At 49.0% G+C, this 1153433-nt stretch overlaps 1 protein-coding gene, 1 long non-coding RNA gene and 3 pseudogenes across 5 annotated transcripts; 2 read left to right on the top strand and 3 right to left on the bottom strand.

The window, feature by feature from the left end:
• Positions 1-188583: 188583 nt before the first annotated feature.
• Positions 188584-226105, bottom strand: LOC138559109 (zinc finger protein 268-like). Of its 4 annotated transcripts, XM_069642681.1 has the most exons (4): positions 225978-226090; positions 221001-221061; positions 192108-192209; positions 188584-190987 (listed from the first exon to the last, which is right to left on the bottom strand). In XM_069642681.1, the coding sequence occupies exon 4, from the start codon at positions 190584-190586 to the stop codon at positions 188838-188840; it is 1749 nt and encodes a 582-aa protein (XP_069498782.1). In that variant the 5' UTR covers positions 190587-190987; positions 192108-192209; positions 221001-221061; positions 225978-226090; the 3' UTR covers positions 188584-188837. The 4 variants fall into 4 exon arrangements, with proteins under 4 accessions (XP_069498782.1, XP_069498784.1, XP_069498783.1 ...); XM_069642683.1 differs by lacking the exon at positions 192108-192209; XM_069642682.1 differs by lacking the exon at positions 221001-221061 and having other exon boundaries at positions 225978-226075.
• A 9592-nt stretch (positions 226106-235697) lies between these two features.
• On the top strand, positions 235698-775941 carry LOC138559115 (zinc finger protein 585A-like; annotated as a pseudogene).
• LOC138559111 (zinc finger protein 615-like) lies at positions 338948-436767 on the bottom strand (annotated as a pseudogene).
• Positions 556885-1030791, bottom strand: LOC138559114 (zinc finger protein 585A-like; annotated as a pseudogene).
• Positions 731088-732922, top strand: LOC138559116 (uncharacterized). The gene is made up of 3 exons (XR_011299168.1): positions 731088-731226; positions 731900-731960; positions 732513-732922. It is a non-coding gene; the product is annotated as an uncharacterized lncRNA (long non-coding RNA).
• Positions 1030792-1153433: the final 122642 nt, after the last annotated feature.

The following is a 1153433-nucleotide window of genomic DNA, read 5'->3' as shown; positions in this document are numbered from 1 at the left end:
AGTAGATCGGCTGTACAGCTTTGAATGTCTTTCTCAGTTTTCAGTTGGAGTGTATTGCCTTCCCACTCGAAGGTAAGAGAAAAAGGATATCTCCATCTATATTGCACTCCCTTGTCTTTCAACCACTTAGTGAGCGGGATGCATTTCCTTCTCATGGCCAGTGTGTCCGGTGAGACTTGCCCTCCTTTTGGCGTCTTGCACAGAGTTGAAGAGGGTAGGGGCCCAACCTTCTTGATTGATTTTAATGAGTTCAATCTGATAACTGGCCTCTGTAGTCTAGGCACAACTTCTCAGGAGAGGTGAATGAAGTGACACATCAACACGGATGTTCTTTAGCCTAGACTGTGTACAGGTATGAATAGGATCGAGAGAATATGTCACTCCGTAGGTGGATTACCACAAGGATGGAAGCACCCAGTCACCCTTCATGGGACCTTACCGTTGACACAGAGGTGCAGCTCTCAAGTGACCGCTTTCAGTTGTTCGCCTCTTGTGGCAGAAGTGGTGTGCGGGGTCCGCTCATTAACGTAAAATGACAGCTTCCCTCTCTCGTGTGATAGCTCGTCCTTTGAAGACCCTCCCAAGGTTTGGCGGTCTCCGCCGCACCCTTGAGGGGATGAGGCATTACTCCTCGGCCTTCAGGATCTCACCTATGGCAACAACAACCGCTATAAAAGAGTGTGGGGGTGATGGTGACCTGCAAGGCAGCTCTTTTTGGTGGAGGTATGGGTTGGTTCACACGGTTATAGCTTGCCAAGGACAGTGTATCCCAGAGGTGACGTCACTCACTTGCTCTGCTTAAATGCCTGGTGTTGAGGAGGGCACACACCCTGGTACGCAGGGGCCCCAACCCTCTGGTGTCTGCTTCGAGGTACCAGCCACTTTCGCCGGTAGTAGTGCGTGGGATCTGTTTACTGCGCTCAGGATACTGCTTCTCGTCTTCGTACGGTGGGTTATCACACGCAGCCCTCAGTGGGGTGGAATGGGTATTGCCATACTCTCGAGGGACTGAGATGCTGCACTTCATTCAGGGAGGACACACCTCTGACCTCCACCACTGTTGAAGAGTGTTGGGACCGGTATTTGGGCTGCAGGGGAAGTCCTATCCGGTGCGCTCTGCTTCCAACTGTCAGTCACTGGGAAGTTCTAAGTTCTGCGGATCTTTGCATTACCTTTGCACTAAGTACCGCATATTAAGTTCAAACTATGTTTCAGGGCACGATTAATTCTCACTGTGGATGATATCAGGATGCTTCCAGGCACTGGAGGTGGATCCACATTTTCTCGCTCCACATAGGGCTCACCATACAGCCGTGCTAGTCCCCCCTGCATACGTAACTCAATATGGGTGGGGAGTTCTTAATCCATCTAGTGCAGATTTACTCCTGTTGCGTGCTTCAGGGCTCCGAATGAGTGGCACAGCTGCTCTGTGTTCGGGCATAGGGCCAGCTGAGCGACAACAAAACCCGTTCGTGATATATTGAGCCAAGGGCTGGGAGGAGGCGACCGATTGGGAGTGAACTGTGGTCAGTGGGAGGGAACAATGATGTAACAGCAGGGCCGGCGTACCTTATTGTTCTTGTTCCTTCTGGATCGAATTTGGAATTTTGGTGAATTTTGGAAAGTCATAAACAATGAATGCAGCACACAAAAAGCTATGCAATGTAATATGGTGACTGAGTCGCAATGGGAGCCATACTAGCTGAAATTATTTTCGAAGAAGGGCCGAATCCATCATTGCCTGAGCTACAACGATGGAACCTTGCATTTGACCAAGATGATATTTTGGTAAACATCAAAAAATTATCATCATCGCAGGCCCCTGGCCCGAATGGGCTGTCAAATGAAATATTAAAGTCCGATTCAGAGGTCTGAGCAGGATTCTGCAAAGTATTGTTTGATAAGATAACAATTGAATGTGCGACTCCGCCTTCGTGGAAGAAAGCTACAGTTGTGCCCATCTTCAAGAAAGGTAACAGAACAAATCCAACAGAGTATTAACCGATTGCCTTGCTTGGCGTCATTGGTAAGATCTATGCAACACAACTTCAACATAAACTGCTAAAATGGCTCTCTGCAAGCGGACACATCGATTGTCGGCAGACCAGGTTTGTCAAGGGGGTTGGCTGTAGTTTAAATCTTCTGCTAATCAACTTCATGAAATTGGATGTCATCAGGAAAGGAGGCAAAGTATTCTTAGCCTTTGTGGTCTTGTCTCACATGCTTGACAGCGTAGTCAGAGAAATACTCTGGACTAAATTGAAAGCGTGGGATTGTCCAGATAGTTTACTTATAGCAATAAAGGATCTGCATACAAATACAGATTTCAATATACAATTAGACTCCAACGGGACGCTATCTGCCCCAATACAAACTTTTTGTGGAGTCAAAAAGGCTGCCCCCTTGCTTCAATAATCTTCAATGCATTCATCTCAGATTTTGGAGAGGCTTTTAAAAACATCAATGGCTTTAATCCAAAAATATGAGTCTACTCTGAGCTGGATATTATATGCTGATGATCTCGTGTTGATGGATCAAATGCCCATTGGATTACAGTGCAAACTCTTTGCTTTAGGACCATATGTGGCAAAAAATTGATTAGTCATCAAGTCGCGCAAATCAGTAATATTAACACTGCAGGATCTGAGTAAAAATCGTAAAAATAAAAATAAAAAGTTTAAATGGGTATTGGAAGGCGAAACCTTGAAAAATGTTACACACACTAAATGTTTGGCAATGTGGCTCAACTCAAGCATAAATGATAATATCTGGGTCATAAAAACCAAGGCAAAATGTCATCAACTTGGGGTGCAAGCTGCAGTGATTAATACAAAATATAGAAAATTCTCCTTAAGACCAATCATCGACTTTTATATCCAGAAGGCCGTACCGGCAATCATTTTTGGGCCGAAAACACCTTAGGTTGTCCTGCTGCATTATGGGACACCCTTGAGAACATCTTTTGGACAAGAGTTTTTTGTATAACCAGAGGAATACCAGCTGCAGTGGTTCAATCCAAATTTGGCCTATTATCAATTAATGCTAAGATTGTTTGGAACACATTGGCAATTTCTGGGAAAATTATTATGATAAATGGTCTCCCACAGTTCAAGATTTTACATGATCATGTACAAAATGTTTCTAATTCTGTCATGTCAGCATGGTTAACGCAATGTCAAAAGATTCTGGAGGACTTAAATACAAGGATACGTTGATTAATAATCCAGATGCTGTCAAGAGAAAGCTGTGGGCACAGGATTGGGCCAGCACAGGAACACAGAGACGTATATATTCCCTTATGAAGACTGTGCCAGCAGAAGGAAAGGCGTACAATACTTTGCATAAATATCTAATAAACAAAAAAGAAATCTATCGTTGAAATTCAGGTTGAACCAGTTTACGACCAAAGAAGTAATCCTGCGATGGCCAAAGTTTGAACATGTGAGTCCTAAGTGTAGATTCTGTGATAATTATGAAGAGAACATCACACATTTAGTTCTGTTCTGCAAGGCATTTACAGTCAAGAGAACAAATATCCCGGGTCCCGTCTTTGATTGTGGACCCTCACTAAGCGCAGGGGAGTAGTGGCAGGAATGCTTTAATGAATCCAATAAGAAATGGTTTAACTTTCCTTCTAGAGACCATTGATAAGGAACTTTCCAAAAATAATGTGGATGAAATGTGTGTCATTGGACAAGTATCTCGATGAGGGACATGAGAATAATTTAACTTTTCTGATGTTATTGCTGTTTTTCTCCTTTCTATCTAATTATTTCAACAACAACAAACATACTTTCCCTGCATTCTAGCCAATTGCACCATATTCCCTGACTTCCTCTTTAGGGGTACCCCTCGCCCTGCAAGTTAGGGGCTTGCTCCAGGCATCTGTGTTCACCTTGCATGACCAAGGGTCAACTCTCAGTGGTGCTGACTCAGCATTTCATACTTCCCGGTTTCATTCAATTGGGCACCTTTACATTGTGAAATTACAGCACTTGGAATCTGGCATGAACTGCTATATGAAATGTGAAAGCAATATTATTTTTTTATATTCCACCTTTCTAAGATTGGGCTGACAGTCTGAAAGCCCCCCCTTCTTAATTCATGCACTCACTGGTAATTATTTCTCATTTACAGGTGCATAGCAGCCAGCGATAATTGCAACAGCTCTTGCAGCAAAGTACAGCACTAGGAGTCGACGGCCGGAGAGTGATGAAACATCACTCTGATGTTCGATGCATTGGAGCATCTGTACAGCATCTTTGCTCTGAGCCTGCATCTGTGATCCCATCAGAGGATCTTTACAGAGAGACACAGAACCAATAGAAGAGCGCTGAGTTCAAAAAGGCATCACCCAAAGCTCACACTTCTACAAATATCACACCATCCTGCTGGGTAAACTATGCAATATACTGAGTGTGAGAAAACCTTGATTCATGGCTCCCACCTGGGCCGAAACCACACCAGTGCACGGAGTGTGAGAAAAGCTTCAGTCATAGCTCTGATCTGTCCAAACATCTGATGCTGCAGACTGTGGGGAAACCACACCAGTGTACAGAGTGCAAGAAAAGCTTCAGTCATAGCTCTGATCTGTCCAAACATCTGATGCTGCACACTGTGGAGAAACCACACCAGTGCACGGAGTGCGGGAAAAGCTTCAGTCATAGCTCTGATCGTTCCAAACATCTGATGTTGCATACAGGAGAGAAACCGTACCAGTGCACGGAGTGTGGGAAAATCTTCACTCGGACCTCTCATCTGTTATCACATCAGAGGATCCATACTGGGGTGAAGCCATACCAGTGCACAGAGTGCAAAAGAAGCTTCACTCAGAGCTCCAATCTGTCCACGCATCAGAGGATCCATACTGGAGAAAAAGCATACCAGTGCACAGAGTGCAAGAAAAGCTTCAGTCAGAGCTCTACACTGTCCAGGCATCTGATGCTGCATACCTGGGAGAAACCATACCAGTGCACAGAGTGCAATGAAAGCTTCACTCGGACCTTTCAACTGTTATCACATAAGAGGATCGATACTGGAGTGAAGCCATATCAGTGCATGGAGTGCAAGAAAAGCTTCACTCACAAGTCCAATCTGTCCATGCATCAGAGGATCCATACTGGGGTAAAACCATACCAGTGCACGGAGTGCAAGAAAAGCTTCACTCACAAGTCCAAACTGTCCATGCATCAGAGGATCCATACTGGGGTGAAACCCTACCAGTGCACGGAGTGCGAGAAAAGCTTCAGTCAGATCTCTCATCTGTTATCACACCAGTGGATCCATACTGGAGTGAAGCCATACCAGTGCACAGAGTGCAAGAAAAGCTTCACTCAGAGTTCCTATCTGTCCACGCATCAGAGGATTCATACTGGAGTGAAGCCATACAAGTGCACAGAGTGCGAGAAAAGCTTCAGTCAGATCTCTCATCTGTTATCACATCAGAGCATTCATACTGGAGCGAAACTAAACCAGTGAATGGTGTGAAAGGAAATCTTCACTCTGAGCTCTGGCCTTCACAGGTTCTATATTGGCAAGAGACCGTTGTTCTGACTTGAGTGTCGTGTAGACCGTTGATACCTCCGTCCTTAAGTGACGCACAGGGGAACTAAAAGAAACCCGCTGTGCAACCTTTGGGGCCACAGGTGGGAGATGTTACTTCCCGGATCCACAGAACCTCTGGAACACTGATGCTGCTGTTAAAAAGAACGAGGTTAAGTACCAGGCAATTACAATATATCACATTAACCAAAGGATCTAAATAGCCTTACCTATCTGGTGTTAGGAAAACCCAGGAAACCTAGGAGGGAGGTTCGAGACTCAGATGAGGCGGTCCCTAGAACAAGAGGACCGCAGAAAAGCGTGGATGCAGGATAAGCCACCTGTAGGACTGTAGGCGTGACTTGAATCCCAAAAGGGAAATGGCGTAGAAGTTCAGCAAGGTACCAAGGGATGATCCAAAGGCAAGTCAGGGTCGTGTCCAAAATCCAACAACAGGTAATCAGTTCCAAGCAAAGGTACAAAAGGGTAATCCAAAGGAGTCCAAAATAGAGTTCCGAGATCAAGGTAAACAGCAAAGCAAAACGTAACGCCAAACAGGGTCTGAAGACAGCTGAGAAGCAATGAGTGTTCCGTGTCTCAAGCCTTATATACTGAGCGTTTTCGGGGTCATGTGACGTCCACCAAGGTCACGTGAGGAACGCCACTCTGGATCACGTGAGTCAGTGAACGAGTGGCATGGAGATGTAACGCCGCCTCTTCTGCTGTAAGTTCTCCATGGCAATTGCCAGTGCAGGAAGGGTTGCAATCGAGCCCGTAAATCATACCTGGTACGGAGCTTTCGGTCCTTTTGGAAAACCGAATCACATGAGCCTCGAACCCTGGAGGGAGGTGTTGGGGAAATGTGAGCAGTGTTCTGGTGTGCAGTGGATCGGTGTGCAGCGGATCGCCCAACAACCGTACCCGTGCATGAAGTGTGAGGAATGCTTCAGTACTAGTTCTCCTCTCTCCAGGCATCAGATGCAGCATACTGGGGGAGAAACTGTAACAGCACACAAAATGCATGCAGCGCTTCACTCCGGCCTCTGTTCTGCAAAAACATCATATGCTCTACATTGGCAGGAAACTGAACCAGTGCACAAGAAAAACTTTGCTCAGAAGTCTGATTTGTACGCCATTAGATGATCCATTCAAGTGAGAAATTCTGAGCTGTGGCTTCTACAAACATTAGCAAACAAGCCTCTGAGGTGGGATATAGGCCGTCATCAGAAGATCCATTCAGGAGTGAGACATACGTCACCTGTAAACACAGAGGTCCCAGGTGTAAAGACTGGAGGGGTTATATGTACTTCAGCCCTCTATATGGCAGAGCAGAGGCACAGAGCACCTCAGCCAAAGTTCTCTATATGGTAGCTATGGATGAGCAACCAAGGCTTAAGCTCTCAGGAGGTGATGCAGGCTGGTACTTAAGTAGAGTGAGTCCCCAAGCCCCCACAAAGGAATGTCCACACACTGTGTTATGGGCTAACACAGTTCATTATATAAAAATAAGGTTCAGAGATATATACACAATTCAATAACACACTTTGTACTTTGGTAATTCTAAAATGACAAATATGTACAGTTTAGGCTTTAGATTCCTTTAAAATGCATCAAGCGCTGGCAGTTATAATGGAGCTTATAAATCATGCAGCAAGGTGTATCAACATAGATAATAAGGAAGGAAGGAAGGCAGCTTAAGCAATGGCAGAATGCTTGGTTTAGATATAGAGACACAATTCTGAGTGAGGATCCCCCCACCTTGACAACCTGTAATAAAAGTATTGACTAAGTGCTTAATAAGTCTTGCTTCCTTGTCAAAAAAGTTGAACCACCCCAATGTACCTGCAGTGGAAGAGTCACTCCGACGGTTTGTTGATGGTGTCCCTCGAGGGTGGACTCCCTTTAAAACAGGAGCCACGGGACATTGAGATCCTCGAAGAAAAGTGATGCTGCAGCTTCGACCTTCCCAGTGCTCTTCGAAGATCGATCGTGGAAGTCCTGGGAAGATGGGGCGTGTGGTCATCCTCGATGCAAAGTGTTTGGTGCCGCAAATCAGACTCGGTGATGGCTGCAGCCCCGGGTGTCGGCGTTGCGCTCGGCGGTCCTCTGGCCTGTCTGTGCTGCAGCCGCAGCACGTACTTCGGGATAGCTCCAGCAATCGGGATTCGACCACGGCTGGACCTCGGATCTTCACTCTGCCAGTGTCCTTGGGATGTGTTAGTCGGCTTCAGGTAGCGGGAAACCCACTGGCTGATTTTCTGCGGCGGCCGACGACCTTGACTTTCTCCAGCAGGACGTGGTCAACTGTGATGGCAAAGGAGCCCTCTGTCAAATGTTCTTAGGCAAAGTGGAACTTTCGGCTCTGGGCGTCGAGCAGCACAGCATCAAGGTTTCCCCACTTCTGGATGACATGCTTCGACTGGCTTCCAGCAGTCAGAGCGTTCTTTTGCACCCCGGTTGACGTCAGTGGACTTCAATGGCCTCGATGTACAGGCGCTCTCTTTGGGATTCACGGCAGACCCCTACTCCAGACGTCAGACTGACAGAACTGGCTTCCACTGTGCCTCGATGAAGAACAGCAGTATTGCAAGATGGTCCCTCATAGCTTGGGAAGAGCTCCACAAGATAGGTTATCTCTTGGTCAGTCTTCAACAGACTCAACAGCTTTTAGTTGTCGTAGGAAATGCAGCAGCAATCTTCTTCTTCCAGCTGGGCCTCAAGTATGAGCTTCAAGTTTCGACTTGAGCTTCTGAACAAATTGGTAAGTGAGAGGCCCCCAGATATACACACCTGTCCCTCATTCACTCTGCCTGAGCCAGGCTCAGTCAGCCAGTCACAAAGAAGGACATTCATGCAGGCAGGCAGCCAATCAGGCTCACATGCATTCAGGCCATTCATTTCCACCCATACACCCATAACAAGGAATGTGGATTGGGGCAAGCACCCAGCCTTTCAGCACACCACACTGCATTCATGTCAGTTTCAGGCAGGGCTGTCTCATTCACACTCAGAAACCAGACACCCATAACATAGAATGCATATTGGTCACACACTCTATTCACACAGGTTCCACCAAGGGTGTACCCACCACATACAGTCACTGGGAAGGCTCCAGCCAGTCTGGCCTGGACTTCCCCACAATACCATATATGGTTCATCCACCCAATAGCCAGTCAGGGGAAGGGACAGAGCCAGAGCTTCCCTGGACATTGGGAAAACAAGGTAACAGACAATAGAAACAAAGAGGCCCCAGGGACCATCTTGCCCTCTATCAGGAATCCACTGATTACTATGGCATGGCCGGGGTATCCCCAAATGGAGGACACTCAGAGCTCCTTGTCACATCAGCATGAAGCTGCCACCAGACAATACCCTGTTCTATTTGCAACACACAGATACCCAAAAACATACACTAGGGGTACAGGGTTGTACCCCCACCCATGGGTGCCATACGGGTATCCCAGGGGTCATTCTTCACCCCAACCAAAAAGAGGAAGAGCTGCACTGCCAGGGGTCGCAACTGGACTCCTGTGCAGAAAACAATACAGAACACCCATGATAAGGGAGTACAGGACAAGGACAGGGAGGCCCTGTCCCTCCAATGCATTTCCAGCATCACACCAGGATGCTCATGAGGAAAGCAATGAGGAGAACACACACAGATAACCTGAACGATTACAATGCAAATAAATCCCTGGTTTGGAAAGCAGGCCGACCTCTGACATGGATCTTGGTTGCTGCAGTGTATGTGTTAAACTATGTATTTATGTATATTATCAATTCATATATAAAGCTTTGTGTCCTGAACAACCTTCTCTCCTGTCATTAAATTGAGTTGCCAATTACTGCTGATTGCCCAGTCTCATTCTGCATAGAAAGGTCCATGTTAAGTGTGTAACATGTTTCTCGAGTACAGAAATAACTTTAAAAAATGAATTCATTATTTTGGGTTTGTTTAAAAGATTTAGGATAACAAAAGTCCAACATCTCTAAAAAGATGTGTTTAATAATTTTCTAATTTGATACATATATAAAGAGAGTAACAAGGAATGGACAAATCATTAATATATGATCAATTCTTTGTTGAACTATAACTCACAGTCGAACTTCCATAATTCCTGAATACGCCAGTGATGTGCCTTAGATTTCAGGAAAGGCCGGGCATGTTCCACTTCTGGAGGGCAACAAAAGGACTTTGGAAGGACAAACAAACCACATTAAAAAAAGAAACAGACCTCAACTGGTTTGGACTTGCCTTACAGCTGCGCTAGCCTAGTAGTGGACTTGACAGGGCTAGACTTGACTTTATATGGCTGGACTTGGAATGGTTAGGATTACCATGCCTTGATATGGCTGGACTCGCCGTAATGGGGCTGATCTTCACTTAATATGGCTGAGCTTCTCTTAATAGGGATGGGTTTGCCTTAATATGATATGGCATTTATACCGCACCTGTACACGTGTTTCTAGGCGCGACATAAAAAGGAGGGGGAAACAAAGTAAGGACAAAATAATGATCTTACTAGGCCTTGTATCATTCAGATCGTTCAAGTGTGGGGAAGAGGGAAGGCAAGAAGTGCCAGGGGGAGCGGAAGAGGGAAGTACAGTTAACTCACAAGTGCAGCTAGCGGGTGGCTCATAAGTGTAGACAGAAGGGACTGTAGGGTTGCAGATACAGACCCTTAAGTGCTGGGGAGCCCGGAGGCAGTGCAAGGGCAACTGCACATGCAGGAACCTGGGCCCGAGTTCAGAGGGTGACCAGTGCGTGGAGCAGTCAGGTGCATCAGCAGGGGAGTGGAAGAGAGAAATCGGAAATGAAAAGGAAGGTCTTGAGTTGCTTTCGAAACCAGAGGTGGTGGTGCTCAAGTTTGAGAGAGGCAGGGAGGCTGTTTCAATGGAAGGCCCAAGATGAGGAGATAGATCTGCCCCCAACTTTCTGCTTGGAGAAGCATCTGACCCTCAAAGAGTTGGAGGTGGATGATCGGAAACCTCGAGAAGGATGATGTTTTGGAAGAGAACGTTGGGGGTAAAGAGGTTCCTGGCCCCAGAAAGCCTCGCCTTGGCAGTGCCTCCCTTGATAAGGCTAGGGTTTGCCTTGATAGGGCTAAGCTAACTGTAATAAGGCTCAGCCTGCCTTAATAGAACAGTGATGCCTCAATATGGCTGAGCTTGCCTTGATAGGGCGGGCTTGCCTTTATTTGGTTGGATTCACTTTATTAAAGCTGGGCTCACCTTGCTAGGGCTGGGCTTGTCTGGATAGTGCTGAGCTTGCCCTGATTTGGCTGGGCCTGCCTTGATAGGGATAAGCTTGCTGTGATATGACTTGTCTTACTGTACTTGGGCAGAGGGTGACTTAATAGGGGAAGGCTTGTCTTAATAGGGTTGAACTTGGTTTGATAGGGCTGGGCTCACCTTGTCAGGGCTGAGCTTCCTTTAATTGGAATGGGCTTGCCTTGTCCTGATAGATCACGACTTGCCTTCTGATCCCACATGGTGCACGTCGCAACATTGGAGCCTATTACATTTTTGGCTCATGCATGGTGATATCCGGGTCGGTGGCTGCATGCATCCATCCTACATCACTGACAGAAACTCTGCCTCATGGCCCCTGAGTAGTTTGTGCCAGTCGGCCTCCTCCATTCCACAATGGCTGCCAGCACCTTTGCTCCCCAGGCACCAGAGAGCCTTTTTGTTTACTTGAACTGTGGCGGTGCTGATTGGCCCACTTCCAGAATATCTGACAAGCCGTCAAATGTGTGTGCCGTCAAATGTGTGGGCCGGCCCATCCACCTAAGGCCCTCACGGAAGGCCCCTGTCCAGCACAGCAAGATGCTGCTGTCACATCTCATATTATACGTCTGCTCCTCACACCTAGGACCATGAACTATTGTGGCACCTTCTGGGCCCGGTAAGCACACCGGCTCAGCTATGCAGACTATGACTCTGCCCTGTTGTCTGTCTCCACACTTGGCCCATTGCCTCTTTCCTAGCAGTGTCACTCCACCATCTTGCACTAGTGACCCACTTGGTTGTGTTTTAAACTGTGCATTCTCCCATTTGTACTGTTTCTATTGCTTCTGGCAGATTCAAATTTGATGTGTTCCCCACTGTGCATTATTTCATTTTGTACTAGTGCTTACTGGCTTGGTGTTCCCACATCCATGCACCTTACTTCGCTGTGTGCCTCTGATAAATCTGAATTTTAGGTTTTGCTCTACACCAGTGCATCCACCTGCCTCTTTCTTGCCTCTTAACTTCTCCTTCTCGGCATCTTGTCTGTCCCTTCTCCCCCGCTTCACCCTCACCTTCTCTCCCTCTTGTTGTCACAGCACTTGCACTCTCTGAAATTCCATTGGGCATAGTACAATAGTTTTAATTCTTATCTGGCCCTCTTCCTCTCTTCCCCCCACCCTCCCTGTTGCTGCCTCTTTTTTCCACAGCACTTGCAGTCTCTGAAGTGACGTAAGGCCTAGTACGATAGTTTTGTTCATGTTCTCGTATAACCATCTCTTGTTCTTTGTCTGTGCCATTTAACGTTTATAGCACTTGCACATTCTGAATGACTCAAGGCCCTGTAAGACTGTTTTTCACTGCATTTACCCCTTGTTCCCTCCCTTGCCTTGAAGCACTTTGAAACACTGTTTCTTGTGTATAAGCGCTTTACAAATGACAAATGCATATAAGGGCTTGCCTTGCCCTATTAGGGCCTGGCTTGCCTTGCATGGATACGACTGGGCTCGCTGTGGCAGGGCCAGGCTTGCCTTGATGGGGCTGGTAATTCACTCTGCACAAGAGCTCCAGGGATCCCTGTGAGGATTATGATTGCCCCTGAAAATAATTATTGGTTTGATAGAGCTGGGCTCTCCTTGATAAGGCTGGGCTCTCCTTGATAAGGCTGGGCTCACCTTGATAGGGCTGGGCTCGCCTTGATAGGACTAAGCTTGCTGTGATATGACTTGACTCACAATAATAGGGCAGAGTATGACTTGATGGGGTAGGGTTTGCCTTGATGGAGCTGGGCTCGCCTTGATGGGGCTGGGCACCCCTTGATGGGTCTGGGTTCACATTGATGGATCTGGGCTCGCCCTGATGGATCTGGGCTTGCCATAAGAGGGATATGCTTGCCTTGACTTGCCTTGATATGGTTCAGCTTGCCTTGATACGGTTCGGCTTGCCTTGATATGGTTCGGCTTGCCTTGATACCTTTTGGCTTGTCTGCTATGACTCCGACCTAGCTACACTTAAACATAAGTGTAGGGTAGCTGAGAGGAAATGGAGGGCTTCTTGTTCATCCTCTGACAAACTGGCCTGTCACCTTCTCCAAAGGCAATACCGACTCTCTGTCCTCACCAAAAAGAGAGTCCACATTCAAGCCTGTGTCTCTGCGGCGTCTAACAACTCGGCTGAACTCTTTAAAATCTGCAATTAGCTGGCCAACCCTGCTGCAGTCTCTCCCCCTCCTGTTGCCTCCTAGGCTCTTTGCAATGCCCTTGCCTCTCACTTTCCCCTCTCCGTCTGTGCTTGCTGCCACTCCTTCAGCCACCCCACCCTCCTTCTCATCCTTTCCTGTTTTCTCCCCTGATGAGGTCACTAGACAAGTCTGATCTATGAAAGCCTCATCAAAACACGTTCATCCCTGTTCCTCTAAAACCATCTCGGACCACATTGGTACCTAAGCTCCGGCCCTTGACGATTTTTGCAACCACTTATTTGCCTCAGGATCCTTCCCCTCTCCTGTGAAGCACTCCCATGTGCATCCTCTTATCAAGAAACTCACAGCTGATCCTTTTTGTCCGGCTAACTATCACCCAATTTCCATTACTCCCTTTCTGGCAAACTCCTGGAAAAGCTGGCCATCTCTCAGCTTAACCTTCATTCCTATTCTGTTGGCTGACTCCAATGCCACCAGTCTGGCTTCAGAGCTGGCAGAAGAACGAAAACTGCTCTCCTGAACATCCGTGAATATCTGCTCTCCAACCTTGACTCTAACATTCCCTCATCTCTCTTCTGCCTTTGACACGGTCAACCATACCACCCTGCTCAACTGTTTGTGATAACCTGGATATCACCGATCAGGCTCTGACCTGGCTGACCTCTTTCCTCTCTGATCAATCCTCCAAGGTCCAAATTGGGTTCTTCCTATCATCTGTCTCCCGCTCTACCTGTGGTGTTCCCCAGGGGTCTAACCATTCGCCCTGGCTTTTCAACCAATTCCTGGCAACTCTCACCCACTGCATTGCAATTTTCTGCTCAAATTTCCACTGCTACGCTGACGACATTCAACTGATTTTCAGGCTGCCCTGTTCCACAACCTCTCCCTCTCTCTGATTGCCTAACTGCCATTCAAGATTGGTTTGCTGCCAACGATCTTTGTCTGAATGCCAGAAAGATGGAGATCCTGCTCATCGGCACACCCGCCCTTGCGAGTCTGAGAACCTCAGGGTCATCTTTGACTCCACACTTTCCTTCTCCGCCCACATCTCTGATGTCTCTAAAAAGTCAAACTTCCTACTGCACCTCCTCAGAGGTACTGTGCCTTTCCTCTCCTTCCCCCAGAAGCTCACTGTCTCCCAAGCTCTGGTTCTCTCGAGGTTGGACTATTGTAACAGCCTCTTTCTAAATCTACCTGCCTCTACTCTCCGCCCTCTGCAACTAATGCGGAACAGGAATGCGAGATTTGTCCTTGGCCTCAAGCCCTGGGATCGTTTCTCTCCAGCTCTGAAATCTCTCATTGGCTCCTAGTGGATACAAGGATTAAATTCAAAACCCTCTGCATTGTCCACAAGGCGTTCTGGGGCCTGGGTCCAAAATACCTTCAGCTATCCCTCCGCAAATACCTCCCATCTCAAGGTCTTCACTCCTTTACCTCTAACTCCCTCAGTATCGGTCGTTTTTCAAAGAAACGAGCTGGGGGTAGATCTCTGTCTTCGCTGGGGCCTCCCTCTGGTACAGCTTCCCTGCCACTCTAAAACTTCAGGAGAACCATCTCTGGTTCTGGAAGCACCTAATGTCCTTCCTCTTTGCTTCTGCCTTTGCCCCTCCTCCCCTGCTGATCTGTTCTCTCGGCACCGTGGACCTGGCCACCCTCAGTCCTCCAGGCCCAGGTAGCTGCTCACCCTGCCACCCTTCCGCATGTCGTCCAGGCCACCCCTTGCACTGGGGTCTGTATCTGTACCCATGCAGTCCCCCCCAACCCTTTTTCTTCTTGAACTTATCTATCAGACCTTATCTGTCTGCTGCCTTAAAGGAATAGTGCGCTCTAAAATGTTATTGTCCCGAACGTTCGGGCATGTGGTTTTAAGCAAATTGTGATCGGTCGTAAAAACATTTCCTATGCACCTTACCTTAGTTTTCCTCACATTTCCACATGTGAAATCAAGCAGCGGGCGTGGCCATCTTGTGCTAATCTTATCCATTGCCGCATCGCCCTAAGTTCAAGTGCCCTGGCAGCACTAATTCATATCCCCCGCCCGGAAGCTGACGTCACTAGACGCATACGGCCCATTTCACAATGCGAATGCACATCTCGTGTCAATGTTCTCTTTGCGCCTGCTAATGCTGTGTCTCCATGGAAACAGCAGATGCCTCTTTCCTCAATAAGTATAAACAGACCCCTTGTCATCAGACAACAACAGAGTTGCTTTTTAAAATATTTCACTGTGTTTTGTGTGTATCCTGTGACTCCTTTCTGCTCTGTTCAGCTATCTTCGTTGCTCGTAGCCCGTGCGAACCTAGTACTAGCATTACTATCGATTTTAATGTTGTCGTATAATGGCAATAATACCAGCCGAGTATTCTGAGGCAGAATTAGTTGATAGAGAAAGATGCAGAAACTATGGGGCATCGGACGACAGTTGGGTAGATGAATCTTGAGCCTGAGCCTATTCGCAGGGAAGACGTTTCCACCTGGTGTACCTGCAATCGGAGCAAGGTCATGCCAACCGAGCAGGAGAACTGCTGCTGCAAAAAAAACTCTGGATGCTCGGCCTACATATTGGAAGAAGACACACCACCACTATGCGTTACCGGGCTGCATGACTTAAGGGCAGCCTGCCTCACAAGGTCTGTGTTGCGGATTATGATGGTGGTTATGCACAAACTTTGCACAACAGTTCACCCTCACAATGCAATCAACGTGTAAGTGTACTCCAGATTTGATGTCACCTTGACCACTGAGGCCACTAACATTTCATGTTTGTCTCCTATATTGTCGCAACTCTGATCTATCAATGCCAAGTGAATGTAGTTTGGCAATTCAATATATTTCTCGCGCTTCGGGAAATCATAGTGGTCATTTTATGTGTCTTTCACGTGCAACCAAGAAACAATATTTCCCTGTGCCCCAAACGCTATGGCTTGCATGGGTGTTCACTTTTGTTATGTGTCTGCACTTCAACGCCCAAGTTCATTGATCCATGAAGTAACTTTTGTACGGGCAACTATGCCGTAGGATACAGGGTGCATTTTCAAATAAGGTTTGTACACTTATCGTGTTCATTTAAATACAGCATGTATGTTTCTCTTCCACAGGTGGTACAGGCTGGTGGCCTATCATGTGTTTACATGGTGACTTCATGCGAGGCTTGGATACATCGTTCGATGAGTAATACCGCCCTGTGTCGTTGGAGCCATTTGCGCCAAATTCCCCAGCGACAGCGGTCGGTACAGGGGATTTTCCCACACTGTGCTGCAACCCGAAGTATACCATGTGTAGTACATTTGTGCCATCAATATCCGCAACAAAATAAAGTACAATTCAACTTTTATAAATAGTTGTTTCAATTTTTCAGTGAATCAAGGACACGCTCACTTGCAGAAGATAGACATGAAAGAATGGTTGATGCCCTTTTACGCTCAGCTCCTCTACAACAATCCATCCCCCCTCCATTAAAACCCACTCCAGTACTGGGTGGGTGGGAACGGCCAAGGTGCCAAACACCATGTACACTTCAACGTTATATTCCGCACCGGGGCCATTGTACACATGGCCTCCCCAGACCCAGTGTCTCCAGGATCCCCTCTTCCAGACCCTGCCCCTGCAATCAACATAAGTGTGTCTCCCTTCAGCAGTGTTCCGGCCCTATTTTGCATGCCTCATGGTACGAGATACCTCATCCTTTTTGGCACTTCACTTAGTGCGATTGCTGAAAAGCAGCGATCGCACAAAAGTGTAATCCAACCACCGGGCATTTCCTTCAGTTTCACATCAGCGTGCGTAATGCATGCTAATGTGAAACTGAGAGTAAATTTCACAGCAGCATCCATTTATGGCTGCTGCTGTGAAAAGAGAAGGTGAGTGTCCACCTTCCTCTCCCTTGATCTCCAACATTATTGAACCGTTGAGATCGAGGGAGGTGTTGTTGGAAAGGGGAGGCCCTCCCATTTCCAACAACACCGTCTTTGGAGCATTGCTGGGCATGGGTCGGGGGAAATTGCTCTATCCGCACCCAGCAATACCACTAGACAACGAGGGATATGTTTTTGAAGTGGGGTGAGGGGGCCACTTATTATGTAAGTGGCCCTCTCCCCCTAGGCCCCCAAAGCACGGGGCAGCCCATTTTGCCCACTCTGGGGGCAGATGGGCACAGTAATGTGCTAATCTGAATGGCTGGGTACTTGTCCCAATCCACATTCCTTGTTGCGAGTGTCTGAGAGGGAGGAGTATGGCCTGAATGCACTGTATGCCTGATTGGCTGACTGACTGCTGAATGCCCTTCTGAGTGATTGGTTGCCTGAGTGTGACCCAGCAGAATGAATGGGAGATCTGGTGTATCTGAGGGCCTCTCACTGCTAGAATGCGTTCAGAAGCTGGAGTTGAAACTAACATTGAAACTGAAGCTGAATCTCGAAGCCGAGCCTGAAGAAGAAGGTTGGCTGTTGTCTCCCTTAGCTGAAATCCGAAAGCCGTAAAGACTGACCCAAGAGAGGACCTGGTTAGGCACCCTCTTACTGTGCTCCGAGGGACCATCGAACACTGCTAACCTTCGCCGAAGCTCGCTGGAAGTCAGACCCTCGAAAGGCTGCCGACCGGAGACGGGGACTGCCGAGGAGAATGAAGATAAGCACTGGACATTTCGTCCACCGTCGTTGACCAGGGTTCGCAGGTTTGCATAACCGCTGGAGGCTCGTCGAAGCCGTGTTGCCCAGAAGAGGGGACAAAGTGACGCTGTGCTATCGACGACCGTAGCCGCACGCTCCATTGCCTAATACTTTTTATTCACAGATGCGCTCATCCGCACTGCCGCCCGCCTTATCCCGCCAGAGAAGGCCAGGCCGTTGACGCGCTGAGGAGCATCTGCCGGTGGGTTTCCCGCCACCCAAAGACCGTAGAGACGCCGGACGACTCAACGCTCTTGCTGGGCTACAGTTCTTCACAAACTCTTTGCGGTCCTGAACTATCGACATCAAGGTGCTCCGCACGCCTCTTCCTTGCCAGATGTCTTTGAATTGTCGCTGACGAGCACTGCTGGGACCGAAGCTGCCGCCTCGATGGCGAGTTCACTTTCTTCGAGGGATCTCGACGATACGTGGCTCCTGCTTTTAAGGGAGCCGCTCAAGAAGAATCCATCGATGACTCGTCGTCGAACTCTGCTATTCCAGGTACATTGGGGTGGTAGAAATATTATAGAAGGAAATAAGAATTATAGAACTATATATGGACAGGGCTTATATCTTTATTTTACAGGTTTCCTAGGTCGGGGGATCGCCACACAGAGCTGTGTCTAACGGTAGAGGCTAGTATTCTGCCAATTGTTCTAACCAACTGCTTTCCCTCCTATATCTATTGTTGGTTACCTTTTATTAAGTGATTTGTGTGACATTTAACCAGAGTACAGTTGATGCACTTTAATGAAATCTAATAATAATTGTGGTACCACTTAGAACTGTATATATTTGCCATTATAGATTAACTGAGCACAAAGTGAGTTATTGTGATTGTGTATATAACTTTGAACCTTAATTATATAAAGACTGCGTTTTATCTAATATAGTGTGTGGACATTCCTTTGTGGGTGCTTGGGGATTACACTGTACTTAAGAACCAGCCTGCATCACCTCCTGAGAAGCTAGGCCTTGATTGCTCGTCCATTGCTACCAACAATAGAGAATCTTGCCTCGGGTCCTTTGTGCCTCTCCTCCACCATAAAGAGAGCGGAAGTACAGACCACCCTCCAGTCTTTACAATGAGGTTGAGGGGTGCCCTATTACTTCAAAAAGAAATGGTTTCTTTTTCAAGCCACTCTGTTTTCATAAAGAAATTATTTCTGATATGCTCTAATAGAAATAATTTCTTTATAAAGGCTGCGTGCCTACAAAAACCCAGTGTTTTTTAAAGTCTAAGGGGGCTCCTGCACTGCCGGGGCTCTGGGGGCCCCCGATACACCAGTGAAAGGACCATAATGCTGGAGAGAGCCACTGCAGTCCAGAATATGCCTCAGGCAGTCACAGTGAAACAGATGCAGCAGTTTTCGGGGCTCTGTAACTATCGTGGATCTTCGATTACTCTAGTTATTTGAGGCCCTTACTGCAAATACTCAAGGAAGCAGAGAAATTGAAAGGTCCGATAGAGTGGTCTGAGGAAATGTGGACATGTTTTTGGGAACTCAATGCTGCAATCAGCAATGCTCCAGTCTTGGCGACCCCGAATTACAGGAAGCCATTTTATCTTTTTTCGCATTCGAATGGGCAGGTGATGACAGCGGTCCTGACCCAACAAACATTGCTAAGCCACAAATCTTTAGCTTTCTAAAGCAGACTCCGGTTGCCCGGTGACATTGTATGTGGAGCATGCAGTTTTTTGCAATTTTAGAAAAGTCAAAGTACACGTTAACCACTCAGTGAGTTTCAGGGTATGAGGTAATTTGTCAAATGCATCGATTCATCCCGAATCCTGCAACATTTGTAGCCGAGCCATTGCAGCCTGAAGATATTGTTCATGATTGTGCAAATATGAGGGAGAAGAGGAAGGGGGGGTGATGCTGGAAATGCATCGTAGGGACAGGACCTCCGTATCCTTGTCCTTTACTGCTTTTTACTGTGTTCTGTTGTGTTTTCCGCACAGGAGTTCATGTGGGACTCCTGGTGGTGCAGCTCTCTCTCTTTTGGTTTGGTGAACGGACCCGTGGGATATCCTTATGGCACCCATGGGTGGCGGTACAACCCTGTGCCCCTAGTGTATGTTTTTGGGCACCTGTGGGTGGCCCACAGAGCAGGGTATGGGCTGGTGGCAGCTCCATGCTGAAATCGACAGGTGCGCGTAGTATCCTCCATTTTGGGATACCCCAGCCCGGCCATTGGGATCAGTTGATTCCTGATGGAAAACAAGATGGCCCCTGTGGCCTCTTGCTTTCTATTACCCATTACCTTGTTTTCCCAAAGTCCTGGGAAGCCCTGACTTTGTCCCTTCCCCCTGACTGGCTGTTGGATGGAAGTGCCATATATGGTGTTGTTGTGAAGGTCCGGCCAGACTAGCTGGAGCCTTCCCGGTGATGTATGTTGTGGGTACCTCCTGTGGGTGGGACCCGGGTGAATAGAGTGTGTGACGAATATGCATTCTGTGTTATGGGTGTCTAGTATCTGGTGGTTGACACAATGACTGAGACAACCCTGCCCGAAACCGGTATGAATGCAGCTTGGAGTGTTGAATTGCTCGGTACTTGTCCCAATACACATAACTTGTTGTGAGTGTCTGGAGAGAAGTGAATGGCCTTAATACCTTGTGTGCCTGATTGGCTGCCTGCCTGCATGAATGCCCGTAGTCGTGATTGGATGCTTGAGTGTGACCCAGCGGAATGAATGGGAGATCAACAGTATATCTGGGGACCTTTCACTGCTAGGAATCGTGTTCAGAAGCTGAAGTCCACTACGACGAGTAACTGGAGTAACTGACGCTTGACCTTGAAGCCCTGCTAGACGAGAAGAATTGCTGTTGCTCTCCTTCACAATCTGAAAGCTGTTGTGCCTCCAAGGACTGACCCAGAGAGGACCTGGTAAGGCGCCCTCTTCCCGAGCTACGAGGGACCATCGTGCACAGCTGATCTTTGCCAATGCTCCCTGGTAGACAGACCTTCGCCAGGCTGCCAACCCGATCCGGGGACTGCTGAGGAACTCCATGGAGAAGCACTCGGACTGTTGTCCGCCACTGTCGACGACCGCCGTCGCCGACCGGAGCCACCGTGCTCCCGTTTGCCTAAGAACTTCCCTTGATCATTGGACGCTCTCGTCTGCATCGTCACCCGCTTGTCTCCCGCTGGAGAAGGCCCGACCGTCGACGCGCCGAGGAGCTTCCACCGGTGGGTTTCCCGCCACCTAAAGACCACAAAGACGCTGACGACTCGACGCCCTTGCTGGGCCACAGTTCTTCATCATCTCTTTGCGGTCCAGAACTATCATCACCGAGGGGCCTCGCACGCCTCTTCCTTGCAGGACACCAACGCTCTGTCATCGACAAGCACCGCTAGGAACGAAGCTGTCACTTCCCTGCCGTAGTTCGACCTGTTCACCATCGGACGTTCGCCGACCCGTGACTCCTGCCTTAAAGGGAGGGCACTCAAGAAGGGGCGTCGATTCCCCGATACCGAACGCCAAGTTCCCCGACACCTCTCGACAATCCGTGGCTCCCGCCTGAAAGGGAGGCACTCAAGAAGGATCGGTCAACGCATCGTCGGAGAACTCTACTCCACCAGGTACATTGGGGGGGTAAAACCTTAATAGGAGGAAGTAAGACTATCGGACAATATATGGACTGGGCTTGTGCTATATATATTTATTTACAGGTTGCCCAGGTGGGGGGATCTCCACACAGAACTGTGCCTAGTGGTAGGGGTCAGCATTCTGCCTATTGTTTCAACAATCTTACGTTCCTGCCTATCTCTATTGCTGGTTTCCTCATTATTAATTTGTGTGACATTTTAACCGTACAGTTGATGCACTTTAATGAGATTTGATAACATTAGTGGTACCACTTTAGAATTGTATATATTTATCATTATTGACTTCTGAGTACAAAGTGCGTTATTGTGATCATGTACATACCTTTGAATATTAATTATATAAAGACTGTGTTTTCAGTAATACAGTGTGTGGACATTCCTTTGTGGGGGTTCGGGGACTACACTGTACTTAAGAACCAGCCTTCATCACCTCCTGAGAAGCTAGGCCTTGATTGCTCGTCCATTGCTACCGTAATAGAGAATCTTGGCTGGGGTCCTCTGTGCCTCTCCTCTACCATATAGAAAGCAGAAGTACAGACATCCCCTACCAGTTTTTACAGGGGGTGACTGTGAAAGAGGATGCCCTAGGGGGGGTGAGTTGATTTTTGTTGATGGGAGTTCAACTAGCAACCAGGAGACGGGTGAGAGGCATATAGGTGCAGCTGTTGTGGGACTTGTGGATGGGGAATACAGGGTCAGACTGAAGAGACGGTTGCCTTCTCATTACTCTGCGCAAGCAAACTAGTGACAATCATAGAAGTGCTATAAATTAGTGGAAGGCAGTCACTGTTTATTCTGACTACGCGTATGTCACCGCCACCGTCCATTCTTGGCTATCAAGATGACAGAGAAGAGGGTTTAGGAGGCGTGAAGGGTCCACTTTCCAGCATGCTGTGCTTCTATCCTGACTAACTGAAGCAATAACTTTGTCAGCAGAGATAGGTTTAGTTACATGCGCTGCCCATACTAACCACACTATATCAATAGCTCTCAGGAATGATGCATCAGACAATGCCGCGAAGGAAGAAGCATATTTACCTTTTACAGATTCCCAGAACATGGAAACCATAACCCAAAACGTTCAATTACCAGCCCCTTTGTTAAAGACTCCAATCAAGCAGTCCCACTAAGTCAGTGCCTTGTCTGGGATTGCTCAAGGGAAGCCCTTATTTATTTATTTTTATGTCCAGTTCGTGTACTCTGGATGACCACCCTTATATAACACCCCTCTCTTAGAATCCCCCTGACCCCACTGAGCCAAGAAGTAAGTTTGTTTTGCAAATTTAAAAGGTTTATTTGAGAATTAAACAATATATATATATATCACACTTTTATAATAAATTAATAATTGATATCACACTTGTGAATATGAGCAGTAATCAGCAATAGGTAATCCAACAATAGCACAGTTCTGGTGACTTATGACTAGGAACAGGAGAATAAGGTATCAGAGAATGCCTTATGGTTTCAAGGAGATGCAAAGATGAATAAAAGACAGTACAGATATAAACTTGATATGATTTCAGCAAAAGATAATGTGATCACTTTTTCTTCGACAATTCACTCCCCCCCTATGCAATGTAAGGAGATGGAAGTAACACACACAATTCTCAGGAATACACACAAATGCAATAAAAAGTTCCAGTTCCCCCCAGCGAGCTTAGAGGAAAACAGGTATGATTTTAAACACAGGCAAAATCCTTTAAATGTGATATGCAATGAAGTGAAAAATATGCTAAAAGGATTTTAATTCCTTCTAGAGGTTCAGGGTGGGTGACAGCTACTTTGTATTTGTTCAGGATCACTTTAGCAATGCTCTATGAATGATTGTCAGGTTGCAAACGAATTTCAGCAAAGGAAAGCAAGACACCGCTATTTTGGCAAGTGAAGAAATTGAGCCAAATCGCAAATCGCAAATCGCTGCAATTTTTCCGAGTGCGTCGAGCGCGATTACGGAAAAAGTATAATGAATAGAAAGTGGGTTCTGTGTTCGTTGGAAATCCCAGAATCTTAGCTTTATGATGAAAGTTAAATTCTGTTCCTAGGACAAACGGTTCCCGAGATAGGGACGATTTTGTGAAGGTAGATTCTCAAAATAAAAGTAAAGCTCAGAATGACATAGGACAATTTTCCAGCTTTGAATCAAAAGGAAGGGACACGATTTCTATGATGCAGTTCTCAATAGGTTAAAATAGTTTGAATTAGATTATTTTAAACTAAGAGATTGGTTTTGCAGAGTCCTGGCTGAGTACTCACACTATATGTTGGACAGGAATGCGACTTTATCACGGATCGGGTCAGGATTGGCTGCGGTTCTCTGGTACTGGTTCCGCGTACAGCGATCTGGGTCAGCTCTCAGCACTGCACAGAGATCTGGTCTGGGTCTGGTCTCTCTGGATAATTCTGCCTTCTGGGTCTCTGGTTCTGGCAAAAGTTCTTGGCAAAAATTCAAACAGCTCGCCCGGCTGTTGAATAGTTTGCAAATGATTTGGAGGCCTGATGAAAAAGGATTCAGCTTGTGGATTTAGGCCTCTCTGCTACAAGTTCTGGAGTTAATTTCTAGTCTCTGGAGATTGATGGATTTGAAGTCTGAAGTCTGGATGTGAAGTTGTCTGTCAAAATGCTCTGCAGAAAGTGTAAAAGAAAAGTCCCTGTCTGGCTTCCAGTGGCTCTTTTTATGTGTTTTGAAAATGGGTGGGTCAGCTAATTCTGCATGCCCAACCCTCTCAAGATTTGATAGGCCAAATGATTCTTTGGTCCCTGATTTGAGAAAGGATAGTGTGTCAGAGTGATGTCTGCCATTTACGATCTATTGAAGAAACACCCCTTTGCTTTTACCTTAGAAATCATTTTTCATAACTACACATATTTCCCAGATACACAGTTGTTTGACATTACATGTACCTTTACAGATTACTTAAGGTACATTCTGGCCCAACTCTGATCTTCCTGTGGGCTTGCATTAAAAAATGACAACTTATTTTCATTTTTAGTTGATTTACCAATATCAGACGTTTACCAAAAATGGCACACATGTACACCGCCTTTCTACCCATATTCTAGTAATTTACTAAGTCTCTAGCACAAACACAGTGTCTGTAGTATTAATAATTAGCAGGGTTTTGGCTCAGAACATCACAGAGCGACCAGCCAAGTTTTGAACTGGGAGTGAATGTGTCAATTTAAAGATCCCAAAGTTGTACATTTCTGTCATCTGGTTACAATTAGTCATCAGTGTTTTTATAAAACATATATTTGCCTTCAATTCAATTCACAAAAAGTGTCTGGGTCTGCCCCCAGAAACTTGGGAGTCAGGGATCACATGTCTCTTCTGCCAGGCAGAGCTCTGTTTACAGTCCACACCAAAATTAACATACCCCATTCAATTGCAAGAGTCTATTGTGTCGGCTGAGGTCAGCAGGCCATTGGGCCACTCTGCATTTGGTTAGCATGTCCATGTGATCTCCTGGCTTCTTGTGTGTAGTTCTGAGGTGAGAAGGTTTCCCAGCCTCTTGCAATGTTAATTGAATCAGCCTGTCTTCAGGGAACAGCAGGTGTTTAAATGTTCAATTAACCAAAAAGGTTTTGAAGTTTCCAGCTGTCTCAGGAGGCTGGCAACTCCTGAAGTACAGTTTGACTGTCAGAGTTTAGACTGCTAGCGCCGGCTTGTGTCCAAAGCTGGTACTGCACCTATTTTTTTTTAGGAGTTGTCTTGAATTTGACAGGAGGATTTTGCTTGACAGCTCTAATCCTTGCTGCCATTGTTTTGATGGACATCCTTACAGTAGAATGGTGATGTGGAACCCCCCTCAAGAAGGTTGAATCTTTACAGTGGTCTTGTGCCCCTGATTTTAGCAACTTGTTGACATCAATTAAAAATGGATTTTGAACAAATTGAAATGGACATTTTGAGCTTGCACTTCAGAGAAACAGCAGTGATTTCAAGGCGCTTTTGATCTAACAGGCACTGCTATTTTTCCTTTGGCACCACCTTTCACCCCTGTCGCTTCCGGTCCATCACGCTTGCACTGGTGGTTGGCAGGTTAGGCGACCATTTTGGTGTGCGCAAAACTGCGCGGTTCTCCTGGTTCTGGGATAGAATGATGGGCGGCGACAGCTCAATCCCCACATCTACCCAATCTTTTGATTTAGTTTTGTTCTGGGATAGAATGATGGGCGGCGACAGCTCATCCCCACATCTACCCAGTCTATTGATTCAGTTTTGTTCTCGCCTAATAATTCAACATGGGTCAAAACCCTTGACACCATACACCACAGTCTCGGTGCTTCATATTATAGAAATGCAAGAGAAAACCCCTATAGAAGAACAGGAGCTCTGTAAAAAGAGAAGATGTGTTCTCTCACCCACGGATTTGCTGGGAAGACAGGACTCACGGAGAAGGTAGTAATGCCTGTAGTTGCTTCATTTGGCTCTACAGCAACTACACTACCCGGCACATACTTATCAGCAACAAATCGCAGCAGAGCTGAAGGAGGACTGGTTTATCCCTAACTTACAAGAACAGGTTAGTAGATTGATAGGGAATTGTGTAGTGTGCAAGGAGTTCAATCCCAGAAATATCATGAAGTTGGTGAGGTGGGTCTTTGCATATATCATGATGCTAAATCGGCAGTTAGTGGAAATTGGGAGACGGATAGGGTTTCAATGTGCATGTGGAGGGAGGGCCTGTCCTAAAATCCCAATGAAGGAATAATATTTATAAGACATACACACGGGTGAACATATAAAAAGAGTGTTAATAAGGAGTTTATATAAATCTGTATGTGGTTGGGTTTTGTGAGTTTATTCATACTTTGCAGTACGCAGTTTCACAATGAGTTTTAGGTAGTTGGGAGATTATGTTTTTGCGGTCTTGGGGGGTTGACAGAGGAAGAATAAGTAATTCAGTAGAAGGTCAGCTATCAAGCAGGACATAGTGATTTATGGCTTAACAGTTCCTCAAGGAACAGATATAATTTTGCCCATTGCATTGAAGTCATGCAGAGGGGTTTGACCAATTGTTTGGAACAGCAATAAAGATAGGGCCCGAGGCAAGGGTGTGCAGTGTTCAATTGTTTTCTCAGGGTGAAACTAGAGGCTGTATGTGTTGGAGTGGTGGTTGCATCAATTAGAATGTCTAATGAGGAGCCAGGAGGTTGGGCAGATGAGATCGCAATAGGCCGCTCAAAGAAAACCTGTTTGTTCAGCCCTTCCTCGTATTGCTAAGATATCCAAGCTGACCATGTGCAATCACACTTAAGGTTAAAGGGCTCTAGGCCAGTTGTTACTAAGTAAGGAATTAAGTTGTATGTGAATGTTTCATTGCCATGATGTCACAACTTACCACAGACCAATCCCGAGTAAAGGCGGACTTCGACCACAATCCGAAGATGGTAGTAAAGATTTTCGATGAACAATGAGAAAGAATTAATTGTGAAAAGATAGTACTTTTTTGTAAATCCAATCATGTTTGAGGGGTGGGTGGCAATAAAATATCGAAGAGTGTTTTAACTGTTGCTAAAATGTATTAATTGATGTAGTTTGTTGAGACTTTGGTTAGTTTGGTCCTACAGTACCATTTTGCTTTAATCTACAAAACGTGCACTTGTTCTTCAGGTGGTGAACCCAGTTTTGACTGAGTTCATTAGGGGTCTATCTCAAAAAGGAGTGTGAGGAAACCTTCACTCAGAGCTCTTCTCTCTCTCTCAAAGTGCAGGAAAAGCGTTAATTACAGCTCTAATCTATCCAGGCATCAACATCTGCATACCGGGGAGTGACCGTACCTGTGCATGAAGGGTGAGAGAAGCTGCACTCAGAGCCCTCCCCCCCTGTCCTCACATCAGATGCTGTATACATGGGTGAAACCATACCTGTGCAAGAAAGGCTTCAGTCCTAGTTCCCATCTGTACAGGCATCACATCCTGAAGAGAAACTGTAACGACATACAACATACATGCAAAGCTTCACTCTGGGCTCTGACCTGTACAAACATCAAATGGTCCACATTGGCAAGCAACTGAACCAGAGCACAAAGTGCAAGAAAAGCTTTGCTTAGAAGTCTGCTCCGTGCCGCTGTCAGATAATCATTCCAAGTGAGAAACTCTAATAGCATATGAAATGGAAGACAAGTTGCTCTCCAAGCTGAGACTTGAACGAACATATTTTTATTTATTTTTTATTTTTAAGGATATAGTTTAGTTACAAACTTTTTCATTCATCATCCTCTAAAATGTTCCATAATATTTCAATTATTTCATCTGCGTTCATCTGCGTTCTTGTTATTTGTTTCAATTTCTATTAGTCTGTCCAAGTCTGTATCAAATAGACCCTGTTCATATATAATGTTATAATGCTTTGCTATCTGTAGGTGAAATGTTCATTCTGCATTCACTTTTTCAGCTACTTTTTCCTTTCTCTTGTTCTTATTACTGCTTTACACTCCATTACATTGACCCATAATTGAATCACTCTGAAAACAAGGGCTTTCTTATTTCCTAGTACTATCTGTACCCATTGCTTTTGAGTCTTCTCTTGAGGGAGCATATCTGCAAACAGTTGTCTGTTATCATTCAAGGCTAGACATTTCATTATAGTGTGGTTTGAGCCTATTTTGATGTCATTAGACAAAATGGGTTCAAAAGCCAATGGAAGGTCTGCAAGATACATGTTAAAAAGGGTGGCAGCCAAGATGCAGCCCTGTTTGACCCCTCGACAGGTTGGAATCAATTCTGAGACTTTATCTTCACCGTCAAGCCTTACTCTGACAGAGATGTTCGTATACAACAATCTAATCATAGCAAGCAGACCAGCCGGGATACCCCATTGAACAAGTTTGGTCCACAGTTTGTATCTCAATATTGTGTCAAAGGCGGCACTAAAGTCGAGGAACGTGCCGTATACTGGTAACTGTCGCCTGTGCCCGGCGTATTATATGGTTGACACTAAGATGGTAATATTATGGACGGTGGATGATGTATCTCAAAAGCCACATTGGTTAGGGGGAGAATCTGGTTGTTTGCAATCCATTGGTTAAACTCTTGGAATATGATTTTTAGCAACTATTTTGGCAGAATAGCCAACATCGTTAACATGCGATAGTTGGGTGGGTCCTTCAAACACCTTTTTTTGTGAATTGGTAAAATAGAGCTTTCTTGCCAAGATTTCGGGACCTGGCCATATTTGCCTATCCAACGGAATAGTAAATACAGGGCAGGAGCCCATTTCTCAGGGGACAATCTGACTAGAGCATTACAGGTGCCGTCAGGCCCTATTGCTCGTGATTACGGTAGAGTTTTGATCAATAATTTAAGATCTTCAACAGTATAACTTGATTTTCATTCGACTACATTACTGTCTACTGGTTTGTCAGTTATATTTTGTGCCCTTAAGATCTTGTTCACATGAGATATCCAGTCATGTTCAGAGACACTATTAATGGGCAAGGATTTCTGTTTTGTTCCATTAACTACAGCCCACATTCCTTGGTTGTTCTTAGTTCTGGCAAAATAGGCCATAGTTTGCCACACTTCATTAGCCGCATGCGCTCTATGAATAGATAGCCACTTACGATGTTCCGCCTTCACCTTTCTAATATTTAAGGGGCATCAACTAGATCGCTATTTTTAATATGGTTGATAGCGAGTCTTATTCTTTTTTTGCATCATGAATAGATTTGTCAAACCCTGGTTTCTGCTAGTGGGTCATGTTCCATCTCTCACTGGTGCTAGTATATACACGTTTTTGACATGGACCAGCTTTGATGGTTACAAGGACATGTTCCTAGGTTTCAATCGAAAGAGGGGCCCTATTTTCTGACCGTTCCCACATGATATCTGTGAAAATCGTGAGCTCTTGTTCTGATATAATTCGTCCCTTTTCTAGGTTATTCGAGCTCCATTTTATTCGATTACCTCAGTTGCTTAAAAAGATGTTGCCATTGAGTTCATAGCTACTAATATCTTTATCTTTAGTAAACAGAGGTATAGAGGAAGATGATCACTTTCGTCTCAGATGCCTATGGCAACGTCTCGCAGATATATACTTGCCCTATCATTAGTTATGACGTAATCAATAGTGGACATACTTTTCCCGCTGACTCTGGTCGCACTTCTACTTGTGTCACTTGCCCAGTTTCCAGTCAGCATGTTCAAATGATGGACTTGGAATAGGTTGGCCCATCCTTTACCTTGTCTGTTGGAGGAGTTAGGCAGAATAGTGTCACGCCACCCAACCCGGTCCTGTCCCAGCCCACTCGTGCGATGCGGCGTGCCACGCCTTGGAGGGTTACCCTCGCTTTCGCCTGGGAGGTACGGGGCGTGTCGTCCCGCGCAGGTGCGGCCGACCTCTTCCTGCTTTCCGCGCATGCGCGGTGTACGATGCTCTCGGCTCCCGGCCGATTTGCGGCCCAAGCCTCGCTTTGGGTCTCCAGCACCTGGGAGACTACACGGCTTGCGTTTCAAGCCTCCCGGCTGTGGGAGGTCCTATTTAAGGAGCCCGGTGGTTTGGCAAATCGCGTCTCAACGTGGTTTGACCGGATCGTTGTTTTGCTCCTTGCCCCTGTCCTGAATACCGTTCTGTCCTGCTTGCTGGTTTCCCTTCCTTTCCGGTCTGTCCCTTCCTTAGCCGGTTAGGGAATCCCTTCCTGTTCCCAGTTCCTTGCTCCTTCCCTCCTGGGGTGGTTCCCCTCTCTAGTGGTTCTCTGTTCCTTCTCTGGGTTCTTTGTCCTCCCTGAGCTCCTTGCCTTCCCGCCTTCCCTTGCATTCAGTGGCTTCCTGATTCCTGCTTCTGGATCCGACATTTCTCATCTCGCTCCAGTTGTCTTCAGAGAACCTCCAGCTAAAGACCATCAGGCTCCCCCTGTCAGTGCTTGCACTGTCCTGATGCCACATTAATCAGGGGTGAGTGAACCTGTGGCATCGGGAGCTGGTTCACCTCCAGTCCAGTACCTATTTGGACGAGAGTTGGGCTGGTTCCTGGTGTCACTCTCACTTCACTACAGAACTACTGGCAATCTGGCATCATCTACTAAACAGACTTCTGGACGAACAGGTACGCTGCGCCCTAGTGACGCCATCTTTAACAGATTGAGACGCCAGACTTCAAATTCTTCGGAATCAGAGATGGATGAGAACACCAGTCTTCGTGATGAGATGCAGGCCTTACGTGCTGAGATGATTGCACTCCGCCAGGAGAACCAGACCCTACGCCAGATGGTAACCCAAAGCAATAATGCTGTTCCTCCGCCCGAGAGTGCTATGGCTCATACCACTCCAATCAAGTTTGATGGAGACCCCAGACGTGTGGGGGAATTCTGCAATCATTGCCGGATACACTTCCTGTACCGTTCAGCCCACTTTAACAACGATAGAGCCAAGATTGGATATATTTTGGGCAATTTGTCTGGCAACGCGCTTGCTTGGGTAACACCACTTGTGGTTTCTAACAGTCCCATTTTAGGTGATTTTGTGGCCTTTGAAAAGGCATTTTTGGAAGTATTTCAGTCCCCCAATCTGGCTTCAACAGCACAGAACCAGTTAATGGATTTAAAACAAGCCAACACAGACATAATCTCTTATATAGGCCGTTTTCGCCAACTTGCAACAGATTCTCAATGGCCTGAAATAACACAAAAGACCTTGTTTCGCCGAGGATTAAGAGAAGAGTACAAGGACGAGTTGTTACACATTCCTGAACCCGAAGATCTACAGAAGCTCATTGAACAGGTGCTAAAGATCGATCAGAGACTGGCAGAGAGAAGAGGCGAAAGACGCCGTTTTGAGAGATCGGACCTCAGACCTCCAATTCCGCCCGCTGGGACACCAGTGTCCCCGAACACCACTCAAGAACCCATGCAGTTAGGTGCCGTAAGGGGCCCTTTGTCTGAGGAAGAGAAGAAGAGGAGGAGGAGCCAACGTTTATGTTTATACTGTGGAGCCGCAGGTCATTTTCTAGGTACCTGTCCTCTAAGACCAATCAAGAAAGGGGGAAACTAGGTGACCTGTCCTGCTCTGGAAAGGCCCCGACAGGTCTGATCAAGCCACCAGTCCTTTCCTGCTCTGAATCGGTATTTCCACCCATGTTGCCTGCAGTCCTCATGATTTTGAAGGTCAGTCTCAAGTGGCTGAATAGAACAGTCGAGATCCATGGATTATTGGATTGTGGGGCATCTGGGAACTACATCGATGAGCGCTTTGCCATCAACAACGGCATACCTTTGCTTACCAAGAAAGAAGTGATTCCAGTTGAAGTAATTGATGGAACACCATTGGCTTCCGGCCCCATACGATTACATACTATAGGTATGTTGTTATGCATCAAGGGACACGAGGAGAAAATCGCGCTGGATGTTATAAAGACACCTTCATATCAAGTGGTCTTGGGGTTACCTTGGCTTCAGCGACACAACCCCACTATAAACTGGGAAACACGTACTTTGGAGTTCGCTTCCCCTTTTTGCCTTCAAGAATGCTGTAACTCAAACACATCCTCTAAGACGTCAGTCTCGACGGCCTTAGTCCCAGCTAAAGAATCATCTGGTTTATGTTCCTTGTCGATGATACCATCTGAATATGCTGATTGGATGTCGGTATTCTCCGAACCAAGGGACATAGCTCTGCCGCCTCATAGGCCTTTTGACTGCTCCATAGACTTGGTTCCCGGAGCCGTAATGCCACATGGTAAGGTGTATGCCCTCACCCAGTCCGAAAAACAGGTCCTCCGGGATTATCTCGATGAGTGCATCAAGAAAGGGTACATCGTCCCTTCCAAGTCACCTGCAGGTTTCCCATTGTTTTTTGTGAAGAAAAAGGAGGGTTCTTTACGGCCTTGCATTGACTACCGCCAATTGAACGACATCACCCTTAAGGACAGGTACCCGTTACCATTGATCCGGAATATCATGGAGTCCTTACGTTCAGCCAGGGTCTTTACTAAATTAGACCTCCGCGGAGCCTATCATCTCGTCAGAATCAAACAGGGAGATGAGTGGAAGACGGCTTTCAAGACACCTTTCGGGCATAATGAATACAAGGTCATGCCCTTTGGGCTGTGTAACGCCCCGGCTGTCTTCCAACGGTTTATGGACTATGTTTTCAGCGACTTAATTGGCATCTCTGTCTGGGTGTATTTAGATGACATCTTGATCTACTCCGACAATATAAAGGAACATATCTCCCACGTTCGCGTAGTTCTTCAACGATTGTTACAACATAATCTGTTTGCCAAGGCTGAGAAATGTTCTTTTCATCAGGATGAGATGGAATTCCTGGGATATGTAATCACGGCTACAGGAATTAGTATGGATTCCGGTAAGGTCCGGGCTATTCAGAACTGGAAACAACCACAGGACGTGAGATCACTTCAGCGATTCCTGGGATTCGCAAACTTCTATCGGCGTTTCATTCCACATTTTTCACGACTCACAGCTCCATTGACACGTCTGACCAGTGTGAAGATACCCTATCTCTGGGATACTGAGGCATCAGTAGCATTCGATGCTTTGAAGTCTGCATTCTGTACAGCACCCGTACTTTGTCACCCCAATGACGAGATGCCTTACATCGTCGAAACCGACGCTTCCAGCTTTGCTGTCGGTGCAGTCCTGTTGCAGAAACATCCCTCTACGGGTGACGAACATCCTGTGGCCTATTACTCACGGAAACTCACTCCCTGCGAACAAAACTACTCAGTCATAGAAAGGGAGTTATTGGCAATCAAGACAGCGTTTGAAGAATGGAGGCATCATTTACTTGGTGGCCGCTTTTCAGTTGAAGTCCGCACCGACCACCGCAACCTGCAGTATTTGCGATCTTTGCAGTGTCATACCGCCCGTCAAGCTCGATGGGCCTTTTTCTTCTCCCATTACGATTTTAACATCACGTATATTCCGAGTGCCCGGAATCTAAAAGCTGATGCTTTATCTCGCTCCTTGGAAAGAGAGGTGGAGGGGATCAACCAACCCATTCCGTTAATTTCCCCCAAACACTTTCTTCTCACGATCTCTCCCCATTTGCAGAAGATCCTCCAGGAAACCCAGACAGACCCAGACCGCACCAATCTACTGAAACGTCCTCAAATCTCAGAACGTGAAGGATTTCTCTTCTTCCTACACCGGTTGTACATAGCATCTAGAGCACGGCGTTTGGACATTCTCCATGGGTTCCATGACTCACTAGTAGGAGGTCATCGGGGCATCAAGGCAACTCAGGAGTTGATTTCCAGACAGTTCTGGTGGCCAGGTTGGGCTAAGGAAACTAAACTATATGTGGAGAGCTGCCCAGTTTGCGCCCAGACCAAGACACCCAGAAGAAGACCTTTGGGGTTGCTCCGACCCACAGAACTACCACCCTATCCCTGGCATACCATTGCCACTGATTTCATTGTTGAGCTTCCACCATCAGAGGGACACACCTGCATCATGGTAGTGGTGGATTGTTTCACTAAGTCTGCACATTTTATTCCCTTTACCAGGATTCCTACTTCCTCTCAAATGGCTTTGGCTTTTCTGCATAACATCTACCGCTTACATGGTTTACCAGAAAAGATCATTTCAGATCGTGGATCTCAGTTTCTCTCCTCCTTTTGGCATCAGTTATGCAGTCACCTTGGAATACGCAGAGCTTTGAGTTCGGGTTATCACCCGCAGACTAATGGGCAGACTGAAAGAACAAATCAGACCTTGGAGCAATACTTGCGTTGCTACACTAATGCCACCCAATCCAACTGGATGAAATACCTGGATTTGGCGGAAGTTTCTTACAACAATGCGACTCACGCAGCCACTGGTGTCAGTCCTTATATGTGCTCTACCGGACAGCATCCTAAGCTGATCCCCTTCTGTCCTATGCCACCCAGCGCTGTTCCATCGGCTGACCAGATGATCCGCGATATCCAAAAGCAGCATGATTTGGCTCGGAGTGCCCTGGCAGATGCACAACTGCGCATGAGGGAGCAGGCCAATCGGGGAAGGACCATTGAACCCAGATTTCAGGTGGGAGATCAAGTTTGGTTATCATCCAAGAACTTACCTGTACGTAATCTGCCCACTAAACTAGCACCACGGTTTTTTGGGCCTTTCAAGATTTCCAAATGCATATCGGAAGTAGCATTTCGATTGATATTGCCCCAATCTTGGCAGGTACACCCTGTCTTTCACGTTTCCCTGTTAAAACCCTTTGTGAAAGACACATTTGGATGTGCCAGCCCTTGTCCAGCCTCAATTCAGGTTCAGGGGGTACCGGAATTTGAAGTACAGGAGATTTGTGACTCCCGAATTCGTCGAGGTGTGCTCCAGTTTCTGGTTGATTGGAAGGGTTATCCTGCTTGTGACCGTACCTGGGAACCGCACAATTTCGTGCATGCACCTCGCCTTGTCCGTGACTTTTTTCTCCGTTTTCCCTGGAAGCCTGGGGCCCCGGGTCTTTCTGGGAGGGGGCATGGTGTCACGCCACCCAACCCGGTCCTGTCCCAGCCCACTCGTGCGATGCGGCGTGCCACGCCTTGGAGGGTTTACCCTCGCTTTCGCCTGGGAGGTACGGGGCGTGTCGTCCCGCGCAGGTGCGGTCGACCTCTTCCTGCTTTCCGCGCATGCGCGGTGTACGATGCTCTCGGCTCCCGGCCGATTTGCGGCCCAAGCCTCGCTTTGGGTCTCCAGCACCTGGGAGACTACACGGCTTGCGTTTCAAGCCTCCCGGCTGTGGGAGGTCCTATTTAAGGAGCCCGGTGGTTTGGCAAATCGCGTCTCAACGTGGTTTGACCGGATCGTTGTTTTGCTCCTTGCCCCTGTCCTGAATACCGTTCTGTCCTGCTTGCTGGTTTCCCTTCCTTTCCGGTCTGTCCCTTCCTTAGCCGGTTAGGGAATCCCTTCCTGTTCCCAGTTCCTTGCTCCTTCCCTCCTGGGGTGGTTCCCCTCTCTAGTGGTTCTCTGTTCCTTCTCTGGGTTCTTTGTCCTCTTTGAGCTCCTTGCCTTCCCGCCTTCCCTTGCATTCAGTGGCTTCCTGATTCCTGCTTCTGGATCCGACATTTCTCATCTCGCTCCAGTTGTCTTCAGAGAACCTCCAGCTAAAGACCATCAGGCTCCCCCTGTCAGTGCTTGCACTGTCCTGATGCCACATTAATCAGGGGTGAGCGAACCTGTGGCATCGGGAGCTGGTTCACCTCCAGTCCAGTACCTATTTGGACGAGAGTTGGGCTGGTTCCTGGTGTCACTCTCACTTCACTACAGAACTACTGGCAATCTGGCATCATCTACTAAACAGACTTCTGGACGAACAGGTACGCTGCGCCCTAGTGACGCCATCTTTAACAAATAGGTCCTGATTCATTTGTCTCATCACCACACGTGGAGCTACTGTGAATATTGGCATTGAAATCTCCTAACAGTATAATGGGTATGCTCACATCGCATTCGTCTAAAATGCTTTCCACCGTCAGAATGTTGATTTTATTGTGGACTCTGTTCGGCGGATTGTATATATTAACCACTAGGACAGGCAAAGTCTTAGCCAGATCACAACAAATGAAAACTGCCATGACCATATCTGTGGACCACATGGTATCCAAACCCACCCAGGGGTGTCGGATTGATGTCAGAAGTCCTCCCTTCGTGCGGCACAGAGGTCCTTTACTGGCTAATCTTTTCACAGTACTGCAGCCATCTATGTCGCAGTGCTCCCAAAGCCAGGTTTCTTGTAACGCCACCACAATGAAAAGTTCATATTTACCAGAAGGCCATCATCAGGAGTAAAGTGAGAGTTGCCTCTAGTGTTCCAACACATAATGATGTCATTGTCATCGATGTTGCTTGCCAAACTGTGATTTGAAGGCTACCCGTAGCCATTGCCAGTAGCCTTCAAAAGAATTGGAGGGGATTTCTACTCTTGGATCACCAGCTACATTCCTATTGTTTAATGGTCGCATGCTCTTGAATCGAGGTCTCATCAGGCACGGCCTGCTGGGTCAAGCATGTGTTGGAGCCATCGTCACAATGTTCATATTTGTTCGTGTTGATATGTATTTCTTCACATGAATAACCCAGTTTCCTGAATTCACTAGGAAGTTGTAAGTTGTATTCTAATATGGGCAGAGACACGCACCATACATTTGTAATAACACTCGAGGAGCATACCAATTTCTCGACTATTCTAAAATCTTTAGAGGTCCCCATTCTTAAGGCGACAATCGAATGGCACAGATCAATTATACGCGATCTATTCAATAACATGCCTTCATTTATACGATCGATCACTTAGAATTGTAGTGCATGCGCTGTCTTTTTTAATAGATTTTCTAGGGGTACAATCTTCTTATTTTCTTGGTGACAATTAGCCGACCTTGGTTTGACTAATTCTGTCTGTATGGTGTCTGGGTTGGTGCTAGTATTACCAATGTAGTTGTTCAGAGTGGAAACAGTGCTCGTAGCAGCACCATCCACCCCGGGTATTTCAATAAACATACTCTGGATATCAACCAATATATTATCTGGAATACCATTGTTTTTTAAAGCTTTCTTCTTTCGTTTTGCTGCAGGTTTGCGCCCTCCTTGCCAAACCGGGATGGAGCGGGACTGCTCATGCGCAATTCAGATAGACAGAGGGTTTCTGTGATGTCACGTGCCCAGGAGAGCCCGGTCACCTGTCAGGGGGCGGAGTCAACTAAATAAAGGTATGACCGGAACTGATGTGTGAGTTCCAGTCCGGGTTTATGCAGTTATGCAGTGGTCCTGTCATCTTTGCCGTGGCCTCCACCGTGAAGGAGCGCCCGCCATCACACTGGCGACGAGGAGGAGGCGCCCTCCCAAAGAGCCCATTCACACCTGACCTGCAAAGTAGTGTGCACCGCAGGTCAGCCACGCCAATTTGCCCAAACATTCCGGGCACTGGCCAACATCAACCCCTCACCGTTAAGTAGCTCACGCGGAAGAGAGAGCCTCACTTCCACACCCCCAATGTTCCGAAAGGGTGTTTATCACAGAGACTAACATCGCGTTTGAAGAGCGAGCCTCGCTCTCACACCCCCACCATTCCAAATGAGTGTTCCTTGCAGTTGAGTGACACGCGTATAAACGCACGTGTAAGGGGAGCCTTGTGTTCACACCCCCAATGTTCTAGGACTATCGAAACAAGAAACTACTCACGCATATTGCGATTTCAGTACTTAGGAAGCAGGCTGTTGCCCAGTCTGTTCCTAGGCCGTCAATCTGTTCCGAGGCCTTCAGTCACAGCACTTCCAACGATCTTTGGACCAAATTCATTGGGAAGAAGTGAGATTCAAACATTCAATCGACCATAAACATTCGGTGAGTGACTATAATGCCCCATCATTGGAATATGAGTCCCCAAAAAACCATGCGGACAAGGGCGGCACCGCAAAAAAGCAGGTGCTCATGCCTGCACACGTGAAGTCCAACACTTCCCGCGCACGGCCTTGGCCACAGCACCAGTCCTGTCCAGCACAAACTCTAGCCCCTCTAGGGCAAGTGCAAGCCCATCAACAAGCAGGAGCACCAACCCAGAACACCCAGCCCCAGCGCTCACCACCCTCATGCCACTTTTTCATCCATTCTCCACAATGGCAGCAATCCGCTGGGGCATCTGGCTATAACAATTCGTGATGCACTGCGATGCCAGGGAGATCACAGCAAACAGGAAAAAATGCACCTTCCTTCTACTCAACATAGGAGCAGCAGCTCCACGGCTGTTCAACTCCATCCCAAACAACGGCGATTCAAACAACTATGACGCCGCCAAATATGCGCTTACAAACAATTTCAAATCGGACCTCAACCCAGACTATGAACAATTCCATTTCTGTATGGCCAGACAGCGGTAGAGTGAGACAGTGGATAACTTCCACGCTCACCTATGAGAAATGGCGGTCGGTTGCGAGTTCCCCGATGAGGAATTTGCCATCCGATTCCAAATCATCAATGGGATTTCTTCAGAGAAACTGAGGAGAGCCATCCTAACAGAGAAAAACATGTCTCTATCCCGCATCCTTGAAATGGGGAGTCTTCGAGAACGCAGGGACGACCAGGTGGCATTCATCGAAGCCGTTATCCAACGACTTCCACTTGACAACCCCAGGAAATCAGAAGAAGTTGCAGCAGTATCGCGACGCCAAAACACCAGAAAACAGGGAGATAGAGGAACAAACCCCTCCAAGCCTCACATACCTCAAGGGAGGGAAAGCACATGCAAGTGGTGCGGAGGCCCATGGCACAGAGGAGAAACATGCCCAGCGTGGGGGGCGACCTGTCGCAAGTGCAACTGCCTTAACCACTACTCAGGTCACTACTCAGCAGTCTGCCTACACCCACCAAGCAGAAATGACCGTGAGCACCCAACACGAAGGCCGCAAGAGCACCGAAGAAAGTTTGCCCCTTGAGAAACCTCTCACCAACCAAGCAGGAAAGGGAAAGCGAGAGCTGTCAACTACTCGCAGAGCTTAACGGGCACGAGTGAAAGCGAAGAAAGCAAAGACAGCGCATCCCCTGACAGAAATGACAAGGAAAGTCGAAGGAGGCACAGCAAGAGGGTACACAGAGTACACCTAATCTCAACAGTAGATCCCAAGAGATACAAACAGCGGAAAAGACCATCATGCAGATGGAAAACCTCTAAAAGTAGTCTTTGACACCGTTGCAACCGTCAATGTCATGCCAGTAGCAGCATTTGGAAAACTCCAACCAAGACCAAAGCTCCAAGACAGAAAAGTCAGCCTGTATGCATATGGCTGTAAGAGGGTTCTGCCCGTACAAGGGTCCTTCAGATCAGACTTTTCACACAACACCATGTGCCGAGCCCGCATCTACGTTGTTGACGCTGACTGCAAAACGCTGTTAAATTGCAAAACAGCAGAAAAACTGCAACTAGTAAAATTCACATTCCGCATCCAACACACTGAAATCAATGACCTGATTGAGAAACACCAGAAAGTGTTCCAGGGCATCGGCTACCTCACTACATATGGATCCGACCATCGAGCCAAAAGTGGTACGCCATCGCCGAGTACCATTTCACATGAGAGATGCCATTGAACAAGAACTTGACAAACTGGAACAAGCAAGCATAATATTGAAGACATCAGTGCATACTCCCTGGGTGTCCCCCATGGTGGTAGCGCAAAAGCCCAAACAACCCAATGCAGTACGAATCTGCATTGATATGCGGCTCCCGAACGCTGCGATCGGAAGAGAATGCCACATCACGCCGACCATAGACATGCCCCACATGCAGCAGCGAGTGATGAACCTTATTGAGTCGTGCGCAGCGTGACAAGCCACCAGGAGGCCCGAGAACCCAGAACCCATCATCAACGCACCAAGGAGCAACCTGCGGTGGGAAGCAGTCAGCATAGACTACTGCACCATTGCAAGAGAAGGCTACCTACTAGTCCTGGTGGACAAGTTCAGCAGATACCCGGAGGTTGAGCAGATGGCGTCCACCAACGCTGAGACTCTAGCCCTAGAGAAGATATTCGCAATGCACAGCATCCCGTTGTCAAAAATGACAACGGACCACCTTTCACCAGCCAAGAACTACGCCAATTTTTCCAGGTCCTTAACATAAGACACAAGCGGATCACACCAGGATGGCCACAAGCAAACGGGGACGCCGAACGGTTCATGGGGTCACTTAACAAAGTTATCTGTATCGCGAAAGATCGAGGCCACCCCTGGCTGAAGACAGTATACCACTTCCTAAAGACACACCGCCAGACCCTGCACTCATTGACAGGGATCAGCCCAGCTGCCCTCATGTTCGGGGTACCGATACAAGCCGAACTCCCCATCCACCCGAACTGGATAACACCTGACCCAGACATTCCCGCCATAGAGGCAAGACGCGTCAAGCGGAACGAACAAGAAAGCCGCACAAGCCACCGGGAACTACAACCAGGGGACACAGTAATAGTCAAGAACCAGGCTCCGCCCAAGTAGATGTCCCTAAGCTTCGAGTTCTGACTCTGGACAGTCAGTGCTGCGAACCACAGCATGATCACAGCCACCAGAGGGAACGAGACAGTCACCAGGAACATTTCACACTTCCGGAAGGTCCCGGCAGCACTATGGGAAGAGAGCCCGAGGACCCCACAGACAGAAACCAAATCACACAGTCAGCAAAGCAACCCTGAGTCATCCGGAACCCATGACACCCCCCAAGAGCCGAGGAGACCGGCCCCAGGCAACAGCAAAACCAGGCCAGAAAAACTCACCGCCGGAACCAGAGAGGAGTCACCCTCGATGCAGCTTGAGAGAAAAGCCACGACCATCATCCCGCTTACAAGGGTACATCATACAAGGTGTTTACCATCGAGCGAACTCTCACAGTACAACGTCATAAGAGACTAGAATATACTGTTCCTGTTTGAAATTTTATTATTCACGACCGAGAAAAGCATTCCAAGTTTGGGAGGAATGTGATGTCATGTGCCCAGGAGAGCTCGGTCACATGTCAGGGGGCGGGGTCAACTAAATAAAGGAATCACCGGAACTGATACGTGAGCACCAGTCCGGGTTTATGCAGCACACTCAGTGGTCTTGTCATCGTTGCCGCGCTGCGCCGTTAGGCTCAAGCCGACCTCACCGCTCTGCTGGGTCTCCTCAGCGACGGAGCGCCTGCCATAACAGTTTCGAATGTCATAGTTCTTTGGTTTATCCAATGGGCTCTCATGGGTTGCGTGTATCGCTGCCACATATTTGTTACTATTGGCATTCTCCCTTACTAAGAGGATATTTCTCAGAGGGAGATTATTAGAGTGATTTACTTCTAGGCTTGCGTTTGCGGAATCACCCTCTATGGATGATGTATGTGGATCAAGAACAATACAACCATTGTTAGCCCTTATGGTTCTTTTATCTTGATACATGACAGCCTGGGAAACTTTCTTGCAAATTTTTTCTAGATTTTTGTAGGCTGGGATCGATCACAAAACTTGATCTGGCGCTGTTTATATCTCAGTTGCGTCCTTTTGCCACTCTGACTAGTATTGTTAGTCTCTCTCACTTCATTCAATGGAACCTCTCCTAGGCTACTTGTATTGGTTACCTTCTGGGGTACAACACCCGTAAGCGTATTTGTCACATCTGTATTAGTACTACACTCTCTCAACCGCTTTCCACCTTTATTAATACTTTTATGCAGTAGCACTGATTGCACATCTAACTTGCGTTCTATCTTTTCACCTTTGCTCATCTACATTGCGTGATAGTACCTCTTGTATAGTGCTAGTATCATGTTCATTGAGGCCTTGCACCTCCTCAGTATTCAGCCCTTCCAAACTATTACTAGTCTCATTGCTGTTCTTTAGAGGAGCGACAGGTTCCTCACCATCATAATTTACTATTTCACCATGTTCATTCAAAGCCTGTATGGGGGCAAGGTCATCTCCTGAGTGCTCACGGGGAACTGCATCCGCCAAGGGGTGAGAGCTGGCAGGAAAGCACACATTCGGCCGAGGGAGGGCAACAGCCACTCCCTCAGCCGAGCCCACAAAACTAATAGAGCCGCAATCGTGAGGTGCGGATGGAGACATCACCTGATTGAACATATGTATTTTCTACAATTTCTATGTCACTAGATCGATTCAGCACCTGGAAAATCAGTTTGGATCCTAGACACGGGAGAGCAGAGCTGAGGTCCTCTACTATTGAACAGAGAACATTCTCTTCCTCAAAACAACTGAGTTTAGTTAGCACTCGACTCTCAAGACAGTCCCTTTGCAAAAAAGCATGTCATGTTTACTAGATTAGAGTCATTGAGGTGGCCTGGTTTATGAATTGTTTTGCGAGCGCATGCTCGTCTGGCTCGTTTAGGCCGCTCAATAACCATAGTGCCACCACGCTTTTTTGTAAATACAGGATCTCTGGAGTTCTTCATCAAGGGTTTTAAAGCACATTGAACTACAGTCTCGGACAGTGTGCAATCAATTTCTGGAAACATGTAGGGCCGCTGAGCTTAGAGAAATCTAGACACCCGGGGGTGGGTAGTGCACAGGGAAACAGAGAATAGCACTGTCAAGACTGGAGGGGGGTTATCTGTACTCCTGCTCTCTATATGGCAGACTAGAAGCACAGTTCACCCCAGCCGAGGTTCTCTATTGTAGCAATGGACGAGCTACCAATGCTTAAGCTCTCAGGAGGTGATGCAGGCTGGTTCTTAAGTACAGTGTACTACAAAGGAATGTCCACACACTAGGTTATGTGTTCACACAGTTTTTTTTATATATAATTAAGTTTCAAGGTATATACACAATTAAGAACACACTTTGTACTTTGGCAAATCTAATATGGCAAATATATAATGTCTATGTGGTACCACTGTTAACTATTAACTCCTTTAAGATGCACCGACTGCCTACAGTTTCTAATGGCATACAAATCAAACAGTAATGTGTGTCAGCATAGGACACAGGAAGAAGGCAAGTTGGGTTAAACAATGGCAGAATAGTACTTTAGCTACTAAGACACAGTTCTGTGTGAGGATCCCCCCACCTGGGCAACCTTTAATAAAGTGTGTTAACACGCCCAGTCCATTTATGTTTAAATAGTCTTGTTTCCTGGTAAAAAAATGTTTCACTACCCCAATGTACCTGAGTTAGCAGAGTTTCTTCTACGGTTCGTCGATGGATCCCTCGAGGGTGGACTCCCTTTAAAGCAGGAGCCACGGGGCATCAAGAATCCTCGAAGAAATGTGAACCTCTGCGTCAAGAGTCCTCAAAGAAGAGAGTTCAGTACCGCAAAGAAGACTCAATGAAGAACGTAGGCCCAGCAGCGGGCGTCGCGTGTTGGCATCAGCGATCGGGACTCGACCACAGCTGGATATCGGATCTTCACTTGTCACCGTCTTTGTGGACTTCGGGTGGCAGGAAACCCACAAGCGGATTCTCCTCAGTCATCGGCGACTTTGACTTTCTGCGGAGGGACAAAGCAATCAACGGTTATGGCAAGGTAGCCCTTCGTTTAAAATGTTCTTAAGCAAAAGGTGGAGCATTGTGGCTCCGGTCATCAAGCAGCACAGCGTCCCGCTGTCCCCACTTCTGGGCAACACGACTCGACAAATCCTCCGAACCCCGGTCGACGGCAATGCACTTTTTGACAGCCTCTATGTCCTGGTGCTTTACTTCAAGTTTCTCAGCAGACCCTGTCTCTGATCGACAGCCCTTCGCGACTGGCTTCCAGGGTGCCTTGATGAAGATCTGCTTCTGCACGATGTTCCCTCCTAGCTCGGGGAGAGGTCTCCTAGCCAGGTCCTCCCTCGGATCAGTCCTCGACAGACTCAACAGCTTTCGGATCGGGTCGAAGGAAAGTAGCAGCAATTCTTCTTCTTCCAGCTTGGCTTCAAGGATAAGCAGCTTCAAGTTTCCACTTAAGCTTCTGAACAATTCTGGTAAGTGAGAGGTCCCCAGATATACAGATCTGTCCCTCATTCACACTGCTGAGCTAAGCTCAGTCAGCCAATCAGTCAGAAGGGCATTCATTTAGGCAGGCCGCCAATCAGGCTCACAGTGCATTCAGGCCATTCACTTCTACCCAGACACGCATAACAAGGAATGTGCATTGGGGCAAGCACCCAGTCTTTCAGCACACCACACTGTATTCATGTCAGTTTCAGGCAGGGCTGTCTCATTCATTGTGTCACACACATAAACCAGAAACCCATAACATGGAATGCATATTGGTCACACACTCCATTCACCTAAGTCCACCCCAAGGGTGTACCCACAACATACAGTCATTTGGAAGGCTCTCGCCAGTCTGGCCTGGACTTTCCCACAATACCATATATGGTTCTTCCACCCAACAGCCAGTCAGGGGATGAGACAGAGCCAGAGCTTCCCAGGACTTTGGGAAAACAAGGTAACAGGTCATAGAAACCAAGAGGCCACAGGGGCCATCTTGTCTCCTATCAGGAGTCCACTGATTTCTATGGCAGGGCCTGGGTATCCCAAAATGTAGGATACTCGGAGCACCTGTCAAATTCAGCATGGAGCTGCCACCAGCCCATATCCTGCTATGTGTGCCACTCACATGTGCTCAAAAACATACACTAGGGGTACAGGGTTGTACCCCCACCCATGGGGGCCATAAGGGTATCCCAAGGGTCTCTGTTCACCACAACCAAAAAGAAGAACTGCACTGCCAGCATTCATGTTCTCCTGTGCAGAAAACAACACAGAACACACATATGGGAGTAGAGGACAAAGACATGGAGGCCCTGTCCCTCCAATGCATTTCCAGCATCACACGCACAGATATCACCAACTAAACTGAAAAACCTGGGCGGAGGAATGGTGTGGTAAGTGGGTAATGTCAACAGCTGCCATAGCAGGGAAAGCAGGAGAGGGACAACCAAGCATGCTCGCGTACAGAGAGGGCGTGGAACAGACTAACCTCCAAGAGAGCATAGCCAATGGCAGCCGGGTCAAGAATATATTCTGCTGCACAAGTAATCCACACGTTGCTTGTAAAGTGAAGTGCTGTCTCCGTCGTGAGCCAGTGAACAGCACTTCAAGGGCACTTCCAAGTGTGAGCGCGTGCGCCTGTGCTTTTGTAGTCCTGCCGGGTCAGGGGGGCGGGGCTACCAGGGTAAACAGCAGGGTGCTGTGATAACAATTAAATCTGCCGACAAGGGGGAGAAAACAGAGTTAGAAGTCGGCTGGGCAAGCAACTCAATAACAAAGTCTGTGTAAAGTAAAAATAGAAGTGTCCATTGCTAGTTGATATCATTCACCTTGGACCACAAGAGGTTTCCACACAGCTAAAAGCACTTCACAGGCACTTCCACGTGTGTGCATGTGCGGGTGCACGTGCGCCCGTGCTTTTGTAGTCATGCCGGGTCAGAGGGGCGGTGCTACCAGGGTAAACAGCAGGGTGCTGTGATAACAATTAAATCTTGGACCACAAGAGATTTCCAAACAGCAAACAGCACTTCACAGGCACTTCCACCATTTTTTAATACTGTGACCCCACGGCCAGCAATTTCATACATTTGTAAATGCTCTAAGAAATAAATCCTTTATTTTCCTGAAAGTGCCTTTCATCTTTAGGAGGAACAGAGAATGCCAAGGAATTGTTCAGTCAATAATATGATCAATTATTTTAGTTGCTTTACCTCTCTGTCAAGCACTTCCACCATTGCTGAATATGTGGTGTGTCTAGGATTTCAAGAAGGGATGGGGATTTTTCAGTTGTGGAGGACACAAAAAATACTTTTGGAGGGCAAAGAGGTGCCATTGGTAGGCCCTTGTTTGCCTAGGTAGAGTTGGGCTTGCCTTAATTAGTTTTAGCTTGCCTTAACAGACCTGGTCTTCCCTTAATAGGGCTGACCTTGACTTAATAGGACTGGGTTTGCCTTGATAGGGCTGGGCTTGCCCCGATAGGGCATGGCTTCCCTTAACAGGTCTGACCCTACTACTAAGCTAGAATAACAAAAGGTCCAGGAGAATGACTTGCTTCTCCTGGATAGGCTTACCCAGCCTCAGTATACAATCTTGAGATAGACTTCCACTATGTTTAGGACCAGTCGGTTTAGTTCCTTTAAGGGATTTTCCCACAAGGGTGGCTCCCCATTTAAGTCTATTGATAAACCTCTTCTCCAGGTTCTAGTATTTATAATTCTTCTTGCTATCTTTTCACTAAGTGTTTCTGAAAATCTCTCTTTATTGAATGTCCTTACAGACATTCAATCTTCTCTTTTGGTTCTTGAGTTAATGACAGAAGACCCAATTTTTATATAGATTTTCTTTTCTCATCAGGAATATCACAGGAGACAAAAGGGATTCTCTTGTTCTCCCCTTCTCATCTTATTTTAATTCCCAATACCTATCCCTTTCTTGGCTTTCTTTCTTATAACCGTGATGAAGAGACTGATTCCCAGTGCATTTATCACTCTCTCGGTTTTCAGACTTTTACTGGGACGAGTAGGGTGAATCCCAGAGCTCTGACCACTCTCTTGGATCTTGGTCCTCCCAATGGGATGAGTAGACCGATTCCCAGAGTGTTGACCACACTCTTGGATTTTATTTTTCCACTAGGCGTATTGGGCTGAGGGTCATAGTGTTCATCACCCTTCTTAATCACTGCCGCATATTCTTTATTCTCTGGCTTCCTCCCGGGTCTTCTGCCATCCCTGTTACCTTTGTTGCTACAGGTTGGCATCAACAGGCCTGCTCACAGGATCGGGGATCCACTCCTCATCAGGATTGCTTCTGCTTGCATTTCGGTTTCTTCTTCTTGCCCGTGGCTCTGCGGGATCAATGATAAAAGCATCTCAGCATTGTTAACAGACTGTCCTATCCACTACTCATGGGTCATGATGAGGCCCTCTTTGTTTTCGGCCTAAACGCAGTAAGAGACCACTGTTTGAACTCTTAGATGCTTACATAGGCAAGAATGTGGAAGCTGCTGAAACATATTGGTTGTCTTACACTGTAGAACCTTGAAGCTATACATTTAGGTGCCACCCTGTCCCGACAAAGCTTTCCTCAGTAAGCAGTAAATTAGAGTTACTGTGCTCCTCCACAGAAACCCTTATTTTCTCTGCTTTAGAACTGTCTGACCTTAGGCTGAGAAAAGCCATAGCAGATAACATTCACTGGTAGAGCAAAGAATGTTACCTTGTGGAAGAGAACGCGATATGCCCCCACATGCAGTCCCGCCTTGTTCCCAGACAGTAAATTGTCTAGTGTTACGCTCACCTGGTTCCCACAGGGGCGTCGACCGGAACTGGGCCGCTGTTGTTTCCACCAGCGTGACGTGTAGCGCCGAGATGACTGACTGGACTGGCCCGCTCAGCCTAGTTCGTCTGGCTCGCAGGAATATTCTTCTGCAAAGGAGAAGGGGAATTAACCACCCGTGGAATTGAGTGTCAACCCACCTTACCCACTCCCGTTGTCTTCCCACAGATCACTCTTGATGTCCCCTCCTTAGTCTCACCTGATGGTTTGGAAGGATGAGCTCTCCATCCTGCGTCGACTGCAGGGGCGCGTTGATGACCAGTTACTTCACTGGCGTAGAGGAATTGGTGAGTTCCAGTATTGACTCTAAAGTCCAATTGTTCATAAGAGTTCAAATGTCTGATCTTCACTCTGTCCGATTCCTTGCAGGTTGCTGATTAATCCACTCGAAGATTTCCAAATGGCAATTGGTAAGATTCAGGTAAGTCTATTGTGGTTTTCCACTTAGGGGCCGGGGTACGGCGATGAAGCAGAGTTGACTGCGCCGACCCGAGATGAGGTGAGACCCCCGTGGTAAATCAGGTAAGTTTTGTGGGGGGTAACTTGTATTGTCTTTGCTTTCTCCCCTTAGGGGCCGGGGCACGGCGATGAAGCAGATTTGACTGCGCCGACCCGAGATGAGGTGAGTACCCCCGTGGTAAATCAGGTAAGTCCTTGGGGGTAGCTTGTATAGCCTTAGAGAGTCCCCTTGCTCACCTTGCTGTCTTTGTCTCCTTATGTGTCGGAGGGCGGCCGCGAGATGGAGAGAGCGTGATGGAATGCTGAAGTACCGCCAAGCAGGTGAGATCAGCGCGGCGCCGTAGGAATGCGAAGCGATGCTTCAAAGACTTCTGTCTTTCAGCTCCGTGGCGAGATGGATCAGGATTCAGGTAAGGATTAAAGTTAAAACTCCTGTTCTAACCTTTATCCTTCTTTTCTTCTTGTTTCAGGAGTCCCAGGACTAAAGCAGGCATGGCTGAAGACTGGAGCTTCTGAAAACACGGTGAGCGTTACGCTGCAGCAAGCAGAATAACGCGAAGCACGTGTGGCTGTCCGGGCGTGGTTTAAATAGCCTTGGAAGAAGTTCCAGGTAAGTATTCTTCCACAGCCCCACCCAAGTAACAAAATAGTCCCTTCAGTAAAATAGTCCCTCCTAAGCCTCATTTGGCTTGAGTCTTCATGCAGCATGGTCTGTCTCAGGTGATTATGCAGCATGGTTTGCTTCAGGAAAGTTATCAATAATGAGCCTGGCGCCCATGGCGCCAGGACTGACTGTATCTTTATGAGCCTGGCACCATAGGCGCCAGGACTGCACCCAAACAGCCCCTAACTGGGGCTTTTGGGCATGCTCCAAGTGGCATGATGCCTGTTTCCGGAACTGCTGGGCCTGGTCTGGTCTTCCGGGGGCAGGCATCATGACATCTAGGGAGAAGCGGTAAAGAATGTCCGATGTATAGGTCAAATGAATTACGTAGGTAGAATGTGAACCCTAGCTCATGAGTTACGTGCAGGGGGGCTGGACAATGCTTTCCAATACTGGGAATCAAGCTATATATGCTGGTACTTTGCTGATGCTCGCTCTCTCTCCCCTCACGGTGTTTGTGTGCCCACATCGTGGGGTGCTGGGACCCATTTGGCCTACTGTGATTGTTGAATAAAATACATTTCTGTCTTTGAACTTCGTGACTGGCGTATCTCTGTTGTCTGGTAATAGGCCTTATTCTATTTTTTTTGGTCTTTCAGATGGCGCCTGAATATGCACCCTCACAATTAATGCCCCATCGCAGAGTCAGGGACGAACCCATCGGACTGGGATTGGACAATGGCGGGTCGCCCCTGCAAAGTGAGACGTGATTCCTCCGCAGATCTACACAACCGATCCCTGGACAATGATCAGCATCTAGTGGGCATCACGACGGGGGTCCCGGAATCAAGGCCTCTTTTCCGAATACGCCAGCCACGACGATAGTTTCCGTAGGACCGATTTGATTGAAGTGAGTCATTCCCTGATTCGTAAATATCCTGATATTTGTTTGTTTGACAGGGTTGTGCTTGCACAAACACAAACGTAACCAGGTAGGAGAGCGATTTAGCTATGCCTGGGAAATTGTCATCCTGCTTTGCGAGATTTTTCCACTGCAGAAGCCAATCTCTGGAACATGGCCAGCCGGCACCACCCAAAGCGTCATCTGCATATGAGATGCACGTTAAATATTGTCTAGAGGCAATTGTATTCAATGCGATTTGGCACAGACAAACCAGACCATGTACCCGAACTTCAATGGCCAGATTTTGGCACTTTTGAGCTTACCCGCATAGAACATTTAGAGTCTGTATTGTTACAGAAAAAGGCTAGGCCTGCATCATTTGACGCTGTTAGAGATTGGAGGAAGGAAGCAATGCAGCACTTGAGAAGTACAGAGAAGCATGCACGCAATAATATGACAAATGCTGAGAAAGCACTAGTCCATGACCAACAGAAACAGTTTGAATCAATCAGGAATGGACAGGGCTTTCCAACTATACATACAAAAGATATATCCATCTCAGGATTTGCATGCATCAGATGAGTTAATAAACAAAATATTGAATGAACGTAGGTCTGAATCAGGTACTGACCCCACTGCTTGACTCCCTATGTGCTTCTGCCCGTTGTTATTCTTCACGTTCTTGTTCATCCGCCCGCACCAGCACCCATGCCGATCATTACAGCTGCCATTCCCATGATTCCATCTGCGCAGACAGTGTCATTTCCTCCACCGCCCACTGAGCATGATCTGTATCTACTCTCTTTGCCAGGTGGTTCTGTTCCACCGGTAATAGTTGACGAAAGAGATGCTGATTCTAGAATAGTGACACGTAGTGCGATCAGCAAAGAAAGGCAGAAGGAATTGAAAGTGTGGGCTGAAACGTATATAGAAGGGGATGATGAAGCTGCTGCTCTGAGTGCAATGTCCGACAATGGGGGTATCCCAGAACAGAATCTACTGGTAGAAAGGATGGGATCGTACCTTGCTGAAATATGGGGTGATTTAACACAAACAGTCGTGCCACAAGGTTTGCGAGATTTGTTTTTTCTGGCCCGTTCAAGAGATACAGCAGCGAACATACAAGAGCATGTTGCACGAATATTTGTGTTTAAGAGGGAACTTGATCGTTTGCATGAGGGTGTAATGGATAAAGATGACCAGCAGGCATCGTATGTACAGAAGCAATTCCTTCCCCCATTGAAAGCTGTTAGTGAAGAGATGCGTATTTGCACGAGGGACGCTCTTAGATGGATTTCTGATATTGCTATTTCTCCCATTGAAGTTCCTGACACGTTGATAGGCAGAATCACCTGCAGTAACCTTGGGGAACACTACAGGCAATTAAGACTACAAGTGTCAGTACAATTTCACCTTTGGTACAAGCCTGTACTACACAGTTATGTGGTAGCAGTGGCTGAGCAGCCAGGCCTATCTCAAGAGTTGAGTGAGCAGTAGAACAAGTTACACATAGGGCCAACAAATACAGTGATTCAAATAGACACTTACTGAAGGTTTCTTGGTAAAGGAATATACATTTATTTACTCAGTCAGTTAGAAAACATTACACTAGCATCAGCAGCTCAATATCACACACTTATAAACCACAAAAATCCAACCGGTAAGTAAATGAACAAGTTTAGCTCCAAAATAAAGTGGGAGCAAAATGGCACTTCAGATACATGGAACGCTATGCCGGACAAAGCACATGACTATTGGGTGAGTACAGCTGACAATGCTACAACCCTGTCGAAGTGGTGTGTGTGTCCAGGCCAATGAGCATTGTGAGTGTGCTGCTGTGCCCGCACATGCATCACCCCCTTCCATCTACCAAATACACAGCGGATGCCAAACATCATGAAGGAAGACATGACAGGGCACCACAATGGGCCCGTGCACACGCTGGCACAGCCAATCCCGTCACTGTCCCATGAACCTTGTGCCACTGCAGACACCCACCCTCAATTGAAACACTGCCTCAAAAGGCATTTGAGGCGTGTAAATGAGACGACATGTATTTACTACTTCCGTACAGTGGAGTCACTCTGCCATGTGTGGACAGCACTGCACCGTGACATGCACACAATCAAATGTCACCCGCAGGGCACAGTAAACATGCAAGTTAATGTGTAGGCCCATATCCAGTTAGCGACATACATCGTGATGCCCAAAACATACCTCCATACACTGCATGGTACATATGCATGAATGAATGATGATACAAGATTGCACAGCAGCAGATGAGGACATGATGCCACAAACACTGACATGTTCCCCCATCTACATCCCATGTAGGTGATGCAGGATATGCACTCACGCCATGGATGATGACACCTGTACGGAGACCAAGGAACAGGCATGAAGAGGCATACAATAGGGCACATATCCGCACACTGGATTGAGAGGACATTTGGACTGCTGAAGGCCCGTTTCTGCTGTCTGAGCAGATCTGCTGTCTGAGCAGATCTGGTGGATCACTGCTGTACAGCCCAGTGAAGACGGGTAAATTCACGCTCGTATGTGCCATGCTGCACAATATATGCCTGCGCAGGAACATCCCAATGCCACCAGACGCAGATGAGGAAGATGGGGATGGGAATGGGGATGGGGATGGGGATGGGGATGGAGATGGGGATGGGGATGGGGATGGAGATGGGGATGGGATGGCACCGCCTCCCCCTGGGGGTCCACATGATGGCCAGAGAGCACGGGATGCCCTGATTCGCATTTACTTTTGAGTCACAGCACATTCACAGAAATGCACGAACATGGTGACGACAATGAATTAATAGTTGCACTGCAAAATAAATGATCAATGTCCACACATGTATGTCTTGATTCGAAATGGTGATGTATTGATGTAATAACAACAGGGAAGGAGGTGCATTGGTTAGGGAAGCTGTACACCCGGGGCCACCCACCACCCAAACGTGCCCACCCCCACCCAGGCCCCATTGTTCAATCCCCCAAAACTACCTACCACACCACCCAAACGTGCCCACCCCCACCCAGGCCCCATTGTTCAAACCCCCAAAACTACCTACCCCACCACCCAAACGTGCCCACCCCCACCCAGGCCCCATTGTTCAAACCCCCAAAACTACCTACCCCACCACCCAAACGTGCCCACCCCTCTCACACCCTTGTAGTCCACATGTGTCCTGCACTGCCCCACACACATGCCATCACTTCCGTGTGCGCTACTGTACCTGTGCAACCTTGCCCGAGGGACCCGTTAGCCTACTCGAGCGCCTCCTTGGACTGGCAGTAGTGGAGCTGGATGGGGTGGTTGTGTTTGATTGCGCAGAATCTGGGATTGAGGGCATCCGTGCCAGATTTGCCTGTTGGCCAACCAACATGGCCTCTACAAGCCTGGAGGTATGGTCGTTGCCCTCCCGCACATGGCATGCAAGGGTAACTATAGTGCTTGCAAAGCGTCCGATGGACCTCGACAGGCGACGCACTGAGGCGCTGTAGCTCTCCCTCTGCAGCCTGGATTCCTCTAGCTGCCTCTCCACCAGCTGGGTGAGGGTAGCCTGCTGCTCCTCCATCCGCTGCATGCGGGCATTCAGTTCGGCCATGGATGGGGTGGGCGACCTCATGGGACTCCTCAGTGATGTGGGGCTGAACTCCAGCTCATGGAAGGAGCCCAGGTCTTCCAATGTGGGCATCTCCCCCTGTGGCCCCGTTTCCGAGTGCTCTTGCGGGGCACTGTAATCACTGCAGGCCGCCCCCTCTGCAGTGCTGCTGCCTTCAGTGTTGTGTTGGGTGTCTATGATAGGTTCCCGTGGCACCTGTCTAGACTCAGGCAGTGTGGAGACGGTGGGGATGTCGGTGGTGGTGGTGGGCGGCACATCTGTAGTGGCTGAGGTGCACAACTGCCGGCAGCATCCTCCTCTGCGGTGGCAGTGGCTTGTGTACTTGCCGGTGCAGATTGGCTGGCCTGTTGTGCAGTATCACTGTCACTTGAAATGGCTGTGGGGACACAAAGGGCATGCAATTAGTGTTGTTGTGGTGGCAGATGGGTGCATCACATGCGTCATTAAGATTGTACATTGAATAGTGTTAGTCACATGCATCTGATTGCTGGTGTATGCATTCTTGATATTGGTTGCCATACGGATCATGATGGGTCCTTTGGCCCACACATGCACTGCCTGGAGGGGGGGGGGGTTGTTAATGGGTCCTTTGGCCCACCCATCACTGCCGGGGGGGGGTTGTTAATGGGTCCTTTGCCCCACACATGCACTGCCTGGGGGGGGTTGTTAAGGGTCCTTTGGCCCACACATGCACTGCCTGGGGGGGTTGTTAATGGGTCCTTTGGCCCACACATGCACTGCCTGGGGGGGGGTTGTTAATGGGTCCTTTGGCTCACACATGCACTGCCTGGGGGGGGGGGTTGTTAATGGGTCCTTTGGCCCACACATGCACTGCCTGGGGGGGTTGTTAATGGGTCCTTTGGCCCACCCATGCACTGCCTGGGGGGGGGTTGTTAATGGGTCCTTGGTCCCACAAATGCACTGCCTGGGGGGGTTGTTAATGGGTCCTTTGGCCCACACATGCACTGCCTCGGGGGCGGGTTGTTAATGGGTCCTTTGGCCCAGTACTCACAACTGCATATTTTCATGTGGCATTCATGTTTGGGCACTTACCGGCATCTGCAGGTGGGCTCACTCCTGCCTCAGCCTCCCCGATCCCATGGATTCCCTCAAGGTGGAGGACGCTGCTGCAACGCTCCTCCCATGCTTGCAGCCTCACTGGGGAAGGGGGTCCTCCGCCTGTCCCACTGCTGTGTTGGTGGTGCGTGGAAATGAGGTTGAGTACCCTCAGCCTCAGGTCGTCCCACCGCTTGTGGCAGACCTTCACGCTCCTCACTGTCACGCCCACAGCGGTGCACTTGCGTGCAGCTTCGGCCCACACCTCCTTCCTCTGCTGCTGTGTGGCACGCCGTTGGTCGGCGCTGAACAGCATCTCCGCATTGTCCACAATGTGCTCCACCAAGATGGTTAGCTCTGCCTCGCTGAAGCGCTGTTTGGGCTGCCTCTGAGCAGGAATCCAGGCAGACATGCTGGTGGTCCCTTTTGGCTTGTCAGAGTTAGGATTAAGCTTGTGCTGACTCTGGATGGCAATGGATTGTGCTTTTATATGATGGCCGCCTCTCTGTTTCCTGTTTTGGGCTCATGGTATTTCCGGTTCCGTGTCCGTGGCGGCGGAGGCGGACACAGGTTTTGCGCCACTTGTGGCTGTGTTATTTCCATTTCCGTGGTGTTTTCCGTGACGGCGGTAACAACATTTCCGAGTCCGTGTGGTGCGCGGGACCGACTGCGTGTAATCGGACGGTTTTTCCGCAACCTTGCGGACACGGAAACGTTTTTACCGCCGTCACGGATTTTGCACGGTCCCGGACTGGCAGGTTGTAATGAGGCCCTGTGTGCCTGAAAGGAAGTTGGTTAGCCTTTGTAATTTAATTGTGCATTTTATTTTGTGAAATAAGAGTTTTTAGCCAGGTTCGTTTTTAAATTACTTTTAAAATTATTTGTATTGTATTGTGCTATAGTGTGAAGCCTCTGCTCCACTGAAGTAAGGTATAGCCAGATTCAGAGCCTTAGTGGTAGAAGTAAAACAAATTGCAGCATTTGTAAATAGTAGCATTTGCATTGCTAGGAAGCGAGCCACAGCACACGCTCCCTGCTCTAAGAACTACAATCCCCAGAAGGATTGTAGTCCTAGAGCACTACTTACTCACAAACCCGGCGCGAACGCGTCAGCGCGCACGGACACACACAGTCTGTTACAGTCTGTGCAAGGAGGTGCACAGGGGCCACAGACCCTATCACTACTCTGTCCTCCACCCAATACGTGCCAGTGAGCGGCGGCGGCGGGAAAAAAAACTGAAAGTAGACCTTGACTGGGTGATGAGATAGACCAATGGTAGCTAGAGAGAGCAAGGGGGAAGAAATGAAGATTGCATCCTCCAGTAGCTTAACAAGAAAGAGGAACCAAGCACAGAACAACAACCCTTCTAGACAAACAGAACGGGAAGGCAGTGGAAAGAAAACAGATCGCCTTGACAAGTTGAAGAGTCTCAAAGTGGGACTACTTAACACACGATCTTTGAACAAACATGCACATAACGTAAATGATCTGATAAAGGAGAAAGCTCTAGATATTTTATGTTTATCAGAAACATGGTTAAGATCCTATCGGCCCAGTATGCGCAGCTGCGGTTCCCGAAGGGTACATCATGCATAACACTGTGTATAGTCAAAGGATCAAAAACAAAAGGATCGAATTCAACAGGTGAGAGTCAAAAGGACTGAAAAAAAAGGTTGAATACCTTTTTTTAAATGTATTTTTTTTTGGTTTCTGTTTAGGAATAAAAAGTGGTCTTCATACCAAAAACAGGGGATTGGGGGGACCCCCACAAAATAAATAAATAAATAAATGCAACCTTTTTTTCTGGTCCTTTTGACTCGAAACGTTTACATTTTGATCCTTTGTATTCGATCCTTTCACCTCTAACCGTATAACACAAATAGAGAGACTGGAACGGGAGGAGGTGTTGCTGTTATAGCTTGTGAAACATTGAACCTCTTTAGAGCCAATTTTGAATGCACAGGCTGTGAAACCATTCAAGTAAAACTCACATATACCCCAAATGATAGTTTAAACATTATTGTTATATACGGACCACATTCCTTAATTAGTGATTTTGAGAACAAAGTTACATCTCAAGCCTCTCGACTTATATCTAATAAAACATCCACCTTGATAGTTGGTGACATGAATAGGTAGAGAGGGAATAAAGGAGACAAGGAGGCCATAATGATGCAAAAAGCAATGAATAACTAGGATTTCCCTGTATTAAACAACAAACCTACAACCCCCCAAGGTAACCAGTTAGACTGGGTGTTTACCAACAACCTGAAATTATATAATGTCTTCACGGAACCATGTATCTGGTCAGACCATCACTTTGTTACCATTGTAGTGCAATTGAATCAACCGGCATCTTAGATTGAAAATCCCCATACTAAAGTATGGAGCAGTATTGGTCCCGAGATTCTGAAACCATGCCTACAGAGCATCACTGACTCCTTCGCAGAAAAGGACAACTGCGAGACCTTGTTGGAAATATATAATAAACACATGCAAGAACTGGTAGAGGGGAAAGCCCCACTTAAACACAAACGGGTGAGAAAAAATAGTAATCACCAGATTTGGTATAGCGAAGGACTAAATAAACTAAAACAGGAGAAGAGGGCCAAAGAAAGATCATGGCGCCAAAATCCGACTTTAGCAAACAAAGATGATTGTAAAAAGGCAGATTACAGGTATAGGAAAGGTATCAGGGAAGCAAAGAAGAACCATTTCAACAGAGAAATAGAGGCGGTGACCAACACATCCAGTAAAATCTTTGAAATAATTAAAGGGATTGAAAAGCCGAAATCACTCTCCCCTCCACATACTCCCACTAGGGAAGAATGTGATAGGGTACAAGAAGCTTTCGCTGCCAAGATCTCTAAGGCTTGAAATAACATCATTACAGCCCCTTATCCTTCCAGAGGAAATAAGTAACCAGGAAGGAAGAGAGAATTTCAGCTTCCTCCCTATATCCGAGGAGGAGCTATGTAGAGTGTTGGCTAAAATGAAACCCACCTCCTGCGCAGAGAATATTCTGCCTTCCAAAATCATACTGGACAATAGAGACATTTTTATTCCAGTACTGACAAAGATAGTTAATGCCTTCTTTAGGGAGAGGGTAGTACCAAAGAAAATCAAGAAGGTGACTATTACCCCATTAGTGAAGAAACCAGGGCTGGATCCGAAGGACCCCAGTAATCTGAGGCCCATAACAAATTCAAATTTTATCCTGAAGGTCCTAGATAAAGTTGCCACGAACCAAAAACAAAAGCATGTAGAAGACTGAAACCTACTGCATGAACAGCAATCGGGCTTTCGAGCCTCCCACAGCACAGAATCAGCTATGCTTGATCTTCAGACCTACATGTTAGACCTGATAGACAAGAGCAGCACTGGTATCCTTATGTTGTTGGCTCTCAGCGCGGCTTTCGACTTGGTAGATCACCAACTCCTGCAGGAAGCACTGGCTAAAACAGCTGGTTGCACATCTAAGGCGTTGGAGTGGTTAGCATCATTTTTAAAAGGCAGGAGTGCTAAGATCCACTGGGGTGACACATTCTCTGAGGCTGCCCCTATCTTGTTTGGTGTCCCCCAGGGTGCTAGCCTGTCACTGCTGCTATTTAATTTATATATGAGAAGTCTATGCGAGCTCCTGGAACAAATCGGCGTGTTCTTTACTAACTACGCCGATGACACGCAGCTCATTTTTGAACTCAAGGGAGAATACAGCATCGACAGCACGAAAATATCAGAGGTTTATCGCATTATTGACATTTGGATGCAACGTCATTGGATGTGTCATAATAATGCAAAAACCGAACTGATGATTTTTGGGACGCAACAGGCCAGATCCAAGTTAGGGACAGAATACCAGACCTTTACTATCAAACAGGCTAAAATCCCAGTGGTGCCCCATGTAAAAACCCTAGGGATGGTTGTGAAAGCATCAGTACGATCCAAGGCTCAGGTTAACTACCTGCAGAAAAACCATGCCTACTACATGCGTCTCATGAGAGCCATAAGGCCATTTATTAATGAAGCGAATGCAGCAACTATAGCAAGAGCGGTCATTCCGTCACGCCTTGACTACGGTAACGCCTTACTGATAGGAACCACAAAGAGGGATATCCAAAAGTGTCAGGTCATGGAAAATGATGCAGTTCGAGCTACCAAGAGAATAAAAAAAGGGAGCATTTGACTATGGGGTGAAGATCCCTTCACTGGCTAAGAGTGGAATAGAGAGTGCACCTTAAGGCGATGACCATAGTTCACAGATGTCTGTATGTAGAAGCCCCGAGATATTTTAAGAAGCAATTTTCTTTGTACCTGCCTCAAAGACACCTTAGATCAGAGGATAAGATTTATCTGAATATTCCTAGAGCTAAACGTGTGCAAGGGTGCAGGAAATCTTTCCCAATGAAGGCAGCAAAATGCTGGAACGAATTGCCACTAACTCTACGAACTCTAGAAGAGAACTACCGGAGTTTCAGGAAATTGTTGAAAACCCACCTCTTCCAATGATAATCTCATTATCTTTCCGCAGACCACTCTCTACAGCATATAATATTATGCACACTGAATTACCCCGGTCACTGCCGCGCCCTGATGCCTGCGTGCTAACGGCGCATTGTAAACAAACACATAACATAACATGGAGAATGTGTTGGAACTTGTGATTGTAAAATGAAATCTTCTGATGTTTATGTTGTAAAAGCGAGCCAATGGTAAAAAATTTAAAGACTGGTTTTAAAATTATATTTTGTGATGGAATATAAGAGATTGCTTTTATGAAAGTTTTTAAATAAACCAACAAGAATAAAAAAGAAATAAAAGAAGATGGGCGCGGATAGCGACAGCCGTCCCCTGGTTACATGGGAGGAGGTCACAGCCAGGAAAGGAGTGATGATGCCATTGGATTCATCACAGAACCCTGTTGCCTTTTGCTTAGGATTTTGAATCCCCTTGTGTTTTTTGCACAGGATTGTGATTCTTCTGGTGTTTTTTTGTACAGGATTGTGATTCCTCTGGTGTTTTTTTGCGCACAGGATGGTGATTCCTCTGGTGCTTTATGCACAGGATTGTGATTCCTCTGGTGTTTTTTTTGCATGTGATAGTGATTCCTCTGCTGTTTTTTTGTACAGGATTGTGATTCCTCTGGTGTTTTTTTGCATGTGATAGTGATTCCTCTGCTGTTTTTTTGTACAGGATTGTGATTCCTCTGGTGTTTTTTTTTGCACAGGATTGTGATTCCTCTGGTGTTTATTTGCATGTGATAGTGATTCCTCTGCTGTTTTTTTGTACAGGATTGTGATTCCTCTGGTGTTTTTTTGCACAGGATTGTGATTCCTCTGGTGCTTTATGCACAGGATTGTGATTCCTCTGGTGTTTTATTGCATGTGATAGTGATTCCTCTGCTGTTTTTTTGCACAGGATTGTGATTCCTCTGGTGCTTTATGCACAGTATTGTGATTCCTCTGGTGTTTTTTTGCATGTGATAGTGATTCCTCTGCTGTTTTTTTGTACAGGATTGTGATTCCTCTGGTGTTTTTTTGCATGTGATATTGATTTCTCTGGTGTTTTTTTGTACAGGATTGTGATTCCTCTGGTGTTTTTTTTGCACAGGATTGTGATTCCTCTGGTGCTTTATGCACAGGATTGTGATTCTATTGTTTCTTTGATTGGGAGTCTGCATTACCTCCATATGGCAGTTCCTTGTCCCAGTGCTTTCTCGTGAAGGTGCTCCACCTACCGACAGAACCCATATCTAAAAATGTTTCAACCTCCTGCCTCATTCAGGGCATAAACACATTGTGCCCACCCAGAATCCACCTGTCTTCCTGTAATCTGATATTGGAGTCAGAAAGATCACTCTGGGTTCCGAGTCATGAGGAATGTGAACCTGTCATGGTGGAGGGAAAGAGACGAGAATTTGAGGAAAGGCACTGGTGGCCGATGACCTGTGTTTTGGAGAAATTGAGTATCAGGTGGTAAACTTTTGCACAGTAGTGAGTGGTAGACAGGTAGTCGGTGCTGTGGGGTAGAAAGCTCTGGGTAAAGGAGGGAAAAGGAAGGATTTGGGAGTGTTTGGATAAGAGCTAGTAAGGGAACTTGCAGCAGGAGATGTGCTTGCTTAGGAGCTGGAAGTGACGAGTAACTTGTAGAGGGCAAAGAAGAGACCCTTGAGGAACTCATCGGATGGAGGGGGTCAAGAGGATGTTGTGGCATGCAAGGAGGAGAGAAACTGGCATTTCAGTAAGCAGGTAGCAAAGCATGCTTGGGCACTGCCCTGCAAGCCGAGGTGCTACAGTCAAAAAGGTACTGTGGGAGTGGTGAGGAGGTTTGAAGCATGGGCGAGCGCTGTTTCACTGTGGAATTCAAATGGGATTTAGGTATCTGTTAATATGTTGGTGTGAGGTTGCCTCTGAGTCCATGAATCCCAATTCATGATGATGCAGCTGAGCACCATGTGCTCATCGCCCCGGGAGGATAGCGCAGCGGCAACGTGCTCGCCTTGGAAACAAGACGACACTAAGCAACACAGGTTCGATCCCTGGGTCCGCTCTTAGAAACCTCCGGGTATTAAGCGCATTATAAATACGCAACTAAGAGACATATTCCTGTAACAGTGCCTCAATGCCCCAGGGCTGTGTGAGTGCTTTAAAAATACAAATAAATAAATAAATAGTTGAGAAGTAAGACATGACGTCTTAAGCAGCGTTGATGACATCAGCTGCTATGTATTTCCCCCGTTCCCCATCAGAAGTAGTGACAGAATGGAACAGCAGCCAACCTATTGTAAGTTCGGAAGATTGCAGTGAACCTGGAGGATGTTGAACATGTGAGAGCAGTACATGCAAGGCAGGGGTGTCGGCACCTTAACTGATCTTGGGTGAAAATGGATTGAAAGAAGCATGGGAAGTGTCAGCAGGCAAAGGATGAGTGCTGTTCCTGCTAAGGTAGTGAGGGTTAGGGGGGAAAGTGATTGGAGGGAATGAGAAGGGAAGTGTAAGGGTGTTGGGGGGAGAGCCACTGATTCTTTGGTAGAGTAGTTGTAGACAGTCATCAAGCAGAGGTGATGGGATGGAGAGGGGGTTAGAACGTAGGCATTTGGGGTGGCAAGAATGGACTGGTGGAACCTGATAGCTTGCAAGGCTGGGAGTTGAGGGAGTAACATTATTCATCGAAACACGTGTGTACAGGCATGTTATAAATGACATATATCATTTCATGGTATGTGGCAGCACCTAAGATACAAGCTGCATTTATCATACCGACTGTATCATGGCTCCTCATGGCTGTGAAGAATTGACTCCTGCTCTTTGTTAGGCCGAATCACCTGCAGTACCCTTTGGGAACACTACAGGCAATTAGGACTGCAGATGTAAGGACAATTTCATCTTTGCTACACGCCTGTACTACACAGTAAAGTGGTAGCGATGGCTGAGCAGCCAGACTTATCTCAACAGTTTAAGTGAGCAGCAGAACAAGTTACACAAAGGACGAACAAATACAGTGATTCAAATAGACACTTACTCAAAGTTTCTTGGTAAGAGAATATACATTTATTTACACATTGACTTAGAAAACATTACACTAGCCCAAGCATCTCAATATCACACACTAATACTCCACAAAAATCCAACCGGAAAGTAACTGAACAAGTTTAGCTAAAAAATGATGTGGGAGCAAAATGGCACTTCAGATACTTATAAAAGGGAGGAAAAGACAAGGGGGGTCATTACGACCCTGGTGCTAAGGGGTTAACAGCGCCATAAAAGGCTGCGGCGCCGTTAACCCCTTAGCGCCTTATTACGAGGTCCCTTTGCGGGACCCGACCTTAACATTCCCATTGAGCCCTATGGGGCAAAAATGGGAATGGGGAAGGGCCATTGATGAATGGGGAAGTACCGCCCTGCCAACCTCGGAATAGGGCGGTATTTCCCCATTCACCAATGGCGGACTCGTTACAACACCAGCACCAACCATGGTGCTAATAGCGCCATGGTTTAGCGCCGGTGTTGTAATGAGGGCCAAGGTTATGAGAAGAGACAGCCCAAATACATTCATAGGCAGGGCAAAGGGTTTCAGTTAAATACAACCAGCAATTCTTCTCAACAGGCGTGGGCCAAAGTCAATGGTTCACAGTCTTTTTTATAGGATAGCACAGTCCTGGTAAATAAAGGTAAAGTCTTTGCCACAGATTTTTAAAGGATTTGGCTAGGTGAAAAGTTTGACGAATGTTTAGAGAAGGACAAGCCTTCGCAGTTGAGGTTGGAGTGCCTTAAAGTCCCCCTGGTTTCCTTCACTCTGGTTATCCGGTTTTCAACAGCACTCTGATGAAATTTTGACCAGAATATGACGGTGTCCAGGTGGCTTGCGAGTTGGTTGTTCCCACCAAGGGCTTCTCTGTCGATTGGACTTTCAGGCAATTCGAACCTGCAGCAGGGCTTCACCGGTCGTCCAGGAGTTGCAGCAGTCCTCTTCCTTCAGCTCGTCTTCGGTTCTTTCGTTCCAGTGGTCGACTCTGCTTTCCAAGTCCCAGAGACCTGCTTTTAAACAGTTTTCCCCCACTCATTCAGCCTAGCTGTCACTCACCCAGCAGGGTGGCTGTCCTTGCAGCCAGTCACACCAGAGTGCATTCAGGTCTCCTAGGAGACTAAGCACAGGGAGGTTCGGGCACCTCCCTCACATCCCGTCCACCCCAGACACTCTGACACCAGAGGAGGGCTTCAGCACAGAAGCCCGCAAAGGGCACGAACAAAGGATCCAAACCTGGTTTGGCGCGCAGAGTTAAACACAAGAAGGACTTTTCCTAAAAGAAATGGTGAAAAAAGTTGACCGAAGTCTGTTTAAACAGATAGGTCAGGCCGCCATATTGAAAAACATGGCTAACCTTGATTTTGGGCTACCGTTGTTAGCGGGCGCGAAAAATCACGGTAGTTGATCTAAACCACGGCCACCAGCCATTTAAAATAGGAAAAGGTAACATTTTACTGTTACATGAGTGTTTTGACTCAGGGGAAGCTAAGCAACCCCCCAGCACCCTATAGTAAGATAGGGTGTGCTGGGTCAGTAAATTTAAAGAGACTAGTAAAGTCATTTTAAATGTACATGTCCTGGGAGACAGTAGTCTTTCTCAGGGAAGGTATTTAAACTTTTGGGGAGTCTGAAAAGACACCCCTGTGTCACTGTGTCACTGCACTGAAGGTGCTGTGTGACACACAGAAAAAGATGATGCCACTGGAGTTGTTTTTAAAACTCCATAACCAAAGAACACTAAAGTAAAACACACACAAAATACATGGAAGAGTGAGAAAAAAGGCTCACACTCTTCCCAGGTACAAAATTAAATCCCAGAAATCCAGCAAAGTTGCTGGGGGTCTCAAAAGGTAAGGGAAATTAGCACATTTGGAGAATTCTCCCTAACACTCTGCATGAGTAAATGGATGAGTATCGGCTAAACCGCTTACTCGGCCCGACATTGCTACTAAAACAGGAGTGATCCAAATCCTAAAGGTGAAACAGGCACAGCCTTATAGGTATATCACCTTCGCCTCTTTTACTAAGGTGTGCTGAGGACAGGCTATATCTTCAGGAGGGGCGTTAGCTGATAAAGTTGCAACACAAACAGGACAGTGGTGTCAAAATAAAAGAATATCAATCAAGGTTCTGAAAATAGGAACTTTAGTGGCAATGATCAATAGACACAACAAACTAAAACAGTCAGACCCACCCATGTAAACGGGAAACACAGAGAATGTAGAGTTTGAGAATAAAGGACACTGGGGTTTCAGTGAATTTCTTTTAGCATAAGTGCCAATGTTCAAGATATTTCTTTAAAAGGCAAAGAAGTGTTTGCTTAAAAGCCACCAGGGTCTTTTTTAAGGTGAACTAAGAGGACATGGCCTCTTCAAACACTGTATGGTCTTGTGTTTGGGTGCTCAACAGTATTGAGACAACCTTCTAGGAGCTTCCAGAGGTGTTGATTGTGCGTCTGGTTGGTGAGCTGGTCCACTGGGTCCAAAACATGGTGGGGTCCAAGTAGCATCGGCACGTGGCATGAAGAAGCTTGGGATGGGCAGACCATGTCTGCATCAATCCAGCTCACTGGCTGAATGAGGCGGGCACCAATACCCATGGCTGTTCCTTGGCTTGTGGTTTGCCAAGCAGCATTGGCACATGGCATGAAGAAGCTTGGGATGGGCAGGCAATGGCTGCATCAATGCAGCTCACTAGCCGAATGCGGAAGGCACCAGGACCCATGGCTGTTCCTTGGCTTGTGGGTTGCCAAGCAGCATTGGCATGTGGCATGAAGAAGCAGGCGATGTCTGCATAAATGCAGCTCACTAGGACCCATGGCTGTTCCTTGACTTTTGGGTTGCGAGGAGACCCTCTCCATGATCGCTATGGTCCATGGGAAAGAGCACTATATCCTTTGTATTACACAAACACTGCTGATAATAACAGAATCAATCGATAGGAGAGAAAAGGTTTCTCCGTGTTCTCTCTGACCTACAGTTCTCACTCTCCTCCTTCACACCTGATGCCTCTTTTACTAACTCTGCCTTCTCCAGCTTCCAATCCCTACCATATAACTCATTCTCCTCTCACTTCCCACTGCTTACTTTCACCCCAAAGTCTCAGAATCCTCAACCATGGGTCACCCCATTGTTCTGCTCTCTCCGAACAGACCTGCATTGGCTACTGAGCTAATGGAGGTGTACGCACATGCATGAGGACCTGCAACTCTACCTCTCAGCCCTGAACTCTCTCAAGTCCACTCTTGATAGAGTGAAAAGGCAATTCTATCTAACCCTCATTGAATATCACACAACCATCCTTGCTGGCCACAGGGCACCCTACACTCACTTCTAATTCTGACTATCAACTTCACACCACACCCACAGTTAATGAATACCTTGCTGCAAAAAATGTCCATAATTAGAGACTCTCCTGACCTTCATCACAGACCCTCCTACATTGTACACTCCTCCTACTCTACCATCATCCTCTCCCAATTTAGTCACACTAATATTGACAAAGCACTCTCTACCGATGATGGAGAACCCTTCTTTTGCCTCATCAGACCCTCTTGCTCTTCAGCTAGTCAAGCCTACTGCCCCTTCAGTGGCCTCTCACCTCACTGAAATCTTTACCCTGTACTTCCACTCTGCTTGCTTTCCCTGTGTTTTCAAAACAGCCACGGTCATCTGACTCCTAAAAAGCAAGCGGCTGACCCGAACTTACTGGTTAACTTTCGCCCTGTGTCTATTCTTCCGCACTACTCTAAAGTGCTTGAAAGCGTTGTCATCAACTGTCTTACCAATTCCTCAGGCATACATAACCTTTGATACCCCCTACAAGCAGGTTTCTACTCCTGTCTCTCCACAGAAACTGCTCCTGTGTTATACCTGTGCTCCAGCCATGATCTGTTCACTCTAGCTCACATCGGCCTTGCCGTCGTAAGAATCGGGTGCATTCCTTGTTTTCCCCATTCTGGCAGCGTTGGCGGTTGCTGGGGAAACCAAGCTGCAGGTCTATTCGTCATTTCTCACATCACCTGACACAGTCACGCTGCGGCAAGCCAACGCGTGTGTGTGTAAACATAAAAGGTCACGTGATCCAAGGCTCAGCGCTTCTAATTAGCGTTCTCTCAGTCCCTTGCGATCCTTGTGTTTTGATTCTCTCCTGCTTGACTTCGGAATTGTATTTGGACAACGCTATCTGCGCGCCCCTCAACTGTTTTGTTTGAACCTACCTGCTCGATCCTGATCTTGGACCGAATCGTTCTATTTTTCCTGCTGCCCACGGTGGACGCCTCTTGAAATCTATCCGAGACGGCTCTCTCTGAATCCCACTGTGCAGCCTGCATTTTCCTGTACGTTCGTGCGTAAGAACTCCTCCTAAAACATGGAGAGAGTCACCTAGCGGCCAGTAACATCCACACTACTCCTCCTCCTTCTTCCACTCCTGAACCCATGCAGATCGGGACTATCAGGGGTCCTCTGACCCCCGGACAAAGGGAATATTGCAGAAAAAACAATCTATGTATGTATTGCGGCTCAGCCGATCATTTGCTACCCGATTGTACTAAGAGACGCAAGAAAAAGGCGGGAAACACCAGGTCCCGACAATAGAGTCCCTTTGTCGGGAAAATCTGCTTTGGACTCAATTATAGCCAGTCCTCTGTCACTGTTCCATCTAGCAGTAGCTTTTTCTAGCGCTTCAGGCTTGTCTTTATGTGGCTGCTGATGTCATCCTCAATCATGGCAGTGATGTACAGGATTGTTGGGCAGTCCAGCCGGTATAGTGTGTGGATCTGTCCTGGGGTAAGGTTCCAGGGTGAGGCCCTGATGCATGGTATTGCAGGCTGCCTGCGGGGTAGTGGCGGCTGCACAATGGGGTTTGCCATAGGTGCAGGGTTGGCTGGTTGGCGCCTGCACCTCCTCCGCCTCCGCCTCCTCCTCTGCACTATTACTGCCATCATGTGCAGTGCTGCCTGTTGGTTGAGTATGCCCAGTCCAAGTGCTACTAGAGCTGCTGCCTGCATGGTTCTGTGTTGTGTTGGGCTGGGTGTGGCCCTTTTGTGGGCTCCCAGTGTGCTGCTGGGTCCAGCTGGGCTGATTTGGTGCACCTGTGCCCTGATTCTGTTCATCTGCCACTGTTTAACGTCATGTTCGCGGTGGCGGCGGTACCGCACCATGATCACAGTTTTAACGCCATTTTTCTGGCGGTGTTTCCATGTCCGCACTAGTTGTGATGCTCGCTGTGTTTCGTGTTGCCGGTAATGGAGGGGTTTCCTTGCAGGTGGACTTTACGGGACCCGACCCTTAACTCCGTGGTGGCAGTTTGAGGAGGTGCTATTTCCGGGGCCGCGGGTCATGATTGGGCGGACGTGGAAACGGTGCCGGTATGGTTTTACCACCGGCGTTAACTCCGGACTGGTGTACTTGTAATGAGGCCCATTGTCTCTTAAAGAAGATAAGGTGCTTAAGAGTACTTGGACAAGGCATTGTCCATGGGGTTCATTCGCCCATCTACTACCCCAGCTGCCTCACCTCTGTTCTTTGTGCCAAAAGAAGAGGGGGACCTTAGGCCTTGTATTGATTACAGGGGCCTTAACTCTGTGACCATCAAGAATCAATATACTCTTCCATTGATATCGGTTCTGCTTGATCAACTGGGACGGCCGAAAATGTTCACCAAATTGGACTTACGTGGGGCGTACAATTTAGTACGAAGTGGTGACGAATGGGAGACCACTTTCAAAACCCAGTTTGGTCTCTACGAGTGCCTTGTAATGCCCTTCGGTCTTTGCAACGCTCCAGCTACATTCCAAGCGTTTATGAATTCCATGATATCCTTGATCCGTTTGTGGTGATATATTTGGATGACTATTCACCATCTTTTACGGAACACATACAACATGTCTCTACGGTGCTCCAATGACTCCAGGAGAACCAGCTTTTCATTAAACTTGAAAAGTGCGTGTTTGACTCCTCTGAAGTTGAATTCCTGGGGTTCGATCTCACCAGTCAGGGTATTCGAATGAGTTCCACTAAAATCAAGGCAGTATTGCAATGGCCGATTCCCACTTCGGTCAAGACTTTACAATCCTTTTTAGGATTTGCTATTTTTTACCGGCACTTTATCCACTCCTTTTCTTCTCTTGCGGCTCCTCTTACGGCCCTGACCAGCGCAAAAGTCCCTTTTGTGTGGTTGGATAAAGGCCAGGAGGCTTTTGAGGGGCTAAAAGCTGCTTTCAGGCTGCCTGTGAGGGGGCGCATGGACGATGAGCACCGCCGTGTGAGCTCTGCACCCTCGGGTCCCAAAAGTGCTTTGAGCCCCTGCTTTTGACCCCCCCCGTGGAGAAGCAACTGCTGCCCGTGCCACCCGAATTGGCCCCACACCCACAGAGCGAAATTTGGGTGAAAAACGGACGTCCCATCTCGGAGTAAAGTCCATCTGACAGCACTGCCCCTCCCCGCCGCATACGCAGCAGCCGGATAGCGGGACACGACTATGCGCCACATCAAGGAACCCGGCTCCCTCTACGAGCCGACTGCGAGCGGCACAGGCCCTGCTGCGAACCCCCGGCAGCCGCAGCCCTTCCGCCTGTCCCGCTTCGCCTGCGGAGCGGATGACCATCTGGGGCAGGCGAGTGTGTCCGCACTCCCCGCGTGGCTGCCGGAGCGGCTCTGGGCTACGGGCAAAAGGAACCTGTGGAGAGGGTAAGTGCCCCCCCTCGGAGCACTCAGCGGTGCTTCGCCTGGCTTGGGGCCCTCCCACTCCCCCCCCCACCCCGGCATTCTCATCAAGGACCTGGGGCCGGAGATAACGCTTGGGGCACAGAGAGGAACCACCCCCCACCATAACCGGGCCCCTGCAACAGGCGGCATGCGGCCTCAAGAGGGCCCCCACATCAAGGCCAGACACACAGGCCACTGAGGCGGCCCACGCATACATTGAACGCTGCCTACGCCTTTGGCCCAGCAGCTCTGAAGGACAAGCGCAGTACCCTGAAAGATTTTGACACTACAGTCAGCCACGGAAACCAGGGCAAGGGACTTGCGCCCGAAGTGAGGACAGTGCAAAGGGTTGGGTCCCCATCTATGGGGCGTGTGCCCTCCTCTGCACAACCACAAGTCTTTCGCCCCCCCCGGGCCTGAACCTTCATTTAAATTAAAAGCTACTGGTCAGGAGATCTCCCCCACGCCATCTTACCTGGGCCTACACCCAAGACCACGCCGACAACGGAGCACCCCTCCCACTGGAAAGGCTCACCCGTGCTGAGAGCTGGGCCCCTCTGCGCTGCGGGGGGTGTGCCCTTCTAAGAGCCAACGTCCATAAGATGCCCGCCTCCACTGGACCTCAACACTGTTAAACGGGTGCCCCCCAATAAACCAAGGCGCAGCACACACCCTGCCCCTCCTCAACTGCCCGACTCCTCTACCAGAGGTCACCCTCCAACCTTGAGCCATATTCAGTCGGGTGGCTGTGGAACCAGGGACAAGCTTTGATTTCCACTCTTTGGCTGTACCCTTACTGGGATCTCTTTCCCAAACACCGCCAAACCCAACGTATGAATGCCAAGGAGAGACTGGCGGCATACCAGTTCTCACCCTCGCAACACAGTTATTGCGCACCTGGAGTTGCCACTATGTCATCACCAAGACCCGAGGCAGCCTCCACCAAAGCGGACATCACAGATATCCTCAACAAAATGCAGAGTATGAGAGCTGGACATTGGCAGCAAAATTGATAAAATAACCCAAAGGATGGACAAAATGGAGGACAGGCTTGAAGAAGTTGAGCACAACCAGACCTCGCTGAACACCCTAGAGACCCAAATGGACTTGCGACTCGACCAACTCGAAGCCAGGGAAGAGGAATTTCGCCTAAAAATCGATGACTTGGAAAACAGAGAGCGGCGCAATAACATACACATCTTCGGAATTCCGGAGAATGAAGGCGAGACTGAGTCAGACCTGAAAAGAACATTGCATAGCATAATGAAATCGCTTTTCAATGATGACTCAATTGACAAACCCAAAATTGATCCTGTCCACTGGGCTGGGGGAAAACCAGGAGGCCCGCGATCAGTGCTTGACTGATTCCATTACTACGCAGACAAGGCCAGGGTCTTGGACAAGGCCAGAAACACTCCGCCAGTCACTACTTCCTCTAGCCCCATACCCATCTTCATCTCTGTTTCCCCTACTCTGTCTCATCTCTTCTTCTTCTCATCTCTTTGCGTCTCATCTTGCTTTCTCTTCTTCCTTTCTCCTTGTCTTCCTTCTCACTACTTCCCTTCTCTTCTTCTCTGTAATCTCTTATTCAGTCTTTGCACTTTTTCTTCCTCCCCATCCCTATTTTCTTTCTCCTTCAGCTGACTTTCATATCTCCTTTGTTCTTCCAGTTGCTTCCTTTCTTTTTCCTGATCTTCTTCTTCTCTCGTTCCTTGTCTTTCCTTTCCTGTTCGTCTCTACATCCCCTTTCTCGTTCTTTATCTGCCCTCTCTTGTTTATCCTTATCCTCCCTTTGGCTGATTTCATCAATGCCCTTTCCATCTGACTTGAGTAATATCTGACCTCCCATCCATTCATTCTGTATGAGCGGTGCATCACTGGCCCTATCTTTATCTTCCTTCCTCCTCTCAATTTCTTGTTCTATTTCTGTCGATATATTGTCTCTCGCTACGTTCCTCAAGTTTATCGCGTTCACACCTATAGGTGCTTTGCTTGATCTTACTTTCTTCTTGGCTATCATCACTAGTGTAAGCGGGGGTGCATATACTGGATCAGTATACCCGGTTGCTGCTTTTAGTTATTTAAGGAGATAAAAACCTTGCTCTCCTTCGGCTGCACTTTTGTGTTCAGGCAGAGTAAGAGGAGCCAAGGGTTCTGTGCCCTCCCCTTTATGCTGATTAAGCATCCATTCCTCCTGTGGCGGGTCCTCTTTCTCATCCAAATACATTTTCCAATGTTCTAAAACAGCTAACCTCTTGTCTAGCTTCTACCCTGTGTACGCAGCATGTATATATGTGGTCATATGTTGTACACTGTTTGTGACAGTGACCCTCCTTGAGGCCATGGCATGAACATTTTATCCACCGTGCCCTTCACCCACTCCACACTATATTGTTTGTGCTTGGGTGCATGTCGTGGTAATGATTTGCACTGATACATAAGAGGAGTGACCTCCATAATGACAAGTCGTTTTTGACTTTTAATACTTACCAATTTGTTGCTTTATCACTTATCTTTAGATGGATCACTATTATATAAGTTTTTATTCTTTTCCACCTTTACCATTTGAGATACAAAAAACGAAATATGAGCAAGAACCATCAATCGGCGCTCAGGCTGCTTAACACTTTCCGTTTCAACTATCGATATTCTATGACTGGCGCCAATCGTTTAGGAAATGTTCTAATCAACCTTTTACCATCATTCTATATTTTTCAACCTACAACTTAATTCACAACTAAAACCTATGTCGACAAAAACAAAACCCCAAAACAGTGCACAACAAATACTTCACAGTCGTCTTTTCCGTACTTTAACCCTGTAGTTAGAGGTAACCTTATCTCGCCTCTACATGTTTTACTTCAACTTCAAGTTTAAAAGTCAACCTTTTATGGTCCTGACCGTACGTGTACTCTTATCTCACTATTCTGATTGAATTTGCGCTTTCTTCTATCTCCTTGAGTATAGGTTATCCAGGTGTCCTTTTTCTTCACAAAATCCTGTTACGCATGTATCTTACACATATATCACAATCCCACCCATTTACTTACATCCATTTAATCAGCTTTAGGACATTGACTCCTCCCGCACCCGACCACTTCACCGTCCATCCGCAGAGCACCCATGGAAACCGGCAGGGATTTCTTCAAAGAGGGACCTGCCCAGCATCTCGAATTCTTGCACGTGCTGCATCGGCCGCTCTTCACAGGAAACCCTGAGGTCTTCTGGCAGATGGTAAAGGATACTCGATTGTTCAAAAGTCTAAAGCTAAACTGGTTTGGATCTTTAAACCACCCCCACCACCACCACATGAGCACTAACCATCAGAAGCACACTTATGTGGTGGATGGATTACCATAGAATAACTGAGTCCAAATAACTGGACAGACTCAAGAAGGTGGCAAAACACTGTTTTATTAACAATTATCTGACACAGGGAGATATAACGGACATTGATGGACGTTCCATCATTCTTAATGATCTTTATTTCTGAAACATCCTTTATATTCTTGCTTCACCATCAGAGTCATCTGTATTTGCTTGTATCGCATCCTCTCGTGACGTCACTGGGCCTTTTGCTTGGCTCTTTCTTATATTCCTTCAGGCATTGGTTCTTGGAGGCATTCATCAACTTGGGTATACATTCGATATGGTTGTCTCAATGGGAACTGCCACCCAAAAGCTTGCTGCAGTAATGGCATTATAGCAGGTGTCAGGCACAGTATAGTCTCTTGTCTCCAGTACATCGGAGGTAAGCAGGTGGAGTCTCCTGATGATGTATATATCTTCACCTCCACAACTATTTCCCACTTTGGAACATAAAATGCTGCCTCTCTAGCATAGCCCCTGAGGTATTAGAAAGAAGTGGCCTGTGTAACTGTCGGATTGCACGACCCGATAGAAGGCTTAAGACACAGATATTGACTTCCTCTGTGGTCATGGCCAGCTTGTTGTCAGAGAAAGACAGAAATAGCTTGGTACCCTCAGACCTTCCCTTGCACCAACAAGAAGACATCCAAGACCTCTTGGAACAATTTTCCAATGTCTTCTATAGCAAACCCGGGAGAATCTAAGGAATGTTCCACCATATCAGCACGCCCTCTAGTTAAAAAGTTAATTTGAAACGATATAGGATCCCAGAGATCCGAAAAGAAAAGAAATAGTCCTCCAAGATATGGAGAAAATGTTGGCCGCCGATATTACAGAAACATCACAAAGTCGCTGTTCATTGCCCGTAGTCCTGGTAGCCAAACCCCATTAATCGTGGAGTTTTTGCATAGACTTTAGGGAAGCTCAATATAACATGCCAGTTTGATAACTACTCGATGCCTTGGTTAGACGACCTCATTGATCAACTGCTATTGGCTGTCTATCTCTCCACTATTGATCTGACCAAGGGCTATTGGCAGGTTCCCTTAAATCCAACAGAACATGAAAAGCCGGCATTCTCCAACTATTCCACTTTAAAGTCCTTCCATTTGGGCTTCATGGTGCTCCTGCTACTTTCCAGAGATTCATTAACCAGATTTTGCGGCCCTACTCCAGCTTTAGCGGCGCATATCTGGATGATATACTCATTCATAGCCAATGCTGGCAAGAGCATATGTTCCACCTGTATTAAATAACCAGAGCCCTGTTACAAGCAGGCCTAACCGCCAACATCAAGAAATGCCACGTGGCCCAGTCAGCAGTAAAATATATGTTTTTTTGGTTGGGAAATGGATCAGTCCAATCCCAACTAGAAAAGGTCTGTTCCGTCCAAGAAACACCAGCCCCAAAGACAAAGTGGGATCTGGGAGCCTTCTTAGGGCTTACTGGATATTACAGGAAGATAATTCCAACGTATTCAGCCATCAGCTCCTGTTTGACAGATAAGTTAAAGAACGCAGAACAACAAAAATGATGATGGAAAAGAGAAGGCCAAGCTAGTTTTGACACTGTAAAATCAACCTTTTTTAGTGTGCCCGTGTTGAAGGGTTCCAACTTTAATAAGGACTTCACTTCAGAAGGATGCCTCCAAGGTGGGGACAGTGGCTGTTCTCTCACAAGAGTACGACGGCATGGAACATCCAGAGCTATAGATCAGCCAGGAACCATTCCCTCAGGAACAGAATTATGCTACTATCGAATTAGAGGCACTAGCCATAAAATAGGATGTAGATTGCTTGAAGTACTACATGACGGGTAGGAAGTTTAAAATAATCACAGACCATTCACTTCTTACTTGGCTCACTCTTAGAAAGGACACCAAACCGCAGATAAAGCAATGGTTTTTAGGCTTCCAGCTCTTTTGCTTTAGTGTGGAACATAGAAAGGGAAAATATCAAGGGAACATTGATTTCCTATCCCGTTTCCCTAGAGCAAGAGATGGGGATGCCAGCAGCATTAGGGGAAGGGTATGTGACGAATAGGGGTCGTCACTTCGCCCGAGGGGGCGCCCCTTCCAATTAGGCTAGGGTGGTGAGGCCTCTATCTGATAGTCCCCCCCTGGGGTGGTATAATGAGGATGAGGATGGACTCGACCTCTGGGAAAAGAGATGACTTTATAGGGTATGGCCCGGGACAGCACACCAAAACCACACACCCTTACTCTCCTTTTCTATCTCCTGAGAACTCAGTATCTAGTAAAGAGATGTGTTATTGTAATACCGAAGACATTGTTTATCTTGAAAGTATTGTGATGAAAATGAACATACCAGACTTAAGTAGATCTAGGACTGAGAAAAGTTGGCCCTGCGGAACCATGAAGGGAATGAGGGGATTATCCAAAGAAGGGGTGGCACAGACCAACAAAGATTGTGGAAATAACTAAAATGTCTGACGTGACTCAGGGAGCCAGTGAAACCTGTTAAGCTCCAGTTACTTGCACATTTTTCTCTGTGTTTTAAGGGTGATGGCACAGGACCTGTTGGCACAAATGGGAACAGCAGCCGTACACTTCGCCTCGCTGATATGGCTCGAGGTACATAAGCACTCCTTTATGTGTTCTGGTCTTGTGGACAGTTTGCATATCAAAAATGACCTCCAGCCTGGCGAGGGGTGTGTAATCTCACTACATTACACATGCCTGTCCTTATTGTTCCCTCCGAACACCTGACACTTGCCCGCCTGACACCTAAAACTACATTTGTGCCCGTTCTGTCCCCTGTGCCCCTTGCGTCACCAGACATGACACGTTGTTGACTTTGCCTGAACGTGGAGGAGTGAAATTGTTAACTAGAACTAAGAGATCAAATTACATATCCCCAGTATCTACAAAAGCTCTGATGAACATTCTTGAGCAGCATCGATTTGAGCCTTAGAGCCCTTTTTGGTAACATGCATGCAGTGAATCGGAGACAGAATAACTCTGATGCCAAATAATCGAAACAACTCAGGGAGATGGCAAAGTATTTCTGTTTTAATATCAATTATCTAAAACAGGGATTTACAACGGACATCAATGGACGTTCAATCAAGCTCTCAGCTCACAGCACATAAAAACACATGTATGTACTAAAAATTCATCATAAGTGACATCATACTACGTGGCAATTAAGAAAAACATATGGGGGTTGTGATAGGACTAAGAGGAACATCTAAGTAGACTTATATAAGGGATTGGGTTGTGATTGGGTCTCTACTACTAGGTGGACAACTTGTACCCTCCTCTAGTGCAAGTCATCTTCAACACTATAAAGAATGCAATTTATCATTGGCTCTCAAACTATAAGGCTCTTCGTTATATGGGCCTCTACAATTGGTTGGCACGCTTGTGCCAGATCTGGAACATTCGGTTAATTTAGCAACACGTAAGCTCATACCCAGGTGCTGGGAGGTGGACATGACTTCACCTCCCCATCCAATTAGCCCAACCTCTCTCTTCACCCCTGTCTTCTGCTATGACGATTGTCTTTGAACTTGGCCTTGCAGTGTATTCTCACCTGTGGGAATATAAGGGAGTATGGGCACGCACTTATCTTAGTTCTGGAACTGTATGCCCATCTCTATTTTCATCCTTGGCTCACATGACAGGAGACCACGATTTTGTCAATTTTGCAGTAATTAAATGTCTTTGAACGAATAAACTTGTCCCGCATGGTGTTCTGTCTTGCATCTTAATAGAGAATGAACCAGCTCACATGCACGTTTCACTGCCTTGAGAACAGATAACCGGCCTTGGCTTGCTCCAACTTTGACACCAGGCCAGGCAGCTTCATCATCCACAACTCTCGATCCTCCTTTCTCTATGGGTTTGAGTTTACGAATGTATGACACTGATGTCCAGTTTCTATACAATGGCGGCTTTGCCTGCAGCCTATTTACTATGTATAGCCAGCTTCTATGATCACTTAGTCTACTCGCATTACTACATCTTTACAATTGTCTAACAGCTTGCATTTTATTCAGTGTGTCACACACATGTACACAATCTTCTTTCTCCATATGGAAGTTTCCTCGATTCTTGACTTTGTCATCAGTTTGGATATGTTCCATACATTCTCTTCAGCTGACCTTCTTAGGGCATCACTGGTCGTCCCTCATGACGTCACTAACTCCTCTTTCGCTCCTTCTCATATTCCTTCACGGAGTTCCTCTCTTAGATTGTCATCTCTTCAGGCATACATCTGGTAGCCTTTCCTTATGTACAAACATGCACTTGCTTCTTATGAGGTGGGTCTATTTTGAGCAAGGAGATTGGAGGTCCACCCACACAACCTCCCCAAACACCCCATAAGAAAGTTTAATTTGCGCTGCCTTTTCGGCACGTGGCTCTTGGCTAGCCCAGTTGTCGATGAAAACAGATGGGAGTGGTTCCCTGGGCTTACCTGCTACGAGCTTGCGGGGGAGTGGTGGTCAATGGCGGGTCAAACCCCTGGGCTTATAAGTGCGCAAGAGTAACTTGCAGGGAATTCATGAGGGACTCAGACATAGCTGAAATCCCTTCATTTCCCTGTGCACTCCTACGTTTGCTGTCCTGGATGCACTCACGCAGCAACCTCAACTCAGCGAGCTGCTGCTGGGCGAGAGTGGTCATTGCCACATGCCTGTCCTCCATTGCACGTAGTCACGCAACCATTTCCTGGATGCTGGCCATGGGTAGAGGAGGGGGCTGTGCAGTGTTCCCGGGCTGAAAGACAGGATCGGGTATGGGGTGGCATGGTCATCCTCCATGCCGTACCTGCCACAACGGCCTGGTGGCTGGTGTGCCCATGGTGGTTTGAGGGCACAGGAGGTACGGTGGAATCACTGACCACAGGCGGTATGCTGGTGACAGCTGGCAGTGGTGCTGGCACAGCTGACAGTGGGGCCTTCCCAGGCCTGCCTGCACATGCTGAGCCTAACATTAACCGCCAGGTGCACCGCTGTCAGAGGATGTGCCTGTTGGGGTGAGAGGAGTATGCTGTTAGTCTTCTGGGAGTCACATCTGTGGCCTTGCATTACCCTTGCACTACATTGAGTGTGTCCCTCTATTGTCATGCTGTTTCTTTGGTCTGTTTGCTCCAATGTGTGCTTCTACATGTGTGTGGTGGGAGTGCACATTGACGATCTGCCAAGATAGCTTGTTGTTACGTATGCGGTGGGCCTATGATTCCCGTCCTGTTCTCCCTTGGCACACATGGACGCTTGTCATGTGTCCATGTGTGAAGCTGTACATTTTGGCTATGCTGCTTGTGCATGGCTATATCTGTATGTGTGATAATGGGCCATTTGCTGTAACTCACACGTGTTGGACCTGTTCCCTTGCCCATTTGGTGTTTCTCTGCCTGCGGATGGATTCAATTTACATGGTGTTAATGACAGTCCTGTGGTGTGCGTGAGACAGTCCCCACAGCTGTGACCTTGTCTGCCAGCGCCTGCCAGATGTCAGTCTTCCTCATGTGGCTGATCCTTGAGTTGCAAGCTCCATAGAAGGCGTCGGCATGCATCACGGATGTGTCTTTGAGTTCAGCCAGCTCTCGCTCAGCGAACTTCAGCTTCCTTAGCCCATAGCTCTCAACTCACCTGCTTTTAGTGGGTGTCACCCGCCTTGCAAGCAGCTGAATCACCTGCCAAGTCTTTCATACACCCATTCTCTTCTATAGGCTCTCACCCACCAAAAAGAAAATTGGGTGTTTTCACCCACCTTGGGGACATAAAAGGTTGGGAGCTATGTTAGCCAGACCTCAGGGGCCCACGATTTGCCACTCGCAGGCATGTCTGCACTTCCAGTTCTGGTGGATGGCAGCAGGAAGTGGGGTATTAAAAGTGGATTGTGTTCTCAAAATGGCCACCATCGAGCATCCTGTTCCTGCAGTGATGCCATTTCCAGTGTTGGAAATACCAGCGCCAGTGATTCCAGCAGTTTGGGTGCCAGTATTGCCATTTCTGGCACATTTCTGCTGTAAACACCAGCGTGTTCCTGTCATCGCCAGTAATTCTGGCGTGCCGGTATAACAGTTTCCAGCAAGTGGGTCCACATGCCTGAAGGCTTGTAATGTACGGGTAATTCCAGAGGTCGGCCATCCGGAAACAGTAATGCCAGTACGCCGGAATTGGCAGCATATTTGCAGGAAAGTTGAAATGAGGGCCCTACTTTCCAAATGAACAGTAAGAACAGTAAGATCTCTAAAGAGCACTTGATCTAAACAGTTGCTCTTTAGATGTGATGGTTAATTTGATAAACTATGAAGACATTCTAGGGCACATATTTTAGGTTGTGTTTCACCAGAACACACCCTTCCCACAAACCCTCCACCTCCCCCCACTGTCCATCTCTCCACACACGAATAGCAGCCTGTCACCTTCAATGCTTCAGTCCCCAGCGCCAGACCATTCCACCATGGTAGGCCTGACCTGGCAGGGAGCCTGAGCAACTGGTTGGTGGGAGGACTCAGCAAGGCCTGGTACCGACCGATTGATCCAGAGTTCTCCCGTCAGCATCACTGGTGTTCCACTCTACTGGTCTAGTAATAGAGGAGGCACGAGTATGCCAATTGCTGAAACCCTCAACCATTCTAGGCTCAGCAGTGAAATAAATGGGATATGGAGCGTCCAACAGGTGTGTCACATGTGCTCATGTGTTTTGTAATAATTGCAGCATTGCTTGGAAATGTAAACCAATTTCTAAAGGCCTCTTGGGGCACACACCTGGACACTTCTCAAGAGATGCTGCTGTCTTCAGTTATATAAAATGTGTCCTAATGAAATGGCACCAATAGCACTCAAAGTGAGATCCTCAGGTAAGGCAGATCTTCCTTAATCTTCAGGGAAGATGGTGGTTTTCTCAAAATAAAATGAAAACAAATTGGCAGCCTACTGCTTTATCATGGTTGAGAGATGCCTAAACATCTAATAGCATTCATCAGGTGCACACCACCAGCAACTTGACATTTTGCACATAGGTCCAATATGCTAGGAAAAAACGCTGCTCCATAATCCTTAATGCTGAAAAAGCCTTCCTCAGTCTTTTCTGGAGGTTATGATCAAAAACATAACTTTCCTTATAAGATATCGACACAATCAAAACCATCCATAAGAACTTGTGTGTGAGAGATTTCCCTTGCAGCCCATGGGGGCAGGGTGTTTAGAGGCATCTTTTTGGATTGGGTACTACTGGCGACTCCCTCAATCTCACCAAGCTCTCTAAGTGGGAGTGGCGACAGAGAAGCCCAGGATTGGTCTCAGGAGGTGAGTGAGTGGTTCACAGGTACAAATTACCAGCATGAGAGAGAGCGTTCACACAAAATTATAAAAATATAATCTTTATCTAAAAACACCACATTTACAGGTAACTAAATTTCGAAAAAAAAGTGCACATGAATAAATTCAAGAAGAGCGATTCAGTTTGAGAAAAGTCTCTTTCCTGGAAGGAAAAATGTGGTAATTTGTAAAACAAAGGGCCTACCTAGGTCAGCATTTCTAAGGGAGGACAAGGGAGGTCACGTGTGCGAATAGAGACAGTCTTTGACAAGACAGGGCAACCTTTAGCAAAATAGTTTCAAAAGAGCATTTCTGGAGTGCCAGTGAGCAGGGGCGAGAGGTGTTTTGACCAGTCAAATCATAGGAACCCATTGATGAGAAATAAGAGTCCAAGAGGTAAGAGAAAAGAAAAGTAAATGCTTGCCAGTAAAGCCAGAGAGTCAGTAGAGCAATCCCCTGCGACTGAGAAAGCAGTTCTGCGGATGGTGTTTCCCAGAGGCTGTTGCTGTGCACGTTGTTCTGGGACTTCCTTAGTAAGAAAGCGAAGAAGAAACTCTGGTGCAGGGCGGATCCCAGGCACTTAGAAGTGGGATTATTGAATACTGAGATACCCAGGTCCAGGGTCCCAGCCACAGGAGTGGAAATCCAGAACATCTGCGGTCATCCTCTAGCAAAGACGGGGGCTTCTAATGCTGGGGTTGTGGAGAGGAGACCACGGGAAGAAAGATTATTGAAAACATGCTTGTAGAGTCACAGGAGAGATGTAGCAGAAACAGAGCAAAGACCAGGTGGAGTGCTCACTGGTGTCGTGCAGGCTCAAAGGCAGCACAGGACATTACAGAATCCCACACAGGTGAGAATGAACCAGGGTGTATCTCAGCTGGCACTTCTTTTTACTTGATGGTCAAAAACTCCTACATGGTCTTCCCTTCCTGATCTCTCACTCCCACTGCTTACACTCCTGTACTGCTGTGCTGAAATTCATGTGTCTTAAAATCTAATTTCACATCATGCATTGTTTGTGTCTATTAGTCTAAAACTCAAATTTAGGTGTGCTCACATCCTGCATTGTCTTTTGTCCGTTAGTTAAAAATAGAATTTAAGGTGCTCACGCCCTGCACTGTTCTGCGGCGGTTACTCTTACCATCCAGTTGCTGCCTGTGTGTTAAGGTCAGAACTGTGCACTGCGGCACACCCCCTTCTTTGCCTCTCGCTTCCTTCCTCTTGCTCCGAGAAGGCATTCTCCATCTCTCCAATCTACTCAAACTGCTACACTTTCACCTATACTCCCTCTCTCACAAAATCTGGACAGAAAAAAAAATAAAGACATCCTTGCAACAAATCCTGGTCTCACAATTGCAGACACCTATGTCAGTGCATCCTCCAGGGAAATCTTAACTGACATCCTTTCCTCTGTCCAATCCCCAGACCTATGGACTTCCAATCTCATCTCTACTCTCTCTCCTTACTCTTCCACTTGCATTAATAGCGGAACCAAGTGGGAAGTCCTCTTGGCGGGCTTCTTCTCTTCTATCTACTGCATTAATGTCTACTTCATGGGCACCATCCTAGTTCAAGGGCACCAGGACAACCACCTTCTCTTTGACCGGATCCTGCCATCTCTCATCAACTTCCTTCCTTCTACTGCTTCTCCCCCCAGCTCTGCCACCTCTTACTTTAGAACCACGCCCCTCTACCCCACCTCAAAACATGTTCAAAGGCAGCGATGGTCTCCAGCTGGCGACCCTCAACACAGGCTCAGCCAACAAACACTCTGCTGACATCTGCCTTCTCCTTGAGGACACTGACCTTGACATACTCGCACTCACAGAGAATTGGTTCAATGCCAGCTCTGTCACTTTCTTTGACTCTCTCTTACCCAACGGCTTTAAGATCATCTCCAAGCCTTGACCTCACCGGGCTGGCAGTGGGGTAGCCTTAATCTTCCCTGAGTGGATTCATTCTTCTATCCTTCCCACTCAGCCCTATTCATCCTTCGAGAGCCTAGTATGCAAATTGGTCATCTTTCCCTCCTCCACCCTGACCATTGCCACAATTTACCCACCTCCAGGCCCTTCCTCTCTGTTTCTCTCAGAGTGGGCTGATTTCTGTTCCTCCTTACTCTCAATTATCTTCAACCCTCTACTCCTAGACTCCCCTTGCACAGCATCCACCCTCTTCATTGACCTCTGCACGCCCCTATCTCTCTCCATTCTTCCTTATGGGCCAACCCACTCTGCCGGACACAAATTGGACGCCATCATCCATTTCAACCTCCCTCTATCATGCTCTGATCACGCTCTTCTCTCCTCCCGTCCTGGGTTCCTATGGCCTTGTGACAACTCCTCCAAAAGCCCTGGCAACCTCGTTCACAGAAATCCGTCTAATGAAACGAGTGTCAGCTGCTGCCTCCACTTCCACTTTCATTCCCCCTTTGCCCCCCAACTCAGACTCTACCTCTTCTCTCAGAAACCTCTATCTTTCAATCACCAGCACTCTTGACCTCCTTGCCCCAGTCATGAGGATCCGCCTGAAACCTGCCTCCAAGCGTAACACCTAGTACAACTCATAATTTGCAGACATGAATCTTAAGTGCAAGGCTGCAGAACGGAAGTGGCAAACTTCGGGTTCACTCTCTGACAAACTGGCCTGACGCCTGCTCCAAAGGCATAACAGATTCTCTATCCGTGCCAAGAAAAGGGCCCACATTCAGGCAAGAGTATATGGACCGTCCAACAACACGGCTGAACTATAAATGAAAATATGCAGGGAACTTGCCAACTAGTCCACAGTAACCCCTGCCCCTACTCCTTCCCAGGCTCTCTGCAATACACTCGCCACTCACTTCACCTTGTAAAGGATTCCAATCGGTCGTCACACATCAGGCCAGGACTCTTGCACTTAGCCTAGGATGTAGCGCACAATTAAAATACTTTTTCTTTATTTCCTACGAATTTGGATTGAGCTGGCACCCAACTCGTCTCACACCCCCTTTTTACAAATACCCTCAAACTCAAAGAAAATCTCACACATTTTATATTGGGCAGCAATCACGAATGGGGAGATAATTACAGAATAAATGATGAAATACTCTTCGTTTGACCTTCTACTATAACATATTCAAAGCACAAATGAATAGGAGCAATTTTACTGTTCGGGTAGATGGCAATGTACCCACAAAGGGCATACAGTTCAAAAAGCAACTTTGCAATGAAACCACAGTGTAGCCAAAATCAAACACACAGAATTTGCATTTGCTAAATTACACAGGTTAAAATGTCAAAAAGGTTTGAAAAACTGGTGAAATAGAGAGAATCAGAATGCAGTTTTTATGCTGGATGATAGATGCACATCATAGGGACACTATGAATGTGAAAGAGTGACTCTAGCTGAAGAACTGGATGAGATTTTCAATGTGAAAGAAAATTCAGATTTAAAAATAACAGCAGTAATCAGAGAATATCGGTTTGGAAAAAATGACAAATTCACTTAAATTAGATTTTAATGACTAGATCGTTAAAGAAAGACATGGTACGCTCCAAGTTTCATTTGCAAGGTTAACCTTTTCAGAATCGCGTTCAGCTCTATGTGGGAATTAATTAAATTATTCAAAATGACTAAGGATTTATGCAAGACAGAAATGAGTGGAAGAATAGCGCTAACGCTTGGAGGTCAAGGACAGGAAATTAACAAGGGGGGTCCTGGGAGTCCCTCTGCCAGACATTAGTCCTGGTTACGAGAGACTTACCCAGAGTCTTTAGCTCACTATCTTTCACAGAGAAGAAATATCCTAAACATATCAGTCTTTGTCCTGCCCTGGGGCAGTCCAGCACCGAAATGCTAGGCAATTCTCCTTTGAACAAGAGTACCAACAGAAACCCCAGACACGTGTTTCGGTCTGGTTGGACCTCATCAGTAGGGTGGATCTGTGCCTCTCTAAGAATAGTGAGCAAGGGGTCCAAGTCTGGATTCCCCTAGTAACTTAGGGTGAGACCCAAAGTCACTTAAACATGCAAATTAACAAGGGGGGGTCCTGGGAGTCCCTCTGCCAGACATTAGTCCTGGTTACGAGAGACTTACCCAGAGTCTTTAGCTCACTATCTTTCACAGAGAAGAAATATCCTAAACATATCAGTCTTTGTCCTGCCTTGGGGCAGTCCAGCACCGAAATGCTAGGCAATTCTCCTTTGAACAAGAGTACCAACAGAAACCCCAGACACGTGTTTCGGTCTGGTTGGACCTCATCAGTAGGGTGGATCTGTGCCTCTCTAAGAATAGTGAGCAAGGGGTCCACGTCTGGATTCCCCTAGTAACTTAGGGTGAGACCCAAAGTCACTTAAACATGCAAATTAACAAGGGGGGGTCGTGGGAGTCCCTCTGCTAGACATTAGTCCTGGTTACGAGAGACTTACCCAGAGTCTTTAGCTCACTATCTTTCACAGAGAAGAAATATCCTAAACATATCAGTCTTTGTCCTGCCCTGGGGCAGTCCAGCACCGAAATGCTAGGCAATTCTCCTTTGAACAAGAGTACCAACAGAAACCCCAGACACGTGTTTCGGTCTGGTTGGACCTCATCAGTAGGGTGGATCTGTGCCTCTCTAAGAATAGTGAGCAAGGGGTCCACGTCTGGATTCCCCTAGTAACTTAGGGTGAGACCCAAAGTCACTTAAACATGCAAATTAACAAGGGGGGGTCCTGGGAGTCCCTCTGCCAGACTTTAGTCCTGGTTACGAGAGACTTACCCAGAGTCTTTAGCTCACTATCTTTCACAGAGAAGAAATATCCTAAACATATCAGTCTTTGTCCTGCTCTGGGGCAGTCCAGCACCGAAATGCTAGGCAATTCTCCTTTGAACAAGAGTACCAACAGAAACCCCAGACACGTGTTTCGGTCTGGTTGGACCTCATCAGTAGGGTGGATCTGTGCCTCTCTAAGAATAGTGAGCAAGGGGTCCACGTCTGGATTCCCCTAGTAACTTAGGGTGAGACCCAAAGTCACTTAAACATGCAAATTAACAAGGGGGGGTCCTGGGAGTCCCTCTGCCAGACTTTAGTCCTGGTTACGAGAGACTTACCCAGAGTCTTTAGCTCACTATCTTTCACAGAGAAGAAATATCCTAAACATATCAGTCTTTGTCCTGCTCTGGGGCAGTCCAGCACCGAAATGCTAGGCAATTCTCCTTTGAACAAGAGTACCAACAGAAACCCCAGACACGTGTTTCGGTCTGGTTGGACCTCATCAGTAGGGTGGATCTGTGCCTCTCTAAGAATAGTGAGCAAGGGGTCCACGTCTGGATTCCCCTAGTAATTTAGGGTGAGACCCAAAGTCACTTAAACATGCAAATTAACAAGGGGGGGTCCTGAGTGTGACTGATATGTTTAGGATATTTCTTCTCTGTGAAAGATAGTGAGCTAAAGACTCTGGGTAAGTCCCTCATAACCAGGACTAATGTCTGGCAGAGGGACTCCCAGGACCCCCCTTGTCAATTTGCATATTTAAGTAACTTTGGGTCTCACCCTAAGTTACTAGGGGAATCCAGACGTGGACCCCTTGCTCACTATTCTTAGAGAGGCACAGCTCCTCCCTACTGATGAGGTCCAACCAGACTGAAACACGTGTCTGGGGATGCTGTTGGTACTCTTGTTCAGAGAAGAATTGCCTAGCATTTCGGTGCTGGACTGCCCCAGGGCAGGACAAAGACTGATATGTTTAGGATATTTCTTCTCTGTGAAAGATAGTGAGCTAAAGACTCTGGGTAAGTCCCTCATAACCAGGACTAATTTCTGGCAGAGGGACTCCCAGGACCCCCCTTGTCAATTTGGTCAAGGACAGGATGCACAGAGAATTCTTGACGGTTTGAACAAGTTATCAGGGTATTGATGGGATTACTTAGAGAGTGGAACCAAGACAAGGTATCAAGATGGGGTCTGCTATGTGTTGCTGTGGGATGGGGAAATATTCACAATCAGCGCTTGAGTTTGGGATAGTGTAGTGGGGCAAAAAGCCGATCTGGTCACAGGATACTATCAAAAAGCACTCCACTTCCAATAATTAGACATGAACTAGGTATTACATCGCTAGAATCTCAAACTAAATGGAAGATGTGCGCTTTATTAAGGAAAGCTACCTTGGGCCTGACCTCTGGCGGCCTGCTAACCATTTTAGCTCAACATCTGTTAGCACAAGATCATGTCTTTTCTAAAACGTGGTGCAATATTGTTTTCAACGCACTTGCAGACGCAAGCATCACACTTGATCTATTGTTAACAAATCCAATTTGAGCAAAACAAAAGCTGTTTGAATATGAATGGATTCAGAATCGCAACTTGTGCCTCCAGTATAAAGATTTTGATACACGCGTCTTTGGCATAAAAGCCTTAAACATAACAGAACCCTATTTATTAAAGTGCCCGAGCCCATACATACGCCAACAATTCCTAAGGTTTCGTTTTAACCTCTGGCCCACAACACAAATTCTAGCCAGACGTAAGCTTATTCCAAAATGTGCAGCTTTCTGTCGTTTTTGTTTAGACAAATCTCAAATCGAATCCTTGGAACATTGTATTCTATTCTGTCCAATGCTGGTATCCCAAAGATCGAAATACTTTAAAAAATGCAACTTGACCAAGTTTATGTTTATGTCTACAAGCGACATTTGATCAAATATAAATAATTTCCCGAACCTGGACATGCGTGTGGCAATCATTCGTTTTCTCGATTCGATTTTTCCCGAGATCGAATGATTTCCATTTGGGAGAATATGTACGTTAGTCTCTTATTTCTGATTTCTGTATTTCTGTATTTAACCTCATATTGCTTTTTTTTTTAAATGTAATGTCGCTAAATTGTATTGAAAAATTGTTAAATGTTTTGTATTTTTTACCTGTATATTTGAAACGATGATTTTATTATCCATATCAAATAAAAGAAAAAAAAAAGGTACTACAGATTTTCCCCCTTTCTCCCTGAGTATTGGGATTTTTAGTGGGGTTCCTGGATCAATGACCCTGCCTGGATATGGGGAGCTATGCTCTGGCCTGGTAGTAGAATCTGGAATCTTGCTGAGTGAATGTGGAATATCAGGATACACAGGAGCCGGCAAATTCAGAAGAGTGTGTCCCTTGTCTCTGTGAGCTTCCCCCTTCTATCAGGTGGGTGACATCACAGGATCTATTGTTGGGCAGAACTAAGCTAGACCTACCCCATAAAACCGGATAGGTCAGCATATATAGTTTGCCTCCTCCCTAGAAACAGATTGGGCTGAAGGAGGGGACTCAGTTTATGGGGTTGTGTTTTATGAGGTACAAAGACATCCCCCAGTCATCTTTGCCAAAAATCAATTATGACATAAATCACACATTTATACAGTTGTGGCACTATTGCAAAGGACACAGGCAAATTACATATTTCATACAGAGCATGGTATTCCAATTCCGAGGTCTGTACGACATTGTTTCGCCCTTCTATTAATTTTTTGCGATTTTTAGTGGGAACCGCGTCACCTAAAATTCCACAATTATAGATATGTGTACATGTTATCAATCAATCTCCAAGTGGCACCTTGGGCCTCATTACGGGTTTGGCGGCAGCCATGCCCTTAATAAGGGCTTGGCTGCCTCCAAAACCGGGTCCGGGTTCCCTGAATGGAGAATAACCAGGCCAATCCGAGTTCGGCGGGCTCGGTAATTCCTCCCTCAGGGAACCCGGGCCCGGACCTTCCCCATTCCCATTTGAGCCCTCATAGGGCTCAATGGGAATGGGAGCGGGAGCTAACAATGGCCCGATTACGACCGGCCCGTTGTTATCTCCCTGGTCCCCTCGCGGGACCCGGTAAGGACGCCTGGGGACCTCGTAATCTTTTGCGGAAAGGGTTTAATGAGTCCGCCTCCATTAGCAGAGCCCGTTAACCCATTCCGCATAGGTTGTAATAAGGCCCCATGTCTTCTTTACCCATGATTTACATTTTTCTGCCGTTTCCGTCCCCAACATGCTAGTGAAATCTACCACGTCTTAATTTAATGCCACAAGAATCACCCTAAAACTGTTAAAATGTCACTTTCCTGCATTGTCTGGTTGCAAAAATAAAAGTCTTAAAGTTATTAAATAAGAACAGACTTTTGCCCCAGAGGGAGATGCTTTGTTTTCCATATAAGGGCATTTTCCTTTCAACCCACAACCAACTGTCATCTCTAGTCCTGTGTTGACATGGAGGTGTCTTTGAAACTCCTCAGTTTGAGTGTATGGGAAGTGCTATTCAAAAAGTAACATGTAGGTGTCCCAGAACTATATTGTATCAGTCAGGAGCCCAGCCACAAAGTCTGACGAGTGTGTGAGATGCTTCCTCTTGGTCCCTTCATAGTTTTAAAGGGGCTGGCCCCTTTGGGGGTAGGGAAGTGAGATCCTTTTGCCAGGACATGCAGGGTCATCGGCAGCAGGGACCTGTCAAACCTGTTTCTGGTGGCTTCACAGTCATTTTTTTATTTATTTTTCTTTCCTGAACCAAAAAGCAAATCTTTGAGAAAGAGACATCATATATATGTTTTAAACAAGCCCCTATCACATTTCTATGCAAGCAGAAGGCCTTAACTCCACATTTCAATTTTAAGCAGCATTTCCTCTGTTTGTCAAAGCACATTTTACACGTGGGTTAGGTCTTCTGGGATGTTACTTTCAAATGCGGTCTTCTCTTACACCTAGATTCTAAACATTATTTGCAGCCCTAGTCAATTTCTCAAACACAGCAATCTGTTCAAGGCAAAGGTCCACTGACACTAACATAAGCACAGAGAAATAGGGCTTCTAGTTGAAGAGTTTATCTGTGATATTTTGTAGCCAAGTAAGCGTTTTGCGTGTGGCTTGAAGTGAAGTTTCTGGTGATTTCCCAGATCTTGCCCGACACAGCCAGTCCTTCAGTGAGAAATGCTTTCTTTTGCTGGAGAACAACCTGAATATGGATGGGCATAGCTGGGTCTCACTGGATCAGAACTGTGTAATGTTGAACAGATGAAAGAGCATCAGGGCGCCATCATTTTAAATGCCAAATATTTCCTTTTTCAATGGGAAATTTTGAGCTAGCAGCAAAGCAGCGCTGCTTTTCAATTGTCTTCTTTGGTGCACATAATAAAACACACGGGCAGCCTTTCTCTGTGTGTTCCCTGTTCCATCTTGCCCAATAGGTGCTTGGCAAGACAGTGCACTCATCATTTTGTAGCTGAGAAATGCAGTTTTGATGCAAGGGAGTGGTGCTGTGTAGAGGCAGCACAGCCATTTTTCTGGTTACTGCTGAAGTGCAGATTGGTGATGGAGGGGAATTCTGCTTGGTGGGTAAATGTACCCCACAACCACCAAAACCCATGACATACTGAACAGCGTGTCAAAGACTCTTCCAACCCATCCCTCCCCCCTGCCTCCCCAACCACTCACCCTCCTCCTTTTTCTCTATCTCTCCGGAAGAAGTCACCATAGTTGTCAATTCCACGAAGGTCTCTTCCAAACAGATTTCCCCTTGCTCATCCAGAACCATCAAGGACAACATTTCCTCTCTCGCTGATCTTTGTCATCCACTCCTTTCATCTTCCCTAAGCACTTCCTTGTGTGCCCCTCCTTAAAAGAACATCAACAGACCCTTCATGCCCAGACAACTATTGCCCCATCTCCATCACCATTTTCCTGGGAAACTGCTTGAGAAGTTGGGCCTGCCCCAACCTAATCTCCACACTGAACTTGTTGGCAGTCTCCATGAACATCAATCTGGGTACCGAGCAGCCAGAGGCATGAAAACTGCTCTTCAGGACACCTGTGAAGAACTCTTTGCATCCCTCGATTCCAACTCCCCTGCTGTCCTCATCCTCCTTGATCTCTCTTCTGCATTTGACACAGTGAACCACCCATAAAAGGCTCCATGACACCCTTGGTATCTCGTTGTTGGCACGGGACTGGCTGACTTCCTTCCTACTGACCGCTCTTCCAAAGTCATACTGGGCACCTCCTCCCATACATCCATCTCCACCTGTGGCATCCCCAATGGCTCTGTTCTGTCGCCATGGCTCTATAACATATATCTTACTCTGTTAGCACACCTCATTTCCTTGTTCTCCCCCAACTTCCAGTGCTATGCCGATGACACACAACTCTTCTTCAAACTTCCTGCAGACGCCCATGCACACTCCATCATCCCTGATTTGCCTGTCAGCCATCTAGGCCTGGTGTACCTCAAATAATCTCTGTCTCAATGCCAGCAAAACATAGATCCTCCATATTGGGATCATGGAACCAAACTTCTTCCCTTCACTCTGGCCTTTTTCCTTGGGCTCTCTTTCAGCTCTCTCTTTGGAAGCCAGAAACCTTGGAGTAATCTTCGACTCCTCTCTCTCCTTCCTCCCTCATACTCAGGACATTGCCAAGAAGTCACGCTTTCAGCTTTTCCTTCTGAAAGGAATTCTACCTTTCCTCACCTTCCACCAGAGACTCAACGTTACCTGGGCTCCGATTCTCTCTAAGCTTAACTATTGCAATAGCCACCACCTTAATCTACCTTCGTCCACTCTGCAACCCCTCCAACTAATCCAGAATAGGGCAGTGAGACGTATCCTTGGCCTCAAGCCAAGGGACCACATCTCTCCTGCCCTTCAAAGTCTTCACTGGCTCCCGATCGCAGCACAGATTAAATTCAAATCCCTCTGCATCATCCACAAAGCTGTCTGGGGCCGGGGGAACACTCTACCTGCAACTCTTTCTGACTAAATATTCCCCCTCCAGACACCTGCGTTCCTCTGGCACCAACTCCTTGTCTGTAAAGCAGTTTGGTTAACAGAGGTCGGGAAGTCGGTCACTTTCCTCTGTGGGCTCCCTTCTTTGGAACAGCCTCCACGTTCTTCTCCCCCTCTCCATCCCTCTTCCTCTCGAGCAGGCCCCCCTTAAGTTCCGGAAAAGCCTCAAGACCTTCCTCTTTACCCCTTCTTCCCTCCCTCCCTCTCTCCCCTGCTAATCGCACAGTAGTTCGATTGATGTACAGGGCCCTTACGCATCCTCTGAGCCCTGACCTCCCACATCTTATCATCCCAGCTGCTGTCTATCATCTGCACTTGCCTTGGCTAACTCTCCTCCACTGGAGGTTGCACTTGCCTTTCTTCATAGCACTTCACGTGCTGCTCTCTGTGAGCACCACAGCACCTCTCCCATTCCCCTCTCCCCTCTGCACTTGCACGTTCTGAACACTCACAAGGCATAGTAGGTTTGTCTTCCCCTCCCCATTGTCTCTTCTTATATCTCTGTATTTAATTATTTAACATTGTGTAATTACATAGTCTTTCGTCCCCTCTCTGTTACCCTGTGGGCACTTTGAAACAGTATTTGATTCCTGTATAAGCGCCTAACAAGTGAACAATAAAATAAAAATGCAATAAATGCAGGCATGGTCAGGTAATTCAGGGAGACAATGGGCCTCATTACATGGACGGCGGTAACCATGGCGCTAGTAGCGCCATGGTTGCTGCCGGTATTTTATCGATTCCGCCTTGTTGAATGGGGGAATTACCGCCCCATTTCAAGGTTGGTGGGGCGGTAATTCCCCATTCACCAAGGCCCTTCCCCATTCCTATTTGAGCCCCATAGCGGTACCGTTATTTGCCCTGAAGTCCCTCAGCGGGTCCCTTCCTTAACGTGTGGTCTGACCACACGTTAAGGACGGGACCCGCTGAGGGACCTCGTAGTATGGCGCTAAGGGATTACCAGCATCGGTGCCCTTACCGGTGCCGGTAATCCCTTAGCGCCACAAGTGTAATGAGGCCCAATGTCTTTGAGCAGGATGTCACCACTGGATCTTAAGGAAAGGAGCTCTGCTGTGGGTTTCTTCTGGTCTTCTGAAGTAGACCTGCAAAACAATACAGGTGCAGAGCTTTGGTCCTTCTTCGAGCAACAGGCCTTCCAGAGTGCAGGTATAGCTCCTGCTATTGACAAGGTGATAGGTAATGAGGACAGCTTTTATCCTCCCTCGGGAGGCAATGAGAAAGCACAGCACCCCGTCACACACCAAGTATACATTCAAAAAGTGGGATGTTTTAGCCATTTTTCCAAGCACACCCATGCAAATGAACACTTGCACAAAAAGGTGAATCCACACTTTCCCAGGCAGACATATGCTTATGCCAACGAGAACTGGTTTCAGGCCAATTACAGCCCCCAATCATGGGATACAAGGATCCAGTAGCCATTGTTTGTTGTTTTAAAAAAAATCAAAAAGAAAGAGCTAAAACCCACATTTCATGGGTGTGGATGTCTGCAGTAATGCTGTGGGGATATTATGGACACTTCTGTGGGTTGAGGGGTGGGGGGTCGAGGTCAGATTTTATTTGTTTTAATTCATCTTATTTATATACAGGAGGAACAATGCACTTTTGATCACAAACGAACGCACAATAGATCCCAAATCAGATTTTTCTAGAAACAGTGAGCTTCTTACAATGGGGTGAGTTTTAGGGGCATTCCGACCAGGTTGTGGAGGGGAGAAAATGGAGCAGTCACCGGGGCCAATGCATGTGTATACTTACATAGATTAAGGTCAACCAACATTGGACATGTTTAGGTTATGTTGATCAATACCACATACCACTACCACCCAAGGCCCAGTCTCCAGACACTCAAGGGCAGATAGGCAGTATGGCCAGCTGAGCTCGGGACGTGACCATGATGGGTGAAGTGCTAGAGTGCAGGAAGAGGAAGTGAGGTACATAGGTGAGGGAAAAATGTTAGCTTGAAGCAGATGAGAGGTAGGTTAAGAGGATAACTTGGAGGCGAGTGTGAGGGGTCATAAATGTGAGGCAGACAGCTTTGTGAAGGTTTTGCAAAAGATGCCATTTCATTAACTCAAATGGTTTGATAAACGCCTCACTAACCCTAACCTGATGAGGATTTCCCTGCCTAAAATAAACTAAAGGAAACCCTCTAACAAAAGGATTCTATCCCTCACACTTGAACATGCGTAACTTAACAAGGCAATATATGGCGGTTCAACAGCAACAAATATAACAGTTAAATTCACATCATAACACATGTTTCTCCTTCTAATCTGGGTGAATTCCCCTTCCCCAGATTCAAGCAGCATGGATTTTAGCAAACAGTTCCAAAAAAGGTTAAGAAAATCCTGTCTCGTAACAAAGTTCCACTTGTTCTCCTTTTGGTTCCAACTTGATAACAAAGTTCCAACTTGTATTCACAAACGTTCAACAAAAATGTCTTACTCAGGATATTTCTTTACCAGTTCTACCCCTTGTTTGACAATATTAAATACTTCTGCAGTAGTTCACACAACACATGTTTCAATGATATTAATTTGTCATGATGTTTCAGCATTAATCCACAAAACAACATTTTTGTGGTTTTTTCAGCTTCTACTTCAAGATTTCTAACCACACAATAGTACTTCAGTGGCTTCCACCTGGTCCAATCACATGACAGGTGTGAGAAACCCGAGGGTATTCTCCCAGTAAGATCTCGAGAATCCTGTATTCAGGTGGCCAGGACACAGTCATCGCTGTCGGATCCAGTTCCCTGAGGTAGACCAGTGGGGTGTATCACCTGGGTAGGGGAACCCAGGGTTATGAAGGGGGAATACCCAAGGTGAAACGCGGTATTCTACCAAGGAGGAAGAAGAGGGGGATGAACCATCTGCGGTTTTCTTTGGTTTTTCCATTTCCACCCACCGAAGATCCCTTAGTAAAATCCTATCAACCCTAGACCTCTGGTAAACTAACTAGAAGTCCATACCCCGTAGCATCTCAAAACCACATCTCCCAGAACCTCAGTTTTCCTGTTTCCTACCTGCATACTCCCGGCCATTCTTTTCCACGTCCCTCTAGTCAGTATTCCATGCACTTCCCATTTGTGAAGGAGAAACACTACTGTTGCTACAACTCGCCTTGTTTATTTTGTGAACCCTATCAATCCCATCCCTTTAATTGTCATTTTCCTAACACCCAATTTGCTCAGATGAATTACAAGTCCCACAATCCCCCATGCTCTATGCTCCATCCCGGTCATTCTCGTCCATTTCACAAACCCTACCCATTCCGTTTGTCTCAGTCTACCATTCGACCCCCTTTTTACAACAGCACTGTTTCCCAATCCTATCCCGTAGGACATTATGAGATGTACACTGCTTTACGGACTGGTAATAAAGCTGTTTACCTGACATGTCCCGACAAGAAGGTCAGGCAAAGTCAGGCAATTACTTTTAATCACACACACCTGATGGCCCTTCCTTTTCCCCACAGGAATAAAAGGTGGAATAAGAAAGCACAGGACGAGCAAGGCGAGTACAGCAGAATGCACAACGAGACGGCTAACACGCAGCAGTTCAAGAGAATGAGAAAGACTGCAAGGAGCGAGAGGGTGCCGAGGAGAGAAGTGACCTTGCCCTTTTCATCCCAGGCCCGCGGAACCTTCTTAGACGAGAGCCTAAGACCGCAAACAATAGCGCAAGTTTCCTGCACCAGCTGTCACCGGTACAAGGGGCAAGCCTATGCAGATGGGCAGGAGTGAGGGAAGCGCCCTCGGCCGTGGAACCAGCCTTGACTCCAGAGAGAAAAGCCAAACGGTTCATTACAACCGGTGAGTCAAAGAGGGAACCGATAAGAACCGGGCTGTGTTTAGTGAGCACCGCCGGAGTGGCAAATTTGAACTGTTTTCCAAGAAACTTTGAGTGAAATGTAAAGCATTAAAGGGGGAGACCAGCTACATAGGGGAAACCTGCACCGCGTGGATGCTAAATCAGGAAACTCTGGTCGATATCCCCATATGAAAGGACTACAGAAAACAGAACGCCATCGGAAGGATACCAAGAGAATCAAAGTGGGCATACGTGAGGGTCTAGTAAAATCCCTGTGCAAGCGAAAGACTTTGATCTACAAGTTGGTTGAATGCAAGGGAAGTGAATCCCATAAATATTGACATGTGTAAAAAGGAAAGAGGGGTGAACCACTATCGCCCTGCTCAAGAGCCACAGAAAATCTGGTGAGGAGAGGCTAAAAATCGAAAGGGGTAAGAGCCCAGCGTAGGGAGATCCAGGGGTGGAACCATCACCTGAGAACGGACAGCCAAGAGGGGTCCGAGCCCGAACAAGGGAGATCCAGGAGGGGTGAAGCTAGCATCCAAACTTCAAGTGAGAAAGAAACTGAAATATATAAAAAATAAAATCAAATAAAACAATACCTGAAGCGTCAGCCCAGGAGGGGGGAACCCACGGGTGAAGTCGTCACCCTATCTGAACTGTGGATTACAATTGAGAAGGGTCAGCCCCAAGGAGGGCGACCCAAAGGGTGAATCAATATCACCCTGCAGAATTTTCATTTGGTTAAAGGAACTTTTGTTTTATTGTTTGAACACCACAGGCCCGAAGGCAAGAGAATTTCTAAGGAAATGAGAATTGGCCATCAACGGTCCTGAGAACTGCCATTGGAACTGTCGTCTCTTGCTAGAGAAGTCCGACACTGTACTGTGCTCCAAGCTCCCATCCTACCCAGTGCTAAATGTGGGGAAGGAAGACCAAGGCTACCGCCTGCTGACTTATCATTTGAGAACACTTCTTTCTTTCTTAAAACTTGTCCCACACCCTTTGTATTTAGCTTAAGGAATTGGCAATAGGTTTTTCTTAGTATAGGCCCTCTTGTTTGAGACAACACCACTAGGTCTGTCTTATTTTTCATTTGATGGTCTACACCTGTCCTCATTTTAGATTTAGTTTTAGATTAGGCATTTTTTCAACCTGCACACCATTTTCTTTGTTCAATAAACACCCTTGAACTGTGATCATTTATATCTGTCTTACTTGTTTTCACCATGAGTTCCTTCCATAATCCTAATGGGTAAAACGCTCTGCTCTGGTGTACTCTCCTGTCAGAACAGATCCAAAACACTACAATAGTGTAGGGTATAAGTGACCTGGAAAGAGACTGCGCCTGATTCTTGCAAAATATTTTTATTTCTCAGAAAAATTGCCCTTAAAGTTGATGACACGTGTTTCGGTCCTACCAAGGACCTTTTTCAAATCAGGGCTATTGATTAGTCTTGTAGTCATGTAAGATGCCCCTGTCATATAATGTGAAAAATGAGCTTCCATATGTCATTGGGGTAACTCCCTGCTGTTCAGAATGAGCGCGTACGATCGCAAAGTTGCTACAAGTCTCGAGGGGGCCCCTTATATGACAGGGGCATCTTACATGACTACAAGACTAATCAATAGCCCTGATTTGAAAAAGGTCCTTGGTAGGACTGAAACACGTGTCATCAACTTTAAGGGCAATTTTTCTGAGAAATAAAAATATTTTGCAAGAATCAGGCGCAGTCTCTTTCCAGGTCACTTATACCCTACACTATTTAGCAATGGGTCTTGTACTTGGCTAAACCCCCGACCTGGTGAGACGCGACTCTAAGGACTTAGTGTACTGTTTGCATCAACTATTTTCATTTTTTCACCACTATCAGATGTCGCCAGTTTAGACCAAACCTTCCAAGCCAAGGGTTTTTATAAACAAAATACTACAATGTTTTCCAACCTGGTGTATTCCCCTGCCAGGCCAGAATAAACTACTACTTACTTCTGTGTTAAAGGTTAAGCTTAACCAGGATAGCAATGTAATCTATACATATTCAAATATAAGAAACTCTTCAAGGGAAACAAGAACCACACTGGTGCTGTATGTTATACCTTTGTGATTTTCACACTCTCTGCAGGTTATGATCCACTCCCTCTGAATGTGCTCTTCCAGAAGGGCCGCCTTCCTGCCACTCTGGTTTCTCCCCTTCCACACTAATCAATTGCTGATAATGATTCTGTTTCACTTTCACACTTCTGTGGCTTTGGCAATGTGGGGTTTTAGGACCTCCTTTTCATCGTTTTTACTGATATTGTAATTCTCAAAGCCCTTCCTTTGGCTTGGGCACTTCAGATTCTTTCTTAATTGTCCAGGAATATTCCTCTTTTGGCTTTGGCAATGATGGTTTGCATTTTCTTCTATGGATATTGCCCTTTCTTGTTGCTGGTTCTTATTATGCCTCACAATGTCATAATCACACTCTTCTCGTATGATGATCAAGTTATTTTTCTGCTGTCTGTGCCTTTTTAAATCAACTTGGTTCACAACAGAAGAATGGTTTGCTTTATTTCAGTATTCAAAATAATTCTTCCTCTTTAATGCTAATATGTTTATCTCGTTTCTGTGGTTCAAATCGGTGGACTTGGCCAGCGGGCAGTTACATAGCGCTCTGGGGTCACAATGTAATAGTGAACTCACCGGGTCTGGCGTCCACATCTGTTCCCCTCACTGCCTCCAGGTCTTCTGCTTTGGTTTCCCTGGGTGGCCAGGCAATCTCTCCTTTGCAGCTTTGTGCAGCCCGTGTCTGTCAACCTCAGAGCTCTCCTGGCTCCCACGGCTTACCGCCCCTCGTCTGCCAATGGTGCTTATCTGACAGAAGAAAAACTGCTAAATGGAGCACTTTCCGCTGCACAATCTCTTCAGTTGAAAACTCGAGCATAGGAGACCCTCTCAGGACCAGCATTCAAATTACACACCACGGTGGTCCCGGCATCTCGACTCACATACGACTTCTGCTGCTAGATGGAGGTGGGAAAACTACCTCACCTTCTGCTACTGCTCCTCTCAACCTTCTTCCTTATGGCCTGCACCTGAGGGGGCTTTTTATGCCTCCCAGTCTCCATCAGGTCTGGGTAACTTTTCCTAATTGACTGCAACTTGCAATCTTATGCCTCTGCAGTCCTCTTCTTCATCCCAGTATTTTGGGAGTTATAAGGCTTAAAGCCCACAACGTCAAATTCAGCTTTTCCAATGAATTTATCACCAGGTTCATTACTCTCCTTATATATGTGTACTCCCCAAAGAAATACCATAAGGATCCCATTCCGTATTACTCTCCTTATTTATGTATACTCCTGAAGAAGTACCATAAGGATTCCATTAAGCATTACTCTTTTTATATATGTATACTCCCCAAAGAAGTACCATAAGGATTCCATTCCGTATTACTCTCCTTATTTATGTATACTCCCGAAGAAGTACCATAAGGATTCCATTAAGCATTACTCTTCTTATATATGTATACTCCCCAAAGAAGTACCATAAGGATTCCATTCCGTATTACTCTCCTTATTTATGTATACTCCCGAAGAAGTACCATAAGGATTCCATTCCGTATTACTCTCCTTATTTATGTATACGCCCCGAAGAAGTACCATAAGGATCCCATTAAGTATTACTCTTCTTATATATGTATACTCCCCAAAGAAGTACCATAAGGATTCCATTAAGCATTACTCTCCTTATATATGTATACTCCCCAAAGAAGTACCATAAGGATTCCATTAAGCATTACTCTTCTTATATATGTATACTCCCCAAAGAAGTACCATAAGGATTCCATTAAGCATTACTCTCCTTATATATGTATACTCCCCAAAGAAGTACCATAAGGATCCCATTAAGTATTACTCTCCTTATATATCTATACTCCCCAAAGAAGTACCATAAGGATCCCATTATGTATTTGGCTTTACAGAAAAATTGGGTTTCTCAGAGTTTAAATTGGTAACATTTAAAGACTCCTCTTCCTTATTTCTCTGGCATTCATACAGCTTTTCATTTCTATGTATGTCAGTAACTTTAAAAGGGTTTTGCTTCCTCCTAATACATGACAGATTAGGACTGTCTTCACCCCAATTCTGAAAGTCAGTTTGAGAAATTAAAAGCTCTCTCTGACAGCAAGCCATTACATGTTTTGGCATCAGGGATATTCTCTTCCTTGAGGAAGACTAATACTGTGAAATCCTCCTGTTCCACTAGGGCCCTTCTCCTCCTAGTGATCCTCCGGGCTAATATCGCCCCCAGGGTCAGGAAGCAGCTGCCTTTCCCTGGCCTCTTGGGAGGATATTTTAGGTAGGGTTTTGTGAGGACTCTGCAGGATTCATCACATGAGGAGGTAGGTTTTTTTATTTATTGCTGTGTATTTTGTCGACAAACCTTTAGCAATGTTCGGGGTAGTAGCTGTTGTTGGAGTAGCTGATAATGGTTGCTAAGCAGACGTGGCCAAATCAGGTGTGTGAGCACTGTTAGATTCTGTTTTTAGGAGATGTTGGAACCATGTTCGTTATTTTCTCCCAGATTTGCATGGTTCTGAAGATGAGTGGAAAAGAATGACCACTTCTGATCTGTTCCCATCTCTCAGATTGGTCGAGGTTGACATGTTCTCTCAGAAGCATCTGGGAAAAAATGTTTCTCATCTCAGAAAGAGAGGCGCATTCCATGAAGAGGTGGAATAGTGTTTCAGGTGCGGTGTTGTTTTTGCAGAATCTGCAGTGCTTTTCATCCGAAGGGATTTGCCGGGTGTGTGCGAGGTATTCTCTTGTAGGCAGGATGTTCAATCAGAAGCGTAAGAAGATGTCTCGTATGCTTTTGCAAGGACATTTTGTCAGGTACCGTGGAAGTTCGTTGAGCCTTATTGTCTCGTAGAATGTAGGCAGTGAGAGTTTGTATTTGTTCTTGTTCTCACATGTCTGGATCCAACTGAGTTCCTGGCGTCTTTTCTTTGCTTTGGAGTCGCGATTTGTCAGCATATCGTTATCATTTCATAGTGTTTTAGAATTTGTTGGCAGAATTCTTTCCATCTTTTGATGGTAGGATTTTGGATGGTAGTTGGAGCGCTCTTCGAGGGGATGTTGTCATCAATGATAGTCTTTCTATAGAATGAGATGTGTTTCCAGAGGTTGCAGGAGTCAAGTGACTGTAGTCCTAGTTCGAAGCGGATTCTGGTTGCCGGGAAGGATTTTGGCAGTGCCAGTACTTTTCTCCAGTAGATACCCTCCATTGCTTCCAATATTTGTTGTGGGAGGTTGAGGGGGCTCTCGTTTCCATAGATGAGTATTAGGGTCACTTTTTGCTTGTAGAATGTGAGAGTTGCAGTCAAGGAGAACTGACCGTATTTTTTATGTATCATGGTGCCTTGTCGTGCTAGAGCAAGGCATTTGATTTTAAGATACTCCATCCAGTATGTTTCTGTTTTGGACTGGTTTAAGTAGATTCCAAGATATTTCGTTGTTTTAACTGTTTCGAGGCGTTTTTTGTCAAGCGTCAGACAGTAGGTTGATGTTTTTTTTTTCTTAGCAGTTAGCGACATTACTTGGGTTTTTGAGGTATTGATCTTCATGTCGTTGTCTTTGTCATATTTCTCTAATGCGTTAAGTCTTCTTTGCAAGCCTATGCACGTTTTGTCCAGTAATACCAAGTCGTCTGCGTAGAGAATGTACCGCATCTTAGTGTCGTTGATTTTGGGGGGAAATGCACCAACACTTGCTTGGTTAGTCATGTTGAAGAGTGTTGCGGCTAGTGGGCAGCCTTGTTTGATGCCTCTGCTTGTTGATATGGAGTCAGATACTATGCCATTAGATGTAAGACAGACCTTTATTAAGGTGATGCTGTAGAGGGCCTTGATAGGTTCCAGTACCTAATGGGTCATTTGCAAGTGTGTAGCTTGTTCCATAGTTTATTATGGTTGATACTGTCAAAGGCCATCTGGAGGTCAATAAAGGTGGCATGTATGTGGGTTCCCATTCGATATGCTTCTTGTTTTAGGATGTTCAAGATTGTCAGGTTGCTGTTCGTCCCAGTGTATTTGACAAATCCAGTCTGTCGTGGGTCGAAGATATTGTTTCGAGTTCCCCAAGCATTCAGTTGCTTAAGTAGAGTTGAGGCAAATATTTTGCCGAGGGGGTTGAGCATGGCAAGTGGTCTATAGTTTGAAGGTAGGTCTTTTTCCCCTTGTTTGTATATGGGCACGAGTGTGGCAGTTTGCCAGGTACAGGGAATGTATTGTTCTTTAGATATCAGGTTGAATAGTTCAAGCACAGATCGGTCCATGCCTCAGGATCTTGTTTGATGGTGTGGTTGCTGAGGCCGTCTGGCCCAGGCGCTCTCGAGGTGTTGAGGTGTTTGATGAGGTAAAGTATCTTGTCGTGTTCCCAGCGATTGTACCATTCAGCAGACGTGGGGCTGACATCTGGGGTCTTAATTGCATCTTTGTAGAGGTTGGTGAAATGAATTGTCCATGCTTTTTCCGAAACCTCAGAGTGTAGACGTACTTGTATCAAGTTGTTGTTGTTCAGTGTTTTCCATAGGTCTGTGGTATTTCTGTTTCCCAGTATTTTTAGTGTGTTTTCAGCATCATTCTGTAGTATGACTGCTTTCGTTGATTTCATCCTATTCCGGTGGTTTTGTTTCAGGTCCTGGATCCTTTGCAGAGCATGGGTGGGTTCTGTTTTGTGGAAACTTCAAATCTGTTTGTACAAGGTTCTTTTTTTTATAGCGATCAGTTCGCTGTAAGCGTGGTTATGTTTGAAGTGAGTCTTGGTTGGGGCTTTCTTAGTGATTCAGTAGGGTAGCAGCAGCCACTCGTAGTCAATTTAGTTTTTGGTGGGCTTTAGGGAGACATTTGAGTTTTTCTTTTATTATTTTTTTTTATTTTTTATTTGTGTTTAATCAAAAGATTTTTACAAAATTTGAGGTTTCTATCTCTTGTCTGCGGTCGTGGAGAAGAAAAAGAAAAAGAGAACAGCTCTCTAAAAATGTGCCTTTGTCGGCCAGTTTATGGCTTCCAGGATTTTATAAGTAGCTATTTGCCATTGTGTTTTGTCGCCTCCAATCAGACGAGAACAACATATTTCTTCGTCCTCTATGATGAAGTCTGTGAAGGTTGATTTTAAATATCGGCTTCTTATATGTTGGTTTGAGGCACATTTTAGGAGCAAATGTCGGATTGTTTCCTTTTCTTGTGTCTCACAAAATCGACAACAATTGTTTTCCGACTGGCCTCTAATTGACAAGATCTCGTTTGTCTGCAGAACATTTAAACGGGCCCTCATCAGCATGTCTCTCCCTTTCCTGGATGGGAACTTCTTTATATACTCCTGGAGTTCATTGAGTTTTTTCGTGTTTGGAGGCAGGTGTAAAGTTAGTTTATTTTTTCCTGCTGTCTCCAAGGTGTTTATCCAGTCGAATTCTTTGATTTTGGTGAAGGTCCTCTTTGGGTACTTTATTAGTTGTTCTTCATCTGCCTTGACCTGTTCTAGCAAGCTGATGTTTTCTTCTTTCCATTTATTGAGGGATTTGCTTGTGTTCCTTTCCATTTCGAGGTTGATGAGAAAGTATATTGACGGTGGCTCGGCCATCCGGCATTTCCTGAACAGCCTTAGAGACGATTGTGAGACTGAACTTCTGAGAGAAGGTAAGCTGAGCTCTCGTCGAATTGAGGCTATTGGGGTCGAGTTTGGGAGTCTAAGTACTTTTCGCCAAAACTTTGCCTCAATTTTTGTCCAGATGGATGGTGGTAGGTTCAACATTGCATCCCCCCATATGTTAATGTCGGCATCACCTTTTTCTTGTAGTGTTCTAGCGCAGGTATCAGCGAGAATCTCCCGAACTTTTTATCTATGGCCCTAGCTTGAGCTGCCAATTTGTTGACTTTAGTCATCAGGGCCAATTGCATGGCTTTGTCTTGCGAAGAGGAGTCCAGGGTTACTCCTAGGTATTTGAAATCGAACACTCGCTCGATCAGTGATCCTTCCAGTTTTAGTTTCAGTTTTTCTGTTTTCCTGGTCGCTTTTTCTAGTACTAGGAATTTTGTTTTCTTTGCATTTATTTCCAGTTTGTTTTCTTGCATATACCCTTGGAGCTTTGTCAATTGGCGCTGCAGACCTATTGGTGTGTGATCCATTAGGACCAAGTCGTCTGCGTAGAGCAATCGTGTTATCGGCGTTTTGCAGATTTTTGGAGGAAATGCTCGAATTTCTGGATCCTCTTCTTGGATGTCGCCATTGAATGCCAGAAATAAGGCCGGGGCAAGCGGGCACCCTTGCTTCACTCCCTGCGCTGTTGGAATGGGTGATGATAAGAGGCCGTTTTGGTCAAGTCGAATGCGTATTGAAGTGTCGGTGTACAGTGCCTTAATCGGATTTAGTAGAGAAGGTGGACAGTCCCAGGCTTCAAGTTTGGACCACAGGCGGGCCCTGTCTATCCGGTCGAATGCTTGGGTCAGATCGATGAACGCCACGAAAATTCTCGTTCCCCCTTCCAGTACTCTGTTTTTCAGCACGTTTAGCATTAGAATGTTAGCTGTCGTGCCCAGTTTTTTTTTTAATCCAGTTTGGAGTGGGTCGTTGCAGGGTGATTCCTCCGCCCAGATCTTAAAGCGGTCAAGAAGCATTGAGCCAAAGACTTTACCTATAACATCCAGGAGCGCAATGGGTCTGTAATTTATCGGGTCCTTTTTGTCTCCTTTCTTGAATATTGGTACCATTGTTGCTTGTTTCCATGAGGGTGGTATCATTTTCAAGTTGCAGCATCTGTCAAGGATTTTACTTAGCAGACTTGCCCACTCATTTTGATTTATTTTTAAATCAGTGTTCATAATCCCATCGGGTCCTGGGGCATCAGAGTTTTTTAAGACTCTGATCTTTAATCGGATTTCCTGGGGGTCATCTATGTTTATCCATGGCTCTGGAGACATTTCGCCCTGTAATTTTAAGTTGATACTTGGTGCCAGGTACATGGTGGTGTAATATTTTGTCCATGTAGTTTCTCCAATCTCGGTTATGATTGTGTTTTCTTGGGTTTCATTAACCGCTCTCAAGATTTTCCAAAATTCTTTTATGTTTTTGCCACTTATCGCTTTTAGGATATTTTCGGCATCTTGTTGATAGAGGGACAGTCTGTGGCCTATTACCCATGCTTTGTAGAGTTTGGTTTCCGCTTCCGCTGCTCTCACAGCCCCTGGAGATCCTGAAGCTTTTGCTTTGCGTTGTATTTTAAGCAGTGCCCGGCGTTTATCCACCAGTGTTCGGTCATACACGTGTCTTGGGGGATTTCCACTGTTTGTTTTTATTTTACGGGTCTTCTTGAACTTCGTCAGAAGTGGCGTATAGTCTGTTTTATTTTTGCCCAAATGGTTTGACGTTGAGCTGAATCCTTTTTCTATTTCCACGATGGCATCTGTTGTAAGATGTAGACGGTTTCCCTTCGTGTTGACTATGACTTGGTGCTCAGCGTAATCATTCCGGGGCCTTATTGACATCCAAGTTGTTGACAGGGGGTTGTGGTCGCTTACTGATACTCGTGTAATTTCAAAGTCTTTTGTTATTGCCAGTAATGGTTTGGTAACGAAGATGTAGTCTATGGTACCTGTCGATTCATTTCTTTCCCATAATGGCGGGCGATTTAAGTCTGGGAATGCTTCGTGCAAATTGTGAAGGTTTCTTGAATTCATCAATTTGACCCATAGGTTGCCACGTTGTTTGCCTGTTGAGTTGTGACCTAGGTCTGCCTCTCTTTCGTCCGAGCTCACGCACGTAGCGTTCAGGTCTCCGCAAATGAGGAAGTATTTTACCAGATGTTCAGATAGTGCCTCATCTATCGCGTCCTCCATTTTTTCTATGTAGGCGGTAGGCTCTATGCTTGCCGGGTTCCAGTAGGTGTTTGCTACGATTAAGGTGACTTTCTCATAGGCATTTTTGTCGGTATTCCAACGGGTCCATGCCGCCTTGACCATCAGAATCATTTGGTTGCTGATCAGTGTTTCTTCTAATTTGATCCCTGAGTCTTTTTTAGATGCAATCAATAAACCCGGCGAAGGTCTTCCTCGACGTCCTTGTTTGGCTGGTGCAAGAATGACTTTGAACCCCCTTATTGCAGGGGGTTCAGTCAGCCAGGTCTCTTGGAGGCATAATAGGTCATATGACCCCAGATCCATGTCATTTGAAGACAGTAGGTGGATGTGTCCTCTCGTGTTCCATGAGCACATTTTTAGTTCGCACTTTTGGGGGGTTGAGCGATGTCTGTCTTGAAAAATGTGCTCATCTCTCGCGAGTTGCTATATTTGCTTTTTTTCCCTCAGAGTTTTAGGCAGCCAGGACCATATGCCTTTCATGGGTTCACATCTTTTTTGTGGAACTTTTTCTGTTGAAAGTTTGGCCGCTGTTCCTGGGATTGCCCTGGCTTTGTTAAGTTTTTTTGTATCTTTGGTTGTTGTAGAACTTTCATAGTTTTTGTTTTCTTTGGAGGCTTGTCGGGTTTCCCTCAGTTTCTCTTCAGGTTCCAGGGCTCTTGCTCTTTCCTTGTTTTTTACAGGAGATTTCTTACGGCCGGTTGTTCCTGTGGCGCTTTTTAGGTGTCTGCCTACTTGCTTTCTGCTGGGCGTATTGCCCCCTTTGTTTTCAGCCTCCCTTTTATTGTTTTCTTCGCTTGTGGTTGATTGCACTTTGACTTCATAGCCCATTTCGTCCAGCTCTTCACTACAGTCGAGAATCCGGTTTTTCAACGTTGTTGATATTACGTAGAGTACCGTTTTTGCTTTTGCGTTTACATGGCTTGGCTCTACCACAAGCAGATCTTCTAATTTTATTTGGTTCAGCCTTTGAATGTATTTAAAAAGTTTTAGCACCGAGTTTCGGTTCAAGATTATTTCATCTCTGTTTTCTTTCACTTGAGTCAGCTTTATGCGCCATTTAGCTTTGTCCACTTTTCTCGGTTTTAAGTTATATTTCTGTGTTCTGGATCTATACCGAAAGATCGTTTCTCCTTTATCTTGTGATGGGCTGAGTCGCTTTTCAGCGTTGGTTTTGTTGTGGGCGTTCCTGGATTGAGAACGAGGTCTGCCTGGTGACATATTTCTGTACGACTTTCTTTAGTGTTTTTGTTCGTCCCATCTATCTTCTGATCTCCTTCTTGATTTACCGCGTTCACCATCTTTCTGTTTGAAGGAGTTATGTCTTTGTTCTTTCTTCCGATTTCTTGGGGTCTGATTGTCTCTGGGTCTCGATTTCATCCTTTCGTTTTCTTTTTTTGTTTCTTTCATCATCCTTTTTAGCTTTGTCTGTCTGTCTGTTTCAGTTGAACTGACGCCCTTGTTCTTTGTGTTCTTCGCGTTTTCCTTAGAATTATTTGCTGCTTTTTCTCCAGTCACTTCTTCGAGTCTTCCTGCGAATTCTGTGTTTTCCTTTTCTTTGTGTGATTGTGAAGTTGAAGCTTCGCTGGGGCTATGTGCCTTTAGACTCGTAGGTGAGTTTTCTGCCAGGTGTTGGCTCAGGTTCATCAATTCTTCGTTTTCAATGCGATCAATTATTCATGGTGATAGGCTGAAGGTTCTTTTTTCTGATGCTTCAGGGTTTTTTGTTTGCCTCGACTCTGGTTCTTTGACTTTCATTAGTGCTGTTTCCTTGTGTTTTACTGGTCGTGTGAAAAGTTGGAAAATACCTTCTGCGGTTTGGTTTCCAATTGTGGGTTGTCTAGGTGGTGGTCTCTTTATTGGTTGGTTCCCAGTTTGTTTTAAATTCGCCTCTTTGTTTGCACCCTCTGTTGGTAAGTTATTTGTTGTGAGGTCTATTATAGCTATAGTTTGAGTCCCCATGGTTTTGTTCACCGCTCTTTGTTCTTTTTCTCCATACTGCTCTTGTTGTCGGGAAGACGAACCCTCGTCGTTTGTTATAACTGTGTTTGATTTTCTGGCTTCCAAAGCCATGACGTATGCTTCTAGGAAGATAACTTTGCTATGAATCATCGCTTGGATGCTTGTATGGTCTTTCAAGGAGTCAGCAATAGTTTCGTAAAGCTTCATGAATGGTGCCAGTGCAATATTCACTGATGACATTATTGACAATAAGTCAATTTTTTTTTTATTTGAGGAATCCGTCGGGCTGGTCAATTGATGTGGAGAGGTTCTTCTTGAGGGTGATTCGGTTAACATTGTTGTCTGATTTGTCCAGCTCCCTCGAGTTGGCCTTGTTGTTTCTGATGAGGCTCTTCCTTTTCGATTTTTGTCGATATGGGAACTTTGATTGTCAATTCCCCCCATATTCATATTTTGATTGATGTGGGGTCTCGTAAGATTTTCTTGACTTAGCTCGTCTATGCCTGCTGTGGATGGCCTTTCTGTTGTCATGCTCTCTTTTTGGGCTTTGGAGAGCCCTAGTTGGTTGAGTTTTTTAGGCACCAGCATTTTATTTGGGGTTTTGTGAACTTTGTCTCTCTCTGTTCCTGTGCAGTTGTCTACGTTCGGGGCTGTACCCTCAAGGAGTGAGGGTGTAGTCGGATTTAGCTTGCAGGAGTCTTCCTCTGTTTCTGTTGTTAAATCGTTTGGGCCTTCCGTGTCAACTCTAATGAGGCTCTCCTCTTGGATGGTATGGGGGTTTCCTTTGCACTGGGACATGACGGTCCCCATTTCTGACTCTTTGCCCGCATTTCTCTTCAGTTCCCCCTTCTCTGTGTCTTTTTGTCGGCTCCAGATTTAACTGGCCTCTTGGTGAATTCATGGGACTATTTTGGGGTAGTAACGAACTCAGTGATTCCCCCTCAGCTATCTCTTTGACACTCAGCTGTCCTTGTGCCTTATTACTGCCTTCTGAGGCCCGTCTTTTACTGTATGACAGGTTGTCACTAACATAGTGCTCAACTCTGCGTAGTTTTGCTACCGGTAAGCAATCATTTAAAGCTTCCAGTATTTCGAGATCTGTAAGTTCCCTCTGTGAGTACTCTTTTGATGCTTTTTGCCTTATGTTTGCATAAAAGTAATCCTTTATAGAGTTTTTAAATGCCCCTCCTTCTCCTCTCTGTGGCTCGTTTTCGTTTATTTTGTCCATCAATTGTTCTGGTGTTTTTTGTTGCTGTTCGAGCTTCTGGGGCATTTTTTTCGTTCTGATGCTGATCTTATTTTTCGTTGTTTTGCGGTTCTTGAGTTTCTTGAGAGGCAAAGAACTTGTTCTCTGTATTTTCTTTTTGTTAGGGTTGGATGGCCCTTGTTCGTTGATTTTTTCTGAGACCAGACAGGACTCTGCACTTTCCTCCGCCTCTTTGTGAATGAGAGCCACCACTTTCACTTTCTCTTCCGCTAGTGAACGCGGCGGTGATGCCCCTGTAGTGTGCAGCTCTCTGTCGGGCTCCCCCTGCCCGTTCTCCTCAGGTGGGGTGTCCGCCAACTCCTCCGGCTCTGCCTCTCCTGAGGCTGTCACACCGTCCATCTCTTTTCCCCTCCCTCCATCAGCAACTTCCACACCCGGCAGCCCTCCTCCGAGAGCTCCCGCCGTGGGGCGGGGAGCGCCCTGCGGCGCTCCGAGGGGGGAGGGAGGTATGGAGGGCTGCGCCAGACCGTAGAGACTGGCTCCCACTCCGAGGCTCGCTCTCCCGGCGGCTCCAGCCTCCTCAGCCATGTATTCCCTCTCCTTCAGCCCCTCCTCGCCGTCCCACGCGGCAGCTCGGAGTGGCGACAGGGCATCTTTCCGGCCGGCAGAAGCCTCGACTGTCCTGACTTCCAGGCTCTTTGCCCACAACACATCAGTTGCCCCTCCAGGTAAGGATGGTCGTTGCTGGGGGGCGTGGTGGGCTGATTTGGGGTCTTCTAAGACTGGTGGCTGGAAGACTTTGGTTTTGGTTGGTTGTACCTTTGTGGTGGTCGCTTACTCTTGCTGAATCGTCGGTTTTGGGGAGCCCATTTGAAGCAATCCCGCGTTTGCCACCAGATGATCCTTGGATGTTAATGTTTGTTGTTGTTTTTGACCCTGCTGTTTCTGGTTTAGTTTGGCGCTCCTCAGGCGTCTACCCTATTCTTCCATTTCTTCCTCTCTCGGGGGGTCATTCTGCTCCGATTTAATATCAATTTCCCGCATTTCTCTGTTTGCCCTTGCAGCCCTGACAGTCATGACTGCAGGACTGCCACTCTCCGTCCACGCCACGTCCGCTCCGCGGATGGAAGGGATTTATGTAAGGGTCCTCCCCCACACTGAAAACAGTAGAAACGGGCAACAGACTCTCCTGCAGGACTGCCACTCTCCGTCCAAACTAATTAATAATGTTCAGACAAGCTTGCGGGATTGGATCCAACCATAAGAGACCATCTGCTGCTGGCAGTGATATCTGCAACATTTGCAGACAGGCGATGATAGGGACTACTAACTACTTGGTTATTCGGGATTTGCAGTCGGTTCGTTCCCTGGCTGATTTCAATTTTGTCATGTTTTTCTTTACGTAGAAGAAGGTGGTATTGGGACCAGGTCAGAGCTATTTTGGAGTGGTCACTGTGCATCGTATGGATGATGTTGTCTTTTTGTGGCCGCTGCAATCATGGGTGAGGCATAGATGTAGTCGATGTAAGCTATCAAGCTTCCTCTCGACCAAGTGTGGTGGGGAGGTTGGTCTCCTTTAGTTTTCCCATTGAGTAGGGTCAGATTGCGATTGACCCTCTCTTTGCTCCAAGTTCTTGTTTTGTGATTCATTTTGGAGAGGTGGGTTCTTTCTCCTTGTGCGTTGAAGAGGTGTATATTCATATCGCCACAAAGGATTAGATTTGTCTTGGGATATTTTATTCTGGTGTTGTCTATGTTGGTTAAAAGGTCATCAATAAATGTGTCATCAGGGATTGCTTTGGAGTTCCAGTATATGTTGACTATGGCAATTTATTGAATAGAATTAGGTTTCCTGGAGTCTGTGGAGTCTTTGAGTTCTAATACAGTTATTTGTATCCAGTGGTTGGGGTTAAAGGCTTCTAACATCCGTATATTGGCTTCTATTTTCCACATAGTTAAGAGGCCAGCTTTTTGTCTCCCTTTTAGTCCGAATAGGGCTGGGTTGAAAGAATTTAAATAACCATCGCAGGAGGGTTTCTGTGAAAGCCAGGTTTCTTGTAGGCAGATGATGTCGTAGTTGTTTAGGTCTTCTTTTCCTGGTTTATGTAGATGAGAAAATCATCTAGTGTTCCAAGAGCATAATTTAAGTTTCTGCGAGTGTTTTCTCGGGGATAATTATAGTTGGGTTTGTTTTGTTGGTTGGCGGTCCGTTGTTGTGTGAGCTTCGTTAGTTGGAGTGTACAAGCGGTGGATATCTCTCTCGTGTCTGGCACTCCTTCCTGAGTTTTACAGATGTTCTTTACGCTTAGCATTTTGTTCAGAAAGGGTACTTAAGTGTTTTGGTGCTTCTTCGGCGTGTATAGGTCTTTTTTCGTTTGTATTGCGGTCTGAAGAATTATTTGTTTTGGACATCGTGCAACTGAATCCTAGCTGGTGGAAATAATCTTTAGATTCAAGAAGTTTGTCTAGTGTGGATTGTTCGTACAGGCATATCTCAATTGTGCCCATTTTGCTTTTGTTAGGAAATTTCATCAGTTTTATTTCATCAGATCTCATCTTTCCTAGAGTGGGGATGTCATGGAGCAGGCGAAGGAGGTTTATTCGGTTCATGATAAGGCCGTTGTCAGGACCTTGTATTCTTTTTAGTTCAGCCGTGGGGTCTCTGTGCTGATGGCGGGGGTCAAGAAAAATGGGGAGCGAGATCTGTTTCGGTGGTTTGGGGGCAGCATTTATCGGTTGTGTGCTTCTGGCTAAGGTCTTTGGGGTGGAATTGCTTAGGGAAGAGTCGTCAGTGTTCCAATTTCCTTCAGAGTCTGTTATTTCCTCACATAATAGAATATCGCCAGTAATTGAGATGGTTTTGCCTTTGTGATATTCATCAACTATGTATAATGATGAACTTTCTTTAGATGACAAAGAATTGTTGGTATTCAGCAGGTGGTTATCCTCGTTGGTCGTCAGGTTCATCAAGGTTTCCATTATTTGTTTGTCTTTAGTTGCTTGTTCTTCAGTGGGTTTAGATTTCAGTTTTTTTAAAATTTTCAGTGGGTTTTAAATCAGGATTGGTTGTCACTTTCTAGTTCTCTTTCTGATGTTGTAAGTGAGTAAACTTGGGTGGGAAAGTTAGGTTTAGTTGTTGTTTCTTTTTTTGGCCAGCTGTTCTTTTGTTTTTTTTGGTTTTTCTATTATCTTCCTTGAAGTGTCAAAGATTGCAAAGGATCTGGTTTCATTGTTTTGTGGGGGTGGAGGGGCCGGGGTGGGCGGGGTATTTTCTGCTTTCTTTGTTGTAGATGAATCCAGGTGTGGTTGTTTTTTTTCGTCGGCTTGATTGTTTCATCTCTTTCCTTGTTGTGTTGCTTTAGCTGGTTCTCGTTTGTGGTATGTCTTGGTGAGGTGTGTGAAGGATTTTCACCTTAGAGCAGTTAGGCGATGTGTGGTTGATCGTTTTTTTGAGGTGTTTGGTAGATAGTAGTTTGTTCAATGTTGCTGTGAGTTCCTTCTCCACGTGGTCTGCTTTTGCTAAGTTGAAGAGTCTGGCCTGCCATTGGGCAGATGTTTCTGCTTCTTGACCGAGTCGTAGTTGGAGTTTGGCAATAAATGACTCAGTGGGATTAGTTTTGTGTGTGATAAGGCGATGAGTGTTGCCAGATCCTGTATGGTGTCTTTTAGGGTTTCATATAGTTTGATAAAAGGGATCAGTGCTTGGCTAGAAGCTGTGAATAGAGAGTTCTGGAGTTCAGCCATTGTGGTCAGTATAGGAATTTCTGGTTGTTTGCAGATGTGATTGCATTTGCATTTTGATTCTTCAGTGTAGTTGGAGATGCTAGGGGTCGTAGGTTCTCATGTTGCTGGTCCTTTGTTGTGTTTTGTTTGGTGTGGAACCTGTTCGCATAGGTTAGTTGACTTGGATTTCTCATCGAGTTCAGTGTAGGATTCTTCTTGTTTGGGGGTGGAGGTTCTATCAGGATGGTGTAGGTTGAGCCTAGCAGGGGTGAAGCTTCCGAAGATTGAGGGCCTCATTACACGGAAGGCGGTAAGGGTTAACGGTCACCGGTAATGGTACCGGTGACCGTTAACCCTTACCGCCTTACTACGAGGTCCCTTTGCGGGTTGGTGCTTTAACGCCTGCTTTTTAGCAGGCGTTAAAAACAAACCCGCAAAGGGACCATGATGCTAATTACGGTACCGCAATTTGCGGTACCGTAATTAGCACCTTCCCCATTCCCATTATGCCCTATGGGGCAAAAATGGGAATGGGGAAGGGCAATGGGGGAAGGGGGAATTACCGCCCCGCCAACCTTGGAATAGGGCGGTAATTCCCCTTTCCTCCAAGGCGGTGCCGGTATTTTACCGGCATGGACCAAGGTGCTAATAGCACCTTGGTCCACCGCCTACCATGTAATGAGGCCCTGGGCCTCATTACAACTCAGGCGTTAAGGGTTAACGCCACCGTTAACCCTTAACGCCTGATTCTGATTTTAACGCCTGCTTTTAGCAGGCGTTAAAATCCATGGCGCTAACCTGCCATGGTGCTAATTACGCCGCCGTAATTTACGGCGGCGTAATTAGCGCCTTCCCCACTCCCATTATGCCCTATGGGGCAAAAATGGGAATGGGGAAGGGAAAATGGGAAATGGGGATTTACCGCCCCACTCACCTTGGAATGGGGCGGTAAATCCGCCATCCACCATGGTGTAAACGGAGTTTACACCATGGTGGTAAAGTTGGTGCACTTAGCACCAAGGTTGTAATGAGGCCCCCTGAGTCTCATTTTTCCTGGTTAGATATTATTGACTCTACTTCTTCGATGTCTAGGGAAAGTCTCGCTAGACTTTTTTTTTTTATCTATGGCTTCCGATATTAGTATGATTTTGTGATTTTGAGAGGCTCAGAGCATATGTTTTTTGCCATTGTTTTTTTGCAAGTATTGCTTTTGTCTTTGCTGCATTACCGTTGGCTCTTGGGTGTTTATATCATTGTTTTTTAGGTCGGGTTGATGGTGAACAGGTATTTTGAATTTGATGCTTGATTTGAATTCTGTATGTCTTTCTGTTTTAATTTTCTCGTTAGTGAGCTTGTTGTTGGGAAGGGGGGAGTTTCGTGTGTGTGCGATCACAGGTGTAGTGTTGCAACTCGATGTCATTTCTGTCTCCAGCGTTTGTCTTGTGTTAGGTGATATTCTGAGCTCTTCAGTTGTCATATTAGGGTTTTGTTTGTTAATGGGTTGGAGTTCCTCGTTTCTAGTTCTTTGGGGTTGCACTTGAGATCTTGGTGTTTTTGTTGAGGTTTGTCTAGGGGGAGGGAATGTGATCATGTCGCAGAGGGGTGGTCCGTTTGTTGATGGGGATCTTTGTTGTGTTTTCCATTGTGCAGTCGTGGAGTGATTGAGGGTAGAGCTGTAGCTCTTGATATTCATACTTTTCCCGACTTCTACGGTGGATTGAAGGCGTGCTCGGTGTCTCGTGAGTGGTCCAGTTGAGGCAACAATGTCTTGTAGTAGAGGGGAAGTATTTCTTTCAGTGCAGATTGTTAGTTGATGGATGTGAATCCGGAAGGGTTGAACGGGTCAAAGGCACGGGGCCCGGAGTCCCTGTTATCCTTGCAATCGTTGCAGCAGTTAATGCCGTGGAAGGGGGATCGTTGCGTGTATCCACTGTAGATTTGACTTCCTAGGTGTCTTGAGGTCTCTAGCGGTTTGCGGTTCGGGAGTTTAGATGCTGAAGGATATATACGGGTCAAAGGCACGAGGCCTGCAGTTATCCTCGCTACACTGATGCACGTTATTCTTTGTTGCAGAGTGGCTGCAATGAGTGTCCGCTCTAATTGTGGAATGTGCTGTTATTTTCCTGAGATTGGAATTGAGGCCCCGCAGGGGCGGTAGCTAAATGGAAATCAGGTCAAAGGCAGAAGACCCGCAGTCCCTGATTTTGGTGTCAGATGATTGGATGGCAGATTGGATGGCAGATGAGATGGCTATGACAGCGGCCGTGGTGTGACCTCTGTTGACTAGATGCAGAGTGTGCAGGCCACTAGGGCTGTGGAAAGAGAGAGGGGGGAGGTACGTGCACAAGGGATCAGAGCAAAGAAATAGTGAAGGTAAAAAGTGTTTCATATTCAAGATTGAGGATTCAATCTTACCGCAGTGCCTGACTCAAGAGGCAGGGGGTGGTGAACACAGCAACTCAGCAAAACAGCGAAAACAGTGCGCGCGCCCTTCACTAGTGCGGACTTCGTCAGCTGATGTAGAACTCCTTCCTGGAGTGGGCAGAGCCTAGTTGGGGGCTCGTTCTCTTAAAGTAGCAGGCAGTGCTACCGAGGATGACGTTCAGGCGGCAGATGCCGTGCTCAATGCGAGAGTGTCACTGGTTGCAGGCACCGGCCTGGGAGAATCAGGAGTCGCAGTGTTGCGAGGTAAAGTTCACTCAAGTCACGGGGGACGCAGAGGATCAGCGAAAACAGTGTACACGCCCAGGTAGGCTTTTAGTTTGCTTCTGAACAAATCTGTGTGGACCGTTTCTTAGATGTCCTGGGGAAGAGAATTCCATGCAAGTGAAACAAGAAAAGAGAGGGGAAGCAAAGGGTGGGCGTGGAGCCAGAAGGATAGTCAAGGATGCAGAACAGAGATTGCAAGAAGGCGTGTAGTGTTGGATAGATACAGTGTTGCTTTACTGTGGATAGATTTGTGAACCAGGAAAAGAAATGTAAATATGGTCCTGATTAGCATCAGCAGCCATACAGCCTGGGGACGGTATAAGGAAGTAGGTGTGAAGTAGCTCAAAGAGTCCTGGTAGCAAAGTTAATGATCTTGTAGAGTGGACAAAAAGCATAGTTGGGGAGACACAAGAGGATGCTAGCACAGTTGTCCATTTTGGAGAAGGCAAGAGTGGTTAAGAGATGCTTGGCGGAGTTGAAAGGAAGAGGTGCCCAATTTCCCTAATTTTTGGGAAGTTGAGGCACGCTGCTGTTCCAGTTTTGGAGATGAAAGAAAAGAAGTTGTGAGAAGGGTGATAGATGACGCCGATGTTTCTAGCTGAAGAAGAGTAGGAAAGAGTGTCAGGTGGGAACTGGATAGACAGAGGAAGAGATATGAGAGAGCTTTTAGCAGGGAAGAAGAGCACCTCTGTTTTGGTAGAGTTTAACATCAAAGTGTGCAAAGCCATCCAATTTTTAATGGCAGAGAGATAGTTGACAATTTTGATAGAGAGACCAGAGGAGAGTTCAGGAAAAGAGAAGGTTTGGTTGTCGTCTGCGAAGAGTTGGTATGAGAACCCAAAGGAGGAGATAAGTGTCCCAAGAGACGAAGTGTAGAGTGTAAAGAAAGCCTTATGAAACACCAACGTTAGATGAGTGAGTTGTGAGGTGTTGTTGCTCCAGGACACAGAATTGGTGAGGTGCAAGGTAGGGTTCAATCCAGGCAAGCGCTCAATCACAAATCCCAAGAAAGAGAATTAAGGATATCAGACTGATCGACAGTGTCAAAGGCAGCATACAGGTCAAGGAGAATTAGGATAGATGATAGGTTGAAGTGCTTAGCAGAGACGTAGTTGGACACCTAAACAAGAGCAGTTTCTGTGGAGTGACAGGAGCGGAAACCTGCTTGTATGGGGTATCAAAGATTGTGTATGTCTAGAAAATTGGTAAGATGGTTGATCACAACCCTTTCAAGCACTTTAGAGTACCGCAGAAGGAAAGACAGGGCGAAAATTAGCCGGTAGGTTCGGGTCAGCCCCTTGAATTTTTAGGAGAGGGATGACTGTGTCTGTTTTTAAAACACTGGGAAGGCAAGCAGAGTCGAAGGACAGGTTAAAGAGTTTAGTGAGGTGAGAGGCCACTGAAGGAGTAGTAGCCTTGACTTGCTGAGGCACAAGGAGGGTTAGCCTTCATCAGTAGAGTAGTTTGTCAGTATTAGTGTGACTAAATTGGGAGATGAAGGCATAGGATAACGGTAGAGTAGTCGGAGTATAAAACGTAGGAGCAGGTGCTGTGAGGCAAGTCCGGAGAGAGTCTCTAATTTTGGAAATTTCTGCTGCAAAGTATTCAGATAGGTAAATAGCTGTGGGTGTGAAGTTGATAGACTTAGGAGTGAGTTTAGGCTGCCCTGAGGCTGGCGAGGATGGTTGGAGTGAGAGTCTATGAGGGTTAGGTAGAATTCCCTTTTAGTTGTATCAAGAGTGGACTTGCGAGCATTCAGGGCAGAGAGGTAGAGTTGCAGGTCCTCCTGCGAGTGGGTACACATCTATTTGCGCAGCAGCTGAATCATGTCTGTTCAGAGAGAGCAGATGAATGGGGTGACCCATGGTGGAGGATTCTGAGACTTGGGCTGAAAGTAAGCAGTGGGAAGCGAGAGGAGAGTGAGTCATATGGTAGTGATTGGAAGCTGGAGAAGGCAGAGTTAGTAGAAGAGGCATCGGGTGTGAAGGAGGAGAGAACTAAAGGGCCCGAGAGAAAGGTAGGACTGGCAGAAGGTTTACATTTCCTTTTAGTAATATGTGAAGCAAGTGGTGAGGAAAGGTCAGAGGGTGGAAAGGAGATGGTGGTGGACACAATTGAGTGGTAAGATGTGGATGGTGTGACAGTAATATTAGTGGCTGAGGGAGGTGGAGATGAATAAGAGATCCAAAGAGTGTGGATGGGTGGGCAGGTAGGTAGGTTGTGGAGAATGTGGTCACTAAGACTGAAGTTCAGATTTCTGAGAAGTGGTTGGTGGGGGAAGTAATAATAATAAGGTGGTTTTTATTTTCAAATGTTTTTATTGACATTTCAAAAGAACATTTAAACTTGTCAAGATTGGTGTTTAACACATACCAGTGAAGAGGAGTAAAAGAAAAAAAAAAGAAAAGAAAAAAAGGAAAGGTAAGAAAACAAAAATGCATATAACTAATAATGTAACTTTAACTAAACAGGAAGGTAATCGCGATCATGTGTCCACTGTCGAGGTTAGTTCAGCGACGGGGCAAGGCAGATGGAGGGACTTTATCAGGGGAGTGTCAGGTTTTCTGGATGGGGCTGGTCAGTATCTTGGGGTTTAGCACCAAAAATAAGTACAAAACTGTGGGTTAGTGGCTCTGCTCATGGGGGTTTGTTGTCGGACGGGTGGAACATGTCCCATATCAGCGCTTTCCAGGCTTCGTAGGTCATGATCGGATCTTCCCCGGTCTTAGCTATTCCTTCTCCCCATATTCTAGTTTCCGCCTCAGACCAGTGTTCAAGTTCCTTGAGCCATTTGGCGTATCTGGGGCCGGTCGGTGCTTTCCACGTCATAGTGATGGCTCTTTTGGCCAGCACACAGGCCATGTCCATGAGTTTGACGTTGTGCTTGATTTTGCTTATCCGTGGGTAGGCCCCTAGCAAGCATTCCTTCGGCGACCATTCGTATACGGGTCAGACCTGCTCTTCTGCAGGCCTGTTCAATTTTGGCCCAGATGTGTTGTATCTTTCGGCACCTCCAGAACATATGTGTCATTCCTGCGGTATCTGAATTACATCGGGGGCATAGCTGGGTCGGTGGTCTGCAAATCTTAGCATTCTGCCCGGGGTCATGTATGTTCTATGAAGGATATTCAGTTGGATTTCGCATTTCTTGAAACTTTATCTGGGGTAGTGTAATATTCTTTCCCATTCTTTCTCGGTTATGCTCACTCCCAGGTCTTTTTCCCATGAGCCCTTTAGGGTGTTGCTTTTGGGTTTGGGCCTGTCCGTGATTTGAGCATATATCCTAGAGGTTTGTTTCCAATTGTCTCCCAGGTTGTGCATTAGGGTTAGGGTCGGGTCTGTCTCGGGTTCCTGTGGCCATTCGTTCCACTTCTGTTTTGCCACTTCCCTGATTTTCCCATAGCGTAGGTATTGGCCTTTGCGGAGCCCCTCGCTAATTTCCAGGGATTCAAACTCTCTGAAGGAGTTTTCCTCGTGCATATCTCCCCAGGTGTAGATGCCATGTCTTTCCCAATGTCTTATGAGTGCCAGTTCAACTCCGTTGGAGCATGCGTCGGCGATCAGTGGTGTGTCTGGGGAGTACGGATTAACTATCTTCAGTAACTTCAGTGTCCTGTCCCATATTTTCCGACCCAGTTGGACAAGTAGGGGAATCCTCTCTGGATGTTTCCAACAGACCCAGAGGATTTCCTTCAGGTGCACCGGGGCTATCAGCTGGCTTAAGAGATCAGTCTCTGCAGTGGAATCGTCTGCCAGACATTTGGCCACAAAAGTGAGCTGTGCCGCCAAGAAATATCTCAACAGGTCTGGGAGCTGGACTCCGCCGGCCCTGTACGGTAACATCAGTGTATCTAGGGAGAGCTTGTGTCTGGAGTTGCCCCAAACCAGATTCAGTAGTGAGCACAGCAGCCAGAAAAAGGAGGCGGGTATATAGTAGTGGATGTTTTGGAAGAAGTACAGGAAGCGTGGTAGCACTATCATTTTGGTGATGGCCACTAGGCTCATCATGGACAGTGGGAGTCTGGACCACAATTTAGTGGATTTCTTGAGCCTTTGTATTGCAGGGAGGGTGTTACCCCCGTGAGTCTGTTCAGGGATGTGCCAAATGTTAATACCCAGGTATCTGAATGTGTGTGGTTCCCATCTTATCCCTACGTCTGGGAGTGCTGTCTTTATGGACCCGGCCAGCCCAGCTAATGGGAATATGCAAGTCTTCTCTGGGTTGAATGATATCCTTGATATGTTTGCAAAGTTTTGTAGTACCTCCAGGATTGTGGGGATGTTGAGTTGCGGGTCCCTAGGGTATAGTAGGACGTCATCCGCATATAGCGAGATCACGTGGTATGAACCCCCCATTTCTAGCCCAAGGATGTATAGCATTGGGGAGAGGGGGCATCCTTGGCTGGTGCCTCTCTGTATATTCCATAGTGCCGACACCATTTTCCCAGTTTTGACCCTGGCCACCGGTGTCTTGTAGAGGATCTTAATCCAGTGGATGAAGTGTTCGCCTAGGCCGAATTGTTTCAGGGTTGCTAGGAGCCACTCCCAGTATATGGAGTGGAACGCTTTAATAGCATCTAGGGAGACTACTGCGTAGGGTTCCTGTGAGCCTGCTGTTTGTGCTATGATGTGTTGCAGTCTACGTAGGTTTGCCGTTGTGCTGCGCCCTGGGACAAATCCGTTCTTATCTCTATGTACTAGGGTCCCAAGGACTCTTGCTAGCCTGTTAGCGAGTACGGTCGTCAGGATTTTTATGTCGTAGTTGAGGATGGCTATTGGCCGATATGCACCACACTCAGCTGGGGGGTTTCCCTGGTTTAAGTATGGGGATCACTAGTGTCTCGTTCATACTGTTGGGTAGTGCTCCAGTCTCGAAGGCTTCCTTGAAGACCTCATACAGGGTTGGGGCTAACTCTGCAGTAAATGTTTTATTGAACTCTGGTGGTAGCCCATCGCTCCCAGGGGTTTTGCAAGTGGATAGTGTTTTAATCACCTCCTGTATGCCTTCAACTGTTAGTTCTTGATTTAGTGTGTCTCTGTGGGCTTCTTCTTGTTTGGGGTGGCCTACCTCCTTGAGTGTGTCATATATGTTACTCCGGGGTACGGTGGAGTTGTGGCTGTATAGGTGGGAGTAGAAGTGCTTAAAGGAGTCGTTGATCCCTGTTTGTGTAGTGTGTGCTGCACCTGTCTGATCGGTGATTTCGAGAATTGGCAGTTTCGGGTTTTCCTTTTTACATAGCCATGAGAGTAGCCTGCCTGGTTTGTCCCCCTCTGAGTGGGCTCTGGTAGTTTTTGCGATATAGTCAAATTTAGTTAGTCTGGCCCAGGCTTCCTGATAATCTTTCCTCGTTGTGGCCATTTCCTCTTCGAGTTCTTTAGACGTGTTGGTCGTAGCCTCCCGTTGTCTGATCTTCTCCTCGGCAGCCTCCAGTTCTACTTTTAGCGTTTTCCGGATTCCCCCGGCACTGGCTATGACCTCCCCCCTTACTACTACTTTCAGGGCCTCCCAAATGGTACTCCATTTGCTCACACTCCCCACGTTGTTGTCCATATATTCTGTTATTTTATCTCAAAGCTCCTCTTTGAATGCCCTGTCGGTTAGTGCTTCCGTTGGCATCTGCCACATTGGTATGGGCAGTCTGGGGCCTTTTAGTTTCCAAACCATGAGGAGCGGCAAGTGGTCAGATATGGTTCTGCCCAGGTAGGAATCAGATTCTATTTGAGGTAAGAGTGCTTTGTCTGTCAATAGGTAGTCTATACTGGTGTATACCTTGTGTGGGCATGAATAGTATGAAAATTCCCTACCTTTGGGGTGCAGTTCCCTCCACACTTCCGACAGGTGTAGCCCTTGTAGGACTCTCTGTAGGGCGGAGGAGGATGGGCTGGCCGGCTACGTCGGACGGGCGGATCTGTCGAGGGTGAGGTCCCTTACGCTGTTAAAATCGCCACCCCATATGAAGAGGCAGTCTCTATAGGATGCCAGCTTCAGTTGCAATTTGGCCAGATACGCTGAGGTTCCATGATTGGGGAGGTATGTGTTGACTAGGCAAACTTCACACTGTTCGATGCTCCCACGGAGTATAAGGTATCTGCCCTCGGGGTCGGCCTCCTTGGACAAGAGTTTGAAGGGCACGGTATCACTTATCCATGTGTGCACTCCCCGGACAATCTTAGAGTATGTTGCTCCAAAGCCCTGTCGACCCCACCAGTCTGGGATCCGAGAGTCGACTTCTGCGATGAGGTGCGTTTCTTGAAGCAGTGCTATGGAGATGCGTTTTCTCCTTAAGAAAGACTTCATCCTGTTTCTGCGCATATAGGTGCCCATCTCTCTGACATTCCAAGTTAGTACCTTAATTTCGGCTGACATCTCTGTTGGGCTGGCCCTCGGGCCATTTGTGATATGGCCCTCGGTTCCGTGTGGTGGATACTTTAAAGATTGCATGACCTTTCAACCAGAAACTAAAAATAATAGAAACAAAACTAGTCCAAGTGGACCAACTGCACCCAGCAGTTGCACAGGTTCTGCAATGCTCCGGTGTCCCCGCTCCGTCAGAGCCCTTCCAGGTCATCATGAGTGGGTGTGATGCGACAGCATAGTGCTGTCACAAGTCCATTCACAGGGGGGTGGTTTAGATCGGTCTGGTGGGCTGATACCCAACTGCCTTTTATGCTGTTCATAGGTCGATCCATATGATCGGTTTGTCGTTGGGTGGTCCGGTCGTGTAGTTTCGGGGTGTGAGTTACGGGGGCCTTCTCTTCACCATCCGCCATGTTATTGTGTTCTAGCCACATGGTGGCTGCGGCTGGAGATTCCAGGAAAATTGCCCTGCCTTTATAAATTATTTTGAGCCTTGAGGGGAACATTAGCATGTATTTGATGTTTAGCTGGTGTAGTCTGGCCTTGATTGGAACAAAAGAGTCCCTCGACTTTTGTACTAGTGGAGTGCAGTCTGGGTAAATAGCGATCCTTGCGTTATCTCTCTTAATTTCCCCTTCTTCATGCGAGAAACGCAAAATGATTTCTCTGTCTTGAAAGTTCAGGATTCTGGCTATAATTGGGCGAGGGTGGGATCCGGGTGGCGGTTTCTTCTGTAAGGATCTGTGGGCCTGGTCGACTGTGAAGCCTTGTGAGAGGTGGGCAGCGCCTATTTCTTGTTGTATGAGGGTTTCTATGAAGTTGGTGGGGTTGGGGCCCTCCATTCCTTCAGGAATTCTGAGTAGGCGCACATTGTTGCATCTGGAGTGCCCTTCAGCGTCTTCAGCCCTTTCCTCTAGGAACTTGTCACGTTTCTCGAGTTCTGGAACCCTGCATTGCATGTCTTTTAGGGCTTCTGTCGACTCCTGCTGTGCCACTTCTGTGGATGTCACATGATCCATGAGGTTGCACAAGTCCTGGCTCATCAACATCAGGTCTGATTTCACTTCTTCGATTTTGGTGTTTATAAAAGAGCATAGTCCATTGATGGCCTCCAGAATTTGGTTGTCTTTATCATTCCCTTCTGGTATTGGTGGCTCTGAGCGGAGATCTTGGGACTTTTGATCTGGTTCTTTGGGTTTGCCAGCGGTGAAGGACCCCATGATAGTGTTTTTGGTTTTGCCTTTGGAGTTCGGCATAGCTGCTTGTGGTGTACCGCTCGGCTTGCGGGGCGGAGGAGCATAGCATGTCACCCGGGGTCCAATCGGGGCCACGGCTAGTGGGCGAGGGTCTTAGGCTGCGGCTTCAGGGATAAGTCTCCTGGGCTACTGGAGGCTATCCCCGGATAGTTGTGGGGTTTGGGGCTGTAGGTGTCCGGTGTACAGGGCAGTTATTGTCTATATTCTGCATTACCAGCGTGGGGCCCAGTTCATTTGTGCGATGGTGTCCGTTGTGGCGACTTCACCTCTGATGGTGCTATTTAGGGGGCAGCTTGCTGTTGCGTGAGTGTATGGGCGCCTGCAGGACAGGCCTTGAACCACTCTTGGAGTCGCCTTTAAGGGACAGTTGCTTGGGTGCCAGGGTTTGATATTGTCCCGCACTCCGGCGTTTGTGTGGGAATTGGGGTTGTGCGGCCCCGGGTGCGAGACTCCGAGCTGCAGTCTTTAGAGCAGGAGCTTTGGGGTACCATGTGGCTCCCGGCGATGAGTCTTAAATGAGTGCCAGGTCCCTCTTGATGGCCCAGGGTTGGTGAATGGGGCTCTTCCCTTATATATGCTCCGATCAGGTTCTGGGTGTTGTTTGAGGCAGGGTGTAGGCCCTTTCTCCCTCCCCCTCCTGGGAATGTTCCACCTTACTTGAGTTCACAGGCACTCACACAAGGTCAGGGCCACCCAGCACTGGGTGTTCGCTGGCCCCCTGTGTGGCAGTTCAGCGAGCAGAGGCAGCCAGGCATCGGGGGGGGGGGGGGGGGGCAATGTGGCTGTAGGTGGGGTGGTCCCAGGACTTCCTTGTGTGCCCTCCGTTTCTCAGAGGATGGCGCGCTGCAGGCTAGCCGTTCCGATGAGGCCATTGGAACGGGTTCCGGAATGTCTTGGCTGCTGGATTCCAGCTGGGGTGACAGGAGCCTGCCCGCTTAATGCGCACCACATTGCAGGGCTGTCAGGGGCCCGGGCACGTCAGGCAGCCCCCCTCATCCCTCGGGGGCTCGGTGCATCCACCCTCATCTCTTCACCCGCCAGGGGGCCGCAGGAGGTTCGGGCCCACAGCTCCGCCCCCCGCCGCACGCCGCCCGGCACCAGCCGAGTTTGTGTAGATGGTACTCCGTGGCGAGGGAGCGCAAGGGGATGTTGAGCAGAGGGCTCTGGGGGCAAGGGTGCTGGGTCCTCGCTGCTGCCATGCACCGCGAGCCGCATGCCGCCCGGCACCAGCTCAGGGTGTGCAGGAGAAACTCCACGGCGGGGGGGCACCAAGGGGGTGTTAAGTGGAGGGCTCCGGGGGCAAGGGCGGTGGGTCCTCGCTGCCGCCCCGAACTGCGAGCCTCAGGGTAGCGTTCAGATCTGTACGCGGCCCCTCCTCCTTCGCGGGGTTAGAGCACTGCTGCGGTCCTGGTTTCAAAGGCTGCGTTTTCGGTGATGCCGGTTCCGATTTTTGTCGGAATTGGTGTCCGGGTGTGTGAAAACGGATGCTTCAGGCAGGCACCTAAGCAACGCCCCCCGGTTAAATAGGGTGTATGCTTCTTGTACGTGTATGGATAAATGACCTCTATTAGTACAGTTTAGCCTGAAGAGATTTGAAACGTACAACATTTTGTTAATTTGTGTGGTGGTAGTCCAGGGTTTCAGGTGTACCATCATTATTGTGCTTTAAAGGATTTTTTTTTCAAAAAAGCACTCTTTGCAAACACAATAATCAGAGGATAACAGCAAACCTAGGGCCCCATTACCGCAAATCTGCAACACTTATATTTTCCATTCCCTTCCATGTGGGCTGGTGCTAATCAGTGGTGTCGCCAGGAATCAAAATTAGGAGGGGCACAGAGGGGCCAAAGACAAATGTAGAGGGGCACAGACAAAGGTAAGGGGAGAACGTGGTCACTGCTCGTCTTAGGTAGGGGGTGACATGAGGGGGCACAGGGTTTCACAGGGGTGGCCCTGGCCCCCCAGGCCCCACCCTAGTGAGCCACTGGTGCTAATAGGATGTATTCTCACATGTTTACCCTAACAAACACTGGCAGAGTGCTTAACAATTACATCAGCATAACATGCTGCCATCTAGAAAATTCCACTAAGCTTCTGACTAGTGTAGACAAGGCTCATCAGCCCTGCTCGTCTCATGCTATCACTTACCCATTAACCTGTTCTTCTGTCCTATGGGTCGATTCTGTTATCGTCAGCGGTGTTAGTGTAATACAAAGGATATAGTGCCCTTTCACATGGACCATAGAGATCATGGACTGGGTCTCCTAGCAACCCAAAAGTCAATTTCCTTTTCCCCACTTGCTTTGTGGACTGCAATGTGGAAGGATCTGGTAGGGAAACCACTTTGGAAGCAGCTTTAGGGGCTGTTTGATGCTGAGTGAGTAGTTGCACAATGATTGTAATCCGTTTTTGACCTGTTTTATGTACTCTATTGGAGTGGTGTGAGTGTTTTTTCAATCGTTTTTGGTGAGCACTGTGTGCTAATGAGGTGGGTTTGTCTAGTGTTTTTGTGGCTTCTGATCCTGTTTTTTTGTGCTGGCTTGCATCTAGAGGGTGCAGTCCGTGGGGTGTAGTCATTTGTTTGTGTCTGGCCTTTTCCCAGTCCCGCCCACCCACTCCCGCCTCCCAACCCACCCACCACCCCTGATTGGTATGTCCACCTGGTCATAAGTGACCTTCCCAGGGCAAAGGGTGGCTTCGACAGACGCGGCTCCAGATTGTGTCTGCAGGTGTCAGCAGGGGAGGCCAGCCATCAACCAGCAGCAACTCCCAAAGTAAATGTGGCACAGGTGGGGAGTAGAGAAATCACTCTACTCCAGCAAGCCCTGCCACTCTACATTACCTCACATCATAACATAGAACATAGAATTGTGAACATTATCCTGCGCCGGACCAATGTGAATGTTACGTAAATGCCACACTTGGATGGACTTGTGAATGCTAAATAAGGGCCTCATTTAAAATTTTGAATTTTAAGCTAGGTACAACCTCCCCTTTGTCTATTGTATGGTGAAACGTGGTGTATTGTGGGACCTGGGCCTCTCTCCCACCGTACAGAATTCTCAAAATCCTGTGATAGTACTGTGAATTTACTAGTTTCATCAGTCAGAAAATTGCTAGAAATGATTAGAATTACATTGACTCACACTTCGAAAATTGTTAGGAACTATTAGCATTGCACTGAACCAAACCTAGAAAGTGCCCAATGTGATAGTACTTTGACTCTACTAGTCTGCATCGCCTGCCTGTGCCGTTCTCCTAGAACCGGTCTTACTACGATTGAGTGCATGCTATGATAATGTGATTTATTTACACGCTTAGGAATTGTTCTTGCAAGATTGATTCACATCTAGTAAGCTACTTTATCTCACATCTTGAAAGTACCCCCTCTGATAGCACTATGACTCAGGTGCATGCACTGCACAATTAGAATTGCTCTCACCCGCTCGACTCACAACTAGAAAATTCCGCCTGAGACAGTTCTGTAATTTACTTACCTATGTTTTAGATAATAACTCAACCCACACTCTCGGCCCCTATATCACTACGCTTACTCTCTTCTCTACACCATGACACAATTAGAGTGCAGCTATACCCCTCAATCAATTTCGTCCTAGCTGCTCACATACGAACATTAACACAAACCGGCTGCAAAGATAAAACAAGATTGTCCTTACTGTTTCTTACAGTGGATGGAGCGGATGGAACAGATGGAAAAGGTGGATGGAGCGGATGGAAAGGATAGAGTGAATGGAAAGAACAGAGTAGATGGATTGGAGGGAGATATATCTCTGTATCTCCTATTTATGCTATGTATATGCTATGGACCTGTATCCCCATGTTATCTGTATCACGTTACCCTATCCATCCTGTCGCTTTATATACGTGTGCCGCTATGTATGGCCCCTGTCCTGCTCTTGTGCCTGGTCGCAGGCCCTTTGGTATAACCACCATATCACATTACTACGCATACTCTCTCCTCTACACGATCATTCCACTAGAACACAGCGAATGCTATGAAATATTCGGCCTAGCGGTTCTCATACTGACATGACCCCACAAACATCTCATCATCCTAATAAAACACAGCTAGCAGGGCACATACTGGCTAGTTTAGGCGTCTCCTCAGGCCTAACGCAGCCAGAACTCCGTCTGTGTGTCCACCCTCCAGACTGAACCCATCCAACTGATTTTTTTTTTTTTTCTTTTCTTCTCTCTCTCTCTCTCTCTCTCTCTCTCTCTCTCTCTCTCTCTCTCTCTCTCTCTCTCTCTCTCTCTCTCTCTCTCTCTCTCTCTCTCTCTCTCTCTCTCTCTCTCTCTCTCTCTCATAAGGCGCTATATAAATGCCAAGTAACATAAACATAACATAACAAACACCTCATCATTCTATAAAATTCAGCTATACCCCATGACAAACCTGCCAAGCTGCACACACAAGCGTCCTACAGGCCCAACGCAGCCAGAACCCAGTCTTGGTTGTCACCCGCCAGAAGGCACACATTCAACTGATATCAATTCCACCACACCTAATGATAGGATGCAGCTACCATCAGGCAATTGTATCAGCTGCATACATAACTGGTGCACCCAAGCACTTTGCAACACCTTATTCTCTCAACTGACCTGGGCGTTCAACCTACTAGCGCGTTGAGGTCATACCAATGATATATAGAGCGCTATATAAATGTCAAATAACATAACATGGGTTCTGGACCCACCTCATTCAGCTAGTGAGCTGCATTGATGGAGACATCGCCTGCCCATTACAAGCTTCTTCATGTCACGTGACGATGCTGCTGGGCCACACCACATGTTGGACGCAGTGGACCAGTTCACCAACAGACACCAAATCATCACCTCTGGAAGTTCCAAGAAAGTGGTCTCAATACTGTTGAACACCCAAACACAAGACCATACAGTGTTTGAAGAGGCCATGTCCTCTTGGTCCGCCTTAAAAAGGACCTTGGTGGCTTTTAAGCAAACCCTTCTTTGCCTTTTAAAAAGATCTTGAACATTGAAACTTATGTTAAAAACTTTTCCCTGAAAACCAAGTGTCCTTTATTCTCAAACTATACATTCTCTGGGTTTTCCTTTACATGGGTGGTCTGACTGTTTTCATTTTTTATATTTTTGCATTTTGGTTAATACAAACCTTGGCAAAGCAACACATTTGCTAAAATTGCATTACATACAGTTTTGGACACTGAATACGAAATGCGAAGGAGCGACTGCGGGCACCAGCCTTTGAGCTCGGACGCGTGCAAGCGCTGGGGTGACTGCGAGCTACCTCTGCTTTTGAGCCCGAGTGCTAGAGGAAAGCCTGAAGTGACCCTTAAATTGCAAGCCACTACCACATGAAATATGCTACATCGCACATAAACGCTGGGGTGATTGTGGGCGCCATTGGCCTTGAGCCCCAGCGTCGTTGCAAACCCGGGAGCGTCACAGAGTAACTTGCAGGCAACTGCCCTTGAGCTCTGCCGCAAGCAAGCACTGGGTTGACTGCCGAGCTCCAGTAGTGGATGATAGCTGGAAGTGAGCTCTCATCCTCAATACGACCTCGTTGTCCAGGGGCCCCTCCTTGTCTCCTCCGTGGACGGTAGCTCCATCGTCGTCCTCGCTGTAGTCATCACCCCCGTCATGGGGACAGCTTCCAGAGTTACATTTGTCATCATCGCCCTCCTGGACGGTATGGACAGAGTTGACCTCATCATCCTTGTTAAGAAGGATTTCTGAACTCTGACCTGGAGGGGCAGAGGTTCAGAAGGCCAGCCTAGTTTCTTGGAACAGGATAACCTCTGGACAAGCCAGACCAATCAGGGTAGCTATGGCAGGCGGTCAAGACTAAGGGCCTCATCATGAGTTTGGCGATAACACTTAAATCCGGCAGTCGCGCTATTACCGCTGGATTTAAAGGTCCGCCAAATCAGGGCTTCGGCAGATTTCTCCCCAGCTCTGAGCTGGGGGGAAATCCGCCGATAATTTCCGCTATTAATGCTGGCGGAAAATCCGCTGGCGGTAAGAGCGCGAAAATTCCCATTGAGCCGAATGGGGAATGGGGCATTCCCGAATGGGCTCAGTGGGGAATGGGGAATTCCATTACCGCCAAACCCGTGATCGGTGCTAATAACGCCGGGGGGTTTGGCAGAAGGGCTAATACCACCGGCGTTACCACCCAACTCGTGATGAGGCCCTAAGTCTCAAGAGGGGTGAGGGTGACTGAAAGACCTCAATGAGCACACAAAGCAAGGACACTTACAAATTACTCCAGACAGGTGTTATATCAAAAATATATACACATTTATTACAAGGCCTTTGTAACATAGACCATAGCAAAGAATCACAGTAACACTAGATTAAACCGACACATCACAATCAATACAATATATATACAAGACCATTTGGGTCTAAGGGGTTAAAAGCACAAAATATGTAGACCACCTTGATGGGGAGGAAAACAGGCAGTGCAAATAATCTTTAGACCCAGTTCCACATCGAGGATACACCTAACTTAAGAGGTAGTCCAAGCCCTACGAAGAGAGGAGCCTTATGCTCAATAGTGCATGCACGCGCTTGTGCCAATGGAAAAAATAGGGTCACTTCAAGGGTCTCTAGTAGCTCAGGAAGGTGGATAAGGCGATGAAGAACAAGTTCACACTATTCGAACAGGACCTCCACTTGAGGGTTGAGGGCAGAGGCTGTTGGAGAGTGCGGGATGGAGTCACTATTTCACAAATTGCTGTGGAAAGTGAAGGGGCCTTGGGGGCCACTTTGTGCATAAAAATGGGCTCCTGCGCTAGGGGCCACCGGTTGGGGTAAGGATTCCTCACCGGTCCCCAACGCAGGCAGACCCAAACTTTACCAGTACTGTCCACTTCGCTGGCAGGTTCGAATGCGACAATCAGGACGTCTCGACACTGTGTAGTTCCTGAGATGCAGCGAGGATTCCCAAACGGGACAATGGTGATTTCTCCGCTCAGGGTGGAAGAATCGGCCCAGTTCCACTGCAGCAGGCTTCAGGGGCACTGGGGTCACAAATGCAGCAAACTTGCACAGCTAGTTGCCTCAGCAGGACAACACGGCAACCGCATTTACTCCGGTCCAGTTACACTCGTCTCACTTCAGACCTGGGAACGCCAAGTGTACGAATTTTGGTGTGATGGTGTCGTGGACACAGAGCTAGCAGTATGACACGTTTCGAGGGTCTACTCGAAACGGCGGCGGTGACAGAGCAAATGTCCTGCGTAAGCTGGTCATCCCACTGGTTTGCCCAGGGACACTTCCGAAGAGGCTTACTTGCAGGGTTTGGTGAAAGTGCCGAGAATAGTTAGTCCCACTATTCCAATGGGTCGAAGCGTCTTCGCAGACCTTCTAGGACGACCAGATGCAGAGGGGTCTCACGGGACGACAGCGGGCTCAGGGTGCCAAACTTTCCAGCGGGTCACCAGCGGTTCCTCGACTCGGTTTCTTGTTGCAGGATACTTGGCTCCTTATCCTTTGTTCGTGTGAACTCAGGAGATCGACAAGGTAGTGGTGTTTTCAGCCTCCTCTTATCCAAAGTTCCCTTCGTGCCAAAACGGAGAGGACCCAATGGGAGATCTGCTCACAAACACTCACTCCATACGTGGCCCAATCATGGACCACAGTGGTCCCAGGCATTCAGGACCCTTTAGACTCTCTGGCACCCAGGATGTGTATTGGGAACAGACATCCCAGCCCACATTCTGGAGGGGCACACACACACCGGGCATGCAGAAGCCTGCAAAAGCATTGGGTTTTGCGGGAAAGTGCATGACCAAATACGGACTAACCCGGGTCGACTCGACCTGGGGGAGGTGAAGGGGCAAGATGGCCAAAGGACAGGACAAAGAACACTGTGGCATGGCCATTTTGGGAGACAGGCCACCTATTTGTGCCAAGTGCATTTAACGCGGTTAACATGGCAAGAAAGGGTCAAAAATACATGTAAACGATAGCTGCCACCAGTCCTGTCCCTGACACATCTGCAAAGTTCGTAATAAGTCCAGTAAGAGTTTCTAGGGCTTTAGGAAAGACTAGAGACCCAAGTGTACTGTAAGGTAAGTTACATTGTACACTTGTTACGTGTTGCACAAAAGTTGCAACATGAGGAAAGGACTAAGGGAAACAAAGTCTCCCAGTACTGACTGTCTTAAGGGCATGTCAGTTACCCCATAAAAAGTAAGCGAATGCCCAGAGGAGTGCAGCTGAGGGCTGTGCTTCTCTGGCAAAGTTTAGTTAAAGGTGTTTAAACAGCAGCAAAATGTTTGGGGGTTGACACATGGAGGGAAAATTACATTCAAATATGAAATCTTTCCTAACACTCGCCCTCCCCAGGCTAAGGACAGGGGGAACTAATCCACCCCTGGATGAGTTTCTTGCTCAGGTCGGTTACACATTCTGGACAACCCATCAGCATTGCTATGTTGGACACCTAGCCTATGCTCAATAGTGAAGCCAAAGCCTTGCAGAGTTATTGACCACCTAAGCAACTTTGGATTCTCTCCCTTCATGTTCATTAGCCACTTTAAGGGCTTATGGTCAGTTTTCACAGTGAAGTGGGTCCCATCGAGGTAGGGCCTCAGCTTCCTAAGGACACACACAACAGAGAAACATTCTTTCTCTACTGTGAACCATCTGAGCTCTCTGTCCTTAAACTGGCGACTAATGAAGCCAATAGGGTGTTCCTTACCCTTCTCATCTACTTGTGATAGTACAGCTCCTATCCCAGTGTCAGAGGCATCTGTCTGCACAATAAAAGGTCTTTGGTAATCAGGGGCCCTGAGGACAGGGGCCTGGCACTAGGAATATTTCAAGCCATTGAAGGCCTTCTCACACTCTTCAGACCTTACCTTCTTGGGTTTCTTTGGAGTAGTGAGAGCAGTCAGAGGGGCAGCTAGGGTACCATAGTCTGCCGTGAAATTTCGGTAGTACCCAGTGAGTCCTAAGAAGGCTCTCACTTGGGTCTGTGTAGTGGGGGTAGGCCAGTCTTGTACTGCTTGTACTTTACTGGGTAGAGGCTGCATCCTCCCTCCACCTACTTCATGTCCAAGGTAGACCACAGATCTTTGTCCAATCTGGCACTTACTGGCCTTGATGGTCAAGTGGGCATTCTAAAGAGCCTGTAACACAATCCCAAGGTGTTTCACATGGTCTTCCCAGGTGGCACTGAAAACTGCTATATCATCCAGATATGCAAGACAGAATGTACCCAACCCATTCAACACATGATTCACAAGCCTCTGGAAAGTGGCAGGTGCATTCTTCAACCCAAAAGGCATTACCCTGAACTGGTAAAGACCCTCTGGAGTTGAGAAATCTGTCTTTTCCTTGGCATGTTCTGCAAGGGCTATTTGCCAATAGCCTGCAGTGAGGTCAAACGTGCTGAGGTACTTGGAGGCACCCAAGGTATCCACCAGCTCATCTGTTCTAGGCAAGGGGTGTGCATCTGTCTTGGTGACAGCATTCAGAGCCCTGTAATCCACACAAAACCTCAATTCAGAAGTACCTGGTTTTGGAACCAAAACCACAGGGCTGGACCAAAGAATGCTTTAGGGTTCAATCACCCCAAGATCCAACATTTTGTTGACCTCTCTCTTAATGTAAGACCTTACTTTGTCCGACATTCTGTATCGCCTACTTTTGGTAGGTACACTGTCTCCTGTGTCTATGTTAGGTTTGCACCAAGGTGTCAAACCAGGGGACTGTGAAAACAAGGGGGAAAATTGCCTAAGCAAACTTTCACCTCAGCCTGTTGATCAGAAGTCAGATAAGGGGCCACTCGGACACCCTCAATGGAGCTATCTGAAGGACTACTTCGGAACAGGTCAGGGAAGAGGTTCAGACTCCTCTTCCTCAACATCTGAAGCCAATAGTAGTGCGGCCATTTCAACTCTTGGGATGAAAGCCTTCAGCCTATTCACATGGAACACTTTTGGAGCCAGGCCTTCCAAGGTCCACTAAATAGTTGACCTCATCCCAGTGACTCCACCACTGTGTAAGGGCCTGACCATTTGTCCTGTAAAGCTCGAGGCCTTATGGGATTCATGATCAGGACTTTCTGACCAGGCGTGAAGTTGATGAGGGAAGCTTTCTGGTCATACCAATGTTTCACCAGAGCTTCTCCTGCCTTCAACTTGTCACTAGCCAGACCCATCTGGAGTACCATCCTTTTTCTGAACCCTAGCACATAATCTACTACATTGGTAGTAATGGGGTGAGTGGGCATCTCCCATCCCTCCTTGACTATGGCTAAGGGTCCTCTTACAGGGTGACCAAACAGAAGTTCAAAGGGGCTGAACCCAACACCTTCTTGTGGTACCTCTCTGTAGGCAAACAGTAAGCATGGCAATAGAAGATCCCATTTACTTCTTTGAGGCTCTTCCAGAGCCCCAATCATGCTTTTTAAGGTCCTGTTAAATCTTTCCACCAGACCATTGGTCTGGAGGTGGTATGCGGAGGAAAACTTATACGTGACCCCACATTCTTTCCACATAGCCTGTAAATACTTAGACATGAAGTTGCTGCCTCTGTCAGACACAACTTCTTTAGGGAAGCCAACCCTAGTAAAGATGCCAAGTAAAGCTTTTGCAACTGACTTGGCAGTCACAGTTTTCAATGGGATGGCCTCAGGATATCTGGTGGCATGGTCGACCAGCACCAGGATAAACCTTTTGCCTGAAGAGGTCTGGGGGTCAAGGGAACCAACAATGTCGATTCGTACCCTTTAAAATGGTACTCCCACAACTGGGAGTGGTACCAATGGAGCTTGGATTGTTGAACCACTCTTACCAGCTAACTGGCAGGAGGCACAACTCCTGCAGTGACTTTCTACTTGCACCCCCATGTTGGGCCAGTAGACGTGCATGGATAACCTTTGCTTGGTCCTCTTAATTCCAAGGTGACCAGCAAGGGGCACTTCATGTGCCAACTGCAGGAGGAAGGGTCTTACAGCAAGGGGAACCACCAACCATGTATTACTTTGAACATGAAGGTGGGCCATCAGCCAATTTAGTGGGCATCAGAGTAGCTCTGGCAACTTCCTCTGGGTCTACCAAGGTAGAATCCACTACAGTTCGACTGCACCCAGTATCCCTAAGAGCTGGAGTATCTACTCCATTGATCAGCACACTGTCTTTAAAGTAGTGCTTGGTGTTATCTGGAATCCTAGCATAAGCCTCTGAGACCTTAGGCTCCCAGGAACCCAGGAAAACTAAAACTACCTCAGCTTCTATCCCACTGGGGAAGGAGTCTGAAGAGAAGGATGCTCCAGTAATCTCTTCTTCCTCGTAGGAGGAGAAGGCCAGATTAGCAGAGTCGATCCCCAAGGTTTTGACCTTACATCTGGGATCCCCCTTCACGTGGTCAGTTGCTCCACAAGCAAAACAAGATCCATTGGGTCTGTTACCATAGGGAGGCTTATTATAACCAGCGTTCCGTTTTGGAGGCTGACCTCCACTACCCTGTGAGTTCTCTTGTGTCTTACCCTTATTTTTCTTTTTGTGGCCCTTATGGGAGGAAGATTTATTAGTTTCCCACCTTCCTTATCTTTGGACTTTTTCCCTTCCTCCTGCTTACCAGGATGAGTCTTGTCCTTATGGGACACTCTATGTGACACCCACAAATCTGCTGCAATGGCAAGCTTCTTAGGATCTATCTCATTTGAATCTGCCAAATGCTGCCTAAGCTCAGGGGAAGAAGAGGCAAAAATATGTTCCAGCATGACAAGACTTATCATGCCTTCAAAAGGTGTAAACCTTATACCCTTCAACCCAGCCAGTCAAGTTTTTTAAGGATTCGGTTACATAAGATACCCAAGTACCACCTTCTTTCTTCTTATACTCTCTGATTCTCTTTAAGTATTGGGCAGGAGTCTTTCCAAACTTTAAGATTAGAGTCTGCTTCAACATTGCAAAATCTGCTCTCTCAGCTTTTGACATTTTCATAATGGCACTGCAGCCAGAATGGGGCAGTCTGCTAAGTAACCAGTCAATCTTATCAGCATTGTCAACTTGTTGAACTTCACATGCATACTCAAATGTATTCAGCCAGTCCATAATGCCATTCCTCTCCTCATACACACTGAGCAGATCTTTTGGAAACTTTGGATGTGAGAAGGCCCCAGACCCATGTCCAGGACCATTGGATCCATTGGCAACTTGAAGCTTGGCCAGTTCCAACTGGTGATCCCTGTCTTTTTGTTTTTCTGCCTGCTCTATCTTTAGTTTGGCCATATTGAACTCAAGCTCCTTCTGCCTAAACAGCAGCTCTTGCTTCTTGAATTCAAGTATGGCCTCCCCATCAGCACTGGCAGAGGAAACATTGGACATTACATCCTCCATGTCCTCATGGTTGCTGTGGATCAGTGCAGCGGCAGAACTATCAGTTCCACCAGTGAGAACAGCCCCACCACCTTCTACACTGTCCTCAGAAGCTATAGCTCTCAGCTGAGCTTCTTGCCAGTCCATGATTCGTTGGATCATTTCCATTTTTGTGCCTTTAGAGGAAACACCTCTTTCAGCACACATCTTTTTCAATGGGCCTCATTGAGAGGTGGGCACTCTAACCAGGGAGAGGTGGGCACTCTAACCATGGAGAGACAGGCACTTGAACCAGGTAGAGGGGGGCACTCTAACTGGGGAGAGGTGGGTACTCTAACCAGGGAGAGGTGGGCACTCTAACCATGGAGAGGCAGGCACTTGAACCAGGTAGAGGGGGGCACTCTAACTAGGGAGAGGTGGGCACTCTAACGGCACTCTAACCGACCGCAGATGAGATCTAACTGGAAAAAAGAGCAAAGAGAAGCATGGTTAAGAAAATGAATTCCTCCTCCAAGATAGAAGACATCACTAAAAGGTGCCTAATAAAAAAAAAGTAAATCAAAGATATAAAAATTGGCTGAAATGCAACAAATACTTGATGTTGCAACGAGATGGTGAAGTAATGTTAAAAGAAGTACTGACTAAAAATAGTAAAAACCTTTGGACCCTGATAAATCAACAAACGAGGAAGCAAGACCAACCCATGTCACACCCTATCTAGGACGAGGTTTGGCTAAACCATTTTTCTAATTTGTATGGAGGTACACAATCGAGAGGGAGTAAACAGATACATATAGAATGGCATTTAGACATCTCGGTGGAGAACCTTGTAGCCATCATCAAAGCGGGATTGAATTCTCGTGCTCCTGGCCCAAATGGTCTGTGTAATGTAATTCTGAAATATGAGGCACGAGTATGGGCAAAGGTTCTCGACATTTTGTTCCAAAATGTCTTCCATTATAAAATCATACCTCCAGCCTGGACCTTATCAATAATTGTCCCAACATACAAAAATGGAACGTGATCCAACAAACTACCGCCCAATAGCCTTGAAGGATATTGAGAGTAAAATCTTTGCAAGATGTATCTTCATAGAGTTAGAGGCATCGTGTAAAGACAAGGAAATACTCTCAAAATTCCAGACAGGCTTTAGGTGCGGCACAGGAACGGATGCGAGTGGGCTCCTTATCCAATCCTTAATCGATCAGGTGTGCAAGGTATGTCAAGATCCCTGGTATGTGGTCTGTAAAGATCTGAGTCTGGCATTTAACTCTGTGGACTGATTAAGACTTTGGAATAAACTATGGGATTGGAGTATACCTCAATACATGTTGGACATATTCATTTAAATGCACAGACGTACTGTGGTTAAAGTAAGGTTAAATCAAAATGGTGAAGTACATACTCTGGGCTGAGGCAAGGTTGTGTCCTGGCCACTTGCCCTTTTAATATGTATATGGCCGACTTGTGGGATTTCTTGAAGAGAGTAGCTTTTATTCCACCAAAGTTGAATGGCAAGAGATGCCTCTGTGTGACCTACGCTGATGATATGTTGTTATTAGATAAAACTCCAGTGGGTCTCCAGAGGCTACTGTCTGAGATTTGAGGCATATGCAAAACGAAATGGCCTGACAATCAACCCAAAGAAATCAAATATTATGTGCTACATAGGAGCCAGAGACAAAATAACAGGAAATAAGTGGTTATTGGATGGGCAGAACATTCAGGAAGTGGCTAATACTAAATATTTGGGTTTTCTTCTAACAAGACCAAAAGAGGTGAAAACTCTTTCATCGCGAACAAATCCTGCTGGTTCTTAAGCCTCTTGAGCAGTTCTACAAAGGAAAGGTGATTCCAGTTCTAGTTTATGGCCTAGATATATTTTTGGCCATAAATAAATGGAAGCTAGACAAATTAGAAGGCCTAATATGGATAAAAGCTTTAAGATTACCAAATTCTGTCCCCCTGATGTTTGTTAATTTCGAACTAGGGTTGAATTCTCTCCCGGCAATTGTACAGTTGTCAAATATCCTATTATTTTGTAAATTGTTGGTAGGTGGAAGGATCTCAATCTACGCTATATTGGCAAAGCAGATGACAAACTGTGCAGTGGGAGGTAATCAAGGAGAAATGTGAGTCGATTATGGAGAATTATGAGGTGCCTATAGAATTACTGTTGCAAAATCCAGGCCAAGTAAAGATGCAAATGATGGAAAAAGACTGTATATGGATTGGAGATAAGTGCTGAGTGCACAAAGAGGGGAACACTCCAGAAGTACTTTACATAGTGCCCTGATCGCCGATATAGGGAAACATTTGTAAGTTTTGATTTAATCTGTTATCGACTGGAGAGGTCAGGCTGGCACGTGGCCTTAGAGAAACAGCATTGTGTCGGTTCTGTGGCTCCCAGAAGGAACTCTTAAGCACATATTCGTTGCTTGTGAGGCTAAACAGAAGCAACTCCTAAGCACTGACTCATTGCTTGTGAGGCTCTACAGAAGTCGAGAGAAGAGCTTTTTGGTGGATTTGTTCATGCAACCGCGCCACTGAATTCAGAACATTATTGGGAATATATAAAGCAAGTGTCAGACGACGAGTCTTTGGGAGTCTCAGTCTGCTGTTTGAACCCTGTGAAGAAAGTGCTTGGCAACAGTTCTCTTTTGCTGACTATTAACCTTCAATTACCGACCCCCGCTGCAGAGCAGCCGCAGAGTGGGATGACGAGTCTTTGGGAGTCTCAGTCTGCTGTTTGAACCCTGTGAAGCGAGTGCTTGGCAACAGTCCTCTTTTGCTGACTAGTAACTTTTAAATATTGCCGCCCGCCGTGGAGCGGCCACAGCATGGGACAACAAATCTTTGGGTCTTCGAGTCTGCAGGAGCGCAGCTACAAGGAAAACTACCAGCCTTAATTAAGCATTTCAGGACGTTTAAGAAAATGCCTGATGTTGCAGATCCACATACCCGGCAGAAACTACATCAGCGTCTTCGCTTGGAACCTGACACAGTTACACCCCCCGTAACACGCATCAATAGAAGGGAGTGTGAATTGGAATCTGAACTCGAACTGATTAACCGAGATGGCGAGTCCGTGCCAACCCCCGCCGCCTTTGTGTTTCCCCCTTCCTCATTGCCCACCTTGGCACCCTGTATTAAGTCCAATCTAGTTCCTTCACAAATCACTTTGCTCATACAAGAATAGAAGTTGTTTAATCCATCATACGACAACAGAAATGAGATTCTTCTTGTAGAAACAAACTCAAGATTCAATATCACCGATTTAGAATGAATGGAAATGGGTGAGCCTGCTGAGTCAAATCAAAGCAGAGGGGGGCGAACAGGGGCCATGAAGTGAATAGCAAATGCTGAGGTGATGGTGTTTTCCTCAATTTCACAATTAGCAAACGCTTCAAGGACTGATCGAGATGTCGATACATTGGATATGGATACAGCTATTTGACCTACTATAACAAATCTAATTAATAAAGCCTCGATTGATGTCCTGACAAAAGATCAAGAAAACAATCAAGTCATTGAAGTGGTTAAAACGATTCAAAATATTGATAATGAGAAACCCAGTCATGAATTGTCACAGAAAGAAAGGAGAAGGTTAGTTGAGTCTAAAATGAGCGACTAGCTGCAGAATGGAATGGACAGAAATGCCAGGCATCGGCAAAGTGATAGGTTCATTGAGAGAGATGCTACCTCTGCTGTAATTACAAAGGCAAAAGTCAGACTTGATTCGACATCTCCTCGTCACAATTATTCCGATCTGGCTGCAAGAGAAGCCTCAAGTCCGACTTCCTGAATTTAAAGGAGAAGCTCAATGCCAGTTGCGAGATTTCAGCTGCTGCAAGATAACGCAGTGCTTTTGCTTGCAGTATCTCACTCTCATCAGGCATAAAAATACCAGAGCTAGAAATGCTGAATAGGAATAAGCCAGAGTTATCACAGCCACATAAGGACTTGACAAGTACGCCGCAGCCAGGGAAATTCATTCATGCGGCTAAAACGTGTAGACAGGCGTCATCGCCTCAAAAAATTACAAAAGCAAATGTAAACATCGGAAAAGGCAGATCTCAGAGAGAGGAGTGTCCTTGTGCCGAAAATTGTCTATGCAATTCAAACACACAATTGCCAATTGAAGACGACAGCGAACCAAATAACAAACCCCATTTGTCGATGGCAGCTGGTCACCAAATTCACAACAACGTGTTGGCAGCCACATCAACCTCTATGATACCATTGGTTAAACTATATGAGTCGCTCAATGAAACACTGAAGGATCAGGGTTCATTGCTCGTGACGATCACCTCCAAACTTAGTGCGTTGGAGACATTTACCGAACACATCCACAAAAGGCTTGACTGCGAAGCCGAAACTTCTTCTAAAGGGCAGAACAGATTAAGCGACCTAGTGAATGAGACAGTCAAAAAATTCAAGCTAACGGAAGCTGTAATTGACTGTACAAAGTGGATGAGGCATAACTTCCACAAAATGTTGCCAAATGTTGAGACAATTTCCTGTAATTACAGAAAGGCGGCAAGTCTAGAAGTGGCCGAATGTAATAAGCCCCCCAATGAATTATCCAAAATGTTTTCATCTGACAAATTGGTCTTGGAGGAGCCGCGAGACAAAGAAAAATGTAAAGCTGAGATACACTCCACAAAGGACATTTTTGGAAGTTTATGTCAACCAATGCCGGAGATGGTAGAAAATGCAATAAAACTTGCTGGATTGCATCCAGCCAGAACATCAAAGGTTTCTTCACAAACACAAGGCAATTAAACCACCCAAAAAGTCAACATATTTTACCTCGGAAACCTCGGAAAGAGCCTCAAACGAAGTCCAGAAGTCCTTTGCCGTCAAATGTGACAACAAAAACAACTGCGTTTGGAATTTATACTGTATCAAAAAAGCCACCTGCGATTCAAGGCATTCAAGGTACTCATATCAAGATTCCCTCGCAAACTAAAGGTCCAACTAAGGCCAGGACCGGGAAAATAGATGCAAGAGCAAAGTGCAAGTCCAACAGCTCAAAAATATTCATTAGAAACCTAACGACCACTCCACCAACGTCAATATTTGAACGAGCTACTCAGAAAATGAAAAAAAAAACAAAAACAAGCCTCCTTAGGACATAGAGATAACGTCAAAAGTGTCACAAAATCTGACTAGTAATGCCAATAAACATCCAAGAGTAGACATCAATGAGCCAGAACATAGTGACACGATTACATCAGCCGACTTGGTCAACTTGTCTACATGTTTCATCGAAGACGATGAGTGGAACACCTCTGTTTATGAGTTGCGAGATGGCCTTGAGAAAAGTCCTACATCCTTGGAAGCCTCACTTGACTTTGGGAAGGACAAGGAGGTGGATAGTCCTCCACAAACCAAGTTTGGGATTGGAATCCGTAAACTTGACATTAAAGTCTTCAACGGTAAGACCTCACCCGAAAACAAAAGAAAAGCCCCAAGATCACCAAAGGAAGCTCAAACGATTAATCTCATCTCAAAGCAGAACCCTAAATTTACCTCAGCGTAGGCGCAGAAGAAAGGAGTAAAAAACATCCACATGAATTCTTCAAGAAGAGACAAACCATATTCTTGCAGGAAATTACAACTGGAAAATGTCCTGCGTGAAAACAATGAGGTAAATCTTAAAAGAAGAGACACCATGAGACTTCTCCATTGCGTGTCTTCATTGGGTACAATCAAAATGGAAGACATCGACATAGCGGAATACGCGTCTGTAAATCGGTCTGACTGGGTGATCTTGCATATACACTCTCAATTGATTGGGAATGCATTAAGAGCTGCCAGAAACGAACTGCTAACATTCGGTTATGAGCGAAGTGGCTATATTGAGCCTGAAAAGCAACAAACAATAACATTTCCGAGCACCAGAGCATTAAATGGGAACAAGTCGACTGAGAATGAACAAAGAAGGCAAAATCTCAAGGATAGGTATGAGAGTAAAAGGACTGAGCACATTGTTGACAGCTTCTATGATGATAAGCTGCAAAGATAAACTGTCTTGAATCAAAGATGATTAGACCAACATAAGCCAAAAACATCTATATTTCATGATGTGTGTTCGCTAATATCCTGTAACAAGCAAGGTGTCTTGCATTTATTTCATGATGATGAATTAAAGAAAGAAAACTATTCACTAATATGCCTCCAGGAAACTTGGTTGTGCAAAACTCCTGTCTGTGATGGTTACACAGTCCTCCTTAATGCAGCAATGAAAAACATGACCGGCCATCCCTTATCTGGTCTCTTGACCATGACAGAAAATAACGTGAATAGGGTAGTCATCTAATTGTCAAACCCAAACATATTATTCCAAGGAACGACCATATAAATCACCCATCAGGGTAATATCAAAATTGAACAGATTCTGGTGGTGAACACTTATTGGAATCCAGCTAAAATATCATCTGGGAAGTTCATCTCTGCAGTCATGTCATTGATCGACGATTGCATGCTGGAATTCCACAATCCACATATTATTGTATGCAGAAACTTTTCATGGGTCGACAATAACAGGCTTCTAAAAGATATGAATAGAAACCAGTAAGATGGTTGTGGTAAACGTTGGATGCATGCATTGGCCACAAGGAGCTGTGAAATGTTGAACAGCCAGACCAGAGGCGATATTCCGGCAAGGCACACTTGGCACAGGAATAGAAGCCATAAAACACTTGATTACCTTTGGTCTTCAAATGTAATTGAAACTTTGGAAACTTTTCTCACGAAATTTAAAAGTTGGTAATAATTGAGATGAAAAACAGCGACCAAAACACCGTAAAATTGACTTGGGAAATAAAGCAAACTCTAGCTGGAGACCGTCACGAGTGCGACTTGACAGCAAAACTATCAGTCGGCAATCCCCATGGCGTACAAATTCTTGACTATGGTCCGTTACTCTCACTATTCAAAAGAGCAAGAAGTGGCTTTAGAGCCGACCATCAAAAGAACAGATATCCCTATAACAAAAAAGTCACTGATGAGAGGAACAAAATGCAGCATGACAAAAGTCACACAACTCTATGCCGTCAAATCTTGAAATAAAGAAGCGCCACCAAAAATATTGTAATTGGCTCATTTCATTTAAAATTATCTGAGACCAAGAGCGAGCAGAAGACATGTTAAAATTGATATGTGCCCGATGGAGCAGAGAAACCTGGGCAATAATAAACAAGGGCTCCTTAACACAGAAAGCAAACATGAGTAGCGGAGTGAATGCAGACGTGTGGGTGAAACATTTCATGATCGTGTTTAAAAATGTAACACCCTTAGACGTCGATGAATGTTTGGAGGAGAAAGTTGCCTGGGACGCCTGTGTCACCAAAGACAAAATAAAGCAAGCAATTTTAAAACTAAAAAATTCAGGGGCTGCTGGCCCGGATGGATTATCTAATATAATGCTAAAGAAGAACAAAGACCATTGTGCCATTTTTATAGAAACTCTATTCCGACATATCTCTACGGCGATGAAAATTCCCTTGTCCTGGCAATCGGTGGTAGTTGTACCGATCTTCAAAAAAATAGATCATATAGATCCAAACAACTACCGTCTGATTGCCCTGCTCGACATCACCAGCAAGATTTTCACCTCATTCTTATAAAATAGATTAGCAAAATGGGCTAATGAGGTTGGAATTATAGACGCCAGACAAATAGGATTCACTAAGGGAGTTGGGGTTGAGTTGAACTTGACTCTGTTGAATATTCTGAAACTTGAAACGATCAAAGGGGGCAGAAATCTATTCATGGCATTCTTTGATCTACGTCAGGCCTTCGACAGTGTGAACAGAACCATTATGTGGCAAAAACTAAAGAAGTGGCACTGTCCCTTGGACCTATCACAAGCATTAAATTACTCCACTCTGACACATCAATTCGAGTGAGAATTAACACCAAAGGTGAATATAACAGATAAAATAACAACCAAAAAATGTGTTAAGCAGGGATGCCCACTGGCAGCATTCATTTTCAAATTGTATACTGCGGATCTGCCAGCAGCACTACTGGAGTGTAACTTCGTTCCTCCAGAGAAAATGGACACCAGATAAGCTGGGCAACATACACCAACGATTTGGTGCTTGTCGACACCACACACGTAGGCCTTCAGCGACTGTTGAACAACTTCGAGGCATATTTGCAAAAAATTGATGTGGTCGAAAAGTCTAAAATTATCACCTTGGAAAGAAAGATAAAAACTATAAATGGTATACAGCTGGCAAACAACTAGAAAGCACAGATATCGTTAGATATCTGGCCATTCTCTTTAATAAATCAATAAGAGAATGCCAGTGGACTGAAGACCTGAAAAGAAGAATGAAGACCCTAATGTTACACGGTGCACAATTACATGCAGAGTTTTGCAAATTCACACTTAAACCGGTGATAATGTTCTACCGGCAAAAGGTAGTGGCTGCGATAACCTTTGGGGGTGAAGCTGGCTTTTACATCAGTAGAGCCACCTGGAATGAGTTAGAAGGGCAATTCTGGTGTAAAGTTCTTCTCTTGCCAAAAAATATATCGATCTTTGCCGTCCGCTACAAACTCGGGTTGCAGTTCTTGTTCGCCACAGTAGTTTGGAAATCAGTGGCAATGATGAGGAGAATGACATTGAAGCCATCAGCTAGTCCTTATCAAATCCTGAACACAACTCCCGGAAAGCCTTATCAAGGCCTTCTGATGGAATAGTCAGAAAAGATTTCCACTTACTTGGCGTATGCCGGAACCAATATAGAGACACTCTGTACTAATCCATGTGCTGTAAAGAAATGGTTCACATACAATGACTGCATCAACACGGTCAACAGCAGATTTAAACTTGCCTCCAGTTTAGATCTTGCTGGCGAAGCCCATGGAGTAAATCATATCTCCAAATATCTGACTAAGTTCGCATCGAGATACCATTGAGATCAATTTTTGCGACTGCGTTGAAACTACCAATTAAGGAGATGTTATTCCAGAAACAGGATGAGAACACCTTAGACAACCATTACCGGTTTTGTAACATCTTAGTTGAGACTTTAAAACATTTGAAACTACCAATTAAGGAGATGTTATTCCAGAAACAGGATGAGAACACCTTAGACAACCATTACCGGTTTTGTAACATCTTAGTTGAGACTTTAAAACATTTGGTTATGGAATGTGTGGTCTTAAAAACCCAAAGAAGTGTCTTTTTGGGGAAGTTTTCACCCCTTAAATGGAAACATGGAAGAGTGGTGTTATGCTCTCTTGACTGGCAAGAACTTTATATTGATTTGTGCAGTAGATGATTATTTGTATACACTTTTAAAAAGATAAAATGAAATTGAAACAGGTGGAAGTAAGGAAACAAATGTATGGAAATGTAAAATAAAGTTTGGAATACACTGAAATTTACAATAATTTTTTTTTTTTTAAAAGCAAGGGTCAATCTCAACACTTGTCATTACGGTAGTTCATTTTTTGAAGATTATCGAAATCTCATGAACACAAAGAATGTTTGGGAGGCAACTGAACTGAATGAGTGTCTGAGAATGAAAGTGACAATGTTCTCTTTTGATTTTTTATGGTTGTATTATAAACTTGTATTTAAAAGGATGACATTATCATTAGGTGGGTGGTTACAATTATGAATTATGAACTATAAATTTAAAATGTAAACACTATTTTATGAGATTAGATAATGAATTATGTGTTTTATCATGGATCGAGTTGTATAAGGTTTAAAAAAAAATGTTTACAATACATTTAAAAATAAAATAACTATTACTTCTACTACTAATGAATCAAGGGCATAAGGTAAGTGAAGACCACAATGTTCTTGTAAAAGGGAATTTTGTTTTCATGGTAATAAGGAATTTAGTGACCTAACCAGTCTCTAGGGCCCAAACCGAAGAGTCAATAGTACTTTCTAAGGTTTATTGTCTGTCTTTTCGATAGCATCAAGCCAGGTTTTGTGTGCTGTTCCAGCAGTTCAACCTGTGTTCGACTGATTCGGCGGTTTTGTTCCAGTCCGGCCGTAGGTGTCATCTGCTTATGAAGATCTGCAGTGAAAATGCTCGCAGTTGAAGGAGGAGGTTTTAAGAAAGTGGGTACAACAAGGCGCTCCATGTTCTAGCCGGGCCGTGACACCCTCAACCAGCGAAGTACGATGGTGAACTGGTTCGAGGACGCAGTTCAGAAGTTCAGTAGCAGCAGTCACATTGTTCTAGGCAAGGAGCGGTGTTCAGCTGGAGTTGAACAGGGGCGCTCTGCATTTCGGACACAATGCTTGAGAAGGGCGAATCGGAAGTGCCACCAGGGCAGGTTCAACAGTTGGTTCTATTGCAAAGATGCTAGGGACTGGATCCGCATTTCTGCTTGATCAGTTTGATCAAGCACTTGAGGAGCTGTGGATGGTAAGGGCCATCAGGGTTAGTTTGATGGCTGGTTTGTTGGCAAAGATGCTGGAGACTGGATTCACAGTACTTTTTGAGCAGCGTACAATGGTCATGACTCGATGAGCCACCAGGGTCGGATCCATGATGATGGCAATTGGCAGCGAAGATGCTTATGGTTTGATCAGTGGTTCAAAGGCGGCAGATGCAATTACGGGCAAAAGACACACTTGGCTAACTTGGTGTGGCACCTAACAGATTCGAACATGTGGGACAGTGGTTCAATGAGGTAGAGTGCCAACAGCAGCTTGATGGGTTGTATGGATTTGAGGGAATAGAACGGTCTTGAGTCACAGCTCTAATTGGTTCAACGTTATGAATGCAGGTTTCCTGGCTGTCTTGTTCCACTGGTTTCTGTGAGTCCATGGCTCACGGATAAGGTTAGGACCTTGTTTTTGTACATCCAAGCACTAGGGATACTGGTCAACAACTTCAGGAGTCCTGCAATGCAGTGAGGTCATGGGTACTGTCTTGGCTGGAAGAGATGCCGGTCTTATCCCAGCAGCATATCATCCCCAATGGTTCTTTGTTTTGGTTAGAGGGCAGCGCTCACCTCTGCATTGGATGCTCAATCCTCAACTCACTGACAGAAGACTTTGGAGAGATCAACTCTCCCAACAGATGTCAAATTAATTCTATGTCAGGTTTATGTTCAAAAGTGAATCAAAGATGTGGCGAGAAACCCCTTCTCTTAAAGGTAAATATCTGCAGGTGATTGGATTAAAGCTAGCCCTCCTTAGTGGTCCAAACTCTGTTTGTGAAATCAGTTGACTTTGCCTTTGTAACATCAAACCCAAAGTGCTTTGCTCTACAAGAAGAGGAAGGTACAAGAAGGAGAGAGGGAGAGGGAGAGGAAAACAAGATGGTGGAAGTATTACACCACTGTACACAGCCATCCTGTCTACTCTAACCCCACCCTCTTCGAGCTCACTAGGATGAAAATACCTTTAGAAAGGAAGGAAGCAGCCTGTTGTGAGGATACTCCCTTTGAATGGGTGTGCTCCTTTGATGGCTTTGTCCAGCATAGCTGACTGGGGTGCAGCTAACTCTGGGTGAGGGTGTTACCTACCCTCAGCAAGAGCAGAAAGAAGAGTCATGGCCATTTGTCCCCTACTGACACAGTCCCACACTGAGTCCCCAGACCAGTCCTGTGTGTCCCCTACTGACACAGTCCCACATTGAGTCCCCAGACCAGTCCTGTCGACTGCTGACACAGTCCCAAATTGAGTCCCCAGAGCAGTCATGTGTGTCCCCTACTGACATAGTCCCACATTGAGTCCCCAGACCAGTCCTGTGTGCCTCCTGATGACACAGTCCCACATTGAGTCCCCAGACCAGTCCTGTGTGTCTCCACAGTCCCACATCGTGTCCCCAGACCAGTCATGTGTATCCCCTACTGACACAGTCCTGTATGGAGTCCCCAGACCAGTCCTGTGTGTCCCCTACTGACACAGTCCCACATTGAGTCCCCAGATCAGTCCTGTGTGTCCCCTACTGACTCAGTCCCACATTGAGTCCCCAGACCAGTCCTGTGTGTCTCCTGCTGACAGAGTCCCACATTGAGTCCCCAGACCAGTCCTGTGTGTCCCCTACTGACGCAGTCCCACATTGAGTCCCCAGACCAATCCTGTGTGTCTCCTGCTGACACAGTCCTACATTGAGTCCCCAGAGCAGTCCTGTGTGTCCCCTTCTGACACAGTCCCACATTGAGTCCTCGGACCAGTCCATTGTGTCCCCAGTCCCACACTGAGTCCCCAGACCAGTCCTGTATGTCCCCTACTGACACAGTCCCTCATTGAGTCCCCAGAGCAGTCATGTGTGTCCCCTACTGACCCAGTCCCACATTGAGTCCCCAGACCAGTCCTGTGTCTCCTGCTGACACAGTCCCACATTGAGTCCCCAGACCAGTCCTGTGTGTCTCCTGCCGACACAGCCCCACACTGAGTCCCCAGAGCGGTTCTGTGTGTCCCCTATTGACACAGTCCCACATTGGACCTCATTACAAGGTGGGCGCAAAGGGATTACCGGCGCCGGGTCCCTCCCTTAACGCCTGGTTTTACCAGGCATTAAGGACGGGACCCGCAAAGGGATACCGGGGTCAATAACGGTACCGCAATTTACGGTACCGTTATTGACGCTTTCCCCCTTCCCATTGAGCCCTATGGGGGCTCAAATGGGAATGGGGAATGGCTTTTCAAATGGGGACTTACCGGTCCCGCAATGGTCAGAATGGACCGGTAAATCACCATACGGGTATTGGTGCTAGTCATGGCACCAATAGCATCATGACTAGCACCAACCTCGGAATGAGGGCCATTGAGTCCCCAGACCAGTCCTGTGTATCCCCTACTGATACAGTCCCACATTGAGTCCCCAGACCAGTCCTGTGTATCCCCTATTGGACTCACTAAAACACATGTGGAGCTCTTTGCAGGGCCACATTTTAATTTAAACCTCAATAACTTAAAATTATGCAAAACTCACCTTAAAAAATGCACCGTAGATGGCTCCACACTACAATACTGCTCGACCATATATTGTATCCCATAATGTTGGGCTCCCAGTTCTATTTTGTCCATCTCAATGGTTGCGTTTCATTTAATTTCACGTATGTATAAAATAAAGCCCTGTATTATTGCCCCACAGTAAAATTACATTTGGTTTTGGGACATTTTGTATCTGCTGCTTTTACTCTTCTAGTCCTTCCAGTGCGCCTACTGCTGCTGTGTCTTAGATGACTGCCATCTCTGTCCGCATTCTAGTCAGCTGTGACGTCCTCAATTATAAAACGGACTTGGGAAACTAGTGTGCGGCACCGGCCAAGCAGCAAGATACGCGTACTTTATTTTTTAATAACACACTCTTAGCACCCGCATAGGAAACTACACAGGTGCTAAGAGGTGAGGGGGCGGGGAAGCAAAGGAGTATAGCCAGTGTATTAATATCAGCTGGATTTTTCAGTATAGCACTGAATTTATCTGCATCTCGGAGTATAGTGTGATGAATCTCTCAATGTCGTCACTTCTCCTCGGGAGGGGGACCCTTCCCATGGGTCCAGGGAGGTGAGGCCACTACCGGATAGTCCCCCTGGGGGTGGTACTCAGTGGGAGGATCCCATGGGTGGGGACCACCACTCTGGGAGAGGTGAGGACTGTTGAGGGAGAATGCGGTATACACACCATCATGCTGTTAGACATGATTCATCCAGCCCAATAGGTTGGACTCGGATACCCCCATCCTCTCTTTCTCCTCCTGCTTCCACTAAGTTCCTTATACATAGTAATTGTGCTTATCAGGCAAATAACACTATGACGAAGAAGAGTGAAGGAAGAGTGAATATGGATAACTTCAAAAGTACAGTCATGAGGGAGAGCAGGGCGTTACAGAGCCCAGCGCAGAACAGATACAAGCTTGCTAGCTATTGGAAGATAGAAAGCAGTCAGGACATAAGCACTGACAAGGGACTCCCCCAGAGTCTATCCTGCCACAGAGTAGCTTCCCACCAGTGAGTGGAACGCAGAGGAGAGGACCCTTGGCAGACCCGGACGCCCGGAACAGAGAGGCGTAGAACGGCGAGGCAGTGAAAACACCATGAGTGACCTCATTGTGGGAACCTGGGTCAGGTGGCAGAAGCAAAGCTGCATGAGCGGTCCAGGAGAGAGCCGACGCGCAGAGAGAAACCAGTGTTGCACAGCTGGCGAACACCGAACGAAGACCGCAAGAGCCCAGGGGAAGCCACAGAAGCTGTCTGGGTTTGCTGAGGACTGGAACCCTCGCAGAACAAGTATTATGGTATGTGGAGGGGGGCCGGGAAGGCACAGGGATACCCCAGAGGATGTGGTTGGGAAGAAGTGCAGAGCCATCTTCCCAATCCCAGTGGGCCCAAAGAGAGACACAGGTTTATAACAGAGGAGGTGAAAGAGCGCCCCAATGAGACTGAAAGAGAGGCCTGGCACGATAGTGAACTGGGCCTAGCGAAAAGAGATTGCAAAACTGACTGAGAGGTCAAGGACCCAAATATCGAGAAAACCAAGTTGAGAACGATGGGGTGACAGAGCACCCCAGAGAGGCTGAAAGAGAGGCTTGGCAGGTTAGTGAACTGGGCCAAATTAAGAATAAATCACAGAGTTGAAAAGGGTGTCTGGGACCCACAGAATGAGACGAGAAGTCCAGGGGAAGAGAACCTTTGGCATAAAGCAGGAGAAGTCCAGGGGAAGAGAACCTTCGGCATAAAGCATGATAACTCCAGATGAAGAAAACCTTTGGCATATGTTATGAGAAGACCTGGGGCAATGAACCTTTGGCACAAGTTGCGAGAAGTCCAAGGGAAGATACTCTTTCCCACAAGTCACGGAAAGCCCAAGGGGGAAAGAAAGGCACTTTTGGCACAAATCCTGAGAAAACCAGAGGAAGGGAGCCATATCCTTTGGCAGAAGACAGAACTGTGATAAAGAGACTATTGATAAAGAGAACCAGTGGAACGGTTGGGGAAGGGAGACGCCTTCCCAATATTGTTTTGGAACTTTTGAACTGCCTAAAGCATCCTGAAGAAGGGAGTCATCCTGTTCTAAGCAGGATGTAGTTTAGTTTTAGGTTTTCTGTTGAAGTGTAAGGGTTGGCAATAGGTTTAGGACACAGGACAGTGGACTTTATACTTTGAGAAGGACATTCTGACATTTTCCTTAGTTTGGCTGAGGCATGGACAACCCTCTTAGTCATAGGGACAGGTAGGGCTCTTCCTTATTTTATTTCCAATAAAAATCTTTTTTTCTTTTTATTTGCATTTTAGTTTGTTAAAACCTTTAGCAAAATTATGATCACATTTCGTTTCCATTCATCTGATCCTTCAAATCTGGCCCAAATTAATCATCAAGTTAAAATGTAACGTTTCTCCTGGTCCTCTTTTTCCCAGACATTCTTTTAGGTATTTAATTGAGGCGATCACCAAGGAGGTGTTCTCTCCCCTCATCAGATACTTCCACCATTCCTCAGTGGACAGAGTAGGCGCAGCCTCCAGAAAATGGGAGAAGAATCTACTCCTTGTCTCTGTCAATCCCTTACAGATCGTGAACATACGCTGCACATGTTCCAGTACACGTCACGTTTACAAAAACTACACATAATGTTTCCGGGTCCATTTTAGTTTCTCACTGATAGCACCTCCTTCGTTTCATGCATATTTAGTCTTAACCTCATAAATGGTGTCCTGTAATGAGGCTCCAGGAATATTCTTATATAGGAAGGTATGTTTCCCAAGGCTTTTATTTCTGTTGCTAATTTCCGAAACATTTTGTATCGGTTCACTTTGTCGCAGGTTTGTATCCAGTCAGGCTCTATTTTTCACTTTAGTTGGGTTGTTGTGCATCTCTTCTTATGTAGCGTTAGACTGATCTAATAGGGCTCTGCAGCTCTTTACCCAGTTTTGCACTGCTTTTTCTGGTCCTTGTTCCAGTTCTGTTTCTATTATTGCCAAGGTTGGCGCCACGTCATCTTTCATACATTTTCCTAAGAAAGTCAAGGGGGGGGGGTCATTACGAGTGTGGCGGTAAGGGGTTAACGGCGCTGGTAAAGGTGCCAGAGCCGCCAACCCCTTACCGCCGCATTACGAGTCTGCTCGCGGGAACCCACTAAGGACACCTGGTTTTAATAATAACGGGCCCGTTGTTAGCACCCTCCCCATTCCCATTGAGCCCTATGGGGGCTCGAATGGGAATGGGGAATGGGTTCCTTGAATCAGGAATTACCAGGCCCTCCAAGGTTGGAATGGCCCAGTAATTCCTCATTCAAGGAACCCGGACACGGTACACAGTAAGGGGGTAGCCATGCCGCATAGCGGCATGGTTACCTCCTACCTCGTAATGACTCCCAAGGACTTCCAGTTTGCCATTGCTCTTAATGAGATGAGACCAAGTTCTCCTCCATAGGGGTGGATTTTGGGAGTCCCAATACCGTTTCCAAAACACACCTTGCAAGACTGCCCCTTGTTTGTTGGGGAACTGTGTCAAGCAGTCTGTCATGGTTGCCACTACCTTGCCTTTATAAAAATCTCAACAGTGGCAACCGGGAATGAGATGAGGTCATGGAAACATAGGGCTTCCCTCAGGCAGTTCAATTGGTTCCTTCTACAAAGAAATTACCCATCAAGATAGGGGGCAGAGAGCTGTGGGCCCCTTTGCTGTACTCTACGGCAACTCCAATCAACTTGTTAGGGCAGTACATTTTGAGTAAATATTGGTGGGTACCTTCCGAGTTTCTGTTCAGGCCCACCCACCCCAAAGAGATTGTCTCAGTACCCATTATTGAGCTTGATATAGAGGGAGTGCTAGTGGCAGAAGACAGGATTGTGCTGATAGCAGTTAATTCAAATAAAGGAGAGTGACATACAGTTCTGTGTATTGACACGACGATTTCAATGAAAACATTTTCAGAAGAAGGCTTATTTGAAAATAGAGAGAACAAACAGGAAATAATTTTGGAAGTGTGTGTTCCATGTAAAATTATGATACAATACAGACATGTCACGTGCCCATGTTACTGGTAGGGAATGTTCCCTCTTTCGCTTCCGCAGATTGGTCTCAAGTACCTGATAAGTTGTGGATGAGTAACAACAAACACACCAGGTGCACAAATATCCGGGCTCCCACGCACTATACTACGCTCTCTCTCTCTCTCTACTGACTTGAACTGCTGTTCCCGAGGGCGTTCAACCTACCAGCGCTTTGAGGTCATACCAATGATACAAAAGGCGCTATATAAATGCCAAGTAACATAACATAACATGATGTGGGCCTTTTATGAAGTGTCAAAATAATACGTATCACTCTGAAACCTGGCGTTGTGCTGCCTCGAGTAATGCAATATCCTTTAACAAAAGCAGCAGAAGAGGAAATCCATGACACTATCATGGCTCTTTTGCATCAGGGTATACTAGTACCATCTAATGCCACTCACTTCAGTGTAGTGGACTTGAGGAATATCTTCTTCCCAGTGCCCCTGCATCTTCATTCACAGTATCTTACTATGTATACTTTTGCCGGGAGCGGATTTCAAAACACTAGACATCCTCAAGGGTACTGTGAGTCCCAGAGTATTTTTAATAGAGTGCTAAAGGAAGATTTGGGCAATATTGTTGTTCCCAATACTATAAGTCAATGGGCCTTATTACGACTATGGAGGTAGCCATGCTGCTTTTAGCGGCATGGCTACCCCCATACTGGGTCCGGGTTCCCTGAATGGGGAAATACCGGGCCATTCCGACCTTGGAGAGTCTGGTATTTCCCCATTCAAGGAACCCGGACCTGGTACATCCCCATTCCCATTTGAGTCCTGATAGGGCTCAATGGGAATGGGGAGGATGCTAACAACGGGCCTGTTAATGACGGGCCTGTTGTTAGCATCCTGGTCTGCTCGCGGGACCCACTAAGGACGCCTGGTTTTACCAGGCGTCCTTAGTGGGACCCGCGAGCAGACCTCGTATTGAGGCGGTAGGGAGTTTACTGCAGCGGCAGCTCTACCAGCGCTGTTGACCCCCCTACCGCCAGGGTCGTAATGAGGCCCAATATGTGGAGGATTTGTTGGTATGCAGCACTACAGAACAGCAGTGTAGGAGGATTATGTTACCCTGTTGCGATTGTTGGATGACAAGGGGTATAAGGTGGATAGAGCAAAATTGCAATATTCTCAGCAAGAGGAGTTGTATTTGGGGCAATTCAGTGAACGGTAATAGAGTAACCCCTGAGCATGCAGTAGCAGTACACGCTACCCCTCAACCAGTGACAGATAAGGATAAGTAGACATTTCTGGGCTTGTGTAACTACAGCAGAGCATGGATACTTGACTGTACGTCATACACTAAACCACTGCTCCAGGCCCTCAAGGAAGCACAACGAACAAAGAATACTATTATTTGGACCAATGAGATGGTCGCAAATTTCAGGTGTTAAAAGATGTCATTTCTGCCCCTGTATTGGCCACACCTGATTACACTAAAGAATTGTACCTATTTTCAAATTCTGATGGACAGATATTGACTGCTGTATTTACAAAGCCCAGTACAATGGGTCACAAACCCAGAGGGCTTCTGCATATGAAATGATTCTTTCAAGTCTGTTCGTCAGATAGTTACATGGAACTCCCTGTTTAAGTTCACCTATTCCAGCATCTAATGTTGAGGCCATCTTTCTCCTTTGTTCGTTATTCTGAATCCACTTCACAGTCTCAAACTTTTTTTTTGCAGATTGTGGTCTCATTATTAGTTCGTCGGTATTTAAATCGGCACCAGTTAATAACTGTGTCGAACGTTGTTTCCATTCTTCAAGTAAATTGGAGTGACCAGGTCCAGCACTCTTGGAAAAAATCTGATAAGCAGGAGTCGTGGGCGATGCAATCATTTTCCGGAATGCCATTAAAGATTTCCACAAGACAGTAGTGTCTAACGAGTTTAAAGAAAGCTCATGTCTTAGCTGAGTCATTGAAATGTATGTTGGTAGCTTCAGGACTCGCCGCCGAAAAATGCCCTTGAGTTTCTGCCAAAAAGCCACGTCTATGCACCAGCCTGCTTCCGAGCCAAAAGTAATAGCCGTAACTACTTTTTGAGAATAAAATTTCAATATGGGTGTAAGAGTGAATTTCCCATATGATTTGCTCAAGAGCTGTGCTTGTATGCTGAATTGAGCCATTCGAGCTATTAGGTCGGTTTTCCAGTGATGTTCGCAGAGGGAATTATTAAAAGAGATTCCTAGGTATCTTATTGAGTCCACTACATCAAGTGGATTCTTATCGATGTACCAAGTGAAGGCCCTTTGTCTTTTAAGGTTTGTTCTACCAATGACAACGATCTTAGTCTTGTCAGTGTTTATCTCCAGATCGTTTTTGATGAAATATTCGTGTAAGTTTGTCAATTGCCGTTGTAGGCCTATCTGGGTCTTGTCTAAAAGGACCACGTCATCCGCGTAAATGAGACATCCAATTTCGGTGTTATTTAGAATTGGTGGAAAACATCTCACATTTGTACGATGGGCTGGGATGTCGGCAATGAAGAGTTTGAACAGCTCGGCAACTAGTGGGCAGCCTTGTTTCACGCCCATGTTCGTAGGTATTTGATCAGATAAGGCGCCTTGATTGTTTAAGCGTATGCTGATGGCTGTGTCAGAATGAAGCGCTTTTATTGGGTCGATCAAGTTACTTGGACAGTTCCAGTTTTCCAATTTTTGCCATAGCTTAGAGCGATTGATACTATCAAAGGCGCCACGTAGATCGATAAAGGCGACGTACAGATGTGTTTTAGCCCTTATACTTTCAAGTTTTAAGATGGTCATTAGCAGCAAGTTCACTTCGACGCTGACTCCTTTTGTGAATCCTGTTTGTCGCATGTCTGGGATTTGTTCCACGACTGACCATTGAGAAAGCTGCTGACGTAGAAAAGAGGCAAACATTTTTCCAATGGTGTCCGAGAGGGCAATCGGGCGATAGTTGGAAGGATCTGCCCGATTGCCCTTCTTATGGATGGGAACTATTATAGCATCCCGCCAAGAAACAGGTATTTTCTTCGTTGAAGATATTCTAGCAAATAGGGATTCTATGAAGATAGCCCATTCCGCCTCATTGTTTTTTAACATTACATTCGTTATGAGGTCCGGACCAGCGGCGTTAGAGTTCTTCAAAGACCGAATTGCGAGTTTTATGTCTTCGGCTGGAATACGCAAGTCCCATGAAGACGGATTTTGCTTAGAGCCGCTTGCGACTTCATGTTGTGGATTACTGAAAATGTTTGCGTAGTGACGCATCCATTGCGCTGAGTCAATCTCATTTGACGCCGTGGGCTGATGTTTGGTATTCCCAGAATTGAGGATTGCCCATATTTCCCGTGAGTTTTTCTGGACTAGTTGTTTCATTAATAGCTCAGCTTTGTCCTGCTCTATTATTATTTTCTGAGATTTTAACCAGTTACGATATACTTTACGTCGTCTATGGATTGCAGAGATGATGGAGCTCGTATCGTTGGTAATCTTGAGCAACTTCTTAAGCTTCCTCACGTCATGTCGCATCGTTTTTTTGGCTTACGTCAGAATTGTCGATGATATATGTTTGTGTTTATGCCCCATGGTAGAATTTGCCACTCGAACAGTTACGAAATCGGAGAGCAAGGGGAGATAATCGACCGCTGTTGCTTCTTCGTTGCTGAGGTTTTGGCTGATCTTTTGGATTTTTGCTTTGTCGATCCTTAGACGGTTGCCACCTGCATTCACTGAGATAGGAATGTCGTAGCGTCGATTTTTTGTTGGCCATTCCACCGGACAGGTGAGCCGCATAAGATTGTGGTCACTGTTAGTCATGGGTACGATTGTTAATGACAATTCTTTTTCAAACAGGTTTTGCGATACCCAGAAATAATCAATGATTGAATGAACCTTATTGTTTGACCACGTTTGCTGTGGAGGGCGGTCACCTGTCACATGCCCGTTGACCATTTGGCAATTCCTCATGTGGAGTGCTTGACTCCATTGACGACCCCGAAACGCTATTTCTTTGGCAGGAGCTGGCTTGTAACTCTGGGTTCCTTCATCGTACTTGAACCAATTGTAGTTCAAGTCTCCTGCACACATTATTGAGAGATTCTTATACTTCAATATGACGTCATCAAGTATGTAGATTATAGACTCGGTGAAGGATTTCGTAGTGATTTTCCCCGGGTTCCAGTACCCATTTAAAATGAGCAAATGCTTCCTCGCGCCTATGTTTGGATGATTTGAATGTAGTAAGGCGCTTTGTACAAACGGATTGGGGATGTATACATCCTTGAGCTGCCACCATGTATTAATCCTAATCATCATTAGAAGGCCTGATGAAGGACGCCCTGTTTTGTTTTTGATTGCAGGATTTAATAAGATCATAAACCCGTCTCTTGTTGGAGGCACACTTAGCCATGTCTCTTGCAAACATATGACAAAAACTTTTCCCACATCCACATCAAAATGATTAAATAAATGGGAGAACCCTCTGGTGTTCCAAGAGATGAAATCATGCGGACATTCGTTTCCGGGAATTAATGGCTAATGCCAGTCTGTTTTGCCATTTCTCGTATTGCTTTTAATAGTCTGATCAGTATGCGATCTTTGGCAGTCGGTAATGTGGTCAATCTGCCGTGGGTCCGAACGTCTTTGGTCCTTTTGATTGAGATTGGCCTGTTCTGGACTTAACTTTAGATGGGCATGACTTGGGCTTGTTGGTTCGAGAGAAATATCGAATCCATAGCTCAGTAATTCGTCCGCAGCGTTCAAGATGGTGTTGCGGACTAAGGCAGACGAGATATGCAAGAGAACTTGATCGCAGCTACGTTCAGTTGCATACTCCACGATTTTTATGTCGTCAGATGTAATTGTTCGTAGTGATGGAATACAGGTGAATAATTTCATCACATTACGCCGATTCAAGTTCAAGTCATCCTCATCTTGATGAAGATATTGCAATCGTAATTTGCAAATTGAAAGATTGGTTCGAGAACTCAATGATGTGGAAGCCTTTGAGATGTAACGTGCAGACTTATTTCCTTGAGAGCTGGTGTATTTTGGATTCAGGCGAGATGACTTTTGTTCCTTGTTTTTCTCAGACATCTTTGACTTGTTATTAGGTTTCACGTTGCTGCTTGATGCTGACACTCTATTCGAAAAACGCCCCACTTGTGGAACTTCCAAAGCCACGCCAAGATTGGCGGTGGGTTGAACGTCCGACGTGTCATCAGAATATGTGGATAGATCGCAAATATCGATCATGGATTTAGAGATATTCCCTGCAGAGCTTTCAGGATCGGAGTCCATTCTTTGACGCTTACTGGAGTGGACTTCCGATGGCCCTACAGCGTGTGTTGATCTGACTTGATCTTTTGCGGTGTTAGCCACAGCCTGTTTAGTTGTATCAGCACGCTTAAAAAGCCCTGGGTTCGCATCTATAGGTAGATTGCGAATCAGGTTTCGTGTGTTTAGAGACGGTACACCTTTCCTGGTTGCCTGCCTCGATTTTCTTGCTCGTGTTTGTGTCGATGGCCCCTTTAAAAAGCTTTCAGTGGTTATTGGTTGAGCTTCTTGTTGTTTTGACGGTCCTTGGAAGATTCCAAATGACACTATTGGCATCGTGTCAATGTGTATCACTGGTGGATCAAGCTGTGATTGGCACGTAAGTTGAACGGTCGCTGCGGCATTGCCAGTTGAATCAGACTTGTGCTTGCTTGGAACCGAAGCTTGATTCAGTTGAGACACTATTGCGGGGATGGCCTTGGGTATTGAGTTGGCTGTAGAGCTGGGAGATGGCCGCTCTTTTAATTTGTTAGAGCCTTGGCTCGAGGACTCTGATGAAGGAATTGAGCTTGCGTCGGCTGTGCTTACTGATGATAATCCAGTTGTTTGGGTGTTCACTCTGGATATTAACTCAGCAGTAGAGTGCCGCATCCACTTCACTGCCTCAAGTAGACCGTCTGCAAGAGAGTCGTTTTGGCAATGATGGCGTGCGGCGAGGTCGCTTAAGCGCTCTTACCAGCGCAAGGTTCGCTCAGCTTCCTGGATGAGCTGGCTTTGTAGAAAGTTTGTAACTGAGTTGAAGCTATCCATCTTTTCTTTTAGAGAAATGATGAGAGAAGACTGGTCTTTGTGGGCCTCGTGGAGTGATTCATACATCTTCAAGAAGGGCAGAAGTGCGGCTGACGAGGCGGCCAAGACGTTGTTGTAGATCTGCATGGCAGCTGCCGACGAGAGGCTAGGCTTAGACTCGGCACTAGTTTTGTCGGCCCTATTTGAATGGGAGCTATTTACTGAGTCAGACTGGGGATCAGATGTTAGAGATGAGTCTCCATTTACATTTATAACGGCACCCTTTGGGGCATGTGGTGGATTTAAGAGCGTTCTCCCGTGTCTCGAAGAATGCACTGGCGACATCCTGTGCTGCTGGATGCAAGAATTGTGTGACCGACGACTTAGAGCATGGATTTCTCTATCATCAAAGCTACTGCGGCTATGTACTAGGTTTCCACAGTGTGGGACGAGCCCCGACGAAAGGTCAATTTGCGCATCACAAGGAGGTTTTGGCAGCGCGTTACTTGACTTGTGGGCCCGGTCGGGCAAAGTCTCCTGGACTCGTTTGATCTGGCCAGCGAACGGGAAACTATACGTTCGCGACGTGGCATCATCAGTCTCAAAAAATTGAGCCCGTGGGTAAATAAAGGAGGCACAAGGGAGTGTTTTTTTGAGAGATTTTACTTCAGTTTCTCGACAGGGGGAGGCTCTTTGTCCTGTGTTTTTAGGGTCGATGTGATTCTTATTGTTTGAATTGATTGCTGTGGTGCCGCCGGCCAGAATGGTGTCGTCATGATCGTTGACGCAAGTAGCAGGATCTTTCAAAAGTTTTGAAGATGGTACATCCAGATCGGTTTGTGATATGGTGTCCTCCTCGTCTTGCGAGGCTTCCATAAGCTCGGCGTCTGTCAAGTCGAATGCCGTAAAAAACTCATCTCCTTTGTCAGAGTGAATTTGAGTGACCACGGCTGGTGACACAACATTTCGTTGAAGGAAAGGCAGATCAAGTAAGGATAGTAAAGGTCTTTGTGGGAGGTAAGCATCTTCTATGTTTACATCCATGATTGCAATTGGGTTTTCGACCTCGTTTACTGGGTCAGGCTCGGTCACGCCTGTGGCCGCAAAGTCTGTTGCCGGGCTCGATGGTCTCATTTCAGTGAGACACTCATCGACAACAGTTACAGTTTCGTTTAGGTCAACGTGACCAGATGATAGTAGGCAAGTTGTACTATCGGGGTTGTCGAAAGGGATGGTCACGCTCAATGGGCCTGCAATTTCTGCCCCGTTCTCAACAATAGAGGTGTTTGTACTGGCAGGAAATAGGTCAGTTGATAAAAGCTTATTCTTTAATATAGGTAAAGGACTGTCGCGGTGGCAGGATACTGTTTGTGCTGAACGTAAGTCCAAGCAGTTCTCAGGCACGCGTTTCCGTGGCACTGTGCTTACCTTCGAGGACTCGAGCGACGAGTCGGCTTTCAGGGCGGTCCATGGGTTTTGCATCCGACGTTGTTGGATTGTCTTTCGTCGGGTGAGGGGGCCAGTGCCTGGAACCGCCAGGCCACTCGTGCCTGATTGCGCCGTCATTGCGGTCGCGCTGTTCGTTAGGAGCCTCACAGCCTTGACCAGCCGTAGACTGACTCCGCGCGCGCTCCGCGCTTGGGGTGAGTTTAAGTAGAGTACGCCCACCGGCACCAGCACCAGCAAGTTCCTTAAAGGCACAGTGCGGGAGGACTCCAAACGGCAGCACAACCACGTCGCTGCAGCTCCTCTCAGGAAAGAAAAAAAGATAGTCGACTGCCGTAGACTGACTCTACGCTCGACTCCTTGACATTTTGAGTAGATCTTATGGAAGGCTAGATGTTTTTCTAAATCAAAAATGACCAAAATAGAGAAAACCTTTGCTGCTGCATCTGTCAAAGAGATGGGTCTGTAATTCTCAGGTAAACTGGAATCACCTTTTTTGTAGAGAGGTATTAGGATAGAAGTGACCCACAACATCGGAATGTTACCCTTTTGGAGAATGCTATCAAATTTGATCTTTAAGATCTTGCTCCAAAAATAGGGTCAGATTTGTAAACACAAGATGGAATCCCGTCAGGGCCTGGAGCACGGGAGTTGGACAATTGTTTAATGGCCCACATGATGTCGAGTGTGGACCAAACAAAATGAATGAGAGGAGGAGGGGGATCTGTATCAACATCTACTTTGACAAAACGGGCGGGTAGCATATATTTTTTCTTAACATAGGAAATCCATGTTTCGGCATTTATTTCACACTTGTTTAATCTGTCTGGCGCAATTCCTTTTTTGAGCACTGTCCAGATGTCGCGTGAATTGCGACAACAAATAGCTTTGATCATTTTGCAGTTTTGCTCGTTGTATTGCTCTAGATGAACTCTTTTAATTTTATATTCTTGAACAATAAGTTTCTTTTTTAACATATATTGCAAAACCGGTAGATACTCTAATTCAAGCCTTCTAATATCACGATTTTTAGATCTTTTCAGCATTTTAATTTTGTAATTGAATCTATGATTGTGAATGGTCTCCGAAGGGGGTAATTTGGTTCTAAATTGATTGAGAGCGTCTTCAATGCAATCATTAATAAGCAGATTTAAGATGATATTGCACATGCTCTGCTAGTTTCCTACATAAGGTAGGATTCCATCACAAGGAAATGTTATCCCTTTTGATTTCAATCGGGAGTAGACAATGGTTAAAGTGCCATTGGTCAGTATCAAGAGAAGTATAAAGAGCAATGGCGGTGTGATCACTGTAATCAATAACCCCAATGTTGGCAGAGTCAAGGCTAGTCAACAAAGAATCAGAGACACAAACAAAATCAATCACTGAGACAATTTTACCTCTTTTCCAGGTATGTATGTTGGAAGACTTACTGAATTTGACAAAGGACATACCCCAATTCTCAAAGTAATCACACAATTCCGCTCCTCTTTTCCGGCTATTTGTTTTAGCTCGATTACAGGCATGATGATATACAAGCGGTTCATTACATTGAGAATTAAAATCACCACCTACAATAGTATCATAATTAGAGTAGAGGGTTGAGACTTGACCAAAACAACAATCTAGATCATCGAGGATTTGAAATATAGAGTATTTCAAGGGATTACAATACAAATTAATGATTAGGATTACATTTGCCTCATGCTTATTTAGACACAAAGTTACAGCTAAAACATGAATAGATGAATACACCAAAGTTATCCTACAAGCAACAGCATTGTTAATTGCAATGGCTAGGCCACCGAACGGCCTACCTCCAACACCTTTTGAGGCAAGAGAGCTATATGAATGGTAATCTGATATAACTAGTGGATCCACTTTCATTGTTTCTTGTAGCAATAGAATTGATGGTAATTTTGCAAGAGTAGAAAGCCAAATCGGAATATTACTAAAGCCGCAAGAGTTCCATGACAGTACAGTAAGAACTGTCTTCTCCTTGACTTATGATGAAAGTAAGTCACGATTAGCCGCGAATATTGTTTTTAGCAGTGGTTCTAACCATGCCATTTCACTATTGGTGCGAGCAATCGTCAATAGTTGGGATATACACAATTTTTCAGTTTTTGCACTAGTTGTCAAATCACCACCTTTTTTTGCTCCTTTGAATCAGATCGCTGATTAGCAGTTACAAATTCATCAGCCAATTTTTCATCGTTGATTGATTGATTGATCGTTAAATGTAAATAATGAAAATCCCATTTCATGAAGCTCCCTTCTAAATGATAATATGAGTTTCAATACATGTTCAGAAAACAGATGACATGTCATTCGGAAATTTTTGGTTGGAGCTAATGCAATGCGATCAATTTCACTAGATGCTATAATTCTCAGTGACAGAATTACATAAAGAAGATCTAAAACATATTTTCTGCTGATTCGAGCCCCACATAATATTTCCTGCTTGCCTTCAAGGCCTATCATGTTAATGCATTTATTATCATTAGCATTAGAATGTGAAGGCAGAGTGTCAGCAGTTTTTTCTTGTGTCAACCGTGTACTACCTGCAGGGAAAACATTGGCAAGGCCCTTTTCTCCAAGCATGTGATCATTGAGGTTTAGAATGATTTTCAAATCAGTTAGATTTTCACTCAAAGATCTAGCATCAGATTCTGAGGACATATGTTGAGTATCTGAAGGGGCATTTACAAGTGGTGCATGAGTTGGGTCGTGTAGAAAATTGGTTTCTCTCCCAAAAGCTTGAGTATTTAAAAGCTGATTGATTATATCAAGAGGAAGAATTCCTGCTTTGAGAGTGTTACACATAGATTCTTGCATATCTGAAACAACAGTATTCCTGCACTGCAATGGTTGTTTGTCTAATTCATGTACAACACAAACAGAAGCACCAGATCCGAACACATTCTGTGAAGGAGGCTTACCATTAGATGAATCATTAGGTAGTATGGTAATTTTTCCTCTTCCATTTTCAATAATAGGTACATTGATAGAATTCGTAGCTGGAACAATCGCAGGATTTTTTAGTAATATTTCCGAATAAAGCAAGGAAGCCTTTTTAGTTGATACAACAGTAGGCTGTTTAAATACTTCATTTGGATCAGTCAGATGGTTAGGATAAAGACTAGATATATTAGAGGTTTTTTTCCTTCCAGCACTTTCTTACGGTCAGCACCTAGTTGTGACTGACATTCCACAGAAAGCTGTGCTACGTCAATCAGATCCTCACCGCCCCTGTCCGGGATCACCAAATTTTCTTTTTTAGAATTTTTTATTTTTTCATTGGCAGATCTGCGTTCTTTTTCAGCACGTTTGACACAGCGTTTTTGATTTTTGTGGAATCTTCTAGATGAGTAGCCTTTATAGTCAGATTCGCATTCCACGGAGCCTATGATCTGTTTCTGTTCATCCATAAGTTTAATAAGGACTGAGGGACTATCATCAGGTGTCACCCTTTTTTCTGGCGAAGAGATAGGGATTGGTAAATCAAGCTTATTCTTAAGATCAATTAAGAAAGAGTTGATGGTCCCTAGTTCACATCGTAGCAAATCAAATTAATTTGATGGTTCAGAAGCAGAGCCCAGTATGTTAACAGGACAGGATTCTATAGATTGCGTACTTTGTTCGTGAAAGATCTTAGTTTTTGCCTCTATGGGAGACTTAGAATTTAAGAAAAACCCATTTAGTGCAAGAATGAAACCTTCCATCCTGGTTACTTTGGAAACAATCTCGCTCATAGTATGTTTAATGTCTCTCAGTTCTAAATGGGTGACATTGTGCCCTTTATCTAATAGAGCAAGTATTCTTATTATTACAGGAAAAGTGAAGGGTTCTTGATCTTTAGGGGTATGAGGTATACTGGTGTCATGCCCCGCATTCCTGCTTACACTCGTCCGGGGGCATCTATTTCCAGGTGGAAGCTGCCCTGGCGACTGTTTTCAGTTCGCGGAATACGCCGCACTACATTATCCAGCATTCCTTCTTCCCGCGGTCACCTGAAGCGCACGCAACGTGCCTTGCGTCCTGAAAATGATACCGGTATTTAGTACGGCGTATCCCTGCAACAAGTGCTCCTAAACTAAGTAATTAGTTCGAGTGCCCGAATTATTGACTTTCTGATTCCTGTGTTTCCTGGACCCGGCTTATGCTTTAAGGATTTCTCTTGAACGTTTTGTCCCTACGATTTCTGGCGCCATTTCCCTCGGCTGTTTTCCATTGGTAAACAAACTCACGGCTTTTCTTAACGGACTGCTTCCCTCTTGCCCTTGATTGTTGCGACGCCTTGGAACCTGTTAACCTCAAGTTTAACGCGATACAGAACACTAGGAAAATCTGAACAAACCCTCTTTTCAAGTTTCTTTTCCCTCTTCTGGCTGCTAACCCCACTGGCTTTCTGAACCCTTCAACCTCACGTGTGTCACAAGCCCACAAAAACACTCTTTTTCTGGATCTACCATCAACGCTGCTCTCATCACCAAACAGTTCTCTACACATCGAAGTGACCGATTGAACGCTCTCCTGATTTGGTGGTCACTACTTGGATTGGATATTTCCACTTTGGGGACGCTTTGCTGAATTCCTTGGGGATTATTTTTGGACTCTAGTTGCGCCCTCGTGCCGTTCGGGTTAGGTGGATTATTGCACAGACTTCCTTCAACTGAGACTTCCTTCCTTCTTCACCTTGTCATCACTTTGCTGAACTCACATAGGTTGCGGGACTTCCTTTTGGCTCAGCAGGTAAGAGAGGGTAATTGCGATTGATGTTGCAATACCCACAACTATATTAGAGACACTAAGAACCTGATTACCATCTTGCAGGGTCACCTTACGGAGCAATCCACTTAATTGAAGATCAGAAAAAGGAAAGCAAGACCAAAAGGCAATTAAGAGCGGTATCATAGCCTGGGCTGAACACCAGCTCAACCCAACATGCCTGGAGTAGATGTACTCAGAGATGTTAAATGATGGCTTCTTGTTTTATTTATTTCCCTTGTAGGGAACCTGGAAAATGAGACGCCTGTAAAAAGAAATAAGAGACGCTCGCCCGAAAAAGAAAATCAAGAACAAGACACAAAGCAAAATGTTGTCTTTTTTAGACAGAAACTTAAACTCTGACATTAATTATCAAGTCCTGAAGAAAGCGGATAGTAATATAGATCCCGCGGAAACCGGTTGACACAAAACAAATTTAAGGTGATGACCTGACCCCCAAGACAGGCTAATCAAAGAGCATGCTTGGGTGAATGATATCATTTTAAAAGCACAGTGTGATTGTGTAAGACTAGAAGTGTGAATAGATATACACACTATCCTATCAATCTGCAAATTAGATTGTGCATGGTCTTTAATGAAAACTATTAATGATAATTGATAAGTCACACGACTAGGAAGCAATACGAATAAAGAGGAATTGATTGACTTTAGAGTGTGCCACTAATTTTAGAGGTTAGCGAGAGAGGATAGGGCGAGTCTCTTATCTATCCCCTCACCTAGATAGGCGATACATCAGTGCTTACTAGGTGAAGAGCACCATCTGGAGGGATATCTATACTCTGCTATTAGGGATATTTAGCTAGTCATAGGTGACTTTAGATTGAGTAGTTAAATTAAGAGTGCCTGTCTGTGTTGTGGTACTAAGAACTGGCCGTAAACCATGTCTCGTGAGACCAAGAGCATCAAGGTCAAGTTCTTCCAGGAGGAGGCAGATGTCAGAGGAGTGTTTGGCAGCAGAGCGAGAGTTGAGAGTGGCAATATGGAGAAGGTTGCCGTATTTGAAAGACTTCCATGGAGGGGTACAAATCAAAGGTACGCCCTGCGGAGGTGTAGAAGAAGCCTGAGGGTGTCAGAAGAGGAAGGAGGAGAGGGCAAGGTAGCTAAGGAGGAGACAGCGGGGTAGCCAAGGAGGCCGTGTGGGGGAGACAACAGCAGGAGAGGAAAGGAAATTGATGAGGCGCGGGAAGCATCTGTCAAAGAGGAGAAGCTTTGCCTGATGGCCTTGGTTCACAGCATTTAACTGTTACACAAGTGAAAGGGATGAAATTCATTTATACGTGAGTGCTACTTTTCAGACTTCTCATTCTCCGACAATCAACAGTTTAGGCAGATGGGGGCACTTGGGGCCACATCTAGGGTCTCCTGTGGCCAGAGCCACCAAGCACAGGCTAACAAGCCCTGGAGGTGTCTTGCGCTGGGGTCCAGACTGCTCTGGTGGCGAGAAACTACAATCCCCTAATGCTGTGGGAAGAACGTGCGTACGCAGCTTGTGTACATACCGGCTTTCATAAGGGAGAAGTCGTGCCGTGTCAGGTGCTGGTAATTATTGCTATGAGGCATGGGCGGGACCGCGTGTTTTCAAGAAGACGTTTCATGCATTCCCAGGCAGCAGCAGTGATTCCTCTTAGAACGGATAATCCCGGGCAGCGGCTGTAACTGGTACTGCATTAGAATGTGCTACACTTGCGGTCAGTGTGGAGGAAGTCCCCAGTTCCCTGAAGGACTGGGGAGTTGGGATGAATTTCTTCTGCTTGGGGGTTGACGGAGCAAGAATAAGTAATCCAGTAGAAGGTCAACCATCAAGCAGGATGTAATGGTTTAGCAAGTAACAGATGCAATCTTGCCCATTGCATTGAAGTTGTGCAGAGGAGTTTGTGCCAGCAACAAAGATAGGGCCTGATGCCAGGGTGTCCGGTGTTCAATTGTTTTCTCAGGGTAAAACTAGCGGGTGTACATGTTGGAGTATTAGTCACATAAATTAGAATGTCTAAAGAGGAACAGGGATGCGGGGGCAGATGGGATCGCATTCAGTAGTTCAAAGAGAACCTGTTTGTTGAGCCCTTCTTCGTTTTGCTAAGATATCCGAGTGGACCATGTGCAATCACACTTAAGGTTAAAGGGCTTTAGGCCAGTTGTTACCAAGTAATGAATAATGTTGTATGTGAATGTTTCATTGTGCCATGCATGAGGTCACGACCTATCACAGACCAATCCCAGTAAAGGCAGACTTCGAACACGATCAGAAGATGGTAGTAAAGATTGTCAATGATCAATGAGAAAGAATGATTTGAGCAAAAGATGGTACTTCTTTATAAATGTTTTTTCCAATCATGTTTGAGGGGTGGGTGGTCATAAATTATCTTGAAGTGATTCAACTGTTGCTAAAATGTATACAAATGTATCAATTGATGTAATTTTTTGAGATTTGGGTTAGTTTGGTCCTACAGTACCATCTAAGTGTTCTCTGGATATTTGTACAATAAACCTTACTTTACGTACAAAACGTGCACTTGTACCTCAGGTGGTGAACTCAGTTTTGACTGAGGCAATTAGGGGTCTGCCCCAACACGAGTGCGAAAAAACCTTCACTCAGAGCTCTTCTCTGTCCAGGACTCGTATGTTGCATACGGGGGGAGGGAGTTCACACCAGTGCACAGTGTGTGAGAACAATTTCACTTGGAGCTCAAATCTGTCATTACATCAGAGGATGCATACTGGGGAGAGGCCATACCAATGCACAAAGTGCAGGGAAAACTTCAATTACAGCTGTAATCTATGCAGGCATCAAAAGCTGCAGACCGGAGAGTGACCATCCCAGTGCATGGGTGAGAGAAGCTGCACTCGGAGCTCTCCGCTGTCATCACATCAGATGCTGTATACAAGGGTGAAACCATACGAGTGCAAGAAAGACCTCAGTCCCAGTTCTCATCTGTACAGGCATCACATACTGCATACTGAAGAGAAACTAACAGCATACAACATGCATGCAAAGCTTCACTCTGGGCTCTGACCTGTACAAACATCAAATGGTCCACACTGGCCAGCAACTGAACCAGAGCACACAGTGCAAGTAAAACTTTGCCTAGAGGTCTGCTTCGTGCCACTGTCAGACAATCACTCCTAGTGAGAAATGTGTATAGCGTATGAAATGGAAGACAAGTTCCTCTCCAAGCTGTGACTTTTATGAACATTAGAAAAGCCTCTGAGGTGGGATTTTGGGCGTCATCAGAAGATCCATTCAAAAGGGGAAACATACCCCACCATTCCCATGTGGCTCATGGAGTAAGCAGTGAGGAGACATGTACAGATAACCTGAAAATTAGAATGCAAATAAAACCAGGACTGGATGAGCGGCCCACCCCTGACATGGATCACGAGTGCTGCAGTGTATTAAACAGTGTCAATGTATGTTCACATAATGCATCCATCAATTGCTTCATTCTGTCATGCAAAGCCTTCTATCGTGTCATTAAATTGATATGCCAGTTACAGCTGGTATTTCAGTGCCATTCTGCAGAGAAATAGCAAGTGCGCAATACTCTCTCCAGTACAGAAATGCCAACTTTGACAAATTACATTTTCATTTTGTGCTTCTTTAAAAGGATTTCAAAATAATGCAAAAATTAGATGATTGTATCCCTTGGCCCAAATGGGGCCCTTAGATATAGGGGGTTATGGAAAAATATATAAATACATATATAAGAAAAGACAAGCCACAAGAAGGAGTTTTAAAGCTTTTATTAAATGTGTATGTTTGTAACATGAATTTACCTGACTGTACCATGTTCCCCACCATGGGAGACACATGGAACCTTGAGGCTGAGGGATAATCGGCAGGCCTCCCCTGCCAACAGACAGAGACGGGGACTAGAATTTCCTGAAGAGGGAAGAACCATTAGAAGGTGACAGTTGAAAGGCAGAGAAACCAAAGATGAATGTAAAAAGGACAGAAAGAAAGAAAAGAGCTGTATGTTTGTTTTGTTTGTTTATTGAATTTATAAAGCGCACCAGACCCAGGAGTAACAGGGCGCGGCAGGGTTATGTACAGCTTACAAGGTTACATAGTGTATCAAGTACAATATACAGATAGTCAAGATTTCACAATAGATATAACAATAAACAATATACAAATGGTCAAATTTCACAGCAAAGACGGGGTTATTTACATCGTAGTTTTGTGGGGAGTGACAAACTTTTTGGACTGGAAGGCGCTGGTTGGATTTTATAATCCAATACTTGTTCGTAGGCAGTTTTCAAAAGAACATTTTTTAGATGGTCCAGGTTGTTGGTGTGTCACACATGAGGTTTAATAAGGTTTATTTCTTATTGTAATCAGCACCAATGAGAGACATCATTGGATGTACAGGTGATAATTAAAACATGATGATATGTTACACAGCCGACGCGCGTTTCAACCTAAGTCTTTTTCAAGGCTGTGTTTTTGGTGAGATAGTGAAGCGGTGTACCCAGTGTGGTGACATTCCAAGCCAATTAGTATGAAGGATATTTCATTCACATTCATTATGCATACATTAATAGGCAGTATCATGAAATATAGAAAAGCCAATTGCAATTAGAACAAAAAGGTACAATGTGACACCCAGGAGAGGTGATTTACCATGTCGAGTGATTGCAGGTGATAGTGACAGAGAATTTTTTTTGTTTGGTTGGACAGAACAAATTCACAGTTTAGGAAAATCAGGTGCCAAATTGCGGTTTGGTTAGTAACATGAAGAGAGAACAGTGTACCAAGGGAGAAAAAGGAACAAAAGAGGATAATACATTAGGGTTGGGTAAGTAGGGAGCTGAATAGACTTCCCAAATAGCCTCACAGAATTGGAAGAGTTAGAATCTTACCCAATTGGGTTTGAGGGTTGAGCTTCCAGGTGGAATGGGCTGGTCCTCCCAAGTGTGGGTGCCAGAGGGCTGGTTAGCCGTGCTGAAATGCAAAATATTTGGAGTGAGTGTTGATACCCTGGAGTCTTATACATTGGGCATTGGTGTGGTGGTGGCGTATTGTCCTGAACATTGGTGGTATAGGGGTGCTAAGGCCTGTTATGTGGTAGAAGGTTTACCAAGTCTGATAGTGTGACTGTGCCCACGTCCGGCATCATTAGTTAAGTTAGTATGGTCATGCGAGGCCTCTGCGGCTGCTGAGACAGTTTGTTTTTGTTGAAGCTATTGCCGTTTACCAGGCTCAATGGAAATCATATCCATGAACAATGAACTAGAAGGAGCTGCCATGTGGTTTTATGGCCTCCTCCACAAGATAATTCAACTATATGTGAGTGCCTGGTTAGTAAGGAGGGAGCTATAGTTAAGGGGAAACCGGTGTGCCCGATTGGGGTGTTTGTCGTATTATCGGCACGGTGCGTTGGAAATACGTGCTTATGTTAAGCGCATTGGGTTAGTCAAGGACTAAAAAGTTTTTCTAGGGCTGTGATCGACTCCTCAGTGCTGGCGGCAGCTAAGATAATTTAAGTGATTGTATTCACGTTGCAGCATGGCAACAGTCAGTGCGAACACGAATGTACAGGGGGGGCTAAGGTTATAGACAGGACGGCGAGAGTTACGCGTCCGTAGTGGCGCTGTGATTATCCCGCGTTGGTGCTTACCTTGGCCGGGTTCGGCAGTGCTGGTGTGTGGAGTCGTGTATCGGCTGCCACGAAATCGCACTCCTCCTGAACATATGGAAGTAGCGCTGTGATCATGTTTGGAGGGATGACTTTGTCATAAAATATGTTAATGTTAAAGGATATTTTTACCGCACACTATCACCACCGGAGTGGTCCCCTGGCGCTCTGGCGGCTCTGAAAAAGGGGAGCAGGAGGGGGTGGATTAGTGGGGAATAAGCTGGAAAAGTGCAAGAGAGCAGTGGTGTGCTGTTGGCAGCCTCAGCCCAGTGGGTATGTTGGCTGGGCTTGGGGTGTTTTACGGTCGGTAGTCATTGTGTGCTGTTGTGCAAGTCTATGTGTGGTTTGTTTTGTTGTTGCAGTGTTGTGAAGTTTGTGCAGATTGCTGCGTTTTAGGTTTGTGTTTGGTTAGAGTCAGAGGTGTATGCAGAAGGATGAAATTGTTGGTTGGTTAGTTGGCATTGCTGTCCTTGCAATTATGGGATTACATCTAGGTGCGGTACATGCTGACATTCACATTTCTATCTAGATGCGGTGCAAACTAAAGTTAAGAATTCCATACAAGTGTGGTGCATGCTAACCATCACATTTGTATCTAGATGCGACGCAAGCTAACGTTAAGGATCCTGAGTGTGGCACATGCTAACAATCACATTTCTATCTAGATGCGACGCAAGCTAAAGTTAAGAATCCTGAGTGTGGCACATGCTAACAATCACATTTCTATCTAGATGCGACGCAAGCTAAAGTTAAGAATCCTGAGTGTGGCACATGCTAACAATCACATTTCTATCTAGATGCGACGCAAGCTAAAGTTAAGAATCCTGAGTGTGGCACATGCTAACAATCACATTTCTATCTAGTTGTGACGCAAGCTAAAGTTCAGAATTCTAAGTTTGTGAGAAATATGTGAGAGTGTGTTAAATGTTGCAAAATGTATATAATGTGCAACATTTGTGTGGCTCAGAGAGAATCGGGTTAGTTTGACTACAGCGTCATTTAGCCCCTCCCAGCCGTTTTTACAATAAACTTGCTTTACGGAAAAATTTGCACTTGCTTCTTATGAGGTGGGTCTATTTTGAGCAAGAAGATCGGAGGTTCACCCCCACAACCTGCCCAAACACCCCATAGGCACAATGTGAATTTGAGTGTTCGGCCAAGTGTCATTTGCGCTGTCTCTTTGGCACATGGTTCTTGGCTGACCCAGATGTTGATGAAAGCCGATGGGAGCGGTGCCCTAGGCTTCCATGCTCCGAGCTCCCAGGGGAGTGGTGGTCAATGGTGGGTCAAACTCCTGGGCCCGCAAGTGTGCAAGAGTAACTTGCAGGGAGTGCACGAGGGACTCAGACATAGCTGAAAGCCCCTCATTTCCCTCATGGACCCTTTGTGGAAGGATGATTAGGGCAGAGGTGGTACGGCCTTGTGCCTGTGCACCCATGCGGCTGCTGGCCTGGGTGCACTCACGCAGCAGCCTCAACTCAGTGAGCTGCTGCTGGGAGAGAGTAGTCATTGCCCCATGCCTGTCCTCCATTGCACATAGTCATGCATCCATGTCGTGGATGCTGGGCATGGGTGGAGGAGGGGGCTGTTGTGCAGTGTTGCATGGCTGAAAGACTGGGTTGGGTAGGGGGTGTGGTGGTAATCCTCCATGCTGTACCTTCCACAATGGCCTGGTGGCTGGTGTGCCCATGGTGGTGTGGAGGTCACAGGAGGTACGGTGGAGCCACTGACCACAGCTGGTATGCTGGTGGCATCTGGCAGTGGTGCTGGCAGGGAGGCCTTCCCAGGCCCGCATGCACATGCTGAGCCTAACATTGACTGCCAGGTGCACCACTGTCAGAGGCTGTGCTTGCTGGGGTGAGAGGAATATGCTGTTAGTCTTCTGGGAGTCACTTCTGTGGCATCGCATTACACTTGCGCTACATCGTGTGTGTTGTCATGCTGTTTCTTCTTTACTTTACATTAATAGATTTATTATGTGCCTCCATGGACCCTGGGGCTTGAGGGCGCGACGAGACATACAACATAAAAACAAGTAGGCCCCGGGGAATACTATATTCAGCTGGTGAAAAAGGCTGCCTACGTGAACAGATGAGCTTTTAGTTTCTTTTTAAATGTTTCAGTGCATTCCAGGGATCTCATCTCTGGAGGAAGATTATTCCATACTTTTGGGGCAATTGCAGAGAAGGCTGTGTTAACAGTACAGTATTTGGGAGTGGTGAGAAGATTCTGATTATTAGATCTTAAAAATCTGTCATAGGATCTTGTGACCAGTAGCTGTTGTAGATATTCTGGCATTTTACCCGATCTACACCTCTGAACAATGGTTAGGATTCGGAAACGGATCCTCGCTTCAATCGGTAGCCAGTGTAGAGAGCGTCTGGCCGATGTGACATGGTCCCTGCGTTTGAGCCCGGTCACTACTCTGACAGCTCCATTCTGACAAACCTGGAGTTCTGGCTAGTTTTATCAATACCTACGAGTAAACTGGAGCAGTAATCAATTTTTGCCCCGATGATTGCTCTAGCAATCGTGTCTGCATTCTCTTGGGAGATCAAGGGTCTTAAGTGAGCCAGCAACTTTATATAATATGCGCATGATGACACCATGCTGCTTACATATGGTCTTATGGTAGGATGCTGATCAAGTACTACTCCAAGAGTTTTCACTTTCTTCAGTGGAGCAATCATTTCTGTCCCTATGTGAAAACTTCATATGCCATGCCTAGTTTCTGTAGAATACGAGTAGACCCAATTACCATCAGCTCGGTTTTGTCCTTATTGGGTGCTAATTTATTGTGAATCATTCATGACTCAATGAGGTCAAATAGTTTATTTCCATTTCATCCAATTCATGATTCCCGGTAAGGAGTACGACACATTGCGTGTCATCAGCGCAATTCGTAAATACTATGCACTCATGCACCAGCCTAGTGAAAAGTGGGAGAGTGAAAATATAAAAACACAGTGAGGTACATGCAACTTGAGAGACCCCACAACCAACATTAAATGGTACTGATTCTGTTTCTCCAAGGTAAACCCTACTTTCGCGATTGCCAATAAAAGAGGACACCCATTGAGTAGCAAGTGGTGAAAAGTTTGCAACTTCCTTTAACCTGGTGGACATGATTGAATAGTCCACCAGGTAAAAAACGGCCGATAGGTCCAGCAACATTAGTAATGAGGCTTCATTCCTGTCCATACGAGTAAGTAGCTTAGATTTCAGCTCAAGGAGTGCAGTCTCAATACCAAACCCCACTCGAGAGCCCGATTGGTGGTCATTAAGGAAGGGATGGGTTTTAAGATGGGCTGAGATTTGTTTGTACCCCACATGATCTAGGATTTTCAGTAGAAAGGCAGTATTAGTAATAGGCCAATAACTACTAGGCAAATCGGTTGACAATCCAGTTTTTTTCAGAATTGGCATCACCCATGCCTTTTTTAGATCCTGGGGAGCCATACCACTTATCAAAGAGGTATTAATACATTTTCCTATTGCTCCTAACAATGTGGTTGGGCATGATTTAATAATCATTGTTGAAACTCCTCCTCATGAACTCTTGAACCATAAAAATGCATCTAAATTACAGACCCCCTGGACCCTTGGGCTCCTTTCGAAGAAGAAATCAATACGCTTCTTTCTACAAACACAAAACCCTAATCACAAATCCTGACACAAGGCGATTTTAACTTAGGCCTCAATGACCCCTCAGACCAACTTGCAGTGTCGGTAGCCAATTCCTTAGCTGACTTGGGCTCACTCAAAGAGTCTTACTACCTACCCACAACAAAGGAAGAATCCTTGATTGGATAGCAGACCGTAACTGTATCACAACCATAACTTCTATTGAACCACAACCCTGGGCCGACCACTCCCTACTGGCCTTTAACCTTCAAGATTGTACCCTACCGAATAGAGAAAATCTTATTGCCCCTTCCATGTCAACCAGGAATAAAAAGATTATTACAGTGGATAAACGTTTGCCTTTCCTCCATCCCCTACTTAAGTCCTCCTTAGCCTCCTCTGACCCATCAGAATTATTGGACCTTGTATGGGAGCGAGGGGCCCCCAGGCCCCTCACACCGTACACTCCTCAGTACAAGGCTTGGACCACGTACCTCCAGTAGTGGGTTCGCCCCCTGCCCTTATGTAATGTTAACCACGGTTGACAGCTGCATAGATGGGAACACTGAGCAGGACGCGGGGCATCCATCTTTTGTGCCCCCTTTTGACTCCATCTTGGTAAACAGGCCTCACTGCGATAGTACAGCAAGGCTCAGCTCCCCTTCGATCTCTGCAGCCAAGGACACAGACACACATGGCGCGCAGGCAGCTGGCAGGCCCCCACCCTTGCTCCCCCTCTGCAAAGGAAAGCTTTGTGATCCCATTCTCACGCCGAAACTGAAGACATTTGCAACAACTAACAAATACGATACAAGTCACCTTCCTCTGAGATCATGGCCCTGCATGAGAATCGGCGCGTGTGAACCAGCATGAGCTAAGCACTTTGCTCGTCCATCTCCTTAAACGTACAGTCACCCACCCCCACCTAGAGTAACTTACTGCCATCCTGACCCTGTGTCCCCGCGAGGTATCCCTTTCATGTGCCAGACTGTTGCCTGCGCTGCGAAACCCACCCAGCACACACACAACTAACCGTAGAATTTTACCACAGTATGTTTTTACTTAACAAAAGTCCAAAGCTTGAGACTTGTGTGCAACACAGCCTAACCCTTTTTAATAAATGCATAATAAAGGTCAAGGCCTCCAATTAAAGCCATGAATGACCCAAGTGTACCGACAATAAGGTTCTATGAGTGATTTATGTAAGAAATGTAATAGTAGCATATAATGTTCATATATTTTGTTATTTAGAAAATGCAACATATTAGCTTAGGTAGTGACCACAGCAACACAACCTTCACCCCTGTGAAGTACAAGATGCCTGACGTCCATCATCTCATCAGCCGATCAGCCAACCAGGAGAAAGAGATGCCACCCACACCTACAGCACCATACCGCCTGGCCAATCGCGTCTACTTAGCATTTCTTGTTAGATTTATTTTGAATAATATAAAAGCATGTACTAATGTTTATGATGCAGTGTGTTTTTGGGATATTTCTGAGCCTAGAAATAAATCCTACCTTGAACTCTCGCAGCCGGTTCTCTGTGCCTCATTCCCCGACAGGGGTTTTGTTGGTTATTTATTTTTATTACACGTGCAAGTCAGTGTAGGCACTAACATTTTGGTGACCCCCGCGACGTGATTTAGAGAGGTGCCTCGAGGCCTGCACCACACGGCAGCGAGATCCAGGATGCCCCCAGCAAAACCATCACCTCCACGGTTGACCAGACTGTGCACACCACGAAGAAGGGTCAAGGGTTCCCGGTTGACGAATACCCGATCGAAAAAAGCTGCTCACTGAGGTGGGCCACGGCTTGGTTGGGGGACAGACCTGAGCGGGGTCCGGCCGTGAGCGGTGACCCTCAGAGTACCTGACTGAACACGTGAAGTGCCAGTTGCGAAGACCTCAAGGGAAGGTAAGGGGGAAATACGGGAAGGAGGGAATTAGCAACAAAGGGAAGGTAGATAAGAATAGGGTCTGTGTGAGTGACGGCGAGGCTTTTCTGATCTATCCTTTATATGGCCATTAGGTTTTTGTGAGAAGTGAGAAGAACAAGAGAAGTGGTATCCTAGCCCGAACGGGGTAGAATGCGGCGCCGCGTAGCATTTGTCCCGACCAAGTGCAGAATAGAGATAAAGAGAAAATAGTAGGGGTCTCGTATATTGAGTAGACTCATAGTAGTTTTTTACAACATTCTTTTTCTGTGGAAGTAAGAAATCTTGAGGTAGAATAAAGGTGAAAGAGGTGGGGAGTGAGTGAATGAGAAATAGTAAGCAGAGTAGGGAAGAACAATAAAAGGGGGTGGTAACGGGAACAGGGGGAGAACAAACGCGCGCAGGCAGTACATGTGCATGTTGCATGATTATATGTTTTGTCGGTCTGCTTTGTGTATATGTCTTGTTGAACACGCCAAAGTATTTCAGTGCAACAATTTGTTGATTAATGAATTATATGCAAATAAATAAATTGTAAAAGGTGACCAGGTAACACCTCTCAGAAAGTCCAGTGGATATGATATTCAATAACTGCTAGTATTGATAAAAGCGTATTTTACATATTGTAACTGGCATACCAACTGAAGGGTGGGAGGAGACTCAAGGGTACTAGAACATAAAAGAAAGGAAGAACAAATCGCCATGGGGAGAGTGACACCATTGGCACACATCTGCCAGCACCTTCCACTATATAGCGACAGGATACAGAAGTATCATGAACAGTGGATTACTGAGATCAAAGGAGACAGTGTTATACCGATTTGGCCAGAGGGAGGGTCATTCGATAAAAGAGTATTGGATCTAGTATCAACACATTTGCTAGCGCGATACAAAGGGAAACAGTTGCAGAACCGAAGGGAAGTATTAGACCTGTGGCGAATGTTTGAAGAAATTACCCCCACGGCAGAGGTAGGTACAAGCCGATTGATAGAAAAACAAAGAATGCCGGAAGAGTAAGTGGAACACCAAAAGACGAGTGCTCAACAACTACAGCTGAGAATGAGGTAACAAAAATCTATCCCTTAATGACAAGGCCAGCAGTAGGGTTTAGCAAACCCCTATATATACAGCCCACCCCCCACTCCTCAGTGCGGGGCAACAGCCCCTGCACCCCCACCATACGACAAAGGGGCCTGCCTGTACGGCCCGACAAGCGCACCTCCTGTGAACTTAGCACAATTAACAGGCGATTTAGACCGCCAGCTAGCATACGCACAAATGAAAATAACCCGGTTAAGAGAAATATGCGACAGAGGACAAATGCTGCCAGGGGGAGGGGAGACACCCCCACTGACAATGGCAGATCACACACCTCCGGTAAGGACAACAAACAACACAACCCCAGCAGCCTCAGAATCAGGACAATCTATAGCGTCACAAGGAACGTCAGCACAGCAAAGACGGGAACAAGAGTGGCGGTCGGGGCAGTTCCTGTTCCAGTTGAATGACAAACCAGTGAGAATTATACGCCCGGCTTCCCCAGGTAGCCAACAAAGTGAAGGCCAGGGTGGCGGACAAGGAAGTGAGCACGAAGAAAACTGGGAAGATAACAATGAGCAATAATCAGAAATAGAGGAAGTATAGGATGATTTAGATGAATATGAAGAGGCAGCTGCTGCGAGAGGATCCCCATTGCCAAACTGCCATTACCCAGACACACCGGCACCACCATTATGGCAGGGTAGATTAAGACAGCGAACAGGGAACATCCTGGTAAGTAAAACCAAGAGACGGACAGCCAGTAAAACAGGAAAGAAACAGAAGATGCCATTGATACAAAAAGGGGCAGGTAGGCCAAACTATATCCCGTGGGCCCAAATGGACAAAAACAACCTATTGCAACTCCTCCCCCCGCTTACGGGAGGGGCGGGTAAATGGATACATGCATTTGAGAAAAACACGGCAGGAGTGCCGTTAGCGATAGGTGATGTAAAAAGCTTGTTAGTATCAGCAATCGGGGACCAAACAGACACAATATGGGAAAGAGCAGGGTTCCCCGGGGTAACAATGAGCTGTGATCGTCACGATGGATCACCATTCAACAATGTTCGAGCACAAGTATGGGACGCATTGCGGCGTGCATTTCCGGACATTCCAGATTTACATTCAGTGATGCAGTGCATGATGGAGGATAGCGAGGATCCTGCGCAATTCATATTGCGGGTGCAAGACTTGTGGAGAAGCGAAACGGGAACGGCGTGGAATCAATCCACAGCCTTGTTCTATTTTATCATCAAAAAGGGGCTGCCGAAAGAGGTGCAGAAGGCCTTGGACAAAATAGCTGGGATAGAAGCCAAGGGGTGGCCTAAAATTCAGAGCATAATTGTACATCATTGGAGGAGGATCAAGGAGAAGGAAAAGGAGATTACACAAAAGAGGTTGGCCGATGAAGCGAAACTGGTGCAGAAAAAGTTAGTGAAGGTCGCCGCCATTAATGCCAGTGGAACAGCAGATAGAGAGAACGAGGAGGAGGAAAATGTAGGAGAAAGGACGGTTGGGATAGCAGCGCTGTGGGCAGGAGAGGAACAAGGACAGTGGAACGGAGAGGAGCAGCCATGCCAAGGATCACAGTGGCCGGACAGACCGGCCCGAGGAAGAGGTGGGTACCGTGGTCAGAGTGGAGGATTCAAAGGAATGGGAAACAGAGGGTATGGTGGGCAAGGACCGAGAGGAGGACAACAGGGGTCATGTTGGAATTGCGGGAGGTGGGGACATTACTCACGAGATTGTACAATTCGACTGTCAGGGTATTTTCAGGGGCAGCAACCCATGAACAATGAGCAGAGGTGGGGCTGCCCACACCCAGGCAGCCCTCATGGAGCTCCAATGGGGAGAGGGGGACCGCAGGATCAGTATTGCTATGAACCCCCAATGCAACAGAGACAGCAGCCCCACAATAGCAGCAGCCACAACAGCACAATGCACCACAGCCCATGGCAAGACAGAACTCGGTAGGGAATGTAAACTATAACCCTTTTGCAGCAGCCGCAAACGGTGCACTCGCGCCGTTTCAAGGTGTAAGAGTGGTGGGTGATAACGTTTTCTTAGCACCGGGGCAGCAAAAATACCAAGATTAGGACAGCCCACAGGGAGCACTTGCGTGTCCAGTCCTATCCACCACCCTATGTGCAGAAGAGGAACCACTAGTGGCGGCAGAGATAGGAAACAAACAGTTTATCTTTATGGTAGACTCTGGAGCAGAAAAATCATGCCTTACTGAAGGGCAATTTCAGCTCTCGGGCAGGAATTTGGAAACGCAGGGGTTCTCTGGGGCTATTTTAAAAGTTCCTTACACAAAAGATCTTGATATAACAGTGGGGGGAAAAACAGTGCGCGCACCCTTACTGTACTACGAAGACACGCCAATCAACCTGCTGGGACGAGACTTGCTCAGCAGATTAAACAGGACCATAGCCTTTACCGAACGAGGGATAGTATGCTCGACGCCAGGGGTATGCCCAGTACGAGCACTCCTGATGATAAGCACGACCATGAACGAAGTTGCAGTGTGAGGGATCCCCATTGACATGGACATGTTTGTCTATGGAATCCAGGTGCTAGCCCGAGTGGTACCTGAAATAACACAAAAGGAGTGGAGACTACCATCAGATTTCATATTCCGCCCAATCACACCCACAGATGTAGTGCCAGGCACAATTATATCTATAGACATTGAGGCAGTTCAAGTATCAAACAAACGCATTGTGGTCATAGGTCTGGACACGCAAGGACGCGAGTGAAGAATTGTGCTATGCATAGAACCCAACATAATGCTAAAAGAGTTAACTGATGAAGAATTGTTCACTGATAACGAGGGGGATGGAGAGATAATAATGGAAATAAGCATACCATGTGACATTATGATCCAGTACAGAGAAATACACAACTCACTCATGGCTAACATAAAGGCCCCGCTGACAATATTTGAGGAAGACATGGCCAAGGTAGCACCTGAAATTTGGACTACAGGGCCACACGATGTGGGACTGTTACATGAGGTGACTCCCATAAAAATAAAATTAAAACCAGGTACCCTCCCACCCAGAGAGAAGCAGTACCCCATATCCAAAGAAGCAGAGGAAGGTATCAGAGAAACAATAAATGCACTTCCGAGTCAAGGTATCATAGAACCATCAACTTCCCCATGTAACACAGCGATTTTTCCGATCAAAAAAGCAAAAGGAGGGGCGTGGAGAATGATTCAAGATCTTCGCTCACTCAATGACGTCATCCAAAAAGAGTTCCTGTTAGTGCCTAACCCGGCATCAATCTTGTACAGTATACCCAAAGACACAACCTGCTTTACTGTAATTGATTTGAAAAATGCCTTCTTCTCTGTGCCACTTGCCCCAGAGTCGCAGTACCTTACAGCCTTCACATTAGGGAACAACAGATATGAACACCGCAGACTCCCACAAGGGTACTGTGAAAGCCCAAGTATTTTCAATAGAGTACTACGAGAAGACATCGGAAACATAGATGTAGAGAGCACCATTATACAATACGTAGACGATTTACTCGTCTGCAGCAAGACAGAAGAGGAGTGCAGAGAAGACTCGGTAACACTGCTTAACGTATTGCCTGCCAAGGGATACAAAGTAGACAAAGGAAAGGTACAATACTGCCTCGCAGATGTTGTATACCTCGGCCAGCAAATATCTAAAGATGGAAAAAGAATACTACCAGACAGAGCAGCTGCCATTCGACACCTTATCATACCAAAACAGTGAAGGACATGCAGAAATTTCTTGGCATATGTAACTATTGCCGAGCATGGATCCTTGATTACGCAGCATATACACGACTAATGCTCCAAGCACTGAAGGAGGCACAAAAAAGCAGGGCCCCAATAAAATAGACGCAGGACATGATTGCCCAATTTTCCAGATTAAAAGAGCTCATTGCAGACACTCCAGTCCTATCAAATCCAGATTATGAACGAGAATTCTTCTTATTTTCACACAGCAATGGAACGCTGATGACAGCAGTACTGACACAAAAAACATCACTAGGCCACAAGCCATTAGCGTACTACAGTGGAACTCTAGATCCAGTAATGCAGGGACACTTCGCTTGCGAACAGGCCCTCGCTGCAGCGGCCTTCGCTATTGAAAAAAGCGCTACAATTGTGATGGGATGTTCGGTGACACTATATGCAGAACATTCATTATTTGCAATCCTTGAACGATCAAAATCGACCCTCCCAACAGAGAGAGCATCTGCTTATGAAATAATAACATCTAGCCCAAACGTGCACGTGGTCAGATGCAAAACAGTGAACCCAGCCACGTTCATTACAGAGCCATGCACAACAGAAGACATACAGGAACACGATTGCAGCACATATGAGGGAGAGGGCGATGACATTCCCAAAGCAAGTGAAAATGCCCTTACAGAAGGAGAAATCTACTTCATAGATGGGTCAGCCTCAATAAACCCAGAGACAGGAAAACACGTGGGGATGGTGGTGGTGCGCATGAAAGAAGATACTTATGAAATAATTGTTCAAAAGCGGCTCCCCTCACATTACTCTGCACAAGCAGCTGAACTGACTGCACTAATTGACGCATTACACACAGCCAAAGGCTGCGCAGTAACCATATATTCAGACTCAGCTTACGCCACCACCACAGTTCATTCAGGGCTATCACGATGGCGGAGAAGGGGGTTCAGGAGAGCAGATGGGTCCCCCGTACAACATGCCACATTACTAAACGAACTAATAGAAGCTTTAGCAGAGCCATCGGTAGTGGCAGTGGTTAAATGCCAAGCCCATACCAACAACACAGATGCTATCTCATTGGGGAACGCGGCAGCCGACGGTGCAGCGAAGGAGGCCTCGTACTTCAAAACCTTGACTACAGCGCTTGATAGCATTGCCCCTTTAAAAATGCGCAAAAGCAAACCTAAAGCACACCTGAACTCGTGGTTCACCCCCAAACTCAAAGCTTTAAGAAATGAAAAAAGGAACTGCAAGACATCCTGGAGAAACAACCCCTCCATAGCCAATAAAGACATCCTGCTCAAAATCGCAGCCAGCTACAAAGAAGAAATTCTGCTAGCAAAAAGGGATACTTACAACAATAGGATTGAAAAGGTAAGTTCAAGTTCTAAAGAACTATTTAGTATTCTAAGAGAATTTGAATCCCCCATCCCTACCATTGAGTACTGCATCAAGGACAAGACCTGGTGCACCAAAATTTAAGAAGCTCTAACCAATAAAATCACTCTGCTTCAAAAGAAAATAGTAGCCAAAAAGCAGAACCTGATACCTCAGCCTGCTACACCTAAACCTACCCATATCCTTCCGAAACCACAGCAACGCTTCAATCAGTGTCCACCCAGGAAGTAATTAACATTATTGCCTCACTTAAACCCTCCAACTGCCAAGGAGATTCCTGCCCAGCATCCATCATCAAAGATGCGGCCAAAGAACTCGCCCCATTTATCACCACTCTCATGAATGCCTCCTTTCGCACAGGCACCATTCCAACTAACATGAAGAACTCATGAGTACTCCCACTCTTAAAAAAAAAAAAAAAAACACATTAGACCCTAGCATCCTCACTAATTTTAGACCCATTACCACTGTCCCCTTTTTTCCTAAAATCATTGATAAGGCTGCCTACAACCAGACTCAAATGTACCTAGAGACCCATAAGCTACTCGGACTAAGACAATCTGGATTCAGACCCCAACATGGGACAGAAACGGCCCTGATCGATTTGAAGATCCAAATCAATGACCTGAAGGTCAAAGGGAAACCTGCTCTCTAGCTTCTGTTGGATCTGTCGGCCGCCTTTGATCTGGAAGATCACAAGGTGCTTTGTAGACACTTATCCACTGCGGCCCACTTTTCAACAGAGACAACAGCGTGGATCCAATCCTTCCTAAACTATAGATCCATGAGAGTCTTCTCAGCCTCAGCAGCAGCGGATCCTATCCCCATCTCATGAGGTGTCCCACAAGGTTCATGTGTTTCACCGACTGTGTATAACGTGTTCACCAAACCATTATTTGATGATCTGGACCATTGTGTCACCTACACGAACTATGCAGATGACAGCCAGATCCTCCTTCCCCTAACAGGAGATTAGGACAAGGACCTTGCTCTGGTCAATAACATCTACCTCATCATTCAGGCCTGGATGGCCACTCACGGCCTGTGCCTGAATTATGAGAAGACTGAATTACCCCTTTTAGCCTCTCCTGCCAACATGGAGAAAGTGAGTAACCAGTACCTATCTTTTAACATTGATGGTAATGGCATAAAGGTGGCTAATGCAGTTAAAACCTTGGGTTTTTACCTAGACTCCTCCCTGAGTCTGCGTAAACAGGTTAGTGCAACAGCCTCGATAATATCATACACTTGCAAGCTTATTCATTCTTGCAAAGGCTTTCTCTCCTCGAAAAGTTGCATCACCCTAGCTCGAGCGCTTGTCTGATCAAAAATTGATTACTGCAATGCACTTTACCTAGGTGTCAGCAAGTACATCACCAACAAACTACAGATCCTGCAGAATAATGCCCTTAACACAGCCCTGGGTATCTCCACACGGCAACATATCTCAACCACTAAACGCAATAACAATTGGCTTTCCATCCAAGAAAGAATCCAGCTCAAAACAGCGTCGCTGACTTAAAATTGCCTTAACTTTGCTACCCCTCAATACCTGGCAGATACATTCTCCAAAAACAACCCCATTAGACCCACAATGATGTCCAATTCTGTCTAGCTAAGGGTGCCGAGGTACAAATCTAAAAGAGCGGGGGGTAGCAGCTCCCAGTTATGGCTGCCCAACTATGGAACTCCCTCCTCCACCCACTACAAACAGACAAATCCTTTTAGAAATTCAGAAAAGACACCATACAATGGCTGATCCCCAAAGACACCCCGCAACAGGCCCCTAGCTCTGTCCATGTATAGTCACACTATACCTGGTAACTCCCACCCCTGCCTGCACGGACCGACTGTGCACTCACCTGTGCGCTATATAACGAGGGAAGCTTACACCCTCTTTTCCTATACCCCATGCCCGCCTTTACACTTGTATTTAATTGTATATATCCATCGTCAGTAATGTTGTATTTCGTATGTACATATCTTGCCTCAGTTCAAGTTGTGTATCACTATGTATGTACCATGTCTTTTTGTATATATAACTCTATGTACTGCCTACTCTGTAACCATGATTATGCATATTCTTGTAATCCGCCCAGATACCTTAGGGTGTGGCGCGCACTATCAATAAACAAACAAACATCTAATTTTTGCATTTGGTGGGTTTGAGCTGTTTAATGATAGTATCCAGTTCCATTAGTGAGATTGTCGTAAAGTTAAAAACAGGAATGGAAGAGGATTTCTCATAAATCCACTTTGGTGTTGCATTTTCTTGACTCGAGATATTGTTTTTCTCAGTAATTGTGTTTATGATTTTCTTCAGTTTATCCTGCAACGCTTGTTGCATCAAGTCACACCAGACAGTGTTATTTTTTATACATTTTTCAGGAGGGTGTGGTTAGTTAGTGCCTGCTCCTTAAGGATGCTAAAAAGCGCTTTAGTATCTGACTGGGCATTTCTAATCCTGGTATTAAAGAAAGTTTTCTTTGCTTCCAGAATTGCCAGTTTGTAATTTTTAAGTTCCAAGGGAATCCATCGTTCTGTGGATTTTCCAAGTATGGAAATACTTCAGACTAAGGGCTTTCATGCATTGTAATGCTGGTGAGAACCGTGCATTCCACTTGCGCTCTGCCTTCGGTGTCTTTTTCTTGAATGGTGCTATGGTATCAGCGATATTGATGATCAGTCTTGCTCCTCTGGCCGATCCTTCGGTTGCAAGCCTGAGTATGCTGTCCTGTGGTCTGCGTGGGACAGTCCCCACAGCTGTGTCTTGTCTGCCAGGGCCTGCAAGATGTCAGTCTTGCTCCTCTGGCTGATCCTTCGGTTGCAAGCCTGAGTATGCTGTCCTGTGGTGTGCGTGGGACATTCCCCACAGCTGTGACCTTGTCTGCCAGGGCCTGCCAGATGTCAGTCTTGCTCCTCTGGCTGATCCTTCGGTTGCAAGCCTGAGTATGCTGTCCTGTGGTGTGCGTGGGACATTCCCCACAGCTGTGACCTTGTCTGCCAGGGCCTGCCAGATGTCAGTCTTGCTCCTCTGGCTGATCCTTCGGTTGCAAGCCTGAGTATGCTGTCCTGTGGTCTGCGTGGGACAGTCCCCACAGCTGTGACCTTGTCTGCCAGGGCCTGCCAGATGTCAGTCTTGCTCCTCTGGCTGATCCTTCGGTTGCAAGCCTGAGTATGCTGTCCTGTGGTCTGCGTGGGACAGTCCCCACAGCTGTGACCTTGTCTGCCAGGGCCTGCTCGATGTCAGTCTTGCTCCTCTGGCTGATCCTTCGGTTGCAAGCCTGAGTATGCTGTCCTGTGGTCTGCGTGGGACAGTCCCCACAGCTGTTACCTTGTCTGCCAGGGCCTGCTCGATGTCAGTCTTGCTCCTCTGGCTGATCCTTCGGTTGCAAGCCTGAGTATGCTGTCCTGTGGTGTGCGTGGGACAGTCCCCACAGCTGTGACCTTGTCTGCCAGGGCCTGCCAGATGTCAGTCTTGCTCCTCTGGCTGATCCTTCGGTTGCAAGCCCGAGTATGCTGTCCTGTGGTCTGCGTGGGACATTCCCCACAGCTGTGACCTTGTCTGCCAGGGCCTGCCAGATGTCAGTCTTGCTCCTCTGGCTGATCCCTCGGTTGCAAGCCCGAGTATGCTGTCCTGTGGTCTGCGTGGGACATTCCCCACAGCTGTGACCTTGTCTGCCAGGGCCTGCTAGATGTCAGTCTTGCTCCTCTGGCTGATCCCTCGGTTGCAAGCCCGAGTATGCTGTCCTGTGGTCTGCGTGGGACATTCCCCACAGCTGTGACCTTGTCTGCCAGGGCCTGCCAGATGTCAGTCTTGCTCCTCTGGCTGATCCTTCGGTTGCAAGCCTGAGTATGCTGTCCTGTGGTCTGCGTGGGACAGTCCCCACAGCTGTGACCTTGTCTGCCAGGGCCTGCTAGATGTCAGTCTTGCTCCTCTGGCTGATCCCTCGGTTGCAAGCCCGAGTATGCTGTCCTGTGGTCTGCGTGGGACAGTCCCCACAGCTGTGTCTTGTCTGCCAGGGCCTGCTAGATGTCAGTCTTGCTCCTCTGGCTGATCCCTCGGTTGCAAGCCCGAGTATGCTGTCCTGTGGTCTGCGTGGGACATTCCCCACAGCTGTGACCTTGTCTGCCAGGGCCTGCCAGATGTCAGTCTTGCTCCTCTGGCTGATCCTTCGGTTGCAAGCCCGAGTATGCGGATTATTGAAACCCTCAACCATTCTAGGCTCAGCAGAGAAATAAATGGGATATGGAGAGTCCAACAGGTGCGTCATATGTGCTCATGTGTTTTGTAATAATTGCAGCATTGCTTGGAAATGTAAACCAATATCTAAAGGCCCCTGAGAACACACACCTGGACACTTCCAGAAAGCACTGAGGCAGGAAGGCAGCGTCCATTAATAAAGCTTCTGCAGTCTTCAGTTTAATAAAATGTGTACTAAAGAAATGTCACCAATAGCACTCAAAGTGAATCATGAATTAAGGCAGACCTTAATTAAGCTTGAGGGGAGATTGTTTTTTTTTTTTAAATAAAATGAACAAAATTGGCAGCCTACTGCTTTATCACAGTTGAGAAAACTGCTTTAAACCTCTAATAGCATTCATCAGGTGCACACCACCAGCAACTTGACATTTTACACATAGGTCCAATCTGCTAGGAAAAACGCTGCTCCATAATCCTTAATGCTGAAAAAGCCTTCCTTAGTCTTTTCTGGAAGTGGTGATCAAAAAGATGCCTTCGTTATAACATATTGGGCCTCATTACAACTCAGGCGGTAAGGGGTTTACGGCGCCGTAAACAGCGCCGACCCTTACCGCCTGAGTACGAGGTCCCTTAGCGCCATGGAGATCTTAACGGCTGCTTTTTGCAGCCGTTAAGATCCATGGCGCTAAGGGACCATGGAGTTAATTACGCCACCGTAATTTACGGTGGCGTAATTAACGCCTTCCCCACTCCCATTATGCCCTATGGGGCAAAAATGGGAATGGGGAAGGGTAAATGGGGATTGGGGACTTACCGCCCCGCCAAACTCGGAATGGGGCGGTAAGTCCGCCAACCACCATGGCGTAAACGTAGTTTACGCCATGGTGGTAAAGGTACGACCCAAGCGGTAACTTACCGCCTGGGTCGTAATGAGGCCCATTGACACAATCAAAACCATCCATAAGAACCTTGTGTATGCGAGATTTCCCTTGCAGCCCATGGGGCCAGGGCGTTTAGGGGCATCTTTTTCGCTTGGGTACTACTGGCGACTCCCTCAAGCTCACCAAGCTCTCAAGGTGGGAGTGGCGACAGACAAGCCCAGGATTGGCTATCAGGGGGCGAGTGGGTGGTTCACATGTGCAGTGCACACTTTTCAAAATGACCACCATATGAGAGAGCACCCACACACTATTATTAACAATAATCTTTATCTAAAAACACACCACACTTACAGGTAAGTAAACTTTGAAAAATAAGGTGCCACAATGTATCAGGCATACAGATAAATTCAAGAGCGATTCAGTTCCAGAAAAGTCCCTTTACCAGAAGGAACAATGTGATAATATTGATATTTTATTTCTATCGCGCTCGTACACAAGTGATTCAGAGCGCGACAAGGCAAGGGAGGGAAACAGGGGAGAACAAAACAGCGATCTTACTAGGCCCAGTGACACTGAGAACGTGCAAGTGCCTGGGAGAGGGGGAGGGGGAAAAGTGCATAGACTGGGGGAGAAGCGGAAAGTGCGAGGCAGAGGAGAAACAGATAAATAACAATAAATAAATACCTGTTTCTATAGCAAAAGATGTAAGACAGGGATGTGCCCTGGCACCTACCTTATATAATTTATTTATGGCTGATTTTGGTGGTATCTTTGAAGAAAAAAAAATAATGCTTCCCTAGAATAGGCTCACACAAAATTGGGTGGTTCTACTATGCAGATATTATCTTTGATAATACCTATAGTGGTATCTGTAATAGCGCTAGTGCCATTTGTGATTATGCCAAGAATAATGGCCTAGAAATCAATCTTAATAAAACTCAATTCATGGCGGTGGGTCGAAATTGTTTTAAAAAACGAAATATTATATGCTCATTAGGCCTGATAAAAAGAGTAAACTGCTATAAGTATCTGGGCCATGAGGTATATGGTGGGGAGAGAGGAGACATGAATCCAATGGTGCAAGAGAGTAAAAGATCTAAAGTTATGGCCACCCTCACAGCAGTCCTGTCCTTCTCTAAAAAGACGGCAGGCTTTAGCCTGTTGGGAATAACCAATATATATTAGCAGTAGTTGACGTCTATGTTCCTATATGCCCTGGAGACATCTTTTTCCGACTGGGCGGATGTGACGGAAGGAATAATATGGCGCAGACTGCTTGGCCTGACTAATTACACTCCGGTCCAGGCGATACGTCTTGAAATGGGGCTTATCTCTTGGTCTACCCAAATTGATCATAATAGAGCTAAGATATATGAGAAAATCAAATTTGCCCGCCCAGGTACTCTGATGTACATACTTCATGAAGGTCTGGAGGGAGGGAAAATGGAGGCCCTGAATAAATTTAAGGAGAACAATTACCATCTTTTTGACAAAATTGGCTGGTCACCTAAATGGGATCATGGTTTAGTTTATTATTTGTATAGCGCCATCTGGCCCTGGAGCATCCAGGCACTTGACAAGGTTACATAGTTGGACAGTAAGGTAGAAGTAGTCAATGCAGTAATCGATACAAGTACAGTTGGTTTTACAGATAGGCATATTTGAATAGACAACAAAGATATATATACAGAAAGTAGAGCATGGTTACTCAGGAATTACTTTTTTGAACATGGATTTAGCTTTCTTTGGCAAGAATCCAAGCTTTGGCTCTGTGTCTGAAGCGGTGAAAGGAGGGTTCAGCTTTGAGGTTGGTGGGGAGGGAGTTCCAGAGTTTGGATGCAAGTACGGTGAAGCTTGTACCACCTTCTTTTTGGAGCTTAAATCTGGGGATGTTTAGGGTCTGTGCTTGGGCTGATCTGGTTAGGCGGGATGGGGTGTGGATTGAGAAGTTGTCTGAGAGGTATGGGTGCTTGGTTGTGTAGACACTTGTGTGTGAGAGAGAGTGTTTTGTATTCGATTCTTTGAGGTATGGACAGCCATTGGGTGGAACGTCTAGCGTTAGAGATGTGCTCGTGTTTGGGTAGGTTCAGAGCTGATCGATCTAAGTGCGTTGTTTTGAATTACTTGAAGTTTGTTGATGTTCTTTTGGCTAGTGCCCAGGTATAGCCTGTTACAGTAGTCGACTTTTGAGAGTGCTCGTGCTCTAGCTAGCATATTACAATTAGGGGTCGAGAAGTAAGGTCTGCTTGCGTTGATGAGTTTACATGTGTAAGCAGTGGCGGAGTATATGGCGTTGATTTGTCTGGTCTGAGTGAGGGAGGAATCAAGCTAAATCCCCAAAGTTTTGACGCTGTTGGAGACCGGGATGTTATTACCGTCAATTGTGAATGTCTGGTATAGATTGTTAAGGTTGTTGAGTCTAGCTTGGGAGCCTAGGAGAAGAAGTTAAGTCTTGTCATCGTTGAGGCATAGTCTGTGTTTGGCCATCCATTCCTGTATAATGGAATAAATGTTGTTGAGTACAGAATTGTCAGCGGAATAATCACCAGTTAGTGGGATGAGTATTTGGGTGTCGTCTGCATAATTCATGTAGATGACACCCAAATGGCCCAGTATGTCAAAAAGAGGTTTTGAAAACACATTGTAAAGTGTGGGGGAAACACCGGAGGCCTGGGGGACGCCACAGGTGACAGGGGCCGGATCAGCGGCTGCCGTGGGAGCGAAGACCCTCATGAATCGGTTGTTCAGGAAGGACTGGATCCATGCGTTTGCCTCGTCGGAGAAATTGGCTGCTGAGGTTAGGTGTTGGCATAGAATATCGTGATTTACCAGGTCAAAGGCGGCAGAGAGGTCGAGGAGTAGGAGAAGGGCTAGTTTGCCTTTGAGGTTGTCCATTTGTGTCTTGAGGCCGATAAGGGCTGTCTCTGTACCGTGTTTGGGTCGGAAGCCCGATTGTCTTAGTCCTAGTAAGTTGTTTTTCTCAAGGTGGTCCTGGATCTGCAGGTAGGCAGCTCTATCAAGGATTTCTAACAAGAAGGGGACGGTAGTAATGGGTCTGTAGTTGGTAGGTATGTTAGGGTCTAGAGTGGGTTTCTTGAGGAGAGGTAAAACCCAGGAGGGGGGCAAGGGTCTTCAGGAGAGCCCGATTTGTTGGTTTGGTTTACCAGTTTGACGAAAGCCTCAACTGATATTTCTGGGAAGTTTCGTAGCTTGTTTGCGTGTTCCTCGTCTGTGTTGGTGGGGTTTGAGCTGTGAACCCTTGGTCTGTTTTGTATGGTGTGTTGGATGGAGGTTATTTTGTTTTTAAAGTGGTCTCCGATGTCCTCGCAAAGTTTTGTCGATGGGATTGGTGTGTTATTGCAGGCCGGTGGGTTTTTTAATTTCGTTTATGATTTTGAATAGTTCTTTTTGAACGTTTGGTGCTCTGAAGATTCGGTATACGTAATGTTTCTCGGTTGTCGTAAGGTTTCTTCTTCGCTTTTTGTATTTCCTTTTTATATGCGCGGATCTGTTGTAGGAATTTCAGTTTGTTTGCTGTGGTGTTGTTGGTCCTCCATTCAGATTCTAGTTTTCCGTTTTTCCTTTTCATGGCGTTGAGTAGTGGGGTGAACCATTTTGCTGTAGTTTTCTTGCGTGATGGGGTGGAGGGCTTTTCTTTGGCGATGTCGTCAAGAGTTGTTGCGATCCAGGTATGAAGTAGGGCAACTTTTGTGTCTAGGTCTGCTTCTTCCATGGTTGATGCTTGTGGTTTGCTGAGTTCTAGGAGTTTGGTTAGGTTGGAGTTTTTTATGGTTCTCCAATTTCTTTTCATCATAATGGGTTGTTTCTTTGTTGTTTTTTTGTTGGGGCAAAATATACATGACTTTATAGTTTCTCTACATAGCAAGCAGAAATCCCTGTAAACCACCATCCACTGGTACTGCCTGGCTGGTATCACTGGGATGAACATATTCATGAACCTGAGTGGAAGAAAGCAGGGAGGTTGGCACCAATTTGTCCATTGCTTCCAATTTTACAGTTGGGAGTTTGGCTACTTTTTTGAAGGGAGTGTTTGCTAATTCTTGGGGAGTAAATGGTTAATACACTGCTTATCTGTAGGGTTGCATTAAAAGTTGCCTTTTATTTTTTTTATTAAGAATATTTCCCTATGGCACCTATTCACCTAAAGGTTTATGGGTTCTAACAGCAAGTGGGCATTGAAACATAAGAATCTAGAAAAATGAAGGAAAGACAAACCAGTGAGCTTAGGCAGAGGGTGTTCCAGGTATGTATTTTATTTATATAGCACGCAAACAGCCCAGGGGCATTGAGGCGCTGTTACTTGCAGGAACTTAGTTACATGGGTACAGGAATGGTAGCAGTCGTTGGCACATTATGATTGCTACAAACATAGTTGTCATTACAGCTTATGCATTTGATCATTACAATGCAGCTTATGCAGTGGGACGTTTCATTAGTATTCATGGTGCTGCGAGGAACCTTATGAGAAGAGGATGGTTGTCATAGCTTTACGGAAAGCATGTATGTGTGCTCCGGTGGCTAGTAAGATCTTGCTTTGTAGAAAAGCCTTTCCCACACTCCGTGCACTCATAAGGTTTCTCACCTGTATGTGTTCTCTGGTGGATAATAAGACCTCGCCTTCTAGCAAACCCTTTCCCACACTCCGTGCACTCATACGGTTTCTCACCTGTATGTGTTCTCTGGTGGATAATAAGACCTCCCCTTCTAGCAAACCCTTTCCCACACTCCATGCACTCATACGGTTTCTCACCTGTATGTTTTCTCTGGTGGATAGCAAGCTCCCCCTTTGTAGCAAACCCTTTCCCACATTCAGTACACGCATAAGGTTTCTCACCTGTATGTGTTCTCTGGTGGCGTGTAAGATGTCCCTTCTGAACAAACCCTTTCCCACATTCAGTGCACTCATAAGGTTTCTCGCCTGTATGTGTTCTCTGGTGGCTAGTAAGCTTTTGCTTTGTAGACAACCCTTTCCCACACTCAGTGCACTCATAAGGTTTCTCACCTGTATGTTTTCTCTGGTGGCGAATAAGTCGTCCCTTCAGAGCAAACCCTTTCCCGCACTCAGTGCACTCATAAGGTTTCTCACCTGTATGTGTGCTCTGGTGGATAATAAGAGGTCCCTTCTGAACAAACCCTCTCCCACATTCAGTGCACTCATAAGGTTTCTCACCTGTATGTTTTCTCTGGTGGTGTGTAAGATGTCCCTTCTGAACAAACCCTTTCCCACACTCAGTGCACTCATAAGGTTTCTCACCTGTATGTGTTCTTTGGTGGATAATAAGAACTCCCTTTCTAACAAACCCTTTCCCACATTCAATGCACTCATAAGGCTTCTCACCGGTATGTCTTCTCCTGTGGATAGTAAGCCCTCTCTTTGTAGCAAACCCATTCCCACATTCAATGCACTCATAAGGTTTCTCACCTGTATGTGTTCTCTGGTGGCTAGTAAGCTCTCCCTTTGTAGCAAACCCTTTCCCACATTCAGTGCACTCATAAGGTTTTTCACCTGTATGTGTGCGCTGGTGGATAATAAGAGCTCCCTTCTGAACAAACCCTTTCCCACATTCAGTGCACTCATAAGGCGTCTCACCTGTATGTGTTCTCTGGTGGTGGATAGTACGCTCTTTCTTTGTAGCAAACCCTTTGCCACACTCAGTACACTCATAAGGCTTCTCACCTGTATGTCTTCTCCTGTGGATAGTAAGCTCTCGCTTTGTAGCAAACCCATTCCCACATTCAGTGCACTCATACGGTTTCTCACCTGTATGTGTTCTCTGGTGGCTAGTAAGCTCTCCCTTTGTAGCAAACCCTTTCCCACATTCAGTGCACTCATAAGGTTTTTCACCTGTATGTGTGCGCTGGTGGATAATAAGAGCTCCCTTCTGAACAAACCCCTTCCCACATTCAGTGCACTCATAAGGCGTCTCACTTGTATGTGTCCTCTGGTGGTGGATAGTAAGCTCTTGCTTTGTAGCAAACCCTTTGCCACACTCAGTACACTCATAAGGTTTCTCACCTGAATGTGTTCTCTGGTGGCGAATAAGAAGTCCCTTCCGAGCAAACCCTTTCCCACATTCAGTGCACTCATAAGGTTTCTCACCTTTATTCATTTGCTGGTGGCTGATAACTTTATCATGCAAATGGATGACATCAAATTCAGTGCACTGATATGGGTTGTCACCCATGTCCGCATGTGGGCAAGAAGTATAATCGTGAGATGGCAATTGTTCCCACATTTTGTGCACGTGTAAAGTCTCTTGCCAGTTTATTGTTGGTGCCTTGACTGAAGAGAAGCCTTTTCAATTAACCTTTTCCCAAATTCAGAGCACAAACGAGAAATGCTCTTCTTACTCCACATAAAACATTGTCATGTCGTGCTAGATATCCCCCTGACCCAGGATTTACAGCATCAACATGCTTGGTTACTGGATGCTACCACAAAGAGGTTGCATGGACGGAAGGCATCGTGTATCAACAGGCTTCGCAATCCCAGTTCCTGAATCTCTGAAAAGGCAACTGGACACCAAACTTGCACTCTTCTAGGATGCTTGGAAATTGCACATTCTAACAATGAAGCTTTTCCCTGCGATAGTCCAGGGAATCTAAATCACTGTTGCATTTCTGGGGCATCAGTCACCTATTAAGATAAAAGGAGACGCACATTATTAGTTTCAACGTGTTCACAATCACAGGCAGCACACGTAATAAGACTACTCAGTAGTAACTCCTCACGTAGTAACTTATTTGACTTTGAAGTGCCATCTATTGGGAAAAGGCACCCTAATAGGTGGCAGAGAAGTGGTGCTCCAATGGGAACATTTAGTGGAACAGAGGTAACATGCAGCAGGAATAATGAGTTCCATTTTTATTTAGAAATGTTTTGCATCCAAAACACTAGGAACAAACATTTTAAATGCATATTTTAATCATAAGGAACATGTATATGTTCTACCAACATATTTATTAAGAAAAGACTAAATTAGCACATGGATGCTCCCAATTTCCATACACAACTGATAAAGGCAGGAGTTTGCCACCAATCGGATGCCTGCTTGACCAGTCCATTGTGTAATCACTGATGACTTGTGTATTGGCCAAAACATGAATAATATAATCAACAGCACCATCGAGGAAACCGGGACAGAACTGTGATTTAAAGGTAAAGCACCAATCTCTTCCCATGGTGAGAACGGCACAGGCCATGCTGCCACTACATTCAAACATCGACTTTAAACCTAGATCAGCTTGTTTTTCTGTTAATACTGGAGATGAAGGATGAGTTTGGAATTTGTGTCAGAGACCAAAAGAATAAAGTGTAAGAGAGACTCCACAAACCCGACATCACCCCATTTGCCTTCCTAATTTTTTTTTTATATAATTGCCTCATCTCCAGTTACTAAATTTAATTGGCCAGAGGGATCCCACTTCACTTCGGTTTCCCTGTTCAAAATACCACAGTGCAATTTTCAGGAGGTGGCACACCCTATGTTTTACTGTTAAGGAGTGGGTGTAAATGGGTCTGTTACTTACTAAACTCCCATAACATGACACCTTTTAGAGGATTCTGATCCTTGCACCTTAGGTTCAATCTCAGCATGCCCTTGTACCCTCTGTGCTGTGACCAAGAACTACTTTCATCACATCCCTAGTAACCAATGGGGAGGTTGCCCCATCACTGTTGATATCCAAAATTTGATGCCACCATTTAGTGATTACACACATTATTCCTGTTGATCTACTGTGGAGATTCTACTCACCCTACACTAGGGGAATCCGCTCATCATAATTCTGCATATCCACGATCTGAAAGGGTGAGAATTTCATTGCCAGCATCTCTTGCAACACCTATGGCAGCAACCCTGGAATAAGATGCATTTACGCGTGAATAGTATGCATAGACCCACCACAATGCGCAACTGTCCACCTGTTTGTCAGTCCTACATTTATTGTGTGTCTAGTGTAGGTAGCTATCGCAACAGTATATGCAAGTACCTTTGATCAGTCCAGTATGGGGGACAAACACCAGTTTGAGGTGACACAATTAACACATTTTTTGGGAGTACTCCATGTTCTGAGGGGATAATCCTTAGAAGACAAGCTCCCCTCATATCAGGTGGGTCGTCTGTGCAGCCACCACCTTAGGCTGTGTGAGCTTTACCACCCTCCAGAAGCAACAACTCTTTAGGATTTCAAGGCCCACAATATTTAACAATCTTGGTCTAACCATATCGTTGTGCGATGCATATCGATCTTGAGTCCCCCTTGAATCCAATGTCCATGCTCCCCAAAAGTTGATCCATTTATTTTGCCACAATGTACTACAATAAGTGATTGCAATGAAAAGTAGAATGCCCCGCCGTACCTCAACACCCGCCATCCTAGTCTCTACATCCGTGCTTCTGAACTCGCCAAGTGGAATCTAAAAACTCCATCATTGAGGTTCTTTACTAAGACGCAGAATGAGCCAGATTCCTGCCCTTGACCCAGTCCCCACCCAACATAGCAAAGACCATTGATTCATTCATGAGACACATCTTTATCATCTCCGTTGGCTAACTGTTGGCTCTGTTAAGACCAAATTGTCGGGTGATTGCATACAATCTATTACTGTTGTGTGTTTACATTCGAAGTATGTAAATCAACAAATACATATATTTCCTATAACCTGAAAACCCACATTACCTCAGTGTTTTGTCTAAATCATCAATGTTAATTGATATACACTAGAAAAGGTAAACTCAGAACAAAGCTCGATGAAGTACCTCGAAGCCACAGGTCCAACCACTCGTAAAACACAAAGTCAAGACACCTGCATTTTTTTACTGAATGATTCAATGATCTTTCTTTAATAGAGCAGGCCCAAAAGCCTCCCTTAATCCATAATTCTGGAATGAGCTAGATCAACCCTAACTTTCCCAAAAACACACACACACTTCAGGCTAATCAAATAATGCCCAATATGTCAGCACACCTCTATTACAAAAATACATATTTTGTAAAAATACAAAATCCCAACAATATCATTTAAATACCATGGGAATCTATGTGTGCATCATCGTGCCAACACTTTGGCATAATGGATTTCAGTCGCTGCAAGGTCCGATCGTCACACGCTGAACATCAGCGTATCCAAGCGTGTCATTCACCGCCGCAGTGGCCAATTGTATCCATTTTTGAACACCCGGACCTATACGCAGTAACGCGCATCCTGTGCTGAGAACCTGTGCTCACACAGACATTTTGACTGGATTGAACCCTGTACAGAACCACACCGTACCCATTACCATCAGTGTACGCTGACACTTAGCTGATGAATGCCAATGTGCCTCTTTGATTACGATCACATAGGATTCCTCACACACAAGAATTTATCTGTACGGATGAAGGCCTACTAAACCACTGCTTCACAAGTTTAGCTAAAATGGCCAAAATACTGTTGTGTTGACCTGTTTGTTATGTTGTCTTTCAACGTTTGTTTCACATTTTTGTACTGTCTACTAGACAATTACAAACACTGATGTCTCATGTCCCATAATTTAGGAGATTTAGAGGATGTAATTGTCAAAATTTGAACTTCAAATATTGTCTATTTGAATTTTTCGACCCATGTACTATATCATGTATACTTTTTATGTTGAATATCCTATGGCTTAATATGTATATGTATTTTTAGACCTACTGCACACAAATTAAATAAGAACTGCAGTTTTTGCTCCAAGAATTGTGTCAATTCAGATCTTTTTGACATTCAGAAGTGGGAAATTCTAATTATTAGTTGGATATCTATGACCTTGCTGAATTGTGTTGTTATATAGTCTACTTATTTGGGTAGAGCAAGGCATCAACCAGGTGCCCTTTGTATACTTGATTATGGACTTCAGTTCAAATCAATGGACACATTTGAGGACACTAATCAGATTGTTATATTTAATGTGACAATGATACATAATCGGCTACCTGTCGACATGATGTGTTTCGGTCCACTTCGAGCTTAGTGTTTTATGGCTCTGGCTAGTAGGGGAACCTTCATCAGGACAATAACAAGCATGGGCAAAGCCAATAGGTTTGGCTTTTGTGTGGACTAGGGATCAGCATTTACGAGGCCCTTCCATAAGACTAGAACCTGGCCATAAAATGTTACAGCTGGAAAATGGTGCGAGTACATGGCCATATCATGTCAGTGTGTGCCAAATGTCTATCCTATACACAAGTGTTGGCTTTGCCAGAGCTCTTTCTTTTTGCCAGAGCTTTTTCTTTTTATTTTTTAACAGGACTCCAATGCAGGGAACAGATGTGAGGAGACATATTGTTTATAAATCAAACAGCTGAAGGCACACTCTGTCATAATATCTTTATTACACCAACGTTTCCTTTACAGCTGCACCTGAGACATTCTGAGACAAAATAACACTAGCAGGCTCTATACAGCTGCTAGACAGGGCCATCTCAAATAGGTTTCAGAAGGATGTGTTTTTGGGGGGGAAGGGTAGTTAGTAAATGATAATGGCCATAGAGATTGACCTGGAAATAGGCAGTCAATTGGGTCGGTAAAATGCTAAACACAGACAAGCTGCCTGTCCCCTCTCTCCTATCTGATCTCCCTCTTATCGATATTCTAAGGCAAAACATTGGACTTCTAGCACCAGCTAATCCCCAAATCTAAGAAGGGGTGTGCAGATAATATGCAATAATCTGGTCACCCTCCTTTAGTAAAAGGGAAATTAGATGGTCGGTTATCACAACATGATTGTTCAATATAGGTAAAGAAAGAGAAATTAGATATTGTTCTTAAGAGGAGAGAGCTAGTCAATAATTAAAGCGGTATCCATAGTTTGCTAATGAGATGCTAAACCTTTAATGTTTGGTTCAGTTGTACAACTATCGAATAGTCAAAGATGATCGTTGCACGAGATGTGACGGAGGCGGGCTATAAAAGGACAGGGTGACATTATTGGTGTGCCAACCGCATAGGGAGACGTACGGAAAAGCCAACAGCTTTTGCGTAGTACAATTCTTTTTCCAGCTATTGTTATCAAATGGAAAGTTAAAGACATCAGGCGGTCAATTCAAATGGAAGGCACTCAAATCATTATCAGGTATTGCTAGTATGTGTGAGGAATGCGTTTCGCTCGCTGGTGCCTTGAACCTCCTTCCTCACCCTTTACCTAGTCATGTTCACCAGTGCTGAGCAGCGGGGCACGATGCGAGAATGGGATGGCCCTGAGGTGTCAGGAATAAGCAATGTTTTGTTTCTCGCAAGAACTCATAAAACGCGCGTGAAGATGGCAACAACAGGCTGGAGAGTGCTGGTACCCACATGCCACAAGTTGGCATGAGGGTATACCAGGGCCAAAGTGCACAAAGGCAGAGGGCCCCCACCACCCCCCTCCCTCGGGCCCCCACCACCCCCCTCCCTCAGCCCCCCCCACCCCCCTGGTGGGCAGCCTTCCGTGGGGACATAACTACAGTGTGTGTGCAGGTAAGCGACTGACAGTGCTACAAGATACTGCCTTACAGCACTGCTCTATACATTCACAGAACATCACCATAAATAATAGAACAGCACAGTACCATACCATGTTAACAAGGTGTGTCTGTTGCATCACAACATAACAGATCACTGCTGCATTAAATCTTGGTGGGAGCGCCCACTCACCATTGGCAGCAACGGTAATTCCGCCCGCCGGAATTACCGCCGAAACCGAGTCCATGGCAGTAATGCTGCCGATATTTGGTGGAATTACTGTTACTGCCAAAACGGGAAGCACGGCGGTGGCCATTTTGAAAAACTCAATCCGCTCCAAATCCAACACTTCCTGTAGCCATCTAGACACACACAAGAGAGAGAAACCATGTCCAAGGGGAAGGTGCCTGGTCAGAGGCTGAGGAAGCAAATATTTTGTGAGGTGGGAGCTACAGGTCCATGATGGCGAGGTGAAGGCCCATGCCGACGAGCTATATGGCTCCCGGCACCTTAAAACATCAGTGCAATGGAATGCCGCCATCTGGTCAGTTATCTGAAACAATGTCACAGCTGAGGGCACGTCCCACTGGGCCCCGAGGATTGTAGGAAGTGGTAGAATGACCTAAAGGGCAGCGTCTGCAGCCTCCTGTCCAAACACCAGCAGTAATCATTAGACACCAGAGGCGGCACTGTGGACCCCCCTTGACCTGACCCTTGTGGGAGAAGGCCAGCTCCATCATCAACCTGGAGTGGATCAAGGGAGTGCTGAACCCTAGAGCCAGCAGCCAAGTTAAATCTGATGAGTTTGAATGCATTCCCCCGCCCCAACCCTTTCCCCCACCGCACTGGCCAAATGACCAAAACAAGCATGTGGCTCTAGGCATAGATGGGCCTGATGACAGGTAAAGCTGTCACCACATGGCAATGCTCCCAAAGGAACCACAATCCAATGTGTTTTCAAGCAGACCTGGGTTCAAGCTTGGGCGATCTGGCCAGTCGCATGGTGCAACACATCCGCACCAAACACGACAGATTGGAGTGACAGCACCCTGCAGGCAGCCCCCTACACATGGCAGAACCCTGCCCCCATTACCCCTGACCCCCACCCTGCAGGTAGCCCCCCTCCACATGGTAGAACCTAGCCCCCCCTATTACCCATGACACCACCCTGCAGGCAGCCCCCTCAACATGGGAGAACCCATCAACCATGACCCCCACCCTGCAGGCAGCCCCATCCACATGGGAGAGCCCAGCCCTCCTCACCCCCCCACACCCTACCCTACAGACAGCCCTCTACACATGGCAGAACCCTGCCCTCATCACCCCTGACCCCCACCCTGCAGGCAGCCACACCCTCCACATGGGAGAACCCAGCCCCCCCCATTACCCATGACACCACCCTGCAGGCAGCCCCTCAACATGGGAGAACCCATCAACCGTGACCCCCACCCTGCAGGCAGCCCCATCAACATGGGAGAGCCCAGCCCTCCTCACCCCCCCACACCCTACCCTACAGACAGCCCTCTACACATGGCAGAACCCTGCCCCATCACCCCTGACCCTCACCCTGCAGGCAGCCCCCCTCCACATGGGAGAACCCAGCCCCCCCCCCATTACCCTTGACACCACCCTGCAGGCAGCCTCCTCCACACATTGATGTCCTGGGCGTTAGTCTAAGCAGTGCACGGTGGTGGCGCGAGTTATGGTTGCTTAGCTTACCATAACTGGCGAATGTCAAGGTTTTTCGGTTTTACTTGGAACCATAATGTCCCTTTGACAAAGTTTTTTCACTGAATTTCATAGGTTTTTAGTAGCGCAACTTAACCATAATGCCTTTAACAAAGTTTTTTCACTGATATATATATATATATATATATATATATGATACATTACTCGCCATAATTGTATTTCTGATGCTTGGATCTGCTTAGATGCACATGCTTTCCATAGGCCGACATCTAGTGGAAGCTGTGGGGTAATGCACATGAAGTTTTTCAAAGTTCGAAAAGGGTCATCGGCAGGGCATGACTAATACCATCCCTAGTACCCATGATTCCCCCACGCGAAAGTCCCTCAGATTGTTCCCGACAAGAGGGAAGTGCAAGAGCCATGAGGTGTGAAGGATCCATGGTTCTAATACCCAGGCGCCTTCTACTCCAAGTGGGGAGGAAGGGTGGGTGCATGTGAATCCAAGCATCAGAAATATGATTACTCTGTATCCCTTCTGAGGCTTGTAGATCTGCTTAGAATCACATGCTTTGCGTAGATTAGCAAGCACTACTAAAAGGAGGATGTTTCAGCACCGCTTGTCCCACCTGTGTGTCACCACTAGACTGTGTCCAGACAGTAGTGTTGGGTGAAGGTGTGTATTGAACTCCAAGTGGCAGCCTTGCAAATGGCATCTAGAGGCACGTCTGCTATGAAGGCTAAAGTTGCCCCGGTGCCTCGATTGGAGTGTGGTCTCGGCTTAAAGGGCAATGTTCTCTTGGCAAGAGTGTAACAGAGTTGGATGAAGTTGACAATCCATTTAGAAATTGCTGCTTCAGAGATGGGGTCTGCTTCTCTTCCAGTGGCTACTGATACAAACAAACGATCTTTCTTCCTGATCAACCTTGTCTTTTGAAGGTAGAACATGACAGCTCTGCGTACATCCAGTGTACTTCTTTCTGCTGTGTTTGTTGGGTATTTGAAAAATGCAGGAAGCTCCATCGTTTGATGGACATGCAATTTTGATATAGGTGAGAAGCTAGGGTTTGTGCGTAGCATTACCTTGTCTTTGTGTAGGACTAGGAAAGGACATTGTTCTGGCAGAGCTCGTAGTTTGCTAACCCTTCTGATAGAGTAACAGCTATGAGGCAGGCTGTCTTGTATTTAAGGTGCTTAAGGCTGGCTTTGTGCATAGGCTCAAAGGCCCGCCCCCGCCCCCTTCACCATGAGCCTTGCGAGTACGACACTGAGGTCCCAGCCGGGAGTAGGATTAGAAATTGGAGAGAGTGAGGGGGCGCTAGAGAGCTCAGCCAAGATGAGCTCCCGGTACCTCTTATAATCCGGACAAGATCCGGTTGACCTACTGGCAAAGTGACCCATTCTAAGGCGGTATCAGGCAAATCAAAGGTCTTCCCGACAATCGAGTAAAATTTGGTGACCAATGGACCCCGGGAAAAGGAGCAACTACCAACTCCCCTTTCCCCCACTTCGCGACCTCGGCGCTGAGTCGCGTGACTCTCCTGAAGTGGATGGAGACTCATAGGGACAAAAGCCGGCAAACGGCAGAGTGCAAATAGCGGGAAGAATGAGCGGGGCGTTGGCTCACCACGGGGTGCGAGCCGCAAAGTGACCCCTGAGGAAGCAAGCGACCACTGTGTGGGGGCATGCCGCATTCCCCAGGGCGGAGGATACAACCACCCGGAGTGGTGCCGATCCAGACAGGGATTGATAGGTGTGGCCAAGGAGAGATTGTGCGCCATGAGCAGCTACCAACCTGTCCGTGCGAGAAGCGCCAGAAGAGCAAGGTAAGTCACTTGACCCTGCAGGGATAATCAAAGCACGAACGCAACGGAGACAGTGGGCCAAGCTGTGCAGCCTGGCCAGGGGCTTATTAGATTTGGTGAGGGAGGGGCGCAAGCGAGATCTGCCAGCGAACCTAGGAGCACAACCACAGCAACAGGCTGCAAATGATCGGGAGGTGCAGCACCTCTAGCCCATTCAAGATGGAGAGCCACTGACCCTGGTGTGCATTGAGAACGTGTGCCCCACCGATTAAAATGGGGACAGGAGAAGGGGATGCAGATCATGGATGCTAACTCCACCCCCCCACACCCCCCAAGGCAATGCATTGGAGCAGTATTGACCTGCGAGACTAGGCACTGGCTACAAGAGGAACCAACCGGAACCTGCTTGGGAGGCAGAGCACCTCTACCCTGTAAAATATCCAAGCAAGGGGTGAAGTGGAGGGCCACCGACCCCTGGTGTGCTTCGAGAATGCACAACCTGCCAATCCCAATAGGGAGTGAAGGATGAGAAACTGATCATGAATATTAATCCTTGCCCCCAAAAAGGTGATAAATCGGAGCTGTATTGACACATCCCACATGCGACAATGCACTGGTCACCTCTCTGTGGCCCAATGCACCAAGTGTCTGAGCAGTACGACGTCATAGTGATCGGGGGTGGGAAGGCGAGAAAAGGACACACCAAACTGTGGTACTCAAAACCGCTGGAGGGAGGGTAGCAGACTGAGCAGTTGAAACCAGTAATACCGACACTTCAGCAGGGGGCTGGGGTGGGGGGGCAGGCATGTAATAGGAAACATTGGGCTGGACAGCTGCATCCATATTTGGAAATTGTCCCAGAGGCTGAACCAAAATGACTACAGAGTGGGAAACGGCCAGATCCCGGACGCCCGGCAAGATGTAAAAAGCTAACAAAGGGCGGAAAACTACAACAATCAAAGCTTCAAATCAACACCCCCTCCCTAGCGAAAAACCATAACACCATGGAAGACTTACAGGATGGGAGTACTCAACCTATGACCCGCGATACTTCGTTCCGTGACATCAAGGAGATGTTCAATCAGCTGCAAAACAGCATACAACCGCTTGATGGTAAGATGGAAACTAACATGCAAGTCCATCTTGACAAGCATGAAGAGAGTGAAAGAGCGAGCGAGATTGGACAAAGCTGAAGGGTGAATCTCTACAGTAGAGGATGAATCAGCACTGACATCTAGAGAAACGACACGGGTGAGACGGGCAACTCAAGAACTTGCCAAAAAACTGGAGGCTCTCGAATCCAGAACCAGGAGGAACAATCTACGAATAATAGGAGAACCTGAAACGGTGGAGCCAAGATTCATAGAACCACTAGTCGAAGAGATCCTGAGAAAAGCATTGGGAGGAGACGGATTCTTAGCGGCATTTATAGTGGAAAGAGCCCACCAGATTCCAAGTGGGAAGAAACCAATACCTGGGGACCCTCCACACCCAATCATAGCCCAGATGATGCACTACCAGGATAGAGATTTAGCTCCTCGCAAAGCAAGGGAGAAGGGAATTGTGACATACCAAGGGGACACCATCAAATTCTTCACAGACTTTTCTGATAAGGTGCAAGCATCTTGAAGAATCTACATGGATGTGAAGAAAGAAAGAAAATAAATAAATAAAAAAAAAAAAAGACTGCGGGAGAGAGGCATACGCTCTGCTATGATGTTTCTGGCCAAATTAATAGCCCATGAAGAGCGCACATTATTTTTTCCATACCCGGGAAGAAGCCAACATGTGCCTTGAAAAACTACAATGGAACCCCCAGGCACGGGGGGGCGGGAGAGGGGAACAATGGGTGACACTGCATCCAGTATAACCTGTCCTTACTCGCGACCGGTTGGCACGGGGTAGAGGACAGAACTCTGATAATAGGTGAAAACTAAAGTTCTAGCTGCCCCTCAAGCGGAAGCACCTGTTGAGGGGAGAAATGGTGATGCCGATTAGTTGGGGTTGTCAGCTGGGGGTGGAGATCAGAGTACTGACATGTTGGGGTTGTCAGTGGGGGCGGGGGAGGAGGAGAGGTGGAGTTCAGCGTTTCTTGCATTGGGTTCACATTCTGGACAGCCTCTGTAAATGACACAGGGCAGTCGGGCTACAGCCCAACCAGACAATCCTGGACTCAAGAAGAGGGGAAGACTAGGAGAGTCGGAGAGAATAGACTGCTTGGGTAAGGGTTCATCCCAAAACTTATGGGGTTAGGGAAACAAAGATGTCAGTTAATATTGTATCCTATAAACTCAAGGAGTATTAAGTTGTGCTATGCAATGCAAACTGTACAATTCATGGTTGAAATATTGATATGGACATGCAATACCTGGGGCACTTAGAAACATTACATGGATCTTGAGGGGTTTGAACTGCCCATCTAAATGCCGTAGGGTGCTACTTTATATGCAAAGACATCAAGTGGTGGTAGCGTTTCTGCAAGAGACACATTTGACACCAAACAAAGAAGCGGGATTTGGGAACGGCTGGGCATGCCACCACCATTTCTCCTTGTACTCATCTTATTCACGGGGGGGTATGTATCCTAATGCATAATTCTGTTGGGTTCTGTCTGACCAGAGTGATTAAGAACCAGGAGGTAAGGTGCCTGGTGGTAGAGGTCACCATACAGGGCAGACAATCTTATTTGTTGTAATTATAACTTTTCAAATAATAAAACGGATATAAATACAGATCATATTGAACATTGTTAAAAAAACATTTCTCGAGTGCATTTTCATTGTTTTCTTGTTATGGAAGAGCATGCTTGTTCATATAGTACAATTTATTACCCCAAGATGATTAGCAACATATTCATTATGAATTTAAAAATTAAAGTTAGGTTTTGCTATATACATAGTGTGACAAAATCATTTGTTCTTTAGTTCATGCTGGACATCTGTACATCATACTGTGCATCAGTGTCACAAGCTTAGTCGTTGAGGGACGTTAATTGTGGCAATGCTTAAAGAGATACGTTGTGCATTCACAATCATGGACCACAGTGCACTAGGGTGCGATAGTCGCAAAGAAATTCATAGAAAGCTTCTTTCTTTACTATGGATAGCGCGTTGCAGTGCACCAGTTTCAGGTTGGGTCTCTAGGTTGCAAAATCTACAAGTAGTTGCACGCTCACGCCCTTTAGATCTTGTTGCTATTAGCACTCTTGTGGGCCATAGATTAAATCGAAGTCTCATTATTTCCATGCAATATGTTTGGTCAAGAAATCTTTTTAGGTATTTAGGGGTTTGATTGAACATTTTTGGAGTGAAGATACCAGATTAAAAATGTTGTATTGATTACATTTTTCCTCTGTGTTAACCAGAACTCGCTTTCCACGTTCAGGGTTCGATATTGTGGTTTTATCAATATCAGCTTTCTCCAAATTTACGACGCAATCTTCCTTCCAGGTATTAACAGATTTTTGACAATGGTGTATGCAATGAAATGTACAACAGTGCAAGCCCTTCCTATCAAGTAGTAATGGATTCCAGCATACAACCACCCTTAGTGAGATCCGTCCTAACTCATAGCGAATGACAAGGATTGGAAAGCTTTTAGGCAATGGTAGTATGGTTTTCTAGAACAAACCTTCTAGGTCAACCCAGTTCGGTGGATTTGGATTGGGCGCCATGTGTTTATGCAGGAATTATGTTTTGCTTCTAACAGGTCAGCAGATGGAGACAGGAAAATGTACCATATGTATGATGAAGCATAGGCATCGAAATGTGTATTTCATCTCAGCTTTGTTGGGTGCTCAGATTTATTATCATTGATGTTCAATCCTAAATATTTGTATTCATGTATGATCGCACGTGAGATTGTACTGATAGACCATGTAAAGCTTGAATGTCTATTTTTCACTTTGGTATTCTGGATTTTTAAGAGGTTAGATTTAGCTGTGTTAATCCTTAGACTGTTCGCCAATGCTTAGGACTCGAGCTCACCAAGTAGTCTTCTGAGGCCAATAAGGGGGGTTTGATCTGCCAGGGCAGACTATATACTATTATGGTCCTAACCAAGAGACAACGGAAACATTAGAATGGATTGACCGTCAAATAGGGCAGCTGATGATACCCGGGTAGGTGATCTGGGCAGTCATGGAGCAGAGCCGGGACTGCACAGTGGGCGCTCATCACCCATCGCTTAAGATGACCAGCAAACTCCAGGACGTGCTCTGGGTGGGAAATCACAGCGTTTGGAGGATTAGGCACCAGGACATACAACAGTGCACATTCCACTCCTCTGTACACAACTCGGCCTCCCAGCTGGACTACTGCCTGATCTCTCAAACACTTAGAGGATCAGTAACTGAGGCATCTATCCTGGCACGTACACCGTCAGACCATGCCCCAATGCTATTGTCTATAGAACAATCGGATCGAGGAATGGGAAGGGCCCCCTGGGGCTTCAAAAGTGAGGGGCTGATGGACATGGTGTTCTGGGAGGGTCTGGACGGGGTAATAGATACATTCTTTGAAATAAATGAAGGATCAGTGGAATCAGCCGCGATCCTCTGGGAGAGATTTAAATGTGTGGTTAGAGGTGAATGCATCTCGTGAGAATATGGGGTAATGAAACAGATCAGAAGGGAAATAACCGATGCTGAAGATCACATTCAGCAATTACAAACGGGAACACCCACACCAACGCCGCCAGAGCATGCTGAGATCAATAAACAAATGCACCTGTTTAACGAACTAGCACATAGAGAGGTCATATTTCTATTAGGGAAAACCGCAGTGTGGCAATATGGAGGAAGGACAGAGACATGGGAGGCTATTGGACAGAGCTGCAAGAATAGACAATGCCACGAACCAAGTGTTAACCATTAAGGATGCACAAGGGATGGAGAGGTTCGCTGACCTGGAGATAGTTCAAGAATGTTGTCCATTTTACAGGTGGCTATACTCCTTCCAGACACAGGCCTCCCAAAGGGTGATGGAGGACTATCTGCAGCGAGTGGCCTTGTACTGGTGTCCAGATGAGGAGCGGGAGTGGCTGGTCGTCCACGGTTATTAAAGGAAGTGCTAGGGGCTATTAGATTTCAGCCATCCGGGAAATTCCCCGGGCAGGATGGGTTTACAGCAGAGATTTATAAGCAGTATGCCGGGAAACTGGGGCCCTACCTGTTACAAATGTTTAACCAAAGCCTAAAGGACGGTCAACTGCCAGCATCCCTGCGAGATGCAGTGGTAGTGGTGCTACTTAAACCGGACAAGGCCTTGAAAGACCGATTGACCCATATACCTCATTAACTTAGACCAAAAAATCCTAGCCAAGGTGCTGGCATCCAGACTGGCACCATTGATGTAGAGGATGGTGAAAGCAGATCAGTCAGTGTTCATACCCAGTCGCTGCACATTTCATGGTCTCTGTAGAATATTCGGTCTACTGGCTGCGGTACAACAGTTTGAACCTATAATACCACAAAGGCATTTGACATGGCCCTTACTATTCACTGTGCTCCGGAAGATGGGCGGGGGGAGCAATTCACCTGAATGGTGTCGCTATTGTACTAATTACCTAAGGTCAGAGTGAATGGTCAACTAACCCCTGATATCAGGCTAGAGAGGCACCCAACAGGGTTGCCCCCCCCCCTGTCACCACTGCTGTTCGCATTGGCGAAAGAACCGTTGGCAGAGGCGATCAGGGAAAGTCACCTACACAGGGGAATCCAACTATGCAAACACAGGGTGGTGAAATCCTTGAATATCGACATGGATATTTGCATCCCGGAGCACAACCTTAATCCAATAAGGCGGGATTTACTTACATTCGGGGAGGTGTCGGGGCTTAAAATAAATCGGACAATCCGTCACCACTGCTGTTCGCATTGGCGAAAGAACCGTTGGCAGAGGCGATCAGGGAAAGTCACCTACACAGGGTAATCCAACTATGCAAACACAGGGTGGTGAAATCCTTGAATATCGACATGGGGATATTTGCATCCCGGAGCACAACCTTAATCCAATAAGGCGGGATTTTCTTACATTCGGGGAGGTGTCGGGGCTTAAAATAAATCGGACAATCCATCCTCTTCCCAATGACGGAAGGTGTAGTTCAATTTGCAAATGAGTGGCGGGTTCCAATGGCACATGGATCATACTAGATACCTAGCGGTCAACATATCCCGTAATCCGGCAACCCTGAACATCTGAATTTCTACACCCTCTAACACAGAGTTCTGATATTTCAACCAAACCACCTAGGCCCAACATTAAGTCATTGGTGCACATGCCAATGTTTCGCCCAATTCGGGCTATCTCTAGGCATCCACACATGTTGTACATTTGAAGAAACACCATTTAATTGTTCAAAGTCCACCTGTGTATAGTGAATCTATCGAATGATGCAACATCATCTGTGGCAAATTGTATTTGTGCTTATTGGCAAGAAAGGAACCTACAATACTACCATGTTGTGTATATTCCCTCTTAGTAATCAGGCATTCTATTGTGCAAGCTATGCGTGGTCACCCACCTTTAAATAGTTTGAATGAATGGGTTGTTGAGATTCAGATGAACAAATAAAATCCATTAGGTTTTCATGTCAAACTTTGAATTTTTATTAAACTGAGCGCACTAACATTGTTGGGTGTTTTATTATTGAAAATACCAAAGTCCCGGATCTTTGGCAGATATAGAGGGAGAGAGTTCCAAAGTTTTGGTCCAGCTACAGAAAAAAGAACTCTTTCCAGCCGATAGGATGGAATTTTCAAAAGATATTGGGAGGCCGAAGATAACGGGCAATTTGGCCAATACGGAGTAATTGTCACCTGTAAAGCCAGGCACCCTCTGCCCTGAAGTGCTTAATAAATAATACACAATTTAAATTTAATCCGGGCCCGACCAGAAGCCAATAGAGGCTTTGTCAAGCTGATGAAATAGAGGTTCAACATAAATATTAAATATAAGGGGGTTGGGGGGAGAGCAGACCGCTGATGGACCCAACAAGAACTCTATAGTGGGATTTCACTCCACTAACCAGGACATTCCTAGTATTATCGTAAACTGGGGTGCTGCAATTAAACCAAGCAATATGCTTTCTTCACGATTAGGGAATCATGCTCACTTATTAGTCCGTGGATTGCACAGGTTGAATGAGCTTCTTGGGTTGTAATGGTACCAAAGCTTGCACATATTCTACAGCAGTAAAATTACCTGTAACCCCAGAATCAATCATTGCTGAAGCAGTGACGATGATGTTCTCAAAGACTAAAAGTGACTGATACAGAGATATGTACTCTACTCAAAGAGGCACATTAGGGATATATGTAGGGGCGAGTTCGCTTACTCCCGACACTCCCCATCCCTACACTACACGGACTCCAAACTTTTCCTGAAGGACATGGCATCGCCCCCCGCCTTAGGACAGTGAAGCATTGCTTATTCCTTCTCCTTTAATCCTTTTCCTCTGGACTAGGAGGTCCAGGAATACTTCCAATCTGGATAGGTTCTCCCTCACTCGTTCGGTTTTTACATACCTTATCTAACCTTATGCAAGCAGTCACCTCCTTCCTCTGTTCCCCTTTTCTTTCCATAAACCTTAAAGTCAGGTCAACCAAATCAGCACAAGACAGCATCCTTCAGATCATCCTCAGTCTTTTCTTCACAATGTACGGTCTGCCCATCTGAAGAGCTATATGGCAGATCAACGCGGTGGGGAATCATTGGATGCACGAGGAGCCCTGTTGACAGAGATGTGGGCCTTTGCTCAGCACAGGCCAGCGACCACGCAGAGGCCACCAGTACGCTGTGAGATCTGAGGCGAGGCGCTGCAGTACAACAAAGGGACGATTTACAGCAGCACACAGCACAATAACCATACCGGTCTGCGAGGCACTGAGAGAAGTGTCTCAGAGCAGCCGGGCAGCCCCTGCAGCGTTGTTACAGCAACACGCTGTGTTAAGAAAGCTTCAGATAAGAGCCGGTGAGTCCAGAAATCTGAAAAGCTTTCAAACAGAAGACTAAACACAATGCATCAAGTGCGGTGGAGGTAAAAGGAGAATGCCTGCTAGTGGAGCTCCGTACGTTTGAAAATGAAACCGACATTTTGGAAAGCAGAGCACAATGGATACAATGTGACCAGGGTTCCGGCATTCTCTTACTCAGATGCATAGAAAGATCGCGGGTGGAAACAAAAGTAGCCAGAGGATGTTTGCTGATGAAGGGAAGTGATTTAAAGGCACAATTACGTTGTACAAGAAGAAAGGAATTGTGGAACTTGCAGTGCAAATTAAACACACAAGCAGAGGATAAGGGAAGGGGAGTGTCCCCCTGGCAAACAACTATTTGCCCCACCCCTCCTCCTGCGCAAAGTGAGTGATGGCTGACCAGTCCTATTGCCTCATCCAGCTATTTCCTTGAATCATAAATGTGCCAAGCCTATTCTGCCTTTCTCCCTTGAACACCTCTTTTTTTCACTGCACTCTGTGTTCTACAAGTGGCAAATTCATTCTAGTTGCGATTCTGCCTTTCCTCTCGCGTACCTGTGTGCACTGCACTGTGATTGTGCTTAACATCTTGCATCCATTTTGTGCATTGCAATCTTTTTTTAAAATCAAATCTAGGTGGGTGTGCATCCAGTCTGTGCACTGCATTGTGATTGTGCTTAACATATTGCATTTATTTTGTGCATTGCAATCCTTTTTAAAATTGAATCCTGCACCCCACCTATTGCTCTGCATTTGTATTTACGCCCCCTCTTTGCTACTAGGCCGCCTAATAGCATGAGCCAGGAGTGCAGTGCCCCAAACCTAACTCCCCCCTCTTCTCTCATCTATCCTATGCCACTGAGATGCCACTCACCATCTCTCTAATCTACTCTAACTGCTACACTATCACCTATCCTCCCTCGCTCATGAAATCTGGATGTTAAGTGGACACACAAAAAGACACGTTGGGTGAAAATCCTGGCCTTCCAATCGCAGACACCTACGTTGGTGCATCTTCCAGAGAGATCTTCACTGAAATCCTCTTCTCCGTCCCCTCTCCAGACCTATGGACTTCTCATCTCTACTCTCCCCACTTGCACATCCTTTCCCATTAATTGTGGCACCAACACCAAGTGGGAAGCCTTCTTGGCGGGCTTCTTCTCATCACGCTGCATCGCAAATGTATACCAAACTGGCACTATCCTGGTTCAGGGTCCTCAGGCCAATCTCCTTATCTTTGACCGGATCCTGCTATCCCTCATTAACTTCTTCCTTTTCCTGCCTCTCCCCCTACCACTCTCTCTGCCGGGTTCCACCTGTCTGAATTACCACACACATGTGATCCAATTCAGAAAACCTTCAAAGGCAGAGACTGTCTCCAACTGGTGACCTGTCCGCTCAGCCAACAAATACTCTGCTGACATGTAATCCTAGAAGACAATGACTTGGACATTCTCGCTCTTACTGAGACATGGTTCAATGCCAGCTCATTCACTGCATTTGACTCCCTCCTACGCGATTTCCAAGCCGCGGTGGGGTTGCCATAATCTTCCCTGAGGGGGATCCTTTTTCCATCTTACCCATTCAGCTCTACTCTTGAGAGCCTGGTATGCAAGTTGGTAATCTCTCCCTCCTCTAACCTGACCATTGCTACCATTTACCGGCCTCAGTCACTACCTCCCTGTATGGGCTGATTTCTGTTCCTCCCTACTTTCAATCTGCTTCTATAAGGTGACTAACATCCAATTGGACTCCCCTGGCACAGCATCCACTCTTAATTGACCTCTGCACCTCTCGATCCCTCTCCATTCTCCCTTCTGGTCTAACCCACTCTGCTGGACACACTCTGGATGTCCTCACCCACTCTGACCGACCACTCACATCTCCTCTGGTAACCCCTGTTTCTTGTTCAAACCACTCTTCTCTCCTCCCACCTGGGTACCTGTGGCCCTGTTTCCACACTTCCAAAAGCCCCAACATCCGCTCGATGAAACGAGTGTCAGCTGCTGCCTTCACTTTCATGTTTATCCTCTGCTTGCCCACCCCCAACTCAAACCTCTGCCACTGACACTGCTCTCAGCAACTTTCTCCTGTCCATCACCAACACCCATGACATTATTGCCAAGTGCAACACCTGGTACGAAGGTTATTCATATTCCAGCACATAGAGTCATTCGAGGTCAGTAATAACAGTAATTTGGATCACCATTACAATATTGAGTTTTAAAGAGGAAGTGGCTGGCTAAGTGGGAGAAGTTACTGCAGGATAACACTTTGCTTCATTTGGTGAAACTGACTGTGTCCATTGTATTCTGTTTACTACAGCGAGACCTGGCAAAAAGAATGGTATCGCTTTAAGAGGGGAAAGAAGCAAAGGGACGCTGTGTTGACCAGACGTGCTCCACCCCCCACCTCCCATACTTATCTTCAGCCGCTCCTCAAAGCGGCCGAGAATTGGCTGGCTAAGTGGGAGCAGTTACTGCAGTTAAATCAGTAAAATTAAAGAACACTACAGAAAGAGAGAAGTTACTCTTCCGGCCCCCGCCTTGTACAAGGTCTGTATCAGTCCTTGCTGGCGAATGTGTTCGCAAGCCCCAGGTTGCCTTCAGGTCACCACTAACAGGCGTTGGCGTGAGGAGCCATCTAGGAAGCTGGTTTCTGGTCTATTGTTACACACGGAGTTGGGGAAAGTCACGCAGCTGGAAGACTGTTGGAGTTGTTCGTTTGATGCTAGCTGCATTTGAATCCGACGCTGGGGTCGGGACAGAAGCGTATACTTACACAGGATATCTAAACAACCTGGCATAATTTTACCGTTAGGAAGGGGTTTCAATTGTTGCCTCTGTCTGCAACCTTCATTTGTGCTATGTGAACCGAGGACGCTGAGAAGCCTTGGCTACAACTATGGCAAAAACTGATGTAAGCATTGGGGAAATCCTATCAGCAGAGGGAGCGGCGGACATACATATTACATCATTCGGTGACGGGGAGGCTGATACAAATCAGAAGCTTATAGGCTCGGACTGCACAATTGAGGGAGCACTGTCCTGATACAAATCAGAAGCTTATAGGCTCGGACTGCACAATTGAGGGAACACTGTCGATTGGATGGTCGTTGCACGTAATGGAGGCAGCGATTCCTAATTTACCTATAGTTGTGGAAATATGTTGTTCTACGACCTCCGCCGACAATATAATGCAGTTGGAAAGCAATCTCAACTCGCCCGCTGCTCGTCTCCTCTTGAGGAACGAGGAGCCAACTGCCTCTGTAACCCTGAAATGGGTGCAGGGGCAAGTCCAGGTGCGGAGAAGACGTGGAGGGAAGGGGTTTGGGGGCAGAAAACCTTTCAATCATTAGGGGGAGGCACGCAGCCCTCCCACACTAAACCTCACACTATCTATAGGTTTGGTAAACCACACAATGACTGGTCTACTAAAAAAGGCGAATCAACCCCCCCATGAAATCAATCTGGAAGCTCCCATGCCTCACTCAAGCCTCCTTGGTCTCCAAACAAAGGTTTTACTGGAGGCCCGATTATACTATAGAGTCCTTCAGAAGACATGATTGAGAGACGAGAGGCAACTGCTAGGTCAACGGGAAGACCACCGAAAGAGGTTTGGATACCGTTACTAACAACCCCAGTAAGGAGATAAAATGGAACTTCTCTCATGTCGGGAGGGCAATGATAATTGTAGACAGAGGATCATATGATAAGAGCCCAAAACAAGAGCAACCAGCGAGCTCGATTTGCCCAAAGAAACAGAAATCTGCGAAATCCAACGTTTCCGTCTCTAGTCGATCAGCGAGGAAAAACCCTTAACCGCTGAAGATCTTCTAATAGATATGGCAGCGGCACAAATGGAGGACCAGGCATTGACTAAGGTGCAGGTAGATACTAACTTAACAGCGACTCTTACTCTAACACTTCTGCCATATATGAAATTGCACGTGTCCCTAAACAATCAAATCAGGGACCATTCAATGATTCTAGCAATGATCAATTCCAAGATGGTGATTTTAGAAGGCTTTGTAACTGCAATACAATCCAATTTAGATAAAACACAGAAAACATCACAGAGATTCTTCATAGCATCATAGACCCGATTATCCAAGATGAAGAGACAGGCCGACTAAAGGCGGCAGATGTGGTAACTGGTCGCCTCGCTGATCCCACTATACCGGCGAAGGAGCTATCAAGTACTAAAGGAGCAAGGATCCAAAACGCCCAAGAAAAGAAAGGGCAATTGTCCACAGATGCACAAACAGGGGGAGAAGCTACACTGCCACTGTACTACTGTCTAGGTGGGGCACTGCGCACATAAGGATACACCGGTCCTTCCATTATCTGTCTCTAATAACAATTAATTGGTGATGGCTGTGAGTAATAAGGTTATGTGTTCACGTGACCCCTTGAAGAAATATGACATTTTCTCTAAATTAGGCCCGGAGGCAAACAAGGGACATTCACCCCAAACAAGACTTTGACGGAGCACTCTGAGTAACACAAAACAGCTAAACCGCCCTGTAAAAGAGGACAGATTAAAAGTGCAGGTATTCAAAAACGGGCAATTAGAAACATCATGGTTCCAAATACAAGTGATCTGCTGATGCAAGCTAAAGGTCCAGATAAAGGCCCTCCCAAACAATGCGACACAGAGGAGGTCCTTCAACCCCAACTCAGACGTGGATAGATCATACCAATGCTGAAGGCGACATGGAAGACCTGATCTCTGCCTGCGCTCAAGAGACGGGAACAACATGTGTTTGTACAACTGAGATAAACAGCCTAGTTTATCAAAGCATGGAGTGCCGGTCAGGGGTCCTTGTGTATCCTGGACAAAGGATCTATTCTTGTATAGTTCCATAAAATGATCGACCCACACAGATTCAGGAACACAGCCCTGCTGATTACTACCGGTATTCTCACAGCATAAGCGCATGATTACCCAGAAAACTCAATGTGGCCCCATACGCAGCCTGATCCACCAACTCATTACCTAGGACCCCACAATGACTAAGGGCCCAAGCCAACTCCACCACCGTACCCCCTGCAACACACTCCTCTAATCACTGTCTAATGAGCACAACTATATCCCTCCCATCACAATTCCGCTCCTTAATAGCCAACAACGCACTCATCGAATCCACAAACAAAACCACCATAGCCAACTGTTTCTCCATAATCCGAAGCACTGCCATATTAACAGCCATCAACTGCGCCGTGCAGATGGATACATCATCTGACAACCTAGCCACCCAAAACCCCTCACCCGCATAAAAATAGCAGGCCATACCAAACCTGTTCCTCTCCGGATCCCTGGAACCATCCGTATATACCTGAGCGCCAACTTCCCCCTCCACATACTGCACCGCCAATCTCCGACCACCACCCTTCTTGATCACCGGAATGTACTTGAGATCCAAACTGACACCACTCGCCTGTTAAACAGCATACACACCGTTTTGGAGGATACCTTAAAACCCCCCAGCCTGACAACACCGTTCCATTACCTCCAAAGCCTCCTGCAACCTTCCTTGAATCACTCCACCCACCTTACCCACAACCCAAATCACTCCATCATCTGCACAGAATCCCACCCGATAACCACACTGCCGAACGTTCTCTATAAGGCCATCCACCGCTACAAGAAACAAAATAGAGATGACAACACTACCCTGGGGTGTCACATTTTCCATCAAAAACTCGGGACGACAAATCCCCAACATGCACCCGAAACACCCTGTTCATCAGAAAAGCTTTAATCCAAGAAAACATCTTCCCCTTAAAACCTTTCTCGCAGCACAAAAACCATGTCTCCTGCACACATACACACACACAGCATCAACATCACCCACCCTCAACAACTCCTTCTTCAACCCTTGCCCATTCGCCAACAAACTCCTCGCATTCCATTGCCACAACCTCAGACCCCTGAACCCTCACAGGGAACGTCACCACCACTCACCAACCTATGAACATCCGTATCTGCGATATTTCCAATCCTTAAATACATCTTTGCTGCCTTCACCACCGCCTGCAACCTGTCCGATTTTGACTGACACTCGGCCATCATATTAATAGTTGCGATAATAAAACACAACAAATCCAGCATTCTGATAGTGACACCCGTGCCAATCACCCCCTCAACCCCCAAAGACTGAACCTCCACCTGCTTCACCATTCCAGCAGGACTATCCAATACAACCACCTGATCCGCCCGCACCTTCTGAACTGCTGCAGCATAACTGATGTTATGGGCCGCCTTCGTACTCACAAACGTACAGGCCTGCACCTGCACAACACATCCCCCAAAGGAAGCAACATGATCCCCACCACAATTACAAAACTTCGGTATACATACAGAGACACAATCCTTAATATCATGGGGACCACCACACTTACCACACCTTCTCTCCTTCATACAAGATTGCGCCACGTGACCAGACTCCTGACACTTATAGCATCGAAAAGGGGCTGGAACATAAGGCTTCAGCCTAAAATGATGAAACAGCAAAAACACGTGCTCCGGCACTTCACTCCGCCTAAACCGAATAGCCATCATTGTAGAAATTAAGCCCCCATCGGGACTTTTCCTACCCAACCGTCACACCTCCAACTCCTGCAAGGAACTCACAATATCCTTGTCATGCACACAGAGGTACCCCAAAAATCACCCCCTTAGACACTGCACTGCCCTGTTCCAACACAGAAACAGGATGTCTCCCAAGACAACCCAAATCTAATGCCTTGTTCCTGGTCACCTCACCCACACCTTTAACCAACAAACGCCCCCCACTGATAACCTTGAAAGACTGCACAGCACCCGCCCCTTTCCGGACCCACTCGGACACCACAAAAGGGCTAACCCCACTGAGATGCTGATCGGGCTTTGTCAACTTGATAACCACCTGCCAACCCAACTCTGCCTCCATGGGTGCAACCCCAAACTCACACACTGCTGTCCACCACCAGAACCCCCACCGCCATCCACCCTCCGATCCACAGGGGAGGACATGAACACCGGCTCCCACCAAACCCTCCGCCAAATATGATATGATATTGTATTTATATGGCACTCAATACACAAGTGTTTCAGAGCGCGACCAAGCAAAGGGAGGGCAACAGGGGAGAACGAAAATAGCAATCTTACTATGCCCAGTGACATTAAGAGCGCACACGTCCATGGAAAAGGGAGTGAGGGAAAGTGCGGAACAGAGGCGAGAAAAGAATAATAAGTGAAATAAATTTCAGTGAAAAAGGTAGTGCAGCCAGCAAGTGCATGATTAGTCAGGGTATATCTGATAAGTGCAGAAGAAGAGTGGGGGGCTGTATGGGTACAGATACAGATCCCAGTGCCAGGGGTTGATCAGCAGCAGTTCAGAAGGGAGGCAGGGTGAGCGGTATCTGTGCCCGAAGGACAGAGGGTGGCAAGGTGCACGGTGCCACGAGAGATAAGCAGAACAACAGGGGAGAAGAGGGGCAAAGGCAGAAGCGAAGAAGAAGGTCTTGAGGGGCTCCCGGAACCAGAGATGGTGCACCTCAAGTTTGAAGATGGTCGGGAGGCTGTTCCAAAGGGAGGCCCCAGCCAACAACAGATATGTGCCCCCTGCTCGTTTCTTTGAAAAAGGACCGACCCTGAGGCAGTTAGAAGTAGAGGAGCGAAGGGCTCGAGAGGGGAGGTATTTACAGAGGGATAGTTGAAGGTATTTTGGACCCAGGCCCCAGAGAGCCTTGTGGACAATGCAGAGAGTTTTAAATGTAATACCTGCATCCACTGGGAGGCAACAAAGGGATTTCAAAGCTGCAAAGGTCGGTGAGGTGACCAGGGCTTGAGGCCAAGGACAGGCCTTGCAGTTTTGTTCTGGATTAGATGTAGAGGTTGGAGAGTGGAGGCAGGTAGATTTAGGAAGAGGCTGTTACAGTAGCCCACCCTAGAGGGAACCAGATCTTAGTAGAAAGTGAGCTTCTGAGGGAAGGAGAGGAAAGGCAGAGTACCTCTAAGGAGGTGCAGTAGGAAGTTTGACTTTTTAGAGACGTCAGAGATGTGAGCAGAGAAGTAAAGTGTGGAGTCAAAGATGACCCTGAGATTCTTAGCCTCGCTGGTAGGAGTAGGAGGAGGGCCAAGGGAGGCCAGCCAGAGAGTGAGGGGAAAGGATGGTGAAGGTGTACCAACGAGGAGGATCTCAGTCTTATTGGCATTTAGACAAAGATCATTGGCAGCACCACAATTTTGAATGACGATTAGGCAGTCTTAGATAAGGGGTTGGCAGTGGAGGTGCCTGAGGGAAGCCTGAAAATGAGTTGGGTGTCATCAGCATAGCATTGGAAGTTGGAACAGAAAATGGAAATGCAGTAGGCGAGAGTTGCCAAGCATTGGTTGAAAAGCCAGGGCTTGAGGTTAGACCCCTGGGGAACACCACAGGTAGAGAGAGAGAGATAGAGGATAGGAAGGACCCAAGTGTTACCTGGGAAGGTCGATCAGAAAGGAAAGAGGTCAGCCAGGCCAGAGCCTGATCTGTGAAACCCAGGTTGTCACAGAGACGATTGCGCAGGATGGTATGGTTGTCAAGAGGAGAGATCAAGTAGGATGAGGATGGAGGGAATGTTAGAGTCAAGATTAGAAAGCAGGTCTTCACAGATGTTCAGGAGAGCAGTTTCTGTGCTTCTGGCAGCTCTGAATCCAGATTGGTGGTCATGGAGAGAGCCAACAGCGTCAGAACGAAGGTTAAGCTGGGAGATGGCCAGCTTTTCCAGGAGCTTCTCCAAAAAGGGAGTAATGGAAATAGGGCTGTAGTTAGCCAGACAGGAGGGATCAGCTGTGGGTTTCTTGAGGAGAGGATGCACAAGGGAGTACTTCGGAGGGGCCGGTGGGAGATTCAGATGCCGGAGCGAGGGCATCGATGTGGTCCTTAGTGGTTTTAGAGGTTTTCATAGATCGGTTTCATTAATCGTTAGGACAGTATCAGAGATGAGTTTCTGGCAGCACTGCTTGAAAACCGAGAAGAAGGCACTACACGTTGCTTTACACTGTGTATGGAAGTTGATGATTTAGTAAGAGAACATAATGACTTATCGTCTTGCTCAGAATTATCCTGAATCAATGGAAAAACAAATGTTATGGTCATAATGATGTTTTATGAGCTCAGGTAGGAGCGATTGTGAATATTGCGGAAAGTTATGCTACATCTTTAGTGATGAATTGCTATTTAGTTTTGATGGAAATTACTGTATACATTAGTGATTTGTAGTTTTATGATGAATTGTATTACATATGTTTTGTAACCGTGTTCATATGTGTATGTGTAAAGTGTAATATGAACTGATCACATGAATACATTATTTCATAAGAAGGGTACAATTGTTTACAAAAATTCTAAATACAATTGCACAATAAACATGAAGCACAATAAATCTAATGATCAAAGCTGATTAGAGGAAAGAGAAAGAAGAGAAGTTTTTAATTAGGAACGAAAAATATGATAGGTGACCTGAAATGCACGGATAGAATGAGGTACAGGATGCACGGATAGAATGTGGAAGCGCATTCCAATGGTCAGGTGCAAGAAGAAGAAAAGAACAGCATCGAGAAGCACAGGGCGGCCGAGGAACGACAGGACAATGAGATGACAGAAAACCAGCGTCCATTTGAAGCAAAGATCTCAAGATAGCAACATATTTTCCAAAATAAAAAAATGGGTCCTTGGAAGGAGTAGGTTTACCTATATTTGCTGCCCACTTTCATGTAATTTAACACATCATGATTTTACAGTGAGGCGAGTGTGGGTATGAGCAAGAGAGATTATTTCTGAAAACCCCTGCAGGTGGTACCATAACACAAACGTCAGGAGTGATGCGTCCCAGTGTTGTCTGGGAGTCATTGAAATGTACGATACAGGGCCATTTAATTGGTGTATCGATTGGGCTGAGGAAAAAGAGCGTTGAAAGGGAGGCATTGTTGGAGACTAAACTTACCGAATTGTCAAGGAGGGTGATGGTGGATCCCGTTTGTGGAGAGGCGGTGGGTGAACTTAAAAGGGTAAGGAGAGAATTGAACTCACTCATTGATGAACGTAATGATCGGAGTAACTTCTATTTGAAATGTGCGTATTATAAGAAGGGTGAAAAATGCAACAGGTGGTTGGCTTATAGGCTGAGGAAGCGGGAGGCGGAGCGGTCTATTCCGTCGATTTGTACGCATGACGTCAGTATAATTTATCATCCGGGTGAGATAAACAACATTTTCAGAGACTTTTATGAAGAACTTTACAAGAATGAGCCGGAGGTATCAGGTGAGGGTACAGAATTTCTGGATAAGGTGGGCCTATCTAGGATTAATGTGGATGATTCAGAGTTGTTGGAGGAGGATTTTTTGTTGGATGAGTGGATGATTCAGAGTTGTTGGAGGAGGATTTTTTGTTGGATGAGGTTAGGATGGCGATTGGTAAGTTGAATGCTGGGAAGGCCCCAGGACCGGATGGGTTCCCGGCAGAGTTTTATAAGATGCTGCCGGATTCGGCTTTACGATTGTTGCTAGATATGTATGTGGAGTTGATGGATGTTATGGCAGAGTTTCATGATTGTTCTGGATACCAAATTATTTGGATGAAATCAGATATTATGCCTTTGACACATTCTGTTGATAGGAGGTTTGTGGTGGACTTGGGCTTCAGGTTGTGTCCAGATAAATTGCTGTACTTGGGGGTTTGGTTTACTCAGGAGATAGGGGACATGGTTAAGGAAAATGCGCGGGTCATGTGTAGTGGTTTGCGGACGGACCTTGAGAGATGGAGTCTTTTGAATCTTTCTTTGTGGGGTAAGGTGAATGCCTTAAAGATGATATCTACCCCGAGAATTACTTATGTTTTGAGTGTGGTCCCTTTGATGTTCCCTGAGACTTTTTGGAGAGAGTTGGACAGGATGCTGCAGGAGTTCCTGTGGGATAGGAAGCCCCCGAGGTTGAAGTTGTGGAAGTTACAATTGCCATTGCATAGGGGTGGTCTTGGGGTGCCAAATTTCATACCACCTGGCTTTCTTTTCAGAATTTTTGGTTCCATTTGTGGAGGACTTGCAGGATGTCTGGGTAGAGGCTGAAACCAGTTTCCATGGGCCTCTTACTCCAAGAGCTGTGTTGACTTCGGTCTCTAGACAGAGTTGTGGACATGATTTGCTGATGGATAACGTGAGGAGCGCCTGGAAGGGCTTGTGTCGTTATTTGAAGGTGGACGCTTTGAGGGAGCCTGATGCCTCGGTGTGGCTAAATCCTGCTATCAAAATAGATGGCAAGGTGGTCTTTTGGGCAGATTGGTTTCTGGGTGGGGTGAGGTGGGTTGCTGATCTGTTTACAAATGGTCGTTGGATGAATGCAAGGTATTGCAGCAACAATATGGTATTGAAAACTTTAGACCCTCTGATTTTGTGAAGCTTAAACGTGTGATTGGAGTTGTGGATTTGGAGAGGAAAATTGCATTGGATCTGTTTGCAAGGAATTTGGTGGGATCGGGTGGGGACTGGCCAGTTGCCTGTATAAAGCATTTGTGTCGTGTTATCAGGGGAATGATTCTCTAAGAGAGGAATGGGGCAGGAGAATCGGATTGGATATCACAGAGGGCTTACGGCAAAACATGTGTATGAATGTGAAGTTGAGCTCGCTGGGACTCACGGAAAGATCGAGACAGATTAAAATTCTTAATCAAATTTATTGGACGCCTGAGAGAATGTGTAAAAGAGGGTTGTTGGAGAGTGCAGATTGTTGGAGATGTTCATGTGAGATTGGTACGACGGAACATCTGCTATGGGATTGTAGGCTGGTGAGACTGTTTTGGGGTGAGATTGGACGTGTCTGTGATGAAGTGATTGTTGGTCTCCCGGTCTTGGATTTTAGTGTGATCATATTTGGGAGTGATGAGTCTTTGGATGATCTCACTCAAAGTGAGAAGAAGTGGTTGTTCAGAGGGGCAATGACTGGTAAAAGAATTATATTGAGGAACTGGAAAAATGCTTTGACATTGAATGTGGAGACGTGGTTGTCTGAGATGCATGAATTGGCAAATATGGAGAGAGTGATGTATAGGAGACTTGGTAAATTGGCTTTGTTTGAGAAAATATGGGGTAGATTTTTGCAGTTGTTTTAAATTGACATTATAGTTGTTGGTTGGGGGGGTAATTGAGAGATGTATTTGAGATGTTGGGGATTTAGGGTATTGTATATCTCGCTGTGTACATAGTACTGTGTAAAATGTTGTGCTTTTTTTCATGTGTTATTTGAAATACGCTGATTGTATTGGGATTTGCTATGGATGTTGTGTAAATAAAATTTCAAAAAAGAAAATAAAACGTCAGGCTACTCTGGCCTAAAACTACGACTCTTAATGCTATATTTCACATAAAGGCTTTGTCACATCAGTGATTGAGGTATTAACGGATGAGCTCCATCCCTCACCCCTCCTGCCAGGATGGTCCAATATCAGGATTTTAGATCCCTCACATAGCACGTCATGCAGAGCTCGGCACGCGTCGTGACTGAATCATGCTGCTGTTTGGAACAGTATCTGCAGGGTGTGAGATGCGAGGACTTGATGAAGACCTAGACACAGTTGATGGAGCCACATCTTGGAGCTTCCCTCCCAGGTCAATTTGTGGGAAGAGTGCTTCAAAGTGGGTCATCAGGAATGCACACGGGCTGCTAGCCAATAGGGGATCCCAACACCTAACAATGCCAGTTGGTCATTTTATCCAACAACTGGTGAAAATAAGTTAATAAATAAGGGATACAGATGATTTCAGGAGCCTGCAATACTTGGGTCACCTGACTTGCTAACAGTTAACAAGCGTGTGCAAGTGGGCATGTCACTGTCCTTTACTCAGCTTCCTTCATTATCATGAGGGCGAAGGTTTCAATCACCTCATGTTGTGACTGCTCTAGCGGGTGGGCAGGCAAGGGGAGTGTGTGTGTGTCTGGGATACTTCCGCACTCCATATTATCCTTTCCATTGACTCTACCGCATGCCCTCAATTCCCCTCCAGAACGCTCACTCATTCATGAATAGCAACATAAAAACACCCACCAAAGTGTAGATCTGGTGTTCCGCTTCATTCAGCCCTTCCCGATAAAGGTTTTACCATCAATCCCTTGCTCCCCAGGTGATCAGCAAAGAGGACAACCAACACTAGGTGTAGCTACCAATGTGCTTATTTAACTCACTTTTACAATTCCACTCCTCCGCCCCCTATAGAAAAGTGCTGAGATACACCATACAGGTCCAAAAGCGAATTACCAATTGAGTTTAATAGAACAGCATAGAGGAAAGGATTAACATGACATGCTATGTGTATTTGTAGAGTGCACCTCGCTCCCCCCCCACACACACACTGATGCATTTTGGTGTCCTAGACAAAAGGCAATACATTTTCATTGTTACAAAACTCAGAGGCTCATTCTGTCAATCTTGGATGGATGAAGGGCTGGGTGGACCTGCAGGATTCAAACTAGTGACTATGAGATCGCACAACCATGGATCCTACCAGCGAATGCCCTAGTCCACTGAGCCACAGACCTGGATGCTAAACTTGGATCTGGACACCAGTTTTAGGAAGAGGCAGGAATGGATACAAGACAGGAGAGAAGGAGACATGAAGGGTACAGGAACGCAGGGTGGGAGACTGGCTATCTCAGAAGCATAGAACAACCTGTGCAGACAAAATCTACAGCAGTTATTTACCTTTTGGTGCCTGTGCTTCTTACGTTTTGCAGAGTAGGAGGATGCAATATTGAGTTTAGATCTATTAATTGAAGACATTATTACGTTATTAAATATTATAAACGCAAGACATCCCATAACGATAAATAATCGAAACATCCAAAGAGGAGCTTTCCGTTCTCTCCCCGCCCAGAAATGCACGCTCGATCACATACACAGAAGACAGGATTAACTGGAGGTTTATGAAGAACAAGCAGGTCAAACGTAAATAACACTTGGCCAAAACAGAAGATCACTTTCTCACTAAAAGAGGAGTGAATAGTCGCTGGTCTCACCCACAGCAAATGATTGCCCAATGATTCCTTAAGACATATTTCACATTTAAAAACATAGCATTTGAGGTCCCAGGGAGATTAAAAGGAGCCCATCCACCCAAGACAGTTACTAGTCCAGTTGGTGCCCAGGGCGAAACACTACCATGCACCCCCTGCACTCGGTATGTGCGCCACTCCCAAACTACACCCCACAGATAAGTGACTCCTACCCAATATCAATAAATCACTGCTATTCAAATGAAACAGGTTTTATTACATTGCGAATCAAGAACTTTGCAAAAACTGGAAAATGCTACACACAGATTTGGTGATCAACTGCTTTTGAGTTCAGAGCAGCTTTTGGCTTCTGTCTCATAGCTGTGCTAATAGTGGTTGTTAACTTTAGGAGACTAGAGTCTATAAAAAAAGAGTCGAGTTTGGGAGCCAGAAGAGATGTTGCTGTAGGCTGGCAAGAAAACAGAAGGCTGGAAGAGAAAGCACTGGATCAGGTGGGAGGGGTCAAAGTCCCTCCTAATTCCTGGCTGGATTTTAATGCCACTAAACTGGACTTTTGGCTTTTCTGAGACATTGGAGTCCCCAGAGGACTGTCTATTGACTTTTGAGCAGAACTATTGATTTTGATTGAGCAGTATGGGGAATATGTTGTACTTTTACACCCAAGGCACGAGAGCTCACACCCTCAATTTTAATTGACTACATGCTGGCACTATGCTCAAACTCAAATTGGCATCAACTCCTTTTGAATCATTTTATCTCTGTTATGCTTTTTTGATGAAGTGGCTAGTGATTTGTATTGATGATTGATATGTTAGGCATATTGCTTGGATTGTGTAAACCATTTCAGGCTTCAAGCTCCTCCAGCTCTCATCTACCTGTTGTGAGGCAGCATGGTATCAAAAGACACAAAGAATCAAGATTAAAAACCTTTAAGCTATGGAATCATCCGAAATTGGGGGTGCTGTGGTCCATTTGGAAAGAGGGGACCCAAACCAACCATTTGACAACATGGCCTTCTCCACTTCACTTTGGGGTCCTCCACTTGGATTGGGCAACAAGGGATTCAAAAATGCTCAGGTTTGGTCGGATATGGGCATGGAATGGGCGGGCCAATTGTTTATAGAGGGAGTATTTCTAACATAGGAGGAAATGAGGGAGACTCTGAGACAGGGTACAATCTCCATATTTGAAAATATTAGGCTGAAAGGCATTTTGGGCACACAAACCTGGGGGCAAAAGTTCAAGAGATCCCTGACCCCCTTTGAGAAAATGCTGGATTCAGCAGACTCGAGACGAGGGATGGTATTTAAGATATACAAATTATTGAACACCATTAACCTAACGGAAAGGAGAGGGTTTTGTAACTACTGGAATAAATTGGCAGGGGAGGAGCTATCGGAAGAAGCATGTAGTAAGATTTTCAAAATAGCCTTCCACAGCAACCTTTTTACATCAGACATGGAGCACAACTTAAAGATCATACAGGGTTGGCATAGGGACCCGCTGAAGTTATCAAAAATGTTCACGGGGGTCTCTCCCAAATGTCCAAGAGGTTGCGGTTTGGTGGGTATGAGGGCACACCTGTGATGGCAGTGCCCGCAGGTTCAGACATATTTGGAGAGCATGAGAGGATGGATTACTGAAGTCACCGGGGAACCTCTACCGCAAGACCCACTGACGATCCTCCTGGGCCTTCCCCCAAGAGACTCGGAAGTATACAGATACCCCAGAATATGGGAAAAGATTCTGAGGGTGGGGAGGGTTGCCCTGGTGCAAAAGTGGAAGAGCCCGGTACCCCCCTCCAAGGAGGACTGGCAGAGGAAATTAAAGAACATGTTTCTCATGGATAAACTTACTGCTATGGTTAATGATGCCTCCAGCACGTTTCAACTGAACTGGGAGGGAGTGAGGCAAGCGTGGGGATGGGAAGTACACTGAAGCATGAGGGCCGACCAGGTCACGAGAAATGAGGAGGAGAGCCTCAGAGAATGGATTGGAATGCAGAGTCTGGGCTGAAAGTACAGCACATGAGGGGTCCACTGTCTGGCATACAGTGATTGATTTACAGACCATGAAAAGACCTATTTACGGCCAAGTCCTCATCCGCAGATGAAGAACTTTCCGTGAATATCTTAACACCAGTTCATGTTTGTAGAGCACTCATTCGGGGTTTCAGTTTGAGGAAAATCTAGTGGGGGTGTTGGGTTAGGGTGAGGGGAACGGGGGTGGGGGAAATGTTGTTGTTTGATAAAAATGCCAATAGAACCAAAGTTTTTTTTAAAAAAAAAACTTTATTAACTTGAGGAGTTTAGACTTTTTAACTGGCCCTATTTCTAAATGTGAGCAGAACTGCCTGCGAGCCGACTCCTAATACAATTGCCATGTCAAATGCCGACCCAATAATTGTAATGTTCCTGCTCCTAATGATTGCAATGCTCCTGCACCAGTTCTCAGTACTGCCTGCGTGCCCACTGCTAGTACAACTGCCATGCCAAATGGCATACCTAATGATTGCAATGCTCCTGAAACAGTTCTCAGTACTGCCTGCGAGCCCACTGCTAATACAACTGCAATGCCAAATGCCTACCCAAAGATTGTAATGCTCCTGTGCCTAATGATTCCAAGGCTCCTACGACAGTTCTCAGTACAGCCTGCAAGCCCACTGCTAGTAAACTTGCCATGACAAATACATACCTAATGATTGTAATGCTCCTGTGCCTAATGATTGCAATGCTACTGCACCAATTCTCAGTAGTGCCTACAAGCCCACTGATAACACGATTGCCATGCCAAATGCCATACCTAATGATTGCAAAACTCCTGCATCAGTTCTCAATACTGCCTCTGAACCCACTGCTAGTACAACTGCCATGCCAAATGCCATAACTAATGATTATAATGTTCCTGCACCAGTTCTCAGTACTGCCTGCGAGCCCACTGCTAGTACAATTGCCATGCCAAATGCCATACCTAACGATTGGAATGCTTGTGTGCCTAATGATTGCAAGGCTTCTGCACCAGTTCTCAGTACTGCCTGCGAGCCCACTGCTAGTACAAATGCCATGCCATGCCAAAAGCCATACCTAATGATTGCAAGGCCCCTGCACCTGGTCAGTACTGCCTCCGAACCCACTGCTAGTACAATTGCCAGGCCAAAGGCCTACCTAATGATTGCAAAGCTCCTGCACTAGTTCTCAGTACTGCCTCTGAGCCCACTGCTTGCACAATTGCCATGCCAAATGCTGTGCCTAATGATTGCAATGCTCCTGCACCAGTTCTCAGTACTGCCTGCAAGCCTACTGCTAGCACAATTGCCATGACAAATGCCATACCTAATGATTGTAATGCTCCTGTGCCTAATGATTGCAAGGCTCCTGCACCAGTTCTCAGTACTGCCTCTGAGCCCACTGCTTGCACAATTGCCATGCCAAATGCTGTGCCTAATGATTGTAATGCTCCCGCACCAGTTCTCAGTGCTGCCTGCGAGTCCACTGCTAGTACAATTGCCATGCCAAATGCCTTCCTAATGATTGCAAAGCTCCTGCACCAGTTCCCAGTACTGCCTGCGGGCCCACTGCTAGCACAATTGCCATGCCAAATGCCATACCTAACGATTGTAATGCTCCTGTGCCTAATGATTGCAAGGCTCCTGCACCAGTTATCAGTACTGCCTGCGAGCCAACTGCAAGTACAATTGCCATGCCAAATGCCTACCTAAAGATTGCAAAGCTCCTGCACCAGTTCTCAGTACTGCCTGCGAGCCCACTGCTAGTACAATTGCCATGCCAAATGCCTACCCAATGATTGCCATGCTCCTGTACCAGTTCTCAGTACTGCCTGCGAGCCCACTGCTAGCACAAATGCCATGACAAATGCCTACCTAATGACTGTAATGCTTCTGGTGCCTAATGATTGTAAGGCTACTGCACCAGTTCTCAGTACTTCCTGCGAGCCCACTGCTAGTACAATTGCCATGCCAAATGCCTACCCAATGACTGCAAGGCTCCTGCACCAGTTCTCAGTACTGCCTCTGCGCCTACTGCTAGCACAATTGCCATGCCAAATGCCTACCTAATGATTGTAATGCTTCTGGTGCCTAATGATTGTAATGCTTCTGGTGCCTAATGATTGCAAGGCTCCTGCACCAGTTCTCAGTACTGCCTCTGAGCCCACTGCTAGCACAATTGCCATGCCAAATGCCATACCTAATGATTGTAATGCTCCTGTGCCTAATGATTGCAATGCTACTGCACCAATTCTCAGTAGTGCCTACAAGCCCACTGCTAACACGATTGCCATGCCAAATGCCATACCTAATGATTGCAAAGCTCCTGCACCAGTTCTCAATACTGCCTCCGAACCCACTGCTAGTACAATTGCCATGCCAAATGCCATACCTAATGATTATAATGTTCCTCCACCAGTTCTCAGTACTGCCTGCGAGCCCACTGCTAGCACAATTGCCATGGCAAATGCCATACCCAATGATTGTAATGCTCCTGTGCCTAATGATTGCAAGGCTCCTGCACCAGTTCCCAGTACTGCCTGCGAGCCCACTGCTAGTACAAATGCCATGACAAATACCAAATGCCGAGCTGGTGGAGGATCATTTGCCACGTCCTCCGTTTTAAAGGACCCAAGCTACAGTCAGGGATAAACCTCTCACCTCTCTCATGTCACCACGAGGTCCACAGGCGGGAAAAATTCCAAAACCGAAGAAGAGGTCTCGAGGCAAACAAAAGAGACTGGCAAGTAGGTGAAGAAACACAGTGCGCATGCGCACAGAAGCAGTGTTTTAGAAGTGAGCTTGACAAGTAGCCGTGGAAGCACAGTGCGCATGCGCATAAAAGAAGTGTTTTAAAAGTGAGCCTGGCAAGAGCCACAGAAGCACAGTGCGCATGTTGAGAGAATCTGTGTATTAGCATGAGCACAAAAGCAGTAGTTTAGAAATGAGCCTGGCAAGGAGCTATAGAGGCACAGTGCGCATGTGCAGAGAAGCAGTGTTTTAGAAGTGAGCCTGGCAAGTAGATTGTTATGATCGTGTATCTGCAGTGAGTGTGTTTATAATCTGTAGGGTTACAGTATGCATGTGCAGAGAAGCAGTTTACTGCAGGAAGGCTGGCTGAAGGTACACAATGCACATTACCTTCTCGGAAGATCATGAATGAATGCAGAAAATGAACCTGGCTAGTATGATGTGGGTTGCACCGTGCATGTGCAGATAAGTCGTTTCTCTGCATCCGGCCTGGTTAGTTGCTGAAGACACTCTGTGCATGTGCAGAGGATTCTATCTCCACAGAGAGCCTGGCTAGTAATCTGTAGGGTTACAATGCGTATGTCGGTGTGTGCTCAGCCGTGAAGTGCTGCTGTGTATTGTATATACAGGGAGGGGTGCTGTGTTCACGCATGCCCCGGACTGTACACAGGGAGTGAGTGACCCGTGTGATCACAGATGCGAAGTGGTGCTGTGTACTGTATTTACAGAGAGGGGTGCTGTGTTCACGCATGGTCCCCGGACTGTACACAGGGAGTGAGTGACCCGTGTGCGCACAGATGCAAAGTGGTGCTGTGTACTGTATTTACAGGGAGGGGTGCTGTGTTCACGCATGGTCCTCGGACTGTACACAGGGAGTGAGTGAAATGTGTGCACACAGATGTGAAGTACTGCTGTGTGCTGTATATACAGGGAGGGGTGCTGTGTTCACGCATGGCCCCGGACTGTACACAGGGAGTTAGTGACCCGTGTGCGCACAGATGTGAAGTGGTGCTGTGTACTGTATATACAGGGAGGGGTGCTGTGTTCACGCATGGTCCCCGGACTCTACACAGGGAGTGAGTGACCTGTGTGCGCACAGATGTGAAGTGCTGCTCTGTACTGTATATATAGGGAGGGGTGCTGTGTTCACGCATGGCCCTGGACTGTACACAGGGAGTGAGTGACCTGTGTGCACACAGATGCAAAGTGCTGCTGTGTACTGTATATACAGGGAGAGGTGCTGTGTTCACGCATGGCCCCGGACTGTACACAGGGAGTGACTGACCTGTGTGCACACAGATGCGAAGTGGTGCTGTGTACTGTATATACAGGGAGGGGTGCCGTGTTCACGCATGGTCGCCGGACTGTACACAGGGAGTGAGTGGCCCGTGTGCACACAGACGCGAAGTGGTGCTGTTTACTGTATATACAGGGAGGGGTGCTGTGTTTACGCATGGCCCCGGACTGTACACAGGGAGTGAGTGACCTGTGTGCACACAGATGCAAAGTGCTGCTGTGTACTGTATATACAGAGAGAGGTGCTGTGTTCACGCATGGTCCCCGGACTCTACACAGGGAGTGAGTGACCTGTGTGCGCACAGATGTGAAGTGCTGCTCTGTACTGTATATACAGGGAGGGGTGCCGTGTTCACGCATGGTCCCCGGACTGTGCACAGTGACCTGTGTGCACACAGATGCAAAGTGGTGCTGTGTACTGTATATACATGGAGGGGTGCTGTGTTCACGCATGGTCCCCGGACTGTACACAGGGAGTGAGTGACCCTTAGTGCACAGATGCGAAGTGGTGCTGTGTACTGTATATACAGGGAGGGGTGACGTGTTCACGCATGGTCCCCGGACTGTACACAGTGAGTGAGTGACCTGTGTGCGCATAGATGTGAAGTGGTGCTGTGTACTGTATATACAGGGAGGGGTGCTGTGTTCACGCATGGTTCCCAGACTGTACACAATGAGTGAGTGACCTGTGTCCACACAGATGTGAAGTGCTGCTGTGTACTGTATATACAGGGAGGGGTGCTGTGTTCACGCATGGCCCCGGACTGTACACAGGGAGTGACTGACCTGTGTGCACACAGATGCAAAGTGCTGCTGTGTACTGTATATACAGGGAGGGGTGCTGTGTTCACACATGGTACCCGGACTGTACACAGGGAGTGAGTGACCTGTGTGCACACAGATGCAAAGTGCTGCTGTGTACTGTATATACAGGGAGGGGTGCTGTGTTCACGCATGGTCCCCGGACTGTACACAGGGATTGAGTGTCCTGTGTGCGCACAGATGCGAAGTGGTGCTGTGTACTGTATATACAGGGAGGGGTGCTGTGTTCACACATGGTACCCGGACTGTACACAGGGAGTGAGTGACTTGTGTGCACACAGATGAGAAGTGGTGCTGTGTACTGTATATACGGGGAGGGGTGCTGTGTTCACGCATGGTTCCCGGACTGTACACAGGGAGTGAGTGAAATGTGTGCACACAGATGTGAAGTACTGCTGTGTGCTGTATATACAGGGAGGGGTGCTGTGTTCACGCATGGCCGCGGACTGTACACAGGGAGTGACTGACCCGTGTGCACACAGATGCGAAGTGGTGCTGTGTACTGTATACACAGGGAGGGGTGCTGTGTTCACGCATGGTTCCCGGACTGAACACAGTGAGTGAGTGACCTATGTGAAGTACTGCTGTGTACTGTATATACAGGGAGGGGTGCTGTGTTCACGCATGGCCGCGGACTGTACCATAGACAACATCGCCAAAGAAAAAACCCTTTGCTTCTTCTAATAAACGGTCAATGGCAAAATGGTTCACCCCACTACTTAGCACCATGAAAAGAAAAAACCGAAGACTAGAACTTGATTGGAGAAAACAAAACGACGCGGCGAACAAACTGAAATTCCTACAAGACTACCGGGCTTACAAAAAGGAAATACAAAAAGCAAAGAGGAAACACAATGACAACCGAATCTTCGAAGCACCAAACACCCAAAAAGAGCACTTCAAAATCATAAACGAAATCAAAAACCCTCCGGGATGCAACAACACACCAACTCTGTCCACAAAACTCTGCAACGACCTTGCATACCACTTCAAAAACAAAATCACCGACATCTAACAAACCATACAAAGCAGACCGTCTGATCTGACCACGACCCCAACCTACACCCGGGAGGAGCACCCAAACAAACTACAAAGCTTTCCAGAAATATCAGTGGAGACATTTGTCAAACTGGTGAATGAAAGTAATAACTCAGGGTCCCCCAAAGACCCCTGCCCACCAGACATATACAAATTGATCCTCAAACAAGGAAGGCCCATGGAATACCACAGGAATGTCCGCAACCATTCCATCGCAACGGGCAAAGTGCCACAAGCCTTCAAAACTGCATACATCAGGCCACTACTCAAAGATACAGCGGGAAACGTAGAGGACCTCTCTAACTACAGACCCATCTCCAATATCCCATATACAGGCAAGCTGCTCGAAACGTACATATACAAAGCAACCCAAGAGCACGGCCTACTAGACCAGGTACAAGTTGGCTTCAGACCATTGAGAGGAACGGAATCAGCTCTACTTTCAATATGGGATGATCTAAAAATCAATGCAGACTCGGTCAACAGCGCTGCCTTGATACTCCTAGACCTATCGGCAGCATTTGACACAGTCAACCATGACACTCTCATAACGAGCAGGCCTCCAGATAAGGTGTGTACCAGGCAGTTTTACATATGAAAATCTTGTAAATACGACAGCTTTATTATTTTCTTGTGTACTTTTACACACAAGATTAGAGCAGAGGGCAGTGCAAAGGTCAGGTTACTTGACAGAAACCAGATCGCTTCTTTTGATTTTTATCTGCATGGAGGTAATTGCAAGCCATGTATAAAAGTCTCTGAAACAGAAAGTATTTATCCGAAGCCTTTCAAAAAAAGAAACTGCACACTGTGACAAAAGGAATGGTTTCTTTCCATTCTGCTTCTGCTGTGTTGTTTGTTGCAAATGGAAGCACTGTGCATATTTATTTTCCTAGCATTTTAGTATTGTAAAATTAATCAAATGGAAAACTTGCAATTGAGAGTTAATATTTTTTAACAAATTATGCTTTTTCCAGTGAAAGCAAACCAGTATTGCACACTTGTATTTTTCTGAGTTCCGGTGCTGTGTGCATAATCATGCGGAGGCAGATCATTTTTACTCTTATAATTTAATGAACACTCTAATTATAAAAACAGTGTGTAAAATGATGTCTATGCATGTCTAGTTTACATCCATTCAACATTGTAGTCAATCGGGTACATTACTATAAATGGTCAGTGGCAGCAGAGTCATTGTTCAAGGGTGAGTGATTGTCATTACACCAATCACATGTGTTCTAACCTTGCAAATCTTCATGACTACAATTAAAACATCCAAAGCCTGACTCTCCAGGAAGTGGAAGCGCTGTTAAAAAAAAATAACAAATGAAAATTACATTTGTAATTAAAATAGAAACTCAGCAAAACCTGTCCCTGTGATAATCCAGATCGGTATTTAACTTTATACAGCGCTTCATACATGGTTCGTCCAACATCTAGGCACTGTGATTATTATACCTCATTCGATATTCAGTTACCCGACTTCTGAAGGATGTTAGCCAATAAGTTAGCTCAGCTGGTTGAGCACTCGTTGCTGCGATCTGTGCGTGATCTATAGATTGCAGGTTCGAATCCTGGCTAGGCCAACTCAGCCTTTCATGGTCGATAAAGGAGTACCAACTTAAGTTTGATGATAATTGTGATAAATATGTTCTACGTACAGCGCTTTGCAGAAAGTGCTATATAAATAACCATTTGACCATGAGATTAGATATATGATGTATGTTATTTATAATACACTTAATACCCAGAGGTTTCTAAGCACGGACCCGGGGATCGAACCTGTGTTGGTCCATGTCGTCTTGCTTCCAAGACCCTGAGCTATCCTCCAGAGACAATAAATATAGAATTTAGCATTGAGCCCTTGCCTCTCTGCACTGTTTGTTGTATCATAACATTGGGATACCATTAGGTGGTAATAGCTCCAGGAAACAAGGACTAATTAACCATCAAAAGACAATTCTGTTATCGAACCTCAAAACGCCAAATATAATTCATGCTTGCTTTACTATGTAATTGGCCAGGTTTCGGTGTTTTCAACATTTAAATATATACAGGAGAGATCAAATGGCCAGACCTTAGAGAAATAATTAAAGGTCTATTCTTTCACAATGCAGAAAGCTGCTGCATGGTAATGATTTCCATACAGTTTTTGCACACGTCGGCTGTAGGTCACATACATTTTACGCTCTTGCAAAGGAGAAAAGTAATTTTTACTCTCTTGAAATCACATTTACTCTCAAAGTTTAAAAATAGGGAGTACAATACTCCCACCTAAAAATCTTATCTGGAGCACTGATAACGAGATTAGAAGGACTTGGAATAACCGACACCGCCCTACTATGGATCAAATCTTTCCTAACAAACAGAACAGAAACCATATGGATGAAACCCTTCAAATCCAGCCCGAGAGATTCCACCTGTGGAGTACCACAAGGATCCGCCTTCTCCCCGCTACTATTCAACATATACCTGTATCTACTGATCAGAATCATCAAAAGCCACGGCCTCACCTGCTACAACTATGCTGATGATAGACAAATAATCTTCAAAATACAAGACAACCCGGAAAGAAACTCAACGCTAGAAAACTGCCTCCACAATGTATTCTTCTGGATGAACTCTAACTCCCTCAAAATCAACCCAGGCAAAACTGAAATAATGATTGTCACAAAAAATGGAGGAGAAAACCAATTAATCCCTTGGCCAAGGGAACTCGGGACAACCCCAGCACCCTCACCGATTGTAAAAAACCTGGGGGTTCTGATGGACAGTAATCTCACGCTAGAGCCACAAGTAAACGCTCTCCTCAAGAAATGCTTCTTCCTCCTGTGAGCGGCTAAGAGAATCTTACCGTTTCTATCGTTCACCAACAAAACAACCACCATCATCGCCCTCGTCATGTCCAAAGTAGACTATGCCAATAGCCTATACCTAGGCATGCCTGAACGACTCCTAAAAAAACTACAACGCATTCAAAACGTGGCAGCCAGACTACTTCTGAAACTACCCCGAAGAGAACACACCACACCAGCACTGAAAACACTACATTGGCTACCAATAAAACAACGAATAAAATTCCAAACAATGTGCATTACACACAGAGCAGTACACAATGAAGGCGCTGAGTTCCTAAGAGACAAATTGCACCTACATCAACCAACAAGAACGCTCAGATCAAGCATGTACATCCGCCTGGAACCAAAGCCCTACAACAAAAGAAAACTAGGAGGATCCTCCTTCTCTCACCTAGCCCCGAAAACATGGAATGACCTTCCAAAGTACATACGTAACACAAGAAACCACCTATTATTCAGGAAATTACTCAAAACATGGTTCTTCATGTCATAACTAGAAAGACTGGCCACAGGGGCACCGAGATAACGAAAAACATCAATGAGTTTAGAGCGACTGCGATACACACCAATCAATCAATGGGAAAAGCCAAGGTAAATATACCAGGACATACCAAAGAACCAAACGGGAGACAGTCGCAATACGACCAAGGATAGCAAACACAGCAAACTAAGACAAAGACTAGAACGAATCATCAAGAGGACCATGACCTTAACTATTACCTACCCCAACAGCCCTAAGGACAAAACATAGAGAGGGAAAGGAAACACTGCATCATGGGCCCCAATGCAATGGGTGAGAAACAGAATGTTTCATCACTACACACGGTCCACCAATACAAAGCAGGAAACAATGCCCCACCACGCAAACTACAAATAAAAAATAGTCCCGAGGATGTTCACCCCACGGAAACCAAAGAACCAGTCAGGACAGAAGGATACGAATGTCTGAATACACAAGCTCACCAAGACGGATCCACTAGGACAACACATCAACACAACCCCGACCCTGAACCATTCAAAGCCTCAACCGACCAAGGTCACACTAGATCACCTGAGAATAGATATCACCCACCCGGTCCCACACCTGAAGATCAGGTTCAGACGCACCCACCAATCCAAACTACACTCAATAGGATACAGTTGGATCAGCGCAACTCCACCATAGCGAGTCGGCCCACGAGGAACCAGCAACATCCCAACCAACAGGTATACAACTCTAACGGAACCATAAGTACCTAAATCAGGATACTGATCCCACTAACCCAACCCTCAATCTTCTGCATACTTAAACCCACACAAAACAACACAACCATCTCTTTGCCAGCAATCCGCACGCACTTTACCACACAGCACCAACAACACATAAACTTCACCAACAGCATTCGCCCGATCCGATACTAGCACCAAAGCCCAGCACTCGGTGTATACCGAGCTGATGCTGCCAACAGACTATGCCTGAATGACTATGCCTGAATGATGAGAAAACAGAGCTTATCATCATGGGCACAACACACAGTCTAAGGAAACTCAGCCCGGCCTACAACTCTTTCAAGATAGATGGGAACAACATTAAAGTTGGACAGGAGGTTAAAACTTTGGGCTTCTACTTAGACTCTACCCTCTCCTTCAAAAGACAATTGAGTTCACTGGCATCCTCATCTGCATACACGTGCAAACTTATCCGCTCAGCTAAACCATTTCTGTCAGATACCAGCTGTCTTACAATCGCTAGAGCCCTTATACTATCCCGCCTTGACTACTGTAATGCCCTTTACCTGGGATCCTCCATGGCTACCACTAGCAAGATACAAACTCTCCAGAATAATGCCCTGAGAGCAGCTCTAGGTATCCCCAGAAGAGAGCATATATCAGGACTCAGTCAACAGAACAATTGGCTCTCCACCAGAGATAAAATTCTCCTAAAAACGGCTTCACTCACCTACAAATCCCTTAACAATGCCGCCCCGATCTACCTGATCAACAGGTTCCAGAGACAAATTTCCGCGAGACCCCTCAGAACGGCTTACAAAGACTGCCTCTCTATCCCAAATTATAAACTTGCCACCATAGGAGGTAACAGCTTCCCGGTAAAAGCAGCCAAACTTTGGAACTCTTTGCCCCCTAACTTTAGAGCAGACATGCCCTACCTGAACTTCCGCTCTAAGGTCATCTCATGGCTGAAAATGAAGGACCTCCCAGACAACTAAATGCCAAGGTTACTCCCCATGTGATCCGCACTTGTATGCTTGCCACTCCTATTGTGTATATATTGTATATATTGATTGTTTTCTCTGCTGTTCTGTACATTCTCCCTACGCCAATTTGTACTTTTTACACCTTGTAACCAAGTTTCGCATATTCTTGTACATGCTGCGCCCTGATACCCCTGGGTATAACAGCGCATTATAAATAATAAACTAAACTAAACTAAACTAAACTTATCCCACTCTCCTTCTCCCCTCTTCCTGACTAACCCTACCCACCCTTTCTGTTTACAGATCCGCCAGAGCGCCTGGGGACCAATTCCATTGGTGACGGTGCGCTATACAAGTACCGCTAACATAACATAACATCTCCCCAAGAGTGCTCTCACAACCCTGCTGTGCTCCTAGATCAAGGCAGAGCAAAGAGAGAGAAAAGAAACCCCAGCAAATTTGCAGACTTTGTCATGGAATGACCATCCATCGTTTTCTCATCAAAGGAGGTGTGTGGAGACGTCGCGAGATCTCAGGAGCGTGGTCTTGCGAGATCTTGGGGCCAACGAGATCGCGAGGACCCGCGCTCCGAGTAGAACATTGGCGGAGCACCAGGGAAGCGGTCCGCTCCAGCGCTGCTCCTGATAAGGAGACGTCTAAATAACAGATCACAAAGGCTATGGAGCCTGGCTTCCAGGAGCGTAAGTCCAATGCCATAGGAGGCCTCATGAGTGCCCTGGAAGCCTACAGCATGCTATCCATGTACACACCCTGCCGCCAGTGAAGTAACTGGGAGGCCCCTGACTGCAACTGTGAGTACTGCTCCTGCCCTATACATGGACAACAAATATCCACCTTTTGTATTCCTTCAATAAATACAGTTAGAACCTCTCCAGGCGTCCTGTTGTCCTTCAAGGCCACCACACATGTGCTATTGCTGTATAGCTCTCAACCGTTTGTGTCACAAAGGCGGGTGAAAACACACGGTTTTATTTTTGGCGGGTGAGAGGCCAATTGCAACGAATGGGCGTGCTGGAGGCTTGGCGGGTGAGTAGCTTGTGATTTGGGAGCTAGGTTCCTTTTCCCGAGCATACAACGCTCTCAGCGCTCAGCACGTTTATGACTGATCTTTGAGCATGCGCAGTTTGTTCCTTTTCCCGAGCATACTTTGGGGATTCTCTCAGCACTCAGCACCTGCTATTGCTATTGCTGGCTCAGCGCGCGGCACGTTTACTCCTCTGCGTGATCCTGATCATGCTCAATTTGTTCCGCGATGTACGCAGGCACGGCTCTGCGTGCGTTTACTGCGCATGCACAAAAGATCAGTATCTCGGCTCAACGCACGCTCTGAGGATCAGTATCTGACCAGTGCGCATGTCTGTTCTTCGGGTTTGCGGCTCGGCTTGGCCGATCTTTATCTCGGCCAATCAGCAGTCACTCCTCGAGGTCCCGAGCGGGGGGATGGGCTCCTTTTCGTCTTCCTGGGACATCAAACACTAGTTTCAAATGTGAAATATATCCAGCAGTCAAAGTGGGCGGGAACTAAAGGGTACGCCGTTACCTTTTTTAAAGGATACTTTGTTTATAAATGCATCCCTACTGGAGACTCGAACCTGGGCCTTCCCGGTATCAAGCCAGTGTTGCATTACACTGCTCTATCTCATCTCTCACGTGTTTAAAAGGGATAATTTATTTCGATAGACTGGGATGTAAACCCATTGCCAAACAGCTAAGAAGCCCAGTTTGACAGTGATCTGGATCTGCCTATGAATGATTGTGGGATCCTGTTTGCAGGCAATGGGAAGGGTGTGCGTGTGTGTGTGTTTTCTTAAGAGGTGTGACCGGTGAAGGGGATGCTGCATGAAGGTGCAGGCTGAATGGGATAATGACACACTAATGGTGGTCATTTAAATCCATTTTCTTTCATTTTCCTCACTTTTAATAGAACTGTTGTAAAACACAATGTTGCAGGGTTCAGTGGAGGACAGGAAGGACCCATGAGTATGGAGGAGTTGGCAGAAATGGGGGCAGGGTGAGGGAACATAGTTCCACACATATTTTTAAAACATGTTGACCACTGAATCCCTCACAATCTTTTAAGGAATAATTGGGGAATAATTTGCTGTAGGTCAGTGACCAGCGACTATTCACTCCTCTTGGTGAGAAAGCAATCATCTTTTTTGGCTGTGTTAAGTTGTCTCTACTTGTTCTTCATAAACCTCCAGTTAATCCTGTCTTCTGTGTATGTGTTGGAGGATGCATTACTTGTGGGGAGTGGAGATGTCTTGTGTTTGTAGTATTTAATTACTAACGTAAGAATGTCTTCCATTTCTAGATCTAAACACACTATTGTGTCATCCTACTCTGCACAACGTAAGAAGCACAGGCACTGAAAAGGTAAATAACTCCTGTAGTTTGTTTCTCTGCACAGGTTGTTCTATGCTTCTGTGATAGCCTGTCTCCCACCCTGCGTTCCTGGACCCTTCATGTGCCCTTCTCTCCTGTCTTGTCTCTATTTCTCTTTCCTGCCTCATCCTGGAAGTGGTGTCCAGGTCCAGGTTTAGGGTCCATATATGTGGCTCAGTGGACTAAGGCATTCTCTAGAAGGATCCATGTGTGTGTCCTCATAGTCACTGGTCCACTCAGCCCTTCATCCATCCAAGATTAACAGAACGAGTACCGCTGAGTTGTGTAACAATGAAAATCGGTTAGCATCTGTCTATAACACCAAAATGCACCAGTGGGGAGGGGCAGGGGGTTGCACTCTACAAATGCACCTATTATTTTATGTTAATACATTCCTATGCTTTCCTGTTAATTAGTAATTCGCTATTGAACCTGTATGGTGGATCACAGCACTTTGCTATAGATGTGGAGGAGTGGAGCTCTATAAGTGAATTAAATAGGCACATTGGTAGCTACAAGTAGTGTTGGTTGTTCTCCTGCCAGATCACCTGGGGAGCAACGGAACGCCGGATCTGCACTTGGACATCTATTTGGGTGTTGTTTCGTGTCTAGACATGAATGAGGGAGCATTCTGGAGTGGAATTGAGAGCATGAGGTAGAGTCGATGGAAAGGATGGTATGGAGTGCGGAAGTATGACCAACCCACACTCCCCTTGCCTGTACAGCTTGAGGTGATTGAAAAGGAAGCCGTTTTTCACACTTTCACACTTGTGAAGGGAGGTGTGTCAAGGACAGTGAAATGCAAACTTACACGCTATCATATTCAACAATGTCATAATGTTATCATATCCATGTCTGTTGTCCATAAACCCCACTTATGAACCACCAATTAAGTCTCCTGTATATTTTTGTAACCTCTTAGCCATGACTTTTGCTAAAACATTTACATCTATGTTTAACAAAGAAATAGGACGATAATTAGCACATTTTGAAGAATCTTTCCCCTGTTTTGGAATTAATGTAATAATCGCCTCCTGCATCGAGGTACATAACACCCCATCCGAGAGAAACCGATTAAATAAAACACACAACTTGGGCGCTAGAACTGAATCAAAGGACTTATAAAACTCCACGGGCGATCTGTCTGAACCCGGAGACCTACCCAAATTGAGTTGACAAATAGCATCCCCTACTTCCATTTCTGAAATCTGAGCATCAAGTGCCTCCCTACCTTCCTCAGACAAACAAGGAATGTCAATTTTAGCAAAAAACTCTGTCAATGTGTCTTCCTGAACCTGTGACGCATCCGAGTAAAGAGAAACATAGAAAAGTCTGAAGCATTCACAAATATCAACGCTTTTAATCTCCAACCTTCCCGTTTCATCCTCAATCTTTTGTATGAACGATTTCTCTGACAAACTCTTCAGCTTTCTAGCCAATAGTCGTCCTCCCCTATCCCCCTCCTCCCAAAACATCTGCCGCATAAAATATAACCCTTTCTCAGTTTGTTCATCCAAGGTTTTCTTTAATCTATCCCTAACGCACTCCATCTTTAACCTATCCGCACCTTTACCAGATAAGGCATACAACGGCTGCAATTTCTTTAGGTCAAGTTCCAGATCTTTAACTTTCATCTCACCCTCCCTCCTCGCTCTGGCTGTCCAGTTAATCAATTCTCCACGTATAGTTGCTTTAAAGGCATCCCACACCACCAAACAATCAGCATAGTCCACATTATCCTCAAAGAAATGGACAATGGAAGCATTGATTGCATCACATATTTTCTCCTCTTGTAATATAAACGTTTTAAGCCTCCATTTAATATTAGTAGGTCTGAACATACTCCGATTCATGATCAATTTCACCGATGAATGATCAGAGATGCACCGTTCCCCTATTACCACATCAGTTACCACATCAACCAATCTTTCCGAAATCAATAAGTAATCCAACCTAGAATGGGAGTTATGAACCGAAGATAAAAAGGAGAATCCTTTCTCGGCTGGGTGCAACAATCTCCAACTGTCTACCAAGGCAAAAGTATCAATAAATTCACGAAAAGCACGACTTAACCCATAACCTGTAAACCTGCACAAAGATAGCCTATCTAAAGTGGCTTCTAGAATACAATTAAAATCACCTCCAAGACCATTGTGTTCACCACTCATGTTTTTCAGAGAATCCTTCAGCTCCTCAAAAAAACTAATGCCATTAGAGCATGAACTATATATCGACCCCAACGTCAATACTTTCCCTTCATGTTTAACGTCTGATAATAAAAAACGACCATCCGCATCCATAATCACATTCTCAACATCCATACATAGGCCCGCATTACGAGTCGGGCGGTACGGGTCAACCTGTACCGCCCGATTACGAGTTCCCCTCGCGGGACCCGTTCTGCACGTCTGGTTTTACCAGACGTGCAGAGCGGGTCCCGCGGGGGAAAGAGGTAGCAAACAACGGGCCCTCTCGTAATGGCCCGTTGTTTGCTCCCTCTCCCATTCCCATTCAGCCCTATGGGGGCTGAAATGGGAATGGGGAAGGACCGTGTCCGGGTCCTTGGAGGGAGGAATTACAGGGCCTTCCGAACTCTGAATGGCCCGGTAAGTCCTCATTCTGAGGACCTGGACACAGACGCGATTTCGGCGGCAGCCATGCCGCCAATAGCGGCATGGCTACCGCCGAACTCGTAATGAGGCCCATAGTCTTTTCCCAATAAATAAACCCACTCCTCTCGAACTTCCTGAATAACAATTTAACAGAACCTTCATGGATGCCTCATAAAATGTATCTGGATTATCTGTCAAATGAGTTTCTTTCAAAAGAATTACATCTGCTTTCTCACGGCGTAATCTAGCCATTACATTTCAACCTTTCTTAGGGCAATTTAGCCCGTTTACATTCCACGTAATAAACTTCAAAGAACCAATCCATAAAAAATAATAAAAGAGTAAAATAAAATAAAGCCCATTGAATGCAATCCAATTAATGAATCATTGGAATTTAAATCTTGCATCCTCAAATTCCCAAATATCGTAAGAAAGGAGAATCTCACAATAACAATTCTGTAGGATACTGAGGTCACCCCCCACACATATAAAACACCACACACATATACACAACATTTTACAATTTCCAACCCCTTTTATTTTATTTCAGTTCCGGCTGGCTTTATTTGCAATTTCTTTTTGTAAAGGTCTTTCTCGTGTTTTACTCCAGGTTTGGTTCATTTGTTTGCCGTCCTTTGGCGGGCTTCTGCACAGAATCCCTCCTTAGGTGCCTGAATGTCTGAGAGGGACAGGATGTGAGGAAGGGGTTTGAGACTCCCTGCACAGGGTCTCCTTGGAGACCCATGTCGCACTCTGTATGATTGGCTTAGGTGACTGTACCACCAGGACAGCCACCCTGCTGTGTGATTGACAGCCAGGCTGTGTGAATGGGGGAAAACTGCATAAAAAGCAGGTCTCAGTGGCTTGAAAGGCAGAGTCACCACTGGATCGAGAGAACCGAAGAGAAGCTGAAAGAACAGAACCACTACCACGACTGAACCTCACGGTGAAGCCCTGCTGCGGGTCCGAATCTCCAAACTTCGACAACAGGGAAGATCTGCAAGGAATCTTCTCCCCTTGAGCTGGTGGGACCAACCAGTTCACCAAACTCCAAGCCAGGCCTCCCTCTTCTGGTCGAATTTGCTGTGCACAGCTACAGTGAACCGGATAGCCAGGGGGACCGGACCCTGCTTGGGTTTTGAGGAGCGCACCTTTTATTTGTCGCTTTGCTCCGCTGCTGGTTTCTTCCCTGGGCAGTGTAGGACCCTCCAGTCTTCCTCCTTCGTGTCAGTCTGGCAGTCGCTTCAGGAACCGTGAACCTGCAGGATCTGCCAGGAACGTCTACCTCAGCTACAGCATTCTTCTGCTCTAAAGGTACTGTGCTAGCCGGTTGTTCGTTGCGTCCAACCACGGTGAAAGTGTTTGAAATCTTTCACCAATCCGAGGGCTTGTCCTTCTCTACTCTTTAAAGTAACTTTTCTTCCAATCAACTTCATTTCAAACTCTTGGCAAAGACTTAACCGCAAACTACTCTGAACTGTGTGATCCTCTGCAAAGACTCTGGCCCATTGACTTTGGCTCAGGCCTCTTGTTTGTATTTCCTCACCGTAGTTGCCTTTTCTAGATTGCCCTGCTTACTTACTTGTTGGTGCTGCTTACCTTTTGTCTAACCTTCTCTTTCCCCCCCTTTTAAATTGCTGGAGTGCCATTTTGCTCTCACTTCATTTTGAGCTTAACTTGTCCAGAATCTATCGGGTGGTGTGTATTATATTAAGAGTGTGATTTCTCAACTGCTTTACTTTAGTGAATTGTTTTATAAATGTTGTGTAAATAAATGTATTTTCTTTTACTCAGAAACATTGAGTCAGTGTTTGTTTGAACCATAGTAATTGCTGTCCTTTTTGTAACTACTGGTACTGCTCACTTTACTCTTGAGATAAGTCTGGCTGCTCAGCCATCGCTACCACTTTACTGGGTAATACAGGCTTGTACCAAAGGTGGATTTGTAATGTCACTTGTAATCTTAATTGTGTGTGGTGTTTCCAAAGGGTACTGCATGTGATTCTGCCTAACACTGGTGTACAGCAGTGAGGATCAAGTATAGTGATTACACTTAGAGTGCTGCTATTACCTTGGATCAACTAACCACAACGCTAAACATCACTAAAAAGCAATTTTAATCATGTCTGATATGGAAAGCTACAGTCAGGAGACCCTCCTTAGTTACACTGTGGATTATTGAAAAATCTGTGTAGAGATAGGAATCTCTCTGCTAAAGGCAAAAAGTCAGAGTTAATTGAAAGGTTGTTAGAGAAACAAAGTCTGGAGAGTGGGTCTGAAATACCTAACCCAGTACCTTAAGAGGTTTAGGACCCTCAAAAAGCATGACAGTACCCCTTGGGATACCTGGGTATGTGAATGTTTGAAAAACATAGATGGTTGGGTTAAGGGTTACAGAGTAAACACCTATGAAGGTATGTATGAGAAATCTTATGCTGGAGTCAATGTATGATGCCTGCTCTCCTGAGCTCAGACTGCACTTGGCTGATTCTAAGGAGATAGATCCAAAAAAGTTAGCTAAGGCTGCTGACTTGTGGTTTGCCAACAGGGCCACTCACAAGGATTCTGGGGCAACTCAGAAAAAGGATGAGGGAAAGCAGCCAAAGAAAGATAGCAAGGAGAATTCTAATACCTCCAATCCAAAAGAGCGCCACAAACAGCAACATAAGGGTAAACAACAAGGGCAACTGAATCAGGCTAGTACACCATCTGGACCCAAACCAGATGGAGGTCAGAATAAACCCCCATTCATCAAAACATTTGGGAAATGTTATGTTTGTGGTTCAACAGACCATGTGAAAGGGGATCCCAGATGTAAGGATAAACCTTCAGGGTTCCACACTGTCTCCTTAGCCTTCTCCCCAGAGGAAGAAGTACCTATGGCAAGTGGAAACTTTCACCTACTGGCTGATGAACCCATGAGAGTCTCAGCTAGTGTTTCTTTAGTGTCCCTGGGTTTGTGGGAACAACAGAATTTAGATGTCTATAATTCCATCCCAGATAATACTAAAGAGTATTATAAAGATAGTGTTCTTGTGAATGGCCAGGAGACTCCTGCCATCAGAGACAGTGGAGCCAGCATAACTGTGGTTGATGAAACATTTTTCAAGGTGGAGGATGTTGCTAAGACACCCACATGCCTAACCAAGTTAGCTGGAGGCCCTGTGCAAATGCTTCCCCAGTTACCAGCTCTCATACAGTGTGATGATATGACTGTCAAAATACCTGTTAGTGTGCAGAGTGAAGTGCCTGGGAGAGTCCTGGTGGGTAGTGACCTGAAAACTCTTGGAGTTGTGTCAGTACCCCCAGGCCTCCCAATAAAAGGTAACATGAGCTCACTAGGCCTGCTAGGGAGAGGACCTTGAGAGGCTCTCGAGGGGAAGAGATAGAGGAAGCTATCACCCCCACTCCACAGGAGTTGCTCACTGCTATCTCTGGAAAGAAAGAGGAAAAGGGGAAACCAAAGACCTCCAAGAAGAAGACAGATGGCATCCCTGTGCTTCCAACAAGCACATCCCCAAGATTGTCCAAAGTCACACCTGTGACTCCTCCACCTGCTGAGGCAGAGTGTGAGGTACAACCCTGTGTGGTTGATCCAGTTTCTAAAGAGTCAGATCGGGAAGAAGACTTTGGCTTAGTTGGAGATTGTCACAACCCTTACCGCAAACCCACCACTGGCAAGTCCACTTGCCAGGTAGGATCAGGGCTCTGGGCTCCATTAAGGCCTTGAAGGCCTGGCACCCACTCCCAAGACTCTCTTGGAGCCAGTCCTGGCTCCTCAGGGGCCAGGCTCATACTCTTTGAAGAACCTGTGTAAAAGGGGACTACTTTTTTCATTTGGGCCTGCAGCTAACATGGAGGGACCAACATAGCTTGGTTCCTAGGAACTAAGCTATGCGGTATATTTTTTTGGGTGTGGCAAACCTGCAGAGGAGACAAAAGGGACATCGTTAGCAGCATCTTACCTGCAATCTCCATCCTGTCAACCCCTCCCAGCTCCAGTGAACAGCTTCTTCTGGACACCGCATAACTTCTGAAAAACCTGAAAGAGAAAAGGAGAAGACAATATTAGAAAAGGCATACTCTGGCATTGCTAAGCTACGAACAGTACAAGAAACTTACCTGGCTGGTCGCCTCCTGGCCGCACCGCTCAGGAGTTCCACACACGCTGGAGAAGCACCGCGACCTGTAGGGAAGAAAGAAAACAGGTTAGCAAAGGCAAGACAAAGCAGTGCTGCGCATTGCACTTACTTACCTCATTACAGTGCTCATCACACGCCATCATTTATCAGCGAGGCCCAACTGGACCAGTTTGTCACGCTGAAGCTCAGCACACCTAGGGAGAAAGAAAAACATTATTAATCAAAAGAAAGGCATGCAAGTATAACAACGCTATACCGAACTGCTGCAATAAGACCAACCTGAGAGACACTTGAACGGGCACGCGCCAGTGAAGTAACTTGGTCGCCCACGCCCGCTGAAGACAACGCCGGCAGGCGGAAGAGCCGGCCAGCATCAAAGGCCATTCTAAGGCCCTGTTTGCCCCTGTTCGCTGCGTTCGGCGCGTGGCGAGTTGTCTAGGATGCCCACAAACGAACTTTGCATCATCATGGACAAACACCGCTGTGAGTACCATTATGCCATTCTACGATGCATTACAGAGCATCCATATGCGCATTCAAATGTACGCTGCTCCTTAGATTGACATTCGTATCTGCTCTCCCGATTGACTCAGCGCTGGCGTAACTCCTAGACGCTGCCCAGAAATGTTAGTGATTTGCTGTATTGCATTGCCACTACTGTAAGGCACACCCCTGTGCCCCACACTGCTAGTAAACTGCTGCATTGTGTCTGTGCCCTACACTGCTAGTGAACCGCAGCATTGTGCCCAAACCTCTGTTACCGGATTGCCACACTGTGCCCTAACTGACTGCTCCCACGGATGACTGCTACCCTGTGCTCACCCATCATGGCCAACATCACACCCGCACCATCCGCACTCATCCCCCCTACGCCTTTCCTCCCATCATTTTTCACCAAACCCACAGAACACAAACCCAACCATCTCTCAACACGCCCCAGAACCACGAACTCTAGAAATCTAAGATTAGGCCTCCGCTCCAGACATTCACAGGAAACCCCTCAAAGCAGATTTGAAAACAAAGCTACACCTGAACACAAGAAACTGTCCACTCCCAAGAAAGTAGCCAAAAGGCCCAATACCACTCCCACGCCCTGCCCAGACTTACAGTGTGCATTAATTAATGCCAGATCCCTCCCCGCCCACGCCACCGAAATCCATGACCTTCTCACCAACCTTGACCTCGACATTCTCGCCATCACCGAAACCTGGCTACACATCGCCGCCGGCCCAGCAATCTCACTAGCCATCCCACCTGGATACTCCATCCTCAGACAGGACAGAACATCATCCACAGGTGGAGGAGTGGCAGTCATAGTGAAAGACCACCTTGAATTAAGACAAAGTCCCGCCAAACTAGGGGACAACATTGAATCGCTATCAGCCAAGATCGCACTATCTCCCAACACCACTATCACTCTTAATCTAGTATATCGCCCACCAGGCCCGTTACTGGACTTCCAGGACAACCTCACACACCTGCTAGGTGAAAACCTTAAAACCACCACCAAAACCATTCTCCTAGGAGACCTTAACCTGGGGCTCCACGACCAGAAAGATAAACCATCCACCAAGCTAGCACAAGCTCTCCAAGAAATGGGCTTTGTACAAAAAGTTCTCCATCCTACCCACAGTAAAGGGCGCACTCTTGACTGGGTAGCTGACCACAACTGCGGCATTGACATCAGCTCCACCACGCCTACCCCATGGTCCGACCACTTTCTCATTCACTTCTTCATCCCCTTACCTAACAACTCGGAAAGAAAACTTACGCCCGCACCCCCAGCCATGGCCAGGAGCGCCAAGAACCTCACCAAAGAAAGCATCTCACCCTATCTAGTCCCTCTCACGAACAACCTCCCTGCCTCATCTGACCCAGCTGCACTGGCATATATCTACAAAACTACCATTAGCACTGCCATAGACATCATCGCCCCCCCTACAAAAGAAAAAATCCAAAAACTCCAAACACTCCAATACCTGGTTCTCAGCAGAACTAAAAGAACTACGAACCAAAAAACGCAAAGCCCTAAACTTATGGCAAAAAGCGCCCAATGCCTCCTCACTATCGTCCTAAAAATCACTGGCCACCCAATACAAAAAAAGCATTATAGCAGCCAAATCTGCATCATATAATGATAGAATCTCCAACGCCACCTCAGAATCCAAAGAGCTCTTCGCTATATTCAAGGAACTCTCCACACCGGCCACCAAGTCCCAAGAGATTATCAAAGACCAAGCCTGGTGTAACACCATACAATCAGCCCTTCTAAAAAAACTCCTCCAAGCTAAAATCTTAAACCATCACAAAAATCTCACTCAGGAAATCTTAGCTGCATCCCTAAAGGAAACAGTGATTGAGAACAAAAAGATAAGTCACATTACACCCTTCAAATTTAGAGAAGTCTCAGATAAAGAGGTAATCGATATCGTCAACAGAAACAAACCCTCAAATTGCAAAGGCGACGCCTGCCCCGCCAAACTAGTCAAAGACTGCGTTGAAACACTAGCACCATTCCTCAAATCCTTCATCAATGCTTCCTTCAACTCAAACTCAGTCTCTACCAGCCTAAAAGAAGCCTGGGTGCGCCCTCTTCTAAAGAAACCTACTCTAGATCCAGAAAACGCCAACAACTATAGACCCATCACAACAGTTCCCTTCCTGCTCAAGATCCTCGACAAAGTCGCCTACTCACAAATTCAGCACTACCTCAAAAAAAATCGCATCTTAGGCAAAAGGCAATCGGGCTTCCGCCCGGGGCATGGGACCGAATCGGCCCTATTAGACCTTAAAATCCAACTTAACGACATCATGGACAAAGGCAAACCGGCTCTCCTCCTTCTATTAGACCTATCTGCTGCCTTCGACCTGGTCAACCATGACATCCTAGGCACGCAACTCAAAAATGAAGCTCACTTCTCGCCTGAAGCCGTCTCCTGGGTCAAATCCTTCCTCGAGGGTCGACTTATGAAAGTCTTTTCTGATTCGGCAAACGCTACCCCAACCACTGTCCATTGTGGCGTCCCACAGGGATCCTGCACTGCACCCACCTTATACAACATTTTCACCCTCCCACTGTTCAATGACCTCGACCATCGCCACATAGCCTACACCAACTATGCTGACGACACACAAGTCCTGCTCCCCCTTACTGGGGTATATGAACAAGACGCCGCAGCACTAACAAAAATATACACAGCCATTCAAACCTGGATGGCAGCCAATGGACTTTGCCTTAACGGGGACAAAACAGAGATCCTACTAGTTGGCACCAAAGAAACACTAAACAAACTCCCGCCTCTATACAAATCCTTTAACGTTGATAACTCCACCATCACAGTCTCCACTGCAGTAAAAACACTAGGAGTATATCTTGACTCCACTCTCTCTATGACACGGCAAGTCAATGCCGTAGCCTCCTCTGCTGCACTCACCACTAAGATAATCAACGCCGTTAAACCCTTCCTATCCTCGAAAAACTGCTTGAATGTAGCCAGAGCCACAGTAGGTACCAAACTGGACTACTGCAACGCCCTCTTCCTGGGCACGTCTGCACAAAACATTAAAAAAATGCAAGTCACACAAAACAATGCCCTAAGAGCAGCCCTAAGCATTCCAAAAAGGGAGCACATCTCCCAAGCCAGAAAAGAAGCACACTGGTTACCTATAAAAGAGCGCATACTATTCAAATCCATGGCCATCACCCACAGATGCCTCTCTGCCAATGCCCCACCCTATCTTTCTGAAAGGATCACCCCCCATACTTCCACTAGACCCACCAGGTCACACATGACCAACCAGACCTATGTACCCACCTTTAAAAGAAGCAAAGCCGGAGGGTCCAGCTTTCAACATCCAGCACCCAAAAACTGGAACGCACTCCCCACCGCCTTAAGGAACGAAAAATCATACCATGCCTTCCGTAGACTACTCAAAACCACGCTGTTCAACTAACCCTGCCTCACCTGTATTCTCACCACTGTATATTTGGAAATAACAGCAAATGTATGAAAATATTCTTCTATGCAAATCTGTCTATTTGTGTGTTCACTATGTATGCCTGTAACAAGTAAGACTTCTTTAGCGCCACGATGCCCCCGGGCAGATGTGCGCTCTACAAATCCAAATAAATAAATAAATAAAATAAATAACGTGCCCCTGCCAAGAAGGCAGGATGGAGAGCATGCCTAATTCCACAACAAAGTGAGGAGAGGGCCCAGAAGGGCTGAAGCCACAAGGGGTGGTGGGAGGATACTTACCTCAGTTGGCCAGTCTTGAACACAGCCCTCCTGTATCTTCAGGCTGAACATCCTCCGTAGACAACATCCAGGGAAACTGGGGAGAAGGTTCCAGCAACCAACCCGGGCTGAGTGGCGTCCCCGTGGATACCAGGTGAGCGTAACAGAACACAAAGCCTGCCATAACTAATCCACCTGGGTGCCATAAAGACATCCGAAATCGACCACTTGGCTCAATTGTTAGGACAACTACGTGCCGAAGTTCATTCTGCCAGGCAAGAGACTAATGCTCTCCGGAGGGACCTAGTAGTAACCAAGGATCGCACTGAAGAGATCGGTAGGCAGTTCTTGCAATCACAGGCAGGGCAGACTCCTCTGCCCGGAAACAACCCATTGGCACAAGATCCCACCTTATCATCCACTCCCACTCCAGTACAAACTACGCTACACGGAACAGTTCCCCTAGCACCACCAGAACGGTTCTCAGGCGACCCAAGGAAGTATGTGGCATTCATGAATCAGTGTCGCCTTCACTTTCTTTGTAGGCATGGGGCATTTCCAAACGACCAAGCTTGGGTAGCTTTTGTTTTGTCATACCTGAGTGGTAGCGCAGCGGACTGGTCGGTGCCACTGGTAATCCATGATGATCCTTTGTTACATGACTTTGGGGGGTTCCAGAGGGAAATGGAAAAACATTTTGCTCGCCATACCCAAGAACAAGCAGTAGACAACAAACTCTTGTCACTCGAACAGGGGAATCAAGACTTGTTAACGTACATTACCACCTTCAATAGACTGGTTGCTGAAGCTAGGTGGCCTGAAAACAAAAGAACCACGTTATTTCACCGGGGCCTACGAGGTGAATTGAAGGACGTTCTAGCCCAGGTGGTTGACCCACCCAGAGACTGTACCGAATTTATCAATTTGGTTGTGCAACTAGATCACCGATTGCAGGATCGAAAAGCAGATCAGTCTAGGACGGACACTCGGGCCGTGTATGTTCAGGGAGTGATGGCAGGTGTGTTTGATCTGTTAAATGGTGTGATATAAAGGGAGGAGAGGGGTTAGGTGTGAGTGTGGTGTGTCCCTGGGGTAGATTGTGTTTAGTAGAGATGTGGTGATGTGAGAGCAGATATTTGTGGCAGAATCTTGAGCCTAATCTGCTATTCCTAAGCGTGAGAGAACATGGTTGGTTAGGTGTTGGCTTGGTGGTGAAGTGTTTCAACCAGAAGGCAGGTGAGTTCAAGTAAGGGCTGGTAAGGGGCAATGTGCAATGCTTTTGAAGAAGTGGGTGCTGTGTGGAGGCAAGTATGGTAAGAACTGGGGTGTGGCTGTAGTTGGCAGTCACATTCGTAGTGTTACGGTGGCGTAACGTGGTATATTGTGTGATGTCTGAGTAAACTAGTGTCACATGCTTATGGCTATTGGATGTGGCCAGTGGGAGAAATATGCTGCAGAATGTCTTAAGTAGCAATACATATTTAGTATTTGGCTAAATGCAGGTTACAGCGAAGGCGCTGGGTATGATAAGGTGACTGCCAATTCTTGTAGTGTGCAACCGATGCCTACTTTGATCTGAGTAGTGGGTAGAGAGTGGCATTAATACACAACGAAGATCACGTTGTGTTTGTTTTGCGAGAGTTGGCTTAGTGTTCTTACAAGGTGCTTGTTAAGCATAGGCTAGGCTAACGTGATGAGCAAAGGCAAAGGGGTGGGCGTTAGATGATGTGCCTATTGTGCGCTAGACAGTGGCAACAGTTAGCAGTAATGTGTGATCAAAGAAGGGCATAGACAATGCAACAATAAATGCAGTAGTCCCGAGATGATAGTTGTAATCACATAGGAAAATCTACACATGAAAGGAAGGAGCACGATACCATGCAGACAGTTGCAATTAATTGACGTAAATATGGGTGTGCCAAGTAATCATGGGCAGATGCGCAGGACTGAGTACTGTGAACGTACGGCACGAGTTGCAATGGCAGTGTTAGTGCTCAGCAGTACTAACAAGTATTAGCGGTTTACAAATATAAACATAAGCTTTCAGTCACTGCAAAAAACTTGGGAGGTGAGCTAGCATGGTCAGTGTAATTACAGAAAATGGAAAGAAGCCAAAGTAAATAACTTCAATGATTGCTCAGTAGGAATCATATGGTGAAAAGCCTGAGGTAGTACATGGCGGTTGGTAGCAAGTAAGTTTGAGAGGCAGTTCGTACCTTAATAGCTGGCTGGTGGCAAAGTCAGTTTTCATGAGCTCATTAGCGAATGTCTTTTGGTGTGCACACCATCGCACAACAGGTGCAAAACAGGGCCTTTTCCGTGGACCTTCCCCGGATGGGCCGCAGCCGGCGACTTCCGCCTGCCGGCGTGTAGGCGTGGCAAAGTAGAGATTGGTTGCTAGGCAACGTGGTTGTACACCATAGGGGCCGCAATTTTGAGATCAGGCCATGCGGGCTGCGTGAAAAGGAAACAAAATGGCAATGATACAGGGCTAGCAGGCAGCAGCAAAGGCGGATGGCAGGGGTGCTGTGCCACGATCGTGTTGGAGGCACACGGTGGGTGTAGATGTGAGGCAAGTGCTCACCTTCGAAGTGATTGCAGCGGAATGGCAATCAGAGACTGCTGCTGAAGTGGATCAGCTGGTGTGGATGTCTCTGCAGCTGGGGAGTAGGGCTCCTGCCCTCTCCAGGCATCTAGCATGACTGCAGTGGGGGCGCAAAACAGGGCCTTATCCCGAGACCAGAAGTTAGAGCTTTGCTTCTAGCTTCAGCTCAAGAGGAGGAGAGTGAACCTCTACCTGACCTTCTCAGAGGCCAACCTTTAGATGAGAACATAGAAGGAGTTAATCTATTTTCTAACTTGACATCTGAACACCAGGATGAGTTCAAGTTTTTGTTAAATCAGTTTGCCTCCCTGTTTTCACTTTCACCAGGCTTGACCCCTTGGGGCCATCATGCTATTCTCACTGGTGACTGTTTACCTGTGAAAAGCAGAGGTTACAGAATTTCAGAACATGTAAGATCCCAAATAAAGGAAGAGGTCAACAAGATGCTTGATCTCGGGGTTATAGAGCCATCTACAAGTCCATGATCTAGTCCAGTTGTTCTAGTACCAAAGGCAGGATCCAAAGAGTTGAGATTCTGTGTGGACTATAGAGCACTAAATGCAGTCACTAAGACGTTCCTTTACCAAGGACAGATGAACTGGTGTTAGGAAGAATTATATGCAGTACTCTTTGGGAACACCACACACAATTAAGACTACAAGTGACAGTACAATTTCACCTTTGGTACAAGCCTGTACTACACAGTTAGAGTGGTAGCAGTAGCAGAGCGGACAGACTTCTCTCAAGAGTAAGTGAGCAGTATCAAATAGTTACACAAAGGACAGCAATTACTATGATTCAGGCAAACGCTGACTCAAGGTTTTCAAGCAAAAGAATATACATTTATTTCACTCTTCAGTTGTATAACATTACACTATTATAAGCAGTCTAAAAATCACACTCTTAATACACCACACCACTTCCCTTAAATTCCAGACAAGTTAAGCTCACAAAATGAAGTGGGAGCAAAATGGCACTCCAGCAATTTAAAAGGGAGGGAAAGACAGAAGTTAACAGAAATTGAATCACACCAACAGTAAGTACTCGGGGCAATTGAACAAGAGAGACTGCAATGATAAAATCAGAGAGAAAAGGCTTAGGGCCAAAGTCAATAGGTCAAAAGTCTTTTGCTCAAGATAATACAGTTCAGTGTAGTTTGCGGTAAAGTTCGTGCCACAGATTCCGGACAAGGTTGGTTGGTAGAAAAGTTAGTTCAAAGAGAAGAGAAGGACAAGCCCTCGGATTGGAAAAAGATTTCAAACACTTTCACCGCGGCTGAACAAAACAAACAACCGGATTTGCACAGTACCTTAAAACGGCGAGGGAGCTGTAGTAGAGGCAGACGATCCTGGTAGTTCCTGCAGGCTCACGGTTCCTGAAGCGACTGTCGGACTGATCAGAAGTAGGAAGAGTGGAGGGTCCTGCACTACCCAGGGAAGAAACCAGCAGCAGAGCAAAGCAACGAATAAAAGGTGCGCTCTGTAAAACACAAGCAGGGTTCGACCTAACTGGCTATCCGGCCCACTGTAGCTCAGTACAGCGAATTCGACCAGAGGAGGAGTACTGGCTTGCAGTTTGGGCAAACTGGTTGGTCCCACCAGCTCAAGGGAAGACGTTTCCTGGAGGATCTTCTCTGTCGTAGGATTCTGAAGATTCGGACCTGCAGCAGGGCTTTGTAGGGGTCCTCTTCCATCAGTTCCTCGTAGGTTCTTTCGTTCCATTGACGACTCTGCCTTTCCAGTCCCAGAGACCTGCTGTTTATGCAGTTTTCCCCCATTCATACAGCCACACAGCAGGGTGGCTGTCCTGGCAAGGACAGGCCCCTCACCCAATCAAACAGGAGTGCGACTTGGGTTACCAAGGGAACCCATGGCAGGGGTCCGAAGATCCCTCCCTCACTTCCTGCCTAGACTTTCAGGTGCCTTAAGGAGGGCTTCTGTGCACAAGCCCGCGAAAAGACGGCGAACAAAGGGATCAAACCTGGTTTGGCGTGCAGAGTAAAACACGAGAAAGACATTTACAAAAAGAAATGGCGAAGAAACCCAGCTGGAACCGTAATAAAACATATACGGCTAAGCAGGTTTATGTTTGAGGCTAATATAATAGCCTACAACAATACCATGGTTATTTAAGATAACCGCGGTATATAAAATAGGGTAGATACGACTGCCATCAGCCAAGTCTTAGTGTAAAGGGAGCGAAACAATGCTCCAAGAGACACTGACAAAAAGGGATAAGAATTAACCCTTTCCAATACTCCATGTAAGCTGGGGTGTACTGGGTCTGTGGTTAAAGTGACTAAATAAAGTTAATGGCAACTTTATCTTTTCTGGGGGACAGTAGTCAGCCCCAGAAAATGGAGTCACGGGGAAGTCTAAAAGAAAAATGGTGCCATAGAGTAGGTGAGGCTCCAGTGCCCAAGATCACCCATGAAGTAGAAATACGCACAGCAAAATGCATGTAAGAATGGGAAAAAGGCTCACACTCTTACCGGGTGAAACAAATAAACCCTAGAAATCCAGCAAAGCTGCTGAGGGACTCAGTAGGTAAGGGAAATTAGCCAATTTTGAGAATTCTCCCTAACAACTTTTGGATAAACTTGGTGTAGCCAAGTACCTAAGTACATTTGATCTGACATCAGGCTATTGGCAAATAGCCCTGACAGACCATGTCAAGGAGAAAACTGCAGTTTCAACCCCAGCAAGCCTCTACCAGTTTAAGGTTATGCCTTTTGGATTAAAGAATGCACCTAGTACATTCCAAAGGATGGTTAATCAAGTTCTGAATGGGATGGAGGACTTCTGCATGGCATACTTGGATGACATTGCAGTGTTCAGCCCTACTTGGAAATAACATGTTGATCACTTAGGATATGTTTTGCAGGCTCTTGAGCAGGCCCATCTGACCATAAAGGCAAGCAAATGTCAAATCGATCAGAGTAAAGTGGTCTACCTTGGTCATGAGGTAGAAGGAGGTGAAATAATTGCCTAGCAAAGTACAAGCTGTACAAAGCTGAGCCACCCCTACTACTCAAACCCAAGTGAGAGCCTTCCTAGGCTCACTGGGTACTAAAGGAATTTCATCGAGAACTATGGGACCATAACTTCTCCTTTGAATATAGTCTCCTCTCCAAAATTCCCTAAAAAGGTTAGATGGAAGGAGGAGTGCACTCAAGCCTTTGAAAACCTGAATAAAGCCCTTTGTCAAGCTCCAGTCCTAAGAGCTCCTAATAATCACCAACCCTTCATTGTGCCGACAGATGCATCCAATACAGGTATAGGTGCAGTCCTTAGTCAACTGGATGAGAAAGGTAGGGAGCACCCCATTTGCTTCATCAGCGGGAAACTGAAGGAACCAGAAACAAGGTGGGCAACCATAGAGCGGGAATGTTTTGCCATTGTGTGGTCTCTGAAGAAGTTTAGACCATACTTGCATGGATCTACTTTTGTGATTCAGACTGACCACCAACCCTTGAGAAGGTTAATGTAAATGAAAGGGGAGAACCCACAACTCCTAAGATGGTCAATCTGCCTGCAAGGGTTTGATTTCACCATTGAGCACAGGTCATGATGTCACCACCAAAATGCTGATGGTCTCTCTAGGATGTTTATAACCGACTAGAGTGAAGAGATTCATCCAGGAGTGGATTAAATCATCCTATCCCTTAGTCTGGGGGGGGGAGTGTTAGGGAGAATTCTCCAGAATGGCTTATTTCCCTTACCTACTGAGACCCTCAGCAGCTTTGCTGGATTTCTAGGATTTATTTTTTTCACCTGCTAAGAGTGTGAGCCTTTTTTCCCACTCTTACATGTGTTTTTGGCTATGTGTTGTAAATTTGTATGTGTTCATGGACTGTGCAGTGACACATGGTTGTCTTTTTTAGACTTCCGAACTCAGACTCCATTTTCTGGGACTGACTATTATCTCCCAGAACATGTAAAGTTGCCATTGACTTTTTAAATTCACAGACCCAGTACAAACTATCTTACATAGAGTACTGGAAAGGGTTAATAGTTATACCTTTTTGTCTGTCTCTCAAGGAACATTATTTTGTTCCCCTCTCTTTAAGATTTGGCTGGTGGCAGTGGTATCTACCCTATTTTTCCTACTGCTGTCTATTTGAATAGCCTTGGTACTGTTTTAGGCTAAGTTAGTAGCCTCAAACATAAACCCGCTGGACCCCTTTTATTTTATTTTGGTTCCGGCTGGGTTTATTCGCCATTTCTTTTTGTAAAGGTCTTTCCTGTGTTTTACTCTGTGCGCCAAACCAGATTTGGTTCCTTTGTTCACCGTCCTTTGGCAGGCTTCTGCACAGAAGCCCTCCTTAGGCGCCTGAATGTCTGAGGGGGACAGGATGTGAGGGAGGGGTTTGAGACTCCCTGCACATGTTCTCCTTGCAGACCCATGTCGCACTCTGTATGATTGGCTGAGGTGACTGTCCCGCCAGGACAACCACCATGCTGTGTGATTGACAGCCAGGCTATGTGAATGGGGGAAAACTACATAAAAAGCAGGTCTCTGGGGCTTGGAAGGCAGAGTCGCCACTGGATCGTGAGAACCGAAGAGAAGCTGAAAGAAGTGGACCACTGCTACGAATGAACCTCCCGGTGAAGCCCTGCTGCGGTCCGAATCTCCAACCTTCGACCACAGGGAAGATCTGCAAGGAATCTTCTCCCCTTTAGCTGGTGGGACCAACCAGTTCACCAAACTCCAAGCCAGGCCTCCCTCTTCTGGTCGAATTTGCTGTGCACAGCTACAGTGAACCAGATAGCCAGCAGGACTGGAACCTGCTTGCATTTTAAGGAGAACACATTTTATTTGTCGCTTTGCTCTGCTGCTGGTTTCTTCCCTGGGCAGTGCAGGACTCTCCAGTCTTCCTCCTTCATGTTAGTCAGACAGTCGCTTCAGGAACCATGAGCCTGCAGGATCTGCCAGGAACGTCTGCCTCAGCTACAGCATTCTTCTGCTCTAAAGGTACCTTGATTCAGTGTTTGTTTGAACCATAGTAATTGCTGTCCTTTGTGTAACTACTAGTACTGCTCACTTTACTCTTGAGATAAGTCTGGCTGATCAGCCATCGCTACCACTTTACTGTGTAGTACAGGCTTGTACCAAAGGTGAATTTGTACTGTCACGTAGTAGTCTTAATTGTGTGTGGTGTTCCCAAAGGGCACTGCATATGATTCTGCCTAACACAGAGTGATATTGAAAATGGGTAAAACTATCTCTAATACTCATTACAGTCCACTGATAGTAGGGAGAAGTGAGCGGGAGGCCTGGAGCCTGGGTCCTTGTTGAAGGTGTTGGGATGGTGTTGAATGCACGTACAGAATCCCAAGCAGGCAAAAAGGTTCCGGTTGAGAAAAATATATCAGTGATCCACCTTGTGGGAGCAGAGTGAAGGGTGTGCCATGGACAGAGTATACATTGTCTTAGTTCGGTCCGATACATTTAGATGCCGACATATAGCAACACAGTAAGAGCAACAAATGTATTAATGTTGCAGTTGCAGAGGTTATAGATAGGGCACCTTTATAGGCCGGTGTTTAGTTGTTGTATTATTAGTATGTATTGATGTGCAATATGGGGGAAGAAGCAGACGTAGGTGGAAGATGGAGTCAGTAGGGTAGTGTGGTAGAAACGAGGTCAGTGTGGTAAAAGTGACAGGAGTAACGCCATTTTGGATGTTAATGCCCAGCACACGATGAACAGATGAGAATGCTGGATTTAGTGTGGATCTGCTGCTCGGTAAGTCCAGCTCCAAAAACAAAGCCCTTTTTCCATTCCCCCAGCAGAGAAGCCGAGGTCAGAGGCATTCATTGTACGCAGATAAACACTATTTGTATCCAGCTGCGGAGCCTGGATGTCATGGGAACGGAATGTTAGTTGGTAAAAGAGCAGTCCGGGATGTGCCCTTTGAAGGACAAATTAATGAGACTAGTGCACGTGGCTGTGTAATGCCAACGAGCCAGCCGATGATTTAGAACACTACTGCCCTCACCCTGGGATGGACACCCCATATGAATTGCACCTAGACGCACAACTTAAGCAAACAAATCCTTGAAATTCAGACTGGTGGAGAATGGTGCCCTTGTCATATCATCCATGGGCACCTGGGGTTGTGAGATAAGTGCAGGGAGCTGTGTCTAGAAAGTCTTGTGATTCGGGACAGGGGTCGCAGAGTTGATGCCAATACATTTTGTTCAGATTGGGGGCGCAGCTCACATGCGCCAATGCATCTGGTTTCATGAGAAAGCCTACTGTCTCATCAAAAGCAGAGTTTGGCCTTGCAAAGTTTCTTTGTGCCTGGAACAGGAGAGTGAACATCACGTGATGGACCCAAATTTACGAGCTTATCGATAAGGACACACCAATCACACATTTGGGTTCGTCAGTGACTATGTAGGGGACCAGGTGTCTATGGAAATGGGGGCAGCGTAGATGTGGCCAATCGGTCATGGGACTACAGGGTGGGCGATTAGCATGTTCTATAGATGGTAGCCAATGAGGGTGGTGGGATTATGTTGTACTCATTAAGCATAGTATTGTTAATTTGCGCTTTTTCTTCTATATAAGGTGTAACGTCTTGAGATGAGACCTGTGTCATGTTCGGTTTATAGTCAAAAAATCGAAAACAAAAAGGTTGAAAGTCAAAATATCAAAAAAAAGTGGAAAAAAAGTCACATTTCTTTTTTATTACATTTTTTATTCGAAATGGGGAGGTTCCCCCCAACCTCCCTTTTATTATTATTTTTACGTTTTTTTTTACATGCGAGAGCCAAAAAAAAAAAATAAATAAAAAATAAATTATTCAACCTTTTTTTTGTCGTTATGTTTTCGGTTTGTCTTTCGACATTTATTTTCTCGATATTTTGACTGGACACCGTCATGTTCGTTATATGGAACTGTCTGAGACCCTTTTGCATATAATAGACCTTGTTGTCACTTGCAAAGAGGTGTAGTGATTGTATTGGTCATTTGGATTGGTTTTATTCTACGTTTTCTGTCTGCCATCCTTTCAAAGGCATGTGGTTTGTACATACAAACATTCCAAAATATTAAATCCAGTTGGATAAACCGCCTATCCAAACATCATGGTCGCTTTGCAAAATGCATCAAAAAGGTGCCTTAAAAAATGTAGTGTCAATTGGAATAGACCATGATGCAAACATAAGCCAAATATGAATAAAATGGTTCCATGGGTAGTGAGCTGATTACCATAGGTAGGATTACTTCCCTATGCAGCTAAGTCAAATATAGTAGTTCTTGCAAAAAGAAAAGTGTTGAGTCTCTAGAGCCCAAACATCCAGTTCCAAAAGCTTCAACATCCAAGCAGAATAAAGGTGTGCCAATTAATCCCTCCCCTATGGCCATAATGGAGGAAGTTGTCCCTGCTCAATGCTCGTCCTCCAGCTCTGCTCTCCAGTCAAATGGCATTCCTTCAGGATTCACAAACAGCACTGTGTGACTCCTCCTAGAAACAGGCTTTTTATAGCTTTAGCACAGTTGTTTATCAAAAGCCTGAAGATTTTTATCTATAAAAGCCGAAGGTTTTATATGTCTAAAAGCCTGATGCTCTTTTTCTCTCCATGCCCGTCAGTTGTAACACCTTACCTGAGGTCCTGCGGGGTTGTCATGGATTTCCCAGGGAAAGCAGAGGCACAAGTGATGATAGCACACAGACTCCAAAGCGGGACTGGATAGCAGCACTGGAATGAAACAGCCCCTCCACCCAGGTCCCCCAAAAGAAATGGGTTTCTATGTGCTGAACCTTCTTGTGGCGGAATCAACCCGTCATGTAGTCTGTAATCCCTGGTTGTGAATTGCACTGCATGCATGGTGGAGAGAGAGCGGTAAAAGCAATGAGCATGTAACTTAGGCTCCAACCCTTGTCTTCCCCTCCTTTCCCTGGTTTCTTTCCCCTCCCATCACTGATCTTTACCTGGTGTTTTTGCAAGGGGCTTACAGCGTGGTTGGATAGGTTATTGATGAAAAGTTCTCTGGTTGCGTACAAACGGGGCTGCCGCGATGTTAGTGCCACTCTTCATTAGCTTTGCTATATCGGCACCCTTCCATAAGCACACTGTTACTTCACACCGAGCATTTTTTAACAGACAAAGTATTAGCGCAATGATCAAATGCACTTCTGGCAGTCAACAGGTCTCCAGCATAGTTTTACAGATAAGAAGGTACTGCCCAAGTGCCCGACATACTACTGCATTCAACAGGTCTTTCAGATATTACAATGGATTCAACTTGCATGCACATGCTGCTCCGTAACACCTAGCTGCTACTTTTCTTCTTTCAGGTCCAGCACCTGTGCAGAGGGCAGGGGTTCATCCTGAAGCCAGATGGTAGCCCAACAAATGAAAAACATCCAGGAAGAAACAAGGAGGCAATGACGTAGGAAGAAAACACGCCACCCCGACCGTGTTGCTAACAGGTAAACATTACTCACTTGAACTGCGAACGCTGAGCATGGATTGCAGAGTGGCATGACCTTTTATAGGCTTTGTTTCCCAAGATGATGGCACGGCTGGACATTCTGGAAAAGGTAGTTTTTTGTCTGCACAGAACGCAGCCTTCCAGGACAAACCAAGCACACAGAGCCCAGGTGTGATATTGCTAAATACATATACAATAGGGCTTCCTTTGTGGGTAAGGAGTGTACTGTGCTTCCCCTTCCTGGTGTTTTTATGTTGGCTTGGGGTCAGTGTTACTGAGAACCTGCCCCTCTTTTGCTGCTCAATCCTGACATCAGTCAACAATCTCCCTCATATCCGGCCTAGCCCAGAAGCCTGGTAGTCCATTGTAGTCTTTCAGGACTTAATTATTGTTATCAGAACATTGGATACTATTAACCAAAACAAAAAGAACTATTGAACTATTGGAACACATCCCAGACCATTGCGTTGCAGCCCAGAAGCTACACTAGCCATAGTGTTCCTGGTTGTTCCAAAACTACTGATTAGCCTGGCACACAACCCAGACTTCCACAGTAAATAATAATGGGTCTCATCACGAGTTGGGCAGTAGCCCTTAAATGGAGTGGTAACGGAATTAGCACAGGCAATACCACTCCGCTGGATCACAAGTCAGAGGTAATTCTTTCAGCCACAAAACAAATTGGTGCTATTGTCACTAGTGCTAATAGCCCTGACAACACAAATCGCAATTACAGCCATATCAAGTCCATGTATGGCGGTATTAGCGCCGGAAACAGCCTAGATTTATTTCCAGCCTCGAGCTGGAGGTAAATGAACACAGGTGCTAGAAATAAAACCACAGGTGCATCCAATGTACTCCAGAGGGCTACATAAGGCACACCCCTACCCCAAACTTTGTTTCCAACACCATGCTTCCATTATTTTCTGCAAGCTGGAACAGCCAGCTGCTTGGTGCTGCGTCTGAATCTTGAGAAGTTTGACAACCAGGCTAGGGCACAGTGAGTGCAGGGTGGCATAGGTGGAGGAGAATTTTTCAAGCTAGGCGAGCACCCATCCCTAGGGGTAAGCCATTACCCTGGGCCCTCACTGACACCCAGTTGGTCACCCTGTACCGCATGACAGGGAGATCATCACCAAACTGCTGGCCTCAATCCAGGAGGACATTGGGAGCAGTATTAACATCTGCACAGCTGTGCCCCCACTGGTCAAGCTGGTTCCATGGTCCTACACTACAGCACACTGCTGGGATACATGGAGAGGTACAGAGGACAGCAGACTTGGATATTGGGTGAGTCCAATCGGCTCCACATATGCACAGTGAAGCCCCTGACAAAAAACTGGGGGTGGGTTAACACTGAAACAAAGCATGGCATGGCAAGTGAATGCACTAGCAGCACCCGACAAGCACCCACACCAACAACAGGGGAGAGCAAAGGGTGCATGCACATGTTGGACACACCTGGGCGCACAAGCTGACGTACACATACTGCAGCAATTACAACACACATGACCACATGTACCACAACCACACTACAGCACCCAATAGCAGGCTATCCATCCCAGCATGTCCCATGCACGACCCCATCACACAAAGCAGACATTAACCCTCACTGTGCATAGCAGAGTGCATGGAACACAGCAGAACAGGTTAGATTAATTCATAGTAACTCAAAAAAGGAATTGTGTGCACCAAATCCACAACACTGAGATGGGGCCTTTTCTCGTCTTTGTGAAACACCAGACAAGGCACACAGCCACCAGGGACACACCACTGAACAATCGCCACAACGATACAGGGTGCATGTACAGGCAAAGGAATGCATGACACAATTGACAAAGGCTGCACAGACATCACACTTGAACCAGTGTAAGTTGCCTTTATGTGTTGACCACACCCACCTACGGAGGAATGAAACCCATTTCAATTCAGGCCACCTTGCTCTTTTCTTCTGATATTAGTCACATCATACACCCAGTCATTGATTCTGGTGCCACAGGAAATTACATATACATCTCCCTCACAGCCTCCTTGAACCTGTCCTTACAGAACAAGAGCCGGCCCGAACCAGTTCAGGTAGTTGATGGAACATTGTTAATTTCTGGTCCCATAAAACAACAAACGGCCCCTTTGACACTGTTACTTCAGGACACACACAAAGAGACTATATCCTTCGATTTGATCACAACACCCAATTCGGACTCATCCTTGGTATTCCATGTTTACGGGTTCACAATCCTGTCGTGGACTGGGCCTCCGGTCGCTTGTACTTCGAGTCCACGTATTGACAATCCTCTTGCCTTGCCCAGTCTGCTGTACCTGACTCTCCGTCGCAGTTATTAGGGGCCGTCGCTCAACTCACACCGAATGACACCCTCCCCATGGAGCTTGATCCACCCCGGCACATAGTGGGTTCCATAGCTTCAGGCATTCCTCCGGAATATCAGGACTTCCAGGAAGTGTTTGATAAGGGTTGTGCAGAATCCCTTCGTCCACACAGGCTTTATGATTGTCCCATTGACCTCTTACCTAATGTTAGCATACCTTCCGGGAGGATGTATTCCTTGTCTCCCTCAGAAGACCTGGCTCTCAAGGAATATATACAGAATGCCTTACGCCTGGGCCATATCCGGCAATCCACGTCATATTTTAGACCATTATACAAATCATCCTTTACACTTTAAAGACAATATAGATGATGCCCTGGAAACGTACTAAATGCGACAAGCCAAAGGATCTCCAATCAGCATATGGGAAAAAAGTATAGAAGCACAGACCTTTCCTCTACTCTTTCCTACTGGAAAAGGAGGACGGTACGATGATAGACCCACACAGATAACAGCATCAGAATATCGCTCTTTACGAATGTATTCAGATGACCCCAGATTCAGACAAAACGTGATATACATATTCCACCTTCTCTCTGAAAGTGAACTAGCAACTCTATGCTACGGAGTTGCACACACATTAAAATCAAGTACCCATTTTCAAAATATGTCAGCTATGCAATTATTACAAAAAGTGCAAGAAAAAGATGAGGTTTTACAGTCAAGTATTACAAATCTTTTAGCAAACATGCGTGGTACAAAAGAATACTGGTTCCGACGTCACAGAGATGTACGCTGTATGATAAGAAACCTTAGCCCACCCACTTGGTTTGTTACATTAAGTTGTGCAGAATATGCATGGGAAGATTTACATGATTTCCTACGCCTAGCAAACAAAAAAAAACATAGATATAAAAACACCAGGAGAACTCTGCTCTCTAGATTCTGTAAATGTATCAAGATATTTCCATCATCGCTTCATTGCTATGCTACACTTTATTTGTAATACGACGGTTCCTCCCCTCGGAGAAGTTCAACACTTCTCCTAAATTTGGTCAGGACAGTGATGCCACTGTTTTGCAGTTCATCCAAAAATATGTCACTTGTGAAATCTCTTCACAAACAACCCATAGGGCCTCATTACGACCCAGGCGGTAAGTTACCGCCTGGGCCGTGACTTTACCACCATGGTGTAAACTGTGTTTACATACATTTGAGACCAACATTAATAAGATTTGCTTATTGGTTTTTAGTTAACGTTAGTGCTTGCCACTTCTTATATACTATGATAGGTTCTGCATATACACTGTCTCTTAGACTATATGCTTGCCAAAATGGCATCTCGTGTGAGCCTGCGCAGACTCCCACATCTTCGAACACTACCCTGCAGATGAATGTCAGAAAGGGAAGTGGACATGGATCATCTGGACTCGAGAGGAGTATGCCTCGTTCCTCACACATACCCCATGCAGAGGAGGAGGGTGGGTGGAAGGCAACAGCAAAATACAACACCTTCAAGGCAGAGGAGAGAACCAAGAAGCAATCCATATCTAGGCTTCCCAGAGTCATCCCACCAACCAGTTGCTTGGGTCTCCTGCAGGTTCAGCCCTACCAATGTTCGATGGTCAGTTGGGCAGACCTCCTGGGAAAGGGAAGCATTGAGGATGATAGCCAGGTACTAGAGTACAGAGAGATGGGCATGGCTGAAGGCAGCAGCAAGGTGTGGTTTAATAGATCAAGCACTGGCAGGCAAAGTCATTCACAGGATCATGGCAGGCTGATGTGATATTAATGATGCAGGGAGGCAGAGGGCCAGGGCCATGCACAGCCTTTACTACTGCTAGAATTACATTGCCAACTTGTGGTAGTGTTCAGCTGTAGGTTCCTGCAAGGATCTGGGAAAACATGTGCATTACATTTTTGGTACATGAAGATGATAAAGATATGTCTCGTGAATGAATCGATGGACTTTGCTATGTCGGGAGGGGTACTGGTCAAGGGCAGGACTCTGGCTCATTCTGTGTCTTAGTAAAGAACCTCAATGATGGAATGTTTTATTAGTTTTGACACAGCGAGTTCAGAAGCACGGATGTAGAGACTAGGATTGCGGGTGTTGAAGTACGGCGAGGCATTCTACTTTTTATTGCAATCGCTTATTGTAGCAAAATAAATGGATAAACTTTCGGGGAGCACGGAAATTGGGTTCAAAGGGGACTCTAGATTGATATGCGCCACACAAGGATATGGTTAGACCAAGATTGTTAAATATTGTGGACCGTGACATCCTAAAAAAGAGTAGTTGCTTCTGGAGGATGGTTAAACTCACACAGCCTAAGGTGGTGGCTGCACAGACGACGCACCTGAGAACAGATGAGGGGGAGGTTGTCTTCTAAGGATTATCCACTGGGAACAAGGAGCACGCCAAAACAAATGTGCTCATTGTGTCACCTAAAACTGGTGTTTGTCCCCCATACTGGACAGCTCAAAGGTTCTCGCATATATTGTTGTGCTAGCTACCCACACAATAAATGTAGGACTGACAGACAGGTGGACACTTGCCCATTGTGGGGGGGGGTTGGAGGGGGAGTATGCATACTATTCACGTGTAAATACATCTTATTCCAGGGTCGCTGCCATATGGGTTGCAAGAGATGCTGGTAATGAAATTCTCACCCTATCATGGATCCGCAGGATTATGCTGAGCGGATTCCCCTGGAGTAGGGCGAGTAGAATCTCCACAGTAGATCAACGGCAATCATGTGTGTAATCACTAAATGGCATCAATTTGTGGATATTGGCAGTGATTGGGCAACATCTCCATTGGTTCCTAGGGATGTGATGGTAACAGCACACAGGTGCGCACTGAGATTCAACCTAAGGTGCATAGATCAGAAACCACAAAAAGGGGTCTTGTTATGGTAGCTTGGTAACAGACCTATTTACACCCACTCCCTAACAGTAAAACCGAGTGTGTACCACCTCATGAAAACGACACTGTGGTATTTTGAACAGGGAAAGAGAAGTGGATCCTTCTGGCCAATTCAATTTAGTACCTGGCAATGGGACATTTATGTGAACAATTAAGAAGGCAAATGGGATGATATTGTGGAGTCTTTCATACACTTTATTCTTTTGGTCTCTGACACAAACTCCAAACCATCCCTCATCTCCAGAAAAACAAGCTTATCTAGGTTTAAATTCAATGGTTGAATGTAGTGGCAGCCCGGCCTGTGCTGTTCTCACCATGGGAAGAGATTGTTGCTTTCCCTTTAAATCACAATCCCAGTCTCCTCGATGGTGCTGTTGGTTACATTATTCATGTTTTGGCCAATACACAAGTCATCAGTTATTACACAGTGGACTGGTGAAGCTGGCGTCCGATTGGTGGCAAACTCCTGCCTTTATCATTTGTGTGTAGAAATTGGGAGTTTCCGTGTGATAATGTAGTCATTTCTGAATAAATATATTGTTAGAACATATACATGTTCTTGATAATATGCATTTAAAATGTTTGTTCACCCAGGCTGGTTTTTTCCCCCTAGTGTTTTGGATGCAAAACATTTCTAAATAAAAACACATTATTCCTGCTGCATGTTACATGTTCCACTAAATGTTCCCATTGAAGCACAACTTCTTTGCCACCTGTTGGAGCGCCTTTCCCCAATAGATGGCACTTCAAAGTCAAATAAATTACTATGTGAGGAGTTACTACTGAGTAGTTTTATGTGTGCTGCCTGTGATTGTGAACATGTTGAAACTAATAATGTGTGTCTCCTTTTATCTTAATAGGTGAAATGCCCCAGAAATGCACCAGTGATTTTGATTCTCTGGACTATCGCAGGGAAAAGCTTCATTGTTAGAATATGCACTTTCCAAGCATGTTAGAAGAGTGAACGTTTGGGGTCCAGTTGCCTTTTCAGAGTATTCAGGAACTGGGATTGCAAAGTCTGTTGATACACGATGGCTTCAATCCATGCAACCACTTTGTGGTAGCATCCAGTAACCAAGTGTGTTGATTCTGTATATCCTGGGGGAGTGAGGGATATCTAGCACGACCATGACAATGTGTTATGTGCATTAAGAAAAGCATTTCTCATTTGTGCTCTGAATTTGGGAAAAGGTTAATTGAAAAGGCTCCACTTAAGTCAAGGCACCTGAAAAAATAAACTGGCAAGACACTTTACACGTGCACAAAATGTGGGAACAATTGCCATTTCAAGAACATACATATTGCCCACATGAGGACATAGGCGAAAAACCTTATCAGCGCACTGACTATGAGAATAGTGTCCATTTGCATGATACACTTATCAGCCACCACCAAATGAATAAAGGTGACAAACCTTATGAGTGCACTGAGTGTGGGAAAGGGTTTGCTACAAAGCGAGTGTTTACTGTCCACCAGAGAACACATACAGGTGAGAAGCCTTATGAGTGCAGTGAATGTGGGAAAGGGTTTGCTTGGAAGGGAAAGCTTACTATCCACCAGAGAACACATACAGGTGAGAAGCCTTATGAGTGCAGTGAATGTAGGAAAGGGTTTGCTACAAAAGGAGGACTTACTCTCCACCAGAGAAAACATACAGGTGAGAAACCACATGAGTGCACTGAGTGTGGGAATGGGTTTGCTACAACGGGAGAGCTTACTAGCCACCTGAGGACACATACAGGTGGGAAACCGTATGTGTGCACTGAATGTGGGAAAGGGTTTGTTCAGAAGCAACAGCTTATTAGTCACCAGAGAACACATACGGGTGAGAAAGCTTATAGGTGCGCTGAATGTGGGAAAAGGTTTGCCTCAAAGGGAGAGATTACTGTCCACCAGAGAACACATACAGGTGAGAAACCTTATGAGTGCACTGAATGTGGGAAAGGGTTTGCTACAAAGGGAGAGCTTACTAACCACCAGAGAACACATACAGGTGAGAAACCTTATGAGTGCACTGAATGTGGGAATGGGTTTGCTACAAAGAGAGGGCTTACTAGCCACCACAGAACACATACAGGTGAGAAACCTTATGAGTGCACTGAATGTGGGAAAGGGTTTGCTTGGAAGGCAAAGCTTACTATCCACCAGAGAATACATACAGGTGATATACCTTATGAGTGCACTGAATGTGGGAAAGGGTTTGCTACAAAGAGAGAGCTTATTATCCACCAGAGAACACATACAGGTGAGAAACCTTATGAGTGCACTGAATGTGGGAAAGGGTTTGCTCAGAAAGGACGTCTTACTATCCACAAGAGAACACATACGGGTGAGAAACCTTATGAGTGCCCTGAATGTGGGAAAGGGTTTGCTCAGAAGGAACATCTTACTATCCACCAGAGAACACATACATCGGAGAAACCTTATGAGTGCACCGTATGTGGGAATGGGTTTGCTTCAAAGGGACGTCTTACTATCCACAAGAGAACACATACAGGTGAAAAACCTTACAAGTGCATTGAATGTGGAAAAGGGTTTGCTCAGAAGGGACGTCTTACTATCCACAAGAGAACACATACGGGTGTGAAACCTTATGAGTGCACTGAATGTGGGAATTGGTTTGCTCAGAAGGGAGATCTTACTAGCCACCAGAGAACACATACAGGTGAGAAACCTTATGAGTGTATTGAATGTGGGAAAGGGTTTGCTCGGAAGGGACATCTTATTAAACACCATAGAACACATACAGGTGAGAAACCTTATGAGTGCCCTGAATGTGGGAATCGGTTTGCAACAAAGGAAGTTCTTAATACCCACCAGAGTACACATACAGGTGAGAAACCTTATGAGTGCATTGAATGTGGGAAAGGGTTTGCTAGAAAGGAAGTTCTTACTATCCACCAGAGAACACATACAGGTGAGAAACCTTATGAGTGCATTGAATGTGGGAAAAAGTTTTCGTATAAGGTAAATCTTGTTGACCACCAGAAAACACATACGGGAGAGAAACCTTATTGGTGCACTGAATGTGGAAAATGCTTCAGTCGGAACAGTCACCTTATTAGGCACCAGACAAAACATGCATGCCTTGGTCCATTTCAGTTTAGTGAATGTGGCGAATACTTCAGTACACAGGATGTTCTTATCTGCCATGAGACAGGACATGGAGGTGGAGACATCTCTTCTGCAACTGAAGCTGCTTCTGATAGAAGGAGATGCTTCTACAATGCTACTGAGTTTGGTATAGCTGTCTAATACTGCGAAGAACCTGCCTCCACAGTGGTTCTCGGTTTCCTTTGGCACACAAATGATGACTGATTATGATTGTTGAATCACTGCTGTTTGAAATGCATCCCTTCTAGAATATTCAGAAGGGAGACTGTACCTTCTGTATTAAGGTAACCATCCTATGGAACACTTTGCCTAAGGACCTCATGCAAATTGATGGGCACCAACGTTTTGGAAAAGCTTAAAGAGTCAGTGGTTGAATCAATAACTATAGACTCTCATAGGATATATGAGGTGGCCTTTGGGACCCCGGCAGCTAGGAAGGGCTCTGATCTTAAGTGGAGGTCTCCCCCTATCTCTTGGTTCAGCTAAGGTCTAGCGCCCTCCACATGCAACAGGGAGGCTCCCATCTACTGAAATGGAACCCAGAGGGCATCTTGTCTTTTTCAGTACTGATAGTATGCTCTTGCTACATAGATTCTAAAAGTGGATTTGGAGGGACTCAGAGTGCATTTCCCTTCCCAACTGCATCGCACAGCTCTATCAACGTACATCTCTTACAACTTACTCCCAGGTTCTGTAACACAACCGCTGCAGTTCCTGTTGCATCTCATGCACATATATAGGGATAGAGAAGGTTTTCACAAAACAGAAAGGCTTCCGGGAGAGAGGCATTATATGCATTACATAACAGTGTTCTCAATAAGCATTTCACTGTACCAACGTCTTAGAGTCAAGAATGTAAAAAGGAAGTATTTATTTACACATATTCAAACTCCCTCATGCTCCCTATTTATGGAATGCCCACCTGCTGTTAGAACCCATTAACCTTTAGGTGAGTAAGTGCCATAGAGAAATATTAAGGCAACTCTTAATGCCAACCCTACAGATAAGCGATGTATTAACCATTTACTCCCCAAGAATTGGCAAACACTCCCTTAAACAAAGTAGCCAAATTCCCTACTGTAACTTTGGAAACAATGGACAAATTGGTGCCAACCTTCCTGCTTTCTCCCACTCGGGTTCATGAATATGTTCATCCCAGTGATGCCAGCCAGGCAGTACCAGTGGATGGTGGTTTACAGGGATTTCTGCTTGATATGTAGAGAAGCTATAAAGTAATGTTTATTTTATTTTACATGAATTGCTAGTCATAAAGAAGTGTGAATTAAAAAGTTGCAATTTCTTTCTACTTAAAAAGAACAAATGACTTGCCTATCTGTAATGTTTTTTCTGATGGATATACCTGCCATAGATTCCTCATCTATGATATCCATAACCTCATGCAGGTGTTTTCCAGAAACTCTTCTGCCGATAGGGGGTGCTGCACAAGCTCTATATCGGTCCAACCCTTTTCACACCTCGCACCAAAATGATGTCTGGGCCAGTATAAGTAGCGTTGCTGTGCCCCAGACCTCAGTTCCACCCTCCTTCCCTAGCACTCTTGATGCTGAGGGACTGTAGAACTGATGGTGTACTAGCTTCCCAGAAGAGGGGCAGGTAGGAAGTGCAATGAGGAATCCGTGGCAGGAACATCCATCAGAAGGAGCATTACTGAAAGGAAAGTCATTTTTTCTACTAATGGATTCCTTCCTGCCATGGATTCCTCATCTATGATGGACTCCCAAAGCAGTACGTAATCTGGAGGAGGGAGAAAAGCAAGCACACCCCCTAAACCACAAAACCCAGAATTACTGCCCTATCAAAACGGGCATCCTGACCCGCAAGGGAATCCAAGCAGTAATGCTTAGCGAGCGTGTGCAGAGATGCCCATGTTGCTGCCTGGCAAATGTCCAGGACAGGCGAACCCCCTCTCTGCAGGGCAGAGGTGGCAGCCCCTCCTGGTAGAATGTGCCCAGATACCCTTACCCCACATCCTTCACACCCAGATCATAGCATTCTGAGATGCAGAGAATGATCCACCTGGACAGGGTCTGTTTGGTCACAGCCCTGCCAGCACGAGCACCAGCGTACCTAACAGAAATCTGGTCATCCTTCCTAGCCTCTCGAGTTTGAGAGACATAGAAATTAAGGACCTGTATTGGGTCCAATCAATGAAATCTTTAATCTGCATTGGAAGGGTGAGGTGGAGGGAAGAACACAGGAAGATGGATCTGAGAGATGGAAATCCGAGTTCCTTTTTGGCAGAAAAGAGGGTCTCGCTCCCAGTCACCTTCTCCTTGGGAAGTAACAAATGCAGAAGTGAAACGACACATGGAGCTCACTCACTCCTCTCGCAGATGTGATGGCAACCTGAAAAACCACCCATAAGGGTGACCAATCTAACAAGAATTAAAGGTCCTAAATGGAGCTCACATAAGAAAAGTTGAAAATAAATGCAAATCCCACACTGCAACTATAGACTGGCAGGGAGGTAACTGGTTACACCAACCCCACAAAAACTGCATAACAATGTTGATTGTAAAAAACAAGCCCTTTTCTAGGGACCTCTTGAACTCAGAAATAGTGGGAAGGTAACCTTCCAAGTGTCAATCTGCAGGCTTGCTTGGGCCAAGGAAAGTATAAAATCCAACACATGAGGCAGAGGACAGGATAAAGGATCCAGGACCCTCTATGGCATCAAAGTGAAAATGTATGCTGCCTGCAGGCATAAATAGATTTTTAGCCAGTCCAGGGCGATCAGGATCAGTGTGGTTTTGAACAGACTGGATCTCCTGAGGGCCAGCGGGATGACTGGGATCGGTGGGCACTCCATAAAGGGGGTCAAAAGTCCACTCGATGGTCAATGCGCCCCCCGATAGCTCCCTACTGAGAAAATTCCCTGCAGTGGAACTGCCTTCTGGTTGAAACTGGACGCAAAGAGGTCCACTTCATGAGTCACCCCCGTAAAGAGAGATCTCCACCAGAACTTCTTGACAGAGCTCCCATTTGTGGTAGGCCGAGGTCTGGCTGCTCAATGCATCTGCTGTGATGTTCTCCCGTGTGGCCTGATGACCCGCTGTCGGGGACACCTAGTTCTCCAGAACTACATTCTCTTTGCTTCTCTGCCCTCTGGAGCATGCTCTGCCGCACCGACTACAGCCGACCATAGGCCAAAGGAGAACTTCACCATGGCACAAGATGCATTCTTGGCTTTCACCACTAGGCTGCCTGACACGAACACTTCCTTGCCCCATTAGTCCAGCCTTTTGCTTTACCTGTCCGGTGTAAGGGAGGGAAAAGGTAGAGGTTTTCAGGCTCACTGTAGTGGCCAGTACCACCATGCTTTCAGGTAAGATGTTGGCGGGTCAGAAAGTGCAGGACAGTGCTTCCATCCTAGATCTGTGTCCATTGGGGTCGACGGAGGCAGGTTTCTCCCACGCTTTCAACACTGGTTCCTCTACCACCACGTTGAAGGGCAGCAGTGCCTCTTTGGTGCATCGTCCAGAATTTCGCAGAGTTTGTATTGCACTCTGGACCTGGGCGGCACAGAGGAACCCAGGGTATCGCCCACCTTTGCCATCAGGCACTAAAAAGCAGCTTGAGTTTTACCTGGTGTTGGTGCCGGTAGAATGTCCAACTACAGGGAATTGTCCAGACCGCTTGCCCCTGGCAGGTTAACTGCCAGGTCCAGCATGTCGCCACTCTCATAAAACTCCTCGGGAAGTGTCTGCTCTCTAGAATCCATGGGCTCCAAACCCATGGGATCTCGTTGTAAATGTCATACTTTTTCGACATGAAAGTGTCGATGGGAAGTGGGACATATTCCTACAGAGACCATGGTGCAGTGTCATTGAGGCATCAATGCTCTGAAAAAAGGAACTGAGGTCATGGGGCGTGGCTCCACTACTTATACTGGCCTCAATGTTGTTACTGGTGCAAAACGCAATGAGGCTTTGAACGGACCCGACACAGAGCTGGCCGAACCCCCTGACTGCATACATTTTTCTAGAGAACTGTTGTGCTAGGATATGGATATCATAGATTAAGAATCTGTGGAAGGAAGGAATCCATTAGAAATGCGTCTACTGGGAATTATATTTCTACACCCCCATACAGTAATTTTACTTTCAACATCAACTCATAGAGATTCTGGAGACCTCATGTATAATAAAAATGGAGAAGTATATATAAACTTGGCACAACACATGTGCAAAGACTGTTTTGCAACAGTGAAAACATGGAGAGTGGTAGTCATAAAACTGCAATCTACAATATTACTCCAGAAGTCAGTTTCCAAGAAATGCATGCCTCACCAGGAGTGCCATCCTCGCTGAATGCTGCAGTGTTTCCACTTTATGTTGCATGTTCTACAGCACTACCGTTTCCTTTTCTCCTCAGGATCCCCTCTAATGTATTACACTATTTCCTATCTCTATTGGAGCATTTAGGATTAGTAGATGGTTCCCTAGCCTGGGATCGACAGGTGGAGGTGCAATTGCACAAGGGAGGGTGCATGCCCACTATTAAAGCACTATATTATAAGAAATTAGTTTGATGTGAAGGGCCCAGAGAAGATGTCAAGTGTTTGTTAAATTATACAGACTTTAGAAAAGTGACGTTTTGTGAATAGTCGAACGAGCAAGTGAAATAGAAATATCCTCTGTGGTGTGAGACGATAAACGTCGTGCACATCTGGAAATGAAAAGGCGCCTTTCTGTCTGAAATGAGAGTTGTGGGTGTAATGATATCACAGCTGTTCTGTAAATTCCAAGAAGGAATAGTGGAATCAATGTTTATAAAATAAAGCTGGTCTTGGATAAACTGACATGTCTAATGTAAAAGTCTCTCACCGGGATTCATACACTGAGTGAAATGCTGATGAAATGAATATTGAGCTTCAGCCATTATGTCACTTTGTTAACATTAAAAATACATTGTTAGTAACTCCATTTGTGTTAAATCTTTTCCCCTGACATTTAGTGTAAACTGTGTCCTGGAACAATTAATTTGTTTTAATTAGTGGGGTGAGCACCTCTATTCCAGTTTTATGCTGGAATTAATGTTATTGTCCACTTTTTAAACTTCCTTGTCCATGGAGGAGGTGTGGGTAGAGACAGAGGAGGTGGGGCAGGAGGGATGGGAAAGAGGTGAACCTGGAGGGAGCTTGTCATGACCGAGGAGGTTTGGGTAAAGAGAAAGAAGTAGTAATGAGTTCAGTAGATGGGTGGGAAAGGGGTGAACATGGTGGGAGGTATTAGTGACAGAGGAGGTGGGGTAAAGAGAAGGAGGTTCTGGTGTTCTAATCTGCAAAGAGTTCCCTCCCATACTTTAACTCTCAGCTAAATGAGATATGGCATTAAAGAAAAAATGGAGGAAATTAAGATGTGTTCACAAATCAATGGATTGATACAAAATTGAGTAATCGATCCAGTGAATTAAACCCACCTTCTACATTTCCTGTCTTTGTATAAATATTGGCTAGCATGAACCTGTCACTTTCCTTATGACAAAAGCGATGGATGAACTTTCTTTTCCATAGGATTGTAATAACTGAGGTTCAGAAATTATACTGGGACAAATGTTAGATAGGATTTGGCTGAAGACTTTTGTTTTAACACCAACTAAGTTGGGAAAAGGCCTCGCTGTCCCTGCACTAGTGGAGTTTTCCCTCCTAAACTCAGAACTAATGATCTGTCTGTGTCAGAAGTCCAAAACCAAACCATCCTGTGTCCAAAGTACTATTCTGACCCTTGCACTCAAAACAAATGAATTCTAAGGTGAAAATGAAAATGTGTTTGGCCTTGAGTGTTTTATAAATGTTCAAAAGAAAGGAAAATGTTTAACTCCCACACAAAAGAAGTATTTCAAGTATGGACATCCTTGCTCCAGAAGGTTCTTCCCTTCCCTGGATTCTTCATCACTTTTTTGGGTTATAGATATAGCTTTTACGCCCTGCCGCTGGTGCGGACGTGGCACTTATGGCCCACCAACCCGAGCTTTTTAGGCCCAAACAATGGGCCATTAAACCAGGGTACGGATACCATTTTTTTGTTTTTGTTTTTGCCTGACGCGAGATGCACTCTGCGTGAGCGCATCTCCTGAAAGAGAAAATAAAAAATGTCAGCCGGCCTTAAAATCGAAGATAGATTAGGTACATTTTTGGATGACGGCGGCCATTGAAAATATGTTCAAAATGGCAATGAGGGCATAATCTCGCCCGGGAAAGGTGGATTCTGATTGGTCAGACAGTCTTTCCCAGGTGCGAAGAACAGTTCTTGGCATTTCCTTGGGTCAACAACAGAGGTTCTCTTCAAACTGGTTGTCTTCCTTTTTATGTGGGATTCGGATACCTGGTGTACTCTCCTGCCAGGGCTTTTCATATGTGAACTCCTGCCCACTCTCCCACCTTTTGATGGTTCCGCTTTTTAGCCTCCTTGGCTAATATCATTGGTTTCTTATTTATGGTCTCCTTGTCTCTGATATGCTTGCAGCATGCATTGACAAACTTGAAAGTCTCTTCTCTTAGAAAACTGCCTCTTCAATCTTTCTCAGGTTTTAGAAACTGTTCCTTTTCTCTCTTTCTTGTTTTTGCTATCAGTAAAGCTTGGAGCGGCTGCCAATACACCCCATTTTTATCTGTCCCTTTATGGACGCACCAGTACTTGATGCCATCTCATTTCTTCTAAGGTCCGCTGTTGATGGTGGTCTGCTGCTTTCTGCTTGCAACCGCAACCGTTTCTCGACTGTTCTCATGCTTCCTGGGGCTTCTGCTGGGCTTGTCTGCTTCGCATGGGATTCTGTAGAGCAAAGCGATGTGCTCCGACGCCAGCAAGTGCCCAGTAGCCCTCCCCTGGCTTTTGGCATTTTTTGCTGTGTTTCATCCACTTCCAGCAGCCTTCTCCCTTCAGGTTCCTCTGAGCAGGTTAGCTTCACCAACTTCCTTCCAGACCTCACTTTGCACGGAGATGAGCAACTCTCTCCTGCCAGCAGCCTGCTTGCATTTCTTGCTTCAGTGATTTAAATGTCCCGGACTAAGAAAATCCTGAAGGTGTCTCACCTGCTAGTCCCTGAGTATCTGTCTTCCACAGCCATTGCTATTGGAACCAGTTCCTGGGGGTGGACCAGTGAGGGAGGATCACCTGTATGGGTGGGGGGTCTTCAGGGAGTGGAAGTGGGTCACTGAGGGTGAGATGCAGTATCCCCTTATTATGACACCTTTTCCCCATCCTACCCCGTAGGATATGTAGAAGCTCTACCCTGCCCCCTCATCCAACACTAACACTTTCAAACCCTGTGAAAGAAAACGGACTAACACCAGAGCCGTTTACCTGACTTGTCCCAACACTAGGGTCAGACAATTGCTAATAACAACACACACCTGATTCCCCTTTCCCTTCCCCACTGGGATAAAAGGCAGAGCATACTTGAGCAAGGTCGAACGCAGCCATTCCGGGACAGCAGTTAGAACTGAGGAGAAAGGCTTACAGATCTGACAAGCAGGAGGGAATTACCCTTGCACTTTTCAACACAGATCGGCGAAGCCTCCGCGAAAGGAAATTTAAGACTGGGAATCACAGCTGGTGAGTGGTGTCTGATGTCAGTCCTAGGTGGAAACCTCCTGCACTGATTGCCACAGCGGGGAGAAGTGGTTGCCATCGTGGTACCGTCCTTGACTCCAGCGGGTAAGGAACTGCCAACGAGTTCAGCACAGCCGGTGAATCAGAAGAAGCTGATAGTAGACAGACTGTGTTCTGAAGATAATAGACATGTCTTTTGTGGGTCCAATTGGTACCAGCAATACGGTGGTCCGGTGCCACGTGGGTGCTCAATCGAAATACTCAAGCTGGTACCCCTCTCCTAAAAGAAAGAGAACGTATTGAACTAAGAACTTTTTGCTTATTGAAACTACAGCGACCAGGTGGCCTAGGGGAGGCCAGCATGAAGTGTCAAAGTGGTCATACGAGGGACAAGCCAAATCCCTCGTACAGTCAAAAGTCTTTGACGCGTTTTGAAAACTAAGTGATCTGTTATAATTGGCAAACGTGAACCCGACTTAGGGATGCATGCAAATTGGGGTAAATAGTAATATACCTGTGAACATTGTGATGACAAGCATCAACCCGACTGAGAGATGTGCACAGTGAGTTGATGGTCTGAGCCCTATATAGGGAGGCTAATGTTGAGGACAGGTTTTGAAGCTTGTGTGAGAGGCATCAAAGGGTGAAAAATAATCGTCCCACATGAAGATTAGCAGAAGGAACTTTTGTGTCTAACTATCAGACCATCTGAAGCAAGAGACTTTGCATGAGCGAGACTTGGGTACAGAAGGCCCTGATATTATGGAAATGAATTGTAAGCTTGTGCCGGAGAAACCCTAAAGGCGGAGAAAAACTGGCATTTCAGTAAGTAGGTACCAATATAGGCTTGGGCACTGCCCTGCAAGCTGTGGTGCAACAGTCAAAAAGGAAGGTGGCAACAGTGCAAAAGGCATCAGAAAGCCGAGGGATGGTGGGAGTGGTGAGGAGCTTTGAAGCATGGCTGAGTGCTGTTTCACTGTGGAATTCAAATGGGATTCGGGTGTTAATGTGTTAAGGTGCTGTAAGTCCATGCATCACAATTTATGACGATGCAGCTGAGCACCTTGTGCTCATGAAATCTGAAATAGTTGAGAAGTGAGACATGACGTGTTGAGCAGAGTTTATGGCATCAGCTGTTATTTACCCTTCCACACACCCCGACCCCCCAAACTAGACCCCCATAAGAAGTATTGACAGAGTAGAACAGCAGGCAACCTATTTTAGGTTAGGAAGATTGCACTGAACCGGAAGATGTTGAACATGTGATAGCAATAGGTGCATGGCAGGGGTGTCGGCACCTTAACCGATCCTGGTTGACAATGGATTGAAGGAAGCATGGGAAGTGTCAGTAGACTAAAGGACGAGTGCTGTTCCTTTAATAGATTAAAGGAAAAATAGATTACTGCTCCAGTTCACTCGTAGGTATTGATAAAACTAGCCAGGATAAACTCTAGGTATGTCAGAATGGAGCTGTCAGAGTAGTGACGGGGCTCAAACGCAGGGACCATCTCACATCGGCCAGATGCTCTCAACACTGGCTACCGATTGAAGCAAGGATCCGTTTCCGAATCCTAACCATTGTTCAGAGGTGTAGATCGGGTAAGATGCATGGATATCTACAACGACTGGTCACAAGATCCTATGACAGCTTTTTAAGATCTAATAATCAGAATCTTCTCACCACTCCCAAATGCTGTACTGTTAACACAGCCTTCTCTGCAATTGCTCCAAAAGTATGGAATAATCTTCCTCCAGAGCTGAGATCCCTGGAATGCACTGAAACGTTTATAAAGAAACTGAAAACTCATCTGTTCACATAGGCAGCCTTTTTCGCCAGCTGAATATAGGATTCCCCAGGGCCTACTTGTTTTTATGTTGTATATGTCTTGTCGCGCCCTCAAGCCCCAGGGTCCATGGAGGCGCATAATAAATCTCTTAAAGTAAAAGTAAAGAAGAAACAGCATGACAAGAGCAAAACACACAAGATGTAGCGCAAGTGTAATGCAATGCCACAGATGATACTCCCAGAAGACTAACAGCATACTCCTCTCACCCCAGCAGGCACAGCCTCTGACAGCGGTGCGCCTGGCAATCAATGTGCATCTCAGCATGTGCTAGAGGAAGGCCTCACTGCCAGCACCACTGCCGGATGCCACCAGCATACCACATGTGGTCAGTGGCACCACCGTGCCGCCTGTGCCCTCCACACCACCACGGGTACACTAGCCACCAGGCCATTGTGGAAGATACAGCATGGAGGATGACCACCACACCACCTACCCAATCCAGTCTTTCAGCCTGGCAACACTGCACAGCCCCCTCCTCCACCCATGCCCAGCATCCACGACATGGATGCACGACTATGTGCAATGGAAGACAGGCATGGGGCAATGATTACTCCTGCCCAGCAGCAGCTCACTGAGTTGCGTGAGTGCATCCAGGTCAACAGCCGCAGGAGTGCACAGGCACAAGGCTGTACCACCACTGCCCTAATCATCCTGCCCCAAAGGATCCATGAGGCAAATGAGGGGATTTCAGCTTTGTCTGAGTCCCTCCCTGGAAGTTACTCTTGCACACTTGCAGGCCCACAAGTTTGACCCTCCATTGACAACCACTCACATCGGCTTTCATCGACATCTGGGCCAGCCAAGAACCATGTGCCCAAGAGGCAGCGCAAATGACACTTGGCCGAACACTCAAATTCATATTGTGCCTATGGGGTGTTTGGGGCGGGTGTGTGGGTGAACCTCCGATTTCCTTGCTCAAAATTGACCCACCTCATAAGAAGCAAGTGCACATTTGTCCGTAAAGCAAGCTTATCGTAAAAATGGCTGGGAGGGGCTAGATGACGCTGTAGTCAAACTAACCCGATTCTCTGTGAACCACACAAAGGTTGCACATTATATACATTTTGCAACATTAACACACTCTCACATATTTTATTACAAAGTCATCCCTCCAAACCTGACTGTTCAAACCTATACAAAGAAATCTAATCCCCCGGCAAGTTCCCGTATTCCCATATGATACATTCAACTCTTTTCAATACATATTTGCATGAACTCCTGTTAAAAGCACACCCCTTTTTGGGATCTTTCTGTAGTCAGCAGGGACATCATTACATATTTACATATTCACGCACAGCAAATCTAATTTATTACAAGTTTCATCTGGTTGGGGCCCTCTAACTTCGGTCGTAAAGCACACGGCTTGACATGGACACTTCTAAAATATGAGACGGGCAGAGAAAAACCTGTTCCCTTTGAACTGTTGGTAGCCATCTTATCTGCCCAGACTTGCTGGCTTCCCTAGGATCTCCTATTTCACACTAATCTATTATGACTACCGTTTCAGTACGCATGGCCTCTGGCCACATCCTAGTAATTTCTGAGAACCTGATTGCCACCCATAAACCATTGACCAACTCTGCCCTCAAGCACCACTTGCACCGGGTTTATTACCTGGCCTCAAGACGACCCTACTAGGTGGCCTGACTTCCAATGTCACTGAACGATAAGATATGATATGGCATTAATAATGCGCCTATACACAAGTGTGTCAAGGCGCGATGAGGCAAGGGAGGGGAACAAAGGGAAGAAAGAGACAACAATCCTACTAGGCTAGGTGACATTGAGATTATGCAAGTGCAGGGGAGGGGGAAAGGGAAAAGTGTGGGTGGGAAGGGTAGGGGGCAGTGCAGTGCATAGGATAACAGTAAAAAATAAATACAATAAATAAAAGTGCGGCCAGCTGGTGACAAGTGCAAGTGCAGACATCAGGGGCAAGTGTGGGGCTGTAAGGATACAGAAACAGTCCCAGAGAGCAAGAGTTGCCTGGGGGGGCAGTGCAGGTGTGCAACTGTCAGCGAGGGGACATGGGCCCGAGTTCAGAGGGTAGCCAGGTAACCAGTGCAATTTCAGAATCAGCCGGGAGATCAACAGGGGAGAGGAGGAGAGAAAGCAGAAGCACAGAGGAAGGTCTTGAGGTGCTTCCAGATCCAGAGATGGTTCTCCTCAAGTTTCAAAGAGGCTATTCCAGATGGAGGCCCCAACAAAAGAAAGAGATCGACCACCAACTTGCTGCTTCGAGAAGCGACTGACCATGAGGGAGTTGAAGGCGGATGAGCGAAGAGCTCGAGATGGAAGATATTTAGGAAGATCGAGTTGACGGTATTGAGGCCTCAGGCCCCAGAAAGCCTCGTGGACAATCCAGAGGATCTTGAACTTTATCCTCGCCGCCACTGGGAGCCAGTGCAGGGATTTCAGTCCTGAAGAGTATAACAAACTCCAATGTACTCAGGAAGATTACATCTCCTCTCCACAATAGCACCAAGTCATTAACCCTTGCATCGCTGCAAGTGACCATTGTTCTCACAAATGCCTGAATGCAGTTTGCCCCCTCTCCCCAACCTTCGTACTCTATCAACTAGCATCCCAGGTCACACAGAGTTTATCTCGCCACTACAGGTTTCTGTGGCCTACACCAAATCCAATTATGGGGCAGTATACAGATTCATGCATTCCCTATGTGCCCTTTTTCCCCCAACGGTCCCAAACTCTTCGCATATGAAGTTCCGTGCTTCTGATCTTTTAGGTTTTGCATTGCACGCCACACAATTACATTATGTTGACATTGTCTCAGTAGACTTGTCATTATGTTGCTATGTGCGGGTGATTCTAAAATGTATCAAGTATACACAAAATAACACTAATAGTAGCACTCCTTTAATTCCCATTTAATACACTAGATATGTGCCGCTAACATCGTGTCTACCCCAGTCGTCAATATGGCATGCACATCGCAAACCCTTCTTCCCTATTGAAACCTTTATCAACCACCCCAACATTTTCCCCTTTAGTTAATTCATTAACCAACACAACACACCAATCGCTTGCACTTCTAAAACATCTTCTTGGGGGAAACAAGACCCTACAAACATCTCTCATACTAGTCCCCCTATGGACATACTTCTCCACTGACCAAACCCAGAACATCCCCTCCACTCTACCAGTTCCATAATCTACACGCTGCTCATGCCAATTTGGTGGAGGACATAAGGCTGCTCCTGGAGTCCCAACCAACCCTGGATCCATCTCTGACTCTGAGTACCCATGTGATATGAATTGGCAGTGGTCCTAGCCTTCCTCCTATCCTTGGACAGGCAGCTGCTGTTGGCATTTTACAGAACAGCATTGTAAGAGCATCTAACAGGTATAAAAGATAATCAATAAAATTTCAAAAACTGGCATGAGGATCTTTACAGCTATGCTCATCCATAAAGGCATCCAAGCGAAAAGAGAGTCCAACGAAGGGCAATGTGTGATTTCCGCTTCCTTCTGCATGACCCCCCCTTAGATGCTGTAATGCAGCGATTGTCTATGTCAGTCCTATTTTCTGAATCGTTGGGAGACATGAAGGTGCAGCATGTGCTACCAATATCTGGCACACCCCCCCCCCTCCATAGCTGTGAGGAGGTCGTAGGTGTACCTGTTTAAAAGAGCCAAGAGCCATGAGCCTCAGGGCACACAGTTCTTCTTTTATTGCACTGAAGCTTATTCCAAAGAATTTACAAACCGTAAAAGCTTGTAGCGGGTCACCTAAAGCCACTTTATATTTGCAATTGCTTGAACACCAAGAAAAGAACAGCTCAGTTCTGCTGAATAGTCGCCTCTTAGATGATACTGCTCTGGAATGTCCATCAGAGCTTCTGTAGATGCTGGGGGATATGTAATTTGATCTCTTGTTTTAGTCAAGAATTTCACTCCTCCACATTCAGGTAAAGTCAACAAAGTGTCCATGTCTGGTGATGCAAGAAGCACAGGGGACAAAACAGGCACAGACGTAGCATTAGTGGTTGGGTGGGCAAGTGACAGATGTTCGGAGGGAACAATAAGGACATGCACGTGTAATGTAGCGAGACTGCTCACCCCTTACCAGGCTGGAGGTAATTGTTGATATGCAAACTGTACACAAGGCCAAAACACATCAAGGAGTGCTGATGTACCTCGAGCTAGATCAGTGATGCAAAGCGTGTGGCTGCAATTCCCATTTTTAAAAAAGATGTTTTTATTGTGCATTAGTCACATGCAAGGACTTTTTACACATTCTTAAAACAAAACCAAGCATAAAACAAAAGATAAAACCTAGACAATTGTCCTGTATAGCAAATGAAATCAAATCCAACTAAATAGGTACACAAAGAAGTTCAAGTTCCAACTTTCAATCACCCAGATATTTTGATCAAATTCTGTTCATTAAGGAATTTGAGTAAAGCAATAGATAATGGAATTTTTTCCCAGATGATATCCTGTACCAAAAAGCTTGGGTAATAAGCCATGTTGGGTCATGGACAAATAATGCAAAGTATTTTACTCTCAGGGGGTAGGCGGCAGAGCAGGATATTGACAAATGTCGAGAATCCTGTAACAATCCCTCAGAGCAGCGAGTGCATTCTGCAGCAGAAGGATCTATTTTTTGCCAAATACATTGCATTTTGTTGGTCTTAATCGGATTGAGTTGAAAACGTAATATTTCGACTCGCTAAACTGGATTTGGAAAGCGTCTGATGTACGGGAGGACATATTTACTAGGTTTTTCACAGGGTGTGTATTTTTTAGTGAACTTCAGAATGTTGATTAGTGCTCTATTATGAATCCAATCAGCACGCAGCAAGGCGTGCCTCACCTTATCCGGATTTTCTGACAGTGTCATGGTTACAATCGCAGTTGTGAAGAATCATTTTGGCATCATTGCGTAAGGTTATCCAATAAGAATTCTGATGTGTGAAAAGTTCCCCATGAATATCTGCATACAGAGAGCAGTCTCTGCGAATTAAGATGAGTCTATAAAGAGCGAGAACCTTCCAATGGTAATATGATTGCAGCGAATGAAGACCCAACTCATATCTTAATTTTGCAATTGGTAAAGACATCGGTAGCAATAAAGAGTTCTTCCATATACGGCCTTCTAGCCGATCCCAATTGATTTGATTGGCACAGGGATTACATTCCATGCCGTTTAACATCGTGGGGAGCATCTTGCCATTGTAGAATCTAATAAGAGGCATTAAAGAAAATCTACAGAAAGAATGAAATAATGTCTTCATCTGACAAGTGAATTGGAAAACCTTACTCTCAGGTTCGATAGTGAGGTCCAGCACAGAATGATTAGCTCAAATCTTAAATCCCAAATACTTAATGTGCTTCTCCATCGATATTGTCTGGTTAATTGATGACCAGGGTAACTTGGGTGTCTTCTTCCGAGCTTTGTCAAACACAAGTATGGCAGATTTGTTTGGATTAACACCAAGCTCGTTTTTAGTTGCTTACTCCTCGAGTGCATTAAGAAGATGTTGCAGCCATACAGGAGCATTATCAATGAGGGCAATATCATCGGCATATGCCATGAAATGGATTTTCCATTTGACTATGATTGGGAACACAAAGGTGAAGTTTTGTAGAAAAGAAGCCAGATCAGATAGGTATAGATTGAAAAGAAGAGCAGCCAAAAGACAGCCTTGCCTTACCCCTATTGCTATGGGGATAGAGGAAGATAAATCGACCCATTTTGATTTAGTCAGATCTTAATTGTGGTGTTCTCATGAAGGGCGCTTATGATTTGCAATAGGTCCTTAGGAATGTCCCAAGATCGTGATTTTTGCCCAAATTTTGACCTATTGACCAGATCAAAGGCTTTCAATAAATCAGTGCGATGTATGTTGGTTGTGCATTTTTCTTTTGGCACTGAGCCTTTAAGGTATTAGTTATTGCACCATTAAGCAGTGTGGAGAGGCCTTTGAGAAAACCGACTTGGTGTTTAGACAATATTCAGGCAATTGGTCGCTAGTTTGCAGGAACTGTTCTAAGGCCTTCTTATAGATAGGGATAATTATAGCTTGTTTCCAAGAAGTCAGGAATTGCTGGGTCTCAACTATCTGTCTAAAAAGATGACTAAGTATGACTGCCCAAATGGTTGGATGGCTCGAAAGATGACATTTGTGAGTCCATTGGGACGCGCAGTGCGGGATTCAGATGAATGAATAATTATGCTCCTTATGTCTTCTTCTACAATCTTTAAGGACCACAGTGTTTTATGCACATGGGTGATTTCAGAGGAGGAATCTGTTTGTGTGATACGTGAAATACGTCTTCCACGTATATGAAGAAATTATTGTTGTTTGGCATGAACGTTGGGGCTCATTTTTAGTATTAATCAGAGCCCAGAAATGTCTTGCATGCATGGGCAAAAGAGAAGTTAACATATGTTGCCCATCTTTGATATTACGTAATATTCTGTGGCCACGTGACCAATGTTTGTAGTAGTTAGAACACTTAGACTGCTCAGAAAAGTACAATAATTTTATCATGCTGTGCAATTTTTAGGTCACACAGATTCTTTTCCAACCTTTTTTCATATGGATCATTTCATCAAATGAAGCCAGAGAATAAAAAATACTATCAGCCTACCAGTCCCATGGTTGGGGCAGTGATAAAGAAGGGGTGTGAGCACTCTGACTCTCAACCTACTCATCCCAGTGGAAAGAACACAATCCAAGAGAGTGGTCAGCATTTCAAACCTCAGGCCACTCATCCTAGTGGAAATATCAGAGTGGTCAACACTCTGGCACTCAGCCTACTCATCCTAGTGGAGAGATCTGGGTGGTCAACACTCTGGGATTCAGCCTACTCGTCCCAATGGAAAGAACAAGTTCCAAGAGAGTGGTCAGCGCTCTGGGACTCAGCCCACATGTCCTAGTGGAAAGATCAGAGTGGTCAATGGGTGGGCAACACTCTGGGACTCAGCCTACTCGTCCCAGTAGAAAGAACAACTTCCAAGAGAGTGGTCAGAGCTCTGGGACTCTGCATACTCGTTCCAGTGAAAGGGTTGAAATTCAGAAAGCCATAAAGACTCTGCGACTCACCCTACTCGTCCCAGTAGAAAGTCTGATAACTGAGAGAGTGATAAATGGTTGGGGAATCAGTCTATTCATCACACTAATAAGAAAGAAAGCCAAGAAAGACATAGGTGTTGGGAATTAAAATAAGAAGAGAAGGAGAGAAAAAGAGAACCCCTTTTATCTACCGTAATAGTCCCAAGCAGAAAAAAAGTGGAGAAAAGAAAATCTAAATGAAATCGGGTCTTCTGTTGTGAACTCAAGAACCAAAAGAATAAAGAGAAGAACGATTCAATATCTGTAAGGACATTGGATACAGAGAGGTTTTCAGAGACACAGTGAAAAGATTGCAAGAAGGATTACAAATACTAAAACCTGGAGGAGAAGAGGTTCATCAACAGACTTAGAAGGGAGCCAACGTTGTGGGGAAATCCCCTAAAGGAACTAAACCGACTGGCTCTAATGATAGCAGAAAATGATCTCAAGATTCTAAACTGAGCCTGGGGAAGCCTGTCCAGGAGAAGCGAGTCATTCTCCAGCACTTTATTTTATTCTATCTTAGTGGTAGGGTCAGGATAGATTAGTTTTCTTGGATGGAGGACAGACTATTTATTTGGTCTTTCACTAGACGACAAGCACACTAGTGAATTTTGGTTAGTTCGGGAAACCCATAGATTTGGTTAGTTAGGGAAACCCATAGATTAGGGATAGGTTTTGAATAAACCCTTGGTATGGATCAAGCATACTAGTCTGCCTCCTTCTTCTGACCTACCACACAAGGCAAGCTCAGCCCTATCAAGGCAACCTTAGCCCTATCAAGACAAGCCCAACCATATTATGGCAGTCTATCCCTATCAAGGCAGTCCCAGCCCAATCAAGGTGAGCCAAGCTCATTCAAGGTGTGTCCACTGCTATTAAGCCAAGCCCAGCATTATCCAGGTGAGCCTAGCATTACTAAGGTAAGCCCAGCCATATCAAGGCAAGCCTAGCCATATAAAGGCGAGCCCAGCCCTGTCAAGGTAGGCCCAGCCATATCAAGGCAAGCCTAGCCATATAAAGTTGAGCCCATCCCTATTAAGGCAAGGTCTGCTCTATTATGGCATGTCAAGTCATATCAAGGCAAGGCCAACCCTATCAATCTCAGCCAAGCCCTATCTAGGTGAGTCGTCCCCTATTAAGTCAAGCCAATCCGTACATCCCTTCCACAAAAGCACAGCCCTATCAAGGGAAGCCCAGCCCTATAAATGGCAGCTCAGACCTATGAAAGCAAGCCCGATCTTATTTATGCAATCCAAGCTCATCCCTTTCAATAGAAGCACAGCCCAATCAGGGCAAGCCCATCCCTCCATCCCTAACAATGCAAGCCCAGCCCCAGTAAGTCAAGCTGAGTCCTATTAAGTCAAGCTTGGTTCTATTAAGTCATGCTCAGCCCTATCAATGAAATCCCAGCCTTATCAAGGCATGTTCAGCCTTACCAAGGCAAGCTTAGCCCTATTAAGGCAAGCTCAGCCCTATAAGGCAAGTCCAGCCCTAACAAGGCACAACCAGTCCTATTAAGTCAAGGGCAGCCCTATTAAGGGAAGTTTAGGCCAGTTAATGCAAGCTAAGACAAATTAAGGCATGCCCAACCCTACCAAGGCAAGCCTTGGCCTACCAATGGCACCTATTTTCCATCCAAAAGTATTTTTTGTGTCCTCCACAAGTGGAAAATGCCGGCCCTTCTTGAAATCTTCAGCACGTCACGTATTCAGCAATTGTGGAAGTTCTTGACGGAGAAGTAAAGTAACTGAAATAATTGATCACATATTGACTGGTCAATTCCTTGGCATTCTCTGTTTCTCTTAAAGATGAAAGGCATTTTCAGGGAAAATAATGAATGTGTTTCCTATCCCAGGAGCGCACAGTATTTAAAAATTCTCTGGGCCAGAGATGGACCCCACTGGAACCATCCCAGTCCACCTGTTCTGGTGAGGGTTCTGGTGAGGCAGAGATGGACCCACTGGAACCATCCCAGTCCACCTGTTCTGGTGAGGCAGAGAAGGACCCACTGGAACCATCCCAGTCCACTTGTTCTGATGAGGCACTGATGGACCCACTGGAACCATCCCAGTCCAACTGTTCTGGTGAGGCAGAGGTGAGGCAGAGATGGACCCACTGGAACCATCCCAGTCCACCTGTTCTGGTGAGGCAGAGAAGGACCCACTGGAACCATCCCAGTCCACTTGTTCTGGTGAGGCAGAGATGGACCCACTGGACCCATCCCAGTCCGCCTGTTCTGGTGAGGCAGAGATGGACCCACTGGACCCATCCCAGTCCGCCTGTTCTGGTGAGGCAGAGATGGACCCACTGGAACCATCCCAGTCCGCCTGTTCTGGTGAGGCAGAGATGGACCCACTGGAACCAACCCAGTCCGCCTGTTCTGGTGAGGCAGAGATGGACCCACTGGACCCATCCCAGTCCGCCTGTTCTGGTGAGGCAGAGATGGACCCACTGGAACCATCCCAGTCCGCCTGTTCTGGTGAGGCACTGATGGACCCACTGGAACCATCCCAGTCCGCCTGTTCTGGTGAGGCACTGATGGACCCACTGGAACCATCCCAGTCCGCCTGTTCTGGTGAGGCAGAGATGGACCCACTGGAACCATCCCAGTCCGCCTGTTCTGGTGAGGCAGAGATGGACCCACTGGAACCATCCCAGTCCGCCTGTTCTGGTGAGGCAGAGATGGACCCCACTGGAACCATCCCAGTCCACCTGTTCTGCTGAGGCACTGATGGACCCACTGGAACCATCCCAGTCCACCTGTTCTTGTGAAGCACTGATGGACCCACTGGAACCATCCCAATCCACCTGTTCTGGTGAGGCAGAGATGGACCCACTGGAACCATCCCAGTCCACCTGTCTGGTGAGGCACTGATGGACCCACTGGAACCATCCCAGTCAGCCTGTTCTGGTGAGGCACTGATGGACCCACTGGAACCATCCCAGTCCACCTGTCCTGGTGAGGCACAGATCAACCTGCAAATAACAAGGATCTTAATTCAGGGGATGGGTCACGATCTCAAATAAGGCAACGTACACTGGAGGGGAGTTCTGGTGCCCTTACGGGCTTTCATATAAAACACGCCACTTCCCATCTTTCCTTCCCCATGTGAGTATGTCCGTTTTGTAAGAGGATTCAATTCAACACTACAGCTAAGTCAATGCCTAGTCTGGGATACTGAATGGAAACCCTTATTGATATTTCTTTATGTCCAGTTCATGCGTTCTGGATGACTACCCCTATATAACACCCCTCCCTGGGAATCCCCCTGACCCCACTGAGCCAAGAAGTAGTTCTGTTTTGCAAGTTAAAAGGTTTATTTGAGAATTTAAACAATATAGATATATATCACACTTTATAATAAATTAATAATTGGATATCACACTCAATATGAGCAGTAATCAATAATGGATAGTCTGGCACTAGCACACTTGTGAATAGGAACAGAAGAATAAGGTGGTAGGGAATGCTTTATATAAGTTCAGATGGATGTAATGTTGAATGAAAAATGCAATACAGAAAATACTCATTATGATTTCAACAAAACAATGTAATCACTTTTCTCTGGAAATCCCCTCCCCCCTTTATGCAATGCAAGGAAATGGAAGGAAGGCACACAGTTCTCAGAAATGCAATCAAATGTAATCCCGTTCACCCGAGCAAGCTTAGACTACAGAAGTTGGAAACACAGGCCCCAAATGCTTTTATATGTGCTGGCAATGAAGTGAAAAATATGCTAAAATGCTTTTAATTCCCTCTAGAGGTTCAGGGTGAGTGGTATCAAGTTAATATTAGTCCAGGCTCACTTTAGCAAGGATCTAGGAGTAACTAGCAGGTTAAACGAATTTTTGGCAACTGAAAGCAAGAAAACTGCTGTTTTCACACGTTGAGAAATGTTCAAATCGCGGCAAATTCGCGAGTGCGTTTTTCGCGATTACAGAGGAACTACAAGGACTAGCACTATCGTTTTGGGGTCCTAGGACAGCCTAGGATCTCAGCTTCCAGATGAAAGTTACTGCAAGTCTCTAGGACAAACGGTTACAGAGATATGAGCGATTAAATAAAGGTAGTTTTTCGGATTTGGAATGTTAAAATTCAAAGTGACAAGTGCAGCTTGCAACTAGAAAATGACAGGTGACAGCTTTACAAATGACAGGTGACAGTTAGGAGGCAGTTCTACTTAGATTAAAATAGCTTGAATTATATTATTTTAACTAAGAGATTGGTTCTGCACAGTCTGCTAGGTACTCACACTATATTCTTGAATTAAATGGGCCTCGCCACGGATCTGGTCAGGTTTTAGACTGGACTCTGGTCTGGTCTCTGCACTTCACAGTGATCTGGGTCACCCCTCTGGTTCTGCTAACAGTGGTCTGGGTCAGCTCTGCTCCGCCTCTGGTTCTGGATATTGATAGATTTGAAGTCTGGATCTCTGGATGTGGATAGATTGAAGTCTCTATGTTGGCTCTCTGAAGGTTGATGGAGGTAAAGTATGGATTTTCCCGGCAGAGTGTCCCGCAGCAAATGGATTTGAATGTCCCTATCTGTCTTGTCTGTCTGCTTTTATGTATTTTGAAAGTGGGTGTGTGTGCAGCATCACTAAGCTCTACCCCTCTCCACTTGTCATTGGCCACTTCATCCTCTTCCACTTGATTGGGGAATGAAATGAAGTGTCATCATGATGAGGTCTGTTTATGATACAGAGAACCCACCCCTGTCAACTTACACACAATCTATATTTTGACCCAAAAGACATATTTGCACAGGTACACATTTGTTTAAAATTACATGCACCCATCATGCATTACAGGAGGTATACCATGTCCAAATCTGCTCTTCCTGGGAGCTTGCATTCAGAAATGGCGACATTTGCACTTTTTAACTGGTTTCGCAATATCGGACATTACCCCAAATTTACACACATGTGCGCAAGGAGTATGGACATTAATTGATGAAGTGTCAGATTTTTAACATGCATACATTTTAAGTAATACCCTCTTAACTGCTAGTTTGCCCCCAGATCATGCCACCGGTTCTAAAAACCTCTTAAAATGTGGGCATAAAAATCACAAGAATTCTGGTATCATTTAAATAATTAAGACAAGTCCGTACTATGAGTTATTCATCTTTTTCTAAAACCATATTCTGGCTACAAGGGTGTGGTTTCCCCCCAGCACAAAGTTGCATTTCTGGTTTTTCCAGTTCTGCCAAGCCAGCTTGCTCTCACAGGCAGTGCTCCTCCCCTTTACTTCCAGGAGGAAGCCACTTTTTACGGTCCCCATAATAAAACATTTGCCTGAGTCAGGACAGGGCTTTGTTCAATTTCCTGCAGAGCCCAGGTAATTCAATCAGAGAAGTGTCATATCCCTTTTGGTGGGAGCAGCAAAAGGCAGATAGGCCTGGGAACACAGCTGTTGTGCAAGTCTCAACTCCTGTCGGGGGTAGCTGGTGGGCAGAATTCAGTTCCTTAAGCCAGGCCCCAGCTAATGTCACTTTTGTTCCCCAGTTTAAGTCAAGACAATTTTTTACATATGCAGCTAGGATGCAGATTCTAAGTTTAAAACTATGACATTTAAACAATTGCAACCTATGTGACACTCAAAAGTAGGTCACTCATTCCTTTTAAACATTTAGGTTTTTAGTGTCTTTCAGTCCAAATTTACTTAAACTGCTGAAATCCACAGCTCAGCCAGTCTTGTTATAAACCTTCAAGTCACTTCAGAATATAACTTTAGATTGTATCCACCTCTCAGTAAGTCTTTCTTTGGCTTGCCTTGGGTTAATTTATTCAGTTTTAAACAAAATCTGGTGGTTTTAAAACGCCAGATTTCTGATAGTGGTGAGTACTGGTACTGCACCCCTTTTTGGGATTTAAGAAAATGAATTCCCCACAATTCTAGGTTGCTTTTGGCAATCAGCATTGCCATTCCCAATGGTTTCAGACTACTGTGTGGGTAGTCCAATGGTGGTTTTAGGCAGTGCCCTTCTGTGCCCATAACATCGGCAAAAATGAGTGGCAGCCTATTCTTCATGCATTTCCCTGTGCATTTTCTGGGAAGCTCTGGCCATCATGATGTTTTCCATGTCAGTACTGCACAGTTTTGAGGTAGGGCTTGGATGCATGGATAAAAACATCCCACAGTTTCATTTAACCATTCAACTCGCTAGAAGATAGCATGTGAATCAGCCCTCCAACATATGAATTTTGACCAGGTTCCTATTTATACATACCCTGGTCCTCACACGTCCATGCCAACCCTTCCATTAGCCCCTTGCCAACATTTCATGCATTTCCCCTCAAACCTGGCAGCTGCAGACTACCATCACTTACATTTAAATCCCAGTCTTCTTATCAGTCTATATCAGTCAGTCACATAACGTAACAGCTCAATAGTGCGCAGTACCTTCTTGCGGCAGCATCCGTGCTGCGGTGCCTCTGAGGTTTATCTCCAACCCCCGCTGTGGGACTATCACGGGGCACTTGTCTGCACTTCCTGGGCTTTGGGACCCCTGTGCCCACATAGTACTTTGGGAGCCCTGAGTCCCAAATAGGCCTCTGGAGCCCTGATTTCCTCCATAGTGGTGGTTGTGTTGCTTCAATGGCTTTGAAAGCCCCTCAGTCTGCTTCCCTCTGTGTTGGTGGCTTTAGACTGTTGCTTCCAGGGCTATGAAAGCCCCTCATTCTGCCTTCCACCGTGGTGGTGGTGTTTGTTCCAGGGCTTTGAAAGCCCCTCATTCTTCTCCCCTCCGTGGTGGTGGTGGTGGTGTTTCTTCTAGGGCTTTGAAAGCCCCTCATTCTACTTTCCTCCATGGTGGTGGTTTCAAACTGTTGTTTCCAGGGGTTTGAAAGCCCCTCATTCTGCGTCCCTCTGTGGTGGTGGTTTTAAAACTGAAGGGGCTTGAGGTGCCCCTTCCTTCCTGTGGTGGCACCCTGCCACTTAATGCTGGCAGGGACGTTGCTTTCAGGCTCCTGGCACCCAAGCACGAGCCGTCGGGAGGAAACCATGTTGCCATTTTTTCACTCGGGCCACACAGCACACGTGGCCCAGGGCTTTCACCTTCTCTGGTGTGCCTGGATTGGCCACCGTGTAGACCATTCCCCTCAGGCCACGCTGCGGGTCAGTTCACAGGGACCCGAGGCGCCAGACTGGGGCATTATCTTCACCCAGGCCGCACCGCACACGCGGCCCAGGGCTTTCCCCTTCTGTGCGCTGGCCTGGCCAGCAGTCCAGCTCTACCCCTTCAGGAGGCCCAGGGGTAAGGGTGCTCAAGGCTTTGATCCCCCAGGGAGTACAGCTCTTTGCTTTCTTTCTGTCCTTTTTACATTCGCCTTTGGTTTCTCTGCCTTTCAACTGTCACCTTCAAACGGTTCTTCCCTCTTCAAGAAATTCTAGTCCATGTCTCTGTCTGTTGGCACGGGAGGCCTGCCCATTGTCCCTCAGCTTCAAGGTTCCATGTGTCTCCCCTGGTGGGGAATGTGGTACAGTCAGGTAAATTCATGTTACGCACATACACGTTTAATAAAAGCTTTAAAACTCCTTCTTGTGGCTTGTCTTTTCTTATATATTTATTTATGTATTTTTCCATAACCCCCTATCTGTAAGGGCCCCATTTGGGCCAGGGGTTACATTTATCTCATTTTTGCATTATTTTTAAATCCTTTTAAAGGAACACAAAATGAAAATGTAATTTGTCAAATTACATACATAGACACTGTTTAATACACTGCAGCACTCGTGCTCCATGTCAGGGGTGGGCCGCTCATCCAGCCCTGGTTTTATTTGCATTCTAATTTTCAGGTTATCTGTACATGTTCTCCTCACTGCTTACTCCATGAGCCACCTGGGAATGTTTACAAGTGGGGTCTGTTTCCCCTCTTGAATGGATCTTCTGATGACGCCCAAAATCCCACCTCAGAGACTTTTCTAATGTTCATACAAGTCACAGCTTGGAGAGGAACTTGTCTTCCATTTCATACGCTATAACAATGTCTGACTAGGAGTGATTGTCTGACAGCGGCATAGAGCAGACCTCTGAGCAGAGTTTTTCTTGCACTTTGTGCTCTGGTTCAGTTGCTCGCCAATGTGGACCACCATTTGATGTTTGTACAGGTCAGAGCCCAGAGTGAAGCTTTGCATGCATGTTGTATGCTGGTTCGCATCAGTATGCAGTATGTTGTGCCTGTACAGATGAGAACAGGGACTGAAGCCTTTCTTGCACTGGTATGGTTTCACCCATGTATACAGCATCTGATGTGATAACAGCCGAGAGCTCGGAGTTCAGCTTCCCTCACCCTTCGTACACTGTGACAGTCAGTCTCCAGTATGCAGCTTTTGAATCCTGGAAAGATTAGAGCTGCAATTGAAGCTTTTCCTGCACTTTGTGTAGTGGTATTGCCTCGCCCCAGTATGGATCCTCTGATGTAATAACAGATTTGAGCTCCGAGTGAAATTGTTCTCACACACTGTGCACTGGTGTGGTTCTCCCTCCCCCTGTGTGCAACATATGAGTCCTGGACAGACAAGAGCTCTGAGTGAAGGTTTATTCGCACTCCTGTTGGGGCAGACCCCTAATTGCCACAGTCAAAACTGGGTTCACCATCTGAGAAACAAGTGCACGTTTTGTGCGTAAAGCAAGGTTTATTGTACAAATATCCAGGGCGCACTTAGATGGTACTGTAGGACCAAACTAACCCAAGTGTGAACAAACTACATCAATTGATGCATTTGTATAGATTTTAGCAACAGTTGAAACACTCCAAGATAATTTATGACCACCCACCCCACAAACATGATTGGACAAGACATTTACAAAGAATTACCATCTTTTGCCCAATTAATTCTTTCTCATCGATCATTGACAATCATTACTTCCATCTTCTGATCGTGTTCAAAGTCTGCCTTTACTGGGGATTAGTCCGTGGTAGGTTGTGACATCATGGCACAATGAAACATTCACATACAACATTATTCATTATTTGGTAAGAACAGGCCTAGAGCCCTTTAACCTTAAGTGTGGTTGCACATGGTCCACTCGGATATCTTAGCAATACGAGGAAGGGCTCAACAAATGGGTTCTCTTTGAACTACTGATTGCGATCTCATCTGCCCCATCATCCCTGTTCCTCTTTAGACATTCTAATTTATGCAACTAATACTCCAACATGTACACCCGCTAGTCTCACCCTGAGAAAACAATTGAACACCAGACACCCGGGCCTCAGGCTCTATATTTATTGCTGGCCCAAACATATGTTCAAACTCCTCTGCATGACTCAATGCAATGGGCAAGATTGCATCTTTTACTTGCGGAACTGTTAAGCCATAAACCATTACGTCCTGCTTGATGGTTGACCTTCTAATGGATTACTTATTCTTCCTCCGTCAACCCCCAAGCAGAAGAAATTCAGCTGTGAGTCTTCATCCGAACTCCCCCTTCCTTCAGGGAACTGGGGACTTCCTTCACACTGACCGCAAGTGTAGTACATTGTAATGCAGTACCAGTTACAGCCGCTGCTCGGGATTATCAGTTCTAAGAGGAATCACTGCTGCTGCCTAGAAATGCACAAAATGTCTTCATGCAAGACCCGGTCCTGCCCGGGCCTCATAGCAATAATTACCAGCACCTGACACGGCAGGATGGCTCCCTTATGAAACCGAAACCCGGTATGCGCACATGCTGCATGCGCATGTTCTTCTCACAGCATTAAGGGAATTGTAGTTTCTCGCCACCAGAACATTCTGGGCCCCAACTCAAGACACATTCAGGGCTTGTTAGCCTGCGCTTGGTGGCTCTGGCCACAAGAGACCCTAGATGTGGCCCCAAGTGCCCCTATCTGCCTAAAAACTGACCAACATTAGATGTTCCTCAGGGGATATGAGAAAGGGCACATAAAGGGTAGAGGAACTGCGCACACCTCGCCAGGCTGGAGGCAACTGCCTGTATGCGTTTTGTCCACAGGTCTAGAAGTTATTTGGAAGAGCAGCCACATTTCCAGACATATCTGCAATGAACAGCAAGCAGCTGCAGTTCTCATTTGTGCCAACAGGCACTGTGGTATCACCCTTAAAACATGATCCCGTTGGGCTGTGGGTGGTAAATCGAGCACAACCTTTGCTTGATTCCTTTGAGCAAAGTCATTTCTACGAACAAAACATTAAAAAAGTGGGTTCCATTGTTGGATTTGAAGACCTCACAAATTCCCCACTACGGAAACACCTCTCTGACCAGAAATCTCACTGCCGATTTAGCATCAGCATGTACACAGGGACCCACCTCCAGCCTCCAGGAGAATGGACAAGCTACCATGATTAAATATCTGAAATGACTGCACCTCATTATCATGTCCACGATATTGATGTGGAGCTCTTTGAATGGACCGGAGGGCCTGGGCAAGGCCCCCCGTCTTTGACCCCATGGTATTTCTGGGATTGAATTCCTTCCACACTACACAATTCCTTATGAATCTAATTACCAGTTCTTGTAAGTTAGGGATAAACCAGTCCTCCTGGATCGCTACTGTGATGTGTTGTAGAGAAGTATGCAATGGGTAGTGCAGAGCCAAAAGAGGCAGCTCTACAGGCATTACTACCTTCCCTGTCACCTCCTGTTTCCACAGCAAATCCGTGGGTGAGAGAACACATCTTTCCTTTTTCCAGAGCTCCTGTTCTTATATAGGTGCTTTCTCTTACATTTCTATAATCTAAAGCACCGGACTGCAGTATATGGGGCTGATAACCGAATGTGTTGGGACACAGGTTCCATGAACTGGCAAAGGTAAATATGCTGCTTCCTTCGCGGCCTTGTCTGCGGCATCATTCCCAAGAGCTATTGAAGTAGTGCAGTTAGTATGGGCAGTGTATTTAACTAAACCTATCTCTACTGGCAAAGTTCTTGCTTCAATTAATCGGGATAGCAGCGCAGCATGCTGGACAGAGAAGGTGTCACGCCTCCTAAATCCTCTTCTCTGCAATCTTCATAACCGAGAATGGACAGTGGATGTGACATACTCAGAGTCAGGATAAACTGTGACTGCCTTCCCCTTACTAATTCCTAGTGCTTCTATGATTGCCACTAATTCCGCCGCTTGCATAGAGTATGAGAAGGCAACCATCTCTTCAATCTGGCCATGTGTTCCCCATCCACAAGACCCATGACAGCTGCACCCGTAAGCCTCTCACCCATCTCCTGATTGATGGGTGAAGACCCAGCAACAAAAATCAACTCAATCCCCTCCAGGGAATCCTCTTTCACATTCACCCTCTCTTCCTCTTCTCCCTCATACATGGCACAACCATGAACAATGTCTTCAGGCTGCAGTGGCTCAGCTACAAATGTTGCAGGATTCAGGATGAATGGCTGCATTTGACAAATGACCTCATATCCTGAAACACGTTAAAGACGTTAACGTGGACTTAGACTTTTCAAAAATCACAAAAACTGCATGTTCCACGTACAATGTCACCAGCAACTATAGTTATGGTTGAAGACATTGAATTGCAAAACCCGCCGCTGCTTCGAGCTTGCTCACAAGCAAACTGTCCCTGCATTACTGGATCTAGGAGCAGTTGTCGAAGTGTACGAAAAGAAGTAGTGGAACTATGTTCCCTACTGGCCTGCATCGCTTCACACAGATCCCATCGCCGTGCCCCCTCTCATGCACAATAAAATAAAGCCAACACCTGTGCCTGCTCTTTAAGGAAACGTCCTGTGCAGTGCACTGAAAGTGCAAGTTTCAACTTCTTCCTACACTTTTATTTTAAAACGAAACCATTCCGGAATTGTTTCCTTTTAAAATAAAAGTATAGGAACGGTAAAACTTAATTAAAAGAAGTAGAGGAGCACCGCTCCTGACTGCTCCCGCCCACTTCGACCACTGTCTAGTAGTCCACTGTAGTATGCTAAAGGTTTGTGGCTTAGCAATGTTTGCTGGGCCAGGATCACTGTCATCACCTGCCTGTTCAAATTGAAAAAAAGATGAAATGGCTTCTTGTAATTCAGGGTCACTAAAACCAGAGCATTGCTGATTGCAGCCTTGAGTTCCCACAAAGAAGTCCCCGTTCCTTCAGACCACTCGATCGGACCATTCCTTTTTTTTGTATAATGTATGGTTCATTTCAAACCTTTCATACATTATCCACACACTTTAAAACTATTTTCATCATCTTCACAACCAAGAATTTCAAAGTTACTATTCTTTAACAGCCACCAAAATAATGATACATCCTTTTTCAAACAAACAATCCATTAAAAAAAAAAGAAGAGGCAAAAACACGGACACAGGGGTGATAACAAAACCAGCCTACGGATATCCTAAAGCAGATGTCGCAGTTCATTCAGCCAGTCCCTTTCAATGGAGGATCTGCAGCACCTCTTCCACAAATTTCATTACCCAGATTTAGTTGATTTATTCTCCCCTATTAAAAACATAATCCACCATTCCTTAGGTGACAATGGGGGTCATTCCGAGATTGGAGGCAGCCATGGCGCTATTAGAGCCATGGCTGCCTCCAATACCGCTACTGACTCTGACGTGGTTCGATGCGGACTTACCGGTGTAGTCCGACCTTTGCGGGACCAGTAAGTCCCCATTGAAAAAGCCATTCCCCATTCCCATTTGAGCCCCCATAGGGCTCAATGGGAATGGGGAAGGCGCTAATAACGGTACCGTAAATTACGGTACCGTTATTAGCTCTGAAGTCTCTTTGCGCGACCCGTACTTAATGCCTGGTCAGACCAGGCGTTAAGGACGGGACCCGCACAGGGACCTTGGAAAAGGGCACAAAGGGATTACCGGTCTCCTTACCGGTACCGGTAATCCCTTTGCGCCCACCTCGGAATGAGGCCCAATGACTTGCAGCCCTTGGTAATATCGCACACATATTTCATCCTCATCATTTTTAGAGAATTACATTCTATGACCAAATGCTCTAGAGATTTAATCATGGTCACCTGGTCACATAATCTACATTCTGGCCCCAGGTCCCCCGCAACCTTCCAGCGCCAAGAACTTCTCTTGTTGGTAAAATGTTGAATCTAAATCGTAGTGTAGTATTAGGTTCTACTCGTATAGAGAGCGACTTGTCTTGGAAACAAGGTGCTACCAACCTTCTTTCAATTTGGCTTCCATCTTCCATATTTTTATTATTTGGTATTGGCACCAGAGAGAACTTGTTGTTGACCTCACTAAGTCTTCTCTGCACTTCCATTGTGGTTTGGATATCTGAATTATCACGTGAAAGTCTGGCAGCGATAGCAGAGTGTTGCCTCTCCAGGCTACTTCGACTTGCACTTATAGACAACCCTACTCCTTGCGTTACTGGATTTGCAGGAGAGTACATTCATGCATAATCTGGGGAGGCAGGATGTGTAAACACCTTCTCCAGAAATGTATAATCGTCCTCATAACCAGAAACCTCCTGACACAGTGGGAAGGCTTGTTCGTTGTCTTCATTGTTTTCTTCATCTTCACGTTCTTTAGAGCCCTCATTGGTGCCCTCGTTATCAGTGTGTTTCTTCGTCTGCTCTGAGGTAGGCGGAAATGACTGAGGATCCCTTGTCATTCCCATGGGAGTTTCTCCAAAAGCCGTTGAGGTATAGCAAACCCTTATCCTCCCACATACCTCAGGTTAATTTGTCTCAAGTTCGAGTCTCCTGTCACTGGGAGAGTTCAAATCAGGATGTAGTGTTGTATCTGTGGCACTCATTGTGTCGGGCGCCTCATGGGGGGGGCATAGGGTTCTGTGGCATTGTTAGTGACCGACTATCGAGTCACTGGGCATATTCCCTGCGCCCTCAAGAACAGTCAAATCAGCCGGCTAGGACTGCTGAGGGCGGGGGATGGGTGAAGTCTGGGGAGTAGGGTTTAAAGCTTTGAGGTAGTAGATGGCGCTTCCTCACGTTTTCTTCCCTGCCTGCGAGTGCACAGACCTTTCGTGACATTTAAGTTTCAAATATCTATGGTAGTGGAATATAGATAAAGGGAGATCGTATCCAGGTCGTACCCAGGGCAACAGAGACACAGATGGAACCAATGAGCTTCCCATTCACACAAATGGGCTTCGGCTCCATTGGGTTTTGCAACCTGGTTAGACAGCTCACCATGGCCCACAGAGAGTACTGGCCTTAACACAGATAGTTTTTAGTGTCCTGGGATGTATATCGTCCAAATCCCGCCCTGAATGGAAGATTCTCAAACAGCCACTGCCAGACTGCTCCACTCAGCACCACTCCGCGGCTCACTCCGAGAGGGAAATGCTGTTTTGAACACTTGCTCTGCCTCCAAAGGATTAGAAAGAATAGACAGTCTCTCAAACAGCCACTGTCAGACTGCTCCATTTAGCGCCTTTCACCTTCTGCGCTTCCTTCAGTACTTGCAGTAAGGGCCTCAGATTACAAGGGTAATTGAAGATCCATGACCGACAATAGTTACAGAGCCACATAAACTGCTGCATCTGTTTCACTGTGACTTGCTGAGGCCTTTTCTGAACTGCAGTGGCCTTCTCTGGCATTGCCTTCCTTCCTGCCGGCGATATTACTTGCCCCAAATATACTACCTTTGTCTATCAGTACTGCAATTTTTCTTTGCCCACTTTGTACCCTTTACCCATGAGCAGGGTGAAGGGCATTATTGAGCGTCCTGGACATTGCTCCTCTGAAGATCTACAGACTAATACATCATCCATGTACTGAATTACGCAACTGCATACATGTAAATTCTCCAAATCCATCTGAACCACCCTGTTAAAGACACTCAGAGATTCGCAGTATCCCTGGAGCAACGTTGTGTGCTCAATTCTCTGACCATGATATGTCATGAATCAGCAATGATTCACCACATAAACCAGTCCTGAGACCCGTCTCATTTGGCCAGGGGAGGGCAGATGCTTCCTGATCCCAAACCTGGAGGTGCTGTTCTGCAGGAGGATCACATGGTGGGGGGAACAGGTCAGGAAGACTGGGAAAAACCCCAGCTTAACTTTCACCGCAACTGCACCCTTTTAAAGGCATATTACCAAGTAGAAGAAATGAGATAACCTCATTTTGTTGTTAGGGACTACATGTCCCATAATCCCTGAGGTACTGGGGTAGCGGGCTCAAGTGCAATGTTGCTGGAGTAGCCAGCTAATTAAGCAAAATGACCCTAACCTGAGGCAAGCAGAGAGGCTTAAAAGGCCCCCTCAGGTGCAGGCCATTAGATGGAGCTGTATCTGGAGTGGTTGCAGAAACAGAGCACAGTGTTGTCAATCCAAGCAGATGTGGGTGAAGACAAGGGATGCCGGGACTTTGACCAAGCTGATTTTAGATTCCTGTTTTTAAGCCCTGAATGAGGCAGGAGGTTAAAACATTTTAGGTATGGGTTCTGTCGGTAGGTGGCGCACCTTCACGAGAAAGCACTGGGATAAGGAACTGCCATATGGAGGTAATGCAGACTCACATGCAAAAAACAGAATTACAATCCTGTGCAAAAAACACCAGAGGAATCACAATCCTGAGCAAAAAACACCAGAGGAATCACAATCCTGTGCAAAAAACACCAGAGGAATTGCAATTCAATGCAAAAAAAACACCAGAGGAAACACAATCCCATGAAAAGAAAAACACCAGAGGACTCACCATCCCACGCACAACAAACACCAGAGGAATCTGGTGACAAAACATCAGCCGGTCATGTGGCACGGCGAGTAGAGTGCTCGCTTTGAATCCGTGCAGAGCTTGCAAATGCAGGTTCGAATCCCGGCAGGGCCAAACTCAGCCTGTCATCCTTCCGAGGTTGATAAATGAGCACCACACACCGTGGGTAATAATAAGCAGCGCTCAGATAACTAAGGGTTCGTAACAGTATATAAAATAAAAATGCAAAATGCAAATGCGAATCACAATCCTATGAAAAAAACACCAGAGGACTCATAATCCCATGCAAAAAACACCAGAGGAATCACTATTCCATGCAAACAAAAGACACCAGAGGAATCGCAATCCTGTGCAAAAAACCATCCCATGCAAAAAAACACCAGAAGAATCACAATCCCGTGCAAAAATCAGCAGAGGAATCACAATCCCGTGCAAAAATCAGCAGAGGAATCACAATCCCGTGCAAAAATCAGCAGAGGAATCGCAATCCTGCAGAAAAGTTTATCCATTGCTTTTGTTCAAAGTGTAAGAAAAGAAGCAGGTCATGCTAGCAAATGTTTATACGAAAGACAGGAAATGTAGAATGTGGGTTTAATTCACTGGATTGATTACTCAGTGTGTATCAAATCATTGATTTTTGAGCACTTTTATCTTAATATCCTCCATGTACATTATTTTTTCTTTAATGCCATATCTTTGTTAGCTGAGGGTTAAGGTATCGAAGGGCACACCTTGCAAATTTGACAACCTATTAACATCTCCTTCTCTTTACCCCACCTCCTCTGTCACTACCAGCTCCCTCCAGGCCCACCTCTGTCCCGCTTCTCCACTGAACCCATTACACCTCCTTCTCTTTACCCCACCTCCTCTGTCACTACCAGCTCCCTCCAGGTTCACCTCTGTCCCACTTCTCCACTGAACCTATTTACACCTCCTTCTCTTTACCCCACCTCCTCTGTCACTACCAGCTCCCTCCAGGTTCACCTCTGTCCCACTTCTCCACTGAACCTATAAACACCTCCATCTCTTTACCCCACCTCCTCTGTCACTACCAGCTCCCTCCAGGCCCACCTCTGTCCCGCTTCTCCACTGAACCCATTACACCTCCTTCTCTTTACCCCACCTCCTCTGTCACTACCAGCTCCCTCCAGGTTCACCTCTGTCCCACTTCTCCACTGAACCTATTTACACCTCCTTCTCTTTACCCCACCTCCTCTGTTACTACCAGCTCCCTCCAGGTTCACCTCTGTCCCATTTCTCCACTGAACCCATTACCACCTCATTCTCTTTACTCCACCTCCTCTGTCACTACCAGCTCCCTCCAGGTTCACCTCTATCCCACTTCTCCACTGAACATAACACCTCCTTCTCGTTTCCCCACCTCCTCTGTCACTTACTGCTCCCTCCAGGTTCACCTCTGTCCCACTTCTCCACTGAACCTATTAACACCTCCTTCTCATAAACCCACCTCCCCTGTCACTACCAGCTCTCTCCAGGTTCAGCCCTTCCCCACCCATCCACTGATTGGTTTTTGCAGCACAACTGATTGGGCTCCAAGGTTTGATTGATTCAGTTGACGGCATGAAAGGTGTATTTTGCTATTATTAGGATTAGGTGTGCCATATCCAGCAAGATAGGATTAAGAGGAGGAAATTATCCACTCCCACTGTGGCTTGAGCACTGGCTAGATTTAGGTAAGATGGGTTTTGAGATCACTTACACTTTTGTTGATGACTGTAGATTAGTATTATCCAGTGTGTTACAGTATTATTGCTTAATTTCACATTTTTTCTTTAGTGACTGGAAGTGGGATTTACTCAGGAGAAATATTTGGCTGCAGTTACTACTGTACGGATTTGGGTTTTAACCCATACACCGCTGACCACTCAGTTGATACTACACATTAAGGGTAAGGATTTGGGCTTTAACCCATACACCGCTGACCACTCACTTGATACTACACATTAAGGGTAAGGATTTGGGTTTTAACCCATACACCACTGACCACTCAGTTGATACTACACATTAAGGGTAAGGATTTGGGCTTTAACCCATACACCGCTGACCACTCACTTGATACTACACATTAAGAGAAAGCCTGAATTGCCTCTTCAAGCGCCTAGTGAATGAGTGGAGCATGGTAATTAAGAGATAAAACAGTTATTCATAATGTTGCTTCTGCCCTCTCCTCAGATGTCTCTTTCTGCAGAATTTCTATACTCCCCAAACTCGGTGAGTATCACCTATCTGAGATAGACTAACACTTTTGCATGTCACCCACACAGGGTTTCACTAGGGGTTTCACTAATTAAATCACGTCAAGCCAGTGATCATGTGCTATCACACTTCCGACAGGACAGCTTTAGGGAGCTCACAACAGGCTGAGGATTTCATACATTAGATGGAACTGGCATCACATGCATGGTAGACCACGCATCAATCTTTATGATGCAAGGAATGATGCATGGTCACTATATTATCTGATAGGGGAATCCCTCTGTGGTTATTTATTTATTTATTTATTTGCATAGTAGAGCGCACTTGCAGCCCGGAGGCATCAGGCAATGCTACTGCATGAAGTCCAACATGGGAATATACAACTGTAATTGAGAAGGGACTCGTGTATGGGGTCGAAATTAATGAGGAATATGTAATATTCAATCTTGTGTATATATGTTTTCCTCCCTATACCTTCACATCTCTCCTGACCTTGACCAACCTATGGTATGTAATAACCAATGTGGTATTCATATGCGTATTCTTTTGTTCTTGTTATATTATTCAATGTTGATTTGTATGTGGAATATGGCACTATTTGACACACACTGTATTGTGATATTAACAACAGCCTTGAGGACGACCAACTGGTCGAAACACGTGTCGGCTGTGGATTTATTGGGGATTACCAATAAACCCAACTTTGGATAATAACACTTAGATTTTCCATTAAGACTTTGGGCCTCATTACACGGTAGGCGGTAAACCATGGCGCTATTAGCGCCATGGTTCATGCCGGTAATTTACTGGTACCGCCTTGGAGGAAAGGGGAATTACCGCCCTATTCCAAGTTTGGGAAGGCGGTAATTCCCTTCCCCATTCCCATAATGGGAATGGGGAAGGTGCTAATTACGGTACCTCAAATAGCGGTACCGTAATTAGCACCAAGGTCCCTTTGCGGGTCCCAACTTTAACGGCTGGTCTGCACCAGCCGTTAATGTCGGGTCCGCAAAGGGACCTCGTAGTAAGGCGGTAAGGGTTTACCGGTACCGCTAAAATACCGGTACCGGTAAACCCTTACCACCTACTGTGTAATGAGGCCCTTTGTGTTGGATTTAGCTTCATCAATATATGGTCCTTGCGCTGACTAACAATTTATTACTCTGTATGTTTCTAATTCCTGACTCTGGGTGATTCCTGCTGTGTGGACCATGCCCAGGGAAGTCCTCGCCAAAATCTTGAATTCCAAGCACTTCTCGCACGTGGGCAGGAAAGCACAAGCTCAATGTTTTGCGGGTAGCGGATATATCTAGCTGTCTGCTCGCTCAAATGTTTCCCCACGAGGCCTTGCACCAATTTACCTGTGCTTTGGTATGCATTACAGTTGTTTGCGTTGTCTTCTGTGCACAGAAAATACTACCAATCACCTGCAGACGTCCCATATAAATGAAGCAACGAGCACTGCTGGTGTCTTCACTGGAACATATGCCACGTGTGACAAGCTCTTACTCCTTTTCCCTGGGGGTTGTGGGGGTGAAAATACTTCCCACACAACCAACAAGCCCTGCCTCCTGAAGCGGGTGGTGGCACCTGACCACACCATGGTCATCCCTCTTGCACCCCAATGTTCAAGCAGGAGACATCTTCACATAAATATACTCCCGCTAGAACAATATGTAAATAGGCAAACACATTGTACAACATCAAGTTCTAAATGGGTGTCAAGGATTACAAGAGTGAACTAGAATGTGTGTGGAATACATTTAGGACAGAAGAAAATGTGGATGAAATAAGTTGCATTAGATGAAAACGATGTGGTGTGATCTTTTCACACAAAATGGCCCATATGACCAATACCACCTTGCTCCAAATGTTTCTGTTTTGTGATCAATAGATGGGGTCTATATGACCAATGCCACCTGGCTTCAAATGTTTCTGTTTTGTGATCAATAGATGGGGTCTATATGACCAATGCCACCTTGCTTCAAATGTTTGTGTGTGAGATCAATAGATGGGGTCCATATGACCAATGCCAACTTGCTTCAAATGTTTCTGTCGTGTGATCAATAGGTGGGTATGCACTACAGTGTGCTCATCACAGGTAACATAAACCAACAACTACAATTAGGATTTGGTCCAATTGAGGCGAGTTGTAACTTGTACAGCACATCTCTGACCATCTTATCTGCTAATCACTGACCTGATACGATCAAGGAAATATTCGTTCACTGCCTGCTCTGTTATGTAAAACAGGATAATTTTTTAAAGGTTATGATATGATATGGCATTTATAACGCGCCTATAGACAAGTGTTTCAAGGCGCAACGAGGCAAGCGATGGGGAACAGAGGGAAGACAGAGGCATCAATCCTACTATGCCAGGTGGCATTGAGATTGCGCAAGTGCAGGGGAGATGGGGAGGGGGCAATGCAGTACATGGGATCAACAGTAACAAATAAATAAAACAATAAGTAAAACAATTCGGCCTGCTGGTGGCAAGTGCAAGGGTAAGTGCAGACATCAAGTGTCAAGTGCTGGTAGGGAACTGTAGGGATACAGATACAGCCCCCACAGGGCACGGGTTGCCAGGGAGGCAGTGCAGGTGTGCGACTGTCACGGGAGGAGACCTGGGACCGAGATCGGAGGGTAGCCAGATGACTAGTACAGTTTCAGCTAGGAGTTCAGCCGGGGAGAGGAGGAGAGAAAGCAGAAGCACAGAGGAAGGTCTTGAGGTGCTTCCAGAACAGAAGATGGTTCTCCTCACGTTTCAGGGAAGCAGGGAGGCTATTCCAGAGGGAGGTCCCAGCCGAAGAAAGAGATCTACCACCAACTTATTGCTTGCAGAAGCCACTGACCTTCAGTGAGTTGGAGGCGGGTGAGCGAAGAGCTCGAGAAGGAAGATATTTAGGAAGAGAGAGTTGAAGGTATCGAGGCCCCAGTCCCCAGAAGGACTTGTGGAAAATGCAGTGGGTTTTGAACTTAATGCCTGCAGCCACTGGGAGCCAGTGCAGAGATTTCAGTCCTGGAGAGATGAGATATCTGGGCTAGAGGCCAAGGACAAGTCTCGCATTCCTGTTTTGGATGAGTTGCAGAGGGCAGAGAGTAGAGGCAGGCAGATTTATAAAGAGGCTGTTGCAGTAGTCCAGCCTAGAGAGAACCAGAGCTCTAGAGACCGTGAGCTTCTGGGGAAGGAGAGGAAAGGAAGAATACCTCTGAGGAGGTGCAGCTGGTAGTGTGACTTCTTAGAGATGTCAGAGATGTGAGTAGAGAAGGAAAGTGTGGAGTCGAAGATGGCCATGAGGTTTTTAGCCTTATAGATGGGAGCATGAAGAGGGCGAAGAGAGGCTGGCCAGAGAGCGACAGGCAAGAAGGGAGTGGGTGTGCCGATGAGGAGAATCTCTATCTTACTGGCATTCAGACAGAGACCATTGTTGGCACACCACTCCTCGATAGCAGACAGACAGTCAGAGATGAGAGTAGGAGAAGGGGTGGCCGAAGGGAGCCTGAAAATGAGCTGTCATCTGCATAGCACTGAAAGTTGGGGCAGAGAGTGGCAATGCGGTGGGTGAGAAGTGCCAGGTATTGGTTGAACAGCCAGGGAGAGAGGTTAGACCCCTGGGAACACCACAGGGAGAGATAGAGATAGAGGAAGGACCCAAGTTGGACCTGCGAGGGTCGATCAGAGAGAAAATAGGTCAGCCAAGCCAGGGCCTGACCAGTGATGCCCAGGTTATCACGGAGACGGTTAAGCAGGATGGCATGGTTGACCGTGTCAAAGGCAGAAGAGAGATCAAGTAAGATAAGGACACAGTGGGTGTTGGAATCGTGGTTGGAAAGCAGGTCTTCACGGATGTTCAGGAGAGAAGTTTCCGTGCTTCTGGCAACTCTGAAGCCAGACTGATGGTCATGGAGACAACCAACAGATTCAGCATGAAGATTAAGTTGGGAGATGGTCAGCTTTTCCAGGAGTTTTCCCAGGAAAGGTGTGATGGAGATTGGACGATAGTTAGCTGGCCAAGAGGGGTCAGTTGTGGGTTTCTTAAGAAGAGGGGAGAAGGGAAGACAGCTGTGGCAAAGGGGTGGTTGCAGAAGTCAGCTAGAGCAGGGGACCAGGCGTCAATGTGGTCCTTGATGGTTTGGGAGGAACAGGGGTGAATCTGTTCTGGCAATACTTTCATGGATCGGACTTGTGTAGAAACCTTGTCTGGGGAGAACAGGGGAAAGGCAGATAAGGAGGTCGGAGAGGTGGAAGAAGAAGGGCCAGAGAAAGAGAGGGGAGTAGATGGAGGAGGAGGAGAGGAAGAGAGCGAGGACAGGATGTTCTGAGTTTTAGAGATGAAATGAGAGGCCAGGGCCATGCAGAGAGCCTGGGAGGAGACAGGAGAGGAAGAGGCTCCAGTAGGATTGGCCATCTCCTTGCAGATTTTAAAGAGTTTGGCCGAGTTGTTGGATGCTGCAGAGATGCAGACTTGGATATGGGCTGTCTTCATGGTGCGGATAGAGCCTTTGGAGCAGGCAGCAGGCCAGTTTGTCAGAGGATGTACCAGAAGCACACCATTTCCTCTTAGCCACCCTGCACTTGCATTTAAGGGTGGTGAGTTCTGAGTCGTAACAGGAGCTGCACTTGGCTTTGGGCTTCAAGTGGATCCTCATGACCGGGGTACAAACATCGAGAGTATCAGATATAGCAGAGTGGAGCATGGAAAGGGCTGTGTTAGGGTGTGAGTCAGCCAAAGGTGGAGGGGGGTGAGAAAGTGGCAGCAAAAGCCTCAACTGACACACGCTTCATGGATCGGATAACCGAGAAGGTATGTGGCAGTGCTGGAGTTGGCTTGGCCTGAGGGGTGGAGAGAGTGAACTGAGAGGAAAGGAGAAAGTGATCACTCCAGGAGAGAGGAGTGCTGAGAGGGATAGAGAGGGGAAGGTTTGCAGAGATAAGAACATCAAGAGTGTGCCCTGCAGAGTGAGTCGGGCCAGAAGGGAGGACAGAGAGAGAGAGAGTCGCAGAGGTTGCGAAAGAGTCCAGAGGAAGGACAGGAAGCATCTAGGTGGATGTGAAAGTCTCCAAGGAGGAGGAGTTGAGTGGTCGATACCAGGAGAGAAGAGGAGAGGTCCGCCCACTCAGAGAGGAAGGAGGAGATCTGACCAGGTGGCCGATAGATGGTAGCCACATTAAGGGAATGGCTAGGAGAGAGATCCTGCATACGAGGCATTCGAAAGAGGAGTAGGCCTGCGTAGGAATGACAGAGGCAGGAATCCACTCTGGGAAGATCAGGGCTACATCCCCTCTGGAACGGTTTGACCCGGGCGCAGAGAGGATCTTGTAGCAATCAGGGAGGAGAGTGTCAAAGCTTGGGACAGAGCTGGCCGTGATCCATGTCTCGTTAAGACCAAGGACATAGAGGTCACGTTCTTTCAGGAGGCGGCAGATGTCAGAGGAGTGTTTGACAGCTGAGCGAGAGTTAATAGTGACAATATGGAGAAGGTTGCCGTCCTTGAAAGACTTCCAGGGAGTGGTACAAATCAGAGGTATGCCCTGCAGAGGTGTAGAAGAAGAAGCCCGACGGGGGTAGAAGAGGAAGGAGGAGAGGGCAAGGTAGCCAAGGAGGAGGAAGCAGGGGGAGGCAAGGAAGACATGGAGGGAAGAGAGGGGACAGCAGGAGAAGGAAGGAAATTGATGAGGTACGGGAAGCATCTATCAAAGAGGAGAAGATTGGCCTAAGGGCATGGACCAAGACGGTACCATTCATGTAAACATTTATGATGACCTTGGAGGAGTCGAAGGAGGCCAAGAGGGCCTCCCACCAGGTGCCACCATTAATGGGAGAATAAGAGAGAGGAGAAAGCACAGAGACGATATGAAGAGTCCATAGGTCTAGCGAGGGAACGACAAAGAGGATGTCGGTGAGGGTTTGCCTAGAGGAGGTCCTGATATAGGTGTCAATGATAGGGAGGCCTGGTTTGGAGACCAGGATGTCATTTCTAAACGTCTTCCTACCTGATTTAGTGAGAAGAGCAGGATAGCTGATAGAGAAACAGTTAGAAAAGATAGGAGAGACAGATAGCATCATAGTGTGGGTGATGAGCAGAGAGAAGAGGAAGGGGGGAATGGAGGAGGGGAAAGGGGCGGCGGGGACAAAACTAAAGAAGGACGCAGGGAGGGGCACAAGCAGATGAGACAGAGAAAGACAAGACAATAGTAGGCAAATGGACAAGACGTCGGGCACTCAGACAATGGAAGAAAGTTTGCTATGTGAATGCTTTGCTAAGAAGTCAAAACCACAGAATGGCACAACTTTCACAAAGTCGTTTAAATACCGGAGAAAACACACCTAAGGCATAGAGTCACGTATAAGGGGAAAAGGGGCCTAGGTTTCACAATGAAATTTTAAATAAGTACACAATGCAATTTTTAAATACTGGAGAAAACGCACCTATGTCGGAGAGTCCTGTATAATGGGAAAAAGGACCTAGGTTTCACAAAGCAATTTTAAATAATTACACAATGCAATTTTTAAATACCAGAGAAAACACACATGTGTCGGAGAGTCCTGTATAAGGGGAAAAGTGCCTAGGTTTCACAATGCAATTTCAAATACTTATACAATGTTTAAATACCGGAGAACAAACATACTTAAGTCTGAGAATCTGCTATGTGGCAGAGTTGTCAGGGTAGAGTGCAGGCTCTATTACTAACCCGGGCCGCTCCTACCTTGCTTAGTCGCTGCTGGTTGATGGCTGGCCACTGGCTTCCCCTGCTGACACCGGCAGACACTAACAGGAAGGAACCGCCTCAGTTCAGGCCACCCTTTGCCTTGGGGCCCTTAGCCGCAAGGGCTGCATGGGCAGATGGCTGACCAGGGAGGGTCAGTGATGACCAGCAGCCACCCAATCAGGGGAGGTGGGCAGGCTGGGAGGAGGGAGGGAAATGGGGACCAGGAAATGGATGCCGAGGAGGGAGGTGGAACAATGGTGCTGAGAGCGCTGCGAGCAGCAGATGGAAAATACAAAATAAGGCCTAAGAAGGTCTCTTGGATCGAGGCTCACCTGAAGATCACTGTCAAAGTGGTGAGAAAGGAGCTTAACAACCCGGTAGGCTCGATGCACTGCAGGCAATCACACCAATCAGGGGAGGTGGGCAGGCTGGGAGGGAGGAGGGAAACAGGGACCAGGAAATGGATGCCGGGGAGGGAGGGGGAACAACAGCACTGAGAGCGCTGCGAGCAGCAGATGGAAAATACAAAAAAAAAGCCCAGGAGGGTCTCTTGGCTCACCTGAAGATCACCACCATGTCAAGAAACTTGGTTGACCAAGATTGAACAAGGATAACCTTTGGTGAATTAGTCATTCTCTGAAGCACATGATGAATTGAAATACCTGTTGGTGTAACTGAGGTATGCTACTGTGTGTGTTTATACATTTTAAACCTTAATGATTAGCTTCAAAGATATTCAGGAATAAGGCATTATTTAACTATTAAGTTCACTTCTGCTCTGTACAGCCTTAACATGTGATATGATTTGTTTTTCTTTCTACCTTACTTGCAGCTGTTGTTTGGTCACTCTTTCCAGCAGTGCTAATGAGAGTCGGGGTGGTTCAGTTTAGTTTGACGTTTACATCAGCAGCTTTCTACATCCTGTCTGCCAATCAGATTGCAGAGAACAATGGGTAAATCTGCCACAGGTAGCCGCTGAACCCTGCTCTGGTATGTTCCAGCATGTGCCGATGTCTCTCACCAGTCACTTCCACCTCACCTATTACCCTTCCTGTCATTCCTTCAGGAGTGGTGTGATTTTACAGGTGGGCAGAGGGTGCACCGACACCTGGGAGTTATTACAGCATCATCCTCTTCTATATTTTCAGAGCGCCCACTGTTCATACGTGTCTGAATCATCACAAATCATACTCTAACCGCAGTTTACACAAAAAGACAGGGTAAAAGATTTAACACAAATGGAGTTACTAACACTTCATTTTTAATGTTTACACAGTGACATATTGGCTGAAGCTCAATATTCATTTCATCAGCATTTCACTCAGCGTATGAATCCCGCTGGAGGCTTTTACATCAGACATGTCAGTTTATCCAAGACCAGCTTTATTTTGTAAACATTTATGTCCACTATTCCTTCTTGGAATTTAGAGAACAGCTGTGATATCATTAAACCCACAACTCTCATTTCAGACAGAAAGGCACCATTTCATTTCCAGATGTGCACGACTTTTATCGTCTCACACCACAGAGGGTATTTCTATTCCACTTGCTCTTTCGACTCTATTCACAAAACGTCACTTTTCTAAAATACATGTCCACATAATTTAACAGAACACTTGACATCTTCTCTGGGCCCCTCACATCAAACCAATTTCTTATAAGATAGTGCCCTTGAGTAATTGCACCTCCACCTGTTGATCCCAGGCTAGGGAACCATCTACTAATCCTAAATGCACCAATAGAGATAGGCAATAGTGTAATACACTAGAGGGGATCCTGGAGGGAAAAGGAAACTGTAGTGCTGTAGAACATGCTACAAAAAGTGGAAACACTGCAGCATTCAGGGAGGATGGAACTCCTGGTGAGGCATGCATTTCTTGGAAACAGACTTCTGCAGTAATATTGGAGATTCCAGTTTTACGGATGCCATTCTCCATGCTTTCCCTTTGCAAAACAGTCTTTGCACATGTGTTGTGCCAAGCTTAGTCTAACTGCCATATGAGAATATAGCCTTTTCCATTTCCATTTTTATTATTCAGGAGGGCTCCAAATAATTTAGATTTAGGGTATTTTAATCCCTTTGTGTTGATGTTGAAAGTAAAATTCTTTATGGGGGTGTACACATGTAATTCCCAGTAGAGGCTTTTCTAATGGATTCCTTCCTGCCACGGATTCCTCATCTATGGTATCCATATCCCATGGCAGCTGTTCTCCAGAAACATTTCAGCCATCAGTGTGCTTGGCGCAGCTCTGTGTCGGGTCCGTCCAAGGCCTCTATGCACTTTTCACCAGAAACGACATTGAGGTACATATAAGTAGTGTAGCCAGGCCCCATGGCCTCAGTTCCTTTTTTCCACGCATTTACGCTTCAACAACGCAGCACCGGGGACTCCGCAGGAATATGTCCCACTTCCCATCAAAACTTTTATATCGAAAAAGTATGACATTTACAACGAGGAATGCAACAAGATCCGACGGGTTTGGAGCCCATGGGTTCTAGAGAGGAGAGACTTCCCTGATGAGTTATATGGGAGTGGCAACATGCTGAACCTGGCATCTGACCTGCCAGGACCAAGAGGTCTGGAGTTGGGCATTTTACCAGCACCAACACCAGATAAACCTCATGCTGCTTTTTAGTGCCTGATGGCAAAGGTGGGCGATACCCCGGGTCCCTCTGTGCCGCCCACTTCCAGAGTGCAATACGAACTCTGCAACATTCTGGACGATGCACCAAAGAGGCACTGCTGCCCTGCAACGTGGTGGTAGAGGCACCAGTGTTGGAAGCGTGTGAGAAACCTGTCTTTGTTGCCCCCAATGGACAGGGATCTAGCATGGAAGCACTGTCCTGCATATTCTGACCCAGCTTTCCTCTCTGCCCACGCATCACCTGAAAGCCTGGTGGTATAGGCCACTACAGCAAGTCTGAATACCTCTACCATTCCCTCGCTTACCCCGGACAGGGAAAGCAAAAGGCTGGATGTATGGGGCAAGAAAATGTTTGCATCAGGCAGCGGTGGTACGAGCCATGAATGAATCTTGTGCCATGGTGAAGTTCTCCTTTGGCCTCAGGTCGGCTGTAGTCAGTGCGGCAGAGCATGTTCCAGAGGGCAGAGAAGCAAGGAGACTGTGGTTCTGGAGATCTGTGTCTCCCAGACGGCGGCTCATCTGGCCACATGGGAGAACATCACATCAGCTGCATTGAGCAGACAGACCTCGGCCTACCACAAATGGGAGCTCCGTCAAGAGGTTCTGGAGGAAATCTCTCTTTAGGGGGGTGACTCATCAAGTGGACCCCTTCGCTTCCAGTGTCAACTGGAAGCGTTAGTTCCGCTGCAGGGAATGCTTCATTAGGGAGCTTTGGGGGCCACATTAACCATTGAATGGACTTTTGACCTCCTTTATGAGTGCCCACCAATCCCAGTCATCCCACTGGCACTCAGGAGATTCCGTCTGTTAAAAACCACACTGATCCTGATCGCCCTAGGCTGGGCCAGAGAACGTGGTATCCGGAGTTGTACAGATCCATCTGCCCTTCCTTGCGCCAATGAGTAGACTTGAGAGGGGCGTGTTCGCCACCTGAACCTCAGCATCCTTAACCTTCATGCTGGACTACTGAGGTGCTAAGATACAAGGAGTGGTCCTTTCAGCTATGAGGCCAGCTATAAAATCCATGTATGCCCGCAGGTGGCATACATTTTCAATTTGGTGCCTGCAGAGGGCCCTGAATCCTTTATCCTGTCCTCTGCCCCATGTGCTGGATTTTCTGCTTTCCTTGGCCCAAGCGAGCCTGCAGATTGACACTTTGAAGGGTTACCTTGCCACTATTTCTGTGTTCAAGAGGTCCCTAGAAAGGGGCTTGTTTTTCACAATCAACACTGTTATACAGTTCTTGTGGGGATTGGTGTAACCAGTTTCCTCCCTGCCAGTTTGTAGTTCAGGTGTGGGATTTGAATTTAGTTTTAAGAATCCAGTTCCATTAGATTGCTCACACTTAAGGTGATTTGACTGGTTGTCATCACATCCGCAAGATGGGTGAGTGAGCTCCAGGATTCGTTTTACCTCTCCATTTGTTTTTTTTTCCAAAGAGAAGGTGACTTTGAGAGCGAGACCCTCCTTTCTGCCAAAGGTGGTCTATGATTTCCATCTCTCAGATCCATCCTCCTGTGTTCTTCCCTACACCTCACCCTTCCAATGCAGATTAAAGATTTCATTGATTGGACCCAATACAGGTCCTTAATTTCTATGTCTCTCAAACTCAAGGGGATAGGAAGGATGACCAGATTTCTGTTGGCTGCGCTGGTGCGGGAAGTGCTGGCAGGGCTGTGACCAAACAGACCCTGTCCAGGTGGATCATTCTGTGCATCTAAGAATGCTATGATCTGGGTGTGAAAGATGTGGCTGAGGGTCTCTGGGCTCATTCTACCAGGTGGGTGTGCTGTCCTGGACATTTGCCAGGCAGCAACATGGGCATCTCTGCACACGCTCGCTAAGCATTACTGCTTGGATTCCCTTGCGGGTCAGGATGCCCGTTTTGATAGGGTAGTCCTTCCGAGTTTCGTGGTTTAGGTGGTGTGCTGGCTTTCCTCCCTCCTCCAGATTACGTACTGCTTTGGGAGTCCATCAGAGATGAGAAATCTGTGGCAGGAAGGAATCCATTAGAAGAACAAATTACTTTCAACTCAGTATTGTTCCTTCTGATGGATGTTCCTGCCACTGATTCGTCATTGCACTTCCTACCTGCCCCTCTTCTGGGAAGCTAGTACACCATCAGTTCTACAGTCCCTCAGCATCAGGAAAGAAGGGCAGAACTGAGGTCATGGGGCACCACACCGCTACTAATATTGGGCCAGATATCATTTTGGTGCAAAGAGGAGTTGACCGACACGGAGCTGTGCAGCACCCCCTAGTGTCAGAAACGTTTCTGGAGAACAGCTGCACGAGGATATGGATATCACAGATGAGGAATCTATGGCAGGCATATCCATCAGGTATATCCATCAGAAAAAAAACATTACAGAGAGGTAAGTCATTTGTTCTTTTTACTTAAGTAGAAAGAAATAGCAATTTTTTAATTCACACTTCTTTATGACTAGCAATTCATGTAAAATAAAATATACATTACTTTATAGTTTCTCTACATATCAATCCCTGTAAACCACCATCCACTGGTACTGCCTGGCTGGCATCACTGGGATGAACATATTCATGAACCCGAGTGGAGAAAGCAGGAAGGTTGGCACCAATTTGTCCATTGCTTCCAAATTTACAATAGTGAATTTGGCTACTTTTTTTAAGGGAGTGTTTGCCAATTCTTGGGGAGTAAATGGTTAATAAACCGCTTATCTGTAGGGTTGGCATTAAGAGTTGCCTTAATATTTCTCTATGGCACTTATTCACATAAAGGTTAATGGGTTCTAACAGCAGGTGGCCATTCCAGAAATAGGGAGCAAAAGCCAAAAAAAAGAAAAGTACACCAGCACAAGCTCCTCATCTAGAGGGATGGATTTAAATGTACAGGGAGGACAAGGGTGGAAGGATCCAATGCAGAAAGGGGAGACTTTGCCATAAAAAGGCCCAATGAGTTAGACAGAGCACCTTAAACCCAATCTGAGGGGGTCACAGGAAGCCAGTGCAGACTGTAATGAAACAGTGATATGGCCACATGTCTCAATCCCTGAAAGAAGCAGTTTGGCACTTTGTGCTACCTGAAGTTAGTCACACATGCCAAGGAGCGCAGGAAAAAAAACAGCACTGCCATAGTCAAAAGTGGAAATAATTAGGGTTATAACAACTGACAGAGTATGACGGTTGAGAAGCATCTATGCAAGGGCTGGCTGACTTGCTGAGGCGATGCTACGCTGAGATCTGTCAGAGGGAGCAGGGGGTGCATGCCTTAGGCTACCCCTCTGAGTCATGATAGGGATAGTATTGCAGTGTGGTTTGCTGAATAATGTACTCCAATGTCTCTATGAATAGAACATTATGATATAGATTGAAATGTATTACTTGATATATGGTGATTTGCCATTGCATAGGTTTGACAAGCCTATACAAGCTATTACTTTAGGTTTAAATTTTGTGATTTGCCTTTAGAAATGCAATGGCATTTTATACATATTGATCCAGTGATATAGCAGGTATATTGGGACTATTGGGACTATGATTTTCCTGAAGCAGAAGGGATGAGGATGGACAGGACTTTTGTGTCTTTGTCAGTGGAAAGACGATTTAAAACCCAGGTGGAGTTGGACAGGGGTTTATATGCTTGACATGTATTTGAATGTCCTTGACTAAAGAAGTGATATAAATTAATTTGATTACAGAAGATGAGACTTCCTATCAGACAAACAAGTGTGTTTGAATTCTATGTGAACGTGGAAAGTTGGAATATTGTGTTATTCTAGAGGGAAAGTATGAGGGGATTTGTATATGTGGAAATAAATACTTCCTTTTTACATTCTTGGCTCTAAGACGTTGGTTCAGTGAAATGCTGACTGATAACACGGTTATGTAATGCATATTATGCTTCACTCCCGGAAGCCTTTCTGTTTTGTGAAAACCTTCTCTATCCCTATATATGTGCATGAGATGCAACAGGAACTGCTGTGGAGGTGTTTGCCATGCCTGCGCCATGGGCGCATACATTTACGATCAATATGGACCTTATTTCCCATTTGCGAGACTTTGGTGCTTTTCTATTTTTCCCAACAAACTACACTTACCACAATGCACTTGGCTATAACCATCTTTTCCTGGCCATTCCTATTTGCCATCTTCGGAACTACAATCCCCAGAAGCCCTAGGGATCTCCTCTGCTTCCACCAGCTCAGGAACAGAGAGGGAGGTGGCCGATTGTCTGCAGGTGTGCTTAGCCAGGTGCGACCAATTAGCCTTCCTCTGTGCTGGGCTGGGCGGTATAAAAGCTGCTGCCTGCAGGACCTCAGTCTCTTGCATTAGGAGTCTTTCCGACACCTTGTTGCTTTGAGCTACGGATCTTGTATGCGGTTCCTCCTTACTCCGGCTTTGGATTCAGTGCCCTGCCGGGCTCTCTACATTGCAGCTGATCACGCTCTGCTGCCTTCCAGCCTCCGCTCTTGCCCTGCCGAGCTCTCTACATTGCAGCCGATCTCGCTCTGCTGCCTTCTAGCCTACGCCCTTGCCCTGCCGGGCTCTCTACATTGCAGCTGATCACGCTCTGCTGCTTTCCAGCTCCGCCCTTGCCCTGCCGGGCTCTCTACATTGCAGCCGATCTCGCTCTGCTGCCTTCCAGCCTCCGCCTGTGCCCTTCCGGGTCTCTACATTGCAGCTGATCACGCTCTGCTGCTTTTGAGCCTCAGCCCTGGTCTTCTAGGCTCCCTGCTCTGCAGCCTGCCTCATTCCGGCTGCCTACAGCCCTTGTCCTCTGGGCTCCCTGCGCTGCAGCCTGCCTCACTCTGGCTGCCTACAGCCCTTGTCCTCTGGGCTCCCTGCTCTGCAGCCTGCCTCACTCCGGCTGCCTACAGCCCTTGTCCTCTGGGCTTCCTACCTTGCAGCTGATCACGCTCCGCTGCTTACTACCTACCTTTTTTCCGCTGGGTTCTCAGCCTAGCAGCCCTCTACAGTCCTCTGCAACCTTCTACGGTCAGAGGCCCTGCCCCTCAGGGCTCACACCTTGCTGCCCGGCCCTTCTGGGTGCCGTGCAGCCTGCTTTACTCCGCTGCCCTAAGCCCTTTCCCTCTAGGCTCTCTACCTTACAGCCTGTTAGGCAGAAACCTGTGCAGTTCCCTTAGGGACCACTGCAAAAGATTTAAGACTACAGGTGTTGGCAGTAAACCCACTTGGTAGCAGTCTGCACCACCCAGATTTACCTGGTAGCTGTGGCTGAGCAGTCAGACTTCCCTCAAGAAGAGTTAGGCAGTATGCAAAGTATACTCAATAGGCACTCAGATACAATAATACAAGCAAACACTGACCAGAGCTTTGGTATCAAAGTATATAATTATTTATTTAAAAACACACAGTTGAAACACTCCAGCACTCTTATTGTAAAATATTCTAAACAAAGTTACTATTATGATATATACACCCCTTTTTCCCTATTAGAAAATCACAGTAAAACACCACTTATTTTCATACAGCGGTGAGCGCTTAACTAGATTGCACTCTAATAAGTTTGTGAAAAAGGGAGGGAAAAAGACAGAATAAGAAGAGGTACACCACTCTACGATTCCAGAACACTATTACCAAGGCAGAGAGCAAAAAGTCACTGGTGAGCCAAAGTCCAAAGGCTGGGCCCCCTCTTAGAGAGAGCAGAGCACAAATGTGCCCAAGATCACACAGTTACGCTAGGCTTAGAAAGTCTTGCAGAGGGTTCAGAAAAGCGTTTAGAGAGGCTTAGAAAAGTTTAGCCAAGGTGTCCCAGGCTAACCCAGGTTTGAAAGCCGGGGGCTAAATCTACCCCGTACAGTCGGTAGCAAGGGAAGCCAGGCGGGACACGGTACCTTAAGTGGGAAGGATCCTCCAGCGGTGGCAGTTGTTCCTGGTAGTGGGTGCAATTTTGTCGTGTCGTTGTCCAGGGGAAGAGAAGATCTCGACTTGGAGGAAAGATGAAGGTCGTTGCACTACCAGGGCAGAAACCAGCCGCAGAGTTTTCCGGTTAAAGGTGGTACCTTGGTTTCGCGTTCATGGTAAAATGTGGTATCCCGGTTGCCGGGGTGCTTGGCACAGGCAAGGCGGCCACGAGATACGTCGAGAAAGCGAAAAGACGGTGAAACTGGTTATCCCCACCAGTTAAAGGAAGAAGACTCTCCGGCGGGAGATCTCCTCTGTCGTTGGGAAAAAGTGGTGAGACGGTCCAGCAGGGCTCCACCGGTCGTGGTGTCGTGGCAGGTCGGCTCAGCTTCTCCCTCGTCGGATTCTTAGGTCCTGTGGCAACTTCTGAAGTTCCAGTCCCCAAAGCCCTGCTTTTATGCAGCAAACCCCCATTCACTCAGCCTAGCTGTCACTCAAACATGCTAAGTGGTGAGCCGGTCGGCTCACCACTTGGGCCAATCAGGATGGAGTGCGACTTGAGTTGCCTAGGCAACTCAGTCCAGGGTGCCTAAATTTCCCTCCACCCCTCCTAAGTACCCCAGACAGAGTGGCACCACTTTGGAGGGCTTCTGTGGAGAAGCCAGCCAAAAAGTGGAACAAAGGGCTCGACTTGGGTTGGAGTCACAGAAGAGAAAACAAACGCCATTTTAGAATCAAGTTTTGGCAAAAAATACCAACCGGAGAATTAATATTAATTAAATAAACCAGCGGTATTTTCGAGGCTACCGTAAATAATTAAATAAAGATAGTAGCCTAAAACAATGGGAAATCCCATAGGAAAATATTCGCGGTTGAATGGTTGAATATAAAAAGTAGTATCCACTGCCACCAGCCAAAACTCGATCAGGGGGGACGGAGACGTGCCCCTCGACTAACAGACCCAGGGGCAATTGAATTGCCCCAGCCAGTACGTCCACAATATGATGGTTTGTACTGGTTCTGTTCAGAATTTAAGACTAGTAAAGTCAATGGTGACTTTACATGCCCTGGGAGACAGTAGTCAGTCCCAGGGTATGGAGTCTATACTGGGGGGTCACTATGACACCCCTGTGTCACTGCACTGAGGGTGCTGTGTAACACACATCACAAAAACACATGAAGCCCTAGGGAGTAAAAGACCCCATTAAATAGCCCATTAAACACATCTAGATTCAAAGAAACACACTCAAATCATGCCCAAGAGTGAGGGTAAAAGAGTCTCACTCTTGGCAGGAGAAAAAAAATAAACCCCAAAAATCCAGCAAAGCTGCTGGGGGACTCACTAGGTTAGGAAATTCAGCCTAAACAGAGAATTCTCCCTAACACTCGCCCCCCCCCCCAGACTAAGGGACAGGAGGATTTAATCGACTCCTGGATGAACCTCATACCTCTAGTCGATGACTGTCATACTCTGTATGTTCCACCGTAAGTCTGGAAAACCACTTTGACCAAATGCCACTGAAGTAATTCAGACTTCCTTCCTGAGAGCACAGCTTGCAGGGTAATAAAACCTGTCAGGCCAGGGGCTCAGGCAAAAAGGCGGAACGCACAGCGGAGCTAGAGGGAAGAAACAAACAAGGTAAATATTACATACCGTTCGTTGATGGCAAAAACCAACCCCTCTACACCCTCCGAGACCCACAAGCTTACCTGTGTATTCCTTTTTTCCTGCGGAATACCTACTTGTGAATTTTCCAATTGGGAGGTATGCCCAAGCGATAGGCGACTGCGTTAATGCACTGCGTGATGGGATAGGGACCCACGTAACGAGGGTTTAGTTTACGTTTGCCCGGTATATGAAAATGCATAGTGGATAGCCAGACCTTATCCCCCGGGCGATATTCCGGGGCTGATCGGCGGTGCCTATCAGCATGTGTTTTCATGCGGTCCTGCGCTTGATGTAGATGTTGAAGCACGGCAGTGCGGATAGACAGCAAAGATTGGGCCGTAGCTTGAGCTGCGGGTACCTGTGCCACGGAAGGAAGGGCGGACGGTAAGACCCGCGGATGTTGGCCATACATGGCGTAGAAGGGAGAACAGCCAACTGATGCGTGACAAGCATTGTTGTAAGCAAATTCCGCAACCCCCAATACGGACAGCCAGTCCGACTGTTACTGTAGACACAATCATCGAAGGTACTGCTCCATGGTGGCATTAAGCCGTTCTGTCTGCGGATGGTATGATGATGACAGACGAACGTCGATGCCAAGGAATCGGGTGAGGGCCAACCAAAAGCGTGAGGTGAATTGGGATCCACGGTCTGAGACAAGAATCAATGGAAGACCGAACAGACGGACCACCTGTTCGAAGAATAACTTGGCCAATGCAGGAGCGGAGGGGACGCCTTTACAAGGGACAAACGGAGCCATTCTGGTGAAAGTGTCCACGACCACCAAAATTGTGGTCAAGCCATGGACCGGTGGAAGCTCTACCACGAAGTCGAGTGACACAGTGTGCCAGGGGCGTGGCGGGATGGGCATTCTTTGGAGAAGCCCTACAGGTTTCCCAGGGACCGATTTGCATTGTGTGCAAACGGCACATTTTGATACAAAATCTGCCACATCCCGTTTCATATTGGGCCACCAACACCAACGGAGGAGTAGGTCGAGTGTTTTGGTTTGTCCTGGGTGGGCGGCTAAACGAGTATCATGAGACCAACTTAGGGCCTGCAACCGAGTCCGGACATCAGGGATATACAGGCGTTCCTGTACATATGGCAGTCCTGATATCAAACGTGCTTGCAACACTTGAAGAACCGTTCCATGGTCTGCTGTCCAATGGCGGATCAGTTCTAATAAGGAACTGGTCGCAGCACAAACACACATGACAGTGTTTTTTGGCAAAACAGGAAGGACTGTCTCTTCGCGGGGTGCATCAACTCTGATGCGAGAAAGTGCATCGGCTTTGCCATGCAAAGGGCCTGGCCGATAAGTGACAATGAAATTGAATTGTGCAAAAAACAAATGCCACCTGATTTGTCTCGAGTGGGTGCACTTCACCGTAGACAGGGCTTGAAGGTTACGGTGGTCCGTATAAACAGTAACAGGATGCCGTCCCCCCAGTAGATGGTGTTGCCACTCCTTAAAAGCAGCTTGTAGAGCCAATAGCTCCCGCTCCATTATGGTATAGTGTTTTTCCGGGGTAGTCAGTTTTCTGGAAATGAAGGCTATGGGGTGTAGCTGCCGAGTTGTGGGACATTTCTGAGACAAGATAGCCCCAAGGGCAATGGCAGAGGCGTCAGCCTCAATGATGAAAGGCAATAGGGGATCTGGGTGTAGCAGGACTGGGGCCGTAGTGAAAGCCTCTTTCAGGGTCTGGAAGGCGACCTGGGCCTGAGTATCCCAACAAAAGGGAACTGAAGGGCTGGTAAAACGTGTCAACGGGGCTACAATAGACGAAAATGATGCAATAAAGAGTCTATAAAAGTTAGCAAATCCTAAGAAGGATTGCAAACTCTTAAGCGAGGTAGGAGTAGGCCATTCAAGGACTGCTCAAATCTTTGCATCATGCATGTGAACCCCCTGAGATGATATCACGAAACCCAGAAAATCCACAGAGGAAACGTGAAAGACACTTTTCGGCTTTCGCATATAAACCGTGTTCACGAAGACGGATTAATACTGTCCGTACGTGCTCCTTATGCTGCAATAATGTTTCGGAGAATATTAATATGTCGTCCAGGTATATCACAACAAAAACATCCAACAGGTCTCGGAAGATGTCGTTGACGAAGTGTTGGAATATTGCGGGGAAATTACATAGGCCGAACGGCATCACCAGGTATTCAAATAGGCCGCATTTGCACTTAAAGGCCGTCTTCCACTCGTCGCCTGCGCGCACCCTCACCAGATTGTAGGCCCCCCTCAAATCCAATTTCGTAAAGATTTTGGCGGTAGTGAGGCGATGCAGTAATTCCGAAATGAGGGGTAATGGATATTGGTTTTTTATAGTCACTGCGTTGAGTGCACGGTAATCCACACAAGGGCGGAGATCCCCCTCCTTCTTTGGAACGAAAAAGATTGGGGACGCAGCCGGAGAACGGGAAGGTCTTATGTGACCAAGTCTTAAAGACTTTTCAATGTAACCCTTTAAGTGCTCCTCCTCGGGTCGTGCCAAGGAATATATCCGCCCGTGAGGGAGAATGGCATTGGGTACCAAATCAATCGGACAATCATATTCCCGGTGAGGCGGGAGTTGTTCCGGCAAACCCTTGTCAAACACCTCAACCAAGTCCTGATATACGAAAGGTATTTCAGGTGCCATCTTATTAGTTGCATTAATAGTGCGTGTGCTTGATATTAGAGCCAGGCATGGAGAGGGGAGAGGCATCCCCTGACCAGGAAAGCAATCCACCTTACGTGAAGGAGAGGAAAAAAGCACTGTTTGTTTCACCCAATCGATGATGGGGTTATGTTTTTGCAACCAAGGGAGGCCCAGAATAATCTTAAACTGAGGTGCAGAGATGAGATCGAAAGACAGGTGTTCAGTATGCCCTTCCGCCGTACTCATTTGCAAAGGTTGTGTTTGTTTTGTGACATGGCCCAAAACCAGACAGGAGCCATCTACTGCATAGATAGCTTCAGGTTTATCTTTAGGGTCTACCGGGATGCCATGGGTTACTGCCACTTGTTCGTCCATATAATTACCGGTAGCCCCGGAGTCTATCATGACTGGACTAGAAAAGGTTTGAGAGTTGGGCAATAGAAAGGACATATCCAAGTATATGTGTGTGGCAGCTGGACAGAGAAGTGAGCCATTGCAAGGCTGACCCGTCACATCGGCTCGATTTAAGGACGGGTCGTGGCGTTTCCCCCCCGTTTCACAGGGCGTTTAGGACATACGCGAATTGAATGTCCCGTCTGTCCACAATACAGACATAGATTGTGTTGTAGTCTTCTCTCTCTCACTGCCTTCGAGAGAGGACCTTTTACTGCCCCAATCTGCATGGGTTCTACATCCCTAGGGACTTGAGAGGGTACCAATTCAGGTTTACCAGGGCGTAGTTCAGGACATCAGCGTTCTCCACGCCTCTGTTGCAGACAAGCATCTACCTGCAACACTAAATCAAGCAAATTAGTAAATACTGAAGGAACAGAGGGAACAACAGATAATGCGTCCTTAAGTTCGTCTGACAAGCCCCTATAGAAGACTGCTGCCTTTTTCTGTTCAGGCCAAGAAGTTTCTGCAGCCAGCTGATTGAACCGGGCTAGGTACGCCAAAAGGGGTTGTTTACCCTGAGACAGCGCCAGAAACTCTAGGTCTGAAGCCTGAGCTTTATATCTGGCATCAAAAACCAGGTTCATTGCTACTAGTAGGGCATCAAAATCGTACAAAACAGGGTCATCAGACTCCAATAACGGATTCGCCCAGGCCGTAGCCATACCCCCTAAATGAGAGAGCACAAAGGCTGCCTTTGTTGTGGAATTGGGAAAAGCCAAGGGACGGCATAGAAAATGTAGACGAGATTGATTAATGAATGTCCTATACGTTTTGGGGTCTCCCGTGAAGCGTTCTGGTGGGGCCAATAGATAAGGACCAGGTAGTACCACTGGAGCTAAACCGGCTTGGGGCGTCGGAGGAATGGTTGGTGGTACAGGAGCGGGAACATCCCCAAACTCCTCATCCGCAGGCAAGGGCTGCACAAAACTTTGCATGACATCCATTTGTTGATGCAGGGAAGCATGTGCTGCTACCATGTCTGTGCGGAGCGTGGTAAAGGCCTGCATCATAGCAGCCATGGGATCCGCATTAGGATCCATCACAAACAGACAGGCACCAATATTAGGCTCCTAAATCTGTCGTACTCCTTATGTTCCACCGTAAGTCTGGAAAACCACTTGGACCAGATGCCACTGAAGTAATTCAGACTTCCTTCCTGAGAGCACAGCTTGCGGGGTAATAAAACCTGTCAGGCCAAGGGCTCAGGCAAAAAGGCAGAATGCACAGCGGAGCTAGAGGGAAGAAACAAACAAGGTAAATATTACATACCGTTCGTTGATGGCTAAAACCAACCCCTCTACACCCTCCGAGACCCACAAGCTTACCTGTGTATTCCTTTTTTCCTGCGGAATACCTACTTGTGATAACACACAAGACCAGATGTGGGCGAGGATCAGACGGCGATTTACAGAGAGTGCCAAGGTTAGTGTCGCTGATGTCCCAAAGTCCAAAAGAAAGTGATGCAAACAGCAGAGCGTCCCAAAATTCAAAGGGGAATGATGTAAACTGCAGAGCGTCCAAATAATCCAAAGGAAAGTGATGCAAACAGTAGAGCGTCCCAAAAATCCAGAGGAAAGTGATGCAAACAGCAGAGCGTCCCAAAATCCAGAGGAAAGTGATGCAACCAGTAGAGCGTCCCAAAATCCCAAAACAAAACCAAGCTAGAATGTCACCAGGTGTAAGCGGTCCGCACTGTTCTTTCCAGTGCAGAAAAACAGGGTTCAGGAAGAAAAAGACATGGTGTTTCCTTTCTCAAACACCGCAATGCAGGGTATTTTCTAGTTCGTTCGAAGAGCGGGTAACCAGGAGTGGGTAAGGGATATAGGGTTATGGATCAGAGAAGGAGCCGTGAGCCAGACATGAGAAGCGGAATCCCAAGAGAGTCCGGTACGAGTTCCGTGGTCGAGCAGGGGAGGACGGATCAGATAGTCACCAATACAGAATCAAAAACCAGGTAACGAGGTCAAAAAAGGGTAAGCAGAAGTCAGCAACCAGGTAAACAACAGGTAGGAAAACTTCTTCCGAGAAGCGCTGCTCGCGTAACACAACGGTTTAGGAGCACCGGCTTTCTGGGGGCGTGGCTAGATATAGGAAGTAAGGGAAAAAAAAAGGCGTGGAACGCATGCAGAGGAAAAAGCGTTCCAAGGATTCCTGCCAAGCGCCAGATCTATCGGGAGATGTAAAAATTAACGGCGATGATGCCGGCGTTGATGTAATCGCCAGGACAGGCGCCACGGGCTTCTCCCATGGGCATAAGAGTGCCGTAGGAATCCGGGGGGCATGACAATGACATACATCCTAGAGAGTCAATCAGCATTTTGATGGTGACACCCTGACCTGTGCTCAATGGTGAAATCAAACCCTTGCAGGCAGATTGACCATCTCAATAGTTTTGGATTTTCTCCCTTCATTTGCATTAACCATCTCAAGGGTTGGTGGTCAGTCTGAATGACAAAAGTAGAACCATACAAGTATGGGCTAAACTTATTCAGTGCCCACACAATAGCAAAGCATTCTCTTTCTATTGTTGCCCACCTTGTCTCAGGATCCTTCAGCTTACGGCTGATGAAGCAAATGGGGTGCTCCCTACCCTTCTCATTGGCTTAGAACTGCACCTACACCTACATTGGAAGCATCAGTTTGTACAATGAAAGTTTGGTGGTAGTCAGGAGCTCTCAATACTGGAGCTTGGCAAAGAGCTGTCTTAAGTTTTTCAAAGGCCTGATTGCACTCCTCATTCCATTTGACCTTTTTAGGGAATTTTGGAGAGGAGATTACATTCAGTGGAGAAGCTATGGTCCCATAGTTCTCAATGAAATTCCTGTAGTACCCAGTGAGGCCTAGGAAGGCTCTCACTTGGGTTTGAGTAGTATGTGTTGTCCAATTTCGCACAGCTTCAATCTTGCTGAGCAAAGGCCTTATTTCTCCACCTCCTACATCATGCCCAAGGTAGACCACATTACTTTGACCTATCTGGCATTTACTTGCCTTGATAGTCAAATTGGCCTGTCCAAGAGCCTGCAAAACATGTCCTAGGTGGTTCACATGATTCTCCCAGGAGTGGCTGAAGACTGCAATGTCATCCAAGTATGCCATGCAGAAGTCCTCCATCCCAGCTAGAACTTGGTTTACCATCCTTTGGAATGTAGCAGGTGATTTTTTTAATCCAAAAGGCATGACCTTAAACTGGTACAAGCCAACTGGGTGGAAAATGCAGTTTTCTCCTTGGCATGGTCTGTCAAGGCTATTTGCCAATAGCCTGACGTAAGGTCAAATGTGCTGAGGTACTTGGCTGCACCAAGTTTATCCACCAACTCATCTGTCCTTGGTAAAGGGTGGGCATCAGTCTTGGTGACTGCATTAAGAGCTCTATAGTCCACACAGAATCTCAAGTCTTTGGACCCTGCCTTTGGTACTAACACAACTGGGGTAGACCATGGACTAGTAGAGGGTTCTATTACCCCGAGATCAAGCATCTTCTTGACCTCCCCCTTGATATGGGTTCTCACATTTTCTGACATTCGGTATCCTCTGCTTTTGACTGGCAGACAGTCACCAGTGAGTATCTCGTGCTGTCCCCAAGGGGTCAAGCCTGGTGAGAGTGAGAACAGGGAGGCAAACTGATTTAACATAGATTTGCACTCCTCTTGTTGCTCAGGTGTCAGATCTGAAGAGAGATTGACTCCTTCAATTTTTTCATCTAAAGATACACCTCTGAGGAGATCAGGGAGAGACTCGCTCTATTCTTCCTCTGCTGCTGAAGCTAGAAGCAAGGCTCCTACTTCAGGTCTTGAGATGTACGCTTTCAGTCGGTTGGTATGGAAGACTCTAGGAGATTCCCTGGGTCTGCCCAGATCCACCAGATAGTTGACCTCTCCAAGTTTTCCCACAACTTTGAAGGGTCCCATCCATTTGTCTTGCAAGGCCCTCTGCCTTGTTGGGAGCATAACGAGAACTAGCTGGTCTTGAGTGAACTCAACCATGTTAGCCTTTTGATCATGCCAATGCTTGACCAAAGCTTGTCCAGCTTTCAAGTTATCACTAGCTTCTGCCATCATGTGTGACATTCTCCGTCGGAGACCTATCACATAGTGTCAGAAAGCACCACAGTATTAACCGAAAAGGATACGGTACTCAAAAGGATACAGGTGGTAGGGTCTTCCGGATCCCTGTTCAAGCGTTTTGATAGTTGTGAAGTCAAGTTAAGACCTTCCAAATGATACAACTCTCTGACCGATAAAACAGGCAGAGCGATAGATCACTGGAAAGGGCGTGGGTAAGGTATAGGAAGTCAGCCTAGAACAACATAAAGTATCATGAATAACTGCCCCAACCTGGATATGATGGAATAGAAAATGTCATGAATGCACACACTGACCTTGAGTCTAGGGCAGACGAATCCAGCAGAGTCTCTTGAGGAATCCAAGGTAGAACAAACGACAAGGAAGGGAAGATTAGTAAGGGAGACTTATCCCGAACGGAACGAGGCTCACGCTAGATACCGGGTTGATGCACCACAGGATAGCATCCAAAGTACTGTTCACTGTCACCTTCCAATTATCCTTGAAAAGCTTCCTTCCCACGTAGAGTAAAGTATAGAAATGAATCAATCCCCCTGTTAATAGCACAGGTGCAGGAGTTGGAAATAACGCTCCTTTTAGGTATAAACAAAATTCACGCGGTTCTGTACAGCCGCAAAGAAAAGAGCGTGTGCGTGTGGATTTACACGCGATTAGGATTCACGCAGTCCAGGCCAGCAGCGTTCGAAGACAAGATATGCGTGTGGATTTACACGCGAGCAGGATTCGCACAGTCCAGGCCAGCAGCGCTTGAAGATAGCGTGCGCGTGTGGATTTACACGCGATTAGGATTCACGCAGTCCAGACCAGCAGCGCTTGAAGATAGCGTGCGCGTGTGGATTTACACGCGAGCAGGATTCACGCAGTCCAGGCCAGCAGCGCTTGAAGATAGCGTGCGCGTGTGGATTTACACGCGAACAGGATTCACGCAGTCCAGGCCAGCAGCGCTTGAAGATAGCGTGCGCGTGTGGATTTACACGCGAGCAGGATTCACGCAGTCCAGACCAGCAGCGCTTGAAGATAGCGTGCGCGTGTGGATTTACACGCGGACAGGATTCACGCAGTCCAGGCCAGCAGCGCTTGAAGATAGCGTGCGCGTGTGGATTTACACGCGAGCAGGATTCACGCAGTCCAGACCAGCAGCGCTTGAAGATAGCGTGCGTGTGTGGATTTACACGCAACCAAACAGCTCCAGGAATCAGCGTGTGACGGAAAACACGCTATAGAAGGCCCAAAAAGTAGCTGTAGTAACCTGCAAGGAAGCAGACCGGAGGTTCAGCTACACAACGCCAAATGATTCGATCAGAAGCAGCGAGTGAAGTTTCCACGCTGCTTAAATACGTAATGCCGTAGTTCACGTGACGAAGCAGAATACACGTGAGTTTAGCGACGTGAAAAGTGCAAACGTCGTTTTCCCGGCAACGTATCGAACAACCGCCATTTGGAATAGAACGGTCTAGCTGTTCTACGAGCGTAGGAGGTAGGACCACGTCCAGCATGCATGACAGTGCCATCCCCCAAAGGGGCAACCTCTCCCCTTCTCGTGTGAAAACGTTTCAATAAAGCAGGAGCATGAATATTAGAAAGAGGTTCCCAGGACCTATCTTCGGGCCCATAACCCTTCCAGTCCACCAGATAAAACGGCCTACCAGAACGTAGTCTCATGTCCAGTATGTCCTGTACCTCGTATTCATCTGAACCCCGCACAGAAATAGCAACAGGCCGTACAGGCATCTTGTAGCTTCAGAGCATGGCTTAATGAGTGACACGTGGAATACAGGATGCACTCGCCATCGTTGTGGCAAAGCCAGACGGTCAGCAGCCGGATTGATTACTTGGAGCACTACATACGGACCAATGTATTTAGGCAATAATTTCTTTTTGCCTGGAATTCTTAAGTTCTTAGTGGACAGCCATACTTTCATACCAGCCTTGTAGACGGGTGCGGGTGTTCTATGAACATCAGCGTAGAACTTGTCGCGTCTTTTGGCCTGCTCTAATTGCTGCTTCACTTTCCTCTGTAAATTCTTCAGATCACGAAAGGTACGGCCTGCGGCAGGAGTATCCAAAGACAAGCTGGAATCCAAAGGTATAGACCGGGGGTGCTGTCCATAAAGCGCATAGAACGGTGAAGTGCCTATGGCACTATGATAGGAGTTGTTATAGGCGAATTCAGCTGCCGGCAGGACCGTGAGCCAATCCGATTGGTACTGCAGACACAGACACCGCAGATATTGTTCCATAGTACAGTTGACTCTTTCGGTCTGTCCATCAGTTTGAGGGTGGTAAGCACTGGACATTCTATCATCAATCAGTAATGCAGAGGTTAGTGCTCTCCAAAAGCGTGACGCAAACTGTGAGCCCCTGTCTGTAATGATTACTGACGGTAGACCAAAGAAACGAAATACATGGTGGATGAATAGGTCGGCCAGAACAGCAGCGGTTGGTAAACCGATACAGGGAATATAAAGAGCCAATTTAGTGAAATAATCCACTACAACCCATATGGTATCGTACTCCTGGTTTGGTGGGAGTTCTACCACAAAGTCCATAGATATCATGTCCCATGGTTTGTTAGGGACAGGTAGGGACTGGAGTAAGCCCGCTGGTTTACCAGGGGTGTTTTTACACTGGATGCATACAGAACAAGTTGATACATGATCTATGACATCTTTTGACATAGACGGCCACCAGCACCATCTTTTGAGTAGTTCTAGTGTTTTCTTCCGTCCAGGATGGGCTGCGATCAAGGAATCGTGATTCCACTTGAGGGCTTTATTCTGAGTTGAAGACGTCGGTAGGTAGAGCACTCCTTGTGTGAATGGTAAACCGTTATGTACGTCCAGATTCATATCCTGGATAGCTTGTGGATGATTTTTCACCCACTCTTGTACTTCGGTTTTTAAGGATGGTTGAACAGAACAACTACATATTACATGATCTGCCAACAGCTGATTCTGTACTTGTGCTTCTTCCTTCGCCTCTTCACCCATACGGGACAACGCGTCCGACTTAACGTGTTCTCGGGCAGGACGGTATGTGACCCGGAAATCGTATTGGGCAAAAAAGACATGCCATCTGGCCTGTCGGGCCGTAAGACATTTCATGGATTTGAATGCTTGAAGATTTCTATGGTCAGAGTACACTAACACCTGATGTTTGGCCCCAAGGAGATGATGACGCCATTCTCGGAAGGCATCCTTGATAGCCAGCAGTTCCCGTTCAGTGACGGTGTAGTTACGTTCATATGGGGTAAGTTTGCGAGAGAAGAAAGCCACTGGGTGCTCCTCCTTGGTTTCTGTGCAAACTTGTGAGAGTACCGCTCCAGTAGCGACACTGGATGCATCCGCTTCAACGATAAACTGGCGATCTGGATCTGGATGTTGAAGCACGGGTGCAGTGGTAAATTCTTCTTTCAACTTTTCGAATGATGCTTGGGCATTTGGGTTCCAACAGAAAGGAACTTTAGAACTAGTTAAGGCTGTCAAAGGAGCTACTGTTTTGGAGAAGGAATGAATAAATCTGCGATAAAAATTTGCAAAGCCTAAGAAAGACTGCAATGACTTGACATTGTGCGGAATCGGCCAATTCAATATGGCCTTCACCTTGGAACGGCTCATTCGAGCACCTAGATTGGTAATGTCATAGCCCAGGAATTCCACTTCCTGTGAATGAAAGACGCATTTCTCGGCTTTCACATAAAGAAGGTTCTCCCCGAGTCTTTGTAGGACTGTAGAAACGTGTTTGACGTGTTCTGAAAAAGATGATGAATAGATCAGAATGTCATCCAGATAAATCACCACAAACCGGTCCATTATGTCCCTGAATATATCATTCATGAAGAATTGAAATGTGGCGGGAGCGTTGCACAGACCAAAAGGCATCACCAAATACTCGTAAAGACCATACCGTGTCTTGAAAGCGGTCTTCCATTCGTCGCCTTCACGAATGCGAACCAAATTGTATGCTCCTCGCAAGTCCAATTTGGTGAAGTAACTGGAAGTACCTAATTGATCTAATAGAACGTTTATCAGTGGTAAAGGATATTGGTTTTTTATGGTGATGTCGTTAAGTGCCCTGTAATCAATACAAGGCCTTAGGTCTCCCTCTTTCTTCGGAACAAAGAATAGAGGAGACGCAGCAGGCGATTGTGATGGCCGTATGAAACCCATCGCTAAAGCTTTGTCAATGTATTCTTTCAACACAACGTCTTCTTTTGGGGTCAGTGAATATAAACGACTTGTAGGGATTTTGGCACCAGGAATCAATTCAATAGGACAGTCGTACTGTCGATGGGGAGGCAATCGTTCTGCCTGGCCCTTGTCAAAGACATCAGCATACTCAGAGTATTCGCATGGTATGGTAGTGTCGCTTTGATGAACCACGCTGATAGTTGAAGCTCCCACCATAGAGGCTAATATGTGTTGCTTGTTTGACACCTCCTGACTGGTAAAGCAATGTTCATTGCAATGAATCGAAGGATACTGGAGCAATCCCGAAACCCAGTCAACGGCGGGATTATGAAGGGTTAACCATGCAAGACCAAGTATGATCTCGTACTGCGGAGCAGCTATGACATCGAAGATGATTTCTTCCGAATGGTTATTCGATAATGTCATCTGAACAGATACCGTCTCCTGGGTTACCATACCAGAAGTCAAAACAGATCCGTCCCCGGTATTAACCGTTTCAGGTTTGTTCTTGTTTACAAGGGGTATGGAACAATTCTTGGCATATGTGATGTCTATGTAATTGTTGGTGGCTCCGGAATCAACCATGGCCTTGGAAACCAATTCTCGTTCACCACAACGTAACGTCACCTCAACAATTACGGGTGCGTGTGTAGGAATGGTACTGGAGTCCGATGAAACACTCGACATAGGGACTCCTGCTATTGTCGAGTTTTGGCGTTTCCCGAACGCTTGATGGGTTTTTTAGGACATGTCGCCAATAAATGCTCAGATGAACCGCAATACATACATAAATGGTTCTTTCTTCGGTTTTCTCGTTCTGTATTGGACAACCGGCCTCTCACGACGCCAATCTGCATGGGTTCGGGGTCGTTAGAGAGGACTGACGGTGTCTCTGAACGCCCCGAGGCTTGCATGAAAGGCTTTTTCTCTCCTTTCCGAGCATTCCTTCGGGCATCGATTTGTAAAACCAAATCGAGCAACTCTGTGAATCCCGTAGGAACCACCGGAACTGTAGATAAGGCATCTTTCAGTTCTTCTGAAAGACCCTTGTAGAAAACAGCCGTTTTCTTGCCGTCAGGCCATTGAGTTTCGGCTGTTAGTTGATTGAACCGGGCAATGTAAGGCAAAAGAGGCTGATTGCCTTGTTGTAGATTAAGTAACTCCAGATCCATGGCTTGAGTAGCATAACGCATGTCAAAGACTTTACTCATAGCAGCCAAGAGATCGTCACAGTCGTACAACAAAGGGCTATTTGTTTCCAACAAAGGGTTAGCCCAAGCAGCAGCTGTGCCCCCTAAATGGGAAAGCACGAATGCTGCTTTTGTGGTTAGGTCAGGAAAAGATGTAGGACGGCAAAGAAAATGGAGTCGGCACTGATTAACGAAGGTTCTATAGGTTTTGGGATCACCAGTGAACCGTTCCGGAGGGGCCAAGGGAAACTGAGTGGGCATAACCACATTAATAGTTTCCTGTGGGGGTGTCATAGTCCCCGATCCAGATGCAGTGGCCATTGGAACCTGTGCTCCCTGAGGACTACCGTGCATGGCGTCTTGCATAACGTCCATACGGTGCCGTAACATGTCCTGTGCCGTAACCATTTCATTTCTCAAATCGCTGATCAACTGAGTCAAAACAGCTAAAGGATCCGTACCCTCCATGGCTTCTGATTCTGTCAGAAAGCACCAAAGTATTAACTGAAAAGGATACGGTACTCAAAAGGATACAGGTGGTAGGGTCTTCCGGATCCCTGTTCGCGCGTTTTGATAGTTGTGAAGTCAAGTTAAGACCTTCCAAATGATACAACTCTCTGACCGGTAAAACAGGCAGAGCGATGGATCACTGGAAAGGGCGTGGGTAAGGTATAGGAAGTCAGCCTAGAACAAAATAAAGTATCATGAATAACTGCCCCAACATGGGTATGATGGAATAGAAAATGTCATGAATGCACACACTGACCTTGAGTCTAGGGCAGACGAATCCAGCAGAGTCTCTTGAGGAATCCAAGGTAGAACAAACGACAAGGAAGGGAAGATTAGTAAGGGAGACTTATCCCGAATGGAACGAGGCTCACGCTAGATACCGGGTTGATGCACCACAGGATAGCGTCCAAAGTACTGTTCACTGTCACCTTCCAATTATCCTTGAAAAGCTTCCTTCCCACGTAGAGTAAAGTATAGAAATGAATCAATCCCCCTGTTAATATCACAGGTGCAGGAGTTGGAAATAGCGCTCCTTTTGAGGTAAAAACAAAGTTCACGCGGTTCTGTACAGCCGCGAAGAAAAGAGCGTGTGCGTGTGGATTTACACGCGATTAGGATTCACGCAGTCCAGGCCAGCAGCGCTCGAAGACAATATATGCGTGTGGATTTTACACGCGAGCAGAATTCACGCAGTCCAGGCCAGCAGCGCTTGAAGATAGCGTGCGCGTGTGGATTTACACGCGAGCAATATATGCGTGTGGATTTTACACGCGAGCAGGATTCACGCAGTCCAGGCCAGCAGCGCTTGAAGATAGCGTGCGCGTGTGGATTTACACGCGAGCAGGATTCACGCAGTCCAGACCAGCAGCGCTTGAAGATAGCTTGCGCGTGTGGATTTACACGCGAGCAGGATTCACGCAGTCCAGTCCAGCAGCGCTTGAAGATAGCGTGCGCGTGTGGATTTACACGCGAGCAGGATTCACGCAGTCCAGACCAGCAGCGCTTGAAGATAGCGTGTGCGTGTGGATTTACACGCGAGCAGGATTCACGCAGTCCAGTCCAGCAGCGCTTGAAGATAGCGTGCGCGTGTGGATTTACACGCAAGCAGGATTCACGCAGACCAGGCCAGAAGCGCTTGAAGATAGCGTGCGCGTGTGGGGTTACACGCAACCAAACAGCTCCAGGAATCAGCGTGTGACGGAAAACACGCTATAGAAGGCCCAAAAAGTAGCTGTAGTAACCTGCAAGGATGCAGACCGGAGGGTCAGCTACACAACGCCAAATGATTCGATCAGAAGCAGCGAGTGAAGTTTCCACGCTGCTTAAATACGTAATGCCGTAGTTCACGTGACGAAGCAGAATACACGTGAAGTTAGCGACGTGAAAAGTGCAAACGTCGTTTTCCCGGCAACGTATCGAACAACCGCCATTTGGAATACAATGGTCTAGATGTTCTACGAGCGTAGGAGGTAGGACAACGTCCAGCATGCATGACAGGTATCTCCTGTGTGGGTTCCAAATCGGGATATTCATGTACGCATCCTGAAGATACACGATGCTGAGCCAATCGCCCATCTGCAATGAGGAGCGTATCTGGCTGGGCGTGATCATCTTGAATTTCTCTTGGGGTAGGAAAAGATTGAACTGGGAAAGGTCTAGGATGGTGCGCAGGCCAGCCTGGTTTGGTTTGGGCACCGTAAACAGACAGGAGTAGAAGCCCTCCCCTCGCTCCCCAAGGGGAACGGGTTCCACAGCTCTGAGGTCCAGAAGTTTCTGAACTTCGGCTTTGAGGGAGGGCGAGCCTGACAGCTGAAAAGGAGGGTTGAGGTGTGGGGTAGGGGGTAGAGGTAAGCGGAAGCCCGCTCGAGCGACTGACAAGACCCATCTGTCTTCTGTGATGGTCTGCCACGCGTCCCAATGAGACGCAATGCGTCCTCCCACTGGGGTCTCGTGCAAGTGCAGAAAACCCTCATTTAATAGGTTTATCGGTGGCGGTGCCACCTGATCCTGAGGAGGAGGCTCAAGTGCGGGAGAAAAACTGCATCCGTTGTTGCCTACGGCGGTTATTCCCCACAGGGGTATCCACTCTCTGCGAGATTTGCGGTCGAGGAAGCCCCTAAAGCCAGAGGAAGGTCGACCTTGCGACAACGGTCTCTGGGTTTTGAAAGGAGCCTTAACCAGGACAGACAATGACTTAGTTGTCTGAGTGCGATCCTTCGTCTTGGTGAGCTCTACATCTGTTGTAGAATGAAAGAGCTCCTTATCATCGAACGGAAGGTCCAATACCTTGTCCTGCATTTCTTTTGAAAATTTAGTGGCATGCAGCCACGCCTGCCGTGAGGTATCAACCCCCAGCATAAGGCCCCGAGCCAAGGTGTCTACGTGGTGAGCCGCAGCCTCCAGGAGATCCTGGGCCAAGACCCTGGCGTCGGATAGGCCTCCTTTTGAAGTCTTCCAGCTTCTCGACCGGGATAAACTCCTCAAACTCCGACAGACCTTTCCATATCCGCATGTTAGCTCCCGCTAATATCAATTCAGCGTTGGCTTGCCTGAGCTGCAAGGCTGAAGATTTTCCGAGGGAGTCTAGGAGCTTGTCCTTCTTTCCCAGAACCTGAGTAGCCATCATGGAAGAGGATGCTGCAGGCCTGGACTGCAAAGTGGCCGCAGCCACCACTGTGGAGGAGGCAGGCGAACAAGTCGACAGGGCCACCTCTTCCGAAGAATGCAGCCTGTATCTCGCGTCAATTTTCTTATTGACAAAAAGTCCAGAGTGTGGCTTTTCCCAGACTCTGCGGACCTCGGCCAGAACGTCCTTCTGCAAGAACAGGCCAGTACGCTCCAAGGGAGACCGGGTGAATGCCCCAGAAAGCACGCCCTCCTGCGGAGCGTGTGCCTCGGGCACCAGAACATCTAAGAAACTCATCATGTCCAGTACCCGGTCATGAAAAGCTCTGATAGAGCGGGGAAGATACTCGTTGCCCTGATCGCCTTGGGCGTCATCTGACAGGTCAGGATCCTGCTGAGCCTTGTCAGGCACTGCCTTGTCACCGGGGACAATGGAGGCAAAGGCGGAAGAGTCAGGGGAGGCACCGTAGACAAGGGAGGCGCCGGTGGAACCACCGGAGGAACTGGTGGAGCCGGAGGCGCAGGTGGATATATCTCCCTGAAAAGCCCTTTGAAGTATTCCCTCGTGGGGTCGGTACGCATAAGTGGTTGAAATTTACTGAAAAAGGCATCCTCCAGGGACTGTTTCGGAACCTGAGGCGGCCTCTCATGAGGTGGACAAATCCAGGGACGTAACGGGGAAGGGTGCCACACAGGCCCCTCCACCGACGTATTCACATAAATCAAAGGTGCCGACCCCACAGGCAACAAAACATTGTGCGGAAGAGGCATCAGGGCGTTCCAATCATAAACTGGCCGAAAAGGATGCGCACAAGGGACTCTATGTTCACCCAAGGGACCAAGCCCTATACCAGAGGCCGATGGCGTAGTTGTAGGGGTAGCACCTAAAATGGCCACCGCGGTCATGGCGGGAATGGGTGCCATTTTGTCCTCATCTGAGGGGATCTGCGACGCGTGAGGAAGTGAGGCAGGGGTCCCTGTCGATGGATCAGGGGTCTTAACTTGAGCCTTAACATAAGGAGCCGTTGCAGAGCCGGTACTGCGAGGCCTGGAATGTTTTTGTGACATACTAACCGCCAACTTAGCCTTCAAAGGAAGGACCTCGGCACTGCCGGTAAAAGAAGAACTTTGCTTCTTTGCCCACTCAACAGGTCTGGTGTTGCCGCAAGAGCGGGAACGGTGAGAAACAGCTTTCACCGACAAGGCCTTCTCAGGCCTCTCAGAACCGTTGGTAGCTTTAGCCTCTGAACGAGGGACCTCGGACCCAGGCCTGGTAACAGCCTTATCTGCGGGGGCCTCGAACATCCGTTCGGTAACAGCAAGCCCACCCAAGGCCTCGGGGCACACCCCGGTCTTATTTTTGAGGGAAGCCGACAGAGATACCTCAGAGCAAGCTCCGGTATCCCACGACTCGGTAGAACTGAGTCTACAAACAACCCCCACAGGAGGGTCCTCGGAGCATACTTCGCTATGCACAGGCCCCTTACGGAGACCCTCGGAGAAAACTCTGGTAGAATTATTAGGCCCAACGGGCACCTCAGAGCGATCAACGCCCCTCCCGGTCCGAGAGGAATTGGAAAGGTAGCCCCCGGCCGGGGTGCTCTGAAAAGTAAAGAACTTGCCAGGCGTTTCTTCTTCTCGTCGATGAACGCCTGAAAATGCGAAGGAGGAGTTCGTCGGAACACCTCCTCCCACCGCTCCAACCGACGTTGAAGTGCCCGGACCAAAAGAGAGTCGCAGTAAAAACAGGAGTCCCAACGGTGATCCGGACCCAAGCACTCTAAACAAAGAGGATGGGTATCCGCCCCCTCACGAAACGACGGTGACACGATGAACAATCTGGAAAGTCTAGTTTGAAAGACATAGACAGACTAGTACATGATCGCTAGCGAGAGCCAGAGAGGAAAAAAGGGAAGAAAATCTTCTGAGGATGCAAGTGCCGAACGAGCGGAGAAAAGGACTGATGGGCGATGCGCGGGGCGGAGCCAATGTGGGCGGGGTTACGGCCGCATGCCGGGCTCTGCGCAAGAAAGAGAGGAAGGACACATTTTTGGAAACATCTGGATGCTTTTTACAAAGTGCTCCAGTCCCGTCCCACAGGACGGAGAGATGTCCGATAAGTATGGAGGAAAGGGGATGGGACGTAGGAGTACATATTTTTTATGCAACCTATGTAATGTTTTTATATGCTGTGTATCATTGATATGGTTTTAATAATGTTCTTAAACTGTGTGTATAAGGTTTTTAATTAACCAATTTGCAGAATAAAGATTTTTTTTTTTAAAACCGAGCTGCATAGTGAAGTAACTCAACAAAGTGGCACCCCTTGGCCAGAAAAGTGGCCCGTTAGAAATGAGAAAATGGGCCTACACTAGCATTTAGCATTTTTGCAAAGTTCTTGAATCACAATGTAATAAAATATGTAAAGCTGTGAATTATTGACATTGAGTAGGAGTTACTTAACCGTGGAGTGTAGTTTGGGAGTGGCACGCATGACTAGCACGGGGGGTGCATTGAGTGTGTTGCCCTAGGCACCAAATGGACTAGAAACTGCCCTGGGTGGATGGGCTCCTTTTTGTCTCCATGGGACCTCAAATGCTATCTTTTAAGGAATAATTGGGGAATCATTTGCTGTAGGTGAGTGACCAGTGACTATTCACTCCCACTGATCATCTGTTTTGGCCAAGTATTAGTTCTGTTGTCTCTGCTTGCTCTTCATAAACCTCCAGTTAATCCTGTCTTCTGTGTACAAGATGGAGGATGCATTACAGGGCGGGGAGTGGGGAAGGCAGCTCCACTTTGGATGCTTCGATTATGTATTGTTTTAGGATGTCTTGCATTTGTAGTATTTAATTAATAACATAAATATCTTCCATTTCCAGATCTAAACACACTATTGTGTCATCCTACTCTGCAAAACCTAAGAAGCCCAGGCACCAAAAGGTAGATAACCGCTGTAGTTTGTTTGTCTGCACCGGTTGTTCAATGCTTCTGAGATAGCCTGTCTCCCACCCTGCGTTCTTGGACCCTTCATGTCCCCCTTTCTCCTGTCTTTTCTCCATTCCTCCCTCCTGCCTCTTCCTGAAAGTGGTGTCCAGATCCAGGTTTAGCATCCAGGTCTGTGGCTCACTGGACTAGTGCATTCTCTAGAAGGATCCTTGTGTGTGTGTGTGTGTGTGTGTGTGACCTCAACGTCACTAGTTTGAATCCCTGCAAGTCCACCCAGACCTTCAACCATGCAAGATTAACAGAATGAGGCGCTGAGTTGTGTAACAATGAACATCTGTTACCTTCTGTCTATAACACAAAAATACACCAGTGCATGTGGGGGAGAGGGTGCACTCTACATATAGAGACATTATGTTATGTTAATCCTCTTCTCAGCGCTGTCCTAGTAAACTTAATTGGTAATTTGCTAGTGGACCTGTATGGTGGATCACAGCACTTTGCTACTTTGCTATGAGGGTGGAGGAGCAGAGTTTACAAGTGAATTAAATGGGCACATTGGTAATTACAAGTAGTGTTGGTTGTTCTCTTCCCAGATCACCTGGGGAAGCAAGGGATTGATGTAAAGCCTTCATCGGGAGCCGCTGAATAAAACAGAACACAAGATCTGCACTTTGGTGGGTGTTGTTTTGTGTCTACGCACGAAAGAGTGAGCATTCTGGAGGGGAATTGAGAGCATGCGGTAGTCGATGGAAATGATGGTATAGTGTGCAGAAGTATAACAGAACCACACTCCCCTTGCCTGCCCACCCACTAGAGGGGTCACAACATGAGGTGATAGAAAAGGAAGCCCCCGCGCTTGTGAAGGAAGATGGGTCAAGGACAGGGACATGCCCTCTCAGGTGATCTAAGTATTGCAGCCTCCTGACATCATCTGCATCCCTTATTTATTAACTTATTGTCCCCAGTTATAGGAAATAATGTCCCACTGGCATTGTTAGGTGCTGGGATCCCCTATTGGCTAGCATCCTGTGTGCATTCCTGATGAAGACCCACTTTGAAGCACTCTCCCACACATTGCCCTGGGAGGGAAGCTCCAAGATGTGGCTCCATCAACTGGGTCTAGATCTTCATCAAGTCCTCACAGCTCACACCCTGCAGATATTGTTGCTAACAGCAGCACGATTCAGTCATAAACGTAACAAACTCTGCATGACGTGCTATGTGTGGGATCTAAATTCCAGATCTTGGCCCATCCTGGCAGGAGGGGTGAGGGATGGACCATATCCATTAATGCCTCAATCACTGATGTGACGCAACCTTTATGTGAAATATAGCATTAATAGTCTTGGTTTTAGGCCAGGGTAACCTGTCCTTGGTGTTAGGGTACCACCTGCTGCGTAGGAACGTAGATATTTTAGAACCAATATATTTTGTTTTCAGGGATATCTCTCTTGCTCATACCCACACTCACCTGACTGTAAAATCATGATGTCATCTATTACATGTGAAAGTGGGCAGCAAAGATAGGTAAACCTACTTGTTCCAAGGAGGCGGAATCCAGATTTTTCTTTTGGAAAATGTGTTGCTATCTTGGGAGCTTTGCTTAAACTCGATGCTGGTTATTGTCCTCATTGTTCCTCAGCCGCCCTGTGCTTCTCGATGCCGTTCTTTTCCTCTTCTTGCCCCTATACATTGGAACACTCTTCCACATCTCTCCGTGCATCCTCTACCTAACTGAATTTTCTTTTCCAATTAAAAGCTCCTTCTTTCTCTTTCCTATAGTCAGCTTTGATCACTAATTTGGTTATTGTGCTTCATTTTTATTGTACCATTGCATTTTAAATGTTTGTAAAGCTCTTTGGTGAACACTCTCAATAAATGTATTACAAATACAAAATACAACTGCCTTAAAAACAGATATAAACAATTGTACCCTTCTTATGAAATAATTATTTATTAATGTGATGAGTTCATATTACACTTTGCACATTTAAACATGTATTACAAAACATATAACACAATTTATCGTAAAACTACAAATCAATAATATATGCATTAATTTCCATTGAATCTAAAGAGCAGTTCATCACTAATAATGTAGCATAACTTTCTGCAATATTCATGACGGCTCCTACTTGAGCTCCTAAAATAACATTTGGACCTTAACATTTTTTGTTTTATTGATTCAGGCTCATTCTGAGCAAGACGATAAGTCATTCTGTTCTCTTACGAAATCATCATCTTCCATACACAGTGTAAAGCAATGTGCAGTGCCTTATTCTCGGTTTTCAAGCAGTGCTGCCAGAAACTGTCATCTCTTATCCCGTCCTAACGATTAACAAAGCCTCCCAGGACAGACCTGTATAATGATCCCTTTTCCCTGCATCCTCCCAGGACAGACCTGTATTATGATCCCTTTTCCCTACATCCTCCCAGGACAGACCTATATAATCCCTTTTCCCTACATTCTGCCTGTACAGACCCGTATAATTATCCCTCTTTCCTACATCCTCCCAGGACAGGCCTGTATAATGATCCTTTTCCCTACATCCTCCTAGGACAGACCTGTATAATGATCACTTTTCCCTACATCCGCCCAGGACAGACCTGTATAATGATACCTTTTCCCTACATCCTCCCAGTACAGTCCTGTATAATGATCCCTTTTCCTTACATTCTGCCAGTACATGCTAAGCTGTTTCCCCCATAATCGATAGTTTACACAATCCACATGTTTTTTGATTTTGGGCTACCTCTTTCAGGTCCTATTACTGTCAGCATTGATAAACTGTTTGTGCCAAGAAGCATAGAAGAATGTATGCAATGTGGGGGTGGGAGGGTCAGAGGGGGACACATGGCTCTGGGCAAGGTGATGGTTGTAGCAGTGCCGTGTTCACTGTAGCACACTTAAGGAAGGATAATGAGGCTTGAACTGAAGGCTTTGCATAAGGTGGTTGATGATCTGATGAAGTGTTGAGCTTCTAAAGGGGGCAAGCACAGTTGCCCCGCATGTAGTCAGTCCACCAAATGTTCATGTGTGTGGGGGGGAGCTGCACTGAGGGGAAACATGCATGGTGTTGTTGATAGACTGGTGGACCACAGAGGTCGGAGGAGGTAATCCAGGGGCTGACCCACAGTGTCCTGACGATTGGGGGTTCTGATATGGCTAGCTGAAATGGTATGTCTATGACTTGAAACCATCTTGGAACTGCATTTTCCTGGTGAACGTGCCCAAGCTGCTGACAGTGACATGAACCTAAAGATGACCTAGTGAATAAAGTAATCCACTGGGTAAGGGCCAAAAGGGATGCCTTTTTCCATAATTGGGAGCGACATAGTGGTATGCGAATGGTTGCCAGGCAGGGAGGGATTTGATGTCCAACTAGCTGACCCCAGGATGGTGCGAGATGTTTTATTGATGGAGCAGAGAGCCCTACAAACGCATGATCTTGAAATGTCAATTAAATTCTCACCGCCGAATGAGCAACTGGGTGAGGGAGACGGAAGGGTAGGAGTTCCATTGGGTGGGACACACTGTGATATGCCCATTGTGATATGTCCAATCTAGAGGTTCCACCCAACTTCAACGAGGTGAGGCCACAAGACTGACCCCGCTTTGACAGGTGCTCCTTGTGCCTTGCGAGCTGCTGGCATGCACCAGAGAGGGATGGAGGGATGGATGGTCGGTACACTGGGGCTCATAATGGAGGTACTATCGTTACCAGCTGAGGGACTCTCTGGTGACGTGGGGAAGGGTGTCTCCCAGGACCGTGCAGACTGAGGGGGCGGGCACCCCATCGTTGTGTTGTCAAATGCTGATGTTTTGGTTAAACAGGATATCCTGGGTCAGAAGGATGATGCAGTTGAGTCACCCATTGGAACCATCGTACAACACGGGCATCAGATGTGCACCACATCTTGGAATATTGCTGGTGTTAACAAATATTTGGTGGACAACAAATGGCTTGGTTTATTCACACATTTGAGGTGATTAGCTTACAAAACCTGTGGGCTGCTGAAGCCCCCACTTCCAGGGGTATGCCATGCATGGGATTCCCACCAACCAGGGCCAACATGACCGCCCTAGTGGTGGTTTGCTGACATGGTAAATGTGTCCATGTGCGAGTCAATTAGAGTTACGGATTCAGGCTCTACAGACTTTCTGGAACAACGTCTTAAATCCCTTGATGGGTCTAATATCCTTCTTCTAAACCTATATGTTAGGTAGTCGCAAGGACTAGGTATTGATCTTCTCTGCAGTGCTACGGAGAGAATTGATGCCTGAAGGTCTAATCCAGCTAATTCCTTGCAAACTATCTTAATGGGGATTTTCATCTGCAATACGAGCCTTTAGACAGTATGGTGGAGATAATGGAGGAGGATGATCACCATTGGGTTATAAATGTTTTAAATTCAATCAAGTCCAAGATGCAGTATAGGCTGGTGGAGGAGGCTGCAATGTTGCTGATGGGGGGTTAACCCTAGGGCCTGTAATGGCCGTTTTCCTAGGTATGTGCTGGCCATTGACACATTCGATAATGTCCACTTGCGCAGTAAAATAGAACATCTTGGCAAATCTAGAGGCTTGGCCATCTGTAGCTAATTTCTCCATACACCAGAGAAGCGAGAGTGATCATCATCCGTTCTGGGCATTGAAAGTGACTGATTCTACTGAGTGTTCCGCTGGCTTTAGTGGGCCATGCCCAGCGTAATATCAAGTGGACTAATGTTCATCTACCAATGGCCCCGCCATTGGATTATGGGGGCATTTTTCCTCTTTTACAACATTTCACCACTTTAGAGAGTACTGCACATCTAACGGGACAGAAGGTCACTGCAGACCTGCTGAGGAACCCTGACTCGTTTTTCTCTAAATCACAAAGCCGTTACTTTCCTTATGATTACCTGAACCCCTTGGTATGGTGCCGACTGTAGAGCAGCAAATCTAGCTTTAATTCTACAAGCAAGGCTCCAACGTGCTGTGGGTAGCTCGATTATCCAAGAGACCAGGAAAGCCTACCATTTGCTCCTGAAAGAGAAAGACCAAGCATGGACTGAAGATACTTGGAGCCAACTGCTGACAGCTATTAGCAGCGGTGGGGGGTTCACAGGGTTTCTGAGGAATCATGGGATTATGCCACGAGAATACCAGTAGTAATCAGCAAGGCTGTGTTCCTGAATCTGTGTGGGTCGTTCAGTTTTCAGAACTATACAAGGAGAATAGATCTTTTGTTCGGAATACACAAGGCCCCCTGACCCACACTCCATGTGTGATTGACCTCACTGATGCATCCTTTGTCATCAACTGTGAGGAAGTTAGCAGAGCTCTACAGAAGCAGAAATTGGGCATGTCCACAGGGCCGGATAGGGTCCCTATTCATTTTCACATGTCAGAACCTGGCATATGGGTTCCATATTTGACTAGGCTGTTTAACTCTGTTGTACAAACTAATGTTGTTTCTGTCTCTTGGACACAGGCAGAGATTGTGCTGATTTTTTTTTATTTAAAAAAAAGGCTTGAGGGATCTACTGAGGATCTGCCATCCTCGACTCAGGGGGCAAAATATATGCCAAGTAGTATTGAGCCACCTGGAAGCCTGGATTAGTAATAATCGTATTGGTCACCGTCAGGCAGGTTTCTGCAGTGCCCGAAGCACTGTGGATCAAAACTTGAGGTTGCGCTTAATATTGACAAGTATGCTGTATTAAGGACAATTAAAGTGCATGCCATCTTTGTAATCCTTCGTACGGCTTTTAATACTGTGCCAAGGAGCCGCCTGTGGGAAATTTTACATAGTTTAGACATCCCATCGCATTTTCTGCAGCCATTCAGATACTTTATTCAGGCAACACGGCTGAGGGGCGCTGTGGCACTGATGGGAGCACAACGCAACCCATTAGCATTGAGAAGGGAGTCTGCCAGGGTTGTCTGCTGGCTCCCAAACTCTTTTGCATTTTCCTCAATGGGATTATTGCTGATTGGGTGTCTGCTTGTACTGATGCCCCAAAACTGGCCGGTGATGAAATCCCAGTCTTAATGTTTGCAGATGATGCGGTCCTTCTTTCTTACACTGATAGGCACCAAGAAACAATTTCAGCTCTTCAAGGATTTCTGTGGTCGGAAATGGCCTAGCCATCAATGATGCAAAAACTAAGAGCGTGGTCTTCAGTGTGGGGGTAACGAAGAAACCGAAACCCCCAAGGTTGGAACTGGAAGACGGTTGCATAATCGGGTCGACCACTAGGATTATCTAGGCTTGAAGGTGGCGTCATCCTGCCATTGGGATCTGCACATGGCCAAGGAGCAGGTCTCATTGGCTACATACAGTAGGGCCCTCTAGAGGTTCTCGTGCGACTTTGACAATGGTGCTGTCTGGGTATCTTTGGAAGCCTACAAAGCCCAAGCAAGGCAGGCTACTATCGACCGAGCAGAGCTGTGGGGATATGCAAACTGCTCACTACTATTGAAAATAAATATCCGAAAAACTTGCTTTGTCTCCCTTTGACTGTTATGTTATGTTATGTTATTGTGCTTGTACCGCGCCAAAGCCCATAGGCATCCAGGCGCCGAGAGAACAAAATACAATGAGCAAAAGATTACCGCAGAAGTTTACACTAACACTAATTGAAAAGATACATTTTTAGTTGTTTTCGGAAGGCAAGAAGGTCTTCTGTCTTACGCAGGGATGCAGGCAGTGCATTCCATGCTTTGGCTGCCTGAGTGTGGAAAGCCCTTCCAGAACCTCGGGAGCGTTTCACCCGGTGCTGTACCAGTAAATAGCCTTCAGCCGACCTAAGGTTCCTTTTATGCTGGTAGATGCCAATGACATCCTTTAGGTAAGCAGGAGCATTTCCAAAGATGCATTTATGACATATTATTATCAGTTTAAATTGAGTTCTGCTTTCCGCAGGAAGCCAGTGCAATTTTTTTCTGGCTGCAGTAGTGGGTTCAGAACGCTTCATTTGAAAAATGATGCGGATAGCCTTGTTTTGGATTTTTTGTAGATCCTGAATTTGGGCTTTACCTGCACCGCCTAGAAGTGCATTACAGTAGTCTACCCGTGGCAAGATGACACCTCTCACGAGTTTAATACGGTTTTCGACCGTGACTAATGGTGCGACCTGCCTGAGCACTTTAAGATGATAGTTAGTGCTAGTGCTAATTGCTGCAACATGGCCTTCACAGTCTAAACTGGATTCCATGAAGGTGCCCAAGGTTTTAACTTTCTGCACAACGTTAATAAAACTACCATCAATCCTGATGGCCCAACTTGATTTGTGCCCACCATGGGCCAAAAACCATGAGCTCGGTCTTTGTGGCATTCAGGCACAGCCAATTGGTGGACATCCACTGTTTTATCAGTTGATAAACCGCATTTACTGTGATTTGATCCGTATCATAATCGCCGGTGATGTTGAGGACAAACTGGAAGTCGTCAGCATAGTTACAAAAGAAGGTCTGAAAAAGATCTAATTTGTAGCAAACCCTTTCCCACATTCAGTGCACTCATAAGGCTTCTCTCCTGTATGTGTTCTCTGGTGGATAGCAAGCTCCCCCTTTGTAGAAAACCCTTTCCCACATTGAATGCACTCATAATGTTTCTCACCTTTATTCATTTGCTGGTGGCTGATAACTGTATCATGCAAATGGACGTCATTATCAAATTCAGGGCACTGATAAGGTTTTTCACCTATGTCCTCATGTGGGCAGTAAGTATGTTCTTGAGATGGCAATTGTTCCCACATTTTGTGCATGTGTAACGTGTCTTGCCAGTTTATTTTGTCAGGTTCTCTTAAGCGGAGCCTATTCAATTAACCGTTTCCAAATTCAGAGCACAAATGAAAAATGCTTTTCTTACTGCACGTTGTCATTTTCATGCTAGATATACCGCTCCCCCAGGATTTACAGAATGAACAGGCTTGGTTACTGGATGTTACCACAAAGGGGTTGCATGGATGGAAGCCATCATGTATCAACAGACTTCGCAATCCCAGTTCCTATTTACTCTGAAAGGGCAACTTGACCCCACATTTGTGCACTTCTAAGATGCTTGGAAATTGCATATTCCAACAATGAAGCTTTTCACTGCAATAGTCCAGAGAATCGAACAATCACTGTTGTTGCATTTCTGGGGCAGTCACCTATTAACAAAAAAGGAGAAGCACATTATTAGTTTGAATATGTTCACAATCGCAGGCAGCATATGTAATAAGACTCTACTCAGTAGTAGTGATGTGAACTCCTCACGTAGTAACTTATATGACTTTGAAGTGCCATCTTTTGGGGAAAGGCACCCTAATAGGTGGCAGAGAAGTCGTGCTCCAATGGGAACATTTAGTGGAACAGAGGTAACATGCAGCAGTGAATAATACAAATAATTTTTATTTAGAAATGTTTTGCATCCAAAACACTAGGGAAAAACACAGGCTTGGTGAACAAACATTTTAAATGCATATTTTATATATTTATTCAGAAATTACTAAATTAGCACATGGAAGCTCCCAATTTCCATACACAAACGATAAAAGGCAGGCGTTTGCCACCAATCGGGCGCTTGTTTGACTTGACCAGTCCATTATGTAATCACTGATGACTTGTGTATTGGCCCAAACATGAATAATATAACCCAACAGCACAATCGAGGAAACAAGGACAGAATTGTGATTTAAAGTGGGAAAGCACCAATCTCTTCCCATGGTGAGAATGGCACAGGCCATGCTGCCACTACATTCAAAACATTATGCCTCATTACACGGAAGGCGGTAAGGAACGGGCCTGCGAAGGGACTTTGGGGGCAATTACGGTACCGCAATTTGTGGTACCATAATTGCCGCCTTCCCCATTCCCATTGAGCCCTATGGGGGCTCAATTGGAAATGGGGAAGGGTCTTGGTGAATGGGGAATTACCGCCCTGCCATCCTTGGAATGGGGCGGTAATTCCCCATTTCACAAAGGCGGAATCGGTAAAATACCGGCGGCAACCATGGCACTATTAGCGCCATGGTTACCCCCGTCCGTGTAATGAGGCCCATTGACTTTAAACCTAGATAAGCTTATTTTTTCTGTCAATCCTGGAGATGAGGGATGGATTTGGAGTTTGTGTCAGAGACCAAAAGAATAACATGTATGAAAGACTCTGTGAACTCCACAATATCACCCCATTTGCATTCATAATTTTTTATATAAATGCCCCCTTGCCAAGAACTACATTTAATTGGCCAGAGGGATCCCACTTCCGTTTCCCTGTTCAAAATACCACAGTATTGTTTTCAGGAGGTGGTACACACTCTGGTTTACTGTTAAGGAGTGGGTGTAAATGGGTATGTTACCAGGCTCCACTAACCCAAACCAGACCACTTTTTGAGGATTCTGATCCTTGCACCTTAGGTTCAATCTCAGCATGACCTTGTACCCTCTGTGCTGTGACCAAAAACTGCTTTCATCACATCCCTAGTAACTAATGGGGATGTTGCCCATCACCATTGATATCCACAAATTGATGCCACCATTTAGTGGTTACACACATTATTCCAGTTGATCTACTGTGGAAATTCTACTCAACCTACTCCAGGGGAATCCGCTCAACATAATCCCACAGATCCATGACATAAAAGGGCTAGAATTCCAAAGCCAGCATCTCTTGCAACCCATATGTCAGTGACCCTGGAATAAGATGTATGTACGTGTGAATAGTATGCATAACCCCAACTGTCCACCTGTTGGTCTGCCAGACCTACATTTATTGTGGGTCTAGTGTAGGTATTGTGTGTCTAGTGTAGGTATTGTGTGTCTAGTGTAGGTAGCTATCACAACAGTATATGCGAGAACCTTTGAGCGTTCGAGTATGGGGGGACAAACACCAGTTTGAGGTGACACGATGAAATCATGTTTTGGGAGTGCTCTATGCTCGGAGTGTATAATCCTTAGACGACAAGCTCCCCCTCATCTGTTCTCAGGTGTGTCATCTGTGCAGCCACCACCTTAGGCTGTGCGAGCTTACCCACCCTCCAGAAGCAACACCTCTGGTTATTTATCATCTGCCTCTACCACAAAGTTGACTAGTCTAGTCAAAAAGTTGCCCTACTTCATACCTGGATCGCAACAACCCTTGACGACATCGCCAAAGAAAAGTCCTTCACCCCATCACGCAAGAAAACTACAGCAAAATGGTTCACCCCACTACTCAAAGCCATTAAAGGAAAAACCGAAAACTAGAATCTGAATGGAGGAACAACAACACCGCAAACAAATTGAAATACCTACAACAGATACGTGCATATAAAAAGGAAATACAAAAAGTGAAGAGGAAACATTACGACAACCGAATCTTCAGAGCACCAAACGCTCAAAAAGAACTATTCAAAATCATAAACGAAATAAAAAACCCACCGGCCTGCAACAACACGCCAATCCCATCGACAAAACTTTGCGAGGACCTCGGAGACCACTTCAAAAACAAAATAACCTCCATCCAACACACCATACAAAACAGACCAAGCGTTCACAGCTCAAACCCCACCAACACAGATGAACACGCAAACAAGCTACGAAACTTCCCAGAAATATCAGTTGAGGCTTTCGTCAAACTGGTAAACCAAAGCAACAAATTGTGCTCTCCTGAAGACCCTTGCCCACCGGACATATACAAAACAATTCTCAAACAAGGAACCCCCATGGAATACCACAGGAACCTCCTCAACCTCTCAATCTCAACAGGTAAAGTACCGCAGGCCTTCAAATCGGCTTACATCAAGCCACTACTCAAAGACACAACAGGAAACGTAGAGGACTTATCTAACTACAGACCCATCTCCAACATACCCTACATAGCCAAACTGCTAGAAACGTATGTCTACCAAATAACCCAAGAATTCATAGAAGAGCATTGCCTACTAGACCAGGCACAAGTTGGCTTCAGACCTATGAGAGGAACAGAATCGGCTCTCCTCTCAATATGGGACGACCTAAAAACAAACACAGACAACAGCACCGCCCTGATTCTCCTTGATCTGTCTGCAGCCTTCGACACTGTCAACCACGCCCTCCTCATAAAGAGATTAGAAGGACTAGGGATAACAGACACTGCCCTACTATGGATCAAATCCTTCCTAACAAACAGAACCAAAACCATATGGATGAAACCTTTTAAATCCAAACCTAGAGACTCCACGTGCGGAGTACCACAAGGATCATCCTTCTCCCCGCTTCTATTCAACATCTACATGTACCTACTAATCAAACTCATCAAAAAACACAGCCTCACATGCTACAACTATGCCGACGATACTCATAATCTTCAACATACAAGACACCCGAGAAGTAAACACCACACTAGAGAATTGCCTTCGTGACATATTCAACTGGATGAACCTCAACCATCTCAAAATCAACCCAGGCAAAACGGAGATAATGATTGTTTCAAAAAAGGGAGGAGACATCAACTACATCCCCTGGCCAAGAGAGCTCGGCACCACACCAGAACCATCATCAACTGTAAAAAACCTAGGGTTCCTGATGGATAACAATCTCACTCTGGAGCCACAAGTAAACTCGGTAATCAAGAAATGTTTCTTCCTCCTGCGAGCAGCAAAAAGGATCCTACCGTTCCTGTCGTGCGCCAACAAAACACTTACCATCATCGCTCTGATCATGTCCAGAGTGGACTATGCCAATAGCCTATACCTGGGCATGCCCCAACGACTTCTAAAAAAAACTGCAACGCATACAAAATGCTGCAACCAGACTCCTCCTCAAGCTACCCAGAAGAGAACACATCACACCCGCGCTAAAAATACTACACTGGCTACCACTCAAACAGCGAATAAAGTTCAAGGCCATGTGCATCACGTACAGAGCAATACACAAACAAGGCGCAGAGTTCCTAAGTGACAAACTACGCCTACACCAACCGACAAAAACACTAAGATCAAGCACCGACATGCGCCTGGTACCAAAACCCTACAACAGAAAAAAACTTGGAGGATCGTCTTTCTCTCACCAGGCACCCAAAACCTGGAATGACCTACCTAAGAATATACGGAATACAACAAACCACCTAGCATTCAGGAAACTCCTCAAATCATGGTTCTTCAAAGCGTAACCACAACGGAGACGCACTAGAATGCCCAGACATTAAAACAATGACGAAAATAACTCCAACCTCGACCACTTTCAAATTGGACAAACACTCAAACCAAAGAACCAACCACTCGACAGAGCATAAGACATCATGGAAAATAGCCACAGAGGAAGGCTGCAGAGACTGACCACATACCTAGACCCACACGAAAGCCCAATTGACTCTCCCACTCGTACGTACCGGACGAACATATCCATACCGGCAGACGCATCTAGATAGACGTTGGCTTGCGTCGCATCTGGATAGGATCGATTGAAGGATAACATGCCCGCACCTAGAAAAAACATGAATGCTAACATGTGCCACACCTAGAGTTGTGAACACCAGCTTGCGTGGCGCTCAGATGGAGTTGTGAATGTTAGCATGCCCACACCTGGACGGGTCTCTAGACACTAGCCTGCGCCGCATCTGGGAGGGAGTGTGAATGTTGGCATGACTACACCTGGATGGAGTCCTAAGCGTTGGCCTGCGCCGCATCTAGATGGGAATGTGAGGGCCAACAAGTGCCACACTCAGACAGAACTGTGAATGTTAGCATGGTAAAGGTCAGGTAACCCACTAACTAATATAAGCTCAAACTCTGCATACTTATCTCACTCAAAAAACTCACACAACCATCTCTCGCACAAGCCACACATACTTCACAACACTGCAACAACACATAAACCGGATCCACAGCACATGCGGACTGACTCCAATCCGAAACCCGCACCAAAGCTCAGCACCCGGTGTATACCGAGTTGAAGCTGCCAACAGAACACCACTCCTCTCACTATCCTACTCCCTTCTTCACCTTACTAACCCATCCCACCTTTATTGTTTACAGATCCGCCTGGGGACCAATTCCTTTGGTGACGGTGCGCGTTACAAATCCCTTTAACATTTAACATTAACAAATGTAATGCACAGGTTTTTCCAGATCCTTGCATTGTTTCACAAGTTGGTGAACTGCTCTCAGCTGGACTGTCAGGAATCTACAGCTGAACACTACCACAAGTTGGCAAGGTAATTCTAGCAGGAGTAGAGGCTGTGCAAAGCCCAGGCCATTTGCTTCCCTGCATCATTAATATCGTATCAGCCTGCCGTGATACTGTGGATGACTTTGCCTGCCAGGGCTTGGTCTATTAAACCACACCTTGCTGCTGCCTTCAGCCATGCCCATCTCTCTGTACTCTAGTGCCTGGCTATCACCATCAATGCTTCCTTTTCCCAGGACGTCTGCCCAATGGAGCATCCCACCAGGGTAGGGGCTATCCTGCAGGAAGCCTGAGCAACGGGTTGGTGGGAGATCTCTGGAAAGCCTAGATATGGATTGCTCATTCATTCTCTCCTCAGCCTCAGCCTCACAGGTATTGTGCTGTTGCCTTCCACAGCCCTCGTCCTCTGCATTGGGTATGCATGAGGAACAAGGCATACTCCTCTCCAGACCAGATGATCCATGTCCACTTGCCTTTCTAGCATTCCCCTGCTGGGTAGTGTTGGAAGGTTTGGGAGTCTATGTAGGCTCACATGAGATGCCATTTTGGCAAGCATATAGTCTAAGACGGTGTATATGCAAAGCTATCATAGTATACAATAAGTGGCGAGCACCAACGTTACTTGAGAAACTAAAAAACAAACTGGGGTGACATCTGTGAAGAAAATCACATTAATGTTGGTCACAAATTAATGTATTCTATGCAAATGGACTCCATAAATTTGTTATAAGCAAATCTTTCTCCGTTGGCTAATTGTTGGCTAAGCCCAAATTGTCTTGTCATTACTTACAATCCATTACTGTTGTGTGTTTACGTTAGAAGTACACAAGATAATTAATACACATATTTCCTATAACCTAAAAACCCACATTACATCAGTCTTTTATTAAAATCATCCATTTTAATTGATACACTCTAGAAAAAGTAAACTCAGAACAAAGCTCTAAGTACCTCGACGCCACAGGTCCACCAACCACTTGTAAAACACAAAGTCAAGAGACCTGCATTTTTACTGAATGATTCAATGATCTTTCTTTAATAGAGCGGCCCGAAAGCCTTAATTAATCCATCATTCTGAGATGAGCTAGATCAACCCTAACTTTCTCAAAACCACACAAACTTAAGGCTAATCAAATAATATGCCAGCAAACCTCTATTACAAAATGACATTTTATTTTACAACAAAACAATGTAAACAAACAAAATCTCAACAATTCATATCATTCAAATACCACGGGAACCTATGTGTGCATCATCGTGCCAACTGTTTAGCCTAAACAGTTGGCACGATGAAATCTCTTGGCACGCTGAAATCCGCGCCTCCCTGAAATCTCCTCTTCTCCATCCCCCGCCCTGACCTCCTTCACTACCTTCACTTCTCTCTTACGTCCCTATTCTCCCTCCTGCGCACCTTTCCTACCCCCTCCGTTTCCCTCTTATGCCTCCTCATATCCCCTTGAAACTTCATCTATATTCCCCATGTTGACTCCCTATTCTCTTCCCTTACTCCTCTACCCTCCCTTCACCTTTCTACTACCTAGGTAAATTGTTTCATTGGTTTGTTTCATGTTTGTAAATATGCATCTATTTCATTATTCTTTGCAATCCTGTTATAATGTAAAGTGCTTTGGATTAAAGCGCTATATAAACCTAATAAATACAAATAATAGACTTCACTGCAAATCAATGGAAACATTTGAGAACACTAATGAGATTGTTATATTTTTTTCATAACATTTTACTAGGTTGTACAATTCAGCAATACATCAACAACAACATTGTGATTGATAATCTCAACGTTCAGCAATATACATTTGTGTGGAAGATAGGTTATTAGTCGGCGTTAGGTAGAACTCCATTGTCCAATACTATATTTGCAGGGTAATTCATAGAATCCAGCGCACAAGTAGCGCACGCGGCTGGCGCACAGCGTGCGCCTGCGATAGTCTGCGCCAGGCACGTGCGCTAAAACAGATTTCCGCGCACAGCGTATTCATGGATTTCAAGCTCCCAAAACAGCCGTGGCGCAGAGAATCGCAGCGAGCCTGCAGCAGCGCCAGTAACGCCCCCAAGAACGCCCTCGCGCACGGAAAAGCCATCAAAAGCGCTAAATCATCGCTAAGGGCTGCGCTAACCCCGGACCACTTCACAGGGCAGGCAAACAAGGAAAGCAAAGCGGGCAATCTCCAAATCAGGAGTACGCGGGAAGTACTACACGCGACTAGGCAGGGAACGTGAATCACAGGGGTACGCGGGAATCATCACACGCGAACAGCCAGGGTGCGTGTATTACAGGGGTAGCGGGAAGTTCAACACGCGATTGGCCAGGGAACGTGAATTACAGGGGGACGCGTGAAGTAGAACACGCGATAGGCCAGGGAACGTGTATTACAGGGGTACGCGGGAATCATCACACGCGAACAGCCAGGGTGCGTGTATTACAGGGGTAGCGGGAAGTTCAACACGCGATGGGCCAGGGAACGTGTATTACAGGGGGACGCGTGAAGTAGAACACGCGATAGGCCAGGGAACGTGCATCACAGGGGTACGCGGGAATTATCACACGCGAACAGCCAGGGTGCGTGTATTACAGGGGTAGCGGGAAGTTCAACACGCGATGGGCCAGGGAACGTGTATTACAGGGGGACGCGTGAAGTAGAACACGCGATAGGCCAGGGAACGTGTATTACAGGGGTACGCGGGAATCATCACACGCGAACAGGCAGGGTGCGTGTATTACAGGGGTAGCGGGAAGTTCAACACGCGATTGGCCAGGGTACGTGTATCACAGGGGTGCGTGGGAATTATCACATGCGAATAGGCTGGGTGGGCCCCCACAGGTGTACCCTGTACACCCTCCCCGGCCCCTGCAGGCAGCCCACAAAACAGTGGACTACCCTGCACACCTGATCATGTCCCCCTGCACCCCCATCCACCAGGGGCACCCTCCACCAGGCCCCCACCCATGTCTCCCACCACCCCCACCCCCCAGCAGTGCAGGGGCACCTGCCATCAGGCCCCCATCCATGTCTCCCACCACCCCCAACCCCCATCCACCAGGGGCACCCTCCACCAGGCCCCCACCCATGTCTCCCACCACCCCCACCCACCAGCACTGTGGGGCACGTGGCCAGCAGGCAGTCAGGCAGCAGCCGATGGCAGGTGGGAGCGTGCTCAGGCTTCTTGGGGACTTAAATTTGGCCTCCTGGCCAGGAGCGTGGTCTTTCGTGTTAGAACGCGTGGACAGCCTGATAGGGAGTGATTTTGCACCTGAAAACCCCACACTCATCGCGCGAAAACCCGTCACCAGCATATGTGCGTCAATAGTTACCTGCACGTGCAGTGTCAAAGCGTGTGATTGGTGAAAAGTGAGCGACACGCAGGAGTGTCGAAGCGCGTGATTGGTGAAAAAGGATCCACATGCAGGAGTGACAAAGCGTGTGATTGGTGAAAAGTGAGCGACACGCAGGAGTGTCGAAGCGCGTGATTGGTGAAAAAGGATCCACATGCAGGAGTGACAAAGCGTGTGATTGGTGAAAAGAGAGCTACACGCAGGAGTGCCAAAGCGTGTGATTGGTGAAAATGGGCCAAGCACGTACACGCCGTAAGTGACGATGTACGTGTGGGCCTGTATAAAAGGTAGTGTTGAACACAATTTCCTTGTACGTGCTTTTCGTGGAGAGCGAGTGGGTGAATTCGGTACTTCTTGTCGTTTCACACGCGATTTACTTCACGGCGTTTCCAGTTCGTACTCCCTGTTACCTCTGACAGCTCTTTTCTCTTTTTCCTCTTGTACTGGTTTTCCTGGGCCTGTTCCCTCAAACAGTGTCCCCTTCTACAGTTGTCCTGTCTCCTCAGACAGCGTACACCTCTTCTTTTGGCGGGGGTGTTGCCAACCAAAAGTGCTATTTTTTCACGCTCTTTTACCTGGCAGACGGTGAGTCACGCACGTATCTAACATCTGTGCTTGCCCCGTGTGTAGCCTACCCCTTCAGAGGTCAATCTAGGCCGCGTGTGACACGCATACGTTCATTGTGTTACTGGATGCCACAGCGTAGTGCAGGGTTTTCCATCAGCACACGTGGTCTAGGAGGGGTATTGTGCACGTTCCTTAACTTTTTTGGGGTGCCTGTGCGTTGCGTGACCCGTCATCTTTCCCCAGGGGTGTCATATAGCCTTGCCACTGCACTAGGGTACGAATACCATCTGGTACCCAACGCCTTTGACACCCAATTGCCCAGGACAATTGTGCACACCCACTCCCATACGCACAATACCATCAGTGCCATGGTTGGGAGGCGTGCAAGCCGTAAGGGTGGCAAAGGTGGCCGAGCCACACGTGGTGGCCGTGGAGGATCCAACAGGGGACGTGGTTGTGACTTGCAGGGCGCCCCTGTTCCCCCCAGTCTGGAGGAACAGTCAGGGACACCCATGCCCCCCCCCCCCCCCCAGTTGAGAGTCATGTGGCTGATACCAACCCTGATCAGCCCATGTCGGACCAGGCCATTGTGGCACCAGACCTGTCCGAGGGTGATTCCATCGCTGACATCCAGGTCAGCAGGTCCACTGCACGTGCACCGGTGCACATTGGTGTCATCAGGGCACGCGCATCTATGCCAGATAGGTCATCTGCTGGCCCCCGTAGCCAGGGTGTGGCTCAATCCACCCCACCTCTCATACACCCTGCCAAGACTGTGTCGGTCCTAGTTCATGCACCTCAGATCAGGCCTGACCCCATCCCACTACCCCCAATGCCTGCACCTACTCCCATGCTGAGTGGGCAATCACACACACCCAGTACAGAGTCCACCACGGCTCCTGCCCCTAGTGTCCACAGCGGCGTAGGACACTCTGGATCCCCACCCCCTTCCAAGCGCAAGAGGAAGAGTGCACGTCCGGCACAGGCTGATGCCCCAGACACGGCTGCACAGTCCGGCCCATCAAGGAAGCCAAGCTTCACAGACGCCGAACTTAATGCACTTGTTCAGTATGTGTCAGATCATGATAGGGAAATGGTCATCGTTGCAGGGTCCAAGACCACACATGCCAGACGCCAGGCACACTGGCAGACCATTGCTGACAGAATAAGTGCCCTTGGAGTAGTGAGGCGCACAGCTAGTGATTGCCAGAAGCGCTGGAATGACCTTAAGCGCAGGGCAAAGGATAAGCTGGCCTCAAGTCATGCCGCAACCTTGGTGACTGGAGGTGGGTCCCCAGCACAGGAAATAGAACTCACACCACACGAGTCCGTAGCTGGATCCTACGTCACCGAGGGACAACTCCAAGGTGTGGGAGACCTCCCTGATTACGAGGCATCATCCGGTGAGTGCACATGCATGTGTGTATTATCCATGTGCATGGTGTGTGTGTGAAGCATTCATGTTGGGTGCCTGTCAAGGGGGTGTGTGGCAGAGTTGATAGTGGCACCCATGTGCCTCATCCAGTATGTTCAGTGCAACACCATCTGGCCACAGCACTATCCCTACTGGCAACAGTGCACATATGGGCCAACACCATGGAAGTTGCCCTTGATTAGTAATTTTGTCACTACATTGTTGCTCATACTCCCCTGTCTATTCATCTGATGTCTTACATACCATTCCTCTCCTTTCCCCCAGCCATTCAAGTTTCATCTTCACATGCCTGACATGCAATGATACCACATGCTAATGCGTCCTCTGTATATAAATGCCTACCAACATGCAGTCATACTGTGGATGTAGCCTTGACATCCACCTCCTTCCTGGGTCCTTTGGTACCGTCTGGTTTCGAGCCCCATTCCCTCACACTCCATGCTGCTCTTCATGGTCTATCTTCCATGACTTCTACAGTTCAGACCATCGTGCCCTACGCACCACACCTGCTTGCCAAAAGTCAAATGAGGGCAGCCTGCCCTCCAATGCGACCCACCCTATTGCTGACCAGTGCATCTGAGCCTACTCTAAGCTAACTCTCACTGACATCTGCTCATACATGCCTTTGCCTGTCCCATAGACCCTTCACATGGTCCCTGTCCTCTCTCCTTGCTCCTCTTCCACCATCATAGGTGGGACCCGTTGGGGTGTACTCCTGGCCTCCTTCCAATCCTCAGATACCACTATTGATGTGCATGGTAATGGGAGCGTCTCAGTCCAAGGCCCTTAGGCCAACCTCAATCTCCTTGAGAAATGCTACCCACATCTCATCAACTTCCTTACCTCTCCTGCTGTCCCCCCTCCTCTCTCCTCATCAATCCTGCACTGCCTCCCTGCACCCTCCCATGAACCTTCTCCGCCTCCCACTCCAACTCCTACACATGCGGCACCTCTGATCTCTAGCACTCCCCGTAAGTCCTACAAGGCTGTCAACCTCCTCCACAATTACACTCCTTTCACTGCGGCTGCATCAGGCATTCCTCCGATAACTGTCACTTACATGAGGTTATGCACCTTGACATCCTTGGTCTCATGGAAACATGTCTGACGGCCAGCTCTGTCTGCATCCTTGACCCTCTCCTTGGCCCGCCACTACTGTGCAGGGGGGGTGTGCCCTTGGCTTCCCTGAGGGTATTCCTGCCACTGTCACACCTACTTAGACCTACTCCACTCTGGAATGGCTTGTGTGAGGTTTCTGTCCACCACACCTTGACATTCTCAAACAGTGCGTACTGTGTCTGGGAAAACTGGTCAAATGTACTACTTCCTTTCTGAGTGTCCTCACCTCTCCTCCTCACTCATGTCCCCAGACACAGAATTCCTCATCCTTGGTGCGGTACGCATCCACCTGCATGCCTGTTGACGCCCCCACGTGACCTTTCTGTGACCTCAGCAACTCCCTCTCACCCTCTAGACTCCCGTCTGTCCCTACTCATTCTGCAGGGCACACTCTTGATGCTCTGATCTCATCTGACTTTCCCCTCTCCGTCCATCTCTGCACTCCTCTCTCCTGGAGTGATCACATTCTCCTCTCCTCCCAGCTCACCCTCAACACCCCACAGGCAAAGCCACCCTCACCACTGTCACACACCTTCTTGGTATTCCGACCCATGAAGTGTGTGTCAGTCGAGGCTCATGCTGCCAAAATCTCCCCCCCATCCAGCTCCCCCTTAGGCTCACTCCCATCCTGACAGGGCCCACTCCATGCTCCACTCCATGTCAGGTACACTGGATGTCTTTGCCACGGTCATGACCACCTGTCTGAAGCCCCATGCCAATGCAGAGTCCTGGCATGACTCGGATCTTGGGAACCCAAACCACAGGTGCCGGGTGGCAGAGAGGGAATGTCCTGCATCATGGCCATCCTCTGGCAAACTGGCCTGCCACATGCTCCAAAGGCAATAGCGCCTCACCCTTCTCACCAAGATGAGATCCCCAATCCAAGGGCACATATCTGCGGCATGTGACAACTCTGCAGGACACATAGAAATCTGAAAGGACCTTGCCGAGCCAGAAGCAGTGTGTACCTCCCCTGTCCCCTCCGAGCCCACAGCACAGCATGATTGTCTCTGTACCCCTATAGGCCACCCCCCCAGCACTTGTCTGCGCCTAACACCATCTGCCCTTGACGTCAAGTCCTACTTACCTTGTACAGCACTTCCAGCCGCCACTCCCCCTTGCACTTCATTGTGCCACCCACCCCTGCACTTGCGTGACATGAATGACACCAGCACCAGTAGTATTGTTGACTGGCATCCCCTTCTGCCCCACCACCCCTCAGTGCTCCGCTGCACCTACAAACATTACTTGACCGGTGCTTCACGAATGCAAAATTATTCCGTTACAGGTGTTGGGGAGGTGGAATCACAATGTTTACTGCATTATGTTGATGTAGACAAGGCACTGTGCATCGTTGCCAATTTGGACTAGCAGATCCATGTACAACATGTATACTAATTGATGTGACGATGCAATGTCAGGACCAGAGTGGTTGAAATCCAAAAAAGTAGCCCTCCTCTCCCTCTTCACTTGGTGGCTATGTCACATGCCATGTGTGTGATGGCATGTGCCTTTGACATGGCAATCACCGCCCAATGTGTGATGGCAGTGCTAGGCATCAAGGTGAGCAGGCGTTGCTCTCCAATCAGTACATAGTATGCCCTGAGCCTCCCCTACAGACCCAGTGATGGTGAATGCATAGGAGGACTCCCAGTCATGTAGGACATGTGTCGTAGGACTACTGCCTATGTTGTTCATCAGCCCTTGTTGCATGCCATGGTGCTAATGCCTGTTTCCATTTTTCTCTTTCATGTCTTTGCAGGGGACGAAGCACTTGTTGATGCTGGGGATGTGGTGGTGGAGCCGTCCCAGGAGGGCAACCCGGGCCGACCTACCACAAGTGAGGGACGTGGTGTGTTTGTGGGTGAAAACCCACAAGTGCTGCAGGCCGTGCTGTCGAGGGGTGTCTCTGGGGGTTCCTCCCCCGAGCAGTATTCAGGTGTAGACTCGGAGGATGACACCTATGTGCAGTCGCAGGTGAGTGTTCTTGGGAGAGAATCTCCTCTGTCCGACCCACCTGCAGCCAGGCCATTGGCCTCAATGGGGATGTCAGTGTCGGCAGATCAGCCTCCGGTGGTTACGGATGCAGGGCCACACCACCCAATCTCTGATCCTGTTCCTGGGGCTGCAGATCAGAGAGGGAATGCAGTCCTGCAGCCTGAGGCCTTGCCGGCACAGCAAGGCGCAGTCCGCCTTGCCCCAGGCAGGTGTGGTGCCCGTCAACGTGGTGGCCGTATGCCACCTGGCAATACCGTATGGGAGCAATCCATCTACGGTATGGCCACCCAACAGGCAGCATCATCCGAGATGATTGCACAGGCCATGGATAGGGTGGCCACTTCCATTGTCCCCCCAGAAAGGCTGATGGAGCGACTGGAGCAGGCTACAGAGTCCATCTGCCAGGCACACAGGGAGGATATGTTGGCGTCCAACATGGACAGGCGGGCGGCACTGGCGACTCTGCGGGAATCACTTTCCATGGAGTCCCAGCGCCACAGGGAAGCCCTGAGGGAAGAACTCCGTCACCTCAGGTCGACCCTGTTAGAGCTTGAGGCTTCATCCCATAGAAGGACAGAGGAGCAGCTGGAGCGTCTGACACGGACGCTCTCGGCCGAGATGCAGGCAACTCGTGCGGAGGTCAGGTCATCCCGGGAGTTACTGCATGGGGACCTCCGCATGATTATAACCCAGAACCAGAACTACCAGACCCGCCTGCTTGCAGCCATGGAGGAGCAAACTCGTGCTTTGCGTGGGCTGCCTCCCATTGTCACACCATCTTCTGAGGCAGCTCCCCCACCTCCAGAGTCAGCTGCAGGGTCTGGGCAGAGCCATAGCGACTCATCTCCCACAACAGAGTAGCCGTGTGGGCCACGAGCCTATGGGGTGTTTTCCTTTCCCATGATCCACACAGGTGGATTGTGGCGTGCATCCTGTCCTCGGACCTCATAGGTGCCCCCCCCCCCCCCCCCGCCGGCCCTTTCATGGCCATTTTTTCTCTTTTTCATTTTTATTTTGCAAGAGTGTTGCCTTGTGTGGGTACCTGGGCATACACTGTATTGTGGCTGGGCACATGCAGGCTTGTCCTGAGTTTGGTTTCGATGCTTGGGTAGCAGACATCCACACCCCTCCTGCTTCCGTTTCCATGGGCTTGCAAAGGGTGTGCCCAAGTGACAGAAAATTACACGGTGACATTGGACTCCCATGAGCTGTTGGCCAGTCCATAGTCAATACTGTGTAGACATTCATAGTGTTCATTGTTGTTGCACCTAACTATGCATGATGGTATGATATGTGCCTCTACTTACATATGTTGCTCATGTTTTGCAGGTATTTCACACAGATCTTCACAAGGGCATACTCTCTGGAGTCACACTACATGTCGGTAGATGTGCACTGACACTTTTGCATGGCGCCATCACTGTACATCTGGACGGTGAGGACATACCAGCTGAATCAGGTAATGAGACTACCATTGATTACATGCAATGTGTCTTGTTTGGGTGGGCTTCAGGGTGGGTTGGTGTGTAATTTGATAGAAATTACTCTTACACAGGTGTGTAGTAGTGGCTCCAGGGCGGTTAGCTGCTCAAGTGCGGCTATGTTCCATTTGGGGCACTGCTATTTGTGACACTGGTGTCATGTTGTGATGGCCAGTTTGTTTGCTGTCACATACCATGACATGGTGTCCTCAGTGGCGGGACTGTGAAGGGAGTGGGTGACATGGCAATGTTGTCATGTAGTGAATCGCCTGTGGCAATGCATTTTAGATTGATGGAGTTGTGTCTTTGCGTTGTGATGCATAGCTGGTGTATGTGTAGCTAGGGGTGCACACATATTGACACTTCCATGTTAACAATCTCAGGCTGATGTGTATCTGACAGTTCATTGTCAAGTAATTTTCAGACATTGTCAGGTAGAGTCATCATTGATTGTCAGATGGTATGTGCCAGAGCAGTGTGCACTAGCCAGCACTGTGATTCCTAGGTGAAGAAGTTGGCCACCAGTTGCGTACGGGCTGCCTCCCCCCGTGCCCTTTCCCCTCCCATGCGCAGCGGGCGTGCATGTGGTTGTGGATGTGGGGGCACCACCATGTCCACGGGCAGGCCCCGGCGTGTTGCAACGTTGTGCAGGACACATGCTGCCACTATGATCCTGCACACTATTCGGGGAGCATATAACAGCTGCCCGCCAGAACGGTCAAGGGAGCGAAAGCGTGACTTGAGCACTCCGAATGTGCGCTCCACTATGCCCCGTGTAGCAATGTGGGCTGTGTTGTACCTTACCTGGGGTGGCGTGGTGGGGTTCCGGATTGGGGTCATCATGTGGGGGCTGATAGGGTAGGCACTGTCCCCTGCGGAGGTGGTGATGGGTATCATTAGTGGTGTTGTGTCATGACCCAGTATCTGACATGCATGCATGTGGAGTGGCATTCATGCTCACCAAGCAGCCATGTATCTCCATGCTGGCCAGCCTCTAGGTCCCGGCATAGGGTAGACATTCTGTAGATGAAGCTGTCGTGGGTGGACCCTGGATAGTTGGCATATACTGATGTGATGATTCCCTTGGCATTGCATACAACTTGGACGTTGATGGAATGCCAGTGCTTGCGGTTTCTATAGATGTGCTCTGTTGCCCTGGGTGGACGTAGAGCCACATGTGTGCAGTCAATTGCACCAAGCACTTTGGGGAATTGAGCCACACCATAGAATTCCTGGATGCACGTCCGCCTTTCTGCATGAGTCCTGGGGAGATATATGTGCCTGCGGACTGAAGGCCGTGCAGTGATGATGTTCAAGACCTGGTGTAGGCAGCGTGACTGCGTGGCCTGTGACACACCACCCACTATGGCACTTGTCCGCTGAAAGGATCCAGTGGCCAAGAAGTGCAGTACATTCAGGACCTTCTGCAGGGGGCTGAGTGCTTGGGAGCACAGGGTGGGTGATGTGAGGTCATCCTCCCACTCACTGACCAGGTCCAGTATGATGTGTGCTGGAAACCTGTACCTCCCATACACCTGGTCATCAGGCATCCCGAATAGGCTGGTTCTGGGTGTGAATATTCTGGCCCTGACTCTCCTCCTCATCCTCCTTTGGTAGCCCACTGCCACTGCTGCTAGGAACGGTATGTTCATCCTGGCATCTGGCTTGTTTATTGAAAAGTGCGCAAATTAATGCCTTGCGCGTGTAGTAGGCAGCGTGTGAGCCTCGCACCCCTGGAATCGAGTTCCCACTCCAATCGCGTGTGGAAATTCCCACGCTGCAGGCATACAGGTGCGCTGACGTACTTGCCTGTGTAAGTGGCCGCGCGCCCCTGAAATACACGTACATAGGCCAATGGCGTGTACGCGCACTTTTGGCCAATTACACGCGATGAAATACACGTACATAGGCCAATGGCGTGTACGCGCACTTTTGGCCAATTACACGCGATGAAATACACGTACATAGGCCAATGGCGTGTACGCGCACTTTTGGCCAATTACACGCGATGACACTCTGACGTGCAGGATTTCCACGTGTGCTCCGTCTTCACGTGCTGAGTGGGGAACGCCCGTGCGGATCACGTCAGACGCGCTTACGCGATGAGGGACTCTGGTCCAATAGAATCGCGTATGCGTGCTGACGCACTTACGCGCTAAGGGCCTTTCCTCGGATTTCACGCTGACGTGCAGGAATTTCACGTGCCAAATCACTCCGTATCAAGCTGGCCACCCGAAAACACACGGAACACCACGCTCCTGCCCCGAAGGCCGAGTTACCGCCCCCCAAGTGCCCTGAGCAGCCTCCCACGTGCTATCTGCTGCTGCCTGCCTGCCTGCCTGCCTGCTGCCACCGTGCCCTGCCATTTGGTGCCTGCACATCAGCCATCTGCAGGGGTCCAGTTGCTGTGTCCACCCCTGCTGGAACTGAAGACTCCCAACTGGGATTACATCGCTCCACAGCCCAGCCCCAGGACCCAGTTGCCCACCCACACCTGCCTCTGGGGTTGCCATGTCGGGCACTTCTACATCTGGCACCAGTGGCAACCCCAGGCCAGAGGGGCAGAGGGGCACCAGCTTCACTGCCACCGAAGTTGGTGTCCTGGTGGAGCATGTCCTGGGGCAGTATGATGCCCTCTTTGGATCGTCCCGCGCCAGCAAGGAAGGACGGGAGAGGATCTGGGCCGACTGTGTGGTTGCCATCAACGCGGAGGGGGTGGCAACCCGCAACGTCTTGAAGATCAAGAAGCGCTGGGAGGACTTGAGGTCCAGGACCCTTGTGAAGGCCCGGCGCCTCGTGGAGGGGGGCCGGGGCCACATGAGTTCCATCCAGAAGAGGGTCCTGGAACGCGTACGCCCAGCGCTCCACGCCCAGATCCCTGAGAGGGAGACCCGTCTGGAGTTGAGCGGTAAGTGTCCAAGCATCACTGTGTGAGACAGGGCATGTTGCGGTGTGCTGGTTCTATGATACTTGCCTGTATGTGTGCCATGTGCCATGTATGCATGTATGTGTGCTGGGACATCATGGTAATGCATGTGCGACCAGTGATGTGTGACCCACATGGTTGTTGCATGTGTAGAAATGCGGCATGGGGAGCACTATGCAGATTTGGGACATGAGAGCATGCCAGTCTCTGTACCTGGACATGGATGGGGGTGAGGATGGGTGCTGATGCCAGGTACATATATGGTAGCCATGTCTGTGTGCCTGACCTGCATGTCTGTGACTTGTGCATGCCATGGATGCATGACTCATGTGTGTGACAATGCACAGATTCAGTGACGCACCCACCTTACCCTTGTTTTGCCTGTGTTTGGTGTGATTGTGGCCAGATGGATGTGACTGAGGTGTAGTGTGTGCATGTGATATGCATGAGCCATGATGCATGTGAGTTACATTTCATTGAATGTTTCAAGAGTCAATTGGACATGCATGGAAATGTGCATGGCATGCACCATGCCTGTTACTGTGTGTGTTTTGCCTGGACTGACCCATGTGTTGTGGAGGGACATGATGGAAGTGTACTTTGACAGGGGTGCTCATCTGCTATTGCTTCCTGTCTAGGGGACCATTGTACAGTAGCTTGTGTTCTTTGTCTCCCTCTACGCAGCGGCTAGTGAAGAAGAGGGCGGAGACGGCGCTGTGGAGCAAGGCGGCGGGGATGCCCCCACGGCTGCAGCGGAAGGGGTGGGTGAGCCCCCACAGGGGCCTGCTACGGCAGGAGACGGTGAGGAGCCATCCAGGTTGGTGGTTTGCACAGAGGAGGAGGAGGCCGACACTGGTGCACACATGGGCCCTGGTGGGAGCATCCCTGCTGGTGCAAGTGGTGCAGTCCAGGGCCAGGGGCAGGAGGCAGCACAGGTCACCGTGGAGGGGCCTGTGCATGTCGCTGTCCCTGACCCTGTGAGTGCACCACCATGCACCAGCAGGGATGCCCCGTCCCAGGCCCGTCCGCAGGTAGAGGGGATGTCCATGTCAACTGACTCCCCTCCACCTGCGGCCGTGGGAACCCCTGGCCGCGTGGAGCAGGTCCTGATTGGGGTCGCGATGCGCACGGCTGTGATTCGTGATGCCGTGCGTGCTTCCCGGGAGGAGCACGCACGTCATCACGAAGTGCACCGTGCCGACGTGGCCCAATTGGGATCGGCCATGTTCGGGGGGTTCCTGCATGTGTTGGCCAATCTGACGGCCCTCTCCTCCTCTGTGCAGGCTATCCACCAGTCGTTCTCCTTGCCGTCTTCCGGCCCAGATGCCACCATGGCCCCCTGTGGACCTGCCCCGACCAATGCAGCCAGCTCGGTGGGGATCCCATCCCTGCCGCAGTTGGGAGTCGGAGGTCCAGCAGGGGTGGACGACACAGCAAGTGGACCCCAGCAGATGGAAGATGTGCCGGCATCATCGGGCAGGGCACGTGCACGACGGCGTCGGTGGTTACCATCAGCCTGGATGCCGTCGTGCTGGCAGAGGCAGTGGCGTCGCAGGCAGCAGCGGGCTCGACGTGGGAGGCATCATGGCTCAGGGCCATCAAGATCGGAGGGGCAGGCATCGGCCGGAGGGCAGGGCAACCCTGGCATGGCGGTGTGTTCCGTGTGGGAGGAGTTTGGCCAGCGGATAGGTGCGGAGCGGCAGCGGGCGGAAGAGGAGCGGCTCGCCATGGCCAGGGCGGAGATCTCCATGCATCAGGCATTGAGGCGGGCTGAGTGCCTCGAGGAGGCTCGCAGGGAATTTGGAGAGCACATGGGGTTGTCCCTGCGAGACCTCGGGGCCAGGACTGAGTCCCGCCTCCAGGACATTGACATGGAGTTCGAGGATGCCCTGGCCAGCATCACCAAGTGAGCCGCAGGACTAGCCCGCTGCCTTTGTATATAGTTTTTTAGTTAGTTAGTGCTAGGTTTCCTTTATTTAATTTTTTTTTTTTGGACCGCTTGGACAATGGCCACTTCTTTGTACATATTTTTTTAAATAGTTAGTATTAGGTTTAATTTGTGGTGTTGGGCTCATGGACCCTTGAACAATCCTGTAAATATAGTTATTTTTTGTGAGATAAATTTTTTTACTTTCATATTGGTCACACCATGTCGTAATGGTTTATCTTTCATTTCATTCTACATGTGTTTACTTTGGACAAAATCTATTCATTTTTCTATCCTTTGTTTTTTGGTTTCTCATTTTTGTTCCCGGACATGGACCTTTTATTTGCTTTACCAGATAGTTGTCAGAGTTTACTTTATTTTTATTTTTTAATACATTTTAATATTATCTTACACTTGTGTCATTTTTTCTTTGGTTTCTTACATGCCATGATATGGGTTTTGACATTGACTTGCACCCATTGTGTATGTGTGTGTGGCGGACATGTGTTCTTTTGCTTACTTGCCTTTGGGGTTGTGTCATGTGATTGCATTCACTATGTGGGTGCATGCAATCCTTGCCTGGGTGTTTGTGCTGGGTATGCTGGTCATTACTGCCATTATTGTGTATCGTCAGGACCAGGGGCCAGGGGGACATGGGTGGGGGCCTGGTGGAGGGTGCCCCAGGTGGATGGGGGGTTGGGGGTGGTGGGAGACATGGGTTGGCCATGGGTGGGGGCCTGCTGGCAGGTTGCCCACAGTGCTGGGGGTGGGGGTGGTGGGAGACATGGGTTGGCCATGGGTGGGGGCCTGCTGGCAGGTTGCCCACAGTGCTGGGGGTGGGGGTGGTGGGAGACATGAGCAGGTGTGCAGGGTAGTTCCCTGTGGTGTGTGCTGCCTGCAGGGGCCGTGGAGGGTGTACAGGTAATGCCTGGGAGCACACAGCCAAATCGCGTGTGCAACTTCCCGCTCACCCCTCAAATCCACGTTCCCTGCCATATCGCGTGTGGAACTTCCCGCGCGCCCCAGAAATCCACGTACCCGGCCATATCGCGTGTGCAACTTCCCGCGCACTCCTGCAATCCACGTACCCGGCCATTTCGCGTGTGCAACTTCCCGCTCACCCCTCAAATCCACGTTCCCTGCCATATCGCGTGTGGAACTTCCCGCGCGCCCCAGAAATCCACGTACCCGGCCATATCGCGTGTGCAACTTCCCGCGCACTCCTGCAATCCACGTACCCGGCCATTTCGCGTGTGCAACTTCCCGCGCACCCCTCGAATCCACGTTCCCTGCCATATCGCATGTGGGACTTCCCGCGCGCCCCAGAAATCCACGTACCCGGCCATATCGCGTGTGCAACTTCCCGCGCACCCCTCGAATCCACGTTCCCTGCCATATCGCGTGTGGGACTTCCCGCGCGCCCCTGAAATCCACGTACCCGGCGATTTCGCGTGTGCAACTTCCCGCGCACCCCTCGAATCCACGTTCCCTGCCATATCGCGTGTGGAACTTCCCGCGCGCCCCTGAAATCCACGTACCCGGCGATTTCGCGTGTGCAACTTCCCGCGCACCCCTCGAATCCACGTTCCCTGCCATATCGCGTGTGGAACTTCCCGCGCGCCCCAGAAATCCACGTACCCGGCCATATCGCGTGTGGAACTTCCCGCGCGCCCCTGAAAACCACGTACCCGGCCATTTCGCGTGTGCAACTTCCCGCGCACTCCTGCAATCCACGTACCCGGCCATTTCGCGTGTGCAACTTCCAGCGCACTCCTGCAATCCACGTACCCGGCCATTTCGCGTGTGCAACTTCCAGCGCACTCCTGCAATCCACGTACCCGGCCATTTCGCGTGTGCAACTTCCAGCGCACTCCTGCAATCCACGTACCCGGCCATTTCGCGTGTGCAACTTCCCGCGCACTCCTGCAATCCACGTACCCGGCCATTTCGCGTGTGCAACTTCCCGCGCACTGCTGCAATCCACGTACCCGGCCATTTCGCGTGTGCAACTTCCAGCGCACTCCTGCAATCCACGTACCCGGCCATTTCGCGTGTGCAACTTCCCGCGCACTCCTGCAATCCACGTACCCGGCCATTTCGCGTGTGCAACTTCCCGCGCACTCCTGCAATCCACGTACCCGGCCATTTCGCGTGTGCAACTTCCCGCGCACTCCTGCAATCCACGTACCCAGCCATTTCGCGTGTGGAACTTCCCGCGCGCCCCTGAAATCCACGTACCCGGCGATTTCGCGTGTGCAACTTCCCGCGCACCCCTCGAATCCACGTTCCCTGCCATATCGCGTGTGGAACTTCCCGCACGCCCCAGAAATCCACGTACCCGGCCATATCGCGTGTGGAACTTCCCGCGCGCCCCTGAAAACCACGTACCCGGCCATTTCGCGTGTGCAACTTCCCGCGCACTCCTGCAATCCACGTACCCGGCCATTTCGCGTGTGCAACTTCCAGCGCACTCCTGCAATCCACGTACCCGGCCATTTCGCGTGTGCAACTTCCAGCGCACTCCTGCAATCCACGTACCCGGCCATTTCGCGTGTGCAACTTCCAGCGCACTCCTGCAATCCACGTACCCGGCCATTTCGCGTGTGCAACTTCCAGCGCACTCCTGCAATCCACGTACCCGGCCATTTCGCGTGTGCAACTTCCCGCGCACTCCTGCAATCCACGTACCCGGCCATTTCGCGTGTGCAACTTCCCGCGCACTGCTGCAATCCACGTACCCGGCCATTTCGCGTGTGCAACTTCCAGCGCACTCCTGCAATCCACGTACCCGGCCATTTCGCGTGTGCAACTTCCCGCGCACTCCTGCAATCCACGTACCCGGCCATTTCGCGTGTGCAACTTCCCGCGCACTCCTGCAATCCACGTACCCGGCCATTTCGCGTGTGCAACTTCCCGCGCACTCCTGCAATCCACGTACCCGGCCATTTCGCGTGTGCAACTTCCCGCGCACCCCTCGAATCCACGTTCCCTGCCATATCGCGTGTGGGACTTCCCGCGCGCCCCTGAAATCCACGTACCCGGCCATTTCGCGTGTGCAACTTCCCGCGCACCCCTCGAATCCACGTTCCCTGCCATATCGCGTGTGGGACTTCCCGCGCGCCCCTGAAATCCACGTACCCGGCGATTTCGCGTGTGCAACTTCCCGCGCACCCCTCGAATCCACGTTCCCTGCCATATCGCGTGTGGGACTTCCCGCGCGCCCCTGAAATCCACGTACCCGGCCATTTCGCGTGTGCAACTTCCCGCGCACCCCTCGAATCCACGTTCCCTGCCATATCGCGTGTGGAACTTCCCGCGCACCCCTGCAATCCACGTACCCGCCCATATCGCGTGTGGAACTTACCGCGCACCCCGGTATGCACGCACACGTTTATTTTTTCTCTCTGCGCGTGTCTGTGTTTGTGGGTACCCCTTTGTACGTCATTTGTCCAGGAGGGCAACAGTATTGTACATTGGTCATGTCTGTATATAGGTGCTATTTGTTGGCGCGCCTTTTAGCGCACATTTCTTGCAGGCGCAGACACGCTACCGCCTGCTTTCTTGTGGCGGTCGTGTTTGTGCCTGTTTGTGCCTGTGCGCTGCTTTGAGCGTGCGCTTTTTTGCCCTATTCTATTCCATGAATACGTGTTGTATGCGAGCGTGTGGGCGTTCCGCGCACTTGCCTCCTGAACTTTCCCCGTGCCGCCCACATTCTTCCCCATTCCGAGTGTTGTGCCCCATTTTATTCCCCATTCCGAGTGTCCCGCCCTGTGTTCCGCCTACTTTAGAGCTGTGCGCTGCGCTCGGAGTGATGGCGCAGTGGCCGTGGCGCACGACGTTGGTTGACCTGTGCGCCGGCCTGCGCCGCGCGTTTTTTCCGCGCACGTCCTCTGCTTTTCTTGCGCAGGGACTTCCATGAATCGACGTGCGCTGGTTTCCCTGCGCTTTGCGCTGATTTTCGGCGCAGCGCACGCATTGGCCCCTCTGCGCCGGGATTTTCGGCGCACATTTATTCCATGAATCGGCTTGTTGATCTTGGTGGATATATCAGCAGTTATGGCCTAGGTGATTCTAATTGAAGGTTATGGGCTGATCAGTAGAGGGGGCTGCTTTGTAGCCATCTGGTAAGTGGTGGCCTTCTGGTCAGAGCCGGGAATCTTGTAGCATAGTCCATGAAGTGATCCCAGATATTCATGGTTTTGGTGAAGGAATTATTTCGGATCGCAGTTACCTTTTCCGCCACCTCAATGTCCCAACATTTGGACCACCATAATGCTATCGAAGGTCTCTCCTCATGTTTCCGCAGGCGGGCCATATATCTAATCGGTTGTCTGTTGACATGCTGTGTTTCCGTCCACTTCGAGCTTAGTGTCTTATGGCTATGGCTAGTAGGGGACCTTCATCAGGACAAAAACAAGCATTGGCAAAACCATTTGTTTTGGCTTTTGTATGGACAGGGGCTCAGCATTTACCAGGCCCTTCCATAAGACTGGTACCTGGTAATAAGATGATAACAGCTGGAAAATGATGCAAGTACCTGGCCATATGATGTCAGTGTGTGCCAAATGTCTATCCTATACACAAGCCAAAAGTCTTGGCTTTGCCAGTGCTTTTTTTAACAAAACTTCAATGCAAGGAACAGATGTGAAGAGAAGTATTGCTTATAAAGCAAGTAGCTGAAGGCACACTCAGTGTTGGTATCTTTATTACACCAAATGTTCCTTTACAGGTGCAATTGAGCCATTCTCAGTCAAAAATAGGCAGGCCCTATATACACAGCATAACGTTTGATGTTGCTGCTAGACAGAGCTATCTCAAATAGGTTTCAGAAGGGTGTGTTTTGAGTGGGGAAGGGTAGGTAGTGATTGGGAAAGGCCAAAGAGATTGGCCTGGCAATAGGCAGTCAATTGAGTCAGTAAAATGCCAAACACAGACAAGCTGTGTGTCCCTCACTCCTATCTGATCTCCCTCTTATCGATATTCTAAGGCAAAACATTTGGCTTCTAGCACCAGATAATACCCACAACTAAGAAGGGGTGTACAGATAACATGCAATCATCTGTTCACCCTCCTTTAGTAATAAAGGGAAATATGATGGTCGGTTTTCACAAAATGATTGTTCAATATAGGTAAAGAAAGATAAATTATTTTTCTTAGAGGAGAGAGCTAGTCAATAATTAAAGTGGTATCCATAATTTGCTAACGAGGTGCTACACCTTTAAGGTTTTGGTCAGTTGTACAACTATTGAATAGTCAAAGATGATAGTTGCACGAGACGCGACAGAGTGTGCTATAAAAGGTCAGGGTGACATTCTTGGCGTTCCAACCGCATAGGGAGAAGTGCAGAAAAGCCAACAGCTTTTGCTTTTGGGTAGTACAATTCTTTTTACAGGTATTGGTATCAAATGGAAAGTTAAAGACAACAGGCGGTCAATTCAAATGGAAGGCACTCAGCATTATCATGTATTGCTATTATGTGCAAGGTACTTGCCCAATTTGCCAGTTTTCCTCGCTGGTGCCTTGACACTCCTTCCCACGTTTGGACGCCTCTCACTCTTAACTAGTCATGGTCGCCAGTGCTGAGAGGCGGGAAAGGGATGGCCTTGAGGGGTCAGGAATAATACATTTTTTCTCGCGCCAACCAAAGCACTTTCACTGGCTCCCGGTTGCTGCAAGGATTAAATTCAAGACCCTCTGCATGTTCCACAAGGCTTTCTGGGGCCTGTGACCCTACTACATCCAACTCTCTGTCCTGAAATACCTAACCGCTATAGCCCTTAGGTCACTGAGCTCCAACTTTCTTTAGATCAGATGTTTCTCCAAGCAGAGAGTAAGGGGATAGAACTCTCCTCCACAGGAGGCTTACGCTGGAATGGCCTCGTGAGCTGGGTCTCCTTAAGTTCCGGAAGCTTCTCGAGATCCTCCTTTTCTTCTTCCCTACCTCTCCTACTCCCCTGCCACAGTGACTCAAGACCTTCCCTTTTCTCTTCTTCCTTCCCTCTCCCCCTGCCAATTGTACCCCTCTGCCCTGGTTCCTTCAGAGTCTTACAGGGCACTAGCCCCCCCTCCCCCTTGTCCAGTCCACCCATGCACTTGTTCTCCCCTGACCCACCACGCCCTCCCTCCCTGGTCCCCCGCGCCTGCACATGACTGGATGGCAATTCCCTCCCTCTCCATTGCACTTAGCTTTATTCCCCTTCTCTTACCCGGCCCTGTCCTCATCACTGGCCCAACTGCCCTGTTCCTGCACTTCTGGTTACTGCACTTGCATGATCTCATGACCTAGTAAGATCACTTTTCGTCTCCCCTGTTTCCACCCCACCCCCCAGCCTTGTTGCACCTCGAAACACTTGTGTATAGGCGCATTACAAATAAACAATATCCAGAGCTACTGATTTGCTACCGCTATACTTACAGTTAGATGAAACTACATAGGGAAATATGGGGCACCGACGTCACCAGAACAGCCAGGTCTGTGGCTCAGTGGACTAATGCATCCACTACAGGGGCCTTTGTTTGACCTCATGGTCACAAGTTCGAATCCTGGCAGGTTCCCTCAGCCCTTCTTCCTTCCGAGGTCGATAGGAGTACCATTAAGTTGGGTAACAAACAACTGCTATTAGCGCCAAGATGGGGGTGAAGGTGCGCTTTATAAATACACTGGTTATGTTACAGAGTTGCTAGCGGGGGTTGGGGGAAAGGAGAGTGCAAGTAACTAGTAAGTGCTGCCAGGAAATGGCTCATATGTGCAGGGGGTCAGGGGATTGCAGGGTTGCAGATACAGTCCCTTAAGTGGCTGTGTAGTCCGGAGGCAGTGCAGGGGCAACTGATCATGCAGGAGCCTGGACCCGTAATATCAGTGGGTGGCCAGATAGCCAGTATGCACAGCAGTCGGGGACATCAGCAAGGGAGAGGAGGAGAGGAAGTGACAAGGAAGATCTTGAGTTGCTTACAGAACCTTAGGTGGTCCTGCTCAAATTTGAGAGGCAGGGAGGCTGTTCCAGAGGGAGGCCCCAGCCGAGGACAGAGATCTATCACCAACTCTCTGCTTGGAGAAGCGTCTGACCCTCAGAGAGTTGGAGGTGGATGAGCGGAGGACTCAAGAGGGAAGATGTTTAGCAAGATAACGTTTGATGTAGTGTGGTTCCTGGCCCCAGAAAGCCATGTGGACGATGCAGAGGGTCTTGAACTTGACCCTCGCAGCAGCCACAGAGAGCCAGTAGAGAGATTTCACATATAATGTATGGCATATATTTTCCTGTACTAAACTTTGGTTGTATTGTACCACATGTGTTGGTTGAAACTTCACGTTTACGGTTTCCAATATGGTAAATTAAAATTTAAAACAGATTTATATTTCGGGTTCGCCCTGATCCCTTCTGTGTTACATATAAACTTGTCTACCTGGACGAGTCAGGGAAGTGCCAGGAGTCCCTTAACATATCCCAAGAGGAAGCACATTGAATTGAAAATGATGGTTGGATACATTGAGCTGCAGATGTTGGCAGTAGCCTGGAAAAGTCTGCATCATGTTGCCATGACATCGCCCTTCTTTTGCAGAGGGATATCTTGGAGGGTAACCATCCTGAATTTCTGGGATTCTACACATTTTCTTACTGGCGGTTAGGTCCAACACTGGCCTTTTGGTTTATCTTTTTGGGTACACGGAAATCGTGAGAAAATACCCACTACTTACCCAATGGCTGGTACTGGTTCTATTGCTCCTTTTTGTGGCAGTGCCTTGACCTCGTTGCGGAGATGTGAGAAATGATTGTGTGCAGGCAGCTCAAGTAATTCTCTGACCGCGCTTAACATCCACTTGTCTGACAATCCCCTCCCATTCATGGGTGAACGCTGTTAATCAGTCCTAGGAACTGCCACTTAGCGGGACCCAATCCAGGGACTGAAAGTGACCACTGCGTCCACGACACCTGGACCCTCTGCAACCGAATTAAGGGATCCCAGTGAATTTAGGAACCCTAGTGGTGGTTCGTAGCTTAACTGGAATAAGGGGGACAGGCTTTCATAGTAATTATACCGCGCACACACCCATAACAGGGATTAAGGGGAGGAAGGTAGTCACCCTACCTCTTCCTTGCCCTATCAGGATTGGTGTAGTTCTAGCCAAGGCCCCAGATGCTTTTTTTTAAGGATTAAGGTGACTGCTTTTAATGGAAAATATAAGCAGTAGAACATTTGCTAACATTGTAAAGAGCATGGGTCCCCCTGGACATCCTTTAGGCTCCACCAAAGGGGAGGGGGGACCAACTTGTAGGTGGGGGGCCAGAAACAATATGTTTACTTAAAGCAGGGGTGGGGGGGGGCAAGTATGAAAAGGTTTGGAGACCACTGCACTAGTGTGATCAGATTGGGAAAGGACGCCTAATCTCCCACACTTCACTGGAACAATATACTCATCTGTTGGCTTTAAAGACTCTTGACTCACTACAAAACATATTCTTCAAATTAAAGACCACTGGTCTACGTACCTTAACAGGGAAAGGCTCGATCTAGAGGGCTTAAAGGCCACTGGGTCTACATACCTTAAGAGGGAAAGGCTCCAGGCTAGAGGGCTTAAAGGCTACTGGGTCTACGTACCTTAACAGGGAAAGGCTCCACGCTAGAGGGCTTATGTGTATGATTGAAAGATTTACCATGATGAATGGCTGAGCGCAGAGTCTGCCCTGGTGACACATGGTTCATCAGAAAAACTCTGACACATCACTAGGTCTTTGTTAGTCACAATGTACTGCTACTTGTATAAGGTTTGACAATCACCAAGAGCGAGCATAGTGACCACTCTATCCTCAATCTAATTATTGAGGGATTGGGGAGAGGTTAGCAGACAGAAATGGTTGGAGACTGTTAGGAAAGATTTCTCTGTACTGTACCTTTCCTTACATTTTTATGGAACCCCCAAACTTTTTAGTCGTGTTACAGTGTTACTGCTTTTGGTTACTTTTTTATCACTTGTGGTTAATTTTTGTACAATTCAGCTGACACTGCAGTACAATGGGGTACACTTTTTGGTTTTGCCCTAACTAACACTCAGAGGATTTTTGAGTTACTGTAGGTGTGCTAAAAGGAATGGTGGCAGCAGTGACTTTTTCCCACTTTTTGGGGACTTTTCGTTTTAGCCTTACCGCGTTTAGCTACTAACTGTGGCTAGTGTCCAAACATGGCCGTGCCACATGGTTTTTCACTTGTCCTGTGGCCATCTAGTTCTTTAGCCATCTTCCTGGTCTGTGAGGCCAGGGAAATCCTAATGTCATCCGCCGTCACGGCCATTGCTGTAATTGGCAGTTGTATCCGCATTGGAGCTGGAGACACAGAGGTAGAGTATTTTAGTCCTTTCTCTGTGTTCTTGCTCCCAGTTCCAGTTACGTGACGCAGCGCCGCTGGAAGTATTTAAACTCCCCGCCTCTGGGTAGTCGCTGCGTTGCAACCCACTTTGGACACTTCCTGTTTCCGGGTTTCCTCGCTCCGATCCTCTGCCGGATCTGCCAGAGGGTTTCCTGTTTTTCCTGTATTTCCTGTTTCCTTCCTCGGAAAGCCACTATTTCCTTCCGCTACTCCGGGAGGTACTCCGGTGTGCCTATTTTCAATTTCTCTCTCTCTTCTGATTCCGGGAATCCTTCCCATTTCTCTCTTCCTGTTGGCTCCTCCGAGCTGGCTTGCTGCACACCTATTTTTCCTCTTTCTGGAACCATTGCATTTATTCTAACTGCCACAAGGAGCCTCCGTCTCTCCTGACTCGACGATTGGACTTCTTCTACTCAACAATCCGCCTCGCTCCATTGCTCTCTTCAGAGACTATTCTGGGATTGAAGAGTCTACACTGCTTTGCAGGGTTTTTTCCCTTTTGGGTTTTTCCCTGATTCCGGCTTGGTTCCGGAAAGGGAGTCACGAGACAGCTGTTTATCCAGCGGTCAATGTGGCTTCACTCCGTGACAAGCACATTCATCACAAGAAGGAAAGAGACTATCTTGCACGACGACGTCTACAAGAAACCGTCAACTCAGACAGCTCAGGTGAGGAGAGTGTGCTTGTGGGGGAAAAGAGTTTGAATTGCACCACTCATCACAGATTGCAACGCCCCAACGCTTCAAAGATGTCCGCTGAGGATCAGGTTCAAGAACTATGGAAGGCTTTTCAAGCAATGTCTCAAGAGCTACAAGGAGTGAAGACCGAGAATGCTCTGCTTAAACAGATGGTATCAGCTAGAGAACCTGCCCCCCCGGAATTACCACCCATGGCACTGTCCTCTGGGAAATTCGATGGATCTCCCAAAAAGGTGAAGGAGTTTCTGGAAGCCTGCATGGTTTATTTCACTTTAAGGCCTCGTACCTTCGCTACAGATCAAGCCGGGTGGGTTTCTTAATTTCAAATATGACAGGAAACGCCCTGTCTTGGGCTACACCATTGGTGACTAGTGGAAACGCCATTTTGCAGGATTTTCCAGGGTTTCAGAATTTGCTGAAACAGACTTTTGAACGACCAGAACTGTCCTTTACTGCCTGCGAAGATTTACTGGATGTCAAACACGGTTCTCTTTGCCTTTGCCTTAGGGCCCATAGCCGCAGGGCTGCCAGGCAGAGGGCTGCCTTCATTGGGTCAAATAAGACCAGACAGTCAGCCAATCACAGGGGAGGGAGGTCCAGGAGGCGGGCGGAGGGAGGGGAAGGGGAAGCCATGGGGAACGGGATCGGATCAGGTCGAGAGGGTCAGGGGGGGTCCGAGGCCGCATGGTGCAAGGAATGAGGTAGTGGGTCTCTGCAGCTTACCTGGGTCGCCATGCTGGTAATGGCGTTCTCCCAGGTGAAGCTGCAGGCACACAGCAAGGCCCGAATGGCCAATCACAGGGAAGGGAGGTCCGGGAGGTGGGTGGAGGGAGGGGAAGCCACTGGGAATGGGGATCGGAGCAAGTCGAGGAGGTTCGGGGGGGGGGCTGAGGCCGCATGGTGCAAGGAATGGGGTAGTGGGTCCCTGCAGCTCACCTGGGGTCGCTGTGCTGGTAATGGCGTTCTCCCAGGTGAAGCTGCAGGCCCAGGAACGGAGCAAGCCAGAATGGGCAATCACAAGGTAGAGAGGTCCGGGAAGCGGGCGGAGGGAGGGGATGCCACGGGGAACGGGATTGGAGCAGGTCGAGGGGGTTGGGGGGTGCGAGGCCGCATGGTGCAAGGAATGGGGTAGTGTCACATTGTTCTGGATGGTAGCGCCTCCAGTATGTAGTATGAGTGTGGTAGTATGTGCCACAGAGGTCCGGATGGTAGCACATCCGGTATTTAGTATGAGTGTGGTGAGTGTGCCACAAGGGTCTCTGGGAGGTAGTGCCTCCAATATATGAGTATGAGTGTAGTTAAGTGTGCCGCATGGTTTCTGGATGGTAGTGCAGTACGTGAGTTGTATCTCTCCATAAAAAGGTGCGCTGTGACTTTTCTCGTTGTTTTCAATGTTGTCGTGAGGGTGTGATATGTGTTTGCATTTGTGGATTTCAAGTACCTTGATGTCTGGCTATATGTGCTGTGGTGGTCCCAGGGAGGAGTGCTAGATGGTGGTAGGTACAACCGTGCTGTGTACAAGGATGAAGACATATGGCTGCCACTTGTTTTTGCCATCCTGCATGGAGGTTGGAACTGTCCCATGCCCTTCACTAGTTCTTGGAGCACCCAGCGTGTGTCTGACATCATTAATGGTGAATGTGTGCAGCGTGGGTGGTGGTGGTATGATATGTGCGTGCGTGCGTGCGCGCGTGTGTGTGTGTGTTAATAACAGAAGGAGATGTGTTCTATAGTGTGTCTGTGTTTCCTGTAAGCTGGTGATGTCATGTGGAATGTTGTTGTGTGAATGTGAGAATGTTGGCCTGAAGGTTCCACACTCAGGCAGTTAGATCTCCCCTGCCTGGGTGATGGGTGCCAGTGTTTATTTGTCCTTATATCCTTATGTAACTGTAACTTAAGGACCTGTAATAAACCTCTCACATGTAACCATAAGAAGCCTGGAATCTGCTTTACTACAATGTCATCTCAAAAAACAAAACTCCTATGTGTCCAGAATACACAGCAGTGGTCCCAGTGCGCTGTGTGCAATGGAAAATGCATGCAGTATTTTTTTTTTAAATGTGTATTAGATTTATAAGGCATTATATAGCAGGCATATATAGTTAGCAGCAGCAGTGAAGTGAGGAACCCTGTAGTGCTGATTGCTAGCAAGATATAACACAATTCTACTAGCTGTAAGGTTAGATGCGCTCTTTTGAGCATGCAGCCGTCTATCACTTTTACAGCGTGAATTCCTCTGAAGGGTTTTCTCCCTGAATTTACACATCGCCCCGTTAGCCTCAATGAAGATGAAAAACTTCTCATTCACAACTATTAATTTTTCAGAGTACAGCTTTGATCATTTATATATATGAGGCAGAAGTATTTTTGTCTTCGTAGCCTTGATAACATATCTATCTGGGAGCCTTCAACAGTACTCCATGGGGAAGTTAACTCATAGAACATGACTAATATAGGGGTGAACTTCCCTGTTACATACTGTTGAATCTTCCTCTTCACTGCTGGCTGTGGCGCGACAGTGATCCCTGCTACTAAAGAAACTTAGCAACAGGGGTCACAGTGCACGAGCGGGAAGCTAACTCCTTCATTAGGAAGTGATTCTGCACTGATGGAGCCAGCTCCTGTGAGCACGTCATGTCCCACATCGATGGTGACGAGTGGAAGAACTCTGCGATGTGTCCCGTCCCTGGGGGAGAGGCACGGCGTGCACTGCTGCTACATTGAGGGACGCGGCACGCCGCCACAGTATATACATCAGTAACCCACCAGAGAGTGATTATGAGCGACATCCCTGCCAGGCGGTCTGGTGCCAGTGAGGAATAACGCGAGGGGTGAGTAGGAGCAGACTCTGTAGCCACCAGTGCAACATGATCCGCCTCCCATACAAGTCTCCCGCTGCAAGGAAGAAGATCGGCTTCCATCACCGTAACCATATGGTTATAGAGGGGAAAGCTGCAGCACACATCACCCCCTGTGTGAGGCCCTTGCCGCAGCAGGTGACAGAACTGCTGCCCCCTCAAAACCAAAGCACAGCGACTCTGCTACGGTGAAGAAGTGGCCTGCTGCCGCAACAATGAGGCTCGCACCCCCACTGGCTCCGCTGCTGCATCAACTGTTGAAAAGCTCCCGAATGGGGAGGTAACAGCGTGGCAGAGATCGCTGCATCAAAGGATTGACCTTTCCTCACTAAGGAGAGCCACAGCACGGCATCCGCTGCTATTCTTGCCGAGAGTATCCAGCCGGCGCCTCGCTGTGCCAGCAGGCCACAGAATAAAAGATCCTGGGCCCGATTGCAGTGAATATGAGAGTGCTCAATCATCAGAGCTGCGGTAAAGGAAGGAGAAGCCCCTGCTGCTCCCTGCGAGTCCCTGGGCCTCTGGCGGTGATTCTAATAGGAAGAGAGCACACGAGAAGAAAATAAATGCAGTGCTCTGGGTCAGAGCAAAGAAAGAAAGATCCCAGGCGCGATCGGCAGTGAAATAACAAGAAGTGCTCCATGTTGGTGAAATGCCAGTAAATTGATAATGGCCCTCTGCAGATCCCGGACCCATCGGCGGCGAGTTGTGTGAAATTTGCAGCGCTCCATGCTGGCACAATGAAACCATCTGTATATGGCCCTCCAACGAACCCGGGCCACCCAGCGGTGAATTATGCTGGACTCCAACAGAGAAAGTGAGCGCAGCATTCAGGAGCATGTCTAGTTTCCCCCAATAGAGAAAGTGAGTGCAGCATGCAGGAGCATGTCTAGTTTCCCCCTCCATTCAGCCTATGACCCCCAGACCATGACCCGTTGTAGTGAACCTAACAGAAATAAAAGCATCTACACAGCTGGGCAACCCAAATGCTATAAGAACTAGTGCTGCACCAATTCAGACCAGACAGATGTCAGAGCTGAAGTGGCCCCCCCACCCCTCCCGGAATGACGAGGGCGGACAAACATAAAGCACTCCATGGTCAGAGCCTAATGTATTTGTATTTGTTTGTTTGTATAGCACAGGAGCCTGCAGGCACAGGGCACAGAATGTAAGGGAAGAAGAGTGGAAAGAGGAGGGTCTTGTTCAGAAAACATCTCGTTATTCAAATAGAATGGTTTTCAGGTGTTTTCTGAAGCTAAGAAGGTCTGGATCTGCACGTAGATCTATAGGCAGGTTGTTCCATGCTCGGGTAGCCAGAGCAGGGAAGGATCTTCCCAGTCCTCTAGACTGGTTACTTCTAGGAGCTGTCATACAGATGCCCTCGCTAGATCTGTTAGTTCTCTTGAGAGTGTGAGCTGTTATGCAGGTTTGAAGATAGACTGGGCGTTTCCATAGTGGCACTTATGTACAATTTTGAGTGCCTTGAAACGAGTCCTTGTATACTCGCCTTCCAGGACTTTCTTAATCCACAATGTCCCTCTGATGTTCCCTTCTAGGTCTTCCCTTAGTTCGTACTGTGGATCCCAGACCCCAGTCAAACTTGCCCAACTGTGCTTTGGTGTCCCAACCCTTTCCCTGGGCTCACTGGTCCTTTTCCTGCAGTTTCTTTGTGTTCCGACTCCGAACCGGGTCCTTTTCCAGCTCTTGCAGCTCTCTCTGAACCGGCAGGCACTTCGGCTGTCAGGAACCATGGCTTGCCTCCTCTTGCTTTGCCACAACCTCCGCAGAGCTTCACTGAGCATGTTCCTCACCGAGCTGCCTTCTTGTTCTGCTTTCCCGCCCTGTCTTTTGTACCACCGGCAGTTGCCGCTCTCCCGGGTTTCTCTCCTCACTTGCCAAGATGACAGCTTGGGTTTCCTGGAAGCACCTAGCCAGTTGGATCTCCCGTTCTTGCAGCGTCATTCGATCTGCACCAGGAGGATGAAGACAAATTCCATTCTTCTTTTCCCAGCATGGTTTTAAACCATGTCGGGCCAATCAGTTTCTTCCAGCTGCTAGATGTCTGGTGTTGGTTCTCATTCATCATTGCTCCTGGCCTCTTACTCATCTCAGCTTTTGTCACCCTTTTTGTTATCTGATATTGAAGAGTACTGTCAGTAGACTTGGCAAGTTGTCGAAGGGTATTATGGCAGTATGCAATACAGGCATGGGGAATGGAAGGGATATCCCTAAAAGGGAAAGGGGGAATACCATTTCTCACTAGATGATGCCATGTAATCCCCCGAGGGTCCCCTCTCCCCATGTGGTCCTCCCTCAAATAGCCTCCCCAGGACCAGGTAGCGTCTGCCATCCCCTGACAATAGGAGGAGGGGCTATCTCAGGGTAAGGAGGGGTGACATCATCATATTCATCACACTATGTAATGGAAACATCTGGAAATAAATAGAAACATGGATGGTAATCTGTATCGCATAGGGAAAGGCAGCACATGCAATTTCGCACACTGTCCCACAGAATCTGATTTGATTACTCTTTCATGTTCACATCCAGAGTTATGTGGCATAAACCTAATTGCAATTTTGCTTTAGTAATGAGATTACCCCTCCTTCGCAGTCATGAGCTGGTGTTAGCCGCATCCCAGTCAGAAGCTCAAGAGACAAAACAAAGATATTTAATAACATGAACGCAGAATAGAAGGATGATGAACTAATATGGGGAGATGAACATTCAAGACTTTCTAGATACAACTGGAGAGAGGTGGCCAGGGGGGAGCAGAACTGAGCTGTCTAGATGGCTGATCCCCATGCAGACTGGAGACACAAGCCATTGATAGAGGGATAACCAGCCTAGGTTAGGAATTGGTTTCCAGGCAGCCAGCTGAGAAGAAAGCTTGCTGATGGAGTAATTCTAGACTGACTAGGCCCTTGTTGATTTTCCCAAAATAAAAAGATGCATTTCAAAAGTAAGAAGAACTGTGAAATATATTATCCATAGTAAAATCCGAGGAATAAAAAGGGCAGGGAATCAACGGGAAATCCTAATTTGACAAAGATGCAGGTGAAGCGTTAAACATAAATGCCCTGTGTCTCACATTAATATTGATTATAAAGTGAAATGTAATTTCCCTAACACTCAATGCATTTTGTTTCGCATTGAGAGGCACAGTTCAAAACTGACAGTATTTTTTGCACTGGAATGTAGACTGTGTTTGTAAAATAAAGCACAATTAAATAGAATCCTTTGTTCCTGTTGGTGTGGTATCGCAAAGTCCACAGTGTAAGTCATGACACACTAATGTATAATGTGATATCATGCAAAAGCAGCCAGTGTGAGTCTTAAATTAGATATTTCTGCAACAACAATTATCACAGAGAATTAATTTTGTTCATAGATAATCATGCAAATTGTTAAACTGCTGCAGTCACTTGTGTTGAACTACACAAGCAGATCTATGTGAAATGTGACCGGGTATGATTGTTGTAAAATAGTTATTTTACTGGACAATATTACATCTCTAAACAATTTTTTTTAGCGATGTAGGCAAATTGATAGGAGTAGATTGAAAGCTGTGCTCAAAGCTGCACACATGTGTATTTAAAGTGGTACACATACATTTATATTAAAGCTGCAAATAAACATGTAGATTAAACTGCACACACACATTCATTTAACGTTATCTATACATGTTCAGAGAATGCTGTGCAAATGTTCAGACAAGAGCTTACTGTTCTGAGAACATTATTCTCTGAATCAAAACCTGTAGGAGTCATATGCAAGCTGGACATTGGGCCTCATTACACGGAAGGCGGTGATTCAGGGTGCTATTAGCACCCTGGACCATGCCGGTAAATTACCGGCACCGCCTTGGCGGAAAGGGGATTTACCGCCCCATTCCAAGGTTGGTGGGGCGGGAAATCCCCCTTCCGCCATTGCCCTTCCCCATTCCCATTTCTGCCCCATAGGGCTCTATGGGAATGGGGAAGGCGCTAATTACGGCACCGCAATTTTGAGACATCAATGGCACGTGCTGAGCTCTGAGAGAATCACCAAAGTATACTCAGGAAAAAGAACAAACTGCGCATGCTCAATGACCAGACATCCATGTGATGAGCGCTGAGAGAGAATCCCCAAAGTATACGCAGGAAAAGGGCGAGGGGGGTACTATCTTTCTCTTTCAAAGGCTAGTTTACAATCAATTAACGCCATATATACTGGCTGACCCTTTAACATGACTTTTATTTTACCAGGCTCAGAGCCATCAAGTTGACCGAGGTGTCTAGTCCTGCTACAAAGCCTGATTGGAAGGAATCAAGACATTTGGGTTCCTTAACCCATCCCAACCAATGCCTCAATACAAGAATATCTTTCCCGGAGCATCCAGAAGGGCTATGGAGCGGAAATTCTAGGGAACTACCCGATAGCCTTTCTTAAAAATCGGCATGACCACCAATTTCTTCCCGCATCTTGGGATACATTTAGTGTCCAAGACCCGATTAAACAAAGTCTCCAGGAACTTGACCCAGGCAACCAGATAAGACTTAAACATCCAATTTGAAAGCCCATCCGGGCCCAAGAGTTACTTGACTTAGCAATAAACCTCATGATGTCATCCAAATTGAAAGTCAATATCCTTTCACACCGCTCTGTAGCCCCAGTTGTCTGCTGAGTTTCGAGGGTAAAGAGAATAACTCAGAAAAGTAAATCACCCATTCCTCCCCAGAAATGGTATTAACCTGCCGTGCCATTTGTTGGTAGCTATTATAGATTTTTTTAAATAGACCAAAACTCTACACTATTTTTAGTGGTTAGTGCAGCCAACATTTGTTCTGCGTCTCTCTGAGCCAAATCACTCCTATGGTCTCTCAGCCAATGCCTATGTTCTATTTTAGGAGCTTTACCTTTGTACATCTCGTGACCCCGTCTGAAATACATAACAATCTGATTTCTGCTCCTAGAGCCCATTTTCTGGTCTGTATCTCTGGGTCAAAAACGTGTTTGTGTGCAAAAGCTACTCCTTTGGGGGATACACTCTTCACCACAAATAAATGGAGGTCTGTTGTATAATCCAACCCCCAGTCATGTGTCCCCCGGCCTCTTATGTATAGGGTGGTGCTCTATTAACTGATCATCAAGGTTATATAGAGACCACCCATTCCATTTAAAGCGGTTTCCATTGTATAATCCAACCCCAGTCATATGCCCCAGAGCCTCTTATAGGGTGGTGCTCTATTAACTGATTATCAAGGTTAGCTAGAGACCGCTCATTCCCCCGTCCTCTTATAGGGTGGTGCTCTATTAACTGATTATCAAGGTTAGATGGAGACTACTCATTCCCCTGACCTCTTATAGGGTGGTGCTCTATTAACTGATTATCAAGGTTAGGTGGAGACCACCCATTCCATTTAAAGTGGCTTCTATTGTATAATCCAACCCCCAGTCATATGTCCCCGGGCCTCTTATAGGGTGGTGCTCTATTAACTGAATATCAAGGTTAGATGGAGACCGCTCATTCCCCTGGCCTCTTATAGGGTGGTGCTCTATTAACTGAATATCAAGATTAGATAGAGACTGGTCATTCCCCCGGCCTACTATAAGGTGGTGCTCTATTAACTAATTATGAAGGTTAGATGGAAACTGCTCATTCCACCGGCCTCTTATAGGGTGGCACTCTATTCACTGATTATCAAGGTTAGATAGAGACTGGTCATTCCCCCAGCCTCTTATATGGTGGTGCTCTATTAACTGATTATCAAGGTTAGATGGAGACCGCTCATTCCCCTGGCCTCCTATAGGGTGGTGCTCTATTAACTGAATATCAAGGTTAAATAGAGTCTGTTCATTCCATTTAAAGGGCTTTCTATTGTATAATCCAACCCCCAGTCATATGTCCCCTGGCCTCCTATAGGGTGGTGCTCTATTAACTGATTATCAAGGTTAAATAGAGTCTGTTCATTCCATTTAAAGGGCTTTCTATTGTATAATCCAACCCCCAGTCATATGTCCCCTGGCCTCCTATAGGGTGGTGCTCTATTAACTGTTTATGAAGGCTAGATGGAGACCGCTCATTCCCCTGGCCTCTTATAGGGTGGTGCTCTATTAACTGAATATCAAGGTTAGATAGAGACTGGTCATTCCCCCGGCCTACTATAAGGTGTTGCTCTATTAACTAATTATGAAGGTTAGATGGAAACCGCTCATTCCACCGGCCTCTTATAGGGTGGCACTCTATTCACTGATTATCAAGGTTAGATAGAGACTGGTCATTCCCCCAGCCTCTTATATGGTGGTGCTCTATTAACTGATTATCAAGGTTAGATGGAGACCGCTCATTCCCCTGGCCTCCTATAGGGTGGTGCTCTATTAACTGAATATCAAGGTTAGATAGAGACTGGTCATTCCCCCGGCCTCCTATAAGGTGGTGCTCTAATAACTAATTATGAAGGTTAGATGGAAACCGCTCATTCCACCGGCCTCTTATAGGGTGGTGCTCTATTAACTGATTATCACGGTTAGAGACGGCTCATTCCCCTGGCCTCTTATAGGGTGGTGCTCTATTAACTGATTATCAAGGTTAAATAGAGTCTGTTCATTCCATTTAAAGGGGTTTCTATTGTATAATCCAACCCCCAGTCATATGTCCCCTGCCTCCTATAGGGTGGTGCTCTATAAACTGATTATGAAGGTTAGATGGAAACCGCTCATTCCTCCGGCCTCTTATAGGGTGGCGCTCAATTAACTTATTATCAAGGTTAGATAGATACCGCTTATTTCCCCGGCCTCTTATAACGTGGTGCTCTATTAACTGATTATCAAGGTTAGATGGAGACTGCTCATTCCCCCGGCCTCTTATAGGGTGGCGCTCAATTAACTTATTATCATGGTTAGATAGATACCGCTTATTTCCCCGGCCTCTTATAACGTGGTGCTCTATTAACTGATTATCAAGGTTAGATGGAAACCGCTCATTCCTCCGGCCTCTTATAGGGTGGCGCTCAATTAACTTATTATCAAGGTTAGATAGATACCGCTTATTTCCCCGGCCTCTTATAACGTGGTGCTCTATTAACTGATTATCAAGGTTAGATGGAGACTGCTCATTCCCCTGGCCTCTTATAAGGTGGTGCTCTATTAACTGATTATCAAGGTTAGATGGAGACTGCTCATTCCCCCAGCCTCTTATAGGGTGGTGCTCAATTAACTTATTATCAAGGTTAGATAGATACCGCTTATTTCCCCGGCCTCTTATAAGGTGGTGCTCTATTAACTGATTATCAAGATTAGATGGAGACCACCCATTCCATTTAAAGCGGTTTCTATTGTATAATCCAACCCAGTCATATGTCCCAGGCCTCTTATACGGTGGTGCTCTATTAACTGATTATGAAGGTTAGATGGAACCCGCTCATTCCTCCGGCCTCTTATAGGGTGGTGTTCTATTCAATGATTATCAAGGTTAGATAGAGACCACTCATTCCATTTAAAGCGGTTTCTATTGTATAATCTAACCCCCAGTCATATGTCTCCGGGCCTCTTATAGGGTAGTGCTTTATTAACTGATTATCAAGGTTAGATGGAGACCGCTCATTCCCCTGGCCTCTTATAGGGTGGCGCTCTATTAACGGAATATCAAGGTTAGATAGAGACTGGTCATTCCCCCGGCCTCTTATAGGGTGGTGCTCTATTAACTGATTATCAAGGTTAAATAGAGTCTGTTCATTCCATTTAAAGGGGTTTCTATTGTATAATCCAACCCCCAGTCATATGTCCCCTGGCCTCCTATAGGGTGGTGCTCTATTAACTGATTATGAAGGTTAGATGGAAAGCGCTCATTACACCGGCCTCTTATAGGGTGGCACTCTATTCACTGATTATAAAGGTTAGTTCGAGACTGCTCATTTCCCCAGCTTCTTATAGGGTGGTGCTCTATTAACTGATTATCAAGGTTAGATAGAGACCGCTCCTTCCCCCGGCCTCTTATAGGGTGGCGCTCTATTCAATGATTATCAAGGTTAGATAGAGACAGCTAATTCCCACGGCCTCTTATACGGTGGTGCTCTATTAAGAATTACAGACAATGAAAGCAGAGAATGCTGTACTTAAGCAATTAGTTATGGCACGTGAACCTCCACCTGTAGAATTGCCTTCTATGTCGCTTCCCTCGGGGAAGTTTGATGGAGCCCCCAAGAAGGTAAAGGAGTTTTTGGAGGCTTGAATAGTATACTTTACCTTCAGGCCTCGTTCCTTTGCTATGGACCAGTCACAGGTCGGTTTCTTGATTTCCAACATGACTGGTAATGCGCTGGAATGGGCCACCCCGTTGGTAACAAGTGCAAATCCGATTTTGCAGGACTTTGCCGGGTTCCAGACGTTACTCAAACAGAACTTCGAAACACCAGAATTGATGTTCACGGCTTGTGAAGACTTATTGGATGTTCCACAGGAGTCTTCCGACGTCTTATCATATATCTCTACCTTCAAAACCTTGGCAGCTGGGGCTGGATGGCTGGAACAAGCTCAATATGCCATCTTTTGAAGAGGCTTAAAAGAAGAGGTAAAGGACGAGCTCGCTAGATCTTCTCGACCGCCGACCTTTTCAGACTTGCTGTCATCCATATTGCAGATTGAGTATCGTCTCCAGAAACGGCGCTCGGAACGACATAGACACCGGGCCGCAGTCCATCTCTCTGACCCCATGGCTTCTTCATCACCTTCACACTCGTCCTCCCACTCTCATGAAGAACCCATGCAGATTGAGGCTACTAGAGGCCCTCTTTCAACAGCGGACAGAAGACGAAGAAAGGAGAAGGGACTTTGTGACTATTGCGGTTCTGACCAACACCTCCTCAAAGACTGCTCTAAAGTTCCAATCAAACAACAGGGAAACGATCTTCCTTGGCGCCAGTAGGGACTAGGGTCCGAGGGGCATCCTGCAAAATCCCTCAGTCCCTACGTTTCGTTTGAGGATTCCAGGCTAATGGTGATTCCTGACTCATCGACATCAACAAGAAGTCAGTGGAATCCCTAGCCCTCTTGGATTGTGGTGCTGCAGGGAATTTTGTTGACACTCTATGGTCGGCCTCTGAAGGGTAGCCCGCAAAGAAGATCAAAAGGTGGAAGGAGTGGATGGTTCTCCCCTCTTTTCGGGACCCATAACACATACCACTGAGGATTTGCCCGTTACCATCTTCCAACACTCAGAAGTTCTCAAATTTGACATTATACGAGCCGCTCATTTTCCTATTATACTAGGAATTACATGGCTGAGAAGGCATAATCCTCAGATTAACTGGATAGACAATCAATTGAGTTTTTGTTCCACATTCTTTAGACCTCACTGCTTTCCCAACAGAAGTGATGTTCAAACCATGACTGTGTTAGCAGATGATCATGTTGGAGTGCACGCCCTATCACAGTATTGTTCTCCTTACCAGGGAGTTTCCACGAAAAGGAAACCAGCTACATTACCTCCACACAGGCCTGAGGATTGTACCATAGATCTGGAACCTAATGCTCTAGTTCCGTTTGGTCAAATGTTTTCTTTAACCCAAACTGAGAAACAAGTACTGCAAGACTATTTGGATGCCAATTTGCAGAACGGTTTCTGGCAGGAGCTTCTTTGTTTTTCATCAAAAAGAGAGACTCAACTGAACTCCGGCCCTGTATAGACTATAGGGGCCTCAATAAGGTAACTGTCTGTGACCGCTACCCCATGCTGTTGATAATAGATATTATCGAGGCAGTGCAAGGAGCACACATTTTAACCAAATGCGACCTCAGGAATGCCTACCATTTGCTTCGCATTGCCAAGGGGGATGAGTGGAAGACAGCCTTCCATACCCCGTTTGGTTTGTTTGAATATAAGGTGATGCCTTTCGGACTGGTGAATGCGTCAGCAGCATTTCAGTGGTTTATGGACTGGATGTTTTCAAACTTACTGTTGGTATCGGTAATCATATACCTGGATGATATTTTGATTTTTTCCCTCGAATCTAGAAGAACATATTCTTCACGTCAAGCAGGTATTAGAACGACTACCCAAGAACCAACTCCTAGTCAAACCTGAGAAGTGTGTCTTTGCGGTTTCCTTTGTATCCTATCTAGGGTACATTCTGTCAGAAGAAGGTATTTCAATGGACCAAGGCAAAGTGTCAGCCATACTTGATTGGGCCTCTCCTACTACCGTCCAGGAATTGCAAAGATTCCTCAGTCTATCAAATTTTTACCGAAGATTAATCTTCCCATCACCAGATTGCTTAAAAAGAACGTTGGTCCCTTCAAGTGGTCTGCAGAGGCAGAGCAGAGGTTTGGTTGCTTGAAAAGACTCTTCTGTTCTGCTCCCATTCTTCGTCACCCCAATCAGACCAGGCAGTTTATTGTCGAGACAGATGCATCAGACATGGCTATAGGGGCTGTCCTTCTGCAATCCTATGAAGGTCTTGAACACCCCATAGCTTATCTTTCTAAAACACTGTCTTCCAGTCAACTTAATTATTCGGTCTTAGAAAAGGAACTGTTAGCCATGAAGCAGGCTTGTGAGGAATGGCGGCACCTACTTATGGCATCCCTACATGGATTTATCATCAGAACAGACAACAAAAACTTTGGAGTGCGCTAACTCAAGGCAAGCCTGATGGGCTTATTTCTTCGCCCAGTATGATTTCCAAATCACCTATCTATCCGGTACCAACAACAAGGTAGCTGATGCCTTATCTTGGAAAGAGTCCGTTATAGACGGCGTTATGCATCCTAGAGAGCGCATGTTCCAGAGAAATAAGATTCTCGGACTAGTCAATACCTTTCTTCAGGAGGTCAAAACAGATTTGATCTCAGAAATGCCCAGACTTCTGCATCAGAGAAAGACTCCTTATATGGAATAAGACGGATTGATATATTTTGGAAATCGTCTGTACATTCCTTCAGGTCCTTTGCATAAGAGGATAATTAGCTGGTGTCACGATTCACTCACAGCCGGACAGAGGACAGTCCAACACCACTGAACTCGTTGCAAGATCTTTTTTCTGGCGGGATCTTAAGAGAGACGTCAAGGATTATCTTCAAGCATGCCCGGTCTGTGCCATAGCCAAATACCCATCTGGCAAACCCCTCTGCCTTTTGACTCAATCGGAAATGCATACGCGTCCTTGGGGGCTCATTTCCACAGACTTTATAGTTGACCTTCCGTGTCAAACTCCTGTACCTGTATCATGGTAATGATAGATACTCTCACCAAGTTAGCACATTTTTCTCCTTTACCAGCCGCTATGGAGATGGCAGAGGTGTTTTGCTCAGGACATTTTCCGGTTACACAGTCTTCCTGATAAGATTATCTCAGACCGAGGCAGCCAACACGTTTCCAAATTCTTGAAGGCTCTTTGTTCCCGAGTAGGTGTAGAAAGAGCTCTATCATCAGGGTTCCATCCTCAGCCTCCCATCACAGACAACACCCCACTGCTACACAGAAATCCTAAGACTCTTAAGGTAAGTACATACCCAAGCCAACATAGTACCTCAGCATTGAAGAAGATTCTGCAGCTGGAGGACTTCAGGATCTGCAGCCAAAAACCCGGTTAGTGGATTCCTTGTCGTGGTGACTGAAAACAGGACCTTGGAGGGGACTTTGCAGCAGGGTTCGATGAAGGCTGTAGGCAAGGTGTTTCTCGCAGCTGAATGCGGTACTGCGGATTTGGTCCCTTTTCAAGGAGCACAGAAGAAGACAGAAAATCGCATTGAATTGTCATCATTACAAAGGTCCAGCATTCTGTTGAGGGGACTTTTCGGACTCAATTCATGTCTCTGGAAATCCACCAGGATGCCCACGAAGTTTCAGCAAGATTCAGAATTCGGAAGATCGTGCACCGCACAGTGGCTCGACAGCCCAGAGTATTGGGGTATTGCAGCAATGCGTGGAATGGCTCAAAATGCAGGTCTTCCTGAGTCTAGTGGGTCACACCAGGCTCTGCATTGGGGTCGTCATCTTCGGAGTCCCCAGAACGATTGGAAGGAAGGGCTACAGCAGGCTCCGGTTACACAGCAGGCTCTCCGGTCGCTGGAAATCATTTCAACCACTTTTCCTTCATCCCTTCATCATCCTCTTTGGTTTTGGTTCCAGTGGTTGACTTGTCTTCAGCTTCCAGGTTCCAGTATTTATAAGGAACTACAGTACATTTTCTGCATTCTCTCCATGCTTTTTACAAGAAGGGACGGTCTGGTTGTCCAATCAGGACAGCCAGCACCCCACTGGGATTTGTCCCCATTCAGGCAAGGAGGAAGACAAAGGTCTGTGGAGTTTTAGACTCCTTCCTCACTTCCTGCTCTCAAAGACAGACTCAAGCCTGGGCAGGGAGTCCAGGGGACTCCCGCCGAAGATAAAAATCACACAATGGAATTTCCCACCCTGGATGTCAGAGGAAGGAACAAGAAAGAACAATAAACACTAAAATGGCAAACAAAGAAGACAGGTGCCATGTTCGTAAAATGAGCACCCTTAGGTGCCGATACTGCAGCTGTGAACACAGCCTGTGGTAAATGTGCACCAAATTAATACAAGGTATCACTGCCACCAGCCATTGCAGGTAAGCTTGTCCCTGTAACAGAATTGTTACAGATTTAATGTGAAAGGGAATACATTGTATCTCCCCAGCACTCCACATAAGGTGGGGTGTGGTGGCTTCACAGAATTAAATGTAAAAGGGGTCCAAAGATCCTTTCTACCCTTGGGAACTGTAGTTCTTTCAAGGTTATCAAAGGAAAATTAAAAGGGGAGCCCCTATGACAACCCAGCAAAAACAGGCACATATTGCCAATAAGTTGTTGTAGAGGATACCTTTAAAAATACACTGTGGAGAGTCAAATAAATGACACCCATAAAAAGAGTTAAAGATTCTCTGAGTGTGGAAAAAGGTTCCCACTCACTGAGGTATTAAGGAAAAATATTCCACTATTAAAGCAAAATGTTCTGGGGTTGATCCAGGTCAGGAAGATTTACCAGTTCTGTGAAAATCTTACTAACATTGATTGCCGATCACAATCCCATATGGCCTTTGCCACCCCACATAGAATGACTGCCAAGTCAGTCATTGACACCATACTGTATGACCGTTCCCAAGGTAGCTCCTCTGCTGTACTCAGTAGTGGTCAGACCCAGTGGAAGGATGGTGAAGAGATCTGTCAAGTGTCAATGACATCCACATGAGGATGGTCTGAGAGAGAGAGAGAGCTGTCAGTTCTCTCCTAGGTTTGAGTTGAGCCTTATGTGAGCCCCAGAGAAGGAGGTGGGACCTTCTCCTGTCAAACCTATTATTTAGTAGCATGGTGCACATACTACTAGCACTACATGGCTACCTCCCTGTGTACATTCTGTTGTGCATACAGTCCCTAAGCTCTCTCCCCGTGCATAGTCTTGTGCACATACAGTCCAATACCTCATTCCCTTTGTACATTCCGATGTAAAGACAGCTAAACAGCTCCTTGTTTGGCACAAGTCCAGTGCACATAATATCTGGTAGCAGAGATTGTAGCAGTCTGCTGCAGTCACCACATTCTTTTTGTCTGCAGTCTTTCTCTTACCTTCACTGGAGTCGAAGGCGGAGCAATGTACATAATCCCAGAGGCGCCGCAGAGTGGCCACGGAGCTGGTAGCAGAGGTTGTAGCAATCTGCTGCAGTCACCACGTTCTTTTTGTCTGCAGTCTTTCTCCTACCTTCACTGGAGTCGAAGGCGGGGCAATCTACATAATCCCTGAGGCACGGCGGAGCGGCCGCAGAGCTGGTAGCAGAGGTTGCAGCAGTCTGCTGCCGTCCGTGACCGCTGGGACGCTTTGGCAACAAAACGCTTCCAGGAGGACGAGGGGAGAAGACTGCGCAGTCAAAGGACGAGAAGCAAAGACACAGGCCTGGAGCGCAGAAGCCTGTTAAAGCCCTCCCCTCGGCAAAGGAAGGTACCCGGCAGCTCAGCGGAGCAGATTGAAACAACACACAAGTCCCATACAAGAGGCATAGTAAAACGAAAAGCGCCGGGTGAAAACAATGAGAAGTGAACAACATCAGACATTAACCCCCAGTCGGAAAAGCGACAAGACGGAACAAGAAAGAAATTTGGAAAAAAGTACAAGTGCCCAAACGCTGTGTGCTCTCCCGGCGATAGAAACAAAAAGAGGAAAATGGAAGAATCTGAATAAGGAGGAAACAAGGGAATCAAGGGATAAGGAATTTACTGCAAAGAAAAATCCCGACAGGGTTCAATGGGAGCAGTTAACCGTAGGAGAGAGCAAATTACAAATGCGAACACAGAAGGAGTTGGAGCACAAACAAGAGCCCCGCGAAGTGGGTAATAACACAGTTTGGAACCCAAAGCTAGAGATTGATATGTGAAGGGGGAGAAAATCAGTCACCCCTGATGATGAACAACAGCGAGAAAACGTTGATAGTGATAAAGATATCACTGAAATGATTAACGATGACACACCACCCTCAAATATCTCTCTTCTAGTACAAGCCATTATGGCAACCTCACAACAACAAGAGAAAGAAAACTATGACCAGACGATAAATAGATGGTCCATGGAGAGGGACGATCACCAAGGGTCATCAGGTGAAGAATTAACAAATGCGATAAGTCCACACCGAGAAGGAAGACAGGGTACAGCAGTATTGGAGAGAGGGGAGCAAAAGGAGTCAGACATATGCCAGGAACAAAATATAAACAACAATATCAAGCCACATTCGAAGGCAGGAAAAGTAAATCTACTTAGCCCGGCCGATGTGTCTGAAAGCTCAGATGGCATGAGCAGTGAGGAGGACAGTATAAATCCTAGGTTAGAAGAAATGGAAAGTGTTAGACAAGTGTAGGCTGAAAACAGCATTACGACTCGAGTATGCCAACACAAGGCGCAAGAATAACAGCACTTGCACTACAAACAAAAGAGAGAAGCCAAACTCAAAATCGCCCAACTATAATAAAACAAAGCTCAAGTGGGAGGGGCAGAAGCCACGGACCTCGAGACACAATACTACACAGAATCTGTTTTTACAGATGAAGCAGCAACAACTGGCATAGGCCTCAATGGGAATGGGGACCATGTTAATAACGGGCCGGTTGTTAGCATGCTGGTCCTTTAGCGGGTCCCGCTAAGGGACCTCGTAATGCAGCTGTAAGGGGTTGACGGCTCCCGCACCCTTCCCGGCGCCGTTAATCCCTTACCACCAACCTCGGAATGAGGCCCAAGATCTTTTAAATTGGCAAGAGTGGTTGCAGAAGTCAGCTAGAGCAGGGGCCAAGGTGTCAATGTGGTCCTTGATGGTTTTAGAGGAACACGGGTGAACCTGTTTTGGCGATACTTTAATAGATCGAACTTGTGTAGAAACCTTGTCTGGGGAGAACAGGGGAAAGGCAGAGAAGGAGGGAGGAGAGATGGCTGAAGAAGGGCTAGAGGAAGAGATGGGATAGAGGGAGGAGGAGAGGAAGAGAGAGAGGACAGGATGTCCTGAGTTTTAGAAATGAAATGAAATTAGAGGCCAGGTCCCTGCAGAGGGCCTGGGAGGGGACAGGAGAGGTAGAGACTGCAGTAGGATTGGCCAGCTCCTTGCAGATTTTAAAGAGTTTGGCTGAGTTGTTAGATACTCCAGAGATGAAGACTTGGATGTGGGCTCGCTTCTTGGTGCGGACAAAGAGCCGGTATTGCCTTTGGAGCAGGCAGCATGCCAGTTTGTCAGAGGATGTACCAGAAGCACACCATTTCCTCTCAGCCACCCTGCACTTGCATTTAAGGGTGGTGAGGTCTGAGTCATACTAGGAGTTGCACTTGGCTTTGGGCTTCAAGTGGATCCTCATGACAGGGGCAAGAACATTGAGAGTATCAGATATAGCAGAGTGGAGCATGGAGAGGGCTGTGTCAGGGTGTGATTCAGCCAAATGGGGACTGGGGGTGAGTGAGAAAGTGGCAGAAACTGACACACGCTTCATGGGTCAGGTAACCGAGAAGGTAGGTGGCAGTGCTGGAGTTGGCTTGGCCTGAGGGGTGGAGAGAGAGAGCTGGAAGGAAAGGAGAAAGTGATCACTCCAGAAGAGAGGAGTGGTGAGAGGGATAGAGAGGGGAAGGTTTGTAGAGATAAGAACATCAAGAGTATTCCCTTCAGAGTGAGTCGGGCCATAGGGGAGGATAGAGAGTGAGAGAGAGTCGCAGAGGTCATGAAAGAGTCCAGAGGACGGACATGAAGCATCCAGGTGGAAGTTAAAGTCTCCAAGAAGGAGGAGTTGAGTGGTCGATACCAGAAGGGAAGAGGAGAGGTCCGCCCACTCGGAGAGGAAGGAGGAGATCTGACCAGTTAGCCGATAGATGGTAGCCACAGTAAGGGAATGGCTGCGTCAGGTCCGTCCAAAGCCTCTATGGAAAAAAAGGAACTATGGTCCCTGCTACTTATACTGGCCTCGATGTCATTTCAAGTGCAGGGCCCATAGTTCCTTTTTTCCACGCACTATGCTCGCTTATCGGGAACATGCTCGTCAAGCTTTTCTAAAAGTGATTCGCCATGCAGACTTCATCAAAGGCCTTCGATTTTAAGCCATGAGCAGACTGCGATAGGCAGATGTCTGCCTTCAATCTGTATCACGATTTCTAGTACTGTCTGGGCGAAGACCACGGCACCCAGGATTGTGGGTCATGTCAAATTTCCATCTCTCTCATATCCATCTTCCTGTGTTCTTCCCTCCATCTCAGCCTTCTAAGGCAGAGGAAGGATTTCATCGATTGGAGCCAGTATCGGTCCTAAAGTTCTACATCACTCATACTCGAGACGCTAGGAAGGATGACCAGCTTTTTGTTGGTTACACTGGTGCTCGCAGGGCTGTGACCAAACAGACCCTGTCTAGGTTGATCATTCTCTGCATCACATAATGCTATGATCTGGGTGTGAAGGATGTGCATGAGGGTCTCAGGGCTCAGTCTACCAGAGTATGGGCTGTCACTTCTGCCTGGCAATGGGGGTCCCTTGTCCTGGCCATTTTCCTGGCAGCAATGTGAGCGTCTCTGCACACGTTCGCTATGCATTACTGCTTGGATTCCCTTGTGGGCCAGTATCACCATTATTGATAGGGCAGTCCTTCTGAGTTTTCTGGTTTAGGTGGTGTCCTTGCTTTCCTCCCTCCTCCAGATTTCATACTGCTTAGGGAGTCCATCACAGATGTGGAATCTGTGGCAGGACGGTATCCATTAGTAGAACAAATTACTTACCTCTCAGTAATGTTGCTTCTGATGGATATTCCTGCCATAGATTCCTCATCGCACTCCCTACCTGCCCCAGAATTTTAGCGAAAGAGGGTGAAACTGAGGTCATGGCACCACTACTTATACTGGCCAGACAACATTTTGGCAGGGGACTTGTAGAGGTGCGGACAGATGCAGAGTGGTGCAGCACCCCCTAGCGGTGGAAATGTTTCCAGGGAACAGCTGCGTTAGGATATGGCAATAGCCTCATGATATCATAGATGAGGAATCCGTGGCAGGAACATCCATCAGAAAAAACATTACCAAGAGGCACGTTTTCTCATAATTTAAGTAGAAAAAATGTGAATTTTTTGAAATGCACACTTCTTTACAACTAGCAATTCATATACAATAAAATATAAATTGTTTACTTTATAGTTTCCATACATCAGGGAGAAATCTCTGTAGACCACCATCCACTGGTACTGCCTGGCTGGCATCACTGGCCTCAATATATTCATGAACCTGAGAGGCAGAAAGCATATTTGAAGGGAGTACTTGCAAATTCTTGGGGAGTAAATGGTTAATACACCGCTTATTGTAGGGATGGTATTAAAAGCTGCCTTTTTTTAAAATTACAAAAATAATTCTCTATGGAACTTATTCAGCCAAAGGTGTATGGGTTCTAACAGCAGGTGGACATTAAAACATATGAGAATCCAGCAAAATGAAGAAAAGACAAACCAGAACAGATCGGTCTTCAGCAAGCTTCTGAAGGTCATATGGTCGGTGGTGGCATGCAATCTTAGACAGAGGGCATTCCAGATATAGGGAGCAAAAGAAAGAAGAAAAAAAACGAAGAAGTACATCACCTCCTCCTCTAGAATAATAGATTTAAAGGCACAAGGAGGACAACGGTGAAAGGATCCAATGCAGAATGGGGTGGGGCATTTGCCATGAATGGCGCAATGAGCTAGACAAAGCACCTTAAACCCAATGCGAGAGGTCACAGGTAGCCCGTGTGGCTCGTAATGAAAGAGTGAAATGGCCACATTTGTCAATGCCTGAAAGAAGCAGGTTAGCACTTTCTGTGCCATCTGAAGTTAGTCACACATGCCAAGGAGCACAGAATAAATGTCATTGCCATAGTCAAATCTGGAAATAATTAGGTTTATAGCACCTGACATCAGAATGTTAAAGGTTGAGAAGCATCTATACAGGGGCGGGCTGGCTGACTTGCTGAGGCAATGCCATGCTGAGATCCTGTCAGAGGGAGCAAGGGGCGTATGCCTTAAGCTGTCCCTTTGAGTCATGATTTGCATAGTAGTGCAATGGGGTTTGCTTGATGGAATAATGTACTCCCATTTTGCTATGCATTGAACATTATGATATACATTGGGCCTCATTACGAGTCTGGCGGTAACCGCGGCGGTAAAACCACCTGGTTACCGCCGAACTCGTATTACCATTCCGCCTCCGTGAGTCTCGGAAATACCAGGGCATTACGACCCCGGTGTCCCGGGAGTCAAGGAGGCGGAATGGTGTTAATCCCCAATCCCATTACTCAATGGGAATGGGGATCATGGAAACACCGGCAGCATCTCGTGATGCTGCCGGTGTTTCCTCGTCAGCCTGCAGGCGGAAGGTGTTAAACCCGCCAGGTCAGACCTGGCGGGAAGATCACCTCCCGCCTGCAGGACTCGGGATCGGGTGGCCCCGAATTAACAGTGGCGGCGGGTTTACTGCCACTGTTAATTCCGGACCGCCCAACCCCTAATGAGGCCCATTGAAATGTACTGCTGAATATATTGTGATTTGCCATAGGATGGTTTCGATGAGCCTTTACAAGTTATTACTTTAAAGGTTAAACCATTGTGATTTGCCTTTAGAAATGTGATGCCGTTTCATATATATTGCTTCAATGATAGAGCAGGTCTATTTGGACTTAGATGTTCCTTAAACAGAAGGGATAAGGCGATTTAAACCCCAGGTGGAGTTGGACAGGGCTTTATATGCTTGACATGTTTTGGAATGTCCTTGACTAAAGACATCAAGTAGATTGAATTGATATTAGAAGACGAGAGTTGATGCTTAACAGCCAAGCAAATGTGTTTGAATTCTATGTGAACTTGGAGAGTTGGAATATTGTGTTATTCTAGAAAGAATGTATGAGGGATTTTTATGTGTGTCAATAAATACATGCTTTTTTAAAAATGTTAGTCATTCTGGTCTTTTAGACGTTGGTACAGTGAAATGGTAATTAATAACACTGTTATGTAATGCATATTATACCCCTCTCCTGTGAAAACCTTCTCTATCCCTATACATTTGCATTAGTTGTGACAGGAACTGTCGTGGATGTGTTGCAGAACCTTTGATTTTAGTATGTTGTAAGGGTTGTACATTGATAGAGCTGTGCAATGGAGTGGAGAAGGGAAATGCACTCTGAGCCTGAATCCTTTTTTAGAATCTATGTAGCAAGAGCATAATATCAGTACAGAAAAAGACAAGATGCCCTCTGGGTTCCATTTCAGTAGTTGGGAGCTTCCCTGTAAAATAGGAAGGGAGGGGGGGGGGGACATCTAATATATCCAATGAGGGTCTATAGTTATTGATTCAACCACTGGGTCTTTTTCCAAAATGTTGGTGTCCATTCATTAGCATGAGGTCCTTAGGCAAAGTGTTCCATAGGATGGTTACCTTAACACAGAAGGTACAGTCTCCCTTCTGAACATTCCAGAAGGGATGCATTTCAAACAGCAGTGATTCAACAATCATAATCAGCCATCATTTGTGTGCCAAAGGAAACCAAGAACCACAGTGGAGGCAGGTTCTTCACAGTATTAGGCAACAGCCATGCCACACTCAGTAGCATTGTAGAAGCACCTTGTTCTATCAGAAGCACCTTCAATTGCAGAAGAGATTTCACCACCTACATGTCCTCCCTCATGGCAGATAACAACATCCTGCATGTTTTGTCTGGTACCTAATAAGGGAACTGTTCTGACTGAAACATTTCCCACATTCAGTGCATTTATGAGGGTTTTCACTTGTATGTGTTCTCTGGTGGCGAATAAGATATCTCTTCTGAGCAAACCCTTTCCCACATTCACTGCACTCATTTGGTTTTCCATCTGTTTGTGTTCTCTGGTGGCTAATAAGCTCACCCTTTGTAACAAACCCTTTCCCACATTCAATGCACCCATAAGGCCTCTTACCTGTATGTGTTCCCTGATGGATAATAAGGCATTGCTTCCGAGCAAAACCTTTCCCACATTCAGTGCACTCATAAGGTTTCTCACCTGTATGTGTTCTCTGGTGATTAATAAGGCATTGCTTCCGAGCAAATCCTGTCCCACATTCACTGCACTCATGTGGTTTCTCACCTGTATGTGTTCTCTGGTGGATAGTAAGCTCTCTCTTTGTAACAAATCCTTTCCCACATTCAATGCACCCATAAGGTTGCTCACCTGTATGTGTTCTCTGGTGGATAATAAGGCGTTGCTTCAGAGCAAAACCTTTCCCACATTCAGTGCACTCATGAGGTTTCTTACCTGTATGTGTTCTCTGGTGGAGTGTCAGCTGTTCCTTCTGAGCAAACCCTTTCCCACATTCACTGCACTCATAATGTTTTTCACCTGTGTGTGTTCTATGGTGGAAAGTAAGCTCTCGCTTTCTAGCAACCCTTTTCCACATTCAATGCACTCATGAGGTTTCCCCCCTGTATGTGTTCTCTGGTGGCTAATCAGATAATCCTTCTGAGCAAACCCTTTCCCACATTCACTGCACTCGAAAGCTTTCTCACCTGTATGTGTTCTCTGATGGCGAATAAGAGATCCCTTCTGAGCAAACCCTTTCCCACATGCAATGCACCCATAAGGTTTCTCACCTGTATGTGTTCTGTGGTGGTTAATAAGTTCTTGCTTCCACGCAAAACCTTTTCCACATTCACTGCACTGATGAGGTTTCTCGCCCGTATGTGTTCTCTGGTGGCTAATCAGATGTCCCTTCTGAGCAAACCCTTTCCCACATTCACTGCAGACATGTTGTTTCTCACTGTTATGCATTTGATGGTGGCAGATAAGTGTATCATGCAAATGGAGGCTAGTCTCAAATTCAGTGCACTGATAAGGTTTTTCACCCATGTCTTCATGAGGGCAATAAGTATGTTCTTAATATGGCAATTGCTCCAACATTCTGTGCATGTGCAAAGTTTATTGCCAATTTGTTTTGTCAGGTGCCAATAAGAGGACCTTTTTCACTGAACCGTTTCCCTAATTCAGAGCACAAATGAGAAGTGATTTTCTTACAGCACATAACACATTGTCATTTTCATGCTAGATATCCCACTCCCCAGGATTAACAGACTGAACAAGCTTCGTTACTGGATGTTACCAGGAAGGGGTTGCATGGACGGAAGCCATCATGTTCATGTATCCAACAAGCTTCTCAATCTGAGCACCTGAATACTTTGAAAAGACAACTGGACCCCAAACGTGCACTCTTCTAAGATGCTTGGAAATTGCATATTCTAACAATGAAGATTTTCACTGCGTTAGTCCAGAGAATCTAAAAATCACTGTTGTTGCATTTCTGGGGGCATCAGTCACCTATTAACATAAAAGGAGATGCACATTATTAGTTTCAACACTATCACAATCGCAGGCATCACATGTAATAAGGCAACTCTACTCGGTAGCAGTGATGTGAGCTCACAGAGTAACTTATACGACTTTGAAGTGCCATCTATCTGGGGAAAGGAGCCCTACTGGGTGGCAGAGAAGTGGTGCTCCATTGAGAACATTTAATGGGACTGAGGTAACATGCAGCAGGTATAGTGTGATTAATTTTTATTTAGAACATTTTAGCATCCAAACCATTAGAAAACAAAATACAGCTCGATGAATAAACCTTTTAAATGGATAGTTTAATCATCAGGAACATGTATATATGTTCTATCATTCTATTTGTTCAGCAATTATTGCATGGAATCTCCCAATTTCCATATACAAATGATAAAGGCAGGCGTTTGACACTAAGTAAGTAGCAGCTTGTCACCAATCGGCCATATGTCCGACCAGTCTATTATGTAATCACTGATGACTCCATTACATTTGGGCAAATGTGTATTGGCCCAAACTTGAATAATATAACCAACAGCACCATTGAGGAAATAAATAATGCATTGTGAATTAAAGGAAAAGGGCCAATCTCTTCCCACAGTGAGAATGGCACAGGCCACGCTGGCACTACATTCAAACATGGACTTTAAACCTAGATAAACTCCAAACCCATCCCTCTAACCCAGGAGTGACAGAAAGAACAAGCTTGTGTCAGAGACCAATAGAATGACATTTCTGGCAATGAGGTAAAGTGTATGAGAGACTCCCCGAACTCCCCAAAACACCCCAGTTGCCCTCCTAATTATTTATACAAATGCCTCATTGCTAGGTACTGAATGTAATCTGCTAGATGGGTTCCACTTCTGTTTCCCTGTTCAAAATACCACTGTGTAGATTTCACGAGGGGGTACATAGTCTGTTTTATTGTTAGGGAGTGGGTGTGAATGGGTCGGTTACTTATCAGACTCCCCTAACCCGAGCTAGACCCTTTTTTGTGGATTCTGGTAATTGCCCCCTAGGTTGAATCTCAGCATGCCCCTGTACCCTCTGTGCTGCGACCAAGAACTGCTTTCATCACATCCCTAGCAACCAATGGGGATGTTGCCCGATCACTGCCAATATCCACAAATTGATTTAAACCATTTAGTGATTGCACACATGATTCCTGTTGATTTACGGTGGAGATTCTACTCACCCTACTCCAGGGGAACCTATGCAACATAATCCCCCAGATTCGTTATCTGAACAGGTGAGAATCCCATTGCCAGCATCTGTTGCAACCCATATGGCATCAACCATGGAATAAGACTTATGTACGTGTGAAAAGTATGCATAGTTCGTCACACCAGGATGCACGAGACACCAACCGCCCACCTGCCAGTCCTACCTTAGTAAATTTATTGTGCATCTAGTGTAGGTAGCTATCACAACAGTATATGCAAGAACCTTTGAGTGTTCCAGTATGGAGGACAAACACTAGGTTGATGTGAGCCAATACAATCATTGTGAGTGCTCCATGTTCCGAGTGGATAAACCCTGGAAGGCCCCCATCTGTTCTCAGGTGTGTCTACTGTGCAGCCACAACCTTAGGCTGTGTGTGCTAAAGCAGCCTCCACTTTTGCCATCTTCTTAAAATGTGGCTATTCTAGGCCTTCCTGTGGCTCCAGTCTGTTCCACTTTGCACCATGATGCCTTCTGGTGACCGTGCGCGTTATAAATATTGTTAACATAACAGAACTTTTATAGGATGTCAAGGCCCACAATATTTAACAATCTTGGCCTTACCATATCCCTGTGTGGCACGTATCAAACTCAAGTCCCCTTTGAATCCAATTTTGGTGATTTATCTGGCCACAATGTACAATAATGAGCGATTGCAATAAAAAAGCCCTGCTGTACCGCAACACCCTCCATCCTTGTCTCTACATGTGCGCTTCTGAACTCGCTGAGTGAAAATGAATTAAAAATGCCATCATCGAGGTTCTTCACTAGGAAGCAGAATGAGCCAGATTCTGGTCCTTGACCCAGTACCCCTCCCAACAGAGCCAGGTCCATTGGTTCATTCAAGAGGCACTTATATCTTTGCCATTATCTTCCTCTACCAAAAATGTAATGCACATGTTTTCCCAGATCCTTGCATTGTTCCACAGTTTTGTGAACTGCTTTCAGCTGGGCTGTCAGGAACCTACGGCTGAATATTCTCCCACAAGTTGGCAATGTAATTCTAGCCCGAGTAAAAGCTGTGGATGGGCCAGGCCCTTTGCCGCCCTGCATCATTAGCTCGCATCAGCCTGCTGTGATACTGTGAATGACTTTGCCTGCCAGTGCTTGGTCTAATAAACCACACCTTGCTGCCTTTATCCATGCCCACCTCTCTGTACTCTAGTGCCTGGCTACCATTGTCAATACGGCCCTTTCCTTGGAGGGATGCCCAGCGGACCATACCACCATGCCACCATGGTAGGCCTGAACCTGCAGGAGGCCTGAGCAACTGATTGGTGGGAGGAGGACTCTGGGAAGCCTAGATATGGATTGCTCCTCCTCAGCCTCGCAGGTGTTGTATTGTGCAGTTGCCTTCCACACGCCCTCTTCCTGCGCTATATGCGTGAGGAACAAGGCATACTCTTCTACAGTCCAGGTGATCCACGTCCACTTACCCTTCCGACATTCATCTTCTGGGTAGTGTTGGAAGGGGATCTACATGATTACTGCACATCAGGAAATTGCGAGATCATACAGATCACTTTTTACCATTCAGCTTTCCCCATCAGTTACCTTTTTGAGCGAGGCACACAGAAGTGTGCCGCTGACTCTCCTGGACCCCTGCAGCATCAGTTCCCTCCCACTAACGTGGGTCGGAGCTGGTGCCGCAGGGTGCTTTCATTTCTTTCTTTAATGTACCCTGCTTCATATGTCATGAAAGCGGGGGGACATCGCCATAACCCCTGCTCCCCCTCCATGTTTGGCATTAGAATGGGAATGCTGATACTTTTTTATTTAACAGGAGCCAGGCTTTGTGCAATTCATACTACACTTAAAAGATATTAGACATGTCCCCAATTAGAAATAAATATTTATAGGACTGGATGTGGATTAGGAGGTGTGCAGGTTAGTGGTAACAAGGGTAGGGGGTGCACTCAGCAGAGACCTGACCTGGGGCAGCACCTCTAAGGACAAGGGTGAAAGCTTCAGAGTCCAATAGGGTGCTACACCAGGGCGACATGCCCTGCATTTGAGTACCACGCTGTGGGATACACCCCCACACTGTGGGTCTGGGTGTGAGTGGGTTCACTGCAAACCTGATGACTACAGCTCCCAGAGGTCCTTGCAGCAGGATCCTCACTAAATGACAACACCAGCACTGGCTGTGAGCTGCAAGCAAAGACCTCCTCCTACCAATCTCAGTGCTCGGGGAGGCAAACACCAGTGGCTGAGTAGGGGTGTATATTGGTCGGATCTGGCTCAGTCAGCGACATAGCTGCAAGCATTAGCACTTTACTGTTCATAATTGTTTGCTATGCATTCTTGCATTTCATCTCTGATTGCTGCTATCTGCATATGCACTATATACCGTGCTGTTTACAGACTCAGTGACATGCATGGCTCCATCAGGCAGCATTGTGAACCTTGGATGCATTTTATATTTTACTGCCTGTTTTACTTTGGTATAGACAGGCAGATTCTTGGACATGTCAGGTGCTTTTTATCCCGGACTGCAAGGGGCTACAGCTCTGAAAAACAAATAAGGGTAAGGGTCTTATGGGAAGGCAGATCGCTTTAAATAAGTAGTGTGACAAGGAAGAGTTGGACTATGAGTAATGATGACTGACACTAAGTAATCAGAGTATAAGTGTAAGAATTGCAATAAAAGACCCGGGGGCTAGACCTTACAAATGACTTCTGGCCAAACCACTGTGTATGTTGGCATTTGAACATTGCCAAAAGTGAAATATACCCAATTTCTGCCATAAATGGTTTCAAGAGATTCTCTTTTACCCCAGCCTACCCGAGGCCTGTCACATGCCTTTGTGACACACTGGTGAAGACCATTCACAGGGCCCCCGCAGTGTTTCTGTATCGTGTCTGGTCTGACAGACTGTGTAGGAAACTGAGTGATATGGTATTGAAGTCGCTAATGCACCTTTCACAGACCCCCAACAGCGTATATATTTCTTGTGAGGTCTGACTGACTGTGTAGGAAACGGAGTGCTATATTATGTTGACCTCTACTGCACCTTTCAAAGGGTGTACCCTGTACTCAATTGTCACTGTTTGATGCCTCTGCTTTATGTTCTTGTTCCTACCCTCTCCTCTCATTCAGAGATTCCAACATGTTTCCACTTAGTACGGACACTATGGGCTCTACTCTAATACTCAATTAGTATTACAGGCCTCAGAATTAGCATTGGAGAAGCAGGAGCTAAAAGCAGCTCCTGGGTATCCAGCATTCACCAGTGACCAGGAGCAAACACTGGAGAAGCAGGAGCTAAAAGCAGCTCCTGGGTATCCAGCATTGACCAGTGACCAGGAGCAAACACTGGAGAAGCAGGAGCTAAAAGCAGCTCCCGGGTATCCAGCATTGACCAGTGACCAGGAGCTATCACTGGAGAAGCAGGAGCTAAAAGCAGCTCCTGGGTATCCAGCATTCACCAGTGACCAGGAGCAAACACTGGAGAAGCAGGAGCTAAAAGCAGCTCCTGGGTATCCAGCATTGACCAGTGACCAGGAGCTATCACTGGAGAAGCAGGAGCTAAAAGCAGTTCCTGGGTATCCAGCATTGACAGGTGACCAGGAGCTATCACTGGAGAAGCAGGAGCTAAAAGCAGCTCCTGGGTATCCAGCATTCACCAGTGACCAGGAGCTGTCACTGGAGAAGCAGGAGCTATCACTGGAGAAGCAGGAGCTATCACTGGAGAAGCAAAGGCTAAAAGCAGCTTCGGGTATCCAGCATTCACCAGGGACCGGGAGCTATCACTGGAGAAGCGGGAGCTAAAAGCAGCTCCTGGGTATCCAGCATTGACCAGTGACCAGGAGCTATCACTGGAGAATCAGGAGAGAAAAGCAACTCCTGGGTATCCAGCATTGACCAGTGACCATGAGCTACCACTGGGCAACAAGGAGCTAGTGAAGATCGTTCTGCAAATGTAGCTTCCACAAAAGATGGAAACATATCGGTTTATCTATTATTTATGACCCCTTATGCCTTAAATGGCATATACATGTCATAATGTTTATTTATAGATTGTCCCAAATTCACATAGGTGTGCTTGTGTGGCACTACTTGGTCTGGGAGTCAAATGTAGCTCCTGGTGACTGTTGGGTGTCAAGCTAGCTAGACTCGTCTATGCTACAAGCAGGAACTAAATAGCTCCCAGCTCCCCTGAATTTCCCGCCCTGTATTATATGTTTCATCATATTTTGGCCCAATTTTCTGATGCTTATTTATTTAAATATAACATTAGGTTTTCTAACACCACTTACACTTGTCTTTTGTTAAAAATGTAGGTTGTGTTAGGCCTCTAAAATTTAAAACAGTTATTGCATTTACCTACCGAGTACAGTATTATCACTTTATTTATTTGCTCGTCTTCACCTACAGACATGTTTGTTTTAAGAACTATTAAATTATTCCTAAAGAAGTACAAGTTTCGTGATCTAATAAATTGTTAACCAGGTGTTATGCAGTTCTAAAAATCCAAAGTGAATGGTGATTTACATTGTTGTTATTGGTATGTTTGAAGAAGAAAATGTATGTTGGTGAGGCAGAAACTGGTCACATTATGCACAGGTTACTCATTTGAATCAAAGTTCATGTGACTTAATGTCCTGTGATGTCATGGACTGTCATTTCATACGGTCAAGTTGATGTGGCATCATTTTCCATGACGTCATCATTATGCTAATTACTATTTTTGAAACGTTAAGATTCCTATAGATTGTTGGTCACAGAATGTTCGCATGTATGCTTTGGGACGACTCTGCTGGACGCGTTTTGGGCAGACTGTGTTGTGCGTATGGGTATACTATGCACACCATTGCCAACTTTCTACAGACTACTAGTGTGCCACATGTGCGCTGACCATTTTGGAAGACACTGCCTATTTATAGGATACAGCAGGTGGGATGTTTATCTGCATAGCTATCTGCAGGACGTGGGTGGACGCCACGAGCAAATTAACGTTCCTTCGCATATGCTGTGCAGTGGTGATATCACCAGGACACAGAGGAACAGATACACATGAGTGGACTTGCAGCACACACAAACGTCTGCTCCCACATGCATTGATAGGTGGTGGACAACATGCGGACATGCAGAGCCTGCTGGTGCAACGAGGATTGTGTGCCGCTGAGTGAGAACGCCATTTCAGGAAAAAAAAGCACACCTCCCAAACACTTAGCAACATTTTCATTATTAACGTTCACTTGTGCACATTCCTACAAGCCATTAGGCAAGGAAAAGGGTAGCACAAGTGGATACTTACTGTGGGGCAATGCAGATTTGCAGAACTTGGTTGTTAGGAAAGCAAGAGATTGCTGTGTCACCGTAACATCTCCCATGATACGATCTTTGAGGGGATGGCGGCCTCCGGCATGGGAAAGGACTACACGTGCACGTGTGCCATTTTGTCCAAAACATATCCTTGTATGCAACCTTTAAGGCGGCAAAAGTGTTCCCCAATTTCTTCACTTTGACTTCCAGCCTGTCCATTTTGGTATTTACAGAGTTTCTTTCCTTTGTTATGCGCACATGCTGTTGTGGAAGGGTTGCGGCTTGCACTGCCTTGCTTTCCTTTCCAATATGTTTTCTTACCGAAAACAGAATGTGTTTGAGGTACATGCAGGAATTTATTGTACATAATTTACGGTACACACTACTGTGCGTACCAATTGGGTTACTATACAAAGTCATTCCGTCATGAGGGACATTTAATTCCTGCCATGCTAAGGTGCTTGGCATTGCTGTGTTTCAAAATGACACGTTATACTTATGTACTATTGCATACTGCAGCACCTGTGCAATCATTACAGAAAGTTGCTTCCTTAGTACATTGTAGTGACGTTCTGCTCTTAGCACTTGCCAGTCGTTACTCTGGCTGTTAGTTCTTTGTTCCCATGTACAGTAGCAGTGCAGTATGATTGGTGAAGGCAGACGTTACTTCTGTTGTTCATGCATTCCCTTATGGTGTCCTCCCTATGACTTTCTCCTGTTTGCTTTTTAAGAACACAATTTGCAAACCTACTCTATTTTCCCTTCCCATTCTTCGACATGGTGCTCTTTGTATATATTTTTTGCGTTTGGTGATAGGTACCACCATGTAAGAAAGCAGCTGCCTTCCTCAGCAAGATGGATGCCAGCCGATGTACGCAAAGAGACGGATAGTCTGCGACTGCTATGTGCATTAACATGCTGCCAGCAGTTTCACTATGTTGCACAGTTCTTCTTCACAAACTAAGGGTATCCTGCTACAAACCAATGAAATTCACTGGCAAAAACGTTGCTAAAGGAACGTTATGGTTAAGTTGCACTAGTAAAAACCTATGCAATTCAATGGACAAGCGTTGTTACAGGGACGTTATGGTTACAGGTAAAACCGAAAAACCCCTGCAATTCGCCAGTTATGGTAAGCTAAGCAACCATAACTCGCGCCACCACTGTGCACTGCTATGACTCACGCTCATGGCATCAAAGATGACATCACAAGTGCCATTGATGACATCAGTGATGACATACTCTCAATATCAAAGGAAACCCAGTAACACTATACAAACATATGTTTGGAGTGTATACTCTATCTAGGTCCGGGATGGATAAGCAATAATTATAAATAAGAGAGCTATAAGTAACACGGAAGTGGCAATAAGTAGCAAACTTTCATAAAAATCAACAGTATGGTGTGGCCACCCACCAGGGGGCGCAGAGACATGCATGAACTCTGCGTGAGCTCCGCTGCAGCCGCCCTAAAAGATGGACTGAGCCCCCACTTTTTTGACCCCCCCCACCGGAGAAAAAGCGTGAAGCTGCTGTGCGAATATCTCCCCCCAGCACTGGGAAAAACCCCGAGCGAAAACGGGCCTGGGATCCCGACGAAATCCGACTCACAAGCCGCGGCCGTCCGGACCGGGGAGAAAGCGAAACTAACCCAGCACACGTGCGCTGCAGGGCACTCTCGGGAAAAGCCCACAACACGAACCCGCAAACGGAGCCTACACGAGCGCGGATGACCACGGCCCTGAGCAGATCCCTGACATGAACAGGTGGGTGCCCTAGCCCTGAACCCACCCGAACCCCCGTTGAAGATACCTCCCCTGCCTGGCATCCACGAAGGACCCATAACGTCTGGCGAGGCCTGTTCACTGCCCGCCCCCCTTCGAGCAGCCGAACATTGAGAGCTCAGGGCCACCGGACATCTGCACTCCACCGCCCCCGGCTGCGGACCCACTCTTCGTGAGTGGTTTTGGGACTCGACGCTTCATCTTGGCCCCCCCCCCCAAACTCTCCGGTGGATCCCGACGCTCCAGTGGGGGACATAACGGCGCTGAAGCACTCTGCGCTTACCAGAGAAGAGGCCTCTGCCCCAAGCGACCCACGGACCACCTAACGGACCACCCAGGAGCCAAAACGGGGAGAGTCTACACAACACGCTCGGCTCCACTCCAGAAGCGAGGTGCACCCACGGCAAACGGGTACGTGGAAACAACCACCCCACCACGGACTGGCCCTCCAGAAGGTAATTGATGGCCTCCTGCACCCTTTAAAGGGGCCCCACCGGTAAACCACACACACTCCTGAAAGTGAGACGAGAAACCCACCAGAATTACAATCTGCCTTGGCCCCACTAGTAGTGGAGGTGCGCGGGACAACCCTCCGAACCACAAACCCCGGCACAGAACGCCGTAGTGTCGAACGGAGAAAGCGACACTAGAGGTAAACCATGGGTGAGACCCCAAATCTTGGCACGTGTACCAAAAGGTGCTGCGATTCACCTGAGAACACGCGCGAGGCATCTCCAATCCTGAGGCCCCCCCGGAGTACACCTCGCCGGCGAAACAGAAAACATACCAAACGGAGGGTAAGGCCCCTGGACACAGGGCGTGTGCCTCCTCCATTCAAAAGGAACCGAGTACACACTCCCCGCCATCATCACAGCAGTATACTGTCAATACCCAAACCTAAAGCTGCAACCAATCCACCACTGCCAAGAGGGTACTACCCCATGTGCCTTGTAACGGATCAGTACAGAGGGTAAGGCCCCCAAAACAGGGGCGTGTGCCTCCTCTGCCTGTCGCTTTGAAGGAACCACGACATTACCATCAAAACCCCGCATGAACTTCAAGCACAAGCTCTTGCACTTCGCCTACGCCCCCACTTCTCCCGCCCTGACTGAACCAGCAATGGCAAACAACATCACTATGGGAAATGAACTGGCGGCGGCAACGAAAGGAGACATTGCTGCCCTTCTGGGCGAAATAAAGAACTTGGGCACTAACAAAGGAGGCAAAATAGACAGGATCACCCAAAGACTCGACAGCATGGAGGACAGGCTTGAAGGGGTGGAAAATAACCAGACCTCAATCGACACGTTAGAGATACAACATGAACAGAGATTGAAGGACCTGGAACGCAAAGAAGATGAGTTCAGACTCAAACTGGACGATTTGGAAAATAGAGAAAGAAGGAACAATATACGCATCATTGGAATTCCTGAGAAAGAGGGGGAAACGGAGGCGGACCTCAAGGAAACACTTCACAACATTATCAGTCTCCTCACAGCAGACGATGAAGTGGATGAACCAATAACGGAACGAATACATAGAGCAGGTGGCCCCACGGGTGGTCCACGATCGGTTCTTGCCCGATTCCATCGCTTCAGAGACAAAGCTAGAATTCTCGAAAAAGCCAGAAGGAGCGACGAGATCACGCTAGGGGGAGCACCAATCTCAATGTACCAAGACCTTTCCTCCCTTACCCTGGCTCTCAGGAAAACATGTGGTCCGCTCACAAAGATGCTCAAAGAAAAGAACGTTCGATACAGGTGGGGCTACCCCTTCTCACTTTCATTCGAATACGAGGGAACCAGATTCAGGCTGAGATCCGAGAAAGAAATACAAACGTGCATATCTGACCTTCTTGGCACTCGGGGAGAGGTGGCCAGCCTAGGAGAGACGCATGGAGAAGGACGAGAGTGGCGAATCCAAGGCCCCAGGAGAAAGAAAGTAAAGGTTTCACGAAAATTCCGGAGAGGGAATATCTCCCCAGAAGCAGATCACTGAACCCAAGCGACACTGGTAAAACAGTTCCAATTAAATAAGTGAACGATGTAATGAGGCGATACGAACACATGCACGTTTTCCTGACTCTAATGACAAAAATTAGGGGGGAATCAAGGAGGGGCTCACTCTGGACAAAGATAACTTATTTGGTTAAGGGGCGTGAAGTAACAGCCCCCCCAAGTGGTCCGATGCCGACCTGGAGCAACATGCCGGGTTCGATCGGACGCCTTCAATTAGGAATGGGGAGGGGATGGAGGGAGGGGGAGGGAGGGAAAGGCCACAGGGCCGAGGCGGGTCAAAGCAGCGTACATAGTAAACCAAAACAAGCGCAGCAGCAAGCACTCCACGAGTAAAAAGCAGTACCAATTACACACGAAGAGACTGTTTCGCATGAGAAAGAGCAATGACAACTGACACTAACACAAGGAAAAATGTCTCCTTGAGAGTTGGGACACTCAATGTAAAGGGACTCAATTCACCGACGAAACGGTCCCTCGTCGCCAGAGAATTCCGTAGGGCTGAAATAGATATCCTCCTCCTGCAGGAAACGAAATATATAAAAAGGAGAAGAAAGACCGATCCTTGGGAAACGAGTTGGGAACGAATACTGGGGCTCTGGCCCGCTTAGAAAAGGACGAGTGGGAATCCTCATTAGAAAAGGCATAGCATTCACCCCTACCAGGACATGGTCTGATGTGGAAGGACGAGCTCTGCTCGTAAATGGGCAAATAGGTAAGGTGAACGTAACGATTGCGACCCTGCATTCCCCGAACACGGGACAATCGCGATTCCTCTCCAGAACGATTCCCAAGATATTACTAGAAGCCACCGGGCACATTATTTTAGGCGGAGACTTTAACCAATGGGCGGACCCGGTCAAAGATTGAAAACCTGGGAACCCCAACACGAGCCACCAGAACAGACTTGAGCCAACTGAGCTTGCGCAAAGGATGGAAATGTATAATATGATAGACGCGTGGAGGGCACATCATCCCGAAGAACAAGGTTACACCTTCTATTCCGCTCCACACAATACGTATACCCGAATTGACTACATATACCTATCCAGAGACCTCGCTGAGGCTCCAGCTAAAGCAGGCATAACCCCGATCACTTGGTCGGACCACGACATGGTCCTCACAGACATTCAGTGGGCGAATCTACCGACCAGGAGTGGCAAATGGCGCTGCAATGAGAGCCTCTGGAAAGACGCTGTCTTCAGAGCCGAAATGGAGATGGAAATCTCCCAATTCTTCGAAACAAATGATAATGGGGAGGCATCCAAACAGACCGTCTGGGAGGCAGGAAAGGCTACCTGGAGGGGAATTCTGATAAGAGAAGGCTCCTCAAAAAAGAGGGAACGTAATCTTATCGAACAGAAGCTACGAACAGAAATTCACCAACTGGAGAGCAAACCCGACCCAGACGCAGAATTAGATCCCATAAAAATGAGTAGAGCCAGAGATAAAAGAAACAAACTGAAACTATTAGAACACAAGCAAGTGGTGCGCAAATTGAGGTTTCTGAAACAAAAATTCTATGAAAAGTGGGACAAGTCAGATGCGCTTCTCGCTGCCAGGCTTCGAGAGCAGAGAGCTGAACGAAGAGTACTAGAAATCTCTGAGGATAACTCCCAAACGTCATACGCTCACACTACTATTCCAGAATCCTTCGCCAACTTTTACGAGGCACTCTATTCCTCTGAAGTTAACCCTGAACAAATAGATACTGAAACGTACCTGTCCTCAATAATTGTCCCCCACATATCACAACAAGATGCTGAACTGTTGGAATCCCCTATCACAGAATCGGAAGTCCGAGAAGATGGCTACACTGCCGGATTCTATAAAACCTTCATTGCAATACTGTCTCCCTTCATGACGACCCTTTTCAATGAGATAATGGACACGGGGAAGCCCCCGGACTCATTTACCAGGGCACTGATCACAGTGATCCCCAAGGCAGGGAGGGATTCCACGAAATGTGCCTCGTACCGCCCCATATCCCTGCTTAACCTTGACGCGAAAATCTATACTAGAATCCTGGCTGCAAGGTTGGAAACGCTAATCCCGCAACTCATACATCCAGACCAGGTTGGATTTATACTCGGGAGACAGGGGGCTGACACGATGCGCAAAACCCTCCATCTCATTCATACATCCCAGACCCTGGATAATGACCCGGTCCTTCTCTCTATCGACGCAGAAAAGGCTTTTGACAGGGTGGAATGGGGATTCCTAAAAGCGGTATTATGTAAAGTGGGAATGGGCACGAGATTTAGGACAGCAATACAAGCAGTATACTCAGACCCTAAAGCCTCAATATTCGTGAACGGTGAATATTCTAGATGGTTTAACTTGCAAAGTGGGACTAGACAGGGATGTCCCCTCTCAGCAATTCTCTTTGCACTCTCACTAGAGCCCCTGGCAATAACGATGAGGGCCGACCCCATCCTAGAGGGTATTCGAATGGGGTCGTCGGAATACAAAATTGCCCTCTATGCAGATGACATCCTCCTCCACATTACTAACCCCCTTTCTCCCATCCCTCGAGCCCTCTGTCTGCTGGAAGAATATGGTAGACTTTCAGGGTTCAAAGTAAATAAAACTAAGTCGACACTCTTCCCCCTTCAAGGCTCAGAAGATGAAAATATCACCAAATTCTCTCCCCTGGGCCTTAAAATTGAACACACAAAACTACAGTATCTGGGGATACAAAAAAGCTGAGTGACCTATACGAGGCCAACTTCCCTACCCTACTAAACCAGTTCCGGTCCGACCTGGCAAGATGGGATAAGCTCACAATATCTTGGCTCGGTCGACTTAATGCAATAAAGATGGTATCCCTCCCGCGATTCCTATACCCCTTCCAAATGTTACCCATCACGATCCCGATTGGTTTCTTTACTGAAACCAAAAGGGCCATGCTCCAATTCTTATGGCACGGGAAGAAAGCGAGGATCCCGTATAAGATCAACACTCCCCAAAGACAAGGGAGGGGTCGGACTCCCTAACCTACACAAATACTACAAAGCATCCCAACTAAGAGTTCTAATCCCACATCTGCGTAATCAAACAGACATCCATTGGGTCAATATGGACAATCACTATTTCTCACCAGCCACGGTCTCGGAATGGCTCTGGGCTCCGAAGGACAGAATTCGAAGAAAACTCAAAGGTCACCCCATACTGAGCACCATTTGGGACATCTGGACACAAGGAAAGAACATGCAAAACATTACCACCTGGCCAGCCCCTTTCAGCCACTTATGGTCTCCCGGAATCAACGACCACATTCCAAATGTAGGACGATTCCAAGCATGGTATGAGGCAGGATTAGAAAGAGTTGGGCAACTACAAAGAAGACTCCTTCATCCCTCTCCCAGAACTAACGGAAGCCATCGGAATAGGTCCACTATCCACTTTCCAACATATACAAATTAAAGGCGTTTTGACGAGACCTCTGTGGAAGCCTAAATTTATGAGAGATCTCACTCCCTTTGAAAAAATACTTGATTCAAGAACTGAGATGAAAGGCCTAATATCCAACATGTACAGGGCACTGATAGGAGGGGAGGGAGTGAACACGGACGCACTGAAAGTCAGATGGGAAAAAGACTTTGCTGAACAGATCACACCGGACCTATGGGACACCATATGCCAAGCGGCCACACAAATATCCATCTGAAACCAATACAAGCTCCACGCAATCAAGTTACTGCATAGATGGCAATACGACCCAGTCAGGTTATCCAAAATGTTCCAAACAATCAAGCCAGAATGCTGGAGGGGATGTGGGGAAAAGGCAGACTATTGGCACATGTGGTGGGGGTGCCCCCGAATAAAAGTCTTCTGGTCTGAAGTGTTGGGCTGGATCAAGGAGGCTGACGGCATTACCAGAACAGCTAATCCCTACCTCATGCTCTTCGGCCTTGAGAAGGATGAGGATGACTGGATCAAAATAAAGGATATAGCTCCGCAACTGCTATTAGCAGCAAGAGCAACGCTGGTAATGAAATGGAAAGCCCCCATAACCCCTACGAAAAGCGAATGGATCAACGTTGCCAACAACATTTGCATAATGGAACATATCACAGCGTCACTACACGGAAGATCGTCGCAGATCGAAGCCCTCTGGATCGAATACAAGAACATACACCTACCCAACGGACTCCTCAGCCATAAAATGACCACCCCAAGAACAGAAGAGCGAAACGAGACCTAAATAATACTGAGTCCGCCCACACTAAAGTGTCCTCTCAGGACTGCGAAAGTTCCCGACAACATATACTAACTCTGATTACCACACGATGAATGCTGCAAGAATTGTACTAAACACTGCCTGACCACGGGGAGGGAGGGGGTGGGAAACAGGGGAGGGGGAAGTCATGTTTATACTCGAACATTATGTATGGAGATTGTGTCTGCCAGACAAACACGGAACACATGGAGTTTTATAGCTTAGTTCTACTGTTATAAGATATGTACTGGTTTTCTTATTGTTGTACCATGACTCACACTTGTAAAACTTAATAAAATCAAATTTACAAAAAAAAAAAATCAACAGTATTTTATTAAATGTAAACAATGCAAAAAAATTATTAAATCACTAAATATTTAATTGCACAAGTGCTAATAACAAAAAACACATATCTAAAAACAATTCTCATAGGAGTACGTCAAAATCAATAAATGATTCTTGTTACAGAAGAAAATATGTGCATCAAAGCATTATGTCATTGCATACACTTATCAAATCATTGACATTTGTGATAGTTTCTATCTCTGTTACAATCCAGAGAATTAGGGTCTCAATTAGGGCGATGACATCACATGTGTGGCTACCTCTTTTGTGTGCACTGACATATGCAGGCCAGGTGGTTTTCCGCACTGACACTCAGCAACTACACAGTGAGAAGGTACTCTATTTGTAAAGGCTACTCTTCTCATATGAGCTTGCACTACTTTCCTGATGGTTCAGTGACATCATGTCATATGTATAATAATAATAATAATTTGGCATTTATATGGCGCTACGAACCCTCAGGTATCTGAGCGCTGCTCATTATTACCCACAGTGTGTGGTACTCAGTGGAAGGAGCAAGGCTGAAACACAGCAATTATTTGTGTGCATGAAGATAATCAGTTAGGCTATGACCACTTCCTAGTAATAGTGCTGCTTTTTTCCTGCCTTCACTTTCCAATGTGTTCTCATATTCGTGTGCGTTGTGGTCTGTTTATGGTATGTATGCAGTTGTACAAATATGCATATGTACAGCATAAGTGTTTGTAGGGCATAAGTCTAACACTGGGCGCATAGATCTTTTTTTGGAACAAGGAAGTAGGTTGAATAAATACCCTTGTTTACCTCGTTGGACGTCACGATCTCTACTGCGTCCTTGACTTCTTCGGGAAGGATGAGCTGCTCTTCCATTGTTGTCTTCCTTTGGTGCAGGGGATGGTTTGATGGTTTTTGAAGAAGCTCCACACAACCTATCGCTACTGTAGATATCACCAGCTTGTCTGTGGTTATTCCCTCCCATGCATGGGTGAAGGGTGAAATCCGCCCACCTACTGGGGAGGCATGGGAGGGGACCTGTAGCGGGCTGTCATTGCTTAGGTGGTGTTCCTCCTTCTCTAGTTGTGGAGGATCTCCTGGCTGCGGGAACTTGCCCGGCCTCTCTGGTAACCCTGTAACACCTGTTCTTGGTTGTAATTCCAGGAAGAATTTTGATTTTGTCCGTACCTGGAGCCTTTATTGGAACTTTGGCCACGAAAGTGGTGAAGATTGTTCCTGCCGCTGTGGCCAGAAGGTTTATCAGTTAGTTACCCGAGGAACTTGAGGGGATCGTATTCTTCCTTTGCGGACTTTAGGGCGTCCTCCACCGCTTTGCCAAATAAGACTGTTGGTTCCACTGACATGTTAAGTAACAGCGCCTGGGTCTCTAGCTTAAAGCCAGACTGGCAAAGCCTTGAGTGGCGCTTGATTATGGTCCCTACTTCGATTATTCGGCCTGCATTATCTACAGCGTCAAGGTTATTCTTGAGGACGAGACTGGCAGTAGCTTTGCTAATGGTTCGGGAGCTGAAGCTATTAAGGTAGCCATTTCATCCCACTTATGGCAATCAGAACTTGCCAACAGTGTAGAATTATTAGCAATTATCGCCTGGAACGCTGTCAAAGTCGCTACCTTCCTTCCCATGGTATAGAGCTTTTTGCTCTCTTTGTCTGGGGGTGCCTCTGAGGAGGCTAGTGGTGTCCCTGCCCTTTAACAGGTGGTTGTGACCAAGAGGGAATCAGGCTTACGCTGGCCCCTGATATAAAGCATCTCAGACAGCGGGTCAGCACAGCTCCAGGGCTTCACTGGGCACTTTGCGGTCCAAGACAGTGCTGCTGTTAGCTTCTCTTCACGTATTCTTCATCGGATGTTGCCCTCCAGTCGTCGACTCTGCGTCTAGTTCCAAAAAACCTTGCATTTTAAGCAAGTTCCCATTCATTCACGGACCTGGGCTGTCAATCACCCAGCAGGACACCCAGCCTGCCGGCCAGCCAATCATACCTGGTTTCAATCAGGCACACCTAGAGACAAAGGACAGGGAAGTTTCAGGACACACTCACTTCCTGCTTTCCAGACACACTGGAGCCTGGGCAAGCTTCAGGGCTTAAGCCCGCCAAAGGCAAAAGGCAAAAAGAACTCAAACCTGATTCAAACAGAGTAAAAGCCCAGAAGGAACTAACTGACAAGAAATTCTGAAAAAATAAGACAGGCTACTTTGGGAAAATGGTCATCCTTGGGTGCTGTACTGCAGCTGAGAAATGTAAAAAAAGAAAGCACTGCCACCAGCCATTCAAGTTAGTTAGTTAACAAAATGCTACATGAGAAGGGGGATAAAGAGTTACTAGGTAACCCCCACAACACTCTACATAGGGTGGTGTGTGCTGGACCCACAAAAGAAAAGATAAGTCAGGCAGGAGTCATCGTACTATTCTTGGGATCACTTCACCCAACAAAATGTATTTAAACATTAAGAGAAGTCCAAAGGACTTCCCAGTGGCACTGAACAAGAGGTGCTGAGCATCACAATGCAAGCCCCGAGTCCAGCAAAAGAGCAAGGGGTCTCTGAGGTGAAAAGGAATTAGCACAGAAATGAACATTCTCCCTAACACTCCACCCCCCCTTTCCTCTTTTACCCTTGTCACACCCTAAGTAGTCACCAGAGTTGGCCACTCCATGAAGGTCTCTTCCAAACATGTTTCCCCTTGCTCATCCAGAGCCAAAGGACAACATTAGCTCTCTTTCCCCTGCACTCGCTGATCTCTGATACCACTCCTCTGCTACTAGTTCTTTCCTCTCCTCACTCAAACACTCCCTTGTGCGCCCCCTCCATAAAAAACCATCAGCAGAACCGTCCTGTCCAGTCAACTACCACCCTATCACCATCACCACCTTCCTGGGGAAACTACTGGAGAAGTTAGCCCTGCCCTGCCCCGACTCAACTCTCCACGGCCATCAATCTGGATTCGGAGCATTCAGAGGCACAGAAACTGCTCTCTGAACACCCGTGAAGGACTGCTCGCATCCCGGGATTCCAACTCCCCAGCTGTCCTCATCCTTCTTGATCTCTGCCTTTGACACTGTCAACCACGGCATCCTCGTACAAAGGCTCCACGACACCCTTGGTATCTCAGATCGGCACTGGACTGGCTGACCACCCTCCCAACTATTGGCTCCTACCAAGTCATCTTGGGCACCTTCTCCTCTCCTACTTCCTTCTCGATCTGTGGTACCTCCCAGGGCTCTATCCTCTTGCCTTCGCTCTTTAACATCTACCTTACTCAGCTGGCACACCTTATGTCCTCCTTCTCCCTCAACTTCCAGTGTTATGTAGACACACAACTCTTCTTCAACTTCCTGCTGACACCCTTGCACCTTCCATCATCCCTGACTGCCCATCTGCCATCCAAGCCTGGTGCCCTTCCAATGATCTTTTCCTCAATGGCAGCAAAATGGAGATCCTTCCCATTAGGACCCCTGCTCCCGACTTCTTCCCTTCACTCTGGCCTTCCTCCATGAGCTCTCACGCTCACTCCGGACATTGCCAAGAAGTCCCACTTTCAGCTCTACCTTCTCAAAGGAATCCTATCATGTGGTCATCTGTGCTCTTGACCTTTCATGGAACTGCCACACATATCCTCTCAGCTTTGCTATTGTTCCCTCAGATCTCTGTGACCTTTATTATTGGTGCTCCCTGATGTCTGATATTATGCCCTCTTCTGCCTCCATGAATTGTGCAGGGTGGCACGAATCATGGGATGATGTCACTTCTCCCCAGAGGGGAGCACTTCCCTCTGGGGCTAGGGAGGTGAGGCTGCTAACAGGTATTCCCCCTAGGGGTGGTAAAATCTGGGAGGACCTCACAGGGAAGAGACATCCCTCTGGGGCTAGGGAGGTGAGGCTACTAACAGGTAATCCCCCTAGGGGTGGTTAAATGTGGGAGGACCTCACAGGGAAGAGACATCCCTCTGGGGCTAGGGAGGTCAGGCTGCTAACAGATATTCCCCCTAGGGGTGGTAAAATGCGGGAGGACCTCACAGGGAAGAGACAACCCTCTGGGGCTAGGGAGGTGAGGCTGCTAACAGGTATTCCCCCTAGGGGTGGGAAAATGTGGGAGGACCTCACAGGGAAGAGACATCCCTCTGGGGCTAGGGAGGTCAGGCTGCTAACAAATATTCCCCCTAGGGGTGGTAAAATGCGGGAGGACCACACAGGGAGAGACTCCCCTCTTGGGGAGAGGGACTCCCGTTCCGTAGTGGAAGCCCCTTACCCTTTGAGACCCTAACATCTCTACAACCTATATCTACCATCATGTATTTCAATGGTCCTATTTGTACTCCTGTAAACTTTGACAAAGCCAAGGTGACAAACATCCAGGGTCGCTCTCAAGCACTTTTCCAAAGTACTGAGATGAGGAGGGCCTGAGGAGGTGTAAAGATCACACCATGAAAAGCAAGAAAACACTGACAGTCCGCCTGGTAGGACCCAGCTACACAGTATAAAAAGAGACAAAGGACTAGAATCAGGGAGAGACCAGCGTGAACGCTGGAAACCCTGGGAAGTTCAAACCTGGATGCAGGGAAGTGATCTGCAGCAGCAAGTCCTCGTTGGAGAGGACTTTGTAGGCCAGTTGGCAGAAGACTCAGTGGAAGGGAGGAGAGCTGAGTTTGAAGATGGTTATCAGGGAGTGACCTCAGCGAGGTGGACCGAAGGTCCAGCAACAACGTGGAGACTGACAGACCATGTACTCTGCAGGGATTTGGTTGATTGTTTGTGGTAAACTGACCGCAATATAATTGCTCGGGCCAACATTTGAAACTTACATATTAAAGAAGGGAATAACACGAACTATCGATGCAAATCCTACAATGATAAAGTCACTTTATATTAGATAAAATGCACCTGATAAATAGAGTACACCACCTGGATCCGGCCTCCCCTGCTTACCTGCATGCTGGCCTCCGCTTCCCCTGCACCCCCCCCATCCCTTTATGATATGATATGATATGGCATTTATAACGTGCCTATGCAAAGTGTTTCAAGGCGCGACGAGGAAAATGGGGGGAACAAAGGGAGGACAGACAACGATCTTACTAGGCCAGGTGTCATTCAGATCGTGCAAGTCCATGGGAAGGGGGTGTTAGGCAGAAACCTGTGCAGTTCCCTTTGGGACCACTGCAAAAGGCTTAAGACTACAGGTGTTGGCAGTAAACCCACTTGGTAGCAGTCTGTACCACACAGATTCACTTGGTAGCTGTGGCTGAGCAGTCAGACTTCCCTCAAGAAGAGGTAGGCAGTATACAGAGCAAACACAATAGGTACCGAGACACAGTAATACAAGCAAACACTGACCAGAGCTTTGGTGTAAAAGATATAGAATTATTTATTTAAAAACACACTTGTAAAACACACTAGCACTAAATTGGTAAGTAATATTCAAAACACAATCACTATTACTATATGTACATCCCTGATTACTTGTTGGACAAGTCTTAGTTAACACCTCTTATTTCCAGACAGAGGTGAGCGCTTAACGTTAGATGGCACTCCAACAAGTTACTTAAAAAGGGAGGGAAAAGGCAGAATTATGAAACACACAACACAGAACACTTTTGACAGAACCACGACAAGTATTAGGAAGGCAAAGTCTACTGGGGAGCAAGGAAGTTCAGTTGCCAGGCCCACTCTTAGAGAGCAACAGGCGGGAGATGCCCAAGATCACACAGTTGCACAAAAGTCTTCAAAGTCTTTGGAGATAGTTCAAAAGGTTTTAGGATAAGTTCAGAAAAGTTAGAGAACAGGTCCCAGGCTATCCCAGGTTAGAGAGTCAAGGTTTTACTGTCATCCCGAGCACTCTGTGGCAAGGGAAGACAGGAGGGACACGGTACCTGAAATGGAGAGAACGCTCCAGCGGGGGCAGTTGTTCCTGGCAGCGGGTGCAAGCCAGTGTTTCGTCCAGAGAAAGAGGAGGTCTCGACGTGGAGGAAAGATGAAGGTCATTGCACTGCCAGGGAAGAAACCAGCCGCGGAGTTCTCCGGTTAAAAGGTACGACCCTTTAATTTGCGGTTGTGGTAAACCGTGGTGTTCCGGTTGCCGGGGTGCTTGGCACAGGCAAGGCGACCACGAGATGATCCGAGAAGGTGAATAAAGGAAGGCAGACTGGTTATCCCCACCAGTCGAAGGAAGAAGACTCTGCGGACTGGAGATCTCCTCTGTCGATGGGAAGTGGTGAGACGGTTCCGTAGGGCTCCACCGGTAGTGTCGTCTTGGCAGGTCGGCTCAGCTTGTTCCTCTTCGGCTTCTTAGGTCCTGTGGCGACTTCTAAAGTTCCAGTCCCCAAAGCCCTGCTTTTATGCAGAAAACCCCCATTCATCAGCCCTAGCTGTCACTCAAACATGCTAAGTGGTGAGCAGGGGGGCTCACCACTGGGCCAATCATAAAAGAGTGTGACTTGAGTTGCCAAGGCAACTCAGTCCAGGGTGCCTAAACCCCCTCCCACACATCCTGTAGACCCAGACATAGTGGCATCACTTTGGAGGGCTTCTGTGCAGAAGCCCGCCAAAAGTGGAACAAAGGCTCGACTCAGGTTCAGGGTTACTGAAGCGAACACAGACGCCATTTTGGCACCGAGTTCTGGCAAAAAATCCCGACCGGTGAATTAATATTAAATAAATAAACCGGCAGTATCTTTAACATTGCACCAAAAAGTGGTGCGTTTAAAATCAATGGGAAAATCCCATTGGGAAATATTCCTGTGGAATATTTCCGTGGTATCCACTGCCACCAGCCAGAAACTTGACAATGGGGGATGGGACAGTGCCCCCTCGACAAACAGACCCAGGGGCAATCTAATTGCCCCTACCAATACTTCCACAATATGATGTTTTGTAATGGTTCTGTTCACAATTTAAGACTAGTAAAGTCAATGGTGACTTTACATGCCCTGGGAGACAGTAGTCAGTCCCAGGGTATGGAGTCTATGTTTGGGGGTCACTATGACACCCCTGTGTTACTGCACTGAGGGTGCTGTGTAACACACATCACAAAAACACATGAAGCCCTAAGGAGTAAAAGACCCCATAGCCCATTAAACACAAGTCAAATGAACACCTCAAATAATGTCTAAGAGGGGGAGTAAAAGAGTCTCACTCTTAGCAGGAGAAAAAAATAAACCCCAACAAATCCAGCAAAGCTGCTGGGGGACTCACTAGGTTGGGGAAATTAGCCTTTACAGAGCATTCTCCCTAACAGGGGGAGAAAGGAAAGGTGCATGGGAAGGGGGGGGGAGGGAGGGAAAGTGCAGTACATGGGGGGTGGAATAATAAGACACATTAATCAGCCAGCTAGTGGCCAGTGCAAGGAAGTGCAGACGTAAGTGCTGGTAGGGGGACTGAAGGGATACAGAAAAGCAGTCCCCAAGTGCAGTGGTTGCCAGGGAGGCAGTGCAGGTGGGTAATTGAAAGGGCCTGGTCCAGAGATCAGAAGGGTGGCCATGTAACCAGTGCAATTTCAGTCAGGAATTCAGCAAGGAAGGGGAGGAGAGAAAGCAAAGAGGAAGGCTTTGAGGTGTTTCCGGAACCAGAGATGGTAATTTATTAGGTCCCCCCGCTTCCAATGTTATGGTAGCAGAGGATATCCTGCATCCCAAAAACACCGACCATGGGGAGCTTAGGGAGTAATCTCCCTCGTCCCAGTTGCCTCCTCAAAACTACAGGCATTAAAGACATTGAGGAGCGTGCCGTGAGTATTCTCTCTCATCCCAGTATCCCCATCCACGCTACTGGCAAGGATTGAAGAGTACATTGGGAGTAGTCTCCCTCGTCACAGTAGCTCCATCCACGTTTCTGGCATTAAAGGATTGAAGAGTACATTGGGAGTAGTCTCCCTCGTCACAGAATCCCCATCCATGCTACTGGTATTAAAGGATTGAAGAGCACATTGGGAGTACGTCACAGTATCCCCATCCACGCTACTGGCATTAAAGGATTGAAGAGTACATTGGGAGTAGTCTCCCTCGTCACAGTAGCTCTATCCACGCTTCTGGCATTAAAGGATTGAAGAGTACATTGGGAGTAGTCTCCCTCGTTACTGTATCCCCATCCATGCTACTGGTATTAAAGGATTGAAGAGTACATTTGGAGTAGTCTCCCTCGTCACAGTAGCTCTATCAAAGCTGCCGACTGTGAGAAGTAGAGCAGGAGTCATCTCCCTCAGAACGATTGCGAAAAACAACAAAAGCCCAAGGCTAAAGACCCCCTGATCCCCTGAGATGGGTGGAGAAGATCAAGTCGGGAGTGGCCTTCCTGATTTCAGTGGATTAACTAACAGTTGCTGCTGTTGCTGTTTGAAAGACAGTGAACTGTCAAAAGAGAAAGTGATTAAATCACTGGTCGAGGGGGGCCAAGGCCCCTGTAAGACTCATAAGGGAGATCAGGAACCAGTCACAGGCACCTGGGGGAATTAGCAAGGAAGGGTGAGAGGGCAGGAGACAGAGAAAAGGAAAGTAATGAGAAGTTTCCGAAAACTTAAGAGGATCCGACTTAAGTCTGAAGGGCAGGGAGGCCATTCCAGAGAGAGACTCCTGCTGAAGAAAGATCTACCTCCCACTCTCTGCTTGAAGAAACATCTGGTCTGCAGAGAGTTGGAGCTAGAGGACCAAAGGACTCTAGAAGGGAGGTGTTTAGGGAAATAGTTGGATGTAGTGAGGTCCCATGCCCCAGAAAGCCTTGTGGATGATGCAGAGGGTCTTGAATTCGATCCGTGCAGCCAATGGAGAGAAATTAGGACTGGAGAGATGTGGTCCCTGGGCTTGAGGCCAAGGATAAGTCTCACAGTCTTATACTGGACTAATTGAAGAGGGCTAAGGGAGGAAGAAGGTAGATTGAGGAAGAGGCTGTTGCAGTAGTCCAGCCTGGAGAGAACCAGAGCTCTGGAGACATTGAGTTTCTGGGGCAAGGGAGAACGCCTCCCAAGAGGTGAAGCTGAAAGTGGGCCTTCTTGGCAAAGTCAGCAATATGAGGTGAGAAGGAGAGAGAGGAGTCGAAGACGACACCCAGGTTTTTTGCCTCACACAAGGGCAAGGTGAGCCCCCCCACCCCTAGGAGGGCAGCCAGAGAGGAGGAGGAGGGAAGGAAGGGGCAGGATTCCCAATGAGGAAGATTTCAGTCTTACTAGCATTAAGGCAGAGATGATTAGCAGCACACCATGCCTGACAAGAAGTCAGACAGTCGGGAATGAGAGAGGAAGGAGAGGAGGGAAGCTTAAAAGGAGAGCATAACACTGGAAACAAGGAGAGAAGTGGAGATCAAATGGGCGAGAGGGGCAAGGTAAATGTTGAAGCCATGGTGACAGGATAGAGCCTAGAAGCATGCTGCAAATGGAGAGTGAGGTGGAGGAGTCAAAAGGGCCGAGCTGAACCTGGGAGGGCTGGTCAGAAAGGAACTAGGTCAACCAGCCCAATGCCTGGTTCGTGATGCCAAGGGTGTCACAGAGCAGATTTATGAGAGTGGCATGATCGACAGTGTCAAAGGCAGAGGACAGTTTGAGGAGGATGAGAACAGAAGGAGAGTTGTAGATGAGGTTTGAGAGCAAATCTTCACGGGTGTTCAGAAGAGCAGTTTGTGCCTCTGGATGCTCTAAAGCCAGACTGGTGGTTGTGGAGACAGCCAACAGATTCATTGTGATTGATTAGTTGGGAGATGACCAACTTCTCCAGGCGTTTGCCCAAGAAGGGGTTAGTGGAGATAGGGCAGCAGTTAGCCAGGCAGGAAGGGTCCGCATAAAGTTTTTTTAGGAGGGGATGCACAAGGGAGTGCTTGAGAGGTAGTGGGAAGGAGCCAGTGGCAAAGAAGAGGTTGCAGAACTCAGCCAAGGAGGGAGCGAAGGAGGCAATGTTGTCCTTGATAGTTCTGGAGGAGCAGGGAAACGCCTGTTTGGAGGAGACTTTCATAGAGCAGACTGTTGTCGAGAACTGTTCCGGTGTTATGGGTAAGGACGAGAATAGGAGGGAAGGAAGGAGGGAGGGAGGGGGGCCCCAAGGGAGGCCTGAGAGCAGGTGGGGGGAGGGAAGGATGGAGGAAGGGAGGAAGAGGAGAGGGAGGACAGAATGCCCTGAGGCTAAATGTGAAATGGGAGGCTAAAGCCATGCAGAGGGCCTGGGAAGGAGAAGCAGAAGTGGAGACTGCAGTATGATTGGCGAGTTCCTTATAGATTGAAAAGTTCTGCCATGTTGTTGGGGGCACCAGAGACACAGGCTTGGATATGGGCCCACTTCTTGGAGCGGATGCAGAATCTGAATTGCCTTTGGATCAGGCAACAGGCCAGTTCGTCAGAGGATGTATAAGAAGCCAACCACTTCCGCAACTCTGCACTTGCTTTTCAACAAGGCAAGGACAGAATCATACCAACTATTGCACTTGGAAACAGGCTTCATGCGGATCCTAATGGCAAGGGCAAGGGTGTCAAGAGTGTTGGCAATGGAGAGGTGAGAGGTGAAGGTTAGCAAGGGCAGAGTCAGTGGGAGAGTTAATAGCAGCTACTGAAACTTGCTTCATCTGTTGATTGACGGTCATGGAGACTGGCAGAGGCTTAGCCAGGGAGTCCAGGAGCTCAAGATGAGAGGAGAGCATGGTCAGACCAAGAGAGGTGTAGCGAGAGGGTTAGAGAAAGGGACGTCTGTAGGGATGAGCATATCCAGGGTGTGCCTGGCAGAGTGAGTCAAGCGCGATACCAGTCCTGTGGTCCTGTACATGGTGGCGTGACAGAGAGTAGAAGAGTCACAAAGCTTGCAGACAAGGCATTCAAAGGAAGAGTAGGATTGAGTGGGTATGACAGAAGCAGGGACCCAATCAGGGAAAACTCTGCCGTCCGACCAGTTAGGCCTGTGCTTGGAGACGATCTTGTAGCCCTCAGGAAGGAGAGTGTCAAAAGCAGTGACAGAGCTGGTATTGAACCACATCTCAGTGAGAGCAGGGAAGTCAAGGTCAAAGTCTTCAAAGAGTTGACAGAGGTCCGAGGAGTGTTTAACAGCAGAGCAAGAGTTGAGGGTAGCTAAGTGAAGCTGGTTGCCACCTTTGAAAGTCATCCGGGGATGGGTACAGGGAGGTGTTTTAATAAGGCCCCTCTAAAATGCTTGGTTTTACTTGGAACAAGGCTTGATTTTTCTTTGTTGATGCGAAAGCCCAGTTGGTTTCCTGCGTTTGTGGCATATTGATGGATTCTCTCCTGTTATTAGCCAGTTGTCCAGATATGGGTATAATGTTATGTTTGGGGCACACATGAGCACCCACCACTGAGATTTACTTGGTGAAGACAAGGCGCCGATAGAATCCCAAAAGGAAGCACATTGAACTGAAAATGATGGTTTGCTACATTGAGCTGCAGATATTTGCAGTAACCTGGAAACATTAAAACAGGAAAGTTTGCATCATGTTGCCATGACAATGCCCTTCTTTTGCAGAGGGATATCTTTGAGGGTAACCATCCTGAATTTCTGGGATTTTACACATTTTCTTGCTGGCTGTTGGTTCAATACTGGCCTTTTGGTTTGTCTATATTGGGTAAAAGGAAACCGTAAGAAAAATAACGCCTATTCGCCAAGTGGTTGGCACTGGCTCTATTGCTTGTTTTTGTATCAGCGCCTTGACCGCTTATTGGAGCCGTGAGAAAGGATTGTGTGGAGGCAGGTCCAACTAATTCTCTGTCCACGCTTAACACCAACTTGTCTGACATACACCCCGCCCAAGCGTTGCTGTTAACCAGTCCGGGGTACCGACACTTAGTCAGACCCAATCCAGAGACTGAAAGTGACCACAGCATCTGTGACCCTGGGGCCCTCTGCAACTGAATTAAGCAATCCCAGTGAATTTAGGAACCCTAGTGGTGGTGCTTAGCTTACTTGGAACAAGCGGGACAAGCTTGCATAGGAATTTTACTGCACACACCCCACAACATGGCTTAAGGGGTGGATGGTAATCACTCTACCTCTTCCTTGCCTGATCATGGTTGGTGTAGTTCTGGCCAAGAATACTCCACTGGGCTTTAGAGCAGTGGTCTTCAATCTGGGGGGGCAGGGGGGGGGGTGGGAAGCCACACTCTTTTAAAAAGGGATTAAGATGACTGCTTTTAATTGAAACTATAAACAGTAGAAAATCTGTTTATATTTTTCAAGAGCCTGATGCCCCATAGACATCCTTTGCCCCGCCGCCTGGGAGAGGGGGGTCAACCCCTATGTGAGGAGCCCCAAACCAATATTTTGACTCAAAGGGGTTGGGGGATTCAGTATGAAAACATTTGAAGACCACTGTACTAGAGTGATGGGATTGGGAAAGGACCCCTAATCTTCCACACTTAACTTGTTCTTTCATCACTGGAACAGTTTACTCATCTGTTGGCTTTTCAACTACTTTAAAGACTCTTGACTCACTAAAAAACATATTCTTGGAACTTAAGGGCACTGGGTCTACTTATGCTAGAGGGCTTATTTCTTTAGTAGGGAAAAATTGTAGATTTTTTTTTAAAGGCATTTGTATTTAATTTATTGAGCACTTTCGCCAAAGTTATTTACAAAAATTCAAAATACAATGGTACAATATAAACTAAGCATGAAAACCAAATCAATGATCATAGCTGATTAGAGGAAAGAGAACCAATACGAGTTGTTAAATGGGAACAGAAAATATGATAGGTAGAGGATGCAGAGGTAGAAGGTGGAAGAGCATTCCAATGCTTAGGTGCAAGAAGAGGAAAAGAACTGAATCGAGAAGCACAGGGCGGCCAAGAGGGACAATGAGAGGACAGAAATCTGGCAGGTCATTGTAAGCAAAGCACACAAGATAGCAACACATTTTCCAAAATAAAAATCTGGATTTCCCCTCGTTGGAACAAGTAGGTTTACCCATCTTTGCTGCTTACTTTCACATGTAATTGACTACATCATCATCATTTACAGTGAGGAGAGTGTGGGTATGTGTACGAGAGATTATTCCTAAAAACAAAATATATTGGTTCTAAAATATCCACGTTCCTCCCCAGCAGGTGGTACCATAACACCAAGGTCAGGTTACTCTGGCCTAACACCAAGACTCCTAATGCTATACTTTCATATAAAGGCTTTATCACATAAGTGATTGAGATGTTAATGGAAAAGGCCCATCCCTCACCCCTCCTGCCAGGGTGGTCCAATAGCAGGATTTTAGATATGATATATGGCATTTATAACATGCCTGTACGGGTAAGTGTTTCCTCCCGAACTGCTTGAGCGATGCTCCAAGAAAAGGTCAGCCCTTGCAACATGGATGGCTAAACCAAGTGACACCACCAAGCTTGCCTTCAAAAACATTGCTAAAGAACATAAAGCCCCCCATTATCTCAGCCAAAACTAATTCCTTCAACACCAGGATAGTCACCGCTAAATCAAGATCCAGAGAAATGTTTACTATCTTCAGGGAACTGGAATCTCCCGCGCCCATCCCGCCCTCCCTAACCAAAGACGAGGACTGGTGTAAGAAGATTCAGGATGCCATGCTCGACAAACTGAACACCCTACAAGACAAAATCACCAGTCACCAAAATGCACTGAAACAACAACTATCCAACATACACCTGGATCCCGCTTGCGAAATCCCAGCCTTCTCATTCGAAGAGATGAAGGAACAGGATGTACTGGCAATCCTCAACTCTATGAAGCCATCAAACTGTAAGGGTGAATCCTGGCCAGCACAGCTCATTAAAGCCAGTGCACCTACCCTGGCACCTTTTATCAGAGCGTTTATTAACGCCTCCTTTAAAACCAACTGTGACTCATCATGCCTCAAAGAAGCCTGGGTGCATCCACTGCCGAGAAAACCTACACTGGACCCTAAACTCCCGGGAAACTACAGACCTATTACAACGGTCCCTTTCCTGCTGAAGATTCTGGATAAGGCAGCCTACCTACAGGTCCACAAATACTTGGAGACTCATCACCTACTAGGCTTCCGTCCAAAACACGGAACGGAAACGGCATTATTGGACTTAAAAAACAAAAATAGATTGACGACCTCAGAGATATAGGCAAACCCGCCCTCCTGCTACTCCTTGACTTATCAACGGCCTTTGACCTTGTCGACCATGATACTCTTTGCCATCACCTCTCCACAGCCGCCAACTTTTCGCCAAATGCCACTGCCTGGATTTCATCCTTCCTCAAGGAAAGAGCAATGAAGGTCTTCTCAGACCAAGCCAGTGCAAGGCCCAAACTAATCAAATGCGGAGTACCACAAGGATCTTGTATCTCGTCCACTCTTTGCAACCTTCATGAGATCGCTATTTAATTATCTGGACTCCCTAGGCATCACATATACTAATTATGCAGATGATACTCAGGTCCTCATACCCCTGACAGGAGACTATGAGGCTGACCAGAAATCCCTCGACTCCATCCACGTCACTATCCAAACCTGGATGGCCGAAAATTGGCTGTGCCTCAACAGTGAAAAAACAGAACTCTTACTCATTGGCTCACCGGAAACACTCAAGAAACTGGATGCAAAATACAACTCCTTCCGGATCAACAACACCCCCACATCCTTGTATCGCAGGCCGTAAAAACTCTGGAAGTCTACTTAGACTCGAACCTCACTATGGTCAGGCAGGTTAACGCCATCTCTTCAGCATCGGCCTATCTCACAAAACTAATCACTGCAGCCAGACCATTCCTGATGCAACAAAACTGCCTCACCATCTCCAGAGCAATAATTGGGTCCCGACTGGACTATTGCAAAGCACTGCTGCTAGGTACCTCTGCGAGAAACATCAGGAAACTCCAAACGGTACAAAACAATGCCCTCAGAGCGTCCACTGGCATCTCAAGAAGAGACCACATCTCGCCCACTAGAAAATCTCTTTACTGGCTCCCCGTCAAGGAGCGTATCATTTTTAAGACTGGCACTCACCCACAAATGTCTCCATGACGGTGCACCCCTCTACCTCGCTCAGAGATTTACCCCTACATACACCAACAGACCAACAAGAACAGCCTACACTAACAGTTTGGCCATCCCCAAAAGGATCAGGGCATGGGCAGGGGGATCAAGTTTCCCAGTCATCATGGCCACCAACTAAAACCTTCTACCCCCTTCACTAAGGAGCATCGAGTTTCACACTGCGTTCAGGAAAGCAAACAAAACACTTGTTTGTGTAGGCTCCTAAACACCTGCGGTCTTATATGTATAATATATGTAGAACTGTACTCCTTAAGACAGAGGCTCTTCACATAACTAAGACATCCCTTGTATGTATCATATGAATATGACTGTATTCCCCAATGCACTTGCTCCCTGTAACATTTGCAATGCTGCTTGTTCACGCAACTAAGACATCTCCTTGAAACAGTGCCTCGATGCCTCTGGGCTGCAGGCGCTTTACAAATACAATAAATAAATAAATAAATAAATAAATAAGCGCGATAAGACAAGGAGAGGGAACAAGGGAGGACAAAATAACGATCTTACTAGGCCTTGTGTCATTCAGATTGCTCAAGTGCGGGGAAGGGGAGAAGTGCCTGGGAATTGGGAAGTGCAGTAAACTTACAAGTGCAGTCAGCGGGTGGCTCATAAGTGTAGACAGAAGGGACTGTAGAGTTGCAGATACAGACCCTTAAGTGCTGGGGAGTCCTGAGGCAGTGCAAGGGCAACTGGACATGGAGGAGCCTGTAGCAGAGTTCAGGGGGTGACCAGGTGATCAGTGTACAGAACAGTCAGGTGCACCAGCAGGGGAGAGGAAGAGAAAGCAGAAGCGAAAAGGAAGGTCTGGAGTTGGTTCCGGAACCGGAGGTGGTTCCGCTCAAGTTTGAGAGAAGCAGGAAGGCTGTTCCAGAGGGAGGCCGCAGCCGAGGAGATAGATCTGCCCCCAACTCTCTGCTTGGAGAAGTGTCTGCCACTCAGAGAGTTGGAGGTGGATGAGCAGAGAGCTTGAGAAGGAAGTTGTTTTGGAAGAAATATTTGGAGGTAGAGCGGTCCCAGGCCCCAGAAAGCCTTGTGTGGTGTCTAGTCAAAGGATCGAATCTAAAGGGTCGACAGGTCAAAGGATCGACACCAAAGGGTCGACAGGTCAAAGGATCACTTTTTTTTTATTATATATTTTTTTAGGTTTTCATTTAAGGAAAAAAAGTTGTTTTTAGCAACAAAAAAAAAAGGTGGTTGGGGGGGAACCTTTGGTGTCGATCCTTTGACCTGTCGACCCTTTCACTGTCGATCCTTTGACCTACAACCGCCTTGTGGACAATGCAGAGGGTCTTGAAGTTGATCCTTGCATCCACAGGGAGAAAGCGAAGAGATTTTAAAGCTGGAGAGATACAATCCCTGGGCTTGAGCCCAAGGACAAGTCTCGTAGTCCTGTTCTGGATACGTTGTAAAGGTCGAAGAGTAGAGGCAGGAAGATTTAGAAAGAGGGGACCAGAGCTCTGGAGACAGTGAGCATCTGGGGGAAAGTGAGAAAGAAAACCTCTGAGGAGGTGCATCTGATAGTTTGACTTCTTATAGATGTCAGAGATGTGAAGAGAGCAGCAGAGAGTGGAGTCGAAGATGACACCAACGTTCTTAACTTCACAGGAAGGAGCAGGAAGAAGGCCCAGAGTGGGCGGCCAGAGAGGGCGGCCAGAGAGAGAGGAAAGGAGGGAGCGGGTGTCCCAATGAAGAGGATCTCAGTCTTACTGGCATTAAGGCAGAGTTCATTGGCGGCACAACATTCCTGAATTGCGGCCAGACAGTCTGGTATGAGAGAAGAAACAGAGGTGGCTGAGGGGAGCCTGAAAGATAGTGGAGTGTCATCTGCATAACATTGAAAATTGGAGCAGAAAGTAGTGATGCAGTGGGCAAGAGGTGCCAGGTAGTGGGTGAAGAGCCAGGGAGAGAGGTTAGACCCCTGAGGAACACCACAATTAGAGAGAGAGAGAAGAGGGGAAACACCCCAGTTGGACCCCAGAGGGTCGGTCGGTGAGATAGGAGGTCAACCAGGGCAGGGCCTGATCAGTAATATCAAGGTTGTCCCAGAGACGATTGAGCAGGATGGCATGGTTGACTGTGTCAAAAGCAGAGGATAGATCAAAGAGAATGAGGACAGAAGGGAGATTAGAGTTAAGATTGGAGAGCAAGTCTTCACAGGTGTTCAGGAGAACAGTTTCTGTGCTTCTGGCAGCTCTGAAGCCAGACTGGTGGGCATGGAGGCAACCAACAGATTCAGCATGTATGTTAAGCTGGGAGATAGCTAGCTTTTCCAAGAGTTTGCCCAGAGTGATGGAGATCGGGCGATGGTTAGCCGGAGAGGAAGGATCGAGCGAGGGCTTCTTTAGAGGGGTGTGAACAAGAGAGTGCTTTAGAGGGCAGGGGAAAAGTGCCAGTGGCAATGGAGTGATTGCAGAAATAGGCCAAGGCTGGAGCAAGGGTGTCGATGTGGTCCTTGATAGTTCTAGATGAGCAGGGGAGAACCTGCTTTGATTAAACTTTCCTAGATCGGACATGTCTAGAAACATCATCAGGGGTGAACAGGAGACAGGAGGAGTAGAGACTGCCTCAGACAGGCCAGGAGTGGTAGAGGAGGAGGAAGAGGAGGAAGTGAGGGTGGGCAGATCCCTCACATAGCACATCTTGCAGAGTTCGAGAGGTGTTATGACCGAATCATGCTGCTGTTAGCAACAGTATCTGCAGGGTGTGAGCTATGAGGATGTGATGAAGATCTAGGCCAAAGTTGATGGAGCCACATCTTGGAGCTTCCCTCCCAGGGCAATGTGTGGGAGAGTGCTTCAAAGTGGGTCTTCATCAGGAATGCTCACGGGGTGCTAGCCAATAGGGGGCCCTACCACCTAACAATGCCAATTGGTCTTTATTTCCCATAACTGGAGACAAGCAGTTAATAAACAAGGGATACTGATGATTTCCGGAGCCTGTAATACTCTGATCAACTGAATTGCTAACCGTTCACGAACGGGTGCAAGCGGGCACGTCACTGTCCTTGGCTCACATTCCTTCACAAGCATGAGAAAGGGGCTTCCTTTTAAATCACCTCATGTTGTGCCCCTCTAGCGGGTGGTCAGGAAAGGGGAGTGTGGGTCTGTCATACTTCTGCACTCCACATCCGATAGTTAGGGGAAAGTATGTTTTTATAAGATTTGATTACAATTTACTGGATTTGTTTTAATAATAATGGAATGAAAGGAAGATTAAACATATTTTTACCTTTTTCTTTTATTATTTCAAAGAAATGTAAGCTATTGATATAATGTTTTAAGAAATTAGCGTTTCTTTTTTAACTCAGTGCTTTTAGGAATCATGTTTATTCATAGTAATGTAATGAAATGCTTCCTCTTTTTCCCCACTATTTTATGTATTGTTGTTGGTGCAATTGGGTGAATAGTTTTTCAACCAATAATAAACCTAAATAATTCTCATAAATGTCAACACCCCATCCCACCTCATGCTCTCAATTCCCCTCCAGACCACTAGCGCGTTCATGCTCTGATTACTTACCGGTAATATTCATTACTCCTAGTCCTACTCTTCCTCATCACAGTACTTACCACATGAGGACCCTGCCTCCGACACAGACCTTCTTCTTTTTCTTTAAATCCCTATAACTCCTCCCCCACATCCACGTCACTCAGTTTCATATTACCAAGCCGGAGCATGGGACCTTCCCCACAGGGAGGGTGAGGAGGGGCGTCAGTACTGTGACGAGGAAGAGTAGGGCTAGGAGTAATGAAGATTACCAGTAAGTAATAAGAGCATTACCTCCACGTCCACTCTTCCTTGTCGGGAGCCAGTGAGAGAGAGTATAAAACACCAGGGGACGTAACTGAAGACGGGATCAAGGAACTGGAAAACACGCAAGATGCCACATGCCCCATAACTTCAGCAACAGGCGAGCCAAGACATACTGGCTTCTGAGAACCCAGCCCAGCCAGAACAGCCAGCAAGCGCCCCCCGCCCCCCTGCAGAACATCCACAGTATGTTCCGCAAAGCTCCCACGTTGAAGCGTTCCATCCAGACAAGCAGTGCAGGGCTTTGAGACCCATAAGCAGGTGACACATCCTAGAAGGCATAGGGACCAAGAACACCCGCAAGTAGAAAACTTGACCCTGAGCAGGGAGAGGAACGGGCAAGAAGGTAAACCACAACAACCATTTGGAGAGAACGGATCCCATGGCCAACTACTTGGACCGTGAGCTGGGTACCAAAGTCCTAACCATGCAAACCTGGACAGGAGGAGACAGGAACGGCAACTGATACCCCCCTCCGGAAGGAGCCCATTACCCAGGAAGCCGAACCCCACCGGTCCCATACACCTCCGAGAAGATAGAAACGAGGAGCAAGGGAAAACCGCCAGTCACTGCACTTGCACCAGAGGAAAATCACAGGACGTTGAAGCAGGCCTGCGCCACAATATAACAGCATGCTTGTCAGCCCACAAAAAGATCCGACCTATCAAAAGGAAGATACAGGACATCCCAGAAGTCCAGCAGACCAGGGCCCCCTCAGGCGACAGAGGAGCCACCAGGCTGGTGTCAAAAGGGCAGAGTACTGTCACAAAGCAGGGAAAAGCAATCCATCCCGGATAGCAGACATCAAAGGCAACCCCCTACCTGGGGTATGCTTATACTGGAAAAACCCACTGAAGTGACATCCCCCTCCACCGGCACCAGGGGCTCTGAGAACCGCTCTAAGCACAGACATGTGCCACCATGTGCCCTATCACTTCCCACAAGTCTGAGAAGAGGCGTGAAAGCAACACCGCGGCACCGGAGGACCTAGGCCCTAAAAGAAGAGACACTGGGAACCCCCTGCATGGCCGTTACTTCCATGATGCATTTTCTATAATTTCATGCCGGACAAGGGAAAAGAAAATAATTTCCTTTGACCTTCCCATGTGCAGTTCAGAGGAAGAGGACAAGGAGTCTGCATCCATAGCTAGCACAGACCCAAGCACACCACTAACTTGCCACATGAGTGAGAGGTGGCTTGAGCCCTGTATCCAGTAGCTGGTAGCCCCATGCTCTAAATGGTAGCCCCATGCTCTAAATGGTTCCAATGCATCGGTCTAGGAAGGATGAAGTGCCGAGTCAGCATCGCTGAGACTCGAACCCGAAGTGAAGACTATGCCAGGCCAGTACCCTTCCGGCCGCTTGCAGACGTGTCCAAATCTGCCCCGCTTTCACAGGCTGGACGCCAAGAATGCAGCCAACATCCGGTGCATCCTGGGCTGTGTGTGCCTGAGGAGCGGGTGGTATGTGATATGCCTGTGACAGTACTGAGCCCCCGCACTTTCAAAGACTCTATGCCACTGTCACCCCACGACAAGAAGCAGAGAGGCCTCACAACAAAAAGGCGAGGCTAGCCCATACTGCCAAGTGCTTGCCATCATTTCCAATAAAGATATGTACAGAGCACGAGCAAACGGCCCGTCGAAGGAGTCAAGATGGCCATACCAGCAAGAGAGGGGAAAACATCAAGCACAGTCCTCCCCTCTTCCTTACCTTCCCCCAGATAATGCAGCTAACATCCAGTGCATTCTGGGCCGTGTGTTTTCTGAGGAGCGGGTGGTATGTGACATTCCTGCGACAGAACAGAGCCCCCGCACTTTCAAATACTCTCTGCCACAGTCACCCCACGACAAGAAGCAGAGAGGCCTCACAACAAAAGGGAAGGCTTAGCCCATACTGCCAAGTGCTTGCCAGCATTTCAAATAAAGATGTGTACACAAAGCACGAGGAAACGGCCTGTTGAATCAAGATGGCCAAAACATCAAGCCCAGTCCTCCCCTCTCCTTACCTTCCCCCAGGCCGTGCAGGACCCAGGACACAATGCTCACGCTGCGGTCCGGAGCCCAGCAAAGAACCGAGCGAGGCAATCCTGCTCAACTGTGACCCCAAGCCCCTCAGGGGGCCCAGGAGCAGCACCCCACCTGAGGGAGCCGAGGACCCCGCCACACAGCCCCCCCAGGGGGCCAGCAATCGGTGCTCCCTGGTGCCCCGCACCGGGAAGAAAAAGTCCAACGTGCCGGAGGCAGGAAAAATTAAACTGAGTGACGTGGATGTAGGGGAGGAATTATAGGGATTTAAAGAAATAGAAGAAGGTCCTGTGTCGGAGGCAGGGGCCTCATCAGGTAAGTACTGGGACGAGGAAGAGTGGACGTGGAGGTAATGTCTACATACATAACACCAAGATGGACCAGATGCTGTAATCACCCACCAAAGTGGAGATTAGGTGTTCTGTTTCATTCAGCCCCTCCTCAATCCCTTGCTCCCCAGGTGATCTGGAAGGAGAACAACCAATACTACTTGTAGCTACCAATGTGCATATTTAATTCACTTGTAGAACTCCAGTCCTCCACCCCCTATAGCAGAGTACTGTGATCCACCATAGAGGTCCAATAGCGAATTACCAATTGTGTTTAATAGGACGGCACAGTGGAAGATAGTAACATAACAGGTGTATTTGGGGAGTGCACCCACCCAACCCGGTGTATTTTGGTTTTTATAGACAGAAGGTAACAGATGTTCATTGTTACACAACTCAGTGGTACTCATTCAGTTAACCTTGGGTGGATGAAGTGCTGGGGGGACCTGCAGGGATTCAAACCAGTGACTATGAGGTCACCCGCATGGACCCTTCCAGAGAATGCACAGACCTGAACCCCAAACCTGGACCTGGACACCATTTCCAGGAAGAGGCAGGAATGGAGACAGGAGAGAAGGAGACATGAAGGGTACAGGAACGCAGGGAGCGAGACTGGCTATCTCAGAAGCATAGGACAACCTGTGCAGACAAAAACTACAGCAGTTATTTACCTTTTGGTGCCTGTGCTTCTTACGCTTTGCAGAGTAGGATGACACAATAGTGTGTTTAGATCTAGAAACAGAAGACATTATTACGTTATTAATTACTACAAACACAAGACATCCTATAACGATATATAATCAAAACATCTAAAGAGGAGCTGCCGTTCCCCTCTCACCCCCCATCACACACACAAGAGACAGGATTAACTGGAAGTTTATGAAGAACAGGATGATCACTTTCTCGCCAGTCACTCACCTACAGCAAATGATTCCCCAAAGATTCCTTAGAATATTGTGATGCATTCCACATTTTAAATGGCAGCATTTGAGGTCCCAGACAATGAAAACACAGCGCATCCCCCGCTCGGGACCTCGAGTGACTGCAGATTGGCCGGAATGAACATCTCCATCAGCAAAGCCGATTCGCCAAACTTAGGAACAGACATGCGTACTGCTGAGACACCTATACCAAGAGCATGCGCAGTAAGAGGATGCCGAGTAGACGGAGTCACACACAGCGCATGCTCAGTGATTATCCTACGGTGCAGCGGTGATGAACTGTCATGGCACTGAGACACTGATCACCCGAGCATGCGTACAATCAGAATGATGAGCTGCATGCATTTTGGAACGTAGTACGCATGCTCAATGACCCGGCGTAGAATGCAGAACAGAATGAGAAGCAACGGCGGGGCAGGCATACGTGGGTCCGCCCACGCTTTCGATAATTTAAAGAAAGAAGAAAGAAAGAAGGCATGCTCATGGGTAGCACGCGCAAAGATAGAAATTACGAATCAGGAAGGGCAGGACATGCTAAAAGAAAAGGCATGCCCGGATTACTTAACGGTAATCGTCATTACTTCTAGTTGTACTCTTCCTCGTCCTAGTACTTACCTTTGAGTATGTCCATGCTCACTGGAACTCTTTTTTACAAGCTTGCTTTTTCTGGCCGCTCCTATTTAAAGCGCACGTCAGCCCTGGGGCATCGTGACTCTGAGGTATAAGTATAGGTATTGTTGTGCGGTGGTCTGGTGTTTAGTTTGACGTGACTGTGTCATGACGCTCACTGAATAAAAAGGGCTCTGCTGGCCCTGCGAGGGCAGTGCAGCAGAGCCCCAGGAAGTGGCAACTCGTCTCTGTGTTTGTGTCTTTACGGGTTGTGGGCCTGTCACGTGGCCGTGGCCTGGTGCGCGGCGCGGACCGAGTGCCCTCGGAGCGGCGACCGCTAAAGACTGGGGGTGACACCCCCACACTCTGGAGCCTGCGCTTGGTGACACCGGACGACGTAGGGTGTCTACCTATCCGTGATACGCCGGTTTCCCACTGGCGTGTCTACTACGTCGGGTGATCCCGACAGCCTCTGTGGGCTGCCCCGGAGACCGGAGGCAGCCCACAACATTGGCGATGAGGATTGTCGCACCCGCCGGCTGACAATAGCGGCGTGCGGACTGAAGTACCTACGCACGCGGCCGCAGTCGGCGGCCGTGTGGGAAAAATATGTGGTGGCGGCAGCATTGCGGGGGCCCAGGGACCGACGGGGATGTTGCCTCACGGGTCACCTGGTGCCCACGGCGGCGCTGAAGTGGAGCAACCGTCCTCCTTTGTCAGCCGAGCCGGAGAGAGGTTTGGACTGCGGCGTGTGCCGCGTGAGGACCCAGGCCCTACAACAAAGGAATGGTGCGGGGCCTGGAGCTCCGGCCCGCAGTGGCGTTCTCCATCGGACCTCGCAGCGCCACTCATTGAGCCCGGGCTGCCGAAGGGTGAAAACATTTTGTTTATAAAAAAAAAAGGGCGTGGCCCCAGCGCTGGCCTAGCCCCAGGACAAAGAAAAGGGGCAGAGCCCAATTGTGGAGCTCGCCGACAGAGTCAGCGAGAACGTCCGCTCGGGGCGGGTGTTAGGAGGAAGCCTCTCACCCGGGCTGCATCTGGGTGAAAGTTAAGAACTGAAAAAAAAAGAGGGTGGCGTGCACCCACATTACTGCCCCAGGGACAGAGTGAGGGGTGTGGCCTATATGGACACGCGCCCCGCAGTGTCCCTGACAAAGCGAAAGGGGAGAACCGGGCCGTGGTGGTGAGGAGCCTGGGCTGGTCCACACTGCATGTGGGCCCATCAACATCCGGGCCTGAAAAAAAATATATATATAAAGACTGCCTGAAAGAGGGGTGTCATATTAACCCCGCGAGATGTGACTGCTCGGGCCTTGGAGGTTGCGGCTCCACCTAGAGTGCTTGTGCGCCCCTGGGCAGGAAGAACGGCGGGCACCCACTGCATTCGGCATCCCCAGTGGCCTTCAGCATGTCAGACGACGAGGGGACATTTCGGGGTCAGCTGGCACCAAAACCCCATTTAGATGTTATTGGTGCCCCTGCAAGTCTGGGGGCCAGGTGGGTGGCTTGGGTCGAGAACCTTGAGTTGTACTTCGCTGCAGTGGAAATTAAGGACACAGCCAAACGCCCGGCACTCCTGTACTCTGCCGGAATGGCCGTTCAGAGGCTGTTCAAGACGTTAGTACCCAGAGATCAATCATACGGTGCAGTCACTACAGCCCTGAACGAGTATTTTCGTCCCGTGGTCAACAGGGACTACGAAAGATTCCGGATTAGGTGTGCAAGGGAGGAGGAAGGGGAGAGCCTTGATGCTTTCAATGGGAAGCTGCGTGGCATTGCACTATCTTGCGACTTGGGAAATTTCGAGGGGGATGAGGTCCGAGCGCAGATCATTTACGGATACAGCTCCTCGAAGCTACGCAAGCAGCTCCTGAGGGACCCGACGCCCAACCTCGATCGAATATTGGAGCTTCGCCAGGCCCAGGAACTGGCAGAGGTGCGTGTCTCGGTCATGGACTCCTCTAGACATACCCTCAAGATGGAGGTCCCCATGCAGCGAGTGAAGACTGAGGAGGTGGCCGCTGTCGGCAAGTGGCCAGGAGGAAGAGTGATGAGAAGGGGAGACTGGCCGAGGAGAGACCCAATGCCACAATATGTCATCAGTGTGGGTGGCATCTTCCCTACCCGCAGGACTGCCCGGCGATAGGACAAATCTGTGTAAGGTGTGGGAAAGGAGATCACTTTGCACGGGCGTGCTTAGCCCAAGCCCCAGCCTGCATCATGGGGACATCGGGGGGGAGTGAGTCAAAGGGGAGAAGGATCCCCAAGGTGGCGGCGGTCCAGGTGGCGGGGGGTCCCCCAGAAGCACCGTATGACATTGAGGAGAAAGAATATGAAGAGAATATATTCTTTTTGTCCTGCAGCAGCGCCAGTGGTTAGTTTGATCCCGGGATCTTCTGAGTAGGAGGAGCCCTTTGTTGGGCCCCGTGGTGTGCAGACTGGAACACATCTGTTTGTTTTGCAATTCTAAAAAAAAATGTTTTAGTTTTTAGTAGCCTTTAGGTGGTGCGCAGACTGAAATGCACCCAATGTTTGCAGTGGGTTGTTTTGATTTTGTTTGTTTATAATAAAGGAGGGATGTTGTGCGGTGGTCTAGTGTTTAGTTTGACGTGAGCGTCATGACTGTGTCATGACGCTCACTGAATAAAAAGGGCTCTGCTGGCGCACAATCATGTTGAATTCTAAGTAATGCGCAGAGCTAAAGGTGTAGCTTCTTTATTCACCGGCTTGTAACTGCCAACTTGGCGGTAACTCCGCCCACACCACGTGATCGGCTGACAACCGATCTAGATAGTGAAATGAGGCAAGCTAAACGCTTGTCCCCATAGACATAAACATAGGACATTACACCTCCCACTTAATCCAAGACAGTAAATCCAAAGCAATAAATGGGCAACTTCCTCCAATGGGCGGGCGGGAAGAGTAGGACTAGGAGTAATAAAGAAAGTAATCCGACTTTACCCCTGTGTCCCTCTTCCTTGTTCAGTACTTACCTTTGAGTCGTACCAAAGCAAAACAGGAATGATGCCCATGCACACCACAAAAGACACAAACACCAAGGGTAATGCAAAAGCAACCCAACACCTATTTATTCAAGGAAGAAAAAACAACAGGACGACAAAGTCCCCTGCCATCTCCTAAACCAGACACTGCCCCCAGAACCCCCACGCCAAAGGAAGTGCATCAGTGCCCCATCAACGTTGAGCTGGTAATAAATGTCCAGTCAGGGCACCCCCTGCAAATTATCCCAGGAGGCCCACCCCCCTTGTGTACCGGCCCTGGCCCGTCGGGGAGATTTCAGAAGAATCATAGGCAAGGAGAATCAACGACTTAATCCACTGGCTGATAGTAGGATTGGAAGCCCTGCAGCCACATTCCCCCGCCCCAAAGGTAACCGAGATATGGTCAGAGAGATGAAAGGACTTGGTCCAGGAAAGACAGTGCAGAGCGACCATCTTGACATCCAGGCAATGCCAAGCCTCCTCAGGGGAGGACGGATCAGGGAAAAAGGCAGGAAGGACACCCTCCTGACACCAATGGAACCAAAAGGAGACCTTAGATACAAAGGAAGGATCACATTGCAGTAACAAGGCCTCCTCCCGGACCACCAAAATCGGAGGATGACATATGAGAGCCCTGATCTCCCCCAGATGGTGAGCCGAAGTGACAGCCACCAAAAGGTAGTATTGAGAGTCAACCACTTCAGCTCGACATCCTCCAGCAGTTCAAAGGGAGGCTTCTGTAACATAGCCAGGACCTTAAGGGCGGGTCCCAACGAGGATCCCTAACAGGGCCCAAAGAACAAGAGTTCACCCACCCCCTTCAAATGTCTCAAAACCAGAGTTGGAGGTGACCATGAAACGCAAAAGACCAGAATGGCCGCCCACTGAGAACGGAGAGGAGAAACAGCCAAGATTGGGCGTCAGGACTTCTGAGGTTTGGTGGGGGGGGGGCATGGGATGACAGAAAGGACTCCGGAAACCCTGCCTCTAACGATCTGTCTGGGGACGAGGGACATAAGACTTGCGAGGATGTTGGAAAGCACTAGAAGAGGCAGGAGCCACCTTCTTCCTCAATTTGTCTGCTTGTTTATCTGCCTTAAAGACCTGGTGAACCTTTGACTCCAGTGTATCGCCAAACAAATTTCAACCCTCAAAGGGAAGCTTTAAGGCAGCAGGCTTCTGGCACCCCTCCGCCTTCCAATCCCAAAGACACAAATGCTGCCTGCCAGAGATGGTAACGCCCATAGCCATAGCAGTATCCCGAACACAATCATAAAACAGGTCCAAAATGAACTCGGACTGACTCTGCAAGTCCGAAAGGAGCTGGGAACAGTCAGTGCCATCATCCAGAGTCTGACGCAGCCACTGGAACCGAGCCAAAACAGTGTCTGCAGCATAGGAGTCATAGGTGTTGTAGCGCAAAGCCAGATGGGACCTTACGTAAGATGTTTTGAGCACAGAATCCACTTTCTGGCTCACCGGGTCCCTGCCAGCCACTTCATTAGCCGAAATGAAGGAACGGCCCACCAGGCTGGCCATAATTTCATCCACCTCCAAAGTGGCAGGCAGCTGGGCCTCCTAACCCCTGACAGGGTACAATTTTGCCATAAACCGGGTGTCATGCGGCCAATCAGCTGGCACTTGTCTGACAAGGTTTCTGTATCACAGTGCTTCCGTTTCTTGCCCCGATCCAAGATGGCGTCCGGATGCCTCAGACACGCTCTTATGTCATAATGAGTGCGTGCTGTGACTGCCCGTCATCCAGAAATATAACAATATCGGACAGTAAGAGCCGCGCGTTGCAATTGCCCTACATTGCTGTACGCTGTATTGTGCTCTTATCCTCTGGTCTTTTGCCTTTCCTTTTACTCATTTTGTCCTGGTTTGCCGGCACCTCGTGTTTACTCCTGGTTGAGCTTGTCTCCTACAGTGGCCCGGCTGCCACTCTTTCTCCTTTATTCCCGGACTCCCTACTTTTTTCCCTTTCACTTCCCTCCTCCCGTGGTCTCTCCTGCTAGCTTTTGCTGCTTCCTTCCAGTTCCTGGTAGCTAGTCCTCTTGCTCTGCGCTTCAGAGCCTCGTAGGACCTATTCAGTCTCAGCCATTGGAGATTCATTCTTCCCTCCTCATACTTGTGCAGCAGATTCCTTCTGCTAGTTCTATTACTTGGCCTTCTTTCACATCCTCAAAGACTCTTCCTGGGATTGTGCCACTTGGACTCTCAACTCTGTAAATTGGTAAATTGGTTTCCCACGCCCCTTCTGTTTTTTTTTCCTTGGGTCCTGGCTCTCACAGCAGCCACAGTGCTTACCTGTATTCTACATACCGGGTGGCACAGTGGCTACCTGGAAGGACAGGCCTTACCTCTTCACACCAAAGGATTCCAGAAGCAAAGAGGTAAGGACTGATCCTGACAACTTGCAATGCCCAAAGAAAAGGAAAGAGAAGATGAAGACCAATGGAGCAGGTACAAGAGCTCATGGCCGCCGTCCAGGGTCTTTTCATGGAGGTACAGAATCTAAAGATGTAAAATGTTGTGTTACGTCAGGCCCTGACACAAGGCAACCCTGCTGTGGGTCAATCTCAGTATTATGGTCCGACCATAGAGAAGGACAATGGAGAACCTAGGAAATACAGGGAGTTTATGGACGCCTGCACTTTTGCTTTTACCTTCAGGCAGGCAGCCTTTCCCTCTGACCGCTCTCGTGTGATCACCTGTTTGGATGGTAGTGCCTTGTCCTGGGCTACGCCTCTCGTGGTTTCCGGTAACCCACTCCTGGACGACTTCAAAGGCTTTATTGAAGTCTTTTCAGGTGTTTTTGATCACCCGGAAACTCACCTACAACAAACAAGATTCCTTGTTAGACTTTACTCAAGGCACATTGGATGTCTTAACATATGTTACCTGCTTTAACCAACTTGCTCAGCAAACGGCCTGGCCGGAAGAGGCATGTGTGACCCTGTTCAGGAGAGGTCTCTCCGATGAACTAAAGGATGAGCTTGCTTGGATACCGTGCCCTGCTTCGTTTGAGGAACTTGTGAAACTTGTTCTCCAGATTGACTATAGTTTTCAGGAACGCAAGTTGGAGAGATGGCAGACCATGAGCTTTCCCGCTCGTGTTCTTCCGGAAACGTCTCCCCCGACATCTAAGGCCAAGGAAGAACCCATCCAAATAGGGTTAGCACCAGGACCCCTAACCAATGAAGAAAGACAAAGGAGGAGAAAAAAGCACATATGCATGTATTGCGCCTCGGATGAACATTTGGTCAGAGTATGCCCATTGGCTCCTCCTGGCAGTTCTGGAAACGACAGCTCCCGCTCGTAGTTGGGACCTACGTTCGGGAGGCTTTACCGAGTCCCAGGAGTGTAACCTCTGAACAGACACCTGAAACAGAACTTTTGATCATGTAAATCAGCTTGTCCTTACCCGGGCAAGGCGTAATTTCCACCTTGACCATGGTGGACTCGGGAGCCACAGGTCTTTTTATGGAGCAGGATTGGGCTAATTGGGTGAAGATCCCTGTGGAGATCAAAGACTCTGCTGTACCTGTCGAAGGAGTTGATGGCTTTCCCTTGTCCAGCAGACCTATTTTGCACCACACCGTTCCCCTCCCCATGGCCATACAACAACATAAGGAAGTGCTCCGTTTTGATTTTATCCATACTGCTCATTAACCAGTAATCCTGGGCATACTGTGGTTGTCGAAGCACAATCCGTACATAAATTGGACAGCTAAATCCCTCTTTCTAGGGTCGGAACAAAGTATGCGATCCTGTGTGTCCTCAGCATTATTTTAGTTGGGAGAACGGGAAAAACAGCAATATTTTGCAATATTTATATTTTCAAAATCGTGAGTCTCACGCCTAAATCGGGAGGGATGGCATGTCTGCTACACCCGTGCCTTCCATTTCCACGGCATTACCTGCCAAACACAAGCAGTACCAGGAGTTGTTCAGTGAAGAGGAAAAGAAGGTCTTGCCACCACATAAGGAAGATAATTGCGCCATAGATCTCATCTCTGGCTCCAGTTTACCTTTTAGTAGGATGTTTCTACTCTCGCCGGTGGAAAAAGAAGCCTGCCGGAGGTATTTGGACCTTTAATCTTTCGTTTTGGAAGTGCCCAGAAAGTGCCAGTTGGAGCCTGTTAGAGCTCGGTTGGCTCGTGGCTTCAAATTAATTTAAGGTGCACATTATACTTCCAGAGAAGGTAGGCTGCCTGCTAATAATGAATAGCAGCCAACTCCTGTGAAGTGCGTCTTTGCTTTCCATGTGCGTATTTTGATGTTTGTGTTAGCTAGCGGGTCTACATTTGCTACGTATGTATGCTACTGCTGTTTAAGCGATGATTGATTTGCCTTTACACTTTTCCCGGCTAGTGCTGCTTTAGGGCATAGGACAGCGGGCCTTGAATGTGTTCCTCCGAACCATACAGCGAATTACGGTATTGCAGTGAAATACCGTTGTTATTATTCTGAGAGTGCTCCTCTGGAATTTTCAGGGTAGTGTGATAGTACAGGGAATTATCGCACTTAATATTCTGACAGTGTTTCTCTGAAAGCTATGGTGCAGTGTGTTATTGAAAGGAACCATTGCCTTTAGTTTTGAGAGTCTCACTTGAGTGCTGAAGCATTCAATTTGCAAGAAAAGATAAAATGACAGGTCCGTTCGCCACCGGCAGAGGAGGCATCCTTAAATGGGGATTTTCCCCATTCACAATCTTCACTACTTGCCCAGGGTAACAATTCATCATCTCGACAGGGAGAAAAATTGGGAATGAATCAATCTGCTTTCCCACTGTTCCCTGATTGATCTCAATGAGCAAGAGTTGCAAAATTTCCAGGTGCTTTCAAGAATATTACATCTGCTGGACAAGGGTCACGAGCACACACATTTTGCAATAAATGAGATAAAAACCTCAACAGCCGATTTACTAGCAAAATTAAATAAATTGGAGGGTTTTATGCTGGCACAAGAGAATTGTCATGCATTTCGGGCATCACGTGCAAGCATAGATTCTGCACTAATTAAAACCAATTCCATACTTAACAATAAAAATGTATCAACACAATGCACTCAAAGGGAAGGGATGATAGACCATACTTTAATACAGTCAAAACTGTATGCGCAAGTGGTCCAGCATCAGCCTTCTGAGAGAACAGGTTTTGATACAGCCACATACATTGACATTATTGATATGGCCAAACTGCAACATGAAAAAATTCTGGCAATTGAGGATATCCTGTTTAAAGCAAATTTGGTTTCTCAAGATGTAATGGGACCCCTACCTACTCTGAATGCTACCACGGAGTATAACCAAACTAGCTATGCCACACCTGACAGCCCATCGACATTGACTGATATTATTGACCAAAATGGTAAATTGATGGCTCAAGAAATTAGTAACATTGATGAGGGCACAGAACAGGTCGAAACTCAACAAAAAATGCATTTCTCTTCACGCAAAGCAAAAATACTTCACATAGGGGCCAAGATAATCTTTTTCAAACATACTAAAAGGACTTGCATGTTTGGAACCACTCATTAAATCACACACACTGGTTCCCACTCCAGTACCAAATTCATAAACCACTACAATTTCCATATTTTCCTGGAATTGTCGTGGTTTTTCAAATTTCTTTTCATGTCTCAAGCAAGTAAAGATCCAGCAGATACCCATGATAATAATGTTGCAAGAGACAATGGCTGTGATGGATATTCACTTAGATGGATACACATCATACTGTCATTGTGCAAAAAAAGAAGAATTTGGACGCCCCTCAGGTGGTCTTGCTGTCCTAATTTCGAACTAATCGAGATTCACTTCAAAACTGATACATTCATCCAATTAATTTATTATGGTGGAAGTGATTTATGAAGAAGCAAGCATCACTAAGTTTTAAATGGTATCCATTTATTGGAATCCTTATACGTCTCAGATTGAGACTGTGCTTCAAAATCTCAATCTAGCATTATGTGAAGCTGTTATGCTTGAACCCGCATATGAAATTATCATCGGTGGAGATTTTAATTCAGTTTTGAGGTATCAGATGGGTGGATCACCTGATATAAATCTTAGGACCCCCACAGAGTATTGAGGTATTGAGGGAAAGAGGTCTCTTATGGTCTCAATTATTAAATGATTGCGATATTTATATTATATCACAGAAATTTAATGGAGCCCATTCAACCTGACATAGAGGGAATTGTAGCTCCTGTATTGAATATATAGCAACATCTCGAGAGTTGTCTGGGAGATGTGGCCCGATCATTTTGATTGACTCTAAACTAAGTGACCATATGATTCTGAGGTGTAATATATCGATCGCAGTCAAACTCTATCAAGCCAACCCTGTTCTAGCTCTTATAGAAAATGACAGATATAATCTCTCTATACGGTGGAACCCCAGGCTATGCAGGCTTCTGACAGCAAGGATCAATCGGGAACTATGGATTGTAAAAGACCAACAAGGAGCTAACTCTTGCTATGAGGAAGTAGATGCCTGGAACATAGCAATTATCCAGGATCAGCTGCTTGCCCTGACAAGGGAACCAAATAAATTCAATGAAGGTGTATATCCAAACATATTTGTAAGTGAAATTAAAATGCTTAAACGACAAAAAAATATATTAATTACTTTCTTGTAAAAAAAAGATTATGGGCCTCATTACACAGTAGGCGGCAGCCATGGTGCTATGAGCGCCATGGCTACCCCGTACCGCCGTCGGAGTCCGGTTTCCCGGAATAGGGACTTACCGGTCTATTCTGACCTTTCCAGGACCGGTAATTCCCCATTCCGGGAACCATTCCCCATTCCCATTTGAGTCCCCATAGGGTACTGTTATTAGCTCTGACGTCCCTCAGCGGGAACCGTCCATAACGCCTGGGCAGACCACACGTTAAGGACGGGACATGCTGATCGACCTCGTAGTTGGGCGGTAGGGGATTACCGGCACTGGTGCCCTTACCAGTGCCGGTAATCCCCTACCGCCTACCGTGTAATGAGGCCCTATGTATAGCTATGAATCAAGGCTGAAAGCAATTCAATTTGAGAATTATTTAAAGAAAAATCAAAGAATGATTAATTTACTCAATTTAAATCAAAGGGAAGTTTGGAACATCCCCTTGGTAGAGATAAACTAATACTGTACTCTGCTATTTCAGGTGATATGTGGTTCTCTTATTACAAAGAAATATATCAGCTACCATGTGGTTTTGATTTATATCCTGTGGAGAAGATAACGGATGCAATTTCAGCAGCATGTCCATAGGATTTCATGGATATAATATGGGAACTGAATAAACGTAACTATTCTAAGGCATCGGGGCCGGACGGGATTCCCCTGTGTGTAATAAAGGATGATCCCCATATTTGGGCTAGAATCCTAAAAATGCACTATGATATTATCTTTCAATCCAAAGTAATCCCGCCCTCATGGTTAACATCCATAATTATCCCTCTGCATAAGAAGGGATCAATTGAAGGGATCAATTGAAAGACCTGAGTACTTCCGTCTAATCGCTCTGATCGATGTTGCCACCAAATTGTTTGCTAAATTAGTACTCAAAGATTTAAACACCTTCTTAGCGACACACCATACTCTATCACGGTATCAAACAGGCTTTAGAAAATGTATGGGCACACCCCTAATGCCACTATTTTGGCGCACCTACTGGCATCTGTAAAAAAACTATAAAAACAGTACCATTTATATGGCTTGTATAGATCTTTCATCAGTGTTTGATAGTGTGATTAGAGGGTTATTATGGCAAAAAATGCAACGGTTCAACATTCCTCAAAACATCATAGTAACTATTGCTCTATTTCATGACAAAACAAATTATCGAGTACGAATTGATGAATCTGGCCTCCTATCTGACAGAATTCCGACAGAAGTAGGGGTAAAACAGGGCTGCAATCTTGCAGCCGTGCTCTTTAATTTATACCTTGCGGATATTGATGAACTATGGTTACATTTTGACAGTTTTCTGGTCAGATTAGGTGATCTGCGAATAAACTGGATCGCCTTTGCAGATGATGTGATTTTATTAGATTGCACACCATTTGGTTTGCAAATGAAACTCCAGCTATTCTCTGAATTTTAAAAATTACATAATTTGTCTACGAATACAACTAAATTGAACCTCCTTGTATTTTCCAATAGGAAAAAGCAGACTCATTTTCAATGGAGTATAGAGAATATTCCAATCCACTACACAATGGGAGTGACGTATTTGGGATACAATCTTATAAATACAAACTTGTTAACTATGTGGAACAATACCATAACCATTAAAACGGCTCAATTATTGGCACAAACAAAGATTATTTAAAACAAATATTGTAAATTCTCCTTAATGCCAATATTTGACTTCTACTTGCTAAAAGTGGGAGCAACCATTTTATATGGCCTGGATCTCTGTCTGGCTGAAATTGTGGCAATTCTTAATAAGATCCAAGGTAATATCTGGAAGACTGTTCTTAGTCTACCTAAACGTTTGCCTAATGTCATCATTCTGCATGAGCTGGGTCTAAACTCACTGGGATCTAAGATGCAATGGAGAAGGCTCAGTAACTTTGGCAAAATGTAAAATCCACCACCAAACTGTCTTTATGAAGATCTAACTTTAATGATAGAAAAATCTTCACCTCCATCTATTCTAGCATTTAAGAATCAAATGCTGGACTTGTTAAAACTCATAGCCATGGAACCGGATGATTTAATTTGGCGTCCTAATGTGGTAAAAAAGAAAATGTATCAGTATTATTGGGCATGAATATCAGATCAGATTGGGACATGCAGTGCTTTCACTGAATACGCAAAATTTAGACATAAACACGGCCTAGATTACCGTATATTATTTGTTTACCATGTATCAGGCTAGGAATCTCTACCTGAGATATAGATTGAATTTATATCATACGTATGCCCGAATTAAACTCTGGAAGAATTCCAAGTAGATCATTAATGATGGTTCATGTTGATTTTGCCATAATAATATTGAGTCTGAGACCTTGAAACATCTGATTCTGGTTTGTCCATTTTTCAAAGATCAAAGAAATGTAACCTTGGGAAAGCAATTGGGAGATAGAACATTATGTTCTTCTGAAATGTTATGGTTGAAATGTATGTGGTGAAGGAGTAATAGTTTCACGCTTGCCCTAACTCAAATAATTGGCTCATATCCAGTCCAAACTCAATGAATTTGACATGTTGAACCGAGCGGAATGGTTATAGTGCTTTAGAGTGATGAATTATTTGGAGTGACCTTGAAAATTGTACGTCATTGCTACCAGTAGGCCAGGACTACCATCTCTATTAGACATTCAGGTAATCCGGATTAGACAAATGTTAAGCAATTCTCATGTTATATAGGCCAACTTTAATTACGAGATCCGATATATGAACTGGACCTTTGTCGATATGTGAAAAATTAAGTATGCATATCGTTATTTGGCCCTTGTCAATATGAATTGGAAATGTAAAATATATGATGAAGATATATACTTTGATCCAATTGGGATATATGCGAAGCGGAAAATGATGATCCTTAAGAAATATTGTCAGATTGATGGATATGTTGGACGTATAACCATGAGTTGTGAAATTTGAATGGGGCTTTATCTTGTATATGAAGAACAACCTCTGTATATTGTCATTTGTTCCTTTGACAATATGAGTTGGAATTGATTACAATATGAAAAGGACACTAACTCTGTTCTATTTTAAGATAGTCGTATGGAGAAAAGAGCTGTATTTTAAGAAACATTGTTAGAATAATGTATACAATGGACTTATTAGAGATGCACTTTTAGTTGATCACAGGATATTAGACATGTTTATTTAGTTATTATGATTTTTATACTTCATATTTTCATGTAAATATGGCAAGGCTTGTACACATTTGTAAAGTTTTATTTTATTGTTTGTAAAGGTGAAATAAGCGCCAAACCAAAAAGAAGCCTCGTGGCAGTATCTCGATGAGCATTTACAGAACGGACTCATTATACCTTCCAAATCCCCATGAGGGGCATCTTTGTTTTTTGTGCCTAAAAAGGAGTCAGCTGAACTAAGACTGTGTCTTGATTACTGTGGTTTGAATAAAATCACAAAGAAAGACAAGTACCTCCTGCCCCTCATCCCAGACATCCTGGAGGCCGTCTGTGGTGCCAAGATAATCACCAAGCTGGACCTTTGTGGCACCTATCATCCAATCTGGAATAAGAGCGGAGAGGAGTGGAAGACCACTTTCTGAACACCTTATGGCCATTTCCAGTATCACGTGGTGCCAATCGGCCTGGCCATTGCTCGGGCAGTCTTCCAGAGATACATGGACCACATCTTGGCCGATTTACTGATGCATTCAGTCGTGGTTTAGTTAGATGATATCCTTGTGTTTTCTAAATCCCCAGAAGAATACGAAAATCATGTCTGTCAGGTCCTGGAGAGACTACAGGCCCAGCGACTGAAGGAGAAACTTGAGAAATGCCAATTTGACGTACCTTTTGTACTTTACTTGGGGTACATCCTTTCCGTGGATCAACGGAAAGTACTGGCAATCTTGCAGATGCCTTCCCCTAGTTCAATCAAGGAGCTTCCGAGATTTCTTGGCATGGAAAATTTCTATAGGAAGTTTATTCAGAACTTCTCAAGTACTGTGCCCCCCTTGACATCTCTACTCAAGAAGAATGTCAGATTAATTTGGTCGTCTTCAGCCCAAAAGTCCTTTGAGGAACTTAATTATTTATTCACATCAGTGCCCTTGTTGAAACAGCCTGATTACCAGCGCTCTTTCATACTTGAGTCTGATGCTTCTGACTTGGCTGTTGGAGCCGTCCTCAAACATGAATTCAAGAACCACAAAGAACACCCAGTTGCCTTTTTTTCCAAGACCCTCTCAGGGGCTGAGTGCAACTACTCAGTAATGGAGAAAGAGCTACTCGCTATTAAATTAGCTTGTTCTGAATGGAGACACCTCCTCCTTGGTGCCCAGACACCCGCCGAAGTATGGACTGATAATCAGAACCTAAGGACATTACAGAACTCTGCATGCCAGAATAGCAGGCAGGCACGGTGGGCGCATTCCTTCTCACATTATCTCCCGGTGATGACTTACATCCCTGGAACCAGAAATGTCATTGCAGATCTCCTATCCCAGAATGGCTACAACAATACTGAAAGGGACCCTCATGGGAAGATGTTTCCAATTAGAACCTTTGTATGTTCAATTGAGACTTGGTTACAACAATTAAAAAGAGAGACCGCTGGGGAGCCTCCAGCGGCAGAACTCAGGAAGATACTTAACCTCCAAAATGGCTTGTTCTACCACCAATCTGCTGTCTTTGTGCCATCTTGTGCATTTCATCTCAAAATCCTGGAATTAGGTCACAATTCTTTGGTAGCCGGTCATCGAAGCCACAAGGCCACCTTACAACTGATAGGACGTTATTTATGGTGCCCTGCTTTGTTCAAAGATGTTAAGGAATATGTCAGAACCTGTGTGACCTGTGCCCAGAACAAGACACCCCACCAGTTGCCCATTGACGACTTTGTTCTCCTTGTTCACCTGCTCGTACCTGGCAGAAGATATCTACAGACTTTATTGTGGATCTCCCAGAGTCCCAAGGTTGCACCGTGACCATGGTTACTGTGGATACATACACCAAGTTGGCAAATTTACTGGTTTACAATAGATTCCCACGGCAGAAGGCATGAGTGCTGTTTTTCTAAAAGACATATTTTGTGTGCACTGTCTCCCAGAGGTGATAATTTCCGACCGCTGTTTTCAATACACCTCAAAGTTCTGGGCTGCCATGTGTACAAAAAAATGAGGTATTTCTAGGGCTATGTCATCACGTTATCATCCCTAAACCAACGGCCAAACTGAGCACTTGAACCAAACCCTGGAGCAGTATTTGAGGTGTTTCACCAACCTCTCCCGAGATAGCTGGTGTTCGTTGCTGCCCCTTGCAGAATTCTCATACAAAGCGGTTCATATGCTCTTGGCAAATCACCTTTCTTTTGCTCCCATGGATACCATCCCACTTGCAGGGTAATTCATAGAATTTCGCAGAAAAGTGTCGCAAGCGCTGGCGCAGAGTGTCCGCGTGCGATTGTCTGCGCCAGGTTCGTGCGCTAAAACCGATTTCCGCGCACAGCGTATTCATGGATTTTAGGCTCCCAAACCAGCCGTGGCGCAGAGTATCGCAGCGAACCTGCAGCAGCGCCAGTAACGCCCCCAAGAACGCCCTCGCGCAAGGAAAAGCCATCAAAATCGCTAAATCATCGCAAAGGGCAGCGCTAACCCTGGACCAGTCCACAGGGCTGCCAAACAAGGAACGCAAAGCGGGTAACGTGCATATCAGGGGTACGCGTGAAGTTATACACGCGATTAGCCAGGGTACGTGTATTACAGGGGTACGCGTGAAGTTTTACATGCGATTAGCCAGGGCGCGTGTATCACAGGGGTACGCAGGAATTATCACACGCGATTTGGCTGGGTACGTGTATTACAGGGGTGTGCGGGAATTATCACACGCGATTTGGCTGGGTAGGTGTATTACAGGGGTACACGGGAAGTTCTACACGTGATTCGGCTGGGTACGTGTATTACAGGGGTGCGCGGGAATTCTCACATGCGATTTGGCCAGGTACGTGTATTACAGGGGTGCGCGGGAATTATCAGATGCGATTTGGATTGGTACGTGTATTACAGGGGTGCGTGGGAAGTTGTACACGCGATTGGCCAGGGTACGTGTATTACAGGGGTATGTGGGAATTATCACACGCGATTTGCCAGGTACGTGTATTACAGGGGTGTGCGGGAATTATCACACGCAATTAGGCTGGGTGGGTCCTCACAGGTGTTCCCTGTACACCCTCCACGGCCCCTGCAGGCAGCCCACAAAACAGGGGACTACCCTGCACACCTGCTCATGTCCCCCTGCACCCCCACCCCTCAGCAGTGCAGGGGCAGCCTCCACCAGGCCCCCACCCATGTCTCCCACCACCCCCACCCCCCAGCAGTGCAGGGGCACCCTCCACCAGGCCCCCACTCATGTCCCCTATCACCCCCACCCCCCGCCACCAGGGGCACCCTCCACCAGGCCCCCATCCATGTCTCCCACCACCCCCACCCCCCAGCAGTGCAGGGGCAGCCTCCACCAGGCCCCCACCCATGTCTCCCACCACCCCCACCCCCCAGCAGTGCAGGGGCACCCTCCACCAGGCCCCCACTCATGTCCCTTATCACCCCCACCCCCCCGCCACCAGGGGCACCCTCCACCAGGTCCCCACTCATGTCTCCCACCACCCCCACCCCCCAGCAGTGCAGGGGCATCCTCCACCAGGCCCCCACTCATGTCTCCCACCACCCCCACCCCCCTGCCACCATGGGCAGCCCCCACCAGGCCCCCACTCATGTCTCCCACCACCCCCACCCCCCAGCAGTGCAGGGGCAGCCTCCACCAGGCCCCCACTCATGTCTCCCACCACCCCCACCCCCCAGCAGTGCAGGGGCAGCCTCCACCAGGCCCCCACTCATGTCTCCCACCACCCCCACCCCCCAGCCACCAGTGTCACCCTCCACCAGGCCCCCACTCATGTCTCCCACCACCCGCACACCCCAGCAGTGCAGGGGCACCCTCCACCAGGCCCCCACTCATGTCTCCCACCACCCCCACACCCCCAGCAGTGCAGGGGCAGCCTCCACCAGGCCCCCACTCATGTCTCCCACCACCCCCACCCCCCTGCCACCATGGGCAGCCCCCACCAGGCCCCCACTCATGTCTCCCACCACCCCCACCCCCAGCAGTGCAGGGGCACCCTCCACCAGGCCCCCACTCATGTCTCCCACCACCCCCACCCCCCAGCAGTGCAGGGGCAGCCTCCACCAGGCACCCACCCATGTCTCCCACCACCCCCACCCCCCAGCAGTGCAGGGGCAGCCTCCACCAGGCCCCCACTCATGTCTCCCACCACCCCCACCCCCCAGCAGTGCAGGGGCAGCCCCCACCAGGCCCCCACTCATGTCTCCCACCACCCCCACCCCCCTGCCACCATGGGCAGCCCCCACCAGGCCCCCACTCATGTCTCCCACCACCCCCACCCCCATGCCACCATGGGCAGCCCCCACCAGGCCCCCACTCATGTCTCCCACCACCCCCACCACCCAGCAGTGCAGGGGCAGCCTCCACCAGGCCCCCACTCATGTCTCCCAACACCCCCACCCCCCAGCAGTGCAGGGGCACCCTCCACCAGGCCCCCACTCATGTCCCCTATCACCCCCACCCCCCGCCACCAGGGGCACCCTCCACCAGGCCCCCATCCATGTCTCCCACCACCCCCACCCCCCAGCAGTGCAGGGGCAGCCTCCACCAGGCCCCCACTCATGTCTCCCACCACCCCCACCCCCCAGCCACCATGGGCAGCCCCCACCAGGCCCCCACTCATGTCTCCCACCACCCCCACCCCCCAGCAGTGCAGGGGCAGCCTCCACCAGGCCCCCACTCATGTCTCCCACCACCCCCACCCCCCAGCAGTGCAGGGGCACCCTCCACCAGGCCCCCACTCATGTCCCCTATCACCCCCACCCCCCCGCCACCAGGGGCACCCTCCACTAGGCCCCCATCCATGTCTCCCACCACCCCCACCCCCCAGCAGTGCAGGGGCACCCTCCACCAGGCCCCCACTCATGACTCCCACCACCCCCACCCCCCAGCCACCAGGGTCACCCTCCACCAGGCCCCCACTCATGTCTCCCACCACCCCCACACCCCAGCAGTGCAGGGGCACCCTCCACCAGGCCCCCATCCATGTCTCCCACCACCCCCACCCCCCAGCAGTGCAGGGGCAGCCTCCACCAGGCCCCCACTCATGTCTCCCACCACCCCCACCCCTCTGCCACCATGGGCAGCCCCCACCAGGCCACCACTCATGTCTCCCACCAACCCCACCCCCATGCCACCATGGGCAGCCCCCACCAGGCCCCCACTCATGTCTCCCACCACCCCCACCCCCCAGCAGTGCAGGGGCAGCCTCCACCAGGCCCCCACTCATGTCTCCCACCACCCCCACCCCCCAGCAGTGCAGGGGCACCCTCCACCAGGCCCCCACTCATGTCCCCTATCACCCCCACCCCCCTGCCACCAGGGGCACCCTCCACCAGGCCCCCATCCATGTCTCCCACCACCCCCACCCCCCAGCAGTGCAGGGGCAGCCTCCACCAGGTCCCCACTCATGTCTCCCACCACCCCCACCCCCCAGCAGTGCAGGGGCACCCTCCACCAGGCCCCCACTCATGTCTCCCACCACCCCCACCCCCCAGCAGTGCAGGGGCAGCCCCCACCAGGCCCCCACTCATGTCTCCCACCACCCCCACCCCCCAGCAGTGCAGGGGCACCCTCCACCAGGCCCCCACTCATGTCTCCCACCACCCCCACCCCCCAGCAGTGCAGGGGCACCCTCCACCAGGCCCCCACTCATGTCTCCCACCACCCCCGCACCCCAGCAGTGCAGGGGCACCCTCCACCAGGCCCCCACTCATGTCTCCCACCACCCCCACCCCCCAGCAGTGCAGGGGCAGCCCCCACCAGGCCCCCACTCATGTCTCCCACCACCCCCACCCCCCTGCCACCATGGGCAGCCCCCACCAGGCCCCCACTCATGTCTCCCACCACCCCCACCCCCATGCCACCATGGGCAGCCCCCACCAGGCCCCCACTCATGTCTCCCACCACCCCCACCACCCAGCAGTGCAGGGGCAGCCTCCACCAGGCCCCCACTCATGTCTCCCAACACCCCCACCCCCCAGCAGTGCAGGGGCACCCTCCACCAGGCCCCCACTCATGTCCCCTATCACCCCCACCCCCCGCCACCAGGGGCACCCTCCACCAGGCCCCCATCCATGTCTCCCACCACCCCCACCCCCCAGCAGTGCAGGGGCAGCCTCCACCAGGCCCCCACTCATGTCTCCCACCACCCCCACCCCCCAGCCACCATGGGCAGCCCCCACCAGGCCCCAACTCATGTCTCCCACCACCCCCACCCCCCAGCAGTGCAGGGGCAGCCTCCACCAGGCCCCCACTCATGTCTCCCACCACCCCCACCCCCCAGCAGTGCAGGGGCACCCTCCACCAGGCCCCCACTCATGTCCCCTATCACCCCCACCCCCCCGCCACCAGGGGCACCCTCCACTAGGCCCCCATCCATGTCTCCCACCACCCCCACCCCCCAGCAGTGCAGGGGCAGCCTCCACCAGGCCCCCACTCATGTCTCCCACCACCCCCACCCCCCAGCCACCAGGGTCACCCTCCACCAGGACCCCACTCATGTCTCCCACCACCCCCACACCCCAGCAGTGCAGGGGCACCCTCCACCAGGCCCCCACTCATGTCTCCCACCACCCCCACACCCCCAGCAGTGCAGGGGCAGCCTCCACCAGGCCCCCACTCATGTCTCCCACCACCCCCACCCCTCTGCCACCATGGGCAGCCCCCACCAGGCCACCACTCATGTCTCCCACCACCCCCACCCCCATGCCACCATGGGCAGCCCCCACCAGGCCCCCACTCATGTCTCCCACCACCCCCACCCCCCAGAAGTGCAGGGGCAGCCTCCACCAGGCCCCCACTCATGTCTCCCACCACCCCCACCCCCCAGCAGTGCAGGGGCACCCTCCACCAGGCCCCCACTCATGTCCCCTATCACCCCCACCCCCCCGCCACCAGGGGCACCCTCCACCAGGCCCCCATCCATGTCTCCCACCACCCCCACCCCCCAGCAGTGCAGGGGCAGCCTCCACCAGGTCCCCACTCATGTCTCCCACCACCCCCACCCCCCAGCAGTGCAGGGGCACCCTCCACCAGGCCCCCACTCATGTCTCCCACCACCCCCACCCCCCAGCAGTGCAGGGGCAGCCCCCACCAGGCCCCCACTCATGTCTCCCACCACCCCCACCCCCCAGCAGTGCAGGGGCACCCTCCACCAGGCCCCCACTCATGTCTCCCACCACCCCCGCCCCCCAGCAGTGCAGGGGCACCCTCCACCAGGCCCCCACTCATGTCTCCCACCACCCCCGCACCCCAGCAGTGCAGGGGCACCCTCCACCAGGCCCCCACTCATGTCTCCCACCACCCCCACCCCCCAGCAGTGCAGGGGCACCCTCCACCAGGCCCCCACTCATGTCTCCCACCACCCCCACCCTCCAGCAGTGCAGGGGCAGCCCCCACCAGGCCCCCACTCATGTCTCCCACCACCCCCACCCCCCAGCAGTGCAGGGGCAGCCTCCACCAGGCCCCCACTCATGTCTCCCACCACCCCCACCCCCCCAGCAGTGCAGGGGCAGCCCCCACCAGGCCCCCACTCATGTCTCCCACCACCCCCACCCCCCTGCCACCATGGACAGCCCCCACCAGGCCCCCACTCATGTCTCCCACCACCCCCACCACCCAGCAGTGCAGGGGCAGCCTCCACCAGGCCCCCACTCATGTCTCCCAACACCCCCACCCCCCAGCAGTGCAGGGGCACCCTCCACCAGGCCCCCACTCATGTCCCCTATCACCCCCACCCCACCGCCACCAGGGGCACCCTCCACCAGGCCCCCATCCATGTCTCCCACCACCCCCACCCCCCAGCAGTGCAGGGGCAGCCTCCACCAGGCCCCCACTCATGTCTCCCACCACCCCCACCCCCCAGCAGTGCAGGGGCACCCTCCACCAGGCCGCCATCCATGTCTCCCACCACCCCCACCCCCCAGCAGTGCAGGGGCAGCTTCCACCAGGTCCCCACTCATGTCTCCCACCACCCCCACCCCCCAGCAGTGCAGGGGCACCCTCCACCAGGCCCCCACTCATGTCTCCCACCACCCCCACCCCCCAGCAGTGCAGGGGCACCCCCCACCAGGCCCCCACTCATGTCTCCCACCACCCCCACCCCCCAGCAGTGCAGGGGCAGCCCCCACCAGGCCCCCACTCATGTCTCCCACCACCCCCACCCCCCAGCAGTGCAGGGGCAGCCTCCACCAGGCCCCCACTCATGTCTCCCACCACCCCCACCCCCCCAGCAGTGCAGGGGCAGCCCCCACCAGGCCCCCACTCATGTCTCCCACCACCCCCACCCCCCTGCCACCATGGGCAGCCCCCACCAGGCCCCCACTCATGTCTCCCACCACCCCCACCCCCATGCCACCATGGGCAGCCCCCACCAGGCCCCCACTCATGTCTCCCACCACCCCCACCACCCAGCAGTGCAGGGGCAGCCTCCACCAGGCCCCCACTCATGTCTCCCAACACCCCCACCCCCCAGCAGTGCAGGGGCACCCTCCACCAGGCCCCCACTCATGTCCCCTATCACCCCCACCCCACCGCCACCAGGGGCACCCTCCACCAGGCCCCCATCCATGTCTCCCACCACCCCCACCCCCCAGCAGTGCAGGGGCAGCCTCCACCAGGCCCCCACTCATGTCTCCCACCACCCCCACCCCCCAGCAGTGCAGGGGCACCCTCCACCAGGCCGCCATCCATGTCTCCCACCACCCCCACCCCCCAGCAGTGCAGGGGCAGCTTCCACCAGGTCCCCACTCATGTCTCCCACCACCCCCACCCCCCAGCAGTGCAGGGGCACCCTCCACCAGGCCCCCACTCATGTCTCCCACCACCCCCACCCCCCAGCAGTGCAGGGGCACCCCCCACCAGGCCCCCACTCATGTCTCCCACCACCCCCACCCCCCAGCAGTGCAGGGGCACCCTCCACCAGGCCCCCACTCATGTCTCCCACCACCCCCACACCCCAGCAGTGCAGGGGCACCCTCCACCAGGCCCCCACTCATGTCTCCCACCACCCCCACCCCCCAGCAGTGCAGGGGCAGCCCCCACCAGGCCCCGACTCATGTCTCCCACCACCCCCACCTCCCAGCAGTGCAGGGGCACCCTCCACCAGGGCCCCACTCATGTCTCCCACCACCCCCACCCCCCAGCAGTGCAGGGGCACCCTCCACCAGGCCCCCACTCATGTCTCCCACCACCCCCACACCCCAGCAGTGCAGGGGCACCCTCCACCAGGCCCCCACTCATGTCTCCCACCACCCCCACCCCCCAGCAGTGCAGGGGCACCCTCCACCAGGCCCCCACTCATGTCTCCCACCACCCCCACACCCCAGCAGTGCAGGGGCACCCTCCACCAGGCCCCCACTCATGTCTCCCACCACCCCCACCCCCCAGCAGTGCAGGGGCACCCTCCACCAGGCCCCCACTCATGTCTCCCACCACCCCCACCCCCCAGCAGTGCAGGGGCACCCTCCACCAGGCCCCCACTCATGTCTCCCACCACCCCACCCCCCAGCAGTGCAGGGGCACCCTCCACCAGGCCCCCACTCATGTCTCCCACCACCCCCACCCCCATGCCACCATGGGCAGCCCCCACCAGGCCCCCACTCATGTCTCCCACCACCCCCACCCCCCAGCAGTGCAGGGGCACCCTCCACCAGGCCCCCACTCATGTCTCCCACCACCCCCACCCCCCAGCAGTGCAGGGGCAGCCTCCACCAGGCCCCCACTCATGTCTCCCACCACCCCCACCCCCCAGCAGTGCAGGGGCACCCTCCACCAGGCCCCCACTCATGTCTCCCACCACCCCCACCCCCCAGCAGTGCAAGGGCACCCTCCACCAGGCCCCCACTCATGTCTCCCACCACCCCCACCCCCCAGCAGTGCAGGGGCACCCTCCACCAGGCCCCCACTCATGTCTCCCACCACCCCCACCCCCATGCCACCATGGGCAGCCCCCACCAGGCCCCCACTCATGTCTCCCACCACCCCCACCCCCCAGCAGTGCAGGGGCACCCTCCACCAGGCCCCCACTCATGTCTCCCACCACCCCCACCCCCCAGCAGTGCAGGGGCAGCCTCCACCAGGCCCCCACTCATGTCTCCCACCACCCCCACCCCCCAGCAGTGCAGGGGCAGCCTCCACCAGGCCCCCACTCATGTCTCCCACCACCCCACCCCCCAGCAGTGCAGGGGCACCCTCCACCAGGCCCCCACTCATGTCTCCCACCACCCCCACCCCCCAGCAGTGCAGGGGCACCCTCCACCAGGCCCCCACTCATGTCTCCCACCACCCCACCCCCCAGCAGTGCAGGGGCACCCTCCACCAGGCCCCCACTCATGTCTCCCACCACCCCCACCCCCATGCCACCATGGGCAGCCCCCACCAGGCCCCCACTCATGTCTCCCACTACCCCCACCCCCCAGCAGTGCAGGGGCACCCTCCACCAGGCCCCCACTCATGTCTCCCACCACCCCCACCCCCCAGCAGGGCAGGGGCAGCCTCCACCAGGCCCCCACTCATGTCTCCCACCACCCCCACCCCCCAGCAGTGCAGGGGCACCCTCCACCAGGCCCCCACTCATGTCTCCCACCACCCCCACCCCCCAGCAGTGCAGGGGCACCCTCCACCAGGCCCCCACTCATGTCTCCCACCACCCCCACCCCCATGCCACCATGGGCAGCCCCCACCAGGCCCCCACTCATGTCTCCCACCACCCCCACCCCCCAGCAGTGCAGGGGCACCCTCCACCAGGCCCCCACTCGTGTCTCCCACCACCCCCACCCCCCAGCAGTGCAGGGGCAGCCTCCACCAGGCCCCCACTCATGTCTCCCACCACCCCCACCCCCCAGCAGTGCAGGGGCAGCCTCCACCAGGCCCCCACTCATGTCCCCTATCACCCCCACCCCCCCCGCCACCAGGGGCACCCTCCACTAGGCCCCCATCCATGTCTCCCACCACCCCCACCCCCCAGCAGTGCAGGGGCAGCCTCCACCAGGCCCCCACCCATGTCTCCCACCACCCCCACCCCCCAGCCACCAGGGTCACCCTCCACCAGGCCCCCACTCATGTCTCCCACCACCCCCACACCCCAGCAGTGAAGGGGCACCCTCCACCAGGCCCCCACTCATGTCTCCCACCACCCCCACACCCCCAGCAGTGCAGGGGCAGCCTCCACCAGGCCCCCACTCATGTCTCCCACCACCCCCACCCCTCTGCCACCATGGGCAGCCCCCACCAGGCCACCACTCATGTCTCCCACCACCCCCACCCCCATGCCACCATGGGCAGCCCCCACCAGGCCCCCACTCATGTCTCCCACCACCCCCACCCCCCAGCAGTGCAGGGGCAGCCTCCACCAGGCCCCCACTCATGTCTCCCACCACCCCCACCCCCCAGCAGTGCAGGGGCACCCTCCACCAGGCCCCCACTCATGTCCCCTATCACCCCCACCCCCCCGCCACCAGGGGCACCCTCCACCACGCCCCCATCCATGTCTCCCACCACCCCCACCCCCCAGCAGTGCACGGGCAGCCTCCACCAGGCCCCCACTCATGTCTCCCACCACCCCCACCCCCCAGCAGTGCAGGGGCACCCTCCACCAGGCCCCCACTCATGTCTCCCACCACCCCCACCCCCCAGCAGTGCAGGGGCACCCTCCACCAGGCCCCCACTCATGTCTCCCACCACCCCCACCCCCATGCCACCATGGGCAGCCCCCACCAGGCCCCCACTCATGTCTCCCACCACCCCCACCCCCCAGCAGTGCAGGGGCACCCTCCACCAGGCCCCCACTCGTGTCTCCCACCACCCCCACCCCCCAGCAGTGCAGGGGCAGCCTCCACCAGGCCCCCACTCATGTCTCCCACCACCCCCACCCCCCAGCAGTGCAGGGGCAGCCTCCACCAGGCCCCCACTCATGTCCCCTATCACCCCCACCCCCCCGCCACCAGGGGCACCCTCCACTAGGCCCCCATCCATGTCTCCCACCACCCCCACCCCCCAGCAGTGCAGGGGCAGCCTCCACCAGGCCCCCACCCATGTCTCCCACCACCCCCACCCCCCAGCCACCAGGGTCACCCTCCACCAGGCCCCCACTCATGTCTCCCACCACCCCCACACCCCAGCAGTGAAGGGGCACCCTCCACCAGGCCCCCACTCATGTCTCCCACCACCCCCACACCCCCAGCAGTGCAGGGGCAGCCTCCACCAGGCCCCCACTCATGTCTCCCACCACCCCCACCCCTCTGCCACCATGGGCAGCCCCCACCAGGCCACCACTCATGTCTCCCACCACCCCCACCCCCATGCCACCATGGGCAGCCCCCACCAGGCCCCCACTCATGTCTCCCACCACCCCCACCCCCCAGCAGTGCAGGGGCAGCCTCCACCAGGCCCCCACTCATGTCTCCCACCACCCCCACCCCCCAGCAGTGCAGGGGCACCCTCCACCAGGCCCCCACTCATGTCCCCTATCACCCCCACCCCCCCGCCACCAGGGGCACCCTCCACCACGCCCCCATCCATGTCTCCCACCACCCCCACCCCCCAGCAGTGCACGGGCAGCCTCCACCAGGTCCCCACTCATGTCTCCCACCACCCCCACCCACCAGCAGTGCAGGGGCACCCTCCACCAGGCCCCCACTCATGTCTCCCACCACCCCCACCCCCCAGCAGTGCAGGGGCAGCCCCCACCAGGCCCCCACTCATGTCTCCCACCACCCCCACCCCCAGCAGTGCAGGGGCACCCTCCACCAGGCCCCCACTCATGTCTCCCACCACCCCCACCCCCCAGCAGTGCAGGGGCACCCTCCACCAGGCCCCCACTCATGTCTCCCACCACCCCCACACCCCAGCAGTGCAGGGGCACCCTCCACCAGGCCCCCACTCATGTCTCCCACCACCCCCACCCCCCAGCAGTGCAGGGGCACCCTCCACCAGGCCCCCACTCATGTCTCCCACCACCCCCACCCTCCAGCAGTGCAGGGGCATCCCCCACCAGGCCCCCACTCATGTCTCCCACCACCCCCACCCCCCAGCAGTGCAGGGGCACCCTCCACCAGGCCCCCACTCATGTCTCCCACCAGCCCCACCCCCCAGCAGTGCAGGGGCAGCCTCCACCAGGCCCCCACTCATGTCTCCCACCACCCCCACCCCCCAGCAGTGCAGGGGCAGCCCCCACCAGGCCCCCACTCATGTCTCCCACCACCCCCACCCCCCTGCCACCATGGGCAGCCCCCACCAGGCCCCCACTCATGTCTCCCACCACCCCCACCCCCATGCCACCATGGGCAGCCCCCACCAGGCCCCCACTCATGTCTCCCACCACCCCCACCACCCAGCAGTGCAGGGGCAGCCTCCACCAGGCCCCCACTCATGTCTCCCAACACCCCCACCCCCCAGCAGTGCAGGGGCACCCTCCACCAGGCCCCCACTCATGTCCCCTATAACCCCCACCCCACCGCCACCAGGGGCACCCTCCACCAGGCCCCCATCCATGTCTCCCACCACCCCCACCCCCCAGCAGTGCAGGGGCAGCCTCCACCAGGCCCCCACTCATGTCTCCCACCACCCCCACCCCCCAGCCACCATGGGCAGCCCCCACCAGGCCCCCACTCATGTCTCCCACCACCCCCACCCCCCAGCAGTGCAGGGGCAGCCTCCACCAGGCCCCCACTCATGTCTCCCACCACCCCCACCCCCCAGCAGTGCAGGGGCACCCTCCACCAGGCCCCCACTCATGTCCCCTATCACCCCCACCCCCCCCCTGCCACCAGGGGCACCCTCCACCAAGCCCCCTTCCATGTCTCCCACCACCCCCACCCCCCAGCAGTGCAGGGGCAGCCTCCACCAGGCCCCCACTCATGTCTCCCACCACCCCCACCCCCCAGCCACCAGGGTCACCCTCCACCAGGCCCACACTCATGTCTGCCACCACCCCCACCCCCCAGCAGTGCAGGGGCACCCTCCACCAGGCACCCACCCATGTCTCCCACCACCCCCACCCCCCAGCAGTGCAGGGGCACCCTCCACCTGGCCCCCACTCATGTCTCCCACCACCCCCACACTCCCAGCAGGGCAGGGGCAGCCTCCACCAGGCCCCCACTCATGTCTCCCACCACCCCCACCCCCCTGCCACCATGGGCAGCCTCCACCAGGCCCCCACTCATGTCTCCCACCACCCCCACCCCCCAGCAGTGCAGGGGCACCCTCCACCAGGCCCCCACTCATGTCTCCCACCACCCCCACCCCCCAGCAGTGCAGGGGCAGCCTCCACCAGGCACCCACCCATGTCTCCCACCACCCCCACCCCCCAGCAGTGCAGGGGCACCCTCCACCAGGCCCCCACTCATGTCTCCCACCACCCCCACACCCCAGCAGTGCAGGGGCAGCCCCCACCAGGCCCCCACTCGTGTCCCCCACCACCCCCACCCCCCTGCCACCATGGGCAGCCCCCACCAGGACCCCACTCATGTCTCCCACCACCCCCAACCCCCAGCAGTGCAGGGGCAGCCTCCACCAGGCCCCCACTCATGTCTCCCACCACCCCCACCCCCCAGCAGTGCAGGGGCACCCTCCACCAGGCCCCCACTCATGTCCCCTATCACCCCCACCCCCCCGCCACCAGGGGCACCCTCCACCAGGCCGCCATCCATGTCTCCCACCACCCCCACCCCCCAGCAGTGCAGGGGCAGCCTCCACCAGGTCCCCACTCATGTCTCCCACCACCCCCACCCCCCAGCAGTGCAGGGGCACCCTCCACCAGGCCCCCACTCATGTCTCCCACCACCCCCACCCCCCAGCAGTGCAGGGGCAGCCCCCACCAGGCCCCCACTCATGTCTCCCACCACCCCCACCCCCCAGCAGTGCAGGGGCACCCTCCACCAGGCCCCCACTCATGTCTCCCACCACCCCCACCCCCCAGCAGTGCAGGGGCACCCTCCACCAGGCCCCCACTCATGTCTCCCACCACCCCCACACCCCAGCAGTGCAGGGGCACCCTCCACCAGGCCCCCTCTCATGTATCCCACCACCCCCACCCCCCAGCAGTGCAGGGGCACCCTCCACCAGGCCCCCACTCATGTCTCCCACCACCCCCACCCCCCAGCAGTGCAGGGGCCGCCCCCACCAGGCCCACACTCATGTCTCCCACCACCCCCACCCCCCAGCAGTGCAGGGGCACCCTCCACCAGGCCCCAACTCATGTCTCCCACCACCCCCACCCCCCAGCAGTGCAGGGGCACCCTCCACCAGGCCCCCACTCATGTCTCCCACCACCCCACCCCCAGCAGTGCAGGGGCACCCTCCACCAGGCCCCCACTCATGTCTCCCACCACCCCCACCCCCATGCCACCATGGGCAGCCCCCACCAGGCCCCCACTCATGTCTCCCACCACCCCCACCCCCCAGCAGTGCAGGGGCACCCTCCACCAGGCCCCCACTCATGTCTCCCACCACCCCCACCCCCCAGCAGGGCAGGGGCAACCCCCACCCCCCAGCAGGGCATGGGCAGCCTCCACCAGGCCCCCACTCATGTCTCCCACCACCCCCACCCCCCAGCAGTGCAGGGGCACCCTCCACCAGGCCCCCACTCATGTCTCCCACCACCCCCACCCCCCAGCAGTGCAGGGGCACCCTCCACCAGGCCCCCACTCATGTCTCCCACCACCCCCACCCCCCAGCAGTGCAGGGGCACCCTCCATCAGGCCCCCACTCATGTCTCCCACCACCCCCACCCCCATGCCACCATGGGCAGCCCCCACCAGGCCCCCACTCATGTCTCCCACCACCCCCACCCCCCAGCAGTGCAGGGGCACCCTCCACCAGGCCCCCACTCATGTCTCCCACCACCCCCACCCCCCAGCAGTGCAGGGGCAGCCTCCACCAGGCCCCCACTCATGTCTCCCACCACCCCCACCCCCCAGCAGTGCAGGGGCAGCCTCCACCAGGCCCCCACTCATGTCCCCTATCACCCCCACCCCCCCGCCACCAGGGGCACCCTCCACCAGGCCCCCATCCATGTCTCCCACCACCCCCACCCCCCAGCAGTGCAGGGGCAGCCTCCACCAGGCCCCCACTCATGTCTCCCACCACCCCCACCCCCCAGCAGTGCAGGGGCACCCTCCACCAGGCCCCCACTCATGTCCCCTATCACCCCCACCCCCCCGCCACCAGGGGCACCCTCCACCAGGCCCCCATCCATGTCTCCCACCACCCCCACCCCCCAGCAGTGCAGGGGCAGCCCCCACCAGGCCCCCACTCATGTCTCCCACCACCCCCACCCCCCAGCAGTGCAGGGGCACCCTCCACCAGGCCCCCACTCATGTCTCCCACCACCCCCACCCCCATGCCACCATGGGCAGCCCCCACCAGGCACCCACTCATGTCTCCCACCACCCCCACCCCCCAGCAGTGCAGGGGCACCCTCCACCAGGCCCCCACTCATGTCTCCCACCACCCCCACCCCCCAGCAGTGCAGGGGCACCCTCCACCAGGCCCCCACTCATGTCCCCTATCACCCCCACCCCCCCGCCACCAGGGGCACCCTCCACCAGGCCCCCATCCATGTCCCCCACCACCCCCACCCCCCAGAAGTGCAGGGGAAGCCTCCACCAGGTCCCCACTCATGTCTCCCACCACCCCCACCCCCCAGCAGTGCAGGGGCACCCTCCACCAGGCCCCCACTCATGTCCCCTATCACCCCCACCCCCCCGCCACCAGGGGCACCCTCCACCAGGCCCCCATCCATGTCTCCCACCACCCCCACCCCCCAGCAGTGCAGGGGCAGCCTCCACCAGGCCCCCACTCATGTCTCTCACCACCCCCACCCCCCAGCAGTGCAGGGGCACCCTCCACCAGGCCCCCACTCATGTCTCCCAACACCCCCACACCCCAGCAGTGCAGGGGCACCCTCCACCAGGCCCCCACTCATGTCTCCCACCACCCCCACCCCCCAGCAGTGCAGTGGCACCCTCCACCAGGCCCCCACTCATGTCCCCTATCACCCCCACCCCCCCGCCACCAGGGGCACCCTCCACCAGGCCCCCATCCATGTCTCCCACCACCCCCACCCCCCAGCAGTGCAGGGGCAGCCTCCACCAGGTCCTCACAATCCCCAATCATGTGCGTAATGGTCAGCCTCCACAGCCAAAAAGCCCTACCAAGTCACCCATTCACCCAGCAGTGCAGGGGCACCCTCCACCAGGCCCCCACTCATGTCCCCCACCACCCCCACCCCCCAGAAGTGCAGGGGAAGCCTCCACCAGGTCCCCACTCATGTCTCCCACCACCCCCACCCCCCAGCAGTGCAGGGGCACCCTCCACCAGGCCCCCACTCATGTCCCCTATCACCCCCACCCCCCCGCCACCAGGGGCACCCTCCACCAGGCCCCCATCCATGTCCCCCACCACCCCCACCCCCCAGAAGTGCAGGGGAAGCCTCCACCAGGTCCCCACTCATGTCTCCCACCACCCCCACCCCCCAGCAGTGCAGGGGCACCCTCCACCAGGCCCCCACTCATGTCCCCTATCACCCCCACCCCCCCGCCACCAGGGGCACCCTCCACCAGGCCCCCATCCATGTCTCCCACCACCCCCACCCCCCAGCAGTGCAGGGGCAGCCTCCACCAGGCCCCCACTCATGTCTCTCACCACCCCCACCCCCCAGCAGTGCAGGGGCACCCTCCACCAGGCCCCCACTCATGTCTCCCAACACCCCCACACCCCAGCAGTGCAGGGGCACCCTCCACCAGGCCCCCACTCATGTCTCCCACCACCCCCACCCCCCAGCAGTGCAGTGGCACCCTCCACCAGGCCCCCACTCATGTCCCCTATCACCCCCACCCCCCCGCCACCAGGGGCACCCTCCACCAGGCCCCCATCCATGTCTCCCACCACCCCCACCCCCCAGCAGTGCAGGGGCAGCCTCCACCAGGTCCTCACAATCCCCAATCATGTGCGTAATGGTCAGCCTCCACAGCCAAAAAGCCCTACCAAGTCACCCATTCACCCACATGGAAATGAAAACACATGTTACACCCCCAATGTTCATGAAGCAAATGAACCCATGTCCGTCACACACATATTTTCCAATTGAATGGGAAAACACACAACATGACATGCATGAAAGCAATGAGATGAAACCACACAGTGAACAATGGAAAAAAAATGTATTGGACAAAAATACGAATGCTAAAGAAAGAAAACTAACTACAATGTAAATGTGAAAAAATAAGCTGCATGTCCGCATAAAAACACAAAAGTAGAAAATCAAATCCAAAAAATTTTGTCCAAAGTGAAATGTAAAAACTCTCCATGCAACAAAGAACTATGTACAAAAATAACAAGGGTCCATCATCACAACTGAACTAAGGAAACCTCCTAAAAAACCTACCTAAATATCAACTATATACAAAAAGTGGAGCAGTGTCCGTCGACTCCAAATAATAAGAAAAAACAAAGGAAACCTAAAACTAAAGAACTATATACAAAGGCGGCGGGCAAGTCCAGCGGCTCACTCCGTGGTGTTCCGGGCCAGGGCATCATCGAACTCCTGTTCGATGTCCCGGAGGCGGTCCAGTTCCATGGCCCCGAGGGTCCGCAGGGACGACGCCGTGTCCTCCTCCAACCCCCTACGGATTGCCTCGAGGCACTTGGCCCGCCTCAGGGCCCTCCGCATGGAGTTCTCCACCCTGACCATTGTGATCCGCGCCTCTTCCGCCCGCCGCCGCTCTGCACCTATGGCGTGGCCCAACCGCTGCCACACGGAAGACACTCTCTGTCCTGGGTCCTCCTGCCCTCCGGCCGATGCCTGCCCCTCCGATGTCGAAGGCCCCGAGCCTTCATGGCTCCCACCATGTTGCTGCTGCTGCTCTGCCTCTGCCCATGCACTGCCTCCTGCTGCCTGCACATCCTCCGCCGGCTGGGGTGCAGTTGTTGATGTGGCCACCCCTGCTGGACGTCCGACTCCCGACTGTGGCAGGGATGCCTCCTCCACCAGCCTGGCCGCACTGTCAGAGGCAGCTCCACAGGGCACCCAGGTGACTGATGGGTGGGAAGATGGCACAGAGGACGACTGGCGCGTAGGGGGTCCAGTTGAGGAGGGGGTCGGAACAAGCCCCATCAGACGGAGGAATCCGGTCTGGGTGACCTGTCCCAGCAGGCTGACGTGGTCAACGAGCCATTCGAGATGACGTGCAGTCTCTCCATGAAAAGACTGCAGGTCACCTCGCATGGCCCGTTGACGCAACGCCACATCAGCCAGGACAGGCTCAACCCGGACCTGGATAGCCACGTCCGCAGGCAGAGGAAGGCCAGTTGACGTCAGCTCATCCCCTGCCTGGAAACGGGTCTGGACGTAGGCATCCCTGCTGGTGCAAGATGATGCAGGGACAGGATCGGGGACAGGATTGCACACAGGCACCTCCGCGGCGGCCTGTGCTGCCTCCTGTCCCTGGTCCTGGACTGCACCACTAGCACCAGTGGGATCCCCACCTCCAGACCCCGTCTCTGGTGCTTGCACGGCCTCCTCCTCCACCAGACCCCCCACCAACCTGGATGACTCCGTGCCATCTTCCCCTGTTGGGCCCTGTGGGGTCCCAGCTGCCCCTTCTGCTGCCGAGGAGTCCAACTCCAACCTCCACCTCTTGGACCTCACCCCGGCAGCTGCGGCCTGGGACGCGGCACCGGACTCCTCACTCCCCGACGAGATGACAACACGGGAGGGGAGCCGGGCCTTGCGTCTCCGGCTGGCGGTCGGATCCCCGCCGCTGTGCTCCACAGCACCTTCTCCGCCCTCTTCATCAGTTGACGCTGCAGACAGGGAGAAACAAAACACAGGCATCAGGGCACTGTACAATGGACACATACACACATGACAGTTGCACATGAGTGGCATTGGCAAACCTCAGACATGTCATCACAATCCCCAACACACATGTCATTGCAACTCGCACACTTGAGCCATACCACAGCCATATCGCAACTGCCACCACCATCCATACACATACAACAGCATGAGCAGCCAAAGGTGACCCAGACATCACATGCAACACAGGAAGTGCACCACACATGTACACACACCACCACACTTGCATGCATGTGTACACCTCTGCCAAGTGTCGCACTGTTCAGACGGGCATCCATGTCACATCTGCCAATCAGGCTTACACATACGGCAGTCACATGCATCCATGTTGCATCACTGTTGCACCCTTGTCAAATACACACACATGCACATGTACACAGTGCTCATACATGCAGCCCAAAACAACATACATGCGTGACATCACGGACATGTCTACTTACATACACATACATACAAACATGTGTGCACGCACAACTGCATTTGCCATGCAAGCCTACACACACAGCACCATCCATGTCTCACACATTACAGCCCTCGCATGTGTCAGCCCCACGGCCATGTACACCCCCACCCATACTCGACCCCATACAAACAGATGTGCAACCTGCACAATACCGAATAATCACCACACGCACTGCTCACAATCAGGATGCATGTACACTCACCGCTCGACTCCAGACGGGTCTGCTTCTCCAGGACCTGGACGTGGAGCGCTGGGGATATGCGTTCCTGGACCCCCATCTGTTCTTCCGACAAGTGGCCCCGGCGCCCCTTGGCATCCGCTGCCTTCAAGAGGCGCCGGGCCTTGTTCAGGGTCCTGTACCTGAAGTCCTCCCAGCGCTTCCTGACATGTTGTAAGTCCCGGACTGCCACCCCCTCCAAGTTGATGGCAGTCACAATGTCAGTCCAGATCCGAGTCCGTCCTTCCTTGTCGGCGCGGGAACTTCCGAAGAGGGCATCATACTGCCCCAGGACTTGCTCCACCAGGACACCAACTTCGGTGGCACTGAAGCTGGTGCCCCTCTGCCTCTCTGGCCGGGGTTTGTCTGTGGTCCCAGATGGTGTTTGCCCCGACATGACAACCCCAGAGGCAGGAGTGGGTGGGCAACTGGGTCCTGGGGCTGGGCTGTGGAGCGATGGAATCCCAGTCGGGAGTCTTCGGTTCCAGCAGGGGTGGTCACAGCAACAGCACCCCTGGCTGATGTGCAGGCAGCAAATGGCAGTGCACGTGGGCAGCAGGCAGTCAGGCAGCAGCAGATGGTAGGTGGGAGCGTGCTCGGGGCTCTGGGGGGCAGTAGTTCGGCCTTCTGGGCAGGAGCGTGGTCTTCCGTGTGCTTACGCGTGGCCAGCTTGGTACGGAGTGATTTGGCACGTGAAAATCCTGCACGTCAGCGTGAAAATCGAGGAAAGGCCATTAGCGCGTAAGCGCGTCAGCACGCATACGCGATTCTATTGGACCAAAGGCCCTCAGTGCGTAAGCGCGTCTGTGACGTGACCCGCACGGGTGTTTCCCACACAGCACGTGATGACAGAGCACACGTGGAAAGACTGCACGTCAGAGTCTCATCGCGTGTGATTGGTGGAAATGGCCCTACACGCAGAAGTGACAAAGCGTGTAATTGGTGGAAATGGCCCTACACGCAGAAGTGACAAAGCGTGTAATTGGTGGAAATGGCCCTACACGCAGAAGTGACAAAGCGTGTAATTGGTGGAAATGGCCCTAGCGCGTACACGCCGCGTAAGTGACGCTGGACGTGTGGCCCTGTATAAAAGGTATGTGTCAAACACGTTTTCCTTGTACATGCTTTTCGTGGAGAGCGAGTGGGTGAATTCTGTACTTCTTGTCGTTTCACACGCGATTTACTTCACAGCGTTTCAAGTTCGTATTCCCTGTTACCTCTGACAGCTTTTTCTCTTTTTTTGCTTTTACTGGTTTACCTGGGCCTGTTCCCTCAAACAGTGTTCCCTTCTACTGTTGTCCTGTCTCCTCAGACAGCGTACAAATCTTCTTTTGGCGGGGGTGTTGCCAACCAAACGTGCTCCTTTTACACGCTCGTTTACCAGGCAGACGGTGAGTCACGCACGTATCTAACATCTGTGCTTGCCCCGTGTGTAGCCTACCCCTTCAGAGGTCATTCTAGGCTGCGTGTGACACGCATACGTTCATTCTTGTGTTACTGGGTGCCACAGCGTAGTGCAGGTTTCACTTTCTGCACACGTGGTCTAGGAGGGGTTGCGTGCACGTCATCTCCCTTTTTTGTGGCTCCTGTGCGTAGCGTGACCCGTCATCTTTCCCCAGGGGTTACAATCAGCCTTGCAAGAGCACTAGGGTACAATTACCATCTGGTACCCAACCCCTTTGAACCCCTATTGCCCAGGACAATAGTTTCCAGCCACTCCCATACGCACATTTACATCAGTGCCATGGCTGGGAGGCGAGGATTCCGTAAGGGTGGCAAAGGTGGAAGAGCCACAAGTGGTGGCCGTGGTGGATCCGGTAGGGGACGTGGTCGTTACTTGCAGGGTGAGCCTGTCCCCCCATGTGTGGAGGACCAGTCAAGGGCACCCATAATCCCCCCCCCTCCCGTTGAGGCTGATGTGGCTGACACCATCCATGCTCAGCCCTTGTTGGACCAGCCCATTGTGACACCAGATCTGGCTGACTCCATGGCTGACTTCCAGGTCAGCAGGCCTATGACACGTGCGCTGGTGCACGTTGATGTCACCATGCCATGTGCATCTGGGCCAGCAAGGTCATCTGCTGCACCAAGGAGGCAGGGCGGAGAGGCTGCAGGGGCAGCTGCGGCTCCATCCACCCCAGCCCTCACACACCCAGCCAGGACAGTGTCGGTCCTAGTCCATGCTGCTGACATTCCCCCTGACACCATCACACTAGAGCCAATGCCTGCACCAACTCCCATGCTGAGTGTGCAATCCCACACTCCTGATACAGAGTCCACCAGGGCTCCTGCCCCTAGTGTCCAAAGCGGCGCAGGACACTCAGGATCACCACCACCTTCCAAGCGGAAGAGGAAGAGTGCTCGTCCGGCACAGGCTGATGCCCCAGACACGGCTACAGAGTCCGGCCCATCCAGGAAGCCCAGCTTCACGGATGACGAACTGAATGCACTTGTCGAGTATGTGTCCGGACATGACAATGAGATGGTCATTGTAGCAGGATCCAAGACCACACCTGCACAACGCCAGGCACACTGGCAGACCGTTGCGGACATCGTAAGTGCCCTTGGAATCGTGAGGCGCACAGCCAATGATTGCTATAAGCGCTGGAATGACCTAAAGCGCAGGGCAAAGAGTAAGCTGGCCTCAAGTCATGCCGCAACTCTAGTGACTGGAGGTGGGTCTCCAGTAGTAGACATGGAACTCACTCCACATGGGTGCAGTCCATGGCACCTAGCACTTTGGGGAATCGTGCCACACCGTAAAAATCCAGTGCGGCAGCATGCCTTTCTGCAGGTGTTCTGGGCAGGTATATGTGCCTGCGGACTGATGGGCGTGCAGTCATGATGTTCAAGACCTGGTGTAGGCAGCGTGACTGGGTGGCCTGTGACACCCCACCCACTATGGCACTTGTCCGCTGAAATGATCCAGTGGCTAAGAAGTGCAGTACATTGAGGACCTTCTCCAGGGGGCTGAGTGCTTGGGAGCACAGGGTGGGTGATGTGAGGTCATCCTCCCACTCACTCACCAGGTCCAGTATAATGTGTGGTGGAAACCTGTACCTCCCATGCACCTGGTCATCAGGCATCCCGAAAAGGCTGGTTTTGGGTGTGAACATTCTGGCCCTGACTATCCTCCTCCTCCTCCTTTGGTAGCCCACTGCCACTGCTGCTAGGAACGGTATGTTCATCCTGGCGTCTGAGCTTGTTATTGTTAGAGTGCGCAAATTTATGCTTTGCGCGTGTTCTAGGCGAGCGTGTGACCCGCGCACCCCTGGAATCCAGTTCCCAGTCCAATAGCGTGTGGAAATTCACACGCACCACGGGATACAGCGTGTGACCCGCGCACCCCTGGAATCCAGTTCCCAGTCCAATAGCGTGTGGAAATTCACACGCACCATGGAATACAGCGTGTGACCCGCGCACCCCTGGAATCCAGTTCCCAGTCCAATAGCGTGTGGAAATTCACACGCACCACAGGATACAGCGTGTGACCCGCGCACCCCTGGAATCCAGTTCCCAGTCCAATAGCGTGTGGAAATTCACACGCACCACGGGATACAGCGTGTGACCCGCGCACCCCTGGAATCCAGTTCCCAGTCCAATAGCGTGTGGAAATTCACACGCACCACGGGATACAGGTTCGCTGACGTACTTGCGTGTGTAAGTGCCCACGCACCCATTAAATACACGTACATAGGCCAATCGCGTGTACGCGCACTTTTGTCCAATTACACGCGATGACACTCTGACGTGCAGTATTTCCACGTGTGCCCCGTCATCACGTGCTGAGTGGGGAACACCCGTGCGGGGAACGTCACAGATGCGCTTACGCGCTGAGGGACTCTGGTCCAATAGAATCGCGTATGCGTGCTGACGCGCTTACGCACTAAGGGCCTTTCCTCGGATTTCACGCTGACGTGCAGGATTTTCACGTGCCAAATCACTCCGTATCAAGCTGGCCACGCGAAAACACACGGAAGACCACGCTTCTGCCCAGAAGGCCGAGTTACTGCCCCCGAGTGCCCCGAGCAGCCTCCCACGTGCCATCTGCTGCTGCCTGCCTGCCTGCCTGCCTGCTGCCACCGTGCCCTGCCATTTTGTGCCTGCACATCAGCCATCTGCAGGGGTCCAGTTGCTGTGTCCACCCCTGCTGGAACTGAAGACTCCCGACTGGGATTACATCGCTCCACAGCCCAGCCCCAGGACCCAGTTGCCCACCCACACCTGCCTCTGGGGTTGCCATGTCGGGCACTTCCACATCTGGCACCAGTGGCAACCCCAGGCCAGAGGGGCAGAGGGGCACCAGCTTCACTGACACCGAAGTTGGTGTCCTGGTGGAGCATGTCCTGGGGCAGTATGATGCCCTCTTTGGATCGTCCCGCGCCAGCAAGGAAGGACGGCAGAGGATCTGGGCTGACTGTGTGGTTGCCATCAACGCGGAGGGGGTGGCAACCCGCGACGTCCTGAAGATCAAGAAGTTCTGGGAGGGCTTGAGGTCCAGGACCCTTGTGAAGGCCCGGCGCCTCGTGGAGGGGGGCCGGGGCCGCATGAGTTCCATCCAGATGAGGGTCCTGGAACGCGTACGCCCAGCGCTCCACGCCCAGATCCTTGAGAGGGAGGCCCATCTGGATTTGAGCGGTAAGTATCCAAGCATTACTGTGTGAGACAGGGCATGTTGCGGTGTGCTGGTTCTATGATACTTGCCTGTATGTGTGCCATAGGCCATGTATGCATGTATGTGTGCAGGGACATCATGGTAATGCATGTGCGACCAGTGATGTGTGACCCACATGGTTGTTGCATGTGTTCAAATGCCGCATGGGGAGCCCTATGCAGATTTTGAACATGAGAGCATGCCAGTCTCTGTACCTGGACATGGGTGGGGGTGAGGGATGGGTGCTGATGCCAGGTACATATATGGTAGCCATGTCTGTGTGCCTGACCTGCGTGTCTGTGACTTGTGCATGCCATGGATGCATGACACATGTGTGTGACAATGCACAGATTCAGTGAAGCAGCCAAATTACCCTTGTATCCGCTGTGTTTGGTGTGTTTGGGGCCAGATGGATGTGACTGAGGTGAAGTGTGTGCATGTGATAGGCATGAGCCATGATGCATGTGAGTTACATATCATTGAATGTTTCAAGAGTCCATTGGACATGCATGGAAATGTCCATGGCATGCACCATGCCTGTTACTGTGTGTGTTTTGCCTGGACTGACCCATGTGTTGTGGAGGGACATGATGGAAGTGTACTTTGACAGTGGTGCTCATCTGCTATTGCTTCCTGTCTAGGGGACCATTGTACAGTGCCCTGATGCTTGTGTTCTTTGTCTCCCTCTACGCAGCGGCTAGTGAAGAAGAGGGCGGAGACGGTGCTGTGGAGCAAGGCGGCGGGGATGCCCCCACGGCTGCAGCGGAAGGGGTGGGTGAGCCCCCACAGGGGCCTGCTACGGTGGGAGACGGTGAGGAGCTATCCAGGTTGGTGGTTTGCACAGAGGAGGAGGAGGCCGCCACTGGGGCACACATGGGGCCTGGTGGGGGCATCCCTGCTGGTGCAAGTGGTGCAGTCCAGGGGCAGGGGCAGGAGGCAGCACAGGTCACCATGGAGGGGCCTGTGCATGTCGCTGTCCCTGACCCTGTGAGTGCACCACCATGCACCAGCAGGGATGCCCCGTCCCAGGCCCGTCCGCAGGTAGAGGGGATGTCCATGTCACCTGACTCCCCTCCACCTGCGGACGTGGGAACCCCTGGCCGTGTGGAGAAGGTCCTGATTGGGGTCGCGATGCGCACGGCTGTGATTCGTGATGCCGTGCGTGCTTCCCGGGAGGACGACGCACGTCATCACGAAGTGCACCGTGCCGATGTGGCCCAATTGGGATCGGCCATGTTCGGGGGTTTTCTGCATGTGTTGTCCAATCTGGCGGCCCTCTCCTCCTCTGTGCAGGCTATACACCAGTCGTTCTCCTTGCCGTCTTCCGGCCCAGATGCCACCAGGGCCCCCTGTGGACCTGCCCCGACCAATGCAGCCAGCTCGGTGAGGATCCCATCCCTGCCACAGTTGGGAGTCGGAGGTCCAGCAGGGGTGGACAACACAGCAACTGGACCCCAGCAGGTGGAAGATGTGACAGCATCATCAGGCAGGGCACGTGCACGACGGCGTCGGTGGTTTCCATCAGCCTGGATGCCGTCGTGCTGGCAGAGGCAGTGGCGTCGGAGGCAGCAGCAGGCTCGACGTGGGAGGCATCATGGCTCGGGGCCTTCAAGATCAGAGGGGCAGGCATCGGCCGGAGGGCAGGGCAACCCTGGGATGTTGGTGTCTTCCGTGTGGGAGCAGTTGGTCCAGCGGATAGGTGCGGAGCGGCAGCGGGCGGAAGAGGAGCGGCTCACCATGGTCAGGGCGGAGTTCTCCATGCGTCGGGCGTTGAGGCGGGCTGAGTGCCTCGAGGAAGCTCGCAGGGAGTTTGAGCTGGACATGGGGTTATCCCTGCGAGACCTCGGGGCCAGGACAGAGTCCCGCCTCCAGGACATCGACATGGAGTTCGATGATGCCCTGGCCAGCAACATCACCGAGTGAGCCGCAGGACTTTCCCGCTGCCTTTGTATATAGTTATTTAGTTATTTAGTGTTAGGTTTCCTTTATTAATTTTTTTTTTTTGGACCGCTCGGACAATGGCCACTTTTTTGTATATATTATTTTCATTAGGTAGTAGTAGGTTTCATTTATGGTGTTGGGCTCATGGACCCTGGAATTTTCGTGTATATAGTTTGCTTTTTGAAGAAAATGTTTTTTTATTAATTATTGTGTTCACCATGAGGAAATGGTTTTTCATTATTTTACTTCCACATGATTTTGCTTTGGACAACATTTGTTTTTGGATTACTTTGTTTATTTAATTTTTACATTTGTTCTCGGACATGGACCATTTATTTTGTTATCGCCATTTTTGTATGTTTGATTTTTTTACTTATTTTTCATCTTTAATACATGTTCTTTTTAACTTTCACTTGTGGTATTTTCTCATTGGTTTCATACATGTCATGATATGGGTTTTGACATTGACTTGCACCCATTGTGTATGTGTGTGTGACGGACATGTGTTCTTTTGCATACTTGCCTTTGGGGTTGTGTCATGTCATTGCATTCACTATGTGGGTGGATGCAATCCTTGCCTGGGTGTTTGTGCTGGGTATGCTGCCCATTACTGCCATGATTGAGTATCGTCAGGACCTGGGGGCAGGGGGACATGTGTGGGTGCCTGGTGAAGGCTGCCCCTGCACTGCTGGGGTGTGGGGGTGGTGGGAGACATGAGTGGGGGCCTGGTGGAGGGTGACCCTGCACTGCTGGGGTGTGGGGGTGGTGGGAGACATGAGTGGGGGCCTGGTGGAGGCTGCCCCTGCACTGCTGGGGTGTGGGGGTGGTGGGAGACATGAGTGGGGGCCTGGTGGAGGGTGCCCCTGCACTGCTGGGGTGTGGGGGTGGTGGGAGACATGAGTGGGGGCCTGGTGGAGGGTGCCCCTGCACTGCTGGGGTGTGGGGGTGGTGGGAGACATGAGTGGGGGCCTGGTGGAGGGTGACCCTGGTGGCTGGGGGGTGGGGGTGGTGGGTGACATGAGTGGGGGCCTGGTGGAGGGTGCCCCTGGTGGCTGGGGGTGTGGGGGTGGTGGTAGACATGAGTGGGGCCTGGTGGAGGGTGCCCCTGCACTGCTGGGGTGTGGGGGTGGTGGGAGACATGAGTGGGGGCCTGGTGGAGGGTGACCCTGGTGGCTGGGGGGTGGGGGTGGTGGGTGACATGAGTGGGGGCCTGGTGGAGGGTGCCCCTGGTGGCTGGGGGGTGGGGGTGGTGGGAGACATGAGTGGGGGCCAGGTGGAGGGTGCCCCTGCACTGCTGGGGTGTGGGGGTGGTGGGAGACATGAGTGGGGGCCTGGTGGAGGGTGTCCCTGGTGGCTGTGGGGTGGGGGTGGTGGGTGACATGAGTGGGGGCCTGGTGGAGGGTGCCCCTGGTGGCTGGGGGTGTGGGGGTGGTGGTAGACATGAGTGGGGCCTGGTGGAGGGTGCCCCTGCACTGCTGGGGTGTGGGGGTGGTGGGAGACATGAGTGGGGGCCTGGTGGAGGGTGACCCTGCACTGCTGGGGTGTGGGGGTGGTGGGAGACATGAGTGGGGGCCTGGTGGAGGCTGCCCCTGCACTGCTGGGGTGTGGGGGTGGTGGGAGACATGAGTGGGGGCCTGGTGGAGGGTGCCCCTGCACTGCTGGGGTGTGGGGGTGGTGGGAGACATGAGTGGGGGCCTGGTGGAGGGTGCCCCTGCACTGCTGGGGTGTGGGGGTGGTGGGAGACATGAGTGGGGGCCTGGTGGAGGGTGACCCTGGTGGCTGGGGGGTGGGGGTGGTGGGTGACATGAGTGGGGGCCTGGTGGAGGGTGCCCCTGGTGGCTGGGGGTGTGGGGGTGGTGGTAGACATGAGTGGGGCCTGGTGGAGGGTGCCCCTGCACTGCTGGGGTGTGGGGGTGGTGGGAGACATGAGTGGGGGCCTGGTGGAGGGTGACCCTGGTGGCTGGGGGGTGGGGGTGGTGGGTGACATGAGTGGGGGCCTGGTGGAGGGTGCCCCTGGTGGCTGGGGGGTGGGGGTGGTGGGAGACATGAGTGGGGGCCAGGTGGAGGGTGCCCCTGCACTGCTGGGGTGTGGGGGTGGTGGGAGACATGAGTGGGGGCCTGGTGGAGGGTGTCCCTGGTGGCTGTGGGGTGGGGGTGGTGGGTGACATGAGTGGGGGCCTGGTGGAGGGTGCCCCTGGTGGCTGGGGGTGTGGGGGTGGTGGTAGACATGAGTGGGGCCTGGTGGAGGGTGCCCCTGCACTGCTGGGGTGTGGGGGTGGTGGGTGACATGAGTGGGGGCCTGGTGGAGGGTGACCCTGGTGGCTGGGGGGTGGGGGTGGTGGGAGACATGAGTGGGGGCCTGGTGGAGGGTGCCCCTGCACTGCTGGGGTGTGGGGGTGGTGGGAGACATGAGTGGGGGCCTGGTGGAGGCTGCCCCTGCACTGCTGGGGTGTGGGGGTGGTGGGAGACATGAGTGGGGGCCTGGTGGAGGGTGCCCCTGCACTGCTGGGGTGTGGGGGTGGTGGGAGACATGAGTGGGGGCCTGGTGGAGGGTGCCCCTGCACTGCTGGGGTGTGGGGGTGGTGGGAGACATGAGTGGGGGCCTGGTGGAGGGTGACCCTGGTGGCTGGGGGGTGGGGGTGGTGGGTGACATGAGTGGGGGCCTGGTGGAGGGTGCCCCTGGTGGCTGGGGGTGTGGGGGTTGTGGTAGACATGAGTGGGGCCTGGTGGAGGGTGCCCCTGCACTGCTGGGGTGTGGGGGTGGTGGGAGACATGAGTGGGGGCCTGGTGGAGGGTGACCCTGGTGGCTGGGGGGTGGGGGTGGTGGGTGACATGAGTGGGGGCCTGGTGGAGGGTGCCCCTGGTGGCTGGGGGGTGGGGGTGGTGGGAGACATGAGTGGGGGCCAGGTGGAGGGTGCCCCTGCACTGCTGGGGTGTGGGGGTGGTGGGAGACATGAGTGGGGGCCTGGTGGAAGGTGTCCCTGGTGGCTGTGGGGTGGGGGTGGTGGGTGACATGAGTGGGGGCCTGGTGGAGGGTGCCCCTGGTGGCTGGGGGTGTGAGGGTGGTGGTAGACATGAGTGGGGCCTGGTGGAGGGTGCCCCTGCACTGCTGGGGTGTGGGGGTGGTGGGTGACATGAGTGGGGGCCTGGTGGAGGGTGACCCTGGTGGCTGGGGGGTGGGGGTGGTGGGAGACATGAGTGGGGGCCTGGTGGAGGGTGCCCCTGCACTGCTGGGGTGTGGGGGTGGTGGGAGACATGAGTGGGGGCCTGGTGGAGGGTGCCCCTGCACTGCTGGGGTGTGGGGGTGTTGGGAGACATGAGTGGGGGCCTGGTGGAGGGTGACCCTGGTGGCTGGGGGGTGGGGGTGGTGGGTGACATGAGTGGGGGCCTGGTGGAGGGTGCCCCTGGTGGCTGGGGGTGTGGGGGTGGTGGTAGACATGAGTGGGGCCTGGTGGAGGGTGCCCCTGCACTGCTGGGGTGTGGGGGTGGTGGGAGACATGAGTGGGGGCCTGGTGGAGGGTGCCCCTGCACTGCTGGGGTGTGGGGGTGGTGGGAGACATGAGTGGGGGCCTGGTGGAGGGTGCCCCTGCACTGCTGGGGTGTGGGGGTGGTGGGAGACATGAGTGGGGGCCTGGTGGAGGGTGACCCTGGTGGCTGGGGGGTGGGGACGGTGGGTGACATGAGTGGGGGCCTGGTGGAGGGTGCCCCTGGTGGCTGGGGGTGTGGGGGTGGTGGTAGACATGAGTGGGGCCTGGTGGAGGGTGCCCCTGCACTGCTGGGGTGTGGGGGTGGTGGGAGACATGAGTGGGGGCCTGGTGGAGGGTGACCCTGGTGGCTGGGGGGTGGGGGTGGTGGGTGACATGAGTGGGGGCCTGGTGGAGGGTGCCCCTGGTGGCTGGGGGGTGGGGGTGATAGGGGACATGGGTGGGGGCCTGGTGGAGGGTGACCCTGGTGGCTGGGGGGTGGGGGTGGTGGGAGACATGAGTTGGACATGGGTGGGGGCCTGCTGGCAGGTGCCCCACAGTGCTGGGGGGTGGGGGTGGTGGGGGACATGAGTTGGACATGGGTGGGGGCCTGCTGGCAGGTGCCCCACAGTGCTGGGGGGTGGGGGTGCAAGGGGACATGAGTTGGTGTTCATTAGTTCAAGGAGACATGTGCCTTTGCTGGGGGGCATGCCCATGTTGGGTGGGCTGCCTGCGGGACATGACCAGGGATGCAGGGTAGTCCCCTGTGGTGTGGGCTGCCTGCAGGGGCCGTGGAGGGTGTACAGGGTACACCTGGGAGGACCCACACTGTCAAATCACATGTGGGACTCCCCGGCACCCCTGAAATACATGTACCGTGCAGAAATCGCGTGTAAAACTTCCCGCGCACCCCTGAAATACACGTGCCCAGGCTATTCGCGTGTAAAACTTCCCGCGCACCCCTGAAATACACGCGCCCAGGATATTCGCGTGTGGAACTTCCCGCGCACCCCTGAAATACACGCGCCCAGGCTATTCGCGTGTGGAACTTCCCGCGCACCCCTGAAATACACGCGCCCAGGCTATTCACGTGTGGAACTTCCCGCGCACCCCTGAAATACACGCACCCAGGCTATTCGCGTGTGGAACTCCCCGCGCACCCCTGAAATACACGCGGCCAGGCTATTCGCGTGTGGAACTTCCCGCGCACCCCTGAAATACACGCGCCCAGGCTATTCGCGTGTGGAACTTCCCGCGCCCGCGCACCCCTGAAATACACGCGCCCAGGCTATTCGCGTGTGGAACTCCCCGCGCACCCCTGAAATACACGCGCCCAGGCTATTCGCGTGTGGAACTTCCCGCGCACCCCTCAAATTCACGCGCTTAGGCTATTCGCGTGTGTAACTTCCCGCGCACCCCTGTAATACACGTAGCCCGCTCCCCCAGGCCCGATCGCGTGAGGAACTTCACGCGAACCCCTGTAATACACATAGCCCTCTCCCCCAGGCCAGATCGCGTGTGAAACTTTACGCGAACCCCTTAAATACACGTAGCACACTCCCCTAGGCCCGATCGCGTGAGGAACTTCACGCGAACCCCTGTAATACACGTAGCCCGCTCCCCCAGGCCCGATCGCGTGAGGAACTTCACGCGAACCCCTGAAATACACGTAGCACGCTCCCCCAGGCCCGATCGCGTGAGGAACTTCACGCGAACCCCTGTAATACACGTAGCCCGCTCCCCCAGGCCCGATCGCGTGAGGAACTTCACGCGAACCCCTGAAATACACGTAGCCCGCTCCCCCAGGCCCGATCGCGTGAATAACTTCACGCGAACCCCTGTGATGCACGTACCCTGCAAATCGCGTGTGACACTTCCCGCGCACCACGGTATACATGCACACGTATTTTTTGTCAGCGGGTGTCCGTGTTTGTGGGTACCCCTTTGCACGTCATTTTTCCTGGAGGGCCACAGTATGGGACATTCATCATGGCAGTATATAGGTGCTATTTGTTGGCGCACCTTTTGGCGCACATTTCTTACAGCCGCAGAGACGCTACCGCCTCCTTTCTTGTGGCGGTCGTGTTTGTGCCTGTGCACTGGTTTGAGCGTGCGCTTTTTCCCCCTATTCTATTCCATGAATACGTGTTGTAGGCGAGCGTGTGGGCGTTCCGCGCACTTGTGCCCTGTACTTCCCCTGTGACGCCCACGTTTTGGCAAGTTGTTCCCCATTCCGAGTGTTACGCCCGTGTTCCGCCTACTTTTGTTGCGTGCGCCGCGCTATGTGCGAATTTCGCTGTGGCCTGTGCGATTTTCGCTGTGACCTGGCGCACGCTGTTAGATGGCCTGTGCGCCAACATGCGCCAACGTGCGCCGCGCACTTTTTTATCGCACATCCGCTGGTTTTCTCGCGCACGGCCTTCCATGAATCGACGTGCGCTGCTTTTCGTGCGATTTTCGCACTTGCACTGCGATTTTCGCTATTCCACTGCGAATCGCACGTTTTTGCCCACTTGCGCCGCGCTAATTATTCCATGAATCGGCCTGTTGGTTTCCTAGGATCGTTCCAGGGTTCACCCCCATTCCCTCCGTGGAACAGCATTTGGACCACCTCCATAAGGTTCAACAAGGGACCCTTCAGGCCCTACACTATGCCCAAAGCAGCGTGACAAAATTTGCCAACTGTAAAAGAAGAGACATAGGCAGTTATCAAGCAGGGGAACTGGAACAGCTTTCTTCCAATCATCTTCCCAGAAGACTGAAACCCGGAAGTTCTTTCCAAGATATGTTAGTCCCTTCAAGATTCTTAGATGCATTAATCACATGGCCTACAAACTAAGGTTGTCCCCTACGTGGAGTCGAATACACCCTGTATTACACATTTCGTTTCTAAAGAAATTCCAGGGGAGACTCCACAAGGACATAATTCCTCCTTACGAAGACAAAACCAAGGAATTTGAAGTGAACAAGATCTGTGACTCCAGGTGCTATCATGGAACTTTACATTATGTTTTTCACTGGAAAGATTATCCCAGATCTGAACGGTCTTGGGAATCTTCAAAGAATGTACATGCCTCGCGATTGGGTCACCGGTTCCATCAGCAAAACCTCTGAAAACCAGGAGAAGCCAGGTACAGAAGGAGGCATGATGTCATGCGGCCGATCAGCTGGCGCTTGTGTGACATGGGTTCCTTATCATGGTGCTTCCATTTCTTGCCCTGCTCCAAGATGGCGTCTGGATGCCTCAGACACTCTCTTATGTCATCACGTGTGCGTGCTGTGACTGCCCGTCATCCGGAAATAAAACAGTAACGGACGGTAAGAGCCGCGCGTTACAGTTGCCCTACATTGCTCTACACTGTGTTGAGCTCTTATCTTCTTTGCTTCTGCCTTTCCTTGTACTCATTTTGTCCTGGTTTCCCAGTGCCTTGCATTTAATCCTGTTTGCGCTTGGCTCATCTTGCGGCCCGGCTGCCACTCTTTCTCCTTTATTCCCGGACTCCCTACTGTTTTCCCTTTCGCTTCCCACCTCCCGCAGCCTCTACCGCTTGCTTTTGCTGCTTCCTTCCAGTTCCTGGTAGCTGGTCCTCTTGCTCTGTGCTTCAGAGCCTCGTAGGACCTATTCTCTCACCGCCATTGGAGATTCATTCTTCCCTCCTCATACTTGCGCAGCAGATTCCTTCTGCTAGTTCTGTTACTTGGCCTTCTTTCACATCCTCGAAGACTCTTCCTGGGATTGTGCCACTCGGACTCTCTACTTTGCAACTTGTTTTTTTTTCTCCCCCTTCTGTTTTTCTTTTTTCCTTGGGACCTGGCTCTCGGGGCAGCCGCCGTGCTTACCTGTATTCTACTAACCGGGTTGCACAGTGGCTACCTGTAAGGATAGGCCTTACCTCTTCACAGTGAAGGATTCCAGAAGCAAAGAGGTGAGGACTGGTCCTGACACCGGGGCATGGATATTTGTTCCAGGCGGGCCCACTCACACAGGATCTTGTCCCTAATGTCTGAAATTAAGGGAAGGCCCAGTTTAGGAGAATGTTTGTACTGACGACAGAAGGCCTCTGCAGCCCGTTCCACCACAGATGGCGCCTGAGAACCCATGTAGACTTAGATCTGGTCCATTACCAGTTGGACCTAGTCCCGGTCCAAGTATTTCCCAGTGGTCTCCTCGTCCTCAGAGGAAGGGTAGGCAGTAGAGATAGAAGAACAGGAAGATGAAGCATCCGGGGCAAGCTTAGACCCGTCCAGACCTGCATTGGAAACACCAGGGGCATCCACCTTTCTCCTCTTAAAAGTCCTGGACGCAGAAGAAGAAGCCTCCTCAGAATGGTGCGGCTTAGAAGTGTGCTTCCCCATCTTAGAATGCAGCCGTGGAAAGAAGGAAACACCTCCCGAGGCAAGCAATCCATTTGAAGAAAAAAGCCTGGGAAATGAGAGCACCCAGAGAGACGCGTTGCCTGGGTGGCAAAGGAGACCAATCTTAGTGAGGCCAAGCCACATCTGGGAGCCGCCGCAGCAACAGGAAGAGGCAGGCCCACAAAGCCGAGCCTACACCCCTAGGAGCAGCTAGGAGGAAGAGCCGCCCCCGGCTGGAGGCACTGGGCACAACCATGGCAGGGCCGCCACACCGAATCCCAGGGGGTGGCACGGCCAGAAGTTGCACAATGACCCAGGCATCAAACTAGGGAGGGGCCAGAAGCCCCACAACTGCCCCTCCGCCGACACTCACTATTGACCCGAGGCGGGGTATGTAACCCCCCCGTCCCAGGCCCAGAAGCGACAACACACTGGGAGGCCAACCACCACACCCTGGCAGGCGTAGGCCACTGGAGACCTCTGCAGGACCCCGCAGCGCTGCAGTGGATGCAATGGGCATCCATGCACCCAGTAACACTCCAAGGGCCTCATTCCGAGTTTGGAGGTAACCACGCCACTATTTGCAGCATGGTTGCCTCCGAACTCCTCCAAACTCCGGCCTGGTGAATGGAGTAATTACCTGTCCATTCCGAGGTCGGCGGGACCGGTAATTCCCCATTCATCAGGGCCATTCCCCATTCCCATTTGAGCCCCCATAGGGCTCAAAGGGAAAGGGGAAGGCGGCAATAACGGTACCGTAAATGACGGTACCGTTATTGACCCCGGAGTCCCTTTGCTTATCCCGTCCTTAACGCCTGCTAAAAGCAGGCGTTAAGGAAGAACCCGCAAAGGGAACTCGTAGTAGGGCGGTAAGGGTTTAACGGTACCGGTCTCGTTACCGGTGACCGTTAACCCTTACCGCCCTAGTCGGAATGACCCCCCAAGCCCTGCAAAAGAGCAACTGAACTAGAGTCGTGAGCTATTGCACCCACGAACCCCACAAGGAGAGGATACACCAGTTCCGGCAGGAATAAAAGAACTGCCTTGGATTGGGTAAGTGGGAGGCTATACCTCCTGGGGTGGGAGGTCCAGAAGAGGCCAGCTTGTAAAAATGATTTCCAGTGAACATGGACATACTCAAAGGTAAGTACTGAGACGAGGAAGAGGGACGTGGAGGTAATGCTCTAACAAGAGACACTCATAATGCAACTCTTGAGTGGCATGAATGGAAAGAAAGTATTGCAAACCTGAAGGGAATCATTTCTTTCACACATCTGAAATACATACCAACATTTTGAGGCACCTGGCAGGGATATTTTCTCCAAAAAATCAGCAGAATTGTTCCAATTGTTTTGTATTGGGGTATGAATTAAATCGGGAGGGTTGGCTTGTTTTTTATTTGGTGAAGATATAGTTTAGCTAAGTGACGTACGTGCCAACCCTCCTGATATAGGGTCTCTTTTAATGAGACTACAGAGTAAAAAATATCTATATATATATTGCTCTACTTCCCTTTCTCCTGCCTAATATAATTCTTAACCCTAATGCAAGTCTATGGGGAAACGCATTTCTGCAACTCTCCATGGCAACATTGTCCCTCCCATGCTTCAGAATGTTGGCATTAGGGGTGTACCGAATAGTACATTTACTATTTGGCCGAATACCGAATAGTTGCAGAACTATTCGGCCGGAACCGAATAGTGAACCGAATAGTAGATGGAGGGAGCGCTGGATATTTTAAATTGGAGAAAGACTAGCGGAAGTCAAGAACTTTTAACGTTTCCCACACAAAGGTTAAGTTGGCATGTTTGTCCTTAGAGAAACATATGCAACATGACAGCCTGATAGCATGTTTGTCAGGGTGGTATACAAAGATCCGGGTACTGATGTTACACTCCTTTCCACGGAAAATGCACACAAGTCGCAGTGTGGGGAAATTAATTATATAGGGACTTATTTGCAATGGAAAGTAGCTTCTAGCAAATGCAGCTGGGTTTTCGCTTTGGAGAACGGTGTAGTATTGGTCTTTAAAAACACTTGTCTACCTCAGGGAGGGGCTTTATTTTATTGCATGTTGCCAAGGAAGAGAGCACAATATACAGTGAGTCTTTCTGGCACTGTGTCCCGTCAATGGCTACTCCCTGCTGTCCTGGCTGCCTGAAATCTATTTTTACAATCTATTGTTCGTGTCTGAACAGCTAATGCCTCTGGGGTGTTTCTGTGGAATTTGCGACCTGCTATAGGAACTACCAGGCTCCAGATGTGACTGTAAGGCCATGCAGCCCCCACCCTCCACAGCCTCAATCTCCTCTTGGGACTGCCCAATGACAGGGCGGAGGGTCAACAATGCCACCACCTGGGATTGTCTGCCTTGGCGAACAATGGGCAGTAGTGGCCTTGGCCATTTGCATGCAAATGCCTAGCCCTGCCGAGAAGGCAGCTTTGAAATGCTCAATTTGTTTGGGACTGCTGTGGTGTTTCAGTGGGCAGGCTGTGGTCCGCCATGGGGGTTTTCTCAAGCCAGGGTGTTTCCAGACTGCACTGAGCCTCTAATATGCTGATGGCTGTGGCCATTTACATGCAAATCTGGAGCTGTGTGGAGGAGACGGCTTTGAAATGCTCATGCCAATCAATAAAGCTGTTGCGTTGGCTTTGTCTAACTTTAATAGGGTGCGTGGACTTCCCTTGAGAAAGGGGGTGGGGGTAAGAAAATGTACTACGAGATTAGAAGACCAGACGGACTGTATGTACTATGGCAGTTCCACAGTTGCAGAGTCATACCACAAAGGCCCGTGAGGTAATCACGGAACAACCGTGCTCAGGGAATTTCTCTTTTAAGACAAAGTCAGACAAGAACTAATCCCGGGAATGTCAAGGACAGCCGAGCAACAGGAGGTGATCCGGCCAATGCTCTCGTGCGTGCTGGTGCGTGCAAATACCGCACTCGCTCCAAGGTTCATAGCCACTGCCCCCAGTTTTTTCGTGAACACTGAATAGTCATTTATACCCGGCCATTGTTGATTTCAAATATGCCCGTGGTTTTCTTGTGTGAATGCTAGTACATTCTAAACATACGTTTAATAATAATATTGGCGCAGCTCTCTGTTAGCTGAGTCTCAGAGCGAGGTGATGTCAGAGGAAGTTTTGGCTCATACCACTGTAGTCGCATGGATGAACGTTTTTTTAAGATGAATGAAATTGATAGCGCAATCCAATGGAAGTCTATCCGATGAATTTGGCTTGTTTAAATGATGGACTATACAAGGAGGGCGACACTTTCCACACGAGATATCTCAAAGCCACCATAGATCATTTAAAACTCACGTAGAAATGTCTTTTGGTTGTCAAACATTTTGCACTGATCACCATCTCCCAGCGGCGGGTCTTGCAGAGGTTTCCCTTGAAACATTGCTGCAGTCATTAATAGCCATTACTGCTTTTACTCGATTCTCAGAAAAATGCAGTTCTTGTCCTTTTCTCTGTGTCTTTGGTGGCAATTTGTATTGCAACTGTAACACTCTAGAAAGTGTAAAAAAATGTGCGTAAAGTTTATTTTAACTCTATCACGCGTTCATTTAAAAAAGTAAGTAATACATGAGCACACGAGGAGCGAGAGGGTGCTTCTGCTTTTGCTGAAAGTTGTGCTATCTGAGCGGTGGCGCAGCAGTGGGTGGGTTCCATCATCCATGTATTGTAGAAAATGAAACAAATAAGAAGTCTCGGGCATGCATTGGCTTTACTTGTACATGTAAACGAAGAACTGCAGGGCAGGACGGAGTCAGCCAGAAACACTCCCTTGTGTGGCAGTGTCTACACGACATATGCATATGGCAATGCTGCCCTCCGGTGGCTCGAGTGCAATACTGCACCCTACTAGAACCAAATAAAAATGGCAAGCAGATGTGTATTGAACTTCGGCTTCGAGTAAATATTACATTAGCTATTCGGCCGAATAGCTAATTTCAGCCGGAATTCGGCCGAATGTTTACTCGAAGCCGAAGTTCGGTACACCCCTAGTTATCATGTATGAAGTAAGGATAGGGTCTGATTCAGTCTGTGGCCATAGAGTCTTACCATCTGCATACTCCACCATTTCAGAGCCCTGGTGTGTGAAATCAGATTTGGAGGAAGACAGCCCATTGAAATCTATGGACAGGTACGAGACTTGCGTAGGATTGACCACCGTCCCGTATTTTGTGAGACTGTCCTGATGTATTGGGGTGTGTCCCGCTTCCTGCACTCCATCTGTGTGGGACAGTAAAAAGTCTCAACCTTGCGTCTCTGCGCCTTATCAGCAGTGCAAAGCCTTCCTTGCTCAGAGTTCACATGTTTCGTGTGATTGTTTGAAGCACAGCGCTTCATCTGCGACATCGCTTTATGCATGCATGCCAACCCACCCGATTTAGGCTGGTATAAAGTGCTATTTTTTAGTTTCTCCTGCCTATAATTACATTCTCATGATTTCTGTGGTGACATCTCTGTTTCAGTGGCTCCAGAATGTTGACATGTCTGGCTCTGTGTTGGCAGAACATTACAATAAGATCAACTACAGATTGATGAGGAAGGGTTAACGCATTGCTCTCAACATTTTGTGGCCCCCAGGCGGGTGAAAACACACAATTTTATTTTGGGCGCGTGAAAACCCATTGACTTATATAGGTGAGAGAGGGCTTGGTGGGAGAGAGAGCTGCTTACGAAGCACGTGACAACCGCCAAAAGCGCGTGAGGTGAGATGTATGGTTAACAGATGTGAATGGTTGTTGAATGAATGGAAGGAGATCATAAGACTGCATGGTGTGTGAAATAATCACTCTAGCGATTGACCCATATTGTGTTGCATTTGCTTTCACTTAGGTGAGATTTGTTCAGGTTTATGTGTGTATTCAGGCTGTGACAATCATTTCCCTTTCAGGATAGGGGCAGGTCATCTATAAACATATTCATTGTGCTCGACATGTGCATGTGTTTGCAGGATGTTACCACACATTTCCTTTCAGGATAGGTCCAGTACATTGTAAGAATCTCTGGAGAAAAGGGCAATGTCCAAACATTAAATGAATGGAGAAGAGCCAGTCACAATTCATGTCTCCTGTTGGATGGCACATCTAACTAGATGCCTTGATGAAAAGTCATGCCCCTGTAAGATGCAAGGTGCAAGTAACGGTGCACACGCCCAAGAACTTTTTTAAAAAGTGAATTTCAAAAGACTGCACCATTCCTAAGGCCTGTTAATTGAATTTAGAGACTAGCTTACAAATGCTGAGAATTGCAATTACATAGAGCTGGGCGAGACCGCCAGGGCTCGGGCCGGCTAGGTTCAAAGCCTGGACTCTGGCCTGACCCTCCTCTAGCATCAGTGCCAGTCGGCTGCACCCCACACCAGAAGAAACATGTTTTCTTTTAAATAAACATGCTCCTTGTCGCGGGTGCCTAACTACCTGTCCTGCCCCAGCCACTCATTGATTGGCTAGGACAGGGCAGGAGTGCTTCACGGCACGACGGTTCAGCAGCTGGTGGTGAATTTAAAGGTAAGTGGGCACAAAGAATTGGGAGGCGGTGCTTACCAACTCTTTATGTTCCTCCGGCACTCTGCCCCACTGCCATTTCCCATGTTCTACCCTCCCCCCAATGTTCCAAAAACACTGGCTCTGCCGTCACCATCTTTTTTACCCAGTCCCAGCTCCCATCCCAAAAACACAAGCGCTTTCCACCCAGCAAAATGCCACTATTCCCTTTTTCCTGCCCCAGACCCGATGCCCTCCATAAAACACCAGTATTGCCCCCTTCACCCCATTTCCCACAATTGTTTCCTGCCCCAGCACCTTTTAGCACCCTTTCTTGCTTCCCCAGCCGGGTTTTACTCCCTTTCTTGCGTCCAGTCCTGTTAAGTCCCTTTATTGCTCCAGTCCCTTTTGTTGCCCCTTTTCTTACACTAGCCCCTTTTAGCCCCTTTATCCCCACCTAGTCCCTTTTAGCCTCTTTTCATGATCCTTTTAGACCTTTTTGTTGTCGCAGTCCCTTTTCATCCCCTCAGCCCCTGACACAGGTCCCTCTCCCATTTTGAGTGGCCTTTTCCCGGCTCAGCTTGTGCTTGGCCCTAAGAGCCAGGCCAGATGCCCAGGCTCAGCCTTGGCTCAGCGCTACCCTGAATTCCCTGGCTCTTCCAGGTCTATAATTACTTGGGAATTCTCCACCTGACACTGCAAAAGGCCTTATTTCATACTTTAAAGACATGCATGTAAATCAAGTATTCCCTCAACTATTGCCTCATCGATGCTAAGGACATGCACACAAATCCATGGAAGTTGGAACTCTGCCCCGTGGAAAAGGCACTGCCTTGACCACTGGAGTGTCTTCCACCAAATGAACCCAGCAGGTTTCAGAACATTGATTGGAGAACATAGCAAAAATGGAGTCTGGGATTTCTTTACAGTTTTGTCACAGGATCCAAAGCAATTAGCAGGATGCACGTGTGTATGATGGAATAGGGTATTCATTTTTAATGACTGTACTTGCTATTTATTTTGTTTAATGTTATGTTATCTTATGTTATAGTGCATTTGTATAGTGCTTTATGTATCATTTGTATGATCTCAAAGCACTGTTGGTTGAACGCCCTCAGAGATCACAGTCCATTTCAGTTGAAAGAGTAGTGTAGCATATAGTGCTTGGGTGCACTTGGTATGTGAGCAACCAGAGTGGTTTTCGCAGGATGGCTGCATTCTAATGCTAAGTGTGGTGCAGTGGATGTGAGAGATCAGTGTATGTGTGCAGCAAGGAGCATTGTTTCCGAGTCTGCATTCTCACTGCCATGAGGCATGTGTGGCAGAATATGAGTGCTGCTAAGGCAATTTTCTCATGCGGTGTAGCTGTGTTTTACCAGGCTGTTGAGGTGTTTTATGAGCGATGTGGGTTATGTGTGCAGCTAGGCTGAATTGATCAAGGGGTATAGCTGCATTCTATTATTTGTTGATGTAAAGAGGAGAGTGAGCATAATGGTATGAATGACTGTCTGTGTTTATCGGTGGATGGTTCCTGGCCGGTGAGGGTATGATCATTCATTTTGGATGGGCAGTCCTTTCTGAGATGCTCTGTGGTTGGAATTGGAGGCCCATTTTCAGGGTCCTTCCATGGATTTTGGGGTGGGTTGTTGGCTGCTTCTTGGGATATTCTGCAGTGATGGTTTGTTTCAGGTTAACCAAAATAATGTGAAATGTAAGGTACAACAAAGTTTCCAGTGTCTTTTTCCATGTTTTCACTTCACTTTGAATAAGGCTGTGATTTAACTCATTTGAAATAAAACATCCCCAAACCAATTTGGATGTGTCTTGTTGATTTGAACTGTCTGAAAATTCACCTTCATAAAAGCCCAATCCCCACTTCAGGAATTCACATTACAAGATGGTCCTGGACCTGTGAACTTCAAAGTGGCCTGCCACATTTAACATTCCAGACTCCTCATAAAATGCATTAGCGAAATGTCACAGGACTGTTATCTGATATTCTGTGCCCAGTCTGTAGTCGGCATTTCTTAATGTACAAACCTAATAAGAAAGCTAATGGATTTTTTTTAAAATTAGAAATGTAATAGTTTGAAATGTCATTTTTTTATAGGAATCTTCTATCAATTCAAAATAAACCACTGAGCATAGCTGCACATTTTAGCACCCAACCCATATGACCTTCACCTGCTATTGTGAGGAGCCAGGAATGAGACACGGACACAGAGGACACATGTTTCTGGATATAGACTTGGGGTTGGACAATGCCTCACTATCCCTAATCTAAGAGGCATTTCCCAACCTCAACCAAAACTAAGGGTCAATCCTATGTCAAGATGTCCAAAGTAAAAATTTCCTGTGTCCGAAATCCATCCTAGACCTCACATCCTAAAATTAACTCTAAGGTGTAAAGGATATGGGCCTCATTACGAGTTTGGTGGTAGCTGTGCCGGTAAAACCGTGAAAATACTGGCACCTGGCAATGGGCAATTACTGGGGTATTCCGGCCCTGCCGGACCCGTTAATTACCCATTGCTGGGTGCCGGTACTCATTACTCCCCATTCCCATTTGAGCCCAACAGGGCTCAAATGGAATGAGGAGGTCGGATGCACCGGCACAATTCATGAATGGTGCTGGTGCATCGGACGAGTTGTGCTCGCGGGTTCCGTTCTGCCTGCCAGGTTAGACCTGCTGGACATAAAGGCACCCCGTGAGCACAACTCGTAGTTTGCCGGTCCGATAGCAATGGTGCCGGTAGCTTACCAGCACTATTACTACCGGACCGGCAAACTTATAATGAGGCCCATTGTCTTTGGCTTTGAAATTGCACAAAATGTTTAAATCCAACAAAAAGGTATAAATCCAACAAAACTCTCAATTGGTTAATATTCACAGTTCCAGTGAATAAATCCCTTCCCCAGGTTTGGCTCCACCAAAACAACAGTTCAAAAAATAATCAAGTTCTTTGTAGACCAAAAGGTGTCACAATCCACTCCCAGGGAAACCACTCACTTCCTCAGGATTCCTTCCACCTTAAATGTAATTCACAATCCTAAAGGCATGTATCTTCCTTGTGATTTTCTCTTCACTGTACCACAACTTGGGTGCAGGTCCCAGCCTTGCAGAACACATGGTATACTCCACTGCCAGGTTCTCTTCCACATTCAATGTATTTTAAAATCCTCAGGTTAGGACTCTTCCTTGGGATTTCCTTATGCAATTAACTTCACACACTTGGGTTTGCCTGGTATACTCTCCTGCCACGACTTTCTTATGCAGTTCACTTTGCACACTTGGCTTTGCCTGGTATTCTGGTCTGCAAGAATTTTCTCAATGCATAATGTCCCTCTGTGTTTCCCTTCTTGGTCTACCCTGAGTTTGTACCGTGGGTCTCAGACCCCAGTCTCATTGTCTAGGGCTTCTGATACCTTGCCCGACAGTGCTTCAGTGTCCCAACCCTTTCCTTGGGCTCACTCGTTCCTTTCCTGCAGTTTCTTTGTGTTCTGACTCTGAATCAGAAGCTTCTCCACCTCTCGCAGCTCTCCATGATCCTGCAGGCACCTCCAGCAGGTGTTTGGTCCTCAGTCGGCATCCCAGCTCCCTCGGCTGTCAGGAAGCATGGCATGCTTCCTCCTGCTTTGCGATAGCCTCCGTGGAGCTTCCCTGAGCACGTCACTCACTGTGCTGCCTTCTTGCTCTGTCTTGCCGCCCCATCTTCTGTACCGCCACCGGTTGTCGCACTCCCGGTTTCCCTGCTCGCCTGTCAACGTGACAGCTTAGGTTTCCCAGCAGCACCTAGCCAGTTGGATCTCCCGTTCTCGCAATGTCCTCAATCTGCACTAGGATGAAGAAGAAGACAAATTCCATACTTCTCTTCCCGGTGTGGTTTTAAACTGTGTCGGGCCAATCATATTCTTCCAGCTACTAGACTGCTGGTGTTGGTTCTCATTGGGAGTAATCATCATTGCTCCTTGCCTCTTCATCATCTCAGTTTTTGTCACTTTGTTCGTTAGCTGATATTGAAGAGTACTGTCAGTAGACTTGACAAGTTGTCAAAGGAGTTTATGGTAGTATGCTATCCAGGCATGAGGAATGGAGGGAATATCCCTATAAGGGAAAAGGGGGATACCATGTCTCACCAGATGATGTCATGTCACCCTCCCGAGGGTCGCCTCTCCCCATGTGGTCCTCCTTCAAAAAGCTGCTTGCAGTATCAGGATCAGGTAGCGGCTGCCGCCCCCTGGCCACATGAGGAAAGGGTATCTCATGGAAAGGAGTGATTCCATCATCAGATTCATCACACTATGTAATGGAAACATCTGGAGTTAAATAGACAAATTAATGGCAATTTGCATTGCATAGGGAAAGGCAGCACATGCTATTGTACACACTGTCCCACAGAATCTGATTTGATTAATATTGCACGTTCACATCCAGAGTTATGTGGCTTAAACCTAATTGCCATTTTACATTAATAATGAGTTTACCCCTCCTCACAGTCATGAAACTGGTGTTAGCCGCATCCCAGTCAGAAGCTCAAGAGACGAGTCAAAGATATTTAATAACATTCATACAGAATAGAAGGATGATGAACTAATATGGGGAGATAAACATTCAAGACTTTCTGGATACAACTGGAGAGAGGTGGCCAGGGAGAGCAGAACTGAGCCCATCTGGATGTCTGAACCTCATGCAGGCTGCAGACAGAAGCCATTGATAGAGGGATAAGCCAAGGTTAGGAATTGGTTTCCAGGCAGCCAGTTGAAAAGAAAGCTTGCTGATGGAGTAATGCTAGACTGACTAAGTGCTTGTTGATTTTTCAAAAATAAAAAGCTGTATTTCAAAAGTAAGTAGAGCTGTGATATAACAAAATGTCCCTGTATTATCCAGAGACAATTCCCAGGAATAAAAAGGGCAGGGAATTAAAGGGAAATCCTGATTTGACAAAGATGCAGGTGTAGTGTTTAATATAATGCTCTGTGTCTCACATTAATACTGAGTATAAAGTGAAATGTAATTTTCTTAACATCCAATGAATTTGTTTTCGTATTCAGGTGCAAAGTTCACAAATGACAGTATTGTGTGCATTGGAATTCAGACTGTTTTTGTAGAACTAAGCACCATTAAATAGAATCCTTTGCGCCGGTCAGTGTAGAATCACACATGTCCATAGTGTAAGTCATGACACACTATTGTATAATGTGATATCATGCGAAAAGCAACCATTGTGAGTCTTAAATTAGATATTTGCACAACCAAAATTATCACAGAGAGGTCATTCTGTTCATAGATAATCGTGCACTGTGTTAAACCACCTCAGTCCCTTGTGTTGAAATTCACAAGCAGATCTATGTGAAATGTGACAGGGCAAGATTATGCTACAATTGTACATTTACTGGAGAATATTACATCCCTAAACCAACATTTATAGCGCTGCAGGCAAATGAATAGGAGTAGATTGAAAGCTGTGCACATACACACGTGTATTTAAAGCTGCACACTCATCTGTATTTAAAGTGGCACACACACATTTAGATTGAAGCAGCACATACACATGTAGATTAAAGCAGCACATACACATGTAGATTAAAGCAGCACATAGACATGTAGATTGAAGCAGCACATACACATGTAGATTAAAGCAGTACATACACATGTAGATTAAAGCAGCACACACACATTAATTTAACGTTATCTATACATGTCCAGTGAAAGCTGTGCAAATGTTCAGAGAAGAGAGTACTATTCTGAGAACATTATTCTCTGAATCAAAACTTGTAGGAGTCCTATGCAAGCTGGCCATTGCCTGTATTTCAATGACCTGCACATAGCAAACACATCTGCAAGCCCACTCTTATACAGGGGTGCTAAGCTGAATGAATGTATTATATTTTAAATGGTATTTGTTCAAGTAAACTTTCTCCGATACCATACTTGTCTTGATATTGGAGGAGAACAAGTATTCTGAAGCGTTTTTGAAATTGCTTTATATCAATAAATGCATTTAGCTATAAAGTGACAATGCTATCATTGAAGTAAACTGTGTTGCCTAGAAAGAAGCATTCATAGAAGGAGTCAATTAGAATGCCTGGTACTAGAAAACCTATTGCCAAACCTCACACTATAAAACAAAAGTGTGTGGGATCATGAAGTACATAAAGAAATAGTGTATAACAACAAAAAGGGTCCAAGGGTTTTGGTATGACAAGGCAGAACAAGACATGAGCTTGGAGTACACTCAAAGGTTTCTGGCACACGGAAGGAGTCTGTTAGGCAGGTGTGAATCTTGCAGAATAGAATTAACTGTAGCCATAGCTCTCAACCATTTGTGCTGCAAAGGCCGGTGAAATCACCCGTTTTTGTTTTTGGCGGGTGAGAGGCCCATTGGAATGAATGGGCGTGCATGAGGCTTGGCGGGTGATTCAGCCCTTTACAAGGCGGGTGACACCCGCCAAAAGCGTGTAAGTTGAGAGCTATGCTGTAGCACCAACAGTCTCTTGGTTGCAAAGTATCCTGCTATGCCCCTTTTCATACAGTTCAGTTCCATTAAGTTAAACACTTTAGGTACCCCACAGCAGGGCTGAGACCTTCTGTTTTTCACTCAGGTGGACTCGCCTCAGTCGAGCGCAAGTCCACGTTTATTCCTTTGAACATTTCACAAATACAGGCTTCTCCCAGTCGGACATGGGCCTGCATGCACTCTCTGAACGTCTTGGATCACTGAAGACTTTTGACTGTGTAATGGATTTGGCTCTTACCGTTACATGACCACTTAAATCTCGTTTCGTGTTTTTACTTTCACTTCTTCTCAAAAAGGCAGCTGTCAGAGACCTTTGACTGGGCATACTGAGGTGCCGGACCACTCTAACATAGCTCATCTTCGAGACTTTTAGCTCTACTTCAAACAGCAACTCCCTCTCTCTGTTTTCCCTTCACTCACGTCTTTCAATTTTGACGATTCATCAAGTCGTTCAACTTGCAAAAATCTTGCCTTTCATAGCCTTCACTTCAATTGCAAACCGGTATCATACATCTGCCTCTGATTTACCAATTTGCTGAAGTTTCTTTATGGGCAGCTTTGGTATTCAAGCCAAGGATGATACTACGGCGACAGCAGCCCCTCTCTGCCTCGAGCAGACGTGCAGGGGGCTCCAGCTCCAGCTATCGTGCACGACCTTCGAAGCTTGATTTAGCCTTCCTTCTTGCCTGTGCTGTTCGCCCACCAACAATAGTTAATTGATCGTCATATAACGGGGTCAAGGGGTTTCCTCGACTCACGGCCCCATTCTGATCTGCCATCTCTCCTTCGGGATTCAGCTGCCACACCGGAAGTCAGACTCCTTCATGCCATTTGCCTTGCTCTCTGTATACTCTCCTGCTCCGCCTTGTATCCCAGTGGGGAAGGGTACGGGATTCAGGTATGAGTTGTTACAGGCAAGTGCCTGGTTCTGCATGACTCTGATTTTGGGACATGGAAAACAGAATGGCTGGGTGTGAGTCTGTCTTCTGTGAGAAAACTGAGGGTATTCTCCCAAGTAGATGCCAGAAATCCCTTAGTCAGGTGGCCAGGGAAGAACTGGCCCTCTTATTCAAACCCTAAAGGCAGACGAGCAGGGAAAGATCACCTGGGTATGGGAGCACAGGGTTGTGCTTGGGGAAATAACCAAGGGGAGACGCAGTATTATCCGGGGAAGAAGGTGAGGAGGGTGAAGTCCATGAAGCTTTTGTAGGCTGCTCCAGATCTACCCCCTTCCTCCCAATGAATCTCCCTTAGCCAAAGCCAACAAACCATCCCTCTATGATAAACCAACTAGGAACACGAACCCTGTTACCCTAAAAAACCACAACTCCCAGAATCCTTGTTTTCCTGTTTTCCACCCGAATACTCACAGCCATTCTTTTTCACGTCCCTCTAATTGTTCGCTCCCGAAATCCCAGTATACCACATTGACACCACACTACCATTCCCACAATCCCCCCTGTTCAGATTGTGATACAAATCTGGTCATTTTTATTCATTCCACAACCCCTACCAATCTCACTCTTCCGAACTTACCCAAACCCCTAGCATGAGGAATATACTCCTGTACAACAACTTTTCTCCATCCTACCCTGTAGGATACTCAAAAATCCTACCACCCTCTTTTTCCAATACAAACACTTGCTTTCCCAGTGAACGACAATGGGTTAATGTTAAAACTGTTTACCAAACATGTCCCGATACAAGTGTCAGGCAGAGTCAGGCAACTGACAACCATTTCCCTTCCCCTCAGGGATAAAAGGTGGAGCACGAGAGTGCAGTATGAGCAAGGCAGATCGCATGACGAGACAGCTATCCAGGCACAGCAGTTTAAGAGGAGAAGAAAGGTGGCAAATATCGAAAGGCTGACAAGGAGAGAAGCAACCTTACCCTGTCTGACCCAGACCTGCAAGACCTCTGCAGAAGGAATCGTAAGACCACAGACAATAGCTCAAGTGTGTTGCAGCAGATGTCAACGGTACGCGGAGCGTACCTATGCTGATAAGCAGGATGCAGGAAGACACCTGCTACCGTGGTACCGGCCTTGACTCCAGAAACGAAGAAAGCCAAGCGGTTCATCAAAGCCAGTGAGTCGAGGAGGGAACTGATAAAGAAACCAAACTTTGTTGAATGAAAGTCGCAAAGTGGCACATTGAGGAAAGTTCAAAGAACTGTACATTGTTAAGGGAAGCTAGCTGCAGATGAGCCAGGCACCACGTGGGTGTTCACTCGAGTAACTCTGGGCGATTACCCAATTATTGAAACTATCAGAACCAGATGAACTTGGGAAAGGCAAAAGAGGCTCAAAGTGGTCATACCGGACCTAGTAAAATCCTCTGTACAGTTGAAAGTCTGTGACCGACAAGTAAAGGAAAGCTAAGGGTAACGAATCCCACATGGTGAAATAAAAGATTGGCAAATAGTGAACGCGGAAGAGGGATGCCGAAGAAAAGGGGCGAAGTCTAATGCCTCAAGGAACATTTTGTGTTAACAAGAGTGAACCCATGAAAGAGAGGTTCACAGGGATTTTTTAAAACGACATTAAGAACTATGAATGTGAGGAAGCCATAGTAAACCGACACGTGAAGGGAAACCAAGTTGGATGAAGCAGTCAGTGGACCTGATCGAGGGATGCCGACAAAGGAGGGCGAAGTCTGAGTCCTGAAATACAGTGTGTTGACAAGAGTGGACCTGGCAGAGGGATGACCACAGTGAACTGTAGAAAAAGACATGATGCATGCTGTGGGGGGACAGCAATGAGAGGCACACACAAAGTTGTAATTTTATCAACATTAGCCATATTTATTAAAGGAAAATGGGTTTGGAAAAAGGCCTATCTTGCCCTAACCAAACGAGAATGTCCCTACCTATGAAACCAAAACTAAAGCAAAGTGACCTTGTGTCCCAAAATACATCTGACCCTCACACTAACATACACAATAAGAAGAAAAGGTACAATAACATTTCTGTTTAAACACCTGGGCGCCACGATAAGCACAGATTGGGGGGAGAAACCTTGGATTCTAAATCTGGAACTCAAAATGGAGCAACTAATAGCACAAGCCCTACTACTGAAAAAGAGATTTGGCAAATTCTTGCTGCAACCAGCGGTAGATTTCTATAAACATAAAGTAATCCCAGTGATAACCTACGTAATAACCTATGCTGGTGATACATGTCTGAGAATGCCTTGTGGAATATGGGACAAACTAGAAGCTAGATATTGGAGAAGAATCCTAAATCTAGCCAATTCAGTGCCAATAGGCGTGATTCGTCACAAACTGAGTTTACATTCAATCCATGTACATGTCACTTGGAAAGTTCTAACAACCTATAGAAAAGTGGAACTAATGGAGTGCCCTCTTCAATACAAAATTATGAAGCATGAAAATGACGCCCTTGACTACTGGCCCTTAAAGCTGTGGAGAGAGAAGTGTACTGAAATCATGGAAAACCTTGTATCAATGTTGAAACGCTTTGTAACCACCCCAAGAGAGTCAAAACATTGCTCCTATCAGTAGATTTGGCTCAAACTGAGGCAACTCGCTCAGGTTCCAAGTCACACACACTGTCAAGAACCTTGGTTAACTTCCCCAATCTCCTGCCTAACTACTTGAGTGTGAACCCTAAACATAAGGACCTGATCTCACGATTCAGGTTAAACGTTCTACGAACAAAACAAAACCTAAAGAAATATGGACTGGAAAGAAATGACACATGCAGAGTATGCAAGGAAAAAGAAGAATCCCTACAACACCTGCTAATGTTCTGTGGAGATTTAAACGAAGAAAGAGAAAAACACTTACAGAACACTCTGGCTGTGACGTGTGGACAGGATTCTGATTTATGGTGGGAAGCCCTATATGTCAAACTTAACAAGAGAACAGCAAGAGGACTAGGTATTGTTTGGGGAAAAAATGTAACAAAGCTTACATGCTTAGCAGACAAAAGTCTCTGTGGAACTTGGAAACCCTTAGTACCCAGCCGAAGCAATGTCATACAAAAACCTAAACTAGGTGGACACTGAAGGTGAAAGGACTAATGGACAATACTATTCTCCTTCAAAGGTTCTGCTAGGCGGGAGCGCAAACAAATGCATGAGCAAAGCAAAATGTATTAATTTACACTATATGCTTAATAAATAAAAAAATAAAAATAAAATAGAATTTCTGTTTCTCTTACACCAAATTCTGCAAAACCATATTGTGGAGCAGGTTATGGGCTGGTGGCAGCTTTATGCTGATGTGACAGGAGCTCTGAGTATCTGCCATTTTTGGATACCCAGGCCCTGCCATTGGTATCAGTGGATTCCTGATAGAAGGCAAGATGGCCCCTGTGGCCTCTTGGTTGCTATTGCATGTTAGCTTGTTTTCCCAAAGTCCTGGGAAGCCCTGACTGTGTCCCTTACCCTGACTGGCTGTTGAGTGGAAGACCCATATATGGTATTGTGGCGAAGTCCAGGCCAAGCTGGCTGGAGCCTACCCAGTGATTGTATGTTGTGGGTATACCCTTGGGTGGGACCTGTGTGAATAGAGTGTGTACCAGTATGCATTATATGTTATGGGTTTCTGGTTTCTATTTGTGTGACACAATGAATGAGACAGCCCTGACTGAAACTGACATGAATGCAGTGTAGTGTGCTGAAAGGCTGGGTGCTTGCCCCAATCCACATTCCTTGTTATGGGTATCTGGGTGGAAGTGAATGGCCTGAATTCCTGTGAGCCTGATTGGCTGCCTACCCGCATGAATGCCCTTCTGTGTGATTGGCTGACTGAGCTGGCTCAGCCAGAGTGAATGAGGGACAGATGTGTATATCTGGGGACCTCTCACTTACCAATTTGTTCAGAAGCTGAAGTTGAAACTTGAAGCGCATGCTTCAAGCCCAGCTGGAAGAAAAATCTTGCTGCTGCATTTCCTTTGAAGTAATCTAAAATCTGTTGAGTCTTGCGAGGACTGATCCGAGAGAGGACCTGGCTAAGAGACCTCTTCCTGAGCTATGAGAGACCATCATGCAAAAGCTGCTGTTCTTCATTTAGGAACCATGGAAGCCAGTTCTGTGAGTGTGAGGTCCAGACAAGGGGTCCACCGAGAATCTTGAAGAGAGCATCTGGACATCAAGGCCATTGAAGTCCATTGCCATCGACCGGGTTCGGAAGATTTCTGAGACCGCTAGAAGCCAGTCAAATTGTGTTGCCCATAAGGATGGTGTAAGGCCTATCTGTCCTGGGAGGATAGCTCAGCATCAACGTGTTCGCCTTGGAAGCAAGACGACATGAAGCAACACAGGTTCGATCCCCGGGTCCGTGCTTAGAAACCTGTGGGTATTTAAGCGTGTTATAAATACGCAACTAAGACAAAAAAAATAAAACAATTAGGCAACTAACAAACAATTCCTGTAACAGCGCCTCGATGCCCGCGGGCTGTGTGAGCGCTTTAAAAATGCAAATTAATAAATGGTAAGGTGGGGGTTTCTCTACCTAAAGAAACTAAGGATAGTCCATGTCAGAAAGTGCAACTTAAAAGTCTGTCTGTGTCCAAAACCTATGCTTTCCCTCGTAACTAAAACAAAACAATCTGTAGGGATGTCAACCATAAACTAAACAGTGTTCCAAAAGTAGAGTTCTGAGCCATTTCCAGCTCTGGCCTATTCTCCAGCTCTTTCACCTCAAGTATAAACAAGTTCACCACAATGTTCAAGTTACCTTCTCTTGAACATAAGGCAATACAGTTACACACCTCTCTTGGAATTCCCTTCCCCAAGATCAATACAGTTTCATTGTAGCAAGTCTCAGGGTTCCTTTCCCCAAGTTCAATATAACAGTTATCACAAAAAAAAGCAGTATCTTGTTAACTGCAGTCAGCGTGAGGCTACCTAGCCTCTCCACTCACACAGGGCTTGTTCCTGTGGTGAGTCTATCTTTCATTTCTTTCCCTCACGCACGCATTGGCTGGCAGCTCCCCTCCTTCCCACTTGGCTTGGAAAGCGGATTGGTTCCTGCCAATTAGAATGTGCACTTTTAATCTGCATATTACCCAGAAGCGCAGTGGACGGGCGCAGCGGAAGTGCCTCCGCCTGGCTGAAGTCCGGCCCAAGTCAGCCCCATCTGTGCCCATCCATGCAGCAGACAGGCTGTGGGTGGCTGTTGGAAACAACGTGCACTGCTACACACGCTCTCGGCTGATTAGTCTGGCTCCTTGGAATACTAGGTTTCCCCTGGGGTACGACACTGCCTCATCCAATGAGGAGAGTTACACTATCTCAGCTTGGGGTATGTTGAAGTGCCTTTTTAACGCTGGTCACTTACCGCGCATGTGGCTGACTGTTTTACCTTTCTACAGGATCATTATCCTGATCTTGTTTTTATTACTGAGACCTGGCTCAAAGAATCATCCAATCCTTCCTTGGTTTATACCTTGCCCTCTGACTACCGGATCTTTATCTGTACAGCCCCTCCCCCAAAAGCTGGAGTGGTGATTGCCATGATTTATCACTCCAGAATTCAGTGCCAGATCCTGCCCTTTGATCAGCAGGCCATTATGGAAGCTCAGCTGCTCATCGTCATTATCTCCCCTTCTAGCACTCTCCACTTTTTATTGGTTTACCGGCCACCTGACCCAACCCACTCTATTGCAATGCTGTGACCCAGCTGGTGGCTACCTTAAGCTCCAATTTAGAGTTTTGCTTGTGTTAGGGGATTTTAACTTTCACCCCAAAAACCCTGCCGATGTACAGACAGCCTGCCTCATTTCCGGCCTATCGGATCTGGGTCTTGCTCAGCTGGTGGTGGGCCCTACTCATCGCTCCGGGAACACTCTTGATCTCATCTTTGCTCCTGCGTCAACTGTCGTATTATCTGCTCACTTGCCAGTTTTGTGGTCTGACCATATGATTCTTCCTTTCACTATAGACTCTCCTTCCGTCTTCTGCCGTTTCGTACTGCCCCGCCCTCCCAAGAGGTTCTGGGGTAAAGTTAAACATGCTGATGTTGCCTAAGCTATTGCTCTTCTTCATTCAGCTGATGACTGCTGCAACTTTAAGACTTCGATCTCAATGCTAACTGACGTTGCTGACTCCTTGGCACCTCTTAAGGGCTGTAGACCTTGTACTCGCCCTTCTGAACCCTGGTTCTCTACTACTGCCTGGCCCGTATACAAACGGAGTGCAAATGGCGTGTGTCATACTGTGAAAACAAAAATAAGTTCCTAATAGAGGAACTCCCGTCCCCTGCACACTTTCACTAGCTCAAAAACGGAGCCAAACAGTTTGGAGTATGGTTTACCTTCTCCAATTATTCAATTTTTCAATAATCAATAAAAAAGATTCTGTTATTTCAAATTATACAACAAAAATAGAGATGATTCCTTAAGATTTTTCATTGTGCTTTAATATTCATGGGGCCCAACGCATTTCATTTGTTTTCATATGTTTTACAACCCATATGCCAGGGTTGACTGTTATCTCCCATGCACCTTAAATTCCTACAAAGCATACTTGCCACAGACTACATCGAATTTCCTCTTTAAATATCACCACTAAAGATAGGAGTGCACATTGAGTAACATTGTGTGTCTTACTGTGTTCAATCTCATCTTGCCCTTCGCCAGGCAACTGCTGCTTGCCAGGTGGCGATTGCGCAAGCAAAATGCGTGTTCTTTACCAGCAAGGTCAATGCCGCTACAAACTCTTCAAAGGAACTGTTTAGTGTAGTTCGCTCTGTCGCTTCACTCTCTTCTGTGCACGGTTTGGCTCCTTCTCAGAGGCCAGCATTTCTCCATGGACTTAGGGAATTAAATCATAGGACCAATCCCCAAAGAATGCTAGGACTGTGACGATGACATTCCGCCAGAAAGGATCTTCACCCAGCAAGGGGAACATTTCTTGGTATACTCATCCGGCCCTTATGGGGGGGAAGAGGTGGCCTGTGACATCAGGAAGGATGAGGTGATATTTCACGTCCACAATGACTGACTCTCCTACCTGAAACCTCCTGTCCTGGTCAACACCCTCACCAGGGATCTCTCCACGCAGCTGGAGGTTGCCGCTGCGATTGCAAAACCCGAGGTCTTTCTAGGCTTCAGACAGATGGTTGAGGAACGGGTCAACCTCGCTGATCTGCACAGACCTTAGGGAGCTGAACAAATGGGTCCATATGTCCCGATGGCCTCTTCCCTACATTGACCAGGGACTGGCCCAGATCCAGGGGTCAAAGGTGTACACCACCATTGACCTGACCAATGGATACTGGACAGTACCCGTAAGTAAGGAAGACCAGTGCAAGCTGGCCTTCACCTTCGGGGGGGCAGCAGTACACATGGACCCGAACCCCCTTCGGACATATAAACTCTGGCAATTAATTTAACATCTTTCTGCATAAGGCCATGCCCGACTTGGGTGAAAGGGGTAACCTGGGCAATGTGGATGATGTTCTAATTAAAAGCTCAACTCTGGAGGAACACATAGCGGAGAGCCGCTATGTTCTGACCCAGCTAAAGGTTGCCAGAGCAAAACTGTCCTTTCAGAAGGCACATTGGCTTAGGACCCGTATGAACTTCTTAGGGCATGAAATCACCCCTGAGGATCTCTGTCCCCAGCTGAAAAAAGTGGAAGCGCTACTAAAACTGAAAGACCCCACAACTCTGCGTGAACTAAGGAGCCTTCTTGGACTGACTAATTACAGTAGGAAGTTCATTGAGGATTATGCAGAGGTCACGCGACCCCTGGTCCATTTGTTAAAGGGAAAGGTCAAGTGGGAGTGAGGTCCAGAACAGGCCGAGGCTAAAGAGAAGCCTCTCACAAGCGCCTTGTCTAGCTTACCCCATCAAAAAAAAGTTCTTCTTGGAGACGGGGTTCTCGAATACGTGCTTAACAGCAGTATTATACCAAAAGCATGACAAGGTCAATAAAGTCATCTCCTATGCGAGTAAGACTTTATCCTCTGTGGAGGAAAAATTCAACAATTGTGAAAAGGCAGTCCTGGCAACGGTGTAGGCATTGAAAAATTACTGCCCGTTCATCCAGGGGAGCAAATCATAGTCGAGACTCCTCAAAGCCTTTACAATATCTACAAAGTGACAGAATCCGGGCAGCGAATGTAAGTAATTCCAGAATTACTTCCTGTATTCTGTCCATGCAAGGCTTTCCTGTGGAGGTCAGATATGGCCAAAACAAGAACAGTGCCACTGCACAAGGTTTGGCTGACTTGCATGATTGTGCCAGAGAAAACCGTCTCGAGAACGAAAGTCTCAAAACCCAAGACAACATGGAGGCATACCTCAATTCCCCACCCAAAGTCTATGAAGAAGACATGTGCAAGGGGATGCACACAGTTTTTGTGGACGGGTGCTCCTACCATGTTGATAAAAACGGGGAAAAGGAACTGGTGGCCAGCGTTGGGGATTCCTGGGTGAATGATGCCCCGGAGCCCTCCGCTGGGTACAAGATCGCTCCCCGCAGTAGTCAGGTGGCGGAGTTGATGGCAGTTCACCAGCCCATTCTCACTGCCATGCAACACCGACTCCACAAACTGGTCATAATCACTGATTCAGATTATGGGCCTCATCACAAGTCTGGCGGTAACCCTTAAATGCGGCGGTAGCGCTATTACCGCCAGATTTAAGGGCCCGCCAAATCACAGGTTTGGCAGATTTCCCCCCAGCTATTAGCTGGAAAGTTTGCGCTCTTACCGCCGGCGGGAAATCCGCCAGCGGTAAGAGTATGAAAATTTCCCATTGAGCCCAATGGGGAATGGGGAATTCCCGAATGGGCTCAGTGGGGAATGGGCAATACCCGTTAGGCCAAACCCGTGATCCGGTGCTATTAGCACCGGGGGGGTTTGGCGGTAGGGCTATTAACGCCAGCGCTAAAAGTGACGGAGAGTGCCGGCGTTACCGCCCAACTCGTGATGAGGCCCTATGTCTGGAACGGGTTTGTGGAGCACCTGATTAATAGGAAAACCAGAGCCATGCTGTGTGCAAACAATAAACCACACAAGCATGGCAAACTAATACAAAACACTGATAATCTGGTCACCTCTAATGGGATGACCATCAATTGGAAAAAGATTAAGGGTCATTCCAGAATAGAGGGACCAGACAAAACCGGAATTGACTTGGCTGATCAGTTGGCCAAAACCCGAGCCATCCAGGGGGATCGCCTTGAGATTGAGTCCCTATTGGGGGAAATCCAGGTCGCTGCCATCACCAGGTCCCAAACACTTGCCCAAAATGAACTCTCAATTGCACAGTGGAGTAAGGAGACACCAGATGCTGATTTGATCACGGCACAAAAAGGGGATCCGATTATTGGGAAATTTTACCAACACATTGAGGACCCCGTGAACTTTCCTCTGACGGAAACCGATTACATCGGGAAAGAGGATCCCCGGGTGTTGATGAAGTTTCTCAAAATGTTCCAAACTCAAGAAAGTTTGTTGGTAAGGAGATCATATCTGGATGTGACCAGTGGGTGGTACCTACCTCATTCCAAAGCCTGATGCTAAGTCATGCCCATGCCGCGGCCACAGCCAGCCATCAGGGGTTTCATACTACTTTAGAAATCTTGCAAGAGGTTGCATACTGGCCACACATGGGCCAGTACCTTCACGAATATTTGAAATGGTGTCTTGTGTGTGCACAATTTCAGCCAAGTTCACTCACACACCGAGCTCCCCTCCAAATGAGGGGGATGACACTGCCTTGGTCAGATTTACAAGTAGATTTCATCGGGCCTGTGATTCGCTCCTCTAGGGGGAACAAGTACATGTTAACAGTAACGGGTGGAATGTCTCCCGGACCCAAATTGCAAGGCAGAAACAGCATCTGCCATGATGATCAACCACATCTTCTCGCGTTTCGGCATTGCCCAAAGGATTGAGTCGGACCGAGGAAGTCATTTCACTAGCGAGGTGATGAAAAAGATGTCGGAGATACTTGGGGTAAAGAGAAAACTCCATATTGCATATCGGCAAGCCTCTAGTGGGGGAGTTGAGAGGTACAATAAAAATATTGTGAGCATTCTTAAGAATGTTGTGGCAGATTTTGGGCATAGTTGGGACATCCAACTACCGCCTATCCTGATGGCCATCAGGTCTACACCATCTTCTGCGACCAAAATGTCTCAATTTCAGCTAATGACTGGATGAAAAAAGATGAAAAGGTGCGGCCCCAGCATCTGCTCTATAGAATGCAAGGGCAGACACTAAATAATGCATCCACAACACATGAATATATTGAGAATCTGAGAAAACACCTTCAGCATGCTTTTGCGTATGCTCAGCAGAATCCAGAGAAATAGGCAGAGGGGATGAAAACCCACTACGATTTGAAGACAACAAAAGGAGAATATCAAGTAGGAGACAGGGTCTACTTGTACAAATTTCAGAGGAACCAGACCAAGGAGCGGAAATTCCTCCCCTCCTGGTGTGGTCCCTTTGCAATTGTAGACAACATTTCATCTGTCGCCTATAAAATCTGCATCCCCAAAGGAAAATTGTCAGAAGAAAAATGGGTCCACAGTTGAAAAGATGTCACCCCAGACACGCTTGGCAGCTGATTGATGAGCCAACAGAAAGTCAAGCAGGGGAACCATCTGAAGAATGAGAAAAAAGGAGGAAAATAAAGCAGAGGGATGTATTTAGATGCATAGGTATATCTATATAACAGGGAGTATTTTACTTGGTGTTATTGGAACAATGAGAATAAAGATGTTATAAATGTCAAGTTGTGTCCTTGTTCTGTTGAGTAATTTACTTGGTGTGATTGTAAAAATGAGAAAAGACCAATATCCTTAAAATTGTAAACTGTAATCATTGTTCCACTGTTGTAAATCTTCCGGGAATAATGTCAGTAAAAAGTACTAAAACGAGTTTTTTCTATCTTCTATTAGACAATAAACATCCTTACCTTCTAGCCTGGCGAAGATCACCGTGGGGACCTGGAAGGGAAGGAAGGAAGGAAAGAGGGTGCTGCACCATACCCTCCAATTTAAAGACGGAAGGGGATCCTGGAGTGCTGCTCCCCGATGAAGGAGAATTCCACCGAATGTACCCCACCCTGCTCTACTCTTCCCCAACAAAAAGTCACAGAAGAGTGGGGAGGAGGTGGGAATTTGTGGGGTGCATTTAAGGCCCTAAGCAGAAATCCCCTTCACCTAAAACTGCATTCAAACAGTGCCACCGAAACGGCTGTGCTTTTGGCTTCCTGGGACATGGGTTCTGATATCCTCCAGTCGATTGAAGGGTTTGAAATGGCTTGTGCAATTCATGATGTTGATAAGAAAGATTGGGCTACGTGTTTGTTAAGCAGAGTGCCTCAGACTGGGTATGACTGTATTCTGAAACTGACTGTGGAAGAAAGGGGTCAGTATGAGTGTATGAAGTCTGCTTTGATTGCCAAGTTTGGCAAGACACCCACCCAATACCTTAAAAGGTTCAGGGATTTTAAGAAAAGAGAGAATGTATCTTGGGTTGACTGGGTAACTGCTGCACATATGAACATGATGGGGTGGATTGATGGATACAAAGTGAAAATTTGTGTTGAATTGTCCGACCTTTTGGTTTTTGAGCATTTTTCTGAAGCCCGTTCACCAGAGCTGCGTCAGTATGTTGCTGACCAGAACCTTTTGGATCCCTTTAAGCTGGCCAGGCTAGCTGACAAGTGGGTCTCCCACCCGGTGTCCCTTAAGGACTCCAGTGTGAAGGACAATGACAAAGAAAAGGGATCCTCTCAGAAAGCTGAGGAGTCCCAAAAGCAATCATAGTCGGGTAAACCAAAACCTTCCTCTCCTAAGACCCAACAATCTAGTGGGGATAAGTCATCTGTGGGTGGTAATATGAGTAGTGGTCCACCTGCTGCAAAGCAGGCTCCCAGTGGTTCCAGTACCGTAGCCCACACTCCTGGCACTTGTTGGGAATGTGGGGCTCTGGATCACAAGAAGGGTGACTCCAAGTGTAAAGGTAAGGCACTTGGAGTCCAGGCTGTCAGCCTGAGCTACCCTTACCCCATGCCTGAGGTGGAGGCCATGGTCCTCCTATCCTCTTCAGGGATCACATTTGGTGCTCCCATAGAGATTTCCCTAGTGTCCCTTGGGGCCTGGGACCAGTACGCAGAAGTACTGATGACAATCCCACCGAACACTCGTAGGTTTTTGAGAAGTGTCCTCTTGAATGGCCAGCCTTCTACTGGTTTGAGAGACACTGGGGCAAGTATGTCAGTGGTGGACAGGACCCTGCTCAAGCCAGAGGGCTATGTAGGTGCTCCTCTGAGAACCACCAGGTTAGCTGGTGGGCCTCCCAAATTATTGCCTGTAGCCTTAGTCACACTCATGATTGGAGACAAGACAGCAAAGCTTCCTGTCCTGGTTCAGGACAATGTCCCTGCTAACATTCTGTTAGAAAATTATCTAGTAGAGTTGGGGTTGATCTCTGATGGTCTACCCATGACTGCTGCTGCAGTCACTAGGTCACAAGTGACACAGGGTCTGGCTGTGAGTCAGGTACCTGAGCCAAAGGCGAGGCCTGAGGCAAGAAGACGGAAGTACATGAAGGCAACCTCTGTGAAGGGGGCTCCTTCTCTTCCTGCTGTTCCTACAGCACCCATTGGGATCCATGCTCCGGACGGGCTGGATCCAGTGTAAAACCCAAACTCAACTCCTGAGGGAGAAGAGGCAGAAGACCCTCCTGCGGGAGAAGTGCTCAACCCGGAGGACCACCCTGACCTTCAATGCCTGTTGACTGAAGGGGGACCCTCCAGGGCGGACTTCTGTAAGGGACAGAGAGAGTGCCACTCTCTCGAGGATCTGAGAAAACTGGCCCTGTCCCAGGCAAAAGGACAAGTGTCGAGGACATTCCGGATCTATTGGGAGGGTAAGCTCCTTGTTAGTGAGCCCACTAAGCCTCAACCTGGTGCCCTCAAGAGGTTGGTGGTACCCCAGGTTTACAGGACCTTCCTGCTGCAGTTGGAACATGAGGTGCCCTTAGCTGGTCATCTTGGTACCAAGAAGACTAAGCAGAGGCTCTTTGCCCTTTTCTACTGGCCCTGGATGGAAGTAGAAGTGGAGCCCCACTGCAGGACCTGCTCAACTTGTCAGTTGTCTGGCAAGACTGGAGGCATTGTCATTGCCCCACTGCAGCCGTTGCCAGTGGTTGGCACACCATTTGAGAGGGTGGGCATCGACATTGTCAGTCCCCTTGACCCTCCCACTGCAGGTGGACATTGGTTCATCCTGGTCTTGGTTGATCATGCTACCAGGTACCCTGAGGCTATACCCCTTCGGAATGTTACTGCCAAGGTGGTTTCCAGGGCTCTCCTAGGCATTTTCACCCATGTTGGATTCCCTAAGAAGGTTGTCTCTGACAGAGGATCCAACTTAATGTCGAGTTACATGAAAACCATGTGGAAAGAGTGCGGGGTTACCTACATGTTCTCCACCTCTTACCATCCCCAGAGCAATGGTCTGGTCAAGAGATTTAATAAAACTATCAAGGGCATGCTGGGTGCTTTGGAAGAGTGCCTAAGGAGGAAATGGGACCTCCTCCTGCCATGCCTGCTGTTTGCTTACAGAGAGGTGCCTCAAGAGGGTGTTGGTTTCAGCCCCTTTGAGTTACTCTTTGGACATCCTGTCAGGGGGCCCCTTGCCTTGATCAGAAAAGGTTTGGAAGCCACACCTCCAGGCCCTACCAAGCAAGTGGGGCACTATGTGTTAGGCTTCAGATGGAGGATGACACAGATGATGGATCAGGCGACAGCGAATCTCAAGGCCAGCCAGGAATTGAATAAGTACTGGCATGACCTTAAAGCCTTGCAAGTGGATTGGACTCCAGGCCAGGAGATCCTTGTGATGGAGCCTACTAAGCCTCGAGCTTTGGCAGACAAATGGACTGGACCCTTCAGGATAATCTCCAAGATGAGTGAAGTTTGGTTGACATGGGAGTCTCTGGGGTAGGCCCTCAAGTATTCCACGTCAACAGGCTCAAGCCTTTCCACAGACGAGTGGAGGTCTCATGTCTCTTGCTAGCTTCAGAGCAAGAAGAGGATGAGAGTTAGCCCCTTCCTGATTTGCTGCATAGCAACCCTCAGGATGGCTCAGTGGAGGGAGTACATCTCTCTCCAGATCTGACGACAGAGCAGCAGAGGGCCTGCAGGGCTTTGCTCTGGCAGTATGCCTCTCTGTTCTCACTGACACCAGGCCTTACACCGTGGTGTAGGCACGAAATTGACACTGGTGACAGTGTGCCTGTCAAAAGCAGGTGCTACCATATGACAGATACAGTTAAGAACCACATCCAGGCTGAGGTCACCAAGACATTGGATCTGGGTCTTATAGAACCCTCAACCAGTCCATAGTTCAGTCCCGTGGTTCTTGGCCCCAAGGCAAGTTCCCAGCCAGGTACCAAGAATTGGAGGTTCTGTGTGGACTACCGAGGAGTCAATGCCGTCACCAAAACTGACGCGCACCCATTGCCCAGGGCTGATGAACTCATGGACACCATAGTTTCTGCCAAGTTTGTGGGGACCTTTGACCTTACCTCAGGCTATTGGCAAATAGCTCTGACGGACTATGCCAAGGAAAAGACGGCATTCTCAACACCTGAGGGACTGTACCAGTTTAGGGTCATGCCTTTTGGGTTGAAGAATGCCCCTTCCACCTTCCAGAGATTGGTCAATCATGCGCTCAGTGGGCTGGAGGCCTTTTGTGTGTCCTACTTAGATGACATTGCTGTCTACAGTTCCACCTGGGAAGAGCATTTGACACATCTGGATAAGGTGTTGCAGGCCTTGAAAGGGGCTAACCTCGCTATCAAGGTCACCAAGTGCCAGATAGCCCAGGGGAAAGTCACGTATCTTGGTCATGAGGTAGGAGGGGGTAAAATCCAACCTCTCCCCAGTAAAGTACAGGATGTACATGACTGGGAGACTCACACTACTCAAGCACAGGTCAGAGCCTTTTTGGGCCTCATTGGATAATATTGCAATTTCATGGCGGACTATGGAACCATAGCTGCACCTCTGACAGCTCTGACTTCACCCAAACAACCTAGGAAGGTTAATTGCACTGAAGACTGTCAGAGGCCTTTGATGGCTTGAAATAAAGTCTGTGTAGGGCACCTGTGTTGTGTGCGCCTGACTACAGCAGACCCTTTATCATGCAGACGGATGCCTGCGACTCCGGAATTGGAGCTGTCTTGTCCCAGTTAGATGACACAGGGAGGGAACATCCGATCATATTCATCAGTAGACAAATCAAGGGTAGAGAACTTAGGTGGGTGTCATGGTGCAGGCTCCCAAACATCTGGAGCTGGTGGGCCTAACCCAGTCACTGGCACCCATAAGGGCTTATAAAGCCCCAAAGGGTTGTCCTAGGACTTCCTGGACTCAGTTCTGGTGCCGTTGGCGCCAGGCTCATAATATTCCATCTGGTGGTAAACTACATGGGACCACATACAGCCCAGCCTAATGGGCTGAGCCATCCAGCCTACCCTGGGTGTGGCTGGGGGACTACTTTACCTGAGATTGCAGGATGAGGCTGGAGGGACTATTTTAGCTGGAACTACTTACAAGGCTATTTAAACCACACCCTACAGACAGAACACGCTTCGCGTTATTCTGCACTCCTGCAGCATAACGCTCACCGTGACTGCTTAGCACAGTACCGAACTTCAACAGCCACGACTGTCCTGGAATCACGATCCATCGGCAAGAAGAGAAAGAAATGAACAGAAATTAGTACAGCAGTTGAGGCCTTACCTGAAGCATTCCATCCGAGCGGCCGCGCCTTCAGCTGCTCTCCGGCTCGTCTTGCAGAAAAGAAAGCATCTGCAAGAATAGTCGATACACACCCGGAGACTGCTACCTTCTGGGATTTCTTTGAAGCGGTCTGCACCTACATTGCAAAAAAGAAATGAAAACAGCAGGTTAGTCGCGCACGGGAAAGAAACCATTAAAGACATTCAGCGCCACGCACTCACGCTATACTCACCCGCAGGAAATCGCTCAGCGTTGTAGGAAGAGGCAAATCTTCATCTGAAAACCGTGCAAGGCCGCGCCTGAAAGAAAAGAGAAACAAAAGTCAAAACCTGGGCAATAAAGACATCAAGCAACTATACCAAGCATCTATTGGCATAGAGACTTACCTGCTGAGTCAAGCTATTCAAGATTCCGCTACAGCCCCGCACGATAAGTGAAGGAACTGGATCCAGGGAAAGACTGAACATATTGCGCTCCTGCTAGAGATCACAGGACAGAGGGTCCACCATTAAAAAACCAAAGGTGAGGCTGAAGCAGAGAGTGGGCATTATGAGGTTACAGGAGGTGGGAACCAAGCCTGCTCCTCACGGCTGGCTAATATGCTATTTCGACATTTTAGGCAAACGCTTCCTCGGAAGTGACAGTGAAGGAGAAGTCGCGTGCAAGCCTCATCACTCAGCCCGTTTAACGCCAGTGCAGACATCATTCGTGCAGCTTTGTGCGACACCCCCGTTGTGACCAGGTGAACGTGACAGTGGGCTACTGTTGAAAAGGAATGTTTTAGCATAGTTTGGAGCCTTGGGTATTTTATGCCCTACCTTACGGGGTCTATCTTCAAGGTCCAAACCAATCATAAGCCCCTGAAGTGGCTTATGCAGATGAAGGGTGAGAACCCGAAATTGCTCAGGTGGTCCATTAGCCTGCAAGGGCTAGACTTCACCATAGAGCATAGACCAGGGAAGAGTCACGATAATGCAGATGGCCTTTCCAGAAGGTATGTTGACCGTCTGGATGAAGGTGTCTATCTCGTGGGAGATTAGACACCCTAACCTCAGTCTGGGAGGGTGACTGTGATGCTGGAAATGCATCGAAGGGACAGTACTTCCGTATCCTTGTCCGTGACTGTTTTGTATTGTGTGTTCTGTCGTGTTTTCTGCGTAGGAGTTCATGTGGGACTCCTGGCAGTGCAGCTCTCTCTTTTGGTTTGGTGTACAGACCCCTGTGATACCCTTATGGCACCCATGGGTGGGGGTACAACCCTGTGCCCCTAGTGTATGTTTTTGGACACCTATGTGTGGCCCACAGAGCAGGGTACGGGCTGGTGGCAGCTCCATGCTGAATTTGACAGGGTGCTCTGAGTATCCTCCATTTTGGGATGCCCAGGCCCTGTCATTGGAATCAGTAGATTCCAGGTGGAAACAAGATGGCCCCCGTGGCCTCTTGCCTTCTATTGCCTATTACCTTGGTTTTCCTGAAGTCCTGGGAAGCCCTGACTCTGTCCCTTCCCCCTGACTGGCTGTTTGGTGGAAGTTCCATATATAGTAGTGTGGGGAAGTGCTGACCAGACTGACTAGAGCCAACCCAACGACTGTATGTTGCAGGTACGTCTGTGGGTGGGACCTAGGTGAATGGAGTGTGTGACGAATACGCATTCTATGTTGTGGATGTCTAGTATCTGGTGTTTGACACAATGACTGAGACAGCCCTTCCCGAAACTGGTATGAATGCAGTGTGTAGTGTTGAATGGCGTGGTACTTGTCTAAATCCACATTCTGTGTTGTGAGTGCCTGGATGGAGAAGAATGGCCTGAATGCACTGTGTGCCAGATTGGCTGACTGACAGCCTGAATGCCCTTCTGAGTGATTGATTGCCTGAGTGTGACCCAGGAGAGTGAATGGGAGATCAACAGTATATCTGGGGGGCCTCTCACTGCTAGAATTCGTTCAGAAGCTGGAGTTTAAACTGACATTGAAACTGAAGCTTAACCTTGAAGTCCTGCTGGAAGATAAGTGTTGCTGTTGCTCTACTTCGTCGATATGAAAGCTGCTGTGTCTTCAAGAAGTGATCCAGAGAGGACATGGTTTGGCGGTGTCTTCCCGAGCTACGAGGGACTATCGTGCACCACTAACCTTCGCTGAAGTGCCCTGGAAGTCAGCCTACGAAAGACTGTTAGACGGAGACGGTGACCAGTGAAGGGAAACGAAGAGAAGCACCGGACAGCCGTCCACTGTCGTCGACCAGAGGTCACAGGTTTGCTATAACTTCTGAAGGCCTGGCAAAGTTAGTTGCCCAGAAGCGGGGACTGCTTGACGCTGTGCCGTTGACTACTGGAGCTGCAGCGCTCCTTTGCCTAAGACATTTGATTCACGGACGTGCTCGTCCGCACCGCCGACTGCCTTATCCCGCCGGAGAAGGCCAGGCCGCCGAGATGCCGAGGAGCATTCGCCGGTGGGTTTCCCACCACCTAAAGACTGTAGAGACGCTGGACGACTCAACGCCCTTGCTGGGCCACAGTTCTTCACAAACTATTTGCGGTCCTGAACCTTTGACATCAAGGTGCCCGCACGCCTCATCGTTGCAGGACGTCTTCGACTTGTCGTCGACGAGCACTGTCAGGATCGAAGCTGCTGCCTCGACACCACCAAACTTTCCATCGACGCAAAGTTCCCTTTCTTCAAGGCCCGTCGACAATCCGTGGCTCATGCTTTAAAGGGAGTCACTCAAGAAGGATCCATCGATGCCTCCTCGAGGAAATCTGCTATTCCAAGTACATTGGGGTGGTAGAAACACTTTATAAGGAAATAATACTAACTGAACAATATATGGACTGGGCTTGTGGTATATCTTTATTTTACAGGTTGCCTAGGAGTGGGAATCTCTACACAGAACTGTGTCTAGCGGTAGGGGCCCAGTATTCTGCCAATTGTTCTAACCAACTGCTTTCCTCCTATATCTATTGTTGGTCACCTTTATTAATTGATTTGTGTGACATTTAACCAGAGTACAGTTGATGCACTTTAATGAAATCTGATAATAATTGTGGTACCACTTAGAACTGTATATATTTGTCATTGTAGATTTACTGAGCACAACATGATTTATTGTGATTGTGTATGTAACCCTGAATCTTAATTATATAAAGACTATGTTTTAACCAATACAGTGTGCAGACATTCCTTTGTGGGTGCTTGGGGACTACACTGTACTTAAGAACCAGCCCACACCACCTCCTGAGAAGCTAGGCCTTGATTGTTCGTCCATTGCTACCAACAATAGAGAATATTGGCTGGGGTGCTTTGTGCCTCTCCTCTACCATATAGAGAGCATAAGTACAGACACCCCTGCAGTCTTTACACTCCTCAATGACATTAAAGGACTTCTTCATTTTAAGATATTTTTCCCACCACCCTGAATAAGTAGTAATTTTGTATTATGCTAGTTTTCCATGTGAATTATAGACAAATGTATAGAGACCAAGTGCACGTTTCTAGCACTTGGTGACTGAAATGGCCAGGAAAGATGCATTTCTGGCTGAATTATACATGGGACAAATAGTGAACTTGGGGGAAAGATGCAAAATGTAATTTTGAACATGTGCAATCATTGGCAGAAATGTTATGATTATACATTTCATGGAAAGGGCCAAAACGTGCCAAAGGGTGATGCTACCTCGCACAGAGCCGGCGATCGGATTGTCCAACTCCCTGTGACCCATTGAATCCGCATATCTACTTCTTATGGCGGTGGCTAGTATAAGTTTGAAGTTTTGATCCATAACTCATTGTTGTTAAAAAGTAGACTGGGAGACAAAGAAAGGTCATAAATACAAACAGACAAATTATGCCCTTTTCACCTGAACCAAGAGGCCCAGGGGGAGGGGAGAGGAGTGGTAGACTGTCCTATCACAGGATAGGGGTAATTTCAGAGTACTTCCTCCCCATGATTGTAAAATAGGTTATGCCATTTTGGCTATATAAGGGGGACACAGAGAGACACAAGGGATCGATCAATCCATCCTGCCATCCATCCATCTACAGCAAGATACACAGATTCCAGATGCAGGCAGCTAATCCCATCCAAGAGAGTGCAGAGACTAGAACTTGCCTAGCCGACCCCACCAAGCTGTCCAGAAGTGACCAGACCTTAGCCTAGCTGTCCAGAATCCCATCCAGGAGAGTACAGTGACCGGATCCCTTGGCCTAGCTATCCAGAGTGACCAGATCTCTTGGCCTAACTGTCCAGAGTGACCAGAGACCTCACTGGCTTTCCAGAATCCAAACTATAGTTTACATTGTAAGTAGCAAATGACCCCAGTCCCAAACTCATATACTACTCTTTTGACTATTGTATCCCATTGAAAATCCCATTCAAAGCCCCAAATTGCCAGTATAATACATTCACCTTTCTATAGACTCATTTGTATTTGCCTGTGTATGTTAGTGTATTCCTTTTATAAGTCATTCAGTTGTCTGTATAAGTCCGTAGTATCATTTTGAAGTAAATCATTAAATTCCCCTATAAAGAAATTGACGGCGTGAGTTGGTTGAAATTTGAAATTAATCACCTCGTGTTAAGTTCCTTTCATTAATAATTATAACCATTAAAGTATAGCCTCAACAGAATTAGGGGGTCATTCCGAGTTGGGCGGTAAGGGATACCAGGCACCGGTGATGGTAAACCCTTACCACCCAATTCCGAGGTCCCTTAGCGGGAACCGTAAAGGACGTGTGGTCAGACCACACGTCCTTTATGGTTCCTGCTAAGCGACCAGGGCGCTAATTCACGGGCCTGTTATTAGCACCTTCCCCATTCCCATTGAGCCCTATGGGGGCTCAAATGGGAATGGGGAATGGTTGGTTGAATGGGGACTTATCGGGTCCTCCAGGGTCAGAATGACCCGGTAAGTCCCCATTCAACCACACCGGACCCGGACCCGATATTGGAGGCGCATGGCTGCCTCCAATATCGGAATGAGGGCCACAGTCTTTATGTAACAAAAAACAAATTTGCCCATGTATTGTGTGCCTGCCCACAAATTCCTAATTTTCATCTGTCCCATAGAAAACCCCAAATCATAGTCCCATTGAGAATATCTTTCTGTCAGATTCCTATGCATTATGTGCCTTTGTCATTCTCTTTGAAACCGATTTCTGATTTTTAACAGCTAAGCCCTTTTCTTGGCTGCCTGTCATCACCCATCTCGTGTGAAAATGAATTTCCATTCTGCGCGTGTGTTTTCCTTTTGCATTGTTTTCTGTCCCGAAATCGATGTTCTTACCTTGTGTTCATGTTGCCTTGGTGCCCTGCTTAGTAGTCTGTAAGCTTTCATATCTCTCAAGTGTAGCAACGCAAGTTTCTTTTCTAGCTGTCCCAATGCAGTTGTACGCTGCTGTGAGAGTAACAAGTGAAATCTGATTATACCATTTTGCTCATAAATCGGGTTTTCATTTTCCTTTCTGGATTTCTATCTTGGGGTGGTGGGCTGAATTATAAAATATTTCCCTCTTTTTCCTGACTCCTTGTCACTGCCTTCCATGCAACAAGAATTAAGTTAGATGTTTGGGGGTGAGTGTTGCAGAGGGAGTGCTTAACCTTAAGTACCATCACATGCTGTGAAATAATTTTTTCCGGTTTTGCCATTAAAGATTCTTGTACATTGTGGGGATTTTGAACTAACTGTGTTGTAGGAATCTTTGCATCTGTATTGCCACAAGATTGGTGGTTGCTGTCCAGTTGTTTGATTTTGCTTTTACTTTCATTGAACCATAACATTAATAAATATCATATTGATACACACCGGTCTGTTGCCTCGTCGACTGTGACACGGGGTGTTTGTGAAGGTTGGGTGTGAGAGGGGTTGGGGGCCTACTCAAATAAAAGAACCTGTGGTTGATTAAAGATAGAAAGAGTTGTATTTTGCGCCACATTCATTGTCAGGGAAAGGAGCCCCTGGCTGGAGTGTGCCATGTTATAAAACCATTACAATTTCCACCCCTAGATATTTGAAAGCTTGAACTACTTCCATTAATTATAGTAAAGTCCCAAGATTTAAGTTCAGATCTTATTAACCTCCCTCTTCTCCTCACCATTTGGGAAGCCCCCCACCTGGACACATCAGAATACCACCTTGGGTCCAGACATTCACTATTGAAGTCGCCTAATACAATTATTTTGGTATCCTCTTTTTTCCAGGGCATTTGCAACAAGGGCTGAAAGCGCTTCCAAAAACGATTCATTCGATAGAGATTTTGGTTTGAAATATACGTTACAAACATAGCAGCGTCGGTTTGACACTTTTAATATGTTTATGTCCCTTCTATGTGTCTCTATATTAACAATTTTTAGACCTATGCCATTTTCACAGCACACAAGAGGCCCCCTGCTGGGCGACCCTGTGCTCCCTGAGAGCGTCTACTGTTAAAACAACATAGTCATCTATTAAGGGGCATACAGTCGACCATGACTCCTGTAGACATAACAAGGCACATTCTAGTAGTGAGGAAAAATATGGCCTCTACAGTTCCACAAGTCTAAACTGAGGACCACCCATCATCTACAGAAGGGCTGGGGATTTTCACCTCCATGTAACACAGATAAGACCGTGGTACAATCATACTCAGGCGATGGTCTGCCTGGATGTTCCTCAATTGTTCTTCTCTTCTCATGTGTGTGCATGGTTATGACTACTGAGAGTGGATTTAAGGCAGTCAATTCTTGAATGAACATTGAGGGTCAGAGGGTTGAGATAGCACAAGTTCATTGGGGGCTGGTTTTGGGTCCATCAAGGACTGCCCCACATCATATCCCAAGGATAAAAACAATTCTAGTTCTGACAAAACTAGTGCCCTGGTCATTTCTGATGACAAGTGGAGTTTAGCCAAATTTAAACTGCCTCTTACTTGAAATTGGACCTGTGCTATGTTGCAGGGGGCGATCCGTCTCAGGCTAGGAATCTCCTGAAACAAGGCCAGGATTTGAGGTTGATTTAAGGTTGATTTAAGGCAGCTAAGTCTCCATTAGGGAACACCTCGGAGAGGATTAATGTGTGCTCTTCCCGCAGATTTTCCCTAGGCACTTACAGGGTAATTCATAGAATTCAGCGCACAAGTAGCGCACGCGGCTGGCGCACAGCGTGCGCGTGCGATAGTCTGCGCCAGCCGCGTGCGCCAAAACCGAATCCGGCGCACAGCGTATTCATGGATTTTAGCTTCCCCAGGCAGCCGTGGCGCACAGTGGCGCAGCGACTCGCTGCAGCGCCAGTTACGCCCCCAGGAACGCCCCTTGCGCTGGGAAATCTCATAAAAATCCCAAACCAGCGCAAGGGGCTGCGCTAACCCTGGACCATCACGGCAAGCGGCCCATGCGATTTTCAAGGGTGCGCGGGAAGTTTCACACGTCAAATCCCAGGCTACGTCCATTTCAGGGGTGCGCGGGAAGTTTCACACGCGAAAAGCTAGGCTACGGGAATTCCAGGGGTGCGCGGGAAGTCCCACACGCGAAAAGCCAGGGTACGTCCATTACAGGGGTGCGCGGGAAGTTTCACACGCGAAAAGCTAGGCTACGGGAATACCAGGGGTGCGCGGGAAGTCCCACACGCGAAAAGCCAGGGTACGTCCATTACAGGGGTCCGCGGGAAGTTTCACACGCGAAAAGCTAGGCTACGGGAATTGCAGGGGTGCGCGGGAAGTCCCACACGCGAAAAGCCAGGGTACGTCCATTACAGGGGTGCGCGGGAAGTTTCACACGCGAAAAGCTAGGCTACGGGAATACCAGGGGTGCGCGGGAAGTCCCACACGCGAAAAGCCAGGGTACGTCCATTACAGGGGTGCGCGGGAAGTTTCACACGCGAAAAGCTAGGCTACGGGAATTCCAGGGGTGCGCGGGAAGTCCCACACGCGAAAAGCCAGGTTACGTCCATTTCAGGGGTGCGCGGGAACGTTTCACACGCGAAATCCCAGCCTACGTCCATTTCAGGGGGGCGTGGATAGTTCAACACGCTACTCCGATCGTTGGGTCTTCACAGGTCTTCCCTGTACAGCCTCCACGTCCCCTGCATGCAGTCCACACCACAGGGGATTACCCTGCACACCTGCTCATGACTCCCACCCCCCAGCAGTCATGGGGCACCCTCCACCAGGCCCCCACCCATGTCTCCCACCACCCCCACCCCCCAGCAGTCATGGGGCACCCTCCACCAGGCCCCCACCCATGTCCCACTCATGCCTCCCACCACCCCCACCCCCCAGCACTGTGGGGCACCTGCCAGCAGGCCCCCACTTATGTCCCACTCATGTCTCCCACCACACCCACCCCCCAGCACTGTGGGGCACCTGCCAGCAGGCCCCCACTTATGTCCCACTCATGTCTCCCACCAACCCCACCCCCCAGCAGTCATGGGGCACCCTCCACCAGGCCCCCACCCATGTCCCACTCATGCCTCCCACCACCCCCACCCCCCAGCACTGTGGGGCACCTGCCAGCAGGCCCCCACTTATGTCCCACTCATGCCTCCCACCACCCCCACCCCCCAGCACTGTGGGGCACCTGCCAGCAGGCCCCCACTTATGTCCCACTCATGCCTCCCACCACCCCCACCCCCCAGCACTGTGGGGCACCTGCCAGCAGGCCCCCACTTATGTCCCACTCATGTCTCCCACCAACCCCACCCCCCAGCAGTCAGGGGCACCTTCCAGCAGGCCCCCACCCATGTCTACCACCACCCCACCCCCCCAGCAGTCAGGGGCACCTGCAAGAAGGCCCCCACCCATGTCTACCACCACCCCCACCCCCCCAGCAGTCAGGGGCACCTGCAAGAAGGCCCCCACCCATGTCTACCACCACCCCCACCCCCCAGCAGTCAGGGGCACCTGCAAGAAGGCCCCCACCCATGTCTACCACCGCCCCCACCCCCCCAGCAGTCAGGGGCACCTGCCAGCAGGCCCCCACTAATGTCCCACGCATGCCTCCCACCACCCCCACCCCCAGCACTGTGGGGCACCTGCCAGCAGGCCCCCACTTATGTCCCACTCATGTCTCCCACCAACCCCACCCCCCAGCAGTCAGGGGCACCTTCCAGCAGGCCCCCACCCATGTCTACCACCACCCCCACTCCCCAGCAGTCAGGGGCACCTGCAAGAAGTCCCCCACCCATGTCTACCACCACCCCCACCCCCCAGCAGTCAGGGGCACCTTCCAGCAGGCCCCCACCCATGTCTACCACCACCCCCACCCCCCCAGCAGTCAGGGGCACCTGCAAGAAGGCCCCCACCCATGTCTACCACCACCCCCACCCCCCAGCAGTCAGGGGCACCTGCCAGAAGGCCCCCACTAATGTCCCACTCATGCCTCCCACCACCCCCACCCCCCAGCACTGTGGGGCACCTGCCAGCAGGCCCCCACTTATGTCCCACTCATGTCTCCCACCAACCCCACCCCCCAGCAGTCATGGGGCACCCTCCACCAGGCCCACACAGATGTTCCCCTGCCAATAGGAAATCACAATACAGATCCCAGGATCCCATGGGCAACCACATCCCACCCCATGTCACCCCAGTCCATACACACATCCAAGGTACACATCCATTCAAAAATCAAATACCCATTACATGATACATAACCAATGAGCAGTATGCGCATGAGTCCAAGTCCGTCAGACTCACACAATGGCAACACATGACTGTGAAAACCCAGATTGTGACAGTCAACAAACCAATGAGAGAAGTCCACACAATAGAATCAAAAGAACAATGTATTAAAATGTAAGAAGGAAAAAAAAAGAAACACCTAAATGAATACACAAAGTAACAGGTAAAAAACAAAAAAAATCAAATGAAAGGTGAAATCCAAAAGAACGGGTGCAAAGTCAATCAAAATGGAAATCAAAATCAAACACATTGCCCCATGGTCCAAATAATAAAATCTAAAATATCCAAAAACTATGTACAAAGATGATTGTCCGGGTCCAATATCCCTAAAAACCATAAAATGAAACCTACCCAAAACCTAACTAATGCTAACTATATACAAAAAACGTGGGCCATTGTCCAATCAACCCAAATAATAAATTAAAATAAAGGAAACCTACTATCTACATAACTATATACAAAGGCGGCGGGCCAGTCCTGCGGCTCACTGAGAGATGTTATGGGCCAGGGCATCATCGAACTCCCTTTCTATCTCCCCGAGGCGTTCATCCTCAATGGCCCCGAGGGCCCGCAGGGCTGACGCAGTGTCCACCTCCAAGCCCCTGCGGATCTCCTCGAGGCACTCGGCACGCCTCAGGGCCCTCTGCATGGAGTCCACCGCCCTGACCATAGCGAGCCGCCCCTCTTCTGCCCGCCGCCTCTCCGCATCTATTGCGTGGCCTAACCGCTGCCACACGGAAGACACATTCTGTCCAGGGTCCTCCTGCCCTCCAGCCGATGGCTGCCCCTCCGATGTTGATGGCCCCGAGCCATGACGCCTCCCACGTCGCTGCCGCTGCCTCTGCAGCCACTGCCTCTGCCAGCACGACGGCATCCAGGCTGATGGTATCCACCGACGCCGTCGTGCACGTGCCCTGCCTGATGATGCCGGCACATCCTCCACCTGCAGGGGTCCAGTTGCCATGGTGTCCACACCTGCTGGACCACCGACTCCCCACTGTGGCAGGGATGGGATCCCCACTGAGCCGGCTGCATTGGTCGGGGCAGGTCCACAGGGGGCCCTGGTGTCAACTGGGCCGGAAGACGGCAAGGAGAACGACCGGCGCATACTTTCCACAGAGGAGGAGATGCCCGACACATTGGCCATCACCTGCAGAAAACCCGCGGCAATGGCAGATCCCAACTGGGCCACGTCGGCACGGTGCTCTTCGTGATGATGTGCGTGCTCCTCCCGGGAAGCACGCACGTCATCACGAATGACCCCCGTGCGCAACGCGACCCCAATCAGGACCTTTTCCATGCGCCCACGGGTCCCCTCGTCCGCAGGTGGAGGGGAGTCAGATGACATAGACACCCCCTCCACCTGCGGACGGGCCTGGGACGGGGCATCCATGCTAGTGCATGGTGGTGCACTCACAGGGTCAGGGACAGCGACATGCACAGGCACCTCCACGGCGACCTGTGCTGCCTCCTGCCCCTGGCCCTGGACTGCACCACTTGCACCAGCAGGGATGCCCCCACCAGGCCTCAGGTGCGCCTCAGTCTCGGCCGCCTCCTCCTCTGTAGAAACCACCAACCTGGATGGCTCCTTGCCCTCTTCCGCTGTAGCTGGCCCCTGTGGGGGCTCACCCACCCCTTCCGCCACAGCCGTGGGGGCATCCCCGCCGTCTACCTCCACAGCGCCGTCTCCGCCCTCTCCATCACTAGCCGCTGCATAGAGGGAGACATAGAACACAAGCATCAGGGCACTGTACAATGGTCCCCTACACAGGAAGCAATATCAGATGACTGGCAATGGTAAAGTACACTTCTATCATGTCCCTCCACAACACATGGGTCAGGCAATACACACACGCAACACCCATGGTCCATGGCATGCACATCAACATACATGTCCACTGCACTCTTCTAAAGTACGATGTCATGGAACTCACATGCATCATTGGTCATGCAAATCACACGCACACACTTCACCTCTGTCACATCCATGTGGCCTCGTACATCACAAACACAGTGGATACAAGGATGATTAGGCAGCATCAGTGAATCTGTACAGTGTCACAGACATGTGTCATGCATCCATGCCATTCAAAAGTCACAGACCTGCAGGTCAAGCACACCGACCTCGACACCATACATGTACCTGGCATCAGCATCCATCCCTCACCCACACCCATGTCCACGAACATACACTTGCATGCTCACATGTGTCCAATCTGCATAGGCCTCCTCAGGTTGCATAGCAACACATACAACAACCATGTGATCCACAAATTACTGGTCGCACATGCATCGCCATGACAACACTGCACACATACATGCCTACAAGGCCCATTCCACACATACAGCATCACACAACCAGCACACTGCAACATGCACTGTCTCACACAGCAATGCCTGCACACTTACCGCTCAACTCCAGACGGGTCTCCCTCTCAAGGACCTGGGAGTGGAGCGCTGGGTGTATGCGTGCCAGGACCCTCATTTGGATCGAACTCATGTGGCCCCGGCCCCCCTCCACGAGGCGCCGGGCCTTTGAGAGGGTCCTGGACCTGCAGTCCTCCCAACGCTTCCTGACATGTCGGTTGTCGCGGACTGCCACCCCCTCCGCGTTGATGGCAGTCACGATGTCGTCCCAGATCCGAGTCCGTCCTTCATAGTTGGCGCGGCTACTTCCGAAGAGGGCATCATACTGCCCCAGGACTCGCTCCACCAGGACCCCAACCTCGGTGACACTGAAGCTGGGGCCCCTCTGCCTCTCTGGCTGGGGGTTGCCAGTGGTGCCAGATGTTTCAGTGCCCGACATGGCAACCCCAGAGGCAGGAGTGGGTGGGCAACTTGGTCCTGGGGCTGGGCTGTGGAGTGGTGTTCTTCCAGTCGGGAGTCTTCAGTTCCAGCAGGGGTGGACACAGCAACTGTACGCCTGCAGATGGCTGATGTGCAGGCACCAAATGGCAGGGCACGGTGGCAGCAGGCAGGCAGCAGCAGATGGCACGTGGGAGGCTGCTCGGGGCACTGGGGGGCAGTAACTCGGCCTTCTGGGCAGGAGCGTGGTCTTCCGTGTGTGAACGCGTGGCCAGCTTGATACGGAGTGAATTGGCACGTGAAAATCATGCACGTCTACGTGGAATCCGAGGAAAGGCCCTCAGCGCGTAAGCACGTCAGCACGCGTACGCGATTTCATTGGTCCAAAGGGCCAGGCGCGTAAGTGCGCCTATGACGCACGGGTGTTTCCCAACCCACGTGAAAAAAATACACGTGCCGCGCGAGCGCGTCAGCACGCGTACCCGATTTCATTGGTCCAAAGGGCCAGGCGCGTAAGCGCGCCTATGACGCACGGGTGTTTCCCAACCCACGTGAAAAAAATACACGTGCCGCGCGAGCGCGTCAGCACGCGTACCCGATTTCATTGGTCCAAAGGGCCAGGCACGTAAGCGCGCCTATGACGCACGGGTGTTTCCCAACCCACGTGAAAAAAATACACGTCCCGCGCGAGCGCGTCAGCACGCGTACCCGATTTCATTGGTCCAAAGGCACACAGCAAGTAATCGCATATTCAACAGCGCGCGTGAAAAACGCCCGGTTACCATTTACATCTGAATACAATTACAATATTAATAACGTACATTTAACCTGATAAACCTCGAGCATGTAGTCACACACGCTCGGCCACGACACGTGCAAAATTACAACAGGCAATACGGAAAGACGTACGCCTGCAGGAAGCAGGCGTACGTGACCCGGCACGTCTAAATATTCACGTGAAAACATCCTACAAGCTCAGTGCAAAGATGAACATACCGTTCCTAGCAGCAGTGGCTGTGGGTTACCAAAGGAGGAGGAGGAGGAGAGTCAGGGCCAGAATTTTCTCACCCAGAACCAGCCTATTCGGGATGCCTGATGACCAGGTGTATGGGAGGTACAGGTTTCCAGCACACATCATACTGGACCTGGTCAGTGAGTGGGAGGATGACCTCACATCACCCACCCTGTGCTCCCAAGCACTCAGCCCCCTGCAGAAGGTCCTGAATGTACTGCACTTCTTGGGCACTGGATCTTTTCAGCAGACAAGTGCCATAGTGGGTGGTGTGTCACAGGCCACGCAGTCACGCTGTCTACACCAGGTCTTGAACATCATCACTGCACGGCCATCAGTCCGCAGGCACATATATCTCCCCAGGACTCCTGCAGAAAGGCGGGCGTGCATCCAGGAATTCTATGGTGTGGCTCAATTCCCCAAAGTGCTTGGTGCAATTGACTGCACCCATGTGGCTCTACGTCCCCCCAGGGCAACAGAGCACATCTATAGAAACCGCAAGCACTGGCATTCCATCAACGTGCAAGTTGTATGCAATGCCAAGGGAATCATCACATCAGTATATGCCAACTATCCCGGGTCCACCCACGACAGCTTCATCTACAGAATGTCTACCCTAAGCCGGGACCTAGAGGCTTGCCGGCATGGAGATACATGGCTGCTTGGTGAGCATGAATGCCACTGCACTTGCATGCATGTCAGATACAGGGTCATGTCACAACACCACTAATGATACCCATCAAGACCTCCGCAGGGGACAGTGCCTACCCTATCAGCCCCCACATGATGACCCCAATCCGGAACCCCACCACGCCACCCGAGGTAAGGTACAACACAGCTCACATTGCAACACGGGGCATAGTGGAGCGCACATTCGGAGTGCTGAAGTCACGCTTTCGCTCCCTTGACCGTTCTGGCGGGCAGCTGTTATATGCTCCCCCACTAGTGTGCAGGATCATAGTGGCAGCATGTGTCCTGCACAACGTTGCAACACGCCGGGGCCTGCCCGTGGACATGGTGGTGCCCCCACATCCACAACCACATGCACGCCCGCTGCGCATGGGAGGGGAAAGGGCACGGGGGGAGGCAGCCCGTACGCAACTGGTGGCCAACTTCTTCACCTAGGAATCACAGTGCTGGCTAGTGCACACTGCTCTGGCACATACCATCTGACGATCAATGATGACACTACCTGACAATGTCACAAAATTTCTTGACAATAAACTGTCAGAAACACATCAGCCTGAGATTGTTAACATGGAAGTGTCACTATGTGTGCACCCCTACCTACACATACACCAGCAATGCATAACTACGAAAAGACACAACTCCATTCATCAAATATGCATTGGCACAGGCGAATTGCTACATGACAACATTGCCATGTCACCCAATCCCTTCACAGTCCCGCCACAGAGGACACCATGTCATGGTATGTGAGAGCAAACAAACTGACCCTCACAACATGACACCGGTGTCACAAATTGCAGTGCCCCAAATGGAACATAGCCGCACTTGAACAGCTAACCGTGATGGAGGCACTACTACACTCCTGTGTAAGAGTCATTTCAATCAAATTACACACCAACCCACCCTGAAGCCCACCCAAACAAGACACAATGCATGTAATCAATGGTAGTCTCAATACCTGATTGTGCTGGTATGTCCTCACCGTCCAGATGTACAGTGATGGCGCCACGCAAAAGTGTCACTGCACATCTACCGACATGTAGTCTGACTCCAGAGAGTATGCCCGTGTGAAGAACTGTGTGAAATACCTGCAAAACATGAGTAACATATGTAAGTTGAGGCACATATCAAACCATCATGCATAGTTAGGTGCAACAACAATGTACACTATGAATGTCTACACAGTATTGACTATGGACTGCCCAACAGCTCATGGGAGTCCAATGTCACCGTGTAATTTGCTGTCACTTGGGCACACCCTTTGCATGCCCATGGAAACGGAAGCAGGAGGGGTGTGGATGTCAGGTACCCAAGCATCGAAACCAAACTCAGGACAAGCCTGCATGTGCCCAGCCACAATACAGTGTATGCCCAGGTACCCACACAAGGCAACACGCTTGAAAAAGAAAAATATGATAAGAAAAAATGGCCGGCGGGGAGGGGGGGGCCACCTATGAGGTCCGAGGACAGGATGCACGCCACAATCCACCTGTGTGGATCATGGGAAAAAAAACACCCCATAGGCTCGTGGCCCACACGGCTACTCTGTTGTGGGAGATGAGTCGCTATCGCTCTGGCCAGACCCTGCAGCTGACTCAGGATGTGGGGGGGCTGCCTCAGAAGATGGTGTGACAATGGGAGGCAGCCCACGCAAAGCCCGAGTTTGCTCATCCATGGCTGCAAGCAGGCGGGTCTGGAAGGTCTGGTTCTGGATTATAATCATGCGGAGGTCCCCATGCAGTAACTTCCGGGATGACCTGACCTCCGCACGAGTTGCCTGCATCTCGGCCGAGAGCGTCCGTGTCAGACGCTCCAGCTGCTCCTCTGTCCTTCTATGGGATGAAGCCTCAAGCTCTAACAGGGTCGACCTGAGGTGATGGAATTCTTCCCTCAGGCCTTCCCTGTGGCGCTGGGACTCCATGGAAAGTGATTCCCGCAGAGTCGCCAGTGCCGCCCGCCTGTCCATGTTGGACGCCAACATGTCCTCCCTGTGTGCCTGGCAGATGGACTCTGTAGCCTGCTCCAGTCGCTCCATCAGCCTTTCTGGGGGGACAATGGAAGTGGCCACCCTATCCATGGCCTGTGCAATCATCTCGGATGATGCTGCCTGTTGGGTGGCCATACCGTAGATGGATTGCTCCCAAGCGGTATTGCCAGGTGGCATACGGCCACCACGTTGGCGGGCACCACACCTGCCTGGGGCAAGGCGGACTGCGCCTTGCTGTGCCGGCAAAGCCTCAGGCTGCAGGACTGCATTCCCTCTCTGATCTGCAGCCCCAGGAACAGGATCAGAGATTGTGTGGTGTGGCCCTGCATCCGTAACCACCGGAGGCTGAGCTGCCGACACTGACATCCCCATTGAGGGCAATAACCCGGCTGCAGGTGGGTCGGACAGAGGAGATTCTCTCCCAAGAACACTCACCTGCGACTGCACATAGGTGTCATCCTCTGAGTCCACACCTGAATACTGCTCGGGGGAGGAACCCCCAGAGACACCCCTCGACAGCACGACCTGCAGCACTTGTGGGTTTTCACCCACAAACACACCACGTCCCTCACTTGTGGAAGGTCGGCCCGGGTTGCCCTCCTGGGACGGCTTCACCACCACATCCCCAGCATCAACAAGGGCTTCGTCCCCTGCAAAGACATGAAAGAGAGAAATGGAAACATGCATTAGCACCATGGCATACAACAAGGGCTGATGAACAACAGAGGCAGTAGTTCAATGACACATGTCCCACATGACTGGGAAACCTCCTATGCATTCACCATCACTGGGTCTGGAGGGGAGGCTCAGGGCACACAATGATGACACAGAGAATGGAGAGCAACGCCTGCTCCCCATGCTGCCTAGCACTGGCATCACACATTGGCCGGTGATTGCCATGTCAAATGCACATGCCATCACACACATGGCATGTGACATAGCCACCAAGTGAAGAGGGAGAGGAGGGCAACTAATTTGGATTTTGGCCACTCTGGTCCTGACATTGCTTCATCACATCAAGAAGTTAACATGTTGGACATGGATCTGCTAGTCCCAATTGGCCACGATGCACAGTGCCTTGTCAACATTAACAAAATGCAGTAAACAATGAGATTCCACCTCCCCATCACCTGTAATGGATTCATATAGCATTCGTGAAGCACCTGTACAGAAATGTATGAAGGTACAGCGGAGCACTGAGGGGTGGTGGGGCAGAAGGGGATGCCATTCAACAATCCTACTGGTGCTGGTGTCATTCATGTAACGCAAGTGCAGAGGTGGGTGGCACAATGAAGTGCAAGGGGAAGTGGCGGCTGGAAGTGCTGTACAAGGTAAGTAGGACTTAACGTCGAGGGAAGATGGTGGTAGGCGCAGACAAGTGCTGGGGGGGTGGCCTATAGGGGTACAGAGACAGTCATGCAGTGCTGTGGGCTCGGAGGGGACAGGGGAGGTACACACTGCATCTGGCTCGGCAAGGTCCTTGCAGATTTCAATGTGTCCTGCAGAGTTGTCAGATGCCGCAGATATGTGCCCTTGGATTGGGGCTCTCATCTTGGTGAGAAGGGTGAGACGCTATTGCCTTTGGAGCAGGCGGCAGGCCAGTTTGCCAGAGGATGAGCATGATGCAGGCCATTTCCTCTCTGCCACCCGGCACCTGTGTTTTGGGTTCACAAGATCCGAGTCATGCCAGGAGTCAGCATTGGCATGGGGCTTCAGGCGGATTGTCATGACCGTGGCAAAGACATCCAGTGTACCTGACATAGAGTGGAGCATGGAGTGGGCCCTGTCAGGATGGGAGTGAGCCTAAGGGGGAGCTGGATGGGGGGGAGATTTTGGCAGCATAAGCCTCGACTGACACACACTTCATGGGTTGGAATACCAAGAAGGTGTGTGACAGTGGTGAGGGTGGCTTTGCCTGTGGGGTGGTGAGGGTGAGGTGGGAGGAGAGGAGAAAGTGATCACTCCAGGAGAGAGGAGTGCAGAGAGGGATGGAGAGGGGAAGGTCAGATGAGATCAGAGCATCAAGAGTGTGCCCTGCAGAATGAGTAGGGACAGACGGGAGTTTAGAGGGTGATAGGGAGTTGCTGAGGTCACGGAAAAGTCACGTGGGGGGGACAACAAGCATGCAGGTGGATGCGTACATCACCAAGGAAGAGGATTTCAGTGTCTGGGAACATGAGTGAGGAGGAGAGGTGAGGCCACTCAGAAAGGAAGTAGTACATTTGACCAGTTTTCCGATACACAGTACGCACAGTTTGTGAATGTCGAGGTGAGATGGAGAGAGACGTCACACAAGCCATTCCAGAGGGGAGTAGGTCTACGTAGGAGTGACAGTGGCAGGAATACCCTCAGGGAAGGCAAGGGCACACCCCCCCCTGCACAGTAGTGCCGGGCCAAGGAGAGGATCTCCTGAACGTCAGGTAGGAGTGTGTCAAAGATGCAGACAGAGCTGGCCGTCAGACATGTTTCCATGAGACCAAGGATGTCAAGGTGCATTACCTCATGTAAGTGACATATATTGGAGGAATGCCTGATGCAGCGGCAGAGTAAGGAGTGTAAATGTGGAGGAGGTTGACAGCCTTGTAGGACTTACGGGGAGTGCTACAGATCAGAGGTGCAGCATGTGTAGGAGTTGGAGTGGGAGGCGGAGAAGGATCATGGGAGGGTGCAGGGAGGCAGTGCAGGATAGATGAGGAGAGAGGAGGGGGGACAGCAGGAGAGGAAAGGAAGTTGATGAGATGTGGGTAGCATTTGTCAAGGAGAATAAGGTTGGCCTGAGGGCCTTGGACTGAGATGCTCCCATTACCATACACATCAATTGTGGCCTCTGAGGATTGGAAGGAGGCCAAGAGTACACCCCAACGGGTCACACCATTGATGGTGGAAGAGGAGCAAGGAGAGAGGACTGGGACCATGTGAAGGGTCCATGGGACAGGCAAAGGCATGTATGAGCAGATGTCAGAGAGAGTTAACCTTGAGTAGGCTCAGATGTACTTGTCAGCAATAGGGTGGGTCGCATTGGAGGGCAGGGTGCCCTCATTTGACTGTTTGCAAGCAGGTGTCGTGAGTAGGGCACGATGGTCTGAACAGTAGAAGTCAGGGAAGATAGACCATGAAGAGCAGCATGGAGTGTGAGGGAATGGGGCTTGAAACCAGACGGAACAAGAGCACACAGGTAGGAGGTGGGTGTCAAGGCAAATTCCACAGTATGACAGCATGTTGAGTGCCATGTATATACAGAGGACGCATTAGCATGTGGTATCATTGCATGTCAGGCATGTGACGATGGAACTTGAATGGCTGGGGGAAAGTGTAGGAATGGTATGTAAGACATAAGATGAATAGACAGGGGAGAATGAGCAACAATGTCGTGACAAAATGACAATTCAAGGGGAACTTCCATGGTGTAGGGCCATATGTGCACTGTTGGCAGTAGGGATAGTGCTGTGGGCACATGGTGTTGCACTGAACATACTGGATGAGGCACATGGGTGACACTATCAACTCTGCCACACACCCCCTTGACAGGCACCCAACATGAAGGCTTCGCACACACACCATGCACATGGATATAACACACATGCATGTGCACTCGCCGGATGATGCCTCGTAATCAGGGAGATCTCCCACACCTTGGAGTTGTCCCTCGGTGACGTAGGATCCAGCTACGGACTCGTGTGGTGTGAGTTCTATTTCCTGTGCTGGGGACCCACCTCCAGTCACCAAGGTTGCGGCATGACTTGAGGCCAGCTTATCCTTTGCCCTGCGCTTAAGGTCATTCCAGTGCTTCTGGCAATCACTAGCTGTGCGCCTCACTACTCCAAGGGCACTTATTTTGTCAGCAATGGTCTGCCAGTGTGCCTGGCGTCTGGCATGTGTGGTCTTGGACCCTGCAACGATGACCATTTCCCTATCATGGTCTGACACATACTGAACAAGTGCATTCAGTTCGGCGTCTGTGAAGCTGGGCTTCCTTGATGGGCCGGACTGTGCAGCCGTGCCTGGGGCATCAGCCTGTGCCGGACGTGCACTCTTCCTCTTCCGCTTGGAAGGGGGTGGGGATCCAGAGTGTCCTACGCCGCTGTGGACACTAGGGGCAGGAGCCGTGGTGGACTCAGTACTGGGTGTGTGGGATTGCACACTCAGCATGGGAGTAGGTGCAGGCATTGGGGGTAGAGGGATAGGGTCAGGCCTGATCTGAGGTGCATGAACTAGGACCGACACAGTCTTGGCAGGGTGTATGAGAGGTGGGGTGGATGGAGCCACACCCTGCCCACGGGGGGCAGCAGATGACCTATCTGGCATAGATGCGCGTGTCCTGATGACACCAATGTGCACCGGTGCACGTGCAGTGGACCTGCTGACCTGGATGTCAGCGATGGAGTCACCCTCGGACAGGTCTGGTGCCACAATGGGCTGGTCCAACAAGGGCTGATCAGGGTTGGTATCAGCCACATGACCCTCAACCTGGGGGGGGGGAGGGGGGGGCATGGGTGTCCCTGACTGGTCCTCCAGACTGGGGGGGACATGGGCACCCTGCAAGTCACAACCACGTCCCCTAGTGGATCCTCCACGGCCACCACGTGTGGCTCGGCCACCTTTGCCACCCTTACGGCTTGCACGCCTCCCAACCATGGCACTGATGTTATTGTGCGTATGGGAGTCGGTGTGCACAATTGTCCTGGGCAATTGGGTGTCAAAGGGGTTGGGTACCAGATGGTATTCGTACCCTAGTGCAGTGGCAAGGCTATATGACACCCCTGGGGAAAGATGACGGGTCACGCAACGCACAGGCACCCCAAAAAAGTTAAGGAACGTGCACGATACCCCTCCTAGACCACGTGTGCGTATAAAAATCCCTGCACTACGCTGTGGCATCCAGTAACACAAGAATGAACGTATGCGTGTCACACGCAGCCTAGATTGACCTCTGAAGAGGTACGTGACACACGGGGCAAGCACAGATGATAGATGCGTGCGCAACTCACCGTCTGCCAGGGAGAAATGCGTCAAAAAGACGGGCGTGTGCGCGTTGGCAACACCCCCGCCAAAAGAAGAATGGTACGCTGTCTGAGGAGACAGGACAACAGTAGAAGGGAACGCTGTGTGAGGAAACAGGCCCAGGAAAAAGAGCAAAAGAGAAAAAGCTGTCAGAGGTAACAGGGAGTACGACCTTTGAACGCCGTGAAGTAAATCGCGTGTCAACTGACAAGAAGTACAGAATACACCAACTCGCTCTCCACGAAAAGCACGTACAAGGAAATGGCGTTCTACATGTACCTTTTATGGAGGCCCACAGGTCCTGCGTCACTTCCGCGTGTAGGCGCTGAAGGGCCAGCCTCCAATCACACGCATTGACACTGGCTTGTGTTTCTTTCACGCGGGATGGGAAACGGCCGTGTCATGGATGCGCTTACGCGTCTGGCCCTTTGGACCAATGAGATCGCGTACGCGTGCTGACGCGCTCGCGCGGGAGGTTTATTTTTTCACGCGGGTTGGGAAACGGCCGTGCGTTGTAGATGCGCTTATGCGTCTGGCCCTTTGGACCAATGAGATCGCGTACGCGTGCTGACGCGCTCGCGCGGGAGGTTTATTTTTTCACGCGGGTTGGGAAACGGCCGTGCGTTGTAGACGCGCTTACGCGTCTGGCCCTTTGGACCAATGAGATCGCGTACGCGTGCTGACGCGCTCGCGCGGGAGGTTTATTTTTCCACACGGGTTGGGAAACGGCCGTGCGTTATAGACGCGCTTACGCGCCTGGCCCTTTGGACCAATCACGCGGGTTGGGAAACGGCCGTGCGTTATAGACGCGCTTACGCGCCTGGCCCTTTGGACCAATGAAATCGCGTACGCGTGCTGACGTGCTTACGCGGCCTTTCCTCGGATTCCACGCAGACGTGCATGATTTTCACGTGCCAATTCACTCCGTATCAAGCTGGCCACGCGTTCACACACGGAAGACCACGCTCCTGCCCCGAAGGCCGGAATCCTGCCCCCCAGAGCCCCGAGCACGCTCCCACCTGCCATCTGCTGCTGCCTGACTGCCTGCTGCCCACGTGCCCTGCTGTTTGCTGCCTGCACATCAGCCAGGGGTGCAGTTGCTGTGACCACCCCTGCTGGAACCAAAGACTCCCGACAGCCGTACCATCGCTCCACAGCCCAGCCCCAGGACCCAGTTGCCCACCCACTCCTGCCTCTGGGGTTGCCATGTCAGGGAGCACAACATCTGGCACGACTGGCAACCCCCGGCCAGGGAGGCAGAGGGGCACCAGCTTCAGTGCCACCGAAGTTGGTGTCCTGGTGGAGCGAGTCCTGGGGCAGTATGATGCCCTCTACGGACGGATGCGCCTCGACAAGGAAGGACGGACCAGGATCTGGAAGGACATTGTGACTGCCATCAACGCGGAGGGGGTGGCAGTCCGAGAATTCCATCAAGTCAAGAAGCGCTGGGAGGACTACAGGTCCAGGACCCTGAACAAGGCCCGGCGCCTCGTGAAGGCAGTGGATGCCAAGGGGCGGCGGGGCCACTTGTCTCAAGATCAACTTCGGGTCCTGGAACGCATATCCCCAGCGCTCCATGTCCAGGTCCTTGGGAGGCAGACCCGTCTGGAGTCGAGCGGTGAGTGTACATGCATACTGATTGTAAGCTGTGTGTGTGGTGGTGTGCCAGGAGTGTGCATGTTGCACATGTCTTTGTGTGGCCATGTATAAATGTGTGTGTGCAGGGCTGTGAGACAAGCACATGTGTGCCCGTGATGTGTGAGACAAGGATGGTGCATGTGTGTGTGTGTGTGCTTGCAGTGCAAATGCTTGTGTGTGGGCACATGTGTTTGACTGTGCATGTGAGTTGGCATGCTTGTGGTGTGACACATGGATGTTGATTCCAGGTGCATTAGTCTGCAGCGTGTGCGTGTGTGTAGTTGTGAAGGGTGCAACAGTGTTGCAACATGGATGCAGGTGACACTGTCATGTTGGAGAGTGAATTGCAAATGTGACATGGATGTTCATCTCATGACTGACAGTTTGCGGAGTGGTACACATGCTTGGATGTTTGCTTTGCATGTGTGCATGTGTATTTGAGTCCGTGTGTATCATGTGATGTGTGGCTCACCTTTGTCTGCTCATGCTGCTGTATGTGAATGTATGTAGCGGGCTGTAGCAATATGGCTGTTGAATGACTCATGTGTGTGCGTTGAGGAGACAAGTATGACAATGCCACTCTTGTACAACTGTTATGTGTGTGAGTCAATTGTACAGTGTCCTGATGCCTGTCTCCTGTCTCTCCCTGCCTGCAGCGTCATCTGATGTGGAGGGCGGAGAAGGTGCTGTGGAGCACAGCGGCAGGGATGCCACCGCCAGCCGGAGACGCAAGGCCCGGCTCCCCTCCCCATTTGTCATCTCGTCGGGGAGTGAGGAGTCCGGTGCTGTGTCCCAGGTCGCAGCTGCCGAGGGGAGGTCCAGGAGGCGCAGGAGGAAGTTGGACTCCTCAGCAGCAGAAGGGGCAGCTGAGACCCCACAGGGTTCCGCGGCGGAAGATGGCAGGGAGTCATCCAGGTTGGTGGTGGGTTTGGTGGAGGAGGAGGCCGTGCAAGGGACTGAGATGGGGTCTGGAGGTGGGCATTCCACTGGTGCTAGTGGTGCAGCACAGGGGCAGGGACAGGAGGCAGCACAGGCCGCCGCGGAGGTGCCTGTGTGTAATCCTGTCCCCGGTCCTGTGTCTGCATCATCTTGCACCAGCAGGGTTGCCCACGTCCGGACCCATTCTCAGGGAGACCAGGCTGTGTTCCTCCATACACTGGGCCTTGTTCCGACCCCCTCCTCACCTGAACCCCCTATGCGCCAGTCGTCCTCCGTGCCATCTTCCTACCCACCTGTCACCTGGGTGCCCTGTGGAGCTGCCTCTGACGATGGGGCCAGGCTGGTGGAGGACACATCCCTGCCCCAGTCGGGAGTCGTGAGTCCAGCAGGGGTGGCCACCGCAACAACAGCACCCCAAACAATGGAGGATGTGCAGGCAGCAGGTGTCAGGGCACCGGCACCAGCACGTCAGCAGCAGGAGGAAGAAGGTGGGAGCCTTGATGGCTCGGGGCCATCACCATCAGAGGGGCAGGCATCGGCCGGAGGGCAGGAGGACCCTGGACGTCAAGTGGCTTCCGTGTGGCAGCGGTTGGGCCATGCCATAGATGCGGAGCGGCGGCGGGCGGAAGAGGCGCGACTCGCTATGGTCAGGGCGGAGAACTCCATGCCGAGGGCCCTGAGGCGGGCCGAGTGCCTCGAGGCCATCCGCAGGGAGTTGGAGGTGGGTACATCGGCGTCCCTGCGGACCCTCGGGGCTGTGGAACGGGGCCGCCTCCGGGACATCGAGCGGGAGTTCGATGATGCCCTGGCCCGGAACAACAATCAGTGAGCCGCAGGACTTGCCCGCCGCCTTTGTATATAGTTCTGTAGTTTAGTTGTAGTTAGGTTTCCTTTGTTTTAATGTTATTATTTGGTTGCCAAAGGACAATGCACCACATTTTTGTATATAGACATTTTCTTAGTTAGTGTAAATAGTTAGGTTTCATTTATTAGGGCTCATGGACCCGGATCATCATGTTGATAGTTTGAGGGATGTTAATATTTGTTTTAATTTTTCACATGAGGCAATGGCCCTCATTACGACCCTGGCGGAAATCGAAAAACGATGGCGGAAATGCAATACCGCCATCGAATAGCGCTCGGTGCGACTATGACCCGTCACCGCAAAGTACGAAGCCATTAGCGACACCGTAGTGAACGCCAACGCTAACTGCACCAAGCACGCGCGCGCGCGCCATGCCAAACCGCAAACACCACCATGGTGCAACGGTACGCCAATTCCGACCCTAGCGGACATGTACCTAACGCCATCAGGCATGGCGGAATGTACCATTCCGCCATGGCGAGAAGTACGGCATCGCGAATCAACCGTAAACGGCCCCACTGAGTGCCTGTACACCGCTCCCTGCCCACAAAGTACAACTCCCGGTAGGTGCAATGAAGTCACAATGCAACCATTGAAATGTACAAAGCACCCATGCATGCCAACGAACAAAAGCAACACAAGAGGGGCCAATGGGAGCTGCAGGTCACAGATGGCACGAATACAGAAGCCATCCCAATGGACATGACCACAGTCCCCCACCAAGAAACGCACGCAAACACAGGCACCTGTGCCCAGCAACATTCCGAAAATCACATCATTCCACCAGTCCACCTGGCTGACCGGCATCTGTTACACAAAACCCAATCCCCCGCCCCTGAGCATGACAACATTCAAACTGTCATATAGGCAGCCCCCATCCCTGACCTCACGGGCTTAGTAGGCAAACGCGCCCAGTACAGTACCACGCAACTAAACCCCGAAGCTGGAACCCAATGCAGATCTCCTCACAATACATCGCCCCCCAAATAGGCATATGCCACATCACTTGCAAAGAAAAACGCTACACGGGCCAAATCAGAATAGCAATTTATGCACATCAAAGACACCAAGCCCATACAGCCATCAGGCCATGAACTCCAAAACACTAATCACCATTGTGGGCTGCATCCGCAAGAAATGACCAGCCACTACTTGTGTGTCGCCCTGTACCCCCATGGTACACAGAGCCACATTCACGTACGAAAAGGCAACATGGAAGCGCACAGAACCGCAGGGCTGTCCCAATGGGGAGGCACTAGTCCAGCTGAAAGGCCGAAATGTTGCTCCGAGACACCAGTACTGCGTAAGGGCATGTGGGCCATTGGCGATCGTCCCATAAGATCGTAATGCTGCTCCACCGATTAACACGAAGCAGCAGGTGTCGGGAGTAAAATCCATCTGCAGGAGTGGCATACAGATGGCAGTGGCAAAAGGGGAGGAGATACCTGTCAACCAAAAGAAAAGAAAAAGAACAGAATGGCCATCAGAACTACATTCGAACAACTCACTTCAATGATCACACGAAATCCACAGCCATATGCATGCTAGCCCACTCAAAAGGATCATCACCACCCCAAAACCACTTGCGACTCATAACCATCTATATCGAGGTGCAAACACCATCACAAACGAGTGTACCTGTGCATGCGTCTGTCAAAACAGAATCCATCAGATGGGAATGTCAACGTGCATGGACACAAGTGTCTGAGGGCGCCTCGAGACAGGGAGGGCTCAACAAGGCCAGATAGACGATGGTCCCACTATGGCAGGCCTGCATCACATAGCGTAGGGGAGGCGGATAGATCCCAAGAAGCCCTGTACATTGTCTGTATCAAATCACCTGCCCATGCATCCATTCATCATTCCCTCATCCCGGGATCAAAACGCCTGAATATTTACTCACATGACATTAGAAACATCCATTGAGTCTGTGCGTTATGCAGCCTGCAAAATCCACAGTGCCCCAGCCCGTAATTCAAGTGTTGTGAAGTAACATGTATTTGGGAACGGCCGGCCTCATCGGCCACGTAGCTAATGCGCATCCCAAACTATTCATATCAGTCATTGCTCCCTCGCCATGGGCCCTGTCTCAAGGACATTGAACAATAGAACGTTATATTTGCAGTCAGACCTGTGGGCATCTCCTCGCCGCCAGCTGATAACCGAAAGCGCCGCCCTTCGAATTCCTCATTTGCAACATCACGTCGAGAAGGCATCTGTGGCCGTTTGAAATCACTAATTATTCCATCGAGTGCGGCTGTGTGTGAAAATGGCAACTGCCTTCACCCACGAATGGGACGCCCCGCCCGTCGTTGCAACTCGGTACAGTGATGCATGAGGGCCCACCGTTACTCGAGTACTACGTTCCACTGACCCTTCACAAGTCTGTTCGCGACTGCACAGATAGAATGGGAAACAATGGGACCATAGCCGAATGAACATAACAACCAATCCAAAACGCCCATCGGGTACAAATACATGATAGCAATAGCAAGATACCATTCCCCGGATTGCAGCGTTGTGCGCGTGACGTGCTCGGCCAAAGGGGAGAGCAGTTTGCACAGGTGGAATGAATCACCACAGGTGGAGGCCATACAGCCTGAAAACACATGAATTGCACAGCCAGTCTCCTCCCACAACCACACCGAAATGCTACCGGCAGGACTCACGATGTTGGCCCTGGGGGACCTGATAGCACTGCAAGTGCTCCAACTCCAAGAGGAAGACGAACACCAACTACAACCGGCCGCACGGAGGAGACGCAGGAGGAGGAGGAGGGCAAGGCAGGGCCAGCAAGGCCCACCAGCACAGCCACTACCACCACGCAGGCAGCCCGCAATCCCACGCCTCCGAGCACATCCGTTCAACCTCACTGATGAGCAGATCCACACCCTCTACCGTTTGGACCGGGACACCATAGCCGCCATTGTGGACATGACACATGCTGACCTTGTCAGCATGATAGATAGCCCAACCGCCATCCCACCCCTACTGAAGGTGGTGTCTGTACTACACTTCCTGGCCACAGGCACCTACCAGCACACAGTCGGACAGTTGCATGGCATTTCTCAGCCACTGTTCTCACGGACACTATTGCAAGTGCTCGATGCCCTCCTGCAGCACGCAGACGACTACATCTCCCTACCACGCTCGGAGCAGGAAATTACAAACACGAAAGTGGGATTCCATGCACTTGCCGGCATACCGGGTTGCATTGGTGCCATCGACTGCACCCATGTGGAATTGGTCGTCCCACATGCCATGGAGGCCCAGTACCGCAACCGAAAACAATTCCATTCCCTGAATGTACAAATGGTGTGTGACTCCAACAGGATCATTACACATTGTTGTGCCCGATTCCCTGGATCAACCCATGATTCTATGGTCTTGAGGAACTCTACAATACCACGCTACATGGAGCGACACGCAGGGAACAGATCCTGGCTACTCGGTGAGTCTCATTATATGCATGATGATGTGGGGTATGTGAATTGGCAATGACCTGGCAGGAAGGGGGGGGGGTGTGCGTACGTATCAATGGCATTCCACATCATACGTTTCTCGTCCACATACAGGTGATGCTGGATATCCACTGAAGAGATGGCTCCTCACACCAGTCCGGAACCCACGGGACCAGCATGAGGAGGACTACAACCATGCCCACTCACGTACCCGTGTAGTCATAGAACAGGCATTCGGCCTACTGAAGGGCCGTTTCCGCTGCCTCAGCAGGTCTGGCGGGGCACTCCTGTACCGCCATGAGAAGGTTGCAAAGATGGTGATGGCATGTGTCATGCTCCACAACATGTGCGTACGTAGAAATGTGCCCATGCCCCCTGACGCAGAACTGCAAGCACCTGATGATGGTCATGATGAGGGTGGGGATGTGGCAGCACCTCATGGAGTCTGCGAGGCACCGGAGGCCCGTGACATTCGTCAGCATCTCATTGATGTATGCTTCTAGCACTCACGCCTGGTGGCTGATACATGGACACGGGACTCGTGGCACTGCGTGTGTCTGGGACATGCACAATATGGACTGTACGCCTATGATGGCCTAGTACACAAAGATCAATGTCCACACATCTCATTGGTTGATCGTGCACTTTTTATGGCATATGTGATGTCATGTTGAACACCCTATCGACCCGCCACCCAAGTGAGCCCAACACATCCCCTCCACCCCCCTACCTCCCCCCCGAACACCAGTGTCCAAAGATGCTCATTGTCAGTGGGCTGTCGCTATTGCAAGCCCCCTCTGCGGGTATCAGGGGCACCCCTGCCTGTGGAGCGCAGGTTCCTTCCAGATCTACGTTGGGGGCTGCCCTGGACGGAGCTTGCAACGGATGATGTGTCTGCCTGCTCACGTCCATGCATGTCCCTAAGGGTTTGCGAGAGCTCAGTGAGCACACGGCGCACTGCGGCAAGTTCGGCACATACGTCCTTGGCCGTCGCATGCAGTTCCCCCCTGAGGCTCTCGGTGCTTCTCTCCATTTGGACTCTCAGGCTCTCGGTGCTACTCTCCATTTGGACTCTCAGGCTCTCGGTGCTACTCTCGATTTGTGCCCTAAGTGTCTCAGTTGATGTTTCTATGTCTGCCTTAGTGCCCCCACATTCATCAGCATGGTCCTTGAGGAGCGTGGCCAGTTGCTGCTGTTGTTCGATCAACTGGTCGAGGGACTGTTGCCTCTGCTGGGCCAAGGCCATTTGCGGGGGTGTCACAGAGGGGCTGTTGTCCTCATGTTGCATTGCCACAGGGCTTGTGGGGGATGGCCAGTCGTCGTCTTGTGGGTGCCCCTGCGTGGTATCCTCATGTTGTACGGGATGGGACAGACAGGGGGATTGGGACAGGTCATGGATGGATCTGACTTCGGCATCCCCGTTTTCTGTGTCGGAGCATGCTGCCATCAATGGGGTGTCACCTATGGTGCTGCTGCCACCGGAGGCAGTGCCTTCTGTGGCATCCATTGGGGGGACCTGTGGTGGTGGTGTTGTGGGCATGCTGGCTGCTGGGGTGCCTGTTGATGTTCCCTCCTCTGTGCTGCCACCTGATTTGTGCTGCTGCCGTGTCTTGATGCGTGCAGCTGAGGTGGAGGGTCTCTGGCCGTTGGTCTTGGCCCTCTTTGCAGGTGTGCTGGTAGGGGTGTCCTGTAGCTCGTCGTTTGGATCGGACCCTGTGGTGGAGTAGAGGAGGGCGAGGGTTATTGATGGGTCTGTGGGAATTGGAATGGCATTGTATCACATGCATTGGGGTGGTACCTGAGGGTGATTTGGGTCGGGGCCTTGGAGGTGCTTTGATTTGTGTGTGGAGTGAGGGTGCAGTTGTTTGGCAGCCTGCAGTTAGGGTGTGCCTGCTGCACGTGTAGTGCGTGTATTAGGGGTTTTTAATTATTTATGTATTTATTGTGGGTTTTAACGTGCGCTATCAGGCCGATGTGTGTGGGCGTTCTCCTGGACATGTGTTTCTGTTGCACTATGTGGACGCATGGTACTTCACATGGATGGACTGTGTGGATTTGGCATTGTTTTATCTGGCCCACCTACCTGAATCTTCGGATGTCTGCACTCCTTTCTCCATCCCTCCGACTCCCTCTATGCTCTCCATTCCGATGGTGGAGGCACAGATTTCTTCCCAGGGGGTCAACTTGATGGGTGATTCAGGACCTCCCCCGGTGGCTGTGGCAATGTTGCGGTTGGCAGAGAGTATGCTGCGGACGCGTATCCGCAGGTCGTCCCATCGCTTGCGGCATTGCTGTGGGGTGCGGGGCGCGGTCCCCACCGCACTTACCCGCTGTGCCACCAGAGCCCATATGGCCTTCTTGTTTGCAAGTGCCGTCCTGGTCATTTGCGTGCAGAAGACGACGGCAGCATTCTCCTGGAGGGTCTCTGTTAGCACGGTGAGTTCCTCACGGGAGAAGTGGACCTGCCGCTTGCGGTCGCACGCTTTCTTCTCTGCTTTTCCCATTATTCTTGGTTTCGCTAGGGTGGTTGACGGGTTGGGGTGTGTTTCAGGGTAGTGATTTTAGTGGTTGTGTGGTTTTAGTGTATTTATAGGTGTACGCCGGGTTGTTTCCCGTTCCGGGCCCATGTTTTAACTTCCGTTTCCGTATATTTCCGGCCACCGTACTTTCCGGTAGGCGCACACTGCGGTGACCGCTAAGAGGGGTGGCGGTATTGCACCTGGGGCGCCGTACGGCGGCGGTGTGGGCCGTTTTGGGGTCATTTCCGCCATCGCGGACTTTGCACTTCCGCCATGCCGTGGTGCTCGTGCCCGATGGGTCGGAATGGGCCGCACTTTGCTCCTTCGTGCAATGGCGGAAACGCTATTTACGCTGTGGCGCTCCGGTCAGTCGCTTTCCGCCAGGGTCGTAATGAGGGCCAATGTGTTTCTTCTTTCATTTGTACTTGGATTTAATTTTGGACTTTGACTTTGGACCCCTATTTTACTTTTTTTTTGTTAATTAGTGTTCCTGATTTTTTTGGTTGTACTTTTTTATTATTTAGTTTGCATTGCATGTTTATTGTTATTTTTTATTTTTACCATCCTTGTTTATTTTTAATACATTTTCATTTGATCCTTCAATGTGTTGTATCATCTCATTGCTTTCATGCATGACATGTGGGGTGTTTGGACATTCACTTGCAACATCTGTGTGTGACAGACATGTGTTCATTCATATGATTTACATTGGGTGTGTCACATGTCATTGTGTTTGATATGTGGGTGGATGGGATAGTTGTTTGGGAATTCTTGCAGGGCAGACTGTCCATTACGGTCATGATTGTGTGGGGTTGTGACCCAGGTGAAGGTGGACATGGATGGTACATGGGTGGGGGCCTTCTGGTAGGTGCCCCTGACTGCTGGGGGGTGGGGGTGGTGGTAGACATGGGTGGGGGCCTGCTGGAAGGTGCCCCTGACTGCTGGGGGGGGTGGGGGTGGTGGTAGACATGGGTGGGGGCCTGCTGGAAGGTGCCCCTGAATGCTGGGGGGTGGGGGTGGTGGTAGACATGGGTGGGGGCCTGCTGGAAGGTGCCCCTGACTGCTGGGGGGTGGGGGTGGTGGTAGACATGGGTGGGGGCTTTCTGGCAGGTGCCCCTGACTGCGGGGGGGTGGGGGTGGTGGTAGACATGGGTGGGGGCCTGCTGGAAGGTGCCCCTGACTGCTGGGGGGTGGGGGTGGTGGTAGACATGGGTGGGGGCCTGCTGGAAGGTGCCCCTGACTGCTGGGGGGTGGGGGTGGTGGTAGACATGGGTGGGGGCCTTCTGGCAGGTGCCCCTGACTGCTGGGGGGTGGGGGTGGTGGTAGACATGGGTGGGGGCCTGCTGGAAGGTGCCCCTGACTGCTGGGGGGTGGGGGTGGTGGTAGACATGGGTGGGGGCCTTCTGGCAGGTGCCCCTGACTGCGGGGGGGTGGGGGTGGTGGTAGACATGGGTGGGGGCCTGCTGGAAGGTGCCCCTGACTGCTGGGGGGGTGGGGGTGGTGGTAGACATGGGTGGGGGCCTGCTGGCAGGTGCCCCTGACTGCTGGGGGGTGGGGGTGTTGGTAGACATGGGTGGGGGCCTTCTGGCAGGTGCCCCTGACTGCTGGGGGGTGGGGGTGGTGGTAGACATGGGTGGGGGCCTGCTGGAAGGTGCCCCTGACTGCTGGGGGGTGGGGGTGGTGGTAGACATGGGTGGGGGCCTTCTGGCAGGTGCCCCTGACTGCTGGGGGGTGGCGGTGGTGGTAGACATGGGTGGGGGCCTGCTGGAAGGTGCCCCTGACTGCTGGGGGGTGGGGGTGGTGGTAGACATGGGTGGGGGCCTTCTGGCAGGTGCCCCTGACTGCGGGGGGGGGGTGGGGGTGGTGGTAGACATGGGTGGGGGCCTGCTGGAAGGTGCCCCTGACTGCTGGGGGGTGGGGGTGGTGGTAGACATGGGTGGGGGCCTTCTGGCAGGTGCCCCTGACTGCTGGGGGGTGGGGGTGGTGGTAGACATGGGTGGGGGCCTGCTGGAAGGTGCCCCTGACTGCTGGGGGGTGGGGGTGGTGGTAGACATGGGTGGGGGCCTTCTGGCAGGTGCCCCTGACTGCTGGGGGGTGGGGGTGGTGGTAGACATGGGTGGGGGCCTGCTGGAAGGTGCCCCTGACTGCTGGGGGGGTGGGGGTGGTGGTAGACATGGGTGGGGGCCTGCTGGAAGGTGCCCCTGACTGCTGGGGGGGTGGGGGTGGTGGTAGACATGGGTGGGGGCCTGCTGGAAGGTGCCCCTGACTGCTGGGGGGTGGGGGTGGTGGTAGACATGGGTGGGGGCCTGCTGGAAGGTGCCCCTGACTGCTGGGGGGGTGGTGGTGGTGGTAGACATGGGTGGGGGCCTGCTGGAAGGTGCCCCTGACTGCTGGGGGGGTGGGGGTGGTGGTAGACATGGGTGGGGGCCTGCTGGAAGGTGCCCCGGACTGCTGGGGGTGGTGGGAGGCATGAGCAGGTGTGCAGGGTAGTCCCCTGTGGTGTGGGTTGCATGCAGGGGACGTGGAGGGTGTGAATGGAACACCTGTGAGGACCCACCCAGCAGAGCCGCGTGTGAAACTTCCCGCGCACCCCTGTAAATGACGTACCCTAGTTTTTCGCGTGTAGGATTTCACGCGCACCCCTGGAATTCCTGTAGCCTAGCTTTTCGCGTGTGAAACTTCCCGCGCACCCCTGTAATTGACGTACCCTGGCTTTTCGCGTGTGGAACTTCACACGCACCCCTGAAATCGACGTGGCCAGGGCAATCGCGTGTGGGACTTCCCCGCACCCCGGGATACATGTACCCAGGGCAATCGCGCGAGTGACTTCTCGCGCAACCCGTTGTACACACACGCGCAAATTTTTGAACAGTGGGTGTCCGTGTTAATGGCGTACACCTTTGCACCTCATTTGTCCTTTGGGGTCACGGTATGGCCCATTGCTGTATGTGGGTGGTATTTGTTGGCGCAGGTTTTGGCGCACTTTCGTTAAGTGCGTCGGGACGCTACCGCCTGCTTACTTGTGGCGTACGTTTTTGGGCCTGTGCGCTGCTTTGATCGAGCGCTGTTTTGCCCTGTTCGAATCCATGAATACGTGTTGCCGGAGAGCGTGTGGGCGTTCCGCGCACTTGCCTCCTGTACTTCCCCGTGCCGCCCACATTCTTCCCCATTCCGAGTGTTGTGCCCCATTTTATTCCCCATTCCGAGTGTCCCGCCCTGTGTTCCGCCTACTTTAGAGCTGTGCGCTGCGCTCGGAGTGATAGCGCAGTGGCCGTGGCGCACGCCGTTGGTTGACCTGTGCGCCGGCGTGCGCCGCGCACTTTTTCAGCGCACGTCCTATGCTTTTCTTACGCACGGACTTCCATGAATCGACGTGCGCTGGTTTCCCTGCGCTTTTCGCTATTTTTCGGCGCACGTATAGGCCCCTCTGCGCCGGAATTTTCGGCGCACATTTATTCCATGAATCGGCCTTTGAGTCTCTTTTTTTGCCTTTTTCTAAGAGATCTAGTTAAGGTGCCAACCCTGATCGTATCTGTTGGTATTCGTTTTTGCCTTTCTTTTTTGCTCCTTTTTGTTTGGGGTTTACAGAACCCAAACAGCTCAGGAGCTCAAGGGGGCAATGCAGAGAAGCTACAGAAGCCAAATTCCCCTTCGGAGCTGACTCCGGCATAGTCTGCCCCGTATCCAGGGATATAGGACACATTTAGTCCTTGTTATTATGGCACGATTTGAGGTACCTCTATTCTAATGTCAAGAAGGGGCTCTGTTTTTGATTTATTTGAGAGCCCATTCGTTTCCCCAAGTAGGCCAGTGTGCTCATTTGATTTCCAGGGCATCGCGATTCCGCTCTTTGCATATCTGAGTGCCTGGGTTGAGGAGACTGACAGTCGTTTGTAGGCTTGGTTCCAGTGGGAAATGTGTCCGCAGTTGCTGTATTTGGAAAATTGGCACCAGTTGCTGAGCCCTCTTATGTAATCTGTTCTGGCTTTTCACTGGCAGTTCCAATTGCTGCTACTCTGCCTTGGTCCAGACGTTTACCAATGAAGAGGTTGGCGGAAAATCTTCCATATAAGCCAAGCTTAAGTCAGCTGGTTCACTCACACACTCTCCATGTCCGAATACACTTCCACGATGCTGTGATCCAAACTTTTTTCACAGATTTTCAGGTGGGTTTTACAAACTTGTCAATTAGGCCCTTTAGCCCTTCTGCTGAGCCCTGTGTTTGCTTATTTGACTTCTTCTTTGCCTTCTTTGCTGGCTTTTTGTTTGCGTGTTTAGCAGGGGTTAGATTTGGCGGGTTGGTAGTTACAACCTCCTCAATTGTAAGGGACTGGCTTTGGTTTTGTCTGCAAACATCCTCCTCTATTGTATGGGGGAGACTGACTACACCATTGGTTCCTCATGAAACTTTGCGAGCCGTTTCACCCTCGTTTTGGGAGAATCGTCTGATTTTTTAGATGCTTTGATTTTAAACTGACCCATTTTGTTTCCATCCCTGCTGTATTTACTGCCTTGTTCTCTGTTTTCCGTTGCTCGGTTCTGTCGGTTTCCTTCTTTTTTGGGAGAGGGGCTCAAGGCCAGAACTAGTACAGGCTTCTTGATCCTCACTCCTCCTGACTTTGGGACCCCTACTTTGCCAGAATGTTCATCTTGGCATTGAACCCTTCCATGGATGAAACCCTCCAGAAATGCCAATTTGGAGGACATTTTAGTTAGGAGGGCACGTTGTTTGTGGTATACCTCAGAGATTGAATCTTATGAATTCCCCATCCGGGAAAGGGTAAAGTTCAGAGCATGAAGGACAGAGCCCGACTTGCTGGGTACGTCGTGTATGGTAGTATGCATGTGGATGGATCCCTCTTCATTTTTAGAGGAATCCTACAGTGCAAGGTCCAGAGGTGAAGGCATTTGCTTAGGGTCCAAGGACTGTAAGGTAAACAACATTGGGGATTGGGGACACGTTGGGGACACGTTTTTATCCATCACAAATTGAGGCCCTGGAGAAAAAGAAATATGCTGTGTTTCCAAGATTGGCTCAATTTGTTGTGGCAAAGCATTATTTTCTGGATGATCACTTCTTGCACTGACTCTGCGGGGGTCTCTATCATATTTTTGTTCGTAATAATACAGGATAGTTCTAGGAACGCAGTGTCTGTCAAAGGGGGGAGCACTAGAAACGCAGGAGGGCTTTGTTTCTGAAAGTCTGCCTCCTGATCAGTTATTCCAATGTGTGCCACCAGGTTTTCTTACTTAGGAGCTGGATGTGAAGAGTAACTTGTAGAGATCAAAGAACAGACACTTGAGGAACTCATCTGATAGAGGGGTTCAAGAGGATGTTGTGGCATGCCAGGAGGAGAAAAACTGACATTTCAGTAAGTAGGTAGCAATACACGCTTGGGCACTGCCCTGCAAGCCGTGGTCCACCAGTCAAAAAGGAAGAAGTTGGCAACAGTGCAGAAGGCATCAGAAATCCGAGAGACTGGTGGGAGTGGTGAGGAGGTTTGAAGCATGGGCGAGTGCTGTTTCACTGTGGAATTCAAATGGGATTTGGGTGTTAATGTGTTAAGGTGAGGGTGCTGCTGAGTCCATGCATCCCAATTTATGATGATGCAGAGGAGCACCATGTGCTCATGAAATCTGAAATAGCTGAGAAGTGGGGCATGATGTGTTAAGCAGAGTTTATGGCATCAGCTGTTATGTATTTACCATTATCCCCCCAGCCTCCGCTGTGGGAGATCTTTGCACCACTCCTTAAAGGGTATATACTCATTTGTGACAGGCTGGGCGGATTGAGCAAGTCAGTACGGCGGAAGAAAATACAAATAAACGCTCACTTCTGTTTACAACCTTCATATCGATGCAAGGAGCGCTAGCTACGCTAAGAGTACAAGAACCGTTTAGCAGGCACAGCGTACCCGTGTGACTCACTTTACTCACCAGCAAGTGCTCCCTTCTCTCCCCTGGCTGCCGTACATTGCCTCTTTGACAACACCAGCTCAAGCTGTCCCCGGGGTGATGTAACTTTTGTTTCATAGAGCAGTGCTGGGAACCAGCAGGAAACACAGTAAACACACTTGCAGCAATCTGCTTTGCTGTGGCTCCAGGTTTTAGCATGGTTGCTCTGCCTTCACACAGATGGAAGTTGTAGAAATACTCAGTTTTGGACTGTCAGTGTAGCGCTCCAGTAACAGTAAACACAGTCGAAGCACTCCCTGGTCTAACTGTTTTAAATTGTTGTCTCCATTGATCATTTTGTTACTTAAGTTCCTATTTTCAGAACCTTGATTGACATTCTTTTACTTTGACACCACTGTACTATTGTCTGCGTTGTATCTTTTTCAGCTCACACCCCTCCTGAAGATAAAGCCCATTCTCAGGCCACATCAGCAAACGAGGTGAAGGTGCAGGACCTATAAGGCTCTGCCCGTTTCACCTTTAGGATTTGGATCACTGCTGGTTTAGTAGCAATGTCGGGCCAAGTAGACAGTTTAGCTGGTACTCATACCTGTACTCATGCAGAGCAGGAGTAATTTCTTCACAGCCATGATGAGCCATGGTACAGTCGGTATCATAAATGCAGCTTGTATGTTAGTTACTGCCACATACCATGAAATGATATATATATATATAGGTCATTTGTAACACACCTGTACACAAGTGTTTCTATGAATAACTCCCTCAACTCTCAGCCTTTCAAGTTATCAAGGTCCCCCAGACCATTCTTGCCACCCCAATTTCCAGTCTTCTACTGCTCTACTAAAGATCAGTGGCACTCTCCCCAACACACTTACACACCCCCTTCTTATTTTCGTCAATCTCTTCTTGACCCCCAATACCGTAGTAGGAACAGCACTCGTCCTTTGGTCGGCTGACAATTCCCAGGCTTCTTTCGACCCATTGTCACCCAGGATCGCTTAAGGTGCCGACACCCCTGCCTTGCATCTACTGCTCTCACATGTTCAACATCTTCCGGTTCACTGCAATCTTCCTAACCTACAATAGGTTGCCTGCTGTTCTACTCTGTCAATACTTCTGATGTGGGGGGTGGTATAAGGGTAAATACATAACAGCTGATGTATAAACTCTGCTTAACACATCATGTCTCACTTCTCCCTATTTCAGATTTCATGAGCACAAGGTGCTCAGCTTCATCGTCATAAATTGGGATGCATGGACTCAGCAGCACCCTCACCCTAACACATTAACACCCGAATCCCATTTGAATTCCACAGTGAAACAGCACTAGCCCATGCTTCAAACCTCCTCACCACTCCCACCGTGTCTCTCGGATTTCTGATGCCTTCTGCACTGTTGCCAACGTCTTCCTTTTTTACTTTAGCACCTCGGCTTGCAGGGCAGTGCCCAAGAGTGTATTGCTACCTACTTACTGAAATGCCCGTTCTTCTCTTTCCTAGCATGCCACAACATCCCCTTGATCCCCTCTATCAGATGAGCTCCTCAAGTCTCTATTCTTTGAGCTCTACAAGTTCCTCTTTACATCCAGCTCCTAAGCAAGCATATCTCCTGCTGTGGGTTTCCTTACCAGCTCTTCTCCAAATACTTTTCTTGTTCCCTCCTTTACCCAGAACTTCCCACAGCACTGATTACCTGTGTAAAATTCACCATTCCACCCGATACTCAATTTCTCCAAAACTCAGGTCATCCCCACCAGCGCCTTTGCTCAAATTCTCATCTCTTTCCCTCCACCATGACAGGTTCACATTCCCCATGACTCGGAACCCAGAGTGACCTTTCTGACTCCAATAGGAAAACAGGTGGATTCTGGCTGGGCACACTGTTTTATGCCCTGAATGAGGCAGGAGGTTGAAACATGTTTAGGTACGAGTTCTGTCAGCAGGTGGAGCACCTTGATGAGAAAGCACTGGGACAAGGAACTGCTACTTTATTTTATTTTATTGTTTGCTTGTTAGGCGCTTATACAGCAAATTATGTCTGTTTAAAAGCACTCACAGGGCAACAGAGGGGGTGGGGGATATGGGATTGAAGTACATTAAAAACACAAATATAAATATAGTGGGGAAGGAACGGTCGAACCTACGATGCCTTGTGAATATTCAGACCGTGCAAGTGCAGGAAGAGGGCAGCGGAGTAGGTGCTGGGGTGTGCGTGCTCGTGGGTGTCTATATGGAGGTAATGCAGACTCCCGTGCATAACAGCAGCAGAGGAAACATTACCCTGTGCAAAAAACAACACCAGAGGAATCACTATCCCGTGCAAAAAGCACAAGTTATGTGATTCATCTGATGGTACCATCACTCCTTTACCGGCGGTGACCTCCTCCCATGTGGCCAGGAGACGGCTGTCGCTACCTGAACCTGACCCCGGGGGTGGTTATATGAGGGAGGATCACATGGGGGGAGATAGCCTCCAGGAGAGGGTTATAGTATCATCGAGTGAGACATGGTATCCCCTTTCCATTCTAAAGCTACATCTCCAATTCCCCATAGCCTATTGTAACACCTTCCCTCTTTGCCCCATGGAGAGTAGTACAAATCATGTTACACCCCAAAGGCCAACTCTCACAATCTAAAGGGCCTTGTAAAATTACAAAACACTTTTTCCAACTCCACCTACTCTTCTTCCAAACGTAGTTTGCCTTTAAAGCTCATTGCAAACATTCCTACAGTGCATTCAGGAAGGCACCACTATTCCCACAACACTGGGATGAGGAAGAGGAGCAGAGTAATGCAGAGCACAGGTATTCACGTGCACAGGCAGCGCTCTAGTGGCAGCAAGCGCACACCTGAGTCCTGTAAGGAAGGCATGGCTTCAAAGTAAGACAGACACAAGTGATCACAGTTCAAGTTTGTTTATTAAACTGTACAAAATGTGTGAGATAAATGCTTAATCTAAACCTAAATCAAAGATGGGAGCAAGCTACAACCATCAAACAATAATAATACAGTCCTAGTGGAGTCTAGTCAAATAAAAAGGGCCTATACTAAAATTATAAAAAACTATTGCCAATCATTACCGCTATGCTACAAAATAGTATGGGATAATGTTCACAAGAAAAGTAAGAGTGTTCACAAAATGATAAGTTAGCATGCCAAAGCCGGGTTCTCCCTTCCCCACGTTTTTAGCACAGGACAAGGTGGGACTCTTGAGCACAGCACACTTTAGGGGCTTTCCAGTAGGAGCTTACAATTCCTTTCCACAATATCAGGGCTTTCTGTACCCAAGTCTAGCACAGGCAAAGTCTCTTGCTTCAAAGGGCTTGATAGTTAATCACAAAATAAAAGTTCCTTCTGTTAATCTTCACGTCAGGCGATTATTCTTCACCCTTGGATCTCCCTCAGCCGGGAACTGATCCTTTTCTCAACGTTAGCCTCCCTTGATCAGGCTCAGACCATCAAATCACTGTGGCATCCCTCAATCGGGTTCATGCTTGTCATCACAATGTTCACGGGTATCTTACTACTTACCCCAATTTGCGGGCATCCCACAGTCGGGTTCATGTTTTCCAATTATAACAGTTCACTTCATTTTCACAACGTGTCAAAGACTTTCGACTGTACGAGGGATTTGGCTTGACCCTTGTATCACCACTTTGACACTTCACCCTGGCCTCTTGGTCTCTGTAGTTTCACTAACCAAAAGGTTCTTAGTTCAATACGTTCTCTTTCTTTCAGGAGAGGGGTACCAGCTAGAGTCTTTTGAACGAGCACCCACGTGGCGCCGGATCACTCTATTGCTGGTACCGATTTCACTCACAAAAGACCTCTGTCTATTATCTTCACGTACAATGTTACCAATGCAACCTTGAGTCGAACAGAGTCTGGTCTACGTCTCACTGGCTGTGCTATAACAGTTGGCTTTTCCTTCGGTGCTGGAGTCAAGGACGGTACCACGATGGCAACCACTTCTCCCCACCCTGGCAATTAGTGCGAAAGGTTTCCATGTACCGCTGACATCCGACACTACTTGCCAGCTGTGATTCCCAGTCTCATGTCTCCTTTCACGGAGGCATTGCAGGTCTGGGTTGAAAAGGGCAAGGATAATTCCCTCTTGGTCATCCTTTCAGATCTCTAAGCCTTTCCCCTCTGTTTTAAATGCCATCCTGGAATGTCTGCTTCCTCGTGCATTCGGCCTTCCTCAAGTGTGCTCTCATGCTCCGCCATTTATCCCAGTGGGGAAGGGAAAGGGCAGTCAGGTGTGTATATTGCCTGACTCTGCCTGACCCTTGTGTTGGGACAGGTCAGGTAAACAGCTCAGGTGTTAGTCCATTGTCTTTCGCAGTGTGAGAAATTGTTCGGGTTGGAAAAGGGGGCAGGGTAGAGTTTCTATGTATCCTATGGGGTAGGATGGGGAAAAGGTGTCATAAGGAAGGTGATCCCGCATCTCACCCTTCAGTGTCTCACTTTCACACCCCGAAACCCCTCCCCAACCCCATCCAAGTGATCCTCCCGCAATGGTCCACCCCCAGGAACTGGATCCAATAGCGATGGCCGTGTCCTGGCCACATGGAAGACAGATACTTGGGGCCTAGCAGGCGAGACACCTTTAGGTTTCTCACAGTCCTGGACATTTAAATCACTGAAGCAAGAAACACAAGCAGGCTGCAGGCAGGAGGGAGTTGCTTGTCTCAGTGCAAAGTGAGATCTGGAAGGAAGTTGGTGAAGCAAACCTATTCAGGAACCTGATGGCAGAAGGTTTCTGAAAGCAGATGAAACAGCCAGAATGCCAAAAGCCAGTGGAGGGCTCCTGGACACTTGCTGGGGTTGGAGCACAGCTCACTGGAATCCCAAGCGAAGCAGACAAGCCCAGCAGAAGCTTCAGGAAGCATGTCACAAGCAGAAAGCAGCAGGAGACCATCAACAACAGACCGTAGAAGAAACGAGATGCCATCAAGAACCGGCGCATCCATAAAGGGACAGAGAAAACCAGGGTGTATTGGCGGCTGCACCAAACTTAAATTACTTATAGCGAAACCAAGAAAGAGAGAAAAGGAACGGTTTCTAAAACCAGAGAAAGACTGAAGGAGCAGTTTTCTAAGAGATACTTTCAAGTTCGTCAATGGATACTGCAAGCATATAAGAGACAAAGAGACCATATATAAGAAACCAATTATGTTAGCCAAGGAGGCTAAAAAGCGGAACCATCAAAAGGTGGAAGAGTGGGCAGGAGTTCACATATGAAATGCCCTGGCAGGAGAATATACCAGGTATCCGAATCACACATAAGAAGGAAGACAACCAGTTTGAAGAGAACTTTTGTTGTTGACCCAAAGGAACGCCAAGAACTGTTCTTCGCACCTGGGAAAGACGGTCTGACCGATCAGAATCCACCTTTCCTGGGCGAGATTCTGCCTTCACCGCCCGCAGATTCGGTCCCATATCATTTAATGGCGCCGTCATCCCACCTAGTCCATCTTCCATTTTAAGGGTGGCCGCCATTTTTTATGTAATTTGTTTTCTTGGTCAGGAGATGCGCTCACGCAGAGTGCATCCCCAATCAGGCACAAAATAACACAAAAAAAGCTATCCGTACGCTGGTTTAACAGGCTACAGCTCGGGTCTACAAAGCTCAGGCTGGTGGGCTGTTAAACACCACGTCCGCCCCGGCGGCACAGTGTCAAAAATATATGCGTAACCCAAAGAAAAGTGATGAAGAATACAGGGGAAGGGAAGAACGCTCTCGAGCAAGGATGCCCATACTTGAAAGACTACTTTTTGAGGGAGTTATACATTTTTCCTTTTTTTGAACATTTATAAATCACTCAATGCCAAAGACATCCTTTTCACCTTAGAATTCATTTGTGAGTATGAGGTAGAGTGTGAGGGTCAGAATAATACTTTGGACAAAGGATGTTTTTTTTTGTTGAACTTCTGACACTGACAGACACTTAGTTTTGAGTTTAGGTAAGGAAACTCTGCTAGTGCAGGGACAGCAAGGCCTTTTCCAAACTTAGTTGGTATTATAACAAAAGTCTTCAACCAAACTCCTGTCTAACTTGTGTTCCAGTATCATTCCTGACTCCTCAGTTATCACAATCCTATGGAAAAGAAAGTTCATCTATCACTTTTGTCATAAGAAAAGCGACAGGTCATGCTATCAAATGTTTATACAAAGACAGGAAATGTAGAATGTGGGCTTAATTCACTGGATTGATTACTCAATATTGTATCAATCCGTTGATTTGTAAACACATTTATCATAATTTCCTCCATTTTTTCTTTAATGCCATATCTTCTTTAGCTGAGGGTTAAGGTATGGAAGGGCACACCCTGCAGACTTTACCACCACCACATCCTTCTCTTTACCCCACCTCCTCTGTCACAACAAGCTCCTTCCATGTTCAGCTCTTTCACACCCCTCCACAGAGCCCATTACCACACCTTCTCTTTACCCCACCTCCTCGGTCTCGACCAGCTCCCTCCATGTTCACCTCTTTCCCACCCCTCTTACCTCACCTCCTCTGTCACTACCCACTCCCGCAATGGTCATGACAAGAACATTTAAAAAGTGGACAATAACATTAATTCCAGCATAAAACTGGAATAGAGGTGTTCACCCCACTAATTAATCACCTCTGTTCCAGGACGCAGTTTACACAAAAAGTCAGGGAAAAAGATTTAACACATTTGGAGTTACTAAAAATTTATTTTTACAGTGAACACAGTGACATATTGGCTGAAGCTCAATATTAATTTCATCAGCATTTCACTTAGTGTATGAATCCCGGTGGGAGACCTTTACATTAGACATGTCAGTTTATCAAAGACCAGCTTTATTCTGTAGACATGTATGTCCACTGTTTCTTCTTGGAATTTAGAGAACAGCAGTGATATCATTAAACCCACAACTCTCATTTCAGACAGAAAGGCACCATTTCATTTCCAAATTTGCATGACTTTTATTGTCTCACAACACAGCGGATATTTCTACAATTGCTCTTTCGATTCTATTCACAAAATGTCCGTTTTCTACAATACATGTCCACATAATTTAACAGAACACTTGACATCTTCTCTGGGCCCTTCACATCAAACCAATTTCTTATAAGATAGTGCTTTAATAGTGGGCATGTACCCTCCTTTGTGTAATTGCACCTCCACATGTCGATCCCAGGCTAGGGAACCATCTACTAATCCTAAATGCTCCAATAGAGATAGACAATAGTGTAATACAGTACAGGGAATCCTGAGGAGAAAAGGAAACTAGTGCTGTAGAATTAGCTACACAAAGTGGAAACACTGCAGCATTCAGCAAGGATGGCACTCCTGGTAAGGCATGCATTTCTTGGAAACTGACTTCTGGAGTAATATTGACGATTCCAGTTTTATGGATGCCATTATCCATGTTTTCCCTTTGCAAAACAGTCTTTGCACGAGTTGTGCCAAGCTTAGTCTAATTCCCATGTGAGAATATAGCCTTCTCCATTTTTATTATTCAGGAAGCTCCAGATGATTTAAATTTTGGGTATTTTAATCAGTTGAAGTTAAAAGTAAAACAAATGTATGGGGGTGTACAAATGTAATTCCCAGTAGAGGCATTTCTAATGGATTCCTTCCTGCCACGGATTCCTCATCTATGATATCCATATCCTAGCACAGCTGTTCTCTAGAAACATTTCTGCCGTCAGGGAGCTCGGCACAGCTTTGTCGGGTCTGTCCAAAGCCTCTATGCGCTTTACACCAGAAACAACATTGATATATAATATAAGCAGTGGAGCCACGCCCCAGGATCTCTGTTCCTTTTTTCCTCGCGCTTCAACGGCACCACACCATGGACTCTGCAGGAATATGTTGCACTTCCCATTGACACTTTTATTTTGCAAAAGTATGACATTTACAACGAGGAAGGCAACGAGATCCCATGGGTTCTAGAGAGGAGCGACTTCCCTGAGAAGTTCTATTGGAATGGCGATATGCTGAACCTGGCAGCTGACCTGTCTGGGGGAAGCGGTCTGGAGTTGGACATTCTATTTGGACTTTGATTTTCCTGAAGCAGAAGGGATAAGGCTGGACAGGACTTTTGTGACTTTGTCAATGGAAAGGCGATTTAAAACCCAGGTGGAGTTGGACAGGGGTTTATATGCTTGACATGTATTTGAATGTCCTTGACTAAAGAAGCAATGTAGATTGATTTGATTACAGCCGATGAGACTTGATGCTTATCAGACAAATGTGTTTGAATTCTATGTGAACGTGGAGAGTTGGAATATTGTGTTATTCTAGAGAGAAAGTATGAGGGATTTGTATATGTTTAAATAAATACTTCCTTTTTACAAAGTTAGTCATTCTTGGCTCTAAAACGTTGGTACAGTGAAATGCTAATTGATAACAGTTAAGTAATGCATATTATGCCTCTCTCCCGCAAGCCTTTCTGTTTTGTGAAAACCTTCTATATCCCTATATATGTGCATTAGATGCAACAGGAACTTCCGTGGATGCGTTACAGAACCTGGGAGTAGGTTGAAAGGGTTGTACATTGAGAGAGCTGTGCAATGGAGTTGGGAAGGGAAATGCAGGCCAAGTGTTCCATAGGATGGTTACCGTAATACAGATGGTACAGTCTCCCTTCTGAATATTCCAGAAGGGATACATTCCAAACAGCAGTGATTCAACAATCATATTCAGCCATCATTCGTAACTGAAAACAGCTATGGAGGCAGGTTATTCACAGTATTAGTCAACAGCCATGCCAAACTCAGTAGCATTTTAGAAGCACCTCCTTCTCTAAGAAGCACCTTCAGTTGCAGATTTCACCACCTACATGTCCTGTCTCATGGCAGATAAGAACATCCTGTGTACTGAAATAGACCCAGGCATGCACATTTTGTCTGGTGCCTAATAGGCTGACTGTTCAGACTGAAGCATTTTACACATTCAGTGCACCAATAAGGTTTCTCACCTGTATGTATCCTCCGGTGGCAAAGGCAAATACGATCACTCTCCCAAAACAAGCTCTTCCTACATTCATTACAATTACGAGGTTGCTCACCTGTATGTAAGGACTGAGGGTAAATAATACCTACCTTATTACAAAACCAGTTCCCACACTCAAGGCAGTTATGCGCTTTTTCACCTGTATGTGTTCTCTGGTGGATAATAATATACCCTTTCCGAGAAAACCCTTTCCCACATTCAGTGCACTCCTAAGGCTTCTCACCTGTATGTGTTTTCTGGTGGATTGTAAGGTTTCCCTTCCAAGCAAACCCTTTCCCACATTCAGTGCACTCATAAGGTTTCTCACCTGTATGTGTTCTGTGGTGACTAATAAGATGTTGCTTCCGGGCAAAACCTTTCCCACATTCAATGCACCCATAAGGTTTCACACCTGTATGTGTTCTCTGGTGGAGATTAAGCTCTCCCTTTGTAGCAAACCCTTTCCCACATTCAGTGCACTCATAAGGTTTACCTGTATTTGTTCTTTGGTGTATAGTAAGCTTTCCCCTCCAAGCAAACCCTTTCCCACATTCAGTGCACTCATAAGGTTTCTCACCTGTATGTGTTCTCTGGTGGCTAGTAAGCTCTCCATTTGTAACAAACCTGTTCCCACATTCAGTGCACTCATAAGGTTTATCACCTGTATGTGTTCTCTGGTGGACAGTAAGCTCTCCCTTTGTAGCAAACCCTTTCCCACATTCAGTGCACTCGTAAGGTTTCTCACCTGTATGTGTTCTCCTGTGGATAGTAAGCACTACCTTTGTAGCAAACCCTTTCCCACATTCAGTGCACTCATAAGGTTTATCACCTGTATGTGTTCTCTGGTGGACAGTAAGCTCTCCCTTTGTAGCAAACCCTTTCCCACATTCAGTGCACTCATAAGGTTTCTCACCTGTATGTGTTCTCTGGTGGTTAATAAGATTTCCTTTCAGAGCAAACCCTTTCCCACATTCAATGCACTCATAAGGTTTCTCTCCTGTATGTGTTCTCTGGTGGTCAATAAGATTTCCTTTCTGAGCAAACCCTTTCCCACATTCAATGCACTTGTATGGTTTCTCACCTGTATGTGTTCTCTGGTGGCGAATAAGAAGACCCTTCTCAGTAAACCCTTTCCCACATTCAGTGCACTCATAAGGTTTCTCTCCCGTATGTGTTCTCTGGTGGTTAATAAGATGTCCTTTCTCAGCAAACCCTTTCCCACATTCAGTACACTCATAAGGTTTCACTCCCGTATGTGTTCTCTGGTGAATACTAAGAACTCCCTTTGTAGCAAACCCTTTCCCACATTGAATGCACTCATAAGGTTTCTCACCTGTATGCATTTCCTGGAGGCTGATAACTGTATCATTCAAATGGACACCATTATCAAATTCAGTGCACTGATCAGAGTTTTCACCCATGTCCTCATGTGGGCAATAAGTATGTTCTTGAGATGGCAATTGTTCCCACATTTTGTCCACGTGTAAAGCGTCTTGCCAGTTTATTTTGTCAGGTGCCTTGACTTAAGAGGAGCCTTTTCAATTAAAATGTTTGCAAATTCAGAGCACAAATGAGAAATGCTTTTCTTACTGCACATAACACATTGTCATTTTAGTGCTAGATATACCTCTCCCCCAGGATTGAAGTATGATCAAGCTTGGTTACTGGATGTTACCACAAAGGTGGTGCATGGGCGGAAGCCATCATGTATCCAACACTCTTCTCAATCTCAGTTCCTGAATATTCTGAAAAGGCAACTGGACCTCAAACTTGCACTCTTCTAAGATGCTTGGAAATTGCATATTCTAACAATGAAGCTTTTCACTGCGATGGTCCAGAGAATCCAAATCACTGTTGCATTTCTGGGGCATCAGTCACCTATTAAGATAAAAGGAGACGCACATTATTAGTTGCAACACGTTCACAATCACAGGCAGCACACGTAATAAGACTACTCAGTAGTAACTCCTCACATAGTAACTTATTTATATATGTTCTACCAATATATCTATTCTGAAATGACTAAATTCACACATGGAAGCTCCCAATTTCCACACACAAATGATAAAGGCAGGTGTTTGCCATCAATCGGATGCCTGCTTGTCCAGTCCATGATGTAATCACTGATGACTTGTGTATTGGTCCAAACATGAATAATATAACCAACAGCACCATCGAGGAGACAAGGACAGAGCTCTGATTTAAAGGTAAAGCACCAATCTCTTCCCATGGTGAGAATGTCACAGGCCACGCTGGCACTACATTCAAACATGGACTTTAATTCTAGATAATCTTGTATTTCTGTCAAATCTGGAGATGAGAGATGGGTTTGGAGTTTGTGGCAGAGACCAAAATAAAGTGTATGAGAGACTACATAAACTCCACAATATCACCCCATTTGCCTTCCTAATTCTTTATATAAATGCCTCATTGCCAGGTACTAAATGTAATTGGCCAGAGGGATCCCACTTCCGTTTCCCTGTTCAAAATACCACAGTGCAGTTTTCAGGAGGTGGTACAGACTCCGTTTTACTGTTAAGGAGTGGGTGTAAATGGGTCTGTTACCAGGATCCCATAATCCGAACCAGACCCCTTTTTTAGGTTGAATCTCAGCATGCCCCTGTGCCCTCACAACCCTAGTAACCAATGGGGATGTTGCCCCATCACTGCCAATATTCACAAATTGATGCACAAATTCAGTGGTTCAGGCAGCAATTAATGAGTAAACCTCTTTTGGACAGTCTTATACCTCTGGCCTTTTCATGAAGGCATACAAACGTTTGAAAACCAATTAAGATTTTGGGCTACATGTCTGATGGAACGTTGTGTGAAGATTTGATGAATGACACCAAAGTCATAAATCATGCAAAGTTGTTTTCCTATGTCATATCAGACTTGAGCTTAACGAGTGTTATGACTATACTAACGTTACATTTAACTACATAGGGACATATGGTACTAGACATGGGTAAGGCCCCCCGCCCCCACCACTACCTGCACTGCCAGCCTTCTTTGCCTTTATTTCAAAGCGAGTGTCAGTCGCTGCGCTTGCTGCCACCTTCACTCCCCTCCTACTCATGCCTCTGACTCTCACCCTGACACAGCCCTCACCTTCATCTCTCCATTTCCAACACTCTGGACATCCTTGTCCATGCCATGAGGATCTGCATGAAGCCAGCCTCTAAGTGCAACTTCACGTACGACTCCTGCCTGGCTGCTCTGAAATGCAAGTGCAGAGCGGTTGAGCAGAAATGGCAGGCTTCTAGCACATCCTCTGACCAACTGGCCTGCCGCCTGCTCCAAAGGCAATACCGACTCTCCAGTTGCTCTAAGAAGAGAACCTTTACCCAAGCCTGCATCTCCGCTGCCTCACATCTCGGCAGAGCTTTTCTCTCTTGCGCTCTCTCTCACTCTTTCTCACTCTCTCTCATATCTCGGTTACAGCTCTCCTTCCGTTCTCATCCTTCTTGATCTTTCCTCTCCCTTGAAGATGGTCAATCATGCCACCCTGATAAATAGACTCCATGACACACTTGGCATCACAGACTTGGTTCTGGGCTGTTGACCTCATTCCTCTCTGATCGACCTTCCCAAGGTCACCTGGGCCCCTTTTTCTCCTCCCTCTAAGTCTCCACCTGTGGTGTCCCACGGGGCTCTATCCTCTCTCATGGCTTCTCTAGCCCATTTGATCTGCACCTTCTCTCCTGACATGCAGTGTTCTGCAGATGACACACAGCTCTCCTTCAAACAACCCTCACCTGCCCCCTTCCCTCACTCATTCCTGAATACCTCTCTGCTATTCAGGCTTGGTGCACTACCAATGATCTCTGCCTTAGTGCCAGTAAGACAGAGATCCTGCTCATTGGGAGCCCTAAACCCTCTTTATCCTAGACTCTGGCCACCATCCATGGGCCCCCTCACATCACCCTCCTGTGAAGCTTAAAACCTTGGTGTCATCTTCAACTCCTCCCTTTCCATCTCCATCTCCGACTTTGCCAAGAAGGCTCACTTTCAACAGTGCCTTTTCAGAGGCATTCTCCCTTTCCTCACCTTCCCACAGAAACTCAATGTCTCCAGACCTCTGGTTCTTTCCAGACTTGACTACTGTAACAGCCTCTTTCTCAGTCTGCCTAACTCCGCCCTCCGCCCCATTCAACTAATCCAGAATAGGACTGCACGACTTATCCATGGGTTCAAGTCGATGGACCGCATCTCTCCAGCCCTAAACTTTCTCCACAGGCTCCCGGTTGCTGCAAGGATTAAATTCAAGACCTTCTGCATCAACCACAAGGCTTTCTGGGGCGTGGGACCACGCAAATCTAACATCCTCCCCCGAAATAACTCCCCGCAAGAGCCCTTTGGTCACTGAGCTCCAACTCTCGGCAGATCATACGTTTCTCCAAGCCAAGAGTACAAGGGGTAGAGCTCTCCTCCGCAGGTGCCTTACTCTGGAATGCTCCTTGCCCCTCAGGTGTGAGCCGGATCTCCTTAAGTTCCGGAAGCTTCTCAAGACCCTCCTTTTCTTCTTCCCTCCCGCTCCCAATCCCCTGCCACAGTGACTCAAGACCTTCAATTTTCTCCTCTTCCATCCCTCTGCCCAGCCTATTTTACCCCTCTGCCCTGGACTGGCAGCCTGGTTCTTTCAGAGTCATACAGGGCAGCAGTCACCCCTCCCCCCTTGTCTAGTCTACCCCTACACTTGGTTTCCACTGATCCACCCCTCATCTGCACTTGCACTCACGGCCCCCCCTGCCTGCTCATGACTGGATGGCCTTGAGCCATTCCAGCCCTCTCGATTGCACTTATCCTTGTTGCCCCTTCCCCTTCTCTTCCCCGGCCCTGTCCTCCTGGCCTCCTCACAGGCCCAACTGCCCTGTTCTAGCACTTCGCCTCCTCCTGCTGCACTTCCGGTTACTGCACTTGCAAGATCTCAATGTCACAAGGCCTAGTAAGATCCCTTTTTGTCTCTCCTGTTTCTCCCCGTCTTCCCCCCAGCCTTGTCGCACCTCAAGACACTTGTGTATAGGTGCATTACAAATAAGCAATATCCAGAGCTACTGATTTGCTGCCGCTATACTTACAGTTACATGAAACTACACAGGGAGATATGGTTCCCCGACGTCACCAGAACAGCCAGGTCTGTGGCTCAGTGGACTAATGCATCCACTACAGGGGCCTTCGTTTAACCTCATGGTCACAGGTTCAAATCCCTGCAGGTTCACTCAGCCCTTCTTCCTTCCGAGGTCGATAGGAGTACCATTAAGTTGGGTAACAATAAACAACTGCTATTAGCGCCAAGATGGGGGTGAAGGTGCACTTTATAAATACACTGGTTATGTTACAGAGTTGCTAGCGCTATACTTAAGGTTACTCGGCACTACATAGCGAAGTACGGTACCCAGCATAACCATAACTACTGAGTTGTGTGGCGGGTAGGAAGAAGGAGTCGGACCTGCTGAGGACATTTTTAATGAAATTATAAATAAAAGGTCTATCTTCCCTATTGCTAGAGGGAATACTCTACCCATCTAAAGGAATGTGCTAGTCAGTTGTCAGGAAGTCCAAAGTAAATGCGTCCTCCTTCCAAACTAACTATCTGACCCTACCACTATAGCCAAAGAAATTAAATAGTCCAGGAGAGTTTCTTCTATTTGCCTGGTCTTCTCTTCGGATAGTCTCTTTATTTATAACTTTTCTCTGTGGTACAGATATTTCTTTACATGGGGCCACCTTCCGAAGGTAGGAGGTAACCATGCCGCTATTTGCGGCATGGCTACCCCCTTACCGGCTACCGGGTCTGGGTTCCTTGAATGAGGAATTACCGGGCCATTCGACCTTGGGGCCCCATCCCCATCCCCATTCGAGCCCCCATAGGAATAGGGAGGGTGCTAACAACGGACCCGTTAATAACAGGCCCATTATTAGCACTCTGGTCTGCTAGCGGGACCCGCTAAGGGCGCCTGGTTTTACCAGGCACCCTTTGCGGGTCCCACGAGCAGACTCGTAATGTGGCGGTAAGGGGTTGGCAGCTCCGTCACCTTTACCGGCGCCGCTAACCCCTTACTGCCAACCTCGGAATGAGGCCCATAGTCTCCTTGAATAGTCTCTGAGGCCAGTTCTTTTGGTTCTTCAAAGACCCTCTTGGTTTTCATGCTTTCTGTGGTCCTATATTTAGAATGTTTTCTCTGGCAGTGGTTCCTCACATTCTCGTCGTCCCTTGTAGACACTTACCAGTCTTTAATTTCAGGCTTTCACGAGTTGGGGTATCTTGACTGCTTTTCAGACTTTCCTAGTTATGAATTGACTGTCTAAAACTCCCTCCTCTTTTATCCCGTTCATACAGGATCTTCCCTACCTCCAAGGGGACTTGTTTCTACTCTCTGCGTGTTCCTTACCTGGTTTGGGTAATGCCCTTTTATATATTCTTTTTCGCTTCTCTTGTTAACTGGCTTCTTTTTAGTATTTTGTCCTCAGAACTGGGACACGTTTCTCTCTTATGATAACAACCCTCTAGTTTTAAAATAATTGATGAGCAGAGCAGGCTTTTCTAATATGATAATTCATTTATGACGCGCCAGTACATAAGTGTTTCTAGGTAGAAAAAAAGACAAGGAAGGGAGGACAAAACAACAATCTTACTAGGCCTTGTGCCATTCAGAATACCCAAGTGCAGGGGGAAGGGAGTGGGAGAAATACCAAGGGGGTTTGGGGGAGTAAGGGGGGGGAGAGTGCAAGTAACTAGTAAGTGCTGCCTGGAAGTTGCTCATATGTGCAGGAGTCAGGGGAATGTAGGGTTGCAGATAAAGTCCCTTAAGTGGCCAGGAAGCCGGGGGCAGTGCAGGGGCAACTGGTCATGCAGGAGCCTGGACCTGTAATTTCAGAGGGTGACCAGGTAGCCAGTATGCGCAGCAGTCAGGGACATCAGCAAGGGAGAGGTAGAGAGGAAGTGTAAGTGAAAAGGAAAGTCTTGACTTGCTGACGGAACCTTAGGTAGTCATGCTTAAGTTTGAGAGAGGCAGGCAGGCTGTACCAGAGGGAGGCCCTGCCGAGGACAGAGATCTACCCCCAACTCTCTGCTTGGAGAAGCGTCTGACCCTCAGAGTTGGAGGTGGATGAGCATAGGGCTCAAGAGGAAGATGTTTAGGAAGAGAACGTTGGATGTAGTGTGGTCCCTGGCCCCAGAAAGCCTTGTGGATGATGTCGAGAGTCTTGAACTTGATGCTTCCAGCCATAGAGAGACAGTGGAGAGATTTCAGGGCTGGAGAGATATGATCCCTGGGCTTGAGGCAAGGACAAGTCTTGCCGTCTTTTTCTGGATAAGCCCTAGACGCCCTCAAAGGATTTTTGGTGAATTTACAAGTATGCCCAGGATAGAACTGGTGGCAGCAGTTACTTTTAAAGCATTTTTGACTCTTTTCTATGGTCCAAACTGCGTTTGGCCCATGACAGTGGCCAAATTGGCCATGCCACAAGGTCCTTTGTTCTGTCCTTTGGCCGGCCATCTTGTCCCTTTGCCTTCCCCAGGTCAACCCGACGGGGAAATTCCTTATTTGGTCACGCAGACCCCCACGCAAACCGAACCTTTGCGGGCTTCGGTATGACTTGTGTGTGTGTGACCAGGATGTGGGCTGGAGCTGTCTAGTTCCAACACACATCCTGTGTGCCAGGATGTCTGATATGACTGGGACCACCGTGGTCTGTGATTGGTCCATGTCTGGGATGGCTCAATGTGAGCAGATCTCTTATTGGTTTCTCTTCGTTTTGGCATGAAGGAGACTGTGGATAAGACAAGGCACTCTACACCCATTCCAGGTCAATCTTCTGAGTTTACACCAAACTTAGTAAAGGAGCCAAGTATCATGAACCGAAGAAGCAGATCCAGGGAACCGCTGGTGACCCCCCTGGAAGGTTTGGCACCCTGACCCTGCTGTTGTTCCATCAGAGCCCCTGTTTCTCATCAATCATAGAAGGGCTGCAAGGGTGCTTCGACCCTTTGGAGTAGTTGTAACGCTCACCTGGTTCCCACGGAGGCGCGGCGTCGAAGGCGCAGAACTCTGAAGATGGACAGGAAGGGCCCCTCTATTCTGGCTTCCCTGGCTCGTTGGATACCCTCCTGTGCGTGAAAAGGGAGTATTACCAACTGTGGAACAATGCTCAAGCCTCCCACTCCCTTCCAACCCTCCACGATACCTCCTCCACGATTCCCCGTGAAGCCTCACCTTAGGGTTTGGAAGGATGAGCTCTCCATCCTGCTTCTGATGCAGGGGCGCGTTGAAACCCAGTTACTTCACTGGATTGAGGATTGATGGGAGTTCAGGTAAGCTTGACTGTTCAGGTAAGGCGCTGTAAAAGTTCTGTTCAAAAGTTCAAGCTTAATAATAATGTTTGTTGTCTAATTGCAGCAAGCGCTAATGCTTATGTCTTTTTCCCCTTAGGGGCCGGGGTTCGGAGTGCCGGAGATATGGCGCCGACCCGAAGTGAAATAGTTCTGGATGAGCGCTCAGGTAATGTCTTTGCATTCGCTCATTCAATGTCTTTGTCTTTTTTCCCCATAGGGGCCGGGGTCCGGAGATGCCAGGAAGCGGCAGGACCCGAAATGCAGTGGGAATAATCCAACAGGTAAGACTTAAAAGGAAACTGAGCTTTCCTTATTCCTTTTCTCCCTCTCACCTTTGTTCTTGTCTTTTTCCCTCTAGGCGCCGGGGCGTAGCTGAATCCGGAAGATCGCTGCTGAAGATGGAAGCGCCTTGCAAAGGTGAGTAAAATGCAGCGCTGCAGCGATCGAAACGAAATGCCTTTAAAATGATGTCTTCCTTTTCAGGGCCGTTGGAGAAATGACTCCGGGATGCAGATTTAGCAGGTAAGGGCTTTTCTTCTCCTATTCTCTTCCTTTCTCCCCTTGCAGGTGTTCCAGGGTGCTGGCAGGCGTGGCTGAAGTCAGGATGCAGGAGCTGACACGGTGAGCGTCCAGCTGCTAGGTGCAGAACAACGCGAAGCATGTGTGGCTGTTCGGGTGGGGTTTAAATAGCCTTGGAAGAAGTTCCTGGTATGTATCCTTCAACCAATCAGGTATGTATCCTTCCCCGACCACACCCGGGTGGTGAAGTAGTCCTACAGGTTAAGTAGTCCCATTCAGGCCTCAAGAGGGCCTGGATGAAGCAGCAAGGTCTGCATCAGGTAGGTGTGCACCCAAGCACTTAAACACATATCCTCTTCTATGAGCCTGGCGCCTAAGGTGCCAGGACTGGGGCCCGCTATGAGCCTGGCGCCTAAGGCGCCAGGACTGAGTCCAAAGGGCCCCGACTTGGGCCCGCTGAGACTTCCCTGGGGAAAATGATGTCTGCCTCTGGGGTTGCTGGGCCCGGCCTGGCTCCTTAGAGGTAGGCATCATGACAGTACCCCCCCTCAAGGCCCCTCCCAAGATCTTTTCCTCCGGGGGTTTTGGTTTGTGCGGGAATGTTCGATGGAATCTTTGAATTAATCGTGGTGCGTGAACATAGTTACTGGGTTCCCAAGATCTTTCCTGAGGTCCATATCCTTTCCAATCAACAAGATAGAAGAGTTTCGACTTAACTATCTTGGAATCTAAAATGTCTTTCACTTCGAATTCTAATTCTCCATCAATTTGGACAGGGCCTGGGGGCTCAGACAGTCTGGTTCCAGGTTGTACTGGTTTTAGAAGAGATGCGTGAAAAACGGGATGAATCCGCATGTTGGATGGTAAATCGAGTTTAAAGGCCACTGGGTTGATAATAGCTTTGATGGGGTAAGGCCCAATGAATCTGGGATTAAAAGTTTGCTGACCCTTGAGGGGTAGATGTTTAGTTGCTAGCCATACCTGATCTCCTACTTGGTAAGGAGGAGTTTTACTTCGGTGCAAATCAGCGTTTTCTTTATACTTTTTCTTGGCTTGCTGTAAGTGGGTTGTAGCTTCTTTGAAGGCTTGGGTTATTGTGGAATGTAGGTGATTTACTGCAGGCATCTCCAGGGTCAGAGGTGGATCTAGGTCAGAGGTCCGAGGATGATGACCATACAGGGTATAAAAAGGAGTCTGTCCGGTTCCAGAATGCACTGAATTGTTGTATGCATATTCTGCAATCCAAAGGATGTCCTTCCAATTCAACTCGGATTGGTGTAACATGCACCGCAGATATTGCTCGAGAGTCTGATTGGTTCTCTCGGTTTGTCCGTCGGTCTGGGGGTGGTGGCTGGTGGATAACCGCACGTCTATTTGTGCTAGGTGGCAACATTTCTTCCAAAAGTGGGAGATAAATTGACTTCCACGGTCTGAGACTAATATGGAAGGGAAACCATGTAACCGCACTATATTTTCCATAAATTCCTTGGCCAAGGTGGAAGCTGACGGCAATCCTTTTAAAGGGATAAAATGGGCCATTTTGGAGAATAGATCCACTATTACGAGAATCGTGTTGTAACCACCACAAGGAGGCAGGTCAGTTATAAAGTCCATTGACAAGGTGTGCCAAGGTGCTGGTGGAATGCCCAAAGGTTGAAGTAGGCCGGCTGGCCTTTTCTTTTGACTCTTATTTTGGGCACAGATTCCGCAAGACAACACAAATGACTTTATGTCTTTTCTCCAAGAAGGCCACCAGAAGTGGCGTTTGATCTTTTCTTCTGTTTTCGCAATACCGGGGTGTCCTTCCATTAATGATTCATGATGACGGGTAATGACAAGTTCCTGCAATTCTTTACTTGGCAGAAATAACCGCTCTTGGAAGTAGGGTAAATCATCCTTAACGGTGTAGTGAGGACCCTTTTGACTCCATTCCAGTAAGGCAGAAGAGTCAAAAAGCTGTTTTACTTGAGCTTGGATGTCCTCAATGGTTTGCAATGAAGTCAAGCCCAGAATTCTTTGTTCCGGTATGATTGGCAAAGGTTCTAAACTCGAATTGGGTTCTTCCATGCCTATCCGGGATAAGGCATCTGCCTTACCATTCTTGCAGCCAGGGCGATAGGTAATTACAAAATCAAATTCCGCAAAGAATAAAGCCCATCGGAGTTGTCGCGAAGATTGAGCTTTGGCCGTCTTTAAATACTGCAAATTTCTGTGGTCCGTAATTACGGTGATGGTGTGTCTTGCACCGAGAAGATAGTGACGCCAAGCCTTGAAAGCTGATTTAATAGCCAGTAGTTCTTTGTCGGTAATTGCGTAATTGAGTTCAGGTGGAGAGAATTTTCTGGACCAAAAGGCTACAGGGTGTAGTTGGTTAGTTTCTGGGTCTCTTTGCGACAGGACAGCTCCCATGGCCGAACTGGATGCATCGGTTTCCACGATGTAAGGGAGATCTGGGCGCGGGTGCTTCAATACAGGTGCAGAGGTGAATTTGGTTTTCAGGTCCTGAAAGGCTTGTTCAGCCTCAAGAGTCCATTCAAAGCGTTTGTTTTTCTTTAGGAGAGCTGTGATGGGTTGAACAGTTCGAGAAAATTCCGGGATGAACCTTCGATATAAATTGGCAAAGCCAAGCATGCTGTGTACTCCCTTCACAGAGCTAGGAGATGGCCATTTGAGAATGGCGTCCACTTTCCGCGAGTCCATTCGGATTCCTTGAGGTGTCAGGATGAATCCGAGAAACTCCACTTCTGTGGTATGAAAAACGCATTTTTCGAGCTTGGCAAATAATTTGTGCTGGCGCAATTTCTCAAGAACTGCCCTAACATGGTTTCTGTGATCAGATTCTGAGGAGGAATACACCAGGATGTCGTCAATATAAACGATGACACAAACATCGATAAGTTCCCGAAGAACATCATTCATGAAGTACTGAAAGGCGGCAGGTGCGTTGCACAAACCGAAGGGCATTACTTGATATTCGAAGAGCCCAAATTTGGTGCGGAATGCAGTCTTCCACTCGTCGCCCTCTTTTATACGTACCAGCTGGTAAGCTCCTCGGAGATCTAGCTTGGTGTACACACGAGCATCTTTTACTTGGTCGATAAGCTCAGGTATCAGGGGCAAAGGGTAACGATTCTTAATCGTTATCTGATTTAGGGCGCGGTAGTCAATACAGGCCCTAAGGTCTCCTTCCTTTTTAGGTATGAAGAACAAAGCGGAAGAGACTGGTGACTTTGATGGGCGAATGAAACCATTGGCCAGGTATTGATCCAAATACTGGCGCAATGCAGGTTCTCAGGTTCAGTAAGAGCATAAATCCTACTACAAGGTAGTTGTGCATTGGGTACCAAGTCGATTTGGCAATCGTAAGATCGATGGGGAGGTAAGGTGTTAGCCTGCTCTTTCTGAAAAACGTCTTGGAATTCTTGGTATTCAGATGGTAGCTGTACAGGGGTGGAAGTTACAGAAGCTAGACCCATAGCTGGATTCCTTGGGTAACAGGTTGGTTCACAATCAGGAAAAGTTATCTTCTTTGCTCGCCAGTCTATTCTCGGATTATGTGTTTCTAACCAAGGGATTCTAAGAAGTACTTGAAATTGTAGGGCCTTGATCACATCAAACACGATTGCTTCCCGATGTCCGTCCTGACCCACCAGAGTGATTTCAACTGTGGAATGCGTTACAGGCCCTGAGGCTATTTCGGTTCCATCAACTGTAGTAATTACATCTTGGGTTACTTTCGGGCGGAGAGGAAGCTTAATCCTGGAAGCCAATTCACGGTCTATGTAATTTCCAATAGCTCCACTGTCTATGTATGCTTTTATAGCATGCAACTGCTGAGGCTGTTTTGGGTTCACAAGAACCATTGGCATGACAAAATGCGAGGTCAAAGAGTTTGTTTTCAAGCTCGGCAAGCGGACCCCTACGCTTGTCGGGCTAGGTCGTTTCCCGAACCAGGTGTCAATAACTCGTTATCAGTGGCTCCAACCACCTTCTTGGGTGGTTTAACTGGACAACTTTGAAGAAAGTGACCGGAAGTTCCGCAATACAGACAAAGTTGCATTTGTCGCCTTCTCTCTCGTTCCTTCTGCGTTAATGGTCCTTTAACACTGCCAATTTGCATAGGTTCGGAAACGTCAGTACTCTTGGAGTTAACGTGGGTCTTGATAGGTACTCTGGTTTCATACTTGAGCCGATCTGCTTTTCTATTTTGAAGTCTGTGATCAAGTTGAACCACTAAGTCTATGTAGTCTGCGCAGGCCTGGGGTGGATCTACTATCTGAGCTATAACATCTTTAAGCTCTCCGCGCAGGCCTCGATGAAACAATGTGATCCTTTTATTTTCAGGCCATCCGGTTTCCACAACTAGTCTATTAAAGGTGGCGATATAGGACAAAAGATCCTGATTACCTTGTCGTAAGGATAGCAGTTCGTTGTCAAGGGCCTGTCCCTGCGAGTGTCGAGCGAACAATCTTTCCATGCTGGCCTGGAAGCCCTGGAAATCCCGGAGAATGGGATCATCCTGATTTACCAATGGAATAGACCAATCGGCAGCACAGCCACTGAGGTAAGATAGTACAAAGGCTACTTTGGTCTGGTCGTTGGGGAAGGCCCCGGGCCTGCATAAAAAGTGTAAACGGCATTGATTCATAAAAACGGCATATTTCTTGGGATCCCCCGCAAAACGTTCCGGCGGGGCCAAAGGCATGTGTCCAGGTAGATTGATTTGTACCGGGTTATTCGAACCCATTGTTGTAGAAATATCTCCGGAAACAGGTAAAGGAGTGTGCTCTGCCTGGCCCTGCAATAACCTTTTGGCCAGATCATCAGTTCTTTCGTTGGATAGGATTAGTTCCCTTCTGAGAGCATTAGTCTCCTGGCGGGCTGAGTGCACTTCTGCCCGTAATTCCCCTAAAAGATGGGCCAGCTGATCTGTCTCGGAAGTCTCCATAGCACCCAGGTGGGAAATTGTGGTAAGGCTTCGCGTTCTGTAACGCTCACCTGGTTCCCACGGAGGCGCGGCGTCGAAGGCGCAGAACTCTGAAGATGGACAGGAAGGGCCCCTCTATTCTGGCTTCCCTGGCTCGTTGGATACCCTCCTGTGCGTGAAAAGGGAGTATTACCAACTGTGGAACAATGCTCAAGCCTCCCACTCCCTTCCAACCCTCCACGATACCTCCTCCACGATTCCCCGTGAAGCCTCACCTTAGGGTTTGGAAGGATGAGCTCTCCATCCTGCTTCTGATGCAGGGGCGCGTTGAAACCCAGTTACTTCACTGGATTGAGGATTGATGGGAGTTCAGGTAAGCTTGACTGTTCAGGTAAGGCGCTGTAAAAGTTCTGTTCAAAAGTTCAAGCTTAATAATAATGTTCGTTGTCTAATTGCAGCAAGCGCTAATGCTTATGTCTTTTTCCCCTTAGGGGCCGGGGTTCGGAGTGCCGGAGATATGGCGCCGACCCGAAGTGAAACAGTTCTGGATGAGCGCTCAGGTAATGTCTTTGCATTCGCTCATTCAATGTCTTTGTCTTTTTTCCCCATAGGGGCCGGGGTCCGGAGATGCCAGGAAGCGGCAGGACCCGAAATGCAGTGGGAATAATCCAACAGGTAAGACTTAAAAGGAAACTGAGCTTTCCTTATTCCTTTTCTCCCTCTCACCTTTGTTCTTGTCTTTTTCCCTCTAGGCGCCGGGGCGTAGCTGAATCCGGAAGATCGCTGCTGAAGATGGAAGCGCCTTGCAAAGGTGAGTAAAATGCAGCGCTGCAGCGATCGAAACGAAATGCCTTTAAAATGATGTCTTCCTTTTCAGGGCCGTTGGAGAAATGACTCCGGGATGCAGATTTAGCAGGTAAGGGCTTTTCTTCTCCTATTCTCTTCCTTTCTCCCCTTGCAGGTGTTCCAGGGTGCTGGCAGGCGTGGCTGAAGTCAGGATGCAGGAGCTGACACGGTGAGCGTCCAGCTGCTAGGTGCAGAACAACGCGAAGCATGTGTGGCTGTTCGGGTGGGGTTTAAATAGCCTTGGAAGAAGTTCCTGGTATGTATCCTTCAACCAATCAGGTATGTATCCTTCCCCGACCACACCCGGGTGGTGAAGTAGTCCTACAGGTTAAGTAGTCCCATTCAGGCCTCAAGAGGGCCTGGATGAAGCAGCAAGGTCTGCATCAGGTAGGTGTGCACCCAAGCACTTAAACACATATCCTCTTCTATGAGCCTGGCGCCTAAGGTGCCAGGACTGGGGCCCGCTATGAGCCTGGCGCCTAAGGCCTGAGTCCAAAGGGCCCCGACTTGGGCCCGCTGAGACTTCCCTGGGGAAAATGATGTCTGCCTCTGGGGTTGCTGGGCCCGGCCTGGCTCCTTAGAGGTAGGCATCATGACAGTAGTGGGACTAACTACTCTTGGCACCTCCTGCTTAACCTATAAGCAAGCCTTTTCGGAAGTGTTCATGGACCGGCCAGTGAACTGACCAGCTCGTATGAGACCTTTTCCCTGGAACCGCTGCTGTCTCAATTTTCCACTCGAGTCTTTGGGGACCGTAAAATAATGGTAGAAGGCACTCTCCTGCAGAGTTTCATACACCTAGCCTTCCTAGGCCTGGAATTAGGAGAGTCCGCCTGAACCCAAGCATACGCAGTTCCCATGTCTCCCTGCTGTGGTAACGATCTTTGTGGGTGCCTTGCTTCTGTGCCCCAAGACGAGTTGCCAGTGGAACTGGCCCGATCCCTTCACCAGAAACGGAGAAATCACCACTCTACCCGCCGCGGTCTGAGGTCCCGGAACGCAGCCCCTGAAAGCCACAGAGATGTTCAACTGCAGGTTTCGTGCCTGTGAACGAACATTGATTTGACTTGTGAAGTTTGGCCCAGAGTGCGCCGAGGATCAGTAAGTACTTGCAACCCTACCGGTGGCCCCTGGCGCATGCATACTGCAAGATGTCCCCCAAGGGCCACTCTCCTTTGTGTAGGTAGCCTGTACTACTAAACTATTCCTGATTCTTGGAAATCGCTCTGCCCTCTTGTGGAAACCCTCTTCAAATAGTGGGACTTTCTTTTTCATCACCTCACCTATCTTCCTGAGTCACTACAGCCCCTTGAAGAGACCCGTTTTGAACTTAACCGCACGATTGAGTGCTCCAGCACTGAATGTGCTTTTGAGTGAAAGACCCCACTCATCGTAGGGACTTAGACTGCTGTTAGGCAGAATCCTGTGCAGTTCCCTTAGGGAGCACTGCAAAAAGATTAAGACTACAGGTGTTGGCAGTAAACCCAATTGGTAGCAGTCCGCACCACCCAGATTTACCTGTTAGCTGTGGCTGAGCAGTCAGACTTCTCTCAAGATGAGTTAGGCAGTATATAGAGCATACACAATAGGTACAGAGATACAGTAGCACAAGCAAACACTGACCAGAGCTTTGATATAAAAGTATATAATTATGTATTTAAAAACACACTTGTAGAATACACTGGCACTAATATGGCAAGCAAGTTCAAAACACAGTCACTATTAGTATATATACATCCCTAATTACTTGTTGAACAAGTCTTAGTTAAAACACCACTTATTTTCAGACAGAGGTGAGCGCTTAACTCAAGATGGCACTCCAACAAGTTATTTAAAAAGGGAGGGAAAAAGGCAGAATTATGAAAGCACACACTATCAACACTTTTAACAGAACCACAGTAAGTCAGGAAAGGCAGAGTCTACTGGAGAGCAAGAAAGTTCATATGCCCGGCCCACTCTTAGAGAGAGCAAGACGAAATGCGCCCAAGATCACACAGTTGAGTAATGCTTTAAAAGACTTTGTAGATAGTTCAGAAATAGTTAGTTAACAGGCCCCAGGCCAACCCATGTTAGAAAGGCCACAATTTACCGGTCACCTCGAACAGTCTGTTGCAAGGGAAGCCAGGCGGGACACAGTACCTAAAATGGTGAGAAGGCTCCAGCGGGGGCAGTTGTTCCTGGCAGCGGGTGCAAGTCGGTGTTTCGTCCAGAGGAGGAGAAGGTCTCGACGTAGAGGAAAGCTGGAGGTCGTTGCACTACCAGGGAAGAAACCAGCCGCGGAGTTTCTCGATTAAAAGGTAAAACCCTTTTATTCTCGGTAGTGGTAAAACGTGGTTATCCGGCTGCCGGGGTGCTTGGCACAGGCGAGTCGACCACGAGATGATCCGGGAAGGCAAAAAGAGGGTAAACTGGTTATCCCCACAAGTTCAAAGGAAGAAGACTCTCCGGAATGAAGATCTCCTCTGTCGTCGGGAAGTGGTGAGGCGGTTCAGCAGGGCTCCACCGGTGGTGTCGTCGTTGCAGGTCGGCTAAGCTTCTCCCTCTTCGGATTCTTTAGATCCTGTGGCGACTTCTGAAGTTCCAGTCCCCAAAGCCCTGCTTTTATGCAGAAAACCCCCATTCATTCAGCCTAGCTGTCAATCAAACATGCTAAGTGGTGAGCCGGGCGGCTCACCACTGGGCCAATCACACAAGAGTGTGACTTGAGTTGTCGAAGCAACACAGTCCAGGGTGCCTAAACCCCCCTCCCACACATCCTGTAGACCCAGACAGAGTGGCACCACTTCGGAGGGCTTCTGTGCAGAAGCCCGCCAAAAAGTGGAACAAAGGGCTCGACTTGGGTTGGAGTCACAGAAGTGAACACAAAGGCCATTTTGGAACCGAGTTCTGGCAAAAAATACCGGCCGGTGAATTCATATTAAATAAATAAACCGGCGGTATGTTCGAGGCTATTTTAAATATTGGTAGCCTCGAACAATAGGAAAATCCCATAGGAATATATTTGCGGTCGAATATAAAAAGTAGTATCCACTGCCACCAGCCAAAACTCGATCAGGGGGGACTGGACAGTGCCCCCTCGAACGACAGACCCAGGGGCAATCAAATTGCCCCTACCAGTACGTCCACAATACATGGTTTGTACTGGTTCTGTTCACAATTTAGGACTAGAAAAGCCAATGGTTACTTTACATGCCCTGAGAGACAGTAGTCAGTCCCAGGGTATGGAGTCTATGTTTGGGGGTCACTATGACACCCCTGTGATACTGTACGGAGGGTGCTGTGTGCCTCCCTGCCTCTCTGAAACTTGAGGAGAACCAACTCCAGTTTCCGGAAGCACCTCAAAACCTTTTTCTTTGCTTCTGCTTTTTCTCCCCCTCTCCCCTGGTGAATCCCTGGCTTAACTGCACTGGTTACCTGGCCACCCTCTGATCTCGGGCCCAGGTCCCCTCCACCGCCAGTCGCACACCTGCACTGCCTTCCTGGCAACCCCGCACTCGGCACGGTCTCTGTATCCCTACTGTCCCACTACCAGCACTTGACACCAGATGTCTGCACTTACCCTTGCACTTGCCACCAGCTGGCCATACTTACTTATTCTATTATCCCATGTACTGCACTTTTCCCTCCTACTCTCCCCTGCACTTTCCCCCTTTCCCCTTCCCATGCACTTGCGCGATCTGAATGACACTTGGCCTAGTAGGATCGCTGTCTGTCTTCCCTCTGCTCCCCCTCCCTTGCCTCGTCGCGTCTTGAAACAATTGTGTATAGGCGAGACAAGACATGAAAAGGATATATCTTTTGGGTTAGCCTTTTGTACTAGGAAAATATCACTTTTTCCTCAATGCTGTTGACCTAAGTGAACTCTAATGTAATTTCACTGACTAGTGGTTAGCGCCATGCAATTATTTTGTACTTTGTGTATTAGCAGAATACATAGCATATTTTCTGCTCCGAACTTTTCTGTTCTTTTCTTATACATGAAACATTGGATGCTACATCGTTGGACTTTGGTTGGTGAGCACCCCATTTACCATGGTAACATTTTATTTTTGACTAATTGGTATCACCATGTGTTCTCAATATTCAATACCAATATGCATTTCTGTGTGTTTTTTTCTGATGGGTCCTGGCCCCATCCCCCTTTTCCTCTCTTCAAACATGCTTTAAAATACTTCTCTATTTTCTTTTAATTTCTGTTTTATACGCATTTTGTGTTCATTATACTATGTGATTTTGGAATAATATTATCAACAGCTTTGTCTTGAAAAAGACCCGTTGGAAAGGGTCGAAACACGTGTCAGCATTTCTGTTTCAGTGTTTCTTTATAAACTTTTGGACAAAGCACTCCGGCTGATGACTCTATTGTTTAGTTCTAATTTGACCTTTGTCTCTCAGCAACGTCATTAATCAGATATATTTGTGTATCCACTAACTTGTAGTAAGGTTGCTCAACAAACTTAGGGTGACACTCTTCCTTGTGTTAGCGTTATAAATGCCATATCATATCATATCAAGGTATGTCAGGAGGGTGTAGAACCTGCATCTTGGAGGAAACCGGCATTCAAGCCGGTCTTCAAAATACGTAAATTTACAGAACCCTCAAAGTACAGGCTGCTATCAATGCTCGACATAACAAGCAAAATGTTTACTTCCTTTTTACTCAACGAAACACAGAAATGGGCAGACTATCTACATAGCTGTTAGATACATTCCATGCAGGATTTAGACCTGGTTCTGGGGAGGTCCAGAACATAAGACTCATGGACAAGCTATCAGTGCAAGCAACAAAGAAAGGCAGTCCTGGTGTGTAGGCAACTCTGGTAGATTTGAGCAGCATTTCACACCATAGACAAACTGTGGAGTAAGACGAGTGCTTAGGTTGCAATACTCGTATCACCTGACTTGCGAACCGTTCACAAACGGGTAAAAGCGGGCATGTGACGGTCCTTGACTCACCTTCCTTCAGAAGGGTGAGGGCTTCCTTTTCAATCACCTCATGTTGTGGCCACTCTAGTGGGTGGGCATGCAAGGAGAGTGTGGGTGTCATACTTCTGCACTCTATTCCATCCTTTCCAGATCTGGTGGTCCGTTCATTCATCCCCTCCTGATTAAGGCTTTACCATCAATTACCTTGCTCCCCAGGTGATATGGAAAGAGAACAACCAACACTAGGTGTAACTAACAAGGTGTCTATTTAATTCACGTGTAGAACTCCACCCAACCACCCCCTATAGCAAAGGGTTGTGATCCACCATACAGGTCCAATAGTGACTTACCAATTGAGTTTAATAAGAAGGCACAGGGGAAGGGATTGACATCACATAATAGGTGTAGTTGTAGAGTGCACCCACACACTCACACGGATGTATTTTGGTGTTATAGACAGAAGGTAACAGATGTTCATTGTTACACAACTCAGTGGTACTCATTCAATTAATCTTGGGTGGATGAAGTGCTGGGTGGACCTGCAGGGATTCAAACCAGTGACTATGAGGTCACCCGCATGGACCCTTCTAGAGAATGCACTAGTGCACTGGGCCACAGACCTGGTCCCTAAACATGGATCTGGACACCACTTCCAGGAAGAGGCAGGAAGGAGGAATGGAGACAAGACAAGACAGGAGAGAAGGAGATATAAAGGGTCCAGGAACAAAGGGTGGGAGACAGGTTATCTCAGAAGCATAACAACCTGTGTAGAGAAACAAACTACAGCAGTTATTTACCTTTTGGCGCCTGTGCTTCTTACGCTTTGCAGAGTAGGGTGACACAATAATGGGTTTAGATCTAGAAACAGAAGACATTATGTTATTAAATACTACAAACCCAAGACATAATATAATGATATATAAACTAAACGTCCAAAGAGGAGCTGCTGTTCCACTCTCCCCGCCCAGTAATGCACCCTCCATCCCATACACAAGACAGGATTAACTGGAGGTTTATGAAGAACAAGCAGAGACAACGTAACATTTGGCCAAAACAGATGATCACTTTCTCACCAAAAGAGGAGGTCGCCTGTCACTCACCTGCAGCCAATTATTCCCCAAAAGACATATTTCACATTTTAAAACGTAGCATTTGAGGTCCCAGGGAGACAAAAGGGAGCCCATCCACCCAGGGCAGTTTCTAGTCCATGTGGTGCCCAGGGCGAAACACTACAATGTGCCCCCACGCTTGGCATACGTGCCACTCCCAAACTACACCCCACAGTTAAGTAACTCGCACCAAATGTCAATAAATCACTGCTATACAAATGAAACAGGTTTTATTACATTGTGAGTAAAGAACTTTGCAAAAACGCTAAATGCTAGTGTGGGGCCGTTTTTTTGCCCAAAGTGGGTCACTTTCGTGAGTTACTTCACTATGCAACAGTAGTAGTTTTGACCATTGTTGCTGAATAAATATTAAATCACACCGAGTCATTTGCAACTATGGGCCACGTTTTTATTGGTGCCCGAACCAATTTTATGCCCCAGTCCGACCCTGGTGGCTGTCAAAAATGAGCCATTGAGGTTGTATTCCCAGGGCATGTCCGGGTGATGGGAAGCACCAGGTGCAAAAAAGTCATCATAGAAAAAGGATTGGGGGAAGGAGAGGCCGGAGCAGTAGCCTGGCCGGGCCCAGGCACCATTCAGCCGTCCCGGGGACCTCACAGGTGGGTGCTGCAAATGCCCATCTCTCAGCCCCTCGTACAGATGCACACTGCACAGCCCCATGTAGAGCTGCCCACTGCCTAACCCCCATTTACAGACACCCACTGCACAGCAACTGAAGAAACACACACTGCAGAGCCCCTATACAGATGCCCAGTGCACAGCACCCGTGGAGATGCCCACTGCATATTGCCTCCTTGCAGATGTCCACTTCATAAACCCTTTGTAGACATCCACTGCACAGAACCTGTACAGATGCACACTGCAGAGCTGCCCATACAGATGCCCACTGCATAGCCCCCCTTGCAGACGCCCACTGTGCAGACCCCTGTACAGATGCCCACTGCACAGATCCCCCCTTTGCAGAGGCCAACACCACAGTCCTCTGCACAGGTGCCCACTACACAGACCCCTGTACAGGCACCCACAGCACAGCCCGTTGTGTGAATGCCCATTTCAAAGCACCAGTGGTGGAGAGGCTTACGGGAAACTCTGCGATTTCCCGGTGGGCCTCTGTACCATGGGCCACTTTTGAGTGGGATGAAGTCAAGTTATAAAACTTCCAATATATGTTAACATAGGGCCACTTGGAAACACATTTCCGGGGCCACATTTGGTTCCATTGCACAGCACCCTGCACCGATGCCCACTACACGGTCCTTGTGTAGATGCCCATTACACCCCCACCCGTGCAGATGCCCACTACACGGCCCATGTGTAGATGCCCATTACACCCCCACCCCGTGCAGATGCCCATTGCACCCCCACCCCATGCAGATGCCCACTACACAGCCCTTGTGCAGATACCCATTGCACCCTCACCCTGTGCAGATTCCCACTACACGGCCCTTGTGTAGATGCCCATTACACCCCCACCCCGTGCAGATGCCCTTTACACCCCACCCTGTGCAGATGCCCACTACACGGCCCTTGTGCAGATGCCCATTACACCCTCACCCTGTGCAGATGCCCACTACACATCCCTTGTGCAGATACCCATTGCACCCTCACCCTGTGCAGATGCCCACTACACGGCCCATGTGTAGATGCCCATTACACCCCCACCCCGTGCAGATGCCCATTGCACCCCCACCCCATGCAGATGCCCACTACACGGCCCTTGTGCAGATACCCATTGCACCCTCACCCTGTGCAGATGCCCACTACACGGCCCTTGTGTAGATGCCCATTACACCCCCACCCCGTGCAGATGCCCTTTACACCCCGCCCCGTGCAGATGCCCACTACACGGCCCTTGTGCATATGCCCATTACACCCCGACCCCATGCAGATGCCCATTACAACCCCACCCCGTGCAGATGCCCATTACACCCCCACCCCATGCAGATGGCCATTACACCCCCACCCCTGAAGATGCCCATTACACTTCCACCCAATGCAGATGCCCATTAAACCCCCACCCCGTGCAGATGGCCATTACACCCTCACCCCGTGCAGATGGCCTTTCTCAGTGCTTAAAGTGGGCCGGGGCCTGCCGGGGCCAGGCCCCGGCAGTCTCCAAAAAGTGGGACTGAGCCGGGGACCTGCCGGGGCCCCCCATCCCATACAACATTGGCGGGATGCGCCCGCCAGTTTAATTTCAGGCGAGCTGACAGAAGTGCCAGCCAGGCACAGCGTCGCTGAGGCTGGCTGGCACTTCTGTCAGTCTCTGTAACTTCCCTGATGACCCCTCATCTGAGGGGTCATCAGGGGAGTTACAGTTCCTTTGTATGCTCTCGCCACGTCACTGACCCTCAGCGAACCTGCGGGCTCCATGATCTAATATGCAGATTAGATCACGGAGCCCGCGGGTTTGCAGAGGGTGAAAGGCGCCTCGGGCTCAGTGATCTATCTGCTCTGAGCAGAGATCACAGAGCCCGAAGCGCCTTTCTCCGTCGGCAAAGCTTTATAAAAGATGCCTTGAATTGTTTACGTTTCAAGCCGTCTTTTATAAACATAGAAATATTACTACGTTTATAAAACGTGGCTTGAAAAGTGCACAAACCATAGTAAGGTAAGCACACAAGTGTGCATAAATTACTATGGTTTGTGCACTTTTCAAGCCACCTTTTTATAAACATAGAAATACGTAACATTGGTATGTTTATAAGGCTTGAAAGGTACACACCCATAGTAGTACGCATACAAATATATAAATGCTCACATACATTTATATATTTGTTTGCGCACCTTACAATGATGTGTGCACGTTTTAGGCCACGCCCACAATGGAAGCCACGCCCCCAAACGAGATCCCCCCCCCCTCAATTTCTTACCCCACTTAAAGCACTGGCCTTTTTAACACCCAGTGAGTGGGATCTGATGCTTGCATCGGGGAGTGGGAGGGGAACCCACAGATCGGTGCGTTGCTAGAGAATGACCCGTTATTAATTATACCTGCATGATGTATAGCGCTGCGACACACCCGTGGCGCTCAAAGGCGCTGTAGAACCCTATGTAAGGTTACAGGGTCCCGCCCGGGCTGCACGTGTGTAAGAGGCAGCACCTCAGGGCAATATGAGCTCCGGTAAAACGGGGAATGGCTGCAGATTGCCCAGAGCCCGGCCCAAAATCCAAAGAACAGATTGAGACTGTGCTCACCAGAGCATGCGCAGTAGCGCACGCATCCACCAGGGAACACACTACGCATGTTCAAGGGCCGACAGCCAAGACACCCTTAACTCATGCAGAGCACCGGGACAGGTATCACAAAAGTACGCGCAGGGAAAGGCCGTGCAAGTAATAGTTAATGAACTGTTCAGGATTTAGCTCAATGGCCATTTGAATTTCGTATTTGATGAACGTGCTGATGATTACTGATGATGCTGAGGCCCAGAAGGTGTCAAGCTCACTATCGCCTCGCAAGTAGTGTAGCCACTTCTTGGCTCCTTCTGAGACCAGAGCCACTGATGTCCATGTATCACGTGGGATCGTGCAGCTAGCAATAGCAAAGGCCACGGAGGGGTTGAGTGGGATATGATATGGCATTTATAACGCGCCTATACACAAGTGTTTCAAGGCGCGACGAGGCAGGGAGGAGAAACGGAGGGAAGACAGACAACGATCCTAATAGGCCAAGCAGGGCCGGCCTTAAGGGCAGCAGCGCCCTGGGAGAATTAGCGCCCACCGCGCCCTCCTGGTTAACAGGGGGCGGGGTCAGGATGGGCAACTTTTTTTTAACTTCCTCGCTCGGCGAGGACTTTAAATAGGTGCCGTTAGCACCCCATTGTCATTGAATGAGCCCACTGCCACGGGTTCATTCAATGACAATGAGGCGCCTGCCACACCTTCTGCCACCACGCCAGCCCGGGGGAGCCCTTCAAAAACTCCCCCGAGCTGGCGTGGTGTGGGGCTAATGGTGCCTTTTCTTATAAAAAGTGCCCGCGGCGGAGACGCGCATTTCAATGCACCCACCGCCGCGGGTACATTTTACAGTAATAGGCCACCTGCCACGCCTTCTCCCACAACGCCAGCTCAGGGTACCCCTTGAAATACTCCCCCGAGCTGGTGTGGCGGGGGCAAAAGGCGCCCTGGGGGCCGTGGCGCCCCGGGCGGTTGCCCGGCGCGCCCGCCCCAGGGCCGGCTCTAAGGCCAAGTGACAATGAGATAGTGCAGGGGAGGGGGGAAAGTGGAAACTGCGGGGGGAGAGGACAGTGCAGTACATAGCATAGAATAATAAAATATGCAACACGTCTGTACCTCAGAAACCCAGGATTAAGTAACCATTTCAGAAAAAAGAATGCAGTAATAATGTGGTACATCATTAATTGTATTTATTGCATTCCACTGTAAAGGGAAAACTAGAAAAATGTTTCTAATGACAGCTACAACAACCGAGTTTACATTTTTGACAGGTGGGCGGAGCTGTGTGCAAATGGGCGGAGTCTTGTGTGGCTGTGGGCGGGGCATAAACCTCAGGATTTTAGATTTTCAAATGTAGGCAGGTATGTGCGCAGCATAGGGCGAGAGGCATGCTCTGGGATAACAGCACCAGCACAGAGGGCACAACAAATCAGCGAAGCATGCGCAGTAAAAGTATACTCAATATTCATGTTTTACGCAGATGCAATAAACACGCATTACCTCCACGTCCACTCTTCCTCGGCCCAGTACTTAACTCATGAGGCTCCTGCCTCCGGCACAGGACCTTCTTCTATTTCTTCAAATCCCTATAACTCCTCCCCCACAACCACGTCCCTCAGTTTAATTTCTCCTGCCTCCGGGAGGTTTGACTTTTTCTTACTGGTGCGGGGCACTGGGGAGCACTGATTGCTGGCCCCATGCGGGGCAGTGTGGTGCGGCCTTCAGCTCCCTCGGGTGCAGCGCTGCTCCTGGGTCCCCTGCAGGGCTTTGGGTCCCAGTTGAGCGGGATTGCCTCGCTCAGTTCTTTGCTGGGCTCCGGACCGCAGCGTGGGCATTGTGTCCTGGGTCCTGCTCGGCCCGGGGGAAGGTAAGGAGAGGGCTCTGTGCTTGCTCTTTTTCCCCCTCTCCTGCTGGTATGGCCATCTTGGCGTCCTATTCATGCCGGCTCCTTGGTGTGCCTTACAGAGGCTGGTGCCTCGCCCGGTTGTGTTTTGCAAGGTTGTAGGCTGGCACGAGGACATCACGGCCAGGGTCTTGCAAGGCCTGGGATGCGGTAAGGAGTTGGGGGCTTTGTGAATGTTTGTGCCCTGATTCTCCTGCCGTTGCGGCTGTGCAACGACATGCCTCCTGTTTGATGCAGCGTTGCCTAGGGATTGTTTTTTTTTTTTCCCCTCTTGGTTGGTGCCTTCTGGAGGGGTGCCCATTAGCTCGACAGGCCGTTTCCTCGTGCTCTGTGGACACATCTTTTCTGGGTGCATCTTTGAAGACGCTCTGACTGAGAAGTGGGGACGTTAAGAAATGATGGCAAACACTTGGCAGTATGGGCTAGCCTTCCCTTTGTTGTGAGGCCTCGCTGCTTCTTGTCATGGGGAGACAGTGGCAGAGAGTCTTTGAAAGGGCGGGGGCTCTGTTCTGTCGCAGGCATGTCACATGCCGCCCACTCCTCAGACACACACATGACAAGGATGCACCGGATGTTGGCTGCATTCTCTGCGTGCACCCTGTGAAAACGGCGCAGATTTTGACACGTCTGCAAGCAAGAACCATTTAGAGAATGGGGCTACCAGCTACTTGATGCAGGGCTCGTATACAGGTGGCGAGTTAGTGGTGTGATTGGGTCTGTGCTAGCCATGGACGCAGGCTCCTTGTCCTATCCTCTTCCTCTGAACTGCACGGGGGACGGACGGACGAAGGAGATGAATTTCTTTTCCCTTGTCCGGCATGGAGTTATAGAAACTGCTAATGCATCATGGAAGTAACAGCCATGCAGCGGGTTCCCAGTGTCTCTTCTTTTGGGCCTAGGTCCTCCGGTGCTGACGTGTTTCTTTCACGCCTCCTCTCAGTCGCGTGGAAGTAATATGGCAGATGGTGGCACATGTCTGTGCTTAAAGGGGTTCTCAGAGCCCCTGGTGCCGGTGGAGGGAGCTGTCCCTTCAGTGAGTTTTCCGGTATAGGCATACCCCAGGAATGGGGTTGTCTTTGGTGTCTGCTATCCGGGATGGATTGCATTGTCCTACTTTGTGACAGTATTCTGCCCATTGATGCCAGCCTGGTGGCTCCTCTGTCGGCTGAGGGGGTCATGGTCTGCTGGACTACTGGGCTGTCCTGTATCTTCCTTTTGATAGATCAGATCTTTTTGTGGGCTGACAAGCATTCTGTTATATTCAACATCCTGTGATTTTCCTCTGGTGCAAGTGCAGTGACTGGCAGTTTTCCCTGGCTCCTCATCTCTATCTGTGTGGCTTCTGGCCTGCCTGTGCCTGCGCACGATCAGGGGCGGTCCACCATGGGTTTGGCAGCTTCCTGGGCCGATGCAAGGAGGCTTTCTCAGTAAGAGATTTGTATGGCTGCCGCCTGGGCTATTCTCAGCACTTTCATGAACCGCTATGGGTTGAGTTTCTCCCACTCGGGGTTTGGTTCCTTTGGGGTTGGAGTTTTGTCTATGGGGATGTGAATTAAGAGTTATTGTGGGTGTGTGTTTTGCTGCAGTTTTTGGTTCTGTGTCTCATTGGGACCTTTTCCCCGTTGCGGCTTTGGTATACCTCATGAGGTAAGTACTGGGACAAGGAAGAGTGGACGTGGAGGTAATGCGCTGACTACTTACTGGTAATCTTCATTACTCCTAGTCATACTCTTCCCCGTCACAGTACTGATGACCCTCGTCACCCTCCCTGCGGGGAAGGTCCCATGCTCTGGCTTGGTAATATGAAACTGAGTGACGTGGATGTGTGGAAGGAGTTATACGGATTTAAAGAAATAGAAGAAGGTCCTGTGTCGGAGGCAGGGGCCTCATGAGGTAAGTACGGTGACGGGGAAGAGTAGGATTAGGAGTAATGAAGATTACCCGTAAGTAATCAGAGCAGTGCCAAAACACTAGTCACTATAGCATGCGTAGAAAAGGGTGAGAGGAATGCTCCGGGATAACACTGGCACAGACGGCAGTGCACAAAACTGCATCAAATGTACCTGTGACCTCAAAAAACGCATTTACCATTATTTACAGGGCCCTTTTGCATTTGGAAGCATTACACCAATCGAGATAAAGGCATTTTTGGTAACATGTTTAGACAGGTCTTCTCAGCTGCAGGCAAGAGGACCTCCAAACATCATGCACACCCACACACCATTCCATTCGGAGACGGGCTTCCAGCCTCTTTAAGTTGATTCTGGGAATATACCCCTGGTTTCTCCGTTATAACTACAAGACTACGAGTCCCAGAATGCAGTTCAGTCATTTCACACTGGCATGCATATTGTTATGCGGACGTAAATAAAATGTGCAATGCCTCATATGATATGATGTGGCATTTATAACACACCTGTACACAAGTGTTTCTAGGCACGACAAGACAAGGAGGTGGAAAGGGAGGACAAAATAACGATCGTACTAGCCCTTGTGTCATTCAGATCGCGCAAGTGCAGGGAAAAGCGAAGGGGAGAAGTGCCAAAGGAAGGGGAGAAGTGCCAGGGGAAGGGGAGAAGTGCAGATAACGCACAAGTGCAGCCAGCAGGTGGCTCATAATTGCAGAGAGGGTAAAGGGCAAAAACATTGTTGTCAAGTCAACCAAGCAGACATGGCACAGACTAGTATGCATTGTTAGTCTGGTATTTACTTTAGCGTAGATTCAGATTATGGGGTTTTTTTAAAAAAAACTCTTTATTTATAATTTTCAACATAGATTAACAAAAACAATTGAACTATACATAACACCAACATTAGAACAAAATTCCGAGCAAATAACAACTGTTGCTATACAATCTACAAAATGACCTAGACCTAATTCCAAACATGAACCTGGGCACTAATTTGACATCAACAAACAATGAGGACGTGACAAAACAAAGAACATGACAGACACCAGCACCCACCCACCCTCATTAGTATTTGAGAACAAAACAACTCCACTACACAATTCAATCTTTGGTCATCCATAAAGTTCAGTGAAACTTCCCCACAGTTCATCATAAAATTCTTCCTTATGTTGTTTATAATACATTGGGCCTCATTCCGAGGTTGGCGGTAAGGGGTTAATGGTGCCGGTGCCGTTAAACCTTACCATCGCATTACAAGGTCCTTTAGCGGGTCCCGCAAAGGGTGGCTGGTTTTACCAGGCGCCCTTAGTGGGAGCCGCTAAAGGACCAGCATGCTATCAACAGGCCCGTTGTTAGCATGGTCCCCATTTCCATTGAACCCTATGGGGGCTTGAATGGGAATGGGGATGGGTTCCCTGAATGGGGAAATACTGAATCCCCCAAGGTTGGAATGGCCCGATAATTCCCCATTCAGGGAACCCAGACCCGGCATGCAGTAAGGGGGTAGCCATGGTGCTAATACCACCATGGCTACTTCCAACCTCGTAATGACCCCATAGTCTTTTCATATCTTGATAAAACTTGCACATCTAAAATCCACTCTTCCACTGTGGGCTTCTTCCTGGTCTTCCAAACCTTTAATATCTGCTTAGTCGCCACCAACAAAGTTTTGCTAAATCAAACAAGATGTTACCCAACCAATATTATGACCACTTCTTGATAGTTGCAGGATGATTGCCAAGGGATTACGCGGATAAGTAATGTTCCAGATGTGGTAAATCCTATCAACAACATCTTTCCAAAAACTCAGCACTCTTTCACAACTCCACAACATATGCAGCAGACTAACCCTCTCCTTCCCACAACCACAACACATGTCATTATTGATCATCCCCAGAGCACACATACGTGCAGGGCTCCAATATATTTTACCCAATATTCTTCAATGAATATAACGCAGTTGTAGATCCGCCTTAGCATTTATTGAGACTTTCCACACCCTTTCCCACTCTTCTAGTGCAAGATCTCTACCTAACTCTTCCGACCATGACAGCCGCAACTTTTCCCATGAATCCAACCATTTAGCATCATATTGCATAACTTTCAAGATATTTGACACTTTCTGAGATCCACTGGTCAGTACCTTGAAAACATCCGGTTTCTGTAAAAGTGCTGCATCCATCATCTCCCTCCTTCCAGTGATTAAATCAATCAATTGACTATGGGACTCATTAGACGGAAGGCGGTAGGGTTTATCGGTACCGGTAAGGTTTTTTACCGGTAAGGATTTACCAGCTGTTAAAGTAGGGTGCCGCAAAGGGACCTCAGTGCTAATTACGGTACCGCAATTTGCGGTACCGTAATTACCACCTTCCCCATTCGCATTATGCCCTATGGGGGCAAAATTGGGAATGGGGAAGGGCCTTGGTGAATGGAGAATTGCCGGCCCCGCTCACCTTGGAGTAGGCCGTTAATTCCGCCATCCACCAAGGCAGACACGTTAAAATACCGGCGGCAGCCATGGCGCTAATAGCGCCATGGTTACCGCACAACATGTAATGAGGCCCTATATCTTCTTAACTCTCTACGTTTCAACCCAAACTTCTCTACTAGACTCTCAAAGGCTATCTCCCCTTCATCTCTCCAGACATCCCCAATTGTCAAAATGCCTCTCCTTATCCAACTCCTCCAATGTAGTACTTTATTATACATCAGTAGACCAGGATTATGCCAAAGAGAAGCTTCTTTATAAATGAATAATCCTTCCCCATTTCATACAATCAACGAAGTCAATGCGTTTCTCGTTGCCAAGACTGTTTTTAAACCATGCACATTCCCAGGTAACTTCCCAAAAGAAAACAGGCACTTAATGTCATATGGTGAAAATGGCTGCATCTCAATTTGCACCCACCATGGCACCTGATTCCGATCCCCACTGGAGTAGCTAGACAACTTTTTAAACAAGAACCCGTTATTATAATTCTGTAGTATCGGATACCCAAAACCTCAATTTTTAACATTCCTGATCATAATATATCGTGGTATTCTGGCCCTCTTCCCTAATCCACATAAAAAGTCTTGAAACAGCCCAAGTGCACCTTTTGTAAAGAGTAGGGGCAACGATTGAATAATATACAAAATCTTTCAGCAGAAGCATTTCTATTGCATTGATTTTACCCCAAATGGTCAAATTTAGACGCCCCCATTTCACAATATCCCTTCAAAGGACCTCAATGATCTTATCCACATTATAAGTCACTATCCTTTTAACATCTCAGACAATGGGGTCATTCCGAGTGTGGCGGTTAACGGTGCCAGTACAGGTGCCGGAGCTGTCAACCTCTTACCGCCACATTACGAGTTCTGCTCGCGGGACCCGCTAAGGCTGCCTGGTAAAGCCAGGCGTCTTTAGCGGGTCCCGTGAGCAGACCAGGGTGCTAACAACGGGCCCCTTATTAACTTATTAACGGGCCTGTTGTTAGCACCCTCCCCATTCCCATTGAGCCCTATGTGGGCTTGAATGAGAATGGGGATGGGTTCCTTGAATGAGGAATTACCGGGCCCTCCAAGGTCAGAATGGCCCGGTAATTCCTCATTCAAGGAACCCGGACGAGGTATCCGGTATGGGAGTAGCCATGCTGCTAATAGCGGCATGCTTACCTCCATACTCGGAATGACCCCAATATAAATACCCAAGTACTTGACACACTCATTCTCCCACGTACATCTCCATCCTAACAATTGTTTGCATCCCGGTGAGATCTTCGTCGGGAATACTACCGTTTTTTCCCTATTGATCATGTAACCCGATAACCTTCCTACCTCTTCAAAAACACTTCTCAAAATACATCCCCCGTCTACAGGGTTATTCAAGATAACCACCACATCATCCACATATGCCAATACCTTGACTTCTCCATCTCCTACACTTAAGCCTCAAACACCCCCATGTTGTCATATATATGCTAACAGCGGTTCTAATACCAAATTAACCAACAAGGGTGACAAAGGACAGCCTTGCCGTGTACCTCTATTTAAAGAGAACACAGCTGAAAACCCCTCATTCACCCATACCTTTGCCGTTATGTCTGTTTGTAGTGCTTGAATGGCTTTAATGAAAAAGGGACCAAATCCCAATTTTGACAATGTGTAGTTTAAGAATCTCCAATTGACCCTATAAAATGCCTTTTCGGTGTCTAAAAAAATCAATAAAATATCCTTAATCTCCGAATCTAATAGCGTTCTTATATTATCATATCCATATCGCCGTTTCATAAATCCTATCTGGGATCGCTCCACCAACCCTCCCATATATTTTTCCAATCTTATAGTAAGAAATTTGGTAAATATCTTTATGTCTACATTGAGCAAGGAAATAGGTCGGTAATTACAGAACTTAGTTGTATCCCTTCCAGGTGTCGGAAATACTGTAATGATTGCCTCCTTCATTGAATTGCATAACCTCCCCTCTTCTAGAATATGATTATATAATCTACACAATACTGGTGCTAACACTTCATCATACTCTTGATAAAACTCTACTGTTAAACCATCCATCCCTGGTGACTTTCCTTTTTTTAGTCCCTCAATTTCCGACATAACCTCCAAAATGGTGATTGGTGCTTCCATGAAATTTCTACCTTCTTCCGAAATTGTGGGGAGGGTAATTTTCTCGAAGAAGCTATCCAGTTCATCCATTTGTGGAGTAAGATCCTCAGCATACAAGTCAGCATAGAATGAACGGAAACATTCACCTATTATATCCTACTTAACCACCATATTTCCATGTTCATCCTCAACCTTTTGAACATACATTCTTTCTGAATAATTCTTCAGCCTATTTGCCAACAGTTTACCTGCATGGTCCCCTCCTTCCCAATATCTTTGCATCGCGTAATGCATTCCTCTCTCAACACGCAAATTCACCTCACTTTTCAAGGTTTCCTTAGTACTTACTATCTTAACCTTTACACTCTCATCTTTAGTCAACACATATTCTTTTTGAAGGTCCCCTAGTTCTTTTTCAAGTGGCCCTAATCTAGCCTCTCCTTCTTTCCGTACCCTGGCAGTCCAATTCATAAGTTCCCCTCTAACAGAAGCCTTAAAGGAGTCCCACACCATCATGCTGTCTGCCGTTCTACCATTCACCTTAAAGTAATCAGGTATACATTTTGTTAATGCCTTAGAGGCATCCCTATTTTCCAGCACAAATGATTTCAGCCGCCATCTATAAGCTCCTCGCCTCTCTGAGAATACAGCCAATTTAGTCTGTACCATTGAATGGTCTGAAATGTGCCGTTCCCCTATACTCACAGCCAGTACTTTCTCAATCAGTTTATCTGACATTAATATATAGTCAAGTCTAGAATACGAATTGTGTACTGGTGAGTAGAATGAAAACAACTTTTCTCCCCAGTGAAGATTCCTCCATACATCAACTAAATCATATACTTCCATACATGCTTTGAATTCTCTACTTGCTTTCTGCCCTGTAAAATGACAAGTTGAGCACCTATCCATTTTGGGGTCTATCACACAATTAACATCACCACCTAAAATGACCAATTCACCTCCCATATCCCATAGCATCGCCTTCAGTGAATTGAAGAAACTCTCCCCTCCCTCACATGGACTGCCTACTGCCTTGTGACATACACTGGATTGGTGGTTAGGTTACCCAAGAGCCTAGGGCTTGGGCACAGCCTTGCTTTAGGGAGGTAAGGTAGACATTGGCAGATAGAAGGAATTTGTATGCAGGTACTCACAGATAGTTAATTGGTGGGTAGTTGTGGAGGCGACTATAATTTTTTGGTGAGTGCAGGCAGACTCCATTGGGGATGGGGGGGTGCATTGGAGAGAATATGAGGATATTTGCAGTCTTAGTGGTATGTTGTATTGTGCTTGCAAAATCTATACTGCCTTGTGTGCATGGGCGGGGCCCTTGGACATAAGAAGGAGGGCTGTGGTTGGAAGTAGGTAACAGAGCGTTGACTTGATTGGGTGTATTACTGAACCGATATGTACCTATGGACAGAAAGGGTAAGTGCTGACAAGTTTCCATGAATGGGTGTATTGCTTTGAAGTGGGTGTGGCAAAGGAGTTGGCTTTTGCTAAGAAACCTGCAACGCAATGCTGCTATGTATGGGAGTACTGTGATACTGGTATGTGGATTGAAGACATATGTACTTTCACTTTGCCTTAGGTCATTTGCATACGTTATTATACGCTTACCTTGTGCCATACAATACATTTGTAAATATGTAAGTGCCGTAAGATTGCACCTTTGCAGAATCAATGTGGAGGACATGGTTCAGGCCGTAAAGGGGAATTGGTGAGATAAGACATCATTTGTGTTAGGAGGGGTGTGGACGTGAACAGAGCTTCGGTTTAGGGAGTGCAGTAAGAAAGTGGGAAATGCAAGGATTGTTTTACTGCATAACGTTTGTGACACGTGGCACATGTACGCAGATACTAACACATACACCATGGTGGGGATGGGGAGTGTATTGCAAATGGTATGGGGATTGTTGTAATCAGTGTACCATGTTGTTTTGGCAGTGGCAAGCGCGTACTGCCATGTATGGATGGCTACGGGCGTTTGACGTAACAATGTGGACATTGTTCGGAAGTAGGTTGAAGAATGTTCACTTCTTTGGGTAAGTTATTACAATGATATGTAAGTCCAGTGTACACGGCTGGAAATAAGTATGTATCCTGTGGGTGCTCACTGTCACAGCATGGTTGTGGAGGAAATTTTGCAGGTGCCATTCTAGTAGAGGTGGTCTGAAGTGACAGCACGTGAATATGGTGACCGTTATTGGCCTTGTTGCCATTCACATACTGAGATGACACAATTAATGTACAGTATGTTACACCTCTCATAATACCTTGTACGTTCAAAGAGAAGGAAGGCAGTGCGACATGACACGAGTTAATAAGTATTACACATGAAAACTATGGAGAATGTACAGTCCAACACACACTGTAACGCTCACCTGATTCCCGCAGAGGCGCCGGTCTTGACTGGGTGAATACCGTGTCTTCAAAGGTGATGTGTAACACACGGTTGGCTCTTTGGGCTGGACCTCTGTGCACTGTATGTCTGACTCGAAGAGTAAGATGTCTGCAGATAGAAAATATGGGATTAATGAACTGGGGTTATTGGGTGCCTCTCTCCTCTTCCCTTTCTCTTCTCCTGTAGAACCCCAAAGGTTAACGCTCTCACCTTAGGTAAGTGAACGCCGAGCTCTCCATCTGCCTCGGGGCAGGGTGCCGTAACCAGTTTCTTCACTGGATAAGGGTGCAGGCCTCTTGACCTCAGAGGACTGCTGTCCGTCGTTTACTGCACGAACGGAAAGTTCTGGGCACTTCAAATGTCTTTAAAAGTCTTTTGTAATGATATCTCTTGTTTTGCAGGGTTCCGGCGATGGAGGATGGCGGGCTGAAGAGAGTTGAGGATCGAACCCGCGTGAGGAATAGAAGCGCCTGGAAGCACGTAAGTAAGCGCTAGTTGCCTGCTTCACGATGCGCACTAACTGTCCCTTTATCTTGCAGGTACAAGTTCGGAGCTGCTGAAGGGTGCTGGAATACCCACTGGATTTGGCGTGGGAAAGAGTAATGGCACGTGAGTAATAAAGTTGCCCAATGTCTTTAAACGCACCTTCTTTTGTCTTTCAGATGCGGGATGCAGCGCCAAAGACCTCCGGAGCGTGCAAAGAGTTGGTAAGCTTTTCTCTTTCAGATGCCGGAATGCAGTATGAAGACCTCCGGAGCATGCGAAGAGTAGGTAAGCCTTTGTCTTTCAGATGCCGGAATGCAGCGCGAGGCGTTGGTGACAGCCGATGGACCAGGTAAGAGATGCGCTGCCACTGAAGACCGTAGTGCTAACCTGTTCTTTCTTGTCTTTATAGGTGTTGCTGAAGACTGGATTCCAGGATGGTAAGCCTTTGTTCACTTAGGCCCAGGATCAGATGCAGAAGACACAATGAGCGTTCTGCTGCAGAGGATGCAGAATAACGCAAAGCAAGATTCATCCATCGGGTGTGGTTTAAATAGCCTCCTGTAGTCCTTAGGTGTCTCCTTCCACAGCCTCGCCTAGGTAAGAAAAGAGTTCCTGCTTTCCAGAAGAGTTCCAGTGTTCTGAACCTAGGGAGTGGCTCCTGCCCCACCCAACAGGAAAAGTAGTCCCAAACAGAAGAGGATCAGGGACTCAACTGGCAGGTAAGTAAGCAGCATGGTCTGCTGCAGGTAAGTCCACCCAAGCATTATGAGCCCGGCGCTTCCAGCGCTGGGACTGGGCATATTTATGAGCCTGGTGCCACTGGCGCCAGGACAGGGTCCAAAAGGTCCCAATTGGGACTGGCTGGCACTCAGAACCTGGGTTATGGGTCTGCTTCCAAGGGAGTTGGGTAAGTCCTGACCTTTTGGAAGCAGAGATCATGACACACACACACATTTGCAGCCGGCAACATTATGAACGCTGTTAAGTGGAGCTATATACAGGATGGCAGGCCTTCTGACTGTTACCTTTGTTTGGCATATTTGTTCAGGTGGCGAAAGGAAGCCGTTGGAGCTTTAAGTGTATGCAGTTGTAATGTGTGCATCGCTTACGTTAGATATTTATGTGTGCCGCCTACACCATTGCAGCAGTCACTGGCGTTGGTGACTTCACTTGTGTATAGTCGTTCCTCACGGCGTGCACTCCAGGTATTTATTTTATGTGCGTGCCAAGCGTAGCACACTCTGTCATGTGAGCACTTAGCTCTGGAAAGGAACAACATAAATAAAAGCAAAAGCGGACAGGCGCAGACAGAGTTCACGGTTCCAGATCATTCCATACTTTACTAACAATACAGTGAGTGGTTGGAAGTGCTTTATTTAGTAATACAGTGATTGTACGGGTTCACAGAAGAAAATGTGTTGGAACCGTTGGGACAAGATGATGTTTTAATGTATTGCGTTTTTACAAAAGTTGACAGTGGTAGCAAGTCTAGTTGGACACACGGCACAATATGTCAGTGAGTGTACAAAGTAAGTAATGCAATAAGAAACGTAATGGGGGTCACCTCAGATTGCTTGGGAATGGAGGAGCTACTTTGGTAAGAAGCGCGTGAATGAAATGTGAGCTGTACACATCTGTGTGCAGGTTGACCGGTGCATGCACCTGTGTCCGTTGTAACGTATAGTACACTGAGGGTTCTTAGATGTAGTAATTGTGTGAAAGGGCATACAAAAGGGAGAACAGGGAATGTAGCATTGTACAAGTGCGTAGAAGGTGAGGTGCTTTAGTGTACGACTAGCGTTCCATGTTCATCGAGCCTTGTATGTCTGCATTTGGAGGGGGTGGGGAAGATTGGAAGCAAAGGTAAGTACAATGACTGCTGCAATTTACTGGGAATGGTGGAGACATGGCAGTGTAACAGTGTTTTTTTACTGCCATCACAAAGGTCCGTGCAATGTACGGAGAGAAAGTGAGCGGTAGAGCAAGTTTATAAATATGCATACTGAGGAGCACGTAAATAACTGTTAATCGTAATACACTTGTGATGTAAAGGTACATAATTTCGGCAAATTCCATGCTTCTATTGGGAGGGTGTGAAATTGCAGTGTACGGCGTATGAGATCATTGCAGAGTACCTTTGGGCACAGAGGAACTGCAGTGCAAGTTATGACATTTCTTTTGCTAGACTTCTATACAATATCTGACCTTGAAGCTAAACATGCTTCCCCCTCCAGGCTGTTTTACAAAGGACATGTGTCCTGTTTAAGGAGAGGTATGTTAGGTTTCGATTTCCGGAGATGATGCAGGAAAAAAAAAGGAAGGTATTAGCCGGGAACGTGTTTCGAGTGTAGCATGTATTTACGAATGTTGGTAGTGTCATTACGGTGAAGGTAGTGCAACGTACAAATAGATGTGATGGTGCTGTACAAATGGTCAAATGAATGCACAGATGGCAAAATACATAAAATGTGCTTTTACGTTGGGTAAGGACTAGTTAGATGTGCACTGTGTTATGAGGCAACGGTGGGTAATGTGAGACTGTGTTTGCTGTTTGAGAACACGTGGGTGGGTTGTCAATAGTACACAGTTTGGTGTCGTACTGCATGACCTTTTTTGGGGCTACTGTTTAGGAAAGGAAAGCAGTTAGTGTGAACGTTTGTCTAACATTGTAAGGCTGTTATGGGCTGTAAATGGTGTTTTCTTTACACAAGAAAAAAGGGTAACAGAAGTTTAAAAAGTCAAGAAGGAAGGCAGTGGTTGCAATGTGGCTGGGGAGCTATGATGTATGCGCTGTAGTGAAATACATAACAATGACCTAATGGCCTACATGGTGGCAGTGTAAAGCAAGGAGGCACATGTTGCAGAAGTTAGGAGATTTACAGAAGATGTGTTGATGCATGCATGAAGTGGTATTGTTGTAATTGTGCAGATTGTAGGGTAGGTTACTGTAGAGTTGTTATTCAGTGTGTGCACTTATGATAGGGTTAGGTGACCAGTGTACATAGGAAACAGGTTAGTATTTTGTGGAAGAAATAGTAGGCAATGTAAACTGCAGTGGCTAAGGAGTAGGTGGCTGTGTTATGTGTGTGGTTAGTCGTACGTGGATAGATGTTTGCATGTATAGTTTTGCAGTGTAGCGGCAATAGTGGGCAGGGTGTAGGATAACAGTGAAAGTGCAAAAGGATGAAAAGCCAAGTAAGCGGTCAATGTACAGTCAGGGTTACACATTTACAGAGGAATACAAGGTGCAATAACACTGAGGAGTGAAATACTTAGCATGAAATACACTAGCTGAAACAATGGAGTAAGTACAATGAAGGTTGCAGAATTAAAAGCAGGTAACATACAGTAAGTGTGTGGTAAAGATAGTATCAGGGTGTTCAGTCTTAGGAAGCATGATTGTCTTGAGCAGCAAGGCACAGTTTGACTATGCTCTTGAAGGCTTGAAAGGAGGGTTCAGCTCTAAGAAGGTTGGGCAAGGTATTCCACAATTTGGTAGCTAGGACCGGGAAACTCATCCCTCCAGCTTTTTGAAGTTTGAACCTGGGGATGGAGAGGCAATGGGCATGGGCAGCTCTCTGCGGTCGGGTAGTGATGTGGGGTGTGAGTCGGTTGGCAAGGTATATGGGTCCTGGTTGGCTAGACATTTGTGGTTGATGGCAAGGGTTTTCAATGAGATTCTCTGTGCTGCCGAGAGCCAGTGAAGATTACTTCTACGGTCAGAGATATGGTGATTTCTAGGAATGTTAAGTGCGGCCCTGATAGCATTATTCTGTGTGATTTGAAGTTTATTTAGGTTGCGTTGACTAGTCCCTAGGTAGAGGGCGTTACAGTAGTCAATCTTTGACATGATAAGTCTTCTAGCAAGAGTGGTGCAATTAGCAGTAGTCAAGAAGGGTCTACAAGCTGTGATACGTTTGCACTTATAGGCAGAATCTGAACTAACAGCGTTAGTTTGTCTGGACAGCGATAGTGTGGAGTTAAGGTAGATGCCCAGAGTTTTGGTGTCATTGGACACCTTCATGATATTGCCGTCAAATGTGAAGGACTTGAAAGAGGGATCTAATTTATTAACACATTGCTGAGATCCCAAGATGAGGAGTTTGTCTTATCATCATTGAGACAGAGTTCGTGTTGTGCCATCCACGCTTGAACGACCAGATATACGTCGTTCAGGGATTTACTGTCAGCAACGTGATCACCTGTGGTAGGGATGAGTATCTGGGTGTCATCGGCGTAATTAGTGTAGGTGACACCCAGATAGTCAAGAATAACAAAAAGTGTTTTGATGAACATGTTGTAGAGAGAGGGAGACACACAAGATCCCTGAGGGACAACACAGTGAACGGGTGAAGGCTCAGCTGATGCTGCTGGGGAGAATACCCGCATAGATCTGTTATCAAGGAAAGATCTAATCCATGAGGTGGCAGAATCAGAGAAGTGCGCAGATGATTTAAGATGCCGACAGAGGATTTGGTGGTTAACCAAATCAAATGCTGCAGACAGATCTAGTAGTAGTAACAAAGCCAGTTTCCCGTTATCTTTCAACTTCTCAATCTGATTTTTTAATTCAATGAGGGCAGTTTCGGTGCCGTGCCTTGACCGGAAGCCAGATTGCCGGAGGCCAAGGAGTTTGTTAGTTTCCAGCTAATCCTGGATCTGCAGATAGGCAGCTCGGTCTAGTACTTTGAGCATGAATGGGACCGTGGTAATGGTAATTTGTGGGGAGGGTAGATTTTTTTAGCAAGGGAATGACCCACGCGTCTTTCAAATTGTCTGGGACGATGTCGGGTTTGAAGGACGAATTTATGAAGGCAGTGATAAAAGGGGATAGATCATGTGTGGCCTCCTTGATAATGGGAGCTGGGCAGCTATCGCCCTGGCAGTTGGACGGTTTGAGCTTATTCATGATACATTCAACCTCAGCAATGGTAAGAGGGAAGAAGCTGAAGGGTTTATAGGTCGGTACGGTAGGGGTGTTTGTGCTATTGGGGAGGTTGATCTGCTGGTTTGTCTGAAGGCAGTTTTGTTTAGTGTTGATTTTGCATTGAAGAGTGGCATTTTGTCTAGGAGTGCTTTTTGTATGTTCGCACACCATGTGCTATATTTGGTGCAGGAGTTAGGGGGAGTTACAGGGGTTTCAAGTTCTTTCAGAATCTTGAACAACTCTTTGGTGTTAGAGTCCGCTTGCATAATACGCTTGTTGTATGTGTCTTTTTTTGCTTGGAAAATAGCCTCTTTGTAGTGCAGGGATGCTATGAAAAGGCTGTCCTTGTTAGCATCAGTCAAATGGCTTTTCCAGCAAGCTTCATCATTTTGTTTTTCTTTTCTTAGCGTTCTCAAGTGTGGCGTCACCCAGGAGTTGAGATGTGCGCATGGTTTTGGTTTCCTAAGTTTGATTGGGGCGATGGAGTTCAAAGCTTTGAGCTTAGCATGCTTGTAGGTATCAATTAGTACTGTTGAGTCAGAGCAGGATGAAGAAGCTATGTTTAAAGTAGGAATGATAAGTGGGAGTAGTTTATCAGTTGTAATATCCTTTTTGTTTCTGGAGCACAAAGCAGGGCCAATATCGTGTTTAGGGCCTTGAATATTAGCTTTGATATTGAAGGTAATTATGTGATGGTCTGACCAAGCGCAAGGCGAGTTGGACTGTAAATTGATACTGCAGTTCGAGTCAACTAGCCAGTCAAGAGTTCTCCCCTTGATGTGCTAGATGTCCACAGCATTAGGGTCGTTAGGGTCTTGGAAGCCCAGGTTAAGATCACAGAGTAGGAGTTGAGATGTGCGCATGGTTTTGGTTTCCTAAGTTTGATTGGGGCGATGGAGTTCAAAGCTTTGAGCTTAGCATGCTTGTAGGTATCAATTAGTACTGTTGAGTCAGAGCAGGATGAAGAAGCTATGTTTAAAGTAGGAATGATAAGTGGGAGTAGTTTATCAGTTGTAATATCCTTTTTGTTTCTGGAGCACAAAGCAGGGGCAATATCGTGTTTAGGGCCTTGAATATTAGCTTTGATATTGAAGGTAATTATGTGATGGTCTGACCAAGCGCAAGGCGAGTTGGACTGTAAATTGATACTGCAGTTCGAGTCAACTAGCCAGTCAAGAGTTCTCCCCTTGATGTGCTAGATGTCCACAGCATTAGGGTCGTTAGGGTCTTGGAAGCCCAGGTTAAGATCACAGAGTAGGATAATTTGAGATTTAGTCTTAGATTTATCTACTAGTAAGGTCATAATGTCGCCAGCAAAGGTGGTGACAGGTCCTGGCGGCTTGTAGATGAGGTGTAGGGTGGCAGTTTGGGTGGGAGAAATGGGGAGATTGACTGAGAGTAACTGAGGATTAAGAATAGCTCTGAGGCCGAGTGAACATTTGTGGATAAAGGCGACACCCCCGCCTTTTGATTGATTGGTGTTGCGGTCGCATCTAATGATAGAGTAGCCTGTAGGTATGCCGAGGGAAAGTAGTGGTCCAGAGGCTGCATGTAGCCATGTCTCTGATATGGCCAAGATGTACTGTGTAGACCTACTGTTTGCGTGACTGTACTCCTTGGGTTTATTGGGGATAAAATTGTCCATCACACACTGTAGTGCATTTTGTCAATGCTTCCAGTATGGTACATTGCTTTAGATCAATAGTGTGGTTTGTGCTGGGGAATAAGGTATAGTAGGTTTGTACATCAATGAGTAAAGTTGGGCTTTCAGAATATTAAGTAGGCATTTCCAAGATTTGCAGGTAGTATGTGCTTTGGACTGAAGAAAGTTTCATTGCATTCCCACTGTGACCACTATTTTGTAAATGTATGCAGTATCGTGGACTCCATTGGTGGAGTCCCTGCTAGTGCAGAATTTGGATGTAGTTACATACCTGTTGGTGTACTTTAACTGCTGATACTTTGGAAGTGTTTGATGCTATGTTTGTAGCAAAGTAGTTGTTGAAGGTATAGTTGGGTAGTTGTGATGCTGCAAATAACATTGCCGTATTCAGGTTGCAGTTAGATACGAGGTGGCGTATTCTAACTGTTTACAGTGCATTCCTTTGGTTACTTGGACATCGGTGTACATTTGGAAGTGGTACTGTCCATTTGCGGATTTACGTGGTGATACATCGATATGTGTTGGAGTTGTAAGATCATTCTCGAAGAGCTATTGACTGATTTGCATTGGTGGTGATTTTAGAGGTAACAGAGGATAACGTTGAACCCTCACACTTAGCACTTTCCGTTCCACGTATCCAGTGGAAAATATTGGTACTGTGTTTTGTGTACACGTACTGTTTGTGTGACTGTACTCCTTGGAATCATTGGGGATTAAATTGTAAAACACACACTGTAGTGCATTTCACAATGCTTCATGTGTGGAAGGAAATTTGTTTTGTGCACTTACAAAGGTACTGGTTGGTGCTGGGGAGTAAGGTATAGTAGGTTTGTACATCAATGAGTAAATATTGGCTTCAAGAATATTAAGAAGGCATTTTCAAGATGTACAGGTAGTCTGTGCTTTGGACTGATGGAAGCATCATTGCATTCCCACCATGACAATTGCTTTCTAATGTATTCAGTATAGTGGCCTCCATTGGTGGAGTCCCCTGTGTGGTAGATTATGGGTACAGTTGTAAAGGTTTTCCTGCCAAGTGATATCTGTCCGTGTGTGAAGGCAGTACGTTTGCAGTTGTTTTTGGTACCGTCGGCATTGTATCTTAAGAGCATTAATATCACATATTGACCATGTGAGTGTATATGTAGCGTCAAACGATTATCAGAATTGCACGACGTACAGAACCTCCTATGGTTTGCATTTTGCACCAGTTGCTGAAATGGAATGGAGTCACAGATGGGTATTGGTACATAAAAAAAAGGATTCATTAGGTACTTGCTCCTGAATGACATGGTTGCAAAGAGTGCATGTATGTCTCCACATGCAGGAAATGTGAAAGATGTCTATTATAAGTATGTTTTTTCTTTCCAGTATTTGTAGTAAGAATATTAGAAATTCCTGTGGATCTTCTTGTCGGTTTTAGCTGAATTTCACCATTCCAGCACTGCATTCTAATTCTTGCCTTATTCCAGAGACACTGTAAATGGTGTCAGGATTACTTACTGCATTTCTGTGATGGATGAGCATTTGCAAAAACAACTGGTCTGCGCCATTTAAATAAATATTTTCAACAACTTCTGGTATTTGGAATAGAACATTTATTGTTACATTTGCATAGCAATTAACACCTGTTGTATTGGAAAATTTGAATGGGCCAGGTCCTTCTGTGTCTGAGCCCTTTGATGAAAGGGTATGTGGTTTCTTAGTAGAGGCTTTTTTTTTGTGGGTGGAGTTGGGTTTGGTTTGTCTATTTTACTCCTTTTGTATGTGCTTTTGGTAGTTGCAGTAGTATGACTTTCTTTGAATTTCTTTTACGGTACTGTGGCCCAATCAATTAGTACTTCTAATGGAATGAGCATTATTTTCAAAGCTTTTGGTTTTTGAGGAATAGGGTACATTTTTAGATGGGGTGTGTACAGTGCACCTAGTCTATTGTACTCTATGATGCAAGGAATGTCTACACTGACTGCAGTTGCATCAAAATGAACTAATACAGTCCTTCCAACAGTCCTTCCAGTGTACGTAGCCGTGACAGTGCTACGTAACTCATGCCTTCTTTGAAGACTGTGTTGCCAATATCAATCAATGCTTGATCTAAGGTGAGACCTTGCGATTTATGAATAGTTACTGCATAAGTTAGCCACAGAGAAAACTGTTCTCTGCGTAGATACATGTCTTTGAAAAGGAGGAATTGTGCCATTGTGCGTCCTATATTTTTGACTTCTGAAAGTTTGTCAAACTTGATGTTTGCAAACTGAATGCTGCTGTCCCATGGGCATGTCTGGAAGGCAAAAACTGTACCAAGTGCTCCATTAAATAAACCTTGCTCTACCTCAATGTTACGCTTTAGCATAACTCTACAGTTGACACATAATGTTAAAATTATCTCCAAACCAGCTGTGTTGGAGATGGAGTTCTCTAAGGCTTGTAGTCGTGCTATGCCTTGCTGACACATAAGTATTGTCATACCATGTATGTCCAGTTTGTCTGTGCTATGAATTTCTACTAGTGCTTGTTTCTATTTTTGCAGCATTGTTGCATTCAATTGTGCACAGCTTGCTAAAGTTGGCATTAAGGCCATACAGCTGACATTTTTCAGAGCTAATTGTTCCATGACATCAGTAGCACATGTGTTACGCCCGTACAGCTCATGGATGCATCTAGTATTGAGGGTAGACTGTGCCTCCTTTGAAAGTACACCAATACGTATGTGTTTTAAAATGTTGGCATATGTGAGGTCTGCGGACTGACGCATGTTTTGAGTTAGTTCTCGGTATTGGAAATGTTGCCATAGATTTACATTGCTGATGCTTCCTTTTACGGCAATGTTTGTGCCCTAAAGTTTTGAAGATAGGTTCACCTTTGACTGATGTCAATTGAAGGAGATCTCCAAAAACAATTACATGTTTTCCTCCAAAGAGTTCTTCGTAGTCTGTTTTGAGGACCTCTTGCAATCTGAGGTGAATCAAAGCCAACATTAGGTTGGAGACCATGATGACCTCATCTATTAGGTGCATTTTCATTTGTTTCAAAACTCTGTGTAGCTCAATAGCAGATTGTGCTGAAAGGTTATAGAACTCTAATTTGTTTTGATGTTCCACTGGAAGGAGTAGCAATCAATATAGAGTGACTCCACCTATGTTGTACCCAGCCAAACCTGTAGTGGCAGTTATAACCGCAGAAATGTTGTTGTTTGTTATTTGTTGGAGATATTTACTGATAATTTTTAATAAGAATGTTTTACCTGATACAGCTTCACCCCTTACATACAGTAGTATAGGTTTGTAGTTCTCACAGTTGCAAGTTGTACTTTCGTGCTGTATACCATGCTCAATGGTTTTACTTACTTCTTCAAAAATGGTACGCTGTTCATTGTTTAGTGGGGATTTCAGTATTGCAAACTCATCTGCAGAGTGCTCATACTGAAGCATAGTGGTGGTTACCTCCGTCATGGCTAAGTCTGCCTCATTTGCTATGAGTGGCTCTCCAAGTAGTTCTTGGCTGTCTGTTTGCGAAGGTTCACTGCTTTCAGAAGTGTCTACATTTAGTTGTACTTGAAGTTCTTCTTCTTGTTGGCGTTCACTGTCCAATATGGTTTTGTACAGTGTAAAGTTTTCATCAGTAATGGTACTTTCAGTGGCTTTGAAAGCATCGTCATAGCACGTGTAGTTGGCTAATAAATCTTCTTCTTTTCTCCATGGTTTAAAAAGTTGCAGTAGAGCCATGTAGTACGCTTCTCTGTGTTGAGGAGTTTTTAAGGACAACTTGATATGATTAATAAGGCTGTATTTGGTTAGTCTCACAAGGCTGCCTTCACAACTGTCCACTCCGTATCTACCTTTTTCCTGATTTGGTTTAATGTTGTTTTTGCATGAGAGTTTTTGGGCTACCTGCTACAAGCACAATGCTTCTAAAGTACTACTCATGTTTGGGTAGTATCTGTCCAATAAGTTGTTCTTTAAAATGTCCTGGCTGTTGGGATCGCTTTTGGCTATTGTTTGTATTCCTTCGTACGATTTAAGTACTCTATTTCTGAATGCAGCAGGCCCAAGGCTTAGCCACACTATTTTGTCTTATTTCCCATATAAGGCTGTGCCGGTTAAACCGTCAGCTGCTTCGTAGCTTCAACATTCTCTATGGGAGAGCATTTTTTTCCTAAGCTGTACAATTCATGTGATAGTGTTTTGTCAGAGGATATGTCATCCCAGAGCTCTTTGAGCTCTGCTTTCTCTGCTTTGGTTAAGTAGGCAGTGACATATCAGGCAACAGTAGTGGAATTGTCTGCAATGTACTGTACATCAACATTGGCATGCCATACGAGGGCAATAATTGCATGGTAATCATTGATGTACTTGGATGATTCACTCCTTTTTATGTAGTATGTGTTTGTAGGAGATTTTCCTTTGACACTGTGACAAACCGAAGACATGAAGCTGTTTAATTGGCCTGTTGTTGAAACTGGTCTAGGGAAACCAAAGCAGCATTTGGTGTAGTATTTGCCTCTGTTCTTGTATTTGCATCGACAATACTTGCCACACATACTTTCCGGAGGGATTTCTCAAGTGACATATTTGTGAATGAACTGCAAAACTGTTTCATCACTCTCCCCGCCAAATTTATCAGCATTTTTAATCCACAAAAGTATGTGAATGTGTGGTGCTCCTCTGGCTTGATGTTCTTTTCTCCAAAATAAGTGTTCTACTTCTCCGAGGGGAGGAAGTCTTTTATTGCAAATGAAGTGCCGCATCGCAAGGAAGCAATGATAAAAGTAGCGTGAAACATTTACTGGATCAAAAGAGCACAGCTCTTCTGGTGTTTTCCTGTCTATACCTGTTTTGTTTTTTTGTTTGCTATGCGTAGGAAAGTGTGCAAGTCTTCCCATGCATACTCAGCACAACTTAAATTGACAAACCATGTGGGTGGGCCAAAGTTGCATAGAATACACCGTACAGCTGCGTGCCGTTGGAACCAGTACTCTTTCGTGCCACGCATTTTTGCCAAGATATTTGTAACACTAGTTTGTAATACTTTGTCCTTTTCTTGCACCTTTTGAAGTAGCTGTGTAGCAGACATGTTTTGGAAATGGGAACTTGTTTTTAATGTGTGAGCAACTCCATAACATAGGGTTGCTAGTTCACTTTCAAAGAGCAGGTGGAATATGTACTCCATGTTCTGTCTAAATCTTGGGTCTTCAGAATACATTTGTAAATAGCGGTATTCGGATGCTGTTAATTGTGTGCTTCTTACATCATATCTTCCCCCTTTTCCAGTGGGGAAGAGTAGAGGAATGGCTGGTGCTTCCACACTTTTTTTCCCATATACTTATTGGGGCTCCTTTGGCTTGCCGCATTTGATATATTTCTAGTGCATCGTCTATGGTGTCTCTGGAATGCAGAGGGTGAATTGTATAGTGGTCTAAAATACTGGAGGCTGCACTAGGATCTAGGCGTTCAAATTGGCCACTTGTTGATGAGTCCTGAATTATTTTGGTTGTTTCTCTCAGGTTTTCTTGAATGTTTATTTCCTTGTAATATTAATTATTTTCTTTAAGGAACTGCAACGTCTCTCTAACTGTAGTTACGTCCACTAGGTCTTGCCATATTATTTTGTCTTTTTTAGGCACACCATTTACCAGGATAATCAAAGATTTGTGTATTGGCCTTTGCACTCGTAGAGTGTCTACATTTTCTTTCAGATCTAATGGTAAATAAACTACTTTACCACAAATGCCTTTCAGTAATTTGGTGGGAGGTAATATTGAAGTTTCTGGTTGAAGACGTATTATTGCTTGTAATGGGTGCACTGTTTGTACTATAATGCTCTCATACAAATGAATCTGCTGCAGTGCGTTTGGCAGTGGAAACTGTTCCAAATTATTATTAATTGCCTGTGAAGGCCTTTGGTTATTGTCAAGTTTTGCAGTGCAGTTGTGTACAGTGTGGAGGTGTTGGCAATGTCGTACTTGTTTTCTGCTCGAAGGTACAGAGCTAATTAAAAGCATTGGGATTCTTCATTGCCTTCTATTTTCTGAATTATATCAACAGTTTTGGTGCTCTTCTTATAGAAAGTTCTACGACAACACACACATACTTGGTTTGGCATTTCAGCAGCGGTGCTTTTGAACTTTTGTGTTTCTTTTGTGTATGAGTGATGTAAAAAGTTGATAGCTGCACTGTTGTCAGTATTGTTGGCTGACAATGTTGGAGTGGGTAAGTGCTCTTCAGTTTCACAGTACTTCCTTACGATGTGCTAAATTTCATCGTGCACTTGTTTGGCTGTACCGTGTAGGAGAATATAATTTAAATGTTGGAGTGCTAAAGCCGGAGTTTTTGCATAGTACAGTTTGTACACTAGATTTCTGATTGTTGAATGGTGGGTTGCTAACATTTTAATACGGTGCAAGGTGTTTTTTCAAGCTGCTCCAGAAGTGCAGGCTCAGGAATGTCCTCGTATTCCAGTGTACTTGCGCACTGGACAGGAGTCCATTCTTTGTAGTATTTTTCTTTTTCTTTTGTTGGTGCCTTTGACATACTGATTGAGGAACTGCTGCACATTTTTGATTAGGCATGGGCGAATGTTGCACATTGATGTGCAAGGCCATTTGTAGGTGAGGCGTGTTGGTTTGGTGGATTGGACACTGCCATCTAAGTTTGATGGGGATATTTGTGAAAGAAGTGTTTCTTCTTCCATTATGAATGGTTAGTTGTTTGTAGGATTTTTAATTGAAGTATGGCTCTGTGTTGGTGGTGTGACTCCATTCACCTGTACATATGTGACCAAAGGTATCTATGGTGACATTGCATTTGTTTCGAAGTAGTGCTTGCAATTTACCAATTAATCTTTCAGTGGTTTCATTCTCTTCAAAGTTACTATAAACAATGTCTGCTTCACACTTATAGCACTGTCTAAAAGAGCTTCTAGGAAGACTTTTCTGCGGTAGATTTTGAGGGTTGAGCATGATTTCTGTCCTCTACTTTTAAGGTTTTGAAGGACTGTGTGGTGGAACATTTTATGTAAAATTAAGTTTTTTTGACTGCTTGCTTGTGATTACACTACCATTTGTACGTGCTCTTTTAGGAGTAGTCTGCGTTAGACTGTATTTTGTGGTTTCCTGTACATTCTCACATTTTGCCAGATCACCTACACTGTCTTTACTGGTAGATGGATTTGTTTTCCATAATGACTGAATTAACTCTTCTCCTGCACCTTTCTGTTTAGGGTGAAATCGCAGTGGATGGCTACTTTCTGTGTTTGTAGGTTGCGTGGCTCTCTTTCTGCGTTGCTTTCTACCGAATTGCCATTTGGTAGGCATTGCGTAGTAGCTGTTGGTGAAGAAAGGAAAGTGTGGATGCGCACATTTTGCCATGCATATGTGTGCAATATGCGTCAGTGGGTGAATGGGAGGGTAGGCAGCTATTTAAGTGCAAGTCAGTGGCTGTGCAATGGTGTGTAAGGATAGGTTGGGGACACTATGTTAGTATGTGGGTATTATTGTAATGGTGGCGACATAAGAAACACTTAGCACCTGTAGAGATGTGATAAGTAACAATGAAGTACGTACTGCTGGATGGGCACACATGTACAAGCTACAGTACAACATTAGTGCACTGGTTTAGTAAGACATACAAGAGTATGCTGGTATTGGACTTACTTTGTTGATTGCAGAGAGTAGGTGTCTTCTAGGCTGTATTCTGAAGTGTACACTCCTGTAGCTTCCCAGAGAAAGGTGGGTACTGCTCCTGTATAAGAAGAAGGTAAGAAAATAGGTTGGCTAATGACATAGCGCTTACATTTGTAAATTACATTCTTGAGAACTGTAGGGGAATGTCTTGGCAGGAAGAGAAAGTGTGTTTGTATAAATAAAAGGTGTACAATATGAAGGGCGGTTGGGAGTATAAGTATGTTTGTTAAGGGAGTAGGTGGGTTACTTGGGAGTTTAGTGTATCACAGGTTATGAAAAACGTGTTTATACTAGTGTAGGCCTAGTTACTTGACAAATGCAGTATTGTGCAGTGTGGGAGGATGAGACAAAGGTGCGGAAAGATGTACAGAGTGGAAAGTACAATGTTTTTGGGCGTCCATTTGCATGCAGTTCTGTGCATATGTATGCTTAGTACCTGAGTGCAGGCATTGCTTAGGGGTTTTCATTTCATTATGCACATTTACGTATGTTACTGTTTTGAACGTGGCAATAACTTTTTTTATTGCTTAACTGCTGTTGTTATGTATGACGTACGGGTGGAAACTGTTGTTTTGCGTGAAATGTATGCACTTTGCCTCGTTTGGTCGGAAAGGCTGCCTGATAGTTGTGTTTGCGATTTGTAAAAATTTGCTAGAAGGTGGTGTAATGGGAAACAATTGTAAAAAAGACGGAACGAAAGAACACAGTATCCTTTCTCGTCTACCAATGCGTGTTGTGGCCAAATGGAACCTTTGCCACCACCTACCACTGTAGGAGCAATTTAATGGTATGTGCTGGGAGGCACAACAGTACAAATTATGAGTACGTTATGGAGATTTACACCTAGGTACTCTGTTGCTACGCATCATGCATAGTTTCCAACCTTTCATGGCCCTTAGGCAGGTGAAAAAAACAGATTTTGTAATTGGTGTGTGAAAGCACATTGAGTGTTATGGGCATTTGGGGAGCTTGGTGAGTGAGACAGCTGCATAAGTGGTGGGTGATACCCGCCAGAAGCGTGTGATTTGCAGATGTATAACACAGTTGGCACTGTACTGTAGAAAAAATATTAATACCTACTGGGTGTGCTGATGAGTAGTGATGTTGATGTTTGTGGGTGCAGAACGTGTAGATCCTTGACCCGTACTTTCTCGTGGAGGTGCTTTTGATTTATAAGATATGTCACCTCTGCGTGAGTAACGGCTGTTATGCACAGTTCATTAGATGTGATAGAATTAAATGCACAGTTATTGGTTGTAATTGGTTTATGCGTATGTAATACTTTACAAGTAGCCAGTCAGGGAGTGCTGCTGAAAGACTACTTGAACGGGAAGAAGGACTGGCCCTGGTCTACTGGGCCGTGGCCCTTGCAGTAGTAGGGGAAATCGCATGTGCTAAATGCTGATCTTCGTAATGTGCTTGGTATGGAAATGGGACTACGGTTGAGCGATTCACGTGTATGTATGTTTTTGTGTTCCATGGTAGGATGTTGTTTTGTGGCCATGATAATGTTAGTGCTTGTAGTGTGACTTTTGTTATTGGCAGTGAATTTTTGTTTCCTCTATTGCAATTAGTAATCTGTTGCCGTATATACTATGTACGCTGCAGACACACATGTAGTAATATACGGAGCACAAGCCGAGAGCAACCCATAACAAGGAGCACAGAAGAAGGTGTTTCTTGACACGTCCCTTTAGTAAAATTAGAAATAAACACTTTCCATAACTTCTACGAAGACGCCGATCTTTTATTATGCTTAAAATGTGTTTGTGTAGCCGCGTAAACAGGGCAATATGATGGGAAAAGCCGCGCCTTTTGGGGGAGTGCACGTGCTACATCTGGGTATTGTGAGGGAGGCTGCAATGGAAATGTGACTATGCAGGAGTTGGGATTGGTCAATATGAATTTGTGGGTGTGGTGTGTAGGAACAGATTGTGCCAGAACGTTTGTTTGCCAATAGGAGTGGACATGGCTACGGCGACGGGTGCACCGTTAAGTAGGCAGACTATATGGCTGTTGGGCGACTCGTGGATACATTGGGTACAACTTTATGTGGAGCGTTGGGCACTAGCAGCACACCTTGCTTTCAATAATGTTGCTGTGCAATGGGCAGGAATACGTGGAATGCCGCGGGTCCATGTGGGTCCTTTTTGTGCTAGATTGGTGACGCTTCCTCATCCAGACATTATTATTGTTCACTGTGGATGGAACAGTTTAGGGCATGCTACCAGCATTTCACTGCAGATTGCAATGAAGGAGACATTTTGGCAACTAATGGGAATGTTTCCAAATTCACATATAATCTTTTCTCACATTGCCCAGAGGCAGATGTGGCTGCATTCTTCCTTCTGTGGCCCACAAATGGAGAAAGCGCGACACAATGTGAACAAGGCTGTGTGCGCTTTGCTGCGCGACATTGGCGTGTTCTCCTTCCACAATGAAAACATTACCCTTCATAGTAGGAACATTTTTCGTTCAGATGGAGTTCATCTGACTGATGCTGGCAATGAGATCTTTCTGCGTAATATCCAAAATGCCGTACATCGCTTCTTGCAAGTGTAGGATGCATTTTCCCAGTGCTCGTTCACCAAGTGTAATGTTTAAAATACAAATAGTACCAAAAAGGCTCTTTTGAGAGCCACTACACTTTTTTTGGAAATGCGTACAATGCTTTTGATGGCCTTCCGGTGCTAATTGTTGCCATTTCTGTATGGAGCGCTTGTAGGCAGCGTCACTGCCTGCATGCTTCAATTGACGTTCTATTTTTAAACAGTGCAAAGTGGCTCTGAAAAAAGCCTTTTTGTTCCGCCCACTTTCTGGCTGTGTAGCATGTTTCCTGTTGTTATAAGAGACACCAGAAAAGACAGCAGTGGAAGGGAGATTTGACAAAGCGTACCAACCACAGGGATAAGAAATTGTACGTGGAGAGCAGAAGATGTAAGGTGCACCATACTTGGGTAGGGGGCAGTGTTTGCCATGGTCCCAGACCGCAGTCTCAAAAGCACTTTGCAAATGTTCTCCCCTAGACAGTACCGCATCGCAGTATATGCACAATACAGTGACCTTTGAAAGGTAGGGGTCTGTTGTATTGCGTATGTCCTCCAAGGTTGCTTGTGGGACGTGTTGGCCCACTAGAGTGTCCATAGTGGTGGTAGGAGCAGATTCAGAGGATGCTGTAGTGGACAATAACCTACTGCCTGCTTTGAAGGGGACAACCCTCCAAATAGCTGCCTGGTGGTTCGTTTAAAGGTGTCACCATATGGAAGTGGTGCCATAGCTGTACAAGCCAGGTTTCCCGCGTCAGTGCACTGAACCTAGTTAGCATGAGATTTTGGCACATTTCCAATGGTCTAAATAGTTTCCACACCCAGGATTGCTGCTGGCTGTAGGCAATGGGAATTCCTTCGACTTTACTCTTGTTTCCTTTTCGATGTCCCTCCCCATTATGATGCCTGTCCACCTGCTCAGGACTTTTAGAAGGAGGTGTTGGTGTTGAGGGTGTGGGTGCTTCTGAGTCAGAGGTAGTAGCAGAAGCTCTGGTGGCCATTACTTGGAGAAGTAGTTTTCAGGCACAGAATTGGTGAGAAAGCAAATTCTGCCGCAAGCAATGTGCACTGGTGCTCTTCTATTCTTCTATAGAAAGCCAAACAGAGGAATTGTAGGATGTGCTCTTTTATAGGGCTGGTGTGGAGCACGTGACATTGCAAAGTGGCATTAACTCATTCCCTACAATATCCCCTTGCAACAACCTCTATCTAAATCTGCCTGCCTCTACTCTCCGCCCTCTGCAACTTATCCAAAACAGGACTGCGAGACTTGTCCTTGGCCTCAAGCCCATGGATCGTATCTCTCCAGGACTGAAATCTCTGCACTGGCTCCCAGTGGCTGCAAGGATTAAGTTCAAAACCCTCTGCATTATCCACAAGGCCTTCTGGGGCCTTGGGCCGCATTACCTTCAACTCTCTCTTCCTAAATACCTTTCTTCTCAGGCTCTTCGCTCATCTGTCTCCAACTCCCTCAAGGTAAGCCGCTTCTCCAAGCAACGAGTTGGTGGTCGATCTCTCTCCTCGGCAGGGGCCTCCCTCTGGAACAGCCTTCCTGCCTCCCTGAAACTTGAGGAGAACCATCTCAGGTTCCGGAAACACCTCAAAACCCTCCTCTTTGCTTCTGCTTTCTCTGCCTCTATCCCCTGCTGAAATTCCCTGCCGAATCTTGAATCTGAAGCAATGGTTACCTGGCCACCCTTTCTGATCCTGGGGCCAGGTCCCGCCTTTTGCACACCTGCCCAGCCTCCCTGGCAACCCCCTGCACTTAGGGACTGGTTCTGTATCCCTACAGTCCCTTTACCAGCACTTATGTCTGCTCTTACCTTGCACTTGCCACCATCAGGCCGTTTTATTTATCGTATTTATTCTTCTTTCCCATGTACTGCACTGTCCCCTTTACCTTCCCCCTGGCACTCTTCCCTTTCTCCCTACCCTCGCACTTGCGCAATCTGAATGACACCTGGCCTAGTAGGATCGTTGCCTGTCTCCCACTGTTCTTCCCCTCCCTTGCCTCATCACGCCTTGAAACACTTGCGTATAGGCGCATTATAAATACCATATCATATCATATCATATCATATCATATCATGTACATGTGAAAGGAAGAGTGGAGGATCGCTTTAATGGTGCACTATCACTGTAACACTCCATACATTGCGGAGAAATGTCCTTTTCTGATATGTACGGATCTGGCTCGTGTTCGCCAAATAAGGGACAACACACACCGTTGATACGTTACCATGGTGATGTTGCCATTGTTCTCCATTTGCAAGCTTGTCGGCCGGACGTATATTGCACGTTACACTTTGCGACACGTGCATAGTTCTACTACTGATACATTTGCGCCACCCCCGGCCTACTAAAACATATGGTTCACGTACATTGCATATTTCTACCTATGCTTGCTGTGAGCCCTATAAAGTAGGTGGAATGTTTACATGGAAAAATACTTGCAGAACGTGGGTGCACGCTTCCAGCTAGTACAACTATACCACACGTTTATTCAGTTATGTCCACCAGGGAAAGTGTTACCATGTGTCACAGAACTATATACATATGTGTACAGTTGTGCCACAGATAAACGGACGCTCCTGTTACTATTTCCAGACGGATGTGTGCATGCAAATATGTGGCCCGTAGTGGCGTCCTATGGATGATTGTATTGTGATTGTGCATAGGGCAGCCAGGTGCGGCGGTCATCCGCCTCCTCCATTTTTCTCACTTGCAATGATCCCCACTACTGCTGTGCCCTTCTCAAACGAAAAAGAAAAGGGACATGCACAATCTGTACAAATTAACATTGCAATCTTTATTAGCGCATATTTATAGCGACTATTCAGAAAGGGAAGGTGGACAGGAAACAGATACATATATTGGGGATGTTTCCATTTCAACAAGTTGCTGCTTAGGGGAAGAAGGGATTGAGCTCTCGTTGAAGTGTCTTTCATGACACTGATTTTGCAGGGAAGGGGGCTAGGCATAGGGGAAGGCGGACATGTGCAAGTTGGGCAGTGATATCTTATTTGGCCCCTTATATGTTCTTCTGCAAACGTTCTCAAGGCAGCAACTGCTCGATTTTGGCATCCAGGCGGTCAACTTTCATATGCCCAGCATTCAGCTCAGTTTCGGTGGCAGTATGTTCCTGTGGAAAAGGTCCCGCTTCTGGTGTACAGCTTTGCATTCCGGTATGTTCTGTTAAAAGACAACAAATGTGGTTCATTGAAATTAAGTTTTCATTGCGATTGTGTTCTTTTTGCCTCCTCGTTCCCTACCTATGGGGTTACTATGCTCCCTCATTTGGTCATTCGGAAAATTCTCCTCCAGCCATTCCAGGGTGCTTGCCCTTCCAGTAACTCTTTCCCTTTTCACAGTGCGCCGGGTAACAGCACCGGGTAATAATGGGCCTTTCGTCATCACTCATTTCTTCATGCAGAAAATTCTCCTCCAACCATTCCAGGGTGCTTGCCCTTCCAGTAACTCTTTCCCTTTTCACAGTGTGCCGGGTAACAGCACCGGGTAACAATGGGCCTTTCGTCATAACTCATTTCTTCATGCAGAAAATTCTCCTCCAGCCATTCCAGGGTGCTTGCCCTTCCAGTAACTCTTTCCCTTTTCACAGAGCGCCGGGTAACAGCGCCGGGTAACAGCGCCGGGTAACAATGGGCCTTTCGTCATCACTCATTTCTTCATGCAGAAAATTCTCCTCCAGCCATTCCAGGGTGCTTGCCCTTCCAGTAACTCTTTCCCTTTTCACAGTGCGCCAGGTAACAGCGTCGGGTAACAATGGGCCTTTCGTCATCACTCATTTCTTCATGCAGAAAATTCTCCTCCAGCCATTCCAGGGTGCTTGCCCTTCCAGTAACTCTTTCACTTTTCACCGTGCGCCGAGTAACAGCGCCGGGTAACAATGGGCCTTTCGTCATCACTCATTTCTTCATGCAGAAAATTCTCCTCCAGCCATTCCAGGGTGCTTGCCCTTCCAGTAACTCTTTCCCTTTTCACAGTGCGCCGGGTAACAGCGCCGGGTAACAATGGGCCTTTCGTCATCGCTCATAGAAAATGAGAAATCAGAAAATTCTCCTCCACCCACTCTAGAGTGGAAGCCATTGCTGCGCACATGCAGAACACATCATGCTTTCCTACTATTGTACACTAACGGACCTGTGCCATTACAACAAAAACTTTTGTGTACTTACCACGTTGCTCTGACATTCTGTTCTCGATAGTAGCCGTTTGCTCATCTGCCTCTTCCTTCCTTGTTTGATTGTGCAGCAGGTGTGCGGTAAGAGTGCTGAAGGCAGACGTCACTTATCTTAGTGGTGCTTTCCTTTATGCTGCATACATTATGCCTTTGTGCACTTTGTTGCGAAAGTACAGATTTTTTATAGGTACGACATTTTCCCTTCTAATTGACACACTTGAAGCTGTTTGTATATGTTTTTTGTCTTTGCTGAATGTTACAACTTTTTATGACATCCCCTCCCTTTCTGGGCACGTTGGACTCAAACCAATCTCTGCAAAAAGACGCGGTGTTCCCAACCTTTTTGCCTATTACTATACAGCCTCCGGCTTCAGTATTTTGCACAGTACATCTCTACAAACTAAGCATATCCTGTACACATCTAATGCAATTCAGTAAAAGATACATTATTACAGGGACACTATGGTTCACTTGTGCACCTTAAACCCTATCATCTTTCCTGCAAAAACTATAACATACCAAGATTATGGTTAAAGTGCCCTACTAAAAACCTATGCAATTAACTAACAAAAACATTTTTAAAGGGACGTTATGGTTAAGTTGCGCTACTACAACCATTTCCGCTTTATTGAAAAAATTAGCCTAAAGCATCATTATGGTTACAGTGCACTATTAAAAACCTATGCAATTCACTAACAAAAAACGTTGCTACAGGGACGTTATGGTTACAGGTAAAACCTAAAACCCCCAGAAATGTGCAAGTTATGGTATGATATGCAACCATAACTTGCGCTACCACTGTGCACTGCAAGGACTAACATCCATGACATCAAAGATGACATCACAAATGTCATTGATGACATCACTGATGACATCACAAGTCTGGCTCCCTCTTTTTTAGTTTACTGAGATATGTACACTAGGTGATTTTCTTCACTAGCAGTGAGAAATTGCAAAGTGAGAAGGTACTACATTTGTACACCTTACCGTTCTCATATGTTATTACACTGCTTTCCTTAGGGTTCAGTGACATCATATGCATGCCGGTAATTAGCACTTGTAACTAACCAGCATGGTTCTTATGCACACAAAAGTTAGTGACAATCTTTCCTGAGCCTTTCACACCCTACCTGGTTCCCCACATGCACTTAACTGAGGCCTGGGTGGGTGACGGCACCTCCCCAGGCAATGCTAATCCAGCATTGAGCAGTCACACTGACATCAGTCTGCTTCATTCATCCGTGAGGGATGAGGCTCCCCGGAGAGCCCATCAACTCGCCAGCCATGTCCTGCCACCTCCTCAACACCGGGGCCCGGGTTCCTGATATCCATCACCCGCTCCCCTCCGGCCTGTGCCCACCACGCCAACAATCAGCACAGGTCGGGAAGGGGTTTAAGTAGTATGCACGAGCGTGCGCATGCGCTGGTCCATGAAAACCCATGTCCTCATGGGAAATGGAGTCCTTGGCCATTTTAGCCCGCAAACAACCCCTTTAACTAGCAGGTACATAGTGCATACATTAATCTATATACTGCAGGTCCCTCATAACTGGGTTTGGTGTAGGCTGCAGAAACCTGGAGTGGCAAGGTAAACTCTGTGTGAACCTGGGATGCTGGATGATTGAGTAAAAAGGATGGGGGAAGGCAGCAAACTGCATTCAGGCATCTGCGATAACATTAAATGGTCATTTGCGGCCAGGCAAGGGTTTCTGACTTAGTGCTATTGCGGAAAGGAGGTGTAATCTACCACAGTACATTGGAGTTTGTTATTCAGTGACCATGGAAGCGTGGCCACCTGATAGGGTCAACTCGAGGCCAGCTAATAAACCTGGTTCAAGGGGTGATTAAGGGCAGAGCTGGTCAATGGTTTGTGGGTGGCAATCAGGTTCTCAGAAATGACCAGGATGTGGCCAGAGGACATGTGTGCTGAGATGGTAGTCATAATAGATTAGCATGAGATGGGAGATCCCAGGGAAGCCTGCAAGTCTGGGCTGAAACGATGGCTATCATCAGTTCAAAGGGAACGTGTTCGTCTCTCCCAAGCCATGTGCATCAAGAACAGGGTTAGAGGTCCCAGACCAGATGTAACTTTAATAAATTAGGTTTCCTGTACATGGATATGTAACTATCTAATGATGTCACTGCAGACTAAGGAACAATCCCGAAAGAGGTGTGCTGTTAACATGAGTTCATGGAAATATGTGTTGAAAGGAGTTGAATGTATCAAATGAGAGCTTGGGGGATTAGATTTCTTAATTTCTTAGTATAGGTTTGACCAAGCATATTTGGGGGTATGACTTTGTAATAAAATATGTGGGAGTGTGTTAAATGTTGCAAAATGTATATAATGTGCAACCTTTGTGTGGTTCATAGAGAATCATGTTAGTTCGACTACAGCGTAATCTAGCCCCTCCTAGCAGTTTGTGCAATAAACTTGCTTTACGGACAAACATGCACTTGCTTCTTATGAGGCAGGTCTATTTTCAGCAAGGAGATCTGAGGTCCACCCAAACAACCCACAAGCACAATGCAAATTTGAGGGTTCGGCTAAGTGTAGTTTGCGCTGCCTCTTCAGCACGTGGCTCTTGGCTGGCCAAGGTGTCAATGAAAGCCATTGGGAGCAGCACCTTGGGCTGCCCTGCTGCGAGCTCCCGGGAGAGTGGTGGTCAATTCCTGGTCAAACCCCTGGGCCCGCAAGTGTAACTTGCAGAGAGTGCATGAGGGACATAGTTGACATCCCCCAATTTCCCTCACAGACCCTTTGGGGCAGGATGATTATGGCAGAGGTGGTAAGGCCTTGTGACTGTGCATTCCTGTGGCTGCTGGCCTGCATACATTCATGCAGCAGCCTCAAATCAGTTAGCTGCTGCTGGGCAAGAGTGGTCAATTCCCCATGCCTGTCTTCCATTGCACATAGCACATTCATGTCCCAGATGCTGGGCATGGGCAGAGGAGGGTGCTGTGCAGTGTTTCCCGGGCTGAAAGACTGGGTCAGGTAGGGGGTGTGTTCGTCATCATCCTCCTCCATGCTGTACTTGCCACGATAACCTGGTGGCTGGTGTGCCCATGGTGGTGTGGAGGGCACATGAGGTACGTTGGAGCCACTGACCACAGGTGTTCTGCTGGTGGCAGCTGGCTGTGCTGCTGGCACAACAGAAGGTGGTAGTGCAGCCTTTCCAGGTCTGCCTGCACATGCCAAGTCTAACATCGACTGTCAGGTGCACTGCTGTCAGGGGATGTGCCTGTTGGGGTGAGATGAGTATGCTGTTAGTCTTCTGGGAGTCACATCTGTAGGTTTGCATTGCACTTATGCTGTTTGTGTCCTGTCCTTGTCGTGCTGTTTCTTCAGTCCTTTTGCTCCGATGTGTGCTTCTACATGTGGGTGGCAGGAGAACACATTGACGGTCTTCCAAAATGGCTTCTTGTTGTGTGCGTAATGGGCCTATGATTCCCATCCTGTTCTGCCTTGGCACACATGGGCGCTTGTCATGTGTCCATGTGTGGGGCTGTACATTTTGGCTATGGTGCTTGTGCATGGCTAAATCTGCCGGCATCCCATGGCATGTGTGTGAGATTGCGCCCTTTGCTGTGACTGACACATGTTGGACCTGTTCCCTTGCCCATTTGGTGTTTCTGTGCCTGGGGATGCATGTATTTGGACTCAACATTTGCATTTACATGGTGTTTGTTGTACTTGCCACCATCGCCTTAGGTCCATGATGGAGCTACATGTCTCCTCCCAAGGCATGTGGATCAGGGGTGCCACTTTTCCTCCTCCTGTGCCAGTAGATTTCCTCCTGTGGGTGGCCAGGAGGTTTTTGAACCTCTACCGCAAGTTGTCCCACCGCTTATGGCAGTCCCATGGTGTGTGCGGGTCAGTCCCCACGGCCGTGACCTTATCTGCCAGTGCCTGCCAGATGTCCATCTTCCTCCTGTGGCTGATCCTCTGGATGCAAGCCCCACAGAGGGCCTTTGCATGCATCCCAGATGTGTCTGTGAGATCAGTCAGCTCCAGCTCAGCATACTTTGGCTTCCTTATCCGGACCTCAGGGACTCACAATTTGCCACTCCCTGGCATGTCTGTACTTCCAGTTCTGGTGGATGGCAGCACGAAGTGGGGGATTTAAAGTGGATTGAGTTTTCAAAATGACCACCGGCGAGGTTCCTGTTCATGCACTGGTGCTATTTCCAGTGCTGGAAATACCAGCACCAGTGATTCTGGCAATTTGGGTGCCAGTATCGCTTTTTCTGGCACATTTCTGCTGGAAACACCAGCATGTTGCTGTTGACTGTGGTGTTTCCAGCGTGCAGGTATTAGCTTCCAGCAGGGATGTGTGTGTGCATGCCCAAGGACCTGGAATGTGCTAGAAGGAAAGTTGAAACGAGGACCATAGTTTCCAAATTAATAATAAGAATAGTAAGATCTCTAAAGAGCACATGATCTAAACAGTTGCTCTTTAGATGTGATGGTTAAATTGATAAACTATTAAGACATTCTAGGGCACATATTTTAGGTTATCTTTCACCAGGGCACACATTTCCGGCACCCCGTCCCCCCACTGTCCATCTATCCATAGACGAAAACTGGCCTGTTACCATGAATGCTTCTCTACCGCAGTGCCAGACCGTCCCACCATGGTAAGTCTGACGGTTTGAGGTTGTTTGTTCACCTAATGGTTTGCGGTGAACTGTCGGCAAGAAAACTGCTCACATGCAAACAATTATCAGAGGAACAAACTGTTACCAAAATGTGCCCACCCCAACCCCGACCTCCCCTCCCCTACTTACCCGTTTGCTTGCCACCGCGTCCTCTTCACCCATGTCGCATCAGATCTGTCCCTCTAACGTGGGTCGGATCCAACGCCGCAGGGTCCGTTTTTCTTCTTTTTTTCAGTCGCCCGCCTCCCATGTTGAAGATGCGGGGGACACCCCTGCAACTCCTCCCAAGGTTTATACATAACGAAAATGAGGAGCGGGGGAAACCCCCACAACTACTGCTCCACATGTTCAGTATGCATTAGCCTAATTGTGTGTTTTAAATCGATCAAATGGTACTGGCCGAATTCAGTCAAATGTATCATTTGATCAATTAAAAACAAACAATTAGGCTAATACCAGCATGACCAGGCAGGGAACCTGAGCAACTGGTTGGTGGGAGGAATCAGCAAGGCCTGGTACTGATTGCTCCCGAGTTCTCCCATCAGCATCACTGGCCTTCCACTGCGCTGGTCTAGTAATAGAGGAGGCACATGTATGCCAATTGCTGAACCCTCAGCCATTCCAGGCTCAGCTGTGAAATAAATGGGATATAGAGCATCCAACGGGGTGTCACATGTGCTTATGTGCTTTGTAATAATTGTTTGGAAATGTAAACCAATATCTAAAGGCTCCTTACACAACACACCTGGACACTTCCGGAAAGCACTGAGGTAGGAAGGCAGCACCCATTAATAAAGCTTCTGCTGTCTTCCGTTTCGTAAAATGTGTACCAAAGAAATTGCACCAATAGTACTCAAAGTGAGATCATCAATTAAGGGAGATCTTAATTAATCTTGAGGGAAGATTGTTTTCTTAAAATAAAATGAAATTGGCAGCCTACTGCTTTATCTCGGTTGAGAGAACTGCCTTAAACCTCTAATAGCATTCATCACGTGCACACCACCAGCAACTTGACATTTTGCACATAGGTCCAATCTGCTAGGAAAAACACTGCTCCATAATCCTTGATGCTGAAAAAGCCTTCCTTAGTCTTTTCTGGAGGTAATGATCAAAAACATGCCTTTCTTCCCTCCTTTCCGGCCACTCTCTGGCAGGCCTCTCTTAGCCCTCCTCCTGCTCCTAACTGCAAGGCTAAAAACCTCGGGGGCATCTTCGACTCCACACTCTCCTTCTCTCCACACATCTCAGACATCTCTAAGAAGTCACACTACCAGTTGCACCTCCTCAGAGGAATTCTACCTTTCCTCTCCTTCCCCCAGAAGGTCACTGTCTCCAGAGCTCTGGTTCTCTCTAGACTGGACTACTGCAACAGCCTCTTTCTAAATCTGCCTGCCTCCACTCTCCGCCCTCTGCAACTCATCCAGAACAGGACTGCGAGACTTGTCATTGGCCTCAATCCCAGGGATCGTATCTCTCCAGGACTGAAATCTCTGCACTGACTCCCAGTGGCTGCAAGGATCAAGATAAAAACCATCTACATTGTCCACAAGGCCTTCTGGTGCCTGAGGCCCCTATACCTTCAACTCTCTCTTCCTAAATATCTTCCCTCTTGAGCTCTTCACTCATCCACCTCCAACTCCCTAAGGGTCAGTCGCTTCTCCAAGCAACAAGTTGGTGGTAGATCTCTTTTTTCGGCTGGGGCCTCCCTCTGGAACAGCCTCCCTGCCTCCCTGAGGAGAACCACCTCCGGTTCCGGAAGCATCTCAAAACCTTTCTCTTTGCTTCTGCCTTTTCCCTCCCCTGCTGACATGGCTGAAACTGAATCTGTACTGGTTACCTAGCCACCCTGAGTTCTCGGCCCAGGTCCCTCCACCTCCTGTCACACACACCTGCACTGCCTGCCTGGCAAACCCCACTCTTGGGGACTGTTTCTGTATCCCTACACTCCCACTACCAGCACTTACCCCTGAATAACGCACTTACCTCTGCACTTGCCACCTGCTGGCTGTTACCTTTACTTTTGTTTTATTCTATACTCATGTTCTACACTGTCCCACCCACCTTCCCCCGCACTTTCTCCCTTCCTCCTTCCCCCTTCCCATGCACTTGCGCAATTTGAATGACACCTGGCCTAGTAGGATCGTTGTCCGTCCTCCCTTTGTTCCCCCTCCCTTGCCTCGTCGCGCCTTCAAACACTTGTGTATAGGCGCGTTATAAATGCCATATCATATAATATCATATCCCCAAGAACCTTGTGTTAGAGAGACTTCCCTTGCAGCCCATGGGGCCAGGGTTTCTAGGGGCATCTTTCTGACTTGGGGACTACTGCCGACTCCCTCAAGCTCTCTAAGTGGGAGTGGTGACAGAGAAGCCCAGGATTGGCTCTCAGGAGGTGAGTGGGTGGTTCACAAGCACAGTGCACACTCTTCAAAATGACCACCATGAGAGAGAGTTTCCACACACTATTATTAAAAATATGATCTTTATCTAAAAACACACCACACTTGCAGGTAAGTAAACCATGACATAAAAGTGCTACAATGTGTCAGGCACATAGATAAATTCAAGAAGAGTGATTCAGTTAGAGAAAAATCTATTTCCTGGAAGGAAAAATGTGGTAATACATAAAACAAAGGCCTACACAGGTCAGCATTTTTAAGGGAGGACAAGGGGGGGCGGGAGGTCACTTGCGTGAATAGGGACAGTCTTTGGCAAGACAGGGCTACCTTTAGCAAAATTCTTTCAATAGAGCATTTCTGGAATGCTAGTGAGCAGGCGTGAGGGAGGTGTTTTGACCAGGCAAGACATAGGAACCCATTGATTATGATATGATATGATATGATATGGTATTTGTAACGCGCCTATACACGAGTGTTTCAAGGCGCGACGAGGCAGGGAGGGGGGGAAACAAGGTGAAGACAGACAAACGATCCTACTAGGCCAGGTGTCATTCAGATCGCGCAAGTGCAGAGGTAAGGGGAAAAGGAGAAGTGCAGGGGGAGGAGGTGGGGGGGAAAGTGCAATACAAGGTAAGTAGCGTAATAAAATAATAAATAATAAATAAAAGGGCCAGCTGGTGGCAAGTGCGAGGTAAGTGCAGAGCAAGTGCTGGGAAGGGGGCTGTAGGGATGCAGTGACAGTCCCGCAGTGCAGGGGGAGCCAGGGAGGCAGTGCAAGTGGAGAGTGGCTGGGCCCTGGGCCGAGGTCACAGAGTGGCCCAGATGCAGGTTAAGTGCAGACTTCGGAGGGGAGTTAAGCAGGTTTAGCAGGGGAGAGGGAGAGAGAAGGCAGAAGCGAAGAGGAAGGTTTTGAGGGGCTTCCGGAACCGGAGATGGTTCTCCTCAAGTTTCAGGGAAGCAGGAAGGCTGTTCCAGAGGGAGGCCCCTGCTGCGGAGAGAGATCTGCCCCCAGCTCGTTGCTTCGAGAAGCGGCTGACCATGAGGGAGTTGGAGACGGATGAGCGAAGGGCTCGTGAAGGCAGATATTTAGGAAGAGAGAGTTGAAGGTATTGTGGCCCCAGGCCCCAGAAGGCCTTGTGGACAATGCAGAGGGTTTTGAACTTAATCCTCGCAGCCACTGGGAGCCAGTGAAGAGATTTCAGTCCTGGAGAGATACGGTCCCTGGGCTTGAGGCCAAGGACAAGTCTCGCAGTTCTGTTCTGGATAAGTTGCAGAGGGTGGAGAGTGGAGGCAGGCAGATTAAGATAGAGGCTATTACAGTAGTCCAGCCTTGAGAGAACCAGGGCTCGGGAGACAGTGAGCTTCTGGGGGAAGGAGAGGAAGGGAAGAATACCTCTGAGGAGGTGCAGTTGGTAATGTGACTTCTTAGAGACGTCGGAAATATGAGGAGAGAAGGAGAGTGTGGAGTCGAAGATGACCCCAAGGTTTTTAGCTTTGCAGGTAGTGGCAGGAAGGGGGCCAAGGGAGGCCGGCCAGAGAGCTGCAGGAAAGGAGGGAGTGGGTGTGCCGATGAGTAGAATCTCAGTCTTACTGGCGTTAAGGCAGAGGTCATTGGCGGCACACCATTCCTGGATAGCAGACAGACAGTCGGAGATGAGGGAAGGAGAGGAGGAGGCCGAGGGTAGCCTGAAAATGAGCTGGGTATCGTCCGTATAGCACTGAAAGTGGGGGCAGAGAGCGGCGATGCGGTGGGCAAGGAGTGCCAGATACTGATTGAAAAGCCAGGGAGAGAGGTTGGATCCCTGGGGGACACCACAGGTGGAGAAAAAGATGTCAGAGAGGAAGGAGCCCATTTGGACCTGGGAGGGTCGACCAGAAAGGAAAGAGGTCAGCCATGCCAGAGCCTGACCAGTGATACCCAGGTTATCACGGAGACGGTTGAGCAGGATGGCATGGTTGACAGTGTCAAAGGCAGAGGAGAGATCGAGCAGAATGAGAACACAGGGAGTGTTGGAATCGAGGTTCAGGAGCAGGTCCTCACGGATGTTCAGGAGAGCAGTTTCCGTGCTTCTGGCCGCTCTGAAGCCGGATTGATGGTCGTGAAGATTACCAACATATTCAGCATGGAGGTTAAGCTGGGAGATGGCCAATTTCTCCAGGAGCTTGCCCAGGAAGGGAGTAATGGAGATTGGGCGATAGTTGGCCGGGCAGGAGGGGTCAGAAGAGGGTTTCTTGAGGAGGGGGTGCACAAGGGAGTGCTTGAGGGGGGATGGGAAGACTCCAGAGGCGAATGAGTGGTTGCAAAAGTCAGCCAGGGCAGGAGCCAGGGAGTCGATGTGGTCCTTGATGGTTTTGGAGGAACAGGGGTGAACCTGTTTAGACGAGGTTTTCATAGATCGGACTTGTCTGGAAACCTCATCAGCAGAAAAAGGTGGAAAAGCAGAGAAGGAGGGCGGAGGGGCGGCTGCAGGAGAGCAAGAGGCTAAGATACGAGGCTAAGATTTAAGAAAGAAAGCACAGTAAGTGTGTGCCAGTAAAGCCAGAGTCAGTAGAGCAATAGACTGGTACTAAAAAGCAGTTCTGTGGATGGTGTTTCCTGGGGGCTGTAGCTGTGCACGTTGTTTGGTGACGTCCTTAGGCTCCAGCGAAGAAACACTGGTCCAGGGTGGATCCCAGGCACTAAGAAGAGGGATTACTGAATACTGTGATACCCAGGTCCAGGGTCCCGGCCACAGGAGTGGAAATGCAGAACAGCTGCGGTCATCCTCTGGCACAGAAGGTGGCTTCTAATGCTGGGGGTTGTGGAGAAGAGACCCCGGGAAGAAAGAATATTGAAATCTTGCTGATAGAGTCACAGGAGAGAAATGCAAGCCACAGAAGAAAGACCGAGAGGAGAGCTCACAGAAGACACACAGAGTCAAAGGTAGCACAGGACATTGCAGCTTCCCACACAGGTCAGATGGAACCAGGGTGCTTACGTCCTGGGATGAAGATTCTCAGGTCATTTCAGCAAGTCAACAGATACCTGGCACCCCCATCAGGTTCAAGCGATGCATGCATGGTGAAGAGATCCAGGGAGACAATGGCTTTGAGCAGGATGTCACCTGGTTCAGACCAGGAGGATCCAGGGCTCGACTCCCTGCTCAGACAGCAGGTAAGCATGCACCAACATGTGTTACTCCCTCTGTCCCCACAGGCCATTCCCACCCCCTCTGGTCCCCCTGTGCTGTTCCCTTGTGCTCCCCCACTTCTCACAAACAGGTGGTGCATGTTTTGCTTGATTCTTCTACCATGCTCCCACTCAACCTCCTCCAGCCTACTTCTGCAGAAATCTGTCCTGATACATTTTGGTTTCACCATAACCATCTTGTGGCCAATGCTGGGTTTGACTTTTATGGACTTTATTCATTCACGGTGCGTCCCACTTTCTCAACTCTCATGCTGGACTTCCTTTGCATCTTGTACTCATGGTGGCCGTGAATCATTCTGTTCCCATCTTCATCTTGTGTCCTGGCTTGCAATATTATGTGTTACTACTGACTTCTGCAATTGTATTCGCTCTCCACTCTTGCTTCTCCACTCTTTTTTACTGCTTACTCTCTGTTCTCTCCTCCTTTCCCTTCTCCCTTTTCCTATCTCTCCTCCCCTTACTTTCTTCTACGCACTTACTCTAGCATAATTGCCTAGTATGATAGTCGCTTGTTGTGTTCCTCCCCTCCCTTTCTGCACCCCTCTCCCTCACCTTTTGTTTTTCTCCATCTCTGCCAGAAATGTCATCAGGCCTAGTATGGTAGTCGCCTGTCTGTTTCAATTTTCTTCCCACTCTCCCCCTCTCTTCCTTATCTATGTCTTAGCTCTTGCAATATCTGAAATGTCATCAGGCCGAGTACAATAGTTAATTTCACATACTTACTGTTCATGGCCTGCAAGAATGTCATTGTATTTTCCCTTGTTCCCTCCCTTACCTTGAAGCGCTTTGAAACACATTGTGTATAGGCGCTAAATAAATAAACTATTATATCATATCATATATCACTCGATCTTAAGGAAAGGAGCTCTAATGTGGGTTTCTTCTGGTCGTCCGAAGTAGAGCTGCAATAGAATGCAGGTGCAGAGCTTTGGTCCTTCTTCGAGCAGCAGGCCTCCCAGAGTGCAGGTAGAGCTCTGGCTATAGACAAGGTGATAGGTAATGAGGACAGCTTTTATCCTCCCACGGGAGGCAATGAGAAAGCACAGCACCCCGTCACACACCAAGCATACATTCAAAAACTGGATGTCTTAGGTATTTTTCCACAAAAACAAGGGGGGTTCTGGGAGTCCCTCTGCAGGCCACTAAGTCCAAGTTTTGAGAGTCTTTCCCAGATTCTTTAGCTCACTATCTCTTTCACAGAGGAGAACTATCCTAAACATATCAGTCTTTGTCCTGCACTGGGGCAATCCAGCACCAAAATACCAGGAAATTGGCCTCTGAACAAGAGTACTGAGAGCAACCCCAGACATGTGTATCAGACTCGTTGGGCCTCATTAGTAGGGTGGAGCTGTGCCTCTCTAAGTGCAGTGAGCAAAGGGTCCACGTCTGGATTACCCAAGTAATTAGGGCAGGACAAAATCCACACTTTCCCCAGACAGAGTTCTGCAAATAACAACCAGAACTCGTTTCAGGCCAACTACAGCCCCCAATCATGGAATAAAAGGATCCAGTAGCCAAAGGGGCTATTGTTTGTTGTTTTAAAACAAATCAAAAAGGAAAAAGCTATAACCCACATTTTCTGGGTTTGGTGACTTGGAGCAATGTTGTGGCGATGTTATGGACATGTCTGTGGGTTTAGGGATGAGGTCAGATTTTTTTCTTTACATTCATTTTATTTACTTATTTATGTACAGGAGGAGCAATGCTCTTTTGATCACAAAACAACATACAATGGATGAGAAATCAGATTTGACTGGAAGCAGTGAGCTTCTTCCAATGGGGTGAGTTTTAGGGGCATTCCGACTAGGTTGGGGAGGGGAGTAAATGGAGCAGTCACTGGGGCCAATGCATGTCTATACTTACATAGATTAAGGTCAACCAACATTGGACATTTATAAGTTATGTTCGATAAACGCCTCACTATCCCTAACCTGGCGAGGATTTCCCTGTCAAAAGAAACTAAAGGAAACCCTCTAACAAAAGGATTCTGTCCCTCACACTTGAGCGTGCGTAACTTAACAAGGCAATAAATGGCCGTTCAACAGCAAAAAATAAAACTGTTAAATTCACATCATAACAAATGTTTCTCCCTCTAATCTGAGTGAATTGGTTGGTTCACAACAGAAGGATGCTTTACATTATTGCAGTATTCAAAATTATTCTTCCTCTTTAATGCTACTGTGTTTATCTCATTTCTGGGGTTCAAATCCCTGGACTTGGCCAGCAGCCTGTTACAGAGTGCTCTGGGGTCACAATGTAACAGTGAACTCACTGGGTCTGGTGTGCACATCTGTTCTCCTCACTACCTCCAGGTCTTCTGCTTTGGTTTCCCTGCGCGGCCCAGCAATCTCCCCTTTGTGGCATCCTGCAGCCCGCATCTGCCATCCTCAAAGTTCTCCTGGCTCCCACAACATACCAGCGCTCGTCTGCCACCGGTGCTCATCTGACAGAGGGAAAAACTGCCAAATGGTGCACTTTCAACTGCACAATCTCTGCAGTTGAAAACTTGAGCATAGGAGACCCTCTCAGGACCAGCATTCAAATTACACACCACGGTGGCCCTGGCATCTCGACTCACATACAACGGCAGCTACATGGAGGTGGGAGAACTATCCCACCTTCTGCTACTGCACTTCTCACCTTCTTCCTTATGGCCTGCACCTGAGGGGGGTTTTTATGCCTCCCAGTCTCTCTCACTCAGGTGTCTGGGCCATTTTTCCTAATTGACTGCAACTTGCAATCTTGCTTCTGCAGTCCTCTTCTTCGTACCAGTATTTTGTGAATTATGAGACTTGAAGTCGAGAATGTCAAATTCAGCTTTTTCAATGAATTCATGATCAACAGGTTCATTACTCTCCTTATGTATACTCCCCAAAGGAGTACCATGAGGATTGCGTGAAGTATTTGGCTTTACAGAAAAATTGGGTTTCTCAGAGTATGCATTTCTAAAATGTAAAGAGTCCTCTTCCTTATTTCTCTGGGACTCATAGGGCTTTTCATTTCAATGAATGCCAGTAACTTTAAAAGGGTTGTTCTTCCTCATAACACATGATGGATTATAACTGTCTCCATTCCCAATCTGACAGTCCATTTGAGAAAATAAAAGCTCTCCGACAGCAAGCCATCACATATTTTGCCATCAGGGAAATTATCTTCCTTGAGGAAGACTAATCCCGCAAAATCCTCCTGTTTCCCTGGATCCCTTCTTCTCCCAGTGATCCGTTGGCTAATACTGCCCCTAGAGTCAGGAAGCATCTGCCTTTCCCTGCCCACCCGGGAGGAGATTTTAGGTGGGGTTTTGTGAGGACTCTGCAGGATTCATCACATGAGGAGGTCGGCTTTTAGTTTGCTTTTGAACAAACCCACGTGGACAGCTTCTCAGATGTCCTGGGGAAGAGAATGTCATGCAATTGGAGGAAGAAAAGAGAGCGGAAGCAAAAGGGTGGGCATGGAGCCACAAGGGTATTGAAGGATGCAGAACAGAAATCATAAGAAGGTTTGTAGAGTTGGATAGATACAGTGTTGTTTTACTGTGGATAGATTTGTGAACCAGGAGAAGAAATGTAAATCTGGTCCTGTTTTGCATCATCAGCCATACAGCCTGGTGTTGGTATGAGGATGTAGGTGTGAAGTAAAGGAGTTGAAAGAGAGTCCTGGTAGCAAAATTAATGATCTTGTCGAGTGGACGGAAAGCTTAGTTGGGGAGACCCAAGAGGATGCTGGCACAGTTGTCCACTTTAGAGATCGCAAGAGTGGTTAAGGGATGCTTGGCAGGGTTGAAAGGTAGGAGGTGCCTGATTTTCCAACTTTTTAGGAAGTTGAGGCACACTGCTGTTCCAGTTTTAGAGATGAAAGAAGAGAAGTTGTGAGAAGGGTCATATATGACGCAGAGGTTTCTAGCTCAAGAAGTGTAGGGTGGGAAAAAGAGATATGAGAGAGCTTTTAGCAGGGAAGAAGAGCGCCTCTGTTTTGGCAGAGTTTAATATCAAATAGTGCAAAGCCATCCAATATTTTATGGCAGAGAGACATGAAATGTTGGTAGAGAGACCAGAGGAGAGTTCAGGAAAAGAGAAGAAGATTTGGGTGTCGTCTGCAAAGAGTTGGTACGAGAACCCAAAGGGGCATATAAGTGCCCGAAGAGACGAGGTGTAGAGTGTAAAGAGGAGAGGACCCAAGAAAGAGCCTTGTGGAACACCAACAGTTAGAGGAGTGACTTGAGAGGCGTTGTTGCTCCAGGACACAGAATTGTTGAGGTGCAAGGTTGGGTTCAATCAAAGGCAAGCACTCGATTGCAAATCCCAAGAAAGAGAATTAAGGAGATCCAACTGATCGGCGATGTGAAAGGCAGCAGACAGGTCATGGAGAATTAGGATAGATGATAGGTTGGTATGCCTAGCAGAGACGAAGAAATTGGACACATACACAAAAGCAGTTTCTGTGGAGAGACAGGAGTGGAAACCTGATTGTAGGGGGTATCAAAGGTTGTATGTCTGAGGAATTGGTAAGACGGTTGATGATAACACTTACAAGCACTTTAGAGTAATGCGGGAGAGTAGACACAGGGAGAAAGTTAGCCAGTAGGTTCAGGTTGGCCCCTTGCTTTTTAGGAGAGGGTTGACCGTGGCCGTTTTGAAAACACAGGGAAAGCAAGCAGAGTCGAAGGCCAGATTTCAGGGAGGTGAGAGGTCACTGGAGGGGCAGTAGGCTTGACTAGCTGAGGAGCAAGAGGGTCTGATGAGACACAAGAAGGGTTAGCCTACATTAGTAGAGAGTACTTTGTCAGTATTAGTGTGCCTACTCTCCCACGATCCTCTGCCTCCATGTATGTGATATGGAAGCAGTGGCAGCTACCCTAGATCACGAGAGAAAGGAGGAGGTGGCGGAAGGGATCAGCCGGGTGCCAATGCTGGCCTTTAAGGGAAAGGAAAACAGGAAAATGAATACAGGGCCCAGGCTGCCCCACGGCATGCCGCATTAGGGAGGAGGCACGCCGATGGGAAAAGAAAGGAAAATAAGGAAAGGGAAAACCGGGTTTCCTTATCATCTAAGACCCACCAGAACAGACACGACATACAAGGTTAACCCACAGCGGGCGGAGCAGGGAGGAGGTGGGAAATCAGGGACAGGTGTGACAAAACCGTTGCTGGGAATACCAGGGGCTGATTACGGGGGAGGAGCGGAGCATGGGTTAAAAGCAACTCCAAAGGACTCAGACAGGGTCTTCTTCTCTTGCAGGAACAGCGCGTAGCAATGGGCGCCGCACCCGATTAGAGTGAGACCAGCAGAGAGTACAAGTGGGCTTACTAGGAAGAAGCGGAAAACCCACAGATTGACGCCGTACTTTGTCCGAAGCTCAAGACAGCATTCCAGAGAAGAAAAACGGCCACTGGAGGAAAAGCATTGCGAGGGGTGAATTGTGGACAATTGCTATTCTTTTGTTCTTATTTCGTTTGCCGGCCGGCGAGCAGGTTGAGGGCTGAAAACCTGTACACGCCGGGGTGATGTAAGAGACTAATTGGGACTTGTAAAAGCATAACCGCTGAAGGTGCGAGTAAAACCAGTTGTTACACCCGGATCGGCGAGGTGAAAGGAACCGTCATCAGTTGTTTGAAGTGTTAGTTGTGAATAAACAATTTTGAAAGAAAACCTTGTTTCTCCAGCATGGGGTCTGGCATGGATTCACATGCTCATGAATATTCCCCGTCGTCAGGCTGGGAATCCTCGGTAAGGAAAAAATCAGTATCAGTTTCGTTTCTGATCTGTCTTTCGTAGTAGTAACCAATCACTGATCTCTGCGTCATACTGACCACAGCCAATGACTGCCCTCTACCTAAGCCCCGCCTCTGGCACCCATCTTCAGATTTTTACGGCACGTTCAAGTGTTGGGATCCTCGTGCTATTGCTCTCGAGCGTTAGTGCTTTTTTTTCATGTTTTTTCTCAGAAAAATTTCTCTTTTTTTGGTCAAAAGAGCCTCAAGCTCCACCGTCTCTTCATCCGATCAACGGGGACCCGTGTCGGATTCGTCTACGCCCCTCAAGGGTGAAGATTTCGTTGAGCCACGCTTTTGGAGGACTCCAGAAGTTTCTCAGGCCCATCTCGGACATGGCCCAGGAGAAGGGAAGCTTGACGCCCGGAAAGCTGTTCAGGGTCTGCCCTGGATGCCAGCTTCAGAATGTCTTCAAGGAGGACGAACACTCCCTTTGCCTTTACTGCCTACATGAGGACAAGACGCACGTGGAGAAGGACTGTGCGTTTTGCGGCAATATGTCGGAGCTGACCATGAAGGACCACCATCAACGTCTCGCCAACTGGCTGGAAGGAAAGAGCCCGTCAGGCGAGAAGAAGAAGAAGATGTCCAAGCGGTCTTCTAAAACCTTTGAGGGCGCCCCGGCGACGGGGGTCCAACAGAAGGCCAAGCCCCGCGAGTCCGCTGGCACCGGGAGCGCCGAACGGTCGGGCACTACGGGCGCCAGGCAGGGCGCATCCTCCCGGGCGCCGTCAACCACGAGCCAACGCTCTGGCTCGGGTAAGAGGAAGGCCGAGCACCCGGCAAAACTCCTGGAGAGACCCCGGTCGTGCCCTAAGGCCCCATTGGAGGGGGAGCAAGGTGGTGACCCTCCCCCCAAGGAGAAGGCGGTGAGCGCACCTAAGGTGGTGAAAGCCTTGATCCATCCGGCCAAGGCCTCTATCGAGACAGTCGCGGCGGCCCTGGCTCAGCCTGTGGAGGCTACACCCCGGGGCCCAGGATCTCCCTGCCACCGCGGAGGGAGTCCTCTTTCATGCCCATCGACAGGACCCCCGTGAAACCTCCGACGGAGAAGAAAAAGGGGGGCAGGAGGTCGTCGTGGACTCGGCCTCAACCTCTGAGGAGGAGCTGATCGAAGTCTTAGGCCACGGCTCTGAGTGGAAGAAGGCCATCCGGTCGGGAGGGACCCCGACGTGGAAGACGACGAGGGCGTCGAGGATGCCGACGGGGCTCCTGACCTCCCGTCGGATCTCCCTCAACCAGTGCCGCAAGACAACTTGGCGGACATTTTGTTGGCTATACAGTCCTTATGCTCGGAGATAAGGACGAGACTGCCGTTACCACCAACGGAGGAACCGCTCCCGACGGGGGACCCGGAGCCTGGCCCTTCTGGGAGCCCTACCCCTAAGAGAAGGAGGATTCATCCTCCACCTCCTTTTCAGCCATCGCGCCCTGTTCAACCCTCCTCCCCGTCCACGACACGTGGGGATACGGGAACTGACACGGCCGCGACGGGTACAGACGACGAGGTTTACGACGAGGATCTCCCGTCGTCACCTCCCACCCGGGCTTCCCCGCCCGACGAGATTGGATCGTTTCACTCCATGATCGCCAGGGCATCCGAGCTTTTCCAGCTCTGCCCGGAAGAGAAGAAGAAAGAAGGTTTCCTTTATCAACGGCGCGAGACCAAGAGGAAGACGGTCCTTGCTGTACCACTGCTGGACGATATCTGGGTTGAGGGTCTCTCCCTCCTCAAGAACCCATCCACGACGCCGGCTAGAAGGGATCGGTACGAGAAGAAGTACCGGGTCCCGGACGCGGCCCCCTTGTGCCTCCGGGCACAGCCGACCCCGGACTCGGTCGTCTCCGCGGCGGCCAGGAAGAAAGTAGGGGGGGGCGCAGCCTCTACGTCAACCTCCCCGCCGGATGGCGAGGGAAAGAAATTAGACACGATGGGACGCAGAGTCATCTCGTCGGCAGTGACGACGATTAAGGAGGCCAACGCCTTGGCTATCGTAGCCCGCTACGACAGGGAGTTGTGGTACAAACTGGCCCCCCTGCTGCACTTCCTACCAGACGACAAGAGGGCGGAAGCCCTAGAGATCTTGCAGGAAGGAGAGGTGGCGTCGGACCACGGCATTACGATTGCGACGGACATCGCTGACACTGGATTTCGCCAGTTGGGCAACGGCGTGTGCCTTAGGCGGTGTGGATGGCTCAAGGCTACTGACTTCCGTCAAGACGTTCGACGGAAACAACCTGTTTGGGAAAACAGTGGACGATTCCCTTCAAGCCATCAAGGCGGACACGGAGACGGCCTGGGCTCTTGGGGTTCTCCAGCAACGGCGGCCGCCCTTTCGGAGCGGCGGGGGCAAACAGGGTGCCTCCAAAGGTTCCAGCGGCGGATTTTCCACCTACCGTCAAGCAGCCCGTTCGTCGTCACAGGAAGCTTACAGGGGATGAGGCAAGTCAGGCGGACCCCGCCGTCTTCGCCAAGGAGGACAAGGCGGCAAAGCCTCGTCGAAGCAGGACTGAACCGGCCGTGGGGTCGGGCCCCCACCGAAGCACCCCGGTGGGAGGCCGGCTGGCGAGCTTCGTCAGCGTGTGGGAGTCCATCTCCACCGACCGTTGGGTGCTGGACGCCCTAGCTCAGGGTCACGCGCTCGAGTTTCTAAAGAGGTGCCCGCGCGTCCCCCCTGTGGCCAGGAAAGAACATCACGTCCCTCAACTTCTCTTGGAGGTAAAGGCGATGCTCAAGAAGGGCGCCATCGAGCTCGTCCCAAAGAGGCTTCGGTGCTCCGGAGTCTACTCAAGATACTACGTCCCATCCTGGACCTACGACGACTGAACAAATTCATCAAGGCACAGAAGTTCCGGATGGTCACCCTCCAACACGTCCTGGGTCAACTGGAGGAGGGCGATTTCCTGTCGTCGTTGGATTTGGAGGATGCCTACTTCCATATTCCCATCCTAAAGGGACACCGAAAGTTTCTCAGGTTCGTGGTCCAAGGGCGTCACTACCAGTTCAGAGCCCTTCCCTTCGGATTGAGGTCGGCACCCAGGGTGTTCACCAAGTGCCTCGCACCAGTGGCGGCGCAGCTGCGCCGAGAGGGGATCCACGTCTACCCCTACCTGGACGACTGGCTCATCCGAGCAAAGACGAGGGATCTCGCCATGGAGCCCACGGCAAGGACCGTCCAACTGCTCACGGACCTGGAATTCTCCATAAACTATGCCAAATCCCACCTGGTGCCCGCACTGTTTCTGGGAGCGAAGCTCGACACAGTGTCGCTTCTGGCCTCTCCGTCGGAGGAAAGGACGAGGGCCATCTTGGGCAAGGTGCAGCGGATGCTGGTTGCGGACGCGGCCAGGGTGAGGTCCATCAAGTCCCTCCTCAGAATGATGTCTTCTTGCATTTATCTCATCCGCCTGTGCAGGCTCCGGATGCGCCCGTTGCAGGAGTTCCTGGACGTGCGCTGGATCCAGATGACGGGCAGCTTCGAGGAGAGGAGCACACTCGACGAGAGTTTCCGACGAGCGATCCAGTGGTGGGGCACCCGCGTGCATCACGGCGGGCATGGACTTCCAGACCCCCGGCCACCAGGATACAGTGACCACGGATGCCTCCCTGGAAGGGTGGGGAGCGCACACCGAAAATCTGCACGCGAGAGGCCTTTGGCTTCCGATGGAGAAGTCCCTCCATATCAATGTCCTGGAGCTCCGTGCAATGTTTTGGGCCCTCAGGTCCTTTCTTCCGTCCCTCAAGGGCAAGGTGGTGAGGATCTTCACCGACAACACCACCACCATGTTCTACATCAGGAAGCAGGGCGGTACCAGATCCCCAGCCCTGTCCAAGGAGACGCAGGATCTGTGGCATTGGGCCGTCGCCCAAGGGATTTTTCTGGTGCCGTTTCATCTGGCAGGGATAAAAAACACCATCGCCGACTCGCTCAGCAGAGAGCTGCGCTCGTGCCACGAGTGGGAACTATGACAGGATCTAGTGGACCGCCTCTTCCGACGGTGGGGCACACCCCAGATCGATCTGTTCGCGACGGTGACGAACTCCAAGTGCCGGAGGTTCGCCAGCAGGTTTCCCCAGCCGAGGAGCATGGGCGATGCTTTCTCGTTCCCCTGGGAGGGCCTGTTTCTATACGCGTTCCCTCCATTGCCATTGCTGATCCGGCTCATCAACCAGCTCAAGAGGTCACGGTGCAGGATGATCCTCGTCACACCTGCGTGGCCGAGGCAGATATGGTTCCCGGACCTTCTGGACTTGTCAGCGTCCCCGTCAATCAAGCTGCCAGTGGACGAGGATCTTCTCTCCAGGGAAGGAGGTGCCATCCTCCATCATGACCCGAAGTCGCTGAACTTGCAGGCCTGGCTCCTGCAGCGTTAGAGTTTGGAGGATACGACATATCGGCCGACTGCAGAGAGGTTCTTGCAAAGGCCAGGGCGTCCTCAACTCTTAAATGCTATGGACACAAATGGAAGAGGTTCTCTGTCTGGTGCCACGCACAGAAGATTAACCCTCTACGGATTACGGCTCCCCAGATACTGCCGTACCTTCTGACGCTGGCCAAGGCTGGACTGGCGCACGCGTCCATCAAGATTCATCTTGCTGCGATCTCCCGATACACCAGAACCACGGGGCGGACGTCTTTGTGGTCTCATCGTCTGGTGAAAGAATTCATGAAGGGACTGTTCAGATCGTTCCCGCCGGTGAAGGCTCCGGCCCCGGCGTGGGAGCTCAACGTGGTGCTGACCAAGCTCATGGGACCTCCGTTCGAGCCTCTGCACTCGGCTCCGTTGAAGTTCTTGTTGTGGAAAACAGCGTTTCTTGTGGCCATCACCTCCGCACGAAGAGTGGGAGAGATCCAGGCCCTTTCCTGCAAGCCCCCGTACTTGACTTTTCACGACACGAGGGTAGTGCTCAGGACGCACCCCTCCTTCATGCCCAAGGTGCCGTCGGACTTCCACCTCAACGAACCCTTGGTGTTGCCTGTTTTCTTCCCGTCGCCTTCGTCGTCGGCCGAAAGGACTTTGCACTCGCTGGATGTGGCTAGAGCGCTGAAGTTTTACGTGGACCGCACAAAGTGTTTTCGGAAGACGTCACAACTTTTTGTGAACTTTGGACCTGTCAATCAGGGGAAGGCTCTCTCAAAGGACTCCATTTCCAGATGGCTCTCCGGCTGTATCATGTACTGTCATCGGTTGGCAAACCGACCGCTGCCTGGCCGTCCGAGAGCCCATTCCACCAGAGCGATCGCAGCTACCACGGCGTTCCTATCTGGTGTGCCCTTGCTGGACATCTGCAGGGCTGCTACGTGGAGGTCGACGCACACCTTCACGAGAATCTGCTGCGTCGATCGGGATTCCAGGGAGAAGTCCAGGGTCGGCCAAGCAGTACTGTGCAATCTGTTCGCCTAAGGTGAGCCTGGTGAGGAGGTAAGAATTGCTTAATGTTGAGTTTGATGTAATGCTTAATGTTGAGCCTTTGCCACCTCCCGTGGTTGCGCATGTGTTACTGCTATGTATTCTTTATTCATGAGCATGTGAATCCATGCCAGACCCCATGCTGGAGAAGGAACAAGTTACTTACCTGTAACTGTTCTCCAGCATGGGTCTGGCATGGATTCACATGCGAACCCTCCCGCCTACCCCTCTGCGGCTCTTCACTTGGTCATACTGCCACTTCACGTGCTACCAAATCTGAAGATGGCTGCCAGAGGTGGGGCTTAGGTAGAGGGCAGTCATTGGCTGTGGTCAGTATGACGCAGAGATCAGTGATTGGTTACTACTACGAAAGACAGATCAGAAACGTAACTGATACTGATTTTTTCCTTACCGAGGATTCCCAGCCTGACGACGGGGAATATTCATGAGCATGTGAATCCATGCCAGACCCATGCTGGAGAACAACAGTTACAGGTAAGTAACTTGTTCCTTGTCTCCGGCTGACTACTTAACAGTGGTGGCAGCGGTGGGATACAAGAGGAACGCAAACCCCCATCAGCATGGAAGCCATGTTTCATGAATCTTCACCTACGTCCCTTTTTTGACCTTGTGATCCCTGACCCATAGAGTACTGAATGCAGTAACCCTCTCAACATGGCCGTCAAATTCGAAACGCAGCTTGCCAGCCTTTACGTTCCACGCTCGGAGCACTACTAAACAGACACACCCCTGCTGCTCTGTGCGTCTCAGTGCTACTGTTCGCCGTAGCTGGACGTGTGCTGTCGGAGTTCGCTCTGGGCTATTTTCCTGATCTCTCTATCCCGGTTCCTTGATTCCTCCTCCTTTTCTTTCATCCCTCAAACTTACTGAATTTTCCTGGATTTTCGCCCGTGCTCGAGCCACGGTTTCCGTGCCTCCGCACGCGGACATTGTTCCTTCCTGGTTCCATCCTGGACAATCTGAACGAAGGACGCTGGGATCCAAAGACCCGCGTGCAGGCCTATATAAATCCCGGACCGTGAGGAAGAAGTCACAAAAGAAGGTCGCAAGCAAACAGGAAAGACAGGTGACAAGGGGAGAGACTTGTGACAGATTGAGATGCCCAAAAATCGATACGGATACAGGGATGGAAGCTGCGGTTCAAGACCTCATGTGAGGCATGCAGGAACTCACCACAGAAGTTCAAAACATTAAAGCTGAGAACGCTGCCTTAAAGCAGCTGGTATTTTCTCATGATTCTGCTACCAAGGAAAGTGTATTATTGGGAGGAGTGGTGGACAAATATGATGGCTCTCCAAAGACCCGTTGTGCCTTCCTAGATTCATGCTTGGTGCATTTCACCTTCACGCCCTGCTACTTTTCCACCCCTAGAGCATAAGTATGGTTTATGATATCACACCTCACCGGCAAGGCATTAACCTGGGCAACTCCGCTAGTCAATTCGAGTGACGCCCTCCTGGATGATTACAATGGATTTGTGGAAGCCCTGAAGCCCTAAAGGCCATTTTTGATCTTTCTGAGCAGGTTTACAGCACTCAAGGACGTCTACTTGATTTTCGACAAGCATCCCAGGATATGCTTTTCTACGTCACCCGTTTCAAACAACTTATGAAGGAAGCTGATTGGTCCCAAGAGGCTAGTTTCACTCTCTTTCGCAGAGGGTTGAATGAAGAAATAAAGGACGAGCTAGCCAGGGTAGCTCGCCCTAATTCCTTCCAGACCCTCTTGGATCTTTCCTTGCAAATTGATTTTTGAATCCAGGAAAGAAAGGCGGAGAAAAAGAAGTCAAAATCATCATTCCCACAGGCTGACATAGACCAACCTTCTAGTCCAGAACCCGCAGTTTCTCTGACCTCAGATCCAGAACCCTTGCAACTGGTGGCATTCTGTGAACCCATTACCCCACAAGAAAGGATGCGCCATATTCACACTGGTCTCTGCATGGATTGCGCCTCTGATAAACATCTTGTCAGAGAGTGCCCTATTGCTCCTCCACGGCGTTCCAGAAACGCCAGCTCCCGATCCTAGATGGGCACAGTTTCGGGAGAATGATGTCTGCTCCGCATCAATTCCTTCCTTGAACTCTCCTGGACAAAATAACCTTGTGATTCTACAGGCCTTTCTATCGCCTTCCAAGAAAGAAATCTTCCCCATCCTGGCATTAGTGGATTGCGGAGCCATGGGCATAGATCATTTTTGGGTCAAAATTCATCACATTCCATGCGAAACACGAGAGACTATGCAACCTGTTGAAGCTATCGATGGAAGACCCCTGTCTTCAGCACCCATAACCCTTCAAACCAAGGAGCTTCTTCTCTCCATAAACCACCATCAAGAGAGGATTTGATATTATAAGATCTGTCCACTATCCAATGGTTTTAGGCACGCCCTGGTTACAGAAGCACAATCCTTATATCAATTGGGCAGCAGGCTCTCTATTTCTTGGTTCGGAACATTGTATGTCCCACTGTTTGTCCCTGAACACCTTACCAAGAGCCTCTGAAGACTTCCAAAAAAATCAACAAATACCAGTCACCGTCTCAAACGTCGTCCAGATTCCCAGGGCCTGTCAGGCGTACACAGATGTGTTCTCAACAGCCATAGTTCAAGCTCTACCACCCCACAGACTTGAAGATTATGCCATTGATACCAAACCTTCAGCAGTAATTCCTTTTGGAAGAATGTTTATCTTGTCAGAACCTGAAAAGAGGGCCCTCCAGGAATACCTGGGTACCAATCTGGAAAACGGAACTATTCGACCATCAAAGTCCCCGGCGGGCGCCTCCCTATTTTTTGTTCCCAAGAAGGATTCCAAGGAGCTTAGGCCATGTCTCAATTACTGTGTCTTAATCAATGCACTCTTAAGGACCGTTATCTATTGCCTCTCATATCAAACATCCTGGAAGCTGTCAGAGGTGCTGTCATCTTAAAAAAACGAGACCTCAGGGGCGCCTACCATCTTATTCGTATAAAGGAAGGAATACAGCCTTTAGAACACCCTTCCGCCATTTTGAATATCTAGTTATGCCCTTTGGACTTGCTAATGCCCCAGCAGTCTTCCAACGCTTTATGGATCGGGCATTTTCTGATATGCTTTTCCTCTTCGTCATTGTATATCTAGACGACATACTGATCTACTCCAAGGGCCATCAAAAACATGAAGAACACGTAAGGGCAGTCTTACAACGTCTACGGGAACATAAACTCCTGGCCAAACCTGAGAAATGCCTTTTGCACGTATCTACTGTTCACTGTCTCGGATTTGTTCTTAGCCAAAAGGGGATTGGAATGGACTCTTCGAAGGTTTACTCCATTCTATCTTGGCCTGTTCCCACTAGCGTAAAGCAAATTTAATCCTTCCTGGGGCTTGCTAACTTCTACAGAAAGTTTATTACAGCATTTTAGGAAATTGTTCATCCTATTGTTACATTGTTAACAAAGGTCACCCCCTTTCAGTGGACCTCAGTCCAAGATTCAGCGTTTCAACGATTAAAGTCGGAGTTTACACAAGCTCCCATCCTTGCTCAACCTGACACAGACAGACCCTTCATTGTCGCAACTGATGCTTCCAACTACACCATTGAGGCAGTCTTGAAAAAGGAACTTGGAGACAAACTGGAACACCCCATCGCCTATCTCTCCCGCACCTTGACTCCCAGTGAAACCCATTATTCCGTCCTGGAGAAGGAATTGTTGCCCATCCGTCAGGCCTTCACGGATTGGCGTCATCTCCTTCTGGGAGCTAAACACCCGGTTCAAGTTCGCACAGACCATCGGAATCTCCAAGTCCTACAATCCCTAGAATGTAGAAACAGTCGCCAAGCCCGATGGGCTTTCTTTTTTGCCCAATACCAATTCCAAATCCATCACTTCCCTGGAACACATAACGTTATAGCCGATGCTTTATCCAGGCGTCCCGACTAGGAACCCCTTGAGAATCGGACCTTTCCTAAGATGTTTCCCCATAGAATATTTGTTGCCCAAGCAATTACTATCCTGGAGGATATTAAAATTCAAACCCAGTCCTCTGAACCTTGGAAGGATTTTAAGAGAAACAATCGATGGAATCTTAAAACAAAGGATGGATACCTGTTCAAGGACAATCGCTTGGTCATTCCCACTCCTGGAATGAGACAAAAGATCACAAGTCTATGTCATGCTACTTTCCATTCAGGACACCATGGCATCACCAACACTCTCCATCTAATACAAAGACAGTTTTGGTGGACAAAGATGAAGGATGATATCAAGATTCATATCCAGACATGTGCAGTCTGCAATCAGAACAAACATGATAACAAAAGACCAGCAGGTCTCCTGCTCCAACCGGCGATCCCAACAAGACCCTGGGAAATCATTGCCACAAATTTCATCGTGGAACTATCCTCTTCCAGGGGCTACACAACTATAATGGTTACCATTGATTTGTTCACTCATATGGCTCATTTTACGCCTTTATGCAAACTGCCATCCTCATACGAACTTGCTGGAATTTTCCTGGAACACATATTTGTCATGATGCCTAGCCCCGGGCATCAGGACCAAGCCCATCAGCTCCGGGAGCAGGCATCCAGATACCTATTAAAACCCCAAGAGCCCCGGCTGGGGGCTGTTTGGGTTCAGTCCTGGCACCTTAGGCGCCAGGCTCATCATAGAAAGCAGTCCTGGCACCATAGGCGCCAGGCTCATAGACTTTACTCACCTGATGCAGACCTTGCTGCAAACAAGTCCAAGCCAACATGAGGCCTGGATGGGACTATTTTGTTACAGGGACTATTTTTTACTCGGGCGTGGTTCTGGGGAACTTCTTACCTGGAACTACTTTGAAGGCTATTTAAACCACGCCCGAACAGCAGCACACGATTCACGTTATTCTGCATCCAGCAGCGTAACGCTCAGCGTGCCTGCAGTCAGCATCCAGTCTTCTGCCACGCCCGCCTTGAATCCAGAGCTCCTAAAACAAAGAGTAAAGAAAAGGACAATGTTAGAAAACAAACTTTTTTCGAATTCCTCACCTGATTTTGGATCCATCTCGTCTCCAGACTTGGAAGGAACATCATGTCTGTACGCATCGCATCTCCAGCTGCAGCACTGCTCCAAAATCACCAGTCCTCACAGCATCTTTTGATTCGGCGCTGCCTCCATCATTTCTTCGTCGAACTCCGGTACCTGGAGGACAAAAGAAAACAACAAGGTGAGCCGAGAAAACCAACAAATATAACTCTTACCACCATAGACTTACCTGATTTACCACCGGCGGCATTAATCTATAACTTTCCACATCTTCATGGGCCGCACCTGTAAAGAAAGTGAAAACAACACGTTAGACTTGCACAACATTTACCGGACAGCGTCGGGTAATACAGACTCTTACCTGAGCGCCACCAGCTGCCACGAGAGCAGCTTCTCACAAACTCAGCTGCAAGACAAGGAAGGAAGGGGGGACAAGAGTGAACATCGGACATATTGAACTCTATGAACTTGATACTTACTGGTCCTCGCCAGGAACCTCAGAGTCAATACTCTCCGGAACTCTCCCAAGCCTTCAAACCAGTGAAGTAACTGGCATCAACGCGCCCCTGCAATCCACGCAGGATGGAGAGCTCGTCCTTCAAGAGTATAAGGTGAGATTGCTGAGAGGGCACTTCGGAGGTGATTAGTGGGGAGGACTGTGGGGGTGCCATCACTTGAATCCACGGGTGACTAAATACATCTCTCCACTTGCAGGAGAATACTTCTACGAGTCAAGCAGACAAGATTAGGAGGGCCAGTCCAGTCAGTCATCTCTGCACTACGCCTCACGTTGGCAGAGACCGCAGCCATCCGGGCCCAACCGACGCCCCTGTGGGATCCAGGTGAGCGTAACAGAACGCGAAGCCTTTATACAAATCCCCACCCGGGCATTATGGAAACCTCAGAAACCGACCAATTGGCCCAATTGTTGGGGGAATTTAGGGCGGAGGTGCACGCCGCTCGGCAAGAGACTAATGCCCTCAGAAGAGAACTGATTGTCTCAAAGGAAAGAACTGATGATCTGGCTAGGCAACTGCTGCAAAACCAAGCTGGGCAAACATCTCTGCCTGGACTCGGGGGTAATCCAACTCCTGTTTCACCGAGCAATCCTGTGCAAGTGGTTTTACCAGGGAATATTCCTTTGGCTCCACCTGAACGCTTTGCTGGGGACCCAAAAAGGTTTGCCGTGTTTATGAACCAATGCCGCTTGCACTTTTTATGCAGACTTGGAGCTTTTCCAAATGATCAAGCCAAAGTAGCCTTTGTATTATCATATTTGAGTGGCAGTGCAGCTGATTGGTCGATTCCACTAGTCAATCAGGATGATCCTCTTCTTCGGGACTTTCAGGGTTTTCAAATGAGCATGGAAAGACTATTCGCCAGACATTCCCAGTGACAGGCCCTGGATAACAAACTTTTATCCCTACGACAAGGTAACCAGGACCTGTTAACCTATATCGCAACCTTCAATAGGTTGGGGGTGGAAACCGGATGGCCTGAGGTAAAACGAATTACACTATTTCATCGTGGACTTCGGGGAGAACTTAAAGATGTTTTGGCCCAAGTTGTGAACCCACCTCAGGATTGCGCAGAATATATAGACTTAGTGGTCCAGTTAGACCACTGACTTCAGAATAGAAAGGCTGACCGAGCTAAGTTCGAGAATCGGGTGTTTGTTAAACCCAACGTCACCCCCAAAGGAACAGATGCAGCAGAACCTATGCAGATCGGGGGGGTTAAAGGACCTTTAACTCAAAAGGGAAGAGAAAAGAGACAGCAGATGCAATTGTGTTTGTATTGTGGAACCTCGGGACATTTTCTGCGGGATTGCCCTATAAAACCACCCAAGAAGGTGGTCGGAGTCGCTGACAAAAGCCAAAAAGAGTCTGATTCGGGAAACGACCATGCCCGACAAGCGTAGAGGTCCGCTTGCCGAGCTTAAAGAAGGACACTCAAACCTTGCATCTAATCATACCAATGGTCCTAATTGATCCAAGGCAGCCATCACATATGCACGCAGTAAGGGCATACATCGATAATGGGGCCATAAGAAACTATATGGACCACGAATTGGCTTCAAGGATGAATCTACCTCTTTGCAAAAAGACCACTTCGGATGTCATCACCACAGTCGATGGAACTGAAATTGCCTCTGGGCCTGTAACTCATTCCACTACAGAGATGACACTGTTGGGTCAAGATGGGCATCGAGAGACTATTGTGTTTGATTTAATCAATGCCCCGCAGTTCCAAATAATACGGGGATGCCAAGGTTGGAAACACATAATCCTTGTATTGAATGGCGAGAGAAGAGAATTGTAACGCTCACCTGATTCCCGTAGAGGCGCCGGTCTTGACTGGGCGTATACCGTATCTTCAAAGGTGATGTGTAACACACGGCTGGCTTTTTGGGCTGGACCCCTGTGCACTGTATGTCTGACTCGAAGGGTAAGGTGTCTGCAGATAGAAAATATGGGATTAATGAACTGGGTTATTGAATGTCTCTCTCTTCTTCCCTTTCTCTTCTCCAGTAGAACCCCAAAGGTTAATGCGCTCACCTTAGATAAGTGAACGCCGTGCTCTCCATCTTCTTCGGGGCAGGGTGCTGTAACCAGTTTCTTCACTGGATAAGGGGAGCAGGCCTCTTGACTTCAGAAGACTGCTGTCCGTCGTTTACTTCACAAACGGTAAGTTTCCAGTAATTCTAATGTCTTTAAAAGTCTTTAGTAATGATGTCTCTTGTTTTGCAGGGTTCCGGCGATGGCGGATGACGGGCTGAAGTGAGTTGAAGATGGAGCCCGTGTGATGAATAGAAGCGCCTGGAAGCACGTAAGTAAGCGCTTGTTGCCTGCTTCACGATGCGCTCTAACTGTCTTTTTCTTTTGCAGGTACAAGTTCGGAGCGGCTGCAGGGTGCCGAAATACCCACTGGGTTAGATGTGGAAAGGAGTAATGGCACGTGAGTATTAAAGTTCCCCAATGTCTTTAAACGCACCTTGTTTTGTCTTTCAGATGCGGGATGCAGCACCGAAGGCCTCCGGAGCATGCGAAGAGTTGGTAAGCTTTTGTCTTTCAGATGCCGGAATGCAGCGCGAGGCGTTGGTGACAGCCGATGGGTCAGGTAAGTGAAGCGCTGTCACTGAAGACCGTAATGCTAACCTGTTCTTTCTTGTCTTTATAGGTGTTGCTGAAGACTGGATTCAGGATGGTAAGCCTTTTTCCTTAGGCCCAGGATCAGATGCAGAAGACACGATGAGCGTTCTGCTGCAGAGGATGCAGAATAACGCAAAGCAAGATTCATCCATCGGGTGTGGTTTAAATAGTCTCCTGTAGTGCTTAGAAGTCTCCTTCCACAGACACGCCTAGGTAAGAAAAGAGTTCCTGCTTTCCAGAAGAGTTCCAGTGTTCTGAACCTAGGGAGTTACTCCTGCCCCACCCAACAGGAAAAGTAGTTCCAAACAGAAGAGGATCAGAGGCTCAACTGGCAGGCAAGTAAGCAGCATGGTCTGCTGCAGGTAAGTCCACCCAAGCATTATGAGCCCGGCGCTTCCAGCGCTGGGACTGGGCATATTTATGAGCCTGGTGCCACTGGCGCCAGGACTGGGTCCAAAAGGTCCCAATTGGGACTGGATGGCACTCAGAACCTGGGTTATGGATCTGCTTCCAAGGGAGTTGGGAAAACCCTGACCTTTTGGAAGCAGAGATCATGACAGTACCCCCCCTCAAGGCCCCTCCCAAACCGGGCTTCTCCGGGGGTTTTGGCTTGTCAGGAAATGTTCGGTGAAATCTTTTGATTAGGCGAGGAGCGTGGACATATTCAGCAGGTTCCCAGGATCTCTCTTGGGGGCCGTAGCCTTTCCAGTCAATTAGGTAAAATAGTTTAGATTTGGAGATCTTGGAGTCCAGAATGCTTTTGACTTCAAACTCGAGTTCTCCATCAACTAGGATAGGTTTTGGAGATTTAGTTAGTCGGGTTTGAGGTTGCACGGGTTTTAATAGAGAGACGTGGAAGACCGGATGTATCTTCATGTGCGGGGGCAAGTCCAACTTGACCGCTACTGGGTTTACTATGGTAGTGATGGAATAGGGACCAAGGTATCTTGGGTTGAATGTACGTGGCCCTTTTAGAGGTAGATATTTGGTGGATAACCAGACTTGATCCCCTACTTGATATTGAGGGGCTTCCTTCTGATGTTGATCTGCCCCTTTCTTGTATTGTTCTTTAGCCCTTTGAAGGTGAGAAACAGCTTCTTTAAAGGCTTGGGTGATTGTAGAATGCAGGTAGTCTACTGCTGGTGTTTCAAGATCTTGGAGGGGATCCAACTCCGAGGTTCGAGGGTGACTGCCGTATAAAAGAAAAAATGGGGTTTTCCCAGTTCCCGAATGGACAGAGTTATTGTAGGCATATTCGGCTATCCAAAGGATGTCTTTCCAAGTTTTTTCAGTTTGTTGCAGCATGCAGCGTAAATACTGTTCCAGAGTTTGATTGGTCCTCTCGGTTTGTCCGTCGGTCTGAGGGTGGTGACTGGTCGATAGTCTCACATCAATTTGAGCCGACCGACAGCAACTTCGCCAAAAATGAGAAATAAATTGACTACCTCGATCCGATATTAGAACCGAAGGAAAACCGTGCAGTCGGACGATGTTTTCAAGAAATTCTCGGGCCAGAGTTGCTGCTGTTGGCAAGCCTTTGAGCGGAATGAAATGCGCCATCTTGGAGAATAAGTCCACGATTACTAGAATCGTATTGTATCCGGAGCATGGAGGTAGATCGGTGATGAAGTCCATAGAAAGCGTATGCCAAGGACGAGGTGGGATGTCAATAGGGCGTAAGAGACCTGCTGGTCTTTCCTTTTGACTCTTGTTTTGGGCGCATACTCCACAGGACATTATAAAGTCTCTGATATCTTTTTTCCAAGACGGCCACCAGAAGTAGCGCTTGATCTTTTCTGAGGTCCTGGCCATACCGGGATGTCCTTCCATTAAAGAATCGTGATAACAAGAGATTACTTTTTTCTGTAAATCTGTGCTGGGCAGGTATAATCGTTCTTGGAAATACAACAAGTTGTCCTTTACTGCAAAGTCCTTTCCCTGCAAAGGCCAATTCTGTATGTCTGCTGGAGTTACAAGTTGCCTGGCTTTATCCTTAACTTCCTCTATGGATTGTGTGGCGATTACACCCAGAATTCTTTGTTCGGGAATGATTGGTACAGGTTTAGGGTTGATCAAGTGTTCTTCCACTCCCATCCGAGAAAGGGCATCGGCTTTACCGTTTTTTGTACCAGGTCGATAGGTAATTATGAAGTCAAACTCGGCAAAGAATAATGCCCAACGGAGTTGTCTAGAGGATTGGGCTTTTGCAGTTTTCAAATATTGCAGGTTTCGGTGATCCGTAATCACAGTAACGGTGTGTCGGGCCCCCAGCAGATAATGCCGCCAAGCCTTAAAAGCAGACTTGATAGCCAGAAGTTCCTTGTCAGTAATCGTGTAATTGATTTCAGGAGGCGAGAATTTGCGGGACCAGAATGCCACGGGATGCAAATGATTGGTTACCGGGTCCTTTTGTGATAGAACTGCCCCCATGGCAAGGCTTGAAGCATCAGTTTCCACGATGTAGGGGAGTTCGGGGCGAGGATGTTTTAAGATTGGTGCAGAGATAAATTTAGTCTTCAAATCCTGGAAAGCTTGTTCCGCCTCGGTAGTCCATTCAAAACATTTGTTTTTCTTTAACAAGGCAGTGATGGGCTGGACTATTCGAGAAAATTCGGGGATAAACCTGCGGTAAAAGTTAGCGAAGCCTAACATGCTTTGCACACCTTTTACGGAGGATGGTGATGGCCATTTGAGAACTGCATCGACCTTCTTTGAATCCATACGCACTCCGCTAGGTGATAATATGAATCCCAAGAATTCAACTTCAGTCACGTTGAAAACACATTTTTCCAACTTAGCGAAAAGTTTGTGTTGACGCAATCTTTCGAGGACCATTTTCACGTGTTTCCGATGTTCAGATTCCGATGAAGAATAAACGAGGATGTCGTCAATGTAAACAACAACACACACATCTATGAGCTCTCTGAGGACATCATTCATAAAATATTGAAAGGCGGCCGGGGCATTGCAAAGTCCGAAGGGCATGACCTGATATTCAAATAGCCCATATTTGGTGCGGAAGGCCGTCTTCCATTCATCACCCTCTTTTATTCGAACCAAGTGGTAGGCTCCTCTAAGATCCAACTTTGTATATATGCATGCTTTTCTGACCTGGTCCAGGAGTTCAGGGATCAAAGGTAACGGATATCTATTCTTGACGGTGATCTGATTCAGGGAGCGATAATCTATACAAGTTCTAAGGTCTCCTTCCTTTTTTAGAACGAAGAACAAAGCTGAAGAAGCAGGGGACTTGGAAGGACGAATAAACCCATTTGCCAGGTATTGATCCAGGTATTGGCGAAGGTGAAGATTCTCAGGCTCGGTGAGGGCATAAATTCTACTACAAGGAGGAGTAGATCCAGGTATCAGGTCTATCTGGCAGTCATAAGACCTATGAGGAGGTAGAGAGTTAGCCTGATCCTTCCGGAAAACATCTTGGTATTCTAGGTATTCGGGAGGTAACTGGGGAGTCTCTGAAGAAATTGCTGCCAGTGCAACACCAGGTGGAGGACGACAAGTAGAGACACATTCTGGAAACTGGACCGTTCTTGCTCGCCAATCGATCAGAGGATTGTGTTTCTCTAACCAAGGTATGCCTAGAATAATCTGAAACTGAGGGGCCTTGATCACATCGAACACGATCTTCTGATGGTGTCCATCTTGACTTACGAGCGTCACTTCTTGAGTGGTATGCGTTACTGGTCCGGAGGCTATCTCCGTCCCATCCACCGTAGTAATGACGTCCTTTACAGCCTTGGGACAAAGAGTTAGATTCATCCTCAAAACCATTTCATGATCCACATAATTGCCGATGGCACTGCTGTCGACGTAAGCTTCAATTGCATGTAATCGATCCGGATTATCAGGGCTAATGAGGACCATAGGTATGACGAAATGCGAGGTCACGGAACTGGTTTTCACGCTCGGCAAGAGGACCTCTATTCTTGTCGGGCGAGGTCGTTTCCCTGCTCAGAGTTTGTAACTTTGGTAACTGCAGCTCCTACTGCCTTCTTGGCAGGTTTCACCGGACAGTCTCGAAGAAAGTGCCCTGAGTTTCCGCAATAGAGGCATAATTGCAACTGTTTTCTCCTTTCCCGCTCCTTTTGTGTTAGAGGACCTTTCAGGCCCCCTATTTGCATGGGTTCCCCGGAGTTTACTCTTTGGAAGGAGTTGGCGGTTTGGAAAATACTCGAGCATCAAACTTGGAACGATCGGCCTTTCTGTTCTGCAGTCTGTGATCTATTTGAACGACTAAGTCTATATAGTCCAAACAATCTTGTGGGGGAATCACTACTTGGGCTAACATATCTTTGAGCTCTCCACGTAGACCTCTATAAAACAGCGTAATCCTTTTGTCCTCAGGCCATTGAGTTTCCACTATCAGTCTGTTGAAAGATGCAATATAAGCCAAAAGGTCTTGATTACCTTGTCGCAACGAAAGAAGCTCATTGTCCAAGGCCTGCCCCTGTGAATGTCTTGCGAAAAGTTTTTCCATACTGAGCTGAAAAGCTTGAAAATCATGGAGGACCGGATCATCTTGATTTACTAGGGGGATAGACCAGTCTGCCGCATTACCACTAAGGTATGAAAGTACGAAAGCTACTTTAGCTTGATCAGTTGGAAATGCTGCTGGCCGGCATAAGAAATGCAACCGGCACTGATTGATAAATACTGCAAACCTCTTTGGGTCACCAGAAAATCGTTCGGGCGGAGCCAGAGGTACATTCCCAGGTAGGTTGATCTGCACTGGATTCATAGAGGATGTAGAAGGAAGATTTCCCCCAGATGCGGGTAACGGGGTCTGTCCGGCTTGTGACTGTAGTAATTGTCTAGCGAGATCATCTGTTCGCTCCTTGGAAATAATCAGTTCCCTTCTTAGAGCGTTCGTTTCCTGACGGGCTGCATGCACTTCTGCCCTTAGTTCCCCAAGTAACTGGGCGAGCTGGTCGGTATCCGAGGTTTCCATAGCGCCTGGACGGGAGTTTTGCGGTAGGCTTTGCGTTCTGTAACGCTCACCTGATTCCCGTAGAGGCGCCGGTCTTGACTGGGCGTATACCGTATCTTCAAAGGTGATGTGTAACACACGGCTGGCTCTTTGGGCTGGACCCCTGTGCACTGTATGTCTGACTCGAAGGGTAAGGTGTCTGCAGATAGAAAATATGGGATTAATGAACTGGGTTATTGAATGTCTCTCTCTTCTTCCCTTTCTCTTCTCCAGTAGAACCCCAAAGGTTAACGCGCTCACCTTAGGTAAGTGAACGCCGTGCTCTCCATCTTCTTCGGGGCAGGGTGCTGTAACCAGTTTCTTCACTGGATAAGGGGAGCAGGCCTCTTGACTTCAGAAGACTGCTGTCCGTCGTTTACTTCACAAACGGTAAGTTTCGAGTAATTCTAATGTCTTTAAAAGTCTTTAGTAATGATGTCTCTTGTTTTGCAGGGTTCCGGCGATGGCGGATGATGGGCTGAAGTGAGTTGAAGATGGAGCCCGTGTGATGAATAGAAGCGCCTGGAAGCACGTAAGTAAGCGCTTGTTGCCTGCTTCACGATGCGCTCTAACTGTCTTTTTCTCTTGCAGGTACAAGTTCGGAGCGGCTGCAGGGTGCCGAAATACCCACTGGGTTAGATGTGGAAAGGAGTAATGGCACGTGAGTATTAAAGTTCCCCAATGTCTTTAAACGCACCTTGTTTTGTCTTTCAGATGCGGGATGCAGCACCGAAGGCCTCCGGAGCATGCAAAGAGTTGGTAAGCTTTTGTCTTTCAGATGCCGGAATGCAGCGCGAGGCATTGGTGACAGCCGATGGGTCAGGTAAGTGAAGCGCTGTCACTGAAGACCGTAATGCTAACCTGTTCTTTCTTGTCTTTATAGGTGTTGCTGAAGACTGGATTCAGGATGGTAAGCCTTTTTCCTAAGGCCCAGGATCAGATGCAGAAGACACGATGAGCGTTCTGCTGCAGAAGATGCAGAATAACGCAAAGCAAGATTCATCCATCGGGTGTGGTTTAAATAGTCTCCTGTAGTGCTTAGGTGTCTCCTTCCATAGCCACGCCTAGGTAAGAAAAGAGTTCCTGCTTTCCAGAAGAGTTCCAGTGTTCTGAACCTAGGGAGTGGCTCCTGCCCCACCAAACAGGAAAAGTAGTTCCAAACAGAAGAGGATCAGAGGCTCAACTGGCAGGCAAGTAAGCAGCATGGTCTGCTGCAGGTAAGTCCACCCAAGCATTATGAGCCCGGCGCTTCCAGCGCTGGGACTGGGCATATTTATGAGCCTGGTGCCACTGGTGCCAGGACTGGGTCCAAAAGGTCCCAATTGGGACTGGATGGCACTCGGAACCTGGGTTATGGATCTGCTTCCAAGGGAGTTGGGAAAACCCTGACCTTTTGGAAGCAGAGATCATGACAAGAATAACCTTCCCGGATTCTGCACACACCTGTTACCCGGAAAGAAACCTTGAACAAAGGCCTGGCCACAGTCACTAATTCAATTGGGCAGTTACCTCAGGAATACCAAGAATTTCAGGATGTTTTTCAAAAAGAACAGGCCAACACATTACCGCCTCACAGATCATACGATTGTCAGCTCGACCTCATACAGGGTGTGCAACCCCCATGCAGTAGGATCTACGCCCTTACGGAACCCGAAAACCTTCACCTACGACAATACTTTGACCAATACCTTGCTAATGGCTTCATTTGGCCATCCGAGTCTCCTGCATCCTCCGCTTTATTCTTCGTGCCTAAAAAGGAAGGTGACCTTAGAACGTGCATAGATTACCGCACATTAAATCAGATTACGGTAAATAACCGATACCCATTGCCTCAGAATTACTAGACCAAGTAAAGGATGCTTGCATCTACACTAAGTTAGATCTTCAAGGGGCATATCATCTGGTGCGGTTTAAGAAAGGCGATGAATGGAAGACTGCCTTTCGCACCAAGTACGGATTATTCGAGTATCAAGTGATGCCCTTCGGGTTGTGCAATACACCAGCAGCCTTCCAGTATTTTTTGAACAATGTCCTTCGTGAACTTATTGACGTCTGTGTTGTCGTATACATAGACAATATTCTAGTGTACTCTTCCTCAGAATCCGACCATGTTAAGCACGTTCGTGCAGTCCTTGAGAAACTACGCCAGCACCAGTTATATGCGAAATTGGAAAAATGTCTTTTCATGCTACAGAAGTTGAATTCCTTGGATTTATCCTGACTCCAAAAGGAGTCTGAATGGACTCTCGAAAGGTGGAAGCAATTCTCAAGTGGCCATCACCCAGTTCAGTTAAAGGGGTACAAAGCATGCTTGGATTTGCTAATTTCTACCGCAGATTTATTCCTGAATTCTCGCATGTGGTACACCCCATCATAGCACTTTTGCAAAAAAACAAACGCTTCTTGTGGACTGAAGAGGCTGAAAGCGCCTTCCAAGAGCTGAAATTGAAATTCACGTCTGCGCCTGTCTTAAAGCACCCACACCCTGAGCTCCCATACATAATTGAAACCGATGCCTCCAGTTTAGCCATGGGAGCTGTCCTGTCCCAGAAGGATCCTGAAACCGGTCAACTTCACCCAGTAGCATTTTGGACCAGAAAGTTCTCGGCACCCGAGTTAAACTATGCAGTTACTGATAAAGAGTTGTTAGCCATCAAATCTGCCTTCAAGGCTTGGCGGCAATATGTTCTCAGTGCCAGGCATTCCATTACTGTAATCACTGATCACCGGAACTTGCAGTATTTAAAAACAGCCAAGGCCCAATCATCGCGCCAACTTCGATGGGCATTGTTCTTTGCCGAATTCGATTTTGTGATCACTTATCGACCAGGCTGTAAAAATGGCAAGGCAGATGCCTTATCCCGAAAAGGGATGGGAGAAGCATATGCGAACCCGGAACCGGTGCCTATAATTTCGGAACAAAGAATTCTTGACATAACTACTCTACAGACGCTAGAAGATATTCATTTAAAAATCCAACAACTCTTCGATCCAGCAGCCCTGCAGGACTGGGTAAAGAAAGGCCCGGATTACTCAGTCATCAATGACCTACCTCACTATCAAGGACGACTATTTCTACCACACAAGGAACTACAAGAATTAGTTATCTCCAATTATCATGACACCCTGATGGAAGGGCACCCAGGTATTGCAAAAACTAAAGACAATACTGGTGGCCCACCTGGCAAAAAGACGTAAAGTAATTTGTGATGTCCTGTGGCATTTGCACCCAAAACAAAAGTCAGAAGAAAAACCCAGCTGGCCTTTTACAACCTCTGGATATTCCACCTACACCATGGCACACCTTATCTTTAGACTTTATTACAGATCTACCTCCATGTTATGGATTGAACACCATTCTAGTTATTGTGGATCTGTTTTCCAAGATGGCCCACTTTATTCCTTTAAAGGGATTACCTTCTGCTTCAATTCTGGCCAAGGAGTTCCTCGAAAACATTGTTCGGATACACGGATTTCCTTCCGTATTGTTCTCTAACCGAGGTAGTCAATTCATTTCACATTTTTGGAAGAAGTGTTGTCAATTGGCGCAAATCGACGTGAGGTTATCAACCAGTCACCATCCCCAGACCGATGGTCAGACGGAGAGGACCAACCAGACGATTGAACAGTATCTACGTTGCATGCTACACCAGACCGAAAGTAATTGGAAAGATATTTTATGGATTTCCGAGTATGCATACAATAACTCCGTACATTCAGGAACTGGACAAAGCACCTTTTATACCATATATGGACATCACCCTCGAACCTCAGAGCTCGATTCGCCTCAGCACTTAGAAATGCCCGCAGTTAGTCATTTGCACTCCACTATTACACAAGCCTTTAAGGAGGCAACAGAACATTTGAAACAAGCAAAAGAAAAATACAAGAAAAATGCTGATCAAAATAGAAGTGAAACTCCACAATACCAGATTGGGGATCAAGTTTGGCTGGCTACAAAACACATACCTCTGAAGGGAACTCAGACTTTTAATCCAAGATATTTGGGACCTTACACCATTAAGGCCATTATCAACCCGGTGGCCGTCAAATTGGAATTACCTTCTAATATGCAAATTCATCCTGTCTTTCATGTTTCACTTTTAAAACCAGTTCAACCAGGGACAAGATTAACCAAACCACCCGACCCCATATTGATAGATGGAGAACCTGAATTTGAGGTCATAAAATATCCTGGACTCCAAGATGGTTAAATCAAAAAAAATCTATTCAATCGATTGGAAGGGCTACGGACCACAAGAAAGGTCATGGGAGCCTAGTGACCACGTTCATGCACCTCGATTGGTGAAAAGATTCCATCGGAACTTCCCAGACAAACCAGGGCCAAGGGGAAGAACAACTTTAGGAGGGGCCTTGGGGGGAGTGCTGTCATGATGCCTAGCCCCGGGCATCAGGACCAAGCCCATCAGCTCTGGGAGCAGGCATCCAGATACCTATTAAAACCCCAAGAGCCCCGGCTGGGGGCTGTTCGGGTTCAGTCCTGGCGCCTTAGGCGCCAGGCTCATCATAGAAATCAATTCTGGCACCATAGGCGCCAGGCTCATAGACTTTACTTACCTGATGCAGGCCATGCTGCAAACAAGTCCAAGCCAACGTGTGGCCTGGATGGGACTATTTTGTTACAGGGACTATTTTTTACTCGGGCGTGGTTCTGGGGAACTTCTTACCTGGAACTACTTTGAAGGCTATTTAAACCACGCCCGAACAGCAGCACACGCTTCGCGTTATTCTGCATCCAGCAGCGTAACGCTCACCGTGCCTGCATTCAGCATCCAGTCTTCTGCCACGCCCACCTCGAATACATAGCTCCTAAAACAAAGAAGAAGGAAAAGAACAAGGTTAGAAAACAAACTTGTTTCGAATTCCTCACCTGATTTTGGATCCATCTCGTCTCCGGACCTGGAAGGAACATCATTTCTGTACGCGTCGCATCTCCAGCTGCAGCGCCGCGCCATACTCACAAGTCCTCACAGCATCTTTCGATTCAGCGCTGCCTCCATCATTTCTTCGCCGAACTCAGGTACCTGGGGGACAAAAGAAAACAACAAGGTTAGCCGAGAAAACCAACAAATATAACTCTTACCACCATAGACTTACCTGATTTACCACCGGCGGCATTATTCTATAACTTTCCACATCTTCATGTGCCACACCTGTAAAGAAAGGGAAAACAACACGTTAGACTTGCGCAACATTTACCGGACAGCGTCGGGTAATACAGACTCTTACCTGAGCGCAACCAGCTGCCACAAGAGCAGCTTCTCACAAACTCAGCTGCAAGACAAGGAAGGAAGGGGGGACAAGAGTGAACATCGGACATATTGAAATCTATGAACTTGATACTTACTGGTCCTCGCCAGGAACCTCAGAGTCAATACTCTCCAGAACTCTCCCATGCCTTCAAACCAGTGAAGTAACTGGCATCAACACGCCCCTGCAATCCATGCAGGATGGAGAGCTCGTCCTTCAAGAGTATAAGGTGAGATTGCTGAGAGGGCACTTCGGAGGTGATTAGTGAGGAGGACTGTGGGGTGCCTTCACTTGAATCCACGGGTGGCTAAATACATCTTTCCACTTGCAGGAGAATACTTCTACAAGTCAAGCAGCCAGTCCAGTCAGTCATCTCTGCACTACGCATCACGTTGGCGGAGACCGCAGCCGCCCGGGCCCGACTGACGCCCCTGTGGGAGCCAGGTGAGCGTAACAATATTCCTGCTTCATGGGCTGCCTTCCAAGATCATTTCGGATAGAGGGCCCCAGTACATATCCTAGTTCTGGAAACAGTTATGTTGTATACTGGGTATCCAGCGTGCCTTGTCTTCGGGTTATCATCCACAGACCAATGGAGCTACTGAGCGAGTAAACTAAACTCTGGAACAATATCTTGTTGCTTTGCCACCAAGTTCCAGGACGATTGGTCACCCTTAATACCTGTGGCCGAATTTGCATACAACAATTCGGATCATTCAGCTATCAAAACCAGCCCCTTTTTCTGTAGTCAAGGATTTCATCCTTCAGTCCTACCGTCCATTCTTCCACATCCAACCCCAGTTCCTACGGTTGATTCCTGGATTGAAACACTAATCAATGTACATAAAGAAGCTAAAGCTAAAGTGTCATGATGCCTACCTCCAAGGAGCCAGGTCCGACCCAGCAACCCCAGAGGCAGGCATCATTCCCCCCAGGGAAGTTCCAGCGGGCCCTTTGGACGCAGTCCTGGCGCCTTAGGCGCCAGGCTCATGTTGGACCCCAGTCCTGGCGCCTTAGGCGCCAGGCTCATAAAGCTGGACATGTGTTCAAGTGTTTTTATGTGCACTTACCTGATGCAGACCATGCTGCTACATCCAGGACCTCTTGATGCCTGAATGGGACTACTTTACCTGTGGGACTACTTTCCACCTGGGTGTGGTCGGGGAAGGATACATACCTGATCGGTGGAAGGATAAATACCTTGAAAAAGCTATTTAAACCCCACCCGAACAGCCACAAGTGCTTCGCGTTGTTCTGCACCTAGCAGCTGGACGCTCACCGTGTCTGCTCCTGCTTCTGGACTTCAGCCACGCCTATCAGCATCCTGGGACACCTGCAAAGAGTGATAAGAAGAAAATTCGAGAGGAAGAAGGCCTTACCTGCTAAACCTGCATCACAGAGACATTTCACCGACGATCCTGAAAAGGAAGACATCATGTTTAAAAGCATTTCGCTCTGATCGCTGCAGCACTGCATTTCACTCACCTTTCTTGGGCGCCTCCATCTTCAGCAGCGATCAACCAGATCCGCAGCCACTTCCCAGAGCCTAGAGAGAAAAAGACAAGAACACAAGGTGAGAGAAGGAAGGGAATAGGAAAAGCTCAGTTTCCTTCTAAGACTTACCTGTTGGGTCATTCCCATTTCATTTCGGGTCTTGCTGTTTCCAGGCATTTTCTGAACCCCGGCCCCTATGGGGAAAAGACATCAACATTAGCGCTTTGTTGCAAGAAGTCTCCAAAGGAATCTTCATTCATCACCTGAAAAAGACAATGAACAATATTATTTAAAGCTTGAACTTTTGAACTTGCAACAGAACTTTTACAGCGCCTTACCGGTATAATCAAGCTTACCTGAACTCCCATCCAACCTCAATCCAGTGAAGTAACTGGGTTCAACGCGCCCCTGCGTCAGAAGCAGGATGGAGAGCTCGTCCTTTCAGACCCTAAGGTGAGACTTCACGGGGGATCGTGGAGGGGATCGAGGAGGGTTGGAAGGAAGTGGGAGGCTCGAGCATTATTCCGCCAGATTGTAATACTCCCTTTTCACGTACAGGAGGATATTCCTGCGAGCCAGTTTAGCCAGAGTAGAGGGGCCCGTCCTATCCATCTTCAGAGCCCTGCGCTTCACCATTGAAGAGGCATCAGCACTCGAAACCAGGCCAGCGCCCCCATGGGAATCAGGTGAGCGTGACATAAAGAAAACCTACAAAAGATCCGAAGAGACGTGAAACATTATGCTGACTTCAAAAGAAGACCAGGGCCTTCCTATTCAATAGGCGAGAAGTTCTGGTTATCCTCAAAACTCCTCCCACCTCACCTACAACCAAATAAATTGGCTCCCAGGTATTACGGTCCCTTTACTATAAAAGAAATCATCAATCCAGTGGCTTTTCGACTCCGACTACCAGAATCATGGAAAAGGATCCACCCCGTCTTCCAGACTTCTCTGTTGAAGCCATATGTTCAACCCTCTCGAACTGCTCCAAGATCTACTCCAGTGATTGTCAATGACCAACTCGAATACGAGGTCTCCATAAATTGTGATTCTAGGTACCGACGTGGTCAGCTGCAATTGGTCCAATGGAAAGGATATCCACCTAGTGAGCGCACCTGGGAACCCATATCAAACATGAATGCCCCAGGCTGATTCGAAGATACCACCTTATCCATCCAGGCAAACCCGGAGGAGCTGGGCTTCAGAGGAGGCATGCTGTCCTGAACCGTCGCCTACGTCCCTTTTGGAACTTGTGGTCCCTGACCCATAGAGCACTGAATGCGCGTCTCAAAGCTACTGTTTGCCGTAGCTGGATGTGTGCTGTCGGAGTTCGCTCTGGGCTATTTTCCTGATCTCTCTATTCCCGGTTCCTTGATTCCTCCTCCTTTCGTTTCATCCCTCAAACTTACCAAACTTTCCTGGATTTTCGCCTGCGCTCGAGCCAAGGTTTCCGTGCCTACACACGCGGACATTGTTCCTTCTGGTTCCGTCCTGGACAATCTGAACGAAGCACGCTGGAATCCAAAGACCCACACGCAGGCTTATATGAATGCCGGACCGTGCAGAAGAAGTCACAAAAGAAGGTCGCAAGCAAACAGGAAAGACAGGTGAGAAGGGGAGAGACTTGTGACACCGTGTTAAAAGCCCTGGCGGAAGGACAACAGCAGCTGCAACAGTTACTGCAAGTACAAGGGCATTAAGCACAAGCGGATCGGCAGGCCCTACAACAGGCTCTGCAAGTGCAAACAGCAGCACAGGAACAGGGCAGAGAAGCATTAAGAATTCTGGGTGAATCAGTGGCGACCCAACGGGCACATCCGGCCATTCCCCCTACCGTACTTCAAAAATACCAGGCAGGGGATGACCCCAGTTATTTCTTTATAAACTTTGAAAGAATAGCCCGAGCAGCCCCATGGCCACAGGACTCATGCGCCTTCTTTTTGGCGCCCCTGCTTACTGGAGTAATGCAGGGCGCTTATCAGGCGGCCAATCCCACAGGGGACACCCCATATGCGGACATCAAGAAATCAGTGTTGGAGAGACTGGGGATGGATGAGGAGTCCTATAGGCTCCAGTTACGAGAAACCAGACTAAAACCCGGCGAGAGCCCCAGGCATTTGTCCTACCACGTCCAAGATTTAGCGAAAAAATGGCTACAACCCAACATAGCCACGATTGGACAGATTAAGGAAAAGGTGATGTTGGAACAATTCATTGACGCCCTGCCTAGTCCCATCCAACGGTGGGAAAGACACCACCACCACCTTACTCTGTCTGAAGCCATAGATGTGGCCACCGCCTTTCAAAAAGCTGGGACACCCCGCACCTTCACGGCACTCCCAGCGAGGCCCCACAATGAAACTCCTATCATGCACAGCAATTACCGGGGAGCTACCCAGGAACCACGGAATAGACCAGATCCTAAACCCACAAACGGAACCAGCATCTTAAAAGGACAGGCACCCCAATGCTTTGAATGTGGGGAATGGGGCCATATAGCCCGGTTCTGTGCCAGAAAAACCAAGGTAGAACCAATGGATGTTGGAACGTTACAAGCACCAGGATATCGGAAGAAACTGCCCTATGTGATAGAGGTAACGGTGGATGGACATCCACAACCAGCCATGATGGACAGCGGTAGCAGACAGACGGCCATACAACCTCACGTGAGTGAGCTAGACTCAGGAAAGGTGAGAACCATTGACATAAAATGTGTACATGGGGATGTAAACGGGTACCCTACAAAATTGTATTGGGGCTACAGGGACACGAGATACCAGTTAAAGTAGCCATTATTCCCACCATCCCAGCCCCGGTACTAATAGGGACAGATATTCCAGAATTCGACAAATGGTTAAAGGAAGCTCCATTCGCCACAACATAGATCGGGGTACCGGCAAGAACGGTGAAAACCACAAAGAGCCAGAGAAGGAATATGGAGAAGAAAAGGGGAAAAGGAAGGGATATTGCCCTCATAGACTGGAGAGTGGAGGACCATCTTCCTTCGTTCCGGACCAAAACCGGACTGGATGAAACCCTAAAAAGGGCCAGGGAGCAAGCCCAAGCCATGGGTTGGACCCCAGTTACCACTCCATACTTCAAGGAAAATCAATGGCTAATATATAGGGTGACCCGGGGTCCGGACAACCAAGAGAGGGAGCAATTGCTGGTTCCCCAGTCCTACCGGAAAACTCTGATTCAACTAGCATGTGATCACAGAACAGGGGGCCATTTAGCATAAAACATGACACTGAAAAGGGTTTTGCAGAATTTTTACTGGCCTGCAGTGTATGCGGAAATAGTCAGATATTGCCAGGAGTGTGCCATATGTCAAAAAACGAGCCCTTATACACCGGCTCGAGCCCCTCTTCAAAGAATGCCCCTGATTAATGAGCCCTTCCAGAGAATAGGAATGTACATTGTAGGGCCATTGGAGCCCACCAGTAGAGGGTTACGGTTCTACTTGGTGATTGTGGACTATGCCACTCGGTATCTCAAAGCTTTCCCTTTAAGAGGAATCTCAGCACGACAGGTATGCAATGTGCTTATGCCATTCTTTGCTCGCATGGGAATCCCCATGGAAATAGTGACAGACCAGGGGAGCAACTTCATGTCAGTGGTTATGAAGGAGGTGTGCAAAATCTTAGGAATACAACACTTGAAAACCTCAGTGTACCATCCCCAAATGGATGGGCTGGTGGAACGATATAATAAAACTATTAAACAGATGATAAGAAGAGCCACCAGTCCCACAGGGTTGGGATGGGATCAGGTTCTACCATGGGTGTTGATGGTACTAAGAGATACCCCGCAATCCTCAACCGAATACTCCCCTTTTGAATTGTTATTCGGACGACAGCCGAAATCCATACTGGGATCATGTGCAAAACTCTCAAATATGTCAGTATCAGAGCAAATGGTCCCTTATAGCCGTAGTAGTCTGCAATATGTGGAAATGGGGGAACAGTTGAGTGAGACCCAAAAGACCGAATTATTGGATACCTTGAAACCGTGGGCCGAAATTTTTGCAGGAATACCAGGACGAACACATATGGCTACCCATTCAATACCCACGGAAGAAGGGAAAATTGTACGTCTCAGACCTTACAGGATTCCGGAGTCCAAACGAGGGGAAATAGCCAAAGAAATAGATAACATGCTTGAATTGGGGACCATTGTGCCATCTAAAAGCGCATGGTGTTCGCCCGTGGTCCTATACCTGAACCTGATGGTACTACCAGGTTCTGTATGGATTTTAGGCAGTTGAACGCCATATCCCAATGTGAAGCTTACCCCATGCCCAGAATTGATGAACTGATAGAAAATCTGGGGTCAGCCGCATTCCTGAGCACCCTGGATTTAACAAAAGGATATTGGCAGATTACTAATAGCAAATGAGGCAGAATTAGCTATGACGGAAGTGGAAAACACCATGTGTCACTAGAAAGAAGATACAGAAGACTTTACTGTACTACAATCAAAACTTAACAAAGACCAGCGCACCATTTTTGAAGGAGTAACAAAAGAAATTGCACATGGTGTAGAACACGAAAATAAAGAATGTACCTGCCAAAATTACAAACCTATAGTGCTGTACATCAGTGGTGAAGCTGGTTCAGGCAAAACATTCTTAATCAAAAGCATCAGCAAGTTCCTTCAAAAATTGACAAACAACAAACTGTCAGCTGTTGTAACTTCCCCCACAGATTTAGCTGCCTACAACATAGGCGGTGTCACTTTACACCGAATACGACTCCTTCCAGTAAAACACCAAAACAAATTAGACTATTACAAACTTTCTACAGAAGCTGCAATGGAACTACGCAGAGTATTAAAACAAATGAAAATGCTACTAATAGATGAAGTGAGCATGGTCTCCAACCTAATGTTGGCTTTGATTCACCTCAGATTGCAAGAAGTACTTAAAGCAAACTACGAAGAACTCTTTGCAGGAAAACACATTATCGTTTTCAGAGATCTTCTACAATTGACACCAGTGAAAGCTGAACCTATTTTTAAAACCATAGGACACAAACTCTGCCATAAAACTGTTGGCAGCATAGGAAATGTCAACCTTTGGCAACATTTCCAATACAGAGAATTAACAGAAAACATGCGTCAATCTGCAGACCTCACTTACGGCAACATTTTAAAAAGTATTAGAATTGGTGTACTATCTGAAGAAGCACAAGCAATATTGAAAAACCGGCACATCCATGCACTTTATGGTGATAACTCATGTGCTACTGATGTTATGGAACAATTAGTGCACAAAAATGTCAAGTGTATGGCCTTAATGCCAACTCTTGCAAGCTGTTCCAAATTCAATGAAACAATGTTAAAAAAAGAAATGCAACCAATAATTGAAATTTGCTCCACAGACAAATTGGACGTACATGGTATGACACTGCCCATGTGTGAGCAAGCCACAACAAGACTAAATACCTTAGAAAATTCAATCTCCAACACAGCTGGGTTAGAAAAAATATTAAAATTAATTGTAGAGTAATGCTTAAACGTAACCTTGACGTGGAGCAAGGACTAGTTAACCCTATTAGTGCCCATTGGAAAACACTCAGTGCCATGCTATTTTCTCTGATTCTTAGCTGTTTCATCTCAAATTGCTGTAGCTCACTAGAAATCGATTATAATACTATAGGATAACCATACATTTTTTGTTTCAGTATATTTTTCTCTATAAAATGAGCCAAAAAGCACACGTTTGTGTCACACCCTGAGGTCACATGACATGATTCAATATGGTGGACACATATCACTGTAAAGAGTATATATCACTGACGACAAAGGTAGCAGTTTCAGAAAACTATTTTTTTCAGTAGGTAGATGGGCAAATTTCAAGTATATTATGTTTGCTGCTCAGACAAAAAACTGAAGTTTCATGTTTTATTTTATTTATTTATTTTTGGGGGCTTAGCGTAAGTGCATCCCATGAGTGTCAAATGTGAACTTTTTTTCCAATCCACAAATATAATGAAAAAAGTGAAAGGAAAAGACCAATAATTTAGAAGCATCATTAGGGAAATCAGGTTTACTTAGTAGCAATATGATGCAAAGGAAAATAAATATTCTCAGAGGTTCTGGGTAGTCTTACATACATTTCAAAATGGCCGACATTGTTTATTTCCCTTGCTGTTTTCCCTGCAAGAATCTCTATTTCAGAACTGGAACTCAATAAAGTCTAGTAAATGGTTTGTTCTGCTATGTATGTTTAGTCAGCAGACAATTTTCGAACGTGTTATATCTGTATGTGAGCCAATGGCTCACAGAGTCTTTGTATCTGACCTTTGACATTAAAATGCACTACATTCAATGTTTTTGTCATCATATCTTTGTAACCCTAGATCTGTTTGTCTTAATTGCGGTGTCTTTTGAAAGTTAATGACATGTTCTCCATAATCCATTGTCTAATATGTAGAGGTTATAACATTTTACCTTTGAATAATCAAGTGCAAAGTGCTTTTTTTGTTAATTGTTATACAACCGTGGTACCAATTTTGACAAATGAGGTGTCTTTTCGAAAGTCCTGATTTGTGCTTTTTAATTTATGGATCAGAAAGGGACTCTGGTTTTGTTATTTGACCTTTGACCTTAGAATCTCCCACCCAAAAGTGTTTTTGTTGTTGCTCTGCTACCATTTAGCACATTTATATAAAAGAGGTGTTATTGGAACAGTCATGTCTTGGAGGCATCAAGTGGATTGTAGGCGGTATGACAATTGACCTTTGACCTTAGAACGAGCACTTCCAAAGTGTTTTTAATTTCTCAGCAACCATTCATTTCATTTAGATGTGTCGGGTATCACTGTAATGGACATGGTATGTGCTACTCATCAATGGGGCAGATAGTCAAAGTGGCCTTTTTGTTTGACCTTTGACTTCAGAAAAAAGGATTGTAAATATGATGTATTTGTTATGTTTTGACAATTTTTGAACAGTTTTAGAAAAGGGTGAAGCCAACAATAACGTATTTGTATGTACTATCACATCTATTGGATACATAAGTCAAGTGGAAATTATCATTGACCTTTGACCCCTAGAACAATTATTCTCAATGCGCGTTTTGCTATTGCTTTGGAACTGGGTTCGATAGAGACAAATGTGGTGTCATCTCAAACCCATGGTACATTCTTTCGTATAAAAAGGTACAGAAGTTTGAGATGCTTTGGGATTTGACCTTTGACCTCTAAATCATTCAACTAAACGTTTTTGTTTGGCTACGATGTAGAACGTTTACACATGAGGTGTTGTTAGAATGGTCATGTACTTCGTCTTCTATGCGTCAAGTAGGGCATGCGGTGGTAGGAAATATGACCTTTGACCTTAAAATTAGCATTTGTTTCCTTGCAATGTTATTTGCTATTTCAATTAGATCAGTAGGATCACCTGAGAACAAACATTCACATTTGGTAAATAAATAATCAATTATATCTTTGGGATCACCTGAAAACAAGTGCTTGCACATGTGGTAGATAAATACTCAATTGTGTCAGTGGGGTCGCCTGAGAACAAGTGCTTGCACATGTGGTAGATAAATACTCAATTGTGTCAGTGGGGTCGCCTGAGAACAAGTGCTTACACATGTGGTAGATAAATACTTAGAGGCCGATTCATGGAATAATTAGCGCGGCGCAAGTGGCCAAAAACGTGCGATTCGCAGTGGAATAGCGAAAATCGCAGTGGAATAGCGAAAATCGCACGAAAAGCAGCGCACATCGATTCATGGAAGGCCGTGCGCGAGAAAACCATCGGACGTGCGATAAGAAAGTGCGCGGCACACGTTGGCGCACAGGCCATCTAACGGCATGCGCCAGGTCACAGCGAAAATCGCACAGTCCACAGCGAAAATCGCACATAGCGCGGCGCACGCAACAAAAGTAGGCGGAACACGGGGCGTAACACTCGGAATGGGGAACAACTTGCCAAAATGTGGGCATCACGGGGGAAGCACAGGGTAAAAGTGCGCAGAACGCCCACACGCTCGCCTACAACACGTATTCATGGAATAGAATAGGTCAAAAAAGCGCACGCTCAAACCAGCGCACAGGCACAAACACGACCGCCACAAGAAAGCAGGCGGTAGCGTCTCAGCGGCTGTAAGAAATGTGCGCCAAAAGGTGCGCCAACAAATAGCACCCATATACTGCCATGATGAATGTCCTATACTGTGGCCCTCCAGGACAAATGAGGTGCAAAGGGGTACCCACAAACACGGACACGCTGACAAAAAATACGTGTGCGCGGGAAGTCTCACACGCGATTTGGCCGGGTACGTGGATTTCAGGGGTGCGCGGGAAGGTCCACACGCGATTACAGCAGGGTACGTGCATTTCAGGTGTGCGCGGGAATTTCCACACGCGAATAGCCTGTCCGCATGTATTTCAGGGGTGCGCGGGAAGTTCCACACGCGAATAGCCTGGCCGCGTGTATTTCAGGGGTGCGCGGGAAGTCCCACACGCGATTACAGCAGGGTACGTGTATTTCAGGGGTGTGCGGGAAGTTCCACACGCGAATAGCCTGGCCGCGTGTATTTCAGGGGTGCGCGGGAAGTTCCACACGCGAATAGGCTGGGCGCGTGTATTTCAGGGGTGCGCGGGAAGTCCCACACGCGATTACAGCAGGGTGCGTGTATTTCAGGGGTGCGCGGGAAGTTCCACACGCGAATAGGCTGGCCGCGTGTATTTCAGGGGTGCACGGGAAGTCCCACACGCGAATAGCCTGGGCACGTGTATTTCAGGGGTGCGCGGGAATTTCCACACGCGAATAGGCTGGGCGCGTGTATTACAGGGGTGCGCGGGAAGTCCCACACGCGATTACAGCAGGGTACGTGTATTTCAGGGGTGCGCGGGAAGTTCCACACGCGAATAGCCTGGCCGCGTGTATTTCAGGGGTGCGCGGGAAGTCCCACACGCGATTACAGCAGGGTACGTGTATTTCAGGGGTGCGCGGGAAGTTCCACACGCGAATAGCCTGGCCGCGTGTATTTCAGGGGTGCGCGGGAAGTTCCACACGCGAATAGGCTGGGCGCGTGTATTTCAGGGGTGCGCGGGAAGTCCCACACGCGATTACAGAAGGGTACGTGTATTTCAGGGGTGCGCGGGAAGTTCCACACGCGAATAGGCTGGGCGCGTGTATTTCAGGGGTGCGCGGGAAGTCCCACACGCGAATAGCCTGGGCGCGTGTATTTCAGGGGTGCGCGGGAATTTCCACACGCGAATAGGCTGGGCGCGTGTATTACAGGGGTGCGCGGGAAGTCCCACACGCGATTACAGCAGGGTACGTATATTTCAGGGGTGCGTGGGAATTTCCACACGCGAATAGCCTGGGCACGTGTATTTCAGGGGTGCGTGGGAATCATCACACGCGATTTGGCTTGGTACGTGTATTACAGGGGTGCGTGCGAAGTTACACACGCGATTAGGCTGGGTGGGTCCTGTCACCCTCGACGGCCCCTGCAGGCAGCCCACAAAACAGGGGACTACCCTGCACACCTGCTCATGTCTCCCACCACCCCCACCCCCCCAGTCACCAGGGGTACCCTCCACCAAGCCCCCACTCATGTCTCCCACCACCCCCACCCCCCAGCAGTGCAGGGGCAGCCTCCACCAGGCCCCCACTCATGTCTCCCACCACCCCCAGCCCCCACAATCCAGGGGCACCCTCCACCAGGCCCCCACTCATGTCTCCCACCACCCCCAGCCCCCACCATCCAGGGGCAGCCTCCACCAGGCCCCCACTCATGTCTCCCACCACCCCCAGCCCCCACCATCCAGGGGCACCCTCCACCAGGCCCCCACTCATGTCTCCCACCACCCCCACCCCCCAGCAGTGCAGGGGCAGCCTCCACCAGGCCCCCACCCATGTCTCCCACCACCCCAAGCCCCCACCATCCAGGGGCACCCTCCACCAGGCCCCCTCTCATGTCTCCCACCACCCCCACCCCCCAGCAGTGCAGGGGCAGCCACCACCAGGCCCCCACCCATGCCTCCCACCACCCCCACCCCCCCGCCACCAGGGGCAGCCTCCACCAGGACCCCACTCATGTCACCCACCACCCCCAGCCCCCACCATCCAGGGGCACCCTCCACCAGGCCCCCACTCATGTCTCCCACCACCCCCACCCCCCCAGTCACCAGGGGCAGCCTCCACCAGGCCCCCACCCATGTCTCCCACCACCCCCACCCCCCAGCAGTGCAGGGGCAGCCTCCACCAGGCCCCCACTCATGTCCCCTATCACCCCCACCCCCCAGCAGTGCAGGGGCAGCCTCCACCAGGCCCCCACCCATGTCTCCCACCACCCCCACCCCCCAGCACTGTGGGGAACCTGCCAGCAGGCCCCCACACATGTCCCCCTGGGCCCAGGTCCTGACGATACACAATCATGGCAGTAATGGCCAGCATACCCAGCACAAACCCCCAGGCAAGGATTGCATCCACCCACATAGTGAATGCAATCACATGACACAACCCCAATGGCAAGTATGTAAATGAACACATGTCCGTCACACACACATACACAATGGGTGCAAGTGAATGTCAAAACCCATATCATGACATGTAACAAACCAATGAGAAAATAACACAAGTGTAAGAAAATATAAAAAATGTATTAAATACCAAAAATAAGTGAACTTTTCAAACATACAACGATGTGGCTAAGTAAATAAATGGTCCATGTCCGAGAACAAAAGTGATAAACAAAAAAACAAAGGAATAAAAAATTAAAAAGAATTTGTCCAAAGCAATATCATGTCATAGGAAATTAATGAAAAACCATTACGTCATGGTGAAAACAATAAGAAATTTAAAAAATGTATCTCCCAAAAAAACAAACTATATACAGGAATGTTCCAGGGTCCATGAGCCCAACACCAAAAATGAAACCTACCACTAACTAATGAAAAATATATGTACAAAAAAGTGGCCATTGTCCGAGCGGTCCAAAATAATAAAAATAAATAAAGGAAACCTAGCACTAACTAACTAAATAACTATATACAAAGGCAGCGGGCAAGTCCTGCGGCTCACTTGGTGATGTTGCTGGCCAGGGCATCATCGAACTCCATTTCGATGTCCTGGAGGCGGGACTCTGTCCTGGCCCCGAGGTCTCGCAGGGACAACCCCATGTCCACCTCAAACTCCCTGCGAGCTTCCTCGAGGCACTCAGCCCGCCTCAATGCCCGACGCATGGAGAACTCCGCCCTGACCATGGCGAGCCGCTCCTCTTCCGCCCGCTGCCGCTCCGCACCTATCCGCTGGCCAAACTCCTCCCACACGGAACACACCACCATCCCAGGGTTGCCCTGCCTTCCGGCCGATGCCTGCCCCTCTGATCTTGATGGCCCCGAGCCATGATGCCTCCCATGTCGAGGCCGCTGCTGCCTCCGACGCCACTGCCTCTGCCAGCACGACGGCATCCAGGCTGATGGAAACCACCGACGCCGTCGTGCACGTGCCCTGCCCGATGATGCCGTCACATCTTCCATCTGCTGGGGTCCACTTGCTGTGTTGTCCACCCCTGCTGGACCTCCGACTCCCAACTGTGGCAGGGATGGGATCCCCACCGAGCTGGCTGCATTGGTCGGGGCAGGTCCACAGGGGGCCCTGGTGGCATCTTGGCCGGAAGACGGCAAGGAGAACGACCGGTGGATAGCCTGCACAGAGGAGGAGAGGGCCGTCAGATTGGCCAACACATGCAGGAAACCCCCGAACATGGCCGATCCCAATTGGGCCACGTCGGCACGGTGCACTTCGTGATGACGTGCGTGCTCCTCCCGGGATGCACGCACGTCATCACGAATCACAGCCGTGCACATCGCGACCCCAATCAGGACCTTCTCCACGCGGCCAGGGGTCACCACGTCCGCAGGTGGAGGGGAGTCAGGTGACATGGACATCCCCTCTACCTGCGGACGGGCCTGGGACGGGGCATCCCTGCTGGTGCATGGTGGTGCACTCACAGGGTCAGGGACAGTGACATGCACAGGCCCCTCCACGGTGACCTGTGCTGCCTCCTGCCCCTGGCCCTGGACTGCACCACTTGCACCAGCAGGGATGCTCCCACCAGGCCCCATGTGTGCACCAGTGTCGGCCTCCTCCTCCTCTGTGCAAACCACCAACCTGGATGGCTCCTCACCGTCTCCCGCCGTAGCAGGCCCCTGTGGGGGCTCACCCACCCCTTCCGTTGCAGCCGTGGGGGCATCCCCGCCGCCTTGCTCCACAGCGCCGTCTCCGCCCTCTTCTTCACTAGCCGCTGCGTAGAAGGAGACAAAGGACACAAGCATCAGGCTACTGTACAATGGTCCCCTAGACAGGAAGCAATAGCAGATGAGCACCACTGTCAAAGTACACTTCCATCATGTCCCTCCACAACACATGGGTCAGTCCAGGCAAAACACACACAGTAACAGGCATGGTGCATGCCATGGACATTTCCATGCATGTCCAATGGACTCTAGAAACATTCAATGATATGTAACTCACATGCATCATGGCTCATGCATATCACATGCACACACTTCACCTCAGTCACATCCATCTGGCCCCAAACACACCGAACACAGGCGAAACAAGGGTAAGTTGGGTGCGTCACTGAATCTGTGCATTGTCACACACATGTGTCATGCATCCATGGCATGCACAAGTCACAGACACGCAGGTCAGGCACACAGACATGGCTACCATATATGTACCTGGCATCAGCACCCATCCTTCACCCCCATCCATGTCCAGGTACAGAGACTGGCATGCTCTCATGTCCAAAATCTGCATAGGGCTCCCCATGCCGCATTTCAACACATGCAACAACCATGTGGGTCACACATCACTGGTCGCACATGCATTACCATGATGTCCCTGCACACATACATGCATACATGGCCCATGGCACACATACAGGCAAGTATCATAGAACCAGCACACCGCAACATGCCCTGTCTCACACAGTAATGCTTGGACACATACCGCTCAACTCGAGACGGGCCTCCCTCTCAAGGACCTGGGCATGGAGCGCTGGGCGTACGCGTTCCAGGACCCTCTTCTGGATGGAACTCATGCGGCCCCGGCCCCCCTCCACGAGGCGCCGGGCCTTCACAAGGGTCCTGGACCTCAAGTCCTCCCAGCGCTTCTTGATCTTCTGGACGTTGCGGGTTGCCACCCCCTCCGCGTTGATGGCAACCACACAGTCGGCCCAGATCCTCTCCTGTCCTTCCTTGCTGGCGCGGGACGATCCAAAGAGGGCATCATACTGCCCCAGGACATGCTCCACCAGGACACCAACTTCGGTGGCAGTGAAGCTGGTGCCCCTCTGCCCCTCTGGCCTGGGGTTGCCACTGGTGCCAGATGTGGAAGTGCCCGACATGGCAACCCCAGAGGCAGGTGTGGGTGGGCAACTGGGTCCTGGGGCTGGGCTGTGGAGCGATGTAATCCCAGTTGGGAGTCTTCAGTTCCAGCAGGGGTGGACACAGCAACTGGACCCCTGCAGATGGCTGATGTGCAGGCACCAAATGGCAGGGCACGGTGGCAGCAGGCAGGCAGGCAGGCAGGCAGCAGCAGATAGCACGTGGGAGGCTGCTCGGGGCACTGGGGGGCAGTAACTCGGCCTTCTGGGCAGGAGCGTGGTGTTCCGTGTGTTTTCGGGTGGCCAGCTTGATACGGAGTGATTTGGCACGTGAAAATCCTGCACGTCAGCGTGAAATCCGAGGAAAGGCCCTTAGCGCGTAAGCGCGTCAGCACGCATACGCGATTCTATTGGACCAGAGTCCCTCAGCGCGTAAGCGCTTCTGACGTGACCCGCACGGGCGTTCCCCACTCAGCACGCGATGACGGAACACACGTGGAAATACTGCACGTCAGAGTGTCATCGCGTGATTGGCCTATGTACGTGTATTTCATTGCGTGTAATTGGACAAAAGTGCGCGTACACGCGATTGGCCTATGTACGTGTATTTAATGGGTGCGCGGCCACTTACACACGCAAGTACGTCAGCGAACCTGTATCCCGTGGTGCGTGTGAATTTCCACACGCTATTGGACTGGGAACTGGATTCCAGGGGTGCGCGGGTCACACGCTGTATCCCGTGGTGCGTGTGAATTTCCACACGCTATTGGACTGGGAACTGGATTCCAGGGGTGCGCGGGTCACACGCTCGCCTAGAACACGCGCAAAGCATAAAATTGCGGACTTTAACAATAACAAGCTCAGACGCCAGGATGAACATACCGTTCCTAGCAGCAGTGGCAGTGGGCTACCAAAGGAGGAGGAGGAGGATAGTCAGGGCCAGAATATTCACACCCAGAACCAGCCTTTTCGGGATGCCTGATGACCAGGTGTATGGGAGGTACAGGTTTCCACCACACATCATACTGGACCTGGTGAGTGAGTGGGAGGATGACCTCACATCACCCACCCTGTGCTCCCAAGCACTCAGCCCCCTGGAGAAGGTCCTCAATGTACTGCACTTCTTAGCCACTGGATCATTTCAGCGGACAAGTGCCATAGTGGGTGGGGTGTCACAGGCCACCCAGTCACGCTGCCTACACCAGGTCTTGAACATCATGACTGCACGCCCATCAGTCCGCAGGCACATATACCTGCCCAGAACACCTGCAGAAAGGCATGCTGCCGCCCTGGATTTTTACGGAGTGGCACGATTCCCCAAAGTGCTAGGTGCCATCGACTGCACCCATGTGGCTCTACGTCCCCCCAGGGCATCAGAGCACATCTATAGGAACCGCAAGCACTGGCATTCCATCAACGTGCAGGTAGTATGTAATGCCAAGGGAATCATCACCTCAGTATATGCCAACTATCCCGGGTCCACCCACGACAGCTTCATTTACCGAATGTCCACCCTATGCCGGGACATAGATGCTGGGCGGCATGGCGATACATGGCTGCTTGGTGAGTATGTATGCCACTGCACATGCATGCATGTTGGATACTGAGCAAGGTCACAACCCCACCAATGATACCAATCACCACCTCCACAGGGGACAGTGCCTACCCTCTCAGCCCCCACATGATGACGCCAATTCGGAACCCCACCACGCCACCCCAGGTAAGATATAACACAGCCCACATTACAACCAGGGGCATAGTGGAGCGCACATTCGGAGTGCTAAAGTCACGCTTTCGCTCCCTTGACCGTTCTGGCGGGCAGCTGTTATACGCTCCCCCAGTAGTGTGCAGATTCATAGTGGCAGCATGTGTCCTGCACAACGTTGCAACACGCCGGGGCCTGGCCGTGGACATGGTGGTGGCCCCACATCCCCAACCACATGCACAGCCGCTGCGCATGGGAGGGGAAAGGGCACAGGGGGAGGCAGCCCGTACACAGCTAGTGGCTAATTACTTCACATAGAAATCACACCCCTGTGGAGTGCACACTGCCCTGGCACATTCCATCTGACAATCAATGATGACTCAACCTGACACTGATCCTGAATGTCTGGAGAATGAACCGGGAATACCATGTCAGCCTGAGATTGTTCACCTGGAAGTGTCACAATGTGTGCATCCCTACCCACACAGACACCACCAATGCAGTTTTGTGAAGTTACACATTGAAGCAGCTAAAATGAATACCCACTTGCAAAATGCAACAAGAGGACAGTGCCATGTCAGCCAACCCAACCCCAGCACCGCCACACGACACACCGTGCCATGTCATGCTAATTGCAGGTAAACAAAGTAATCCCCACAACATGACATCAGTCTCACTATGTACAGTGGCACTATTAGAAACCTGCAACACCTGAAATGCTCACAGCAATGCCAGACCAACAACATACTTGAGCACGTAGTACCATTAACATGACATCACAAATGTTACATATTAGTAGTCTCACCACCTGGATATGCCTGCACTCCCACCACTACCAACTGTGCAGTGTTGTCGCCATGTAGAGTTGTAGGTGCACTGCTGCCAACATGGTCCCCATCTCCAGACTAGAGGTCCTTGTGTGGACATGAGGAAGGGACCTGCAAATTGGGAGGTAGACACAGAAGAAGAGTTACACATCAATGCAACATGCAGTGTACAACACAACAGCAATATGCACTATGAATGTATACACAGTATTGACTACAGACTGGCCACACAGCTCATGGGAGTCCAACGTCACTGTGTAATTCACTGTCACTTGGGCACACCCTTTGCAAGCCCATGGAAACGGGAAGCAGGAGGGGTGTGTGTGACTCAAACCCAAGCATCTGAACCAAATACATTACAAGCCTGCATGTGCCCAGCCACAATGCAGCGTATTCCCACAGGAACCACGGAAGCCAACAGATCGAAGCCAACAGATCGAAGCCAACAGATCGAAGCCAACAGATCGTCCCAAAAAAATTGGGAATAAAAGAAATCAAAATCAAAATAAAAATAAGAAACAATCAAAAATGGCCATTGATGGGCCCGGGGGGGTTGGGGAGGCCACCCAGGAGGTCCGAGGACAGGATGCACACCAGAACCCACCTGCGTGGATCCTGGGAAGATAAAACACCTCCATGGGCTCATGGCCCACACGGCTACCCTATTGTGGGAGTATCACTGCTGTCGCTATTATCACCCTGTGCAGCTGCATCCGGAGGTGGTTGCACTATGGGAGGCAGCCCACGCAAGGCCCTAGTCTGCTCCTCCATGGCTGCAAGCATGCGGGTGTGGTAGGTCTGGTTCTGGAGGATGAGTGTGCGGAGGTCCCCATGCAACAACTCACGGGATGCCCGGACCTCCGCCCTCGTTGCCTGCATCTCAGCTGAGAGCGTACGGGTGAGACGCTCCAGCTGCTGTTCTGTCCTTTGGTGTGTTGAAGCCTCAAGCTCAACAAGAGTCGTCCTGAGGTGAAGGAGCTCCTGCCTCAGGGCTTCCCTGTGGCCCTGGGACTCAATGGAGATGGCCTCCTGCAGAGTCGCCAGTGCCGCCCGCCTGTCCCTGTTGGACCCCAACATGTCCTCCCTGTGTGACTGGCAGATGGAGTCGGTTGCCTGCTCTAGTCGCTCCATCAGCCTTTCTGGGGGGACAATGGAAGTGGCCACCCTATCCATGGCCTGAGCCATCATCTCGGATGATGCAGCCTGTTGGGTAGCCATACCGTAAATGGATTGCTCCCATGCGGTATTTCCGGGTGGCGTACGGCCACCACGTCGGCGGGCACCACACCTGTCTGGGGCAAGGCGAACTGCGCCTTGCTGTGCCGGCACTGCCTGAGGCTGCAGGACTGCATTCCCCTCTGATCTGCTGGCCCAGGAACAGGATCAGATGTCGCGGAGTGTGACCCTGCATCCGTAACCACCGAAGGCGTAGCTGCCAACACTGACATCCCCATGGAGGGTACTGACCCTGGTGCAGGTGGGTGAGACAGAACAGAATCCCTCCCTGGAACACTCACCTGCGACGGCACGTAGGTCTCATCCGAATCAACACCTGAGTACAGCTCGGGGGAGGTGCAGCCAGAGACACCCCTTGAGAGCACGACCTGCAGCACTTGTGGGTTCTCCCCCACCACCACACCACGTCCCTCACTGGTGGTTGGTCGGCCCTGGGACACCTCCTGGGTCTGCACCATCTCCACAACCCCAGCAGTATCAGGTGCGTCTTCCCCTGCAAAGACATGAAAACAAAGAAATGGAAACAGGCATTAGCACCATGGCACACATTGAGGGCTGAGAAGCAAGAGAACCAGTACTTGATTGACACATGTCCCACATGACTAAAACCCTCCCATGCATGCACCCTCACTGCGTATGAAGTGCAGGCAAATGGCACACACTGATGACACCAAGATGGAAGATGAACACATTTTCTGCATGCTGCCTGGCAGTGGCATCACACATTGGCCTGTGATTGGCAGGTGAAACACACATGCCATCACACAGATGGCATGTACCATTGCTATTGAGTGAAGATGGAGAGGAGGGCAGCACCTATTCATTCAGTCCAGTTCCCGCATGTAATAGCTTTTCTAATTCTAACAGGTCAGATTTTTCACCTGGAGCTGCCAGTCTGAAATGGTCAAATTGCACAGGGACATGTGTGTACAAATAATATCCAGGTAACAAAGTCACTCCACTTTACCATACCCATGTCAGACATGTGACTAGTGGACAGCGACATGCCTAGTGAAAGTGGTGGAATGCAAACAAACTGACTGAATGAACAGTGAAAAAGAAGCAAATATGTTGTGTCAAGGTGACACTTCAAGGGCAACTGGCGTGCAGTTGTGCTAGATGTCTACTGTTGGCAGAAGGGATACTGCTATGGCCAAATGCAGCTGCGCAGGAAGGATTGCATGAAGCACATGGCTGACCCATACGACTCAGGCACACACACTCTCACCTGGCACCCGAACAGAAGCCCTCACACACACACCATGCACATGGATGACACACACATGCATGTGCACTCACCGGACAATGCCTCGTAATCAGCCAGATCTCCCACGCCTTGGATCTGTTCCTCCGTGACGTAGGTCCCAGCGACTGACTCATGTGGAGTGAGTTCCATGTCTACTACTGGAGACCCACCTCCAGTCACTAGAGTTGCGGCATGACTTGAGGCCAGCTTACTCTTTGCCCTGCGCTTTAGGTCATTCCAGCGCTTATAGCAATCATTGGCTGTGCGCCTCACGATTCCAAGGGCACTTACGATGTCCGCAACGGTCTGCCAGTGTGCCTGGCGTTGTGCAGGTGTGGTCTTGGATCCTGCAACAATGACCATCTCGTTGTCATGTCCGGACACATACTCGACAAGTGCATTCAGTTCGTCATCCGTGAAGCTGGGCTTCCTGGACGGGCCGGACTGTGTAGCCGTGTCTGGGGCATCAGCCTGTGCCGGACGAGCACTTTTCCTCTTCCGCTTGGAAGGTGGTGGTGATCCTGAGTGTCCTGCGCCGCTCTGGACACTAGGGGCAGGAGCCCTGGTGGACTCTGTATCAGCAGTGTGGGACTGCACACTCAGCATGGGAGTTGGTGCAGGCATTGGCTCTAGTGTGATGGTGTCAGGGGGAATGTCAGCAGCATGGACTAGGACCGACACTGTCCTGGCTGGGTGTGTGAGGGCTGGGGTGGATGGAGCCGCAGCTGCCCCTGCAGCCTCTCCGCCCTGCCTCCTTGGTGCAGCAGATGACCTTGCTGCCCCAGATCCACGTGCCATGATGGCATCAACGTGCACCAGCGCACGTGTCGTAGCCCTGCTGACCTGGAAGTCAGCCATGGAGTCAGCCAGGTCTGGTGCCACAATGGGCTGGTCCAACAAGGGCTGAGCATGGATGGTGTCAGCCACTTCAGCCTCAACGGGAGGGGGGGAGGGGGGGGTGATGGGTGCCCTTGACTGGTCCTCCACACATGGGGGGACAGGCTCACCCTGCAAGTTACGACCACGTCCCCTACCGGATCCACCACGGCCACCACTTGTGGCTCTTCCACCTTTGCCACCCTTACGGAATCCTCGCCTCCCAGCCATGGCACTGATATTGATGTGCGTATGGGAGTGGCTGTAGACAATTGTCCTGGGCAATTGGGGGTCAAAGGGGTTGGGTACCAGATGGTAATTGTACCCTAGTGCTCTAGCACGGCTGATTGTAACCCCTGGGGAAAGATGACGGGTCACGCAACGCACAGGAGGCCCAAAAAAGGGAGATGACGTGCACGCAACCCCTCCTAGACCACGTGTGCAGAAAGAAAAACCTGCACTACGCTGTGGCACCCAGTAACACAAGAATGAACGTATGCGTGTCACACGCAGCCTAGAATGACCTCTGAAGGGGTAGGCTACACACGGGGCAAGCACAGAAGTTGGATACGTGCGTGACTCACCGTCTGCCAGGTAAAAGAGCGTGAAAAATGAGCGCGTTTGGCTGGCTAAACCCCCGCCAAAAGAAGATGTGTACGCTGTCTGAGAAGACAGGACAACAGTAGAAGGGGACACTGTTTGAGGGAACAGGCCCAGGTAAACCAGTAAAAGAGAAAAAAGAGAAAAAGCTGTCAGAGGTAACAGGGAATACGAACTGGAAACGCCGTGAAGTAAATCGCGTGTGAAACGACAAGAAGTACAGAATTCACCCACTCGCTCTCCACGAAAAGCACGTACAAGGAAATGGTGTTCTACATGTACCTTATATACTGGCCCACACGTACAGCGTCACTTACGCGGCGTGTACGTTCACCAATCACACGCTTTGTCACTCCTGCGTGTAGATCCATTTTCACCAATCACACGCTTTGTCACTTCTGCGTGTAGATCCATTTTCACCAATCACACGCTTTGTCACTTCTGCGTGTAGATCCATTTTCACCAATCACACGCTTTGACACTGGGACGTGTCACGCAACAATTTCCTGCACGTGCAGGTGACTATAGGCGCGCATATGCTGTTGACGGGTTTACGCGCTAAGGGCCTTTGCTGACGTGTGGGATTTCACTCCCTATTAGGCTGTCCACGCGTTCACACACGAGAGACCACGCTCCTGGCCAGGAGGCCAAATTACTGCCCCCCAGAGCCCTGAGCACGCTCCCACCTGCCATCTGCTGCTGCCTGACTGCCTGCTGGCCACGTGCCCCACAGTGCTGGTGGGTGGGGGTGTTGGGAGGCATGGGTGGGGGCCTGGTGGAGGCTGCCCCTGCACTGCTGGGGGTTGGGGGTGGTGGGAGGCATGGGTGGGGGCCTGGTGGAGGCTGCCCCTGGTGGCGGGGGGGTGGGGGTGGTGGGAGACATGGGTGGGGGCCTGGTGGAGGCTGCCCCTGCACTGCTGGGGTTTGGGGGTGGTGGGAGGCATGGGTGGGGGCCTGGTGGAGGCTGCCCCTGCACTGCTGGGGTTTGGGGGTGGTGGGAGGCATGGGTGGGGGCCTGGTGGAGGCTGCCCCTGGTGGCGGGAGGGTGGGGGTGGTGGGAGACATGGGTGGGGGCCTGGTGGAGGCTGCCCCTGGTGGCGGGGGGGTGGGGGTGGTGGGAGACATGGGTGGGGGCCTGGTGGAGGCTGCCCCTGCACTGCTGGGGGTTGGGGGTGGTGGGAGGCATGGGTGGGGGCCTGGTGGAGGCTGCCCCTGGTGGCGGGAGGGTGGGGGTGGTGGGAGGCATGGGTGGGGGCCTGGTGGAGGCTGCCCCTGGTGGCGGGGGGTGGGGGTGGTGGGAGACATGGGTGGGGGCCTGGTGGAGGCTGCCCCTGCACTGCTGGGGGGTAGGGGTGCAGGGGGACATGAGCAGGTGTGCAGGGTAGTCCCCTGTTTTGTAGGCTGCCTGCAGGGGCCGTGGAGGGTGTACAGGGAACACCTGTGAGGACCCACCCAGCCTAATCGCGTGTGACTTCCCACGCACCCCTGTAATACACGTACCCAGCCAAATCGCGTGTGATGATTCCCACGCACCCCTGTAATACACGTACCCAGCCAAATCGCGTGTGATAATTCCTGCGCACCCCTGTAATACACGTACCTGGCCAAATCGCATCCCTGTAATACACGTACCCAGCCGAATCGCGTGTAAAACTTCCCGTGTACCCCTGTAATACACGTACCCTGGCCAATCGCGTGTTAAACTTCCCGCGTACCCCTGTAATACACGTACCCTGGCTAATCGCATGTAAAACTTCCCGCATACCCCTGTAATACACGTACCCTGGCCAATCGCGTGTTAAACTTCCCGCGTACCCCTGTAATACACGTACCCTGGCCAATCGCGTGTTAAACTTCCCGCGTACCCCTGTAATACACTTCCCCTGGCTAATCGCGTGTTAAACTTCCCGCGTACCCCTGTAATACACGTACCCTGGCTAATCGCATGTTAAACTTCCCGCATACCCCTGTAATACACGTACCCTGGCCAATCGCGTGTTAAACTTCCCGCGTACCCCTGTAATACACGTACCCTGGCTAATCGCGTGTATAACTTCACCGTACCCCTGATATGCACGTTACCCGCTTTGCGTTCCTTGTTTGGCAGCCCTGTAAACTGGTCCAGGGTTAGCGCAGCCCTTTGCGATGATTTTGCGATTTTGATGGCTTTTCCTTGCGCGAGGGCGTTCTTGGGGGCGTTACTGGCGCTGCTGCAGGGTCGCTGCGATACTCTGCGCCACGGCTGGTTTGGGAGCCTAAAATCCATGAATACGCTGTGCGCGGAAATCAGTTTTAGCGCACGTGCCTGGCGCAGTCAATCGCACGCGGACACTCTGCGCCAGCCGCTTGCGACACTTTTCTGCGAAATTCTATGAATTACCCTGTTAATTGTGTCAGTGGGGTTGCCTGAGAACAAGTGCTTACACATGTGGTAGATAAATACTCAATTGTGTCAGTGGGGTCGCCTGAGAACAAGTGCTTACACATGTGGTAGATAAATACTCAATTGTGTCAGTGGGGTCGCCTGAGAACAAGTGCTTACACATGTGGTAGATAAATACTCAATTGTGTCAGTGGGGTCGCCTGAGAACAAGTGCTTACACATGTGGTAGATAAATACTCAATTGTGTCAGTGGGGTCACCTGAGAACAAGTGCTTACACATGTGGTAGATAAATACTCAATTGTGTCAGTGGGGTCGCCTGACAACAAGTGCTTACACATGTGGTAGATAAATACTCAATTGTGTCAGTGGGGTCGCCTGAGAACAAGTGCTTACACATGTGGTAAATAAATACTCAATTGTGTCAGTGGGGTCGCCTGAGAACAAGTACTTACACATGTGGTAGATAAATACTCAATTGTGTCAGTGGGGTCGCCTGAGAACAAGTGCTTACACATGTGGTAAATAAATACTCAATTAGATCAGTGGGATCACCTGAGAACAAGCGCCTTCACAGTTGGTAAATAAATAATCCATTCTGTCAGTGGGGTCACCTGAGAACAAACACATTCACATTCAGTAAATAATCAATTCTATCATTGGGCCCACCTGGAAACAAATGCATTCACTTTTGGTAAATAAGTAATTGATTCTGTCAGACTAGCGTCCCCTCGATACTGGTAGCTGTTTACCTAGCTCAGGGGCATACAACCTTATGACACCAAACCTCACGTTGAGAACACCGGAGCTCGTTAACAACCTCTGAATGATCCTCAGGTCCTGTTTCTTGAGGGTCTATGGATGCGGGTGGTCCATCCCTAGTCACCGAGTCTGGCCTTAGCAGGTTTTCCTCTTGGGTTTGGGAGCCCCGTATCGGCATCCCCAAACCCTGATATTTCTCTCCATATCCCAGATTGTTCGGCGGGACCAGTATTTGTATCCTTGCTTCCATACCAGTAGCCCAAGGCTAAACCTTCAGCACTTTCATCCCCTTCCTTCTCCTCGGTACTGGCCGAAATGTCTGAGGGCCTTGGGGCTACTTCAGTGGTTGTAAGCTCTATATCTTCGGCATCTCTCTTCTCTCTTGACTTGGAGGCTACAGACGGTACAATACATGGGCCTGCGGGTTGTAGGATTTCTCGATGCAGTGGCTCCTGTTGAAGACTTCTGGTGCTCCTCTCACTTGGGAAAAAAGGAACTTCAGCAACAGTCGGATCCATTTCCACACCATCCCCATATGGGCAGGAGATGATTTCTGTGGAGGGTCTTCACATCCCTCGGGGGCCCTTCCATTCTCAGTCTGAACACAGGCAACCATGTCAGCTGTTGCCCAATCAGATAAGGCTGCGAGTCCCAGCGATTGCCCAGTTTGTTTTGCCCTCTCTTCCCTAAATTCCTGATGAGCACCCGATCCCCGGGTTGCAGGTTGGGGAACCAGACCTTATTATCATACCTCTTTTTCTTCATTTACTCATCCAATTTGGCGTACTTGAGGATGTATGTGAGTGGGTTGTTGTCTGTTCTTACTGTGAAAGTAGCCCCATACAGGTAGTCATACAGTTTCTCAGACACAGCCCACTTCAGGGACAAAAACTCCAGCCTATGGGTGGGGTAATTCAATTCAGAGGGGTTCAGCCGGCGGCTGGCGAATGCCACGTGCCTGACAGTTCCCTGTTGCTCTTGATAGAGTATGGCACCCAAGCCATCAGAACTGGCTTCACATGTACGATATAGGGCAGGTGCAGATCAGTGTTTGCCAGTACCGGTGCTTCAGTGAGAGTTTTCTTTTTTTAACTGGGCAAAGGCTTGTTCACACTTCTCACTCCAGGGCAGAACAAATTCCTCTTTAGGATGATACAGGGACATGGACTGCTTCCCCCGGATAGCCGTCTTCTTCTGTGGGGCTGGATAACCCTTAGTCAATTCCGTGAGCAGTCGGGCTATGTTGTTGAAGCCAGGCACGAACCTTCGGTAATAATTGCAGAATCCCAGGAAACTTCTCATCTCTCGCCCGGTTCTGTGGGCGGGGCCAAGTCTTGATGGCTTCCATCTTGGTGGGGTCCACACTCACTCCCTCAGCGGACACCACAAGGCTAATATACTTCACACTGGTGTGGCAAAACTGGCATTTTTCTAGGGATACTTTTAGCCCTTGCTGTTGAAGATGATCCAAAACCTTCAGCAACATTTGGTGATGTTTTTCCAGGGTCCTCCCAAACACGATCACAATGTTTAGATAAACCAGCACCTCAAGTAAGTTCATGTCTCCCCACTGTTCGTTCCATCAAGCGTTGAAAATGTGGCTGGCGCTCCCGATATCCCCTGTGGAATTCGGGTAAACTGGTAAAATCCTAACGGGCAGATGAAGACTGTCTTCTCCTTTTGGTAACATGGGAATCTGGTAATACCCACTCTGGAGATCTAAGACAGAAAACCAATTGCTCCCAACCAGACAGTCCAGGGCCTCATCCACTCGGGGGGTGATATATTGATCTGGCACATTTCTGCTGTGTAGCCGCCGGTAGTCGATGCACAGCTGCACATCTTGGTTCTCCATCAGGCCTCCAGGCAGTTCTTCACCTTCAGGAGCATCCATCACCAATCTCCTGGAGCAGTGTTGACTTTGGAGACGTACACGGCAAGGCACCATGATTGTCTGACCAGGCGGTATGTAAAGCTTACTGTGGTTAGTGGTGTTCACTGCTCCCACAGGACTGTCAGGGTGCACCACGTTCTCCATGCTTTTCTTGGCATGCTGGGTGCATTATCAGAGAATGTGCGAACTGCGGACCTGCCATCTCCATACACTTTCTGGCTAAGGTACCAAACAGGGCGGAGTTGGTCCCCATGACCAGGTTTACCTCTGGATACTGGTTCTTGGTGGTGCATACTAATGCTGGGGCGGTCAACGTGGTGCTTACTCCAGCCACCTCTTAATTTAGATGGATCTTTACGCAGATTAACCATAGATATCAGCAAGCGGCATCGCCGACTCCCATCAGATTTAACCCCTACAGCGGTTCTGACATATGTTTGCGATGATAGGGCTCATAAACAATATTGATCTGGGAGCCACTGTCCAGTAGTGCTGTAGTCCTTCGCCCTTCAATCTCAACTGGGATTGTCATGGGTGGCCCAATCAAGCCCTCAGGAATGGTTCTGGATAAATTGGCCTGAGTTCGTAGTCTGTTGCATGTCGCTGGTGACATTTTCTTGGAGTTGCAGAGCTCATGGATTAAATGAAGATGGTGAGGTGTCGGACCCTCCTGAGCCGTAATTTGGTGCTTTGTAGTACATCAGAATTTTGTGCCTGTATTGATGTATGGGAGTTATTGCCAGTGGGGCTTACTCCTGTACTCGAGGTTCTAGCTGCTCCTCGGCTACAACCACCTGAGCGTTTCCCGGGCAATGCTCGTGCTGGAGTTGGTTTAAATGCAGTAAAGCGAGCAGTTACTCGGGCATAGTCTTCGTCGCACAGACGAGTTGAGTTGCTGTCATCCCCACATCGATAGCAAAATCTCCATGGTGGTAAAGTGGCTGATGATTGTGTAACATATTCTCGAGGCTCTTCATCTTGTCTAAATACTTGGTGTTCTCTTTCACGTGATGAGTGAAAAAGGTCTCTGCCTCGCTGTTGAGTTACATTCAGTTTTCCCTGGGTAGTAACTGGGTCTGTATTTACCTCACCAGTTGTTGCAGCTCCTCAATCTGTTTCTGCTGAGAGAGGGCATAGTTGGGAGCTGGGATCTTGATTTGGACAGGATGACTCTGGGCATTGACATTGCCAGTTTCTTCTTCCAAAGCTCTTAATGACCTAAGTAGATCTTCATAAGATGGAGGTGTGTCCAGTTTTACACGCAGTCTTAGTTGGAGGATGGGTGTGTTAGCGTCTTTGGCCCCTTTTAGTATATGCTTCAAATGACACTGATTCAATTGGGAAGTCTCTATTCCTCCTCTATGGTGTGCCAGGTGCAAAATATGTTCAATCCTCACCAGGAATTCAGATAATTTCTCTCCCTGCTTCAGTGAGGTGGCATGGTACTTCATCATCATATCTTCCCTGGGTTCAGTAGTGCTGAACGCTCCTTCCAGTGCATCCATTACTTGCAGGGAAGTCGGATGAGTGTGCGCAGGGACTGAACCGTCTGTAGTGCAGGTCCTCGCAACACCTCTATCACACGCCTCCTTTTTTCTTGATCTGACACTGTACAATCATGTAGCGTAAGTTGAGTGAGGTCAACCAACACTTCATACCCCTCTTCTCCTTTGGGCACCAGTTTTTTGCCTGAAAAGGGGCGCAACCGGGTGTATGCTCCATGTTCATTTATCAAGGGCAACAGTGATTGTCGCTACATAGTTACTCTAACTGCTTCAGCCACCGCAGCAGCAATAACAATGGCATCCTTGGTGGTCGTAGCTTCTGGGTGGAGAGCCCAGCCGTGGGGACCACTTGACGCTGTGCCGCCGACGACCGAAGCCGCCCGCTCCTTGCCTAAGAACATTTTAATCGAAGGACTCCCTCGTCCGCATCGTCGACCGCTTCATCCTGCCGGAGAAAGTCGAGGACGACCAACGCGCCGAGGAGAAATCCGCCGGTGGGTTTCCCGCCACCCGAAGACCACAAAGACTCGAACGACTCGACGCCCTTGCTGGGCCACAGTTCTTCACACTCTTTGCGATCCAAAACTATTGTCACCGAGGTGCCCCGCACGCCTCTTCCTTGCAGTACGCCAACGCTCCGTTGTCGACGAGCACCGCTCGGATGGAAGCTGCCGCCTCATCTACGCTGTTCTACCCCGTTCACTGTCGGACTGTCGATTCCCCGACGCCGAACGCCGAGTTCCTCTACGCCTCTCGACGCCTCTCAACGATCCGTGGCTCCTGCTTTAAAGGGAGTCACTCAAGCAGGATCTGTTGACGCCTCTTCGAAGAACTCTTCTCCACCAGGTACATTGGGGGGGTAAAAACATTATAGAAGGAAATAAGACTTATAGAACAATATATGGACTGGGCTTGTGTTATATCTTTATTTTACAGGTTGCCCAGGTGGGGGGATCTCCACACAGAACTGTGTCTAGTGTTAGGGGCCAGTATTCTGCCTATTGTATCAACCATCTTGCTTTCCTTCCACTCTATTGCTGGTTTCACTTTTATTGATCTGTGTGACATTGTTACAGTATTGTTGATGCACTTTAATGAGATCTAATACAAAGGGTGGTACCACTTTAGAATTGTATATATGTGCCATTGTTGATTTTCCTGAGTACAAAGTGAGTTATTGTGATAGTGTACATAACCTTGAATATAGATTATATAAAGACTGTGTTCTAACCAAAACAGTGTGTGGACATTCCTTTGTGGATGCTTGGGGACTACACTGTACTTAAGAACCAGCCTGCATCACCTCCTGAGAAGCTAGGCCTTGATTGCTCGACCACGTTTACCAATAATAGAGAATCTTGGCTGGGGTCCTCTGTACCTCTCCTCTACCATATAGAGAGCATAAGTACAGACCCCCCCTACCAGTCTTTACAAAGGGTTCCAGGGGAGTACACATTTTTAAACTGCAGATCTTGTGGGCTGCAAAATCCTTCCACCATAATTCCACCATGACACGCATTGATTACAGTGAGGAATCATGGGAGTTGTAGTAAGATAAGTAAGATCTGCAAGGCAATATGTTGCAGATCCCTGCTCTGGGCTTAGTTACCGCCTAATTTTAAACACATTTCATACTTTTAAATGCATTCCATTTCTGTCATAAGCACCACAAACAATCATTGTGAGAGTGGCTGGCCAATCTTAGACACAGCTGGGATCACGGATGCAGGCAAAACCCCCTAAGGAGGTAATTTACACTTCTCTAACTTCAACAGTTAAAGCATCTTATTGAACAAACATGTTGGGAAGATCATTATGCACATTTTGCCCACAGAAAATATAAACGAGAATAAAAAGGTATGCACTTGCTCCTTTGATGCTATATATATATATATTAATGTACCTACAACAACAAAAACAGAGCAATAGAGAACCAAGACCAATAGTGTGGGCAACATGTCAGGCCGCTCAAACTAGTACAGTGTAAAGTCTCCTAAAACAGGATGACTTTCCTCTTGAGAGCACAGCGTCTCAGGTCGGAAAGGGGGAGGAGCTGGTTGGTGCAGTGCTCACTCCTATGCTGCAAGGAAAACACACAAAGAATTGGTCGTCACCCACAATAAGACTAAATTACTACCACACAAACTTATCCATAGAAGATCGCGATGTTCACACAATCCATGAGAAAACAACAAAATACAATACCAAGTTACTAGTCGGGAAGTCAATCTGAAAGCAGAAGACAAGCGAAACTAAGTCACAAAGAAACAGGACTTCAGGGGAGTACGCCAGTGCCAGGAAGGATTATTCAGAAGCAGGTCCTAGATGGAAACCAGGTCATGAAGCAAGAGAAACAAAAAGGCTTGAAAAAGCCAGAACGCTAGATTCAAGAGCTGGTCTCGGAATGAAGGTGAGTAGGGAAGCAATGAGGTATTTTAGCGCAATATTTACCTGTGGTTTAAAATGGTACACAAATTCATAGTGCTCTATTGACTGCTTGGTGACCGCGAACGTGTTGTACACATCATACCCAACAACCCCAGTTTATATGAAATAAAAACACACTCTCTACAGAAGACCACCCTGCCTTTCCATCACACTCATCAAATGGGGGTGAAAGTAGGGAAAGATCCTTTTGTGAAGCTTAACCACAGCACATTGGAAGACCAGTGGGTGACTGTATATGTTGTTCTAGTCTCTAGAGGAGTATGCACACGTTAAGTAATTGTGCATGGTAAAACAAGCGAGAAACTGAGTAATTAGCCCTCAGACACCCATCAATCCCCCACACCCATTCCCACCCACCTCCCTCAACTCCCCACACCCATGCCATCCCACTTCACGCATGCCCTCCCACCTCCCTCAAACCAACACCAAACTATTTTAAGAAATTACAAATTGAAACATAGATTCTGAAAATCAAACTAACATTACTGCGAGCAACCAGTAGATTACAGATATATTTAGAAATGCATTAATTAAAATACTGCTGAGGCCTAGTGTAGTGGTGAGCCCTGGTCTGTGGTGTTGGATGTAGAGGAGACGATGCCCGGTTCTACCTGCAAGGGGAAAAACAGCTGCAAATATTTTTCTGAGGACCAGCTGTCCAGGGGAGTGCAAGCAGCAAATGTACTGCCCCATTAGGCGCTCTGATGGGATGGTTGGATAGATGCAAACTGCATGGGCCTAATCTAGTGGCAATCCCTGGTCTACTGTGTTGGGTGTAGAGAAAACAATGCCCGAGTCCACCTGCAAAAAAAAAAGACGGATGCAGAGATTTTGCGGTCAACCAGCTGCCCAGTGGAGCGCAAAGTGGGAGAACTCTCTGCCCATCAGGCACTCCGATGGGCAGGTTGGATAGATGCAAACTGCATGGGCCTAATATAGTGGCAATCCCTGGTCTACTGTGTTGGGTGTAGAGAAGACGATGCCCGAGTCCACCTGCAAAAAAAAAGACGGATGCAGAGATTTTGCCGTCAACCAGCTGCCCAGTGGAGCGCAAGGTGGGAGAACTCTCTGCCCATCAGGCACTCCGATGGGCAGGTTGGATAGATGCAAACTGCATGGGCCTAATATAGTGGCAATCCCTGGTCTACTGTGTTGGGTGTAGAGAAGACGATGCCCGAGTCCACCTGCAAAAAAAAAGACGGATGCAGAGATTTTGCCGTCAACCAGCTGCCCAGGGGAGCGCAAGGTGGGAGAACTCACTGCCCGTCAGCTGCTCCGATGGGCAGGTTGGATAGACGCAAACTCCATGGGCCTAATCTAGTGGCAATCCCTGGTCTACTGTGTTGGGTGCAGAGAAGACGATGCCCGAGTCCACCTGCAAATAAAAGACGGATGCAGAGATTTTGCCGTCAACCAGCTGCCCAGGGGAGCACAAAGAGGGAGAACTCTCTGCCCATCAGGCACTCCGATGGGCAGGTTGGATAGACGCAAACTGCATGCCCTAATATAGTGGCAATCCCTGGTCTACTGTGTTGGGTGTAGAGAAGACGATGCCCGAGTCCACCTGCAAATAAAAGACGGATGCAGAGATTTTGCCATCAACCAGCTGCCCAGGGGAATGCAGGTGGGGAGAAGTCACTGTGCCATCAGGCGCTCCAATGGGCAGGCTGGATAGATGCAAACGGCATGGTCCTACACTAGTGGCAAGCCCTCATGTAAATGATAATTTTACAACGAGCAGACAAACCGGAGAACATTCATCACATTCATAGAGCAAGAAGAGTGCAGGTAATAAACTCGGATTCCCAGTAAGTATACCATGCTGCATCAAAAGTCACCACATGGTGCCCACAACGTAGGTATACCCATCTAGTCACCGACTTACCTGGGAGTTGAGTTCAATGATCTTCAACTCTTGCCTGCAAATTGATCTGGTAGTGTGCGTAGACATCCGCAGCCACCATTCTCGGTGAAGTAATTCCATAAACATAGAGAGGAGAAAAGTCAGTCTTACAAGAGTGGCACAATCCCTCCCCCCACCCACTTCAGCTGATTTCAGTTCTCCATACTCAGCAGGCTAACAGTTCAACCAATTGCATATACACCAACAAGGAGTCCTCACTATTCCCAAACCCTCACTTCACCCCAAACAATTACCTTACACTACACACAGCTAGAGGCCACCTATCACTTGGTAATTTTATACCTTCCAGTACACGATTAAACTTGGCAGACTTAACTTGGAGAAGGATAGATGGTGGAGGCACAACCATATTGCAAAGTGTCAAGTATACACTTGATGGAAGACAGTGGAAATGGGGCGTGCAAAAGGTTCCCTTGGGTACCTATAGCTTTCATGATCAAGTGAAAAAAAAACAACATACACTTTCTGGGGCTGGTAGCCTGAAAGTAGCACCATATGTGTTATTGTATGATATCATATGGCATTTATAACACGCCTATACATAAGTGGTTAAAGGCGTGAAAGTGTGCAAAGTGTATATACACCGATTGCCCTCAGACATCAAAACAACTCTACCCTGAAAGATATTCGCAGTCTAATAAGCTGACACTTTAAGACCAATCCAGTAATGAGAATTGTTGTGGATGGAGTGAGAGGAGCAGCCTTGGCACAGGTAATAAGCCAGGACCACCTCTAAGTATTTTTAAGACGTAGGCACATTCGTCCTTCTTAGAACCGCAACATAAATGCAACAAAAATAGAAATATCCCACGATCCGTAGCATGCCATGTATTGATCAAATAAAGCATGGGTATTCCCAGAAGATCCGCTGGTCCACCCGTTTAATTTAGTAACAGGATGCCAGCATTTAGGTTGCAAGCTGCTAGCCAGCATAAAAAGTTAAATTGCTTCCTTCATCAACACCGTTACAGTAAGTGCTCGGAAGCCTAATTTGCATGAGCACAATCAGTGTTTTACCCATGCAATGTCCTTGATGCAGCTAACCTTTAGGTACATAACCCACCCGCCAAATGAAAACATGGGTGGGTGCCACCATTCTAAGCCCTGTTACTGCTGAGGTTGAAGTCCTGTGAGTTGGCTCAAATATTAGCATCCCCTCACACATGACCCCTACTCCAGGGTCACTCGCAATGTCTCCACGACACAACTGGCTGGTGCAGTGTACAGATGTTCCTTATCTGGAAGAGTTGATGACTGCCCAACGGGACGGAGGCAAACCCAGTGAGGACGATCTGTGAACCCCAAACATGTAAAGTTTGAGTGGTTGACAACGTCCAATATTGGGAGAGGTTGAGCAAAGGCAATCCTTTGCTTTACGTTTTTAGTCTGCCTTCCTAAAAGGGATGGTATACCCAAACATGAGTTGACTGCACACTGTGCCACAGGCAACCAAATGCTGCACCCATAAATACAGTTGTAACACTCAACTTGAAAAACATGAGGAATCGAACACTCGATCTCAGGTTTCAAACCTGCAAGGTTGAAGGTCAAGTCATTCTTACAAACTCCACAAAGAATGCCCGCAGCGCTACATTCATGCACTGGTTACACTCAGCTCTGCCTAAAACATGTTATGTTATATTAACGGTACTTATATAGCGCACCGTCACCAACGGAATTGGTCCCCAGGCGCTTTGGAGGATCTGTAAATGAGAAGGTGGGATGGGTTAGTAAGGTGAAGAGGGAGTAGGATAGTGAGAAGAGTGGTGTACTGTTGGCAGCTTCAACTCGGTAGACACCGGGTGCTGAGCTTTGGTGCAAGTATTGGATCGGTATCAGTCCACGTGTGCTGTTGGTGCGACTTATGTGTTGTTGCAGTGTGGTGAAGTGCGTGCAGCGTGTTGTGCGAGAGATGGTTGTGTGAGTTTTTTTTTAAGTATGCAGAGAGTTTGAGTTTATATTGGTTAGTGGGTTATTTGACATTTAACCTGCAAGCATTCACAGTTCTGTCTAAGGGCCTCATTACGACCCAGGCGGTAAGTTACCGCTTGGGTCGTACCTTTACCACCATGGCGTAAACTATGTTTACGCCATGGTGGTTGGCGGACTTACCGCCCCATTCCGAGGTGAGTGGGGCGGTAAGTCCCCATTTACCCATTTACCCTTCCCCATTCCCATTTTTGCCCCATAGGGCATAATGGGAGTGGGGAAGGCGTTAATTACGCCATCGTAAATTACGGTGGCGTAATTAACAACAAGGTCCCTTAGCGCCATGGATTTTAAAACCTCCATGGCGCTAAGGGACCTCGGAATCAGGCGGTAAGGGTCGGCGCTGTTTACGCCGCCGTAAACCCCTTACCGCCTGGGTCCTAATGAGGCCCTAAGTGTAGCACCCGCTGACCTACACAATTCAGTCTGAGTGTGGCACTCACCAATCTTCACAATATTATTCAGGTACCGCACAGGCCAATGTTCACAACTCTATCCAAGTGTGGGACATGCTAACATTCTCATTTCCATTTAAGTGTTGTGCTTGGTAATCTTCATTATTCCGTCTAGGTGTGGCACTCGCCAACCTTCACAATATTATCTAGATGCGGCGCAGGGCGAAGTTAGGAAATCCGTCTAGGCTAATGTTCTCAATTCTAAGTGTGGCACATGCTAACATTCAGGTTCCATCTAGGTGTGGCACATGCTAACATTCACAATCCTGTCTAGATGCGACGCAGGCCCAAGTTAGGAATTACGTCTAAGTGTGGCGCATGCTAACAGTCAACAATCCTGTCCAGATACGGCGCTGGCCAATGTTCTCAATTCTAAGTGTGGCACATGCTAAGATTCAAGTTCCATCTAGGTGCAGCATCTAACATTCACAATCCTGTCTAGATGCGACGCAGGCTAATGTTCTCAATTCTAAGTGTGGCACATGCTAAGATTCAAGTTCCATCTAGGTGCGGCATCTAACATTCACAATCCTGTCTAGATGCGACGCAGGCTAATGTTCTCAATTCTAAGTGTGGCACATGTTAACATTCAAGTTCCATCTAGGTGTGGCATATGCTAACATTCACAATCCTATCTAGATACGACGCAGGCTAATGTTCTCAATTCTAAGTGTGGCACATGCTAACATTCACAATCCCGTCTAGATGCGACGCAGGCTAATGTTCTCAATTCTAAGTGTGGCACATGCTAGCATTCGAGTTCCATCTAGGTGTTGCATATGCTAACATTCGCAAACCTGTCTAGATGCGACGCAGGCCCAAGTTAGGAATTACGTTTACGTGTTTCACATGCTAACATTTACAGTTTCATCCAAGTATGTTGCTTGCTAATACTCATAATCCCAGCTAGATGTGAGGCAGAGCTAGGAATTCTAACTAAGTGCGGCGCATGCCGACATTCACATTTCTAACATTTCAATTGGAGTTCTATCAAGTGTGGTGTATGCTAAGCCTTCCTAATTCCATCCAAGTAGGCAGATGCCGACATACACAAACCTATCCAGATGCGACGCAGGCCAGCGTCCACAATTCCCTCCAGGTGTGACACTTGTTAATATTGACTAGTATGTTAGGATGCAGTGCAAGGCAACATTTCAAACACTGTCATGGTTGATATACGGCTGGTGGTCACACAACGTTCTAAGTATGCATGGGCTAAGTCTATGGCAGTCTATGTTATGGGAAAGATAAGGTAGAGTGGCGGGGGCTTTCTGGTGTAGAGTAATTGCTCTACACCCCCACCATGCCACACTTACAGTTTTTGGTGGTGTCTGTTAGCTGCCGGCTTCCTTGGCTTCCCCTGCAGACACTTCTTGGAGCCACCTCTGTCACTGCCGCCCTTTGCCTTGGGGTCCTTAGCCGCAAGGGCTGCCGGGCAGAGGGCTGCTCTGGGGTGTCCTTGATGAGGGTGCTGAGAGCCAATCAGGGCGCTTGGGAGGCGGGGAAAAGTGAGTCCAGGAAGTGGGGAGGCCCGGCAAAGACCACGCTACGGCCTCGCACTACGTGCTTTTAGAAGCACTGGGCATTATTTTTTTTGTGCACATGGGGTGGTGCACTCATGGTGTCACAATGGTACGCTAATGATCCAATATCGTGCACATGATGTGACACTGTTCTCATGAAGAGATGACGTTGTGCTTATGATATAGTGAGGAACATGAGGAAACAAACCCTGCATGCTGCAATCCAAACCGACCCTGACAAGGCCCAGTTCTTGGAAGTGAAACACTTCATGTAGGGTGGCACATGACTCTGTTAAAATAAAAATCCCAAACAAACCTTTGGGGGTGCCTGCTCCCCAAATGAAAACATGGGTGGGTGCCACCATTCAAAGCCTCGTAACTGCTGAGGTTGAAGTCCTCAGAGTGGGATCAAATACTAGCATTACCTCACACATGCCCCCTACACCAGGGTCACCTGTGAAGGCTACACGTCCGTAAAATTCCCTAACACATGTCACTTGCTCAAGGACACACCCGAATGAAGGTGGATCAGGGAATGACATCCAAAAGCACAGTTCGTCCCACCCCCAATCACCCTAATGCATGCACCGGCCTACCTGGTGCATACCCCCCACCCACAGCAGGTCTCTGCTGCCACCTTCCACCCCACTCTCCATGGCACACTGCAGTCACCACACTGGTCTTTCAGGGAATCTCTTACTTGGCTGTACTTGGACTCCTGGTCCAGGGAGTCTTCTCGAGGCCATGGAGGTGCTGCAAGTGGCTCCTGCGCAGGGTGTTCCACTCATCCGGCTTTGGACTTAGATAGGGGGAATCCTTGTTCACTGTGGGAAGAGAGACAAGACAAAGGTAAGTGGTTTAGAGGATTGGGTGAAGCCTCTAAAAGACCCCCCTGCACACTGCCACATGCTTTGGTCACCCACCCTTGCAGGTTTATCTAACCCTCGCTCTGTTGCATGCCTCTGAACTCATGCATGCATGCCCCCCAGTCAAGATTGCATGAGAGTGATTAGAGGGGTAGGTGTAGGGGCTACAAGTCAGAACACAGCTAACTCCTGCAGCCATCCGGATTCAGTCATGACTGAGAGAGTTAACTGCTTTTAACATTAAAGCTTCACCAGAATAGCCTCATTAGAATGTTTCAAGAAGTTAGATGCCCCTGCACAAGTAGGTTTGCCCCTCCTCCCACAGTCTCTGAGGTTAGCCCTGCTCCCAACATTTGAAGGGGTTACCTCCATCTCCCCTCCTGAAATGTTTTGCAGAACAAGTAGTACTTGATTAAAAACTGCCTTGCCACATGTTTTGGATTTGATGTGGTCGTGGCAGGGGATAACTCACAGAAAGGTGCCATGATACAAGTGCTTAAAAATCGGCAAATCATTAACAAACCTACCTCACATTGATGTCAGTGGCAGGATCCCAGCCGCTTCCATACAGTTACTTGGATGGGTCGCTGGTGTGATGCAGTTGAACTCCTAGGCAGCAAAAGGGACCATCGGAGAGAATCAGAAATCATATAATTGGCAATGCTGAAAAAAGAAACAATACATTAGTCCCTTTCCCACCGCATTGTACTACTACACTAAGGGCCTCATTACCCGGTAGGCGATGAGCCATGGCGCTATTAGCGCCATGGCTCATGCCGGTAAAATACCGGCACCGCCTTGGCGGAAAGGGGATTTACTGCCCCATTCCAAGGTTGGACGGGCAGTAAATCCCCCTTCCGCCATTGCCCTTCCCCATTCCCATTTCTGCCCCATAGGCCTTATGGGAATGGGGAAGGCGCTAATTACGGCACCGCAATTTTGCGGTGCCGTAATTAGCTCCGAGGTCCCTTAGCGGGTTGGATTTTAACGCCTGCAAAAAGCAGGCGTTAAATCCCCCAACCCGCAAAGGGACCTCGTAGTAAGGCGGTAGGCATTTACCGGTACTGGTATTTTACCGGTACCGGTAAATCCCTACCGCCATCCATGTAATGAGGCCCAAAGTGTTCTTCAAGCAATAACCCATTGTCATAACTGTTTTACAATCTTCAAAGACCACCTGGGTATAAACCACTCTCGTATGCTAGCCTAAAGGGTATTACAAACAAAAATGAAACAAACAAGCATTGGCAATGCCAACAGTTTGGGCTGTTGTGTAGGAATGGGAATGGCACTTGCAAGGCACTGCAGTAGTGGAATTAACTGACCATTGATGGTAGCAGGTGCAAAATGGTGCAAGTACCAGGGCATCTAATGGCAGTGCCTGGCAAATGCATAATACTTATACACAAGCCAACATGTTGACTTTGACAATGCTTGTTTTTAACAGAACTTCAATGAAGGACAAGTTTAAGGGAGGTGGACCAGGGGTAGAAGGGACAGGTGACACAGATGGTGGAATGATGGTGACATGGAGAGGAGGCGCAAATAACACAGAGAGAAGGGAGATGACACTGAGGAGAAGGGAAAGTGAAAAAGAGGTTGAACATGGGGAGGAAAGGGACAGGTAACATGGGCAGGATGAGAGGCTGTGGCATAAGGGACAAGGAACAGGGGACAAGAAGCTGAATATGTGGCAGGTGACAGGGGCAGAAGGGGCTGGTGACATGGGCAGAAGAGGCATGGGAAAACAGTGTGCTTGTGACATGGTGAGGAAGGGGCTGGCAAATAACATGGGGACATGGGCTTAGGCCATGGGTAGGGTGAAAGGCTGGTTATAACGGGTGTGATGGAGCAGATGGCATGGGGGAAGGAAGGTAGGTTATAAGAGGGAGAAGGGGAAGGTGACAGGGAGGAGAAGGGACAGGTGACAGAGGACGAAGGAGCAGAGGTGTATGGGAGAAGGGAATGGGCACATATCAATAGGAGAGCTGACACAGGTGAGAGAAAGGATGCTGGCATGAGAGAGAAGAGACTGGGAAAGAAGAGGCTGGAGTCATGGGGAGAAGGGATAGGTATCATGGGTGGGGGAGAAGCTGAGACACAGCGAAGAAAAAAGAGGTGACAGGAAAATGGAGAAGAAGTGGCAGGTGACAGGGGAATAAGGAGCTGATGACATGGGTGTGAGTGAAGGCTGACACATGGGAGAAGAGGCAGATGATACAGAGGGAGACAAGAGGGTAGGGGCAGGTGACAGGAAGAAGGGGTACAGGGAAAAAGGGATACAGGGAATAGGGGGAGGGTGACCTGGAGAAGGAGGGTCTGGTGACAAGGGGGGATGGGTAGATGACATTGTGATGAGCAGCGAGGGGCTGATGGAGCGGTATAAGGGCGGTGAGGGGTGGACAGAGAGGAGCGGCGCCAAATGGGGGCTTTGAGGGACTGATGGAGAAGTGTGGGGCAGCTTGGGACTGATGGACAGGTGCTAGGACAAATTAGGGAAGTCAGGGGCTGATGGAGAGGTGTGGGCAACGAGGGACTGAAAAAGAGGTGCTGGGGAAATGGGGGCAGTCAGGGGCTGATGGGGGCAGCTTGGGACTGTAGGGGAGGTGCTGGGGCAAATGGTGGTAGTCAGAGGCTGATGCAGAGGTGCTGGGGCAAATGAGGGAAGTCAGGGGCTGATGGAGAGGTGTGGGGCAGCTTCTGACTGTAGAGAGGAGCTACGACAGGTGGGTGCAGAGAGGACCTGATGGGAAGCAGCTGGGCGATAGATGTGGGGCCAGTGAGGGGCTGAGAAAATGTTGATGGAGAAGATTGGGGCACTGAGGGACAGTGAGAGACTGATGGTGTAATGCTGGGGCTGGTGGAGACAGCAAAGGCCTGATGGAAAGCTGTGCTGCAGGTGTGGGCAGTGAAGGGCTAATAGAAAAGCGTTAGGGCATGGGGAGGGCGGTAAGAGGCTTATAGCGAGGTGCAGGGGTAGGTAGACGGGCAGAGCATTGACTGCAGAAGACAAGAGAAAAGGGCATTGGGGTATTAGAAACTCAGACAGGTTTGGGCCTTATTCACAGAAGTGTTCTATAGTGGTGCAATCCCATTGACAAATGCTCTGTGAATCAGGCCCATATGTGTTCTTAGAAATCATGGTAGCAGGGGCACGGTGGTTCTAGAAAGCAGCCTGCATTGCAGTGAGATATTAAGTGATACCAAGTAGTGTGCACGTGAAAATAAACGAAAAGAAATCATGCTTCGCCAGTCGTTGCACAGATGTGCAGCATCCAGACAAACCAGCAGCATATCAATGCAGACTTTATCTGTAGTGCGCCTTGTGTTGCTTTCTTTCCATGGGCCTGCTCACAGTGCACCACCTTTAGGCACGGGCCATTTTGACACACCGCTGTGTCCCCAGAGCCCCCTTCGGCGCGGCAATAGTGGAGCAACAAAAATCTTGCCCCAGCTCATTTGGCGCGACGGCTATTTTGGCGCAGCGGTCCAATACTGAAATTAGCGGCTGCTCCCAAATAGCCCTTGCAGCAAATTAGACCCGTTTTGAAGAATACAAAATCAAATCCTAAGTGTGACACAAACATCAGCAGCACTTTCCGCCATAAAATATCGCAATGTGTTGTTAACTGGCAGCATCACAGTTTGCTCGAAGGAGAAAAGGGAACACGTGGAACACGTGCACAAGCAAGCTCATCCCCGGGCAGGTGAAACTAACAACTTCCAACGTAAAATGCACAGATCTTCTCTGGCACACGTGTACTGTGCACTTCAAACGGACATCCCTGAATTTAAATGTGGGGTGCTATAAAAAAAAAAGGGTAGTGACACACACCGGGCAATGGATAAGAAACCCCCATAAACAGGGAGACACCCACACAACATAGAAGCGAGAACAGAGAGGACCTCGACATGTGTTTCCGACATTTATTTTTTTAAACTGCAAAATACATGTCCCTTCCAAATACTACTGACCTCTCAAGTGCACTTGTATTGCACCCCTGCTCAGGAGGCTGTCTGGGTTGTGCCTAAATGTCCTGCTGCAGCCTGCACACGTTATTAGCAGAAGCTTTGAGCGATGCAGTGGTCAGTTCCTGCCTTTCAGATTGAAAAGCAAAGTTCACATGGGTCACATGAAAAAGCTGCAAAGGCTACAGCCTGGGAAGTGAAATCGGCGAGAAAATAACTCAGATATCAATTCTCAGACGGCATTTGCAGAATCGATGAAAGCGTGAAATCACTTGCCGTTGATGACATTATAAATGAATAAGTAATCTCACTTACCTAAACATGTAAAATAACGAGATGGCAGTACACACGCAGCAAAAACAAGAGCGGCTCCAGTCTTAGTCTGTGCATGTGCAGGAAAGCAGGCCTGAAACGGAGGGGCTGGGGTGCGGCTGTGAAAGGGCAAAACTATCTCTGGCCCGTTTCGGGGGAAGCAAAAAAAAAAAAAAGAGGACTGCGAACCCAACAAGGGTTTTCGTTGTTGTCATTAGTTTCACAGAACATGTACATTTTATTTCTGAGTGAGTCTGTGGTTTTGCAGTTGTGGAGCTGCAATAGCCCTGATCTGCAGGGACACATTAAAAATTGACACAAATGGTAGCGTCCACAGGGACCTGGAGGAGTGCTGGAACAATAGTATCTCAAACTCCCAAATACAGAATATTAATCAAAGGGGCGTGTATTTGTATTTGAGGGGCACACATTGGTTTAGGAGACGAGGAAACTGTAAAATACAACTCCCACTGAAGGGTGGTGCTTCTCTCTAATCACGGCAGAAGCAGCTCGAATGAGGCGCCCTTTGCACCTGCATTTCCCTCCCCCAATTACATATTATGTGAAATTGTGGTAGAGGGTGGGGTTATAAAGTATGCTGAACTGCTCTGCATTGGATAGGAGAGATGGGGAAAACAGAAATCTCCTCCCATTTGGAGATGAATCATTCGGCTGACGCTATTGGCCCAGCACTTAGATTAGCATGCCTGGGCGGATAGAAACGGCCCGGGGCACTTATAAGGTTAATGGGGCACTGGGTACAATTGTTGGCTTTCAAACATACCCACGTGACAACAACATTCAGTTTGTCAATATTCTCTTTGACAAACTTTCAGAAGTGAAAAGGATAGGACGCTCAACAGCTCGATTCGTTCTCTTCAAAGACATGTATGTACATAGAGAACAATTTTCTCTAACTCTTGCATATGCAGTCACTATTCATAAATCCCAAGATCTTACCCTAGACAAAGCATTGATAGATATAGGAAACACAGTCTTTAAAGAAGGCATGAGCTACGTAGCACTATCACGCTTATGTACACTTGACAGTCTTTTTCTAATCAACTTTGATGCAAGTAAAGTGAACGCTAATATTCCTTGCATTTTGGAATACAATAGACAACGTTCACTGTACACCCCCATCTGAAATCATATCCTGTTCCAGAAAACGGAAAACGTTGTAAAAGAAAACTAATTCAAACAGAAATGCAACAGGATCTGACTGCAAATCCTTCAAAGAGAGTAAAATAAGCTAATACTTCATCAATTACCACAACCAAAGAAAAACCTATTAGTGAAAGTAAATCAGGTAAACTTCAAAAAAATCACTCGGACACAGAACTATCTGGTCCACTCAAATTTTCAAATGAAATTGGTGTAAGTTGCTACGCAAATGTAGCAATAAATATTCTATTTCAATTGCCACCAATTGTTAACAACCTTTACTTACACAGTACAGACCAATTGTGTTTGCAAATGTTAGTCCTTCATAGAAACGCAACAAACAATCCTGACAGCACGTATACAGGGTAATTCATAGAATTTCGCAGAAAAGTGTCGCAAGCGGCTGGCGCAGAGTGTCCGCGTGCGATTGTCTGCGCCAGGCACGTGCGATAAAACCGATTTCCGCACACAGCGTATTCATGGATTTCATGCTCCCAAACCAGCCGTGGCGCAGAGTATCGCAGCGAACCTGCAGCAGCGCCAGTAACGCCCCCAAGAACGCCCTCGCGCAAGGAAAAGCCATCAAAATCGCTAAATCATCGCAAAGGGCTGTGCTAACCCTGGACCACTTTACAGGGCTGCCAAACAAGGAACGCAAAGCGGGCAACCTTCATATCAGGAGTACGCGGGAAGTTAGACACGCGATTAGCCAGGGTACGTGTATTACAGGGGTACGCGGGAAGTTCAACACGCGATTGGCCAGGGAACGTGTATTACAGGGCTACGCGTGAAGTTCAACACGCGATTGGCCAGGGTACGTGTATTACAGGGGTACGCGGGAAGTTCAACACGCGATTGGCCAGGGTACGTGTATTACAGGGGTACGCGTGAAGTCTTACATGCGATTAGCCAGGGCATGTGTATTACAGGGGTACGCGGGAAGTTCAACACGCGATTGGCCAGGGTACGTGTATTACAGGGGTATGCGTGAAGTCTTACATGCGATTAGCCAGGGCACGTGTATTACAGGGGTACGCGGGAATTATCACACGCGATTTGGCAGGGTACGTGTATTACAGGGGTGCGTGGGAATTATCACACGCGATTTGGCTGGGTACGTGTATAATAAGGGTGCGTGGGAATTATCACACGCGATTAGGCTGGGTGGGTCCTCACAGGTGTTCCCTGTACACCCTCCACGGCCCCTGCAGGCAGCCCACAAAACAGGGGACTACCCTGCACACCTGCTCATGTCCCCCTGCACCCCCAGCCACCAGGGGCAGCCTCCACCAGGCCCCCACCCATGTCTCCCACCACCCCCACCCCCCAGCAGTGCAGGGGCATCCTCCACCAGGCCCCCACCCATGTCTCCCACCACCCCCACCCCCCAGCAGTGCAGGGGCACCTGCCAGCAGGCCCCCACCCATGTCTCCCACCACCCCCACCCCCCAGCAGTGCAGGGGCAGCCTCCACCAGGCCCCCACCCATGTCTCCCACCACCCCCACCCCCCAGCCACCAGGGGCACCCTCCACCAGGCACCCACCCATGTCACCCACCACCCCCACCCCCCAGCAGTGCAGGGACATCCTCCACCAGGCCCCCACCCATGTCTCCCACCACCACCACCCCCCAGCAGTGCAGGGGCACCCTCCACCAGGCCCCCACCCATGTCTCCCACCACCCCCACCCCCCAGCAGTGCAGGGGCAGCCTCCACCAGGCCCCCACCCATGTCTCCCACCACCCCCACCCCCCAGCCACCAGGGGCACCCTCCACCAGGCCCCCACCCATGTCTCCCACCACCCCCACCCCCCAGCAGTGCAGGGGCATCCTCCACCAGGCCCCCACCCATGTCTCCCACCACCCCCAGCCCCCAGCAGTGCAGGGGCACCTGCCAGCAGGCCCCCACCCATGTCCAACCCATGTCTCTCACCACCCCCACCCCCCAGCAGTGCAGGGGCAACCACCACCAGGCCCCCACCCATGTCTCCCACCACCCCCACCCCCCAGCCACCAGGGGCACCCACCACCAGGCCCCCACCCATGTCTCCCACCACCCCACCCCCCAGCAGTGCAGGGGCCCCCTCCACCAGGCCCCCACCCATGTCTCCCACCACCCCCACCCCCCAGCCACCAGGGGCACCCTCCACCAGGCCCCCACCCATGTCTCCCACCACCCCCACCCCCCAGCACTGTGGGGCACCTGCCAGCAGGCCCCCACCCATGTCTCCCACCACCCCCACCCCCCAGCAGTGCAGGGGCAGCGTCCGCCAGGCCCCCACCCATGTCTCCCACCACCCCCACCCCCCAGCCACCAGGGGCACCCACCACCAGGCCCCCACCCATGTCTCCCACCACCCCCACCCCCCAGTAGTGCAGGGGCACCCTCCACCAAACCCCCCACCAACCTGGATAACTCCGTGCCATCTTCCCCCGTTGGGCCCTGTGGGGTCCCAGCTGCCCCTTCTGCTGCCGAGGAGTCCAACTCCGACCTTCGCCTCTTGGACCTCCCCTCGGCAGCTGCGGGCTGGGACGCTGCACCAGACTCCTCACTCCCCAACGAGATCACTACTTGGGAGGGGATCCGGGCCTTGCGTCTCTGGCTGGTGGTGTGACCCCTGCCGCTGTGCTCCACAGCACCTCCTCCGCCCTCTTCATCAGTTGACGCTGCAGACAGGGAGAAAGAAAACACAGGCATCAGGGCACTGTAAAATGGACTAATACACACATGACAGTCATACATGAGTGGCATTGGTAAACCTCACACATGGCATCACAATCCCCAACAAACATGTCATTTCAACTTGCACACATGAGCCATACCACAGCCATAATGCAACAGCCAGCACCATCCATTCACATACAACAGCATGAGCAGCCAAAGGTCATCCACACATCACATGCAACATAGGGAGTACACTACACATGCACACACAACACCAAACCTGCATGCATGTGTACACCTCCGCCAACTGTCGCAGTGTCCCGATCGACATCCATGTCACACCTGACAATCATTCCTCCACATCCTGTGCCATGCAAGCCCACACACACAAGCACCATCCATGTGTCACACAGGAGACCCCTCGCATGTCTCACCCTCACAGCCCTGTACACCCCCCCCTACTTGGCCACATAAAAATACATGTTCAACCTGCACACTCCTGGCACACCACCACAGGCACAGCGTACAATCAGTATGCATGTACACTTACCGCTGGACTCCAGACGGGTCTGCTTCTCAAGGACCTGGATGTGGAGCGCTGGGGATATGTGTTCCAGGACCCTTATCTGATCTACCGACAAGTGGCCCCGCCGCCCCTTACCATCCGCTGCCATCATGAGGCGCCGGGCCTTGTTGAGGGTCCTGGACCTGTAGTCCTCCCAGCGCTTCCTGACACGTATGTAGTCGCGGACTACGATGTCCATCCAGATCCGAGTCCATCCTTCCTTGTCAGCGCGCAATCTTCCAAAGAGGGCATCATACTGCCCCAGGACATGCTCCACCAGGACACCAACTTCCCTGGCACTGAAGCTGGTGCCCCTCTGCCTCCTTGGCCGGGGGTTGGCACTGGTGCCAGCTGTTGTAGTGGCCGACATGGCAACCCCAGAGGCAGGAGTGGGTGGGCAACTGGGTCCTGGGGCAGGGCTGTGGGGCGACGGAAAAGCAGTCGGGAGCCTTTGGTTCCAGCAGGGGTGGTCACAGCAACAGCACCCCTGGCTGATGTGCAGTCAGCAAACGGCTGGGCACGTGGCCAGCAGGCAGTCAGGCAGCAGCAGATGGCAGGTGGGAGCGTGCTCAGGGCTCTGGGGGGCAGTAATTTGGCCTCCTGGCCAGGAGCGTGGTCTTCCGTGTGTGAACGCGTGGCCAGCCTGATACAGTGATTTGGCACGCGAAAATCAAACACGTCTGCGTGTAAATCGAGGAAAGGCCCCTAGCGCCTAAACGCATCACGAGCGTATGCGCGTCTATGAAGTCACGTGCACGCGTAGGAAAAAGTTGCGTGTCAAAGCGTGTGATTGGTGAAAATGGACCTACACGCAGAAGTCACAAAGCGTGTGATTGGTGAAAATGGACCTACACGCAGAAGTCACAAAGCGTGTGATTGGTGAAAATGGACCCACATGCAGAAGTGACAAAGCGTGTGATTGGTGAAAATGGACCTACACGCAGAAGTGACAAAGCGTGTGATTGGTGAAAATGGACCTACACGCAGAAGTGACAAAGCGTGTGATTGGTGAAAATGGACTACACGCAGAAGTGACAAAGCGTGTGATTGGTGAAAATGGACCTACACGCAGAAGTGACAAAGCGTGTGATTGGTGAAAATGGGCCTAGCACGTACACGCCGCGTAAGTGACGCAGTACGTGTGGGCCTGTATATAAGGTACGTGTAGAACACCATTTCCCTGTACGTGCTTTTCGTGGAGAGCGAGTGGGTGAATACTGTACTTCTTGTCGTTTCACACGCGATTTACTTCACGGCGTTTCCAGTTCGTACTCCCTGTTACCTCTGACAGCTTTTTCTCTTTTTTCTCTTGTACTGGTTTACCTGGGCCTGTTCCCTCAAACAGTGTCCCCTTCTACTGTTGTCATGTCTCCTCAGACAGCGTACATATCTTCTTTTAGCGGGGGTGTTGCCAACCAAACGCGCTCATTTTTCACGCTCTTTTACCTGGCAGACGGTGAGTCACGCACGTATCTAACATCTGTGCTTGCCCCGTGTGTAGCCTACCCCTTCAGAGGTCATTCTAGGCTGTGTGTGACACGCATACGTTCATTCTTGTGTTACTGGGTGCCACAGCGTAGTGCAGGTTTTTCTTTCTGCACACGTGGTCTAGGAGGGGTTGCCTGCACGTCATCTCCCTTTTTTGGGCCTCCTGTGCGTTGCGTGACCCGTCATCTTTCCCCAGGGGTTACATTCAGCCTTGCTAGAGCACTAGGGTACAATTACCATCTGGTACCCAACCCCTTTGACCCCCAATTGCCCAGGACAATAGTCTACAGCCACTCCCATACGCACATTAATATCAGTGCCATGGCTGGGAGGCGAGGATTCCGTAAGGGTGGCAAAGGTGGAAGAGCCACAAGTGGTGGCCGTGGTGGATCCGTTAGGGGACGTGGTCGTAACTTGCAGGGTGAGCCTGTCCCCCCATGTGTGGAGGACCAGTCAAGGGCTCCCATTATCCCCCCCTCCCCCCCTGCCCCCCTCCCGTTGAGGCTGATGTGGCTGACACCATCCATGCTCAGCCCTTGTTGGACCAGCCCATTGTGGCACCAGACCTGGCTGACTCCATGGCTGACTTCCAGGTCAGCAGGGCTACGACACGTGCGCTGGTGCATGTTGATGCCATCATGCCACGTGGATCTGGGGCAGCAAGGTCATCTGCTGCCCCAAGTAGGCAGGGCGGAGAGGCTGCAGGGGCAGCTGCGGCTCCATCCGCCCCAGCTCTCACACACCCAGCCAGGACAGTGTCCGTCCTAGTCCATTCTGCTGACATTCCCCATGACACCATTACACTTGAGCCAATGCCTGCACCAACTCCCATGCTGAGTGTGCAATCCCACACACCTGATACAGAGCCCACCAGGGCTCCTGCCCCTAGTGTCCAGAGTGGCGCAGGACACTCAGGATCACCACCACCTTCCAAGCGGAAGAGGAAGAGTGCTCGTCCGGCACAGGCTGATGCCCCAGACACAGCTACACAGTCCGGTCCGTCGAGGAAGCCCAGCTTCACGGATGAGGAACTGAATGCACTTGTCCACTATGTGTCCGGACATGATAACGAGATGGTCATTGTTGCAGGATCCAAGACCACACCTGCACAACGCCAGGCACACTGGCAGACCGTTGCGGACATCTTAAGTGCCCTTGGAATCGTGAGGCGCACAGCCAATGATTGTTATAAGCGCTGGAATGACCTAAAGCGCAGGGCAAAGAAGAAGCTGGCCTCAAGTCATGCCGCAACTCTAGTGACTGGAGGTGGGTCTCCAGTAGAAGACATGGAACTCACTCCACATGAGTCAGTCGCTGGGACCTACGTCACGGAGGAAGAGATCCAAGGCGTGGGAGATCTGCCTGATTATGAGGCATTGTCCGGTGAGTGCACATGCATGTGTGTGTAATCCATGTGCATGGTGTGTGTGTGAGGGCATCTGTTTGTGTGCCAGGTGAGAGTGTGTGCGCCTGAGTCGAATGGGTCAGCCATGTGCTTCATGCAATACATCCTGCGCAGCTGCATTTGGCCATTGCAGTATCCCTTCTGCCAACAGTAGACATCTAGCCCAACAGCACCCCAGTTGCCCTTGAAGTGTCACCTTGCCACAACATTGTAGCTTATTTTCCTATGTTCAATCAGACAGATTGTATGCATTCCACCACTTATACTAGGCATTCCTCAGTCCTCTAGTCACATGTCTGGCATGGCTATGGTAAAGTGGAGTGACTTTGTTACCTGGATATCATATGTACACACATGTCCCTGTGCAATTGGACCATATTGGACTGGCAGCTCCAGGTGAAAAATTAGACCTGTTTGAATTAGAAAAGCTATTGCATGTGGGAACTGGACTGAATGAATAAGTGCTGCCCTCCTCTCCATCTACACTCAATAGCAATGGTACATGCCATCTGTGTGATGGCATGTGTGTGTCACCTGGCAATCACAGGGCAATGTGTGATGCCACTGCCAGGCAGCATGCAGAAAATGTGTTCATCTTCCATCTTTGTGTCATGAGTGTGTGCCATTTGCCTGCCCTTCATACGCAGTGAGGGTGCATGCATGGGAGGGTCTTAGTCATGTGGGACATGTGTCAATCAAGTACTGGTTCTCTTGCTTCTCAGCCCTCATTGTGTGCCATGGTGCTAATGCGGGTTTCCATTTCTTTGTTATTATGTCATTGCAGGGGAAGACGCACCTGATACTGCTGGGGTTGTGGAGATGGTGCAGAGCCAGGAGGGGTCCGAGGGCCGACCAACCACCAGTGAGGGACGTGGTGTGCTGGTGGGTGAGAACCCACAAGTGCTGCAGGTCGTGCTCTCAAGGGGTGTCTCTGGCTGCACCTCCCCCGAGCTGTACTCAGCTGTTGACTCGGATGATGAGACCTACGTGCCGTCGCAGGTGAGTGTTCCAGGGAGGGATTCTGTTCTGTCCCACCCACCTGCACCAGGGTCAGAACCCTCAATGGGGATGTCAGTGTTGGCAGCTAGGCCTTTGGTGTTTACGGATGCAGGGTCACACTCCGCGACATCTGATCCTGTTCCTGGGCCAGCAGATCAGAGGGGGAATGCAGTCCTGCAGCCTCAGGCAGTGCCGGCACAGCAAGGCGCAGTCCGCCTTGCCCCAGACAGGTGTGGTGCCCGCCGACGTGGTGGCCGTACGCCACCTGGCAATACCGCATGGGAGCAATCCATTTACGGTATGGCTACCCAACAGGCAGCATCATTCGAGATGATGGCTCAGGCCATGGATAGGGTGGCCACTTCCATTGTCCCCCCTGAAAGGCTGATGGAGCGACTAGAGCAGGCAACCAACTCCATCTGCCAGTCACACAGGGAGGACATGTTGGCGTCCAACAGGGACAGGCGGGCGGCACTGGCGACTCTGCAGGAGGCCATCTCCATAGAGTCCCAGGGCCACAGGGAAGCCCTGAGGCATGAGCTACATCAACTCAGGACGACTCTTGTTGAGCTTGAGGCTTCAACACACCAAAGGACAGAACAGCAGCTGGAGCGTCTCACCCGTACGCTCTCAGCTGAGATGCAAGCAACGAGGGCGGAGGTCCGGGCATCCCGTGAGTTGTTGCATGGGGACCTCCGCACCCTCATCCTCCAGAACGAGACCTACCACACCCGCATGCTTGCAGCCATGGAGGAACAGAGTAGGGCCTTGCGTGGGCTGCCTCCCATAGTGCAACCACCTCCGGATGCAGCTGCACAGGGTGATAATAGTGACAGCAGTGATACTCCCACAATAGGGTAGCCGTGTGGGCCATGAGCCCATGGAGGTGTTTTTTTTTCACAGGATCCACACAGGTGGGTTTTGGTGTGCACCCTGACCTCGGACCTCCTGGGTGGCCTCCCCAACCCCCCCGGGCCCTTTTATGGCCATTTTTGATTTTTTTTTATTTTTATTTTTATTTTTATTTTTTTATTTTTCCCAATTTTTTTGGGACAATTTGTTGGCTTCCGTGGTTCCTGTGGGCATACGCTGCATTGTGGCTGGGCACATGCAGGCTTGTCATGTATTAGGTTCAGATGCCTGGGTTTGAGTCACACACACCCCTCCTGCTTCCCGTTTCCATGGGCTTGCAAAGGGTGTGCCCAAGTGACATTGAAGTACATGGTGACATTGGACTCCCACTACATGTGTGGGTAGTCTAGTCAATACTGTGTATACATTCCTAGTGCATATTGCTGTTGTGTTGTACACTGCATGTTGCATTGATGTGTAACTCATCATCTGTGTCTGCCTCCCAATTTGCAGGTCCCTTCCTCATGTCTACACAAGGCCCTCTAGTCTGGAGATGGGGTCCTTGTTGGCAGCAGTGCACCTACAACTCTACATGGCGCCAACACTGTTCAGTTGGAAGTGGTGGGAGTGCAGGCATTTCCAGGTGGTGAGACAACCGATTTATTACATTAGTGAAGTCATGTTAATGGTAGTACCTGCTCAAGTTTGTTGTTGGTCCTGCATTACAGTGAGCATTTCAGGTGTAGCAAGTTTCAATTGGTGACACTGTACATCACAACACCTGTCATGTTGTGGGGATTATTTTGTTTACCTGCACATAGCATGACATGGCACGGTGTGTTGTGTGGCGGTGCTGGGGATGGGTTGGGTGACATGGCACTGTCCTCTTGTTGCATTTAGCAAGTGAGTATTCATTTTAGCTGCTTGAATGTGTTCCTTCACAAAACTGCATTGGTGGTGTGTGTGGGTAGGGATGCACACATTGTAACACTTCCAGGTGAACAATCTCAGGCTGATATGCTTTTCACGGTTGAATCTCAAGACATTCAGGATAAGTGTCAGGTTGAGTCATCATTGACTGTCAGATGGAATGTGCCAGGCCAGTGTGCAGTCCACAGGGGAGTGAATACTATGTGAAGTAATTAGCCACTAGCTGTGTACGGGCTGCCTCCCCCCGTGCCCTTTCCCCTCCCATGCGCAGCGGCTGTGCATGTGGTTGGGGATGTGGGGCCACCACCATGTCCACGGGCAGGCCCCGGCGTGTTGCAACGTTGTGCAGGACACATGCTGCCACTATGATCCTGCACACTACTGGGGGAGCGTATAACAGCTGCCCGCCAGAACGGTCAAGGGAGCGAAAGCGTGACTTCAGCACTCCGAATGTGCGCTCTACTATGCCCCGGGTTGTAATGTGGGCTGTGTTATATCTTACCTCGGGTGGCGTGGTGGGGTTCCGAATTGGCGTCATCATGTGGGGGCTGAGAGGGTAGGCACTGTCCCCTGTGGAGGTGGTGATTGGTATCATTGGTGGGGTTGTGACCTTGCTCAGTATCCAACATGCATGCATGTGCAGTGGCATACATACTCACCAAGCAGCCATGTATCGCCATGCCGGCCAGCATCTATGTCCCGGCATAGGGTGGACATTCGGTAAATGAAGCTGTCGTGGGTGGACCCAGGATAGTTGGCATATACTGAGGTGATGATTCCCTTGGCATTACATACTACCTGCACGTTGATGGAATGCCAGTGCTTGCGGTTCCTATAGATGTGCTCAGATGCCCTGGGGGGACGTAGAGCCACATGGGTGCAGTCGATGGCACCTAGCACTTTGGGGAATCGTGCCACACCGTAAAAATCCAGGGCGGCAGCATGCCTTTCTGCAGGTGTCCTGGGCAGGTATATGTGCCTGCGGACTGAAGGGCGTGCAGTGATGATGTTCAAGACCTGGTGTAGGCAGCGTGACTGGGTGGCCTGTGACACCCCACCCACTATGGCACTTGTCCGCTGAAATGATCCAGTGGCTAAGAAGTGCAGTACATTGAGGACCTTCTCCAGGGGGCTGAGTGCTTGGGAGCACAGGGTGGGTGATGTGAGGTCATCCTCCCACTCACTCACCAGGTCCAGTATTATGTGTGGTGGAAACCTGTACCTTCCATACACCTGGTCATCAGGCATCCCGAAAAGGCTGGTTCTGGGTGTGAATATTCTGGCCCTGACTATCCTCCTCCTCCTCCTCCTTTGGTAGCCCACTGCCACTGCTGCTAGGAACGGTATGTTCATCCTGGCGTCTGGCTTGTTATTGTTAAAGTGCGCAAATTCATGCTTTGCGCGTGTTCTAGGCGAGCGTGTGACCCGCGCACCCCTGGAATCCAGTTCCCAGTCCAATAGCGTGTGGAAATTCACACGCACCACGGGATACAGGTGCGCTGAGGTACTTGCGTGTGTAAGTGCCCGCGCACCCCTGAAATACACGTACATGGGCCAATCGCGTGTAAGCGCACTTTTGTCCAATTACACGCGATGACACTCTGACGTGCAGTATTTCCACGTGTGTTCCGTCATCACGTGCTGAGTGGGGAACACCCGTGCGGGTCACGTCACAGACACGCTTACGCGCTGAGGGACTCTGGTCCAATAGAATCGCGTATGCGTGCTGACGCGCTTACGCGCTAAGGGCCTTTCCTCGGATTTCACGCTGACGTGCAGGATTTTCACGTGCCAAATCACTCCGTATCAAGCTGGCCACGCGAAAACACACGGAAGACCACGCTCCTGCCCAGAAGGCCGAGTTACTGCCCCCCAGTGCCCCGAGCAGCCTCCCACGTACCATCTGCTGCTGCCTGCCTGCTGCCACCGTGCCCTGCCATTTGGTGCCTGCACATCAGCCATCTGCAGGGGTCCAGTTGCTGTGTCCACCCCTGCTGGAACTGAAGACTCCCGACTGGGATTACATCGCTCCACAGCCCAGCCCCAGGACCCAGTTGCCCACCCACACCTGCCTCTGGGGTTGCCATGTCGGGCACTTCCACATCTGGCACCAGTGGCAACCCCAGGCCAGAGGGGCAGAGGGGCACCAGCTTCACTGCCACCGAAGTTGGTGTCCTGGTGGAACATGTCCTGGGGCAGTATGATGCCCTCTTTGGATCGTCCCGCGCCAGCAAGGAAGGACGGGAGAGGATCTGGGCCGACTGTGTGGTTGCCATCAACGCGGAGGGGGTGGCAACCCGCAACGTCCAGAAGATCAAGCAGCGCTGGGAGGACTTGAGGTCCAGGACCCTTGTGAAGGCCCGGTGCCTCGTGGAGGGTGGCCGGGGCCGCATGAGTTCCATCCAGAAGAGGGTCCTGGAACGCGTACGCCCAGCGCTCCACGCCCAGATCCTTGAGAGGGAGGCCCGTCTGGAGTTGAGCGGTAAGTGTCCAAGCATTACTGTGTGAGACAGGGCATGTTGCGGTGTGCTGGTTCTATGATACTTGCCTGTATGTGTGCCATAGGACATGTATGCATGTATGTGTGCAGGGACATCATGGTAATGCATGTGCGACCAGTGATGTGTGACCCACATGGTTGTTGCATGTGTTCAAATGCCGCATGGGGAGCCCTATGCAGATTTTGAACATGAGAGCATGCCAGTCTCTGTACCTGGACATGGGTGGGGGTGAGGGATGGGTGCTGATGCCAGGTACATATATGTTAGCCATGTCTGTGTGCCTGACCTGCGTGTCTGTGACTTGGGCATGCCATGGATGCATGACACGTGTGTGACAATGCACAGATTCAGTGAAGCAGCCAAATTACCCTTGTTTCTGCTGTGTTTTGTGTGTTTGGGGCCAGATGGATGTGACTGAGGTGAAGTGTGTGCATGTGATATGCATGAGCCATGATGCATGTGAGTTACATATCATTGAATGTTTGTAGAGTCCATTGGACATGCATGGAAATGTCCATGGCATGCACCATGCCTGTTACTGTGTGTGTTTTGCCTGGACTGACCCATGTGTTGTGGAGGGACATGATGGAAGTGTACTTTGACAGTGGTGCTCATCTGCTATTGCTTCCTGTCTAGGGGACCATTGTACAGTACCCTGATGCTTGTGTTCTTTGTCTCCCTCTACGCAGCGGCTAGTGAAGAAGAGGGCGGAGACGGCGCTGTGGAGCAAGGCGGCGGGGATGCCCCGACGGCTGCAGCGGAAGGGGTGGGTGAGCCCCCACAGGGGCCTGCTACGGTGGGAGACGGTGAGGAGCCATCCAGGTTGGTGGTTTGCACAGAGGAGGAGGAGGCCGCCACTGGGGCACACATGGGGCCTGGTGGGAGCATCCCTGCTGGTGCAAGTGGTGCAGTCCAGGGCCAGGGGCAGGAGGTAGCACAGGTCACCGTGGAGGGGCCTGTGCATGTCGCTGTCCCTGACCCTGTGAGTGCACCACCATGCACCAGCAGGGATGCCCCGTCCCAGGCCCGTCCGCAGGTAGAGGGGATGTCCATGTCACCTGACTCCCCTCCACCTGCGGACGTGGGAACCCCTGGCCGTGTGGAGAAGGTCCTGATTGGGGTCGCGATGCGCACGGCTGTGATTCGTGATGCCGTGCGTGCTTCCCGGGAGGAGCACGCACGTCATCACGAAGTGCACCGTGCCGACGTGGCCCAATTGGGATCGGCCATGTTCGGGGGTTTCCTGCATGTGTTGGCCAATCTGACGGCCCTCTCCTCCTCTGTGCAGGCTATCCACCGGTCGTTCTCCTTGCCGTCTTCCGGCCCAGATGCCACCAGGGCCCCCTGTGGACCTGCCCCGACCAATGCAGCCAGCTCGGTGGGGATCCCATCCCTGCCACAGTTGGGAGTCGGAGGTCCAGCAGGGGTGGACAACACAGCAAGTGGACCCCAGCAGATGGAAGATGTGACGGCATCATCGGGCAGGGCACGTGCACGACGGCGTCGCTGGTTTCCATCAGCCTGGATGCCGTCGTGCTGGCAGAGGCAGTGGCGTCGGAGGCAGCAGCGGGCTCGACGTGGGAGGCATCATGGCTCGGGGCCATCAAGATCAGAGGGGCAGGCATCGGCCGGAGGGCAGGGCAACCCTGGGATGATGGTGTCTTCCATGTGGGAGGAGTTGGTCCAGCGGATAGGTGCGGAGTGGCAGCGGGCGGAAGAGGAGCGGCTCGCCATGGTCAGGGTGGAGTTATCCATGCGTCGGGCATTGAGGCGGGCTGAGTGCCTCGAGGAAGCTCGCAGGGAGTTTGAGATGGACATGGGGTTATCCCTGCGAGACCTCGGGGCCAGGACAGAGTCCCGCCTCCAGGACATCGACATGGAGTTCGATGATGCCCTGGCCAGCAACATCACCAAGTGAGCCGCAGGACTTGCCCGCTGCCTTTGTATATAGTTATTTAGTTAGTTAGTGTTAGGTTTCCTTTATTTATTTTTATTATTTTGGACCGCTTGGACAATGGCCACTTTTTTGTATATATTTTTTTCATTAGTTAGTAGTAGGTTTCATTTATGGTGTTGGGCTCATGGACCCTGGAACATTCCTGTATATAGTTTGCTTTTTGGAGATACATTTTTTTTATTTCTTTTTGTGTTCACCATGAGGAAATGGTTTTTCATTATTTTACTACTACATGGTATTGCTTTGGACAACATTTTTTTTTTATTCCTTTGTTTTTTTGATTTTCACTTTTGTTCTCGGACATGGACCAATAATTTACTTATCCACATAGTTGTATGTTTGATTTGTTTACTTATTTTTAATCTTTAATACATTTTTGATTTTTACTTCCACTTGTGTTATTTTGTCTTTGGTTTCATACATGTCATGATATGGGTTTTGACATTCACTTGCAGCCATTGTGTATGTGTGTGTGACGGACATGTGTTCATTTACATACTTGCCATTGGGGTTGTATCATGTAATTGCATTCACTATGTGGGTGGATGCAATCCTTGCCTGGGTGTTTGTGCTGGGTATGCTGCCCATTACTGCCATGATTGTGTATCGTCAGAACCTGGGGCCAGGGGGACATGTGCGGGTGCCTGGTGGAGGGTGCCCCTGCACTGCTGGGGGTGGGGGTGGTGGGAGACATGGGTGGGGGCCTGGTGGAGGGTGCCCCTGCACTGCTGGGGGGTGGGGGTGGTGGGAGACATGGGTGGGGGCCTGGTGGTGGGTGCCCATGCACTGCTGGGGGGTGGGGGTGGTGGGAGACATGGGTTGGACATGGGTGGGGGCCTGCTGGCAGGTGCCCCTGGTGGCTGGGGGGTGGGGGTGGTGGGAGACATGGGTGGGGGCATGCTGGCAGGTGCCCCTGCACTGCTGGGGGGTGGGGGTGGTGGGGGACATGGGTGGGGGCCTGGTGGAGGATGCCCCTGCACTGCTGGGGGGTGGGGGTGGTGGGTGACATGGGTGGGTGCCTGGTGGAGGCTGCCCCTGCACTGCTGGGGGGTGGGGGTGGTGGGAGACATGGGTGGGGGCCTGGTGGAGGGTGCCCCTGCACTGCTGGGGGGTGGGGGTGGTGGGAGACATGGGTTGGACATGGGTGGGGGCCTGCTGGCAGGTGCCCCTCCACTGCTGGGGGGTGGGGGTGGTGGGAGACATGGGTGGGGGCCTGGTGGAGGGTGCCCCTGCACTGCTGGGGGGTGGGGGTGGTGGGAGACATGGGTGGGGGCCTGGTGGTGGGTGCCCCTGCACTGCTGGGGGATAGGGGTGGTGGGAGACATGGGTTGGACATGGGTGGGGGCCTGCTGGCAGGTGCCCCTGGTGGCTGGGGGGTGGGGGTGGTGGGAGACATGGGTGGGGGCCTGCTGGCAGGTGCCCCTGCACTGCTGGGGGGTGGGGGTGGTGGGGGACATGGGTGGGGGCCTGGTGGAGGCTGCCCCTGCACTGCTGGGGGGTGGGGGTGGTGGGAGACATGGGTGGGTGCCTGGTGGAGGGTGCCCCTGCACTGCTGGGGGGTGGGGGTGGTGGGAGACATGGGTTGGACATGGGTGGGGGCCTGCTGGCAGGTTCCCCACAGTGCTGGGGGTTGGGGTGGTGGGAGACATGGGTGGGTGCCTGGTGGAGGCTGCCCCTGCACTGCTGGGGGGTGGGGGTGGTGGGAGACATGGGTGGGGGCCTGGTGGAGGGTGCCCCTGCACTGCTGGGGGGTGGGGGTGGTGGGAGACATGGGTTGGACATGGGTGGGGGCCTGCTGGCAGGTGCCCCTGGTGGCTGGGGGTGGGGGTGGTGGGAGACATGGGTGGGGGCCTGGTGGTGGGTGCCCCTGCACTGCTGGGGGGTGGGGGTGGTGGGAGACATGGGTGGGGGCCTGCTGGCAGGTTCCCCACAGTGCTGGGGGTTGGGGGTGGTGGGAGACATGGGTGGGGGCCTGGTGGAGGGTGCCCCTGCACTGCTGGGGGGTGGGGGGTGGTAGACATGAGTGGGGGCCTGGTGGTGGGTGCCCCTGGTGGCTGGGGGTGGGGTGGTGGGTGACATGGGTGGGGGCCTGGTGGTGGGTGCCCCTGCACTGCTGGGGGGTGGGGGTGGTGGGAGACATGGGTTGACATGGGTGGGGGCCTGCTGGCAGGTGCCCCTGGTGGCTGGGGGGTGGGGGTGGTGGGAGACATGGGTGGGGGCCTGATGGTGGGTGCCCCTGCACTGCTGGGGGGTGGGGGTGGTGGGAGACATGAGTGGGGGCCTGGTGGTGGGTGCCCCTGCACTGCTGGGGGTGGGGGTGGTGGGAGGCATGGGTTGGACATGGGTGGGGGCCTGCTGGCAGGTGCCCCTGGTGGCTGGGGGGTGGGGGTGGTGGGAGACATGGGTTGGACATGGGTGGGGGCCTGCTGGCAGGTTCCCCACAGTGCTGGGGGGTGGGGGTGGTGGGAGACATGGGTGGGGGCCTGGTGGAGGGTGCCCCTGGTGGCTGGGGGGTGGGGGTGGTGGGAGACATGGGTGGGGGCCTGCTGGCAGGTGCCCCACAGTGCTGGGGGGTGGGGGTGGTGGGAGACAGGGGTTGGACATGGGTGGGGGCCTGCTGGCAGGTGCCCCTGCACTGCTGGGGGGTGGGGGTGGTGGGGGACATGGGTGGGGGCCTGGTGGAGGATGCCCCTGCACTGCTGGGGGGTGGGGGTGGTGGGTGACATGGGTGGGTGCCTGGTGGAGGCTGCCCCTGCACTGCTGGGGGGTGGGGGTGGTGGGAGACATGGGTGGGGGGCTGGTGGAGGGTGCCCCTGCACTGCTGGGGGGTGGGGGTGGTGGGAGACATGGGTTGGACATGGGTGGGGGCCTGCTGGCAGGTTCCCCACAGTGCTGGGGGTTGGGGGTGGTGGGAGACATGGGTGGGTGCCTGGTGGAGGCTGCCCCTGCACTGCTGGGGGGTGGGGGTGGTGGGAGACATGGGTGGGGGCCTGGTGGAGGGTGCCCCTGCACTGCTGGGGGGTGGGGGTGGTGGGAGACATGGGTTGGACATGGGTGGGGGCCTGCTGGCAGGTTCCCCACAGTGCTGGGGGTTGGGGGTGGTGGGAGACATGGGTGGGGGCCTGGTGGAGGATGCCCCTGCACTGCTGGGGGGTGGGGGTGGTGGGTGACATGGGTGGGTGCCTGGTGGAGGCTGCCCCTGCACTGCTGGGGGGTGGGGGTGGTGGGAGACATGAGTGGGGGCCTGGTGGTGGGTGCCCCTGCACTGCTGGGGGGTGGGGGTGGTGGGAGACATGGGTTGGACATGGGTGGGGGCCTGCTGGCAGGTTCCCCACAGTGCTGGGGGGTGGGGGTGGTGGGAGACATGGGTGGGGGCCTGGTGGTGGGTGCCCCTGCACTGCTGGGGGGTGGGGGTGGTGGGAGACATGGGTTGGACATGGGTGGGGGCCTGCTGGCAGGTTCCCCACAGTGCTGGGGGTTTGGGGTGGTGGGAGACATGGGTGGGGGCCTGTTGGAGGGTGCCCCTGCACTGCCGTGGGTTGGGGGGGTGGTAGACATGAGTGGGGGCCTGGTGGTGGGTGCCCCTGGTGGCTGGGGGGTGGGGGTGGTGGGAGACATGGGTTGGACATGGGTGGGGGCCTGCTGGCAGCTGCCCCTGGTGGCTGGGGGGTGGTGGGAGACATGGGTGGGGGCCTGCTGGCAGGTGCCCCTGGTGGCTGGGGGGTGGGGGTGGTGGGAGACATGGGTGGGGGCCTGGTGGTGGGTGCCCCTGCACTGCTGGGGGGTGGGGGTGGTGGGAGACATGGGTGGGGGCCTGGTGGTGGGTGCCCCTGCACTGCTGGGGGGTGGGGGTGGTGGGAGACATGAGTGGGGGCCTGGTGGTGGGTGCCCCTGCACTGCTGGGGGGTGGGGGTGGTGGGAGACATGGGTTGGACATGGGTGGGGGCCTGCTGGCAGGTTCCCCACAGTGCTGGGGGTTGGGGGTGGTGGGAGACATGGGTGGGGGCCTGGTGGAGGGTGCCCCTGCACTGCTGGGGGGTGGGGGTGGTGGGAGACATGAGCAGGTGTGCAGGGTAGTCCCCTGTGGTGTGTGCTGCCTGCAGGGGCCGTGGAGGGTGTACAGGTAATGCCTGGGAGCACACAGCCAAATCGCGTGTGGAACTTCCCGTGCACCCCTGAAATCCACGTACCCGGCCAAATCGCGTGTGGAACTTCCCGCGCACCCCTGAAATCCACGTACCCTGACTAATCGCGTGTGGTACTTCCCGCGCACCCCCGCAATCCACGTACCCGGCCATGTCGCGTGTGGAACTTCCCGCGCACCCCTGCAATCCACGTACCCGGCCAAATCGCGTGTGGAACTTCCCGCGCACCCCTGAAATCCACGTACCCTGACTAATCGCGTGTGGTACTTCCCGCGCACCCCTGCAATCCACGTACCCGGCCATATCGCGTGTGGAACTTCCCGCGCACCCCTGCAATCCACGTACCCGGCCATATCGCGTGTGGAACTTCCTGCGCACCCCTGAAATCCACGTACCCGGCCATATCGCGTGTGGAACTTCCCGCGCACCCCTGCAATCCACGTACCCGGCCAAATCGCGTGTGGAACTTCCCGCGCACCCCTGAAATCCACGTACCCTGCCTAATCGCATGTGGGACTTCCCGCGCACCCCTGAAATCCACGTACCCGGCCAAATCGCGTGTGGAACTTCCCGCGCACCCCTGAAATCCACGTACCCTGCCTAATCGCGTGTGGGACTTCCCGCGCACCCCTGAAATCCACGTACCCTGACTAATCGCGTGTGAGACTTCCTGCGCACCCCGGTATACACGCACACGTTTTTTTTTTCTTTCACCGCGTGTCTGTGTTTGTGGGTACCCCTTTGCAGGTCATTTGTCCTGGAGGGCCACATTATTCGCCATTCATCATGGCTGTATATAGGTGATATATGTTGGCGCACCTTTTGGCGCACATTTCTTCCAGGCGCAGAGACGCTACCGCCTGCTTTCTTGTGGCGGTCGTGTTTGTGCCTGTGCGCTGTTTTGAGCGTGCGCTTTTTTGCCCTATTGTATTCCATGAATACGTGTTGTAGGCGAGCGTGTGGGCGTTCCGCGCACTTGTACCCTGTGCTTCCCCCGTGACGCCCACATTTTGGCTAGTTGTTCCCCATTCCGAGTGTTACGACCCGTGTTACGCCTACTTTTGTTGCGTGCGCCGCGCTATGTGCGATTTTCGCTGTGGCCTGTGCGATTTTCGCTGTGACCTGGCGCACGCCGTTAGATGGCCTGTGCGCCAACGTGCGCCGCGCACTTTCTTATCGCACATCCGATGGTCTTCTCGCGCACGGCCTTCCATGAATCGATGTGCGCTGCTTTTCGTGCGATTTTCGCACTTGCACTGCGATTTTCGCTACTCCACTGCGATTCGCACGTTTTTGGCCACTTGTGCCGCGCTAATTATTCCATGAATCGGCCTCATAGTGTTTACGGAATAAGACAAGAATTGGATGACTCTGCTGGAATGGTGACGTTCACTATAAACTCACAAGTAGATCCACAAGAATTTCTAATGTACTTACTACAAGTACTCGAAAACAAAAACATACCTATAAATGAAATGTTCCAGATTTCATACATGTGGAAACATACATGCACTCTATGCAACAATGTGACAAAGGAACAAATCCCTAAATAGTGATTTTTGTATGTATCCATACCTTATTGTGAATCCATGCCATTTCAGCAACTTGTACAAAATCCAAACCATGGCAGATTATGTACTATCTGCAATTCAGATAATCGCTCCACCTTACTGATACATACACATAGTAACTACATAATACTAATGCTTCTACGTTACAATGCAGATGGTATCAAAAATAACTGCAAGCTGACTGGATTCACAAACGGTCAAGTGTCACTTGGTAAGAAAACCTTCACAACAATAGGTATAATCTACCACGCAGGAGCCACAACCAATGCAGGTCACTACACTGCATATATATTAAAAAAATGTGGATGGTTCGAATGTAATGATAGTAGCATTACTCTAAAGCAGAGATTACCAGCAAATCTTACAAACGCTTATTTAATCTTCTTAAAGCCAAAACTTAATAACTAATCTGTACTTCAACATTAACAAAAATGTAATTAAAATACTATAAACAGTTAGAATACGCCAACAGGTATCTAACTGCCCAAGATTGTACAACAACCACACAGACAAATGAATACCACTGAATTGTAACAAAAAATACAGAGTTAGAATATGCCAACAGGTATCTAACTGTTTCAAAAATAGAACATTAACCAGAAACAAAAAGTGAACACTCAAAGGAAACAAAGAAATAGTTTGTAGCATAGCAAAGAAAGTTTTTTTTTTTTTATCCGACAAGGATTTTTTTTTCCCCCAGACCCAATGATTTGAAAAACAAACACAGAAACTGAGCAAAAGGCACAGTACACTGGTTTGTAAAGTAAATCTGAGGGTAAAAAAAAGCTCAAATGTCTATTACACAATGTAATAAGTCTTTATAAAATACAAACACTAACATGCTCTTTTCTTTTATCACAGAAATTGAAAAAGAATATTTTCACCAAGTACTAAAGTCACGTAAGAAATATATTGAATCTCAACAAATGAAACAGTAAGTATAATTTCACACATTTCATACTTATTCGAATCAATACGTGTGATCTATGGCTGTAATATGGTGCAGTGGCTGTGGGCAGGGCCTAGAGTCTTGGATGTATAACCTACGGCCTACGGCCTGCGGCCATGAACCCAAGACTGTAGGTCCTACCCACAACCACCGCAGCATATCACACCCATTGTGGCTTATAACTTCAGTACTTACAACTTTGGTCTTGGGCGATGCCTATGGCCATGCACCCAAGACTCTACATCCTGCCCACAACCATCACATTATATGAAACCCACGCTTGCTTGTAACTTCACAGCTTATAACTTTGGTCTTGGGTGCATGGCATGCGGCCATGCACCTAAAACTCTAGGTCGTGCACACAACCACCGCACCACATCACACCCATGCTGACTTATAACTTCAGTGCTTATAACTTCAGACTTGGGTGCATGGCCATGCACCGAAGACTCTAGGTCCCGGACACAACCAGTGCAGTATATGAAATCCATTGTAGCTTATAACTTCAGGGCTTATAGCTTTGGTCTTGTATGCATGCCATTGGGCTATACATCGAAGACTGTAGGTCCTGGCCAAACCCACCACAAGATATCACACCCATTATGGCTTACAACTTTGGTACTTAGAATTTTGTGTCTTGTGTGCATGGCCTTCGGCCATGCACCCTACACTCTAGGCCCTGCCCACAACCACCTGATAGATATTCAATTCTATGGCTGTATCTATGGGTGTGGTATGCTGTGGTGGTTGTGGCCAGGGCCTAGAGTCTTGGCTATATGGCCTACGGCCTACGGCCTACGGCCATGCACCAAAGACTCTAGGCCCTGGCCACAACCACTGCAGCATATCAGAACCATGGTGGCTTATAACTCATTGTCACACCCATACAATGAACCATTTTAAATGCGGCATATACTCAATTTGCACCCAAGACTTTAGCCCCTGCCCACAACCACCTCATAGATATTTGATTATATGGGTGTAATGTATGGGTGTGATATGCTGCGGTGGTTGTTGCCAGGGCCTAGAGCCTACTGCCTACGGCCTGAGGCCATGCACCCAAGACTCTAGGCCCTGGCCACAACCACCGCAGCATTTCACACTCCACCTTCCTACGGCAGGAGCCCTCTCCCCCCCCTAGAAGCCAGAATCTAGCCCCAGCATCTTGCAAGCGCGGGCACACGGAGCAAGGCCTGCCTGACCTTGTCCGCACGGAGTGCCTGACCCGCCAATGCCGGGCACATCGCGGCGCCACAACGAGGCTGAGGCTGCACTCTCCATTTGAATTCTGGCATCCGCCGGCAGGCGGAAACGCCGGCTGCAATGAAGGCCATACAAAGGCCTGTTCCTGCGCCTGTTTCGCGCATGAGAGCGCGGCACGGCCACCCCCCCTGTTCATTTCACCATTCACCGACCGCCTTTTGTAATGACTGAGGCAAGTAACTCAAACCAAGTAACCTTACAACAGGAGAACTTATTGTAAGCACTTTGCCACCGTCCTGTAAGCTAATCGTATTTATTTAAAGTACTGACGCTGCCGCAATACGACTCCCCTTAGTCTGCATATATAAGCATTCAATTTACATTGCTCACCAAGAGGCATCGGGGACATTACTGTATGCATGTTCTCTTAGCCACCAGTATTTGAATGTATGTCAGACTACCATTGGAACTCTTGAACCTAGGCATATCTTGATTGTATTGTGCTTTATGGTCACCAATAGACCACTTCTTGATTGCGCTGTGCCCTATGGTCACTAGTAGACCACTTTATGACTGCACTGTGCGATGCATCTCCACTATTGACCTCTGCCTACCATTAGTGAACCTGCACTAAGTTGCTGATGTATACACATTAGATGCCTTCAAATCCTTAGCTCTCACCTCCATTCCTATCTGACTACTGTATTTGAGACATATGCCTATTTTGAATCTAGGTACCACTGCCTACTGCATTTGTACCACATGCCTAATTTTGAATCTAAGTGCTACTACCTATCTTACTACTGTATCTGTGCCATATGCCTGATTCTGAACCTAGAACCTAGCCACCACTGCCTATCTGTATACTGCATTTGTACTGCCCTGGATTGAATTGCACAATTTGAGACTGTTAGGGAAGTGCCCCAAGGCCCTCCTAGACCTTATCTCCTAGATAGTATCCACATTGCTACTCTGCTCACTTAACGTTAGCGTTGATTTGTAGAAAATGCTAACTGCATTACTCACCTTCTGTGCAATGGCCACGCTCGCATCCCCAGACATTCCCACTCAGGATACCGACTCAGGAGCCACCCCCCCCCCTTCAGTTAGGCACCAGTCCTCCCAACGACTCCTACATAGCAAACTACTATTCTGACCCTTCTTGCCCAAGGTATTATCGCAGGCCAGGACTAATAACCCTTGCCACCTGCCCTTGCCCTACCACCGAAAGAAATAACAAACTTCGCACTAGACTCTCCAAACTATATGAGCCGCCCCGAAGACTCCTTTCTGACTCCAAATGCGAATCCAAAAGCCACCATACTAGAAAACCTATTGCCCTAAACCACCAGCTTGCCTCCCCCACCACCAAAGGCCCTACCATTCCCATAACCAAGCCCAAACTTAGCTCTATACAAACATCTCGGTAAAAACGGATGAACATTCCTATAAAGGAGCTCTCCTAAATACAAGATCATTGGTCGCTCATGCCCTTGATATAGCAGACCTAATCATTAAAGATAAACTAGATTTCATTGCTCTAACTGAAACTTGGCTCCACAATGCAGCAGGCCCGTCTCTAATGCTGGCTATCCCAGATGGCTATACCATATGCAGGCAGGACCGGGTGGGCAACCGCGACGGTGACATTGCCATCATATCCAAAGAAAGTTTAGCTCTCAGACTAGCCCCGACCCAAACCCTGCAATCGTGCAAATCCCTCACTGCCAAACTCCCTATAAACAACACCCAATCCCTCACCATCCACCTGGTCTACAGACCACCTGGTCCGCTCGGGACCTTCGAGGAAGATTTGCATAGCCTAATATCCAACAATGCAAAATCCACCTCACAAATACTAGTACTAGTTGACTTTAACCTAGGATTCAACGACCCAACAGACATACATGCCTCCACCATAGCCAATGCTCTTATCACTCGGACTTTCACAAAAAGTCAACCTACCCACTCACCCGAAGGGAAGAACCCTAGACTGGGTTGCTGATGCTAATTGCTCAGCGGTCATCTCCTCTACCACACCACACTCTTGGACAGACCACTCTCTGGTCTCATTCAACCTACTGACCTCCAGACCACCCACCACAACTGAGTCACTGGCACCGTCCTGCCTAACAAGAAATAAGAAAAATTTAACAGTTGAAAGAATCATCCCAGCCATCCTTCCAATGCTAAACGCACTGCCAGACAACCTAGATCCCAACTCACTAGTTCATGAATATAATAAAATTATGTTAACTACCATGGACAAAATTGCCCCACTTAAACTTCGCACCAGCAAACCCAAAACTCATTTAAATAAATGGTACACACCTGAACTCAAAGCCCTTCGCCTAAAAAAGAGAAAATGTGAATCTGCTTGGAAACTATGCCGCTCTAGTGAAAAGAAAGCCCTTCTCAATACGATTTCTCGTCAATACAAAGCTGAAATCTGCCTAGCTAAACAGAACTCTTATAACATTCGCATTGCCAATTCCAACTCAAGTATGAAGGAACTCTTCTCCATACTGAAGGAACTTGAATCACCCATTACCACACCCGACACCTGCACTAAGGACCAGACTTGGTGCACAGACATCCAACAGGCACTAGCAAATAAAATAAATACCCTACAAAACAAATTTCAACTAAAAAAAGACTCCTTAAACCTCACTAACCCTCCTACACCTCTGCCTAACGCTTCACCAAGCACACACACTAACTCATTCTCCTTTTCTAAAACTACCACCTTGGAGGTCGAGAAAATCATACTTTCTCTCAAACCCTCAAATTGCAAAGGCGACATCTGCCCTGCACACATAATCAAGGATGCAGCCAGAGACCTGTCGCCATTCATCTCCAAACTCATAAACACCTCCTTTTCTTCAGGCAGCATCCCCTCCAACCTAAAACAATCCTGGGTGCTCCCCCTTCTCAACAAGCCGACACTTGATCCTCTCATCCACACCAATTACCGCCCTATCACCACGGTACCCTTTCTACTGAAAATCCTGGACAAAGTGGCCTACGTCCAAATCCAAAAATACTTAGAACTACACAAACTACTAGGCTCCAGACAATCAGGTTTCCGCCCTTTACACGGTACGGAAACAGCCCTCATTGACTTGAAGACCCAAATTGATGATCTGAGGGACAAGGGTAAGACAGCACTCCTCCTCCTACTTGATCTCTCAGCGGCATTCGATCTTGTCGACCACAAGGTCCTCTGCAAACACCTGGAATAAGCTCCTTTCTGAGTGAGAGAACAATGAGAGTCTTCTCCCCATCAGCAGCAGCAGACCCCTCTCCTATTACGTGCGGAATCCCGCAGGGCTCATGCGTCTCCCCCACATTATACAACATCTTCACCAAACCTCTGTTCGACGATTTGGATCTTCTGAGTGTCACCTACACTAACTATGCAGATGACACTCAGATTCTCCTCCCACTTTCAGGGGATCACAGTAAGGACAGAGAGTTGGTGAATAGGGTGTATCTCATCATTCAGGCATGGATGGCATCTCATGGCCTATGCCTGAATGATGACAAGACAGAGCTTATTATCCTTGGTACCCCCGCCAATATCAACAAACTGGGCCTTGAATATGCCGAATTCAACATAGACGGCAATATCATCAAAGTATCCAAGGATGTAAAAACCCTCGGCTTTTACCTGGATGCCACTATGTCATTCACTAAACAGGTCAACTCACTAGCATCTAGCTCCGCGTATACCTGCAAATTAATAAGAGCAGGCAGACCTTTCCTATCCAATGATAGCTGCATGATCTTGGCAAGAGCACTCATACTCTCCAGGCTCGATTATTGTAATGCCCTATACAGTGGTGCTAACAAAGCTATAACCCATAGGCTACAAATCCTACAAAATAACGCCTTGAGAGCTGCCCTCGGCATCAACAAAAGAGAACACATCTCCAGTACCAGACGCCAACACAAATGGCTCTCCACTGACAGTAAAATCAAACTAAAGGTGGCCTCCCTAACCCATAAAGCCCTCAACAATGCTGCCCCGAGCTATCTGATGGATAAAGTAAAAAGAAAGTCATCCATCAGAGAAACAAGAACCATCAATTCCAACTGTCTGATAATCCCCAGATTCAAACTCTCCACCATCGGAGGTAACAGCTTTCCTGTGAAAGCTGCTACATTTTGGAATTCTTTGCCACACAACTTGAGAGCCGATCAACCTTACTTGCTTTTTAGAAAGAATCTCATCAGTCACTTGAACTCCAACAACTCTTGTATTTAACTGTACATCTTAAACCTCTGTACAGATACTGATACTCTCTGCTTGCTTTCTTACTTTTCTGCAAACAGCATGTACATACATGTATATTTCACTCCTTTGTATAGATATTGATATTTATTATGTGTGAAGATTTTGCATATTTCTTATTCCTGTAATCCTTAATTTCATATATCTACAACTTTTACCTCAACTGTATATTTCTGTAACATTGTAAGCTTTGAATATTCTTCTGCCTGCGCCCTGCTGCCCCTGGGTATGGTGCGCCATACAAACAAACAAACAAACAAACAAACAAACAAACAAACAAACAAACAAACAAACAAACAAACAAACACCCATGGTGGCTTATAAGTCATTAGCACACCCATACAATGAAACATTTTAACTGCAGCATATACTGATTTTGCACCCAGGACTCTAGGCCCTGCCCACACCTACCAGATACATATTCGATTGTTTGGGTGTGATATGCTGTGGTGGATGTTGGCAGGGCCTAGAGTCTTGGGTGTATAGCCTACGGCCTACGGCCATGCACCCAAGACTCTACGTCCTGCCTACAACCACTGCACTATATAAAAACCATGATGGCATATAACTTCAGTGCTTATAACTTTGTTCTTGGGTGCATGGTCCTCCCCACAACCACCTGATTGATGTTCGATACTACGGGTGTATGTATTGCTATGATATGCTGCGGTGGTTGTGGCCAGGGCCTAGAGTCTTGAGTGTATGGCCATAGATATTTGAATCTAAGGCCGTGCAGTATATAAAACCCATAGTGGCTTATAACTTCACTACATATAATTTTGGTCTTGGGTGCATGGCCTTTGGCCATGCACCCAAGACTCTGGGCCCTCCCCACAGCCACCTGATCGATATTCGATACTATGAGTATATCTATTGCTGTGATATGCTGCAGTGGTTGTGGCCAGGGCCTAGAGTCTTGGGCGTATGGCCTACGGCCATGCACCCAAGACTTTAGGCCCTGGCCACAACCACTTCAGCATATCACACCCATGGCGGCTTATAAGTCAGTACCACACCCATAGAAACAAAAAAATGTAACTGCAGCATGTACTCAATATCAATATTCCCTAACACCACGCGAGTCCTTAGAACAGTTTCAATGTGCCTGCGCACAGCACGGATGGAAATATTATCCTTTCGAGACCCCTCATTTACAGTAATCACAAACATCCCGGACAGTGCGGGCATGGCGAATACATCATTAGCACCTGCCGCCTAAACAAATACAGTATTTCACCCATCTCTTACTCTCTAAACCTCCCCAAGCACTCTGACACACCAAGACACTCTCCAAAACAGCATTTCACCTCTGGTCGACGCCACGCTGTCGGCGGATCCAAGATGTCGGGCGCATCCAAACAATCTGACGCACATCACTCCTCACTGTAGCCAATCGAAGGACACGTCACGTGTCTGCGGTCATGACGCGAGCCCCTTAGCCAATCGTTATCTTGTCCGCGGAGCGAACAGGGAAGTGTGACCGTGGTGCAGACATAGATATCACAAATTTTTTGAGACATACATTTTGGTGGTTTTAAGTGAAACTACTGGACGGATTTTCGACAAATTTACAAAAGCATGCTTTCGGGACCAAGCTGCTGCTCCTGCCGCAAATTTGGTGACAATCCGTCCAGCGGTTTGGGCTGTAGGCATGCGCAAAGTTTTTGCCCCATTCAGTCAATGGGAAAGAAATACGTTTTGGGACCCCCTCTATAACTTTTCCCCCCTGGACCAAACCTCACCAAACTTTGCAAATAAATTCAGAGTGGGCCATATACTTTTTTTGCAAAGTTTGCCATGTTTTGGTGCTTCAACGTATAAGCGGACATTGCACTGACTATACTTTGCAGCAGACATGCATTTTGACAATTCTCTCTCATGGACAGTGTTATCATCCCGTGATATTTATATCCTAGTTGGAGATCAAATATATTAATGTTGCATATATGCAGGTGGAAAAAATAAAGGACATGACGGTCTAGTGTTTGGGAATGTAGCACACACGTAATCACGGAGCGGAAACCAGCGCGATAACAGCCGGACAACTGTGCTTGGAGTTCTAAAGGTAGACGTTCGCTGCGAGAGTGTTGCGATCAAGTTAAGGCAGTTACGGTGAATGAACTGGTCCTCGTATTCGGGTTACATTAAGGGAGTGCTTGGGTCTTGGGCCATAAGCCAATATTTGCCTTTGTTCTTGAAGACTGAGAACGAGGGTTCTAATCTAAGTGAGGTAGGTATAGAGTTGCATAGTTTGGAATTGAGCACCGGGAAACTGGCCCCATCAGATTTTTGTAATTTGAATCTGGGTATGTTGTAAAGCACAATGTTGCAGGGTGCAGTGGAGGACAGGAAGGACCCATGAGTATGGGGGAGTGGGCAGAAATGGAGGCAGGGTGCGGGAACATACTTCCACACATTGTTTATAAACATTTTGACCACTGAATCCCTCACAATCTTTTAAGGAATAATTGGGGAATAATTTGCTGTAGGTGAGTGACAGCAAGTCACCACTGTTTCTGTACCTCTGCGCATATGAAGAGAGAAATGCATTCTACTGTGACCCATTATGTGTTGTGCTCAAATAGGACATGCATGCACGCACAGCAGCAATATGAAGGAACTGAGCTGAATAGCTGATAAATGACTACCTTGTAATGTCGGCATGCAGCGCATGTTTAGTGACTAGAAAAGCAAGCTGACAAGAGGAAGATAGTGCCCGCACTCGCCCTTGTTACCCTTTTTCTCTGCAAATGCTCCAGTGAGTAGTGTGTCAGCGCTTTGCATGTTTAACACCTCTCCGCAGGACGCAGATCATGGAACACGTTCTGAGATGTCTTCATGCACGTCTCATGGTCCTTTTCCTGTGCATACTTTGGGGATTCTTTCTCAGTCTCAGCATTGTTACAGAGTAATGAGCATGTGCGCATGCGTGAGCCTCGTTTGGGCTCACGCATGCACGTTTATAATAAATGCGTCTGGAACGGTAGTTGCCGCCGAGAACTCGCAAACCCCAGACATGTCCAAGAATGAGTGACCAAGACGGTGAAGCAGCGGCACCTGCGCAAGTGTCACGTCGACAGCATGGCACTCTGGCACTGATGCTGGAATTCTACACATCCGGTCCTCCCTCCCAAGATGGGGCCCAAATGGCTCATATGGATCAAGAAACTGGACATGTTCTTCAGAACGACTGGGGAAGACGACGACGACGCCAAAGTGGCGACGCTGCTGTACTCAGCGGGGACCGAGGTGCTCCGCATCTATGAGTCATTGAACATTCAGGTGGTAACATATGACGCCATTAAGATTGCTCTTCAGAATCATTTCATACCGCTTTTGAATGTGGACTTTGACCGATTCGTGATGTGTAGTGAAAAGCAACATGACGATGAGTCCCTGGACGATGAGTCCCTGGACCAATTCTGTGCGTGACTGCGCCAACCGCCAACTGTCAGGCACATGCAGATGGGACAATGATGAAGCGATGATAAGAAACCAGCTAATACAAGGGTGCAATTTGAGTAAGCTGCAAAGGCAGATCTTGCAGGAGCCTGGGATGACGTTGGCTCAAATCCTAGACAATGGCAGGGTATATGAACTAGTGGAAAGCAGAAGGGCAAGAATGGACGCAGCCGTATGGCCAAGCAAAGGGGAAGAGGCTTTTGCCCTAGGAAAGGCCACTCCATCGAAGTCTCGGTGGAGCCAAAAACGTCAGGACACATCCCCCGCCCAGAGCATCCCAGCAGTGTGTCAGTACTGCAGTTACGATCTACCACACACAGAGGACTGCCCTGCAAAGTCAAGATTATGTGGCAGGTGAAACACACCAGGCCACTACGCAAGGATGTGCAGAGCTGCAGCGCCAGTGATGACCCACAGGGGCCCTGCGAGACCGAGCAGTGGACATTTCAGGAGGCCACGGAGCATAGCCACGCTGGAACAAGACACGCAGAGACTCAACATAGCTGAAGAGGAAGAAGAGGACGAAGAAATATTTTTCATATCCAATATAGCTATGGGAGGCAAGAAAAGAAGGCAACCGACCTGCATAATAGACATTAAGGGCATCCCCACACCGGTCCGCATAGACACAGGTGCATCCGTGTGCGTTCTGGCCACTGAACACTAGAAGGTCCTCCCTGGCCCACCACAGCTGGAAAACTCGAATTTACAAATTCGGGAGCGACACACCGCTGCTAATCCAAAGGTCTTTGTCGCACAGTTACCCATGGCCCTAATGCGATCAAAGCCAGGTTTTATGTGACGGATGTCAGACCACATTTGCTCCTAAACTGCGCAGCGTTCAAGGCCCTGAACATTGTTCATTTCACGCTAGCAGTGTACCAGTCAGACATTGAACAGCTCCTAAGCAAGTTTGGAAGCATCTTCCATGGGCTGGGCAAATTAAAAGCAAAGCCGATTTGCTTGCAAATTGACGAGACTGTAAGGCCCACTGCCCTCAAGCACAGGAGGATACCCTTCCATTTGAGAACGCAAGTGGAGAAAGAGCTGCAGACTCTAATTGAGATGGACATTATCGAGAAAGTTGAAGGGCCCACGCCGTGGGTATCGCCAATTGTAGTAGCGCCCAAACCCAAGCAACCAGGTGCTATCCGCATCTGCGTGGACATGAGGCTGCCAAATGTGGCCATAAAAAGGGAGCACCACATTACCCCAACATTGGATGATATTGTCAGTGAGCTGCAAGGGGCCAAAGTGTTTTCAAAGTTGGACCTACGTTTTGGGTACCATCAGCTTGAACTTCACCCGGAATCACAGTACATCACGACCTTCACGACCCATGAGGGGTTATATCAATTTAAGAGACTCAGCTTTGGCGTATCCTCCGCCGCCAAAGTGTTTCAAAACACCATTAGGGGAGCACTGGCCGGCTTGCGTGGGCTCCTCAACATGAGCGACGATATTTTAGTGTTTGCATCATCGGAAACGGAACACATGAAGAGGCCAGAACTGACCCTGCAGAGATTGAGCAAACTTGGTCTGACGTTACACCGAAGTAAATGCAAATTCTTCAGAGACCACATAGAATTTTTCGGATTTGTCTTTCACGCAGGGGGAATATCGCCCGACCCGGAAAAGGTTTGCGGCATTCGCGAGGCCGCAGCACCAGAATCACCAGAAGAAGTCTGCAGCTTCCTTGGAATGGTGAATTATTGCGGCCGATTCATCAAGGGACTAGCGTCGCTCTCGGAACCCCTCCGAGCCCTGACAAATATTGACGTGCCATGGACATGGGACAAAAGGGAACAAAAAGCGTTCCAGGACATCAAACTGCACTGTCAGACCGGGACACCATGGCATACTTTGATCCAGCGATTGAATCGGAAATTGTGGTGGATGCCAACCCCGTAGGCTTGGGGGCTGTACTGCTGCAGGCAGGCGCACAAGGGAACATGTGTCCAATCGCATACGCGAGCAAGGCGCTATCTGAGACAGAGAAAAGATACTCACAAATTGAGAGAGAAGCGCTGGCAATTTTATGGGGCTGCCGACACTTTTGCCTCTAGATCCTTGGGAAGCCTGTGGTCGTGGTCACAGACCACAAACTCCTGATCCCCATCATGGCCGGGGCATCCTCGAAACCTCCCCTACGCATTGAACGCTGGATGCTGTCACTCATAGAATATGGGGTGAAACTTCAGTAAAGGCCAGGGACAAACAACCCTGCTGACTACCTGTCCCGCCATCCTAACAGCAGACAGGAGCAAGGCCAGGGAGAGGTCGTGGCATGGCAGGAATTAATTTACAATGTCGTGGAGGTGGCCATGCCAGCTGCACTGTCGAGAGAAAGTGGCGCCAGAGCGTCAGACGAAGACAAAATATTCAAGGTCATCCAGTCAGCCATCAGGAGCGGGGAGTGGAAGGAGATCCTGAACAACAAAGCAAGGCGAGAGGTGAGAGCGCAACGGGATTTGCAAGCGCTGTGGAAGGTGAGGCACAAACTGTCGATTTCAGAGGAAGGCCTGCTCCTGCGCGGCCGACAGATAGTGATCCCATGTGCACTCGTGCCTAAGGTGCTTGAAATTGTGCATACAGGCCACCAGGGGTCCACCAAAACCAAAGCAAGGCTGAGGCCGAAAGTGTGGTTTCCAGACCTAGAAGAGAGAGTGGATGAACATGTGCAGAGAAGCCTGCCGTGTCAGGCCGCAAGTCCAGCAGAAAGGGCACCCCCCATAAATTCCATGGACTGGAGCGAACACCCGTGGGGGACAGTACACGCAGATTTTGGCTCAACAGGCAGAGGAATGTACTTCTTGGCTGTCATAGACCAGTGGTCAAGGTATCCCGAAGTAAAGCTGGTAGAATCCACTGCGTGTGACAACACAATCTTAGCCCTAGAGAAAATGTTTGCGACCCACAGGTTTCCGACCGTCCTATGTTCAGACAATGGGCCACCATTTATGGGGAGTCAGTTTGCAAAGTATATGGAGGAGAGGGCAATACAACACAGAAAGGTGACACCCTTATGGCCCAGGGCGAATGGAGAATTGGAGAGATTCATGAGGACTTTAAACAAGACATTTTGAATCTCTGCAAATGGAGGGGGGAACTAAGGAGAAACTTGATTGAGTTCTTGCGGGAGTACAGAACAACCCCCCATCAGTCCACTGGGGTTTCCCCAGCGGAGGCCCTGTTCAGGCGATGCCCAAGAGGTCTCCTCCCTGAACTTGAGGGGAGAGCACCAGGAGTGATCGATGACACAAGGGTCAGACAAGAAAGAATGGCCAGGAATGAGGAGCGAGAGGAGACACCTACAGAAGAAGGAAGTGTCGGTGGGCGATACCGTGCTGGTGAAGAACTGCCATCCCGAGGAGAAACTGTCACTCACATACGAGCCGCAACCATGGAGAGTGACACACGTGAGAGGTTCAATGGTAACCGCTGCCAATGGGAGAGGGACGGTAACCAGGAACAAGTCGTTCTTCAAACAGGTGGACTCTGGTCAGGAGGAAAGGCCGCCGGAAGAGGCACCTGAGCCGGGAGCAAGGGAAGAGCCGAGGAACCTGGACCCAGTGAGGACCACCGCCGCTGCCGACCTTCGGAGTAGCAGTCGGTAGCCGGCCAGACATGGTCGACAACCTCCAGCTCCATTCAAAGACTACATCATGGACTCAGGGGACTGAGCGGGCCCCAGCCAGAGTTAGGCGACTCATGTTGCGTCTGTATTGTTTGGTTTCTGTTTAAAGAAAAGGAGGGATGTTACGGAGTAATGAGCATGTGCGCATGCGCGAGCCTCGTTTCGGCTCACGCATGCGCATTTATAATAAAAGCGTCCGGAACGACAGTTGCTGCCGGGACCTTGCAAACCCCAGACGTGTCTCTGAGTCTCCTTATTGGTAGGCGTGTGTGTGATTGCGAGACAGCCCAAGGTGCTCCTACTGGTTAACAAGCATGTGCCATGGCTGATCATTAAGTATGAGCAGTTTGTTCCCTTTCCTGCCTATACTTTGGGGATTCTCTCTCAGTCCCAGCATGTGCCATGGAAGATCATTGAGCATGCGCAGTGTGTTCCTTTTCATGCGCATACTCTGGTGCTTCTCTCTCAGCGCTCAGCACGTGGTTTTGCTGTCTCAGAGCCCGGCATGTTGACACCTCTGCGTAAGACTTTGATCCTTGAGCATGCGCAGTTTGATCCACGAGTCACGTGTGCCCGGCTCATCGTGCTTTTACTGAGCTTGCTTTGGGGATTGTATCTCAGCACTGCGCATGCTCCGGGAATCAGTATCTGAGCAGTGCGCATGTTTGTTCTTCAGCTTTGCCGATGCAGATCTTTATCTCGGCCAATCAGCAGTCGCTCTCCGAGGTGGTCCCGAGCGGGGGATGGGCTTCATTTCGTCTTCCTGGGACATCAAATACCACGTTTTTAATGTGAAATACATCCAGCAGTGGAAGTGTGCTGGAACCAAAGAGTACGACGTTCCTTTTTTTTTAAAGAGTACTTTCTTTTTAAATGCATCCCTACTGGCGACTCGAACTTGGGCCTTCCCGATATCAAGCCAGTGTAGCCTTGCACTGCTTTATAATCTCTCACGTGTTTGAAAGGGATCATTTATTTCAATAGACTGCGATATAAAGCCCGGTTTGACAGTGATCTGGGTCTGCCTATGAATGCTTGTAGGATCCTGTTTGCAGGCAATTGGGGGCGGGGGTTGAGGGGGTGTGCATGCATGTGGCTAGGCATGCTCTTTAAGAGGTGTGACCAGTGAAGGGGAGGCTGCATGAAGGTGCAGGCTGAATGGGACAATGACACACTAATGGCGGTCATTTAAATCCATTTTCTTTCGTTTTCTTCACTTTTACTAGAACTGTTGTAAAACACAATGTTGCAGGGCGCAGTGGAGGACAGGAAGGACCCATGAGTATGGGGGAGTGGGCAGAAATGGGGGCAGGGTGAGGGAACATAATCCTCTTGGTGAGAAAGCAATCCTCTTTTTTGTGTTAACTTGTCTCTGCTTGTCCTTCATAAACCTCCAGTTAATCCTGTCTGTGTACGTGATGGAGGATGCATTACTGGGCAGGGAGAGGAGATGTCTTGTGTTTGTAGTATTTAATTAATAACGTAAGAATGTCTTCCATTTCTAGATCTACACACACTATTGTGTCATCCTACTCTGCACAACGTAAGAAGCAGAGGCACTGAAAGGTAAATAACTGCTGTAGTTTGTTTCTCTGCACAGGTTGCTCTATGCTTCTGAGATAGCCTGTCTCCCGCCCAGCGTTCCTGGACCATTCATGTCCCCTTCTCTCCTGTCTTGTCTCCATTTCTCTCTGCTGCCTCATCCTGGAGGTGGTGTCCAGATCCAGGTTTAGGGTCCATATGTGTGGCCCAGTGGACTAATGCATTCTCTAGAAAGATCCATGTGTGTGTCCTATAGTCACTGGTCCACCCAGCCCTGCATCCATCCAAGATTAACAGAATGAGTACCGCTGAGTTGTGTAACAATGAACATCTGTTAGCTTCTGTCTATAACACCAAAATGCACCATTGGGGGGGAGGGGGAGCTGCACTCTACAAATACACCTATTATTTTATGTTAATACATTCCCCTGTGCCTTCCTATTAATTAATAATTTGCTATTGGACCTGTATGGTGGATCACAGCACTTTGCTATAGGGGTGGAGGAGTGGAGTTCTACAAGTGAATTAAATAGGCACATTGGTAGCTACAAGTAATGTTGGTTGTTCTCCTTCCAGATCACCTGGGGAGCAACGGAACGCCGGATATGCACTTGGACATCTATCTAGGTGTTGTTTCGTGTCTAGGCATGAATGAGGGAGCATTCTGGAGTGGAATTGAGAGCATGAGGTAGAGTCGATGGAAAGGATGGTATGGAGTGCAGAAGTATGACCGACCCACACTCCCCTTGCCTGCCCACCCGCTAGAGGGGTCACAGCATGAGGTGATTGAAAAGGAAGCCCGATTTTCACGTTTGTGAAGGGAGGTGAGTCAAGGACAGTGACTTGCTCGCTTACAGGCATTCGTGAACGGTTAGACATTCAGGTGATCAGAGTATTACAGGCTCCTGAAATCATCTGTATCCCTTATTTATTAACTTATTGTCACCAGTTATTGGAAATAATGACCCACTGGCATTGTTAGGTGGTAGGGCCCCCTATTGGCTAGCATCCCATGTGCATTCCTGATGAAGACCCACTTTGAAGCACTTTCCCACACATTGCCCTGGGAGGCAAGCTCCAAGATGTGGCTCCCTAAACTGTGCCTAAGTCTTCATCAAGTCCTCGCAGCTCACACCCTGCAGGTACTGTTGCTAACAACAGCATGATTCAGTCATAAACGTAATGAGCTCTGCATGACGTGCTATGTGAGGGATCTAAAATCCTGATATTGAACCATCCTGGCAGGAAGGGGGAGGGATGGACCTCACCCGCTAAGGCCTCAATCACTGATGTGACAAAGGCTCAAGTACCAACTACCTGCTCGTTTTGAAAATTTTAATTATGTAATGCCATCCAATTCATTGTTGAAACTACTAAAGTGGTCTGTCTAGGATATTGAATGGGCTACTAACAGATTGTCCAACTCTCGTGCTGCGGGCTCCAGATTGCATACCATCATGTGTCTACAAGGCTGACCAGGCCTTTTGGGCCAAGATTTTGAAAATTAAGTTTGATAAAATGATTAGTTCAGCAACACTTCCAGAGTCATGGGTCACTTCCATTCTAATTCCAATTTTTAAAAAAGCCAACCCAGAAAATGCTCGGCCAATCTCAACTGATGCTGCAGCCAAAATATTTTAGATTCTTATTTTAGCTGACCTTGAAAAACATCTCGCACTACATAACATATACTTGAAATATCAAATAGGCCTCATATGGTCTATGAACACAACTTTGCCACAATAATGGCTCATTTGTTTGCAGGGACTAAATCGAAAGAACTCAGTCCAATATACTTAGCCTTGCTATTCATGTCTGCTGCATTTGATACTGTAGTGCGCAATTTACTATGGTCAAAGATGTCCAATTTAGGCATTCCCCGAGCACCTGATTCATTGGATTGCAAAATTCCACTCTAAAACTTCTTATAAGACACCGAATTACCCAGGGGGAAGCAGTTACGGGCCCTGTAATGTCATATCTAGGATTTAAGCAAGGATGCAATCTGGCAGCAACGTTGCCAGATTTAAGCAAGGATGCAATCTGGCAGCAACGTTGTTCAATTTATATCTGTGTGATATGGATGCTATTTGGAAGACCTGTAACATGTTTGCTGCTCCATTATGTTCCTTAAGGCTACATTGGATAGTATTTGCCGATGACATTGTCTTGTTCAATCTGACTCCGTCAGGTTTGCAAAAGAAGTTGCAGCTTTTTGGTGAATTTGCATTACAGCATAATTTAAAGCCAAACTCTACAGAGACCAACATTATGGTGTTTGATGCGGGCAAACAACTCAAAAAATGTGTATTGGAAAACTGAGAGGGAAGTAATATCTCACCCTCTTAAAATTACATATCTTGGATGTAGATCAAGTAATACTTCCTCTATAAAATCTTTGGTTTATTACTTACAATTCAAGGCAAGACCTCTACTAAGTCAGATGAAAATCATTTTTTCAAAATATTGTCAATTCTTCCTGATCCCGTTATTGGAATTCATGGCCTTAAAGGTAGAAACAGTTCTTTTATACTTTTTGGACATATGTTTGCTTAATTTAGATCAACAGCTTAATACCTTACAAGGACGACTACTAAAATCTGCTCTTCATCTTTCTGCTTCCATCCCCAACTGTTATTTTTCATCATGAGCTGGGAATAATATCACTCTCATGCAGATGAGATTGAAGAGCACTTTCTAATTACAGTAGAATTCTTGTTCCACCTGGCAATTCCATTTATCACGACTTACACCAAATGTCAAAGTGCTGTAGTTCACATTCTTTTATGGCCATTAATGCAAGGATGCTACTAACATTGGATGATATTGGGGTCAACACGTCCGATGTACAGTTGCGTCCTGGTTAGGTTAAAAAAAAAACTTTTTGAACGCGATTGGTCCAGGACTTTGGATTAACTCACCAAGTTTAGCACTTATAAAGAATACGCTAAGCTTACCCGAAAAAGGGATGGCTGTTGTTCTTATTTAGCAATTTTTCCATGTAACATCTCACACATGCATTTTATGCGCTTTAAAATGAATCAACTGCATACGTGGGAAAGGACATTACACTGGGGTGAACCTAAGGACAGGAGTAAAACTATGACTTGCAGATTTCCAAATTGTGTTGAACCAGAGGAAACACTAAAACGTCTCATATTGGAATGTCCTTACTTTAGAGAATCAAGAACCACCCAGTTGAAGCGATTTGTCGATATTGACTATGTTGATTGTATGGATTCCCTGTGGAATCAGATGATGCTTGGTCAAGGGAGAGCCTTAATTGCATTAGTTGAATTCTTAAAGCTGATTGAAAATGAAATATCAATTTTGTAATCATTGGTATCTTTGTGCACTTTAAATCTGGAAATGCTATTGATACGTTTTATTATCTGTTAATGTTCCTTGTAACGTTGTGATATAGGATGTATTCAATCAAATTATCTCATTTCACATCTGTTATTCTCCATATTGTGAACATTGTATTGTGAAGTTTGTATGTTTTTTTAATTTATCTTAATGAACTTTACATTTTTATATGTAAGTAATTTTGTAAAGGTTTATATTAACCACAAACAAATAAAAAAGAAAAAAAGGCTTTATGTGAAATATAGCATTAAGGGTCTTGGTTTTAGGCCAGAGTAACCTGACCTTGTTGTTATGGTACCAGCTGCTGCGGGGAACTTGGATATTTTGGAACCAATATATTTTGTTTTCAGGAATAATCTCTCTCTCTTACACATACCCACACTCGCCTCACTGTAAATCATATGCCGTCAATTACATGTGAAAGTGGGCAGCAAAGATAGGTAACCCTACTCGTTTGCCCTTGTGAAAAATAGTATATAAAATAGTCCCAATGCACTGTTGAGGTAGGAAGGTAGAGAAAATAGTCTGTTAAAGATGACTTGTTCCTGTGAAGAACAGTATATAAAATAGTCCCAATACACTGTTGAGATAGGAAAGTAGAGAGAATAGTCTGTTATAGATGGTCGTTCTTGTGAACGATAGTCCTCAGCAGCAGCAGAAATTAGTGTTGTATGTGGTAGAATGTATACCAGCGGACCTATATATGTAGCAGCGCTAGATTTAACTAGTGCGTTTGACTCCATAATCAGAGAACTGTTATGGACGAAAATGCTTAATTTGGAGGTTCCTCCACGAATTGTGCAATTGCTTGCGATGCTGCATCTTGACACCACTTTTCAGAGTCACCAAAGCTGAGGCTCTTACTTCTCCAATTGCTACTGCAACAGGAGTGAAGCAAGGTGCAATCTTACTGCAACCTTATTCAATCTTTATCTTTGTGATATGGAGCGAATATGGGACGATTACAAAATGTACCCTGCAAAATTGGCTGGCTTGAAAATACATGGGCTATGCTTTGCAGACGATATTGTCCTGTTTGATACTACCCCTTATGGGTTACAAAACAAGTCAAATGCATTTATTGAATATGCAAGGGAGCATAACTTGGTGGCAAACTCTTTGAAGTCCCAGATTATATCTTTTATTGTGGCTTTATCACGTTTTCTATCTTGCATTGAACAAAAACGTACCCAAAAAAATCCCAATGAACATCGAAGGATTTAAGAAAGAGTCAAAAGGATAGAAAAGTCCTTGGCTACTGTCTATGAAGAACTATGAGATGAAGTTTGATTTTAAGTTATATGAAAAAGAGATAGGGAAGGTGGTGAAAACATCAATGTACCATAAATTCCTTTTATATGCTTTATAATCTTGGACAATATTCAAATGAGGTTTAATATGGAAAGATGTATGATATTATTTGTAGTTCATGGGTTTTAATGAATACATGTTAAATTGTGTGACATTTATGTGATGGTATTTTTGAACAAAATGAAGGGGGAATTTTTCTATTTATGGCTTTAAAAAATTGTGTTAATTGGTAAAAATGTGTGAATTTATGTTGTAAGTTTGACAATTTATTTTTTTGATATTTTGTATAAACTAAAAACAACTTTTAATTAAACAAAAGTAGTTCAGGCAAAAAGAAAATGTTGAGTCTCTAGAGCCCAAACATTAAATTCCAAAAGCTTCAAAATCCATGCAGACTAAAGATGTGAATATTAACCCCTCCCCTGTGGCCATAATGGAGGAAGTTGTCCCAGCTCGATGCTCGTCCTCCAGCTCTGTTCTACAGTCCGAAGGCATTTCTTCAGCATTCACAAACAGCACTGCCTGCCTCTTCCTAGAAACTGGCTTTTTATAGTTTTAGCACACTTGTTTACCTAAAGCCTAAAGTTTTTTTGTCTATAAAAGCTTAAAGCTTTTATATGTCTATGTCTAAAAGCCTGATGCTCTTTTTTTCTCCATACCCATCAGTTGTAACACCTTACCTGAGGTCCTGCGGGGTCGGCGCGATTTCCCAGGGAAAAGCAGAGGCACAAGTGATGATAGCACACAGACTCCAAAGTGGGACTGGATAGCAGAACTGGAATGAAACAGCCCCTCCACCCAGGTCCCCCAAAAGAAATGGGTTTCTATGTGCTGAACCTTCTTGTGGCAGAAGCAACCCGTCATGTAGTCTGTAATACCTGGTTGCGAATTGCTCTGCCTGCATGGAGGAGAGAGAGAGGTAAAAGCAATGAGCGTGTAACCTAGGCTCCAACCCTTGTCGTCCCCTCCTTTCCCTGGTTTCTTTCCCCTTCCATCACTGATCTTTACCTGGTGGTTTTGCAAGGGGCTTACAGCGTGGTTTGATAGGTAATTGATGAAAAGTTTTCTGGTTGCGTACAAGCGGGCCTGCCGCAATGTTACTGCCACTCTTCATTAGCTTTGCTATATCGACACCCTTCCATAAGAACACTGTTACTTCACACCAAGCATTTGTTAACAGACAAAGGGCCTCATTACACGGATGGCGGAGAACCATGGCGCTATTAGCGCCATGGTTCATGCTGGTAAAATACTGCCACCGCCTTGGCGGAAAGGGGAATTACCGCCCTATTCCAAGGTTGGCGGGGCGGTAATTCCCCCTTCCACCATTGCCCTTCCCCATTCCCATTTTTGCCCCATAGGGCATAATGGGAATGGGGAAGGCGCTAATTGCGGTACCGCAAATTGCGGTACCGTAATTAGCTCCCTGGGCCCCTTTGCGGGTTGGTTTTTAACGCCTGCAAAAAGCAGGCATTAAATCCCACAACCAGCAAAGGGACCTCGTAGTAAGGCGGTAAGGATTTACCGGTACCGGTATTTTACTGGTACCGGTAAATCCTTACCGCCATCCGTGTAATGAGGCCCAAAGTATTAGCGTAAATGTCGAATGCACTTCTGGCAGTCAACAGGTCTCCAGCAAAGTTTTACAGATAAGAAGGTAGTGCCCAAGTGTCCAAAGCACTCCAGCACACAACAGGTCTTTCAGATATTACAATGGATTCAACTTGCATGCACATGCTGCTCCATAGCACTTATCTGCTTTTTTTCTTCTTTCAGGTCCAGAAACTGTGCAGAGGGAAGGGGTTCATCCTGAAGCCAGACGGTAGTCCGACTAATGAAAAACATCCAGGAAAAAACAAGGGGGCAATGACGTAGGAAGAAAGCACGCCACCTAGACCGGGTTGCTAACAGGTAAGCATTACTCACTTGAACTGCGAACATCGAGCACGGATGTTATGGCGAATTCTCAAAATGTGCTAATTTCCCTTACCTTGTGAGACTCCCAGCAACTTTACTGGATTTCTAGGATTTGATTTTTTTACCTGGGAAGAGTGTGAGCCTTTTTTCCCACTCTTCCATGCATTTTGATGTGTGTTTTACTTTTATGTTCTTTGGTTATGGAGTTTTAAAACAACTCCATAGGCATCATCTTTTTCTGTGTGTCACACAGCATCTTCAGTGCAGTGACACAGGGATGTCTTTCATACTTCCCCAGGTTTAAATATCTTCTCTGGGACTGACTACTGTCTCCCAGAGCATGTAAAGTTAAATTGTCTTAACTAGTCTCTTTAAATGTACATACCCAGCACACACTATCTACCAATAGAATGCTGGAGGGGTTGCCTAGCTTCCCCTTAGTCAAAACATTAATGTAACAGTCAAATGTTACCTTTTCCTATTTTAAATGGCTGGTGGCAGTGGTTTAGATCAGCTACCGTGATTTTTCCCGACCGCTAACACCGGTAGCTAAAAATCGGGTCAGCCATGTTTTTCAATACGGCGCCCCAGACCTGTCTGTAAAAAAGACAGACTCTGGTCATCTTTTTTCGCCATTTCTTTTAAGAAAAGTCCTTCTTGTGTTTTTTTCTGCGCACCAAACCAGGTTTGCTCCCTTTGTTCGTTGGCCTTTGGCGGGCTTCAGTGCTGAAGCCCTTCTCTGGCGCCTGAGTGTCTTGGGTGGACAGGATGTGAGGGAGGTGCCCAAAACTCCCTGTGCTTAGTCTCCTAGGAGACCTGAATGCACTCTGGCGTGATTGGCCAGGTGACTGTCCGGAAAAGCAGGTCCCTGGGACGTGGAAAGCTATAGCTTTTCTTCACTAACAAGGTACTGTGCAAACGCGCCTCGGAAATCTTTTCACCCATTGCGAAAGTTGTTTGAAACTTTCTCAACTTTGAAGGCTTGTCCTTCCCTAAATATTCGTCAAACTTTTTGCCTAGCCAAATCTTCTAAGCTCTGTGGAAAAGACTTAACCGTTTACTACCAGAACTGTGCTATCCAATACAAAGGGCCTCATTACGACCCAGGCGTTAACCATGGCGCTAATAGCGCCATGGTTAACGCCGGTATTTTACCAACTGCGCCATGGTGGATGGCGGAATTACCGCCCCTTTCCAAGGTTGGCGGGGCGGTAATTCCCCATTCACCATGGGCTCTTCCCCATTCCCATTTTTTCCTCCATAGGGCTCAATGGAAATGGGGAAGGCGGTAATTACGGTACCGCAAATTGCGGTACCGTAATTACGACCAAGGTCGCTTTGCGGGTCCCGTACTTAACGGCTGGTAAAACCAGCCGTTCAGGTAGGGACCCGCAAAGGGATCTCGTAATTAGGCGTTAAGGGTTACCCCTTAACACCAGGGTCGTAATGAGGCCCAAAGACACTTAACCATTGACTTTGGCCCAGGCCTATGAGATGAATTGCTGGTTGTAGTTAATTGAAACCCTTTGCCCTGCCTATGAATGTATTTGGGCTGTCTATTCTTATAACCTTGTCTGTTTACCCCTTTTGAAAGTATCTGAAGTGCCATTTTGCTCCCACTTCAGGGGAGCTAAACTTGTTCATTTACGTACCGGTTGTATATTTGTGGTTTATTAGTGTGTGATATTGAGCTGCTCTTGCTAGTGTAATGTTTTCAAACTGACTGAGTAAATACATGTATATTCTTTTACCAAGAAACCTTGAGTAAGTGTTTGTTTGAATCACTGTATTAGTTGGTCCTTTGTGTAACTTGTTCTACTGCTCACTAAACTCTTGAGATAATCTGGCTGCTCAGCCACTGCTACCACATTACTGAGTAGTACAGGCTTGTACCAAAGGTGAAATTGTGCTTACACTTGTAGTCTTAATTGTGTGTAGTGTTCTCAAAGGGTGCTGCACATGATTCTGCCTAACAACGGATTGCAGAGTGGAATGGTCTTTTATAGGCTTTGTTTCCCAAGATGATGGGCGGCTCGGCATTCTGAAAAAAAGGGTAGTTTCATCTCTGTGCTCAGACCGCAGCATTCCAAGACAAACTAGCACACAGAGCCCCTTTGCCTCCAGGAGTGGTATGGCTTAATACATACACAATATGGCTTCCTTTGTGAGTAAGGAGTGTACTGTGCCTCCCCTTCCTGGTGTTTTATGTTGGCTGGGGGTTAGTGTTACGGAGAACCTGTCCCTCTTTTGCTGCTCAATCCTGACATCAGTCAACAATCTCCTTCATAGGAGCCCTAGCCCAGAAGCCTGGTAGTCCATTGTAGTCTTTCAGGACTTAATTATTGTTATCAGAACATTGGATACTATTAACGAAAACAAAAAGAACTATTGAACTATTGGAACACATCCCAGACCATTGGGTTGCTGCCCAGAAGCTAGACTAGCCATAGTATACTGGTTGTTCCAAAACTACTGATTAGCCTGGCACGAAACCCAGACTTCCACAGTAAACAGTACCGCCTAAACAGGGAGACCATCACCAAACTGCTGGCCACAATCCAGGAGGACATTGGGAGCAGTATCAACATCCGCACAGCTGTGCCCCCACTGGTCAAGCTGGTTCCATGGTCCTACACTACAGCACACTGCTGGGATACATGGAGAGGCACAGAGGACAACGGACATGGATATTGGGTGAGTACAATCAGCTCCACATATGCACAGTGAAGCACCTGACAAAAGATTGGGGGGGGGGGGAGTTAACACTGACGCATGGCATGGCAAGTGAATGCACTAGCAGCACCCAACAAGCACCCACACCAACAACAGGGGATAGCAAAGGGCGCATTCACATGTTGGACACACGTGGACACACACGCTGACGTACACATACTGCAGCAATTAAAACACACATGACCCCATGTACCACAACCACACTACAGCACCCAATAGCAGGCTAGCCAGTGCCACAGCCATGTGCCCATATGCATCCACCTGGGTATGTTGACACGCTGCCCCTAGAATAGTAGGGTAGGACACAAACCAACCCAGCATGTCCCATGCATGAGAGCAGCACACAGCCACCAGGGACACACCACTGAACAACCTCCACAATGACACAGGGTGCATGTGCAGGCAAAGGAATGCATGACACCATTGATAAAGGCTGTACAGACATCACACATACACATGGCATGGGTGGTATGAACACATGCATGCACATGATGACCATTGCCCCAATACTGCGTGAGGCTTCCCCCAAGTATGACATTGTGACTATTGTCAGTGAATCACCTCTTTCAGGTGACTGCAGATGTCCCCAGCTGGTGTGACTGATGCCCCCTGTGCATGACCCACGCACACCATACGAGACCGCCTACAACCATGCCCACAGCCGGACCATGTGTGCATTGAGCGCACCTTCAGACTCCTCAAGGCACGGCGGAGCCCTAATGTACGCCCCGGACAAGGTTGGAAAAACTGCTAGTTTGCGCAATGCTGCATAACATTTGACTGAGGAGGAATGTGCCACTACCCCAGACGCGGACATGCCACACCCAGAGGAAGATTCAGATGAACTGCATGAGGCAGGAGGCAGGAGCCAGACCAGCCACTCAAAGGGAAGACGAGAGGGATGGCAGACTTGCACGGCAGGCACTAATAGACAATTTCTTCTAGAGCACTACCCTGACTCAAGCCACTTCCAACACTGTGAATACATTGCACATGAACACAATCAGGAATGTCCTGTTGGGTATTTTTGTGGAGATTTGGGGCCTGACGGTATTTTCTTACCGCCGAAAAATAATTTAGCAACATTCACTCCTTGTATTCAGATTGGGCCATGTACAACAATAATACAGTGAACATGCATTATTTCAGCACACAGACATGCGTGGTTGGTATGCGTGGTTGGTGGTATTTTGGTGAGCATAATTCCCTTGTTTTATTTGTGGCCCAAATATGTTTAGATGTTTTGTGTAATCACTAGAGAGACCTCAGGCTTGCATTTCAGGAACACCACATTTACATTTTTAGTTTGCCACCATGGGCAATTTCTCTCTGTCTTATCTATGGCAGCGAGCTATCATGTGGTATTTTCACTATCTTCTAAACGGTAGTGAACTATGTCCAGGGCCTCCCTTTTTGCCGACTCATAGACCTCCGGCAGACTACAACACACACAGTTAGTTATAATTGCTCATACTGAATTACATTGTGCACACGGCTGCAGCCAAATCTTACGTTTAGCTACCTTGAAAATGACAATTGCACTGTCTAAACATCTCCCCACATCATCAGCACTGTATTGGTAAATATAAAACACACCACCCGTCTGCTTTCAAATATTTTTGTGTATTATAAAAGTTGCATTTAAACACGATCTCACTCTTTACAGAAATAAATGAAATAGCACAGTAACAGCATTATCTGTGATACACTGAAAAGAGAGTGGCGGATACAAGAACTCAATTTGCAACATTAAACACGTGAGTAAAGCACAGGAATCTCCTTTCCTACACTGACTGAATATTCTCGTACACACTCAGCCCCCACACCTCAGCGAGATAATTACCAGGCTTATTCAGCATGTACCTTCTTTGGCTTTTCGCCTTCTGGAGGGGTTCACCCAGCAAGGACAAGCATCTGCCATCACTCGAACTGGGACTTGTTGACTGGAAAAGCCAGTCTCTGCAACCAAGTTGAATCTGCTTTAGGAATCAGGCCTCCCCAGCTGTCAACCCCGTCCTTCTTCGAGCTGTGTCAAGATGTCTCTGCCTTTCTTCCCCAGATTCTGCAGCAAAGCACTAGTCACACCCTCCTACATGATGCTTGATGTGACGTGCTCCAATCAGAATCAATCATATTCTATCCTCCTCCTTTTAACAATGGTTCTTCTTGTACAGTTGCAACTGTAACAAGCTGATTCCCTGCTTATTCAAAGTCTTTGCTTCCTGAAGTTACTGTGGACAGAGCACAGGAAGGCAAAGAAAAAAAAACTTGAATGTGTGTTTAAAACTGATTTTCATAGTCTGCCTCTTTTTGCAGTGAAGACACATTCTTTTATTAATGAGTTATAATTATTAGTCTTGTTAGTGATATTAGTTTGTTAATTACCAAATGTGTCTCCTGCAACATGGGCATTTCAGGTGAGAAATGGTGTGCATTTTGAAGGTACAGATGTGTGCTTTTAACTGTGAAAAATGTATTTGCATTTTATATGTAAAAATCGTCTTTGACTGAATAACCTGCCCTTACTTATATGTCCATGTTACACTGGCAACACATAGCTTGAAACAACTGCATCATAGCAATGCACCACCCATGCAGTGGTGCTGCACTTCAAAAAAAGAAAAAAAAACATGCTATACATTGATCCTGTGGAGTGGTGCTGTACTCTGTGCTCCCAAACCACGCTAAACACTCCTACAGTCCTCTCATTTATGAAGTTGAACAGTTTTAATGATTTTTTGTGCACTAAATATCCCACCTCCCACCACCAACTCCCCAGCACTCAATCACTCTTTCCCCCCTCCCACCACCAACTCCATGGCATGGCCACTCGGGCAATTGGTGTCACGTCATTGACTATGTCCGTGGCCTCTGTCACGACTCACTGTTGCCCCAAAACGACACTAGGGGTCATGACATGACATGAGGAATATGGCCAGGGTATAAGTTCCTTCAAGAATGGGAAAGGGCCCACCTGGATCCAGTCCTGGTGCCTTTGGTGCCAGGCTCATAAGAAATACTCAGGTTTTTCAGCACTACACTACAGTGATCCAACATGGCTGGTAGAGAGCTGAAGAAACACCTGCATGTGTTCCATTGTTCAGGGTGTGGCTGCATCCTTGGGCGGGGCCGTCTGTATAAGCCACACCCTTCCAGCAATCCGTGCTTCGCGTTCTTCTGCTTCCAAGCAGCAGCACGCGCTCACCGATGCTCTCCATCCAAGACCTATCTGCTCCGGGCCAGCTTTCCTGCAATGCCCACTGCTACGACCGATATCCCTTCATCTACCTGGACCAGCTTACCTTGATCAGGAACGCCCGCTGCTACGACCACAACATCTTTAGAACCCGGATCAGCTTACCTGTGTCAGCAACGCCCGATACAGCGGCCGCTCCATCTTGCACACGCTTACCTGAGCCAGTTCACACTGGGAAGGCGCACCGCATCCTCGCTCAGCTGCGGTCCGATCCGGAACATGACTCTGCATCTGGTGCCTGAATGACAAAATGACAAAAGAACAAGGTTAGTTGACATGGAAACTACTCGCTAATGCTCGTAACGAAAAGACATACTTACCACATATTGGATTCACACGTGTTGGTACCGCAACAACAGTTGTCGCACATGCTGGTACCGCCTCAACAGTTGGCACACGTGTTGGTACAGCAGCAACAGCTGTCAAAGGAAAAGGAGAAAGACATTAGTGAAATGAAGACTGGCAGAGAAAATACTCTTAAAACACAACACGTGAAAGCAACGTGGAAGGAACAAAGACAATATAATAAAGACTTATAAGAACAATAACTAATAACTGAGAGGAGTCGCAGTGCATGAAGATCCAGTGAAGTAACTGGACAAACAGCGCCCCTGCTGAGTTAAGCAGGATGGAGAGCTTGCCAATACTATAAAGAAGGTAAGAAGTATCCCGAGCAACGGAATCACCTACGAGGGCACAAGGGAGGCGGGTGCAAGGTTACAACAGTGGCTTGAACTTACCAGGAACCCTCTCATTGCAGGTATACCTTCCTCTGTTAGGGGAACCATAGTAGCCGTAAATCCCAGACACCTCAACAGAAGTAGCCCTCCTGATGTACCAGCGCACCCGCGGAAACAAGGTGAGCGTAACACTCTACCCCCGGGTAATCTGGAGCAAAGGTGGCACAGGGACTGATGCCTCAGTGTGCTCTGCTTCGAGTCCCCTTTTGGGGTAGTGGAACTTGAAGGGATCAAGCTAGGCCCGGGAGATGTTGGCGCACCAACTCATTGCTTAGGCGGATGGCCTATGCAAGTGCTGATACGGCTTACGTCAGCTCCCTGACCCTCTGGCCAAATGCCGTGAGTGTGGCCATACTGGCAGTTAGCACTTTCCAGTTCCTTGCGTTGTCCCGCGCAATCCTGCATGTGTCCCCGTGGATACTGTTATGTATGGCCTGCAGGTGTCCTGAGTGAGTATGCTCAATGACCTCCATCTCCCTCTGTTTCTGCTTCATGTCCCCCAACCTCTGCAGCAACATGCTGAGTGTAGGTGAAGGCTGTGCTAGAGATGGGGTGCGCTCTGGGCGTGGGCAGTTGCCAGGGGAGCCATATGATGGTGTGTCAGTGTCTGGCTTGGGTGTATGCATGCACCGATTGTGTGGTGGGCTCTCAGGAGTCTGTCCACGCTGTTGCCGGCATGGTGGGCTCTTATGCGGTCTGTCCACGCTGTTGCCTGCGGGGTGAGCTCTCGGGTGTAGTGAGAGGCGGCCGCCAGAGACTGCAGCCAGGGTTTGGTGGCACTTTACATGTGTTGTGACCAGGATGCTGTCTCCCTGTGTTTCCACGGTTATTCCGGTAGGTTACGTGGCCTCGGTGGTGGAGCCCATAGCTGCAGGATTGGGTGCAGCTGGGTTTACTGTTCTACTGGTGGACTGTGGGTGGGAGGTGGGCCGGGTGCTGCTGTGATTCATTGTGTCATGGCGGGACATGCACCTTTGCGTGGCCTGTCTGCCTCTTTGTGGGGTGGTGGTGGTGGTAGTATTGGCGGTTCCCGAGTGCCGAGACGTCCCACTCCCAGATGGGCCTGCCAACTCATCATCCTAAAATGCCTCTGGCATTGCTTGAGTGCCTGTCGGGAACATAGGAGATGTCGTCAGATTTCATTCCCCACGTGTTTTGGCATGCAAGACATTTATATATCTCTGAAAGACACAGGGGACCATCCACTCTGGGCTAGGGTATTAGTATTACTAATTAGCTCAGAAAAGAAGTCCAGAGGATACTATTTTTTAAACTAGGTATCAAAAGGAGTTTAATATACCTGATACATTATATCAAAATATGAATTAATCATGATTTAATCCGCACTACAGGCATTGTTTACATAGCAGGAAAATTAAGAATATGCCCTTCAATACAATTCATCCAAATGGCAATCAATCATATACTCATTCGTCCACACACAACCGTCATACATTCATAGACAAATACCAAACAAGAATATATATATATGATAAAACCTGTAATAAGTCATGGCTAGTAGTTTTTTGTTTTTGAATTTTTAAAGTGCAATTAATGTAGATGACCACTGTAATTGAAAAAGTGATCTGATCTTAGGGTGGGTCAGGTAGATGTCCAACACGACCGCATCCCCGATTTCTCTTGGACATTTATTACATGGTGCTGAGTAGTACCCCAGACAATTGGGCTGGTGGGCATGGTTGGTCAGGGGTGTTCACAATGATTGGGACGGATGCGGATATGGGTGTTTGTCACATGGGCAATTGGCTGTTGGCCTTTGTGTGGGAATGGCAAGGGGGTCTGTGCTGGGCAGCTGTTGTCTGGCATGCATGCTTCTGGTCTACATTCACTCAGGCCCCCTTCACAGGTGCCACTGGAATTGGGAGTCAGGGGGTTGGCTTGCTCAGGGGGTATGTACTGCATGGCACTTTGATGGGTCCCTTCGCTCCCCTCCCCACTTCTCAGACTTTCATGGCTGTTGTGGTAGTTGGTGGATGTGGTACCCACTCACTGCACAAAAAATGGGGCAAGTACCAACTGTGATGTTATTTAGTGAAAAACCAAAACAAAGTCTGTTATCCAAAACCAGGCAACAACCTTTTTTTTGGAAAAACGACTGTGGTCGAGGGCAGGGTTATTTTTCAAGAGAATTAACAACAGCTGCATATTTCACCGCCAGCAATAAACAAGGCTGTGGAGGAGGACAGAAAAAGATAGAGTTGAATTCTGAATATCCCTTTTTCCTATACTAATCTGTCCCTATGTAGCACTGGTGTATCGTCTACAAACAGGGGACAGAATAAGAAGAAAAACGATTTACTTGTAGTTGTTTGTAAAGCATTCAGCCTTGTTTTAATAATGCTCTTCAACCACTCTCTTCCACAATGTGTCTGTATTGGAAGAGACAAATAGCCAAGTAAGAAAGTAAAAAGTCGGTGCTTCAGTGGTTGAGTATACAAACATCCACTGGGTTATACATAACTTTAATGACCCAGGGATTGTGGGTAGACCCCGTGCACCAAAGTTTAAAAGAAAGAAAGTGAAAACTTGGAAACTGTGTTATAAACCAACATAAAGACAAAACATACTCCACTATCCGTTTTTCCTGGGTCTTGTTGTTACTGCAACTAGTGGGGTAAAGTAAAAAATTGCTCATAGATTGAAAATTAGATTGGTATCTCTAAATTGTAGCAATTACTGTCTACCGGTTTCAGCGGCAACGTGTTTGTTGTGGCCGCTTTCTTCAGGACAGTCTTTCGGTGTTTTCAACAGAAGGTAGATCTAGTAAATCACCCATTGAAATACTAATAGTCGAATCTGTCTGATGGAGTAAATTATATGCAGATAATTAGGATAGATTTCCAACAGGGTGGTATTTATTTGTCCCACATACCATGTTAACGTTAATCTCCATGGAAGTTATTCCACTTCCGGGTCACGTGATCACACTCACAACCACATATGGATAATGACCGAAATTTCCAAAGAAAATTAACTCATTCTTTAATCACCTTGGGTTCGCATTTCAAAGAACAATCTAAATACGAGCTGTAAGCTTACCATCCTGAAAAGCGAGGTGTTGAATTTTCGGGTTACACGTACGCACGTCATTCACAAATGCATTAGATAGCGATCACATGACCCGCTATCCATTTCCAAAGAGTTCTGCATACGGACAACTCGCATCGAGATAGCGAGCTCGGGCGTGTGAGGCCAGAACCGACGTACAAATAAACAGCCGGGTAAGCACAAGATTTTAGATGCTGTACCCATAAATGCAGTGCGACACGCACTAAATATGTCGGGGAATCGGTTCGAACCACCCCAGGGTCCCGTGTGATTGCCAAATACCAGGACTCTCTATATCCCAACATCACGGCACTAACAGATTTTTCTTCTCTTCCCCCTCCCTTAGGTTCACTTTCTTTACTAATCAACTAGGATCGGGAAACTTGACCTGTATTTCGGGGACATTCATTGTCAGAAGATTTTTAGCGCACATCTGAGTGTTGGGAGTCCTCGTGTTTCGCTCTTACAGCTTTTTGCATTTTTCTAGTTTTTTTGCTAGGAAAATCCTATTTTTGTTGAATCGAGCCTGATATTTATTTTTCCGACGAGGAGGACAAGGGTTCCATCCATACCATCCCGTAAGACGTTGGGGATGACGACTGGAATGTTGAGGAGGTAGTCCACCCCGGAGAGGCCGACGACGATGGCAGGGGCGACGACATAGGCGCTGGGCCCAGCTACCCTACCCCCCAGGCACCTCCCAGAGATCTGTTGCAGGACATTCTCTCGACCCTTCACACACTGGTATCGGAGATACAGACAAGGATGCTGACGGCACCTCCACCGGCAATGACCCTGTTGTCATTGGGGCCACATCCGCCGAAGAAAAGGAAGAGGCATCCTAGCCTACGCTCCAGCCACCAGTGCCCCCCCACCCTAGAGATACAGGGACAGACACAGCGACAACATACACCGACTACAAAAGCAAAAACAAAAAATGCTCACTGGGACTCCCACTGAGCTTTGGAGACGCCCTTAGTGTAGTCAATACTACTGCAATGTTAGAAGAACATTGTTTTAAATTCTCAAAATTTTTTGAGAGTTCAGCCGGTGAAGGCTGTAAAATATTTCCGTATTTCTTGATTTTTTATGCAGTTGTGCTGGAACACAATGGGCCTCATTACGCGGTAGGCGGTAAGGGATACCGGCACCGGTAAGGGCACCGGTGTCAGTAATCCCTTACCGCCCTATTCTGAGGTCCCTTAGCTGGTGCCTTCCTTAATGCCTGGTTTTACCAGGCGTTAAGTAAGGGACCCGCTAAGGGACTTCAGAGCTAATAACGGTACTGCAAATTGCGGTACGGTTATTAGCTCAATCCCCATTCCCATTGAGCCCTATGGGGGATCGAATGGGAAATGGTTCCTGGAATGGGGACTTTCCGGGTCCTCTAAGGTTGGAATGACCCGGTAAGTCCCTATTTCGGGAACCCGGACTCGGACCCGGAATGCGGTAAGGGGGTAGCCATGGCGCTAATAGAACCATGGCTACCACCTACCGTGTAATGAAGCCCAATAGCTTCATTCTTTAAGGTGGCAGAAGCACAAGCCGATGCATTTCGGACATTTTCGGACATTCAGTCCATCCTCAGGGCAAGCTCTAAAACATATCAACAGACATAATGTTATTGTGACTCCTAATGTACATCCAAAAACAAAAATCCAACAATTCCGTATTTCAACCAGTCATTAACAATATGCATACCTGCTTAACTAGAGTCTGGATCTACTGACTTCCTCAGCCTCATATGAATAACCATCAAATGCCAAATCATATTGCGTTAATTTAACCGACAACAACAGCGGCATCTCTCCGCCTCCAAGGGCTTCACCCCCAGACAAAGTGGGCTTTTTCCACTCCATGGTCACCCGCGCATTGGAACTCTTCCAGCTCACGCCAGATGAGACGAAGGAGGGCTTCCTTTATCAATTCCTTTATCCTGTGGTTAGTTCAATAATCACTTCAACACACTTTCTTGAGGCTCTTACTCACGTTCCACCTTTGTATGGCCTCTCTTTGCTAGTGTCTGTTTTGCACCCACTTTGTTTTCACACAGCTCTCCTGCCATCATGGAGCCCCTTCAATGATATCTATTTCTCTTGCACTTCAGTTGTGCACAGCTCCCTTGCCCTTGGAGTGCTTCTTTCACTTCAGACTTTCAAATGTGTATAACTTTATACGGGACCACTCTGACATTGTATCCTTCAATAATCTCTTTAGCATTGTTTTCTTGTTAATGGTATTCCTTTAGCATTGTTCTATCATTAAACCGATACCGGATCGTTTCGACAACGAGTGTTCTTTCGCTTGAGACCACTCCGATACAATGTATGCAGTCTTTCTCTCTTGCTACTGGGTTTCTCGCATTTAGAAACTCTCTGGTCATGGATTCAGCTTTCCTTGTTAACGGTTCTCGCGTCTGAGGCCACATGCCCCTCAGACCCACCTCAACTTCATGCTCTACCCAGGGGAACAAGCATCTTTCTGGCCACACAAGCTAAGGGATCAGCACGCCCCTCTGCTCCTTTCTGTAGACTCCTGTGGCTCCCTGGAGACACGGTTCCCTCGCCACACTTTCCTCTGCCTCAACTTGCAGCCATGTAGGGTCTCAGCATCCTGTTCTCCTTGGCCTGGTTCTAGGCATCCCTGGCTCAGCTGCACTTCCAATACGCCATGCAGATCGCTCAACTTCTCTTCTGCCTTTGGGAGTTTTATACTCGGGGGTTTTAATGGACTGCAGGTGTGCCTGCTTAGTTTCAATATCCTGACCTTAGCTGTCCCTATTAATGTATTGTTTTTGTTTTTAATTACATGTTATTAGTTGGTTACAAACTGTTAAAATTAGATTTACCATTTTGCATGAAATTTCCTCGATCCCATTTAACTCAGACATATTTCCTTATTGCATTCCCGCCTTTCTACTGACCGCTTCATTTCTTTTATTAATTGATCATGGTGCTCACTAGGCGCTTGGTACAAGGTTAGTGCAATTGATAACTTGGCGTCTGATCCATTGCAACATAGTTCCCACCATTCTGCTCCATTTAGTGACAGTTTTTTTTAATGATGCGACCCGGATGTCTCGTTCTCAGTGATCCTAGGGCGGTGCAGAGCAATGTTATGTGTTTTGGTGATTCCTCTCCCTTGTTGCAGAATCTGCATTCACTGTCCTTGAAGGGATTGCATTTTCCTATTTCCAGGATCTAATTTGTTGGTAGTAGATCAAAGTGAAATTTTATGTATAACATTCAATGATGTTTATTTGGCTACTTCTCCAAATATTTCGCTAATGTATTCATTGCTTTTTCTTCATTGCATATGTTTTGTCCCAGTTTGTGTTTGGATCTTTGATCTGAGGTGGCTGCCCAATCTTTGAGCCATTGTTTCTTCTTTACTATTGTGTTGTGAAAGGATGGTGAATGTCGGGATTATGTCATTTACCACTATTTCTCTATATATAGAGAGCATGTTCCATGTCACTCTGGCGTTGATTGAAATCAGCCCCAGTTCGTATCTTATACTGATTTTCCGAACCCCTCTTGGTAGGCGCAGGATTGCTCTACAAAAGGTTTACTCCTGAGAGTCCCATACTGTCCAATCGCATCCCACGGCACAGTCTGCTCCATGAATTGGAGCAATCACCACCTTTTGTTTGTAAATCTTGTGAGAGCTCTCAGTGAACATTTACAATATTTTTTGTAAATGATCTTTCCTTGAGCTGATAATTGTTTATTTTTTGCTTTGATGCTTTCGACCCAGGGTGCATCATTGATACTGGAGTTTATTTTCATTCCTAAGTATCTTGTTGATTGAACACTCCTCAGTATTTCTTTTCCCAAACACCATTGAAACCTGTTCTTGCAGTTTCTGGTCTTTCCCTTTAGGTTTTGTAATATTAGGATTTCTAATTTTGCATCGTTGATGTTCAGGCCATTGGTATCCATGTATTTTTCAAGCAGGTATAATTTGCGTTGTAAACTGGCCGGCGTCACGTCTAGCAGCACAAGATCATCCGCATACATTATCCATCCCAGATGTTCACCGTTGATTTTTGGTGGGAATGCATTTGTGCTTTCTAGGGTTTCACTGATGTTGGCTATAAAGACGTTAAATAACAAGGATGATAGTGGACATCCTTGTTTAACCCCTCTCTATGTTTTCATCAGCGCTGATGGTGTGCCATCTTGATCAAGCCGTATTTTGATTTCAGTTTTGGAGTGGAGTTCTTTAATTGCCATGGTAAGACCTATTGGTCACTTGCATTTGATTAACTTTAACCATAGAAGTTCCCCATCAACACTGTTGAAAGCATGTGCTAGATCTATAAATGCTAGATATGTGTGTGTTCCTTGACAGAATGCTCTCATCTTTAACAGGTTGATTAAGAGCAAGTTTAGTCCACATCCCACTCCTTTTACGAATCCTGTTTGTCGTGGGTCGTACATTTTCATGGACTTGATCCAGGTTGTCCTTTTTGACTGAATCTGTGATGCAAAATGTTTGCCCACGGCATCAAGAAGTGCAATTGGGTGATAGTTCTTGGGGTCAGATCTTATGCCTTTTGTAAATATCGGACCCACAATAGCAGTTCTCCACAATATCGGAATTTCTTTCTCTGCTGTTATTCGAATAAAGAGTGACATGCAGAACTCAGCCCACACATCAGGGTTGGTCTTCAGCATTTGATTGGTGATGCCATCAGGGTGGGGGCTCTCGAATAATTCGCTGTAATGGCTCACCCACAGCTTCTCACACACCATGTTGCTCAAAATGACTTGTTGTAGGCGCTTGTGTCATTTATCAATTTCCAGAAATCTCTTGAGTTTTTATTACTCAACACTCTCTATAACTTCCGTATCCCATTGTTCTATGATGGTTTTGTACTTTTGTTTGTGTTTTTTCTTTGTCAAGTTTTTGTCTACGTTTTGAGTCCCTTCGATTGCTTTGAATTTTTTTCTCGCAATTCCCCTTTCCTTGTTGCTATTTCTTGGTCAAATACATGTTTTTTTTTATTCACTCCTTGTTGTGTTTCCACATATTGGGCTAACAGAGCGCTATAATAAACTATAGAACTCTTACCATTGCTTTAACAAGTTTTGAGCTTCTCCGTGATTTTGCTGATCTTGCTGGCATTTAGCTGAAGTCTATTTCTGCCAGGCGCCACTATTACAGAGGGATTCCACTGTTTTTTTGCATTTGGTCTGCTAAGCAATGGTACGTCAATTCTACCAATTGCTCTGATGCATCAGTGTTACGTGCAATGAGGAAACTCTTTTCTCCAATCTTTCTGAAACACAGTAGTAGGCTAGGATAGCTTCCTTATTGCTGCTTTTCCACGTGGGACGAGGTGGCTTGTCATCTAGTACTTTACCATTGATTGCAGAAATGCCTCTTGCGTCCAGTTCTTCAATCCATATGATGGTCGAACTGTTTTTGCTTATGTTTCTGGTGTTTTTGTTTTCTGCTGTAAAATTCTTTGTCAAGCCCCACAGAATTATGTAAACATTTGTTCCAAAGATAGATGATAATTAGCTAGCAGCTTTTGCCTTGCCAAGTTTTTGGTGGTCAAGTTCTTGTGCCTTATGTTATCCTCCCAAGTCGCATCACAGTAAGCACTGTTGTTGGTTGACAGATGAGGTTTCTGAGATGGATCTTGACCTTGATTCAAGGCGCTTGTGTCACATGATCGTATGGCTCTAGGCACCTTATCATTAGTTTTCAGCTCATATGGTCCATTTGGCATCAGTGAGGTTTTTTCAGAATTCTGAGCTGCTATTTTCGCCCTCTTTTCTTCTAATGTATAGAAGTTGGGGGATCTTTGTTTTTGTTCTTTAGCATGGTTATTGAACTTTACGTGACGCTTTCGTTCAACATGTTGTTTTCGAACCAACGTGATTTTAGAGCGTTCCACTTTTGTCACAATTGATATATCAATCTCTGTAAGTTCGTCTATTTCTAAGTTAACATCATGTGCAATTTTTAAAGAGTCAGTTTGGGTTTCAAGGTTTGTCTCTTCGCATTACGTATCATGAGTTGTTAGATTTATCAGCTTGGAGCTGTTGTCCAATGTTGAGTTTAGCGGGAAATGCATTGACTCGCCTTTTTATTGGTTCATTTGTTCTTGAAGGTTTTTGTGTAAGTTCCTTAATATTGTGTGCTTCTAGGGCCCTTTACTAGCTTCTCTTTCTGCACAGAAAGATTTGATGTTATGAAAGAAATTTCGGGAATTGTTGGATTTCAGCATTTTCCCTTTTGGTTGGCATTTAGATTTCTTGACTTCAACAGTTTTAACCTCTCTATGCACTGATTTCTTGCTTTGCCAGGCTGAAATAGTGAGTAGTTGTTTTTCCCCTGTGCAGATGTCAGCTCAGGGCTTGCCTCAGGGGTACTTGGATTTTTTGCTTTGTGTTTGGGCATTTTGCCGTTCATTGGATCCCAGCGTCTCTTTCGCAGTTGTGCCAATAAAAAGGAGGGTGTCGTGGCTCAATGAAGAGAGTCAGCCCAGAAATCTAAATCCCCTAAAATACATAGATTGTTATGTGAAAGAGCCAGAGCTGATAAGTTTGAAAAACGCCTTTTCAAAGTTCGTCCATCTAAACGAAGGTGGGCGATTATACAATCAAAACATGAAGTCTAAAAGAGGAAGTACCCGAAATTCTCACAAACATAGATTCCATTTCTATATCCTGAGGTCAAGGTAAAATCGATCAAATTAGGACGTTATTTAAAATTAAAGTGACTCCATCACCAGGATGGTTGGCGTTGCGATCAATGTGTAAATAGAGTAGCCCTCAGGTAAAATATGGACCATATTAGGGCCAGATGCGGCAGTAAACCATGTTTCTGTTACACACATCAAATCAGGCGCATAGTCTTGCAGAAATGTATATTATATGTATGCATATGTTATATGTCTCACCCTAAGTTACTAGGGGAATCCAGACGTGGGCCCCTTGCTCACTATTCTTAGAGAGGCACAGCTCCTCCCTACTGATGAGGTCCAACCAGACCGAAACACGTGTCTGGGGATGCTGTTGGTACTCTTGTTCAGAGGAGAATTGCCTAGCATTTCGGTGCTGGACTGCCCCAGGGCAGGACAAAGACTGATATGTTTGGGATATTTCTTCTCTGTGAAAGATAGTGAGCTAAAGACTCTGGGTAAGTCTCCCGTAACCAGGACTAATGTCTGGCAGAGCGACTCCCAGGACCCCCCTTGTCAATTTGCATATTCAAGTAACTTTGGGTCCCACCCTAAGTTACTAGGGGAATCCAGACGTGGACCCCTTGCTCACTATTCTTAGAGAGGCACAGCTCCTCCCTACTGATGAGGTCCAACCAGACCTAAACACGTGTCTGGGGATGCTGTTGGTACTCCAGTTCAGAGGAGAATTGCCTAGCATTTCGGTGCTGGACTGCCCCAGGGCAGGACAAAGACTGATATGTTTGGGATATTTCTTCTCTGTGAAAGATAGTGAGCTAAAGACTCTGGGTAAGTCTCTCGTAACCAGGACTAATGTCTGGCAGAGAGACTCCAAGGACCCCCCTTGTCAATTTGCATATGTTATATACACCATAACATGTCCATGCATCCTAAGATACATAAGGATGACACAGAGATCAGTTAAGTAAAGAATCGTCTATGCCAAAACTTGTATCAGAACAAAGAAACTCTCAGCACCACTGGTAGAACATTATGTAGAAAAAAGGACAAAAAGACCTGTTAAAATTGACTTTTCTGGAAAAGATCCAGATACTAAAGAGGGACAGTAACTTTGGAGCCCTTCTTCTTTAGAAGGAGCAGAAGTGGATTTTTAGACTGTATACTGACAGGCAGGGTCTAAATGAAGTAATTCAGTGGCATGACTTGGCGATCCCACCCACTTAGAACATACCTATCCGAGACTAGGACATTACATCTGGACTTTATCCTATGTTTTCATGATTTCTATCCAGGAACCAGGTGTTTACGACATAGCCCCCTATAATCTATCATGAATTTGATAAGTTCAAACAAATAACCTTTGTGGAAGCTTTTCTAGCACCTTTGAGAGACACGTAAGTGTTACGCAATATGGCCGTGTGACATCCGCCACGTGATCCGTACATCAACCAGAGAACAACAGACTATAAAAAACACAGGAGAGAGCATCTTCCTAACTCCGGACATGCAAGGAGATGCACACAGTAGGAAGACCGCAATGATGTACTGATGATGTTATTTCGGTTGCATTTAATGAACTGTTGAGCAAAGAGATATAGCAAAGCCTTTAACTATCTGCTCTACACCTGACATAACCGCAGTAATAAACGTACTTGTGGTTCTTTACTTTTTTTAAATACAGAAATGAGTTTGGGATATTGCAGGTAATCCCCCCCACCACCTGTAATTGATAGTCTTGGACACACAAGACATCCACAACATACCGGTGACATATTCCCGTGGTGATGCAAGTATGCATTTTTGAATAAACCTAGTTCTGTATTTCCTGAATTTTATTTATTGTGCATTTATTAAGCGCTTATACAGCAAGTCAATTCTGTTTCAAAGCACACACAGAGCAACAGGGAGGAAACATGGGATTGAAAACAATAAGCACAGTGGAGGATAAAGACAAACTTGCAATGCCCTGTGAGTTTTCAAAACGTGCACGTGCAGCGAGAAGCAGGGAAATGGGAGTGGGGGTAGGTGCTGGAATGTCCATGCTTGTTGGTGAGCAGTAGTTGAAGTGCATGGTGAGGTAAGTGCTATTCGGCCTGGAGCTGCATTGGGTAGATGAGTGCAAGCCTACAGGATGAAGGCCGGTGGGTTCAGAGGCAAGTGCTACGAGGTAGACAGAGACTGGGGCGATTGGGTGTGGAAGGCCAGGACCACGAAGGACACATAAGGGCCCTGGTCACCAATCACAGCGACTGCAAGATTAACAGAAAAGGGAAGGAGGAAGTGAAGAGGAATGTCTTGAGGATTTTCTGGAATTTGAGGAAGTGCTGTTCAAGACGAAGGGGAGGGGGGAGGCTGTTCCATAAGAGCGATACAGCTGAAGAAAGAGATTGGCCTCTGGCCCTCTGTTTAGTGAAAGGTTTTACACACAGAGAGTTAGTGCCAGAGGAACGTAGAGGTCTAGAGGGAGAGTATTTAGTAAGAGAAAGTTGCAGATGGCGTGTTACCCGACCCCAGACATCCTTGTGGATGATGCAGAGGGATTTCAATTTAATCAGTTCAACAACCGGGAGTCAGTGAAGAGATTTTAGGGCAGGAGAGATGCGGTCCCTGGGCTTAAGGCCAAGGATAAGTCTTGCTACCCTATTCTGGATTAGCTGGAGGAGACGAAGGTAGATTTATGAGAAGGCCCAGAAAGCACTGATGACAATCAGGCATGTAAGAAATGGGCCCTCATTAGGACCCAGGCGTTAAGGGGTTTACGGTGCCATAAACGGCGCCGACCCTTAACGCCTGATTCCAAGGTCCCTTTGCGGGATGGTGATTTTAACGCCTGATTTTTGCAGGCGTTAAAACCCATGCCGCAAAGGGACCTTGGTGCTAATTACGCCACCGTAATTTACGGTGGCGTAATTAGCGCCTTTCCCCATTCCCATTATGCCCTATGGGGCAAAAATGGGAATGGGGAAGGGTAAAATGGGAAATGGGGATTTACCGCCCCACTCACCTTGGAATGGGGCAGTAAATCCACCATCCACCATGGTGTAAACATAGTTTACACCATGGTGGTAAGGGTACGACCCAGGCGGTAACTTACCGCCTGGGAAGTAATGAGGGCCATGGTGTGGTTTTCTATTTATGTCCCCTCTACAGGTCTGAAGAAAATGTCAATTCCTATACCTTGAGAGCTTTTTGCTAATAAGACCCAAGAATGAAGACAGTAATTATACGGTCCTGACGAAGGTGACCTGAATAAGGAATAGTCACTGAAACCGGTCGACCACAGATCCTAAAGATATTCTTTACATTTTGAGATACCTGGTAGAATAAGAATATATGCGAGAATAGAGCATTTAGTGCTTCGCTTTGTTTGAAATTTAGTTACACACACTTGGGAGAGTTGAATAAACAGAACAAATCCCTACTCTAATGTAGCATTTTAACTTGCAGTTTTCTTTGCTATATCCACTGCCCTGTCATCTTAATCTAACAGGGTTTCACTCCGTTGTATGGGTTGAGAGAGGGGTAGGTACCGACTCCTTCCTTTCTGGAAGGCGTTGTTTTTAATTCAGTAAAACTGTAAAAGGGATCCCAAGATCCTTTCTACCCTTGGGAAGTAGTTCTCACAAGGTTAGCCAGAGAAAGTTAAAAGTGCAGCCCTAGGGCAACCCAGCAACAACAGGCACTTATTGTCAAAAAAATGTCAAAGAGGATACATTTTAAAAGACAATATGGAGAGCCCAGAAAATCGCACCCATAAAAATAGTAAAATATTCTGTGAGTGTGGAAAAAGGTTCCCACTCGCAGAGGTATAAGAAAAAATAATCCACCAGTAAATCTAATAGTTCTGGGCTTGACACAGGTCAGGAAGATTTATCATTAGTATGAAAATCTTACCTAACGGAGGCCATCACCTCAAGTGCCATAGATTGCATGTGTGCATGTGGTTTGGGTCTAGCAGAGGGTTTGACAGACACCAAGCCTCGGTGTACATTTCACAGATAGGAAATATGCATTTGCATATCAGTCTTTCTCCCACCCAAATGGGCAGTCCAGCACCGAAGTGCTAGGGCAATTCTCTTATGAACAATAGTACCAAAAGCAACCCCAGACACGTGTATTCTAAACAGAGGATAAGCAAAATGTTTTATTTTTTTATTTTATTTTATTATAGTTTATTACAAACTTTCAAAAAAATCACCAGAAATATACAAACACAGAAAATAAATTGCTACACTCTCATTCTACATTCTAAAATGTTAGCTATATCGTGCCCTTTCAGTTTCAATTGCATTTCCTATCCTTTTAGAGTTCCAATAGCTTCTCTTTCACATTGAATCCTTTTCATTCATTACTGTGGGCCAGAGTGATTGTTGCATCATCTCTGAACAACTTCTCATTCAATTGTTCAAGATAGAGTGCTAGCGCTACAGTTAAGCGTTGAGAGTCACCACTATGCAATTTAGTCCACCAGTCTTCACGACTGTTGGTCGTTATTTTCTCCAGTTAAGCTTCTAGATAGCATGTTCTTAGGTCTGTCGACCCAATGTTTCAGAGTCTCGCCTGGCCCTCATTAGGACCCTGGCGTTAAGGGGTTAACGGCGCCGTAAAAGGTTGCGGCGCCGTTAACCCCTTAACGCCTTACTACGAGGTCCCCTTGTGGCTCCCGACCTTAACAGTCGTTAAAGTAGGACCCGCAAAGGGACCTTGAAGGTAATTACGGTACCGCAATTTGCGGTACCGTAATTACCGCCCTCCCCATTCCCATTGAGCCCTATGGGGCAAAAATGGGAATGGGAAAGGGCCAATGGGAAATGGGGAATTACCGCCCGACAACCTTGGAATGGGGTGGTAATTCCCTATTTCACCATGGCGGACTCCGGCACCGATCATGGTGCTAATAGCGCCATGGTTTAGCGCCAGAGTCGTAATGAGGGCCTATGTGTCTTATCTTTTGGATCTCCTTAGTTGAAAATAAATTCAATCTAAATTTCATATAGAATTTCCGCAGGCGCTTGCATGGGAACATTTCCAGATATTTGGATAGACAATTCAACCCTTTGGCTTCCATTGGTCTATTTTGCATGCATTTCTGGTGCCCAATACAAGAAATAAAACAAACAAACAAACAAACAATGTTGCCAGCGCACAGAAAGTACCTGCGGTACATGACAGAGGATGCGCACTAACAGTTCAAGGTTCTTCCCTTCGGCATTGCCTCAGCACCCTGGGTTTTCAGAAAGGTACTGGCGGTAGTAGCTGCTCACCTGCGCAGGCAGTCCACCCCAGTATACCCTTACCTCAACAACTGGCTAATAGGGGATTCGTACGAAACATGGCTAACAAATACCCTGAAGACGATAGATCTCCTCTACAGTCTGGGGTTCTTGATCAATGAGAAAAAGTCCAGCCTGGACCCCAGCAAAGTCAAACAGTTTCTGGGGGCTCTAATTCAGACCAAAGACGGCCTTGTCTTTCCCTCCTACGAGAGGGTTCAAAACATGCTGTTCCAGTTCCCTCACTATGTAGCCAGTCTTGAGGTGATCGTACGCAAAGCCATCTGACTGTTATGGATGATGGCCTCCTGTATTTATCTAGTTCCACACTCACGTCTGCGCATGCGCCCCATGCAAGAGTGGCTGTCAAGCCAATGGTGTCAGGTCAGCCGACAATAGGGCTATCTAGTGGTTGTCTCGGCAGCCCTCGTTCAGTCTCTGCAGTGGTGGTCAAGGGGAAACCTTCTGCAGGGGAAAACCAGACGCATCTTTGCCAGGGTGGGGAGACCACCTCCTTCTGCGCACAGCGTGTGGTCCCCAGCGGTAGCAACTAACCACATAAACCTATTGGAACTGCGAGCAGTGTTCAAGGCTCTGAAGGCATTCCAGACAGACCTCCAGGGGAAGACCGTCCTAGTCCTCACGGACCGTATTACGGCCATGTATTACCTAACCAAACAAGGGGGCACTCTCTCTCTCGAGGGCTATCCAAACTGTCACAGAACATATGGAAATGGCTCTCAACACAAAATGTTCCTCAAGTCACAACACGTTCCAGGGGAACTCAATCTTCTAGTGGACATACTCAGCAGAGACTTCCCACTACCCGTAGAGTACGAGTGGCGATTGCACGAAGACATTGTCCCGGACTTCCCAGAGATCGACTTGTTTTCAACTCTGGAGAATGCAAAGCGCCCAGATTACGCCTCCAGGTACCCGCAGAACCGCTCCAAGGGGAACGGCTCTTGATAACATGGTCAGGGAAATTTGACTATGCTTTTCCCCCCTCACTCACCTACTCAACAGGATAGTGCACAGGATGCACCAGGAACCAGTCAGGATGATTCTGGTGGCCCCAATGTGGGTCCATCAACCTTGGTTCTCCCGGAGTGCTGCACGGTGTGCTCGCAGTGTGTCTGTTGTTAGTGTTGGGATAAGGTGCTGCCTGTTTTACCTCATTGGAGAATTGAATTTCTATTACAGCCTTTGGAGCTGTCATCAGCCTACATCAGTCCTCTTTCTATAGCACTGCTAAAGTCAACTTTCTCTTCAAAAACACTACACATGCGCGGAGCACTCACAGTGTGTCTGGTGAACGGCGAGAGGGGAGTGGGCCAGTCCTCATCATTGTGGTAAGCTCTGAGCCATTAACTTAACTTGAGACGGCTAATTGACCCTTCCTTGAACAGGGCACTGCATCTCACTATCAATCATCGATACAGAACTTCTTGGTTTGTTTGCACTTTGTAAAGTAAAACATTTTATGACCCTATATATCGCGGTTACAACGTGCGCAATTACTCCTTGACAGTCTTATTGTACTGCGTGCGAACAACAGATGAGGTCTGCTTAATGGATCTATAAAATCACCGGAGGACTTACGTAGAGCAACTGTGACTGTAGGGCTTGACCCATTGAACAGTTGGCTTCCACATTGTGTGACCTTACCCTCTCAGGAATAGTCAACTGAGGACAAAGCTATTGATTAGACACAATTCACGTAAATCCAACATACACGGCATTGTTATGATAGAAGGTTATCATTTAACAGTGTCATTGATTACTTCTGACAGTGAATGCCAAGTGACCTAACGTGATTTCATTAGATAACAGCATGCTAGCAACACTCTTTCAACCAATAGTTTTTCCTAAGTGTTTTGTTTTCATGCCCTCCTCAGGGTATTCTCTTAAGATAAACATGCCAAATACTTTAAAAACCTCAAGTACTGCCTTAGTCTTGAGGTCAACTCCTGCTTGCCCAATTTCGGCGAATATCTTGAAACGTAAAATGCTGAATCGTCCTCTTGCTAATCACGAAAAGAGGACATGTGCGGGTGACATCCGTGACTTTTGCAAACCATCAGTAAATAGTTCTATTAATATTATGGTGTGTTTATAGAAACCGTACCAAACATAGACCCTGGTAATCTGTCCATTAATGACACTCAGTTAATGTCAGTTGAAGGGCAGCAATTGCCGGCTTCTGCAACAGCCTTGCTCCCTGAGAAAAATGTGTCATTAAGGTCTGATGGCGCATCAAAGTCAGCGTCTACACCCAGTCTGTGTTTAGAAGAAATACACAGTGCAACATCTGAAGTTCCACCTTCTCATACATCATCAGTATCTTATGAGCACGAAAATGAGGTTAGTAATAACACTGTAGAAAACCTTTTTTTAATAGCGTCATCGTCTTTACTACTTTCAGAAGACAACGGCCTTTATTGATCACCAAGCTTGATCGCCAACTCTGCATTCGATACACACGATCACTATATATATATATATAGTCCAACTATAGATGTATCGGAGTCAGAGAGACACAGTGATCCTCAAAAATCAAACAACTCTTTTCCAGTTTGCTCACAGAATGCCTTGCTGAAAATAACATTGAAAGCAATGAATAAGACTATAGTCATGCTAACTAAATTATTTGAAACACTAGATTCGAAACTAAATGAGCAATCCAAGCAGATAAATCAACTAGTGATATGGATGCGAGACATGATACAAAAAACACATTTCTCCTCAAGCGGAGAAGTCCCGAATGTACAGAACAAGGACTTTGACTCAGTGTTTATATCTCACCCACAGGACCGAATCAAAGGCCTGAAACATTTGGCAGCAGCTATAACAACTGTAACTGAAATTAGGAGAATTATCAAGGAACAAACAGTTCCTGATCGGGAAAGTGAGTTGACCCAATTGGTTGTAACCAATTGGGTCAATGATCAACATAGCAACACCCACATTTTGTCTCGATTCACCATCATTTAGCACTGAAACACACATGGTGAACATAGGACATGATGTGTCTAACGTCTCTAAAACAAATCACATTTTTATTCCAACTGCACTTTACGTGGGTCAGAAGACCTCATACAACTTGTAACTCCCAAAGTACCGAAACAACAAGGTTTAGTGCTCTCTTGCCCAGCAAAAAAATCAAAAAATCAAAAAGCATTGCCGCTGCGAGCCAGACCTAACATCAAACAGTTGATTAAATGTCTGGCCCCTCAAATTAGATCTGCTCCCAAAAAGCGAGTTGCAAAAGCCAAAACTCAAAAATCCACAGAAAAACCTAATAATGAAGGAATCTCTCAGCCCTCAAAGGTCGTAGATTATCCACCGTTAAACGACCTGATAGCCGAGATTCTCTTGCTAAAAGAGAAAATAGAACTGCTTCATCTACAAGATCACTCGAACCTTGCTTGCCTACTGTTCCAGTTGAGCAAGCAAGTTCTGTTCTCATTCCACAAAAACAAAGTGAATTATCTGTACTAGCGGACATTCAAGCACAAATTAACAGATCAATCCAGCAATATGCCCTTCTACAACACACAAGTGCTCATCCCACAGTGGTGATACAAGAAATTCCACAAGTGATTTCCCTCTCACCATATACGAGAGTCTCATCCGAGTCGGGTGGGCTGCCAAGAAGTAGATGGACATGACAAAATAACCTCTCAATTAATGTCACATAATTTAGAAGTCGCTAACATCACTGAATCAAGTAGTATGATGCTAGGGCATGCCATGGGACACTTGGGCCAAACTTCTAAAGATTCCTTGATGATACGAGGTAGCCAATCTATTAACATCATAGATACCCCTAAAACTTCTCAGTGTAGTACCCCAAAACAGCGGAGAAATGGTTCTAAATTAGATGAAGTGATTACACACTCTACAAGTAAGGTAATACAACAACCTGCAGGCAACTCCATAGATGACCAAATTGCCAAAGCGTTGGAGAATTATCTAAGCCGTAATGCTGCAATCAAACAATTCCTGATGAATACTACTCATTCTCATCCATGTAATCATGATCAGAACTTGCCATATCTACCAGTAGACTCACTTAACAACAAAGTGAGTGACGCAAACAATGGTGGTACTGTACATACTACTGGGCGGACAGTGTGCTCTACTGAATCTAACTAAGTAAAAACGAATGGGATAAATACCATCGGCTTATTATAAAATGCCATCCGGCTCCCTTCACAACCTATGTAATGAATAGGTCAAGCATATTGGCTATATGTGAGGAGGTGAGCAGTCTACAAGACATTACAACTGTTGACATCGAACAAATGGAATTTGTTACTGAGAATAACTCTTCAATTGCGAGAGTATGGTTAGTCAGAAATGCTCTCTGGCACCCCGAATAGACATTTTTGCCCTTGGGTTTGTTTTAGCACGAGATCCTATCATCATCAATTCTGAAGGCAAACACATCTTAGAAAATAAGAAGAGCTTTTTTGGCATTTGAACAGGAAAAAATGCTGTCAATTCAGGTGGTTATATTAACAATAGCCACAGAAAACCCACACTCAGGTATGGTAGAAACCAAGATCCCAATTTATAGCCAACAGTTATAACTGGGGAGGGGGGACATATCCCTGATTAGTTACTAACACGTGTGGGTTTTCCCCCTTATTAGGGGCTAGTGCTGATTTTTTAGCTGTTCATGACATAATAGTCTTACAAGAGAGGTGGCTAGTTCAAGCTCCAATATGGGAAGATCATACCATCATTTTACATGCGGCCAAGTCTTCTGCCCGTGGTCGACCCGTGGTCGACCCTCCTCTGGTATGGTAGTTGCCAGAAAGAATCATAAGAATTGGCACCTTACATTCTGGGCAGCGCATAATCTGTACTTACTCATGGGCAAGATAACTCATCCTGGTGGCGTCATTGCAATAGTAAATATGTACTGCAACCCGAAGGGGATATCGGATGATTTGTTTCTTGATCTGGACATTCTCATGAACACCATTGTAGATACCTGACATAACCAATACGATTCTGATTGGTGATCTAAATTTACAAATTTTGCCTCTTTATAATCCCAAATACAATTTGTCTTGTCTGAGGTGGAGTTTGTTGACAAAAGAAAGAGGCTTTTTAATGTGCAATGGGTCCCTACGAGGTCAGACCACGGCGGAAGTTACTTAGCGAAGAGGGCTCAGCACTTCCATAATTGACTATGCTTTTGTTGATTCCTGCACGTTCGAGGTGGCAACAAGCTTCCAAGTCCTGTCCCAAGTAGTGACCATGAAATCGTAAACCTTATTTGGAGTACAAAGCGAGGGCCTTTCGCTTCTACTCTTAGAAATTTCCATCACCCCGTGATAGTTAACAATGCTCGAACACGGCTCATGTGGAACTATCGGTCTTTAACTTCATTTCATAATAATGTAGAGAGCAGTTATCAAGGTGGGACAGAGACGCGAAGCGACTACACATCATTTTTGCATATTTATCAGACCCAATTACAAACTGAAACTTCCATGCATTACAAACCTAGACATGAATTTGGTTATCTGGTTCAGAAGAAAAGGTCCCTGTTCCATAAAGACAAGAAGCTTATTGTCCCTTCAAACTGCCATGACAAATATAGAATAATAAAATCACTCAACTGCCAATAGAGAAACTGGCTTTGTTCATATCAGATCCAATTGCAACAGTGGGAGAGTCCATGCTAAGCAACATCCTTCCGAAAAATACAGCCCAAATTTGGTCTTTAAACAACATTGCAAACAACAGTGCTCAAAAGCCGGTTCAGTTGAATGGTGTGAACGAAAATGATTGGGTGTCACACTTTACTTCTGTGTACATGTGACCAATGTGCTATAATGAGTACATCAGTCCTGAGCCTCACAACTATGAGGGATTGTTCATTTTGGAAGAAGATGTTCTTTTTTACATAAATAAACTCAACAACTCTCGGGCACCTGGCCCCGATGGCTTGAGCAATTTTATGTTTAAGCAGAACCCTACTTATTGGTCCAAAATGATGTACAATATCTTTCAACAAATCATCATAACTCGCACCATACCAACATCATGGCGATCGTCGGCGATTGTTCCAATATTCAAGAAGGGCGATCGCTCTGTTCCAGGAAACTACAGACCGATCACACTTCTTGACGCGCCTTGCAAGCTATTTTCCACGTTCATCTTGAGAGACTTTAATAAGTGGACCCTAGATTCCTGTCGGAGAAATCCTCTCCAAACAGGATTTATATCCGAACATCATCACCTAATAAAGCAACCGTTATATATGACCTTTATCGATCTGTGAGCTGCTTTTGACTCGGTCTCTAGGGAATTATTACTTCAGAAAATGGTTGCACAGGTATCTCCTTCCCACATTGCGTCTCTCGTCAAAGATCTCCACACTAGCAACATTATACAAGTGAGATGAACAGCTGATGGGAAGTTGTCTGATCCTATAATGACTCATAGAGGGCTGAAGTAAGGGTGCACCCTTGCTTCCGCCCTCTTTAATTTTTTCATCTCAAATGTGGGTCAAGCTTTTGCGAACATTCTCACAGATCCCCCTAAACTGGCAAATAAACCAGTGCCTTTTCTGATGTATGCAGATGACCTAGTCATAATATTGAAAACTCTAAAAGGTCTCCAGAGAACCTTAGAGACAGAAGCACTATATACAGAACACAATCTCTTGACAATAAACTTGGAAAAGACTAAGATTATGCTTTGCAATCCAGCTAACAAAAACAGGAAAAGGTATTTTTTCTGGAATTTGAGGCGCACTAGACTTCAGAATGTACAATATTACACTTATTTGGGCACCATCATAGTCATGCGAGGTGTTATGCAGCCATATAGGCAAACATTACAAGCCAAAGGAAGGACCTTGATACAGCAAGCACAGATTATTCAAGCCAAATATGGCAAATTCACCATTGCCCCTGCAATAACCTATTATTGTCAAAAGGTTACACCGATCCTTCTCTATGCTTCGGAATCAAAACCTATCTTGCAGGAGAGGTTTTGGAGTAACCTAGAGGGTAAATACTGGCGAAGCATTCTCCATCTACCTACATCTACGCCACTTCCTATGATTCGCAGTGAAATGGGTCTCATTTCATGTATGCGAGGTATATGTGGCAGCTTGTTGCTCTTTTTAGGAAGTGCCTTTTAGCACACAATTGATCTACTATACTGGGCATTTTGTCAGATTATGTGATTTCAGCCACCGACAAATGTATAAATAAAATGGCGTAATCTGGTAATTCAGGCCCGAGCACTAGCAGATGTCACTTTAGTGGTTCTTCTACAGAATCCAGTGCAGGTCAAAACAAAACTATTTTTCAGAGACTGGATCAACACCAGGGGAAAATGTAACAAGTACTGTGATTTTGATGTGGAGCTGTTTGCAATCAAAAAACACAGTAGCCCAGAGTTATAAGCACCATCAATAGAGCATAGAAATGATTTTCTTCATCTGAGATTCAATCTGTGGCCTACTAAAAAGTTGTTAGCCCGACGCAAAATAATAAATATCTCAGACAATGGGCCTCATTACAACTCAGGCGGTAAGGGGTTTACGGCGCCGTAAACAGCGCCGACCCTTACCGCCTGAGTACGAGGTCCCTTAGCGCCATGGCGGATTTAACACCTGCTTTTAGCAGGTGTTAAAATCCATGGCGCTAAGGGACCATGGAGTTAATTACGCCACCGTAATTAACGCCTTCCCCACTCCCATTATGCCGAATGGGGAAGGGTAAATGGGGATTGGGGACTTACCGCCCCGCCAAACCCGGAATGGGGCGGTAAGTCCGCCAACCACCATGGCGTAAACGTAGTTTACGCCATGGTGGTAAAGTCACGGCCCAGGCGGTAACTTACCGCCTGGGTCGTAATGAGGCCCAATGTTTGTTGCTTCTGTCAGCGAGTGGATCAAGAGGAAACACTAAAGCATCTTTTGACAGAGTGTGCTCTACTGATGGAACAGCGTCAGAAGGCCTTCATACAATTCACAGAGCCCTACAGAGCCATGACATCTGACATATTATGGACTATACTTCATTCAGGATTCTCTACAATAGTTAGAATAAGAGCAATTGCCTTCTTGCACAATTTAAAACTGAATGAGAGCAATGCCAGGATGATAACGGATATACAGTAGCATACTCACCAGTAAGCTCAATTCATTTTGATGCAATGGCTATTTGAACTTTAAGAGCAGGCTTTCTTTTTGCAAAAAACTTGCAAAAATGTAGAAGGCAATAATTGTATTCCTCTTTTAGAGGGACTTTTTAATTTACCTGCTGATATGTTTTCAGGATAATTTAGCCCATCAACGAGTTTTAATCAATGTATGAATTTGTTTGAATTTAAGTCACATGTATATATTTTATGTTTACTCTACTTATTTCTTTCATATTTTGTGATCAATTTCTTAACTTAAAACATTGTAAAGGTGATTTACATCAGCTATATCAATAATAAAAAAAAAAGATGGCCACCGCAATACACTTGTCTCAGGTGGTCGGACACTTTTACTTTGTATATGGCCACACAATACCCTAGTTTACGGGTCTAATTGCTGCAATATAAGCATCAAATATGGTGTGTAGCCTAAGCAGATGCTGATGCCGAACACCGTGTTTGTAGACGGCGGTGCTTAGTTGCTGCACAATTTCCCTTGCATCAAGAGGAGGTGTGTATTAAATTCACAGATCAATTTGAGGCGTATAGAAATATGTATATAGACATCTTGGGCTATAGAAAACATCCTTGTGTGTTTCAGACACGTGGAATTTAGGTCATCCCAGACAGAGAGAGGTGCTGTCTCTGGCCCTCTCATGGGTCTGAAGCAGACCTGTTCTTGGTCCAATAGTTGGTGGTTTTCTACTTGTTCCAGTGTTTGTTCGTAGGCATAGGTCTCTAGCAGTTTTTCTTGAAATTGAATGTTTTATATCAGCCTGTAGTTAGAGAGGTCTTCCACATTGCCCGTAGTATCCTCGGAGTGGTTTGATGTATGCAGAGTTCAAGGCTCGCGGTACTCTCCCTGTTGTAAGCGTTTGTTAGGTGTTATTTGTTTAGCCTTAGTGTGTAGTGTATTATTTTTTGGGTGAAAGTTATGGTTGATCTTGTTCATTTCAGAATGATGGATTGATGGAGGCTTTCGGACCCGTTCTATTAAAAGGTAATTGAATCATTTCGATAAAAAATGTAGGTGTCTTGATTTTGTGTTTTTCAAGTGGTTAGACCTGTGGAGTCGAGACAGGTTACAAGGTACCTCATCTATCTTTGTTCTGAGTTTACTTTCTATAGTGTATATCTGTTAAAACTGATGATTTAAACAAAAACCGGAGGTAATGTGGGTTTTTAGGTTATAAGAAATGTTTGCATTAATTATCTTGCATACTTATTAAAAAATACCCAACAGTAATAGATTGTATGCAATAACGTACCTAACTGAGCCAACAATTGGCCAACGGATAACGTTTTGCTTTTAACGTGTATATGAGGTCCATGTTATTTGCATGAGAATACATGAATTTGAGACCAACATTAATGAGATTTACTTCCCAGATGTCACCCCAGTTTGGTTTTTAGTTTCTCACGTAATGTTAGTGCTCGCCACTTATTGGTATACTATGATAGGTTCTGCATATACACAGTCTTAGACTGTATGCCAAAATGGCACCTCGCGTGATCCTGCACAGACTCCCACACCTTCCAACACTACCCAGGAGATGAATGTCAGAAAGGCAAGTGGACGTGGATCATCGGGACTGTAGAGGAATTTGCCTTGTTCCTGACTCATACCCCATGCAGAGGAGGAGTGCGTGTGGAAGGCAACAGCACAATGCAACACCTGCGAGGCCGAGGAGAGAACTAAGGAGCAATCCATATCTAGGCTTCCCAGAGTCCTCCCACCAACCAGTTGCTCAGGCTTCCTGAAAGGTTTAGGCCTGCCATGGTAGGTTGGTCCGTTGGGCAGCCCTCCTGGGAAAGGGAAGCATTGATGATGACAGCCTGGCACTAGAGTATAGAGAGATGGGCCTGGCTGAAGTTAGCACGAAGGGTTGGTTTGATAGACCAAGCACTGGCAGGCAAAGTCATCCACAGTATCAGGACTGGTTGATGGGATATTAATGATGCAGGGAGGCAAAAGGCCTGAGCCATCAACAGCCTTTACTCCTGCTAGAATTACATTGCCAACTTGTGTGAGAGTGTTCAGCCATAGGTTCCTGGCAGTAACGCTACCTACACTAGACACATAATACATGTAGTAAGGTAGGGCTGACAGACAGGTGGACGGTTGGTGTCTCACGCATCCTGGGGTGAATAATTATGCATACTATTCACACGTACCTACATCTTATTCCAGGACCGATGCCATATGGGTTACAACAAATGATGGCAATGAGATTCTCGCTCTTACAGATAATGAATCTGTTGGATTATGTTGCACAGATTCCCCTGGAGTAGGGTGAGTAGAATCTCCACTGTACATCAACGGGAATAATGTGTGCAATCACTAAATGATGGCAAGCAATTCTTGGATATTGACAGTGATGGGGCAACATCCCCATTGGTTACTAGGGATGCGATGAAAACAGTTCTTCGTCACAGCAGAGAGGGTACAGGGGCATTCAACCTAGGGTGCAATTACCAGAATCCACAAAAAAGGGTCTAGCTCGGGTTATGGGAGTCTGATCAGTAACCGACCCATTTACACCCACTCCTTAACAATAAAACAGAGTATGTAACCCCTCCTGAAAACTATGCAGTGGTATTTTGAACAGGGAAACAGAAGGGGGACCCATCTGGCAGATTACATTTTGTACCTGGCAATGGGGCATTTGTATAAATAATTAGGAAGGCAAATGGGGTGTTTTGGGGAGTTCAGGGAGTCTCTCATACACTTTACCTCATTGCCAGAAATGTCATTCTTTTGGTCTATGACACAAGCTTGTTCTTTCTGTCACTCCTGGGTTAGAGGGATGGGTTTGGAGTTTATCTAGGTTTAAAGTCCATGTTTGAATGTAGTGCCAGCGTGGCCTGTGCCATTCTCACTGTGGGAAGAGATTGGCACTTTTCCTTTAATTCACAATGCAGTCCTTATTTCCTTAATGGTGCTGTTGGTTATATTATTCATGTTTGGGCCAATACACATTTTCTCAAATGTAATGGAGTCATCAGTAATGACTGGTCGGACATATGGCCGATTGGAGACAAGCTGCTTCTGACTTGGCCTCATCACGAGTTGGGCTGTAGCCCTTAAATGCGGCTGTAACGGTATTACTGCCGGATTTAAGGGCTGGCCCTATCGTGAGTTGGGCGCTAAAGCAGCTGTTTTACCTCCCGCTTTTTTCTGGAGGTGAAAATCCCTGTTTTCGGCTGTATTACAGCCGGCTGTATTAGCCCGCAGTATTAGCACCAAAAAATTCCCATTCCACTCCAATGGACCCAATCGGGAATGGGGATTTACCGTTAAGGCCCAACCTGTGATCCGATGGTAATACCACCGGACCGGTCGGTGCTAGGGCTATTACAGTCGGAGGTATTACAGCCGGGAATACAGCCCAACTCGTGATGAGGCCCTTAGTGTCAAACGCCTGCCTTTATCATTTGTATATGGAATTGGGAGATTCCATGTACTCATTTCTGAACAAACAAATAAAATGATAGAACGTATATACATGTTCCTGATGATTAAACTATCCATTTAAAAGGTTTATTCATCAAGCTGTATTTTGTTTTCTAATGTTTTGGATGCTAAAATGTTCGAAATAAAAATGAATCACACTTTTCCTGCTGCATGTTACTTCTGTCCCATTAAATGCTCTCATTAGAGCACCACTACTCTAACACCTATTAGGTGCCTTTCCCCATAGATGGCACTTCAAAGTCATATAAGTTACTCTGTGAGCTCACATCACTGCTACCGAGTAGAGTAGTCTTATTACATGTGATACCTGTTATTGTGAATGTGTTGAAACTAATAATGTGCTTCTCCTTTTATGTTAATAGGTGACTGATGCCCCAGAAATGCACCAGCAGTGATTGTTAGATTCTCTGGACTAACACAGTGAAAAGCTTCATTGTTAAAATATGCAATTTCCAAGCATCTTAGAAGAGTGCAAGTTTGGGTTCCACGTGTCTTTTCAGAGTATTGAGGAACTCAGATTGAGAAGCCTGTTGGATACATGAACATTATGACTTCCGTCCATGCAACTCCTTCCCGGTAACATCCAGTAACGAAGCTTGTTCAGTCTGTTAATCCTGGGGAGTGGGATATCTAGCACGAACGTGACGATGTGGTATGTGCAGTTAGAAAATCACTTCTCATATGTGCTCTGAATTAGGGAAACGGTTCAGTGAAAAGGGTCCGCACCTGACAAAACAAATTGGCAATAAACTTTACACATGCACAGAATGTCAGAGCAATTGCCATCTCAAGAACATACTTATTGCCCTCAGGAAGACATGAGTGAAAAACCTTATCAGTGCACTGAATTTGAGACTTGTGACCATTTGCATGATACACTTATCTGCCACCACCAAATGCATAACGGTGAGAAACCACATGTCTGCAGTGGATGCGGGAAAGGTTTTGCTCAGAAGGAAGCACTTGCTATCCACCAGAGAACACATACAGATGAGAAACCTTATGAGTGCACTGAATGTGGGAAAGGGTTTGGTACAAAGAGAAACCGTATTATGCACCAGAGAACACATACAGGCTTGAAACCTTATGAGTGCACTGAATGTGTGAAAGGGTTTGCTCAGAAGGAACAGCTTACAATCCAACAGAGAACACATACAGGTGAGAAACCTTATGAGTGCACTGAATGTGGGAAAGGTTTTGCTCTGAAGCAACGCCTTATTATCCACCAGAGAACACATACAGGTGAGAAACCCTATGGGTGCACTGAATGTGGGAAAGGGTGGGTTACAAAGAGACACCTTACTATCCACCAGAGAACACATACAGGTGTGAAACCTTATGAGTGCAGTGAATGTGGGAAAGGTTTTGCTCTGAAGCAAGACCTTATTATCCATCAGAGAACACATACAGGTGAGAAACCCTATGGGTGCAGTGAATGTGGGAAAGGATTTGTTACAAAAAGAGAGCTTACTATCCACCAGCAAACACATACAGGTGTGAAACCTTATGAGTGCAGTGAATGTGGGAAAGGTTTTGCTCTGAAGCAACGCCTTATTATCCACGAGAGAACACATACAGGTGTGAAACCATATGTGTGCAGTGAATGTGGGAAAGGTTTTGCTCTGAAGCAAACCCTTATTATCCACCAGAGAACACATACAGGTGTGAAACCTTATGGGTGCATTGAATGTGGGAAAGGTTTTGCTCTGAAGCAACACCTTATTATCCACCAGAGAACACATACAGGTGTGAAACCTTATGGGTGCATTGAATGTGGGAAAGGGTTTGCTCGGAAGGAACAGCTTATTCGCCACCAGAGAACACATACAGGTTTGAAACCTTATGAGTGCACTGAATGTGGGAAAGGGTTTGCTCAGAAGGAACAGCTTATTCGCCACCAGAGAACACATACAGGTGAGAAACCTTATGAGTGCAGTGAATGTGGGAAAGGTTTTGCTCTGAAGCAAAACCTTATTATCCACCAGGCAACACATACAGGTATGAAACCTTATGAGTGCAGTGAATGTGGGAAAGGATTTGTTACAAAAAGAGAACTTACTATCCACCAGAGAACACATACAGGTGTGAAACCTTATGAGTGCAGTGAATGTGGGAAAGGTTTTGCTCTGAAGCAACGCCTTATTATCCACCAGAGAACACATACAGGTGTGAAACCTCATGGGTGCATTGAATGTGGGAAAGGTTTTGCTCTGAAGCTACACCTTATTAACCACCAGAGAACACAGACAGGTGAGAAACCTTATGGGTGCATTGAATGTGGGAAAGGGTTTGCTCGGAAGGAACAGCTTATTCGCCACCAGAGAACACATACAGGTTTGAAACCTTATGAGTGCACTGAATGTGGGAAAGGTTTTGCTTGAAAGCAATGGCTTATTAACCACCAGAGAACACATACAGGTATGAAACCTTATGAGTGCACTGAATGTAGGAAAGGTTTTGCTCAGAAGCAATGCCTTATTATCCACCAGGCAACACATAAAGGTAAGGAGCCTCATGGGTGCATTGAATGTGGGAAAGGGTTTGTTACAAAGGGTGAGCTTACTATCCACCAGAGAACACATAAAGATGAGAAACCACATAAGTGTAGTGAATGTGGGAAAGGGTTTGCTCAGGAGAGACATCTTATTTGCCACCAGAGAACACATACAGGGGTAACCTCATACATGCACTGAATGTGGGAACTGTTTCAGTCAAAACAGTTCCCTTATTAGGCACCAGAAAAAACATGCAGCCAGGGTCTATTTCAGTGTATTGAATGTGGGAAATACTTCAGTGAACAGGATGTTCTTATCTGCCATGAGAGAGGACATGTAGGTGGTGAAATCTCTTCTGCAATTGCACGTGCTTCAGAGAGAAGGAGATGCTTCTACAATGCTACTGAGTTTAGCATGTCTGTTGACTAATACTGTGAAGAACCTCCCTCCCTACTTATACTGGCCTCGATGTCATTTCCAGTGCAGGCGCATAGAGGCTTTGGACGGACCCGACACACCTGTGCGGCGCCACCTGGCAGCGGAAATGTTTCTGGAGAACAGCTCTGCTAGGATGTGGATATCATAGACGAGGAATCCGTGGCAGGAAGGAATCCATTAGAAATGCCTCTACTGGGAATTACATTTGTACACATCCATAAAGTACTGTTACTTTCAACATCAACACATGGGGATTAAAATACCCGACATTTTAATTATCTGAAGCCCTCCTTAATAATACAATTGGAGAAAGCTGTATCCTCACATGGCTGATTAGACTAAACTTGGCACAAGACATGTGCAAAGACCTGGAGAATGGAATCCATAAAACTGAAATCTCCAATATTACTCCAGAAGTCAGTTTCCCAGAAATGCATGCCTCACCAGAAGTGCCATCCTCGCTGAATGCTGCAGGTTTCAATTTTGTAGCATGTTCTACAGCACTACAGTTTCCTTTTCTCCACAGGATTCACATCTACTGTATTACACTATTGCCTTTCTCTATTGCAGCATTTAGGATTAGTAGATGGTTCCCTAGCCTGGGATCGGGATGTGGAGGTGCAATTGCACAAGGGAGGGTGCATGCCCACTATTAAAGCACTATCTTATAAGAAATTGGTTTGATGTGAAGAGCCCAGAGAAGATGTCAAGTGTTCCAATAAATTATGTTGATCTGTATTTTAGAAAAGTGACTTTTTGTGAATAGAGACGAAAGGGCAAATTGACTAGAAATATTAGCTGTGTTGTGAGACAATAAAATTCATGGCCATTTGGAAATGAAATGGTGCCTTTCTTTTTTAAATGAAAGAGTTGTGGGTTTAATGATATCACAGCTGATCTCTAAATTCCAAGAAGGAACAGTGGATATAAATGTTTAGAAAATAAAGCTGATCTTGGATAAACTGACATGTCTAATGTAAAGGTCTCCCACCGGGATTCATACACTGAGTGAAATGCTGATGAATTGAATATTGAGCTTCAGCCAATATGTCACTGTTTTAACATTAAAAAAACATTGTTAATAATAACGCCATTTGTGTGTTAAATTTCTTTTTTCTGGCTTCACATTTGTGTAAACTGCTTCCTGGAACAGAGGTGATCCATTTGTTTTAATTAGTGGGGTGACGACCTCTATTCCAGTTTTATGCTGGAATGAATGTTATTGTCCACTTTTAAACTTTCTTGTCAACATGTCTGTATTTCTGTGTATTTTCCTTGAGGATACACAATTCTGACCACAGCACGAGTAATGCCATATGATATGCATAGACTCCTATTTTATTGAATTCAGTCAACTTATGTTTCATGCAACATATCAGCCCATATCAATCTCAGAAAGGAAACTGGGCTGTAACACGGTTAGAGTATGACTTGTGATGATTCAGGCACGTATGAACAGTGGGTGCTTAGAAAATACAGAAGAAGATGACGCTGTAAGAACTGCCAGGTGTCGGTGCACCCTCTGCCCACCTATAAAATCACACCACTCCTTCATGGAATGACAGAAAGGGTAATAGGTGAGGTGGAAGTGACTGGTGAGAGACATCAGCACATGCTGGAACATACCAGAGCAGGGTTCAGAGGCTACCTGTGGCAGATTTACCCATTGTTCTCTGCAATCTGATTGGCAGACGGGATGTAGAAAGCTGCTGATGTAAACATCAAACTAAACTTAACCACCCGACTCATTAGCACTGCTGGAAAGAGTGGCCAAACAAAAGCTGCAAGGCAGGTAGAAAAAAGTACAAATCATATCACATTTTAAGGCTGTACATAGCAGATGTGAACTTAATAGTAAAACAGTGCCTTATTCCTGAATATCTTTGAATCTAATCATTAAGGTTTAAAATGTATAAACACACAAAGTAGAAGACCTCATTTACACCAACATATATTTCAATGTATCATGAACTTCAGGGAATGGCTAATTCACCAAATGTTTTCATTGCTCACTCTTGGTCAACCAAGTCTCTTGACTTTGCAGTGATCTTCAGGTGAGCCAAGAGACCCTCCTAGGCTTTATTTTGTATTTTCCATCTGCTGCTCGCAGCGCTCTCAGCACCGTTGTTCCCCCTCCCTCCCCGGCATCCATTTACTGGTCCCTGTTTCCCTCCTTCCTCCCAGCCCGCCCACCTCCCCTGATTGGTGTGATTGCCTGCAGTGCATCGAGCCTACCGGCCTGTTAAGCTCCTTTCTCGCCACTTTGGCGGTGATCTTAAGGTGAGCCTCAAGCCCTTCCTGGGCCTTATTTTTTGTTTTCCATCTGCTGCTCTCAGCGCTGTTGTTCCACCTCCCTCCCCGGCATCCATTTCCTGGTCCCTGTTTCCCTCCCTCCCTCCTCCCAGCCTGCCCACATCCCCTGATTAGGTGGCTGTTGGTCATCACTGACCCTCCCCCAGAACAGCCATCTGCCCGTGCAGCCCCTGCGGCTAATGGCCCCAAGGCAAAGGGCGGCCCCCATTGAGGCGGCTCCTGATAGTATCTGCAGATGTCAGCAGGGGAATCCAGTGGCCTGCCATCAACCAGCAGCGACTAAGCAAGGTAGGAGTGGCCCGGTTTTGCAATAGAGCCTGAACTCTACACTGACAATTGCATTGTGAAACATGTGCCTTTTTTCCCCTTATACAGGACTTTCAGACTTAGGTGTGTTTTCTCCGGTATTTAAAAATTGCATTGTGAAACCTAGGCCTTTTTCCCCCTTACACAGGATTCTCAGACTTAGGTGTGTTTTTTCTCCAGTATCTAAATGATATTGTGAAAGTTGTGCCATTCTGTTGTTTTGACTTCTTAGCAAAGCATTCACCTAGTAAACTTTCTTCCATAGTCTGAGTGTCTGTGATCTTGTCCAATTGCCTACTATTGTCTCATCTTTCTCTGTCTCGTCTGCTTGTGCCCCTCCCTGTGTCCTTCTCTAGTGTTCTCCCCGCCCCTACTCCCCCTCCATTCCCCCCTTCCTCTTCTCTCTTCTCACCACCTACTCTATGGTGCTCTCTCTCTCTCTCCTATCTTTTCTAACTGCTTCTCTATCGGGTATACTGCTCTTCTCACTAAATGTGGTAGGAAGAAGTTTAAAAAGGACATCCCAGACTTCAACCCAGGCCTCCCTATCACTGACACCTATACCAGTGCCTCCTATAGGCAAACCCTCACCAACATCATCTTTGTCGTTCCCTTGCCAGACCTATGGACTCTTCATATCGTCTCTGTGCTTTCTCCTCTCTCTTCTCCCAATAATGGTGGCACCAGGTGGGAGGCCCTCTTGGCCTCCTTCGACTCCTCCAAGGTCATCATAAATGTTTACATGAATGGTACTGTCGTGGTCCATGCCCTCAGGCCAATCTCCTCTTTGATAGATGCTTCCCACGCCTCATCAATTTCCTCCCTTCTCCTGTGGTCCCCTCTTTTCCCTCCACAGATTCCTTGCCTTCCCCTGTTGTCTCCTCCTTGGCTACCTTGCCCTCTCCTCCTTCCTCTTATGCCCCTCCCCTTCAGGCATCTTCTACACCTCCGCAGGGCCTACCTCTGATTTGTACCCCTCCCCGGACCTCTTTCAAGGATGGCAATCTTCTCCATATTGCCACTCTTAACTCTCGCTCAGCTGTCAAACACTCCTCTGACATCTGCTGCCTCCTGAAAGAATTTGACCTCGATGTCCTCGGTCTCACCTAGACATGGTTCACGGCCAGCTCTGTCACAAGCTTTGACAATCTCCTCCCTGACAGCTACAAGATCCTCTCCGCGCCCAGGTCCAACCGTTCCAGAGTGGGTGTAGCCCTGATCTTCCCCAAGTAGATTCCTAGCTCTGTCATTCCTAACTGAGTCCTACTACGCTTTCAATTGCCTCGTCTGCAGGCTCTCTCTCCTAGCCATTCCCTTACTGTGGCTACCATCTATAGGCCACCTGGTCAGATCTCCTCCTTCCTCTGAGTGGGCAGACCTCTCCTCTTCACTCCTGGTATCGACCACTCAAATCCTCCTTCTTAGAGACTTTAACATCCACCTGGAAGCTTCCTGTCCTTCCTCTGGACTCCTTTGCAACCTCTGTGACTCTCACTCTCTATCCTCCCCTCTGGCCCGAATCACTCTGCTGGGCCCACTCTTGATGTTCTTATCTCTACAAACCTTCCGCTCTCTATCCATCTCACCACTCCTCTCCTGAAGTGATCACTTTCTCCCTTCCTCTCAGCACACTCTCTCCACCCCTCAGGCCAAGCCAACTCCAGCACTGCCACCTACTTCTCGGTTATCCTACCCATGAAGCGTGTGTCAGTTGAGGCTTTTGCTGCCACTTTCTTCGCACTTCCAATTTAGCTTACTCACACCCTACACAGTCCTATCCATGCTCCACTCTGCTATATCTGATACTCTCGATGTTCTTGCCCCTGTCATGAGGATCCACTTGAAGTTCAAAGCCAAGTGAAATTCCTGGTACGGATCAGACCTCACCACCCTTAAATGCACGTGCAGGGTGGCTGAGAAGAAATGGTGTGCTTCCAGTTCATCCTCTGACAAACTGGCCTGCTGCCTTCTCCAAAGGCAATACCGGCTCTCTGTCCGCACCAAGAAGAGAGCCCACATCCAAGTCTGCGTCTATGCGGCATCTAACAACTTGGACAAACTCTTTAAAATCTGGGGGCTCGAATGGGAATGGGGATGTACCGGGTCCGGTTCTTTGAATGAGGAATTACCGGGTCCTCCAAGGTTGGAATGGCCCAGTAATTCCTCAGTCAAGGAACCCGGACCCGGTACCCGGTAAGGGGGTAACCATGTCGCAAATTGCAGCATGGTTACCTCCAAGGTCGTAATGACCCCCGATGTCTCCTGCTTGACCATTGGGGTGTATAAGGGATGACCATGGTGTGGTCAGGTGCCACCACCCGCTCCATGAGGCAGGGCTTGTTGGTTGTGTGGGAAGTATTTTGACCCCCACAGCCCCCAGGGAAAAGGAGTAAGAGCTTGTCACATGTGGCATAGGTTCCAGTGGCTCTTTGACAGATGAAGACACAAGCAGTGCTCATTGCTTCATTTATATGGGACGTCTGCAGGTGATTGGTAGTATTTTCTGTGCGCAGAAGACAAAACAAACAACTGTAATGCATACCAAAGCAAAGGCAAATTTGTGCTAGGCCTCATGGAGAAACATTTGAGCGAGATGACAGCTAGATATACCCCCCACCTGCAAAACATTGAGCTTTTTCTTTCCTGCCCATGTGCGAGAAGTGCTTGGAATTCAAGATTTTGGCGAGGACTTCTCTGGGCTTGGTACACACAGCAGGAGTCACCCAGAGTCAGGAATTAGAAACTACAGAGTAATAAGTTGTTAGTCTGCACAAGGACCATATATTGATGAAGCTAAATCCAATTCCAAACACAAAGGCCCTCATTACGACCCAGGCGGTAAGTTACCGCCTGGGTCGTACCCTTACCACCATGGTGTAAACTACGTTTACACCATGGTGGATGGCGGATTTACCGCCCCATTCCAAGGTGAGTGGGGCGGTAAATCCCCATTTCCCATTTTACCCTCCCCATTCCCATAATGGGAATGGGTAAAGGTGCTTTAATGGCAAAAAGCAGGCATTAAAATCACCATCCCGCAAAGGGACCTTGGAATCAGGCGTTAAGGGTCGGCGCCATAAACCCCTTAACACCTGGGTCCTAATGAGGGCCAAAGTCTTAATGGAAAATCCAAGTGTTACTATCCAAAATTGGGTTTATTGGTAATCCCCAATAAATCCACAGCCGACACGTGTTTCGACCAGTTGGTCGTCCTCAAGGCTGTTGTTAATATGACAATACAGTGTGTGTCAAATATTGCCATATTCCACATACAAATCAACACTGAATAACATAACAAGAACAAAAGAATACGCATATGAATACCACATTGGTTATTACATACCATAGGTTGGTCAAGGTCAGGAGAGATGGGAAGGTATAGGGAGGAAAACATATATACACAAAATTGAATATTACATACAAGGAGTCTTGAATTTCAACCCCATACATGAGTCCCTTCTCAATTACAGTTGTACATTGACATGTTGGACTTCATGCAGTAGCATTGCCTGAGGCCTCCGGTCTGCAAGTGTGCTATACTATGCAAATAAATAAATAACCACGGATGGATTCCCCTATCAGATGATATAGTGACCATACTTCATTCCTTGCATCATAAAGAGTGATGCCTGGTCTACCACGCATGTGATGCCAGTTCCATCTAATGTATGAAATCCTCAGCCTGTTGTGAGCTCCCTAAAGCTGTCCTGTTGGAAGTGTGATAGCACATGATCACTGGCTTGACGTGATTTCATTAGTGAAACCCCTAGTTAAACCCTGTGTTGGGTGACATGCAAAAGTGTTAGTCTATCTCAGATAGGGAATACTCACCGAGGTTGGGGAGTATAGAAATTCTGCAGAAAGAGACATATGAGGAGAGGGCAGAAGCAATATTATGAATAACTGTTTTATCTCTTAATTATCATGCTTCACTCATTCGCTAGGTGCTTGAAGAGGCAATTCAGGCTTTCTCTTAATGTGTAGTATCAAGTGAGTGGTCAGCGGTGTATGGGTTAAAGCCCAAATCCTTACCCTTAATGTGTAGTATCAACTGAGTGGTCAGCGGTGTATGGGTTAAAGCCCAAATCCTTACCCTTAATGTGTAGTATCAAGTGAGTGGTCAGCGGTGTATGGGTTAAAGCCCAAATCCTTTCCCTTAATGTGTAGTATCAAGTGAGTGGTCAGCGGTGTATGGGTTAAAGCCCAAATCCTTACCCTTAATGTGTAGTATCAAGTGAGTGGTCAGCGGTGTATGGGTTAAAGCCCAAATCCTTACCCTTAATGTGTAGTATCAAGTGAGTGGTCAGCGGTGTATGGGTTAAAGCCCAAATCCTTACCCTTAATGTGTAGTATCAAGTGAGTGGTCAGCGGTGTATGGGTTAAAGCCCAAATCCTTTCCCTTAATGTGTAGTATCAAGTGAGTGGTCAGCGGTGTATGGGTTAAAGCCCAAATCCGTACAGTAGTAACTGCAGCCAAATATTTCTCCTGAGTAGAGCCCACTTCCAGTCACTAAAGAAAACATGTGAAATTAAGCAATAATACTGTAACGCACTGGATAATACTAATCTACAGCCATCAACAAAAGTGTAAGTGATCTCAAAACCCATCTTACCTAAATCTAGCCAGTGCTCAAGCCACAGTGGTAGTGGGTACTTTCCTCCTCTTAATCCTATCTTGCTGGAGTGGCACACCTAATCCTAATAATAGCAAAATACACCTTTCATGCCGTCAACTGAATCAATCAAACCTTGGAGCCCAATCAGTTGTGCTGCAAAAACCAATCAGTGGATGGGTGGCAAAGGGGTGAACCTGGAGGGAGCTGGTAGTGACAGAGGAGGTGGGGTAAAGAGAAGGAGGTGTTAATAGGTTCAGTGGATTGGTAGGGAAGGGGTGAAACTGGAGGGAGCTGGTAGTGACAGGGGAGGTGGGATTATGAGAAGGAGGTGTTAATAGGTTCAGTGGAGAAGTGGGACAGAGGTGAACCTGGAGGGAGCAGTAAGTGACAGAGGAGGTGGGGTAAAGAGAAGGAGGTGTTAGGTTCAGTGGAGAAGTGGGACAGAGGTGAACCTGGAGGGAGCTGGTAGTGACAGAGCAGGTGGGGTAAAGAGAAGGGGGTGTTAATAGGTTCAGTGAAAAAGTGGGACAGAGGTGAACCTGAAGGGAGCTGGTAGTGACAGAGGAGGTGGGGTAAAGAGAAGGAGGTGTTAGGTTCAGTGGAGAAATGGGACAGAGGTGAACCTGAAGGGAGCTGGTAGTGACAGAGCAGGTGGGGTAAAGAGAAGGAGGTGGTAATGGGTTCAGTGGAGAAGTGGGACATAGGTGACCCTGGAAGGAGCTGGTAGTGACAGAGGAGGAGGGGTGAAGAGAAGGAGGTGTTAATAGGTTCAGTGGAGAAGTGGGACAGAGGCGAACCTAAAGGGAGCTGGTAGTGACAGAGGAGGTCGGGTAAAGAGAAGGAGGTGTTAATAGATTCAGTGGAGAAGTGGGACCGAGGTGAACCTGGAGGGAGCTGGTAGTGACAGGGGAGGAGGGGTAAAGAGAAGGAGGTGTTAATAGGTTCAGTGGAGAAGTGGGACAGAGGTGAACCTGGAGGGAGCTGGTAGTGACAGAGGAGGTGGGGTAAAGAGAAGGCAATGTTAATAGGTTCAGTGGAGAAGTGGGACATAGGTGAACCTGGAGGGAGCTGGTAGTGACAGAGGAGGTGAGGTAAAGAGAAGGAGGTGCTATTGGGTTCAGTGGAGAAGTGGGACAGAGGTGAACCTGGAGGGAGCAGATAGTGACAGAGGAGGTGGGGTAAAGAGAAGGAGGTGTTAATAGGTTCAGTGGAGAAGTGGGATAGAGGTGAACCTGGAGGGAGCTGGTAGTGACAGAGGAGGTGGGGTAAAGAGAAGGAGGTGTTAATAGGTTCAGTGGAGAAGCGGGACAGAGGTGAACCTGGCGGGAGCTGGTAGTGACAGAGGAGGTGGGGTAAAGAGAAGGAGGTGTTAATAGGTTGAGTGGAGAAGTGGGACAGAGGTGAACCTGGAGGGAGCTGGTAGTGACAGGGGAGGTGGGGTAAAGAGAAGGAGGTGGTAATGGGTTCAGTGGAGAAGTGGGACAGAGGTGAACCTGGAGGGAGCTGGTAGTGACAGAGGAGGTGGGGTGAAGAGGAGGTGTTAATAGGTTCAGTGGAGAAGTGGGATAGAGGTGAACCTGAAGGGAGCTGGTAGTGACAGAGGAGGAGGGGTAAAGAGAAGGAGGTGTTAATAGGTTCAGTGGAGAAGTGGGACAGAGGTGAACCTGGAGGGAGCTGGTAGTGACAGAGGAGGAGGGGTGAAGAGAAGGAGGTGTTAATAGGTTCAGTGGGGAAGTGGGACAGAGGCGAACCTGAAGGGAGCTGGTAGTGACAGAGGAGGTGGGGTAAAGAGAAGGAGGTGTTAATAGATTCAGTGGAGAAGTGGGACCGAGGTGAATCTGGAGGGAGCTGGTAGTGACAGAGGAGGAAGGGTAAAGAGAAGGTGGTGTTAATAGGTTCAGTGGAGAAGTGGGACAGAGGTGAACCTGAAGAGAGCTGGTAGTGACGGAGGAGGTGGGGTAAAGAGAAGGAGGTGTTAATAGGTTCAGTGGAGAAGTGGGACAGAGGTGAACCTGGAGGGAGCTGGTAGGGACAGAGGAGGTGGAGTAAAGAGAAGGATGTGTTAATAGGTTCAGTGGAGAAGTGGGACAGAGGTGAACCTGGCGGGAGCTGGTAGTGACAGAGGAGGTGGGGTAAAGAGAAGGAGGTGTTAATAGGTTCAGTGGAGAAGCGGAACAGAGGTGAACCTGGCGGGAGCTGGTAGTGACAGAGGGGGTGGGGTAAAGAGAAGGAGGTGTTAATAGGTTCAGTGGAGAAGTGGGACAGAGGTGAACCTGGAGGAAGCTGGTAGTGACAGAGCAGGGGTGGGGTAAAGAGAAGGAAGCTCTGGTGTTCACATCTGCAGGGTGTGCCCTTCCATTCCTTAACCCTCAGCTAACAAAGATATGGCATTAAAGAAAAAATAATGTATATGGAGGACATTAAGATAAGTGCTCACAAATCAATTAATTGATACAACCTGAGTAATCAATCCAGTGAATTAAACACACATTCTATATTTCCTGTCTTTCATATAAACATTTGATAGCATGACCTGCTTCTTTTCTTACACGTTGAGCAAAAGCGATGGATGAACTTTTCTGCGGGATTGTGATTCCTCTGGTATTTTTTTGCACAGGATTGTGATCCCTCTGGTGTTTTTTGTTTGCATGGAATTGTGATTCCTCTGGTGTCTTTTTAATGGAATTGTGATTCCTCTGGTGTTTTTTGCACAGGATTGTGATTCTGCTGGTGTCGTTATTTGCATGCGATTGTGATTCCTTTGGTGTTTTTTGCTCAGGATTATGATTCCTCTGTTTTTTTTCACAGGATTGTAATTTTTCTGGTGTTTTTTTGTTGCATGTGATAGTGATTCCTCTGGTGTTTTTTGCACAGGATTGGGAATCCTCTGGTGTCGTTTTTTTGCATGGAATTTTGATTCCTCTGGTGTTTTTTGCACAGGATTGTGATTCCTCTGGTGCTTTTTGCACAGGATTGTAATTCTTCTGGTGTTTTTTTGTTGCATGTGATAGTGATTCCTCTGGTGTTTTTTGCTCAGGATTGTGATTCCTCTGGTGCTTTTTGCACAGGATTGTAATTCTTCTGGTCTTTTTTGTTGCATGTGATAGTGATTCCTCTGGTGGTGTTTGCATGGGAGTCTGCATTACCTCCATATGGCAGTTCCTTATCCCACTGCTTTCTCGTGAAGGTGCTCCACCTACCGACAGAACCCATACCAAAAACATTTTTATTCTCCTGCCTCATTCAGGGCATGAAAACATTGCGCCCAGCCAGAATCCACCTGTTTTCCTATTGGAGTCAGAAAGGTCACTCTGGGTTCCGAGTCATGGGGAATGTGAACCTGTCATGGTGGAGGGAAAGAGGCGAGAATTTGAGGAAGGGTGCTGGTGGTGATGACATGAGTTTTGGAGAAATTGAGTATCGGGTGGTAAATTGTTGCACACTGGGGGAATTTTAGACAGATGATCAGTGCTGTGGGAAGAACGCTCTGGTTAAAGGAGGGAAAGAGAAAAGTATTTGGATAAGAACTGGTACGGGAACCCACAGCAGGAGAAGTGCTTGCTTAGGAGCTGGAAGTAAAGAGTAACTTGTAGAGGTGAAAGAACAGACACTTGCGCAACTCCTCTTATAGTGGGGATCAAGAGGATGCTGTGGAACGCAAGGAGGAGAAAAACAGGCATTTCAGTAAGTAGGTAGCAATACAGGATTGGGCACTACCCTGCAAGCCGAGGTGCTACAGTCCAAAAAGAAGAAGAAGTTGGCAACAGTGCAGAAGGCATCAGAAAACCAGAAGGGTGAGTGTGTTGAGGAGGTTTGAAGCATTGGCGAGTGCTGTTTCACTGTGGAATTCAAATGGGATTTCGGCCTCTGTTAATGTGTTTGGGTGCTGCTGAGTCCATGCATCCTGATTCATGACGATGCTGCTGGGCACCATGTGCTCATGAAATCTGAAATAGTTGAGAAGTGAGACATGACGTGTTAAGCAGCGTTGATGGCATCAGCAGTTATGTTTTCCCTCCCCCCTCACTCCATCAGAAGTAGTGACTGAGTAGAACAGCGGGCAACCTATTGTAGGTTAGGAAGATTTCAGTGAACCGGAAGAGGTTGAACACATGAGACCAGTAGGTGCAAGGAAGGGGTGTCTACACCTTAAGCGATCTTGGGTGAAAATGGATAGAAGGAAGCACGGGAAGTGTCAGCAGACCAAAGGACGAGTGCTGTTCCTGCTAAAGTAGTGAGGGAAAGAAGATATTGGAGGAAATGAGAAGGGGGGGGTGTAAGGGTGTTGGGGAGAGTGCCACTGATCTTTGGTGAAACAGACAGTCATCAAGAGGAGAAGAGTAGAGCACAGACAATTTAGGTGGCAAGAATGGATAATTTGCAAAGCTCGGAGCAGAAGGAGTAACATTGACCACCAAAAGAACTCAGCAGGTTGCAGAACATTGAAATGAGAACATAACACAAATGAAGTCCGGGATTTCATTACCATCATACAACAGGGTCCCAAGCACTTAGCCGGATACACTTGCGTTTTATAGAAAACTGCATTAATATTCAATGATATGGGACGGCATCATGAAGCAAGACACAGACAACAGACTTAAAGTTCAAACAAAATATATTTATTAACTTAACTGTCAGGATGGTGAAAGGCCTAACTTGCCCTAAACTAAGATGGGATGTCCATACCTGAACGCAACTAAGGAAAGTCAGACCCAGAGTTCAACTTAAAAGTCTGTCTGTGTCCCAAACCTATGCTTGTCCTCACAACTAAAGCTAAACCTTGTGTAGGGATATCAATAAATAAAGAAATGGTGATCAACACAAAGTGCTGCGCTTCTTCTAGCTCTATCTTCCTTTTCAGCTCCCCTTCCTCAAGTTCAAAAAAGACCCACAAAAGTGTTAGAATTACATTCCTCACGTTCAAAGTAATACAGTTCCACATGAACCTCGGGGTTCTCTTCCCCAAGTTCCAAACAACACAGTTCAAAAGAAAACGGTCTTGAGACTTTGTTCTCAAGACAATGCTTGAAGTTCCTCAAGTCTCAGGGTTCCCTTCTCCAAGACTTTACTTCAATCACTTGCATTTGCTCCAGTCCTTCAAAAAGGTTAACACAACTAAAGGTCTGGCTGCCGCTTTTTCTGGATTGCTTCACCAGTTCTCTCGCAGTGCTTCTCCTTGGTATACTACATGACTGCCCCTCTTTCTGGATTGCTTCACCAGTTCTCTTGCAGTGCTTCTCCTTGGTATATTTCATGGCTGCCCTTCTTTTTCGGGATTGCTTCACCAGTTCTCTTGCAGTGATTCTACTTGGTATATTTCATGGCTGCCCATCATTCTGGATTGCTTCACCAGTTCTCTTGCAGTGCTTCTCCTTGGTATATTTCATGGCTGCCCCTCTTTCTGGATTGCTTCACCAGTTCTCTCAGAGTGATTCTCCTTGGTATAGTTCATGCCTGCCCCTCTTTCTGAATTGCTTCACCAGTTCTCTCACAGTGCTTCTCCTTGGTATAGTTCATGCCTGCCCCTCTTTCTGGATTGCTTCACCAGTGCTTTCGCAGTGCCTCTCCTTGGTATACTTCACGGCTGCCACTCTTTCTGGATTGCTTCACCAGTTCTCTCGCAGTGCTTCTCCTTGGTATACTTCATGGCTGCCCCTCTTTCTGGATTGCTTCACCAGTTCTCTCGCAGTGCTTCTCCATGGTATACTTCATGGCTGCCCCTCTTTCTGAATTGCTTCACTAGTTCTCTCGCAGTGCTTCTCCTTGGTATATTTCATGGCTGCTCCTCTTTCTGGATTGCTTCATCTGTTCTCTTGCAGTGCTTCTCCTTGGTATATTTCATGGCTGCCCCTCTTTCTGGATTGCTTCACCAGTTCTCTTGCAGTGCTTCTCCTTGGTATATTTCATGGCTGCCCCTCTTTCTGGATTGATTCACCACCTGTTCTCTCGCAGTGCTTCTACTTGGTATATTTCATGGCTGCCCCTCTTTCTGGATTACTTCACATGTTCTCTTGCAGTGCTTCTCCTTGGTATATTTCATGGCTGCCCCTCTTTCTGGATTGCTTCACCAGTTCTCTCGCAGTGCTTCTTCTTGGTATATTTCATGGCTGCCCCTCTTTCTGGATTGCTTCACCAGTTCTCTCGCAGTGCTTCTCCTTGGTATATTTCATGGCTGCCCCTCTTTCTGGATTGCTTCACCAGTTCACTTGCAGTGCTTCTCCTTGGTATATTTCATGGCTGCCCCTCATTCTGGATTGCTTCACCAGTTCTCTGGCAGTGCTTCTCCTTGGTATTGTTCATGGCTGCCCATCTTTCTGGATTGCTTCACCAGTTCCCTGGCAGTGCTTCTCCTTGGTATAGTACATGCCTGCCCCTCTTTCTGGATTGCTTCACCAGTTATCTTGCAGTGCTTCTCCTTGGTATATTTCACGGCTGCCCCTCTTTCTGGATTGCTTCACCAGTTCTCTCGCAGTGCTTCTCCTTGCTATACTTCATGGCCGCCCCTCTTTCTGGATTGCTTCACCAGTTCTCTTGCAGTGCTTCTCCTTGGTATATTTCATGGCTGCCCTTCTTTTTCGGGATTGCTTCACCAGTTCTCTTGCAGTGATTCTACTTGGTATATTTCATGGCTGCCCATCATTCTGGATTGCTTCACCAGTTCTCTTGCAGTGCTTCTCCTTGGTATATTTCATGGCTGCCCCTCTTTCTGGATTGCTTCACCAGTTCTCTCAGAGTGATTCTCCTTGGTATAGTTCATGCCTGCCCCTCTTTCTGAATTGCTTCACCAGTTCTCTCACAGTGCTTCTCCTTGGTATAGTTCATGCCTGCCCCTCTTTCTGGATTGCTTCACCAGTGCTTTCGCAGTGCCTCTCCTTGGTATACTTCACGGCTGCCACTCTTTCTGGATTGCTTCACCAGTTCTCTCGCAGTGCTTCTCCTTGGTATACTTCATGGCTGCCCCTCTTTCTGGATTGCTTCACCAGTTCTCTCGCAGTGCTTCTCCATGGTATACTTCATGGCTGCCCCTCTTTCTGAATTGCTTCACTAGTTCTCTCGCAGTGCTTCTCCTTGGTATATTTCATGGCTGCTCCTCTTTCTGGATTGCTTCATCTGTTCTCTTGCAGTGTTTCTCCTTGGTATATTTCATGGCTGCCCCTCTTTCTGGATTGCTTCACCAGTTCTCTTGCAGTGCTTCTCCTTGGTATATTTCATGGCTGCCCCTCTTTCTGGATTGATTCACCACCTGTTCTCTCGCAGTGCTTCTACTTGGTATATTTCATGGCTGCCCCTCTTTCTGGATTACTTCACATGTTCTCTTGCAGTGCTTCTCCTTGGTATATTTCATGGCTGCCCCTCTTTCTGGATTGCTTCACCAGTTCTCTCGCAGTGCTTCTTCTTGGTATATTTCATGGCTGCCCCTCTTTCTGGATTGCTTCACCAGTTCTCTCGCAGTGCTTCTCCTTGGTATATTTCATGGCTGCCCCTCTTTCTGGATTGCTTCACCAGTTCACTTGCAGTGCTTCTCCTTGGTATATTTCATGGCTGCCCCTCATTCTGGATTGCTTCACCAGTTCTCTGGCAGTGCTTCTCCTTGGTATTGTTCATGGCTGCCCATCTTTCTGGATTGCTTCACCAGTTCCCTGGCAGTGCTTCTCCTTGGTATAGTACATGCCTGCCCCTCTTTCTGGATTGCTTCACCAGTTATCTTGCAGTGCTTCTCCTTGGTATATTTCACGGCTGCCCCTCTTTCTGGATTGCTTCACCAGTTCTCTCGCAGTGCTTCTCCTTGCTATACTTCATGGCCGCCCCTCTTTCTGGATTGCTTCGCCAGTTCTCTCGCAGTGCTTCTCCTTGCTATACTTCATGGCCGCCCCTCTTTCTAGATTGCTTTGCCAGTTCTCTCGCAGTGCTTCTCCTTGATATATTTCATGGCTGCCCCTCATTCTGGATTGCTTCACCAGTTCTCTGGCAGTGCTTCTCCTTGGTATAGTTCATGGCTGCCCATCTTTCTGGATTGCTTCGCCAATTCCCTCGCAGTGCCTCTCCTTGGTATACTTCACGGCTGCCCCTCTTTCTGGATTGCTTCACCAGTTCTCTCGCAGTGCCTCTCCTTGGTATACTTCATGGCTGCCCCTCTTTCTGGATTGCTTCACCAGTTCTCTCGCAGTGCTTCTCCTTGGTATACTTCATGGCTGCCCCTCTTTCTGGATTGCTTTACCAGTTCTCTTGCAGTGCTTCTCCTTGATATACTTCATGGCTGACCCTCTTTCTGGATTGCTTCGCCAGTTCTCTTGCAGTGCTTCTCCTTGGTATATTTCATGGCTGCCCCTCATTCTGGATTGCTTCGCCAGTTCTCTGGCAGCGCTTTTCGTTGGTATAGTTCATGGCTGCCCCTCTTTCTGGATTGCTTCACCAGTTCTCTTGCAGTGCTTCTCCTTGATATACTTCATGGCTGACCCTCTTTCTGGATTGCTTCGCCAGTTCTCTTGCAGTGCTTCTCCTTGGTATATTTCATGGCTGCCCCTCATTCTGGATTGCTTCGCCAGTTCTCTGGCAGTGCTTTTCGTTGGTATAGTTCATGGCTGCCCATCTTTCTGGATTGCTTCACCAGTTCTCTTGCAGTGCTTCTCCTTGGTATATTTCATGGCTGCCCCTCTTTCTGGATTGCTTCGCTAGTTCTCTGGCAGTGCTTTTCCTTGGTATATTTCATGGCTGCCCCTCATTCTGCATTGCTTCGCCAGTTCTCTGGCAGTGCTTTTCCTTGGTATATTTCATGGCTGCCCCTCATTCTGGATTGCTTCGCCAGTTCTCTTGCAGTGCTTTTCCTTGGTATAGTTCATGGCTGCCCATCTTTCTGGTTTGCTTCGCCAGTTCTCTTGCAGTGCTTCTCCTTGGTATATTTCATGGCTGCCCCTCTTTCTGGATTGCTTCACCAGTTCTCTTACATTGCTCCACCAGTTCTCTTGCAGTGTTTCTCCTTGGTACATTTCACAATGTCTTTAGTTGTTCTCACAGTTCATGACTCACTGGGTCTAAGCGCAGTTGTCAGCCACACAGTCCACCCATCACTTGTTGCGCAACCAGGATCCCTAGACTCCTCATCCCACACAGGTTCTTCCACATCTGTCCCTGTGTCCACGTGGCTCCTCCTTCTTGGCCTCTTAGCTTTATATGCATTTTTACACTTTTCTGGCTTCTCCTAGTTAGCCTCTTGGCTCTGCCACAACGTCTCACACACCTCTTGCCAGCCTTTGGGCTTTGCCACACTACGTTTACTCATGAAGTTCACTTTGTGGTGGTTCTGCTTCTCTCCCACCTTTCTATGGCACTCTTTCACACTTGCGCTCTTTCCTATATGTTGGTTTCATATGAGCACTTTCTATTTGGCTGTCCTTTGCTTGGTCCATAAACGTTTTACTCAGTTCCACATTCAATAAGCTTAATTGATAGGTTTCATTTAGTTTGGCATTCAATAAATATTCCATTCCGTTCGGTATTCAATGTGCGTTTGTTATGTTTGATTTCAGGATTTCCTTCAATTCGGTATTCAATATGTACTCGATATGTTTATGAATTTCAAGTGTCCGTTCAATTAGGTAATTAATATGCATTCATTCAAGTTTCTGGTCTCTCCCCGACACTCATTGGTCCTCAGAATTGTTCCTCCACTGCTCCTGCTGCTTCTTGCCTCTTCGCAGGTCGGCAGGACAGCTCCTGCAAGCCTCGTTCATACATTGGGACACATGCTAGTTGCTCTGTTACCTCTGTGTGGATGCGGATGGCATCCTTCTTTCTCCTTCAAAGTTCCACAATACAGAGACTCCTTCGCTGGGCTGCTGACTGGCATCCTGGCTCCTCCACAGGTCCCACCATGGCTGCCCCCTCCTGGAAAGGGTCCCCTTCTGGCTTCTCCACCACCAGTCTCCCTGCTTCTTCCTGTGGTGTACTCTACCTCTTATTTTATACACCTGCAGACACTTAACAGGTTGCAGGTGTGCTTTCTCAATTGGGCTTGCCTAACTATGATGAAGGGCACATGTCTGACTCTTACAATACTCTGCAGGCATCTTCCTCGTCCCAGTAGCAGAGTGGCAAAATATAGGTGGAGTGTTCATTACTCTCAGTCTCCTCTTCTTCGTCCCAGAACTTTCAATGGATGGATGTGGGGAAATGAAGGGATAGGTTTTCCAGTATCCCATAAAGGTTGGGGAGGGTTAGGATGGTTATCATTAGGGAAAGGAGGATACCATGTTTCGCCCATGGGTAGCCCACTCCCACTCTCCAGGCATCCTCCACTTCCAGGGTCAGGATCCAAAAGAGATGGCCGTTCATAAACATTGATACTTTCTCTGCCATAGATCTTTGCATCTGAGCTCTTCAACTATTGATAATAAGGAGTTTGTGGGTCTAAAGAATGGGGATTATTGAGATGGCCAAATGGTTCCCCTGAATGACAGAGCTATTCTTTATCAGATACTACAAGGGAAAGGTCTGTTATTCTGCCTCAAATGGACAGGGTCAGTGATATTCACTTTCTATTTTTCTGGTGTTTGATTCTGGCTCATTGCCTTCACAAGTATTAAAGGTTTCTATTTCTTGTGAGTCATTGAGAAAGATTTCTTGGGAAGAGGGTTCTTGTTAATTTACTCTTTTTATTTTCACAGTATTATGAATATTTTCTGGGTTAGTCTTGGGAGGGCTTTCCCCTAGAATTTCATAAACCAGACTTCCCATCAAGTCACCCCTTTTAATCTTAATTGAGTTAGACATGAAATGTAATACCACACATTTCAGATTGCTCTCACTGATGATTTGCACAACTATGTTGGCAGGAAGATCTACCCAGAGGGCTAAGGAGATGATATGGTTCTCTGCGGCTGGGACCATTTCTTCCCAGGGACAAAATATATTATAACTATTCCCCTCTACTGTTTTCCTTATTGGGAGAATGGCATTGGCCCCTACTGGGTGGAATGTTATTTCTATCCTTGGACTAAATCTGGTCCAGCCATCTTGCATTTCTCAGGGTTAGAGATCCCCCCCCCCACATTTAATTCGCCTGAGTATGTTAATTTCTCCCAGTTGTTAATGGGGCTTATTTTGGCAAGTGGTGGATTAGAGGCTCTAGTAGTTTTGTTGATTTCAAGGGGTCCCCAACCTGTTTCGGTTCAGTTGCACCCCACCTCTGACACCATATGTGAGACAGGCATTCTATCAAGAGCTGACACAGACGACTGAATTGTAGTTCAAAAACCTTTATTTTACTGCTCAGGATGGTGAAATGCCTAACTTGCCCTATCTCTAAGGCAGGAACTTTCCATCAGTCCAAAATAAAATGATGTCTGTGTCGAAACCTATACTTGCTCTCACTTCTATAGAATAACAATGTGTAGAAGACTTGATGAACTCAATAGTGTTCAAAGTAAAAATAGTGTGGCACTGGAGCTCTTCTATAGCTACCTTCCCCAAGTTTAAGACACTGAGGTTCACAAAGTTCCACAGGCTTTTCAGGATGCACTTGACAAACGTTCACAGTACCTTATTTCTCCTAAATTCTTTGGGCTTCTCCAGGTTCTCTTGCCTGAACTCAAAGCCCTTTGATTCAGATTCTTCAATGGGTCTCTCAGACTTCCCTTGCTCAATCTTAGACAACTTTTTGGCCTCACAAAGTTTGTTTTCAAATAACACAGTTCAACATGTTAGCACAAATTTCAGTTTGCAAAACCACAACAGTTCAACTTAATTCACTGGGGTTTCCCGTCCCATATTCAATGGCTCCTCTTGACTTTTTTCACTTTTAGCTTTTTATACAGTTCCTTTATTTTTTTTTATTTTTTTTATTTACTTGTTTGTAATTACAATTAGCAATTTTTACAAGAATCTTTACTGTTCCTCCAGAGCTAAGAGATTCACTGAAAAGGTAAAAATGGCCGACAGGACGTAGATACGCTAGAAGAAGCTGTTATTACAGAGAGAACGGCATACCATGTCTGGACTTAGTGGTTCGATGTTCAAAAGGTCGGGGTTTGAATAATCGAACACCTGTGACAGATGTTCATTAGCGTCTGATTCAGTTCACCATCCTCCTATAGTTGGTTTGAGATCTGATGCCGCCTACAGTCATACAAACAAAGGTTCAACTTGTTTTCTTGCCCTCGTTACCAGACTGTGCATTTATTTTGCGGAATGCAGCTTCCAAAAATTTTACTGTTGCTAATGCCCATGATGTTTTTTCACCTGACATCAGCCTGTTCCACCATGTCGTTTCTTCGTCTTCTTGAAGTCCCACAAAGTCGGTGCACAGGTTGTTTAGATATGTAGCACGTATTTCTCTTAGCTCCGAACATTGCATCAAAAGATGGCGTACTGTTTCCAGTTATTTACGTCGCCACATAATCTACATTCTTTAGTGGCCGTTTTTAGTCTAATCGCTTGAATTTCACGGGTAGGGAGGAGGTTTAAACGTGCTCTCATAAAGGTGATCCTGAGTAGTTTGTCGGGTTACTTTATACAGTACGGCATTGGCCCATTCAGACTGTTAAAGGTAGGTGGCAGATGTTTCGTGAGTTTGTTGGATTGTGCCTTTTCCAGAGTATTGATCCAGTCTTGAGCTTCTAATTTGGATTTTACTCTTGTGTGGTTCCTTTGCAAGTCTTCTTCTGTACACGCCACTTCCTCCAATGTGTTCCTTAGTTTATCCACCCACCTATTCCAGGTGGTCAGCTTGCGGTTTGTTATTTCAGTTCCAATGATCTTGTAGGGCAGCGGTGACTCAGGTAGTGAGGTGTTACGAAAGAGTTGCATTGCACCAAGAGTTACCGATTGTTTAGAGAGAGCAAGCCTAGTTCTCGCCTGATGAGTTCCACTGAAACTGAATTTGGTAGACCTAGTAGGGATTTCCAAAGAAACCCTTCCAGTTTTCTCCATATGGTGTTTGGCATGTTCAAAGTTGCACCCATCCCATAAGTGAGGGTCGGGACTACCTTTCCTTTGTAAAATTGTATTCTTTTTCGTAGAGCTTTTCCCGAATATCAGAACCTTTGTTTTTTTTTTATTTGCAGATTGTTTTCATCCATGTATGCCGCCAAGTTGTTTAGTTGGCGCTGAAGGCCAATCTGTGTCTGATCTAGCAGAATAATGTCGTCTGCATATAATATTCTTGAGATGTTCACCTTCCCCAAATTTGGAGGAAAAGACCTTACAGAAGGTTTGGCTTCCTTGAGATCACCTAATTAGGCGATGAATATGGCTGGGGCTAAGGGGCAGCCCTGTTTCACACCGCGCCTTGATGGAATTTCGCACAATAGCGTCCGTTGGGTGTTAAATCACACTCTTAGTTTGGTGTTTTCGTGTAGGGCCATCACAGGGTCGAGTAGCTTTTTTGGACAATTCCAGTTTTCCAGTTAAGTCCATAGTCTTCGCCTGTCTACTCTGTCGAACGCTTGTGACAGGTCTATGAAAGCCATATACACTGGCGATGTTCCTTGTTTTACCTTTGCTTTTATCAGATTTAACAAACAAATGTTCACTGAAGTACTTCCATTTTTGAGGAATCCCATTTGGAAGGGATCATGTGCAGGTGATGTTTTTGCCCAGGTGTGAAAGTGGGCTAGAAGTAGGGTTGCAAATATTTTCCCTATTATATCAAGGAGTGCTATCGGGCGGTAGTTGCCGGGTTCTTCTCTGTCTCCTTGCTTGTGTATCGTGACAATCACTGCTTCAGTCCAGGATGCAGAAATGGCTTTTGTTTCTCTACAGTGTTCAAAGATGGTACTGATGAACTCTGACCATTCCTCCACGTTTTGTTTGATGTCTATGTTGCTGAGTCCATCTGGACCCGGTGCCCTTGATTTTTTGAGTCTTGTTATTACGGCTCTTATATCTTGTCTGTCAGATAGGTCAATCCATTGAGGCCCTGTGTTTCTTTGTGGCAGCACCTCGCTAGGTGCTGGGGCTTTGTAGAGATCCTCAAAGAATGTGGCCCATGATTCTTCACTCACTGCATTGATTGTTTTAATGTCTGTTTCTTTATTTGGCCTTTTGATAAGCGCCCAGAAATCACTGGTTTTCTTGGTGCTAAGTGCCCTAAGCATTTGCTTGGCCTCCTTCTGGTACTGAATGTTCCTGTGCCCTAGGATCCAGGATTTGTATGACTTTCTCTCGCTTTGCAGCTTACTCCACGCCAGCAAGGTGTTCGCTTACTTGGCTTGTCTTTTTGCTTTTCTTAAGGCTCTTCTTTTTTCCACCACTTCTTTATCGTACGCATGTATGTTTATAGCTGTGGCGTGATTTCCGTCTTTCATTTTCTTTCTGTGCTGTAGGAGGAAGTGCAAATAATCTGGTCGTGCTGAGTTGATTTCCAATTCGTTGGTTTGATTTTTATAGGCGTTCGTAATATGTGCAATGTTAGTTGCAGTTAATCGCAGCCGCGTACATTGGTTATTTACCTCTATCTGGTGTTTATAGCTTTGAGTTAGGAGGGATGTTGATGCCCCTGCAATTGCGACCAAATTGTGATCGCTCTCCGTAGTTTTGACTACCGAGTAGTCTTCTACGTAATGTAGCATACTCACAGAGGTAACAAAGTACATGGGGGATAGCTTTCGATCTTCCTCTCTCCCATGTGGGTTTCGTTCCTGACCATGATCTCACTGTTGCAATGTTACGTAGATTTCTAGAATTCATCAAAGCCATCCATACTACTCCTCTCTCTTCGGCTTGTGAACATGCTTTCTTCGCCCCCGTGTTGTCTAGGTCGACGTTGCAGTTTGAGTTTGTCTCCCCATAAAATTATGTGTGTTTGCTGGTCTTCCAGTGCGATGCAGTCAATCACTTTTTCTATTTTTTTACAGAATTCCGTGCTCAAAGTTCTCTGTGGATTTAAGTATACAGTTATTATTGCGATCTTTGGCGGTTTCATTTGCCTTTGTATACTCTGTTTTTGCTTCCTCATTGTTAAGATTGCCAGAATACCGTATAATTCCGTTATTTTTTTGGTGATTTCAATTCCAAATCCCATTCGAATAGCTATCAGTAGCCCTGCCGATGGTCGAACGAACATGCCTTTTGTTGCCGGGGCGAAAGCTATCTCAAAACCGTCCAGTGCTGGTTTTGCCATTAACCATGTTTCTTGGAGACAAAGTATGTTGAATTCTCCAAGGTCTTGGTTATCTGGGTTAGTTAGATGGTGGTGACCTCTCGTTTTCCATGAGCCCATCGTCAAGACATTCTTTGTCGTAGTTTTTTGAAGATGAATCGGAGGAGGTTGTTTTTCCGGCGCTCCTCCTGATGGTTGCTATTTAACCGAAGACCCTTCGGTTATTCACAATAACCACGCACTTCCTCTACACCTGCAGTCCCTCTTTCTTCATTCTGTTCCCAAGCCTCTTATCATTTTCATTTTCGCTCTTTCACACTCCTGACTCCCAAACACAGTAACTCCCTTCCTCTACACATTCACTTTTCTTCCTAGTATAATATTTTCAAGACTCAGCTAAAGACCCATTTGCTTCAATCCTTGACTAATGCTTAATCACTGCTGTTATGTCTCCTGCCTACCCCTGCTTTAATTTGTACTGATCTTGATATTATACTGTGAAAGCGCTTTGGCAAAAGCGCTTTATGAATAAAAATAAATACAAATAATTCTTGGTTTTTAGTAATTCTCGCAGCTCTTCTTCTTGGGTCCTTCGATATAATCCTAGCATAGCTGCAGTATTGGATCCTCTAGTGGGCCATTATTACATCTTTGACTGGAGTATTCAACTCCATTCAGACACTGAGAATTTTAGTTGATTTAATTGACATGCAATTTTTACAAGGAAGCATCCTTCCATTCCAGTCTAAAAAAGAGTATGTGCAGGTCTTTGTGTCCATGTGGTCATATGTTTTTTGTGGGTTCCTTATTTTGGATCTCTAGTTTCTGAAAACACTGCGGCTGCTATTACATAAGCTGGTTTGTCTCCTGCCATAAGGCGACTCCACCCGTCCTCTTCATTCCAGATTCTAAGATCTTTGAACAGATGACTCATTTGGGAATTCATTAATGTGGTTAGTCCTACACAGGATAGCAAAAGATGCCTAATTGTTTCCTGGTGCTCAGCGATCTTACAAAATCTGCATTTATCATTACTGTAAATGCCTCTTATGAATCTGATCTCATTAGTCATTAGGCTGTTCAACCGTATCCGTAGAACGGTGATTCTTAATAGCTTACTTGGAAATGTTTCCATGTAAGTCTGCAGCTCGTTCAATTTTCTTGGATCCGGTGGCAAATGAGCTGTCAATTTATTTCTGGAGGCCACAGTGATTGTCTGAATCCAATCACATTCTTCCAATTTCCTTTGTATCTTGTTGGGATTTTGGATTAGATCATCTTCTGTGCAGTTTATTCCCTCAAGGCTCCCCTGGTTTCCCTGAGCCCATTTGGTCAGTGTAGTACTCTCCTTTCCTTCAATTTCCGATTTTATAATTCCGAGGACGTTTCTTCCAGTACTTAGTAGTGCTTTCCTGTATGGCATCTGTGAGTTTCTCTTTATAATTTATCTTAATGATTGCAAAGATAATTCACCACATAATGATACCATTGATGTTGAGCGAGGCAGGTTCAAGACTCCTCGCCAAAAAAGAGCTTCTAGTCATACCCAGAGGGCCTCCGGAATCATTGATAGTCCGTCCAATCCGTAGGTCAGTGATGGTACAGTGATTACTGTAAATGCCTCTTATGAATCTGATCTCATTAGTCATTAGGCTGTTCAACCGTATCCGTAGAACGGTGATTCTTAATAGCTTACTTGGAAATGTTTCCATGTAAGTCTGCAGCTCGTTCAATTTTTTTGAGCGAGGCAGGTTCAAGACTCCTCGCCAAAAAAGACCTTCTAGTCGTACCCAGAGGGCCTCCGGAATCATTGATAGTGCGTCCGATCCGTAGGTCAGTGATGGAATGACTTTTCCTTTATAGAATTGAATCACCGGGATCATTGAAAATCGCCCATATTTTCTATCAATCGCTTTAGCTTGGAAGTTAGCTTGTTAGCCCTTTCAATGAAGTTAGCTTGCATTGGAGCTTCACGTTTGCTATTGCTCAGGATCACTCTTAGGTATTTGAACTCTTTAACTTGTTCTATCTTCTGCCCTTCCACTTTCACACCCCCTATTGTCAGGGGGAAGAATCTAACGTTGGATTCACAGTCTTTAAAGTCCCATAAGTATGCGTTAAAGAGGGTAGGTGATAGGGGACACCCATGTTTAACCCCTCTTGCTGTTTGGATTTCTTTTGATAGAGATCCACCCTTGTTCAAACAAACTCTCTATGATGTGCTGCAGTGGAGAGATTTGATTGGTTCTAAAATATAGTCCGGGCAGTTTCTTTCTGATAGTTTTCCCTAGAGGTGTTCTCGGTTGATCTGGTCTAAGGCTTGGACCAGGTCAACAAACGCAAGGAAAATCCTATGTCTGCCCACAGGATTCTTCCTTTCAGCGTGTTTAGGAGGTGGATGTTCGGTGAGGTTCCCCGGTCCTTTACAATACCCGTTTGTAAGGTATCTTCATTACCGGATACTATGACCCAGGCTTGAAAGCTGTCCAACATCAAGGACCCAAAAACCTCGCCAATCACGTCCAATAAAGCTATTGGGTGGTAGTTTGTTGCTATTTCTGTAGGTCCACTCTTAGAGATAGGGACTATGGTTGACGTTGTCCAGCTTAATGGAATTGACCTAGTTTTCATGCAGTTTCTGATGATTTTAGGAATGAGAAGGGCCCATTCTTCTGAATGTTCTTTTAAACCTGCGTTAGTAATATCATCAGGGCCCGGAGCCCTATAGTTATTCAATCTTGAGATTTTTTTCTTAATCTCTTCCATGTCACAGGGGACCTTCCAAGCCGAAACACTCTTTTTATATGCAGGTTTTTATTGTATTGTCTGGCTTTTGAAATAAAGTTTCAAAATGGTTAATCCAAACTTTTTCATCTACATTATTATTCATCAGGTTACTTCCAGCATTTGTAGTTGATTTTATTAACGTCCATAACTCTCTCGACTTCCTGCCACAGAATATTTTCAACATATCAAGCTGCATCTGCCTGTTAGAGAATGGCTTGTTGAGACCTCACCCAGTTCTTATAATGTTTGGCTTCTATAGTTGCCAATGCGTGATGTTCTAGGGAGTTTGTTTTCTGTGCCAATCATTTGGCCTTTCTCAGCTTCTTCCTTTCTTCTACCAGCAATTTGTTGTATTCGTGGTGGTGCGATGTTAGCATCCTGGTGCTCCGATTATTTTTCTTTATTTGATAGGCCAATTAGAGTGGTTGGTAATCGATAGTGCCTGCTGGTGTTTCGTGTAACCCAGAGACTCTAATTTGATTATAAATTGCAGTTAACTCTGTAATTGCCTTGGCAGATAGCCTCAGGCGAGTTCCTCCAGCACAAGTTTCAAGTTCTGCCAACATCTTCCATCGAGCCTCCCGTCTTGTGGTCCAAATGACGCTCAGAAGATTGTGGTGGCTATTAGTGCTTCTGATTATTTTGTTCTCACTAATTCGAGAAAGAAGTTCTCTTGATATGAATATATGATCTATGTTGGCACTTTGACCCGCTCTCTCCCATGTTGGAATTTGTGATGTGTCTTTATGCGTTAATGTATGGAGATTGTGTAAGTCTTGGGAAGCCATCAAAGAGGACCACAACACACCTTGTATCATAGTTAGTGGTGGTTTATTAAGAGTTACCATTGTGCCGTTTGTTTTCACACAGGATGCATTCAGGTCACCACATAGTATCGTAAATTTTGGTTGGCATATCATGTAGATGTCTTCAAAGATATTCTCAGCCATTTTAATAAATTCCACATTTGTCATGGCCCGGGAATTCCAGTATGCATTGATTGGAATCAAATCGTCTCCCTGGTCGGACATGCCTTGGTGTTCGTGTTGTCTCCACCTGAGATGTAGCACTTGAAAAAATGAATTTGCTGTTAAGGACTGTACATGATGAAATTCACTTCCCGAGTGTATAGCTGTCAAAAGGCCTGAAGATGGGTGCCCCATTGGGCCCTTCGATGCAGGAGACAAGTAGGTTTCAAAGCCATCTAAGTAAGGCTTTCTAGTAAGCCATGTCTCCTGGAGACACAAAACGTCAAACGTACCCACGTTGACGTCACTCGGCTCGAGGAGATGGCCAAAGCCTCTAGTATTCCAGCATGCCATAGTTAGTAAAGCTCCATCTGTGTTCCATCCTCCCTGCTGTAACCTCGGTTGGAAGTGACTGCCTTGGGTGGCTAACTTCTGGGTTCTCTTATCAAAGCTTTTGAAATCCAGAACCATTTTTGTTGCTCCTTTGGTTGTACTCTTTCATTCTGGTCCGTTCTTTCAACAGTCCGTTCCAATGAGATTTCGTCAGGCTCAAATGTCACTGTCAGCTTAGAAAAAGGACCTCTTGGTACTCGGCTGATGTTGAGTGGGTCCTGGAAGGCCTCCCCGTCAGGCCTTTTTCTTTTCCCGGGGCAGGTTCTTTATGTCTTGAGGCGCTCGTTCCATGCTTGTTACAGGAGTCTTCTTGAGTTAGCCAATGTCCGCTACCATAATTTAATGTTTCTCTTCTCTTTGCTACTCTTTTTTGGTTATTTCCTCGCTTGTAACAGCGACCTTGTTCCTTCGGTGATCATCTTGTTCCGTAACTATCCCATTTTCCCAAGGGCGGTCGATCTTCTTTTGTTCTCTAAAGTTATGTTTTCTGCTTGAGCAGTCCGTTAGGTCAAAACCCAACATTTGGAAACTTTCTGTGGCAGCAATTAGCATAGCACAAATTACTGAGGAAGGTATGTGTAAATACACACTATTCCATCTTCGTTTAGTGCTAAATTCTACTATCTTTACGTCATCCGATCGAAACTGCCTTAAGTTAGGGATGCAGTTAAACAAGATCATGACGTTTTTCCTGTTGAGAAAAGTCTTGTCACGCTTAGTTCCCATCTTCTCTAGTAGGAAGGAACGTTTGGTTTTTATCCTTTGGCTGTAAGGAACGTAGTGATCCTTTTTCTGTTCTTCTCACTTGTCTTTTTTGTGTCTTGGGTCCCCCATTTTTTCTCTGTCATGCTGGTTTGATGGCGAGGTTCTTCGGTTATATGTCATTTGGTTTGACTTTTTTGGATGCTCCCCTAGCTTGCTTCTTTAACCGCTCTGACTCTGCCCTGGTCGGGTATGAGTTTTATCCCCATTTCTTATCGATTTGTGTCTAATAGATTTGTTTAAATCCTGCTCCCTAGTCAGACGCACGTTAACTCTCTCTTCGGAGGGTTCTTGGACTCTTGCTAGATTAGCACATCTGTTGGCCAAAGTCATGAAATTCTTGGAGCACAGCTCATCTGCTGTAGGTTTGAGATGAGGCAAAGTTGAGTTTACCCTTGGCAGGTCGTTTCTGGCTGACAAGTTCTGCAGTTCGGTCTCCGATTCCTCCACCGAATAAGTGGATAACTCCATCAGATCCTCACTGACCTCCGAAATATTAATAATAGTTTTTGAGGCGACAATGCTTTCAATCTCCTGTCCTTTTGTTTGAGAAGCCAAGATGATACCAGGGCCTGCTACTACCAGGTTCCTAGTAGTGGGTACCGAGGTAGCTTTAGGGGTTTTAGACTCCTTGACCTTTTGCATTTCTGAACTGTCCCCGTCCACCTCGTTAATCATGACTATTCGTCTACCTCATATTCTTTTATTATCTGTCCCTTGAGAAAACAAGGGATAGTTTAGAGTCTTTATGGTGGATGGTTCCTTCTGGTTTAGAGGGCGATGGTTGGTTGTTTATTTTGTCCTTTGGGTCGAGTTGTTTTCTGCTCTGCCGTCCTGTACTGGCTGAGTCCTACCTTGATAGGTTTTCATTCAGTTTCAGGACCACACAGCCGTTGTCTAGTTTTTTTACTCTTGGAGACTCCATTGGATCGGATCCATTGCACAGAGTACTTGCCGTTGTTTTCAAGCAGGCTTCAATGCCCGTAGAACTAGTTGTGTTAGAGTGGGTTTTGGAGTCACACCTGGCTTTTGGCGAGTTAGGTAGTGCTACAGTGGTTGTGTGTACAGACCTTACTACCTTCTTTACTTCCTGATCAGTCTGGGTTCTTGCCGAGACATTAAGTGACTCCTCTAGGCTTGTAGTCTGCTGCCTGAACATTGATTTTTCAGTTACCGGGGATTGTTGAAGAGTTCCTACGTTCGTTAACCACCCTTTCCGTGATTCCAGCGCTGTGACATAACCTTCTAGGTATATCATTTTTATGTGTAGCATTGCAGCAAGTGTTGTATGATCCTTAAGTGTATCGTTTAAGGATTTGTATAATTTTCTGAAGGGTGCTAATGCAATAGTTACGGCCGACATTATGGCAAAAAGATCTGTTTCTATTTAGGGTGTTCCCTTGCCACTCTGTGAAGAGAATGGTATCCATTGTCTGGTTTGATGTGGCGATTGCAATGAGAGGAAGTCTCTATTGATTGGGGATTCTTTTGAACTTGGGTTAGAGTAGTTTGAAATTGCTTCCCAAGTTCGTGCTTCTGGGTCTTGACAAATTTGTACATCAATTTCTAGGGATCTGCTGTCTTCCGTTAGGAGAGGAGGCAATGAATCTTCAAATATCGGAGTAGCCTCTGTCCTCCAGACGGCATGTTCGCCCCTTATCTCCACAAATAGGTTTGGGGGTCCTCTCTAGTCCTGTAGTCTGGTCTAAAGATTTCTGTGGGTCAGTGAATCTGGTATCAGGTAATATTATCCCCATATATATGGTCGCCGTATATAATATCGCCGGGAAAAGGTTGTGGTGACAGGGGCAGCAAAAAAAAGAAAAAAGAAAATAAAAAGGGTTTGAGGCTTGCAGGGGTGTCCCCTGCATGTTCCATGCAATAATGTCCCCACAAAAAACGTCAATTTTTCGGCGACATTTTTGCATGGTGATATTTCTGAGGGGACATTATTACATGGAACCGTAAATCTCTCATATTGAAATGTTTCCCTGATGGCTTCTGTAGGAAATGTCAAGCCTGTAGGGTTTGTTGTCTGTGTTATCTGTGAAGTAATCCCAAATCTGAAATAATTCTGACAGTTAATTACCAGGGATTCTGTTGGGAAAAAGGTTTTCTTTAGGTTTATGCCCGTCGTCGTTGACCATTGCATACCCAGCCCAGTTGAACTGTTATTGTCTTGCTGTGTTTGGTTCATGGGCAAAGAGGCTCCCTCCAAAATCTCAGCGTTTGATAATTCGCCTAAGTTCAGGGGGTACAGCACTCACGCTTTTCTGAAAGAGGAAACAGGCTACTGATCCCACATTTGTAGGCTGTGAAGGTCCCTTTTTGAGTAATTTTAAGGTCTGTTCTCTATTGTTTTCGAGAGTTGACGTCCTTGTGTCCTTGTGTCCTATATGTCCTTTAATCTACTTTGTTAATTTTGGAGTCGTTTTTGTTTTCAGAGTTGTTGTATGTTTCCCAAGCACTTGCCAGATCTACATTTTGCCCTCAATTTTGACGAAGTAGTCCTCTGTGAGGATCTTTTTGGGCCTCCTTTTGTTCCGGTATCCTCCAAATCCGTTGCATTCAAGGGGTCATTTGAAATTTCTGAGTAGGTAATGAGACACTCACTATCTTCTAATGTGCCTTTGATGTCGACCTGAGATTCTTTTACGATGGAGTCGACAAGTTGCAAAGGCAGAGTTATGTCATCTGAATGGAATGAGTCTCGTATGGGCTTATTCGCTATAGGGCTCGTCAAGTCCTCCCCAGCTGGAACTGTATGGATTTCTATATGTACCTTCAAGGAAAGGGGGACTAAGTTGTTGCCTCTGCCCTGATATGACTTGTCCGGTCCATTTACCATAGATGTTGAAGTCGCTTCGGGAGGGTTATTCCTCAGGTCTGCAAAGGTATTATTCCCTTTACCAGACATTAGTTCTGGATGGCTCTTAAAAGTTATTCCCACTTTCTCCATGCAGTTAAACAATGCTTCATGAGAGTTGTGCGTGGCTCATTCACCCCCGGTTGGAGTTGAAGTTGGCGCAATGAGCTCTTGCACACAAATGTCTTTGTCTTTGTCCTGTTGCTTATTCTCAGGAGTTCCCCTGCCCTCCTCCTCCCTCTGGAGACTGGGAGAGGTGCTGGATGAAGCGGACTCCTCCGCTGCTTCCTCTTCAACCTGCGCTCGACTTGTCAGAGGCGGCTGATCTAATGGCTCAGCGCTCTCTACTAGTGGTTTACCCCAAGTGCCCCCCTCTCCACTGCCATCCTTGTGGCCTATGCCATCGGTGCTGACATTAGTTGAGTCTTTAGATCCAATAAGTTGATGGGAGGCGTGGACTAGGGTGGGGTTTGTATCGTTCGTCATCGTGTCGGATGTCCACATACTGATTGATGGGGGCTACACATGGAGGAGGGGGGGCTCAGGGCACTGAAGGGGTGTGTTTATTGAAGAGGTTGTAGGGGTTCCCACCTAACCCTTGGAGGCTTGGTAGGTCCAGCGTCAGTAAGCTTGTTCTCTTCAGACGCATCAGTGTTTTCAGAGGACTCCGCAGCTCCATGCCCATCTCGTCTCGGAGTCACCGCCCTTCTTCTTTGTGATGCTGGAAATGCATTGGAGGGACAGGGCCTCTGTATCCTTGTCCTTTACTGACTTTTTATCTTGTGTTCTGTCGTGTTTTCCGCGCAGGAGTTCATGAGGGACTCCTGGCGGTACAGCTCTCTGTCTTTAGGTTTGGTTAACAGACCCATGGGATACCCTTGTGGCACCCATGGGTGGGGGTACAACCCTGTGCCCCTAGTGTATGTTTTTGGGCTCCTGTGGGTGGCCCGCAGAGCCGGGTATGGGCTGGTGGCAGCTCCACGCTGAATTTGACAGGTGCGCTGAGTATCCTCCATTTTGGGATACCCAGGCCCTGCCATTGCAATCAGTTGATTCCTGATGGTAAACAAGATGGCCCCTGTGGCCTCTTGCTTTCTATTGCCTGTTACCTTGTTTTCCAAAAGTCCTGGGAAGCCCTGACTCTGTCCCTTCCCCCTGACTGGCTGTTGGGTGGAAGTTCTATATATGGTGTTGTTGTGAAGTCCAGTCCAGACTGACTGGAGCCTTCCCAGTAACTGTATTTTGTGGGTACGCCCTGTGGGTGGGACCTGGGTGAATGGAGTGTGTGACCAATATGCACTTCTTGTTGTGGCTGTCTGGTTTCTGGTAGGAGAGACAAAGACTGAGACAGCCCTGCCCGAAACTGGGCTGAATGCAGTGTGTAGTGTTGAATGGCTGGGTACTTGTCCCAATCCACATTGCTTGTTGTGAGTGTCTGAGAGGGAGGAGGATGGCCTGAATGCACTTTGTACCTGATTGGCTGACTGACTGCATGAATGCCCTTCTGTATGATTGGCTGCTGAGAGTGACCCAGCAGTGTGGATGAGAGACAAGATAGTATATCTGGGGACCTCTTACCACTGGAAATTGTTCAGAAGCTGTGTCTACACTTGAAGAGTAACTGGAACTGCTGATCCTCGACGTCCAGCTGGAAGAAGAAGACTTGCTGTTTCATTTGCTTCAACCTGACCTGAAAGCTGCCGAATTCATCGAAGACTGATCCGAGAGAGGACCAGGTAAGGCGCCCTCTTCCCATGCTCTGAGGGACCATCGAGCACCGCTAACCTTCGCCGAAGCTCCCTGGAAGTCAGACCCTCGAAAGGCTGCCAAACCGAATCGGGACCGCTGAGGAGAACGAAGCAAAGCACCTGGACTTCGCCACTGTCGAAGTCTCTTGCCGTCGACCAGGGTTCGCAGGTTTGTGGAACCGCAGGAGGCCCGTCGAAGTTGTGTTGCCCAGCCGTGGGGACCACTTGACGCCGTGCCGCCGACGACCGGAGCCGCCCGCTTCTTTGCCTAAGAACATTTGAATCCAAGGACTCCCTTGTCCGCAACGTCGACCGCTTTGTCCCGCCGGAGAAAGTCGAGGACGACCAACGCGCCGAGGAGAATCCGCCGGTGGGTTTCCCGCCACCTGAAGGCCACAAAGACTTCGACGACTCGACGCCCTTTTCGGGCCACAGTTCTTCTGAACCTCTTTGCAGTCCTGAACAATCCATCGCCGAGGTGCCCCGCACACCTCATCCTCGCAGGACATCGCTGACGAGCACTGCCTGGATCGACGTCGTGGTCTCGGCACCCTTGAACTTTTCATTGCCGCCGTCGACGACAAGTTCACCATCTTTGACGTCTCTCGACGATCCGTGGCTCCTGCTTTAAAGGGAGTCACTCAAGAAGGATGCTTCGACGTGTCTTCGAAGAACTTTACTCCACCAGGTACATTGGGGTGGTAAAACCTTAATATAGACTAGTGAACAATATATGGACTGGGCTTGTGCTATATATCTTTATTTTACAGGTTGCCCAGGTGGGGGCCAGTATTCTGCCTATTGTTTCAACCATCTTGCTTTCCTCCCTATCTCTATTGCTGGTTTCCTCATTATTGATCTGTGTGACATTTTAACCGTACAGTTGATGCACTTTAATGAGATTCGATAACATTGGTGGTACCACTTTAGAATTGTATATATTTATCATTGTTGATTTCCGAGTACAAAGTGCGTTATTGTGATCGTGTACATACCTTTGAATATTAATTATATAAATACTGTGTTTTCAGTAATACATACCAGCCTGCATCACCTCCTGAGAAGCTAGGCCTTGATTGCTTGACTATGTTACCAATAATAGAGAATCTTGGCTGGGGTCCTCTGTGCCTCTCCTCTACCATATAGAGAACGGAAGTACAGACACCCCCCTCTAGTCTTTACACTCTTCCATTACTGCCTGCCTCTGATGCCGCGGGCGGCAGCAGACTGCTACCACCTCTGCTGCCAACTCTGCATCCGCACTGTGGTGCAAAGGGGTTTTTGATGGAAACTCCTCCTTCTCAGCCAGTAAAGGTAGCAGACTACCAGGGTCCCCAGGAAGCAAAACAACAGACTGCTGCAGACTGCTACTACCTCTGCTGCCAACTCTCCGGCCGCTTCGCGGCAAGAATGGATTTTTGATGGAAACTCCTCCTTCTCAGCCAGTAAAGGTAGCAGACAGACTCACAGGGTCTCCAGGAAGCAAAACAACAGATTGCAGCAGACTGCTACTACCTCTGCTGCCAACTCTGCGGCCGCTTCGCGGCGAGAAGGGATTTTTGATGGAAACCCATCCTTCTCAGCCAGTAAAGGTAGCAGACAGACTACCAGGGTCTCCAGGAAGCAAAAAAACAGACTGCTACCACCTCTGCTGCCAACAACGCGGCCCCTCCACAGCGTGAAGGGGTTTTTGATGGAAACTCCTCCTTCTCAGCCAGTAAAGGTAGCAGACAGACTACCAGGGTCTCCAGGAAGCAAAAAAACAGACTGCAGCAGACTGCTACCACCTCTGCTGACAACTCCCTTCCTGTATTTGTATCTCTCCTACTAGATATTCAAATTCCATATATTCTCCTTTTAGAGCTCTTTCTTTTGCCAACTGATCATTTCCTTGCATATCGATATCTGGTACTTTGGATTGTGCCTTGATTTTTCTCCAATATCTTGTTGTATATTGTTAAAATATTTTTCAAGTCCGCTTTGAAGTCTGCTGTTACGGCTGGGTTGGACTGTGCTGCTGATGCTCTGCGGCTCGCCTTTGGACGTTTATTTTCACAGCTGCAAGCAATCTCGATGCCGCCCACTCACCCAGAACACTATAATTCCAAGAAGCACGTGCTTTTGCGCGCGCGCTTTTCAAGTCCGCTTTGAAGTCTGCTGTTACGGCTGGGTTGGACTGTGCTGCTGATGCTCTGCGGCTCGCCTTTGGACGTTTATTTTCACAGCTGCAAGCAATCTCGATGCCGCCCCCGCGCCCACTCACCCAGAACACAATAATTCTAAGAAGCACCAGCTTTTGCACGCGCGCTTTTCAAGTCTGCTTTGAAGTCTGATGTTACGGCTGGGTTGGACTGTGCTGCTGATGCTCTGCTGCTCGCCTTTGGACGTTTATTTTCACAGCTGCTAGCAATCTCGATGCCGCCCCCCCCCCACTCACCCAGAACACTATAATTCTAATAAGCACGTGCTTTTGCGCGCGCGCTTTTCAAGTCCGCTTTGAAGTCTGCTGTTACGGCTGGGTTGGACTGTGCTGCTGATGCTCTGCTGCTCGCCTTTGGACGTTTATTTTCACAGCTGCAAGCAATCTTGATGCCGCCCCCCGCCCACTCACCCAGAATACAATAATTCTAAGAAGCACGTGCTTTTGCGCGCGCGCTTTTCAAGTCCGCTTTGAAGTCTGCTGTTACGGCTGGGTTGGACTGTGCTGCTGATGCTCTGCTGCTCGCCTTTGGACGTTTATTTTCACAGCTGCAAGCAATCTCGATGCCGCCCCCCCCCGCCCACTCACCCAGAACACTATAATTCTAAGAAGCACGTGCTTTTGCGCGCGCGCTTTTCAAGTCCGCTTTGAAGTCTGCTGTTACGGCTGGGTTGGACTGTGCTGCTGATGCTCTGCTGCTCGCCTTTGGACGTTTATTTTCACAGCTGCAAGCAATCTCGATGCCGCCCCCCCCCCGCCCACTCACCCAGAACACAATAATTCTAAGAAGCACGTGCTTTTGCGCGCGCGCTTTTCAAGTCCGCTTTGAAGTCTGCTGTTACGGCTGGGTTGGACTGTGCTGCTGATGCTCTGCTGCTCGCCTTTGGACGTTTATTTTCACAGCTGCAAGCAATCTCGATGCCGCCCCCCCGCCCACTCACCCAGAATACAATAATTCTAAGAAGCACGTGCTTTTGCGCGCGCGCTTTTCAAGTCCGCTTTGAAGTCTGCTGTTACGGCTGGGTTGGACTGTGCTGCTGATGCTCTGCTGCTCGCCTTTGGACGTTTATTTTCACAGCTGCAAGCAATCTCGGTATGCAGTACGGACTTTGGGCTTAACTTGGCGACACTTTGAAGTGGACTTGAAGTGGTTTTTACACTGTTTGTTGTTTCTAGGTGCCGCCCCCCGCCCACTTACCCAGAACACTATAATTCTAAGAAGCACGTGCTTTGCGCGCGCGCTTTTCAAGTCCGCTTTGAAGTCTGCTGTTACGGCTGTTAAGCTGTGACAGCGAGCGGGGCAGCGGCGGGGGGGTAGCGGCCGAGCTCTGCAAACAGAGACGACTTGAATTAAGCCCAATGAGATATGGGCTTTTCTCTCTGGATGACTTCAAGCTGTTTTTCGCACGGAGAGTTGAGCTCTCAAACACATGTGGGTAATTTATATTTGTTCACAAATTACAGCCTTGTACTTTATTTGTAAATATTGGTATTGTGATATGATTGTATAAACTAGACAAACCAATTTTAGTGCCCCTTTTCATTGTGGCACATTAGGGTTCATATGTATACCTTGAAAACGGGAATGCCGACTAATTTGGTAGTTTCACGTGCGTCAGTTTTACTGAAAGCTGCAGGTCAAAAGCCTTCCCCTACTATTGCCTTGAAAAAGAAACTAAGCGGTCATCCGCTTATGACACCCGAGATAAGAAATCTAACGGGCGACATTCGTGGGATTTGCCTTCCCAGAAGTGAATCCAATATATTACTGGTAGTGAAGCCTGCACAAAATATACCGCTACCTAATGATTGCACTCCAAATTCTGGCAACAATGATAAAAATATATCTATTTCTGACACGATTATATAACTGAAGTGTGTTCAAAGCAACAGGAGGCTAATATATTACCTATTGACCCTAATATTCTTGGGAATGTTCCGGCCACTAATGTTCACGAGGGTAGAGTGGCTTCTTCAATTCCTTCTGATAAATCCAGAGGTGTCACTTGTGATTTACAATTGCCCAATGTGGTTCCGGATTGTATTTCCATTCCTAACGAGCTAAGTGGGTTTGATGGTGTGTATGGGTCATATTGTCCGCCCCCCATAACTGTTGATAAAACAACTCCCCATAACAGTGAACTCTATGGGTCTCCGAGTTTGTTTGAAAACAATGCTTCAGCCTCCGCCATCGGGTCTTCCTCTTTTGTAAACCCAACACCTCAAAGACCTTTGACTTTGGCTGCACCACCTGGTTCGCCCAATCCTATAAAGAACCATACCCCCTTATTGGAAATCACGCTAACGGCGATGAATAACTCTATTAACACCTTATTTAAATTATTTGAGTCCTTGGACCTCAAATTGACACGTCAGGCAGCACAAATAGACCAAATATCCAATCAGCTAATAGGGCTGAATAAAAAACTCAATAAAACTATACCCCAATCAAACGTGCTGAGAGCTGAGCGCGACCTGATTGAGGTAATTCATTTAAGTCCTGCTGATTTAAATCAAAGGGTGAGGAAAAATGAAGGTGATTTCCATTCTGTCTTACCTGCCATTCCGGCTATTATCGGCCCTAATGGAAATATAACAAGTGGAACTGGCCTAACATTGGACAAAGTACACCAGAGTGACCCTTTGGTAGCCCCACTTAATTTGTCCAGGGGCAGAGGCCAAGAGATGTATAATATATTTGACTCTAAGCCAAAAACAGTGAATCAAGGCCTTCCTACCATACCCAATAAGGAAGTTAAAAATCAAAGACAGAACCAGAATATTACTGGCTCAAATGCCAGGCGCCTATCCAAACGCTCAGCATTATCGCAAAAGCGTGAAACTTTGCGCCTGAAATATACCAACATCAGACGGAGGAAACCTGCTCAACCCCTGGTGGATTGCCCAAATAACAACCCTATGGATTATGTACCATTAAATGAACTGGTATCATTAATTGGAGATACAACAGAGAACCCTTCGTCTCTCCCTGTGCTGCCCTCTTTAGGGTCCGCAACCACAAAACCTCAAAACCCTGTACTTAGAGACACTATTAATCAGAAATTTACATCTGACGGTGTATCACTACCGCCAGCGAAGTGTAACCCAATTTCTAATTTTAACCCTACGTCATTCCCTGATGTTAATTCTGCTAATAATATACTTATGGACATCAGGGCAGAGATTCAGAGATCAGTGGACGATTACCTAAAATTTAAGCAATCGTGTCCTCCTATGATGTCACAACCTGAACAATTCATGGCAGTTAAGAGATGTCCGACCCTTAACATCGGAACCCAAGTTAAACCAGATTATCAAATAGGTTCCAATGAAAGAAATGGAAAGACGTCAATACCGCCCTTTCAAGGCCATCAAGCCTCATTACTGTTGAAATCCAAACACGCTCTACCCTATAATAACTACCATCGCTTCATCTTGAAATGTCGTGATGGCCCACATTCAAACTACGACCTTAATAGGTCAAGTGTTATGGCGATTTTTGAGGACATAGAATCCCTGAGAGAAATTTCATCGACGGATATTCACCAGGTTGAATTTCTAAATGAAGAAAACCTCAGTGTAGTTAGATTATGGATAGCCTCCAATCTTGTTCGTAATATCATCTGGCAAGCAAGAATGGAACTCTTTACTATGGGTTTCCTTCTTGCAGTCGACCCTACAATACACACCCCTAAAGATGATAATAGGAGGGTGCACTTTCAGGATGATAGGGCCAAAATAAGAACCCCTAAAATCTACACTACGCAGAATGTGAGATCCCAATCTAATTGGCTTTGAGATCAAGAATTTAATGATGTTAACGAATTAAATATCCCATCATAACAATTCGAGAAGATCCAGCAAGGAACCATAACCTTGGCCTGCTGGAATACTTGTGGATATACCCACTTAACTGGTCCGAGTCCCACAACCTTGAATAAGTTTGACGTGGCGGCCCTTCAGGAAACAAGATTGGTGGACAGACCGGTGTAGGATGGATATGATATTGCATTCCAAGCTGCCTTAGCTAATGAGAGGTCGACCATCAGCAGGTTTACTTGTAGCGGTAAAACTGGGTCGACGAATGTCCATTTTTCCGTGGCAAGCTCCGAATATCGCACTTCAAATGGTCAAAATTAAATTCCCCGCAGGAGTTGTTGCATTAGTTAACATCTATCGCAACCCATTAGTAATAACAGATCAGGTGTTCTTTCATGAAATGAATCAATTATTTAACTTAATTTCCCTGACGCCAGAGATAACCAACACCATTGTGGTGGGCGATCTGAATTTACAATGTTTAGACCCAAAAAAGGTTGCTAAAAATCCTGTTTGTGGGAATTGGGAACTGTTGATGAGACATTGTAACATGTATATGCTTAATGGAACTTTAGCTGGAGATGTTCCCCCCGCGAGACAACTCGATCAATTATAGATTACATCTATACAGATAAGGTTACGTTTCAAGCAATTATGCAATTTTGCATTCTAAAACAACCATTCAGTGACCATGATCTGTTATCAGCTGAGTGGAGTTACGATATATCATCTACTAAATTAAGATCTAAAAAATATATGTTTGACTTGACGGTGAATAATGCTAGATCACGTTTTCACTGGTCAGAAAAATCCTTAGCTAGTATAAATGACACTATTCTGCAGAACTACCAACTTCCTCCGGGTCGAGCAGTGCCTTATAACACTGCTCTGCAGATCTTTAAGGTAATCGCGAGTCCAGGGTTCTATCAGGCACCCATTCCAAAACATAACTTTAACATCACAATTCAAAATCGGAGAAGTCTTATGCGCCGAGAAAGGAAGGCTGCGATGGGTCTACCCCTGGTCATCAGAAAATCCACCCTGCAGGTGATACAGCATAATTACAGGAACTGGATAAAATCACAAAGAAGTATGCTGTATCAAGCTGATGGGGAGGCAATGCTGAAATCGATTGTGTGCAAAAACACTGCGGAAATATGGTCTCACCTCAACATGCATCTACCAACACAAAGCAAACCACTATGCAGATCAATGGAGTATTGGAGGCCTCATGGATACTTTACTTCTCGGACCTGTACAGTGCTTGTGATGGGTGGGCACGTAGACCGATAATTACTGAGGTAAACGATCAATATTTGGATATTCAGGAGAGTGACATTCTGCATTATATAGTGAAGTCATCAAATTTGAGGGCTCCTGGGCCGGATGACCTTACAAATGTAATCATGAAGCAACACCCTGAATCCTGGGCTCGGATAGTGTATAATATTTTTGTGCAGGTCGTGAAATCTAATACTATCCCTCTATCATGGCAATCATCAATAATTGTCCCGATATTCAAGAAGGGCGATCGTGCCTGTCCGTCTAACTACAGACCGATCGCCCTCTTGGATATTCCGGGAAAGTTTTTTGCCAGGTTCATCTTGAGGGATTTTAATAAATGGACTGAAGTTGCCCGGAAGCAAGATCCATATCAGACCGGGTTCATCCCTGGGATGGGGACTGCTGTCAATTTATTCACATTAACATCTATAATAGGTCATCATCGGATCTTGAAGCAAACTTTATTTTTTGCTTTTATTGACTTCAAGGCAGCTTTTGATTTAGTTTCCCGAGCCTTGTTGATTTCATGACTTCTGAAAGAAGGTTGTCCCCCTTACTTAATCAACCACATTGAGGCCTTGCACACGAATACTAATTTGCAAGTGCGACTTGATACCAAAGGAACACTGTCCTCAGTCATTAAAACCTTCCCTGGATTGAGGCAAGGGTGCATACTAGCAGCCTCACTTTTTACATTTTTTATTTCAGATATTGGTGAAGAGTTTAAGGGTGTTGTTACAGATGCGCCGAAACTAGCAGGGAAGGTTGTACCAACTCTGCTATATGCAGACGACCATGTGCTGATTTCAAAAACACAGAGAGGGTTAGAGAGGGTTACAGAACCTTTTAGATGCCCTCTCCTCATATGTTGAAAGAAATCTTTTAACAATTAATTTGAATACAACAAAGGTGATGGTGTGTAACCCACTAAAACGAAACAAGAATGGACAGACCAAACACTCATGGAAATGGCCTATCCGTTCAGTGGTGTTGGAAGTTGTTCCCCAATATACTTACCTTGGTGTGGTGATCACAGGGGCCAATAATTCTAATCACATAATGGCCCTGAACAATAAACTAAATGTGGTCTCTCAATAAAAAGGAAACGCGGGGCATCCCCGCTCTTTCCAATGACATGTTCTTAAGGGCTCTTACAGCCCGCTGTGCGCCGCCAGCATGTAGCGGGCAATAAGAACCGTTAACGACCTGCCATTGAAAGGGCGGAGATGTCCAGTGCATGAACGGCCTCCACGCCCTTTCCAATGACATGTTCTTAAGGGCTCTTACAGCCTGCTGTGCGCCGCGGCATGTAGCGGGCAATAAGAACCGTTAACGACCTGCCATTGAAAGGGCGGAGATGTCCAGGGCATGAACGGCCTCTCCGCCCTTTCCAATGACATGTTCTTAAGGGCTCTTGCAGCCGCTGTGCATCGCCGGCATGTAGCGGGCAATAAGAACCGTTAACGACCTGCCATTGAAAGGGCGGAGATGTCCAGTGCATGAACGGCCTCCCCGCCCTTTCCATATGCAGCCTGCTTAAGGCTCTTATTGTCCCCAGTGTGACTGGCGCAGGGAGCTGGTAATTAGACGACCCAGCTCCCTGCATTCGTTTTAACCCAAAAAAAGAAAGCTTGCAGCCGCATTAAAGCAAATGCGGTAATACCGCGCCGCGTTTGTTTTAATGCGACTGCAAGCCTCGTAAAACGGATGCGGGGGGCTGAGCCATCTAATTACCAGCTCCCCATATTCGTGTTACAAAAAAATCCTTGCAGGCGCATTTAAGCAAAGGCGGAAGCACTGTGTTTGCTTTGATGTGCATAGATGGTGCGCCTATAGGCGGGCTGAGCCAGCCCTGTTTATTTTCATGGCTGGGGTTGGAGGTTGAACCGTGACAGGGCTGGGTCTTCACGTTTCACCCCTGCTGGCCCAATCAACGAGGGGGTGCCGCACCACAGGGTGTGGGGCCACCCCACCAAATAAGGGGCTCTGCAGGGTGATGTCGCACCACCCGTGGGTAGGGCCCCTGCACATAAGGGGGCCCCAGCAGCAATTATCTATGCAAGCCTCTTGTGACACTGCTTGAACCGCACCCCAAATTGGATGCTTTTGATAAAATGTGTTAGTGTCCATTTTAATGAATATTCAGCAACACTGGTCAAAACTATAAGCCTCATAGTGAAGTAACTGATCAAAAGGCCCCCAGGGGCGCCAGATCCATAGTGTAATCCATGCCTTTTGTGACACTCTTTGAACAGGCCCCCAGGGGGTTGTTTTTGATAAACATTCTTTAAAATGTACACTATCAAATTTTATTTAGCAACGCCGGTCAAAACTACTAGCCTCATAGTGCAGTAACCCCACAATCTGCCCCCAATGGTCCCCAATGAATAAGGGCCCCAAGCATGGCATGTTGTGTCTCTTGTGCGCTCATGTGTCTGGTGCCACTGGGTTTGGTCATTTGCAGTATGTGAGGCCAGAGGCTTGTGCTTGTTTATATGTTTCTAGCCGGGGATAATGCTACATGGATCGGCCGTTTGGAGGCAGTCTGTCTAGATTACGAGACCCTGACTGACGTCTTGAACGAAAACGGGATTCATGTTGAGACTTTTGGTGTGTATTAATATGTGTAATTAGATTTACTTTTTCAATAATGTGTGCTGTTTCTTTTTTTTGCAGTGACAGTCCCGATGACACTGATACTCAACCGCTTGATGCGGTGTCTTCTGAGGCTGGGAGAGAGGCATCAATCATTGTAGCAGGTAATGACTGCTGTCACTCTAGCTATGTTAGTTAAAGGTCGATCTCTGTAAAGCCTGTATGTTTTTTATTTGGTAACAGTTGTTTTCCAAGATTTGAGTCTTTTGTGTAAAATAGTGTTAAGCATTTGAAGCATATGGGGGCCGTGTGGACGCTCGATGTAGAGCATGTTGGTAAAAGTTTTCTGTGACTTTATTTCAGATCCACACGTTGAGGATCAATGTCCTCGGATGCCCCGTCAGATGCACACGCTGGAGGACCAACCTCATCGGATGCCCCGTCAGATGCACACGCTGGAGGACCAGCCTCATCGGATGCCCCGTCAGATGCACACGCTGGAGGACCAGCCTCATCGGATGCCCCGTCAGATGCACACGCTGGAGGACCAGCCTCATCGGATGCCCCGTCAGATGCACACGCTGGAGGACCAACCTCATCGGATGCCCCGTCAGATGCACACGCTGGAGGACCAGCCTCATCGGATGCCCCGTCAGATGCACACGCTGGAGGACCAACCTCATCGGATGCCCCGTCAGATGCACACGCTGGAGGACCAACCTCATCGGATGCCCCGTCAGATGCACACGCTGGAGCACCAACCTCATCGGATGCCCCGTCAGATGCACACGCTGGAGGACCAACCTCATCGGATGTCCCGTTGTTAAAGCGGAAACAACGAAAAAGCCCTTTTTCCACAGCGCTGTCTGTTAATATTTCAGTGCGTCTTTTTAAAACCCTATACTGGTCTGCTCATGTCATTATAGAGTATTGCTTGGACTATTTTTACCAACTAGGTTCTTTAATATTTTGATGTGATTTTGTAAACCCCTAGGTTTACCCCAGCATTTCATTGTAAAGTATTGCCTGGCCTGTTTTTTCTGTAATACCATGCTCAAACTTCTTTTTCTTTTGTTTAATTTTAGGGTTTTGTGTTGCGTCGTCGGAAGAAGTTCTAGAGCAAACAACCTCGGTGATCCCACCCTCGCCCACCCCGACATCTGCAGGTCAGCTGCATACACAACCATTGTACAAAGCCAAAACCCTTGATTGTGTGTTAAACAGGGCTGTACAGACCCTTTAAATAAAAGGTGGCGCTTATCGCTTAACAACGGACGTGTGCCTCCAACCAGCAATGTCTAATTGTTCCCAACAACCATATACCCCAGCCTGTTGAACCATGCATACCCGTGCACACCACGCCCGTTATGTAGCCCCTGTGAATGTTAAACCTACCCAGGAGACACAGCTCAGGGGGTGTCATCACCCAGGGCCCGGGGCTCCCGGTAGTGAGCTCTGAAACCCTTTTAGCCGGAGTCTCGGGAAGCCGTTAAGTATAATCATTACTTATTCACCCATAAAAGAGGAGGTAATAGTTATTTCAGACTCACCCTTAAAAATAGAGTCTCAGGATTTTGTATACGCCTCTGTTATCTGTGGATCAGGCTATGTCCCGAAACCCATTGATCTTTCTTACCGGGGTCCCAACGCTGTAAACAAACAGCGCTGTACAACCGCCATTTATTGTACAAAGCATTATGCACAGCCCTTAAATTTCCCAAAGCCTATGAATCTCAATACCTCGAACGGTTGTGTAAATATTCAAGAATTTAAAAGGGATATTGTTGTTAAACAGTTATTTTGATCCCCAGGTTTGAAAAAATGGAGAAAGGAAAAGCATTTATTAGGGCTGCGTAACAACTATAGATGACGCCAGGATTGTAGCTTGAGACACCGGCTTGGTAAAAAATCTCTTGCAGCTATGCGTAAGCGTGTGTCTAAGGCCAAGCATCTCCTTTTCACTAAGAACCTAAAAACCCAGCTAAAAAAATTATAAAAAATAAAAAAACCTAATTCTTAAAAAAAAGAAAAAAAGAAACAGCTGATAAAAAAGCATATACAGCCCAGTCCTGATTTTGCAGACCCCCCAGAGCCTTTAAGATCAGGGTGGACCCCGGCTGGGTACAGACGATTCCTACTTAAGGGCAGAGCCTAAGACACCACTGGTAGTTTTGAAAGATGCACGAACACCCTCACACCCTATTAAAAAACCATTCATACCTGTAAAATATTTATCAGCACAATGTTTAAAATGGTTTCGAACCCGCAGGCAGTGGAAAATGTTTCAGAAACGCTTGAGAAAAGCAAAAATATTATCATGTAGCGCTCACTTAAAGATTTAGAGGCCCAACCCCAAAACACACCACTGCAGGCCGAAATGGACACCGTTTTTCTGCAGAGTATGGGCACATACCAGAGAGATCTGCCAAAGTTTCGAAGTGTTGAATACTATGTAGTGTTCCGCTTTGTAAATTTACATCCTTTAAGATCAACAAGTCAAGGGTTATTAATGATAAACAAGGAGATTGAAAGGCTCGTCTCCCAGATTCTTGAAACGGTTGGGCCTAACGATTTCGTCCAGATACGCTTAGACAGTGTGGTTTTAAACAGGCCTCTTTTCACCAGGCACTGGTTTTGGCAGACCTTTGATCTTTTGCAGTTTCTAGAAAACATATGAAAACTGATACAAAGTAAGGCAGAACTCACCGTAACAGAACCGTTGAGACTAGTGTCTGTGGTTGTCCGGTGTAGAGAGGGTGGTGTGTACAGACTCCTGAAGAAAACCCTTTACAGCATGGTTGTGTCCAAGAAGAAACGCGGGCTCTTGGATTTTAACTATGGGTCCTTGGACATATGTATGGCTGCAAGCATCATAGGGCTACTTGAGCCTAGAACAGTTACTGACTGATACATACAGACCAGGGCTATGGAGGTTCACAACGTTCTGGGTATACCCCCTGATATCGTGGTTGACTTTAATGAGCTGTGTTTATTTGAAGACCACTTCGGCATACCTATTAAAATTCTGTATAATGAGGACAGGATTTAGAAATACTTCCCGACCGGTGACAACGTTAATAAGAACACTATATATATTTTACACCACGATCAGCACTATTAGAGGATCTTAAATCTTCAGGGTTTCCTAGGGGTTCAAAGTGTATGCCCTCATTGTTATCACATATACAGCAATAAGGCGGCTCACAGATGCCACTTACACTGCAGTATGTGTCAGAGAGATGGATGCGTGGTGATCAGTGAATCAGCCTTTAAATTAAATGTCCCAAGTGTAAAACATTTGCACAGTCCAAAGAATGTTTTCAAAAACACATTGAAAAAGCATCTCAAGGTATAGCCGAATGCCATCTTAAAACAGACTGCAGGTCCTGTGGCCGCTTTATAAAGTTCAAACATAACTGTAAGTGGAGGATCTGTCTCCGATGTGATGTGGAAGTGGTCTCCTTGGATGAATACCAGTTTAATATGACACACCCAAAAGATGTAGCCAAGATTGAGAAATACATAGGGCCTCATCACGAGTCTGGCGGTAACCCTTAAATGCGACGGTAAGACCATTACCGCCGCATTTAAGGGTCTGCCAGATCATGGCCTTGGCAGATTTCCCCAGCTCTCAGCTGGGGGAAATCTGCCGGCGGTAATAGCGTAAATTTTCCCCATTGGGCCCAATATGGAATGAAGAATTCCTGAATGGGCCCAATGTGGAATGGGCACTAACCGTTCCGTCAAACCCGTGATCCGGCGCTAATAGTGCCGGGGGTTTGGCGGTAGGGCTAATAGTGACGGCGGTAATAGCGCCGGCGTTACCGCCCAACTCGTGATGAGGCCCATAATCTTTTACATGGAGTGAATACAGGAGACAGGTATACACATCCTCAACTATATCTCTTCCAAACATCTCACTCGTGAAGACAGTTAGGAGTTTGATGGTGCTGACTGCATCAGCCGATTTATCACAACAATACATTTCGGGAGTATAGCTTTTTGGCTCACAACAGTCAGGGCTATGATGGCTTCTTCATAATACAGCAACTGATTAAAGAGAGAGTCACCGTCAAACTGATAACTCAGGGTGCAAAGCTGAAGCTCCTTGCGGTACCAGACCTTAAAATTTGCTTTATCGACAGTTTGAATTTTCTACCCATGAAGTTAATCAAGCTGCCTAAGGCTTTTGGTTTACCGGGGTCCAAAGGTTATTTCCCACATTTCTTTAACACGGTACAGAAACAAAATTATGTGGGATCCATCCCCCCGGTTGAGTGTCATTGTTCAGAATTCATGATGATTGCCGACAAGGAAGCAGTTCTTAAATGGTATACTGAGGCCCGAACACAGGTTTTTTATTTTAAGGGAGAGCTAAAAACCTATTGTTGTGAAGATGTCATTATTTTGAGAACCACGTGTTACAGTTTTTGAGACGGTATTATTGACCAAACCCGAAAGGTGCACACTATGGAGGACCTTGACAACCCTGGGATGATGATAAAATGTGTTACCTACGTCGATCCCTTTACATTTATCACCCTGGCTAGCATGTGTATGCATATATACAAACAGCGGTTCCTAAAGTCTGAAACAATCGCCCACATACCCCCAGCCATGTACTACGGTAAACAAAAACGTTTCTCCAAACCCTCCATCCAGTGGTTAATGTATATGTCTGGGCAGGTCAAGAGCCCTATACAGCATGCCCTGAGGGGCGGCAAGAAAAAGATCGGCCCATATTTTCTAACCGGCTATGTTTCTTTAAACGGCGAGCAGCACGCCTGTGAATTTAACAGGTGTTTTTATTGCGGTTGCCCACAGTGCTATAAGAAAGATGACTATAACACTTTGACCGTGTGTACTTATGATCATCTATACAGAAGAAAGCTTTAAAAAAAGTTTTGAGACCCGGGGCCTGCACGGTATTACGCTTTGGGAGCATGAATGGTCAGAAATGTTGAAAAACAATACTGACTTAAAGATTTTTCTTAAACAGAAGAATTTACCAGAAACCCTAGCACTGCGTCACACTCTTTTTGGAGGTAGGACTAATGCCATCAAGCTCCATCACGAAACAGCCCCTGGTGAGAAGATACACTACTACGACTTTACCAGTCTCTACCCCTTTGTCAACCATTAAAAAAATCCCTAAGAAGCTTTATTTCCTGGTGCTCCCTCAGAGGATTTCTGGTAAGCTCATGTTTGCTTTATGTATGGAGTGTGCAGAGTGAAGACAGACTTCAAAATGCACACACAGCGACGAGGAACGCTCGATTACGGGTACCTGATAAACCATTGAGTCAGAAGTGGCCTTTCAAAAGGGTATCATGTGGGCAAGATTCATGAAATATGGCACTTTGATAACATCAACAGCTCTTCTGTGAATACATTTGTATGTTCCTGCAAATTAAACAGGAAATTTTAGGATACCCCAAGGGTTGCGACGACCCAGCTTCCCGACAGAAGTACATAGATGAGTATTACTCACATCAGGTATCCGTTTAAGACCAGAATTCATTGAGAATAACCCCTCCAGAAGGCAACTAGCTAAACTGTGTTTAAATTCCTTATGGGGTAAGTTTGCTCAGAGAACAAATTTACCAAAAACAACCATTATAACTGATCCTGACACACTGACAGCCTATCTTTTTGACGCCGGCTATGACAATTCAAGCCTGCAGTTTATAGACGAGGAAACGGCTTCCCTTGGAAGTACACTGAGGAGTACCCAACGTGTTTCAACAATATAAATATATTGATTGCACGTTTCACAACAGCTCATGGCCGCCTGGAACTGAATATCATCATGGATGCTCTCCAGGAGCGGCGTTTGTACCACAACACCGATTCAGTAATTTTTGTTAGTGTCCTCCTCTGGGCAGGAGTACCCCACACTGGGTGATTATTTGGGTAATCTAACAAGCGAATTAGGTCTATGTGAGCACATTATAGAGTTTGTCTCTGCAGGGCCCAAAACAAATTTGTATCGGACATCCACAGGGGGGGTCTGTATGAAAGTGAAAAGCACCACTTTCAATGTCAGCAACAGCATGAAGATCAATTTTGACAGTTTGAAAGAGTTAGTGCATGGGTACACGTTAAAAAACACTACCAAGACTATTGTGGTGCAGCAGCCATCCATAGTGCGTGTAAAAAGCACTTAGAAATTATTACCCAGAGACTGTAGAAGACTTTGAGGGTGGTGGTTGATAAACGGGTGCTCACAAACGACTACAAAATATTGCCCTACGGCTACAGAAAAGGAAACATCGCGTAAGATGGACACCCGGTTTCAACACACTTTTTCATGCGTGTTAGCGGGGTCTTACATCTGCGGTAAAAGCTATTTTATTAGCACATCATACAATACTTACCTAATGGCTGCAGCTAATGGAGTGAACAGTTCTGCAGTGTGTGCACTGAGTACAGTGTTGGAATACTCTCAGTACAGAAGAGGGTATGGTTGAAGTTGTGCATGTATACTGCAGTGTGTGAAGTGGGTGCAATATTTAAGTAGTGTGTGCATAGAAGTGGATAAGGGCAAACTGCATAGCACAGAGGATTGCGTAGTGTCCATTGCGCTGAGTGCTGACTACTGTACTGCACTATGAGCTATTGCTTTTGTGTACTGAATAGAGTGCTGGGAGCAGGGACAGTGTTGCAAAAAATGTTTTGGTTTGGTTGGCAGTAACACCATACTATGTGAATGAAAGTGGGTATCGGTGCCGGAGGCTGTGGTATGTTTGTAGATTCTGCTAACTGTTGCATGTTTCCATGCATAGTTGTATTATGGTGCGGCGGTTGGGTAGCAGTGGTGGTGGCTGTGGGATGCGTGTGGAGTGTGGTGCTTGGGCACATGTTGTCGTGTATGGCTGCACTACATTGTGGTGGGTGTGCGCAGGGCCTAGACTCTTGGGTGCCTGGCCAAAGGCTGTAGGCCGTAGGCCATGCACCCATTAGTCTAGGCCTTGCCAACACCCACCGGAGCAATGCTGTTTAGACTGCATCTGTGAAAGGGTGCTCACCTTTACACAATGGTTGTCGAGCACATGTTAGACTTGCTATAGCACCAGAAGTCAGCTGACATGCATATAGTGTTGGTTGGTTCAGTTGGCAGTAACACCATTCTATGTAAATGAAAGTGGGTAGGGGTGCCAGAGGCTGTGTTAAGTTTGTTGATTCTGTGAAACAGTGCATCTTTCTATGCATAGCTGTATAACAGTGTGAAGGTTGGGTAGGCGTGCCAGTGGCTGTGGTACATGTGTGGATTGTGGTAGTTGGAGTCATGTTGCCATGCATGGCTGGATTATGTTATGGTGGGCGTGGCCAAGGCCTAGACTATTGGGTGCATAGCCAAAGGCCGTAGGCCGTACGGAATGCACCCAAAAGCCAAGGCCTTCACCACACCCACTGCAGCAATGCAGTTTTGACTGCATCTCTCAGAGGCTGGTCACCTTTACAGAATGGTCGAGGAGCACATTTTACTCTTGATAGAGCACCAGAAGTGCGCTGACATGCACATATTGTTGGTTCTATGGGTGTGGTCATTGTGTGAACATCCTACGGTATTTGGTGTATGGCTGGAGATTGTGCAGTGAAAGGTCCTGCAGTGTGCCCACTGGGTGCAGTGTTGGAACTGTCTATATAGAAGAGGGTAGGGATTAAGTGAATCTTGTATGTGCTCAGATATTCTGGTTTGTGTAGCTTCCTGGGAGAAGGCCCAATGTTGTGAAGATTTTGTGTTTTGATTGCCAGTGACATAATACTTTGTGAATGGAAGTGGGTAGGGGTGATGGAGGCAGTTGTATGTTTGTGGAATGTGGGTACAAGTGCTGCTGCCTAAGTTATGTTTGTGGATTGTGGCTTCTGGCCACATGTTCACATGCATGTCTACATTATGTTGTGCTGGGTGTGGACAAGCAGTAGACTCTTGTGTTCATTGTCATAGGCATGACGGGTGCCGCTCTGGATGATTTTGGATGCTGAAATCATGGATTATTTTGCAGACCTTTGTACCGAATGCGTTTTGGGAGAACACGCGACGTGTACTCAGATTGTTGAACGGTAAATATGCAGTGCTGTACAGAAATGATAGTGATGAATGCAGAATTCTTGCCTTTGATTGCTGCATGCATGCGTGAATATTTCACAGTACTCAATGAGGGACTGCTGGAAGAATGACAGTGCAGAGGGGAGAAGGGCTGTGTCTGCTTTACTGGGGTGTAGCCCTCACTGTAGCTGGGTATGCGCATGCGCCACATCCAGCCATTCTTTCCATGGTGGGCATGCAAATGGAATTGTGGGGATTATGGAATCACGTGTGAAGGGTGTGGTTCACAGGAAGGGGCGGTACTACTTTTTCCTATACTCTCTGTGTAATGAGGTTGGTAGAGACGGACAGACGCACAGTGCTGATCGTAGGTGATACATTTGTGCAAGATCTGCACAGGTATGCCATGCAAAGATGCGTTGCTGCTAATTTCGAGTTGGAAGGAGTGGCCGCTTTGTGAGCCAGTCTCTATGCGTGCAGTTTCGGCGGGATGGTTTGCCTTTGCAGATATGTGGCCTCTATTGTTACTGTTGAAGTTGTGGTGGTGCATTATGAAAGTTTACATTTGGGTTACATGTCATGTGGACGTTTGCTCCGTCACCTGAAGAAGTTGATGAATGCAGTGATGTGGATTTTTACCACTGCCAAGGTTGTTTTCTCAACCATTTCACCAACAGGAGCATGGGACCATGCTGGTGTAATTTGTCCCCAGCCAGAGCTCGGAAGGTGTCTTATAAACAGAAGCATGTCTGCATTTATGTCCACTGATGGGATGTTCTCCACGCACTATGAGAGAATGAAGTTGCAAAATATACAATGCTGCAAGGCAAATGGCATTTCTTTGAACACCATTGGAAATACTATTTTCTTTTACACTGTGCAAGAAGCGTTGACTATAATTCGGTAAAAATGGAAGGAGGAGAAGCAAACAGAAAGTTATGCAAAGAAAAAAACAAAAAAGGTTGTTGGCAAACACATAACAAAAAAAAAAAACATGTAAAAAAATTATTTTCAGAGGGACCACTAAAGACCCATTCCGCTACCCTCTTTACACTTTCCCCGATGCACCCCCCTTCCTTCATAGCACGAAAACTCTGCGGATTCCGTGGTAGTTTCAGGATTACACGTGCCACATCATTTTCAGGATGGGAGCCATGGAAATGGAACTGTGGAGCAAAAGACATTGCTCAATAAGGTTTGTGGTTGTGGTGTGTATGCAAATACTGTGGCAGAAGTCTCTTTGTTCTTAGAAGTGCAGATGGCTATGGTGGAACTGTGAAAGGTAAGGGGGCAGGCATCCTGTTTGTATACATGGGGCTCATGACGAGGCTGGAGGTAGCCATGGCGCTATTAGTGCCATGGCTACCCCCTTAGCGCATACCAGGTCCGGGTTCCCGGAATGGGGAATTACCAGGCCATTCCAACCTTGGAGGACCCAGTATTTCCCCATTCAGGGAACCCATCCCCAATCCCATTCGAGCCCCCATAGGGCTCAATGGGAATGAGGACCATGCTAACGGGCCCGTTAAAACAGGCCCGTTGTTAGCATGCTGGTCCTTTAGCGGCTCCCACTAAGGGCACCTGGTAAAACCAGCCGCCCTTAGCGGGACCTGCTAAAGGACCTCATAATGAAGCGGTAAAGGGTTAACGGCAACGGCACCTTTACCCGCGCCGTTAAGCCGTTACCGCCAACCTTTTAATGACCCACAAGAACTGTATGTACTTGTTTGAAGTTGGTAGCATGCATTCACTGCTGCTTTTGGGCAATAATGTTTGAAAATTTGTAGTAAGTGGAGTATGTGGGGAAAAAACCTGTGAAGTGTACAAGGTAAGTGGCAGACATCCTGTTGTCATGAATGCAATGTGTGTATGATATCATATGATATGGAATTCATAATGCGCCTATACACAAGTTTTGCAAGGCGCAACAAGGCAAGGGAGGGGGAACAGAGGGGAGACAGAGATAACAAACCTACCTGGCCTGGGGTCACTCGTAACGCCCAAATGCATGGATAGGGGGAGGGGAAAGTGAAGTACATGGGAAGAAGAACAAATGACAATAAGTAAAAATGTGGCCCAATTGTGCCAAGTGGAAGGATAAGTGCAGACATCAGGTGGTGGTGGAATTGTTGGGGATGCAGAACTCTTGTGGATGAGTTGCAGAGGGCGGAGAGAAGAAGCGGGCACATTTAAAAAGAGCCTGTTGCAATAGTCCAGCCCAGAGAGAAGCACAGCTGTGCACACAGTGACCTTTTGAGAACTTGCTTTAGGTTGGTAAAATACATTCACTACTGCTTTTGGTGGCATATTTTTACGATTTTTGTAGGAGATGGGTTAGTGGGGAAAACAAATCGTAGCATTGTCGGAAGGAAAGCAGAATTCCTGTTTTCATATTACAATTTATGACATGGGTATATGAAAACATTGCAAGCACATACAATTGAAGTGCCACTTAATGGTAGTGGATGGGGAAAAAACAGTATGCTTTTTAAGAATGTAAAGGAATCTCAGTGCCACATACCGTGAACAGAGGCACTTATAACAGAGTTGTAAACATATTGCGGGAAAAGTTTGCATACCTCAATTTTGTGGTGATGGGTGTTCATGTGGATGAATGTGGATGCTAAAATCTTGCAATCTTTTACTGAACTTTCTACTGGACGTGCTTTCTAATGACAGGACACTTGCAGGCTGATTTTGTAACGGTACTTATGAAGTGTTGTGCAGAACTGACGGTGTTAGATGCTAACGTCTAGAATGGCATTGGTGGATACCTGTGTGACTGTTTACCACTACCCAATGAGGTAGGGGTGGACAGAAAATAGTAGAAAGGGAAGTAGGAGTGCTCCTGTTTCCTGTTGTACGGCCCTCGCAGTACTTTGGGAAGCGCACGTGCCACATTGTGCGCTCCGCACCATGCGGCCCAATGGAAATGGGATTGTGGGTATTATCCAATCAGGTACTGAGGGTGTAGTTCACTGAAAGGGGCGGTCATACAGTGTTACATTACTCTGCATAGTGAGGGTGGCTGACAAAGCGAAACACATTGGGTCTCATTACGAGTATGGAGGTAGCCATGGTGCTATTAGCGCCATGGCTACCCCCATACCGCATGTCGGGTCCGGGTTCCTTCAAGGAGGAATTACCGGGTCATTCCAACCTTGGAGGACCCAGTATTTCCTCATTGGAGGAACCCATCCCATCCCCATTCCCATTTGAGCCCCCATAGGGCTCAATGGGAATGGGGAGGGAGCTAATTATGGGCCTGTTAATAACGGGCCTGTTAATAACCTGTTAATAACGGGCCCGTTATTAGCTCCGTGGTCCTCTAGTGGGACCCGCAAAGGACGTCTTGTCTGACCAGACGTTCTGAGCGGGTCCCGCTAGGGAACCTCGTAACAGCGCGGTAAGGGGTTAACGGCACTGGCACCCTTACCGGTGCCGTTAACCCCTTACCACCCACCTCGTAATGAGGCCCATTGTGTTGATTTTGGGTGATGTTTTTGTGATAGATCTACACAAGTATGCCATGGAAAGACACTTGGATGGCAATTTCGGTTTGGAAGGAGTGGATGCTTTGTGGCACGCTGTCTATGACCGAAGTTTCGCCAATATGCATGCGCTTTGCAGAGACCTGGCCACGTTTGTGACTGTCGATGTTGTCGTCGTGCAATACGGCAGTATGCATATGGGTTACGTGGCTTGTTTAGGTTTGCTTTGTCGACTCAGGAAGTAGCTGAATGCAGTGTGGCACCTTTTTCCCACTGCCCAGGTGCTTTTCTCATTAATAACACCAAGAAGAGTATGGGACACTACTAATGTATGTTGTTCTGAGCCAGACACTGGGAGGTGTCTCATCAACAGAAGCCTCTCTGATTGTTTGTCCGCTCGGGGATGTTTTTCTGCAATAATTACCTTATTAGTTGTGGAAATGCAGAGTTTTTCCATACAAATGAAATTTCGTTTTCACCCATTGGCAATGCTGTTTTGTTTTCCAATCTACAGCATTTGTTGAAGAGTTTACTGTAGCAATGTGACCACAAAAACACACAAAATGAAATAAAAACCAGAAAAAGCTGTTTCACTAGACACACCTAAAACAAAAAATAATTTAAAAAAAGCTCTTTTCAGAGCTGCCCTTAAAAACAAACTCCCCTATCCTGGTTGCAATGTATTCGCCCACGCCCGCACGCAGCACAAAATCCACATCCAGGGATTTTGATAATGGCCATGGAAATGGGACTGTGCAGGCTGAAGTATTGCGCAATGCCGTTTCTGGGTGTGGTAAGGACGCAGAGGACTGGTTTACAGAACTGATACTGTTACATGGAGAGCTCTTCTATGTGATTGGTGGATGCGTGTGGAACATTCTAACAGTACATAATGACGGCGTGCTGGAAAGAAGGAAGTGTTAAGGGAAGAATAATTGTTCCTGCTTTAGTGAGGCGCGGCCCTCGCAGTTCTTTGGGAAGCACACGTGCCACATTCTGCGCTTCTCACCATGCTGGCCAATGGAAATGGGACTGTGGGGATTATCAATCAGGTACTGTGGGTGTGGGTCACAGAAAGGGGCGGTCATACTATTGTATATTACGCTGCATAGTGAGGCTGTCTGACATGGTGAAACGCATTGAGCTGGCTTTGGGTGATGCCTTTGTGATAGATCTGCACAAGTATGCCCTGGAAAGACACTTTGATGGCAATTTCGGTTTGGAAGGAGTGGACGCTTTGTGGTGTGCTGTGTATGACCTCAGTTTCGCCGATGTGCATACACTTTGCAGTGACGTGGCCACATTTCGTACTGTCGATGTTATCATCATGCACTACGGTGGTATGCATATGGTTTACCTGACTTGTTTAGGTTTCCTCTGTTGACTGAAGAGGTTGCTCAATGTCGTGAAGCGGCTTTTTTGCACTGCCAAGGTGCTTTGCTCGTCCATAACCTTAAGAAGAGTAGGAGCCAATGGTCATGGAAGTTGTTCCGAGCAAGAGGTTGGAAAGTGTCTCTTGAACAGAAGCATGTATACTTTTTTGTCCGCTGGTGGGATGTTCTTCTGCAACAATGAACTCATGAGTTGTGGAAATGCAGAGTTTTTCCAAGCAAATGGCATTTCGTTGTCGTCCATTTGTAATGCTGTTTTGTTTGCCCGTCTACAGGATGCGGTGAAGACTTTACTGTAACGATGTGAGCACAAGAAAAAACAAAAGCAAATAAAACCCGAAAAAAGGTGTTTCACTAGAAGCACCTGCAATACAAAATAAAAAAAGGCTCTTTTTAGAGCCGCCCTTACAAACAAACTCCCCTACCCAGGTTGGAATTTTTTCCTCCACGACCACACGCAGCACGAAATCCACATCAAGTTATTTGGAGAATGGTCATGGAAATGGGACTCTGCAGGCTGAGGAATTGCGCAATACAGTTTCTGGGTGTGGTGTGTACATAGAGCACTGGTGTACAGAACTGATACTGTTACATGGAGAGCTCTTCAGTGTAATTGGTGGATGCGTGTGGAACCTTCTAACAACAACCAATGACGGCATGCTGGAAAGAAGGAAGAGGAAAGGAAAGAAGGAATGTTTCTGGTTCATTGGGGCACGGCCCTCGCCGTACTTAGGGAAAGGCACGTGCCACATACTACTGTTTTCAGTATGCTACCCATGGGAATGGGACAGTAGGGATTATCGGAAAAGAGGGTGTGGTTCATCGGAAGGGCCGTTAATACTTGTCTCCATTACTGTGCGTAGCGAGCCGGGCTAACATGGTTGCCATTGCTTGCAAAGGCAGTGTAGCTCAGCACATTCGGTCTGTCATCAATTATAGGGAAAACCAATGTGGCCTGCTACTGTGCTCTGAAAAGCTACAAATACATTGCGGAAGCAGCTCTGGGGTGCAGTCTTTTGTAGCGCTGCTCTGGGGAACTTTCACCTGGAAAACAGGCTTACATTGTTCAAAAACATACATACATGTGCAACGGCACATTCTGGTGTGTTTGCAAGTGTGTACTTTCTGAAACACACTCTGTACATTGCACAACACTGTACTTTTCCGCTGCTCGAGGGTCTGAATCGTGCCCCCGAAATAAGGGCCCAGGCGTAGCGGGGGTGCGGTCGCCTTGTGACATTGCCACTGTTCTCCCTTGGGACGGCTGTTTTGGGCGGAATACATTGTGCGCATGAGCATAAGTGTCCAATGCACACAGTTGCCACTTGTCTACTGAATAATAGTGCGACACACATGTGCCGACCATTTTGGAAGATGCTGGTTGTTTACAGGGTATAGCAGGTGGGATGTTTATCTGTATAGCTACCTGTAGGACGTGGGTGGGCGCCTCAAGCTAAATAAAGTTTGTTTGCATATGCTGCACAGTGGCGGTGTTACTAGGACACACAGGAACACATACACATGCGTCTACTAGCACAACAAACAAACGTCCGCTTCCACATGTAATTATAGGTGGTGCACAACATGCAGACTTGAGGATTGTGCTGGCGTGGTACGGATGCCTCAATTGTAATTGCAGATAGGCCGGGCAGGTGCAGTGTCCGTAGGACACCCAACCTTTCATAAATTGCGGTCATTCCTATGAGGACTGTGAGCCGCAGAGTCATCACAGCACTTCAAAAAACAAACAATACCACATTTACACTCAGCAACAATTTAAATATCAATGTTTACTTCCACACATTCATACACACCATTAGGAAAGGGAAGGGTGAGCAGTAGTGGATACTTATTGTGGGGCTTTGGGGATTTCCACAAGTTGGTTGTGAGGGGAGGGGACAAAGAGATTGAGGTATCACCGTACCATCTCTCATCCCACAGATTTTGTGGGGAGGGCGGGCTGTGACATGGGTAAGGGGTACACGTGCAGGTCTGGTAGTGCTGTTTTATTTAGTCCATAATATACCCTTGTACGCAATCTTTTAAGGCGGCACAATTGTACACCAATTCTTCCATTTTGGCTTCCAGGCTGTCCATTTTGCTATTTACAGAGTTTCGTTCCTTTCCTATGCCCATATACTGTTGTGGAAAGGGTGTCGCTTGTGCTGCCTTGCTTTCCTTTCCAATATGTTTTGTTACGGAAAAGAAAATGTGTTAGGTGTACATGAAGCAATATATATTACACAATGTACGTTTCACAATTCTGTGAGTACCAATAGGGTTAGTATTGTAAGTCATTGCAGCAGGACTTATCTCCCTTTCTGCACAGATAGAGCATAATAGAGCTAAGTTATATGTAAAAATCAAATATGCCCGTCTTGAAACCCTGTTGTATATCCTTCGGGAAGGCTTGGAGGGGGGGGTAAAACGGCTGCCCTGAACACATTACAGGAGTTAAATGATCAACTCTTTGATAGAATTGGATGGTCTCCCAAATGGGAATATGGGGAAGGGGCTGTGTTAAAATCTCTCAAGGATTCGATGGAGAAGTGAGACTGGGTTGCCAGCCACAATAAGGTAGCTACTATGAGTTCTCTGTCTATGTTTGCCAAAATGCCTTTCTCATATAAAAAGCCTCAAAACTATCTGAAATTGATGCCGTCTCAGGCCAATCGTAGAATATTTCTGGATATTAGACTTAACTGCTTGAATGTATTAGTGGTACGGGGAGCCTGGTCTGGTGTTCCAGTTGAGAGAAGGAATTGCAGACTCTGGGCCTCATCATGAGTTGGGCGGTAACGCCGGCGCTATTAGCACCGGCGTTAAAAGCCCTACCGCCGTTAATAGCCCTACTGCCGAACCCCCGGCGCTAATAGTTCTGGATTACGGATTCGGCGGAACGGGTATTGCCCATTCCCCAGTGAGCCCATTCGGGAATACCCCATTCCCCATTGGGCTCAATGGGGAATTTTTGCGCTTTTACTTCCGGCGGATTTCCCGCCGGCGGTAAGAGCGCGAAATTTCTGCGGATTTCCCCCCAGCTCAGAGATGGGGGGAAATCCGCCAAAGCCATGATCTGGCGGACCCTTAAATGTGGCGGTAATAGCGCTACCGCCGCATTTAAGGGTTACCGCCAGACTCGTGATGAGGCCCTCTGTCTTGATGATACAGTGGTGGAAACTGCTAGGGATGTACTCACCTGCTGTCCGATGATGAGATCGACCTATGACAAATATTTTGCCAAATTTGAATAAGATCAGGTATATATTGAAAGTGAAATCTTCTGGCTGAGGTGCCTCTCTGGGATGAATAAAAGTTTGGTCATTGCTATTTCCCAGATTTGGAAGGTGGTTAATGAACGCCTTCGAAAATTTGAAGAGGAGGCCAAATTGTTGACGGATCTAGATACCTAGCCTAGAAGTAAAGATGCTAATGGTCACTATGTTTTCTTATTTGACCTGGCTGGGAGGTTGGTTATTGTATGTCTGACAATTGGGCATTATGCCCTCTGTTATTATATATACCACGTGTTTCGATATCTCTTGTGTGCCTAAGGAACCTGCTATGTAACTTTGCTGTGCTCATTGTATCTTATGTCCTTTGACCTATGACCTTTATCTTAATTCTTTTTGATTAGTTATCATTTCTAGCCCTGGCCTGGCCTTCTTGTTTCTTTTTATGTGTGTTTGTCTTATTTTATGTAACTAAGTTTACTCTCTTTTAAAATGTTACTGTAATGTGATGTCATCTTTGATGCCCTGGGTGTTAGTCTTAGCAGTGCAAAGTGTTGGCGTGGGTTATGGTTGCTTGGGTTACAACAACTGGCGAATTTGTAGCGTTTTTTGGTTTTACTTGTAACCATAAGATGGATAGGTTGTTATTAGTGCAAAGTAAGTGTAATGTTCCTTTCATGTACTTGTTGCACTGAATTTGATAGGTTTTTCTTAGGGGAACTGAAACATATTGTCCCTATAACAACGTTTTTTGTCTGTGAATTAAATAGCTTTGTACTAGTGCAACTTACCCAAAACGCCCTTTTAAAAATGTTTTTTGTGAGTGAATTGCATAGGTTTTTACTAGTACAACTTAACAATAACGTCCCTTTAACAACGCTTTTTGTCAGTGAATATATATATATATATATATATATATATATATATATATATATATATATATATATATGTGTTTATGTAAATGTTTTTTATAAGTATAACCAGCCAGACTGATTAAACAAAGGTGCTGTTTGTAATAAAATATGTGTTTATGTAAATGCTTTGACGACTAGTCCCAGATACTCCCTAATCGTATTTTTGTGTTCAAAACTGGGGCTGTTGGCTTTGGCAGGTATGACAACCCCATCCTTAAAAAGAGCAGCATTGTTAATGCTGTAATGTTTCAAATTAAAAGGATTACTCTCGTAATCCCCTGAAAAAGCGGTGTCATTCACAAAACCGATAATGATTATTTTAGGTAGCTGTCCCAGGAAAAAGCTATCTTGACTGGCGACCCAACTGCCCGCTGGTACACTGAAGATTTTCAAGGATGTCCTCTCCACTGGGTATTTCAAGTTAGATACTTGTAGAGTGTCAGCATGAGCGAGTCTGACCGTAGGTGGCATGTTGACCCTTTTAATAAATACACTAGCTGATACTATTACCAGCTTGTATGCTTCTGCATCATCATTGTTAAGACAGAAGGCGTCTTTATTTCAAGCGAGTTTAATTTTCAGGTCAACACCATTCACCATAAGTTTCTCCTGGAAAAACAGATCCACGTGTAGATGCCCTTGTAAATCAAAAGTTCTGCTACTGCGCGCATACGATGCGCTCTTTATAAACCCCTTGTTGTTTCCATCTAGAGCATAAGACTCCATATGCCCCGCAGTGTCCTTATAAAAAAAACCTTGCAGTGAGCTGTGTGTCCAAAGTGTCATTGCTGTAGTTCAGAATGCTTTCTATGTACGCTCTATAGGCGTACATATTGTCACTCTGTGTAATCAGTCGATCGCCTGGAATAATATCCACATGGTTGAAAAGGGTTGCCACGGGATAGGCAATCGTAGTGACCTTAGCAGCAGCTCCGATAGCTGTCCAATCCGCTTTTGTTATTCTACAGGATAGGTAGAGTAAGGTGTCATTCAGATTCAGGTACGTTTCTGTTGAGCCCGATCTGTAAAACTCTATGGGCACTAAAGGAGATAGTGCTGCTAGGAGCGTAACTTCCATGAAATAACTGTTTTCAATGCTCGTCTGTCTCAGGGGTATGACTAACAGGCCTAGTTCAGATTTCACACACTCCCCCGAAGCGAAGCACACTGGATAAAGTCCATCTTTTAGAAAATATTGATGCTGGGTCTGCTTTTATTTCGCTTGTCCCGTCTGTTCTTTGAAGTGCGTTTTCTCTTCTGAGGGGCTCTAGTTGTTGATCTTCGTTTTTTATGCGGCTTTGGAGGCCCCCGTCTGTGCGAAGCTCACCTTTTTCATTTTGATGTGCTTTTACCCACATAAACCAGGCCTGAACCCTCTTGTGCTGGTTGGTTGAAACGATTTGCAATGGAGGTTGTTGCCGTAGACACCACATCCTTATCAATGTTTGTAGCAGCTGTTTTCATATGCAGCTTGGCTAATTCAAACCCTTTGCACAGGAAGGGCATGGCTCTCTGAAAAAGACTTCTGAAAATACTTCCTAGACCCTCAGCATACATAACCAGCGCTCCTTGAAAGTATGGTTGATCTCCATAACGGCCTGTCTGCGGTAATAATTGCTATAAGCATGCGGCTCCCCGTAATTCTTCATGATTACCATGGTCTAACTGTCTTTCTCTAGTCTAGGGCGCACATGTAGTTTCACTAGGACCTCCCCGTATTTAAATGAGACAAGCTCACCCTGATAGTCCCTTATTGTATGGGGATGGTGTCAAAATGACACTTAGAAACAGGAATATAATCAGGTTTCATGTATTGTATATTAACAATGCTGTTATTTTCACCCTTGACTTGTGCGATTCCCATCAGGGGGGCATATGAGTCGCCAACCCGTTGGTATTCTTCTATATCACCGTAGATCATGAGGCTGTAAAATCCACCATCAATATCAGCATGTGTTCTGTCTGTATTTTTAGGATTGGCGTGAAATTACTGAGTTGAAAAGTCCGACCACCAAATATTTTTTTCTTTTCTTCATTTATTCGCATATATATATATATGTGGGGGGAGACCCCCCACTCCCCCCGCCTTACACCTATACATTTTTATTACCTTTACCCCCCCACATATACATATGTGAATAAATCATGGTCAGACTTTTCCACTTCAGTAATTTCGTCCTATTCCGTATTTTTATTATTATGTTTTTATATGTTGAATGTTCCTCAACACCATAGCAAGTTTCCCGCTACATATAAACTCCACGGTAAGATCGGATGATCTTACAAATACTTTCCCCCGTGAGTTATTTAGAAACAGCTGTATATCTGCATAGCGCTCAATGCTTGCGATCGATTTGTTGATAGTATCGAGCAGCACTTGTATTGTGGGGTAGAAGCCACGAGGAAAACCCATGTTTAACAATTCAGCAGGTTCTCCACGTTTGATGGTATACCAGGATTCTTTTTTGTCCAGGGTGTCCCACGTATGGGGGTACTGAATCTCCATCAGACTCGCTTCCCACTGACCTTGTAAATTAACGGGCTTAGCCAGTTTAACAGAATAATCCGCTATTTCGTTGGTGGGGAATGTATCTAAAGAGGCGTTGCTGGTTAAGGTGATATAAAAGCTGGTGTTTTCCATGTTCTTCTTCTTCTCAGGGAGCTCCTCGGCTTTTTACATCCTCTAGAGAAGCCGAGTTGACCCAACTGTTGAATTTCTCAGGCCAACCCACCCATTTTACCAGGTGCTGTTTCTTAGACCCCTTACCTTTACTCTGAATCATTTTCTCAACCCTATAAAGACGTTCTGGATCGTCAACCACTTTTTGTAACTCCTCTGTATAGAAATTACTGCTTACAACTACACCAGCATAATCCATCAGATGGTATATGTACACCCCCTCTTTCACGGTTGCTTTTGTCACAATGAAAATGTAATTGGTAAAGGATTGATGGTAACCTTTTGTAAAGACACCTTTTAACTTGGATACTTGGACGTGGTCCCCTATGCGTAAGGTTGTTTTCTTGATCTTCTCTGTTAACCTTCTAGCATACAGGTTTCTTCACACGTCTCATGAGTTTTCAGACGTCACAGATTTTTGAGTCATTCTAATAGACTGGTGATCGCTGTCATTATACACATCTATAAAAGGCTGTAATATATCCACATAGCGCTGTGTATTATAGGCTGTGAAATATCTCCATAGTTTAGATTTCAGGGTTCTATTAAAATGTTCAACAACCGCTGCTTTAACCTCCATGTGTGTTATAAAATGATGCACGCCGTGTTGTTTTATAAGGTTTTGGAGGGTCCTATTCAGAAATTCCTTGCTGGCATCAGTTTGTAATTTTACCGGTACTCATCCCTTGCTGAAGATATGCTTGTAAGTCGCGGCCATTCTTGCACCGGTCTTATCCCTCAAGATCTCTGCAAAGGTGTATTTTGATAAAACATCTATCACCGTCAAGATGTACTGTGCACCGTTGTTCTGCTTTTCAGAAGGACAAACATCTACGAGATCCGCCTGCCACTGATGATCTTTGGAGGATACAATGGTCATTCTTCTTTTAAAATGTTTTCTAGCATTTGTATGAAGGGTATATGTCTCCTGCCCAGATAGCCAAGCCTTAACATCTCCACGTGTGATGGTGTGTTTATCACGCTGTAATTTTCAATAAAGCACTTCAATACCACCATAACTCCCAACACCACTTTTATCATAATAGCATATATGCAATCTTGAATGCGTGTTGTTATCCATTGAAGCACTACAAAAAAAATAACCAGACACTAAGCTGTTGTATAAGGTTTTATTTTTCATAACAGGTCTTATACCTGTAGGGTGTGACGCAGAGTTACCACCGCTGATATTTTATTGGACGCATTATAAAACATGCTATACACGCCCACTTGGTCCCCCTGTCTAAAACACTGCAGACACCAGATACTTGTAGCAGTTAACAGTTCAGATAGTTCAGAGGCTTGTAAAATACAACCTTCAAAGCAGAGGTATCTTGCATGCCATTCAGCCACATGTTGCTGCAACACCGTTCTAGGACACAGGTATAAAGATCCCACATCGTATCGGAATACAGATTCTGTAGCTCCTAGTAGGTAAATTGATGAGAGTTTTTGGTGAAAATAATCTGAGCACGAATGGCCCTGGTTAGTGTAGAGAAAACAGTGAATTTGTGTTCTCTCCTACAGAATTTTGTTTTGGGGTAGAGATACTAATTCAGTAAATGTGGAGTAGGGGAAAGAGAGACCCAACTTGGTCCAAGAGGTTCCATCACAAGAAAGATACATGCATTTGGAGCCACTGGGCCAGTGCAAATGTTCTTCCGAGACACCTAATCATTTTTTGGCTGCAAGAGAACTGCCCAGGGATGCAGGAAGAAGCAAGGGAAATGCTTCCTCTTGCATCCTGCATGGTGCCAAAGGCACGGGCGGGTGGGAATACAAGGCGTATGATAATTTGCCTTTTGTCGCGCAGCATAAATGGCAAGAAGGTAGAAAGGAAAGAAAAAAAAAAATAGTAAGCAGGGGGTCTGGAACCTGAACATTGAATGTGCTTCATTTGAAAACAGATGTATGGTTCCGAACAGATCTGGTATTCTGAGGTTATGAATGGAAATTCCTTCTCTAAGAGCAATTGCCATGAGAGATACTGACAGAGCAGATGTGGTAACCGTGGTTTGTTTTTCCAAAAATGAATATGATCGTATATTGAGTGAAATGATAACCTTGCACCAGCTGGGCTTTGATCCTTGTCAGATCTATTCCCGATTGGGACAGGATAATAGGGGGAGGCTGGGCACATGGAATGAAGGAGCCAGGAATTACTTGAGAGACACACTCAGGTGCAAGAATAATGGTTTCCGAAATGGTCAAGGGCAAAGGTCGGAAGGATTAAGACGGCAGAGTGAGAGGAATGACTGGGCCTGGGTGTCGGGGCATTAATGATCATTCTCAAGCGAGGCAGTGGGGAAGAAGCGTTTAAATGATCACTCTTATCTTGGAACAGTTGGGGACACACCCATTTATTTGCAAATCTGAGCCTGGGTAAGATTCTACGACAGTATGTTATTGTTTCTATCCAGGAAACGTGGTTGACGGAAGCAACAGTGGTAGACGGGTATGTGACATTGTTTAGTGCAGCAGAAAAAGGCCCTAGGGGAAGGCCCCCTGGAGGCCTGGTAATGTTAATACAAGAAGGGGCTGGGATCTTTCTAGAGCACCAAATAATAGCAAATAAACATATGCTTGTGGTGCAAATAGGTATGATTAGAGGAGTTAAAAAGAAGTTCCTATTAGTGAATATCTATTGCCGTTGCCTATTGTTTAATCTTGAGAGCATGCTTAATGAGGTGACAGAATGGTTAGCGAGCTGGTCATCAAAGTGGATTGATGTTGTAATACTTTTGGCGGGGGATTTGAATTCATTCTGTTTCTCTGATAACACTATGTGAGCTGACAGGGAGGATCCCATCTATGGTAAAAAGGAAGTTTGGCAAGAGATGGCTAGAATGCCTGGAGTCCCCTGGGCTGCAGCGGTTGAATGGTTCCATTGAGGGTGATCTTCCGAGTCACACTACCTGGGCTCAGGATGACAAACAGTCCATTCTGAACTACATGTTTGTTGATGATGGTTTATTTCTTTATGTGCAAACAAGTTAAAGTGATCCCCTGTGATTGGAGTGACAATGATATGATTATAGCAGAGTTTGACCTCCCTCTTTTACAGGAAGAGAGGTTATGTCCCCACCTGCAATTATTGTTAATCAAGGTGCTAATTTATTGAAACAGCAAGCAACATCTCTGGGGGCGATGCCATTTAAAACTCATGATTCAGCAACTGAGTCCGGGGTGCCAGGTAAGGCCTTAATTGATTCAGGCAGACAAACAGACAGCGGTAAGAGCTTAACCAGAGAGTTTGGAAGGGGACGTCTTGTACAAATGACTTGCGTCCATGGGGATGAAGAGATATATCACAAAACCCCAGTTACCATCTGAGTCCAGGGAGAATCACCCCAAATGAATGCTGCTGTCATTATCGGATCCTGGAAGAGACCATAATTGGCCCAGACTTTCCAAGTTTTCAAACCATACAAAAAGAACAAATAAGAATCCCTTCCTTACTCCCCTCTTAATTGCTGGGAAGAAGATGGGTTTATACCTGAAAGTCCTGTGTGGAGGAGGAATGCCAATGTCCAAGAGGAAATTCCTTCCTTAGGGGAAACCCCAGGCCAAAGCTTAAAGGGTAGCCCTTGGGCAGGAGGCCACGTCCTAAGGGGAAGGGTATGTGATGAATCTGATGGTGTCATAACTTCTTTCACAGCTGTGACCTCTCCTCATGTGGCCAGGCGACAGCAGCCGCTACCTGATCCTGACCCTGGGGGCGACTATATGAGGGAGGATCACATGGTGGAGGTGACCTCTACTCATGTGGCCAGGCGACAGCAGCCGCTACATGATCCTGACCCTGGGGGCGACTATATGAGGGAGGATCACATGGGGGAGGCGACCTCTCCTCATGTGGCCAGGCGACAGCAGCCGCTACCTGATCCTGACCCTGGGGGCGACTATATGAGGGAGGATCACATGGGGGAGGCGACCTCTCCTCATGTGGCCAGGCGACAGCAGCCGCTACCTGATCCTGACCCTGGGGGCGACTATATGAGGGAGGATCACATGGGGGAGGCGACCTCTCCTCATGTGGCCAGGCGACAGCAGCCGCTACCTGATCCTGACCCTGGGGGCGACTATATGAGGGAGGCTCACATGGGGGAGGCGACCTCTCCTCATGTGGCCAGGCGACAGCAGCCGCTACCTGATCCTGACCCTGGGGGCGACTATATGAGGGAGGATCACATGGGGGAGGCGACCTCTCCTCATGTGGCCAGGCGACAACAGCCGCTACCTGATCCTGACCCTGGGGCGGCTATATGAGGGAGTCGACCTCTCCTCATGTGGCCAGGCGACAGCAGCCGCTACCTGATCCTGACCCTGGGGGTGACTATATGAGGGAGGATCACATGGGGGAGGTGACCTCTCCTCATGTGGCCAGGCGACAGCAGCCGCTACCTGATCCTGACCCTGGGGGCGGCTATATGAGGGAGGCGACCTCTCCTCATGTGGCCAGGCGAGAGCAGCCGCTACCTGATCCTGATCCTGGGGGCGACTATATGAGGAAGGATCACATCGGGGAGGTGACCTCTCCTCATGTGGCCCGGCAACAGCAGCCGCTACCTGATCCTGATCCTGACCCTGGGGGCGACTATATGAGGGAGGATCACATGGGGGAGGTGACCTCTCCTCATGTGGCCCGGCGACAGCAGACGCTACCTGATCCTGACCCTGGGGGCGACTATATGAGGGAGGATCACATGGGGGAGGCGACCTCTCCTTATGTGGCCAGGCGACAGCAGCCGCTACCTGATCCTGATCCTGACCCTGGGGGCGACTATATGAGGAAGGATCACATGGGGGAGGCGACCTCTCCTCATGTGGCCAGGCGACAGCAGCCGCTACCTGATCCTGACCCTGGGGGCGACTATATGAGGGAGGATCACATGGAGGAGGCAACCTCTCCTCATGTGGCCAGGTGACAGCAGCCGCTACCTGATCCTGACCCTGGGGGCAACTATATGAGGGAGGATCACATGGGGGAGGTGACCTCTCCTCATGTGGCCAGGCGACAGCAGCCGCTACCTGATCCTGACCCTGGGGGCGACTATATGAGGGAGGATCACATGGGGGAGGCGACCTCTCCTCATGTGGCCAGGCGACAGCAGCCGCTACCTGATCCTGACCCTGGGAGCGACTATATGAGGGAGGATCACATGGGGGAGGTGACCTCTCCTCATGTGGCCAGGCAACAGCAGCCGCTACATGATCCTGACCCTGGGGGCGACTGTATGAGGGAGGATCACATGGGGGAGGCGACCTCTGCGGGAGCGGCAGGGCACCATCAGACAATGCATGGTATTTCTCTTCCTCTCGAGGCTACCCCATTCATACCCAATGCCCTCATGGCATATAGTTACACCTCTCCTCACTCCATTAGGAAAGGTACTGAATAACTTTGAATAAGATCTGTGTGTGAACCATCAAGATCTATCTTGCCCCCTCATGATTCATGAAAGTATCTTCTTTCTACAGGTTATTCAGAACCAACTTGCCCTTAAAGACTTCTGAGAACACTTATACATCAACTAACATTCCCATAACCATGGGAATACTGGGACGAGAAATATGAGCCAAGTAATGCAGAGCAGAAAAGACCAAAAGAATAGGCTGCGCTCTAGTTATTGTGAGCACGTACTTGAAACCGGAAGATTTAAACCACAGACACGCATGCTGACTTGTGCTTGCTGCTGGAGAGAGGAAGCTGCTACTGTCAGAAAGGACGGAGAGACCGTGGGCCTGCTGAAAGTGTTGTGAAGCCAACCGGCTCATGGAGGAAGAAAAGGAGGGGTGACTGAAATGGAAAACAAGCTACAGGAACCTCTTCTCTTCACTCCTGGTCTCAACCACTCAACTCCTCCTTCTTGGAGACTTCAACATCCACCTGGATGCCTCCTGTCCTCCCTCTGGACTCTTTCGCGACCTCTGCAACTCTCTCTCTCTCTCTCTCCCCTCTGGCCCGACACACTCTGCAGGGCACACTCTGGATGTTTTCCTATTTCCTCAGACCTTCCCCTTTCTGCCCCGCTCACCACAACTCTCTCCTTTAGTGTTCACTTTCTCCTTTCCTCCCACCTCATACTCTCTACCCCTCAGGCCAAGCCAACTCCAGCACTGCTACCTACCTTCTCGGTTATCCGACCCATGAAGCGTGTGTCAGTTGAGGCTTTCGCCGCCACTTTCACATCCCTCTCCCCCTTTGGCTGACTCTGACCCTGACACAGCCCTTTCCCTACTGCACCCTTCTATATCTGATACTCTTGATATTCTTGCCCCTGTCATGAGAATCCGCCTGAAGCCCAAAGCTAAGTGCAACTCCTGGTACAACTCCTGGTATGACTCAGACCTTGTCACCCTTCAATGCAAGTGCAGGGTGGCAGAGAGGAAATGGCGTGCGTCATGTATATCCTCTGACAAACTGGCCTGCCGCCTGGTCCAAAGGCAATGCCACCTCTGTGTCCTCACCAAGAAGAGATCTCTTATCCAAGCCTGCGTCTCTGTGTCCTCACCAAGAAGAGATCTCTTATCCAAGCCTGCGTCTCTGCGGCATCCAACAACTTGGCTGAACTCATTAAAATCTGCAAGGAACTGGCCAATCCTTCCTCAGTCTCTACCTCTATTGTCCCTTCCCAGGCCCTCTGCACGGAACTAGCTTCTCACTTCATCTCTAAAACTCAAGACATCCTGTCCTCACTCTCCTCCACTCTCCTCCTCTCTCCTCCCTCCCTCTACTCCCTGCTCTTCCTCTGGTCCTTCTGCAGCCACCTCTCCTCCCTCCTTCTCTGCCTTTCCTCTGTTCTCCGCAGACAAGGTTTCTAGACAAGTCTGATCTATGAAAGTCTTGTCAAAACAGGTTCACCCCTGTTCCTCCAAAACCATCAAGGACCACATTGACTCCCTGGCTCCTGCCCTGGCTGACTTCTGCAACCACTACTTCACCACTGGAGTCTTCCCATCCCCCCTGAAACACTCCCTTGTGCACCCTATTCTTACGAAACCCTCTGCCGACCCCTCCTGCCCGGCTAACTATCTCCCAATCTGCATCACGCCCTTCCTGGGCAAACTACTAGAAAAACTGGCCATCTCCCAGCTTAATCTCCACACTGAATCTGTTGGTTGTCTTCATGACCATCAGTCTGGCTGCAGAGCTGCCAGAAGCACAGAAACTGCTCTCCTGAACATCTGCGAAGACCTGCTCTCCAATTTTGATTCTAACATCCCCTGTGTCCTTATCTTGCTTGATCTGTCTTCTGGCTTTGAGACGGTCAACTATGCCATCCTGCTCAAATGTCTCCGTGATAACCTGGGTATCACCGGTCAGGCCCTGGCGTGGCTGACTTATTTCCTCTCTGACCGATCCTCCAAGGTCCAACTTGGGTCCTTCCTCTCCGCTATCTTTTTCTCTACCTGTGGTGTCCCCCAGGGGTCTAACCTCTCCCCCTGGCTGTTCAACCTATACCTGCCACTTCTTGCCCACCGCACTGCCGCTCTCTGCCCCAACTTTCAATGCTATGCGGATGACACCCAGCTCATTCTCAGGCTACCCTCGGCCTCCTCCTTTACTTCCCTCATCTCAGACTGTCGGACTGCTATCCAGGAGTGGTGTGCCGCCAATGACCTCTGCTTTAATGCTAGTAAGACTGAGATTCTCCTCATCGGCACACCCGCTCCCTCCTTCCCTGCAGCTCTCTGGCCAGCCTCTCTTGGCCCTCTTCCTGCTCCCACATGCGAGGCTAAAAACCTTGGGGTCATCTTCGACTCCACACTCTCCTTCTCTCCTCACATCTCTGACGTCTCTAAGAAGTCACACTACCAGTTGCACTTCCTCAGAGGTATTCTTCCTTTCCTCTCCTTCCGCCAGAAGCTCACTGTCTCCAGAGCTCTGGTCCTCTCTAGGCTGGACTATTGCAACAGCCTCTTTCTAACTCTGCCTGCTTCTACTCTCCGCCCTCTGCAACTCATCATCCAGAACAGGACTGCGAGAGTTGTCCTTGGCCTCAAGCCCAGGGATCGTATCTCTCCAGGACTGAAATCTGTGTACTGGCTCTCAGTGGCTGCGAGGATCAAATTCAAAACCCTCTGCATTGTCCACAAGGCCTTCTGGGGCCTGGGGCTTCAATACCTTCAACTCTCTCTTCCCTCTCGAGCTCTTCGCTCATCTGCCTCCAACTTCCTTAGGGTCAGTCGCTTCTCCAAGCAACGAGTAGGTGGTAGATCTCTTTCTTCGGCTAGGGCCTCCCGGTGGAACAGCCTCCCTGCCTCCCTGAAACTTGAGGAGAACCATCACCAGTTCCGGAAGCACCTCAAAACCTTTCTCTTTGCTTCGGCTTTTTCTCCTACTCTCCCTCTGCTGACCTCCTGGCTGAAACTGAATCAGCACTGGTTACCTGGTCTCCCTCCATTTTAGGGCGTAGGTCCCTCCCTCGCCAGTTCACGCACACCAGCACTGCCTGCCTGGCAACCCCCGCACTTGGGGACTGTTCATTATTCCTACAGTCCCACTACCAGCTCTTGACACCTGATGTCTGCACTTAACTTTGCACTTGCCACCTGTTGCCCATTACTTTTTACTTATTGTTATTATTCTACGCCATGTACTGCATTGCCCCTTCCCCCGCACTTTTCCCCTTCCCACTCCCATTCACTTGCACAATCTGAATGACACCTGGCCTAGTAGGTTCATTGCTTGTCCTCCCTTTGTTCCCCCTCCATGGCCTCATCGCGCCGTGAAAAACTTGTGTATAGGCCCGTTATGAATGCCATATCATATCATAATGCCTGAAGCCAACACAGGACTCCTCATTGTTTGCCGGTGTTATGAGACAGCGTTTGCCTGACACACACTCGGCAAGAAGCAGGAACCACTAGAGGCAGAGAAGCCGAACCAAGGAGGTGAGGCGGGAAGAATCATCAAGTATCTGCTACTGGCTTGCCGCAAGAGAAAAGCATGCCAGCAAGAGCTGGTGAGTCCAAGAAAAGGAAGCAGCAAAACCCAGGGTGTATTGGGAACCCTGCCAAACGTGAATGGCCGCAAAGGAATCAAATGCAGTATGAAAGAGAAAGAAGCCGTGAGCATTTCTTTAATGGGGGAAACAGATCTAAAGCAAAGCACTTACAGAGTGATGAATCTATGAAATACATATATGAGAAAAGCCCTGTCAGGAGAAGTATACCGGGCAGCTGCAAGTGAGTGAATTTGAGAAAGCCCTGCCAGGAGTGTATAGCAGGCAGGTGCAAGAGAGTACATTTGAGAAGGCCCTGGCAGAGGAATATACCAAGCAGTTGCAAGAGAGTGCATTTGAGAAAGCCCGGACAGGAGAGTATACCAGGCAGTTGCAAGGGAGTACATTTGAGAAAACCCTTGCAGGAGATTATACCAGACAGTTGCACGAGAGTGCATTTGAGAAAGCTCTGGCAGGAGAGTATACCAGGCAGTTGCAAGTGAGTGCAATTGGGAAAGCCCTGTCAGGAATTCACACCAGGCATGGACAAACTGAAGTGTATAGGAAACACATTATGAAAAACGACTCATAAGAAGGATAAATTAGGACTAGGAAAAGGCTTTGTGAAAACAAAAAGAGATGAGTGAAAATCTGGCACTAAAGTGCACCAGGTATTCTGACAAGAAAAGGGCAAAGAGCCAAGTTCTTTCGTATATCAATTGTGTTGTGGAACAAGAGAAACACAAAGACAAAGAACAAAATTGCTTGTTGTGTAGTGGAATAAGAGAAACTCAAGGAATTGATATCTTTGAATCTAAAACAGAAGGAAGAGAAATCCAGGGAAAACTGTACCACTCGCTGGAATAAGGAACTCTATCCTTTCGGAACTTTTGTGTTCGAGTTATACCTTTCCCTTTATGAACATTTATAAACCACTCAAGGCCAAAGACATAACCTTTTTCACCTTAGAGTTTATATTATTAGCATGTGAGGGCCAGAATAGGACTTTGAACACTGGACAGTTTTTGTTTTGGACATTCTGACCATTGACAGATCCTTATTTTTGGTTTTAGGTAGGGAAACACTTCTGGTGCAGGGTGTGATGAATCTAGCAGAGTCCTCACAAGACCCCTCCCGAAGGTCTCCTCCCATGTGGCCAGGTTAAGGCAGCCGCTACCTGATCCTAACCATGAAGGTGGTATCAGGGGGGAAGGATCACATGGGAGGAGACGGCTATTATCTTTTTCTGAGGATAAAAGTGAAATCATTCCCAGATACCTAATGGTATGTTTGCAGTCTACAAGTCTCTCCCACGTAACTACCCAAAGAATCTGTCATTAGAAATCTTCTAAACAGAATAAGGTTGGTGCCTCAAGGGTTCAGGAATTAAAAATGAGAATCTTGAATTGTCATAATTCTGCCTTAATTAGAAGTCCTCAACCTAATGTTTAATTACAAACTAAAGCCATACAATCCTCTGTGGACTATAGTTCCCATAATGCTAAAAATACTGGGATGAGTTAGAAGGGCTCAGAGGTAAAGAGGACTCGGAAAACAAAGGTGAGGTCTAGTTACTGCTGACTGGAGCATCTGAGTGCAATATTTAAATCCCAAGATGAGGCACAGGTCTGGAATGCAGATGGTGCAGAGGAAGAAAGCCACGGAGTTACTGAAGGCCATGCAGGAGGCATAGCTGAGGAAGCTGAAGCTAGCCGAGGTGCAGGAGCAACCACAGCGAGAAGCACGCTAGCAGAAGTCACCACACAGGGTGAAACTAACTGAATTGCAGAGTACATGCAGCGGGAGCAGCAAACTAAGAAGAAGCTCAGCTAGAGGATACGCGTGCTCGCAGAGCCGCGGAACATCAACGGAGCTGTTAGCGCTCCAGAAGACCGACATGCAGCTTACTGGAGGTTTGCAGAGGCGGGAGAGAAAGCAAACTAAACGCTGGATGTCTGACGCAAAGCCTGACAGCAAGCAGCCGCTGCAGAGAACTGGTAAGTTGGCTGAATGGAAATGCTGACCCTGGGGTGCTCCACACAAGAACATTTTTACAATATAACAATTTTGAATAGCGAACAATTAATGAATTAAAGCAGAATCAATTTTCTGAATATCGAACAAGTATGGAGACCGAACATAATTGGCAAAGAAAAAGTTCCCTTATAAGGGACTAACAGTGGGGAAAGTGTATGACCGACATTATAAACTGCCAATAGGCTGTCAAAAGACTTTACTAGAACTACCGTGGGGAATGTCTCTAACCAGTATTACCAACAGTGAAGAGGCTGTAAGAAAAATAGACTAAGACTACCACTGGGGAAAACTCATAACCAGCCTTACCAACAGCCAAGAGGCTATGAGAAAAACATACTAAGACTACAACTGGGGAAAACCCATAACCAGCCTTGCCACCAGGCAAGAGGCTATGAGAAAAACATACTAAGACTACCACTGGGGAAAACTGAGAACCAGCCTTACCAACAGCCAAGAGGCTATGAGAAAAACATACTAAGACTACCACTGGGGAAAACCCATAACCAGCCTTGCCACCAGGCAAGAGGCTATGAGAAAAACATACTAAGACTACCACTGGCGAAAACTGAGAACCAGCCTTACCACCAGGCAAGACGTTATGAGAGAACCTCATAAAAGCAACCAAAGCAAAAATCCTCTTATAAGAGATATACTTTTGGAAAAGCTTATATCTCACATTACCAACAGCCAAGAGAATGTGAAATCATACAGAGTCAGCAAGTGCGCAACTCTTCCTTGTTGGGATCTCAACTGGCGGAAGCTTGTAATCCAAAATGATATCAGTCAAAAGGCTCTCTAGAAGTTATTAAGAGACACGTTTAGAACAATTCCTTTATATTCCATTCTCAGTTTTGGGAAAACTGGAACAAAGGTTGTCAAGAGACCATAAGAAAAGGCAGTTATTTTGCAACCCTCCTTCCAAGAGATATTGGTGTTGAGAACCCTGGAAACAATATTGCCATCAAAGTTTTGTTTGAAAGTAGTTGTAGGAGTTGTGAACCTGGAAATAACTTTTTTTGATAAAATACCTTTGTGGCATAAAGGTGTATTGAAAGAACCTTTGTTGAAGAAAATCCATTTAGTTTATCATTTGTTTAACAATCATTGGCATCACTAAGCCAAGCTGATTTACTAGCCTGATCAAATTGTTTTACTTCAAGAAGATGTACTAAGAAAAGTTCAAGTGCCATCAAGAAAAAAGTAGTTCCTCTAAAGAAGGTGTGACATGATAACAGAATAATTACATTGGTTTGAACTTGTGTTTGGAAAAGAAAGACAATTATCTTTTCAGGAGAGATATTGTGGAAAGCATCAAGTTGTTTGAATTATCAACCAAACTTTGTGGCAGAGGCATTTGTTGTATCCCAGAGAAGGTCACAGTGGTTGAAAAATACTTGTGTTGCCTTGAACAGAACTTTGTTGAATCAGAGCTGTAATCAAGGTATTTCTGTATTGATCTAGAGGAAGTGAGTCGAACCCTTGTCACAAGGAGTGCTTTCAAGATCTCGTGAGTTCAATTTAAGATATTGCTTTGTTGAACTAAAAATGTGCCATACTTTCCTTGTATCATTCTGTTGTGTGTATTAGTGTAAGGGTCAGAGCTGTTTTGAACACTGGGGGCCTCGTTATAAGTATGGCGGTACGGTAACAACGGTGCTGGTGAGCTACCGGCACCGTTGCTACCGTACCGCCATACTATGAGCTGTGCTCGCGGGTGACTGTGGGCAGAGTGGCCCCCGCAGGCACAGCTCGTCGGATGCATCGGCACTGTGATTGACGGTGCCGGTGCATCCGAGCTCCCCATTCCCATTGATCCCTATGGGGCTCAATGGGAATGGGGATCTATTGGTACCGGCACCCACGAAAAGGCAATTAACGGGTCCGCTGAACTCGGCATGACCTGGTAATTGCCCATTCGCGGGTGCCAGGCCCAGATGCAACTCTGGCGGCAGCCGTGCCGGTTTTACCGGCTACCGCCAGGAATGAGGCCCTAGGTCTTTTTCTTTAGTTTGTGAGGCAGGGCCCTCGCGGTCAGGATAGGGAAAGATAGGCATTTATCAAACCTTTTTTTACTTGAAAAAAATGACAATTCTTGAGAAAACGTTACCTTTGTGTCCGTCTCTCATTTCTGACCCCTCAAAACAGGAATGATTAAATTCACCATAAACACACAGGAAGATCCACAAGAATTCCTAATGTACTTACTACAAGTACTAGAAACAAAGAACAGCCATATAAATGAAATCTTGCAGATTTCATGCACATGAAAACATAGATGCACTCTGTGCAACAATGTTTCACAAGAGCACGTCCATAATGAACGATTTGGGTATGTATCTATACCAAGTTCTGAAACTATTCAATTTCAACAGCTTCTGCAAAATGCAAGGCATGGCATATTATGCTCTTTTTGCAATCAATTCAGACAATCGTTCCACCACAGAAATAAACTCACGTGCCAATATGTCAGACTAATGCTTTTAAGGTACAATGCAGATGATACCAAAAATAACAGTAAGCTCACCAGCTTTAGACATGGCCAAGTATCTCTTGGCAAGAAAACCTTCACAGCAGTTGGCATAATTTACCACTCTGGTGCCACAACCACTTCAGGCCACTATACTGCATTTGTGAAAAAAGAAGTGGTTGGTTTAAATGTAACGACACTTCGGTTACTCAAAAACATAGGTTACCAGCAAATGTAACAAATGCCTACTTAACTTTCCTTCCACCCAAATGTTCTCAGTAAACTACACTGACAAATCTTTATGCCTACAATACACAGAATATGCCAATGGGTATCACACTTATAATTACATAACATATCCATATTAGTACAAAGCTAGGGTAGAGAGAAGGCTGGGCTCTAGATATGAACACTCCTGTGCTGAGCTAGTCATTTAGTCTAATGCTCAGGATATATCTATGCAAGGTCCCGGGTACTACAATGCTAGGGTAGAGAGAAGGCGGGGCTCTAGATATGAACACTCCTGTGCTGAGCTAGTCATTTAGTTTAATGCTCCGGATATATCTATGCAAGGTCCCAGGTAGTACAATGCTAGGGTAGAGAGAAGGCTGGGCTCTAGATATGAACACTTTTGTGCTGAGCTAGTCATTTAGTCTAATGCTCCGGATATATCTATGCAAGGTCCCGGGTAGTACAATGCTAGGGCAGAGAGAAGGCTGGGCTCTAGATATGAACACTCCTGTGCTGAGCTAGTCATTTAGTCTAATGCTCCGGATATATCTATGCAAGGTCCCAGGTAGTACAATGCTAGGGTAGAGAGAAGGCTGGCTCTAGATATGAACACTCCTGTGCTGAGCTGGTCATTTAGTCTAATGCTCCGGATATATCTATGCAAGGTCCCAGGTAGTACAATGCTAGGGTAGAGAGAAGGCGGGGCTCTAGATATGAACACTCCTGTGCTGAGCTAGTCATTTAGTCTAATGCTCCGGATATATCTATGCAAGGTCCCAGGTAGTACAATGCTAGGGTAGAGAGAAGGCGGGGCTCTAGATATGAACACTCCTGTGCTGAGCTGGTCATTTAGTCTAATGCTCCGGATATATCTAGGCAAGGTCCCAGGTAGTACAATGCTAGGGTAGAGAGAAGGCGGGGCTCTAGATATGAACACTCCTGTGCTGAGCTAGTCATTTAGTCTAATGCTCCGGATATATCTAGGCAAGGTCCCAGGTACTACAATGCTAGGGTAGAGAGAAGGCGGGGCTCTAGATATGAACACTCCTGTGCTGAGCTAGTCATTTAGTCTAATGCTCCGGATATATCTATGCAAGGTCCCAGGTAGTACAATGCTAGGGCAGAGAGAAGGCTGGGCTCTAGATATGAACACTCCTGTGCTGAGCTAGTCATTTAGTCTAATGCTCCGGATATATCTATGCAAGGTCCCAGGTAGTACAATGCTAGGGCAGAGAGAAGGCGGGGCTCTAGATATGAACACTCCTGTGCTGAGCTAGTCATTTAGTCTAATTCTCCGGATATATCTATGCAAGGTCCCAGGTAGTACAATGCTAGGGCAGAGAGAAGGCGGGGCTCTAGATATGAACACTCCTGTGCTGAGCTAGTCATTTAGTCTAATGCTCCGGATATATCTATGCAAGGTCCCAGGTAGTACAATGCTAGGGCAGAGAGAAGGCTCGGCTCTAGATATGAACACTCCTGTGCTGAGGACTGTTCATATCTAGAGCCCCGCCTTCTCTCTACCCTGGCATTGCACTACCTGGGACCTTGCCTAGATATATCCGGAGCATTAGACTAAATGACTAGCTCAGCACAGGACTGTTCATATCTAGAGCCCCGCCTTCTCTCTACCCTAGCATTGTACTACCTGGGACCTTGCCTAGATATATCCGGAGCATTAGACTAAATGACTAGCTCAGCACAGGAGTGTTCATATCTAGAGCCCCGCCTTCTCTCTACCCTAGCATTGTACTACCTGGGACCTTGCCTAGATATATCCGGAGCATTAGACTAAATGACTAGCTCAGCACAGGAGTGTTCATATCTAGAGCCCATTTAGTCTAATGCTCCGGATATATCTAGGCAAGGTCCCAGGTAGTACAATGCTAGGGTAGAGAGAAGGCGGGGCTCTAGATATGAACACTCCTGTGCTGAGCTAGTCATTTAGTCTAATGCTCCGGATATATCTAGGCAAGGTCCCAGGTAGTACAATGCTAGGGTAGAGAGAAGGCTGGGCTCTAGATATGAACACTCCTGTGCTGAGCTAGTCATTTAGTCTAATGCTCCGGATGCATCTAGGCAAGGTCCCAGGTAGTACAATGCTAGGGTAGAGAGAAGGCGGGGCTCTAGATATGAACACTCCTGTGCTGAGCTAGTCATTTATTCTAATGCTCCAGATGTATCTAGGCAAGGTCCCAGGTAGTACAATGCTAGGGTAGAGAGAAGGCGGGGCTCTAGATAGGAACACTCCTGTGCTGAGCTAGTCATTTAGTCTAATGCTCCGGATATATCTAGGCAAGGTCCCAGGTAGTACAATGCTAGTGTAGAGAGAAGGCGGGGCTCTAGATATGAACACTCCTGTGCTGAGCTAGTCATTTAGTCTAATGCTCCGGATATATCTATGCAAGGTCCCAGGTAGTACAATGCTAGGGTAGAGAGAAGGCTGGGCTCTAGATATGAACACTCCTGTGCTGAGCTAGTCATTTAGTCTAATGCTCCGGATATATCTATGCAAGGTCCCAGGTAGTACAATGCTAGGGTAGAGAGAAGGCGGGGCTCTAGATATGAACACTCCTGTGCTGAGCTAGTCATTTAGTCTAATGCTCCGGATATATCTAGGCAAGGTCCCAGGTAGTACAATGCTAGGGTAGAGAGAAGGCTGGGCTCTAGATATGAACACTCCTGTGCTGAGCTAGTCATTTAGTCTAATGCTCCGGATGTATCTAGGCAAGGTCCCAGGTAGTACAATGCTAGGGTAGAGAGAAGGCGGGGCTCTAGATATGAACACTCCTGTGCTGAGCTAGTCATTTAGTCTAATGCTCCGGATGTATCTATGCAAGGTCCCAGGTAGTACAATGCTAGGGTAGAGAGAAGGCTGGGCTCTAGATATGAACACTCCTGTGCTGAGCTAGTCATTTAGTCTAATGCTCCGGATGTATCTAGGCAAGGTCCCAGGTAGTACAATGCTAGGGTAGAGAGAAGGCGGGGCTCTAGATATGAACACTCCTGTGCTGAGCTAGTCATTTAGTCTAATGCTCCGGATATATCTAGGCAAGGTCCCAGGTAGCACAATGCTAGGGTAGAGAGAAGGCGGGGCTCTAGATATGAACACGCCTGTGCTGAGCTAGTCATTTAGTCTAATGCTCCGGATATATCTAGGCAAGGTCCCAGGTAGTACAATGCTAGGGTAGAGAGAAGGCTGGCTCTAGATATGAACACTCCTGTGCTGAGCTAGTCATTCAGTCTAATGCTCCGGATATATCTATGCAAGGTCCCAGGTAGTACAATGCTAGGGTAGAGAGAAGGCTGGGCTCTAGATATGAACACTCCTGTGCTGAGCTAGTCATTTAGTCTAATGCTCCGGATGTATCTATGCAAGGTCCCAGGTAGTACAATGCTAGGGGCGGGGCTCTAGATATGAACACTCCTGTGCTGAGCTAGTCATTTAGTCTAATGCTCCGGATGTATCTAGGCAAGGTCCCAGGTAGTACAATGCTAGGGTAGAGAGCAGGCTGGCTCTAGATATGAACACTCCTGTGCTGAGCTAGTCATTTAGTCTAATCCTCCGGATATATCTAGGCAAGGTCCCAGGTAGTACAATGCTAGTTTAGAGAGAAGGCTGGGCTCTAGATATGAACACTCCTGTGCTGAGCTAGTCATTTAGTCTAATGCTCCGGATATATCTATGCAAGGTCCCAGGTAGTACAATGCTAGGGTAGAGAGAAGGCGGGGCTCTAGATATGAACACTCCTGTGCTGAGCTAGTCATTTAGTCTAATGCTCCGGATGTATCTAGGCAAGGTCCCAGGTAGTACAATGCTAGGGTAGAGAGAAGGCTGGGCTCTAGATATGAACACTCCTGTGCTGAGCTAGTCATTTAGTCTAATGCTCCGGATATATCTAGGCAAGGTCCCAGGTAGTACAATGCTAGGGTAGAGAGAAGGCTGGGCTCTCGATATGAACACTCCTGTGCTGAGCTAGTCATTTAGTCTAATGCTCCGGATGTATCTATGCAAGGTCCCAGGTAGTACAATGCTAGGGTAGAGAGAAGGCGGGGCTCTAGATATGAACACTCCTGTGCTGAGCTAGTCATTTAGTCTAATGCTCCGGATGTATCTATGCAAGGTCCCAGGTAGTACAATGCTAGGGTAGAGAGAAGGCGGGGCTCTAGATATGAACACTCCTGTGCTGAGCTAGTCATTTAGTCTAATGCTCCGGATGTATCTAGGCAAGGTCCCAGGTAGTACAATGCTAGGGTAGAGAGAAGGCTGGGCTCTAGATATGAACACTCCTGTGCTGAGCTGGTCATTTAGTCTAATGCTCCGGATATATCTAGGCAAGGTCACAGGTAGTACAATGCTAGGGTAGAGAGAAGGCGGGGCTCTAGATATGAACACTCCTGTGCTGAGCTAGTCATTTAGTCTAATGCCCCGGACATATCTAGGCAAGGTCCCAGGTAGTACAATGCTAGGGTAGAGAGAAGGCTGGGCTCTAGATATGAACACTCCTGTGCTGAGCTGGTCATTTAGTCTAATGCCCCGGACATATCTATGCAAGGTCCCAGGTAGTACAATGCTAGGGTAGAGAGAAGGCTGGGCTCTAGATATGAACACTCCTGTGCTGAGCTGGTCATTTAGTCTAATGCCCCGGATATATCTAGGCAAGGTCCCAGGTAGTACAATGCTAGGGTAGAGAGAAGGCTGGGCTCTAGATATGAACACTCCTGTGCTGAGCTGGTCATTTAGTCTAATGCCCCGGATATATCTATGCAAGGTCCCAGGTAGTACAATGCTAGGGTAGAGAGAAGGCTGGGTTCTAGATATGAACACTCCTGTGCTGAGCTGGTCATTTAGTCTAATGCCCCGGATATATCTAGGCAAGGTCCCAGGTAGTACAATGCTAGGATAGAGAGAAGGCTGGGCTCTAGATATGAACACTCCTGTGCTGAGCTGGTCATTTAGTCTAATGCCCCGGATATATCTATGCAAGGTCCCAGGTAGTACAATGCTAGGATAGAGAGAAGGCTGGGCTCTAGATATGAACACTCCTGTGCTGAGCTGGTCATTTAGTCTAATGCCCCGGATATATCTATGCAAGGTCCCAGGTAGTACAATGCTAGGGTAGAGAGAAGGCTGGGTTCTAGATATGAACACTCCTGTGCTGAGCTGGTCATTTAGTCTAATGCCCCGGATATATCTAGGCAAGGTCCCAGGTAGTACAATGCTAGGGTAGAGAGAAGGTGGGGCTCTAGATATGAACACTCCTGTGCTGAGCTGGTCATTAAGTCTAATGCTCCGGATATATCTATGCAAGGTCCCAGGTAGTACGATGCTAGGGTAGAGAGAAGGCGGGGCTCTAGATATGAACACTCCTGTGCTGATCTGGTCATTTAGTCTAATGCTCCGGATATATCTATGCAAGGTCCCAGGTAGTACAATGCTAGGGTAGAGAGAAGGCGGGGCTCTAGATATGAACACTCCTGTGCTGATCTGGTCATTTAGTCTAATGCTCCGGATATATCTATGCAAGGTCCCAGGTAGTACAATGCTAGGGTAGAGAGAAGGCGGGGCTCTAGATATGAACACTCCTGTGCTGATCTGGTCATTTAGTCTAATGCTCCGGATATATCTATGCAAGGTCCCAGGTAGTACAATGCTAGGGTAGAGAGTAGGCGGGGCTCTAGATATGAACACTCCTGTGCTGAGCTGGTCATTTAGTCTAATGCTCCGGATATATCTATGCAAGGTCCCAGGTAGTACAATGCTAGGGTAGAGAGAAGGCGGGGCTCTAGATATGAACACTCCTGTGCTGAGCTGGTCATTTAGTCTAATGCTCCGGATATATCTATGCAAGGTCCCAGGTAGTACAATGCTAGGATAGAGAGAAGGCGGGGCTCTAGATATGAAGATTCCTGTGCTGAGCTGGTTATTTAGTCTAATGCTCCGGATATATCTAGGCAAGGTCCCAGGTAGTACAATGCTAGGGTAGAGAGAAGGCTGGGCTCTAGATATGAACACTCCTGTGCTGAGCTAGTCATTTAGTCTAATGCTCCGGTTATATCTAGGCAAGGTCCCAGGTAGTACAATGCTAGGGTAGAGAGAAGGCTGGGCTCTAGATATGAACACTCCTGTGCTGAGCTAGTCATTTAGTCTAATGCTCCGGATATATCTAGGCAAGGTCCCAGGTAGTACAATGCTAGGGTAGAGAGAAGGCTGGGCTCTAGATATGAACACTCCTGTGCTGAGCTAGTCATTTAGTCTAATGATCCGGATATATCTAGGCAAGGTCCCAGGTAGTGCAATGCTAGGGTAGAGAGAAGGCGGGGCTCTAGATATGAACAGTCCTGTGCTGAGCTAGTCATTTAGTCTAATGCTCCGGATATATCTAGGCAAGGTCCCAGGTAGTGCAATGCTAGGGTAGAGAGAAGGCGGGGCTTTAGATATGAACAGTCCTATGCTGAGCTAGTCATTTAGTCTAATGCTCCGGATATATCTAGGCAAGGTCCCAGGTAGTACAATGCTACGGTAGAGAGAAGGCGGGGCTCTAGATGTGAACAGTCCTGTGCTGAGCTAGTCATTTAGTCTAATGCTCCGGATATATCTATGCAAGGTCCCAGGTAGTACAATGCTAGGGTAGAGAGAAGGCGGGGCTCTAGATATGAACACTCCTGTGCTGAGCTAGTCATTTAGTCTAATGCTCCGGATATATCTATGCAAGGGCCCAGGTAGTACAATGCTAGGGTAGAGAGAAGGCGGGGCTCTAGATATGAACACTCCTGTGCTGAGCTAGTCATTTAGTCTAATGCTCCGGTTATATCTAGGCAAGGTCCCAGGTAGTACAATGCTAGGGTAGAGAGAAGGCTGGGCTCTAGATATGAACACTCCTGTGCTGAGCTGGTCATTTAGTCTAATGCTCCGGTTATATCTAGGCAAGGTCCCAGGTAGTACAATGCTAGGGTAGAGAGAAGGCTGGGCTCTAGATATGAACACTCCTGTGCTGAGCTGGTCATTTAGTCTAATGCTCCGGATATATCTAGGCAAGGTCCCAGGTAGTACAATGCTAGGGTAGAGAGAAGGCGGGGCTCTGGATATGAACACTCCTGTGCTGAGCTGGTCATTTAATCTAATGCTCCGGATATATCTATGCAAGGTCCCAGGTAGTACAATGCTAGGGTAGAGAGAAGACTGGGCTCTGGATATGAACACTCCTGTGCTGAGCTGGTCATTTAGTCTAATGCTCCGGATATATCTAGGCAAGATCCCAGGTAGTACAATGCTAGGGTAGAGAGAAGGCGGGGCTCTGGATATGAACACTCCTGTGCTGAGCTGGTCATTTAGTCTAATGCTCCGGATATATCTATGCAAGGTCCCAGGTAGTACAATGCTAGGGTAGAGAGAAGGCTGGGCTCTGGATATGAACACTCCTGTGCTGAGCTAGTCATTTAGTCTAATGCTCCGGATAAATCTATGCAAGGTCCCAGGTAGTACAATGCTAGGGTAGAGAGAAGGCTGGGCTCTGGATATGAACACTCCTGTGCTGAGCTAGTGATTTAGTCTAATGCTCCGGATATATCTATGCAAGGTTCCAGGTAGTACAATGCTACGGTAGAGAGAAGGCTGGGCTCTGGATATGAACACTCCTGTGCTGAGCTAGTGATTTAGTCTAATGCTCCGGATATATCTAGGCAAGGTCCCAGGTAGTACAATGCTAGGGTAGAGAGAAGGCGGGGCTTTGTATATGAACACTCCTGTGCTGAGCTAGTGATTTAGTTTAATGCTCCGGATATATCTAGGCAAGGTCCCAGGTAGTACAATGCTAGGGTAGAGAGAAGGCGGGGCTCTGGATATGAACACTCCTGTGCTGAGCTAGTGATTTAGTCTAATGCTCCGGATATAACTAGGCAAGGTCCCAGGTAGTACAATGCTAGGGTAGAGAGAAGGCGGGGCTCTGGATATGAACACTCCTGTGCTGAGCTTGTCATTTAGTCTAATGCTCCGGATATATCTAGGCAAGGTCCCAGGTAGTACAATGCTAGGGTAGAGAGAAGGCGGGGCTCTGGATATGAACACTCCTGTGCTGAGCTAGTCATTTAGTCTAATGCTCCGGATATATCTAGGCAAGGTCCCAGGCAGTACAATGTTAGGGTAGAGAGAAGGCGGGGCTCTAGATATGAACACTCCTGTGCTGAGCTAGTCATTTAGTCTAATGCTCCGGATATATCTAGGCAAGGTCCCAGGTAGTACAATGCTAGGGTAGAGAGAAGGCGGGGCTCTAGATATGAACACTTCTGTGCAGAGCTAGTCATTTAGTCTAATGCTCCGGATATATCTAGGCAAGGTCCCAGGTAGTACAATGCTAGGGTAGAGAGAAGGCGGGGCTCTAGATATGAACACTCCTGTGCTGAGCTAATCATTTAGTCTAATGCTCCGGATGTATCTAGGCAAGGTCCCAGGTAGTACAATGCTAGGGTAGAGAGAAGGCGGGGCTCTAGATATGAACACTCCTGTGCTGAGCTAGTCGTTTAGTCTAATGCTCCGGATGTATCTATGCAAGGTCCCAGGTAGTACAATGCTAGGGTAGAGAGAAGGCGGGGCTCTAGATATGAACACTCCTGTGCTGAGCTAGTCGTTTAGTCTAATGCTCCGAATGTATCTATGCAAGGTCCCAGGTAGTACAATGCTAGGGTAGAGAGAAGGCGGGGCTCTAGATATGAACACTCCTGTGCTGAGCTAGTCGTTTAGTCTAATGCTCCGGATGTATCTTCAAGGTCCCAGGTAGTACAATGCTAGGGTAGAGAGAAGGCTGGGCTCTAGATATGAACACTCCTGTGCCGAGCTGGTCGTTTAGTCTAATGCTCCGGATATATCTAGGCAAGGTCCCAGGTAGTACAATGCTAGGGTAGAGAGAAGGCGGGGCTCTAGATATGAACACTCCTGTGCCGAGCTGTTCGTTTAGTCTAATGATCCAGATATATCTATGCAAGGTCCCAGGTAGTACAATGCTAGGGTAGAGAGAAGGCTGGGCTCTAGATATGAACACTCCTGTGCTGAGCTAGTCGTTTAGTCTCATGCTCCGGATATATCTAGGCAAGGTCCCAGGTAGTACAATGCTAGGGTAGAGAGAAGGCTGGGCTCTAGATATGAAGACTCCTGTGCTGAGCTAGTCGTTTAGTCTCATGCTCCGGATATATCTAGGCAAGGTCCCAGGTAGTACAATGCTAGGGTAGAGAGAAGGCTGGGCTCTAGATATGAAGACTCCTGTGCTGAGCTAGTCGTTTAGTCTCATGCTCCGGATATATCTAGGCAAGGTCCCAGGTAGTACAATGCTAGGGTAGAGAGAAGGCTGGGCTCTAGATATGAAGACTCCTGTGCTGAGCTAGTCGTTTAGTCTCATGCTCCGGATATATCTAGGCAAGGTCCCAGGTAGTACAATGCTAGGGTAGAGAGAAGGCTGGGCTCTAGATATGAAGACTCCTGTGCTGAGCTGGTCGTTTAGTCTAATGCTCCGGATATATCTAGGCAAGGTCCCAGGTAGTACAATGCTAGGGTAGAGAGAAGGCTGGGCTCTAGATATGAACACTCCTGTGCTGAGCTGGTCGTTTAGTCTAATGCCCCGGATATATGTAGGCAAGGTCCCAGGTAGTACAATGCTAGGGTAGAGAGAAGGCTGGGCTCTAGATATGAACACTCCTGTGCTGAGCTGGTCGTTTAATCTAATGCTCCGGATGTATCTATGCAAGGTCCCAGGTAGTACAATGCTAGGGTAGAGAGAAGGCGGGGTTCTAGATATGAACACTCCTGTGCTGAGCTGGTCGTTTAGTCTAATGCTCCGGATGTATCTAGGCAAGGTCCCGGTAGTACAATGCTAGGGTAGAGAGAAGGCGGGGTTCTAGATATGAACACTCCTGTGCTGAGCTGGTCGTTTAGTCTAATGCTCCGGATGTATCTAGGCAAGCTCCCGGTAGTACAATGCTAGGGTAGAGAGAAGGCGGGGTTCTAGATATGAACACTCCTGTGCTGAGCTGGTCGTTTAGTCTAATGCTCCGGATGTATCTAGGCAAGGTCACAGGTAGTACATTGCTAGGGTAGAGAGAAGGTGGGGCTCTAGATATGAACACTCCTGTGCTGAGCTAGTCGTTTAGTCTAATGCTCCGGATGTATCTAGGCAAGGTCCCAGGTAGTACAATGCTAGGGTAGAGAGAAGGCTGGGCTCTAGATATGAACACTCCTGTGCTGAGCTCGTCGTTTAGTCTGATGCTAAGGATGTATCTAGGCAAGGTCCCAGGTAGTACAATGCTAGGGTAGAGAGAAGGCGGGGCTCTAGATATGAACACTCCTGTGCTGAGCTAGTCATTTAGTCTAATGCTCCGGATGTATCTAGGCAAGGTCCCAGGTAGTACAATGCTAGGGTAGAGAGAAGGCTGGGCTCTAGATATGAACACTCCTGTGCTGAGCTAGTCATTTAGTCTAATGCTCCGGATGTATCTAGGCAAGGTCCCAGGTAGTACAATGCTAGGGTAGAGAGAAGGCTGGGCTCTAGATATGAACACTCCTGTGCTGAGCTAGTCATTTAGTCTAATGCTCCGGATATATCTAGGCAAGGGCCCAGGTAGTACAATGCTAGGGTAGAGAGAAGGCGGGGCTCTAGATATGAACACTCCTGTGCTGAGCTAGTCATTTAGTCTAATGCTCCGGATGTATCTAGGCAAGGTCCCAGGTAGTACAATGCTAGGGTAGAGAGAAGGCTGGGCTCTAGATATGAACACTCCTGTGCTGAGCTAGTCATTTAGTCTAATGCTCCGGATGTATCTAGGCAAGGTCCCAGGTAGTACAATGCTAGGGTAGAGAGAAGGCGGGGCTCTAGATATGAACACTCCTGTGCTGAGCTAGTCATTTAGTCTAATGCTCCGGATATATCTAGGCAAGGGCCCAGGTAGTACAATGCTAGGGTAGAGAGAAGGCGGGGCTCTAGATATGAACACTCCTGTGCTGAGCTAGTCATTTAGTCTAATGCTCCGGATGTATCTAGGCAAGGTCCCAGGTAGTACAATGCTAGGGTAGAGAGAAGGCTGGGCTCTAGATATGAACACTCCTGTGCTGAGCTAGTCATTTAGTCTAATGCTCCGGATGTATCTAGGCAAGGTCCCAGGTAGTACAATGCTAGGGTAGAGAGAAGGCGGGGCTCTAGATATGAACACTCCTGTGCTGAGCTAGTCATTTAGTCTAATGCTCCGGATGTATCTAGGCAAGGTCCCAGGTAGTACAATGCTAGGGTAGAGAGAAGGCGGGGCTCTAGATATGAACACTCCTGTGCTGAGCTAGTCATTTAGTCTAATGCTCCGGATGTATCTAGGCAAGGTCCCAGGTAGTACAATGCTAGGGTAGAGAGAAGGCTGGGCTCTCGATATGAACACTCCTGTGCTGAGCTAGTCATTTAGTCTAATGCTCTGGATATATCTAGGCAAGGTCCCAGGTAGTACAATGCTAGGGTAGAGAGAAGGCTGGGCTCTAGATATGAACACTCCTGTGCTGAGCTAGTCATTTAGTCTAATGCTCCGGATATATCTAGGCAAGGTCCCAGGTAGTACAATGCTAGGGTAGAGAGAAGGCTGGGCTCTAGATATGAACACTCCTGTGCTGAGCTAGTCATTTAGTCTAATGCTCCGGATATATCTAGGCAAGGTCACAGGTAGTACAATGCTAGGGTAGAGAGAAGGCTGGGCTCTAGATATGAACACTCCTGTGCTGAGCTAGTCATTTAGTCTAATGCTCCGGATATATCTAGGCAAGGTCACAGGTAGTACAATGCTAGGGTAGAGAGAAGGCGGGGCTCTAGATATGAACACTCCTGTGCTGAGCTAGTCAATTAGTCTAATGCTCCGGATATATCTAGGCAAGGTCCCAGGTAGTACAATGCTAGGGTAGAGAGAAGGCGGGGCTCTAGATATGAACACTCCTGTGCTGAGCTAGTCGTTTAGTCTAATGCCCCGGATATATCTAGGCAAGGTCCCAGGTAGTGCAATGCTAGGGTAGAGAGAAGGCGGGGCTCTAGATATGAACACTCCTGTGCTGAGCTAGTCGTTTAGTCTAATGCCCCGGATATATCTAGGCAAGGTCCCAGGTAGTGCAATGCTAGGGTAGAGAGAAGGCGGGGCCCTAGATATGAACACTCCTGTGCTGAGCTAGTCGTTTAGTCTAATGCCCCGGATATATCTAGGCAAGGTCCCAGGTAGTACAATGCTAGGGTAGAGAGAAGGCGGGGCCCTAGATATGAACACTCCTGTGCTGAGCTAGTCGTTTAGTCTAATGCTCCGGATATATCTAGGCAAGGTCCCAGGTAGTACAATGCTAGGGTAGAGAGAAGGCGGGGCCCTAGATATGAACACTCCTGTGCTGAGCTGGTCGTTTAGTCTAATGCCCCGGATATATCTAGGCAAGGTCCCAGGTAGTACAATGCTAGGGTAGAGAGAAGGCTGGGCTCTAGATATGAACACTCCTGTGCTGAGCTGGTCGTTTAGTCTAATGCCCCGGATGTATCTATGCAAGGTCCCAGGTAGTACAATGCTAGGGTAGAGAGAAGGCGGGGTTCTAGATATGAACACTCCTTTGCTGAGCTGGTCGTTTAGTCTAATGCTCCGGATGTATCTAGGCAAGGTCCCAGGTAGTACAATGCTAGGGTAGAGAGAAGGCGGGGTTCTAGATATGAACACTCCTGTGCTGAGTTGGTCGTTTAGTCTAATGCTCCGGATGTATCTAGGCAAGGTCCCAGGTAGTACAATGCTAGGGTAGAGAGAAGGCGGGGTTCTAGATATGAACACTCCTGTGCTGAGTTGGTCATTTAGTCTAATGCTCCGGATGTATCTAGGCAAGGTCCCAGGTAGTACAATGCTAGGGTAGAGAGAAGGCTGGGCTCTAGATATGAACACTCCTGTGCTGAGCTAGTCGTTTAGTCTAATGCTAAGGATATATCTAGGCAAAGTCCCAGGTAGTACAATGCTAGGGTAGAGAGAAGGCGGGACTCTAGATAGTAACACTCCTGTGCTGAGCTAGTCGTTTAGTCTAATGCTCCGGATATATCTAGGCAAGGTCCCAGGTAGTACAATGTTAGGGTAGAGAGAAGGCTGGGCTCTAGATATGAACACTCCTGTGCTGAGCTAGTCGTTTAGTCTAATGCTCCGGACATATCTAGGCAAGGTCCCAGGTAGTACAATGCTAGTGTAGAGAGAAGGCTGGGCTCTAGATATGAACACTCCTGTGCTGAGCTAGTCGTTTAGTCTAATGCTCCGGACATATCTAGGCAAGGTCCCAGGTAGTACAATGCTAGGGTAGAGAGAAGGCTGGGCTCTAGATATGAACACTCCTGTGTTGAGCTAGTCGTTTAGTCTAATGCTCCGGTCATATCTAGGCAAGGTCCCAGGTAGTACAATGCTAGGGTAGAGAGAAGGCTGGGCTCTAGATATGAACACTCCTGTGCTGAGCTAGTCGTTTAGTCTAATGCTCCGGACATATCTAGGCAAGGTCCCAGGTAGTACAATGCTAGGGTAGAGAGAAGGCTGGGCTCTAGATATGAACACTCCTGTGCTGAGCTAGTCGTTTAGTCTAATGCTCCGGATATATCTAGGCAAGGTCCCAGGTAGTACAATGCTAGGGTAGAGAGAAGGCTGGGCTCTAGATATGAACACTCCTGTGCTGAGCTAGTCGTTTAGTCTAATGCTCCGGATATATCTAGGCAAGGTCCCAGGTAGTACAATGCTAGGGTAGAGAGAAGGCTGGGCTCTAGATATGAACACTCCTGTGCTGAGCTAGTCGTTTAGTCTAATGCTCCGGATATTTCTAGGCAAGGTCCCAGGTAGTACAATGCTAGGGTAGAGAGAAGGCTGGGCTCTAGATATGAACACTCCTGTGCTGAGCTAGTCGTTTAGTCTAATGCTCCGGATATATCTAGGCAAGGTCCCAGGTAGTACAATGCTAGGGTAGAGAGAAGGCTGGGCTCTAGATATGAACACTCCTGTGCTGAGCTAGTCGTTTAGTCTAATGCTCCGGATATATCTAGGCAAGGTCCCAGGTAGTACAATGCTAGGGCAGAGAGAAGGCGGGGCTCTAGATATGAACACTCCTGTGCTGAGCTAGTCGTTTAGTCTAATGCTCCGGATGTATCTATGCAAGGTCCCAGGTAGTACAATGCTAGGGCAGAGAGAAGTCAGGGCTCTAGATATGAACACTCCTGTGCTGAGCTAGTCGTTTAGTCTAATGCTCCGGATGTATCTAGGCAAGGTCCCAGGTAGTACAATGCTAGGGTAGAGAGAAGGCTGGGCTCTAGCTATGAACACTCCTGTGCTGAGCTACTCGTTTAGTCTAATGCTAAGGATATATCTAGGCAAGGTCCCAGGTAGTACAATGCTAGGGTAGAGAGAAGGCGGGGCTCTAGATATGAACACTCCTGTGCTGAGCTAGTCGTTTAGTCTAATGCTCCGGATATATCTAGGCAAGGTCCCAGGTAGTACAATGCTAGGGTAGAGAGAAGGCTGGGCTCTCGATATGAACACTCCTGTGCTGAGCTAGTCATTTAGTCTAATGCTCCGGATATATCTAGGCAAGGTCCCAGGTAGTACAATGCTAGGGTAGAGGGAAGGCTGGGCTCTCGATATGAACACTCCTGTGCTGAGCTAGTCATTTAGTCTAATGCTCCGGATATATCTAGGCAAGGTCCCAGGTAGTACAATGCTAGGGTAGAGAGAAGGCTGGGCTCTCGATATGAACACTCCTGTGCTGAGCTAGTCATTTAGTCTAATGCTCCGGATATATCTAGGCAAGGTCCCAGGTAGTACAATGCTAGGGTAGAGAGAAGGCTGGGCTCTAGATATGAACACTCCTGTGCTGAGCTAGTCATTTAGTCTAATGCTCCGGATATATCTAGGCAAGGTCCCAGGTAGTACAATGCTAGGGTAGAGAGAAGGCTGGGCTCTCGATATGAACACTCCTGTGCTGAGCTAGTCATTTAGTCTAATGCTCCGGATATATCTAGGCAAGGTCCCAGGTAGTACAATGCTAGGGTAGAGAGAAGGCTGGGCTCTCGATATGAACACTCCTGTGCTGAGCTAGTCGTTTAGTCTAATGCTCCGGATGTATCTAGGCAAGGTCCCAGGTAGTACAATGCTAGGGTAGAGAGAAGGCTGGGCTCTCGATATGAACACTCCTGTGCTGAGCTAGTCGTTTAGTCTAATGCTCCGGATGTATCTAGGCAAGGTCCCAGGTAGTACAATGCTAGGGTAGAGAGAAGGCTGGGCTCTAGATATGAACACTCCTGTGCTGAGCTATTTGTTTAGTCTAATGCTAAGGATATATCTAGGCAAGGTCCCAGGTAGTACAATGCTAGGGTAGAGAGAAGGCGGGGCTCTAGATATGAACACTCCTGTGCTGAGCTAGTCGTTTAGTCTAATGCTCCGGATATATCTAGGCAAGGTCCCAGGTAGTACAATGCTAGGGTAGAGAGAAGGCTGGGCTCTAGATATGAACACTCCTGTGCTGAGCTAGTCGTTTAGTCTAATGCTCCGGATATATCTAGGCAAGGTCCCAGGTAGTACAATGCTAGGGTAGAGAGAAGGCTGGGCTCTAGATATGAACACTCCTGTGCTGAGCTAGTCGTTTAGTCTAATGCTCCGGATATATCTAGGCAAGGTCCCAGGTAGTACAATGCTAGGGTAGAGAGAAGGCTGGGCTCTAGATATGAACACTCCTGTGCTGAGCTAGTCGTTTAGTCTAATGCTCCGGATATATCTAGGCAAGGTCCCAGGTAATACAATGCTAGGGTAGAGAGAAGGCTGGGCTCTAGATATGAACACTCCTGTGCTGAGCTAGTAGTTTAGTCTAATGCTCTGGATATATCTAGGCAAGGTCCCAGGTAGTACAATGCTAGGGTAGAGAGAAGGCTGGGCTCTAGATATGAACACTCCTGTGCTGAGCTAGTCATTTAGTCTAATGCTCCGGATATATCTAGGCAAGGTCCCAGGTAGTACAATGCTAGGGTAGAGAGAAGGCTGGGCTCTAGATATGAACACTCCTGTGATATGATATGATATGATATGGTATTTGTAACGCGCCTATACACAAGTGTTTCAAGGCGCGACGAGGCAGGGAGGGGGGGACAAGGGGAGACAGACAACGATCCTACTAGGCCAGGTGTCATTCAGATCGCGCAAGTGCAGGGGTAGGGGAGGGAAAAAGTGCAAGGGGAAGGGGAGGGGGGGAAGTGCAGTACAAGGTAAGTGGCGTACGTAATAAATAAATAAATAGGGCCAGCTGGTGGCAAGTGTGAGGTAAGTGCAGAACAAGTGCTGGGGGAGGGGGGGGGGGGGCTGTAGGGATACAGAGACAGACCCGCAGTGCAAAGGGGTTCCAGGGCATCAGTGCAAGTGGAGAGTGGCAGGGCCCAGGACCGAGGCCGTTTAGAGTGGTCCAGTTGCAGGATCAGTGCAGTTTCAGTGAAAATTAATTAGCTGTTTAGCAGGGGAGAGGGAGAGGGAAAGCAGAAGCAAAGAGGAAGGTTTTGAGGTGCTTCCGGAACCGGAGATGGTTCTCCTCAAGTTTCAGGGAGGCAGGAAGGCTGTTCCAGAGGGAGGCCCCTGCCGCGGAGAGAGATCTACTCCCAGCTCGTTGCTTCGAGAAGCGGCTCACCCTGAGGGAGTTGGAGGCGGATGAGCGAAGGGCTCGGGAAGGAAGGTATTTGGGAAGAGAGAGTTGAAGGTATTTAGGACCCAGGCCCCAGAAGGCCTTGTGGACAATGCAGAGGGTTTTGAACTTTATCCTCGCAGCCACTGGGAGCCAGTGTAGAGATTTCAGTCCTGGAGAGATACGGTCCCTGGGCTTGAGGCCAAGGACAAGTCTCGCAGTTCTGTTCTGGATGAGTTGCAGAGGGCGGAGAGTGGAGGCAGGCAGATTAAGATAGAGGCTGTTACAGTAGTCCAGCTTCGAGAGAACCAGGGCTCGGGAGACAGTGAGCTTCTGGGGGAAGGAGAGGAAGGGAAGAATACCTCTGAGGAGGTGCAGCTGGTAGTGTGACCTCTTGGCGACGTCAGAAATATGAGGAGAGAAGGAGAGTGTGGAGTCGAAGATGACCCCAAGGTTTTTTGCCTTGCAGGTAGGAGCAGGGAGGGGGCCAAGGGAGGCAGGCCAGAGAGCTACAGGGAAGGAGGGAGTGGGAGTACCGATGAGTAGAATCTCAGTCTTACTAGCATTAAGGCAGAGGTCATTGGCGGCACACCATTCTTGGATAGCAGACAGACAGTCAGAGATGAGGGAAGGAGAGGGGGAGGCTGAGGGTAGCCTGAAAATGAGCTGGGTATCGTCCGCATAGCACTGGAAATTAGGGCAGAGAGCTGCGATGCGGTGGGCAAGGAGTGCCAGATACTGGTTGAACTGTGCTGAGCTAGTCGTTTAGTCTAATGCTCTGGATATATCTAGGCAAGGTCCCAGGTAGTACAATGCTAGGGTAGAGAGAAGGCTGGGCTCTAGATATGAACACTCCTGTGCTGAGCTAGTCGTTTAGTCTAATGCTCCGGATATATCTAGGCAAGGTCCCAGGTAGTACAATGCTAGGGTAGAGAGAAGGCTGGGCTCTCGATATGAACACTCCTGTTCTGAGCTAGTCGTTTAGTCTAATGCTCCGGATATATCTAGGCAAGGTCCCAGGTAGTACAATGCTAGGGTAGAGAGAAGGCTGGGCTCTAGATATGAACACTCCTGTGCTGAGCTAGTCGTTTAGTCTAATGCTCCGGATATATCTAGGCAAGGTCCCAGGTAGTACAATGCTAGGGTAGAGAGAAGGCTGGGCTCTAGATATGAACACTCCTGTGCTGAGCTAGTCGTTTAGTCTAATGCTCCGGATATATCTAGGCAAGGTCCCAGGTAGTACAATGCTAGGGTAGAGAGAAGGCTGGGCTCTAGATATGAACACTCCTGTGCTGAGCTAGTCGTTTAGTCTAATGCTCCGGATATATCTAGGCAAGGTCCCAGGTAGTACAATGCTAGGGTAGAGAGAAGGCTGGGCTCTAGATATGAACAATCCTGTGCTGAGCTAGTCGTTTAGTCTAATGCTCCGGATATATCTAGGCAAGGTCCCAGGTAGTACAATGCTAGGGCAGAGAGAAGGCTGGGTTCTAGATATGAACACTCCTGTGCTGAGCTAGTCGTTTAGTCTAATGCTCCGGATATATCTATGCAAGGTCCCAGGTAGTACAATGCTAGGGCAGAGAGAAGGCTGGGCTCTAGATATGAACACTCCTGTGCTGAGCTAGTCGTTTAGTCTAATGCTCAGGATATATCTAGGCAAGGTCCCAGGTAGTACAATGCTAGGGTAGAGAGAAGGCGGGGCTCTAGATATGAACACTCCTGTGCTGAGCTAGTCGTTTAGTCTAATGCTCCGGATATATCTAGGCAAGGTCCCAGGTAGTACAATGCTAGGGTAGAGAGAAGGCTGGGCTCTAGATGTGAACACTCCTGTGCTGAGCTAGTCGTTTAGTCTAATGCTCCGGATATATCTAGGCAAGGTCTCAGGTAGTACAATGCTAGGCTAGAGAGAAGGCTGGGCTCTAGATGTGAACACTCCTGTGCTGAGCTAGTCGTTTAGTCTAATGCTCCGGATATATCTAGGCAAGGTCCCAGGTAGTACAATGCTAGGGTAGAGAGAAGGCTGGGCTCTAGATGTGAACACTTCTGTGCTGAGCTAGTCGTTTAGTCTAATGCTCCGGATATATCTAGGCAAGGTCCCAGGTAGTACAATGCTAGGGTAGAGAGAAGGCTGGGCTCTAGATGTGAACACTCCTGTGCTGAGCTAGTCGTTTAGTCTAATGCTCCGGATATATCTATGCAAGGTCCCAGGTAGTACAATGCTAGGGTAGAGAGAAGGCTGGGCTCTAGATGTGAACACTCCTGTGCTGAGCTAGTCGTTTAGTCTAATGCTCCGGATATATCTAGGCAAGGTCCCAGGTAGTACAATGCTAGGGTAGAGAGAAGGCTGGGCTCTAGATATGAACACTCCTGTGCTGAGCTAGTCATTTAGTCTAATGCTCCGGATATATCTAGGCAAGGTCCCAGGTAGTACAATGCTAGGGTAGAGAGAAGGCTGGGCTCTAGATATGAACACTCCTGTGCTGAGCTAGTCATTTAGTCTAATGCTCCGGATATATCTAGGCAAGGTCCCAGGTAGTACAATGCTAGGGTAGAGAGAAGGCTGGGCTCTAGATATGAACACTCCTGTGCTGAGCTAGTCATTTAGTCTAATGCTCCGGATATATCTAGGCAAGGTCCCAGGTAGTACAATGCTAGGGTTTAGAGAAGGCTGGGCTCTAGATATGAACACTCCTGTGCTGAGCTAGTCATTTAGTCTAATGCTCCGGATATATCTAGGCAAGGTCCCAGGTAGTACAATGCTAGGGCAGAGAGAAGGCGGGGTTCTAGATATGAACACTCCTGTGCTGAGCTAGTCATTTAGTCTAATGCTCCGGATATATCTATGCAAGGTCCCAGGTAGTACAATGCTAGGGCAGAGAGAAGGCGGGGCTCTAGATATGAACACTCCTGTGCTGAGCTAGTCATTTAGTCTAATGCTCCGGTTATATCTATGCAAGCTCCCACCCAGGTAGTACAATGCTAGGGTAGAGAGAAGGCGGGGCTCTAGATATGAACACTCCTGTGCTGAGCTAGTCATTTAGAGGGTAATTCATAGAATCTCGCAGAAAAGTGTCGCAAGCGGCTGGCGCAGAGTGTACGCGTGCGATTGACTGCGCCAGGCAGGTGCGCTAAAACCGATTTCCGCACACAGCGTATTCATGGATTTTAGGCTTCCAAACCAGCCATGGCGCAGAGAATCGCAGCGACCCTGCAGCAGCGCCAGTAACGCCCCCAAGAACGCCCTCGCGCAAGGAAAAGCCATCAAAATCGCTAAATCATCGCAAAGGGCTGCGCTAACCCTGGACCAGTTCACCGGGCTGGCAAACAGCAAATGCCAAGCGGGGAACGTGTATTGCAGGGGTGCGCGGGAAGTTCCACACGCGACTGGCCCCGTGCGAGCAGGGTACGTGTATTACATGGGTGTGCGGGAAGTTCCACACGCGATTCCATCAGGGTACGTGTATTCCATGGGTGCGTGGGAAGTTCCACACGCGATTTCATCAGGGTACGTGTATTTCAGGGATGCGCGGGAAGTTCCACACGCGATTGGCCCAGTGCGAGCAGGGTACGTGTATTTCAGGGTGCGCGGGTAGTTCCACACGCGATAGTCCCAGTGCGAGCAGGGTACGTGTATTTCAAGGGTGCGCAGGAAGTTCCACACGCGATTGTCCCAGTGCGAGCAGGGTACGTGTATTTCATGGGTGCGCGGGAAGTTGCACATGCGATTTCAGCAGGGAATGTGTATTTCAGGGGTTCTGGGGAGTACTACACGTGAATTGGCCGTGTGGGTCCTCCCAGGTGTACGCTCCACAACCTCCACGGCCCCTGCAGGCAGCCCACACCACGGGGGACTACCCTGCACCCCTGCTCATGTCCCGCAGGCAGCCCATCCACCATGGGCATGCCCCCCAGCCAACCCACATGTCACCTTGCACTACTGATCAACAATGCATGTCTCCCACCACCCCCACCCCCCAGCAGTGCAGGGGCAGCCTCCACCAGGCCCCCACTCATGTCTCCCACCACCCCCACCCCCCAGCCACCAGGGGCAGCCTCCAGCAGGCCCCCACTCATGTCCCCCTGTACCCCCACCCCCCAGCATCCAGGGGCAGCATCCACCAGGCCCCCACTCATGTCTCCCACCACCCCCACCCCCCTGCCACCATGGCCACCATCCACCAGGCCCCCACTCATGTCCCCCTGCACCTCCACCCCCAGCATCCAGGGTCACCCTCCACCAGGCCCCCACTCATGTCTCCCACCACCCCCACCCCCCTGCCACCATGGGCAGCCCCCACCAGGCCCCCACTCATGTCTCCCACCACCCCCACCCCCCAGCAGTGCAGGGGCAGCCTCCACCAGGCCCCCACTCGTGTCTCCCACCACCCCCACCCCCCAGCCACCAGGGGCAGCCTCCAGCAGGCCCCCACTCATGTCTCCCACCACCCCCACCCCCCAGCCACCATGGCCACCCTACACCAGGCCCCCACTCATGTCTCCCACCACCCCCACCCTCCAGCCACCAGGGGCAGCCTCCACCAGGCCCCCACTCATGTCTCCCACCACCCCCACCCCCCAGCCACCATGGCCACCCTCCACCAGGCCCCCACTCATGTCTCCCACCACCCCCACCCCCCAGCCACCAGGGGCAGCCTCCAGCAGGCCCCCACTCATGTCACCCTGCACCCCCACCCCCCAGCATCCAGGGGCAGCCTCCACCAGGCCCCCACTCATGTCTCCCACCACCCCCACCCCCCTGCCACCATGGGCAGCCTCCACCAGGCCCCCACTCATGTCTCCCACCACCCCCACCCCTCAGCCACCAGGGGCAGCCTCCACCAGGCCCCCACCCATGTCTCCCACCACCCCCACCCCCCAGCAGTGCAGGGGCAGCCTCCACCAGGCCCCCACTCATGTCTCCCACCACCCCCACCCCCCTGCCACCATGGGCAGCCTCCACCAGGCCCCCACTCATGTCTCCCACCACCCCCACCCCCCAGCCACCATGGCCACCCTCCACCAGGCCCCCACTCATGTCTCCCACCACCCCCACCCCACAGCCACCAGGGGCAGCCTCCAGCAGGCCCCCACTCATGTCCCCCTGCACCCCCAGCCCACAGCATCCAGGGGCAGCCTCCACCAGGCCCCCACTCATGTCTCCCACCACCCCCACCCCCTGCCACCATGGGCAGCCTCCACCAGGCCCCCACTCATGTCTCCTACCACCCCCACACCCCAGCCACCAGGGGCAGCCTCCACCAGGCCCCCACCCATGTCTCCCACCACCCCCACCCCCCAGCAGTGCAGGGTCACCCTCCACCAGGCCCCCACTCATGTCTCCCACCACCCCCACCCCCCAGCCACCAGGGGCAGCCTCCACCAGGCCCCCACCCATGTCTCCCACCACCCCCACCCATCAGCAGTGAAGGGGCAGCCTCCACCAGGCCCCCACTCATGTTTCCCACCACCCCCACCCCCCAGCAGTGCAGGGGCAGCCTCCACCAGGCCCCCACTCATGTCTCCCACCACCCCCACCCCCCAGCATCCAGGGGCAGCCTCCACCAGGCCCCCACTCATGTCTCCCACCACCCCCACCCCCCAGCAGTGCAGGGGCAGCCTCCACCAGGCCCCCACTCATGTCTCCCACCACTCCCACCCCCCAGCCACCAGGGGCAGCCTCCACCAGGCCCCCACTCATGTCTCCCACCACCCCCACCCCCCAGCCACCATGGCCACCCTCCACCAGGCCCCCACTCATGTCTCCCACCACCCCCACCCTCCAGCCACCAGGGGCAGCCTCCACCAGGCCCCCACTCATGTCTCCCACCACCCCCACCCCCCAGCCACCATGGCCACCCTCCACCAGGCCCCCACTCATGTCTCCCACCACCCCCACCCCCAGCCACCAGGGGCAGCCTCCAGCAGGCCCCCACTCATGTCCCCCTGCACCCCCACCCCCCAGCATCCAGGGGCAGCCTCCACCAGGCCCCCACTCATGTCTCCCACCACCCCCCTGCCACCATGGGCAGCCTCCACCAGGCCCCCACTCATGTCTCCCACCACCCCCACCCCTCAGCCACCAGGGGCAGCCTCCACCAGGCCCCCACCCATGTCTCCCACCACCCCCACCCCCCAGCAGTGCAGGGGCAGCCTCCACCAGGCCCCCACTCATGTCACCCTGCACCCCCACCACCCAGCATCCAGGGTCACCCTCCACCAGGCCCCCACTCATGTCTCCCACCACCCCCACCCCCCTGCCACCATGGGCAGCCCCCACCAGGCCCCCACTCATGTCTCCCACCACCCCCACCCCCCAGCATCCAGGGTCACCCTCCACCAGGCCCCCACTCATGTCTCCCACCACCCCCACCCCCCTGCCACCATGGGCAGCCTCCACCAGGCCCCCACTCATGTCCCCCTGCACCCCCACCCCCCAGCATCCAGGGTCACCCTCCACCAGGCCCCCACTCATGTCTCCCACCACCCCCACCCCCCTGCCACCATGGGCAGCCCCCACCAGGCCCCCACTCATGTCTCCCACCACCCCCACCCCCCAGCAGTGCAGGGGCAGCCTCCACCAGGCCCCCACTCGTGTCTCCCACCACCCCCACCCCCCAGCCACCAGGGGCAGCCTCCAGCAGGCCCCCACTCATGTCTCCCACCACCCCCACCCCCCTGCCACCATGGCCACCCTCCACCAGGCCCCCACTCATGTCTCCCACCACCCCTACCCTCCAGCCACCAGGGGCAGCCTCCACCAGGCCCCCACTCATGTCTCCCACCACCCCCACCCCCCAGCCACCATGGCCACCCTCCACCAGGCCCCCACTCATGTCTCCCACCACCCCCACCCCCCAGCCACCAGGGGCAGCCTCCAGCAGGCCCCCACTCATGTCCCCTGCACCCCCACCCCCCAGCATCCAGGGTCACCCTCCACCAGGCCCCCACTCATGTCTCCCGCCACCCCCACCCCCCCTGCCACCATGGGCAGCCCCCACCAGGCCCCCACTCATGTCTCCCACCACCCCCACCCCACAGCCACCAGGGGCAGCCTCCAGCAGGCCCCCACTCATGTCCCCCTGCACCCCCAGCCCACAGCATCCAGGGGCAGCCTCCACCAGGCCCCCACTCATGTCTCCCACCACCCCCACCCCCTGCCACCATGGGCAGCCTCCACCAGGCCCCCACTCATGTCTCCTACCACCCCCACACCCCAGCCACCAGGGGCAGCCTCCACCAGGCCCCCACCCATGTCTCCCACCACCCCCACCCCCCAGCAGTGCAGGGTCACCCTCCACCAGGCCCCCACTCATGTCTCCCACCACCCCCACCCCCCAGCCACCAGGGGCAGCCTCCACCAGGCCCCCACCCATGTCTCCCACCACCCCCACCCCCCAGCAGTGAAGGGGCAGCCTCCACCAGGCCCCCACTCATGTTTCCCACCACCCCCACCCCCCAGCAGTGCAGGGGCAGCCTCCACCAGGCCCCCACTCATGTCTCCCACCACCCCCACCCCCCAGCATCCAGGGGCAGCCTCCACCAGGCCCCCACTCATGTCTCCCACCACCCCCACCCCCCAGCAGTGCAGGGGCAGCCTCCACCAGGCCCCCACTCATGTCTCCCACCACCCCCACCCCCCAGCCACCAGGGGCAGCCTCCACCAGGCCCCCACTCATGTCTCCCACCACCCCCACCCCCCTGCCACCATGGGCAGCCTCCACCAGGCCCCCACTCATGTCTCCCACCACCCCCACCCCTCAGCCACCAGGGGCAGCCTCCACCAGGCCCCCACCCATGTCTCCCACCACCCCCACCCCCCAGCAGTGCAGGGGCAGCCTCCACCAGGCCCCCACTCATGTCTCCCACCACCCCCACCCCCCTGCCACCATGGGCAGCCTCCACCAGGCCCCCACTCATGTCTCCCACCACCCCCACCCCCCAGCCACCATGGCCACCCTCCACCAGGCCCCCACTCATGTCTCCCACCACCCCCACCCCCCAGCAGTGCAGGGGCAGCCTCCACCAGGCCCCCACTCATGTCTCCCACCCCCCCCACCCCCCAGCATCCAGGGGCAGCCTCCACCAGGCCCCCACTCATGTCTCCCACCACCCCCACCCCCCAGCCACCATGGCCACGCTCCACCAGGCCCCCACTCATGTCTCCCACCACCCCCACCCCCCAGACACCAGGGGCAGCCTCCAGCAGGCCCCCACTCATGTCTCCCACCACCCCCACCCCCCAGCCACCATGGCCACCCTCCACCAGGCCCCCACTCATGTCTCCCACAACCCCCACCCTCCAGCCACCAGGGGCAGCCTCCACCAGGCCCCCACTCATGTCTCCCACCACCCCCACCCCCCAGCCACCATGGCCACCCTCCACCAGGCCCCCACTCATGTCTCCCACCACCCCCACCCCCCAGCCACCAGGGGCAGCCTCCAGCAGGCCCCCACTCATGTCCCCCTGCACCCCCACCCCCCAGCATCCAGGGGCAGCCTCCACCAGGCCCCCACTCATGTCTCCCACCACCCCCACCCCCCTGCCACCAGGGGCAGCCTCCACCAGGCCCCCACTCATGTCTCCCACCACCCCCACCCCCCTGCCACCATGGGCAGCCTCCACCAGGCCCCCACTCATGTCTCCCACCACCCCCACCCCTCAGCCACCAGGGGCAGCCTCCACCAGGCCCCCACCCATGTCTCCCACCACCCCCACCCCCCAGCAGTGCAGGGGCAGCCTCCACCAGGCCCCCACCCATGTCTCCCACCACCCCCACCCCCCAGCAGTGCAGGGGCAGCCTCCACCAGGCCCCCACTCATGTCTCCCACCACCCCCACCCCCCTGCCACCATGGGCAGCCTCCACCAGGCCCCCACTCATGTCTCCCACCACCCCCACCCCCCAGCCACCATGGCCACCCTCCACCAGGCCCCCACTCATGTCTCCCACCACCCCCACCCCACAGCCACCAGGGGCAGCCTCCAGCAGGCCCCCACTCATGTCCCCCTGCACCCCCAGCCCACAGCATCCAGGGTCACCCTCCACCAGGCCCCCACTCATGTCTCCCACCACCCCCACCCCCCAGCCACCAGGGGCAGCCTCCACCAGGCCCCCACCCATGTCTCCCACCACCCCCATCCCCCAGCAGTGAAGGGGCAGCCTCCACCAGGCCCCCACTCATGTTTCCCACCACCCCCACCCCCCAGCAGTGCAGGGGCAGCCTCCACCAGGCCCCCACTCATGTCTCCCACCACCCCCACCCCCCAGCATCCAGGGGCAGCCTCCACCAGGCCCCCACTCATGTCTCCCACCACCCCCACCCCCCAGCAGTGCAGGGGCAGCCTCCACCAGGCCCCCACTCATGTCTCCCACCACCCCCACCCCCCAGCCACCAGGGGCAGCCTCCACCAGGCCCCCACTCATGTCTCCCACCACCCCCACCCCCCTGCCACCATGAGCAGCCTCCACCAGGCCCCCACTCATGTCTCCCACCACCCCCACCCCTCAGCCACCAGGGGCAGCCTCCACCAGGCCCCCACCCATGTCTCCCACCACCCCCACCGCCCAGCAGTGCAGGGGCAGCCTCCACCAGGCCCCCACTCATGTCTCCCACCACCCCCACCCCCCTGCCACCATGGGCAGCCTCCACCAGGCCCCCACTCATGTCTCCCACCACCCCCACCCCCCAGCCACCATGGCCACCCTCCACCAGGCCCCCACTCATGTCTCCCACCACCCCCACCCCCCAGCAGTGCAGGGGCAGCCTCCACCAGGCCCCCACTCATGTCTCCCACCCCACCCCCACCCCCCAGCATCCAGGGGCAGCCTCCACCAGGCCCCCACTCATGTCTCCCACCACCCCCACCCCCCAGCCACCATGGCCACGCTCCACCAGGCCCCCACTCATGTCTCCCACCACCCCCACCCCCCAGACACCAGGGGCAGCCTCCAGCAGGCCCCCACTCATGTCTCCCACCACCCCCACCCCCCAGCCACCATGGCCACCCTCCACCAGGCCCCCACTCATGTCTCCCACAACCCCCACCCTCCAGCCACCAGGGGCAGCCTCCACCAGGCCCCCACTCATGTCTCCCACCACCCCCACCCCCCAGCCACCATGGCCACCCTCCACCAGGCCCCCACTCATGTCTCCCACCACCCCCACCCCCCAGCCACCAGGGGCAGCCTCCAGCAGGCCCCCACTCATGTCCCCCTGCACCCCCACCCCCCAGCATCCAGGGGCAGCCTCCACCAGGCCCCCACTCATGTCTCCCACCACCCCCACCCCCCTGCCACCAGGGGCAGCCTCCACCAGGCCCCCACTCATGTCTCCCACCACCCCCACCCCCCTGCCACCATGGGCAGCCTCCACCAGGCCCCCACTCATGTCTCCCACCACCCCCACCCCTCAGCCACCAGGGGCAGCCTCCACCAGGCCCCCACCCATGTCTCCCACCACCCCCACCCCCCAGCAGTGCAGGGGCAGCCTCCACCAGGCCCCCACCCATGTCTCCCACCACCCCCACCCCCCAGCAGTGCAGGGGCAGCCTCCACCAGGCCCCCACTCATGTCTCCCACCACCCCCACCCCCCTGCCACCATGGGCAGCCTCCACCAGGCCCCCACTCATGTCTCCCACCACCCCCACCCCCCAGCCACCATGGCCACCCTCCACCAGGCCCCCACTCATGTCTCCCAACACCCCCACCCCACAGCCACCAGGGGCAGCCTCCAGCAGGCCCCCACTCATGTCCCCCTGCACCCCCAGCCCACAGCATCCAGGGGCAGCCTCCACCAGGCCCCCACTCATGTCTCCCACCACCCCCACCCCCTGCCACCATGGGCAGCCTCCACCAGGCCCCCACTCATGTCTCCTACCACCCCCACCCCCCAGCCACCAGGGGCAGCCTCCACCAGGCCCCCACCCATGTCTCCCACCACCCCCACCCCCCAGCAGTGCAGGGTCACCCTCCACCAGGCCCCCACTCATGTCTCCCACCCCCCCCACCCCCAGCCACCAGGGGCAGCCTCCACCAGGCCCCCACCCATGTCTCCCACCACCCCCACCCCCCAGCAGTGAAGGGGCAGCCTCCACCAGGCCCCCACTCATGTCTCCCACCACCCCCACCCCCCAGCAGTGCAGGGGCAGCCTCCACCAGGCCCCCACTCATGTCTCCCACCACCCCCACCCCCCAGCATCCAGGGGCAGCCTCCACCAGGCCCCCACTCATGTCTCCCACCACCCCCACCCCCCAGCCACCAGGGGCAGCCTCCAGCAGGCCCCCACTCATGTCCCCCTGCACCCCCACCCCCCAGCATCCAGGGACAGCCTCCACCAGGCCCCCACTCATGTCTCCCACCACCCCCACCCCCCTGCCACCATGGGCAGCCTCCACCAGGCCCCCACTCATGTCTCCCACCACCCCCACCCCTCAGCCACCAGGGGCAGCCTCCACCAGGCCCCCACCCATGTCTCCCACCACCCCCACCCCCCAGCAGTGCAGGGGCAGCCTCCACCAGGCCCCCACTCATGTCTCCCACCACCCCCATCCCCCAGCAGTGCAGGGGCAGCCTCCACCAGGCCCCCACTCATGTCCCCCTGCACCCCCACCCCCCAGCATCCAGGGTCACCCTCCACCAGGCCCCCACTCATGTCTCCCACCACCCCCACCCCCCTGCCACCATGGGCAGCCCCCACCAGGCCCCCACTCATGTCTCCCACCACCCCCACCCCCCAGCATCCAGGGTCACCCTCCACCAGGCCCCCACTCATGTCTCCCACCACCCCCACCCCCCTGCCACCATGGGCAGCCTCCACCAGGCCCCCACTCATGTCCCCCTGCACCCCCACCCCCCAGCATCCAGGGTCACCCTCCACCAGGCCCCCACTCATGTCTCCCACCACCCCCACCCCCCTGCCACCATGGGCAGCCCCCACCAGGCCCCCACTCATGTCTCCCACCACCCCCACCCCCCAGCAGTGCAGGGGCAGCCTCCACCAGGCCCCCACTCGTGTCTCCCACCACCCCCACCCCCCAGCCACCAGGGGCAGCCTCCAGCAGGCCCCAACTCATGTCTCCCACCACCCCCACCCCCCAGCCACCATGGCCACCCTCCACCAGGCCCCCACTCATGTCTCCCACCACCCCCACCCTCCAGCCACCAGGGGCAGCCTCCACCAGGCCCCCACTCATGTCTCCCACCACCCCCGCCCCCCAGCCACCATGGCCACCCTCCACCAGGCCCCCACTCATGTCTCCCACCACCCACACCCCCCAGCCACCAGGGGCAGCCTCCAGCAGGCCCCCACTCATGTCCCCTGCACCCCCACCCCCCAGCATCCAGGGTCACCCTCCACCAGGCCCCCACTCATGTCTCCCACCACCCCCACCCCCCTGCCACCATGGGCAGCCCCCACCAGGCCCCCACCTATGTCTCCCACCACCCCCACCCCCCAGCAGTGCAGGGGCAGCCTTCACCAGGCCCCCACTCGTGTCTCCCACCACCCCCACCCCCCAGCCACCAGGGGCAGCCTCCAGCAGGCCCCCACTCATGTCTCCCACCACCCCCACCCCCCAGCCACCATGGCCACCCTCCACCAGGCCCCCACTCATGTCTCCCACCACCCCCACCCTCCAGCCACCAGGGGCAGCCTCCACCAGGCCCCCACTCATGTCTCCCACCACCCCCACCCCCCCAGCCACCATGGCCACCCTCCACCAGGCCCCCACTCATGTCTCCCACCACCCCCACCCCCCAGCCACCAGGGGCAGCCTCCAGCAGGCCCCCACTCATGTCCCCCTGCACCCCCACCCCCCAGCATCCAGGGGCAGCCTCCACCAGGCCCCCACTCATGTCTCCCACAACCCCCACCCCCCTGCCACCATGGGCAGCCTCCACCAGGCCCCCACGCATGTCTCCCACCACCCCCACCCCCCAGCAGTGCAGGGGCAGCCTTCACCAGGCCCCCACTCGTGTCTCCCACCACCCCCACCCCCCAGCCACCAGGGGCAGCCTCCAGCAGGCCCCCACTCATGTCTCCCACCACCCCCACCCCCCAGCCACCATGGCCACCCTCCACCAGGCCCCCACTCATGTCTCCCACCACCCCCACCCTCCAGCCACCAGGGGCAGCCTCCACCAGGCCCCCACTCATGTCTCCCACCACCCCCACCCCCCCAGCCGCCATGGCCACCCTCCACCAGGCCCCCACTCATGTCTCCCACCACCCCCACCCCCCAGCCACCAGGGGCAGCCTCCAGCAGGCCCCCACTCATGTCCCCCTGCACCCCCACCCCCCAGCATCCAGGGGCAGCCTCCACCAGGCCCCCACTCATGTCTCCCACAACCCCCACCCCCCTGCCACCATGGGCAGCCTCCACCAGGCCCCCACTCATGTCTCCCACCACCCCCACCCCTCAGCCACCAGGGGCAGCCTCCACCAGGCCCCCACCCATGTCTCCCACCACCCCCACCCCCCAGCAGTGCAGGGGCAGCCTCCACCAGGCCCCCACTCATGTCTCCCACCACCCCCACCCCCCTGCCACCATGGGCAGCCTCCACCAGGCCCCCACTCATGTCTCCCACCACCCCCACCCCCCAGCCACCATGGCCACCCTCCACCAGGCCCCCACTCATGTCTCCCACCACCCCCACCCCACAGCCACCAGGGGCAGCCTCCAGCAGGCCCCCACTCATGTCCCCCTGCACCCCCAGCCCACAGCATCCAGGGGCAGCCTCCACCAGGCCCCCACTCATGTCTCCGACCACCCCCACCCCCTGCCACCATGGGCAGCCTCCACCAGGCCCCCACTCATGTCTCCTACCACCCCCACCCCCCAGCCACCAGGGGCAGCCTCCACCAGGCCCCCACCCATGTCTCCCACCACCCCCACCCCCCAGCAGTGCAGGGTCACCCTCCACCAGGCCCCCACTCATGTCTCCCACCACCCCCACCCCCAGCCACCAGGGGCAGCCTCCACCAGGCCCCCACCCATGTCTCCCACCACCCCCACCCCCCAGCAGTGAAGGGGCAGCCTCCACCAGGCCCCCCCTCATGTCTCCCACCACCCCCACCCCCCAGCAGTGCAGGGGCAGCCTCCACCAGGCCCCCACTCATGTCTCCCACCACCCCCACCCCCCAGCAGTGCAGGGGCAGCCTCCACCAGGCCCCCACTCATGTCTCCCACCACCCCCACCCCCCAGCCACCAGGGGCAGCCTCCACCAGGCCCCCACTCATGTCTCCCACCACCCCCACCCCCCAGCCACCATGGCCACCCTCCACCAGGCCCCCACTCATGTCTCCCACCACCCCCACCCCCCAGCCACCAGGGGCAGCCTCCAGCAGGCCCCCACTCATGTCCCCCTGCACCCCCACCCCCCAGCATCCAGGGGCAGCCTCCACCAGGCCCCCACTCATGTCTCCCACCACCCCATCCCCCTGCCACCATGGGCAGCCTCCACCAGGACCCCACTCATGTCTCCCACCCCCCAGCCACCAGGGGCAGCCTCCACCAGGCCCCCACCCATGTCTCCCACCACCCCCACCCCCCAGCAGTGCAGGGGCAGCCTCCACCAGGCCCCCACTCATGTCTCCCACCACCCCCACCCCCCTGCCACCATGGGCAGCCTCCACCAGGCCCCCACTCATGTCTCCCACCACCCCCACCCCCCAGCCACCATGGCCACCCTCCACCAGGCCCCCACTCATGTCTCCCACCACCCCCACCCCCCCAGCCACCAGGGGCAGCCTCCAGCAGGCCCCCACTCATGTCCCCCTGCACCCCCACCCCCCAGCATCCAGGGGCAGCCTCCACCAGGCCCCCACTCATGTCTCCCACCACCCCCACCCCCCTGCCACCATGGGTAGCCTCCACCAGGCCCCCACTCATGTCTCCCACCACCCCCACCCCACAGCCACCAGGGGCAGCCTCCACCAGGCCCCACCCATGTCTCCCACCACCCCCACCCCCCAGCAGTGCAGGGGCAGCCTCCACCAGGCCCCCACTCATGTCTCCCACCACCCCCACCCCCAGCAGTGCAGGGGCAGCCTCCACCAGGCCCCCACTCATGTCTCCCACCACCCCCACGCCCCTGCCACCATGGCCACCCTCCACCAGTTCCCCACTCATGTCCCCCTGCACCCCCACCCCCCAGCATCCAGGGTCACCCTCCACCAGGCCCCCACTCATGTCTCCCACCACCCCCACCCCCCAGCCACCAGGGGCAGCCTCCACCAGGCTCCCACCCATGTCTCCCACCACCCCCACCCCCCAGCAGTGCAGGGGCAGCCTCCACCAGGCCCCCACTCATGTCTCCCACCACCCCCACCCCCCAGCAGTGCAGGGGCAGCCTCCACCAGGCCCCCACTCATGTCTCCCACCACCCCCACCCCCCAGCCACCAGGGGCAGCCTCCACCAGGCTCCCACTCATGTCTCCCACCACCCCCACCCCCCAGCCACCATGGCCACCCTCCACCAGGCCCCAACTCATGTCTCCCACCACCCCCAGCCACCATGGCCACCCTCCACCAGGCCCCCACTCATGTCTCCCACCACCCCCACCCCCAGCCACCAGGGGCAGCCTCCAGCAGGCCCTCACTCATGTCCCCCTGCACCCCCACCCCCCAGCATCCAGGGGCAGCCTCCACCAGGCCCCCACTCATGTCTCCCACCACCCCCATCCCCCTGCCACCATGGGCAGCCTCCACCAGGCCCCCACTCATGTCTCCCACCACCCCCACCCCCCAGCCACCAGGGGCAGCCTCCACCAGGCCCCCACCCATGTCTCCCACCACCCCCACCCCCCAGCAGTGCAGGGGCAGCCTCCACCAGGCCCCCACTCATGTCTCCCACCACCCCCACCCCCCAGCCACCAGGGGCAGCCTCCACCAGGCCCCCACTCATGTCTCCCACCACCCCCACCCCCCAGCCACCAGGGGCAGCCTCCACCAGGCCCCCACTCATGTCCCCCTGCACCCCCACCCCCCAGCCACCAGGGGCAGCCTCCACCAGGCACCCACCCATGTCTCCCACCACCCCCACCCCCCTGTCACCATGGGCAGCCTCCACCAGGCCCCCACCCATGTCTCCCACCACCCCCACCCCCCAGCAGTGCAGGGGCAGCCTCCACCAGGCCCCCACTCATGTCTCCCACCACCCCCACCCCCCAGCAGTGCAGGGGCAGCCTCCACCAGGCCCCCACTCATGTCTCCCACCACCCCCACCCCCCAGCCACCAGGGGCAGCCTCCACCAGGCTCCCACTCATGTCTCCCACCACCCCCACCCCCCAGCCACCATGGCCACCCTCCACCAGGCCCCAACTCATGTCTCCCACCACCCCCAGCCACCATGGCCACCCTCCACCAGGCCCCCACTCATGTCTCCCACCACCCCCACCCCCAGCCACCAGGGGCAGCCTCCAGCAGGCCCTCACTCATGTCCCCCTGCACCCCCACCCCCCAGCATCCAGGGGCAGCCTCCACCAGGCCCCCACTCATGTCTCCCACCACCCCCATCCCCCTGCCACCATGGGCAGCCTCCACCAGGCCCCCACTCATTTCTCCCACCACCCCCACCCCCCAGCATCCAGGGGCAGCCTCCACCAGGCCCCCACTCATGTCTCCCACCACCCCCACCCCCAGCCACCAGGGGCAGCCTCCAGCAGGCCCTCACTCATGTCCCCCTGCACCCCCACCCCCCAGCATCCAGGGGCAGCCTCCACCAGGCCCCCAGTCATGTCTCCCACCACCCCCATCCCCCTGCCACCAGGGGCAGCCTCCAGCAGGCCCCCACTCATGTCTCCCACCACCCCCACCCCCCAGCCACCAGGGGCAGCCTCCACCAGGCCCCCACTCATGTCTCCCACCACCCCCACCCCCCCAGCCACCAGGGGCAGCCTCCACCAGGCCCCCACTCATGTCTCCCACCACCCCCACCCCCAGCCACCAGGGGCAGCCTCCACCAGGCCCCCACTCATGTCTCCCACCACCCCCACCCCCCAGCCACCAGGGGCAGCCTCCACCAGGCCCCCACTCATGTCTCCCACCACCCCCACCCCCCAGCAGTGCAGGGGCAGCCTCCACCAGGCCCCCACTCATGTCTCCCACCACCCCCACCCCCCAGCAGTGCAGGGGCAGCCTCCACCAGGCCCCCACTCATGTCTCCCACCACCCCCACCCCCCTGCCACCATGGCCACCCTCCACCAGGCCCCCACTCATGTCCCCCTGCACCCCCACCCCCCAGCATCCAGGGTCACCCTCCACCAGGCCCCCACTCATGTCTCCCACCACCCCCACCCCCCCAGCCACCAGGGGCAGCCTCCACCAGGCCCCCACCCATGTCTCCCACCACCCCCACCCCCCAGCAGTGCAGGGGCAGCCTCCACCAGGCCCCCACTCATGTCTCCCACCACCCCCACCCCCCAGCAGTGCAGGGGCAGCCTCCACCAGGCCCCCACTTATGTCTCCCACCACCCCCACCCCCCAGCCACCAGGGGCAGCCTCCAGCAGGCCCCCACTCATGTCCCCCTGCACCCCCACCCCCCAGCATCCAGGGGCAGCCTACACTAGGCCCCCACTCATGTCTCCCACCACCCCCACCCCCCTGCCACCATGGCCACCCTCCACCAGGCCCCCACTCATGTCCCCCTGCACCCCCACCCCCCAGCATCCAGGGTCACCCTCCACCAGGCCCCCACTCATGTCTCCCACCACCCCCACCCCCCAGCCACCATGGCCACCCTCCACCAGGCCCCCACTCATGTCTCCCACCACCCCCACCCCCCCAGCCACCAGGGGCAGCCTCCAGCAGGCCCCCACTCATGTCCCCCTGCACCCCCACCCCCCAGCATCCAGGGGCAGCCTCCACCAGGCCCCCACTCATGTCTCCCACCACCCCCACCCCCCTGCCACCATGGGCAGCCTCCACCAGGCCCCCACTCATGTCTACCACCACCCCCACCCCACAGCCACCAGGGGCAGCCTCCACCAGGCTCCCACTCATGTCTCCCACCACCCCCACCCCCCAGCCACCATGGCCACCCTCCACCAGGCCCCAACTCATGTCTCCCACCACCCCCAGCCACCATGGCCACCCTCCACCAGGCCCCCACTCATGTCTCCCACCACCCCCACCCCCAGCCACCAGGGGCAGCCTCCAGCAGGCCCTCACTCATGTCCCCCTGCACCCCCACCCCCCAGCATCCAGGGGCAGCCTCCACCAGGCCCCCACTCATGTCTCCCACCACCCCCATCCCCCTGCCACCATGGGCAGCCTCCACCAGGCCCCCACTCATGTCTCCCACCACCCCCACCCCCCAGCCACCAGGGGCAGCCTCCACCAGGCCCCCACCCATGTCTCCCACCACCCCCACCCCCCAGCAGTGCAGGGGCAGCCTCCACCAGGCCCCCACTCATGTCTCCCACCACCCCCACCCCCCAGCCACCAGGGGCAGCCTCCACCAGGCCCCCACTCATGTCTCCCACCACCCCCACCCCCCAGCCACCAGGGGCAGCCTCCACCAGGCCCCCACTCATGTCCCCCTGCACCCCCACCCCCCAGCCACCAGGGGCAGCCTCCACCAGGCACCCACCCATGTCTCCCACCACCCCCACCCCCCTGTCACCATGGGCAGCCTCCACCAGGCCCCCACTCATGTCTCCCACCACCCCCACCCCCCAGCCACCAGGGGCAGCCTCCACCAGGCCCCCACTCATGTCTCCCACCACCCCCACCCCCCAGCAGTGCAGGGGCAGCCTCCACCAGGCCCCCACTCATGTCTCCCACCACCCCCACCCCCCAGCAGTGCAGGGGGCAGCCTCCACCAGGCCCCCACTCATGTCTCCCACCACCCCCACCCCCCTGCCACCATGGCCACCCTCCACCAGGCCCCCACTCATGTCCCCCTGCACCCCCACCCCCCAGCATCCAGGGTCACCCTCCACCAGGCCCCCACCCATGTCTCCCACCACCCCCACCCCCCAGCCACCATGGCCACCCTCCACCAGGCCCCCACTCATGTCTCCCACCACCCCCACCCCCCAGCATCCAGGGGCAGCCTCCACCAGGCCCCCACTCATGTCTCCCACCACCCCCACCCCCAGCCACCAGGGGCAGCCTCCAGCAGGCCCTCACTCATGTCCCCCTGCACCCCCACCCCCCAGCATCCAGGGGCAGCCTCCACCAGGCCCCCAGTCATGTCTCCCACCACCCCCATCCCCCTGCCACCAGGGGCAGCCTCCAGCAGGCCCCCACTCATGTCTCCCACCACCCCCACCCCCCAGCCACCAGGGGCAGCCTCCACCAGGCCCCCACTCATGTCTCCCACCACCCCCACCCCCCAGCCACCAGGGGCAGCCTCCACCAGGCCCCCACTCATGTCTCCCACCACCCCCACCCCCAGCCACCAGGGGCAGCCTCCACCAGGCCCCCACTCATGTCTCCCACCACCCCCACCCCCCGGCCACCAGGGGCAGCCTCCACCAGGCCCCCACTCATGTCTCCCACCACCCCCACCCCCCAGCAGTGCAGGGGCAGCCTCCACCAGGCCCCCACTCATGTCTCCCACCACCCCCACCCCCCAGCAGTGCAGGGGCAGCCTCCACCAGGCCCCCACTCATGTCTCCCACCACCCCCACCCCCCTGCCACCATGGCCACCCTCCACCAGGCCCCCACTCATGTCCCCCTGCACCCCCACCCCCCAGCATCCAGGGTCACCCTCCACCAGGCCCCCACTCATGTCTCCCACCACCCCCACCCCCCAGCCACCAGGGGCAGCCTCCACCAGGCCCCCACCCATGTCTCCCACCACCCCCACCCCCCAGCAGTGCAGGGGCAGCCTCCACCAGGCCCCCACTCATGTCTCCCACCACCCCCACCCCCCAGCAGTGCAGGGGCAGCCTCCACCAGGCCCCCACTCATGTCTCCCACCACCCCCACCCCCCAGCCACCAGGGGCAGCCTCCAGCAGGCCCCCACTCATGTCCCCCTGCACCCCCACCCCCCAGCATCCAGGGGCAGCCTACACCAGGCCCCCACTCATGTCTCCCACCACCCCCACCCCCCTGCCACCATGGCCACCCTCCACCAGGCCCCCACTCATGTCCCCCTGCACCCCCACCCCCCAGCATCCAGGGTCACCCTCCACCAGGCCCCCACTCATGTCTCCCACCACCCCCACCCCCCAGCCACCATGGCCACCCTCCACCAGGCCCCCACTCATGTCTCCCACCACCCCCACCCCCCCAGCCACCAGGGGCAGCCTCCAGCAGGCCCCCACTCATGTCCCCCTGCACCCCCACCCCCCAGCATCCAGGGGCAGCCTCCACCAGGCCCCCACTCATGTCTCCCACCACCCCCACCCCCCTGCCACCATGGGCAGCCTCCACCAGGCCCCCACTCATGTCTACCACCACCCCCACCCCACAGCCACCAGGGGCAGCCTCCACCAGGCCCCACCCATGTCTCCCACCACCCCCACCCCCCAGCAGTGCAGGGGCAGCCTCCACCAGGCCCCCACTCATGTCTCCCACCACCCCCACCCCCAGCAGTGCAGGGGCAGCCTCCACCAGGCCCCCACTCATGTCTCCCACCACCCCCACCCCCAGCAGTGCAGGGGCAGCCTCCACCAGGCCCCCACTCATGTCTCCCACCACCCCCACCCCCCTGCCACCATGGCCACCCTCCACCAGGCCCCCACTCATGTCCCCCTGCACCCCCACCCCCCAGCATCCAGGGTCACCCTCCACCAGGCCCCCACTCATGTCTCCCACCACCCCCACCCCCCAGCCACCAGGGGCAGCCTCCACCAGGCCCCCACCCATGTCTCCCACCACCCCCACCCCCCAGCAGTGCAGGGGCAGCCTCCACCAGGCCCCCACTCATGTCTCCCACCACCCCCACCCCCCAGCAGTGCAGGGGCAGCCTCCACCAGGCCCCCACTCATGTCTCCCACCACCCCCACCCCCCAGCCACCAGGGGCAGCCTCCACCAGGCTCCCACTCATGTCTCCCACCACCCCCACCCCCCAGCCACCATGGCCACCCTCCACCAGGCCCCAACTCATGTCTCCCACCACCCCCAGCCACCATGGCCACCCTCCACCAGGCCCCCACTCATGTCTCCCACCACCCCCACCCCCAGCCACCAGGGGCAGCCTCCAGCAGGCCCTCACTCATGTCCCCCTGCACCCCCACCCCCCAGCATCCAGGGGCAGCCTCCACCAGGCCCCCACTCATGTCTCCCACCACCCCCATCCCCCTGCCACCATGGGCAGCCTCCACCAGGCCCCCACTCATGTCTCCCACCACCCCCACCCCCCAGCATCCAGGGGCAGCCTCCACCAGGCCCCCACTCATGTCTCCCACCACCCCCACCCCCAGCCACCAGGGGCAGCCTCCAGCAGGCCCTCACTCATGTCCCCCTGCACCCCCACCCCCCAGCATCCAGGGGCAGCCTCCACCAGGCCCCCAGTCATGTCTCCCACCACCCCCATCCCCCTGCCACCAGGGGCAGCCTCCAGCAGGCCCCCACTCATGTCTCCCACCACCCCCACCCCCCAGCCACCAGGGGCAGCCTCCACCAGGCCCCCACTCATGTCTCCCACCACCCCCACCCCCCAGCCACCAGGGGCAGCCTCCACCAGGCCCCCACTCATGTCTCCCACCACCCCCACCCCCAGCCACCAGGGGCAGCCTCCACCAGGCCCCCACTCATGTCTCCCACCACCCCCACCCCCCAGCCACCAGGGGCAGCCTCCACCAGGCCCCCACTCATGTCGCCCACCACCCCCACCCCCCAGCAGTGCAGGGGCAGCCTCCACCAGGCCCCCACTCATGTCTCCCACCACCCCCACCCCCCAGCAGTGCAGGGGCAGCCTCCACCAGGCCCCCACTCATGTCTCCCACCACCCCCACCCCCCTGCCACCATGGCCACCCTCCACCAGGCCCCCACTCATGTCCCCCTGCACCCCCACCCCCCAGCATCCAGGGTCACCCTCCACCAGGCCCCCACTCATGTCTCCCACCACCCCCACCCCCCAGCCACCAGGGGCAGCCTCCACCAGGCCCCCACCCATGTCTCCCACCACCCCCACCCCCCAGCAGTGCAGGGGCAGCCTCCACCAGGCCCCCACTCATGTCTCCCACCAACCCCACCCCCCAGCAGTGCAGGGGCAGCCTCCACCAGGCCCCCACTCATGTCTCCCACCACCCCCACCCCCCAGCCACCAGGGGCAGCCTCCAGCAGGCCCCCACTCATGTCCCCCTGCACCCCCACCCCCCAGCATCCAGGGGCAGCCTACACCAGGCCCCCACTCATGTCTCCCACCACCCCCACCCCCCTGCCACCATGGCCACCCTCCACCAGGCCCCCACTCATGTCCCCCTGCACCCCCACCCCCCAGCATCCAGGGTCACCCTCCACCAGGCCCCCACTCATGTCTCCCACCACCCCCACCCCCCAGCCACCAGGGGCAGCCTCCACCAGGCCCCCACTCATGTCCCCCTGCTCCCCCACCCCCCAGCATCCAGGGGCAGCCTCCACCAGGCCCCCATTCATGTCTCCCACCACCCCCACCCCCCAGCAGTGCAGGGGCAGCCTCCACCAGGCCCCCACTCATGTCTCCCACCACCCCCACCCCCCAGCCACCAGGGGCAGCCTCCAGCAGGCCCCCACTCATGTCCCCCTGCACCCCCACCCCCCAGCATCCAGGGGCAGCCTCCACCAGGCCCCCACTCATGTCTCCCACCACCCCCACCCCCCTGCCACCATGGCCACCCTCCACCAGGCCCCCACTCATGTCCCCCTGCACCCCCACCCCCCAGCATCCAGGGTCACCCTCCACCAGGCCCCCACTCATGTCTCCCACCACCACCACCCCCCTGCCACCATGGGCAGCCCCCACCAGGCCCCCACTCATGTCTCCCACCACCCCCACCCCCCAGCAGTGCAGGGGCAGCCTCCACCAGGCCCCCACTCATGTCTCCCACCACCCCCACCCCCCAGCCACCAGGGGCAGCCTCCAGCAGGCCCCCACTCATGTCTCCCACCACCCCCACCCCCCAGCCACCATGGCCACCCTCCACCAGGCCCCCACTCATGTATCCCACCACCCCCACCCCCAACCACCAGGGGCAGCCTCCACCAGGCCCCCACTCATGTCTCCCACCACCCCCACCCCCCAGCCACCATGGCCACCCTCCACCAGGCCCCCACTCATGTCTCCCACCACCCCCACCCCCCAGCCACCATGGGCAGCCTCCACCAGGCCCCCACTCATGTCTCCCACCACCCCCACCCCCCAGCCACCAGGGGCAGCCTCCACCAGGCCCCCACCCATGTCTCCCACCACCCCCACCCCCCAGCAGTGCAGGGGCAGCCTCCACCAGGCCCCCACTCATGTCTCCCACCACCCCCACCCCCTGCCACCATGGGCAGCCTCCACCAGGCCCCCACTCATGTCTCCCACCACCCCCACCCCCACCCCCCAGCCACCATGGCCACCCTCCACCAGGCCCCCACTCATGTCTCCCACCACCCCCACCCCCCAGCCACCAGGGGCAGCCTCCACCAGGCCCCCACTCATGTCTCCCACCACCCCCACCCCCCTGCCACCATGGGCAGCCTCCACCAGGCCCCCACTCATGTCTCCCACCACCCCACCCCCCAGCCACCAGGGGCAGCCTCCACCAGGCCCCCACCCATGTCTCCCACCACGACCACCCCCCAGCAGTGCAGGGGTAGCCTCCACCAGGCCCCCACTCATGTCTCCCACCACCCCCACCCCCCTGCCACCATGGGCAGCCTCCACCAGGCCCCCACTCATGTCTCCCACCACCCCCACCCCCCTTCCACCATGGGCAGCCCCCACCAGGCCCCCACTCATGTCTCCCACCACCCCCACCCCCCAGCAGTGCAGGGGCAGCCTCCACCAGGCCCCCACTCATGTCTCCCACCACCCCCACCCCCCAGCCACCAGGGGCAGCCTCCAGCAGGCCCCCACTCATGTCTCCCACCACCCCCACCCCCCTGCCACCATGGGCAGCCTCCACCAGGCCCCCACTCATGTCTCCCACCACCCCCACCCCCCTGCCACCAGGGGCAGCCTCCACCAGGCCCCCACCCATGTCTCCCACCACGACCACCCCCCAGCAGTGCAGGGGTAGCCTCCAGCAGGCCCCCACTCATGTCTCCCACCACCCCCACCCCCCTGCCACCATGGGCAGCCTCCACCAGGCCCCCACTCATGTCTCCCACCACCCCCACCCCCCTGCCACCATGGGCAGCCCCCACCAGGCCCCCACTCATGTCTCCCACCACCCCCACCCCCCAGCAGTGCAGGGGCAGCCTCCACCAGGCCCCCACTCATGTCTCCCACCACCCCCACCCCCCAGCCACCAGGGGAAGCCTCCAGCAGGCCCCCACTCATGTCTCCCACCACCCCCACCCCCCTGCCACCATGGGCAGCCTCCACCAGGCCCCCACTCATGTCTCCCACCACCCCCACCCCCCTGCCACCATGGGCAGCCCCCACCACGCCCCCACTCATGTCTCCCACCACCCCCACCCCCCAGCAGTGCAGGGGCAGCCTCCACCAGGCCCCCACTCATGTCTCCCACCACCCCCACCCCCCAGCCACCAGGGGCAGCGTCCAGCAGGCCCCCACTCATGTCTCCCACCACCCCCACCCCCCAGCCACCATGGCCACCCTCCACCAGGCCCCCACTCATGTCTCCCACCACCCCCACCCTCCAGCCACCAGGGGCAGCCTCCACCAGGCCCCCACTCATGTCTCCCACCACCCCCACCCCCCAGCCACCATGGCCACCCTCCACCAGGCCCCCACTCATGTCTCCCACCACCCCCACCCCCCAGCCACCAGGGGCAGCCTCCAGCAGGCCCCCACTCATGTCCCCCTGCACCCCCACCCCCCAGCATCCAGGGGCAGCCTCCACCAGGCCCCCACTCATGTCTCCCACCACCCCCACCCCCCAGCCACCAGGGGCAGCTTCCACCAGGCCCCCACCCATGTCTCCCACCACCCCACCCCCCAGCAGTGCAGGGGCAGCCTCCACCAGGCCCCCACTCATGTCTCCCACCACCCCCACCCCCTGCCACCATGGGCAGCCTCCACCAGGCCCCCACTCATGTCTCCCACCACCCCCACCCCCCAGCCACCATGGCCACCCTCTACCAGGCCCCCACTCATGTCTCCCACCACCCCCACCCCCCAGCCACCAGGGGCAGCCTCCAGCAGGCCCCCACTCATGTCCCCCTGTACCCCCACCCCCAGCATCCAGGGGCAGCCTCCACCAGGCCCCCACTCATGTCTCCCACCACCCCCACCCCCCTGCCACCATGAGCAGCCTCCACTAGGCCGCCACTCATGTCTCCCACCACCCCCACCCCCCAGCCACCAGGCGCAGCCTCCACCAGGCCCCCAACCATGTCTCCCACCACCCCCACCCCCCAGCAGTGCAGGGGACGCCTCCACCAGGCCCCCACTCATGTCTCCCACCACCCCCACCCCCCTGCCACCATGGGCAGCCTCCACCAGGCCCCCACTCATGTCTCCCACCACCCCCACCCCCCTGCCACCATGGCCACCCTCCACCAGGCCCCCACTCATGTCTCCCACCACCCCCACCCCCCAGCCACCAGGGGCAGCCTCCAGCAGGCCCCCACTCATGTCCCCCTGTACCCCCACCCCCCAGCATCCAGGAGCAGCCTCCACCAGGCCCCCACTCATGTCTCCCACCACCCCCACCCCCCTGCCACCATGTGCAGCCTCCACCAGGCCCCCACTCATGTCTCCCACCACCCCCACCCCCCAGCCACCAGGGGCAGCCTCCACCAGGCCCCCACCCATGTCTCCCACCACCCCCACCCCCCAGCAGTGCAGGGGCAGCCTCCACCAGGCCCCCACTCATGTCTCCCACCACCCCCACCCCCTAGCAGTGCAGGGGCAGCCTCCACCAGGCCCCCACTCATGTCTCCCACCACCCCCACCCCCCTGCCACCATGGCCACCCTCCACCAGGCCGCCACTCATGTCCCCCTGCACCCCCACCCCCCAGCATCCAGGGTCACCCTCCACAAGGCCCCCACTCATGTCTCCCACCACCCCCACCCCCCAGCCACCAGGGGCAGCCTCCACCAGGCCCCCACCCATGTCTCCCACCGCCCCCACCCCCCAGCAGTGCAGGGGCAGCCTCCACCAGGCCCCCACTCATGTCTCCCACCACCCCCACCCCCCATCAGTGCAGGGGCAGCCTCCACCAGGCCCCCACTCATGTCCCCCACCACCCCCACCCCCCTGCCACCAGGGGCAGCCTCCAGCAGGCCCCCACTCATGTCCCCCTGCACCCCCACCCCCAAGTATCCAGGGGCAGCCTCCACCAGGCCCCCACTCATGTCTCCCACCACCCCCACCCCCCAGCAGTGCAGGGGCAGCCTCCACCAGGCCCCCACTCATGTCTCCCACCACCCCCACCCCCCAGCCACCAGGGGCATCCTCCAGCAGGCCCCCACTCATGTCCCCCTGCACCCCCACCACCCAGCATCCAGGGGCAGCCTCCACCAGGCCCCCACTCATGTCTCCCACCACCCCCACCCCCCTGCCACCATGGCCACCCTCCACCAGGCCCCCACTCATGTCCCCCTGCACCCCCACCCCCCAGCATCCAGGGTCACCCTCCACCAGGCCCCCACTCATGTCTCCCACCACCCCCACCCCCCTGCCACCATGGGCAGCCCCCACCAGGCCCCCACTCATGTCTCCCACCACCCCCACCCCCCAGCAGTGCAGGGGCAGCCTCCACCAGGCCCCCACTCATGTCTCCCACCACCCCCATCCCCCAGCCACCAGGGGCAGCCTCCAGCAGGCCCCCACTCATGTCTCCCACCACCCCCACCCCCAAGCCACCATGGCCACCCTCCACCAGGCCCCCACTCATGTCTCCCACCACCCCCACCCCCCAGCCACCAGGGGCAGCCTCCACCAGGCCCCCACTCATGTCTCCCACCACCCCCAACCCCAGCCACTATGGACACCCTCCACCAGGCCCCCACTCATGTCTCCCACCACCCCCACCCCCCAGCCACCAGGGGCAGCCTCCAGCAGGCCCCCATTCATGTCCCCCTGCACCCCCACTCCCCAGCATCCAGGGGCAGCCTCCACCAGGCCCCCACTCATGTCTCCCACCACCCCACCCCCCTGCCACCATGGGCAGCCTCCACCAGGCCCCCACTCATGTCTCCCACCACCCCCACCCCCCAGCCACCAGGGGCAGCCTCCACCAGGCCCCCACCCATGTCTCCCACCACCCCCACCCCCCAGCAGTGCAGGGGCAGCCTCCACCAGGCCCCCACTCATGTCTCCCACCACCCCCACCCCCCAGCAGTGCAGGGGCAGCCTCCACCAGGCCCCCACTCATGTCTCCCACCACCCCCACCCCCCAGCAGTGCAGGGGCAGCCTCCACCAGGCCCCCACTCATGTCTCCCACCACCCCCACCCCCCAGCAACCAGGGGCAGCCTCCAGCAGGCCCCCACTCATGTCCCCCTGCACCCCCACCCCCCAGTATCCAGGGGCAGCCTCCACCAGGCCCCCACTCATGTCTCCCACCACCCCCACCCCCCTGCCACCATGGGCAGCCTCCACCAGGCCCCCACTCATGTCTCCCACCACCCCCACCCCCCAGCCACCAGGGGCAGCCTCCACCAGGCCCCCACCCATGTCTCCCACCACCCCCACCCCCCAGCAGTGCAGGGGCAGCCTCCACCAGGCCCCCACTCATGTCTCCCACCACCCCCACCCCCCTGCCACCATGGGCAGCCTCCACCAGGCCCCCACTCATGTCATACACCACCCCCACCCCCCAGGCACCTTGGCCACCCTCCACCAGGCCCCCACTCATGTCTCCCACCACCCCCAGCCACCAGGGGCTTCCTCCAGCAGGCCCCCACTCATGTCCCCCTGCACCCCCACCCCCCAGCATCCAGGGGCAGCCTCCACCAGGCCCCCACTCATGTCTCCCACCACCCCCACCCCCCTGCCACCATGGGCAGCCTCCACCAGGCCCCCACTCATGTCTCCCACCACCCCCACCCCCCAGCCACCAGGGGCAGCCTCCACCAGGCCCCCACCCATGTCTCCCACCACCCCCACCCCCCAGCAGTGCAGGGGCAGCCTCCACCAGGCCCCCACTCATGTTTCCCACCACCCCCACCCCCCAGCAGTGCAGGGGCAGCCTCCACCAGGCCCCCACTCATGTCTCCCACCACCCCCACCCCCCTACCACCATGGCCACCCTCCACCAGGCCCCCACTCATGTCCCCCTGCACCCCCACCCCCCAGCATCCAGGGTCACCCTCCACCAGGCCCCCACTCATGTCTCCCACCACCCCCCAGCCACCAGGGGCAGCCTCCACCAGCCCCCCACCCATGTCTCCCACCACCCCCACCCCCCAGCCACCAGGGGCATTCTCCAGCAGGCCCCCACTCATGTCCCCCTGCACCCCCACCCCCCAGCATCCAGGGGCAATCTCCACCAGGCCCCCACTCATGTCTCCCACCACCCCCACCCCCCTGCCACCATGGCCACCCTCCATCAGGCCCCCACTCATGTCCCCCTGCACCCCCACCCCCCAGCATCCAGGGTCACCCTCCACCAGGCCCCCACTCATGTCTCCCACCACCCCCACCCCCCTGACACCATGGGCAGCCCCCACCAGGCCCCCACTCATGTCTCCCACCACCCCCGCCCCCCAGCAGTGCAGGGGCAGCCTCCACCAGGCCCCCACTCATGTCTCCCACCACCCCCACCCCCCAGCCACCAGGGGCAGCCTCCAGCAGGCCCCCACTCATGTCTCCCACCACCCCCACCCCCCAGCCACCATGGCCACCCTCCACCAGGCCCCCACTCATGTCTCCCACCTCCTCCACCCCCCAGCCACCAGGGGCAGCCTCCACCAGGCCCCCACCCATGTCTCCCACCACCCCCACCCCCCAGCCACCATGGCCAATCTCCACCAGGTCCCCACTCATGTCTCCCACCACCCCCACCCCCCAGCCACCAGGGGCAGCCTCCAGCAGGCCCCCACTCATGTCCCCCTGCACCCCACCCCCCAGCATCCAGGGGCAGCCTCCACCAGGCCCCCACTCATGTCTCCCACCACCCCCACCCCCCAGCAGTGCAGGGGAAGCCTCCACCAGGCCCCCACTCATGTCTCCCACCACCCCCACCCCCCTGCCACCATGGGCAGCCTCCACCAGGCCCCCACTCATGTCTCCCACCACCCCCACCCCCCAGCCACCATGGCCACCCTCCACCAGGCCCCCACTCATGTCTCCCACCACCCCCACCCCCCAGCCACCAGGGGAAGCCTCCAGCAGGCCCCCACTCATGTCCCCCTGCACCCCCACCCCCCAGCATCCAGGGGCAGCCTCCACCAGGCCCCCACTCATGTCTCCCACCACCCCCACCCCCCTGCCACCATGGGCAGCCTCCACCAGGCCCCCACTCATGTCTCCCACCACCCCCACCCCCCAGCCACCAGGGGCAGCCTCCACCAGGACCCCACCCATGTCTCCCACCACCCCCACCCCCCAGCAGTGCAGGGGCAGCCTCCACCAGGCCCCCACTCATGTTTCCCACCACCCCCACCCCCCAGCAGTGCAGGGGCAGCCTCCACCAGGCCCCCACTCATGTCTCCCACCCCCCTGCCACCATGGCAACCCTCCACCAGGCCCCCACTCATGTCCCCCTGCACCCCCACCCCCCAGCATCCAGGGTCACCCTCCACCAGGCCCCCACTCATGTCTCCCACCACCCCCACCCCCCAGCCACCAGGGGCAGCCTCCACCAGGCCCCCATCCATGTCTCCCACCACCCCCACCCCCCAGCAGTGCAGGGGCAGCCTCCACCAGACCCCCACTCATGTCTCCCACCACCCCCACCCCCCAGCAGTGCAGGGCAGCCTCCACCAGGCCCCCACTCATGTCTCCCACCACCCCCACCCCCCAGCCACCAGGGGCAGCCTCCAGCAGGCCCCCACTCATGTCCCCCTGCACCCCCACCCCCCAGCATCCAGGGGCAGCCTCCACCAGGCCCCCACTCATGTCTCCCACCACCCCCACCCCCAGCAGTGCAGGGGCAGCCTCCACCAGGCCCCCACTCATGTCTCCCACCACCCCCACCCCCAGCCACCAGGGGCAGCCTCCAGCAGGCCCCCACTCATGTCCCCCTGCACCCCCACCCCCCAGCATCCAGGGGCAGCCTCCACCAGGCCCCCACTCATGTCTCCCACCACCCCCTGCCACCATGGCCACCCTCCAACAGGCCCCCACTCATGTCCCCCTGCACCCCCACCCCCCAGCATCCAGGGTCACCCTCCACCAGGCCCCCACTCATGTCTCCCACCACCCCCACCCCCCTGCCACCATGGGCAGCCCCCACCAGGCCCCCACTCATGTCTCCCACCACCCCCACCCCCCAGCAGTGCAGGGGCAGCCTCCACCAGGCCCCCACTCATGTCTCCCACCACCCCCACCCCCCAGCCACCAGGGGCAGCCTCCAGCAGGCCCCCACTCATGTCTCCAACCTCCCCCACCCCCCAGCCACCATGGCCACCCTCCACCAGGCCCCCACTCATGTCTCCCACCACCCCCACCCCCCAGCCACCAGGGGCAGCCTCCACCAGGCCCCCACTCATGTCTCCCACCACCCCCACCCCCCAGCCACCATGGCCACCCTCCACCAGGCCCCCACTCATGTCTCCCACCACCCCCACCCCCCAGCCACCAGGGGCAGCCTCCAGCAGGCCCCCACTCATGTCCCCCTGCACCCCCACACCCCAGCATCCAGGGGCAGCCTCCACCAGGCCCCCACTCATGTCTCCCACCACCCCCACCCCCCAGCCACCAGGGGCAGCCTCCACCAGGCCCCCACCCATGTCTCCCACCACCCCCACCCCCCAGCAGTGCAGGGGCAGCCTCCACCAGGCCCCCACTCATGTCTCCCACCACCCCCACCCCACTGCCACCATGGGCAGCCTCCACCAGGCCCCCACTCATGTCTCCCACCACCCCTACCCCCCTGCCACCATGGGCAGCCTCCACCAGGCCCCCACTCATGTCTCCCACCACCCCCACCCCCCGGCCACCAGGGGCAGCCTCCACCAGGCCCCCACCCATGTCTCCCACCACCCCCACCCCCCAGCAGTGCAGGGGCAGCCTCCACCAGGCCCCCACTCATGTCCCCCACCACCCCCACCCCCCAGCAGTGCAGGGGCAGCCTCCACCAGGCCCCCACTCATGTCTCCCATCACCCCCACCCCCCTGCCACCATGGCCACCCTCCACCAGGCCCCCACTCATGTCCCCCTGCACCCCAACCCCCCAGCATCTAGGGTCACCCTCCACCAGGCCCCCACTCATGTCTCCCACCACCCCCAGCCACCAGGGGCAGCCTCCACCAGGCCCCCACCCATGTCTCCCACCACACCCACCCCCCAGCAGTGCAGGGGCAGCCTCCACCAGGCCCCCACTCATGTCTCCCACCACCCCCACCCCCCAGCCACCATGGCCACCCTCCACCAGGCCCCCACTCATGTCTCCCACCACCCCCACCCCCCAGCCACCATGGCCACCCTCCACCAGGCCCCCACTCATGTCTCCCACCACCCCCACCCCCCAGCCACCAGGGGCAGCCTCCAGCAGGCCCCCACTCATGTCTCCAACCTCCCCCACCCCCCAGCCACCATGGCCACCCTCCACCAGGCCCCCACTCATGTCTCCCACCACCCCCACCCCCCAGCCACCAGGGGCAGCCTCCACCAGGCCCCCACTCATGTCTCCCACCACCCCCACCCCCCAGCCACCATGGCCACCCTCCACCAGGCCCCCACTCATGTCTCCCACCACCCCCACCCCCCAGCCACCAGGGGCAGCCTCCAGCAGGCCCCCACTCATGTCCCCCTGCACCCCCACACCCCAGCATCCAGGGGCAGCCTCCACCAGGCCCCCACTCATGTCTCCCACCACCCCCACCCCCCAGCCACCAGGGGCAGCCTTCACCAGGCCCCCACCCATGTCTCCCACCACCCCCACCCCCCAGCAGTGCAGGGGCAGCCTCCACCAGGCCCCCACTCATGTCTCCCACCACCCCTACCCCCCTGCCAGCATGGGCAGCCTCCACCAGGCCCCCACTCATGTCTCCCACCACCCCCACCCCCCAGCCACCAGGGGCAGCCTCCACCTGGCCCCCACCCATGTCTCCCACCACCCCCACTCCCCAGCAGTGCAGGGGCAGCCTCCACCAGGCCCCCACTCATGTCTCCCACCACCCCCACCCCCCAGCAGTGCAGGGGCAGCCTTCACCAGGCCCCCACTCATGTCCCAATGCACCCCAACCCCCCAGCATCTAGGGTCACCCTCCACCAGGCCCCCACTCATGTCTCCCACCACCCCCAGCCACCAGGGGCAGCCTCCACCAGGCCCCCACCCATGTCTCCCACCACACCCACCCCCCAGCAGTGCAGGGGCAGCCTCCACCAGGCCCCCACTCATGTCTCCCACCACCCCCACCCCCAGCCACCATGGCCACCCTCCACCAGGCCCCCACTCATGTCTCCCACCACCCCCACCCCCCTGCCACCATGGGCAGCCCCCACCAGGTCCTCACAATCCCCAATCATGTGCGTAATGGTCAGCCTCCACAGCCAAAAAGCCCTACCAAGTAACCCATTCACCCACATGGAAATGGAAATCACATGTTACACCCCCAATGTTCATGAAGCTAATGAACCCATGTCCGTCACACACAATGGTTGCAATTGAATGGGAAAACACCCAACCTGACATGCATGAAACCAATGAGATGATACCACACAGTGAAGTATGGAAACAAAATTGTATTGAAAAAAATAAAGAATGCTAAAGAAAGAAAACAAACTACAATGTGAATGAGGAAAAAAAAGCTGCATGTCCGTATAAAAACACAAAATTGCAACTCAGAATCCAAAAAAATTTTGTCCAAAGTCAAATGTAAAAAAATCTCCATGCAATAAATAACTATGTAAAAAACTACCAAGGGTCCATGAGCCCAACTGAACAAAGGAAACCTACTAAAAAACCTACCTAAAAATCAACTATATACAAAAAGTGGAGCAGTGTCCGTCGACTCCAAATCATAATAAGAAAGAAAGGAAACCTAAAACTAAAGAACTATATACAAAGGCGGCGGGCAAGTCCAGCGGCTCACTCCGCAGTGTCCCGGGCCAGGGCATCATCGAACTCCTGTTCGATGTCCCGGAGGCGGTCCAGTTCCATGGCCCCGAGGGTCCGCAGGGACGACGCCGTGTCCTCCTCCAACCCCCTGCGGATTGCCTCGAGGCACTCGACCCGCCTCAGGGCCCTCCGCATGGAGTTCTCTGCCCTGACCATTGTGAGCCGCGCCTCTTCCACCCGCCGCCGCTCCGCACTTATGGCGTGGCCCAACCGCTGCCACACGGAAGACACTCTCTGTCCTGGGTCCCCCTGCCCTCCGGCCGATGCCTGCCCCTCCGATGTCGAAAGCCCCGAGCCTTCATGTCTCCCACCATGTTGCTGCTGCTGCTGCTCTGCCTCTGCCCGTGCACTGCCTCCTGCTGCCTGCACATCCTCCGCCGGCTGGGGTGCAGTTGTTGATGTGGCCACCCCTGCTGGACCTCCGACTCCCGACTGTGGCAGGGATGCCTCCTCCACCAGCCTGGCCGCACCGTCAGAGGCAGCTCCACAGGGCACCCAGGTGACTGATGGGTGGGAAGATGGCACAGAGGACAACTGGCGCGTAGGGGGTCCAGTTGAGGAGGGGGTCGGAGCAAGCCCCATCAGAAAGCGGAATCCAGCCTGGGTGACCTGTCCCAGCAGGCTGACATGGTCAACGAGCCATTCGAAATGATGTGCAGTCTCTCCATGAAAAGACTGCAGGTCACCTCGCATGGCCCGTTGACGCAACGCCACACCAGCCAGGACAGGCTCAACCCGGACCTGGATGGCCACGTCCGCAGGCAGAGGAAGGCCAGTTGACGTCAGCTCATCCCCTGCCTGAAAACGGGTCTGGACGTAGGCATCCCTGCTGGTGCAAGATGATGCAGGGACAGGATCGGGGACAGGATTACACACAGGCACCTCCGCGGCGGCCTGTGCTGCCTCCTGTCCCTGGTCCTGCACTGCACCACTAGCACCAGTGGGATCCCCACCTCCAGACCCCGTCTCTGGTGCTTGCACGGCCTCCTCCTCCACCAAACCCCCCACCAACCTGGATGACTCCGTGCCATCTTCCCCTGTTGGGCCCTGTGGGGTCCCAGCTGCCCCTTCTGCTGCCGAGGAGTCTAACTGCAACCTCCGCCTCTTGGACCTCCTCCCGGCAGCTGCGGCCTGGGACGTGGCACCGGACTCCTCACTCCCCGACGAGATGACAACACGGGAGGGGAGCCAGGCTTTACGTCTCCGGCTGGCGGTCGGATCCCCGCCGCTGTGCTCCACAGCACCTTCTCCGCCCTCTTCATCAGTTGACGCTGCAGGCAGGGAGAAACAAAACACAGGCATCAGGGCACTGTACAATGGACACATACACACATGACAGTTGCACATGAGTGGCATTGGCAAACCTCAGACATGGCATCACAATCCCCAACACACATGTCATTGCAACTCGCACACATGAGCCATACCACAGCCATATCGCAACTGCCACCACCATCCCTACACATACAACAGCATCAGCAGCCAAAGGGGAGCCAGACATCACATGCAACACAGGAAGTGCACCACACATGTACACACACCACCACACTTGCATGCATGTCTACACCTCTGCCAAGTGTTGCACTGTTCAGACGGGCATCCATGTCACATCTGCCAATCAGGCTTCCACATACCGCTGTCACATGCATCCATGTTGCATCACTGTTACACCCTTGTCAAATACACACACATGCACATGTACACAGTGCTCATACATGCAGCCGAAAAAAACATACATGCCTGACATCACGGACATGTCTACTTACATACACATTCATCCAAACATGTGTGCACGCACAACTGCATTTGCCATGCAAGCCCACACACACAGGCACCATCCATGTCTCACACATTACAGCCCTCGCATGTGTCAGCCCCACGGCCCTGTACACCCCCACCCATACTCGACCCCATACAAACAGATGTGCAACCTGCACACTACTGAATAATCACCACACGCACTGCTCACAATCAGGATGCATGTACACTCACCGCTCGACTCCAGACGGGTCTGCTTCTCTAGGACCTGGACGTGGAGCGCTGGGGATATGCGTTCTAGGACCCCCATCTGTTCTTCCGACAAGTGGCCCCGGCGCCCCTTGGCATCCGCTGCCTTCAAGAGGCGCCGGGCCTTGTTCAGGGTCCTGGACCTGAAGTCCTCCCAGCGCTTCCTGACATGTTGTAAGTCCCGGACTGCCACCCCCTCCGCGTTGATTGCAGTCACGATGTCAGTCCAGATCCGAGTCCGTCCTTCCTTGTCGGCGCGGGAACTTCCGAAGAGGGCATCATACTGCCCCAGGACTTGCTCCACCAGGACACCAACTTCGGTGGCACTGAAGCTGGTGCCCCTCTGCCTCTCTGGCCGGGGGTTGTCAGTGGTCACAGATGGTGTTTGCCCCGACATGACAACCCCAGAGGCAGGAGTGGGTGGGCATCTGGGTCCTGGGGCTGGGCTGTGGAGCGATGGAATTCCAGTCGGGAGTCTTCGGTTCCAGCAGGGGTGGTCACAGCAACAGCACCCCTGGCTGATGTGCAGGCAGCAAATGGCAGTGCACGTGGGCAGCAGGCAGTCAGGCAGCAGCAGATGGCAGGTGGGAGCATGCTCGGGGCTCTGGGGGGCAGTAGTTCAGCCTTCTGGGCAGGAGCGTGGTCTTCCGTGTGCTTACGCGTGGCCAGCTTGGTACGGAGTGATTTGGCACGTGAAAATCCTGCACGTCAGCGTGAAAATCGAGGAAAGGCCCTTAGCGCGTAAGAGCGTCAGCACGCATACGCGAATCTATTGGACCAAAGGCCCTCAGCGCGTAAGCGCGTCTGTGACGTGACCCGCACGGGTGTTTCCCACACAGCACGTGATGACAGAGCACACGTGGAAAGACTGCACGTCAGAGTGTCATCGCGTGTGATTGGTGGAAATGGCCATACACGCAGAAGTGACAAAGCGTGTAATTGGTGGAAATGGCCCTACACGCATAAGTGACAAAGCGTGTAATTGGTGGAAATGGCCCTACACGCATAAGTGACAAAGCGTGTAATTGGTGGAAATGGCCCTACACGCATAAGTGACAAAGCGTGTAATTGGTGGAAATGGCCCTAGCGCGTACACGCCGCGTAAGTGACGCTGGACGTGTGGGCCTGTATAAAAGGTACGCGTAGAACACCATTTCCTTGTACGTGCTTTTCGTGGAGAGCGAGTGGGTGAATTCTGTTCTTCTTGTCGTTTCACACGCGCTTTACTTCACAGCGTTTCAAGTTCGTATTCCCTGTTACCTCTGACAGTTTTTTCTCTTTTTTCTCTTTTACTGGTTTACCTGGGCCTGTTCCCTCAAACAGTGTTCCCTTCTACTGTTGTCCTGTCTCCTCAGACAGCGTACAAATCTTCTTTTGGCGGGGGTGTTGCCAACCAAACGCGCTCCTTTTTCACGCTCTTTGACCTGGCAGACGGTGAGTCACACACGTATCGAACATCTGTGCTTGCCCCGTGTGTGGCCTACCCCTTCAGAGGTCATTCTAGGCTGCGTGTGACACGCATACGTTCATTCTTGTGTTGCTGGGTGCCACAGCGTAGTGCAGGTTTTTCTTTCTGCACACGTGGTCTAGGAGGGGTTGCGTGCACGTCATCTCCCTTTTTTGGGGCTCCTGTGCGTAGCGTGACCCGTCATCTTTCCCCAGGGGTTACAATCAGCCTTGCAAGAGCACTAGGGTACAATTACCATCTGGTACCCAACACCTTTGACCCCCAATTGCCCAGGACAATATTTTACAGCCACTCCCATACGCACATTAACATCAGTGCCATGGCTGGGAGGCGAGGATTCCGTAAGGGTGGCAAAGGTGGAAGAGCCACAAGTGGTGGCCGTGGTGGATCCGGTAGGGGACGTGGTTGTTACTTGCAGGGTGAGCCTGTCCCCCCATGTGTGGAGGACCAGTCAAGGGCACCCATAATCCCCCCCCCCTCCCGTTGAGGCTGATGTGGCTGACACCATCCATGCTCAGCCCTTGTTGGACCAGCCCATTGTGGCACCAGACCTGGCTGACTCCATGGCTGACTTCCAAGTCAGCAGGCCTATGACACGTGCGCTGGTGCACGTTGATGTCACCATGCCACGTGCATCTGGGGCAGCAAGGTCATCTGCTGCACCAAGTAGGCAGGGCGGAGAGGCTGCAGGGGCAGCTGCGGCTCCATCCACCCCAGCCCTCACACACCCAGCCCGGACAGTGTCGGTCCTAGTCCATGCTGCTGACATTCCCCCTGACACCATCACACTAGAGCCAATGCCTGCACCAACTCCCATGCTGAGTGTGCAATCCCACACTCCTGATACAGAGTCCACCAGGGCTCCTGCCCCTAGTGTCCAGAGCGGCGCAGGACACTCAGGATCACCACCACCTTCCAAGCGGAAGAGGAAGAGTGCTCGTCCGGCACAGGCTGATGCACCAGACACGGCTACACAGTCCGGCCCGTCCAGGAAGCCCAGCTTCACGGATGACGAACTGAATGCACTTGTCGAGTATGTGTCCGCACATGACAACGAGATGGTCATTGTTGCAGGATCCAAGACCACACCTGCACAACGCCAGGCACACTGGCAGACCATTGCGGACATCGTAAGTGCCCTTGGAATCGTGAGGCGCACAGCCAATGATTGCTATAAGCGCTGGAATGACCTACAGCGCAGGGCAAAGAGTAAGCTGGCCTCAAGTCATGCCGCAACTCTAGTGACTGGAGGTGGGTCTCCAGTAGTAGACATGGAACTCACTCCACATGAGTCAGTCACTGGGACCTACGTCACGGAGGAACAGATCCAAGGCGTGGGAGATTTGGCTGATTACGAGGCATTGTCCGGTGAGTGCACATGCATGTGTGTGTCATCCATGTGCATGGTGTGTGTGAGGGCTTCTGTTTGTGTGCCAGGTGAGAGTGTGTGCGCCTGAGTCGTATGGGTCAGCCATGTGCTTCATGAAATACATCCTGCGCAGCTGCATTTGGCCATAGCAGTATCCCTTCTGCCAACAGTAGACATCTAGCCCAACTGCACGCCAGTTGCCCTTGAAGTGTCACCTTGCCACAACATTGTTGCTTAATTTTTCACTGTTCATTTAGTCAGATTGTTTGCATTCCACCACTTTTACTAGGCATGTCGCAGTCCTCTAGTCACATGTCTATGGTAAAGTGGAGTGACTTTGTTACCTGGATATCATTTGTTCAAACATGTCCCTGTGCAATTGGACCATTTCGGACTGGCAGCTCCAGGTGAAGAATCTGACCTGTTTGAATTAGAAAAGCTATTACATGCGGGAACTGGACTGAATGAATAGGTGCTGCCCTCCTCTACATCTTCACTCAATAGCAATGGTACATGCCATCTGTGTGATGGCATGTGTGTTTCACCTGGCAATCACAGGCCAATGTGTGATGCCACTGCCAGGCAGCATGCAGAAAATGTGTTCATCTTCCATCTTGGTGTCATCAGTGTGTGCCATTTGCCTGCCCTTCATACGGAGTGAGGGTGCATGCATGGGAGGGTTTTAGTCATGTGGGACATGTGTCAAACAAGTACTGGTTCTCTTGCTTCTCAGCCCTCATTGTGTGCCATGGTGCTAATGCCTGTTTCCATTTCTTTGTTTTTATGTCTTTGCAAGGGAAGACGCACCTGATACTGCTGGGGTTGTGGAGATGGTGCAGACCCAGGAGGGGTCCGAGGGCCGACCAACCACCAGTGAGGGACGTGGTGTGGTGGTGGGTGAGAACCCACAAGTGCTGCAGGTCGTGCTCTCAAGGGGTGTCTCTGGCTGCACCTCCCCCGAGCTGTACTCAGGTGTTGATTCGGATGAGACCTACGTGCCGTCGCAGGTGAGTGTTCCAGGGAGGGATTCTGTTCTGTCCCACCCACCTGCACCAGGGTCAGAACCCTCAATGGGGATGTCAGTGTTGGCAGCTACGCCTTTGGTGGTTACGGATGCAGGGTCACACTCCGCGACATCTGATCCTGTTCCTGGGCCAGCAGATCAGAGGGGGAATGCAGTCCTGCAGCCTCAGGCAGTGCCGGCACAGCAAGGCGCAGTTCGCCTTGCCCCAGACAGGTGTGGTGCCCACCGACGTGGTGGCCGTACGCCACCTGGCAATACCGCATGGGAGCAATCCATTTACGGTATGGCAACCCAACAGGCAGCATCATCCGAGATGATGGCTCAGGCCATGGATAGGGTGGCCACTTCCATTGTCCCCCCTGAAAGGCTGATGGAGCGACTAGAGCAGGCAACCGACTCCATCTGCCAGTCACACAGGGAGGACATGTTGGGGTCCAACAGGGACAGGCGGGCGGCACTGGCGACTCTGCAGGAGGCCATCTCCATTGAGTCCCAGGGCCACAGGGAAGCCCTGAGGCAGGAGCTCCTTCACCTCAGGACGACTCTTGTTGAGCTTGAGGCTTCAACAGACCAAAGGACAGAACAGCAGCTGGAGCGTCTCACCCGTACGCTCTCAGCTGAGATGCAGGCAACGAGGGCGGAGGTCCGGGCATCCCGTGAGTTGTTGCATGGGGACCTCCGCACACTCATCCTCCAGAACCAGACCTACCACACCCGCATGCTTGCAGCCATGGAGGAGCAGACTAGGGCCTTGCGTGGGCTGCCTCCCATAGTGCAACCACCTCCGGATGCAGCTGCACAGGGTGATAATAGCGACAGCAGTGATACTCCCACAATAGGGTAGCCGTGTGGGCCATGAGCCCATGGAGGTGTTTTTTTTTCCCAGGATCCACGCAGGTGGGTTATGGTGTGCATCCTGTCCTCGGACCTCCTGGGTGGCCTCCCCAACCCCCCCGGGCCCATCAATGGCCATTTTTTATTTTTTTTTTATTTTTATTTTTATTTTTATTTTTATTTATTTTATTCCCAATCTTTTTGGGACGATTTGTTGGCTTCCGTGGTTCCTGTGTTTGCATACGCTGCATTGTGGCTGGGCACATGCAGGCTTGTAATGTATTTGGTTCAGATGCTTGGGTTTGAGTCACACACACCCCTTCTGCTTCCCGTTTCCATGGGCTTGCAAAGGGTGTGCCCAAGTGACAGTGAATTACACAGTGACGTTGGACTCCCATGAGCTGTGTGTGCAGTCTGTAGTCAATACTGTGTATACATTCCTAGTGCATATTGCTGTTGTGTTGTACACTGCATGTTGCATTGATGTGTAACTCATCTTCTGTGTCTACCTCCCAATTTGCAGGTCCCTTCCTCATGTCTACACAAGGACCTCTAGTCTGGAGATGGGGTAGATGTTGGCAGCAGTGCACCTACAACTCTACATGGCGCCAACACTGCACAGTTGGTAGTGGTGGGAGTGCAGGCATTTCCAGGTGGTGAGACTACTAATATTTAACATTTGTGATGTCATGTTAATGGTAGTACGTGCTCAAGTTTGTTGTTGGTCCAGCATTACTGTGAGCATTTCAGGTGTTGCAAGATTCTAATAGGGACACTGTACATTGTGACACTAGTGTCATGTTGTGGGGATTACTTTGTTTACCTGCAAATAGCATGACATGGCACGGTGTGTCATGTGGCGGTGCTGGGGTTGGGTTGGCTGACATGGCACTGTCGTCTTGTTGCATTTTGCAAGTGGGTATTCATTTTAGCTGCTTGAATGTGTAACTTCACAAAACTGCATTGGTGGTGTCTGTGTGGGTAGGGATGCACACATTGTGACACTTCCAGGTGAACAATCTCAGGCTGATATGGTTTTGACGGTTCATTCTCCAGACATTCAGGATCAGTGTCAGGTTGAGTCATCATTGATTGTCATATGGAATGTGCCAGGGCAGTGTGCACTCCACAGGGGTGTGATTTCTATGTGAAGTAATTAGCCACTAGCTGTGTACGGGCTGCCTCCCCCCGTGCCCTTTCCCCTCCCATGCGCAGCGGCTGTGCATGTGGTTGGGGATGTGGTGCCACCACCATGTCCACGGCCAGGCCCCGGCGTGTTGCAACGTTGTGCAGGACACATGCTGCCACTATGATCCTGCACACTACTGGGGGAGCGTACAACAGCTGCCCGCCAGAACGGTCAAGGGAGCGAAAGCGTGACTTCAGCACTCCGAATGTGCGCTCCACTATGCCCCGGGTTGTAATGTGGGCTGCGTTATATCTTACCTGGGGTGGCGTGGTGGGGTTCCGAATTGGCGTCATCATGTGGGGGCTGAGAGGGTAGGCACTGTCCCCTGTGGAGGTGGTGATTGGTATCATTGGTGGGGTTGTGACCTTGCTCAGTATCTGACATGCATGCATGTGCAGTGGCATTCATACTCACCAAGCAGGCATGTATCGCCATGCCGCCCAGCTTCTAGGTCCCGGCTTAGGGTGGACATTCAGTAAATGAAGCTGTCGTGGGTTGACCCGGGATAGTTGGCATATACTGAGGTGATGATTCCCTTGGCATTACATACTACCTGCACGTTGATGGAATGCCAGTGCTTGCGGTTCCTATAGATGTGCTCAGATGCCCTGGGGGGACGTAGAGCCACATGGGTGCAGTCGATGGCACCTAGCACTTTGGGGAATCGTGCCACAGCGTAAAAATCCAGGGCGGCAGCATGCCTTTCTGCAGGGGTTCTGGGCAGGTATATGTGCCTGCGGACTGATGGGCGTGCAGTGATGATGTTCAAGACCTGGTGTAGGCAGCGTGACTGGGTGGCCTGTGATACACCACCCACAATGGCACTTGTCCGCTGAAATGATCCAGTGGCTAAGAAGTGCAGTACATTGAGGACCTTCTCCAGGGGGCTGAGTGCTTGGGAGCACAGGGTGGGTGATGTGAGGTCATCCTCCCACTCACTCACCAGGTCCAGTATGATGTGTGGTGGAAACCTGTACCTCCCATGCACCTGGTCATCAGGCATCCCGAAAAGGCTGGTTCTGGGTGTGAATATTCTGGCCCTGACTATCCTCCTCCTCCTCCTTTGGTAGGCCACGTCCACTGCTGCTAGGAACGGTATGTTCATCCTGGGTCTGAGCTTGTTCTTTTGTTAGCGCGCAAATTAATGCGTTGCGCGTGTTGTAGGCGAGCGTGTGACCTGCGCACCCCTGAAATCCAGTACCCAGTCCAATAGCGTGTGGAAATTTCCGCGCACCCCGGGATACAGGTGCGCTGACGTACTTGCGTGTGTAAGTGTCCGCGCACCCCTGATATACACGTACATAGGCCAATCGCGTGTACGCACACTTTTGTCCTATTACACGCGATGACACCCTGACGTGCTGTCCAATGACACGCGATGAGACTCTGACGTGCTGTCCAATTACACGCGATTAGACTCTGACGTGCTGTCCAATGACACGCGATGAGACTCTGACGTACTGTCCAATTACACGCGATTAGACTCTGACGTGCTGTCCAATTACACGCGATGACACTCTGACGTGCAGTCTTTCCACGTGTGCTCTGTCATCACGTGCTGTGTGGGAAACACCCGTGAGGGTCACGTCACAGACGCGCTTACGCACTGAGGGCCTTTGGTCAAATAGATTTGCGTATGCGTGCTGACGCGCTTACGCGCTAAGGGCCTTTCCTCGATTTTCACGCTGACGTGCAGGATTTTCACGTGCCAAATCACTCCGTACCAAGCTGGCCACGCGTAAGCACACGGAAGACCACGCTCCTGCCCAGAAGGCCGAACTACTGCCCCCCAGAGCCCCGAGCACGCTCCCACCTGCCATCTGCTGCTGCCTGACTGCCTGCTGCCCACGTGCACTGCCATTTGCTGCCTGCACATCAGCCAGGGGTGCTGTTGCTGTGACCACCCCTGCTGGAACCGAAGACTCCCGACTGGAATTCCATCGCTCCACAGCCCAGCCCCAGGACCCAGTTGCCCACCCACTCCTGCCTCTGGGGTTGTCATGTCGGGGCAAACACCATCTGTGACCACTGACAACCCCCGGCCAGAGAGGCAGAGGGGCACCAGCTTCAGTGCCACCGAAGTTGGTGTCCTGGTGGAGCAAGTCCTGGGACAGTATGCTGCCCTCTTCGGAAGTTCCCGCGCTGACAAGGAAGGACGGACTCGGATCTGGACTGACATCGTGACTGCCATCAACGCGGAGGGGGTGGCAGTCTGAGACTTACAACATGTCAGGAAGCGCTGGGAGGACTTCAGGTCCAGGACCCTGAACAAGGCCCGGCGCCTCTTGAAGGCAGCGGACGCCAAGGGGCGCCGGGGCCACTTGTCGGAAGAACAGATGGGGGTCCTGGAACGCATATCCCCAGTGCTCCACGTCCAGGTCCTAGAGAAGCAGACCCGTCTGGAGTCGAGCGGTGAGTGTACATGCATCCTGATTGTGAGCAGTGCGTGTGGTGATTATTCGGTATTGTGCAGGTTGCAGATCTGTTTGTATGGGGTCGAGTATGGGTGGGGGTGTACAGGGCCGTGGGGCCGACACATGCGAGGGCTGTAATGTGTGAGACATGGATGGTGCTTGTGTGTGTGGGCTTGCATGGCAAATGCAGTTGTGCGTGCACACATGTTTGGATGAATGTGTATGTAAGTAGACATGTCCGTGATGTCAGGCATGTATGTTTTTTTCGGCTGCATGTATGAGCACTGTGTACATGTGCATGTGTTTGTATTTGACAAGGGTGCAACAGTGATGCAACATGGATGCATGTGACAGCGGTATGTGGAAGCCTGATTGGCAGATGTGACATGGATGCCCGTCTGAACAGTGCGACACTTGGCAGAGGTGTAGACATGCATGCAAGTGTGGTGGTGTGTGTACATGTGTGGTGCACTTCCTGTGTTGCATGTGATGTCTGGCTCCCCTTTGGCTGCTGATGCTGTTGTATGTGTAGGGATGGTGGTGGCAGTTGCGATATGGCTGTGGTATGGCTCATGTGTGCGAGTTGCAATGACATGTGTGTTGGGGATTGTGATGCCATGTCTGAGGTTTGCCAATGCCACTCATGTGCAACTGTCATGTGTGTATGTGTCCATTGTACAGTGCCCTGATGCCTGTGTTTTGTTTCTCCCTGTCTGCAGCGTCAACTGATGAAGAGGGCGGAGAAGGTGCTGTGGCGCACAGCGGTGGGGATCCGACTGCCAGCCGGAGACGCAAGGCCCGGCTCCCCTCCCGTGTTGTCATCTCGTCGGGGAGTGAGGAGTCCGGTGCCGCGTCCCAGGCCGCAGCTGCCGGGAGGAGGTCCAAGAGGCGAAGGTTGCAGTTGGACTCCTCGGCAGCAGAAGGGGCAGCTGGGACCCCACAGGGCCCAACAGGGGAAGATGGCACGGAGTCATCCAGGTTGGTGGGGGGTTTGGTGGAGGAGGAGGCCGTGCAAGCACCAGAGACGGGGTCTGGAGGTGGGGGTCCCACTGGTGCTAGTGGTGCAGTGCAGGACCAGGGACAGGAGGCAGCACAGGCCACCGCGGAGGTGCCTGTGTGCAATCCTGTCCCCGATCCTGTCCCTGCATCATCTTGCACCAGCAGGGATGCCTACGTCCAGACCCGTTTTCAGGCAGGGGATGAGCTGACGTCAACTGGCCTTCCTCTGCCTGCGGACGTGGCCATCCAGGTCCGGGTTGAGCCTGTCCTGGCTGGTGTGGCGTTGCGTCAACGGGCCATGCGAGGTGACCTGCAGTCTTTTCATGGAGAGACTGCACGTCATCTCGAATGGCTTGTTGACCACGTCAGCCTGCTGGGACAGGTCACCCAGGCTGGATTCCTCCGTCTGATGGGGCTTGCTCCGACCCCCTCCTCAACTGGACCCCCTACGCGCCAGTCGTCCTCTGTGCCATCTTCCCACCCATCAGTCACCTGGGTGCCCTGTGGAGCTGCCTCTGACGGTGCGGCCAGGCTGGTGGAGGAGGCATCCCTGCCACAGTCGGGAGTCGGACGTCCAGCAGGGGTGGCCACATCAACAACTGCACCCCAGCCGGCAGAGGATGTGCAGGCAGCAGGAGGCAGTGCATGGGCAGAGGCAGAGCAGCAGCAGCAGCAACATGGTGGGAGACATGAAAGCTCAGGGCTTTCGACATCGGAGGGGCAGGCATCGGCCGGAGGGCAGGGGGACCCAGGACAGAGAGTGTCTTCCGTGTGGCAGCGGTTGGGCCACGCCATAGGTGCGGAGCGGCGGCGGGCGGAAGAGGCGCGGCTCACAATGGTCAGGGCGGAGAACTCCATGCGGAGGGCCCTGAGGCGGGCCGAGTGCCTCGAGGCAATCCGCAGGTGGTTGGAGGAAGACACGGCGTCGTCCCTGCGGACACTCGGGGCCATGGAACTGGACCGCCTCCGGGACATCGAACAGGAGTTCGATGATGCCCTGGCCCGGGACGCCACGGAGTGAGCCGCTGGACTTGCCCGCCGCCTTTGTATATAGTTCTTTAGTTTTAGGTTTCCTTTCTTTCTTATTATGATTTGGAGTCGACGGACACTGCTCCACTTTTTGTATATAGTTGATTTTTAGGTAGGTTTTTTAGTAGGTTTCCTTTGTTCAGTTGGGCTCATGGACACTTGGTAGTTTCTTACATAGTTCTTTGTTGCATGGAGATTTTTTTACATTTGACTTTGGACGACATTTTTTTGGATTCTGATTTGCATTCTTTTTTTTTTTTATACGGACATGCAGCTTTTTTTTTCTCATCCCAATTGTAGTTTGTTTCCTTTCTTTAGCATTCTTTATTTGTTTAAATACAATTTTGGTTTCCATACTTCACTGTGTGGTATCATCTCATTGGTTTCATGCATGTCATGTTGGGTGTTTTCCCATTCAATTGCAACCATTGTGTGTGACGGACATGGGTTCATTAGCTTCATTAACATTGGGGGTGTAACATGTGATTTCCTTTTCCATGTGGGTGAATGGGTTACTTGGTAGGGCTTTTTGACTGTGGAGGCTGACCATTATGCACATGATTGGGGATTGTGAGGACCTGGTGGGGGCTGCCCATGGTGGCAGGGGGGTGGGGGTGGTGGGAGACATGAGTGGGGGCCTGGTGGAGGCTGCCCCTGGTGGCTGGGGGGTGGGGGTGGTGGTAGACATGAGTGGGGGCCTGGTGGAGGCTGCCCATGGTGGCAGGGGGGTGGGGGTGGTGGGAGACATGAGTGGGGGCCTGGTGGAGGCTGCCCCTGGTGGCTGGGGTGTGGGGGTGGTGGTAGACATGAGTGGGGGCCTGGTGGAGGCTGCCCATGGTGGCAGGGGGGTGGGGGTGGCGGGAGACATGAGTGGGGGCCTGGTGGGGGCTGCCCATGGTGGCAGGGGGGTGGGGGTGGTGGGAGACATGGGTGGGGGCCTGGTGGGGGCTGCCCATGGTGGCAGGGGGGTGGGGGTGGTGGGAGACATGAGTGGGGGCCTGGTGGAGGCTGCTCCTGGTGGCTGGGGGGTGGGGGTGCAGGGGGACATGAGTGGGGTCCTGGTGGGGGCTGCCCATGGTGGCAGGGGGGTGGGGGTGCAGGGGGACATGAGTGGGGGCCTGGTGGAGGGTGGCCATGGTGGCAGGGGGGTGGGGGTGGTGGTAGACATGAGTCGGGGCCTGGTGGAGGCTGCCCATGGTGGCAGGAGGGTGGGGGTGTTGGGAGACATGGGTGGGGGCCTGGTGGGGGCTGCCCATGGTGGCAGGGGGGTGGGTGTGGTGGGAGACATGGGTGGGGGCATGGTGGGGGCTGCCCGTGGTGGCAGGGGGGTGGGGGTGGTGGGAGACATGAGTGGGGGCCTGGTGGAAGCTGCCCCTGGTGGCTGGGGGGTGGGGGTGCTGGGGGACATGAGTGGGGGCCTGGTGGGGGCTGCCCATGGTGGCAGGGGGGTGGGGGTGCAGGGGGACATGAGTGGGGGCCTGGTGGAGGGTGGCCATGGTGGCAGGGGGGTGGGGGTGGTGGTAGACATGAGTGGGGGCCTGGTGGAGGCTGCCCCTGCACTGCTGGGGGGTGGGGGTGGTGGGAGACATGAGTGGGGGCCTGGTGGAGGCTGCCCCTGCACTGCTGGGCGGTGGGGGTGGTGGGAGACATGGGTGAGGGCCTGGTGGGGGCTGCCCATGGTGGCAGGGGGGTGGGGGTGGTGGCAGATATGAGTGGGGGCCTGGTGGAGGCTGCCCCTGCACTGCTGGAGGGTGGGGGTGGTGGGAGACATGAGTGGGGGCCTGGTGGAGGCTGCTCCTGGTGGCTGGGGGGTGGGGGTGCAGGGGGACATGAGTGGGGTCCTGGTGGGGGCTGCCCATGGTGGCAGGGGGGTGGGGGTGCAGGGGGACATGAGTGGGGGCCTGGTGGAGGGTGGCCATGGTGGCAGGGGGGTGGGGGTGGTGGTAGACATGAGTCGGGGCCTGGTGGAGGCTGCCCATGGTGGCAGGGGGGTGGGGGTGTTGGGAGACATGAGTGGGGGCCTGGTGGAGGCTGCCCCTGGTGGCTGGGGGGTGGGGGTGGTGGGAGAAATGAGTGGGGGCCTGGTGGGGGCTGCCCATGGTGGCAGGGGGGTGGGGGTGGTGGGAGACATGAGTGGGGGCCTGGTGGGAGACATGAGTGGGGGCCTGGTGGAGGCTGCCCCTGGTGGCTGGGGGGTGGGGGTGGTGGTAGACATGAGTGGGGGCCTGGTGGAGGCTGCCCATGGTGGCAGGGGTGTGGGGGTGGTGGGAGACATGAGTGGGGGCCTGGTGGAGGGTGACCCTGGATGCTGGGGGGTGGGGGTGCAGGGGGACATGAGTGGGGCCCTGGTGGGGGCTGCCCATGATGGCAGGGGGGTGGGGGTGGTGGGAGACATGGGTGGGGAGCTGGTGGGGGCTGCCCATGGTGGCAGGGGGGTAGGGGTGCTGGGAGACATGGGTGGGGGCCTGGTGGGGGCTGTCCATGGTGGCAGGGGGGTGGGGGCGGTGGGAGACAGGGGTGGGTGCCTGGTGGGGGCTGCCCCTGGTGGCTGGGGGGTGGGGGTGCAGGGGGACATGAGTGGGGGCCTGGTGGGGGCTGCCCATGGTGGAAGGGGGGTGGGGGTGCAGGGGGACATGAGTGGGGGCCTGGTGGAGGGTGGCCATGGTGGCAGGGGGGTGGGGGTGGTAGTAGACATGAGTTGGGGCCTGGTGGAGGCTGCCCCTGCACTGCTGGGGGGTGGGGGTGGTGGGAGACATGAGTGGGGGCCTGGTGGAGGCTGCCCCTGCACTGCTGAGGAGTGGGGTGGTGGGAGACATGAGTGGGGGCCTGGTGGAGGCTGCCCCTGCACTGCTGAGGAGTGGGGGTGGTGGGAGAAATGAGTGGGGGCCTGGTGGGGGCTGCCCATGGTGGCAGGGGGGTGGGGGTGGTGGGAGACATGAGTGGGGGCCTGGTGGAGGCTGCCCATGGTGGCAGGGGGGTGGGGTGGTGGGAGACATGAGTGGGGGCCTGGTGGAGTCTGCCCCTGCACTGCTGGGGGGTGGGGGTGGTGGGAGACATGAGTGGGGGCCTGGTGGAGGCTGCCCCTGCACTGCTGGGGGGTGGGGGTGGTGGGAGACATGAGTGGGGGCCTGGTGGAGGCTGCCCCTGGTGGCTGGGGGGTGGGGGTGCAGGGGGACATGAGTGGGGGCCTGGTGGGGGCTGCCCATGGTGGCAGGGGGTGGGGGTGCAGGGGGACATGAGTGGGGGCCTGGTGGAGGGTGGCCATGGTGGCAGGGGTGTGGGGGTGGTGGTAGACATGAGTGGGGGCCTGGTGGAGGCTGCCCATGGTGGCAGGGGGGTGGGGGTGGTGGGAGACATGAGTGGGGGGGCTGGTGGAGGCTGCCCTGGTGTCTGGGGGGTGGGGGTGGTGGGAGACATGAGTGGGGGCCTGGTGGGGGCTGCCCATGGTGGCAGGGGGGTGGGGGTGGTGGGAGACATGAGTGGGGGCCTGGTGGAGGCTGCCCCTGGTGGCTGGGGGGTGGGGGTGGTGGTAGACATGAGTGGGGCCCTGGTGGGGGCTGCCCATGGTGGCAGGGGGGTAGGGGTGCTGGGAGACATGGGTGGGGGCCTGGTGGGGGCTGCCCATGGTGGCAGGGGGGTGGGGGTGGTGGGAGACAGGGGTGGGTGCCTGGTGGGGGCTGCCCCTGGTGGCTGGGGGGTGGGGGTGCAGGGGGACATGAGTGGGGGCCTGGTGGGGGCTGCCCATGGTGGAAGGGGGGTGGGGGTGCAGGGGGACATGAGTGGGGGCCTGGTGGAGGGTGGCCATGGTGGCAGGGGGGTGGGGGTGGTGGTAGACATGAGTTGGGGCCTGGTGGAGGCTGCCCCTGCACTGCTGGGGGGTGGGGGTGGTGGGAGACATGAGTGGGGGCCTGGTGGAGGCTGCCCCTGCACTGCTGAGGAGTGGGGGTGGTGGGAGACATGAGTGGGGGCCTGGTGGAGGCTGCCCCTGCACTGCTGAGGAGTGGGGGTGGTGGGAGAAATGAGTGGGGGCCTGGTGGGGGCTGCCCATGGTGGCAGGGGGGTGGGGGTGTTGGGAGACATGAGTGGGGGCCTGGTGGAGGCTGCCCATGGTGGCAGGGGGGTGGGGGTGGTGGGAGACATGAGTGGGGGCCTGGTGGAGTCTGCCCCTGCACTGCGGGGGGGTGGGGGTGGTGGGAGACATGAGTGGGGGCCTGGTGGAGGCTGCCCCTGCACTGCTGGGGGGTGGGGGTGGTGGGAGACATGAGTGGGGGCCTGGTGGAGGCTGCCCCTGGTGGCTGGGGGGTGGGGGTGCAGGGGGACATGAGTGGGGGCCTGGTGGGGGCTGCCCATGGTGGCAGGGGGTGGGGGTGCAGGGGGACATGAGTGGGGGCCTGGTGGAGGGTGGCCATGGTGGCAGGGGTGTGGGGGTGGTGGTAGACATGAGTGGGGGCCTGGTGGAGGCTGCCCATGGTGGCAGGGGGGTGGGGGTGGTGGGAGACATGAGTGGGGGGCTGGTGGAGGCTGCCCTGGTGGCTGGGGGGTGGGGGTGGTGGGAGACATGAGTGGGGGCCTGGTGGGGGCTGCCCATGGTGGCAGGGGGGTGGGGGTGGTGGGAGACATGAGTGGGGGCCTGGTGGAGGCTGCCCCTGGTGGCTGGGGGGTGGGGGTGGTGGTAGACATGAGTGGGGGCCTGGTGGAGGCTGCCCATGGTGGCAGGGGGGTGGGAGTGGTGGGAGACATGAGTGGGGGCCTGGTGGAGGGTGACCCTGGATGCTGGGGGGTGGGGGTGCAGGGGGACATAAGTGGGGGCCTGGTGGGGGCTGCCCATGGTGGCAGGGGGGTGGGGGTGGTGGGAGACATGGGTGGGGGCCTGGTGGGGGCTGCCCATGGTGGCAGGGAGGTGGGGGTGGTGGGAGACATGGGTGGGGGCCTGGTGGGGGCTGCCCATGGTGGCAGGGGGGTGGGGGTGGTGGGAGACATGGGTGGGGACCTGGTGGGGGCTGCCCATGGTGGCAGGGGGTTGGGGTGGTGGGAGACATGAGTGGGGGCCTGGTGGAGGCTGCCCCTGGTGGCTGGGGGGTGGGGGTGCAGGGGGACATGAGTGGGGGCCTGGTGGAGGGTGGCCATTGTGGCAGGGGGGTGGGGGTGGTGGTAGACATGAGTGGGGGCCTGGTGGAGGCTGCCCCTGCACTGCTGGGGGGTGGGGGTGGTGGGAGACATGAGTGGGGGCCTGGTGGAGGCTGCCCCTTCACTGCTGGGGGGTGGGGGTCGTGGGAGACATGAGTGGGGGCCTGGTGGAGGCTGCGCCTGCACTGCTGGGGGGTGGGGGTGGTGGGAGACATGGGTGGGGGCCTGGTGGGGGCTGCCCATGGAGGCAGGGGGGTGGGGGTGGTGGGAGACATGAGTGGGGGCCTGGTGAAGGGTGACCCTGGTGGCTGGGGTGTGGGGGTGGTGGGAGACATGAGTGGGGGCCTGCTGGAGGCTGCCCATGGTGGCAGGGGGGTGGGGGTGGTGGGAGACATGGGTGGGGGCCTGGTGGGGGCTGCCCATGGTGGCAGGTGGGTGGGGGTGGTGGGAGACATGAGTGGGGGCCTGGTGGAGGCTGCCCCTGGTGGCTGGGGGGTGGGGGTGGTGGTAGACATGAGTGGGGGCCTGGTGGAGGCTGCCCATGGTGGCAGGCGGGTGGGGGTGGTGGGAGACATGAGTGGGGGCATGGTGGAGGCTGCCCCTGGTGGCTGGGGGGTGGGGGTGGTGGGAGAAATGAGTGGGGGCCTGGTGGGGGCTGCTTATGGTGGCAGGGGGTGGGGGTGGTGGGAGACATGAGTGGGGGCCTGGTGGAGGCTGCCCCTGGTGGCTGGGGGGTGGGGGTGGTGGTAGACATGAGTGGGGGCCTGGTGGAGGCTGCCCATGGTGGCAGGGGGGTGGGGGTGGCGGGAGACATGAGTGGGGGCCTGGTGGGGGCTGCCCATGGTGGCAGAGGGGTGGGGGTGGTGGGAGACATGGGTGGGGGCCTGGTGGGGGCTGCCCATGGTGGCAGGGGGGTGGGGGTGGTGGGAGACATGGGTGGGGGCCTGGTGGGGGCTGCCCATGGTGGCAGGGGGGTGGGTGTGGTGGGAGACATGGGTGGGGGCCTGGTGGGGGCTGCCCATGGTGGCAGGGGGGTGGGGGTGGTGGGAGACATGAGTGGGGGCCTGGTGGAAGCTGCCCCTGGTGGCTGGGGGGTGGGGGTGCAGGGGGACATGAGTGGGGGCCTGGTGGGGGCTGCCCATGGTGGCAGGGGGGTGGGGGTGCAGGGGGACATGAGTGGGGGCCTGGTGGAGGGTGGCCATGGTGGCAGGGGGGTGGGGGTGGTGGTAGACATGAGTGGGGGCCTTGTGGAGGCTGCCCCTGCACTGCTGGGGGGTGGGGGGGTGGGAGACATGAGTGGGGGCCTGGTGGAGGCTGCCCCTGCACTGCTGGGCGGTGGGGGTGGTGGGAGACATGGGTGAGGGCCTGGTGGGGGCTGCCCATGGTGGCAGGGGGGTGGGGGTGGTGGGAGATATGAGTGGGGGCCTGGTGGAGGCTGCCCCTGCACTGCTGGGGGGTGGGGGTGGTGGGAGACATGAGTGGGGGCCTGGTGGAGGCTGCTCCTGGTGGCTGGGGGGTGGGGGTGGTGGGAGATATGAGTGGGGGCCTGGTGGAGGCTGCCCCTGCACTGCTGGGGGGTGGGGGTGGTGGGAGACATGAGTGGGGTCCTGGTGGGGGCTGCCCATGGTGGCAGGGGGGTGGGGGTGCAGGGGGACATGAGTGGGGGCCTGGTGGAGGGTGGCCATGGTGGCAGGGGGGTGGGGGTGGTGGTAGACATGAGTCGGGGCCTGGTGGAGGCTGCCCATGGTGGCAGGGGGGTGGGGGTGTTGGGAGACATGAGTGGGGGCCTGGTGGAGGCTGCCCCTGGTGGCTGGGGGGTGGGGGTGGTGGGAGAAATGAGTGGGGGCCTGGTGGGGGCTGCCCATGGTGGCAGGGGGGTGGGGGTGGTGGGAGACATGAGTGGGGGCCTGGTGGAGGCTGCCCCTGGTGGCTGGGGGGTGGGGGTGGTGGTAGACATGAGTGGGGGCCTGGTGGAGGCTGCCCATGGTGGCAGGGGTGTGGGGGTGGTGGGAGACATGAGTGGGGGCCTGGTGGAGGGTGACGCTGGATGCTGGGGGGTGGGGGTGCAGGGGGACATGAGTGGGGCCCTGGTGGGGGCTGCCCATGGTGGCAGGGGGGTGGGGGTGGTGGGAGACATGGGTGGGGACCTGGTGGGGGCTGCCCATGGTGGCAGGGGGGTAGGGGTGCTGGCAGACATGGGTGGGGGCCTGGTGGGGGCTGCCCATGGTGGCAGGGGGGTGGGGGTGGTGGGAGACAGGGGTGGGTGCCTGGTGGGGGCTGCCCCTGGTGGCTGGGGGGTGGGGGTGCAGGGGGACATGAGTGGGGGCCTGGTGGGGGCTGCCCATGGTGGAAGGGGGGTGGGGGTGCAGGGGGACATGAGTGGGGGCCTGGTGGAGGGTGGCCATGGTGGCAGGGGGGTGGGGGTGGTGGTAGACATGAGTTGGGGCCTGGTGGAGGCTGCCCCTGCACTGCTGGGGGGTGGGGGTGGTGGGAGACATGAGTGGGGGCCTGGTGGAGGCTGCCCATGGTGGCAGGGGGGTGGGGGTGGTGGGAGACATGAGTGGGGGCCTGGTGGAGTCTGCCCCTGCACTGCTGGGGGGTGGGGGTGGTGGGAGACATGAGTGGGGGCCTGGTGGAGGCTGCCCCTGCACTGCTGGGGGGTGGGGGTGGTGGGAGACATGAGTGGGGGCCTGGTGGAGGCTGCCCCTGGTGGCTGGGGGGTGGGGGTGCAGGGGGACATGAGTGGGGGCCTGGTGGGGGCTGCCCATGGTGGCAGGGGGTGGGGGTGCAGGGGGACATGAGTGGGGGCCTGGTGGAGGGTGGCCATAGTGGCAGGGGTGTGGGGGTGTGGGGGTGTTGGTAGACATGAGTGGGGGCCTGGTAGAGGCTGCCCATGGTGGCAGGGGGGTGGGGGTGGTGGGAGACATGAGTGGGGGGCTGGTGGAGGCTGCCCTGGTGGCTGGGTGGTGGGGGTGGTGGGAGACATGAGTGGGGGCCTGGTGGGGGCTGCCCATGGTGGCAGGGGGGTGGGGGTGGTGGGAGACTTGAGTGGGGGCCTGGTGGAGGCTGCCCCTGGTGGCTGGGGGGTGGGGGTGGTGGTAGACATGAGTGGGGGCCTGGTGGAGGCTGCCCATGGTGGCAGGGGGGTGGGAGTGGTGGGAGACATGAGTGGTGGCCTGGTGGAGGGTGACCCTGGATGCTGGGGGGTGGGGGTGCAGGGGGACATGAGTGGGGGCCTGGTGGGGGCTGCCCATGGTGGCAGGGGGGTGGGGGTGGTGGGAGACATGGGTGGGGGCCTGGTGGGGGCTGCCCATGGTGGCAGGGAGGTGGGGGTGGTGGGAGACATGGGTGGGGGCCTGGTGGGGGCTGCCCATGGTGGCAGGGGGTGGGGGTGGTGGGAGACATGGGTGGGGACCTGGTGGGGGCTGCCCATGGTGGCAGGGGGTTGGGGTGGTGGGAGACATGAGTGGGGGCCTGGTGGAGGCTGCCCCTGGTGGCTGGGGGGTGGGGGTGCAGGGGGACATGAGTGGGGGCCTGGTGGAGGGTGGCCATGGTGGCAGGGGGGTGGGGGTGGTGGTAGACATGAGTGGGGGCCTGGTGGAGGCTGCCCCTGCACTGCTGGGGGGTGGGGGTGGTGGGAGACATGAGTGGGGGCCTGGTGGAGGCTGCCCCTTCACTGCTGGGAGGTGGGGGTGGTGGGAGACATGAGCGGGGGCCTGGTGGAGGCTACGCCTGCACTGCTGGGGGGTGGGGGTGGTTGGAGACATGGGTGGGGGCCTGGTGGGGGCTGCCCATGGAGGCAGGGGGGTGGGGGTGGTGGGAGACATGAGTGGGGGCCTGGTGGAGGGTGACCCTGGTGGCTGGGGTGTGGGGGTGGTGGGAGACATGAGTGGGGGCCTGCTGGAGGCTGCCCATGGTGGCAGGGGGGTGGGGGTGGTGGGAGACATGGGTGGGGGCCTGGTGGGGGCTGCCCATGGTGGCAGGGGGGTGGGGGTGGTGAGAGACATGAGTGGGGGCCTGGTGGAGGCTGCCCCTGGTGGCTGGGGGTGGGGGTGGTGGGAGACATGAGTGGGGGCCTGGTGGAGGATGCCCATGGTGGCAGGGGGGTGGGGGTGGTGGGAGACATGAGTGGGGGCCTGGTGGAGGGTGACCCTGGATGCTGGGGGGTGGGGGTGCAGGGGGACATGAGTGGGGGCCTGGTGGGGGCTGCCCATGGTGGCAGGGGGGTGGGGGTGGTGGGAGACATAAGTGGGGGCCTGGTGGAGGCTGCCCATGGTGGCAGGGGGGTGGGGGTGGTGGGAGACATGGGTGGGGGCCTGGTGGGGGCTACCCATGGTGGCAGGGGGGTGGGGGTGGTGGGAGACCTGAGTGGGGGCCTGGTGGAGGCTGCCCCTGGTGGCTGGGGGGTGGGGGTGGTGGGAGACATGGGTGGGGGCCTGGTGGGGGCTGCCCATGGTGGCAGGGGGGTGGTGGGAGACATGAGTGGGGGCCTGGTGGAGGGTGACCCTGGATGCTTGGGGGTGGGGGTGCAGGGGGACATGAGTGGGGGCCTGGTGAGGGCTGCCCATGGTGGCAGGGGGGTGGGGGTGGTGGGTGACATGATTGGGGGCCTGGTGGAGGCTGCCCATGGTGGCAGGGGGGTGGGGGTGGTGGGAGACATGGGTGGGGGCCTGGTGGGGGCTGCCCATGGTGGCAGGGGTGTGGGGGTGGTGGGAGACATGAGTGGAGGCCTGGTGGAGGCTGCCCCTGGTGGCTGGGGGGTGGGGGTGGTGGGAGACATGGGTGGGGGCCTGGTGGGGGCTGCCCATGGTGGCAGGGGGTGGGGGTGGTAGGATACATGAGTGGGGGCCTGGTGGAGGGTGACCCTGGATGCTGGGGGGTGGGGGTGCAGGGGGACATGAGTGGGGGCCTGGTGGGGGCTGCCCATGGTGGCAGGGAGGTGGGGGTGGTGGGAGACATGAGTGGGGGCCTGGTGGAGGCTGCCCATGGTGGCAGGGGGGTGGGGGTGGTGGGAGACATGGGTGGGGGCCTGGTGGGGGCTGCCCATGGTGGCAGGGGGGTGGGGGTGGTGGGAGACATGAGTGGGGGCCTGGTGGAGGCTGCCCCTGTTGGCTGGGGGGTGGGGGTGGTGGGAGACATGAGTGGGGGCCTGGTGGGGGCTGCCCATGGTGGCAGGGGGGTGGGGGTGGTGGGAGACATGAGTGGGGGTCTGGTGGAGGCTGCCCATTGTGGCAGGGGGGTGGGGGTGGTGGGAGACATGGGTGGGGGCATGGTGGGGGCTACCCATGGTGACAGGGGGGTGGGGGTGGTGGGAGACATGAGTGGGGGCCTGGTGGAGGCTGCCCCTGGTGGCTGGGGGGTGGGGGTGGTGGGAGACATGGGTGGGGGCCTGGTGGGGGCTGCCCATGGTGGCAGGGGGGTGGTGGGAGACATGAGTGATGGCCTGGTGGAGGGTGACCCTGGATGCTTGGGGGTGGGGGTGCAGGGGGACATGAGTGGGGGCCTGGTGAGGGCTGCCCATGGTGGCAGGGGGGTGGGGGTGGTGGGAGACATGATTGGGTGCCTGGTGGAGGCTGCCCATGGTGGCAGGGCGTTGGGGGTGGTGGGAGACATGGGTGTGGGCCTGGTGGGGGCTGCCCATGGTGGCAGGGGGGTGGGGGTGGTGGGAGACATGAGTGGGGGCCTGGTGGAGGCTGCCCCTGGTGGCTGGGGGGTGGGGTGGTGGGAGACATGGGTGGGGGCCTGGTGGAGGGTGACCCTGGATGCTGTGGCGTGGGGGTGGTGGGAGACATGAGTGGGGGCCTGGTGGAGGCTGCCCCTGGTGGCTGGGGGGTGGGGTGGTGGGAGACATGAGTGGGGGCCTGGTGGAGGGTGACCCTGGATGCTGTGGCGTGGGGGTGCAGGGGGACATGAGTGGGGGCCTGGTGGGGGCTGCCCATGGTAGCAGGGGGGTGGGGGTGGTGGGAGACATGAGTGGGGGCCTGGTGGAGGCTGCCCATGGTGGCAGGGGGGTGGGGGTGGTGGGAGAGATGGGTGGGGGCCTGGTGGGGGCTGCCCATGGTGGCAGGGGGGTGGGGGTGGTGGGAGACATGAGTGGGGGCCTGGTGGAGGCTGCCCCTGGTGGTTTGGGGGTGGGGGTGGTGGGAGACATGAGTGGGGGACTGGTGGAGGCTGCCCATGGTGGCAGGGGGGTGGGGGTGGTGGGAGACATGGGTGGGGGCCTGGTGGGGGCTGCCCATGGTGGCAGGGGGGTGGGGGTGGTGGGAGACATGAGTGGGGGCCTGGTGGAGGGTGACCCTGGATGCTGGGGGGTGGGGGTGCAGGGGGACATGAGTGGGGGCCTGGTGGGGGCTGCCCATGGTGGCAAGGGGGTGGGGGTGGTGGGAGACATGAGTGGGGGCCTGGTGGGGGCTGCCCATGGTGGCAGGGGGGTGGGGGTGGTGGGAGACATGGGTGGGGGCCTGGTGGGGGCTGCCCATGGTGGCAGGGGGGTGGGGGTGGTGGGAGACATGGGTGGGGACCTGGTGGGGGCTGCCCATGGTGGCAGGGGGTTGGGGTGGTGGGAGACATGAGTGGGGGACTGGTGGAGGCTGCCTCTGGTGGCTGGGGGGTGGGGGTGCAGGGGGACATGAGTGGGGGCCTGGTGGGGGCTGCCCATGGTGGCAGGGGGGTGGGGTGCAAGGGGACATGAGTGGGGGCCTGGTGGAGGGTGGCCATGGTGGCAGGGGGGTGGGGGTGGTGGTAGACATGAGTGGGGGCCTGGTGGAGGCTGCCCCTGCACTGCTGGGGTGTGGGGGTGGTGAGAGACATGAGTGGGGGCCTGGTGGAGGCTGCCCCTGGTGGCTGGGGGGTGGGGGTGGTGGGAGACATGAGTGGGGGCCTGGTGGAGGATGCCCATGGTGGCAGGGGGGTGGGGGTGGTGGGAGACATGAGTGGGGGCCTGGTGGAGGGTGACCCTGGATGCTGGGGGGTGGGGGTGGTGGGAGACATGAGTGGGGGCCTGGTGGAGGCTGCCCATGGTGGCAGGGGGGTGGGGGTGGTGGGAGACATGGGTGGGGGCCTGGTGGGGGCTACCCATGGTGGCAGGGGGGTGGGGGTGGTGGGAGACATGAGTGGGGGCCTGGTGGAGGCTGCCCCTGGTGGCTGGGGGGTGGGGGTGGTGGGAGACATGGGTGGGGGCCTGGTGGGGGTTGCCCATGGTGGCAGGGGGGTGGTGGGAGACATGAGTGATGGCCTGGTGGAGGGTGACCCTGGATGCTTGGGGGTGGGGGTGCAGGGGGACATGAGTGGGGGCCTGGTGAGGGCTGCCCATGGTGGCAGGGGGGTGGGGGTGGTGGGAGACATGATTGGGGGCCTGGTGGAGGCTGCCCATGGTGGCAGGGGGGTGGGGGTGGTGGGAGACATGGGTGTGGGCCTGGTGGGGGCTGCCCATGGTGGCAGGGGGGTGGGGGTGGTGGGAGACATGAGTGGGGGCCTGGTGGAGGCTGCCCCTGGTGGCTGGGGGGTGGGGTTGGTGGGAGACATGGGTGGGGGCCTGATGGGGGCTGCCCATGGTGGCAGGGGGGTGGGGGTGGTGGTCGACATGAGTGGGGGCCTGGTGGAGGGTGACCCTGGATGCTGTGGGGTGGGGGTGCAGGGGGACATGAGTGGGGGCCTGGTGGGGGCTGCCCATGGTGGCAGGGGGGTGGGGGTGGTGGGAGACATGAGTGGGGGCCTGGTGGAGGCTGCCCATGGTGGCAGGTGGGCGGGGGTGGTGGGAGACATGGGTGGGGGCCTGGTGGGGGCTGCCCATGGTGGCAGGGGGGTGGGGGTGGTGGGAGACATGAGTGGGGGCCTGGTGGAGGCTGCCCCTGGTGGCTTGGGGGTGGGGGTGGTGGGAGACATGAGTGGGGGCCTGGTGGAGGCTGCCCATGGTGGCAGGGGGGTGGGGGTGGTGGGAGACATGGGTGGGGGCCTGGTGGGGGCTGCCCATGGTGGCAGGGGGGTGGGGGTGGTGGGAGACATAAGTGGGGGCCTGGTGGAGGGTGACCCTGGATGCTGGGGGGTGGGGGTGCAGGGGGACATGAGTGGGGGCCTGGTGGGGGCTGCCCATGGTGGCAGGGGGGTGGGGGTGGTGGGAGACATGGGTGGGGGCCTGGTGGGGGCTGCCCATGGTGGCAGGGGGGTGGGGGTGGTGGGAGACATGGGTGGGGGCCTGGTGGGGGCTGCCCATGATGGCAGGGGGGTGGGGGTGGTGGGAGACATGGGTGGGGACCTGGTGGGGGCTGCCCATGGTGGCAGGGGGTTGGGGTGGTGGGAGACATGAGTGGGGGCCTGGTGGAGGCTGCCCCTGGTGGCTGGGGGGTGGGGGTGCAGGGGGACATGAGTGGGGGCCTGGTGGGGGCTGCCCATGGTGGCAGGGAGGTGGGGGTGGTGGGAGACATGAGTGGGGGCCTGGTGGGGGCTGCCCATGGTGGCAGGGGGGTGGGGGTGCAGGGGGACATGAGTGGGGGCCTGGTGGAGGGTGACCGTGGATGCTGGGGGGTGGGGGTGCAGGGGGACATGAGTGGGGGCCTGGTGGGGGCTGCCCATGGTGGCAGGGGGGTGGGGGTGGTGGGAGACATGAGTGGGGGCCTGGTGGAGGCTGCCCATGGTGGCAGGGGGGTGGGGGTGGTGGGAGACATGGGTGGGGGCCTGGTGGGGGATGCCCATCGTGGCAGGGGGGTGGGGGTGGTGGGAGACATGAGTGGGGGCCTGGTGGGGGCTGCCCATGGTGGCAGGGGGGTGGGGGTGGTGGGAGACATGGGTGGGGGCCTGGTGGGGGCTGCCCATGGTGGCAGGGGGGTGGGGGTGGTGGGAGACATGGGTGGGGGCCTGGTGGGGGCTGCCCATGGTGGCAGGGGGGTGGGGGTGGTGGGAGACATGGGTGGGGACCTGGTGGGGGCTGCCCATGGTGGCAGGGGGTTGGGGTGGTGGGAGACATGAGTGCGGGCCTGGTGGAGGCTGCCCCTGGTGGCTGGGGGGTGGGGGTGCAGCGGGACATGAGTGGGGGCCTGGTGGGGGCTGCCCATGGTGGCAGGAGGGTGGGGGTGCAGGGGGACATGAGTGGGGGCCTGGTGGAGGGTGACCGTGGATGCTGGGGGGTGGGGGTGCAGGGGGACATGAGTGGGGGCCTGGTTGGGGCTGCCCATGGTGGCAGGGGGGTGGGGGTGGTGGGAGACATGAGTGGGGGCCTGGTGGAGGCTGCCCATGGTGGCAGGGGGGTGGGGGTGGTGGGAGACATGGGTGGGGGCCTGGTGGGGGATGCCCATCGTGGCAGGGGGGTGGGGGTGGTGGGAGACATGAGTGGGGGCCTGGTGGAGGCTGCCCCTGGTGGCTGGGATGTGGGGGTGGTGGGAGACATGGGTGGGGGCCTGGTGGGGGCTGCCCATGGTGGCAGGGGGGTGGGGGTGGTGGGAGACATGAGTGGGGGCCTGGTGGAGGGTGACCCTGGATGCTGGGGGGTGGGTGTGCAGGGGGACATGGGTGGGGGCCTGGTGGGGGCTGCCCATGGTGGCAGGGGGGTGGGGGTGGTGGGAGACATGAGTGGGGGTCTGGTGGAGGCTGCCCATGGTGGCAGGGGGGTGGGGGTGGTGGGAGACATGAGTGGGGGCCTGGTGGAGGCTGCCACTGCACTGCTGGGGGGTGGGGTGGAGGGAGACATGAGTGGGGGCCTGGTGGAGGCTGCACCTGCACTGCTGGGGGGTGGGGGTGGTGGGAGACATGAGTGGGGGCCTGTTGGAGGCTGCTCCTGGTGGCTGGGGGTACAGGGGGACATGAGTGGGGGCCTGGTGGGGGCTGCCCATGGTGGCAGGGGGGTGGGGGTGCAGGGGGACATGAGTGGGGGCCTGGTGGAGGGTGGCCATGGTGGCAGGGGGGTGGGGGTGGTGGTAGACATGAGTGGGGGCCTGGTGGAGGCTGCCCATGGTGGCAGGGTGGTGGGGGTTGTGGGAGACATGAGTGGGGGCCTGGTGGAGGCTTCCCCTGGTGGCTGGGGGGTGGGGGTGGTGGGAGACATGAGTGGGGGCCTGGTGGGGGCTGCCCATGGTGGCAGGGGGGTGGGGGTGGTGGGAGACATGAGTGGGGCCCTGGTGGAGGCTGCCCCTGCACTGCTGGGGGGTGGGGGTGGTGGTACACATGAGTGGGGGCCTGGTGGAGGCTGCCCATGGTGGCAGGGGGGTGGGAGTGGTGGGAGACATGAGTGGGGGCCTGGTGGAGGCTGTCCCTGGTGGCTGGGGGGTGGGGTGGTGGGAGACATGGGTGGGGGCCTGGTGGGGGCTGCCCATGGTGGCAGGGGGATGGGGGTGGTGGGAGACATGAGTGGGGGCCTGGTGGAGGGTGACCCTGGATGCTGGGGGGTGGGAGTGCAGGGGGACATGAGTGGGGGCCTGGTGGGGGCTGCCCATGGTGGCAGGGGGGTGGGGGTGGGGGTGGTGGGAGACATGAGTGGGGGCCTGGTGGAGGCTGCCCATGGTGGCAGGGGGGTGGGGGTGGTGGGAGACACGAGTGGGGGCCTGGTGGAGGCTGCCCCTGCACTGCTGGGGGTTGGGGGTGGTGGGAGACATGAGTGGGGGCCTGGTGGAGGCTGCCCCTGCACTGCTGGGGGTTGGTGGTGGTGGAAGACATGAGTGGGGGCCTGGTGGAGGCTGCCCCTGGTGGCTGGGGGGTGGGGGTGCAGGGGGACATGAGTGGGGGCCTGGTGGGGGCTGCCCATGGTGGCAGGGGGGTGGGGGTGCAGGGGGACATGAGTGGGGGCCTGGTGGAGGGTGGCCATGGTGGCAGGGGGGTGGGGGTGGTGGTAGACATGAGTGGGGGCCTGGTGGAGGCTGCCCATGGTGGCAGGGGGGTGGGGGTGGTGGGAGACATGAGTGGGGGCCTGGTGGAGGCTGCCCCTGGTGGCTGGGGGGTGGGGGTGGTGGGAGACATGAGTGGGGACCTGGTGGGGGCTGCCCATGGTGGCAGGGGGGTGGGGGTGGTCGGAGACATGAGTGGGGGCCTGGTGGAGGCTGCCCCTGGTGGCTGGGGGTGGGGGTGGTGGTAGACATGAGTGGGGGCCTGGTGGAGGCTGCCCATGGTGGCAGGGGGGTGGGAGTGGTGGGAGACATGAGTGGGGGCCTGGTGGAGGGTGACCCTGGATGCTGGGGGGTGGGGGTGCAGGGGGACATGAGTGTGGGCCTGGTGGGGGCTGCCCATGGTGGCAGGGGGGTGGGGGTGGTGGGAGACATGGGTGGGGGCCTGGTGGGGGCTGCCCATGGTGGCAGGGGGGTGGGGGTGGTGGGAGACATGGGTGGGGGCCTGGTGGGGGCTGCCCATGGTGGCAGGGGGGTGGGGGTGGTGGGAGACATGGGTGGGGACCTGGTGGGGGCTGCCCATGGTGGCAGGGGGTTGGGGGTGGTGGGAGACATGAGTGGGGGCCTGGTGGAGGCTGCCCCTGGTGGCTGGGGGGTGGGGGTGCAGGGGGACATGAGTGGGGGCCTGGTGGTGGCTGCCCATGGTGGCAGGGGGGTGGGGGTGCAGGGGGACATGAGTGTGGGCCTGGTGGAGGGTGGCCATGGTGGCAGGGGGGTGGGGGTGGTGGTAGACATGAGTGGGGGCCTGGTGGAGGCTGCCCATGGTATCAGGGTGGTGGGGGTGGTGGGAGACATGGGTGGGGACCTGGTGGGGGCTGCCCATGGTGGCAGGGGGTTGGGGGTGGAGGGAGACATGAGTGGGGGCCTGGTGGAGGCTGCCCCTGGTGGCTGGGGGGTGGGGGTGCAGGGGGACATGAGTGGGGGCCTGGTGGTGGCTGCCCATGGTGGCAGGGGGGGTGGGGGTGCAGGGGGACATGAGTGGGGGCATGGTGGAGGGTGGCCATGGTGGCAGGGGGGTGGGGGTGGTGGTAGACATGAGTGGGGGCCTGGTGGTGGCTGCCCCTGCACTGCTGGGGGGTGGGGGTGGTGGGAGACATGAGTGGGGGCCTGGTGGAGGCTGCCCCTGCACTGCTGGGGGGTGGGGGTGGTGGGAGACATGAGTGGGGGCCTGGTGGAGGCTGCCCCTGCACTGCTGGGGGGTGGGGGTGGTGGGAGACATGGGTGGGGGCCTGGTGGGGGCTGCCCATGGTGGCAGGGGGGTGGGGGTGGTGGGAGACATGAGTGGGGGCCTGGTGGAGGGTGACCCTGGTGGCTGGGGGGTGGGGGTGGTGGGAGACATGAGTGGGGGCCTGGTGGAGGCTGCCCATGGTGGCAGGGGGGTGAGGGTGGTGGGAGACATGGGTGGGGGCCTGGTGGGGGCTGCCCATGGTGGCAGGGGGGTGGGGGTGGTGAGAGACATGAGTGGGGGCCTGGTGGAGGCTGCCCCTGGTGGCTGGGGGGTGGGGGTGGTGGGAGACATGAGTGGGGGCCTGGTGGAGGCTGCCCATGGTGGCAGGGGGGTGGGGGTGGTGGGAGACATGGGTGGGGGCCTGGTGGGGGCTGCCCATGGTGGCAGGGGGTGGGGGTGGTGGGAGACATGAGTGGGAACCTGGTGGAGGCTGCCCCTGGTGGCTGGGGGGTGGGGGTGGTGGTCGACATGGGTGGGGGTATGGTGGGACTGCCCATGGTGGCAGGGGGGTGGGGGTGGTGGGAGACATGAGTGGGGGCCTGGTGGAGGCTGCCCATGGTGGCATGGGGGTGGGGGTGGTGGGAGATATGGGTGGGGGCCTGGTGGGGGCTGCCCATGGTGGCAGGGGGGTGGGGGTGGTGGGAGACATGAGTGGGGGCCTGGTGGAGGCTGCCCATGGTGGCAGGGGGGTGGGGGTGGTGGGAGACATGAGTGGGGGCCTGGTGGAGGGTGACCCTGGATGCTGGGGGGTGGGGGTGCAGGGGGACATGAGTGGGGGCCTGGTGGGGGCTGCCCATGGTGGCAGGGGGGTGGGGGTGGTGGGAGACATGAGTGGGGGCCTGGTGGAGGCTGCCCATGGTGGCAGGGGGGTGGGGGTGGTGGGAGACATGGGTGGGGGCCTGGTGGGGGCTGCCCATGGTGGCAGGGGGGTGGGGGTGGTGGGAGACATGAGTGGGGGCCTGGTGGAGGCTGCCCCTGGTGGCTGGGGGTTGGGGGTGGTGGGAGACATGAGTGGGGGCCTGGTGGAGGCTGCCCATGGTGGCAGGGGGGTGGGGGTGGTGGGAGACATGGGTGCGGGCCTGGTGGGGGCTGCCCCTGGTGGCAGGGGGGTGGGGGTGGTGGGAGACATGAGTGGGGGCCTGGTGGAGGCTGCCCATGGTGGCAGGGGGATGGGGGTGGTGGGAGACATGGGTGGGGGCCTGGTGGGGGCTGCCCCTGGTGGCTGGGGGGTGGGGGTGGTGGGAGACATGCATTGTTGATCAGTAGTGCAAGGTGACATGTGGGTTGGTTGGGGGGCATGCCCATGGTGGATGGGCTGCCTGCGGGACATGAGCATGGGTGCAGGATAGTCCCCCGTGGTGTTGGCTGCCTGCAGGGTCCGTGGAGGTTGTGGAGCGTACACCTGGGAGGGCCCACATGGCCAATTCACGTGTGGTACTCCCTAGAACCCCTGAAATACACATACCCTGCTGTAATCGTGTGTGGAACTTCCCGCGCACCCCTGAAATACACATACCTTGCTGAAATCGCGTGTGGAAATTCCCGTGCACCCCTGAAATACACGTACCCTGCTCGCACTGGGCCAATCGCGTGTGGAACTTCCCGCACACCCCTGAAATACACATACCCTGATGAAATTGCGTGTGGAACTTCCCGCGCACCCCTGAAATACACGTACCCTGATGAAATCGCGTGTGGAACTTCCCGCGCACCCCTGAAATACACGTACCCGGCCAAATCGCATGTGAGACTTCCCGCGCACCCCGGTATACACGCACACGTATTTTTTGTCAGCGGGTGTCCGTGTTTGTGGGTACCCCTTTGCATGTCATTTGTCCTGGAGGGCCACAGTATAGGACATTCATCATGGCAGTATATAGGTGCTATTTGTTGGCGCACCTTTTGGCGCACATTTCTTACAGCTGCAGAGATGCTACCGCCTGCTTTCTTGTAGCGGTCGTGTTTGTGCCTGTGCGCTGGTTTGACGGTGCGCTTTTTTGCCCTATTCTATTCCATGAATACGTGTTGTAGGCGAGCGTGTGGGCGTTCCGCGCACTTGTGCCCTGTACTTCCCCCGTGACGCCCACATTTTGGCAAGTTGTTCCCCATTCCGAGTGTTACGCCCGTGTTCCGCCTACTTTTGTTGCGTGCGCCGCGCTATGTGCGATTTTCGCTGTGGCCTGTGCGATTTTCGCTGTGACCTGGCGCACGCTGTTAGATGGCCTGTGCGCCAATGTGCGCCGCGCACTTTTTTATCGCACATCCGCTGGTTTTCTCGTGCACGGCCTTCCATGAATCGATGTGTGCTGCTTTTCGTGTGATTTTCGCACTTGCACTGCGATTTTCGCTATTCCACTGCGATTCGCACGTTTTTGCCCACTTGCGCCGCGCTAATTATTCCATGAATCGGCCTGTCAGTCTAATGCTCCGGATATATCTATGCAAGGTCCCAGGTAGTACAATGCTAGGGCAGAGAGAAGGCTGGGTTCTAGATATGAACACTCCTGTGCTGAGCTAGTCATTTAGTCTAATGCTCCGGATATATCTATGCAAGGTCCCAGGTAGTACAATGCTAGGGCAGAGAGAAAGCTGGGCTCTAGACATGAACAGTCCTGTGCTGAGCTAGTCATTTAGTGTAATGCTCCGGATATATCTATGCAAGGTCACAGTTAGTACAATGCTAGGGTAGAGAGAAGGCGGGGCTCTAGACATGAACACTCCTGTGCTGAGCTAGTCATTTAGTCTAATGCTCCGGTTATATCTAGGCAAGGTCCCAGGTAGTACAATGCTAGAGTAGAGAGAAGGCGGGGCTCTAGACATGAACACTCCTGTGCTGAGCTAGTCATTTAGTCTAATGCTCCGGATATATCTATGCAAGGTCCCAGGTAGTACAATGCTAGGGTAGAGAGAAGGCGGGGCTCTAGATATGAACACTCCTGTGCTGAGCTAGTCATTTAGTCTAATGCTCCGGATATATCTATGCAAGGTCCCAGGTAGTACAATGCTAGGGCAGAGAGAAGGCTGGGTTCTAGATATGAACACTCCTGTGCTGAGCTGGTCATTTAGTCTAATGCTCCGGATATATCTAGGCAAGGTCCCAGGTAGTACAATGCTAGGGCAGAGAGAAGGCGGGGCTCTAGATATGAACACTCATGTGCTGAGCTGGTCATTTAATCTAATGCTCCGGATATATCTAGGCAAGGTCCCAGGTAGTACAATGCTAGGGCACAGAGAAGGCGGGGCTCTAGATATGAACACTCCTGCGCTGAGCTAGTCATTTAGTCTAATGCTCCGGATATATCTATGCAAGGTCCCAGGTAGTACAATGCTAGGGTACAGAGAAGGCGGGGCTCTAGATATGAACACTCCTGCGCTGAGCTAGTCATTTAGTCTAATGCTCCGGATATATCTATGCAAGGTCCCAGGTAGTAAAATGCTAGGGTACAGAGAAGGCTGGCTCTAGATATGAACACTCCTGCGCTGAGCTAGTCATTTAGTCTAATGCTCCGGATATATCTAGGCAAGGTCCCAGGTAGTACAATGCTAGGGTAGAGAGAAGGCGGGGCTCTAGATATGAACACTCCTGCGCTGAGCTGGTCATTTAGTCTAATGCTCCGGATATATCTAGGCAAGGTCCCAGGTAGTACAATGCTAGGGTAGAGAGAAGGCTGGGCTCTAGATATGAACACTCCTGTGCTGAGCTGGTCATTTAGTCTAATGCTCCGGATATATATAGGCAAAGTCCCAGGTAGTACAATGCTAGGGTAGAGAGAAGGCTGGGCTCTAGATATGAACACTCCTGTGCTGAGCTAGTCATTTAGTCTAATGCTCCGGATATATCTATGCAAGGTCCCAGGTAGTACAATGCTAGGGTAGAGAGAAGGCTGGGCTCTGGATATGAACACTCCTGTTCTGAGCTAGTCATTTAGTCTAATGCTCCGGATATATCTATGCAAGGTCCCAGGTAGTACAATGCTAGGGTAGAGAGAAGGCAGGGCTCTGGATTTGAACACTCCTGTTCTGAGCTAGTCATTTAGTCTAATGCTCCGGATATATCTATGCAAGGTCCCAGGTAGTACAATGCTAGGGTAGAGAGAAGGCGGGGCTCTAGACATGAACAGTCCTGTGCTGAGCTAGTCATTTAGTGTAATGCTCCGGATATATCTATGCAAGGTCACAGTTAGTACAATGCTAGGGTAGAGAGAAGGCGGGGCTCTAGACATGAACACTCCTGTGCTGAGCTAGTCATTTAGTCTAATGTTCCGGATATATCTAGGCAAGGTCCCAGGAAGTACAATGCTGGGGTAGAGAGAAGGCGGGGCTCTAGACATGAACACTCCTGTGCTGAGCTAGTCATTTAGTCTAATGTTCCGGATATATCTAGGCAAGGTCCCAGGTAGTACAATGCTAGGGTAGAGAGAAGGCGGGGCTCTAGATATGAACACTCCTGTGCTGAGCTAGTCATTTAGTCTAATGCTCCGGATATATCTAGGCAAGGTCCCAGGTAGTACAATGCTAGGGTAGAGAGAAGGCGGGGCTCTAGATATGAACACTCCTGTGCTGAGCTAGTCATTTAGTCTAATGCTCCGGATATATCTAGGCAAGGTCCCAGGTAGTACAATGCTAGGGTAGAGAGAAGGCGGGGCTCTAGATATGAACACTCCTGTGCTGAGCTAGTCATTTAGTCTAATGCTCCGGATATATCTAGGCAAGGTCCCAGGTAGTACAATGCTAGGGTAGAGAGAAGGCGGGGCTCTAGATATGAACACTCCTGTGCTGAGCTAGTCATTTAGTCTAATGCTCCGGATATATCTAGGCAAGGTCCCAGGTAGTACAATGCTAGGGTAGAGAGAAGGCGGGGCTCTAGATATGAACACTCCTGTGCTGAGCTAGTCATTTAGTCTAATGCTCCGGATATATCTAGGCAAGGTCCCAGGTAGTACAATGCTAGGGTAGAGAGAAGGCGGGGCTCTAGATATGAACACTCCTGTGCTGAGCTAGTCATTTAGTCTAATGCTCCGGATATATCTAGGCAAGGTCCCAGGTAGTACAATGCTAGGGTAGAGAGAAGGCGGGGCTCTAGATATGAACACTCCTGTGCTGAGCTAGTCATTTAGTCTAATGCTCCGGATATATCTAGGCAAGGTCCCAGGTAGTACAATGCTAGGGTAGAGAGAAGGCGGGGCTCTAGATATGAACACTCCTGTGCTGAGCTAGTCATTTAGTCTAATGCTCCGGATATATCTAGGCAAGGTCCCAGGTAGTACAATGCTAGGGTAGAGAGAAGGCGGGGCTCTAGATATGAACACTCCTGTGCTGAGCTAGTCATTTAGTCTAATGCTCCGGATATATCTATGCAAGGTCCCAGGTAGTACAATGCTAGGGCAGAGAGAAGGCTGGGTTCTAGATATGAACACTCCTGTGCTGAGCTGGTCATTTAGTCTAATGCTCCGGATATATCTAGGCAAGGTCCCAGGTAGTACAATGCTAGGGCAGAGAGAAGGCGGGGCTCTAGATATGAACACTCATGTGCTGAGCTGGTCATTTAATCTAATGCTCCGGATATATCTAGGCAAGGTCCCAGGTAGTACAATGCTAGGGCAGAGAGAAGGCGGGGCTCTAGATATGAACACTCCTGCGCTGAGCTAGTCATTTAGTCTAATGCTCCGGATATATCTATGCAAGGTCCCAGGTAGTACAATGCTAGGGTACAGAGAAGGCGGGGCTCTAGATATGAACACTCCTGCGCTGAGCTAGTCATTTAGTCTAATGCTCCGGATATATCTATGCAAGGTCCCAGGTAGTAAAATGCTAGGGTATAGAGAAGGCTGGCTCTAGATATGAACACTCCTGCGCTGAGCTAGTCATTTAGTCTAATGCTCCGGATATATCTAGGCAAGGTCCCATGTAGTACAATGCTAGGGTAGAGAGAAGGCGGGGCTCTAGATATGAACACTCCTGTGCTGAGCTGGTCATTTAGTCTAATGCTCCGGATATATCTAGGCAAGGTCCCAGGTAGTACAATGCTAGGGTAGAGAGAAGGCTGGGCTCTAGATATGAACACTCCTGTGCTGAGCTGGTCATTTAGTCTAATGCTCCGGATAGATATAGGCAAGGTCCCAGGTAGTACAATGCTAGGGTAGAGAGAAGGCTGGGCTCTAGATATGAACACTCCTGTGCTGAGCTAGTCATTTAGTCTAATGCTCCGGATATATCTATGCAAGGTCCCAGGTAGTACAATGCTAGGGTAGAGAGAAGGCTGGGCTCTGGATATGAACACTCCTGTTCTGAGCTAGTCATTTAGTCTAATGCTCCGGATATATCTATGCAAGGTCCCAGGTAGTACAATGCTAGGGTAGAGAGAAGGCAGGGCTCTGGATATGAACACTCCTGTGCTGAGCTAGTCATTTAGTCTAATGCTCCGGATATATCTATGCAAGGTCCCAGGTAGTACAATGCTAGGGTAGAGAGAAGGCTGGGCTCTAGATATGAACACTCCTGTGCAGAGCTAGTCATTTAGTCTAATGCTCCGGATATATCTAGGCAAGGTCCCAGGTAGTACAATGCTAGGGTAGAGAGAAGGCGGGGCTCTAGATATGAACACTCCTGTGCTGAGCTAGTCATTTAGTCTAATGCTCCGGATATATCTAGGCAAGGTCCCAGGTAGTACAATGCTAGGGTAGAGAGAAGGCGGGGCTCTAGATATGAAGACTCCTGTGCTGAGCTAGTCATTTAGTCTAATGCTCCGGATATATCTAGGCAAGGTCCCAGGAAGTACAATGCTGGGGTAGAGAGAAGGCGGGGCTCTAGATATGAACACTCCTGTGCTGAGCTAGTCATTTAGTCTAATGTTCCGGATATATCTAGGCAAGGTCCCAGGTAGTACAATGCTAGGGTAGAGAGAAGGCGGGGCTCTAGATATGAACACTCCTGTGCTGAGCTAGTCATTTAGTCTAATGCTCCGGATATATCAAGGCAAGGTCCCAGGTAGTACAATGCTAGGGTAGAGAGAAGGCGGGGCTCTAGATATGAACACTCCTGTGCTGAGCTAGTCATTTAGTCTAATGCTCCGGATATATCTAGGCAAGGTCCCAGGTAGTACAATGCTAGGGTAGAGAGAAGGCGGGGCTCTAGATATGAACACTCCTGCGCTGAGCTAGTCATTTAGTCTAATGCTCCAGATATATCTAGGCAAGGTCCCATGTAGTACAATGCTAGGGTACAGAGAAGGCGGGGCTCTAGATATGAACACTCCTGCGCTGAGCTAGTCATTTAGTCTAATGCTCCGGATATATCTATGCAAGGTCCCAGGTAGTAAAATGCTAGGGTACAGAGAAGGCTGGCTCTAGATATGAACACTCCTGCGCTGAGCTGGTCATTTAGTCTAATGCTCCGGATATATCTAGGCAAGGTCCCATGTAGTACAATGCTAGGGTAGAGAGAAGGCGGGGCTCTAGATATGAACACTCCTGCGCTGAGCTGGTCATTTAGTCTAATGCTCCGGATATATCTAGGCAAGGTCCCAGGTAGTACAATGCTAGGGTAGAGAGAAGGCTGGGCTCTAGATATGAACACTCCTGTGCTGAGCTGGTCATTTAGTCTAATGCTCCGGATAGATATAGGCAAGGTCCCAGGTAGTATAATGCTAGGGTAGAGAGAAGGCTGGGCTCTGGATATGAACACTCCTGTGCTGAGCTAGTCATTTAGTCTAATGCTCCGGATATATCTATGCAAGGTCCCAGGTAGTACAATGCTAGGGTAGAGAGAAGGCTGGGCTCTGGATATGAACACTCCTGTTCTGAGCTAGTCATTTAGTCTAATGCTCCGGATATATCTATGCAAGGTCCCAGGTAGTACAATGCTAGGGTAGAGAGAAGGCAGGGCTCTGGATATGAACACTCCTGTGCTGAGCTAGTCATTTAGTCTAATGCTCCGGATATATCTATGCAAGGTCCCAGGTAGTACAATGCTAGGGTAGAGAGAAGGCTGGGCTCTAGATATGAACACTCCTGTGCAGAGCTAGTCATTTAGTCTAATGCTCCGGATATATCTAGGCAAGGTCCCAGGTAGTACAATGCTAGGGTAGAGAGAAGGCGGGGCTCTAGATATGAACACTCCTGTGCTGAGCTAGTCATTTAGTCTAATGCTCCGGATATATCTAGGCAAGGTCCCAGGTAGTACAATGCTAGGGTAGAGAGAAGGCGGGGCTCTAGATATGAAGACTCCTGTGCTGAGCTAGTCATTTAGTCTAATGCTCCGGATATATCTAGGCAAGGTCCCAGGAAGTACAATGCTGGGGTAGAGAGAAGGCGGGGCTCTAGATATGAACACTCCTGTGCTGAGCTAGTCATTTAGTCTAATGCTCCGGATATATCTAGGCAAGGTCCCAGGTAGTACAATGCTAGGGTAGAGAGAAGGCGGGGCTCTAGATATGAACACTCCTGTGCTGAGCTAGTCATTTAGTCTAATGCTCCGGATATATCTATGCAAGGTCCCAGGTAGTACAATGCTAGGGTCGAGAGAAGGCGGGGCTCTAGATATGAAGACTCCTGTGCTGAGCTAGTCATTTAGTCTAATGCTCCGGATATATCTAGGCAAGGTCCCAGGTAGTACAATGCTAGGGTAGAGAGAAGGCGGGGCTCTAGATATGAACACTCCTGTGCTGAGCAAGTCATTTAGTCTAATGCTCCGGATATATCTAGGCAAGGTCCCAGGTAGTACAATGCTAGGGCAGAGAGAAGGCGGGGTTCGAGATATGAACACTCCTGTGCTGAGCTAGTCATTTAGTCTAATGCTCCGGATATAACTAGGCAATGTCCCAGGTAGTACAATGCTAGGGCAGAGAGAAGGCTGGGCTCTAGATATGAATACTCCTGTGCTGAGCTTGTCATTTAGTCTAATGCTCCGGATATATCTAGGCAAGGTCCCAGGTAGTACAATGCTAGGGCAGAGAGAAGGCTGGGCTCTAGATATGAACACTCCTGTGCTGAGCTAGTCATTTAGTCTAATGCTCCGGATATATCTAGGCAAGGTCCCAGGTAGTGCAATGCTAGGGTAGAGAGAAGGCTGGGCTCTAGATATGAACACTCCTGTGCTGGGCTAGTCATTTAGTCTAATGCTCCGGATATATCTAGGCAAGGTCCCAGGTAGTACAATGCTAGGGTAGAGAGAAGGCGGGGTTCTAGATATGAACACTCCTGTGCTGAGCTAGTCATTTAGTCTAATGCTCCGGATATATCTATGCAAGGTCCCAGGTAGTACAATGCTAGGGTAGAGAGAAGGCGGGGCTCTAGATATGAACACTCCTGTGCTGAGCTAGTCATTTAGGCTAATGCTCCGGATATATCTAGGCAAGGTCCCAGGTAGTACAATGCTAGGGCAGAGAGAAGGCGGGGTTCTAGATATGAACACTGCTGTGCTGAGCTAGTCATTTAGGCTAATGCTCCGGATATATCTAGGCAAGGTCACAGGTAGTACAATGCTAGGGCAGAGAGAAGGCGGGGCTCTAGATATGAACACTCCTGTGCTGAGCTAGTCATTTAGTCTAATGCTCCGGATATATCTATGCAAGGTCCCAGGTAGTACAATGCTAGGGTCGAGAGAAGGCGGGGCTCTAGATATGAAGACTCCTGTGCTGAGCTAGTCATTTAGTCTAATGCTCCGGATATATCTAGGCAAGGTCCCAGGTAGTACAATGCTAGGGTAGAGAGAAGGCGGGGCTCTAGATATGAACACTCCTGTGCTGAGCAAGTCATTTAGTCTAATGCTCCGGATATATCTAGGCAAGGTCCCAGGTAGTACAATGCTAGGGCAGAGAGAAGGCGGGGTTCGAGATATGAACACTCCTGTGCTGGGCTAGTCATTTAGTCTAATGCTCCGGATATATCTAGGCAAGGTCCCAGGTAGTGCAATGCTAGGTTAGAGAGAAGGCTGGGCTCTAGATATGAACACTCCTGTGCTGGGCTAGTCATTTAGTCTAATGCTCCGGATATATCTAGGCAGGGTCCCAGGTAGTGCAATGCTAGGGTAGAGAGAAGGCTGGGCTCTAGATATGAACACTCCTGTGCTGAGCTAGTCATTTAGTCTAATGCTCCGGATATATCTAGGCAAGGTCCCAGGTAGTACAATGCTAGGGTAGAGAGAAGGCGGGGCTCTAGATATGAACACTCCTGTGCTGAGCTAGTCATTTAGTCTAATGCTCCGGATATATCTAGGCAAGGTCCCAGGTAGTACAATGCTAGGGTAGAGAGAAGGCGGGGCTCTAGATATGAACACTCCTGTGCTGAGCTAGTCATTTAGTCTAATGCTCCGGATATATCTATGCAAGGTCCCAGGTAGTACAATGCTAGGGTAGAGAGAAGGCGGGGCTCTAGATATGAAGACTCCTGTGCTGAGCTAGTCATTTAGTCTAATGCTCCGGATATATCTAGGCAAGGTCCCAGGTAGTACAATGCTAGGGTAGAGAGAAGGCGGGGCTCTAGATATGAACACTCCTGTGCTGAGCTAGTCATTTAGTCTAATGCTCCGGATATATCTAGGCAAGGTCCCAGGTAGTACAATGCTAGGGTAGAGAGAAGGCGGGGCTCTAGATATGAACACTCCTGTGCTGAGCTAGTCATTTAGTCTAATGCTCCGGATATATCTAGGCAAGGTCCCAGGTAGTACAATGCTAGGGTAGAGAGAAGGCGGGGCTCTAGATATGAACACTCCTGTGCTGAGCTAGTCATTTAGTCTAATGCTCCGGATATATCTAGGCAAGGTCCCAGGCAGTACAATGCTAGGGTAGAGAGAAGGCGGGGCTCTAGATATGAACACTCCTGTGCTGAGCTAGTCATTTAGTCTAATGCTCCGGATATATCTATGCAAGGTCCCAGGTAGTACAATGCTAGGGAAGAGAGAAGGCTGGGTTCTAGATATGAACACTCCTGTGCTGAGCTGGTCATTTAGTCTAATGCTCCGGATATATCTAGGCAAGGTCCCAGGTAGTACAATGCTAGGGTAGAGAGAAGGCAGGGCTCTGGATATGAACACTCCTGTGCTGAGCGAGTCATTTAGTCTAATGCTCCGGATATATCTATGCAAGGTCCCAGGTAGTACAATGCTAGGGTAGAGAGAAGGCTGGGCTCTAGATATGAACACTCCTGTGCAGAGCTAGTCATTTAGTCTAATGCTCCGGATATATCTAGGCAAGGTCCCAGGTAGTGCAATGCTAGGGTAGAGAGAAGGCTGGGCTCTAGATATGAACACTCCTGTGCTGAGCTAGTCATTTAGTCTAATGCTCCGGATATATCTATGCAAGGTCCCAGGTAGTACAATTCTAGGGTAGAGAGAAGGCGGGGCTCTAGATATGAACACTCCTGTGCTGAGCTAGTCATTTAGTCTAATGCTCCGGATATATCTAGGCAAGGTCCCAGGTAGTACAATGCTAGGGTAGAGAGAAGGCGGGGCTCTAGATATGAACACTCCTGTGCTGAGCTAGTCATTTAGTCTAATGCTCCGGATATATCTAGGCAAGGTCCCAGGTAGTACAATGCTAGGGTAGAGAGAAGGCGGGGCTCTAGATATGAACACTCCTGTGCTGAGCTAGTCATTTAGTCTAATGCTCCGGATATATCTAGGCAAGGTCCCAGGAAGTACAATGCTGGGGTAGAGAGAAGGCGGGGCTCTAGATATGAACACTCCTGTGCTGAGCTAGTCATTTAGTCTAATGTTCCGGATATATCTAGGCAAGGTCCCAGGAAGTACAATGCTGGGGTAGAGAGAAGGCGGGGCTCTAGATATGAACACTCCTGTGCTGAGCTAGTCATTTAGTCTAATGCTCCGGATATATCTAGGCAAGGTCCCAGGTAGTACAATGCTAGGGTAGAGAGAAGGCGGGGCTCTAGATATGAACACTCCTGTGCTGAGCTAGTCATTTAGTCTAATGCTCCGGATATATCTAGGCAAGGTCCCAGGTAGTACAATGCTAGGGTAGAGAGAAGGCGGGGCTCTAGATATGAACACTCCTGTGCTGAGCTAGTCATTTAGTCTAATGCTCCGGATATATCTAGGCAAGGTCCCAGGTAGTACAATGCTAGGGTAGAGAGAAGGCGGGGCTCTAGATATGAACACTCCTGTGCTGAGCTAGTCATTTAGTCTAATGCTCCGGATATATCTAGGCAAGGTCCCAGGTAGTACAATGCTAGGGTAGAGAGAAGGCGGGGCTCTAGATATGAACACTCCTGTGCTGAGCTAGTCATTTAGTCTAATGCTCCGGATATATCTAGGCAAGGTCCCAGGTAGTACAATGCTAGGGTAGAGAGAAGGCGGGGCTCTAGATATGAACACTCCTGTGCTGAGCTAGTCATTTAGTCTAATGCTCCGGATATATCTAGGCAAGGTCCCAGGTAGTACAATGCTAGGGTAGAGAGAAGGCGGGGCTCTAGATATGAACACTCCTGTGCTGAGCTAGTCATTTAGTCTAATGCTCCGGATATATCTAGGCAAGGTCCCAGGTAGTACAATGCTAGGGTAGAGAGAAGGCGGGGCTCTAGATATGAACACTCCTGTGCTGAGCTAGTCATTTAGTCTAATGCTCCGGATATATCTAGGCAAGGTCCCAGGTAGTACAATGCTAGGGTAGAGAGAAGGCGGGGCTCTAGATATGAACACTCCTGTGCTGAGCTAGTCATTTAGTCTAATGCTCCGGATATATCTAGGCAAGGTCCCAGGTAGTACAATGCTAGGGTAGAGAGAAGGCGGGGCTCTAGATATGAACACTCCTGTGCTGAGCTAGTCATTTAGTCTAATGCTCCGGATATATCTAGGCAAGGTCCCAGGCAGTACAATGCTAGGGTAGAGAGAAGGCGGGGCTCTAGATATGAACACTCCTGTGCTGAGCTTGTCATTTAGTCTAATGCTCCGGATATATCTAGGCAAGGTCCCAGGTAGTACAATGCTAGGGTAGAGAGAAGGCGGGGCTCTAGATATGAACACTCCTGTGCTGAGCTAGTCATTTAGTCTAATGCTCCGGATATATCTATGCAAGGTCCCAGGTAGTACAATGCTAGGGTAGAGAGAAGGCGGGGCTCTAGATATGAACACTCCTGTGCTGAGCTAGTCATTTAGTCTAATGCTCCGGATATATCTAGGCAAGGTCCCAGGTAGTACAATGCTAGGGTAGAGAGAAGGCTGGGTTCTAGATATGAACACTCCTGTGCTGAGCTAGTCATTTAGTCTAATGCTCCGGATATATCTAGGCAAGGTCCCAGGTAGTACAATGCTAGGGTAGAGAGAAGGCGGGGTTCTAGATATGAACACTCCTGTGCTGAGCTAGTCATTTAGTCTAATGCTCCGGATATATCTATGCAAGGTCCCAGGTAGTACAATGCTAGGGTAGAGAGAAGGCGGGGCTCTAGATATGAACACTCCTGTGCTGAGCTAGTCATTTAGGCTAATGCTCCGGATATATCTAGGCAAGGTCCCAGGTAGTACAATGCTAGGGCAGAGAGAAGGCGGGGTTCTAGATATGAACACTGCTGTGCTGAGCTAGTCATTTAGGCTAATGCTCCGGATATATCTAGGCAAGGTCACAGGTAGTACAATGCTAGGGCAGAGAGAAGGCGGGGCTCTAGATATGAACACTCCTGTGCTGAGCTAGTCATTTAGTCTAATGCTCCTGTTATATCTAGGCAAGGGCCCAGGTAGTACAATGCTAGGGTAGAGAGAAGGCGGGGCTCTAGATATGAACACTCCTGTGCTGAGCTAGTCATTTAGTCTAATGCTCCGGATATATCTATGCAAGGTCCCAGGTAGTACAATGCTAGGGTCGAGAGAAGGCGGGGCTCTAGATATGAAGACTCCTGTGCTGAGCTAGTCATTTAGTCTAATGCTCCGGATATATCTAGGCAAGGTCCCAGGTAGTACAATGCTAGGGTAGAGAGAAGGCGGGGCTCTAGATATGAACACTCCTGTGCTGAGCAAGTCATTTAGTCTAATGCTCCGGATATATCTAGGCAAGGTCCCAGGTAGTACAATGCTAGGGCAGAGAGAAGGCGGGGTTCGAGATATGAACACTCCTGTGCTGAGCTAGTCATTTAGTCTAATGCTCCGGATATAACTAGGCAATGTCCCAGGTAGTACAATGCTAGGGCAGAGAGAAGGCTGGGCTCTAGATATGAACACTCCTGTGCTGAGCTTGTCATTTAGTCTAATGCTCCGGATATATCTAGGCAAGGTCCCAGGTAGTACAATGCTAGGGCAGAGGGAAGGCTGGGCTCTAGATATGAACACTCCTGTGCTGAGCTAGTCATTTAGTGTAATGCTCCGGATATATCTAGGCAAGGTCCCAGGTAGTGCAATGCTAGGGTAGAGAGAAGGCTGGGCTCTAGATATGAACACTCCTGTGCTGGGCTAGTCATTTAGTCTAATGCTCCGGATATATCTAGGCAGGGTCCCAGGTAGTGCAATGCTAGGGTAGAGAGAAGGCGGGGCTCTAGATATGAACACTCCTGTGCTGAGCTAGTCATTTAGTCTAATGCTCCGGATATATCTATGCAAGGTCACAGGTAGTACAATGCTAGGATAGAGAGAAGGCGGGGCTCTAGATATGAACACTCCTGTGCTGAGCTAGTCATTTAGTCTAATGCTCCGGTTATATCTAGGCAAGGGCCCAGGTAGTACAATGCTAGGGTAGAGAGAAGGCGGGGCTCTAGATATGAACACTCCTGTGCTGAGCTAGTCATTTAGTCTAATGCTCCGGATATATCTATGCAAGGTCCCAGGTAGTACAATGCTAGGGTAGAGAGAAGGCTGGGCTCTAGATATGAACAGTCCTGTGATGAGCTAGTCATTTAGTCTAATGCTCCGGATATATCTATGCAAGGTCCCAGGTAGTACAATGCTAGGGTAGAGAGAAGGCGGGGCTCTAGATATGAACACTCCTGTGCTGAGCTAGTCATTTAGTCTAATGCTCCGGATGTATCTAGGCAAGGTCCCAGGTAGTACAATGCTAGGGTAGAGAGAAGGCGGGGCTCTAGATATGAACACTCCTGTGCTGAGCTAGTCATTTAGTCTAATGCTCCGGATATATCTAGGCAAGGTCCCAGGTAGTACAATGCTAGGGTAGAGAGAAGGCTGGGCTCTAGATATGAACACTCCTGTGCTGAGCTTGTCATTTAGTCTAATGCTCCGGATATATGTAGGCAAGGTCCCAGGTAGTACAATGATAGGGCAGAGAGAAGGCTGGGCTCTAGATATGAACAGTTCTGTGCTGAGCTAGTCATTTAGTCTAATGCTCCGGATATATCTAGGCAAGGTCCCAGGTAGTGCAATGCTAGGGTAGAGAGAAGGCTGGGCTCTAGATATGAACACTCCTGTGCTGGGCTAGTCATTTAGTCTAATGCTCCGGATATATCTAGGCAGGGTCCCAGGTAGTGCAATGCTAGGGTAGAGAGAAGGCTGGGCTCTAGATATGAACACTCCTGTGCTGAGCTAGTCATTTAGTCTAATGCTCCGGATATATCTATGCAAGGTCACAGGTAGTACAATGCTAGGATAGAGAGAAGGCGGGGCTCTAGATATGAACACTCCTGTGCTGAGCTAGTCATTTAGTCTAATGCTCCGGTTATATCTAGGCAAGGGCCCAGGTAGTACAATGCTAGGGTAGAGAGAAGGCGGGGCTCTAGATATGAACACTCCTGTGCTGAGCTAGTCATTTAGTCTAATGCTCCGGATATATCTATGCAAGGTCCCAGGTAGTACAATGCTAGGGTAGAGAGAAGGCTGGGCTCTAGATATGAACAGTCCTGTGATGAGCTAGTCATTTAGTCTAATGCTCCGGATATATCTATGCAAGGTCCCAGGTAGTACAATGCTAGGGTAGAGAGAAGGCGGGGCTCTAGATATGAACACTCCTGTGCTGAGCTAGTCATTTAGTCTAATGCTCCGGATGTATCTAGGCAAGGTCCCAGGTAGTACAATGCTAGGGTAGAGAGAAGGCGGGGCTCTAGATATGAACACTCCTGTGCTGAGCTAGTCATTTAGTCTAATGCTCCGGATATATCTAGGCAAGGTCCCAGGTAGTACAATGCTAGGGTAGAGAGAAGGCGGGGCTCTAGATATGAACACTCCTGTGCTGAGCTAGTCATTTAGTCTAATGCTCCGGATATATCTAGGCAAGGTCCCAGGTAGTACAATGCTAGGGTAGAGAGAAGGCGGGGCTCTAGATATGAACACTCCTGTGCTGAGCTAGTCATTTAGTCTAATGCTCCGGATATATCTAGGCAAGGTCCCAGGTAGTACAATGCTAGGGTAGAGAGAAGGCGGGGCTCTAGATATGAACACTCCTGTGCTGAGCTAGTCATTTAGTCTAATGCTCCGGATATATCTAGGCAAGGTCCCAGGTAGTACAATGCTAGGGTAGAGAGAAGGCGGGGCTCTAGATATGAACACTCCTGTGCTGAGCTAGTCATTTAGTCTAATGCTCCGGATATATCTAGGCAAGGTCCCAGGTAGTACAATGCTAGGGTAGAGAGAAGGCGGGGCTCTAGATATGAACACTCCTGTGCTGAGCTAGTCATTTAGTCTAATGCTCCGGATATATCTATGCAAGGTCCCAGGTAGTACAATGCTAGGGTAGAGAGAAGGCGGGGCTCTAGATATGAAGACTCCTGTGCTGAGCTAGTCATTTAGTCTAATGCTCCGGATATATCTAGGCAAGGTCCCAGGTAGTACAATGCTAGGGTAGAGAGAAGGCGGGGCTCTAGATATGAAGACTCCTGTGCTGAGCTAGTCATTTAGTCTAATGCTCCGGATATATCTAGGCAAGGTCCCAGGTAGTACAATGCTAGGGTAGAGAGAAGGCGGGGCTCTAGATATGAACACTCCTGTGCTGAGCTAGTCATTTAGTCTAATGCTCCGGATATATCTAGGCAAGGTCCCAGGTAGTACAATGCTAGGGTAGAGAGAAGGCGGGGTTCTAGATATGAACACTCCTGTGCTGAGCTAGTCATTTAGTCTAATGCTCCGGATATATCTATGCAAGGTCCCAGGTAGTGCAATGCTAGGGTAGAGAGAAGGCGGGGCTCTAGATATGAACACTCCTGTGCTGAGCTAGTCATTTAGTCTAATGCTCCGGATATATCTAGGCAAGGTCCCAGGTAGTACAATGCTAGGGTAGAGAGAAGGCGGGGTTCTAGATATGAACACTCCTGTGCTGAGCTAGTCATTTAGTCTAATGCTCCGGATATATCTATGCAAGGTCCCAGGTAGTGCAATGCTAGGGTAGAGAGAAGGCGGGGCTCTAGATATGAACACTCCTGTGCTGAGCTAGTCATTTAGTCTAATGCTCCGGATATATCTATGCAAGGTCCCAGGTAGTGCAATGCTAGGGTAGAGAGAAGGCTGGGCTCTAGATATGAACACTCCTGTGCTGAGCTAGTCATTTAGTCTAATGCTCCGGATATATCTATGCAAGGTCCCAGGTAGTGCAATGCTAGGGTAGAGAGAAGGCTGGGCTCTAGATATGAACACGCCTGTGCTGAGCTAGTCATTTAGTCTAATGCTCCGGATATATCTATGCAAGGTCACAGGTAGTACAATGCTAGGATAGAGAGAAGGTGGGGCTCTAGATATGAACACTCCTGTGCTGAGCTAGTCATTTAGTCTAATGCTCCGGTTATATCTAGGCAAGGGCCCAGGTAGTACAATGCTAGGGTAGAGAGAAGGCGGGGCTCTAGATATGAACACTCCTGTGCTGAGCTAGTCATTTAGTCTAATGCTCCGGTTATATCTAGGCAAGGGCCCAGGTAGTACAATGCTAGGGTAGAGAGAAGGCGGGGCTCTAGATATGAACACTCCTGTGCTGAGCTAGTCATTTAGTCTAATGCTCCGGTTATATCTAGGCAAGGGCCCAGGTAGTACAATGCTAGGGTAGAGAGAAGGCTGGGCTCTAGATATGAACAGTTCTGTGATGAGCTAGTCATTTAGTCTAATGCTCCGGATATATCTATGCAAGGTCCCAGGTAGTACAATGCTAGGGTAGAGAGAAGGCGGGGCTCTAGATATGAACACTCCTGTGCTGAGCTAGTAATTTAGTCTAATGCTCCGGATGTATCTAGGCAAGGTCCCAGGTAGTACAATGCTAGGGTAGAGAGAAGGCGGGGCTCTAGATATGAACACTCCTGTGCTGAGCTAGTAATTTAGTCTAATGCTCCGGATGTATCTAGGCAAGGTCACAGGTAGTACAATGCTAGGGTAGAGAGAAGGCGGGGCTCTAGATATGAACACTCCTGTGCTGAGCTAGTCACTTAGTCTAATGCTCCGGATGTATCTAGGCAAGGTCCCAGGTAGTACAATGCTAGGGTAGAGAGAAGGCTGGGCTCTAGATATGAACACTCCTGTGCTGAGCTAGTCATTTAGTCTAATGCTCCGGATATATCTATGCAAGGTCCCAGGTAGTACAATGCTAGGGTAGAGAGAAGGCGGGGCTCTAGATATGAACACTCCTGTGCTGAGCTAGTCATTTTGTCTAATGCTCCGGATATATCTATGCAAGGTCCCAGGTAGTACAATGCTAGGGTAGAGAGAAGGCTGGGCTCTAGATATGAACACTCCTGTGCTGAGCTAGTCATTTAGTCTAATGCTCTGGATATATCTATGCAAGGTCATAGGTAGTACAATGCTAGGGTAGAGAGAAGGCTGGCTCTAGATATGAACACTCCTGTGCTGAGCTAGTCATTTAGTGTAATGCTCCGGATATATCTAGGCAAGGTCACAGGTAGTACAATGCTAGGGTAGAGAGAAGGCGGGGCTCTAGATATGAACACTCCTGTGCTGAGCTAGTCATTTAGTCTAATGCTCCGGATATATCTAGGCAAGGTCCCAGGTAGTACAATGCTAGGGCAGAGAGAAGGCGGGGCTCTAGATATGAACACTCCTGTGCTGAGCTAGTCATTTAGTCTAATGCTCCGGATATATCTATGCAAGGTCCCAGGTAGTACAATGCTAGGGTAGAGAGAAGGCGGGGCTCTAGATATGAACACTCCTGTGCTGAGCTAGTCATTTAGTCTAATGCTCCGGATATATCTATGCAAGGTCCCAGGTAGTACAATGCTAGGGTAGAGAGAAGGCTGGGCTCTAGATATGAACACTCCTGTGCTGAGCTAGTCATTTAGTCTAATGCTCTGGATATATCTATGCAAGGTCATAGGTAGTACAATGCTAGGGTAGAGAGAAGGCTGGCTCTAGATATGAACACTCCTGTGCTGAGCTAGTCATTTAGTCTAATGCTCCGGATATATCTAGGCAAGGTCACAGGTAGTACAATGCTAGGGTAGAGAGAAGGCGGGGCTCTAGATATGAACACTCCTGTGCTGAGCTAGTCATTTAGTCTAATGCTCCGGATATATCTATGCAAGGTCCCAGGTAGTACAATGCTAGGGCAGAGAGAAGGCGGGGCTCTAGATATGAACAGTCCTGTGCTGAGCTAGTCATTTAGTCTAATGCTCCGGATGTATCTAGGCAAGGTCCCAGGTAGTACAATGCTAGGGTAGAGAGAAGGCTGGGCTCTAGATATGAACACTCCTGTGCTGACCTGGTCGTTTAGTCTAATGCTCCGGATATATCTAGGCAAGGTCCCAGGTAGTACAATGCTAGGGCAGAGAGAAGGCGGGGCTCTAGATATGAACACTCCTGTGCTGAGCTGGTCGTTTAGTCTAATGCTCCGGATATATCTATTCAAGGTCCCAGGTAGTACAATGCTAGGGCAGAGAGAAGGCGGGGCTCTAGATATGAACACTCCTGTGCTGAGCTAGTCATTTAGTCTAATGCTCTGGATATATCTAGGCAAGGTCCCAGGTAGTAAAATGCTAGGGCAGAGAGAAGGCGGGGTTCTAGATATGAACACTCCTGTGCTGAGCTAGTCATTTAGTCTAATGCTCCGGATGTATCTAGGCAAGGTCCCAGGCAGTACAATGCTAGGGTAGAGAGAAGGCTGGGCTCTAGATATGAACACTCCTGTGCTGAGCTAGTCATTTAGTCTAATGCTCCGGATATATCTAGGCAAGGTCCCAGGTAGTAAAATGCTAGGGCAGGGAGAAGGCGGGGCTCTAGATATGAACACTCCTGTGCTGAGCTAGTCATTTAGTCTAATGCTCCGGATATATCTATGCAAGGTCCCATGTAGTACAATGCTAGGGTAGAGAGAAGGCTGGGCTCTAGATATGAACACTCCTGTGCTGAGCTAGTCATTTAGTCTAATGCTCCGGATATATCTATGCAAGGTCCCAGGTAGTACAATGCTAGGGTAGAGAGAAGGCTGGGCTCTAGATAAGAACACTCCTGTGCTGAGCTGGTCATTTAGTCTAATGCTCCGGATATATCTAGGCAAGGTCCCAGGTAGTACAATGCTAGGGTAGAGAGAAGGCTGGGCTCTAGATATGAACACTCCTGTGCTGAGCTAGTCATTTAGTCTAATGCTCCGGATGTATCTATGCAAGGTCCCAGGTAGTACAATGCTAGGGTAGAGAGAAGGCGGCGCTCTAGATATGAACACTCCTGTGCTGAGCTAGTCATTTAGTCTAATGCTCCGGATATATCTATGCAAGGTCCCAGGTAGTACAATGCTAGGGTAGAGAGAAGGCGGGGCTCTAGATATGAACACTCCTGTGCTGAGCTAGTCATTTAGTCCAATGCTCCGGATATATCTAGGTAAGGTCCCAGGTAGTACAATGCTAGGGTAGAGAGAAGGCTGGGCTCTAGATATGAACACTCCTGTGCTGAGCTAGTCATTTAGTCCAATGCTCCGGATATATCTAGGTAAGGTCCCAGGTAGTACAATGCTAGGGTAGAGAGAAGGCTGGGCTCTAGATATGAACACTCCTGTGCTGAGCTAGTCATTTAGTCCAATGCTCCAGATATATCTAGGCAAGGTCCCAGGTAGTACAATGCTAGGGTAGAGAGAAGGCTGGCTCTAGATATGAACACTCCTGTGCTGAGCTAGTCATTTAGTCTAATGCTCTGGATATATCTAGGCAAGGGCCCAGGTAGTACAATGCTAGGGTAGAGAGAAGGCGGGGCTCTAGATATGAACACTCCTGAGAGATATGAACACTCCTGAGCTGAGCTTGTCATTTAGTCTAATGCTCCGGATATATCTATGCAAGGTCCCAGGTTGGTAGAAGCGAACCCACGCCTCTAGTAAGGAAATTATAGACAGTCGTGGTTACCTTGCAGTTTTTGGTTTGAGTGAATCTTATGCATACACTGATTCTCATGCTAGGATGTAGTATTTCTCAGTGAGATTATTTATTTATTATGGTGTAGACACTTGGTCTAAATGGTGGTCAGCTGACATGTGTTTCGACCCAAAGGGGTCCTTATCAAGGCAAGAATAATTGAAGAAAAAAGATTGGGGGTGTGGGTTGTTGCCCCAGGAGGTGCCTCATATGGTAGGAATATGGTCTTGTCTCTCCCAGATATGGGTTAGTCGTCGTTCAAAGCGGATGCTTAGCGATCGTGGTCTATCCCTCACTTCACTTTCCCAAGTAGGCTGCTGTGCTCAATTGATTTCCTGGGCATCGCGATTCCGCTCTTTGCACATCAGAGCACTTGGGTTTAGGAGACTGACAGTCGTTTGTAGGCTGTCTCAACTTACCAGGGCTTGGTTCTAGTGGATATTTGGGCCCCAGGGCCTGTATTTGGAAAATGGCACCAGTTGCAGAGCCCTCTCCTGTAGTCTGTTCTGGCTTTCCACTGGGTGTTCCAATTGCTGCTGCTCCGCCGTGGTCAATGCCTTTACCAATGCAGAGGTTGGCGTGAATCTTCCATATGAGCCAAGCTTAGGTCAGCTGGTTCACCCACACTCTCTATGTCCGAATACATTTCCAGGACGCTGTGATCCGAACTTTTTACAGATTTTCCGGTGGGTTTTACAAACTTGTCAATTAGGCCCTTCAGCCCTTCCGCGGAGCCCTTTGTTTGCTTATTTGACTACTTCTTTGCCTTCCTAGGGGGCACATGCTGGCTTTTTGCTTGTGTGTTTTGCAGGGGTTAGATTAGATTTGGTGGTTGTTGGTAGTTGCAACCTCCTCGATTGTAGGGGGGGGGGGGACTGACTACGCCATAGGCTCCTCATGAAACTCTGTGATCCTCTTCACCCTCGTTTTGGGAGAATAGTCTGATTTTTGGGTTTCTTTGATTTTAAACTGACCCATTTTGTTTCCTTCCCCACTGTGTTTAATGTTCTCCGTTTTCACTGCTTGGTTACTTTCTTTTTTGGAGAGAGGGGCTCAAGGGCAGAACTAGTACTGGCTTCTTGACCCCCCCTCCCTCCTGACTGTGGTACCCCTACTTTGCCGGAACATTCATCTTAGCATTGAACCCTTCCATGGATGAAACCCTCCAGAAATGCCAATCGGGAGGACATTGTAGTTAGGAGGGCGTGCTGTTTGCAAAATTCCTCAGAGATTGAGTCGTATGGATTCACCATCCGGAAAAGGGTAAAGATCAGAGCATGAAGGATAGAGCCCGATTTGTTGGGTACGTTGTGTATGGTAGTATGCATGTGGATGGATCCCTCTTCATTTTGAGAGGAATCCTGCAGTGGAAGGTCCAGAGGTGAAGGCATTTGCTTAGGGTCCAAGGACTCTTAGGCAAAAAAACAGTGGGGATTGGGACAAGTTTTCATATGTCACAATGTGAGGCCGTGTAGAAAAAGAAACATACTGTGTTTCCAAGATTGTCTCAATCTGTTGTGGCAAAGCATTTTTTATTCGGATGATCACTTCTTGCACTGGCTCGGCGGGGATCTCTATAATTGTTTTGTTCGTAATAATACAAGATAGTTGTAGTAACGCAGTGTCTGTTCAAGGTGGAAGCACTGGAGACGCAGGGGGGGGCTTTGTTTCTGTCTCGGCCCGGGCGTCTGCAGTGAAGGGCAGACGAAGAAAAGGGCAATTCCTGTTTGCAGCTGTCGAACTAGGAGGACCCAGGGCCCCGACCCCCTGCTCAGACAGAAGGTAAGCATGCACCAACATGTGTAACCCCCTCTGTCCCCACAGGCCTTCCCCGCCCCCTCTGGTCCCCCTGTGATGTTCCCTTGTGCCCCCCCTTCTCGCACACAGGTGTTACCTGTTTTGCTTGATTCTTCTACCCTGCTCCCCCTCAACCTCCTCCAGCCTACTTCTGCAGGAGTCTGTCCTGATACATTCTGGTTTCACCATCACCGTCTTGTGGCCAATGCTGGATTTGACTTTTATGGCCTTCATTCATTCACAGTGCGTCACTCTTTCTCAACTTTCATGCTGGACTTCCTTTGCATCTTGTACTCATGGTGGCCCTGAATCATGCTGTTCATCTTGTATCCTGGCTTGCAACATTATGTGTTACTACTGACTTCTGCAATTGTATTCGCTCTCCACTCTTGCTTCTCCACTCTTTTTGACTGCTTACTCTCTGTTCTCTCCTCCTTTCCCTTCTCCCTTTTCCTATCTCCTCCCCTTACTTTCGTCTATGCACTTACTCTATCAGAATTGTCCCTGGACCTAATATGATAGCAACCTCGTCTGTTTCCTCCACACTCCCATTACTGTTTTTTTCCTCCCCACCCCCCCCCCTCCAGCACTATCTGAAATGTTGTCAGGCCTAGTACGATAGTCGCTTGTTGTGTTCCTCCCCTCCCTTTCTGCACCCCTCTCCCTCACCTTTTGTTTTTCTCCGGCTCTACCGGAAATGTCATCAGGCCTAGTACGGTAGTCGCCTGTCTGTTTCCATTTCCTTCCCACTCTCCCTCTCCCTTCCTTATCTATGTCTTAGCTCTTGCACTATCTGAAATGTCGTCAGGCCGAGTACGATAGTTAATTTCACATCCTTACTGTTCATGGCCTGTAAGAATGTCATTGTATTTTCCCTTGTTCCCTCCCTTGCCTTGAAGCGCTTTGGAACACATGGTGTATAGGCGCTATATAAATAAACTATCATATCATATCCTGATCGGTTATCCCAATGTGTGCCGCCATGTTTTCGGTGTGGAAGATCTTTGCACCACTCCTTAAGGAGTAAATACTCATTTGTGACAGGCTGGGCGGATTGAGCAAGTCTGTATAGAGGGAGAAAATAGAAGTAGATGCCCCTTCTGGTTTACAACCTTCATATCAATGCAAGGAGCGCTCGCTATGCTAAGAGTACAAGAACCGTTTAGCAGGCACAGCATACCTGTGTGACTCACTTTACTCACCAGCAAGCACTCCCCTCCCCAGGCTTCCGTCCATTGCCTCTTTGAAAACACTGGCTCAAATGTCCCCTGGGGTGATGTAACTTTTCCATAGAGCAGGGCTGGGAACATCAAGCAACCAGCAGGAAACACAGTAAACACACTTGCACTAATCCGCTTCACTGTAGCTGCAGGTTTTAGCGTGGATGCTCCGCCTTCACACAGATGGAGACTGTAGAAAGACTCTGGTTTGGACTGTCAGTGTAGAGCTCCAGTAACAGTAAACACACTTGCAGCACTCCCCGGTCTAACTGGTTTAATTTGTTGTGTCCATTGATCATTGTTACTAAAGTTCCTATTTTCAGAGCCTTGATTGACATTCTTTTATTTTGACACCATCGTACTATTGTTTGTGTTGCAACTTTATCAGCTCACACCACTCCTGTAGATAAAGCCCATTCTCAGGCCACATCAGCAAACGAGGTGAAGGTGCAGGACCTATAAGGCTCTACCCGTTTCACCTTTAGGATTTGGATCACTGCTGGTTTAGTAGCAATGTCGGTCCGGTTAGACAGTTTAGCCGGTACTCATGCAGATCACGAGTAATTTGTTCACAGCTATGAAGAGCCATGGTACAGTCGGTATGATAAATGCAGCTTGTATGTGGTTAGGTACTGCCACATATTATGAAGTAACATTACTCCCTTTGCTCCCAGACTTGTAAGTTATCAAGGTCCCCCAGCCCATTCTTGCCACCCCAATTGGCTGTGCTTTACTCCCATCCCCTCATGACACTCTTCCCATCACACTTACACACACCCTTCCAATTTTCGCCTGTCTCTTTTTTACCCCCACTACTGTAGCAGGAACAGCACTCGTCCTTTGGTCTGCTGACACTTCCCGTGCTTCTTTCTATCCATTGTCACCCAGGATCAGTTAAGGTGCTGACACCCCTGCCTTGCACATACTGCTCTCACATGTTCAACATCTTCCGGTTCACTGCAATCTTCCTAACCTACAATAGGTTGCCTGCTGTTCTACTCCGTCACTACTTCTGATGGGGGGTTTAGTTGGGGGGCGGCAGGGGATAAGAGTAAATACAGAACAGTTGATGCCATAAACCCTGCTTAACACGTCATGTCTCACTTCTGAACTATTTAAGATTTCATGAGCACATGGTGCTCAGCTGCATCGTCATAAATTGGGATGCATGGACTCAGCAGCACCCTCACCTTAACACATTAACACCCAAATCCCATTTGAATTCCACAGTGAAACAGCACTCGCCCATGCTTCAAACCTCCTCACCACTCTCTCGGATTTCTGATGCCTTCTGTACTGTTGCCAACTTCGTCCTTTTTGACTGTTGCACCACATCTTGCAGGGCAGTGTCCAAGCCTGTATTGCTACCTACTTACTGAAATGCCCGTTTTTCTCCTCCTTGCATGCCACAACATCCTCTTGACCCCCTCTATCAGAGGAGTTCCTCAGTTGTGTGTGTTCTTTGACCTCTACAATTTCCTCTTTACATCCAGCTCCTAAGCAAGCACATCTCCTGCTGTGGGATCCCTTAGCAGCTCTTATCCAAATACTTTTCTCTTTCCCTCCTTTAACCAGAGCGTTCTTCCCACAGCACTGATTATCTGTCTAAAATTCCCAAGTGTGCGACAATTTACCACCCGATACTCAATTTCTCCAAAACTCATGTCATCACCACCAGCACATTTCCTCAAATTCTCGCCTCTTTCCCTCCACCATAACAGGTTCACATTCCCCATGACTAGGAACCCATAATGACCTTTCTGACTCCAATAGGAAAACAGGTGGATTCTGGCTGGGCACAATGTTTCTATGCCCTGAATGAGGCAGGAGGTTGAAACATTTTCTTGGTATGAGTTCTGTCAGCATGTGGAGCACCTTTCATAAGAAAGCACTGGGACAAGGAACTGCTATTTCATTTTATTTATTGTTTGCTTGTTAGGCGCTTATACAGAAAATTAAGTCTGTGTATTAAACGCGGCAAGAGGGGTGGGGGACATGGGATTGAAGTACATTATAAACACAAATATAAATATAGTGGGGAAGGAATGGTCGAACCTACGATGCCTTGTGAATATTCAGACCGTGCAAGTGCAGGAAGGAAGAGGGCAGTGGAGTAGGTGCTGGGGTGTACATGCTCGTGGGTGTCTATATGGAGGTAATGCAGACTCCTGTGCAAAAAACACCAGAGGAATCACAATCCCGTGCAAAAAAAGCAATGGAATCACAATGCCATGCAAAAAAGCATGGGATTGTGATTATCTGATGGTATCATGATATGATATGGCATTTGTAACGGGCCTATACACAAGTGTTTCAAGGCGCGACGAGGCAGGGGGGTGGGGGTAACAAGGGGAGACAGACAACAATCCTACTAGGCCAGGTGTCATTCAGATCGTGCAAGGGTAGAGGGGAAGGGAAAAAGTGCAAGGGGAAAGGGAGAGGGGAAAGTGCAGTACAGGGTTAGTAGAATACAAGATGAATAATAAGGGTCAGCTGATGGCAAGTGCAAGGTAAGTGCCAGGAGGAGGGGCTGAAGGGATACAGAGACAGTCCCGCAGTGCAGGGGTTGCCAGGGAGGCAGTGCAGGGAAGAGTGGCTGGGCCAAGGACCGAGATCGGTGAGTGGCCCAGTCACAGATTTGGTGCAGATTTAGTGATGTTAGCAGGGGAGAGAAAGTGGAGGCAAAGAGGAAGGTTTTGAGGTGCTTCCGGAACCGGAGATGGTTCTCCTCAAGTTTCAGGGAGGCAGGAAGGCTGTTCCAGAGGGAGGCCCCTGCTGTAGAGAGATCTACCCCCAACTCGTTGCTTGGAGAAGCGGCTGACCCTGAGGGAGTTGGAGGCGGATGAGCGAAGAGCTCGAGAAGAAAGATATTTAGGAAGAGAGAGTTGGAGGTATTTTGGCCCAATGCCCAGAAGGCCTTGTGGACAATGCAGAGGGTTTTGAACTTAATCCTCACAGCCACTGGGAGCCAGTGTAGTGATTTCAGTCCTGGAGAGATACGGTCCCTGGGCTTGAGGCCAAGGACAAGTCTCGCAGTCCTGTTCTGGATGAGTTGCAGAGGGCGGAGAGTAGAGGCAGGCAGATTTAGATAGAGGCTGTTACAGTAGTCCAGCTTCACGAGAACCAGGGCTCTAGAGACAGTGAGCTTCTGGGGGAAGGAGAGGAAAGGAAGGATACCTCTGAGGAGGTGTAGCTGGTAGTGTGACTTCTTAGAGACGTCAGATATGTGAGGAGAGAAAGAGTGTGGAGTCGAAGATGACCCAGAGTTTTTTTTGCCTTGCAGGTAGGAGCAGGAAGAGGGCCAAGAGAGGCCGGCCAGAGAGCTGCAGGGAAGGAGTGAGTGGGTGTGCTGATGAGTAGAATCTCAGACTTACTGGCATTAAGGCAGATGTCGTTGGCGGCACACCATTCATGGATAGCAGAAAGACAGAGATGGGGGAGGGGAAGAGGAGGCCGAGGGTAGCCTGAAAATGAGCTCCTCTACCGGCTGTGACCTCCTCCCATGTGGCCAGGGGACAGCTGTCACTACCTGAACCTGACCCTGGGGGCGGTTATATGAGGGAGGAACACATGGCGGAGATAGCCTCCAGGAGATGGTTATGGTGTCATCGGGTGAGACATGGTATCCCCATTTCCTTTCTGAAGATACATCTCCAATTCCCCATAGCCTATTGTAACACCTTCCCTCTTTGCGCCATGGAGAGTAGTACAAATCTTGTCACACCCAGAAGGCCAACTCTAAATGGCCTTGTAAAATTACAAAACACTTTTTCCAACTCCACCTACTCTTCTTCCAAACCTAGTTTCCTTTAAAACCCATTGCAAACATTCATACAGTGCATTCAGGAAAGCACCACTATTCCCATAACACTGGGATGACGAAGAGGAGAGGAGTAATGCGGAGCACAGGTATCCATGAGCACAGGCAGCGCTCTAGTGGCAGCAAGCGCACACCTGTGTCCTGTAAGGAAGGAATGGGTTCAAAGTAAGACAGACACAAGTGATCACAGTTCAAGGGTGTTTATTAAACTGCAAAAATGGGTGAAATAAACCCCTAAACTAAACCTAAATCTAAGTTGGGAGCAAACTACAACCATCAAACATTAACAATACAGTCCTAGTGGAGCCTAGTCACATAAAAAGGGCCTATACTAAATTAAAATATTGCCCATCCTTACCGCTATGCTACAAAATAGTGTTGGATAATGTTCACAAGAAAAAAAAGTGTTCACAAAATTATAAGTCAGGATGCTAAAGCTGGGGTCTCCCTTCCCCACGTTTTTAGCATGGGACAAGGCGGGACCCTTGAGCACAGCACACTTTAGGGGTTCTCCGGCACAAGCTTACAATTCCTTTCCACAATATAAGGGCCTTCTGTACCAAAGTCTCGTTCATGCAAAGTCTCTTGCTTTAGAGGGCCTGATAGTTATAGACACAAAACAAAAGTTCCTTCTGTTAATGTTCACATCGTGTGACTATTCTTCACCTTGGATCCCCCTCAGCCGGGCTCTGATCCTTTAATCAACATTAGCCACCCCCTCGATCAGGCTCAGACCATTAACTCACTGTGGGCATCCCTCAGTCGGGATCATACTTGTCATCACAATGTTCTCGGGTATATTACTATTTACCCCAATGCGCAGGCATCCCTCAGTCAGGTTCACGTTTGCCAATTATCACTGTTCACTTAGCTTTCACAACGTGTCAAAGACTTTCGACTGTACAAGGGATTTAGCTTGACCCTCGTATGACCACTTTGAAACTTCACGTTGGCCTCCCCTAGGCCATATTTTTTTTCCGGCACCTGGCAATGGGGAATCACTGGGGCATTACAGCCCTGGCTGTCCCTCCGTTATTAATGGTGCTGGTGCTACCGTCCTCCCCATTCCCATTGAGTCCTATGGGACCCGATGGTAATGGGGAATATTTTTTTTCCGGGCAGAAAAAAATTCGGCGCCAGCCGGCTACCGCCAGAGTCATATTGAGGCACATTATCTTTTTCACCTCAGAATTCATCCTTTTCACCTTAGAATTCATTTGTTTAGAGTGCGAGGGTCAGAATAGTACTTCCACACAGGATGGTTTTGTTTTGGACTTCTGGCACCGACAGATCCTTATTTTTGAGTTTAGGTAGGGAAACTCTACTAGTGCAGGGACAGCGAGGCCTTTCCCCAACACAAAAAGTCTTCAGCCAAAATCCTGTCCAACTCAGCTCTCAACTCTCACACTTTTGGCAGGTGTCACCCGCCTTGAAAAGGGCTGACTCACCCGCCAAGCCTCTTGTACGCCCATTAATTCCAATGGGCGTCTCACCCACCAAAAAACAAAATCGGGTGATGTTCACCCGCCTTTGCAACACAAATGGTTGAGAGCTATGCTAACTTGTGTCGCAGTATACTCCGCAGTTATCACAATTCTATGCAAAAGAAAGTTCATCCATCGCATTTGTTGTAAGAAAAGTGGCAGGTCATGCTAGCAAATGTTTATACAAAAACAGCAAATGTTGAATGTGGGTTTAATTCACAATTTTGTATCAATCCATTGATTTGTAAACACTTATCTTAATTTCCTCCATGTTTTCTTTAATGCCGATAAAGGGTAAGGTGTGGAAGGGCACACCCTGCAGATTTGAACACAAGCACCACCTCCTCCCTACCCCACATCCTCCATCACTACCACCTCCCACCACGTTCACCTCTTTCCCACCCATCCACTGAAACCATTACCACCTCCTTCATGTTACCCCACCCCCTCAGTCACGAGCAGCTCCCTACTTGATCACCTCTTTCCCACCCCCTTACCCCACCTCATCTGTCACTACCCACTCCCTCCATGGTAATAACAAGAAAGTTTAAGACAAACATTCCCATCACAGTGTCTCAAGTAATCAAGACTCTGGGCATGTATCTCGAACCTAGCCTGCCCATGGATAGGCAGGTCAATGCCATTGCATCCTCCGCAGCCTAGCACTCTAAACTGATCAATGCAATTAGGCCCTTCTTCTCCCAACAGAACTGCATGACCATCGCAAGGGCCATCATTGGTTCAAGGCTGGACTATTGCAATGCCCTCTTTGTTGGGACATCCCAGAAGAATCTGGCTAAACTCCAAATAGCTCAGAACAATGCCTTAAGGGCCGCAACAGGCATCTCAAGCAGGGATCACATTTCTGAGGTCAGGAGGCAGGTACACTGGCTACCTGTCAAGGAAAGGATGGTCTTCAAAACACTGGCCCTCACACATAAATGACTTCATGGCCTGGCGCCCCCGTACTTAGCACACAGGATCACCAAACAGACCTCCTCCAGAGCATCTAGTTCTGCCTATGCCAATCGTATCACTGCACCTCCCACACGTAGAGCATGTGCTGGGGGATCCAGTTTCCCAACCATGGCCGCAACATTTTGGAACACCCTCCCAGCCCCAATCAGGATGATTGATTTTCATGCAGCTTCAAAACCAGGCTATTTGTCTGAATGGCCCATCCCATCATGCTATGCATTCTTTTATCTGTGTTCTTCCTGTCGCTCATTTACGGTTTGTTCTGTAAAGTATTAGCCTGTAGCCAAGCAAAATGTATTACTCATTTCTCCATGGGCTGCACTCCTGTAAGCCTCAAGCAAGCTCTCTTACATGTCCTTATAGCGCCTCACTGCCTGTGGGATGTAGCACGCTCTACAAATCCAAAAATAAAAAATACATTTCAGCATAAATCTGGAATAGAGGTGGTCCCACTAATTAAAACAAATGAATCGCCTCTGTTTCAGGAGGCAGTTTACACAAAAAGTCAGGGAAAAAGATTTAACACCAATTGAGTTCCTAACAATTTATTTTTAATATGAACACAGTGACATATTGGCTGAAGCTCAATATTCATTTCATCAGCATTTCACTCCGTGAGACTGGGAGGGAGACTTTTACATTAGACATGTCAGTTTATCCAAGACCAGCTTTATTTTATAAACACTATTTCTGCTTGGAATTTAGAGAACAGCTGTGATATCATTAAACCCAAAACTCTCATTTCAGACAGAAAGGCACCATTTCATTTCCAAATTTGCATGACTTTTATTGTCTCACAACACAGTGCATATTTCTATTACATTTGCCCTTTCTACTCTATTCACAAAATGACACTTTTCTAAAATACATGTCCACATAATTTGACATCTTCTCTGTGCCCTGCTCATCAAACCAATTTATTTTAAGTTAGTGCTTTAATAGTGGGCATGCACCCTCCCTTGTGCAATCACACCCCCACATGTCGATCCCAGGCCAGGGAATCATCTACTAATCCTAAATGCTCCAACAGAGATAGGCAAAAGTGTAATACAGTACAGGGGATCCTGAGGAGAATAGAAAACTGTAGACCATGCTACAAACAGTGGAAACACTGCAGCATTCAGCAAGGATGGCACTCCTGGTGAAGCATGCATTTCTTGGAAATGGGTTTGAGTAATATTGTAGAGTCCAGTTTTATGAATGCCATTATCCATGTTTTCCCTTTGCAAAACAGTCTTTGCGCACATGTGTTGTGCCAAGCTTAGTCTAATTGCCATGTGAGAATATAGCCTTCTCCATTTTTATTAGTCAGGAGGGCTCCAAATAATTGAAATTTGCAGTATTTTAATCCCTATGTGTTGATGTTGCTAGTAAAATTACTTTATGGGGGTGTACATATGTAATTCCCAGTAAATTCCCAGTAGAGGCATTTCTAATGGATTCCTTCCTGCCACAGTTTACTCATTTATGATATCCATATCCCAGTGCAGCTGTTCTCTAGAAACATTTCTGCCATCAGGGAGCTTGGCACGGCTCTGTGCCTCTATGCATTTTGCACCAGAAAATACATTGAGGCCAGTGTAAGTAGTGGAGCCACACCACACCCCCATGACCTCTGTTCCTTTTTCCTCATTCATGATTAAACGTGAGCACACCAGAGACCAGATATCCAGCTCCATTCATAGTCATTAGTATGTATTGGTAAGCACAAGAACAATGTTATAAATTAGAGACACACCCAAGACTATGGGCCTCATTATAACTTTGGCGGTACAGTGTGAACAGTGCCGGTATGGCACCGGCACCGTTCACACCGTACCACCAAAGTATGAGTTTTACTCGCGGGTGCCCGACACCCCACCAGGTCTGACCTGGCGGCCTGTGCGGCACCCACGAGCAAAACCTGCAGCTGCACCGGCCCTGTTATTAACGGTGCCGGTGCATCCATGATCCCCATCTCCATCTCCATTCTGCCCTTTGGGGCAGAATGGGAATGGGGAGTGCAGTAACACTGCCACCCACGAATGGCAATTACCGGCCCATTCAACTCGTAATGGGCCGGTAATAGCCTATTCGCGGGTGGCGGTGCCGGCTGCCATACAGGCACGGCTACCACCAACCTCGTAATGAGGCCCTATTCTACTACACAGCAGAGTTACCAAGCATTTGCATGAAAGAGAAAAGTTGAAGAGGGGCCATTAAGAAATCGCTGCAAAAAGAGAGTATACAAATTTGACAATTTTTGATTCAGTGCTGGTAAATAAGACGTACCTTAGGACTAAACCAGTTCCCACACTCAACGCAGTTATGCATTTTTTTTACCTGCATGTGTTCTCTGGTGGCTAATAAGATGTGCCTTCCAAGCAAACCCTTTCCCACATTCAATGCACTCATAAGGCTTCTCACCTGTATGTGTTCTCTGGTGGCAAATAAGTTTTCCTTTCTGAGCAAACCCTTTTCCACATTCAGTGCACCCATAAGGCTTCACACCTGTATGTGTTCTCTGGTGGCAAATAAGTTTTCCTTTCTGAGCAAACCCTTTTCCACATTCAGTGCACCCATAAGGCTTCTCACCTGTATGTGTTCTCTGGTGGACAGTAAAATCTTGCTTTGTAGCAAACCCTTTCCCACATTCAGTGCACCCATAAGGCTTCTCACCTGTATGTGTTCTCTGGTGGCGAGTAAGATATCCCTTTGTAGCAAACCCTTTCCCACATTCAGTGCACTCATAAGGCTTCTCACCTGTATGTGTTCTCTGGTGCCCAATAAGATGTCGTTTCTCAGCAAACCCTTTTCCACATTCAGTGCACTCATAAGGATTCTCACCTGTATGTTTTATCTGGTGATTAATAAGATTTTCTTTCCGAGCAAACCCATGTCCACATTCAGTGCACTCATAAGGATTCTCACCTGTATGTGTTCTCTGGTGGCTAATAAGATGTGCCTTCCAAGCAAACCCTTTCCCACATTCAATGCACTCATAAGGCTTCTCACCTGTATGTGTTCTCTGGTGGCAAATAAGTTTTCCTTTCTGAGCAAACCCTTTTCCACATTCAGTGCACTCATAAGGCTTCTCACCTGTATGTGTTCTCTGGTGGACAGTAAGCTCTCCCTTTGTAGCAAACCCTTTTCCACATTCAGTGCACTCATAAGGCTTCTCACCTGTATGTGTTCTCTGGTGGATAGTAAGCTCTCCCTTTGTAGCAAACCCTTTCCCACATTCAATGCACTCATAAGGTTTCTCACCTGTATGTGTTCTATGGTGCCTAATAAGTTTTCCTTTCTTAGCAAACCCTTTTCCACATTCAGTGCACCCATAAGGCTTCTCACCTGTATGCGTTCTCTGGTGGACAGTAAAGTCTTGCTTTGTAACAAACCCTTTCCCACATTCAGTGCACCCATAAGGCTTCTCACCTGTATGTGTTCTCTGGTGGCGAGTAAGATATCCCTTTGTAGCAAACCCTTTCCCACATTCAGTGCACTCATAAGGCTTCTCACCTGTATGTGTTCTCTGGTGCCCAATAAGATGTCGTTTCTCAGCAAACCCTTTTCCACATTCAGTGCACTCATAAGGATTCTCACCTGTATGTTTTATCTGGTGATTAATAAGATTTTCTTTCCGAGCAAACCCATGTCCACATTCAGTGCACTCATAAGGATTCTCACCTGTATGTGTTCTCTGGTGGCTAATAAGATATGCCTTCCAAGCAAACCCTTTCCCACATTCAATGCACTCATAAGGCTTCTCACCTGTATGTGTTCTCTGGTGGCAAATAAGTTTTCCTTTCTGAGCAAACCCTTTTCCACATTCAGTGCACTCATAAGGCTTCTCACCTGTATGTGTTCTCTGGTGGACAGTAAGCTCTCCCTTTGTAGCAAACCTTTTTCCACATTCAGTGCACTCATAAGGCTTCTCACCTGTATGTGTTCTCTGGTGGCAAATAAGTTTTCCTTTCTGAGCAAACCCTTTTCCACATTCAGTGCACCCATAAGGCTTCTCACCTGTATGTGTTCTCTGGTGGCAAATAAGTTTTCCTTTCTGAGCAAACCCTTTTCCACATTCAGTGCACCCATAAGGCTTCTCACCTGTATGTGTTCTCTGGTGGACAGTAAGCTCTCCCTTTGTAGCAAACCCTTTTCCACATTCAGTGCACTCATAAGGCTTCTCACCTGTATGTGTTCTCTGGTGGATAGTAAGCTCTCCCTTTGTAGCAAACCCTTTCCCACATTCAATGCACTCATAAGGTTTCTCACCTGTATGTGTTCTCTGGTGGATAGTAAGCTCCCCCTTTGTAGCAAACCCTTTCTGACATTGAATGCACTCATAAGGTTTCTCACCTTTATTCATTTTCTGGTGGCTGATAATGACGTCCATTTGCATGATACAGTTATCAAATTCAGTGCACTGATAAGGTTTTATACCTATGTCCTCATGTGGGCAGAAAGTATGCTCTTGAGATGGCAATTGTTCCCACATTTTGTGCACGTGTAACATGTCTTGCCAGTTTATTTTGTCAGGTGCCTTCTCCTTAAGAGAAGCCTTTTCAATTAACCTTTTCCAAATTCAGAGCTCAAATGAAAAATACTTTTCTTACTGCACATCACACAGTCGGTTTCATGCTAGATATCCCTCTCCCCAGGATTTACAGAATGAACACGCTTGGTCACTGGATGTTACCACGAAGGGGTTGCATGGATGGAAGCCATCATGTATCAACAGGCTTCGCAGCCCAGTTCCTAAATACTCTGAAAAGGCAACTGGACCCCAAATTTGCGCACTTCTAAAGATGCTTGGAAATTGCATATTCCAAGAATGAGGCTTTTCACTGCGATAGTCCAGAGAATCGAACAATCACTGTTTTTGCTTTTCTGGGGCAGTCACCTATTAACATAAAAGGAGAAGCACATTATTAGTTTCAATACTTTCACAATCGCAGGGAGCATATTTAATAAGACTCTACTCAGTAGTAGTCATGTGAACACCTCACGTAGTAACTTATTGGACTTTCAAGTGCAATCTATTGGGGAAAGGCACCCTAATAGGTGGCAGAGAAGTGGTGCTCCAATGGGAACATTTAGTGGAACAGAGGTAACATGCAGCAGGAAAATAAAATTCATTTTTATTTAGAAATGTGTTGCATCCAAAACACTAGGGAAAAACAGGCTTGGTGAACAAACATTTTAAATGCATATTTTATATATTTATTCAGAAATGACTAAATTAATACATGGAAGCTCCCATTTTCCATACACAAATGATAAAAAGCAGGCGTTTGCCACCAATCGGACGTCTGCTTGACCAGTCCATTACGTAATCACTGATGACTTGTGTATTGGCCCAAACATGAATAATATAACCCAACAGCACAATCGAGGAAACAATGACAGAATCGTCATTTAAAAGGGAAAGCGCCAATCTCTTCCCATGGTGAGAATGGCACAGGCCATGCTGCAACTACATTCAAAACATTGACTTGAAACCTAGATAAACTGGAGATGAGGGATGGATTTGGAGTTTGTGTCCGAGACCAAAAGAATAAAAAGTGTATGAAAAAGACTCTGAACTCCACAATATCACCCCATTTGCCTTCCTAATTTATTTAATATAAATGCCCCCTTGCCAAGTACTAAATTTAATTGGCCAGAGGGATCCCACTTCCGTTTCCCTGTTCAAAATACAACAGTGCCATTTTCAGGAGGTCGTACACACTCTGTTTTACTGTTAAGGAGTGGGTGTAAATCGGTCCGTTACTTACCAGGCTCCCCTAACCTGACCCAGACCCCTTTTTGTCACCTTAGGTCCAATCTCAGCATGCCCTTGTACCCTCTGTGCTGTGACCAAAAACTGCTTCCATCACATCCCTGGTAACTAATGGGGATGTTGCCCCATCACCATTGATATCCACAAATTGATGCCACCATTTAGGGATTACACACATTATTCCCGTTGATCTACTGTGGAAATTCTACTCTACCTACTCCAGGGGAATCTGCTCAACATAATTCCACAGATCCATGACCTAAAAAGGATGATAATTCCAAAGCCTGCATCTCTTGCAACCCATGTGGCAGCAACCCTGGAATAAGATGTATGTACGTGTGAATAGTATGCATAGTCACCCCAACTGTCCACCCGTTTGTCAGACCTGCAGGTAGTGTGTGTCTGGTGCAGGTAGTGTGTGTCATGTGTAGGTAGCTATTGTCAAGGGTTTTGACCAATGTCGAATTATTGGACTGGATAGATGTGGGGATGAGCTGTCGCCGCCCATCATTCTATCCCAAAACAAAACTAAATCAAAAGACTAGCAGGGCCTGTTAGATCAAAAGCGCCTTGAAATCACCTCTGTTTTTCTGAAGTGCAAGCTCAAAATGTCCATTTCGAACATTGCAAGATAGCTAATACAGGAGACTTTTGTTCAAAAATCCGTTTTTATTGATGTCAAAAAGTTGCTAAAATCATGGGCACAAGACCACTCTCAAGATTCAACCTCTTGTGGGGTGTTCCACGTCACCATTCTACTGTCAGGATGCCCATCAAAACAATAGCAAAATTCTCCTGTCAAATTCAAGACAACTCCTAAAAAAATAGTTGCAGTACCGACAATTTCCACAAGCCAGCGCTAGTGGTCTAAACTACGACAGGAGAGCTGTCTTGCAGAACTGTGCCTTGATTAAAAAGAGTCTTAAAGTTCAAAGAGATTGAATTCTGCCTGACAACTACCCCCGAAACTTGATCAGCAGCTGTGTTCCCAGGCCTGGCTGCTTTCTGCTGCCCCTGCCAAAAGGAGATGACACCTCTCTGATTGAATTAGGGAAGTGGCACTTGGGGACTGCAGGAAACTAAACAATGCACTGTCCTGGGCTCAGGCAAATGTTATATTAGGGGGGTCGTAAACGGCTTCCTCCTGGAAGGAAATGGGAGGGGCAGTGCCTCTGGGAGCCACCTGAGCTGGAGGCGGGGACAGACAGAAGCTTCCCATGTGCTTTGAGAACCAAACCACACCCCTCTGGGCCAGGGCATAATTTTAAAAAGATGGATAATTCATATAACGGACTTGTCAAAATTATATAATTAATACCATTATTCTTGTGATTTTTCTGTGCACATTTTAAAAGGTGTTGGGACCCTGTGGTATGTTCTAGCGAGTAGTAGCAGAAATAAGGTTGTTACTCCAAATGTATGAATGTTAAAAATCTGACACTTTAGCATCTGAAACCCATATCCCTTGTGCACATTTGTGTAAAATCTGGAAAAGTTTAGAGGTCGTTATCTGGATGAAAAGGGCAGAATTCTGTCAAAAGTGGACACAACATCTTACAAAGACAGGGATTGGATGGTTTGGTGCTACAGAAAATATGTTAACTGGACATATAATATTAGAAAAATGGTACATAGATAAATGTGTATTTGGATCAAAAATAGATTTGTGTGCAATTTGACAAGGGGAGGATCCTCTGACCATAAACCTACCTCATCACTATGACTCACAACTCAGTTCCCCCAATCAAGGGAGAGAGGAGAACTGGCCAATGATAAGTTGCAAAGGGCCGGCTTAGTTATGCCACGCACACACCCATTTTCAAAACACATAAAAAGAGACTGCTTTGGACAGGCAAGGGACTCACTCTCAACTTCCTTATGAAGCGCTCTGCCGGACCAGACAATATCCAAAAGGACCATATCTAGAACTTAGAATCCAGACTTCAGAACTTGTAGCATTGAGGCCTCAACCATCAGTTGAATCCATTTTCAGCAGGCCTCAAAATCTTTTGCAAATTATTCAAGCAGCCGGGCGAGCTGTTTGATTCTGGCCAGAACCCTGGGCCAGAATCATATCTGAACCTGGAAGCAGAGCTGTATCCGGACCCACAGACCTGATCAGAACCAGAGACCCAGACCAGAGTGCAGAGCAGAGCTGACCCAGAGAGCTGTGAGCAAAACCAGGCAGAGACCGTCCGTGGCGAGTGAAAAAACCTGTTGACCAGATCCGTGACGAGGCCCATTCCTATTTTAAATTATAGTGCGAGTACTCAGCCAGAACTGTGTAGAACCCATCTCTTAGTTAAAATAATCTAATTCAAACTATTTTAACCTGTCCAAACTGCATAGAAATCTTGTGTTCCCTTCTGTGATCTCAAACCTGCAAAAGTGTCATTTGTCATTTGAATCTTACTTTCATTTCGAGAAACTACCTCCACAAAAATCTCTATAACTTTTGATCCGTTCATCGTAGGAGCGTGATTAAACTTTCATCGTAAAGCTAAGATTCTAAGCTTTCCAACGAGCCTAGAACCTCTTTCTACTCCTTATACTTTCTCCGTAATTACGCTTGACGCACGCAACTAAATTTGCCGCGATTTGACATTTTGCTGCGAATTGAAAAATTAGCTCCTGTCAAAACAGCCGTCTTTTTGCTTCCTTCCCTGAAATCCGTTTCCAACCTGATAATCCCTCATTAATCATTGTAGTGTGGACCTGAACTCCTTCAAAGCATCTCTCACTCACCCTGAACCTCTACAGCGAATTAAAATCATTTTTAGCATATTTCACTTCCTTGCAAATCACCTGAAAGTATTTTGCCTGTGTTTCAAAATCATCCCTGGTGCTATAAAGCTTGCTAGGGGGGGGGGGGAGGGGGGGGCTGAATTCGTATTGTACTGTGATTGTATTCCTGAAGACTGTGTGTGTTACTTCCATCTCCTTACTTTGCATAGGGGAGGGGGGGGGAGGGGGGTAGGTAGTGAATCGCCACAAGGGGAAAAGTGAACATATTATCTCTTGGGAAACCATATCAGTTTATTTATGTACTGCATTTTTCCCTCATTGTTTTCCTTGGAACCATAAAAGTATTTTTCCGCCATCTTATCCTTCCTATACTGACTCCTCACTGATTGGAAAGAGTGTCTAATTGTAACATTACCCATTGTTGATCAACATCATATTCACAAGTGTGCTATCAAATATTAATTTCGAAAAGTGTGATATATAGATATTTAATTTTCCAATAAATCTTTTAAACTGCAAAACAAACCTACTTCTTGGCTCAGTGGGGTCAGGGGGATTCTAAGAGAGGGGTGTTATACAAGGGTTTATCATCCAGGGTATAACTTGCTATAAAAATATATAATTAAGGGCTTCCCTTGAGCAATCCCAGACAAGGCACTGACTTAGTGGGACTGCTTGATTGGAGTCATTAACACTACCACCACAGTATATGCGAGAACCTTTGAGCGTTCCAGTATGGGAGACAAACACCAGTTTGAGATGACACGATTAAAATGCTCCATGTTTTGAGTGGATAATCCTTAGACGACAAGCTCTCCCTAATCTGTTCTCAGGTGCGTCATCTGTGTAGCCACCACCTTAGGCTGTGCGAGTTTACCCACCCTCCAGAAGCAACACCCTTTTTTTAGGCTGTCAAGGCCGACAATATTTAACAATCTTGGCCTAACCATATCCTTGTGTGGCGCATATCAATCTTGAGTACCCTTAAAATCCAATTTCTGGGCTCCCCGAATGTTGATCCATTTATCTGGCCACAATGTACTATAATAAGCGATTGCAATAAAAAGTAGAATGCCCTGCTGTACCTCAACAACCTCCAACCTAGTCTCTACATGCATGCTTCTGAACTCGCTTAGTGGAAACTAATAAAAAAAACTCCATAATTCAGGTTCTTTACTAAGAAGCAGAATGAGCCAGAGTCCTGCCCTTGACCCAGTCCCCCTCCCAACATAGCAAAGTCCATTGATCCATTCATGAGACATATCTTTATCATCTTCCTCTACCAGAAATGTAATGCACAGGTTTTCCCAGATCCTTGCATTGTTTCACAAGTTGGTGAACTGCTCTCAGCTGGGCTGTCAGGAACCTACAGCTGAACACTACCACAAGTTGGCAATGTAATTCTAGCAGGAGTAAAGGTCCTCTGCCTCCCTGCATCATTAATATCGCACCAGCCTGCTGTGATACCGTGGATAACTTTGCCCGCCTGTGCTTGGTCTATTAAACAGCACCTTGCTGCTGCCTTCAGCGATGCCCATCTCTCTGTACTCTAGTGCCTGATCGTCAATGCTTCCTTTTCCCAGGACGTCTGCCCATTGGACCATCCCACCATGGTAGGGGGAAACCTGCAGGAAGCCTGAGCAACGGGTTGGTGGGAGATCTCTGGAAAGCCTAGATATGGATTGCTCATTTGTTCTCTCCTTGGCCTCACAGGTGTTGTATTGTGCTGTTGCCTTCCACAGCCCTTCTACTCTGCATGCATGAGGAACGAGGCACACTCCTCTCCAGACCAGCTGATCCAGGTCCACTTGCCTTTCTGGCATTCCACTGCCGGGTAGTGTTGGAAGGTTTAGGAGTCTGTGTAGGCTCACATGAGATGCCATTTTGGCAAGCATATAGTCTAAGACAGTGTATATGCAAAGCTATCATAGTATACAATAAGTGGCGAGCACCAACGTTACTTGAAAAACTAAAAAACAAACTGGGGTGACATCTGTAAAGCAAATCACATTAATGTTGGTCTCAAATTAATGTATTCTATGCAAATGGACTCCATAAATTTGTTATAAGCAAATCTTACTCCGTTGGCCAATTGTTAGCTAAGCCCAAATTGTCTGGTTATTACACAATCTATTACTGTTGTGTGTTTATGTTAGAAATACGCAAGATAATACACATTTACTATAACCTAAAACCCCACAATACCTCAGTTTTTTGTTAAAATCATCCATTTTAATTGATACGCACTACAAAAGGTAAACTCAGAACAAAGATCGACGTACCTCGACGCCACAGGTCCACCAACCACTTGTAAAACACAAAGTCAAGACACCTGCATTTATCCTGAATGATTCAATGATCTTTCTTTAACAGAGAGGGCCCGAAAGCCTCATTTAATCCATCATTCTAGGATGAGCTGGATCAACCCTAACTTTCTCAAAAACACACAAACTTAAGGTTAATCAAATAATGCCCAATATGTCAGCAAACCTCTATTACAAAATTACATATTTTATTTTACAACAAAACGATGTTAACAAAATCTCAACACTTCATATCATTCAAATACCACAGGAACCCATGTGTGCATCATCGTGCCAACTGTTTAGCATAAACAGTTGGAAATCTCTTGGCACGATTAAATCCATGCCTGCCCGAAATCTCTTCTCCATCCCCCGCCCTGACCTCCTTCACTTCTCTCTTGGATCCCTATTCTCCCTCCTACCCACCTTTCCCACCCTCTCCTTTCCCTCTTATGTCTCCTCCTATCCCCCTTCAAACTTCATCTATATTCCCCATGTTGACTCCCTCTTCTCTTCCCTTACTCCTCACCCCTCCCTTCACCTTTCTACTACCTAGGTAAATTGCTCTACATATTGTTTCCTTGGTTTGTTTCACGTTTGTAAATATGCTTCTATTTCATTCTTTTTTGTAATCCTGTTGTAATAATGTAAAGCACTTTGGATTAAAGCGCTATATAAACCTTATAAATACAAATAATAGACTTCACTGCAAATCAATGGACTGTAGTAGGGGACCTTCATCAGGACAAAAACAAGCATTGGCAAAACCATTCGTTATGGCTTTTGTATGGACAAGGGCTCAGCATTTACCAGTAGCTGGGAATAAGATGATAATGGCTAGAAAATGGCGCGAGTACCTGGCCATATGATGTCAGTGTGTGCGCGCCAAATGTCTATCCTATACACAAGCCAAAAGTGTTGGCTTTGCCAGTGCTTTTTTAATAAAACTTCAATGCAAGGAACAGATGTGAGGAGACATACTGCTTATAAAATCGAGCAGCTGAAGGCACACACAGTGATGGTATCTTTATTACACCAAAGGTTCCTTTACAGCTGCAATTGAACCATTCTCAGATACAAAATAACAATGGCAGGCCCTACATTCACAGCATAACGTTTGATGTTGCTGCTAGACAGAGCTAATTCAAATAGGTTTCAGAAGGATGTGTTTTGGGTGGGGAAGGGTGGGTAGTGAGTGGGAATGGCCATAGAGATTGGCCTGGCAATAGGCAGTCAATTGAGTCATTAAAATGCCAAACACAGACAAGCTGTGTGTCCTTCACTCCTATCTGATCTCCCTCTTATCGATCTTCTAAGGCAAAACATTTGGCTTCTAGCACCAGCTAATACCCAAAACTAAGAAGGGGTGTACAGATAACATGCAATCATCTTGTCACCCTCCTTTAGTAATGAAAGGGAAATAAGATGGTCGGTTTTCACAAAATGATTGTTCAATATAGGTAAAGAAAGAGAAGTTTTTTTTCTTAGAGGAGAGAGCTAGTCAATAATTAAAGTGGTATGCATAGTTTGCTAATGAGGTGCTAAACCTTTAAGGTTTTCTTCAGTTGTACAACTATTGAATAGTCAAAGATGATCGTTGCACGAGACGAGACGGAGGGCGTGCTATAAAAGGGCAAGGTGACCTTCTTGGTGTTCCAACCGCATCGGGAGAAGTACAGAAAAGCAAACAGCTTTTGGGTAGTACAATTCTGTTTACAGGTATTGGTATCCAATGGAAAGTTAAAGACAACAGGCGGTCAATTCAAATGGAAGGCACTCAAATCATTATCAGGTATTGCACAATTTGGCACGAGTTTTCCTTGCTGGAGCCTTGACACTCCTTCCCACGTTTGGACGCCTCTCACCCTTAACTAGTCATGGTCGCCATTGCTGAGAGGCGGGGGACGATGCGAGAAAAGGGATGGCCTTGAGGGGTCAGGAATAAGCCATTTTTTCTTGCGCGAACCGAAGCACTTCCACTGGCTCCCAGTTGCTGCAAGGATTAAATTCAAGACCCTCTGCATGTGGTATCAGGTAACATTTTCGCCACCAAAAATATTGCCGTACATATGGTCGTCGGGAAAGGCCATAGGCGATATTTTTGGTGGCGAAAATATCGCCAGCGGGGGTTCCGGGGGTGCCCCCCGCAGGGTCCATGTGTTATTTTCACGGCAAAAATGCGGCGATATTTTAGCATTGCGATATTTTTGCCGCGAAAATATCACATGGAACCCTGCATGTTCCACGAGGCTTTCTGGGGCCTGTGACCCCACTACATCCAACACTCTCTCTCGAAATACCTACCTGCTAGAGCCCTTTGGTGACTGAGCTCCAACTATCCGCAGATCAGATGTTTCTCCAAGCAGAGAGTAAGGGGAAAGAGCTCTCCTCCACAGGTGGCTTAGGCTGGAATGGCCTCATGAGCTGGATCTCCTTAAGTTCCGGAAGCTTCTCAAGACCCTCCTTTTCTTCCCTCCCTCTCCTACTCCCCTACCACAGTGACTCAAGTCCTTCCCATTTCTCCTCTCCCCAGCCAATTTTACCCCTCTGCCCTGGTTACTTCAGAGTCTTACAGGGCACTAGCACCCCCCTTCCCCTTGTCCAGTCCACCCATGCCCTTGTTCTCCCCGGACCCACCACACCCTCCCTCCCTGGTCCCCCCCCGCGTCCGCCTGCATCTGCACATGACTGGATGGCCATTCCTTCCCTCTCCCTTGCACTTAGCTTTGTTCCCCTTCTCTTCCCCTGTCCTCGTCACGGGCCCAACTGCCCTGTTCCAGCACTTTGCCCCTCCTCCTGCACTTCTGGTTACTGCACTTGCATGATCTCAATGTCACATGGCCTAGTAAGATCACTTTTCGTCTCCCCTGTTTCCACCCCACCCCCCAGCCTTGTTGCACCTCGAGACACTTGTGTATAGGCGCATTACAAATAAACAATATCTAGAGCTACTGATTTGCTGCCGCTATACTTACAGTTACATGAAACTACACAGGGAAATATGATACCCCGACATAACCAGAACAGCCAGGCCTGTGGCTCAGTGGACTAATGCATCCACTACAGGGGCCTTTGTTTGACCTCATGGTCACAGGTTCGAATCCTGGCAGGTTCCCTCAGCCCTTCTTCCTTCCGAGATCGATAGGAGTACCATTAAGTTGGGTAAGGATAAACAACTGCTATTAGCGCCAAGATGGCCCTTCGGGGGTGAACGTGCGATTTATAAATACACTCGTTATGTTACAGCGCTATACTTAAGGTTACTTGGCACTACATAGTGAAATATGGTACCCAGCATAACCAGAACTACCGAGTTGTGTGGTGGGTCGGAAGGAGTCGGACACACTGAGGACATTATTCAATATCTTTAATGAAATTATAAATAAAAGGCCCATCTTTCCCTATTGCAAGAGGGAACACTCTACTCATCTAAAGGAATGTGCTAGTCAGTTGTCAGGAAGTCCAATGTAAACGTGTCCTCCTTCCAAACTATCTGCCCCTACCACTATATCCAATGAATTTAAATAGGCCAGGAGAGTTTCTTATATTTGCCTGGTCTTCTCTTCAGATGGTCTCTTTATTTATACCTTTTCTCTGTGGTACAGATATTTCTTGACATAGTCTCCTTGAATCGTCTCTGAGATCAGTTCTTAGTTTTTGTGCTTTCTGTGGTCCTATATTTAGAATGTTTTCTCTGGCAGTGGTTCCTCACATTCTTGTCGTCCCTTGTAGACACTTCCCAGTCTCTAATATCAGGCTTTTGCGAGTTGAGGTTGTTAGGGAGAATTCTCTGTTTAGGCTGAATTTCCTAACCTAGTAAGTCCCCCAGCAGCTTTGCTGGATTTCTGGAGTTTTTTTTTTCTCCTGCCAAGAGTGAGACTCTTTTCTTCCCACTCTTGGACATGATTTGAGGTATTCCTTTGACTTTGTATGTGTTTTATGGGCTATGGGGTCTTTTACTCCATAGGGTCTCATGTGTTTTTGTGATATGTGTTACACAGCACCTTCCGTGCAGTAACACAGGGGTGTCGTAGCGACCCCCAAACAGACTCCATACCCTGGGACTGACTACTGTCTCCCAGGGCATGTAAAGTCACCATTGGCTTTACTAGACCCAAATTATTAACATAACCAGTACAAACCATCTTATAGTGGACGTACTGGTAGGGGCAATTTGATTGCCCCTGCATCTGTTGTTCGAGGGGGTACTGTCCCGTCCCCCTGAGAGAGTTTTGGCTGGTGGCAGTGGATACTACTTTTTATATTCGACCGCAAATATATTCCTATGGGATTTTCCCATTGTTCGAGGCTACCACTTTTTAATATATAATTAATACAGCCTCGAACATACCGCTGGTTTATTTAATTAATATTAATTCACCGGTTGGTATTTTTTGCCAGAACTCTATTCTAAAATGGCGATAGTGTTCGCCGCTGTAATCCTGAAACCAAGGTTGAGCTCTGTGTTCCACTTTTGGCGGGCTTCTCCACAGAAGCCCTCCAAAGTGGTGCCACTCTATCTGGGTACCACAGGGGGTGTGGGAAGGGGTTTAGGCACCCTGGACTGAGTAGCCTCAGCAACTCAAGTCGCACTCTTGTGTGATTGGCCCAAGTGGTGAGCCGCCCGGCTCACCACTTAGCATGTTTGATTGACAGCTAGGCTGCGTGAATGGGGGTATGCTGCATAAAACCAGGGCTTTGGGGACTGGAACTTCAGAAGCCGCCACGGGACCTGAAAATCCGAAGAGGGAGAAGCTGAGCCGACCTGCAACGACGACACCACCGGTGGAGCCCTGCTGAACAGACTCACCACTTCCCAACGACAGAGGAGATCTCCCTGCTGGAGAGTCTTCTTCCCTTGACTGGTGGGCACAACCAGTTTCCACTCCTTTTTCGCAACACAGGACGTCGAGTGGTCGAATTGCCTGTGCTCTGCACCCCGGCAACTGGATAGCCACTTACTTCTGACCCGCAAATTGCAGGACCGGTCCTTTTTGCTTGGGAACTCCGCGGCTGGTTTCTTCACTGGCAGTGCAACAGACTCCGGCTCTCCTCCACGTCGAGATCCTCTCTCCCCCCGGACGAAGCCCCGACTTGCATCCACTGCCAGGAACAACTGCCACCGCTGGAGCATTCTCACCATTTTAAGGTACCGTGTCAGCCAGGCCGCCCTTTCTATAGATTGCTACAAGGTGTCAGTAAATCCTTAACCTTCTGGACTGTGCTGGCCGCTTGACCATCTAACTGGTCCCTTTTCTTTGGTCCAACTCCTTTCTGAACCTTTCTCGAGACTTTTGTGCACTTATTAACCGTATGATCTTGGACACATTTCGCACTGACCCTCCTAAAGTGGGTCCTGCTTTTGAACTTTAACTTCACGGTTTAATCCTGCCTTTTCCTCGTACTGTGTTCGCTTGAAAGTGTTGGGACTTGTTTCATTCTATGCTTTGCCTTTCTCTCCCTTTTAAAACTGAAGTATTAGGGTGCCATCTGCGTTAAGCGCTCACCGCTGTCTGAAAATAAGTGGTGCTTTTCTTAAGACTTGTCTAATACCCGTTTAAGGGAGTGTATATTCTTTAGTGACTTTGTTTTTGAACTGCTTGATATTAGTGCCAGTGTGTTTTACTAGATGTGACTTAAATAAATAATTATCTCTCTTTTACACCAAGCTCTGGTCAGTGTTTGCTTGTACTATTGTGTTCATTCGCCCTATTGTGTATGCTGTGTATACTGCCTAACTCATCTTGAGAGAAGTCTGGCTGCTCAGCCACAGCTACCAGGTAAATCTGGGTAGTACAGACTGCTACCAATTGGGTTTACTGCCAACCACCTGTAGTCTTAAATCTTTTGCAGTGGTCCCCAAGGGAACTGCACAGGTTTCTGCCTAAGAGGGGTATCTTGACCCCTTATCAGGCTTTCCTAGTTATGAATTGACGGTCTAAAACTCCCTCCTCTTTCATCCTGTTCCTCCTAGGGGGACTCGCTTCCATTCTCTGTGTGTTCCCCCAACTGGTTTGGGCAATGCCCTTTTATATATTCTTTTCACTTCTCTTGTTTACTGGCTTCTTTTTACTATTTTGTCCTCAGGACTGGGACAAGATTCTCTCATCTGATAATAACCCTCTTTCCTAACAGCAAAGTATAAATTAGTTTTAAATAATTGATTAGCAGAGCAGCCTTTTCTAATATGCTAAGTCATTTATAACGCACCTGTACACAAGGGTTTCTAGGCACGAAAAGCCAAGGCAGAGAGGACAAAACAACAATCTTACTAGGCCTAGTGTCATTCAGAACGTGCAAGTGCAGGGGGAAGGGAGCAGGAGAAGTGCGAAGGGGGCGGGGGACGAGGGAAGAAGAGTGCAAGTAACTAGTAAGTGCTGCCAGAAAGTGGCCCATATGTGCAGGTGGTCAAGAGACTGTAGGGTTGCAGATACAGTCCCTTAAGTGGCTGGGTAGCCCGGAGGTAGTGCACAGGCAACTGATCATGCAGGAGCCACTGATCATGCAGGAGCCTGAACCCGTAATATCAGTGGGTGGCCAGGTAGCCAGTATGCGCAGCAGTTGGGACATCAGCAAAGGTGAGGCAGAGAGAAAGCGGACGTGTACCATCCCCTTGTCCGACAATCCCCTCCCATTCGTGTTGTTAATCAGTCCTAGGAACCGCCACTTAGCGGGACACAATCCAGGGACTGAAAGTGACCACTGCATCCACGACACCTGGACCCTCTGCAACCGAATTAAGGGATCCCAGTGAATTTATAAACCCTAGTGGTGGTTCTTAGCTTAATTGGAATAAGGGGGACAAGCTTGCATATTAATTATACTGCGCACACACCCATAACAGGGATTCAGGGGCGGAAGGAAGTCACCCTACCTCTTCCTTGCCCTATCATGATTGGTGTAGTTCTAGCCAAGGCCCCAGATGCTTTTTTTTTTTAAAGGATTAAGGTGATTGCTTTTAATGGAAAATATAAGCAGTAAAACATCTGCTTACATTGTAAAGAGCATGGGCCCCCCTGGACATCCTTTAGGCCCCACCAAAGGAGGGGGGGGGACTTGTAGGTGGGGTGCCAGAAACAATAGGTTTACTGAAAGTGGGGGTGGGAAGGGGGTAAGTATGAAAAAGTTTGAAGACCACTGCACTAGTGTGATCAGATTGGGAAAGGACGCTTAATCTCCCACGCTTCACTGGAACAATATACTCATCTGTTGGCTTTAAAGACTCTTGACTCACTACAAACATATTCTTCAAATTAAAGGCCACTGGTCTACGTACCTTAACAGGCAAAGGCTCCGTGCTAGAGGGTTTAAAGGCCACTGGTCTATGTACCTTAACAGGGAAAGGCTCCACGCTAGAGGGCTTATGTGTATGATTGGAGGGTTTACCATGAATGGCTGAGCCCACAGAGTCTGCCCGGAAAAACTGTGACACTCCACTAGGTCTTTGTTAGCCACAATGTATTGCCTCTTGTATAAGGTTTAACAATCACCAAGAGCGAGCATAGTGATCACTGTATCCTCAATCTAATTATTGAGGGATTGGGGAGAGGTTAGCAGACAGGAGATGGTTGGAGACTGTTGGGAAATATTTCTCTGTACTGTACCTTTCCTTACATCTTTATGGAACCCCCAAACCTTTTGCTTTATTTTTGATGCTCACTTACTCTTTTTGCAGTGCAGTGAAGCCTTAAGCTTTACTGCACTGGCTTTCGCTCATATGTCATTGGGAAACAGGCATGTCCTTCAGGCTGTTGGTACTGGAAAACGTTGTGCCTCATTAGGAGGAGGGCGGTAAGGGGTTAGCGGCGCCGGTGTAGGTGCCGGAGCCGTTAACCCCTTACCGCCCTATTACGAGGACTGCTCACGGAACCCGCTAAGGACGCCGCCCAGCATGCTAACAATGGGCCTGTCATTAACGGCCCCGTTGTTAGCATGATCCCCATTCCCATTGAGCCCTTTGGGGGCTCAATTGGGAATGGGGGGGGCGGGGGGGGAATGTACCAGGTCCGAGTTCCCTGACTGGGGAAATACCAGGCCCTCCAAGGGTGGAATGGCCCAGTACTTCCCCATTCAGGGAACCTGGACCCGGTACCCGGAATGGAGGTAGACGATGCCGCAAAAAGCGGCGTGGTTACCTCCTTCCTCGTATTGAGGCCCATTGTTTCCCATAGTCGTGTTACAGTGTTACTACTTTTGGTTACTTTATCACTTGTGGTTAACTTTTGTACAATTCAGATTACACTGCAGTGCAATGGGGTACACTTTTTGGTTTTGCCCTAAACTAACACTCAGAGGATTTTTGGTTACTCTAGGTGTGCTAAAAGGAATGGTGGCAGCAGTGACTTTTTCCCCACTTTGTTGGACTTTTCGTTTTAGCCTTACCACGTTTGGCTACTAACTGTGGCTAGTGTACAAACATGGCCGTGCCACATGGTTTTTCGCTTGTCCTTCGGCCATCTAGTTCTTTAGCCTTCTTCCTGGTCTGTGAGGCCAGGGAAATCCTAAGCACTCCCAGTGCCCGGGAAGCAGAAACTTTTGGCGGGCTACTGGTTTGCTGGCAGGACGTGGGCTGGGACTGTATGACTGTATGGCCCCAATCCACAAACTGGTTTCACTGTGTCCGAGTCATATGCATGAGTGTTGCAGCCAGTGGTCCTGATTGGACCACTGGAAGGGTGTGTGGGCTACTTCCGTCTTTGGCTAGTGAGGGCAGCTGCTCTTACCTGGCTTTTAGGATAAGAATGAAACTCCTGCATCAACTCTACAGAGATCCTGGAGAAACCTGAAGGAGGCAAGACTTCTATCCAACTGAGACCTGCGAAGAAACCAGAGACCCGTCGGAAGGAGGCCTGTCTACCAACTTATGCTGCTGTCCCGGAGGAGCGCTGTCATGCTGAAGATCTTCAGCAGTCCTGTGAAGGAGCTGCGATCCTGGGAGTGGAGGGAACATCCATTCATGATGTCTGCTCAGTGCCCTGCAAAGAAAAGTCTCCGGAGGTGCCCCTGAACCATCATGTAGCTGACCAGCTCAGAGTTTGGGCTACTGTGCTCCCGCTGTCACTGTTCTGTGTTTCGACTTGGAACTTTGGGGATCATCAGCTGGCCCTACAAAAACCGCCTTTGCGTAATCTTGGCGTCCTAGCATCAAGGGGAGTCCCTTTGTGTCGCTGTGCTGACCACCGTCCAAAATCACTTACCTGACTCGAGTACAGTCCTGAGAGGGGTCCCACATTGTGTTTAAATACATTCTTCATTCAAGAGTCCTTGCAACAGTGAAAGACACCAACCAGAGATCAGCTAGAACCTGCAACCCCTGCGAATCGAGGACTGCGACTTCGGTGGGAAAAGCAACCTCAGGCCCTCTTCCTTTGTCCTGCCAAGTCTGGGGAAGAATCGGGAGTACGAGGGTAAGTTACAGAGCTTCTTACCTACCCCTATACTCCCTTTATAAGACTATGAACTAATAATAAACCTTTTTTCTAACACTATTGGCGTTGCCATTGCTTGCGCAAGACTTCTGAAAGTTGGGGCTACTTCTGTTAGCTAGTTTAACTTGTACTCTGACAATTAGAAACCTTCACTGGACCCCAGAGACCCTATCTGCATTTTCTCCTGCCTCAAAGATGCTGTGGAACTTGACCTGAACTATTGGGCAAAAGACCCCAGACAATTTAGGGCTGGACATTTTTAGTTAAGGAACATTCTCTGTGGACCTTGAGTGCATAAATATAACCTTACCTTTCCTTTGCAGGGGTTATGCATATTTTGCCCTCTGATAAGTCAATGTATATATGCATCTATTTTGCTAGTAGTCATTTTTCTATAGTGTGTTTTGGCCAATAAATAATTGTATTTTTATACATCCTGCCTAAGTGTATTTGTGATTCCCATTGTGTGAACTCCTTGTGGACCGTTTACAAGCTCACCACCTTGGAATAACTTATCCTGTCAATGCTACCTGAACTGGTTTGGCTAGAGCTCCCCAGAGTTGTCTGTCACAATATAGGTTGGCATTCTATACATCCGCCCACCAGGCCAGAGTATAGAAAATCACTCCTAACAGTGGCCTCGACATACATTGTGGTGGAAATAGGATTAGCCGGTCGCACAGAAACTTGCAGAAAGTACACAATCTTGTCAGCAATCTTAGCACCACTGACTGGGGATCAGTTTGGCAGCCTATCGGTGGACGTGACGGAAGATCGGTTAAGAGAAACAGTGGCAGCAATACAGAAGGGTAGCTTTATAATATCATCCACAGTCCCTACTCAGTACTACTTCCATAAGGAAGTCAGAGACGCGAAGAGGGAGATGCGAAAGGCCAATCGGGGCATTAAGCGCAATACTCCTATAAAGTACTTAAGCGCAATACTCCTATAAAGTACTTAAGCGCAATACTCTTATAAAGTACTTAAGCGCAATACTCCTATAAAGTACTTAAGCGCAATACTCCTATAAAGTACTTAAGCGCAATACTCTTATAAAGTACTTAAGCGCAATACTCCTATAAAGTACTTAAGCGCAATACTCCTATAAAGTACTTAAGCGCAATACTCCTATAAAGTACACAGAGATCAAGGTGATCAGGTTGAATAAAAGCAAATACAGGAGATTTAATCAATCATGACCATAAAAGCTTTATTTTGACATACAAACAATATAAAATGTAAAAAGAATAAAAACAAAATACAATAAATCTTAAAATTCATACATATTACACCCTATTAAAAAGGATTTGTTTATTTTGTATTTATTGAGCATTTGTTAGGCACTTGTACAACAAGTAAATTGTGTTTCAAAGCGCCCACACGGCACCAGGGAGGGAACATGGGATAGAAAACAATACACTGGAGGATAAAGACAAACCTACTAGGCCTTGTGAGCATTCAGAGCGTGCAAGTGCAGAGAGGAGAGGGGAAGAGTGGGGTGGGGGTAAGTGCTGAAGTGCTCGTGAGTGAGCTGCAGGTGTAAAAGTGCAGGCCCACAGTGGCAAAGGCTGGTAAGTGTCAAGGCAAGTGCAGCGTGCAGGCAGTGGCGGAGGCGAATGGGTGTGGAAGGCCAGGGCCCCGAACACCAATCACAGCGACTGAGATTAGCAGAGGAGGGAAGAAGGGATGGACGAGGTGAAAAGGAAAGTCTTGAGCAGCTTCCGGAATTTGAGGAGGTCCAGCTCAAGACGAAGAGGAAGGGGGACGCTATTCGATAAGAGGGTGCAGTTAGGTAAGAATTTGTAGAGTCCAACTGGTGTGGGACTTTACAAGACTTATCTCTTGATATAAGGTAACCCACCTTTTAATATAGGCCTGTACTACACAAGTTGTTAGAGTGACCGAGAAGCCAGGCTTATCTTAATTAAGCAATATGACCCAAGCAGCGAAGCAGCGGGAGCATTACCGACTCAGGTAATGCCCCGGGGCCCATAGTTATACGAAGGCCCCGGGGCATTACCCGAGTCGTGTAATGCCCCCGCCACGAGGGTCATATTGTTTTTAGTATCCCGGCCTGCAAGATCTAGGTGACCGGGGCACTAAAAGCATTTTTTTCTGTCCCGAATTGCTGCAGCGTTTCAGGACAGAAAAAAAAGAAATAATAAATAAAACCACCAAGAAAATGGCCACTGGGAAAGAGAAAACGGAGTCCGATTTCCCTTTCCATGGCAGCCATCGGGAGCGGACGTGCTGGGAACAGAAGTGGTTCCAGCGCGTCCGCTCCCTAAAAAAAAAAAAAAAGAAGAAGGTAAGTGGGGTTGGGACGGCGGAAGGGAGGGAGGAAAAAAAATAAAATTAACAAAATGTTTTTAAAAAACTACCTGCGTCCCGGGCGGGGGACGATGGAATCCTCCAGCCATGTGGAGGTGCGGAGATGGCCCCGCTTCGAGCTTACTCATTGGCTGAGGGGCTGCCACGTCCCCGGCCATGGACAAGGAGGCTGGAATCCTGGCCGAGAATCCCTCAATTCTCGGCTGGGTAACGACCCAGAGAGAGCCAATCAGAATGCGTGTTGTATTCTGCTTGACTCTCGCTGGGTACTAAGAGGGGTAATGTGAGCTGTACTGGAGAAATGTACAATGAAATCAGTAAAAACAGATATCCAAGCAAGCAAACACTTACACACTTAAAGTTACAGTATAAACCTTTATTTGCACTTGGACCCCTACCCCTCCCTGGCCCGGCCTTCACTTGCATGATCTGTATACAGCTTCACCTGAAGATCGTTCTGTCTGTTCTCCCTTGTCTTCACCCCTTAATGTGCACTTGAGAAAAAAGGCCAATTTGCTGTATCTAAACTTTTAAACGTATCATATTCACTTACGCTGCCTGTGCAGACCGTTATCGTCTCAGAAATTCAAGGGCTCTGTGCGACCATTGTTCCCCCCCCCCCATGTTCTCACCTTCCTTGAGCGCTTTAAAACACTTGCCTGTGTATATGCGCTTTATAAATAAACATTACCATACCATTTATGTATACATACACAAGGTAATTAGACAATCTTAAAAATGCAGCAACCAATAATAACATTAATCCCAAAGTTAGGATTCAATTCAACAAGCGCAATAAAGTAGGTGAGTAAACATTTCTTATGTCATACATATTCCAGCACATTGAGTGAGGTCATTTGATGTCAGTAATAACACTTATTTGTGATCACCATTGCAATATTGAGTTTTAAAAAAGGGAGCTGGGGGAGGGGGGAGTTAAAGTCAGGTCAGAACATACTTTGTAAATAGTAAAACAGATAGATTGTCCCAGAGGGATGTAAGGGACAAGCACTGCCAAAGCCAATATGTTCAGAGGGGCCTGTAGGGAGCCAGTATAGCCAAAGTCAATGGGCCAGTTCAAAGTTCTGATGCTCTCTTCTTAGAACATGTTTTAGAAATACAAAAAAAGGTAGCAGGCGCCCCTCTCTCGAAAGAACAAGGCATGATAACCTGTTCAGTGGTTATTAACCACATTGAGAGTTCGCAGCCATTGCTTTTTGCTCACTGTACCTTCACAGATGGGAAATATCCATTTGCATATCAGTCTTTGTCCCGCCCACAAGGGCAGTCCAGCACCGAAATGCTATGGCAATTCCTCTCCGAACAAGAGTACCATCAGCAACCCCATACACGTGTTTCAGCCTTGTTGGGCATCATCAGTGAGGTGAAGCTGAGCCTCTCTAAGCACAGTGAGCAGGGAGTCCACGTCTGGTTGCCCCCAGGTAACCTAGGGTGACCAACCCCAAGTTCCTTTCAAAAATACAAAAAAAGGTAGCAGGCGCCCCTCTCTCGAAAGAACAAGGCATGATAACCTGTTCAGTGGTTATTAACCACATTGAGAGTTCGCAGCCATTGCTTTTTGCTCACTGTACCTTCACAGATGGGAAATATCCATTTGCATATCAGTCTTTGTCCCGCCCACAAGGGCAGTCCAGCACCGAAATGCTATGGCAATTCCTCTCCGAACAAGAGAACCATCAGCAACCCCATACACGTGTTTCAGCCTTGTTGGGCATCATCAGTGAGGTGAAGCTGAGCCTCTCTAAGCACAGTGAGCAGGGAGTCCACGTCTGGCACAGTGAGTAAAAGCAGTGGCTGCGAACTCTCAAGTGGTTAATAACCACTGAACAGGTTATCAGGCCTTGTTCTGTCGAGAGAGGGGTGCCCGCTACCATTGTAAACTAAATTTCAAGGAACCTGGGATTGGTAACCCTAGGTCTCCTGGGGGCAACCAGACGTGGTCTCCCTCTCACTGTGCTTAGAGAGGCATCAGCTTCACCTCACTGATGATCCCCAACAAGGGTGAAACACGTGTATGGGGTTGCTGGTGGTACTCTCGTTCAGGTTGGAATTGCCATTGCATTTCGGTGCTGGACTGCCCCTGGGCAGGACAAAGACTGATATGCAAATGGATATTTCCCATCTGTGAAAGGCACAGTGAGTAAAAGCAGTGGCTGCGAACTCTCAAGTGGTTAATAACCACTGAACAGGTTATCAGGCCTTGTTCTGTCGAGAGAGGGGCGCCCGCTACCTTTGTAAACTATGTTTTAGAAATAGTCAGTAGTTCAGTAGAAAACCACAGAAGCTCAAGAGGAGCCACCTTGAAGAAGCACATGCTGGGAGGCCAGCGCAGGTGAGTTGTGGTCAACCCAAAAATAGGTATAAGATGGCACTCCCCAAGCTAGGAAGCATGATAATTGGCAAAAGGTAGATGTAACCCAAACCCCACAGTACCTGTGAACTGAAGAATTTGCTCCAGCTGGGTGCCTTCCTGTTGCAGTGCAGCAGACCCCTGTTCCTGGTCCTTGGTCATGATGGCGAAAGGGAGGACGCCTGGCAGCAATGGATTCTCTTTGATTCAGTGGCCTTTTGGGGGTTTGCTGCCTTTTTCTCTGCACCGAAGAACGACGAACAGCTCCGGTTGGAAGGTACTTGATCCATCAGTCCTGGATTCTGGTGAGAAGACTCTGGATGAAGATTTCCTGATTCTGTAGGGTCCTCTGGATGCCCACAAAGATCTGGCCAGATTCGGACTTCCGAAGACAATGCATTCGATAATGGTCAGGGGTCCCGAGCATTGGGATTCTGCAGCTTTGAAAAGTCACAGCAAGTTGGGCGTTGTGCCAAAATGAAGCTTGTTTGGAAAATAGTTGGTCCCACCAGCACAAGGGAGGAAGTCATCCATTTTGGGTCTTCCAAATTGAAACAAAAATGGTGTCAGCACAGCTGCAGGGCTTCACCAGGCAATTTGCGGTCCAGGACGGTTGTTAAGTGACTTCAATTCAGCACTCCAACTAAGTCAATGCCTAGTCTGGGATACCCAAGGTAAGCCCTTATTTATATATTTTTATGAAAAAGTTCATAGATCTGGATGATAAACCCTTGTATAACGCCCCTCTCTTTGAATCCCCCTGACCTCACTGAGCCAAGAAGTAGGTTTGTTTTGCAAATTAAAAGATTTATTTGAAAAATTAAACTATATATATATATATATATATATATATATATATATATATATATATATATATATATATATATATCTCACACCTTTTATGAATAAATTAATATTTGATAGCACACTTATGAATATAATGTTGATCAACAATGGGTAATGTTACAATTGCACACTCTTTTCAATCAGTGAGGAGTTAGTATAGAAAGGATAAGGGAGCAGAGAATACTTTTATGGTTTCAAGGAAAAGCAATGATGGAAAGAATGCAGCACAGAAATAAACTGATATGGTTTCAACAATACATAATATGATCACTTTTCCTTGTGAAAATTCACCCCCCCCCCATTGCAATATAAGAGATGGAAAAGAGAGCACACAGTTTTCATGAATTCAAACAAAATGCAATACAAATTCCAGTCCTCCCCCCTCCCTGTGATTTGCAATGAAGTGACAATTATGCTAAAAATGATTTTAATTCCCTATAGGAGATTCAGGGTAGGTGATAGCTACTTAAGATTGGTTCAGGTCAACACTATCAATTATTCAGGAATGATTATCAGATTGAAAACGAATTTCAGCAATTGCAACAAAAGACAGCTATTTTTGACAGGTGGAGAAATTGAGTCAAATTGCAATTCGTGGCATTTTTTCCGAGTGCGTCGATCACGATTACAGAAAAACTATAAGGAGTAGGTTCTTAGCTTTAAAATGAAAGTTAAATCTCGCTCCTAGGACATGCGGTTCAAATGATACGGACAATTTAGTGGAGGTAGATTCTCAGAAATGAAGTAAGATTCAAATGACAAATGACACTTTCACAAGTTTGAAATCACATAATGGACACACGATTTCTATGCAGTTCTAAATAGGTGGAAATGGTTTGAATTAGATTATTTTAAACTAAGAGATTGGTTTTGCACAGCTCTGGCTGGATACTCACTCCTAATTTTGGAAGGAATGGGCCTCGTCACAGATCTGGTCAACAGGATTAGCTGCGGTTCTCTCTGCTCTGCTGGTCTGGATCTCTGGTTCTGGCAAAAGTTCTTGGCACTGCACAGCGGTCTGGTCTGCGGTTCTGGATACAGCACTGCTCTCTGGGTCTGGTTCTGGCAAAAGTTCTTGGCCAAAGAATCAAACAGCACAGCCCGGTTGTTTTATTCTGATGTGCCCCTTGGAAGTCTGGGGTAAATCAGTTTGCAAAATCGTAAGGCCAGCTGAGAATACTTTTAGCTTGCAGTAGGCCTTCTGCTTCAAAGTTCTGGAATCTGGAGTCTGGTTTTCTAAGTTCTGGTCTCTGAATATTGCCTGAATTTGAAGTCGTCCGTCAAAGTGCTTTGCAAAAAAGTGGAAAGAGCAGTCCCCACCTAGGTCTCAGTGGTTCTTTTTATGTCTTTTGAAAATGGATGGGAAGGCTAACTTTCTATGCCCAACCCGCTAAGGATCCTGATAGGCTAGAGGATTTTCTGTCCTTTGACTGGATAACTGAGTTGTGAGTCAGAGTGATGCTACCCTTTTACAATCCATTGAAGAAACACCCCTTTGCTTTTACTTAGAAAATGAATTTTTCATAACAAACAGGTTTCCCAGATACACACGTGTTTCATAATACATATACACATCACAGATGAATTAAGACAGGTCTCTGTTCAAGCCTGGTCTTTCTAAGAGCGTGGGTTCAGAAACAACAACATTTTGCACTTTTAGTGGGTTTTGCCATGGTCGGTTCAGCATCAAATTTAACGCAGACCTGCAACCCCTCCCTGAGCACATTACAATATGTTTTCAATTCTCTAGTGTAAGCACAGTGTCTGTAGTATTTATAATCGCAGGGTTCGGTCTCAGAACATCACACAGAGTTGAGCTTAGTCTCAAATTGTGGGTACATTTCTCATATTAAGAATCCCCAAATTGTACATTTGTGTCAGCTTAATACAATATTCTATAAGCAATTTAATAAAACATACATTTGCTCTCAATTCAGTACACCTCTTTGTTTGCCCCTGCCCCCGGGAACTTGCCTTGACTCAGGGATCATGTGTCTTGCCTTCCCCAGAGCAACTGTTGACAATTACACCTCAAATCAGCATATCCCATTCAGCTGAAGGCACCTTTGTCTGGTTTTCCCTGCTAGCAGGGCATCAGTCCAGGGTGCCACTCTACATTTGATTAACAGAAACTTGTGATTTCCTGCCTTCTGGTGTGGAGTTCCGAGGTGTGACAGATTCCCATAGACAGAGGCTCTTGAAATTTTAATTAACTCAGACTGCCTTCTAGTATAGGGCCCGGGAACAGTAGGTGTTAAGAATTCTCATTTACCAGCAAGGCTTTGAAGTCCCAGCTTAGGTTCCTTTTTAGCTCCTGAAATACTGGTCTCCTGTCAGAGTTTAGATCGCTAGCGCTGGTTAGTGTCAAGCGCCGGTACTGCACCATTTTTGGGAGTTGTCTTGAATTAATACATTTCAAAAAAAGGATTTTACTTGATAGCATATGATCCTTGCTAACATGGTATTGATGTGGATTCTGCAGTAGAGTAATTTTGTGCTCATAATTTTAGCAATTTTTGACATTAATTAAAACGGATTTTGAACAGCACCATATTCCTTAGTGCTGGTTTTGCTCTGTGTGTAGCCAAAGGATAGGGCCTGACAATGGTCTCTTGTATTAACATTGACAGAGGCAAAAATGGATGGCAACCTATTTTTCATGTTTTCCCTGTGCATTTCCTGGTGATTTCTAGCCATCATGATGTTTTCAATGCCAGTAATACACAGTTCTGTTGTAGGGCTTGGATGCGTGGGTAAAAACATCCCACAAGCCACCCCCTCTTGCGATGGCCATTCTGATCTTTCACCGATGGAACTCGCAAGATCTGGGATGTTCGCCTCATCTTCTTCTGATTCCGCCGATGGCAAAGTTCAGCATCTTTTCCTCCCTCAGGGTGGATAGGTCAGTTCTCCTCGCCGGTCCTGATGGAAGTTTCGGGCGGTACCTCGGGCCCCTCGGATCTTTGCTCCCGGTCCCCGGGTCATCCTCCTTGGTCAGTCTCCATGGTTTATTTCTCCTAGGATGACAAAGCAAAGCGGCAGAAACATATTCGTAGACATTTCCCCACCACTATTAATGGTGGGGCGAACATATACATGTTTTAAATCAGGAGAAATTTGCATTCAAGAATCATAGAATTTTATAGGCTATATATGGAATATTTTAGGGTTGGACTTGTATTACTCTGGAGCGGCCCCCTCTGGGATTGCAGAGGACTCCTCCAGTTGCTGCAGTGTGTGCCTGGGATGGCAACACTTTAGCTGATTTATATGGACCCACTTGTCTTCCCCTTCCGCCAAACTGCCTTTGGGGATGCGGATCTTGTAGGCGACTGGTGAGATCTTGTCTACAATTTTAAAAGGTTCCTTCTATGTAGGCAGAAATTTCCGCTGTTTGGCCTGGTTCCTTTGGAAATTGTATAGATAGACCCGGTCTCCCACATTGTATTCTTTCCTAGTAGTCTTTAAATCATAATGAGTCTTCATGCTATCGGCTGATCTTTCTAGGTTTCGCTGAGCATAGGCAAAAGCATGTTGAAGGTGTTTCCTTAAATTTTCAACATACTCATGAGTTGTGGAGGCATTGATCAATGTTTGCTCTTGGGTCCTGTAAAGCAAATGCTGGGGGAAGCACCATCCTGCATCCAGTCATCAGCTCAAACCGTGACATTTTAGTTGCAGATGAAGGGGTAGATCTGATGGCCATTAGGACCAGAGGTAATCGGATATCCCAACTTGGCCCAGAATCTGCCACAAACTTTTTTAAGATGCTCACAATGGTTCGGTTGTAACGTTCTACTGCACCAGAAGAGGCTGGCCGGTAAGCAATGTGTAGCTTCCTTTTAACCACCAGTATCTCCCACATCTTAGTGATTACTTCACTGGTAAAATGGCTACCTCTGTCTGACTCAATCCTTTGGGGTAGACCAAAACGCGAAAAGATGTGGTTGATCAACAGGGCAGCTGTTGTTTCTGCCTTGCAGTTTGGGGCCGGGAGACATTCCACCCATTTAGTAAATAAGCATGTCACCGTCAACATGCACTTATTTCCCCTAGAGAGGTGTGAATCACGGGGCCTATAAAGTCGACTTGAAAATCTGACCATGGTAGTGTCATCCCCCTCTTTTAGAGAGGCGCACAGTGCGTGAGGGATGTTGGCTGAAATTGTGCACACACAAGACACCCCTTCAAGTATTGGTCGAGGTCCTGCCCCATGTGTGGCCAGTATGCAACCTCTCTTAAGATCTCAAGTGTTGTATGAAACCCCCTATGACCGGTGGTGGCCGCATCATGGGCGTGACTTGACATCAGGCTACGGAATGAGGTAGGAACCACCCACTGATAATGGCCAGCTTGGGATTTCCTTACCAACAAACCGTCTTGGATCCGGGACATTTTTGGACATTTCATCAACACTCTAAGGTCCTCTTTCCCAATGTATTCGGTATCCGTCAGGGGAAAGTTCTCAGGGTCCTCAACATGTTGGTAAAACTTACCAATTATTGGATTCCCCCTTCTGAGCTGTCATCAAATCAGCATCTGGGGTCTCCTTACTCCATTGTGCAGTTGAAAGATCATTGTGAGCATTTGTCTGGGACCTAGTGATAGCAGTGACCTGGATTTCCCCCAACAGGGACTCAATCTCTATTAGATTCCCTTGGATCGCCCCGGTTTTGGCCAGCTGATCAGCGAAATAATGTCCAGTTTTGTCTGGTCCCTCTACTTTGGAATGACCCTTGATCTTTTTCAAGTAGATGGTCATCCTGTTCGAGGTGACCAGATCATCAATGTTTTGGATTAACTTCCCATGTTTCAAGGGTTTGTTATTAGCACATAACACGCCTCTGGTTTTCCAATTAACCAGGTGCTCCACGGACCCGCTACGGACATAATCTGAATCTGTGATTATGACCAGTTTGTGGAGTTGATGTTGGACAGCGGTGAGGATGGCTTGATACACAGCCATCAACTCTGCCACCTGACTACTTCGGGGACCAATCTTGTATCCAGCGGAGGGTTCTGGGGACTCATTCACCCATGCATTCCCTAAGCCGGCCACCAGTTCTTTCGCCCCTTTGTTGTCAACATGGTAAGAGCATCCATCCACATAGACAGTGGGCATTCACTCACACTTGTCTTCTTCAAAGACTTTGTGTGGGGAATTAAGGTATGCCTCCATGTTGTCCTTGATCTTTAGACTTTCGTCCTCGAGACAGTTTTCTCTGGCACAATCATGCAAGTCAGCCAGCCCTTGCGCGAGGGGACTCGTCTTGTTTTGGCCATATCTGACCTCCACAGGAAAGCCTTGCATTGACAGAATCCAGGAAATAATTCGGGAATTACTCCCATTTCCGGCCCGGATTCTGTCACTTTGGAGATATTGCAGAGGCTGGTGTGGAGTCTCCACTATGATGTGTTCCCCCTGGATAAACGGGCGGTAATTCTTCAATGCCCACACCGTTGCCAGGAGTGCCTTCTCACAATCGTTGAATTTTTCCTCCACAGAGGATAAAGTTTTGCTCGCATAGGAGATTACTTTATTGACCTTGTCATGCTTTTGATATAATACTGTAGTCAAGCATGTATTAGAGAACCCTGTCTCCAAGAAAAACTCCTTGTTTCTGACAGGGTAAGCTAGCAGGGTACTTGTGAGAGGCTTCTTTTGAGCAGTCTTACTGCCTCGGATTGTTCTGGACCCCATTCCCACTTGACCCCCCCCCTTCAAGAGATGAATCAGGGGTCTGGTGATCTCTGCGTAGCCCTCAATGAACTTTCTGCTGTAATTAGTCAGTCTAAGGAGGCTCCTTAGTTCCCGCAGAGTTGTGGGGTCTTTCAGTTTCTGAAGTGCTTCCACTTTCTTTTCCTGGGGACAGAGACCCTAAGGAGTAATCTCATTCCCCAAGAAATGAACACAGGTTCTACACCACTGTGCTTTCTGAAAGGGAAGTTTTGCTCCGACGGCCCTCAACTGTGTCAGTACATAACGGATCTCCGCTATGTGTTCCTCCACGGATGAACTTTTGATGAGGACATCATCTACATAAGCCAGGTTACCCCTTGCACCCAGGTCGGGCATGGCCTTGTGTAGGAAAATGTTAAATTCATTGCCGGAGTTGAGGTATCTGAAGGGAGTCTGGGTCCATGTGTACTGCTGGCCCCCCAAAGGTAAAAGCCAGCTTGTATTGGTCCTCCCTACTGACAGGCACAGTCCAGTATCCATTGGTCAGGTCTATTGCAGTGAATACCTGTGACCCCTGGATCTGGGCCAGCCCTTGGTCAATGTAGGGAAGAGGCCATCGGGAAGTATGGACCCGTTTGTTGAGCTCCCTAAGGTCGGCACAGTCTCTCCACTGCCCGTTTAGCTTCAATATTCCCAGCACCGGATTACCGAAGGTGCTGTGAACTGGACGGATTATTCCCAGGACTCAAGGTTCTTAATTATTTCAGTAAGGGACTCCATGGATGCGAGAGGCAAGCGATATTGCTTCACAAACACTGGGGTCATGCCAGGGTCCGTGGGAATAATTGTTGTGTGGATGTCGGTGTAACCACAGTCATATGAGTCTACCGCAAAGAGATCTTGGAAATCCAAGAAAACTTGTTTCAACTTTTGCTTCTGTTCCAGAGTCACACAGGTATCAGCTAGGTTGACTCTCTCTTCCACCATATGCCTGAAGCCTGGAAAGACTTCTAGTTTTGCTATCTCGGCGGCCTCCTCCAGCTGGGTGGAGAATTCCCTGGTCAGGGTGCTGATTTGGACTGGAGGCTTCCGGTGGGAAAGGCAGCCCTCCTGGACCTGGAAAATCACCTCATCCCTTCTGAAGTCACAAGTCACGTCTTCCTTTCCATAAGGGCAGGAAGTGTACACCATGAAGTTCCCCCCATCCCGGTTAAAAATCCTGTCTGGTGTTGTGTCGTCATCACTGTCACTGTCAAAACAGTCCTTGGGGATTGGTCCTAACAGTTAATTTCCTAAATCAATGGAAAAATGTCGGTCATCAACTGCAATTCCAATAATGGTGCCTGCGGCTAGAGTAATACTCTTTAAGTCGCTGTTATCCACCTCTTTTGGAATGGTGTCATGTTTATGTTGACTAATGGTGTTGGGTTTACCCCCAACCCTTGCTGTTGGAGAGAAGCATTTAGATGAATAGAAGTATCAGGGTTTTTAAATTTTTGTCCTCTTTTAACTTTCACTTCCAGGGAGAATTGTCGGGTCCTTTCTGGGATGGTGACTTCCTCTTTAATTTGAATTTCAACTGCATAAGGTAGCAATTGAGCTGACCTAAATGCTTTTTCTTGATCATCAAAGCCCATGGGATTATCCGCTAATCGGGACCACGCTTTGAGGTTTATTAGGTCCAAACTAATGGCAAAGCGATTGAGAATGTCACTGCCTAAGTAAAAGGCGGCAGTGACGTCTCGCACGACCCAACAATTATGGACTATGCTCTTGTTGCCAATGGAGATTTTGAGCATACACCTGCTTGGCAGGAGATGTTTGGAATTGGGTGTTTCCAGATCCATTTCCCATTTGTCTATCAGTTTAAATGTGGGAATGGCTGGATCTTTTGGGAGTTGGCGGAACATGGCTTCACTGATGAAGCTCTTACCATTGTTCACACACACTCGGGCGAGAACAGAGTCTTTCCCATCATTTAACTGAACAGGGATGAACAACTGCTCTCCAATTTGCTGAATATCAGCCAGGCTCGGAGCTGATTTCACATCTTTAGGAACTATTGGAGTGGGAATGTCTGATTGTGTTTCCTTCCAGTGTGGAATACCACCTTAAACTGGAAGGAAGGTTGATTTTCAGAAATAGAGAGGACCCCCCATCACCGGTCTGTTGTCCTACTCCTATTACTGTCACGTCTGGAATTTGGTTGTTCTCGAAGTGAAATTCTAGTCAGATTTTTGTTCAACCATGTGATATGTGCCGTTTAAACTAACATGGTTGACACTCTGTTTTAATTTTATTGGTCGGCTAGTCTGGGTCCAGAGGACCTTGTTTACGCAATATATTAGGGGTGACAACCTTCTCAGGAGGTCATTCCCTAGTAAACAAGGGGTGCCCTCTGGAGTCACTACTATGACCGGTTGTTTCACCTTCTGTCGCCCAATTTTAATGTCCAGATCTGCAGTGCCCTCGACGGGAATTTCCTTCCCGTCAAAGTTCTGAAGTTGTCCAGGAAGAGAGGTGAGAGGAGTACGGTAATTCTTCCCCCTTCCTGCATTTAGTTCATCAAATGCCCTTTTGGACAAAAGGGTAGCTTGGGATCCAGTGTCCACCAGTGCCAAAATTGTACCCTGCCCCTGTACTTGTACCGGGGCATAGTATCTTCCCTCCTTCTCCTCAAGGGGGCACAGATAATGGACATTTTTTGGACAACTGGTGGGCTAATTTTTTTCGTTTTGGACATTGCGAGAGAAGAGATCTGGGCAGAATTCTGTGGAGAGTCATGAGAATCTGCAAGAAAAAGTTGGCAACTTGAAATCAGAGCCGTTGTGGGTTCCCCTGGTTCCGGTTCTGGCCCCCCCCCTTTTGGAGGCAGTCACCAGAATGGGTTTGAACCAGGGGATTTTGATGTTGGTTCTGGGGTGAGATGATGGGCGGCTCTAGCTCAGGCCCCACATCTACCCAGTCTGGATTTGGATCCCTTGGGACCCATTTTTCTTTGGAAGGAGTTCCCCCATCTCTGAAGGAGAAGATCCTTTTCTCAGGATCCTCTGAGGATCCCTCTCCCTCAAATTGGAAGATCCGTACCTCCTCCACAAACTGGGTCTGTTTGGGTCCTTTATTTCTCCTACCTCCTCTCTGCTCCTTGGGTGGCAGACTTTCAGGGGTAGGAGATTTTGTTTCCGGTTCCTGGGTTACCAGGGGCTGTTTACAAGTGGGGAAGGAAGCTTCCTCCAAGGCTTTACACCCCCCTTCCACTTGTGCCTCCTCCCTGGGAACCGGTGGGTTATCAGGGTGCTGCCCCCGTTATTGTTCTGGAGCACCAGGCCCAGTGTTTGGGGCATTCTGCGCCGGCATGCTCATCTGAGGGTTCTGTTGAGCCCTCAGCATGTGACCCAGATCCCGCGCCATGTTTTGAACCTGGCGCTCTAACTGGGAAACCCGCTCAGGCTGATACGGGGCCCTGTTTCCTCCCCTGGGCTGATCCCGGGAAGGGTAGCTATCCCTTCTTTGGTAGTACCCCTGGTTGGGAAGATTTGGATACCCCTCCACCCTTGGCCTCCCCTCTCCCGGATTCGGTTGTCTGGGCTCAGGGAATTGGGGAAAGAAGGATGGATGATTTTGGGGTTGGAAATTGGGTGGATACCTGGGAAAAAAGTTCTGCCCAGTATTTGGGGAATTTCTGCCCTCCTATGGGAAGTTAGAAGGGGAGTTCCCTGGGTTAGGTGCTTGGCTGGATCCCCCCCCTTGGGCCGGAGGAGTCCACACATAACCCAGGATGGGTCGGTTTCCCTTGTAACAGGAAATTACAGAATCAGGGGAATGAGGGATCCCATTTGTGGGACTAACTCCTTGACTCCCTTTTTGTGACTGGCCCGAGGGCCTCCTGGGCTTAGTTATTCTGCGCAGGCAAGTTTTTAGGCCCCCCTATCTCCAAATCTAAAATGGGGCAACCTTTACCTCTGCCACCTTAGCAGCAGCAGGGGTGCTGGTTAATTTGGGGCTTTTCTGGGCGTAATTTTTATTTTCTATGGGCTTCTGCACCTCATAGATCTGGGTAGCCTGTTCAATGAACCAGTCTAGTGACCTTTTCCCGTGAAAATCTCTCACTAGCTGGGTCATTATGTATTTGGGTAAGGCATGGGAAAACATATTTACAAACTCTTTACTATCCATGCGCACCCTTCTGGTAGTCTGCGCAAAGGCATGCCTCAACTCCTGCACAAATTCTTGTGGGGCCCGATCCTCCCCACATTGCAAATTATAGGCTGCCTTGCGAGCCTCTTGGGGGTTCTGGTGAACAGAAAAATGTTTCAAGATGGCCGCCCTATATGTGGACCATCTTGAATGGTTTTGGGCCTCCAGCCCCGCAAAGAAACTGGAGTATTCTGGGGAGAATGTCCATTTGATGTACTGCATGCAGCTACTGCTGTCTTTCAAATGGAAAGTCTCCATCATTTGCTCAAAGAGCTTCAAGTGTTCCCACACAGAATACTTTGCGTTCTTGTGATAAGGCGTGATGACACTCCTTATTGCCTTAATTTGTTTTAAGGGGTCCTTAAGCAAGGCCCTTTTTTGCCTTATTGGCCTTCTTGGTTCGGGTAACCATGGTCTATTCATCCTCTGACTCAGAAGCACTGCTCCCAGAGGTGCCCGTCTGATCTTCCAGGTTTTCCCAAATTCTGCGAGCCTGGGAATGGCCGGCAGAATGTGGGGACCTAGTCTCTTGTGTCCTGGGACACTCGGAGGAGTCTTCAGATTCCTCCTTGCTGCCCGGATTTGATAGGTACCCCCCACTGACCTAACTGGGCAGAGGTTTACAGAATGCCCTTAGAGGGCCTACTTTCCCAGAGTTCCCCACAAAATTGCGCTGTACTTGGGTGCCCATACCCGGATGCCCGCCCATCCATTCCTGGGTGGTACTGGCCAATGAGCCCCATACTTTTGGCTGGATAGTAATCTGCCATCCCTGTGCTCATGTGCGCCAGGGGACATGGGGGTGGCAGAGTCCAGGGACTGGGAGAGGTGAAGGCCTCTGGTACTAGGGCTCCTGAGGTTATGCTCAGGTGTTTCCCTTTCCAGTGAACCTCACCCCTATCAGTCCCTGCTCCCTGTTGCGATGCAAGAGCCTGTGCTTTCAGTTCCTCAACCACGGCCTTACTAGACTCGATCAGTCTCTCCTGCATGGCTACCAGTTGCTGAAGCCTATCATTGTGCCGACAGAGAGCCTCATTCTCTCTCTGTGCTTCCTGGTTTGTCCTGGAATACTGGGCCAGTCTTTGCTGCAAGAGGGTTGCCTCCTGAGTGCCATCGCTACTGGCCTGCTCCTTTCTTGCCAGAGCATCTTCCACCCTCCTGGTGTGCTCCAACAAGTTTGAATGCTCTTTTTGGAGGTCACCCAGTCCCTGGAGGGCCAGGTGATTTACTTCCATTTTTCTTTTTAAGTGGCAGACTTCCTGGCCTAAGGTGTCCCTTTCCTGACTAAGAGCCTGCCTCTGTGCCGCCAGGTCGTACCTCTGCCTTTGAAGGGCACCAGCTTTCTGGCGCTCTTCCTCAAATTCTGTCTGGGTATCAAGGTCTTTCAGAATCAGTTTGTTGCTCTCTGCCTTCTCCCTATCTAGGTGGCTTTGTAGGGTGACTACCTGCTCTGTGCATGCCCTATTGAAGTCCAGTTGTTGCTCCCGCTTTTTCTGGCTCGGCAGTAGGGAGCCCAAACCTTCTTGGTACTCCTTCTGCAAGGCCAGAAATCTGGTATCCTGGTCTGTCTTTTCCTGTTGCAGTATCCCCATATCCTCTTTTATTTTAATGAGATACTGTCTACTCTCATTTTCTGACTCCTGGCTCCTGTGCAGCCTCTGCTCAGAAGAGACCAGGTCAGATTGGGCCTTCTCTAATGCCATCTGTTGCCTATTTGCCAGATCTTGGCCTTCATCACATTTGTCCTGTATGGCTCCCATATATAAATATAAATATGCCGCTATCCTGACAATCTTGTTGTGCTCATCTTTGGCTTTAGGGGCCATATATAGTTCACTCAGGGCCACATGTAATGGACCATGATCTCTTCATATGTCTGACCCTGTTGGAGTGATCTGGGGTGCGATTGCCTGCAACCACACCGTCTGGTCCTGTTCCGTCCATTCGCCTCTCACAAATAGCTTATGTAAGAGGTGCTCTCTGGCTATTTTGATATCTACCAAGGTCATCATTCTGGAAATTGATTTCCTTCCTGACTTACAGAAGTTAGTATTTTCTTTTGCAAAACAGACCGTCTCCTTAGAGCGTCCTTCTTTTGAGGGGTGCTTTTACAGTGTAACACAGCGTGGTGATCCAACAGGATTTATGTATCCTGTCAGTTAGCACACTGTATATTAAGCTGCACAAGTCGTAGATCTAATCCCGACATCCCGGACGAGCCCCCACTCTGTTAAGTGACTTCAATTTGGCACTCCAACTAAGTCAATGCCTAGTCTGGGATGCCCAAGGGAAGCCCTTATTTATATATTTTTATGACAAGTTCATAGATCTGGATGATAAACCCTTGTATAACGCCCTTCTCTTTGAATCCCCCTGACCTCACTGAGCCAAGAAGTAGGTTTGTTTTGCAAATTACATTACATTACAAATTAAAAGATTTATTTGAAAAATTAAACAATATATATACATCACACCTTTTATGAATAAATCAATATTTGATAGCACACTTATGAATATAAGGGTAATGTTACAATTGCACACTCTTTTTAATCAGTGAGGAGTTAGTATAGAAAGGATAAGGGAGAAGAGAATACTTTTATGGTTTCAAGGAAAAGCAATGATGGAAAGAATGCAGCACAGAAATAAACTGATGTGGTTTCAACAAGAGATAATATGATCACTTTTCCACGTGACAATTCACTCCCCCCCTATGCAATATAAAGAGATGGAAAAGAGAGCACACAGTTTTCAGGAATGCAAACAAAATGCAATACAAATTCCAGTTCCCCCCTAGCAAGCTCAGAGCAACCGGTATGCTTTAAAACAGGCAGAAATACTTTTAAATGTGATTTGCAATGAAGTGAAAATTATGCTAAACATGATTTTAATTCCCTATAGAAGATTCAGGGTAGGTGATAGCTACTTAAGATTGGCTCAGGTCAACACTATCAATTATTCAGGAATGATTATCAGATTGAAAACGAATTTCAGCAGTTGCAAGCAAAAGACAGCTATTTTTGACAGGTGGAGAAATTGAGTCAAATTGCAATTTACAGCACTTTTTCCGAGTGCATTGATCGCGATTACGGAAAAACTATAAAGGAGTAGAAAGTCTGGGCTTGTTGGAAAGCTTATGTACTTAGCTTTAAAATGAAAGTTAAATCTCGCTCCTAGGACATGCAGTTCAAAAGATACGGACGATTTAGTGGAGGTAGATTCTCAGAAATAAAGTAAGATTAAAATGACAAATGACACTTTCACAGGTTTGAAATCACAGAATGGACACACGATTTCTATGCAGTTCTAAATAGGTGGAAATGGTTTGAATTAGATTATTTTAAACTAAGAGATTGATTTTTCACAACTCTGGCTGGATACTCACTCCTAATTTTGGAAGGAATGGGCCTCGTCACAGATCTGGTCAAGAGGTTTAGCTGTGGTTCTCTCTGCTCTGCTGGTCTGGAACTCTGGTTCTGGCAAAAGTTCTTGGCACTGCACAGCGGTCTGGTCTGGTCTGCGGTTCTGGATACAGCACTGCTCTCTGGGTCTGGTTCTGGCGAAAGTTCTTGGCCAAAGAATCAAACAGCACAGCCCGGCTGTTTTATTCTGATGTGCCCCTTGGAAGTCTGGGGTAAATCAGTTTGCAAAATTGTAAGGCCAGCTGAGAATACTTTTAGCTTGCAGTAGGCCTTCTGCTTCAAAGTTCTGGAATCTGGAGTCTGGTTTTCTAAGTTCTGGTCTCTGAATATTGCCTGAATTTGAAGTCATCCGTCAAAGTGCTTCGCAAGAAAGTGGAAAGAGCAGTCCCCACCTAGGTCTCAGTGGCTCTTTTTATGTCTTTTGAAAATGGGTGGGAAGGCTAACTTTCTATGCCCAACCCACTAAGGATCCTGATAGGCTAGAGGATTTTCTGTCCTTTAACTGAGTTGTGAGTCAGAGTGATGCTACCCTTTTACAATCTACTGAAGAAACACCCCTTTGCTTTTACTTAGACAATGAATTTTTCATAACAAACAGGTTTCCCAGATACACATCACAGATGAATTAAGACAGGTCTCATTTCAAGCCTGATCTTTCTAAGAGCTTGGGTTCAGAAACGACAACATTTTGCGCTTTTAGTGGGTTTTGCCATGGTCGGTTCGGCATCAAATATAACGCAGACCTGCAATCCTTACCTGAGCACATTACAATAAGTTTTCAATTATCTAGTGTAAGCACAGTGTCTGTAGTATTTATAATCGTGGGGTTCGGTCTCAGAACATCACACAGAGTTGAGCTTAGTCTCAAATTGTGGGGACATTTCTCATATTAAGAATCCCCAAACTGTACATTTCTGTCAGCTTAATACAATATTCTATAAGCAATTTAATAAAACATACATTTGCTCTCAATTCAGTACACCCCTTTGTTTGCCCCCGCCCCCGGGAACTTGGCTTGACTCAGAGATCATGTGTCTTGCCTTCCCCAGAGCAACTGTTGACAATTACACCTCAAATCAGCATATCCCATTCAGCTGAAGGCATCCTTTGTCTGTTTTTTCCTGGTAGCAGGGCATCAGTCCAGGGTGCCACTCTCCATTTGATTAACAGAATCTTGTGATTTCCTGCCTTCTGGTGTGGAGTTCTGAGGTATGACAGCTTCCCATAGACAGAGGCCTCTTGAACTTTTAATTAACTCAGATTGCCTTCTAGTATAGGGCCCGGGAACAGTAGGTGTTAAGAATTCTCATTAACCAGCAAGGCTTTGAAGTCCCAGCTGGCTTAGGTTCCTTTTCAGCTCCTGAAATACCGGTTTCCTGACAGAGTTTAGATCACTAGTGCCGGTTAGTGTCAAGTGCCGGTACTGCACCATTTTTGGGAGTTGTCTTGAATTAATACATTTCAAAAAAAGGATTACACTTGATAGCATATGATCCTTGCTAACATGGTATTGATGTGGATTCTGCAATAGAGTAATTTTGTGCCCATGATTTTAGCAATTTTTGACATTAATTAAAACGGATTTTGAACAGCACCATATTCCTTAGCACTGGTTTTGCTCTGTGTGTAGCCAAAGGATAGGGCCTGGCAATGGTCTCTTGTATTAATATTGACAGAGGCAAAAATGGATGGCAACCTATTTTGCATGTTTTCCCTGTGCATTTTCTGGTGTTTTCAATGATTTTTGATTTTGATTCATTTCTTACGCGCACCAAGCAAGCAATTGCATTCGGGCGCAGATGTTAACTATATGTTATATGTTTAGCTGTGGAGGCTTAGGGTCACCATGGTTACTTAAGTTTATTTGAATAGGATTGTGTTTAATTCCTTTCTGAACGTTGCCAGTGTAGTGCATGAACGAATGCCAAAAGGCAGCTGATTCCACAGCTTGGGGCCGAACACGGAGAACCTCCTGTCTTCTGTCTCAATGCCAGTAATGCACAGTTCTGTTGTAGGGCTTGGATGCGTGGGTAAAAACATCCCACACGGTGCTGCTGGCATCTCTTCACGTCTTCAGATGTTGTCCTCCAGTGATCGGCTCTGCCTCTAGTCCCAAAAACCTTGCCTTTTAAGCAAGTTCCCATTCATTCACAGCCCTAGGCTGTCAATCACCCAGCAGGGTGGCGTCCTCCCGAACAGCCAGCCGGCCAATCAGAACTGGTTTCACTCAGGCACGCCTAGAGATAAAAGGACAAAAGGACGAAAGGACTGGGACGTTTTGGGACCCTCCCTCACTTACTGCTTCTCCAGACAGACTGGAGACTGGGCGGGCTTCAGGGCTGAAGCCCGCTAAAGGCAAAATGCACAAATCACTCAAACGCGATTCAAGCAACAGAGTAAAAAGCCTGGAAGAAATTAACTGACAATAAATGACAGAAAAAAATAAGATGGGCCATTTGGGGAAAATGGTCACCCTTGGGTGCTGTACTGCAGCTGAGGAATCAGCCTGCAGATACATGGAACAAGGTAGGAAAAAAGGAAACCACTGCCACCAGACAGTCAAGTTAGTTAGTGTAACAGAATGTTACATGAGAAGTGGGATAAAGGAATTACTATGTAAACCCCCAGCACTCCACATAGGGTGGTGTGTGCTGGACCCACAAGAGAAAAGGTAAGTAAGAGAGGAGTCATTTTACTATTCTTGGGAGCAGTAGTTCACCCACGTAAATGTATTTACACATTAAGAGAAGTCCAAGGGACTTCCCAGTGCCACTGCACAAAAGGCGCTGTGCCTCAATGCAAAAAGCAGATGCCTATAGAGTTTACCAAACCCCATTAAACAGTAAGAAACACAAAAATCCTAGTCAGAAAAATACATGAGCGAGGGAGGAAAAGGTCCCACTCACTCAGGAGTTAAAGTTAAAAAGCCCAGGGTCTAGCAAAAGAGCTGGGGTTCGCCAAGGTTAAAGGGAATTGGCACAGAAATGAAAATTCTCCTTAACAGGACCCAGCTGAGAAAAGAGATCGGCCTCTGGCCCTCTGTTTAACGAAACACTTGATACACAGGGTTGGTACCTGAGGAATGTAGAGGTCTAGAGGGTGAGTATTTTACTAAGAGCAAGTTGCAGATAGCGTGGTCACCAGCCCCAGGTGATGCAGTGATTTGAACTTGATCCTTGCAGCAACCAGCAGTCCGTGAAGAGTTTTAGGGCAGGAGAGATGCAGTTCCTGGGCTTGAGGCCCAAGATAAGTCTCACTGCCCTATTCTGGATTAGCTGGAGGGGTCGTAGAGAGGAAGAGGGTAGATTCAAGAGAGGGCTGTTGCAGTAGTCTAGCCTACAGAGAACCAGAGCTCTTGTAACATTGAGCTTCTGTGGGAAAGTGAGAAAAGGGAGAATTCCTTTGAGAAGGAAGAGTTGAAAATGTATTTATTAATTTATTCATATTTTTTAAGCGCACATCAGCCCAAGGGCATTGTGGCGCTGTTACAGGATATACATTGCTGGTTACAAGGAATACAAGAAAATACATGGTGGTTACATGAAACAGTAACAGATTCAATTTAGGGTTACATTTGTTTAACTTTACAGATTATTTGGGGGACATAGTGCCAGGACTGTGGGAGGTACAGAGTGTTATCGGATAGTCATAGCGATGGGGAGGTGAGGATTATATGAATAGTGTGGTTTTGAGCGATTTGTGATAGGCGAACAGGGAGTGTTCTGCTCTGAGTGTATTTGTGAGGGCATTCCAGAGTTTAGGTGCTATGTGAGGGAAGCCTATGCAGCCGGCATTAGCTCTTTTTATGAGTGGTACACGGAGTTGGTTAGCAAGGTGCCTTCTGGTGGGGTGGGCAGAGGTGTTTTTGGATATGGTTTCCGATAGGTAGGATGGGGCATAGAGGTTAATGCATTTATGCGTCAGGGTGAGGATTTTCGAAGTTGACCCTTTCCTTTCTGGATGCCAGTGGGCATCGCCTCTGATCTGGTATGTGTGGTCCCTTTTAGGAATGTGTAGGGCTACGCGGAGCACGTTGTTTGGTATTATTTGGAGCCCGTTTGTGTTTTTTGTGGAAGTGCCTGCCAGGAGGGCGTTGCAGTAGTCGAGTCTAGCTCCTATTGTGACTCTGGCTATGAATAGGCAGTTTTGAGTGGTTAGAAAGGGTTTTATGGCAGTTATAAGTTTGGTGGTGTCAGCGGTGGCGGAGGAGAAGGCGCTGACTTGTCATGTCATTGAGAGTGTGGAGTCTAGGTCCACACCAAGGGTCTTTACCAAAGATGAGACTGTTATGTTAGTATGGTCAATGGTGAATTGAGAGTATTTAGTGTTAAGTTTAGAGAGAGTTTCCTTGGGACCAAGGATGATGATGTTGGTTTTATCCCGGTTTAAGCAGAGACCATTGATTGACATCCAGGTGTGGATGGCGGCATAGATCTGGAGGAGTGCTGCCGCGTCATGGTCGTAATCTCTGGTGAGAGGGAGGAGGACTTGGGTATCTTCAGCTGACTTATGCCATGCCGAGCGCATCCAGCAAGTCAAAGAATGGTTTGGTCATCAGGTTGTAGTGTGTGGGAGCTGTACAAGTGGGCTGCATTGGAAAAGTGGGGGCGGGGAGGATATCGTGGTCTACAAGATCAAACGCAGTGGAGAGATCGAGGAGAAGCAAGATAGCAGGTTTACCGTTATCCATTATTTTGGTGATTTGGTTCTTCAGATCTAGGAGGGCGGTTTCTGTGCCATGGCCTTTGCGGAAACCTGATTGTCTTCTACCAAGGATGGCATTGGATTCCAGATATTGTTGGATTTGGTTGTGGGCGGCTTTATCCAGAATTTTGAGGAGGAAGGGAACAGTAGTAATGGGGCAGTAGTTGTTGGGGCAAGTGGGGTCTATGGTGGTTTTTTTTTTATGAGTGGACGAACACATGCTTCTTTTAGGCTTTGAGGTACGATGCCAGTGGAGAAGGATGCATTGATAAATGCAGTGATGATGGGGGTGAGTGAGTCTGCACATTCTTCGATGATAGTCGGGGGACAAATGTCACCCTTACAAGTGGAAGGTTTGATATTTTTGAGGAGGTTGGTGACTTCCAATTCTGTGACGTCTCTAAAGACAAAAGAGGTATTTGAGGAAAAGGTTTAGGTGGAGAGGGCAGGTGTGGCATGTCCTGGTTGGAAAGCCTTTGCGCTGAGTTAATATTTTGTCTTGGAGCATTTTGACGTTGTTGATGAGAGCGCCCTGGATGCTGGAGCAGCAATCTTTGTCTTTGGTTATTTCATAAGGGGCAGTAACGGGGGTGGTGATATCTTGGTGAAGATTTAGCATTAGTGATTCTATGGTTGAATGATTCAGATTTGGCTAGGAAGACGGCCTTTTTAGATACGGATGAGATCTCTTTAATCTCATTGAGGGAAGACTGGTTGGGCGAGGATTGTCAGTTGGCTAGCACTCGGCGCTTGTTGGTTCGTAGAGTAGATAGCTCTTCTATGAACCAGGAATTAGAGTGCATAGATTCTATTGCTTTTTTATCTTCTAGGGGAGCTATGGACTCAATGGCTTGCTTGGGTGAGCATCTGAGTATAGGTGTTGGCCAGTGAGATGGGGGTTTTGGTAAACTGAGGTTTTAATTCGGGGAGGTCTAGGAGCGGTGCTAGGTTGCTTTTAGTTTGTTTTTTAGAGCTTCTGACTTTGGTGGGAGGGGCATGCCAGAGTATCTTGCGTGTGGGCAGGGTGGGAATAGCAAATTGGATGAGGTGGTGGTCTGTCCACGGGAGGGCTGAGATGTTAGTGATGGAAGATGAGCATTTGTGATCTGCGATCCAGTCGATGTTTCGGCCTTTGCAGTGGGTGGGAACATTGATTTTAAGTTCAAAACCCATGTTGGAGAGTTCTTTAGCTAGGGATGCGGCTTCTTTGTCCTTGGGATCGTGTAGGCCTAGGTTGAGGTCACCTAATAGGTCGAGCTTTTTAGGTGGTTCCCTATGATTTGGAGGAGGGGTTTTTGGTAGTCTAATGGTGAGCCAGGTGGCCTGTAGGTGATTAGGATGCTTATGGTGCAGTTGGGGGAGAAAGATAGTTTGGCAAAGAGGAATTCCGAATTGTTTTCCCGTTGTTGGTTGCAGTCTAATGGAGTAGGCATCTTTGAAAAAGAGGGCTACGCCTCCGCCTTTAGAGGAGTTTTTACGGTCCTGTTTTAGGATAGTGTTACCTTGGAGGAGGGCGAGGGAAAGGGAGAGGCCTGATGCTTCATGTAGCCAGGTTTCATAGATGGCTAGTAGGTCGAGATTAAGGGCGGTGATGAGGTCATTAATCTCCAATGCATGTGCAGGGAGGAATCTGGCGTTGATGAGCACGCATTTCAGTTCTGGGTAATATGATGTGGGTGGCTTAAGGCAGTAGGTGCTGGGGTTTGGGCCTGGGGGTGTATTGAGTGGGTGATTGTCGGGATGAGACGGGCTGGGGTTAAGCTCAGAGCATTGGGAGTGGGTGTTGGGCATCTGGTGGTATGGGGTGTATGTTCGTGTGGACTGTGTAGGGGTGCGAGAGCTAAGTCTGTAGTTTCTGATGTCTAGAGTGGGTGGTGTCCTTCGGAGAGTGACATGTAACTTGGTGCGGGCTTTAAGTCTGCAAAGGCTAGGGGTAAGGAGGGGTTGGCAATGGAGCTTGAGAGTGTGCGAGCTGGGCTGGGTATGCTGTGGTGGGTGCAGAATGCAGTGATTGTGGTGTGGTGGAAGAGTTAAATCTGTGAGCGAAGAGGGCATACTGCAGATGGACCAGAGGGCGAGAGTGATAAGTGAGCGGGCGAAGTGGGTGAGGGGAGGTGGCTGATGATGCTGTGTGGCAGGATGTAGGTGGATATATTTGTGCAATATAGTGACAAAGTAGAGTTAAGTGCTAGTATGGAGCTTGTTAGTCTGATTTAGTAGTCATAGTGATATATATGCTAGTTCGACAGCAATAAGGCAGTAGCAGTTCACAGTGGGCAGGTTCAATGGCAGTGTGGCATTGGTAATTTCACATAGGCTAATTCAATAGCAGAGGGGCAATAGCTAATCAATATAGGCTAATTCAATAGCAGTGGGGCAGTAACAATTCAAAATAGGCTAGTACACTAGCAGTGGGGCAATAGCAAATCAAAATTAGGCAAAACAATTCAAAATAGGCTAATTCAATAGCAGTGGGAAATAGCAAATCAAACTATTGTTTAACTTGTACATTCAATGCCTTTGCACCATGTTGTCCCAAATGGGAATATTCTTTACTAACTTTGCTGACGATACCCAGCTGGTCTTCGAGCTCTGCGGAGATTACAAACAAGACAGCGAGAAATTATCAACTATATACAACTTCATCAAAAGCTGGATGAAGGACAATTGGATGTGCCTCAACGGCACAAAGACCGAGCTAATGATTTTTGGTTCACCACACGCCAGAAAACAACTAAACTCCTCTTACTCCTCATTCAACATCAAAAACACTCCCATCTCAATAATCTGAGAAAGTAAAGACACTAGGAGTTTACTTGCAAGCCTCATTAGGTGCCGAGGCTCACACAGCCTATTTAAAAAGAAATGGTCAGTACCACCAGAGGCTCTTGAAAAAAATCAGACCCCTGCTCAACCAGAAGAACAGCACTACTATAGCCAGGGCAACTATACTATCAATACTTGACTATGGCAATTCCCTGCTGCTTGGAGCAAGCAGTAAATGTCTGAAGCAATGCCAGGTTATTCAAAATAACGCTATTAGAACAATCACAGGCAGGTCAAGAAGAGACCATATCACTGGTGATAGAAAAGAGCTACATTGGCTGGCCATGGAAGAGAGAATCACATTTAAATCCCTCACCATGGTCCATCGATGCCTATATCGAAAGGCCCAGAATACCTAAAGAAACAGTTTAAGTGGCACACACCCACCAGATGCTTAAGATCATCTAACAAAGGCCTTCTACAAATCATTCCAACAAAAAAGGCAAACGGCCTTGGCAGAGACTTCCCGACCAGAAGCATCCAAAAATGGAATGAACTACCTCCATCTTTGAAGCTAGAAACAAACTATATCCAATTCAGAAAGAATCTAAAAACACTATTTAAATAGACCTTGATTTAATACATTTTCAGCACCTGCGAAGTTTTCACTACATGTAACTACACTTTGTCCTGTCCTCTGCCACTATATGTCCCGTCTCTTTGTAAGCGCTCGATGCCTGCGGGCTTTAGCACTATATAAATAAAAAAAATAAAAACAATAGGCTAATTCAATAGCAGTGGGGCAGTAACAATTCAAAATAGGCTAGTTCAATAGCAGTGGGGCAATAGCAAATCAAAATAGGCTAATTCAATAGCAGTGGGGCAGTAACAATTCAAAATAGGCTAGTTCAATAGCAGTGGGGCAGTAACAGTTCATAATAGGCTAGTTCATTAGCAGTGAGGCAGTAACAATTCAAAATAGGCTGGTTCACTAGCAGTGGGGCAGTAACAATTCAAGAAATAGGCTAGTTCACTAGCAGTGGGGCAATAGCAAATCAGAATTAGGCTAGTTCAATAGCAGTGGGGCAGTAACAATTCAAAATAGGCTAGTTCAATAGCAGTGGGGCAATAGCAAATCAAAATAGGCTAATTCAATAGCAGTGGGGCAGTAACAATTCAAAATAGGCTAGTTCACTAGCAGTGGGGCAGTAACAATTCAAGACATAGGCTAGTTCAGTGGGGTAATAGCAAGTCAAAATAGCCTAGCTCAATCGCATTGGGGCAAAGGCAGTTCAAAGCAGGCTAGTTCAATAATGGTGGGGCAGTAACAATTCAATTAGGCTAGTTCAGTGGCAATGAGGCAGTAGCACAGATCAGTGATAGACTGGTCACACATTTGCAAAGTAGGATCAAACAAATAGGCTAGTCTCACTATTAGCAAAGATGCAGTTAAAACAAGGAAGCTAATTCTGCAACAGTGGGGTGATTGCACATTAGCGATGGGCTGTTTGCAGGTTAGCAAAGGTAAAGTCAGTAGTGGGCTAGCCAAAGAGTACTGGAGGGGTGGACTGGATGTAAAGGTTTAAGGCGATCAGGCTAGTGTTGTAAGTATACACGTCGCATGGTAGGGCGTAGGGTAATATGTTCATTTGGCGTAGTATCGGTAACAGACAAGTGGCGTTTCAGCGGATAGGAGATGCTCAATTGAGATGATGATACAGGCGAGTGTGACGCTCGGCTGAGCAGAGGTTTAAAAGTTAGCGTTTACATGAAACCTGGAATGTTATTTCAATGGAGTGGAACTGTTGTACTTCCATCTAGGTCCAGACTGACTCCAGACAGGCTCACGACAGGCGCCTTTGTGCATCGCCTTCGTGAGATGAGCTGGCTACGCCTCTCGGCGTCCTGGTTGGTGCAAAAGAAGCAAGGCACAAATCTGATGTCGGGGGCGGGATGCAGGCCAAGATTAGGTGCAGAAGGCCTCAGGCAACTGTAGGGGCGGCCATCTTCGAATGTGTAAATCCTCGTGGTTCTCAATGGCGGCAAGTGCCAGGATTGCAGTAATCAGGCAAATCAGCCTATTCTAGAGCTGTTGTGGCAGGCAAATGGGTCGGAAGATAATATGGACAAATGTTTCTAAAAGAAGCAATTTAGCATTGCATAATTTCGGAGGTGAAATGATTTCACCTTTGAGTGTGCCCAGGGTCTACGGGCTTACCTGGAAGCACTGCTCTCCTCCGACAAGAGCGGATACTGCTCTAGCAGTATTGCGAAGAGCTCCAGCTCACTGGGGATTTGGAACTTGGAAGTTGGACTTCTTGGCAATGTCCTGAATGTGAGGGAGGAAGGAAAGAGGAGTCAAGGATAACTCCAAGGTTTCTGGCTTCAGATGAAGTAGAAGGGGGAGAGCCCATAGAGGATGGCCAGAGTGAGGGGAAGAAAGAGTGAGCATGGGTCCCAATAGGAAGGATCTCAGTCTTGCTGGCATTGAGGCGGAGATCGTTGGAAGTGCTCCAGGACTGGATGGCGGATGAGGGAAGATGAAAGAGGGTCAGCAGGACGTTGGAAAAAGAGTTGTGCGTCATCTGCGCATCACTGGAAGTTGGAGAAGGAGGAAATGAGGAGAGCCAGCTGAGCAAGGTAAGTGTTAAAGAGCCAGAGGGGAAGAGGTTGGAGCCCTGGGGGACACCACCGGTGGAGAAAGATAGGTGAAGAGAAGGTGCCCATAATAACCGTGGATGACTGATCAGTTATGAAAGAAATCAGCCAGTCCAGTGCCCGCTCAGAGATATCCAGTATCATGGAGCAGTTTTAGGAGGATGGAGTGGATGACTGTGTCGAAAGCAGAGGAGAGATTGAGTAGAATGAGGACAGCTCGAGAGTTAGAGTCAAGAGATGCGAGCAATTCTTCAAGGGTGTTCAGAAGAGCAGTTTCCGTGCCTCTGGATGCTTAGAATCCAGATTGATGTTGTGGAAACCGCCAACAAGTTCAGTGTGTGAGGTAAGTTAGGGGAAGGCCGGCTTCTCCAGGAGTTTGCCCAAGGAATGGGGTGACAGAAATAGGGCAGTACTTGGCTGGACAGGTAGGGTCTGCTGAAGATTTTTTCAGGAGAGGGCACACAAGTGAGTGCTTGAGTGTGGAGGGAAAAGTACCAGTAGCAAAAGAGTGGTTGCAGAAATCTGTGAGAGTGCGGGCAAGGGAGCCAATGTTGTCCTTGATGGTTCTGGAGGAGCAAGGAGAAACCGGTTTGGATTAGACCTTCCTAGAGCGGACCACTCTGGTGATTTCATCAGGTGTGACAGGGGAGATGGAGAGAGGAAGGAGGAGGGTGGGAGGGGTTGGAGGAGAGGGTTGCAAGGGTGCTCAGGATGTCCAGAGTTGTAGTGGTCACGCGTGTGGCCAGTGTGTTGCAGAGGGCCTGAGACGGAAGAGGGAAGGAGGAGACTGCTGAAGGCTTGGTTAGTTTCATGCAGATTTTAAAGAGTTCAGCCATGTTGTTGGATGCACCAGATACCTGTGCCTGGATGTGGGCCCTTTTCTTGGCACAGATGGAGAATCTGTATTGTCTATGGAGCATGCACCAGGCCATTTTGTCAGAGGGTGAGCCTAAGATTTGACACTTCAGTTCTGCAGCTCTGCACTTACGTTTCAGGGCTGCAAGTTGGGAGTCGGGCGGGGGGGAGATCAAAGTGGATGAGGGCGGCAAGAGTGTCCTGCACTGTGGGTTGGTCCAGAAGGGAGAATGGAGAGGGAGAGCGAGGTGCAGAGGTCAAGAAAGAGAGTGAATGCTGTGATAGCGGTGTCCAAGTGGATGTTGAAGTCACCCAAGAGAAGTAGAATAGAGGAGATTGAGGAGAGAGGAGCAGAAAACAGCCCATTCAGAGAGGAAGAGGGTGGTAGGGCCAGGGGCATGTAGATCGGGGCAATGGTCAGGGAGGAGGAGAAGGGAGAGATGACCAACTTGCAAACCAGGCTCTCAAAGGAAGAGTAGAGCTGAGTGGGTAGGAAGGAGGAAGGAACCCACTCAGGGAACATTAAGGCATCCCCACCGCCAGCCCGGTTAGGTCATGGCTTGGAAATGCTCTTGTAGCCATCAGGGAGAAGAGAGTCAAAAGCATTGACTGAGCTGGCATTGAACCATGTTTCGGTAAGTGCGAGAATGTCAAAGTCAATGGGCCTCATTACACGGATGGCGGTAACGGTTTACCGGTACCAGTATTATATCGGTACCGGTAAATCCTTACCGCCTTACTACGAGGTCCCTTTGCGGGTTGGGGAATTTAACACCTGCTTTTTGCAGGCGTTAAAAACCAACCCGCAAAGGGACCCAGGGAGCTAATTACGGTACCGCAATCTGCGGTACCGTAATTAGCGCCTTCCCCATTCCCATTATGCCCTATGAGGCAAAAATGGGAATGGGGAAGGGCAATGGTGGAAGGGGGAATTACCGCCCCGCCAATCTTGGAATGGGAAGGTAATTCCCCTTTCCGCCAAGGCAGTGCCGGTATTTTACCGGCATGAACCATGGCACTAATAGCGCCATGGTTCTCCGCCATCCGTGTAATGAGGCCCAATGTCTTCAAGAAGGAGGCAGATGTCAGTAGAGTGTTTGTTGGCTGACATAAAGTGAATATACAGTGAATCATGTCAACAATTCAATAAGTACTCTTTAGATGTATGCATACGCACTCATACCAAGTCATGAAACCTCCAATAGTGCAGATCAAAAACCACACACAAAGGATAACACCTCTGCAATGGTGAACATTAGTACAGTAAATTGTCCCCAGATATAATCAACATGGTCTTTTCCTTCTCAGTCTCCATGCCCACACAAGATATTTACACGTTGAGAAAACCAATGGCACATCGCTAGAATCGGAGCAGAGCAACAATGCCAATGGCGGTTTGTATTCTACTAGCCAGAAACAACAACTTCAAATAACGCTTCCTAGCCCGTACGGTAGCTGGGCAAATTAACATAAAATTAGTCAAAGTTTCACAAATGCAGATATACAGGGGGCAAGTCTCAGAAACAGAATGGTCCAACTTATTACAGAGGCTAGTGATTGGTAGAGTCCCTATTAGAAATTTAGCATACAATGATCTTTCATATTTGGGGTTTACAAAACCTAGATGCACCTCATAACCCATATTCTGCTTCATATTCCAGTAACGCAGAAAGGCAGCTAAAGCTTCGGCTTTAGCAACAATGTTGCTTTCAAAATTCATCAACGCCACCAATTTCACCTCTACCTCGACTGCACTAATCATAGCTGAGGGAATGCACCAAAGCTCACTCAAGCCAGGTACTCTCATTTCTACCTCAATATATATGAACCACGGCCGGCACGCACCCCCAGCCTGCGCCATAACATCTTTCACGGCCTCCCTATTCTTAACTAAAAGTTCATTTAACCACAAGCAAACCCAGTAATAAATTGGCCAGTCAGCATGTAGATTCCAGACTTTGGATCCCGTTTCCAACCAAACCGGTATATTCGGTGTAGTCAACCATGTATTTGGTCTGATCACTTTTTTATTTCGTGTACTTTGCAGCTTCCCGCTGTAGCACGTATAGTGCATGTACCCAAACACACAGTCAAAGCCTGTAATTTTAAAAATGTTACCTCGTCCATCCTGGTTAAGTATATGCAAACCTTGATGACTAAAACAACTGACTCCGATGATCCGGAGATGCTCATAAATAATTATAATCAGGAGACTACTGAAATGCTCGATAAATGTGCACCCATGAAAGATAAACTAGTTAGAGATCTACCAAATGGCCACAAATGGTTCTCCTCTTCCCTGGCAGAACTTAGAGCTAGCAAAAGGCAGGCCGAACATCCCTGGCAGAAGGATAGATCTATTGCTAATTTGTCAGTTTGGAAATGCAAAGAGAAACAGTATAAAGCAGAAATTGTTGAGGCTAAGAAAACCTTTTACAACAATCAAATTAGTTCAGCTGGAGATAAGACCAGGGAACTTTTCTGCCTTTTTAGATCTTGGGAGAAACCTAACGCTTGTTGTCCTCCTATAAAACCGACAGATGATTATTGCGATCGGATACAGAGGGCTTTTGCAGATGAACTATCAAAAGCCCAAGATAAAATCAAATTAGAAGCACTAGCAGCCCCGTCGCCCATACTAACACCTACTCCATTACCCTTTGAGACACATCATACTTGTACAAGGACGTCACAAACCCAGCCAGCTTCCATATCAAGTAGTGATACTCTTCCAGGTTCTGTAGCAGGTTTTACTTTACGAGCATCTACTACTGCTGACATTTTTAAAATTCTGAAGTCTATGCATCCTACCAATTGTCCGGGTGAACTGCTTCCCTCCAAACTTATTTTGGAACATAAGGAACTCTTTGCGCCTTTTCTTTGTAGATTTGCCACTGCTTCCTTTCGAACAGGTGTCATTCCTCAATCAATAAAGAATGTAGCAGTTTCACCGCTACTAAAAAAAGTGGGCCTTGATCCCACTAATGCAGCAAACCTTAGACCAATCACCAACACCTTGTTCTTCCTCAAGCTCATAGATAAGACAGCAACTATCCAGCTTCAGGTCCATGTCCAGATGGCAGGCATTTTGCATGCCAAGCAGTCAGGGTTCAGAAGTTATCATGGCTCAGAGATTGCTCTTCTGGACCTACAGACTTATATGCTCTCTAGGCTGGAAGATAGCAAGTCAGGGCTGTTGATGTTGTTGGATTTATCAGCAGCCTTTGACTTGCTAGATCATAAAATCCTACTTGAAAGAATGCAGACTGTTGGGGGCCTCTTCGATCATGCTATAGTCTGGTTGAGAGCATTTTTGGAGGGCCGTCGGTCACAGGTGCATTGGGGGGACAGTGCCTCTGGGTCACAAATTATAACGTGTGGAGTGCCCCAGGAGGGATGCCTTTCCCCATTGTTATTCAATATCTACATTTATCCACTCTGCTACGAATTAGATCTTTTTCAGACCTTCTTTTGTAACTATGCTGACGACTTCCAGTTTGTCCTCAACATCACCGGCGATTATGATAAGGATCAAATCACAGTATATCAACTGATAAAACAGTGGATGTCCACCAATTGGCTGTGCCTGAATGCCACAAAGACCGAGCTCATGGTTTGTGCCCCACGTCGGGCACAAATCAAGTTGGGCCAGGAGTATACCGGCTTCAGGATTGATGGTAGTTTTATTTTATTTTTTTGTAAAGTATTTTATTGGTTTTTTCAAGAAAGTGAGAAACATTACAAACTTACAAGTGTGGTAATAAAGAAACGACACAACAAAAAAAAGTAACGTGAGAACAACCAAAACAACAGCAGTCTACATGTAGCGTTAATTATGAGATGTTTGGAGGCAAATAAAAATTATAGTTCCGATGTTACAGGAAGCGAGGGGAACAGATTTGGTTAATTCCATCTCTGTATCAGTATGAAAAATCGGGTGTTGTAGGACGCTACAGTCCTTCAGGGAGGCTTATAGTCTGCCTTGAAGCGCATGTCGCTCAGGAGGGCTTTCCAGGAGTCCAGGGTTCCACTTGTGGCTTCTCCGCTGGTTGTGATCCCGTCTTGCCAGGCCCTGGTTTCAGCAGTCGTCCATCTCGCCAGTTCGCTCAGCCACCGAGCATGGCTGGGGCCCGCTGGAGTCTTCCAGGCCATCGCTATTGTTCTCTTGACCAAAATGCATGAGATGTCCATTAGTTTCACCAAATGTTTAAATTTGCCCGGTCTAGGATATATACCTAGTAGGCACTCTCCGGGCGTCCAGTCGTATCTTACCATGCCAGCTTCTGCGCAGGATTGTTTGGCTTTGAACCAGAGTGATTTCACTTTGATGCAGTTGATGGTAGTTTTATTAACGTCGTGCAGAAAGTTAAAACCTTGGGCACCTTCATGGAATCTAGTTTAGACTGTGAAGGCCATGTTGCAGCAATTGGCACTAGCACTAACGATCATCTTAAAGTGCTCAGGCAGGTCGCACCTCTAATCTCGGTCGAAAACCGTATTAAACTTGTGAGAGGTGTCATCTTGCAACGGGTAGAGTACTGTAATGCACTTCTAGGCGGTGCAGGTAAAGCCCAAATTCAGGATCTACAAAAAAACCAAAACAAGGCTATCCGCATCATTTTTCAAATGAAGCGTTCTGAACCCACTACTGCAGGCAGAAATAAATTGCACTGGCTTCCTGCGGAAAGCAGAATTCAATTTAAACTGATAATAATATGTCATAAATGCATCTTTGGAAATGCTCCTGCTTACCTAAAGGATGTCATTGGTATCTACCAGCATAAAAGGAATCTTAGGTCGGCTGAAGGCTTTTTACTGGTACAGCACCGGGTGAAACGCTCCCGAGGTTCTGGAAGGGCTTTCCACACTCAGGGAGCCAAAGCATGGAATGCACTGCCTGCATCCCTGCGTAAGACAAAAGACCTTCTTGCCTTCCGAAAACAACTAAAAATGTATCTTTTCAATTAGTGTTAGTGTAAACTTCTGCGGTAATCTTTTGCTCACTGTATTTTGTTCTCTCGGCGCCTGGATGCCTATGGGCTTTGGCGCGTTACAAGCACAATAACATAACATAACATAACAGTCAAAGGGAGACGAAGCAAGTTTTTCGGATATTTATTTTCAATAGTAGTGAGCAGTTTGCATATCCCCACAGCTCTGCTCGGTCGATAGTAGCCTGCCTTGCTTGGGCTTTGTAGGCTTCCAAAGATACCCAGACAGCACCATTGCCAAAGTCGCACGAGAACCTCTAGAGGGCCCCACTGTATGTAGCCAATGAGACCTGCTCCTTGGCCATGTGCAGATCCCAATGGCAGGATGACGCCACCTTCAAGCCTAGATAATCCTAGTGGTCGACCTGATTATGCAACCGTCTTCCAGTTCCAACCTTGGGGGTTTCGGTTTCTTCGTTACCCCCACACTGAAGACCACGCTCTTAGTTTTTGCATCATTGATGGCTAGGCCATTTCCGACCACAGAAATCCTCGAAGAGCTGAAATTGTTTCTTGGTGCTTATCAGTGTAAGAAAGAAGGACCGCATCATCTGCAAACATTAAGACTGGGATTTCATCACCGGCCAGTTTTGGGGCATCAGTACACGCAGACACCCAATCAGCAATAATCCCATTGAGGAAAATACAAAAGAGTTTGGGAGCCAGCAGACAACCCTGGCGGACTCCCTTCTCAATGCTAATGGGTTGCGTTGTGCTCCCATCAGTGCCCCAGCGCCCCTCAGCCGTGTTGTCTGATAAAGTATATGAATGGCTGCAGCAAATGCGATGGGATGTCTAAACTACGTAAACCTTCCCACAGGCGGCTCCTTGGCACAGTATTAGAAGCCGTACGAAGGATTACAAAGATGGCATGCACTTTAATTGTCCTTAATACAGCGTACTTGTCACATATTAAGCGCAACCTCAAGTTTTGATCCACAGTGCTTAGGGCACTGCAGAAACCTGCCTGACGGTGACCAATACAATTATTACTAATTCAGGCTTCCAGGTGGCTCAATACTACTTGGCATATATTTTGCCCCCGAGTCGAGGATGGCAGATCCTCAGTAGATCCCTCAAGCCTTTTTTTTTTTAAATAAAAAAAAATCTGCACAATCTCTGCCTGCGTCCAAGAGACAGAAACAAAATTAGTTTGTACAACAGAGTTAAACAGCCTAGTGAAATATGGAACCCATATGCCAGGTTCTGACATGTGAAAATGAATAGGGACCCTATCCGGCCCTGTGGACATGCCCAATTTCTGCTTCTGTAGAGCTCTGCTAACTTCCTCACAGTAGATGACAAAGGATGCATCAGTGAGGTCAATCACACATGGAGTGCCGGGCAGGGGGCCTTGTGTATCCCACACAAGAGACCTATTCTCCAACCTCCTCACAAGAGATGACAAAGGATGCATCAGTGAGGTCAATCACACATGTAGTGCCGGTCAGGGGGCCTTGTGTATTCCGAACAAAAGATCTATTCTCCTTGTATAGTTCTGAAAACTGAACGACCCACACAGATTCAGGAACACAGCCTTGCTGATTACTACTGGTATTCTCGTGGCATAATCCCATGATTCCTCAGAAACCCTGTGAACCCCCCACCGCTGCTAATAGCTGTCAGCAGTTGGCTCCAAGTATCTTCAGTCCATGCTTGGTCTTTCTCTTTCAGGAGCAAATGGTAGGCTTTCCTGGTCTCTTGGATAATCGAGATACCCACAGCACGTTGGAGCCTTGCTTGTAGAATTAAAGCTAGTTTTGCTGCTCTACAGTCGGCACCATACCAAGGGGTTCAGGCAATCATAAGGAAAGTAACGGCTTTGTGATTTAGAGAAAAACGAGTCAGGGTTCCTCAGCAGGTCTGCAGTGACCTTCTGTCCCGTTAGATGTGCAGTACTCTCTAAAGTGGTGAAATGTTGTAAAAGAGGAAGCATGTCCCCATAATCCAATGGCAGGACCATTGGTAGATGAACATTAGTCCACTTGATATTGCGCTGGGCATGGCCCACTAAAGCCAGCGGAACACTCAGTAGAATCAGTCACTTTCAATGCCCAAAACAGATGATGATCACTCTCGCTTCTCTGGTGTATGGAGAAATTAGCTACAGATTGCCAAGCCTCTAGATTTGCCAAGATGGTCTATTTTACTGCGCAAGTGGACATTATCGAATGTGTCAATGGCCAGCACATCCCTAGGAAAACGGCCATTACAGGCCCTAGGTTTAACCCCCCATCAGCAACATTGCAGCCTCCTCCACCAGCCTATACTGCATCTTGGACTTGATTGAATTTAAAACATTCATAACCCAATGGTGATCCTCCTCCTCCATTATCTCCACCATACTGTCTAAAGGCTCGTATTGCAGATGAAAATCCCCATTAAGATACTTTGCAAGGAATTAGCTGGATTAGACCTTCAGGCATCAATTCTCTCCATATCACTGCGGAGAAGATCAATACCTAGTCCCTGCGACTACCTAACATATAGGTTTAGAAGAAGGATATTAGACCCATCAAGGGATTTAAGACGTTGTTCCAGAAGGTCTATAGAGCCTGAATCCGTAGCTCTAATTAACTCGCACATGGACACATTTACCATGTCAGCAAACCACCACTAGGGCGGTCATGTTGGCCCTGGTTGGTGGGAATCCCATGCATGGCATACCCCTGGAAGTGGGGGCTTCAGCAGCCCACAGGTTTTGTAAGCTAATCACCTCAAAAGGTGTGAATAAACCAAGCCATTTGTTGTCCACCAAATATTTGTTAACACCAGCAATATTCCAAGATGTGGTGCACATCTGATGCCCGTGTTGTACAATGGTCCCAATGGGTGACTCAACTGCATCATCCTTCTGACCCAGGATATCCTGTTTAACCAAAACATCAGCATTTGACAACACAACGATGGGGTGCCCGCCCCCTCAGTCTGCACGGTCCTGGGAGACACCCTTCCCCACGTCACCAGAGAGTCCCTCAGCTGGTAACGATAGTACCTCCATTATGAGCCCCAGTGTACCGACCATCCATCCCTCCATCCCTCTCTGGTGCATGCCAGCAGCTCGCAAGGAACAAGGAGCACCTGTCAAAGCGGGGTCAGTCTTGTGGCCTCACCTCGTTGAAGTTGGGTGGAACCTCTAGATTGGACATATCACAATGGGCATATCACAGTGTGTCCCACCCAATGGAACTCCTACCCTTCTGTCTCCCTCACCCAGTTGCTCATTCGGCGGTGAGAATTTAATTGACATTTCAAGATCATGCGGTTGTAGGGCTCTCTGCTCCATCAATAAAACGTCTCGCACCATCCTGGGGTCAGCTAGTTGGACATCAAATCCCTCCCTGCCTGGCAACCATTCGCATACCACTATGTCGCTCCCAATTATGGTAAGGCATCCCTTTTGGCCCTTACCCAGTGGATTACTTTATTCACTGGGTCATCTTTAGGTTCATGTCACTGTCAGCAGCTTGGGCACATTCACCAGGAAAATGCAGTTCCAAGATGGTTTCAAGTCATAGACATACCATTTCAGCTAGCCATATCAGAACCCCCAATCGTCAGGACACTGTGGGTCAGCCCCTGGATTACCTCCTCCGACCTCTGTGGTCCACCAGTCTATCAACAACACCATGCATGTTTCCCCTCAGTGCGGCTCCCCCCCACACACATGAACATTTGGTGGACTGACTGCATGCGGGGCAACTGTGCTTGACCCCTTTAGAAACTCAACACTTCATCAGATCATCAACGACCTTATGCAAAGCCTTCAGTTCAAGCCTCATTATCCTTCCTTAGGTGTGCTACAGTGAACACGGCAACGCTACAACCATCACCTTGCCCAAAGTCATGTGTCCCCCTCTGACCCTCCCACCCCCACGTTGCATACATTCTTCTATGCTTCTTGGCACAAACAGTTTATCAATGCTGACAGTAATAGGACCTGAAAGAGGTAGCCCAAAATCAAAAAGAACATGTGGATTGTGTAAACTATCGATTATGGGGGAAACAGCTTAGCATGTACTGGCAGAATGTAAGGAAAAGGGATCCTTATACAGGACTGTACTGGGAGGATGTAGGGAAAAGGTATCATTATACAGGTCTGTCCTGGGAGGATGTAGGGAAAAGTGATCATTATACAGGTCTGTCCTGGGAGGATGTAGGGAAAAGGATCATTATACAGGTCTGTCCTGGGAGGATGTAGGAAAAAAGGGATAATTATACGGGTCTGTACAGGCAGAATGTAGGGAAAAGGGATTATATAGGTCTGTCCTGGGAGGATGTAGGGAAAAGGGATCAGAATACAGGTCTGTCCTGGGAGGCTTGGTTAATCGTTAGGACAGGATAAGAGATGACAGTTTCTGGCAGCACTGCTTGAAAACCAAGAATAAGGCACTGCACATTGCTTTACACTGTGTATGGAAGATGATGATTTAGTAAGAGAACAGAATGACATTGTCTTGCTCAGAATGAGCCTGAATCAATAAAACAAAAAATGTTAAGGTCCAAATGTTATTTTAGGAGCTCAAGTAGGAGCCGTCATGAATATTGCAGAAAGTTATGCTACATTATTAGTGATGAATTGCTATTTAGATTCAATGGAAATTAATGTATATATTATTGATTTGTAGTTTTACGATAAATTGTGTTATATGTTTTGTGATACATGTTTAAATGTGCAAAGTGTAATATGAACTCATCACATTAATAAATAATTATTTCATAAGAAGGGTACAATTGTTTATATCTGTTTTTAAGGCAGTTGTATTTTGTATTCGTAATTCATTTATTGAGAGCGTTCACCAAGAGCTTTACAAACATTTAAAATGCAATGGTACAATAAAAATGAAGCACAATAACCAAATTAGTGATCAAAGCTGACTATAGGAAAGAGAAAGAAGGAGCTTTTAATTGGAAAAGAAAATTCAGTTAGGTAGAGGCTGCACGGAGAGATGTGGAAGAGTGTTCCAATGTATAGGTGCAAGAAGAGGAAAAGAACGGCATCGAGAAGCACAGGGCGGCTGAGGAACAATGAGGACAATAACCAGCATCGAGTTTAAGCAAAGCTCCCAAGATAGCAACACATTTTCCAAAAGAAAAATCTGGATTCCGCCTCCTTGGAACAAGTAGGTTTACCTATCTTTGCTGCCCACTTTCACATGCAATAGATGACATCATGATTTTACAGTCAGGTGAGTGTGGGTATGAGCAAGTGAGATATCCCTGAAAACAAAATATATTGGTTCTAAAATATCTACGTTCCTACGCAGCAGGTGGTACCATAACACCAAGGGCAGGTTACTCTGGCCTAAAACCAAGACTCTTAATGCTATATTTCACATAAAGGTTGCATCACATCAGTGATTGAGGCATTAATGGATATGGTCCATCCCTCACCCCTCCTGCCAGGATGGGCCAAGATCTGGAATTTAGATCCCACACATAGCAGGTCATGCAGAGTTCGTTACGTTTATGACTGAATCATGCTGTTGTTAGCAACAATATCTGCAGGGTGTGAGCTGTGAGGACTTGATGAAGATCTAGACCCAGTTGATGGAGCCACATCTTGGAGCTTCCCTCCCAGGGCAATGTGTGGGAGAGTGCTTCAAAGTGGGTCTTCATCAGGAATGCACACATGATGCTAGCCAATAGGGGATCCCAGCACCTAACAATGCCAGTGGGTCATTATTTCCTATAACTGGGGACAATAAGTTAATAAATAAGGGATGCAGATGATGTCAGGAGGCTGCAATACTTAGATCACCTGACTTGCTAAATGCTCATGAACGGGTGCAAGTGGGCATGTCACTGTCCTTGACTCATCTTCCTTCACAAGCGCGGGGGCTTCCTTTTCTATCACCTCATGTTGTGACCCCTCTAGTGGGTGGGCAGGCAAGGGGAGTGTGGTTCTGTTATACTTCTGCACACTATACCATCATTTCCATCGACTACCGCATGCTCTCAATTCCCCTCCAGAATGCTCACTCTTTCGTGCCTAGACACAAAACAACACCCACCAAAGTGCAGATCTTGTGTTCTGTTTTATTCAGCGGCTCTCGATGAAGGCTTTACATCAATCCCTTGCTTCCCCAGGTGATCTGGAAAGAGAACAACCAACACTACTTGTAATTACCAATGTGCCCATTTAATTCACTTGTAAACTCTGCTCCTCCACCCTCATAGCAAAGTAGCAAAGTGCTGTGATCCACCATACAGGACCACTAGCGAATTACCAATTAAGTTTACTAGGACAGCGCTGAGGAGAGGATTAACATAACATAATGTCTCTATATGTAGAGTGCACCCTCTCCCCCACACGCACTGGTGTATTTTTGTGTTATAGACAGAAGGTAACAGATGTTCATTGTTACACAACTCAGCGCCTCATCCTGTTAATCTTGCATGGTTGAAGGTCTGGGTGGACTTGCAGGGATTCAAACTAGTGACGTTGAGGTCACACACACACACACAAGGATCCTTCTAGAGAATGCACTAGTCCACTGAGCCACAGACCTGGATGCTAAACCTGGATCTGGACACCACTTTCAGGAAGAGGCAGGAGGGAGGAATGGAGAAAAGACAGGAGAAAGGGGGACATGAAGGGTCCATGAACGCAGGGTGGGAGACAGGCTATCTCAGAAGCATTGAACAACCGGTGCAGACAAACAAACTACAGCGGTTATCTACCTTTTGGTGCCTGGGCTTCTTAGGTTTTGCAGAGTAGGATGACACAATATTGTGTTTAGATCTGGAAATGGAAGATATTTATGTTATTAATTAAATACTACAAATGCAAGACATCCTAAAACAATACATAATCGAAGCATCCAAAGTGGAGCTGCCTTCCCCTCTCCCCGCCCAGTAATGCATCCTCCATCTTATACACAGAAGACAGGATTAACTGGAGGTTTATGAAGAGCAAGCAGAGACAACAGAACTAATACTTGGCCAAAACAGATGATCAGTGGGAGTGAATAGTCACTGGTCACTCACCTACAGCAAATGATTCCCCAATTATTCCTTAAAAGATAGCATTTGAGGTCCCATGGAGACAAAAAGGAGCCCATCCACCCAGGGCAGTTTCTAGTCCATTTGGTGCCTAGGGCAACACACTCAATGCACCCCCCGTGCTAGTCATGCGTGCCACTCCCAAACTACACTCCACGGTTAAGTAACTCCTACTCAATGTCAATAATTCACAGCTTTACATATTTTATTACATTGTGATTCAAGAACTTTGCAAAAATGCTAAATGCTAGTGTAGGCCCATTTTCTCATTTCTAACGGGCCACTTTTCTGGCCAAGGGGTGGCACTTTGTTGAGTTACTTCACTATGCAGCTCGGTTTAAAAAAAAAAAATCTTTATTCTGCAAATTGGTTAATTAAAAACCTTATACACACAGTTTAAGAACATTATTAAAACCATATCAATGATACACAGCATATAAAAACATTACATAGGTTGCATAAAAAAATATGTACTCCTACGTCCCATCCCCTTTCCTCCATACTTATGGGACATCTCTCCGTCCTGTGGGACGGGACTGGAGCACTTTGTAAAAAGCATCCAAATGTTTCCAAAAATGTGTCCTTCCTCTCTTTCTTGCGCGGAGCACGGCATGCGGCCGTAACCCCGCCCACCTTGGCTCCGCCCCGCGCATCGCCCATCAGTCCTTTTCTCTGCTCGTTCGGCACTTGCATCCTCAGAAGATTTTCTTCCCTTTTTTCCTCTCTGGCTCTCGCTAGCGATCATGTACTAGTCTGTCTATGTCTTTCAAACTAGACTTTCCAGATTGTTCATCGTGTCACCGTCGTTTTGCGAGGGGGCGGATACCCATCCTCTTTGTTTAGAGTGCTTGGGTCCGGATCACCGTTGGGACTCCTGTTTTTACTGCGACTCTCTTTTGGTCCGGGCACTTCAACGTCGGTTGGAGCGGTGGGAGGAGGTGTTCCGACGAACTCCTCCTTCGCATTTTCAGGCGTTCATCGACGAGAAGAAGAAACGCCTGGTAAGTTCTTTACTTTTCAGAGCACCCCGGCCGGGGGATACCTTTCCAATTCCTCTCGGACCGGGAGGGGCGTTGATCGCTCTGAGGTGCCCGTTGGGCCTAATAATTCTACCAGAGTTTTCTCCGAGGGTCTCCGTAAGGGGCCTGTGCATAGCGAAGTATGCTCCGAGGCCCCTCCTGTGGGGGTTGTTTGTAGACTCAGTTCTACTGAGTCGTGGGATACCGGAGCTTGCTCTGAGGTATCTCTGTCGGCTTCCCTCAAAAATAAGACCGGGGTGCGCCCCGAGGCCTTGGATGGGCTTGCTGTTACCGAACGGATGTTCGTGGCCCCCGCAGATAAGGCTGTTACCAGGCCTGGGTCCGAGGTCCCTCGTTCAGAGGCTAAAGCTACCAACGGTTCTGAGAGGCCTGAGAAGGCCTTGTCGGTGAAAGCTGTTTCTCACCGTTCCCGCTCTTGCGGCGACACCAGACCTGTTGAGTGGGCAAAGAAGCAAAGTTCTTCTTTTACCGGCAGTGCCGAGGTCCTTCCTTTGAAGGCTAAGTTGGCAGTTAGTATGTCACAAAAACATTCCAGGCCTCGCAGTACTGGCTCTGCCGAGGTTCCTTATGTTAAGGCTAAAGTTAAGACCCCTGATCCATCGACAGGGACCCCTGCCTCACTTCCTCACGTGTCGCAGTTCCCCTCAGATGAGGACAAAATGGCGCCCATTCCCGCCATGACCGCGGTGGCCATTTTAGGTGCTACCCCTACAACTACGCCATCGGCCTCTGGTATAGGGCTTGGTCCCTTGGGTGAACATAGAGTCCCTTGTGCGCATCCTTTTCGGCCAGTTTATGATTGGAACGCCCGGATGCCTCTTCCGCACAATGTTTTGTTGCCTGTGGGGTCGGCACCTTTGATTTATGTGGATACGTCGGTGGAGGGGCCTGTGTGGCACCCTTCCCCGTTACGTCCCTGGATTTGTCCACCTCATGAGAGGCCGCCTCAGGTTCCGAAACAGTCCCTGGAGGACGCCTTTTTCAGTAAATTTCAACCACTTATGCGTACCGACCCCACAAGGGAATACTTCAAAGGGCTTTTCAGGGAGATATATCCACCTGCGCCTCCGGCTCCACCAGTACCTCCGGTGGTTCCACCGGCGCCTCCCTTGTCTACTGTGCCTCCCCTGACTCTTCCGCCTTTGCCTCCATTGTCCCCGGTGGACAAGGCAGCGCCTGACATGGCTCAGCAGGATCCTGACCTGTCAGATGACGCCCAAGGCAATCAGGACAACGAGTATCTTCCCCGCTCTATCGGAGCTTTTCATGACCGGGTACTGGACATGATGAGTTTCTTAGATGTTCCGGTGCCCGTGGCACACGCTCCGCAGGAGGGCGTGCTTTCTGGGGCATTCACCCTGTCTCCCTTGGAGCGTACCGGCCTTTTCTTGCAGAAGGACGTTCTGGCCGAGGTCCGCAGAGTCTGGGAAAAGCAACACTCTGGACTTTTTGTCAATAAGAAAATTGACGCGAGATACAGGCTGCATTCTTCGGAAGAGGTGGCCCTGTCGACTTGTTCGCCTGCCTCCTCCACAGTGGTGGCTGCGGCCACTTTGCAGTCCAGGCCTGCAGCATCCTCTTCCATGACGGCTACTCGGGTTCTGGGAAAGGAGGACAAGCTCCTAGACTCCCTTGGAAAATCTTCAGCCTTGCAGCTCAGGCAAGCCAACGCTGAATTGATATTAGCGGGAGCTAACATGCAGATATGGAAAGGTCTGTCGGAGTTTGAGGAGTTTATCCCGGTCGAGAAGCTGGAAGACTTCAAAAGGAGGCCTATCCGACGTCAGGGTCTTGGCCCAGGATCTCCTGGAGGCTGCGGCTCATCACGTAGACACCTTGGCTCGGGGCCTTATGCTGGGGGTTGATACCTCACGGCAGGCGTGGCTGCATGCCACTAAATTTTCTAAAGAAGTGCAGGACAAGGTGTTGGACTTCCGTTCTATGGTAAGGAGCTCTTTCATTCTACAACAGATGTAGAGCTCACCAAGACGAAGGATAGCACTCAGACAACTAAGTCATTGTCTGTCCTGGTTAAGGCTCCTTTCAAAACCCAGAGACTGTTGTCGCAAGGTCGACCTTCCTCTGGCTTTAGGGGCTTCCTCGACCGCAAATCTCGCAGAGAGTGGATACCCCTGTGGGGAATAACCGCCGTAGGCAACAACGGATGCAGTTTTTCTCCTGCACTTGAGCCTCCTCCTCAGGTTCAGGTGGCACCGCCACCGATAAACCTATTAAATGAGGGTTTTCTGCACTTGCACGAGACCCCAGTGGGAGGACGCATTGCGTCCCATTGGGACGCGTGGCAGACCATCACAGAAGACAGATGGGTCTTGTCAGTCGCTCGAGCGGGCTTCCGCTTACCTCTACCCCCTACCCCACCCCTCAACCGTCCTTTTCAGCTGTCAGGCTCGCCATCCCTCAAAGCCGAAGTTCAGAAACTTCTGGACCTCAGAGCTGTGGAACCCGTTCCCCTTGGGGAGCGAGGGGAGGGCTTCTACTCCTGGCTGTTTACGGTGCCCAAACCAAACCAGGCTGGCCTGCGCACCATCCTAGACCTTTCCCAGTTCAATCATTTCCTACCCCAAGAGAAATTCAAGATGATCACGCCCAGCCAGATACGCTCCTCATTGCAGATGGACGATTGGCTCAGCATCGTGTATCTTCAGGATGCGTACATGAATATCCCGATTTGGAACCCACACAGGAGATACCTCTGCGTCTCTTTGGGAGAGGAGCACTTCCAGTTTCGAGTGCTTCCTTTTGGCCTCAGCTCGGCGCTGCGTGTCTTCACGATGATGATGTCGGTGATTGCGGCCTATCTTCGTTTCCAGGGTATCCATGTGTATCTGTATTTGGACGACTGGCTCTTACGCAGCCCTTGTCCGCTGGCAGCAGCGGGCAATCTCCAGTCTCTCCTTCAGCTCCTGTTCCATCTTGGGGTGTCGGTGAACTGGCAGAAATCTTCCATGACGGTCTTGCAGGACGTGATTTTCCTGGGTTTTCGTTGGAACACGATCGACTGCAGAGTGTACCTGACCAGGGACAGAATGGCGGATCTGTTAGCCACGTGTCAGATGTTTGCGCAGTCAGAGAGCATGTCGGCCTGGTGATTCCAGAGGCTTCTAGGCCTCATGGCCTCGTGTGTGCTGGCTCTTCCTCTTACTCGTCTAAAGATGAGACGGACCCAGGTGGCTCTTCGGAGTTCCTGGCATCAGGCTGGGGACCCGGATTCCAAGCGGATAATGATTCCAGATTCCATGAGAGTGGACCTGGATTGGTGGTCATCTCTCAGCAACCTGTCGGGGGGCGCAGGGTTTCAGGACCTTCTGGGGTGGGGTGCGATGTTAGATCTTCTTCAGGTCTCGGACCTCTGGTCGCCTCAAGACAAGCTCCTGCACATAAATCATTTGGAGCTTCTGGCGATCTTCCTAGCGCTCAGGGCGTTCAGACCGCTCATTGCCAACAAGGTGGTCCGCATACGCACGGACAATGTGGTGTCAATGGATTACATCAACAAGCAAGGGGGAACAAAGTCTCCGCCCCCTCGTGGACCTGTCCATCCAGATATGAGAGTGGGCCGTGCTTCATGGTGTCTGGCTGCTTGCAGTGCACATCCCAGGCCAGCTGAATGTCACAGCGGATGCCCTCAGCCGGCGGACAGTGGTCAGCTACGAGTGGGAGTTGAAGGCAGAGGTCCTCTCATAGATTTTCTCGGGCTGGGGCACACCGGAGGTGGACCTCTTCGCTACGGCGGTAAACAAGAAGCTTCCTCAGTATGCCTCCAGAGGGGGGCTGGGAGCCTCCTCTCTGGGGGATACGCTCGAGATTCCATGGCACAACATGATAGCTTACGTCTTCCCGCCTCTGCCATTGGCAATCTGGAAGCTGAAGAACTATGTGAACTGTTCCCTTCTACTCATAGCCCTGTGGTGGCCGGCCAGGATGTGGTTCTCAGAACTTCAACACCTGTCGGTGTATCCGCCGATCAGGTTACCAGTAACTCCCGATCTTCTTCATCAAGGGGAACAGCAGATGGGGCACCCCTCCCCACAATCGCTCAGCTTGGCAGCATGGTGCCGAGTTCAAGTCTTTAGAGCATCTTAACTTGTCTACGGATAACATGCGTATTATCCAGGCAGCCGGGAAACCCTCGACCAGATGCCAATACAGGAGTAAAATGGCTCAGGTTCTGTCATTGGAGTTTGGAAAAGCAGTTGGATCCAAGGGTGGCTACGATTGACATGGTGCTGTCCTTTGTGTCCTCCCTAGCAGAGTCGGGTGTTCACGTTCTGTCATGCAGAACTTACGTTTCAGCGGTTTCCGCTTATCTTTCTACAGAACAATGTTCGTATTCTCTGAGTAACCCAGTGGTTAAGAGGCATTTTCAGGCTTGACACGCCTCTACCCTCCGGTTCGTAATCCGCACCCGCCGTGGTACCTAAATGTAGTCCTGACGGCGCTGTGCCATAAACCTTTTGAACCAATGGCTACGGTGGACATCAAGTACTTATCCTGGAAAATGTCCTTTCTGGGTACTGTTACGTCAGCAAGGAGAGTGAGTGAGCTCAAGGCCTTGTCAGTGGAGCATCCTTTCTTGGTCTTTCACAAGGACAGGGTAGTCCTACGGACAAACCCAGCCTTTTTACCGAAGGTGGTAACTGAATTCCATCTGAATCAGTCGATCTCCCTACCGGTCTTTTTTCCGACCCCTGCCTCCGAGGCTGAAAGGGTTCTGCACTGTCTTGATGTCAGAAGAGCTCTTAAGTTCTACCTTGACAGGACTTCCGGGCTTAGGGGTTCTTCTCAACTTTTATGACCTTCGGTAACCCTCAGGGTAAGCAAGCGTCTAAGGCGACTATTTCTCGGTGGATTGCCGCCTGCATCACAGAGTCTTTCACCGTCCAAGGGCTGAAACCTCCTAAGGGTATTCATGCACACCTGGTGCGGGGCAAGGCAGCCGCGGTTGCTTTTCAGAAATATGTCCCCTGGGAGTCCATCGCTAGGGCAGCTACTTGGGCCTCCGCATCTGTTTTTTGTAAGCATTATTGTCTCGACATGAGCTCAAGAGCCGATGCTCAGTTTGGTCAGGCTGTGCTGAAGAACCTGTTTCGGTAAGGGGTATTTCCATCCACCTGTAGTTCCTATAAGGAATACTTGGGAATCTCCCATAAATATGGAGGAAAGGGGATGGACGTAGGAGTATAGGTTACTCACCGTAGTGACCACCTTACTCCTAGTCCATAGTCCCCTTTCCTCCATACGCCCGCCCGCCGTCCCCTCTAATAAGGTTCCTCTGTTATTGCTAATAGGTCTCTGACCTGGCGATAGAAAAGGACTGATGGGAGATGCGCGGGGCGGAGCCAAGGTGGGCGGGGTTACGGCCGCGTGCCGGGCCCCGCGCAAGAAAGAGAGGAAGGTCACATTTTTGGAAAAATGTGGATGCTTTTTACAAAGTGCTCTGGTCCCGTCCCACAGCACATAGAGATGTCCCATAAGTATGGAGGAAAGGGGACTATGGACTAGGAGTAAGGTGGTCACAACGGTGAGTAGCCTGGTTATTATTAACTAATGTTGTATTTCCTGATTGTAACAATCTGCAACTAAGCTTTCTATGTAACCAGCTCCCAGATGACCCCCGGGTTATCCTGAAACTTTCTATGAGCTGTAAGAGACTGAGCATTTCACTAATGTCAAAATAAAATAAAAGGAATTACATATAATGACATAAAATCTTCTTCCAAATGTAATATGCTACACCAATATACACCTGAGAATGTGCAGCATAAATAATAGCCCAGAATTGATCCGTAGTTCCCATTTCCAAATTGCATACCAGGTGAGAATATCCCTGGATAGATAGCCCACCACGTTTATAGCACCCGTTGAGCAGATGTCTCACCGTTTCTAGCCTCGGTATCGATATTTCCTCAATTCATACGGAACTGATCTCCAACCCTCAGTGTACTCTTGTACTCTTTACAAGGAAGAATATTAAAACGTAAGAACATCATAAATCTCTTAAAATAAGCTTGTCCATGTCTTAACAGATAATCCCATGGCTCACCATTCCCAAATCCTTCTTTAATATAGGAGGCATATATTTTTTGGGTATTTAAGTACTCCAGGCAATTAATCATATCCCATTCGGTAGCCTTCCTTTTCATTATATTATTAAAACGAAAGACCTCGTTATTAAACTCAATATTGTTTAAGTTAATATTGAATAAAAAGGAATTCTGTCTTCTGCAAAGCGCTCAGATGGTTATTTGTGTGACCAGTGCAAATAGCATTTGCTATAATGCCAAAAAGGCTCACCTATTTAGATGGACGCATAACACTGTTATAAAGTTTTTGACACTGTGTATTTTCCTCAATGTGGACAGTGAAACAATTCCTAGTTCACATCTAATTGCTTCTATCGGGGCAGCTCTAGGGTGTTTATGGTTTACAGAATTTCCCCTTCAAGTTTATCGAGCCATTGCATATGTCATTTAAAACCTCCACTGTATACAGTACTCCAGGAATAATACTATATCTATATATTTCAATAAAGCCCTCAATGGAATAACTTGCTGTAGATATCTTCTGATAACATTCCAATGGTTAACCATCCTACTGGATATTTTGTTGTACATTAACAGAGACGGATGGCTAACGATAGGCATGCCCAAATATGGGTAGGTATCCACAAGTTCCAGACATGTATTATTTATCTTCCATAAATGTTCTTTTTCCTGGATTGCACACCTACCATCATGACTCTAGTCTTTTGGGTGTTAATAATAAGATCATTGTTAGAGGCATATACACAGTGTCCAATAATTTGTGTAGGCCAATAGGGGTCTTATCCAAGACAACGGTGTCACCCGCATAGGATAACAACCTTATTCCCACTTCACCTATTTTGGGAGGAAATTAACCAAGGACAGACTTGTATTCATGTCTGCAACGTACACATTATACAATACAGGGGCGATAACACAGCCCTCTATTTGTGTGGACAGGGGGAGTGAGAGTTCACTTCCATCAACACAAATTGTAACAAAAATTGCAGAATACAGTGCTCTGATGAAATGCAGAGATGGGGCATTTGTCCGGTGGTGCTGCAACTTCAACCAAGGTTTTCCCCTATTCACGTAATAAATGCTCCACTCAATGAAGCATAGGTAGAGATTCTTTTCTGGATCACTTGGGTGTCAGAGATGAGATCATTTAGTCCTGATCTAAAGCCAGTTTTCTGGTAGGGAATAATATGTTGCTCCACTATCCAAGTATTGATGGTTTTTATTTGCAAATGTGGACAGGTGTTCTTACCTGCTTCCATAGCTCTCAACCATTTGTGTTGCAAAGCGTGTGAGTTGAGAGCTATGTGCTTCTGTCCACGCCTTGAAGTCAGATCAAGATCAGCACTCGGAGGCGCCCTTTGCCCCCACGCAGCAGCGCGAGACAATGGGGTCCCGCCCGGGCTGCACGTGCACTGCGTAACGTACTTAAGAGGCAGCACCCACCGCTCGCGACCTCAGCGAGTGACTCCGGATTGCCCGCCCGCGCCCGGGTCGCAAACCCAAAGAACAGACATGCGCACAGCTAAGACACTGCTTAGTAGACAATGCACGGTAGAGCGAGCGAGTGTTTGTCGCACAACAAATTGCGCACGCGCAGAGCTGAGATACCGCTTGCCTGACAATGCGCAGCTGAGACACTGCTTATCAGAAAATACCCAGTAGAGCGCTGCAGCACACAACAAACTGCGCACGCGCAGATGCATCCACCTGGCAAGCAAACTAGAACAGACAAAACACAAATATAAAATCCTCAAGACGTCTGCAACTGCTAAACCAGCGATGCAATCTGTGTCCAGCTGTGGCGATGCACGTCTCCTTCCTTCTGGCACTTTCTATGTTCCCATTGATATGCAGGCCCTCTGAACGACACCACCTTGGCAATCAGTAGCAAAAATGCCAAGAGTTCACCGCGAGGGGCTGGCACCAGAGAGGCAGGCACTGGTCACTGCGCCATGGAGAGCCAGCCTCCCCCTCCTTTAACAAACCGCATGGTCCATGATGGCGTCCTGCGCAGAAGTGTGATCGCAGAGCACCGAGACACTTATCACTAGAGCATGCGCAGTAGGTCGTGAGGCATGCGCCGAGCTTTCACCAGCGTCGACAGGAATACGATTCGCTGGAGCATGCGCAGTAAAAAAATGATCAGAATTCAGGTCTTACGCTGAGGTGATAAAGACGCAAGGCTCCGAGACACTTATCAGTAAAGCATGCGCAGTAAAGGACGAGAGGCCGTCTCAGGGATTGCACAATCGTAGACCGGAAAACCAATCACTGGAACATGCGCAGTAAAAGGATACTCGGTACTCAAGTCTTAAGCAAAGGAGATACGCACGCAGAGCAACGAGACACTAATCAGCAGAGCATGCGCACGAACGGAGGCGAGGCATTCTTAGGGATATCACAAGGTGCTGGGCAGTAAAAGGATGCTCAGTATTCATGGCCTTTTTTTTATTATTATAATTTTTTATTAATTTTAAATAAGATCCCAATAATGTACAACAAATCGGTGAACTGAGAAAAGTACATAAAATATTCAAAGAATATGTCAGAACCGAGCAAAACAGAGAGTCAATAAGCGTTATTTAAATCAAAGTCAATAATCATATTAGAATTGTGTAAAGTATTCATGTCTTAAGCATAGGTGATAAACACGCAGAGCTCCGAGACACTAGTCAGTAGAGCATGCATAGGAAAGGAGAGGCATGCTCCGGTAGAACAACCACTAAAGACGAAAATACGAATCAGCGGAACATGGCAGTAAAAGGATGTCAGGATTCATGTCTTACACAGAGGCGATAAACACACAGAGCGCCGTATACCAATCAATAGAGCATGTGCAGGAAAGGACGAGCGGCATAGCCCCAGTATAGACAGAAATGTTCTGATTACTTACCGGTAATCTTCATTACTCCTAGTCCTACTCTTCTTCCCGCACCCGCCTCTGACACAGGACCTTCTTCTATTTCTTCTTATTTCTATAACTCCTCCCCCACATCCACGTCACTTAGTTTCATATTACCAAGCCGTAGCATGGGACCGTCCCCGCAGGGAGGGTGAGGAGGGTCGTCTGTACTGTGACGAGGAAGAGTAGGACCAGGAGTAATGAAGATTACCAGTAAGTAATCAGAACATTAGCTCCACGTCCACTCTTCCTCGTCCCAGTACTTACCTCATGAGGTATACCAAAGCAACAAACAGGGAAAAAGGTCCCAATGAGACACAGAGTCAAAACAGTGCAGAAACACACACCTTTAATAACTCCAAATTTATATCCCCACAGACAAAACTCCAAACCCGAAGGAACCAAACCCTGAGTGGGAGACATTCAACCTATAGTGGTGCTCTGATCAGCCCAAGTGGCAGCTCTACATATCTCCTGTAGAGAAACCCCCTTGCATCGGCCCATGAGGCCGCCAAACCTCTGGTGGACCGCCCCTGAACGCATAGCTCTCAACTCACACACTTTTGGCGGGTGTCACCCGCCTTGTAAAAGGCTGACGCACCCGCCAAGCCTCCAGCACTTCCATTCATTTCAATGGGCGTCTCACCCGCCAAAAACAAAATCGGGTGATTTCACCCGCCTTTGCAACACAAATGGTTGAGAGCTATGCCTGAACGTGCGCAGGCACAGGCATGCCAGAAGCCACATAGGCCATGGAGACCACAACACGGATCCATCGGCTAATGGACACTACAGATGCCTTGCGCCCAGCCCCAGCCAGGCCGAAAGTAATCAAAAGACTGTCAGAGTGGCGGAAAGGGGCAGTTCTAGCCAAGTACTCCAACACCGCCCACCGCACATCAATGTTATGCCAAGCCACTTCCTCTGGCGTTTGCGGATTTTGAAAAAAGGCAGGGAGGACCAGATCCTGAGAGGTGTGAAAACGAGAAACAACTTTAGGGAGAAACTTCGGATCACACCTCAGCACCACCGAGTCCGGCAGAACCCTCAGGAAAGGGGGGTGACATAACAGAGCCCCAATCTCCCCAAGCCTACGGGCAGAAGTTATGGCAATCAGAAAGGCAGTCTTCAGCGTCAGATGTTTCATATCAATCTCGGAAATGGGCTCAAAGGGAGGCCCTTGAAGAAACAAGAGGGAGATCCCAAGGAGGAAGCCCCTTATAAGTACAAGGACGGGAAGAAGAAAAACCCCTGAGCAACTTCCCAACCAACACCTCCCCATCCAAGTGCCCATCAGAGTCCCCCAAAAGGAATTTTATGGAGGCCCTCTGAGAGCGAAGCGTGGAAACCGCCAGGCCCTTGTCAAACCCATCCCGGAGGAATTGAAGGATAGCAGGGAGGCCAGAACGCAGGGGAGGTATCCCAGACCGCCCACACCAGTCCCGGAAATGGCTCCAATGTTTGCCGTAAGCCTTCAGAGTGGAGGGTCTAAGAGCATTCATTATGGACTCTACCACAGGACCAGAAAACCCCTGAGATATCAGTCTAGCCCGCGCAATAGCCACACTGCCCATTGTATCTGGCGGACCCCCAATCGCAGCTCCCCCAGAAGGGGACAAGGCCACTTCGGAACCAGCCAAGGCTCCCGGCACCGAACCTCCAACAGAGAGGTGAACCAACTCCGGCGGGGCCAGAACGGAGCTAACAACAATACAGTCACCCTGGACACTCTGATACGCTGAACCGCCCGGGGCAGAAGAGGAATAGGTGGAAAGGCATAAAGGAGACCCTGAGGCCACTGCACAGAGAGGGCGTCCATCCCCCACGCACCCTCTGCCTGAAAACGAGAGCAGAAGAGGGGAACTTTTTGCTGAGGCTGGAGATGCAAACAGGTACAGAACAGGGGTCCCGAACCTGACACAGATCTCTGCAAAAACCATCGACAGGACCAGTTCCACCGAGGAGGGAAACCGGCAGCTGAGAAGATCCGCCCGAACATTGTCCACCCCCCTGATATGCGAAGCCACCAGGGACACCAGATGTGATTCTCCCCATGCCCCTATCTGAGCTGCCAGGACATTCAAGGAGTGGCCGGAACCCCCTTGGCGGTTGACTTAAGCCAAAGGTGTCGTATTGTCTGTCCGGACCAAAACTGCCCGGCCCACCAGCAACCTCCTGAAGCAAACCAGAGCCCGGAGAATGGCACACAACTCTCGCCAATTGGATGTTCGATGGCCCTCTTCCGGATCCCACAACCCCTGAGCAGAGAGGACCCCCAACGTAGCTCCCCAGCCCCTTCCACTGGTGTCGTTAGTAAGTGTGGTCACAGGAGGAATAATCAGGGACACCCCAGCCCGTAGTTTCGGAACCCCCAACCACCACTGCAGCAAGACCCGCAGCGCTGGGGACACCGGAATCAAGGCCTCAAAAGCTTGAGATGAAGGGAGCCAGTGGGTGAGAAGGTAGGACACCAGGGGGCGTAGATGAAGACGGGCCCAGGGAACTAGAAACACGCAAGAAGCCATGTGCCCCTTCAATTTAAGCAATAGGTGGGCCGGGACATACTGGCTGCTGAGAACCCTGCCAAGAACAGTCAGCAAGCGACGGACCCTCTTCAGGGACAGGAACACCCTCCCCATCCTGGTGCAAACCTGTGCACCAATGAAAACTAGATCCTGAGAAGCCTCCAGTTGAGACTTCTGCCACTTCACCAGCAAACCCCAGTCCTGCAATGCCTGGCCAACCAATCAGAGATGAGAAATGACAGTCTGCCGGCAGGACGCTTTGATCAACCAATCGTCCAGGTAGGGAAATATCTGAATGCCCCGCAGATGTAAGTGCGACACCAGGGGAGCCACCAGCTTGATGAAAACTCTGGGGGCAGATCGTAGTCCGAACGGGAGCACCCTGAACTGAAAATGTCGGGATCCCACTGCAAAGCGGAAGAACTGCATGTGCCAGGGATGGAGAGCCACATGGTAATAAGCGTCCTGGAGATCCAGAGATGTCATCCAATCCCCCTTTAATAACATCGGAAGAATGTTCTGTAAAGTCTCCATCTTGAAGTGTTCCTTTTGGACGAAGCCGTTCAGGGCTTTGATGTCCAGAATTAGACGGTACTTCCCCGAAGGTTTGGGGCCCAGGAACACCCATGAGTTGAACCCCTGACCCTGAACAGGGAGAGGAACGGGCATGATGGCCGCCTTCAACACTAATTCGGAGGGAGCGCGGCGTCCATGGCCATCCTCTTGAGCCGAGACCGTGGAGGACCCCGACCCCCCCTAGCTCTCCGAAAAGAATGTGATGAGGAGCCAGGAAAAGACCTGCTGATCACTGGACCAGCCTCAGAGGAAGACTTCTTGGCCATTGAAGGAGGCTTGCGTCGAAGTTTGTCAGCATGTTTGTCCGTCCTAAAAACTTTGTGCACCTTATCCTCAAGGCAATCACCAAAAAGCCTGGACCCAGTGAAAGGAAGTTTCAGGGCAGCCGCCTTCCGAGACCCATCAGTCTTCCAGTCCCTTAGGTGCAAATGCCTCCGGGCAGATACACCAGCCCCCATGGCCATGGCTGAGCCACGCACCCCATCAAAATCCAGATCGGCCAAAAGCTCAACCTGTCTCTGCATGTCTGTAAGCAAAGGGGCACAATCAGAGCCTTCATTGACAGCCTTTTTCAACTCCTGAAACCATTCAACACCGTTTCAGCTGTGTAGGAACCATAGATATTTGCTCGAAGGGCCAGATGCGCCCCTGCATGAACCTTCTTAAGGCCGGAATTAACTCGGTGGTCCACTGGATCCCGGACGACCGCCTCCTCGGCCGACATAGAGGATCGACCCACCAGGCTGGCGAGGATATCGTCAACCTCAACTGGATCAGACAGCAAAGTCTCGCCCTTCAACGGGTAAAGTTTGGACATGAAGCGGGGCATTCCAATCTTCTCCGGTTCATGCCATTCCCGTAGGATTTTATCCCGGATATCGGAAACCAATGGCAACCGCTTCCTAGGTGTATGCCTATACTGGCGAATAGAAGGGTCAGCCCCCTCCACCGGCACCAGGGGCTCTGAAAATCCCATGCAATCCCCAACTTGAGCCAGCACCTCCTCCACTCCCTCTCTGTCCAGATACTTCCCTTCAACATCAGCCGAAGTGGAACAAGAAGAGGCTGATGACTCAGCGCCAGAAGAAGAGGAGGATGAGGAAGAAAGACGCCTGCGCTTGTGTCCATGAGCATGTGTGCAACTCCCTCTACGATGCTTAAGCAGCTTCTTCAACTCCTTTCTGGTCAGCGAAATACGCTTAGCCTTCTTCTTTCTCGTTCTGTGTAACTCAGGAGAAGAGGAAGACGAAGAAGAAGAAGACAGGACCAGATGCCTGCTCTTTGCAGAATGTTTTCCCATGTTGAGTAAGCCCAAAAACAGTGACCAAGGAAGCCTGCTTCACCAAAGACCCCTGCACACTGAACCAAGGCTCCACATACAAACAATTGCCAACGTGCCTCTCCCACATTCAAATAGAGGCCAGAAAGAACAACAACCAATAGGAATAACATCAATTAATTCCTATGGCAACACTGCTTGCAGCACCAGAGGAGGAGCCCACCCACCTTGGAGCACGTGGATCACACGAAAAAGGAGCCGCCAATCCGTGCACAGCCGTTCTCCAAGAACCCGGGCCACGATGCCCTGCACTGGCCAAAGCCCAGCAGAAACCAGGCAAGGCAGTCTGACTCGACCGGGTCCCAAGCCCCGCAGGGAACCCAGGTTCTTGCCACACCTGAGGGAGCCGAAGGCCCCGCCACACAGCCCCACCAGGGGGCCAGCATTCGGAGCTCCCCAGCGCCCCGCGCCGGGAAGAAAACAAGCCCAACCTGCCGGAGGCAGGAAAAATTAAACTAAGTGACGTGGATGTGGGGGAGGAGTTATAGAAATAAGAATCGAAGAAGCTCCTGTGTCGGAGGCGGGTGTCTCATGAGGTAAGTACTGGGACGAGGAAGAGTGGACGTGGAGGTAATGCACTGATTACTTACTGGTAATCTTCATTACTCCTAGTCCTACTCTTCCTCGTCACAGTACTTACCTCATTAGGCAACTGCCTCCGACACAGGACCTTCTTTTATTTCTTTTTATCCCTATAACTCCTCCCCGATAGCCATGTCACTCAGTATCATATTACCAAGCCGGAGCATGGGACCTTTCCTGCAATGAGGGTGAGGAGGGTCGTCAGGACTAGTAGTAATGAAGATTACCGGTAAGTAATCAGAGTATTACCTCCACATCCACTCTTCCTTGTACCAGTACTTACCTCATGAGGTATACCAAAGCAGCAACGGGGAAAAAGGTCCCAATGAGTGCATTTTCTTACTGCTGTGCACTTTTACCTCTGGGTTTGGTGCGCATTAGAAATAAATAAACAAACACAGAGACAAAAACAGTGCAGAAAAACCACACCCCTTTAAGAACTCCAATTTTACATCCCCACAGACAAAAACTCCAACCCCGAAGGAACCAACCCCTGAGTGGGAGACATTCAACCTATAGTGGTTCATGAAAAGGTTTTGATCAGCCCAGGTGGCAGCTCTACAAATCTCTTGCAGAGAAACCCCCCTGTGTATCGGCCCAGGAGGCTGCCAACCCCCTGGTGGACCGCCCCTGAATGTGCGCAGGCACAGGCAGACCAGAAGCCACATAGGCCATGGAGACCACAACACGGATACATCGGCTAACGGACACAACTGATGCCTCACACCCAGCACCAGTCTGGCCAAAGTAATCAGAAGACCATCGGAGTGGCAGGGGCAACCTTAGCCAAATACTCCAACACCGCCCTCCGAACATCAATGTTATGCCAAGTCACCTCCTCTGGCGTTTGTGGATACTGAAAAAAGGCAGGAAGAACCAGATCCTGAGAGGTGTGAAACCGAGAAACAACCATAGGGAGAAAACCTCGGATCACAACTCAGCACCACCGAGTCAGGCAGCACCCTCAGGAAAGGGGGGAGACATAACAGTGCCCCAATCCCCCCAAGACTACGGGCAGAAGTGATAGCAACAAGAAAGGCAGTCTTTAGTGTCCAATGTTTTATATCAATCTCGGAAATGACCTCAAAGGGAGGCCCTTGAAGGAACCATAAAACAAGAGGGAGAACCCAGGGGGAAAGCCCTTTATAAGTACAAGGACGGGAAGAAGAAAAAAACCCCGGAGCAACTTCCTCACCAAGACCTCCCCATCCAAGTGACTACCAGAGTCCCCCAAAAGGAATTTAATGGAGGCCTACTGAGAGCGAAGCGTGGAAACCGGCAGGCCCTTGTCAAACCCCTCCTGGAGGAACTGAAGGATAGCTGGGAGGCCAGAACATAGGGGAGGGATCCCAGACCACCCATACCAGTCCCGGAAAAGGCTCCAATGCCTGCCGTACACCTACTGCCAGAAGATGAAGAGGAAGACAGGTGCCAGCGCTTGTGTCCATGTGCATGTGCATGCCTCATCCCATGATGTTTAAGCAGCCTCTTCATCTTCTGCCTGGATAGGGAAAAACGCTTAGCCTTCTTCTTTCTCTATCTGCAGACCACAGGAGAAGAGGAAGATGACAAGGAAGAGGACAGGACCAGATGCCTGCTCTTCGTGCAATGGTTACCCATCGTATATTCACAGAAACAGGTGACCAACGGATGCCCAGGCCTCTCAATAATGATGCAAAACTAATCGCCAACCAGCCGTTAGAGATGCCTACCCCCTAAATAGAGGCCAGCCAACCGATAGGAACACATCACTCCCAATGGCAACCCCACTCATAGCACTAGAGGCGGAGCCCACCCCCTCTGGAGCAACATGGAGAGAGAGACCAACACGAGCTGCATTTAGGAGGAAAACATCACTAACAAAGAGAGGAGCCGGCTGACTCCCACTTCAGCCGCCAGAGTCCCCTCCCCAAAACTACTAAACTGCACACGGGCCCGCTTCTCCAGGACCCTGGCCGGAAAACCCTGCGCTGGCCATAGCCCCGCTGAAGCCAGGCGAGGCATCCAACTCCACCAGGTCCTAAGCCCTGCAGGCAACCCGGGAGTATCGCCACACCTGAGGAAGCCAAAGGCCCCGCCACACAGCCCCATCAGGGGGCCAGCAATCATCGCTCCGCAGCACCCTGAGATGGGAGATGGGAAAAAAAAGCCCAACCTGCCAGAAGTAGGAAAAAATTGAACTGAGTGATATGGCTATGGGGGAGGAGTTATAGGGATAAAAAGAAATAAAAGAAGGTCCTGTGTCGGAGGCAGAGGCCTCATGAGGTAAGTACTGGGACGAGGAAGAGTGGACGTAGAGGTAATATGTATTACCAGAGAATACGCAGTAAAAGGATGCTCAGTATTCAAGTTTTACACAGAGGCAATAAACACGCATCAAGACACTAATCACTAGAGCATGCGCAGCAAACGACGAGAGGCATGCTTTGGGAAATCACCAGCATAGAATACGAATCGCGAAGGGCACAGCATGCTCCAACAAGAGACACTCTGTGGTGGCTTTAAAGAAGCACAGGACGCCAGGTGGAGAGGTATCAGATTTACTTGCTGATAGATTAAAGATTTATTTACAGGCGGTACACTAGTGCACAGAGAGTCACAGAGACAAACATGGCAGTTACTTCACTGCTATGGCATAGCTCTCAACTCACATGCTTTTGGCGGGTGTCACCCGACCTTGTAAACAGCTGACTAACTCGCCAAGCCTCCTGCACGCCCATTCATTTCAATGAGCCTCTCACCCGCCAAAAATAAAATCGTGTTTTTTCACCCGCCTTTGCGACACAAATGGTTGAGAGCTATGGCTATGGACTTATGTGTACCTAGGTGTGACATGTTGCATGGAAGGTGGCAACCACTGCTGTGGTGTTGGCAGCTGCGGGTTTATGCCTGCAGCAGGGGTCTGTTGCAAGAGCCCAAGTCCAGTCAGACGTACAGGCCTAACTACAGGAGCATCGCAGGGGAGCGTCCTCTTGGCTCCTGGTCTGCCCTCAGCATCCGTCGCAGGGAACTTTTTTGCATTGTGATTTCGCTGGCCGAGATCTCGCGAGGGAAGTTCCTCGCACACTTATAATACAACGCTTTGGTGGCATGACCTTAAAGAAAGTATTTGCAAACTTGAAGGGAATTATTTCTTTCACATATTTGCAATACTGTTATGGAGTAAATGCACTCCTCTGTGATGCAGACACAGTAGCCCCAGAGCGATGTGTGCTCTGGAATAAAGGGAGGCCCGTTGTCTTCATTCTTTACTAACTCCCCCGTCTCATGTCACATCGCTTTCTCCCATCTCCCACCCTAACCCCGCCTTCCACATAACGATGTGGACTGAACTTGAACATAAACATGACAACCTTCCCCCTTTTTAAATACTTAGTCACAAGCTAGTCCATCTCGTCAATGAGTCTTCTGGGTTTAATCTTTGCTCTAACTGGGCGTCTTACCTTGTGGGCTCAGGACTGCAGTCAGGGGATCTGTCTGACGCTGCTCCGTTGTCGTCACCTGAGGTTTCCTCTCTCAAGACTTCCTCGTTGCCCCAATATGAGTCATCGGAATCTTCCCTGACCCAGGTGTCCTCAGGGTCTTCCCACACGATTTCCCAAGATGTCACATCACCAAGGCATTCCTTGAAGTGCAACACATTTCTTGTGATTTCTCGACCATTGCCATCTGCTGCAGTGATCATTGTGCCTTTTTCTCTCGTGATGGTGAGAGGACCGGGTGCAAATCAGGAATTCTCTTTCCTTCTCTGATTCAGGCATACTATTACTGTGTAATTTTCCTCAAAGTTGTCCACTCAAGCCCCTCTCTCCGCTCGTCCGCTGTAATCTTCATTTTCCACTTTTCTTCTGCAGCTCTGATTCGGACCTCCCCGTCCTCCGGTATGGTGTTCTCCCGGGTGTCCCTGCAGCAGGTAAGTCAAGTCCACAACTTGCGACCGGACAAGAGGTCAGCAGGGCACTTGCCAGTAGTGCTGTGGGGAATGTGGCGGTAATCGTGTAGGAGCTGACGACGTTGCTGTTTGAAAGGTTTGTTGGCCAGCTGAGCCACTTGTAGCACCCTCTTGAGGTTTCCCATGAAGCGCTCAACCATGCCGTTCCCTTAGGGCCGATGTTTGAACTCCATGTATTGGGCAAAGTTTGCAAAGTCCACGCTGGTGAAAGGCGGCCGGTTGTTGGAATTGATTACTTGGGGGACACCATAGGCCATAAGTATTTGGTTCAGGATCGGGATGACTGCCGTTGCCGCTGTGGACGACACCATTTGTATCTCCGGGTATCTTGAATATTCACTGATTACAACTAATGCATAGATGCTGCCCCGAAGGGGCCTAAAAAAGTAAATCCCAGTTCTGCCTATACCCCACATGGAAGTGGAGACATCATCAGCGGGCTTGGGCGAGGGGACGTGGCTATCATGCTGCAAATGGCACACTTTTTTAGAGTGTCCTCTACCTGTTTGCACAAACCTGGGAACCAGATATACTGTCGCAGAGGACACCCCTCTGTGTCCCTCATGAGCCAGATCGATCACTTGCTAGCGTAGTGACATGGGCACAACAATTCTGTAGCCTTTCATGACTATTTGATCCTCAGTGGTGGTGAGCTTGTCCTTAACTAGTGACAAAGCTTTAATGTCACCCTGCATCGTCTCGTCACGATGCCTGGCCATTTCTTTTGCATGGCTATGACTGGTGCACCTACAGAACCTCACAGGTCCCATCCTCCCCGCCAGTCTTTGCACTTGCTCCAGGGCCTCTGCACTCTGTTCACCACTATTGCACTTCTGGAACTCGCTCCATGAGAAGGGAAACCTCTCTGCACTAAACCCAGGTCACTGCCTGACTGTGCGCACTTGTTCCGCTCCCCCCTTACATGTCATGTCTGCGCACTTAAATTACCTAGAATGCACTCTGCCTAGTTCGCCTGGCCTATACGGTAGTTTTTGTTTCTGTATATTCTTCTCCTTCTCCCCCTCCCCTATCACCTCACTCTTTGTCATGAACTTGCACTATCTGAAACGTCACTTGCATAGTATGGTAGCCTATGGATTGTATGTCCTCTCCCTCTCCTCCCCCCTTTCTCCTTCCTTCCTGTCATGTACTTCACTAGTAGTAATACCGTCAGGCCAGTATGCTAGTAATTTTTTGTTAGATCATTTGGAAACTTCAAGGCCTAAGAATGACTGTGTATTCCCTTTTTCCCCTCCCGCCTTGAAGCGCTTTGAAGCACTTCACTTGTGAATAAGCGGTTCCATGAGGTAAAGTTGCGGCAAAAATGGCCGTTTACACAAACAATTACTGCTAAAAGGCAGTGGTTTTGCCGCCGCAATACATGTAAAGGATGCGGGGGATACCCCGCAACCCCCAGACCCATTTACCATTTAAGGGAAGCGGGGAGGCACCCCCGCAACCCCTGCTCCCTTTAAATGGTATAATGGGGTACACCTTTACCGGGTCAAACCACAGCATTTTTGCAGCAATTTTTTGTAAAGGTGACATTTTTCTGCGATTTTATTACTGCATACTGTATAAGCACTTTTCAAATAAACAATTACAATGTTTCACTTTTCCTTGGCTGATGCATTGCGCGACAATCGCCAGTACTGGGTCAGCTGCTGATTTCTGTTGAAGCATCTTCCACGCTATGGGGAACAGCTTCATTTGATGGATGATGTACTGTAGATATGCATCTGCGATTGAGTGCTCAAGTTGTGGGGGTCCTGTAGAGTGGCGCAAGAGATAGTCGGTTGGTTTTTGTCCTTGCACGGCCTATGTCAGATGGTAAATTTGTAGTCTTGAAGATGAAGTCCCCATCTTTCAATTCACAGTGACATCCGGGCTTGTGGGTTACCATAAATGGTGAAAAGGGCCTGGTGGTCAGTGACCACTGTAAAGGCTTTCACAAACAGGAACCAGTGGAAATGTTTGCAAGCCCAGGTGTCCGCTAGGCTTTCCTTTTCAGCCTGCAAGTATTACTGCTCGTTGATGGCCAGGCTGCGGCTTGCATACAACACCACTTTCTTGATGTGTGGGGTCCTGGGGTCATATTGTGCGAGTATCGTGCCTAGTCCCAATGGGCTTGCATCCACTGTCACTTCTGTGTCTTTGGTAGAGCTGAAGTACGCCATGTCAGTGGTTGAGGCAATGCATGTATGAATTTCTGCGATGGCGGCCTCAAATTCAGGAGTCCAGACAAAGTCTTGATTTTCTATGGTTAGGGAACCGAGAGGGTGACAAGGAGAGAAGCGACCTTGTCCTTTCCGAGCCTGGGCCATGAGACCTCCACAGAAGGAATCGTGAGACTGCGAACAATAGCTCCAGTGTGTTGCAGCAGATGTCACCGGTACACGAAGCATGCCTACACTGATAAGCAGGACCGAGGGAGACTTCTGCTCCCATGGTACTGGCCTTCACTCCATATACGCAGAAAGCAAAGCGGTTCATCACAGCCGGTGAATCGAGGGGAGGACCGATAAAGAAATCGAACTCTGATGAATGAAAGTCACAAAGTAGCACATTGAGAAAAGTTCAAAGAACTGTACATTGTTAAGGGAAGATCAGCTGCAGAGGGGTTAGGTACCACGTGGGTGCTCACTCAAAAGACTCTGGTTGATCCCATGTTGATTGAAACGGCTAATACCAGAAGGCCATAGGAGAGCCGCCAAGACAGGTCAAAGTGGTCATACAGGGGTCAAGCAAAATCCCTGTACAGTCAAAAGTCTTTGACCGAAAAACCATTGAAAACGCAAGGGAAGTGAATCCCACAGTAAGAGAAAGCAAAATGAATTGAGATGTGGCAAGAGTGAACCCAAAGGAGGGATACCAATAAAGAGGGGCGAAGTCTAAAGTCCCATGAAACAGTGGGCCTCATTATAAGTTTGGCGGTAGCCGTGCCCTTATTAAGGGCACAGCTACCGCCATACTCGCTACCTGCCCCGGCACCCGCGAAGGGGCCATTACGAGATGAATGGGCCGGTAAATGCCCATTCGTGGGTGCCAGTATGGCCGGCCTCCCGGTCCCCATTCTGCCCTATAGGGCAGAATGGAGGTCGGGAGCATGGTTGCACCGGCACTGTTAATAACGGTGCCGGTGCAATCACGAGTTCTGCTCGCGGGTTCCGGTCTGTAAGCCTGGTCAGAACACGCGTGTAGTCCGGCAACGGCAAGCAGAACTTGAAATGTGGCGGAGAGGTAACAACGGCGCCGGGAGCACTACCAGCGCCATTGTTGCCTTTCCGCCACATTCGTAATGAGGCCCAGTGTGTTGACAAAAGTGAACCCGGCAGAGGGATGTCCACGGAGAACTGTTTAAAAAGAAATTGGGGGTCATTACAACCCAGGCGCTAATTGCGCCAACTTTACCACCATGGTGTAAACTATGTTTACACCATGGTGGATGGCGGATTTACCGCCCATTCCAAGGTGAGTGGGGCGGTAAATCCCCATTTCCCATTTTCCCTTCCCCATTCCCATTTTTGCCCCATAGGGCATAATGGGAGTGGGGAAGGCGCTAATTACGCCACCGTAAATTACGGTGGTGTAATTAGCATCATGGCAGGTTAGCGCCATGGATTTTAACGGCTGCTAAAAGCAGCCGTTAAAATCAGAATCAGGCGTTAAGGGTTAACGACGGCGTTAACCCTTAACGCCTGGGTCGTAATGAGGCCCATTAAGATTTGTGCATGCCAAGGAGAAAATATCTTTGCAAAAGCCAGAGTGAACCCGACAGAAGGAAGCAAACAGTCGAGGGAGGTCTGCGCCCGGGAAGAGGGGGACCCAAGGCATCACCCAGTGTACATTTGAAATTAACTTTTTGTTGATTATTTTGGAGCCTATCAGGTCCTCAGAGGCAAGAGCCTTTTAGAAGAAAAGAGACTTAACCATCGACAGCCCTGATACCTGAATCGGAACTGTCATCTTGTGCTGGGAAAGCTCGAGTGTGTGCTATGCTCAGGAGTCACACCGTGTCCCGCACTCTAAAAGTTGGGAAGGGAGCCCCGGCTACCACATCCTGACATATTATTTATGAACACTTCTTTCTTTCTTGTGAATCCTATTCCACACTGTTTTTTCGTATTTAGTTGTAAGGTTTGGCAATGGGTTTTGTAGCATAGGCCCTTTTATTTTGACTCGACGCCAATAGGATTGCTTTATTTTCATTTGATGGTCAATGCTTGCTCCTATCTTAGATTTAGGTTTAGATTAGGCGTTTTTCCACCCAACCTATAAAGTTTAATAAACACCCTTGAACTGTGATCACTTGTGTCTGTCTATTCTTGATACCATGCCTTCCTTACAGTGACCATTGTTCTGATTTTATTTGTGTCACTGAAACGTGGTTCTGTGAGTCTTCTGGTCCTGCCATTGATCAGCTTTTGCCTACCAACGTTAGCATTCTCTATGTGGACCGTAGTTCACCCCGCCCTGGTGGCAGAATAGCTATTCTTTTTCATTCTCATTTCACTGGGACTTTGTTGACTGTTAATCATAATATTGAAATGGAGGCACTGTTTGCCCGCTTTACTATTTTCTCCACCCTGACCATTCATTTATTGTATTGTTTTATCGTCCTACAGGGCCAGACTTTACTTTGTGTGACCTTTTCGAGAATTAGCGGTGATTTACTACTTTGGCATGCCCACCTCTTGTATGCTGGCGATTTTAATCTTAACTTTAATGATCCTGTTGACATTAAGTCTGTCAGATTTATTTCTGCCATGAATGAACTGGCCTTTTCATAGCTGGTTAGCGGCCCTTCTCATCGATTGGGAACCACACTAGATCTTTTATTTGCTTCTAAATCTGATGTTAATGTTTTCTCTGCACACCCTATCCCCTAGTCAGACCACTCCATTATCCCATTCTCTTGGCCAGACGTTCAGAGCGGGTCCCGCAAGGGAACCTCGTAATAGGGCGGAATGGGTTCTTGGGAGAAGAGCCAGGTTTTGAGGCCTTTCGGAAGGACCAAAGGGAGGGGTCTTATCTCAGGGCCAGGGGCATGGAATTCCATTGTTTGGCCGCAAACACGGGGAAGCTGCAGCCTCCAGCTTTTTGCTGTCTAAATCTAGGGATGGCAAGGTGGCAGGAGTAGGCAGAATGGGTGCGTCTGTTGGACTGGGCTTTGGAGATGTGTCTAGCTAGATGGATCGGGGTTCTGTTAGACAGGCATTTGTGGGTTAAGGGTAAGGTTTTCAATTTGATGTGGTCCCGAACCGGCAGCCAGTGGATATTACCGCTCGCTGAGGAGATATGTTCTTTTTTTAGGGATGTTGAGGGTGGCTATTACTGCATTGTTCTGGACTATTTGCAGTTTGTCGAAGTTTTGGGCATTAGATTCTGCAAAGAGGGAGTTTCAGTAATCAATCCTTGACAGAATGAGGGCTCTGGCGAGGGTGAATCAGTTGTCAGTGGTCAGGAAAGGTCTGCTGGCAATGATCAGTTTGGCAGTGTAAGCTGCTGCTGTGGCAATGGCGTTGACTTGCCTTGTTAGGGTGCGCGATGAGTCCAAGTAAACTCCTAATGTTTTTACCTCTTTTACTACCGTGAATATATTGCCGTCAAAAGTGAAGGATTTGTAGGATTAAGGTAGATTATTTAGCGTAGATTGACTGCCAATGATGAGTAGTTCAGTTTTCTCGTCATTAAGACAGAGCTCATGGTGTGCCATCCAGGCTTGAATGGCAAGGTACATTTTGTTCAGTGAATTGGAGTCAGTCAGTGGGCTGCAGTGCTACCGGCGCTGTTATTTCCATACCGCCACATTACGAGTTCTGCTGGTCAGACCAGGCGTTCAGAGCGGCACCCACGAGCAGAACTCGTGATTGCACCGGCACCGTTATTAACAGTGCCGGTGCAACCATGCTCCCCACCCCCATTCTGCCTTATTGGACAGAATGGGGATCGGGAGCCCAGCCATACCGGCACCTGTGAATGGGCAATTACCGGCCCAATCAACTCGTAATGGGCCGGTAATGGCCCATTCGCTGGTGCCGCTAGCGAGTTTGGCGGTAGCCGTGTCCTTTTTTAAGGGCACGGCTACCGCCAAATTCGTAATGAGGCCCAATGTCGTGGATTCCCATGATCGGTAGAAGTATTTGGTTGTCATTCGCATAATTGGTATACATGACTCCCAGTTTGTCTAGGAGGTCGAATAGTGGCTTAGTGAACACATTATACAGTGTTGGCAAGACACAGGAGCCTTGGGGGACTCCACAGGTGACTGTGGGCTGGGGTGGCTGACGCAGAGCATAGCTCTCAACCATTTGTCTTGCTAAGGTGGGTGAAATCACCCGATTTTGTTTCTGGCGGGTGAGACGCGCATTGGAATGAATGGGCGTGCAGGAGGCTTGGCGGGTGGGTCAGCCCTTTGCAAGGCGGGTGATACCCGCCAAAAGCGGGTGAGTTGAGAGCTATGCGCAGAGGTGGAGAAGACTGTGGTGTGTTTGGAAAGGAAAGATTCAATCCATTTTAGTATATTATGGTTCACTCAGTCGAAGACTGCAGAGAGGACAAGTAGGAGGAGAATGGCCAAATCCCCCTTGTCTTTAATCTGGTCCTTTTGGATTTTGAGGTCCAAGAGGGCGGTTTCCGTTCCGTGACCGAGGCCTAGGAGGTTGTGGGTTTCCAGATACTTTTGAATTTGTACATATGCGGCTCTGTCGAATATTTTCAGGAGGAAGGGTACCGTTGTGATGAGTCGGTAATTGGTGGGAACATTTGTGTCCAATGTGTTTTTTTTAATCAGTGGGAGTACCCAGGCTTCTTTCAAGTTTTCCGGAACATTTCTGGAGGAGAATGAGTTGTTGATCAAGGCTGTGATTAACAGAGCAAGCTCTTCAGTGCAGTGTTTAATGAGTGAGGCTGGGCAGATATCTCATTGACATCTTGAGGGCTTAAGTCCCTTGATGATTTTGGTGGTTTCGGTGATGGTAACAGGGGTGAATTTGAATCTAGGAATGGCGTTTGGTGGCGTAGGGGGTGGGTCTTGGGACTGGATGAGTTTAGTTTTTTTTAGTATTTATTTTTTTGTTGGAGTCGGGCGATTTTGCAGATGAGGGCATTTCGAATATTCAGACACCAGGGTAGATCCTTGATACAGTGGTCAGGAGATGGGGCTAGGGATTCGAGCTCCCATAGTATAGCGAAGAGTGTGCATCACTGCTTTAATCCCACATTAGTTTTGATTGAGTTAGACAGCGATCCCTCTTGTGCCAGATTTATAGACACTGTTGTGTCACTATAAAGGGCCTTAATATAATATAGTAAATCAGGGTTGATACCCCAATTTGCCAATTTATTCCAAAGATTCTGCTGGCAAACTGAATCAAATGCCTTAGAATAGTCAATCAGACATAGGTACAGTTTGCTTTTCCACAAAATGGTGTCCGAAAACAGGTACTGTGGTGCCCAGTTGTTATGGATAGTACTGTGTCCACTGCGAAAAACCAATTTGGATTTTTTGTTTAGATGTGTAGTTTCCTCGGCCCATTTATTAAGCTTTTTTAAAAGGAGTGACACAATGATTTTACCACTGGTGACTTGCATGGCCAATAATCTATAGTTGGAGGGATCCCCTGGTCCACCCTTTTTGTAGATGGGGACCAGTACAGAGTCCCTCCAGCTATCCGGCATCAGACCTGTGGTAAATATTCTATCAAACCAATCCACCAATATATTTTCCCAAACAGCCGGATTGGCTTTGTATACTATGTTGGGTATAGTGTCAGGTCTGGGGGCCCTTGAGATTCTTTGTCTCCTTATTACCATCTCTATATCGTCAGCTTCGAAACCCTCCAATCTTCTTGACACATTTATACCAGTGGGTGTTGGAGTATACCTTATATCATTATTATTATACAGAGACGTTATATAAGTGGATCAAGCTACTTCGGAAGTAGGGTTCAGCTCATGAGTAGAAACACCTGCCAAATAAGATCTGAAAAAGGACCAACATTTTCTATTGTCATTTGTATGCAGTAATTCAAAAATATGTATCCACTTGGCACTGGGCAGTGAATGACAATGTTGACCACCCAGCTTTTATATTTGGTAGTTAAGGAAATCAAAGTTGCCGACAAGTCAATACGATTCCTAGTGATCGCTCAAGCTCTTAAGTAGGCTTTCTTTCTCTGTTGTATGGCAACATCAAAGGGGTTACATATCGTTCTAGGTCATGCATCCTTCATTCTATGCAATTTTAATTTATCCAATAATTGTGTGAACGCTACATTAATGCCCCCACCCCCAAGGATGAGTTTATGTTCAAAGCATACAGGGTTTTTGGAAAGAAATAAATTAAGTTTTTCAATGTTGAGTCCCGACCAAAAAATACGGTTTCCCTGCTGGTTAACTGAGACCCTCACATGAAGTTTCCTCTAGAGAATGTTCCCACCGTCCTCCAACACGATTGTCCAAGTCAATAACAGACGATCGCAAAGATTATGTTGGACAAGATAAATGAAGCTCAGGTGGGACCAAAGTTCGTATCTGACAAAACATAATCAATACAGGAGGAATACCTTCCATTAGTCCAGGTTTTCCCCCATGGTGAAGAGCCTTTTCTCTTAGCATTGAGGCAAACCAAATAGTATGTTTCCATACAATGGGCCTCATCACGAGTTGGGCGGTACACAGGTTTGGCGGAACTGTTAGTGCCCATTCCCCATTGGGCCCATTCGGGAATTCCTCATTCCCCATTGGGTCCAATGGGGAAAATGTGCGCTATTATCACCGGCGGATTTCCCGCCGGCGGTAATAGCGACAAAAATCAGCAAATTTGCCGCAGATTTCCCCAAATCTGCCAAGACCATGATCTGGCGGACCCTTAAATGTGGCGGTTAAAGCGCTACCACCGCATTTAAGGGTTACCGCCAGACTCGTGATGAGGCGCAATGTCTCCAACAGTTATATCTCAAAATGGGGCCTGTGAGATCGTATAATGAGCCCACAGGAACGTCCATATGAAAAGTGTGTGATGCTTCATTTCCTAAAAGATGTTATCATTGAAATCCCCCCAATTATCAGCTGTCCCAAAGGCAATCAGTTGTACCAGTAAGTTAATACCACAGTAATATTCTCATAATAATACATTTCCCCATCAGGGGATTATATATGTTAATAACCAGAACAGGAGAGATGAAAAAAAGTGTTGTCCTACAAAATTACTGCTAGTACGCAGAGAGAGGGAGGGCCAATTGACAGACTTGTCATTGAGATGTATGTCCTGGATCCTATAGCAAGAACACCGGAAGGGCGTCCTCTACCATTCTGCTTAGCTCTGAAGCAGATGATCCTGTATCCATCGAATAAGAAATCCTCAGTCAGACAGGACTCCTGTAACAAACAAATGTCATAGCACATCAAGGGACGCTGACATAACAGGTTCTTCAAGAATTAATTGAAACCCTGCATATTCCAGGAGACCCGGATGATTTGTGATTGAGCTTTAGGGATTCATATAGGTGATCTAAGCTAGATAGGTGGATCCAGTACCCATCGATTTTGAGATCTATGCTCAGTACTGAAAGGGAATGTTTCTGTGTCAAGGCCAAGCACATCGGATGACGATGAGGCAAGGAAATGTATAGTATTCCGGCAAATATCGGAGTTAGAATGTGCCACAAGATTTGGATTCTTCATGCAAACAGTCAAAGAAAAAACCCATCTTCTTAAGCTCTGATTGATAAGAACACAACAGAGACGTGATAGCTGGCGAGACAAATTCAACAATAACCCAATTAGACACTCCGTGTGCCTCAAGCAGAATGAGTCTTATGATGTCATGTCTACAAATATTTGTGCAGGAATGCGTTAAAATAAATACATCAATTGGGTTCTATTCAAGTAAGGACTGGTTGATAAAGGTAGACATTCCTCAAATTGTATCCCCTTCCCCATTATCAAGTCTTTCCAACAGGACCCACATTGGACCCAACAGGACCAAAATTGGATGTTTCTCTACAAAGGCCACTATGAGCAGCTGATAAAGGAGGCCTGCACCAGGTTTGCATCATATCCAGGGCAGGTTCAGAATCTTGCTGATAAGTCAGACAAGGGACTTGCTCAGTTGTTGGTTCAAAGTTTGAAATCAGTATGGAATGATGATTCGCTAGATGCGAAGTACAGGCGTAGATATTAGTGGACTGCTTGTTATTTTGGCTGTCTTGCAGCTATCTTTCAAGTGGGCTACGTAGATTAGCCTGGCGGGTTGTACCGTCAGCCAGAGTGTTAGTGACGGTAAAGGTGGGTCTGCATACACCATCACATGACAGACCCAGAAGTCCCGATGCTGATGGAAGGTTACTAGGGTTATCAAGGCCAGCTGACTCTGGAGTGTTTAAATGTTTTTGGCATATTTCTGAAAGGTTGGATTTCCCAGCGGCATACGTAAGGGGGCAGACAAGCCTCTTGCTTTTTTTCCTGGCATTCCTAGGGTCAGACACAGTAGAAGGCACAGTATTTAGATTTGTTAGAATCAAGGAACTGCTTGCCTCTCTTGATTCAACTCTCCTGCTGTTCACATTCTACTTGATCTCTCCTCTGCATTTGATTTGGACAACCACCCCACCCTCATAAAATGGCACCACGATACCCTAGGTATCTCGGAGCGGGCACTGGACTGGCTGACCTCCCTCCTCAATGACCGTCTGACCCAGGTTATTCTGAGCTCTTTCTCCACCTCACCTCTATCTCCACTTGCGGTGTGCCGGAGGACTCTAACATTTCTCCCTGGCACTATAGCGCCCATGGAAACCGGGCAGGGATTTCTTCAAAGAGGGACCTGCCCAGCATCTCGAATTCTTGCACGTGCTGCATCAGCTGCTCTCCACAGGAAACCCTGCGGTCTGCTTGTGGATGGTAAAGGATACTCGATTGTTCAAAACTCTAAAGCTAAACTGGTTTGGATCTTTTAACGATCAGTAGCCCTCGGAAGCGCACTTCTGTGGTGGGTGGATTACCATAGAATCACTCTGAGTCTAAATAACCGGACAGACTCAAGAAGGTGGCAAAATACTATTTTATTAACAATTATCTGAAACAGGGAGATATAACGGACAACGATGGATGTTCGCTCATTCTCAATGATCTTTATTTACGGAACATCCTTTATCCATCATTGTGATGTCATCCTAGGTTGTAAATACCAAAACCTATCATTCTTTCGGATTGGTTATGGGATACATCTAGGTATACAATCATATAAGTGTTAGGGCCTCATTACACGGAAGGCGGAGGACCAAAGTGGCATTAGCAGCTTGCTCCATGCCGGTAAAATACCGGCACCGCCTTGGTGGAAAGGGGAATTACCGCCCCATTCCAAGGTTGGCAGGGCGGTAATTCCCCCTTCCACCACTGCCCTTCCCCATTCCCATTTTCGCCCCATAGGGCATAATGGGAATGGGGAAGGTGCTAATTACGGCATCGCAATTTTGCGGTGCCGTAATTAGCACCAAGGTTCCTTAGCGGGTTGGTTTTTAACGCCTGCAAAAAGCAGGCGTTAAAGCACGAACCCGCTAAGGGACCTCGTAGTAAGGCGGTAATGGTTAACGGTTACCGTTACCATTAACGGTGACCGTTAACCATTACCGCCTTCCGTGTAATGAGGCCCTTAGTCTTGCAAGTGGCTGCCTCCTATCACGTGGGCAGCCTGAGACTACCTCTCAACATGCAAAGCACAAGGAATATCAGTTATTCAGTAGCTGATTGGCCCTTCAATACTATATAGTCCATCATTATATGGACTCTTATAATTAGCTTGGCACGCTTGTACCCAACCTAGGACATTTGGTTAGTCAGCAGCACGTAAACCAAGGAACCAGGTGTAGACAGAACACGTCTTGCCACCCAATTAACCCAACCTCTCTCATTTCCCATGCCTTAAGCTAAGAGTTTCTCTTTGTAGTTCGGCATTCTAGAATGTTTCCTTCTTCAGAATTTAGTGGGAGTGAAGGTACTCGCTATCTTTTCTGGAGTTTAGGAATAGATCCTATTTTCAGCCTTTTAGTCGCATGGTAAGAGACCATGATTCTGTCCATTTTGCAAGCCTTTTCCATGTCTTTAATTGCTCAGGACCTGGCACTAACAGTTCATTCTTGCACCTAATCCAAGAGATTGTGCCTCATTACGAGTTTGGCAGTAGCCATGCCCTTAATAAGGGCACGGCTGCTGCCAAACTCGCTACCGGCACCGGCAAATGGGCCATTACCGGCCTATTACGAGTTGAATGGGCCGGTAATTTGCCATTTGCAGGTGCCGGTATGGCCGGGCTCCCGATCCCCATTCTGCCATAAGGCAGAATGGGGGTGGGGAGCATGGTTGCACCGGCACATTTAATAACAGTGCTGGTGCAATCACAAGTTCTGCTTGCGGGTGCTGCTCTGCACGCCTGGTCTGACCAGGCGCGCAGAGCGGCACCCCAAGCAGAACACGTAATGTGGCGGTATGGTAACAACGGCGCCGGCAGCACTACCGGCGCCGTTGTTGCCTTACCGCCACATTCGTAATGAGACCCAATGTGTTTTACGCACATGTCTTCTGGTGCGTAGGTAGCATGCCTGGTGCGCCCGTCTTGACTTTGAGCCAGACCGCCTCCCCTGGTCTTTTCCATGGATCTGTTATTCCACTGCTGCATCCTCAGCTTTTCACTTCATGATTTCTTGCTTACTATTTTCACGATACCGACGTCCATCTTCCTTATAATGGTGGCTTCGCCTGTGTTCTATTTACTAATTTAGCAAGCCTCTAAAATGACTTTATCCACCTTGCATTTCAGCGTATGTGCATCAATTCTTCTTCTTGTCGTGTGTCTTCTATTTGCATATACTTCTTTCACTTTACATCTGTATTTACTTGGTTTCATTGTTTTCATTGTCAATTCGTCAATATTTATACATCGTCTTCAGTGTATCATCTTGCTTCACCATCAGAGGCATCTGTGCTTGCTTGTATCACATCCTCTCATGACATCACTGGGCCTTTTGCTTGGTTCCTTCTTATATTCCTTCAGGCATTAGTTCTTGCAGGCTTTCATCAACTCGGGGATACATTAAATATGGTTGTCTCATTGGGAACTGCCTCCCAAAAGCTTTCTGCGGTAATGGCATTGAAGCAGGTGTCGGGCACAGTACAGTCTTGTGTCTCCAGTACATCAGAGGTGAGTGGGTGGGGTCTCCTGATGATGTATATGTCTTCTCCTCCACAACTACTACCCACTTCAGAACGGTAATTCCCCCTTCCACCACTGCCCTTCCCCATTCCCATTTTCGCCCCATAGGGCATAATGGGAATGGGGAAGGTGCTAATTACGGCATCGCAATTTTGCGGTGCCGTAATTAGCACCAAGGTTCCTTAGCGGGTTGGTTTTTAACGCCTGCAAAAAGCAGGCGTTAAAGCACGAACCCGCTAAGGGACCTCGTAGTAAGGCGGTAATGGTTAACGGTTACCGTTACCATTAACGGTGACCGTTAACCATTACCGCCTTCCGTGTAATGAGGCCCTTAGTCTTGCAAGTGGCTGCCTCCTATCACGTGGGCAGCCTGAGACTACCTCTCAACATGCAAAGCACAAGGAATATCAGTTATTCAGTAGCTGATTGGCCCTTCAATACTATATAGTCCATCATTATATGGACTCTTATAATTAGCTTGGCACGCTTGTACCCAACCTAGGACATTTGGTTAGTCAGCAGCACGTAAACCAAGGAACCAGGTGTAGACAGAACACGTCTTGCCACCCAATTAACCCAACCTCTCTCATTTCCCATGCCTTAAGCTAAGAGTTTCTCTTTGTAGTTCGGCATTCTAGAATGTTTCCTTCTTCAGAATTTAGTGGGAGTGAAGGTACTCGCTATCTTTTCTGGAGTTTAGGAATAGATCCTATTTTCAGCCTTTTAGTCGCATGGTAAGAGACCATGATTCTGTCCATTTTGCAAGCCTTTTCCATGTCTTTAATTGCTCAGGACCTGGCACTAACAGTTCATTCTTGCACCTAATCCAAGAGATTGTGCCTCATTACGAGTTTGGCAGTAGCCATGCCCTTAATAAGGGCACGGCTGCTGCCAAACTCGCTACCGGCACCGGCAAATGGGCCATTACCGGCCTATTACGAGTTGAATGGGCCGGTAATTTGCCATTTGCAGGTGCCGGTATGGCCGGGCTCCCGATCCCCATTCTGCCATAAGGCAGAATGGGGGTGGGGAGCATGGTTGCACCGGCACATTTAATAACAGTGCTGGTGCAATCACAAGTTCTGCTTGCGGGTGCTGCTCTGCACGCCTGGTCTGACCAGGCGCGCAGAGCGGCACCCCAAGCAGAACACGTAATGTGGTGGTATGGTAACAACGGCGCCGGCAGCACTACCGGCGCCGTTGTTGCCTTACCGCCACATTCGTAATGAGACCCAATGTGTTTTACGCACATGTCTTCTGGTGCGTAGGTAGCATGCCTGGTGCGCCCGTCTTGACTTTGAGCCAGACCGCCTCCCCTGGTCTTTTCCATGGATCTGTTATTCCACTGCTGCATCCTCAGCTTTTCACTTCATGATTTCTTGCTTACTATTTTCACGATACCGACGTCCATCTTCCTTATAATGGTGGCTTCGCCTGTGTTCTATTTACTAATTTAGCAAGCCTCTAAAATGACTTTATCCACCTTGCATTTCAGCGTATGTGCATCAATTCTTCTTCTTGTCGTGTGTCTTCTATTTGCATATACTTCTTTCACTTTACATCTGTATTTACTTGGTTTCATTGTTTTCATTGTCAATTCGTCAATATTTATACATCGTCTTCAGTGTATCATCTTGCTTCACCATCAGAGGCATCTGTGCTTGCTTGTATCACATCCTCTCATGACATCACTGGGCCTTTTGCTTGGTTCCTTCTTATATTCCTTCAGGCATTAGTTCTTGCAGGCTTTCATCAACTCGGGGATACATTAAATATGGTTGTCTCATTGGGAACTGCCTCCCAAAAGCTTTCTGCGGTAATGGCATTGAAGCAGGTGTCGGGCACAGTACAGTCTTGTGTCTCCAGTACATCAGAGGTGAGTGGGTGGGGTCTCCTGATGATGTATATGTCTTCTCCTCCACAACTACTACCCACTTCAGAACATAAAATGCTGGCTCTCTGGCATAGTCCCTTTGAGGTATTAGAAAGAAGTGGCCCGTGCAACTATCGGATTCCACGACTCGATAGAAGGCTTATGACCCAATATACCACATTAACCTCTTGAAGGAATGGAAAGAAGACCCTCTTGAGTCTTTCTCTGTGGTCATGGCTGGCTTGTTGTCAGAAGAGAAAGACAGAAATAGCTTGGTACCCTCAGACCTTCCCTTGCACCAACAAGTAGACATCCAAGACCTCTTAGAACTATTTCCCAACGTCTTCTATGGTGAACCCGGGAGAGTCTAAGGAATCTTCCACCATATTCACACACCCTCTGGTTAATTTATGCATTTGAAACCATACAGGATCCCAGAGATCCGAAAAGAATGAGTCCTCCAAGAAATGGAGAAAATGTCCACCAATATTATAGAAACATCACAAAGTCCCTGCTCCTCGCCAGTAGTCCTGGTAGCCAAACCCGATTAATCGTGGAGGTTTTGCATAGATTTTAGGGAAGCTCAATGCCATATCCCAGTTTGATAACTACTCGATACCTCGGATAGAAGACCTTATTGATCAACTGCAATCACCTGTCTAACTCTCCACTATTGATCTGACCATAGGCTATTGGCAGGTCCCTTAAATCCAGCAGACAAAAGACTGCATTCTCCAACTATTCCACTTTAAAGTCCTTCCATTTGGGCTTTTTAGCGCTCCTGCTACTTTCCAGAGATTTTGCGGCCCTACTCCAGCTTTTGCAGTGCATATCTGGATGATATATTCATTCATAGCCAATCCTGGGAAGAGCATATGTTCCACCTGTATTAAATAACCAGAGCCCTGTTACAAGCAGGCCTAAACGCCAACCCCAAGAAATGCCACTTGGCACTGTCGGCAGTGAAATATTTGTTTTTTTGGGTGGGTAATGGATTAGTCCAACCCCAACTAGAAAAGGTCTGTTCCGTCCAAGAAACACCAAAGACTAAGCAGGATCTGAGAGAACTTCTTATGGCTTACTGAATATTAGAGGAAGTTAATTCCAACATATTCAGCCATCACCTCCTGTTTGACCGATAAGTTAAAGAACGTAGAACAACAAAAAATACAATGGAAAAGAGAAGACCAAGCTAGTTTTGACACTTTAAATTCAATCCTTTGTAGTGTGCCCGTGTTGAAGGTTTCCAACTTTAATAAGGACATCATACTCCAGACAGAGGCCTCCAAGGTGGGGATATGGGCCGTTCTCTCACAAGAGTACAAGGACGTGGAACATCCCATGCTATAGATCAGCTGGGAACTATTCCCTCAGGAACAGAATTATGCCACCATCGAATTAGAGACACTAGTGATAAAATGGGCAGTAGATTACTTGATGTACTATCTGACTGGTAGGATGTTTAAATTAATCACAGACCATTGGCTCCTTACTTGGCTCAGTCTTAGAAAGGACACCAAACCGCAGATAAAGCACTGTTTTTTTAGATCTGCAGCTCTTTTGCTTTAGTGTGGAACATAGAAAGGAAGAATATCAAGGGACGCCAGCAGCATCAGGGTAAGGGTATGCAACGAATCCCTAGAGGATGTCACTTCTCCCCAAGGCCAGGGTGGTGAGGCCGCTACCTGATAGTCCCCACTGGGGGTGGGATAAAACGGGAGGATCTCATGGGGATGGACTCTCCCTCTTAGAACTGAGCCGACTATCTTGGGTATGGCCTGGGGCAACACACCAAAACCACACACCCTTACTCTCCTTTTCTATATCCTGAGAACTCAGTATCTAGTAAAGAGATGTGCTATTCTAATACTCAAGACATTGTTTATCTTGAAAGTACTGGGATGAAAAAGAACATACCAGACTTAAGTGGATCTAGGACTGAGACAAGTTGGCCCCACGTAAACCTTGAAGAGAATGAGGGGATTCTCGGAACAAGGGGTGGCACAGACCAACAAAGATTGTGGAAATGTTTGGAAGAAATATCTAAAATGTCTGACGTGGCTCAGGGAGCCAGAGAAACCTGTTAAGATCCAGTTACTTGCATGTTTTTTCTCTGTGTTTTAAAGGCGCTGGCACGAATGGGAACAGCAGCCACACACTTCGCATCGCTGATCTGGCTTGAGGTACATCAGCACTCCTTGATGTGTTTTGGTCTTGTGTACAGTTCGCATATCAACAATTATCTCCAGCCTGGCGAGGGGTGTCCAGTCTCACTACATTATACATGCCTGTCCTTATTGTTCCCTCCAAACATCTGACACTTACTGGCCTGACACCTAAAGCTACATTTGTGCCGTTTTGTCCCCTGTGCCCCTTGAGTCACCAGACATGGACACCTTGTTAACTTTACCTGAACGTGGAGGAGTGAAATTGTTGACTAGAACTAAGAGATCAAATTACATATCCCTAGTATCTACAGGAGCTTTGATGAACATTCTTGAGCAGCATCGATTATTCTGTAGAACTGAGATGTTCTTTGCTTCTCTTTTGGCCCTGGTGGTACAAGAAATTGCAAATACAAAGTGGCTTCAGGTCACCCGCTACAAGCTTTTAGTGTTTGTACATTTTTCGGAGTCAACTTTCAGTGCAATAAAAGAAGAACTGCGGCCCCTGAGACTCATGGCTCTTTGAAACAGGTACACCCTCGACCTCCTCACAGCTATGGAGGGGAGAGTGTGCCAAAAGTTTGGGAGCATGTGCTGTACCATCTAACCTCCTAACGATTCAGAAAATAGGACTCTGACATAGACAGTTGTTGCATTACATAATCTAAGGGCGGTCAAGCAGAAGGAAGCATACATCACAAATGACCCTTGGTTGGACTCTCTTTTCTGTTCAGTGGCATTGTGGATAAGCAAAGCTGTGAAGATCCTCAAGCCAATTTGTCTTTTTATTGATCTTCTTTTGTACCTGTCAGGAGCTCTTACGATGCTGTTCTGCTAAGATACCAACAACAGCTGCCATGATGACTGCAACACTGGCCCTCATTACGACCCTGGCGGATTTTTTCCGCCATCGGCGGACTTTTCCGCCATGGCGCAAAGTCCCTTTACGCCATGGCGGATGGCGGACTTACCGCCCCATTCCGAGGTCGGCGGGGCGGTAAGTCCCCATTGACCCATTTACCCTTCCCCATTCCCATTTCGGCCCCATAGGGCTCAATGGGAGTGGGGAAGGTGTTAATTACGCCACCGTACACTACGGTGGCGTAATTAACACCGAGGTCCCATAGCGCCATGGATTTTTACGCCCGCAAAAAGCGGGCGGAAAAGTGACCATGGCGCTCTGGGAACTCGTAGTTGGCGGTAAGGGGTCGGCGCAGCTAACGCTGGCGTAAACCCCTTACCGCCAGGGTCGTAATGAGGGCCACTGTCTAAGGCTAAGAGCAAGGCTAGGACCACTGCCATTTCATATCACAGAGTCAGAGATGGATCCAGGGATGGTTGGGACTCCAGGTGCAGCCCTATGTCCTCGACCAAATTGGCATGAGCAGTGTGTAGATTGCGGAACTGGCGGTGTGTGTGTGTGAGCTGGGTTTGTTCAGTGGAGGAGTATGTCCATAGGGGGAATAGTATGAGAGATGTTCGTAGGGTCTTGTTTCCCCAAGATGTTTTACAAGAACAAGCAATTGGTGTGTTAGTTAATGAATTAACTAAAGGGGGAAATGTTGGGGTGGTCAATAAAGGTTTCAATAGGGAAGAAGGGTTTGCATTGCACATGCCATATAGGTGACTGGGGCAGACACAATGGGCCTCATTACACGGTAGGCGGAGAACCATTGCGCTATTAGCGCCATGGTTCATGCCGGTAAAATACCGGCACTGCCTTGGTGGAAAGGGGAATTACCGCCCCATTCCAAGGTTGGCGGGGCGGTAATTCCCCCTTCCACCATTGCCCTTCCCCATTCCCATTTTTGCCCCATAGGGCATAATGGGAATGGGGAAGGTGCTAATTACGGAACTGCAAATTGCGGTACCGTAATTAGCTCCCTGGGTCCCTTTGCGGGTTGGTTTTTAACGCCTGCAAAAAGCAGGCGTTAAATTCCCCAACCCGCAAAGGGACCTCGTAGTATCAGGCCTTGTTCTGTCGAGAGAGGGGCGCCCGCTACCTTTGTAAACTAAATTTCAAGGAACCTGGGATTGGTAACCCTAGGTCTCCTGGGGGCAACCAGACGTGGTCTCCCTCTCACTGGCCTTAGAGAGGCATCAGCTTCACCTCACTGATGATCCCCAACAAGGGTGAAACACGTGTATGGGGTTGCTGGTGGTACTCTTGGTCAGGTTGGAATTGCCATTGCATTTCGGTGCTGGACTGCCCCTGGGCAGGACAAAGACTGATATGCAAATGGATATTTCCCATCTGTGAAAGGCACAGTGAGTAAAAGCAGTGGCTGCGAACTCTCAAGTGGTTAATAACCACTGAACAGGTTATCAGGCCTTGTTCTGTCGAGAGAGGGGCGCCCGCTACCTTTGTAAACTGGACCTCGTAGTAAGGCAGTAAGGTTTTACCGGTACCGGTAAAATACCGGTACCGGTAAACCCTTACCGCCTACCGTGTAATGAGGCCCATTGTTCGCAGCATGTATCTAGTGTATTTAATTGGAATGAAAGGAGTGCTACTATTACTGTTATCTTGTGTATCGTTTATACATTTTAGATTCACATGCACGTAGCAACATATTGACAAGTCTGCTGATACAATGTCAACATAATGTAATTGTGTGGCGTGCAACGCATAACCTAGAAGATAGGAAGTGAGGAGCTTCATATGCAAACAGTTTGGGACAGTTGGGGAACAAGGGGTATATAGTGAATGCATGAATCGGTATACCACCTCATAATTGGGTTTGGTGTAGGCCAAAGAAACCTGGAGTAGTGAGATAAACTATGTGTGACCTGCAATGCTGGTTGATCGAGTACTAAGGCTGGGAGAAGGCAGCAAACTGCATTCAGGCATTTGCGATAACATCAAATGGTCAATTGTGGGCAGGCAAGGGTTAACGATTTGGTGCTATTGTGGAGAGGATACGTAATCGTCCTGAGATTTTCATTCAGTGAGCATGGAAGTCTGGCCACCTGCTAGGGTCGTCTTTATGCTAGGTAATAAACCCGGTGCAAGGGGTGCTTAAGGGCAGAGTTAGTCAATGATTTATGGGTGTTAATCAGGTTCTCAGAAATGACTAGCATGTGGCCAGAGGCCATGCGTGCTGAAATGGTAGTCATAATATATTAGCATGAAATAGGAGATCCCCGGGACGCCAGCAAGACTGAGCGGATAAGATGTCTACCATCAGTTCAAAGGGAACTTGTTTGTCTCTTCACTCCTCATATTGAGGAAGTATCCTTGTCAAGCCATGTGCATTATGACCAGGGTTAGAGGTCCCCAACCAGATGGAACTTGTAATAAATTAGGTTTGTTGTGCGTGAATATGTATGAACTATGTAATGATGTCCCTGCTGACTACGGAAAGATCTCAAAAAGGGGTGTGCCATTAATATGAGTCCATGCCAGTATGTGTTGAAAGGAGTTGAAAGAATCAAATGAGGATATGGGAACTTGGGGGGGATTAGATTTCTTTGTATAGGTTTGAACAATCATGTTTGGAGGAATGACGTGATAAAATTTGTGGGAGCGTGTTAAATGTTGTATAATGTATATAATGTGCAACCGTTGTGTGGTTCGGAGAGAATCGGGTTAGTTTGACTACAGCATCATCTAGCCAATCCCAGCCGTTTGTACAATAAATGTGCTTTACGGACAAACGCGCACTTGCTTCTTACAAGGTGGGTATATTTTGAGGAAGGAGATCGGAGGTCCACCCACATACCCTCCCCAAACACCCCATAGGCACAATGTGACTTTGAGTGTTCGGCCAAGTGTCATTTGTGCTGCCTCTTCGGCACGTGGCTCTTGGCTGGCACAGGTATCAATGAAAGCAGGTGGGAATGGCGCCTTGGGATGCCCTGCTACAAGCTACCGGGGGGAGTGGTGGTCAATGGCGGATCAAATCAAGGGGCCTGCAAGTGCGCATGAGTAACTTGCAGGGAGTGCACAAGGGACTCACACATAGCTGAAATCCCCTTGTTTCCCTCATGGACCCTTTGGGGCAGGATGATTAAGGCAGTGGTGCTACGGCCTTGTGCCTGTGCACTCCTGCGGCTGATGTCCTGGTTTCACTCTAGCAACAGCCTCGATCACCTCAGTGAGCTGCTGCTGGGCGAGAGTGGTCATTGCCCCATGCCTGTCATCCATTGCACTTAGTCGCGTATCCATGTACTAGATGCTGGGCATGGGTAGAGAAGGGTGCTGTGCAGTGTTGCCGGGCTGAAAGACAGGGTTGGGTAGGCGGTGTGGTGGTCATCCCCCATGCTGTACCTGCCACAATAGCCTGGTGGCTGGTGTGCCCATGGTGGTTAGGAGGGCATAGGAGGTACAGTGGAGCCACTGACCATGGGTGGTATGCTGGTGGCAGCTGGCAGTGGTGCTGGCACAGCTGGCAGTGGGGCCGTCCCAGGCCTGCCTGCTCATGCTGAGCCTAACTTTGACTGCCAGGCGCACCGCTGTCCGAGGATGTGCCTGTTGGGGTGAGAGGAATGTGTTGTTAGTCACATATGTGGCCTTGCATTACACTTGCGCTACATTGTGCGTGTCCTGCTCTTGTCATGCTGTGTCTTAGGTCCGTTTGCTCCGATTTGTGCTTTTACATGTGGGTGGCGGGAATGCACATTGGCGGTCTGCCACGATAGCTTGTTGTTGCGTGTGCGGTGGGCCTATGATTCCCGTTCTGTTCTCCCTTGGCACACATATGGGCGCTTGTCATGTGTCCAAATGTGAGGCTGTACATTTTGGCTACGTTGCTTGTGCATGGCTATATATGCATGTGTGTGTGAGAATGGGCTATTTGCTGTGACTCACACATGTTGGACCTGTTCCCTTGCCCATTTGGTGTTTCTCTGCTTGCAGATGCATGTATTTGGAAAATTTGCATTTACACAGTGTTTGTTGTGCTTGCCACCATCGCCTTGGGTCCCAGCTCCTACCTCAGTCGTCCCAACTCCCTCCATGCCCTCCATGTGCATGATTGAGCTGCACGTCTCTTCCCAGGGAATGTGGGTCAGGGGTGCCACCGGCCCTCCTCCTGTTGCAGAAGTTTTCCTCCTGTGGGTAGCCAGGAGGTTTTGGACCCTCTGCCACAAATTGTCTTACTGCTTATGGCAGTCCTGTGGTGTGCGTGGGACAGTTCCCACAGCTGTGACCTTGTCTGCCAGCGCCTGCCAGATGTTAGTCTTGCGCCTCTGGCTGATCCTCCAGTTGCAAGCCCCAAAGAGGGCCTCGGCATGCATCACGGATCTGTCCGTGAGTTCAGCCAGCTCTGGCTCAGCGAACTTCTTCCTTAGCCAGACCTCAGCGACCCGCGATTTGCCACTCCCAAGCGTATCTGCACTTCCGGTTCTGTTGGATGGCAGCAGGAAGTGGGGTATTTAAAGTGGAAACTATGGCCCTCATTTCAACTTTCCTGCAATAATGCTGGTAATTCCGATTGAGTTTTCAAAATGGCCACCAGCGAGCTTTTTGTTCCTGTGGTGATGCCATTTCCGGTGCTGGAAATACCAGCTCCAGTGATTCCGGTAGTTTGGGTGCCAGTATTGCCTTTTCAGGCACATTTCTGTGGTAAACACTTGCGTGTTGCTGTCGTCACCAGTAATTCTGTGTTGCCGGTATTACAGTTTGTGTCACGGGGGTGTGCACACACCTAAGGGCCTATAATGTACAGGTAATTCCAGCTGTCATCCTGCCGGAAACGGTAATACCAGAATGCCGGAATTACCAGCATTATTGCAGGAAAGTTGAAATGAGGGCCATAGTTTCCAAATTAACAGTGAGAACAGTAAGATCTCTAAAGAGCACTTGATCTACACAGTTGCTCTTTAGATTGGATGGTTAAGTTGATAAATTATGTGAAGACATTCTAGGGCATGTATTTTAGGGTGTGTTTCACCAGGACACGCCCTTCCTGCAACCCTTCCCGCTCCCCCCACTGTCCATCTCTCCATACATGAATGCCAGCCTGTCACCTTTGATGCTTCCCTCAACAGCGCCAGACCGACCCACCATGGTAAGTAGGACCTGGCAGGGAGCCTGAGCAACTGGTTGGTGGGAGGACTCAGGAAGGCCAGGTACTGATTGCTCCAGAGTTCTCCCCTCAGCATCACTGGTGTTGCACTCTGCTGGTCTAGTAATAGATGAGGCACGAGTATGCCAATTGCTGAAACCCTCATCCATTCTAGGCTCAGCAGTGAAATAAATGGGATATGGAGCGTCCAGCAGGTGTGTCACATGCTCCTGTGTTTTATAATAATTACAGCATTGCTTGGAAATGTAAACCAATATCTAAAGGCCTCTTGGAGCACACACCTGGACACTACTCAAGAAATCACTGAGGCAGGAAGGCAGCGACCATTAAGGAAGCTTCTGCTGTCTTCAGTTTTATAAAAAGTGTCCCAAAGAATTTGCACCAATAGTACTGAAAGTGAGATCATCAATTAAGGCTGATCTTAATTAATATTGAGGGAAGATTGTTGTTTTCTTAAAATAAAATGAAAACAAATTGTCAGCCTACTGCTTTATCACGGTTGAGAGAACTGCCTTAAACCTCTAATAGCATTCATCAGGTGCACACCACCAGCAACTTGACATTTTGCACATAGGTCCAATCTGCTAGGAAAAACGCTGCTCCATAATCCTTAATGCTGAAAAAAGCCTTCCTTAGTCTTTTCTGGAGGTGATCAAAAACATGCATTTCCTTATAAAATATCGACACAATCAAAACCATCCATAAGAACCTTGTGTGCGAGAGATTTCCCTTGCAGCCCATGGGGGCAGGGTGTTTAGAGGCATCTTTCTGACTTGGGTCCTACTGGCGACTCCCTCAAGCTCACCAAGCTCTCTAAGTGGGAGTGGCGACAGAGAAGCCCAGGATTGGTCTCAGGAGGGGAGTGGGTGGTTCACAAGCACAGTGCACACTCTTCAAAATTACCACCATGAGAGAGAGCGTCCACACACTATTATTAAAAATATGACCTGTATCTAAAAACACATCATATTTACAGGTAACTTCGAAAAAGAAAGTGCCACCATGTATCCGGCGCATAGATACATTCAAGGAGAGCGATTCAGTTTGAGAAAAGTCTCTTTCGTGAAAGGAACAATTTGGTAATATGTAAAACAAAGGGCCTTCCTATGTCAGCATTTCTAAGGGAGGACAAGGGAGGTCACTTGTGCAAATAGGGACATCCTTTTGCAGGACAGGGCTACGTTTAGCAAAAGTGTTTCAAAAGAGCATTTCTGGAGTGCCAGTGAGCAGTGGGTGGGGAGATGTTTTGACCAGTCAATACCTAGTGTTAGGCAGAAACCTGTGCAGTTCCCTCCGGGACCACTGCAAAAGATTTAAGTCTACAGGTGTTTGGCAGTAAACCCACTTGGTAGCAGTCTGTACCACCCAGATTTACCTGGTAGCTGTGGCTGAGCAGTCAGACTTCCCTCAAGAAGAGTTAGGCAGTATATAGAGGATACAGGATAGGTACAGAGGCGCAGTAGTACAAGCAAACACTGACCAGAGCTAGGTGTAAAAGTATATAATATTTATTTTAAAGACACACTCATAAATTACACTAGCACAGAAAAAGGTAAGTAAGTCAAAAACACAGTCACTATTACTTATATGTACATCCCTAGTTAGTTGTTGGACAAGTCTAAGTTAACACCACTTATTTCCAAACAGAGGTGAGCGCTTAACGTTAGATGGCACTCCAACAAGTTAGTTAAAAAGGGAGGGAAAAAGGCAGAAGGAATGAAAGCAGCAAGGTAAAACACTTTTCACATTAAGGTTAGAAAGGCAGTCTATTGTGGAGCAAGGAGATTTGGTTGCTAGGCCCACTTTAGGGAGAACCAGGCGAAAATATGCCCAAGATCACACAATGTCACAAGTCTTTGCAGGTAAGTAGAAAAGGTTCTACTAAGTTTCGAAAAGTTTAGTTAGGGTGTCCCAGGCTTACCCAGTTCCAAGGGCCGAGGGCTAAATCTACCCCGTACAATCGGTGGCAAGGGAAGCCGGGCGGAACACAGTACCTTTAAAAGTGGAAAGGATCCTCCAGCGGTGGCAGTTGTTCCTGGTAGTGGGTGCAAGTTGCGGCGCCGTCCAGGGGAAGAGATGATCTCGACGTGGAGGAAAGCTGAAGGTCGTTGCACTACCAGGGAAGAGGCCAGCCGTGGAGTTTTCCGGTTAAAAGGATGTTACCCCTCTTTCGTGGTTGAGGTAAAAAGTGGTATCCCGGTTGCCGGGGTGCTTGGCACAGGCAAGGCGGCCACGAGATGCTTCTGGACGGCGAAAAGAAGGCAGCAACTGGTTGTCCCCACCAGTTAAGGGAAGAAGACTCTCCGGACTGGAGATCTTCTCTGTCGTTGGGAAAGTGGTGAGACGGTTCCGCAGGGCTCCACCGGTGGTGTCATCTTGGCAGGTCGGCTCGCTTCTCCCTCTTCGGCTTCTTAGGTCCTGTGGCGACTTCTGAAGAACCAGTCCCAAAAACCCTGCTTTTATGCAGCAAACCCCCATTCATACAGCCTAGCTGTCACTCAAACATGCTAAGTGGTGAGCGGGGTGGCTCACCACTTGGGCCAATCACACCAGAGTGCGACATGAGTTGGCACGGCAACTCAGTCCAGGGTGCCTAAACACCCTCCCACACCCCCTGTGGTACCCAGACAGAATGGCACCACTTTGGAGGGCTTCTGTGCAGAAGCCCGCCAAAAGTGGAACAAAGGCTCGACTCGGGTTCAGGGTTACTGAAGTGAACCTAGACGCCATTTTGGCGGCGAGTTCTGGCAAAAAATCCCAACCGGTGAATTTATATTAAATAAATAAACCGGTGGTATCTTTAACATTGCACCAAAAAGTGGTGCATTAAAATCAATGGGAAATCCCATTGGGAAATATTCCGGTGGAATTTTCCGTGGTATCCACTGCCACCAGCCAGAAACTCGGCGAGGGGGGATGGGACAGTACCCCCTCGACAACGGAACCAGGGGCAATCTAATTGCCCCTACCAGTACTTCCACAGTAGGGTGGTTAGTACTGGTTAAGTTCCTAAGTTAAGACTAGTAAAGTCAATGGTGACTTTACAGACCCAGGGAGACAGTAGTCAGTCCCAGGGTGTGGAGTCTATGTTTGGGGGTCTCTATGACACCCCTGTGTTACTGCACTGAGGGTGCTGTGTAACACACATTCAAAAACCAATGATAGCCTATGGGGAAAAAATACCCCATAGCCCATAAGCACATAGCAAGTCACAGAAACACTCTCAAATCATGTCCAAGAGTGAGGGTAAAAGAGTCTCACTCTTGGCAGGAGAAAAAAATAAACCCCAAAAATCCAGCAAAGCTGCTGGGGGACTCACTAGGTTAGGAAATTCAGCCTAAACAGAGAATTCTCCCTAACACTCGCCCCCCCAGACTAAGGGACAGGAGGATTTAATCCACTCCTGGATGAACCTCATACCTCTAGTCGATGACATACATCCTAGAGAGTCCATCAGCATTTTGATGGTGACACCCTGACCTGTGCTCAATGGGTAACCCAAAGGCTTTCCTTTGTAAGCTATAAGTCCTACAAACCCTTTGAGGAACATCAGTCCTTTTAAAACTATAGGGGATCTGGTTGACCAGTCCCTCAGAAGTTGGTACAACTTCTGAACCTGCTTTAGGCTTTTTCAAGGGGTCCTTATAAAGGATACCCTTAGATCTAGAGGGCCCTCCAAGGTTCCTCACCACCTCTCTGTGGGGAGCAGGTTGGGTCTTAGGCCTCTTGGGTGGAGGGGTTGGAGATAAGCAAAGTACATGCTTCTCCTTCCTCTTAGATCTGACCTTACCTACTTTAGGAGATTCCCTCCTAGCATCAGGATTTTGGTTGGGGTCTTCTATAGAAGGTCCAACAGTCTGAAGGTTTTTGGCCTTAGACTTTTCTTTTCTGGTTTTCCACCAGCACTGAGAATTACCAGTTCTCTCAGGTTCAGACAGGGGCCTAGTTGGTCTATCCACCTCTTCCTCAGAAGCAGGGGAGTCAGAGACTCTGAAACTAGGGGAACAATGATGGAGGTGGGATGGGGCTCTCATGTTCCTAGCACACTATCCTGAAATGTGCCTGGTTTAGAGGTCAACTTACTAACACCAGGGCTTGTAGTGGGGTTCTCAGTAGAGGGTCCCACAGGCTTAGAAGGGTCCTTCAAGGTAGCCTCTCTAGCCAATTTGGTTAAGTTCTGCTTCTCCATACTGGGAGGCCTGGGGGTATGTGACACTACTCCTAGAGTTCTTAGGTCATTCCCCAACAGGACTTTCCCAGGTACCTCAGTCTGAACACTGACAGGGATCCTCACTGTCATGTTATTACACTGAATGAGGGCTGGTAGAATAGGAACCATTTGGACAGGGCCTCCAGACATCTTAGTGGGACCTTTGGGTGCTTTGGCCACATCCTCAGGTTGAAAGAAGCTTTCATCCACTACTGTTCTGCTTGCCCCAGTGTCTCTCCTGGCAGGGGTATCCTGGCCATTGACAAGAACACTGTCCACATAGTACACTTTAGAGTTTGCAGGTAGGGAGTTATACACTACCCTATTCTGGGAGCTAACCAGATCCATGGACTCTATAGATACAGTTGCTTGCAGTCCCAAGGGATCTTCAGCAAAGAGTTCAAAGTGAGCACTAGACATCTGTACTTCATCCTCAGGAGTGAAGGCTAAGGAGACTGTGCTGAACCCTGCAAGTTTATGCTTGCATCTGGGATCCCCTTTGATATGGTCAGTAGCCTGACAAATGTAGCATTGTCCAAATGCTCTCTGAAAGGGTGGCTTGGTCTGACCTCCTTCTGGTTTGTGGCCAGAAGGTACATTAGCCTGACTGGGTTTCCCATGTGACTTACCCTGGTTATTTTGTGGTTTGGGGCCCTCCTTGGGATAGGAATTATTAGAATTCTCTTTGGAGTCTGTCTTAGGCTGTCTCCCCTCATCCTTCTTCTGAGTTACCCCAGAATCCTTGTGAGTAGCCCTGTTGGCAACCCACAAGTCAGCAGCCTTAGCTAGCTTCCTAGGATCTAATTCCTGTGAATCAGCCAAGTGCTGTCTGAGCTCAGGAGAGCAGGCATCATAAATTGACTCCATCATTACAAGATTTCTCATTCCTTCATAAGAGTTCACTTTGTAACCCTTAATCCATCCCTCTAAGTTTTTCAACCCTTCACACACCCAGGTAGCCCAAGGGGTACCATCATGCTTTTTGAGGCTTCTAAACCTCCTAAAATACTGGGAAGGGGTCTTCCCAAACCTAGCTATCAAAGCTAGTTTCACACATTCATACTCTTTCCTATCCTCCTCCCCCAACACCATTACCGCATCAGTTGCAACAGTGGGAAGCCTAGAGAACAACCATGTGAGTAACTCATTACCTGTGATGTTCTGGAGCCCATGATTATACTCAAACATAGACAACCAATCCAACACATCCAACTTAGGCTCATACATACCAATCAATTCTTTAGGCATCCGGGGTCTTTTAGGACTGGAACTTCTAGAGGAGCCAGAGAGAGAAGCATTCTCAACAGACAATTTCTTCATTTCTAGCTCATACTTGAGCTCCATTTCTCTTAGCCTTAGTTCCTTGTCGGTTTGAGTATTAAGTTTCTTGTACTCTAATTCCAGTTTCATTTTCTCTAGTTCATAGTATTGAGGACTAAAGGTGGGACCTGGCAAAGGTCCAGTAGGTACAGCTGGTAGAGCAGACAGAGGTCTAGAGGGAACATCTACAACAGTTTCATCTTCCTCTTCTGGTTCTGACCCAAGATCATCAATCGTTTGTTCAATATCAATATCATTGCTGGTCTCTACATTTGCTGGAGTGATAGGTTCCTCTGAACCATCATCCAGACTTTGGTTTTCTAACAACCTTTCTATTAGCACCATTTTCTTGCCTTTAGTCATGAGATTCTTATGCTTACAGAGAACTCTTAAACAATCAGCAGTTTTTGTAGCAAGGGATTCTTGACTATAAACTTCCATAGTAGACAGGTCAGAAAATGACTTTTTCTTCTTGTGCTTAAGCTTTGTGGTTAGTTGCACTAAGGTATCTCAAAAGTACTCTAAAGTGTATACTCAATACAAATACCACCGCTGTACACCAGTGTTAGGCAGAAACCTGTGCAGTTCCCCCTGGGACCACTGCAAAAGATTTAAGTCTACAGGTGTTTGGCAGTAAACCCACTTGGTAGCAGTCTGTACCACCCAGATGTACCTGGTAGCTGTGGCTGAGCAGTCAGACTTCCCTCAAGAAGAGTTAGGCAGTATATAGAGGATACACAATAGGTACAGAGACACAGTAGTACAAGCAAACACTGACCAGAGCTAGGTGTAAAAGTATATAATATTTATTTTAAAGACACACTCATAAATTACACTAGCACAGAAAAAGGTAAGTAAGTCAAAAACACAGTCACTATTACTTATATGTACATCCCTAGTTAGTTGTTGGACAAGTCTAAGTTAACACCACTTATTTCCAAACAGAGGTGAGCGCTTAACGTTAGATGGCACTCCAACAAGTTAGTTAAAAAGGGAGGGAAAAAGGCAGAAGGAATGAAAACAGCAAGGTAAAACACTTTTCACATTAAGGTTAGAAAGGCAGTCTATTGTGGAGCAAGGAGATTTGGTTGCTAGGCCCACTTTAGGGAGAACCAGGCGAAAATATGCCCAAGATCACACAATGTCACAAGTCTTTGCAGGTAAGTAGAAAAGGTTCTACTAAGTTTAGAAAAGTTTAGTTAGGGTGTCCCAGGCTAACCCAGGTTCGAGAGCCGAGGGCTAAATCTACCCCGTACAATCGGTGGCAAGGGAAGCCGGGCGGAACACAGTACCTTTAAAAGTGGAAAGGATCCTCCAGCGGTGGCAGTTGTTCCTGGTAGTGGATGCAAGTCGCGGCGTCGTCCAGGGGAAGAGATGATCTCGAAGTGGAGGAAAGCTGAAGGTCGTTGCACTACCAGGGAAGTGGCCAGCCGTGGAGTTTTCCGGTTAAAAGGATGTTACCCCTCTTTCGCGGTTGAGGTAAAAAGTGGTATCCCGGTTGCCGGGGTGCTTGGCACAGGCAAGGCGGCCACGAGATACTTCGGGACGGCGAAAAGAAGGCAGCAACTGGTTGTCCCCACCAGTTAAGGGAAGAAGACTCTCCGGACTGGAGATCTTCTCTGTCGTTGGGAAAGTGGTGAGACGGTTCCGCAGGGCTCCACCGGTGGTGTCGTCTTGGCAGGTCGGCTCGCTTCTCCCTCTTCGGCTTCTTAGGTCCTGTGGCGACTTCTGAAGAACCAGTCCCAAAAACCCTGCTTTTATGCAGCAAACCCCCATTCATACAGCCTAGCTGTCACTCAAACATGCTAAGTGGTGAGCGGGTGGCTCACCACTTGGGCCAATCACACCAGAGTGCGACATGAGTTGGCAAGGCAACTCAGTCCAGGGTGCCTAAACCCCCTCCCACACCCCCTGTGGTACCCAGACAGAATGGCACCACTTTGGAGGGCTTCTGTGCAGAAGCCCGCCAAAAGTGGAACAAAGGCTCGACTCGGGTTCAGGGTTACTGAAGTGAACCTAGACGCCATTTTGGCAGCGAGTTCTGGCAAAAAATCCCAACCGGTGAATTTATATTAAATAAATAAACCGGCGGTATCTTTAACATTGCACCAAAAAGTGGTGCATTAAAATCAATGGGAAATCTCATTGGGAAATATTCCGGTGGAATATTTCCGTGGTATCCACTGCCACCAGCCAGAAACTCGGCGAGGGGGGATGGGACAGTACCCCCTCGACAATGGAACCAGGGGCAATCTAATTGCCCCTACCAGTACTTCCACAGTAGGGTGGTTTGTACTGGTTAAGTTCCTAAGTTAAGACTAGTAAAGTCAATGGTGACTTTACAGACCCAGGGAGACAGTAGTCAGTCCCAGGGTGTGGAGTCTATGTTTGGGGGTCTCTATGACACCCCTGTGTTACTGCACTGAGGGAGCTGTGTAACACACATTCAAAAACCAATGATAGCCTATGGGGAAAAAATACCCCATAGCCCATAAGCACATAGCAAGTCACAGAAACACTCTCAAATCATGTCCAAGAGTGAGGGTAAAAGAGTCTCACTCTTGGCAGGAGAAAAAAATAAACCCCAAAAATCCAGCAAAGCTGCTGGGGGACTCACTAGGTTAGGAAATTCAGCCTAAACAGAGAATTCTCCCTATCACCTAGGAACCCATTGATGAGAAATAAGAGGCCAAGAGTTAAGAAAAAAGCACAGGATGGGGGCTTTTAATGCTGGGGTTGTGGCGAGGAGACCGTGGGAAGAAAGATTGCTTGCAGAGTCACAGGAGAGATATACCAGACACAGAAGAAAGACCAGGCGGAGTGCTCACCGGTGTCGGGCAGGATCGAAGGCAGCACAAGACATTGCAGCATCCCACACAGGTGAGAATGAACCAGGGTGCTTGCGTCCTGCGATGAACATTCTCAGGTTGGTTCAGCAAGTCTGATACCTAGCACTGCCTTCTGGTTCAAGTGATGCCACTGAGGCAGTAATTTGTTTTGTGCAGCACACATGCCGAAATTTGACACCAGCTGAATTGACTTTAATGAGCAATGTGAGTGAATTAAATAGAACTGCAAACTGAGTGCCAATTTCTACATTTTGGGCATGTTGAAACCTTATCAGTAGTCGCATTTGCTGGTTGTTATTGCACCAACATGGCTGCCACTACTTGAGCACTGGAGTGCTTTGGAGTATTGTTCCTTGAGGGCCTGTGATTGGCCGTGGCCTAACCCATCAGGGCCAATCAGCATTGCCAGCAGGTGAACGCCAGCCCCCTTGCCAAGACCCCTGTCTGAGGCTGGATAGGCTCTGCGGGCCCCCGTATCATACTACAGGCTAAGAATGCTCAATGATGCTGCATACCAAATCCACCCACCCTTGGACTATGGCACCCCCCTTCTGCTATTATGCAAATACTGACTGTTTGCTCCATTGCCTGCCTTTTCCCCCTTGACTCTGTTCCTGTGCCACCACTGACATTCTTATCACTGGTCTGTCACAGCTGGCACTTCTCTTTACTTCATGGTGAAAACCCCCTACTTCCTGATCTCTCACTCCCACTGCTGACCTGCAAAATTAAATTTAGGTGTGCTCACATCCTTCATTGTTTGTGTCTAATAGTTTAAAAATCAAATTTAGGTGGCTCACATTCTACATAGTTTTTTTGTTGGATAGTTAAAAATCGAATTTAGGTGTGCTCACATCCTGCACCGTTCAGTGGCTGTTACTCTTACCATCCACTTGCCGCCTGTGTGTTAACTTCAGAACTGTACACTGTGGCACCGCCCTCCCTCTTTATTTCTCCGCCTCTCGCTTCCTTCCTCTTGCTCCGAGAAGGCACTCTCCATCTCTCCAATATACTCCAACTGCTACACTATCACCTATACTCCCTCGCTCACAAAATCTGGACGGAAAAAGCACGAAGACATCCTTGCTGCAAATCCTGGTCTCCCAAATGCAGACACCAATGTCAGTGCATCCTCCAGAGAAATCTTCACTGACATCCTTCTCTCTGTCCCATCCCCAGAACTATGGACTTCCAATCTCATCTCTACTCCCTCCCCTTACTTTTCCTCTTGCATTAATGTCGGCACCAAGTGGGAAGTTCTCTTGGAGGGCTTCTTCTCATGTCGCTGCTGCAATAATGTCTACTTCACAGGCACCTTCCTGGTTCAAGGCCCCCAGGCCAGCCTTCTCTTTGACTGTTTTTCACAGTCCCTCATCAACTTCCTTCCTTTTCCTGCTTCTCCCCCCAGCTCTGCCATCTCTTACTTTAATACCACGCCCCTGTACTCCACCTCAAAAAACGTTCAAAGGCAGCGATGGTCTCCACCTGGCAACCCTCCACACACGCTCAGCCATCAAACACTCTGCTGACAACTGCCTTCTACTTGGACACTGACATTGACATTCTTGCACTCACTGAGACTTGGTTCAATGCCAGCTTTGTCCCTTCCTTTGATTCTTTCTTACCCAATGGCTTTAAGATCACCTCTAAGCCTTGACCTCGCGGGCTGGCAGTGAGATTGCCTTAATCTTCCCTGAGTGGATTCCTTCTTCAATCCTTCCCACACAGCCCTATTCGTCCTTCGAGAGCCTTGTATGCAAATTCATCATCTCTCCCTCATCCGCCCTGACCATTGCCACTATTTACCGGCCTCCAGGTGCTTCCTCTCTGTTTCTCTCTGAGTGGGCTGATTTCTGTTCCTCCCTCCTGTCAATCATCTCCAACCTGCTACTCCTGGGTGACTTTAACATCCGATTAGACTCCCCTTGCACAGCATCCACTCTCTTCATTGACCCCTGCCCCCCCCCCTATCTCTCTCCATTCTTCCTTCTGGTCCAACCCACTCTGCCGGAAACACATTGGACACCATCATCCATTCTGACCTCCCTCTCTCATTTCCTCTGGTCACCCCTCTATCTTGGTCTGACCACTCTCTTCTCTCCTCCCACCTGGGTCCCTATGGCCTTGTGAAAACTCCACCAAAAGCACTGCCAACCTCGTTCACAGAAATCTGTCAAATGAAATGAGTGTCAGCTGCTGCCTCCACTTCCACTTCCATTCCCACTTGCCCACCCAACTCAGACTCTACCTCTTGCTCTTCTCTCAGCAACCTCTATCTTTCCATCATCAACACTCTTGACATCCTTGCCCCAGTCATAAGGATCCGCTCGAAACCTGCTGCCAAGCGTAACACCTGGCATGACTCCGAACGTGCAGACATGAAAAGTAAGTGCAGGGCTGCAGAACGGAAGTGGCACACTTCGGGTTCACCTTCTGATAAACTGGCCTACCCCCTGCTCCAAAGGCATTACAGACTCTCTAACAGTGCCAAGAAAATGGGACACATTCTGGCAAGAGTATCTGGAGCATCCAACAACACAGATGAAGTCTTTAAAATCTGAAGGGAACTTGCCAACCTGTCCACAGTATCCTCTGGCCCTACTCCTTCCCAGGACCTCTGCAATGTACTCGCCACTCACCTAACCTCCAAAACCCGGGACATACTGAACAGCCTTGTCGCACACTCTTCTAACCCATCCCTCCCCGTCTGTCTCCCCAACCACTCACCCTCCTCCTTTTCCTCCTTCCTCTCTGTCTCTCCGGAAGAAGTCACCAGAGTTGTCAATTCCATGAAGGTCTCTTCCAATCAGGTTGCCCCTTGCTCATCCAGAACCATCAAGGACAAAATGTCCTCTCTCGCTGATTTTTGCCATCCACTCCTCTGCTACTGGTTCCTTTCCATCCTCCCTCTGTCAGTCCAGAAAAAGTAGACACCCCTCAATGATGGCGGCAATGTATTCTGTTGGCCGAAGACCAACCGCCTCATGTGTTTAGTATTAGGAATACATAGCCATAAGCTTGACTAAAGTGCAGCCATTTTGATGTGATTGAAATCGGCATTTTGTTTTCTAACGTTTGCCTCTTGCTTTCTGTTAAAACTGCTTTTCTGAAAACCTATTCTGCTCCACTAGTACATTATTGTTCATGCATAGAGCAAGGCAGCGAGAGACTTGTTGAAATGTAATGCAGTGACCCAGACAGAAATGCCCTGTCTCCTCCCTCACAAATCCTTGGAAGTAAGCAAGAAGGCATTTAATCATTACACAGGTGCCAGCTAGTCTCGCTAATACAGTAGAAATGTTAGAAACAAACATTTAATGGCTTGAATTATGCTCTCCTTTATGGCCCCCCTTCCCTGAGCCCTGTAGAGCCCTGGAGAGCGAGTTAATCCCCAGTACACAAATAGAAACTAGGAGATAGCGAGGCCTGGAATGTGTCTCTCCCCTGCACGCAGCTTGCTTGCAGAGAACAGAAGCAGTGTGTTCTTAAAACAAAGAATTGTGTCTGCAGGCTCATGAAATTGCAAACTGTTGCTAAATAAATGTCTGAAGGTGTCATACTCGTCACAATTATCAATCATCAAACCCAATTCAAAGGAAATATATTATGGGCGGTATTGAATGTGTCACCACTGATTGTAAGATGCTTGCTTTGTATATATGTAAATGTTGTACGATTCTCACTCTCTTGCGTCCCCCAGGGTCTGGAAACACACGTCGCGGGGCGTGAGGCCCAGTTAGCCAACTGAGACTATTTGCTTTGCAATAAACCCTAGCTTTGGGAATACAACCTCGTGTCTGTCGTATCAGTTCGTGTGTGGTGATTGTGCCTTGTTTCCATACGCGAGGGTCCCCTAGGGGCCCCTTCACCTCAACCACTCCCTTGTGAGCACCCACCTTAAAAAAACGTCAGCAGACCCTTCCTGCCCAGCCAACTACCGCTCCATCTCCATCACCATCACCCCTTTCCTGGGGAAACTGCTTGAGAAGATGGCCCTGGCCCCAACTTAACCTCCACACTGAATTTGTTGGCGGTCTCCACAACCTTCAATCTGGGTTCCGAGCAGCCAGAGGCACAGAAACTGCTCTTCAGAACACGCATGAAGAACTCCTTGCATCCTTCGATTCCAACTCCCGTGCTGTACTCATCCTCCTTGATCTCTCTTCTGCATTTGACACAGTGAACCACTCATAAAAAGGCTCCATGGCCTTGGTATCTCGTTGCGGGCACAGGTCTGGCTGACTTCCTTCCTAACTGACCGCTCTTCCAAAGTCATACTGGGAACCTTCTCCTCCCGTACTGCCATCCCCACCTGTGGCGTCACCCAGGGCCCCATTCTTTCACCATGGCACTGTAACATTTATCTTACTCTGTGTTAAATGTGATTTCACGGGATCGCTGGTTACCTTTTCTTCCAGGGATTCGGGGAGTCGAGGCAGCCAGTCTGTCGAAGCGACGATGCCGATGAATCTGTAACACGGAAGTTAACCCAACACCCTCCTGACAATAAATGGCAGGATTGCGCTGAACCAACTCCCAACGCCACGGATGGCACTTCTCTGTATTAACCTGACGTCGGGACAGTGTTTCCACTGACAGAGAAGGCAGTTGAGTCCTTATCACCAGTAGATAGATGAGCTGTTCTTCGGAACTTCTAGGAAGGCAGCGGGTACCGGCAGGGCACAAGAAGACGAAGGGAAAGGCAAGGCAGTTAGGACAGGAAGAACTGACCAAGTAACTCACGGGACAGGAACGAAGGAAAAGAACTGGCAGTACAGGTAACCCAAGGAATACCCCTCCAACCTCTAACCAGAAATTAGGAAAGGACAGGGCAAGACAGGAAAACCAGGAACTGAAGAAACCAAGAGGCCGAAGGAGAGGTATAGAGCAGGACTAAGCAGGACTAAACTGGCAAGAATAACTGGAGAAACTGAAGCAAGGAAAACAAACTCCAGCAGCGCGTACACGGGAACAACCGCGTTGAGACGCGCTGTCTTCGTGTGAGCAAAGCCCTTTTAAAGTCCGGGGCCAAAGCGAGGTCCGAAACGCAAGTCAGCGCTACTGCGCATGCGCGAACGCCGAACGTTGACGATCTGCACCTGCGCAGAACACGCAAGATGGCTGCGCCCATGGAACGGAGTCGGAAAAGACGCCACCGCGGATAGAGTCTCCAAGAAAGAGAAGACTGCCGAGTCCTAGAACCCGGATCCTCACAGGTAAGTGGCACACGTGAGCGAGCGTGCGGCGTGACACCATACCCCCTCCCAGACAACCCGGGGCATCAGGCCTCCAGGGATAGCGGAGATAGAAATCCCAAATCAGGCGCGCCGCATGCACGAAGGAGCATGGTTCCCAAGTGCGGTCACAAGCCGGATAACCCTTCCAACTGACCAAAAACTGCAGCGCACCACGCCTAATCCGTGAATCGCAAATCTCCTGTACTTCAAACTCAGGAACCCCCTGAACCAAGATCGGGGCAGGACGGGAACAGGAACGTCCCAAAACATCAGGTACATAGGGCTTCAAAAGAGAAACATGAAAAACGGGATGGATCCTCCAAGAACGGGGCAGGGACAACCGAAAGGCCACAGAGGAAACCCGCCCAATAATACGGAAGGGACCAAAAAAGCGGGGAGCTAGTTTCACAGGCAAATTGCGTATCGGCAGATTCTTAGAGGACAACCATACTCTGTCACCAACTTGTAGGATAGGCTCAACACTCCGTTTCCTGTCAGCCTGTTCCTTCATTCGTGCCTGTGCCACTGCCAAGGTACCGGCCGCCAGACGATGTTGCTCGCGAATCAGAGTCACCAAAGCATCTGCGGATGGAACAGTACTGGTAGAAATGGGATGAGCAGGTAGTAGCTTGGGATGTAATCTGGCAGAACAGAAAAAGGGACTGAGTCCAGTAGAAGAATGAACAGCATTGTTGTAAGCCACCTCCGCAGTGTCCAACCACTCTGACCAGTTGTCTTGAGTGGCATTGGCGTAACAACGTAGATACTGCTCAAGAGTTTGGTTGGTACGTTCTGTCTGCCCATTGGTCTGAGGATGGTAACCAGAACTCAAAGCACGCTGAATGTCCAAATGCCGACACAGTTGGTCCCAAAAGGAAGAGATGAATTGGGACCCTCGATCCGACAGAATCTTCTCAGGAAGACCGTGGAGACGATACACCTCGTGAAGGAAACGTCGAGCCATCTGGGAAGCGGTGGGCAGTTTAGGAAAAGGCAGGAAGTGAGCCATTTTGGTGAAGCAGTCTACTACCACCATGATACATGTGTAACCACCAGAAGGCGGCAAGTCCACGATGAAGTCCGTAGCAATGGTATGCCAAGGGTACGGGGGCGTAGGCGTGGGTTTCAGAAGACCAATGGGTTTCTTGCGAGGAGTCTTGGTCTGGGCACACACTGGACAGGTATCCACGTAGTGCTTCACCAGTGTAGCCCATCCAGGCCACCAGAATTGCCGTGCGACCAGTTCTTGAGTAGTGCGAACTCCTCGGTGACCACAAACAACTGAATCGTGACAATTTGGCAAAACGATCTTCTGTAGTTCTAAGGTGGGAACGTACAGACGATCCCCTAAGAACAACAAGCCGTCACGTTCCTTGATGTCAGAGCGTAGTAGTATCTGTGACCTGGATGGATCCTTCCTGGTGGCTTCTAGCAACTGTTGAAGCTGGGGAGTCACCATCGACAGGAAATGCTTTGAAGTAATCAAAGGTTCTGGGTCCTTGATCCCATCGACATTGTTTTCCAGGGACCGAGACAGGGCGTCAGCCTTCACATTCTGGGAACTCGGGATGTACGTGATTGTGAAGTCAAATTGCGAAAAGAAGAAGGCCCAACGAGCATGCCGGGATGTTCTGCATTGCAAAGACCGTAAAAATTGAAGATTACGGTGATCCGTGCGTACTTCCACCGGATGCCTTCCACCCAGCAAGTGATGACGCCATTCCTCGAATGCTGCTTTTATGGCCAGTAATTCTTTTTCGATCACAGCATAGTTTCTTTCACTCACTGACAATTTCCGAGAATAGTAGGCCACCGGGGGTTCAATTTTCGTATCAAGATTTTGCTGTAGTAACACCGCACCAATGGCATAGTCCGAGGCGTCGGTTTCAACTACAAATGGCTTTTCATCATCTGGATGTACCAAAACAGGAGCCGACATGAAAGACTTCTTCAATTCCCGGAATGCTATCTCAGCCTGAGAGTTCCAGAGAAATGGTACTTTGGTGCTGGTCAGGCGGGTTAACTCGTTGGCAAGGTGAGAAAAACGTGGTATGAAGCGTCGATAAAAGTTAACGAAGCCCAAGAACCTTTGTAAGGACTTAACCCCGTGTGGCTGTTTCCATTCCTGTATTGCTTGCAGTTTCCCGGGGTCCATCCGCACTCCTGTGCTGCTGACTACATAGCCCAGGAATTCCATACTCTCCTGATGAAATCGACACTTCTCAGCCTTGGCATACAGGTGATTGGCAGTTAACCTACGAAGTACCTCCAGAACGTGCGCAACGTGCGCAGTGTGAGTTTCAGAGAAGACAAGGATGTCATCCAGGTATACCCATACTGATATACCAATAAGATCGGAAAAGATATCATCCATGAACCGCTGGAAGACGGCCGGGGCATTGCAGAGCCCAAACGGCATTACTCTGTACTCATAGTGGCCAAAAGGTGTCTTGAAGGCCGTCTTCCACTCATCCCCTTTCTTAATCCGCACCAGGTGATAAGCCCCTATAAGATCCAACTTGGTGAAGACCTGCGCGGATTTCAAGGATTCGATGATGTCCCGGATGAGTGGCAGTGGATATCTGTCTTTCCTTGTGATCTCGTTTAGTTGGCGATAGTCGATACAAGGGCGCAAAGTGCCCTCTTTCTTCTTGACAAAGAATAGCGGAAATCCTGCAGGAGACTTGGACGGCACAATGTAGCCCTTGTTGAGGCAATCCTTGATGTACTCCTGTAAAACTCCCTTTTCATGTTGTGTTAGTGAGTAGATCTTGCCGTGGGGAATGACAGCATCAGGCAGGATATCGATGGAGCAATCAAAGTGTCGATGAGGTGGTAAAGGAATGTCCTCTGGCTTGGAAAACACCTTGAGGCATCCGGCATACTCCTGAGGTACCGACTGAGTGGCACATAGACGATCAGATACATTGACAGGATTAAAAGGCTCCAACTTCGCTGGAAAAGAATCGTGAAGACCACACTCCTGAGGACAGCGTGCCGAAGTAAAAACCAAGGATCGAGCAGTCCAATTGACCTGAGGATTATGATAAAGCAACCAAGGCAAGCCCAACACTACCAGAAAAGATGGAGACTTGATGACATCCAACGAGATTTGTTCGAGATGTCCTTCCACTGAGAGCCACAAGGGATCGGACTGTTGGCACACCGGACCCGAAGACAATGGAGAGCCATCAATTACTTCTACCACTGTAAGCCGTTCTTTGTTGTGTAGACGGATCCCCTTGGAATTTGCGAACGAGGCATCGATGTAATTTCCTGACGCACCGCAATCCAGAAGGGCCTTAGTCTTGGTACACTTTCCTAGCCAAGCCAAACCTACTTCCAAGACTAACAAAGGTACCGGGTTCATGGGATGAAGGTCTGATTCAGGAAGACGGCCCGTCGTTGCCTTCACACCACACAACGGGCCTATTAGTTTTCCTGCTTCCTCAAAGGACGTAGGGGGCAAGTGCCTAGAAAATGGCCAGAACCACCGCAATACAAACACAAGTTTTGCTGCCGTCTTCTTTTCTTTTCGGCCTCAGATAACGGACCTCGGATGGCACCCAATTGCATGGGTTCTGGGCCCACATCGGTTGAGGTAGCTGGCCCGGGAGATTGTACAGGAAGGACTGGTCGGTACTTATCGATTCTGCGACGTTCACTCCGTCTTTCCGCTAACCTGTGGTCAATGCGTAAGACTTGTTCCACCAATGCATTCAAAGTTTCCGGCTCCGGAATGTGCAACAATTCGTCCTTGTATTCTTCTCGTAGACCTCGACAGAATAAAGTCTTCTGAGTGATTTCGGGCCATTGGGAATCAGTTGCCAGTTGTCAAAAACGACTGATATACTGGATGATATCACCCGATCCCTGTTTGATCTCCATTAGTTGGTTCTGGGCCATGGCTGCCAAGTTAGGTGGTTGAAAGACATCCAAAAAGGCCTTCTCAAATACGGTGAAATCACCCAGCAAGGGGCTGTTAGTAGAGACCAGAGGTGCGGCCCAAGCAAGCGCACTACCGGTCAGGTTTCCGAGAATGTACCCGATCTTGGCCTTGTCTTGAGCGAAATGAGTGGACCTAAACTGAAAATGGATCCTACAGTGGGTACAGAACTCTGCCACTCGACGCCGATCTCCATCAAACTTCATGGGGTTCGTGTAAGCCATGGTGTTCTCAGGCGGTGGAACTGGTTGTGATGGTCCGCCCACACCCCGACCCATTGCTTGTCGAAGGGTGTCGTTCTCCTGACGAAGTGTAGTCATCTCGAGGCGCATGGCACGCATTTCTTCGCGTAATTCCTGCATTTCATCCATGACTGGAGGAAAGGCGTCTCAATCTGTTAAATGTGATTTCACGGGATCGCTGGTTACCTTTTCTTCCAGGGATTCGGGGAGTCGAGGCAGCAAGTCTGTCGAAGCGACGATGCCGATGAATCTGTAATGCGGGAAGTTAACCCAACACCCTCCTGACAATAAATGGCAGGATTGCGCTGAACCAACTCCCAACGCCACGGGTGGCACTTCTCTGTATTAACGTGACGTCGGGACAGTGTTTCCACTGACAGAGAAGGCAGTTGAGTCCTTATCACCAGTAGATAGATGAGCTGTTCTTCGGAACTTCTAGGAAGGCAGCGGGTACCGGCAGGGCACAAGAAACCGAAGGGAAAGGCAAGGCAGTTAGGACAGGAAGAACTGACCAAGTAACTCACGGGACAGGAACCAAGGAAAAGAACTGGCAGTACAGGTAACCCAAGGAATACCCCTCCAACCTCTAACCAGAAATTAGGAAAGGACAGGGCAAGACAGGAAAACCAGGAACTGAAGAAACCAAGAGGCCGAAGGAGAGGTATAGAGCAGGACTAAGCAGGACTAAACTGGCAAGAATAACTGGAGAAACTGAAGCAAGGAAAACAAACTCCAGCAGCGCGTACACGGGAACAACCACGTTGAGACGTGCTGTCTTCATGTAAGCGAAGCCCTTTTAAAGTCCGGGGCCAAAGCGAGGTCTGAAACGCAAGTCAGCGCTACTGCGCATGCGCGAACGCCGAACGTTGACGATCCGCACCTGCGCAGAACACGCAAGATGGCTGCGCCCACGGACCGCGGAACGGCGTGGGAAAAGACGCCACCGCGGATAGAGTCTCCAAGAAAGAGAAGACTGCCGAATCCTAGAACCCGGATCCTCACAGGTAAGTGGCACACGCGAGCGAGCGTGCGGCATGACACTCTGTTAGCACGCCTCATTTCCTCCTTCTCCCCCAACGTCCAGTGCAATGCGGATTACACACAACTCTTTTTCAAACTTCCTACAGATGCCCATGCACCCTCCATCATCACCGACTGCCTCTCAGCCATCTAGGCCTGGTGTACCTCCAATGATTTTTGCCTCAATGCCAGCAACAGAGAGATGCTCCCTATTGTGACCCCCGCAACTGACTTCTTCCCTTCACTCTGGCCTTCTTCATTGGGCTCTCACCCGGCTCCCTCTTCAGAAGCTAGAAACCTTGGAGTAATCTTTGACTCCTCTCTCTCCTTCCTCCCTCCATCATACTCAGGACATTGACAAGAAGTCCCACTTTCAGCTTTTCCTTCTGAAAGGAATTCTACCTCTCCTCACCTTCTCCCAGAAACTCAACGTTACCCGGGCTCAACGTTCTCTCTAGGCTTGACTATTGCAATAGCCTCCTCCTTAATCTACCTTTGTCCATTCTGCAACCCCTCCAACTAATCCAGAATAGGGCAATGAGACATATCCTTGGCCTCAAGCCCAGGGACTGCCTCTCTCCTGCCCTTCAAAGTCTTTACTGGCTCCCAATCGCAGCACAGGATAAATTCAAATCCCTCTGCATCATCCACAAAGCTGTTTGGGGATTGGGGATCACTCTACCTGCAACTGTTTCTGACTAAACATTCCCCCACCAGACACCTGCGTTCCCCTGTCACCAACTCCTTGTGTGTAAAGCAGTTTACTAAACAGAGGGTGGGTGGTCGGTCCCTTTCTTCTGTGGACTCCCTTCTTTGGAACAGCTTCCCCCTACCCCTCCACCTCCCCACCCTCCTCACCATCCCTCTTTGTCTGGAGCAGGTCCTCCTTAAGTTCCAGAAAAGCCTCAAGACCTTCCTTTTGAGCTCTTCCTTCCCTCCGTCCCTCTCTCCCTTGCTAATCGGACAGTAGTTTGATCAATGTACAGGACCCTTACGCATGCTCGGGGCCCTGACCTCCCACATCTTATCCGAGCTGCTGTCTGTCATCTGCACTTGCCTCGGCTCACCCTCCTCCACTGGAGGACGCACTTGCCTTTCTTCATAGCACTTCACCTGCTGATCTCCATGAGCACCACATCACCTATCCCATACCCCTCTCTCCTCTGCACTTGCTTCAGCTCAACCCTCCACCACTGGAGGTTGCACTTGCCTTTCTTCATAGCACTTTACCTGCTGATCTCCATGAGCACCAAATAACCTATCCCATACCCCTCTCTCCTCTGCACTTGCCTCACCTCAGCCCTCCACCACTGGAGGTTGCACTTGCCTTTCTTCATAGCACTTCACCTGCTGATCTCCATGAGCACCTGTTAGGCGGAAACCTGTGCAGTTCCCTCTGGGACCACTGCAAAAGATTTAGGACTACATGCGTTGGCGGTGAACCCACTTGGTAGCAGTCTGTACCACACAGATTCACTTGGTAGCTGTGGCTGAGCAGTCAGACTTCTCTCAAGAAAAGTTGGTCAGTATGTGGAGTATACAAAATAGGGCAATCCTTCACAGCAAGACAAGCAAACACGCAACGAGGCTTAGTGTAAAGATAGTAAGTTATTTATTTATAACAGAACATCTATGGAAAACACTAAAGCAAATCACGGCAAACAAATCAAACACAATTACTCTACGGAGTAGAAAACGATCAATCCCCCTAGCAAATTATCGACAACTCTAGGTTCTACCGGTAGCACTTTTTTTCAGACAGAAGTGTATACCTCAACCTAGATGACACTCGAATATTAGATAGGACGGGAGAGAAAAGATAGGCAGGTTACGAAATCAACACAGTTCAATCCTCTGCGGATAAAATGTAAGGCAGGAAGGCAAGATTCACAATAGGTCATAAAGTTCAGAGGCCAGGCCCACTCGGAGAGAGGCAAGGCGCGATGTCCCAAAAAGTCTCTAGTGGAGATGCATTCAAGTCTTTGTAGCAAATTGTTATCGGCAGATTGAACCAGTTCAGAACAAAGAATGAGCAAAGCTTGGAGGCGACCCAACGGGACGGAGAGGATTAAGACACCTCACTCGAACCGATCGAAAGGGAAGCCAGGCGGACACAGTACCTTGTTGTGGAGGGCAGCTCCGGCGGGGGCAGTTGTTCCTGGTGGTGGATGCACGAATGGTCTTGGCTAAGAGTAGAGATGATCTCGTGGTCGAAGGAAAGGAAGTCCGGTGCACCACCAGGGAAGAAACCAGCCGCGGAGTGCTCCGTCACAAGGCACCACCTTTTGGTCGCGGTACAGGGGTAGTGGCTATCCGGTTGCCTATGTGCTCTGCACGGCAATTCGACCACTGCGTCCTGGGCGAATAAAAAGCAAAGGTGACTGGTTGTTCCCACCAGCCAGGGGAAGAGACTCTCCGGCAGGGAGATCTCCTCTGTCGTCGGGAGTGGTGAGTCGGTTCCGCAGGGCTCCACCGAGGTGTGTCGTGCAGGTCGGCTCAGCGTTACCCTCGTCGGATTCTTAGGTCCTGTGGCGACTTCTGAAGATCCAATCCCAAAAGCCCTGCTTTTATGCAGAAAACCCCCATTCATTCAGCCTAGCTGTCAATCAACACATGCTAAGTGGTGAGCGGGAACGCTCACCACCTGGGCCAATCACTCCAGAGTGCGACCTGAGTTGGCAAGGCAACTCGGTCCAAGGTGCCTAAACCCCCTCCGACACCCCTGAGGTAACCCAGACAGAATGGCACCACCTTGGAGGGTCTCTGTACAGAGGCCCGCCAAAAGTGGAACAAAGGGCTCAACCTTTGGTTTAGGAGTCACAGAGACGAACACAGACGCCATTTTAAAACCGAGTTCTGGCAGAAAATACTACTCGATAAACTTATTTAAGATAAGTAGATCGGTAGTACGTCGGAGATTAATGAGAAAAAGTATCAACCTCCGACAATGGGACGAATCCCATAGGGTTATGTTCGGGGTCGGACATAACAAGTAGTTTCCACTGCCACCAGCCAAAACTCGACGAGGGGGGACGGGACAGTGCCCCCTCGAGTAACAGATCCAGGAGTAATCGAATTACCCCTACTAGTACGTCCACAATAAGATGGTTGGTACTAGTTCTGTTAGTAAATTTAGGTCTAGTAAAGCCAATGGTGACTTTACATGCCTGGGGAGACAGTAGTCAGTCCCCGGGTATGGAGTCTATGGTGGGGGACCCGCTAGGGCGCCCCCGTGTTACGACACGTAGGGTGCGGTGTAACACACATAGAAAAACATATGAGACCCTATGGAGTAAAAGACCCCATAGCCCATCGAACACATTGACATATCGAAGGAATTACACACATACATGTCCAAGAGTGGGAGAAAAGAGTCTCACTCTTGGCAGGATGGAAAAAAACAAACTCCAGAAATCCAGCAAAGCTGCTGGGGGACTCACTAGGTTAGGAAATTCAGCCTAAACAGAGAATTCTCCCTAACACTCTCCCCCCCCAGACTAAGGGACAGGAGGATTTAATCCACTCCTGGATGAATCTCATACCTCTAGTCGATGACATACATCCTAGAGAGACCATCAGCATTTTGGTGGTGACACCCTGACCTGTGCTCAATGGTGAAATCAAACCCTTGCAGGCAGATCGACCATCTCAATAGTTTTGGGTTTTCCCCTTTTATTTGCATTAACCATCTCAAGGGTTGGTGGTCAGTCTGAATAACAAAAGGAGAACCATACAAGTACGGCCTAAACTTCTTCAGAGCCCACACGATAGCAAAGCACTCTCTTTCGATTGTTGCCCACCTTGTTTCAGGATCTTTCAGCTTGCGGCTGATGAAGCAAACGGGGTGCTCCCTACCTTTCCCATCCAGTTGACTGAGTACGGCACCTATCCCTACATTGGAAGCGTCTGTCTGCACAATGAAGTGTTGGCGGTAATCAGGAGCTCCGAGTACTGGGGCTTGGCAAAGAGCCTGTTTCAGGTTTTCAAAAGCCTGATTGCACTCCTCGTTCCATTTGACCTTTTTAGGAAATTTGGGCGAGGAGATGACATTCAGTGGAGAAGCTATGGTCCCATAGTTCTCTATGAAATTCCTGTAATACCCAGTGAGGCCTAGGAAGGCTCTCACCTGGGTTTGAGTAGTCGGTGTTGTCCAATTTTGCCCAGCTTCAATCTTACTGAGCAAAGGCCTTATTTCTCCACCGCCTACCTCATGCCCAAGATAGACTACCTTACTCTGTCCAATTTGGCATTTACTCGCCTTTATGGTCAGATTGGCTCGTCCAAGAGCCTGCAAAACATCTCTCAGGTGGATTACATGTTCTTCCCAGGAATTGCTGAACACTGCGATGTCATCCAAGTATGCCATACAGAAGTCCTCCATCCCATTCAGAACCTGGTTTACCATCCGCTGAAACGTAGCAGGTGCATTCTTTAGTCCGAAAGGCATTACCTTAAACTGGTATAAGCCAACGGGGGTAGAAAATGCAGTTCTCTCTTTGGCATGGTTGGTCAGGGCTATTTGCCAATAGCCTGACGTCAAGTCAAATGTGCTGAGGAACTTGGCGGCGCCAAGTTTATCCACCAACTCATCTGTTCTTGGCAAAGGGTGGGCATCAGTCGTGGTGACTGCGTTAAGAGCTCTATAATCCACGCAGAATCTAAGCTATTTAGATCCGGCTTTTGGTACTAACACAACTGGGCTAGACCATGAACTAGTAGAGGGCTCTATTACCCCGAGATCAAGCATCTTGCTGACCTCACCTTTGATGTGGGTTCGTACGTTTTCTGACATGCGGTATCCTCTGCTTTTGACCGGCAGACAGTCACCAGTGAGTATGTTGTGCTGGCCCCAAAGGGTCAAGCCTGGTGAAAGCGAGAACAGAGAGGCAAACTGATTCAACATAGATTTGCACTCTTCTTGTTGCTCGGGTGTCAGATTGGAGGAGAGATTCACTCCTTCAATTTTTTCATCTAAAGGTAAGCCTCTGAGGAGGTCCGGAAGAGCTTCACTCTCTTCTTCTTCCTCGGATGATGCTAGAAGCAACGCTCCTACATCTGGTCGCGAGACATACGCTTTAAGTCGTTTGGTGTGAAAGACTGTCGGAGCCTCCTTGGGATTGCCCAAGTCCACCAGATAGTTAACCTCTCCGAGTTTACCCACTACTCGGTAGGGTCCCATCCATTTATCTTGTAAGGCCCTCTGCCTTGTTGGGATCATAACGAGAACGAGCTGGTCTTGAGCGAACTCAACCATGTTAGCCTTTTGATCGTGCCAGTGCTTGACCAATGCTTGTCCAGCTTTCAAGTTATCGCTTGCTTCCGTCATCATGTGCGACATTCTCCTTCGGAGAGCTATCACTTAGTCAGTCACTCTGACTGGCTTGGGGGAAGGAGCACTCTCCAACCCCTCCTTAATCAGGGCCAATGGACCTCTGACGGGATGACCATAGAGTAGTTCGAAGGGAGAGTAACCTACTCCCTCCTGAGGGACTTCTCTATAAGCAAAGAGAAGGCATGGCAATAGAAGGTCCCACTTACGTTTAAGGGGTTCCTCTAGAGCACCTATCATGCTCTTCATGGTTCGGTTGAACCGTTCTACCAACCCATTGGTTTGTGGGTGGTAAGCCTTTGAGAACTTGTAAGTTACCCCGCAGGTTTTCCACATGGCTTTCATGTAGTGGGACATAAAGTTTGACCCCCTGTCAGAGATTACTTCCTTAGGAAACCCGACCCTAGTAAAAATACCAAGGAGGGCCTTAGCCACAGCCGGAGCTGTAACAGTCCTCATAGGAATTGCCTCAGGATACCTAGTAGCATGGTCTACTACAACAAGTATAAACCTGTTGCCTGAGGAGGTTGGAGGATCAAGGGGACCAACGATGTCAATCCCTACTCTCTCAAATGGGACTCCCACAACCGGGAGAGGCACTAACGGTGCCACGCTCTTGGATCCAACCTTACCAGAGATCTGGCAGGTGTGGCAGCTCCTACAGTGTTTTTCTACTTCGGCCCCCATCTTTGGCCAATAGAAGTAAAGTGAGAGCCTTTCCTTAGTCTTCTTGAAACTCAAGTGACCAGCCAAAGGAATCTCGTGGGCTAACTGCAAGAACTGTGGTCTGTTCTCTTGGGGTACTACAAGGCGTTTGTAGTCTCCAGGTACAGACTCGTTCGGTTCACTGTAGAAGAGGCCATCTTCCCAGTGTAACCTGTATTTCCCAGGCTCTTGCCCTTCAGCCTGAGCTTCTGCCTGATGGCGAAGACCTTCCAGAGTTGGACATTCTCTCTGTCCCTTACTGAAGCCTGCCCTGCTGGGTCCACCTTCTGCCAGTAAAGACTGCAGCTCAGGATGGTCAACAGGATCCAGATCTCCAATGAGTTCTTGGCCTTCCATTAGCTCTTCCTCAGAGTCTAATTCCACCACACAGGGTTGTATCTCCCTCTCAGCCTCAGCTGGAGATGGAGTTACGGGTGTGACGTTGGACAACCGCGGGGAAGTCCGTGTCGGCTGCACTGGAATGCTGGCTGCCGGTTTCGGGATAGAAGTCTTAGGTTTCCCCTTTGCTTCTGATTTCTTGGAGACAGCGGCCGCCAATTCCAATGGAGCAGGAGTGATTTCTTTCTTCATCATCTCCCCGAGAGTACAGCGCATGGTCCTCTCTCTTGAAGGTCTGGTGAGCTCCTGTAACCGTTTACTAGGAGGTCTGGGGGTATGCGATACAACTCCGAGAGTTTTCAAATCGTTACCCAACAGTACGCGTCCTGGTACCTCACTCTGTATGCTGACAGGTATCTTCACAGTCATGTCGGTACACTGGATGAGAACTGGTAATTGGGGAAGCATCTGCACAGGCCCTCCAGCTAACTTGGTGAGGCGTTTGGGTGCCTTAGCAACATCCTTAGCCTGAAAAACGATTTATCCACCACAGTTATGCTGGCCCCAGTGTCCCTAATGGCAGGAGTCTCCTGACCATTCACCTGGACACTGTCCTTATAATACTCTTTAGTATTATCGGGGATAGAATTATAGACATCTAAATTCTGTTGTTCCCACAACCCCAGAGATACTAAAGAAACGCTGGCTGAGACTCCAATGGGTTCGTCAGCTAGCAGTAGAAAGTTTCCACTTGCCATTTGGACTTCCTCCTCTGGAGCGAAGGCTAAGGAGACAAGCTGGACCCCTGAAGGTTTACCCTTACATCTGGGATCTCCTTTCACGTGGTCAGTCGAGCCACAAACAAAGCATTTACCGAATGCTTTCTGGAATGGAGGCTTGTTCTGACCTCCTTCCGGTTTGGCACCAGAAGAAACACTATTCTGCTGTGGTTTTCCCGGTGGCTTACCCTTCTGGTTTTGTTTGGGGCCCTCTTTGGAATGTGAGTTATTCGAATTCTCCTTTGAGTCTTTTTTAGGCTGTTTTCCCTCATCCTTTTTCTGAGTTGCCCCAGAATCCTTGTGAGTAGCCCTGTTGGCAACCCACAAGTCAGCAGCCTTAGCTAGAGCCCTGGAATCCAATTCCTTCGAATCAGCCAAGTGCTGTCTGAGCTCAGGAGAACAGGCATCATAAATAGACTCCAACATAAAAAGATTTCGCATTCCCTCATAAGTGTTCACTTTGTAACCCTTAATCCATCCCTCTAAGTTTTTCAACCCTTCACTCACCCAGGTAGCCCAAGGGGTACCATCATGCTTTTTGAGGGTTCTAAGCCTCTTAAGATACTGGGAAGGGGTCTTCCCGAAACTAGCTATCAAAGCTAGTTTCACACTTTCGTAATCCGTCTTATCCGCCTCCCCCAACTCCATTACCACATCAGTCGCAACAGGAGGGAGCCTAGAGAACAACCAGGGAAGCAACGCATTCCCGGTGATGTCCTGGAGCCCATGATTGTATTCAAACAGTTTCAACCAATCCAACACATCCAATCTCGGTTCATACATACCCACTAATTCCTTCGGCATCCGGGGTCTTTTGGGACTGGAGCTCCTAAAGGAACCAGAGGAGAGAGAAGCATTTCCACAGTCAACTTTTTCATTTCTAACTCGTGATTAAGTTCTATTTCTCTGAGTCTCAACTCAGCTTGCTTCTGCTCAGCCTGGGCATTCATCCGTCTGAACTCAAGCTCTTGGTTTCGTTCAGATTGAGCCAAGAACCGTTTATATTCTAATTCGAGCTTCATTTTTTCAAGTTCAAAATAAGCAGGGTTACTTGTGGGACCTGGTATGGGCCCCGTAGGCACAGCTGGTAAGGCAGGTAGAGGAGCGGGGGAGACAGTTTCGTTAGCCTCTCCGTCCTCGTCAGCCTCTTCATCGCTATCATCAGAATTACGATTCAGATCAACACCATTACTGTTATCTACAGTTGCTGGAGAGTTTGGCTCCTCTGAACCAGTACCCAGACTTTGGTTCGCCAGCAATCTCTCTATCAGTTCTAACTTCTTGCCTCTTACAGAAAGATTCTCTTGCCTACAGAGAGCTCACAAACTCTCAGTATTTTCACCTGACAAAGACTCTTGATTGTAAGTTTCCATCGTAGACATGTTTTTTGAAAGTTGCTTTTTGTGCAAAGTTTTGTGGTTAGTTATCCTACAGTGTCGAAAAGCACTCTAAACTGTATACTCGATACAAATCCCACCGCTGCACACCAGTGTTAGGCGGAAACCTGTGCAGTTCCCTCTGGGACCACTGCAAAAGATTTAGGACTACAGGCGTTCGCGGTGAACCCACTTGGTAGCAGTCTGTACCACACAGATTCACTTGGTAGCTGTGGCTGAGCAGTCAGACTTCTCTCAAGAAAAGTTGGTCAGTATGTGGAGTATACAAAATAGGGCAATCCTTCACAGCAAGACAAGCAAACACGCAACGAGGCTTAGTGTAAAGATAGTAAGTTATTTATTTATAACAGAACGTCTATGGAAAACACTAAAGCAAATCACGGCAAACAAATCAAACACAATTACTCTACGGAGTAGAAAACGATCAATCCCCCTAGCAAATTATCGACAACTCTAGGTTCTACCGGTACCACTTATTTTCAGACAGAGGTGTATACCTCAACCTGGATGACACTCGAATATTAGATAGGACGGGAGAGAAAAGATAGGCAGGTTACGAAATCAACACAGTTCAATCCTCTGCGGATAAAATGTAAGGCAGGAAGGCAAGATTCACAATAGGTCATAAAGTTCAGAGGCCAGGCCCACTCGGAGAGAGGCAAGGCGCGATGTCCCAAAAAGTCTCTAGTGGAGATGCATTCAAGTCTTTGTAGCAAATTGTTATCGGCAGATTGAACCAGTTCAGAACAAAGAATGAGCAAAGCTTGGAGGCGACCCAACGGGATGGAGAGGATTAAGACACCTCACTCGAACCGATCGAAAGGGAAGCCAGGCGGACACAGTACCTTGTTGTGGAGGGCAGCTCCGGCGGGGGCAGTTGTTCCTGGTGGTGGATGCACGAAGGGTCTTGGCTAAGAGTAGAGATGATCTTGTCGTCGAAGGAAAGGAAGTCCGGTGCACCACCAGGGAAGAAACCAGCCGCGGAGTGCTCCGTCACAAGGCACCACCTTTTGGTCGCGGTACAGGGGTAGTGGCTATCCGGTTGCCTATGTGCTCTGCACGGCAATTCGACCACTGCATCCTGGGCGAATAAAAAGCAAAGGTGACTGGTTGTTCCAACCAGCCAGGGGAAGAGACTCTCCGGCAGGGAGATCTCCTCTGTCGTCGGGAGTGGTGAGTCGGTTCCGCAGGGCTCCACCAGAGGTGTCGTCGTGCAGGTCGGCTCAGTGTTACCCTTGTCGGATTCTTAGGTCCTGTGGCGACTTCTGAAGATCCAATCCCAAAAGCCCTGCTTTTATGCAGAAAACCCCCATTCATTCAGCCTAGCTGTCAATCAACACATGCTAAGTGGTGAGCGGGAACGCTCACCACCTGGGCCAATCACTCCAGAGTGCTACCTGAGTTGGCAAGGCAACTCGGTCCAGGGTGCCTAAACTCCCTCCCACACCCCTGAGGTAACCCAGACAGAATGGCACCACCTTGGAGGGTCTCTGTACAGAGGCCCGCCAAAAGTGGAACAAAGGGCTCAACCTTTGGTTTAGGAGTCACAGAGACGAACACAGACGCCATTTTAAAACCGAGTTCTGGCAGAAAATACTACTCGATAAACTTATTTAAGATAAGTAGATCGGTAGTACATCGGAGATTAATGAGAAAAAGTATCAACCTCCGACAATGGGACGAATCCCATAGGGTTATGTTCGGGGTCGGACATAACAAGTAGTTTCCACTGCCACCAGCCAAAACTCGACGAGGGGGGACGGGACAGTGCCCCCTCGAGCAACAGATCCAGGAGTAATCGAATTACCCCTACTAGTACGTCCACAATAAGATGGTTGGTACTAGTTCTGTTAGTAAATTTAGGTCTAGTAAAGCCAGGTGACTTTACATGCCTGGGGAGACAGTAGTCAGTCCCCGGGTATGGAGTCTATGGTGGGGGACCCGCTAGGGCGCCCCTGTGTTACGACACGTAGGGTCCGGTGTAACACACATAGAAAAACATATGAGACCCTATGGAGTAAAAGACCCCATAGCCCATCGAACACATTGACATTTCAAAGGAATTACACACATACATGTCCAAGATGGAAAAAAACAAACTCCAGAAATCCAGCAAAGCTGCTGGGGGACTCACTAGGTTAGGAAATTCAGCCTAAACAGAGAATTCTCCCTAACAGCACCACAGCACCTATCCCATACCCCTCTCCCCTCTGCACTTGCCTCAGCTCAACCCTCCACCACTGGAGGTTGCACTTGCCTTTCTTCATAGCACTTCACCTGCTGCTCTCCATGAGCACCACAGCACCTATCCCATACCCCTCTCCCCTCTGCACTTGCACGTTCTGAACACTCACAAGGCATAGTAGGTTTGTCTTCCCCCCTCCTGGCACCGTTCAAACCGTGACCGCCACATTTATAATGAGGCAACGGCTTTGAGCAGGATGCCACCCATGGATCTAAGGAAAGTAGCTCTGCTGGGTGTGGGTGTCTCCTGGTCTTCCGAAGTAGAGCTGCAAAACAATGCAGGTGCAGAGCTTTGATCCTTCTTCGAGCAGTAGGACTCCCAGAGTGCAGGAATAGCTCCTGCTATAGACACGGTGCTAGGTAATGAGGACAGCTTTTATCCTCCCTCGGGAAGCAATGAGAAAACACAGCACCCATCACACACCAAGTATACATTCAAAAACTGGGATATCTTAGCCAACCAGAACTGGTTTCAGGCCAACTACTGCCCCCAATCATGGGTTACAAGGATACAGTAGCTAATGTGGCCATTGTCTGTTGTTTTAACATCAAAAAGAAAGAGCTAAAACCCTCATATTTTCTGGGTGTGTTGGCTTGCAGCAATGCTGTGGGGATATTATAGACACTTCTGTGGGTTGGGGGATGGGAGGTGTCGAGGTCAGATTTTTTAATTCATTTCATTTACGTATTTATATACAGGAGGATCAATGCTCTTTTGATCACAAAAGAACATACAATAGATGGGGTGTGTTTTAGGGGCTTTCTGACCAGGTTGTGGAGGGGAGTAAATGGATCAGTCAACGGGGACAAAACATGTGTAAACTTACATAGATTAAGGTCAACCAACATTGGACATTTTTAAGTTATGTTGATCTATACCACACACCGCTACAACCCAAGGGCAGTTTTCAGCCATTGAAGTGGAGGTAGGTGGTACGGCCAGCTGTGCTCGGGATGCAACCATGATGGGTGAAGTGCTAGAGTGGAGGAAGAGAAGAGGGACAGAGGCAGGTTAGAGGTGAGGTTAAAACGTTAGCTTGAAGCAGGTGAGAGGTAGGTTATGTGATGATATATGATGGGTTATTTATAACACGCTTAATACCCAGAGGTTTCTAAGCGCGGACCCAGGGATCGAACCTGTGTTGCTTCGTGTCATCTTGTTTCCAAGTCGAGCACGCTGCCACTGAGCTATCCTCCTGGGACAGAAGATAACTCTGAGGCGAGTGTGAGGGGTCAGAAATGTGAGGCGGACAACTTTGTGAAGTTTTTCAAAATATGCCCTTTTATTAACTCAAATGGTTTGATAAACGCCTCACTATCTCTAACCTGATGAGGATTTCCCTGCCTAAAATAAACTAATGGAAACAAAAGGATTCTATCCCTCACACTTGAACATAGGTAACATAACCAGGCAATATATGGCAGTTCAACAGCAACAAATTTAACAGTTAAATTCACATCATAACACATGTTTCTCCTCCTAATCTGGGTGAATTCCCCTTCCCCAGATTCAAGCAGGAGTTTGACAAACAGTTCCAAAAAAGGTAAAGAAAATCCTGTCTCGTAACAAAGTTCCACTTAAGTTCTCCTTTTGGTTCCAACTTGATAACAAAGTTCCAACTTGTATTCAGCCGACAATTCACAAATGTTCAACAAAAATATCTTAGGGGATCATTCCGAGGTTGGTGCAAAGGGAACAACGACGCCGGTAAAGGAATACCGGCATCGATTACCGCTACGGGCTATTCTGACCTGTCTGACCGCTATTGGCGGCATCGTAAAGTACGGTGCCGTCAATAGCAGTCTGGGCGCAGGCACGCAACCCATCATGCCGGCAATAGTGGCATGCCGTAAACGGGAGTAGATCACAAGTGAAGCGGACATGAAAATAACCGCATCATGAAGGTGGAAAAAGTGGTTATCAGCATACCGTAAATACCAGCATCACAAAGCAACCGTAAAATGCCTTGAGCAGTGTTCCCAACTGCCACAGGTGCACACAATCAGCACAGGTGGAGGCAATGGAGTCTGGCCCAGTACAAAAGGAGCACACCCACACACCACACCCCCTCCCACACCAAGATGATTCCAATAGTAGTAGCATTACTGGAGCTGGAGGACATGCTTGCATTGCCAAAACATCAACAACAACAACAGCCGCCACCACAGAGGAGACGCAGGAGGAGAAGGAGGGTGAGACAGGCCGGGCATGCCCCACCAGTGCAGCCACCGTTACCACGCAGGCAGCCCCTAAACCCTCGCATCAGACCCAGTCCTTTTAACCTAAGCCCTGAGCAGATCCACACCCTGTACCGTCTGGACCGGGACACCATCACCACCATTGTGGACCTGATACACAACGACATAGTGAGCCTCATTGAAATTCGCACCACCATCCCCCCTCTATTGAAGGTAGTGTCTGTGCTCCACTTCCTTGCCACAGGCACCTACCAGCACACAGTGGGGCACATGCATGACATATCACAACCCTTATTTTCTCGGATTCTGAACCAAGTGCTGGATGCCCTCCTCAAGCACACAAGGGACTACATATCCCTACCACGGACTCCGCAGGAGATATTTTATACAAAAGTTGGCTTCCATGCACTGGCAGGCATGCCAAATTGTGTAGGTGCCCTCGACTCGACTGCACCCACGTGGAGTTGTTGGTCCCGCATGCCATGGAGGTGGTGTACCGCAACTGCAAGCAATACCACTCCATCAATGTGCAGATGGTATGCGACTCCAGCAAGATCATCATACATTGTTGTGCCCGATATCCCGGATCAACTCATGACTCTATGGTCCTGCAGAACTCCACGCTACCACGCTTCATGGAGCGACATGCTGGACGACGTTCCTGGCTGCTTGGTAAGTTGCAGGACTGGCACATGGCATTGAAATGGGGGGAGAATTGCACACACCACCATGCTGTCAATGTTGATGTGACTGCACGATGTGCACATCACCGAACACTGTGCCCCAAAGCATCACAAACGGTACATGACACCCAAATCCCATATGAATGAAGTAAGGTCGACACCTATCACTACATGACTAACAGGAAACCACCCCACATCCCACAACACGTGCACCACTCATTAGCGGCTGTCACCCTCCGTAACGCCATCCAGCACCTTGCAGTGCATATGCACTATGTTGCTGTCTCCAGCATATCACCACACAGGACAAGCATCTCTGGGAGTGCAACAAACTGAACCAACTAGGGAATCCACTATCTGTCACAGGACCGCCACACCCACAGGAGTGCTGCATGTCACCATGGGAATGATCAGCGCTGATTGTCCAATATTGCAGACTACTGCCAACGCTCCCTCTGAGTAAATCTCACAGAACACAACACCTCACAAATTTGACACTAACACAGCTGTATGCGTACACGATGCATGTGCAACAAGACGTCAGTGCACACCATGTATCATCTTGAAGATGCAACCCACACCATTAGTCCATGGCACAGGACACATTGAGGGACTGAAAATGGTGTAAATACATCGAGGGACATGTGCATGTGGGCAACCATTATCTGCAGGCATGTGTGACTAGTACAACTGTCCATCATGAATTGACTAACATTTAACTTTTATTGCCTCTCATGCAGGTGATAGTGGCTATCCTTTGAAGCCGTGGCTCCTCACCCCTGTCCGAAAACCACAGAACAGGCACGAGGAGGACTACACTCGTTCCCATGCCCGTACCCGTGTGGTCATCGAGCAGACCTTTGGCCTGTTGAAAGCACGATTTCGCTGCCTCAGCCTGTCGGGTGGGGCACTCCTCTACAGGCATGAGAAAGTGGCCAAGATCATCATAGCATGTGTCATGCTGCACAATATGTGTATCTGCCGGAACCTGCCCCTGCCCTCTGACATTGAGCTGCTACCACCTGGTGATGATGAAGGGGATGAACAAGATGTGGACGGACATCATCGCAGTGCCGATGCACAGGAGGGACGTGCTGTGCGCCAGTCAGTGATTGCACAATATTTCTGACACACATGGCAGCAGAGGGTGACATGATAGTTGGACAGAGGGCACTGGGTGTGGGGGTACATGTACACTATGCTCTGTATATGAATAAATGACACATGCGCAATGATGAATGTCCACTCAGGTCTTGCTTTTCACACAACGGGTGTATTAAATATGACAATGTTAACGAAAGTGCAAAAGCCCTCCACCTCCACCACCCTCACCCCCTTCCCCCACAACTCCCCCACACACCCTCACCCCCTTCCCCCTCCCCCCACGACTCCCCCACACAACCTCACCCCCCTCCGACTCCCCCACAACTCCCCCACACACCCTCACCTCCCTCCCCCTGCCCCCACAACTCCCCCACACATGTCCCATCAGGTGTCCAATGCCTACATGAGGCTGCCCTGTCTATCAATTGGTACTCCCTGGTCCAGGTGGCAGCATGTCTTGGCGGCGCAGGGTATGTGCCAACCTGCAGAGCAGGCTCGTCTGCGTTGAACTGGAGGATGACGGTATGGCTGCCTGCTGGGATTGGGTAGTGGGATGCCCTGTCTCCATGGCATCCCCTATGCGGCCTAAGACCTGGCAGAGGGCCGAGACCTCCTCGCAGAGGCAGCTGGTTTTGTCTGCAAATGATTTGGCCATGGAGGCAGTGTTGTCCGTGATGGACCTGCCTAGAGTGCTCCGGGGTGGTAGCGTGCTCTGTATCGAGGGACGATATTCATGGGGATGCCAGTGCACTTGGTGTACGGACCGCTTCCGATACATCGTCCTCAACGGGCACCCACAATTTCTTCCTGTGGGTCCTCCAGAGCCAGGGGTGCTGTGGCTGCCACCTCCCCAGCCAAACTGGAGTCCTCTGATTGTGGTGCCTCACCTGATTCCTCAGGAACGTCAATGGGTGGTGGTGGTGGTGCTTCGCCCTCTATGGGCCTTGGCGGCACCGGTGTAATGGCTACCTGGGGTGTCTTGCCTGTTGGTGCACGGCGGCCCCTGGGTTGTCCCCTCGAGGTCGAAGGGCGGTTGGTGTCATCCCAGGACCTCTTTTGGGGTGTGGTCTGTGCAGGGGTTGCGTCCTGCCCATCGCTGTCATGGTCGGAGCCTGTAGGGGCGAAGAGAGGGACGGCATGAGTGATGTATTGATAGGCATCATGCATACATTTGGACAATTGATCATCCACACAATTGGGGGTAATGGGTATTGTTGTTTGAAACATGGGTGGGTTATGTAGGCATACGTCAGCGTCACTAATATTGGCCAAGAGCAATGCTCTCTGACATGCATAGTATTTTGGGCATGCACGCTGTGTGACTCATGGCATTGACATCTTTGTGTGGTATGTGTCAGTACGGCATTGTTTTGCAGCAGGCATCTGCATGTGTCTGTGATGTGTCCGCCTACTTTGCTGGGCGTGTGTGTGTGTTGGACCATGGCTTGACTATTTGGACTGACATATTGGTTGACTTTCATCAGACTTGGCATTACAATGTTTTCTTAGGGCACTCACCTCCATCGCCCGATGTTGTGGCGCCACACTCCATCTCGCCAACACCTTCAATCCCCTCCATTCCTATCATGCTGGCGCAGATGTCCTCCCATGGAGTGAGCTTGATTGGTGAGCTGAGACCTCCTCCTCTTCCCATTGCCTGTCTCCGGTTCACTGACAGAATATTTCGAAACCTCAGTCTCAGGTCTTCCCAGCGCTTGCAGCAGTCTTTGATTGTGTGTGGGGTGTTCCCAACAGCACTGACCTTCTGAGCAACAAGTGCCCAGATCTCCTTTTTCTTCAGTACTGCATCCCTCTTCATTTTATTGGAGAATACTATGCCAGCATGATCCTGCAGTGTGTCAACCAGCATCTGCAGCTCATCCTCATTAAATCTTTCTTTCCGCTGGCGGGCAGCTCCCTTCTTCAGGGCCTTGGGCCTTGTGGTGTAATAGGTGGATGTTTTCACAACAGCAGAGTGAACGGGTCCTGTGTAGTGAGGATAGCAATGGATTGTGTTTTTAAAAATGGCCGCCGTGCTCCTTCCCGTTCCTGTGCAATGACGCTACTTCTGGTTCCGCTCAATAGCGGTGACCGTTATTAGTTGTGACCGTTATTAACGGTCATCGTTAATTACGGTCACCGCTAATGCCCCATTGAACATTGTCAGTAGTGCTATCTGCTCTGTGATTGATGCCGCTACAGGCATTTAAGGTGCCTTTAACGGCATGGCGGTAATGACCTTACCGGCATGGCGTAAAGCTTGTGCCCGCAAAGTCGTAATAGTCCTCTATTAGCTGTCAAGATGGGTCCAAGCCCGAATGAGGAAGGTCCAAGAGGGTTGAAGCTAGCATCCAAACTTCACGTGAGAAAGAAACTGAAATATATAAAATAGAGCAAAACGATACGTGAAGGGTCAGCCCAGAAGAGTTGGACCCCACGGGTGAAGTCATCAATCTCTCTGAACTGTGGATTACCATTGAGAAGGTTCAGCCCCGAGGAGGGGGACCCGAATGGTGAATCAATATCACCCTGCAGAACTTTCATTTGGGTAAAGGAACTTTTGTTTTATTGTTTGAACACTTCAAGCCAGAAGGCAAGAGACTTTCTAAAGAAACTAAACAGTTTTTATCTCGTTTCTGTGGTTCAAATCGCTGCACTTGGCCAGCGTGCAGTTACATAGTGCTCTGGGTTTACAATATAACAGTTAACGCACCGGGTCTTGCGTGCACATCCGTTCGCCTTGCTGACTCTAGGTCTTCTGCTTTGGTTTCCCTGTGTGGCCCAGCAATCTCTCCTTTGCAGCTTTGTGCGGCCCGCTTCTGCTAAACTCAGAGCTCTCCTGGCTCCCACTGCTTACCGGCCCAGTCTGTCAACAGTGCTCATCTGCGCGATCTCTGTAGTTGAAAACTCGAGTATAGGAGACCCGCTTTCAAATTACACATCATGGTGGTCCTGGCATCTCGTCTCACATACAACTGCTGCTTAATGTAGGTGGGAAAACTACCCCACCTCTGCTAGTGCTCTTCTCCACCTTCTTCCTTATGGTCTGCACTTGAGGGGGCTTTTATGCCTCCCAGTCTCCATCAGGTCTGGGTAATTTTTCCTAATTGACTGCAACTTGCAGTCGTATGCTTCTGCAGTCCTCTTGTTCAGCCCAGTATTTTGGGGATTATAAGCCTTAAAGCCCACAACGTCAAATTCAGCTTTTTCAATGAATTTATCACCAGGCTCATTGCTCTTCTTATATATGTATACTCCCCAAAGAAGTACCATGAGGATCCTATTATGAATTACTCTCTTTAGATATATATACTCCCCGAAGAAGTACCATAAGGATCCCATTAAGTATTTGGCTTTACAGAAAAATGGGGTTTCTCAGGGTATAAATTGGCAACATTTAAAGACTCCCCTTCCTTATTTCTCTGGGACTGATACAGCTTTTCAGTTCTATGAATGTCAGTAACATTAAAATGGTTTTTCTTCCTCCCAATACATGACGGATTATGATTGTCTTCACCTCCATTCTGACAGTCAGTCTGAGAAAATTAAAGCTCTCTCTGACAGCAAGACATTACATATTTTGCTGTCACGGATATTCTCTTCCGTGAGGAAAACTAATCCTGCGCAATCCTCCTGTTCCCCTGGGGCCCTTCACCTCGCAGTGATTCTTCGGGTTAATACTAATCCCGTGAAATCCTCCTATACCCCTGGGGCCCTTCTCCTCCCAGTGATCCTCCAGGCTAATACTAATCCTGTGAAATCCTCCTGTTCCCCTGGGGCCCTTCTCCTCCCAATGATCCTCTGGGATAATACCGCCCCCAGGGTCAGGAAGCATCTTTTTTTACCTGGCCTCCTGGGAGGATATTTAAGGTAGGGTTTTGTGAGGACTCTGCAGGGTTCATCACATGAGGAGGTAGTAGTTTTGAACACATCCGTGTAGACTATTTCTCAGATGTCCTGGGGAAGAGAATTCCATGCAGGTGCAGCAAGAAAGGAGAGGGGAAGCAAAGGGTGGGCGTGGAGCCACAAGGGTAGTCAAGGATGCAGAACAGAGATTGAAAGAATGCTTGTAGTGTTGGATAGATAAAGTGTATCTTTACTCTGGATAGATTTGTGAACCAGGAGAAGAAATTTAAATCTGGTCCCATTTTTCATCAGCAGCCATACAGCCTGGTGGCGGTATGAGGAAGTAGGTGTGAAGTAGTTCAAAGAGAGTCCTGGTAGCAAAGTTAATGATCTTGTCAAATGGACAAAACGCATAGTTAGGGAGACAAAAGAGGATGCTAGCCCAGTTGTCCACTTTAGTAAAAGGCAAGAGCAGTTAAGAGATGCTTGACGGTGTTGAAAGGATGGAGGTGCCCAATTCCCCTAATTTTTAGTAAGTTGACGCGTGCTGCTGTTTCAGTTTTGAAGATGAAAGAAGAGAAGTTGTGAGAAGGGTCATAGATGACGCCGATGTTTCTAGCTGAAGAAGAGTAGGAAAGAGTGTCAGGTGGGTACTGGATGGACAGAGGAAGAGATATGAGAGAGATTTATCAGGGTAGAGCACCTCTATTTTGGTAGAGTTTAACATCAAAAAGTGCAAAGCCATCCAATTTGTAATGGCAGAGAGACAGTTGACAATTATGAATGAGAGACCAGAGGAGAGTTCAGGAAAAGTGTCATGGTCATGAAGTCAGGGGCACAGGCATGCAGGGTTCGCATTCACAGGAGACCTGGGTGGACACTGTCCTGGCGCCTATGGCGCCAGGCTCGTGAACATAAGTAAACAAGAACATCCATGAAACACCAAAAGGCTTTTATCATGGACATAGCAATTCAGATGCATTAACATTGAACATTCCATCCATTAAGCAGGATGCATTAACCTTAAACATTCCATCCATTAAGCAGCCCCAATTGTATTCTTGGGTGTGGCTGCTAATGGATTGCCTTTGCACATGCTCACTCTCTAGGAGTGGCAGGGTGTGGCTGGTAAGCCGGCCCTAATGGGCGTGCCCACGATCTCAGCTATATAAGCTGCCCCGATCCTCAAGACAGACTCTTTGCGTTATTCTGCACTTGCAAGCAGCGTAACGCTCACCGTCACCTGAGGTCAGACTTACCTTTGCAGATCCTGCTTCCTGGACATCCTGCTTCCTGCCAGCATACTTACCAACTGGAAGAAGGTGTTCTTACCTGGACATCTTTTCGGCGAACCAAGTATTCAAGTATTCGGGCCTCATTCCGAGTCCGGCGCTAACCAATGGCGGTAGTAGCGCCTTGGTCGGCACCGGATCCGTACCGGCACCGCCCTGGTGGAATGGGAAATTACCACCCTATTCTGAGTTGACCAGGGCGGTAATTTCCCATTCCCCAGGGCTCTTCCCCATTTCCAAATGAGCCCCCATAGGACTCAATGGGAATGGGGAAATTGCAAATAACGGTGACCATACTTTACGGTCACTGTTATTGGCTAAAAAGCCCCTTTGCGCCCTCGTCCCTAACGCAGGCGTTAAGGACGAGGGTGCAAAGGGAACTCGGAATGTGGCGGTAAGGGATTACCGGCACCGGTCTTGTTAACGGTGACCGGTATCCCTTACCGCCATACTTGGAATGAGGCCCTTCATCTTTACACTTAATGGAATGCCGAAATCTTCGTCTTGGCACCGCAGCACGACACGCTCCATCGTCGACAGCAGCGCCTAAAAGGAAAAACAGAAGACAAGGTTAGACTTCGAAAAAAAAGTCAGTTTAAGGTTGCGCTCCGCCATACTTTGCACTTTTCCTTTAACCATCACTCACCTGCTGTCGAACATTGCTGTAGCATCCATCTTCCATCCGGCCGCGTCTCACAGCTGCATTGAGGCCGCATTTCCATCTAAGGGAAGAAAACAGAAGAGAGACATTATTGCGGGCATAAATAGGACCAACATAAAAAGACATTAAACAGAACAAACAACATCACAAGAGCTCAAGAAAGACTTACCATTCATATGGAGAAGCATAGTCGCAGCTGGACTGGACTAATCCTTATCAGGGATCAGTGAAGGAACTAGATCCCATTCGACGCGCCCCTGCCAGAAGTAGCAGGACGGAGAGCTCCATAATTCCAGGTGAGCTTTATGGGTCGGCTTATGCTCACAGAAACCGTACTTTGGGGTGAAGGGTTCGAGAGGTACAACAATCACAGATTGGCGCACTCACACACTCTTATCTCCATTGAGGAGCAGTATCACCACGTACCATCGCTCACAGCTTTTCTACTGAGGGAGAGGCCTGAAGGGGGTGATTCAAGTTCAGGGAAGGCTGCAACCATGCCCCAACTCCTCCGCAGAGATCAGGTGAGCGTAACAGAACACGAGGCCTCCAATACTCTCTGCCTGGCCGTTATGGAAACCTCAGAAACAGATCAGTTAGCCTTCTTACCAAGGGAATTACGGGCTGAAGTACATGCTTCAAGACAGGAAACCAATGCATTACAGAGGGATCTTATTGTAACTCGAGAAAGAACTGACGAATTGGCAAGACAAATGCTAGAAGCAGGACAGGTTCCACTGCCTGGAGTGACCCATTCTTCTCATTCTTCCACACCACAACAAACAACACCAGTTCAGGTGGTTCTTCCAGGAGCAGTGCCTGTAGCCCCTCCAGAATGCTTCATCGGTGACCCAAACAAGTTTGCTGTATTTATGAACCAATGTCGCCTTCATTTCTTGTGCAGACCAGGAGCCTTTCCTAATGACCAAGCCAAAGTGGCGTTTGTACTCTCGTATTTAGGAGGTAGTGCGGTGGACTGGTCTATACCTTTGCTAAATCAAGATGCCCCTTTACTCCGGAACTTTGGGAATTTCCAACATGAGATGGAGAAATTGTTTGCCCATCATACTCAAGGACAAGCTCTGGACAATGAGTTGTTGTCACTCAGACAAGGGAGTCAAGATCTATTAACCTATATTGCAACCTTCAGTCGTCTCATAGCCCAGACCAACTGGCCAGAAGAGAAGAGGACTACACTCTTTTACCGAGGGTTACATGGAGAACTTAAGGATGTGTTGGCGCAAGTGGTGAATCCCCCTGAGACGTGTGTGGACTACATAGACCTCACAGTGCAACTCAATCATAGGTGGCACAATCGGAAAATGTATCGAGCTAGATCAGAGGGACGGTCAGTTTACGTATGACCTTGTGAGAATCAGACTAAACCACATGAATAGTCTGAGTCAATGCAAATTGGTGGATTACGAAGTCCCCTTACCACAGCAGAAAGGGATAATAGAAGACAACAACAGCTTTGCTTACATTGTGGACAAGCAGGTCACTTCCTCCGGGACTGCCCGGTAAAATCACCCAAGAAAACGGTTGGGGCAACAGACAAAACTGATGAAGAAGAAGAACAGAACTCGGGAAACGCCAATGCCCGACAAGTGTAGGGGTCCACTTGTCGAGCATGAAAAAGGAATCCGTAAAGACCTCACATCTATTCCTTCCAGTTCTTTTGGTGAATCACAAGCAACCATCAAAAATACATGCCTTGGAGGCATATATTGATTGTGGAGCTGTGGCTAACTACATTGACCAAGATTTGGCTCTCCGAATAGGCCTTCCTCTACGACAGAAGCAGAAATCGGAAAACGTCACTGCTGTGGATGGTTCTCAGCTATCATCCGGCCCGGTGACACAATACACAGAGAAAGTCAAGCTTCTGTGTCAGGACGTGCATCAAGAGGACATTACTTTCAATCTCATTGGTGCTCCTCAGTTTCAGATGATATTGAGAATGCACTAGCTGGAGACCCACAATCCTAGGATTGACTGGCAAAACGAGTTCTGACATTTCCTCATGATTGTGCCGACACATGTTACAAAAAAGATGACACCAATCTGAAACCGAAGAAAGGAATCGTGTTGAGCCTAATCAGCTCGTTACCGCTTGAATACCAAGATGTCTTCAAAAAAAAGCAAGCCAACATTCTGCCCCCGCATAGACCCTACGATTGTCAAATAGATCTTGTACCCGGAGCCCAGATCCCTTGCAGCCGAATTTATGCTCTGACAGAACAGGAAAATCAGCATCTTAGAACTTACCTGGATCAGAACCTGGCGAATGGTTTCCCTTGCCCGTCCAAGTCACCTGCCTCCTCGCCCTTATTCTTTATGCCTAAAAAGGAGGGGGACTTAAGAACTTGCATAGACTATAGAGCCATCAATCAGATCACAGTAAAAAATTGATATCCTTTACCACTTATATCAGAGCTCCTGGACCAAGTGAAACATGCTCAAATCTACACAAAACTGGATTTAAGAGGAGCATACCATCTTGTAAGGGTAAAAGAGGGAGATGAGTGGAAAACGACCTTCCGCACGAAGTACGCCCTCTTTGAATACCAGGTCATGCCCTTTGGCCTATGCAATGCCCCCGAGGCGTTCCAATTCTTTATGAATGATGTAATCCATGAACTACTGGACGTTTGCGTTTTTGTTTACATTGACGACATTGTTATCTACTCACATTCCATGGAAGAACATGTAGGCCATGTCCGGGCAGTCTTAGAGAAGCTTCGACAACACCAATTGTATGCCAAGTTGGAAAAAAGTTTTTTCCATGTAACCGAGGTTGAGTTTCTCGGTTTCATGCTCACACCACAAGGTGTACATATGGATACACGAAAGGTGCATGCAATCCTCCAATGGCCCTCACCAACATCCACGAAAGGAGTACAAAGCGTGCTCGGATTCGCCAACTTTTACCGTCGGTTTATTCCTGGGTTTTCACAAATTGTACACCCAATTACCTCCTTGTTAAAGAAAAATCAAAAGTTCCTTTGGTCGACAGAAGCTGAAGAAGCCTTTCAGAAGTTGAAACTAGCATTCACTACAGGACCAGTCCTTCGACACCCACGACCAGACCTACCTTACATAGTTGAGACAGATGCTTCAAAAATAGCCAATGGAGCAATATTGTCACAACGAGACCCTGAAAAAGGACAACTACACCCCGTTGCATTCTGGTCCTGCAAATTTGCAGCCCCCGATTTGAACTACGCAATCACAGATAAGGAATTACTGGCGATTAAAGCAGCATTCAAGGCATGGAGACATTACCTTCTTGGGGTGAGACATACAGTCACTGTCATCACGGACAACCATAACTTATAATACTTGAAAACCGCCAAAGCACAATCCTCGTGTCAACTTCGTTGGGCTCTCTTTTTCGCAGAATACGATTTTATTATCACTTATGGACCTGGAGTACGTAAAGGGAAAGCAGACGCTCTATCATGCATGAGTGAAGAAAAAGAGGCTTTTACAGCATCCGACCTTGTGGCCATAATTCAAACCAGAATTGCTGCCACCACGTGTGTGGATGACCAAAGAACCAGTTTGCAATCCCTGATGGATCAATAATGTCAAGACTTGATGGTCGTGTAGGCGATGATACCTCTGTCCCCAAGTTCCACTCGAGCAAACAATCAATATACTGGCCGAGCAGCCCTTGAGGCCACAGGTGGTGAATGTCGTCAGCCGGAACCAGGAATGCCGGTAGATGTTTTTTCCCTTGGCCACTGTAAGGCAAATACGTGGGTTAGATAACAAATACACCCTGTATACAATCCTAAATGTATATCTATAAGGAGCTTACCCTGAATGTTGTCTAAAATGTGATGTAGGGTGTCTGTCTGAGGGCCAGCCGGGTTGACGACAAGGTAGTAGCCTGGCAAAGCACTTGAAGGAGGAATCACCACCTGATGCGAGACTTGATACTGTGAGCCAAACTGGGTGGCACGTGATGTAGAGAGCAGAGTTCAAACCAAAGGGCAATCCAAATGTAGTCCAGGAGGAAAGCCAAGGTCGTGTCCAGGAGGAGCGATTCAAGACAAGGTACCAAACAAGGGAAGTCCAAGAAGCAGTCCGTGGGAGTAGCCGAGGTCAAAACCAGAAACAGATCCAGGTGAGGTACAGGAGAAAAAGCGGTCGGAGTCCAAAGGCAAAATTCCAAGATCAAGGATAGCAGCATCCGTAGTCCAACCAAGATCAGCTGTGAAGCGCGGACGGAAGTTCGTGCGTCGCTTTTGAACGCTAGTTCCAGTGATCACGTGGCTCATACACGTGATTGACGCACACGCGATTGGACGCGTGGAGGAGGAATGTCCCGGCGCCGGCAGTGGAGACGTGGAATGCTCCGGGCGCATCTCCACGGCAACCGCCAATGCAGGAATGGAGAGCGAGGCACAAACCAGCGCCGCGGAGTCCGGCCAGCCCCTTGTCGGCTAACCTGAAGGTGATGATGAGCAATGGTGCGTGTGGAGATTCGTTGTGTTCTATGATTCTGCCTTATATTGACGGAATTACGAGGTGTAACAGGAGGGCTTGTGGATGTGGAAGTGTATGGGGGCGTGACAGAGCCCCCCCTCAAAGGCCCACGACCTCGTGGGCTTGAAGGGTACTCCCTGTGGAACCTAGCCACCAGCAACGGAGCATGGACGTCAGAAGACGGAACCCAGGACCGTTCCTCAGGACCATAGCCCAACCAGTCCACCAGATACTGCAACTGCCCTCTAACAAACCGGGACCCCAAAACAGCACTAACCTCGTAATCCTCCTGGGAGGCCAGTGGAACAGGACCGGGAGTGGCCGTTAAGCGAGTGGTATCGAGGCAGGGTTTGAGAAGGGACGTGTGAAAAACAGGATGCAGTCTCCATGACGTGGGGACAGCAAGACGGTAAGCCACCGGATTCAGGACCTTAGAGACCCTATATGGGCCGACGAAACGGGGTAGTAGTTTACGTGAACCTGGTATGCGCAGGTGACGCGTAGACAACCACACACGATCGCCCAGTGAATATGAAGGGGCCTCCTTTCTCCTTTTATTAGCGGATGTCTGCATCGACTCCTGTGCTTCCCGGAGATGGACAAGGGTTTGGGCATGGATGGACGCGAGATCCCGGGCGCAATCATTTGCCGCCGGAGTCCTGGTCCGTAGTGTGGGGGTATTGGAAAAGTCAGAGTCAGAAAAAGGGAGAGTACGGGGATGCTGGCCATAAAGTGAGTAAAAAGGAGAGAAACCAGTGGATGAATGCATGGTGTTGTTGTAGGCAAATTCTGCATAATGTAATGAATCTATCCAGGTGTATTGGAATTGCAAGGCTAAACAACGTAGGTACTGTTCCAGTGCCTGATTTACTCTTTCGGTCTGGCCATCACTTTCGGGATTGTATGCCGATAAGAAGCGTGCGTCAATACCTAGTAATTTGGTAAGGGCCACCCAGAAACGTGACGTGAACTGTGTTCCACGATCTGACATAATGACACATGGCAGACCGAACAGACAGAAAACAGACCTGAAGAACATTTGGGTCAAGGAAGGAGCGGTGGGGATGCCTTTACATGGTACAAAGCGGGCCATTTTTGTGTACGAGTCCACTACGACCCAAATTGTGTCATAACCCCGAATGCGTGGTAAATCTGTTATCAAATCCATAGACACCGTATGCCAAGGCTTTGGGGGTATGGGCAGGGGCTGTAGCAATCCCAATGGACGGCCTCTCTGTGTTTTGCACTGTGCGCATATAGAACAGGTGTTAACATAAGTCTCCACATCTCGTCGCATAGATGGCCACCAGCACCAACGTTTCAATAATTCCAGGGTTCGTCGTTGACCTGGGTGAACATTGATGAGAGCATTATGGGACCATTCCAGAGCTTGATTACGTATATCATTGGTGGGTAGGAATAACTTCCCTTGAACAAAAGGCAAGCCATCTTGTATGTCAGGATCCCAGTCAGCTAGTATCTGGGGATGTTGTGCAACCCATTGTCGAATAGCAGTCAACATAGGTGGGGGTGGAGTGCAAGCACAAACTATATGACCATCGCCTAGAATCATTTCAGGATACGAAGGAAGAGGTATCCCCCCTGGTGAGCGAGACAATGCATCTGCTTTACCATGGATCGCCCCAAATCTATGCTTGACAATGAAGTCATAGGCAGAAAAGAAGAGATGCCAACGAACTTGTCTACTGTTGACACATTTCAATGACGCTAGGTCTTGCAGGTTTTTGTGGTCAGTATAGACTGTAGTCTGGTGCTTTGCTCCCAGGAGATGATGTCTCCAGACCAGGAAAGCATCCCTGATCGCTAGGAGCTCTTTTTCGGTGACCGTATAGTGTGTCTCGGCCGGTGTGAATTTCCTAGAATGGTAGGCCACTGGGTGTAGTGCTCCGGTGGAGGGACATGGTTGGGACAAGATGGCCCCCAAAGCAAATGAAGAGGCATCTGCTTCCACAACAAACGGGAGTTCTGGATCCGGGTGTTGCAAGACAGGAGCAGTGGTGAACGAGGTTTTGAGGGTATCAAAAGCTGTCTGATGTGTAGTGGCCCATTCAAACAACACCGTGGGACTGGTCAATGCAGTTAGAGGTGCCACAATGGAAGAGAAATTCGCAATGAATCTCCGATAAAAGTTGGCGAAGCCCAAGAAAGATTGTAGTTGTTTCACAGTGACAGGGATCGGCCAGTCTATGATAGCTTGGACCTTGGACTGATTCATAGTCAATCCCCCAGGGGAGATATGAAACCCCAGAAATTCTACTTCGGCCGTGTGGAATAGGCACTTTTCGGGTTTGGCATATAAAGAATGTTTTCTGAGTCATGTGAGTACTTCCCTAACATGAAGGACATGCTCGGCCATAGTTTGGGAAAAGACTAGTATGTCGTCTAAATATACTACGACATAAATGTCCAGAATGTCATTGAATATATCGTTTACAAACCGTTGGAAAGTGGCGGGGGCATTGCAAAGGCCAAAAGGCATCACCAAATACTCATACAACCCCTGACGGGAGCAGAAGGCCATTTTCCACTCATCACCAGAGCGCATACGGACCAGATTGTATGCTCCCTGGAGATCCAACTTGGTATATACAGAAGCATTGGTCAGCTTGTCTAGTAAGGTCGATATGAGTGGAAGAGGGTAGCGGTTTTTTATGGTGACCGCATTCAGACGTCTGTAATCTACACATGGGCGTAGATCACCTTCCTTCTTCGGAACAAAAAATATGGGACTAGCCACAGGGGAAGAGGAAGGCCTGATGTGACCTAATTGAAGAGCATGATGTATGTATTCCTTCAGGGCCATTTCCTCTGATGGTGATAGCGAATATATGCGCCCCTTAGGAAGCGTTGCCCCTTCAATCAAATCAATAGGACAATCATACGGTCTGTGGGGTGGTAGTACTTCGGCAGAGGCTTTATCAAAAACTGAATGGAAATCGCTGTATTCCGGGGGTACCCCTGACACCATGGCTCCCACTGTGTGTGCCCTTTCAGGACTCTCATCCACTATGCGTAACCCCCCGAGTGCCCTTGCGGGACTGACTAAAACATCGTCGTCCATTAGGCAAAAATGCTGACATACCTCCGATTCAAATGAAACCTGACCAGTACCCCAATCGATGAGAGGGTTATGTTTTTTCAACCAAGGAAGACCCAAGATCACCCCGAATTGTGGTGTTGATATCAGATCAAAGGACAATTGTTCCTTATGGTTGCCTTGGATGGTCACGTCCATTTGGACGGTTTGTTGCTTGATCGGACCAGATACGAGGGAGGACCCATCCACTGTCTGAACTGGTTCAGGATGTATCTTGGTTATGAGTGGAAGATTCAGTGACTTGGCCAGTGATATGTCGATAAAGCAACCAGTAGATCCCCAATCAATGACGATGTGGACTTCATGTGAACACTCCGTGGACGGTTGAAGAACCGCTTGAACAACTACCGGCCTTATTGGACCAAATGAAGGAACCCCGGGGTTATGAACCGAGCTCGCCTTGTCCCCCGTACTCAAGGGCGAGCTTTCTGAAAACCCGGAGCCTTGTTTTTTGGACGTCGAGGGCACACCTTGACAAAATGTCCACTGAGGCCACAATAGAAGCAAGCGTTGGTGGTTCTTCGACGCTCTCTTTCAATTTGGGTAATAGGGCTTCGTAGACCTCCTATTTGCATGGGTTCACCAGCACCATCTGGGGTAGAGGGCAAGGTTTTTACAGAAAGGCCTGACTCCATCCGACGTTCAGACTTCCGAGCGTCTACCTGGAGGGCGAGGGCTACCAGATCAGAATAGGTGTCAGGAAGGGAGGGTACAACAGAAAGGGCATCCTTCATAGCGTTACATAAACCTTTGTAGAACACCACGGCTTTCTTGTTTTCTGGCCATGAGGTTTCAGCTGACAACTGGTTGAAATGTGTGATGTATTCTATCAGGATTGTCTGCCTTGGGATAGCTCTAGCAGCTCCAGGTCCCGGGACTGGGCTTTATATCTGGTGTCAAATATTTTGGCCAACTCACTCACCAGGAGGTCGAAGTCATAAAGGGCCGGGTGATCGTTTTCAAGGAAAGGATTAGCCCAAGTAGCAGCCACCCCGGACAGATGGGAAAGCAGAAAAGCGGCTTTTGTGGTGGAATCATGAAAGATTAAGGGCCGACACAGGAAATGAAGCTTACACTGATTGATAAAGGTACGGTATTTTCTGGGGTCCCCCTGGAACTTCTCAGGGGGTGCCAAAGGAAACTGGGAGGGTAATACCACGGGAGCAGGTGGCGTGAGGGGTGCAGAGGGGCCCGGTGTTGGTGGTGTCGGATCCCCAAAATCGGCATCTGGTGGTAAAGGGTTGCGGTTGCTCTGGATGCTATCTAAGCGGTGATGAATCGCGGTTGTGGCAGCCGCCACTTCCGTTCTAAGGGATGCAACCGCTTGCATTAGAGCGGCCACGGGATCCCCGGCAGCGGGTTCCATCGCCTGAACGACCAGAAGGGCTTCACAGTCTGTCAAGACTTGATGGTCGTGTAGGCGATGATACCTCTGTCCCCAAGTTCCACTCGAGCAAACAATCAATATACTGCCCGAGCAGCCCTTGAGGCCACAGGTGGTGAATGTCGTCAGCCGGAACAGGAATGCCGGTAGATGTTTTTTCCCTTGGCCACTGTAAGGCAAATACGCGGGTTAGATAACAAATACACCCTGTATACAATCCTAAATGTATATCTATAAGGAGCTTACCCTGAATGTTGTCTAAAATGTGATGTAGGGTGTCTGTCTGAGGGCCAGCCGGGTTGACGACAAGGTAGTAGCCTGGCAAAGCACTTGAAGGAGGAATCACCACCTGATGCGAGACTTGATACTGTGAGCCAAACTGGGTGGCACGTGATGTAGAGAGCAGAGTTCAAACCAAAGGGCAATCCAAATGTAGTCCAGGAGAAAAGCCAAGGTCGTGTCCAGGAGGAGCGATTCAAGACAAGGTACCAAACAAGGGAAGTCCAAGAAGCAGTCCGTGGGAGTAGCCGAGGTCAAAACCAGAAACAGATCCAGGTGAGGTACAGGAGAAAAAGCGGGTCGGAGTCCAAAGGCAAAATTCCAAGATCAAGGATAGCAGCATCCGTAGTCCAACCAAGATCAGCTGTGAAGCGCGGATGGAAGTTCGCGCGTCGCTTTTGAACGCTAGTTCCAGTGATCACGTGGCTCATACACGTGATTGACGCACACGCGATTGGACGCGTGGAGGACGAACGTCCCGGCGCCGGCAGTGGAGACGCGGAATGCTCCGGGCGCGTCTCCACGGCAACTGCCAATGCAGGAATGGAGAGCGAGGCACAAACCAGCGCCGCGGAGTCCGGCCAGCCCCTTGTCGGCTAACCTGAAGGTGATGATGAGCAATGGTGCGTGTGGAGATTCGTTGTGTTCTATGATTCTGCCTTATATTGACGGAATTACGAGGTGTAACAGGAGGGCTTGTGGATGTGGAAGTGTATGGGGGCATGACAAATAAACACAACAGGAATGGCTGTTAAAAGGTGCCCAGTACACCATTGAAGACAATCTACCATATTTCCAAGGCCGATTATATGTCCAAGACCAAGAACTGCAAAAGCAAATCTTCACAAATTACCATGATTCATTAGTGGAAGGACACCCAGGAATAGGCAAAACTCAGGCTAAGGTAAAACAAAACTACTGGTGGCCAACCTGGCGAAAAGACATCGCCCAATTTATTGAAACCTGCAGTGTCTGTGCACAACACAAGTCTCATAAACAGAACCCCGCTGGCTTACTACATCCCCTAACAGTACTGCCAGCACCTTGGCATACCCTGTCGATGGACTTCATCACAGATCTTCCACCCTGCAATGGATACAACACCATGTTAGTCGTTGTGGATTTATTCTCCAAAATGGCCCATTTCATCCCTCTGAAGGGACTCCCAACTGCGTCAACTCTCGCTTCTGTGTTCCTAGTGCAAATTGTTCAATTGCATGGATTTCCATCAGTATTAGCGTCTGATCGCGGAATGCAATTTGTTTCTGCTTTTGGAGAAAGTGTTGTACGATTGCAAAAATCGATCTCTGGCTGTCCACAAGCCATCACCCTCCAACTGATGGGCAAACTGAACAAACCAACCAAACTTTAATCCAATATCTCAGGTGTATGTTGCAACAGTCAAAGTATTCTTGGAAAAATGTACTCTGGATAGCTGAGTATGCATACAACAACTCAGTTCACAGAAGCACAGGGCAAGCTCCATTCTACACTGTGCATGGAAGACAGCCGAGGACATCAGTATTTGATCCACCCGATATTCTGGAAATACCAGCCATAACATTTTTTGCATAAAACCATCACTCAGGTTCTTAAGGAGGCGACAGAGCATCTGACCAAGGCTAAGGAAAGACAGAAACTGTTTGCTGATCGACATCGGAAGGAAGCTCCCGCCTGATTGGAGAAAAAGTGTGGTTAGCATCCAAATACATTCCCCTGAAGGGGACAAGAGCTTTCCGCCGGTCCTGCATCTTTGTCCGCAGAAGCTGCTAAGCCCCACAGTCCTCCACAGTCCTCCAGAGCTGTGCAGTCAACTACGGAATTTAACAGCAGAAGTCTTAACAACCCCAGGGGAAAGGGGAAAGTGGATAAAACAATAAACGACACAGGTTACTCTTCTTGTGGATTTAAACCTGCAGAGGAAAAAAACAAATGATGTTAGTACCTTTCTAACTGATTACTGTTTTCCCACTAAATTCCCCAAGAACATAAAAGTACCTGTTTAGTCTCCCTGGTGAGCTGGAAGACTAGTATTGAAGAAACTTCAAACTTGATAAAGAAAACTTCTGAATTCAATTATATTTTAGTTAGGTAAGTATCCAAGACTCTTGTAATTAAGTTCATCAAATTAACTTGAACTGAATTCAGGTTGCAAGTCTCTTGGCTGATGAGATTTTCTCAAATGTTTCAACAAAAGACTGAACGTCTTTAACCAGGAAAGTATTAAAATAATTATTAATCCAATTACTTCATTGTTCACTATCCCAGTTTGGATTGAATTCACATATTTTAAAATAACTGTTCATTGTGTTAATAAATGAAAGAAAAGAGTCTTTAAAACACTACTGTTCATGTGTAAACAGTCTCTGTTTCTTTTTTTTCAACGTTACTGCGCATGCGTGAAAGTATATTGACTAATTGCATTAACTAACAGTGAGTGACCTGGAATCACTTGACGCTGATTAAGTTATTTCTTTTATAATAGCACAATATACATTGTTCGTTTTACTTTAGCGCAGCACATACTCTGAATAACGATCCTTCTCTGAGCTTGCATGAGGGATTATCTTGAAAACAAAATAACTGCATGTGTTCTTTATGCGTACAACACACTATTGCATCGCGCATACATCAAATAACATTCCTTCACTGAGCAGGCGCAAACGAATAGCTTGAAAACTAAATAACTCCACATGCGTATTTAATGTGTATTGAACACTACTGCGTCGCGCATACCCCAAACTACATCTTTTCATTGAGCATGCGCGAGCGAGTAGCGTTAAAGTAAAAGAGCTCTGTTTGCCGCCGCAGAGCGCACATCAAGATAAAACCCAACTTGAACAGTTTTATGAGGTAAAATCAGTCGCTGCTCAGAGTTTCTTATTAAATAACCATTTGAACTCACAGTCTTAATTTGAATAGGTTTGAATTCTTGAAAACTGAGGAAATGCTAAGATGGATTGTTGTAAGCAAAAAAACCTAAATACCTAACTAAACACCTAAATTTAATTACGAACTGAAAGCGATTTCAAGTAGATAGTTCCTTTCCCTGACAAGATAGAGAAGTATTCCTAATAATTGAATGTCAGTCTCTTCAACATATGCTAGAGTGCTGCGCTCCCACCAAACTTCTGCATGTCTTGTCCCACGAAGATCTGACACCTGACCTGCTTCATCATCAGCTCCAAATTAATTTAATTAGAGAAAACTTAGACCTAAACTCAGAACTTAATTATACAGGAACTTCCTGTTCAAGGTTGAACAATGAAAGGCAGTTTAGAATCTTGAAACTGCTCCCATGTCACCTTGTCTTCCAATCACCTTGCAACATCTTGTTAACCAATCAGATCCCAGCTTGATTCCCTCCTTCCTTCCCTCCATGCTGGATTGGGACAATCTCCCTCTGGTAAAATGATAGTTAAGGAGTAAACATAAACATCAAATAACAAATTAAAACTTAAAAGAGGTAAGACAAAGAAAAGGAAAACAGGTAAGACAAAGAAAAGGAAACCTAGGAAAACCTGACAGTGCCCCCTTCTCAAGCCCTGACCCCAGGGCCTGCCTTAGTTGGGAATTTACAATGAAACCTCTTAACTAGATCAGGTGCATGAACATGTTCTGCCATCTCCCAGGACCTTTCCTTTGGACCAAAACCTTCCCAGTCGATCAAATATTGCAACCTCCCTCTACTTCTCCTGGAGTCCAAAATTGCTTTAACTTCAAACTCCTTAGAATCACTCTCCAAAACAATTCCTTGAGGGGAAGGCCTTAATCTAGTTCCTTTCACCACTCGTTTAAGTAAACTAACGTGAAATGTTGGATGAACCTTTAGACTAGCAGATAAATGTAACTTAACTGTCACTGGTTAATGATTTTTTCAATTTCAAAAGGCCCTACGAATCGTTAACTGAATTTATTTCGTCCTTTCAACCTCAAGTTCCTTGTAGAGAGCCAAACCAAATCCCCAACCTTATAGTCAGGACTAGGATTACGCTTTCTATCAGCAAACTTTTTGTAACTCTCGTGACTAGATAATAAAGATTTAGTTGCTCTTTCCAATCCTTCTCGCATGGTTTGCAATCTCTCCTCCACCTCCGGATTAGACGACTCTACTCTTGTCAATTCTCATAAGAATCGTGGATGGAAACCTCTGTTACAGAAAAAAGGAGACATTGAAGTTGCATCTTTTGTGGTATTGTTGTAAGCAAACTCTGCCATCCAAAGAAGATCCACCCAACTTTGATTTTCATGCCAGTAACATCTCAGGTACTTTTCCAATTCTTGATTCACGCGCTCAACCTGACCATTGGATTCAGGATGATATCCTGAAGTTAAATTAATTTTCATCCCTAACTCTTTACAAAAAGTGCTCCAAAACTTGGGAACAAACTGTGCACCTCAATCAGAAATGACACTACTGGGTAGACCATGCAAGCGAACAATCTCCTGAAGAAATTTCTGAGCAAGAACTTGTGCTATAGCTTGACCCTTAACAGGAATAAAATGAGGTTCCTTAGTCAAACAATCAACAACAACCAAAATAACTTTACAACCTTGGTCCACTGGCAAATCAACAATAAAATCTACTGAAACAGTATGCCAGGGATGAGGAGGAATAGGTAATGGTTCTAGCAAACCAGTCGGTTTACTGCAGGATGCTTTTGCTTTAGCACAGACTTCACATGTTTTGACAAAATTTTATGTGTCCACTCTCATAGTTTTCCACCAGAATTGTCTCTGGACTAAATCTAAAGTCTTTCGAAATCCCGGGTGTCCCACCATATTTAGATCATGACATTCATGTAAAATCTTTTCTCCCAGTTCTTCACTTGGAAGATACAACCTATCACCAACAAAAGGCAAACCTTCATGAATTGATCTTGCCAAGTATTGACGAGCCCAATTCCTCATCTTTTGCTCATCCAAAACATTTCGAATTTCCTGTTTAAATTCATTACAAATAGAAAAACTTGCAGAAATGAAATGATCCTCTGAAATTACTGATCTAACAGTATTTTCCACCTCTTGCTCACTACCAGGCAATTGCCTGGACAAGGCGATCCGCCTTACCATTCAACTTTCCTGCTCTGAATGTTACAATAAAATCAAAATCCGCAAAAAACAATGACCAGCGCAACTGTTTTGGTGTCAACGTTTTTTCAGACTTCAAGAAAAGAAGGTTCCTATGATCAGTAAGAACTGTAACCGCATGTCTAGCACCCATTAAGTAGTGTCTCCACTCAACAAAAGCAGCCTTAATAGACAATGGGACTTATTACGAGGTTGGAGGTAAGGGATTACTGGCACCAGTAAGGGTGCTGATGCTGGTAATCCCTTACCTCTGTATTCCGAGGTCCCTTTGTGGGTCCTCCCTTAATGCCTGGTTTTACCAGGCGTTAAGGACGGGACCCGCAAAGGGACTTTGGAGGTAATAACGGTACCGCAATTTGCGGTACCGTTAATACCACCTTCCCCATTCCCATTGAGCCCTATCGGGGCTCAAATTGGAATGGGGAAGGGCCCTGATGAATGGGGAATTACTGCCCCCTCCAACCTTGGAATGGGGTGGTAATACCTCCATTCACCAGGGAGGAGCTGGTATGGATTTGGAGGCAGCCATGGTGCTAATAGCGCCATGGTTACCCCCAAACTCGTAATGACCCCCAATAACTCTGGATCCAATATAGTATAATTATTTTCTGCTTCAGAAAATGTTCTTGAAAAGAAGGCCACAGGATGTAATTGCCCAGTGTTTTCATGTCTCTGAGATAAAATTGCTCCCATGGACAAATTGGAGGCGTCTGCTTCCACAAAGAATGGCTTGGACGGGTCCGGATGCAACAATATAGGACCTGAGATAAAACGTTTTTTCAACTCCTGAAATGCCTTCTCAGCTTCATCGCTCCAATTAAATTGAACTTCTTTCTTGAGAAGATTAGTGATTGGCGGAATTATCTGTGAGAAACCCTCGATGAATCTTCTATAAAAATTGGCAAAACCTAAAAAACTTTGAACCTCCTTCACTCAAGTTGGATTTGGCCAATTTTTAATTGCCTGCTCCTTTTTGTCATCCATTTCTAGACCTGAAGGAGAGATTATAAACCCGAGAAACTCTATCACCTCAGTATGAAATTGACTTTTCTCTAGTTTAGCAAAAAGATGATTCTCTCTCAGCTTGTCTAAAACCAATCTTACATATCTTCGGTGTTGTTCTAAGTCGGGGGAAAATATCAAAATATCATCTATGCAAACAATCACAAAAATATCTAAAAATTCTTTGAGAATATCATTAATAAAAAATTGGAAAGCAGCAGGGGCGTTACACAACCCAAAATGCATGACTAGGTACTCATATAACCCAAATTGTGTCTTGAAGGCTGTTTTCCATTCATCTCCCTGGGCCTCATTAGGAGTTTGGAGGTAACCATGGCGCTATTAGCGCCATGGCTGCCTCCAAATCCTTACCGACTCCACCCTGGTGAATGGAGGTATTACCGCCCCATTCCAAGGTTGGTGGGGGTGGTAATTCCCCATTCACCAGGGCCCTTACCCATTCCCATTTGAGCCCCCATAGGGCTCAATGGGAATGGGGAAGGTGGTAATAATGGTACCACAAATTGCAGTACCGTTATTGCCTCCAAAGTCATTTTGCGGATCCCGTCCTTAACGCCTGGTAAAACCCGCAAAGGGACCTCGGAATAGAGCGGTAAGGGATTCCCGGCACCAGTGCCCTTACTGGTACCGGTAATCCCTTAACGCCCACCTTGTAATGAGGCCTGTCTCACTCTGACTAGATGGTAAGCTCCTCTAAGATCCAATTTAGAAAAAACGTTAGCTCCTTGAATACGATCTAACATTTCCAAAATTAGAGGTAAGGGATATTTATTTTTAACAGTGACTCGATTTAAGGAGCGATAATCTATACATGTTCTCAACTTCCCATCTTTTTTGGGAACAAAAAATAGAGGAGATGCAGCCGGAGATTGAGAATTCCTGATGAAACCCTTAGCAAGATTTTCTTGCAAATACTCTTTCAAAAACTCATTTTCTTTCTCAGTTAAAGCATACACTCTGCTGCTTGATAACAATGCTCCATCTTCAACTCAATCTTACAGTCATAAGACCTGTGTGGTGGCAGCTCACCAGCTTCTTTCTCATCAAAAACATCTTCAAAATCAGAATAACACTCAGATAGTGTACCCATAACTGCTCCAATTGAGTGACTCACTCCACCACTATTAGCTAAATACAAAGTTTTCAACCCATCTGCACTTTCTTCAAAATCAGTTCTTACAAATTTTTGACAATACTCCTAACAAAATACAGAACTAAACTACAACTCTCCAACCCCAATCAATTAATGGATTGTGTGAAGTCAACCATGGCATTCCTAAAATTATTTTTAATTGAGGGGCATCAATAAATTCAAAAATAATCTCCTCCCCATGATTTTCCATAATGACCATATGTAAGGGAACAGTATCATGTGTAATTGGACCTGATGTCAAATATGAACCATCAACCGCCTGACCTGTTCCAATATCTCTTTCTCCACCAAAGGAATCTTTAATGACCAAACCCTTGTCCATAAAGTTACCTGTTGCCCCTGAATCTATCATGGCTGGACCAGTACCCTTTAAAATCCCCTCAATAAACAAGGATACATTGGGCCTCATTACACGGAAGGCGGTGGTCCAGGGTGCTATTAGCACCCTGGACCATGCCGGTAAATTACCGGCACCGCCTTGGCGGAAAGGGGATTTACCGCCCCATTCCAAGGTTGGTGGGGCGGTAAATCCCCCTTCCGCCATTGCCCTTCCCCATTCCCATTTCTGCCCCATAGGGCTCTATGGGAATGGGGAAGGCGCTAATTACGGCACCGCAATTTTGCGGTGCCGTAATTAGCTCCGAGATCCCTTAGCGGGTTGGTTTTTAACGCCTGCAAAAAGCAGGCGTTAAAACACCAACCCGCTAAGGGACCTCGTAGTAAGGCAGTAATGGTTAACGGCCACCGTTACCATTAACGGTGGCCGTTAACCATTACCGCATTCCGTGTAATGAGGCCCATTGATAGTGATGTGAGGCACGGCAGCTTGTAGAGTATTGGCAGCAACTTGAGAACTAATACCAGATGGTCTAGATTTCTTGGGAGTGTAAGGACAATTACTTAAAAAATGCCCACTTCTTCCACAATATAAACATAAGTTATTTTGTCTCCTTCTTTCCTTTTCCTCTTTAGTCAATGGACCCCTCTTACTAACTCCTGAAACAACTGACTTTTCTCTCTCCTCCCTACAAGTCAATTCATTAACCTTTTCCACCCGTTGAACTATCTTAACATCTCCTACTGCCTTCCTTCTCTCACTCCTTCTTTCACTTAATCTAAAATCCACCTACATGACTAAATCAATTAGAGCCTCACATGAGGTAGGTCTGTCAACTATAGTGGCTAGTGCATCCTTTAAATCATCCCTGAGTCCTCGATAGAAAAGTGTAGCTCTCTTTTCTTCAGGCCATGTACTTTCCAACACCACAGATTTGAAATGGGTGATATAACTAGTTAAATCTTTATTCCCTTGTCTTAACTCCAACAACTCTCCTTCTACCTCCATGGAAAGCTGTCTTCTTCCAAACATCTTTTTGAACTCTTCATGAAACTGAGCAAATCTTTTCAAAATAGGATTTCTCTGACTAACTAACAAAACAGACCACGCTGCTGCCTCCCCAGTAAGATAAGACAACCCAAAAGCGACTCTTGCTTCTTCAGTAGGAAAACTACCGGGCCTACAGAGAAAATAGAGTTCACATTGTGTTGAAAAGGTTTGACATTTTTTAGGATCTCCGCCAAAACGCTCTGGAGGAGCCAAAGGCACAGAAACCCCTAAGGTCTCCATCCCACCTGTAACACTCTGATTACTTCCAGAATCTTCTCTAATCAAAATCGGAGGTTGACCCCTAAGGTCCTCTGTCTCTGCCCTCAATTGTCTGAGAGATCCTTGGATCTGAGATACTACCTCCCCCAACTCTTCAACTTTCTTACTGATTTTAGCATTCTCCTGATGAGAGATGTGAAGTTCATCCCTCAACTCCTTAATCAAATCTCCTATCTCAGGCATTATTCCCTGTGGACTCAGCAGCTCAGACAGACTCAATTTATTTGGCCTTTCATTCTGTCCGTGTCATGCGCCCCTTTTTTGTCAAACATTGGTACCGATGGAAACTCGGCCGCCATAGATAGTCCCACCACTTTGGGACCGTCATTCCAGGCAGCGGTCTAGTCTTTTCAAGATGGCGGCCACCAGCAATATTAGCGTTCAGATGCAGCCGGCTCTCCGCGTTGCAACTGGGTTCTCGTTATCCTGCTGTTGTTGCGCTCCTTATCATTTCCCTTGGCTCTGCTGAGCCCCTGCTTTTCTGTTCTGGGCACGCTTCGCCCCCCGCTAATGTTCCTTCTCTTTTTCTCTTCTCTTGTTTGGTTTTCCGGGCGCTTGCTCGGTGTGTCCTCCCTGCCTTACTCTCTCTCCCTCTCTCTATCTCTCCTCGTTTCGCTTTCCTTCCCTTCTGCCGTGGTTCCCTCGGCTCCCCGCCTGCATTTGGCTTCTCCCTCTCAACGGCGCTACCTTCGCATCCTTCTCCTGTGTCACCGAGATTTGCTCTGTAGCGCTCTCCTTCAGTCCATTTCCATCTATTGACACTGGCACTTACCTGTTTACTGGAGCTTCACGAATACTCACTGATCTCCCGTGACTTCTGGATTTCCTCTCTTCGGCAAGACGTTCTGTATTTTTTTGCCTGCTTGGCTTTTTCCCCGTTGGCTATCACGGATCCGGGGCCACTGGTTTCCGGAGACTTCCGTAACCATTGTGGCATCGTTCCGCGGTAGGCCATATCTTCTGAAAAAGAAATCCTCCATTAAAGAAAGAAGGAAGAAGCTTCCCAAGGATATTTCATCAGGTGAGGAGGAGGGGGAGGAGACAGAAGTGGGAAGTGACTTGGACATCACAGATAAGGCTGAAATCTGTGACAATTTGCAACGCCCAAAACATTCCGAAATGGCTACCCCCGAACAAGTCCAGGAATTGGTTACAGCAGTACAATCTCTTAATTTGGAGGTTCGTAATTTAAACCAAGAAGTACAGAATCTCAAGGTGGAGAACAATGTACTCTGTCAATTGGTGGCCAACCAGGAAACACGTAGTTCAGATCTCCCTCCAATGCCTCTGTCGGTTGGTAAATTTGACGGCATGCCAACTTTGCTCAAAGAATTCATTGAAGCTTGCAATGTGTATTTTGCTTTCCGGCCCACTACATACTCCACAGATCTGAGCAAGGTAGGCTTTGTAATTTCCAAAATGACCGGAAGCACATTGGCCTGGGCCAACCCTTTAGTCATCTCTAATGATAGGTTTTGGAGACTGTGAAGCTTTCCTTGCTAAACTAAGACAGACCTTTGAAAGGCCGGAAATTACATTCATGGCTTGTGAAGAACTGCTGGGGGTTCACCAAGGTCAGATGGACCTTTTGTCTTATATTACAAAGTTTAAGCGACTAGCCACTGAACCTACCTGGTCGGAACAAGCACAAGTCACTATTTTTCGTAGAGGCCTCAGGGAGGAACTTAAAGATGAATTGGCCAGAGTTCCTCGACGCGTCCTCTTTCTCGGAGTTGTCAGTCGTCCTACAGATTGAACATCGGATCAATGAACGTAGGCAAGAGAAGAAGAGAGGAAGAGGAACTATTGTTTTTCCTGCCCCCTCACCGCCTCCCTCACCTTGGTCAGCAACCCTCAACAAGGAAGAACCAATGCAGATTGGATCCATGAGGTCTCCACTCACTCCTGAAGAATGGAAGAGACAGAGAATCGGGTCTCTACATGTACTGCGGATTGTCTTCGCATCTGCTCCGGAACTGCCCAGAGGTCCCACCAAGGTGGTCTGGGAAACAGATCACCTCGAACCTAGGGGGGACCACGGTTTGAGGAGTTACTGAAAGTCCCTATGTATCTCTGTCTATCGCACCTTCAACTCAGTTGGAAGACACACGCTTGATGGTTGTTACCCTAGAATTGTCCTGGTGGGACCAATCGTTGGAAACTTTAGCCCTAATCGATTGTGGAGCTGCTGTTACGCTCACCTGGCTCCCACAGGGGCGTCGATCGGAACCGGACCGCTGTGGTCTCCACCAATGTGACGCGTAGTGCAGAGATGACAGACTGGACTGGCCCGCCTAATTTCGTCTGCCTGACCCGTAGAAGTATTCTCCTGAAAGTGGAGAAAGGGAATTAGCCACCCGTGGATTTAAGTGATAACACCTCACTGTTCTCCCCACTAATCACCTCCGATATTCCCTTTAATTGATCTCACCTTATGGTTTGAAATGATGAGCTCTCCATCCTGCGTGGAATGCAGGGGCGCGTAGATACCAGTTACTTCACTGGTACTAAGGAATTGGGAGAGTTTCAGATGAATATTGACTCCGAGGTTCCTGGCAAGGACCCGTAAGTATACAGTTCAAAAGAGTTCAATATGTCCGATATTCACTCTTGTCCAATTCCCCTCTTGTCTTGCAGCTTGATCTAAGAGAAGATTGTCTTGTGGCAGCTGATAGCGTTCAGGTAAGAGCCTGTATTACCCAACACTGGGGGTCATTACAACCCAGGCGCTAATTGCGCCAACTTTACCACCATGGTGTAAACTATGTTTACACCATGGTGGATGGCGGATTTACCGCCCCATTCCAAGGTGAGTGGGGCGGTAAATCCCCATTTCCCATTTTCCTTTCCCCATTCCCATTTTTGCCCCATAGGGCATAAATGGGAGTGGGGAAGGCGCTAATTACGCCACCGTAAATTACGGTGGCGTAATTAGCATCATGGCAGGTTAGCGCCATGGATTTTAACGGCTGCTAAAAGCAGCCGTTAAAATCAGAATAGGCGTTAAGGGTTAACGACGGCGTTAACCCTTAACGCCTGGGTCGTAATGAGGCCCACTGTCCGGTAAAAAGATGCATGTGTTTGACCTGTTGCTTTCTCTCTTCTTACAGGTGCGGCGTAAGAAGATGTGGCGTGTTAAAGAATGATGCCTCCGTCGGTAAAATCAGGTAAGTCGATGGTGGTAAAAGAGATTGGGCCTCATTACAAATCAGGCGGTCCGGAAATAATGGTGGCGGTAAACCCACTGACACCGTTTTTTCCGGACCGCCTGATCCCGACTCCTGCAGGTAGGAGGTGATGTTCCCGCCAGGTCTGACCTGGCGGGTTTAACACCGCCCGCCTGCAGGCGGACGAGGAAACACCGGCAGCATCACGAGATGCTGCCGGTGTTTCCATGATCCCCACTCCCATTGAGTCCCATAGGACCATTGAGTCCCATCGGACTCAATGGGAATGGGGATTTACACCATTCCGCCTCCGGAATTCCTGGGACACCGGGGTTGTAATGCCCTGGTGTTTCCGGGAATCACGGAGGCAGAATGGTAATACGAGTCCGGAGGTAACCAGGCGGTTTTACCGCCTTGGTTACCGCCAGACTCGTAATGAGGCCCATTGTCTTTGTCGGCTCTCTCAGCTCACCGTGTTATTTCTTTGTCCCCTAGGTGCCGTAGTTCGGCGAAGAAGTGATGGAGACTGCGCCGGATCGTAGAGATGCTGTGAAGACTGGTGAGTATAGCGCGGCGCTGCAGCTGGCGATTCGGCGCGTATAGAAATAATGTCCTTTTCCAAGTTCGAAGACGCGCTGGATCCGGAATCAGGTGAGGAATTAAAGTAATGTTCGTATTCTAACCTTTCCTACTATTTCCTATTTTTCTAGGAGCTCCGGATTCGAGGCGGGCGTGGTAGAAGGCTGGATGCTGACTTGCAAGCACGGTGAGCGTTACGCTGCAGGATGCAGAATAACGCGAAGCGTGTGCTGCTCTTCGGGCGTGGTTTAAATAGCCTTCAAAGTAGTCCCAGGTAAGAAGTTCCCCCAAAACCACACCCGAGTAAAAAATAGTCCCTGAAGTAAAGTAGTCCCATTCAGGCCTCACGTTGGCTTGGAATCTTTGCAGCATGGTCTGCATGAGGTAAGTTTAAGCATATAAGCCTTGCGCCTATGGCGCCAGGACTGATCTCCTCTATGAGCCTGGTGACTAAGGCGCCAGGACTGTACCCAGATAGCCCCTAGCCGGGGCTGCTGGGATTTTACTAAGTACCTGGATGCCTGCTCCCCGGACTGATGGGCTTGGTCCGGATGCCCGGGGATAGGCATCATGACAGCTGCTGGCAACTTCGTGGACACCTTATGGGTGGAGAAGATGGGTATCCGTCGAGTCCAGAACCAGGAAAACATGAAGGTGGAAGGAGTCGATGGAACTCCTCTTTGTTCAGGTCCTATTACCCATTCCACGGAACAAATCTGGGTTACCATACAACATCACAAGGAGGACATATCTTTCAAGATCATGCAAGCAGCCCATTTCCACATCATCTTGGGTATAGCCTGGCTCCGCCAACACAATCCTCCTATAGATTGGTCTAAGAATACACTCAGTTTCCTCTCATCCCATTGTCAACACTTCTGCTTGCAGTCACCTGGTTATCAGCCGGCAATCTTACAGGCTGTAGAAGCACAACCACGGAAAATCCATTTGATTCCCCCTCAAATTGTGATGTACCATCAGGTCTTCTTGGAGAAGGCAGAACATGATCTTCTCCCACACCGCCCCGAGGACTGTGCTATAGATCTAGTACCAGACGCCTTGGTCCCTTTCGGCAGGATGTTCTCCCTATCTGTAAGAGAGAAGGAGGTACTCTGAGGATATTTGGACACCGACTTAAAGAACGGTCTGATTCAACCATCGAAATCCCCAGCGGGTACCCCTCTGTTTTTCATCGCCAAGAGGGACTCCACAGAACTTCGACCATGCATCGACTACTGAGGGCTCAACAAGGTTACCATTCTGGACCGATACCGGACACCGCTGATTTCCGACAGTCTTGAAGCAGTGAGAGGTGCTACGGTTTTCTTTAAGCTAGACTTAAGAAATGCTTATCATCTCCTGCGCATCAGGGTGGGAGATGAATGGAAAACAGCGTTCAGAACACCCTATGGCCTGTATGAGTATAAGGTAATGTCTTTTGGTCTGGTGAATGCCCCAGCGATGTTCCAACGATTTATGGACCGCACTTTTTCTGATTTGCTGTTCCGTTCAGTGATCATTTACCTAGATGACATCCTGGTATTTTCTAAGACCCCACAAGAACACTCCACTCATCTCCATGAAGTTTTTCATCGTCTGCAAGAAAACCATCTCCTAGTGAAACCCAGTAAGTGCGAATTTCTGGCCTCTTCAGTTCATTATCTAGGGTTCATCCTCTCCCAAGAGGGAATAAAGATGGATCCGAAGAAGGTCTCTGCCATTTTGGAATGGCCATCCCCAGAGACCATAAAAGAGGTGCAGAGATTCCAAGGTTTCACTAACTTCTACCGGAGGTTCATTCAGAATTTTTCTGCTATGGTAGCTCCCATCACCTCTCTTTTAAAGAAAGAAAACCAACCCTTTGTTTGGTCTCCAGCAGCGGAGACGGCGTTCTTATCCCTGAAACAAAGATTCAGCTCTGCTCCCATTCTGGTCCAGCCCAACCAAGCTAAAAGATTTATCGTCGAAGCTGACGCCTTTGCCAATGCAGTGGGAGCAGTCTCCTGCAAGAAGAGGAAGGAGTGGAACATCCCATTGCATACCTCTCGAAGACCCTCACGATCAGTCAAAGGAATTATTCCGTAATTGAGCGAGAGCTGTTGGCTATCAAGCTTGCCTGCGAGGAGTAGAGGCATCTTTTACAAGGAGGAGGAAATCCCTTTCTCATCAGAACAGATCACAAGAATCTTAAAACCTTGCAGAACATGTAATGTGCCAACTCTCGTCAGGCTAGATGGGCACACTTCTTTGCCCAGTACGACTTTGAAATCACTTACATACCAGGCAGCCAGAATGTGATCGCTGATGCACTCTCTCGTCGGTATATCTCAGAAGATCCTTCTCCGTGCCTTAAGGAGAGACTTTTTCCCAACAGAGTGTTTATTGCCTCTGCCTCGTCCTTTCTTTCTCAAGTCAGGACAGCCACCGCTCGAGTACCATTTCCGGCTCCTTCTTCACCGTGTATCCAAGTAGAAATGAGAGAGGTTTGTGCTTCGTGGACAAGAAATTGTTTGTGCCTCAGTCTGATTTACAGCCGAAGGTTATGTCTTGGGCCCTCATTACAAGTTAGGCGTTAAGGGTTTAACGGCGCCGTCAGCGCCGTTAAACCCTTAACGCCTGATTCACACTTTAACGCCTGCTTTTTGCAGGCGTTAAAGTGCAAGGCGCTAAGCGACCTTGGTGCTAATTACGGCACCGTAATTTACGGTGCCGTAATTAGCGCCTTCCCCATCCCCATTATGCCCTATGGGGCAAAAATGGGAATGGGGAAGGGCAAATGGTGAATGGGGAATTACCGCCTCACTCACCTTGGAATGGGGCGGTAATTCCGCCATCCACCATGGCGGAATCCGGCATGGACCATGCTGCTAATAGCACCATGGTCCACCGCCTGACTTGTAATGAGGGCCTTGGTGTCATGGTCACCTCACTGCAAGACATCGGGGAAGGAAGAACACAGAAGAACTAGTTCGAAGAATTTTCTTTTGGCCTGGAATGTCCTCAGACATTAAGAAATACGTCCAGTTGTGCGCTCAATGTACCCGAAGTAAACATTGTTTAAAAAACCCATTGGATTACTGGAACAGATTCCCTTGCCCAGAGCACCATGGGAACAAATTTCCACTGACTTTGTGGTGGATCTTCCAGTTTCTCGTGGCCACACGTGTATCATGGTCACCGTGGATTCACTTACGAAGTTGGCTCATTTTTCCCCCTTCCCGGGTTTGCCATCGGCCTCACAGATGGCAGAGGTATTCGTGCGGGACGTATTTCGCTTGCACAGATTACCCACTAAGATAATTTCTGATCGGGGAAGCCAATTTACTTCAAAATGTTGGACTGCTCTTGTCCAGAAGCTGGGCATCGAACGAGCGTTGTCCTCTGGGTTCCACCCACAAACTAACAGGCAGACAGAAAGATTGAATGGGACCTTGGAGCAATACCTTCGGTGTTACACTAATCACATGCAAGACAACTGGTATGATCTGTTGCCCACCGCAGAGTTTGCATATAATAACTGTATACATTCTGCCACAGGACTCAGCCCTTTTTACAGTACCTTTGGTAGACATCCGAGGAGTATCTTACCGGTGTCGGCCTCCGCCTCGGTATGTCTCACTATCGACGACCGACTGCAGCAGATTACGGAGGCACACAGAACTGCCAAGGTAGCCCTGGCCCAAGCTTGCAACCGATACAAGCGTCTGGCGGATCGAAAATGCACTGATGCACCCATCATTGAGACGGGCTCGCGGGTATGGTTGTCTACCAAATATTTGCCCAGGTGGATCCACCCGTCTAAGTTGTCACCCAGGTTCGTGGGTCCCTATACTGTGATTTCCCAAATAAATCCTGTTGCTTTTCGACTTCGGCTGCCAAATTGCATGAAGAGGATCCATCCTATGTTCCACGCATCCCAGTTATGTCCGGCCTTGACTGGCATTCCTGCCACACCTCTGGGTCACCCGGCAGAGGAGCAGGGACCTGAGAAAGAAGAATATGAGGTGGCTGATATTAGGGATTCTCGTTATCACTGAGGACGATTGGAATTTTTACTTTCTTGGAAGGGCTACCCATCGACACAGGATTCATGAGAGCCCAGCTCCAATGTACATGCCTCCCTACTGGTGAGGAAGTTCTATCGGGCTCACCCTGGCAAGCCGGGTTTCTCCCGCTCTGGTGGGGGGTATACTGTCATGCACCCCTTTTTTGTCAAACATTGGGACCGATGGAAACTCGGCCGCCAGAGATAGTCCCACCATGTTGGGACCGTCATTCCAGGCAGTGGTCTAGTCTTTTTCAAGATGGCCGCCACCAGCAATATTAGCCGTCAGATTTAGCCGGCTCTCCACGTTGCAACTGGGTTGTCACTATCCTGCTGTTGTTGCACTCCTTATCATTTCCCTTGGCTCTGCTGAGCCCCTCCTTTTCTGTTCTGGGCACGCTTCGCCCCCCGCTATTGTTCCTTCTCTTTTTCTCTTCGGTTTTCCGGCCGCCCCCTCAGTGTGTCCTCCCTGCCTTGCTCTCTCTCCCTCTCTCTCTCTCTCTCTCTCTCTCTCCTCGTTCCGCTTTCCTTCCCTTCTGCCGTGGTTCCCTCAGCTCCCCGTCTGCATTTGGCTTCTCCGTCTCAACGGCGCTACCTTTGCATCCTTCTCCTGTGCCACTGAGCTTTGCTCCGTAGTGCTCTCCTTTAGTCAATTTCCATCTATTGACACTGGCACTTACCTATTTACTGGAGCTTCGCGAATACTCACCGATCTCCCGTGACTTCTGGATTTCCTCTCTTTGGCAAGAAGTTCTGTTTTTTTTTGCCTGCTTGGCTTTTTTCCCCGTCGTCTATCACGGATCCGGGGCCACTGGTTTCCGGAGACTTCCGTAACCATTGTGGCGTCGTTCCGCGGTAGACTGTATCTTCTGAAAAAGAAATCCTCCATTAAAGAAAGAAGGAAGAAGCTTCCCAAGGATATTTCATCAGGTGAGGAGGAGGGGGAGGAGACAGAAGTGGGAAGTGACCTGGACATCACAGATAAGGCTGAAATCTGTGACAGTCCGGTCCTGCATCTTTGACCGCAGAAGCTGCTGAGCCCCACAGTCCTCCAGAACTGTGCAGTCAACTACTGAATTTAACAGCAGAAGTCTTAACAACCCCAGGGGAAAGGGGAAAGTGGATAAAACAATAAACGACACAGGTTACTCTTATTGTGGATTTAAACCTGCAGAGGATAAAAACAAATGATGTTAGTACCTTTCTAACTGATTACCGTTTTCCCACTGAATTCCCCTAGAAAATAAAATACCTGTTTAGTCTCCCTGGTGAGCTGGAAGACTAGTATTGAAGAAACTTCAAACTTGATAAAGAAAACTTCTGAATTCAATTATATTTTAGTTAGGTAAGTATCCAAGACTCTTGTAATTAAGTTCATTAAATTAACTTGAACTGAATTCAGGTTGCAAGTCTCTTGGCTGATGAGATTTTCTCAAATGTTTCAACAAAAGACTGAACTTCTTTAACCAGGAAAGTATTAAATAATTATTAATCCAATTACTTCATTGTTCACTGTCCCAGTTTGGATTGAATTCACATATTTTAAAATAACTGTTCATTGTTTTAATAAATGAAAGAAAAGAGTTAAAACACTTATGCTCATGTGTAAACAGTCTCTGTTTCTTTTTCTTCAACGTTACTGCGCATGCGTGAAAGTATTTTGAGACTAATTGCATTAACTAACGGTGAGTGACCTGCAATCACTTGACGCCGATTAAGTTATTTCTTTTGTAATAGCACAATATACATTGTTTGTTTCACTTTAGCGCAGCACATACTCTGAATAACGATCCTTCTCTGAGCTTGCATGAATGGTTATCTTGAAAACAAAAGAACTGCATGTGTTCTTTATGCGTACAACACACTATTCCGTCGCGCATACATCAAATAACATTCTTTCACTGAGCAGGCGCAAACGAATATCTTGAAAACTAAATAACTCCACATGCGTATTTAATGCGAATTGAACACTACTGCGTCGCGCATACTCCAAACTACATCTTTTCATTGAGCATGCACGAGCGAGTAGCGTTAAAGTAAAAGAGCTCTGTTTGCTGCCACGGAGCGCACATTAAGATAAAAACCCAACTTGAACAGTTTTATGAGGTAAAAACAGTCGCTGCTCAGAGTTTCTCATTAAATAACCATTTGAATTCACAGTCTTAATTTAAATAGGTTTGAATTCTTGAAAACTGAGGAAATGCCAAGATGTATTGTTGTAAGCGAAAAAAACCTAAATACCTAACTAAACACCTAAATTTAATTACGAACTGAAAGCGCTTTCAAGTAGATAGTTCCTTTACTTGACAAGATAGAGAAGTATTCCTAATAATTGAATGTCAGTCTCTTCAACATATGCTAGAGCGCTGTGCTCCCTGTATGTGACTTCAATCCAGAACTCCAACTAAGTCCATGCCTAGTCTGGGATGCCCAATGGAAGCCCTTAGTTATACATTTTTATGTCAACGTTCTTAAATCTGGATGATGAACCCTTATATAATGCCCCTCTCTTTGGATCTCCCCGACCTCACTGAGCCGAGAAGTAGGTTTGTTTTGCAAATTAAAAGGTTTATTTGAAGAATGGATTATAGAGCTCTTAACGCAGTCACCACGACTGATGCCCACCCTTTGCCAAGAACAGATGAGTTGGTGGATAAACTTGGCGCCGCCAAGTTCCTCAGCACATTTGACTTGACGTCAGGCTATTGGCAAATAGCCCTGACCAACCATGCCAAAGAGAAAACTGCATTTTCTACCCCCGTTGGCTTATACCAGTTTAAGGTAATGCCTTTCGGACTAAAGAATGCACCTGCTACGTTTCAGCGGATGGTAAACCAGGTTCTGAATGGGATGGAGGACTTCTGTATGGCATACTTGGATGACATCGCAGTGTTCAGCAATTCCTGGGAAGAACATGTAATCCACCTGAGAGATGTTTTGCAGGCTCTTGGACGAGCCAATCTGACCATAAAGGCGAGTAAATGCCAAATTGGACAGAGTAAGGTAGTCTATCTTGGGCATGAGGTAGGCGGTGGAGAAATAAGGCCTTTGCTCAGTAAGATTGAAGCTGGGCAAAATTGGACAACACCGACTACTCAAACCCAGGTGAGAGCCTTCCTAGGCCTCACTGGGTATTACAGGAATTTCATAGAGAACTATGGGACCATAGCTTCTCCAATGAATGTCATCTCCTCGCCCAAATTTACTAATTTACAAATTTAAATAACTTACTATCTTTACACTAAGCCTCGTTGCGTGTTTGCTTGTCTTGCTGTGAAGGATTGCCCTATTTTGTATACTCCACATACTGACCAACTTTTCTTGAGAGAGGTCTGACTGCTCAGCCACAGCTACCAAGTGAATCTGTGTGGTACAGACTGCTACCAAGTGGGTTCACCGCCAACGCCTGTAGTCCTAAATCTTTTGCAGTGGTCCCAGAGGGAACTGCTCAGGTTTCCGCCTAACAATGTCCCCCTGCACCCCCACCCCCCAGCAGTGCAGGGGCAGCCTCCACCAGGCCCCCACTCATGTCTCCCACCACCCCCACCCCCCAGCATCCAGGGGCACCCTCCACCAGGCCCCCACTCATGTCTCCCACCACCCCCACCCCCCAGCATCCAGGGGCACCCTCCACCAGGCCCCCACTCATGTCTACCATCACCCCACCCCCCAGCAGTGCAGGGGCAGCCTCCACCAGGCCCCCACTCATGTCTCCCATCACCCCCACCCCCCAGCAGTGCAGGAGCAGCCTCCACCAGGCCCCCACTCATGTCTACCACCACCCCCACCCCCCAGCCACCAGGGGTACCCTCCACCAGGCCCCCACTCATGTCTCCCACCACCCCCACCCCCCAGCAGTGCAGGGGCACCCTCCACAAGGCCCCCACACATGTCTCCCACCACCCCCACCCCCCAGCATCCAGGGGCACCCTCCACCAGGCCCCCACTCATGTCTACCATCACCCCCACCCCCCAGCATCCAGGGGCACCCTCCACCAGGCCCCTACTCATGTCCCCCAGCCAACATGTCACCACAATCTAGATCCCTGGCCCTTATGGTCAGCCTCCAAATGCCAAACACCCACCTGAGTATTGCATCCACCCAATTAGAAATGGCAAAAACATGATAGAACCCCAATTGCAGGTTTGGAAATTAACAGATGTCCCTCACATACACCCGATGGGTGTCAGTGAATGTCAAAACCCATATCATGATATGCATGAAACCAATGAGATGATACCACACATTGAAGTTTGAAGAAAAAATATGTATTAAAAGCAATATAAATTGAATCAAAAATAAACAAACAATAATGGAAATTAAAAAAAAAAAAAAAAAACAGAAGGTACGTGAAATAATGCAAAACCACAAATCATAATGCAAAGGAAAGGTGTCCAAAGTCACAGTCCACAAAAGTAAATCCAATGGAAAATTTAAATCAAAAACCATTTCTCCATGGGGAAATCATTAAAAAAAATGAAAATCGCATTCCAAGATGGCCGCCGGCAGGGGAAGTCGCGTCTGAGCAGCGCTCCCGCCGGCCCGCCAACATAAAGCACCATTTTATGCAGAAATCCGACAGAATTTGAACGAGATTCTCTCCCGCCACACACAAGCGGGGGCGGGGGCCCTAGCAACCGACCCCGGTCAGTCAAATCCCCAACGGAAGAGAGCGAGCGGAGGGTAGCGTCTGCCCATCCCCCCACCGAGGAGGACTCCGCTGCTCCGACGCGGCAGGCCGCGGAACAAGGGCCGAGGGCGCCGGGACGAGGATAGGGCCTCCGCCCGCTCCCTCTGAGCACACATAGCAGATGACGACGCACCGGGGCGAGGACCAGCAGTGGGCGCCCGGACGGAGCGGTGGGTGTCCCGACGCCGGGGTGCGGTGGGGGGTGTGGCCCTTCCCCCCGAGCCGGCGAGCTGAAGAGATCTCCCTCCAACAGGAGACGGATATACCCGACGATACCAACGCTGAGACCCGCTCCCACGTTCGGCGTACCCAGCAATTAAGAACTTCGACACCGAGAAGAGGAGAGGAGACCAGGAGAAGAGGTGAGGGCGCATGTGAGTCACCCCTCGGCCGCGCGCCGTGGTGGGAGACCCCGGGAGCAAGGCACCGTCCCAGGTGTGGGCTGTCCAGCGGCGTCCCCCCCCTATCCATCGCCGCTCCCGGGGGGGACAGACCTACCCGCTCATACGGCACACCCAGAGAAGATAAGAACCCACCGGTGGGGCCCCTCCGGATTCAGCGGGGGTCGACCTGGGCCCCCCACTACGCCAACCTCCGGGTGACACCCAACAACAAGACAGGACCCCATATAGAAGAAAAATGTCGAGGGCGAAGGGAAAAGGGGGTGCCACACAGTCAATCCAGGAACCTCCCTCCCAAGACACCAACTTGCTCAAAATGTGGTCAGCAGACACGCCGACAACAGCGAAAGACAGGGTGGGAGATGATCAAGCAAACCACAACACCCCCCAACCCCAGACCGCCCGCTACTAACCAAAGATGACATGAAGGAGTGGTTCGTGGAGTTGCAAGACAAGTTTATGTCCACGGTTCAGGAGCAATTTAACACAATGAGGAACGAAATGAAGCAGGCCGTACAGGAACTCCGTATAGATGTGGCAAAACTCGAGGAACGGACAGATACACTCGAAAGAATAGTGCAAAACGCAGAAGAGGAACAACTCCAGAATAGCGAAACACAGGAGCAGCTGGTTCGACTAACCCATAACCTCGAAATCCAGTGTGAAGACCTGGAAAATCGCTCCCGTAGATCAAATATCCGCATTAAACACATGCCTGAATCGGTGACAGATAAAGACCTAAGGAGAGCGGTGCAGGAAGTCTTTAGAGACATACTAGAGGAACAAGAAGCGGAGAGCATCGGAATTGATCGAGTCCACCGGGTGGGCCCGAAAAGGACCGGAGCACCGGGGAAAAGACCGAGAGATGTACTGGCGGCCCTCTCGGCATATCCACAAAAGGAGTTGATCCTCAGAAAGGCGAGACAACTAGAACATATAAGGATGAACGGGGTAGAAATCCAATTATATCAAGACCTGGCCTCAGTGACATTATTAAAAAGAAGGCAGATGGCCCCCCTGCTGAAAGAACTGGCGACCAAAGAAATAAGATACAAATGGACGTTCCCATTTGGACTACTGTTCGAATGGGAAGGCAAACAGAGGCGAGTGACCACCAGTGAGGAAGGCCTCCATATAATGGGCCTGCAACCAGACGAGGAGCACGCCGATGGGGCCAGGCCACGGGGTGAAGCAAACAAGAGACCGAGGGGGTGGGAGGTTGTCGAGAAAAGAAAAAAGCATATCGGTGGGGGGAGGGGAGACACCCACAGAAGAAATAGAACTTAATATTCGCGCTTCAAAGCTGGACCACTACCTGATATGAGCGGGCGGGAGAAAGGCAAATATTGGACAGTCGGATAGCAAGAAGCAGGCGGCCCGGCGGGAAAGTATCCCAGCCCGGAGAACTAATGCGGGGTTTAGGACTCCCCGAAAGGTTTACCCCGAGTCCAGAGAGGGCAAGGAGCGATAGGCGCAACGCCCTAGCAACCTTAGGTGCCTGGGCCCTCCTCGGGGTCAAAGTTGTAATTCGGTTAAATGTTGGGGGATGTTGGGGAAAGTTGGGGGGAAGGAGGGAGGGGAAACTCTGGAAGAGAGGAAGGAACACAGCAATCAAGGGAACCCAAGCAAATACAGTAAACTAGTGCGATGGGAAAACTCACGATATTCTCATTAAACGTTAGGGGTCTGAACTCCCCCGTGAAGAGGAAGAAGTTAGAGACCTTGGTAAAAAGGGAACAGGTGCATGTTCTGCTCCTTCAGGAGACTCATATTAAGGCCCAAGACAGGCAAAAGGTCCGCCTGAGCGAGTACTCGATATGGGCACAAGCGAATGCAGGTAATAAAAGAGCGGGGGTGATGATTGCAGTTAAGGGCGGGTTGGAGGCGACCCTCCTAGACTCGTTGGCTGACAGGGAGGGGAGGTATGCATTTGCTAACTGTGTAATTGGGGGCCTCAAACTCACCCTGGCGACAATATACTCTCCAAATTCTGGGCAAGACCGATTTCTCCGAGACACACTGGGGAAACTAGAGGGATTCGCGAGGGGAGAGATTGTTCTGGGGGGAGATCTTAATCTGGCCTGGCAACCGAACTTAGATAGAAGTGCTGGGGGCACACACGGCCAGGGGCCCCCTTCCAAACATCTTAAACTAAAGATAGAGCAGATGGCACTGCAAGATGTCTGGAGGATGAAGAGAGGGGAAACAAAAGGCTATACGTATTATTCGCACGTCCATAACACGATGTCGAGAATAGATTACTTCTGGGCGTCGGTAGGTCTAGTGGGGATGATCCTGGAAATAGATAAGGGAGCCATAGCACTCTCTGATCATGCCCCGCTCCGGATGGAGATCCAGCTGCCTGGAAGGGGCAGAGGCCTCTGGAAATGGAAATTACCACCTGACATATTAAAGGACCAGTTGATGGGAGAGGCGCTAGGGGATAAAATTAAAGAATACTTTGAGCAAAACGACAATGGTGAAACTCCCCTAGGAACAGTGTGGGAAGCCTTTAAAGCAGTTACACGGGGTCACAGTATAGCACTAAAGGCAGCCAAGGATAGACAGCAATATGAAATGGAAAGGACGCTGGAAAAAGAAATCACAGCCATCCATGAGGAGCTAGCAGCCCAACCCACGAGAACCCTCAAAAAGGCTTTAAAACATGTACAAGGCCAGCTAGACATGCTGCGCAACAAAAAGGCGGAAAGGTCCCTGCTATATCTCAAACAACGATACTACATCAAGGCCAACAAGGCAGACAAATTCCTAGCAAGACAGCTTAGAGAAAACCAAAAATCAAGGACTATCCTAAACGTCAAAGACACTCACGGAAACACACAAACCTGCAACAAAAACATAGGGGAGGTATTCAAGACTTTCTACCAAGATGTGTATGCGACAGAACACCCAGACGAGCACCAACAAGACAAGTTCCTACAATCTCTAAATCTACAAACCATCACCGAAGTAGACAAACAAGCTCTGGACTCTTGCATCACGGAACAAGAAGTCCGCAAGGCAATAGCGGACCTCCCGTCCGCAAAGGCACCGGGCCCGGATGGGTTCACGGCCCCCTTCTACAAAAAATATGCGGATACACTCGCACCCTTTCTGACAAGGTTACTAAACACTTTTAAAGACCAGGGTAACATAACCCCATCAATGAATGAGGCCAAAGTATTGCTATTCCATAAAGCAGGCAAAGACCCCACTCTCCCGGGTTCGTACCGCCCCATTGCTTTGATTAACTTAGATGCAAAGATCTACACCAGGATACTGGCGGCCAGGCTCTCCCCCCTCCTTCCGACCCTCATAAATCCAGATCAGTCAGGCTTCATCCCCGGTAGGCAAACGCACGACAACCTAAGAAGAATAATCCATCTGGTCGAAAAAACAGAATTAACCCACACACCAGCAGTTCTACTTTCCCTCGATGCCGAAAAGGCTTTCGACCGAGTAGAATGGTCTATATTGTTTAAGACACTGAAGCATATGGGGTTCGGAGATCAATACATAAACATGGTCAAGGCAAACTATAACTCCCCTTCGATGAGGATAGCACTCAATGGGGAAGTTACGGAGAGGGTACACATCTCAAGGGGCACGAAACAGGGTTGCCCTCTCTCCCCACTCCTGTATGCCATTTTCCTAGAGCCACTTCTAGCTAGGATCAGGGACTCGGCAGGGGTTAAGGGGATAGAGATGGCGGGTAACCAACATAAAGTAGTTGCTTATGCAGATGACATGTTAGTGGCCATGACTGATCCCGGGAGTTCGATTCCCCACGCCCTAAGAGAATTGGAGGAATTCGGGGTAATTTCAGGCCTAAAAATCAACCGGGAGAAATCGGAGATCCTGCTCCTAGAAGGGGATAAGAGTTCACTCGCAGAATTGGCAGACGCTCATGGGCTAAAAATAGCGGAGGAGGGAATTAAATACCTAGGGGTGACCCTCACACATAAGACTGACCTCCTATATAAGAACAACTACCCACACATACTGGCAAAGGTGAAGAAGGACCTAGACAGATGGTGCCCCCTCAGGGTCTCATGGTGGGGACGAATCCAGTCAGTTAAAATGAACATACTCCCCAAGGTTCTCTACCTCTTTCACGCCCTCCCAGTAACAATTCCAGACTCATTTTTCAAAGTATTGTCCAAAACCATATCGAGATTTGTGTGGAACAAAAAGCCCCCTGGAGTAGCCAGAGCTATCCTGACTGCCCCGATCAAAGAAGGGGGTCTAGCACTACCACACTTTAAGAAATACTACTATGCGGCCCAGCTGTGGGTTCTGAAGGAATGGCTGGGTGACGACCAGAAGACAATTTGGGCACGACAAGACAGGGCGGTAGCCAGGACCTCCCTGGAGGACCTCCTGTGGAAACACAAACAACACAGACACCCCAATCTCAGAATCAGCGAAATCATGAGAACAACTCTTAGCGCCTGGGATGCCCAAACTAAGAAAGGACTCATGACCACCCCACTAGCCCCTTTTACGCCCATATGTCAGAACCCTCAGTTCCCTCCCGCATCAGAGCCCGGGGCATATGAGAACTGGGAAACAGCAGGGTGCAGGAAGATCGGGGAGATGTTCCAGGACAATACAATAAGGTCTTTCGCGGAATGTAAAAGAATGTGGAACCTAAAGGACGTCGACAGGTATAAATATGAGCAACTGAAACATTGGCTGTCCACCACAGAGGTACACCAGGCGGCAACGAGAGACCTAACACCCTTCGAAAACTATATAATAACCAATCCAGGAGACAAAAAACTGGTGTCCTCTCTATACCGCTTTATTAACACGACAGAAGAAGAAATCAAATGGGCATACATGAAGAGATGGGAAGCTACACTGGGGAAAAATATAAATAGAAAGCACTGGGAGGAGCTGTGGGGGAGAATCCCGAAAACTACCAGAGCGATCCAAACAAGGGAAATGTGGCTCAAAATAGTCATGCAATGGCACTACACCCCCGAGAGACTCAAAGCCATGTACCCTCAACAATCGGATAAATGTTGGAGAGGGTGTCGGGACCCTGGCAATTGGAGACATATCTGGTGGGACTGTAAAGGGGTGAAGCCCTTCTGGAACGAAGTACAGTTGGAAGTAGCCAAAATCTTCCCAGAGGCGACCCACATGGACGAACAGGTGTGGCTGTGCGGCCTCATGGACCCCCAATCCACAAAACTCTACAAATACCAATGGAGAAGTCTCATGGGCCTTATCATCGCAGCTTGGGCGACTATAGCCCAAAACTGGAAAAAACAAGACACGCCTCTAGTATTCTCCTGGCTGCACAAGGTCTGGTCGCAAATGACCATGGAAAAAATAACGCATCAGCTTCAGGATCAGAAGATCCTTTTCATGAAAGAGTGGGGGCCGGTGCTGGAGTATCTAAAGTCGGACTACATGGAACAATGGTGCCCACACAATATTAGAATCTCAGACATTTGTGGTTCATAAGTATCCCCCAGAAACGGAAACCGAAATGGACACTCACTTCCAGAGGGGTGGGAGGGATGGGCGGGGAGGGAGGGGGGATTTGACAGGAACTGGGGTAATGTGTTGTTGTTAATATTTGAAAATAATAAAAATATGTTTAAAAAAAAAAAAAAAAATGAAAATCCAAAAGTCAACTATATACAGATAAACAATCCAGGGTCCATGATCCCAACCGCAGAAATGAAACCTATCTAATAACACTACCTAAAAAAAAGAAAATATATACAAAAATGTGGCCCATTGTCCAAAAGGTCCAAAAAAAATGCAAAACCAAAGGAAACCTAACACTAACTACAGAACTATTTACAAGGGCAGCGGGCTAGTCCGACGGCTCACTTCGGGATGTTCCGGGCCAGTGCATCATCGAACTCCTGCTCAATGCCTCAGAGGCGGTCCTCCTCCATGGCCCAGAGGGTCCGCAGGGCCGTCCACATGTTCACCCCAAACTCCCTGCGAATTGCCTCGAAGCACTCGGCCCGCCTCAGGGCCCTCTGCATGGAGTTCTCCGCCCTGACCATCGAGAGCCGTGCCTTTTCCGCCCGCTGCCGCTCCGCATCTATGGCGTGGCCCAACAGCTGCCACACGGAAGACACTCTCTGTCCTGGGTCCTCCTGCCCTCCGGCTGATGCCTGCCCCTCCGATGTCGAAGGCCCCGAGCCATCATGGCTCCCACCACGTTGCTGCTGCTGTTGCGCCTCTGCCCGTGCACTGCCTCCTGCTGCCTGCACATCCTCCGCTGGCTGGGGTGCAGTCGTTGATGTGGCCGCCCCTGCTGGACGTCCGACTCCCGACTGTGGCAGGGATGCCTCCTCCACCAGCCTGGCCGCACCGTCAGAGGCAGCTCCACAGGGCACCCAGGTGACTGATGGGTGGGAAGATGGCACGGAGGACGACTGGCGCATAGGGGGTTCAGTTGAGGAGGGGGTCTGAGCAAGCCCCATCAAACGGAGGAATCCGGCCTGGGTGACCTGTCCCAGTAGGCCGACGCGGTCAACGAGCCATTCGAGATGACGTGCAGTCTCCTCATGAAAAGACTGCAGGTCACCTCGCATGGCCCGTTGACGCAATGCCACACCAGTCAGGACAGGCTCAACCTGGACTCGGATAGCCACGTCCGCAGGCAGAGGAAGGCCAGTTGTCGTGAGCTCATCCCCTGCCTGAAAACGGGTCTGGACGTAGGCATCCCTGCTGGTGCAAGATGATGCAGTGACAGGATCAGGGACAGGATTGCACACAGGCACCTCTGCGGCGACCTGTGCTGCCTCCTGTCCCTGGTCCTGCACTGCACCACTAGCACCAGTGGAATCCCCACCTCCAGACCCCGTCTCTGTTACTTGCACGGCCTCCTCCTCCACCAAACCCCCACCAACCTTGATGATTCCGTGCTATCTTCCCCCGTTGGGCCCTGTGGGGTCCCAGCTGCCCCTTCTGCTGCCGAGGAGTCCAACTCTGACCTCTGCCTCTTGGACCTCCCCCCGGCAGCTGCGGCCTAGGACACGGCACCGGACTCCTCACTCCCCGACGAGATCACAACCTGGGAGGGGAGCCGGGCCTTGCATCTCCGGCTGGCGGTGCGATCCCCGCCGCTGTGCTCTACAGCACCTTCTCCGCCCTCTTCATCAGTTGATGCTGCAGACAGGGAGAAATAAAACACAGGCATCAGGGCACTGTACAATGGACACATACACACATGACAGTTGCACATGAGTGGCATTGGCAAACCTCAGACATGGCATCACAATTGGCAACACACATGTCATTTCAACTTGCACACATGAGTCATACCACAGCCACATCCCAACTGCCAGCACCATCCACACACATACAACAGCATGAGCAGGCAAAGGTGAGCCAGACATCACATGCAACACAGGGAGTGCACTACACATGCACGCACACCACCACACTTGCATGCATGTGTACACCTCAGCCAACTGTTGCAGTGTTCCGATCGGCATCCATGTCACATCTGCCAATCAGGTTTCCACATCCCGCTGTCACATGCATCCATGTTGCATCACTGTTGCACCCTTGTCAAATACAGACACATGAACATGTACACAGTGCTGATACATGCAGCTGAAAACAACATACATGCGTGACATCATGAACATGCCTACTTACATACACATTCATCCAAACATGTGTGCCCACACAACTGCATTTGGCATGCAAGCCTACACACACAAGCACCATCCATGTCTCACACATGACAGCCCTCGCATGTGTTAGCCTCATGGTCCTGTACACCCCCACCCATACTCGGCCCCATACAAACAGATGTGCAACCGGCACACTACTGGCACATCACCACACGCACAGCTTACAATCATGATGCATGTACACTTACCGCTCGACTCCAGACGGGTCTGCCTCTCAAGGACCTGGACGTGGAGCGCTGGGGATATGAGTTCCAGGACCCTCATCTGCTCTTCCGACAAGTGGCCCCTTAGCATCCGCTGCCTTCAAGAGGCGCCGGGCCTTGTTCAGGGTCTTGGACCTGAAGTCCTCCCAGCGCTTCTTGACATGTTGGAAGTCGCGGACTGCCACCCTATCCGCGTTGATGGCAGTCACGATGTCCGTCCAGATCCGAGTCCGTCCTTCCTTGTCGGCGCGCACACTTCCATAGAGGGCATCATACTGCCCCAGGACTTGCTCCACCAGGACACCAACTTCCCTGGCACTGAAGCTGGTGCCCCTCTGCCTCTCTGGCCGGGGGTAGTCAGTGGTGCCAGATGTTGCAGTGCCCAACATGACAACCCCAGAGGCAGGAGTGGGTGGGCAACTGGGTCCGGGGGCTGGGCTGTGGAGTGATGGAATCCCAGTCGGGAGTCTTCGGTTCCAGCAGGGGTGGTCACAGCAACAGCACCCCTGGCTGATGTGCAGGCAGCAAATGGCAGGGCACGTGGGCAGCAGGCAGCAGCAGATGGCAGGTGGGAGCGTGCTTGGGGCTCTGGGGGGGGCAGTATATCGGCTTTCTGGGCAGGAGCGTGGTCTTCCGTGTGCTTACGCGTGGCCAGCTTGATACGGAGTGATTTGGCACGTGAAAAGTCCTGCACGTCTGCGCGTAATTCGAGGAAAGGCCCTTAGCGCGTAAACGCGTCTGCACGCATACGCGATTTCATTGGCCCAAAGGCCCCCATGCGCAGCTATGACATCACGCGCATGGCCGTAGAGAATGGCGGGTGTAAAAAATACACGTCCGAGTGTCAAAGAAAGCGTGTAATTGGTGGAAATGGCCTCATCGCGTATGCGCGTCTGTGACGTGTGTATAAAAGGTACGTGTAGAACGCCATTTCCTTGTACGTGCTTTTCGTGGAGAGTGGGTGAAATCTGTACTTCTTGTCGGTTCACACGCGATTTACTTCACGGCGTTTAAAGTTCATACTCCCTGTTACATCTGACAGCTTTTTCTCTTTTCCTCTTTTTCCTGGGCCTGTTTCCTCAAACAGCGTTCCCTTCTACTGTTGTCTTGTCTCCTCAGTCAACGTACAATTCTTCTTTTGGCGGGGGTGTTGCCAACGCGCACACGTGCATATTTTTCATGCTTTTGTTCCTGGCAGACGGTGAGTCGCGCACGTATTTAACATCTGTGCTTGCCCCGTGTGTCACGTACCCCTTCAGAGGTCATTCTAGGCTGCGTGTGACACGCATACGTTCCTGCTTGTGTTTCTGGGTGCCACAGCGTAGTGCAGGTTTATTTTTCCACGCACGTGGTCTAGGAGTGGTTGCGTGCACCTTACTTCCCTTTTTTGGGGTGCCTGTGCGTTGCGTGACCCGTCATCCTTCCCCAGGGGTGACATACAGCCTTGCTAGAGCACTAGGGTACGATTACCATCTGGTACCCAACCCCTTTGACCCCCAATTGCCCAGGACAATAGTTCACATCGACTCCCATACGCACAATAACATCAGTGCCATGGCTGGGAGGCGAACAAGCCGTAAGAGTAGCAAAGGTGGCTGAGCCCCAAGTGGTGGCCGTGGTGGATCCGGTAGGGGACGTGGCCATGACTTGCAGGGTGCCCCTAGCCCCCCATGTGTGGAGGAGCAGTCAGGGACACCCATGCCCCCCCCCCGGTTGAGGTTAACGTGGCTGACACCATCCATGCTCAGCCCTTGTTGGACCAGCCCACTGTGGAAACAGACCTGGCACAGGGTGACTCCATGGCTGACTTCCAGGTCAGCAGGTCTAGGCCACGTGCGCCGGTGCACGTTGGTGTCATCAGGCCACGTGGATCAGGGGCAGCTAGGTCATCTGCTGCCCTGCGTAGGCAGGCTGGGGAGGCTGCAGGGGCAGCTGCGGCTCCATCCACCCCACCTCTCACACACCCAGCCAGGACAGTGTCGGTCCAAGTCCATCATGCTGACATTCCCCCTGACACCATCACACTTGAGCTAATGCCTGCACCAACTCCCATGCTGAGTGTGCAATCCCACACTCCTAGTACAGAGTCCACCGGGGCTCCTGCCCCTAGTGTCCAGAGCGGCGTAGGACACTCAGGATCCCCACCACCTTCCAAACGGAAGAGGAAGAGTGCTCGTCCAGTAGAGGCTGATGCCCCAGACACGGCTACACAGTCCAGCCCGTCAAGGAAGCCCAGCTTCAATGAGGCCGAACTGAATGTACTTGTAGAGTATGTGTCCGCACATGACCGCAAAATGGTGATTGTTGCAGGATCCAAGACCACACCTGCACAACGTCAGGCACACTGGCAGACCATTGCGGACATCATAAGTGCCCTTGGAATCGTGAGGCGCACAGCTACTGAATGCTACAAGCGCTGGAATGACCTGAAGCGCAGGGCAAAGAATAAGCTGGCCTCAAGTCATGCCGCAACTCTAGTGACTGGAGGTGGGTCTCCAGCAGAGGACATAGAACTCACTCCACATGAGCAGGTTGCTGGGACCTACGTCACGGAGGAACAGATCCAAGGCGTGGGAGAACTGGCAGATTACGAGGCATTGTCCGGTGAGTGCACATGCATGTGTGTGTCATCCATGTGCATGGTGTGTGTGGGAGGGCTTCTGTTTGGGTGCCAGGTGAGGGTGTGTGTGCCTGAGTGGTTTGGGTCACCCATGTGCCTCATCCAATACATTCTGCGCACCAGCATTTGGGTATAGCAGCATCGCTTGTGCCAACATTAGACATCCAGCCCAACACCACGCCAGTTGCCCTTGAAGTGTCATCTTGCCACAACATTGTTGCTTATTTTCCTCTGTTTATTCAGGCAGATTGTTTGCATACCACCACTTTTACTCGGGATTTCTCAGCCCTATAGTCACATGTCTGACATGGCTATGGTACAGTGGACTGGCTTTGTTTCCTGGACATGATTTGTTTAGACATGTCCCTGTGCTATAGGACCATTTTGGACTGGCAGCTCCAGGTTAAACATTTGAACCATTTCAATGAAAAAATCAATTTCATGAGCAAACTGGACTGAATGAACAATTGGTGCCCTCCTCTCCTTCTTCACTTTATGGCTAGGGTACATGCCATCTGTGTGATGGCATGTGTATTTGACCTGCCAATCACTGGCCAATGTGTGATGCCACTGCTAGGCAGCATGCAGCAAATGTGTTCATCTTCCATCTTGGTGTCATCAATGTGTGCCATCTGCCTACCCTTCACATGCAGTGACGGTGCATGCATGGGAGGGTTTTAGTCATGTGGGACATGTGTCAATGAAGTACTGTTTCTGTAGCCTCTCAGCCCTAATTGTGTGCCATAGTGCTAATGCCTGTTTCCATTTGTTTTCTTTTATGTCTTTGCAGGGGATGACGCACTTGATACTGCTGGGGTTGTGGAGATGGTGCAGACCCAGGAGGGGTCTGAGGCCCGACCGACCACCAGTGAGGGACGTGGTGTGGTGGTGGGTGAGAACCCACAACTGCTGCAGGTCGTGCTCTCAAGGGGTGTCTCTGGCTGCACCTCCCCTGAGCTGTATTCAGGTTTCGATTCGGATGATGAGACCTATGTGCCGTCGCAGGTGAGTGTTCCTGGGAGGGATTCTGTTCTGTCCGACCCACCTGCACCAGGGTTAGAACCCTCAATGGGGATGTCAGTATTGGCAGGTATGCCTTTGGTGGTTACGGATGCAGGGTCACATCTGATCCTGTTCCTGGGCCAGCAGATCAGAGGGAGAATGCAGTCCTGCAGCCTCAGGCAGTGCCGGCAGAGCAAGGCGCAGTTTGCCTTGCCCCAGACAGGTGTGGTGCCTGCCGACGTGGTGGCCGTCCGCCACCTGGCAATACCGCATGGGAGCAATCCATATACGGTATGGCAACCCAACAGGCAGCATCATCAGAGATGATGGCTCAGGCCATGGATAGGGTGGCCACTTCCATTGTCCCCCCCGAAAGGCTGATGGAGCGACTACAGCAGGCAACAGACTCCATCTGCCAGTCACTCAGGGAGGACATGTTGGCGTCCGACAGGGACAGGCTGTTAGGCGGAAACCTGTGCAGTTCCCTCTGGGACCACTGCAAAAGATTTAGGACTACAGGCGTTGGCGGTGAACCCACTTGGTAGCAGTCTGCACCACACAGATTCACGTGGTAGCTGTGGCTGAGCAGTCAGACTTCTCTCAAGAAAAGTTGAGCAGTATGTGGAGTATACAAAATAGGACAATTCTTCACAGCAAGACAAGCAAACACGCAACGAGGCTTAGTGTAAAGATATTAAGGCATTTATTTATAACAGAACATCTATGAAAAACACTAAGGCAAATCACGGCAAACAAATCAAACACAATTACTCTACGAAGTCAAAAACGATCAATCCCCCTAGCAATATTTCGACAACTCTAGGTTCTACCGGTATCACTTATTTTCAGACAGAGGTGTATACCTCAACCCAGATGACACTCGAATATTAGTTAGGATGGGAGAGAAAAAGATCGGCAGGTCATGAAATCAACACAGTTCAATCCTACGCGGATAAAATGCAAGGCAAGAAGGCAAGAATCACAATAGATCGTAAAGTTCAGAGGCCAGGCCCACTCGGAGAGAGGCAAGGCGCGATGTCCCAAAAAGTCTCTAGTGGAGATGCATTTAAGTCTGTATAGCAAATTGTTATTGGAAGGTTGAACCAGTTCAGAACAAAGGATGAGAAAAGCTTGGAGGCGAACCAACGGAACGGAGAGGATTAAGACACCTCACTCAAACCGATCGAAAGGGAAGCCAGGCGGACACGGTACCTTGTTGTGGAGGGCAGTTCCGGCGGGGGCAGTTGTTCCTGGTGGTGGATGCACAGCGGGTCTTTGCCAAGAGTAGAGATGATCTCGTCATCGAAGAAAATGAAGTCCGGTGCACCACCAGGGAAGAGACCAGCCGCGGAGTGCTCCGTCACAAGGCACCACCTTTTGGTCGTGGTTCTGGGGTAGTGGCTATCCGGTTGCTGGGGTGCTCTGCACGGGCAATTTGACCACTGCGTCCTGAGGCGAATAAAAAGCAAAGGAGACTGGTTGTTCCCACCAGCCAGGGGAAGAGACTCTCCGGCAGGGAGATCTCCTCTGTCGTCGGGAAGTGGTGAGTCGGTTCCGCAGGGCTCCACCGGAGGTGTCGTCGTGCAGGTCGGCTCAGCGTTACCCTCGTCGGATTCTTAGGTCCTGTGGCGACTTCTGAAGATCCAGTCCCAAAAGCCCTGCTTTTATGCCGAAAACCCCCATTCATTTAGCCTAGCTGTCAATCAACACATGCTAAGTGGTGAGCGGGAACGCTCACCACTTGGGCCAATAACTCCAGAGTGCGACCTGAGTTGACAAGGCAACTCGGTCCAGGGTGCCTAAACCCCCTCCCACACCCCTGAGGTAACCCAGACAGAATGGCACCACTTTGGAGCGTCTCTGTACAGAGGCCCGCCAAAAGTGGAACAAAGGGCTCAACTTTTGGTTTAGGAGTCACAGAGATGAACACAGACGCCATTTTACAAACCGAGTTCTGGCAGAAAATACCATCCGCTAAACTTATTTACGATAAGTAGATCGGTGGTACGTTAGAGATTAACGAGAAAAAGTATTAATATCCAACAATGGGACGAATCCCATAGGGTTATGCTCGGGGTCGAACATAACAAGTAGTTTCCACTGCCACCAGCCAAAACTCGATGAGGGGGGACGGGATAGTGCCCCCTCGAGTAACATGTCTAGGAGTAATCGAATTACCCCTACGAGTACGTCCACAATAAGATGGTTTGTACTAGTCCTGTTAGTAAATTTAGGTCTAGTAAAGCCAATGGTGACTTTACATGCCCGGGGAGACAGTAGTCAGTCCCCAGGTATGGAGTCTATGGTGGGGGCCCGCTAGGACGCCCCAGTGTTACGGCACGTAGGGTGCGGTGTAACACACATAGAAAAACATATGAGACCCTATGGAGTAAAAGACCCCATAGCCCATCGAACACATTGACACTTCAAAGGAATTACACACACAAACATGTCCAAGAGTAGGAGAAAAGAGTCTCACTCTTGGCAGGATGGAAAAAACAAACTCCAGAAATCCAGCAAAGCTGCTGGGGGACTCACTAGGTTAGGAAATTCAGCCTAAACAGAGAATTCTCCCTAACACTCGCCCCCCCCAGACTAAGGGACAGGAGGATTTAATCCACTCCTGGATGAATCTCATACCTCTAGTCGATGAAATACATCCTAGAGAGACCATCAGCATTTTGGTGGTGACACCCTGACCTGTGCTCAATGGTGAAATCAAACCCTTGCAGGCAGATTGACCATCTCAATAGTTTTGGGTTTTCCCCTTTCATTTGCATTAACCATCTCAAGGGTTGGTGGTCAGTCTGAATGACGAAAGTAGAACCATACACGTACGGCCTAAACTTCTTCAGAGCCCACACGATAGCAAAGCACTCTCTTTCGATTGTTGCCCACCTTGTTTTAGGATCCTTCAGCTTGCGGCTGATGAAGCAAACGGGGTGCTCCCTACCTTTCCCATCCAGTTGACTGAGTACGGCACCTATCCCTACATTGGAAGCATCTGTCTGCACAATGAAGTGTTGGCGGTTATCAGGAGCTCTGAGTACTGGGGCTTGGCAAAGAGCCTTTTTCAGGTTTTCAAAAGCCTGATTGCACTCCTCGTTCCATTTAACCTTTTTAGGGAATTTGGGCGAGGAGATGACATTCAGTGGAGAAGCTATGGTCCCATAGTTCTCTATGAAATTCCTGTAATACCCGGTGAGGCCTAGGAAGGCTCTCACCTGGGTTTGAGTAGTCGGTGTTGTCCAATTTTGTACAGCTTCAATCTTACTGAGCAAAGGCCTTATTTCTCCACCGCCTACCTCATGCCCAAGATAGACTACCTTACTCTGTCCAATTTGGCATTTACTCGCCTTTATGGTCAGATTGGCTCGTCCAAGAGCCTGCAAAACATCTCTCAGGTGGGTTACATGTTCTTCCCAGGAATTGCTGAACACTGCAATGTCATCCAAGTATGCCATGCAGAAGTCCTCCATCCCATTCAGAACCTGGTTTACCATCCGTTGAAACGTAGCAGGTGCATTTTTCAATCCGAATGGCATTACCTTAAACTGGTATAAGCCAACGGGGGTAGAAAATGCAGTTTTCTCCCTGGCATGGTCTGTCAGGGCTATTTGCCAATAGCCTGACGTCAAGTCAAATGTGCTGAGGAACTTGGCGGCGCCAAGTTTATCCACCAACTCATCTGTTCTTGGCAAAGGGTGGGCATCAGTCTTGGTGACTGCATTAAGAGCTCTATAATCCACGCAGAATCTAAGTTCTTTAGATCCGGCCTTTGGCACTAACACAACTGGGCTAGACCATGGACTAGTAGAGGGCTCTATTACCCCGAGATCAAGCATCTTGCTGACCTCACCTTTGATGTGGGTTGGTACGTTTTCTGACATGCGGTATCCTCTGCTTTTGACTGGCAGACAGTCACCAGTCAGTATGTCGTGCTGGCCCCAAGGGGTCAAGCCTGGTGAAAGCGAGAACAGAGAGGCAAACTGATTCAACATAGATTTGCACTCTGCTTGTTGCTCGGGTGTCAGATTGGAGGAGAGATTCACCCCTTCAATTTTTTCATCTAAAGGTAAGCCTCTGAGGAGATCCGGAAGAGCTTCACTCTCTTCTCCTCCCTCGGATGATGCTAGAAGCAATGCTCCTACATCAGGTCGTGAGACATACGCTTTAAGTCGGTTGGTGTGAAAGACTGTCGGAGCCTCCTTGGGATTGCCCAAGTCCACCAGATAGTTAACCTCTCCGAGTTTACCCACTACTCGGTAAGGTCCCATCCATTTATCTTGCAAGGCCCTCTGCCTTGTTAGATTCATAACGAGAACGAGCTGGTCTTGAGCGAACTCAACCATGTTAGCCTTTTGAGCGTGCCAGTGCTTGACCAATGCTTGTCCAGCTTTCAAGTTATTGCTTGCTTCCGTCATCATGTGTGACATTCTCCTCCGGAGACCTATCACGTAGTCAGTCACTCTGACTGGCTTGGGGGAAGGAGCACTCTCCAACCCCTCCTTAATCAGGGCCAATGGACCTCTGACGGGATGACCATAGAGTAGTTTGAAGGGAGAGTAACCTACTCCCTCCTGAGGGACTTCTCTATATGCAAAGAGAAGGCATGGCAATAGAAGGTCCCACTTACGCTTAAGGGGTTCCTCTAGAGCACCTATCATGCTCTTCATGGTTCAGTTGAACCGTTCTACCAACGCATTGGTTTGCGGGTGGTAAGCCGTTGAGAACTTGTAAGTTACTCCGCAGGTTTTCCACACGGCTTTCATGTAGTGGGACATAAAGTTTGACCCCCTGTCAGAGATTACTTCCTTAGGAAACCCGACCCTGGTAAAAATACCAAGGAGGGCCTTAGCCACAGCCGGAGCTGTAACAGTCCTGATAGGAATTGCCTCAGGATACCTAGTAGCATGGTCTACTACAACAAGTATAAACCTGTTGCCTGAGGAGGTTGGAGGATCAAGGGGACCAACGATGTCAATCCCTACTCTCTCAAACGGGACTCCCACAACTGGGAGAGGCACTAACGGTGCCACGTTCTTGGATCCAACCTTACCAGAGATCTGGCAGGTGTGGCAGCTTCTGCAGTGTTTTTCTACTTCGGCCCCCATCTTTGGTGAATAGAAGTAGAGCGAGAGCCTTTCCTTAGTCTTCTTGAAACTCAAGTGACCAGCCAAAGGAATCTCGTGGGTTAACTGCAAGAACTGTGGTCTGTTCTCTTGGGGTACTACAAGTCGTTTGTAGTCTCCAGGTGCAGACTCGGTCGGTTCACTGTAGAAGAGGCCATCTTCCCAGTGCAACCTGTATTTCCCAGGCTCTTTCCCTTCAGCCTGAGCTTCTGCCTGATGGCGAAGACCTTCCAGAGTTGGACATTCTCTCTGTCCCTTACTGAAGCCTGCCCTGCTGGGTCCACCTTCTGCCAGTAAAGACTGCAGCTCAGGATGGTCAACAGGATCCAGATCTCCAATGAGTTCCTGGCCTTCCATTAGCTCTTCCTCAGAGTCTAATTCTACCACGCAGGGTTGTACCTCCCTCTCAGTCTCGGCTGGAGGTGGAGTTACGGGTGTGACATTGGACAACCGCGGGGAAGTCCGTGTCGGCTGCACTGGAATGCGGGCTGCTGATTTCGGGATAGAAGTCTTAGGTTTCCCTTTCGCTTCTGATTTCTTGGAGACAGCGGCCGACAATTCCAGTGGATCAGGAGTGATTTCTTTCTTCATCATCTCCCCGAGAGTACCGCGCATGGTCCTCTCTCTTGCGGGTCTGGTTAGCTCCTGTAACCGTTTACTAGGAGGTCTGGGAGTATGCGATACAACTCTGAGAGTTTTCAAATCGTTACCCAACAGTACGCGTCCTGGTACCTCACTCTGTATGCTGACAGGTATCTTCACAGTCATGTCGTTACACTGGATGAGAACTGGTAATTGGGGAAGCATCTGCACAGGCCCTCCAGCTAACTTGGTGAGGCGTTTGGGTGCCTTAGCAACATCCTCAGCCTGAAAAAACGATTTATCCACCACAGTTATGCTGGCCCCAGTGTCCCTAATGGCAGGAGTCTCCTGACCATTCACCTGGACACTGTCCTTATAATACTCTTTAGTATTATCGGGGATAGAATTATAGACATCTAAATTCTGTTGTTCCCACAACCCCAGAGATACTAAAGAAACGCTGGCTGAGACTCCAATGGGTTCGTCAGCTAGCAGTAGAAAGTTTCCACTTGCCATTTGGACTTCCTCCTCTGGAGCGAAGGCTAAGGAGACAAGCTGGACCCCTGAAGGTTTACCCTTACATCTGGGATCTCCTTTAACGTGGTCAGTCGAGCCACAAACAAAGCATTTACCGAATGCTTTCTGGAATGGTGGCTTGTTCTGACCTCCTTCCGGTTTGGCACCAGAAGACACACTATTCTGCTGTGGTTTTCCCGGTGGCTTACCCTTCTGGTTTTGTTTGGGGCCCTCTTTGGAATGCGAGTTATTCGAATTCTCTTTTGAGTCTTTTTTAGGCTGTTTTCCCTCATCCCTTTTCTGAGTTGCCCCAGAATCCTTATGAGTAGCCCTGTTGGCAACCCACAAGTCAGCAGCCTTAGCTAGTGCCCTGGAATCCAATTCCTTCGAATCAGCCAAGTGCTGTCGGAGCTCAGGAGAACAGGCATTATAAATAGACTCCGACATAAAAAGATTTCTCATACCCTCATAAGTGTTCACTTTGTAACCCTTAATCCATCCCTCTAAGTTTTTCAACCCTTCACTCACCCAGGTAGCCCAAGGGGTACCATCATGCTTTTTGAGGGTTATAAACCTCTTAAGATACTGGGAAGGGGTCTTCCCGAAACTAGCTATCAAAGCTAGTTTCACACTTTCGTAATCCATCTTATCTGCCTCCCCCAACTCCATTACCACATCAGTCGCAACAGGAGGGAGCCTAGAGAACAACCAGGGAAGCAACGCATTCCCGGTGATGTCCTGGAGCCCATGATTGTATTCAAACAGTTTCAACCAATCCAACACATCCAATCTCAGTTCATACATACCCACTAA

The sequence above is a fragment of the Ambystoma mexicanum genome, unplaced genomic scaffold, assembly GCF_040938575.1.
Source record: "Ambystoma mexicanum isolate Mex_15411 unplaced genomic scaffold, UKY_AmexF1_1 Mex_scaf38, whole genome shotgun sequence".
Taxonomy (NCBI): Eukaryota; Metazoa; Chordata; class Amphibia; order Caudata; family Ambystomatidae; genus Ambystoma; species Ambystoma mexicanum.
Note: the sequence above shows the minus strand (reverse complement) of the source record. Positions and strands in the feature narration are given on the sequence as shown.

Excerpts from the sequence above, each read along its gene's own strand:
- LOC138559109 (XM_069642684.1), bottom strand. The coding sequence starts at position 190,586 with ATGTGGGAACAATTGCCATCTCACGATTATACTTCTTGCCCACATGCG.